Here is a 997946-nt window from a genome sequence, read left to right on the forward strand (position 1 = left end):
TATAAAATATGTGTGATGGCAACCGGCGAGCAGACAACAGATATCCTGACAATAATAATTTAAAAAAAAATGTCATCCATAAAATAAAAAAAAATAAAGAGAAAAAAGGAAAAAATCCAAACAAACCCAAAACAAAAGCAAACAAAAATGACAAAAGGTAAACACCTTCTAGTAGACACAACACACACACGATATTGACAGTGGACCCAGTCAATCCGAGTCTCCTTGATGGTAGGGGGGTGCTGGTCGGCTCTATACATGTACACACTCGTTGTATAAGGGGGAGAAAAGGTATATATAAGATAGGAACGGTGTGTGGGCTACTGTGGTAGTGCCTATATGTATAATGTATATCCAGCATGTCTAGTATTATATCCATGGCGGGGAGATACGATATTTGAACAGCCCGACTCACGCTATAACCATGCAGAGCCTATTATAGATTGGCGAGAGAAAAACCAAAGACGGGGGGGGGGGGGGGGGAGAAAGGGGTGAGGGACGGACGGGAGTTTTTTCTTTCCCGAACGACCTTTCCGTGTTCACCTTTCATCTAGAGGATGTGCTGCGGATGGATTCCTCGCCTGACCGGCAACAGTGTCATCGCCTATGAGCACACACACACACACACACACACTGCTTTATAGTGTGTAATATCTAAACAGGGCAAACTGCCAAGCTGGACAATATCTAAAGCGCCTCCATTTGGGCTGGATGGTAGCTATATCCGCGGTATATAGAAGGTGCTGGCCCAACAGCGTTTTACATGTGTATGTACGTGGACTGCAGACTTGTACGTCTAGGCCTATTCGGTCTACACTGTGTGTGTCCATCTGACAAATTCTGTGTCGAGTCTATTTCACACATTCGATGTGAATAACCGATAGAGTTGTAGATATTCTTTTGTATATATATCAGATAGGATATAAGACGGACTATTATATAATCCTGGACGTGGAAATGGATGTTGTCTAATTGTGTCGACCCCCGGATGAGCGAGAGCGAAAGTGACGCCTCCCACTCTCATCCATAGACTCGATCAAGGAAATGGGAGTGAAGTAGTACTTACTGTGTTTTGTTAGGCTCTAGGTATATGTACCTAGAGAATATATATAGAAGGCCGGTTCGTCTATAAATTTATATATATGCTGCTGGCCAAGCTGCCCAGTCTCGAATGACTGGGCAGTGGGTGGTGAGCGCATCTATGTGAGCTGACGAGACCATGGCGTGCTCATCATCATTTAGCGCCCAGTAACATCGTTTGACCTTACCCGCTGTTATTAGTTCACTCCGGTTCTCTAGAGCTCTCTCTTTCTGGATGGGGTTTCTCTAGCTCCATTTTGGGACGGACATCCATCAAGGCACGAGCCCAGCCGATGGTGGGCGGCGACCGGAACCAAACAGGAAAAAAGGGGATACTACACAACGTGTGTATCACCAGGTCATTAATAACTATCGATATCAACAACCGGAGCAACAACAACAACGCACAGCAACGCCGGCCGCTATGATGTATAATAAAAGCAGACTAGAAATAAACACGACGGTAGCCCTAGACACACATTATAGGCTCGTAATTGTACGTGTATAGTTTCTCTATATAGCTCTATATTTATTTATTTACGCGCAACTTATTGCATATGGTACGTGCAGTGTTCTCTCTGATGAGTAATAGAAAAACGATCGTTCAGGTCAAAAGCGTTCCCTATACAGACACAATTGTGTACGTTATAACGACACTGTTGTAAAAACCCAAAAGTTCTTTTGATTTCCCGATAGATTATACATTATATAGGCTGGCCTACGATAAAGCAAAAGCTCTGATGTCATTCTCCATCTGTCGTTAAATTGATGTTTTTAAATATGGCGCGGATTAATCTATGCGGGGACGAATATGTAGGCTACTGTACAGAAGCTAGTATAGCCGCCTACACATAATATTACATTAGTTAAGACAACGAGTTGCGAAAAACATTCAATTAAAAATTTAAAAAAAAAGTTTATTTTTTTTTGTCTTTCCCGCCCACTTCGTCTTTATTTTGTTTCGGGAAATGTCCGTAATCGGCTGACACTTTTGAGACATAACGCCGGGTGTAATATAATAAAGGGTGGGGTGGATGGTGGTGATGGTGGGGGGGGTTAACGGACTTTAATCTATATTTAGGTTGAGAAACAACTGCCCGTGTCATAGAGCACAGCACAGCACACAGACTTTTCAATGCGCGCCTCCCTTCTCCTTCTGGTCTGCTGGCCCTTTTCATTTTTTAATTAAAAGTGAAATTTATGGGCGACAGCTTTTAGCGCCAGCCCAGCAGCAGCAGCAGAGGCTGGCTGGGCCGGGGGACCCGATTCGCAAGGTGGCGCACACAGCACACTTTGGTAATATCATCAAGATTTACGGGCTAATCTTCTCTCATCATTATATGCAGCGGCATCGGCTATAATACATACACACGGCCGAAACAGTCAGGAAACAGTATCACAGGCGAGGATCGCTCCCGGCTGTGCTGTGATCGCCCAGTATCACACACAACAGCACTTCATTATCGATCCTCGCCTAATAACCCCCCCCCCCCCCCCCCCCAGCAAGACACTTTTCATATTCCCGCTCTCCATATAGACTATATTACGCACAGTTGGAATATCTTGTAGACGTGCAAACTGTTACAGAGATGCCAAATGAATTCTTTGTTAATAGAAAATTCGAAAAATTAATTAAATAAAGAAATCAAAGTTTATTATTCCATCAATTGTAAAAATTGACTTTTGAAATATCTTTTTTCGGCAAAATCTGTAATCGTTTCATGTCCTTATTGATCCCCTTTTAGAATTTCGAAAAATGATCGGATCCGATTTTGTCGCACTGATCTGCTCAAGCCACCGATAAGCTGATGGTTGTGTAAGAATATTATGAATAAATTGAATCATAGAGAGTCTCAATTGTGGAAGAGGCAAACAAACAAGAGCAGTTGCTGCTCACATCTGATTATATGCGTACGCCCCCCCCCCCATCCTATCGAAATGAAAATATGTCAACCCCCTACCCACCTTCCTGTATTGTATATACAGATGAGCTGCGCTGGATCGATGATGTTTTCCAGTATTTGCTGCACATACACACACACACAGAGAGAAAGATCTAATCGATATATATGCACACGGGCCGGCGTGGGCAAACCCCCCCTTGGTTGCATATATATCCCAGCACCGCAAAGCTGCCCACCCGTGTATATATATCTAACTGTATATAATTGTTTAGTTATTGTTATACATGGCAAATGTATGGCTTGGCTAGCGTTCTCCCGTATAGCTGGCAAGGGGGTTACCTACGCATCTAATATAATAACCCAACCCTGTGCGTGGTAGACGATCTCTACTGCTGACTGATGTTTGGCCAACAGATTACGCAGTTCAACGTCATTCATCTCGTTTGTGCGCATCAGACAGCCAACAGCCACGGCAGCCACTTCTAAGGTTTTTCTCCTAGCTACGATATGATACATATCCCGGCCAGTATTATTCACATACAGAAAAAAAGAAGGGGGGTAGTAGTAGCACTCACACTGTTGAAAATAAAATCAAAAAAAAAAAAAGTTTCGTCATAAAAGAGTGCTGTGTGATGCATGCAGAGGGTTAATGTATATTGGTTTCACTCGTCGAGGACACGTAACATCTGCCCCCTCTCTTTTATTTTATACATATTCTGGCTGGGCAGAGGCCCCTTCGACTTGGAGGGCACACGTCCTCTGTATATCTGCCGCTACATCGACCGCAATCCAATGGACTTTTTGAACACGTTACACAATATCTACTTTCTACCCAAAAAAAATCCAAAAATTGGCCTCGTATAGATATCGTCTGCTGAGGGCTATATGGGTGATGGATAAATCAGATCGCCGCCCGTCAAAAACATCCCCCTGGGGGTTAAAAAAAAAGGGACAATGATCCAGTCGACTTTTCTGGCTGGAGAGCCTCCGTTCGGCAGTGCATCGGTTTTATTATAAAAATAGGAAGAGGACGATATGGTAGCGTATCCTCCCACCGTGCCATTGGAGGCGTTTCGGCGCGCTGAACGTCACCATCCATCATCCTCGGCGGCGGGCGGGTGCTGGCTGGCTGGCCCGGGTATATCACGCACTCTCCTCTTATGTTTTCTCCCCCCTCTATCGTTATAATATCCCAGCAGCTATATAGACTATAATCATCACCTCCGCGTCCGGCCTGGCGGAAGATGAGGGACAACGGCGAGCAGCGAAGCTTTGACAATTTATCGATGAAGACATCATCATCAACCGGTGCGCCAGAGGCCACCGTCTATTTACTATTTTATTACATTTCAAAAATTTATAATTATAAGCGATTGTAATTAATGACATTATACATTTAGGATATGTGAATGTTTTCCTTCCGTTTTTCGGCGATAAAAATGAAACGGTGAAAAAGGGATGACCACACAGAAGGAAAAAGAAAGTCGGCGGATGTCCGTGTTTTATTATCATTCGTTTTGGTTTTAGTCAAACGGATTCAAAAAGAACTACGCCCCCTTCTTTTTTTTTCCTGTTTAATTTTTTCACTTCCCAGGCGGGCGGACGACACGTTTATTCCCAGATGAATCACGGTTGACTGTAATGGCGCCTTTCGTCGGTTTACAATGACGAATGGCGAGCGATAAAAGAAAAGGTTATGAAATGACACGGACACTGCCCAGCTAGAAAATAATCATAAAAAGTTGTTTTGATCCATCAGCTAAAATAGTAGTTGAAAAATAAAAATTTCGCGGGGTTGCCAGAATGTCCAGGCCAGCAATTATTTCTTCCAAACTGATATTTCTGTTTTCCACTGCACAATTTCATATTAAATACCGAACGTCTAATAATGCCGGTTGGTCCGTTATACTTTTTTCCGACTGCGTGTGATGTGGGCAGTATAAAATTACACTCTAGTCTCGTTGGACGGCCACCGAGAAGAAGAGGAACGCTTCATTAATTCGACTGCATGCTGCAGCTAGTGTAGAGTACACTATATACATTTCTTTGCATATGGTAATTGAATAATGGATAATGTACTTGCTGGCCAGCGCTCTTGACTCGGTGTATTTATAGAGTGACTGGAACGGGCAATGTATAGCCAAGGCGATATTATGATGTCCATTATATAGTGGCTAGCATCTCATGCTTTAATACGTGGTGGCTGCGGCCAAAAGAATTTGAACCAAAAACATCGAATCTCTCAGACCCCCAAAACTGCGCTGCTGGACCTTCTTATATTCTCTCTCTCTCTCTCTTTATTTCCTTCGATAGCTTCGCATTTAGCTTTGGGGGATGGCAGTTTGTAATGTTCTCTCTCAAAAACCTTTTTTTTTATTTTTCGAGGAAATGTACGGACGTGACTCCATGGGCGGATTCCTAACTGGTAATCGACCGCGTCTCCATTCTCGTTTGGCCCTTTTTTTTCTTTTTCTTTTTAAAAATAAATTTTTTATTTTTATTTTTCTGGAGGGGAAGAAGAAGAAAAAAGAGAAATTCTATTTTGTTTTCTTGTTTTTTCTTTATTCGCAATGGAAATTTTGAAATTTTTAATTTTCCCGGGCTTTCTTTGATTTCTCCGATATTTAAATAATGAAGCGCAACTTGATTATTTCCGACTCATTTGCATATTACATGTCGTCCTTAAAGGACTCTACAAAACAGCTTTCAGAGGAATAGAATCCCGCCCTTTTTATTTGTGAAAACTCTGCCAACTGCTGGTGAGATGTGCGATGTACGTCTCTAGTGTTGCACTTGCGGCACTGTGCCACAGCGAAATGCGAATCTACACAGAGTATAATAACAGCCCAGCGGCCCAGCCCTGCTGGAGATATTTGTGACTGGGCACCTTATGTCGTCTCTTTTTTGCCCAGCACGTAGTATATTTGCCATCCGACCTTTGTGGCATCTGCAATTCTATTAGAAAGACAGCGTCGTTTGTTCCCCCCCCCCAAAAAAAAAACTGGTGGACAACAGGCCTCATTGAGCTTGTAATTTCCCAAAGAAACCGACCCCCGTGTGTTCTGCAACAACTCGGATTTCAAACAAAAAAGAGAAAAAGAGAAAGGAAATATAAAAAAATGGAACTGTATTCCAGCACCTTCATCTAGTAGTATTGCCTGTTGCTCGTTGGTCCGCTCATATTTTTCCAGCCCCAAAAATGTTTTTGCCCATAGCAGTGTCAATATGTCGTTCAGATATAAATGATCACTGGAATCGCTTCTTATGCGGACGAAAGGATATCGCACGCCAGCAGAACCGGACTATGTATATGCACAACTAGTGAATGGTTCGCTGATTTCAATCAATTTAGAAACGTGTGAATCAAGTTGCCTATAGATATTCTTTCGTCAGCTGCTCATAGCAAATGTCTTACGGCATACAAGTTGATTATTTGATGTGTTTTTTTTTTGTTATTAGATGTAAACTTTAACAGCAGTATACAGCCGATTATTACTCAGACTTGGTCAAATCTCGAATGGCCTTCGCGTTCCGCGGCTGCTGCTGGCCTCCGATTTTCTGTTTATATATTTTGAAAAAGCCCGGTGGCCGGCGCGGGTGCGCGCTGCTTACAGCATGTAGGATACGCTCGTGTGCAATCCGATATCCACATCCCATCGAGTATAGTATTATATATATTCGGGGCCGGTTTTATATTTTTTTTTTTTTTCTGACGATTACGATTCAATAACTATGGAAAACAAGCTGATTTTTACGAGTCTGTTTGTTCGTTCCTGTCTGAAACGTTTGGCTTCTCTCTGCCCAGCAGCAGTCACGGTATTATAACCGAGAGAGCTGCTCAACTGTTATTTTTATTGTCTTTTGTGTCTAATGTGTTGCTGGCGTACTACGTTATATGACACAAGAGGGGGGAGCTCTCTCAAATCATAATAGACTCCACTTGCATTTCTCTCTGATGTGTTTTGTTTACCGAAGGAATCGCTCTGGCGCCGCCGCCACCGCCGCCACCATCACGCACTGCACAATGAACTCGTAAATTATTTAGCTTACCCAGCAGCAGCAGCAGCAGCTCAGAGTTTTGTTTTCTCTTCTTTTCCTAAAGCAGTTTGTCATATAGAATTGAAGATCGTGTCTCGACGTTTCCGCCCGCAACAGTATATAGCGCTCGCAACCATTTGAAAAACCCCAAAGCGCAAAGATATCGAGTGTAGACATAATTATTATTCATTCCGCTGTTGATAAAATGTGTGACGGTTTTTTCCCCATATTCCCATGATGGTATAGACATCGGGGAAAAGTTAAAATGTCGGCCGAATAAAACAACAATCAGTGCGAGTTTGTATATAATATATTAACCACGAAATGCACGAATATTACACAAATAAAAGAATAGAACAAATGTTCCATTATAGAGACAGACAGACATGTTATTCTATATTTATTTGGGCGAAATAAGTTATTGCGCGTTTGATTTTTGTTTTTTTCTTTTTCTCCCACCAAAGTTGTCATATGTCTCGAGTGTAAATACAAAAAAATCTAACAGAATAAGGCAAAGGACACAGTGAGGGGAGGAGGAGGAGGCGCGAGAAATTGCTGCGTGTGGTGGTGGCGATGGTGATATTTGAAACGCGCGCCGTTTCAAACGCAAAAAGAGAAAAACGGTGGGAGTGCCGAGTGGGTGGGAGAAATAAAGAGAGAGAGAGAGACGTGTGATGTTTCACGGTTTTTCTGGGTCTCTTCTTCTTTCTTCTCTCGTTAGCATTATGTATAGACGGCCCTCCGGTTTAAGTGTTGAAGACAAATTTGCGCTGGCCATATACAAGAGCAGCGGAGGAGCAGTAGAAGAAGAAGACGAAAGATTTTTCTCATTTTCTCCGTCATCCTCGCAATTTGTTTCGTTAACTTGGCCCTCGCTCGTCCGCTGTTTCTCTGATATTTTTTCGTGTTCCCAGATTCTCTGTCCAATCTCCTATTACCGTTTGACAGCCGCCTCCTCCTCCTCCTCCCTTCCAGTTATATTCTCCCTTTTTAGTTTCTTTTTGTTTCTTTGAGTTTCTTTGCGTGCGGCTGTGTGTGTTGTACTGTTGTGTGTATTTCGGGTGTGACCGCTTGTCGGGTCAGCGAGGACGGGGTCGTTATGATAAATTAGCTTATGGCGACTTTGAGCCCATCTCTACTGTATTATCGCCATTCTTCCCCCCTCACACCATCATCCACTTGTCTCTGCCCATTTTGTTCGCCATCAGCTTCTAAGAGTTATTATATACCTTATGAAATATGCTTAGATTTTTAACGGTTGCCTTTAGACTAACACAAAAGAAAAAATCATTTAAATAAATATTTATTACGCAATATAATGAAAAGAAAGATGCGCGAAATTGCACCGTATTTCATCAATTACGTTATTTTTAATTTGTTGAATAAATTAATTGATTGGATAAGGTGAACATATGATAACTAGTCGAGTGTCGAGCTGTTCAAAACCAATTTGGCCGACCTGCTTTGAAAGAAATATAACAGTCGTTTCGGTTATTTAACCCCAGCGAAAAGCAACTCGCGACGAGCGGCCATGACTTTTGGGCCTCCGCCACCTCGTTGATACGCTCCACACCCTCACAGCACATCTGTAGAGAGAAACTGCGTCAACTCTCTCAATGGGTACCATATTGGACAGGCCCCATAGGCCCATCAGCCGCATCATATTAGATCGGATTCTCTTGGTCGGATAGGACATAATATACAGCCCCGTGTATGAACAGAGAGAACAGGAGAGGGCCAGCACAGGTCCGATATACACTATAGAAACGAAGGGCCCTGTACACACACACATATGCCACCTCCTCCCCCCAGTCCTCCTTGGCCCCATGGCCCCTACATCATCTCATAATAATAGGCTCTGTCAAAATTGTTGACACGTTCTAATTAGAGGTCGCTGGCCTCGTCTCCCTCTGATCTTTTCTGTGCGCTGACTTTTCATCCTATGTGACACGCTCCTTTAACTTGCCGAGAGGAGGGAGGAGCGATGAATGAGGCGAAGAGGAAGATGAAGAAAACAAGTCCCAGCAGCGCAGCACCGCACAGAAAGAGGAGCAACATATCCAGCAGCAGCAGGTGCAGCAGCATTGTATTCTCTTTTGACTGGGCCGGTTTCGTCCAGCCGCGCACTTCTCCTTTTTCAGCCGCAGGATCGAATCACTTCAACTTATTTTGGGTTTGAATTTTTCATTTCTAATTTGACGTGGCGATTCCTGCGCCTGGATGTCGTTTCGTAACTTTCACCTGATGCCTTTCATTAAAATCTGATTATTAGACGTTACCGCTTCTTACGTAATCAACATATTACATAATAAAACAACCCAAAACAACCGAAAGATATGAAATTTATTATTTAAAATATCAACGCGAAATGGCCATCCATTTGCCCATGAGGTGTACGGAAGGATATTATTCGATCTATACTTAATGATATTTAAATATGTACGATAGTGAATTTTTTCGTCTGGCTCTGGGTCGTTTCGTTATTAGGAAACGGATCAATGAACTACGGTCGTCTTCTGCAACCGGAGCCGAGAGTCGTGTATGACTCACTCTTGCACGCATCACGCCAGCAGCAGCTTCGTATGTAGTATATGCAGCAGAGTATCGGATGGACTATATTAGACGATGATGATATTATCCAGCTCGGACCAGAGATTCGTGTAAAAAGGCCCGCGGTCGCCCATGTTGTTGTTGCCGAACGAAGGAGAAATCAAAATATCAAAATCAAAACGACCCCAACTTTAGATTATACCGAGAACAAACTATTAGGCAGAGAGATGTCGTCATATTATAATAATAACCCAATTGTTGAACCATTTGCGACGCTCTCCCGTTCCCGATCGAATAAAAAAGGAATGAAATGAATATATTATGCGCAGCAGTTTCATCCGTTGACTTCCGATCGTCTAATGCACTTTGGCTCCTATAACCTGATGTGTATTACCATATAATACGTGTCAGTCTCCCCCCTGAAAAATCAATTACGCGAATGTTATCTCTTTCCCAATTGTCCCAACCACAGCTGGGCAATTGCCAAATCCAAAGAGAAAAGGAGACAACAACTATTTCAAATATTTCCAACTACATATTTCCAGTTAAAATACAGTCGATTGTTGATGATGCTGTCTGGTCGTCGTCGAGTGTCGAATGAATAGCAGAAGAAGAAGAGCTGCTGCTGCTGCAGTGCTGCTGCCTCGAATGACTGCGCCACTGTCTCGACTTTGGCTCATCACGTTCCACTCATCGTCGACATTCCAACACATCCCAACACATGGGGATGATTATTCAATACCACAAATAAAATAAAATAAAATAAAATAAAACGAATTGGACGTTGTAAAGGGAGACGGAGAGAACTATACTATGCAAGATCGGATGACATCAGTGTGGCTTTTCAGCGTTTCCAATCTCTGATTCGATTGGTGCTGGAATAATCAGCCGCCCCCGCTCGTCTATAGTGTCGACTGTCCTATACTATGTGCTGTGCCCCTGTGCGTGGGTGGCACAAGAGTTGTCGAGGGGCCCCTTTGGTGCATTGGGGCGTTCGGCCAATCGGCGGCCAGGCCGTCGGCGGGATGTACAACCGCATCAGCTATAGACTCGGATGTCTTTCACGACGGACGGACGGCCATCATCTCAGCACGCGGGCGAGCGGATCATATCGTTATATCCTGAGCTGCTGTCGACTCAGCGACATTGCCAACAGTCTCGTCGAGTTGTTGTGTTGCGTGACTGAGCTGGGCAAAGGATATCGAATGCAACAAGATGAATCGTTCAAGAAGAAGAGCCGACAGCATTCCGATCATCTCTGATTGAATTCATCTCTTCGTTTTAGAATCAGGAAATTTGGCAACGACTTTGAAGTCTATCTGCTGTTGGTTACGTAATCGAGTCGAACAATAACCTGTTCATTTCAACGAATAATTGGCTGATATTATACCACAAAGAATAATTCATTGAACCGGTATTTAGTACTAAATGGATGAATAGGCCACATGCACTTGTATATCTACTCTCTGCTAATGACATATGTATGACGCATGCTGCCAGAGTCACAGCCGAAAATATATAGTGCTCTATAGCCGCTAGCTATAAATAAAAAGCGACAGAGATGTGTATATATATATTAAGCTCTCATCTACGTTGTATATATATAATACTGTGTGTGTGTGTGTGGGCCGCGCGGTGTGGCCGACCAAGATCTATATAGAAAGAAGATCGAAGCCCCGTGCACACAGTTGACGTCAACTCTCAACTCGCGTTGCCTGGACAACCTGCTGCGGCTGGTGATTCTATACAAGACCGGGAGGTGAAATACCAGCTAGCGCGACATGTTGGAGATTTATTCGCCGGGTGGCATCAGATTCGACATGTGGAAGAGGAGCCGCCGCCGGATGAAGAAGATGATGAACAAGAAGGAGCACGTGTGACGTGGGGCTTCAGCTCTCTCTGCTGGCAGCGCCGACCCTATTCAACAACAAGGCACCGACCATATCTGATCCAAGAGCGCCTTATAACATGTTAATTATCTACAGTCCTATAATAGAGAGAGAGAGCCAGCTCTTTATAACATATGTTGTTGCTGCTTCTGCTGCCGTGTCGCTGTTTTTTCTCTCCGGCGTCGTCTCATCAGCTTTCGTAGGGTCTCCTATTGTGACCGGGAATCTATAAGGCAGCAGCCCACCCGGTTGACAAGTGAAATATATAATAGATGCGCTTGTATTTTCTTGCCCTCACACATCACTGCAGCATCCTAATGTTTTCCTCGACTGTTTCAATGGCTCACAATAACCGCCCGCAGTGGGGGGAAAAAGAAATTAAACGACACGAAAATTTTTAAAATAAAAGAGAACTAACGTACAACGTCTCTATTTCCTCTGTGTAGTGGATGTGGGAGCGGTACAGCTCGCACCGACAGATGAAGAAACCGTAAGCATCACACATAAGGGCCCAGCAGCAGCAACACGGACGTGTTGCCGCAAACAGTTCCATCATTATCCCACGGTCTCCGCAGCGGACCCGCTCAGCGTTAGAGGCTATATATACGCGTAGTATTGCTGTGTGATATGCACGCCGCCTCTTTTCTACTACTATACATTTTTCTTCTCTTTGACCCGTGTGTTGGTTAATATACTCTTTTCTTTTTTGAAAAAACACTCCCCCGCCGTCAAAAACTTTGGCTGGCCAGGTGTCACTCTCTAGGATATACGAGAAGACTTGTATATATGCACCACTCATGCGGTGAGGGCAGTCAGCTCTATATACCAATGACTGGTGGAGATCTAATAACCTTTAGCCTATAAATATATAGATCTGTATATCCTTTCCACCTTCCATTTCATTTGATATCATCACCAGAAAAAAACAAACAAAAATTGGAATCTGAAATTCTAGATCTTTGTTTATTTGTTCATCATCGCCTATAGAAGAACCTTTGGAACTGCGCTGTGATGACTATAGCTATATTATTTCACGTTTGACCTCGGCTTTAGATTTTATTCGGTTCGATTTAAAATATACTACTTTGAAGACTTATAATCTCAATGTTCTTATGTAAGACGTTGTTCCTCTTGGGATTTTGTTCGAATTCATTTCTTCTTGTCGTTGGGCGGTCTGCTATCATTTCGGTAAGTATTGGCGACATGTTTTTGGTTCTCGGGAGTATATCATTATTAGTTTTGTGAGTCTAGATGATATGTTCGTCGCATAGGCAGTAGAAATTATTCGATTGGGTACACAACCGTTTTCCTTCTTATTCCACGAAAAATGGAGAAATATTGAACCTATCTCCAGCCCTATCTCTCAGATTGTTGTATACTTTCGTCTAGATCTATTGTGCACCATATAAAAGTATATAGACTGGCGCTGCGGATAATGTCTTGAAAAAAAGCGACATGATTTGTCGAGGGCGTGTGATGGAATCATCAGCTCGCCATCGATGACACACACATCAGCCACCGCACAATCCCTTCAGACTATATTATAAAAGGACACTTTTCAATACTTTGACTATATATATTTCTCTTTTATGTTTCCACATTGAAAAGATATGGCGCGATATAGTAATAAAGAACGAAAAAACTCTTTCACCCCTCCATATAGATGTATAGAGACATTTCAATATAATATTCCAGCGCTCTATATAGCTATAGCATTGATACATCAGTTGGCCGCTTCTTGTTATACAACTGATCGTTTTTTCGGTGTCGGTGGTGGCGGTGGCTTGGCTTTTGTTGTTCACATCTATATTATACCCCCCTCCATCTGCTAGCGATACACATTTTTCAACCCCCTCTCTTTGTATTCTCATCGTCACATCACACACATGGAGATCAGATATGATAATCCATGCAGCTGGATATTACGTCGAGAGATGGTTGGTATAGGTATAGAGTATCAATGTATCAACAGGCCTATGACAAACTGGCCTAACATAGTGAGTGCAAAAGGGTTGTGGGCACCAGCACTCGCCATGCAGTCCCACAGACCCTCTAGCTACCGACTTCTTTTCTCTCTCTATTGCACGATGATGCAATCGCGGCACATTGGCTCTCGGTAGCTTTACAGCGGCGGGGCGCCCACCCACCGCGGTTGGAAATGATTCTGCCACGCCAACCGTTAAATCTCTTCTCTTTATCCGACGAGATTGACTCTTTGAATGCATTGCCCAAAAGTCACGCCCCCCCCCCCAACCCCCCAACCCCCTTTTGCCACTATAAATTTATATAACCCCTTCCCTATTATTTTTTTTTGATTCATAATGACCGACTCTTATTCGATGAAGTTGTTCTGCTCAAGTTTTCTGGCGAGCGGATTACAAAGTTACACAAAAGCTACACACATATCATCAAATATATTATTTATAAGAGGACTAGACCGATAAGAAACACAGACAGCTTTTTTCTACCCCTTCTTTTCGGCCTTGTCCTTCAAGCAGAAACATTATGTATGTATATATTTGGTTAGAGAGATTGAATTCAATCCTATTTTCGCCAACCAACCAAATAAATCTATTCAAGTTGAATTATTAAGACAGCATTTGATTTTATCTACAAATCTGAAACAATTGTTTATTTAATATTTCGACAGCTAATGTGTGTGTACTATATTTTCGGTCAATCACGTACCAAGGGGAAAACAAACGGCGGTGTCAATAATATATTATTTCTCTGCGGATATGACATGAAAATAGGAGAACAACCGCTAATAGAGAGAATATGAGACCGTGACTGGTTTTTTCTCTTTTTTAAACTTCCTGTTTCCACTCGATTTGTATACGTAGCTACTCTCGTAGGTACTATACTACCATTTTCCCCATAATATTAGTAGCTACTCTCTTTCTCTTCTATTTCTTTGGACGTGTCGGCTGATTAACATAATTCCTGCTGCTGCTGCTATAGCGCTCGCTGCTCCTTTGAAGTTGACTGGTAATCATTTTTTTGGCAACGACGCCAGTTGGGCAATTTGTCACTCGTTTGTCACGGTGGCCACCAGCTAGACACATAACACGCCGGCTCACAGCCCACTTTCCCTTAAACATGTTGTGATGGGACCCCCTGAGCGTCCATTTCCGGTCCAACCCTTTTTTCTCTTTGACTTCTCCTCATTAGAAATTCATTGGGAAACGCCAATTCGTCATGAAAGAGACATTGACTGTTTCCTGTCGTTATTTTGACTCAACAAGAAGAAAGCGCCCCCCTTTTTTTTGAGAAAAAGATTTCCATAAAGACATTTGCATTTTCTTAGTCATCCGTCTCAGCGTCGGATGCAACCAATCACGACGTTGGACCAATGGTGGCTTTTCTATCTTTCGTATTCGTGTCCGAGGAGATGCGCAGCGCATCCTCGAGTGTCTTCCGTGTTTGTCTGTGTGTATACAACGTCTAACGCGCAGACTCTTTCCCCCCAAAAAATCCCCTGGACAATGGAAACCATAAATTACACGGCTTTCCCAGTGACCTCCGTAGAAGTATGGAAATGAATCGAGAAAAATAATTAGACAATGAAGGTATTATTCGCTGTGTAGGTTAGACCTTTGGTTATATAATAGGCTAAATGCGGTTAAATATTTTTTTAAACAGACATTCGAGACGACTCTTCTATATACAGTCATCAATGTTTTAAAAAAAAAGTTAAATGTGTAAAACTTTGAACTTTAGAGTCTAGGCGGTATATACTACTACGCCGGTTATTTCGATGAGGGCGGATCGAATGGAGTTGATCGTTTCCGAGATGAGACTATATATACTTAATATTCTTCTTTTTTTACTCTCTCGCTCTACTACTCTCTAGAGCTATTCGTTTTTCCTCAACCACGCGATTTTTTACGACAGCCGCCCATCCGTCCGATGAGCGTGACCGAAAGCAATTACAACTCAAATTTATTGTTTAGACTGGTCTTTCTTCTATATGCACGTCCCCCTTTACATTTTTCACTTCATTATTTTCGGTTAGTCTTTCTTGAAAAAGAATAATAATTTCAGATTCAGTATCTTCGAGGATCACTAAATTTATCTACACTATATATTAATAAGTTAGTTAGAAGCATAAGGACAACAGTTCAGCAAATCACCATTTCTACCATGCACCATAAGACGGAAAGGAGAGGATTTTATTTGATTTTGGCCAAGGATATACTGGAAAGACTACCTCGGGCCATCTACTGGTGTTTTGATGATTTGAAAAAGGCCATCTAGTGGTAATATTGGTAATATATTTTCGTGAGTGAACAAACATCTGCTCACGCTGCTTGCATCGGAAAAAAATAGTTGAACTCACGTAGAGATGTATCACGCAGAAAATAATAAGAAAAATAACAGATGTGTACTTTAAAATAAATAAATACCAAAATAATTAAGGGAATTAAATAGTTAGTAAGAATTGAGGCTAATGAGGTTAGATTACCCCACGTCACATTTTGTTCATAATTGTAAACGAGAATTCGTTTATATCATCACACACATTCACACACACTGTACGGAATGGCTTTTCGCTTTTGATTTTAGATATTTTTCAACAAATAGAAAATCCGCTGCATACATTTGTCGTTATTGCACCTACACTATATTTTTGAAATAATTAACTATTTATTTTCCGGTAGAGTTTTGAATAACGGTTCTTATCAGAAATAACTACAAAGTTCATGTAAAAAATGTCCAATTCATTCTACGTTATCATCTTTTTTCATAACTTTACTAACCGAGGAGCGCAATAACAGAGCCAGTTAATGGCTCTGTGCTCTGGCAATAAGATTGAGTCCCTACCGCTCATGTGTTTAGGGATTGAATAGTAACGAACAATAAGTGGCAGCACTTGTTTTACACCTTCTCTTCCTATCCTCATTTTTGTGAGACTCTTTCACTTATCTCGCTTCTGCATCAGGAACACCACCATGTCGCCGGTAAGAGTACTTTTAAATTAGCAAATCCCTTGTAAATTGACTGGTAATTGTCTCAAGACGAAAGTAATGTATTGAGTAATATGCAAGTAGATCAGTTATTGATATTTTTTGACGTTTTTCATATTTGTTGATTGAAAATTGAAATAGACCACGCTGTCAACGTGGTGTGAGTGGGTAGTACCTTAGGGAAACTGATGATACATCCATTATAACCGAACTAGAGTCTCTGAATCTTTATGTTGAATGGATTAATCTGAAGTATCATTCGCACCATGTTTAAATCATGTTTAAAGTTGAAAGTTAATGTGTCTTTTTTAAATCAGGCAAAGAAAGCACCAGCATCTGCTGATCCCAAGAAGGCCCCGGCCCCCGCTGCAGCCAAAGCTGCCCCAGCTGCTGCTGCTGCAAAGAAGCCAGCTGAGAAAGCCCCTGCTGCTAAAGCAGCCCCAGCTCCAGCTCCAGTGAAGGCTGCTGCTGCAGGAACTGCTAAAGCTCCTGCTCCAGCTCCAGTTACCAAAGCCTCTGCACCAGCCGCCAAAGCTGCAACAGCTAAAGCTCCAGCTGCACCTGCTCCTGCTGCCAAAGCTCCAGCCAAGGCTGCAGCACCAGCAAAGGCAGCCCCCGCTGCTGCTGCCGCTCCTGCTGCTAAAGCTGCTCCTGCCAAGGCTGCCCCCGCCAAGGCTGCCCCCGTTAAGGCTGCTGCTGCTGCTAAACCAGTGGCTGCTCCAGCTCCCGCTGCTGCTCCCAAGAAGGGCTCTGCAGCCCCTGCTCCAGCAGCCAAGAAAGAAGCTGCTGCCCCAGCCAAGAAAGGTGCTGCTGACAAAAAAGCTGCCCCTGTTGCTGCTCCTGCCGCTGCTGCCCCCGCTAAGCGAAAGGCTGATGCCCCTGCTGAAAAGAAGGCTCCAGTTGCTGAGAAGAAACCAGCTGTTGAGAAAAAGGCTGCTCCGGCAGCTGCAGCTCCCAAGAAGCCAGAGGCTGCTGCTAAGAAACCAACAGAGAAAAAAGCAGAGAAAAAAGCTGCTCCATTGAAGGCAGCAGTAAAGGCAAAGAAGGAGACTCCCAAGAAACTGGAGGCTGTCAAACTCAAGGGAAAAGGCTACAAGGGCAAGAAACTTAACCTCAAGTTTACCATCGATTGCACTCACCCAGTTGAAGATGGCATCATGAATGCAGCTGATTTTGTAAGTAGCTATCCAAATCTTATTACTGAGGGACTTATGTTCCAAAGTACTAATGATCAATAGGTTAGGGTCACCTTCCCTAACTGGTTGGACTCTAGATTCCCTTAATGGGTTTCTGTTAGGGTCACCTTCCCTAGAAGAGTCAGTGAAGACCAAGATCTCTTATTTGTTTACAGGAAACCTACTTGAAGCAGCACATTAAGCTGAACAAGAAAGTTGGAAACTTGGGTACCCACATCCAAACTGAATTGGCCAAGAGCAAGATCATTGTTTCCTCAGATGTTCCTTTCTCCAAGAGGTATGTGTTGTTCTGATGTTTGATTACAGTAATTTATATGATGATATATCCATAAGATTAACGAACTAGAGTCTCTGAAAACTGATGTGTGGACTACTCTGAGACTATTGTTGATCTTTTTAGTAGGTTAATGTAAATCAGTGAATTAAGTATTTTATGTTTAAATTAGGTATTTGAAGTATCTCACGAAGCGGTATTTGAAGAAGAACAACCTTCGTGATTGGCTGCGAGTTGTTGCTAACGGAAAGACCTCGTACGAGCTCAGATATTTCAACGTAAGTGAATGATGTCAAATGTGATAGTACCAGTAACTAATTTGTTTTTGTTTTTAGATTAACAACGAAGAAGAGGATGATGATGATGATAAGGAATAATCTGTTTCTCTTGTTCCGTTTTTGCTATCTGGTAATAAACGATGGCCATGACATTTGTACAATTATTATTGTGGAAAATTTCACTATTATTCTAGTTAAATTTGAAAGGGTTTGAGTTGGTTTTAAAGTAGTTAAATAATTGCGATAATCAAATCTAATTTTTAAATTCCTGATAAAAGTGACAGTTAAATGATGGAATGGAATAACCTTTTGACACGGGAACACTGGTTGATATTATTACACATAACTTGTATTATCGGTAAAGATTAATGGCAACATTCACATTACCGACGATTTAAGTCCAAGTCTTCCATAAACGAGGTCAAATTTAAACGAATCTTTTTACTTCCTTGACTTACACACTGGAGAAGATTCATCATCTGCCTTGGAGAATATTCCTGAAAAAATGTTCAATACAATTGTTGTGTTTAACTTTAAACAATACTGAAAACAAAACTAAACTTCTCTTCATACCAAATCAAAATTATTACCGTTTGTTCTTGAATCCATTTTTCCAATGCATTTTCGGGAAGATAATATGCTTTAATGTACGTTTCAACTATGGATGGATCGGGAAAAGGTCTTAATCTAGTTAGACATTCGACTTTCACTTGGAAATGCCTCAAATCCAATTGCATTAATGCACGGCCTTCATTCGTGCATTTCCGCACAGCGGAAAACCTATCAAAGGGTAACTATTTTTTAACATCTTTTATAGACAGTTAAAGCTAATACCCGTCAAGCAGCATGTGATAACACACACGAAGGATTTGATCCCATAAAATGTTGTATATCTCGGCAGGCAGCGTATGAGGGTAGCAGACACGAAGAACACTCGAATCGTAATCGTTCAGAACCTGCAAATATAAAAAAGAACGAAAAATGCTGTAGAGGAATCGAATGAAAATTTTGCATTAATGAAGTATTTTCCTATTAAATTTCGTGGTCACCTATGTAGGAACGCCCATCCGTTTGCCAGATTTTTTTTTATATACAACAACATACAACTGGTGGAAAACCGGAAACGGAAGCAGTAAAACAAGTAAAATAGTAACAATGATGACCACACCGACAAAAGCCTTTCCATACACAACTACTCTAGAGACCTAGAACTGAGGGCTTCCTTAGCGGTTTCAATTGTACATCAACAGCTTTGGGAATTGGATGACAATATTTATCTCCGAAAATGTGGTCCATTTTGCATTTAACCGTTTTCTTGGCATTATTTTTCTTTAGTTTTTCGTTAGAGTGGGGTACTCATTCACTTTTACAACCCGGAAGTTGTCCAAACTCTAACTCGATGTCACTCAACATTCATCAGGTATGTTTTACATGAAAATCTTTCCGTTCGATAACATTAATTTGCTTTCATAATTCTACAAATATAAGATAACAGGGCAGTGGATAATTCAACATCTCCCATGGCCATTTCCCCAGTGTTGTCAACAACCCATTTTAAACTTCGAGGAAGATACTGAGGATCAGAATAAAACCGGAAACGACACTAATAGCCACTGGATAAGAATATCATTGGATTGGCCCAATTGTAAAGACCGACCAGAGACATGGCAACAACCATTGAAGTTTCGTCTTATGCAAAATCGAATCACCGAAGGAACATTTCTAATAAAACTATCCTGGCCTTTCAGTACAGCATTATAAAATTTAAGTTCCTGGCCTAGTATATAATTTTGTGACATTTTTCAGGCGCATTTGGTTTTGCTACACTGAATTTTGTTTCAATCGACTACAAAAAGTACGCAGTTGCTTACATCTGTCACACCTTTCTTCTTGAACACATTGCGATTCCGTTCATTATGGTACGAACAAACACAGACCTAGATTTCACTGATTGGCAACGAATGAAATGGACTTTGATAAAACAAGTAAGTACATATATTTTCGATCTTAAAAAATTCCCATGTTCTAACTCGTTACGAAAATAGGGTATCCTATCTGCATGGACTCTAATTGAAACGAAAGAGCAATGCAATGAAGTTATCGATTATAACTCTGATCGGAACGAGGGAGACACATTTCATGAAAACCAACCAAACAGCTCAGAAATCTATGACGGCAGTGGCCACACTGAATCGAGTAATGCAGTAAGTTTCCCAACAAATACTGATGAAGAGTACATACAAAATGTACCATACAGTAAAGACGGAAAAACTACGGAAACGGCTTCTGTAGACCCTGACGCAGAATGGATAACGACAAAACATACTCAAGTACGTGTAGCCTTTGTCGAAGAAAGCTGTGAGATACGGTTGAGAATAATTAATTTCAAATTTTGTTGCTGATTTTTTTTTTTCTGATAAGATCCAAGGACCAAACCAGAAACCAGAATATCCTACCCCGGACACTGTGCTATGGCCGGCAATTTTAATGGAAAATCAACCTGCTTCAGACCATCTAGAAGGAATTCCCACATACACTACAGCTGCTGAAATTGCACCACTTATTGCACCTTCCAGCGGCTCCGGCGGAGAAGAATTGGGAATAAGCGACAGAACAATAGAACTAAGAGTAAAGAAATGAACACCTTACCTGAAGTATATAGTCCACGTAAGAACTGTGCTGGCTCATTACTTCTTTCACCTCCCACTGAACGCGGCTCATCATGTTTATAATGTGTTCTGAATCAAGGTATCTATGGGCAACTACGCTGAAGATTGGGACACGCAAATCGTGTGCCACTGATGTAGTCTGCAAAAGAAAAGTAAATATTAAAAAATAAATATTGGTTCAATTGAAAGAAATTCACTAAAACAAACTTGTGAAAAAAATTGGTTGAGTAGAGATTCTTTAGAAGGTGGAATCAAATCCAAAAGATTCGGCCGCAGCAACTCTAACTGGCGAGCAAGGAAAATAACTGACTCGGCGGCAATCAAACGGAGTTTGAGTCCATACAATTGATTAGGATGATCCAATTGCAAAGGAAGGCAGACTTTAGGGCACGATACTTTATCTCCTGCGGAAGAAGAAAACGCAGCAGTGTCTTCAGCGGAACCGACCGTTTCTGAAGTGGTGGTTAAAATTAAGGTCTCCTCGATTTTCATGAGTACAGCACGAAGCTTTGGTGACGTTACATCAAGTGGTGAAGAAGTTCCAAATATTTTATGCACAGCATAAAGGTAGTAATCGAACAACTGGTTCAGACATATCAACACGTCGAACGCAATTGTTTTTAATAAATGCATAAAGTGGATGTATCGTCCAAATAAGCGTAGTACGGATAAAGTTGTGTTTGCCAGAAGTGGTAGCACAGATCCACCTTCTATTTTTCGGTCGTCATTACATTCATACGAACTGTCTGAAATCCCGGATGAGCCAATGAATCTTTCTTCTGGTGGAGATATTGCACGTGACGAGAAGGGCGAGGTAACTGAATCCACGAGGTAGAAATTCTCATTTGAAGGCGCTTCAGAGTTACTTGAGGAAAGTTTACTTTGATTGAGGAATCGAAATTCCATCAAATGGAACACGTTGAAATTCGAACGGACTGGGCATTGCTCCCACGATTCGTTTTCTAAAAAGACACGGAGTTCATCAAGCTTCCCACGATGAAAGCCGCGAAAGTAGTTTATGCTTTGTTGGCGAACACTCTCTCTGAGAACCTCGGAATTACTCTGGCAAAACTGCTTTCCCATTTCGACTAGAGTTTCTACTATGTCCAGCATATCTAGTAATTCATCGGTGCTGAGATGCCACACGTCAAAAGAAGATAGCAAAGTCCGAATCTTGATTTGGACATCTTGCCACAGACGTGTTCTTCCATGCTGAAGCTTTTGTTCGAATAAAGCAGCGGGAACTGGATCGCACTCACCCTTCGAATGATCAGTATGCCATCGGTGGATTTGATTGTAGTTGACTGTGATTTTCCACAAGCAAGTGCTTAATTCACACAGACATGCAACATACAGTTTGGAATTAATACATTTGCAAAGTTCATGGAACTGAAGTTTATGGTATTCTGTGGAAAGTTTTAGATTGTCAGCATCTATTCCTGATGTGAGATTGGAGCAGGAGAGTTCTGCATACTTCTGCAACAATGACAATGTTTGCTGATGAAGTCCTGAGGCAAAATGAAGGTTCAGTTGGTCTAATGCTGCAGATTGTTTCCCGAGTAACGCAAATGCTGACTGTAGCTTTCCATACTGATTTGAATCAAATTCTTTGCAGGACTTTGACAAACCAACATCTAGTTGTTCTTCAGCAAGCTCCATGGTATCTTGAAGTCTTGAACTCAACTGAGCAACACAATTGAAGTGTTTGTATGTGTTTGCAACATGCTGGCCTTCAACAATAAGCTGTATTGCTGCAGCATAGCTTTGCTCTCCTAGTAGTTCCTGAACCCTTACATTCATTTTCCCCAATGTTTGTATGGTTTTCAAAGATTTTGTTATTTTTATTAGATGGTGCTGACGTCTGTAGTGTGCTAGTAGTCCCAGGCTTGCAGTGGTCAAGTTGTTTCTTGCTTGACTGATAATAATTAAAGAATAGATTAGAAGTAATTCAGTTTTATAAAATAATAGAAAAATACTTTATATTAATCCGTCCATTGCTGCATGTGTCTAAGGCCTATTAAAAAAGTACATTAGAAATATTCACGATTCACCAGTGAAATAACATTTTTTAATAAACATTACCATATCAAGATTTTCCTGGAGCTCCAAAACTTTACACAGCTCATCGGCACAATGAGTTTGCTTCTGATGAATCATAGAAAACAATTTATTTGTTACACAACTTAACTGTATTCCTAAGATTTGTCTCTGATGTCTGATGTAATTCAAATCAATGACCAATGGAAATTTATTTAGTTGATATCGTCCTCCATTGCAGTTTTCATCAACAAACCCTGCTTCAATTGTATCAAAAACTTCTTGTTGAGAATCTGGATCTGAAGAAGCATTTTGATGGACATGCAAAGAATCACGGTCAAGATTTTTTATATCTGCTGTCGATAGTCCAAGTTGTTCCTCTACGGAGACTGACACTGACGTCGGTATATCACCCCCTTCTTTACTTAAAGTCAACAAATCTAAAACTTTCTGACGAAGATCCATTTAACTGAATGAAATATACAACAGTGCCTTGGGGAAATCGGGAACAAACTTTTTCTGTACCTATATGTTATTGTTTAGTAGTTTAGTCATCTATTGCTCTGGTTTAGTTGACATATAAGGCTGACAGACAACATTAGATGTGCTACACTTCACTAGTTCATTCGTTTACCCCTAGCGGTTGAATCTGAAGTTGCCATGTAAACAAAATGCTTGGGTTGCGACTTTTGCGAGTTTCACGTTAAAAAAAAAACAAATAAATAAAATCCATAATACCCACAGAAAAAAAAACAGGAAATAGTACGAATCAACGAATGTTCACTTTTCAGCAGCAACCGGCTTAGCTTAACGACTAATTTAAAAATTAAATTGTGTTAGAATCTTGAATTTAAAAAAACCCGTTCCAGATCCGAGATCGACTGACAAGTCTATAGAATCTCTATGATTAACAAAACACTATACTTCAGCACACATTCTTATCTCTAATAATGCTCTGCTCCGGTTCCGGTAGACTGTTTTTTTTTTATGTTTACGTTTTATACCGAAAAAGGAATCACAAACCAAGAAACACGATGAAAGATAAGTTGTCTGGGCTTTAGGTTTTAGACTTTCCTTATCGTCACGCAGCTAAAATTCGACCGGGCTAGTTAAAAATCAAAAATGTAACCAAATAAAGAACGTGTGGTAGGGAATGTACTGGCACGCCATCAGAGACCAGGTTGCAATATTTTCGGTATCGACATGTCGTGTAATTTATTTTATTTTATTTAAACTTACCAATCAGGCAAGAGGCAACTACTACTTATTCAAAAATGAAACGTGAAACCTTGGTGATGTCGCCAATACAGTCGTTGAAAGCCTCCTTCTGGGCTCTGGCTCTCATGACAGAGGCCTGGAGAGAATCTGGCGATGCAAGTCGCGTAGCACAATTTTAGAAGAAATCCGTGCTCCGCTCAATTCTTCAGCCAAATTAAAAAAACAATATTATGCCAATGGCATCTACCGGTAAAAATTCATACGAAAAGTTGAATCAAATGAATTTCAATAGCGTGAAAAGAGTTGGTAGACCGAAGACGTACGTAACAACTAAGAAGGCAAAGAGAACGAAAAGGCGACCGGGTAAATACCGGGTAATTAGCGCTTTCAATTTTGAATTTCCACATACCATTTTTCTTTCTATCCGGCAAGCAATACTTTTCCTCCGTATTACAGCACGCGAAAAAAAAATAAGAACGAGGTTTTTGGACTTGGGCTGTACTGAACATTGCTGATGTTAATAAACATCGGTATTATGTAGACAACAGGACAGATGTAAAAATTTGTTGCAAAATTTGAGGCAGTTTTTCCAAGTCCATGCAAACATAGGCGCTTCCTGCTGGCAGTTGCTGTGAAATTCGATTGGCCTGTAGATAAATTTAGTTAAGAAACCGTATGTGTATGAAAATATGGTCAAGATGAATAATTACCTGGTCACCTAACGAACCTATAAAAACGACTGCTGATCTGAATGTTTTAAAAATAATAATAATTTAGTGCCCTATTTAGTTCAAACACAATCAAATAATAGTACCGAACATTATCCGTAGCAGCAAGCGACTGAGCCAGATGCACTGCTGGAATACCGTAACGCTCTAGATTGGCGTCGGACAAAAGTATGACAAATGCTTCGTCTAGATCGGTTGACTCACTTAAACTAGCAATTGATTGTTTTGACGCTTCCAAAGTGTGGTCTCCGGCCATGCAAAACTGCGAATGAGCATGCATGTTGAGTAGAACTTCGAATCTCTGCTTGTCGTCTTTTGGAGGGCGACCAACGTTAACTAACTCAAGGTTAAGAGTTTCTCCAGAATGCCCAACTATATCATAGCGCCATTTTTCAGAGTGACCCTCTAAAGCTTCCATAAATAAGAGTACAGCGGCCATTTCTCTTTCGAGGCGATGGTCGTAGCTATTAAACCTGAAATAATACTTATTATTAGATTATGATTATTGCTTTGAATAGAACCGTTTTTACCTATACATACTACCCGAAACGTCGACCAAAAGCCTTAAATGCTTTGGCTTTTCCGCTGGTGCTCCTAATTCGGGATGGAGTTCCGCTCGACGACGATATATGTTTTTTTCGCCAGTTAGACCTTCAATAATTTTAGAATCATCTAAATCTCCGTAAGTCTGGTGCCTGATCCATTGTCGCTCTTTGCCTTTTGCTTGAATATTGTCCAGGATAACTTTCAGGGCCGTTACCTGATAAAAAATTAAATAATTAGCCAGAATTTCATGTTAAAACAAATAAAATTGCGCACTTGTTTCTGGACACTTGAAGAGAATTTCTGATAAAGTTCTGCGTCAACGGGATCCATGCGAATTTGTTTTAAACGCTCTTGATATGCTTTTTTACCCATTTCCCTTGCTGCTCGTTGGATTTCCTCAGGCACCGCTGCCTTATCTTCATCCGATACCTAACAAGATTCTAAGTTTAAAAAAGGATGATGAAACTAGAGTAAAATTAGAAATACTTGATGAACATCATGACCAGCGTCAAGTCTGTAAGGTCCACCACGTCCACCTAGACCAGCAGTATCCCGGCCGCCAGTTCCACCAGCCCAAGTATTGCCACCGACATGAGGCGTATTTTTCGGATCAATTTTTCCTACTTTTGGACCTGATAAATCACCACTTTTTTGGGTGCGTTCAATTGTTAATTGCCCAGCGTCATCTAAAGAGTACATTTACGGATGGAATGTTAAAGTTTGAATTTGCACAAAACTATGAAAATAATTAAATACCGCCAACGTTACTCCTCCAAACTTCGAGGGATTTCGCAATTTGTGATTGATTGACCTCCCACAGTCGAATAGACCCAGAATCGTCTACAGTAACGACGCTTCCTTCGCCGTATGAAGCCAGGTGAATCTTGGAATCTGAATTACCATAACGACGTCTTTGCTGTGAACTGTTACCAGAGGCAAACAATTAACATTTAAGACTTTATCCAAACTTAATAGGCTTAAAAATTGTCACATTGTTATTGGTCAAACATATCATACTTTGGTACAGGGATGTATCTCAGAGTTTGTCCAGTTAAATCGGCCACTTGCAAAAAATGTGAATTGTTCCCATGGTCAATAGGTTTTGGAACCTCACTGCTTGGTACGAGTCGCGCAACCTTGTAAAGCGATAACAATAAAATAATAACAAATGATTCTTAGCAGAGAACAAAATGAAGTACCGAGTTATTATGTGGAAGTAAAACAGCATTTGCTGAATCGGAGCAGACGTAACCGGGCCACACAAGAAGTTCGTTTTGGGGAATAGTCATCTGAACCGCGAAATAATCTTTTGCAGTAAAAAACGCCTTGCTATCCGAATGATTTACTATGTGGGACGTTACGGGGCCTAACGGCTCGGATTCTTCAATCAATCGCAGTTGGCCGTTTTCGACTTCAAAGAGATATTTTCTGCATCAGAAAATATTTGTTATTTTACAGATAGCTGCATATTTCACATATGTAAATCAACTCACTTATTTGACTCTCGTGACTGGATAAGGATGTTCTCATTCATCACAAGGTGGACACTTTGAATATCAAAATCCAGTTCATATATTGAGCAGTTTTCTTGGTTAGTGTTGAACAATTCCAACTGGCGTCCGTGTGGTTGATAGAAAACCTAAAATGAAAGCTGAAGTGAGGATTGCGATAAAATATCATTGTTTAAATGGTCATTAAGTTACCAGCATGTTCAATTTGGATAATGCTCCAGCCAAAATCATTTGATTACTTTCAGTATTTTTGCCACCAATCCATCTCTGGCTCAAACGCCCGAGTGAAGAATTTGTAATAGAAGGAGTCGTCCGGAAATCACACATACCAATTTTCTGGTTCATATGATCAAACATCAGTAACTTGCATCTCTGTGGATTAAGAAGTCGCATAAAAGATGTTTACTTGAAAATACACATTGAAAATTTCTTCTTAAATAGTTTTACTTCTGGATCAAAAATCATTATTTGATTTTTCATGGCCGCTATTTGAAGCCGGCATTGGTTTGCGTAGAAACCGGAATCGACGAAGCGATCGAGCTGTGTTTCCAACAAAGAATTGGTCTTTAAATCAAGACTGTACAGCACAGCTGGACTAGTTGTAAGAATGTGAATAAAATCGTTCTCTTCTGAAGCCACTAAGCCATGGATCCATTGCGTTTCGCCGATTGGTAATTTCCAGTTGGTTTTCTGTTCAGAAAACCAGAGAAGTCGCGCTTCTGTTGGTGACAGTTGAGAGTTTGTCCCACGTGACGAAAAATTTCCCGAAAGACCAACTGATTTCTTAACAACATTTGGTGCACATGGCTCAAGGAGTTTCCACTCGCCACCAAAAATGGGCGCAGCCAGGGGCTGTTCCACTGCAAGTGCAATATTGTTTACACTGGCGCCCAGGGGAATTCCATGTTCGTGAAAAACGCGAGTGATCAGTTCTTTCACTTCCGAACTATAAATAGAGAATTGACAATTTTTAAAAACTTGTGCTTACAAATATATGTCCGCAATCTTCTCACCTATAAGCATCAAAGTCGAAGACATTGGAAACTGTGCGGACTACGCCATCTTTCGGATAGCGCTACCAAAAGCAAATAATTTATGTTAATTTTGAACTTGAAAATGAGCGAATTCTTATTACCTCCAAATGTTTGACGACGTTGATGACTTCTCGAGTAGAATATGGATAAGTAAGCATGCCTTGATCGGCAAGGCTTCTTAATTGAGCAAATGCTTGGACTATTGATGTTAAAGTTCTTTTTTCAACAGAAGGCCCGAAATGGCGTAGAAGTTCCAGTTCAGATTCAAAACTTGGGTTTTCTACGGCATGAACGCTGAACACATCACCTATTGGTAGATGACGCAACAACGACACATACTATTGGTTATATATGTACAAATAAACATTGGATTCAATGATACGCACCCAATGATGCAAAGAAGTCGTTTCCAAGGAATGGAAAACCTGGTCGATTGGCAAGGACAATCATTCGAAAATCAGGATGTAGTCTAACAATATCACTCTCTTTGGTGTCACATCTAACTCCTCTGGGTAAAATTCGGCGTCCGTCTGCCAATAGCATTTCACCGTTTTCAATCAAAGTCTGTTGAGAAAAACAATATCGTTAATGTGTGAATAAATTTTTTTTTTTTATCCCGGAGAAATTTAAATTTAGAATAATTACTTTGAGAATGCATGTAACTTGTGTTGGAGCTTTATCTGCTTCGTCTACAACAAGGACGCTTCCATCTTGAGCGGCTCTTACCAACGGCGAGTCCTGGAACTTGACGATACCCTGGAACACTGTCGGCTGAACTGTTAAACTTTGCACGGTCGTGTCACTATATCCAATTGTGATAGAAAATAGTTAACGGTTTAAATTATTGTTCAATCAAAGGCTGTAAAACATGACAAACCGATGGAGTTGAATATATTCTCTAGGTCGATTCATGAGGGCCAGCAGCCTGTCTATAAGGCGGTTTTTGCCAACACCTTGATTACCAACAAGTAACAAATGATCTCCAAGTAGGAAATCCTGAAGTAACGCTTCCAACACCCGCAGATGCTGAAATTGGGGGGGGGGGGGGGAATATTTAATTAATAAAACGATTTGTTTGAAAATATTATACTGTTATTTACTTGATCGGTATCATAGAAAACAACATCAGGTACTTTAGCCATGTTACCCTGTTCATAAATCTTAGTTTTTGTTTGGCCTAATTTTAATATACCGCCTTCAACTGAACAAGTTAACTGAGAATCGCCTGATTCCAGCTGTGTTGCTTTTTCCATTCCGCACGACTTCATAGCTTTGAAAAGTGCTTCTTGGGGCATCCTCGGTAAAAATTTTGACAAACAAGTTCGTTCTACTAATTCCCATGGATCACTACTTGGGTATTCCTAAATTCATAGATAACCATTTAAATATGCACCTTTTTTTTTAATTTTAAAGACTATTACTTTTAAACGTTTTGCAAGTCGAAGAAGTTGTCGAGTTGAAAGAGAAGACGCTAAACCACCTAGAGTTGGATCACTTGAATTACGTAAGTGTTGGGCCAGTTTCATTATAGGATGCATAGACATGGCAAGTTTATCTCCTATTAATGCTTCAAGAATATTGATCTCTTCTGCCTTGTTCATCGGACGGAGGGTGTGATAAAAGAACATGGAAAGAACTTCGGGAGAAAGCCAATGACTTGAATTTTTTCCTAAATAACAGCGTTAACATAAATTTATTACATGAGAGACAATCGAAAATGTATTATCATACCCGTTGAATTTGGAGGTTCGGCAAGCGCGACGATACGGAAATCCTTATGAACCTTTAACAGCTTCTTTTCAGCCATGGCTTCATCCGAACAATTTAAGTGTTTTTGAAGAGCATCGTATCGATCATGGCGAAGAATGCGAGATCCATCAAAAAGTTGCGCTTCTCTCTCATGTACAAGACTAAAAAAAAAAAGAAGGTCGTCGGGCATTCAAAAATAAAAATGATATTTTCAAGTAATAATGTGCACCTTTGGATAGTAAAAAGTGTTCCCGTATTAATGCGATGAAGACCGTCCAATACAGCTATCTTTCCATCTATAGCTGCTTTTAGGAGTGCAGAGGGAGTCCAAACGGTATCACCGTTCGGCAAAGTAGATCTCTGTTGCAACAAGTCCCGTGATGTCATATCCTACCAATGTAAAGAGTGAATTAATCTGCCATTGTAAAATTTTTAGAAATGAAAACCACCTGATACAACATGATAGGCTCTATTTCTAATGACAACACGTTAGCTAATTGTCGAATAAGAGTACTTTTCCCGCATCCACGATTTCCTATCAGACAAATGTCGTGAATCTGTATCGATTCTTTTAATTCTTTGACGATTTGCTGGTGGTAGTCAGTCGGAATATAATCTTCAGTCGCTGTTCCACGCGACATTGATGGAATTGGAATGTTTTCTGTTTGCAAATTGTTGTCAATTTTAAACATTTCCATAAGATCTTCTACCATCTTCTGGCCGTCTTTCGTTAAAAAGGTTTTGTAAGGATATAGGCGTTGCAGTACACTACCAACTGAGAGATTCGGATTATTTTCCTATGATCACGAAGAAAACAAAAAATTTAGTATGAGATCATCCAAGAATTTCTGAGATTTACTGTCGTATTTTATATACTAGCTTATAACAATGTAAAATTGCAAAAGATACGAGAAACTATACCATCAGTGCAGCTGCTAAGGGTAAAGAATCAATAGGAAAGTCAGGCAATCCTTGGGCTTTTGATTCGCTTGCATTAATCGCGTACGCAAAGGAAGCCAATTCAATTAGGGAATTTTCTGGAACTCCAGGAGCGATTTGTGTAAGAGTTAATAATTGATCCTTGAATGGTTTTTGGTCAATTTTTAAAGCTTGAAAACGTGAACGTAGCGGAGGATCTAACGGGTGACCACGATACTTTGGAACGGGAAGTCCCAAAGCAATTACCCTGAATTTGTCATCAACTCGGACCAACTTCCACTTTTCAAGATCGGTAGAACGACTAGCCTGCGAATGGTTAGTTCATTTATAAATGCATTTTGTTAATTATTAATTTAGGTAAGCGTGTAATACCTCAAGAAGTTTGTCATAGCGCGACGACGAAATTAAAAGCCTGCCATCCTCCAAAGGCATTTCTCTATTTTCTAATAGATTATTCAAAACAGGCAAAACATTTCGTTCTGTTTTTTCTATTCCATCAAGGATTAAAATCCTTCCGTGAATAGCAGCTCTTACAGCAGCCTGTAAAAAAAAAAGCATTTAAATGTTGCCGGAAAACTCAAAAGACCCTAAATAATATTAAGAAAAAATGTTGTACTTGATCTTCAAAATGAGCTGAGCCATTGTGAATCTCCCTTCTTTGTTTCAAATCACTTTCAGTGGTGTCTCTAGAAAGAGCAATATACTCAACCTCCTGGTTAACTAACTGAGCATACAAGTGTGCAATTTTGAATTTTTCTGGCCCAGGAGGGCCAATCAAAAACATATCTTGGCCAAGGGCATCTTTTTGCAGCATCCATCTTAGCTTTTTTAAAGTAGATTGATCAGGATCAATGTTGTCTTCAAAATTAAAAATATTTATCAATCTTTAAGTAAGTTACATTTATGTATCGTCTATAATGATACCAATGCTCAGCTTACCATATTTTGATGGGATTAGTTCAACATATTTACTCTCTGTCAGTTTTCTAGAAACACCTCCTATGACCAATTTTTCTTCGTTTTTAAATGATTGTTGCGTCAAGGAAATATATCGCTTGGAAATTTTCTCGTAGCAAACTTTCGAACGAATGCTTGAGTGACCGGCATTATACCTTGACAAATGGGCACTTACTCGAGAAAGACCTCTAATATACATTCTTATCAAACAAAAATAATCTTTTCAATAAAAAACTATTATGAACATGTTCACGAGAACAATATGTTTATATAATTCACACAAAAAACAGAGTTGCTCGCTCGTCGCAACTCACAACCGCTTGTAGCAGAAGACAACTTTCGAATGTTTACAAAATAGCTGTTGCAGACGATTTTTCGATATTTTTAAATGATTATTTTATGAAAATATTACTTGAATTTCCAAAGCATCACTTTTCCTAAATTCAGCCAGTAAATAATAGGAATGATTCGAAGAATTCTGAGTAAAGGATTCGGTGTTGGGTTATGCGTTTTACAGTATGGGTGCATAGCACATTGCTTCGTAGAACACGTCGCCGAATTGGTCGTTGTAAGTCTTTTTTTTCACGATTTTTTTATTGAAATATTTTTATTATTCTCGTTGTGATTACCGTAGTGCTCTGGCCCCTCAATGGAACCGACTATATACTCGGACGACATCATAATTTCAGAACACATCACCACAAAATTTTCGAAATATGAACGAGGAGATGTTGTAATTCTGAGGTCTCCTTCAAATCCCCAAATGTTTATTTGCAAAAGGATCATAGGAATTCCTGGCGATAAAATAAAAATCAACTGTATACAGCACAATGTAGTTCCCCGAGGTCATATTTGGTTAGAAGGTGACAACAAGAGTAACTCTACAGATTCAAGAACTTATGGACCAGTACCACAAGGCCTAGTACGTGGTAGAGCTTTGTGCAGGATTTGGCCCCTGAATTCAATTCAAATGTTAACATCAAATGTTTGAGTGTATATATATATTAAATAATGATCATAATTATTTGTGTTTTGTAGTCTCTCCCTCTCCTTGTGAGTGATTAATTTGCTGTCATATTTAGAAGAAACTTTTTATTGAAAAGGTGTTCTTTGTCAAGAGAGGGTGTAAGGCAATCTGGGTTCATATTACACACTCGTACCAAAGACACAATGGTACCCTAGTTTTATCTTTCCCTATCCATTGTTGTACATCTTTTGAATTGTATTGAAGGGTGTGTAAGCCTACGTTAATTATGTTAGATCGAAGTATGAAAAACAATTCCAAAAGTTACGTTGGCTATAAATATAAGAACTCTGCTGCATTCGCTCTCATTTCCAGTCGTATTATAGCTAGCGCTTTGATTCAACCAAATAATAATGCTTTTACTACAAGTTTTAACTTTTTGGGTGACTTTAACAAGTAGTTATGGGTTAATTTATTTATACCCAAATAATTCGATTGCGAAGCATTACTGCGGAAGCAGTTTGTCCGGAGCACTGTTTTCCGCATGCAAGAAGAGCGGCTTCGTTGCACACTTTTCTCCTCGATCCGAATTTAATCGTAAGTTAATGTTGGTTTTGTATAACTCGATAGGTACAATTCGTTAATAATATCAGCCATTCTCATTAACACCTCATTTCAGGAAGTACGAGAGGAATAATTGACGAATGTTGCATGAATCCGTGTTCAAATGACCAATTGATCCAGTACTGCCAAAAAAAATTTGCCAGAATTTCTATATCTAAAAAAAGGTGCGCATCGTGCAGAAAAACATTTGCAAACGCAACAAAGTTAACTATAATAACCATTAAAAAACTATCACAGGAAGCGATCTCAGCATTTCATAGAAACCAACAAGGTTTCAAAAAGTAAGAGAAGCCCAACTTGTACATGCGGATCCAGAGTAAATTCAGCACGATTTTCCAAGGTTTTTAAAGCTATAACATTTTTTAAATTTAGTTTAGTTTTGTTGTTTCTATTTTTGTTTTACTAGAAAACAAAGAGAAATAATAATCGTATTACGAAAGCTCACCAGAGAAAAAAACAGTTGATGCGGTCCTCAACAGCAAATCCAAATATGGGGACGTCATCAACCGAAAGCCAAGTTGTCGCGGAAGCTCAGTACATTGATGATTGGACTGGAGACGAAGACGGACTGTTTTTCATTACTCCGCGCTAGAGAAAGATGATCTTAAGAGCCTTAGAAAATGGCTATTTTACTAGTAATTCAGTCGACATTAAAGCAGACTTACATTTTGTTAAAGAGTGTACATGCATGTACATGTACAACAACTTAAAAAAGTTACATAGCGATTATTTGAATACACTAGAAATTTTGTCGGCTTCCATCAATGTTTCACTTAAAATGCCACCAGTGCTTTAAATCTGAAAAAGAAAAAAGATAAAAAAAAGGACAAGAGCACCACTAGAACCTTGTAAAAATAATGCAGTCATGATATCCATGAAAAAGCATGTAGATTGTAGAATGCTATGCCTTTTATTTTTCTAAGGTTAATAAAGAAACAGCTTTAGGATGGAAGGAGTTTGGAATGCACTACTGATTCAAGTTAACCTCGCCACTTGTCGCGTATATTCTACTAGGCCTAAAACGAAATTGAAACAGTAAAAATATTAATAACACGACATAAATTTTGGAATGACAATGTTATTTAGCTGGCGTAATTGCGGCCTTGCGGTTACGATCAGCTGGTCGTACGTAAGTTGCACCTCCAGCCTTTTCCCACTCGCGAACGAATTCATGCTCAAGAATTTCTGCTCCCCTTTTACGAGTTAATCCTGTCTCATCCAAACTTAACTCACACATTTGCATATCATCAAGCCCAGCTACCAATAATACTGGAGGCTTATCTGGATGCAATTCCATTTGCCTTGCAATCCATTGGCCATCAAAATGGGCATACCAATAACCCTTTTTATCAGCAGGTGCACTACTATCTGCATTTGGTTTGACAAACGGAATGCGGAAAAAGCGCTGTGCATCAGAAGGAACCATCACCGATGTACGGGGTCGCAACACGGGTTTGCTAGCAGCATCCAACACCTTCGGGTGAAATAACAAAAGCGTGTGGTCGTTAAAAGAGGTAAAAATGAGTTATTGTTTGCTTTTTTCTTTAATTACCGCTTGGGGCACTCTTTGATTTTCATCCATCACTGCAGTCCTTTTCTTGTTACGAGCTTTCCAAGCGTGATAAACCTTTAAGCGACGGTGAAACTCTTCCCGGCAAGCCTAAAAGTAAATAAGAAATGTGGGAGATGTAATCGAGAAACTGTGTTTGGATGGATTGGGAGCATTACCTCAAGCAACTCAATATCGCAAGAAGTATTGATAGTATCACGCAGTTCAGAATACTTCCATTTCGAGAGGTCATACTTTTTGCCAGCATACGCAGCTCTTTGCAGCATGACAACATCTGAACGACGTAGCTGACTGCTAAGATCAGCATCATCCACTTGTCCATTGGTCTCTTGCGCAAGGCGAAGCGCCAGCTCGTGATCACGTCGTTCTTGTTCCAATTGCTCCAACAGACGAGTCTGGTTAACCCCATTACGCTCCAACTCGGCTTGCAACTGTTCGGCAGCACGACGATCATCTTCTTCTTGTCGTTTACGCGTTTCCTCTTCAGCTTTACGCTTAATTTCCATTTCTGCTCGTTTTCTCCGATTATCTTCTTCTTCCAAACGCCGTTTTTCTTCCTCCTCTTTCCGCCGACGTTCTCGAGCCATCTCTTCTTGAATTTTCCGCAATTTTTCTTGTTCTTCAGCCGACTTTTGCTGTTCAACTTTAGCTTTCAGAGTCTTCATAAGGTCATCAGCCTGGTGCTCCAGTCTAACGACGACCATATTTATTTCTTTTTCAGCGATTCGTTCGTTCTCCTTAAACGAGCGGGCAGCATTTTCCAAATCTGCTTGCAATTTCTGCATTTGCTGCACTGAACTTTGTTTATCCTTCAACTGATGAACAATTCTCTCCGATTGTTTTACGGATTGTTGAAGGGCTCGTACTTGACGCAGCCCTACAATTCTAGGACGGTACTTTTTACGAGCCAAATGCATTCGCACCGTTTTCTGTATGATGATCAATTGTTGTGCTCGGTATAGAATTTTATTCTTCAGCTTAATGACGCTGAGAGCGCACCACTGAGCTTTTTTCCAACGAGATTTAAGTAGCCATTGTCTAACTAGATTGACCAATTGACGCAAATGTTCCGAGTCAGAGCGCATGAGTGTATCGAACTCGGCAAACGAACCGGGCTTGAAAAAGACCTTCGTCAAACCAAATTTGAAGTCTTGGTCATTTAAATTCAGTGCTGTAGAAATGTGAAAAAAATGAATACAGAATAAAACTATTGTTTTATAAAATCAATTTACCTTGAAAAAGAGACCTGCAGAATAGACGTGGATCAAGGCGTGCAAGTTGAGGCGGTAATATCGATTTATAGATATTGTATAAATCAACAAATGGTGCTCTCGATGGATAACCCTGTTGCATGAGTTCTAAAACAGACGTCATTCCCGAACACTGAAGTTGCGAGAGGATCTGACCCCCTTCGAAAAGATGGTCAACCATTTTGAGATTGGGTTTGACGCAACGAATGAAATTTGTTCCGGTGCTGCGTAGCTTTTCCATCAACTCATTGAGTTGCATTCGAAACTTGGAACCGACGCTAATGAAAGACAACTTTCCTTTCCATTGTTGGGAGCTGTTGCTTGTAGAGGCCACAAACAAACCTGCAAAATACGTTCAATTTTCCAATTTGATAACGATAGAACTACAATTCAAATGCGGATATTTCCAAAAATAATCACTTTTGAGAAAAGGGTTGTGGCTCTCCTGGATGATGCACTCGAGGGAAGCGTGAAGGGCATCATTATTTTTTTCAATGAACTTGGCCGTCTGGTAGCAAACAGCTCCGGCAAAGTGACGGATCAAAAATCCTTCGTCATCGCGAATTTCCCGGTGGTCCCGCAATTTAGATTTTCGTGGCAACGCTAAACGGAAGTGGTTAGGATTGGCCGAGTGAACGGTGGAAGTGAAATGCGTATGGTTCGATTTAGGCAACTTTGATTCTTCATCCAGGAGATAAAATATTCCGCTGGTGCGGGCCTCAATCAGATCGATGCAATCCTGATTATCTACGTACGCAATTTTTTTAACGCCTAAACCCTCCTTATCATATAAAAGTTGTTCCTCCTTCAAGATTCGCTCGTTGAAAAACTGTTGTAGTTTTTCATTGCAGTAATTGATGCAAAATTGTTCAAAACTGTTGACGGTGAAATACTCGAACCCGGCAATATCTAGTACACCGACATAGTGCATGGATGACTGGAATGGAATGCTTTGGTTGATCCGATGGACGATATAGTCAAAGAGGCGGCTGTAAATAGCTTTTGCTAAAGCATCACGGGCATTGCTGGCTTCGAAAACCTAAACGAAGTTAGCACATGTGTACAGTACACGGAATGAACACTGAAAATATCGAGGCATGAATACCTTCAGTGGAACCATGATGACAGTACCCTTTATGCCTCCTTTACTTGGCTGCATTACTCGGGAAAGTAGGGCATGATGGAGTTCTTCTGGATCCACGCCGATCAAAGCCGAGGCGTTTCGTAATGCCTCATGGCTGGATTTCGCTATTTGACAACCACCACGGGCATCTTCAGCATTGTCTTCGAATGTTATATTTCCAAGATGCAGAATTGCGGCTACGGCAGAATAAATAGCAAGTTTCTCATCGTCCGACATCCCTAAATTACTCAATGCTTTGTCAGTTTGCTTGAAGTCGTTGGCATCGTCCAGCAATGGATCGTTTAACGATCCTCGGCTTCGATGCTCTTTACTCTTCCTAAAAATTACAAACCATCAATAGAAAACTTGACACTTATTTAGAAAATGGATAACTATTACCTATTAGGATCTATTGAGCTATCCGAACCCCTCGAAAGAAAATACTGAGTGCACCTAATTTTTAAATGTGGTTAATAACGATAAAAATTTAACTGAATAAAGCTATTAATTGTGGCATACCCTTGAGAAAGGTAGTGAAAGTGGTCAGGGCTACGCAACTGGAGTTGTCCCTTCAGCTTTTCAGACGCGCCAGCACACAGTTGATAAAAGAAGTGATAGTTGCGCTCTTCTTTGCTTTGTGTCACAATACGAGACTTCTCAAGTAAGTAATGAGATATAAAGCCACCAGCGATGGTGTATTTGGATGTGAAATGGATTTCAATAAATTTTCCAAAACGACTGCTGTTGTTGTTTCGCGTAGTTTTAGCATTTCCAAAAGCTTCCAAAAGTGGATTAGCTAATGTATTAAAAAAAAAAACGTTATCGTTATCTTAGGTTTAATGGCCACTTTTAATCAAATCAACGATAAAGATTCAAGATCTGTAATTTTTTACCGTCAAGAATTTGTTGTTCAATAGGTCCAGCTGACAGCCCCCCTGATTCACAGAGATACCTAAGGATATACTTGGTTGATTCAGTTTTTCCAGCTCCAGATTCTCCTGACACCACAATGGACTGGGATTGTTTTAATACTCTCATATCCCTAAAAGCCTTGTCAACTGCATAAATAAAATTAAAAAAAAAATAAGTAAAGTATTATTTGTTAGTATTACTGATGAACTATTTACCAACAGCAAACACATGTGGAGGCAATGTTCCAAGTGATTTCCCTTGGTATTTCTTGATAGCATCTTTGCTATAGAGCCCTTTGATTTCAAAGTAGGGATTCACTGCAATCAGAATGTTAGCCACATAAGTGTAAATTTGATCTCTCTTGTAGCGTAATGCAACATTGTTGAGAAAAGTGGCTTCATTTAGAAACATCAAAGAACCTATGAAATACAAGTTATGACGACTATTTAAAATTTCATGGTGAATTAACAATAAAAATATTACAATTGTCATCAACATCTTTGTTGTCGTCTTCTTCTGCAGGATACACACGGTCATATAGACACCTAATCTCCTTCAATCCTTGTTCGATAGGCAGGACAGTTATTTCTTCAGTGCCCAAATCTACTACTCTGCCCAATATGAAACCTTTATGAACATCAGGAACCCACACTTTTTGTTTTTCCATCTAAAAAACACAAAAAAAAACACAAAAAGCAGAGCATTTATTAAAAAAATTAACAACATTGAACCTTGACTGTCAAATTTTCAAAAAAATTTTCAAGCCATAGCGCTCAACGCGCTTCAATGTTGGGGTTTCATTTGTCAACCACTAGACTGCTATAGCCGACAAAAGCGACAGGTTACCAGGCCACATAATTGAATAACGAGCCTTTGCGTTCTTGTAAATATTTTCGTACCATCACTTTTGGTGTTGCCGGCGCATTTTCGGGCGCGGAAGACGATTCTTGTATCTTACAACCTTTTGCTGCCATACTAAAGTTTGTTTGGTACAATTTCGATTCGCATTTGCACAAGTGTCAGCTTGAAGTCTCAAACTCCAAATGGCAGAATGACTGCCACAGACAAAAAGCAGAGCAGACGATGATGGAAACGTCATCAAATAGGACCTGTTTCTAGACTGCCAGAAACCAGTTAACAGTAATCCAATTTACAACAGTAACAAAGGACAGTAGGTAGCGACAAGGTTGCAACTTTAAATTAATAATTTCAACCCTTCTCTTCTTCGTGCATCAGAATATAAATAAATAGGAAAAAAACCTCGAATAAGGAAATCAGGAAAATCGCTACAAAAAATCCCCATTATTAAGACAACGGAAAATACTTTGGATTATTAGAGATAAAGCAGGAGAATAGGGTTGTCGTATCGTATGTTACTCAGATATATATGTACATATGATACAAGATATGAAATAAGGCCGATCGATCATTTATCGTGCTAGAATAATCTGACATTGCATTATAACCATAGCCATCTGCTAATGCAATTTCGTCGCAGCAGTTAACTATAAATAAGACATTTAATTCTTGAATTTCTAATGACACAAAAGACATGTGTACAACAGGAGAAAGATATTCGGAAACGGGATAAAAAAAAGTTGAAGATTCCGGTGAAAAACCTCAAGGTTGTTCACCCGCTACGAGCGCATGCACAACCAACAGCAGATGGTCGAATGATCATCCTCGTCTTAGCCCACAAAACCCCTCGGATTCGTTCACATCGCCGTTGCCGCTGGATGCTTTCTGAAAAAAGGTGAAAATCCAGTCAAAGAATTTCGAACACGAAGAGAACTGTTTTTATCAGCAGCAGCTCTGGTCTGCTGTGCAAGTGCTAGCGCAAGGGATATGCCGTGTGGGTTTCGTTTGTTCCAACTTTTCTATCCGTGTGAAATGAATTTCCAACTAGCGCAATAAACTGGCCAGCCCCGCCAAACGGAAACGCTAATGATTGATAAAAGGAAGTGGGAAATAGTTGAAACAGAAACCAAAGCACAACGAAATAAGAACGAACAAAAGCAAAGAGGGGGTGGGCCAAAAAGAAGTAGGCTACAACAAGCGCTTCAATTTGAGGGCAGATGATTTACACTTGGCCAGTCAACCGCTTCGATACACCAGTCGGACCGACTCTTCCAGGGCTAGTTTTTTTTTAGGCAAAACTACCTCATACAAAAGCACGAAGTTAAAGAGAACGGGAAAAAAAACGAATCCCGGAGAAAGTTTTTCTTTTTTTTCTTGGGAAAATTTACAAGAACATAAACATGTCGTTGCGGTGATCTCCCATGGGTCATTCAACCATTATCATGTAGTATGAAAATAACTTAAAACATATTTCTATCTTAAATCTCAAACTGTGAGTCTGTGACTATTTGAAAAAGTCATAAAAACCAAGTAAAGTCTTTTAAAAAAAAAACAATATTTGTTTAGATTACGTTAAACGTCCTACTCAGTCTGGTTCAAAGATATGCCTTGTTAGATTTCCTAAAATAATGCCATGAAAATGGACGAAGGAAAGGAGGGGGCTCAGGATGGCAGGAAGTACTAACCTTTCATTTTTCTTTCTCACCTAACTTCCCCCGGCAAACATATGACGGATTGTATTACACGTAAGTTCTTTGTGTTAAAAAATAGGCGATTTGTCAGCGTAGCGCTCGACTGTTTTTGATAAATTAATTTCGATAAGAAACGGAATTTCAGTCCTTTTTTTGCATCATTGACTGATGACGTCAACTCAATTTCAGTTGACTCTTAATTAAGTTATCGCGTCAATATGACGTTGTGACGGAACGGATAAGTAACCTTTCGTAAACGAATTAAAAGAAATGTAGGTACCTTTTGGTTTATATTATAAGTCCTCTGGCTGCCTGTGATGTTGCCACCAAGGCGACGGAATGCGATCGCAGGATTTAGGACTGCTGAGTACAGATGGCAAGGGGCGACTAATTGATAGGGAAGTATAGTACAGCAAATAGGTATAGCGCTAGTGCGCTACACACCTGTCTTTGGCTCGGATTATGATTGGCCCGTGCGTGTAACGTACACAGACATTATCTTTTTTTTAAAAAATCAAACTCCCTCTAGTGACCGTTCCAAACAACTCTCATATTCGAAAAATACTAAAAATCTAAGGCCATCTTTAGCTCGATAGCAGCAGTTTACCAGTAATGAAAAAATGCCAAAATTTTGGTGCGAAGCCTATTTTATTCACCTGTCTGGCTTCAACCATATTTTTTATTAATTTGACATAAAAAACCACACTTTCTCGAATCAAATAATTCAATTCACACGCCTACGCCTTTTTTTTCAGTTTTTGGTTAAGGAACAAACAGCACTTTTTTACATACTGCTTCCCGATTGGCTACCGTCTTCTATATATACCAACATGGGATTATAGCATCTGCAAATGCAACTGCAGAGCTTCTCCAGACAGCTAGCTATATAGTGACCGAAATGGGTACAGAACAGCGTGAACATAGTATTGACAAAGAAACCCTGTTTGGCTATGTAAAGTAAGCAGAAATGTACAGGGTAAATTTTTGCAAAACTTTCGGCCAAATATTGTCACATTCTTATTTTTAGATTTTCTCTCTTACAAAATTGTAGAACTATTTTTAAAAACTTGACTGTTTAATAGCATTTTACGACTTATAAAAATGTTAACAAAATATCTAAATTTATTTTGCATCTAAAGCAGTAAGTAGGCTATCAACACTTCAAGTGTCACGTTACTATAACAGCTTGGGAGTAGATCCTAAAAAAGAAGTCAAGTCAATAATCAATCAATAAATTGATTGTAATAAAGGCTTCAGTGTTGCTGGTTTCAGGGTCAAAAGAACGATAATTCAAATTTATGAAAAGATTCACCGTCTTTTGATCGACAAGAGGGAAAGTACCGTGGGAAAATGGTCCGTTATCATTTTGGAAATTTATTTTTTTTTTCCCCTTTTCGTTGTTTCTTAATGTTTTTTTATTAAAAAATAACCAATGCGCATAATTAATATTTGGCCTTTCCGTAACTCCAGGAGAAGCCAGAGTGAAAATTTTACTAATCCGCGCGTCATGTGGTTTTCCAATTAAGCGTTTTGCATACATAAGGAATCGATATATGAGTTTTAGTTTGCTCACTCGGACAGCATAGATAGTCGAAGAGTAACACCCGCACATCAGATATTTAGACTCAGGATGGATAATAAAAAGTGTTCCAACTTATAGCAGAAAACAGGTTTATTTAAAATTGCAAAGGGGGTAAACATGATGTGGGAGAGGGCTCATTTAATTGAACTGTTTCAACCAACAACTTATAAATACTGATTACGAAAAACAGGGAATGTAGATAAACAAGGTAACATAATTAAACGTAGTGATAAAGAATGAACAAGGGAAATACCGATACCGTAAAAAATAACCCAATAAGAAAAAAGGGGAAATAATAAGTTATCTGTAATTCACTCATCAGGTGCGTTTTTAGTTTCTTCACTTTCAACAAAAGGCGTTTCTTGGTTACTACTCAGAGCTTCAGAAGCCTCTTCTACTACTTCGGAAGCCTGTTCTACTACTACAGAAGCCTCTTCAACTACTAAAGAGTGAATCGTAACTTCACTTTTTTCTATTCGGCCATTTTGCAAATTTAAACATCGTCCCTTAACAGACGTTTTCTGGGGTGGCGAGAAATAGTTGACAAGAGATCCTACTACTGGAATGTGTCTCAATAAACCTTCTTGCCAGAGCTTTTCTTCCGTTTCTCGTTGCAGCTCAGCTTGTGCTTCTTCTATACCTTTACGAATCATGACTGCCATAGTTTCTAGTGCCAAAGTTGATGCTTCAAGATCAAGACCGGTTTGACGTACTAGATTGGCTAAAGCTTCTACATCTGTGATAGCCACAACCATTCCAAAACGTACGCAGGACAGGCCATCTCTTCCTTCACCTGGAAATAAGATTTTTGTCTCGTCGATTAGCCAATAAATCTGCAACGCATTCAGGGTATTTTTACCTAAAGAAAAAGCAGAGTCCGTTTCCTTCAACTTAGCAACCAGCTCTCGATTTATCCGGTTAATTTCCTCCTTGCCTTGATCAGGTAATTGCTCCATATTATCCGATCGCCAAGCAGCAGGTAAATATCTTGAGATGAGAAACCACTATTATTATTAAAAATGTCTTCAAAATATTAAATGAATATGAACTTTGCTTACCTTACTCCTCCAAGCCCAGCCCAACCAGGTAATTCGACAAGCTGAAGTTCTCCGCCGCTGACTTCAATGATTTTGTTAAGAGTTTTTTTGTGTTCTACTGTCGCATTTAAAATTTCCTTAAAAACAAAATAATGAATTTAATTCATCACATCCAGAATTTTAAAAAACGCGTACCAGTTGCTGGTCAAGACTTTCTAGGAATTTTGCTAAAGTTTCTATGGAGGGAAATGACTTGCAATCGTAAGGCGAAAAGCGAAGCGCATATCCACTCTCATCAACATCGATAATGTCCATGTGAATCTCTTCACAGGCTCGTTCTAGTACTTGAACAAGCTGTGTATGCAAAAGACAAAAATTTATTTAGTTTTGTTAAAGGATCTCAACAAACTATTGGTATAATTACCCATAGGTTCAAATCATCTAGCAAATTCCCGGGGCATTCTCCAATTTCTTTGGAGCTTGGGCGATACTGGAACACTACAACTGGTACAACACAATCCATCAAAGCCTATGCAACGGACAAATATATAACATAGCACAATTTGTTAGATGAAACTTGTATTTTACTCACCGCAGGCTTCGTTTTTTCGCGACCGGCAAGTTCTTCATCGTCATGAATGTTCATCGTATCTGATTCTGAAGACGTATCACTATTTTCAGGCAAATCACTCAATTCTTCCACCGTCTTTGTTTTAGTTGCTTCCACTCCCTCATCTTCATCATTACTATTCGCAGTTACAGTTGCTGGGGCATTTATTCCTAAATCATCTGATAGAACTTCTTTTGATTCCACACTTACTTGCATTTTGATACTCTTTGGTATATGGCTCTAAAAAACGATCATCAAAAAGTTAGATGAAAGAAAAAAAATTATGGAACACTATGAAAAGAACGCACCATAATCAGGATATTCGGAATTGTGATCAAGTGATTAATTAACAGTTTACTAAGTTCAACCGCCGTCCGAAAACGATTACTAATGGTTGACGAATCTAAACTCTGAAAATTCAAAGTATAAAGTTAAAAATTGGTTGTTATCACCTGCATAGAGTTTGGATACCTGAAGTGCAAACCACAGAGGAACCACACTGAAAGGTGAGCAGTGAGACGGGGTCAAATAGACAGCTCTTTGCAAAGCTATTTCGCAATGACGATACATTGTCTTTAAACACAGTTCAGAGAAAGATTAAAAGAGTATTTAATAAGCAGTTGATAAAACAATCATACCACAAATGGTAGGCTTGGAACACCCAGTAATTGCTTCAAGTCCAAGTGCAAACTATCAGCTATTTGAAGGTTCTAATTGAAGGAAGTTATTAAGACAGCAATTAATCTGAATATACAATCTTTATTTTACCTTTTTAGGCTGATCATGAAGGCTGAGGTGATTTATTAAATGACCCTCCAAATGAAGCCAAGCATTAAAGCGCTGAGCAAGATGGGAGATAGCTACCAAATTGTCAACTTGGCCAGAGTGGTGTGACCCACACGAAGCAATTATCATCAATGGAACTCTTTTAGCAGCAAAATCTTCAAGCAAGGATTTTTCCATTTTTGTGAGATGATCAGCACCATGCATTTTCATAACCTTAACAGAGCTAGTAGGAAATCCCAGCTTTTTACATATCACACTCCCCAGAGATGGAATACACAATGGGCTAATGTATATGGTGGGTGGGCAGGAGTACAATGCTTCATATCCTTGTGTGCTGTAAAAAATACAAAAAAAAACATGCCATAAATTCAGCTTATAAAATTCTTATTCGATAATAACACATTCATCTATTTTAAATACATAAAATTACATGAATAAAAATATAACAGTATATATATGATACCTGTACTTAGGATAAAGATTCAAAAGCTGCATTTGAATCAATGGCATAATTGCTGCAGTTGCTTCTTCATGAGCATAACAGATTCCATCTGAAACTCTAATTAAATAAATGAATTTAGAAATTTGATATGCAAATAAATCTACAATAAAAATGACTGAAAACAAACAAATTACCGAAGCAAGTCTAGTAGTTGAAAGCAACAGTGTTGCAAAAGTTTGGTGACTATGATTTCTTTTCCTGATGGAACTGCAAAATCTAGATACCCAGCCAACGAATAGGAACCAAGAACTCCTTTTGTCAGGCCATCAAGGCCATCAAGGATCTTTTCACCTTGCAAATACTCGGCGATAATAGCTCGAAACTTTGTAAGCACTTCGTTATCCTTTTTTAACAAAGTGGAAGGGGTATCGATGTCTTCAGATTCTAATACAGGTTCTAATGTTGGTTCTTTGATTTTGTCCACGTCATTTTTTTCACCAGTATCCAATAATTCCACTGAAGAATCAAATATTTCTTCCATTTCCATTTCAAGATTTTCCGGTCAAAAGAGAATAAATATTTCGGATGTGAGGAACTGAAAGACACGTAGACATTACTCAAAAGACAAATATTAGATATTTCTTCTTACGTGTCAACAATCAAATGCTGGTTAGAATTTTTAGGCCGCACAGCTGTCTGTCAAAAGGAAAATGTAATATGGTATTTGTACTACTAGCGCCAACCACTAAATTCCTCCAAATCATGGATAACGATTCATTCTTATAAAAGATTCGGGAATTACCAGTGCCATTTTTTTTTTAAGATTACGTATTTTTTTTTCAGAACGAAGTATTCCAGTGATAAAAAAAAAACACAAAATTATTTTTTTCTTTCTTTCCCTCGTTTAAAATTGACATTCAGAGATGGGGCTACCAACAATCTTAATTCTGGCCTTGCTGTGATTCTGTGAAATCATTTCATTTGACGTGACTTCCAAGTCACTCTCTACATAGTCTATACGTATGCAATTTGTTGTGTACGCCTCTCTGAAACATTTCTCGGCGCTTTTTAACATCTCTTGATCCGGTGGTTTTGGTTTGAAAAATAATATCAACATCAGAGATAGAACTGCAATCCACATAAAGTAATATAACACGGATCGTTTTTCAAGTATGGTATGGATTACTCGAAGTGAATACCGAAGCATTGCAATCTCACTTTCGTGCCTGTTTTCAAGTCCAAGTTGTTCTTTTTCTTGTTAACACTGTAGTTTTCTGCAGTAAAATATAAAATGGTAAAAGATAAGCCAAACTCAACTCGAGTGTATGATGATGATGGCTATAGGAAAAGGGCAGCGTGTGTATGTGTCAAAGAAAATGATCATAATCAAGTAGGTTAATGTTGACATGAACCAGAAAAGTAAATTTATAACATTGATTTTTTTTTTACAGATTCTTCTTGTATCCTCTTCCAATGAAAATAGCAGTTGGATAGTTCCTGGTGGTGGGCTTGAACCTAATGAAGAGCCTCCTGAAGCTGCTGTTAGAGAAGTCATGGAGGAGGCAGGAGTTTCTGGTCGTCTAGGCATTTGCTTAGGTGTTTTTGAAGTACTAATTTTTAGAAGTCTTAAATATGTCACATTCCTCATCAAATCTTAAATTTTTTTAGAATAACGAACGGAAACATCGAACCACTGTTTATATTCTACACGTTACGAACGAACTGTCCGAGTGGGACGATTCAAAAACAATTGGTAAAATGAATTTTCTGTTACCAATTTGTTGAGTGAAATCCAATTTTTTTCTTCAGGGAGGCGCCGTAGATGGTTTCAGTATGAAGAAGCTCTTGCACACCTAACTGCTCATAAGCCACTAATGGCTCAATGGCTTTTGAATAAAGCAAAAGCAGAAGCCCCAAGATAGATCCCAGAAAAATCTGATTACTTAAGGACTGAGTTTAGTCCCATTTTATATTATTATTATTGTCTTGCTCTTTAATTAAAGAATTAGAAATTAGATCTAGTCAGCCTCCCAAGTTAACTGGATAACCCATGATGTTACTGCTGATAATTTCTGCTCTTCCATATAATTTAATTTTTTTTTATTATTATTTTGTTAAGAAAAAAAAAAAACTTTTGTTTGCCATTTATGATCTGCTACTTCCTTTTTTGGGGGGGAGGGGGAGGGGATGGAGGTGTAGCAGTGTTGTAAAATTTTTACCTGACAGCATATTTATAACTATTGCTGAAAGGATTCTGTAAAAGGCTAACGAACTTTCACGACGAAGAAACGTCCATATCGACCCCAAATTTAAAGGTACAGAAAGTGAAGTTGGATTTATTTTGTTCTTTACTTAACGGCGGTGCAGAGGAATTTCGAATATTGGAAATGAATTAAGATTGGATAATAAATGATTCGTCAAAATTTCATGAATTATTCCTGCCAGCAAAAATGTATTTTTTTTTTTCTGGTAACAGTCTGGTAACAGTATGATAACAAATTTATCATTCCTCTGCAATTTGCAATTTACAGCGTGATTATCCAAAAAAACAAATCAAAACCTTTAAATACAGGATGTTGAACGACATAGTTGCTGCTTTCAAAGAAATACATATTTAGAATAGAGTTTTCAGATGCATCCTTCGCTATCGTTAGCACTTTTGGTTAGTTTATGGTGAGATCGTAAAACACGCTGAAGGCATAAGTCGAGTTTATCACAATGCTCAGAAAAAACCGGATTAACTATACGCAATTTCTCGGAATGCATCTGCAGTGTTTTTACAACACTAGCTAAACGCCGTTTTCCAACCGACAGGTCCTTTACTTGGACTCGTTTACTATTAGGATTATCGGAAATCGGTTGCTCGTCCTCATACAATTTTCGTTTGATCCCTGTCCTAGATGCACTTGATTCCAAAGCAGCTTCTTCTGAGCATTTAGAATTCTGTTGAGCAGGAGTATGATATTTCGAAAGTTCTTCATCGAGCGGTGGCGTGCCACTGCATCCGCCAGCTAGACGGACCTTCTGTTGCTCAGTGGATGATTCTTCGGATTTTGAATCTATCGAAGTTATACTTTTGTTCAGAGTTGGAGCTGGAGCCTCCAGTTGAAGTTTCTTTGAGCTTGCTGAATAGCCGGAACTTGAAGATGAAGTTGATAACTTCCGAGTTTTCCTCTTTGAGCGAGTTGTTCTTACAGGCAAAGGTTCTGCATTCGAATTGCGAGATTGGCTTCGAAGACGACGTTGAAATCTGTAATTTGATGAACTCGAGTCATCACCATTTTCATTCGATCGACGCTTTTCAGTTTCTTTCCGTTTCCTTGGGTTTTCTAATTCCGTCAAATATTTGTAGCGAGTTCTAGTTTGAATCCTTCTGCAGCTTGAAGTAGAAGCAGTCGTAGAGCTTACATATTCAATGTCATCAGATGGAGGAATACATCGTTCAGAAGACTCGTACTCGTTTAAGACTCCATCCAATTTTAATTTCAAACAAATTTCTTCTGAATTCGAGTTTTCTTCTAAAGACGAAAAATGCAATATCGAGATAACTGGTTCTGATCTCACAATTTTCTCGAATGGCATTTTAGAGTGTTCCGGCAATACACAGTTTTCAATTACTTCCGAAGGAAAAGAAAGCTTCTCTTTTCTGTTTCTGTAGGCCTGGGGACTACAGTTTTCCATAGATGAAGGGCTCTTCGGAGGGTTACTGTCAATCCAAGATTGAATGGAATTCACACGTTCTGTGCCGATAGTTGGAATAGGGACTTCGGAGACCGATTGAAGATAACCATTTACGAAATCCGTGCAATTATCTTGATCTACTACGCATTTAGTAGGTTTTTCTTCGACTACATTTGAATCTAATTGTTTCTTGTTCGCAAATTCATCAGCTGCAGCCGATGAAGTTTTGACAGAATGGTCTGAGATTGATGCATCGCAAGTAGACAATGCTATCGGGACATCCTTAGTTTCTTTTAGACAATCACGGTTGATAGTTAATTCGTTTTTCTCCGTTTTTATAAAAAGTCTTGTATCAGAAAACCAAAGTGGTCCAAAATCTTTCCCATCGGGTTTCCGTGGAATGTTTCTATTAACTATCATCTCCTGAATAATAAACGATGAAATGAATTACATTAAGGTAGAATCTAGTAGTTGTTCATATTAATATCTTTGCATGGCATGGCTGCTTACCTCGAGAATCCCATCATTGTCAACAGCAATGTGCGTTGACATAAATGGATTGTTTAAAAAGCATGCAGGGTAAAACTGATTGTCACTGCTTTTAAATTTAGGATCCGGAGGTAAGGTATACAGTATTATCTCTTTGGAATCGTCCGTTGTTGGTTCGTACAATTTTGCCTTTCATGAAAAAAAGGGGGAATTAATGAAAATATTCAATGTAATAAATACCAAACAAAATTAAAACAAACCTCCTTCAAGGACTTCGACGCTGACTCGATGACCTTCTTTCTTTGAACATCTTCTAGTAGATCCAAAACCACCAACTCGTTAACGAGACCACAATTCAAGCGAACTCGCAAAAACTCAAACTGCTTGTCTAATCTCATTTTGTTCAGTTGAATTCTTTCCAGTCTACTAAGCTTGATCTTTTGCATAAATGAAATCAATGACGGAAAATGCTTTTTCATCATTTCTCTAAATTGGTCCAATATTTCTTTTTCACAATCCACTTTAAGACATGATTTCAGTCTCATTTCCAAATAAAACTGTTTGATTTCTTCCATGATCAAGTCATCCTGTAAATAAAAAGATAATTGATTAGAAGTTTTCTAATAATTTAAAATGATTCTTTTCTTGATTACCTTCAAACCAAAAGATTCTTTCATTTTTGTCCATATAATCATATTCCAACAAGGAAAAATTTTTTCTGTGACTTGTAATTTCACTGCAGGTTTAGATTCGGCTGAGCGCATTACTAAAAACTGAAAGTAAAGTGATATTTAATAACTACAAACTTGTCGATAACTAATAAAATGTCTATAACATACAGCTGCTTTGCAACATAGATCAAGTCTAATACAATCAGATATTTTAATAACATGCTTCAAATCCTTAATGTAGTGCTTAAAAGTGCTTGTCAAAGTTTGTTTCAAAGCATTAAGCTCTTTTGGAGAGATTTGATTGTCCAGTTTACTCCACTCATTCTTGATCTGATGTAGGTATCGGGCACTCAACCAGCTGTTTGGTATAACCACTTGAGAGAAGTTAGATTTGATCTCTAAATAAATAGAAAGAAATGCAAATTAAAAAAGAAACTTAATAAGTCATTATTACAATGTTTGTACTTTTCAACACTTTGGTCATTCCATATTTAGTAGCGTGTTCCCATATCCAAAATTCTATGGCATCCATTTCCCTACTTTCCCGCATTTAATGGGAAATACCTTGATTTGCAATAATACGAAAGTTACAAAGAGTCAACAATAATTTTAATATTTATCTTCTTGAATCAAGCAAGGAAGAAAATCGAAAACAAACTAGCGGGATAGCTGTTGTGAGAAACATCCAGCCCCAGCAACTGTTATCACCGAATAGAAAAGTGAATGACCACGAATAGTCAATACATGTATGTGCTGCCACCTATGTGTAGTAAACTCGGTTTCACAAACATAGAGCTCCTTAAAAAGTTAATCCTACTCTCTGAAGTTTAATTTTTAAGCGAGCCAGGAAGCTCTAGTTTTCTGGGAAAATAATAATAACGTTAATTAAAAGTTAATTGAGAGATTGAGAGTAGTAAATGCCTGTCACAAAGAAAATGCTTTGCATCTAGAATAATAGAAATATTCTAAATTTAAAAAATCTTAATTTAGAGAACAAAGCGCCAAAGCGCCATATGTTAACCAGTTGCGATCGACAATCGCATGATTCATTTTGTATACCTATAGTCATACAGTCTCTTTGCAATAGAGGTACGTACACAGTTTAGCACGACACGCACACAAATTCGCTTGCAGACACGGATACAGACAGACCGGCAATCGCAAATAGTGCAACAACAATGGAAGAGTCAAAGAAAAGTCGGATTTTTATATAGTGAATGACCGAACAAATTGAAATTGCAGAAGTTGTGCAGTGAAAAACGCGGTACGTTGTTGCAGATTAGCGATTTTGTGATGAGGTCGCAATCGGAATCAGGACTAGGGAATCATCATCGGATAACACGTGTACAAGTCAGAATACCAAATTCCAATCGATTACACCTTATATGTTAAGGCCATCACGATGTGTTGCATCAGCAAATATTTCGCTGTTTATTTCTCTTTTAAACTATGCGGTAGTAGAGACAATATAATATATACGATGATAGTTTAGCGAATTCGGACAAATGACCTAAGGAGACCACAGAGATTTCGATGACGGTGAATTGATCAAAAATGAAAAAGTGAAAGAATCAAAGTTCGGTGAAACAAAACAAACATTCTACACATCTCATTTATATCTAGAGAATTGAATGGAGGTGATGAAGTGCAGGTGTGACCAAGATATAAATTCGAGGATAATCAATCGCGTCTGCCAGCTTATAATTGCTTTATTTATTTCTATTAGACTTTGATGGAAGTCTGACTCAGAATGCGCATGACTCTGTCTTTGAAGGCCTTGTTGCTGATCATCATTTCCTCGATGGCCGCCCAGCGTTCCTCCCAGCATTCGTCCCATTCCATGGGCCATGCGTTGCTGCTGTTGCTTCCGCTCGAGCTGAAATCATCCAGCGCAGTACTGCTTCCAAACAGATCTGGCTCTTCTGTGATGGGCTGTTGCAACAAGTTGCTGACCGAAGGTCGCCTCATTTCCGCGTTGACGGCATTAAGAGCAAATTTCAAATCAGCCAATTCCTTGAGCAGAGCTGGATCGAGTTTGCCGTCCGAGTTCATCTTGCCCGCTTGTTCGCTGATGCGACGCAGTGTTTCCGCTAATGGACCCGTTAATCCTTCAAATAGCGAAAAATCAAACTCAGTTAAATCAAATCGCCATTTGATTAAGTACAACAAAAATTACCTTGGAGTCGATTGGTGAGCTCTTGCATTTTTTTCCAACTCTGAGCATACTGCCGCCGGATTAATTCAATTATACTTGTCGTCAATGCCAAGCCAACCAGGATGTAGGCGATGGATACCAACATGTAGGTAGTTTGAGCTGGAAAAACCAAGCGTTAAAAATACGTAGTGATTAGAAATCGCTTCTTTGACAGTGAATTTATAGATTATTAAAGAAATTAGTTGAATGCCATTTTTATTTTGCTTCATCTATATAGCTGTCGGAAATGGTGAAATGCTACCACCAAATCCCATCCCATAAATCAACTTCCCGACGGATATAAAAAAAACATTTGATCCTGTAGACTATTTAGTAACGCAATAGCCTAGACTCGCTCATTCTTAATTAGTAATTGAATTACAAATTTTTTTTAGAACTATTCGGCATCGCCATCGAAGTTGTGTTACATAAGCCCATCACACATATTTTCTTTTATACTCGTAGCAATACATCGTGCGGTGCGTTAGACATTTTTTGAACGTCAACTGTTCATAATGTATAGATATACTGTATGACATTATTTTATCTTATCGAACGTATTTTAAGTCTAATTAGGGAGTTGCATTTGACCTGTTTACTTCGTAATAAAAGTTTTGATTTATAACATTTACAAGGTGAACCATTTTTTTTTTCTTTTGCGAATCATTTGTCCCTAGAATACCTTTATTTAAATTAAAGGTTTACTGGATTAGTAGTCAAATTTGATGTAAGGTATTATAGGACGTAGGCAAGACTCGGCCCCGCTCCCCAGCAGTTCAGACAGTTTCCTGTAGCACGTACAAAACCGGTCAACGCGGATGCAACGCAATTCAAAAATGACCAGGAATAAAAATGAAAGAACTATTTCAATTAACCATTGAACCACCAAGGGATAGTCCTACATTATTTGGTTATACGTTGTAAATTGATAAATCAATTAAATAAAAAATAAAAAAACTAATTTACCAAAATAAATAACTGAAGAATAAAAACACCTTCTCGAATTGACTTTAAAAGATAAATATATAAATCAAAATTAGTTCAGACAACAGCTAGTATGAGTTATAGTTCTAGCCTTCGGATCATAATGACATGATGACACTTTTCCCATGGACCCTAACTCTATAAGCGTATATAAATAGTAGTAAAAACTAAAAAGGTTCTGTAATGACCATAAGCCCTTCATAAAGGCATTCACACTAGTGCAAGGCAATGATTCACGAAATGCGTTTCGAAAGACGGTGTAAGTGCTGCCAGGAATGCTGGCGGGGAGACTATGTTGATAGTCTCCAAAAATAAGCATTCTGATGTGATGTATACCATACGGCACATATAATACCAATAAAAACAAAAAAATAATAACTAAGAAATAAAGCATAAGATAAGTAGAAGCTTCTCACGCTATAATTCAAGGTAAAAAAAAATAAAATGTAACTCAAGGCATCACGTGAGAGCATTAGTAACGACTGCCGAGTAAATACTATTAGCGAGGGAGGGGCTGGAGCGCAATACGAACGCGGTGATGTTGATCAAAAGAAGACGATTCACACGGAAAACGAGCCTCGCGCGCAACAATCATTGGGTACCTATCTGAACTATATAAGTTAAAGAGCATCACATCATCATCATCCAGCAGATATATAAAAGAGGGTCGTCGACTCTATTAAAAGGTGTGGTGTGTGTATATACCGTGACGGAGGACTGGCGAAGGAGTGGCCAGCTGATGAGAGGCGCCATGAAAGCCCAAGCCTGAAGATATACATATATGTCGTGTGTATATAATGAAAAATATTCTCATTTTTCTTCGAATCATCAAAGCAATAACGCTTTAAAAATTCTCGTTATAAGAAAACAGAAAAAGTAATTCGGTTGGAAATCGTGCGCACTTCTATATAATAGACTTTAATGAGCCGCCGAGCCTACGAAAGAATATAGCAATATAAAGCACGATGCGTGTTCGCCTTCACTTTTGCCTATTGATGATCATAGTTGAGTATACCTTCGTATGTTTATTCACTACATTGGTATGTCTATTTAAATGAAGCAGGCGATGGTCGGTTATCAAACGGCCATATGGGTAATTTTGTTTGTTTCTTGAGCTAGGAAAGAATAAGCGGAAACAGCGATGAACATTAACACCGAGCAAATGAATGTTTTAAAAAATGAAGATACATTTTTGGTCGTGTTTAAAATTGCACGGATTGAAAACTAATACGGCACGTCTTATATACGGCTACAGTATACAAGAATATAATCTCTCTTTCTATGAGTGTATATATGACGTTGCCTGCTGGAGTCCAACTATATTAAATGCACTCCATCATTGTCATCATGCTTTTTTTGTTTTCCATTCGCGCAAGCAACCTTCCACATCTCCATAATCCAGTTTTTCGTCCTGGCGGATCAGTGTGGCAGGCGATGTAAAATGATCTAGAGAAAATAGTTGTTTCTTTTTTTTTAAAAAACTCGCACTAAATGAAAATGATGCGCACGCCATACCGCGTGTTGGTTTTTATTTGTTTCTAGATTTGTAGATTAATTTTGTAAAAACAAAGACGTCCGAAATCTATGAAGATTATCCGCGTTAGGGCGGGTATTATTTTCTATGAATTATATTTAGAACATGCTATACTAGACTCTATGTCTATATAGAACTGTGCCAAGCCGCAGTGTATAATAGTAACTCGATATTAATGTGCTGCTGGGCGTCGCACATTTGTTTGTCCACCAACAGCAATTGTCTACATTGCAGTCAAGGTAGAGGCCGCAGCATAATCAAGACATCGATTCGTACGCGCATTTCTTTCAGTACGATATAAGTTGCGCAAGTTGACCAAATTAATTGCTGGCGGTGTGTGTTAATAAACTTATTAACTATTTTTTTAAAACCAGGGTCGCGTTTTGGTGTTGTTATGTCATTTGCACCTAATGGTACAACACATTGAGATCGAAAAATACGAAGATTAAAACAAAAACAACATTCGTATTGACTAAATGGTAAATGACGTATGAAAGCGACAATAATTTGGTTTTTACAGCATTGGAAATTAAAACGGTCCAATGTAAATTCGTGCATTAAAAAAACCAACTGATAACTGATGGCAAAATGTATATCAGGTCTATTCACTATATATGCAGTAGTGCCTATGTATATATATACAGATTATATTATAATTACTGAGACCAAAATAGAAGAGATTACCAACCTGGAACCAGATCGCCAAAGCCTATGGTTGTCATCGTGATGAAGCAGAAGTAAAAGGACTCTAACCTCGTAAGAAACAAGGAAATATAAGAAAAAAAAGAAGTGAGAAAAAACAAACAAGAAAAGGTGGTGGATGTGGGGGAGGGTGAAAAAATGGCAGGCAGCATGATATCCGTATAGGGATTATATCATCCGACATAGAAACGGCCCCGATCCTTCATGTCATTCCAGCCCACTAGCCGATGTAGCAGCCCGTGTGTGTAGCCTTGTATAGCCAACACTCTAGAACATGTACTGTATTATCGATCTAACAAACGTGACACACTATATATGGCAAATATATAACGAGGAAAGGAGATCAAGTTTGTTTTGTTTTTTTGTGGAGGGGGGTGCTGCCGACGTTGTGAGGCCAGCAGCAGCTGCTGGTGATACACATATTGTACAACCGTTGGCTAAAATAATAATAATACCTAGAAAATTCCAGTCTTCCCAGATCATAAAGATTCCACCTCCGATGGCGATGTAGACGATGAGGAGAGCGACGACCAGGACGACCGACAAGGATTTGCCGAATTTACGGCCGAACGTCTGAGCGGCTTGCGATTTGGTCCAGCTGGATCGTTGATTGACATTGTGGTAGACGGCGGCCACGGCTGAGGCCATCAGCATGCCCAAATCGGCGATCACCGTCAGCGTAAACGGAATGCCGATCAGAGCGAAGAAAATGCAAAATATCCGACCGTTTGTCGTTTGCGGAGCAATATTCCCGTAACCTATGGACGCACATCAATGCAACTATTACAGTAATATCCTAATATTTCGTTATCTTTAATTTTAAGAAAATAAAAATTTTTGAATAGCAAGAACAGTCGCCATTTCAAACGTAGATCAGAAAAATGACTTCAACATGCCAATGTGATTAGGTAAACGTTGGATAATTTCCGGTTGTCAGTCGGCCGGATCAGATCAAGGCTTCCAAATAGCAGTAGATTGCGTCATCATCTGATGTATATTCATACATCCAAGCATACATCTTGATGCCTTTGAACTGATGGAGCGTCCCGTTTAAAGAAATTGGAACGCTGATAATAACAACAGAATTCTTATATATCCACTTGGATTCACCTTGTGCATGTTCCGCTTTAAATATAATTGACTTTCTCCCTCGATCTCCGTCCGAGATATACATATCGTTCATTCAGCCGAATCGTTTAAACCGATCGCACCACCGGAATCATTTCCGGAGGGCTTTCCCACCCAAAAAATAAAATAAAACAGCGTTCAACATTTTTCTGCAGCAGCTCAAAATGTTGTTGTTGTTCTAACACATCCCCCCCCCCCCCGAATCGAAATTGATGCCGTGTGTGTATGTGTGTGAGCCGCTCTCTTCTATCATTGTCTAAAAAGGCGAATGGATATTCCAGTCCAAACAAACGGTGGGGAGGTTTATAGGGCTGACGATATAGCTAGACTTCAGTGTACACCTTGTCCCTGTCATATAGACCTCCGTGGAAATAAGCCAATCTCCTGCAGTCGACTCACGAGACCAACGGCGTCGAAAAGACAGATAGCTTATACATTTCTATTTGTTTCTTTTATTTTGTTTTTTTCCCTTATACCTTCGTTCTCGGTTTGTTTGAATTACTTGTATTTTATGTTCCACGTATTTTCGCCTATTCCATCCAAGGGGTCCGCAACTCAAATTTACTTTTTATTTTTTTTACTTTTTCCTTGCTTTATTTTTCCTTTTTTACTTGTGAGATAGGCTTTCCTTCAAGCGAAAATAAAAGGGTAGGGAGGGGATGGGGAGGAGGGGGGGTTCGTTCGCGCGCGCCCTTCTTTTAGCACGTAAAGTAAATTTCCTTTTTTTTCCTTTTTTCACTTTTTTTTGCTTTTTTACCTTTTTTATTGTAGTAAATTTGAGTTGCGGACCCCTTGATTCCATCCGTCTTGTGAAATCCAATTACAAAATGACAATACAATTGTATCGCCGAGTAATGGATGCACCTATAGACGTTCCGCAAAGCATAGCGTAGCAACCAGTGTTGTTGTTGTTGTTGTTGTTGTCGATTATCGTTCATCTGGGTATCCTGTAGACGGCATTGTGTCACGACTCTCACACTATCCGAACGGGTGGTGGCAGACTGTAATCGAAGTCTCTGGCCAGCACAATCGCTTTCGTATGTGTATAATATCGGTACGGACTATATAGCCCAAGACGATATGAACATCGAATGCCAAAGGCCAACACACGCACTTGAATGATCCATTGACCGTGCGTGACGTTCTGAATTATCGTCCTACCGACACCTATTTATGGAGCACCAATTTATGCGTCACCTCTAGATATCAGCGAGCATTACATCAGCTGCTGCTGCCCAGCTCAACCTGTTTTTTTCTCTTTTATCTACAGTGTTTACTTTATTATATTGTATAAGTATTATATGAAATACACCTGAAATTGTTTGTATTTAATTTTCTTTCGTGAGTATTTAAATGGCTAGTTGGCTTCGTTCAACCAACCGTCGCCTCATTAGAATTACGTATGCGATGAGGTTCGTATAATTGACATACCGATTGTAGTGAGGACGGTCGAGGCAAAGAACACTGACTGGGTGTACGTCCAATGAGCAGAAGCCACTCCGGCCTGCAACGGCACCCGATTGGAAACGGCTTCCTGCCATCATACAGACAAACAAATATTTTGGTTAAAAATTGGATAGGATAATGACAAAATAGTTAATAAGTGTTGACTATCAATTAGATCTGTGTGATGTATTTAAATAATAATAACACAAGAGGATAATGGAAAGAAAGCAGTCGATCCAGCGCAATCACCTGAAGGACATCCTCGTACACGGCCATCCGCTCTTCGAGCAAGTTCTGGTCAAAATCCGGACGATCGTGAGCATCTTTCCATAATTTGATCATCTCTTGTCGCTGTTCTACAACACGATTTTGCAGAATAGTCGATTGTTCCAGCTCGTGAGGCTGCTCCAACCATTGGAAAATCTAGACGTACGCATTTCAATTTTTAATGAACATTTTTAAAAAATTACACATTGAAAATTGAATCATCTGGAATAAAAATGTTGTTTAAGGGAGTAATTTCTCTGTGAACTTATCGGGTAATTCCAAATTTGTATTTGAATTTCCGCGCCATGAAAAATGATGGTACGATTGCGCTTCTTGGTCATTTATTCTTTTAGCTAGGCCTGTCTCTATTTATTAATCTCCAATCATTTATCCCCCAAAAGGAGGGAAGAGTAATCAGTCGCCGTGGTGGAAAAATAGACGCCCCATTCCCACGAGATGTCAGCCGGTGTGGGTGGGTATTCCCGTCGTCAAATTTCCCACTTATTGCATTGATTGATTGATTGAAAGTAACCATAGTATACTGTTAAACGGAAAGATGATTTCTTTTGCTGCTTTTGTCATTTTTTGGTAAGTAGTCAGTTTCATCTTCATAATGGTATATCACAAAACATATCCAGCTTGGAGATCACAACATAAAACGAGAGATGGATGAGAGTCCCGAAAACCCCAACAATAACTGCATTAAGCGATTGCCAGCGATTGCGATCCGTGCCAAGCATACAGCTGCAATTTAATCGACTAACAAATCGATCTGCCATTCAATCAAGGTCACCCAAAAGTGATATTATCGATCGCAATTCCACCATTAGTTGGCTGTTGATGCAAAACAAAAACAATAAATCTTTCAATTATACTGGAATTGGTTGGAGAAAAAAAACAAAAAAAAACAACGCCCGATCGTTATATATATTATCTAATAATCTAACTTGGCCTTGGAGGCTTGACTTACCCCTTGCAAGTCTTTCCCATTAAAAATAAAAAAGATCGTTAGACCTCTCACCGTTATTATTGAGCAACGAAAAAAGTCAGGAGCAGTTGCTATTGAAAATAGTCGAGTCCCTCCAAGTCTCTGAACATGAGTTGTCCTCATCGATCATTTCAAAAGTTACGACACCGTTCTCTTACATGCAAACGAGTCTAAGGTGAAAGAGAACACTCTTTTATTCATACATGTAGCGTCGAAAAAATAACGTGAATCAAATAAATAAATGGTTTTCGGACACGCTGACGGCTGACGTGTAGGTACTTAGACTTAGACTTTTTTTTACCAACAGAAGAGCCTGGAATTAAATATTTCTATTTACTTGATCACGTCAAGTCGTACTGGCAGCATTCCTGCCGTTATTGTTCGTTCCCGGGGCAGCTATAATAAATGATGAGCCGTAATATTAGCCAACTTGCATTGTTTGGCAATCCCAGTAGTTACGTTGTATGGCAGACCTGTGCAGCCTTGACTATATTTATATATATCTCTATTTACTATATAGATCTGTTTACAAAACGATCAACAGTGGTCTCTGGCTGCACCTCAGACCCCAAAAGCTGATTCTGCTGCTCGACATGGTGCGAGAACGGAAAAAAGAAAAACGTTTTCCATTTTATTCTGCCCCCGTGCAAAAAGTTTAATACGAAAAGAGATTTGTTTGGCCGAATATTTAATTTAAAATAGCTGCGTACTGCACTTATGCAAATTTTCATTTCCCCTGTGTTTGTTTCCCTTTGAGTCGGTGAGCTGTAGAATGTCTGAAATACATGCGCGAGAACCATTAAAGGGACTTTGGTGATGGCGTAATGGATTTCTAACTCTGTTTCTGGTTGTTAACGCCAAAAAGAAAAAGACCAACACGCATATTATTAGGTCAAAGGCGCGGCAGTACGTGAATTTCAAACTCACGACCTCGTGCAAGTGTATCAATGACGTCATTCTCTGGCCATCAGCCCAGATTGGGAGCGGATGATAAGCTATTGTGTAGCATTCGTCATCTCTATACCGTCCGTCGGTGTATCAAAACTCGGATTGGCGAGGGAAGATATGACCACCCAAAAACCCTTTCACGACGGCCACTGCCACACAGACAGTTTGCCAGACTCTGCAGCTTCGGCTGTTTATTTAGAATATGACAAAATGTTTGGGTGTGTGCTGAGGTGTGCGAGCATCATGTTTTTTCTCTCATCTCTTTTTCTTATAACAGTGCGGGTTCTTATGCGTGGGCGATGGGGAGAAGAATCTAAAGTGTAGCTAGTCCAATCCTTATAAGTTGAAGCTGGCTTATATTCACAATGTACAACGCATTAAGCAAACAACTTGTTTTTTAAGTATTCATGCAGTAGTCGCACTCTGCATTTCGATGATTGCAAAATTTGCATTTTCAGCCGCCATCATGGATTTCCATCGAGCTTCCTTTTCGCAAAAGAAAAAGATGTAACCAAACCTAATTTGCATATTTTTGTACAGCGGCGTACAAGTTATATATTTTTAGTACACAGGTGTACAAACACGAAAGTGTATAACCGCAGCTCCAAGAATTTAGCCCAAAAAAGAAATTGGCGCGAGAGTAAATTGATTCAAATTCTCCACATGTTCAATTCAAGTTCTAAAAAAAAAAAAAAACTAAAATAAGATGGATAAAAGAGAATAATAAATTGATGGAACTGTGGCTGCTGCTGGTATATTCATAGCGCATGCCAGAGAGCACCGTGGGACGGGAGTATATCGCGGGAGTGTTTCGTGTTTTCCCAACTGCTACTGCCGTTGCCGTGCGGTTGCTGCGTGCCATGTTCAATCAATAATAAGCCGTCGTTTCTCATCCTCATAGAAGTGTGATTCTCTGTATATATACATCAGAGCAACACACACAGTCAATGAATAACAGCCAAAGCTTTTGGGGCTTTTATTTTTCCGCAGCATTCGTCGTCCTATTATATTACAATGAGAGACGACCGCCTCACGCTCCCGCCGAAATGCCAACGATAGAAAAACAGTTGCGGGCTATTATGCGGTGGATCTAATCTGGACTGTAACTTTAAGCGGTGCTTTCTGTGGTTTTAAAAGCCCATTAAACTCATTTTAAATGTATTTCTGTATGGCGCCAATGATAACTAAATAAGACCGCTCGCCACACAGTCTCTAGTATAATCGACGGATTCTATTTCTATTAGACATTTGACTGGAGAATGGCCAGCTGTTCAGCCCGTCGCCCTTTTATTTCTTTTCAATTGCACGGCCTCTCTTCAGTTCTTTTGTTTTGTTTGATGGCGGACAAACACACACCGCCACAATCGTGAGGTTTGACTCTTGGGAATCATCTAGTGCCGCATGGCATGCTCATTGAATATATACACACATATAGAGAGACCGTCAAATAAATAAAGTGCCCAGCACCACCGAGAAATCGCAATGTCGTCAACGCCATAGACGTGCGTGAGTGCCAGCGGTGCACGCGGGACCGCCGTACCGTCTAATATGGCTCGAGTTTATTTTAAAGTTGATTGGTGTGTGTTATTATTTACTACTCTATGCACTCGGTGGCCGAGAGAGACTGCGAGAACAGACTTTAAACAGTGTAACCAACACACACAGGATTGGCGACAGCAGTAGCTCAACAAAGGCAAACACCAGTGGTGAGTAACACACGTGAGTATAATAATAATGCCGATGGTCTACAACACACGACCAGCAGCAAAGGATTCAAAATACGACGAAGACGGTTTAACGACTTTTGGCTCAATTCCAGTTTTCTCATTCGGCTGCCTGATGTTCTCTCACTCAAATCCGAACTGCGGGACATAACGCGGCATTCTCCAACAGCAGTCGGCTCATTTCCAGAGAAAAAATTGTAATCTGGCGCGCCTTTCAAAACAACCAAACAAGCAGATCCCGGAAAAAAGAAAATAGAATTTCACTTTTTATTTTAGAACAAAAGCTGAAAACAATCGTCAATCCAAAGAGCTTAACTGATTGTTAACAGTCTTGCCTTTTTCTTCTTCCGACACCAACAATGAGGAGGAAGTGGGCGTGAGGGCTCTACCTTTTTCTCGGTAGAAAGGCGATGACAAACAACGTCACCGGTTCATCATTTCCATAAATCAAAAAGAAGATGAGGCGGAAAGAGAAAGAAACGAACAGGAAGTATAGTGAAAAAAAGACGGTTATTCTTAACCGAGAAACTGATTCAAATGGCACAGGCTTGAAGCACAGTCATTATAATCTAAACTTAATTAAAATTATACTTATCTACTATTTTCCGGGGTAGAAAAATTTCAATGAGATAAATCAGCTGACCAATTCGATGCTTTTAGGTTATTATTCTGTTTTACTCGTATAGAAGTTTGCATTCACTTATTGCTATAAGGCCATAAACATCTCTCATATAAAAATAAGGTGTATCCTATAGTCCATTGCTTTTTGGTATAACTTTGGACGTACAGAAAACCGCACGAGAGAGAGATACGACATTTTGAAAACAAACCTGATGGCGATTGTCAAGGGTGAGTCGTATAGTGTCGGCGGCCGGATCGACCGGTATACTTTTAATCCGCGCGCCACACCCACCATAGTATTCAACAAGAGAAAAAAAGAAAGCCGGAAACGGAGGCGGAAGAGAATTTTTCTGTCGACACTGGCGCGCTAAAGGAAACAAAACCATAACGAGCGGGCGGAGCTGCTGCACACCCGCTCCGCTCGGCTCTATATATTGCTGGCGCGGAATGAAAGATTTCTTTTATCCATTTTCTTTTCTTTCCTTTTCTTTGTGTCAAACGACAATTTCTTTTTACAAAAATTTGAATTTCTTCTGTCCGCACAAACACCGCCGTTTTTGTTTAATCTATTTCAACAATTGTACAAGAGTCACACGACGACAGGATGTAAATTTGAGTCGCTCTCTGGGGCAGAGTGCAAAATTCTATAAGAATCGCACCAGCGCCGTGTCGGCCCAACAGACACGGGGCCGCCGCTGCCGCCCGGCCGCCCGTGCGCTATAAATGTCCTTCTTGCTAGGACATTTATTTCGGAATAAGCCCCACATTGTCTCCTATATAGCTTACAACGCTCTCATTGATGTGTCTTTTCGCTTCTACTGCGGGTAATAATAATATAGCGCGTCGGCTAGTGGCGGTCCGCGCTGGCCGGCAGAAAAGAGCCATGTGTGTTGTAACCGTCGCCGCCTATATTATCTGCCATCTCCCGTCATCCGATACTCGGATAATGCCATCAACTGTCCCTGCTGTGCTGGCCCTTTTGGGGCTCTATTTTACTGGTCTCGTAATAATAATGAAACCTAAGGTTAGCGCGTGGAATATCCTATCGCATATGCTCTATGAAACACGAACGGTGTGGGTGAGCCGAGGACGATCCGCTGCCGCTTATACGTGAATATGCTCCGCCGCTTCTTTTGATCCGCGCCGTCGTCCTTCTTCCCGATCCCGACAGACACAATCACGGAATGCTCGGCGTGGGATCATCGTTTTTTTTTTTTTTTTTTTTTTTATCGTAAGGTGTAAAACTGCAGGGCCCGGACGGACGGACGCGGCTCGTTCCCGATCACCGATCACCAAGGCGGCAAAAATCTAGACGCAGAACGTTCAGAAATAACACGAGTGATGGGCTCCTTTGATGATTGACGAAATCCAAACAGTGTGTGGGTGTGTGTGTGCGTGTGCTGTCCAGCCCTGACGTATATACTAGACGCAACTGATCGAGGAGAGAGCGCCAGCAGAGTATTGGGTTCGCACGATCGGGAATTTCACGGCTAGTGTTATTTGTACTATATACACAGCCAAAGCGATGGTGGCTGTCGTCATTTTGCTATCAACTCATTTTTTCCTAAGAATGTGGTTCGTCAATGTTTGAAAAATGAGTATTCGTTCAAATTTTTATTTGATTCATCTAATATAGGGCCTTTTTATTAGTTGGGAATAATGGGACTCTGGATGTTTTTGCGAATTTCTATCAGTCAATTTTCTTATCGTCAGTTTGAATATGAGGGGAAGAAAAAATGTAAAAACAAATGTATGCCGGTCTCTCTGAGACTTCCATCAACTGGCGAATCCTTTAGCCGCCGCCCCTTTTGTCATCTCCGAGTGATGAATGTCTTTCGATGCGTCAAAGGCTAACGATTCCATCAAAACAGAATAAAGGGACGAGAAAGGGGTGGAAGAATATGATGTAGGACGGTGGGGCGACTCTCTCCACCACACACACACACATGTGAGCAGCACTGCTGGCATTCCAGATTTCTAGACGGCGTATTATTATGTACAAGCCCAGCGCATAAGATGACAGTGAATCGATAAGATATGTTCTCGCTTCCACAGTGCGGGGTGGCCGTCTTATATCGCTGGCAAGTCACCCATACCACTCAGAACCGATGTTAACAACAGTACATCTTATGCGAAACTGTGTACATCCAAATAACTCGCTGTGTGCTGGCATCACACTGCTACTGCTGCTCCACTATCCATCAGCAATTCAGTTTGAAGATTTATTTTTTGAACTTTCGTAGGACTTTGAGACACAAGCTTCTTTTTTGCTGATGGTTTGTTGAATAACTAATTGTCTCCGGGTGTTTCTTTTCTGGCTCTTTTCCCAAAACCTTTGACTGTACTACACCCTCCTCCTCCTCCGGCTCTAACTCCACCTCACGCCGGAATAATGGATGACTTCTCTTGATCTCTTTTGCTTCTCCCCCCCCAACAGTCCTTCCTCTTTCTGTCTCTCCATTCACTTGCATTCAAGCATATACAGGCAGAGAGTCAGAACATATTATAACACATATTGCTCGTCGACACTCTAGCTATACGGTTAACCGCTAGACACACACACACACACACATGTCTATTCTTATATATTGCATGATTCAAAGTTGGCTGGCCATACCGCGGGAGAAATAAGGGCTGACAGCATTTTTGGACCGTCTTGAAAGGACGGCCAAAAGGAACGCTGATTGTTTAGCCTACAATTCACCCGTGTGTGTAGTTGCAGAAACGTACATGCGAAGTGGGGGGGACCCGTTTGCCGGACGACGACGACGTCGCTCGTCGATCACTTTTTGACTTATATCCAAATATTCGCAAGTTCCAAATATAAATAGAATGGAGAATATCAGTTGAGAGCAGCAGCTCCCGCTTTAGACCCGTAAATTTTAAAAAAAAATCTGACGTTGATGTTTATCGGCTCCGCATTTCTTTCTCAAAAGAGCGCGAGGACATATTGTTGGAGAAAAAGATAATTCATGAATTCCCTCGATCTTTCTCACAGCCCCACCCTTATTGTTTCATCAAAATGATTACGACAGTGGAAAAACAGCATTGGGTCCCTGTAACCGAATAACATTGAAAGTTTTTATACAGACTAGAATCGACGACCCATAGAATAACCTATATATACCCATACAGTATGTAATGTGCGGTAACCTCGTGTTGACTGACGGGAATAGGGAGCTAATTACCTCTGCACCGCCTGTTTTTGTTTTGACTTGTGTGTGCATTGTCAAAACATCGCGAATGGAAAATATTATGTATTCACTTTATACGGGTGGGATGAGCTCTGTGAGCTGAGCCGTCGGTTTTTGGTCGGATTTCCGTCGCCCACCCGAAAACGCGGCGGGCTGGCCCGTCTATCGAAAAAAAGACGACGAGTGTAGTATCTGCGAAAGAATGTATACTAGTCTGTGAGCGAGCGCGCGCGCACGCTGGATGTACACATAGAAAAGGGAATATAGCGAACAAGAGTTGGTGTCGTCACAGACTCTGCTGCTGCTAGCTGAGTCTCGGAAATATATATAAATGAACATTGCCAGTTACGTAAACTCCATACATTCTATTTACGCAGTAGGTATCGATATAGAACCGTTTATCGTCACTATAGACAAAAGGCCGGCGGGATGGATAAATTCACTGGGTTCCGGGAATAGCGGGGAAACAGATTGAGCAATCATCATATGTATAACCGAGGCTGGTTGTTGCTGTGTACGTACCGATGCACCGGCGGCTGTGTAGAGGCACAAGAGAAGAACGAGTCCGGCGTGAGCTAATCCCTTGCGTAATCGCGGATTTGAGCTCAGGTAGCGCCAGCAAGCCGATCCGCACCTGCCGGCTCGGCCTTTGGCGGTGCCGGTGACCGACTGGGTCCCGATGCCGACGCTCGTCGCTCCTCCGCCTCCGCCACCGACGACACTTCCGACCATCGACACTCTCTCGGCACCTTTGAGGCTCGTCGGACTGCCCGGCTGGCTCACCGTCGAGTTCAAACGCAAGAAAGTGTTGGCAGCAGAACTCATTTCGTCTTTCTGTTTTCAGTTTGAATTTCTTGATTTTCCCGCACTCGATTTATTCCCCTTTGCCAAATGTAATTCAACGTTCGGTTCACACACACTTGAATGATTTTAATATCTGACAATTACAATTGGCTCATTGTTTTTAGGGTTGGTAATCGAATCGTTTTCTTTCAAATGACTGGCGAAATATAACGGGGCGACACTAAAACACCTGCCTGAAACTCACTCGGGGTAATCGTGTTGTTTCTAGCGAGCTCAGCAGGAAGAAGAAGAAGAAGAAGAAGAAGGAGGCGCAAGGAGTGATCCTCTCCATGCTGCTGCCCGCGGGAGACTGACCTGGCCGACGATGTGGCCGCCTCTAGAAATAGCTACAACACACATGTACACAACAGGGTGCTGCTCCAGCACAATGCGACGACGACCGGCGCTCATCGGGCCACATCGCGGTAAAATACACCGAGAGAATAGACACACCACCACCGCACACACACATACATACATCAGCCTGCAAATATACTATAGAGTCACGGCGGTGCCTGTCGTGACTCTCTATACACTGCACACATGGTTGTATAGCGCGCGTACACAAGTTGAGCGTGAGCGCTGCTGCTGCTTGACTACATTATCCGGAACCTTTGGTGGGGAGGCCAAGATGCAGCAGCGGAACGAAGGATGAACATCGCACCCATATCTCTCGAGCGGCAAAAGTCGAGTCACCATACAAGTGTGCCGTTTTGACGGTTTTACAAGTGAAAACTGGCTATGCTATATGTACTGGCTGCTGTTATTAAGTGTGATCATCTATCTATTCCGGCGCTGGCTGCTATGCTGGACGGCTGATGCTGGCAGTGAACTCGAGCACAGCTCCGCAAAGAAAAGAGCGTTCATGTGTGTCTCATAGCCAAAAGAATAAGTGATGACAAGAGAACATTAACTATCGCATACAAGTGCAAAGATGCAAGATGAGAGAACATTTCGCCCTTTTTTTGAATAAAATACAAATCGGCAAAATTTCGCTAGATAGACGACCTATTTTATTTCTGCTATCCGTTTTGAATTGTTGCGCAACTAAAAAGGAAAATTTAATTTTAGGCGGAATTTACGAATTGCCATAAAACAGACATTTACGACTGAAATTCAAGTGTTTATTAGTTGGTTTAAAATTAGCGTTTTGATATTTGTCAACACTTGCATCATATTTGTTTTGAAATCTTAGATTCTTGTTTTGTTTGGTTATTTTCGAAACCTTTTCATACTGTGTGCCATTCTTGTCTTAGCACTAGGGATATGGTAGTATAGGCAGCAGAAGTGAGCGTTCCAGCTGCAGCAGTGTATGGACTAATGGATGGCTTATTTTGGTTGAGACTGCTGCTCGACATTACCACAAATGACGACTTTGTTAGTGTAGTGTGACACCGGACGGCCAACAGCAGCAGGCTCCGCTCTTCTCCGCGTCCATCTCCGCTTCCGTCCGCTGCTGATGCTGCCCGCCTCACTATCACTCAGTCGGTTGACCAATATGCTCTCGGCGCTTTCTTGGCCGGAGAATGAAGGCCGTTTCTTGTGACGTCACCATCCTGCGCCGGACATGCAAAACAATTGAACTCAACCAGCCAACGCAAACATGGAGTTGTTTCAGCTTTGCTGGATCTCTTGTCTGTGTCAATTCCGGTTCGTCTTCTCAACTGCGCCAAGATGACTTAATTGCTAAGCTATTTTATTTTATTTCTGGACATCACGTTGAGTATCAAACAGTGTGTGATGTAACGTTTGTTTCCGATTTTTCTTTTGGCTGTTGCGTAATAATCGAAACATACTACGTAATCCAACACCAATCAATGTTCAGGACACTAATAGAAATGATTCTTTCACGATTATAATCAGACCCAAACAAAATCCATTATAATCTCTAGTCTTCGCCTTATTATTTCTTACGTGGACAATCATAGAGCTTAATCAATATAGGCTGGGCGCTAATTTCCCAAAGCGAAGATTCCGTGAAAAGAAAAATTCCTATTGGCTCCAGGATATGTCGACAATTGCGTACAAATTGGACAAAATGAGGCGCTAGGTGATAATCTCTTGGGCTTAATAATACGCACTTTAATAATGAATTGCGTACCATCACCAGAGTACACGACGGCATGCAATTGACATGGGGATTTATTATTAAACAAGGGGATTTACAAAGTTGAAGATGGATGAGATTATACAAAGGGGAAAGATAATCCGGTGCGGCATTTCTATTACGAATGCATTCGGCTCTAAATGATTGTCCACTTGATAAACTGCGTATAAATCAAGGAGGGACTGTTGACTCGGACTAATGAGCAACTCATCCGTCATTCCAACTAGTCAAGCCAAAGCTGGAAAGACCTCTAGAGTGACGGCGGCAGTTCGTCAACCGCCGAGCTGAAATATATATCCACAAAAGATTTTCGAGCTAGTGGGGGGGCTTTCTGTCTTTCGCTCGCCTTTTTCTCCCAGTTCAGCAGGAAATGGCATTGGTCCAAGACTAAACACAAGCTCAAGCCAAGGCTGATGAATCTAAACCAATGGCCATTTTTCATGACCTCGCTCAATCTAACGGAAATATATGTAAGAAAACATGAATTGTCAAAATGCGAACCGAGAGTCTTTGTCCATGAAAAGATATTGGGCATTCAGGCAATCAACCCAAGTTTAGAGGTAAATGTGGATACAAACGGTATAAATAGGTTAGCTTTATTTTGCCTTCTGAAAACGTTCAAACAATTTTGTTCCCATAATTGAATTTTATTTTTAGGAATAAAAGTATGCTGTACAGTCATATCGATCGACTTAAAGCGGCAATAGATCTAATAATATCCGGTGGCGAGCAAAACTCTTGTTTTAAATTAATTCCGTCCTAAATAATCCATCAAAGTGTGAGCCAGCAATTTCACATTTGTTTTTACAATGTTCGGTACCACCCACGGACACACATATTTTCAATTCTCTGAAAATGTTACAATCTCTTGGAACGACAGTTTAGGCAACCAGCCTTATCGTAGCTATGTAGTAGCACATAATCCAGGAAGTGGGTGTGTGTGCTGAATACTTACTAGCCATCCGAATAGCAAAAAGGTATGTACACATAAGTTGCTTTTGCAAATGACGACTGCTGCTGCTGCACGTGCATATTGTGTGCTGGTGCATAGGGTTTGAGTTTTGCAAATGATTTATAAATAGCTACAAATGGCATCGGCAATGATGAGCTGGCGACCGCATTCTCTTAGCTCTCCCGTTGCCACACGCACCACAAAGTTTTGCTCAACAGTCCCGACAGTATTAAAAGCCAAACGCAAACTTTTCTTTCAACAGCTTCCTTGTACACCGCCATCATGACTCATATTATTGAGCTTTCGAATCTATGTCATTGAGTTGTTGATACACTAAAGATTTGGTTACAGTATATAGACGTATATAACTTTGTATAGTCTCTATATAGGTATTGTGACAGCTTTTGTTTTATTCTGTTTCTTTCTTTTTTGGGGGGCTGGCTCCTGAGCTGCTAGGCAGCTGTGAACTGACCAACTTGATATATATACTGTATACACTGTGCACTTGAGAAGTGGAGTGAAGGCGCTAGAAAGTAAACATAAACATAAGGAAAGAAAACAAGGGGGAAAAAAAGGTGGGGGGAACCGAAGCAAACAAACGAAAAAGGTGCGGGAATGACCGGCGCGTGTTGCTGCTGATTCGCCTATACATGTCCAGCCAGTTCCGTCCGCTGCTGCTGCCGGCGCTATACTAGAAGAGTATGTCGGTGAGAATCCGGTCAATAAAGTGGACCACTCCGTTGGATGCACTCACATCACTCTCGATCACGTTCGCCACCCCGTTGATCCTCGCCAATTTACCTACCAAAGTGCGTGAACGTGTAAAAATCAAAACAATGTTCGATTACATCCGACGGGACGGATCGCGCTCAACTGGAAGCCACTAATAGTCCGTCGGGGAAATGCCACGGTGAATAATCAACGACACCGTGTGCGTATATACATGTAATGAGGCGTCAAAAAACCCACAGCAAGGGCGTGAGCGTTCATTTACTTTTTCTGTTTTGGCGTCGGAGGTCGACGCGGAGACGGCCGACATCGTGCAAGGTGGACAACAACTGGCCGTCCTCCAGGCCCTCGCTGTAATAAGTTCCGGGAACGATGTGATACCAAAGCAAATCTGGCAAATCGATCAACACACGATTACCGAATGAAGGGAATAAGAGACAAATCAAATCAGCGCAAATAATTGAAAATGATTAAATTAAAAAGCGCAAGTGTTGCATATAATATGACACAGTAAATCTTCGTCAATGGAGAAATAAAAGACCCGACCCAACCCCCTGTATCATTATTATACGTGTTATTATGCAAAGTTAACAATTTCAAATCAAAGGCAAAAAGGCAAAAGAGCTTGAGGATTTACTGTGAAAGGCGGTTTCGTTGTTCAGGAATAGGCGCTGCTCATCTTGGCTGACGCTCAAAAATGCTTCAGTTGTCCTGTAAATAAGTGTAGCCAGCCAGAGCCATGCAGACAGAAGCGAAAAAACAACAAAACAGAACCACAACGTAAGTCACGACCGAAACACACACGAATTAAGACCACAGAAAGAAGAAGTAAAAAAAATAAAAAAATGACAAAAGAGACGTTACGGGACGAAGACAGACAGCGGGGAGTCAGATGAGAGGACCTTTGTAAGGGCTGGACCCAATAGCGAAGCTTGCAAACCTATATTCAGCAAAGGAAATTCAGTGAGTCACCTAGTTATTTTTTTCCCGCCCTTAATCACCGATGTAATTTGAAAATAACTTAATAGGCTATATACTGCAACTGCTGAGTTGCCAGAGTTTGGGCTCTATCCAAAGGTACATCTCATTTACTTACTTACACAACCCGATAAAATTGGTATTCGTAGCTAATTCTAAGTATTAACTGATAAAATAAGATAAGATGTTGGAATATTTCCAGTTACCCTAGAATTTAGATTAAAACGCAACGAATTTATAGATGATGTACGCACTCTGAAACCTACCGCCGTCGTTGAGGATGTCCAATATTGTTTGTGGAGGGAAATTCCCTGGCAAGAGAACGCGATCAATGACATGTACCAACAGTTTGCCTAAACGTAGATCAGCTGTCAAGACTCGGGCACCGTTGACTGTCGTTATGGTCTCCTGTTCCGTGAAATACGTTTCCCATTACATCGCGCAGCGGCCAGGCATGACAACAACAGCAACAACAAAAAGAAAGAAGAAGAAAAATACCGACTGAAAATAAGACTCAGTTAAACATACACACACACACACACACAAAGAATAACACACACAGCAAGGTTGGCCGTGTGATCAACTGAGACAAGTCATGCTATAGCCGTATAGCTTTGAATCATATCGAGTCGAATGGCGGCAACATCAGGAAAAAGTGGGCCATCATATTGTGTATAAACTGCACATAGGCAGAAAAAGCAATTTTTACGGCCTGCTTTTTTGCAGAGGCCATGTATTATTTAAGAGCGGGCATCAAAATGGTATAGGCGCTCGTGTTAACCACATCATATCCCTTCCATGGCGGTGCGGGTGTTGGTTGCCGAACACAATGGAATCGTCGATCGAATCACAGACGCACGAGCTGTTTGTGCAATTCATTTGAATGACTTGTCTCGTAAACGGTCAAACGGCCTTGAATAAAGCGAAGCTTTTATTTTTTCCCCCGTCAAAAACTTGTAGGATAATGGCAAAATGGATGAAGGCGAAGCAATAAATCAAGACAAATTGCTGGGCTTTAATCGATCGTCAAAGCGACAAAAGCAAGATAATATTTCCAAGTAGAATCAACAACACTATATACTCGCGCGCCTATATATAACGACACCCAAAAGTCTATTCAACTATTTTTTTGTTGGATCTAAGTGGAAATGTGGTGTAAAGAAATAAATACAAAAATACAACGCGAAACACGTTTTGCCCTCAAGTTAATTCATCAAACCCCATTTTAAACTACTTCTTTCAACTTTAAACAGAAATCAAGTCAATATTTCAAATAATAAAATTTGGTGTTGGTCTACACTTACACGGTAATTCAATTGATCTTACTGATAACGATAGATTAGATTATCTACTGTAACTGAAGGACCATCGATTAAGACTTACTCTGTTCTCCGTAGCGTTGTAAATGTTAATCCGGAGACGGTGGGCGCCAGCTAATGTTGTGGGAGTGGCTTCATTTTCAAACGAAGACGAATTGAAATGATTCGGTATGACGTGATGAAGCAGCATCTCTCTCAGCAAATCAGGTCGAGTGGCCCACCGTTGCCTCTGGATAGCAGAAATCTTATTGAACGCTGCGTTGCTCGGCGCCAGCAGTGTGTAATCTGTAAACAATTCGTGCGGAATCCTGTCAATGCTGGAAACCTGTTGGATTCATTCTGTACTACTATATCGCTTATTCTTACCTTTGTCTTGAAAGAGGGAAGCGATTCCGGCTTGGCTGATCAACGAGGAGATTACCCGCAGGTTGGCGGAGCGCAGATGACGACTCAATCGATCCGAATCTTCTTCTTCTATCGTCGACGAAGTTTCACGAGGTACGACATTGTTGCCCGACGTCAGACTGACACTTTTCGCTTCTTTGCTATCGTTTTCGTCGCTTTCGTCGCTGGAAGAAATGTCGACTAGAAATGGAGACGGACTCTTAATCTCCGACGTAACCAAGTCGATAACATTTTGGGGATCGCTCAAATTAATGGCGTTTAGCGACAAAATGATGGAATTTTCCGTAGAGGTGAGTGCCGGGATGGTTGTGTCATCGGGACGGATGACGGTTATTCCGCTACTGAATTGCCCAGACGACGAAATTGCACGATCGACTGATGGGATCGATTCCCTTGGATTGAACGAAAACGAAGAGGTCAGGCTGTTGGGTTTCCTCCATTCTCCAGGATCGACCACCTCCTCCGTGGTCGACACTAATTCAGGATTCGGAGTGGTTGAGAAAATTAAAAAATCTGGGGTGTACGGTTCGTTGGTGTTGGAAATCGATTCCGGGACAAAGGGTTCATTGATTCCTGACGAAAAATGTTCAACCGAGACTCCCACTTCACTTGGACTTCGAAAAAGTTGGTCATTCGATTTAAAATGAAATCTATGAGAATTTTCAAACTGAGGGCGGATCGGTTCTATTTGGACTTGAGTTGGATCGGCGAAGCCACCTGTGGGCTGTTGGAGAACTACCCACGATCCTCCGCAATCATTGACAGGCGGCTTTGGATAGTTCGATTGAAAGGGTATACGAAACTCATCTTGGTAAGAGGGTACTAAGTTGTTGAAAGCAGCTCTAGGATGCTCCGTAACAGAGACAACTTGACTGGATGCGGCTCCGATTGTCCAACTTTGATTCTGATTGCCACCGACTGCGCTTTCCAGTTGAATCGTATCTGGAAGAGAAATGAAGTCGCTGCTGATTGCAGGCTGAAGTGAATTCACCGGTCGTGGAAAAATGTTGCCTCTCTGGAACACACTAGGTTGAGCCTGTGCTGTCTGTTGACTATTAGGTCTATATTCAGCCGACAAATGGTTTTCAACATCGAATGGTTTTCTCGTCGGCGGCCGTAAATCCTCGTTGCTCTTGTAGTTACTAACTTGGTTACTTGTCCCTGTTGGTGAATTGTTTGGATAACTGGGCCTCACATTTTCAGTTCCGTACGAACCCGATTGAGACGAAGGATAATATGGTTGCGTGGGTCGTTGCTGGGGTTTGGGCAAACCGTATGCTGTGCTAGGTGGCTTAGCCGAAGGATACACACCAACCGGTTTGACAGGTTTGACAGGTTTGGCTGGTGGATAGTATTGAGTCACTACGGGCGGATTAGTTGCTGGATAGTAATGAGGCGGAGACGTGCCAGTCGGTTTGTGATAGTTACCCGGTTTGGAGTTGTGATCCCCATGGAAATATCCAGGCTTCGGAATAAACACAAAAATGGGAAGGTGTGATGCTCCGGCTGAAGAAGATATGGGGTAGGATCCTCCACTGGACGCTGGGTAACTTGGATAACTGGACGAGGAATGTACTGGATAATTAATAGGCTTGCTTGGTGCGACTACTGGTCCTGGCGACGGGTAACCTGAACTCGGCGGAGGATTGTAAGACCCTCCACCATTAGATGCTGGATAGCCTGGGTAATTCGTTGGGCCTATCGGTACCGGATAGGTTGGTTTTGGAGAAGGATAAGGGGTCGAAGGCGTAGTCACATAATGGATCGGTTTGGTTGTGACGTAATAACTGGGGTTTGGAGTAGGAAGTGTGACCTCATAATTTGGTTTGTTCGGGGGTGGCGTTGACTGGTAGCCTGACGGGTACCCTGATCCATAAGATCCAACCGGAGTGCTCGTCGTTTGAGGATAACCGACACTCGTAGCTGGTGGGTATGTAAAGTATACTTCCTGGTGATTATGGTGGTGATAGTTGGACGACGCTGGGTATCCGGTTGGTTTGGGAACTCCATAAGTGTGTGAGGGCTGTGCGGGTCTATTAGGTTGCGGACTATAAGAAGGTAATGGTGGTCTGGCAACCGGATAACCAATCGGTGCCTTTGGTTGATTGTAGCCCTTGAAGTGTAGACCGTAGTTGGGAGGTGGGCGAGGCGTTGCAAAAGTAGGAAAAAAGAGTCGAGGTTCAACCCGTGATGTGCCGTACGTGTTGGACCATCTTCTCTTAAATCGTATCTGGTTTCTTGGATCTGATACCAAGGTAGATGTTGAATTTGAATAATTCTGTTGCCCTTGTAAAATGATAAAAATTTGTTTTATTTTAATGCTTCAGCATCGTTTGTGGGTTTAAATTGGGAAAATTCATTCTTACTGCTCGATTGGTTTTCGGAATCGCTGTTTTTCGGATCGACAAAGGCAGCAGCTGATGTCGAAAATAAAATTGCGGCGACGATGAGAAGAGAATTAAGAGGAGACCACTTGGCGGTTCGACACCGCATCTTGAAATCAAACGGGTCACAGAAAATCACCTCCAGTTATAAAGGTTTGCTTGTTGACAGCCATGGCTTCTGGATGTTCGGTTAAATCACCGTTGTTGACACCTTCTTTGGCCTACATTTTTACATCAATTAAATTAAAAAGGAAAGAGGAATTTTTGAAATACTATAGGAAAGGCGTCAAAGATGTCATCAGCAAGGATGTGACGTATTTGCCAGTCATTGCTCTTTGTTTAAAAAATGGAATATGTGTGTTACATATTTAAAATGTTCTTTTTATTTTTGACTATTCTTATTGTTTGATTTAAGTCCATGTGAATTCTCCCTATCTTATCCTATTTTATGTCTTTTCTACCGTTCCCCCGTTGTAAATGGTGTCACGACACCGGCAACCCAACAGATTCACGCCCTTCCTGTAGATTTCGTCTCTTAGGAAAGCGTGAATCCGTACCTCTTGTACTTACGTACTTTTTCTTTAATGATTTCTATCCTTTCGAATTATTTATCATATTTATTTGGATATCGATAAAAATTTTTAAATTGAAAAAAAGGCCTAAATTATTGTTAGTTTTGTCGGAGTTATTATAGAATAAATCGTTGTCACTCTCCGCATTAAAGTCTGTCCTATAATCGACGCGATTTTCTCATTTTGAAGAATTTCTAGAGAAGGACGGAGGGAAAGAACAAGCTGCACGCTCAGCAATATCAGCCGAAACGGCAGTGAACGATTTTGTACAAATAGTCCTACTCAACCGGAAGCCAATACGGATCTTTACTAAAACCAAGAAATATTTTTATCGCTCACGTGTTGCTCCGCTAGCAGTCACTACCTGCTGGGTCTGTCATCTCTTTTTACCTGGGACGCTACATCCATTTGGTCCACCTCCAGTTTATCATTGCTTAGAAGTAACAGCTTGAAATGTTGGTTCCTAGATGGCGTTAGCAGCAGCCTCTTTTCCTCTTCCCCCTAAAACTAAAATCGAAATATCTTCTTTTACTGTAACGTTTAAATAATAAGAATATTTTGTGCAATTCGATTCGCCTTTGAAAACTTCATTGATCCGTATGGCTTAAAAAATTTTCTGACAAATAACCCTCCGACAAGCTTATAGGAATAGGAAAAGATCCCGTCTTTAATTAGAGTACTCCGTGGTAAAGTGGTCGAATAGGTCGATACTCAGTAGACTCCAAGGCTCTGAGCTTGAGTCCATGTTTATGTTGTCACATATGCCACCAAAGAGTCGCTTCCCCGTTTGTTTGGTATTTGTTCGTTGTCGTTTGAATTCGCTTCTGCAATTTTGAATGGCCTAAGGACTTCTAAAAACAGATACTGCGACGTGTGAAGTGGAAATCACCGAATTCGTCAGTTGTTGCTTAATCGAGGGACACAAATGGCGTCGTTAATTTCCCAAGAAGTATGGAAAACGTGGGAATCACATGGACACGTTGAATTGTAAGACTCAACAATTGTTTTATATCACTGACACTACATTCTTTGACTTCAACAATAGTAATAATATGACATAACTAATTTACTCTTTTTATCTGGTAATCTTTTAGTGTGAAACTGCTGGAAAGCTGGATTGGCACCGATAACAATAGTCAACATATTCCTTCAATTGGGAGTAAAGGTTTGTTGTTATTACATTACATTTCCAAGTATTTTATTTATCTTATGTTTTACTGTTTTTAGATTTGTTTCGTGCTATATACGAGTTCTTGTGGCAAGCCATCAAAGGTGGAATAAAAAGAGAACTAGTTTTATCAACCATTGGAGATATTCTGGTATAGATTTTGATCTTAACACTTTTAATTTGTGATTTTGTCAATTAAATATTTGTAAGTAGGTTTTGCATGGTGATCTAGCATCGTTGACACTAGATGTTCTCAATGTTATTGACCATGAAACGTTGGTTAATGAGAATAATGATGAGCGTCAAAAGTTGTGCAGCATGCTAAAAGAACTGGAAAACTGGCTAAGTGATTCAATGATTAAGGAACGCTTAGAGATTGACACATTACAAGATTGCAGTTTACTGAAGACAAAGAAGATATTTTACTCCCGTTTCATCAAAGTAAAGACAAAATTATTTTACAAGCAGCAGAAGTTTAATCTTTTACGGGAGGAGAATGAAGGCTATGCAAAACTAATAACTGAACTCAATCAAGAGATTGATGACACCATCACTCCACTCTACATTTTACAAGTAAACATTTGATGAATATTATTCTCTGACCATGTACCAATATTTCCCTCACTTACACAGGTTGTACAGTCTTTAATTGGTTGCTTCAACTTGGATCCGAATCGGGTGTTAGATGTGATTATGGAATCATTTGAATGTCGGCCGCAGCTTCACAGTCGTCTTTTTGTTCCACTGATTCGCTCGTACATGTCAGATTCGTTGACTTTGTGTGAAGTCTTAGGGTTCAAGTTTACTTCATTCGACCCGTCTTCTACACCAAACTCTCTTTTCGTCATCACTGCTCTTTTATTGCAGCATGGAGTCATTCATCTTGAAGATATTTATCGTTGGCTTACGCCTAAAGATAGCGAAATCGACGAATCCGCCGCTAAAGAATTAGCAGACGCAAAAGAGTATGCTCGTCGAATGAATATCATCGCTGTTCCAAAAGAAGACGACAAAATTGAAGAATTGATTGAAGAAAGGGCACCTTATAATCAGAAATTTGGACTGTGTGAAGCTCTTCTTTCAGTGGGAGCTTGGGAACAAGCGTCTACTCTTCTTAAACGTCACCCAGAGTTTTTCGTCACATCTTATCGACCCATCTCGAGCAGTATCTGCAAACTGGTCGACTACGTAATTGAACCGGTGTATCGCACTCGATGCTGCATATCTCCAAAACTTTCGGGCAAACCAGTTTTATCTGTCGGTGTATGGAACTTCCCCAAGACAGCCAAGGAAATGAAGGAGTTGAGAGAAACTGCTTTCCCCATGCTACTCTCTTTGGGACCCCATTTGTATAACGATCCTGTCCTCCTGCACAAGTTAATCCGTTTGTGCAATACTGCGTTAGATGATTGTGGCTTGAACAGTTCAAAGAAACTTCCGCAAGACCTGGATTCGCTGTACTTTGACGTTCTTACACTGTTTGATGTTGTAATATTGCCATCACTCGCTCTCATGGAATCGAATTGTTGTGTAGCAGAAGAAATCTGGAATGTTTTGAAGAAATTGCCTTATGAGCACCGTTATCGTCTGTATGGCCTGTGGAAGAACGACACGTTTCAGAGCCATTCTTTGCTGATCCGCCGCAAAGTAGACTGCGTTAAACGCATCAAGTACATCATGAAGCGTGTGAGCAAGGATAACGTCAAGCCCACGGGTCGAGTGCTTGGCAAGCTTAGTCACAGCTGCCCTGGCTTTCTTTTTGACTACATTTTGTCCCAAATTCAAATCTACGACAACCTGATTGGCCCTGTTGTGGATTCACTCAAGTACCTCACAAACCTATCGTATGATGTTCTTGGTTATTGCGTTTTGGAAGCACTTTCGAACCCAGACAAGGAGCGCACCAACCATGATGGAACTACCATCTCTATGTGGCTGACGGCTCTTTCCGCCTTTTGTGGAGCCATTTACAAGAAATACAACATAGATTTGACTGGACTTCTCCAATACGTTGCCAATCAACTAAAGGCGCAAAAGAGCCTAGATCTTCTTATTCTTCAGGTACTTATATTGATTTAATATAATAAATATCTTTTAAAAACAACTTAATGTTTAACTATTGCACATTCAGGAAATGGTGCATAAAATGGGGGGCATCGAAGCGTCCGAGGAAATGACAAAGGAACACATGGAAGCAATGCAAGGCGGTGAACTATTAAGAGCTGAAGCTGCTCATTTTGGACAGGTTCGGGTTACCAAGAAAGCTGCCCAGCGTTTAAAGGAAACATTGCTCGAATCCAATTTGGCCATTCCCCTCTGTCTTCTTATCGCACAGCAGCGCAATTGCGTTGTTTATCGAGAAACAGAGAATAATCATCTAAAGGTATTTCTTTTTAAAAATATTTTACATTTAAAAAATACTTAGCATTACATCTTTTTTATTTGATTTTTCTTCATGTAGTTGGTTGGTAAACTATATGACCAATGTCAAGATACGCTCGTTCAGCTTGGAACATTCTTGGCTTTGAATATGAGTGTCGACGACTATGTTAGACGCCTTCCACAATTAGGATCATTGCTCTCCGACTACCACATCCATGCTGATGTCGCATTTTTTCTGGCGCGACCAATGTTTGCTCATTCGATCAATTCCAAATACGATGAATTGCGGCGTGCTGAAAAGAATTCAAAGAATTTACTTCCGGCCCAGAAGACTCAAAAGTATTTAGAGGTAAGTCGCTTGTCTTGAATAAGTTTGTCTTACTTGAAATGATTCCCAAAATTGAATTTATTAGGCTGTACGATTGGTCATGACTCCCATTTGTGAATCGGTTCGTCCTTTGTGCGCGGCCAGAGTTTGGGAAGATCTATCTCCTCAATTTTTTGCCACTTTTTGGTCGCTGACGGTCTACGATTTGTCAGTACCAAATGCTGCGTACGAACGTGAAGTGCAACGCCTGAAGGTAGCCATTCAACAGACAAATGAAAATCGTGATCTGCCAGCCAGTAAACGGAAGAAAGAGTTGGATCGCTGTACGGCTTTGATGGACAAACTTCTGGAAGAAGAAAAGAAACAGAAAGATCACAATGAACGTATCATGGCGAGATTAACACAAGAAAAAGACAGCTGGTTTCTCTGTCGATCGGCTAAATTAGCAAAAACGGAGACGATCACCCAGTTTCTTCAACTCTGCCTTTTTCCTCGATGCGTTTTCACCGCGACAGATGCCTTATTTTGCGCTCGCTTTGTACAGGTACGTGCGTCTAAGTTGCTCATCATGAATATTTTCTCTGGCTAACTTGTTATTTTTGGGTTGTTGTTTGTTTTTAGCTTATGCACAATTTGAAAACACCAAACTTTTCAACGCTGATTTGCTACGATCGCATCTTTTGTGATATAACATACACTGTGACTTCTTGTACGGAAAACGAGGCAAATCGTTATGGTCGCTTTTTGTGTGCCATGCTCGAAACTGTAATGCATTGGCACTCAAGCAAGAAAATATTTGACGAAGAGTGTGCCAATTATCCTGGATTCGTTACCAAATTTCGCGTCGGCAACCAGCCTTCGGAAAACAACGATCACGTTGATTTTGAAAACTATCGTCATGTTGTTCACAAGTGGCACCACAAGATTGCCAAAGCGCTAGTTGTATGTCTTGAATCAAAAGACTATGTCCAGATTCGAAATGCACTGATCGTCCTAATACGCATCTTGCCATTCTTCCCCGTTATCACGCCTCTTGTCGGGGTAATTATTTGTTATTTCTTTGTTGAAACAAATTAATTATTTTGTTTTAAATTTTATTTGTTTTACATTCTAACAGGTGATTGATCGAAATGTCGAAGTAGTACGCAGTGAGCAACGAGACAAGCGACAGGATTTATCAGCGATGGCTATTTCATATAGTGGTCAATTAAAGAACAAAAAAACGTCAATTCCAGAATATGAATTCCATCTGGTGACGAGGAAACCTGTAAGAAAGAACATTGTCTTCATTGTTTCATTGATAAAACATGGATGTTTATTTTAATTTGTTTAGGTAACTAAAACAACTCCTCAAAGTACCAATTCACTTGTTGTGGCAGCAAATCCTGGTGCTCAACCTGAGAATGGAGTTGTTAAGCATGAAGGAGTAAATGGTACAATTCCAAAAATTTCTTCTGCATATTGCTTCACCTTAATTAAATATAAATATTCTTAGGGGTGGAAAAAGCTTCAACAAATTTGCATGATACTCCTACCTCTACTCCAAGCGAATCTCAGTCGAGTACTCCAGTTGCTGTTGGCCTCAAGGAGATTAAAAAAGAAAAAGAAATAAGGTAATTTTCTAACCAGCTTTAGAATCACGGCGCTTTTAACAGTTTTATTATTTTGGCAGAGAGACAAAGGATAAAGTAAAGGAAGAGAGAATAAAAGGAGAGAAAGATCGGCACAAAGAATCGATTGAAAAACGAGAAGAAATTCCTGATCGTACGAGAGAGAAGAGGATAAAAGAACGGAAAGAAGATAGAGAAGATAGGCCTCATTCGGGCAAGGTAGGAAAACACGATATCTCCAAAATTACATTGTTATTAAATGTAACTGAATTATGTAATCAGCTTGATCGTGAGGATGAATGGATGGAGCGTGACAGAGAAGACCGCAAGGAACGACGTAATATCCAAGAAACCGAGGAAGAACGTCGTGAAAGGAAAGGCGAGCGTAAAAGGGTAGACAAAGTTGTTGCATTTCTTCATATTTGTTGCTTTTCAATTCTGAAGCTCTTGCTTGTTTGTTGAAGGATCGGGTGCTAGAGGATGTTTTGATGGATGTCAAACGTCGAAAGGAGGACGAACGAGAAAAAGGTAACTTTTCTTATGAAAAAACTACAGTGAACTGTTACCATTTTCTTAGTTAATTTAACAGTAAGATCCCCAAGGCATGGAAACGGAAGCCCCTCTGATGGAAACGCTGATAGACGAGGACACAACAGAGTATTATGATAAAAAAAAATTTAAATCTTTCTCTTAAATATTACCTTTTTCCTTTTGTATAGGAATCACCTCTTTCACGAGAAGCATCGGATCGCTCATTTGACCGCGCAGATAGAACAGAACGAGCCCGACGCTCCACGGACAGCAAACGGAGATGAAAACGAGAGTTTAAAAGGAATTGATGCGTCTGCTCATTTTTCTCATTGAAATTTATTTTTAGTGAAAGAAATTTTTCCAGTCATATTCACTCCTTATGGTTTACTTCAGGCCTAGACAATAAAATTAATTTCATCGTATTTGTTTTACCATAGAATTCTCCTAGTTTGCATACTACTTCTAAGGGCATCATTAAAGTACACAAAACAACGAAGAAAGAAAACGGAGCTTTAATTTCTCTTTAAATTAATAACTTGCGGGGCTGTCACTAAACAGTTCATATTAGGTCTGACCTGCGCAACAACTTCTGCAGTTTTTAGCAGTGTTGGGCTACCGCGATATTATTACAAAAACAAAAATAGTACCATATCGTAGTTTTTCGTAAGGATTCTGTTTAGGTTTCGGAGAGTAGTTTTGTTTTTAACCACGCTTTTGTTTATCTTGTTTTCTGTTTGTCGTCTGCTTTTCTTCATTTGATGAAGTTTTGGACATGATCAAAAGCGTGCTCGAAAGGATGAAAACAGCTGTAATAACATCTGTTACTGTTGCCTTTCTGGTAAATTACTGACTATTTGGCAGTGAAATTTTGTTTTTTCATGTCACTAAAACAAGAAACCCAATATTACAGCTCTGTGGTGAGTGGCGACTAATGCAGAGTCTATTTCCAACCAATTTCCCGACCGGCCGTTAGAGTCATCATTCATTCTTCAAAATATCCAGGTGAATACACAACAGTATACTAATGATTCCGCTTGCAGTCAATTCTCATAGCCCACTAATTAACGAAGACAAGTTTGTTCGGAAACTTTAATACTTAATAGGCAGTTAGACACACTGAATCCAGCTTTGCAATGAATTACTACTCAGTAACCAACTTCATAATAAGATGTTAAAATACTTTTGGCCTAAATATCAATAATTATTAGTGGGGAAAACAGCTCATATTTCACAATTGCGATACCCGATTCATTTTATCAATACTCAATAGGCACGTTTCTTCCGGTTTCTTCTTTACTTCCGATTTCTAATTTGGTGGTTCCGAATTCTAATTCACCCTAATCGGTGAGCGCGAGGTAAGAGAATGATATGCTTGAATGATATGCCAGAATAATGTGCTTTATTAGCAACTTCCGGTTGCTAAATGAGTCAGTAAATATGTATTTGACGCACGAAAGAACCATATATTCGTGATCCTCGACTTTGCGCTATCATTCTTCACTTCTTCAGCCAACTCATATTTTGCTACGGTCAGGTGCGCTGCAGTCTGACGTTGCGCTATCTTGGGTGTAGTAATGGGCAGCTTGGAAGTAGGGTAGTAAAGAACTCCTAGTAAAGGAGTAATATTTAAGGACATTAAAAATATTTAAAATTCAATGGAGTTCTACTTTCGGGCATGAAAATATTTTGAAAATCGTTGGAGTTCTATTGTCGGACAGAAAAATAATTAAAAAATAATTGGAATTCTATTGTCAGGCACTGGAGTTCTATTGTCGGGTATTTTTGATAATATTTAAAAAAGGAGTTCTTGTGTCTTTGGAGTTCTACTGTCGCTGGAGTTCTGCTGTCGCATACAAAGAAATTTGTTATTATTATTTCAAATATTGGGTTTCTATTGTCGGTGGATTTCTTCTGTCTTTGGAGTTCTACTGTCAGCAACCCCAATAGGATAGCGCAACGTTAGACTACAGAGACTAGCGGCCTGACATAGTTCAGCATAGTCATAAAGAGAGGCTCAGTGGTAGGTTTAGATTAAGATTAGAGATTAATGTATGAGATAGCGCAACGTTAAACGCTCCAGCAATACGTTATGTAGGGATAATAGATAGCGCAACGTCAGATTGATTATCTCTGTATTTATACATATTATGCAGCTATGATAACATATTAAACATAAGGTAGCCGACAATATTTTAACGTTTCTATTTTTATTTGTCCCTAGATGGCGCATTTCAGCCATTGACAGCAGACAGCATGTTACACGTCATTTTGTTCTGGACAGAAGGAAGTGTTTATTCCAGAAATCACCATGCCAGAAATCATCGTTCGGCTTTATTTAACGCGGAGCTATTAAAGAAAACTCCAGTCGATAAAGAGTTCAACCAAAACTCGTAATAAGGAGGAAGGAGAGAAAAGAAAACTTTAGTCTAACAAGATGGAAATCGAAACGATGTTGGGAGGGTCGAGAATCTGGAGATATCAATTCTTGACTTAACACTGAACAGCCTGAAATTCAATTGTAAGTTGTGTGACCTTTTTTGCATAGAAAATTAAGCATTAATGGATAAAGTCTTTGTATTCTCTTAGTATTGCTCATTGGCCAACATCAACAAGCAACAAGGCAACATCTGACGATTCTGATCTTGCCATGAACGGAAGAGAACACTTGGTGCAACATTTGGTAATATGATTTGATAAATTAATACGATACCTGTGCTTCCTTATTTGCTTTTTGCCCTTTCCCATCGACTCATGATAATCCAGCTGTTAGTCATGCTTCCACTGTGATAACCAGGATGGGAGGGTTTTAGCATGGTCTATTAACTATAAACAGTCTATAACTAAATTAATAGACCATTGTTTTAGTTTATTCAAGGAATTTTTGCTGTTCAAAATTGGCACTCCTTTAAATTTGTTTCCCTTCCTTTTAGGTCTGTTCAAATTTTTGACACTGCTCAAGAGAGTAGTTTCTTCTATATTTATTTTTATTTCAGGTTAACTTTTGAAGAGAGAGTGAGGAGATAATACTTCAAGGATTTCATTCCTCCAATAACTATGGCAGATTTGTTTCCGGTATCTTCCCTTGATCTTCTTAATTTACTGCATTCGCAATTAATCTCTTAATTCTTTTTTCAGGTTTACCCTCGAGGCTGTTCGATAGACTTTATCAATTGACGGAAAATGACGAGTGGTTGGCCGCGCTGAAATTCAAGATCGATAAATTATATAAATTTTAATAAATTACAAGTGCATATCTGGGCTCCCTTCTTCAGTGGCCCTGTTTCCCTAAATAACCACTAACCAACGCCCGCCGGTGGTCACTCACTCGCTGCGACAACCAGGAGGAAGGGAGATGTTTGGTCGAACGGGGACTTGCAAGGCGCATGATTCGATGAAATCTTTTGGAGGGTCATGAGTCTAAGCCGGAAGCCTACTATGATACACTGCTCTCATAATAACTGCTCCTCAGCTCTCTTCGCTCTTTTTCCGGTTTCTCTTAACCATGGCCGGGTAATCTCCCTGGTCGAGTCAGTCGGGCAGTGTCTCCCCCTGCTTGACTGGCAGCAGTTTGTAACGGACGGTCTGTTTAATAAATTATTTTATATAAATTTCACTGAATACCTAATTATATGTGAGCATTTATGTTAGAAATAATGTAATGTGTAATAATAAATATTGTATATGGTTTATTTATTAAACAGACCGTCCGGTCTCTAGATTTCATTTCACCTTTTTAAAAAGCAAGGGAATTTCTGTTATGTTTAATGAACAAAAGTTTACAACTCTTTACAAGTTCTTTCCACAAAAGAACTTATTTAGAGGCACAAAATAAGATGTCACTTGTCTCCGACATCAAGAACTAAATGCTAACCTACTTTGCCACCTGGTAGACACAATTTTACACACCTACGACAAGTGACAGATTTCTTACGATAAACGAACGACTGAACGGTCCATAGTTAAATGAACGAACGACACCAGCACCACAGTCTGCATGCAACAGCTCACCACACCATTCACTAGCTGGCTGCACAAAATTCATGTACACATTGGACTGCAACAAAGAGGCTCAGACCTTTAAGAGGCTGTTAATCCTAATTGGGGAAAAAAATCAATAATAATATCAGAAAAAAAATTATGTATAACATAAGAAAATAACAGAAGCATAGTTAAACTAGGCAATCTAATAATTACTTTTACAAACATTCCAAAGGAATCAACAGTTGCCAAGCTTTTAAAACAGTCTTAACTGAAGAAAAGTCAACAAATACTAAGCAAGAGCTAGTAATCAACGAATTAAATGTGTAGCCTTACTGTTAAAAAGTCGATCAACTTAATTACTTTTAATTGTTTGGAAGTGTTTCTGTATGTGACGTAAACTACAAACAGTACAGGTAGCAAGCCTGCAAGAGGAACACCTTTTGCCAGCTGGCTGCAACAAATCGCACTGCACAGCGCATTGGACTGCAATGAAGAAGCTCAGAGTTCACTATGCTGTTAATAGAAAAATAAAAACTCTATCAGAAACAAGGTCATCCAATAAATAAATGTGTAACCTTAGGGTTACATTTACACCAACATAAGCATTTTTACTGTTGCGAAGTATTTCTACATGTGACGAAACGCAAAGCCGGTACGTGCAGCAAGAGACGACATTTTGGGAACAGTTTCAGACCACTTTATCAGATGGAATTGCTAAGTATAAATTTAAGGCTATGGTATCTGTAAATGCACCACACACAAAATTTGCATTTAACAGCCTTAAATTACCCGAAGGGTTACTGGTCAAAGTTTCGTTTGCAGTATGGTTTACATTGGTATGGTTTTTACATGGGCACCCTCAGTTCTCGTAACACTACACAGATGGCTTTTTGCAGTTCTCGTAACACTACACAGATGGCTTTTTGCAGTTATCGTAACACTATATAGATGGATGCACTAGTTTTTGGCAATTATTGATTGCAATCAACAATTTAATTGCATTTCAATGGGAGTAATCGGTAGCTTACAACTTTTTACATCTATTTTGAAAATTTGGCTGCAATCGATTGAGGCGTTTGATCAAACGGAGTTCTTGTTACTTTTTGACAGAATTTCAATAGCTGTTACAGCAGACAATAATACAGAGACATGTGACAGCTGACAGGATATAAACGTAACGTGACAATCGACTTGAAGCCCGTATGATAAAATAAAATTGATAGTCAAAGTAGTACTGTGTTCTCTGTCGGTTATAGTTCAAAACGAGTGTTATTATTTCGTAATCACTAACTATAGCGACTATAGCTGTTGGAGTAATATTTTACGATAGAATATAAGTAACTGTATGTTATCCGATGTTATCATTTAAACGCTATCAATCTCCAGTAAAAGAAGTGCTGATAGGTAGTTACTTACATTTAATTTTAACAAGATCCGGTGTGACGTGGGGTGGCGGGGCGAAGCCTCCGCCGCACCAAAGTCACGCCTTACCCTTACGCCGCGCCATATCATATTAGGTTTTTTGGAATTGAATTTGTATTTAATGTTTGGATAGAAACATGCGGAAATATGCTTTTCATCTCTTTCTCGATTTCTGCATATTAAATTTCTCCGGAAACTAAGGGCATAACATTTTTGTTTTAAATATTATTAATTAATCTTAATAATAGGCCTACCTTTATAACAGAATATTATTATTATTCTATAACTATTCTATAGCTCTGCCTTTATAAAACTATACCAATACAGCAATACTACTATACCAACTAGTATACCCTTAACATTCCCTTCGGGTACCTTGCGGCGTACGTACGCTGCCTACAGTGAATATGAATACAAGCAACAGTTACCATTTTTATGACGAATGTCAGGGAAACTAAGTTGAGAAAGTTGAGTTGACTTAGGAGTTAGGACGATTGTGGAATGTCAGCATAGGACATAGGTTCATTAGGCTGGCAATGGGAAGTTAATCGCTAGAGCCATCTATTGTCGCAAACGACAAATGAGCAATCATCAATGAATGGCCATCTAGTGTGGCAATCGACAACTAACGATATACCAGTGGGGACGAAAAAACGGGAAAAAGACCGCGGTACTCACTCAAAATTCTGTGATAATACTAACCGCAATAATACTAACCGCAATAATAAATTTTAACAAATTCGTCAATTCAATATCGATACTATCACCGCGTTACTTTTTTTAAATTACCGTGCCCAACCCTGTTTGTAAGCCTTTTTGAAAAAGATAATTTCACACTTACCAGTGGGTCAGTTTTTAATTTTTATTCTCGATTTATATTATACAAATAATATTTGTCCGGTAACTGAGGAAACACAACATTTAAAAAATGGATTTGTACATACATTCACTAGAAGAAAACCATAGGTACGGATAAAAATAAAAGCTTACTATTAAATTAATCACACTCTCAGACTCTCTTACTTCACAAAAAGCAACTTTCAAACTCTAGTGTTTGAGCTATGTCCTAAAACCGGCATGCAATGACATCCGGCTTTTACAATTAATGTATCAATCCAGGTAGAGTTGTCCGCCTGTGGAAAAAAATTTATTATAACAGATTAAAACGTACGATTTTCTAATATGTTCATACTCGTTGAAACAGGGCTTCCATTTCAGTCACCAGTTGTGTGCACTTGGAGTTGGAGCCATGATTGCTGCACTTGTTGCAGTGAAGGCATTCTATTTCATAAAACGTCGACGGAATTCGATTTTCCATTTGATTGAGCTTGAGGGTAAATGGGCATCCAGACAACAACTATAATGTAGTCAAAATAGAAAATTTTAAATACATTTTTTATTGATACTTTTATCAGAATAACTTGACAATGGGCGATTGAAGCAGTTACTTACCGGTCCCAATTTTGAAATTCTTTCTATCGAACTTTCAATCCTTGTTGGAGCCTTATGTGTCTTGGGATGAGAAGAATTATTCAAATTACGCGTGGGATTGCATTCCGACGGTAAGGGACACAACAAAATAGAGCCTATAATAAGCAATGATACAGCGAAAAACTTGCACATTTTTAATAAGTTTCAATAAGACCAAGAAGAGAATCTAGAGTGAATAACGTTCGTCGATCGCACGCCTTTTATATTGGTTGCGAGATCAGATTGCTCAAATTTTTCTTTTACATCTATTGATACCTAAACACTTTAAAAAAGCCCCTACACCATTCACCAGTTGATAACGTAGGGTTACTATAATAAACCTTTTCCCCGTTCAAGTTCCTTATCACACGGCATGAGCAATGTAGTGCAGTGGGTTCCGATACTGCCGGTACACAAAAATTCCCAGTTGGACATATTTATGTTCCTAATTTCCCACAGTTAAGCCATATTCCATACTCAAGTGTTTGAAAAAATAATCTGTAAATGTTTTCAAATATTAGTTTGGTTATCATCAGTTTCAATATTTACAGAAACAATTTCTGAATAAACTTGATGTAAATTGTGTGGAATAAGTAGGAACAATCTTGATTCTAGTTATGTCATATTGGCAACTAAATTCTTTATCAAAATTTACCCTATTGAATCTAGTGTGCCGATTCAGAAGATTTAACCATTCTAGCTTGGAACATGTGAATAATTAACTTAAGGTAATGAATTAAAACAATCATAGGTTCTTCAGTTAGAAATAGAGCAGCCATAAATTAGGATGTGAGGCAGCTTTCAGATTTGAAATCAGAAGACGACCTAGAGCCCTAGTACTACTACCTAGCTAGTGTAAAACTCCAACAACTTTTTTGAGGATGAACTGTATTTATGCTCAATAGGCCAGATGTTCAAAGGGAATACAGAGCATAAAACGAAGTGTTCAAGCAATGCTGCTGGAGTTGGATGCAATCCTAGGCCACAGGTCAGCACACTCCTTTGCAACAGGTCCGGTGATAGCTGACCCCTTCATTTCGCCTTTGTTGTTGACTATCACCCCTGCATTGTCTTCAAAGTATATAAACACTCCATCCTTCCTCCTAAAAGGCTTCCTTTGCCGAACAACCACTGCTTGCATTACTGAAAAGGAACAAGTTCAAAAAATTAATTCAGAATGAGATCCAAAATAATTAAGTGATAAGTGTCAGTGCCGACAGGTCAAGCAGCCTCATGATTTGAAGCCCTGAGTTTAAGACATTTCTTTTTCTACCCCTTATCATGTAATGAATGGCAGACAAACAACCACTCAAATGAAATGAACAGGGGTTTACAAGAATAGTAGTTAAATGTTATACCTTTCTTCCTGAGCTCAGGTTTACCCTTCTTCACAGTGGCAACAAACATGTCTCCAACACCAGCAGCAGGCAAGCGGTTAAGACGACCCTTAACGCCATAAACTGCAATAACGTACAGGTTCTTTGCGCCTAAATTTTGAAGATAAATATAACGTTAAGTTAAACATGAACATGGAAGTTGTATAGTTGAAAACTAGGCTTACCTGTATTGTCAGCACAGTTCATGACGGCACCCACTGGGAGACCCAGAGAGATGCGGAATTTTCCACCCGCGGTTCCACCACGTCCTTTTCACATGAAATAACCAAATATAACATTTAAACACTCTTAAAGTAAGTTCAACACGATAAACAATCATCGAAAATAAGCAAAGTCAATGGATGTTTAAGATCAAATGCGATGAAATAGAGAGAACTACATACCTCGCTTAGACATCTTGAAAATGAAAGAGTCTCGAACTGAAACGAGACCGAGAAGACGAGAAGCAGGCGAACAAGGCCCGGGGCCCACCTAGGCGATGCCAGACATTTTTATTAGGCGACAATCATTTTTGAATTACGTTACTTGATTTGAAGCGAAAATTGATCAAATTTTCAATAGAATTTATTGGAATGAATAAATTGTATTTCTAATGTCTCAAAACTATCAAAAATTAGAAATAAAATAAAATCTTAATAACGATTGTTTAGCGAATATCTTCAAAAACTAGATGTCGCTAGCTGCCCGGCACGAAATTTTGTGAGATTCAAATTTCACCCACTAGATGACGTGAGGCGGCTGAAATATTCAAATTCAAAGCAGTGTTTCTCTCAAAATTAAGTCTATTTCTCACTGCTTCCTTGGATTTGCCGAGTCATATTTTTTTTTCAAACTCCTCATTTCAGAGCTTCAAAGAAAATACAATTCTTTAATAGTTTGTTTGGAAATTGAAGAAAAGACTCGAGGAAGGGGGCTGTCAGCAGCCTAATCTAAAAGTAACAAGTACAAATGGTCCTATCTTGTTTGGGCGTGTGTATTTATTAGACTACAACTACAATATCTGGAAAAGAAAAAGGAAAAAAAAAAGGGATGTCTGCTGTATAGGTAGGTGGCAATCAGAATGATGAAACTACCAAAAGCAGACGCACAACAAAGAAGCCACGAAAGGTCATCGCCTATAATATAACAAGTCAAGAAAAAATAAGAAGTTGGGGGAAGGAAGCGCACAGCGCTCACAACAACAAATGGGCAACCATCTGTTTTGTTTTTTCCGTGCCCATTACACCACTTCCACTTCATCACCTCCAATAGGGGAAACAACAACACCACCACAAACAAGAGATGGTTATATTCTAGAGTGTGTGCTGTTCGCATGCTTTTCCTTTGATTACATTTCGCCTCCACCCTCTTCGGCATTTCTTCCACCGCATCGCCCGCCGTCGATTTGTCCTTTTGCGGCCGGAAAAGAAGAAGAAGAAAACACAAAAAAGGCAAATACATTTACACTATACGTGGGACTCGCAAGTGGACCACACACCGCACAGCGCGGCGAACACACACATGCAACAACAACGGCGGTTGTTGTATAATCGTGCGTGGGTCTGTTTGACTATTTTCGCGCCGCGGTTGACGTTTGCGCTCACAAAAGGTCACAGATTGGAGCCACAACCAGCAACCACCTATAAGTAGTGTATATATACCGTTGCCTGGAATTACCAACGTTCTCTTCAAGACCCGAGTTACTTTGGCTTTTTGGATATTTTCCCCCCTCTGCCTCAATAATATAAAAGCGATTGACACACACAGCAGCAGCCGCAACATCTAACACAAGTCGAGCTGCTTCAATCACCACCTTTTATTTACACACCCCCCCCCCTCACCCTGGACGCAACAAAAAGGATGTATAATAAGACGAAAAATAATAAAAATAGACACTATCTATCTAGCGCTATCTGTTTGAAAATCCGAATCAATTCATGGACGAGCTTTTGTGTGTGATGTCTATACGATTGTTGGAATAGATAAGGATCTTTTTTTGTGCTGCTGCTCTTCTCTGCATGAGTCGTGACAATAAATCAGTGCGCAGGGGGATAGGGGGATGAGATATATATGTTGTTGTTGTTGTTGTTGTGAGCTAGGGGGGAGAGAGAGAGAGAAAGAGGTTGAAATTGAATGATTCCTGACCTTTTGGCTTTAGATTTCTGTTGTCAGTGACCTCAGCAGGCGATGTGGCAGTCGCAACCCGCGCCCCGATATGTTTTGGTTGTGTATATTTTTTGATTCCGGCGACTATTCGTTTTGGCCGCCGAATCATCAACGAGATTCGATCGATCAGCGCCTGTATGCCCGTGTGCCGAGCCTGTTCCGGCTCTCGGCAGCACTCGCCAGATTAAAAACACTCACTACTTCACTTCCTGTCGTCATCGCAATAGAAATTTGCTTTCCACGCCAAGGCGGCGCAGCAGCGCACGCCGTGCGCAATGCAAATAGTAAATCGAACGGATATTTAAATCGATAGGAATAAATTTAAAGAGAGAGATTTATGAAGGATGTTTCGATCACCGAGTCCGGCCAAAAAGAAAATACGAATTTTTATTAGCTTGTGTTGAAACCGCCAATACTTTATTTAGTTGTAAATGTAGAGAGAGTTCTAGGCGGTTTTTACGAGTCAACTCAACGATGTGGTCAATGCACCGGCATACGCAATGTTTATATACATCTCGTTCTTTTTTTTTAATTATTATTATTATTATTCAGGACTTGTTGTATGTAGCTTTAAATTTCTGATACAACGATGTGGCCAAGTGTTACCTAGTCAAATCCTATAATGCACCGGCCGACTTGAACATCACCGTCGGCAAATATCTTTTTCTTGACAAGTTCCTTTTTTCTAATTTGGTTGGGAAATGTTTCAACTTTGTCTCCATCCTTCACAAACCAAATTTCCATTTGAATTCGGTAACATTTGGCTGGTGTGTAAAACACAAGACCAGCAAGGGTTTGGGCAGCGTGAGAATAGATTTAGTTGAAACCTCTATAATCAATCGCCAGCTGTAGCCTGTAGTACCGAAAAGAGTAATTTCGTGATTACAGCCAGTCACAAATTACTGTTGGCCATGTACATACTACTATCATATCTACGATAAGAGAAATGAATGAGAGAGCTCAGCAGCAGCAACGGAGAAGTTTGATAAGCCGAGTGATTGTTAAGTGTACACATACAGGCCTAGGGCCTATGGTGTAGTGTCTTTAGGCCTGGGCCGTCCAAGTGATGTGGCGTGTAAAGGGCGAGATGAATCTATTTGTTGGTGCTCGACACGTCGGACTATATATCGAAGTGATGCAAAGACCATCTGCTGGGCCAATGGGAAAGGTGTAAGAAAAACGGACGGCCAGAAAACTGTCAAACATCCGCGCCAACAGGAGGAAATAGCCGTGCAAATAGCCAGATCATTTGCATACACGTTAGGCCTTAGACGTCGATGGAGCGCGCATGCACGACATGACATCAGGGCCTCTCCCCTCATATCTCGACAGTCGCTGGGCAGGGACTCGGCCGATGGCCCATCGCAGCCCCAAAACGAACGAACGAACGAGAGAGTCAAATAAATACAAGAGCGAAGGCTACAACAACCACACGCGGCGCGATGGATCGGACATCACATAGACAGCCAGAAATAACGAATAGAAGCCATCCAGCCATCCAGCACACACACACGTATAAGACGAAAGCATCAGCGAGTGAGAGAGAGAGAGAGAGACAGATGAATGTATTAACATATACGATACGCCTATTGTTGGCTGTGATTACATATTCTGGCGTTTGCGTGATCATCGCCCCCCTTCACATTATTTTCCGTTTCTGAATCCGAGGGGAGTCGGCTGCAGCAGCCAGCCCAGCAGCTCGGCGTGCACGCATCGCTCGTTTTATTTTTTCTCTTCTTATTTCCAACGGATAGATAAGGGCAGAGCGAAAAACCCCAGCGCAAAAGGCACATGTGTGTGTTGTGCATGGAGAGAGAGAGAGAGAGAGAGGGGCACCCCCTGCTTTGTTGGGCTGCATTATGCATTCACCAAAGAAAATGAAATAAATACATAGATGGCGTGTGAACATAGCTGATTGGTTCCTGGTCCCTAAATCTCCTGCTGGATGCATATGTAGCCAGCCCCAGCCAGCGCCAGCCCCAGCCAGCCAGCCCTAAAACCGATCGCTATCTACATAATGCGTCAAGTCTTTCAAGAGCTTCATTTCAACAACTTTACCATCAAGATTTCAGGAATTGTTCTTTCTATTTTCTTTTTAAATCAAGGGGCCTCTTGACCTCCCCCCCATCCGACAAGACAATGGATATACAACAAATTGCCGATCCATTTTCCCTCGTACTAGATTTCAAAAAAAAAAATTCACGATGCCAAAAGAAGGGAAAAACAAGTTGATGGGAAATATTTACGTGACGGCATTGACTTTGGCTAGAGGCAAAGAGAAAAAAAAAACACCAATCTATAATTTGCTTGTATACCCGCGTGCGCGTTGTTGTGGAAAAAGTTTTTTTTTTTTTGTTTTCTCGAGCTATTTGTTTGTCGGACCAATTAACAGTAAATCAAATAAAGTGAAACGATCGTGAGCGCATGTGAATGGCGGAACCACTTGAGCCAGTGCTCCGGCGATATACATGGCGGTGTGCTGCTCTGCTACGTGTGTCTGCAAACCCGAAACAAGAGCTCCAAATAGATTTGAAATCATAAAACCACCTGGTATACACCTACCTACCGTATATATACGTGTCGGCGTAGTATATGACTGCTGTAATAATAATGGGTGCTGCACACCATTTGCCTGGATTTTTAGATGCGTACACACCTCGGTTGGGGATGCACATTATACGGCCACCACCTCTATATAATATTTCCCCGACCCCCAAAAAAAAAAATACAATTTCGTCAGTATATTTCTTGTTTGGAAACAATTACAGATTAGATTGTCACGCATAGACTTTCACCCGAGAATTGAGCATTTCTTGTTGATTCAATTTTCTTATTTTTTTAGACGGCCAATGTAAGAAGATGGGTTTGGTTTATTACAACGTCGTTTCACCTTTTTTTTCCAAATTAAATTTTTTGGGTTGTTGGTTGTTGGTTGCCCCCTCGATCAGAAGCTGCTGATTATAATTGAAACGCATACAAGTTGGCTGACAGCTCATTTCCCCGGCGACTCGTAAAGGCGCCTCCCATCGACTTTCTTCGCCATCGCCATTTTGAGGAGTAACGGCGGAGAGCAGCAGCAGCAGCTCAGCAGAGAGAGAACTAAATCGCTGTATGAAATTGGACGACCCACAACAACTAGATAGTCGTCCCAGCTGATTGGCTATTGGCCCGCCGGGATCTTTTGGTCCCATCACGCACGCCGTCGCCATCATCAGACATTCCTTTTTTGAATGTGCGTAGGTTCTTTTTTTTGTTGTTCATCCCCTTCGGAATGGAACACACACCGAAGAGTGCAGGATAAGAAGACACTAGACTATACTCGGTCTTACCAGAGAAGGTAAGGTATGTGCCTACATAGATATACATTCAGTCTGCTGCTATATATCTCATATTATACATGCGTCACGGGAGAAAGAGAGAGAAGGAAAAAACAAGCGGAGAAGAAAAAAATATAACAAGAAGAAAACAAAAGAGGAGGAAGAAATAATAAATAAGGAAAAAGAAAAAAAGAGATAGACGAGTGTATGATTGGCTGACGAGCCGGAGAGAAGAAGAAGAAGAAGGAGAGAGAGGGCTTATTAAGTCGTGAAGAATAATAAACTCATAAGTTTTACAACGCTCGGTGTTTTTGGTGCTATCTGTGAGATGAATAAAGATACGAAGATGCCAGCAGCCCCAGCTCAGCACTATAGTGTCTGCCGTGTGTACATACAGCTGCACAAATGCACAAAAGAGCCAGAGGTGTTGCCCAAAAAAAGTTAAAAAAAAAAGAAAAAAAGTTGAGGGCTTGTTTCTTTTTTCTTCTTTCCCAAATGTCTGCGCATGTTATTATCATCAGCCCAGCGAATGAGATGCCTTCATGTCGTTGCCCCTTTTTTTCTTTTCTCATCATGGCAAAATTCTATTAACAGTTTACACGCGGCTTATTATATACCAAAAAAAGAAAGGAAAAAGCGCCAGATTCCCAGTTCTATTTCATCATCTTCATTTTCCGTGTCCATCATCTACGACGTCATAGCAGCAGTTACACGGGTAAAAAGAAAAAAATGTGGCGAGAAAATCCCGTATTACTTTTTTTCTGATTCGGGAATTGACGGGAGCAAAAATAATCAGATTTCACGGGGAAAAATGGACTGACATTATTTTCGTGTACAAGTCAAAAAAGGTGAATGTCATGGACAAAGAAAAGAGCGATCGGATGGGTTAATAGAAATAAATGAAAGGGACGGGCGCGGGATATTTTTTGGGTTAAATCCATCCGTCGGATGAGACACACACAGAGTCTAGCCTAGCGTCTTGTGTGTATGTGTTGCGCCCTGTGTGCCATCCGTCCGTAAATGGGCAGGAAGGGAGGGACGGACGGACGGACAAACGGCAAAGGAAAGGGGAAAAAAATGTCGCCCTGATACGGTTTGTGTCATTAGTTGGCATAGACACGTCCCATTTGTAACTGTCGGTTTGATCGATAGTCCAGAGTCGCTGCCGACGCTGCCGCCGCCGTCGCCTCGCCACTCGTCCAATGTCGTGAGCTGCTGCCTAGTCTCTCTGTCACTTGGTTTACTTCCTCTTCTTTCTTTGGTGCGCGAGTGGGGAATCAACTTTTTGACTTATTACATGTACGTTACGTGTGTAATTACGACACGATGCGTAATCTGCGAGATGATTTGCGACAGCCCAAAATACAAAAGGAGTGAGCGCATTCTGCGTGATTCGGCATCTCTCCCCTCCCGGCATTTTGATATGATATGCTGGAAACAAGGCAGAGATTACAAAGACAATGCATTCACAAACGCGGAAAAAGATAAAGACGGTGAAGTTGATTGAACTGTCGGGTTTCGTATGTTCAAAGAATTTTCATTTTTTTTTTCTTTTTTCTTCTGATGTTTCGAATTTCTTTATTTTTTCTCTCCGACGAAAAATGATATGGTCCAAGATAAAAAAGTAAGAAACGGGGGGGTTCCGAGAGTCGCTGGGGAATGAGACGAGAGTCTTTTTTTCCCCTCATGTTCAACATTAAGGTGTTGTAAGGTAGGATGGAAAAAAAGGGGAAGAAGAAGAAGAAGAAGAAATAGGAGGCCGAAAGGAATGAAGAAGAAAGCTGCTTCACGGCAACATCTTCACAGAAATGTTTTCCGTCTATAAGGCCGACCTCATTCATTACATGTACAGTAGAGCTGTCTAAACGCGGGCAAAAGAGCGGTCTCCCTTCAGCTGGCTTCAGCTGGCTGGCCCTTGTTTCTTCTTCTTCTTCTTACCTTTTTTAACCTTCGAAAATTGAGGTGGGCCCACCTACTGCTATAGGCGCGCACCAGTCCGCTGTATTATAAGGAACTTGACTTGGAACCCCCCCTCACTCTCTCTACACACACACACACACACGGATATATTATTTTGGGTATAGAGTCAAGTTTTCTTTTTTGGTTGAAATATCTGGCCGGGGCCACCCACATTGTTGGGGCCCTTATTATTGTTTAGTTGGGAAAAACTAAAAATAAGGAAAAGGCTGGAACGCCGAGATGTTGGATGATGATGAGGCGTGTTCCCTTGTACATATCTGCCGACGAAACAATCGGGCCCAGACGATCGCTGAAGCTATATTTTATTCCTCTTCTTCTTCTTCTTTGGATACACACGGCGATGCTGCTGATGATGATGGTGTCCTTCTCTTTCTTTACTCCGTTCGCTCGCTCGCTTCTTTTTTCTTATTTTTTCGGGTGGGATGGATCGAGTCACGGAACACCCTGCGGCCCTTGTATATTTCACGTCTGCCAGATGATCAGCCTCGGCAGATAGATAGATAGATCTATAGCCATATGCATTCACGGACTGCTGGCGCAACCAGCACGTCTGAGTCGAGAGCGTAGCCAAACGAGAAAAGAAAAGAAACAAGAAAAGAAAAAGAAAAAACCTTTTTTTTTTCTCTTTTTGAAAGTTGGTTTTTACAAATTGTGGATATTCTGGCCTGTCTGTCTGCTGCTATTGTGTGCACCTCTCATCCTTGATATCAATATTATAGCGGATGACGTCATCCGGGCTTGTTTTTCATTTCTTTTTTATTTATTTATTTTTATTTTCATTTTTTTTCGTTTGTTGGTTTCAGTTCAATTCAGTTGTGTGCGCTCGGCATTTAGTGTAGAGTTCAGAGACCGCCAATGCGAACTCTGAACCCCGAATGATAATTTGAAAAAAGAAAAAAAAGATGATGATGATACGCTCCTCTTTTTTGTTGTTGGTGGAAGGCAAAGATGGCGGTTGTGCGTCAGATGATTGGTCGAGAGCGGACCAGAGGCTTTTTTATATATATGTGTGTACGTCTAGCATAAATTAGTTACGGGTTTGGTGGGGGGAGAGCCATCAGGGCGCTCCCTTATATTTCTCTCCCTAGCTATCTCCAGCAGATATATAGCTAATGATGTTGTAGGGGGCAGCACGTAATTAGGGTGGGTCCGTTGGGTTGAGGGGGAAATATATATAATATAATACGAGGAAAGTAGAGATATAACTAGCAAAGGTAGCCAAGAGAGAGGGGAGAGAGAAACACAAAAAAGGGGCCATGAAAGGTAAAAAAAAAAAAAGAAACAAAAATTTCCTCTAGAATAGAAAAATACAAGTCAATAAAATGTGAATGAGTTAAAAAGGTCGAGCCTTTCCACCAGCAGCAGGGCAGAGCAGAGAGGAACGTGGACGGAATATCAAAGCAGAGTCCATAAACCAATCATGAGAGTCGCTGCCGTTCCTGCCTATCCGCCGTTATACATATTACCGAAGAGAGACAGAGAAAATGAGATCCACTTATCTCTCTTTCGTCCGCTTTTTTCGAGTCTTTTCGTCGAGCAACACAATCATCTGTTCTTCTGGCATATTGTAAACTGGCTCGTTTATTCTAGATTTTTATGTTTTTTTCTCAGACAAGAAGAGAAAATCACCACAAGGCGGACATTTTTTCTTTTTTGGGCCCGTTCTGCCATAGTCGTACTTTATAAACATATGCAGAGTAGTAGAGTATATAGATAAGGTATAATAGAAATAGAAATATTTTTTTCCCCCCCCCAATGTTCGAACGCTTGTCCGCCATCTAATATCTAATGATCTGCTGGGCGAGGAATAATATAGAGGGGACTGTTGTTCTTCTTCTATTGACGCCGGTTTGCCGCTGCTGGTCCACGACCGTATTATCATCATCAAAACAACTAACAAGAAGGAAGAATAACAGAAGAATGAACCAAACCAAAATAATAATCCCTAGGGAAAAATGCCTGGCCCTTCTCTTGTTGCGTCAGAACGCTGCTACACTAAAAAGTCAAAACTGTGAAACACAAAAAAGCATTCCATCGTTTGTCTTTTCTTCTCTCTAGCTCTCAAACAAGTTTCTTATGTAATATATATAAGTGGAAATAATAAACATTTCGATTTATTGTGGACTCTCAGGTATTGAGTTTTATTTACTCGGCCAAATATACTAATATATAAAATTGCCTCGGAATAGTTGTTGCGCGGTACATCAGATAAATAATATAATGAGCCACAGTTGGTGGAGACATCCTCTCTTTATTGGCGTGGTAGTATAATCTATTCTTTTCAAATGCTCACTTGTTTTTCTATTCAAAAGGAAATTCATTCCAATTCATCAACGACTGCTGCTGCTGCTACGGTGCCACCATTTCGAAATTTTAGTTAATAGACGCATACGCAATCAAGTTGGATGGGCAATTTCCAACCACAAAGAGAGTCGCAAACGCCGAGGAGTAATGAAAACCCAGCCAGAAATATATGAAACATCTTTCTAAAGAAAGTCTAAATAGCTTTTGGCTGGGTTTTCCGATCTTGTTATTATGTTGTTTTTTTCTTATTTTTATTTCACAGACAATGGCAAAAGGGAGGAAAACACATTTTTATCTATCTAACCATTTCACTTCGTCTTATTAGTCCAACTAGCCCTTTTTTCCCATTTCTCAAAGAGACACAAAAGAGATTCCCCTTCGAATGGATTACTTTCGTTGTGTACAATAATAATAATACGTGATGTTATTTCAAGACCGTGGATATAATATAGACGCGCAACTTTCCAGTGCTGGCGCTCTTTTCTTTTTCCAAATCGTGACTAATTTATTATTTGTATTAAACTTATATAATACATTCTTTGGTACATTGATTGGTTTTTCAACCTGCCGTCCAGCACAATCGCTCAATTCAATGCCTCCCCATTGTACAAGTTACGTTTTCAAAAGAGCCATTTCGATTAGATTTCAGTTATAGTTGATAATTCAAATCGCCTAAGCCTATATAAGAATGATTTATTAGTTGTGAGTTCAAATTCTCGTTCTCACGTGTTAGACAAATTACAAATTCGAGAGAATAATCGTGTGTGTGTTTTTCAATTAAAAATCGTCCAACTGTAAATAGAGAAAAGAAGCCAATGAGAAAATGAGTTTTGGAAAGAAAAGAAAAAAGGAAATGTCAGTGGTCGGTTATTGATGACGAATTCAAACGTCATGCAAAGGATGAGAACGAGGAAGAAACGGACAATTGTGTGTACAAATGTGTTTTCTCTGGTCGATATTATATTATACATCAAAAGGCGAGTTGTTGTTGAGTTGCCTTTTGGTCGACTCTTGTTTCATTTTGGGCTGCTGAGAGGCGAGGTTGTTTTTATTTACTCGTCGAGCGCCGAGTCGCTGACAGCCACGCATCCGCTGGCGATGTAAATGCGTTTCATCTCTCTCGGGATAATAAAAAAGAAAAAAAAAAACTATTTTGTGATAAAATTGATTCATAAATACTGAGGCCACCGCCCACTGTTCGGCAAATATGTAAGAAGTATTTATTCAGTGGGGGGAATTGAGGTTGGAGAAGTCCATCTCATATTCATTTCACCCGAGGAAACCATTAAAAACGCACAAGATGAGCTGTACAACAAGAAAAGAAGAAGAAATAAGAAAAAGAAAATAAGAAAAAAAAAGGCCCAGCTCTCCTCATGTGCCCAGCTGCACCCATAAAAAGGCATCGCTGCTGCGCGGGGAGGGATCATATAAGACTGGGACGGAACCGTTGGGCTTGTTGGTGCGGCGCGGTTGTTGTTGTTGGATGATGATGAGTTCCTCGAGAGAGTCGAGAGCTCATTAACATACGCAACACACCGTCAGCGATATTCGAAGAAGATATTTTCCCTCTCTCTTATTCAGCTTTTATATCTTTTCTCTTCTCTCTGGTCTCAAGTCTAAAAGAAAAAGAAAGAAGAAAGAAACATGAATAGATAAGAAGACAAAAAGGATCGCCTGAGATGATAGAGCCGAGTCGTGATGTTCTGACGTGATCATTACATACTATAGATGGATTGGTTCGTCTGGCTCAAGTTTGGAAAGGAGCCTGGCAAGAGGCGAAAGGCGAGGAGGAGTCAAACGAAGGAATAGATAATTGACTGTGCGCCCCTGCTGCCAGCAAACCAACAGGCAACCAGCCACGGATCTCCACCAAAAGAAGAAGAAGAAGAAAACAAACTCGCCAAAGCTGAAGAAGGAAAAGAAAGAGGGGGGTTCCGAAAAATCAAGAAACGATGGCCACCCATGATACGTGATAGGCTGTGCCCAGCTATTTAAAACAAAAAACACAACATACGAAATATTCTCCAAACAAGTTTAGAAAAATGTGACCGAATTACGATCCAATCGTGATTCGAATTAGATTCCGCCGTTATTATATAAACTAAAAAAGCTTGTCGATATTTCAAACATCGTAGGAATGCCGTCTTAATTATGAATATTATTCCCAGTGATTTAAACAATAATCCGATGTCAATTTAAGTAAACACATAACACTTGATTCTAACAAGACAGAGAGCCGAGCAGAGAGCAGTAGAATAAGACAAATTAAAAAGGAGAGACGGGGCTATTCTTTCGTTTTTTTTCCTCGTGTAGGCCTGAAGGGCCAGCTAATTATTTTCTGGTAACGGCCTAGCCAAGAAAGATAATGAGACCAGGCACTCTTCTTACATTTTTGGGGGGTTTCTGCTGAGGTATACTACAGGTCTGAGTATATATATTCCAATTATACCTTCGACTTGTCAATACGCCATCTTTTTCCCCCCCACCATATAATAAACTTCAAGTTCTAAAATGTCTCTGGTTTTTCTTTTTCTTTCTCCCAGTCAGCGGTGGGCACAGGAGGGAGGGCCCGACATGAGCAACGGTGGTTCCAAGGTGCTTGGCAATTGCCTATAGCGGCTAGAAGAGATATGTACAGTGGCGCATTTAGGCATCTCTCACGTCAAATAAGCGCCAGCCCCAACGCAATTGCCCAAGTCGCAACTTTTTCTCGGTCGCCATCCAACCTCCCATATGGCTGATGGCGCTTTGTAGCGCTTAATACACAGTTGTTACGTGCAACAGTGTATAGAGATAGTAGAGAGAGACACGCACGCAACGCGCACACACACACACACACACAGGCACTTCATCGAGACATCGACCGACAGCAAACGGGCTGGTTGTTTTCTTCTCTTGGGGCGACGTCTATGACCACGGCACTGTGCAGCTCACCTGGTGGCGACTCACGAGCCCAGCACCCCTCGGAAAAATACAAAAATACAAAAATACAAAAACCTCCTGAAATGGGGAAAAAAATCCAAAAGGCAACAAGCGAGGGGAGCGCTCAATGGAATTATAGACGGAAAATGGACCTTATCAACAATGTAACAAGGTCCTAGGTCCCTCCATCACTATCTCTCTTTTTCTTCTTCTTACCTTTTGGGTGCTTTGCCCCCAGGGTATTTCTCCCTCCCCAGGTGGGGGGGTTCCAGTAGATAGGCCCAACCAACCAATGATGGGTCTCGTGTGTGTCTATACCGAGAGAGAATTCAGCTAGTATAGTATATGTCGTGCTGCAACATTATGATGTACATTTTTCATTAGAGAGAAGAGAGTAGAGAGAGAGAATTCAGGCATGTCGTGAGTGGCCAGAAATGGGTAGGGAATCATCAGTGGAAAACGCCGAAATAATGATGATGGGAAAGCCAACGAATGTTGTGCACGTCGTCCTACGGCTCGCCGAAATGCATCAACAGAGACAATTGTCATCGGAGGTTGGCTGCTGCTCGGCGATGAAAAAGGACAACGTACTAAACAGCCGGGGGGTCGTCTCTCTCTCTCTCTCTCTTTCCACTGATGGCGTTTTGATAAGACGATGCCATGTGATAATGGCCGTTTCGGCATATAATAAGGACACAGGCGACGACACACCTACAGGCCGCCGCTATCATTTTCCCTTGACGTATTATTAGACCGTCACTGCGTCGCTTCATATTAGACAAGAAGTTGCGCAAAAAACTTTAATGGTTGCCGTTCATCGTTAAAGTTGCATAAGCTCTAGCCGAGTTTGATACTGTCGTGATAATAGATACTACGCCGCTAATGCGCGCTGTTACATAATCAAATGTGACACAAATCTGATTGTTTGACGCCAAATGATCCGCAACGAAATTCATTTTTCTCTTGTGTTGAATTTTTAGACGAGAAATAAGGAACGGAAATGTGCCACAATTTGTTATTTGGTCGCTACAAAACCGTAACGCACACTCCAAAAGTTGCTGATATAAATTTGAAATAGTTTCGAGAAAAATGTCGGTGAAAAAATGATTGTCGACCGCGCTGCTGGACGGTACTAATCCGTTTTCCCCTCGTTATTAGTTGATTGAACCGAAATAGAACTTTAAAGACGCCATAAAAAACCGAAAATGTTGAAGCCGAAATCATTTCATTCCGATATTCCCACTGGTTTACAACCCCCGGCTGCTGCTATATAATGGAGGGTCAGCAATATCATAACTGGCGGTCATTACAAATGGCGGACAAATAGCGAGAAGAAAAGAGGTGGAGTCGTCAGCTATCGATCAGCGGAATGATTATTGGAGATGGGATCCAGCAGTCGGTTTAGGGACATGTCAAAGGTCGATCATCAATCGGACATGGCCGCTTCCCCCCCAAATTTTAATGTTGATGTGCCTCTCTCAAGTCTCAAAGGTATGCAGAAAATGAAAATCAACCGTGGTCGTGGGCCCTATAAGTTTACCGCGATGGATAAGTTCCGTCCCTTTTGGCTGGCCTGGTGTTTTTCGCAGGCCTAGTCGACGTGTGTGTACACGCACTGTAAATAGCCATGAAGTGCGCAGAAGGATTATAATTAGTATCAAAAGGCTCAGCCAGTGGCCGCCAGTCAAAATGTTGATGGTTTCTCTCTCTTTCTTTTCCCTTTTTCATGTGTACACCCTCCCATCCATTCCATCATCTTTGGTACTGTAAAACCCGTTTGTATTAGGCCTATACATATCTAGCTGCTACCTGCCCACCAGTGGGTATACCTACACAGCGTTATTCTCCCAGCAACTGTCGAAAAACAATAATTAGTTCGGGTTGGTTTTATTATTTTCTTTTTTGAGAACAACTGGAACCCAGCGTCCGTCTATTTGTCGGATGGAAAGTGAAGAAGAGACCCGATGAGACACGGTGGTGGGTTTGTGTGGGCGGGACCGAGAGGGTCCAGTGTGTGTGTCCCCCCCAGTCTCTCTCTCTCAACTGTTAAGTGTACACACACATCACAAAATGTTGGCCTTTTCTTCTGTATCCAGGTGGATATATTTTCCTTCCTGGGCTCTCTCGAACTGACATGCCGATGCGACACGCTGTTGAATGTGACGGATATTTTGTACACATAGCGACAGCAGCACCACAGTGACAAGAGCCAGAGAGGAGAGAAAAGCCAACCCAAAGAAATGTGGGCTATATTGGCATTTGTCACAGTTAAATAGGATTTGCTCTAGAAAATGGCGGTCAGCAGGAATATCAAACAGCCAAAGGTAAAAAGGGCCCAAAAGAAAAACGGAAGAAAAAAAGAACACGGTTTTTCCCAGCAGTGTTATTTGGAAACTGTTTGGGTGGCCCATTGTAAGCAACTGTGTCTAGATGTGCTGCTAACTAATACAGATAGGCTATACGGGCGAACCCGCACGGCCCAGAGAGTCAAAGGCTTTTCAACAGTTTCTCTTCTTCTGTGTGAGAGCCGGGCGGCATGTTGTGTCATTTCTTAGACATACATCTATCGGCTCGCAATGGCCCCTCTCTTTCTTCTTTCTCGAGTTCTTAAAGTTTAGTGGCTCTTGTGGTGCCCACTGGATGGATTTATGATGATGGTCCTGCGCGGTACCATCTCCTTTAAAAAAGACCCAACACACAAGGAACAGGGGAGGGGAAAAAAGGGAAATTTTTACACAACCAAAAAAAAGAGGAAGTCGTTTTGTTGTCTGTTGTTGTTGTATCAAAATACTAGAACCTCAATAGAGTCAGCCCTGTGTGCTGCTGCTGGTGACAGTCTTTAGTCAGGCGGTGGTGGTCCAGCAAGCCGTGCCGACCCAAGAGTATTATCATCATTTGTTAGATATTGAAAAACTCGCCTTTTCTGAGAGCGGAGGAGGCCTATCCCAAAACAACCTACATCTATTTTGACACACATACACATATACTACGCATAGTTTTTTTTTTCCCCTTCTCTCTGGCGTCTGTGTCGATTCAGCTGGTATGGCGGCAACCATTGCATTTCCTTTCACTTGAACACTTATTCAGGCCTAGATCCTCTCCTCTATCGTGGATAATAGGTTTATATGACTACTGCTCTGCACTGCCGTGGTTGCTGTTCCAATTCTATAGGCCGTTTTGTGTGCCGTGTTTGTACGCCGGGGCCGTCAGCGCCGCAGACAGACCACAGAAACATGTTAAGATATATATTTCTCCATATATTTTCCCTGGTCAGCCCGCCCAGTAACAGCAGCAGCAGCAAACCTCAATAACATGTAGAAAATCTAATAATCATAAAAAGAGAGAAATAAAGTCAGAGACCGCACAGACTTTTCTTCACGTCATTTCAGCTTCTCTTCTCTTATTCCCACTTCTTCCTTGAATAGATCTCTCTCTCTAGTCTATTCCTTACAAGGAAATATTTCTAACCATCCCCTGTAGTAATAGAGCTTCTACTACACTATAGGCCAAAAAGAAAAAAGATTTCGTGCGATATATCACCGAGGATATGGTCGACCCGTCGGTATCCTTTGACTTGCGCTTGTCTCGACACAACATCACAACCACACACACACGACTTCCTATTGGATACCTTTTAAGAAGAAGAAGAAAAAATGACTTAACAACTGACATTAAACTAAGTAAAAAAATAAATAAAAAAAAACTTAAATGAAATAAGACTGCAATTTAGAAAAGAATATTCGTTTAACAAGTCCTTCTTTTTTTCCCCGGATGATTTGTCTCTAAACGTACCATTTTGACATGCAAACTAATTGACTCGCGTTGATCTCTTGCCACTGGCGCATTTCGTTCTCAATTGCAGTTGATTGTAACGAGCCAAAAGGAGATAGAGAGCTGGGGGGGGGGGAAAGAAAAAAACAAGGAAAACAAAACAAGAGAGACAGGTCCTAGAAAAAAAAATATATAAAAATAAAATAGTAAAAAAAAGACACGGAATAATTCGTCGGGAGACCACCCGTGGTGCCATCCGAAAGGAATCGCTGGTTCGTATAGATGTACTCAAGTTTCGTATGACTTGATTTCCCTTCACGTGAGATAAAGCCTTCAGCAGATGCAAAAAAAACCCCAAACAATTTGCATCAATTCAAAAGCTACTCTCGTCTGCTGCTGCTGCTGCTGAGAAAAGAGAAAAGAAAGAGAAGAAAAGAATAAGAAATAAAAGACGAAGAGCATTTCCATACGCACGAAAGTTTCGTTCAATACCTGCGCGCTCGTCGAGACTAATTGACTTGTAGTTGGAATTTTCAGCGATGTAAAATAACAAAAGGGGATATATATATATATATATATATACATATCTGAGACTGTATATTTATTTATATATTTTTTTTATTTTATTTTCTTCCTTTTTCTCGGTTCTTCGTCTTGAATGCATGCCATTAAAAAATACAAGAAAAAAAAGAGCTCTGGGTGCTGTCGGCCCATAGAAGAAGAAGAAGAAAAAAGCCAAATAAAAAATAATAGGAGTGGCAGAGAAGGTAAAAAAAGGTGAAGGAGATGGAGCCGTAGGTGCTTGGGCGCTGCTTTTCTTCTTCTGATAGACCATCTCCTTATTCTCGACTCCCCTCCCCCTTCCCAAAAAAACGTACATATATATATATATATAAATATAAAAAGAAATGGAAGAAGTTCATGCGGTTGTGAATAACGCATTTCACTCAGCTGGGGCTTCAACTTGGGTGGTCTCTCTCTCTCTCTCCTATAGTTCCTTGACTGTATAAATTATCATGCACGGAATCCCGGCGCTTTAATTCTTATTTTTTTCTTTTTCTTTTTTTTTTAAATTCTGATGTCTGACTGCTGCCGCTGTGTTGTTGGTTCCAAGACGGCAAAGCTATCCAGTCATCAGGTATTCATAACCCGACCTGGTCTTTTTTTTATCTCTCTCTCTTTTCTGTCTGTCTATCCCTCCCCTCTGTCTCCCTTCCTCTCTGCATCCAATCAACGCTGTTGCATGACTTTATAAAGCGCATCACGATTCTATCAATTCTGTTATTTCTCTTTTTCGACTTCTCTCTCTTATTTTCTTATTTTTCCTTTTTTTATTTTTTTATTTTCAGTTTCGACTCGTCTCTTCCCATTTCAGAACGGCTCGCATTTGAATTATTTATGCGTTTGAGAGTTTCCAGCAACAACAACCTTTCTCCGCTGTCGTCGTTCAAATAGACAACAGCATCACGAATAAGTAATCAATCAACTTCGATGAAACCTCACTCTTGTGAATTCAAAATTCCATTTGAGATGTATGTGTGCAGTATATATAGCTGTTTACATAGTCAGCACTCTTGTCGGCGCTATACGTCCATGTTAACATTTCGTCGAAATCCACCAAAGTCGAAGAGCGTTTTCACGGTGGCCGGGATTTGTTTTGGGCGGGGATTTTTGGTTTTATTTTTTCACGGCGGCAGATGGTTCTCCACTGTGGCCAGCAGACTTTTCGAATTCAATAAAGCAATTTATTATTGAAACCGTTGGGCCTATCTAGGTAGGCGAGGTACTGCGGCGAGTCCAACCTTTTGGATTTCAACAGAGGTGAACTCAATATGTTATGTTACATCGGGGTAGATTAGAGATATACTGTACAGTGAAATGGAATATATTCTGCGTTACATTCAATCGTGAATGATTCAGTAGACTCTACTTCGATTTGTTGAAATTCGTCTATCGTCGGGACTGCCAGAAACTTCCAGTCCATTCAGTCAATCCATTTATTCAGCACTACTATGGGTAGATAACCCTCGAAATGCAGCAAAGTAAGAAAATGGCGTGTAACGTTTCCCTGCATGAAGCAATCGATTGAAATGAATTTCACCATCAAAACGGTGACGAAATAAACTCTAAAGCCTCGTCGGTGGCAGCAATCCAGAATTCCAGCCCACTCGGACCAACATGTTTGTTCGTTTATGTTGAGCCGGATATCATACCTACACGCTATGCGAACGTATATATCAGTAACAAGTAATGTTTTATTGCTTCTCAAAAGAAAAAAAAAGGAAAAATCGAACCAAATTTTTCAATTTTAACGACGCGATGGGCGTTGCGCTCGTATATACAAAAAAGAAAAGGTTTGGTCGAGTTACACGATATTCACGTCTTGTCTAAAAAAAGAAAAAAATAAATATCCAAAAGTCACGGCTACGGGGGGTTCCTAAAAACGTATTGGTTATCTGCTGGGTGCTGATTGGGCGTTGTTGTTTTCTTTCTTTTTCTCCCTTGTGGTCTGGCAGTGAGAAAGAGAGCCCTCTATAGGGCCGCCGGAGCCAACTGGCTTTTTCACTTCATTGTTTAGGCCTCCCTTCAACTCTCCAGCAGTGAGCTGGGCGGCCAGGCGGGCCAGCACAGGCCGGGCCCAGAGAAAAAAGAAAAAAGGGCCAAACGGCACAAAAGATTAGGGCGGTTTGTTACCTGATTGGTTAACATAACTTTGGCGGCCGCCACAGCAAGAGAGAGAGAGAGAGGAAGAATCGAAAAGGACATCAAGAGTTTCCCCCCTCTGTGCTGTGGTCCCTTCCACCGGTTATAAATCACTCGCCAGGAGGCACTCGCAGCTCTAGGAGAAAGAAAGAAAGAAATAAAGGGGGGTTCCGAAAAAAAGACCAAGCACCCGAATATGTTTTTCTTTTCCTTTCAACACAAAAGCTTTTTTCCAGCACACGGGGGAAAAAAAGGAAAAAAAAAAAAAAGACTTGGGCTTCCTGCTGTGTCGCCAACATGGACGATGATGGACCCGACCAGCAAAGTATCCTGTCTGTGTGTACATCTTCTCTCCGGCTCTCTTTTTTTATGATAGTTCGTTTTCTTTGCGAGCCTCTTTTCTTCTTGTACACTGCGGCCGGTCCAAGTCGCACCGCCGTCGTCGCCGACTACGACGACGACAACGAGCCGAGCAAAAAGAATACGCTTTCTAACGACACACATCACTTTTCTAAAGGAAAGAGGAAGAAGAAGAAGCAGAGGGTGGCAGGAAAAGCCAAACATGAAGGCGTTAGGAGAGGGACCACACCTGGAAGTCGTCGTCGTCGACCTTTTTTCCGAGTCGATACACCACAAAGACTCTTTTTTTCTTTTTTGTTAAGAAATGCAACATAAATCGGGTAATAAATACTTGCGTGTTTCGCAGTGTTGTAAAGACTCTGCTCTTCTATAAGACGCCGTTGGTAGAAGAGAGTCGGAAAGGCTAATCTTAATGGCTACACTCATTCTAGACTCGAACAGAAATACACACAGCCCCCAGAAAAAAAGCTATTTGACAGTTTACTATTGGGATCGATATTCTCCGTGTTCAAAGCGACTTGTGTTGACCTTTACCGCTCACAACGCCTTCCTCTTTTCCTTTTGAAATAAAAGTCGATTATTATACACATGCACAAAATGCTGACCTGTAGCAAACGGGATGTACAAATAGGTACATTGAAACCTTCTTCCGGAATCCGTTTGAATTGGATCTTTCTTTAAAAAAAAGCAAAAACGAAATTTCGACTTGAGAAATGTTTAACTTTTTTCCCCCCGCGATCCTGCGACAGCAATTTTTAGAATGCAGAGTACATAGAGAAGACCATGTCACGATGTACATAGAAATGTCGACTCCCATTGTTACGGTGTTTACAAAGGAAATGAAGCGTGCATTTTTCATGCTGAACTGCCGGTTGGAAAAGTCAGACATTTGAAAGCGTTTGACCCGATGGCCTCATATCAACTGACGCGCTGACTTTCTAGCTCCATTTCACTTAACGTATACACATGCTGCTTATAATAATGACGTGGTGATGATGCAAGAACCGGGTGGCGGCACGGTCGCAACAATCAATGAATAATTGAGACGAATGTGATGTCCTTCGGGCATCGTGTGGGAATATAGACGAGCCGACTGCTGGGTCGTCGATGAACGACCGGCCAGTGTAAACAGCACTTGCTGGATGGTGAATTTCTGAGAGACGTGTCGGGATTTCTTTTCCCACATGATAGCTAAAAAATGATAATTTTCACAAAGCATAGGCGTGAGACTCTAGCTGGATTGGCTTTTTTGTGCAACGCCACCATTAGCAACATTTGGCCTTTGTTAATGTGTTACATTGTTATATAGGCAACTGTCGATCTTCGGACCCTTTTTGGTTTTTATCGTAATAAGATATCATCAACCGGGGCAACAGCGCAGACAGTCTCGTTCAGCCGTATGCCATATACCGACCGATTTTTCCCATTTGGAAACCGCACCAAGAATGCCATCCGCCAGATGGCATTCACATTTCATTTTTCTCAGACGGACCATCTCTGGAGATACTGAGTTACTGATATGGAGAATTGAAAAGCAAAAACTATATCCAAGTCGAGCGATGAATTTTTTAAGTTTCTCAAGAATGTGAAATCATGAATCAAATGTTTTGAGCAACGCCTTGTCATATAGTGAACTGAATGTGAGCCGGTATACAGCTTAATGCGCGCCGATTCCAAGCAAGGTCAATCCACAAAAGCCCAGAAATGTATAACGAAATTAGCATAAAGATAATATATATGCGCGGATTACAACTCACTTTCAAATTTATAACCGAAAAGGTGCCGGTGTAGCGGCAGGTCTCTTTTGGTCGTAAAAATGGTTCAAAGTAAAAAAAGTGAAGTTCAAATGTTATTGAATTTGATTGTTTTACCCACAGACGAAGTTGTGAGGTATAAAAACAGGCCTGATCTACAGTTCATTCGACAAATGAGTTATTTAAGGAACCCTAACCGAGTCAACAAAAACGACAAGCGAAAACAGTTCCAGGCAACCACATAGCTCAGGAATAATCATACTCCATACTAAGTCACGATTTAAAATCAACGCCACCACCAAATAGTCAAAAAGGATTTTTCCTACTTTTAAGCCTGGGAAATACGGCCAGGCATCATCAAGTGCTCCTTACGCAGAAAAGTTGATAATCCACCAGAGGCGGGATAGGGAAAAGGGTGCCCTCGTGAATACACCCACACACACATGGATGTACACGAGGACAGAGGGGATTTAAGGAAAGGGGAAGAAGAGATACGTAGCCATCGGTAGTTTCTCCAATCACTGCTGTTGCTGCTGATGCTGTTTATCTAAAATTTAAAAAATAAAAGATTTGGGTTACGAAAAAACTTTTACAGAAACACAAGTCATGAAAAGTTGCAAATTAGACAGTGGGTAAACCCTAATTTTTAATAAATGGGGGGGGGGGAATTGAAAGTTTCCATGAGATACACTGCATTTATGTAAGTAATGCATCATTAAAATATCTAGCAGGTCACAAGAATACAGGTAACACAAATCATTATCCTATCGCTGATACAGAGGTTGTTGCTCATGACAGGGTAATACCAGCACAAGCAAAACTTGCACATCGTGTTGTTATGATGGCTAGCTCAGGCCTCAAATCTGCACAATAAGGAGAAGGTTACAGTGCAAACAAACTGCAATGTGTTGAGACGGTGGGCTTACACGATAAATGTTAGTCAGGAACTAATATTTTACAAATTTTGAAAAGGTTTACTTTTCCATTTCAACTCACATAATCATTCTATTTGCATTTTTAGTTTTATTTATACCTGCCAAGCAGCATGCTGGAGTGGAGACTGGAGAGCATGGAGAGCCACGACACCCGAAACCAGAGTTCATACGACGACCACATTTTTGTAATTTTATTTATTGTTCTGCTGTTTGTTCGTGCAGCCACGTGTATGTTTAAAAAAAAAAGAAAAGAATGTTCGTTCTGTTTTCTTATTTGTAATTTTAAGCTTGGTCACTTTTCCCGAAACTTGCTTAAACAAAGCAGACGACACATTTGACTTTTCTTCTTTTGTTCTTTAACCATCTTTAAGAAATCGATTAAGAAAATTAGAAACTATTACAAATAGACTCCTCCCCTCGTGTCCCCATATGTGTGTTATGACGCGGATAGTTTGACGTGATTTAAAATAATTCCAGCTACCTCATCCGTGGAAAATTTACCTGATATTACAAAAAAAAAAAAAAAACTTCGGTCATCGTTTATACCGAATTTTTATTGTGTAACAATCATTTGACCAAACCAAGTATGGCCAACAACAAAACATTAAAGACATGTGGTGCTTTTGGGTTGTTTTCTTGGGATATTCGAGGTCGTCGTCTTGGCTGGCTGTTTTTGTTGTAAGCGACTATAGGACTCTTCTAGACTATACTTACTCCCGCTGCGATATAGTTTCATACACATCACGAGCAGAGCTCGAGTTGTGCAGCGCAGTAAAAGATACACCCCACGACTACTGTGTATATGCCTGGCCAACTCAAAAACCCACCAGGCAGCCGTGGGAAACGGCGTGGTAATCACTCGGGAGACAACGAGTGAGACCAATTAGGGCCCTCTGTGTAACCCAAGTCATTTAGTGCAATCACCACATACATGATTTCTATATATGAACAATCTCACCATTATAATATAGGGCTGCCTTCAACAACATTTCCGAGCTTCTTTTTACGAGTTTTGTGTGCACACAGAACAGTAGCATTATAGCTTTAGTTGGACGACAGCAGCATAGCTTCGAGAACTCAAATTATTTTCTTGTTTTCGTTCTTCTTTTAGTTGTTGCGATGTGCCGAAATAGTGAGGTTAGAATATTTTGGGGGTTTTTAGAAATTATATCAGTCTAAACACGCGGATTATCTCGTAAATAAGTTTGAAACAATGAAATGCCCAATTCGCTTTTGAGTCGAAGGGGGGGGGAAATGAATAGAATTAGATTGAAATGGGATTCCTTCATTACTTCCTCAACAAATTAAACTATACAGGAAATCCAGCACACATATCGACGCAATTAAACATGTATAATTGCACTATTTTCGTTTGCTACCATACTGCTGCTGTACACATTTACGTAACAGAACCTTGAAGTTTGAAGGCGCTCGTTGCTTAAAATATATATAAATGGCTAGCAAAGGTATAAGCAATGAATGGCCTATTTATGGCTAACACTGTATAATGATACTGCAGCCGGTATTTGACCGTTTTTTCTGCTTAAATTAGGGAAACAGAACCAAGAAAACACATACAAAAAAAACTGATCCCTTTCAGCCCAGGTGATGTGCTTATGTTCGCTTTAATGAGAAAAACGACGATGCTGGCACCCGGAAACTCACTTGTTGACCCGCAGATGAGGTACTTTTGAGAGTAGATAAGGGGGAGGGGGGGTTCCTATTTTCGAATTACCTATTCTTATAGGGTTATTGGGCCTATGTAGCTAGACTTTCCCCAACAATCTACGCAGTTGTTGGAGTGCCCCCGTGTGCCCCAAATAAGTTTTTTTTTTAACGGATGCTTAAATCGCAAACAAAATGAATTTTAATCATCGTAAACAATATGCTGAAGTAAATATACGCTTGGGAAATCGTCTAGCACAACTGCACAAGAGGTCAACAGTAATATTCTCGTTTGGGACTTGAAACCGCTGCCGGAAGAAATTCTATCGTCATTTTTCTATGAAGAGCACATATAGAAATATTTTTAGATATGGTAAATTTGAATTATCTATCGACACAATCTAATGAAGAAAAATTAAAGGTTGTTGATTTTAAATCAAATCATCTTTGCGCGCATCTTCGTTGTAGCTTTATAAGTTTAACTCACTTGTTTTCCATATTGTCACTTAAATTTTCCCTGCTCAAATTCCACGAAATGACTGAATTTCACATTTAATTAAACCGTCTAAGAATAATTATAGGAAAAAGGGCAAAAATAATACAACGCTATCATTCACTCGCCCATCAGGTATTATAGGAAAACAATGCACGGATCGCAAAAAGCGGCATAAAGTACACTATGCATATTGCGTTGAATAAAGATGTCTGGTCACAATTCATCTAGACTCAAAGGTGGTTCCACCCGATCTTTCTCCTGCGCACATAGCCAAGAGGGCGTGTGTGATTGGTTGGATTTTGAAATCAATCGTGTAGAAGGCGTATTTGCTCTGCTGTGCGTACATAGTGAAGTAGGTGGTCTATACCCACCACCACCATTTGTGTGATGTGCGACACGTATAGCCCCAAAAATTCAAAATAAAACAGGTCCTTGTAAGCCGGTATAATCCTCGGGACTATAAGAGAAAGGGGGTGGGAAAGAGTGCTATATACGCCTAAGCCTCTTATTTGAACACGCAAAGAAGACATGACAGCTGAGAGAGAGAAGGTATATAGAGAAGGAGCGCTGTTCATTGTCTTGCCTTTTCTCGACAGCAACAGCAACCCATACGTCAGACTTTTTGACTTTCGCGCGCGACGAATCTTCTTCTCCGCCGTACTTCGTCGCTATATGTGTAGCTCTCATGTGAATCTCTTAATCCGCAGGGCGATGTAGCATTTTTCACCCTTCTTTTCTATCAAGACAAACGGCAGGATGCCAATAAGCTTACCCTGTCACACTTTTTTTTTAGAAAAAGGGAATACCAACTTGGTCATTTTGTGATATTTTTCTTTATTAAATATTATTCCATTGCGTTGAGAACCAGAAAACGCGAAATTAAAACTGCGCTCTATCGTTAATATTTTTACAAAATCAAAATAATAAAAGGTCATCACCAAGGGTAACGAAAATAAACAGAGTATATATAACACAATAAGTTATTGACTGTTATTGAAGAATTCATAAATCAATTTCCTATATGCTTTTAGATTGTTCATGTTTTTGGAGGATGTTGAAACCAGAAAGTCTGTACATGGCGGTCAATTTGGAATGCACATACAGTTAAATATTTAAAAAAAAATAGTTTTTTTTCGTAAACTGGTTTGTTCGTCTTGAGGCCTACATAGGGAAGTTACTGAATAGAAATCAGATGAACTAGAATTTCGGTCATAAAAAATAACAATTCCGGAATTATAAGAATCCTATAGCAGCAGGCAATGATTCTATTAAACGTGGTCCGCTGTAAAACCTGCGATTGTAAAAACTCTTTGCCCGAGTCATAATGAAACTATTATAGCAGATAATCGATCTTGCCTAATTGGAGTGTCAGTGACATATATACGAAAAATCGGATGGATGGGAACTTGAAAGAGCCGGCGCTTATAGGTATGGACGAGTTGGCAGGTATATATGTATAGGCTTTATACAGTTCTTGTCATTCCACTTGAAGGGCATGTTAGTGGGACTTTGACTCCATCCTCCTCCCCCTCCGCCTTTTGCCTGCCATCGATACGGAATCGAGGACTCGAGTGGCACCCAACATTTTCAACATTCTTGGCCTCCTAGAAAGAAAAACTTAGGGACGAGGGAGAGGGGTCAAAGATGGCCGACGACAAGGTAGGCGAGTTCTCTGTTCTCCCATCAGCACCCAATAACCCGAAGGCACTCTCCAACTCATTCCCAAGGTATAACAACATCAAAATATCCCAAAATGCTCAAATTATCCATCATCTTCAGTCTAACTTTTAAAAACAAAAAAGGAATGTACATCTCTTCTTCTATTCCGTATAGATTGCCCACGGAAATCCAATCAGCGCTTATTTTCTAAAAAAAACCTTGAGTACGTTTTTATATCTTCATTTGATTGGAAGGGGGAACCCAAAAAATAAAATAAAAGTTGAAAGAACACAAAACGTGCCGGTGTCGAAGAAAATCGAAAATCTCCTTATATATAATACTCCATTGCCGTGTGTCCGTGAATTCCCTATTATTACGCGATTATCAAAGAGAAGTTGATGAACAAACTTGTTTTCTTTTCTTTTCCATAAGAAGATATGTTCTTCTTCCTGCTGCTGATGCGCTGAGCGCCCAGACTTGGAGAATTAAAAAAAATAAAAGGCCCCGTGGGTTTGTGTGTGGTCCGCGAGGTTTTTGTGTGTTAGCCTTCAAGTGGGCGGTGTTTGGCGTGACAACCTCCCGCCAGCACAGCACGGCAGGTTGTCTTCGATTCGAGTCCCCATACTATACTAACATGAGCTCTCCCAAGTTTCTCTGGGCTCTTTTTGACTAAATATTTCCACCCCACACACGGTCCTTTTTCTTGTGTATTCCATTTTGACTTTTCTTATTTTCCCTTGATTATTTATTTTCTTCTTTCACCGTGTCTTTCTGCAACGCGTATATCCACGGCCGGCCTTTCCCAGCCACCGATAAATCAGAATTCTCTCCTTCAACAAGGCGACGGAGATGAGCAGAGAGAAGAGCCCCACCCGCTGATCTTGGCCCATCCGTACAAGTCGAGAAGAAGAGCCGTTTAAGCCAATTGAGAATGACAAGTCGCTAATTTCACCATTTCAATGGAAATCTCCTGGCATTCAAGAAAAAGAAGAAAAGGGTTAAATGATCTGGCACACCCACACACACACACCACCACCATATTGGAAAATGGCTCGTTCAAGGAACACATTTTGAGCGCGGCTCTCGTTTTTGGAACTCGCCAAGTGCCCAAGTCTGGAACTTTGATGGTTCCCCCGAGTTTTCAAATAGTTTTCGATCGGCAAATATTCGGCGACTAATGGGAATTCCTATAGCTACATTTTGGCAAACGCGTTTTGAAAAAAAAGAAAATAAATGCCAGCAGCATACGCGTATAGGCTGTCAACCGGGCTCTTTCTAACGGCAGACAGAAATGAGGTTGTGTGTATTTAAACTGATGACCTCGTGTGCTCATGATTAATAAGCCCAATGCCATAAACATGTTGGGTAATGGGGGTGTGCCTTTTTGACATGTTGATACACTCCAAATTCGGCAGGAAAGTCGTCATCCATCATCGGCTATTCGGCTCTTTCTCCCCTCTCTCTCTCCTTCTCCCTTCGCGTCCGTCCGTCTCTTTTTTGGTAAACTGGATAGAGGTTACGTGGGTACGTGCGTCACACAAGATCGACGTAGAATGCGCCCGGCTCATCACTGTTATAATATCCGCTGTCGTTTTTTCCTTATATTTTCTTCTGGCCTGTGCCGCATCTCAAGCTCCGCTCGCTGCGCCGGCTTTTTTGTCTTCTTCTAGGTTATTTTTAATGGCTGCTTGGCTGGGAATGTTTGGAAGATTTTTTTTTTTTTTTTTTTTATGTTTAAGAAAAAAGAAAGAAGAAAACTAGCTACTTGGGAGACGACGGAAAAACAAAAACCAATATTATTATTATGTGCGCTAGATATTATACAAGATCATCTAGAATATACATTTATTCTCATCGGAAAATAATAACACATTATTCAGCATATGTTTGCTCGATGGAATTTGCCTTAAAAGTTTAGAGAAGGAATTTCTAAAATTAATTTTGATTCATTCGTTCGAGATGATGAAATCGCTTTATAGGTCCCAATTAATTTCTTCGGTTGCATTTTTACGCATTTTTAGTTTCATGCGCCTTGAAGATTTCATTCGATCGGAATACAGCACGTGAAATAATAAATACAGTATTTAAACTACGCAAATAGCTATAATTAATGGTTGAATAAAATTTGAAACGCTGTAAAATGTGTGATGGAAAAGAAGTAAAAAAAAAAAAGACGTGGAATAAAACTGCCCAATTGCTCAAAGAATTGTGTAGTTTTACGTATATTTAGTTACCAGTATTAATTGTGGTCAAGGAAAACATATGTCTAGTAAAAAGACCCAGCTAGGCTATTAAAAGATCGTCGCTCGTCGAATAGATCGGTGTAGACGCCAAATGATCCAAGAAATATTATTCCCGCCTCTTTTTGAATTTCAAAGATAGAGTGGGAATCGTGCAGCTATATAATACAACCGGCAGCACAGTAGATTGCTAGTAAATTTAATGACGGCGAACCCCTTTTATTTCACCGGACATTAATGTGCTCAACAGTCGGATTGCATTAAATACAGGTACTGCCCGAATGGCATCAATCCGAAGATTTTCGGTTACTTTTTAAGTCGGCTGTAAATGAAACATCAAAACTTAAGGATCATAAAAATAAAAAAAAATAAAAAAAATAAATACAATTTTGCTTCGTCGCTCGTTCCATTGCCCATGCAGCATGGCCGTCATTATACGACGATATCCAATGAAAAAGAAAAAGAAAAAAGAGCAGGTATATAGTGGAATGTTCAGTGCAGCGTACATATATACCGGTATACAGTCATTATAGAGTTTAATGGAGATATGGTGCCGATAATGAAGGCAATAAAAAAACCTACAAGGAACAATAACACGGCGGCTTTTTGTCTATTTCTCTCTCTCGATGGTCGTCGTTCATTTCCAAAATGATCGGCTGTTTTGACCCTTTTCTTTTTTCTTCTTCTTTTGGGCTAGTTTTGCCTTGATGGCGGAATGCGTCTGCACTTTGAACTATATACTATTTCTAGATGGTGTACTTGAATGGCCCCCAATTGTCATTATGTGCGCAGTCGACAGTAAAATGCCGTTGGTTCCAATTCCCAATAGGTCCGCTGCTGCTGATGGCTGTACAGCTTATTGACGGCGGTCACTATTTGGCGGCACTTTCAAAACGACGACCCTATACTACACATCCAAGAATATTGCCAATAAAAAATGACGACCATCCAGCGGTTTCTCAGTCAGGGTCTTATCAATTTAGTTGGTTTCTAATATAGTTTCTAGATCTGCAAGTGCGCATTCATAGATGTATATATACTAGATGATATGTCTGGCTTGGCGGCGACGGTGTTTTCTGTATAGATTGCCGCGATCATCTTCTCCTCGAACCGATCATTTTACTGTAAGCTGGAATGCCAAATTCCACAGCTTTGAAAACTATACTATATTCGACAGGGGTGCTGTTTGTTAATAAAAAACGACTCTTTTACCTTTTAATTGTCAATAAGTATCTTGTCGCTATGTATAATGGTCGAACGGTATTAACCCTTGAAGTCAATGACAAGCACAATTTATTATTTTATTAGACATTGAAACCTTGTAAGTAGGCCTACCATGCGCATAAAAATGATTTGACATCAATAAACAGAGCCGGATGAAATCAAACCACTTTATCGAGCCGAGATCTTATTCCTTGTCATCCTCTTCTCTCTGCTGTGGGCGGCCAATCAACAAGAAAATCTCGCCGGTGCTGTACTAATGAGCCGTCCAAAAAAGGGAAATTACATTCGAGACATTTTGACATTCGTTATACTGTGATATTTATATTTCTTATATATACACCAAAAGGACAACTGATGGGGGGCAATATAAAATGCCAAAGGAGAGTCTATTAAACAAGAGGCACTTCCAAATCGATCAGTCTGCTGTGGCGGCCATCACCATGGTTATACTGCCGGTCCCTCTCGGTCCTTTGAATATACCCGTGCGCCAATGTGCTGTGAGAGGGCCACACAGCGCACACATATGGGGACGTTGATAGCGGTGGGCTATTAGCCAACACAAAAAGGGTGGCTATAAATATATTTCTGTCTTGATGCGCAGCAGATCTATAGGATGTTGTTGAGGTTAGTTGTTAAAATATATTCAAACTCGTCGATGTTTACGTGGTCGTATATGGAGATAAAGAGTCGTACACTAGTACGAAAAAGAGAAGAGAGACGCAATCGACGAAGGAGTGGATATAGCCTTATGGACGGGCAGCACCCACACCGCCATCCCGTACAGTTTTATATTCTCTTCCTACGTCTATAGGTATACGTAGATATGGGAAAGACGGAATTTTCTCACGGACCTTCTTACTGGTGGCCTTCTCTCTTTCCCACCGTTAAATAAGAAGAAACTATATAGAGATTGAAATGTCGTCAACCTGTCCGAAACGCCTACCACACGGACAATATAGTATAAGGAGATGGCCGGACCTCTCTGGGTTGCGCTTTTGTTTTGTGACTTTGTGAGAGTGCTGTGAATTTGTGTAGAGTCCAGCCTCTCTCTCGTCCAGCAGCCTCCCTTCCCTTTTTTTTTGTACAACTACAACAACCCCAAAGAGACTTGCTTTTCGGCCATGTAGTACTATTACGGGTCATAAAATAGAAGCACTCGAAGGTGAACCAGTTGCAGAGTTCTCTGATGTGTCTGCTGGACGTCGTTGATGGCTGAAATTTCGCTGGGAAAAATTACAAATACAATTCGTGTCTATTGCGCGAATAATTTCACAACGAATAAAACTAACATTGTCGCAAATCTTACAAGGATTAATTAGAAATGAAATGTGAGAAATCAAAATCTGAATCGAAGCGATTATTTATCGTAATAACCGTTCTATAAACCAAGTGATAAAGGGTTATCTCGGCATTTTCAACTCTCATAACCAATAATACGAGCTTCGTTAGAGTTCAGTGTCCGTTACGTCACCTTAGTTCTCTTTATTATTATTTCAAATAGTTTCAGAAGTTTGAAAAAAAAAACACCCAAGCGTTTGTTGGCAAACTCCATCAAGAAGGTTTTTGATACAGTCTGACGTGACTAATTTCTTTAGAATATGGTCACCCAGGTGTCACACACTGTACAATTGACTCCGGCCAACGTAACTGTGAGATGAGGAAAGTGGGTGGGCCCAGTATATAAATGTCTATAGGCGATTTTCTCGGTCAGTATTGTTTATGACTCTACGAAGCCTGCGCAGTTTTCTCAATAAAATTAGGGGACTCGGCTCGAGTCGAGTCGAGCTCAAATAGGAGGAGATACACAAGGAACACAGCACGGTATAGTGTATGTATCTATACGGGCATATCCAACAAACCTTTTCTCCTTTGCCAGTTGTAAATACATTTTCTCGTCGCCTGTCATCTCTGCACATAAACAAGACACCACATATATATAGGCTCTTCTCTCTTTTGTTCTCCTTTTCGGTCAAGCGAGTAACACGTGTGCTGCAGCTCACGATGTGTAGTCTAGAAAATTAGACGAAGTTATAGTCAAATGAATGACGGCCAACTGGAAACCGCACTGGAAAACCGCATGTACGTGTAGTACACCGTTGCTATTTTGAAACCGAAATATAGCGGCGTACTGTACCTATACTTGACGACGACGTCTAGTCCATTCGACACATAGTACAAGTCGACGATATTTCACAATTATAGGAAGCAAGACATGGAATGCATCGAAATAACTATCACAGCCCGGTTATTATTTGAAGGGGGGGAAATGGCTAACGTTGGATAATAATCATCTTGATCTAAATGCTGTCGAGTTTTCAGTCAGCAAATGGATTTTTAAAAAATGAGCAGGTTCAAGCGTTGACTTGTCCTTAATGATGCTGATTTTAGACGATATTCTACAAAGAAATACTTTGACAATAAGTATAGTTTTCAAGAGTTCATTCAGTTGCATTTTGCTACCAAAATTATGTATCAACCGCATTACGGCAATTTCTTATAGGCCAGGAGAAAGATTCGCTTGGCTGCGCTACAAAATTATTGGCATTTAACAAAGCGACAAGCTTGTTAAGAATAAACAAATAAGAAAGACACTTTCATATTTGTATTTAAAGAAAATGGTGGTCTTAATAAGGCTTTAAACGAAAATGAATTGGAAATTTGGAAATATTGAATTTTCCCGCTAGTATAAGCAATCGAGGAACTGGAGCATCGCTAACTCATAATATTTTGACAGATCAGTCGAGCGATCGAAATAAGGCACCACACAGTGTATAGTACTGCTGCTGCACAATAGTCGTACTACATATGTACATCTATTCTACCTGGAACCTTTAGTCCACAGGTAAAAAGTGGGACAGCCCTGTTGTAAACTATGTGTGTACCTTTGATATTATAAACCAGACGTTTTCTTGGACTTTTGGTCTGATGGTGTTCCATTCTATCTCGGAGGCTGGAAATTTTTTTTATAGACGTGCAGTTTCCCACAGTCGCAGATGCATCTTTGCTACCATGTTCATTTTTTCTTTCCTTGCCAAGGTCATATTTTGGGTTTCAAACGATGGTTATCTGCAATATTTCCGTTACACACGAAACCCTGTGCGATTTTTGCAACATGTGCAACCCAATTTCAGACTATAATAGCGTTGGCGAATCCTTCGTGTCAAATTGTTTCATTTAAAAAAATAAAAATCATAAGAAAATCAGATTTCATAAGAAACATAAATTGAAAAGTATTATAGGCGCGGAGGAAAAGAGAACGACCGCCACATATAGCGCTGTGAAGATATACAGCGTCGGATCACATGACCGAGAGCCGTACGCCTAAATCTCTCTTATACATATATATATATATATATCCTTTGTTGATGGCTTCCAGGATGTCACAGCAAGTGGGCAGATGTTTCCCACTTGATTCGACGTTTTATGCGCCCAAAAGACATGAGCATGTACATAACAGCATTTTCATTTGCGGTTTGCCGTTCGAATGGATTACGTCGCAGCAGCAGCAGCAGCAGCTTCTTTGAACGATGGAGGATGGCGGCGGCGGCAGCTGCTGGTCCCGCGGCCGAATCAAAAAACAAATCGTTCCCCTTATTCTCTATACATCGAAGAGAAACAAAAAAGAAAAAAAGGAAAAAGCCCACGCGATCTTTACGACCGAGAACATTCTCAGCATCAGGCACTCCGTCGCAAGCTGATTGCTTTTCTTTGTGCCACATAACAATTTTTTCTTATACCAAGATGTCTCTCATCCTTGTCTTGTGTGCAAGCCAAGCCATCTGCGGGAATACAATCTCGCCCATAAAATTGGTGTGATGGCGCATTGCGGAGAAAAATTGGTTTCACGTTCGTCATTTCAATTTTCCCGCGGAATCTGTTGAGATCATCACGGATTCACGTCAACAAAGAATTCCGTTTTTGATCGACAGCAACCGAATTGATGTGAAAACGGTTGATTATTACATTCTTTATTCATTTTTTCGGGGGTGTGTGTAGTATTAGTTTAATACTATTACGCTGCACGCCAGCACAAAGGCCGGGTGGAAATGTGTGTGTTTTTTTCATTCAACCTTTCAGGAAATCGGTCAAAGTTTCTTTACCGACTAGCATACTAGATATGAACGGTAGAGGGGAGTTTAGGAGGGTTATGATGAATATCCGAGTGGCCGGGCATGGCGCGTGGCTGCCGTTACTGTCGCGGGTGGTGTCCATCAAAGCGGAGGGACGACGCTGTGGCGTGAATGAGCAAACTGACACGCATAAAATCTCTCAGCCAAAAAAAGCCGCCGCCCAGCAGCAGCAGCTTCGAATGCTGCAGCACTACTCGTCGTTCGTCGTCAAGTCACTCTGGCGAGAGAGCCTCAAAGGTGACGGCAGATGAGATGAGAGAATACACACAAGTCACATGACGACGATATAGGGAGAGTCCATCAACGACATCCACAACGGGCGGCACAGCCGGACGGAATGCCGGAATCATATGCGAGGCAACGCTCGACGATCGCCAACACCATTTTCTTTCATTTTAATTTTTCCTTTTATTCGTTTCCTCTTTCCTCCCTATTTCCATTCTTGAACATCAAGGAATATTTTTCAAAACATGTTTGATGAGCATTCAAAAAATAAGAATAAGGGGCTGCTGCTGGATGAGACGTGTCGCGCTCGAGCACGTGCGTCGAGTCGTTGACGCGCCATCGCATATGAAACTCATTTCGAATTCAGCGCCCATATTTTACCCCCGGCTGTACATATGAGTTAAACCGGATAGAAAAGAAAAAAACTGCTCGACCATATACCGTGTAGAGAGTTCGATTGTATAGCCATTGTGAGGCTTTTTGATATAATGTAGAGAAGCCGAGGAAACTTATAATTGACGCAGGCGGGAGTCCCGACCGTATACATAGTTTCTGTGAGGAAAAAAACAAAACAAATGTACATACTGCCATCAGTTCAGTGAGGTTTGCACACAGTAGGAACGGACGAGAGTCTCATCAAGTGCCGTTCACAACCCGAAAAGAAATTTCAAAGATAAAATAATAATAATAAGGAAGACCGTAGGCTAAAAGGGTACGCCAAGGTAAAAATTGGTATCGCAGCCTTTTGGTTTTTTTTTTTTTTTGTTCACAGGAGGGGCTGTGGCGTATAATGATTTAAACAAGACAGAATTCCTCTCCCAAAAGGTTCAAAAAAAGAAAAGAAATCCAAGCGTGAATTGATAAAACAACTTCCTGAACTAAATTGATCTTTTTTCTTTCTTTTTTTGGTGAGTGCGTGCGCGTTGGGCTGTTGGGCTGTTGTTGTTGTCGTTGAGCGTTTCACGCGGTTGATGATTGCTGTTGGCTGTTGGCTGGCTGGCTGGGCGAGCTGCCTTGTGGCTGGAATATTATTAGGCGGCCGCAGCGCCGGTCTATAGAGCTCTAGCTAGCTGCTAGCTGTGTGTGTGTGGTCGGGACTGATTGGTTCGTTGACTCTCTTTCTTTAGCCAACACCACACGGGAGTCAGACGAAAACAAGCTCGCAGACAAACAAATAATGTGAGAACCGTGTAATCACGCTGTCTCTCTCCCTCTCTTTCTCCCTCAATAAAAATGTGTATAAGACGTCCCGAAAATGGTGACTCCCTTTGTGGTGGTGTGCTGGGCTCTGCAGCACACACTCTATCGGGATAGATAGACTCCCGACGAGTCTCTCGGAGCTGATGCTATGCTACACACTACTAAATAACATCCAACCAATCGGGACTGAACAAAGCCTGACCATAAATAGTCAATGTCTGACTCAAAGATGGAAAAAGAAAAGAAAAGAAAAGAAAAAAGAAAATAATAGAAGAATGCAACCCGTTATTTCCGTCTCGCGCTCAACTTATATTCGATCGCAATTGTTCTGCTGGATGGGCCGCTGCATGCGGCGCGGGGAGGAGGAGGTGTATATAGGTGCTCACACAAGGCTTGATTATATGAGCAGATCAATTCCACGCCGGTTTCCACGATCGAGCCAGAACAGAAATAAATACCACTGGCTGTTTTTCTTTTTTCTTTTTTTCATTTTTTAATGTCCAATAAAAAAGGAAAAAAATGTTACATAAAGTGTTGGAAAGAATGTCAGTTGGCAACAAAAGATGTTATTAACAAAGTAATACAATTTTCGGTGTGGTATAATGAGCGAAATGCACAGCAGACTCGAGAGGATATGTATGAATTCCGTCCGCACACATTCAACGCTTTAAGCCGAAATTCGTTCCTGTTTCACTCGCAAAACAGTTTAAGTGGCTCTAAATGACAGCATCGATAGTTTTTCGCCTACTGTTTCGCTCTTTTGTCAGTCTATAGTCAACTAAGTAGTCGTTGTAAAAAAAGCTACCTAATTCATGCTGGTCATCTATATAGAGGGTTTAGGAGACTGACTCTGCTGGTCTGCTGTCCAGGTCGCAATATAAATGACTACTCATTTGCAACACGTGACAGATCCTAATGCTGCTGCTCACTCTTGTTGCAACCTTCCGGCAAGGAAAGCCAGCCATCCAGCCAGCAATAATATAGTGTGCGACGCGGGAGTTTTATTGCACTCGATTGCCAAAAAAAAGATCCTCTCCAGAGTCCTCTCCTCGGCTGCTGCGCTGTGTATACTATATAAACGCGCTTGATGACGTAGATAATTGTCAAGGTCTGCTCGAGATTTTTTTTTATGACCTGGACCTTTTTATTTTTTATTTTTTTTGGGGGATATCAACACATTTTTCCTGGGCAAAAGAGAAAGAAAAAAAAAATACTTAGTAATGCATGTCTGAGACTATGAAAAAAGAAAAAGGAATAAGGAAAACAACGGAAAAAAAAAATAGAGAAAAGGATATAAATGGCAAGTCATCAGTATAAGTGCAGGTGGGGCCATTGTTCTGTCTGACCGAGCCACGACAAATGTGAAGCTGATGCCGTGATGTGAGGGGAGTAGAGAAGAAAAGTCAAATCGGCTATTTTATTTGACTGTTTTTTTCTTCTTCTTCCAGTGCGTGCATGTGATGGACGGGGGGTGAAAATGCAGTGCTAATCACCGCGATTTGTTCTAGCTACCTTTGAGGCTGACGCGGACCCAACTGAGTGCTCAACTCGACAAGTGATATACGCAATATAACTCTCTGCCCAGTGAATAAGCCCGTCTTCTCTCTCTCTTTCCTGTCCAGTCGTCTCTCTCAGTAATGTATTCCCTCTCGTTGCGTTTGTGCTGGACATTATAGACGCCTTCGTGTCTTTTTCTTTAAAAAGATACCAACAATCTTTTAGCTCTGGGAGGAGGAAACAAGAAAAAGAATCTAAACGGGTTTCCAGCCCCTAGTTCGTTTTGCTCTCGAGCTGCTGTTTGATATTGATAGGCCAGCAGCTTCCTACTGTCCGATGGCTGAAATAGAATAATGCGCTGCCCACCCATGGAGTTGGCCAGCAGTTAAATAATCACCCTTGTCTGCTAAGAGTATAACCAAGTAGCTCGTGTCCAACCGTCTCCAATCTCTGTTGTTTTTTTCTCTCTCTCTCTCTTTCTCTCTACTCTGTTGATGTCTCACAAATCAACAAATGTACACAAGAGAAAACTTCTCCCTTTTTGCCTTGTAGCCCCTCCATCGCGCTGTCTTAGACTTTGATTTGATCAACATAACTCTGCTACCAGCAGCTATTTGATTCTTTCGGGGATAAATAGTATGGACATAGTTCTCTGCTGATTTGAAATTTGTCGAGAGCCCGCGCAAAATGAAGACTGCGGGATGTGACTCATCATCGGTATGCGGATACTCGCCAACCATTTTGAAAAAAAAAATTTGAAAATACAAATTTAATTGTCAAAGTATATCCAGCAATGAAATATAGTTAGTTGATGTCATACAGCTGACCGAATTTGGCGATACCCACCGCTGTGTGAATCGCCCAACTCGTGTACACACATGTGAGAGACGTCGTTTAGGACCAAAGTATAGCATTTGGCTTTTTCTTTATTTGTGTCGTCCTCAAAAGAGTATAAACGAAGAGGCCAAAAGAAGCCGCTCCGACGACATATAATAGACCACCGAAATATGAGCAGCCATATCACATCAAAAGGATATGATGTTTGTTGTGCAACTATTTCAATCACAAAAGATATTTAGCTGGGGGGAAATCAAAAGAGATCTTACTCAGATTCGACCCCCCCAAAACCGCGCGCTATTCAAAAACGACTATCATCATCATAGATAGCCGCGGAGTCATCGCACGGGGCTCGCATCGTATAGCAGCGTCTGTCACAACACTTCAATAGCTTTGGCTGCTGCCTCCCCTCGCTTACATTTTGGTATAGCGTCTCTTCCATATAGATGTATATGCTATATTCACCATTCGTGTATCTATATGTATATATAACTATTTTATGGATAAGAGGAGAGAGTCGGATGCCATATGCCCGGCACCGTATAGGTCGACCCTTATAGGGGGAAGTCTAAAATAGGGGATATCATATCAAAAGAGACAAGTTAATGCTGATGTAGAACTCTGACTAGATGCGCAGGAGGAGTCTCTTTCTCTGGTCTGCGTCCCTATTCAACTATTATTTCTATAATACCACACGCGCAACAGCTGCCACAATAGTTGGCAGCCAAAGAACATACAACATCACCGCGTGAATGAAAAGTTCTGTCATCACAGCACACCAAGTCAAATTGATTCTTAATACTATTATTTCCATTATGAAATTTAGAAAAAGAAAAGAAAAAAGAGAAAAACATTCGGGAAAAATCTCAACACGCTTTTCGATAATTGTTTCATTGTGTGTGTGTGTTTTGTGTTTGTGTTCTGCATCCGGTATCCCTTTCACGGTGTATAGAAACCAGTATATATATATTTTTATGGCTTTTTTTTTTTCATTTACGATGATTTCGATATTTTCCAGTTTGGTAGCAGCAGCAGCAGCAGCAGCATTTACCTTATATAGTGTGGCACACGGGCGATTTCAACGCGCCCCGCATACGTTTTTATGGCATTTTCATTTCCTATTATAAAGTATACATCGGCAGACTGCAAAGTGTTGACATCTTTGTGTTCTCTCGAATCGGACACCGATTTTCAACTCAATCAGGACAAATCAAGAACTAAACAGTTTAACGGGAAACAACTATCATTTCAAAATTTGCTTTAATGTGCTGCATCAATTTTTCAGGCTAATCAAATACAATCAAAGATTCTAAAGAACACCAATGAAAACATTGGAAAACATTTAACGCAAGTTCCACTATCACGATAGGTGCAATGGTTGTCAAAGTCAAAAGCTGAAAGCGCGATGAGGTTTTATATAATTGACTTCTCGGCGTTTGATTATTTCATTTGCTTCATTCAAAGGAATCGCCCGGAAGGCCGGAACTGTAATGAAGATGAAACGAGTCAAAACTCGAGAAGAGAAGACCAGTTTGGCTGGCCGCTGTTGCCTTGCCTTGCCTGCCTGCCTGCCCATACAGTCAGCCAGCAGCTGCCTTCAATAAATTGCGTTTCACATTTTTTGGAATTTGGTTCTCTTTTTTGGATTGTTGTGCGCTGCGCATGCGCTTGGCCAAGCCACGGGAGACCACCCACGGCTTCTTCTCTCTCTCAAAGATGAGAGAATTCCAAGTCTTGATTTTGATTCTCTTTTTTCCTGTTTTTCTAGCGGCCCCATATACTTGTTATCAATGTGATGAAGTCAACGAGGCTGAAGAGATAATTTTTGGGTCCGGGTCTGGACGGGGACGACGGGAACAGGGAACGATAGAGAGGGGAACCATCCCTTCTTTTGGATTGGGCGGCCGTCGGACCAATGGCGAACCCAAAGGAGGAGGTAACCAGCTCCGTCAAGCACCGCCCATTTGTTTTTCTTTTTGGTTTCCCAGCGTTGAAGTTTCTCGCTCTCAAGTCTGGGGGGTTTTAAGCCCCCGCCAGCTACTTGAGCTGTCGTCAGTCGTCGACAACACTTGCTCCAAAGCACACATATCTCAATCAAGCGGGCGCACTAATTGGTTTGGAACTTGTCAGTTTTTTGTTCTGGGGGGGATTGCCATTGCTGCACACCAGTGCTGTCACACAATTTCGATCCTGAAAAATCTAGACTGTGTGCCAATTGACTATAGCAGCAAAGAAATGGCAGACGTCTCGCAACACAACCAACTTCTTCTCTCCGAGTGCTACAGAGGCTCCAGCCCGCGCAGTGCCTCCACTCCTGGTCCGGCGGCTCCCGACAGCCCGGCCAATTCGGCGTCCGGCCGCTTCTCGGCTTCACCTTCCGTGGCGGCCGCTCTTCTCTCGCCGTCCGGCCCCAATTGTTTCTCGTCCAACTACCACTACTCGCCGTACCACCACCATCACGCCATGAGCAGCCAGCATCACCACCATCCATCGGCAGCTCTGGGCCTCATGGGCTCCTTCCTCAGCGTTGGATCCTATCCTTACGCGGCGCTGGCCGCTGCGGCCGCCGCTGCCGCCGCTGGAATGGCCGGCCACCACCTAGCCCCACCGCTGGCGCCTCCGCCTCTGCTGCATCCGCTCAACCGCATCCGGCAGCAATCGTCACCAACGTCCCAGTCTCCAGTCTCCAGAGTTCTGCCCTTTTCCGTTGAGAACATCCTGAAGCCGGAATTCGGTCGCAATCAGCCGTCCAGCCATGACTCGACTCCAGCAGAGACGGCCGACCAGCCGGAAAGCGTCGAGATGAAACCACTGGGCAGAGAGCCCATCAAGAGGACGGCCTCCAATGCCGGAATCACCAGCCCTTCGTCCTCGCTGGGCAACAAGCGCGTGAAATCGTCCCTTTCCGTCTCGCCAGCGCCTCAGATGAGCAAGAAAATCATCACGTCGCCCGTCTCCATCAAGGCCGACCCTGCCGATCTGTCGGGACGGACGAGCAGCTGCACCGATTCCTCGTCGTTTTCGTCCGGCGAAGGCAGCAGCCACGGCAAAGATGGCGAACAGTCGAGCGGATCCACCGAACTGCCCACCGATCCGACCAAAATGACCGATCCAGCCAAATGGCCCGCTTGGATCTTCTGCACTCGCTACTCTGATCGACCCTCCTCTGGTAAGTCGCCATTGATTTAAATTTGTCCACTATTGTCAATAGGGTTATTACATATAGCGATATAAAATAATTTAGCAAACATTTACTTGTATAGGCCTAGAATATTCCTGTTTCATTTAAGTCTATCATAGCTAAGAAAATTTATTCGGAACCCATTTCAGAATTTCGCTAATTCATTTATAGCCCGGTGTATAGGAAATTTAGAAACTTGCGCTTAATGGCAGATTTTTATGCACTAGTCAAATGAGACGTTGGACAGGTTTTTACTGTGAGAGATTTCATCCCATGAGGATTTTTTCCCATTTCTTTATGACTTGTATATCATTCTCGAACCACAGGTATATTTTTCTATATTTACTGCCTGGCTGCTGCAGGCTGCTATGGTACCCATGGGCGACTTGCTTGGGCTCAGATCAGAACTGCTACATCACAAATTGTTTGCGCTTATTTATAATAGGCATCGCTAGACGAATACTATTTTTCTAAAACCATTTATTCGGCAAATTATTCGAGTTGCCTTGAGCGTGATCGATAATGAAATTAATTAACAGCTCGGGGAGGGGAGGGGGGAAGTTGTTTATTGGAATTTTGTTTTTCATTTCTAGTTTGGTTTTGGCCTCTGTCCAGTTATATTAGACTGTCAGACGTATTTCGTTTTCATTTAGTAACGACAATTGATGTATCTTGTTTTACGCGTGGTATTATATGTACAGTGTAAGGCAGCAGCGAAATTTAGTGTGTTCGAAGCTGATACAGCCCAGCACATACGGTAAATAAAATCACAAAAAAAAAAAAAAGGAACAGCCGTCTCGTCCAGTGCCGTGTGCAACATTAAAGGATATAGTTATAGTTATATACTGCTGTGTATTAGGAGAGGCGTGTGTGGGCAATTGTCGTGATTTACGGTTATTTCACATCGGGCGACAGTCATTGCGCCTATGGATCTGCTGTGGTGGTGGTGGTGGAACACACGACACAACAACAGCAGATACACCAGAGACAGCAGACAAACAAGTCTTCTGATCAAGTCCTCAACGTCTTCATATAGTACTCTCTATTTCAAAAAGGCGTCAGAGAACTCCTGCTATGCTCGAATCCTTTTTGTGTTTGGCTGGCTGGTGACCCCACACCAGTCCAGCATGCACTGCTGGCCGCCCGACGTATAAAGAGAGTAGACACATTTAAACGCAATATATTTTTCAAAAAGGGAAAATAAAATAAAGCGGGGAGGGTGGCTGAGTCTGGGCGAGAGAAAAGGAAAGAAAGGACGAACAAGAGGTCATTGCTGTTTCACTGGTTTCTAGGTTGGTCTGGTCGCCAGTGATAAGGACTCTTAATATGTGAACGCATGGGCGAGCACACGTCGCACGACGGCAACGCGACCGACCCACAGTCACCACTGCCCTATACATGGAAGTGTGTGCGGTGCCATATCTGCTGAACCACCAACGAAATGTATAGCAACTAAATAGACGTATTTATTTATTATGATTTTTATTATTTTCAAAATACGCGCCTTCAGACGAAATGTCCGGGGCTTTTGACTTTGAGCTAGACAGCGAAAATACAAGCAAAATTCGCCAAGCAAGCAATAAAAGTGTGATCATATCGATAAGCGGGGGGAGAAGTTGTAGACGAAAACAATAGCTGACACACGTATAAACAATTCGCTTGCGTAATTTTTGGTTTGAATCGCCCAACTCTTAAAGAAAAGAAAAAGAACCAGCGGATCCGAAATCAACTCAATTTGACAAGCTTACACGGAAATGCCAAAAATGTGAGTTTATTATACATACACAAAAGGATGGATGACACGAATGTCCCTTTCTGTTGTGTTGTTGGTCGGCTCTCTCTCGTCTCTCCACCGTGCGAACTCAATTGGCGTTGACCTTTTTTTTTTCTTCCTTCCTTTTTTTTCAAACGCTGATGGTTATCTCTCATATGTCTGTTGAAGCTGGCGCGTTGGCCATGTTCAAAAGGAGGGAGAAAAAACGGGACAGCCGAGGCCATAAAAAGTGTGCTGAAGAGAAGAAGAGAGAGAAGAAGGAGAGATAGAGAGTGAAGGGGAAAGAAAAGAAGAGAGCTTATCAGTGACCATTTCAGTGATTGAATAAGAGAGACACAACACACTGAGCTCGGAAAAAAGAGACGTGAAGAAGATATAACTTTTAGGCTTTTATTTCTCTCTCTCTCTCTCTCTCTCTCTCTGCTGCTTCGTTGTATGTATATTTATTTACATTTTTGTGCGCGCGCGTGTGTTTGTATGTGTGTGTGTGTTGTGTGTGCGTCAAGTTAAAGGGAGTCGACGCGCTTTGAGACGAAGAGAGAGAGAAAAAAAGGCATCCGAAGATAGCGACCACCCGGGCGAGACCTGCGACTCGCCATGGAGGTTCAACTGGCTAGAAGATTGCTTCATCCTTTTTTCTTTTCAAATTCTATTTCTTATTTCTTCCTTTTTTTTATTTAGATTTTATTTTTACAATCCCCTTATTATTTCTCTTATAGCCAAGAGAATGTCCTTTCTCCCACATTTCCGCCAGCGAAATATAACGCGCCTAAAAATATTTCGATTTCGTAATTCCACCCAAACGCGAGTAATAACTAATAAGTTGACGAAATACTTTTGATTTCGTAAAAGCTATTTAGCGGAAGAGCCGAACCCTCGAGAAACAATTCACTCGGGAAAAGAGCGAGGAGGAAGCGAACTCAACTAGTCGCCTCGAGCTCTCACTTTGATGGATTAAGTATATGTGTAGTTATAGAAGCTCGCCGAGGAACGAGAATAACACGGTCTACACGAAAGATATGTACAGCAGGCATCAGGGGGTGGAGGAGGGGATCAAGTACCTGTATAGTATAAGAGAAAGAAAGAAAAGAAAACCAAAAGAGCGTGTACCATCAAACTAGACAGTGATTAAGGTTATTTGTACATGACAGCCAAGGAGGGTTTGCGTGCAACCTGCGTGTGGTTTGCCAGAGCTCTATATAGACGGGCGTGCGTTATATATATAATACAGCCGTCTTTATTATACATCAACCACCATTTGAAATTTGGCAGGACAGTCCCATAACAGTTCTGTTTTACTATTCGATTAAAATGATTTGCTTATTTGGGTTTGAAGCGGAAAGAAAATTAATTTGGTTGACGCAATAACAGGATTATTATTAGGTTCAAATAACTAATACTGTAATCGACCGTATTGAATCGAATGAGATTTCAATTGTGAAATTGTTTAACTAGAAAAAAACCCATTCAGTTTCGACTTTCGATGTATAGGTACAAGCATCAGTGTTTGGGTGGTCTGTATTGTACGTACGTCTATGTAGATATAACCTTGCCATAGTTTACCCTAGGCTGCGTCGATTATACCCAGCAGCCACAGACAATCTGAATCTTTTGAAATCTGTTGCTTCTGCTGCATTTATGAACTCAATGGACAATGGCATCCATCTTCATCCTGTGCTTTTTTTTCTTCTTCTATCTGAGGGTCCTGTTGCTCAAACAATTGTAAACCGTGCGCGTAACTTCCACTGAGAGGCTAGATGAAGCAATCATATCATGACTCCCTTCAAAGACAGCGATAATGGCCCACTGTCATCCGCCTCTATAATTTTCTTATCTGGGCATTTCGACTCAATCTTCCACGTTATTATTCTCTCTGAACCAGGCAGGCACGCTGGTATATAAGCCGGCAGTCATTTTCGAAAAAGGAAGAAATAATAGAATAGATACTCAATTTTGGATTCCCTTTCTCTCCGTGAAGGCGAATAATAAGAAACACACCGAGCATTTTTATTTTGACCCCCGAGGACTCAACAGCGCATTTGTTTTTAGCGCTATTTCATCCAAATTACATTCGACTAATTCCGTCACACTGATACAAGATGATACAAAATTCATCTGCCATTTATTTCTATAGAAATAGCTCGATCAATATCTAACCATCTCCCATTCCACGAAGTGTGAGTGTATCGCGTGACTCCGAGCTTGAAAAGTCAACATTTAGTCGGAATTAGTAAGCGAAAGAATTTCCAGAAATCGACTGCCTGGAATGAGATCCTTTTTCGAATGAAACTTAAGAAGATGGGGGGAGGGTGATTGACAGCTATATGGCACACAACCAATATTTAGTCTAGGCTTCTTAATATCAAATCCATCTTGTAAATCAATAACAAACTCCAAAGTCGTATCATACCCCACCAAGAATAAGAACCTGTGCATTCTTCGCATAGTTCCGTGTTAGCCTTTTTTTAAAAAATGTTTTTCGCAATCCGATCTCTTTCGGTTGGTTCGATTTCCTTCAGATCAATCACAAACCTCTGAGGTTTGGGTTGCGCAAGGTTAGGGAGAGCTATGCTACAAGTGTAGGCGAATCACAAGACGGTGTTTGGCTTATACGGTACCAACGGGTGGTCTTAATCGATTATTCAAATTTAATCGATAGGTACAATAACGCTTTGGGCTATTTTACCACTTATAAGTGTAACTATAGTATTTACGATAAGGTGAAAAATCAGACCCTAAATTAGAAAAGATTATTAATTATCCATTTTTTGATTTTGATTATTTCTCCAGGTCCGCGATTGCGACGCACCAAAAAAGACCGGAACGCCGAGGAGAAGCGCCCGCGGACGGCTTTCACGTCGGAGCAATTAGCCCGTCTCAAAAACGAGTTCACGGAGAATCGTTACCTGAACGAGAAGCGACGCCAAGAGCTGGCCAACGAATTGCAATTGCACGAGAACCAGATCAAGATCTGGTTCCAGAACAAGCGGGCCAAAATCAAGAAAACCACCGGCCAGAAGAATCCCCTGGCGCTCCAGCTCATGGCTCAGGGTCTCTACAATCACTCGACTGTCCCAGTTGGCGAGGAGGAGGAAGACGAAGAGTTCTACGCCTCCCATCAGCACCAGCAACAGCAGAGGGAACAGCACAGTGAATAAATAAGCAGCAGCCAGCAACCTATGCAAGTATAAATATGCACGCTCGTGCTGTGCTCGTGGGTCATTCTTCAATCAAAACAAACGTCTGTACACGATTCACTCGTTCAATTCGCCAAAGAAGATTTCAGCCAATTTGTTATTTGAATGGCTCGACTCTCTCTCTCATCACCTTCTTAGACTCTTCTATGCTACTTCGATTGCGGTTCGATACAGAGCAGTCGATTTCGCTCGAGATTGCTGAAGAATAACCCCCCTGACTTTTCAAAGCAGTATTTAAATGTTTGTTTGTTTGTTTGTTTTTTGGTTTAGCTGTCGTGCCATAATGGTTCAGTTTTTCAGTTCCACCTGCTGACTGTAGACGAAATAGTATATATACATACTAGACAACATAACAAAGCCCTATTATCTATGATCGCATATAATATGACATGCCCAGTTGAAATTCACTCTCTTTTCATTCAATTATACGTTGCAAACATTACTTTATAATATCAAATCTCATCTATTGATTCCTATCGTGTTTCGAGCAACTGTGGATTTTTGAAAGGTCGCAATATTATTATCGTGTCGCGTTGTATTCCTCTGTAATCATTATTATGTGTTTCCATTGTGTTACATTTCATACTTACCACATGCAGTGCTGTATATCTGTGAATAAAATCTTCATTACTCGCTACATTGATTTGTTTGGTTTTGATTGAATTTAAAAAACTGTTTAGCAGCAGCAGCAGAGAGACAATTACAATTAAATCGAGAAGTTCGATGGCCTGGTGACCACCCAATCTTATACCGTAGAAAATGCGACAATTAAATGTCGATTAAAAAATTAAAAATAAAACATAAAAATGATAGTGTGGCGAATTAAAATTTAATTTCAAGTGTGAGATATAGCCGAATGTGAACCTCTGGCGTTGCCATGCTCTATACTCTCCCACAGAGCCCGTATCCGCTAGTATTCGATGGAATAGAAAATACTATATAGGTTTCAGCCAAAGAATCAGAGGCATTACTGTATAGCTATACAGAGGACAAAAGAATCCGCTTCGGTTCTGTATATCTCTCTACCTATGGACTTTGTTTGACTGGAATGTCGTAGAGACGTTCAGAAAAGCGGGTGGGCGATTAACGCGCTTTTTCTAGTCGCGTAGGTCGCCGCCGTAGCTAATCGATTAGGATCAAGTATCGGTCGTGTTGCTTTAGGACTTTAGGGTCCCTCTTGAAAAAAAAATAAATAAATAAATAAAGTAAATTCTTGACTCTGCGCAAACCTGCAGCAGGGTAGACAAGAAAGAGGTGGAGACCGGGGAGGGCGAGAATGGTTTTGACATGGGGGTTTTTCGTTGAGGCGTCCAAGCGTAGCTGACATGTTTGCCCCAAAACATATCTGTCACAGGGGCATACAATGGCCAGGCTGCTGGCTAGCTCTAAATGGCCAGGTTTTTTCTCTAGATACAAAATCTATACACAGAGAAAAGAGATGTGTCCAAACAAATTTGGCATGTGACCTCTTGTCACAGACTCACAGGCCCAATTGGATTTCACCCTTTCAAATTAAACAGCTCGTACAAGTTCTCTTGGGCCAAGAATTATGGAGACTTGTGTGATCGGCCATGATATGCAAATCCCATCCATCAGTCAAGGTACCGTATTCATTCTTAATTCAGATAATTGAAAATAATTAGAATTTTCGCTCGACATTTATTTTACCGGATTTATTGTTCCGCAAAGAAAATTAAAAGGCATTCATAATTCAAACCGAATTCTGTCAAATTCGTTTCGTATTGGTTTCGTATACCCCTCGCAGCAACCAGGGTGGTCATATCATCCAGCAGCATCAACGGCCCTATAGAGTCTTGACGTATAGCGTCCAAGCGGTCAAAGTGATGTGTTGATTTATGATGGCCTGTAAGAATACGCAGTCGCACAGAAGATAGAAAAAAAAACCATGGGAAGTTTGAAAAAATAAAAAAAATGTTTTTCAACCCATATAGTGTGCGCATATATATAGTCCCTTCGGCTACAATGAGGCAGCGGTGCTGGTAGTGTGCCCAAATTGTTCCCGAGACATTCCACTATGGTTCAGCAGCGCGCAGAGCCTTGGCTGGCCGAAAATTTGTCTGGTGGTGCACTTTTATTGGGCCTGCCCAGCAAACACACCAAGGGGAGAATTCACACACAAATTGCCTTTCATAAATCGCTTATTGCATTCCAGAGTCCAGCCCTCATTCTTTTTTTGGTACCTCGTGTACTATATACTTTTGGGAAGAGTTTATCTCTCAAGGTTTATCTTCGTCCATCATTAACCATTTAACCCTGAGTCCAAAGAAACGTGCCCTTAAACAGCAGACCCCCTCGAATTTCTATGGCTGCTAATAATCGGTTGACCAACAATTGCGATCTCTGCATTACTTTATATATGTATACATTTATAGGACGTTTAATGCAGCAATTAAAATCGTATTGAATTGAAATGTTATATCCCTCGGCAATGAGGTGCGGTTTCTTATTACTATAGCTAATAAATTAATTTAAAATTTGTGTCATGTCCTTGATTATTTAGCATATGTTATTTTAAAATAAACGTCATTGGGTTTGCAGCATTAAAAAAAATGATTTCGAACGAATACAACGAGTGTTGCGCTGAATAAAATATTATTATTTAATAGGAATAATTGGGGCTTGATTGTATTTACTTCCAATTAGTATCTTCTATATATGCAAACCCATTTAAGCACTCTGAAAATTGCCTCTCACTATACATATTTGTCTCCTCCATCAAACGGGAAAAGAAAAAACAACAAGGTAGGAGTTTCTCAAAGTTGATTTCTGGTGTTCTCAGGAATTGTCCAAGTATTTTCCCATCAAATGCTGAAGCAGCAGGTCCGCGATGGAGGTCTAAACTGGGGGATTCTACCCTTTTATTCTTCATGCTTTAAAGAAGAAGAAGAAGAAGAAAAAAGGACTAGTCCGACTAGACAAATATCAGGGAGGACACAGTGCAGTGCCTACAGTTTTGAAATAGAAAGGAAAGAAAAGAAGGGTGTCAAATAAAAGGGAGATGGGAGGGGGAGGGTGGGCTCCGTCTCAGTGTGAGTCGGGCAGGCAACCCATAGCCCAGATGACAAGAAAGTGGTGAAACTTCCAAGGTGGTCCTCACGGTCGGCTGACTCTCACGCTTACCACAGGCCTCCATCTCTCTACCGACCACCGAAACCACCAACTCTCCTCCTACCTTCTCTCCGTACTGTCACCCAAGTGTCTCCCTCTCAGCCCCTCTTCCCACTCCTACCGCAACCCCCAGCACCTCTCTTCTTAGACTTCATGAAGAATAGGAGTACTAAAAATACAAAAATAAAAATAAAATATCGGCTTCTTTTTCCATTCTTTTCTTGTTTTGCTCAGTCTACTTCAACTTTTTGTTTCTTACTCGATTTAAAAGTCTCACCTGTATAGCCTTGATAAGTAACGTTACGTGGAAGAATCCCAGCAGTTCGTGACACTATTTTTTAATTCCGTTTTTTCCACGGAGGAACATCTTCGGGAAATTAGACGCTCAAAAGAAACAGTTTTTCCGGTCCTAGTCGAATCCATAATTTCCTTTTTTTATATGTGTGTGGCTATGTAGAGATGCGATGAACCGATACAGCAAAAGACCAGCCAAACATTATTAGTTTATACGCGCAGTTTTACGGGGTCTCGAAGAATCCGTGAGCACAGCAATCAAAGAGGCTTATGTTTTTTTATTTTTATGAAACAAACAACAAATTCACATCGAGCAGATCCTTTCAAATCATTTAGTGTTGCATTACAGATTTTGTTTGTTCTCTCTCCACCCTGCGATCGGCCCGGTGTTTCATCGAGCGCATTAAATATCCAAAGAGTAGGTATCTCTATATCCCTCCCATGGCCATCATCACTGGATGGTTGCCTCCATCCCAATTCGATACTCAATCGACCAAGTTGAGAAAAAAGAAAAAGAAAAACTCGTCAAAATTCCTCCTGAAATTGCTGCGCCTTTTGGGTTTTGTGTTGCTGTTTATACTTTTGACATAACATATAAGTAGAGAGGAATGCATTTTTTTTTTTTAAATGGCGCTTTGAGCTTCGGCGGCAGTGGATCTGATCTGTTTTGACGTGACGCACTCCATCGTCTCCGTCACCCTGTCGTTGTTTCTCGCCTCTCTCTCTTTGATTTTTTATTTTTTATTTTAAATTTTCCTATTTGTACACGAGAGCAGCGCGCACCCGGCCGAGCGCCCTCTGCCCGCCGCTCGGCCCGGCTCTCGGCCCGCAGGTTTGGCTGACTGCTGCTGCCCCGCTCTCCGCATTCCAGCGGATCAGAGCGCGAGCCGCTGTCACATCGTATTCTCGCGATGTGTGCGGCCCCCCTCACTTGACGGAATAGAACAACATGAGGGCATGATCTATCAACTCTTGCGCGAGATATCTGTGTACACATCCCGGTTTCCACTCGGATTCACTCCCTTATTTCATTCATGAATTCATTCCAGACATGAGAGATTAGTTCAGAATGCAGCATCACCTTTTCGATCTGTGTGATAAGGGAATTCAAATTGCCTTGTTTATTTGTTGAGATTTTGAACACTTTTGTCACTTTCAATTTTGAAAACAACAATCATTCTCGGAGATTTTGAAAAAAAAAGTCGAAATATTTTGGCTCAGACATTTCTCTTCAATCATTGCATTCGAGTACTTTTAAAATGTTGGGTAGCAACAATTCTATTTTGTTAGACGATGGATGTAATTCGTTAAATGATTCGACGAACTCTGCGATGTGTGCTGTCTGTTGCTGTAGATTTACATTTCCAACAGTGATGGCGGAAGCAAAGCAATTCCTGACACGAAATGATCCGGAATCACTTCCCTTCTCTCTCCCCCCATATGCCGCCTGCTATTCATAGAAAATCTTCTGCTGGGTGCTAATGAGCTTTGACAGGAAGAAGGAGGGCGTGGGGGGACCCTCCTGTGAGAGATGTTGGCATACCTCCATCACGTCTGGCGCTCAAAGTATTACCTTACTACAGCACTACCAAGTCATCCTTGAACAAAGTATCTTGCTTTTCGGTCTATTATTTTCCAACCAATTTAGTCGCCAGAGTCTCTCTCTAGATATTCTTTTCGTCCTTGCCGTGTCCTGCGAATATTTCCCTGGAATGTGTCGGTTCGCCACGCATCATCAGCCGTCTTAACTTTTTTTTTCAGAAAAAAGATATTCCGTGTTATTCAGGCAACATTTTAACCATCACTTCTGGCAATTATTGCTTTAAAAAACTTTTATCTTTAAAGCTCTCAAAATGGTTGACGCAATTAAAGCTATATAGACGCAGATCCTAATTTGAATCCTGGCCTTTCTAAATATAGGAGCAGTGAACACAAACATCTCAAATCTCGTTGGGCGAGAGAGACACATGAGGCGTCGCTGCGCTATACTCACCATACTATCCACGAAGAAGAAGAAGCATCTAATTAACGAACGGTCTCGTGTGACACGTAGAGACACAGCAGACACAGCGCATAGATATGTGATTGTAGTGAAAACGTGTAGGGCAACACAAAACCGATCCGTCTCAGCGGCTGCTAACGTAGCGATCAGTGCCAGGGCGCACGGAGCGACGAGTATATCTCGGATTCGGGAAGAAAAGGAAAAAGGGAAAAAAGCGGCGGCTCATTTTCGGAGGGTTGCCAGCAGAATGATCGGTGTCTCATTATTCATTCCTAACAGTACGACATGTTACCCTACAAATTGAAGAACATTGGTGAAATACAGACAGACACAAAGACGCAAAGCTAGAGAAAACGTTAATTGGCTTTTGTTGAATGAAATATTTAAAGCTCTCCTTCAGTTTACTGAAACACGACTGGAATTTAGACACGAATTCGAACTGCTGTAGTACCCATCAATTACACAAATAGAATCAAGAAGCAAGAGGAATTCGGAACAGGATAATTATTGCAGCAGACGTTCGGGAAATTTAATTTCCGTGAACAGCAATTTCAATTTACTAAATGCGCAAAGAAGTTAAATTAGAAAATGACAAAATGATGAGGAGATCAACGACATTCCCCCCTTATAGTCATAATGACTTGTCTAATGATTAACGACGGCTCCCTAGTGTCGTATGTAGCTACTTAGAGAAAAAGAGACACGTTAAACGTTCAGATGTCCTCAAAGATATTTGCAGCCGCGCGCGGTATGCGTGAAAAAATGCCGGCGCTTTTCCACTGTGGAGATCTACACGGAGAAGAGTGGCATTTAACACTGAGAGTGTGTGACAGATGTCAGGGACTCTCGAGCTAGGGTATTATGGCTGGGCTTCATTCCGATCTTAGCTCATGCCAGGCTGGTCCTCAGCACATCACACCCTTTTAGGTTATTTTCTCTTTCTATTTAGGCTCTTACCGAAAGCGCATAACAAGGAGGAAAGCGAGGACCTCCGGCGTTGCGACAGAGCATCCGCATATCACGTTAATTACGACCACATATTTACCAACACACATGTGTAAGTGATACATCATTTGGTTTTCAGTTTTTATTGCGGTTCTTCTATAGTGAAATCAAAATATACACATAATTTACACAAACACATAAACGTGCCACGACAAATTTAAAAAATACAAAAAGAAAAATACAAAAACAACCAAAACAGAAACATATAAGTTGTTGCATGTGCTAATGATTATTGATGACCGTCATCAGTCGTTTCTTTTACAGCCAGCAACATTCTTTCGCTCGTTTACGGCGAGAGGTGAGATGGCCTCCAGCGTTTTGTAGATATTGAATTATCGATCAAACATCTCATTGGCATGGTAGATAATAATCATCTTGACTTGCGTGACTTTTTTTTATTTTATTTTATTTTTTCAAACAAGTGTCAAAACGCGTAGTGGCTCCTTTTAATTCAAATGATTATTCTTGTTGCATCATCTCGTCGTCGTCGTCTTCGTCTTCGTCCATCGCCATTGTCGAGTGATTGTACAGGCCCTGAGCCATGAGCTGGAGCGCCAGCGGGTTCTTTTGTCCGGAGGCCTTTTTGATCTTGGCCCTTTTATTTTGGAACCAAATTTTGATTTGATTCTCGTGCAGTTGCAGCTCGCGCGCCAGATCTTGGCGGCGCTTCTCCGTCAAGTAGCGGTTCTCCGTGAACTCGCTTTTTAACCGGGCCAATTGCTCCGAGGTGAAGGCCGTCCGTGGGCGTTTTTCCTCAGCCTTGCGGTCCTTCTTTGTCCGTATCCGACGTGCCCTAGGACCTATTTCATAGCAGAAATTTATTCGACCAATTCTTCATCGCAGTCGCACCGTGACCAATTGGGGACGATATATTTTATACACGGAAAAGAAGGAAATTGAAAAGGATTCCGTGTTATATGAGCATGTCACTCCCCGATATATATTAGCTTCACTGCTTCAGTTTGGCAGCTAGTTATTGCTGGAAAACTTTTTTTTTTTTTCTTTATTTCCTTTTTAGATTTTTCCCGACCGTCATTGTAGCGTCTAAACGCGTTAACATTCTTGCGTAAACTCCACTAATTCTATCACTTTGAAGAGGGATCCAATAATACCCGTTTAATTGATATCTTTTATTATTTAATAATACTTTTATTTAATATGCGTATGTTATCCTGAAGAGATAAAGATAAACGAATGCCAAAACATCTTCTAACAAAATAATCGATTGATTTTAGCAGGTAATTTTGGCTCCTAATAGATGCTAATCTGTAATGACTTTGAAAATAGCCTCGTGTTGATGCCCATGTCTGATTTGATCATCAGATTACACGACTTGTTTTTTCTTTTTCTTTTATCATAATAGAGTTATAATCAGTTTCGCAATGGTAGTGTTCCGCTGTCTAATGCTGGTTCACGCGACAAGGCGACAGCGGGAAAACTCGACGGGAGATCATTTTGAATCCAAATCGTTAGATCCTTTTTCTCGTGCGCTTACTCGTGTGCATGTGCTGCTGCGCTCGAGATGCTGATTTATACTCGATCTAGTTTGGTGGAACGGAAGGACTCAATTTCTGTTAGTATGGCGTATTATACAGCTTTATTGGATCTCTAGGCGAAATGATAAACTCAGGGCTAATGAATTCGTTGGAGAATGTAATGGGACTTTGATATCGAATCCCCCGCTGTTAGCGTCCTTCTGGTTGTTTAATCTCTCCCGTATGTGTAATGACCCAATCTCTCTCTCTCTAATTACAGAGCCATTTCCTCTTCGCCTGTAATAACTTTATCACGACTGCCTTAACGAACTCGAATTACTTTTTTCATATCCCGTTGCCCAAGCGTTCTCGTTCTCAAGGCCACACACGCACAAACAAAGTCATATATGTGCTGCCCATTAAAACTGCTGTGTACCTTTTTTATCTAGATAAGCTTTTGTTTTTCTTATAGGCCTGAATATCCGATAGCAACAAGCCCGACATTATGCCAATAAGAATTTTCAACAGCCTAAACAGTTACCGAAAGCAAATTGGATTGCTGATATTCGCCTTGCTAAATTTAGTTCTAAATTAAGTTTTGAATGCAAATTGATTTGTCTAATGCCCCCCCCCCTTCCGTCGGCCGTATGAGCGTTGAAACATATTACACTCTTATTTTCTGTACAAACTATATAACCGCTGGTTAAAATGCCCCCGTGGCACTAATTGATGACGCTGCAAAATTGTGAAAGATTCAAAAACCCAAATGGATTCCTCGAAGTGTAAAAGGAAAAATCTGCTTTGTAGCTATTAGACGAATAACCGGAGAGAGAGAGAGAGAGAGAGAGAGAGGAAATGGCTAAATTGAACCTGGTCTTGTTCTATGTGCACAGAGCCGAATAACTAAATATGGAGAAGAAGTGGTGGTGGAAGACCACCCAACTGGTGCACAGCAGTGACGGTGGTGCACAATCAAATAAGTCGAAGAGAAAAAGAAGAAAAAAAAAGAATGGTATCTAGGAAAAGCAAAGGAAGAAGAAGAAGAAGAAGAGGGGAACAGCTATACAACTTCACAATTACAGGTGACAGCGTCGTGGGCGCCGTGGCCGCCACGCGGGGCCCAACGCCACGGGGAACATGACAAAGTGACGTTACCGCACCACTGGGGGCCGGCTCGACCGCTTCTTATTTTTTTTTTTTTTCCTTTTCATGTAAACTGAATTATTCCCCGAATAAATACTAAAAGGAAAAACTATTGGGGAATTCCCAGGAAAATTCGTTTAGCATTCTTCCACACCAAATAATATAAGTTGCGCAGTCGAATGTTTTACTCAAATGTTTTTAGATGTTTCTCCTTTTTCTTCCAATTCAGATGTCGCCGTCGGGAAAAATTAATATCTCTACTGTTTTTTTTTACCTGCAAGGTTTGGGCTCTTTGGGTTTTGAGGATCTTAATTATGAGGAATCGGATGAACTGAAAATCACTTACTTCTTCCTGAAATCGAGAGAAAAAAAGACAAGATTTTAGTTTTTCATTCACATACATTTCAGACGTAACATATGGGCAATATAAGTTAAGAATATCGGCGCTCTTTGTAACACTATCCGGGAGATTATCTATACTATGTTGAACATGATTGGGCATTTTAAGGTTTACATATTCTAGCCATTGTCAAACCGAATATACATTTTTACCGAATCAGTAAAATAATTCTGAGCGTTTTTGACAATGTGAAAAGATTGACGTTCAAATAAAAAAGTCATGCCGCTTTCCCGGTATTTTGTTTGTTTTTATTTTTATTTTTCCCTTATTATTTGTTTTGTGTGAAAGAAAAATCTTTCACCTACCCCCTGCGATGGACGCGGGCATAGAGTACACGTATCAACTGTAAGGAGGCAAGATGGATGTCTCGACAACGGTTCACTTGCTGATGTGATCTCAAAAGGACGAGAGTAGAGAGAGTGTCGGGAAACAAGGAACTTGTATAAATTCTTTTTGGTTCCTTCACTGCTGCCAGCTTCATTTCTTGCTATTTGACATCTTTCCTCTGTTGGACGCCAAGCTATTCATCAAGCGGTACCAGCATTCTCAAAACTATTTTTATACATCTCTATTTATGTGTATGAGGTTGGTCTCGCTACATGTGACTATCGTCGTGCCGAATTGATTTTATTTCATCCAGAATTCTCCAGCGCTCGTAATTTTATTATGCAATAGAAATACATCCATGAACGCTCGCAACGAAAAAGAGCTGGCCACATGACTAAGTATCAGCAAAGCTAATATAAGAATAACTTACTCTTTATTTTTTATTCAAATTAAAGTAAATTACAGTATACGGCGAGGCTAATTCTGCGAACATTGCCTTGTGAATTTTCACGCTAAAAGTAATAATCAGGAAAATCGAATGATTAGAAACGCGGCGCGGGATTTTTGAGTAGCAGAAAGAAAGCAAATTGTAATTGAATAACTGCCTGAAGGTTATTTGAATCTATTGTATACAACCTAGGGCAATTTTGGTAGTAGTGTTTGAATAGTGTTTGTATTCAATTGTCAGTTTAATTCCCACTCCCACGAAGTGTGGCCCGATAGCTGTTGTGTTATTTGCAGCCAACAAAGGAGGACCTACCGCATCGGTGTCACCACAAGAGTGTACAGTGGCCGTTTGCCATACAACAGCGTGACAGTGCCGTCTAAATAGTAAATGGCATGCAAATGAAACTATAGTATATATATACCGGCCGACGGCTTGGCTGGCTGGGCTATAGGCTAAATGCAGCAGCAGCTGAGCAGATATAGGAAAATCCAGCACAGAGAAAAAATACGTGCTCCGTCGAGCGTGAATTACATCTAAACAACTAGCTAGCTCTTTGTGTCAACGTGAGAGCAGTTGGGTGAAGAGTGGGAGGTCCCGACAAATAGTATAGCCACGGTAATCACTCACCGAATAAAAGTGGGAGAGTCAAAAGAATTAAATTTGTGAAGCAAATCATCTGATGGTCTCATTAAGAGCCTACGCACGCGCACAGTGGTCCCTGTGTATATTAATCTCTAATAAAACGACCAAAGTTCTTACTACTTTTTATTCAACACATAGAAAATGGTCAATAATAGGAACTTCAAGCTGAGAGCTTTTGTCCTGCACCCTGTAATAGTCTACCGTGCACAAAAGGCCCACCACCAAGGTAGGTAGCCCCAGTAAACTTCATGCCTCCATGAACATTAATTCATCAAGGGTTAGGGGGGGGGCAATTTGAGTCTCGTTTTTATTCCGGCCTTATCACGATATTGTGTTGTCTTAGCATCAGGTTTGGTCAAACGGTTTCCGGTTCTCATTCAGAATTTCGGAGCCATTTCGAATGAAGTCACTCAACCTTGGACTTGAGCAACTGAAAAGCTGAAATTTGTGGTGAAATGTTGATTTTAAAACACGAGGAAATCTATACAGAAAAAGGACCACCAGTCAAGAAAGTTGTCGGAATTTGACTGTAATTACTGTAAAATAACCAAGAACATGTTGTTCCCTAATTGAAATTTTTTTCCTACAAAATTTATAGGGAATAGACTATTTATAAAAACATGTTTTATTTAATTTTTTTTTTATCCCATTAACCTTCACGGTTCCAAATAAAGAGAAAGGTGAATTGAAAGTTTGATCATTTCTAATTTTCGTAAAGGCAAAATTGAACAGGTTAGTTGAAAATTGTTTGCCGTGCCAAATGAGATAATCGACCAAATAGTTTATGGGTATTTCAATCACAATCATGACGTGGCGTATTTTCGGATAATATAGCAAGCTTATTAAGAAATTTCCCCTGAATATATTTTTATTAAATAATTATTTTTGTGCGGACCATTTTCAGTTATTTGTCAATGGTTATTCCGAATTCGGATTGTTTTAAAGAAAACACTTTGTGGCGTTGTTGAATGATGCGAGGCTGGTGGTCCATTAGCGCAATCGAGACATGGAGCCCTGTTGCATAATTGCCTTGCCTTGCCAATCAACTGATGTATAAATACATTTTTTTTTTTTTGGTTTTCCGTTCGTTGGAAATGCGTGGAGCGTGTTGAGTATTTAATTGGATAAGCGACACGGGAGTTCGGGCTAGTCTCTCGACACAGCGAGCTGAGCTTTAGCAGAATGCCAGCACCGACAAGTCTTTGTCGGTTTTCTATAAGACCCCATACTTCCCAATTTTTGGCCACCCTCTTTCCGTTCGTCATAGTCTACATGGCACGTTCCTCTCTCCGGGCTACACGTCTCTCTAATGCCCCATAATAAACGCTTTGTCATCTCTGAGAGAAGTCGCTTCATGAATTGTAAAACCGGTAACACCTGGGACCAGATCATCATTACTAAATGGACGCTTGTGAGCATGATTTTATTTTTCTCCAACTTTTTATCACTTAACAGCTTTTATGATTCCCTCCCCCACACACATACCACCACACGTGACTATCATTAATTAATTCTGTATTGCTTGTCTTTTTCAATTGTCTAGCTGCAGCTATTTAGAATGATCTTCGATTTTTTTTTCGAAACCTCACAAATCCGATTCAATAATCCGTGGGGCTCGCAAATTCTTTAGTAACGCATCAGGCATTTATCATCGTTGCTTGTTACAATTACTAGACATATTTCAAAGCTAGATCTGTTATTACGTTTGCGCTTGGGTGGCGCTATTAAGTTGTAACGCGAGAGAGAAATGACAGATGATCGAGAAAGAAAAAGGACCACCAAGATACCAAGTCCACCTCCAGCCTCCACATATTCCTCATAATTGTTATGTGACACTTGACTATCTCATCATTTCATCAAAAGACAGGATAAATCGTTGTACAGTACAACAACAAGTGACATACATATAGGCTACAGTGCTACACCATAAAACATCAGGCGTCGTTGTATAACGAGCACAACCATTCCCGGTCGACATCAACGAAATTCAAAAGTCGCGCCACCGTATCCCATACAAATACGCGCTGCAATAATAAAGACATTCAACTTAACCTTTTTTCTTGTATGCGTAACATAATAGTTTGCCTTTGAAAAAAAAAAAAGTCAGCATCTGATGGGCCGTCCTTTTTAAAACTTTTCCCAGTTTTCTGGACACTTGTAATAGCACAATATTTTGAAGAAATTCGTAAGAAAGCCCGCGACAGCAGCTGCGAGCAATAATTCAAGTCTTTCATCAAAATATACGTTACGTGTTACCTTGTCCAGGTTCGTCCATTGAAATTGAATGAAAATCTTTGAGGCCAAAAAGGCGCTGGCGCCCGAGAAAAATGGAAAGGAGAGAGAATAGTTTGACGTGGACAAAGTGAGGCAACACGAGTTGAATGAATGAGAGCCCTTTTTTTAAAAAAAAAATAAAAGGAAAAAAGAACACGCTATATATATATTCCCTAGACCAGAGCAGACCTATATTCTGAAGGATAGTTCTTACTTCATGTATATAGACATGTGACACAACTGTATGTACGCTATACATCCAAACATGTTGCACCAGCGCAAGTCGTGGCTATACGTTCACATGTAACCGAACCCGAGCTGTTCCCCCCTCATCTTTTTGAGCCTTTGAGCTTTGAGGGTGCTGGTAGATTTAATCATGTTGTCATATTTTGTGGAAGAACTTTGGGCCTGGAACAATGGGGCACACTGCCACCAACTTTCCCTGGAGAGGCAAGCAAGGCTATGCGTCATTATTTGAGTCATGTCGCGCATGTCGAGTCTCTCACCTCTCAAGGCGTACAAATAGAAATAGTGCCACGCTTCAGCTGTGAGCCAGAAAAAATAATTATACCTGACACCGTACCCGCTTGTAAGCGATTCTTATCATATCCATCAGATGAGCGATCATTAGAAAAATGAGATAACCCTATTGTCGCATGGAAATTCGCTGATCAACGACCCGAAACATCTAGGCCTATATAGTTTCCAAGTACGTAATCAAATTGATCAAGTCTTAAAATTGATATTCAATCAAAATAACTAGAATTGCCAAAAAATAACGGAGGCTAATAAAGAAAGGGGAGTTTCAAGATAGAAGTCAAAAAGGATTAAATTAAGCCAATAGGGGCATGCGCGATTTCGAGCGATGATGTCGACTATAAAATGCAGAAACAACTGTCCAAAACTTTTGATTGTTCATGATTCCATCTCGACGGTATTCTTTCTAAATGATTGCAACCATCAAAGTGATATAACCGCCTTTTAGGGTGTTGGAGAGCGGATCCGCCGGATCGCAACATATTTCATAAAACCACTTTTCAAATAAGTTACCTCTTGTCATTTATAACAAGGAATACTGCGCGCATGCTTATTTCTTTTGATAATTTCACCGGGATTTCACTTTAAAAATAATAAGTTCCTTCTAAAATTCTAATACATCCCCCATTTTTTCTTTTAGTTTAAAAAAATGTGGACAACTTAACCGTATTTTATTACTTATGTATAATAAAACTAGTCAAAACGATCGAATAAATCGTTTACCGGAAGACGGGCGGTCGGAATAGCGTGTGCAGTAAACCCAAGCCGGCCAGAGAGTTTCCTTGTCGCCGCCGCTGCCCCCCGACGATGTTTGCTGTTGATTGGCACTTCCCGCGCTCGATCCGCCACCGGAAACAAGTTCGTTGTTGCCGACGGAACAAATCGATCCGCCAACCTGATGTATACGTTCCAAAAATGGCAAACCGATTAGATTTGACAAGAAAAAAAAAATACCATTTTAATCGAATATTCCAAACTATCTACAATCTAAATTATACATAACTACTATTCTTCTTGCCACTTTTCACTTGTCATGGCCTATAAAGGCTTTACGACCAAGCAATTGAATTGATCAATTCGTAGAGACGGATCAAACACAACAGGATTGTGTACTGCGTGCATAATCGTGATTAGATTTGCGTTACACCAAAGGACGATGCAAATGATAACCATTATTATATAAGAAGTGCGATAAAATCAAAAAAAGGATAGCGCGGACTTACGGAAACAGATCGGACAGGACTAGCAGAAGAGTTATCGTCGGTGCTGTTCGAATGAAGTGACGGGCTCTCTTGAGAGGCTGACTGTTTCTCAGCCGCCGTGAGATTTCCGGCCGTGAGTCGGTGGACGGGATCCGGCGGCGAGGCGGAATTGCGAACACTCAGATCGATAGCTTTGCTTCCGGCCGGTTGGTGGTGGTGCACCTTGTTCACTTGCTGAGTTTTGACCTTGGCGCTGGCGGCGATGGTTGCCGACGTCAAAGCGCTCAGAGGATGAGACGTCGATCTTCCGGTAAGCGCACCACCACCGCCAGACGGCGTTGGCTGATGAGGCCAGCTCTTTCCGCTAACATTTCCACCGAGATATTTGTCCGTGCAGTTTTCGACTAGATTGAGGGTAGTCGGAAGGTGATGATGATGCTGCTGCTGGGCTTGGTGAGCCAGCAGCATCGTGTTGAGTGGGTGCGGATGCGTGATGGCTTGGGCCACAGAAGCGTGATGGGCCGCGGCCAGTTGGTGTTGGTGGTAGTCGATGGATGAGCCGGCTGCGGCCGTGGCGGCCAGAATCATTTGGCGGGCGGCAGCCAGAAATGGCAACTGATGAAAGGCTCCCAAGAAACTGCCGGTGGTGGCACTGGCCGAGGAACTCATCTGCTGCTGCTGCTGCTGAATCAGCTGGTGATGGTGCGTGTGAAAGGCCACCGCGGCGGCCGACTCGACCGGATTCATCCGATTTCCGAATTCCGGATTGAGGATATTGTCAATGGAGAATTTGATGATGTTGGTAGCCGACGCCACCGAGTCTTTGTCGTCCTCGGAAATCCCATTGAGGTCGCGGTGCTCGTCTTTGAGACTTTCCGGCGATGGGAATTCGTCACCCGATTGCTGATCCGGTGGCGGAGGCGTAGTTCCGCCGACACTTAACTCTTCGTCTGACACCAGGTTATCCGATTGATGATCACTGATTGCATTGCCACCGCTCTTATAGTGCCTCAAACTATGATGGCGAATCACTGGGCTTTCATCGGCCATGATGTCCTTTCTTACGATTTGCAATTCACGTTCAAACTTGGGTACGTTCAATCAAAACGGGAGATAAAATAAAATAAAACATGCAAACTCGATAACTATACTAGGTTTGTAGCAGCTACAACAACCGAGATGGCCACTGGGAAGCGGAAGAATGAACACTGAATAATGACGTATCGGCGGTCGTGGCGTCCATCAGAACCGTTAACAGCTAGTTACGAATCTGTTTGGATCATGGCAAGAGACTGCCGATCGGATGAACCAACCGCTTACCAAGGGCCAGGTTTCACCAAAGAATAGACGAGAGGGTGGGACTTGAGGTAATGGTTAGACTTGATGGGTGGGACAAACCGGAGGGCGGAGACTCGTGCACCAACGATAGTCCCGCCCGCTGGCGCCCTCCAGTTCTGGGCACCCCCAGAACGTTAAGCGGCTCCACCTCCTCGAAATCTTCCGAGTTCCTATCGGGCGGCGTGGCCCAACTTCAACGACGATCGGAGAGTTGAACGCATAGAGCAAAGAGAGAGAGAATCGCTCGTGAATGGAGTTATATTCTCCTTTTCATCGGAACAGTTGCAGTTTTTTTTTCTTTCCCCTTTCCTTTTGCCCAATCTCAACGCACTAGACTTTATCTTGACCATAACCATCACCGGGACTTCTGATTAGTTCCAGACAATTCACTTCATTCAAGGAATTTTCTTTTTGGATGCACCATAGGCTGGCAGTTTTTTTGTTTTTTTTAAGACGCGCGTTGTCACTTTCACAAGCTTTTATGTTGAGACAGTCTATTTCATAGCAGCCCAAGTACTAATATTGTGAGAACAAGATTTTTTTGAACGTCATCTAACGAAGCGTCTCACGTTTCTTCTTTTTTTTCAGCCGTTATTAGCCGTTACTGTTTCAATAGCTCAGGATAAAGTCACTTGGTATTATGTGCTATATAATTTTAGTTATGACAATAGTGCCGGCATTGTGTATTTCAACGAATCGCACCGTATGTAGAATTTTTAAATATTTATACCACTGGGTGCGTACCACACAGAAAACGTGAGACTCTTTTTTGTTTAGACTGTGCCATCGAATTCTGTGAATTTTTTACTTTGACTTGTTTTCGTGATTTCTTTCAGGTTGCCAAAAATAAAAAGTTGCGTGTTGCGTCAATAAATGTGCGCATAAAAAAGTGAATGACACACTTATAGGCTAGATACTTGAGTGCGAGTCGTTTGGCAATTATTCACGACGACATAAAAGGCGGCGCAGAGGTCATTTGATTTTTCCGTCGGGAAAAGTAAAAAAATAAAAATAATAAAAGAAGGAATATCACATACTCGCCCAACATGATTCTGTTACATGGGCGGCCTATCGTATATATATATTGGTATTGTATGTGCAGAGTGCGCCACTAAGAGTCATCAGATAAAAAGGATCTATTAGACCAAGCTGCTGCTGTGAGCCATCTGCTTTCCAACTGACTTTCCATTTGTACAATTCGTCGCTTCTCACTGTAGATGCTGCAATATATCCTTGTCTATAAGCTACAACATGATGGAGCGTCGGAGCCTAATAATGTAAGATGGATAAGATGGACAAGTCCGAACTCTAATCACACTGGATTATTCTTCCAGGATAGGACAGGGTGGCGCACGGTGTGTTGTATCTATCACACTAGAGATTAAATTGGGGTGCCTTTCGCCACGCACACCTGCATCAAACGGAACTTATTCGGCGCAGTTTCCTCCTAGCTCACCCCCCTGCCGCCTTTTTTTTTTTCGTTTGTCTCGGTTCTATGTGAAACCAATTCCTTTCATCTCTCCAAGTTGTCAATTAACTAGCGTTTCGAATTATTTACAGACGATTTCTTTTGTGTGATAACGTTTCATTCGTGTTTTTAACTTCACCAATGATTTTAATTTTTTCGTTCTCATTCTATTTTTTTTTACTTAAATTAACAATTTAGATTATGCAAATCGAGTTGTGCTTTTTATTTTACAAAATGTTGTATGTGCCCTATAAAATTGATAATGATCGTGTAAGTGCTGAATGTATCGTTCATGCTTTGGGTATAATCTCATTAAAACTGTTTTTCTTGTTGCTTAACCGGTTTTTTTAAGTATTTATCAGATTATTCGACCAAAAAAAAAGAAAAAAAAAAGAAAAAAAAAGTGTGAAGCTCAGATTCAGAATGCTTAAAAAAAAACTTGTCTTGCGACAGCACTTAAATCGAAGTTTGCCATGTTGATTCGACTTTTACTTCTAGAGCTCCGCTGGCGTATACGTATAATATCCCGTGACGTGCTGCAAACACCTTAGTGAGTCAGGCTCTTGTGCTGTATTCATGCAAATAGGAGCTGAGCTCTTGTGCATGCAAGGAGGAAATGAGGCAACTTTGTGTCTTTTGGAATAACTACAGCGACTCCATCGATCCAGTTTCCGTGGCTGTCAGTTCGAATTACACAGAGGCGAATGTAACGTATCAAACTGGCGGCCCTGGCGCTCTGTGTTGTGTTGGCGTACACGCCGTGTAATCGTGTACTTAATGATCTCTGCACACTTTAAGGTGCGTGACTGAGAGCCGCCAAACACCTTTCGGGATGCGTTCGAACACACTTTGCCGTGAGGCACGTTGCCCGAACAACAGCACGACGCCTTGGTCCATTGTGATGAGTACGAGCCCATAACAATAAGAGAATCGATCACCGTGCTGCACACACGACATACAGTAATACAATATATAGCATCTACTACGTCTACATTGCGAGAGAGAGCTCTCTTCTGGGCGGTGTTTTTCGTCTCCGACAGCAGCAGCAGCAGTGAATAGTACTATAACACCGCTGTTGTAATATCCCCGAGCAAGGTCTTTGCACCCGGACAGCGAAACAGGCAATAATAGCGAACACTATTTTTTTTTTTTTTTTTTTTTTATGATCAAGACGTTAACTTAGTCAGACTTTTCTTTTCTTCGAGAGTCAAATAATAGCACGGCATGGCTTATTTATAAACATGACGCTAACTATACTCACCAGGGCATTTGGTTCGCGTTGAGTCGTTTATAAATAGGTCGCGACGTATTCAAGTTTAAAAAACCTTGGGTTAAAACGTTACAATCAAATGTAGCTTGTGATGACAGAATAGAACCAAGTGGAAGACTGACTGCTCCTAATGGACCCAAATATAGACCCCCTCGAAATTCTCTTAGGATTGGCCCAGTCATTTTGCGCAGTGAATTTCTTTTCTTTTTCGGTTTGTAAAGTAAGAGAACAGATTTCAAAAGTGGCGCCTCTGGTGACTTGCAGATGAATCACTATTCAATGACGCTAATTGATTCATGAATTGATTTAGATTGTATTTCTAGCGGGTTACCATACAAATTTTATTCCGGTGCGCAACACATTTCTGCTGTTGGAGGACGGAAAAGAAACGAGAATGGTTGGTGGCCTGTCGATGAATGTGGCAGCTCTGAAATGTAATGGATGAAAAAAGCTCGAAGAAGAGCAGCGAGAAAATAGTTTGTCTCGAGCTTTCGTCGTATCGCTGCATATATCTATAATTACATCCCAACTCGGTTGGGACTTAATAAAAACAGGCCCATCGCGGCTTTATCGGTCGCGAAGCGCTGGCGGCGGGCGATGAGATCGTCCTATTTTAATTGACCCGCTCCAAGAACACGCTGCCTTTTTTTTACCTGCGCCCTAATATGTACTAACCATTGTGTGTATGCATTAAAAAAGAAAAGAAAAAAAAAAAAAACTAGACAAAAATTGAATCCCTGCCCCTCGAGTCACGGCGGCCATGTTGGAATTGGGTCTCGTCCAATCCAGTGCCTCCGTCCACCATGATCAATCCAATCGAAACCACTCAGGTATATATTCTATACCCAACCCCCCCCCTCTCCTCCCTCAAGCGCTTTTATATTATATTCCCCTCGAAACAATCAACAAACTGCTCCACCGTTCTTCTCTTCTTCCGTTTTTTTTTTTCGTTTTTTCTTTTGGTTTTTTTCCCAAGGTTGATTTAACTCACTGTTGTTGCCGAGCTCAATTAGGTTGAACAGCAATAATTAAACCGTCTGGCTCTATGTCATCCCCGGCGTCGCTATCACAGAATCTTCCAATTAAATACATTCTCTCCGGAGTCGACGGGCGTCTGGTGTATAATCGTGTAACGTTTCAAACGGATTGACACGGTCTACATATAATTAATCCGGCGAGATTAATTTTAGACGAGTCAAAGCGCAGCGGTGTCAAAGTGAACATTCTCAACGGGTTCTCATATTGCCGGATGCGGCCGGATGTTACGTCATCCTATCGGGATGTCCAAATGTTTTGATATTAGCGAGATTTCAATTTTCTCGATTGAACCTTGGGACTGATGGAGATTCGTGCGTCACTGTTATAGATTCGTATGCAAAGCGCAACGATTACATAATTAAGCAAATAACCGGAATGCATATTTGTAGGATTACACCACGTAGGTTTTTCAGCTAGGTCTAGGTGGCCCTAGCTGAGGTGGCAAGATTTTTTTCTCTTTAGATGGCAGCACAAACTAGGGGCAACTTAAATCGCTAATCGCTACTTACAAAAAAGTGAAAAACGTAAATGTAATTTTAAATTTGTTTAGTAAAATTCATTATATTCTTCAGCAATTCCAATTTCCATGATTTGCATCGTTTTTTATCTATCTTTATTTTAATGATGATGCAGGAAGCAAAATGTTGTTGATTTTCAACCCGGCGTCCTGACAATTTACTCCAATGGGTGGACAATAGGGGTGGTCAAATCCTTTCTTCTCAAATTCAAATCTAAAATCATATTCGATTGTAACCATGAATAATATCTTTTTGGAAATTCTATTTGGAAACAATTAATGAAAAAAAATACGCTCGCCTTGATTTTCTAATTATCGCGCCACATCTCTTGTCTTGACTAAGCAGTTTATCACTCGAGCGCTTGATGGCGCTGTTTTACTAGTCGAATTATACTTACTCTCCCTCTCCGACAGACTCTTTTTCGTCCGCTAAGCCGAGTCTACCGCGTCACGTGAAAACTAAATTGGTGAGTTGCATTATATTTATCGTTAGACATCCGAGAAAGTATACGTGTTGCAGTGTTAGATTAATGTACGCAGGTTACTGATAATCTTTTCTTTACAATTTGAACAGACTCAAAATGCCACAAGTTACGGAATTAGAAAAAGGAGCACCAACCATCCAAGATGGTTCGGACAACACGGATTCCGACTCCGACGATTCGGTTCCTGAGCTGGAAGATGCCGCAACTGGCGTACAAAGCCAAGTAAAAAAATACTGAATAACTTAAATAATATTAAATTTATGTACTAATTATTATTCTAGGTTGCTGCTGCAGCTGGACTCCCTGAGGAGCTAGTTAGCAAAGCTAAGCAAAGCAGGGGTGAAAAGAAGGCAAGGAAAATCATGTCCAAGCTTGGACTCAAGCAGGTATATAACTGACTTTCAATTTAACAACGAAGCATTTACACATTTCTTGATTTTACTCAAGGTTACAGGTGTTAGTCGCGTTACCATTCGAAAATCCCGTAATATTCTGTTTGTTATTAACAAACCTGATGTCTACAAGAACCCTGCATCTGACACATACATTGTGTTCGGAGAAGCCAAGGTAATTTCTTACTTGAATGGATATTTCATCATATTTTCATAATCTTAAATCTTGTTCTATTCACATTATTTTAGATTGAAGATTTGAACCAGCAAGCCCATATGGCTGCTGTCGAGAAATTCAAGGCACCTGAGTTGAACCCTGCTGAAGCTGGAGCTCATGGCACAACAGTAATAATGACTTGTAAATAACTCGATGAATAATTACTAATATTTGCATTGTTTTAAGGTTCCTGCTCCCATACAAGAGGAATCTGAAGAAGAGGTGGACGATGCTGATGTCGAAGAAAAGGACATTGATCTTGTCATGACTCAAGCAAATGTGACAAGAGCAAAGGCTATAAAAGCTCTCAAGAACAATAAGAATGACATTGTTAATGCCATCATGGAACTTACAATGTGGTGAGACACGCTTTGAACGAAATAACCCTCGTGAATCATTCAATACAAGTCATAAAGTGAATCAATTTTTCTAATTTTTTTTTATTTTTGCTGAAATCTGAAATTTGCAGAACTTCCTAATGCACTCATTATAATTCTAAACAAAACAATTTTGTAGAAGTTTGTATGGAATTAAAAAAACGTTCTGGTAATGTGGAAGGTGTATTCCATTTTGTTTATTGAGTAAGAAACACGTTTGCCGGAGGTACTACATTTAATGAATGGCGAGACACAAATGCCTTGGGAGCAGTAACAGGAAACGGACTCTATCCACTTAATCTACATACAGTATACTAAGTTTACAAATTTTTTAAATTTTGTAGTCGACATACCGTATTTAATATTAATACCAAACGACCTAGCCTAAACTTGTGCATCTTTTAGACCGGTCCCCACTTGTTCTTTTCCTTCCTTGAATCGGGTTTTGATTTTCATGGATAGGCCTACTAATTGCTGGGTTTTTACTTATTTAGTTAACTTGAACCATATATTAGTAGAAATTTTACTTCAGAGGTTTAATAATATTTGATGGTTCTTGAGAAACACATTTACTTGAAGGGTAAACTTTGCGCCAGGTCCGAACCATTCTGAGAGCAAATCGAGGATGTCGAAATCCTTGTAGTATTGGATTGACGCTGCTTCCCACATTGATTAATAGTCGAAAAATGGACAAGAATATGGTTACATGCTGAGGCAAGTAAATACATGCAGCAAGTAGAACCCATGGAGGAAGATAAAGAATCACAAAAGCTACCATTACTGCAACTTGGATGCTGGTAGGGCGTTCCCATTGAATTAATGTAACCTTTTTAAATTTAAAGATAGGCTTGCGCTTCTTCTTTTGACGCTTTCTTCTATTTTCTGATGCCGGTCTAGATTGAGGAAATGAATCTGGTGATGGTGTTTCCGGATCCGGTGAAGATATTGGACGAGCATCACTAAGTTGTTGTAACCGTTGATGCAATTTTTCGACAGATAATTTCAGCGCAGTGTTGGTAATTGTTTCATGGACTGAATTAGTTGAGAGATCGGCCGAGTACATGCTCATATTAGAAGCATTAGATGTCGGCGATGGAATGGTGTCAATGATGGAAAGAGAAGATACAAAATCCGGATTGCCTTCACGGGAGACGAGGTTCAAGTTACTCGTGTTGTTAGAGGAAGTGAGCTGATTGCCATCAATCGATTGATGGGGCGTAGATTCGGTAGCATGTTCAAACCCATTATGGGTAACAATCGTCGGAATTAAAGTTACTTTTAAATGAGGTCCATTATTTTGTTTCAGGACCCTTGTCGAATAAGTGTTATATGGTGTATAATCTTCCTTACTGTCGGAACACACACAATCAGCATCTTGACAATTTTTTTGGTGACTACTTTGAATCGCTCTAGTGGTAAGATGGCCAGTGACGGGGGGTATTGAACTGAGATTAGAGAAAAAGAGCAAAAAAGCAGATCCAATGAATGTCAATGAATAAATACGCAAACAAGGCTGAATCGCCCTTTTGTCATTTTCAGCCACCGTAGTGGTCAAGCCGATCCCCCAAAACGCCACGAGAAAGTTGAGCCAAGTGGCAAACAGAAGCGCCATCAACCAAAGAACACAGAATACAACTTTGATCACTCGATAGCCATTGGGCATTTCAACATGATTGGCCGAGATGTTTAAGGACCACCAATGCGTCCAACTAAAATAAAGGTAAGTAACAATTAATAAAATCAGATCAGGTGACTTAATCTAACCTACCTAACCTGAGAGCTGCTGTTCCTGCTATGGATAGTAAATGAATAGCATGAATAATGTTATGTAAAATAGAACACCACCAGTTTTCTTTGAATGTAGATGGCGAGGTGTTGTAATCGAGCACCACTAGCGAAGAAATCACGCCAGCGAAACTTGTTAAGGAAAGGAGACACTGAGCGAATGCCAGGTTCAAAAGCCCGAAAAAGTACCCGCGACATGATGCGTTGTATACCTTGGCGGATGTCATTACGAGACTGTTGATCACAAATGCTGTAACCGCTGTGGACATTTCTAACCAAATTAAACATTTTCTAAGGAAAGGCAAGTCATGATTTGAAATAAGCCATTCGGACGAAAAGTTGTAATCAGTCTGTGGAGTCAACGACTTCTTGATGTCATGATCCATGACGAACAGTAAAAAAACCACATAGAAGCCACTTAAGAAAAAGTCGAACTCAAATTTTACATTTCTCATGTGCACAGTTTTTGGTTAAAACAGATTTTAGCGTAAATCGTTCGTGGTTCATGAGCAAACTATGGAAAATGGCCATCTGTTGGACGCGGCCACCCTTTTCTTTGTTAGCAGCACCCTCCTTCCGATCCGATTGCTTACTGGAGTTCATATTGCTTCCGCGCAAGTAGACTATATCTCAGAGAAGAATAATCACCAAGGCAACTGAAACAAATCAAACCAAAATAATAAAGCAACCGATATCATTACCAGAACTGCGTGCTTGATGTCGAGAACGGATCACTAAATCACATAGGAAAGTCCTAATTACGATCTTGAAAAACGCTATCTACTCTGGTTACCTGGTTGGCATTTATAAGCTAAATGCTCATCTAGCCTTATATCGACCATTGTCGTCGATCGTCGTAGACATGCGGGTCGTTTTTTTTTTTTTTAATATTAAATTTATCATCGAGATCCTTACAATAATCGCATGTTTGCTTTGTGCATTGTGAGATGTTATATGACAACAGAGATTTTCCTGTGTGGGTAGATAACCACCTAGATTCGGCAACCTAAATAGAGAAAACCTACTAGCCTAATGATCCGTTATAACAGCCACTGTCAACTGTCGATGACCTTAAGGTAGCAGTGACCTGCGCATTTCTTTTCTGCTTTTGTATAATAACCGAGAATGGGTCATTTGATTAGAATCACAGATTCCGGAAGTAGCTTGCTTGACATTCAACGTTGCAGGTCTGTAAATCCAAAGAATAAAGGTCATAACTTAAATGAATTGGAATTTTTCTAGCTGAAATAATTATTTCGTGAAAAATTAAGAATTTGAGTGCAATAATTTTTCAGATGCAATATGTTTCACAGGCTTCATCAATCAATTATAAAAATACTAAAGGAAAAAACATATGTCACCGTATGTTTTTACCGCAACATCATAAAGTTTTATAAGGCAGCCGTATTTCATACTAATTGGGTCACCGGTAATCCTTTTTCATTCCGCATTATAAAAAGCCAGGAGGAAAACCAGGAGAGGAAATGGAGATAGAAATAATAGAAGAGAAAAACACAGCTATGGCAAAGGAATTGTCATTTCCTTAGAATAAATGCATGCACGCACGTAGTACCGCTATCCTGAATTACAGAAGAGGAAAACAATCGTCAGCATCAAGTTGGACTCACCATCTTCCTCAGACAATGGATCTTTCCTGGTTTTTATTTAAATCTCATTTGTCCAATAAATGTTAAAATCACTGATAATACCGGAGTAAATGTACGGAAGGTGTAAGGTAGTTCGTAAGGATGCTTAAGGGATATTGACGAGATCGAAGAAGTTTATTTTCTCTGTATGCATATGTTATATGTCCGCGATATCCTCATAGAGCTTTGATGCACAGTAGATCACAGTATAGATCATACAGATTCATAAATGTTCCAATTCAATATAAGCACCTTGAATTCAAAGCCATGCATTTTCTCGTGAAGTAAAAAACCGTTTCAGCGAATAAACAAGTAACATTCTCGCACGTTAAACAATTGATTTATGTGGAAGAATGCTGAGCGTTAGTTGTCCTCAGGAGGAAGTGTCTATGAGTTTCGTTTCATATATTGCTTTATACGAGCCCGAGAACGTATCCAAGGAAGCCAACCGGAGGCTATGGAAAAGAAACGGACAACACGCGGTGACTGGCCAAGTATGAAGTCCCTTCATCGGACAAGCGTGTTTTTTGGACAAGGATAGCTAATCTGAATAGGGCCGCAGGTATAAAAGCAATGCAAGCCTTATCCAATTCGTCTCACTCTTCGTCGACTAGCCAGTCGCTTAACTTGTGTGTTTCAACTTCTAGAGCCAATCTGGTTCTTTCTTACTCATTAGGCTACCATACAGGTATTTATTATCAGTGCTTTATTTCCCTTTCAATGTTAATTAATGTATTTTCCTGTGAGAATTTGAATGTCGTGTTCAGATTAGTGACATGTAAGAATTTCTAGTTGAAGAAGGCTAGAATTTGTTTTTAACTTTGTAAGAATTTAAAAAATAAAACCCAAAGAAAAGTTATTCAGAGTTAGATAAAAGATAAACACGATACTAGCCGCTTACGTCTAAATTATTCGGTTTATTTAATTAATTGACTAGCTGAAAGCCATTTTTCTTTAAAATTGAAGTCCTTTAAACAGATCAAGATAATCTTGATTTAAATCAATCTGATACGGAGAAAGAGAAAACATTTTTTCGGTCTGAATCCTTTACCGTTTTTTATTTTTTTTTACTAAAAAAAAATAGTTTATTGCTCCTGGACATAAGAGCCTAAGAGGTTAAAAAACCCATTTTCAGTCCAAGGAACAATTGATCCGTGTCCTGCTGAGCTTGCTCGAGGATATACTCACAGTCCGTTACTACAATAATTCAAGCCATATTATATAAATTCTCAATGGAAAGCTATCTATTCATATTGTCACAAGTAGATTTCTGCTTATTTCTTCGGACTGTGTATATAGGAATGTGCAGAGAACTGTTATAATGAGTCAGATTTTGTCTCAAACCCAAAAATTCGCCACTGTCCACTCAGATATAATGATTAACAACTTCCGTGTTGGGTTCCTATGAGTGACCCTGTCTGCAAGGCATGGCATTAGGGTGATTGTCCTTTCGTTCAGCAACACTGTAAGCAACACATAAGCAGCTGTTGCTGCAACAGCTGCTTATAATAGAGATGGAGGGGAAGATTTTAACGGGACTAGGCCCACTTATATGAGATAAATAACAAAGTCACGACTGATGTATTATAGTTAAACTTAAAGCAACAGGTATAGACACGGATCCTTTCCCAATAGCTTTTTTAGTTGTACAAATCATATATAAAATTTTTTAAAGGTAGATTGAAGCATCATCATTAAATTTTAATCTCTCTTGGTTTCCAGAGACCAAGAGGAACTGGAGGGTCTTATTGTGGAAGTTTCGTTCTAAAAGTAATTGTCTGCAGTGTACATTTTTACTTTTATCTGGTGGGTGACTTGTAGTGTAGTAACTTGTTGAGAAATTATTTTAAAAAATTAACCCGATCCATTCAGCTGTTGTCGAGTGCGGGTAAAGGGGAGGGCTCGATTCTTAACGATTTTCTATCGATTTCTTAAAAACGGATAAAAAGTGTCGTCTGCTTTTGTTGTTTTTCCAAGTTTTGAAAATGAAGCGGAGGTTAAGATTAGAAGCAAAACGGAATAATGACATTCTAAATTCAGCTGAAGGTAAAATAAAATTTGTAATGATTGATTGTATTGCTTAAGTTATTTTATGTTTACAATCTATATGAAAAGCTATTTTGTTGACATGCAAAAACATGGTGAACATGGTGAACACAACATTTTCCATTTGCTTCTTGCTTTAAGAGATAAAAGTTTTAATGTTTTAAAATTTGGAAGTCATTAATTGTGATAAAAATGTAGGTTTTTGTGGGCAAATCATGTTGATGTAAGAAAACATGGTAAACATAAAATTTTAATTTTTTCGTTTAAGTTGTCTTGAACCGTCATGAACTGTTTCATGCTTCAAAAGCTTAGTAGTTTAAACAGTTTTACTTTGAAAACATATTCTTGCTTGTAACAACAATGGAATGATTTGCAACCAACCTCTGTTTCATGATTTAGATTGTTGAATGTTTTTATATTAAAGAATGTTTTAACTTTAATTACTTGAAAGCAAAGTGCAACTAGCCAATAACTAGACAATTTTATTACCATAAGGGACCTGCCACCACACCAGCACCTCCACGTTTAAAGGAAAATATGGTCTCTTAAGAAATTTTGTACCAGTTTCTTTGCACCTTATTCTTACCAAGCTCTTTAAACATCCAGTCAACAATGATTAAATTTTTCAATATGTTTTGTTTTACTTGTTTTCATACAGAGAAGAAAGTCAAACCAGACAATCAAGATGACAAAAGTTATGCTTATAACATTGACTTTGGTAGCTCTCGTCTGCGCCGAGGAGCTGAAAGCTGAAGGCCGTCAGATGAACTGGAGTAACCTTAACTTTGCCTCAAAGCCAGCCTATCAGCAGTCCAGCTACGGAAGTGATTCTAGCGACTCGAACGGATCTCCCTCCGTGCAAAATGCTCAAGCAAAATCTTCCAGTAGCTACCAGGGCCTTGTGTCTCAATCTTTGGACGGACAGGACATCAACCGCGATGGAAGCTATTCGGCCCCATCCGGCTATGGATCAAACAACGATTACGGCTATGAAGCTTCACCTGATTCATCTTACGGCAATGCCGTCGGATACGGGTATGATTATCAGAGAAACCTTCCAACCCCTTCCGGCCGTTTTTACAGCATGAATAATCCTTCTTTGCCTGGAAACCCTGTCCCTGATTCGTATTTGAGGGGAATGCCTCGTGAACAACAGGATCACTCTGGTTCACTATTATCCAGCATGCAAAGCGGAAAGATCTATCAGTACCAGAGTCCAAGCGGATTTAACTTTAATAGCACTAATTCCGATCAAATGACAAATCGAGCTGGTTACGACGAAGATGCTCCACTTGGCGGAATTTCATCGTCATCATCAACCGGATCGATGTTATCAAGCACATCTATGCGCAATCCCATATCTAGACAAGACGATTTTAGTTACGGGACTGTGAATGGCGGATATGGTTCCATTCCGCCAGCCGCGGGATACGGAGGTGGGGCATATGGCTATGGTGGGGTTGGCTACGGGGGGTCTTACGCCTCGCCCGGCTACTCAAGCAACTACAGAGTTCCTTATGGTGGTTATTCAAGCTACGGGACTCCCTCTTATTCTAGCGCTGGTTATTCGGGGTCATACGGCTCTCCGCTGTATTCCGGCTCGGGCTATGGTTCATCCGGATATGGGGGCTACGGGGCGGGTGGCTACGGGGCCGGAAGCGGATACGGAGCGGCGGGCTACGGGGCCGGAAGCGGTTACGGAGGCGTCTACGGGGCTGGATACGGAGGGGGTTATGGGTCTTATGGTGGCTACGGATCCAACTACGGATTACAAACTGGATTTCAACCAGGAATCTTCAAAAAACCAAAGAAAGCTTTCCATGATTGGTTGAAAGGTAAAGACGTCCTCCCTTACGGCCACGGATCAGACTACGGTTACGGAGCCAATTACGCAGCCATCCCCTACGACTATTATTACGACCCACCTGGCATTTGGCATTTGAGCAAATTTGCCATGAAAAGCATCTTCAAATCAATGTTCAAACCCATCTTTAAATGGCTTCCATTCTGCTCCCCGTTCTTCTACGCTCGTAGTGATCGATCGTGAGCATTTGACAATTTAAAATAATTCGTAGACGCATTCGTGAGGTGGGGAAGGTATCACTTTAGTTACTCCTCTTGCACGTATCAATTTTCACCGCACACCCCTTCGTTACCTTTAAGAATTGTCGTCTCAACTAATTTATAGATTAAGACCAAAAGGAAATGGTAATAACTCTGCCGTAGATTGCTGTAGAATGTCGACGTAAAAGTTACCACAGAGCATCACATAATAGCTCTATGCAGACAAGAGTGGCACATTAATACCAAATCAATATCTTACATTGCTAACATTTTATGTAATTTTTACAGAGATGACAAACACAGCAGTTTCGTAAGTGCCTTGACTGCTTTCCTGCCCATCGGTCTCTTCTTAGCCGCCATCGTTCCAAACATCGTTACCGTCAGTGCTGGGTAATTCGTTTAGACAAAAACATACATTTCAAATTAATTTGATTATTCTTTGAAAATTGTACAGTCGCCGTAAACGTTCAGAAGCTGGAACCAAAGAAGAAGCAAAAGCTGCTGTAGATGAAGCTACATTCCCCATTCTCGACATGATCAGCTCTTTCGGCGTCCGTTCTCTACAGGAGCCCTCCTGCCAATCCAAAATCGTTTGTGAGATTGGCCGGATGGGCGGTCTTCCGGAGGCCAATGCAGTTCAACGAGCTCTTTGGTTCACAGCAAACTAGTATGATAATACCATTTAATTGTTTTTATAGTTCACTTGGTAATGTTTTTCTTTTAATTCGTTGTTTTACGAAACAGTGTTCCAGAACGCGTATCGAACTTGATCGGAGCGGACAAATTATTCCGTCAGATCCGAAGCCAGCAATGTTCGGAATTTATGTGCTCCTCTGACTAATCCCGCTTTCAAAGTTCAATCACGTATCATTTGTACCGGTGATAGATCTTTCGACTGTGACAACTAAACTTAAAAAAAACAAACAACAACATCCGAATGAATTTTGAAAGAGTTAGCATATTCTGCCACCAAGAATTTCTCTCTCCAATTCTCTGTACAGAATAGTAAATGATCAAATGTTTCCTTCTTCTACTTTTCCTCACTTTTCCGTTTCGAGTTTAAAGAAATGTTCTCAAAACCCTAAGTATGTTTCAGAAAACACTAACAAACTATTTATACATGCATTCAAATATTTATACCGTATAACAAGACGAGTGCTCGTTGCATTAATAAACACAATTTTTTCATTCAATTTGGAAAATCAAATTATTTTTCATTCAATTTTTTGACAATTTTCTCTGAAAATATATATGTGTAATACTAATAGACGAGTTGCAGTCTTACGAATCTTCTCGTCGCCTCTCTTCCTCCTCTCTTCGCCTCGACATGGGTATGGAGAGATATGGATGAGGTATGGATCAGAAGGTGTTGTTTATTATTTTGGTTCGGTTCAAGTTGTCTCAGGCTTGTAAGTTGTAAGGCCAGTTAAGAAAAGAGATGTTTATTCAACAGTTCTTTTAAAAACTTGTGTTTGTATTGCACTTATAAATAGTCGCATGAGATATTGCCTTTTTTTATTCAACTTTGAAGCTACTTTACCTTTTTGCGTTTTCCAGATTACTCTCAAGAGATTCAATGAAAAGCAAAAATAATTTGATTCCCCTTTATTTTTTATTTAGATTTTTATTTTTCTCGCGCGGTTGCTCGCGTTGCCATTTTGTTCCCACTCGAGCTGAGATGTAATGACAAATTAAAATTTATATTTCATTCTACTGTCGTTTAATAATTTGGAAAATATTTATTGAAGCTAAAGCCTAAAAATAAAGTATATTAGTTTATTCATATGATTAATGATAAATGATATGGCAATGGCATTATTAAGTTTTCCGAAGGATGGAAAACTCACCGGTAGAGGGAATCCGTCGACCGTACTCGACGAAGTGAGTGACAACCACGTTTGAATTCATTTGAACATTTGCGATGATACAAGCAAGTGCTATTGCATGGCTATTGCAAGTAAAGTTAAAATCGCTTTTGAGTTTAGTTTATGTTACACTCTGTTATTTTGTAAAATTTACTTAGGAGTGTTCAAGTTTTCTGTGGTTATTTAAAGTATGCTTGACTTCTATGTGATTCACATAGTTTCCTATTATGTCAACGCCATGCTTGATGCTTCCTATTGTCTATTGAACGTGGTAAGTAATATCCTGGGTTATTTACATTCTTGTTAGATGATGATCTTTCGAGTCTCGTTCGTATGAATTTGACAAGGTCAATTTATTGATTCCAAACTTAACTCATCTGATTTTTAAAATACTGTTTTCACTTTCCATTTTTTCTTCACCAAACTAATCTATGCATTTTTATTTTTAGATAATTCAGCTTTTGTAACTTCATGAAACAACCTCTGGAGATTTTCTCAGGTAACGTTACTTTCATTATGTAAAGAAAAAAATTAGTGATGAAACAACTCACCGAATCTGAGGTGGAATGATGTATTACTTAATTCATCCTTACGTACATTCTCTGAAGTGTTTTTAAATTTAAAAACATTGTGCTATCCACCCCAGTTCTTATACATGTCTGTTCTCACAGGTAGTGCATCTACCTGTCTCATGCTGTGATAGGAAAATTTAGAGGTGTGTATTATTTTCAATTCTGTTTTTTTGTACCATGTGATGATTTGTTATCCCTGTCATACAAAATGTTGGTGACATCTTAACAATGGTAACTTGAAAATTCTGAGAATGTTAAAGGTTTAAAGCTGCTGTCATGCTCTTGTGTTTTTTTTCTATAATGATCTTCTGGTTACAGGGCTTCCGATGTGTGGCGGAGTCGATCGTTTTTCGTATCTCTAGTCAGCGACGTGTCCCACAGGTAAATTTAGTGTCTCGTTGTGGTGTATTGCAGCGAATGATTATTTGTTTATACCGCCCCAGTCTGAAGGACAGTGTTGATTGGTTTTTTCTCAATGACAATTTTTATTGTCTATTTTCCCTCTTTGTCGAGTTTTTTAAGGTCTTAAAGTGGTCTTGTTTTATTTTTGCAGGATGTCTATTTTGTTGGTGGGATGTTGGATGACAGGTAATAGTGGAAACATTTTGTAAATCATGTATTCTTTAATTGATGATAGCTAAGTACGATGTACCCGTTATACGCGATGGCTCTGCAACAAATTCATGAAATCTCTTGCCCTCACTGAAAGAACGACTTTACTGCATAGTTGGACTTGGGTAGGAGTTAAATTAAATTATATATTTTTTTTCTTCAGGTGCTTGCAGCTTGATTTTCTGGATTTCATTCTGTGGAGGCTTATGTGACCGGGTGGTGGCTATCGTATGTCATTCAGGTACTGAGTTGGCTAAGGAAAATTAATTGGGCTGTAATGTTCTGAGCATTCTAAGCATATGCCTGATAAACCACACGGTTTTGATCGCAAGCAGGCTATTGAGCTCATTACTTTCGATTTTTAAGGATCATTTGATCTAACTTTGTATTTTATTGTATCAGGTGATGGTGTGCAGCTCTCGATTCTACAATGTAGAAGTTTTTGAGGTAATTACAAGTCTTGTGTCAATAAATTACTATTCCGATCGCCACGCCTCCTCCTCAATCGATGGGGAGGAAGGTGCCTAAATTTCGAACGGGGAAATTATGGTCACGTAGGAAGCAACTGAGATTGCATTGATCTTCAGGTTGTGCCTTATTAAACGGAGACGACACTGGGTGTAGATGGGTACATAACGTTTTTTAATTTTATTATTTTACTTTTCATTTCAGTTTTACTGTAGGCCTACCTTATGATGCCGTGCCGTCGGAGTATTAGTAAGGGGCAGGTAACTGTTAATTTCCTAGATTTTCCACTTGACGTTCCATATGATTTTTCATCTTTCGGGTCTGAATGTATTTGGATGACAACTTATTATTGCTGATGGAACATCGTATTGAGTTTCAACATTTCTTTTATATGAAACTTTTTAACGCGGTGCAATTTTTTGAAAGGTTGCGATGTGGTGCGTTCTGCAGCTGACGGCTTTGTTAAAGGTGGATATTCTCAGGTAATATGTACAGGTTTTGCTGGTTGTTGCGTTTGTTTCGTCTTGTTGCCGAACGTGGATTTTTATGTTAAATTTGTAAAGGATTGCCAGTTTTGGGAATAGTGTGATGAAAGATTAGTATTAGAGCATTGGGTTCTGAATTTCACAATAATTGTTATTTCTGATTAATTGTCTTGATCTTGCATGGACGAACTGAGGAAGTATTAAGTACAAAACTGGAGAATGTTTTTTTTTGTGTGTAAGTTTTACGTATACTGTAAAGTTGTTCAATTTAGACTGGGGAATTATGTAAATAGTATCAACACTAAGTTCTCGTCTTGTATCTCATAGAATTCCCTATTGGTCTTAACCAGTGAATATTTGTCATCTAGATGGTTACCCTAGAATTGTGAGATGAGACTGGAGGATTATAGGAGATGTACAACAAAGGCACAAAGGCGATGAAATGGTATCATCTTTCTAGTTTCAACTGACTATTGTGATGATTAACAGACCTGTTCTGATCGCTTTGAAGACTAATTGTGTTACTTCTGAATTTGTTATAATCAATCATGGAACATCTATTATACAGTCTGTTAGCTTAGCTATCTGGTAAGTTCATGTCAATTTTTTCTGCAAGTGTGTGCAGGTATTCTGATGTGCTGGTTTCTGACAGATTTCACAGTTCAGGTAACTAAGTAAACTACTTCAACTGAACTTATTTCCGCAGTGATGATCGTTTTTTCTGATTCGCACAATGTTGCTTTCTGAAGTCAATCAAAATATTAGACATGCATGACTCTGAGAAAAGCTATTTGTTTTGTATTGAATTAAATCTTGATTCCTGTTAATCCATGCACTTTGAAAAATTTATACAGGTTTTAATAAGATGAGGATCTTTTGGGGTTTCCCGTGAGATTTCTGTATTATGTGAAGGTATGTTATATGCGCATTCTAGCAGTGTGTGCTAATTTAAAATGATGACATAAGATTTCTGTGTCCAGGCCAATGATCATTTGTGATATAAACTATTTTGGTGACTACTGATTTTTGGTTTATTGAAAACCTAGTAGCTATCTTCTGCAAAATATTTACTGTTTCTATTTGGGTGTTAGGTTGTTTTTGGACAACAGCCTGCTGGATTTTAGTATTGCCATTTACCTACGGTATTGCTGCTGCAAATATTCTGGTACGTGTGGTTCTGGTGAGGTTTGAATTTATTCGTCAAATTACCCATATCTCCAGACATACACAATGGTGGTACAAACTGATTTATTGAGACTGAGGAAACTGCATTTAACATGGTACGAGAAATTATGTGTACCCATTTTAAGCGTATTTTATTATTTTATTTCAGGCGGCCGCGCATCTGAAGGACTGAACTGTTACTGTACAATAGCAAGCGATATTGTACAGCGTCTTCCTTTTGCAGGCGAGAAAGACGGCTAGACTATGACGGCCCGTCATAGTAATTCAAGTATTGGTCTTCTGGAATTCCCTCATCCTTAATATTCGTCCTTGGCTTAGCTGCCGTGTAATAGTGGGAAGTTAACGTATAGGTAATCAAAACTTTGTGCGTTTGGAGGTTAACATGATGGATTGTAAATTTCTGACATCTCTTCTGAGTTTATCCGTTTATCATTGAAGATATCTTTACAGCTAAATATCTGAATAAACTAATGTAGTTTTAAAGTGAGGCTTTAGATAATGGTTCAAAAATGCGTTTAGTTTCAGGGCAATACTTCGCAGCTTCATCTGGCACTACCTTACAGCTCGATATGCATTCAGGTTGGTTGAAGTTTGTTGGCATAACCCACTAATTAAGCCGATTGATTAAGTCCTTAACTGGCAATTCTTTGGTATACGGTGGAACAGTAAATGCTATTCCGTGTAAGGTGTTCCACCCATTGCTTGGTGTGATATCTAAGGGTTGAATCAGCAATATTTTAATTATTAATTTGATGGATGTTTTATTTGTAGTTTTACCTAATCCAATAGTGTCTTAATGTGTTCTGAGGGTGTGATTCGTTGGTGGGGCGTTTTTTGAGCTGGTTGCTAATATTTTCATTGATCTCTTGAAATAAAATTGAAAAATGCAGAGAATTTGTCACATGGTTAATTTTTTTGTATCAAACTTGGTTTCTTAAGTACAAATTCCAGTGATTTATTGAAAGTGGTGCAAGGTGATTTGAAGTGCAATAGCCACCTAACTAGTCTTGACATTGGAGTATAATGTCGTTAATCACCGCTTGACATCTGAAACATCCGCAATGAAAATAACGGAGACAAAGAACTTAAACCTGCCCAGCAATACCAGGCTTTCAAGTCTGATATTGAAATCCTAAACTCAATTATTCGAGCAAATGAATCAAAGTTCAAAGCTTATCACCTGAAAGAAGAAAAGGAGTTCTTTCAAAATGGTAAAACTTGTGTAATTGCCTTAAGGTCATACTTAAATCTTAATTTCATATGTTATAAAAAATAATTTTTTTTGGTTCAGTATTGGCAGTTAATTTTGAGCTTCTGAAAGAAATAGATTTAGTGAAGGAGTCACATTGAAAAGATATTGAAGCTAAAGACATTCAACTTACAAGATTCAAGCAGCCAACCGAGAACACGCAACATAGTCAAAAGTCATGGTTTTTCTCAGTTTTACTTTCTAGGTGTGCAATTTTGTTTGTTACAGTGAGCGCATGAGCATGACTGAAAACTTTAGATTTTTTTATCTTCTTATGTCTGTTTTATGTAATATTTTTTTTTTAGATATGTACATTATTAGAAAGGACACAGTCCTTCTTTATCCCAAAAGAAAGGATCTGTTCACTACCGCTTGCTTTTAGATCACGACAGTGTTAAGGTAGATATCCTCAATATGGAATGCGTTGTGGTAACTTTAGTTTGGTGAATTTAATTACTCTAACAAATAGCAATTTATCTGTATTTATTTGTAGCGAACTATTCGACATACAAAAGAAATGGCACAAACTGCTAACTGAAGAAACCGTTGTTTCTGTCACTAGGTGGACAAAACTATGTCCGCTAGATGGCGCGAATCAGTCCGTTAGTGACGAAATTTCTGCCATTTCTTCAAAGACACTGAGCGGAAAGGTATTTTTTTTTTTTTTTTTAAATGAGGTGTGTATTCGCCGAAGGCGAATGTTACCAATTTATTGTCATAGGCATGGTAAAATACAAGAGTCACATTATTATGAAGAAGAGATAAAATAAGGATAAGAGAGGAGGATGGGAGAAGAGAGAGGGAACCGGGAAGAAAGATTAGGCAGAAGATTAAAAGTAAAACTTGAATTCTGGAAAGTGAAGCGGTGCGGCACGCGAATGAAAAACTGAGTAAAAAGAATAAGAAGACTAAAAAGAATAAAAAGACGCCGCTGCCGACCCCCCAGATAGTCCGGTGCGACGAGATGCTGATTTGGATGTCACCAGCACCGCGAAGCAACGGACGACTCTTACGGCCACGGTCCGGTTAAGGCGCCCGCTAGAGCCTGGGGATGAAAGCAGGGTTAAAAGCGCCAGAAATTAGGGCACGAGAGACTCATGCGAAACAAAAGAGCGGCCAAAATGCACCTAAGAGCACGAGTAAAAAGAATAAGAAGACTAAAAAGAATAAAAAAGACGCCGCTGCCGACCCCCCAGATAGTCCGGAGCGACGAGATGCTGATTTGGATGTCACCAGCACCTCGAAGCAACGGACGACTCTTACGGCCACAGTCCGGTTAAGGCGCCCGCTAGAGCCTGAGGATGAAAGCAGGGTTAAAAGCGCCAGAAATTAGGGCACGAGGGACCCATGCAAAAATGTACAGAGTACCAAAACGCAACTAAGAGAAGAAATAAAATATAAAGAACTGGGAAAAGGTGGTGGTGGTTAAAGTCTTTTGATAGAACATAGGTATTTAACAAGCGCTGACCAAAGAGTTTTGGATTGGGAGAAAGCGTCTAATGGGACTGGCCACGACAGCTTTAACTCAGCCGCAGAATTTATAAGGCTGACTCTGTGTACGGCGTGGCTGGTACAGACAAACAAAATATGAGCCACATCTTCTACTTCCCCTGACAGGCAGGGACAGAGCGGTGACGGAGACTTTTTGATTTTAAAGAGAAAATTGTTTAGGCCGCAGTGGCCCGAGAGAAAGCTGCAGAGAAAGAACGGTAATTCCGAAGAAGACAAAATCAAGGCTGATTCCACTGAGGGAAAAAACAAGCGGGTCTGGGCACCCGTACTAGCGTTTTGCCAGGCTGAGTTCCAAAAGGAAAGCATTTCTGAGCGCAACACTCTTTTCCTGTGCAGACCAACAGGTATGCCTGCTGGGGTTTCAGACTTCAGAATTTTGGCCGAAGTTTCGCCAGCAATTTGTAATGACGAGGGAGGAAGAAGAGCAGCAAGGGCAGAGAAGGATCTCTTTAGAACCGTTTCAATTATTTTGAGGTGCAGAGGGAAGATGTTGGCGAGGATGAGAGCCGCGTCAGTAGACGTGGACTTGAACAGTCGGCCAATTGATAATGCAAAGGGGCGTTGGGCGGATTTCAGGGCTGCAACAACACGTTTCCTGCGGATGGCCGAAGCCCAAACAGAACAGTTGTAGAGTATTGTTGGGATCACCGTTGTTTTGTAAAGAAGAGAGATTGCATTGCGCGAGAGTCCCCAAGACAGCCGACAACATTTTAGAATAAGGAATAAGAGTTTTTTTACCGCAGAGCATTTGTTTGCTATATGGATGTTCCAACTGAGCTTGTCGTCAATGGTAAGACCAAGGTATAGGCATGAGTGTGAGCGAGACACGCATACGTTGTCTACTTTCAAGTGCAAAAACGGCAAGTTTTTTTTTGAGGAGAAGACCATGAAAACTGATTTTAGGCCGTTGAAAGTTAGCTTGACCGAACGACCCCATGCAACAGCAGAATCACACATTGATTGAAGGTTGGCCAGAGCAGTTTCAAAGTTTTTGTCCATAGCACAGAGAACAATATCGTCGGCGTACGCTAAAATAAAGAAGGGAAAGGGGAAACTAAGACTTAACAGCTCCTCTATAAGAATGTTCCATAGAAAAGGCGAAAAGGCGGAAAGGTATTTACAGTTACTGTGGATTACATTTGTTATTTTCAAGTTGGACAACTTGACAACTAAAAATTCCTTTGTAAGATTTATCAAGGTAATTCTGAGAGATTGTATAGTTTAACTTCATACTTCTGTCGTTTTGTTGTCACATGAGATTCCAAGGGGTCCGCAACTCAAATTTACTTTTTATTTTTTTTACTTTTTCCTTGCTTTATTTTTCCTTTTTTACTTGTGAGATAGGCTTTCCTTCAAGCGAAAATAAAAGGGTAGGGAGGGGATGGGGAGGAGGGGGGGTTCGTTCGCGCGCGCCCTTCTTTTAGCACGTAAAGTAAATTTCCTTTTTTTTTCCTTTTTTCACTTTTTTTTGCTTTTTTACCTTTTTTATTGTAGTAAATTTGAGTTGCGGACCCCTTGTGAGATTCTGTTCCTTGAAAGTAACTTGATTTTGTTTTTCAATAGCCAGGTGAAGTCTGTGCTTCTGTGTTGCAGTCTAATGTGCACATGGATTGGTTGCAGTCATCCAGTGAAAGGTGTGATTAAATTGAGCTGCTGCATGCAGTCTTTGGTGCTGATGTTGTCCTGGAGTGTGGGAGAGTTCCATGCTTCAAGTCTTCTGGGATCATCAGCCATATCTGAGTTGACTCTAGATCATGCTGCATTGTGGTTGCCGAAATGTTGGACATCTAGTAGAACTGCAAGAAGACTCCTTGAAATGGTAATTTGATAAAAATTATAAGTTCTAACTTGAGAAGTATCATGCTTGGACTACTACAATTGCTTACATTGTTTAATTTTAACATTTGGGGATTTCATCATGTCAACAGCTCTTTCCTTCGATCATATGTAAATTGAGTTATGGATTGTTTAAGGGTAATTGGTTAATGAGATGAACAAGATAGGCAGATACTGTGGAAGAATGTTTTTGTTTTGCTACAGAGCACTACAAATTTCAACTTAATTTGTATTGAAATCTTAAATGAGTAATCTAGTTTCATGTACATTTTTGTTTAAACTATAGTTATCAGATGGTGTTGCCATCTGGGTGAACTCCATTTGAAGTGATTTTTTTTATTTTATACAAAATTTCCATTGATCAGACATTAATTTCAATTTGGTCATAGGTTTATGTTTACATAGCAGTGATGTTGCTGTCCATTCCAATATGGCATGTTGTTGCAGCCTATACTGGTGAAAGATTTTTTGTATCGAGTTATGCTGTTGCTGTTCCTTGGTGTCGGACTGCTGGTGTTGTGCACGAAAGTTACATCCAGTTTTAATTGTTATTTGTGTCTATGCCGTTAACCGTTTATATGTTGAAAAGGAACAGAAAAGTTCCTTGGTGTTGAATCGCTGGTGTTGTGCTACTTAAGTTACATCCAGTATTTTGTTTAATTGCCATTTGCGTCTATGAAGTTAACCTTTTATATGTTGAGAATGAAAAAAAATAGTAATACGGGGAATTTTTACGTTGAACCAATAATAAACATGCCTTCGCGATTGGGAAACCAGCGAGGAGGAGATTGGGGGGGGGGGGGGGCAATTGGTTTTAATTAACTGGAAGAAGTCGTGGTTTGTTTTAATAAGGTAGAAATAAAATCCTTTTTCTATCACATCCATATACCTACCTATAAAACCACATCTATTCCTCAAACCTCATAACTTCCACCAACATCCATTCTTTAAACCCCCATTTCCCCACAAATGTCAAATATCTGTAATATGTAAATATTATTAAAAAATGAATTATCTAATATTTATGCAATATGTAAAACTCATTTTTATTCTGGAACACTTACAAAATAAACAATTCATTGAACAGAGCGTCCGGTTCGAGACAATTTTTTTTGTGCGAGGCCTTTTAGCAAGTAATCCACAACCCGATTTGACAAAAAGTGTAGTAGTTTGTTTTCACGGAAATTGCGTCAGACGGTTAAAAATTTCTAATTCAACAATCTCATGTAGAAATTTGCATCTAGTCTACTGGTACAAATTGCGTTTCTTTAAGCTTGATTATTTAGATGTGTTAAAAATATTGTGAGTAGCCAATAAATTGAACTAATTCGTTTTTTCAGAATATTTTGTAGATAGATCACAAGAAAATCTAAAAACAGCAAAGTGATCTAAAACCAAAATATTCAGAAATAGTGGATTAATTCAATTGTTTAGCTACCCACAATTGCTTTTGACACATCACCTAAATTAATCAAGCTTAAAGAATCACATTTTGCACCAGTAGACTAGATGTAAATTTCTACATGAGATTGTTGAATTAGAAATTTTGTAACCGTCTGACGAAATTTCCGTGAAAAGAAACTATCACTTTTTGTCAAATTGGGTGGCGGATTGCTTGCTAAAACTCGCACATGCAGTGTCGGCGTAGATCCAGGGAGATTACCTGGAAATGGAAGAAGAGAGAAGAGTGCGAGGCAAGTTTTACTGGGGAGCGATTAGTCATACTAGGCTTCCGGGTTAGACTCATGACCCTCTAAAAGTTTTAGTCGGATCATGCGCCTTCCAAGTCCCCGTTCGACCAGAGCCCTCCCCTCCTCCTGGTTTCACAGCGGGTGAGTGACCACCGGCGGGCGTTGGTTAGTGGTTAGTTAGGGAAACGGGGCCACAGAAAAGAAGGGAGCCCAGTTATGCACTTGTAATAGAATCTGACTACACAGTTTATCAGTCTTGGATTACAGCATTCTCTCTTCGGTTTTCAGTTTCACCAATGGAGTCCATGATCAGTAGCGAAGGATTACCCTGTAAGCAGAATTAACATTTATTTGGATGAGAATAATTTTCAATAATATTGTAGCGACAAAAAGCAATACCTCAAATCAAGAGGGGCTGTGTAATAAGGAGCTAAATAGGGAGATTCAAGGGTAGCATTCATTGGGTTAGCAAACAAGGGACCTTGTTGACTTTCTTGAAAGAACATTACTTTTCATAAACACTGTCATGCAAATTTAGGAACCTGAAGGTTACAACCTGTAAATGAAAAAAAAAAAAAAAAAAAAAAAAACATTTAAAAAATAAGTAAAAGAATAATTAAACAGTTTTAAGTATATACTCACGCAATATTTTTCTCGCCAAAATCATCATCTCGTCCAAGGAAACGCCATCATACATCGCGAACAGCCAAAAATCTAAAGGGTAAAACTCCGTGCTGTGTTAAGAGCAGGGTAGCAGAAGCCGGTTGGTTAGTCGAATGATGCTGGCCGCCTAAATGATGTTCATGTAGGCCGCATCTTCTCGGTCATAACCTCAATGACTAAATCAAGAAACAAAATTTAAATTCAGTGACATGACAATGAAGTTACACAGGTAACGGTTTCCTAAGCAATCCAGAAGATGGAACGAGTCAAGTTCGATGACAAAACGAATGATCCGCGTTGAACGTGTGGCCATTGCCTTATTTTAGAGGGACAACCAGACATTTGGTGTCATGGGCCATATCTAAATAAGAAACCAAAAAATCATTAAAATTGCTCTTAGGATGACAACTTCTCTAAATTCAATTTAAACACAACTTCCATTTATGATAGCATAATCAAAATATTGAACCTCTGTTTTTGTTGTTGACAAACAGGGAGATTCAAGGGTAGCAGCCAACGGTTAGAAAACAAGGAATCTTGTTGATTGTATAGTCCTTGTCCTTTTTCTTGAAAGGACATGATTTCTCTTAAATAAGTCTGTCATGCCAATTTAGAAAACTATAGTTTAGAACCTGTAAATAATAAAAAAAAGTCACCTTGTTTATAATTTGTGCTTGATGTCTATGATCTAAAAGAATAATTAAACAGTTATCAGAATAAACTCGAAATTGTCTCTTAAACATTAGATAGACGTTAGAGCAGATCAATACTTTTAAAACATATTAGACTGCAACAAAGAAAGTTCAGTGACATGACAAGTGAACTTACACATGAAACCACCAATCAGTTATCCAAGGTTCTCTAGAAGATGGAATGAGAGATTGGTCCATATGGCTATTTTTTATGTTTGATAGTTTATGAGATATTAATAATTTATTTTAAATGGTGGCTTGCCAAAAAATCAAACTAAATCCACTTTTTCAGAAAATTTTGAAGAGGTTTCTGTTCACTAGAAACTTGTATCCAAAGTCAAACAATTTTTTTTTTATAATACCAACCATTAGTGTTTACTAACTAGTAACTAATGATACTGAATAGAATTTTTTCGACTTTGGATGTCAGTTTTTACTGCCTTAGCAATGTCACGGTCTGGTCACGGTGGTCAAGGTTAGAGCAGTTGACTTCTTTGTTTTGGCGATGTCTCCATATGGGAAAATGTTGTTTCTATTCTTTTATGTGACTTCAGAATTCCAATCAAATTAATCTTTGACTTACGGTAAACTGATAAGTTGGATTTCACTTGTTATGTTATCCTTGGTTAGTAGCAGACGTACTTTCGTGAAATTTAGAAGAAGCCACGTTGCCAATTTATGCAACTCAACTTAAAACAACCAGTAGAAATTTTGAATATTCATTCGCGCTCTTGTATTTGGTATCGTGTTTTGTGCGCGGTTCCTAGATGGCGAAAACTTGTTTACAATTTGATTCCAATCTTTTCTTGTCATTCAATCTACATTCAATCGTTTAGTTTGTCTGCTTGAGTCGGTTTCCGCACGTGTTGGCGCTTCGTTTCTATTTAAGCTAAATTAAGCCATCAATTTTGACATTCAGTGGAAGAAATGGATATCAAATGTTTACTGTTAGATATTGAGGTAAACCAAACTAGGCCCTTTCTGTAAGTATTGTTTTTAAGTACTCTGAATTGAACATGTAATTTTTTTACTACAGGGAACCACAACAAGCATCAGTTTTGTCAAAGTAGGTTTTATTAGTATGATCCATTTAAGTTAAAGTTTAAGTAAAATGGCAATATTACCTGGACTGACTTTTCAGGATGAGCTGTTTCCATATATAAGAAGAAAACTTGAAAGCTATTTGGAGTCTAACTGGGATTCACTAGAAGTGCAAGATGATGTTGAATCATTGAGGAAACAGGTATGAATATGATTGAGTATTATGCTGAATACATGCTGTCACACATGTATAATAACTGATTGACAGGCAACAGAAGATGCAACTAAGATGGGTGGGGTGCCTGAAATTGCCAGTTCTCTTGAAACACCCACCTTAATACTGAGTTCTGTAATTACTAACATCAACTGGAATATGGATCAAGATAGAAAGATGACAGCTTTAAAACAATTGCAAGGCCACATGTGGAGAGAAGGATATTCATCTGGAGAAATTCAGGGCCAGTAAATGCATTTTTTGCTTTCCATTTCAGAATTATTATTTGGGCCCATGGAATTTCCACATTATTGTTTTTAAATTTTCGTGAAATATTAAACACAATTGCCTAACATTCATTCCTTTAATTTTCCTTTTGAAACAGTTTGTACGAGGACGTTGAAGGAGCGCTGAAGCTATGGACATCTAGCGGCCAAAAAGTGTACATTTATTCATCTGGGAGCGTCGAAGCGCAGAAACTTTTGTTCCAGCACTCTGTTGCTGGAAATTTGCTCCAGGTAATCATCCCACACTACAGCGAGTTTGAATGTTCCCGCTAATGTTACAATGCTATTTTTCCCCCAGTACTTCTCCGGTCATTTTGATACGAAAATCGGTGTGAAAATCGAGTCAGCCAGTTATCAGGAGATTTCTAAATCGATTGGAGTTGCACCAGATAAGATTTTATTTCTTACCGACCTTCCAGCAGGTAAAGGAGATACACACTAGGGCAATTCACACGCTGATTAACTCTATCGCCTTGTTCTCTCTGTAAACAGAAGCGATTGCAGCCAACGAAGCCGGTGTCCAGGTTAAACTGCTGGTCCGGCCAGGTAACGCTCCATTAAATGAAGAAATTCTCCAACGTTTCGGCATTTGCCACAATTTTAAAGAAATCCAACTCAAATAAACAATAAGGCCGGTTGGTTTTGTTTCAATCCTTTTTTTTGTATTGGATATGGCGTGTCGTAAAAATTGGTTACATAATATGATGAACATTTATTTTCGATACAACACAATTTATTTTGTACACGTTATGTACACATAACAGATCGGAGGATAACCTCAAGTAGGAGGAGCTGTCCGTGATTTGTCTAGGGCTGAAATTGGGTAGTTTGTTGCTTTCAAAAGCATTTATTGGTGTATGTCTGTATGTCGGAACATGATTTCATTGAAGAATCATCTCTCTCTCTCTCTGGTTCACTTGAGCAAATGGAAGTTTTTTCACTGTAATCGAGAGAGCAACGTGTGGAAGAGAGAGAGAGAGAGAGAGCGTGCGCCAAGAAGAAATACTAGGAACCGACCAAGATGTGGACGAAGCCTTCCAGTTCGTCGCCCAATTCACTTTTCCATCTCACACCCGAAAAGTCAGAAGAAGAAGAAGAATCACTAGTCCAAGACGAACCGACGCCACTATGGCCGCTAGTAGCCGAACCACAATGGCTACTCTTCCAGTTGGCGAGTCCCAATTCGCTCACAAGTTCAGGACCGGATGCACCAGCAAACAGAGACGGATCCGAAGAGTTTGAATCGCACAAATATGAATCAGACGACGAACTGGCGTTGGAATTACCAGCGGCCGACACGTCAAACCCCGACGCAGTCGACATGCTAAAAACGGAACTCCAGTCAATGTCTCGACTGTCTTCATCGCCGAATCCGGAATCGTCCTCATCCGCATTGACCACCGAATTCGATTTGCTCTGACTATTCGTCGTCGCCCCATAGTCGCTGACGAAATTCGTTTCCGACGACGACGACGTTGTGTTGTTCTCGTAGACATTGCTGCTATTAGTCGTCGTGGTGTTGTTGTAGATGGTCGGAGGTGTGTTGTCGGGCTTGGCCGCCGCCGCAGTGTTGTTGAAGACGGTACCGCAATGAGAGCAACAACACGTATCACAGTTGCTGGTTGCCGAATTGTTAGCTACTGTCGTCGTCGTCTCCGCAGATGGATTGCAGACCAATCCTTCCCTTTCCATCTCATCCTCAATGTGCCGCAACGTGTTGCAAATGAGAACGGACCGATGGAGGCTCGGGTCGGAGCACTGCCGGTATCGGTTGAGTTTGAGCATGGAGAGAGAGAGGACTGAGAGTCGTTGATGCCGATAGCACGGCTGGGGTAGAGATCGCGGATTCATAAGGACGTGGCCGCATTTGGAACAAGATTTGACAGCCGGAGCACCACCGTAATGTTGTTGTTGCTGTTGTTGTTGTTGCTGATGTTGGCTGGCAGCTTGATTCCACATTTGCGGACGCACCCACTCTGGCTGGACCGCCGCTTTGGCACCCAATTCTAAATAGGATTTGCCATTTTCATCCCGCTGGATTGTCTGCCCACTACCTCCGGTAGTCAACTGTTGTTGCTGGTAACCGTTGGCAGTCGGTTTGAATCCGTTTTCGCCGTAGCCGCCGTTGTAGTTGTTGCATTTGGCGTATCCAGCGCCAGTCTTTTTGGGGCAGGTCGACGTGTAGCCAAAAGTCCAGTAACGTTCATCTGACCTGACGGACTCGTTGCTGCCGTAATGATATCCAGCTGGCTCTTCCCGGCCGCTGTACTGGACGTAGGGACGAGGGCTGCTGCAGACTCGCTCGAATCGATCCGCCAGCGACTCTCCGCCTCCATTGGCGACGGGCAGCATGGACGTCAGGTTCTGATAAACATTTTGGCTCGAGTACTGGACCTCGTTGTTGGAACCGTTGTTGTTGTTGTTGGCGTAGGAATATTCGACCGCAGGGACGGCCACATTTTCGGTGGAGTGAGTCGACGTCCCAGTCGAGTAGTACGTGTTGTTGCTCGATGCAGAGTACGGAGTTGAAGCCCGGACTTCGGCCGCGTTGAAGCCATTGACGTACGTTTCATAATCAGGAGCGGTTGGCTGCTGCTGGACGTCTCGATACCAATTGTTGTTGTTGTTGGGCAGCGATTCCGTTCCAGAGGCGCAGTTGCCGGGTACCAACGTGTGAGCTAAATGATCCGGAGCTTCGACTCCAACTCGTATGGTGCATTGCTGTTTGGCCGCCCTTGGACCGCTGTGTAGTTGGTGTTGTTGGTGGTGTTGTTGCTGGTGATTATTATTATTATAATGATGCTGCTGGGCCCGTCCGGCCGGTTCTTCCAATCCTTCGATTGTCCGCTTGTTGCTGCAAGGATGCGCTTGTAGACCCATGGTAGTAGTAGTAGGCGTGATTGTCGTGTTTGTCAATGCCTAAATAATAATAATAATAAAAGAAAATGAAAATTTCGAAATTCATGTGATGTTGCCTACATCTACCCACGTATGCGCCCTCCCTCCCCTCCCCAGCCGGAATATTATGTTGTGGCAATGCGCGTAGAGATTGGCAAATGCTGGTTGCTGACCGCGGCGGCGGCGGCAACGATTCAAAAGCGGATGAGACATGCTGATGTCTGTTAGTCGTGGAATTGTTTTTGAGCAGCAAGCACAGCTCTCTGTCCTGAGGGCTCTGTGTCGGGGGGCGGAAGACGAAGGGCCTTCTTTTTCTTTCTTTCTTTCACAGTCCCCCCCTCAAGCGAAAACGGGAAACAGGCTTTTCCCCTCCCTTTAATACCAGGCGGATTGATCCTCCTCCCTCCCTGGCACGTTGCCCCTTCTCTCTCTCTCTAGTCAGCTGGTCGTGGGGTGGTGGTGGGCGAAGGTTCTCTTCCCTTTGCGCAGCAGAAGGCAACAAACCCAAGGCCAACCCCAGCCCCGTTTCTCAACCTTCTTTTTTCTTCATAACACAAGAGGAAAAAACATTTTTCATTCCCCGCTAGAGGCGCTCAGCCGCGCCAAGCTTCAAAAACATTTCCCCCCTCTCCTTCCATGGCCTACGTGCCCGCACAACTTTCGATCCTCTCTCGACTTTCTTCTTCTCTAATAAAACACAAAAAAATCATCCACCGCTGTTCCATAGCGGCGGAGGTCGCAACGCTGGAACAAGGACGGAATTTCCCAAGGCTTTTCCACTAAAAAGTGGCCAGCCACAACACACAACACACAGGCTGGAGAGTTCCCATTTTGCTTGGGCAAATGTCTGCCTGCACTGCACGTCCGTTAGAGGAAACCAGTTCCCCTCCCTTCTCTCTCTCGCTCATGTGGCTGGAGATGGGACGAATCCGGTTCTATACCAACCAAGGACAATAACATATCTTGAATGTATATTTAAACTTGATAAATTTACGCGCCCTGAAAAAAAAAAGGATTTAAATCTAATCATCTGGCCGCGTAATGTACTAAAAATATTCGTGGTGATAATGGGAAGAAATTGGGCAACGCTGTGGCCAGACAAGACGTCGGCGGCCACTAAGAATAGAGAGACGGAGAGAGAGAAAAGGAATATGTAGAGAAAAAGGAAAAGAATTTTTGAAGAGAAAAGATTATAAAGAAAAAAAGCCCCAAGAGCTGGCAGCACATGCGCGCATCGTCGACGCGCCCCTCTGGCGGAGCAGCTGTGTGTGTGGGTTGAAGAAGGGGAGACAGGATGGAGGAGGAAAGATAGATCATTGGGGAGGAGGAGAAATTCGAGAGGGGGTCGGTTGCCAGGCGTGTGTGTGGGCGCAGAGGATGAAGGGGGGAAAGAGAGGACGGAATGAAAGGCAGGACAAAGGAGAGAGAGAGAGAGAGAGAGCGATCGAAACCTTCGTCGTTTTCTGTCCGTCTCAGCGGCAGCGAATGAAGCCACTATTCCCAGGCAGCGTTGCCAACGACCCATCAACCGAAAAGAAAAATAACCATTTCTACCAAATTGGGATCACTGCTCCTCCGCGCACACTCCCATCTTTTTTACATTTCAAACATTTTGGCGGGCTAGACATTTTTTCCCCAATTAATTTAATTCAGAGTTTATTTTTTAAAATTAAAATAAATAAATAAATATAAAACGAATTTTCAGAAAAACTTGTAAAAAGAATGGTGGACCGAATTTCTCTTAAGGAGGACGAGCATCTGCTGGTTCGTAAAAGATATTTCGAGTTTCAGTCGAGAGAACACCTGAACGTCAGAAGATACAAGTTTTCTTGGGTTCTTGAGCTGCACACACACAAGTTTTTTTCTTTCTTTTCCCCTTAGCTCCGGTAAAATGCCCGCCGGCCATCCATAGTCTTTTTGACCGTAGCAGTAGGAAAAACAACGACCATCTTCTTCTTCCCCTTGCTATGCGTTCCATGAAAAACACAATTTCTACCTGCGCGCATTTCTACCTGATCCTTCCGAGAAATACGTTTTTATTTTTTTTCAAAAATATTGTTTATGAACTCGCTCATTGCATTATGGCGCCTTAATTAAAAATAAAAAAAAACAGAAAAATAAAAGGCTCTAACATTTTTTGGCGTGAAAATTCAAATTGCCAAATCAATCAGAGAGTCAGTCTCTCTTCCCGTGAAGCAATCGTCAACGTTTTGGCGGGTTACTTCCTTATTCAAGCCCGACGTTATCGACGAGGTACACAACTCAGCGCCATCCAGTGTTGGTCAGATTAAACGCCCTTTCAAACGGCAACACGCATGCCGACAAAAACAGAAACATAAATGTCTAATATGCACACGTCTCTAATATACCAGTCGTACGTGGCCGAAATCGAACGACGACGCTTTAATGTGCGCAACCGCCGCAGCGACCTCCACCATCGCATCGAACCGGTTCCTACACACAGGACGGGATAACATACACACACCAAAAAAGAAATGGGCCCCGTTTCCATAACAACTAACGTCGCTCTCCCCTCCTCCTTGCACGGCTCGCAACTGTCAGCAACCATCAATGAGACGAGCCCGCGTGTTTTGACGTCTGCAGACGACGACAACCCTCAACGACCGCGCCAAATACAAAAAAATAATATTTAAAAAGAAAACCCAACATCAATTGAAATAATCAACAACCTCCTTTTTTACCCAGTATGACGTGATTGCATTATTGAATTGCTTTACAATTTTCTCTTATTCGCCTATAACTTGGGCTCGATGTACTCTCCTTATTATATTACCACAATGTTTAACTAGAGTTTGATGGTCCCTGTTAACTAAACCCCGTGTCTACATGTTGAAACGAATATTCTAGCAATCAACAAAGGCAATAAAAATTAAATCTTACCTGATGATCCGTCATCTTATCTGCAAACCCTTTCATTAGGCATAATGAATAGTGTGCAGGTTAACAATGTAGTCGACTTGTTGTTGTTGTTCAAACGCCGGTTGTAGAGCAAAAATTCACCGTCAAAAAATTGTTCTTTTTGGTCAATTCAAGTTTGGGGTTGGCCGACGACGACGAAAGAAAAACGAACCACTGTCAGTTTTCGAAATTCCTTTTTTCTGATTTCCAAGATTATTATGTCCGCCGATTGAATGGAAGCTATGAAATCAACCGACGTTGTTGTTGTTTCGTTTTTTTCCCCGGCTTCGTGTGTGTGTGTATATGAGAAATGAATTTTGTTCAAATGGGCGAAGCTTGGGAGTAACACGTCCAACACTGGCAGACTATAGAGCTATACTGTGTGTGTAGTAGACGGAACGGTGGCGCTATAGCCGAGAGCTTCGGCTATTCCCAGCACCCGTCCTCCTCCCACTTCTCTCTCTCTCTCTCTCCCCTCGCGTCTATTTCCACCACCACTACCGCCCTCTGTTGAGGAGGGGGCCCTGCTTCAACGACGACGAGGGGTCTCGGCAGGCAGGCAGGGGAGCCTCCGGGCTCTATTGCGAGAGAGAGAGGGGGGATATGGGGTGGAATTTCGTAGAAGAACAAGTCGTCGACCAATGAGAAAAAAGTACCACGTTATTCTCTCTCTCTCTCTCTCTCTTCTCCTTTCCTTCGTCCCCCTTTTGTTCGACCGGGTTTTGGCTTTGCCTGAGCTATTGCCTTTACCCACCACCAGCTCTCTATCTATTCCCTTGCTGCTTCTTTTCTTTCTTCTTCTCTTTTTAAGGAATACCAAACGGAGAGGAGATAGTAGGGACGACGAGAAGGAAATGATGAGACTCGACAACATCGACTCCTTTTTTTTTAAAACAGAAGAAGAAGAAGAAAACCGAGGCGGGAAAAAGGGGGGAAACGGACTTGCAGCAGCAGCAGCAGCAGCGGGCAGTTCAAAAACTTGTCGTAGTATCTTTTTTCGCCAAAATATATTCGCCCGAAATGACGTCACAAACGCGTGGGAAAAAGCCGAATTCTTTCGGGTCCATCATTTCCGATGATGACGTCTATAATTTCTTATATTTACTAAAATAAATTTTTTTATATCAAATAAGATACTGCAGACGACATGATTTTCAGAGAGAGAGAGCCAGGAGCGAAATAAAGCAGCACACAACAGGGCGGAACGAACTTCTTTTTCTTCTCTACCACGCCAGGTATGCAGCAGCAGCAGCAGCAGCAGCAGCAGTTGCCGACGAAGAAGGTTTCCAACAACCGACGACGAGGTTCCACAACAGACAAACTGCCCTGGAGCGAAGGAAAAACAAGTTTTTATTTCTTGTGGCTTTTTCTTCTCCAGGTTCTGATCTCGTCACTTTTTTATTCCGCCAAGACACACCGATATAATAATAATCAAACACAAAATTGAGATGAAGGTGTGCCACAAGTGGACGTCGTCAAAGTTGCGATCTGGCAGTGTGTGTGTGCGTATATACTTGTTGAAACGCTGGCGATAATGAATGGGGGATCCCCCCGCTGAATACGCGGCGGCAGTTTAAAGAGCCACTCATTAGTGTCACACGTTTCCCATTCATTTGTTGTCGTGGGTGTATATAATAGTTTATAACAAGAGACAATATAAACCACTCGTGTATAAAACAAATAATACGGGGATTGGTAGATATCGTGTCGACACTCTTTTATGGCGACAAATAGACGATGAGACAATCACACACAATCAATCTAACCCCTCCGTTCAAAAAACAGCACGGACGGTCTGAATGAAAAGAGCCCACAATTTTTCAAGTAGCCGAGCTCCTCTAAATGGCAACACACTGACAGGTTTGTCTCTCAGAAGGCACGTGCCTTTTTAACAAACATCAACGTTAAAGACACTAAATATACACAAAAAAAGAGCCCCCACGTTTTACCTCCTTTTAAAGAGCGCGCCATCATTTGTGTTCGGTGGTGGTGGTTTGCCTGTCTAATCTACAATATATACAGAAGAGACGTCTCAACTGGATCCTCACAGCTAACTGTCACTCCCCATACATAGAGACAGTCAATACAATTAACTTACAAGACCCCCCGCCATTCATTTCTTATGGGCTCATCTCATTGACCGGAGCTTTTGCTCATACCCGTCGACAAATGGCCCTTTTGTCGGACGCTGTAAATCAATTTTCTCAAAACCATATCGCTTGTAAAAACTTGATGCGACTAATTTCTACCTCAATGGATTTCAATCTCTTTTTTATTACACAGTTGTATCTTTTATATTTGGGGCCGCTAAAATAAACAATCACGTCTCAATTGCGGGGTTCTGCAACTGACCAGCCCACTTGTCGAACTCATCTAAACCCGGAATCACGTGTTTAACCGAGTACTATAGACGGTTTTTCGCAGTAGTGCAGTACTATATGCATACGGTGTGTGTGTGTGTGTGTGTGTGTACACTACTTGCGCATCATAAACCTGTTATAAACGGTAGCCTATTGGATGCTGAATGACGAGCAAGTGGTTGTCGTTTGAACACACCAAACAAAAATTGAAATTCATAAATTATATAATCTTGAGAAGATTGACAAGAGAAAACCTTTTTGGTTTTTCCAATATTTATTGATTCGGTGTGGCCGATTAAAAATTGCTGTGCACCCAGTGATTTCCTGTGGCTCGTCCGTATAAAAACATTTCTGGTTTTATACGGGCGGCGGCGCTTTAGTTTGGGGGTTTTCTTTTCCGTTTGAATTGAAATTGAAAAAATTCAAAACAATGGAGAAGAAGAAGAAAAAAAAAAGAAGTTGTACAGTTTCTTTTAGGGGAAAGAAAGTCTGCCACTAGTGGCGCTGTAGCTTGGCTGGTGGCGTAGTCTATAATAAACCAGCCCCGGCTGCAGCCCAAGCACGAAGAGCTTGGCGCGGCTCTCTCTTTTTTCTTTTTTATCTCCGTCTACTTCTTTTCATCCATCTCTTCTTCTTCCTCTTTCTTTTTTCTCTCTCTCTTTCTGTTCTTTTCTTTTCAAGTCGTCGTGTTGTTGCTCTCCCCTTATCAAGGCCTTCCCATCCTCGTGCCTTTCGTGCTGGTTTCGTATACGCCAATGTCGACTGCCATCAACCCCACCTCCCCACCACCCATCTCCGCAGCGTTGCCAGCCTAAAACCTTTTTGGCTACTACTACTTGGGTTTTTCTTCAAATATTACGTGTGTGTCGCAAGTCTTCTCCACTCTCTAGCGCGCCCATAATATCCACACACACACACACACACACACATTACTTATTCTCATGGACCAACAGTCTTCTTTTGAGTTGATCAACATTTACTTTTTACCTTTTTTCATTTTATTTCACACTGTTATTGGCCTCTCCCAATAACATGTGTGCAGATGAACAACTTTGGGGATTTTTCTTTAAAGAATTGACTATTGATTATCGTCTGGGTTTCTCTTAACTGGTAGTTTCGTAGTCGCAGATGCAAAACATTTCTTACAGTTATTGAAATGGCGCCACATTATTGACTGAAATGAAATCATTTATCTTGAAAGAAGAGCGCATAAAATGAATTTGATAGTAAAAGCAAGTTAAGTCAAATGTTGAAAAGAGAAATACATTTATATATATAACGGAAAGCAATGATGACGGCAACGTCGCTCCGCCTCCGACTTTGTTCGTCGAGGAGAGAAAAGAGATACTCGTCGCTGCTCTGCCGTCTGACTCAGCATCGTTCTTTTTTATTTTATTTTATATATATTTTCCCCTCTCTCGTCGTCGTCGCCATAGTTGTCTGAAAACACGGTCGATATACTCGCTGCACCCAACGCGGTGCTCTGACCCTTTTTTCCACCCTTCGGAACGAATGGCGGCCGCCAACTGGGTCCCACCGGTTCTCTCTTTATTGAACGAGGTCCTCGCCGCGTTGCCATGGCCGTTGAGGCGAGTGTATTTCACCACACACTCCGCCTGCGTCAGTCGCCCCCCTCCTCCTCCTCCTCATTCCTTTTTGTCGAAAGAGAGAGAGAGAGAGCGACCATTGCTCTGAACCATTTGCGGGTCCCTTTTCTCTACTCTTCAAACCCCCAAGAAAATACGATACTTTGTGTGCTCGCGATGCACATTACGCGCCGCTCGCGAGTCTGCATGATAGGACACGCCGAGCCAGCCAGTCGACTTTTGGCGCCAATAACACAAATCTCGTACAGCGCGCGCCAAATCCAAAAAAGTTCCCGACTACATTATTATGATTAAATTTAATAAATGCTATTCGACAAAGAGCCATCAGCGTTTCTTATTAGATAACGCGTCACCTTTTTTCCTACTTTTAATGGACGTCGAAGATAATGCATCTGTTTAGTTTGCATGTGGCATTTTCCTGTAGGATTTGTCATGTTCAACAATTTCTTCGACGTTAAAGAAAAAGATTTTTTTATTTGTTAACCGAAATAAACAACTTCTTTTAAATTTACCGCAACTCGGTTAGAATTTTGGAGACTAGAAAATATACGAACAGTAGAGGAAAAGGGAACAACAGTTTCGCCATCTAGCGACGAATTCAACAAACGCGTATCGTGACGGTGCGAAAAATAAATTTTTAGGCTTTGTCGGATTTCCCTGCACCCGATGGCTTATTTTTGCATTGACGACTGCGTAGACGTTTCGGTTTCTTACTGATATTACCGATGGGTTTCCCTGTAAATTGGCGTTGCTTTGGCTGCTGCTCACGCCGTTCCTGTTTGCGTTTAGCAGACTCTTGTAGCTCTCGTTTCAGGCGCTTGACATGGGCTGATACACAATCCCTTCGAAAAAGAAGGACACCCGTTAGACTCCATGTTTTCTTTTAAAGAAATATCACTCAATGGATCGCCGAATTAAAATTTTTAAGATAAAAGGCTTTACTTAAAGAGAAATTCGAAATATTAAGTTTGGATGTCGTAAGTGCTCATTCAAGAAACGATGAACTCTCTTCCAAACGCTTCCAAATTCCAATCAAGAAAGAAGCCCAAGAGTTGATAGGCTACGATTATCAACTAATAAATTGCAAAATATAGCCGACACAACAATACCAACAGTAGCCCAACAAAATACGGAAATAAAATAATAAGTAGCCTGCCTACCTTTCGAAATCGTTGGGTTCTGCAAAATAATAGGACAAGTCTGGATCATTTTCTGAGACGTTTGGTTCAATTGACGACACGTTGTCGAGAGTCATGCTCTGATTCATCTCGACATGTGAATCATTTGTTGACGATGTTCCAACTAAAGTTTCGTCTAAACTCATCGACGGCATGAACGACAGATCATGTTTGTTGTCTTCGTCGTCACTGGCAGGCCCATTACTGAGAGTATTTTCAATAAATTTCTGTAAAAAACAACAACTTTAAACGTCTGTGTAATTCACGAAAGTCGTTAAACGTCGGATTCATTCTAAATTTACGTGGCTTACACAAAGTTTGGTGTCCTTCTGTAGAGCTGATTGGAGGTAGCTTTCAATTTCATCCATGGTGAATTACCTCTTTAGTCGCGTTTGTCACTTAAAGATATCTGATTTTGGATTATTAAGTGACTCCAACGTCAATTCGATTCGTTCAGCAAAGTCCTACGTCAATTTACACTTTCAGTTTCACATCACCCGAGCAGACATTGCAGAGCTCATTCCGACCTCCTAGGACTGATAACTAATAATGAACGTTGAGGTGACGTCGGTGGGACGGTGATGACTTCTGCTAAAAGGGGGGAGGGAGTAAATACTACATTCAGTCGATTAAAGTTAAACATTTACATTGCAAACTATTTCAATTACATTGTGATTAATTTTCAATGACAGAAAGAAATATTTTTTAACTAAAAAATACAAATTTTCTTTGAAATTATTTCATGGGAAAATATGCATATTAATTTTCATATTGATTCTATTTTTAGTTTCATTAGACATAAAACCCATGCCGTAAAAACGGCATGCCACAACAAATCGGGAAAATAAAGTTTCTGTTTGGTTGCTAGAAAATCACGTGATACAAATCTCGAATCCTATTGGTTGCTTAAACGAGAATTTTTATGTTTCGTTGAGGTCAAACAGTATAAACAAACTTGAACACGTGGTGCATAGTGTGTGTAAAACAGCTTACACATTGAAAGTAGAGCTTCAATGCATACCTTGCAACGACGCCAACGACATCATTTAGCAACTTCTTTACGAAATAAGGAACTAACAAAAATTAAGTCAATTGAAGTTATCTATTTAAAGTATGTAAATTCACATAAAATTCGCGGAATCAAATTCACATAAAACTTGTAGATTACGATTAAGATTTACAGACAAGAGTAATGTTCGAAAAAGCAACTAAAAGTAAGAGAAAATACTCTTTGCTTTCAACGACACTTTGGCTTTCTTGGCAGGTGCTGGATTTTGATCCGATGAACCGCACGCAGCCTGTTAAAGAAAAGTGTTAATGGCAGACGACATTAAACCAATTTGAATATTACCTCTTGTTTGACTTTTCTTCTTTCCTCAATGGGTGGTCGTTCAGGCGTAATAGAAGCGAATACAAAATTTGAACCAGCTTTAGGGGCTTGAACCGGTAACACGGACTTGGTTAGCGAAGCAATTGCAGATAAATCTTTTTCACTTCGCCGCAAAAAAGAGCCACGCCTCACCTATCATACGAGTTAAATGTAAGCGTCTGATGTGAAACAAAATGTTGTACATGAAAGAACCACCAACTTACAGTTGCTACTATGTTTTTCTTGGGAGAAATGAATTGCTTGAGATTAACCGCAGGAGCAGCAGCTGAGGAGGAATCGGCTTTTTCGACTGCATTCGAAGCGGTTTTAGTATTGACTTTCACCATTTTACCGTTACGTTTCATTACTAATGGAACATCTTTTTTCTCTTCCTGCATTTTAATGTTTAAGAAAGTCAATCCACGTTCAATTTTATGTAGTAATTTACAATACCTGTTGAGATTTTTGTTGCTGAAGCCATTTTTCTCTTTCGCTGCGCATTTTTCTCCAAGTGAGGTCATCCTGTTCTTCAGCAGCTTCTTCTTCTTGAGTCTTTGGACGATTCTCTTCAGTTTCTTCGCCATCTGCATTTTTCCATCGAAATTGTCTTTGCCTGCCACCGCCATCAGAATGTAAGTCACCATCTTCGAGAAAAAGCTCTTGAAACAGACGAACATCGCGCTGGTCTTGGTCGAGTAAAGTTTTCATATGGGCTCTTCCTATTTGTTCACGGACTTCATTTTCATCGATATCCTCCTTATCACCTTCTTCTTCTTCCCAATCATCTACTTCGTCTTCTCTTTCGTCGCCACTTCCAACTTCAGAGCCCGACAATTCAGCCTCATCTTCAAAAAAATCAGTCAGTCCTCGGAATTCTCGCTCTTCTTCGTGCATTTCTTCGTCGTTCTCTTCATTCTCATCCTCATCATCAGATAAACAAATTACGGCTCTTTTTCTACGAATGGGTTTCGATTTCTCCTCTTCGTCATCCAATAGCACTGGAGCACTTTCAGGTTCTTCTCCGTCATTTTCAATTTGCAACTTGATAGGAGGACTGCTATTGCTGTCTTCATCATCATCGTCCATTGGAATAATCCTTGAGAAAGGTTTAAAGTCTTCCTCAGAATCGTAACCATCCACCATCTCATTCAGTTGGCTTTTCTGCGTGTCTCCTCCAAGCGTTGAATCTTCAATAAATCAAAATTATTTGAATACTCGACAAGATGTGCAAATCGTAACAACTATACCGGTGAATTTTCCCGAACAAAGACCTAGTAGTTCCTCAACATTCGAGGCATCATCGTTTTGAGTGTCCCTTAACTTTGGAATAAGATCTTCTGAACTATCATCACTCTCGTTTAAATTAGGAGTCAAACCTTCTAACGAACTAAAGCGCCCGGAACTCTAAATAATGAAAATCGAATTAAAATAAGAAAAATCGATTTGAAATAAGTTATTATCTAAACATAAGTTTATAAATGTACCTTTGACAGACTGAGCTTCAGATCTGATTTTGAAGCAGAGACAATGTCATCCGACTGTGAATTAGGTTTACTTGTTTCATCTTCGTCAGACTGTCCAGCTGAGTGGTAAATAGGCTTAGACTTCACTTTGACTGTATCTTCGTCATCCTGATCGTCATCTTCTTCATCATCTTCCATATTATTTTCATCACTATCTTCGGCTTCTTCATCAACAAACATATTCTTCTTCTTTTTCTTCTTTTTCTTGCGTTCGTATCCGTTATCTTCTTCATCTTCATCCTCGTCCATATCCGTCTCAGGTTCATCGGATAAGATCTCTTCTTCTGGTTCGCTGTCAATTTTTCCATCTGTAAAAATTGTTAATGGGTTATTTTTTAGTTAAAACGACAACAGACACCAAATTTAAAACAAGAAGCAGTGGGTAGTTTTATTAGTACCTGATTGAAAATCTTCATTTTTGATTTGCTGACTTTCAATTTTTTTCATGCGATCAACAGCCCGTTTTGCCGATATGGATTGACGCAATGAGTCTCTCAGAAGTTGACGACGTCCAGCGGATGCGCATTCTGAAGAATTATTTTCGACGGGAACACTCAACACATCTCTCTTTAATTCAAGTTGCCCATCGGCGTTCATAACTTTATGAACAATGCTAAAAAATAAACACAAAATTACGAAGTGCCCATGTGATAAGACAAGCAGACAAGATCAAACCTGATTTGAATGTCCTTCTTCTTAGGTGTTTTCTTAGTGTTAGTGACCTGTTGTACAAAGCGCTCTATAAGGTTATTCACTTTTTCTTTCTGGTCAGGTGTAGCTTCACTTTCGAGATCAAAATCAAGCAATTGGCCAGGCCGACCGTGTAACGTGGGTTTATTCACTTTTGCGATTGAAAGTCGTTTGATGTTTTCCACCTTCTCTTTATGAGAAAAACCCGCCGAGAAATCGAGCCAGGAATCGTTGGAACCGTCAGAAATCAAATCTGCTGAGCTCTTGACTTCGTGAGTTGCTTTGTCGACAGAATTGCTTGAACCAGCTTCGATTGCGCTCCCCATGTCTTGGGGAGCGGCAGCAGAGTTGTTAGTTGTATCAATGTCCTCTAGAGAATCTAGTGGGGAATTCATTTCCACATTGAACGACGTAGATGGAGATTGGGGGTTTTCGGACTCCAGCAAGATCTTCTCTGCGACACCTGGAACATTATCAACGCTAGTCAAACTCGGATTCGAATCGACCGCTGACGGCAACTCTGGATTTGGTGGCAGTACTTCCTTGTCGTGTAACAGAACTTGATCTGTAACAGAATCAACTTTTTCAGTTTCATTTTCCGACTCTTCCGATTCGGATTTGAAAAATTCTTCTATTTCTTTAACACGATCTTCCAACACTTGCCTGTGATCCCATAGTGTAAATTGTAGAATTATTTGGTACAATAAAATCTGGTAAAAATTAAAACGCTTGACTTACACCACTGGGCCCACATTTCTAGGTGAAGGTTTAGCGCAGTCCTCGTTATTTACTCTTTTGCGATTCAAAAACTCTAAAAGACTCCTTTGCTTAGGCTGATTCAAAAATAGTAATTAATTTGTTGAATTTGGAAAAGGAATAAAAACTAAATTTTAAAAAATTTTACTTTGTGATAAGGAAGACAGACAGTAGATTCCCGCACCATCCGTTGAGATTCGCTGTGAATTTTTTGTATTTCTTCGACAGGTTTCTTTCTCTGGATTGAATAATTTAAAAAATCATTATTTCATTGAAAGCTAAAAAGTACTACAAATAATCATCCTAATTTGAATTCAGAGTGGTTTCTTTAATTTCCACTTGTAGCTACACTTAGAGAAACTAAGTAAAAGTACACCCAGTACACCTACCAATTTTCTAGCTTTAGGAGAAACACTAGAGTTGTTTTTTTCTTTGTTTGAATGATTTCCTGAATCAGAATTTTATGAAAGAAAATAATAATATTACAACATATTACATAAAATTAAAAAGAGGGGGAATAATTTACCTTCACCACTACCATCACTATCTCCTTCTGAATTCCAAGCAAGTTTTATTTTTGAAGTCTCTTTGTCTTCATTTTCAGAATCACCTAAACAGTTGAGAAAAAATTTATTAAATATACAGAAATAAGCAATAATTTTGCACTTTTTGATCAATAAATAATTCTATGATCACAAAAAAAGCATACTTGAATTGCCATTTTCTGACTCAGATGATGAATGTCGTTTCTTGATCAGCTTTTTCTTATTTACTGATTTGGCTGAAAGACTACTTTTGATTTTATCAGCAAGTCCATCTTTTGAGAATGATGTTTTAGTATACATTTCATAATCAGAACTATCATCTTCATGTTCTGAATTCCATACTGGCTTAATTCTTGAACCCTTCATATTTTTCTTCACACTCCCTTCATCTAAAGTTCAAGTAACATTTCATAATAAATATACAATTAAATGTTGGTGGCGCAACACATTTATTTATAAGTAAGGAAGTATTAATAGGATTTGTTACCCGACTGATTTGAGTCACTTGTGTGTAACTCATTTTCAATCCTTGTTTCATCTGAATGAGCTTTTGTATTTGTATCATCCATATTTTCAGGAAGTGTTTTCTCAGGCTCTTGCATTGGATCATCATCATCTGAATCCAACACGGCAGATTTTCTGTTTTTCTTCACCTTTGATGGAATCATCACTTCATCTGTTTCACTCTCTCTACTTTCAGTCTCAATTTGTTTAATATCACTTGTAGTTTCCAAACCATTTTGAGACAATTCTTCTGCAGCTTCATCACTGTTATTGAGTAAGACAATGTCTGTTTCACTGGAAGATTGAGTTGCCACTTCTGTGTTATTATCTGCCATGGTGATTGTTAATACACTTCACCGAAAATGAATCATAACCCTCGTGTACGTCAGTCAATATTTCCTTAAAAATTCTGAGAGTTGAAAGACTTGTGATTAGTTTGAGTACCTAGTTATCTACTGAAACTGAAAGGAAGAAGCGTTGAAGACTTGAAGCTGAAAAAGAGAAAGAACTCTGTCTCGTCCTGCTCGTCCTCCGACTGCCTGTGATAAAGAACTACATTTCATTTACCGCGTTTTTAGAGTTTCACAGCGTTGCCGCGCATTGTTTTCTAGCACCGCAAGTTCGCAATTCCAGCAGGATTTGAAGAAAATTTTGAAATTCTCCTTTGAAAATATTGAAAATGTTTAAAAAAATAAAATGCATCAACGAAAAACACTCAATTATTCAAGCATCTTATATTATATACGAACACTAAAATCATTACATTGCATTAATAAAATTAATAGCAATTATCAAACGATAATATACTTGACTAGATTGTTGGATTAGAAGAAGTTGTGAAGAACTTATATAATAGACACAGTAAACTTTGAATAATTTTCTGACACTCACTTGTCTAACAGCAATAACAGGCCTTCGCCAGGTGAAAGGTTTAGCTGGTTGAGTTTCACATATCCCTGCTTCCTTCCTGATGAACTAATCAAAGTAAAGCCACCGAAATATGTTTTAGAAAGATCGTGAGTTACGTTCTTGATACCGAGATTCAAAATCAACAAATAACGATTTCTCCGTGGGTAAAATCTTTCAACGACAACAGTATTGTTTGGCAACATTTTAAAAACATAATTGTGCGATCGCGATTCGACTATACCGTTGTCGTATTTGAGAATTGCATTGGTGTGTAAAGGTAGCGCGTCTTGACGCATTTCTAAAAGTTTGCCAAAGTTTTCTACAGAGCTATCGCCGCAATGAGAGTTCCATTGCATAAAAGTTGTGCTGTCCAGTCCTGAAATAGATGAGTTAGTCATGCTCTCTAAACCAATTTCGTCGCCGTATAATACTGAAGCTGAACCAGGCAAACAAAGGGCAAGCATTAGGACTCCAACAGTTAAAACACATTCACTCGTGTCGTCGACAAGCGAATTTGCCAATCTTGATTTTAAAAGTGTGCCCACGTTCCACATAATCCAAGGTTTATCAACGTCGTTGTCCCAACGAAGTCCATCTCGGATCTGCTCCTCCAATTTTGATGGCCGATCGAGGTTCAAATTGTGATCAAGCAGATCGAATTGCTTCAATACATTGGAAACAAGAAGCGGGTGTTGAAGTGAATATTGAAGAATGAAATCAGAAGAACCAATCATGATTCTTCGTTTAGAAAACTTGCTGCTGAAAGAGTCCATCAAAGTTTTCCACTGAGCAATGTTTTTCCACAAATCCGCTTGGTGGGCAAAAGTATCGAGTCCCTAAAAATAATTCGTGTTATATAGGGGCAATGAAATATAGTTAAAACAATTTGATTTGATTTGATACGGTAGGTGCTACTGGCCATGGCATAGTTAAAACAATTGATTTACTTTCAGATAGAATCCATGAACGCCATGAAGAAGCCAGAATCTAAGCACATTTTCCACTAGAAGGTGCTCTCGGTGGGCAAGTTTAGAGTTTCCAACTACCCCGGGTATATGATTAATATGTAAATCTAATACTAGACTCATATTTCTGTTTTCCAGGCTTGTAAGTAAGTAGTTGAGTTGATTGGTATCGCCAAGATGAGGGTCGATATTTGATGCGTTAACAATATCCAAGTAGTTATCCAGGTAGTTGTTTGCCTCGCAAATAGAATTAAGTCGCAAAGCATCAACATGCAATTGACTTTGAAGATAATCTAGTTTCAGAGTTATCCCGTGCAAGTCGCCGACGCTGTCACCTGTTTGCGATATGCGCATTGCGCAATGAATCTTTAGACTTATTAGGTTGTAAAGATTAAATTGATATTCATAACAACATACCGTCGCCATCGTAAAAAGAGGCTGGGAAAATCTCATAAAAAACTTTTCCTTGCCACCATTCAGTGGACGGATCACAACGTTGAGGTAAATGAGCAATCAATGTGGCTGAAGAACTAAAGCAGGCCAAAATTGCAAGAATAACGACGACGGTTGATATGACTCTGATGTACTTCCATGGCCACTTAACAAAAGGATAGTCAGGAAGATTAAGTTGATTGTCGCCATCAGACTCCTTTGAACATATTTCCAGATCCTTTTCTGCCTCAAAGGAGGAGAGGCAAATTTCTTCAGAACTAATTTCAGTTTTCAATTTTTGAGAACCTATAATATGGATAATGAATTAATGATGAATGATTTACAGTTAAATTGTTTTAGCGATAAGAAAACACACTTGCAAGAAATGTGCCCATGTTTAGGGGGACAGTTGGTTCCTCACACAAGGGGGTAGCAGCACCTGAATCCAGCAGTGGAGCAGTAGATGCAGCGTCTTCATCTTTGGTGTATCCTTGCCCTTGCAGCCTCAAGTTCATGGGGAAATCTTCCTTCGATAGTGGTGGTGTTGAATCATCCTCGCTTGTGATGAATACTTTTGGGATAGATAATGGTGGTGGAAAAGAGCTTTGGCTGCTAGAATTTTTCCCTTTTTTCTCCGCCTTTTTTCCAAGAAACTTTGACATTCCGAATCCTAATCTTCACGCTCCCACGACACTGGTAAAGAACAACTGGCAGCGAACGACCTAGATGATTTAAATTCAGAATGTAATTTGTTACAGCCAAGGTCGTCTATACTAGTTCAGTCTGCAGCCTTGGAAAACATTTTAAGCCTAGCTACTACGCAGACGATGATCTATGGTTTAAAATTGGGTCAGTCCCCGTTTAACTCCACTAAATAACAATATGTTGATGTATACTTGAAAATGAAAATCTTATTATGCAAATGTGCTTAATTAATCAAAATGACTTCCTAGTTAGTTACCTTCGACACGAATTGAATTGGCTTAGGGTACCATAAACAGCTGACTAGCAGACGAAACATGGAGGCCAAGACTTAAAAAATTCAATAGAACAACAAATGACCACACCAACACGGAAACGCATATTGCGTCATAACCTAAACCGTCTCGACTATAACGCAAATAAGAAATAACCAGTTAATGACGACTACTGTTGGATATGTATATCGCAATATTGTGGCGTGACACCATAAAACATTAAAAGATATGGAGCCTTTAAAACCTTAAACGACTGATGAAGTTATACCCCGTAGTAGATGGATAATAAAAGTTTATCGTCTCAAATTTATCGAATAATAATTTTCCGATGTACATTAATTCAAAAAATGCGAGTCCCGTTAAATGTATGGGCATCACCGACTCTTACTGGAAAGACCTCGGCCTCGGCTACGCATATTGACATGCAAAGAAAAGATCTGTCTAAAATATCTGGACAGGAAAGAGGAAGCTATGGAGAAAAATAGAAGCCAGGAAGTCTCAAATTGATAGAGTCCTTGGCCTAGAGATGTTATGCACAACCATGACGGAGATTTTGCGCTGGCCCTCTGGTTTGTTTTGAACCAACTCTTCCATTTTTAAAAAGAGATAATCGCTGAAATTCCAATCCACATGTGATAGCTACACATCACACGCTTCACGGGATTGAACGGGAAAAAAATAAAAAAAACCTTGATAAGCCTCACCGAGAGAGATGGAATGTCTAATTCGATTGTAAACAACAATCCGTGTGATCGTCACGTCCGGCGTTCGGTATGGCCGGGTATTTAATTACGACAATGGCGCATGTGTCTGTACAAAGGAGCCCACACAGCTTATCGGGAGTGGCGTTGGTGGCGCTAGCGTTGCAAGTCGGCACGCATCGGCACGAGTAGGGTGAAGAGCTGCGTAGGTTTGCGAGACCTTGCAGAAACTCCCAGTGTATCATGGTGGAGGTTAGAGCAGCAGCAGCAGAGACGTCACGACGAGAGAAATTGACGGGCTAGCAGGTTGGGAGGCATTCTGGGAAAAGTCGGACGACTTTTAGTGTTCGCTCAGCATTGGCCCGTCACCCGCCCTCCTCTCTCGACCCAAACAGTCGACGGCAGACGGGTAAGCATTTTTTAGTTTAATACATGTACGTGCTGTGAATTGCACTATCGTATCATTTCGCCACAGGGGCTTAGTTCATTATCTCTTTTTTGGCTGTACACTTGCTGGCGGGTTGATTTCATTTGGGGTTTTGCCATTGATTCGCCTTTAGAGCCGAGGCTAGTTTACTTATTAAGCTCTCTCCAACAATCTCACACAGGCATTCTCTCCTTGACGTCTCGCGTGCGTGGTGCAGGTTCAATTCTCTTTTTGTGGGACTGTCGCAGTTTCGCGCGTAGTTGTTGTCAGTGTTCAGCCATTTGGGCCCCTCCAGTTCATTGCACAAAATCTTCTGTTAGTAACAAAGCCAGCCAGCAGTGTGTGTGTGTGTCTTGGGCCACTGGGCCCTCATTGATTCTGTTTATTTGTCAACTGCAAATTTAGTTGTCTGCTCGGTTGTGTTTCGATTATAAGGTAAAGTACCACATTTCAATAGCCCCCCTAGAAAATTGTGTTTTTAAACTTTTGAATTATAGAAAATTTGACTTAAATAATAGAAAAATTGGGGCATTTAGGTTTTGTGTTGCCATCTCAGTTGTTCTAGAAGATAACTGTCACCGAGCCAATTTGTGTGTGTATTGCTCGACTCGCTTCTTTTCAAGTCGGCTCCAAATCAAACGTCTCTGACAAAACGAATTAGTACAAGAACAATGGAACGAGTGTTCTCTCTATCTCTCTATAGTTATTTCGGTTTGAGGGGGGGATTTCTCTGTTGTCATGTGTGCTGAGCTGCGGGTTTGTCTGGCGAAAACTAGTGCCAAAAGGTGTTCTTTTTTACCGCACCGCCTCAGCACACGAAACGGCTTGGGTTTTAGCAAACGTCCCAGAAGCGCCAGAACCGGTTTGAACCGGATCACGTTGCGTCAGAATTAGGAATCAAGGATAGAAACATGCTGCTCCGTCGTCTGTTACCGTGCATTCGATCCATACTCTCTTTGGCTGCTCAGCAGTAGAGAGAGGATACTGTTCACATGGCCCTAAGAATTTCCTGTCGATCGTGTTACAACGCCATATCTTCACACAGCCGGGCGACACCAAAAGATTATCGGCACAGTTTATTATATCAATTTCAATCATTATAATGCGCTGCATTTCATTAACATTTTCATTCTTTTTATTTTTTGGCTCGGTCGTGCTTGTGGAAACTTTGATCTACAAAAACAGGTTATATGGCGCATATATATGGTGCGTGGAACACACAATGGTGAGATGGAGAATCGCGATTTTACACTGACGGCCGGCATTCCGTCCCAGCTGCAGGAGCAGGGAGTCTCATTCAAAAGTCGTCCGTGCCTTCGCTTCAGTCTCGCCTAAGAGGTAGTAGCTAGCGCCTATCAACCAGCAGCACACCGGCCAGCAGACCGCACCGTCAAGGTCGAGAGCTCGCTGGGCAGAGAAGGGCGGACCACCACGCCATCACCACCAATCCAACAACCTGTGCTTGTCGTCATGGCGCTCGATTTTTTGGCTGGCTGCATCGGCGGTATGACACGATTCTTTCACATTTCTTTCTTGTTTGGTTTGACAATATTTTGCGTCGTTCAATCGATTTTCTTTCGTTTGGGCTATTCCTGGGAACCTGGCGGTTTAACCTAGATATAAACCCTTTTTTTTTTTAAATTATATTTGATCAGGTTTTGTCCCGTCATGTTTGTTTTTTCAATTTAGAAATAATGTTTGCATTTTCTGCGCCACGAAATTATTTGGTTGGCGAATACGTGCTGAGAAATTGAAACGAAGCCGACAGGCAGAATTTAGAAACAATGGCTATATTACTAGTTTTGGCTATGAATAGAATTATTTTTATTTTTTTTTTGCCCGAGACGTGTTTTGATTTAATAACATATTTAAATTTTTGTTTTTCTTTGTAATTGCGATCCAGGTTGCGCCGGAGTGGCCGTTGGCTACCCGTTGGACACTGTCAAGGTATTGACTGATATTATTTTTAAAACAAGCCAGTCCTGAGGGGAACCTTTTACTTATTGACATATGTTTCAATTTTTCCAATCGGTGTTGTTCATTTGGAACAGGTTCGGTTGCAAACGCAGGATGCGAGAAATCCTACCTACCGTGGAACTTTCCACTGCCTGCAGACTATCGTGCAGCAAGAGTCGGTATGAACAGCTCATGAATATAGTTTCATTTGTTGACACCTTTCCAATTTCGTCCCTGACAACAATTCCCATTGCAGTTCAATGGTCTTGTCGTAACTGCTTTTCTAATAAAAAGGAATTCTATTTTTAGTTTACTTTTTACGACGAGAAAAATCCATTAAAACATTTCCCAATTTGAGACTTTCGTTTTAAATTACAACGTCCTTTTTTAGATTTGTGTTTCATTCGAATGTGACGTCATTATTTCTAATCAATTGTCGACTGTTTTGTACAATGCAACAGGTGCGAGGCTTGTTTAAAGGGATGTCATCACCCATGGCCAGCGTGGCCGTCATCAACGCCATGATCTTTGGCGTGTACGGAAACGTCCAGCGACGGCTGAACGAGCCCGAGTCGCTCCGCTCTCACGCCCTGGCCGGCTCGGTGGCTGGACTAGTCCAGAGCTTCGTCTGCAGCCCGATGGAGCTGGTGAAAACCCGCATCCAAATCCAAGAGCAAGTCTGCACCAACGGTGTCCAGCTGTACAAGTAATGATAACACTAAAAAAAACATAAAAAAGGCCGTGAAGGTGTTTAAGGTCAAACGTGACCGCACTCACGCCCATCGATTCAATAAATCAGGGGGCCAGTGGACTGCGTCCGCCAGATCTGGAAGGCCGAAGGGATCCGGGGCATTTTCCGCGGATTAAACATCACCATCGCCAGAGAGATTCCGGCCTTTGGTCTCTACTTCGCCAGCTACGAGGCCATGACTCGGCGCAAAGATGCCACCCAGCCGCTGGGCACGTTTCACATGCTGATGGCCGGAGGAGCCGCCGGAGTCGTTTCCTGGCTCTTCACTTATCCCATCGACTTTCTCAAGTCTCGTCTGCAGGTATAACACACACATCGGCCAAGGACACAATTTGTAACAGTGAGGGACGTTGGTGAGTATAACCTATCATTTGATTGCACCAAAAAATAGGTGGACGGTCTGGCCGGCGATCGGGTCTACAAGGGAATAGGCGACTGCATCGCCAAGACGTACAGGAGCGAAGGCATTCACGGATTCTTCCGCGGGATGCCGACGACGCTGATCCGCTCCTTCCCCGTCAACGCCGTCACCTTCTCCGTCGTGACGTGGATGTTGCGCTGCTTCGATCCGTCGCCGGAGAGCAGCAGCGTCACCTACCAGGACGCCTCCACCCTGCAGAGGCCGGAATCGCTCGTCGCCCACGCCGATCACCACCACATGCTGAGCCGGATGCGAGACCAGAACGAGTGGCTGGCCGACTTCCAGTGGAAGCCGCTGGCCCCAGTGCAGCTCGTGTTGGGCGGCGGCCCGGCTTCGGTCGGCATCCGCAACTACACGATTCACTGCCGCTGCAACGACTGGTTGAACGGCGCCGTGAGTTCTCTCGTTCATTTGAGTCAAGTGCACAACATCGGCGCCGTCGGCTGGCCCACAGATCCAGCAGCAGCAGCAGCCAACTCTGCAGTGGAGAAACAGGCCGGCCTGTTGTTGGGCTGTCGCTGCGAAGAAACGGACGAAAAAGACAACACACGTCCGCCTGCTGTCCAGCACGTCGTCAGTCCACAACCAACAACTGCTGCCGATTCGTCTTACGCATCTGCAGCGGCGGCGGCCGTGGCCGTCTGTTCGGCCGTCTGCTGCCCGGCCGTCGAGGAGCTGGCCTAGTCCAGTCCAGCGTTTCCTATCAAAAAGCCACTGATCACCACAAGTTGAACTTTGTTGTTTAGTCTCTCCTAGTTGTTTTCTTCTCACGATCGACTAATTGCATTCGAGTGGGCGTGGTGTGTTTTAATTCAATCGACACATTTTTATGTTTCAGATTTTTCTTCTTTTCTCATCCAGCTCTTTTTTCTATACTTCCTATACTCTCCTTTCTATTACTACAAGACAAATTTCTATGTATAGAATGCCTCTGATTTTTGTACACCAATTTTTGATGGAAATCCCTGTTACCTTGAGCGTTATGTTGACATGCGTGTGCAATAGGAAATGATCTTATAACCAGTGCAGAGCTATAGGAAAGTAACGATTAAATAAGTGTGTCACAGGCCGAACGATTCAATTCACTTTTGGCCTTGAGTGCTGTGCTGTGTGTGCTGTGCTGATGGTGTATACGTGCAACGTGTATAACTAGTGCAAGGCACAGCGTCGCCAAACACGCGAGATTGATCCTACTATATTTCGACTCGATGACGTGCACTGTTCGGCGTACGTGGTTCGTTCTCTGACTCCTAGAGTGAATTACTGAATTCTTTTTCTATTCTCTTCTTGCCTTAATATCTTTGTGCTCTGTTATATTATCATATTATATTATGGTTTTTTTTTCTTTTTCCGGTTTTTCTCATTATGTGTTGGTTATTAATTATGCGGTCCGTTCATCAGGTGTCAATGCTCGGGCTGTGATTTTTTCTTATCTCCATACATTTACATTTCTGCCCATTCCCCGTTCGTTGTTCCCTGCTGGTTTTCATGCTGCCGTTTCCATCGATTTCTTCCAACACCACCAAAACTATCTGAAACATGTTTTTTCGCGCGAAATTCAAATGTTGTTACTTGCATTTGAATTCAGTTCCGTCTTTATATTTTAATTTTGTATATCGTTATCAACCTCACTGAATGACGACGGGTTCGAACTCTTTCATTGATTATTATTATATGAAATTCTATTTTCTCAGTTGGACTTATTATATATTGCCCTAATTCAATGTGAAATACCAGTCCCATGTAACTGACGCGGCGCACTATATTTTAGCTTCACCTAACATATATATATGATTCGTTCAGTTCGTGTGCATCTTTTTTGTTTTTGGCAAAATTTCTATGTAACGTGCCTTTTGAAATGTACGGCCATTTTATTATCTCTCCCCCACAAAAAAAAAAGAAAAAAAAAAGAAAAAAAGAAAAAAAAACGAATAAAGTCAAAAATACAAAAAAAATTAAAAATTACTCATTCAAATTCAAATTATGATTTAGAGATTTGTATTCGAAATCAGACTTCAAACGTGTACACTTGTATCATTTTTTTGTCCTTGAAATGTTTAGAAAAATGGTGAAAAAAGGATAAACATTTGATGTGTGATGGAATGAATGACGCAAGTGCTTCTGTTCTACATAATTGTGTGGGGTGGTTATACTTGTAAAGTTTGTTATTAGTTATATTAATTACATGAAGAACACCTGCTATTACAACTACATTTTTGTCATGAGGGGATGATTAAAAAGGGGGCACATTTAAAAATGGGATTGGGACACTCGTTTACATGATGCGATGCTGTACACGTGAAATGGTATATACCTGTAGAACATGTTTTGGAAAAGGGGAGAGAGAGAAAAAGGAAGTTGTGTAATATTTCAGGTGTGTTTTGGGGTTAGGGGAGGGAATTTGACTGCGGCTCTTTATTTGTCTCTTCGTTAGCCGTGCGTCGGTGTTATTTGTTTGCTCTTTTTGTTTCTTCTCAAAATACGAATACAAATATATATATTTAATGTTTTGTTATTTTTTTTTTTTTTTTGAGGGGGGTAATACGAAATTTTGGGGGAGCACAAACGTAAGGGAAGAAAGTCTTGAAATGAGGTCACACGCAATGAATTACAGTTTACACACAGGAGAACGGGACTGAAGTGCAATAGTATAAGAGAGACTTACACAAGAATCATGAAAAGCAATGTCGCAACGGCGTTAATAAGGGGATATGACTAATATTATGCAATATACTAAGACAGACTTGAGATCCTTGTGAACGTGGCGATCAGTTGGAATTGATTCTCTTTTGTTTTTATCGGACATGTCCACGCGGACTGGGAAAGTGGAAATGTCGAAAGAAGAAATTGGGGAAAAAGGGTCGATGCTGGGTGTCATGAACGCCACATATTTTATGCTAAATTTATAAGAAATCTGTTAAGCGCTTTGTATCTGATTTCCCCCCTCTCACACCTCTTTCGCAAAACACGAGAGATATTTTAATTAATTAATGACAATAATTAAATAATCGCAGGCGATCCCAGACTGAATGAAACACATGGAACTGTAACCCGAAAAAAACAAAAACAAAAAGAAAATGGCAATTTCCTACTGGAATCGGTCAAACCAACGTTGAGAATAATTGTCCGCACTCACTACACTTAATGACTAGATGGCACTCACGAAATCCGGCGGGAGCGAAAGCTATTTTGAAATAACTATCCGCGACGACAAGGGAAATCAGCAAAGTGAATATCTCGAGGTGTAACTCGTTGCAGAAATTCAAAGAAAAACCAAAATCGAATACAAGATCAAAAATAACTTAAAAGCACACTTACATATATATATTATAATGACTTGGAGGCAATGACTTGAATAATTGAAGAAAAATAGTTGAAAGACTGAACGCTTGAAGCGTAGATTATACTAGACAACCTAGCGCTTATTTCATCCATTTTGTTAAAGCTGATTTTACCAAATTTTTATAAGACAATTTGACTTTGACATCGAATAGAATCTACTGTTATCGATAAATAAATTATGTTTTTTTAATAAATAGAGATATGATATATTATATTATGTAAATAAATGATTTTGAATCAAGTTTTCTCAATATAGTTACTTATTAGCTAACGATTATCAGGGTTGGATTGCCGATTTTTGCATACTGCTAATTGCCACCGATCGGCCTGACGACTAGATTTCCCATCGGGGAAATGTAGTGGAAACATGTGAAACACTTTAACTAACTCTACCAAAAAATGACAAAGGAATGTATAGACCAATCAAAAAAGGGACTAGACTGACTGACTGACAAGTCTGATTAGATTCGACAATAAAGAACGACTAGTCCTGAAATAATGACTGGGACACACAAGTGACTAGAACACGTACTCATCCACCCATAATTAAACGAAGCTGATTCAACTTCTTATATCATATGGTAATTCAAACGGGGTCAAAATGAAAACACACAAAAAAGACTAGCGACGAAATGAGACTAGAGAGAAACCCAAAAATAAGATAAAATGACACGACTAGATTTGGAATAATTACGTGGCTCCAGCCCTTAGCTGAGGCATCTGCAAGACGTGCATCTTCTCGTCGGAATTGACGGGCGTCATGACGCCACCGACGGGCGAAATGGGCGACGGTGACGACACGTGATGGTGCATGAAACCGCCGTAAGGTGAAGTCGATGACGAAGATGATGACGACGAGGAAGAGGAAGAAGAAGAAGATGTGGGCGACGACGTGGTCGACGACGATTTGTTGGAGTGGCTGAAATCTTGTACAACTCCGCCGGAACCGAAATTGTAGTTGGGCATCAAGAGCGACGAGCCGGAGAAAACCGCTGGATGGAAAGCGGATCGAACTGCTGCCGGGACGAAACCGGCCGACGGACCCAGATGTGTCGAGTTATTGGCAGCCACTGCCGGCCATGGTGGCGAGGGCTTTTCCTGGTTGTTGTTGTTGGTCATTCCGGCGGCGGCGGCGACGCCACCGGCGGACGCCATGGCCGATTTATTGGCGCCCTTGGCCGACAGGGAATTGGCCGGCCTGGGCTTGTGCCAGCGCCGATGGGATGCCAAATTGGCCGGGCAGTTGAAGACTTTGTCGCATTCCGGGCAGCGGTACTCGACGTGAACGATGCGCGGGCAGCGATGCTGGGCCAAGCCGAAGGCGTCGTCAAAGACAACTCGGCACAGCCGGCAGAGGTAGTCGCCGATGCGGTTGTCGATTTTGGCCAGCTCGGCCCGCGCCTCCTCGGTCACCTCGACAATGTTGAAGGCGGGATCGATGTCGCCGGGACGGACCACTAGGCCGTCTTCTCCCGGAACCATGGCCGGCATGTCGGCGGCGTCTCGGATGATGGTGCCCGAAACGGGCGAGATGAGCTCGTCGTCAAACGTCAACCGACGGACGGCTTTGCTGGACTTTTTACTGGCGCTGCCCGTCAGTCCTTTGGCCTTTTTGGCGCTGGCCGAATAGGAAGATGGTCCGTCTTCGACGCCATTCGTCGCTCCGGCGGTGGAAGGTGCCGATCGTTTTTTAGCTGCGGAGGAATTGCCGACGGAACGGACCGATTTGGACTGGCTGGGCAGTGCCGATGGATGGAAGACATCAGGCCGGCCATGTTGAGGTGATAATAGGAGCGAGTCCGTGCTGGCTGTCGTCGTTCCAGCTGCCGATTTCAAACTGAGATCCAGCAGCAATCCGTTCTCGTTTGATTGCTGCTGTTGTTTGGGTTGTTGCTGCTGCTGGCGGTGGTAGAGGACGGGCGACGGTGGCTGCCAGGTAGCCGACGCCGTCTGCTGTTGTTGACCGACGGCCTGTTCCAGCTGCTCCGACTGCGGCTTGGGAGTGAGCATGAGCGGGCTGACAGGTGAAGGGCACTGAGTGATGATACTGGGCACGAGCAGAGAGGCCAAGTGCGGGTACAGATGCGAGGGGTGATGAAGGGCCAGGTGGTGGTGGTGGTGGTGCCCTGACGGCTGCTGGTTGTGACCGCCAGGTGGCGCTGATGGCACTCCTGTCGACGCCTGATGATGCAACGACGCCGCTGGCTGGTGACTGGGCTGTTGCTGCTGCTGATGAAGATGATGCAGGCTGGCCAGAGGTAAGTACAACGGATGGTGGTGGTGATGGGGTTCGAGATTTTCACCTGGAGCGACGGCCACGGCGGCAGCGGCGGCCACGGCGGCGGCGTTGAGCGTCGTCATGAGCGCCGAGCGCTGCTGGTACCAGCGGAGTGCCGCCTCCAAGCAAAGGGCGGAAGACCTGGTTGCATTGGCAGGAGCCGCTTCTTCCGGTCGACTACTACCGCCGGCAGCAGCAGCACCTCCGGAAGTAGGTGAACCACCGGAAATGGCCGCATCAGGTGTCGGAAAAAGAAGCGACGAAGGAGAAGAATCCCCACAGTAGAAGGGTCCGCGACCTTTGCCAACCTTTGCCGATGGTTGCGTCAGACTAGTCACAGTCGGCAAGTCCTGCAGCAGTGGCAGCGCATCCGCCGCTTTCACGCCGGAAGCCGGAGGAGAAGGCGACGTCTCGGGTAGGGCTGGACGCCACACCTTGGCGCTCATCAGTCGACCCTGGCGTCGGAGTTGTTCCTTATCTCTGCCGGACGCTGGATGCTGGATGGGGAGAGCGGCCGGCATCAGAGACGGAGGAGGACCGGTGACCTCAACGGCCAGGTACGTCGAGCGACGGCTGGATGTCAAATCCAGCGGATCTTGTTCGCTCTCTTCCGGCGTGTCTTCGCTTTCCTCTTCGTCCAGCTGGTGGTGGCCGGCGTACTGGCCGGAATCGACATTCTCACCACCACCGCCGACCACCGAAAACAATTCGTCGTGACGTTTGACTAGAAATCCTCGCGGCATTTCTTTCGGAATTTTTGTTTTTGTTTTTCCGGTTGACCCGCCAAAATTCAAATGACTAGAATTTCCCGCAAAGCTTCGATTTTGACTAGATGAATCGAATTTCGCGTTGGTGACTAGGATGTGACTAGGATTTTCAAGACGGGCACAATCAAAATGACTAGGAAAACATGGGACTAGTAAAGAATAAGACGATGACTGGTGGTGATGTTGACTAGATATCGGCGATTGACGACAGGTGAGACTAGTTTTCAATTGATGATGACTTAGAAGTGGTGATTTAAAGTTGACTAGAGTTGATATAGATGACTAGACTAGACGAGAGATACGACAGACAGATAGACACTGCCAAATGTTTCAGACTAGAATTTGCAGTTGTTGACTTGATGGTCGACACACACACCAAACAGAAACCTAATCACGAAAACAAAACGTCATAAATATGCGTGTTGCGCATTAAATGATGATAATAAATGAGAGACTTACATATTTGGAATTCACATTTTAGGTCCGAGGCAATGGCGCCCGGGGATGAATGGCCAAAACACTTTTCCCCTTCCTTTTGATTTGATTTGATTAAATTAAGGTCGTTTCGAATTGGATGGAAGAGACGAAGGATCGCCAGAGCGCGCACGACGAGATCTGAGAGCCGACTGACTGACGTCCAAGAGTTGGCTGGCCTTTTTGAGCTGGACGACGGGCATCCCATCAGAGTGCCGCGATGTCAAGGTGTGCTGTGTTTCCCCTCCTCCTCTTTTTTTTTTTTTGATTAACCCCCCCTACCACCTCTACCACCCTGGGGCGAAATGCTCCTGCGGGTGCAGCCGGAGAGAGTCTGTCAAGGGCGGGGCGATAGAGACGCCCTTTGGATCCCACCTTTTGTTGGGCGACGTCGTTCCTACTCTGTAACCTCCCCACCCCCCAATGCTTACGCCACCCACCACCCACCGACTCCCTTCGCCTGTCGGTCGCCACACGGAGAGAGCGTCTCTATACGCGTGCACATGTCAGCATTTGGACTGTCCTGATTGGCGCCGCTCCGCCATCCAATCGAAAAGTAGGGATGTCGACGCTTGCAGCCGCTCGTACACCCCCACCATTTTCACCGGCGTCGGGCGGTTGCAGAGCCTCTCCCGCACCTAGCAACCGACGCCAGATAACCAACAGAGGAGGAAAAATATAAGCATCAGCTGATCACTCGAGACATTTTCTTGTATACGACGACGGAATAACTCGACACTCGTTCAATTCCTCCACTGATATTCATCGATTATTTAAAAAATAAAACGATTGATAATTTCCGCATTAAAATTCAAATTGAATTTTTGTTTTTGTAAAAAGCGATTACAGCGCCCGATGATGTTAATAATCAAAAAGGAAAATTGAACCAGAAAAGAGGGGGGGAAATGTGTGTGGGCTGTTGCTGACTCATTCTCCCCCCACCCGCCGACGTTCAACACAAAAAACGAAAGATAATAGTGCGACACGAGCCACACACACACACACGATAAGGGAGTGTGGACGAAAGCAAATATATATAAGCAGGGGAGGTGAATCAAAAAAGAAGCGAGGATTCAACTACGCCCCCCCCCCCTTCTCTCTCTCTATATTTTTTTTGTGGGATAAACTTAAAATATTCCCCCCCCCCCCCACCGACGCCACCGACGCTCATACCGACAGCCTGGCAACATGGCGTTACAGCGCTCGTTTTTTTTCTCTTCCATTCTCTTATCCATGTGGAAATACAAGACACACATTGTGTCTGTGGATGTCGACTGTATGTGCAGAAGAAGAGCAGATGTGAAGTCTGTCATGTGGGGGGACGTCGAGGGGTTCCCCCCCTCTCTCTCCCTCCTTTTTGTGTGTGTCGTTGTTTGGGTGATCGCGTGCCCTCATCCTCCCGTTCAGAGAGGGGGGGGACTGAAGAATAAAGAGGGGGGGATAGAGGGTTGATGGCGAGTGCCATGACAAAAGCCGCACAACAATCCACCCCTCTATACTGCTGGATGGATGGATGGAAGGCCCTATAGACAGGCTTATATATCCGGACCGCATCGGAACACCGTTCAGATGTTCACGGCAGCACATTCACTCTCTTTTCATTCCACTGCTCTTATAAAAACGTCAAAAAGGAGAAAAAAGCCATGCAGCAGCCAGCAACCCTCCCTCGTCCATTCTATTCGGCCTCTAATAAACAGCGCACTGGGCATATACACACGTTAATGGCGAAGTACTGGATACACTATATTCACTTGTAAAAAAGAGGAAAAAGTTGAAGAGGACTTTTGAATGAACGAGTGCTACGGTATGATACTATATGTAGCTTGAAAATGTATGTATGCATATGGTCGTGTCGACAACAGCTGCTCCTATTTGACGAAATAACAACACACATTCGCCGGCGGCGGTTATTTCATTTTTCCACATCCCAAAATAGAGTTTCAGTAAAAATCTATTCTCTCCTAATCATGTACTCTTAATTGATTACTCAATTGGATGATTTGACGAAGGGTTTCTATTAAATTATTTTGAATTTAGGAGTTGGACTAAATTAGGAGCTATAATATGAGTGGCGTCTGGAGGCGTATTAAACAGCCCCCTTGGAAGAAAACCCCCCCATCCCAAGACTCTACGGGGTGGACGGGAGAAACTTGAAAGGAAAGCGCCTCCCCTTTGCAGGAGCTCTCAAGGCGTTCGGGCTCCTGTCTCCGCCAATAGGCGACAGGAGGGGGCTTCTGTGTGTGATGCTACGCGACGCTATATCCTTCGGCATCCCGCCCGTCTTGCCTCAACCTTCTTTTTTCCTTGGAAAACTCAATTCCGTCGAGTTGCGTCGTCATCCAATCGGCGAACGCGGCGGCGCGGCTCCCAAGGAGCTGTGGAAATCTTTAGGCGAATTCCGACGCAGGGTATTGGTCAGGAGCCTCTCTGATTCCATCATCATTCCGTTATTAAGTTCCTTTCGTCTGTCTAGAAATAGCTGGATTGGCTGCTGGATGATACAACAGCGTCTCCTTGGCCAAGGCGTCGCGGCATCTTGAGAGTTGCACCAGCGAATCCCGCCAAGGAGCCTTGGATCAATTCTAACGTTGTGGATCATTTCCATTGGTTCAACTCAGTTCAACCGTTTGAATTTCAGATTTAATGAAGGGGCTGCTGAATTATCCGTTGGTGTGCTAATAATAGAGGCTTAAACCAATATTTGATTGTCGTCGGTTGTTAGGGAAACGAGCAGAATGCCGTTGGTCGGTCCGCAACGGTTTTCCACCCACCACCATCAACATCCATCGCAATAACAAAAGAAATAAACGGAAATAAAGCCCAGCCAGCATCAAAATGATCGTTGGGGCAGAAGCATCAGCATCCCTTATATTATCTTCTACATGTGTTGTGGGGGAGTAGTTTATTTTTGTTCGTATATGGGAGAGCGGGCGCGTGCAACAGTAGAGCTAATGCTTTGGCTGGTTATGATAATGGCCTGCTGCCAGCCGCATCTGCAAGCTGCATCCTCCCGTCTGATGGAATGACCGTTGCGGCAAGGTGCGAGCTCATTCGTCCAACGGAATCTGTGAGCGCCGAATATCCAAACCAACTGCGCCCGATCTGCCGTGAACAACAAACTCTACACGCATCTATATAGGTGGGTGGTGGGTGGGTGGGTGGGGGGATCAACAGCAGCAGCAGTCAGCATCAACGAGATAAATGATGGCAACAGCTGTCGTCCTCCTCAACAGCATCACTTGCGCATAGACGACTGGGTGGTTGGTGGGGGAATCAACAGGAGGGGTGGGCAGCGTGACTGTTATCCACCCTCTGGCGCCCCCTCCACCCCCGATTACAGACGTCCCTTTCCATCTCTCAATTCTCCTTCGTTATTTCTCTCTAGCTATAAAAAAACAAACAAAACAAATGACAAATCTAAAGGAATAATGCATAAATATGTCTAAGGCGACATACGCCAAAAGTCATTCCCCCCCAGCGATGGCTTATTGTATTCTTTTTTATGTATAAACTTCGTCATCTGCTTTTTTCCATCGGATTGTACATGGCGCACGAGCGCAGGATATAGAAGGTGGCGGAGGATTTATATTCATGGATTTCATGCCATATGTGCGCATTTGACTGGGGAGTCTCAGCTATACAAATGGCTGTCTCTCCTTATTTTTGGGGGTGGTTGTTGTTGTTGTTGTTGTTAACCTCCTGGCGAATCGCGACCGCTGTGCTGGCATGCGCACGTACTACTTCCCGAAACCTGTCGGAAAAGTGCAGCTGCTCTTCTACCAAGCAGCAGTCTCAGCGTATTATTAAAATATGCTGGTACAGAAAAACGAAACAAGCTGCTACTGCTGCTGGTGCACAGCACACATCAGCTGATTAGGAAGCTCTCCAAATGTTCATGCCGATGCTCCTGCATGTCGCCTATATTAACGGCTTCGACCCTCATTTTCATCGGTGACGTGTATTAGCCACCCAACCAAAAAATGGTGAGCTATTAATGTCAAAGACCTCAAACGGTTGCACTTGAAAAGCTAACATGCATCGATATATATAGGGGCATATTTATAGAAACCCGAAAGGTGGTGATATTCTTGTTATCTGACGGCATTTCATCCCGTTTGGGTTTTGAAAATGATGTAAGCACAGCTGCTAGTGTTGCATATAGTTAGTGGTATCAGGAACAATCTGCTCCATTTTTTGGTTTAAATGATGGAAGAAGGTTTCATTATCATACAAATATATAAGTTGGGTTTTGTTGAGCTTTTATTTGATAGTATTATGACATGTAGAAGAAGAAATAGATGTAGACCAGAATTCCATCACTGGCTGGGAATAGAAGTTGGCTGTCGATTCACTTCAATCTATATAACAATGAGAACAACGGCCACCGAGACCATCAAGTTGATCATTAACTGTTGTGGTATATAACGATGATGCTGCTGGTTCTCTCTCGAGAGAAGAGGCTATCTAAAAATGTGATAGATATCCTCAATTGCTCTAGAGTTATCGTCAAGATCAAACGGCCATCATTCACCACATGCAGACCTCCATAAAAGACAGAAATTGAAAGGCAGCACAGCGTTACTATCCAGGATATGGATAGTCCCCCACATATAGGCGCTAACGTATTAAACAGTCTTATCAGATAAAATTGTTGCTGCTGCTGTGTATCAAGTGAACTGTGCCATAGTCGCTTTTCGACTGCTATGGCGGGATATACTCCACCCTTGAGCCGGCAGCAGTGCAATGTTCGTTATAGACTGTTGCAACAGCAACAATATATAATATCATATCATAGTAAGAGACCTCTACAATAGGCACGAAATAACCCGCATCGTCGTACATCGACTATTATAGATTCTGCCCAGACGAGCAGCAGCCCCGCATCGATGGTACCGCCGTTCGTCTATAGCTATACACAACAGGCGTCGCCTGTATTATAAGCAATTATCTCAGAGAGTCGTGTATTTATTGCATCCGCATATAGTAGTAGTAGACTGTATAATCCTCGATCGGAAAAGATTGGAAGGCTTGCTTCCATTTCAGTTCAAACGAGATCGGTTCGTGATAAAAATGCTAAAAATGTATGAAATATAGATTGTTATAGTTGTTTGGCATAAATTGACGTCAGAATAATCACAGGAGTTTGTTCCACGACTGTTATGAACAACATTCCCGGCCTACCCATCTGCCTTTGCCGTTATATGTAAGGATTGTAAACTCAACCGCTCATAATCCTTTAAGATGCTAAAACCGCTTTCAACTTGAAGAGTATTGATAGTTATACAATGTCTTACTATGGATTCATTTCACACCATCAGAGTTAAAACAAAACTGAGACAGAAGTTAAACTGAGGGGAGGGAAACACGTGTGGTGGATGGTACGTACACCACAGCAGGTACACACAGTCATTCGATCAATACATACACACACACACTCTACGTAGCGCATGTAATAAAAATCACGGAAATCCTAGAAAAGAAAAAGAGAAATTCTAGAAAATATGAGAGGAAAAACACGACAAGAAAATGCCGAACCGAAAAAATTCGAGCAGCCATCAAAAGTATTCGGAAATACATAACAAAAAAGGGGAAGTAGAAACGGGGGATTAGATAAGCAAACGGTGTCAGCAGAGTACATATGGAGAGGGGGGTGCTGATGGTAATATGCTCGTGCCGGATTCCAGTGCACCTGGTTATTTTATATATATTATTCAGGTTTGAGAGAGAGGGTCGGTTTGCTGCTGGTAACCCACACGTCATTTCACTTCCGAAATCCTACACAAACCGGAGACAACCTTCTCTCTCGTCTCCTTTTCCCCCGCTCTTAAGCAGTTGATTCCCCCCCCCCCCTTCCATTTAGCTCCCCCCTTGCAGCACCTTGAGGCCACTCAATGATGATGGCGTAATATTAAACAAAAAAAAATTAGCTATTAACTATTGTACGATAGTTATACAAGAATAAAACTACATTAATTAATTATCGACATGTGTCAACCCAATTAGAGTTATATAGGCCCATGGGCATAATAGTAATAATGTTATGTCATGTGTACAAGTAATGTTCTATTAGCCTAGGCTTTACAATGAATAACCATTTCTTTCAGAAAGTATATTGCAAAGGTGATTTCTGGAAAAACATGCGGAAACATGTGGTTGCACGTGAATGGTAATGAACAAGGTATTCGTTGTTGTTGTGTGTGAGAGCTGTGATAGCGGATATACAATACTTCCCCGTATTGCATACAGTTCTTTTCAGGCTACTTGATGTACACAGGATAGCTGAGGTCGGCGCACCTCAAGTTATTATCATACGGGTTCCTTCCGCAATGGGAAACGGAAACAAATATTATTATACACGTTTGTTTTCGCTCCTTCTTTTTTTACTTCCTTTCTTTTTTGTTCCCAGTAGAACATCACAATTTTTAAAATAACTAGGCCTAAACAATTGTTTAAGGGTAAGATGATGTTGAGTGACGGGACCGGAACTATAAACTTATACCTTACATTGTCTGTGATTTCCGCTATTTCACGAAATGTGTAAATTGGAAAGAGCCCGGGTCTTATGTGATAGAACGCGGATCATTGTTTCTGAGAATAATATTCGAATTTTGTATTGGAGGAAAAATGTAAAGATTTACAGCTATAAAAACTAATTCACTATTATTTAATGTTATATTTAGATTGTACGGCTGTTCATTCGTGAAATTTTAATTAAGCCACTCCGCATCGCTGTTTGACAGTCACCATGAGCAAATAGCTTTTTCTTGTTTACTCGTTATAAACGTATGTGTTTCTGCAATAAATGGAAATATTTTCATAGATTTCCAGGAACTTTTCCTCGATCCAGCCTTTCTCTACACTTATACTTTTTTCATGCCCGCTCGCTTGTTGCCCTGTCAAATCTGATGGGAGAAATAAAGACGTGTTATTCCTGCATATCAACCAAGTTTTTAACAGCAATTCTTGAGTGACGTACTATACGGTGTCTAACATTCTGTGCATGCAAAAGCTGAGCTATATATCGCGCGACTGCATCCGAGCCCTGACTTGTCAACCGTGTTACGCCCTGCACGACATGATCATTAGACATATCCTACGCGCGATGAAACATGCAGAACGATACACACCATATAGCCTATATCCTATATGCAGCACACAATATAGATATTGCCATTCTGCTCATAACGCCAGCACAAGTTTCACTGGGGGGGTGAAGAAGTTTCTCTCTGCTGGATGATCCTGGACAGCATCGGGGCTCATGTAGCTGTTGCTGGACATTGTGTGTCAAGGGGGGGGGGGGAGGAGTGACGGGAATTACGTTCGAGAAATAGATGGTCGAATCATTAGCAAACTCTTATCGACGATGCGTCACGCCGTCGCCCAGGTAACTCTATACCCCATCGGTGCCAGTGGGCGCCGCCCGGCACAGATGCTGACGCGTACGGCCACCACCACCATCACCACGATGATGGGGCGCCCAACTGATGGCAGATGATCTCAATTGTCGTATATCTTCCAACAGCAGCACTCGGCTGTGTGTACCTTGGCTTCATCGACGTCTCGTTTTACTTTGGTGCGCCATTGTTATGGATGGAGTGAGCGAGAGAGAGAGAGAGAGAAAAAAGATGATGAGCCAACATACTTGGCAGATCATTTTACTTTTTGGTTCTGACGGCGGCTTTTCACATCCTCCGATGTCAGCCCATCAGCACCTCATCATCGCCAGAGTAATTGTTATGGCCGCCTTTTACACAACATCACGGCCGCGCACGGAGCCTATTATAGCATTATTATGGGCCGTAATCACCTGACATTGTTTGCCGCACTCTTTGACGTCCTCATCTTATTGTGCCATGTTGTATTAGTGGGAAGAAAAATCACTAGACCAATCATGCGTGTGTGTGTTTGGTAGAAATGTCTTCGTTTGGAATCAAAGACAATAAAAGACAAAAAGCTTGTACGGTCGAACAATGGCAATGCCGGTGCTAATGAAGCTGATCAGTTAGTCTGTGTACGTGTATCGAGATTCTAGACTTTTGTGTAAATATTCCATGGCTGGCGACAGTATAATTTAAAATTGGTGGATGATAAGCAGGCGTCTATTAGTATTTCAGTGTACGACGCAATGTAAAACGACGTAGTAGTAGACGGGTGCAAGATTACGCCAGTAGACCGTTGGAAAATGTAGCATCTGTTTGCCCACCTGACGTCCAAAAGGCTCATTCATCACGATGTCAAAACCTTATCCATGGGCAACCTTTACTTTTTTTTAAAAAAGCACCTATATTCAAATAGATGCGCAGGCTGGGCCTTATCTCTCTATTTCGTCATGATCAAGGAGACCACTGAATTATCACGCGTCTGTATTATATGAACCATTTTTCACAGTTGCTATCCAGGGCAGCCCTCTTTTAATCCAGGTTTGGCTACATAGACCGCAGACTTGACGTACCACAGTGAGGAATAGAAGTTTGTTTAATGATGTACATTCTTTTGATCTTGTTGTCGGATGTTGGATTGCTGATTTCTATGTAGAACGAGAGAAACGTGATTAATCGTCAACAATGACTTCACGTGCCCGCCATGTAATAAACTGTAAAAGAGTTGAAGTGAAAATCCGAACTTAATTGTAATAGAAATTATGCGGTTGACGGCACATTTCCCTCTTGAAGTGACAAATATAAATGTCTAGGTTGATTGGTGACCAAATGGTGACTCGTAAGTCTTTCTATGGTGACACTTGACAAGGTGCAACACGTCGTTTTCTTATATTCCCCTATCCCTCCTTATCTCTTATTTTTACTATATATAGTGATGATGGTCAACCACAGACGACCGACTTTTCCTATATAGACCGGTCAAAAGATATATCTGGTGGACGCGGACTGTACCGCACAAATGGTATAGGCTGGCAGGCTCTGAAATCTTTTTTTCCTTTTCCCCCGTTGATCTTTTATTCGCCGCCTAATGAGGCCCTTTTTCGAGTGGCAGTCCAAGCCCGAATGAGGGTCTGCTGCTGTGGCGCACCATTTTTCTCTCTCTCTCTAGCGGCTTGAGAGAGCGAAAAAACCTTAGCCAATTAGACTCCAGGAAAAGCCTGGACGGCCCATCACCTCGCGCGGATGATGAGCATCACGCAGTTTTGACATACAAAATTGCTCGGTATATAGACGTCTGGTTGATGTAATGAGGACCTTTTTTCGTTCCCATAGCCTCTCCCATGTGCTGCCAGGCGCGTTTCCGACCACATCACTACCAGCATCATCAACGCTCTTCTATAATGGCGATCGTTTTGGCATTGGTGAACGCATCAGAGTGGATGAGCAAAGGGGGGAGTGATTTAAGCTACTTTATGATTTCTATTTCGGCTACTTTTCTTTTGGGTTGTCGCCTTATTCAGCGTTCGACGCATAACTTTTATTGCAAGAATGTGCACTGAAGCGTGAACGGTCAATGTGTCATCACACAAGTGGGTATATGCGCTGTCCGTTATTCCAGTTCCAGCAAGGCAACGGAACGCAATAGCAGCGAGGTCATTATCCATTTGTTTCTTATATAACCTATCAAACAATTGACACAATAAGAAAACGCAATGACAGCTATTAGCCGAGATTGAATTGCAGAAGAGTATTTTTCCAATAAATCGACACCCAACCAAGACCAAAGTGGCTTTTGTATACCTAGCTTACACAAGTTCATTTACTTACAGAATAACTATATTGGAGGATAGCAATAGCCCGAAACATACCCGAGAACAGCATATGTGAGCCTGGCTGCCTAGGGGATACATTGGCATACCGCATACCATTAGCAATCCGAGTCTGCCCGTGTGCGCTAATGATGTTCCAGCACGCCAGGGAACCACAGAATGTGTAACCTATATGCTAAGTCCTATGCTATAACACACTAGTAAATGTCACAGTGCCGCGTATAAATAAATTCTATTTATACAGACCTTCCGGATCTATACGCTAATTTATACTAAGAATAACTTAAATTTGCTTTCACGGAAAAGTGTAGATAAGGTGTGCAGCAGATGTTGAAAGTTTGTGCGTCTGACCTTTCATAATTTCAATATCAAACTGAACTCTCTCAATACTACTCATTCGAGTAATTTTTTAATTAGGCCTAGTTGATGTAACGAATTTGAGGCCCACATTTCGTTTTATATGCCCTTATTTAATAACCGACAATACCCTGCTGTATGTTTATACAATAAGGAAGGATGATGGGGAGGTAGTAGATTCCGAATGAATTGAACTTGTTCGGATAAGAGAGATTATACAGTTTTCCTTCAATCTCTCAAAGAGAGATATCAAAGAGTTTCGAATCACGAAGGCATCAGCAAATCCTCGGAAATCTCTGTCCGCATTTGAAAAAGAAACCTTTCACGAGCACAAGTTTAACTGGTAGGTACATCCCTTGGCTATAAAATAAGAGTCCACCACAATATGAATAACCTAATCAAGTCTTTCTTTTGTCATCACACACGATAAGCTGCTATTGCTTTCCAATCAAATGCAATGCATTGTGTACATTTATGGCAATAAGGTCTTTCAAGGCAACTGGTGGAGACCGTTGGTTTTTCAGACTCCACAACCTTTGCATCATGGCTCCTATTGGTTCCTATCTGACGATCGATTGAAATGACAATAGATGGATCGCGTCTTTAAACCTTTGACGTCGACGTCGACGTGCGTTGACTTATATGCGTGGCCACGTAAGAGTCCAGACTATTCCTGTTTGTATTAGTAGACTATACATAAGCGGGGGAAAATAAAAAGGAAAAACCAATTACGCACAATCCTGTGTTGAATGCCACAATTGCTTCAGCTTCTCTTTCTTTTGATGCTCGGCTGCAATATTAAGTTCAGGCTCTCTGTTTAGGCCTGAACGCCGCGAATTTGAATAGGCCTACAGCATGCATCCCCCTTCCCGGCGTAGTACATAATAGCGCCATGTAATCATGAAGAATTGGTACAGAGGCGGATCTAATCGGGATTAAGTTGATGGCGCACGTGTCAAGGGTACACATGCTGGAGCACTACGCACGACAAACTCATCCGTGCAGTTATTAAAATATTCCAATAACGTAACAACTACTTTTTGCGATTCATACGTCATAAGGTGTAGTAAAACTAAGGTCAAAATGTTTTTGTTTTCAAATTTGCGCGGTGACCACCCTGCCTCCTATTTTTCTCACCCATCCCTCTGTACCTTCTCAGCCGCCATCATGGATTTCCATCCCGCAGAAAGAACCTTGGGGATGGGAGAGAAATTAGGTTTTTTCGTTCTCTACCTTTTCACGAAAAAGGTGTATCAAACCTAATTTGCATATTTTGGTACAGTTCCTGTACAAAACATAATCGTTGTAGGAAAACAAATCTGGGCTTCATACCTTTTTAAAATTATTTTTACATGTTAATTGCGTTTTTTCATTATTTGATTTTCTCTCATTATTTTTTGCTTGAAACACATGTTGTCTATTTTCAAATTGTCAGGATCGTTTTGGCTTAATTAGAAAACTTCGATGATAAAGAATACGCAGAAGTCAATCAAGTCATGATCCACGAAAAGAGAATTCTAGGAAAGGTGAATTTTCAGGGTTTTTTTAAAAACTATAACTCTCCTTAATATCACCTTGATATACTTCCGTACATTTCTGCTAGGCAATAGGAACATGCGTACGCTGGGCGACAAAGCACACTGCGTAAAAAAAGTACGGTAGTTGTACCAGTAAAAGATCTATACAGAGAATAGAAGACCTGTATGTAGTTGTGTGCTATACTCATGTAACCCGCCTGTATGTATGTGACCGATGACTATAAGTTTGAGTGATCTGGTCTCATCCGTGGGTCTATAGGGGCCTCAGAGGACGCATGCAACGAAGCGAGAATCCAGTGGAGCCGAATGTTACTAGGCGAAATCCAGTGCTACGTTATGCGAGCGGCCCGTGTCTAGCTCTCTCGTCGATGTATAACGAGCATTCGACCATTTTTAATCTTTTCAATCGCCTACATTATATTCAGAGGTAGGACGATGTCAAACAGACACTAGTATATAACATGGAGCCCATAGTGACCAATGGAACTATGCAATGCAGCTTAAACTCAAACTGATTTCAAGGTAAAAACGGCCCAATTTCAAATCGTACTACAAAAATTGGGTTTCATTCCGCGGTAATAATTCCTCATAAATGCTTAATGATTTGTGCTCAACAGTTTTTAAAAGCCACTGAGTATTTCTGTCACATTTCGGTTCATCAATCACGAGTGGTAATGTACTAATGTATATGTGTGAGCCTGCGGGCTATAACCCGATGAACTGGTTCTATTCGTCGACGTGATTTTTTCACGATGACATGTTTCCCAGCATGTTTTTTTTTTTCATTCTGCCTGGTGGCACTGATGAAGAAGCCAATCTACCATGTGGAGATAACTGGGGGCTGACAATCGTTCCCTAGCACCGGCCGCGGCGGCGTGGGCAAATCGAGACGCTCGGATTTGATGAGCTGAACTGATGATCAAGTCATCAGTTCACAGGCAGCGCATCATCACGCTCCATGAAACTGCCTGAGGCTGGTGATGGGATATGCCGCACGCGGTAAGTTTATTACTCGCGCCCAGCCAGCCGAAAAAGAAGATGAGAACGCACGGCAGCAGCAGAGGAGATCAACCCAATCAAAAGAAAACTCTAAAAGACCCTGAACAGGAAAAAGATGAGACCGGCAGAGCAAAATATTCCCGGCGCGTGTACATGTGTTTGCTGCTCCAGCACACACAAAGGATCGCCAGCGAATCAAATGCAGCAGCAGCATAGCAAATAGTTGCTGGCTCCTACCTTGTTTTCTATATACCTACAATCCTCTCTTTTAAGTTTCTGTTAGACTTTCTTTCTATTTCCCCCCCAGCATCTCTTGCATGTGTACGAGGAATCGGGGGGTGGGGTGTGTGGATGCGACAAGAGAACATTTTCAATTAGGGACATTCCGATTCGGCGGCTGGCTCTCACCAGGGTTCAACCAACCAATTACACAGCGCACATACATGTATATATGAAGCTAGCTCCTCCGCCGTCGTGTGTATTATATACCTGTCGTCAAACGACATAGCCCGTCCCGCATGCCGAATAAATAACACGCAACAAGTCAATATGTATAGCGTGCGCGCAGCGCCCCAGATGGAGAGCAGCAGCACATGCACCAGTAAGCCACGCCAACTATGACGGGTATTCAGTATTGACTATTGAGTGCATTTCAGTTATAAACAAGTGTGTTGCTATTGAAAGCGGCAGCCGACAATTCCTTTTTTCTTAGGTCGCGTTGTCGACTCTCAAATATCGACGTTAAATCTAATGTCAGTCAATAATATACTTGCAGATTTTAATTGACGTTTGATGAATTACCGAGATATTCATGCACCGGCTTTTTAGGAAATATCATTTCAATTTATTATAAAACACTTTTTAGACCGGTACATATATCGGTGTGTGTGTCGACTGCCGTGCTTTATGAATTGATAAGTTTTTTATAGGCGCAATCCAGAATCATGTAAGCTTATTTATGTACGATCAACTTCGTTGTATTGTTGTACGTGCAGACTTTCGGACCGCACCGACGACGCCACTTTCCGATGCAGAAATAAAGACCTTGGTTTTCTTTCCATTCCATTTACGAGGCCTACATACACACATCCAGAGAGTGGCTTATTGATTATTCATGTTTGACGATGAAAGATTGAATAATCTACCCTCGTTATACCCTCGACTCTGTGCTGTGCCGACTCAATCCCCCCTAGCAGAGTGGAAAAGAAAGGGATTTGTCCGCAACATTGCTGCCGCTTTGCTTGCTGCTTTTCTTTATTCCTTAATATACATCGGATGTCGTCTTTTTTCTATGCATATTTAAACTCAGCAGCACAGGATAGATCTGTAAAACGCTGAAGCTTGAGCGGAGATAGCCGCCGCGGTCCCAGTGCATAGCGTCTGGGGAGTGAGTGGGGCTTCATATAGGCAACAGGCAGTTCGACAGCACCTACACGACGACGCTGACCCTGCATGATGATGTCGGGATTCGTTGGATCGACGGGGACTCAGTTTCTCTCTGTGTGTCTATAATGCAGCAGCAGCAGAGAGATCCTAGAAGGATATATATACAGCGGAGCTTGAGCCCACCTCCCTAAGGAGTCAATATAGATACAAGTACAAAGGCGGAATAGCACACCACCCACATGGGCACAAACATTCATGATCCAACTTTCATCCAAGTCCATCGTGCTGTGGCCGACACACTGGAAACTCGCCAGTGCTCCGGCAAGTCCAGCAACAGCTTTATACAGTCACGCCGATGCATTTGAATGCTCAGGTACTATATAATCAAATCACAATTTGTAAAATATGCAAAATGGATATAACAGCAAAAAAATTCAGATTTTGAGAACATACGTAAGCACACATGTCGTCGTCGAGGACAATACGCATATATACATTTAACTCCTATTTTTAAAAATGTGGGCGGACAACGCATGTGCACGTATATGCACGTACGCGCACGGTACATATGCTACAGTTTATATGATTCGGCGATATAGTAGAGAGAAGCTGTAGACTATACAAGATACTGCGATTAGAAGCTGGTTGACTGCCTGTTGCCAAAGGACGGGCAACAGAGCTCACTTTGGCTGCTGTGCTGAGCTTCTCTTTTTATAGACGATAAAAAGGGGAGAAAAAAAATGAATAATTGTATGACAGCTAGCTAGCTCGTTAAAAACATATAAACGAGATAAAATGAAGAAAAATAAACAGTTGAATGGATCATATACAGGAATAACCAGCCAACAAACATTCTCACAAATAACATGTGATTTCTTCACTCTTGTTTGCCAGTATAGTTGCTATTTGGAGAGAGTTTTTAAAAGACAAAGAGAATTTTTAAACTGTTTTATTTACACATAATAATATCCTGTTTTTAATGATCTTATTTTTATCAAGTAAATGATAAATTTGAATGCTGTGATATTTTCAAGGGCGGGTGTTTCTGATTGGAAGCTATTTCAACAAAACATTTTGTGACTTCAATTTGTCAAAAGCCAGAAGATGAGCTCATCTGACAAACATTGACGATGAACTTCTATACAATAGGTATACGACTCTGATGGTTGAGGTAATTAGAGGTGAAGTACCACAAGAAAGGACTTTTTCTCTCTCTCGCCATCTCTATCCCTTAATATCTTCGAACGGCTCCTCCCCCAGCAGCAGCAGCCCTTATAGCTCCCTTTGTGCGATGAGATGAGACAGGGGGACGACGATGTACACTATTGAGCGACAATAGAGCTGCTCATGCAGCTCCCATCACCTTCGCTCTCTCGCCTCCTTATTCTCGACACTGCTGCTGGCATCCCTCTCTGTCGAGAGTTAATTAGCTGTTAATTCCGAACGACTCTCTTATTGTTGTTTCACGACCGAAATATTCAAACAGTTCGCTCTCATACTGCGGCGTGAGAGTGTCAAACGCAGGTTTACCCTTCCACTGGATTAACTCACACCCACTGAAGAATATAAGTCCCCTTACTTCTTTCCTCTCTCCATCCGTTCCGTTGGCCTCGCAATGATGTTGCTGAACTTTCGGCAAACTTGATTTCACGATATTCGCATGCTCATTGTAGCGTAAATATTTCGGTTAAAAATGAAGAGTGATGGTGTTTGAGGAAGCACACGGTACAGTACGTAACCTTTTAATACAGAGTAAAAGAAAAACGCATCATTACCGCCGTCTTTATTTGTTTGTGGAACGTATTGTATAACTTTATATCTACTTGAAATAATCTTCCGGTATAAAGAAGATATAGGCCTAGTAACACATCTATTTTTCTAAAAACTTCAACTTTCTTCGCACACTAACAACGGTTATTATTTTTTTATTGTTGAGTAAGTTGATACAGACTGAATGTCTCTGACTGCATACGTTATTCCTAGAACTGAGTAGAGTACAAACTGGCGTAGTAATCATCTTGCTAACGACAACTTAATAACCAGACAATTTAGACACCCTACATAGGGAGACCAAATGTTATTTACAGCAGTTTCTTGCAGTTTGACATCATCAAGCTAGCTCGTAAAAATGTCAAGAATTATTTCCACTGCGTTCAACCTTTTTCAACTTTTTTAAAAGGCAATTAAATACATTCAACGGGAGATCATTTTTTCGTTTATACCAGCGCACAATGCGCACATAAAATAAACACATATTGCTTTATGCAGCTAGCATTGCTTATATACTGGCCAGTGGATAGACGACACGGCGAATAAAAAAATACCGAAGCGTTTTGAATTGTCTGTAGACAGAATAACGATTTTTAAAGGAAATTTCCCTTGGGGGAAAAGTTCGCTCTGAGAATTTTCCCGGTAAATGTTCTTTTCCCCCTATTTTGTTGTTATTACAAGATAAAATTTAATTTTAGACTCTGCATATTTTCTATTCTGAATTCTTCTTTTTTTTAAATCAAGAAGAAAAAAACCATCACTCAATGTCGATTATACTGCCAATTCTATTTTCAGGGTGTCATTATTGCGAATAATAAGTTTATCCGCTCCTACATCTACATAAGTAAATCAGTTGATCTCTACTAACAATGAAGAAATAGAGATTCACCCCCGAAATCCCTTGAGAGAGAATTGATCGAAAAATAGTTCCTGAAAACGATGTTGATTGCATTACATTTCAACTTTTGAACTGAATACATTTAAAATCAAAATCGACTGCTGAAACAGGCCTCTGTGATGGTTCTCCCAAGGTAATAATAATTTTTAACATTCCTGACGTAGATTTCATTTATTATTTTTAGACAGACAATTATTATTGTTGATCGATATTTGACAATATTGTTAGTTTAAACAAGTGGAACAAGTTTTATAATTACGATTATATATTAAGTCGTACTCAGGCTGATACACATAGCACAGTACAGTAGTTTTACATCAACAGTAAAGTGTGACTTAAATGGTTGAAAGGCATACACATCTTGCAGAGATGAGAAATAAAGATTAAAAAAGGAAAAGGCTAAAAATGAAGCAAGAAAAATAGAAGGAATGCAACACGATAGGAATGTCGCCAAAACAAAAAGCAACAAATTGTCGATTGATTTGACGAAGACCATAGACACTTCACATATGATAAAGACATGCACGGATTAGATTTCCTCCTGACATTCCGCATTTGGTCACTCCACCTCACCTTTCTTCGTGACAAATACTTATTTTTCCGAGGCAGATTTTATGTTTTTCGAGGTGGCGTGGGTGGCGGAGGGAAAAGTGGAGGTCCTTGAGTTCCCATAGTCTTCCGCTCATTAAGTGGAACATTTTCGTAAAGCATTTTGGGGAATTCTTTCGGAGGCCTTGAAACAAATTCGTTTTTGCGGTGAGATTAGTTCATATTGTGCAAGTAAAATTTTGCTTACATCGGAATTGGATGCTCGGTTATGGTCCGACAAGGAACGCCTTTTGTTTCCTTATGAGGTTTCTCCGACTTGGATACTGTTACGTGAAAAGCACTTAGTAAAGGAGTAGAGACGCTAGCCAGCGACAGGGTTGATTTAGAGAGACTTTTGCCTGTTGGAGACTCTAATGGTTGCGACTGCGCACAAGTGGCAGGTGTCAACCCACCTTCCGTCGAATAGCGTATGTTGGTGTACTCCCTGCCAGCTTGAAGGCTCTTCTGTACATCAAAATAACATGAGAAACCAAATTTTAAGAAATGCATCAAAAACAAATAAATGATACAAATCAACATACCTGCTGGGCTTGCATGCGCTGAGACAATGTCTCGATATAGTATTGAACTGCCATGTAAACAAATTTGTATTGAGCTTCGGTTTGTACCATACCGGATCTCTGAGCGCGGATAGTTTGAATCATCCGCTGAATATCAATTTCGCAATCCAAACCTAGTCACAACAAAAAATATGTATCGAATAAGAATGCTCTTTTTTTGTGTGCCAAATTTGTATTTAAAAAGCACACAAAGTATACCTCTTCTTTCAATTTGTCCAATGATCATATCAATAACAATGAACGTTCCAGTACGACCGATTCCCGCGCTGCAATGTACTATAACTGGGCCTGCATTAGCCGCAGAACTTTGCCTGGTATTCACATCATGAAGAAAGTTTAACACACAACCAGGATCGGCTGGTACTCCATGATCAGGCCACGCCTGTTCAAGTTTCAGAAAAATAAAATTGTAGACATCACACAATGTTTTTTTTTCTTTCAAGTCTACAACTTACTTGAAAATGATACTGATATATAAGCCTCTCTTCATTGTCCTTTGTTGCAACAAACTCCCGAAGGGTGTAATCTGCACGGAGTGAGTCACTGACACACCGTAATGAGACTTTACCGAATTCTTTCGATTGATTTTCTTCTGGCCAGTATCGCGCACATTTAGACTGAAATCAATTACAAAAATGAATAAAACAAATAGGAAATGAAAAATAAAAAAAAGATCGAGTAGCGACATTTCTACCTTTCCTCTTTCGACTTCTTTTGTTGTCATGACAATGACTCGACTATTTTCCTGCCACACCTAGAATATAATACAACGAAAGATTATGCGTGATTGATTTTTTAAATTAAATTACACTTTATCTATTCTTACCATATACCAGAAATCATTCACTGTATGGGGCAAACAGCCTTGAGTGGCTATGTATTGTGGAAATAGGTCTCCACTTCCATCGTCCTCAGGCTGTTGTTTAAATTTGGTTGAGAATTATACATATTTAAAGTGAAAAAAAAATCAATGTGGCTGAAAAATTTAATTACCCGAATATGATTGGCGTTGATGTAATCAGCTCCAGCTACGCTAGTATCTACATCTTTGAGTAGAACGCGGGTGTGGTCAACTAAAATAATTAAAAGAAATTTGCATATTATTTTTTGGTACTTTCTTCCTTTCCAAACAGTATAAACAACAATACATGGTAATATGTTTTTGTATCTATTCTTATTCCGATTTTCTGGTTTTTGTCCCTCCTTCCGGCTATAAAGATGTTTACATTCTTGTTGCTGCAAGCTTTCAAATTCTTCCCAAAATCCTCCTTTTCCTGTACTAACGCTATGCTCTTTCTACAGAGGAAACAATTAAAAATACAGAAAGAAAGATTTTAGACATTTCAGACAATAAATGAATTTTAAAAAAAGTATTTGCTTGGCAGAGTTGTTACCTGCAGTTCTTTAACGCGACTTTCAATTCCACTTGCATGAATTCTGGTTGCGTTGTAAGGCTGTTTTAAATGAACTACTGTTCCAGTGGTTTCAACCATTGGGTTCTTCTTATAATGCTCAATTAGTTCACACAGTGAATCAAATTTTTCACCACCACCAACATCGTACTTTTGCTCCTGAAATACAAAAAAAAAAATATAAAAACTCATCCAAGCTTATTAATAAAGCTTATTAATATGTTCAATATCACACCTGATATCTTATCATGACGTGGGTTACTTTGTCTTCAGTTCTAACAGACAAAACATAGTCCCCAGGTTTACTTTGAGACTCCCTGACTAAAAAACTTCCATTCTTCCCTTTCTCAAGTAGAATTTTTTCTGCTTCTTTTCCAGAAAGGTGTCCATGGAACCACCTGAAAGACAATCTAAGAAAAAAAAAACATTATAAGCAATGAAAAATAATAGTAATAGGCAAAAAGAACAAAACAAAATTAAGTAATTATAAAATTTTGCATTAAGAAACAGAATAAAATCACTGTAACTACCTTTCAGTTGTGGGATCAGAGCAATGGACTGGGAATTTAAGTTCAATTGCTTCACCATTCTTTTCTCGCAATTGTCCAGGAGTTTCCATATAGAACTGTACCAGTTCAGACAGAGTGGCAAATTTTTCCCCTCCATATAAATCATAGAAATCTCCAGTATTTTGAATTTTGATGTGGGTAACTTCACCATTTCTCCTTTGAAACAAAATATAAAAGTTTTAGATTAATCAAACAGACACCTCATTAAAGAAATATTCAGTTTGATTGTTACCGAACAGATAAGGTGAAATCTCCTGGATTACTTTTACTGGGACGAGCTAAAAAACTGCCATCAACTCTTCTTTTCAGGAGAAGGAGTTCTGCATCGATTCCTGACACATTGGGATGAAACCACCTACAAAAAATCAGCCTCAGCTTAAAACAAAGTCATAACAACAAACCAATTGTAAAAGGTGACATTTTTTGGGTTCAACAAACTACTTAGTCAGTTACCGTGGGGAAAACATACAAGTGTTCACATTCAAGTAAGCAAATGATTACCTTCTTGAGCCCATGGATGTAAAAGAGCTGTAGACCAAGACTAAGGAAAAACTTGAAAGCTTTATCTGAAATCTAAAAGTCGCGATATTTTCCAACAACTTTTAACCGCAAAATTATATCTTGATTACACAAGGAGCTGTGGCACTGGATTCTCAAATTTATGTTGGTTGAAATCGGGAATTTCACGTAAATACTAAACAAAACAACTTTTTAGCCTTAAGGGATTTTAGGGACAGCAAACTTTTTTTCTTAAATTCGTCAATCGATATCGATTAGATATCGATATATCCAATACAGCTAAGAGAAAAACAAAAATAGGGTATCTTTTAAAAAAATCAACGACTATGAAATTACACTTAACACAAAACCAACAATTGCATTTTACACAGTACAATAACTTAATAAATATTCAAGATTTCCCTATCCCTGAAACTGCTTCCAGCCATCTAGCGTCGACGAGGCAGTTTCCTTTTTATAAATAAAAAAGAAATGTCACTCAATAGCGAATCTACCGTTAACGTTTTGCTCTGGTTAAATATCTTTAAAAAATCGCTATGTCTATTTATTGCAAAAATTATTTCTCGAACAACGGGAATACTTTTTCGTGTCAAGAATCATGTCATGAATAGCGATATGAGGTACGATACGTAAAAGAAGAAGGCTTATAACAAGGTATATTTTTATTACGCTAATATTATTCAAAAATTAGTAGCGGTCGAATTGAATATAGGGCATTGATCCGCTAGAGGCGCTGCGATTGTTCTTCATATCACCATCATAAAAATTTATATAATCTATCTTTATAGGAATAATATGTGTCACAGAATTTACAGCAACGTCACGATTTCAAACAATAAAAAGATTTACTGGCATTTATTTGTTTACGGAAATGTTGAGAGTCATTCGGTTTCTTTGCGTCATCGCGTAGCTAAAGTGCTCAGCTAAAGTTAGACTCTTACATAGACCCTTTAAGAATTTACATTTTGGTGTATGAAAAAGCCAATACAAAGTCAGAGATAAAAACAAAACAATTAACAAAAAAACAAAGGATGTTAACATCGAATACATACGGAATAATGTTTAAGCTAATTAATCGTCAAAGTCAATCGTCAAGAGTTGAAATCGCAATTCAAGCAGTGGATGTCTCTTTGAGAAATCTGTGTCGAAGGCTCGTTAGCGCCGGAAACACTCTGCCCGGTCGACTCACTTGCTGTTGTCCTGTCTTGGTCGATGACTGTTGATCCGTCCTAAAATCTTGTCTTAATGACTGAGCAACCGTAACGGCTGTCGACTGAGATTGGTAAAAGGGTAAGTTAGCGCTAGACTGAGGCGGTTGCAGGTGAGCGGAAGGCCGATGGTCAGTCGTGTCAATTTCATTAGTCTGAACATCTTCGGTTACGAAGATGTTGATGAGCTGGTCGGCATTGTGAGGACAGGCGGAGTAGTATCGGGCACAAACACGATTGTTTGGTCGACCTTCGTATGCTGTGCCTAACTGCGCCGCCCTGTAATACATTTCTTTCGGGGTATCTTCGTCTTCTTCGCTTAACGCAGACAGAGGATATCTACGAATGAAAAACAAACAAAAACAAATGCAAATTACAATGAAAAGAGTTAAAATAAAGATTGCGATTATTACGAACCCGAAAATTTCTTGCAACAGAATTTCGTCTTCAGTGAGACTTTCGTGAGCTTTCTGATAGACTTCGCATAGCAGACGGCGACCGCAGGATTTCTCGTCAAACTGAGCGGCCATGTAGAGGTAAGCGTTTCCGTTGGCACGTGCCGCTTCAAACTCGAGTTGAAGGTCTTCAGGTAACTCATCAATAGCTTCTTCTTCAAATTCTTCACCTTCGTTCTGATTGCTCTCGTCAGCGCCAATCAACCAACTGAGACTGGAATAGTCACGCTTTTGGCGTTTACCTTCATAGCCAGCTTGAAATGCGTTTGCGACATTCCCGTAGTCGGAATAGCCAGCAGCAGCAGTTCCGAAATTGGTTTCTCCTATTCCAACTGTCAGGCTGGCGACTTCGTTGCCATAACCGTTCGAGAATGTGTCCCTGCCACTTTGTGAGTAGGAGACAGCTGGAGCCGAGTATGCAGGATCGGGTGAATACGAAGGACTGTATGCGGGATCGGATGGATACGAAGGACTGTGCGCTGGATCGGGTGAATAAGAAGAAGAAGAAGAAGTGTACGCAGGATCAGATGGATACGAAGATGAACTGTATGCAGGATTGGGTGAATACGAAGGACTGTAGGCAGGAGGAGATGGTGGACCGTATGAGGGCCTTGGTGGAGGATAGTACGGCTCCTCATAATCTTCCTCGTAAGAGTCTTCTTTTAACTTGTGAAGCGTAGCGCCGAGCGCTACAGCCAAACCCAGACCGGACCCCAAGGCGCACGCACCCAGGAAGAGCATAGTTAATGGAGCTTTAAACCCAAGTAAACCTTTGGTGATGAGTTTGATCTTGAGAGCCAACATCTTAAACAAAAGGGCTTTGCCTTTCAGGAGGATCAAAGGAATCTTGAGCAACAGCTTGCCTAGAACAGCTTTCAGTAAGAGTTTCTTTATGGCCAATAGAGCAAGAGGCTTGCCGAGCAAAAGGGCGAATTTGATTTTGGCCAGTGCCACTAAAAGCAACGGCTTGAAGAGGATGGCTTTCAGACCTAGACCAATTTTCCGTGACGAAATCACGGCTGCTAAAGCCGTCCCACCAGCATCCTTCCCTTGACTCCCTTTTCCTAGAAGCTTTTCTTTGAAGAATGGCGGTAAATGACTATGGCTTGGCTGCAAGTGTATGGAAAATAGGCATAGCAGTATGAAAACTGAAAAAGTAGAACGCATTTTCTTTTGTCTATTATGTAACCTGCATACAGGATTGATATAATTGTTGTAATTATTAAATTTAATATAAACAATACAAATTAGATTTTTTTTTCTTGTCTTTTCTATTCACCTGAGTTACGATTTCCAATAAGGTATTGATTTATAGCTGTTGAAAGCGGTGCACTGATTTCACATCAAACTAAAATGTAATACAACTTGCTGTTTGAGTGTTTCTTTCTTTAGCGGAGGGAGAAATGTAAGCAAATGACAATTTTTCTTGATCTACTATCGCATTTTATAGCCAACTTATCATCCCTAATACTCCGCCCCTTTGCAATTTATTTCGTTGTCATGTCTGTTTCTTTTTTCCATGTATATACACCCCCAGTAAAAAAAAGTTTGAAGAGGACGGTTGGAAAAAGTTGGGAAAAAACAAAAGAAACGGGACCACTGGAGCAATAAAGAAGGTGTCTGTTTATTATAGCTGCTGCACACGTTAAAGCAACAAAAATAAAAATTGATCGAGTCAACCGTTGCATTTCACTTGACACCAGGATGCTGGGCTTAGCTTCTGGACATGCATTATCAAAGAGAAAGAAAAGAATATAGCAGCAATTCGCGCTGTATCGCATCAATTGCTCGTCAGTTTTATCGAGTTTTATTTCTTCTTTTTTCCAGATCTTTAAAGAAAACAATACTTTTAGATTTAATTCCCGTTTTCTTCGTCATAAAAATGCTGTTATAAAAATCAAAAAGAGGTCATCTTAATAATTGATAATGGATGGATTCAGTACCATTTAAAACAATTTCAATTTCCTATAGTTGTAATACTTGCGGGCTTGTGGTTCCAACGGCTGAAAATAGTCCGATCTATTATAGTCATTCCTGCCAGCACTTGTCAAACAGATTTATTAAGTTATATTACTATATAACAGATTTTATAAAATATTTGCTAGATTTTGGGGTGGAGATTATTCTCAATCAAGATTGCAATAATGGGAGTTATCCCAAAAATATTTCACACTGTATAAGAAAGTTTCCGATTAGAAATTATTATATTAGAAAGATTTAGTAAGATGGTGAAGTTGGCCTTCTTTTCAAAAATTTTTATATTGCTATAGAGCTATAGTGATGAACATCTATAAAGGATCATCTTATTTCCTAGGTTTTTTTGTGGCTATTATACGCTGCTGGCCACGCTGCTTTTCCCGACTTCCCGTGTCCCAAATAAGTTTAGCCTATATAATCAAAGTAGCTGCTGCATATTTAGAAGCACGGCGCATGCATTGCAATTTTTTAGTCACTCTAAGACTCTATTAAGAAAAAAGAAAACGAAATTGAGAATTCGTCCATTTTATAGTGATTTTCAAGGAAATAATCCTTGAAAACTACTCGGATGAATATTCAAAAAGAAGACTGCAGAATGAAATGATAAGATAATAAATGCTGCCTCTCTGGAAAATGCCTTAGTTGTTGCTACGATTGCGAAAGAACTGATGAATGTCGTCCCAAACTATCGGCTCCAATCTGTTGACTGGGTGAAACTAAAGAGGACTCGAGCCTATAATGACTCATATTGCAGCATTAACATTCATCGTCAGTTACAGTGTGACTTATGAGATAGAAAGACATAACTCAAAACCGTCAAAAAGAAAAAAATAGGAATACTTTACTAATTGGAAAATTTTGACCGAAAAATGGATTTCAGATTTAATTTGAAAGGTAGGCTTTATTTTCACGTAACAAATTATGAACATTTTGTCAAATGAGTGAGGCATAACAGGTCATAAATTTAGAATAGGCCATAGATAGGACATTTTTTAGTGCCATTTTAATTTAAGACCCTTGATTTTATCATTTATTTTGTTAGTAAATGTCAAAGAATCGAAATGTCTGAAAACCCTATGTTTGAATTTTAAAAACACAATAAAATACTTGCTTATCCGTCTCCGCGATCGATTTCCATTGCACCACCAAACGAGATTTAATTCGTTGGATCAGAATACAGCTACAACTGTTACAGTGCTGGCGTGATTCAAGGTTTCGGCATGGTTTCAGCAGTTTTGGTGTGGTTGTGATATACGAATTGCGAAATAGTGTTTTTAAAATGGAATTTTTCCTTGAATTTAAAAATTGAGCTGATAAAATTTATAACAATGTCAATGTCACAGAAAAATCTGTGACTTCTCTTTATTATTGCTGCCTCCCTCAGAGGTAGGAATGATAAAATAATCAAAACACGCATAATATTGGTAACTGGTCAAGGGAAAAAGCCTACTTTACAGATTACCATACAACATCGTAGCTCTCAATATGCAAACGGCACTTTTTTCCTACCGGAAATGCGATGAAATACACCGCCGTGTACTTCCTGGAACTTAGCAGATATATGATATTATGAGACCATACGATCCTAGTACAAGAACTATCATGCCCTCTTGCGGCAAATGTTACAAGGCGTTGGTTAAGACTGAATAAAGTCAATGTTCTCCGAGTCTACGTCTAACAAGGGGTGTTTCGCTGTTTCTTTATCGACACAGTTGTCTCAGACTCTCAGCTAATTCGTTCGGTACTTCTTCCTAAAATCACAAATCATGCCGTCTGATGAACGGAAACCTCTTGTCAGTCATGATTATGGGGGAGATCTGGCTAATGTTGCACAAGGTAAGTTTTTTCAAAGAGTTATGTGTCAGAAAATAGGAAACTATAGCAATCATTTAGACTTAATCGTCATCTGTATGAGTCACAATGGTGCGAAACTACCAGTTCGCTCGAGAGCTTATTGGTGCCATTGTTTGAATAGAAACGTTTCACAAATCATGTAGCAGTGATTTTCTTTCTCAGAAGTTGATGAAGTTCCTCCACCTTATGGATCCACAAGTGACACCAACTCATGGACAACAGGAGCAGCCCAGTTAAACGGAAACCCAATGGTTACTTGTAGAGTGTGCCAAGCTCTCATTGATATTTCCGGCAAAAAAGATCAACATGTTGTTAAGTGTGCTGAGTGTCACGAGGCCACAGTAAGTTTTGCGTTCCATTTTTTCACGATGGAATTATTTGTGTATATACTCAATCTAATAAAAAATTTGTAATCCAGCCAATTAGGAATGCCCCTCCAGGGAAAAAATATGTAAGGTGTCCTTGCAACTGTCTCTTAATATGCAAAGCTACTTCTCAAAGGATTGCATGTCCTAGACCCATTTGCAAGAGGATCATCAATCTGACACCAAACCCAACTAACCCTTCCGTTCCATCGGTTCCTGGAATGTGTCGCGTCACATGTGCTCATTGCCATGATACATTTCTGGTGAAACAAAAACATTTAATTGTGATTTTCTAACTTACTGATTGGTATTTTTGGTTTTTAGTTCAACACCCTGACAAATGCTTTAGCTAGATGCCCTCATTGCAGAAGAGTGTAAGTATTTTTTTTTGTTGTTGTTGCAGGCTGAAGGCATTTATTGGTTATTTATTAAATACCTTATGTCACATACTCTCTTCTTTGAAAAACTAATTTTACTCAATTAAAAAAATGTCTAAAATTTGTAATGAAGAGTAATTTTAATACGTTTTGCGCAACATGCAAACCACGTAGCAAATTTAATCGTCACGTATTATTTACATCTACAAATAAAATTTCTTTTTTGCTAATCACAGATCATCTGTCGGACCGGATTTTGCTAGGAAGCGGGCCACAATTTTCTTAGTTTTAACCATGGTTTTTATTGCCATTGGTGTTGGAGTGACGGTAATCAGAACATCACAATTTCTTGTAGAAAAACTATAGCCTGATGTTTAATTTGTAATTTTCTTATTCAGTGGGGGACTTACCATATAGCAGTGTCGAAAGGGGGAATGTATGTTGTGTACGTTGGTAAGTTTTTTAGTAATCCTAAAGTTGGTTTTTCGTATAATTTAATGATACGATCTTTCTCATAGGAGCGTTTCTGATTGCCTTGATCTTATTTATTCGAAGCATCTATTATTGGACGATGAAAGTCAGCGTGATAGAAGGTCCCATGTAATTAGCTCTTTTGTGTCATTCGAAAATCGGTCTTGCGTTTACGTTAGCGTTTTCTTTTCAATATTTTCCTTTCTTTTCACAATGATGTAAAATATGATTTGGTTATGATGGTAAGGAGGGGGGATATGCATATATCGCATTCGAAGAATGGTAAAACAGAAGTACGTTTGATGCGTAGGACATTCCAGGTTCGCATTGGTTATTTTACCTTTAATTTGGCGCCTCCAATTCTTGATTCAACTTGCAATTTCTCCTTATCAACAATTTAATTGTTTACCACCCTCTCTTCTGAAATTTCCCTATTTTACATAGCGCTCGGTCGATAATATTTGCATTTCCTTTCGGAACTCTGAGATATACATCTATTGTAACAGTCACATTACGATAGAGGATATTAATCCATGAAGCAGGCCTTATGTCATTGAGTGGGCCAAGGTTAAAACTGAATAAAAAAAAACCTAATGGCTTCCATACAAGCACTCAATTCGTTTACCGCTAGTAGTACTCCTAGAACCTGAAGTCTCGTCCTTCGGCGATCGAGAAAAGCTCCTTTCAGTGATTTCATTTGTTTTCTCTGGTCTAAAAAATTTATTAATAATATGTGAAGGGCTCTGCCTCGTGTATATTTGCGGCAGATCAAGGGAGTAGGCTTCATTACGGGATTAAACGTTCTAGAGATATCCGTGAGTGTTGCGAGTTGGAATACGTCTTGTTTTGAATAAATGCGCATAGACTCTTTCCGCTGTATTCGTTTTAAACATCAAGCAATGTAAAATTGTTTTCTGTCGTAATCCTGCTGGTCAATGATTTAGTAAGTTGAATAGCAAAAAGCATCGTCGACTAACTAGTGTTACCAATGTCGAACAGTCGATACGCTGCTCAATATTATGCAACATACATCACGAGATTTTACTCGTGTTACTATTAAGCAATCATCAGACCCAAACCATCTGAATGATGTTGGAAAACGTGAAATGAATGATTCAGGCTATGCCTTGCGATAGGATGATGCGGACCGATGCAAGAGTTGAAAGAGAAAACACAGAAATTAAGACAACGCGACGTTTTACTTTGAATGGGAATGAGGCCCTAGATTTGGTGGACGCACCGGATGTTCTTATCAGGCAAAGTCAGTGGAAAAAAAAGAGTGGGCGAAGCTCATTACCGGGAATATTTTTGTAAGTGAAAGAAAGGGAGGAGCCTAAGTAAGGCACAATGTTCCCTAACACGTTACAAAATGTCTGGTGTCATGTTTACATTATGTATGCTGCACTATTTTGAACAGTATTCTGGGTAAAAGTGAAAATAGAATTCATTGCTTGGAAACGCCAGCTGGGAAAGCGTCGGTGTCGCCTGATGATATTTTCAGACGTGCACGCCCCTGTCATCGTTTTTTTTTCTCAATCTAGATTTTTTAATGCATTAGCTATCGCATTAAAAGTGGATTACCCACAACTCAATGATGGAACAAGTCGGAAGTAGCACATACTGAAATAGATAAATCAGCAACTAAAAACAAAAAATCCAGAAAACAGAATTTGTAAAAGTGTCAGTTTTTATTTTGCAGGTTCCTGAGGAAGGAAATACTCTTCTCCACTCGAATATGCCTTAAAAGTTGCAGCGAACTACGCGTAACGATAGTAGGAAAAGAGGATTAAATATCGATTTAAACTTTTCCTCCTATTGAAAAGCCTCCTATTCTTTTAGGGGGTTGTTTGATCTTTTTTCCAATGTTTTCCTTTGAACAACCGACTTAAAATGCATGCAAATCTCATATTCACAACACACTCGCCGTGTCGCGTAGCGTAAGCGTCAAAACTCGGGAACGCTTTCAGAGGAAAAAGGCAACATTCGGGAGGGCTCCGGGCTGGCCCGCCTGCCATGGCTGTGGTGAGACCAGTATTTTGGTATTCAGTACGTAGCTCTGGCTCTAGTCTCTCACACACCAAGAGTCCCAGTCTCCCTCTCCCAGACCGGAAAGTATTTTTACGGTTACATGAAATAACTTCAACTAGGACAACCACATCATCATATCATTAGTATTGCTTGTTATACGTGTCGTCTTGATTTTCTATTCCCGACTCCTGAGTGGAGTGGAGTTTGGTTCGGTTGAGGACAAAACGACAGACGTTGCAGCTCGAGGCGGTTTGTCCGCTAGCATTTTTAGCCGAAGGATTTGCCTCCAGCTTTTATTCCGCAATTGACTTTCACACACGACGCAAACTCCGTAAAAAAAAAAGAAGAAAAATATCCAGTGGAGTTTCATACGGCTGCTGGAAATTGTTTTGGTAAGTTATGACATTATTGATTCAATAGCTTCATTGAACTAGTTTTTAAAAGTAAACGATTTCGAGTTCTAAGGTTAAGTCTCCGTACATTTGCTGATTCACAGCGCAGATAGAACATTTTTCAATGTAGGCTAGTGCTCGGCACGATCAGCTTTTATGTGATCCAATTTTCAGTGTTGACGTCAGCAAACAAACCTGGTGTTTGTGTGGCTTCCACCCATATCATGTACTCTGTTATTGTTAAGAAAAATAAGGAATTACGTCAGAGTTTGTTGCAGCCGGTAGTAGTAACAAAAAAGGAATGAAAGACGGTTTTCCGACATCTTATGCGTTATTTTAGTTACCTTTGCTATGTCTGTTTGGCAGTTATTAACTTAAAGTATCCTAGCAACCGCATCTTACATTGATAACGCAAAAGAATTACGGTATATTAGTGACATGTGGAAATAAAGCAGTTCGAAAGTAAATCTATTCATGTGGTCAACTATATTGGAATGTGACTAGTACATGTTAACAAAAGTATTTGTAATAGTTTGGTAATTTTATGGAAAAACAACGTTAGTATAGTCTATCGAGTACACAATTTTTATTTTAACCGTTTTTCTAGGCGCGCAGTGTACTACAACTTTGGCTTTTGCAGCGGCTGTTACGATTTACAATTAGAGAATTATATCTATATGCGCAGTATGCGGGTAGCCACTAGCCAATGCATATAAATATAACTGTATTTCTTCTGTTTCTTCTTCATTTACCGTTCAAAAAGACGATGCAAACAACAAATTTAGACCACAACATCTCTGCGTTATTAACTGATCAGACCTTTCAATCTTTCAATCTTCTTTTTTGAGAGCTACATTATTCTTAGTCGTACGTCCCTATTCAAAATAACTCTTGATCCATGTTTGATTTAAAAACAACCTATTAACTAATAATCATTTTTTTTTTTTACATTTTAACAAAGGCGAAAGGACTTGTCAACGCAACGGATATGGCAGGAGTAAATCCATCACTGAAGGGGAAACCAAGTAGCCGAATTCCACGGTTGCAACGTTCCGCCTCTTTTCACGGAGAGCGGAGAAAATCCAGCATAACACAAGAGCAAGAATTCACGGAAGAAGACTTGACAGAAGCGCAAGACGATGTCGGCTCTCTGAGCAGCGTTTGCAGCGTCGCTTCATGTGCAGTGTCGAGTAGGGCTTACCCTGCCTACCGTAAAGCCGTCGAAACTGCTTGTGATTTTCAGAAAGGAAATAACTCACCGAAATTTACATTTCACTGCTCTACTCCTACCAACGGCTGCCAGGGTGAATATTTAACACCCACGCAACGAGCGAACAGAACCATCCGTCAACTCAAGTAATTTAAAAAAAACCAGCTGCTTGCGTTTTCCAGAAATAACGCGCGCGTATACTCATACAATATTGACTGTACACACGCTCTAGGTCGCTGCTGAAAGAATCGGAGGCCAATAGCAATTATAAAGAATTTGAAATTCAACGCCTTACCCGCGAACTCGTCGGATTACGCCTGGAACATGCTCAGTGTGAGAAAAGGATATCTGGAGGAGATAAAGAGTCTGATGGTGCTACTCATTTAACGGCACCCTCTCTAGCCGATTCGGGTCATTTTGACGATCTATCTTATCATCCTAGTCAGTTCAAGGATTCCTTTGCAGAAAAAGATGCCGACCTGTATTCTGGAGGTTGGACGGCCGAGAAAAACCGACTCACGAATGCCTACTTAGAGAAAATAGAGAATCTAACAAAACAACACACCAACGAAGTAATTGCTTAAACAAATGTCATTGCCAGTGCTCTTGCTTAATGTTTCTCTCCTGAATTATTTTAGATGCAGGACGTGAAAAGTCGATTCACAGATCGACTTGAATCGGCTTTAACCCAACTCAGTGATTCCAACACTCGTTACGCAAACCTGTTGACTAGCCACGATTTAACTCGAGAAGAGCTGGAACGAGTGGGAAAGGAAAAGGTTTGTTTGCGTCAGCACATTGAATCGCTCGAACGAAAAATTGCGCAGCTTCAAAATGACATGGAAGAAAGAGAAACATTGGTATACTTTACAACAATTTGTAATTCAACTGCTGGAATTGAGTATTTGATTCATTTTAATAGGAATATGAAACTCGGGAGAAAGAATTGATTCAAATTGAATCTCTAACTCGAGAGTTGGCAGAAAAAACTGAAATGATCTCAGAACTACAATCAAAATTGGAAGACATGTCAGTTGTTACTGATTTATCAACGACACCGAGTAATGACCAAGGAGATTGCTCCGAGACCCAGCATTTGCAAACCGTGGCTTCCGCTTTAGAACAACAGGTAAACTTTATAGTCATAATAAACTGGGGTTTTAATTGATCCTGAAGTGATCTAAGATGAGGACTGACAAGTGACTTTCGGCAGGTTATTTCTAATTCTTCAATGGCCTGGATATCGGGAGACGAAGCTATAATTCTTTGGTTCAGCCTTCAAAGGCGAATTCCGAGGTTGCTATATTAATTACGTCCGCAAGTTATCTGCTTTTATACAATTACTCTCTGTAACATTGATTTCACCCTCGATTTTTCATATATAACAGTTTGCTTAATTGAGCTATTTGAGTGACGAAAACCCTGCCGAAAGTTCTTGTCAATTTTTCCCCAAATCAGTATTGCACCGTAGAGTAAACGCCCCTTTCACCAATCTATTCTTACTTTGTAGAGCGTCTGTTTTCTATGGATGCGTGTAGTATATCAAAGCAATTGAAAACTATTTTTCTTTACAGGAGGAGCTAAAAGATAGTTGTTCCAGAAAATGCCTGAATAAAGACAGCAAAGACGACACGAATCACATCAACCATCCATCAGCAGATCCCTCCATACTTCTCAAATTTTTGCGTTCAGCAATATTTTATTTATTAACAGACAGTGAAAACGGAGCAGAGCATCTACGAGCTATTCAGAGTATACTGGAATTCAGTCCAGAGGAGCGGTATGCGGTAGAACGTGCAGCAAGACACGGTTATTTGTAAAATTTGCCTTCTCTATCCAGACTCATTTTATTCACGAACATCTCACTACAGAATTTGTTATGACAGCTTCATTAACACGTTATATAAAAATACTATAAGATTTATTTGTTAGCAAATACAAAGCAGTTTTTACCTTCAAATTAAATTAATTTTATTTAGTATTATATTATTACGAGAAGCGTTGCGACCGCAGCACTACTTTGCCTAGTTATGTTTACACCGGAACACCGTCATAATGCAGCAACACATTACCGTACACTGTGACTGTCGCAAAAGCAAATGGCGGCTATACGTCACTCACGAATAGACACTCCGCCATCTGGTGGACAAAATATATACACCTAGACAAGCGACATATTCAAAAAAATGTGTGGTACCGCGAGGCACCCGCGTCCCGCGGTAGCGGTACCATTCACTATTGGAGGACATTGGCGTTTGCGTAGAGCAGGCCACCAAATCTCGATGGCGGAAACCTCATGGCCTTTTCTTTATTTAAAGAAAGACTGGAAATAATTTCTGGATTTCTTCACCACATTATGCAAATTTACTGTACAGCAAAACTTTTGAAACCTGTCTTGACTTGTTATGGTCTCACATAGCTCATAACTAAACACAAAAAATATTATTTGGAAAGATAAACTAACTCTTACTCTGTGCATCCCAGTCGTTTGGGGACAAGTCACACAGCAGTTCATATGTGAATTAATTCTGGCAAAACTACACCAAAGTCTCGAACAGTCAAAAGTGTCTCATCAGATTATTCAGTGTCAAACAGATATTATTCCACAACATATTCCTTGATACAAAAAAAATTTAACACTTTTTCTTCTCTAAGCTCTTGCAGTCTTGCAGATCAGATTTTCGTTAGGAGATTCTTAATATTGTTATTTAATTCTTGTCTGATTGTGTACTTAATTGTATTACAACTTCTCCCTAGAATCACAATGCGTATTTTAGGGACATGAGAAATTGAGAACAATCACAGCATCAAACGTCACAAATCAGCGTTTAAACAGCATGGTGAGATATAGCTGTCATTTTGAAAGAGGAGGAATGGGCAAGGTTCATGATAGCGGAAGTAATCATAATCATTAGACGCATTATAGATTAAATGGACTAAATTACCATTAGTCCATTGCGGGATCATGGAATAACCAATTACTATTTACCAAAGACAACAGTTTTATTGATTGAAATATAATGAAAGAGGGTCCCGTTCCCGTACTCCCGTTTCCGTTGAAAAGGCTGTTTAGCATCCGTTTTTAGAGAACAGGTTGCGTTCTTTCGGTATCGACATGCCGTGTAATTAGTATGATTTAAACTTGCAACTACTATTTAAAAATGAAACGTGAAACCTTGGTGATATCGCCAATTAACTCCACCAGTCGTTGAAAGCCTCTCTTTTGGTTCTCCTCCCAGAGGTCGGGAGGGAACCTGGCGATGCAAGTCGCGTAGCACAATTTACTAAACCGTTAACGGTTGTAGCTTATGTCATCAATGACGTTATGGAACAGTAACAAATGTTTTCCTCGAATACTGCACCCTAGATAGCGAAGTAGTCGAGCTATACTAACGGTTTACCAATTAAAAACAGGGCATTAAGAAGGGAAAGCGACAATAACCCACATAGACACTAGTCCTTTTAACATGTAGACACTAGAACTTTACAATAGAACATAAACATAAGTCAGTTCTAGTGTCGTCAAAAATTTACATTTTAAAATTTAGCTAGGTCTAGTGTCTCTACTTCTAGTTCTAGCGTCTTCGAAGACATTTTAAATTTTAACGTTATAAAATTTACAAAATCCAAATTAAATTTTTTAATTCCAAATTGTCAAAGTTTTAACATAGTTTTAAATACTGTTTAGTTCTAGTGTCCTATAAGCTAGTTCTAGTGTCTCCTTAATTTAAAAGTTAAAAAAGAAATGTTTGTTCTATTGTCTTCGATAACACTATGAGTGTTAAATGTTAAATTTATTTTTTAAATTTCGATTCGAGATTTTCGATTTTCAAAAATATCCTCTTAGAGCCTGGTGTACTTAATGCTGCCATCTAGCGATAGGTTGGCGAATGCCATCTAGCGATAGGATGGCGAATGCCATCTAGCGATAGGATGGCCATCTCTATCGGTCGTGGTTGTTGCCTTTGTTGCTCTGTCAAATCTGTTGCCATGGTGGTTTCAGAAGATCTTTTCCCACAAGAACTTGCCTCGTGTGGCCCTAAAAGTCATTACTGATTTATTTTTTATTTTTCCAAACAAGAATGTCTTGCAACGACGTAGATGAATACACAATGTACCTTCAGTTGTACAAATGGTACAAACAGGATTGTGTTGAGATGGGAAAGGTTCCCAAAGAATTAATATCGTTTCTCGGACAGTTAAAAGCAAAAGCTCGTGGCCCTGGTAATGCTGTTTTTTTTTAAATAAATTGTGATCATACATATATCTAATTTGTGTTTTCATTACCTCTAGGTGACGATAGTCAGTTGAAGGGAAACTTAACTGAATCGCAAGAAAGTAAACCATCTTTGGTCTCAGTCTTGGAACCTCCTTGTCCTTCACCGATGACAACCAAATTTGATAATGTTGCTGCACATTTTACAACCAGCTCATCCTTTGGTCATTCAGCATTGAATCCAAAATCTGCTAACAGAGCCACAAATTGTCCAGCCTTAGATGGCATCAAACGAAAGCTGAGAACCATTGAAGGGAAAAGTGTTCCTACAGTTAAGAAAAGTATGGGGCTTTCAAATTTTTTTTCTTAGAATTATCAACTCAATTCTTCTCTAAAATTTAATTTAGGATGCATAAACACATCCACATTTACATTACATGTATTTGTGTTCCCACACTTCGGCTGGTTAGGAAGTACAGCCACTACAGGAGAAAAGGCAGACTTTTGTGACATGTTTTACAGAGCTGGGCTCTGGAGATAAGGGAGCTGGAAACATCATTCCTGGCGGTATGACTGATTAAAACTACTGAAACTGAATAAGTCATTCATGTTTACAAATCATTCAGGTGCCACACTGCTTTTTGATGTCGAGTTGATGGGCATCAACCAGGCCCCACCTCCCCAGAATGTTTTCAAACAGATTGACAGTGATTCCAACAACCAGTTGTCGAAAGAAGAGGTAAACAATTGGACTCTTTGTGTGCTCACTTGCTCATCAGCTATAATTGGTGTTGCTTATTTTCAATATTGGATTTGATTATTTATACTTTCAGTTGACTTGAGTGTGCTTCTTTTATTCATATGCTTACATGGGTTTAATTTTAAGGTGGCAGATTACATAAAAAAGCACATTTTCCCAACTGAGAAAGCTGAAGAGGTCCCTGCTGAAGAAGGAGCACCGCAGCAGCAAGATCCTCTCAAGATTACTGAAGAGATCTTCCAGCACGAAGATCACGACCGAGATGGCTACATCTCGTTCGAAGAATTCTACGGACCGCACGATGAACTCCAAGTCTTCCATTCTCGCGATCCAGTTTAAATCTCAGGTGCGGAGAATCGAGATTTTTAATATCGAATTTTCCTAATAAATTAGAATAATTTTGTTTTCTTTTCAAATATAGAATTAGCTCTCTCAACCGGCCATAACAAAATGCAATTCCATATTGTTCTCTTTGTTGTTATGTCTAAACCTCACTACCTGTTTCTGTACTCGTGTTATTCGCCCACATGAATTAAATGTGTTGTTCAACCTCGAGTTGAAAAACTCAAGAAACTATCAAGAAAATCGATTAATTATCTTGTAAACTATAAAACATTTTTACAAATATTCCATGTAAATCTTTGTTTTATCCTAAATTACTCTTCTTTACTTAAGATTCGGTTAATCAGTGCTATATACTCGTTTGCCAGTTGTTTATTATGTTTTTATTTGTCGGATTGAATTCAGAAAATATAGGCGTTGATCATTCGAGTGTTTTTTATTATTTTGATCCTTAAATACAGATACATGGCAAATATGTTTAATTGGTAGTCTATCCAGCAATGCACGGCGTAGAAAAAAATGCATCGAGTTGACTAAGCAAGAGGCTGGAACAATGAATGATTGTGGAGGTCATCCAAGCATCGTTTTCATCTACAAATAGTTTGTCTATTCTGTGGTCAATTGCGGAATGAGTCCATCAGTTTAAAAATATAACTCTTAGAGAAAGAAGAAAAGTTTTGTGGGTATTTTAATCTCTTTTGATGACCTCGGCCTTGCTGTGTTGATGATTATTGATCCGGCGCCACCATCAACCGACTGTTTTTAAGGTGTTATTCGCTTAATTGATATTCTTGGATGCCATTTCTCCTTACGTGTGTATCAGATTTCGCCCTTTGTCCACTGTGAGACGACAATATTCCTCATTACGTAACCTTCTCATTTATTGCCGCAAGATATTATTAAGATTCCTTATATTTCATTTCAAGCGTGTCGAGCCGAGAGGTCTACACTTATTCTATTAATTTACTATTTACAACAAAATAGAATCATCCTGTTATACTCGTTCTCTGGGAGTCACAAGTTGATTGCTCTCCTTGTGTGTCCTTATGGTTTGAGATGTGAAGAGGTCACACAGAATTCAGAGTGGAGAGATAGACATGCTAGTCAGGTCTCCCCCCATATATAAATCCGTCTGACGGGCTTTCAAAAAAAAACGAAACAGCAGCAAGAGTTTCTTCTGACGTGAATCGTGACGTATAATACACGTGAGAAGTGGCTCAGCTGCCGCAGTTTATTTGATGAATACCGAGTTGCTACCGCATTTTTGTCTTTATGTTTCACGTCCGAGCCAACTATTATCTATTATCGACTCTTGTACGTAATTAAGTTATTGCTTTCTCCACTACTTGAGACAAGACGAATAGCTTGAAAAAGAATATACAGATACAGCAGCGGCACACACATAAATCTGAATAAAAAACCGGGTAAATTTCATTAACATCTAATAGCTATCAATCTGCTATGAAAATACAAGAAAACATAGTACTGGCAACGCAAAGAACATTGCAATACTTTGACTAGATGCTGAAAGTACAACGTAATTATGTCTACACAATAAGGTCGAGAAACAACATCATTGAAATGTATGTCGGAATAGCCTCTAGGTGCGTTATGATTACAAGTTTACTTCTGTATATACATCTCCGCAGTTTTTTAAAAATGAAAAACCCGTTTCTTGATTAAGATTGAAATAGATATGCATCGTGTGTTGAAAATATCCGGAAACACGCGACTCTGTATAATAATAATTCACTGCCCCGAGTTATACAGTATTATATTAGCTTATATACATTTCCGTCGATATTCAACTGTGCACCTATTGGCTGTTTCAATGTTTTTCAAACGGGAAAACATGCTGTTGTGTTACGTTTTTATATCCGCATTGGCCACAAAAAACAGGAAAAAAAAAGTCTTTTGCGCTGCCAACCGCATCCTTAAATTCCTTATAATCTTAGACATACGCTGATGCATGGTCAAGACGTGATAACAGCACCGATCTATACGTACAAATTATATGAGCTACTTTCACCTCCATCTAGGATTGCTCGGTTGCTGCGTTAGACAAGATTCTCAAACAAAAATCCTGTTTGAGGTCCGCTCCAACCGAGATGAGCTCTATTCTGGTAGAGATGAGAAAAGCAAAGCATGTGCTTTACATGCATCCTTTTCTTCAGACTTGCAGTGAAGTAAGAGGCTCGAGAGTAACAAAAAAGAAAAAAGAAAACTTTTGGGCACACAGTCCATCACTTTTAAGGTGCGCGCTGCTTATCGCCTTCGCTCCAGGCTTTTCTCCACGATAAAAGCAACAAACTCTGCAGCATCCGGCAGCAGCTACACGTAACACGAGTTGAGAAGATTGTGTAAAGTAGACCGTGTTTGATCATTGCAAATCTGCAGGATGTACATAATACAGGGCTAAACCTATTTAATACATATCATATTATGTGCAGAATAACGAAAAAAAGAGAGGACACAGATCTTTGGACGTCTTTGGATTGTTAAAAAAGAATAGGATAACAAAAAGGACCCAAATGTTGATAATATCTATAAGAGAATGAAGTTTAATCTGCTAGCTTTTTAGGTCGGATTGTACAACGAGACCATTACTAAATTGTCTTGCCGCATCTCAATTCTCAACTATTTATAGGTCTCCTCCTATCGAATGACGCTGTGCTACAATGGATTCGAAGACCTACAAGCTATACACTACTTAGACACCTGAAAGCCGTAGTGCACGCGAGCGGAATGCAAAAAACTATATACGTGTGTAACTAGTAGCCTACAGGCAAACGAGTAATCAGTGCGCTAATTTGCCAGTCTAATGTCTATAGACCATAATCTCTTAAATTAAACGTTTTACAATGATTAGTGACCAAAAGTTATCCGGCTTTGAGTATGCATTCGACACGTTGACGTGATTTTTGTTCAAACTCTTATTTGGTGTTTGATAGTGTTGGTGCTTTTCAGCTTTTAGTTATGTATAGACGCGAAAAGAGATTGAGAGGCCCTCAAATTTAGCTCAACGGTGGTTTGGTCTACTATATGCCCAACACACACACATGGAGGAGAACCAGAATACAGAGCTATACAATGTGTTCTCACTCTACATTGCTCTAATACATGCCTTATCTACATGTAGGGAGAGAAAAACCGGACTATGGAGAATAGTTGAAAGAGTTTTTTGTATAGGTGTTAAAGATGTTACTTTTGTATGGATTTTACGAGATTTTAAACGTGTGTTTAGCACATGCAATGGACATGTGTTCAATTCCGCTGGAAATCCGGTATGACCATCCATCAATGTCATAGAGTCTATCATGTATCGAAAAAAGTCATGCAGTATCCCTATAACAGAAGGTAACCAACGGTCACCAATACCTTTTAACATCTTACATTTCTTTTTTAATAATGGGATATACTAAAGCACAAGCAGAATCATTAGATGAAGTCCAAAAGAAGAAAAAAGGGTTGGCACCTGCTGCTCTACAGTGCACATCAATAAAATGAAGAAGATCAGGAACATTTTAGCGCGAGTTAATCCAACGATCAGATGATGACCATTATAAATACAAAACTGATGGATTCATTCCGCAATTGACCACAGAATAGACAAACTATTTGTAGATGAAAACGATGCTTGGATGACCTCCACAATCATTCATTGTTCCAGCCTCTTGCTTAGTCAACTCGATGCATTTTTTTCTACGCCGTGCATTGCTGGATAGACTACCAATTAAACATATTTGCCATGTATCTGTATTTAAGGATCAAAATAATAAAAAACACTCGAATGATCAACGCCTATATTTTCTGAATTCAATCCGACAAATAAAAACATAATAAACAACTGGCAAACGAGTATATAGCACTGATTAACCGAATCTTAAGTAAAGAAGAGTAATTTAGGATAAAACAAAGATTTACATGGAATATTTGTAAAAATGTTTTATAGTTTACAAGATAATTAATCGATTTTCTTGATAGTTTCTTGAGTTTTTCAACTCGAGGTTGAACAACACATTTAATTCATGTGGGCGAATAACACGAGTACAGAAACAGGTAGTGAGGTTTAGACATAACAACAAAGAGAACAATATGGAATTGCATTTTGTTATGGCCGGTTGAGAGAGCTAATTCTATATTTGAAAAGAAAACAAAATTATTCTAATTTATTAGGAAAATTCGATATTAAAAATCTCGATTCTCCGCACCTGAGATTTAAACTGGATCGCGAGAATGGAAGACTTGGAGTTCATCGTGCGGTCCGTAGAATTCTTCGAACGAGATGTAGCCATCTCGGTCGTGATCTTCGTGCTGGAAGATCTCTTCAGTAATCTTGAGAGGATCTTGCTGCTGCGGTGCTCCTTCTTCAGCAGGGACCTCTTCAGCTTTCTCAGTTGGGAAAATGTGCTTTTTTATGTAATCTGCCACCTTAAAATTAAACCCATGTAAGCATATGAATAAAAGAAGCACACTCAAGTCAACTGAAAGTATAAATAATCAAATCCAATATTGAAAATAAGCAACACCAATTATAGCTGATGAGCAAGTGAGCACACAAAGAGTCCAATTGTTTACCTCTTCTTTCGACAACTGGTTGTTGGAATCACTGTCAATCTGTTTGAAAACATTCTGGGGAGGTGGGGCCTGGTTGATGCCCATCAACTCGACATCAAAAAGCAGTGTGGCACCTGAATGATTTGTAAACATGAATGACTTATTCAGTTTCAGTAGTTTTAATCAGTCATACCGCCAGGAATGATGTTTCCAGCTCCCTTATCTCCAGAGCCCAGCTCTGTAAAACATGTCACAAAAGTCTGCCTTTTCTCCTGTAGTGGCTGTACTTCCTAACCAGCCGAAGTGTGGGAACACAAATACATGTAATGTAAATGTGGATGTGTTTATGCATCCTAAATTAAATTTTAGAGAAGAATTGAGTTGATAATTCTAAGAAAAAAAATTTGAAAGCCCCATACTTTTCTTAACTGTAGGAACACTTTTCCCTTCAATGGTTCTCAGCTTTCGTTTGATGCCATCTAAGGCTGGACAATTTGTGGCTCTGTTAGCAGATTTTGGATTCAATGCTGAATGACCAAAGGATGAGCTGGTTGTAAAATGTGCAGCAACATTATCAAATTTGGTTGTCATCGGTGAAGGACAAGGAGGTTCCAAGACTGAGACCAAAGATGGTTTACTTTCTTGCGATTCAGTTAAGTTTCCCTTCAACTGACTATCGTCACCTAGAGGTAATGAAAACACAAATTAGATATATGTATGATCACAATTTATTTAAAAAAAAACAGCATTACCAGGGCCACGAGCTTTTGCTTTTAACTGTCCGAGAAACGATATTAATTCTTTGGGAACCTTTCCCATCTCAACACAATCCTGTTTGTACCATTTGTACAACTGAAGGTACATTGTGTATTCATCTACGTCGTTGCAAGACATTCTTGTTTGGAAAAATAAAAAATAAATCAGTAATGACTTTTAGGACCACACGAGGCAAGTTCTTGTGGGAAAAGATCTTCTGAAACCACCATGGCAACAGATTTGACAGAGCAACAAAGGCAACAACCACGACCGATAGAGATGGCCATCCTATCGCTAGATGGCATTCGCCATCCTATCGCTAGATGGCATTCGCCAACCTATCGCTAGATGGCAGCATTAAGTACACCAGGCTCTAAGAGGATATTTTTGAAAATCGAAAATCTCGAATCGAAATTTAAAAAATAAATTTAACATTTAACACTCATAGTGTTATCGAAGACAATAGAACAAACATTTCTTTTTTAACTTTTAAATTAAGGAGACACTAGAACTAGCTTATAGGACACTAGAACTAAACAGTATTTAAAACTATGTTAAAACTTTGACAATTTGGAATTAAAAAATTTAATTTGGATTTTGTAAATTTTATAACGTTAAAATTTAAAATGTCTTCGAAGACGCTAGAACTAGAAGTAGAGACACTAGACCTAGCTAAATTTTAAAATGTAAATTTTTGACGACACTAGAACTGACTTATGTTTATGTTCTATTGTAAAGTTCTAGTGTCTAAATGTTAAAAGGTCTAGTGTCTATTAGGTCTAAAGTAGGCATGCCATTAAGAACTGTGATTAAATAAGGCATAGTCTTATTGTGGCAGTGCACTAAGTCTAAATAATGATGAAGATGAACCTTTAAATTTCCCGTGAAACGTGGCACGAACCATTGCCATAGGTCAAGTCCGGGGAATATTGGCCTAGCATTGAGACTAATGTCCTACTATTTACCTTTTCGCCAAGTATGTGATTATGCTAAAAACGATCGTAACAATATTTAAAATAAAAAATCACTTTTTTCAAGTTTATTTTTCCATTTTAAATGCTGATTCAAACCACACGAAGCTCTTCTGTACACCATTAATAAACTAATAATTTTCTTATTTTGTTTTAATAATCCCCAGTTGACCATTGACTGACCTCTGCACAATTTTGCTTCCAACTCATCTTACTCCAGTATCCCTTTTTCATCAACACAGTAAAATGAAAAAGAAATTAATATTAATAATAAGGAAAAAATAGTTGTAATATGTATATATATAGAAGGGAAACTGCTGAAATCCAGACCTATCAAAAACTACAAGACTCCACAGAAGAAATCTTGGTCTTGAAAATTCACTGAGTAGGTGAGAATGGAAGTGGGACCATTATCTTAGTGTGCATCTGTTGAATTAGGGGTACAGTATAGGCCACGCATTCATCCCATCCCGGTTTTCTCCAAGCTGCTTCACGAGTTTCCTTACGTGACTGAAGGTCTGAATATGCTGCAAAAAATTTAATTTATGAAACGATTTTAGGTGGTTTAATTGGGAGTAATAATTTTTGATTTTTTTACCCCAGATGTGATGAACATTATATAGTCTTCCAATTTGAGAAAAAAAGCCAGCAAACGCCTCGTCGTTTTCACGCCTAAAACTGATGGCTCTTGCCCAATTGTTACCCCACTCAATCATCGTTCCTGGCTTTAGAACGTAATTGCGAACCTCATACACGTTGGAGTCTTTTCGACTCTCAATCTATTGAAATAAACACGTATGGCAATAAGAAATAAGGGAATTTATGTGATTGCAATACCTGAGGCCAAAAGCTAAAGGTGAGAACGTATTGGTTATGTCGAGCACGAATGCACTGGCCTTGCTCATTCCACAAACGGCGATACTCCTGAAAATAAATTAAAATTTCAATAAACCAACGTACATGTTGACGTGCGAAAATTTATACTTGCATTGTTCTTTGCAAAAGTTACGCGCGCTCTGTCAATTTCAGCATAACCTCCAATGTAACGCCAAACGTGAAATGCTTGATCCTGATCACCCACAATCACTGACCAGCTTCCAACTAATTCAGCATTGATACCAGATGAGCCCATGAGCTGACAATGTTTTTCACTGAAATTATGTGTCAAAAACAGATCTTGTTAGTCTGTAAATGTCTAACCGTAAGGAAGCATATCTGTGAATTCTTATCCATTTTCAACTTTAGCAAACTAAATTTAAATCATTATATATCATGTTAACAGTTGTTAAATGACAATACATGAAAGGTGACAGCTAACATTAATTTTTTAACTAGAATTAGCTTCAAAATTAGTTCAAACAGATAATTTATCTTTTTAAAATGTAACAAAAACCACCAAAATTGTGGGCACCATTTTAAACCTGAAAAAGAGTGTATCTAAAAGCTGTTTAATTGCTACCATAATATAAAGAAATGTTGAGACATCAGAAATTATTATAAAAAAGCAACATACTAATTTGAAATGTATTTTTCCATCATGTCAGGCCTAATGTTGTGAGTTTGCAGTTCGTAGATGACATCTTTATCAGAGAGAAGGCGAGAATGAGACTCCTTTGTTGGTTCAATTTTTCGAACAAACACTTTGGAAAACCAATTATCTTTTGATTCATTCCTGAAATTGTGACTAGTGGAAAGGGTCCTAAATTGAAATAAATATTATGTATTTTCAAAATAATCAGAGTAGCCTAGACACTGAATTTAAGGAAAACAAAGAAATTTAATTGTTACCTGGTACAAGACGGCGAGTTATAGACGATTCTAATGCCTGTCACCAAATTCTTGAGCTTTACAACAGCTGACGCCATTTTCCTCAGTTTATATGCAAGTCTATGAAATCAGCAGAGGTCCTATATCTATTCAAGAAGCAACTTGAAGCCGGAAAGCAGCCGAAATTTCTATGGCAAGCGCTGCCTAATTTATTAACCGAAATAATGTTTCATTATTTTGTTATACACATTTGTTTTATTTAAAGATCAAATTATTCCGTCGGTTACTTCCTTCACAGTCGATTACCGATCTGATCTAGCAAAGAAGGCATTATAAATTATTGAAACGAATTTCATTATTATAATTATTTCCATTTTTTAAGAGCGAATTACCTATGCGAAATAGGTTTTCCAAAATATCTTATTTTTGCTTGTAATAATCACACATTGAATCACAAAAAAATATTTTATTTGAATTTGTCTTTTTCCCAAAAATTACCTGAAAAAGCATTTTGATTGGTTGTCATAGTGATCAATAAACGAATCCCAGGCTACATTTATTTGTGTGTAACATTCTTTATCGCAAAATGGAACTTCGCAATGAGCTAATGTAAGAAGTTTATAATTTCTTAATCTTTTTTATAAATAATAAATTTGTTTCGTATATCAATTATCAAGTCGACCTTCTCGCAATAAGCATCGTTCAAACGCTGTCACAGCTATGCGAGTCATTGTAAGTAAAACAAAAAAAATTCCCATTGGATTACTCTGCTGTCTATAAAGACATGACGATCAATTAATCATGGCAGGATAGAAGAGAAACTGTGACGCAGTTGGAGCAAAAGTTGGTCATAAAAAAGAACGAACTTTTACAAGAAGAAGCGATTTCGTTAGAAAAGCAAAGAGCAATAAAAGAAAAAAGGGAGCAACTTGAACGCGAAGAATATCAGAGTTTGCAACTGTTTCAGGTGATACTTAAAAGTGTCCAATCTTTTAAATTAATATATTATTAATTATAAATTTGGCTGGAATCCAATTAGTTAAATGGGAAAGTCCGCGAATCTGTTTCTCTGGCTCTGGAACATGATCTAGAAGAATGTCGAAAATTAGACGATGAACAACATGCACACTTACTCAAGGTATTATATTTGATCTAACGCCATGCCCCAGCACACCATGGCTCAATTCCATCAAACAGTTACAATATTTTTATTTCTTGTTAATTTTACTCTTTGTGTTTATTTTCATCTTTTTTAGATGGAGAACCTTGAAAGCGAATTAACCGAGTTGACTACCAAACTGGAGTTCTTGCAAAACTATCAGGTACTAAGAACATTACCGTACTGCACGTAAAAGCATTCACACCAAATTAATCGTGTTTATCTTTTCAAAATCGTATACGATTACTCAGAACACTATATCTGATGTTGAAGGATTCGACCGAGTAGTCAGCAAATTCCAGGAGTTAAATCAAACGTGGCAAAATATGGCAAATGAATATCGTTCAATTCTATTCGATGCAGCAAGGTCATCGTTCAAGAAGGGTCATCAAACGGTAAAACTTTGTGTTTGTCATCAAATCTCATAAGCAATCTTTGCTACTCACAACATTGCAGGAAATCCTCATGCGACATCTACTTGGAATTAATTCAGATGATAGTCAACGAGCTACAGATGCGTCTGAGTCAACAAATCGCAACAAGACGGCTCGAAACTCTCAATGGCAAATTAGTACCATGGCAGAGTCGTTCAAGCAACACGGTCACACTTATTTAGCGATTATCAATTTAGCTGCCCACTTGTCCAGTCACCCTATAGCCCGGACTCTTATGAGCATCGGTGAGTCTAAATCGAATCTCAAGTCGATCAAGCCCAGCAAAAGTCACCTTGGGAAGAAAGAGGAGATGGAGCGGGTTCCTAGTGTCGAGCAAATTCATCAGCCGGTGCAGGACTTCAAAGAGCGATGGAGAACTTTGGCCGCTGCTGCCATGGGCGATAGTAGACAATATCGTGGCGAAACGGATGCCTCCGTTTCTTCGGAGATTGGCAGAACTGCGGACTCGGTTAGTCTTGAAGTGCAGAACAAACTAAGCAATTTGGCGAATATTGATGACTTCGTGGCATCGTCGTCTGGTCCTAAACAGTCAGTCATTAATAAGGTCGCCGCGAATAAACTTGGTTTCATCGAGCAAATTCTCTACGACCTAACTTTGATTAAAGACGAGATTGAGTTTCATACGGACCCTCTATATTACAACGAGCCTGGGCACTCATTTGCTTAAGAGGGAACAATTTAAAATATTCGACACGTCAATGTCACCTTAATTAAAAAAAATAATAATTATTAGACTAATTAACAGGTATAGATGAAATGTGACTTACTGATAGCTGATTGCTAAATAAAATTTGACGAGTGTATTGTATTCGAATATGTTTCGGTAACACTCATTCCTTGCGTTTGTTGTAACAGAGAGGATCAAGAGGGTCTATATAGAACTTAGGTATGGGGATGAGCTATAGGTTGGGAGAGAAATCCCAAAGTTAATACCTCCCTCTGACGAAGATTTTTAAAAAATTAAAAATTATTAAAAAAAAATGGAACAAATCCAAATAAGAAAAGTGGCAGAGAAAAAAAGAGCGGAACACGAGGGGAAATACACGCACGGAATACTTCGGGAGAAAAAAAAAATCTTACAACGGTCCAAATATTCCACTGACGAGAAAATCTACACTCTTGCCTCCTTTTGACCCTATTTTTTTGAGGTGAATAATTTGCACGTTATGTGAGCCGAAATTCAAAAGTCATTGAAGAATTCAAAGAACTAGGCAACTTTAAACGGAAAGCACTTCAGGAATAGCTAAGAGTGAGGTGATTATTACGCAGTTGTGGGAAATCTTGGCGGCATAAGGAAGAACTTTCTACAATTGGGCTACGAAAATTTTCGGCTTTTCCTTTTGCTGTAACACAACTTGCTCACTTGATGTAAAACGTGCTTATACTGTCTCTTTTTTCCCCTTCTAGATCGATTTCATCATTGTCCTTGCGTGAAAGTGTATGACGTGTCTGAAACTTGTCTTTGTTCGTCGTTAACATACATAAACGGAATTCGCACAAAACACGCCTTTCACCAGACAATTGCTGTAGTTAGAAAAAAGCAAATGAAAACGGATGAAATCAACTTTAGCATCAACAGATGACTACGATAGTTAGCTGTGGCTGTTGGAAATTCCTTGACATAACAGGGAACGTTAAAGATGCTAAACATAATTGTCCTATATGATTCATTAATATTGGGTTTCAATGAAGAGGGAAATCAAAATATTTGCATGTTTATGATGAAGTCAACTATGCGATAATCAAATGCAACATGAATAGGGCAGAAACATCTCTTTTGATCTAAGATGCGGGAGTCCACTATTTCGCTGTTCTGTTTGTTCAAATAGTCGAGTTCAGAGCCGACTCGTCATAAATAGTGACATTTTCACTAAATATAATTTGAAAACAAACATGCGCAGACGAACGGTTACAAGCAGGGGGACATGCCAGTAGATTCGTGAACAGTACGGGTCGAAGTTCGAATGTGATATGTACCTCAAGTCAAAATTATGTCTAGCATTTCCACTTAACAGGATCTTTTCCCAAAAACCTTAAAAACGGCCTGAATAAGTTTCGCGTTTGGCTGTAACAAGTCTTCGGGTGAAAAGCATGGCGATGCAAAAACTCTTTGACAAGACGCATTCACCAGTACATTTGTTTGGCCCATCCTAATCACTGACGAAGGACACGAAATGAGAACGGACTTTTCTACTATCAGATTGTGTTGCAGTCAATGTATCTGGGATGTTTTTTTGTTTTTTTCTATTTTGTTTTGTTAGTTTAGTTTTTTTTTTTTTTGTAAGTTTTAGTTTTAGTTTTTTTTTTCAAGGGGCGTGTGTGGATTTATGGCCTGTTAAACATTCGGATAATTACAATTTTAAAAAGCCGCTTCGCCCGAGATGGATTTCGGAGGAGGCTGTTGACTAATTGCCCACCACCTCCCCTCACCTCTCCATGACCTAATGGCTCTATCAATCAATTTTGTAGACGCAAGCCTGCGAGCTTGTTCCCTGCTTAGAATGCTAAGGATCGATTCGACCATCATTCCTGTGCCACGTCTAGCTGGCGTGTAGAGGTGCTGAGAGTAAATACTATACAAGGGCGGGAGGTCGATAAAACCTATTGGATGGCCATACAAGTCATGGGCGTCCGGTGTAGGCATAGTTGGAAGAGACCGAATTGGACGACGGAGTAAACGAGGAAGATTGTGACGAGGATGATGCTGAGGTGGTTGCTACCGAGTGGTTGGGACCGTGGTTGTTCGACACCCCTTTGAAAAATAATAACGAAATAAATTGATAAACAATAATAATAATAATATTAATAGAATGAAAATCCCATCAGATAACAACAGCTGAAATAAATCGCACTTACCGGGACGATTCAGACTTAATGTGCTTCCTGTCATGCTATCGGAATCGTCATCTCCATACGTCTCACGTGGAGGCTCAGCAATAGCTAATGCACTAAAAGTTATTAAATTGAAAATCAGTTTGATTGATACATGAATATTTATGGAAAAGAATAAAAGTATAAGAACCTGAAACCAAGTCTAACCGATTCATCGTCAAAACGCTCTAGCTCTTTAGCTTGGTTTTCATGAAGTAGGCGGATCCGATCGGAACGTTCTCGCAAGAATTCTCGCGTCTCCTCCTCCATCTAGCAGCATCGACAATTTCAACATTAATAACAATTTTATTGAATTGAATCGAAGGATAGATGCGTTAGGTAAATCCAAGTCAGCATAAAGGAAACAAACCTTTTGTTCGAGGAGAGCACGGCGCACCGATACTCGTTCTTCTAACTCTGCTCTTTCTCTGTTGCGCTGTGCTTCAGCCGTCATTTTACTTTTTGACTGGTATGCCATAAGAATTTCCAATTCTCGCTGTAGTTTGTCGCGCATTACTTGGGCTTCCACTTCTTGTGATTCATCTAAGCGTATCTAAAAGTAAGATTCACGCAAACTATTGTTAAAACCACCAGTTCCAGCTTCACGCAGTAAAAAATCGTCAGAACACGAAAATAATAAAAACGCAGAGAAATTACGTACCGATTGTTTCTGAAGCATCTCAGCGATACTCTGCTCGTACTGCTCACCCAGCAAAGCTAATTTACGTCTCTGATCATCCTTTAATTTCTTTATCACACTCTTCTGTTGGTCTCGCGGTGTCGAAGCTAGAACTTGGGCCTTCAGGGCTTTGTACTGGCGGGTTTGAATCTTGACCGTCTCTCGGAATTGCTTGCGAATTAAAATTTCCTTCTGCTTCAAACTTTTGGGCTGTTGCTTCAACTCGACAGCGTGTTTCTTGCGTAATTCGCGCTCTGCTCGCTGCGTGTACTCGTGCTGATTTGATAGTTCCGTTTGATGCTGTCGTCGAAGTTGCTCCTCTCGAAGCATGTGAACAGCTCGCTGCTGGCGATACTCCAGCTCTTGCGTCAGCTCGTGGTGGCGAAGCAACATGGCGTGAGCCGTTTCCAACTGAGCTTGCCTCCTGTTGAGCTCTTCGCACAAGAGCTCACGTTCTAGCCTGTGGTATGAAAGGAGTTTGGCACGCCGTAACCTACGCACTTCCAACTCCAAGTAGTCCTTCTGACTCTTTGTCAAACGCTCCTCTTCACGAGCTTCGATTGCCTTCAGTGAATCTTTGTAGTTCCTGAAATCAGTTTTGCTTGATTAAAACACGATCGAAATTCATTACTTTGAATCGTCTTACTGTAGTGATGCATCTCGTTGGCGCTTTGTTGTGCTTTCGTCACTACTAAGTTCTTGCTTCCACCTTTCTTTGGTTTGTTTGTATTCACGACGGACCTGAGTTTCAAAATTTTTTCGCTCCAGTAAATGTCGGGCGTTGATTTCCTTTGTTAGCTTCTTTTCACCTGTCAAATTTTGCTTTAGCTGTAAAAATAGGAATACGCGGTTAGTAAAGAATATTTTTGTATTTTGGTTTCATTCCTACTTTGCGTTCTAGTTCTTGTTGGTGTTTGACATGAAGCTTTTCCAGCTCTTTACGAAAGGAAGTCAACAACGTTTCATATTCTTTGTCAAGCATTTGTTTGTGGCCTTCCATTTCAACCCTACATCTCTCTTCGAGCTAATAAAGAGATAAAAGAAAATTGATTAATTAAACATGGTTCTTCACACGTCGATACTCTTAGGCTGTGGTCGGACGCAACTCTCCACAATTAAAAAGAGGAAGAGAACGATGATTAAATCGCCTAATTACCTTGACCAAAGCACTTTGATGTTCCCGGCGCATTCGTTTATAGCCCGACATTTGTTCATGCATTTCTTCTTGCATATGTTCTTTTTGCTGTTTCGAAACGATCGACGTAGTCCTTATCGTGGCAAAGTGGTTAGTATTCAGACTGTTGGCAGTGTTGGTACTAAGTGACAGACCATCACTCCCGCTGGACAAGTTGTTGACAAGGAGTGACTAATAGAGGAAAAAACCAAAAACAAATGATTAGGTTCGAGTTTTACGAAAAAATTTATTAACGTGTAACATACCTTCGTCCGATTTCGAACCGACATGGGGTATATCGAGCTGTTGTCCGGATCCACGGTGCGCGGTGGAATACTGCTAGTGGAACTACTTTGTGAACTAGCACTGATACCAGTTGACTGAATACTCTGCTCAGATGTTATCGAATTACTCTTACTACTGTCACCTCCACCTTGCTCTTCATCACCTAAAGTGGAATAATTTTGAATCTCGAATTTAAAAAAGAAAGTGCAAAACAATTATGAGTATGACTACCTTCTCCATCACCAGTAGTGCTCTCCGTCTCACACGAGTCAACCATTAAAATTTTTTTCATTTTGCGATAATTTAAATTGTCCAAATCTCGAACGGCAGCTTTGGTGCGATGAATCAAGTCAATGATTACAGTTCCAGGTCGCGGCCGCGTAATAAATTGATGCTATTAAAGGATAGTTTTGGAGATCATTTTCATGATTTAAAAAAGTAATTAAGAGCTTTGGATGTAGAGGTACGTACGTGTAAAAGTCGACCAGCAGTAGGTCTGTCAGAGGGGTTCTTTTGTAGACAGGAATCAACGAAATGACGAAACACTTCCGACCAGGTAGAAGACGACAGCGATGGGCTATCGTTCTGCGCTATGTGATACAGGGCACTCATGGCATTCATATTAAAGTAAGGAGGTTTCCTCTCAGCTGAAAAAAAATAAATAACAAATAGTGAATATTCATACTGATATGCAACTATTATGCAAATACTGAGTGCATTAGCAACACAAGAGACTTACCTAATTCAATGCACGTAATTCCTAATGACCAGACGTCCACTTTTCCGTCATACTGCCCTTCATCCATAGCTAGAATGACTTCTGGGGCCATCCAATAGGGAGTTCCAACAAAACTGTTGGCTGGACAGTGCAAACTTGCCGAACCGAAATCAGCTGAGTAACGAAAGATTGTTACATATTACATACAAAGCAACTAAATAAAACAAAATCGTAAAAAATCGGCTACCCAGCTTAACAGTTCCAATTTCAGTCAGAAGAATATTGCCAGCCTTGACGTCGCGATGGATGCGATTCATGGTGTGAAGGTAGTCCAAACCCCGTAAAACTCCATCACAAATGCCGGCAATTTCCTCCTCGCGCAGTGGTCTTTTATGTACCTCAATTATATCAGAAGCTGATCCAAGGCAGTACTCCATGACCAACTGTGTTTATACAAAGTATAACAGCTTTAATAATACTATAAATACATAAAACGTAGACGTATCAGAGTACTGACCCATGCCGTATGTTCTCTGAGGTAGCATCCTTTATATTCAATCGTGTTGGGATGGCGCAACTGCCGAAGGAAACGAATTTCTTTAAGGATATCCTGCCACTTCTCATGGCATTGTTTTCCCATGTACGACATTTTCTTAATAGCCACAATTTCCTTCGTGAATGAATGACGAGCATAGTAAACAGCACCAAAACTTCCATGGCCGATCTCTCGAAGATCTTCAAAAATTCGGTCTGGGTCGTCATGGTCGAATAGGTCCGATACTTCTGGATCCTTCAAACTACCTGCCCTGTATTATGAATAGTATAACTAGTTTGTCCCTTTAGAATTACAATGTATAGTCAAGTGCAGTTGATTTACGAATTACAAAATTTGATTCAGAAATATTATTTTTAATGTTGTTAATACAAAAAGAATGGAGGAAAAACAAACAATTAAAATCTTACCTAGGTACAGTAGGCATAGTATGGCTGTAGATTAATCACAGCCTCTATTACACATAACACATTGAAGCTCACAGCATCACTCCAGTTCCCATGACAAGCTATTATACAAATTCAGTTATTGTGTGTGTACATAGTTCAATTCTAACGAATAAATAGATATGCCTATCATCACAAATTTTAAGAAATACTTTCAATAAGCAATTTACTGGGAATAGAACTACAATAAGTGGGTTTTTAATAAATAAATTAACTTGCTTTACTCTAAGAAACTCCAACTCTTCAAATTAAATAAAATGAATGACTGACAAATTAATCAATTTGGGGTGTAGGAAATCATAACATCTCACAAAAATGTTTCTGAACTTACAATCACTTGAAAGATTTGTCACTCAATCAATGGGGTCATTCAAATCAATTACACCCTCCAAGGAACAAATGCAATGATGGAACTACTTTCGCCGTTAATAAAAATGAATCGAATAATTGAGTGCAAGTGACTTTTGTCTGATCGGACGATATAATCCCACTATGAAAAAAGTTAGAGAAGCACAAATCTAGGCAAAAATGGCGACCTTCCTCAATTCAAGTACATCCTGAATATTCATCAGACAGGTAGATGAACAATCTGGCTGTTGGTGACTAGAGAATTTTAATCCTTGGAAATGAACTTACCAAAGATCACGGTAATTTTTTACGTCGGAACGACAGATCTATAAGAAAAATCGAGTATCGGTAATTCCGGTTAGAAAAACAAGAAGAATGGCGATGGGATCTATAAATTTTTCAGTAACTTAGAACAGACAAAACACCATCTAGGGAGTGAAAAATCAACTAAAGAATCCATCTCGCGGGTCTTGAAAACGGAAAAACTGTCGAAATCGTCTGCTTGTGTTTTGATTTTGCTGATTGTTTTGATTTTGATTCTCTGATTAAAATAATTAATAAATAATAATAACCTATTAATATTAAAATATATATTTCTATTTTGGCGGGTTTTCATATTCTCTGATCACTAAATAACTTGCATGTAGCCTCCGCCGGTAGGAAACGGGAGGCCTAGTCGAATACAACGTAGTACTAGCCTACAAGAACTTTTTTTTTCATTGATTAGGTGAAAATTAAAATTATATTTGCTAAAATTGCAATAACCGGGAGATTTTAAAATAATAGTTACATTTAAAAGTCCAATAATTTCCATCAAACCTATTATGGATCCTTAGCATTTTAATTAAAAAAATGCTCCTCCTTCACCTTAGTTTAAATTAATTCTAGTCTCTAGTTGGAGTAAACTTTTAACTTCATTTATGTTAGTTAGGAAAATTTACTTAATTGGGACAATAAAATATCTAACCAAGGCGAACTGAAGGCTTTATTTCACTTTGTTTTATCGACAGTCTTGAGTATAAACCAGACGAAAGAGACATCTAAAATGAAATGACGAATGTCGCGGCACAACACTCAATAAATGGAATAAATAGGCTAACTATTGACAAAACGCAATTATCTAAGCATCTTTAGAATCCCAAGAGGAGAAAGGTTAAATAAAATGAAAATTGTGAAATCATCGGCTCCTGTGAAAATGAGCAAATCAGACGAGGATTTTGTAATTGCCACAATTCCAATTGGGAAGACAATGAAAATGATGCAAGAAATAAACAACAAAACGTAAAGTGAAAAAAAAATCTTCATGACTGGAGGCGCTGAGCGTTAACGTGATTCTTTCGATTCTTTTCATTCGAACATTTTCACGTGAAGCTGTAGGCATTCTCGATTGCACGACTGGATCCTGAGTTTCCTGCGTTATTTTGTTGATTCAAAGGAAGTTGTTCCATTGACTCGATTCTTCGACGGACAGATTCTCCTCTCACAATCACCTATTCCAATCGAATCAACCAAATTGTTTGTAAGAAACATTTAAAAAAATCTTTTCAACGAAGTATACCTCCCGAATAAGGGGCGGCGTCGCAACTCTTCTGTCTGACAAGTTGCTCATCCCTTGTCGAGTAGACGACGACACAGTCATCGCCTATAGTAAAAAGTTTTAATACAAAATCGGATATATATTTTAAAAAAAAAGAAAAATCACCTGAAATGCGGATTCGGCAACTACATACTGAGAAAGCGTAACATCGGATGAACCCCCCGACTCCAAGGGGATCGGATGCGAGCGAAAGTGTTCCAGCATGTCAAAAACTGACTGAAACCAAAGGTGTTGAACTCGACATTGTCCCTCACTACTAATTGTAAGGCGTAGGTGCTGTGAAGTAAGACGATATAATAAAATAAAAGTAAATCCTAATTATTTTTAGTGATTTACTTTGGCGCGTCCTTGGAAGTTGAACGTCAAAACGAATTCGCCTTTACGTGTTTCACTTTGGCGAACTAGAAAAACTCCGTGTCCAACAGCTCCTTCTTGAAGGACGAGACCAGCTGCATCAGATCGACTCAACGTTCCGTGAAACCAAGGGTAGTGTCTCAGTGTTCCATACAAATCTGTTACATAATCTGGATTTAAATTACTATCTGGTTTACCAGTTTGGTTGAATTTTTCATCAAAAACAGCATGAAGTCTCCTTAAACAAGGATCAACACAGTGAGCTGATTCAAATACCTTGTTCCTGATCAAGTCGACTAGTGACTAAATCGGAATCTTCGACACTGGGAGAGACGGGGAGCAGGGAACGAGATCCCCTGAGAGATAGAGTTCGTGTACCAGAGAATTCGGATGGTTGGCTTGCACTGACGGGTGTCGATAAATTTCCATTCGACTCGCTTTCTCCTTCGCGCAATACGTCTTCTGTTGGAGATCTGTTGAAGACACACCAATGCTGGTTAGGAAAATTAACGTGCGAACCCATTCTGAACAATCTTTACCCATTGGTTGTGTTTATGCAACGAGCTCCAGACAGTCGAATCGAATGCAACCACTTATGCATTTCATCGCTGCTAGCAGCTTCAATGACGTATTCTAGGTTATTGGCAGCCTACGTCGGAGGTGAAAAAGATTCGAAATTTTTTCATAAATAAACTTTTTGCAATGCTTAAAATATGAGACTTACTTTCAGGACAAAGGTATTTTCCTTATCTGGCATTTCTAAAGCTGTTGTTTCTCTGGCCTCTGTTATCAAGAAGCAGAACACTCCGCATTTTGGTTGGCTGGCTTTTGGTGGAGAGAAGAACTCTAGCATATAGCCACCAACAGTCTTCACCAAACAGAGACGGCAACGCTCCCATTTGGGAGTCCCATCTAAGCTTTCACTGGTTAGGTAGTTGACGGTACCTTCAAATAATGACTCGACGACAAGCTTCGACATGCGAATTTTGCCACGCAACAGAAGATTCGAGTGTTCAGGTTTCATTATGGAGGTAGAGTGACTTCCAGAGAGTTCAACTTCATCAGAGTGTTGCTTGTGAAAGAGTCCTTTTCCTTTTCGAAACCCTTTCAAAGAGAAGCGTCTGAAGAATGGCTTGGGACCTGGCTGTCTAGGTTTAACAGAAGGGTATCCAGAGGTAGATGCAATATCTCTTTCAGTATCAGAATAATCACTACAGTCCTGTGTTGTTCTTGAAACACTGCCTGTTGATCTCAGAGGAGATGGAAAGTGCATGATCCCATTGCTTTTCCCATACTTGACAAAGTCACACGAATTCACTACTATGCCTGAGAGTTTTTTCAGTTCCACATCATAGCTTCTAACAAAGAGGTCCACAAAACGTTGAGCACAATCTTGATACAGGGATATCAATGCTGAGTCTGCTATTATTTGGGATTCACTGCTAAAGTGGGCATGAATGTGGCGTGCAAGTTCAAAGGCAGCTGATCTAGCCCTGTAATTAAGTTAGGTAGAAATAATTTACGAAAATAATTTAATTTTTTATGTTAACTCACTGTCTCTCGCAGATTTCACTCCAGACAGCTACATCTCGAGCATCTGCGGTAATCGCCTGAACGGCCATGACCACAACTTAAAAATTTTGACGTGTCTCGCTTCGTAGTTGATAGACTGCTGCTTCCTATTAGAAGAATTAGTGAAGCTCAATGCTTAATGAATACCTCCTTTTGTTGTCTCAATTCCAGACTTATTTAAGCATTTAACCACATTTTTTTTTCTCTTTTACTTCATTCAATAAATCTGATAAGACATTTGCAAGAAAAAAACAATTAACGTATCGATCGAAAGCCCCTATCGATCATAAAATCAGTTCGATGATAGAGAGAATGGGAGGAGCCTGTGAAAAAGCCCGGCTGGTAGTCCGTTAGTGCTGCTAGCCTGCTATCATTTTACCCCTAAAAAAATTGTTAAAAAAAAATATTTTTTCTCGTGAGCTTTGTTGATGTTGTAATTATAGCTGTCCTACTAAAACCTTCCCTAAAATAGTTAGGTTTAGTGCCGTTAATTCTTTATCAAATAGTGTTTGTTTTTCAACATAAATAAATCACAGCGAATAAAATAAAGGGTAATAAATGTGCTTTGATGATTATTCATTTCCCTATATGCGTGCCAAGTTATAATTTCTTTAGGCGTAAACATGTCGTATTCGTGCCCTAATTTGGTACAACCAAAATGTCGCATCCGCGTTTTACATGGCGCTTCTGGGGAAACAATCGAAATGGTGTAGGCTTTCCCCGGAATAGTCTCATTTAGTTAAATACATCGGAAGGGATTAAACTTTGTTGGTTTATAAGGAAATCGAAACCCCATTTTACGATTTTAGGTTTCCCTTTATATGTTTTTTAGTAACAGTCACACCCGCATCGAGCGACTTGGCGTTGACACGCCACATCGCCATGCGGGATTGGCTTCAACTAGATTATGTTCAAACGAAAAGGTTTGACAAATTTTTTGGTTAGTCCAGAAAATGACTAATTAAGTAATAGCGGATGTATATTCATGGACCAATTGTATTACACTGGCGGTACATATCGTGAAAGGTGCGTCGTGACAGGGAAGATGATTGTTTAGGACAGCAGTCGGTGACAAACCGAGAGAAATGCCAAAGTAATATATATATATACCAAATTGTAAGAAAATCGACGATAAAATAATGGAGAACAGCACAGATTTCACACCGAGATGAACAGCTTATACACGCAAAGATTTTGAATATAAAGTAAATAGAAATGATGGGGGCACAACATAATTTCCACGAGAAGAACTAATTTCCAAACATCGTATAGCCTATATTATTTACAGGTAAGACAACTTGTCGCATTGTCGTGTCAATTCTCGAGTGAAACGGGATTTCACGTCCAAGTTGAGCTCTGAATAGTTTAGAGTGGCGTGAATAAGTCTAATTTTATTAGTTAAAGATTATATATATAATGATGTGCTTTACTCAAACATTCACGCGTTACAATCGGGATTCCTCGATTGTAGACGATATATAGCTGGCCCCAAACTAATTGTAACAACGGGTGGAAAAATACAAAACCAGTGATAAAACGCAATTAGAATAATTCACCATCTGAATTAATGAAATAAAAATGATTTCCCCCTCAATTGAGGGAGAAAAGCTCACCGGCCGATTGTTATACAATAATAAACACGTACGTACACACACACACACACACGCAGACCCACTATAACGAACGAAATGGTAAGTACACGTACACACAACATATCAAATATAGCGAGTGTTGCCTATTATGATACACACAATCAGCGATAAATGTCAGAGTATAGACTGGGCGTTGATTATTAGTCTATTCTGAATTGGAAGAGGGTGACGTTTCTTGAAGATCGACGTCACCTGACGTCACCTGCTGCATGGCCGATGCCAAAATGGAGGAGTCGACTTCGCCGAGAAGCTGTGAAGTCACCATGGGTGCAGCCGTCACCTTTTGCCCGTCGCCCGTTAGCCACATGGTGGTACGAGATTGATTAACGTCAAATACCTGCAGGATGTGTTGCTGCGTCCCGTTGGGTCCCAGTGCCAGGACGGGGGTGACGGACAGTCCTCCGACGTTCATTCCCCCGGCTGCTGTCCCTGCTGCTGCTGCTGCTGCTGAAGTTGTCGACACCATGGCTCCATCATCTCCTCCATTAGAATCTGATTTCGGTAGGGACGATATTAAAGGTCCCAAAACCTGATCAATGACAACGGGCAAATATCGCGATTAAAAATAAACATTTAGTCTTGCATCACGCACTCGACTAGAGCGTTCACGGACGCAATAGCAACTTGAACTCGCTGCGCTTTCCTTTGGGGGAGGATGTTCCCGTAATCGATCAGCCACAATTGAACCGGGTGCAAATAATAATAACGGTGATTTAAAATGAAAACACAATCATGACAACATCAAGAAGGAAAATACATCAAGATGTATTGCTGTGTAACAAAGGCAACAAAAAGGAAAAAAAGAAGGTGGAGAAAAAATGAAAGATGTACAGGAACGTTCCGAAACAACATTCAAAAACCAAAAAAAAAAAAGAAAAATGAACGAAATAATAATTTTTGAATTAGGGTTTGACCTGGGTTAAATAACATTGACATCATACAAATAATAAATTACAGCCATTTCTTAAAATGTTTTCTGCATAAGAGGAGAGACAAAGGGCATGTAGTTTTATGTAAAAAGGAACAAGTACACTTTGGCCACGAAGTACTAAATTTTTGACGTTTCCTATACTGTATCGATGATTAAACGACTGACAAATCGAAGAGAGAGAGAGACTTTCGTGTCGTAACACGCAGACGGGATTAACAATTGCGGGATCATCTTCGTTATTGGACACGTATAAATTATGATCTATAAGAGCTATAAGATAAAGATCGGAGTCGACCGATGGGTTTCGCGAACGATTGCTTTGGTGTGTGACTGTTCCCGTGTTTGCTGTGACTAGACTAGTGTATAACCTTGGCCGTGGTGACACCAAGTCGTGACTGATTAAACCACTGGCGGATATTAGATGAGACCCGAAAACAAATCGAAACAAACAACAAATACACAAAACACACATATACAGGCCACCGTGACATGCGTGCAGAAAAACAAATAAAAGAAGGGTCGAATCATGGATGGTCGAACGGATTTTGAAATCGCCCAATTTCTCAGCGGGATTTTTAAAAAATGTTAATTTTTATAAGAAATACGGGCGGTGACTTCAGGAATCGTCGTGTTTTACCATGAGACGTGGCGGCTCGCATCGACGCCCCTGCGCCCCAAAAAATAATTCAAAACGAAAAAAGAAAATAAACAAAATTGCATGCTGCTCATATATATAATTGGCCTCATTGCCATTAAGTAATAACATTGAAAACGAAACCATTTTTGCTAGATTCTTTTTTTGGCTGCTGTCAGTGTACCTGGACAGAAGCATCCGATTGACCCATCTGTGAGATGTTGGCAACGACGGCCTGGTACATGGCCGGGACGGTGATCATTCCTGAGACGCTGACTGGATACGCTGTTGACAATGCATTGATGATTAGTTAATATTTTAAATGAAAAGAGATTCGATTGAGTAAAACTTACTTTGGCCATCTTCACCGGTGAGGAGGATGTGGTGCTGTCCTTCTTGACCAATGGTGGACTCGGTAACGGCCGACAAGTCGACGGTGGTGACTGTCGTGCCATCGGCGGAATTGGTGAGCGTCGTCACGCCGTCTGAATTCGTGACTCCCGTGATTTGCGAAGTGGGCACGAATTGCCAAATCATGGGCTTGGGATTGATGAGGTGATGATTGCGATCAGACTGTTGCTGCTGTTGGTCGTGGCCGCCATTGCCATCATCATCATCGCACTGATTGACGGTGGCCACTCCTTGGGTGGCCACCACTTGAGCTGTTGTTCCGTCCGGCAGTGTGATGATGGGATTGTTGGGATCCACCTGGAAGAATGAATTAGTGAATGAATGAGGATCGACCTGCATGAAATAATCGAATGGAATTGTCAGTGAGTTTCGTTTCATTAGAATAATCCATCAATTGTAAAAATGTCGTTAGATAAAATTTTGTTGGAAAAAGCCAAGGAACAAACCAATCAACAAGGACAATTACTTGTCTATGTTCTCAATCTAAACATTTATAAAAAAGAAGAAAAACAATTTCAAAATGATAAAATCATAGAACGGCCTCAAATTGGCATGCCACAATCAACGGCGATACGTCAAAATCATATTGATGGAAAGCTGGAAACATAAACGAGAAACATCATTTTCAATATAGAAAAACAAATATGGAAATTATAAATATATATGAAACAAAGAAAAATACCCACTTCAAGAATAAAGTAATTGAATTAAATTAAATAAAACACAGAAAGAGCAACCAAGAAACGAAAATAATAACAACTCATGGTGTGTGTATGTATAATTTTTAAGTCTAGCGAATCATCACTAAAGTTAAACCAACCTGAATGATGGACACTGTCCCGTCTGGATTGCTGATGGTTTGAACGACTGTTGGTGCATACTGAGCAGTAGAAGCCGGAGTCGATTGAACCAATTGCTGGACATTCTGTTGCTGTTGAAGTTGGGCCGGTTGAGACGACGGTGGTTGTTGCTGCTGTTGTTGTTGCTGTTGTTGCTGCTGTTGTGGTGGCTGAACTTCAGCTGTTCGATCGGCTTGTTGCTGTTCCGTTTCTGTTTCTGTTTTTATCACTTTGGCTGGACGACTAGTTTCTTCCGTTGCATCTTCGGAGAAGGCGGGAAGTAGGTCTTCCCGTCCGTGATACTTGTAACAATTGATGACGATTTGCCGCAATGCATGCGTCCACGATACCTGCGTACGTGCGCAAACAAAAATGTTGTTTACCCCAAAATAAAATGGAAAACAACTTAATTATTTATTACCCTTTGTTTGTCATCTTCGGGGCGAGCGTCCATTCGGACGTTAGCCCAAGGTACTTCTCCTGGCCACCAAGGCGGCCGTGTGGATTCTTTACCCCATCCGGGTTTGCCTCGGCCTACGACGACGACGACACAAAAGGTTAAAGCAAATATCTCGATATCGACATTGAATTGACTTTTCTTTACCTGTGGAAAACTTGAGCATCAGCGGAATAAATGCTCGCAGCTGGGCTTGCGTCATTTTCTCGACTGGTGTAGGTATTCCGTCTATGACTAGCGGAGGTAGCTCGTAGAGCGATGGATCGTCTTGAGCTGGGGGTGGAGCGTGGTGTGCCAAAGCCGTTTCCAAATCCTACACGAAAAGATTGTAGACATGTACATACGACAAAATGAAATGCAATTGAGGACACTTTTACCTGGAGGACTGTGGATTTGACATTTTTGACAACGTCTTCTAAAGGTTTGGCACCAAAGACCCGGAAATTGTTCTGCGGCTTTCCAGGTGTGGCGATTAATACGATGGCCTGTTGTCCGACCCGAGTGGCGTATTCGTCAATGGTCTGCCGGAGTTTGCGGAGGAGTCTGGTCTGTTGCCGCCGACGAATGGACGGATTCGTCTCAAACGAGTGCGGTCTCTTCCGCTTCTTGGACGAGTTGATGGCCGCAGCCGCCGCCATCCCAACGGGACCTGAGAAGAAAAATTTAAATCAACACCTGCTGCTGCCCACCTATTAAAAGGATCGACTAACCAGCGGCTGCCAACTGAGCGGTGATGTCATCGCCGAGTGTCGTGTTGGACATGAGATCCGATCCATCGTCGTCGTCGTCGTCGTCGAAATCCATGGAATCTGAATCTTCCGACCCGACATCGCCACCTTGTTCGTCATCCGTGTGGTCGGCGATGTCGTCTTGGATGCGTCCACCTGAACAAGCTTCGGCCACGGCGTCGGTCCCGTCAACACCAGCACCGGCACTAGTGCTCCCATTTCCGGCCTCTGAGCCGGCTAGGACGGCCAGGCTTCCGCCGTTACTGGTAGCCATTTTCACCACCATCTAGGCGGTTCGATGAGAATGGATTTCGCCGACGATACACGTTGAAGCGGGACGGTTGAAATGGCCACGAAGAGAAGGTCGACAACCACTTGGAACAACTGGCGGAAATACAAAGACAAAAACAATTAAGAAAACAAAGCAAAGGCCAAAGGTTTTCAAAAATCCATACGATGGGGGATAAAAACAAACCTAACCCAAACTAGCTGCTTTTTAAACGACGGTCAACATAACGAGAGGGAAACAATAAACAAATCTCCAAACATAGAACGGGAGCGCGATGGCCGGTCAATGAATTTGTTAGGTGGGAAACTGCTGCTGTTGAAAATAATGTGAACAGTTTGGATTCAAAACGATGACCCTAGAAGGAGGCGAAACTGCTGCTGCTGGAATAGAATCGACCCGCATCGGCAGGATCAATACGGTCGCCTTGGAAACGGGTGGGGGGGACACACAAACAACCCCACACGGTATCTTTGTAGGATAGAAGGGCGGCCCTTTAAACGAACCCACTCGTATCGATTCACGTGGTTCCTGATGGAAATGCTGGATGGAAACCCACCGCCCCAAGCAAATCATTCCGAGTTAATAAATGGGGCCAAGTAGACTACGTCGGGCGGAGTGTGTGACGTCACGGGGTAGTAGTTGGATCGATAAACACGACGCTTGGGTTTTTTTCTCCTATTGAGCGACGCGATGGGCGGAACAAAAGATGAGAAAAACCCTGTGGTTACCTTGGACGACTCCATTTTACTTTTAAGAGTTCACTTTGCGGCCTGTCGGGTCTAATTTGAACGGGCGACATTAAGTTTAAGTAAAACGATGGGGAAAAGCTAAGAAACACGTGCGACGACTGAAATGACACCAAAGAAGAAGCAGAAGAAGAAGAAGCAAAGAGGAGGCAACCTGTAATCGAATAGAGTTGACGGCGCAAACGACACGGCTTTTGTCCAAGCGCAATTCGGTCCACTACGTCTGCGTCCGCCGCCACCAAACTCGCACCTGCGTGAGTCTCGCAACGACGCCAGTGAGACTGCGTTAGCTTCACCAACTCCCTCCTCCTTCCTTTAGATTGTGTCCGGCTTAAAAACGCAACCCCCCCTCTCCCGAAAAACCCCCCCACACGATTCGTACACGATAGAGTTTTAGGCTAGGGTGAGATGGTGGCTAGGGTGAGATGGTGGCAAGGTGGCGGCCGAATAGACACGCGCAGCAAAGCGCACACACCATCCGGCGTCGATCCGGCGGAACTGGTCGTCCAATGTGCCTTTCGGTGGCGACCGAGATGGTTTCCCACCACAAATGGTCGTGAATTTTACCTTTTTTGGGGGGTGATTTCGTCGGTCGGGAACAACTTGAACAGACGATCCAACACAACTCTGACACTCGTCGTGTACTGTTGGCTAGTCCAAACTCGGCGAAACTCCCTCCCGCTTTATTCCTCCTTCCTTTTTCGGGGTTTAATTCTACCCACCACCCGCCTCCACCTCTCTCTCCGTTCGGCAGCAGTAGTGAACGGAGGGCCTCGATCGATCGCTCCTACCAACCCCTCCCTCTTCGGCCATCTTTGTTGTTCGACCCAGTCCGAAGCGTCCTCTCTCTCTAAACCAAGAGATTTGCCAACCCACCCCATCCCACACACTATTATCGATTTCCCATCGAATCAATTCAGACGAATTTCTTTTTTTTTCGTCTAAAACTCTTCTAATTAATACGGAATATTACGCATAATATTTGTATCCAAATTTTTAAAAAGTAAAAATATTTGTTCATCAACGATGGAAGCCTTACTGGGGGAAAAGGATTATTTTATTTTTATTCGGCAGCTGTTACAACTACGACCCCCAATGAAAAATGGAACCATTATTCATTCTCTACAGCCGGTCTACAGATTTTACAGAAACACAATACAAACTTTCTGTAGGATCACCGTTTCTTTCAGCCACGTAACCTCTTTTTTCTTAATGATAATCGTATTGAAACGGATAATTGAGACATAAATTCTAAAAATTGGAAAAGGCTATCAAATGAATCGTCGTTTTGAAATGGGAAAGGCTTGTCTTCTGTTATTTCCGACAAATATCCAAGACAAGCAGCCATACAAGTTTAAATATAGCGAGCCGATACAGAAATAGAGCGCAAGTTGCCAGATGTGTGTGTGTGTGTGGGTACGTGGGTATAAAGAAACGGTGCACACAAAAGGTTGCATTACTGCCTTGGCCTCCCAGCCATGGCCCAATATGCAGATTCATTTATAACCCTAGTCATTGCAAGGAGATTACGCTTCAACATCGAGTATTGATGATAAAAGTTTCAAATTCAACTGGTTTTGGCGCTAACCGTCCAAAGGTCCTCCGACTATGGCAAGAAATCACCCCTCTGGCAAATGGCCGCCATTGTGATTTGATGGAGTTTGCGCACTATAGAGCACTGCAGACGAAAACCAACACCCATCCCACTCAAGTAGACATTTTGATTCACGACAAATGTTCTCCAAAGGATCTTAGTCATTTATATTCGTTTAATAAGGTGAATAAATAACATTTACTTACGATAGTAAAGGTAGTTTTTTCCAAGCTGAGAATAGCAATTCATCGAGGAGCACTTTTATAGGACTTCTGTACCAAGACTTGAACCAATATGACACCTAGCGGAATTTGTTGGTATTTGATGCTGGATTTGAATTTTATTCGTCTGCTCCTTTTCAGCTGTAAGTCACTAGTTTATTTGAAAAAGCCGTTAATAATCGTTTACTTCTCCTTAGTGTTAGTAGTCCTTAAGTGAAATCAAACGGAAAGTTATTGAAAAGAACCGAGTCCATCTAGACAGGTAAATAATTTTAAACATTTTGGTTTAAAAGTGAACTCAATTACGTTTTATTCTCAGCTATTTGATTCGTCTAGTCAGTATTGGCGTTGGACAGCACCTTCTTTCCACCTGCACTCAACATGTTTAGATCCGATAATGACATGAGCATGAGTATGAGTGAGCCGCGAATTCAAAGACCTTTTTTGCACAATCATCAGCAGGTATGTTTAAAAGTATTCTGATTAGTCTAAACAGGTAATAAATATAAGGGCCATTTCTTTTCTTATTATTTTTTATTTTAGGGTTTACACATGCTACCGCCTCAAGTGTCTGAACCATCTTTATTTTCTGAAGATATTTCATTTCCTTTTAAAGAAGTATTTCAACCAAGATCAACTGTTGCTCAGACATCACCTGTTAAAAGTCCAGGTTTCATTCCACAGCTGACTCCACTTTCGGTCCTCAAAAAGACATCAAGGTAAAATTCATGAAATAGGTTTGAAAACAAATAGGTTTAAAATTATTTTTAAAAATTTAATTATACAGTTGGCCACAAAAAACATCCCCTTGTGGTTGTAAAACATCTCCATTCAACAATAGTACTATTACATCTCCATCTGTTGATCCTGAAATCAAAGAGCTTATTCAGGATCAAAACAGACAACTTAATCTTCTTCAAACACAAGTTAAACAGCTTCTTCATTATCAAGAAAGGCTGCAGGACAAGCTTGGGGAGAAAGAAAGAGCTAATGGAGCTACTCAAACTTCATCGTACTTTGATGATGAAAGTCCCAACTATAACCCCTCTCCAGTGAGAGTCTTCCCCCGTTCCAACAATGGCTCTCCTTCAATGCGTCAACCACAGGATCGCACTGAAATTACTTTAACTTTCAGAGATCTCCAGCTTGAGACTATTGTGGAACAGCCACCAAGTCCACAGCCTTCTTTTGTGGTCAACATGCAAGACTATCAAGAATCAGTTTCTGAAGAGTTTGACGATAGCATTGACTCTTGTGTCAATGTCATGGAACATGTTCAAAATCTGTTGGCACAAGCCAACACCAAAGAGGTTCAAAGACCTCTGATGGAAAAACCACAGGAAATGTTGCATGTTCTGAATGAAGTACCAGAAAGGCTTTTATTCAACGGCAGTGCTCTCCCGGACAACCCTGTTCGTAAAGTAACAATGCAACGAGTACAAGAGTTAGGAATCAGTTTTATCAATCCATTTCCCGCCAAGTAATTTACTATTCTCGCGTCTAATCAATGTAATATTCTAACTGTGTTCAATGTTTTGTTTTAGTGCTCCTCGCAATCCCATCTATTACCCCCGTTCCAACTCCAGAAACAACCACATTTGGGACGTACGTAAAGAAACGGATCAAAGTGTGGAAATGCAGCGTTTGGCCGAAAAATACCTAGGACAATCGAAACAGCAAGAAAGTAAAAAACTTGACTTTACGTACAAAAATTCCAGATCGGTGGAAATGAGTATGTCATCTCAGCAATATCTTGAGCGGTATGGTCTTCAAGAAGATACGGAATACTCTTCGCGTTAATTGTTGGTGATGTTTATACTCACCTTGAACCAATTTTCATTTTAGCTTACTGATTTTCTGAATATTAAATTATAAATAGAAAAAAGTATGTTTGACTATGTATTTCATTTATTATGTACAGCCCCAATTTAAATTTACTAATTACACAGAGAAACTTTCTCCACATCCACATGTTCCTTTTATATTTGGATTATTGAAAACAAATTCAGAGGAGAGTTCATTTTCAACATAGTCCATTTCGGTGCCTAATAAATGAAGTTGGGCCTTCATGTCAACCAATATTCTAACTCCTTTAATCATGATAACAAAATATGTTAATTTATTTGTTTTTGGAAAAGTATTCTGAACTTACCATCTTGAAGAACTTCTTCATCAAATTTCTCTTTCTTTGAAACAAAGTCTAGAGTATAACTGAAGCCATTACAACCACGCTGCTTTACGCCTATTTTTAGACCAATCTAAGGGGAAAAATTATCTTTATTGTTGGTTGAAAAATTGAAACAAAACAAACTTACATAATCGTTTTTGCCCTCGAATAGTTTTTTCACTTGGTTCACAGCACTTGGAGTCTGTCCAGATCAGAAAAATAAAAGAATTGAAATTGACTTATCTGACCTTCTATTACTAACACCACACATACTGTAATGAAAAAACTTAATCTGCAAATATTATTCTATTCCTTCTTCAGAAAAGAACTTACAAGAAATAGAGCTGCTCGAGTAGGAAACGGTTTCCTAGCTTTAACAGCGCGTACGGTTGCGGAGGCTGCTACACGAGCTGCCATGTCGGATGGCTGGTGAAGATTATGTTTGTTTAGAAATTAGTTGCAGTCGAGATTCGACAATGGAGAATAATTGCATAATAACAAAAAACATGGACCCTTTTATTTCCAGAAGTCACTCGTTGTAAACATTCAGCATTGCCAGATTTCCATAAAGATCAAAATACGGAATTTAAATTGAAAAAAAAAAAATTCGTCGATTAAAAAGAAATAAATTATAATTCATTCATTTCATTCATATAATTCATGATTATATTCCTCAAATAATCTTTGCAAATCAATTCTGTACAAATATAATGTATTAATCTTGTTTGTTATGTTATAATGCATCCATTTCATCGAAAAACACTATATGGCACTGGACCTTAAATGAACATTGCATTTGCTTACATCGTATATTCCATTCAATGCATTTTTACTTTTGGAAACGTGAATATGTTGGTGTATTTGATTAAACCCACACTTTACGACGTCGAGTGATGGATCTTTCTTCTGTTGAATTGTGCTGGCGATCTACATAGATTAAAGAGAATAATCGATTACATCAGGTGTTGTATACAACTTGGCACTCGTTCGTCATACTTCGATGGCATAACTTTCCGTGCCAGCCCTCATGGCAGAGGCAGCGGTTTTGGCCAACGCAGGTTCCGTGTCGACAAGGGCGCTGGCACAGGTGCCGCTGGGCCAGACGTCCAGGTGGAGTCACCTCGCAGTGGTCCCCTTTGAAACCGGGAGAGCAGCGACATTTGTTGACGCCCTTACAGCGCCCACCGTTCAAGCACGGTATCACGCACTTTGCTGTCAAACATGTATTCGTACACAGGCAACGCTACAATGATCATCCACCACTCACTTAGCAAATATGTCAATCGAAAATTCATCCGGCGTGGATGAATTTTCAATTGGGTATTGTTTACGGTAGGTTTTTATTTTTCATTCACTATTTAACATCTTCCAGGGAATAATAAATTCCCCAAAAGTGTATATATCATCATGAAACCTACCCTAAAGAATACCTCATCCAAATTTTGATTTTTAGCGAATTTTGAAAACTGGTTTCACCGATCAATAAATTAAGACCGCACGATAATAATAAGAATCGGCACAGTGGATGGCGTGGTATATAACCTTCATTAACTTTTAGGATGCCTGGGTTATTTTATATACATACTGAACTCGCAGCGTAGGCCATAGAATCCTTTGGGACAATCACAAGTATCCTTTTGTATACATTTCCCGCCATTGAGGCACTTGTCTTTGCATATACCTATTTCAACGGAACAACAACATTTCTTTAATTGAACAAATAATGATGTTTAATTTCATTCAGATCCAGTATTTTCTTAAAAGACTCGTCTTTCTCATTATCATTTGGCCAAATCGCCTCGCTAAGAAGATTTACGTTTTGAATAATAAGTTCCGATTGACTGACCTCCTTCGCAATGGCGGCCCTGAAATCCAGATGGGCAGCTGCACATTCCGGGTGAGGTGCAACTTCCGCCGTTCATGCACTGCGGATAACAAAGAGCTGTGCGGCAATGTTGACCCATGTATCCTTCCAAACATTGGCAAATCTTTTCGTGATTACACCAGCCTCCATTGGCACATTTTTTGTCACACTCTGGATCTGGGCCTACTTTATTTAATTACATAAAAAGAAATTGTCAGATGAAACATGTAGGAAGACATTTTTTGATTTGTTTGTTTCGTTTTTAATTAATTTTTGGCTTGAATTTTCCCCACTGTTGAGTGCATGTTTGTTTGATTAACTTTTGATGGTGTGCCTATAGTGAACAGTATCAAGACTAGAGAGAGCTCCTAATTTTCTGAATTAGTTGAGTGATGTGTGAAGAAACAAAAACAAGAAAAACCAAACTGCGAATGTTAGACAAATAGTAATAGTAAAATGCTCCCAGCAATCAACGACGAGCCGTTAATGTTTGGAGTTTTTCGTGTCGTGGCAATAATTGTGAAGTGGTGAGGTACGGGGGCGAGTGGGTAAGCGGGGTCTGGGTTCAAGCAAAGTCTCACCGTGACGCAAGCCGGTGAATGCAAGTCGGGAACGGTTGACGTTCGATGCAGCTGAGTTCGAAGCGGCTAGTCTTCCAGTCTGACCGTGAGTCACCAGCAACGGATCTGGAAGCGAAGACAGCGGAGGCCAAGCGGATGCGGATGAGGTGGAAGCGTGCGGGGACGGGACCAGGTGTTGGTGGTGGTGGTGGTGGTGGTGGTGGGGGGCACGGATCCCACCCCCGCCGTCGCTCACTTGAGTCACTGCGTTATTATGACCGTATGTTTTCAAATTACCCAAAATCGTCGTCTCTCTCTAAGCTTTTTTAAATTTCATTGGGCGCAGCCAATTTTCAACTAACAGTTTTTCAATAGTTACCAAATTAAAAAAGAATCGCTCCCCTCTCTGAGAAATATTTCAGTGACAAAATGACTTATCTTCATCTATTGTTCTCAGCGTTTATAAATAGACATGAATTTGTTAGTTGAAGGATATAGAAGAGAGCTGGAGGATATTAGCTAATCACAAAGAAAACGAGATGAAACGAGTATCCAACCCTTTTGTCAATTGTACGTTACAATGATGCAGTTACGATTAGAAATCATTGGGGAATCAACGATAAAAAAACTTTTTCATCCCAGGTATATTATAATCATAACGAAAAAGGTTCATTCGTATAAAAAGGGGGGGGGGGAGACGCCAGATCGTAAAAAAAAAGTTCTATTATATTTTTATTACGGAATAATATAAGAAGCGGTCACGAGGACACGAGAAACGCAGGTGCCAGCCGACACGGGCCGTCAAACAGTTAAACGATCTCTTATAACAAAGGACCGTGTGTGCTGCTGCAATGAATAGAACAAAACTATACTTTCCCCAAGGGCAAACTGACTTATTATTTTTCAAAAGAAAAAGTGAGAAAATCTATTTCCTGTATATTACACCCTCGAACACATTATAGTCGCGGCCAAATCGGTTGCCAACTGCTGCTACCAACATAATCTAAACCAACTATCTCTCTCGGTATAGACACACACAATGTCCCATCCTGTTGGCTTGTCCTATTCTATAATACAGCACCGTCGTCGACGTGATTTAACATTCAAGGGAAGACGGGGTAGAATGCAAATGTGTCGATGGAACTCTTACCTCGTTCGGCGCATTCTTTACGGAGCCTCAAGCGAAGTGGAGTACCTGGAAGCGGTTTGCCTTTGTGCGACTCGATCAGCAAGCCGATACTGAAGGAGGCGACTCCGCTCGAATTGCCAGAGCACGGCAGCAGAACGCTAAACACTGATGTGCGTGTCGTTTTGTGATTCAACGTCGAGTAGTCCATAAAATCCCAATCATTACGAAACCAAGAAATCAGAAATGAGTTGAGCGATTTTCACTTGATTGACACAATCAAGATTATTAGGTTATAATAATATAATTTACCTTTAGGCTTGCGCGGAACGCGTCCACGTATCTCCACCGAGACGGTCGGCGGTTGCAAAATGTCCTCGTTGAACGATTGAAGACGATCGAAATGGTAGTAGTACTTTTTGTGCTCGCCCGATTTCCACGTGAAATTAACATAGCCTACCTATATTATACAAGTTCAAATCAAATGGATAAGCCGAATTATCTATACGATTCAATTATTTTACAAAATATCGTGAACTTGAGTAGTATCAAAGTGGAACGAGGCATTTTTTTTGTTTTGTTGAAATAGTTATTTTCTGTATAGCTTTCTAGACTAAACGAAGGCCACGGGTAAAAAGATCCCGCGACTTTTGAACGCGGGTGTCGAGCGTCTTATTGTTCATTCAGAAACAGATATAAAAAGGCAGCGGGCGCGACATTCTGTTGACCAAAGTTGGCCTTGTGATATTTATTGTCGGTGTCAGAAAAGGCCGGCTGGTCGCTGGTGCTGGCGTGATGAAAGAAAACGCCGACCATAAAGAGAACGAGGAGAAAGAATGGGCCAGCAGCAGCGGAGCTCGTTGTGTGTTGTGTGTGGGGATTCTTTTATTTATATTTTATTCCGGCTGGATTCCGAAAGAGGCGAGAGGTGAGACAAATGGCTGGTCAGCAGCAGCAGAGTCCGGCCATCAAGACAACGGGCTAGAAATCAAATTGTGTTGCGCTAGCTGATGGACATGACGAAGAGATTCGAAAGGGTCGTCGTGCGTTCGCCCGGCTGCTGCTGTGTTTCATGGGCGATATCTGCCATCCGTCGTTTGTTGCTGCTGCTGCTGGCCCTTTTTTGTTTTCTTTTTCAAGAAGGTCATTTCCTTCGACTGTCCATTAGCTCCGTGCCATGCAGCAGCAGCAGCAGCAGTCACCGATTTTTATTTCTTTGTCGTCGTTAGTCGTCGGATGGGGTTGACGAATAGCGTGACCGTCTCATCGGAACGTTTCTTTTTTTCTTTCCAGCAGGGCTCTTTGCATTCACATTCAGTCTGGACCCTGTTGAGAATCCCGTTGCTTGATAGATTCCCTTGTTTTTCCTCGTTTCGTAAACGGTCACGAGCTATTCATCTCACTGGGCGCAGGCTAGACACGTTGACGACAAAGAATGACAGCAGCTAATCCAACAACTAATCTACCATACAACTGTGTGCACCGATGCTCACATGTACTACAAATCAAAGACGTATACTTCAATTGCCCTTGAGACCAGAACTGAGTTCTGGTACATCTTTTGTTAGTTAAGAACAAACGATTTATGACTTACCTCCGATGGTATGACGGGCAAGTACTTTTCAAAGTTGGGATCCAGAATGTAAGACAAGACTCGGCCCTCTGCCGCTATGTATATCTCCATGGGAAAACCTGTTGGAGTTCAGCAATCATTAAATAATCATCTCTCGTTAACATTTATCCGCACGAATTTCAAAGGGCGCAAACTGAAAGGTGTTGCCGAAGAGTAGACGTTATTACTAGACGTTTCTACAACACAATTGTATTTTCTGGCTCAATCGATTTTCTATTTGGAATAGGCAATCTTGTGTCTAGATTATAACATCGTGGAATCCCATGCACTACGATCAGAATGTAAAACTTCCAAATGGGAAAAGAAACAAATCCAATCAACGGGATTCTTCATAGTTCTATCGTCTGTGAAAAACCCGAAAGATGTTAACTGGATGGCTGCGTAGCAATAAATAGCATGCGCTAGAGGAAATTTGCACGCAGCAATAACGCACGATATTGCGTGTATAGAAAGCGAGGAGAGATGATGAGCCATCAGTTAATTTTAACAAGGTCGCAGGATCGCCCTTCCAACCTCCTAGCGCACGGGCATTTCGCATCGCGCGTTATTAGTGGAATAAAACGGTGCGAACCCAATTAAAATCTTGATTCAAAATCGAACGACACCAAGAATATATTCAAATGATTGCGACATCCAATTGAAAGTCTAATAGCTGCAAGCCACAAACTATAATATAAAAGGAACTGAAATAGTTAACCATCAAGGATATTTATAAAATGCGGCGTTTTATAAAGGAATGATGTGGAAAGATATGTACGACAGCTCACACCATTCAATATCAAAAACGTTTAACACATTGTGTTTCCAAGTACAAGCCAAAGAATTGAGAAAGATAATCAAGCTGATGATGAGATAAAAGAACACATTTTACGAGCCAAGATAAGAAAACGCTTTATAGATGAAGGGCAAAAGGGACTCAAGAAACGGCCATCGAAATCTTGACTCGAAGAAAACAATCTAGCGCCTCTGGCGAGTTGGGGGAAAAAAAACGACGACGAAACTATGTGCCCGTTACATAACACCCGATTATGTCTATATACCAATAACATATCAAGCAATGGTCGGACCTGAAATAGAAGCCAACTGTTGTTGCGTTCGATGTCGCTTTCACGTCTCCCAGCTTTAATAATATCGAATGCGGCCGGACGTTCAAATATCATTGCGTAATAACCCAAATACGACAAGTTCTAACATGTCAGAAATAAATCCGTAACTTGGAGGTAAAAATTAATAGAACAGGTGTTTCAGCTAATATAATTAGACTAGATCACCTAGCTAATCACAGTCAAGACAATTTGACAATAGCGCCATAATCTGTCATACACTCGTCGGTAATTCTTCTATTCTTTATCGTCTTTCTTAAGATACTCGTCGTCTTATTTTGTCTCATATCTCTTCTTTCATCAGCCAAGCAACTGATTTGCTTTTTCACCAGAAACATTTACCCACACGTGTTCCATGCAGCACCGCACCTTCATATTAACAAAAAAAAAAAAAACTTTTATATCTGTTTTGTTTTTATGTTCCTCTAAAACTGGTGTTGCGCTGATGTTTCGGATGACTCGTTTCTATTGTTAACCCCTTCCAGCCTTTATTGGAAAAATTTCCGATCTAAACGTCAATGCGTTTCCTTCTTTCTTTCTTTTTTAAAAGAATAGAGTGAACAAAAATTACTTTATAGAGAGAAAGTCGGGAAAATGTGGAAAGGAAAGTCATAGATTTAAAAAAAAAAAGGAAACTTAAATACGGTATACTATTCCGGAATAAGTCAAAAAGGTAAATTTTTAAGGTCGAGGAAATAATCGAATCAGTTGCCTGTTTACCTGAGAACATTTTGACTTGTTGCTGATCGATCCAAAGTGACAAATCGTCTTTGTCTTGTTGCTGTTGGCGATTGCGCCGTTCCATTCGTCCTCCGCGCTTGGTCGCCCCATTGTTGTTGTTGTTGTTGTTGTTGTGAGCAACCGACGACGACGACTGGTTGCCAGCAGCGGTGACGTCAGCCGCTATGATGGAAGAGGTTTTGACTGTTGTTGTTGACGAGTGATGACGTAAGCGCACGGGTGATGCCGTCGTCGTCGTCGTCACAGGGGCCGACGCGCTGCAAATTGGCCGTCGTAGCCCGTCCGGCAGGTCGACACCGAGGGCCAGGAGCAAAAGGCCAGTGGCGACGGTTGTGATGATGGATGGTGGCAGTGGTGATGCGACGACGCGAGTCATTGCACACCTCACCTAACCTACCCCCTCTTCCTTCTTCTACCTTAGCAGCAGCAGCAGCAGCAACGGTAGCGTTCGTCTGATGACTCTTCCGTCCGGCTCACATCGGTCATCGCCCTTCTAATCATTTCGTGAAAAAGTCAAGAAAAATCAACAAGCGCCAACCGAAAAACGGGCCAATTGAAAAGCAATCCATCAGACGTGTATACATCATCTCACGTCGATTGAATTTTTTCTCTCTGCTGTTGACTCTTGACTTGTCGTCGTCACTTCATCAACAAGTTTTTCAATATTTCTTTTTGCTTTTTTAGACTCCCCCCCCCCTCTTTCGTGTTGATGTAATAACACGATGGTAGATATATTCCGTAGAGATAAGACAGACGAGCTTATCAGCATGATTTCCGAAGCTAAGAAACACACAGACACACGCAGGGCAACACAGACGAATAAATAAGGGGATGATTGAGTATATTCCGTTTGATTTGACAGAGATGAATGAGCTTAGAGAAATACTATCTTGGCGATGGCGTGGGCTACATGATTTTAAGGTAAATAGCAGACGATAGCAGACAACCAGCCCAACATTCACCGGGACTCTAAAATGGAAAATTTCGATTGGCTCGAGATTGGCTCCATCAGGGCGCGCGCAAGGTGCGAATAAACTTATTTGATTTAGTTTTAATCCCATCATCAGGCTGACGACTTTAATTCGTCGCACAAGTGCCGTGCTGTGTCAAGCGCAAGCCACTGGCTAGAGAGAGAAATGAACCGGAGAATCTAATAGTGAATTAAGAATAAGTGGATGAAGACGACAGCAGAAATCGGTAAAAATAAAATAAAAAAAGGTGCCAGCAGAGGATGTGCGATAGGATAGGTGCGCCGGGGTGTTGAATGCTGTGGCCTCTGGTGTGTATATAGCCTCGCTTGATTTATTCCACGAAAGCCATCATCATTGCCGCCAGGCGTGAGGCTGACGATGCCAATCGGCTGGAAGTGGAGGCCGCCTATATTTTTGTTTTGTTTTGTTTTTCCCTCCGCTTTTGACTCTCTCAAACTTTATTTTTTCTTCTCTTTCTTTCTCTTTTATTCATTTCAGTCTCTTCTTTTCTCCCTTTTATTTTTCCAGACCATATTCACATTGTCCTTTTTTTCAAATGATCAAAGAACTGGGGAAACGGAATAAAAAGCTATCCCCCTTTTTCTCAAATGTTTCATCCTCTTTCCAATGGTCTCTCCATCCAGCAACATAACCAGCAGGGGTTGAAACCTTCGACCAAAAGATCGTCGTCTATGCACCTTGATGAGTTGGCAACCTGAGACTCGGAAGAATATACATACATTGAGTGAATGGACTTTTGACCTTTTCGGGTTTTTTTTTTCTTTTCTCATTCGGACTCTGTTGACTTGTTGACGCGCCTATACATTCGAATCGCTTCATTGGCTCATCTCATCCGCAGCAGCAGAAGGAAAAGAGAAATTGGATGACCGCGGGAATTTGACAACTCGACTTCAACCCATGGCGGTGGAGGAAATTCGATTCCTCTCGATGCCGTGCCATTCGATTCAAACGATGGTAGTAGACACACCTCTCTCGTGTCTCAAACCTGCAGGACTTTTGTGTCCAGTCGTAGTTAAAACGATACGATGACAGAGTGAATATGGGTGGAATCAAATCTTAAATCAAAACCTGGAAAAAAGACAATTTAGAAATTCGGGAAGGAAGCAAAAGCAAATTTTTCCGACTGGGCATCTGAGAACACTGGAGACGAGAGATGAAAGGGGACAACAATAAAAGGAAAAAGGTGGAGATGATTTAGGCGACAGGTTGTTTCCACCTTTCTGCCCTTTCTCCATCTTTCCCAAAAAAAGAAAAGCAAACCCGCAAGGTAGAATTTTTGACATCAAAACAGGGGAAATCATTTGGCAATACACTTTTGAAGCGCACACGTTTGAGAGAATAATAAGAAAAATCTACTTAAAACAAAAATGAAAGGTGTGAGCTGTAAATATACCTGCTGTGCTCATGTAAGGTCGGGAAGTGGACGCGAGATTAAATGGGAAATGTCGTTGCTGAAATGTTAATCGGTTGGAGAAAAAGGCTGACGGAAAAACTTTGTGTCGATTCCCAGTGATGTGTGAAATAACCGTGAAATGCCGTCGTCGGTCGGCTAGCACTTCTTCAACTGATGCACAAGACTTGCCGTACGTTTTATTTTAAAGGGAATCCTCCTCACCACTTTCAACCGATTCCGTGTGTGTGCACTATACGGTATACCAGTCTCTACTAGTGGTAGGAGATGGAAAGGAAAGAAGAAGAAGAAGAAGAAGAAGGAGGAGGAGGAGGTCAATAAAAGGAGAGAAGGAGGAGCTTTGCCTCTTGCCCGCCTCTGAGCGTTTGACGGGCAAAGGACAAACCGCATTTATAGGTGACAGCACAGGCAGGCGGGTATAAAAATGCTGCATCAGCATTCAGCAGGCACGGAAAACCATTAGATTTATTAACAGCTGCCGTATTAAATTGGTTCCAGCACTCGCTGGACGCGTCAGAGACGTGCTGGACAAGTGAAACGTTGAATTGACTACATATATTCCTGTATAGCTGTGGCGATATAACACCAAACGGTGGTAGCTGTAAAAATGAGTTAATTAAACATTTCGCTTCAGATTTTTAGCAGCTGTCAAGAATTTTAAACGTTGGATTTTGTGTGTCACAATTTATGCTGGGTAACTTGAACAAACAGATGAAGTCAGACATTGCACGGGGAAACACAATTCGAATTCTGGCAGACGCTATTTTCCATTTTGCGATATATTTTCTCTTAATAAACAAAAGGGGGGGGGGGAATGGAGGAGTCTGGAGAAGGGTCGCTCCTAGTAGTCGGAGATGAAGCTGACACTGAAGAACCGTCATTTCATCTCAAGTGATGATGTTTGTGCGTGGATGACTTGCGAACTGACTATGCATCTCCCGCTGCTTTTCGTCAGTTTTCCCATCATCACTTCATCATTCGTTACGGCATGGGGCTTTTTGAGAAAATTATTCATGCCAGCATTCGATTTTAGGGAAACCCTTCAATTTTTTGGTTGTTTTTCTCTCTCTTTTTTTTTAAATGACAAGGGTAGGCGCAACTGCAATGCTGTTAGAAAAATCGATAACATTCAAAACAAATCTATTCTCCGCGATTAAGTTTGTGGGTCGATACGGCATTGACAAAATTCATTATTTAGGCCTAATTCAATTTCATAGAGCTTCGCATTCGTTAACGATATGCGTAGGAATTTATCTCAGATCTAGAAGAAAGTCAGGGCACACTATTGCCAGACCAAATAAATAGTAATTAAATTAGAGAAAACTACGATAAATTAGAATGCTATCAAAGAACATGTATATGTAATGAAATTACAACGGGGTGTTTCGAGGGTTAAAGTAACGGTACACAATACAGTGATTCACTTAAAAATCTGGTTCAAACTCTGCTTTTTACAAAACATCCAGCTTAATATCGTCAACGATATGATCACTGGATGTTATAATCTTCGATGGAATGTGGAATATATAAATCACTAGAACAGCATTATAAAATAAAATATTTCAGACAGTGTTACAGCTTATCGCGGAGAAAACACTGGTCATATCCTTTCAACTTCGCGTTTAGGTTGGGTACCAAGAAGCCAGTAGGTTTTTAGCCGACCTTTACCTAAAGCGTGAACACACTGTTGGCGATTCCATTTAAAGACAAATCATCCTGATTAATAATGATACCTTTGATGTAAGTCATGTCACGCTCTTTCGTAATAAAGCCTCCCGTTTTTACTAGGGCTATGTGGCACTCTGAGCTAATTTGAATTTGCGAAGGTTCACCCGTTGTACTCAGTCGCGATGTCATGTTCACGGTATCTCCGAACAGACAAAAGCGAGGTTTATCCAGTCCAATCACGCCTGCTGCCACTGGACCTAAAATGTAAGCGATTTTTAACGAAAATGTGACTCCAGAGCGCTTGAAATTCCCCACCTAGATGCATCCCGATACGAAGGTAAACTGGAAGTGACGGACAATGAGGGATTGTATAACTTCGGAAAGAATTAAGAAGATGAAGGGCCAGCAACGCAGCTTCAACTGTATGATGATTTTCTTGGGGAACAAGCCCTGAAGCCTATTTAAAGAAAAATAATATTTAGACATAGTACTTTGACAATACGACGCAAAAAAGAATATCAATTAGTTTACCACGAAATATGTGTCTTTTACTGTCTCTACTTTATAGACGCGATATCCTTGGACGACAGAATCAAACAAATTGTAGAGATCATCGAGCATGCGTACATGCTATTACAGCCATTCAAAATGAAAGTGGTTAGAAATAGAAATTTACACTCCGATGGAAGAGACGGATTACCTCATGTGGCGAGCTGGTCTCGGAAATTCGACGAAAGTTACAAATATTCGTAAATAGAAGAGTCACTGATTCAAAAAACTGTGGTTTAACACGTAAACCTTTTACAAGCTGATTGGCTGCATGACTTCAAGAAAGACACGCAGGTAACATGTGTAGAAATACCAATAATATGCCACATATAAATTACCTGGGAATTATGCTGGAAAGCAATCTTGATTTTTTGTCTTTGACATTTTGCAAAGCAACGAGTTCATCATCCTCGTTTTGGAAAACCATTTGAGAGTCCCTTTAAATAAAAAGATAGATCTGTAAGCAAACAACTGAAATGTACACCATGTTAAAATTAGTTAGACAACTTACGTTTCATTTCTCATGAGCGAAAGTCGGCAAAATACTTCATCAATGTTAGGTCGCATATTAGGCTTTTCTTGCCAACAGTCTTCTAAACAACATCGAATGTAAAAGGGACAACCAGACTCTATATTCGAATCATCCTTTATTAAGCATTTTACCGTTTGAAAGGGAACACAGTAGTAAATTAGTGATACAATTATTTTTGAAATAAAAGACACAAATAAATTTGCTGTACCTTGATTTGAGGGCGAAAATATTCTGAGCGACCGAATATATTAGGTCTAGAACTCTGCCGGATTTGGCTCACTATAAAACCAACATCCACCGAAGGCGTTGCGTTTACATTAAAAGGGCCCTGCCGATGAATGATTTCATGAAGAATTACGGCAAAAGCATAGATATCTGCTTGACAAGATGGGTAATAACGTTCATTTCGCAACAGTTCTGGGGCCAGCCATAACCTGTCTTACATATGCTAAGTTAGATGATTATAAGCCCAACATATCAATATAAGCGTGTAAGACGGGAATATTACCAACTACAGCTGGAGACTTGTTTGGATTGAGTTCTCGCAACCGATTAATACCAAAGTCTGAGACTTTGAGTCGAAAGTAAGAATTCACCAGACAATTGGAGGACTTCAAATGACCATGGCACAATATGGGACTATGGTGAATGTATGCAAGGCCACTAATCAGGTCTTGAATCATAGAAATGATCACAGACTTTCTAAATGAAATGCTTGCATCTGAAAGTACATCCTGTAACAGAAAATGTTGATTAATATTAATTCTTAAAATAATAGTAATTATGGCAATACCTGTAAGCTTCCTAGTATGCAATATGGAGTTATCAAATATAATTTGTTGTCTTCGAAAATTGCACCAATGAAGGGATTAATGTTGGTATGATGCATGTTTCGCAACAAACCCAAATTCTTCCTAAGCCTCTGAGGCAGCTCCAGTGGTTTGTTTTTAAACAACAATACTGGTTTGACCCAAAATCTTGAACAGTGGTTACTTTTATTACAAGAATACTTAAAGTCAAATCTTTGTAAGCCAGACTAAAAAAAAAGTTACTTCATCATAAATATTTGGTATAAACTATACACTATAGCAAACTTACTTGACTAGAAAATTTATTCTGGTGGTGACGGACACAGTCTTTGGTGTCAACAATCAAAGTTTCTGGTTTAACAACATTTGCCTCTACTCTCCAAAAACACATTATTAAAATAGACAAGCTGACAAAACAAATTCCAATCGGGCCAATCAACCAGATTCCTAGTAAAGAAGATATTAGAAAACCACCGTCGGTATTCATAACCCTTTTTTGCTGATCGTTTAAGGGTCTGTTTCGTCTAGTCGGAAGGTGATTTCATCCAAGCCAGACATGCTTCAGCATATGTGAATACACAAGTCAAAGAAGCTGAATTTCAATGTTTTCAACTTGGAAAAATGAAGTAATATTTTAAATAGACATGTCTTCTTTTTTTTTTAAAACAAAAGTACGTTTTCCTCATGAGATCAAACTCTTTGTTTACATTTTTTTAGTGGGCCATCTATCTGGTGCTATCCGCAATCGGTGCTTTAAAAATCTAACACTAGATGGCAAAGAATTTCAACCTGCACGCACCCTGTAGAAATGCAGCGTAAACTAGGCAACATTGCAAGCATTTGTCAATTCGTCGCCATTTCGTTTCTTTGGTGAGATTTGTGGTTGTGCGTCTTGGATATTTTAAATTATAAAATTCATAAATGGATATTAAGGTGATATATTTTTCATTTTGTATTATATTGTTTCGATGTAACTTCAAATTGTGTCGGATTTGGACACGAGTGGGGTCCAACTCTACTACTATAAACTTTCACGAATATATTTTTTTGGACCAAGCTGAATGTTTTATTGTTATTTTAGAAGATGCAGAAACAGGAACCGCCTATTTCCGAAAAAGTGAATAAAGACAATTCAGCACCGTCAAATCCTGCTTCCATTCCATCTACACCTCAGAATTCTGTAAATGGTGGTGCCACTTCTGTTGGGAACAACAGTGGAAGAGGGAAGCGTGGAAGCGGTAGAGGTGGTGTAGGAAGAGGTGGACAAGGAGGAAGAAACAATCAAGGCAACGGCAAGAATGGGAATGGTGCTGGACGATTTCAGAGGAATGCCAATAATAATAATCTTGGCCAAAACCATACAGAGAAAAAGTGGGAAGACAATTCCCACGGTAATGGGCATCAAAAATTGTCTGAGGTTTGTCAAAGTAACAAGTGCTATTATTTAAGAATATCTATAGCAATTTTTTAACAATTGTGCAGGATCGGCAGTTATTAGAGAAACTTGCTACATTATCCAATTCAACTGCTGAGCTTCCAATTAGATCCTTCACTGAAACCAAATTTTCAGGTCGCAGCAGGTTATATGTCGGAAATCTAGGCAATGACATAGTAGAGCAGGATTTAAAAGAATATTTTTCTGCTTATGGAGAAATCGCTGAAGTATTCCTAAACAAGGAAAAGGGATTTGCTTTTGTCAGATTGGTAAGTGTTTTTTATTTTATTTTTTACTTTTTTTTTAAATTCTTAATTGCTGTATTGGAAATCATAGGACTATCGTTCGAATTCCGAAAAGGCTAAGCGCGAATTGGATGGCAAAGTTTTGAAAGGCCGCACATTACGTGTTCGCTCCGCTCCGCATAGTGCTGCTGTCCGCGTGAAAAACTTGTCTCCCTTCGTCACTAATGAATTACTAGAAAAAGCCTTTTCTATATTTGGAGATGTAATTTATTATTTACTTACGCCCAAATTTAAATTTGCCCTTAAACATTTTATTGTGGTTCCCAAATAGATTGAAAGAGCTATCGTGGTTGCTAATGAGCGTGGGCAGTCGACGAATGAAGGTGTAGTCGAGTTCGTTCGTAAGCCAGGTGCCCAAGCAGCAATTCGTCGCTGCACAGATGGATGTTTCTTCCTTACTTCGTCGTTACGACCTGTAGTGGTAGAACCAATGGAACAGTTAGACGATGAGGATGGATTCTCCGAACGTGCATTTACTAAAAAGACGCCAGAATTTTCGAAAGAGAGAGAAGTAATTAACTGATACATTTTGTATTTATTGAAAATGTCTAATCTTTCTTTACTGAAAATCACAGGCGGGGCCAAGATTTGCTGAGCCCAACAGCTTTCAATTTACTTACGGTCAACGTTGGAAGCAATTGCTCGAGCTGTACAAGCAAAAGATGGATGCTGTTGAGCGCGAACTGAAAATTGAAGAAGATAAGCTTGTGTCTCAGATGGAGTATGCTCGGTATGAACATGAAACAGAACTTCTCCGCGAACGTAAGTAGTCATTCACCTATATGAAAGATTTTTTTTATTTTTATTTTTAAATCGTTTTCAATTGGTATGTAGAACTCAGGCAGCGCGAACAGGATCGGGAGAGGCAAAAACGTGACTGGGAAATGAAGGAGCGTCAACACGAAGAATCCCGATTGCGGGAAGAAGAAACTCTTCGCCGACAACAGGACGAAATGCAGCACCGATTGCGTCAGCAGGAAGACGAAATGCGTCGTCGTCAACAAGAGAACACCATGTTCATGCAGGAGCAAAATACAGAAGCGTCTCCCCCAGATTTCCGTCGACCACTTCAGCCTCCCATTTTTGATCGCCCTATGATGGGTGGCAACGGACCTCACAATCTCATGGATCTTCAAATGGTATGTCAATTCAATTTATTATTGGTTTCGGTCAAGTTATGGAATTTCTGTGTCCTTAGAGGATTTCAGCTATATCTTTTTTTGAGCTTTCCCCATTTGAATCTGTTTTTATTGAAAGAGATTTAATTTTAAGTTATGGAAGGCTTGTTTATATTTTATCTTAGGGCGCCTTCTTTACAGGCCTTTGTTTTACTATGGACCTTTTCGTCCTTTTCTGAGCAGCATTGCCCTATAAAATTGTTGTCATGCACTGGGGAGGCTTTTGAGGGCACAAGTAACTAAACCAGAATTTGTTTGGAAATTCAGTGGAAGCTTTTATTTTTAAAAAAGCAATACTATCCAATTACCACTTGAAGACGGTGGGAATACTCATCGGGTTTTTAAGAATTCAGACTAAACGGTTTGAATTCATTAAGTATTCGGAAAATTTTTATTTGTGGAAATATCCTGCAATTGGGAGGATCTTCAGGTTATTTTTTTTTTTAAATTGATGACCGTTGATTCAACGTCAGTTTTTCATATCAGTTTTACCCATGACGATGTTTCTGCGCTGGAGCCCATTTCTGCTTTTTAGCCGAATTCTAAAATTAAGACTTATCAATGCGTCCCCTATATTGTTATCTAAAGGAAAATAAGCCGTTCCACAACTCGTTTGAGCAGCGGCCTTTGGAGCCGCCACCGATGTTTAACAACATGCCTATTGGGGGTCGTATGGATGGCCCAAATAACAACATGGGAAATATGCCACCCCGTGGGCCACCTCACGGAGTCAATGCTCCGCGATGGGGCCGCCCCAACGAGCGCGATCGTGAGGATTTCCTGGTCAAGCGTCGCCGTTTCTAAGGGCTCTCTTGTGCTTGTCTATCCTGACTCATTTTCAGCTATCATTGAAAGGCATTACAAAGATGCAGTCCCGTGCAAACTTTAAAAAACAAAAACAAAAAAGAACGAAAAACATTCTCTTTACTTGAATTATCATTTCTTTTCGAAACGACGTTTCAGTTTTGCTTGGATGACTCAGTTTAAAAAGTAAAATTTGAAATTATTACGATTTTTGTCTTCGTTTTTGCGAACCTTTCATTTCTTTTTTTAAAACTTCACTTTTTTTTTGTAATCTTCATTTCCATTCTACATCTCTCCATTAACTGTCATCATCTATATCTGCCATCCCAACCGATTCGGACTAATTTTTTTTTTAATGACTTAAGTTGGTTTTGTTGGTATGTGCGCAATCAAATTGATGACCAAGTAAGGTCTGTCTTTTTGGTTGCTCGTCTTAAAAACAATAAAATTCTTTTCTTAAACATCAAATTTCGTTGCCGCTTCTCTTGTGGGGAATTCCTTTTCATTTTTAGAAAACAGCCTAGTTCAGTTACGGCTACAAAGCGTAGGAATCTTGTGTGTGTTTTATCAAGATGATTTATACCCGTCACCCTCAGCTGCCAAAGGCAAATCATCCTTAGATGACTTTCGTTGCAATTTGACGGAATTTGACAACTCTTAAAGAACATGCTCGTTTTCCAAAATCATTTCCCCAACACACTCTTTCGTTGCCATGCCCGGTCATGTTACCGCAGACGGCCTCAATTCATACACGATAAGTGTATGAAGGGGGAAATTGAAGTTTAATCTTGTACTTGGCAAATTGGCAACGAAAGTCACCTGGGGGGGACTGACGATGGCTGATTTTTTTTTTATAAATAATGCTCTGTGACCGTAACTGAATACTGAAGTAGGCTATGATAATTGCGGGTAAATAGAAACTAACAGATCAATGAAAGAATGGAGTAGAAAAATCAAGCAAGTGCATTTCAAAATGCTTTAAGGTTTTAAAGTTACATTTTATTTTGTTCTGTCACTGGTCTTTAGGTGTAAGAAATATTTTACGTGTTGACTTTTGATTAGCAAAAATATAGTAACCTAACCTTGTATCCTCACGAAAAATAGAAAAAAAAACTCAAACATCTCCGAAACTAACATGTGATTATCATGATTGGCGAAGGAGAAATCAGTGATTATCATGGTGCTACCATGTGTTTTCGGAAATGTCATTAGTTTCTTTTCCCTTATTTTTTATAATGATAAAGGGGATGTCCGGTTTAGCGGTCTTGAGCGTCTGCTGTGATCTGAAAAGTATTGAGTCTCTGGTTCTATTCCTGGCTGAATTCATCAGTCATAAAAGACCTTTCGTTGCGCACTTGTGAATTCAGAGCACATGAGCACAAGAGTCTTGACTGCTTTCGTGAATATAACGTTACTACTGCTACTACGGTGTGTACAACATCTTGATAAACCGAAAGCGCCATTGCACACACTTAAGTGGAAATCGTGCTGCAGCAATCGAATAAATTTCATTCCCCTTTGCTCCACAAAAAGAAATAAAAAAAACATATAGAAGTTTGAAAATCACAAATACCTTTCTCTCGCAAAGAAAATGACGACGTTTACTCGATGAGATGGGTATGTCAACTTTTTTCAATCGCCAAACCCTTTGATTTTTTTGGATTGAAACAAAATGCATGTTGCTGAGATTTGTCTCCATTTTCAATCTCGTCCAGAAGTTTGTCTTACTAGATATATATTAACCAATTTACCTGCAATCAAATCAAGACTTTTTCTCATTTGTATTGAAACGTACCCTACCTTTTAAAAAAGCCGCGACTTGTTTAATTCAATGCCGGTCTGATTCGTACTGTTTTTTTTTTGTTTTTTTGTTTTTTTGCTGGAAAGTGAGAGGATCTTCAAAAATGTCTTGATCAAGTAGGGTGTAGCTTTTTCCAAAGGCTAGCATTTGAAAGAAAGTAATCCAAAACATGTTCATTGTAATAATTTTTGTTTTTAGGAAATAGGGTTTACTTCAAAATATTATTAGAATTGTTGGAAAAGGCACACATCAAAGATGCATGTCTGGCGTTGAGCTTCATGTTGAATATTTCAGGGGTTTCATCCGGTTTCATCCGAGATCATATTATTCATCTATTTCATGACGAAAGAATTGCAGCATAATGTGAATTTGTGATGAATCGAAATTTACGTGATGCGTCTGCTCGTTGGCTGCTTGAATGATCTTCAAGGAGAAATTCCAGTTTGTTAATATGAAAGAAAAAACACCCTTCTTTGATACCCTGAATGAACTAACTCATTAATAAGTAGAATGGGACAGTCAAATTTAATCCATTTTGATTTCAGTCATTCTTGCGTTTATTGTTTACAAAAATTTTCTATTTTTCTAAAGACCTAAACGTAATGCATTTTAATTCTCTCAATAGAACATGCCGATAGCACGTCAAGATTTTCAATTAAAAGCCTCCAACTTAAGTCCGGCTAAATTAACATTTTGAAGTAGTGCTAGCTTTGCTCTTGGGGAAAAAACACGTTTGGCTTTTAACTGGTTAGGGGAAACTATTGCTTCATTGTTTTTCTAACTTAGTTTTAGACGAAAAAATCACAAATTAGCATCATCTCAGTATGTTTTAGATTTAATATGGGTTGGAACTGCTTTAAAAATAAGAATTAAATTAAAATTGTATTAAACCACGCCACAGGGGAAAGTTGCTCTTTTGGCCACTCTAGTATTTCTGGTGCCTATGAGAAATTAGCCTAGTTCTATATTTTGATAAAAGCAATAAAAACTAGCTGATTTATTAATCAGTTTCTAAACCAGTTTCATCAAATAAAGGTAATTTTCAATTTGAAGTGTCATATTCCTATAATTCTGCATTACTTCCACATCGCCCAGCCAGCAAGCCTCAAATTAATGGCCGGGTCGGCTCATTTGTCTTTGCAATTTGGCACAACTCTTATGGTCGAAGTAATTTCGCAAACATTGTCCAGAGATTCTCGCACCTTCGTCGTGTTTGCTGCGCCACCTATGAAAGGTATGCTACGTCAAAATTGGTGTCGATGTTTATTTTTTGGGCGAAACTTCCCGAAAATCAGTGACTTCTTTGCATTTTCTGCCATTGAATTTGTGGAAATTTAAATTAAAGCTAACAATTAATTTTTTAAAAAAATTGTTCAAAAATTTACAAACGATTTTTCTATCCAATTTCCAATTAAGCCCACCTAAGCTAAAGAAGTCTTTAGAGCCCCGGTTTGAATAGCATTATTAGAATATGTTAATTACATTTAAACCAGAATTGAACTCGTCCTGTATTCTTGAAATAACGACTTGGCTTTAACTCGCTTGAAATTGAAAACAAATGTGGAAATTCGCGATGAAAAAGCTAAAGTTAAGAAGAACGGAATTGAAGGCGTTTTGAAAGGTGAAGTTGGTGATTGGAAAACTCATTTTTTGACAGGTGAAAGGTTGAAGCAATTTGGTATAATTATTGAACAATAATCGTGTACATCTTTAAGAAAAATCATCGAAACAGACCAAATGTTCTGGTAATGTGAATTTGAATAGTTTTTGGCCCTTTCAAAGCGTGTCACCCACCATGTTTGAATTTTTTAAATCCTGGATGTGACTAAACATAACAAAAATGTTTCTAAAAGGTAAATATTTTGTTATTTTTATGCATTTATATTTATCATGTGATTGAAAACCCAGTTTTACTATCGACACCCTTTGTCGGGGTGAGTTGTCTAGTACTGTGATGTTAATTAATGGGGCAAAGTAAATGTAGTAGGGAAAGACAGTCCCGAACTGGACGCAATCTGTTTGGGCACTTGAAAAACAAGTCTGGAAAAATGGAATTGACTTGATCGAAGCCAAATAAGAATCGTGAAACACGTTTTATTTGACAGAGATTCTACTTATTGATCAGATGACGTAAGCAGCAAGAAGTCACCAACTAATATGAAAAGATGACGATTTTTTTTGGGGAGGGGGGGGGGAGGAGGATTTTCGAGAAGGATAGTTTTGAGCCGAGTATAACGCTGGTTTTAATCCCATATTTTGTCTTTCCACCTTTCCAATTCAATGAAGCCCACACCACTCCTTTGAAATGCTGCTGGCTTTGAACGCCGTGCGTGCTGATGTCCTACAGAGAAGCAATCAAGACCCTCTTTCATCTTTCAGTCTATTATAGTGAAGTAGGCCATTCTTTGGGACCGGATTTTTTTAATGGAAATTTTGATCTACTTGCAATGCGCTGGCGGAAAGTTTTCAGGCCTTCGTGTAGAGCGCGAAGAAAGTTCTGAAGGCGGACTATCTACATTCTACAGTACGTCACGGCGTCTACGTAGAAATCAATAAAATGGAATCAACTTTTGGAGATGGGTGGGGTATGAAAGGAATTCGAGAATGCGGTTGAAATTGATTTTTAATCGGAAAATACGCATCCAGGTGATCGATGTATGTAGTAAATGCTTCAATGCGCGAGAATTTCGCTTCTCTTTGCGCACTCATATTGATTTGTGCACTCACCTACGTAAAAGACCAAAAGAAAACTGTGTGCGAATATGCATCAAAGTAGGAGAAGTCAAATGAATATGACTTGGAGGAGCGACACGGCAGATTTCATTTCGATGCTATTGTTAATCAAACTTATGGAAATTAATTTCGGGTCACATTCAACCAACGTGTTTCTTTCTCTTTTTGAACTGTCGTTTCCATTACTCATGGTCAACGTTCCAAGGTCTAGGATTTAACGGATAACAACCATACTTTTGTCTCCGTGCCAAAATAGATATTGCTTTCGACCTAAATCGAAGTCACAAGAAGCAGCGAAATTATTCATTGCAACTACAGTGGATTCACTGAAGCAGAAAATCCGCCAGTCCATTAGAACAATGGAAACTGGTTTTTCGAACCGACGGCACTCTTCATTATTTGTTGAGGTAGGAATTGCACCGGAAACGTTCTTTCATCTATAACAAGTTTTCTTTGACATTATTATGTGTCTCTGTTGCGTGAGCAGATTCCGCTGGAGGAAAAAATGAACAAAGTGAATGGATTCGTCTTTCCGTTGGCGTGAAATGCGGGTTGCATTGTCTGGAAAGGCTGACTCTGCTCCTGAGCGTTCCCATTCATCTCTCCTGGCATCTAGACTAAATAGAAAAAATCCTTCCGCACCATACGGTATGTACCTTATTAAACTATTGATATAAGTCTAGCACTGTACTAAGAATGTTTTATTCTTTCAGGACGTATAGACCTGTGTTGGAGGTCGAGGCGCCTGTTACTCTCCGTCAACTCAACCCAAAAGGACTAAGGGAAAATGCAATAGAAGGAAGACAATGACGAAAGAACAAAGGAGCTTAAATAACGGCTCCACGGTTGTAGCAAATGCCGAGAAAAAAAACAAAAAAAAACAAAGAAGAATCGATTGGGCTTAGATACATCTTTTCCAGAATGATCCTTATTTATCCTGGATGACAAGTTGTATCGTTGCCTTTCCCCAAATCAAACTAGAACGTCGTTGTTGGGACGAACGAGCTATAGCAAATAGGCAACCTGCATCGGCTAAACCAAAGTAATAGAAAACGTGAGCAAAAGATTATAATGAGAACCAGCACCCCCAGTGTATATGCTCCATTAAGATATACGGGACAACTTATTATACTGGAGCGCGCGCCTACGCCATGCCCTTATTACGAAACCCTCTTTAATTGTTTAGTATCGATTCATTTTTCAAGCGCTCGTCATCATTCTCCGTTTTCTTCGTTCGCGCCTTTGCTATAAGGTTACAGCATGCAATTTGTACCAACCTATTGTGCTTCTCAAAATGAAATAAAGTAAATCGGCGGCTAAATCTCACAAAAACTTTATGGAATTCATCTACTGTATATTGCGTTAGCCATTTAAAAAATCCAGGTCACTTTCAGTAACCATCGAACCCTGTGGTTGGTTTTTCCCTGCGACTAGCTGAGAGAAATGAGAAGGAAGAAAAGGCGGATGATAAAATTATAAAACTTCCAAGAGAGCCGGAAAGAGCGTGAACTGGATTGTGATGCTTACACTTTTTGTGGTCAACATTTACTTCTGAGAAACTGGCACACTTCCGGGTAAAGTAATCTCCCTATTCGTCTATATAATGTAACTCAACGGGAATCGAATAAGAGGGGGGCGGTGGACCGTTTATCTAGTATGCGAAGCACGTACACATGTAGGGCCGGTCTAATGCGGAGCTCAATCATCTCTAAATTTGTTTGGTAGCCTAATTTAAGGGAAAGATGAAGGCCAACTTTTCAGACTTTCAAAATGGGGAAATAATTATACTATAGAAATGGTTTCCCTTGACTTTTACTACGTGTTTGTAACTTGCAAACATTGTGGTTTATGACATGGTGGATAAAGCTGTAGATATTCTTCCTGTCGTCTACAGCTGTTTTGTTTCTTTCGCTTCAAAGTACAGTTCTATATAGAGAAAACTCTTTAATTATCAGCCAATCTGTCAAGACTTGATGCAAGCAAAACGACAAGGTCCTACTCTATAGTCACACTCATCCGGATTCAGGAAGCGCTTTTTCATTAGGACTCGGACGAAAAGAAAATATCTATAAGTGGGTTAGTGGAGCAGAGTGTTGCTTTATTAATATAAGGTCGACAGAAAAATCACTCGTTGTGTTAATAACTAAAGTACCTTGTTCCTTCCTTGATTAAATTTAATATAAAAGGGAAATAGTTCGAACATAATTTAGAGGTTCCTCAATAAGTAGCCTCTTTAAACAACCACCCACCATTCAGGATCGATAGTGAGAAGAGGACTCTAAGGACGAAGAGACGAAATTGAATGCGCAGAAGAAAAGTTTTTAAACTAGGTGATAAAAAAAAGCGACCGGATCTGAAAGCGACACGTTAGATGGAGAGTCTGCTGTCTGGTATACCCGGTTTAGTTTATTTGTTTCCTCGTTTTCATTTCTGAACTCAAGTCAATGAGTCAAGGGGAAAAAAAGGCAAGGCCTGAGAGTCTCTCGAGTCAAAGTATAAATATGCCAGGTCGGTGCATTGGACTCGGCAGTCGAAGTTTCAAGATCGAACAATTCTACAGTTTCTTTCCCGTTTCGAGTTGTCCATTATTGGTTCCTTCGCTCTATCATGAGATCGACTACGGTTTATCTATCAGGTATATTATCGTCACCAGCAATAGTGAACTGTTTGGATGGTATATCGGATATTCTTTTAATCTATTCACGTCAATTAAATTGTAGCCGTCATTGTATTGGCGTCCGTCTGGAATGGATTCACTGTGGCTGTTCCGCTACCTCAGACAGACGTTGCCAACTCAACGGCACCGGTGTCTCCTGTCGAAAAATCGTCCAACATCAAAAGTCGCCAGTTCAATGCGAACGTGCCGACAGGAGCCACTGGGCTGAGCGGTGGAAACGCGGCCGGAATGCAAAGTCCTCTTCAGCAATTGGCCCTCCTGCAGCAAATGACCAACTCCAACAACAACCCCATGTCCATAGCCTCCGAACTGGAGGCGCAGAAACAGGAAAACTTCCATTTGCAGAACCAAAAACAACAGCAGGTAAGAACAAGAACAACAACTAATTGTTTTTAAAAACAAGTTGTTTATTAAACAACTAATTGTTATTAAACTTTACCTTCTAAACAACAGGGTCTTTTAGCTTCGGTTCACATCAAGCAAGACCAGATTGCAACAGCACAGGCAGCCATAACAAGTATATATGCGTGTGACACACAAATGACATCGAATTCCGTTCACGCCATTAAGAACCGTTTGATCAGTTGATTGACCTCTGTCTTGTTTTTCCTTCATTCTTGCATTTATAGATCAGAGTAATATGGTGAACGGCCACCAACCCGCTGCTGTGATGCAAGCGGCGCTCAGTCCACAGTTGCAGCAACTTCAACAGAGCCTGGAAGCGCAAAAGCAGCAGCTCTTGGTCCAGCAGCAGGTACTCCAGCAGCAGGTGAAACCGGAAGCTCAGCAATTGAACAAACAACAAATCCTGATGGCCCAGCTTCTGAACGAGCCTCCGGCTAAGCGTCCTCAGCTTTGGGAACAAATCAAGCAGACGGTGACGAAACAGGAAGCTGCCATGATGGTCAATCCGTTGGCCCAGCAAGGACAGTTGGGCTTCTCTCAGATGAGCCTGGCGCAGCAGCCCAGCAGAAGCCAACAGGAATTGCAGCGATACCAGACGTTGATTCAACTCTTGGGTTTGGCCAATCTGGCCTCTTCAAGCAACCCCAACCGCCAAGGATACTACACCGATCCCAATAGTTCAATGGTCTCCGGTGGTCTACCTTATTCACCGTTCGGGAGCAATGCGGCAATGAGCGTTCAGGCCGTACAAATGATGCATCAGCAGCAAATGCTCTTGCTTCAACGACAGCAGCAAATGATGATGCTTCGACAGCAAATGGCGATGATGAATCCGTTCATGTTCTAACATCGTCCTCCCTTTAATAACTTTATTCTTATATATTTATGTTCCCACACTTTGCTCCCTAAATTAAAGCGTCCACTTAATTTTATTTGCATCTCTCTTTCCTGTTTCTCGTCGAGGAAGGAATAGAATAAATATACATTGTTTTATGTTAGCAAAATATTGAATGTTGTTACTGAATGTTGAATTTGATTACATAATAATTTTAATTTTTTAAATAATTTTAACGAAATTAATAGATTCAGCATTCAGTACGCTGGTGCGCCGGTAGGCCTAAGCTGTTTGTTGTCTCTCCGTACCGATAATCCCGCACTTTACGCGTTTCCAACCCTGCTCCGCATTTTACCACTTTATATTGTGATTTTCTTATTGGTGACTGCTGATCAAGTTTGTGTTATAGTTTTTTTCTTCTCTTTGAGTATATATATTACTTTCAGAGTTAGTCATTATGATTCTTCACGAACAAATTCAAATGTTGTTTGATAACAAACTTTATACAAATATTGTTGCTCTGGTAACTATATAGTTTCTTGCGCTTTCCGTGAATGTTATCGATAGCTAAATGTCACCATTGTATTGCAATGCTATAAATATTAACAAATGTTTTAGTCATCATTTATATTTTTGTTTGGGCAGTAGTATCTACTCCTACAACTCATATTATTCCATTTTGAATAAGTGCAACTGGTGACTTTTACCTTGAGTATGACGATAGGAATGAGTTCAGTGTAGATTTCATTCTATTACCATAGACTATGAAGTAGTGTAGTCTATGCTAATTACCAATCTAATGAATATCTGGAATTTGTCTACAGGCTCCAATGGTTCTTTCAGCTACTGATAACAATCCTGAGCTTTTACCTCCTGCAAGCATTGCTCAAACAATGGTGTACCTTGCAGATTCATTCCTTGAACAAAAGGAATATGGAAAAGCAGAAGTTTATTACAGAAAAGCCCTAGATCTGAGAAAAACCCTTTCTAAACAAAGGGGGATGGGAAACAGTGCTGCCAAAGAGCTTTCAGCCGAAACAGGTTTGATGTTCTGTTTTGAAGTATAAACAGGTTTTTCCTAAATAAGTTTGAAATAACAATTCTAGAGATTCGCTATCAAATGCACATATGTCACCTTGCTTTAAAACAGTCAGTGCAAGCACTTCTTGTCCTTCAAGGGATCCCAGCCAAACTACGATCAGTTAGGGTTAATATGGCTTTAGGCAAGTTGTATGTTATGAATGGGCTTGAACGCCCAGCCATTTCTGCTTTTAAAGAGGTTATTCGTGAATGTCCTTTGGCCCTAGAAGCTATATTGGCTTTGATTAAACTTGGAGTTAGTTATGTTGAACTTGTTCGTTTAATTTTTAATGGAAACCCATCAAATAACTTAGATTGGTGAGTAGGCTCATATGTATTAAATGTAAATCTATATTGAATAATTTTTATTTGTGTTTTTTTCCCTTAAATTTTGAAGGGTTGTTCAGTGGATCAAAGGACAGTGCCATCTTCATTCTTGTGAATATCTGAGTGCTTCTACCATTTTTTGCCATTTGCAAGATGCATCATTGCTCAAAGATGATGTAACAAATTTGGTATCACAAGGAACAACCCTTTTCTTGGCTGGGGATGGAGCAGGCGCCCTTCTACCGCTTCAACGAGTATGTTAAATGATTTGAGAAAAAAAAAATGTCTGGTGCTCATCTCATATTTGCGTTTGTTAAGGCGCATTCCCTCGATCCTTTGTCGTTAAAAGGAATGGATATTTTAGCAGTCATTTTAGCGAATGAAAAGAAAAATGTTGAACTTGAAGCACTAGCTCTCAAGCTAATCTCTGTTTCTGATTCTAGCTTCGAGTCGTGGGTAAAATTATTTGTTTTTTATTTCTAATTACCCTTGTTCCTGTATTCATTTTAATTAAAAAAATTAGGTGGCCATGGGATACCATTATCTTTTGTCACGCAAACTAACTCGCGCTCTATATCTTGCACACAAAGTAAGATAGTAATGCCAATGTGGTCTCACAAATAGTTTTAAAAACCGCGCAAACTTATTTCTCATAGGCTTGCACATGTTGCATTCCAACCCCTGGGATCGAGCCCCTAATCCTCAAAGGTACGATTTTACAAGAGCTTAAAAAATGGCCTGAAGCTATCACACATTTTAGGTAAGTCCTGTGATGTTTAAAAAAAATTATTGGAATATATATTTTTTTAAATTATAGTAATATTAACAATAAGTTCATCATGATAATAGGGAAGGATTACAGACAGCTCCGCACCGATTCGAAATCTATCGTGGTATAGTTCACTGTTATCTAGCGCTTCAGCGAAGTCGAGAAGCCATGAATATAGCTGCTAGCTCTCTTCATCATATTGGTCACACACCTCGCACCTTCACGGTTAGCATTCTTTACAGTGCTTCGTGTTAATCATTCGTTTAAAGCAGATTTTTATAAAAATGAGCCATTAATTAAATTGCTGACTGCTCTTTGCAGCTCTACGCATCCGTCCTGTTGAAGGATCCTGTTACAACCGCAAAGGGCAAGGTGTTCCTTGAAAGAGCTTTGAACATGGGTAAAATTAACATTTATAGTTAGTTTCCGGTGTAAAAAAAAATTTATAACGTTTTCCGTTGTAGATCCTCGATACACTCCTGCTGTATTCCTTTTAATCGACTCGTATGAGCAGGTGAGTAGTTGTACAATTCTACAGAACCACTCACTAAACTACCATTGATGACAATTATTTTCAGGCTGGCCAGAGATCAAAAGCCATTGAACTGCTTACCAAGCAAATTAATCAGCAACCTACAAACAGGTTACATCATATTTTGGGAGACCTATTCATAAAAAATGGAGATATGGATAAAGCATTGGAACAGTACAATTCTGCACTAATGTACGATAATTTTTCTCTCTTGATTTTACTTTAACTTCCATAGTCACATACTATGCATGTATTTAATTTTTTTCTTTGTAATTTTAGGCTTGAACCGAATAATGTAAAAACCATTGAGGCTATCAATAGGCTTGAAAACGCATTGGTAGCTAAACTAGAAAATCATCTGGATTTGGAAGCTGATGATCTTCCTGATTCTGATGAAGAGGTAAATTCTATTTAAAGTGAAAAACAAAATATGTGCATATGTTAAAAGCTATCGTTTTCAAGCCAACCATTGAAGAAGTCGACATCGATCCGATGGGTGGAATGTGGGCCGACATGAACTTGGATCAATTTCGGTAGTTTCATGATTTATTTGTACAATCACTCAAAAATACATTTTCTACAAAAAGTATAATCCTATTAGCGCTTCCCGCATTCTATTGATTTTATCATCGAAATGAAAAATGAATTAGCCTACCTTTTCCATATTTGGTTCTCTCAGCGGTATCTTCTGAGGATTACTTCATGTATACTGTAATTATTTTCATTTTGTTATTCAATCCCCAAGAATATCTTGGTGACCAGCTTGTACAACCAATTGATTAACTAATTTAATTAAAATATAGCGTAGTCCTTTCTACACATTTTAAAAATATGGATTAAATGTTATTCACGAATGATCTATTTAATAAGGGAAAAATTTCATTTAACAAGACTTGCAATCTCTGAACATTTCACTTTTAATTTTCATATATATAAATCCACTGTCTAGGAAATTTTCGAGAAATACTTCAATTAAAGTATAAACCCCGGGAATCTTTAAGATAAAAAATTTACAACACAGAAGAACCAAAAACCACAAGTTTAAGCTACCAATAACCAAAAGATAAAAAGAATTGCAACCCACAAAAATAATTGTGACAAAAAGCGTTCGTCTTCCAAATTTGCAGGATTTGTTCCATGGGCTCCGTGACCTATGCAAGATTTTTACTATTATTAACTAGGTTGACTGATTTCTAATATATCTTCACCTCTAATAACAGGATCACCAAAGTTGAAAGTGGAAGCAAATAATCCAAATGGAAAGGCTCCAATTCCAAAAGACATTTGAAATCCCCCATCAAATCCAAAATTCGAGAAAGCCTGAAAATGTAAATTTGAAACAGAAAATTATAGAATCAATATAAAGCATAAACCTTTTTTTTTTTTGCATGAACAACTTTCATTCTGGTGTTTGGTAGTGGTTAATAAAAAATATTATTCTTGTTTTACACTTGCGTAAGGGTCCACAATAAACCAACTTATCATTTACACAATGAAATGTAGTGAAATTATATAAATATTTACTCCTGTATTTTCTGGTTCTGTTCTTTGACCTTGAGGTCTAGGAGGCAATTTCTCTCTTGGATCTTCTTTTGAGCCCCCACGTCCATATAATGGTATAACTTTATCTCTGCTTATGGCAGCTTTGCAGACAGGGCATGACTGCCTGTTTGGTCTTGTTTCCAGCCACTGATGCAAACACGGCCAACTTCATGTAATAAAAAGAGGGATATTAAATAACACATACTCTGAAACATGGAAACATTCCTTAGACTTGTACCAAAAAAGATGTCCACACATACTAATGACTGCATCTTTTGCCGTATCCAAACATATGTTGCATTCAAAGGCTCTTTCTTCTTCACCTCTACTTTCATTTCTTTTATTTTCTGTGTTTTCACCTCCTGCGCTATTTTTCGCAGTAGTGTCGGGTTCTTCATCTACAGCCATTCTAATTAAAACCTAAAAATACAAGCATTTGATTACATTCACTAGCAATATTATTTAACTTTTTTAACGTGTCTAATAACACTCACGAAAAACGTTGGATGGAAAATTAGAATACTAGTTTACAATTGGATAATTCAAAGTTAAAGCATCTAGTCTGTGAACTTCAACATTGGTTTAATTTCATTCCCAGCTGCTGCACTTTCAGTAGGCCACTGACTGACTATTCACTATTCAATACAAAACTCAACTACGTCATAAAGGTTGCCAATTTCACTTTTTTTTTAGATTCGGCAATATTATTATTATCACATCTTTTTACACGGTAATATTTTCAACCATGTTTTCAACTAAAGTTTTATTTCGATGAAGGTATACTGCAAAGTAAGTAAATGTTTACAAAAAAAAAGTTGACTATTAATTATTGAGTTTTTATTTTAAAAACAGGATTGATCATTGGCTAACATTCAAATGGCTGGCGCAGTCAAATAATCTCGTGGAGTTTGATTCTCCCACGATGACATCAAAATATAACGTTGACACAACACGATTTAAATATTTGTAGGCCATTTCCTGTTTCAATTATACACACTGAAAACATTTGACATGCGCAAGCGCATTGCTACCCGTAGGTGACGTAAAACGTTGAGCTCTGTGAATACGTTCATGCTGCGGTTTTGTGCTCCCCACAGGCTGTCGGTCCAACCAGTTTTTAGTTTGACGGACATCGACAACAAGTGCCCGAAGACGATAGTGTATTCATGTAGTACCCGAAATTCTACTACTCCATTTTACCATAAACTTTTGACTTCCAACACACTGAATCCTTCGTAGATTGGCAATTGGCCGCCCCGCTATAAGTTGTCGTGTTGATCTGAAGACGTAATAATTGTTACGTTATATTATATGCACATTTGGAAGCCGATTGCTGTTTTTTTCTAGTTATCCACCTGTTATGAAGATGGCTCACTCATCAAATGGTAAGTTATGGAAGCTAGTCGGTCAGCCATAACCTGATCACTATAGTAACACATCCTTTTTTAAATTTTAGAAGCAATCATACATTTATTCCATGAGAATGACTAACAGAATTTTTTATTTCAGACAAGGAGTTCAAAGAACGTCTTATCAAAACTGTAAAAAAAGAGGTAAGGACTCCATTTTGTCTTTTTATTAATGCGAAAAACTAAAAATCTATACACCGGATTTTCGTTTTAAAACGTATACAAATACAGCCTTACGACCTTACGTATCGATCGCTAACTGAAACTAGGTGTTACGCCCCATAAATTGAAAGCCATATTTTTAACGACGTAACATCATTTTCTTCTTCATTGGATTAATTTCGTAGTAAGATAGGATACATCATAAATAAACAGCTCGTCGTTGATTTATTGAGTAATAGGAATAGGATAAGGTTCTGATATTTTGCTAAGACATCGTAAATACGGTATTTTATCACAGCGGCAACACTGTCAAACGAGTAGATGCAATCGATCCAACCCACATTTGTCTTTATACTTTATAGGGAATGATTTGCAGCATTTTCTCTCCTGGGCTGCGAGCCTGTGATTATCTTTTGTTAGTCGACAATTTACTATTCGAAAAAATTTAAGCCAAAGTTGTAAGTTTTTTTCTTTTTTTTTTTTCAAAAGACCGTGGCTAAGAAGGTTAGCGGTTTTTTCTTAAATACATATTGAAATTAATCAACAAAAGTACCGGCCGTCGACATCACGCTTGCGCACGGCGTTTTGAAATGGTCAATTGGTCATGGGGTCCGCACTCCGGTACTTTTTTCGTAGAAACTAGGGGAAAATAGCAACAGGCAAAACAAAATAGAAAGGAAAAAACAATGTGACGAATAAGGCAAGTTAAACCAAATGAAAAGGTAATTGGGTTAATTTAAGAAAGTCCTTTACAAAAGCATCCCCGCCCCCTTTCCAGTTACCGACTGAATATTACTAGTCAATATACAAGATATTAACTGTGTTCTTTACATAGGTAAAACAAATCATGGAAGAGGCAGTGACACGCAAGTTTGTACACCAAGACAGCAGCTCCGTCACATCCCTTTGTGGTAAGCTCATAAAACTTGATCAAAGTAATGCATGCGTAAGGAATGTTGCTACAAATTTAATCGCTGATTCCATTTTATTTGCGATTATCGCGCTTATCGCATCGCCGATTTATTCGACCGTCTGTTCCTTTTATTAATTGTTATTTTACTAAAATTTTCGATTAATCTGGATGAATTCAGTGTTGTATGACACTGGTATGATTTTTAGATCTAATCTTTTACGTTCAAAATTTATTTGGCAGCCGCTGTAGAGGGGTGTTTGTCTCATGGACTTCGGCGGCGAGCGCTGGGGCTCTTTCGTTCATCGTCAACCACGGCTTTGATGCATAAAGTTGCCAAAATATACCCACCAGCTGCAGTAATTTCAAAGCTAATTACAGAAGCCGATTCTTCCGAAGGAGTAAAGTACGTGCAAATTTTGTTGTCACCTTTGAAGTCTAATTGTTCATAGATCATAGGCTACTCGGATTTTTTATAAATGAAATTGAAGTCGTATCTTATGTACATTATTGTTTGTTCTTGTTTTTTTTTTTTTTTTTTTTTTTTTTATAATCAGAAGATCGTCTTCAAGCGGAGATAGCATCACCAGAATGCTTTCGTGCGGAGGAACGGGAGGAAGCGGTATCAAGCCCATTTTGCAGAAAAGAAATTCGGGTTCGTGGTTATCTAAAGGAACCAGCGCACAAAAATATCTTTGGATCCGATTAGCACTTTTTGAACGCATTTTGGCAGGGATTATTGAGCATATCGTTGAGAATCATTTGTAAGTGGGTTTTTATTTGATTCCGTTTATTGATTATTAATTATAGTAAATTGAACCATAGGAAATATTATGAAAACGACGCCCTTGTCGCAGATCCTGAATACGGGTCCCTTTTAGGTCATCTTCTCGGTGAGTTGAAAAATGAACATTGGTGGTCTATATGTGTTCTATATATTTTTTGTAAAGGAGAATGTGTACGTTTCCCCAATGTTGCGAAAAAATGCGATGCTTATCCTTAAATATTTAAAACAAAATACTTGGTCAAATCGTATTATTTGTGTATAGTAGAAATTCCGTATCTTATTTTCAAAATAATCTATTCTCTGTATAGCTGGTCCATGCGCTCTTGAGTTTACTAAATTAAAAACCAAGGATCATTATTGGACGGACCCACCTGCCGACGAACTTGTTCAGAGGCATCGTATTTCTAGTTACGTATCGTCAGGCGTAACCTCTCCAGCAAATCGACGTCCAGGACTTCATGTAAGTTACATCGTATTCTCTATTATTTATTGTTTATAATGGTATCCAAATATTTGTTAATTATGTCATTTGAGCAGTTAATTTAGTCTTTAGTTCTAGCCCCTACTGGTAGGGGCTTAAGTAGCGCTGCAAGCGCTTTATTTACATCCCATTCTGCAACGTTTCATCGAATGAATCATGTTATGCATTGCGAACCTTTTCTCATTTAAAAATGCTAAAATTGATCCGGGTTATAAGATATTCATTACTTCTGCATTCAAACTTTTTTTGCGTGATTGCAGTACCGAAAACTTTTACCTGGAGGCAGCAGCAGTGATGGCGAAGCAATTAGTTCTATGGGGAGCAGAAATTGTTACGTTAACTCTACCGCCAAGAATTATGTGGAATCTCTTCATCAAAACAACAAAGTTGTTCTACTCTATGGGAAAAACAACGTCCTCGTGTTGTCGGTAAACAATTATATTATACACATCCTTAGTTTACAGCACCAGAACTTCTTTTGTTTGGCTACAAAAACCCTGAAAACCAGTTGAAAGATTGTTGAAAGCTTTGATGTGAGGCCATCACAGCAGGCGTCTTGTACCAGTTGTACAAGAAAACCCCATTTTCTTGTGTAATGACAAAACGAGTTGTTTAAAATTGTATTGTCCAATTAATGTAATTTTTGGCGTGTGTCTTGCTTTAGTAGTAATTATCATAATTATAAACAGCGTGAGCTGACAGAACCGATCCCGGGATACCTTTCGCTACACCACGCTATGGATTCGTTGACTCTAAAATGGACTCCAAATCAATTGATGAATGGCGGAATAGATTTCGATGGTGTTGACAAAAGGTAAATTGATATTCTATAATTTAATTGTAAGAATGATTTCCCGAAAATAATATTCGTTAAGTTTTTTTTACATTATAAGTTCACATATTGTTGTACGGCTGACGGTTATTTTAGTAGTGAACCCGGTGAACCCATAGATATATCCTGCTCGCTGGATTAACTAACTAAGAAATAGAAATTGTCTGGGTTATCCATCGGTAAATTTTTGTTTTCTGACGGTCAAGTAATGTTATGTTTCATTATATTTTTCCTCAGTACGTATTGGAACTATGCTCTGCATGTAAATTTGTATGACATCGTCTACGTCCATTGTCACCAGAAAGGTAATAACTTAGATTGTTGTTTTTTTCTACATGTCCAAATGTTTCGTAAGATTTTGAGAATAACGTTGTAAATTAATTTTCAAGGATTTGATGTTGGTGGCAGTATGGTACTCGTTGGCCAGGATGGAGTTCAATATCCCGCAATTCATTTTCCAGCCGGAGGCCATTTATTGGCCTTTTTAACATGTTTAGAAACTGGCTTAAATCCCCGTGGACGTTTAGATCCTCCCCTGTGGACCCAAACAGATAAAGGTATTTCTTTTCTTTTTGAGACAGATGTGCGGAAAATGATCGAATGACCTAAATTGCTTACAAGAAAAAAAAAACACAGAAATTTAATAATCGGCTTTTTACATAAAACGCGTAGATGTTCATTGTATTTATATTATTTTTAAATAATTAAGTATTATGTTTCAAGGTAAAACATTTCCCAAAATAAAAAGAAAAGGACCTTCATCCGGAGACAATCTTCTCGCAATGTTAAGCTACAACGCTGTTGAGAGCAACGGAAACGATGAAGATATTACAGATGAATCGTCGATATCATCAGACTATGTATTTCGTATTGTAACCACGAGTGATGATTTCGTCCACGATCATAATCCAGGTAATCATTTTTTTTTCTATTATTATATTGGCCATTTGGCTGTGTTTAAAACTTCGATAGGACACTGGAAATTGCAACATAAAGCTTGTTGAACAGTTGACAGTTTTTAAATTAAAGAACAGAATAAATGAGCAAAACATAGATTTATTGTTGTTAGATGTCGAATATGTAATCAAAGCGCATAATAATACTGCTTATATATTCCACTTAGAATTACTCCAAGAATCGTCCGATGAAAATGCCTATTTATCGCAGGGAACCAACGCTTGCCAAAATCAAGGTAAAAGTTTTATTAAAATTTTATGCAATTTAAAAATCCTATTGTGTCGATCCTGGTCTACAATAGAGCTCTTGTAAATATTAAGTCCTCAAAAAGAAATGTCTTTCAATATTTTATTAGAACTTTGCACTTGAGTTTTACTTCTTGCACTGAGTTTGAATTCTGGAATAATAATTTTTAGCTTATCAGTTCATATTAACGATTCAGAACGGTTTTAAAGTGCGGGAGTGACACAGTAATTTTTAACAAAAGCTGAATGCGTAACAAACTATCTTCCGCATTCATTTTTATAAGGTGTATTTTTAGAGAAATATTTACTTTACCTACTATTAAGTTCTCCGTCCATTACCGTTAAGTACTTCATCTGTTTACAACTACAGATTGATTTCCCAGATAAAATGTAAACAAACAACTTTGCATTTCCTAATTTTTGGGAATGAAATCCCAAGTGAATTAAAAAACCGAAATAATTTTATTCACACATTTTTTTTTGTTTTCATAATTTATTAAGGATCAATGAGTCCACGATGGTGGTCAACTAACCATAGCCGTCCCTTTAACTCAACAGAATCTACAAGCAGCTCGTCTTCTTCTTCTAAAAGCTTTGCCGCAAGTCTTAGCCTCGCTGAGAACACCTGTAACAGTGTCATCAATTCTGTATTTTTCGAAACAGTTGATGACTCTGTTTCTTCTCAATCATCAACCTTGATTGGAGTCCACAACATCGTTAAAAGGGGGTGTGTTTTAAATAGTACTTTTGTATCAAGTTAGCTGTTTCTAGTCTTTACAGACAAGTTTTACTATTTAACATTTTATCGGAGCTGACTTGAATTCAAAGTTGTCTAAAATATTTCTTTAAGTGCAATACCATATAACTGAAAATTAAATTTACTCATTAAATCTAAAAAATTTATTTTCAAACGTTAGGAAATTTCTCGAATTCATTACGATTTTATTTTTAAATTAGGGTCCTACTCTTAGGATTTCTCTTGATTGCTTGTTTATTTTACAGTAAATATTTTTGAATATAGGAAGTCTTTGCAAGTGCTGTGTGAAACAATGAAGCGACAGATAATTTCACGAGCATTTTATGGCTGGTTGGGACACTGCAGACACTTACGTACTGTTAGAACCCATCTCTCTGGATTAGTAAATGATGCCATCATTTCAAGGAACAATTCCTGTGGTGAGACTTTTATTATTTCTTTTGTAATTTTCATTTTTGTTTAAATATTTATTGTCGATTTATCATTACTGATTGTCATCATGCTGTAAATTTTCTGTTGATTGCCGATTAATTGCCGATTAACTGAATTTTAGATGAAAACAGTGGGGTTAACGAAAAAAGTTGGTCACGGCTGGTGGTGGATGGTGTGCTGTCAAACTCCTTTGAACTTTTCCGTTTGACATATTATGGAGGAGTTGAACATAACTTGCGTAAAGAGGTTGACTTTTAAAAATTCAAAAATCTACTTTTTATGCAAATGATTATATAAAGATTTTGGTGTTTTCAAGGTGTGGCCATATTTACTTGGACATTATCCCTTCGGAAGCACAATAGAGGAACGGCACACCCAAGACAGAGCAATGCAAACAGCGTACGAATCAACAATGTCAGAGTGGCTTGCTGTTGAAGCTATAATTCGCCAGAGAGATAAAGAAATTACTGCTGCGAGCATTGCCAAAATTTCCTTTGGGTCACAAAGTGGCGATCAACTTTTTGAAGACCCCGTCGAAGACCAGAGTAGGATACTGAGCAATGAAGTAATAATATTCAGATGTACATATTCGATCAAAACATTCAGTTTCGTGAATTGTTCTTGTATTTCTAAGGTTTTCGATTCTGAAGACTTGGAGGCGGATCATATCGAAAACGACAAGAATGAGGATAAATTGGAAGACGAGAATGATGTTATCGCTAAACATCCATACGAAACGATTGATGAAAAGGTTATTACTACACGTGCAACTGTATGAATTTATTTTGACAACTTTTTATTATTCGTTCCTTAGAGTAAAAGTCAGGATTGTGATGTCTGTCCATCAAATGTTACTATGGTCAAAGTTATAACTACTCATCCACCTTCTTGCGCAGCAGATGATATTACAGCATGTATAGATTTTGAAAGTAAAATTAGAAAGGCGGCTAATTTTTTTTAAAGAATTATTAATTTAATGCTGGTGTTGTAATAATTGCAGTGCATCGGCAAACATTATTGGAGAACAACGGCAGTAGAAGTTTACAAAATGGTTCAACTATGGTTGCTGATATTAGTTCAACTAAAGACACAAACCTCAGTCTGCCTAATCTGATCATTGATGACGGCATGGACCGCTGTAGCATAGGTTCGAGATCATCTTGTGTTTCACCCGTAAGCTCCCAAGGTGGAATTTACACGGTAATTTAATTTTCCACTACATAAAGTTATTCAATCCTTTGTTGGGTTAGTTGGACATATTTTCAAAAGGAGATTTTAATACCCTATCAAGTTAACAAAGATTTTGATAATTTTTCCCTTTATGTCTGAATAAGGCGGAATTGCTGGAAAAGTATGGTCTCAACTTACATCGAATAGACAAGGATGTTCAACGATGTGACCGAAACTACCACTATTTTACGCCTAGTAATCTAGACAAACTTCGGAACATTATGTGCACGTAAGGGAAAAACAAAATATTTGCAACGCTTTTGTTCATGTTTTTCGCCGTGATTTCTAAAACTTTTTTTATTGTGTTATTTTATAACATGTGTAAAGTATAATATTATTTTTTTAACTACTTTTCTGCGGATTAACCTATACGCGATAATTTGAAAGATACAGCTAAAACGAGTATTTTTGTTGCAGGTATGTTTGGTGTCATCTTGATATCGGTTACATGCAAGGAATGTGTGATCTAGTGGCTCCTTTACTCGTCATCATAGAAGACGAAGCTCTCACATATTCATGTTTTTGTGAGCTAATGAAAAGAATGTCAGCAAATTTTCCTCAGGGAGGAGCAATGGATTTACATTTTGCCAATATGAGGTAAAACCGTTTCCTATAAAATCTATTTTTTAAGTAAGGTTTTTAAGTTATACATTCTAAAACGAGCTTTTAAATGCTCAAAGACATGGAGATATTTTCACAAATATTGGATAGTTAACTGTTAACGCAACATCCTTTGTAAGGAGAACTAGATTGATAAACCTGCGAGGCTCAATTTGCGGAAAGCTAATATTTTTAAAACTAATTAATTAAAATTTTAAATGAATTAAAATTGTTTTTAGTGATAATTTTCATTCGAAAAGGTAAATAATTTCATTCAAGATTCAATAAATGAGTAGTATTCCAAATTTTTGTTCAGTTGAAACTATCTATTGTTGTTACAAGCGCTCATAAAAATAATTTTATCAATAGATCACTGATTCAAATTCTCGACGGCGAACTATTCGACTTGATGCATCAAAATGGAGATTACACCCATTTTTATTTCTGTTATCGGTGGTTTCTCCTAGATTTCAAAAGAGGTGAGTAATGATATATGTCTTCATCGGATTTATTTTGTAATAATTTATTAATTGATTCGTTGGAACTGTAAAAGTTCATGTAAAGTCGAGTAAAAAACACGAACGGTTGCCTAGCCTCACGGGACAATCAGTGTTTTAATGAATATGTCAAAATGCTGTTTTCGGCGATGAAATCAATACTTCTAAAACTTCCATGATATTTTTCTTTAGAGCTGATTTATGAAGACGTTTTCTTGGTATGGGAAACTATTTGGGCAGCCCGTTCCATTTCATCCCCGCATTTCGTTCTTTTTGTTGCCCTGGCATTAGTTCAGCATTACCGTGAAATCATTCTAGCCAATGCCATGGATTTTACTGACATCATAAAATTTTTTAATGGTAATCCCATCAACTTCTTATGTAGTGCAATTAAAAATGTTACTAAAGCTGTTTTTTTTTTTTTTTTTTTTTTTTAGAAATGGCTGAACGACATGACACTAAGACTATTCTCCAACTGGCCCGAGATCTTGTTCTTCAACTTCAAGTTTTGATTGGGGACAAATAGACCTAAATCATCAATGTGCATTATACCTGTTATGTCATGCTACACATTATCGTTTTTTACATTAAAATATAATTTGATGATAAATGTTCTTCTTTATCTGTTTAACTGTTTGCATTTTTGTGTAAAACATATCTTAAATCTCTCTGAGTACAATTAAATTGCTGTTTAACTTGTAATCCGAAAAGTCGGAAAATTTCTTTGTTTCTAGTAAATTTCGCCAAGATGATTAAGACAGCGGAGCTTAGGTACCCGCGGTACCCGCTCTGAAGACAGCAGGTATGTCATTTAAAAGGCCATTCAACGGCTGGATCAACGTAGAACTCCAAAGAGGCAAAGACATAAGAACTCCATTTTTTAAATATTATTAAAAATACCCGACAGTACAACTCCACTAAAACTTATGTGATTATGTCTTTGGAGATCTACTGTCGCATACAAAGAAATTTTTAAAAATTATTTAAAATATTGGGGTTCGTTCTTCATCTGTCTTTTAGAGTTCTAATGTCAGCAACCCTTCTTTACTGACCGCTAGATGCCATTGTCTTCAGTTGATTTTGTCATGATGTACAGCCTGCATCATGAAACATGGCGAAACAAATTGTTGCTATTGTATACTTATTTTTCTATGATTCCGAATACTGAATTGCACTTCGTTTGTGAAGGTTTTTTCTTGACCTAGTTTCCTTATTTTTGTTTATTCTAGAAAGTCAGTCCGTCATTCCAACAAGTTGACTTAGTGCTCAGAAATCCGATAGATCCAGTTAGATCCTTATTATGATGTCAAAAGCCTGAAACTCATATTTGAAGCCCACATACAGTGGAATTATACAAAAGTTCTTGCGCATGGACCTTAGGATCTTTTCTGAATCTTGCAAGTGTAACCTGTGTCAGAATGTTATTTGTTGAGTGTCCGACTTTTCTACAGCCATTCAGAAGGCAACCCAGCTGAAAGATAGCCAGATAGGTAGAGTTATATAAATTTGTGTAAATTTTTAAATAATATAGATAATTTTCCTTATCCCATTGCTACTTAGAGTTCCAGTTTCAGTGAATGTACATGAAGAGTGTGAAGTGTATTTAGTACATTTACCGGATCTGTTGATGAAAGTCAAATGCCTTACTGAATTCGTCACTCAAATGATAAAGGTAAACATCATTACCACCTTTTCCCATGCTACTATGAGTTAATTTTGTTTAAGCTTCCTTTTAATTCCCAACTTATTTTTACAGTACTATTTGTGACGTCCCCTGAGATCGTGAGCCGGCCGCCAGTTTCAATCTACAACGCAGTTTCTTCATGGAATCGTGAGGTCCTTGCACGGAGATCCTTGATCCAACGCTGGCTTTCGTCCATGACAGAAGAGGGACTTCTGCCAACGTTCGGATCCTTATCTTCACGACGCACGCTGCTTCTTGTGCTTCACTGGCGAATTAGATTACTTCAGTGTTCGCTTCCGTCCGCTGTGAAATACCCGCAGTCACTCGCCACGGGATTATGCCCAGGTAACCGACAATTGACTTTCGTAGATTATCTACTTGCGTTAAACTCTGTGACTGTATAAGAATTCTAAACTCAGGCCCTTCTTGCGCGCAAATAAAGTGTTACTTAGACGTTTCTTTTTTCTAACGCTAGATGGCTTTTCGATAATTTGCAGCTGTCAAAGCAGTCAGTTTCCGTTACTTTGCGCATCTCTTTAAACATTTATTGGCAGTTATTTTGTTGAAATATTTAGTGATAACTGACGATTACTATTCCAGCAACAAAGCTCACTTGTTACATATTCGTGATCCTCGTCAAATTTGTGGTAAAGTTCATGTTTTTATTTGTCCGTACGCGTACTTCCGGTTTCGAGAATTTTCCTGAACAGGAAAATTCCAAGTTCCAAAGTTCAGGAAAATTCTCGATTTTGGCCAAATTATGGATTTCGTTTAAATCACACCTATTCGACCCCAAATTTCATGGAGATCACGAATATGTGGTTTAATTTGATGACAGCTCAATGGTTGAGGCGCTGTGGTTACTTCCGGTATACTTCCGGAAAATTTTCGAAAAACTATCTAGTGAGCTTTGTTCTGTTTACAGTTCTCAATATTGCAAGCTTGATTTTAAGTTAAAAAATTGCATCTTTAAACCTTTGAGCTAAAAAACCAGATCAATGTGCCTGTATGTATTATGTAACTTTTATTGGCATGTCACTAAATAAGAATTCTTTTGTCTTTATTCAGGTAATGCAGAGGAGACGTCGAGAAGATGGATTTTCTTATCTTTAAAAATCATCACCGGTCTCCATCGGATGTTGCCCCTGCTCCTGGTGCGAACGAAACTCGGTGGAGTGAATGGATGTAAGTTCATCATTTATAAGATACTCAAATTTAGGTTGTGTGTATTGTATTCTAATCCAATTTTTTTTTTAATCTAATTTAGAATGCGCCAACAAAATACTTCTGGCAATGGAAATGGACAATCGCTGGAAGTGGAAAGGGACAAGCGCGACCGGCACCGAGACTCGTCATCAACGTGGATCATCGTATTGCTAGTATTATTTCGTTTGTGTTAGTGTTAGTTAACCCGTTGGCTGCCACGCCTTTGTTCTCCCCTAGCTCCTTAGCACGGGCCGCGCTGTTCGGTCTCGTGGTTTTCATGCCGTGGGGTCGGACAGTCGCACCAGCCCAAAATTCGCCGCAAGGCGCCTGTCAGGCAATGCACCATAGGGACTTCCCTCTTGTCGATACGGTGATGGATTATAGAGGTTGTGCATTCCATCTTCTCCTGTCACCGTGTCAGCCCGGTCTTGTCAGCAATGGCAAGTCCCACCTTGGTCATGGATCCTTCAGACGTGACGCGTAGAGTAGTAGAAGAACAACCTACGGGTTGTATGGCGTGGCAGCCAATGGGTTAACTAAGTGTATGTATGTATGTATGTGACTGTAAAATGTGGTGGAATTGTGGGTGGAGGTGGGACAATATAACACAATTCTTTTCATAATTTTTTGTTCATTGTCTCTTAATTTATCCCAAGTCTTGTTCAGGAATCGTATTAATTCATTTCTTTCAATTTCAAAGTCATTCATTTTTACAAAGGTAAGATTTCAAAAAATCAACAGTTGCAAGTTTTGAATTAAGAGTAAACGCTACGCAGTACGTTTCTTTCGTAACTTACCCTTTGAAACATCATCGTCGAAACACAAGAACATGTCCGTATGCAGAGCGACTAAGACAGCAGTACCCTCTAAAACATTAAACAAACAATTCAAAACTCGACATACTGGCCTTGAAGATGTCGAACACAAATAAAAACATCTGTCGCAATGAAGAAAGGCTTTTAATTAAAGTCTTACAAAAGAATTACCCACATGAAAAATTTTTATTTTCTTATTTAAGATCAACAATTAATTTCCAGTGACCAATGACCAGATAAACAACACATAAATAAAATCAAATAGAAATTTTGGCTCTAGTATTTTGGAATCTCCTTGTAGTAAGATCCGTTTGAAGCGTAGTTTGTGGTATAATATTCAGCTGTCTTGGTGGTTTAGTAACTCGGGGCAGAGTAGTGATTTCTGAGCTTCGTTGTAGTAGGTGGGAGTAGTGGTATAGTACTTTGGAGCCTCGGTGGGCACCGTGGGTTGTAGCGCAATATGCGGCCTCGTCGATGTAGTACTTGAGGGCTTCGGTGTAGTACCTGGGAGCAGCGTAGGTTGTAGTGTAGTAAACCGGAGCCTCGGTTTAGTATTCTAGTTCAACGAAGTACGAATTAGCAGCTGCTGTGGCGTAGTACTCCGCTGCCTTCGTGGTGTAGTACTCCGCTGCATTCGTGTGTTGTTGTTTGGTAAGACGCCGGCGTTGCGGTTTGGTATCCACCATACCCACGAGACATCGGTACACCAGTAGTCGACCCAACCATCAAGGATACAACAACGAACAGCAGCACAACGCCATAGTCAGCTAGACGGTAAATAATGTGAACATTAATTTTCATAAATAACTGGCAAATTAAAAAAATAAAATAAAATAAATTGATACAAAACTCAAAACAGAGTATTTACCATGTTGTAGTGTAATACTTGGTGGCCTTGGTGAAGTAAACAAAAGCCTGAGTTTGGTAGTAGCTTGGAACAGAGTAGTACTTGAACGCGTCGGTGTAGTAGGCTGGGGCAGACAACTCGGTGGTGTAGTACTTGGGAGCCTCGGTGTAGTAACAGTGTATGTTGACTTCGTTGTGTAGTAAGGCGGCGGCGTTGCGGTTTGGTACTTACCATAACCAGGAGACATCGGCACACCAGTGGACGACCCAGCCATCAATGATATAACATCCAACAGCGGCACGACACCATAGTTTACTAGACGGTAATTAATTTGAAAATTAATTTTCAGTTATAACTTGTAAGTTAACAAATAGAAAAATATGTAATGATTCACAACTCCATTAAAAAAACAAAAAAAAAAAACAGAATATTTACCCATGTTTCCTAAGACGGAGCAGCGTAAGTTGCAGTTTAATACTCAGGAGCCTTGGTGGTGTAGTACTTGAAGGCCTCCGTATAGTAAGTAGGTATTGACGTTGTTGGCGGAGGAGGCGGCGTGGTATAGAATTCTTTCGCTGCTGTTTCTTGATATTCACCACACCCAGGAGACATCGGTACATCGCTGATCGACCTAGCCATCAACGATACAACTCCCAACAACAGCACGGCGCCATAGTAAGTTAACTAAGCAATTGGCGATTTGAAAATTAATTTTCGAATGTAGCTGGTCATATCAACAACTAAAACACGATAGAATTGGATCACGAATCGAAATAAAAATGAATATTTACCCATTATTACGAGCCGGTATTACGACGAAGAATGCAGTTAGTGACAAGTATTGTGCTGCAGTTGTTGCTGTGTCGGGTGGCGGAGATGATCACAAAATCAGTCGAGTGAACTTCTGTGTAGTATTCTACCACTTTAGTGTTGTAATAAGCTGGAGAATCGGTGTAGCTGGGAGCAGAGTAGTACTTTGGAGCATCGGTGTAGTATTCAGGCGCTTTAAGAATAATACTTCAGGACTTCAATGCAGTAGCTGTGGTGTAAGACCCTGCGATCAACGACACAACAAGGAAGAGCAGCAATGCAGCACGACGGCATAGTTTACTAGACAATATTCAATCATAACGAGCATATTAACAAATAGAAACAAAAAGTTAAAATTGATACAAAGCTCAATTAACAGAATATTTACCCATGACGAAATTCAATCTCCTTTTATTTCGTGCTCACACTAACACTCGTGCTAACACCCAACAGCAGCACAACGCCATGGCTAACTATAAAATAGACGATTTGAAAATTAATTTGTGAATACAACCAGTCATATCAACAACTAAAATAAGATAGAATTCATTCACGACTCGAAATAAACATGAATAATTACCCATGATTGCGAACCAGTTATGCGATGAAGAAGGTAGTTGACAAATAGTGCGCTTTAGTTGTTGCCGTGTCGGAGATGCTACCTCGACTGATCTGTCGCCTTCTCTCTCTCCTTTTATACGATTTTTCCTCACCCTCACCTCATGAGCCTTGCGGCTATAGTACCTGCTTGATAATGAAGCAACACGTGTCGTTCTCACCCAACCTCTACACCACTGCATGACACGATTTTCTGTGACCTTCAAGTGAAAAACAAAATACATGCAAACTGGCCTTTCCTTCTGCAGGTTGGCGTTGCTGGGGATGGGTAAGCAACAACCAATATCAAAATGAATACCAAATGGTTATGTAACACATCCCGTTCTCACCCAACCTCTACACCACTGCATGACACGTTTTACGTAATGATCTCCGTGACCTTCGATTGAAGGACATACAAACTGGCCTTTCCTTCTGAAGGTTGACGTTGCTAGGGATGGGTCTATAACAAACATTATTAAATTAATACAAAATGGCTGTGGCTTAAAACTCGCTTTATCCAAATTGACATTTAAGTCATTTGACTCGTTTCTTCGGTGAATGAATAATATATTTTGAACCGCTTTATTTGAAAATATTCCACTGCAAACTTATCTGTAAAGTTTCAAACACATGATCAATCAATATTCATTTCATGATGTGCACACAGTTGACTTTTGATAGAAACCTCCTTTTCTTGGTCAATAAGTTCTCAAAAGTTGCAAAAGTGTTAACACTTGAACAATCCTTATACTCAGTTCCATGCGGTTCCACGAGGAACATAGGTAGAACTAGACAGGGGTGGAATCATGATTACCACAATGCTTTGTCATTTATTAGTTACATTTAGAGGCCAACATTGTGTGATCGACCCAATGGATTGTGAACGGCACTGGCAAGAGATTTCGTCAATCTCCAGAACGTCTCCCTTTTAAATTAGGAAAATTAAATATGAAGTTGTTTTGTTCTCATCAAATAGAACAACAATTGACGCCCTTCAGTGAAATCTAGTGTTTCAATACAAGAAGCTTGAAACAAATTTTTCCTATTTACAATACACCAACGGCTAATAAAATCTGTAACAGTCTGCGCCAGGAATTGAAAACTGAGTCGAACACGGGACTCCAACATACAAAATCTATATTGTACAACTCAACTACTGGTACGACACTCCACGAAATTAACATTCCATTATTCTCTCAGACAGGTATCCATTTTGAGTATGTTCACTTTCCTCAGATCGTTCAAAAAAGATTAGGGTCCATGGTAAAATGGTTTTACCAACTCTTTGTTGATTCCAAATGACCCGGGTTCGATTCTCACTCCCTTCACATATCCGATTGTCCCTCCTTGATGTCTTCCACTGCTCCCATGTCTATGTGTATATTATAATGTAATGTACTACTAACTAAATCTTACATGTACTAACGTTGTTGGAACAGCAACCTAACGACCAATGAAAATTTGACAACTAAAATTTCCAACTACACCGATGAGCGATGATTTATTTTACCTCTTACTCAAGAGGACCGCTGCATTTCCCTTGAATGAATTTGGCAAAATGTTAAAGTGAATAACAGGCAGGAAAAGGAAGTGTGTACAGTCGTACGTACCTACAGTCGTACAGTACCTACTTGATTTACCTTAAAAGTACATTATTACCATTTCAGATTTCCTGTTTTCGTCACATTTTTGTCTTGCAATATAGTTGACCCTCTCAAAGACAAACCTTCATGACACGGCAGCGATCACGTGGATAAAGGCAAGATCTTTCGACATGCTTTTACAAAATAAATTAAAGTAGATTGGAGAATGGATTTTCAAAAAGTCAAAATTCTCACAATTGACTTACTTGCTTTAGAATTATTCACTTTCGATTCAGCTTGGTCGAATGGCGTGGAAACATTTTATTAAATATAAAAGTGAAGATTCATTTCTGGTTTCTGCATGGCAGCATTGAGCCTATTGAGAGTAATAATATAAAAACATTAAGAGAAGTACTTTCAACAGTAAAGCTAGCTAGGGGACAAATCCTGTTCAGGGATTTTTATTGTTCTTAAACAAGAAATTTCTGCAAAACCCTCCATTCACATGTGAGATGTTACAGATGAAAATCAATCTGAACTAAATTGAGAATACTGAAAGAACTATACCATTAAACTTGTCTCGCAGCCAAACACAAATTGGATCTCCTCTCAAAGCTATACAACAAGTATATGTCAATATTGTCTTTATAATTCCAATAGAATCCATCCACTGAGCTAAGACTGGCTTCCAAGCCTAAACAAATTTTAGGATAATTATGAATAGGCCTACTACAGTTCAGTACACTGAAAACAAATATCTTTACTCAGTAACATTGAACAGCTAATTCCAGTTTGAGTTTTGCTGCATGCCTTAATGATAACAGTTTAGTCTAGACACACCTACAAATTACTTTTCTTTAGATTGCTGCCCACCTCAAATTCCATCGCATACAATTAACTTGTTCCTGGTGCTCACAGAAAGAATGCAAAATCTTTCCATGATGATCAGAAAATTAGAAAAAACGAAATTCAGAACGCGAGTCGCCAAGGTTAAAAGAAAAAACGCGTGTGGCATATAGGCCTATTCACTACAAGACACATATTAGGCCTACCTTTGTCGATTGGATCATGGGCAACAGACAGCGACGGCACAAATCCCGAGAGGAAGCAAAATAGACCAAGTCTTATTTCCTCATCCTCAATCAAGAGCGTGAGGAATTCGATTACCTACACTTGAGTGTTTATTCGAATTGTGTAGGATTCCCGACAACCAGTCAACCAATTTTTTTTAAGGTAGTGTGGTAGGCAGCTCTTGGTTAGAGATGGTTAGAGATGGGTGCATTGCTGTCGACATGGAGTCGCAGCACTGGTCTTCTGTAGGAACGAAGACCTTCCGCACGTAGGCAGCTCTTGTTTTTAGTCCACACGTTGACACGTATTTACCCTTTCTTGTATTCCGTTTCGACGTTTCGTTGTCATGACAATGCTCGACCACTGCGAACACAGCGGCGAAATTCTGAACCAAAGTGGCGCGATTTCTGAATCACAATGACTTATCAAATCAAATAGGAAAAAAGAAATACATTTAAAGAAATATTAAATGCTGAAAAAAACTTATAAAATATCTGAAATTAAAACAAACAAAAAAATCTAAATGGTGCGTCATAATTCATAACACTGAACTGAACCATGCCCTGGAGCTTGGAGGAATAAGCTTTCCAGTCACCCAGTATTTGGGATATTTAAACTTATCGTGGTTCGCTTCGTTGTGGTTCAACCTGTTTTGCTTTGTACATCATAAAAACTAATAATGCTATGTTTCCCATTTACGATCACTTATCTAAAGCTCCCACAGCAAAATGTTTCGTAATATCTGATGCACAAACCTAATAGCCCAAATTGAATTCAATCAAACACATTTTTATAGAAGATGTATTCAGCCAACTGGCTCATGTCAAATCTTACTCATTCATAAATTTAAAGATTGTTCATAAGCATAAATTTGTACATGGCCAAGTAAACATCAGACTTGAGTACTAGATTACAAATCCACATACATCAAGCATCCCTGGATTTCGTCGCAACCGGCCCCTAGGATATGGCCAAACAATCCCAAATGGAGAAGAAAAATGTTATACACCCATCACACTAGTTTCCTTCAGAAAACTGCATGCAATTTAAGGAAAACATTTGCAATAACCAACTAAGCAAAAATGAAGAATACAACTAGAGCAATTCAATAATATGTTACTGATACAGTATCACCAACAGCATCAATGTCCGGATTTTCCGTTACTTCTTCAGCTTGTCTTCTAGAACGCTTCCTCTTGGGTTGACTCGGCTGATGTTTACGCATGTGAATTTTTATCAGATAAGGACTATGAAACCGCATCCCACAGTAGGAACATTCGTATGGTTTATCTCGAGTGTGGATCTTTTCGTGAGCGATGAGGCTGGCCTTTAATTTAAGAATTGAAAAACAAAATATAAATTATAATTGATGGGGAATTTAAAAAAGAACAAAAAAAAAACAACAAAAAAACCAATAAACAAAATTTTCTAACTTACTTTGGTGGTTAAACTCATGGAGCAAAAGGAACAGTGAAAACCCAGAGTAGGGTCATGCTTCGACTATTAAAAATTAGAACAAAAAAATAATTTAGTCAATGTTTCAGCAATTGCACTAAAACCGCCATTTTTACCTGGTGATTCGCTAGATTCTGTTTCGTTAGAAATACTTTAGAACAGACTCCACATGTATATGTTTTCCCAGGATGGCATATTGCCATATGATCCTATAGATAGAATAAATATGGAATTCGTGTTTCAATAACGTCACAACTTAACGGCGTCTAAACCCAAATACCTTGAGTTGCGTCATATCCGAGTAAGTGAAATCGCAGTCACCCTGAGTGCAACGGACAGCGGCAGCCACACCTGTATGAGTGGCACGATGCTTTTCGTATGCCAGAATCCGATAAAATCCTTTTTGACAAAACTCGCACCGATAAATGACTACATTTGAGTGCCTTGCTCTGCAAAGTGTTTTAGAAAACTTAAATGAATAATTGTTCTGCATAAGTTCGACATTCGTAATCAATTATACACGCAGAAGTTCAAGTTAACGTAGGCAGAACCCACTCCAGAAAAAAATTGATGCAGTGATCAAACGAAGACAAATACATCCAATTTATAGCTAATTACAATTACTTCATACATTCTAGGCTAGAAGAATTGTTCTGGGCATCGATTACCTTGATCGCGGTTCATTCGCGTTATCTGACCTCTGCTGCTCATGCTTTCTTCGGTAATGCTGAACGTACGTGTCCCTGAGATAACGCATATTTTTTCCAAAAAATGGAAACAATAATAAGCAGTTTAGTTTGAATAAGGGGAAAGAACTTTGTTGTCAATGTTTAAAATTTCAATGTATCATAATAACCTGGCAGCATAAGAGGTCCCGCATATGTTGCATGAATATGGTTTCTCGCCTGTGTGAGTCCTATTTAATAATTTCAAATTCATTACTCGAAGAAACAAAACGGATTATTATAGCAATAAGGTTACCGAATATGACGAACCAACGTGCCCTTTTCACGGAATTTCTTGTCACAATAAGTGCAGGTAAATGGCTAAAAGTAACAAAAAAGTAAAAATCGATATACACTTGATTAAATGTTATGTTTTACCCTTTCATCTGTATGCACCCTTTCGTGAACTTCGAGTTTGTGTTTTTGATCACAGGTATAGCCGCAACTAGAACACATGAAACGTTTGGGACGTTCGGTTCCACGATGGTTAATTCGAATGTGAGCGTTAAGATATGCTTTCAACAAAAATGCTCGTCCACATAGATCGCACAAGTGCGACTTTATGCCGCTGTGAATCTTCAAATGGATCGCTAATCGAGAAGCCAGTACCATTTTGCCACATTGTTCGCATTGCGTTTGAGCTAAAATTAAAACCAATATATTTTTTAAGTAAGATAATGAAGACCGAAAAAAGTTGAAGATTAAATTTACGCCCAGATTTTTTCGTTTGTGGACACAGCTTGGCTGCCTCATTTTCTCGCTTTCTCTGTTCAATTTCCTTAGCCCTCTTAAGGATAGATCGAGCGATGTCTTTGTATCTATAAATCAATGAGGGATCATTATAGAATTTAACAATATTTACTAATGAACACCAGGAATGCCGATTAAATAATATAATTACTGTGTAAGGCGTTCAGAGAACATTCTGATTCTCATTTGTAGTTTTTGTTTTATTCGAACTTCCTCTTGTAAAAAATGTTTGGCCAGAGCTAAATCGATCTTGTCGTCGTCACTCTCTGTAATGCTTGCCACATTATTTGCGCGGCGTCCTATTCGTGCTTGATTTGTTTCATTCAACTGACCATTTTCGTAGTCACCTCCACCATGAAATAGTTGTGGTAGCGTAGGTTGAACAAGTGGCTTCCCATTTAGAGTTACATGGATTTTGCCTTTATGAGCTTTCATATTTTGGATATCATTCAGATTTAACATTCCCTTGATGTGGTTCGAACGCTGACGCACGATTTCACGACGACTATACACACGTTGCGGCCGTGAAACTAAGAAAGTCGGTTGTTTGAAAGATGTCCAGTCATGAACAAAAGGCTGTCCTTTGTTTGTCACTAAGGGATCATCATAATGACTCATTTCAAGGTTGGTTATATCAGGGTCAAAAGGAGTGTAAACGCCGTAACACCAAGTATGAGAATGATATAATGGCAAAGGATAGGTCGATGCACTACACTGGGTCACGGTGCGTTTGATCAAATTGTGTTCAAGCTCTTTTGGATGGGAGGTGATGCTGCCAGGCAACTGGGTAGGAAACTGCAATGTAACAGTTTGTCTATCTGGTACTTGTTGAACAGTCCACACATCTTCACCAACAACTCCATAAATGTCAAAATTATTTGGCGGCGGGTGGTTCTTAATGATGATAGCTTCAATTTCTGTTGGCATGTTATTAGCAGGAGGTTCTTCCAGGGAAGCAGACTGATAAGTTATCAAATCTATAGAAGTTTTAAGATGACTGCAATCTTCCACTTCTTCAACAGTTTCACCAATACAGGTGTCATCAGGATTTAGAACAGTTGTCTTAAATGTCGGCTGAGCTTTACTTTTGTTGCTGTAGATCTTTAGAGAACTTGAGAATTTTTCTGGAGTCTTCTCTTCATGCTGTAATGTATCTTGTCTTGATATGGGAATGCTTGATTGTGGTAAGATCAATTCTTTACTAAGTAACATATGAATCTGATCAGAGCTTGCAATCAAAGAGTTATCTGTAACAGCTCTTTGACTGTCTTCAGAAGTTTTATCACTTGCATTTGCTTCTTCAATAATGATTTCAACTTCTGTCTCATTATCTCCACATAGTCCTGAACTCTGAAGATGGTCAGGCACAAATATATCAAATTCTTTAAGAATACTTAGAATTCTTTCCTTGCTTTGGATTGAACATAATAGTTTCCCAGAATAGATATATTCAAGAACACAGAATACTTCTTCAAAGCTCAAATCAATTGAGATGCAGACATCCAATTCCAGCTCACAGTCAGGCAATAGAGCAGAAAAGAAAGGGCTGGCAGCTGCCAGAACACCTGTAGAAAACCTTTGATATAATCACATAATAAAAGAGATAAAAATTTGATATTATGTGTTAGATCAAACCGTACTTCGATTAGCACGTAGCTTATTTTGTAACCCACAGGTTTTGTCATTTTCAGTTGTAGACTGGCAGAAAAATGTAACATCCTAAAAAAATGTAAATACAACCATTATATAATAATAATAAATTTAACGTGGTTGTTTAATTTTGATTTCATCATGTAGTTTTTAAGTTAAACCCAAACGGAAAAGCAAATACAAGAAAGTGAAATGTAAAAGGTTTCCAAACTTTCTTTAATGGAAACAATGGAATAAGAAAATAATCACAAAGTGAAACTAAAATGTGTTTATATGAAGTATGAACTGTTTTGATTCTTACTGTAAACTGTTCCTTTTTCCATCCATCCATTAACAAGAAGTGATGAAGACAGGCTCCATGATTTATTCCAACTATTTTGACTGGTCCTTCACTGCAAATATTTTTCTTTCTTTTAGACGCCATTGCAAAGAAAGTTGTGAAAACAATGGATATACAATATCAAGCTTATTTTTCTAATCGTTCAAATAAATCGTTTAACTTCCACACCAAACATTCTTCAACACTGCAGTCCACTAGAATTTCAAGGCCTACAAGATCCCTATTTTCACATAACCAGCAAGGCAACAAGCAAACCATACCGCCAATGGCTAAATACCTAAATATGGTGAACTTTTTAGACCCAACCGTAGCGCGACTTAGTGGAGGTTAAACGAACTTCGTACTAAAATCCAAAACGTTGATGAAGTCGAATAAAATCCAAAATCTAGCTTTCTGGAATCTGGGTAAATGCTAAATAGGCCTATGTATCAAATTCAAATATACACTTTCACACGCATACGAATAAAGGATACGAACGTATCATAGACCACAGCCAGCTATTAAGCCTCTGTTAAACATTTCTAAGGATATCTACAACACAATAATTTACCATTATTTTGCGTAATTAAAAATTTATTTAAAAATACATATTGGTATCATTGCCATTGATAACTTATCATTCTGAAAGTAGTTTCTAATTTGTGTATGGGGGACATTAAAACAATACATTTATATGTGAATTTCTTTAGAAAATGCAACAGGATACCGACCGTGACTGTAATAACAGTAATAGAACTATAGAATTTTACATAGGTAAGCCTAAAGCTATATACATGAGATGATATTAATTAAAAATTATATTTGAATGAAATATTACATATTAGTTATAACACATTTCTTTATAACGTAAATTTCGCTGACCTGCTCCAATCAATTTCTATTCTTCACTATGCAAAGATAATTAATTTAAAGTAAAAACCCTTCTTTAAAGAGATGTCGTAGATTTTTTTTTGTCACCATGACGTATTCAATCCAGGCGTCGCCGCATGAAGCATCGATCCAAAGCATAATCCCGTCGTTGGGGCCCACCGTCGAAACAGTCTAGGAAATGTTTTCTTACTAGAAAGAAGTTGGATCATATGTCGAGCTATTAAGTCTGTGATTGAGATTCTAAAACTATGTCGTTGTAACACTCCATCAAAGTTAACTTGCAATATGCATTTCACAATCGGGACTTTGAGAATCACGTGTTGGTGGGGAAATGTTTTTCTTCAATTTGTGATATTCTTGATCGGACAAAGTGAAGTTTGTGGACGACGAATAAGTATTGAAACAAAAAGAAATGACGAAATCTCCAACAACTTGGGCTTCAATACTTCGTCAAGGGAAGGTTCAATTAAAGCAACAGCTTTAACAAATGCAATTTCGGATAATCTCGAGATAGATGGTAAGTCGTCCCACATAGTAACATATTAAAACTGCGGTTACAGTTTTATTTCAGACATTAGTTGCTAAAAAAGAATCGAAAGAGTTGCCCAACTATAGGTGGGGGTGGGTAGACCTGTGAAAAGTTGGTGTTTCCTTTATTAGTATAAATATTATTATTAATCTATGAACAGGACCACTAGCCTACTACAAGCATCATTTCTTTTTCTTTAGAACTTGGGCTCTGATGCATTTCAAGTCATTTTTAGATTTATTCAAAAAATTGTAATAGTTAGGAATGAAATAAATCAGATTAATTTCTAGTCTACATGTGCTGCATCATTTTTAGTCGATTGAAAACAGTGGGGCTACGACGTAAAAATGAAGTAGCCTACAAGAAATTGTGAAATGAACAGCAGGCCGGCACAATCTCTCTATGCACTGCACATCATTTTCACGACATTTAGGTTGACCATTCTCAAACCATCTGAACATTCATGTTTAGTTGAATAATATGCAAGTGATGACCAAATTGATTCAATTACCCTTGAGGTTTGCTAGTTAAAAACTTAAAATTCTATTCTATCCTAATTAGAGAGTTTACTTGTAATTACATCACAGTACAGTGTATACACTACAGAAGCATGAACTTTAACTTAAGGACGGGGCTCTTCGACTTTTCCTATGTCATTCAAGAATTTTTTTTGTGTGTGTATCAGAATAAGCATACGAAAATAATTCTTGACTTACCATATGTTCCTATACCTAAACTTATTTGTCAACGAGATATTTCAATTTTCTTTCGGGAAAATTTGAACTAGGGGGGGGGGACACCGTGCCATCTAGGAACAAAACATGCAAGTTTGTATGCAGATGGCCAGATACACGTAATCATCAGAATTAGTGAAGTCAATGTAATTTATAACCTCAAAAATAATTGCAAGAAGGAATTATCGTCATGACCTTTGTTCATATCAATGATAATAATTACTGTTAATAAATCTTCTGATAAATCTTTAAGTTAAGTATTTCAAAATCACAATTGAAAATCGTTTTTTGAAAACCGACGCACGTAATTTAGATGCGGAAAAAATATTAAACTGTTGTCAAATATGAATATATGTATGTATGAATGTAAATGAATTAAACATTAGGAAGTTAGGGACTATACCAAAAATGTGTCCGTTGCATCCGCAAATGTTAACAGGTCTCTTATGGCGGCTTGAAAGCTATGATTTCCTAAATCGTCGTTTAGGCGGGGTCATTTTTTAAAAGTTCAAACTTCTCTACAAATTTTGATCAATAAAGGAAAAGTGAAATTATTATTTTTCGTTATCATTTCAAGATAAATATGACTGGTACCAACCGCTACTAAGAAACTGTCGACTCCATTTACCCGATGAAAAAAATATCATCCTTTCATACTATGGGCATCACAGCTCTATAGCGGTAAGTAATTTTTTTTAGTAATCTAAGGTTGCCCTTACTTGTTCTCTTTGCTTGCTGTATAGTGTGTGTAAACTACAAGTTAAGCTATGCATCTTTGAGTTATTTTATAGTTAGTAACTATTATTGAAAAATGGTCTTTATTTTTCGGTATAAAGGCGGACGCAATTATTCCTCATGGCACAACTTTGGTGGCTCGTTGTCCCGTTCTTGGAAAAATGAAGCTCTTGGGTGCTTTTTCCATCCAATGTTTCAATGGGAAATGGAGTGACAAACTACCAACATGTAATCAAAACTAGAAAGGCTTGGCAACTTTCCTGTAGAATCGATATAGCATCAAATTATTGGAACGTTAATTTTCTGGTTGATGAAATACATGTCGACGTACATATATATATTTTTTAATTTTGCACATTGAAACTTTAGAGGTGAAGTTGCCAATCATTTGAATTACTCTAAGCATATTTGAATTCTTTGGTAGCTAATTAAAACATTTGTTTGCAGGTCTTCCAACAACCCCTTCAGATGGCCTGTCTGCATTCGTTGGTATAATTTTTGTTTTGTAACACCGCAATAAGTAACACTATATGTAATTTTAATATCATCAGCATTATCAAACGCTTTAATTTCTCTTTGTGATTTTTCAACTCAAGATGATCATCCGCCAACAATAAAAACAAATATCCCTACGGGTTCTGCCGGAGAAAATGCTGCAGGAGAACTGTAATTGAGCCTTATTTGATTCGTTGATTTTTCTAATGACTTATTAAAGAATGTGATTTCCAGGGTCGTTCGTCCACGAAGTGTTGTGCACCTGGATTGTATTTTTTACAGAAAATTAGGGAACCCCCGATGGACTTGGAAAAAATCAAATAACTTGACGCGAAACCACCCCTTTGGTCTGAAATATTCAATCTAACATTAAATTTAATCAAATTGTTTTTTTTTTTTTTTAATTTAATTGATAAAGGGCGTTCATTTTATTTGGAAATTAGTTTAGAGTAGTCTGCCTGTTTCAAAAATTATCACTGCCTCTGTGCGTGGTTTCAACTACCATTATAAAATAAATAAAAATGATAAAAAATCTATAAATAATTTTAGGTTGGGCAATCGCTCGCGAAGAAAGACTCTGGCGTAAGTATTCGACGTACTGAAGTTTAAATTGGTTTCAAATAAAATCAGCTAAAACAAATTTAAAAATAAAACAGGATTTCGGATTTCAATTTTCTCCATTCAAGCACGTGACGAAGGGGAATATACTTGCACTACTCCCCGTGGACATAACAATAGCATACGTATCGTTGTTCAAAGTAAGTTTTTTCGCATCTATAACATCCTCCGTTATTAAATTTTAATAATTTGTTCTCCAATTTTGTTAGCAATTCAATGCCCTCAGCTTCCTATGGTTGAATCACCCCTCAAGGCTGTAATCGAAGGAAATCATGCTGGACAGAAAGCAATTTATTTATGCATGGATGGATATCGGCTGTTAGGATCAAATTCAAGTGAATGTCTCACTTCTGGTAAAAAAAAAAAAAAAAAATTAGTTGATCCAATCATTTAAATTAGTAGTATTGTATCCATAGGTTTGTGGTCTGAAACTAAGCAACCAGTGTGTGAATTAATTCAATGTCCTTACGATATGGATGGTGCTGATCCTCGCTTAGAGTTTGACTTTCTTAACGGAGTCGGCTTTCAAGCAATGGCAATTATAATATTTTACCTTTTTATTGAAGAACAGCAATTAAACAAAAGTGTTTTGATATAGGTGAAATTTTCTTGTCCACCTGGCTATCAACTTATTGGACCAACAAATGCAACTTGTCAGAAAAGCATGAACTGGTTTCCATCTCCACCTTCATGTCAAGGTATTATACCTATTACTTTAGGATACGCGCACATTTAAATTAACATTTGTTTTACTTCAAATTTCACAGTCGTAGAATGTCCTGAATTATTGCCTCCACTGAATGGCCGGTATCTATTTTAATTTGATGTCGTTGAAATAAATTTAATTCATGACGTATTTATAAATGATTATAAAGGATCAAAGAAAGTGGCAGTAACCACTTTGTAGGAGATGTTGTCAAATTTTCGTGCAACCGTAATTTTCAGTTGCTCGGACAATCCGAAATTTCTTGCATGGAAAATGGAACTTGGTCTTTTTCGGCTCCGCAGTGTAAGGCTTATCAATTTATGTTTAATTATATGAGATAACTACACGTTGAAACAAATTTTCTTTCTTTCAGGTCAAATGTATTGTAGCCATCCTGGTTCTCCAACGTCCGGATTTATAGATCCAAACAATTATATTTATGAAATTGGAACTACAGTCCAAGTTGGTTGTAATTCGGGATTGAAATTACAGGGTAGGAAATGGTTGACCTGTCAACAAGATGGGTCATGGTCATCGACAATAGGATTGTGTATTAGTGATTTTTGACCTTCTCATTGAGTTACCTTATTTTTTTAATTTTTAAAAGTTTGTCAGCTTTTTCAATTAAATGATTGTCTTTGTAGTTTGAATAATTAATTGTTTTTAGAAATCTGTTTGCTGTTTCTACATTGTCATATTTTGTACCCTGTTGCTGTCGTTGAGTGTCGGTTTAAATGTGTATGTAAGTTTCACGATGTATACTCGTTGCAAACAATATAACTTACGGTGTAAAGTAAGAAAATAAAAATAAAAACAATGAAAAATTCAAAGAGGAATTTTATTTTCTTGGCTTTTTTTCTAGCTATACGACGACGAGGTACCATCCAAAGGCTGCATCATTCCGAATCCGTACACAGTTGAACCCCTTTTGCCCGGCAAGAATGCGGTGCATCTATGCTATTTCAACCTGCACTAGTATAAATGTAGCACAAAAATCGCGCGAGTTTGCTCGGAGCTGCTTACGAAGCTTGAAAAACTCGTGCAATTTAGTCAATGCACATTATTACTTTGGTAATAAAATTTCTTACAATTATTTTCGGTGAAATAAGACCCAAAAAAAAGTAAAAAATAAAAAAATAGCCGCAGAGCAGATAATATTGACATTTCCACAATCTATAAATAGTCATCGTGTGTAGTATTTAAGATGGCACTGTTTCGTTCTCGCGGCTGAAGCCTTGCGAGCTCGCTTTTGTACATAAAAGTATTCGCTTGGAGACAATACCAAAAATATTCAAAATCATATGTATCTATTGGGTCTCCCCGCCTATATTTAAGTCAATGTATAGCAGGCCTATTAGTTACTATTAGTTGCAGGATATGTCGCCCCTAATATAGCCCAATTAACTTTAATGAGGAAAACGTTGTCCGGAAACATTACAACTTAGTTCGATAAAACACGCTTCGTGTATAGTAGATTCTTCAGCATTTAAACATTCTTATTTATTAAATCAAATGCTGCTGTTTTTTTAATTATTATTATTTCTGGCTCACGATCATCTGAGAAATTTAAAAAGTTTGAATTTCGCGCTCATCTGAAAATCATTTGCGATGAAATCAAACTAGATCATACAGTATATGCGATTGCAGATTTCATATGGGAAGTCTCGCGCTTTCACATGCTGGGGGGGTGTATAATAGGACATTTGTACCGGGACATACTTAGCTCGACTTAGCTAAGAAATAGTTTTGAGGGTGTATATTATGAGCCAGCAACAGTCTTATTCAATCACCAAGGCTTTTTAGATTTGTTTGAAAGTGAACGAATCTAATAATAATAATACAAAGAAAGCGTGCACAAATATTTATCTGAATAGCAAAATAAATAACATCAGATCATCAGCATGCTAAAAGAATAGCAGATAATACTAATAGCCAAAAAAAAAAAAAAGAAATTGTCTTTCACATAAACTTTCTCTTTTCAACCAATTCGCCATAATTATACATCCGTTTTTAAAACAGTGAATATAGCAAGTAATAGACCTAAACATAGTGCTGTCATGTTTGGTTTCTATAATTGTGTGATGATGCCATGATGGTAAACAGCTTAATACCAGTTTTGCAACTTGTTATACAACAACTGATGTAGCTAGCCACATATAGTTAAAATGATAAGAAATCGTTTGCATAGTTGCTGTGTTATAAACTATCTTCATCACAAGCCAAATGTATAAGTATTTGTAGGTACAACTACAGCGTGCATGAGGGAGGGGGGACGAAGATTTTTCTATACGGCGCATCTGATGATCCCCACATGAGCTTGACTGAACTGAACGTAAAAAAAGAAATGACCCTGCTCAATTCAGGAATCACGCCAAGTATCGTCCCGGCTTGGCCTGGCGATGGATGGATGGATGGATTGCCCGGATGGTAACGTATAGTGGAGTAGAGAGAGAGAGCTCACAGTGGGGGGATCAGTAAATGGGAAAGAATCCCTTATATCTACAAGGACTAATGTATTATTTATAAATTGACGATGAGGTATCAGACGGCCCTGCGGCCGAGAGCCAAACTCTACAATAGCCAACACATTTTTTTGCCTCTCTGCTGCTGCTGCTGTTGTATCCCCCCCACTCTCTCTGTCCGCCTCTCTCTCTTTTGACTTGGAGTTTTTTTTTTCCACTTGTTTTGCCCGTTTCGTCTTTCTTTCTTTCTTTCTCTCTCTCGCCCGTGCTGTAGATGCATGGTAGTACTGCATGATGGGTAAGAATCCAGTTTGGGATTCTATCCAGTATTAGGGCGACAGGCGGTCCTGAAGTCCTGACGGAGTGGATGCTGGAAAGAAGAAGAAGAAGAAGAAGAAACACGCAGCAGTGCAGCACAGCAGCACAGGACCAAACGGAGCGAAACCCGATCAAGACCGAAATAACAACAAGTGGAGCGCTATGGTGGCTGCTGTGCTGCTGTGCTCATAGACGCTCATCCGGGAAGATGAGGGCAGGAGGGGGGGGGGGGATAAGGTGGGTGGGTTTGGTTGCCTTTATACTCGTCGAATGGAATGGCGCTGGGCAGGATGGGCAGGCTGGGCTGCGGCTGCGGCTTCTGCCGGGGCAACACCATCCTTCGCTGGCCAACCACACAAGTTTCTTGCTAACACAAACAGACAGGAGGAGCGGTGCGGCTGCTGCTGGGTGTGGGATATTGGCGACCAGGCCAACTAGAATAGTACGACTGCACATATCCGCCGCGAGTCGCTGATCGGCCGTTCTTGGCTGGAATCAAAGATGGCGTCGGCTTTAAGATACGTCGTCGTCGGCCGATCGAGAGTCACTGGTCGGCAGGTCCGGGCCGGTGCTTGAACACACATCACGCAAGCTCCCTCGTCTCCTGAATATCCGTTTAATCGTGGATTTCTCTGACTGTTTTTATTTGCCGTCATCCGCCCTGCTGCTGCGTCCCTCACTACTTATTGGATCATCCAACTCTTCACTTGCAGCTGAAGAAAATTTACCTTCGTCTGACCCTAGGCTCAACTGGTTGCACAACACCGAGTGAGCAGTGGCGTCAGAGAGAACAACTCGACATCAACCAACCGGACATCGTCGGCTGCGGGTTAGCTCACAATATCCTCCTCTCACAACATCAGTTGCTCTCTCTCCTCCCTCAGCTTATATAGACGACGGTGCCTTAAGACAAGATCCGCGTTTGGTCCTTCTTATTCCTGCCCTGCTCCTCCTCCTCCCACTAGTTCGTTTTTGCCTATTCTAGGAGGGAACTCGAAAGCTGGAAATATAGTATAGAGAGGCTATATAGTCCGGCATCACGCTCTAGTGTTAGGTACGTTACTACTACTCTAGTATCTCAAGCTGCTGCTGCTGCTGCCTGACACCAAGTGGTGAGTGCGTTGCAGTGTGTGCTCGTCGGCCAACAACAACGCTGTGGCTCGACCAGTTAGTCCGCTCGAGCTGCTGCTGGATAACCAATTCACTTACTGCGGGTAATTTAGGCCATCGTTCGTGCTTTTTCGCTTCCTTCCTCAAACTATTGGGTAAAATTCGATTAAATGCACTTTGATTATTAGTAACCGAATTAAATTATTCATCAGCCAGAGAAAAAAAAATTTTTTTGATTCAAATTTTCAAAGCTTTTATTCTTCTTCCATCTTCTTGATGTACTGTATGCTAGCAAGCATGCTTGACTTTCTTTCGAATTTTTTAAATGCGCTTAGTTATTCAATTTGATTAGCGGAATAATTCAGAAAAATCGACAACATTTGTTTGGGGGGTTTAAAACGCGTTATTTAGTTGGTTGCAAAATGTTGAATTTCTTTGCCCAGAAAAGGACTCGCCCGAATCCCCACCAGCTGATTGGCGAGTAGAAAATAAACTTATGTACAACAGCGTTCAAAGAATAAAGTATAGCGCTGATTAGCGTGGGTCAAGAAATTTCTGTGGAAAAAGAAACAAAAAACAAAAAAAAAAGGGCTGAGATATTTCAATTTTGACTCGATGCCAGAACCTGGTTGCTAGATCAGGTGCCAGGGCAGCTCTACTCTCTACCAGCATAGTGCTCGGCCGAAAATATATCGTGCTCCCCCCCCTCTCCAGCAGCTGTCCTTGCTTTGCCAACCGCCGTTTTTAAGCCAATTACCCAAAATACCACACGTTTGATGTTCGACACCATCCTATTGGTTGGGTGGAGCATCGTATCGCATCGCCCATCTGTGTAAGTGCACGAAGCAAACATCTGTTTGATCTTCGATGCTGCAACAGGGTAGGTCGCGGCAACTTCACTTTCCTTCGTCAGGCATTTGACATTTACTAGTTCATTTTAAAACAGGTTTTTCTTTCAATGTTCAGCCGTTTATTTATTTAAGAATTTTTGAATTTTTTGATTATTACCGCGCAGCGTTAATGTTTCTGTAAATGTGTTAGAATTCAGCCCTTTATGCCAGTAAGATTTAGAGCGAAATCTTTAAAAATATCGAGAAAGCATGGGAAAAAAGCGAAAATATATATTTATGGAGAGTTAGAGATGTGAAATTAAGAATTTGGCACATTAGTTCCATTTCTAAAAATGAAGCTGAGCGAAAATAAATCGCCCGCCGCAGATGGGGATTGGTGTAGAGCACGTGACTGGGTTCTCCAATCAACTTCGTCCACGAAATTCCCTTCTCGTCCCTTCTTCAGTTTCCCTTAGGGCCAAAACCGGGTGCCTGTGCGACTTCATTTGTTTCACATTTGCTCACTCACATGACGTATTTCTTCATGAAACATGTCACTTCTATAACCCAAATTGTGAACGCTACTATAGATTGCTGCATGTTTCAATCATTTTCTAATTGAAGCTTCGCATTTCCAACTACCTTTGCAAGTGCGCCTGCTGATTGTTCATTCTACTCCTGGAAAGTGAACTAAACCCCGGACCAATTGAACTTCGCAGCTGGTATCACATGGTTTTTAATTCAGACCCACGTTACATCCTGCAGCACGATCACGCACATGCATTTACATTGAATAATCGTAGAAGTTAGCCTTGATTTTATTCTAGAATTTTCCATTTGCCATGGATTCTGTTAACCTGTTTTACTTAACATTTTTGTGCATGGACTACATTTGTTTCAATTACTTTTTAGCATAATGATTGGGTTGTGCTGATGGAACTATTCTTTACTTGAGTTATTGAATTTTTTTTATTTCCTTATTTCAGATATCTGTGGCTAGCATTGACAGTACCGCGGTACTACATTGATACTTCACCATGGATGACTCGTTTACAAAACCGTGGGAGGATGTGACGGAGTACTTCAGAGTAGACCCTGAACGAGGTCTTGCTATGGAACAAGTCAGAAGTTACCAAGAAAAATATGGTCCCAACGGTAAGAAAATCTTTACTTTTTGAAGCCTAATGTTTACAAGTAAAATATTACCAGCAAAAATTTTTTGACGGCTTAGTTGAAGACTTTTACAGAGCAGTTAAATCAACATGGTGTTGATGAGGAATTGATGTAGAATTCACAAATGTAGCTTCTGCAGTAATTCACATAAAGATCTTAGCATATTTGTCCAGAAAGGATGGTAGTTTTAATTGATTAAAAAAGCCAAATAATTGTCTCTACAAATGCTAGGGCTCAACCTAGGAAACTATGTTTAGCTTCTGTGTAGTTTGGGAAATCTACCCTATTGCAATATTTAGAGACAATCCAAGTTGAGCTTCTCAGAGTGTTAAAAATAGCAGAGCAATGGTGCCTGGTACTGAAGCTCAACAGCAGGCCTTCCATGGCTGCCTGTCTTGTCTCTCTTACTCTTTGCCAACTTGCATTCCATTTCTTGTCCCGTTTCTTTGCATTCCGTTCTCTATGCCGTTTGCATCGTCGTATGATGGATTCGTTTTGCCATGTTTTCGTATCTTATAAAATCCCAATGAAAATAGCTTAAATCATATTGATAATGAATTTATTATTCCTATCTAGAACTCCCGGTTGAAGAAGGAAAAACCCTACTTCAGCTGATTTTAGAACAATTCGACGACCTTTTAGTCAAAATTCTGTTGATGGCCGCTATTATTTCATTTGTAAGTTTGATTTGAAAGCTATTGCAGTGGCATTACTCTATAGCCGTTTTCTTTCTTGTGTGCTCTGTTTGATTACAGGTTCTGGCCTTGTTTGAAGAACACGAAGACGAACTTGATCAGTTGACTGCATTTGTTGAGCCTTTCGTTATTCTACTGATTCTCATCGCCAATGCCATTGTTGGTGTCTGGCAGGTATGACTCCATTCAAATGGAGAAAATAACAATAAGCTGGATTATGAATGGACGATTTTTGAATAACATTACCGATTTATAGGAGCGCAATGCTGAATCCGCCATCGAAGCTTTGAAAGAATACGAGCCTGAAATGGGCAAGATTATTCGATCAGACAAAGCTGGTGTTCAGAAAATCCGTGCTCGTGAAATCGTCCCCGGAGATATCGTAGAAGTCTCAGGTAACTGCGTGAAACTCATTCTGAAGCAACGTACGATGACATTTCCCACCTCTTTACTCTTGCAGTTGGTGACAAAATCCCTGCTGATATTCGTATCATCAAGATTTTATCTACCACTATTCGTATTGATCAGTCCATTCTGACTGGTGAGTCCGTTTCCGTAATCAAGCACACCGACCCCGTGCCTGACCCGAGATCGGTCAACCAAGACAAAAAGAACATTCTCTTCTCTGGCACCAACGTTGCCGCTGGTAAAGCCCGCGGTATCGTCATTGGAACTGGATTGAACACCGCTATTGGCAAGATCCGTACTGAAATGTCGGAAACTGAAGAGATGAAGACCCCTCTCCAACAGAAGTTGGACGAATTCGGCGAACAGCTGTCCAAGGTTATCTCAGTCATTTGCGTCGCCGTTTGGGCCATCAATATCGGTCACTTCAACGATCCTGCTCACGGTGGATCATGGCTCAAGGGTGCCATCTACTACTTCAAGATCGCCGTCGCTCTTGCCGTCGCTGCCATCCCCGAAGGTCTTCCAGCCGTCATCACCACTTGCTTGGCTTTGGGTACTCGCCGTATGGCCAAGAAGAACGCCATCGTGCGATCATTGCCCTCCGTTGAGACCCTTGGTTGCACATCCGTCATCTGCTCCGACAAGACCGGTACCCTGACCACTAACCAAATGTCGGTTAGCCGCATGTTTGTCATGGACAAAATTGCCGAAGACGGAAACCCCCTGCTCCACGAGTTTGAAATTTCTGGCTCCACCTATGAACCTATCGGAGAAGTCACCATGGACAGCAAGAAGATCCGTCCCGGAGATTTTGAAACTTTGCACGAGATTGCCACCATCTGTATGATGTGTAACGACTCTGCCATTGATTTCAACGAACACAAGCAAGCCTTTGAGAAAGTCGGTGAGGCCACTGAAACCGCCCTCATCACTTTGGGTGAAAAGTTGAACCCCTTCAACATCAGCAAAGTCGGACAAGATCGTCGTACTGCCGCCATCGTTGTCCGCCAGGATATGGACACTAAATGGAAGAAAGAATTCACCATGGAATTCTCTCGCGATCGCAAGTCTATGTCATCTTATTGCGTCCCCCTAAAAGCCACTCGCCTTGGAAACGGCCCCAAGATGTTCTGCAAAGGTGCCCCAGAAGGTGTTTTGGATCGTTGCAGCCACGTTCGTGTTGGAGCCCAGAAGGTCCCAATGACCCCAGCCATTTACAACAAGATCATCGAAGTCACCCGCCAATACGGTACCGGTCGCGACACTCTGCGTTGCCTCGCTTTGGCCACTTTGGATACCCCTCCTAAGATCGCTGATATGGACATCTCCGACTCCAACAAATTCGCCTCGTACGAAGCTAACATGACTTTGGTCGGTATCGTCGGCATGTTGGATCCCCCTCGCAAGGAAGTTTTCGACTCCATCGTTCGCTGCCGTCAGGTACGAATTAACGCCACAATATTGGTTTAAACTGTGTACTAATTTTGTTAATTATAGGCCGGTATTCGCGTTATCGTCATCACTGGTGACAACAAAGCTACCGCTGAAGCCATCTGCCGCCGTATTGGTGTCTTTACTGAGGAAGAGAGCACTGAGGGCATGTCTTACTCTGGTCGTGAATTCGACGATCTTTCCGTTGAAGAACAGCGCAAAGCTGTCGGCAAAGCCCGTCTCTTCTCCCGTGTCGAACCTTCCCACAAATCCAAGATCGTCGAGTACCTTCAGAGCATGGATGAGATCTCTGCCATGACTGGTGATGGTGTCAACGATGCCCCTGCCTTGAAAAAGGCCGAAATTGGTATTGCTATGGGTTCCGGCACTGCTGTCGCCAAATCGGCTTCCGAGATGGTTTTGGCTGATGATAACTTCTCCACCATCGTTGCTGCTGTTGAGGAGGGTCGCGCCATCTACAACAACATGAAGCAGTTTATCCGTTACCTCATCTCTTCCAACATCGGAGAGGTTGGTTTAGCTTTAAATCACTAGCCATACAGCCCAATATGAACGATTGAGGATATTATTATTATTATTAGGTCGTCAGTATTTTCTTGACTGCTGCCCTTGGCTTGCCCGAAGCTTTGATCCCCGTCCAGCTTTTGTGGGTCAACTTGGTCACTGATGGTCTGCCAGCTACTGCTTTGGGTTTCAACCCCCCTGATTTGGACATCATGAACAAACCACCCCGTCGCGCCTCTGAGGGTCTCATCACTGGTTGGTTGTTCTTCCGTTACATGGCCGTCGGTACTTACGTCGGTGCCGGCACCGTTGGTGCTGCCGCTTGGTGGTACATGATCAGCCCTACTGGACCTCATCTATCCTACTACCAGTTGAGCCACCACTTGCAGTGCACTCCCGAAAACGAGGCATTCAAGGTGAGATCTGCCGGTGTGTACTTTGGTGATGCATTGTTGACTCATAATGCCCTTTTGTCTTTGATACGCAGGGAGTTGACTGTGCCCTCTTCCACGATCCCCACCCCATGACTATGGCTCTCTCTGTCTTGGTGACAATTGAGATGTTGAACGCTTTGAACAGCTTGTCAGAAAACCAGTCTATGCTGGTCATGCCACCTTGGTCCAACATTTGGCTGATTTCGGCCATCGCTCTTTCTATGACTCTCCACTTCATGATTCTCTACGTGGAGATTTTGTCGACCGTCTTTCAGATTTGCCCGTTAACCTTGGATGAGTGGATCGCCGTTATTAAAATATCTCTGCCAGTCATCCTGCTTGACGAAGTGCTCAAGTTCTTCGCTCGCAAATACAGCGACGGTGAGAATCCTTTAGCTCATTGCCAGTGGATAGTTCTCTCTTGGGTCCTCTATGCGGGTTTATTGTACCAGTTTCCGCTTTGATTGGGTTACAACCCCCCAACGTCAGGAAAGCCCGAAACATTCGCATTTCTCATTCCACACTTTTGGTTTCTCTACCAACCACTCCGATTCATTATTAAGCCATTCGGCTTTTCTCCAAATTTAGACTTAATTTACGACTAGCCGATTCCAAGTCTTAAGCGTATGCAAACAATGATCACACGGCTATTAGGTTTTTTTTTTTTTTTTTTTTTTTTTTTTAAATCATTATTATTATTACCATAACTTTTTTTTCTTTTTTTAATAACTCTTAATGAAATTTCCCTTCATCTTTCCTTGTCATATTGTGTGAATCCCTCGGAAACTTACGATCCTTTTCATTCTCTCACAATGTATCTTCTATCATGCTCGTAAAAATCCAGGTAAGATAGCATAAAGAAAGCATGTGCACTTGTAATTAGCCCTCTTTCCTGATTGTAAACCTAACCGTTTGGATGGGGCGCTCGAATCAACTCCAAAAATGTCACTTGGGTTCTTGTTCCAGGTAGCAAGCCATTTGGCCTTACTTCTAGTGTTCAACTTAAAGCCTGAGTGAATTGCCGGTTTGCTTTCTTGAACACAGGCTGAGCTCTGAGAGTCCGAAACGATTTCCTCTTATCTTTCTCCGTGTGTTAAGCCATTAACCAGACTCAAATGCCTCATCACGTGGTGCGTGTCTGAGCTCGCTACGCGTGTGTCTCTGAGTGTGTGTGTGTGTGTGTGGACGCGTTTGTTTAGGTCTGATGCAGGATTCATTCTTTGATGAAACTCTTCCGTAGCATAGTCTTTGCCTTGATTCTGATTTACTTTCTCTCGTCATCTATTTCATATATCATTACAGACAACAACAACAATTAAGTGAAAATTTGAAAACTAATGCGTTGACTTGTGATGCATTTTTGTACATTCGACCGAACTATTGAAAAGGAATACAACTGAAGAGTGGAACAAATCAGTTGGGAAAAACAAAAAAAAACAAAAAACAAAACAATGTGCATGTTGTGATGCTTGTATCAATCATTTTTAACATGTTAACCAAAACTATTTTTAGTTAATCCAAAAACACAACACAAGTAGGTCTAAAAACGGTCTCTTGGTCTGTAACTAAGACTTTCTCACATCATCTGGAAGCCGGTAAGCCAAAACGTGATTTTTAAATTTTCCCCCGTTGCATAGGAGTTGAATCAATAATAGTTTAATTACCGTGTGACGTGGTCCCTAATGTTTTTCGCAATTATTCGTTTTTCTTAACTCTAGTTATTGGATGTTAAAAGAAGCCAACCATCGGAAGCCTTTTTCGCACATTCTTCTGATTTCCTGATTTTCACCAATCCGACCTTCAACGTCCCCTGCATCTCAAACCGGACATTTGTCCCCAAATATATCCCAATTCTAGGACTTTTCCCTCGATAACTGTACCCTTGGCTCCTACTTCAGCTATAATTTTTTCCCCTCCCTTTGACTCTGCAATCCCGCCTCTCTCTTTTTTGTTTTCTCCTGCTGAAGCAAATGGACACGTAAACTACATTTCGTCACAGGTGTAACCTGTGAGTATTGACATCGAGGGTTTATCGATCAGGCATGCGTCACATATTATTTTATCAAGTTTCGCACAAGCTTTTTGGCCTTGTTACGTTACGCACACTTGGCACTCGTCTCGAAAAGCAAATCTGATTAATTTGCCTGGCGTCTTTCACCGCTTTTTGTACAAAGCTTATATAAATAGTGCCGGTATGTCGTTAATGTTTATAAATCGTAATTAAGTTCTTCTGTTGGGAGCAAACATTCGGGGGTCACTGTTACTGGGTACAACGCGTAGTAAATGTTTCTTTAATTTGTTACTTCTTAATGTTTTACAGCGAGTAACAAATTTGATTACATTTGCTTTGTCTACGTGTAAATAGAACCTATGAGGCTGTATAAGCAGTCGGCATTGTTGGTATTAACACCTGTATCTAGGGCTTACACTAGGAATTTGAGAAAGTGAAGGCAACACATACATGTCTGTTGTCGATAGGTTGGCACTAAACCGCTACTTGATTAGTCTGGATGTCTTGCGTCATGGGGAAAGTTGTCAAGGTTCTTTTACTAACGCTGTACACTTGTGCTATTTTTGCAGCTCCGGTCAAGAAGGATTAAACATCATCCGATCCAGAGATGGGCTGCGCGCTCGAGTGACTCCACCCTTCTTGCGACAGCAGGAGTGTATCTTCTTGTTCACCCTGCTGTTAACTTGCTGTTATGTGTGAATCCCTTTTTGTTTCTCTCACTCCTGCTTTCCCATTTTCAATTTTTCTTTACTCTACAAAAACAAATTTTGTTCGGTTGGGTCAAGTATGGAAGGGCCTTGCAAGCAAACATTAGCTGGTTTCGCCCACCTTTTTTCTTTGTTTTTGTTGTCGTTTCAGCGCCTTTCCCTATTCAACAATCAGTCATCACCGTTTGACAGAATTTGATCCTTTTATTTACACATGTGTAGTGCCTTGCGCATATGAAAGAAACTTCCGTGTAGTCGAGATGAAACGCCTGAAAACAATCGAAACATGAGTAGTCTGATATTGAATGAGGGATTCGAGTTTTTCAAAAATTTTACCGCGTCAAAATCGTGCGTCTTATCCCCCATGTGGATAGCTCATTCACACCCCTTCTCTTCCAACTTTTACCTTCCTAAAAATTTTAATCACGATGTCACCAGGTCGTTTAAATACTTTTTATGTGTGCAGTTGACTCTTTCCCTCTGTTCCCACCTAAAGTAAAGTCATGTGGCCTCTTCTGCTCTCTAGTCAAAACTTCAATAAACAATGTCATTAAGAAAAGATCGACTACCACTGGGTAGTTGGCCTCAACACCTCAAGCTCCAGTTCGGGGTGAAGCTAAGGCAGGCGCTTTTCTGAAGCGTTACAAATTTCTTATCCACCCAATATTTCTACTGTCTCCACCCCAACTCTATAAAAGTTGAAGAAATAAAAAATGGTGCCAACCAATAATGTTTCTTAATTATTCATTTCGTTATGATTACAAACAAAATTACACGAATGGTAGGCCATTACCAACCAAAATTACCTGCATTGTGTCTTATTTGTACTTTCACTTGCACATTGGTTTCACAGAAAAAAAAAAAAACAGCTCAGCTATACATCCTCCAATCAAATTTATTTGTCAGCAACAACATCTTCACTTTTTTCCTTTTCAGGTACACCACTATTTGGTTTTTCTTGTTCCTCCATACTTTCTGCTTCATCAGAACTGCTGTTTGATTCTTGTTCTGATGTAGTTTCAGTTGTTTTCTTTTGTTTCTTACCAGCTGCTTTCATGAGCTCTTTCTTTTTCAGTCGTTTGGCCCTTTTCTTTGCAGTTCTTTCTTCTGCCAGCTTTTGATTATTTTCAATTTTTTGCCTAAAATCTTCATCTTTTTGATCCTGTAAAACATTAAAAAATATATAATAGTTTTCATATTAGATTGTGAAATACTACAAGCAAGACATACTTTTTCAGACATGATTTGGATGTGTTTTTGTCTGGCATACTCTCTTCTTCGGATGTGACGATAAACATGGAACTCTCCACTTCCAGCACCAGCACTAGAACCCATTACATTTCTAACAAAGTCAGGAGTATCTGGTGTTGATTTCTTCTCTTTTGGTCTTTCTGGTAATTGTACTGGCTTCTCCTACAAGGGATCAGTCATTAAAATTATTATTAACATTCCAATTAGTATACCCTCAATAGATAATATATTCTTCAAGCTACTTTTAAGAAACATGCAACAATATTACTAATTGATGTGTAATGTAAAATCTTACAGGGTTTTTCATGAGACGGTCGAGTTTCATTCGTTGGTAGTCGTATGTGTTTTTTATAACTACAACCTCTTTCGGTTCGCGAATTTTCTTCTTTTTTTCGGTAGAATCAGCCATTATACAAATCACTCAAATAAGGAGCGTAAAACCAATCTCACAAAAGTAAAAGAGTTGTTCGAAAAAGGAACAAGTTTGAATGATATGGAAACGAGGAGCTGTTAATTTGTTGCGCTTTCAGAAGATTCACCGGAGTTTTTTTATGTCACTCATTCACAATTGTTTTTTAAAACTCACCTTACTAGTTACTCGAGGCTGAGAACTATGGTGGAATTCGAAGCCGATTCCGTCAAGGGATATTTGTTTTGTAGCGCCATCTCTGAAGCTTGCCATCGCTTTCTTTTACAAGGCCTAGCTAGGGCAGAGCTAGGGCCGGCCGCTACCGCTAGGGTTAGCGTCTGAAATCTAAAGCTGTAAACTTGGATTCTACTAATCTCAATCTCATAGTTAATAGAAAATAAAAATTATAGCTATTAAACCAATTACATTTACTGAGCGACCGTTAAATGATAAACAAATTGGACTGAAAGCTTTTTAATAGCTACAGGCGATACTGATTAGCATTAGAAAGGTCTCAAACGAGTTTTTCGGCCTTAATTTAAAGGAGGCTTGCCATCGGTCATGTTGTTGGTAGTTTGCAGTTGCAGTGCGCTGCATCCCAGCGTAGGTGTGGTCAATACGCTGTAATTCCCAGCAAAACTTACAACCACTATTTAGAATTTTATTAAAGTGGTGTTTCGAAAGTAATTTTTAAATTGTACCATCTCGCTATTCACGAGTTTTATTCATCAGTAGTGATTTATATCCGTGGATTGTGAATCAAACATACTGTCAAGGAGCGGCCCTGAACAAACAGGTGTGGCCATTACACAGAATTTTCATCTTTTTTTTTCATTGAATTGAATTTCATCGAATTGAATTTTCTAAAACCAAGTTTTTTCTTAGATAATCATGCCTGAAGCAGCTAATTTAGAGGATCCAAATGTAAAGGAGAATGTGAAAACTAAAGATGAGAAAAAATTGAAAAAATCAGCTACATCGAATGGACTTGGTTCATTTACAAGGGGAAAGCTTGTCTTGGCTCGAGTTAATATGCTGGATGGAACAGTAACCGACCTGAGTATTGAGGTAAGAAGTGCCTTCATATTTAATAACCCTTTTCTCACTCAAGAGAACCTTAGTTTTTATAACTTAAGTGGTATGGACAACTGATTTTTTCTAATTTTTTTGCTTTAAATTATTTTATTTAGAAAGGTGCAAAGGGACAGGAACTTCTTGACCGGGTATGTGAGCAAGTTGATTTGGTAGAAAAAGATTATTATGGCTTGGTGTACCTTGATCAAGACAATAACAGAAACTGGCTTGCAGCTGATAAAAAAATCAACAAGCAGCTAAAAAGTATTTTTGATTTATTAATGTTTTGTTTTTTTAACCTATCATAACTAAAGAAATCAATAATAATTATTGTTTAGGCCACCCATGGGAATTCAATTTTGAAGTTAAATTTTATCCTCCTGATCCTTCCCAACTTCAAGAAGATATCACTCGTTACCAGTTATGTCTTCAAGTTAGAAATGATATTTTGTCTGGGAAGTAAGTGCCATGAAATCCTTTACAGAAGATCATAATTATAAAATTTAAGTTGAACAAGCATAACATTTAAATACATCTCATATTATTTGCAGATTACCATGTTCATTTGTCACACATGCCTTGTTGGGATCTTATCTGGTGCAATCAGAGTTAGGGGACTATGATCAAACTGAGCATGGCACTGGTTCGGAATACGTTCGTGAATTACGTCTAGCTCCCAATCAGACACCCGAGCTTGAGGAGAAGGTCAGCGAGCTTCATCGAACCCACAAGGGGCAGACACCTGAAGAAGCTGAACTACATTACTTAGAAAATGCCAAGAAATTGGCTATGTACGGAGTAGATCTACATCAAGCACGAGATTCTGAAGGAGTTGATATTCTTTTGGGTGTTTGTGCCTCTGGATTACTTGTCTACAAAGACAGGTTAGTTGTTCGCTCTAATAATTTCAAACAAGTTAATTTTCTATTGGAAACACTTTTTCACTTTATCCTTTCTATCTTATATGATAGGCTTCGCATCAATCGATTTGCTTGGCCTAAAATTCTGAAAATATCTTACCGTCGAAATGGATTCTATATTAAGATTCGCCCTGGCGAATTTGAACAGTATGAATCGACCATTGGTTTTAAATTAGCAAATCATCGTGCAGCTAAAAGGCTATGGAAAGTCTGCGTAGAGCATCATACCTTTTTCAGGTTCGTAAATATAATTGTATGCTTGTCGTTTTGATCATATGAAACTAGAAATAATCTCTTGACTTTTTAGACTAATGACTCCTGAACCTCCACAAAAAATTGGACTCTTTCCTCGTTTGGGGTCCAAGTTCCGTTACTCTGGTAGGACTCAATATCAAACGCGACAAGCTTCAGCGTTGATTGATCGCCCTGCACCACAGTTTGAACGTACTCTGAGTAGACGTCAATCCGGTTCTAGAAGTGTTGATGGTAATTAAGAGAATCAAACTGTTGCTGGTTAACATTTTTGCTGATTTTTTTTTTTTTTTTTTCTGTTGCATTCTCAGCTGGATTGGGGAACAGCAATGTGATTGATCGTCCTCAGCGAGAAGTTAAAAGAACAACAATGGCTTCAGCACCACCCCCGCCCACCACAAAAGTAATGCAATTGAATTCGCCTATTTCTTTTAGTGTTTTCAATGACGACAATTTTATTTTGCTAATTCTAATTCAGCCCCTAATGGCTGAAGGACCAGCTGAAGGTGAATGGGAGGAGGATGCCGGTATGGGTGCGGCTGCAGCTGAACGTCGAAGGGAGAAAGCTTTGGAACGCGAAAAGGCCAAGCAATTGGAGGAAACAGCGACACACCAAAAGGTAAAAAACCCATTTCTAACCATCGAATGAAGTATAATGGTTGTTTAATCTCTAATAATTAACGGAGCTTATGGAGGAAAATATCTGGTACCTGACGGGAAACGGTCGAATAAATTATTATGTGCGCCATAATTAGTCATTTAGTTCTGGATATGCTGAATCCACGAGTATCCCATCTACCAGCATTCACCAGTTGATGGAACAGGAACAGTTGACTCAACGTCATCCAATTTCTTCCTCTGACGCACCGTTTAATAACGTGATAGGCAGCAACCTCACTCCATACGAGTATCCTAACCAATCAATGGATGTTTTATATTCGCCTGTTAATGCAAATTCACTGGATATTTCTCAAGCGTTTTTGCAAGGTTGTGGAATTAATTCAACGATCAAGTCTCCCTGACGAATTCCTCGAAATGTTGAAAATTATCCCATAGGAAATAATCGGCTTCTGGTTGGCCCCCAAAAAGCATTCGAGACATCGAACACACCAGCTGCCCACGCTTTTACCCATGAGACACATACCGATGAAACCTCCGCTGACTATTCAAGCATTGCGAAATTCAACTCTGCAAGTAGTCCAGAGCCAAATCGCCTTGTGGATGAACTAGTCGTTTTCTCTGAAACGCACCCATTTGAAGAGATGAATCGAAAAACGGAATCAATTCAGGTTGAACGCCAGCGATCGGTTGTTGAGCCGATTTATTTTTCCACAAAATATAGAAGCGAAACCAGCCAACAATTAAGTGACTCCAGACGCTCTTTTGCTGCTGGAATTCTTGGTGAGAACCATGCAACAACGAATCCTCCTTTTATACCAGTTCAAACAAGACCCGTGAGTCAAATCCCTGTTCCTTCGAAATATTTTTACTCAACGCCGTCATACACTTTACTCAAAGAAAATTCAAGTTTTAAAAACGTACAGAACCTCCCGACATCTTCGGGTCTGACTAGCTCAAATGAAGAGGTACTCATTTTCGTATGGGGGTGTTCGTGACGTCTACTACAATCCGTTTTAGCCTCCAGTATTGTCACCTTTTTTGTGCACGTTGCCTACCTGTTTTTACTGTTGGCTATTTGTTGTCCAACGCTTCGAGTATTTATGGTTTATTTTTCGAATGTTTGATTTTCAGCCGCTTTCGTGTCAAACATAAGGTGTTGGTAAACCCGGGTGTCCTAGTCAGTTTTCTAGTACTTAGGGTTTAGTTGGTTTATTTCATAACTTACAATTTTTTTGTTTTGCAGAAACCTGTCGGTGGTGTAGCAGTGATGCCTCTCGGTGCAGACCTGTTGTCGAAGTTTCGCAAAGATAAAACAAAAGAAGGAGTTGCACAACGACCAGTTGCAGATGTAAGTTTTCCATTGACTTTTTCCACGTTAAGATTTGTGTCTAGTTATTAGTATGCATGGACAATAATCGCTGTAGGACGATAATTTTTAATATCTGTTCCATAGTTGCAAATAAGTTTTTTTAAATACCGGTATTGCTTAATTCGCCTTGTGCTGATGAGTATCTTTGAAGAAGTTTTATCAATCGTGGAATGTTCTGCATCCAAATTAGAATGAAAATATCTGTCGTTTTCAAATAGCTGCGAATGGAATATTACTTTACTTTTGCATTCGTCATCTCTTTTTGCATGTTTGTGTTACTTCATTAATTTGAATGAGTAGCAGCCAGAAGTGTTGGTCAAAACCACCAGTCGCAGGATCGGCAGTGATGAAGAAACGAGTCCTTCTGCTTTAAAAAGCGGGACGACGGCTACTACATCTCCTGGTTTCACTCGCTCCTACACATATGATTCCCCAGAAGAATCTGATATGAAACGCCGTTTCGAACCACAAAACCTTGGATTTCGATACGATGGCCAACCCGTAAGCGGGACACAACAACCTAATAGCCCTACAGGTATGAGATTATTGTTTGTTTGTTTTTTCTTTCTGTCCAAGCACTAAGTTTATCTATTTCCGGATCGCAGGAAGTAGCAGTTCGGGAAAGAAAAATGTTGGATTAGCTTTCAGCTACGTTGCCGGCGAACAAGGAAAAGTGGCTGATGCCAGCCGGGTATTGAAAAATACATCTCCGAGAGCCGTCAATATCCCAAGTTCTTTAGAGAAAAAGGAGAGGGAAATAACAACGAGTAACATCGATTATGTTGAATCGGCGTACTTGAAAGACAAGGATGCTAGTTGGGGATCTTATGGTAAGTCTAGGAAATATTGTTGATATCAAAATGAATAAACTTACACACAGTGTAATAGGGGAAGAAGCAATTCGCGTGGGCCAAGCTGGCCTACAGAAGGGAAAGCCAACCATTGCAGGTGCTGATTCAGATAGTGAAGACGATCTTTCTAGTTTAGAAGAATCGGTTGAAGAACATAAGCAGCCACAAACAGAAGAAATTATGAATGCGGAATTAGTTGCGAGAGTAATTTTGTTGTTCTTACATTTATAACAATTTGAATTGTGAAGCTCATTTATTCTTTCATGTATGCGTTTTAAAACAGGAAATAAGCCAAAAACAAACGTTCGCCGTTATGGCTAACACATCATTGTCTGGTAGCCAAGCACCTAAAATCGTTAAAACCACCACTAAACAAACTATTGTCCAAAATGCTGATGGATTGCGTCATAACAAAGAAGAAAAGGTCGAGGATTTGACTCCAGGCGGTTCGGGAGCGGTCACAGTTGTATCTTCAGTTAATAAAGTATTAAACATTTTTTTTAACACTCTAAATTCTTTTGATATACAGGAGGTTATTCTTAAAGATGATTAATGGTTTTAATTATTGTTTGCATGTTTAGAATTTTGTATGTGCATGGACTTCTCCTTTGCTTTTTGATGTTCTATATTGTAGTTTTTTTTTTGTCGCTCAGTCCAACTCTACCATTTATAGTATTCTAATTCTACTCTATTACTTTAAAAAGGCTGATTTACCTGACGAGCTCAGTACCGGAAACACACACAACGTTCCACATGTCAAAGCAACTCAGGTTACGACACGGACAGCATTGACCAAAGAAGACAAAGAGACCAATTCGACCACTTCTCAAATAGAAGAAAAGACCTTTACTGCTACTACAATGACAACAGGCCATCGACAAGAGCAGCGCGTCGTCACACAAGAAGTAAGGACGGCCACCATTCTCACCAGCGCTGAGCCAACTCAGGTAAGATTCTTATTGGTTTACTGATATAGTATAGTATCTTCAGATTCTTTATCTTTTTCTTATTTCAACAATCCCTTGCGAGTCATTTTTACTTTAAATGCCTCTCCCTAATGATAGAACTGCCTCGATACGTACTAGATATTCGATTGTTTAGCATGCTTTTAACCTATTGATGTTTGCGTGAAACAACAACACTTTTAAATAATAATTCACCGTGACTGTCCGTGAGTTAATTTCACTGGTCTAAAGTTGTCTTCACCTCTTCAACCTACGTTCAAACATTGATTGCATTTAACACCCTTTATTCTGTCAAAATATTTCGGTTAAATCACATGCAGATAACAGCACGTCGTATGAGTATTCATAGCACAAGCTCGGAAGATTCTGGCACGGCAGTTGATGTTGATCAGGTTTTTTACCATTTACATTTTTATTTTATTTTTTTAATATTTATTATTGTTTTTTTACAATTTTTTTTTTCTTTATATTTTTAAACATAAAAATTCATAATATTTTGTTTTTGTACTTGTTGCTTTTTAGGAACCTCCGATTGTGAAAACCGAAACAGTGAAATACGATTCTTCCTCCTTCTCCCCAGCGGCTGCTACAAAGACAACCTCGTCTTACCCTTTCGTGCCAACAGAAACTCGCACTGTGGGTAGTGCTGGCGAAATTAGCCACGACGATGAACATATCAAAGGTTCAGCGGTTGTCACAAATTTAATTGAAGAGCATGGAGAGATTGTAACCACACAAAACATAACTTCGAAAACCCGTACTGTAGAAACAGTCACAGTAAGAATATTTAAATATTTTCTCATTAAATGAAATTTATAACCTGTTTCTTTCCATATTTAAAGTACAAAAAAGAACACGACGGTTTGGTAGAAACTCGTGTGGAACAAAAGATTACTATTCAAAGTGACGGAGATCCGATTGATCATGACCGAGCACTGGCAGAAGCTATTCAGGTAGGTTTTTTTTTAACCCCATTATTCTATTCATGTTAGATCATCGGTGTGGAAGTAAATAACTTCTAATGTTCATCTCATTTTAGGAGGCAACTGCTATGAATCCTGATATGACAGTTGAGAAGATCGAAATTCAACAGCAAGCTCTAACGCAGTAGATCTTGATATAGCGCACACTGTTGTGCTAGTTCTTTTCAATCAACGTATCGAATAGACTTTTTTTAAACTATTATTTCATGGAGAATTAATCACATCATACCTACCAAAAAGGCTTGAGTTTCGCGTCACTTTTAAATATTTTGTGGCTATAGCTGTGCTCATGTGAACCCCTTCAAAAGAAAAGTAAAATTGGTTGTTTCATGACGAAAGGATTGAAGAAATCTGATAATCCTAATATATCTATTAATAAGTAATTGCTTTCGACAAGATTCAAACCAACTAAGTTTATTTGTAACGTCGAAACAATCTTACGCGGCTTCAAAGATAATTGTCGATGTCGTAACTTTCAATAAAATTTATAGAATTTGTTTTATAGATTGCATTATAAAGCTAATTTCACACCAGACTCAGGGCTTATTTCTTTCGTTTTTCTTACGGTTACGGAAAACGTTTCAACTATTTTTTTTCTTCTTTGAAGTTAAAAATAAGTTTTCCTTTTAAGGACTTATTAAAAAAATACGTTGATCAGCTTTTGGATAAAATGAGGTAAGCCTTAAAGTGCCGGTGTGAACCTAGTTTAAGGAAGGATTTCGTGGCTAAAATTTAAGTTTAATTGATAATTTCTTTGATCATTCGCGAGCGTTATATTTCTCATGGTAGTTGGTATGAATCTAAAGAAAATTCGGCAATCGCTTTTACCACGTAAAATCATCCATTTGATTGTTTAATGCAGCTTTTTTTTGTTATTAATTCTATTTACTCTTACTCACATTTGGTTAATCAAATCATGAATATTTTTTTCTGAAATACCGTCTCATTTACATCTCAGTATAACAAACCTTTCAACACCGAAGCAATCTTTACGCACATCAACTTCACCAACATAGCTGCCACATTCTTCTGAAATTAACCGAATCATTTTAGTTTGTCTTGGATCAATTTCGAGAATAATAAACGACCCCTGCCTGGTAAAAGTTTTAATCCTTAAATTTAAGGAAATAGAGAACACAAAGAAATATAAAGATATCATACTACCTTAACCATTTCGGAGCATGTTGAATAATGTGTTTAATCACACGAGTTCCATCAGGTCCACCGTCCAATGCTAGGTGGGGTTCATATCTGCGAACAAGGTACTTATAACGTTAAAATCGAATAATTCAACGTGAGTATAATTGAAGAACCCTTACCTAACGATTTCAGGAGCAAGATCGCTTATTTCACTAGTGGGGATGTAAGGTGGATTTGAAACGAGAATGTCGTATTTTGTGGTATTTAAACTGCTAAGACCAATTGCACCATCTTCCTCCCATTTGGCAATAGAAAAAGAGACTCTATCTGCCAGCCCCAGAAGTTCTGAGTTCAACCTCGCGAGTGATACAGCTACAATAAAAATCAAAAGAATTCAGGTTTTAGGGGGGGGGGGGGTAATTGTTACACAGCGTACATTTTCATACCTGCTGGGTTTGCATCGATTGCGGTGCACCGCAACTAGCAATTTTAATCAAAGAATCAGAAAAAAAGGACAGGAATCAATAGCCGATCAACGATACCTTCTCATGTTTACTGAGTAAAGCGAGGCTAATCGCGCCTGATCCACAGCCAACTTCAAAACAGCGAGGATTATAGGATTTCTCCCTTTCATTAAAAGATATTAGTTGTGCAATAATATCAGATGCAATAGATACTAGATCTTCTGTTTCAGGTCTTGGAATGAAAACAGGTGGAGTGTGGCACATTTTTAAAGTTAGTCCACAAAAATCCCACTCTCCAATAATGTACTGAACTGGATTCCTATTGAGTCTTAAATCAGCCTTTACAAGTAGCATCTGATGTTCATCTTGAGTTAAAATCTGATTTCTCACAATTTCAAGGTGAGCAGCCTAGTGAAACAAACATTATAGAAATTCAATGATTTTGGAACATAGAGAATTGTTTATCTAGTCCTAGTGTGTGTTACTGTGCCTAAAAATGGTCTTAAAAAGACTATTATGACACTATCAACAGTGATTGAGGCCCTAGAGAATTTTACTACATTTATGTGCATGGTATTTAACTATTTTTATGCTATCTTTATATAGATGTACTAATTTACTTAGTTATTACATTTTTTAGACCTAGGACACTGCTCAAAATGTGTTTTATGGAATCTTCAGCTTCTGGGACTTTGTTCCTTTGAAATTCATCAGTCCAATTTTTGATCACTTGAGCTACTGTCATTCCAATGATTCCCGATGATTCCCTAAACAGAATATAGTAATTTCTCTTTTAACTACAGTATCTCAACAAAATAAAGGACCTACCTTGCACATGTTGAAAGCTTAAAGATACGATCAACATTATTGTACCAATACGAAGCTCTACGAATGCTATACATTAGATGATTACACAAAATATTAACCGTGGAAAAGAACGCCTCTACTCACGACTATTTTTTACCTTTATTCTAGCTACAAAAACTTTTTCATTATAAGTAGTGCACTCGTAAAATATAGTTTTACTCGTCGGGCCCGTCGGCTCTCCGACTGATAGGCTATCGTGACAAACTTTGTAATTCTGAATTCGATTCAACTTCCATTAAGTGATAAATATTGATAAATACGAACTTATAACTCTTTCGATTGGCATTAATAATTCTTTCGATTGACATTCGGTATTGTAAACAAACTAGATCCAACTACCTACTAGCAGTCGAAGAATTCGAAGAATAGTCACTCGTTCACTTACCACTAGATGCCTCTGACGTCAATTGTTTTGAATTTTGTTCTGTTCTGTAGTTCTGTTTCTGTAGTAGTACGAAGTAGAATCGAGTGTATTTTGTTTTTGTATAGTGCTTTCCACATGGATTACTTCCGATAACAGCTTCAGCCTAAGATTTTTCAAGTACATTTTATTATTTTCATGATATCTGACACTTCATTGGTTAAGAAACAAGGCTTATTTTTCATGATTATGAAAATCTGATTCATTTCCCCAATAGATTAATTCCTTACTTCCGGTTTATAAAACGTTCTCTAGTTTTGTAATTATTGACCTGATGACGACAAGAAAATATTTAAAAAACGGTCACAATTGAGAATTTTTCTGAACCTGAACCCTGAAGGACGGTGTCGTGCGTCACGGTTGGCACCCTAGCCGTATTGTACCAAAGCGCAACAGCCGCTGCCCGCTTCATCAGGAGTGAAAGATTTCTAGGTACACTCTATAACTCTGTAACAAGCTGTACACTAATAGCACTCAATAGTCCTGCCCTTGGGTCATAAAATGAAATATACATGTGTGCACGCATACAGAAAACAAGACGGAAAATAAGGTGTTTGGTTTTCTAACATCTAATCAGGGTAAAGTAATAATTAAAAAAAAAAAAAAAAAACACAGAAGGTTAAAAAAATAAAACACCGCTGAGAGGTGCTGAGATGATATCCCCATCAGAGATGGGACGGTCAAGGCTCAACTTCTTTATCTATTGAAATTTTTTTAGCGCGCCAAAAAAACAAATAAAATAATGTAGAGCCATCTGCTGAAGACGAGAATCATAACCAAAGTTACCGGGGAATTTTTTCCTCGAAATACCCCACCCGTCGTCGAAGCTGCTCCCTTTTTTTTTACTATACTGGTCAATTAAAAAATACAAACATAGCATTATAGACGACGAAAGGATGCTGAGTTGCCTTCTCGATTAGGAACAATCTGCCTGAAATTATCACAGCCCTCTTATGGAGATTCATTTTCTATTAAATAATACAAAGTGAAAGAACACGTTATTTTAGTGTGGGCTGTTGAATTTAGGGTCAGATTAGTTTAGGGCTGTGATAATTTCAGGCATGTTGTCGCTAATCGAGAAGGCAACTCAGCATCCTTTTGTCGTCTATTTACAAACAAGTTTTATTTAATATTAAATAAACATATTATTACACAAAATTTAAGTACCCTGTTATTTTGAAATCACGATTATAGCTGTAAATAGAATCATTTGAAGGAGATTGAAATTATTAAGTAAATTTTTTTTATATACGTAAGACGGAAAATAATCTTTTTCGTGAGTTTTAGCCTATAAACCTTTTTAAAACTTGAATGTCAATAAAGCCAAATGAAAAAGACTTTTAACGAATTTTGGGGGTAAACCCATTTTTTGTTTATTTTTCTTTTGACACTTTATTATCAGCTCTAGTGGGGTCGGCCACTTTGCCTGGTACATCGTGATTCCATTATTGGTGCGAGTTTCGACCGTTGAATCACGACATCTTTGGGGCCAACAGATTCAACTTTGGGATTCTGAAGACCGCGCGGTTCAAAAAAAGCCATCTGTTGGGTGAAAATAAGCAACTTTCTTCCGGTTTTGAAGACCGTTAAAAATCGTCTACGGCAAGAAAAAAAGTACTACGACGGCAAAAATAATAAACATAAATTTAATAATATATAAATTTTAAACTATCGAAGGTATAAAAACACATGTATACATCGTTTAATAACATAATTTGTATATGTACGAGGATCTACAAATAATAAATAATAAAGGAATGCAGGGTATGAATTTAGAGGAACATTACTTTGCGGGAGATTTTAGATCAGTTGTTTTAAATGTTTTCGAAAGTACCAGCTTCGTTACCACTGGTATTATCCTATTAATAATTTCAATGGCATTTGCATTTTGTAATGTTTTGTTACAGTGGCATTTTGCAATGTTGGGACTCAAAAATATATTTATAGCAAAGCTACTTACCATGGATTGGTTAAATTTGTAATTAAGAGTAGAGTTTGCTAAATCAATAGACTCAAAAATTAATTATTACAATCATTGCAAATTTACAATCACTTCTCCTACTCCTAGTACTCTAGTAGACTAGTGATATACTTACTTTGTTTACGTTTGGTACGGCAAAAATATATCGATCGCTGCTCCTCTAGCGGATCAGCGCTCTTTTGTCCCCACTTTGTAGTGATACCGCTAAAGGTCTTGCATACTTTCTTCTGTTATATCGTGGCTTTGTTTTTCTTACGTACTTGCACTTCCGTGCGTTTTGTCAAACAATTCTCTTATTATTAGTCGACATTTTAGGTCACAGCTTATTTTCCTGGGAGCCCTTGTTTTTCTCGTCGCTGCTTAACACAAGAAGCAATACATAGTATTACTGTATTGGTGGTCGCTTAAGTTGTTTGTGACGCGTGTATTTTTGTACACACGCGTACACACAAGATCTCGGTGATGGCGTCTCATGACCACGTTGCGTCCCACATCACTGAAAGAGATAGAGATAGAGAAAGTGAAGCGTATGCTTTATTGTCCCTTAAAACGGCCCCAACAAGTCCTGGTGCAGGTAAATTATTGAAATCTTATAATTATACTTTTTGAACATTTCTTCTGTTTGTTCATTCAAGCTGCAACATTTGTAAACAAACTTCTCAAGCATCTCAACTGCTAGCAGCATTTTAAATTACGAACTATTCTATGTTTTTTCTAATTGTTTATTAAATATTTTCAAACAGCTCATCATTGGAACCATGGAGGTGAAGCACGAGGCCCAGTGGTGATTGCTAGGATTGAAGGCAGAGAGTTTGAATTTTTAGTTCGGCAAAAACGATTAGTGATTGGTCGGAATTCATCTAGAGGACAAGTAGATGTTAACATGGGTCACTCATCATTCATATCAAGACGCCATTTGGAAGTTTACTTTGAACACCCGTTCTTTTACATGATTTGTAATGGGAAAAATGGTGTATTTGTTGATGGTGTGTTCCAAAGAAAAGGCGCTGCTCCTCTGCAGCTTCCCAAAATGTAAGTCTTGATGTTATTAGGTAAATGTTTTGTAGTAATAAAGGTGATGCATTTTTTTGTTTTTTAGGTGTGTGTTTCGTTTCCCTAGCACAAACATAAGATTGATGTTTCAATCCCTTGTTGATGAATCAGGACCACCACCTAATCTTGGTAATCAAACTGCATCTAACATGAACTTGTCAGCTGTGTCAGCACCTACAACACAACTTGGTAAACATGAATCTACTAAATATTGATAACTGTACATGTTCTTAAATTTGTATAATTTTGTTAGCTCCTCCATCTCCATTGAAGAGAAGGGCACCTTCAACTCAACAGCAGCCTCATTTAGCTCCATTAAGGATCAATATACCCATAGGAGAGGAAGAGGCAGAAGCCTCCAGTCCTCTTCCATCACCAACAGGAACTATAAGTGCTGCCAATTCATGCCCGGTTAGCCCCCGCGAAGGAAGTCATGGATTAGGACGTAGCCATTTTGGCGGGTTTTCTCACTTCCATCACGAGTTAAATCCTTCCTCATCACACGGCCATGGATCAGCTGCCGGTTACAGTACAGGTTCAGGTCAAGACCTAACACAAGATCACAGCCCTGGAGCCGAAGGCGGAAATGATACAAAAGATGATAGCAAACCTCCTTACTCTTATGCTCAGCTAATTGTGCAAGCTATTTGCACGGCTCCCGACAAGCAACTGACGCTGAGTGGAATTTATTCGTATATCACGAAGAACTATCCCTATTATCGTACTGCTGACAAAGGATGGCAGGTAGGGATTAACATTCTTACGTTTTACTTATTGTTAAATTTCTAAATGTTGTCTGTACTTTTACTGATAGAATTCCATCCGCCACAATCTGTCGCTGAATCGTTACTTTTTGAAAGTGCCCCGTAGTCAAGAAGAACCAGGCAAAGGTTCTTTTTGGAGAATAGACCCTACTAGTGAATCAAAGTTGGTTGAACAAGCCTTCCGTCGTCGAAGGCAACGAGGAGTACCTTGTTTTAGAACACCCTACGCAAGGTAATGAAGAGTTATATCATAACAACTGTGAACAAATTTTGTAAAATTTATTCTTAACAGAAGCGCACCAGCTTCTCCTACACATGGCGGGATGCCGAACATGTCTGTTTCTGGCCTGGCCACACCTGATTGTCTGTCTCGAGAGGGATCTCCCGGACCAAGTACATTAAAATTGTGTCACCTTTTCACGTTGAACAAACAAGTTATTTAATTTTTTGAACGACAGTGTCCGAGCCATACGGTGATGTTGTGAATAGCCAGGGTGTGGCGCAGCACCTAGAAATCAAGAGTAGTAGTCGACCATCTTCACCCTTTTCTCTGCATCAAGGAAGTGGCGTAGTTGTACAATCGAACCATCCAACTCACGTGGTAGTGCTGCAGCCTACTCAACTAGCGCACGGTAGGGGTGCAATAAATTAAATAGACTTCATTATCGCTAGTCTTTCATAGCGTGTTTCATAAGTATCCGAATTCTAACTGTAGTTTCACATTGGCAACATGACAAGCAACAATATTGCATTTCAGAATGTTGTCTTTTTCTTCAATAAAATTTAGTACTTATTTCCAAAGTTGTTTTGTGTTTTCAGACAAAACCTACTTATTTTATACTTCATGTCTAGTTTTTTTTTAAATTTATTTACTCAGTTTGTGAGTAGACAAACTAACCTTGTACATTGTTTTACACAGGACCGACGGCTAATGGCGGATCAGAAAACAATTACCTGGGCGGAACACAGGCCTCAGTCATCGTGCCCTTTGTTACCACATATTCGTCATTTGTAAGTGCCAGCAATTCCAACGGTGGTAACGAGTCGTTAGCCAGCCTGCAGCCCAGTAGTATTAAACGAACCTACCCTCCTGCATCGTCAAGTCCGGCACCGGTGAATGCTGGGCTCGGTAATACTGGACCTTGTTTTGATGGCAACGAGAAGAAAATTAAACTTGATACGGAAGAAGAAAGCGAAAAGTAGACCAACGAGCCTTTTGTATCATACGTCAATATGATGTAACGAAAAGGTTTAAACAGAAGTGAACTGTTGGCGACATTTCCCGTAATTCAATTAATTGATGCATCATGACTGAGAAAGACAATGTAACTTTCTTGCTATTCGCATCATTTTTTTTTCTTGAAGTGCTGAACAATACTTCACTTCATTTTTCCTTGATTCTTCATCGTAGTAAACTATAAAAAGTTCAGCTCCGATATAAAGGACTTGTGTCTTTGTAATCGTCAATTTAAAGCAGTGTAGTCTACTCGTTTCGCCTGAACTTCCCCTTAATATACTTGCGATATATTTATCTCGTATCACCAAACAGTTAGGAATGAAATGTAAAAGGACACTGCTTGCAAGGTTCGTGCTGTGTCAAGATTTCAGGTGGCAATCAATTTGTTCGTGTGCTACCAGACTTCAAGTGTCCATTGTATGCAGTTCCAACTTTCTATTTGTAGTCTTGATCCGATTTTCATGAAAGTTGTCTTGTTTGCCAGTTATTTGAACTATTTCACCTGGAAGTTACATTTTCTTACCCCTAAACTGTTAAAATGATGTACTCGAACACTACGATCGCCTGTTCTGTAACACGTCTCATATTCCCACTTAAAACAAGTGGCATGTAAGTGTTCATACATCATTGAATACAACATTGATGTTCAAATTTATGCATACCCAATTAGAGGAAGTTGGTTACAAGCATTGTATTAATCTTTTGATAACCAATACAAAAACTTCTCGAAAGAAGAAATTTACTTTTTGTAACCACAAGATGACCTACGACCACGAGCACGTTCAAATTTCCGTCCCTTAGAGCGAACCAATGGTTTAGTGTGTGATCCAGGAACACCAGGAGCAGGTCCGAAGTGTTTGTTAGCTTCCCTAGCTTTGCGCCGCCCTTGGATAAGAATAGTATTTTTGCCTGTTGGTGCACGCAGGGCCAACTGATCGAAAGTCAAAACATGACCACCAGCTTTCAAGATGCGAGCTCGAGCTCTCTCTGTTGCACGCAGAGCACACACCTGAAGAAGGAATGTACCATAAGACACGATATTGCAAAATGAATTTTTAAAAAAAGTTACCGTGAGCTTGGGGATTTTGAAGATCCTAGGATCGTCTGTCAAAGTTCCGACGACAACAGCAATCTTGCCTTCTCTTCCGGCTTTCTTCATGTGTCTTGACAAGCGAGACACCGACAGGGGTGGACGGTTGATCCTTGACATAAACAATCGCTTCAAAATAATGCGATTGAACTTGGCCTTGGTACGACGAGCCAAAAACCTGTACAACTGTAAACAAAACGATTTTACAAAATAGTCCAATGACACAAAATTTCAATGATTCTTACCTTCACCAAAAGTCGAAGATAGACATCTTCAGACCTCGGTTCACGTCGGACGACTTTACGGTCGTACTTATGGTTGATGTCAATACCCTGAAAAAAGAGGTATTACAATACATCGATTAGTAAAAACATCCAACAATCACTCCAAATCAGCACGTTACTAAAAAGTATTTGAGAGATACAGGATGTAAAAGATAATTTTAGATGAAAACGAGCTAGTCTTTACCATTGTTTCTCTACCACTTGGGGACTGACCAAAGGCAAAGCGAAAAGACTCTGATGGGACTTCTCGGTCTCAGAAATGGATAACTTCAACATTGCCATATCGTTCCTGTAGAGCGTACTTTCACACGTTGCCTTCAGATTAGATTTTAAATTGCTTTTAAAACCAGTTATAAGATGACATAGTATCTGTATTAATTCTTTAGAAAATTAGAGTCATATAGATGACGATGCTAATTATTTTTTGGAAAATTGTACTTGATCGAAAGTAGGGTAGATAAATGCTTTGAGCAACCATGTTATGCAATACAAAAAGCAATAGCTTTCTGAAACTTGTCTGCTAGAAATTACAACTTTTGATTGTTTTGTTTTTTTGGATTTGTGTTAATGACGGCCCAATTATAGTTTATGAGGCAAGTATTTAAAAAATAGGGCTTTCTGTATTAGATTCTTATGAGAGATATTACTTTTGGAATTTTCGGATATTTGCTTGTCGCTTAAAAGCTGAAAGCTATTGCTGACGTGGCTACCTTCTACATCGAAAATGAGCTGGCTCAATACCAGTAGCATTGCAAATTTGGCTAAAAATGCACTAAAAGAAGCCCAAAAAACCATAGACAAAGCACTTGACATTAGAGATCCAGATGCTGTTGGAAATAAACCAATTGAAAATGGTATATGTATCTCAGTTGCCTACTATGATAGATGAATGTATTTAATAACAAGTTCTGTTGCATGATTTGTCATTCAAGAAATTATTGGACACTTCTTTGAATCCTTCAACTTGGTGAAAGAGGAAAATGATCCACCTGATGAAACCAGAACAAGCTCAGAGGATGTCGTAGTGAGTGAACCAGACTCAAAGTCTGAAAGAGATCAGCAAAAAAGTACTAAACATGTGTTTTTCAAATCATTCATTCTTGATAATAAGTAATTTTGTTTAATAGCAGCAGTTTTTCAGGCCCCAGTTTCAAATGTACTTCAAACAACAGCTAAAGATTTAAGCACCCATACTGAAACATCCATTCCTGCAGGAGACCTTGAAAAAAAAAGCAATCCCAATGAGGTAAGGAAAATAAATAGATGATAAATTTGTTCAGGAATAAGAAGTATTTGATTGTATTTTGTTATATTTTCATGTTGTTTAGCTGGATCATGTGGTTCTGACTGATTCTATAGAAGAAACGAATGTAAATGAAAGTTATCATAGCTCTATGTCAGTTTCCAGCTCCATTACCGTCATCAGTCCTGAAAATGATTTGGCTGATATGGATTGGAAAAGTGATACCAAAAGTGATGTCAGAGAAGAAACAACCAACCACCATCGCACACAAAACAGAGATGAAGTTTCAACAATGCTGTCGGGTACGCTGGTGTCTTTTCTAGACTTCTTAGATCTGATTAAAGTAAGAAAGTTGCAATAATTATAAAACAACATCTTCAGAAGCAATGAAGGATTCGATCAAGACTGAGACCTCGGCGTCTGCCTCAGGTGACGAGATCGAGACCACCACTTCGTCGGATATCGAAATAATCGCAAGTCCTCAAGCGGGTATAAGACAACTCGTAGCTCCCGTCCGTTCAAGAAGCGAGTCAAAGACTCATAGTCGGAAGCCATCCGAAGCTTCTAGTGACGATAGCGCAACTTCCACTGGACAAGATTCGGACCCGCTCAAAACAGAATGCCAAATCATTCAACTGAATCAAATACTTGAAGTATTTCAATGTTATATACATATCTATTTTTGTCAGTCTTTATATGATCCCCTTGATTTTTTTAACCAAAAGGCCCGAGATAACCAATTATTGGAATATACCAGGAAATGTTACGCATTATCGGAAGAAGTAGAACGTGCTAAATCACAGTTGGCCCATGACGAGAAGGAGCGAACGGCTTTGGGTGAAACCATTCGTCGGCAATCGGACGAGTTTGCCATAAGATTATCTTCGATTGAAAAACGATATCAGCAGGTATTGGCTGAGCGTGAATCACTAGTCAAGAAACTTGAACAGATTCAACAGAACCAAGAATCTTACGGCAGTTTAACAGAGGAACTTCGAGAAAAAAACGAAACTATTGAACAACTAAGATTTGAAGGCGAAAAGCTATCCAAGCAACATCTTCAATTATCAAACATAATAAAGAAATTGCGAGTGCAAGAAAAAGAGGAGGAAGTCCGTTGCAAACAATTCAAGTAAATATTTAAACAAATTGCGTGTAAAAATACAAGTTCATTTTTCCCCCGTCATTTAGAGATCAAAATGAAGAACTCAAAAGTGAAGTAGATCGTTTGAACAAGTGTTTGTCCGCGAAAGAAGAACTCGAGAGGAACCAAATCGAAGCTGTAAGCTGAAGTGCATACATTTTAGAGAATGAAATGTTGGGGCACTAAACACGTTTTAATTGTGCAGGTTCGACAATCTGCGATGGTTAATAGCCAATTAGAAAAAGAGCTTTTGGCCAATAAAGTCATGATGCGTGAAAAGCTTGCGGAAGTGGAAACTCTTCGAGCTGCTTTCTTTGAGGTAGAACAAAAACTTCTCGAAGAAAGAGCCACTGCTGCCATTCGCGATTCTGCGGAAACTGAGCGCAATCTCAGCGCTGAAGTAGCTTTGCGTCAACGCCTTCAGTTAGAGTATGAAACATCCAGCCGTTTGTTTGAGGAAGAAAGACAAGCGCTCACAATGCGTTGCCAAGAACTGACCCAGTCACTTGCCGAAGTCGACAGTGATCGCTCAAGGTAATGTATACAACTCATTTAATTTTGATTTCAATGCGTCATCATTTGTAAATTTGATTTTTCAGAGAACGAGAACGGATACAAAGCGAAGTTTCGCGATTAATGCATAGGCTGCATGAAGCCGAATCTCGTAGCGATGAACTATCTCAGGTACAATTTTTATTACAGCTCGATATTGATTAAGAATGATGACATTTTATTTTGTTAACATTGTTTTATTTTCTGTGATAAGGCATTAACCACTGCGACTAAGCCTTTGATACGTCAGATTGATACGCTGCAGCATGCACTAACCTCACAAAGGTTGTCCGAAGAAAGATCCGAAAAGATGTACAACGAGAAGCTAGGTTAGACCGTTTCTGTTTTGTTGGCAGTTTCATTTTTCACGAAATTAACTTCTTTAATGCTTAGCTGTTCTTGAAAGCAAATTGCTGTCAGCCAATCAAAAAGAGACTGTCGATAAAAATCTGTATCTTGCGATGCAAGCTCAAGTTGACGAAGCGCTAGAAAAATGTAAAACAGCAGAGCAAGAAAACCACAATCTGCGTATCCAGTTGGAACAGGAAAAATGCCACAGTCAAAATTTGGAGCAAGCAAGAAAAAAGTAAGTGGTTTATTTTCGATGACGAAAATTCATGTTTAGTGGTTCTTCTTGTTTTATTGCTGCCAAATATCGTCAGATTATCTTATTACTTCCTCTTTTCCGCCTTTCTTTTTCGTTATGAAGAGATAACTTCAGTTTAGAACTGGTAAAGAGCCAACTTATCGAAGAAGTTACTTCATTACGAAGTAAAATTGAAATACTGGAGAGTAATTATGAAAAGCAATGCATTGCGCTAGAAGAGGAAAGAAAGAAAACATCGAATTTTACGGTAAATACTGAGCAATATGTTTATTGACGTTTGCGGTGTTCTTATAACGATCCTTTATGTGACAAAAGAATCGATTGCAAGATAAAGAACTGGAATTTCAGGTATTCCCGACCGTTCCTGACATGTCCATCTCTGGAAGCATTGGGAGAAAAGTAGCTTCAACAACTGACATAGTGTCTAGAACCAGCAGCCCCACTCCTAGTTTAGGAAAGCTATCATTATCTGGCTCATTTACTGAGTCTCATTCCAGCAATCCGTGGAACACAGTAGTAACGTTTTTCTTTTATTCCTATAATGTTTAAACAAAGCTTTTTTTTCTAAAGATGTATTTTTTAAGGATGAGGTATTCGATGGCGGTCTCGTAACCCCCGTACCGAAATCAACGCTGTACGACGCTATGCGAGCAGGCTCTTACACAGCTGTTTTTGAAAGTTTGCAGGCCCAGTTAAAAACACGTGATGGTAGGGTAATTTGTTAAATGCCTTTAATGCATTGTCTCAAATTTTATCTATTGGATGTAGGAGAAGTAACCCAATTGCAGCAAGAATTACAAAACCAGGAGAGATCCCGTGATTCGCTTGCTAAAGAATTAACCGAAATGATTAATACTAACCAAGAGCTAAGTCATCGTTTGGATCGATTAGAAACACTTCTTCAGGAGTACGAAGACCTGAAAACAAAATACAATGCCTTATTACAGGTAACAGATTATTACTGTCTGAGATTGCAAGGAGTCAAACAAATTCCATATTCTGTAGCAAGTGCAATCAGTTTAATGAAAACGCAAAATTTCACCGTCAACTATTTAATGAACTGCTAATGATAAAATTTTTTTCGTTAGATGTACGGAGAAAAAATAGAAGAAAACGAAGAACTGCGACTGGATTTGGTTGATGTCAAGGAAATGTACAAAGCCCAGGTAGTATTTTTTATGACCTTATGACTATATTGGTGTCATTTATTTATGGATATGTTTATAAAATTGCATGTGAATGCAGATTGATCATTTGATGAAAACATGAAAAAGGTATTTGGGAACTCCCAAATGTGGCGAAGGATTTGGTTGGCTAATTTTACCTTTGTCTATTCACAACGGCAGTGTCGGGAATCACCTTGCGAAAGAAAAGACTAATAAAAATAGGAATTCGATGGGAATCTATTTACTAACCAAACAGTTAATTATCATTACATTTTTAGATGAACGGTTACAGTATCAAATTATTTTCCAAGTATTGGATTCAGCTCTTTTATACGTTATTCATCAAATAAAAAATAATGTGCTGCTAGGAAAAGGCTATAATGAGTAAGGGCTGTAATGTATCATATTATTTTTATACGCATTCCTTTTCATTTCTATTATACTATTGTACAACCGGGGGAATATCTTTCGTCGTGTTTTAATATCAAATTGTTTTCCATGTGTATTTATGTTCTACAAATATATTTCAAGTAATCATTCCATACAGAAAATCTATTGTTATCTTGTAAAAATAATTTCGTCAGAAAATTGTTCATTCTTCAAAGGCAAAAATAGTAAAATAAAATTTAAAAAATACTCGGTAGGTTTTTCGATTTTTTAATTATATAATTTTTTTTCATGCTTTCTTTATGACATCCATACAAGTAAAACCGAAATCGACAGGGAGTGTACGATGTGTAAAGTGCTTTTGCCTTTTTTTGTTTTTAACGAAGAACTTGCTAAATTTGTGAAAACCGATTATGAAATAATGGATTGGTCCCCGTCTGGTTGCTAAGGCGAATCTTGTTGAAGTAAGTCAATTGGTTAGTTCTGTGCAGTAAATGAAACTTGATTGCAATCAAGGAGGAAATCTGTGGTGTCAAGCATGACGTTCATGGACGCAAGTTGAATCCGATTCTATTCAACGAAATCAATTTCCAATAACGCCGTTGGATTCAGACGGACTGGATAGGAGCAGCGGCGGCCGGAATTTCTTGCCCTTAACCAACTCCTCCAACCCCTCTCCAGCATACGAGACCAGCGGTGATATCTCGCAAATCAGAGGTTCTTCCCGTCTCGAACATGTCTTTTGGCTAATAAAAATCATTTCCAATTAATTACCTCTATTCGATATCTTTAATTAAAAAAAAAAAACTGAAGACCTACTGTTTCTGTACAGGGAAGCGAGCAGGTTATTATTTAAAAACAAAAAATAATCGAGCTAAACACTTACATTTCATTGTTGTTCGTCTCATTTTTCGAGATCGCTTCGGGGCCTGCGACAGTGGGTGCGCTGTTTTGTAGCATGCGAACAATTCAAGCCGAAAAATAATAAACGCATACGCATTTGATAAGAAAGGACAACTTGGTGATTAAAGCATGCTAACTAGCAACGCAATCAAGGGTCAAACATAAAGAAGAGCTATGCAAATGACTATATAAACAGCCAAACTAGATTTCATGCTAGACAGTCTAGACAGGAAACACCGACATTGAACTTCAATCTACTTTGAAACTAATGGCAGTTTGATACTGCTTTTCTAAGTCAAATCTATTATCTATTCATGCTTTAGTTTGTCATCAAAAATCGTACCTGGGAATCAGCGGCAATCGAATGCCTTCGTCATCGACGAAAACGCCACCGGCGGCTAAAACTTGGCGTTGATGGAGCGAGTATAGGGCTAAGCGGGCCGTGGTCGGTGTGTCCTTGTCGCCACTCTGATCGCCGTTCTTGAGAGGACTAAACTCATCCTCGCGTAATACCTCCCAAACGACGAAATTCCTAAAATTATCGGTAAATTACACAAGTGTGATTTTTTGAAACAACACCACCAACATGGGCAACTTACTTTGCGAATTGGAAGACGTCGAAAACGAATTTTTCCATTTTGATTCCGTTGGGTTTGTCTGGTTTGCAAATTTTGCCGGTCGAGTCGACGTGTGAAATCTTCTTTTTGGCAATGTGATGTTGCAACATTCCTTCTTGACCACTTGAAAGGATAACATCATTTTTGAAAATAACTTTTCAAAAGATAAATTGATGGAAAAGTTTGGAAACCGACCTGATCACTTTGCGAAGGAACTGCGTCGTGAAGAAATGATTGCAAATATTTCCAGCACTGAATGTAAGTCTTCCATCAGCGTTTCGCTTCTGGGCCGTCGGCAATGTGATTTCACTGTACTCTACCACCTACACGCCAAAAGATAATCAAAAAGTAAAATATTAGAAAGTTGAATCTGAAAAACAAATCAAATGGGACAAACAAAAATTGTTTTACTTGATAATGTCCATGGACTTTGCATACAACCCCCACGGCCTCAGTAGGAAATGCTTTCTCCACCACTTTAGCAGCACAATCGGCGCCTTTGCTCAAACAGAATCCCATGAAATGTGGATCGGCCATCTTGACCAAAATGTTGTCGACACAGTAAACATGGATGTATTGGATTTGTCGCCTCTCCATGTCATCGAGGATTCGGCGATCACGCAAGGCTCTGTATAGCCCTCCGTTACCATCTTATCACACAAAGAAAGAACGCATTCACTTTATTTGTTTGCTCTCAGATAACGTACGATTTGTGACGCGATTGAAGTGACACCGACCAGGGGCTTTGGCGACGTGCGACTTGGTTTCCAATATGATTTTGCCATCCAGAGAGAAGCAAGGCAGCATTCCCTGTTCGAAAACCACCAGGTTTTCCTCCTTGAGTCCGAAAAAATCGTGGCGGCGGAAAAATTCCTGCGTCGGCTCTTTCGTGTGTTCACTTGTCATGATGTACCTGTCGCCAATCAATTCAAATGATATTATTTGTAGATTGTAGAGGTTCTTCTGGATTCAAAATCAATTTGCAATTACCAAGGGATGGCTCCTTTTAGCCCAGTCCTTTCTTCCGTTAATTGCTGGAGTCGTACCAATCTTTCCGCTTGCAACTGATAGAGCGTTTTCCCGGAAGGACAGCCGACATTGAACATCCCTTTTGGGTAATCGACACCTAAACGTGTCCCCTGTCCACCGGCTAGGAGCAGAGCAGCAACGCGACCTTGGCCAATCTGTTCCATGGCTGTACCCAAAAAAATATCAACTCAATAACAAATCATGCACTTCCGACTATAATTAACGAGTTTTTTTTAAGTCAGTCACCAAGGTGTTCGTAATGCCTTAACAGTTCGGGGCTGGTCCGGGTAATTGCACCGTGCAATTCAGGTGGAATCGGCTGCAAATGTTCGTCCAGTTTTTCTTCCTCGTCGTTTGCCGATGCTATCGTGTGGCGAAAGAATTCAATGACCTCCGGCATGTTGATGCTAAACAATATTTAAATTTAGTTAAGCACCGCAACAAATGTCTTTATAATACGAAGAAATGCTAAACTTACTCGTTGAGTTCATGGAGCAATCGGCTTCGCTCCTCTTCAGACAAACTCGGCCAAAACTGGAGAAGATGTTCTTGTCCATGTTCTTTCAATTTCTGTTCCAGTTGGGTAACATCCATTTTTTTCAAATTTTCTTCACTAGAAGGAATGAAACCATCAAAGATTATTGGATGGAAAAACAACTCCCATAACAGTTCATTAGAAAGATTCTCGGAGTTAGCTGCTCTTTGCCTTAAAGTAACCCAAAATTATAGTGAAAACAATGGAACATAAGAAAGTCACTCAAATCTAATTTTTAAAACATAATTACTGAGAACCTCTCTGGCAATGGTTCTTTTTTTGCCTTTCACTTGGCATACTTAGCTAGAAAGAAACAACTACTAGCCAGATAACTTTCTTGTGTACCGATTTCAGTGAAAGGACAGGAGCTGCAAAACAGGAAAGGGTCTGCCGCTCCGACAGTCGCAAAAACAAGGTTACAATACACAACGACTGACAAAGATTACGAAGAGAGATGAACAAAACAACAACCTATCGTCTCTGCTGCCGGTTATCAACTGGCTCTGGCAACATAGACCCTCAATAATTTATAACGACTATCACCGTTGTATACACCCGCTAGACATTCTCATATGCAAAAAGAAAAAAAAAAGAAACACCAAGAGAAAGTGTACGGTTGTAAGGGCCTTGGATCATTAGCGGCACGCCCAAACAACAGAGATACTTCGAATTCGTGTTTTCCTTAAAGTTTTTGGGGTATCAAGGTGATCCGGAAGTTTCGTGAGATTTTTAAAAGCGCATTAAATATTACGCTTCAGTCACCCAATTCTTTTTTGTGATTGTAAACTTTCTCAACTTCGTGATCCACCAAAATTCCTAACGTCAGCGGTATTTAACTACGAGCCACTAGCAATAATTTCATAAATAACAAATCTATCATTAGAAACGTGACATTTACGATTTAAAAAAAGGCATTCGGGATATCAGTTGAATATGTTATCTTTCAAGGAGAATGTGCATTCTATCTGGATAGCCTTAGAGTTACGAGCATTACTGCATCGCAGTGCTTAAGGTCATATGCTTTCAAAATCATTCCGTAATAGGTGCGCACGTTGGATTTGACTTTCACTAGGATAGTAGGATGCCCATCGGAACTTCCACTTTACACGCAAAACCTCATAAACCTGTTCTCATTCAATGATACAACCCCAGAAACACGACAATAAAACAATGAAGAATTATTACTGTTTTAAGTTAAGCTCGATTTAATTCCCTATTTTGTAAAGATATATACAAATATGTACGTTGCGAAGATAAAAGTGGCAAGGAAAAATGTCGACGTCTAGAGATTGATAACAAAAATATGTAGGACGATCGTAATTAAGCTAGGTGACCTCGGTGCCTAAAACAATCTAAACATTCACTATCAATTCCATTTATTGGAATCACTCATAGGACTACCCACAATAATGTAGTATCCTAAGAAATGGCATTATGCATATTAAAGATGTTCAGCTTGAAATAATTTGATTTGATGAAAGCCCTGAGATTAGTCATTTGAATCATTTCCTTTTGTTGGCATCAAATTTTAGACACATGTGGAATGTATATACGCTTTCTTGCAACCGTGCTCTTTCTGTGATTGCTACAATTTTACCGCCTCTTTAGAATGTTTGACATTTTAAAAAATCCCCGATATTTATACACTAACGATAAACACCTAATAGAACTTATCTCTAGTAACCGACTCAATTTAATTGCTAGTAGTCGTAATCTACAAAAAAACGGTCCCAACGACGCCCAAGATAAACATGTCACTTTTGCTTCTGATGAGTGGTGACACATGTAGGTAGATTAGTATTTTAATTTTCAAATGACGTGTCAGTACACCTCACACTGTAAGTAAGTTTAAACTAAACACCGAACCATTAATTTGAAAGGACTTGAGTAACGGGTATGATGCACAAAACTCTAAATAGACAAACGGTTTTGGCAAGGCAATAGAAACCACGAGAAAATATTATTACTCACCTTCCGTGCACTAGTTACTACCAAGTATTCAAACTGAAGCCATGTTGCAAACGCTGTTCACCTTAACGTCAAAACGTAATGTTTCGGCATAGGTTTTTCGTAAGGAAAAAGGTAACAGACTAACAGCTAGTCAGCTACTAGTGCAAACAGCTGTTTATTTTTCATTTTTTTTTTGCCATAGCGGGCTTCTAGGCCATCTACTGGTGATTCATTTAACTTCAATTCAAACTCAGCCCAAAAGCAAACCAGCTCCAAGCGAAGTAAAAGGCAGCATAAAAGTAAAGTTGAGTTTCCTTTTCACTGTTGGGGGAGAAAATCGCTTAGAATTGAAATTCAATGCGGTCTAAATATTATGAAAATGTCGAGAAGTTGCCCTATTTCTATACACGTACACACATTTGACTAAAAAACCACCAACCACCGTTCATTTTTATCTACAATTCGATTCATCCACTTTCGGATAACGGAAATTTTACAATCCTTGTGAAGCAATGAAGCCAATAAGCCACCTAGGCCACATACAATACCTCGTTAAGATGTGAAACATTACAAGAGATGAACGGTATAAAATTCGGTTTAGATTACTTGAAATGTAATCCCAACACGGCTATACTTTGAGAAATTACTGGGCTTCCCTTTTGGTAAGGAAGAACGCATATCGATTGTTGACTATAAACCAAAAGCCAAAACTAAATTTAACGTTATTTCGGTGACGCACACATGGTTACTTGCCGTTACGATACTTAAGGAACCGTAATTGAAGTTGGGAACTCCCGGAATATACGCGCATTCAACTGTGACACGTTGAAAATGCAATATCGTCGTTGGTGTAACAAACATTATTGAATGCTGTAGCATTTTTATTAAATCGGATAACATGCGTAGATAAAGAAAGAGTGTTCATGAGAAAATGGAACTTGGAACAGTAATCAAAGAAAAAATCGTCGATCTAGCACTCTCGTCTTTGGAGCCGCTGGACAACAAGTCCGCCACTCTTTGGCGGGCTTCAATTCTTCCAAAATCTCCTCTAAGACTCAGTAGACACGTGAGCTGATCTTGACTGACATCGGGGTATTTTTTGATGAAGTTTATGAGCTCCAGAGTTATAATTTCTGAATCACATTTGATGACTTCGGCCAAAGCAGATATCGCCTTTGCCGCATCTTCGGTGACCTTTGGAGCATCCGACGAAAAAGCACGACTGAGAGATGCTGGAGCTAAAAGAGCTTCGATTTGCCCAGCTTCCTGGATGATTTTGTCCGCTACTTCTCTTCGTTCGTCTTTCAACGACAGCTTCTTCTGAAAAATGGACGTTATGTATTTTCGAGTGATGCATATTTCAGCTTGCCGGATGACGTATTCAAAATTGCGTGGCCTCAAGTGCATGTAATCCTGAAATACATAATACATTAGCTCGGTGGTGTTTCAAATGACACGAAGGAAATAACTCTCACCTGAAAGTAGTCCTCCAAAGTTGCGCAAATGGTATCAACGGGAACGGTCGAAAGGACCCATTTGCGAGTCAACAGATCCTGAAAGTGTGGTTCAAGATCTAGGAAAGCCTCATCTAGTAAAAATCCAGCTGCCTCATTCCTAAGGCTCTGATTTTCAAATCACCATTAGTTTGGGTCCTCTTTAAACTAGTAATAGGTTGTAGGCCTTACATCGTAAGTTTGGCTAAGAATTTCGAATTTGTTGAAAAATGATGAAGTGCCACTTTGATCACCCTTATTCCCATTCCGAGATCTCATTTGCTGAGAAAGTTCCATCGCGTGCAGGCAGTTGTTAATAATTGCAATCATGTAGTGTGTAAAATAAGGCACCTTGAAAGAGAGAGAACCAATTAGTAATTCACTAAATTTAACTGTATTGCGACGCAAATACTTGGCTTCTATCTTCAAAGTGTTTGTTTTTGAAAAGATTTATCGCTTCTCGGTACATTTCCCCATACTGCGTGATTTGTTCCAGTCCCAAAATCAATGCCCGCATCATCAATTCGTTGCTTATTGTACGCGACACACTTAGATTTTGCTCCACCATCTAAACAATGAATTCAAACGAAAAATAAATAATCGTTTTACATCACGATTCGCCAAAAAGAAACTGAGAATAATTATACTTGGAAAATGATAACGATCGACTCGGTGTGATAATGACCATCGCCGTCCGATTCCGGAACGATGGGTCGTCTCCAATCCCTGGCCTCTGCATCAACAGTCTTTTGCATCCAGTCGTTGTAGTTTGAGGCCATATTACTTATATATTCCTAAATAAATGTACAAATGTCATCAGTAAGGTATAAAGGAGCAGATTATGTCGAATTTCTGGAGCTACCTGGAAAAGCTTTTCTATGGTAGAATCGCTCAAAATTGGCCCTAACGAAGTAGGGTCGATGTTGACATCCTGGTGTCGGAGGAGCTCTGGACCTGGATATGTCTGAAGCACCCATGACAACAGTGTAACAAATTCATTGCCAACCAGGCCAGCTGCAATCACTTCTTCGAGGTGTTTGCTGATGCTCGTGTGATATTTCTGGTAAAACTGATTGACGATATCCCAATGAGGAGGAAAGCAAGGGGCGCACAGAGTTTTCACCACACGAAGATCTTCGATAATCAGCAAACGAGTCACCTCAAGGTGACGCACTAGCCACATTTTATTGTCAGCTCTCTCTTCGAATTGATTGCCCTCTATTCTTTCAACGACCGCGTCGTATAGAACTTCCAGTGCTCTTGCTAAAAGTTGATATAATAAGACAGATTAAATGTGTTTAAAGTGCACTAACAATTTCAAAATCACCTTTCCATCTTTTTGGTCTATCCGGTGGCAAGAATCCACTTTGCTTTTGACGCTGCACCGCATAAGCATCTGCACGTTCTTCCCGCTCAATAATTCGAACTGCTGTAACAATCACTTGCGGTTCCTTTCGAACTGTGTTCAAAGATCTACCCAAAAGTAACCACAGCTGCTTTCCCAACTGTTCTGACAACTGTTGCACTCCAGAAAAATACGCCTGTCGGATTGAGACAATTCTTTGAATGAGTATTACATATTCACATCGTGCGAATAAAAATAGAAAATATGTTCAGACCTTAAGCATTTGCTTATCTTGCAAAGAATGATTAGGTAACCTGTGGAGTTCGTAGAGCAAGTCATCACGCGAGTTCTCTAGATCCGTAAGACTTTGATGCGCATGAAGAAGTTTTCCTTCGGATATCCACTGGCGAGTTTTATCGACACTAGAACAACAGCCGAATTATTAATGATAATGTTAATGATAATGATAATGCCGAATATTGATAATGAAATAACAACATTCCAATTTGCTTATATTTAAGCTGGTAATTCTAAATGAATTTAGCATCATATTTTTGTTTAGTTACTAATTAGCCAATAACGACAGCTAGTCAATAACTTTGCAGCTAGTGAATAAAATGTATCCCAGATTATAAACTATGCCTTTTAATTTTTCCATTGAAAATTAGTTAGAGTAGTTCAATTGAAAGAAAAGCAGTAATTTAAAATTTAAAAATAACTATGTAAAAGTTACCTTTCTGGAACAGTGAAAATATGTTTCAAATTTTCCATGGCAACAGCATATTGAGAATAGACAACATGTTCTTGCCTTACATTTTTTACACTTTCACATAGTGTGGGAATTGTTGTGACACACTCTTCAATTTCATGTAACCTTTAAATGCCAACATAACACAATATATAATAATTGTAGTAGTCTAGAAGTCATCTGTGAACATTTTTAAAGGTGCTTTGATACCTATGACGAATGTCATTAATATCAACCAATGCTGATTGCAATTGTTGCAGCCCACTTATCACACCATCAAGTTGACTTTGCACAGCTGTTTTTAGCATTGCTTCAACTGAAGTTTTTTTCCTAGTTACTCGTTGTTTGTACTGCTCCACCTAAATTTAATAAAAACAAAAACAAAACAAATAAACATAACATCAGGTTTTTACATATCATTATGTTGTTTACATTTTAAGGTTTCTTACCGAAACAATCCAAAAAATTAGCTTTTACCTTTTCAAGCTGATCAGGGCGCTGCAACATGGATGACAATGAAACAGAAGCAGAGAGCATTGCCTCTTCTTGAAGAACTTCAATATTCATTTCTCTATTTTCACAAACCTAGCAACTACCAAGAAAACAACAAACAACTTGTGTTTTGTTCACAACCTAGTTTAACATTCAATTGCCACAATTGTTATTCTATTTGGGTTATTTTAGTGATTCTTCAATTATTACCTGATTCTCCGCTCCTTGTGGTTGCTAGAATTAACACCTTCGTATATTTACGATAAATAGTTTATTATTATTTGTTATTCCATGATTTGTCACTCTGGCAGTTTACCAGTTTTTCGTCACTGTGCCGACTGGGCGTTCATTAGAGATCGATTTTAGGGCTTACAATCGATATTCCAATATTTCTTCTCGCTCTTGCTGGTTTATTTTAATTAATTTTTCTCCTATTTATTACGCAATATCTTTAAAATCATCTTAACAGAATACAGCACCCACCTAAAAATTAATTAATCTCTTTCGCGTTTTTCGGTTTCTCCCCCTATGACCTATATCTTATAGGATCTTATAAATTAGTTTTTCTTAGTATGGGAAAAGCCACGGTGTTTTTTTTTGTGGAGGGTGTGACACTTGATAACAACGAGTAGGCCGACTGTTTTCTTAAGTAACTAAAGGTTAATCCATTAATTAGGCTGGCGTAGCGCCGTAAAAGTAAGGGGGAAACGCGAAAGGATCGATTGGGAAGGTAGCCTACTCTACATTTTATTTTTTTATTTTTTTTCGAAAATCGATTTTATACGTTAATTACACATCCGGTATTCATCCCGTTACAGTGCTCACGATTTTTGACAATGCCCAACTTCAAATATTTATCTTATTATAACACAGCACGTTGTCCAACTATGTTTTATCCTATAGTTTGTGCGTAAAACAACAAGTGAGCCTAACAAACTGCCTAATGTAAAGGTATAATAGCATTGAGCCAATTACCAATTAGTTTTGCGGAAATGATAATGCAACACAGCACGCCTGTTAAAATGTAGAGTGGTAAGTTGATAGTTTCGTCAAAGATGTTCATTAATAATACATCGAGTAAATAAAAATACATAGGAGATACTTTAAAAAAAAAAGGATCGTCTCATTATCTGAAAAATAGAGCGAAAACAAAACGGGATTATGTAAACTAACGCATCGTTTATAAAGATGGCAACCCACGGGACTTTTAGGCGATTGTTTCGTTGTAGAAACATCTGATGCTCGATTTCTTGAACAAAAACTGTTGTTGTTTCACGTAGGATCGTAGGCGCTGCATTAATTCGTCGAGTATCTTACGCAAATTAGGACGAAACTTTGTTCTTTCCATCAAATGTTAATTAGCATATTGTCCGTAGGCGTTATTATGGCATAATAGCGGTATTGTTCTTTTCACTGCTCGTAAATTCATTCGTTCAGCATTGCATCGGATGTTCAACCGCCATGTATAACCAACTACGATAAACCCAAACTGGAGTCTTTATTTATTTGTTATACTTTTAAATTGATGGCAAATGTTTCATTGTAGCATTCTACTTGGGCTAGATAATACTTGTGGCACAAAGCAGAAATCGATGGTCATGTTTAATGGCAATAGCGAAAAGGTCAAATTTGTCTGGACTGACAGATTGCGTCCGATCCAAACAGATTGACACTCGATTTGAAGAGACAGCCAGCCAAACTGAAAGAGAACAGCTTTGATGCTCGGCCCCCGTACATACATGCCCCCGGTTCTGCATGCATTACACGATGACCGCGCAGCTCGTGCATCTATACTTATATATACCTCTCATCTGCTGAATCTATTCTGCCATCTGCCTTCGAAATCTACCGTACAATACAACATAGTTGTCGTCTATGCGTAGTCGCTTAAGAGTTGCCGTAGCAATAACATGTCGCTCTGACCAATGCCGCTCTCCGGGAGAAGAGATCCGACCGTGAGATGAGACCGCAACGAATAAGCATCGCTTGTAATCCCGCTCTAACCATCATCCATAATATCTACATCCATTGTATTTTCATCAACTATCAAGGGTTGTTTTTATTCATGTTTTATACCCTGAGCAGCCATTTCAGCATTTCATTTGTTTTGGGGATGAGTTTCCTTAGAACTCGAATGTTTCGAATAAATTCCCCAGATCCTTCAAGGTCTTTTCGTGCGATTCCTGCGGATTCCTGGGACCGCAACTTTTCTCTTACTTCTCTTGCATGGATGAATATTTTAGATATCTATCTGGCTTATTAACAATTCACAGAAATCAATTAACTTTAATGAATAATCTTTGTCGAGGTGTGACCTATATATTTGTTCATCACCTTTGGCATTTTAACTAAGTTTTTATTTACTAAGCGTTGCGTAATTTAGAGTGTCAATAAAAAATGCGATGCAAGGTTTAATTTGAGAACTCTATTTGACATTTATTCATTCTCTTTTCAAGAAAGGATGATATGAAATAATTTGATGATTTCTCTGCGCACAGAACTTTCGGAATTAACACAATGGTGTCCATATCCAGTCCCGTTTCGTGGAATTTCCAGCGTCTTATAAGGCGCCTTCACACTAGCACTGTAATTCTTATAGACGTATGGTCGGGAATTACCATAGAAACGTGGAACTAATCAGAACAACGAATGGCAGCGGCTTGTTATAATGAGACCATATAAGAATTCGGCTAGGATGGACACTTTAGCGAGGGACACCTCGCTGTCGGTTTTCGTCGCTGTTAAGCCGTTGGCTTACGCTCAAAAGATGAGTTTCAACCTGAAAAACGAAAAGACAAATTAAATTTTCTGTGCCAAACGTAATGCGAGCAATCCAAGTAACTTACCACACGATAAAAGAGGCAAGAGACCGGAAGTTCGTCCTCGCCATTCGGGCAGTGACGCACACCGTCACACTACAATCGAAAGTGCACATGAGTATTATTCATTCGAAGAAAACTATAATGAATCAAAGCGTCCTACTAGTTGGAAGTCGTCGATGCAACGCCAATTGCCATTTCGGTCTGGCGTGGGACAATAAAATTCTGGTTGGCCGTCCTTCGCCGTTGGGCATTCTACAAACAATGCGGATGCAATCAACGACAAATCATTCATAAAACTTAAACTGTCTGAGTATACCAGATAATCTGTGCATACCATCAACTCGGTTCGGTCGACAACACAAAATAAATTACGAAAGACATGATATAAGACTTACGGCCCGATCTGGCGAGGTAACGATACTGATAGAGTGGATCGAGATGAATAGGGAAGCGTTTGGTTCGACGTAATCCGCTACTGGTGGTGCCACGAATTTTCATTCGTGTTCTCTTGACTTGTTTCTTTTCTGTCGGCAGATCGTTATCGTTGCCGCAACACGATGGCGACTCTTGGTGCTGCTGTGGCATCAGCATCAGCAACGGATCCGGCGTTTTCGAACTGCTGCTAATCGATGGGCTAATGAACGGCTCCAGCATTTCCGAATCTGAAACAGGTATCGATGAGTCGAGTTTGACATTCAAAGAAGAAGAAGCAATACTGCTGCTGCTGCTGCTCTGACAACACAATTCCATAGGCAGGCTCAGGGCGGAAGGCAGAATAGCCACTAGTACGAAAACTTTCCAATCCATCGCTCCTGATGCTGTGAGATGATGGTTTCCGCCTTTGGTTTGATAAGTGATGCTGCTGATGCGACAACTCAAATGATTTTGACACCTTTGAAAATACGGAGCTATAAAACTGTTGCAGTCCCGGTGCGAGCAGCCAGAGAGTGATTCCTTGTCTTTCTATGGCTGTCTCTTTTATAGGATTATAGATGCTGCTGGAGAGGAAGCAGCAAGACATAAAGAAAGGCTCTCCTCTCGTCCATATCCCGATCCTACGCGCAGTCTCCATAATCCATGCAGATTAGACTCTGTCAGCTTCATCACACCATCACTCATAATATACTGTAAAGAAACTGAAAAGCCTCCCAAGTATCCAACAGCTGCATGAAAGGAGGTGAAAGCCAAAATTGTGCCAACTGGTTTTGCAAGGTGCACATTATCATTTGGACTCTCAATGTCGGCAATTCAATTGCGGCATGGAAGCCTTTCATTTCCCTTGAAACAGTTTTTTAATTATTGCATCGAATTGTTATTTGGATATTAATCATTGCGTTTAATTTCACCTACTATTTGTTTAATCAATTTGTTAAGTTTCATGTATACATTTGTAAAAGCGTAGAGTTTCGAGATGAACGTATAATAACTAGGTGGATTCTGCGTGATATTTTTACTTGGCAAAACCGTGTATTTAACCAATACGCGTTTGGACTGCTTCCATGATTATATATCACTTTATATTTGGAAAATAATGGTCACATATGCATCTGAATAACACCAGTTGAAGGAAAGGCATCTTTAGGAAGAAAAGAATATTTCGCTAGAATCGCTAACACAACATAATGGAAAAGAACATTGATGGAATACACGGTCCCTCTGCCCAGGATTTCCCCCTGGCTTCCATCGGCAGTTCGACTGGCTGCTCATGAATGAGATACGTCCATTATTCATTCTGTTAGCATATTATCCATCTATCCATTAGCTAGAAGAACCACTTTCCTCCCCCCACCCGTACAAGTACAATAAATGTAAGCTACACATTGAATTAATGATTTGACAGTAGCTTTTTCGAGACTAAATTAGATTTAGAGATTTAGATCTTACGCGTGAATCGATGTCAACTTCAATCGCCGCCTTTTCAATTGAAACGGGATGATTTGGTTGCGCATCCCACTCTCCAGAGTTGATTTACAGACAAAAAAAAACCCCAGTGACAATTAAGCCACTTTCGTTAGCCGCCGACATGTCATCGACATTCGTACAAGCAGATCGTCTTATTCCAGCCTTTCCTTTCATGTTTTCAACAAAGGCCTTCCGGTTGTACCTACATCCAATTAGACATCAATGAGCTCACGTGCCTGTGACATACCAAGGAAAAGGTGGAATATATATGCCATCTTATAGGCCCAGTTCTATAACCAACGTGCAGTTTTCATAAAGCGATTATCGATCTTTTCATTCGGAATATAACGGTGACGGATGAAAGATCACATGCGGAATGGAAGGGATTCCAAGGGAAAACAAACAAAAGATTTCCGTAGAATAGCCAAGAGTATCAATACCGATTTTGAAAACTACCGAGCCTAACATTCTCTTCTCTACCTTTTATGTCCGGTAGCAGTTAATTTCATGGCTGATGAACGATAGCTAGAGTACGACTTTGATATTCTGATTCTGACAATGTGTTTGACGTCACGTTTTTGAACAAACTTTGAAACCTTTCAAGTTGGTAACCTGTTTTTTCTCGCAGTCGAAACATTTCTTTTAGTTTAGGAGAACGACAAACCGATAACAAAAAAGAAAAAAAATCTATTTCTCCATTTCATTATTCGCCTCTTGGTCATACACGATATTTGATGGGCTGGCTCCCTTTTCAACCTTTTCTTTATCGAGACACACCTCAGATTTGCCGTCTTCCTCCATCGCCTCCGTCTTATTTTCACTTTGAATTTCACCATTTTCTTTATTCGTAGCGGACGCAGTCTTACTACGGTCTTGAAGTGCAATTCTGACGTCATCTCGAGGTAACAATGTCAGAACTTGGTCTGCTGAAGGATTCGTTTCCTTGGTGAGCCGTATCAATAAGAACTGGATGTTTTTTCTTTTCCTTCCGGCAATATGAGGTGGAAACCAATTGCTTAATTTTATATTCCGTAAATTATAATCCGGAATTGGATTCTGAATTGATAAAATTTAAACTTAATTCAGCAAAATAAAAAATTTAATAAAAAAATTCTAACTTACTTTCATAAAGTATTCTGCGTATTGAAGCACAAATATCCCGCAATCGTACGAGTTATTTTGTTGAGGCACATCAAGGCATGCCGATATCATCGAGTCTTTAGTAAAGGGGTTGGTTGACGGTTTAACGGCGTCCCTTCTGAAAGCAACAATTGATTTTTCATTTGGCTTCATTTTCTTTACTTGGTGTTCCACCATTAAATACTCGCGAAGAGTCGTAGCAACTCGATTGTGTGCGCTTCCCGCCAATGAATCAAAAAACAAGATGCAAGGCCTAGAATACAAGAATAAAACATAAGAATGTCGCATGAAAAAGACTATCCCTAAAGGCAAACTGAAGCATTATTAAAAGACAAAAATGAATTTGAATTACTGTTTGATAGGACCAGCAATCTCTGGCAATTTTTCTACTGGAGTGCGGTCGATTGCACATAATAATTCTTCTTCGTCGCTCTCAGCTTCATCTCTTTCTGCGTCAACATTCAACGTAATCTGGTCATCTTTGGTTGACTAAAGAACGGATAAGAACAAGCAAATGAAACAAATTGTTTGTTTATCATGTCGACTCGTTTAAACCAATAAAGCAGACATTAATACCTTTGAATTTGAATTAACAGGCGTAACTGTGGTACTTCCTATGTGAAACGATTCACCGTTCACGGCTACAAATGTCCTCTGTGGGTGGGTTGTTTTCTTGGAGTATGTTTGTTGGGGGCGAAGTTTGATGGGTTGATTGTCTATGGCGGTCACCGGTCCTGATAACCAAGGAAAACAGACAATGGCTAGAAACCAATGGTTACGCTCGTTGATGGGTATCACGAGATAATCCTTTTCAAAAATGTCCACTTTCTTTGTCCACGATTTAACTCTTGAATGACGTTTCTCCTTTATCGAAATGGAATCGTCATCTTCAATTGGATGTTTCCTGTGTAAATTCATCTCTAGAGTAATTACACTTCAAAATGGTTGTTGTAATAGATTAAGAGCTTGTACCGTCCATTGACTTTGGGTGGGCGAGTCGTTAACCTTTGGTAGAAAAACGATGAAAATACGTGGCATTTCTTCTTCAGACTTTCATCAATTTTAGTACTGAAAACGTATCGGAGATAAAAGTCGATGATACTGCAAAAGAAAAACAAAGCAAATAGTAAAAGGTAATTACAGAGAGAAAGACAACGGTGCAATGCCAAATTTACCTGTCATTTAGTAGATTGTCCTGATTTAAACAAGCATAATCTTCAGTGGTTACTGAGAAGCGGTCGGGTCCATCCGACCAGGAAAACATTGGAGTCACTGGCAAAACATTTCTTGCGAGAGATTTACTGGATCCCCTGGTTATTCGTATCTAGAAGAAAATGAAGACTGATTTTAGGCACAAATTCGGCGTTCAACTATACGAACTACACACTTAACCAATAGCGTAGTTATTGGTATTAGTATTACGACAACTTACTTCAACTTTGCTAGCATCATCTTTGCCACCATTCACATATTGCGTTTCAGATGTCGAAACACTTGTTTCTGCTGATACAGCAGTGCTCGTGGGGAGACGTTTCAGCGCATCACGAACTTCTGGGGGTGAGGAAATAACCAAGAGCCGGTTGGCCTCGGCCTGATTAATTTCGTTATAAACACCTTGAGGAACGAAGACTTGTTTGATTGCGTTCTTCGCTGCATCGTCCAACCCGTCGGGTAGCAGTGTCAATCGTTTTTGATTTTCGTCTTCGCTAGCAGAATCCCAATATGGGCCACCTTTGGATAGCCCTAATTTTTTTGAAAGCTGGCGACACCAGCTTGGACTAACATTTAGGAAGATGACTTGAAGCTTTCGGCTGAAATAAGCGTCCACTTTTAATAGTTGCTGACTTGGGATAGCTACATTGACACAAACAGCACTCTTTTCTGATGGCCCATTGTGGTTGTGAAAAACTGGAGCTTGCAGCATAATTCCTTCGGATGAGAATAACACACGTCCCAATGGAGTAATCTTATACGATCCAATACGAACAGATCGGCAGTTTACGGCAAAGAAAGGTCCATTCAATCCACCTTCTTTCCAATGGAGCAAATCACTTGATCCAATTTCCTCTTCTGCATCAATAGGCAAATCCATTGAGACACCATTTAAAGGTTCACCTAGAAGAAAAACAAAGAATTTAAAAGAAAAAAAAAAGTAGGATAAATTAATGAGAAAAACCAGCAATGGAAATAAATGTGTTTAACTAACATTCTTTAATATTTGGCTGTTCTTGAATCACAATTGAAGGGTTGACATCCAATTTTTCAGTTGATTTGTCGGTACCATCACATTTGAGTTTTTTTGTTTCCTGAAAGAAGTCATCATCTTCATCGCTACTCAGTGTTACACACTGTGGTTCCTCAAATTTGGCTCTACTCTGTCTTGAAGGTTGAGCATTTTGAGTCCGAGTGCGTCGGGAGCCATACGATGAATCATTTGACATCTGAGAGATTCCGGATGATTTGTTTCCAGGTAATGACTTAAGATTTGAAGTGAGATGTACCATTTTTTCTTTTTCAAAGACGCGCATGCACCTCATACATTTATTAGTGGAAACCAAATATCCACAGTGGGGGCAATTGGCACTATCTGGATCTGGTGATTGCCCACGGCATTTCTCTTCTGAATTTGACTCTTGTTTAGCCTGTACAAAAACACAGTTTACTTGTAATAGAAAATTTAAAAAAAAAGAAACAAAAACTTACTGTGATCCCAAGTTTCTGAGTGGATTTTTGATTGATCACTTTGTGACCAATCTGTTTTCTGTATTCTTGAAGTGTTATTATCTTCTTGCCCTTATTATTTGAGTTATGTTTCAGTAGTTTCGGTTGAATATTTTCAGAAACTAAAACAGCCTTAGTCTCCGGTACCGAAACTGACCGCTGGTTTGAATTTACACTAGTTTCGGACTTGGAACTCGATTCCCCCATACTAATTATAAAATCTCAACCATCTGGACTGAATATCAACAGTTCTACGTCAGTTTGATTTCATCCTGATTTACCTGTCACATGTGCTATCCGCAAAGTACATTTACCTATGAAGGCTATGATATTTGACTTCGTTTAGATCTGTGCAGTACCAGACCAGCAGTATTGACTATCGTCTCATGTGCTCTGCAGCTTCAACTAAACTAAACCAGGTAGGCCAAGTAACAAAAAAACTCTTAGTGGCAAGTGGCGCTTTGGTATGGCAAACAATCTATTTAAAATAATTTGAATAATTATTTCAGAAATTAATGATATTAAACTACATAAGATAATTAATTTCTTTATATTTGTTGAATTTTAAAATGGATAACTTTGAAAAGCCGTATTTTACACATTTAATGAAAACATTTGCGAAATACTTTCGAATCAAAGGATAGATGGCGTCTAAAGACTCTCAGACTTGTTTATCCATGCATTGCAAAATTTCCTCTGGTGAGTGACGCAGATGAATTCAATTTAGGAACAACATAGTTGGAAAGAAAGAACAATTTACCTGTTTTCTATCTTATTGAAACGTTGTAGCATTGTTTGGTGGGTGCAATCGTTGTTTTTCTTCTTCAAAAAAGTATTCAGCAAGCAATTAAGACATGTCGGACAGCGAAGATAGTAATTTTTCCGATAGGAAGGAAGCCCTCAGTGATGCTGAAAGTTCGGTATGGTTTACACATTTCCATTTTACTTGACGAAATCTAACCTTTAAATTTTGAAGGATAATGACTCTGGCGGCCGTAGTCACAAAGCAGTAAACAAGAAATCTCTGAAAAAAGACAAATCCAAAAAGAAAAAGAAAAGGGATAAGGGTGCAAAAAAAAGTAAACGCCACAGAGGCAGTGATTCAGAAGAAGAAGAAGATGACGAAGAAGTTGAAGAGGAAGAAGAAGATGAAGATGAAGAAGAAGTTAATGGAGGGAGAAGAAAACGCAAGAAGAGTGATAGATTTGGTGGTTTCATTCTGGAGGAAGCAGAAGTTGATGATGAGGTTGAAGATGAAGAAGAATGGGAAGATGGAGCTGAGAACTATGGTCTGGTAGGAAACGAAGTTGATGAAATGGGGCCCACAGCAAGAGAAATTGATGGGAGACGCAGACAACAGCAAATGTGGGAGTAAGTTGTAGATAAACACAAGCTTTAACAAATTTTATCCAAAGTATTAACAATACATTTTCTCTCCACAGTAGTTCAAAAGAAGAGGAAGTAGAAGAATATTTTCGAAAGAAATATGCAGATGAAGCTACTGTTACTAGACACTTTGGAGATGGTGGTGAAGATATGACTGATGAAATTACCCAGCAAACTTTGCTACCTGGAGTCAAGTACTGTATTTAATAATTAAAAAAAAAAAGGAAAGAATTAACTTACAATTCTTCTTTCAGAGATCCAAATCTGTGGATGGTCAAGTGCAGATTGGGAGAAGAGAAGCAAACAGTATTTCAACTGATGAGAAAATTCATTGCTTACCAATTCACAGAAGAACCATTGCAAATCAAATCAATTGTGTCTCCTGAAGGCGTCAAAGGATATATCTATGTTGAAGCTTTCAAACAAACCCACGTTAAGCAGGCGATTGACGGTATTGGTAGCCTTCGCATGGGTCTCTATGCCCAGCAGATGGTCCCAATCAAGGAAATGACCGATGTTCTACGAGTTGTAAAAGAGCAGAGTGTAATGAAGCCCAAATCATGGGTTCGTCTGAAGCGAGGCATATTCAAGGATGATATTGCCCAAGTTGATTATGTGGATGTAGCTCAAAATCAGGTTCATCTAAAATTGATCCCACGAATTGACTATAGCAGACCACGTGGAGCTCTACGAACTGCTCAATCTGATGCAGAAGCAAAGAAAAAACGCAAAATTCGTCCACCGTTAAAACTTTTTGATCTGGAAGCTATCAGAGCAGTCGGCGGAGAAGTTACAAGTGATGGCGATTTCCTTATTTTTGAGGGAAACCGATACTCCCGTAAAGGTTTTCTTTACAAAAATTTTTCTATGACCGCGATCCTTGCCGATGGTGTTAAACCTACATTGATTGAACTCGAGCGTTTTGAAGAGGCTGTAGAAGGGGTTGACATGGCCGTAAGTGTTATTCCAATTGTTTTTTATTTTTAATATTTAGGTCCTTTTCTGTCGTTAACTCATAATATAATTCCTTTCTAGGTTCGAATTGTATCGGGTAAAGAAGAAGCAACCCATAATTTTGCTACAGGGGACGCCGTCGAAGTTTGTGAAGGTGAACTTATTCATCTCCGTGGAAAAATTGTGGCCATTGATGGCAATAAAATCACGGTCATGCCGAGACACGAAGATCTCAAGGACCCCTTGGAGTTTCAGGCTCACGAGTTGAAAAAGTATTTCTCAATGGGTGACCATGTTCGCGTCATTGCCGGCCGCTACGAAAACGATACAGGACTCATTGTTCGTGTTGAGGACAACATGGTTGTACTCTTTTCAGATCTTACAATGCATGAACTCAAAGTTTTGCCCAGAGACCTACAGTTGTGCTCTGACATGGCAACAGGAGTCGACTCCATGGGCCAGTACCAGTGGGGTGATCTGGTTCAACTTGACGCTCAGTCTGTTGGTGTTATCGTTCGATTGGAGCGGGAAAATTTCCAAGTATGTCTTGAACGATTCTCACACATTCAGAGATCTAACTCTTGTTTTTTTATTTCATTAGGTTCTAAATATGCACGGAAAAGTTGTAGCAGTCCGACCGCAAGCTCTACAACGTCGTAAGGAGAATCGCCAAGCCGTAGCGTTGGATTCCGAACAGAACACCATACAACGAAAGGATATTGTTAAAGTGATCGATGGACCTCATTCTGGTCGTCAAGGAGAAATCCGTCATCTTTATCGCAACTTCGCGTTCCTTCACTCCCGAATGATGCTTGAGAATGGTGGCATATTCGTTTGCAAAACTCGCCATCTTGTATTGGCCGGCGGTAGTAAAGGTGCTGCTTCAGGTTCACCAGCAGTATCGAGTTTGGGCTACATGTCACCCAGAATTTCTTCACCCATGCACCCGAGCGGAGGAGGAGGCGGGGGAGGAGGAGGAGGAGGTGGAAGAGGCGGTGGACGTGGAGGAGGAGGAGGTCGTGGAGGTGGGGGTGGTGGATTTGGACGAGGTGGAAGAATTGGGCGAGATCGAGATTTGATTGGAAAGACCATCAAAGTTACACAAGGTCCATACAAAGGTCACATCGGAATTGTCAAGGTAAATTTTCGAAAACGTGTTTTTTATCCTCTAGGAAAAGAATAAAGCATCTTCTTTTTTCATCCTTTTAGGACGCAACAGATTCAACAGCCCGCGTCGAATTACATTCTAAATGTCAAACAGTATCCGTTGATCGAACTCGAATTGCCGTTGTTGGAGGACCCTCCAAATCTGGCGCTGTTTCTACGTACAGCCAAACTCCTGCTTCACAGGCTGAAGGCCGTGATACACCCATGTATGCTTCTGGATCTCGTACTCCGATGTATGGATCACAAACTCCACTGTACGATGGTTCACGTACTCCTCACTATGGTGGTATGACACCTTCTCATGATGGATCCCGTACACCTGGACAATCCGGAGCATGGGATCCAACCGTTACCAATACACCTGCTCGATCGACCGACTATGGAGATTTGGACAATTGGGATGATCAGTCTCCTTCGCCAGCCTATAACCCGGCAACTCCTGGGTCAGCCTACCATGTTGACACTCCACAAGGACCCTACACCCCTCACACACCAGGAACATCCTACGGTTCAGATCACACTTATTCACCCTACCAACCCAGTCCGAGTCCGGCACCTTATCAAGCCTCACCGAGTCCATCCGGTTATGCTCCGACTCCTAGCCCAAGTACTGGGTTGCCATTCCATCCATCACCTGGAATGGCTTCAAGTTATACATCGCCATCTCCCATGAGCTATAGCCCTATGACTCCTGGTGTAGCTCCGTCACCTCTCAATCCTCAGACACCAGGGGCCGGAATGGATTCGTTGTCTTCTCAGGACTGGTATACCACCGACATAGAAGTACGTTTCAAGGATTCGCATAGTGATGCGGGACTCTCGGGACAGGTAATATCATTGATACTTCATATTAATTAATTTTCTTTTTCACTTGATAAATTAATATTTTTTAATGTGTAATTTTAGAGTGGTATCATCCGTGGCATATCTGGTGGTATGTGTTCTCTTTTCTTACCGGCCGAGGATCGAGTTGTAACAGTTGCTGGGGAGTTATTAGAGCCCATCGTGCCAAATCGGCGAGATCGAGTCAAAATCATTTTGGGAGAAGAAAGAGAAAGCTGTGGCCAGTTGCTTTCAATCGACCACCAAGAAGGCGTTGTTAAACTAGAATCCGGCGATGTTCGAATGTTCCAGCTGCGGTACCTTTGCAAGATGACGGCACGATAAAATGACCAGTTGCGTATTTGCGGGCCCCGACTTTACTTGGAACAAACAAACAAAATTCTTCACTTTCATTTGGGCTAGAAATTCACTGTAGCTTTGATGAGTTATATTGACGAGGGAACTTCATAATGAAATGCCAATCGTTTTCATGTAACTGCTTGAAATAGTACGGATGAATACATGAAGTTTTCGAATACGGATAATAAGCAGTTTCCCATACATTCACATTGATTTTTAAACTCGAAAATTTAAAAAAACGGATAACAACGTAAATTTATTTATAACAAAATTTATGAGCATTGCGTATAGGTAGTAACAACATTTCCGATCTTTTGAGTAACTGTTTTACATCCTGTCCCCTGATGTAAATCATCTGTGAAACCAAACATTGAATCCATATTATCAAATTGCATATCCATTCCACCAAACATATCATCATCATCCTATATAAATTTAAAAAAAAGAAACATTTGGTAAGTTAGAATAAAAATATTTTGCTTAGTTTAATAAAACTTGCATTAAAAATGTTGCCAAAATTGAACATTGAGTCTGCTTTCTTTTGATGCTTTTTGTTGGTGGGAGAATGAAACTTGTGATGGAAGTCTCCAAAATGCTGATCAAACTGCATCATAAAATCATCGAAATTGAAGTTGTAAGCAAACTTTGAATGTTGATTCCCATTGTTTCTTGTGCCCTCTGCACCAAAATCATCATATTGTTTCCTTTTCTTGGGGTTGGAGAGTATTTCATAAGCTGTAAAATACATAGCAACAACAGAAATGAAATCTTAGTTTGTTAATTTTGAGGCCAAAAAAATGCAAAACAAATGTTACCTTCAGCAATATCTCTAAACTTTTCTTCAAATGCTGGATTTTTGTCAGGGTGATATTTCAGGGCAAGTTTGCGAAAAGCTTTCTTGATTTCCCGTTCTGTTGCCTTGGTATCAACTCCTAGAATATCGTAGTAATTGCTGCCACCGATAGCTTCGATTGAATGTTTGGAAATATGTACAAGAAGAATAACAAACGAAGATATGCAAATGAGTTTTCTCATGATCACTCAACAAAAGGAACAAGAAAACAAGGAACTCAACAAGGAAAAATGGAGATATCACTGCGAAAATGATAACGTGGATTATTTTGCGTACCTCGAAAGTTCTTATAGTCGAAATTGACTACGTATTTTTTAAATGTTTTTTTATTTATGAGTTGGAATGTGTTCATTCGTCTAGAAGATTGAAGATGCTCCTCCCCTTTATTGCGCAACATCACCTTATCCTTGGGCACATTAGCCCACTTCTCTAGGTTAAGTATATTCTAACATTTTGAATAGCTGAATTTCAGGAATAATTATTTAACAACACGATTAAAATAACGAAGATATTTTGTTATTAATTTATTAAACGCAAGGGTGCGTTTTGGAAATGCATGTGTTGATAAACGGGCGGTAGATGTCTCCCTGAAGCTTCTTTTCCGACGCATCAAGACAAGGAATTCTCAATCTGCGACGACTACCAGACGACGGTAGGCGATGAAATGCATCGTCCTGAAATCTGAAGCAAATTGCGTTCTTCTCGACTAAAATGGACAAAAATTGAATTCATCTTCCAACGCTAACTTTTCTGTTGTTGAAGAAAAGACGAAGGAAAACGGAACTTAACAGGAGCGTGTGTCGAACCACGCGGAAAGCATCATCACAACTCCCCAGTGCTCTCGAGAGAAACCCCAGGGCTTGCTCAATCGACTAGTCTCTGGCTAGACTTGCTTGCTCTTTGTGCCAGCGCCATTTTGATGTGCGCTGTCACCAAGTCATGGCTCTGCATGGTGTGTTTGCCAATGACCTCCAATTCGGCAAAGGCGTCGATTCTGATCAAGCTCAAGATGATGAAAGGTTTGAGTATATTCCTATCCTACCCTCCCTTCTCTGCCCTTCCTCTTGCTTTCCAAACATCCGATTCTTAGAACAAGGCCTCGATGGATTGTCGAAAAGAAACAAGATTTTCTCCTCGAATTATGGAATTAATTTTCTTGATTTCACTTGGTTGATCAGTTTCTTAATTGCTGGTTATCGAAACTTCGTTAGTTTGGATAGTTAGGACTCTTGTTAAGTTTGTTCTTTATCATCTCCGTCGTTGCCAGTCCATCTTTTTTTTTTTATTATTTTATTTTTCAACTCAAGCAATGAATGAAAATGCTTTACATTTAAGAGCATGTTCTACTAAGTAATTTGACAGGAAAATAATCGAAAGAATTTTATGTTTAACTCAGTCCGTTTCAGAATGAAAATCTCAATTTCGGTTGGTTTTCACGTATCACGCGATGGTCACGTGATCCATTATGCATGCCCTTCTTTTCACTATCACTCCTTACACTTAAAAATATTCCCTCGACTTGCGCCTGTGGAATGATAATGACATCCCGTTATCTCTTTTTCCTAAATTTTAACAACAGTTGGTTATTTCTCTAAAGTAATGTGAAGCTCTAATGGAAAGGAAAGAGATAAAATGATGGTCTTTATGCTACAATATGGAATGATGTGTACCAGGCCCAGAATGAAATTTAATTTTAGTTCATCTTCTTGTTAGGGATAACGTAGATGATGCAGATTTAGAGGAAGGCGAAATCGCTTCTGACGATGAAGAAGTCCCCCAAGAAGATAAAAAGAAAGAAGACAAAACGGAGGTTAAATCTACGGCGAATAAAGGCGATGTGGCCAAGGAAGATTTTAAAACGGTAACACTTAACCAAAGCGAGAGACAGGATTCTCTCAACTTTAAAACTACAGGAGCCAATGCCGAAAAAAGACGAGATAAACGGGCGCCATCTAACACCAACAGCAGCCGGACACGCAAACGAGCGGGAGAAGACGACGTGCCTAGTCACCGGGATTCCCATGTATGTTCCGTTTAGAATTCAACTTTATAACACAAACAACTAATCTATTTACATTTTTAATTAGCGCAAACGAAGACGAACACAGGAAGCAGATAACGAAGACGTTGATGATGGAGAATATGACAACGTGAATGCACGGGGGCATTCGCCGATCGAGCGGCTTCAGAGATATGGCGGAGGTGAATCAGCTGGAAGCGACTACGAGGATAACAATATGAGCTCAGTTCGTCGTCAGCGTGGGAATGATGCGAGATCCAGAAGAAACAGCCCGCCGAGACGAAGACCCGCCAGTGGTGGTGGTCGGGATCGTGGAGGTGATAGAAGGCGACCGGAACGGGATCGTTCCGAGAGAGATCGAAGAGCAGCAAAGAACAATCCTCCTCAATCCAACATGTCCTCCAATAAAATGAAAGAGGAATCCATCTGCGCATTTTATATGGAGGGGAAGTGCTCAAGAGGAAATGATTGCCCCTACTCTCACGCCGCCCTTCCACCCCGCAAAATGGAACTTTGTAAATTCTATTTGATGGATTGCTGTGCCAAAAAGGAAAAGTGTCTTTACCTTCACAAAGACTTTCCTTGCAAGTTTTTTCACACAGGTTAGTTAAATTTTTATACATTTTGTTCTATTGTCATAAGTAATTAACCAGTTTTATGTACAATTTTATTCAGGCAAAAAGTGTCGACACAGTGCGGAAGAGTGCAAATTTAGCCATGAGCCACTCTCGGAAACAATGCGGGCAATCTTAATCAAGCACATTGAAACAGCACCTCGAGAAATTCTCGGAGATTTTCCCAGACTCACTCGCGAAGAAACTATTCAGGTATGTACAAGTCTTACTTGAGGATTCATCGAGTGTTTTGTAATAACGTTATTTATCGACTTAATCAGGCCATCGACCACTTCTCACCACTACCCAATGGGCGTGAAAAACGGCCTCATGTTCCAGTTCTGTTCGACCAGGCTGGAAACCAATCAACCGGTGGGAATACCAACAAAACTGAAACCGTTCAAAAAGATGCCAGTAGGCATCACAACAATGCACAGCTAGCAGAAAGAAACGACGATTGCACCCGTCGAGTAGCTTTTTATCAGGATTCGACCGTGACAGAAGCAGAGCACGGTCGTGGAGAACAGCCGGAGGAGAACAGCCGAAGTATCTGGTTCGGTCAGTTGCGGCAAGAGAGGACGAACGAACGGAGTAATTCCCAAAATCCAGTTGATGAATTACCGAGAGAAAAGATCGAGGAGCAACACTATTCTCCACCAGCAGCAGCAACAGCAGTCAAGGAAGAAGAACGACAACAACCTGTTGATTATTTATCAAAGCTTCCAGCCAGACAGCGCCAACTCTACCGTCGCATACAACAGCAACAGCGGGAACCAGCTTCTACCCAAGAAGGATTAGATCCACGGAATGAGAAAAATTCCATGGACGACAAGTGGTATTCCAGCGACGAAGAAGAGACGAGCGAATCCATTACCGACCTTTTAAAAAGCATCCGACAAAAACCTGAAGTACACGACGACAAAGAAGGTTCAGCTCCTGCGCTTACCAATTTGAATTTAACTTCGCTGGAGAACATCAACGTGGCTGAAATCGCCAAAGCCCTGTCATCTTTGCAGCAAAATCAAACTTCATCAGGCGAGTATGGCGGTAGCTCTTCGGGTCCCGAATCCACCAGCAGGAGAGATCCTCGCACGCGTGACCCTCGTGTGCGAAGTAGCGCCCAAGTATCAACCTCCAGTGTAGGAATGGGTGACATTGACCTTCGGGTCTCTGCAACGTCTCGCCAAGACATTGATTTGAGATTAGACAACCGAATAACTGCGGATGTAGATCTACGAAGTGGCCTGGTGCCACCACTCGGAAATCTTGATGACATCGGATCCTCTGACGTTGATCTCAGGCGCCTCTCCTTACCTTTCAAGTCGGCACCAGTCCACAAGCCGGCTCCCGAGATAGAAGCCTCCATCACCACTCGACCTCCAATGGAATATCAAGTGTGGCTGGTTGATTACATCCCACTCGATTACAGTCTCATACGAGTGCAGGCCAATTGGGCTCATTTAGATCCACGCCAGCAAAAGGGAAGTGCTTTTGTCCGTGATTTTACAAGCACCGACCCTCCTGCAATACCGCTCGGCCCGGCTAGTCCTGATCCTGTTCCCGTTGCAGCTCCCATCCGACATTACGAGCCAGAACCATCAACTTACAGCCCCCTACGAGCGGCTCCAAATGATCCGCGGGCTCGGGATCCACGCCGTGTAGCTGCCCCACAGTCACATCAGACGTCGATGCTCCCAGATAAGCGAGGCATTTCTGGAGGTGTTGGATTACTAGGAGCTGCTCCACCGGGTATGCTTCCTTTACTTCCGAAAGGAAGTTCTCTAGATATTTCGCCGCAAGACACGTCTTACGCTAACTTCCGGAACGTCAACCCATCTTACGGCGATCGGAATGCTAGTGATGAATTGAATCAGCCATCACGACAGGTGGAAAACCGTCGGGATCCGCGCCAACGGGATCCACGCCAACAAAAGAACTCGCCAGCTATTGCCGACTCGTCGGAGAGATCGTACACCCCTCCTCCGAATGAGCGAGTCTTCCGTTAAGCTCTTATGATTTACATGTGGGTATCGAACTTGTGTATTTTGTTGAGTGAATTAGTTAAAACGGTCTTGACATTTGCTTAAGAATATTTGGCTGAACCATTTCTATACTTGGATTCTTCGGAACTGTACAGCGATATAATGTTCTACGCTTGATTGGATCACAATTCCACCGTGTCTCATTTGTTTGATATACACATAATCATTATCCGATCAACGATTATGGCATTGTTTTTTCAGTCCTCTGATGAAAAGCCATTATTTCATTTCATACTCGTTTTATCCGCTAAATTACCAGGATTTTTCCCGATTTAATATGTTCATTTTTGATGTTGATAACATGTATTGGATCCTGTAGACTTAGTTAAGCAATCTGTACAATCCGTGAGAAGGTAACCATACACTTTTATTACTACCTACTACTTTTATTACTACACCAGATTGCGTTTCTATCTTGCTTTCATTGATTTTGGATTACGTATGATTCTTGAGACTCCCAAGACGGACGTCCACGGTTTTGGTTTTTTGAATCGCGTTTCTTACTGTCACGTTGCCAGTTTTCTAGAAAGAAAATGTGTGATCGAAGAAACAAAAAATTGTTTGGCAACAGACATTTCCCGCCAAATTATTGGTTTGTTGTCAAAATGTTAGGCCAGGCCCAGGGGAATGTGAAAAACCAAAATATCGTAAAATTTTTGTGTATTTACCAATGGATCTAAATAATAACGAAAAATCTATTTTTCCTTAAAAATATTGTTATACGACTAATTAAAAAATACATATTACCTCATTTATTGTTTTCGAGAGTAGGCCTAGTTAGCAACACTGCATCTGAAGCACTCAGCCAGCCACTGACAGAAAAATAGAAAAGAGCGGCTGAGAGTTCAGACACGATTTAAGAGTTAGCAGCTAACACATACACAACGTTCAGTTAGTATATACTCGAAATCAGAATAGTGCTTTCAATATTTCAAATTCTAAAGCTAAATATAAGCCATTTGTGAGTTCTTAACTAGAAATTATAGTTGTCATAAAATGGAAGTTGATGGAGCAGATACAACATTGGTTGATTCCTCAAAAATTAGTGGAAGAAAGGATAATATGCCATGGTAATTGTTAGTTTTCACAGTAGTTAGACAAGTGAACTACAAGTAGTCTATCTTTGGTAATTGAAAATGATTATCAGTATAGATAACTTGACTTTCATTTTTCATTACAGATGTTTTCATGTTGAAATAGTTATACTTCATTCAAATTGTGTACATGTTTTATTCGTTACAATGTCTGTCTTATTGCGTTAAAGGGTTGAAAAATACCGCCCTACAACCTTTGGAGAAATTGTTGGAAATGAGGATGCTGTTGGAAGATTAGAGGTGTTTGCAAGAGAAGGAAATACTCCAAATATCATTATTGCTGTAAGTGAAGGTGTATTTAGTCATTTGAACTCTCAAGTCTACAAAATGTTTTTAAAACAATTTTTCAGGGTCCTCCTGGTGTAGGGAAAACCACTACAATCCTATGTTTAGCCCGCACTTTACTTGGTATTGAATTGTTTTATTTTTTGTCAGTGATATAACTCAGATTTAATTTTCATAATTATAACTGCTATAGGCCCAAATTACAAAGAGGCTGTCTTGGAACTGAATGCATCAAACGAAAGAGGAATTGATATTGTGAGAAACAAAATCAAAATGTTTGCACAGCAAAAAGTTACTTTGCCTAAAGGCAGACAAAAGATTGTCATTCTGGATGAAGCAGACAGGTACTAATCATATATTGCTGCTAATTGTATTAAATCATTAAAATTTGGTTTTATTTCATTAAAGCATGACTGAAGGCGCTCAACAGGCTCTCCGACGTAAAGTGAAATTTTATAATATTTTAGAATATTTACTTACATGTTTTCGTTCAAACGACAGGCACAATGGAGTTGTTTAGTAAAACAACACGATTTGCCTTGGCCTGCAACACGAGCGACAAAATTATTGAACCTATTCAGGTAGGCAATGACATCCATTTTTATATTTTTTGTCTCATTATCATTTTTATTCTCATTCTTTAGAGTCGTTGTGCCATGATTAGATACGGGAAGCTAACTGATGCTCAAATTCTTCAAAAAATGATAGAAGTTTGTAAATTAGAAAAAGTCAGTCATACTGATGACGGATTGGAAGCCATTGTTTTTACTGCGCAAGGAGATTTGCGACAAGTGTGTTAAATATTACATAATTAGAATCAGGTTTGTTAACAATTTTACTTTTAGGGCCTAAATAATCTGCAGTCAACTGTGCAAGGATTTGACCACGTAAACAGTGAAAATGTTTTCAAAGTAAGCTATTCATGATCAAGACATCTATACATATTCTTTAAATACTTTGTCATATTAACAGGTATGTGATGAACCTCATCCAATGCTCATTAAAGATATGATTGACCATTGCGTGAAGGGTAAAATTGATGAAGCGTATACGGTGTGTATATTACTAGTTACGATAAAATAAGGAATAATAATTTTGCAACTCGTTGTTTAATTTTTAAATGCAGATCATGTCTCATTTGTATGAACTGGGTTATGCGGCTGAAGATATCATATCAAGCGTGTTTCGAGTTTGCAGAAATCATACCATTCCAGAATACATTATGCTTGAATTTATTCAGGTACGTTGTTCAATATATGTTTCCTTTTTTACAGCTTTAGTTGTGAATTGAAAATATTTTGGTTTCTGAATTTTTCCATCAAAGGAAATTGGTTTGACCCACATGAAAATTGCCCAAGGATTGGGTTCTTTGTTGCAGATGTCAGGCCTTCTTGCGCGGCTATGCAAAAAAGTTATTGCTCCTGAAAAGCTATCATATTGATTTCCTTCATTCTCTTAATTGTCAATAAATGCTTACCGAAGACTGTAATCTTTTTAAACCTCCGTTTAAAGATGTGGAAGTTGCTTTAAAAAATACGTTTGAAATAGTTTGAAACATGTTAATAATGTTTATTTTGATTCTATTTTGCGTTTCACTTCAGTTTCCTTTTAGCAACTCAAGAAGAAACGCAGGTTTTGATAACATTTTTATTGAAACGAACCCAGAAAGATAATTTCAGAAAAATATCGGTTTGTTATGGGGTTTTCAATCCAAATAGTCTATAAAACTAAGCTAATAAGTCGAGATTTATGCAGATTTTACGTAAAAGCAGAACTGCTGTCAACCAAAAAGGAAAAATCTGTCATTTCAAAAATCTGTTATTTTCAAAATACTTCAAAAGAAACAAAATGATTTACTTTAATAAGTTCCGTATGTATGATTAGAATCTGAGTTGGAAATGAGCTGTTCATTTTCGCCGATGATGACATCATCGGAAGCGGAAGTGACTCCAACTTGCACGACTTTGGGTAGACCATCTTCTGATAATGAGAGCTGCGCATTGGAAGTTGCGGCTTTTGATTTAGAAATGGATGTTAACATATACAACAGCAATAGCAGTGCAACTGCCAAATTCAATAATCCGATAACCGTTATAGCCAGGGGAAAGTCATATGCATCAACTAATATACTGCCGACACATGGACCTAGAACCTCTCTTTCGAAATTAGAATAACTATATAGTAAAAACGCGTTTCCGCATAAGATTTGCTAATTTTTTAAACTTACCCTAATGAATACATGGAGGCCCATAATCCGGCAATTATGCTGTACGTACTTAACTCCGTGTCGCAACCTACTTGTCTGTACAAAGTGTATGTAAAGTGTAAATGCGTGTTAGTGTTTTGATAATTAAGTAAATTATAACATAAATTTTTTTACGTAGCGAATTGTAGCAACGCCTGATAAGTTGGTACATAAGCCAAGGCTACAAATACTCCAATCAGGACGAGGGATAAAATATTAAGCCATAACACGCTAAAAAGTAAAGAAATATCAAAGGTAATTAATAAAATTTGGGTTATACTAATGAGAATTTTACTTAGGAAGTCCCGGTAAAATAGGAGAAGGTCCAAGCAAAAGCAAACTGATTGCGGTGACTGATAACCCGATAGTCATCATTGAATTTCCATTGTCGTATTTACCAACTAACCAGCCCCAAAAAGGACTTGAAATAGCATAACTAATCGACGTCACAAGAAATAGAAAGCCGAGCTGCATTGGAGTCAACTCAAACTAAAAATTAAAAAATAAAATAAATTGCAGGAAGGATGGATCCAGATGATAAAATTGTAGCCTACCTGTTCCATGTGAATAATTAGAGTGGGTTCTAAAACGCTCCAAGCACTTGACGATACAGCAATTACTAGACAAATAATGAAAACAGCAGGAATTTTAAAAATAACAAAAACCTTGGTTCCAAGATTTCCCTTGTTATTGGTAGGATTTGTTGTAGGGAGAAAATAAAAACTGAATGGTAATGTCAGGAGCATTACTAAACCCATAATGTAAAAGGGAAGTTGAAAGCCTCCAAGAGTGAACAGAGCTCCTTGTGTAAAAAATATCAATACGCTGTTTAATACTTTCACGAAGCACGATTGATTTCACTATTTTACCGCCAATTAAACTAAACGATAAAATAAAGCAGAGGGAATATAAAACCATTATAAATGCTTTAAATAAAAACTAACATACGGTCCAATAGAAAATCCTAAACCAATAAACGTCTCTAAAATACCCTGAAAAAGATTCAAATATTGAATTAGTTCGCCGCTGAACATAAAATGTGCGTGCAATACTTACCATTATCACGCAGATTTTATCTGGAAATAAGTTGGCAACGTAAGTAGCTCCGGCTGTGGAGAACGCGGACGCTCCAACAGCTCCTAACCCTCTTACAATAAAACACAGGATTGTAAATTGGGTATCATCCTGAATATGCTGAAGGGTTCCAAATAACAGGTTGCAGCTCCCACATAGGAAAACACCTGTTGTTTTAAATTGAATTATCGCTTATTTTCTTTTATGAGCGAAGAATGTTAAGCGCAAAACGAGCTTACCTGACGTAAACATAAACTTTGGTCCTATTGATGGTGTGATATGGCCAATAAAAGGCGATGTACAAAACACTACTGCTGGATGAATACTGAAAATGAGCCCTTGAAAAATACACATTTGCATTTGCACATTAATCACAGCTTTTAAAAATCAATACCATATGTGCTTGTAGAGATATTGTGCAAAACCGCCATCTAAATCGATTTAAATGAGCCGATATGGAAGATGTTTAAAACATTAATAGAAAGGTACCTTCCGGAAAAATGGTGAAAGTATCGAAATCGCACAAAAACAAAAAAAATACACAACGCATATGAGAGAAAGAGTCCATTTCTGATTTTTCTCCAACAACTGAAAAATGGCCTTATTTCTAAATTCAGCAAGAACTAGCAATTTGTTCCTCATCTGTAGAATCTCTTCATCTGAGTGTTTCAATTTCTCATCTGTGAGATTGGATACTGATTTGGACCTGACTGCTGATGGAGCCAATGTAGATTTGCCATGGTAAGCAATATGATTCGGCGTTTCAGTTCCACTACAAACAATAACTTTTAAAGCAGGTAGACCTGCTGCTGGTGAGACAACAATTGTATCACTCATTGTTGTCCAAGGAATGGGACTAGTCCTACAGAGGTTATTTTCCGAAATATCTAAAACTGGTTCATTAAAGAAGTTATTCAATGTCGATGTGGTTGTAGGGAGACTTTCAGCAATCGAATTTGAAGATACAAATTCATTTGAAGACTCCATTTTACTGATAATAGTGAACTCGACTTTCTAGATGTTGAAAATACGCTACACAAACGTCTAGTGTAATACTGTAATGACATCTAGCAACTTTCGATATTTTTGATTTTTCAAAACAAATATCCACCCCTTACATTTTTCTTCGGGGACATCTATTAGACGACGACTGTACTTTCTAATTTTCTATCAAAATGTACAAACAAATACTGCACGTCATTCGAGAAACGATTGATGACTTAGCATTTATCCGTTTTTTTTTTTTTTTTTTTTTTTTTAAATTCTATCCACTGATCAGTTTTGTTGAATTTTTCCGTGAAAAAGCCCGCCCGAAAAACTTATACAGTGAGATAGGAAACAGTTTGGTCATTTGTCCTATTAGCTGTCCATTCTGGAAGGAAGTGGGATTCGGAACCCTAAAATTCTTCTCGGAAAACTATAGCTGCTTCCGATACATAACATTAGTTAAAAAAGCAGTGAAACAAAAATGGTATAGAATTCCGATTGGCAAAACGATAGAATCCGAAATATGGTGCACTTAACTTGGCTGACATATTCAACAACATTTGTAGAAGAATGTTTGGTGTATTTTTCTGAACTCTTCATAGGTATGTTTAAAAAAAATTTAAATACAAGTAATTTTTTTAATTGATTAAGGAAAGCATTATTTATCTGTGTCGGAGCGGCGCTAGACGCGCTACCAACGGTAGGTTTGATAAGCTCTCCCGGAAAAAAAAATCCAAGGACAAAGCACAAAAATACAAAATAGCGTTACAGCAAAACTTGTAGCCTGTTGACTGCTTAAAAGTATTTTATATAGCGCCAATTAAAATTTAAAAACGAAAACAGAAATGTTTCAAATTTAAACGCATCGACCGGAAAGAATATTCACACGCACATGCATTTTTCAATTGTAGTTCGTCAAATATCGATGCGCATTCACTGGAATGAAAGTCAATTCGCGTGGGAGTTTATCTAGAGTTTATGTTCTGTGATCGCCTGACGACATGCCGGACGATGACTCGACGATAAAAAAAAATAGTGACGACGACTAATAACGAGAAGTCGAGAACGATATTTTGCTGTGCTATGCAATATTGTCAACTTTGGCAACGTTGTTTTTAAAATATACGCCCCATTTTTTGCGTCGATATCACGTATTTTCCATTTCAGAAAATTTCACTCTTCATTTCTTTGTTGGGTGCAACATACAGTTAATATTCATTTCGTACTGGTCAGGCAGAAAAAATGGCAGTAAAAAAAATCCTAGCCATGCTGTGTGTGTGTATTTGTACAGGTTCGTTTCATTATATTTGCTATTTAATTCTATGCACGTCTTTGACGTCTAATCCGTTTCGTATAAAATTGTTAATGCGTTTTTGCTGTTAAGTTAGATTGGATGGTCATTATTATAAATGAATATTCATCCATTTCTGTAGAAATTTGATGGATAATATGAATGCAAAGAACTGTAGGGTACCACACATTTCCCTTCTCCTGTCAATTAAAAGTACTTACTGTATTGCAGGAAATGCCTTGGATGTCATGGCTTCAAACTTCTCAGATTACTCAGAACAGTCTAATGCTACTACTACGAGTACGATTAAACCATCCACTTCTACTACGACATTGCCAACTCCAGAGATGTCCACAACTGAAATGTCTAGTACTGAGATGTCCACTACTCCTTCCACCACTCCTTTCATCCCTACTACTACTACTTCTCCCACCACTTTCATTCCTGTTTCTCCGACCTATCCGCCCACACCAAAACCAAATCCTCCCAATCCTGCTATGAATTGGGTTGTGGTGGATGAACAAACCAATGTGACATGCATAGTGGTCAAACTTGCTGCCTCATTTGTTATTCCATATCTGAAAGTCAATAACCAAGTAACAACATAATCTGAATCTAAATGTTAGTCACTCCTAATGTTTTACTCTTTTTTTTATAGATGGAAAATGTTACACTTGCTCTGCCTAGCAATGCAACTTCCAGTGGTACTTGCAACCTAGATGATTTGGAACATGGTCAAGAGATATCTCTTCAGTGGTATGCTGACAAAAGTGGTTCTCCCAACACACTTACTTTTACATTTCACAGAAATGTGTCTAGGTAAAATGTTAAAGAAAGTAAATTTTTAAATAATATAAGTCATGATTAATTTAATAGTGGAACTGAGGCTACTGGAAAAGAATCAGTCTATCTTTCAGAAATCAATCTATCAGTTTATCTTGATTCTGAGAATTTTGTAAATGCATCAAGAGGTATTCTGTTGTAATGTTTAGTAAAACAATAACTCAAATTTTGTGTCTCCTAGTTGGAAACTTTTCACATGGCAAACTTAAGAATAGTTTGCATTCAGTTCCCGTCAACAACTCCTATAGATGCAACTCTGAAGAAACTTTTGAACTGAACTTGATTGAGGAAATCGCAGAAGTAGCCATTATTCATTTTGCCCATATGCAAACAGAGGCTTTCAGAACACAGAATGATGATAAGTTCCATTCTGGTAAGATAGTACTAATTTGAAATTTATGAAAGTATGTAACCTTGTTTTTTTTGTTTTTTTTTTTCAGCTGTAGATTGTGCTGCTGACAAAGTCATTACTTCTGATATTGTTCCTATTGCTGTTGGGTGTGCCTTAGCTGCTCTTGTGGTTGTTGTTCTTGTTGCATACTTGATTGGAAGGAGGCGTGCTCGTCAACGCGGTTATCAAAGTGTTTGAGAAATGTGATGTAATCGGTATATCAACATGCTAATTTGCTATGGTTACTGTAGTTTCTTTGGGTTTTTCTTTGGAAAGTTTTGAATTGTGTAGTTGATTTGGAAAATAACAATGTCGCGTATTTTATATTTGCTAATGTAGCCATAGCTTCAAATTTTTTAAATTGTTCCATAATGTCTGCCTGTCTGGCAAGTTTGTGGCGAATCGATGACGTTAATAGATAAGTGAGTTCAGTTTGCCGTCATAGTTTTATTATCAATCTATAACTTAAGGGGAAACAAATTTTATTGTTTTTAACATCAAGAAATTAGGGGGGGGTGGGCAAATTGCAAAGGCATAAGTTTAGTATACAGCATTGTAATCCTTCCACTTCAGTTGCAAACTTCACTTAATGCGACGTAAAAGTCTGGACTTCGCGAGTAAATTGAGGATTACTATGCCGTTAAGTTGCAAACTGTCAATATTACCTAACCTTGTTAAATTGTGGATATTTACGAGTTTAATCAACAGCGAATATTCGATACTTATTATTGACACCCCACCCCCCTTCATCAAAACGTCAGTTAACGTAATGTCATTAAATATTAGTATGGATTCTGTAAAGGTTATTTAGCATACGGGAATAAGCTTTTTTTTCTCTCAATAGACGGTTTTTAGATTTATTTGAATCACGCGCTTTGAGGTTTCTCGTGTAACTCACTAGGTGGCTTAATGATTTACTCGCAAAATAGTGTACGCTGGACTTCATGGTTGTGGTCGCGTCGTGGCGCCTTGCATCGCCAGGTTCCCTCCGGGCGTTTGGGAGGAGAGCCAGAGACAGACGGAGGCTTTCTACGACTGCTGCAGATAATTGGCGACCTCACCAAGGTTTCACGTGTCATTTATAAATTGTACTTACCTGATTGGTGAGTTCAAATTAAATTATTAATTACACGGCATGTCGATACCGAAAAAATCGCAATCTGGTCTCTGTGATGACACGCCAGTACGTTCACTAACACGCGTTATTTTATTTGTTACATTTGTGATTTTTCACCCACCCAGTCGAATTTTAGCTGCGCAACGATAAAGAAAGTCTAAAACTTAAATCCCAAACAACTTATCTTTTATCCTGTCTATTGGTTTGTGATTTTTCTTTCTGCATAAAAAGTCTTCCGGAACAGGAGGATTAATAAAGATAAGAAGGCGTGCGTATTTTGTTAATCATAGAGATTCAGAGATTCTATAGACTTCTTGTCAGTCGATCTCGGATCTGGAACGGGTTTTTCTTTATTCGAGATTCTAAAACAATTTTATTTTTAAATCAGTCGTTAAGCCCAGCCGGTTATAATTCTGAACAGTAAACATTTTATATTCACAGTTCACACTACACAGCGCTTCACAGTCGAACTTGCCGCTTTGGCTGATTGGATGCCAGATGAGGACGTTTTTAATTGCAAAATTGCAAATGGCAATGTTGCGCCTTGCGCGTTACTTTCAAGATGGCTGCTGACAGTCTGACAGGTGACATTGACAGCCTCGGCGACGAAGTCAACTCAACCTACTCAATTTAATTTCCCTGACATTATTCGTCATAAAAATGGTAACTACTGCTTGTATTCATTTAAGGCTATTAAATGTGAATTCTGTGTGTGGTGCATTTACAGATAAAATAGCCTACAATTTATACCTGGCAATTCCATCGGATCATGTGGCCTGAAACTGCTGTTTCCCAAAATGTCGTCTCTAGCTGCACGTACCGGCTGTGCGTTTTGGTCACATCTAGAAATACTTCACAACAGTATAAGTGATCATGTTGATGTAACCCTAAGGTTACTCCTTTAGTGATTTGATGACCTTGATTCTGATAATAATTGAGTCTTAATTTTTCTATTAACAGCATTGTGAAGTCTGAGCTTCTTTATTGCAGTCCAATGTGCTGTGCAGTGCGATTTGTTGCAGCCAGCTTTTGAAAGGTGTTCCTCTTGCAGGCTTGCTACCTGTACCATTTGTAGCTTTCGTCACATGCAGAAACACTTCTGAAAAATTTAAAGTAATTAAATCGATCAACTTTTTTTACAGTACAGCTACACATTAAATTTATTTGATGACTAGCTCTTCACTTTATACCTGTTTACTTTTCAGTTAAAACTGTTTTAAAACCTTGTCAACTGTTGATTCCTTTGGAATGTTTGTAAAAGTAATTCTTAGAGATTGCCTGGTTTAACTATGCTTTTGTTATTTTGTTATGTTACACATCACTTTTTTTTTCTGATAGTAAATGAGTTTTTTTTTCTCAAGTAGGATTATTAGCCTCTTTAGGTCTGAGCCTCTTTCTTGCAGCCCAATGTGTACATGAATTTTGTGCAGCCAGCTAGTGAATTGTGTGGTGAGCTGTTGCTTGCAGACTGTGGTGCTGGTGTCGTTCGTTCATTTAACTATGGACCGTTCAGTCGTTCGTTCATTTAACTATGGACCGTTCAGTCGTTCGTTTATGGTAAGAAATATGTCACTTGTCGTAGTCGTGTAAAATTGTGTCCACCAGGTGTTTAATAAATTATTTCATAAAAATATAACTGCTTACCTAGTATTTTATGTACATTTCTGTAAGAGATAATAAATTGTAAAATAAAAGATTATATATGGTTTATTTATTAAACAGACCGTCCGTTACAAACTGCTGCCAGTCAAGCAGGGGGAGACACTGCCCGACTGACTCGACCAGGGAGATTACCCGGCCATGGTTAAGAGAAACCGGAAAAAGAGCGAAGAGAGCTGAGGAGCAGTTATTATGAGAGCAGTGTATCATAGTAGGCTTCCGGCTTAGACTCATGACCCTCCAACAGATTTCATCGAATCATGCGCCTTGCAAGTCCCCGTTCGACCAAACATCTCCCTTCCTCCTGGTTGTCGCAGCGAGTGAGTGACCACCGGCGGGCGTTGGTTAGTGGTTATTTAGGGAAACGGGGCCACTGAAGAAGGGAGCCCAGATATGCACTTTTAATTTATTTACATTTATATGTATAATTTATCGATCTTGAATTTCAGCGCGGCCGACCACTCGTCATTTTCCGCCAATTGATAAAGTCTATCGAACAGGTGCGAGGATAAACCTGAAAAGAGAATTAAGAGATTAATTAAAAATAAATTAATAAGATCAGGGGAAGATACCGGGAACAAATCTGCCATGGTTATTGGAGGAATGAGATCCTTGAAGTATTTTCTCCTCACTCTCTCTTCAAAAGTTAACCTGAAATAAAAATACATAAAGAATAAGAAACTAATCTCTTGAGCAGTGTCAAAAATTTGAATCCAGAACAGACCTAAACGGAAGGGAAACAAATTTAAAGGAGTATGCCAATTTTGAACAGCAAAAATTCCTTGAATAAACTAAAACCATGGTCTATTAATTTATTTATAGACTGTTTATAGTTAATAGACCATGCTAAAACCCTCCCATCCTGGTTATCACAGTGGAAGCATGACTAACAGCTGGATTGTTATGAGTCGATGGTAAAGGGCAACACAAAATAAGGACGAAGCACAGGTATCACATTAATTTATCAAATCATATTACCAAACTATAGTGTTGCACCAAGTGTTCTCTTCCGTTCATGGCAAAATCAGAATCATCCGATGTCGTCTTGTTGATGTTGGCCAATGAGCAATACTAAGAGAATACAAATACTTTATCCATTAATGCTTAATTTTCTATGCAAAAATGTCACACAACTTATAATTTAGACAATTTCAGGCTGTTCAGTGTTAAGTCCAGAAATGATAAAGATTCTCGACCCTCCCAACATCGTTTCGATTTCCATCTTGTTAGACTAAAGTTTTCTTTTCTCTCCTTCCTCCTTATTACGAGTTTTGGTTGAACTCTATATCGACTGGAGTTTTCTTTAATAGCTTCCCCTTAAATAAAGTCGAACGATGATTTGAATTATTTCTGTCCAGGTCCAGAACAAAATGACGTGGAACATGCTGTCTGCTGTCAATGGCTGAAACTTATTCGCCATGAGCCATCAAATAAAAATATTAACGTTAAAATATTGTCATCAATTAGATGGACAAATCGGATCGTCTATTAGCAACACGAATGAAGTTTAGGTTTTTTTACCCGGAAGTTTTCTTCATCTTGCGGGGTGTCGTGGTCGACCTGCAGGTTTTGTCAACTTTTCCTTTTTTTCCACGCTGATCGACGATCGATTAGAAATTGTGATTTGTTAGGTGATGTCGGTAGTCACTGGATTTTCTTCCGATTACTACTAGGACGGTGGCATCAGGAGTAGGCAGATGCTATCAGGATTAGGTCCATGCCTTGTTCGACACGAAATCTTTTCCCTTCCGACACCTCTCTCACCAATTCGTCTGCTTGTTTTCGATTTTAGTATCTTGTCAGTTGCCATCCACCAGTTTGCTGGGAGCATAGCCTAAGTTCCGTTTTACACGTCCGCACATCCTTCCACAATTCAATTCTTCAGTCCAGTCTAAATAAAAGAATAACAGAATGTTAGAAAGGAAATTATGGATATTTGTGGCGGAAAAATCCTAAAATTCTACATTTTAAAAAATCCCCTAAACAACCAAGGATCGGATACGAACGAAAAGACCCAAGGGTATCACCATATTTATGCTAAATATTCATAACACATTTACACACTAAAAAGAACCTGATTCATAAATTTGTCACTACTTAAGGGGATTACCCTAATGGGAAAGATTCACCCTGTTTTACTAGTTGATGAATGCCGTGCGGTTAAAGGTGATGCTGCAGTTAGTACTACACTATTCCAATATCGCTGCGCTGGAGGTTTTCAAACGGTAGCAACTAAAGGGCAAAGAGTTAGCTAACAAAGAACCATCGTTGACCTTGTTGTCCTTTTCGTTTTTCATGGAAGGAAATCTGACGTTTCTTTTGTAGTCTGATTCACAAAATCTATATTAAAATAAATTAAAATAATTATGACTGCTGTCAACATGATAATTCTCTAAATTCTATGTAACTACGTTGTACTCGAGCGTTGACTACTTCTGTAATATACCGGTATCAAATCCTGGATGAAATGTTTTAATAATTACGACGAAAATTTAACAAAAGGGAGAGATATATAACATAAATAAAAACAATGCAATTCGGTAGCGTACCTTTACCAACACTAAAACTGGCCGTGGAAGCACCAGACTTTCTACAGCGGCCATGGAACCATTGTTATTTGTGCTCATGCCGTTGGCTACATTGGCTTCGGTTGGGCCAATACGCCAACTGTCTGACGCTTAAGTCGGAAATGCGAATTATGCGGCTTATAGGCGCTCCCTAATAATACGAAGAGTAGAAAATAAACCAAAAATAACAAATAAATTCGCAACAATTTCAAATAATCACTCAATTTGAGAAATGAATGCTTTGCCGATTGCCAGAACACTGTCCAGTAGATTGACTTGGGAGCAGTGGATTCCGATGTCGAATGGTGCACACGATCTCCATTGGTGCGACATTGAAAAATTCGGCTGAGTGAAGGACTGAAGGTTTCCTAGCTGGATCACCAAATGGCGGGGGTGAATAGGCGAGTTGCTTCTGAATCTGGACGAGATATGCGAGCTATTGTGCCGGGCCGTCCGAGAAAACCGAGGTCTTCTTCAGCCGAAAGAACGATCCAAGGTCAAAACTCGGCAGCACTTTCATCGAGTTCCAAATCTAAACATTTTAAGGACAGCATAAAAATGAGGAATAAAAATTTAATTTTTGATAGGTAGCATTTGTTACCATCAATTTCATGGGAAAAAAAAAAAAAAGTTCCTGGCTGAAACGAAATTTGTTCAACCGGATTGACTAGGAGCTCTGGTAAAACCCAACACAACACGTTTGTTATGATTTCTCATAGAGCAGTAGAGATCTGGCCCCTGACCTCATGGGTCAATAGGCCTGAGCCACAACTTTTGGGCAAAAAAGTTGGAATTTTTGTCAAAGATGTGGGAGGATGACACAGATGAAGCTGAGGATGTGAGTGACAGGAAGTGTTGAGCAATTTGTTCTTCACGGTTCTTCAAATAGGGTCCACTGTCCACATCTCAAATCTGATGACTAAACATTTTGAATGAAGTTGAATGAAAAAAGTTTATTGATTCTTAAAAATACCTGAGGATACGAAAGAAAGAAGTGGGACTCTAGTAGAGTAATTAGATTTTCGGTTTTGGTCTCGTAGGAAGAGGACATTTCACAAGAATTTCGACCGTTGCGTAGGAACCTTCCAACCTAAAAGGGATAGTAAATGGTCGATGATTATCGCAAAAAATGCACCGGATTTTAGAACTTTGCAAAGAATGCGATCGCTTTTATCTGTCCTACGATTGGGTGAAACAAATTTTTTTCCCCATGAGCGACGGAAGATAAAAAAAAGGGTTGTCAAATTTTTTTAAAAACGTACTTGTGGAATTATTATAACAATTATTAGAACGATGGCGCCAAACACATCTTAAAATATCGACGATTTCCATATGCAGAGTGAACAGTGGTTTTCAATGGACAAAATGACCAGGTAAGATAAAGCGTATTGTTTATCGTCTTCCCAACGAAAATTTAACTGATCGTCGACGTAAGTCATACTGAGTAATTCGTGGTAGATTAAAAGAATTGGACGATCCTAACAATCCAGTTCGACGAAGCGTGGCAGCGACATCAAACATCTAGCGCAAGACTCGCAACTTGAGGAACTGTTCAGTTAGTCACCAGGAAAATACCTTTATTCATTGAAAAACCATGATCAGCTTAGATAAATTGTTGATCAGTTTACGTACCATTTTCTCAAATATGATGGCGATCACACCTTCCATTTTGTCATTCTTTTTTCTATTGCGTTGAGCAGTCTACTTCTTCTTTTTCAACTTTGACTATGGTTTGAAATTCCTCTCTAGCAAATTCTTTGTTCAGTTCAAGATAGAAATTGTTGTTACCTAAATATAAAAAATTATTAGCCTTTTCAAATGAAAAAAAAAAAAAAAAAGAAACAAACGGCAAAAGTTGCTAATGCCTTACTCAATAATCTTGATGTTCATGTTGAAAGAGATTGGCTGTAGCAGATGTTGAATGAAAGGACTGAAAGTTATATCAATCTTAACTATCTTCTCCGTTAAAAAAACCCAAGCAAAAACTGGGTTGCCTTTCGGCCATTTCGCACTTTTTACACCAAGCACCAACGCTGACATTATTCTCACTGGCATTTCTTTGCAACAGATATTTGTTGCCTGATGTGGATTGTGGAAATGTAGTCCACGCCAATCCCCATGTAGACTGCAGATTTGAATTCTTCTCACTTTAGGCAAACATTGCATCTGGCAGTTCACATAGATGGGTGTTGCTGTCACTAAACTTTTAAGTTCAGTTTATTGAGTACTTGATCAACATCATCGCCAACAGTCACACTGTGCATGAAAAGCTAAGACTCGCTGCTGTTGCATTGCAGTAAGTGGTGGGATGATTTTGGCCTGATCAAAACAACACATAACAAAATCTTGCTCTAGCACTAATTATTTTTAGAGGAGATTTTAAAATCCAATGCAGGTGAAACAATCCATGACTTCCTGAACCAATGTGATCTGGGCACATGGGCTGTTCAAATTTTTCTTTGAATCGACTGATTTGGAAATAGGTTACGAAAAAGCTATTGCAACGCAGATCAAGAAACAAAAGCAAACTTGTGCGTGAAATCACTGAATGATTTATGGATTTATGATTTAAACCACTGAAACTTTGCAACAATACAGTGATGGGATGGATTTTTTTTGGTAGTCTCACCATCTGAGCTGTTAGTTTCCACCGGTTACCACACAGATCCTATGAATCCTATTCCTAGATCACAGCCTGTAACGCCTTAACGCGGAAACCTAACAAAACGTAGTCACATAAACTACTGACTAATTGAGTCACAGAAACTGAAGTTCCGTGAGAACTGGGAATTGGCCAAGTGGGAAGCTGGAAGCAGTGTTGCCCTATTATTAGTTCGACGCCTCGAGCCCTCGACTGCGTCGACTGTAAAAGGAAAGCGGGTTATAAATTGGAGGAAATTTTTTACTGGTTTTACAGGACAGGAACAGTCGAATAGGATTAACGAATGTAACGGTAAACAAAAAAAAAAGACTGCTTAGGGTTTGGAATGATGCTGACAATCCCCGACCGGACAACTGTTTAAAGTATTCAGCGCTAGGTGGAGATAGCTAACGACCTATAGGGTACCTCTCCCTTCCCCCTTAATTGAAACGCAAAAATCTTATAAATCACTAATTTTACCGTAAGAGTGCTATGGATACTTAAAATCGATTGTAAAGCTCCATCGATAGATTCTGTTATTAAATATTGTTAAAAAAAACATCCGACAAGCTATAAACACGGCGATCGTTCCGCCCTCGAGCATAGAAAGCTCAAAGCAGTCGATAGCTGACAGCTGTGAGCTCAGTTTGTTGACAAAATCTGTGTTTTCGTTCTTGCATAACCATCTGGAATGTGAGTAGCTGTGCTTTACTTTCACAACCTATTTTACCTGTACTTGAAGTCGCTGTTGGTGTTTTAATGTTTTTTCGCTATTCTCTACCGAACGGGCCAAAGGGGATCATTTAAGGCATTAGTTATTAATATGTGTCTAACCCTTTGTTATGATGTAATTCCGACAAAATTTGGTAAACTTAAACACGAAATGTAAAATGCAAAAAATGTTCTAGCTCTATTTTTTAAAATTTGAAATACTAGAATGACTTATAGACCACAGAAGATCCCTCAGCTGTTCCGCCAATTTGCTACATCAACTAAAATATCACCTAAGGAAGCAAGGGAAAATATTACACGAGACAGATTTTTACGAGTTGACCATGCTGGTGAAGTTGGTGCCGATCGTATTTACGCCGGCCAAATGGCTGTTCTTGGTATTTGCCCTAATGGATATATGAATATAAGAATGATGAATGATTTTTGTGTATAGGAAAATCTGATGTAGGAAGTGTGATCCAGCACATGTGGGATCAGGAGAAGGAACACAGGAAAAAGTTTGATGAACTTCTTCCAAAGTACCGTGCCAGACCTACTGTGATGTTACCCATTTGGAATGTGGCAGGTTTTGCTTTAGGAGCTGGTACTTGTCTTGTTTTATAGGTAATTGTTATTTCAGCAACTCTAACCCGTTTTGTCGTCAGGTTCTGCCATGTTGGGGCCGAAAATGGCCATGGCATGCACAGCAGCTGTGGAAACGGTCATTACCGACCACTATAATGACCAAATTCGCGAGCTCATGACCAACCCAGAAGAAAACGGTGAATTACTGAAAGTCATAAGCAAATTCCGCGACGAAGAAATGGAGCATCATGACACGGCCATCCTGCACAAGGCCGAAGAGGCTCCCCTATATCAGGTGTTCGCCCAAGCTGTGAAAATTGGTTGCAAGGGAGCCATCTGGATATCAGAAAGAATCTAACTTAGGCTGTTTGTATTCCCTGATGTATAGTCTGTCGCGACGTTAAAATACGATGTCCATGTGATATACGTAATACATTTAGTTTGATTACGTAATAATAGACTGGCTAACCGTTTTGCTGTACAGCGACGCCATTTTTGGGTTTTGTTTCGTTTTGTTTAAATTAAAATAAAATTTCTTAAAATCCCAGTAACGAGGCCACCGAGAGTTTCTTGGTAAAGGACACGTACGTACATGGAGAACAAAACACTAACTGTCCGTCTGTCTCATACAAAGGAAATAACTGAACCTAAATGACTTAACTAAAAAGCTGATTAGGCTACAATACTTCAATCTTCACGCGATTCGTCATTTTTTCTCCGGGAAAACTAAATGATGAAATATGTTTATACCCTGACTGTGTCAACCGTCAAGTAGCCGAAAATTCTAACGGGGAAATGTTTGGATTTTCTATTATATTTGTTGGATTTCCCCAAAAGAATGATAAAAGCAACATGAAAAACTCCCCGTGTCGAAAACGTTTTCTCGAAATTAAAGAGAAAATAGCTAGATTGCGACTCCATATACTTTCTATACACCTACACGGTATTTGCAGTGATGACACTTGAGTGCTAGGGAACGTATTTTCCGAACAAAAGAATTCGAAAACCCACCAGAAAGTGTATTGGTGACCTAGAATCATACTGACCCCCTTTTGAACGGCTTTCATTCTGGACGGTTCCGTGTCTTCGTCGCTCATGTTCCGTTACGCGATGATTCAGCATAGGGTATAATAATATTGAACATATGGTGATTTCAGTAGCTCGTCATCAGTTATGGAAAAATAGAAGTATAACTTGGAATATCAAATCTGCTTGTATTGAGCCGACGTCCACAACATTTTAACCACGTATGCATTGAATAAAACTGTTCGGCAGATATACACTTCCGTTTCCAAAACTTTTAGCGTGTGTTTTTGCCTTATTTTTTGTTTCCTTATTGTTGTAACAAAATGCAAGAGCGTTTAATATCTGATAACCAAAAATGGCCCATAAGATCAATATATAAAAGAGTAAGAATTTGAAAACAACGAAGCAAACGTTAGAGGAGGTGTTACTTGACAATTTCGATTTGGCAAGTTGTAACTGAGCTGCAGAACTTAAAATTTTTTCTTCTCGGCTATAGAATGGCCATTGGAATACCCTTTACTTTTGCAAGATTCAGCTCCTTTCGCTTTGCCGTTGGATTGGTAAAGACCATTTTGACCAATGTAGCATGCGGCGGATGCGTTGGACATGATGTTGGTGATCATCTTTCCGACGCCACGGCTTTCCTTTTCAGCTTTGGCGTTGCCTTTTCCGTTGGCGATTTTGTCATTAGATTTCCCGTTGCGAAGGTTCACTACGTTCTTTGCGGTGTCATCATGGTCATCGTCCTTTTTAATAGCTGGCAACCTGCGGCGTTTGATATAAGCCTGTGTAATAGAAAATAATCGTTATCACATTAGCATTCAATTCTAAAGATTTCTTTGAGTAGAAACATGAATTTCTGCAGGCTGCAGATAATTTTAAAAAGCTTAAGTTTTCATTTGACAGTACCTGGATGTAGAAGTTCGAAAAAAGGCTTAAAAACATGATTGAGTTAAAGCACATGATATATGCAAGAATCTTGGGGAAGTTGCACTCAATGAAGAAAAGTTGAGCCGTGTGAAAAAAGACCGTGATGAACTGAACCATTTGCATCGTCGTCAGATGCTTCTTCCACCACAAATATTTCTGATACTTCGGGCCCATTGCGGCTAATAGGTAGTAAGTGTACATGATAATGTGAACGAAAGTGTTCAGCATTCCAAAGAATGTGGCGTGGCCACCGGGGGTGAACTTGACACCCCACCAAACGGCTGCCGGCATGATGCTATGGTGAATGACGTGGAGGTTGGTGATTTGATCAAACTTTTTCCGTAGAACGAAGAAAACCGTATCCAGAAACTCGGTGAATTTGCAAAAGTAATACCACCAACACATTTGGGCAACAATCAACTCTTCGGGGTCGTCGGAATAGTCGACCGGTTGGCAGCGGAGGCTGTAGCGGAACAGCCAGGCGTGTACCAGACCCTGAATTAGCGGAAGAGTCGAAATGACAGCAAAAGAGAAAAACGGAAGAAAAATCAAATGAAATTTTCACCTAGTAAGAAAATGGTCTAAGGTTATAGAGATTCTCATACCTTGTACACCAAGTAAATGCTGGCGAGAACTTGAATGACATTATAAATGATGATGGCGGAACGGAGCTCGAAGGGTTTCCGATCGCGCATTAGCCTCGGTCCCAAGGATTTGACGAAATAAATGTAGCAAGAGCAGATGATCAGGGTTGGGACAGGTGAACTCATTAAGAACCATCCGTCCACCCTAGGATCTTGAAGAAAAAGGAAATTACGGTAATTTTAGTTAATGTTTTCTTCTAATAAATGCATCGACTGGTGTTCACTTTTCTAGAAAATGCATGAATTAGCCACTGGTCATTAAACATAAGCAGTACAGAATTCTGGGGAAAGCCAACTGAAGAATTCTCACGTGAAGATAGACGGATACTTTACCAACGTTTTCTCTTCGAAGAGATTTGGCCGTGTTCCGTTAAAGTAGCGGTCACACAAATGGGGTCACTATACTCTAGGAGACTTAACCACAGACCGGCATCGACGAATGAGGTCAATGGACTAGGAGTATCACAACTGTTCACCATTACGGTATAGGGGTTTCCATTCCGCAAATTCTTCGAGACACGATAAGCAGGATAAAATAATGCAACATTCTATTTTTGTGCATGCGCTAAAAAGTATTTCTACACTTATCGGCCCCTAACAACTAAACAATGATGTCGCAAGCAGGGAGTATGAGCTTATAACCTAACGGATGACGATTGCTTACCTCGTTTGTTGATCATCAAATCATTGTAGCCGTCGACGACATTCTTCAGAAAGGCACTCATTCTTTTTTGATCAGTTAGCAATCAACTAGAAAAATTTCGAAAATAATAATTCCAACTCAACATAGGTACATAAAGTTACACAATCATTTCATGTCAAAAACTTGCTCGGACTGGCTGTCCTTATAAAAAGGTTAGACTTCACTTTTTCTTATTACCTCTAGATCACTCAGGGCGACGAATTATACGGCAAACAAGTTCAGAAACCAGAAATTTTTACTTTGGATGATTAGAAAACAAAAACTGGAAGATTCACACGCGCACACTCTGAAGCCCTCAAACAGAGTGTGATCCTTGCTACCGACTGAAACACAGGTGATACGAATCCTTTCTTTATATATAGGCCACCGTCTAGCATTTAATGCCTAAAGCTATTCCTCGCTACTCGCCCTTCCTACTTTATGTTTGGCTCTATACCGTGCCGGCAGCCCGACACACGGGGCCCGGCCCCACAGGCTAAATTGTATTTCAGTGCAGATCGCGTATTTTTACGAAGAAAAAGTCAAGACTTTCTTTATTTTGATTTCTTACCAACTAAAGATCAATTCTTCTTTTGGGAACCAAGTTAATTCGTTTTCGGAACAGGCTCATTCTATCGCTTGCCAATTAAAAAAGAATAAAAAGGAAAAGAAAAAAAGAAAAGTTTAATTTGTTAATTAGCTGTTCTGCCTATTTTTAATAACGTTGTCATCCAAGGGTGTGTTAAAATAGATAAACATTTTTCACTGAAATGAAGAAAATAGAATAAAATATTACGTACGTACGCGGTTTCTTTAAATTTGCTAGAAATGTGCATAGGAAGTGTTATTTGCTTTGGTAAGTATTAAAAGAATGACACTATTTTGCAAGAATAAGGCCTAATTTTCGACAGAACTCTATCGCTTAATTTAATTTGACGAAAACAATGTTTTATCAATGAAAAAGAATAATTTCTGCAATTCTGTCGAAACAAATTCTTACTAATATTTACGTGTGAACGGATCACACAAGCGTGTGTATCTGTTCACGCTATGAAATTTAGGCATGCACGCTAATAGTGTGTCATTTCGTTACAAGAATGTTAGTCAAAAAAATAATATTGATATAACTGTATAGGAAGTGTGTTCAAAATTGTCTGCTGAGGTAGCTTCAATTGTCAAGTCAGCTTCAACTCAAAATAAGTCAAGAGAACCGAGCTAAGCAACTAAGATTAACTTGTATACCTTGATGATCCAGCGTTTCATTCGTCCCGTCTTCACGTTAAGTTGCTGCGACTCTTTCTATTAAAATGCTATGACCTACTTAATTCTATTTACTCGTGCCGCACTGTTGCTCTTCCTCGACCAGCTAGAATTCCTCCTCGACCTACATAGCAAAGCCATGTCTGTGGCAGAGTGTGAAATTCTCTCTTTGCAGGTGCATCTTTGAAATATTTTCAGCCGATTCAGACAAAATCACAACTAGCTGATTGTATTGCATATCTAATAAGCTAGGGTGAATGTGTCGCCGCAGAGTCGGTGGCAAGAAAAACGATCAAGTTAAGTTGGAGAAAGAATTTTTTTGACAGATCAGCTAAATCATTGGTTGCCCAATGGTAGGAAATAAGTCGGTCAAGCTAAGGCTGACACATATATTGTGTTTTAGGATGTTGCGGCCTATTTTAAGACAAGACATTATTTTCTGTACGGTTCGAGCCTACTTAATGTTTGATAAATCACTTTGGGGGATAGCAGAATGGAAGCAGGGAACCTTATTTTCGATCTCAAAATTTTGAGCTAATAATCTCAAACTATTCGTGTGTTTAAGGAAATATCGCAACCTTTATTGTGATGATTGTAGCATGTTTTTTATAAGCGTTTTTATAGTCGCAAAATAGAAGTCGGAGAAACGAAAGCGCGATTTCTTTTTTTTTTTATTATTGTTGTTACTTTTCTATTTATTTTAAAAGAAGACATAAAAACGGGTGAAATAAAAGCAATCATAAAAGACTTGCTGACAAAAGGGAAATGCAATCAAGTTGGAGAACGTCTTGACGAAACGGCAACATTACTTTTTCCGAATAGCGAGAGATTAATAACTGCAAAATCAATGAAGTGTAAACATTTATACAAAAGCAAACCAAAGGAAATACGTATTACCCAGCAAAATCTTGGTCTGATCCGGCATCGTCGTTATCATCAGCGATTTCACCGTCGTCCCCGCCTACAAATAAAATTGAACTCGCGTCAATATCGAGGCGCTCATTGAATTGCACGCGGTTGATAACGGTCAACAACGAAACAAATAGATCCGTCATATTCGATCCCGAATTCCCGCTATATTAAAAAAAAAAAACTAGGTGCCGCTATTCGGTTTACAGTGATGGCAATCAAGTGATAAAAGGAGTTGTCCCACATTGACGCCAAGAAGGGAAATTGAACTTAAGAATGGAATAACGCAAGTATAAGAATAGTGCGGTGAACATAAGTAATTGTGTCAGATAACGCCAATTCAATCGAGAATTGCAGACACGACGAACCGACAAGTCGTGCATGATTGAATGGAGGCAAAAGTTTGGGTGCATTTCACACTTGATTTTTTACCGTTACATCCAAACATTAGGTAGACAAAAAAAAAAAAGGTTGTAAACCAAACAAAGGCGTTGTCTAAAGCCCTCTTCCATTTAAAATTACGCGCAAACTTAAGTTTCTAATCGTATTTTGTTTAAAAAAGATTCTATTCATACCTGCATCGCGTCGACGCCTTCCGTACGCACGCCGAGCCGTCTGCGGAGGTAGATCAGTTTCGCCATGGACCAAGGAATTGCGGTACAACAAGAGAGGTTGCCATTCTTCGCCGCGAGATGAAGGCATTCCCATTGTCAGAATCCGGTCCAGAAACTGTAAAACCATTCTTTTGTCTTGTTTCAGCAATTTATTCGTAAACTCGGCGCCGATTTCTAGAAAAGCCAAATTAGGTGGAGGGCCAGTTGGATCGTTGGGATTCTCGAGTGGGTTGGTGGCAAAAAGAATGGCATCTCTATGCAGGGCGGTGATAGCTTCGCGATTTTTTAACGCGTCCAGTCCGAAAGAAAGGGCAAATCGTTTGGCCAATTCCTACGTACAAAATAATTTTGTTTAGTGTTCGCGTGAGTTTACTACCAATAAAATTTAAATGGATAGATAAATTTTATACCTTGACGCTCAAAAACTCTTCTGATTGTCGATCAATACGACTTCCGGCATCTCTACTTAAATCGCGAAAGAGCATGGAGAGACTTAGAACCATAGTCCTGGCACAGCTAACTTTGTTGATTTCTCGGGCTTTTCCCAACGTCGTTTTAATGATGTCACCGTAATCATTGTAATACTTCACGTAGTGTCGGAAAACATCTGCCGCAGTTTTTATGGGCAGGACGTTGTAAACGACCAGTTTGCAGAAGCTAGACAGGTAGCTGCGGCGTTTGTGCAATTCTTCAATTTTGGTGTGCTCGTCGTGTTCTTCGTCCTCTTCTTCAACGAACACGTAAGTCTGAATAAAATCATTTAAAGTTTGTTGCAGGCCACGGTCAGGCTCATAAACCAGCGGTCTCAAAAGGGGATTGTCTTCCAGTTGCTTGCAAAAAGATATGAGCAAATCGCACACAGATATGTAGGCCTGGAAAAATTGAAAATTTACAAGAAATGTAACGAACTTCTACACTGACACAACGAACCTCTTCTCTAAACAGAGCAACATTTGAAGTGATGACGAGCTCGGTCATCAATGGAATGTACGCATCCAAATGATCTCTCAGTTGCTTTTGTTGTTGAGCGGCAGACGTTCCTCGTCCAGAACCGTTTTCCAGCTGTAGAAGTTCCCATAAAATGGCAGAATAGCAGGCTGAGATGCAGTATTTTATAGCCTAAAACATTTAACATGTATTATTGCGTGAAAATAAACAGTTAAATAATGTGTTACTTCAGGTGGCATAGACCGGCTTAGATCTTTAGCTTCTCGAACAGCGTTGAAAAGAGGATCCCACAAATTCCATGGTCCAAGGTTGTGGCACGACCAGAAGATGGCAACTTTTTTCAAACTTGATACAAGGGCAAACACCTCATCTTCGTTGGGCTCTTCGTCCTATTACCCAAAGAATATGCTTTATCTCTTTGAGACGAGAAAAAAAAAAAAAAAAAAAAAAAATAAGCAGGCAAACTTACACCAGCGATCAGAGTTAGATGATCGTCAAGAACTTCACGCAATTTGTTAACCAGGCGATCGATTAAAGTACTTCTTATGACGTCACATCGAGAGTAGATTGCGTGATCTTCAGTACAAAGAACTTCCAATGTTTTGGCACAATTTTCAAGCACTTCTGTTTCGGTGTGTCTCTCGACAACATTTTGCATCAAACGCAATAACGATTCTAAACTCTGTAAGCAAGAAGTAACGCATAAAAGCAATGAGTACAATTTCATAAACTTAGTATAAAAAGAAACTAACCTTTTCTTGACGTGAGGTAGTGTAGATTTCCATATCAAAGTATTGGGGAATCAACAGGAGGTTTGCAACTTTTTCAGGATCCGCGATATATTTCCCGAGTAACAGAGGAAGGGTTTGGATAAAATGTTCAGTTAGTCGAACACGATCATCTTGGGCTTGTTTGGTTTCTTTCGCGGTGGTAATCTATAGAAAAAAATACAAGATTCACACACGTATTATTGTGTTTGCATGATGAGCATGTTAAAAGATAATGTGGTAGTTACCTTTCTTGTAGGTCCACGCCCAACGGGTGGCTCTCCAGTCGCAGCTTGTTTGATGCAACATGTCATCAGTTCAATCAAACTTGTTTCTTGCCGATCATCCAAAGATTCTTCACCTGGCCCAGGATCTTCCATTAACAAATCCGTCATGCACTCCCAATCTTTCATCATTTCATTTGAATCAATTAGGGAGTCGACCAAATATGCTCCGTGTTCATGCAACTATGAAGATTGTAAAGTCATTAACCTATTTGAATTGTTACTTGACTGTAATTTTACCTCAGACTCGATGAAAAATTGAACCAAATCCCGAATGAGAGGTGTATTAGGCAGTCTCTTTTTGCCACGGTGAGTACGTAGAGCCGGGGGACTGGTATCATCGAGTGTGAAAAGCCGCTCGTTGAGAAACTCACCAGCAGCTTGCGCAACGGCTCGATGGGAAGAGAACACCAACTCATAAACAGCCTCGCAATCCTTATCTGACAATATTTCTCGATGATACTTATGAATGCTGATGATCAAACGAACAGCTTGTACGGCAACATCGTACTCTTTGTCTAGTGTCATCGAAACGACACGATCCTGTATACAACAATCAAATTATTGTTGACCGGGTTAAGTGAAATTAGATAAAAATAAATCACCTTAAATTTGCTAGTAAACAGTTCCAATTTTCCCTTAAGTTCTTCTGAAGCATAGAGCGGTTGGAGAGCTTGAAGACATCTTAAACGAACATCACCAACTTTGTCATGCAAAGTCCACCCTATATACTTGAGGTAGGAGTCATCGAGGAAATTTTGGGGGAACCGCTTCATCCAAATGCCAATTTCCGCCATACAAATGGCTCGAATTTCAGGAACGATATCTCGGTAACGATGGACGAAAACCGACTTGAATGTGTAAGTCAACATGTTTTTGATTTCATCCATGTTTTCTTCAAGTTCTTGGTGTTTGGCAAGCAACGCTTCTAGACGATCACTGGCTCGTTTATCCCGAGTTTTCTGTCGCTCAGCTTCATACTGACGAGACGTGTTATCAAGATGGATCGATACAGTCAGAGCCACATCAACCAACGCAGTCATTAGTTTCATAGCTAAAACAAATAAATTTTGACATTAAGTGAAGATGAAACAAAAAAATCTATTAATATAAAATAAAGTTTACCAGCTAGTGTAGCAGTATGACGAAACGCTCTTACTTGGGAATCAGAAAGACCAGTAAGTAGTGAAATTACATTATCCATGAGGTACTGATCATAAATGATGGAATATTGGCATTGCTTCACAAGTGTTTGAACGAAGTCACAGAAGTTGCTTCGAAATTTCTTCCATTGTGGACCAGACATGATCATCGGGTATTCACCACTTTCCTAAAGGATTTAATGAGTCACAATGTAATCAACAGTTAAAAAATCAATGGTTGACAATCAAACGGAAAAAGTATATACTTCATCAAACTCTTCGGTCATGCGACGGATAATCGCGGCATGTTCCATGCTACTTTGCATTTGAGAGGTTATTTTCCCTTTGCATCCGGAAGCACTAATGAAGAACTGCATTATGGCCCGCAATCCTGAGTCACGATCAGCTTTGTACTGCTCAATCCATTCATCTACAATTTGCTGCAATCAGTAATGGAATAAAGTATTAATTTTTAGAAAACACTATTATAATTGAGGAATCTAGTGGTTCTACCTGTAAAGAGCTTTTGCCATTTCTAATAATACAAAATAAAGTGCTTTCGTCTTCAACAGTAGAATGTTCCATCACTGGATTTTTCCTTGGACGTCCCCGTCGTCGAGGGGCAGGGCTTGGAGTAGGTACAGGAGTATCTTCTGGGCTAGACATTACTCTCTGTGAATTTGCAGCAGCAGCCAATCCTTTTTTCCCAGCAGGGGTAACTGAGACTTCATCACACAACATTGAAAAATATGGTAAAAGAAAACACAATAATAAGATTACTTCTGCCACGAGAACTTCGAGTTGTCCGTCCACGCCCAATAGAAAGAGTTGGAACTGCAGGTTCTTCCAACTGATTCGAACTGAACACATTCACATTCTGCTGTGCTGGACCGAAATTTTGGTCATACTCCATGTTGGAAGTATTTCCAGAATCATATTGCAGAGAGACATTTTCATTGTATTGCCCATATTGTCCACCAAATAAATTACTGCAATTGAATAAAGTTAGAACTGTGCTTAAAATTGTTTAGAAAGATTTGAAACCTTTGTTGATCCATAGGAGTTTGTGGTTGAACGGAATAAGGAGTAAATGGTGGTTCATAATCCTCAGGAGGATCATCCATCCTTATTCTTTTCCCCCCTCTACGTAACATTTTCAGTTGTTTTGGCTAAGCACCAATTCTGTAACATTTAATACAATTAATTAGATAACAAGCACTTATGTTAGAGGTATGGAATTTTTCGTTGTCATATAAGCCTACTGTATTCACTGCTATTCGTAAATTTATGAAGTCTAAAGCTGTTTTCGTGTGTAAAAAACATGTCTAGATACCATTTAAGACTTACTTTGCTTTCTTATTTAAAATTTCCCTTCGAAAATAACTTCAGAATCAAGAAATAACGCGGGAAGTCCCAGCAACAATTCAACAAAGTCACTGAATTTTGACGACTGTGGAGCGGGAAAACACAAACGGAATTATTTTTAGTTGTTTGGAACGCCGTTTAGCGTCATCTACCATGGACTTCGTAGGCTATAGTCTAGGAGGACAAGATACTTGTCCCAGACTTGTCCTATCTCGCTGTTTTATTTCCTATCTCCTGGTTTTTTAGCAACTTAAAAAAAAAGGAATCAATCAATAGACTTTTATTACAAACTCGTTTAGTCTCCATAAAATTTTAATAAAGTTGGTAACATAAGAAAAATTGCATTGTGGGGTAATAAGACCGATGTGCATGGGTTGTCTCCACCTAGCGCTGAAGACTTTAAACTGTTGCTCAGTTTCAAGAGGGAAAATCCCCGGATTTGAAAAGGGTTTTGTATGCTGGCATTCGAAGGGTTTGCGTAGTTCCCGTAGTAAATAGGAAAAAATCAATAATATACATTAATACATATTTCTTACATAAAACAAGACGGGGAATGATTCGAAGTCAAAAATAATACATCAGATTTGGGAGTTAAAAAATAAAAATAACTGTTGACTGTCATTCTTATTCCTCCTCCGCCAATATGGGCAACATTTTCAATATTACAATTTCAATATGGAAATATTTAATAATTTTTTAAGTGGTCGGTATCCTAAATGGATGTGCGATGGATATCTATGTAGAAAATATGGATTTCAAATTACGAAGTCTAACAATCTTTTTAGATAAATCTATTCTGTTTTTCATTTTCAAAACAAAACACTCGTTTAGGGTTTGTTGGATGTGTTTTCTCTAAAGAATCTTAACAGCTTTGCCATGAAAGCTAGCCAAAATCTATCAATTCATTCCTGTGTCACAAACCACACGTTTTATTGAAATAATTATTGAAAAAAAAAAAAGAAATCTATGATTCATTTTTACTGGCAATTGATTTATATTGTCCAGGGATATTCAATGTTCAATAAAATGAATGTTGAAACATCGTTTTCACTTAACAAACATCCTCACTTCTTTTTCAGAGACAATTCCATCAACTGCTTCGTTAATTCGCTTTCTTTCTGAATCTTCTCGACTTGATTTACCTCCAATTTCTTTCCGGCGGACTGTTCAGCTTTCAGACGTGCGATCTGGTCAAGCTTCTACAATTTTAACATTAAAGGTAAGTATTTTTGAATCAATTTTCGTCGATCAATTTAGATGACATTGAGTTTAGATGACATCCAATTATCAATCCTAATTTCATACCTTCTTAAGGTCCTTTAGCTTTTTATCAGTTGTTTCGTCTCCAGTAAGTTCAAATTGGACATCAGACGTAATTCCTGTTGTATCTATAGGAGGCGAACTCTCGACTGGGACTGAGGATTTTTCAGCTGCCGCTTTCTTGATTTTACGTTCATTGCGTTTATTTGGTTTAACTTGACTCGGTCCTTTTTCAACTAAACAAAATCTCATTGCCAAAATATTTAAGAGATAAGTAAAAATTATTTTACCTGGTTTCACAGCCTTTGGATTAGACGGAGCCTCCCTTTCTTCTAAAAATTTCAAGATTGCGCTTGTTCCTCGTGCACCCGGAGGTCGATAAAGTTCTTTTGAAACTAGTAAAAAAAAATTACAATAACAATAAATAATAATTTTTGATATAATCATAATACAAAAATAAAAACAAGTGTTTGCACCTTGAGGTTGAGATGGTTTGATACCAGCCACTTTTTTTGTGGAAACCTTGAAATCTTTTAAATAACCATCTGGCATGGGCTGCCAAGTTGCTTCCCACAGCTCATTAGGAGACTGAATATTATGTTCAAACAGCAATCCGCCGCTGTAATGCCAGATTTTGAAACTAGCAATAAAAAAAGTAGTGATTTATTTTCGAACCAACTAATTTGTAGAATTTTAGAGACTATTATTACCCATTGCTCACCCGAAGTCGTGGAGCAGTTGTCGAAGTCATGAAATGTTGTCCATCAGGACTCCATTGTAAGTGAGTTGTATCAGGAGCATCCATTGGTGATATTAGTTTCAGTGTTTGTGTGTCCCAAATTTCAATCTTGCCCTGAAGGTTACCAAAACCACCAAGAAGAAGAAGTGCACAAGAATGTTAAGGAAAACAATAGAATGATAACTTAAATTTTTCTCCCTTCTCTTGTAAATTTATAGAAATATATACACAGTTGACTGAAAAGGATATTGTTCCCCAAAGGGTTGTAAAAACTCGAATTCCGCGGGCCAGTACCAAAATCAAACTTGGCCTCACACTTCAAATCATATAGTGTGGCTTTCGCAGGCATGAATCCGTAAACGACACAAAACTCGGTTCCGTTTGGATTCCACTCAACTGAATAAATTGGTCCATCTCTAGCTGCAGGTGAAAACATAATGTTAACATTAGTGATTTACTAAAAAATAACTAGAATGCTATAAATTATTACGCAGTTGGACCATTGCCGATGTGCCTTTCACGTCAAGGAAATGTAATGTTTGTTTTCCATAATAAGATGCTCCAGAAGTATCAACATCAGTTGATGTCATAAGCAAAACACAATTTCCTGGTTTGCTCCACTTCATTTCAACACGATCACCTTGAAAGAAACTTTTGGAAGCGACCAATCCAGATGGATTTAGGTTTGGATATTTGAACAGCTTGGCAAATGAAGGCTGACCCTTAGAACCTGCACAAGTGATGCATATTATAAATGACTGGATAATTTTTTTTTAAATCTGCTTGTTTTTGCTGACCTTGGATATAACAGAGGAAGAAATATGGAGAATACCCTGGAGATGTTGAGTAATCACTAATCTTGAGACTTGCATCAGATCTTTGACTGATGGAATCCATTTTATCAACTTCATACACTTGAAGCTCAAGATTCAGGTTACGGGACAACAGTTTTTCATCCTTACTCCAGGATGGCTCCCTTTATTGGATAAATTGGCACAATATAAAATAAATTATTTCTTGACATTAAAAATTTCAAAATCAAAAGTGCTAACCATTTAGAATGGTTTTTTTGAACATAAGATTTGACACTTTGTTTGGTCTGAAGATTCCAAATATGCAGGTTTGGAGTATTAACTGGTATGTCCTTTGTAACTGCAATGTGATAAATTATAAAGTGAACAATAAAAGAAAGAAATCTGGATTTTAATACCTTGATAAGGCTCCCATGTTACAAGGAAATTTCCTTTAGGGGAAAATTGCAATCCAGATGTTTTCGGTTTTGGAAATGTAGCAATTACACTCCATTTCTCTGTTTCAGCAACACTAACACTTAAAATTCAAAAATACAAATAGAAAATAATACAAATACAATTATTAAACATGTAGCAACTTTTGTTTTTGTTTTTTTGTTTGGAGCAAAGTTTTGATTGAGTTTTACCTTACTCAACTGCAATAAAACATTTTTTTTAAGTTGCAAAAAGTATTTCTACTTACACTGATCCATTAGCCCATGCTAAATATTTCCCGTCTGTGCTCCACATAGCCAGCCTGCAAGTTTTACTGGATTCATTTTTAAATTCTTCAACAGGTTGGAAATGTGTCCCTTCAAAGACTTGGACTCCATGGGTTCCTCGACCTAGAAGGTGTTCTAAATTCTGACAGTTCTTTTTTAGTTTCTGTAAGCACAAAACTTACAGGAAATGAAAGGAGTAGGTGTTGAACTCATCATGTGCAAGCAATGGGTTAAAAGCTTGATTTAATCCCTGTATTTCTTAGGCACTGCGTGTTGTAGTGTGTAGTGTTGTGACAAACTTGAAGGTGCCAACACTCATACTTTATGGGAAAACGAAAAAAAAGGCAATTATCAAGTATGACCGTTCAGTATTTACCGCGGTTTTAACGTGTGCGCACGATGTCAAGTAAATTCGTCTGCTTGCCCATGCATGGACTACTTACCGTTTCGTCCTTCATGCTCTAACTAGAGGGCGAGACTCTTTCGTCTTGTTGAAGCTTGTCACGGTGGGATATCAATTTAAAATATTTTAAACGCCGATTCAATCTTCATAAGTGAATTTTATTAGTTTGTAAAATATTTCAATTTCAATTTCAAAGGGGAGAACCGCGGATGCCATCTAGCAACCATGCACGGTAAGCTCTTTCTAATTTATAACGCCCCGTTCCAACTTTTCATCTTCAACAAATTGATAGATTTTAAATTTTAATTCGCCTGATTCACTTTTTAGTTTTTGAATGGTGTTTAAAAAACCCTTAAGACAATTTGATTGCATTTTTGTAACCTCATTCATTGTTTAATCATTTATTTACGTATTTCATTAGTGAATTACTTAACCATTTTTCTTACTGCGACACTTGAATCTTGAATTTTGATTTCGAAAATCGAAATTATGTCTAGACCGTCGAATTGTTGGGGGTCGGGTTCGTATCATAGCTAAATATAAAAAGCAATAATCACACAACGGGTTTTTCCAACATATTTTTTTTGAAATTATGCTAATCAAATTTTTAAAATTAACCCCTTTCTTACACTAGTTATGTTACTCTCTGACCGAGTAATATATTTTTGTGAAATCCCACACGCATCATCAAGAAATGAAACGATAAGAATATTTTATGTAAACGAACAAAGTATATAATGCACAATCATTTCGAATTCAGTGTACGACTGCGGGAAGATAGACTTGTTACTGCAGCAGAGAAAGCTGCTGACGCAACTTCAACAGGGTCAGCATTGATATCTTCATCCGGGGATTCTCGTATTCCAGGCATTCCCCCAAGTTGTGTATTTCGGACTGGTTGACTTCGTCTGTATTGGTTCTGGATATCTCGAAGCAATAGAGTGGAAAGAGCCATATTGGCAGCAACCGGTTCGGCAACAGCTAATCCTTCCAATCCCGAATCCGAATAAGAAGCATCGTTGACACCACAACTATAAATATTTGAACTTGATCACACATTCTGTTCAACTGCTACGAATCAGCTTGGTACTTTGACACGCCTAAAAACATTATTGTATACACTGTATATGTAAAAATTCATACCCTCCGATGTAAGAACTGTTTTCAATGATGGCACGAGAACCTAACGGACCTTCGTGTTTAGAAATTCCGCGTCCAATCAATGAATAATTTTTTGATCGCAAAGTTTCATTCGAAGTGGGAACTAAGCTGCAAGATCTCGCTAAGCTGTGTACAATTGAAGGAATGCCTCTATCTGGATTGATCATTCCAAATGCGGAATTAATTTTCGTTTCTTAGGAAATAAGAGATTTCTTACTTGGTGATAACATGCTACGCTGAATTAAGGGATTTTCAATAAGCTCATTTTGAACTAAACTTCTCAATGCTGTTAAAAATTCTTCGGCCGCTTCAGGAGGACGCCATTCAGGATTAGTCAGGGCGAAATGTATAAGAGATAGTTCAATTTTCCCATCTTCCGCCTAAAGGAAAATAAAATAGAATTAATTTTAAGAAAATAATTCAAAATGATTAAACTGAAATTTACTTCTATATCATTTTCAACAACTGGCAGAGATTCTTGAAATGAATTTCTTCTTTCATCCGATGTCTGACTTAAACAAGCATGCCACTTTGCCTGTCCATGCTTGTGTAGATCCAATTGAGCAAATGAACAAACATCGCCGACCCCAACAACCTCTACCGTAAATTGTCGCAAAAAGTCGACTATCTCCTGGGCTTTAGGTCGAAGCCCAAAATATAGAATGAATGGTGTAACTATGGGAGATATGAGCTCCTCAAGAAGATACACAGCTTTGTATTGGAACAACCTCGATAGACCTAAGCGTACCTTCAAAGTAACCAACAAAATTATCTGGCTTAAGAATCTAATAATTAGAATACCATTACCTCGTGTGTATGGGCCTTATCTTTCCATTCAGCGGGTAAGTAGTGAACTTGGGTTAAAATAGTCTCCATAAGGCTTTCGGGACACCATACAATATTTTCTTCGGGAATCAAAACTCGACATCCTGATTCGATTTTCAAGTATAGATACAGTAGTTAGGAGATTGCAAGTTTTTCTTTTTTACTTCTTAAAATAATAAATGAACAACTGGTTCTAAGTTGTGCTTTAACTTCATTTTATGGAAAATAAAGTTGAATTTAATTGATTAATGTGAATGAATAAAAGAAAATTTTAGATTTAGATACCAACTTACCCGCAACCACGGCACCAAGAACGGTCATTATGGTGAGCACATGCTCCACCGTAATAACGTCTTCATCGTAAACAGTCAACAGAACTAAAACTGCCAAAATGGCACCCGCCAAGAAAGCGAAATTCCGCGCAAAGATAGCTACCAAGTTAGAAGAAAAGCCAGAAAGGTAATGAGTAGCCGGTCGATAAGCTCTACTTAGACGGGCCTAAGTAAAAGTTCCATTTAACATAATTTTTACAAAATTTTTGCCGAAAAATCGTACTTGTAACTCGTGATCTAGTTCATTGAAATGCCGCAAATATAATCTCCCATAAAGTGACCACCTGCGAGCGCCAAGGCTTCCGGGCTCTCTTTTCACAACTTCGGCGTAATTGAAGAAAGCATAGAGTAGTTGCCATAGCAATACCAACGGAGCCAACACGAAATTAAGGATGCCTGTAGTTAAATTTGTAAACAGCATGCATTTAGTAACAACATTAGCTTGAATGCCTCGACAAAAAAGTGAAACAAAACAATTACCTATATATCCAATTACTTTTGATAAATCTTTGGCCAACTCTCTTCGCTGGTTAACACTTTTGTACTCTTCACGCAAATGCCAACTGTTGTCAAAAGGAGCCCAAGGACCCCAGAATAGAAGAAATTCAATATTATACTTCAGTCCTCGACTAAGAAATAATGTTTCTCCAACAAGTGGCGCCTTAAACTTTAGTGGGAGGATGGACTTGTTGACCATTGCGACAAAGTAATTCTTAAACCTGAATTTAAAATATAAGTATAAATACAGATAAGTGGAAACTGCACATTAAAAAAAAAACAGTATTGCTTTGTTTACCTTAGTATTCGATGATAGATATCAAGTTCCGTTAGCTCGGCTTTATGAATACACATCTGGTACTCCTGCTGAGCTTTTCTTACTCTCTGTTGAACTTCGTGCCAAGTTAAGTTTTCGAGATCTTGGTCACCTGAAAGTATGAAATTCTATAGATGTTGTTGCTAGTAAAGCATTATGTGGCCAATTAAATACCAATTTGTAGAGCTGATTGATAAAAATAACGAATTTCAGAATATTGAAAAAAATGGTAGATAACACCAATAAGTCGTAATATCCAGCAGAACAATGCAATAAAAATACAAATCCACATTGTTAGACTGAAAGAAGACACACATTCCCCTGGGCTTTCAACCACATCTGATAACTAAAGAAATATTTGAAAATATTATCCCTCTAAGCTTTAATTATGTGAAACAATAAAAACTCACAGTTATTTTTGATGTGCTGTTGACTGTAAACTCATCCCTAGGGAGTTACAATGTAACCATTAAAATTCATAATAAGAAATAAACTATAGTCACTACTATCTAGAAAAAAAAAACAATATTGTTTTAAATAAAAGAGCTATGCACGTGAAAACCAAAGGACTTCCTATTGAATCTTGAAAACAACAATTACTGAACAAAATAAAAAGTATGTTTACTATTCATGAAATTTTATATTCAATTCAAAAGTGCTGAAAATGTCAACACTCCTCTCAAATTTGTACTAGTTTTCAAAAGGTATTTCATCTTTTGCAGATAGCAAATAAATAAAACAATGTTTAACTATACACAAATTCAGTAATTACCTGAATAAAATTTTGTAGTTCACACATTGCAGCAAAAACGAAGAAAACCCCACTATGAATGCAAACTGTAAAAGTTCGAAGCACTCCTGTAACATCATACAGAGAAATCCATGTTGCTGATGATAAAAGTAAACACGTGAAAAAAATGAATCCAGGTCTTCTATATGATTCCACCTTGCTAAAATCATTAAAAAGATGAATCACTTGTTTATAAAAAAATTATCAAAATCACCTACATTTATTTTCAGGAACCACATGAATCAACACAGTTTCATTGCTGTTATCTTCTTCTCCTTCAAGAAACTGACTGTGTTTCCCTGCTGAATTTTTCATCTTGATGTTTACAAATTGTTAACAGAATCCCGGAATCCTACATTCAAAAAATTGCGTAGAAATAGAAATTTCTACAGCAGTTTTAGAACAAGGTAGCTGTCTAATGAAGCCAATGTAAACAAATTGCGTAAAATTCTTTCTTCTACTAGTCAGAAACTGCTGGAGTAAATAAATAAAAGCTGGAGAAGTTGCAAAATATGATGCTACGTTGCCAGGTGGCATGAATCCATATCACTTTGTCCTTTATTTTCATACAATTTTGTTTTTATTGTTATTATTTATTTAAAAATAAGTTTTAATTAAGAAATTTTTTGAATTCGAGATAAGGGATTTTATTTCCAGCAATATGAGATAATTTACAAATTTATTTGAACTCACTAACATAAACTGTATTTTCTGATTAGCTCCTACATAATTCTAAAACAGTGTTAAAGAGCAGAATGTGCAAATTTTCAATCAAAGAAAAACAATAAAGAGAGATGAACACCTTATTTGAAAACGAGGAATATATGTAGTGGCACCCACTGGAAATTTCATCTACGCTGGCGAAAAGTATAACAAGTTTGAACAGTTCACAATGAATCTTGACGTTCTTCTTCGTCATCCCGAAAACCACTCAGAGGATCAGATAATAAAGGGCTCTCAGAAATGGAATAATAATTCCCGTTGTACAAAACTCCGAGATCCCGCAGAATTTCACCTCGGATTGTGGCGTTGATAGTCCAACGAAAACACCGCAGATCCTCACGCTCGCGCTCCAATCGGTGAACATCGATTATTTTGGTTTTCAGTCTCTCAAGTATGACCCCAAGATCGAAAATGGTCAAGTGCTTGTGTTTGTCATTGCACAGCTGATCGGTCAGAAGAAGCAACTTCTCTGTCGTCACGCTATTCTCGTTTTCAAAATCGTCTTCTATGGTGTTGCTGCTGTCTTGCTCCATCTCCGATCCTGATGCGTTCTCCTGGTGCTGCTGGGATCTGGACGCGGCGAGACTAGAACGGCTCTCCACTCCATCATTAATCACATTCGTACCGTCGTCACAGAAATGAACGTGAGTAGACTTCAAAATTTTACTCATGGAATGAATTCGATGACGATGACATTCGGCACTTTGGATGGAGCGGCCTCTGTCGTGTAGTGATCCACAGTGAAATTCACATTTATTCAAATCGTGCTGGAACGCTGCTGAAGAAGCGCTTGAACGCAAAAGCTGGGGGTCTTTACTTGAGCCAGAAATTGCAACGTGATTGGCGGCTTGCGAGTCATGGGCTACTACTACATTTGAACAAGCCCCTGAAACTACATTGCAATCCCTAAGAGTCGACTTGAAAGTCGCGCCTGCACTGGCAGTGAAAGCAGATTGTTTGACGTTTATAGGCTGACTGTCGACGATTTCCTTGTCGCTGATGGTTGCAGCAACTGAATCTTTTAGTATAGAACTAGCACCAGTCAAAGAGTGACTGGCAAACATAGGAACCTTATTGTTGTAATCAAATCTAGCATTGGGAAAGTCTTGTGAATAGGTCGGTTTGACATTGGGGTGATAACCTCGGTCACTCCGCTGGTTCCAATGAAGGACTAACGTAATTTTATCTTGATTGTCGACAATCTTCCAAAAGGGGGGCTCATGGTAAATATTTAACGTAGTTAGGGCATCACAAACAACACGTGGAAGAAGATAAGTTTTTAAGGAACCGCCATCACTATTCTGGTCAGTAGAACCAGACGTATGTTGAACTGGCTTTGTCCAAGATTCTCCTGCTCGCAGCAGAAGAAATGCAGTGTTATCTGGAAACCACTTTAAGAATTCGTCATCATCTACATAGGTACCGTCTGTCTCTAGGACCAGGTAGACAGTTTCCTCTTTACTATAGTCTATCTTTTCACGGCCTATCAAAATTCAACAAATTTTTAAACATTAAACATTTTGTGAAATTGGGAAATTTTGTATCAAAACGACAACCTTTTCGATGCAATTCTTCAAGTGACGAAGCCAAGACAAGGCGCTTTTTTATTCGTGACGCATCCCATATTTTCCAGGGTCGCCGCTCCCGAATTTCCTTTGTAAATTATTTGATTGTTAACGTCAATTGAACAGAGTTATACTAGATCGGACAAAGATAAGCTTATTAGTCATTACTGTGTGAGATTCCATATGAAGGGCCTATACTGTCAAATATATTAGCTTTTATTAATCATTTAAATATTAGTAATAATGTATTACGTAAATGTTTATTTGTTCATGCTATAATAGAAAGTTCCAGTATCTCAGACAAAATTCTCAAACAATTTAACTACTTTTAAATTTTCGCGTAGTCGTAATTCCATTTCGATTTGCATTTTAATTTGCCCTTCGATCGATCCATTAAGACACTCGAACTGTATGATTTCTCTTGAAATAATGATTTTTCTCGAATAAATATTTCTCCCAATAATCGAATCCGTAAAAAAATCTCATTTACAGTAAATTATGTAAGACCTATAAATGTAATCCCTTTTAAAAGAAATATATGAAAATATATATCTTAGATTTTTCTTTTAAACAAATATAGGCCTTGAAGGAGGAACGTTTGTACATGTTGCAGATTTCAGTTCAAGAACACACAACCGCGTAAAAGTATAACAAATTCGCTAAAATGGTAAATCTCGAAATCGAATGCACACAAAAGTGTAGAAGAGTACGACCATATTATAAGAATAAATATTTGCCAAAGTTACATACTTCTCTCGGCATCACGGCATCATGTTGCTCAAGATCTGCTATACTTCAAAAGTCCCAATACATACGTATTTGAATGACTCAAGTTGAGGGGAGGTTGTCGCAATTACAAGCAATGACTATTACTTCTCAAAATGGATCACTAATGTTGCACATTATATGGGAAATATTGAAGAATTGTTTAAGACGCCATTTTTGTAGCAACGAGAAGAACTAGTCGACAACTAAGTCTGCAACTGATTGCGCAGACGCGCAATTCTTAAAACGATTCCGAGTACGGCAAGGAAGCCGTTCGGTGACACATTTCATGGATTGTTAATGGGTAATAGTCATCCTCAATACCAACCTTAAGCCCAATGGCAAACAGCTTCAGTAATGCGCACATTACTGAAGTAATATCTAACATGAAAAATATGACGACATTAAAAATCAAGAAATCGATAAAAAAGTACCAATTACGTCAATCATTAAAAATCTCTTGATTGTACATTTTTCTGCAAAAATCGATTGTTAATTAGATTATTGCGAAATCACGATAAGATGTCTAATTCCATCGCTGTTTTATAATACCTTTTTTTTTTAACACGCCCCGGCCTTCGAGAGTTCCTGTGATTTGAAAAGAATCAATGCAGTGATATACTCACAACAATTAATAAAGTACAAAAATGTATTGAAACATGAATAGCCTTACTTTCAATACACTTTATGACAATCAATGTTTCCATCAATCCATTGGAGCACTTAACACAAATCAATCTACTTAAAAATAATTAAAAAAAAATTTATACTGATAATCTCAAATTTCCATATTATGAACTAAAAAGAGGAAAAGTCACACTCTAACATACCTGACTGTTTTGTTGCTAACACTATTATGGCAAGTCTATTTTTGAGTGTCTTGTTTTACTTATTATTCAAATCGCTTCACTGCAGTTGAACTAGAAATATGTCTGTGAATCGCTTGTGAATTGCTCCCTGTCTGATTATTGATAGAAAGTAGAATCACATATGCAATTTCTGTAGTTGTAAGTTTTGGACAGTGCTGTAATATGCATATGATTTACTCTCTGGTCCTTGACGAGGTTAATGTAGCAGTGTTTAGGCCCATTGCAAAGTAACCAGTTTGTTTTAAAATTCCAATTGTGAAACCTGAAAAAATGGAAATAAAAAAAAAGACATGCCACATAAATTCCTACAATTACAAATCCAAATATAACATGCTATCTGGCACTATCTCTTTAGTAATAAAATATGACAATGCTTTTAAAACTGATACTTCTATTTATAACCATTCTAGAAACGATAATGAAGAACCCAAAAACTCTTGAGACTTGAGAACTGACGAGTGACGACTGATATGCTGGAAGCTGGAATGCTGGATGAACTGGATGAAGTATCCAACGGGACAACATCATCCCTTCGACGAAAAAATCAAAACAATAAACAAATGACACACGCCACACGCAATAATATTCCTAGTTAACTTTCTGTCTCCATGATTCCCTTATTTGTAGAGTCAAAATAATTTTTACCCTCAAACCTATTTACAATAAGTGATTTTTCTTCATGAACATTGTATTTACTATTGAGTAGAACAAGAAGCAAAAACCACCCCGCAAAATAAATTGGTTTACTATTTAAAAAATGTTTTAAATATAGATTTTTGTTTTCTTTTTATTCACATAATACTTAGTACAACCATAATTGTAATATATCAGTAGAGCTTATTTAAAATACATCAAGTTACAGTGTGTTACGTTGTGATACCGTCCTTTTCGGCTAGGATGTTCGTGCTTAATTGAATCATTGCGAATCGTGATCCTGTTCAATAGGAATGTCAGTCGGGCAATAATTTTTCTGTTGTCTTAAGAAAACAGGAATATTGAAAACTGCGTAATAAAAATATGTATATAAATCACGTTATACAAGTGTATGGATAGCCAACCAAGAGAATCCTAGAGCATCATCCATTTCAATCAATTGAGTTCCATAACATTGTATTGCATAATAATAAGTGATGTTTCAGTTCCCCCACTAACCGCAGCAGAAATGGATGAATAATGTTTTAAAAATTAGGCTGCATCAGCGAGATGCACTTTGCAGCCAGACCGTTATAATAGCAGCCCAATAACTGTTCAGCGAAAAACGAGAAGCATTTGACATGAAACCGGTTAACTTTCTAGACTTTTACCGACTTGTTACGAAGCGAGCATATAATATGTAGTAAAGGGAAACGCAGCATAGCTCAGAATGGACATATTCCTGTTTTGTTGGATTGAGAATCAAATTAGCTTTCATTTCTAAACAAGTTTGATTTGGTACTTCCTATACGTATGTTGAGCAACTCAGAAAACGGGTTCACAATCCCTTAATATTGAGATTGAATGCCAGACAGTGGCCTATATAAAGAAAAGGGGTCCTGTCACCCGCGAGTCAGTTGGTTTCGCGGATTACTAGTTTACACGCTGCTGTTTGAGGGTTGTGCGTACGTATGAATAACCCTTACCTCTTCAAATAACGAAACGAATTTTATTGACTCCCATTCTCATCAGCTTCTTTTTATTACTCAATTAGGTTTTGGCAAAAGAAAAATGTTTGCCGCCGTGAAGGATTTCATCGACGGTTATAATGATTTGATGATCAACAGGCGAGGTAGGTTATTTGTGTCTTGATTTATTTTAACATTATTTGCTGATTTTCTTTTTTAAAGATCCCAGGGTGGACGGATGGTTCTTAATGAGTTCATTTTTCCCAACCATGATCATCTGCTCTTGCTACATCTATTTCGTCAAATCCTTGGGACCGAGGCTAATGCGCGATCGGAAACCCTTCGAGCTCCGTTCCGCCATCATCATTTATAATGTCATTCAAGTTCTCGCCAGTATTTACTTGGTGTACAAGGTATGAGAATCTCTATAACCTTTGACCATTTCCTTACTGGGTGAAAATTTCATTTGATTTTTCTTCCGTTTTTCTCTCTCTCTGTCATTTCGACTCTTCCGCTAATTCAGGGTCTGGTGCACGCCTGGCTGTTCCGCTACAGCCTCCGCTGCCAACCGGTCGACTATTCCGACGACCCCGAAGAGCTGATTGTTGCCCAAATGTGTTGGTGGTATTACTTTTGCAAATTCACCGAGTTTCTGGATACGGTTTTCTTCGTCCTACGGAAAAAGTTTGATCAAATCACCAACCTCCACGTCATTCACCATAGCATCATGCCGGCCGTCTGTTGGTGGGGTGTCAAGTTTGCCGCTGGTGGTCACGGTACATTCTTTGGAATGCTGAACTCGTTCGTTCACATTATCATGTACACCTACTACTTATTCTCCTCAATGGGACCAAAGTATCAGAAATATTTGTGGTGGAAGAAGCATCTGACCTCGATGCAAATGATTCAGTTCATTGCAGTTTTCATACATTCAGCTCAGCTTTTCTTCATCGACTGCAATTACCCCAAGATTCTGGCTTACGCAATGTGTTTCAACGCTCTCATGTTCTTGAGCCTCTTCTCAAACTTTTACATTCAGGTATAAGGAAAAGATAATTTGATGAATTAAAATCAGGTTTTGGTAAACATCCGTTTCATTCCGCAGGCTTACATCAAACGTCGTCGTTTGCCTACGGTAAAGAAAGAAGATGACGCTGCCAATGGAAAGAGCAAAGTGACAAGTCACAAGGCCGAAAAAGAAAAACGCGGTGTCGGAAAGATGATCACCAACATTATGACCAACACATCAAACGCCTGTTATATCGGACAGAATGGTCTCTATCAATCAGCTGATAAAGCGAAATCAAGCGGATCATCTAGCGAAAAGAAGAAACACATGTAAAAGTGCTTTATTCGTATGCAATTCTTACTTTTGTAAAAGAAATTGTCAAGTTCTGCTCATCTGTTTCAAACGTTTGATTCATATTATTGTTTCAAGTAATTGAATTATTCGTTACTTATTTGTTGTACATAACGAACTTGTGGTCCCTTATTTAGTTACCAAAAATTATAGGCCTAGATGAAGAATCTTGCTCGACACGAAGAAAGAAAACATACACGTGTAAAGATTTTTACAACGAAATTGTCAGTATGATTATTAGATTGACTCATGGCAGCACATATAATGAAACGTTTTTAAAATACAAGCAGATTCAATATCAGAGTATATGTAAATTTGTGCAAATTATTTGTTTCCCAAGTCCCAACATACAAAGGGAGTTCTATTTTGTTAAGAAGAACCGTTGAAAATGTAGGACCATTGGCATTTGAGAAAAATAACGTTAAAACCTGTTAATGCTTAGCACAGTACTTCCGTAAGTATTGGACAGGATATCGTTGAAGAAGGAATATCAAAAATTTCCTTTTAGAACAAGTATGTCGCGAGTCTGATGCGTGTTAAATCAAATTGAGTATTCAACCTTTTCCGGCTAGTGCTGCTGATGAAACTATCTCACACAGATATGGTCAAGTGCGTTTCATTGCCCGCTCACATTCGTGGAAGTGGGTATATACACTCAAATCGAATGGGCAAATGAGGCCACAGACTTTGAATTCGGGTAACGAGTTCTCCATTCACACTGGTTTCTTCGAAACAGACACAGTAAGCGGCCTATTCACATACATCTAAATCGCTGAATGGGATCAAATAAATGGATTTCTGGTTTCTTCTCTTAAAATAAGTCAAATAAAGGAAGTAAAATCAAATACATTATTATATTATTATAAGTTAACTCTAATGGCGGGGAAGAACCCATATTCTACCCTTGAAACTATTGTTTTAATGAATTTTTTTAACTTCTCAACGTCTAAATCTTCCCCGGTGTTAAGTAACATTGAACGTTGTTTGACTGCGTTGTATACATTTTGCCCCGCATTCTGCGAGATCCACAACTAGGATAGCATGTGACCTACATTAAGTGAACCGGATCAAAGCTATATAGTCTAAACCGTTGAATCAACGATGGAATATAACCTGTTCTGGTCGGCGTCAGGTTGAAATTGTGCACGAAGAAAATTCTGCGGCGATGCCCCTAACAATGTCTGCCAAATATCTCTCAATTATTGCATTTCTGACGATATGTTCATCAGGAAAAATAAATTCAAATGATTAAATTAACGAGGTATGATGCACACTTTTTAGTATTTCAGCATTTTTACGTGTTACGCACAAAATTATAATCAATGGCGAAATCTTTGTTCCTTAATTCCAAACAGGTGCTACTATGTATTCATAATTTAAAAATTTGCATCGATGAAGCTGCAATTTCCATCAACTTGACTTCATCATCAATGTTCGAAGAAAGTTTCCCAAGGAGCAGTTGCGCAATCAATTTCGCTCCATCCACCAATAAAATAAAAAACTTTCCTTTTCTTGAATATTTAGATTTGTTAGAATAGATAGACCCCGTTCCCTAGTTTAAACAACTCCCTTCTCTAACCAAAAAAAAAAAACAAAAAAAAAAAACAGCCTCCTCAAAAAATTAAAATTTTATTTTGATCCACTTATTCAATGGTGGATTGCTTGTTAAGACTTGAATTTCAGCGATCCGAAAATTTCCTCTAGTTTATTCTGCCTGAAAACATTTGGAGAACTCGTTTCAAACCTGATTCTCCCCTACACAAACATAAAACAAGAAAAACGTTACACTTATCCACAAAAAGTTTTCTGAATAGTTTCCATGTCTGGAGATCTTGTTCAAAGCACATCTGACAAGCTTTCTAACTTATATAACGGAACTTTCCTTTTTCTAGACCGTATTCAAATAGCCAATGTTAAAATTAGGGCACAGCTTTTATAATTTATAATCAACTTGCGCCTTATAGCGCTATTCAATCACAAAGGCGCAATAAATAGAGGTTTGTACTGTATTCTCCTATGATTATTATGATGTAACATTCATTAAATTTTATGCGATAACGTCGCTATGACACTTGAACGTAATAGTTTTTTTTTTCTACATCGAAAATGGTGTCAGATTTCTTGTCCGTCTGTTGATAACAGACGTTGACCGGAGGCGTTGGGTCATGTCACGACTCACGATGCAACATAGTTCCGGTACATTAAGCGCACCACTACGAATATCAAAAATTGGTATCAGGCACGGATTTCACTTTCAAAAAAACACCCTTTTAGCCGTGAGGTCAGCAGGAGAAGAAAGTTTTGAAAAGACCTCAAATCATCAGCAGAATCAATTGGTATAGTTGGAAATTAAGCCGCTTTTCTTTTATTCCCTTTTTTATTTTTAAGGGCAGGGATAAAGAAAGTAGGGTTGGCTGAGCTGAAAATGACTGCAATTAAGAGTTCGGTTATTTGCCGTTTACTGTTTGAATTATCCAACTTTAAAAGCTGGTGTAAAACTATGACAACTCATAAAATGATGACAGAGAAAATAACGATCCTTGATTATGCGTTTTACAACAAATTGGACAAATAAGAAAATCAAACTAATAATGAGGAACATCTGGAGGTACTCTATAGGACTATTTACGTCGTTCCAGTATATCCACGCCACTATTGAGATATTTAGACTAAAACGCGAATTTACGTGGTGTTTTAACTCAATTGTACAAAGCTATTCACTGATTGTGTTCCAGTTTTTAGTCCCAAAAGGGATTGCCGGTTCTTTTGCGTCGTAATGAAAAGGAAACATCGACCGAAATTCATTTCTCAAATAGAGTTGCTTAGTGCTTAGCTATAGCTGTGGCCCTGATGCTATTTCTGCGCGAATTCAAATGGTTTATTTCTAAAAATAAAATGATTAAAATATCCCAAAATAGTGATGCGTGCATGAACCCCGACCGCAAATTGGGATGCTATTTAAAACAAAACCGGTGGCTGTAAGCAGCTGGAAATGAACGTTTGATTAACTAGTCAACGGCGAAAAAAAGAAATAAAACTTCGAATGTACAAATATTTATTATTTAAAAGAATTTCATTTAATTTGCTGAAGTTGAAAAAACTACCGCTAGATGGCGGTTTGAAAGTATATAGCTTTTAATTTTCATTAAGTTAATTGAGATTTTCGTTTTACGATTTGTAGCGGGCTCAGACAACATTCCGCGTAACTAGGATTGGGTTTACGTAAGTTAAGAGGCAGTGAACCCGATTAAAGATAATCAGTTTCATCCCAACTTTTAAATTATTGGATAATTTCATTTTCTAACCGGACCCGCGTTTTTTTTTCAAAAGATGCGCCACCACCAAAATAAATTTTTCTTTAATTCAATTCATAATTAACTAATGTAAATTACTGCACCTGAAAACCCTCTTCAGATGCATCTTTTACAACACATTCTATAACAATTTGACTATTTGAATAACATAAATGTTTTAAAGTTGAGTAAAGCAAAATAAGTAAAAACTACAATAAGTCTTCCATTCGATTTAAACTAATGGCTAATTGTGAGTTACGAGCTTCTTACGTCAATCAAATTATTTAAAAATAGATATTGGCTAAAATGACAAAAAAAAACAATTCTACTTGCGTTTATTCTATGTTGTTCACTGCAGAAAATTGTCCAATTGAGCAAAGAAATTGGCTAATAGAACACACTTAGGTCTAAACGGGGGTGTGCGGATTATCTAAAAGTTTTCCAACAAGGTCCTGAAACAACCTTGAAGAAAAAGACGAGTGTCCTTGTAAGGATGAGCAGCAGCAGGTAGTGGCAAGAACCTTTAGATGACCATGTTTCTTCTGAGAGTGGTGATACTTGACCTTGTGCATTTTTATCTTCCTCCTTTAATGTGGAACACATGTCTCTCTCACTTCTCGGAAGACGCAATTGTATGGCGAGCGAGGTCATCCAGTCTATACTCTCTTCCTCTTAATTTATTCGCCAGCCGTTTTCAAAGAAACCGCGCAAGGTCAGCTCTTCCGGTCATCAACTCTTTTTTAAAAAATATTTCACTCTGAGCAATACGTCATTACAATTTACGCAGTTTCATTCGTGTTAACATTAACAAACGCGAATTTACGAATAAGAATTTCAAACTAGAAATAACCAAAATCGGCTCCTGAAATTTCTCCAAAGTAGTTGAGACCACTGGGTACAGGGCGATATCCATCTGCCGCCTGGGTATTCCCCATGCACCCAAAGGGTTTTTCCAGGAACCACACGAGTTTTACTTCTCATTGAATTCGTCCTACCGACTAAAAAAGAGAGAAGATTTGCTCAGAAAAAGAATCGCATCTTGGTCACATTTTCTCGGAAAGGTCATTGGTTAGCCAAGGATTTCTCAGAACGGAACTGGTGCCTGGAAATACTCAATTTTTACGTAGAAATTCGAAAATGGTGGGAAAATCAACGACAAAATCAATTTTTTTTATTTCATTGTAGAACAAAAGACATTTTTAGAGATGCAAAATAATAAGCATCAAGGGGAAAAACAGGTTCATGAATTATAATAGACTTAACTTGATTAAGGACTTTGAGCGCCAGTTTGATATCGCTTGGACATGCGCAGCTTCTTGGGCACGTACGTGAAATCATCTTCCAACGATTCCTGATTGAGAGACGAACGATAAAGATCAACCATCTGCCACGGGCGTTTGTGTCCTGATGCACAGGCGTGATCCGACACGGATGAATCCATATCGGAATTAAGTTCATGACTACTCTGACTAGCATCGGCGAACGTTGGCGATTCGTTACTTTGGCGCAGGGCCGATAAATGTCCAATCGACCAGTGATTAGACGAGGTGGTAACGACACACGACGACGTTGGCACATTCACATCCTGTCCGGTGCAGTAAAGAAAGCCAGGCCGAGTTTTAGGCAATTCTTCTTTGATGCCGAGTATGACATCAATGGCGTGACGAAGAGGAACTTCTCTAGCGACTGTCGACGATTCAAACCTCGTTTCCTGGCAATCATAACTCCAACGGCGAGTAGCAGATTGTTGGGCTGGCGGATCGCCTACAGTGTTGTTGTTGACTGGCGGATTAAACATCTGAGAAGGATAGGCGTCGTAGGGAGAATGGTAAATCCATTGCATCACCTCTCCATCGTTGGCGGGTTGACTGAGTAGACTGGCGAGAATAGGATTGTGATCCCGCGATGGTGGAGGAACGCAAAAAGATTTGCTCGAATCATCAGCTTGATAAAAATCTTCTGGAGACGAGCGATCGTGTTGTTGACCAGACGACGATGGCGAAGAAGTGGAATACTTGTCGCCACTTTCGTGAATCTTCATGTGCCGTTCCAGGTTACTTTTATGCGAAGTGGCGTAATCGCAGAGACTGCACGTGAATTCTTTGAAACCGGAATGGACGGCGTGATGGCGTCGCAGCAAAGCTCGACGGCAAAAGACTCGAGAACAAATGGTACAAATGTATCTGCATCGAGAAAACATTTGAATATACATATAAACATCAAGTTAATGATTATGAAATTACCCATGGCGATGATAGGCTGCCGTGTGATGTCGCAGTGCCGCCTTGTTGGCAAAACGACTGCCACAACATTCGAGCACGGCGGTGCTCTGTTCGTGCATCGTCGCCGTGTGCCGCTTCAAATTATTGCGCCTATCGGTTCGGTATGGGCATAACGTGCAGGCAAATAATCGTTTCTCCTGTATCGAACTTCTTTCCTCTCTTAAATAAACTTCTAGCAACTCGGATTGGGCCATGACCTATCGAAAACAACTTATTATTGGCGGTTCACAGGCAACACGTGTTTCACTCGTCTAACAATAATTGACAACATGAAAAATTCCACTAAATTATAAAATGCTCACCTGCAGTGGCGTGCAATTAAATAACTAGACACTTGAATTTGTTCAACATCAACTGGAGTAGTACTTGAGAATGATAATAAATCCTTTTGGGAAGCGCTACGAGAGACTGTGAGCGACTGTCTTGAAACGTTCGATAGCGTTGAATGTAGAGTTTCAACTCTTCCTTCCTCGCCCTCCCTCCTCTCTATTATTCCCAACTCTACAAAATAGTGACCCTACCCCTGCGAGTTGCATTACTCCCCAAAGAATTGCGACGAGATTCATTTTTTCGACAAGAAACGGAGCAACACGACCCCCCAAAAAGGTCCGACGACGAACAAAAAGTTATATGAATAATTTTTTTTTAAATTTTTGTTGTTTTAGAAAACTTTTTTTTTTCTGAATGTTTAGACACGTTCGGACTGCCGATATATTAGTAATAGAATTATAGTGGTTTGATTTCAGATTTATTCAAAATGCTTGTTAGGTTCATTCATTTAAATTTCGTTTCTTTTCCTCTTTTCTTACTTTGTTTTGTAATTTTCTTGGAATATTTCCGCCCTCGTTATGATGACTGGTGTCTACCGTTTTCGACGAACAAATAGGTTGAATTGACCTTGAAACATAATTTTTTGATCAAGGCCTTTTTTCTTATGTTTTTTTGGGGGTAAAATTTTGTCCCGTTTAGTTTCGTTTGTTGGGGGGGGGAAGGGATGGAAAAAACTGAGATGGATGACCTTTCGCAAAATGTGACGCATGCTGTACGTCTGGCCGAACCCGTACAACGAGAGAAAAAACCCAGTTATCCTTTACGAGGTTTTCTATTAGTGTAATTCTTTTAGAGTTCCACATTATTCATTAAATCACTCGTAGCATTTAGGAGAGGCTAAACCGTCTGTCTTTTTTGTACCGTCGCAAAACTCCCTGTTAACGAATAAACTTAATTTTAGGGAAGTTAGTGTGTAACTGATTAATATGATTTAAATTGACAATTAATTGGATTTAAAGTTCTGAACTTGGTATTTTCATGACTGATGACTTTGCTATTTAAATACGCTATACTATACTATACGGCTATGATACGAATAATTTTAACTATTCTTTTTTTAGACATGTTTAATTACTAAAAACTAAAAAAAAATTCAACGAAGATTTTTGATTTATCGAAAGCCCTACTGTAATTGGCGGAAATTAATTTCACTGAACATTTATGATGACTCAAATTTCAATATTTACGTTCGTCAGACAGATGTTAGACACAGAAGAAATAACATTTCCTTCAGTTTTGCACAGTTATCATTCATTTTTTCGAAAACATTGCTACTTAAAATTTTATTATACAAATTGTTATCAAGTTTTTGGTTCAATAACAGCTCACTAAGTTTTCTTGAATGTTCTTTATCAATGGTCATGTTTTGAAAGTCTAACCTTTCTATTTGACCATTTTGCACCACAATACTTAGTTCTGGCGACTGCTCACCTAATGGCCAACAAACAACGAACGAAGGTGTTTTCCCGTAAGTCCAATGCCAGTTTGAAAAAGACAGTTTTAACATGTCTATGCCTAACATTCAATAGAATTAAGTTAAATCGCAAATCATTCTGAGTATTAAAATTACCGGGGAATTTTTCTTCAGATGGCTCCACAAAATTTATTAAACCCTCAAATTGTGCAGAAGAATTTCTTGTGTAGTAATTTCCCAAGACCTGTATAATCTCATCAACTGAAATCTGGGAACAGATTGATTTCAGATTCAAAGTTGGAGACCGAACACTGGGTGTAGAATTACTCTTTATTCCTAGCTAAAATACCAAAATAAAAATATTATAATTCATATGAGTGCACACTTCTTAGTATAATACCTGATCAACCTTCAACATGTGGTGAAGCTTTGTTGAGTCAACATCAACAAGAAGAGTACTATAACAATAGCAAATCCTCATTATAGAAAATTGAGTTGATCATGACTATACTGATTTTGAAATATCTCACACCAATGATGATATGCATTCTTATGCCCAAGCTTGGATGCAGTTCCAGACACTTTATAACTATTGAGCAGGATATCTTCTCTTGGGGAAATTGTTAGATCCAAATTCCAATTGCACTTCATTGATTGGCAGATGTTTTCAAGATTGGACTTTCGGTTATATCTAGCTCTAGATGAGAAAAAAGAGCAATTCAAATTTCCTCTGTCATGATATACAGTACCACCTGTGAATGCATGTAAATAGGAATAGTAATTACTTAATATATATAACACAACAATCTTTAATATGCAGTATATTCACCTCCACTATTTCGCCGTGACAAGAAAACACCATTTTCCGACATGTTTTTTAGATTTACTTCCACCCATGGATTTTGATGTCTACCAATAACCACACTATTGTAAGCACAATTTAATTACTGTAGAATATTTTCATAGGTATTTATAAAGTAAATTAATCACCAACCATGGAGTATTCACCCACATGAAAAGGAGGGACTGTGTTTCAAAATCAAAATTTTTGTACAACCAATCTTCTATTGCTAGATTTTCAAAAATGTTGGTACTTTTTGAAACAAATACCAGTTTTTTTGAAACATCATTGTGAAAGCTCTGACTCGCAATTGTGCTAAGTTTCATATTTCTCAAAACTATAGTTTTCCCTTGACGAAATTGCCGGAAAAAACATATTTGTCGATAACGAAGAAATGTCATAGTACTTTTTGTTATTGGTATGCACTCAGTGTCAGTGGAAATGTGAATATTTTCAAAATGAAATTTGAAACATCCATTAAAGATTGTTTGTACTCAGCAGAAGACAGCACTACAGTTTTCTAATAATATTAACCCATCCCCATCTGAACAGGTGCGTTCATGTTCATGTCACATCCTGTATACAATGTATATGGCCCACAAGGTTTTTGCAGTTTGTCCTTTTTGGCAACTACTTTATTAGTGCTGACAGTATTACCCATCGTGCGTCACCTAGCGACGGAATGCAATACGGGTAATATTTGGAACAGCTTAATGTAAATTACTTTGAACATAAATTAAAGAAACAATTAAATTTCTGTTCTTTTTCGTTCTTTTTCGTTCCTTTTTTATTTTATTCCTCTATAAACTTTTTTTGGATCGCACCTGTAGAAATGAATATATCTACTTTTTCTGTTACAAGGTGGCGTCATAGAGGTGTGATTCGCAAGTTGCGAGATACAAGAAAGGCCTTTGGTTTCAATACTACAGCTGATTAGTGATTACGTTCTCAGTTCGCTTATTCCTGTGAAATTGTGGAATTCTGTTAAAATAATGATTGATTCTCCGTTTTGATTTACGTTGCCTTGTTTTGACAGAAAATCTCGTCGGAGAATCTCGTATGTAATCTAGTGAATATTTATTTTTATCGAAAACCAAGAATAGAAAACTTAGGCCCTTTCTCATGTTCTTGGTTGTAGCCTCTAACTTGATTTACCTTTATTTAGATGGATTTAATACGATTTCGAAATATTCGTTAAGACTTACAACCAAGGCTCAGAAATTCAAGTATTAGTTACAGAAATGCATTCACCATCATCTCAAATTTTAATGCGCAAAGGTAATAATTCCAACTTGCCATCTCCACCTGTTTTGAGGTCAGCTCTGTTTTCTGTAACTTAATTTTTATCTCCTCTTTTCAGGTAAAAGAGGAGCTGCAGTGTATATACAAGCTGAGTGTAGTAGAACAACTGATCCTCAGCATCTTAAAGAATTACTTAGCACACTTCTTAATCCCCAAAAACCTATTGAGGAGTTGGAAACAGTTGACTGGATAAAATGGTTGATTGCTGGTGGGAAAACTCCTGTGGAATTTGCCTCTATCGGTAAATATATACTCATGTTGTTGATATATTGCTCAAAGTTGAGATATGTTCATATTTTTTTTATGTCTTAGTGAGAAGATATGATAATGGGACCACTTGTGGCCTAGTTTGGACAGCAAATTTTGTTGCCTATCGGTGTAGGACATGTGGAATATCTCCATGTATGTCTCTATGTGCTGAATGTTTTCAAAAAGGAAATCATGAAGGTCATGATTTCAACATGTTCAGGTATGTACATTAAAATTTTTGTACTCCCATTACTTCCTTCATTAAGTAATTATTTCAAAAATCTAGGTCACAAGCTGGAGGTGCATGTGATTGTGGTGATACTAGTGTCATGAAAGAAGCTGGTTTTTGTGAACGTCATGGTCCCCATGCTCATGTAGGGAAACCCATTCTGCCACCTGAACTGCTTGCTGTTTCTCAAGCTGTAATGCCACTAATTATTTTACGATTGATTCAACATTTGAGATCACACAGGTAAGAATTGTTTAATCCTTTCTCTGTGTTCACAGACTGTTTATACATATTCATCCTTTTTTCAGTATACCAGATATTTTGGAAGATCAACTCCAATCTGTTCAAGATGCAGACTGTTTCATCACTATGTTGCATGACTATAGTGGAATGGGAGCAGCTATGAGACATGTCATGACATCAGCACTAATTAGCCCACAAGTATGATCAATTGTTATTTTTTGAATCAAATCAATTCATTTGTACTAATTACTGTGATTGTATCTTTACACAGCTTTATGCTCAGCTAACTGAAGTCCCTTCAGGTGATTCAGAATATGCTCAGTTTATGAAAGAGGCACAAAGGATGTATGAAAAGTCTCTAGAAAGTCTTCCAGGTCCTGAACCACCAGATGAATATAAAGGTATAACAACCTAAAATAAAAATGTTAGCTTTTGCTTCAATTTTTTATTGTTGTACACAGCATATCCTGCACTTCAAGATAGTCTTGTTCATCGTACTTTTCTTGAAGAACTAGTGTTTTGGACTGTGAAGTTTGAATTTCCTCAAAAGCTAGTATGTCTTCTATTGAATATGTTACCTGATCCCGATTATAAGGTAAATTTGTTATTCTTCATGAAAAATGCGATTGCTAATTTGTTTACATTTTAGGAAGCATTTACACGTGCCTTTGTGTTACATTATGCACGGATATCCCGCCTGTTGGTGGGATCATCAGATCCCGACACACTTAGCAATCGTGTTGTACATGTTAGTGTTCAGTTATTCAGCAATGAAGAATTGGCAACAAAAATGGCGGAAGAACTCCATCTCTTGCATGTGATGGTTGTCTCATTGCGGGATATGATGAGTAAAATTCTCGTACCTAGTACATTGCAAGGTAATATTGTCATAGATCTTGTAAATTCCAGACGTTTATGAATTTATTTCACAATGTGCAGATCCAAAGAAAAACTTCCACTTTGTGGTGGATTGTTCCAAGCATGTTATGCGAGATCACTGCTATTGGCCACTTGTTTCTGATTTAAGCAATTTGTTGTCTCATCGACCAGTGGCGCTCCTATTTCTTTCAGATGACAGTCTTTTGGAGATGTGGTTTTCATTTCTTAGCATGTTTCAAGGTAAACAATATTTTACTCTCATTTTGTGAATTAAATGAAATTAACTACTTTACTGTGAATTCTACTTGTAGGGTACTCAGTACTTTTTAATTATTATCACAAAATTTAAGAGTTTCTAGTGTTCACGTAAAATATAATATTATTTTTAATTTTTAACAGGAATGAATGTAAATCAGCGAGAGTTGAGTACCCATGTGGAATTCGAGCCAAACACTTACTATGCTGCGTTTTCAGCTGAACTTGAAGCACCTGCTTCTGCCATGTGGGCATTGGCTATTCATCTGCGGGATACAGGCTCCATTCACCTCACTAAAATGTTGTTAAAGCATTGTTTAGCAGCATTAGAAGAGTGGCTTGAAGCTATCAACTTTAAATCCCCTGATCAGGCAAGAAGTTTATTTCACTGTTGTGGTTAATGCCAAATCTAGATTCAGCATGTGAAACGAATATTCGTGTAAAGAAAAGCGATGACAGCCATCTTCATACTTATTATTATATCGTCAATTTCTTTTTTACTTTCAGACGGATCCCTATCAAGTTAGCTTTCACATCCCACTCCATCGCTATCTTGCAGCTTTCACTTGTCAAGCTGTTCGGGCACAAGGAATACTTTTGAAAGATGCCTTACCACCTGCAAGCCTTCTCCAGTTAATTATGATGCATCCTCTTCGAATTCAAGTAAGTCGTTGCGCAAGTAACGTTTTCTCTTTTATTTCTCGGAAATTGAAATTGACATGCGTCCTATGTTTATTTCAAATTCTTTTACTTGAACATGGCGGAGTAATAGAAGCATAAGGCATGGTAGGCATACGACTGCAAAAATCAAGTAGCGCCACAGAATAACTCAATTAATTAATATGGATATTCAGACGTTTAATTAGCAATGCCATCTGCGGATGTATAATTGAATTCTTTTGATGGGAAAATCATGTAATGCGAAAAGTTGAGAGTAGCGATGCGGAGAGCGATGTACCCACCATATCCAGGCTGACCTTTGTGATAGATACCGATTCCTGTCAACCAGGTTGATGGTTGATTAGTTACAGGAGTAGATTCTATAAATGGCACCGTATTTTGAGAAACGTCCTTTTCCAGTGATGAGACTTGGAATTCAACGAACTGATCTGAAGCTGAATCTGGAATTGAAGGCTTTAGGGAACGAGTGGGCACATCAGGAGACAAAAGAGCAAGTTTTGTACGCGGATTTAATTCTGAGGCTGGAGTGTTGTCGTTGGATAACCAAATGGCCCGTTCGTTGTCGATTGTTCCAGTCGTAAAATCGATGGGCGACGCTTGAACTTCCAAATTCAAGTGTCCACCCAGTTTTCGGAAACGCAAGCCAGTAACGACATGCCCTTTCGGAGCAACTAAATCATCCAGGTCAATTGCTCGTTCTTCATAGCGCAAAGTGGCATAGCCAAGCCCATCTTCTACCGATTCTTCTTTACCCTTTAATACAGTAAGAGGCGGTGTAGGCAGCCATTGGACCGTTGATTCGTTAACTGAACCTCTTGGTAGGGCTTCGCCTTCTTGTATTTGAATGTGAAGAATGCGGTTAATTTTTACGAACCGCACTCCCGTTACTAGTCGGTTGCTGGAAGTAGATGCCATTGCGGATTGTAGGCTAACGTAGCGGTCGGATTGTAGCCCTGGTTGATCACACAGGCACATACAGTAGGAGCAGTGGTAGAGAAAGCGCCACCACGAATCGACTTTGTGATTCTTGTTGCTGGGCGCCTTGCATTCCGACTTTTGACCGATTACTTTCCCACTCTTGTATTGGATCCAATCGTATCTTCTTCCGGGCGAATTGTTGACGCAAATGTTTGAATCGGCTTCGATGAAACCGCAATTGTAAATTCGGCCGCTGGAGCATCTGCGTGAACTAGCACAAATTTTTTTGTCGAAGCAACCTTTTTCTTGGGTATTTGTGTAAGCGGAGCAGCTATCTTTGCAAGTGTTGTCTTGGTTGAGATCCACCTCGTTGACAACGTAACCCTAAGGGGAAAAAAGAAGAAAGTATCAGTAGGCGGAGTTATTAACTTTTCACGTCTCAATCGCCTTACTTGCAATAATTCTTTGAATCGAATGTAGGTTTCGTTCTCTATCTGGTCGTTTGTGGGTGGATCGCATTTCCACATCCAAGTGGATAGCTGTGATAACACTTTTTGTGCAGCTTCAGCCTTTTCAGTCATTCGCTTTTCAAAATCGACTCGAGCTTGTTCTGTCTCGTTGGCATTATTTCCTGGAAAAACCCAAAAAATCCAGCTTAGAATCGCTGGTTATGTCTGTTTCTCTTAAAAAGTACCTCTTCCATATAGACGCAAAATCATCCAAGAGAACTGCATCATTGCGTAACCCTTGGCGTCAGTCAAAGTTAAAAGGGCATAAAGGTCATAGACGAGTTGGTGCGTAGATTTGGGCAAAGAGCAGATAAAGCTATCGTTGACCTGTTGATTTCAAAATATAAACAAATCCTTGATTAGTTTTAAACCGCTCTTGACATCGTAAAAATACTAAACATTCGAACCCGAGTCAAAGCTGTTTGCAAAGTCTCCAGAACTCCTCCGCGACAGATATCTGTGCTGTTATTTTCGCTTTCCGTGTAATCGTCGTAGGCGTCGTCCATGGTGAACGGGCAGACAGACTTGTGGATTGAAATCAAAGCTTGACCAATGGTTAGCCCATCCGTGCTATGAACGGTGTCAGCATAGTCGCGCAAAGTGCGTTCGTTGACGACAGCAGCGTTACGTTGGTAGCGGTCGAACCAGTCGTGTAGATTACCGACTGTGTGTATCAATGTTTGCAATTGCGGCCAGATACGAGTCCACGTTGTCATCGATGTGTTCAGAGCAGCCAGCTCGTTGAGTTGCTCTTCGATACCTCCATCTTGTCCTTGGTTGAGTCTCTTTTCCAGTGAGGCAAAGTGAGGTCGCATTTCCGCGAATCGTTTTAGAATTTCACGGTCACCACCAAGAGCTCGCAGCATGGCCTGCCACTTTGGTAAATTCATCTCTCGATTCAAGGCATCTGTTACGTGCATGACTGCAATTTGCAACGACAACGGCTGAGCGAACTCTGTTGGCACTTCTTCTTTGTCTCCTTCTAGTTCGAACAAACGCAGTTCTTCATCGTTTAATGTCGAGTTGATGAACACTCGAGCTTGATGAATCAATTCTCTGACTTTTTCGTGTGCCACGATGGCTGAGCAGGCGGGTTGCAAAAACACCAAAAGTAGTAAACAGGAACCGAGTAACTTGTTATTGATTAACGGCTTCATCGTCTCACTTTTGACGAACGTATAGCTTAAACAAAGGAGCACTAACAGATTGTGGCAACCCCTCTTCTGCCCAAACAGATGAAGAGTCGTGTGTTACGGAGAACTCGACTCGGTTTGATCCTGGCTGCGCTGGTTCAAGTGGTTCATGTAGTTTTGACATGCACATCTAGCCTGGAGCGGGGTAGTGCTGGCGACTGGGAGTTTATCTACATTAACAGTTGTACCAGAAGAGAGTCTTTGGGGGGCTGAAGAAGGAGGTGGTGCAGAGATGGTCGCCAGAGGGAATTGTTAAGGCCTTGACGATGAAGGGGGAGTAAGTCGAACTGCTGCTTCCATCTGAGATCTGCCCTTCCTGTTATTGTCGTATTCTTTCGTCGTCCCTAAACTTTGTTATGAATAAAATCAAAATTCTGAAAATTAAATGAAGGCTGTTAACAATAACGGATTTAGTCGATGCAATCGTCCAGTTTTCTTCTTTAACTATTTAAATAGTATTTCAAAAGATTTACTGAAAATTCTACTAGAGATGAAAAATATAAATATTTATTTATTTTCGCTTCATTACGTAACCAACCAATGCCGAACTGGTCAACCGTTTATTCTTAATTTATTTTAGACTAAATTAATTTTTAAAAAATTTGCTTGTTCTTTTTTCTATAAAGTCATAACATTTTGTATTTTTTTTTTTTTATAGGCTGCTTTCTATGAAATTCTTTCTGGTTTGTGGGTACGAAATGGATTGCAAATCAAAGGACAAGCGATGTCTTACATCCAGTGTCATTTTGGCAACTCGATGGTGGATGCGGATATTTATCTCCTTCAAATTTGCGCAACACAGTTGTCACCCACCTTAGTCTTACCAACAATTTTCGAGAGGTAAGTTGGACAACTATAATCATTTCCGTCCGTTTTTGCTTTAATTATAATGTCTTTGTCGTTTCAGATTTCACGTCATGGAGCTTCTTTCCATGAATCCTCTGCTGAAATCGAATTTTCTAGAAGGAGAACAAGAATCCACTATGCTAGAAAGCTGCCTAACGTTTATTGCTAGCCTCATGTCTATCAGGACCAACATCGGTAAAAAAACATTACTGAATATTATGTTGGCACAAGTTGCGAACGCCAGTTTTCTTACAACGTATTTTCATGAATTTTTTCAGGTGCAAATGAATCTGATCTTGATCGATTAGAAATGGTATCGCTGTTGTGTATGAGTGACCGCACGCATAGCCAGCTCATGGAATTGCTACCCGAAAAATGCGGGGCACCCCAAAACAAAGATTTTGACGCAATTCTTGCTCAGGTGTTTATTCCAACTTGAAGCTGAACCTTTTGCATTTGCATTTGTTAATTTACTGAAGCTAAAAAACGTTGTCGTGGGATTTTTTCCTAGGTCGCTGATTACAAGGCTCCCAATTTCGAAGCTAGTGGATCAATGCAGCAGGGAATGTATGTACCGAAAGCCGTTGTTTGGGAACAATTATACGATCCCGTATACGTACTGCTGCGGGCTGTGCACCGAAGAGATTTTCAGACATCAATGGATCGATTTACTCAATAGTAAGGGATTTTCTATCAATGTTTTCATATTCGCTAATTTGAAACGCCCTCTAATTTCATTTAAAAATTGCTCTTAGTGTCCGGCAAAGTGGCAAATATCCGAATTATTCGTCTGGGACTCTATGGCCTCCGTTTCGACTACCCATCGCCACACATCTAAATTACGAAGACCCTCGCAAAGTTCTCTTATCGAGGACTTTCCATGCCATCTTGTTTGTTTTGTTGTACAAAGCAACCCATTCCCCGTCACTCGTGAGCGAGCAATCTTTAGCTCTGGTCATCTATCTACTAGACATGGCGGTGTCTTTGGTTCACCAGTCGAAAACACAAGGAAATGTGAGTTATAAATACTTAGAAAATGATCAGCTGAAGTACTTGAAAAATCAATCTCTGACCAGTAACTATACATTTAAAAATAAATATTAGTGATAGTAATAAAGCTAATGAATAACGTTTTGTTAAGCAAACATCCATCACGAACGATAAATGAAAATTAACCACAATTATCCTTTTAATTCCCTAAACTCATTTTAGTGTCTCTCCCACTAATGAAATTTGCACTTGAATGAATTGATGTCGAGAATTAATTTGTAATTGTGTCACAGGAGGTTTGCATTCGTGAACCAATCATCCATTTACCAGATGACCGCGTTGACCTCCAGCTAAATGATTGGTTCTCAACGGACAGTTTGGCAGAAAATGTGATCACGGTTGTTAACAATGTGACTTTAACTACCTCAACAGCGGTTACTGTCAACAGCACCGAAGGTACAGTAATGCTCATTTGCTAAATATTGAAACTAAATTAAGCATCGCTACTTTGATATTCGTTTCCAGCTGCCGAACTTGATTTGGAATCTTCAGCTTCTTCTACTTCTTCAACTTCAGAAGGAGAGTCAAGTGATCAGGACATGGATTTGGATGTTCCTGAAGTCTCCGGGGCAAATATTTTGCTCGCATTGCCCGAGACGGACTCCCAGGCATTGGTACCGGTTGTTTCAAGCAGACCAGGAACGTCCTCCGACATGGCCACTGTTTCAGTGTACCGTAATCCAAGCCGAATAGGCAACTCGTCTCATTTTCGTGTCATGCCCGCTTTATCTGCCGTTGGCCAGGCGAGTATGGTGATAGCCGGAGCTATTTCACCGACCGCGACGTTGCCTCAGTTAGCATATCCAAATATCCGCGCCATCACTTCCGGTAACGAAGTCACCAAGTATACCAGCCAGATTTCAGTTGATTCAAACCTTTCCGATGCTTCCCCTGGCACCATCCAATACGAAGAAGTGACGGAGAGTGACAATCAGCGGGAACGCTTGTGCGTCAGGGAATCCATCGTCTCCCTTTTATTGCGGCTGCACTCGTCTTTCAACGGACATAGTGATAGCTATCGTCTTCCAGACAACTCTAATCAAGGATCTGATATTGCTTCCGAATCGGGTGCAACTGCCGAGGAGGACGGAAGAATTGGCAACAGCTCATTTTGGATTGGCAAAGTGCTCGATAAACTCAGCCGGACGGATCTTCGAGTCAGGCAATCGATCATTTCGACAAAGCAAACGCTATGGCCGCCTCGCACGGCAGAGGACTCCTTGCCTAGTGAAACTGCCGATGAATTGAGAGAGAAAGAGAAGAAGAGGAAGATTAAGGAAAGGCAACAGCGTCTACTACAGGAATTTGCAACGAAGCAGAAACAATTTATGCAGCAAGCTATGGCTGCCGAAGATGTGGAGATGGACTTGGAAGCGAACTCGGTGGGTCCTACCTCCACTACTACCCCATCTGCCGAAACCACCACCTATCAAGGATCGGGATTGGCAAATTTAATTTCAAACCCTGCTTCAGCAGCTGATCCCTCCTCTGCTCATTCTACGTATTCAGCATCGAACGAAGAGCACAATTTAGAAGAATACGACTGTGTCATTTGCAACCAAGCTTCGCCCAGCACCTCTGATCGACCCATGTGCCTGGTCGTATTGCTTCAAGCTACAAGCGTGTTGGCTCACAAGCGTTATTGGCCAAGCGGATCCAGCCTCGCGTTGCCCGTCTGTGAGGAAGATCGGTTCAATTTGGACAAAGTGGATTCCCTTCACGTCGAAATGAATCGAAGGGTGGAGAACTTGCGCCAGCATTTTGACGAAAGCTCGTGGCTCACCTCACTCAACATCGGCTACGAAGGCGGTGTCTACGTTCACACGTGCGGCCATTATTTGCATCTGGATTGTCACAAGCAGTACTTGCAATCTCTGCGGTCGCAACAAAGACAGCAGAGTCTCAATGTTGAGAGGGGCGAGTATTCTTGTCCGCTTTGCCGACAGCTGGCCAACTCGGCTCTACCTATAGCTACCAAATTGTATGGCGCCAAGGGAGGGCGATCCAACGAAGCGACTAGGATGGTGCCTTGCCTCAACCAAGCCAGCGAAGAAGTGAAGAACATGTTGGGCGCTGAACCTGCTATATCGCCGCACCTCGGTTCAAACCTGATGGAAGCCATGGGACGCGTCATGGAAGACATGACCAATGCGACATTTCCGCGCTTTAGACAAATCACCTCAACCCCTAGTCCAGCTAGTCTCTTCCTGTTTGTCCAGTCGATAGCGAGAACTAATCTCGAGATCGAGCTGATGCAAAGAAACGACTCGATTATCCAAAGTTCGGGGTTAACCATGGGTTCCTCTGGAGTCAACTGTTCCTCAGTTTCGAACGTAACTTCTAGCATGCACGGTCAAGCTATTGGCGAGTCGAGCCCCACGCCTGGAACATCGAGTGCTAGTTGGATTAGCCCCGGTTTAGAGCTGCGCTTCTCCTCTTCACCGACCCCCAGCGGATCCAGCATGGGATCGTCGTCTCAAGCCATGTCTCACTCAACTTCCCCTTGGTCCCTTTTGCCGAAACGATCCTGTTTACTTCCTTTGCTTCACGTTTTGGCCACCCATAGCAAAATACTTAGCACCAGAACGCACCAGCATATTTGGTCACGAACAGCTGGACTTGATATCGGTGAATCTTTCGGCCGCAGTTTAGCCAACACCTCTGAAATGGAAGTCCCTCTGCTGATTCAGGATGTTCCTTGTCTTCTCATCCAGATGGTGTTGATTCTTCCTCTTCCGCTGGAGCAACGGCATTTCGTTTGCCTACTGCAGCGCTTTTTCAATCTTACCATGGTTCAAATAATTGTGCAGCTGAGTTGCCGTTTGGGCGAAAAAAAGCGGGCGCTTTACAAGACGGTGTCTCTGAGCGATTGGAATATTGCAGCTCTAATGTCGTTTGTGATTAGCAACATGGAAGATGCCCATCTTTACAGGGAGGACGACATCGACATCGGGTTCAACGAAAATAAGATGTTGAATGTTGAGGGTGATATTCATCAGCCTTTGTACAAAATGGCTTTGCATTTTCTTCGCATAGCATCGTTATTGCAGTTTCACTTATTCGGCGACGCACTTCCTTCTTCTGGGATCAGTCACACTGATCACGAAGAGTTCGTTGAACTTTGTTCGTACTTGAACATCAGCTATGAAATGAAATTTGATTCCTGTCTGGCGCCCAATGCTATTATTGGCCATTGGTGCCACGAACTCCGCAAATTCCTCGGAAACTCCAGGAATTTATTGGCAGCCAAAGATCTTCTAATGCAGCATCGTGAATGGAGAGGTCCGCGACTTTTGACACTTCCTAATTCGTATGATACACTTTTCAAGGTATTATTTGTTTTAATGAGATACTTTTTTAGCCAAAGGCTCTATTTTTTATAATATTTATATATTTTTTTAAATTTAGTTTTATCATCACAAATCTTGTCCACAATGCAACTCCGTTCCAAAGGAACCTAGTCTGTGTCTAGTGTGCGGAGCTCTTGTCTGTCTTCGAGAAAACTGTTGCAAAGAAGAAAATATTCACGAAGCTGTGCAGGTATAGATGCTAGTAAAACAAACAATTGTAAACTTTTCTAATCTATTTTGTTTACAGCATTCGATTGACTGTGGGGCTGGAACAGCCATCTTTCTTGCTATTAATAGCTCAACTATTATTGTGATCCGCGGAAAACGAGCTTGTCTTTGGGGATCCGTTTACCTTGACGCTTTTGGAGAAGAAGATCGCGAGCTTAAGTATTTTATTTTAATGTTGTAGAGAAAACTAAACCTCACACATAATTTAACTTTTAGGCGTGGAAAACCGTTGTATTTAAGTAAGGAACGTTACGCATTGCTACAAAGCCAATGGTTATCCCATCGGTTTGATCACACCAGCAAGAAATGGATTTGGCACCGCGATGTATTGTAAAGTAAAATTAGTTTCACTTCACTGAAAACGTCGGAATCTCTCATGATACACTGTTGCGGACACTTACTGATGCACTGAGTGAGTTTTTCTTCATTTAACTTTTAATAATATAATTGAAAATCACTTGTACTGTAGATACAATTTCATTTATACCCTAATTTATTCTGTAAACGTTTGTTGCTGAGCTTATTTTTCTTTGGTTTTTCAATCTTAAGTTTCTTTTTCTTTTTTTCTTTTGCTGTAAAGATGTATGAGACTAATTAGCTTGCGCACAGTTCGAAAATATTGAGTAATCAGTTGAGCATCGATGTGTCATTTTCATTACAACCTTCATCAAGTGAAATCAGACCTTTTGTGCCTTTAACATTAACTTCTCAGCCGAAGGTTTCTTTTGCAATGTTTTTGCCTTGATCGTCCATAAAATTTCTTAAAAGTACACTATCCATTTTTTAAATGATTCAACTCGGCATTTTTTGTTGAGGAAAGAATGTGAAATGAGGTGACGTATGAAACAGCCCAATTTTACGAAAAAAAAACCTAAGACAAATTTTGTTTTAGCCACTAATGCGTTGATCTTCCCCCCCCCCCCTCATTCTATTTTACACGCTATACAATAAGACACTGGAATGTTATTGGTAATATTTCCCATTTCCTCGCCGATGAATGTAAAAATGGTAAATTGTAATTAAGTAAAACAAAAAAACAAAAACACAAAAACAAGTATTGCTCTGCGAATACCTTGGCATTATAATGTATCATGTATCACACACACCAACACGTGAGGATAACCGATAACAGAAACTAGCTACGATGCGATTGCAGTTTGGCATCTGCCACCAAGTCTTTTGTTAAATTTCTCAATTATCATGCTTATATTCGCTTTTGACGTACAGTGTTCCTTAAAAGGTTTGTCGTTCGAATTCAATATCAATAAAGAATTTGACGATTTCAAGGGATGAGTGTAACTTTATTGTTATAGTTAATAAATAACAGTTTAGTTATAAGAGCTTAATTCATTTCTTATTTTAACCAGGGAAGATTCTTGCACTAGAAAGTAAAAACTAAAATATAATATTACAAAACGCTTAGTGAATTGCGTAATCTGTGCATTTCTAAGCAGTTTGCCATCAGCATTACTTTAGCCATTATGATATATGATATTATTATAGATGATACAAAAAACTAGAACAAAACATAATTGAATTTGAATATATTGTGCCTTTTCACCTTGGGCTTGGGGCGTGCCTTTGCTACCTAAAATATGAAAAAAAAAAATAATCTAATTTTGAACCGAAGCGGAAACGCCATCTCTAGAGCTCACCAAGCGTATAACAGGCTTTCCAATCCATCCAATGGAAAAAGAGTACCCCCGTTAGGCCGTTACTTCCCTTTGTCGCTCTTTATGTATACTTCATCATGCTGAAATAATAAAAGCAATAAAATAAAGCAATAGTGGAGAGAATAAAATACGGAAACTTACATTCAACTTCTTTCAAAATTATAATAATTCTAAATTTTACTTCAATAGATTTTTAAAGACTTCATTTTCAATTTCATTGTAGTAAAAAGCTAAAAACCTAACTTAGCCTGTCTTTATTTTAGGTTTATCTTGCCAGTCTAGGAAAAACCAAATTTTGTTATTTCAAAATAAAAATAAATGTACGTAGAATTGGTAATCGGTAAATGAAAAATCATAAATCTTAGAATGCTTCGAAACTTATGATAATATTTCAAGAAATGAATAAGATATAAAAAGAATGTTTTATACTATCGCCGAATCGCGCATTAGAATTGCACTATCTATCGATAGTTTTGATGCTAGTGAGTTAGCGTGGACTTCTGCAGAAGTGGCACCACTGTAGAGCGTCTGCAGAAACAGAAGAACGACTGATAGATCAAAAGGAAGGGCGTGCAGTGCTACCATCAAGGAGTGTGGGTCCTTTTACCATCTTTAGCCAATTTAAACATCATGGCCGACCCGGAAAACCAGCCCGAACAGCAGAAGGCTGCCCCGGAAAAGCAAGTCATTGGTAAGACATTGTAGAATCGTTAAGTAATTGTGATTTCATAAAAATAAAATGGTCCGCACCGGCGTGGTGCGAACACATCATGGAGGACGCTTCGGTTTACGATAGCCGCCATGACGATGCTATGCCAATAGCTTGCAATAGTGTTTTGTTTTTCGGCTTGACGATTTTCGTTAGTTGGGTTACTAATAATAATTTATCTTTCTTTTTCAGCTACCAAAGTGACGGGCGTGGTCAAATGGTTCAATGTGAAGAGTGGATATGGCTTCATCAATCGGTAAAAAAAAAGTTTATAATCCTTGTGGAAAAATTCTATGTTTTCATGATCCTACATTTAAGATATTTATGGAAATTTAGAACTTACGAGACAAAGTTTATTAATTCATTATGTTTTTTTTTCAGCAATGACACCAAAGAAGACATCTTTGTCCACCAGGTATTTATTTTTTAATCAAGTCTTTTATGCTCAAGTACATAATTGTTGACTTTTCTTGCAGACGGCCATTTCCCGTAACAACCCCAGGAAAGCTGTTAGAAGTGTTGGAGATGGAGAAATTGTCGAGTTTGATGTGGTTGTTGGTGAGAAGGGCCATGAAGCAGCTAATGTTACTGGGCCAGAAGGCGAACCAGTGAAGGTAATAATTCAAAATTTCACAGTGTTTTAAATAGCACTTAGTATAATTTTCTATTCTATTACAGGGTTCTCCATATGCTGCCGATCGGCGTGGTCCTGGTGGGTACGGCTACCGTAGACGCGGAGCTGGGGGTACTGGTGGGTTAGGTAGTGGGTACCGACGCAGGCCAAGAGGATCACGTCGTGAAGGAGATGAGGGTAACACAATGTTGATCTCAAGTTAAAGGAATTTTTCTTAAAACTTTCCACTTTATAGAAGGTAAAGATCATTCGGAAGAACGCGGAGAGGGAGATGAAGAGAATGATGAATCAAATGCTCCACGAGAAGGTTCTTCTCGTGGTCGTTTCCGTGGCCGTTATCGTGGAGTAAGCTACCGCCCTCGATATTTTAATCGTCCCCGTAAGAACACAGAAGGCGAAGAAGTTTCTGGTGACAAGTCTCATATGGATGGCGATGCTGATCAAGTAAATGATTTCTTTTCATCCCTTATGTGTGAAACGTAAGATTCTAATATTTTTTTGTGTTAAAGGAGGGTGGAGAAGAAAACAAATCTCGTGGTTCTCGCGGAGGTCTTCGTGATGGTGTCCGAGGAAGTGGTCGTCCTCGGGCTCGCGCTCGCGCTCGTGGCTACTACGGACGTGGACGTGGAGCACGTTCCGATCAAGGAGTTGGACAAGAATCATCCGAAGGAGTTCAAGAAGACGGCTCTGGCGACATTCGTGGGGGGTATCGCGGACGTCCTTTCAGAGGTCGACGTGGTGGACGCAGCCGTGGTGCCAGACCACGCTCCGGAGAGGGAATTGAAGGAAAGGTCAGTATTTTACGAAACTGTTTTGTAGCTGCAGATAACTTACACACAATTTTTTATTTTCAGGTTGAAGGGCAGTCTATGAATGCCACTAGTAATGAGAGCAACGCGTAAATTCATGATGACTCAAGAAGGGAGCGTACGCATAAGGGTGGGGAATGATGGGGAATCGGACGGGAATTTAATCATCCCTGGCTTATTCCTCTACATTTTGTTTTTGTCTCGGTACCAAGACGTCATTGTTGGGTGACACTTAGCGTTTCTTTTCTTGGTCGTCCTTCTCCACCTAAAATTACAAATAATGACTAGAATTGTTAACTCTAGCGTAAAACAAGAGGGAATTGTCTTAATTTAATTTTGATTGGAAAATTCGTCGGTTGTAAGCGGGTCGAAACGATATTTTTTTTTTCTTTATTATCGTGTAAAGGACCTGAGCTATGGCTTTACATCCCTCCGCATTGCTCTCGTCAACACGTGTGCTTGATTACGAACCATTTGTGCAGAAAATGTGTAGCCAAACCTTTGTGCTCGATCTCGGTCTTAATACTTTTCCATCCCGTTTTTTTTTTGTCCCGAGTTTTGAATCTGTTTTCAATAATTTTGGGTTATAGGAAAATTACTGCAACCACATGTAATATTTAGTCAGTTAACTAAGTACAAAATTTGCGCGCCTTAAAGAAAGTGCTGCCGTTTTTTGTTATTTGACCATTTTTTATGTTAAATTTCTTTACCAGCTCTTAAATTTAAACGGGATTTAAGTAATTGACCAAGATCGAGGCAATCGTTCGTCTATGAAACTTCTGTTCCTCGAGACGAATCGCTCACTTTTTTTTTCATTCTATAAATCTGTTGGTTGAAATCTGAATTTGATTTTGTGAAACCTCAAGCTTTGACAGCAAAGTGTTTTGGTAGATTTGTTCAACTGCATTGTGTGGGAAAATAGTTTTTCCGCTTCGATGAGTCAGACACGTAAACCTTGACTTTTCGCTCCAAAGTTAATTCTAACTTATCCTCATCCACATGCTACTCTATTGGCAACTGCTGAATCCCTGAGTCTGTACTTGAAGAAACGCTCTTAAAGATTTGTCAATACAACAGCAAAGACACTTGTTCATGTTTTTGTACTTTTTAATACTGATTTTTAAGTGTTATTTTAAATCAAAAATATTTTTCCATATTTAATTTTAAATGATAATTAACTTTTTATTCAAAACCTTTATTCCGTATTGTGTGAAAGAATAGGTATGTTAACAAACAGATATTGGGATGATCCGGACGGAATACATCTTATCTACCCCGGATTACTCAGTATGAGACTTACATCGAATATCATCGGTTGTGAAGGCAGTCGAACAGTACGAGTCATTTTATTCAATGTCTGTTGTCCCATTAGGTTTATCATTCATGGTACTTTTACTTCTCATAGTATAGAAGTATCTTAAAATTTGTCACTAAATTATAAACAAGACGATTTAATTTACTTTATTTTACGAAGTATCTCTTGACTCGGAATAATTGGTTCTTCAATATTGTTCGTACTTCGTAGTGTTCATTTCGTAGTGATACACCAGAATTACTTTCCACTTTCCTGGAAGAAAGTATGCAACAAACTTCTAACAGGCAGGTACATATGACCGAGCTATTCGGTCTTGCCTAAATGTAAAATTTTAAACGATTTGTGGCTACAAAGCAAAGAAATTGACAATCACCAAGATTTTGGATTTTGTACGGAAGTTCAGTAAATATTCATTTTGCGTGCAATAGAAGTGTCAGTAAAAAAATATAAGAAAATCGGCCAAAATCGAGATTTGGAGTTCCCAAAATCCCGATTTTAGCTATTCTTTTGGTACTGGTTCTTTACTGACCGCTAGATGCCACTGACTTCAATTGATTTGTCAAGAAACAAGAAGAATAGCCTGCAGCTTGCATTTAAAAAAAACATGGTGAAACAAATTGTTGCTATTTTATAATTATTTTTCTGTGACTCCAAATACCGAATTGAATTTCTTTTGTGTAGGTTTATCTTGACCTATTTTCCTTGTTTTTACATATTACACCCATTTCTTCAAATTCTAGAAAGTCTTTCAGTCATTCCAACAAGTTGACTTTGTACTCAGTCACTTTCCATAGTTCATTAGATCCTAATGCTGTCGAAAGCCTGAAACTTATATTTGAAGCCCATATACAGTGGAATTAGACAAATGTGCCGAGATGAGGTATTTTCCCATTACTACTACTACTAGCACACCATAAAAATGAAGCATTAAGACTTATAATTCATATTTTCATATAACATAGGTATTATTGCTCATTGACCATAGGATCTTTTCCGAATCTTCAATTTTGATGGTGTAACCTGTGACAGCATGTTTGTTATTATGACTGTTTCTACATCCGTTTAGAAGGCAATCCAGCTGAGGTATAGGTGGAATTTTATTTTTCGTGTATAAATTTGTGTAAATTTGTAAATAATGTTGATAATTTTCCCTATCTCATTGCAATGTAGAGTTTCAGTTTCAGTTACATGAGGAGGAGTGTGAAGCGAATAACCTGCCATATGTGAATGTACCAGATCTGCTTGATGAGAGTCAAATGCCTTACTGAATGCATCACCTGCATCACCCAAATGATAAAGGAAAGCATCGTTATCACCTTTTTCCATGCTGCAATGAGTTTAATGACTGAGAAGTTGCCCAGCCGCCATAGTGTCAATCTACAACGCAATTTCGTGCGGTCCTGGCACGGACCTCCTTGAGCCAATGCTTGGTTTTGTCCATGACAGAAGAGGGACTTCCACCAACGTTCTGCTCCATCCCTATCTTCCCGACGTACGCTCATCCAGCTTCTGCTTCACAGCTTCTTCCACAAAAATAAAACTTTTCTTACTTCGCTGACGAGTTGGAAAACTTCAGTGGTCACTTCCGTGGCGCTGTTACACACCTGCATTCACTCACCATGGGATTATGCCCAGGTACCCGACAATTTACTTGTTTTTGTAGATTATCTATTCTAATAGTCTACTTACTTGTGTCTGTAATAATTCCGAAATCAGGCCCTAATTGCGCGCAAACTTAGACGTTTTTTTCGAACGCTAGATGGCTTTTCGACAATTGTCAGTTGTCAAAACAGTCAATTTCAGTTACTTTGCAAATCTCTTTAAACATTTATTGGCAGCTATTGTGTGAAAATTTTTTTGTGAAAACTGACTATAACTATTCCACCAACAAAGCTCACTTGTAAAATTTTCTATAATTGCTTTTTTTTCTACTTCCGGTTTTCTCATTTCAGTCAGTAGTTCAGTAAATATTCATTCGTCGTACAAAAGAACCACATCTTAGTGATCCTCGTCAAATTTGTGGTAAAGTTCATGTTTTTATTTGTCCGTACGCGTACTTCCGGTTTCGAGAATTATCCTGAACTATTATAGTTCAGGAAAACTTTCGATTTTGGCCAAATTTTCGATTTCGTTTAAATCATACCTAATCGATCCCAAATTTCATAGATCTCACGAATATGTGGTTTAATTTGATGACAGCTCAATGGTTGAGGCGCTGTGGTTACTTCCGGTATACTTCCGGAATTTTTTTTTTTAGACTAGCAAGTGAGCTTTGTTCTGTTTATAGTTCTCAATATTGCTAGCTTGATTTTAAGTTAAAAAATTGCATTTTTAAATCTTTGAGCTGAAAAACCAGATGGCCTATATGTATTATGTAACTTTTATTGGCATGTCATTTAATAAGAATTCTTTTGTCTTTATTCAGGTAATGCAGAGGATACGTCGAGAAGATGGATTTTCTCATCTTTAACAGTCGTCACCGGTCTCCGTCGGATGTTGCCCCTGCTCCTGGTGCGAACGAAACTCGGTCGAATCACGACCGACACCGAGACTCATCATCAACGTGGATCATCGTATTGTTGGTATTATTGCGTTTGTGTTAGTTAACCCGTTGGCTGCCACGCCTTTGTTCTCCCCTAGCTCCTTAGCACGGGCCGCGCTGTTCGGTCTCGTGGTTTTCATGCCGCGGGGTCGGACAGTCGCACCAGCCCAAAATTCGCCGCAAGGCGCCTGTTAGGCAATGCACCATAGGGACTTCCCCCTTGTCGATACGGTGATGGATTCTAGAGGTTGTGCATTCCATCTTCTCCTGTCACCGTGTCAGCCCGGACTTGTCAGCAATGGCAAGTCCCACCTTGGTCATGGATCCTTAAGACGTGACGCGTAGAGTAGTAGAGAGCAACCTACGGGTTGTATGGCGTGGCAGCCAATGGGTTAACTAAGTGTATGTGTGTATGTATTTGACTGTAAAATGTGGTGGAATTGTGGGTGGAGGTGGGACAATATAACGCAATTCTTTTTCATTCATTCATTGTCTCTTAATTTATACTAAGTTTTGTTTAGGAATTCTCTCAACTTCAAAGTCTTTCCTTTATATCGAGATCAGCCACTTGCCTTTACTTATAGGATTTGAAAAAATCAACAGTTACAAGTGTCTTACGTTACTTATCCTTGAAATATAATCGTCGAACCACTAGAACATGTCCGTATGCAGAGTGACTAAGGCAGTAGTCACCTCCAAAATATGAAACAAGACATATGACAGCGCAGGATACTGGCCTTGAAAAGTGTCCAATACCAATATACACTTGCCAAAATGTTGACGGACTTGAAGTTAGTCACAAGAGTATTACAAAAGAATTACCCGTATGAAAATTTTTATTTTCTCATTTAAGATCAACAATTAATTCCCAGTGACTAATGACCATGAAAACAACCGACAAATATATATAAACTCAAATAGAAATTTCGGCTCTTGCATTTAGGAATCTCTTTGTAGTAAGATCCGAAAGCGTAGTTTTTGGTGTAAAAAATACTCTGGTGCCTTGGTGGTGTAGAACTTGGGAGCCTCGGTATAGTAGCTGAGGGCAGCGCGGGTTGTAGTGTAATCTACGACCCCTTTGGTGTAATACTTGGCAGCATCGTGTAGTACTCCGCTGCCTTCGTGGTGTAGTACTCCGCTGCCTTCGTGGTGTAGTACTCCGCTGCCTTCGTGGTGTTGACGTGTTGTTTGGTAAGACGCCGACGTTGCGGTTTGGTATCCACCATAGCCACGAGACATCGGTACACCAGTAGTAGACCCAACCATCAAGGATACAACAACGAACAGCAGTATGACTCCATAGTTAACTAGACGGTAAATAATTTGAAGATTAATTTTCATAAATAACTAGCAAATTAAAAAACAAAATAAAATAAATAAATTGATACAACACTCAAAACAGAGAGACAACTCGGTGGTGTAGTACTTGGGAGCCTCGGTGTAAGAACAGATGTTGCGTATGTTGACTTCGTTGTGTAGTAAGGGCGCGGCGTTGCGGTTTGGTACTTACCATAACCAGGAGACATCGGCACACCAGTGGTCGACCCAGCCATCAATGATATGACATGATATAACATCCAACAGCGGCACGACCCACAGTTAACTAGACAGTAAATAATTTGAACATTAATTCCCAGTTATAACTTGTAAGTTCACAAATAGAAAAATATGTAATGATTCACAACTCCATTAAAAAAAAACAAAAAAAAAACAGAATATTTACCCATGTTTCCTAAGACGGAGCAGCGTAAGTTGCAGTTTAATACTCAAGAGCCTTGGTGGTGTAGTACTTTAAGGCCTCCGTATAGTAAGTAGGTATTGACGTTGTTGCTCAATAAGGAGGCGGCGTGGTATAGTATTCTTTCGCTGCTGTTTCTTGATATTCACCACACCCAGGAGACATCGGTAGACCGCTGATCGACCCAGCCATCAACGATACAACTCCCAACAACATCACGTCGCCATAGTAAGTTAACTAAACAATTGGCAATTTGAAAATTAATTTTCGAATGTAGCTGGTCATATCAACTAAAACAAGATAGAATTGATTCACGAATCGAAATAAGCATGAATAATTACCCACGATTGCGAACCAGTTATGCGATGAAGAAGGTAGAACTTTGAAAAATAGTGCGCTGCAGTTGTTGCCGTGTCGGAGATGCTCACTCGACTGATCTCTGTCGGTTGGTTGGTTTTTTGGAGATGGGGATTGACGTTTCCAGGCCGGCAGGCCTATTTACGCCACTTGCACATGCGTTTTAGGGAGAATGCTGGGCACCGGCTTTAGGTTTTTGGATTCTCTTGCTAGAAACCGAGTCGGGCTTTGATGCCTATGGCATTAAAGAAGTCCAAAACGGCTTTGAGAGTTACCTCGTCGTTGAAATTTAGCAGCTCTTGCAGTGTGGGAGTGTTTTCGCTCACTACGTTCACCATTTCTTCTCGCTTCTTTGCGTACGCCGGGCAGGCCAGCAGTACGTGTTCGACATTTTCTTTTTCTTCGGCGTCGCAGTTGCTGCAGAGACCGGTCGGATGTTTTTTGCGTTTGAACAGACGATAGTTTAGCGGCAGCATGTCGAGGCGAATCTGCGATAAGAACACTTGCTCACTTCTTGACTGGCCGAACAGGGAGGCGATTCTTGACACGACTGGACTGTGTCTGTGGGTGAAACGTCCACATTCCGTTTTCGGCTTGTCGGACTGATCTCTGTCGCCTTTTCTCTCTCGATTTATACGATTTTTCCTCACCCTCATCTCTTGAGCCTTGCGGCAATAGTACCTGCTTGACAATGAAGCAACACGTGTCGTTCTCACCCAACCTTACACCACTGCATGACACGTTTTTTTCCGTGACCTTCGAGTGAAAAACATGCAAACTGGCCTTTCCTTCTGCATTTTGACGTTGTTGGGAATGGGTCTGCAAAAACCAATATCAAAATGAATACCAAATGGTTTTGTAACACATCCCGTTCTCACCCAACCTCTCCCCCCACTGCATGACACGTTTTACGTAATGATCTCCGTGACCTTCGAGCGTAAAGGAAATGCAAACTGGCCTTTTTAAGTCTGCAGATTGATGTTAGGTACTAGTGATGGGTCTACAACAACCAATATTCAAATGAATACCAAATGGTTATGGCTTAAAACTCACTTTATACCAATTGACATTTGAGTCGTTTCTTCTGTGAATGAATAAATCTTCCCTTTCGAACCATTTGAAAGAAAGTCGGTTTTTTTTAAATATTCCTCTGCAACCACCGTTAACCAAGCTCACTATCCTCCAATTAACTACAACCCTCACCCAACAAGTTTTCCTTGCTCAAATCACAGCATCAGACAAGTCTAGTCTACAGTAGATAAATAGATAAAAAAATGCTTACAATGAATAAAACAGATGAATAATTGCTTGAAATGATGTTCAACATACTGTTACACATTACAGCTGATATATTGGATTCTATAGTTTCTTCTCTGCCACTCTTTGCGGACTCTTTGCTGAAAAGTCAGCCTGACCTGGCCATTAGCTGAGGAATAATAACAAGAGAATGTAACATGCGTAAAATATTAACCATCAGTGCAAATTTAAAGGTAAATAAGCTTACCAAGAGTACGAGTCACTTGTTTGTGATGAACAACGATGGCGCTATGAGTTAGCATAGCAGAGAGGTAGAGGGAAAATCGTGGGCTTGATCTTCAGTTCCCGGGTTTCCCGATTACATATGGAACAATTTCTTGGCTGCAAACAGAGAACGAATTCAAACCAATATTGTAAAAGAAATTTTAAATCTGAAACCATCATGCTACCAAATTCCGTTCGGTCGACTCGCATTTGGAGCAGCAGTAAAGACATCCATAAGACAGGGGCTTGCTAGCAGGGAGGAGACGTAAGTCATGCTTAGACTGAAATACTAACTCATTTAGCACCGGAAGTAGGAAAAAAGCACAGTTTAAAAAATCTAACAAATGAGTTTGTTGCTGACTTAGTCAATGTCATTTATCACTAAAAATGTCTTCACACCAACTGCCGATAAATGTTTTAGAGATGTGCAAAGTACTGCAACAAATGAAAAATGAGCTGCAAAATAAGCTTCTAACTCATCTAGCGTTAGAAAGAAAAATGTTTAAAATGGTTTAATAACAATTCCCGCTTTAGGCCATCCCCACTAATTAAAATAACAAGGACATAACAAATAAGAAACATCGATACTTACGCAATATTCTCTTTACTATATAATCACATCATCTTCTCATCACCAAGAAACCACCACACATCACCAAGACAACAACAGCCAAAAATAAAGCTCAAAGTGGTGAGTCAGTCCAATGTCTCCATCCTGCTACATTTTCTCCCGAGAAGTTAGCCGATGGCCGTCGTGAATTCTAAGCTAACTCGCACCTCGCAGACGAACTGTCGGCCTTTCGCGAGAACTGTGGGGGCATCTAACGCGGGGTTGCCAAGTTCTCTTTTAATAAATCAACTCCGGTCCGGACTCCGGATCCGGAAACCGGAATCCGGATACGCACAACGCACGCAATCGATGACCATATTTCTATAACTATAACAATGCAAAAATCGGCAAAAATTAATTCGTCTTATCCTGGTTCGTACAAGGGGTATCTTTTACGATCAGAAAATCAGAAACCCAATTCCAAAAAATTTTATTATATAATCTCCTTGTTACTCAACAGAACAGTACACAATTAATAATTAATTAAAACTATACTTTTCGAGATAGAGTGCGTTGTTTCTCGGCGAACTCTACGACCTTTTCAGATACTGCCAATCCTTTGCGGCGCCGTACCGAGTTCATATAAATGTGAGCACGATTAACGGAATCTCCTTTATCACCGTACAACTCCAGTTCTTCATCCGTGGTGGGAACCCAAAACGGATCAATATCAATCACCTAATAAAATAAAGGACATTTGAATTTTTTTTTCGATTACAATACGTTTAGGAAATGAATTATATCTATTATCTATAGTTTAAATATTACCACAGCTTTAAAATCAATCTATGGGTTGGACTGTTCAAAATTGAATGAGAACACACTCAGCTACAAACTACAACACTAAAAACGTTTAAGGAAGAAAAGATTTTAAAAAGTATCCTCGTTATCACTGCAAATTTGACACTTAAACTTCTGTGGGCTGATCAATGAGGTGGCATAAGCTCCGCGACAATGAAAAGTCGATTAACAATGAATTCTGTTTTAATTTAGTTTGACCAAGACTGACAACTCTGTTCGGGCAATCCACAAACGAGAAGAAAACGAAACATATTTAGGGGAAAAGATAGAAATAAAAAAAGGAATACAAATACTATACATAACTATACATCCATAAAAATCCTAGGTTTAACAGAAAACACATTTGTGTTTTAAAGCTGTATTTATTACTTCTAACTTAACTAAGTAGTAACGTTAAATTTTAGCGGTACCTCCCAATGGCTAAAAACCAGCTGATGGCTAGCCAAACCTGACGTTTGCTTGCGTATTTCGTTTGCTAAGTCGAAGGACTCCACGACAGGCAAAACAGCAGTAATGCTAAAGGAAGCAGATCCTTCCTCTAGATCTCCATCCAAAATTTTGCCATGGCGCCGACTTAAAACCCCATACATTTTACCTACAATTCAAACGTAATATCAGCTTAAAAAATTCAACTCACTTGTAAATCATGAAAAATATTAACATTTCACTTACCAACCACCTCGCCACTGACTTGGATGGAGCAAGTGTACATTGCAGCCATAAGCCGCTGCGGCTGATTCATAAATGCTCGTCTGCATCCATCCTTGACGACTGACATGATCTGGCCAGTGAGTGAGCCATACTGTTGTTGAAGGTTGCTGCCGTCATTGTTGTCATCTCCATTGGATAAGGGTATGGACGGATGGTTTAGCATGATAGACAAGTCTTCTAGGATGAAAGCGACTCCAAATAAAGGTTCTTCACAGAGAGGTCCAGCTAGAGTTGCTAACTGAAAACCATTGATAACGCTGCTAAGGCACTCCAAAGTTGATCTTTCGACAATAGTTTCGGGTACATTTCTCTTCCATGGATTAGGTAATGCAATTGGCGAATAGTTAATTAGCACGTTAGGTCCACATCGACGTGGTCCAAAACTGAGAATCTTATCCACGGCATTATCCTTCCAATCACTTTTTTGGAAAGCTTGATCCAGTTCGTCATAGAGTTTGCTAATTTTACTTTGTAATTGTAAGATGAGCTTTTCATTCACTTCGTCTTCGATCGCTGTCGTTTCCAGGGAATTTACGCATCGAGTTTGACTCATGGTTCTAATTATGTCAACGTGCTTTTCTAACAAAGAGGTGACTTCTTCTGGAAGTGATACAGCTCGCAAACGCATCGAAAATCGCTTTCCTGAAGTATTTACTTGAACGCGGCCAGCGCTGTCATTATCAATGGGTTCCAAAGGGGCCACTATGGTCTCGCGGAATGGAACAATAGGCTGTGATGCATTGATTTCAATTTTTGCATAAGATTCTCTTAGATCTCGGAGACATCGTTGTAAATGGACTTCACCGGCGGTGATTAATACGTGTTCTCCACTTTCTTGCAGTACCACCTTTTATTAAGAGAAGTTAGACACACAACACGATTAATGTTATTGGAAATGAAAGAAGTTACCTGGACGCAAGGGTCAGCTTGGTTTAGAAGTTTAAGACCTTTAATGAGTTCAGGCATTTCACTAGGCCGTGCGGGTTCTACAGCCACGCGCACAATAGGCACAACCATTTGAGACAGTTCAGTGAAGGCAGGACAAGTCAGAGTAGAGCTAAGGGTTCCTGATTTAAGAATATGCTCTTCTAAACCACCTATACCGACCACGCTTCCAGCTGGAGCACTCTCCAAAGTTTCCAGCTCCCGACCCATCATAAGGTACAGATCCCCAATTTTGACGCGAGTAACATGATGGCCGCTTTTCAAATCCTGAATTCGTAGAAAAATGAAAATGTTAATCATTCCTCTATTTCTATCGCAAATGAACTTACTTTTAAAGTCAAGCTGGGATCAATGTCGCCCTCCATCGGGCACTCCGTGGGATCATACTTTGGACCCAAAACGTACAATTCCTGTCCTTTTTTTAGGGTGCCGCTGAAGACACGGGCGAAAGCAACGAAAACAGGAGCATCTTCAATTACTTCTTTTGGTTTTACTGGTTCTTCAACTTCACAAATTTTCCCTTGCTCTTGTTGTAGAGTAAGTTCGGCGAGTTTCTGTCTGACTTGCTGCCGGCGAAGTGCAATATCCTCGCAAGTTAAAAGTGTTACTTTACTCTTGGGCAAACATTGTCGATCCACCTAGAGTGTAAGCAAAAATGTATCACAGATCTTTTCAAATATTCAATTATTTTACACTATCACACACGTCTAAATTGTTCAAGTTTAATTAAATATTGATTACAGAAATGTTCTTTTACCATTATCATTTTTGAAACAAACGCGATTGAAGGTGCATCGCTGGAAGAAGAACATGCTACGAATGCCTTTTTCAGTTGCTGTGTAGCTTCAGGAAGTAAACAAAATGGTTTTGACAGTGAAGACATTAGCTTTTCAGCTTTCGCATCGGTTATGTCAGATGGACTAGGTAATTTTTCGCAAACCATTCCTTCATGTCATTTCGGATTTAAAAGATTTTTTAAAATTTAGAAATTGTAAAATGTAATCTATACTTACGAAGTACACTCTCAGATAGCGGAAGCCATTTGCTGAGTATGGCTTGTATTTGCACTTTCGGATCGGAATGCTTGAGATCTCGAGGGGCCATCTGTAACTGAAGACTCTGAACTATTTTCTCAGTCATAATTTTGTCCTTACGCACAACGACTGCATCATAAATGGACCACAAATTCTCCAAAACAACTTGTACAAACAATGGTTTTTTCGCTTTCTCTTGTGCCCCTTTTACAACAGTTTTAGTTTTGGAATTGAAATAGTTATCACCCCACAATGAAAGTTGGAGCTCTTCTTCATGTAGCCCAAGCTTAGAAGCAAACATTCGTGAAAAATCTCGTATTCTACGATTGGAAGAAAAATAAATTAATCAAGCGTATAATAAGGTCATGTCAGAAACCTACGAAAATCCCCAACCATCGGCCGCGCTTGCAAAAACAACATTGCCTTGTTCTGGAGCAAAGTAAATGTTGGAATCGTCTGCTTCTTCTAAGCCGGAGCTGCTATCCGTATTATTTTCTTTCTTACTCATTACATCGATAGTGAAGAGTTCTGCTACTTGAGCATTTACTTGTTCAAGTAATTGTACCATACGGATATAAGCATCTAAGGCTGTTTAGATAATAAGCTATTAGAAAAACTTGTCACTGATATTTAAGCATATGTTTTGAAATACTTACGTTGCATTTTCATTTCTACTATCAAACGATCAATCTTGTTCAACACAAGGACTGGCTTTATGTGTTCAAGCCACACCTGTTTCAAAACCACTTTTGTTTGGGCACATACACCTTCAACTACATCTACTACAACGACTGCACCATCACACAACCTTCAGAAAAATTCAAACCAAAATTCAAGCCAAAATTATTCATTTTTTACATTAAATAGCATATTACCTCACTGCTGTTGATACCTCTGAAGAGAAATCCACATGCCCTGGGCTGTCAATAAGGTTCACCAAAAATTCTTTATTGTTATGTGTATGTAATAACGAAATACTGCTGCTCTTCATGGTTATTCCTCTTTCTTGTTCATCTTTTCTGCTATCCATGTATCTGGAAGAAAAGGAAAAGGAAACATTTCAAAATTAAATCTAGCTTCTATCCTTACAGAAATGTCATTATTTTTTACAACTAAGGAAATTCTAACAACACTATTTATACCTGTGTTATGCACATAATAAAACCAAACAATAACTTAAAGAGAAGTCAGTTTCCTGAAGCATGAATGAAAATCATAACATTTGATGTGGTCAAAGAAATTGAAAACACAGATAACATTAAAATATTCGTACCTCAATTTACCAACCAATTTCTGAGATATGATACCATTGGAGGCAACAAGTGAGTCAGCTAATGTGGTTTTTCCATGATCTACGTGGGCCACTATACTGGATGAAAAAAATTTCAAGTTGTGTAGAGATTTATGATTATTTATTATCAAATAATTTACCAGATATTCCTGATATTCAATGGATTGTTTTGAAGTTCACCTATCCTCTGTCTATTAAATTGCTTCATGGTGCTGAAGGTTCTGGTTTAACAAACTTAGGCACTAGATTACAAGTTTAGAACCATGCAGCTTTACCTAACAACATGCCTGTAGCAGACAGACTAGCAGTAGTACACAATAACACATTTACACCACAGCATTACACATAACCGGCGTAACTAAAATGCGCGTTCTAAACTTGCGCGGAATTTTCCTGCAACTCATCGGCACGAAATATGAAATTGATTAGACCTGGCTAACGTCCGATGCCAGTTCGATAAAAGGGTGAAAAAAAAAATTGGACACGAACTAGTAACAGTTCTTGTATGGCGGCTTACGGAATTTCGCCGTTTCGAAACTTCGGACGTTAGCCAAGTCTAATTTTTAGAACATTTTAGAAATGAATTTCTAATTTGATGTCTCATTAAGTATGCCGGATGTACCGTTTTATTTATATTGTGTATTATAAAATAGAAAGCTTTGTACCTATACATACAATACCCATGAAGAATTTATGCATTTAACTCGTCCGAAAGTGCACACAAAAGAAAGTAAGATAAAGCACTTACTTCACCATTCAATTTCGTAGTTGGAAAAGCATGAAACTTATATCCTTATATAGACATGTTGACAATCCTTTTTTAACCTTTCGGTATAGTAAATGTGACTCGGGCAAGTTCGAAATATAGTTGTCTCGCACCTTATCGATTCATATATCAAAGATTACACATTTATTCATTGAGGAAAGGCCACAAATACCCGAAGCAAGGGGGAAATTAAATATGATAATGATCATAATAGTTACGCACATTCCAATATATTTATTATATATATTAACTCCAAAGGGAAAAGAAAAGCAATGCTGGAATAGTCTGTGACCTATGTCAGATTCATTTTGTCATGAATTATAGAAGTGGAGGCTTACAGATCAAATCATAATTTTTTTTCGCTTTGTAAATAGGATTTTGGAAAGCAAAGTGAAACAATGAATGTTGGCATCATCAATACAATCAACCATTTAATCGCCAACCATCTCTTTGAGATACATACGATTTTTAAATATAGGAAACCAATTACAATCCTAAAAAAAGGAACATTCCATTGTTTCACTGCAGCTGGGCTTATGTGTGTAAATCTACTCGTGTATATTATATTAAACCCTACTCTTGTAGAAAATAAAATTAATTTCGTTTGCTGCACAATAAGGTAATGCCTGTGGAATAGCAATAAATGGGAAAAATAACCTCATCAGACTTTAGACAGGAGCTGTGGGTACAGCTTGACCGCTTCATGAGGTACACAAGCGGGTCCGTCCAACGGCCAATTGCAGGCAGTGATGTAGTCATCGTACACAAGGTGAACGGGGCATTTGAAAATGTGAACTGTGTACTGGTGAATCCAGCGATCCCAGTAGCACTCGTAGAACTTTTGACAGTCTGACGGATGACGGAAGAGACCGGCTCGAACACATACCTCCGGGCCCAGCGTCTCGTTTTTGGCCGTCGCTTGGGCGACGGTGATCTTCTCCAAGTATCGGTGACCGTATTCAGATCCGCTACTGCCAGTCGAGACTTTTCCGTCGTTTTTGTTCAAAGTGAGGCTGACAGAAGATGCGCTTGAATCAACAGGCTTGACGCTGGGTTGCGCAACGCTGGTGGTGAGTTGTTGGTTTTTGGAATTGACGTTCAATCTTCCCTTGATTCGTTGGCGTGGAGAAGATTTGTAATCATCAGTCGTACCTTTTTGCTCGATAAGGGCTAGTTCAGTCTCAGTAACTGGACTAACAGTTGCCCACTTGTCTAGAATAGCGGCTTTGTTGGTGGAAGGGACTTTAACGGTGACTCTTTTATCGCCGTATGAAACTTCACCTTTCGTGGAAGAATCAGCTTTAGTTTTTTCGTAATTAACCGAAACGGAATGTGGTGTCGTCGTGTAGGAATTTGATTCACGAGAATCGTTCCTAGATGCTGATCCTGCTGGCTTTTTGTAATCGGAATCTTGATATCTGGTTGTTCCATCGGTGGCGTACGTCTTGCCACTCGTGCTGCTGCCAGCGCCTCTCTCTAGCTGAGTACGACTCTTGCCATTCGTTGAACTGTACTCATTGGGAATTCTTTTATTGGTGTCTACTACCTTTTCGTTTGCAGCTGGTGATTTGCTTGCCAAAGGTCTGGAACCAGTATATTTCCCCTTGGATTTGCTGTTGTCTTTTAATCCAAATGTGTCGTCCCCAATCTGGCCGGTCGTCTCGTAATCACTCGGATATCTAGACATGGACGAATGGGTTGATTTGTTCTTGTCGTATGATCCTACACTAGGTCTGACCGACGCTGCATTATATTCTGGTTCAGAGTATTTCACTGCGCCTTTAGATCCACGAGTTCCACCTACTCCTCCTGTACCTCGTGATCCAGCAGTTCCACCTGTACCCTGTGATCCAGCAGTTCCACCTGTACCCTGTGATCCAGCAGTTCCACCTGTGCCCCGTGATCCAGCAGTTCCACCTGTACCCTGTGATCCACCTACTCCGCCTGTACCTCGTGATCCAGCAGTTCCACCTGTGCCCCGTGATCCAGCAGTTCCACCTGTACCCCGTGATCCAGCAGATCCAGCAGATCCAGCAGATCCAGCAGATCCAGCAGCTCCACCAGTTCCACGGTATCCTTTCTTTCCTTGGTCTTCGGTTTCCATAGTGACAACTACTTTAGTAGGAGTCTTGTACACTGATTCTGGTGCATCGTAAACGGGAGAATATTCGTCGATGGAAGCAGAGGCGGTATTGGCCGGGAGCTTTGTGTTAGACGCCCGATAGTCAGAAGCCGTTGAATCGTAAACAGAAATTGGAGACTTATCTGTGTAGACGGCAGGAGAATAAGCCGGAGCAGAAGTAATGGGAGTTTTATACTCGACGGTTTTTTCGGTGTAGGCTGGAGTAGAGTAAACTGCCGCAGCAGTGGTTTTGTACCCTGGAGTTTTTTCAGTATAGGCTGGAGCAGCAGGCTCGGAGTATGCCGGAACGGAGTAAGCCGGAGCAGAGGGGTAAACCGGTGCGGCAGTAGTGGGAGCTTTGTACCCAGTAGTTTTTTCAGTATAGGTCGGCGCAGAGTAAACTGGTGCGGCTTTAGTGGGAGTTTTGTATTCGGGAGCTTTTGTCGTATAGGCTGGGGCAGAATAAACTGGAGTAGAAGTTGTGGGAGTTTTATACTCGGGAGATTTTTCGGTATAGGTCGGCGCAGAGTAAACTGGCGCAGCAGTGGTAGATGTTTTATATTCGGTAACTTTAGCAGTATAGGCTGGAGCCGAGTAAACTGGTGCAGCAGCAGTAGATGTTTTGTATCCAGGAGCTTTTTCGGTGTAGGCTGGAGTAGAGTAAACTGGAGAGGTGGTAGTGGGAGTTTTGTACTCGGGAGCTTTTTCTGTATAAGCCGGAGCAGAGTAAGCCGGAGCAGAGTAAGCCGGAGCAGAGTATGCTGGGGCAGCGTAAACTGGAGCAGAGTATGCCGGGGCAGCGTAAACTGGTGAGGTGGTAGTGGGAGTTTTGTACTCGGGAGCCTTTTCGGTATAAGCTGGGGCAGCGTAAACCGGAGCAGAGTATGCCGGGGCAGCGTAAACTGGAGAGGTGGTAGTGGGAGTTTTGTACTCGGGAGCCTTTTCGGTATAAGCCGGAGCAGAGTAAACCGGAGCAGAGTATGCTGGGGCAGAGTAAACCGGAGATGAATACGCTGGGGCGGAGTAAACAGGAGAAGAGTACGCCGGGGCAGAGTAAACTGTCGAAGCAGTAGTAGAAGAATCATACTCGGGAGCTTTTTCGGTATAAGATGGGGCAGAGTAAACCGGTGAAGAGTATGATGGAGCGGACGGAGAGTAGACTGGCGCAGCAGTAGTAGAAGTTTTGTATTCAGGAGCTTTTTCGGTGTAGGCTGGAGCAGAGTAAACTGGTGCGGCAGTAGTAGGAGGTTTGTATTCACGAACGCTTTCCGAATAAGCTGGAGCGGAATAGGCTGGAGGGGAGTAGGACGGAGTGGAATAGGCTGGAGCGGAGTAGGACGGAGCGGATTGAGAAGAGTCGGCTGGGGCAGAGTAAACGGGATTGTAGTCCTGATCGGAAGGCTCTGGAGCGGAGTAGGTTGAAGAGGTGTAAGTCGGAGAGGAATACGTTGGAGCGGAATCCGTTGGAGTGGAGTAAGCCGGGGTGGAGTAAGCCGGGGCGGGCTTGGCCGGCTCAGAGTAAGCCGGAGCGGAGTAAACCGGGGCGGACTTGGTCGGCACGGAATAAGACGGAGCGGGCTTGGCCGGTTCGGAGTAAGCCGGGGCAGAGTAAGTTGGGGAGGAGTAAGCTGGGGCAGAGTAAGCCGGGGCAGAGTAAGCCGGGGCAGAGTAAGCCGGGGCAGAGTAAGCCGGGGCGGTCTTGGTCGGCTCGGAGTAAGCCGGGGCGGACTTGGTCTGCTCGGAATAAGCCGGAGCGGGCTTGGCCGGTTCGGAGTAAGCCGGAGCAGAGTAAGTTGGGGCGGTCTTGGCCGGTTCGGAGTAAGCCGGAGCAGAGTAAGTTGGGGCGGTCTTGGCCGGTTCGGAGTAAGCCGGAGCAGAGTAAGCCGGAGCAGAGTAAGCCGGAGCAGAGTAAGCCGGAGCAGAGTAAGCCGGAGCAGAGTAAGCCGGAGCAGAGTAAGCCGGAGCAGAGTAAGCCGGCGCAGAGTAAGCCGGCACAGAGTAAGCCGGGGCGGAGTAAGCCGGGGCGGTCTTGGTCGGCTTGGAGTAAGTCGGGGCGGTCTTGGTGGGCTCGGAATAAGCCGGTGCGGTCTTGGCCGGTTCGGAGTAAGCTGGAGCAGAGTAAGTTGGGGCCGCTTTCGCCGGGGCGGAGTAAGCCGGGGCCGAATAAGTTGGAGCCGAATAAGTTGGAGCGGAATACGTCGGAGCGGTGTAAGCCGGAGCAGAATATGTCGGTTCGGAGTAAGCCGGGGCGGAATATGTCGGCTCGGAGTAAGCCGGGGCGGAGTAGACTGGAGCTGAATAAGCCGGAGCGGAGTAAGACGATGAGGGTACATATTTTCCATCCGATGTATGAGCCGAGTCGTATTTTCCATTTTCAACAGTCCTATCTGGGCCACGAATTTCACCGTTTCCTGGTTGTTTGACTATATAAAACAAGAAATAAAAAACAAACAGTTAATTTTGCATACAAAAGACAAAAATTCAAATCAATTCTGTTGATTGTTGAAAACGCATTTACCTAGGTAATAAGGAGTATTGGCCACCTCATCCTTGGTAGACTTATCATAAGTGCTAGTTTCTTTGTAGCTGAAAGAGTTGTCCGGTTTGGAAGGTCCTACAGGGCCAGAAACTTTACCGGAGTCACCGTTCGTGTTATCAGTTTGGGAATAGCTTGCCAGCTGGGCGTTATTGATGGCTACAGCAGTTCCGCGATTCCCAGCTGAGGCATATGAACCATAAGGATCAGATGATCCGGACACTGCAAGGGAATCTGTATATTTCTGCGACTGATAACTACCCGTCGATGCCCCACCTTCGTAGCGGACAGCTTTCGAATAGGATGGCGTTGTTGTAGTCGTTGTATATTGCTGGTCACCGGAGTAAGCGGGGGAGGCGATAATGATGCGCACAGGGTTGGATTCTCCGGCAATGGTGGCGGCAGGAATAGCCAGGACAACTTTCGTCTGTTGTTTTCCTGAGTAAGAGCCCTGCGATGGTTCCTTGACGACTAGTCCAGCCGATTGGCAATCAACGCAACCGGAAGAGACGACAGATTCACCGTAGTACGTCGGCCGGGGATCCTTGTAGAGACCTTCTCCAGTCACCAACTTGCCACTCAGATATCCAGGACTTCCCATAGGGATGGCGGCCGGTTTCTTCTCCAGCGGTTGCTTCAACTTGACGGCGTTGGCATTGCTGGAACTGCCGACAGCCCCTCCAGAGCACTGAGGAACCAGCCACGGCCAGTTGCACAACAAATTTTCCTCGTCAAAGAGGAGCCCAAATGGACAACGGAATTCGTATTGGGTGAAGGTGACACCGTCCTTGGCGTAGTCGCGACAGGCGAAGAACCAGCGACAGTTTTCAGGATCGGCAAAGTATCCCTCGCCTGGGCAGACGAATTTGTTCATGGGAACTGGGCGAATCTCGCTGGATCCTCCGCAAGGAGCGGCCTGGGACGGCCAGGTGCAGACTTCCCACTTCTCATCAAAGACCAATCCTTCCGGGCAGTCGTACTCGAAAACGGTGAAATCGTCCACGTACTGGTCGAATTTGACGCAACGGTAGAAACTTCCGCAATCCTCCGGATGGCGGTAATAGCCCTGACGGGAGCACTGCAGACTGCTCTCCAGCGGCTGGCGGACGACGCTGGTCTCGCCGGAACGGGCGACGATGCGGACGATCCGGTAGGGCGAAGCTCGGACACGGTCGTTGTACAACGGACTGGACAGGGTGGTGGCAACAGAAGAAAGATCGTCCTGCAGGGATTTGGCCAGCTGACGCCTGGTTCGGTTGCCAGATTCTTGATTGAGAAATTGTTCGTAGTAGATTTGAGTCATGGATGGAGTAACGGGCGTTTCTGATTGGCTGGGCTTCTCGTCCACATTGCCGGGCATGATTGCCACTCCGGCGATATCGCGCAAAAGGAAGTACTTGGCCTGTATTTGTAATGATTATTAAGGCTGTATACAATGGACGGAAAAGACTAGAGTGGCTTTGAGCGGTTTACCTTGATCATAGCGGCCATTTCGTCATCAAAGGCAATCCAATCTCCGTCTTGGGAGTAAGCATATGTACCTGTCAAATCGTCATCTCTCTCTATCGTCCAATTGCCTTTCTTCAAGATCGAGTGCAGCTATTTGATGGACAACAAAATATGCAAAGAAATGGAAATTGACACATTTTTACGATGAGAAACCGGAAAATGAGAGAAAGTGCATTTTTACCTGTTCCATGCTGATTTGAGTGGGGCCTTGGGCAATCTGGGATCCGGGTAGGTTTTGCTTGGCATCTCTCAGATGAAATTGGAGGGCGAATGTGGGTACGGCTGCCACTACACGATCGGACGATACACCCAGGCTTGTCACAAGATCCAATACAGAATCCTTCACAATTATAAAAAGCATAAAAATGAAATCAAGAAAGATAAACTTTTTTATTCAATTATTTTATTTCAAGTTCTGTATATTACCGTATTCAGGATATCGGAGATGCCCATAAGGCGGCTATGGTGGTAGGTTGCGTTGGATGCGTCCTCTATGTTATGGGTGGAGACGACGAATAAGTCGACCGTTCTGTAAATAAATTCATTAAATTGATTAGGTTGAATACGAGTTCAATATTTCTGGCTGTGAATTTACCTCGCTAAAGGCTTGAGATCGAATCCTTTCACCAGCTGTTCCGGTGAAGTCGGCAGACGGAGTAGGATCAAAGGTCGCATCGCATCAATTTCCATATCGTCAGCAATTGTGCTTTAATGAATTAAAAAAAAATAATAATAATAAAGATGAATCATTGTCACTGGAAGGACAATTCAAGAGGAAAGTCTACCTGTTGATGTGGGTGGTGGAAATTGGTGTGCTGGTGACGATCACTTTCTCTTGTAGAACAGCGTGCAAATCCTTCACGTAGACACACAATATAAACAATTCAATTTACAGTAACTTAATCAAAGAGTAGTAAATTATCTATTATAATTGTAATTCATTTAAAGGATTGAGATCAAAGTATATACTGAGTGATAGTGAAATGAAATGGGTCAAGTAAATTGACCAAATTCTGAAGCTAAAATAAAAAAGCTTTTCAATTTCGCGCTACAATCGCCAAAGGCTCTTAATTTACCTCATTTCAACAAACCCAGGATTATAAGTTAAGATTCAAAGAAAAGAAAACACTATAATAATTCACGTCAAAAAAATTAACGCAACCGTAAAAGAAAAGTAAAGTTCTAGATTACAAATAATAAAAAGTCAGCTAGTGTGTATAAAATAATCAAGTTGACATACCTTCATGAAAAGAACAAGGTTGGCTTTATCTTTCTTGGAATTCTCGTCGGTGCTGGGTTGTTGCCAATGGATTTCCACGCCTTCGATAAGTAGGTCGTCAATCATCCGCGCCACACCGCCAACAATCGAGTGGACGGAAGAGTCGGCGGAAAAGTCTCGGGCCGACACGGCCAGCGAAAGGACGCGGCGCATTCGCCCACCATTTCGGGAGCCACTAATCGTTTTCAAGTACGCAACTATTTCTGTGAACGATAAAAAAAAAGGAAAGGTGTTAATGATGCTACGTTGTCTGTTGTGTCTACCTTCTCTGTTCACGAGTTAGACAAGTCGCCGGGGCCCAGGCGTCGCCCATTTTTGGCGTCTTATAAAGTCACGTTAATATCATGTCGTGACACTCTCTTTAGCCTCAACCGTGAGTCACTGGATCTCTCTCGGCGATGATGTAACCGCTATCTCACTAATAATAACCTATTTGCCAGGACTCGAAATTGAATTACCTTCGTTTAACGCAAAGTCCGTACTGTTTTGCGTGATATTCACGACGGATGGCACGACTAGATGAGAGCAACGGCAGGCCAGGTCGTCATTCTCCAAGTTGATGGAACTGTCGGTGTAGCACAGGATGAATCGATTCGGTTCTTCTATTCCGCTGCAATCTTTTATATTTCAATTTAAAAAAAAAATGGTAATGAGCATTTGAGAGAAAGAAGAATCAAAGTTTCAATAGAGAAAGTATTATTACCTGAAGATGAGGCGACAACAGATCCCAGGAAAAGACAACCGATCAAAACGCAAACAAAGTGAGAGTTGTCCATCTCTCCGTTCTACTTTGATATACGTGAGCTTTTGCAACACAAGTTAATTGTCTTTGCAGTGGCCTGCCAAATAGAAATGCAAATGCTAAGGTTACACAACAAGGTTATCGTGCAATTTCTAGGAATTTCCATTTACAGAAGCAAATCCATATCTAAATAGGGCATTCCCAATCGGAATAACTGCTGTTTGTAACAAACGACCTTGCAATGTCGTTCATTTTTTCGGGGGGAAATTTACATATTTTCTCGTTGGCTTTTTGTTTTATGTCGGAAGATGTGATAACTGACCCCATCAAATCTTGGTCGTTCATCGGCCTTAGTACTAATACTTGTGGTTGAAAACATGGCATAGAAATAAAAGTCGATGTTGTCGAGTCGAGAACTTGGGCACTACTGAGCAGACGACCACACGTGTCTGTAGGAACAGGTGATCGTTTACAGGGCATACAAAGAAAGTGAAGGCAGGGTAAGAAAAAATTACCGCCAAAACTGTCATCCACATTGGTATACCCGACAAACGATATTTTCTTCCTGCGGCCATTATTTCGTGCGCGTGTTTCTTTTGATTCGAAATAGCTTACACGCTGCTTACACGCTTCAGCCTACAGGATGATAATAATGGCGTCTGGAAGTGGTTGAACCAAAGCGCACTTTCATATTGGCTAAAAGTATGCCTCACAGCTAGTTCGTCCTTCACTGTAAATAACAGCAGAGGCGCTTCCCAAATATAATAATGACCTGATAACAAAAATCGTGCCAGCTACGCCTACAACACCGTCAAAAGAAATTATTTCTTTTCCCGACCGCGCATTCCCTTTCGTTTTTTCGTCGGGAAAAAGGAATTTTACTTTTGATTTGATTGTCCAACGATATAGTTGGAAATTTCTCAGCGTTAAAACGGCCGTCGACAAAGAAAACGGTAGCGCATGCAAATTCCCGAGTTGTGCATCGCAACTGTTTGAAAAACAAACAAAAATAAAATGTTTTTCTCGTTCAATTTTAGAAATCGGCGTTTGAGATATTTCGATTCGAGCCAAACTGAAAGTCGGTGAACGCTAAACACTTTCTACTCGAGATTTTGTGATAAAGAAGAAGAATTGCTCTTCTTGGCTAGCCCTACACGTATAAAATGTCTATGCCATCGCAGATACAAGATGTACTATATAGTGTACAAGTTGTAGTACACTGCCGGTATCCAGGTCAGCGAGTTCCAAGTACGTTGGCCAATATTTCTCGTGCAAAACGACTGGGGGGGAAAAGTTCTATGTGAAGGTCTATCATATCACATGTACAAGAGCAGCTCGGCAGTTGCTTATGGCAGATGATGGCAGCTAGTAGAAAACTGGTCCAAGGTTGTTTGCCAGTTGCATACTGTATTACCTTAGGATGACTAGCTGCGTTCGAGACTGCTGCTGCTGGTGCAAACGCGAAAAGGGGAGAGGTCGCTCACGATCACATTCCAGTTTGGCTTCAAGAATTACCGACGAATCATTCCTTTCTAGGTCCCTTGGCAAATTTCACGAAGCGCGATAGAGTTGAGTCAAAGACCGGTTTGGGTTTCCCTCTTGTATAATATTATTGTCGTTATCGCTCTAGAAGCTTGTTTTTTTTTTTTTGTTTCAAAGAGTTTGTTGGCTCTCGACGCTGGTTGACAGAAATCTCGAGTGTGATGAAATTCGACTCTTGGCCAACGAATAAGATACAGCAACAAAGCGCTTTCACATGAATCAACCGCTCCATTGATGATTGACAAGACAGCATAACAAAGTTGTAACAGCAGCAGAGACTTACCCCGAACGGATGTTAAGTGTGAGAATCAATTCAGCTGGATAGGTAGTGGCGGCGGATGAGCTCCGGTTTGATCTACGTACAGGCACGCGCTCACAAGCGAGATGTGTGGAAGGAATAAAATTTGGGAATCGGGTGTCGATGTGTATAATAGACGACTATGTTTCAGGCGCTGCTTTCGTGAGTGAGAGAGAGAGAGAGAGATATCCCGGCAAACGGCTAGCGATCAAGGCTCTCCCCGTCGTTTTGAAATGCTGAGGGGGCAATCCTTTTAGTGATCCAACCGACGCCAAGACGAGGGAACTGCGTGAACAACTGAACGGTGAAGAGTCACAAGCGCAACATATACTGCCTGGCAAGAAGCGAAAGGGTTTCTGAGCATGGGCACAGTAACTGTGCCCTGGTTTAAAAGGTAGCGCTTTTGGTTCAAGCCCTGCCCCCTTTTTGTTGGCTGGCTTTGTGTCTATTGCGACAAGCCAAAAGTTCCACTTTTCCCACCTTCACTTTCCAAAGGCGTTAAAGAAACGCCAACCAATGTGTACTACAAGGTGCTCCTGCCAAATCATCAACGTTTCAGCTCATAAGCCTAAAAAGATAAAACCTAGACTCGTTTTATTTCGTGGATTTGATCCGAAAATATTTGATTCCTACTGTAAAATTTAGAAAATGTAGTCAAAAGAATTAAATGAATTGATTAACATTCCTTTTCTCACCACCAAGAGATATTTGATTGTTATAGGATCAATGTAAAAGCTGATGGCTACTACACGGATCTGTTATTTGTCTGATTGTGACGTTGACCCTTTTGTATTTGCGGTCTTAATAGGATGATTACTATAAAGCAGATAATAGAGCGTGAATCAAACATTAATGGGCATTGATTTTACTGCGATTGAGATGTTACGAAGAAAGAAAAACTTATTAAATGTAATATAATCGGACATGTTATAATTTGGAATGAAGGCAAATGAAAGTCATCCAATCACGTTGATAAACATAATCCAGATTCTGCGTTCGTCTATTGCGACATTTGCCATCGGCTGTGGGCAATCTGACAATAATTGCATTGCACACCCGGCACCCGGTGCAACAACTATACTCGACAGCATCGAGTTATTCCAGCTTTTGGCCGCGGCCTTATTTGCTCGACGCCGTCCACTACACTACTACTACATTGGTGAGAAAATCAATGTGAAAACAAACGACTTGTGTTAGACATAAAAGAACAACTTCCATGTATTTCATGCTTGTCAAGATATATGCAGTAAATGTTTATTTGATTCCACGAAATGCGCCACTTTTATTTTCAAAAGTGTGTACTACTATTTCTTTATTACATATTTGTCCTTTTTCCTTACACACTCAGGCTCAGAATTTTTTCTCTTTTGTCGTAAAAATTAATGTCGCTGATGCGGATGATTCGTTTATTGTGTTATCGTGAATGCCGCCGTTAATGTCGACGAAAGTCGCCAGATTTTTTGCTGCTGTTGTTGCTGTTGTTGTTGTTGTGGGTTTTTTTCGTTAGATTTTCCCCATGCATAACGTGTTGGGTACGCACTTGGCCGCTTACATGTGTTTATAACGATAGTTCTACAAGTGTTACCACATATAGGTTACCTTGACTATTTGGCAAATCATCAAGAGCAACTTGTTGGATTTCGTTTTTCCTTTATTTGTCATTTTCCTTTCTATATGCAGCGCGCGAGTAAATCGTTAAAGCAAATATGAAACTGGCGCCAGGGAAAACTGAATCCTATATCAACATTCCAGTCCGATTGTTGGTTGCTACAGCATTTTGCGCAAGAATTTTAACGATACAGAAAAACGATCTGGAAAAAACCGCTCCTATAAGATTGTCGACACAAAATTAACGTAAGCAAATGCAACACACACAAAAAACTGCATGTTAGGTGCCAAAAGAAATCATGCGCAGTCAAGTTGTGTTGTTGACGAGATGCCAAGCGAAATGTATTACAAATGAATGTCGCTTGTAAGCAACAAAAAACTTGGAAAATTCACTTCTTTATTTCAATAGCCATCAAAAAATGGAATTGATCTGAATTATTTTTGATTGGGACCCTTTAGATCCGCCTCTCTCTGCTTACGACATATCGATATACAGCAACAGCGAAAGAGAAATGAATTGAAATCCCAAACGGATAAAATTCTTTGAAGTATGTACTTCAAGTCAGTATATTTTGAGTTTTGACTTGACAGCCATCAGAACAACAAGGAATGAATTTCCACGGCGGCGAACAATAAATCGTGATGGGGCTTTGGCTTCCAACATTGCAAAAAGCCATTTGAAAAAAAAAATAATAATATAAAAAGCCGCGGTCGTGTTGCGTGTTTCCTTTCCATTGAAACCGAAATTGAAACATTTTCTCCCCCGGCCCCCATCTCTGGTTTTTAACGCTAAGGTTGACGACTTTGAAAATGATTTTTTAAATCATTCTTTATTGCGTGTTCAGTATTTTTCACGAAGTATTGGAGATTGGATGGGATGATGCAATCTTATGAAAGATGCATTTGGCCTACTGAGAGGCTGTATTTTGATATCACAATTGCTAATAATTCTGTCATAACTCTTATCTCTACTATCTACAAACAAATGACTAAGAATAGTCTCATTAATCCGCCGTTTAAAAGAATTCATATAACTCAATTTTAAGTTGACCCCTGGTTAGTTCTAAAAAAAAAAAAAAAAAAGTTGCTGTTACATTCGTCATTCAGGTCATTTTTATTATGGTCCATCGCAATGCACCGTCGTAATTTTTTGTTTGACGTTCTACTTTTGACTTTTTTTTTTTTTCTTTTCTCTAAGTAAGAACGCCGCAAGTTCCTGCAATTTGCACGCAGATGAATTTATGGTGATTTCTGCACCGATCACGCCCAAAACGGATATGGATATAAGGTTCTGACTCATACGTATTTGTCCAATATAAGGTTCAACATAAAAAGACAGGCTTGCTATATAGCTGCTATGTGTGTGTGTCTTAGATTACAGTGCGATTTTGGTGCAATCTCATTTCACGAATTATATCAAAGCTGTCCGAACCAATAGATTATCTGAGAACTCTCGAGGGCTAGACATTATTATATCTGAAAGTGAAAAAGATGACCCGGAAACAATATTAGGCTGCTGAATGAACTTGCGTAAGCAACTGCAACCGAACTGCAAGGAAAATTGAAATGTAAAAATTAAATAACTCAAATAATAATGAGGAGAAAGAGTGTTCAACAAATTTAATCGGCAGCAAGGGGTAAATTTATTTAAAAAAAATAAATAATTGTTGGTGCACGCCTAAAATAGTAAACACCTTCTACAGCATACACTATATAGAAGCGAGAGATCATTTGTCTTGATTCTTGATCCAGTTAACAAATAATTATCACATAGTCGTCGACAATGATTTTCTGGGTCTTGTTATAATAGCAGGTAATTGAAATTATTTTCCACAAAAGGAATAGAATGAATGAAGAGTCTCAACTGCTAAGTAGAAATCTGGAGCAACGAAATTACACGGCAAGTTTGTTTTAGGGTCGGTTGTATATAAAAACATGTAAAGTCGACAGACGAAAAAAGATGGGGTCTCTTGTTATATTATTATTCTCGGAGCGGTAGAAGCGTGCAGTATTAAAAACGTGCGTTACTATCTCCCCAGCAAAGGTTGTCGAATCACCTGGAGGAGAGCAGCAGCAGCAAGCAGCAGGACTCACATCAGCAGTAGGTATACGAAGCGATATTGAATTTTAAGTTGTAACTCGTGCCGAGAAGGAAAAGTAGGATACATTACCAAGCATTTGGTCTATCGCAGCTCAACGATATTGGCTGGCTAGAATTTCTACCGCCACTGCGGCGACGATCCGATCCAAATTGGCATTTGCTCAAGTCAATTTCTCTTTGTCTTTTTTGTTTCCCCTCCCTCTCTCTCCCTAGAGCATATCTATCTCAAGGGTATTTCAATACAACAATCGGCCTTATATAAATATATTTATTTATTTATGTGAGTAAAGAAATGGAAGCCTGTGGGACCGCCTGGTGCACACGAACGCGGAGGTAAAATAGTGTGCGCCTTCCAACGCACCAGGAAAGTGAAAGTGACGGTTTGGCAACAAATCAAAACACCGAAAATGAATGCGCTTGCCAATTAATAGTTATATTAGAGAACCATCGGCCGGCCAATAACTTGACATTGCACATCGTGTTCACTTTTATTTGTCAGTCGAAAGTTGAGATCTACTTTTAGTAGTCATCCACCCACCCATACACATTCCGCTATCCAAACTGAAATATCAATCGATTCAAAGTTGATTTTGATTTCAATGAAATTTATCTTAGCTTACCACGTAATAACAGAACGGATCATCTGTCGTTTGAATATTCAAATGAAAGACCATGAAGAAATTGTCAAGGCTTTTATTTATCGATGCAACGATAAACGAATTCCTCTCATAGCTCAGTCTGTCACAATCTGAATCTGACAGGCTGCTGTCGATTCTTTATATACATAAACATGTATGCACACGACAGCCTTTCTTTATACATAAACATGCTGTACAAGCAGCCATCGAAAAAATTCTTGAGTGCAGCGTACACGTTTAAAGACACTAAAAACAAAAAAGTCGATTCAAAGTCCAAAAGGCAAACAACATTGTCTACGTCACCAAGGCCGCTTGGGTGTTGATTGGTTCGGTCAGGACTGTCGTGACCCAGATAACGTTGAACGCAACCCAAGTGATATTGATGCGAGTACCGGTGCCAGAGCCTATATGAATATGGCGATTGTAACAGCAGCAAGGACCTTGAATGGATCCAAACTTCTATATAATCTCATCATTTTCTTTTTGGCAACTAATGTTATTATGGACGTATTTTTATTTGATTTTTTCTTTTCTTTTCTTTTTTTTTTTTCAACTGAAATGAGCCAGTTTCCGATAGTCAAATCGAGCCAATCATAACCCAAAAGAAGCCTGTCATATTCAAACTGGTTTCAGCCGGCCTTCGGACAGTTATATACTGCTGCTGCTGCTGCTGCTTTGCAAAGGCGAATTGCTTGGGTCAATGTCACTCATCAGCAGCAGCACAGCCCTCTTTATTCAGCTCAAACTTGTTTAGAGAAATTTCAGAAGTTGCCTAGTTGGGTTACTTGTGTCAGCTACTGTGCGCTGTTCTATTTCTCGCTATACATATGTACTCGACCAGCTTTTTTTTACTCTTGACTTATTTGCGAACACGCTGGAAAATTTAGAATTGCATCAAATGCTCTCAAATTATAAACGGTCCGTCTACGTCATCCAGTTTCGATTATTTGATGAGCGTCCGAGAAATACTCGGAAATTCAACATCGCTGAACGTTTATTCATTAAAGAAAAAGTTGGCCTAGTCGCTAGATATTTAATTTAATTTATGCTAAAGGCTATGCTTTCATGTTTAATGATGAAAGAGCTAATATAGTATCGTACGATATAAAAAAAACCACTTATGGCATAGAAATTTTGACCCATATCACTATTTCCATTCCATTAAAATATTAATCAGCTTTTGAAAGAAAAGTGAAATCCTATACATACGTTGTTAGACCTAAAAAAATTAGGCTCAAGAAAGCGGGTTCGTAATTTAAAACATTGTGTGATTTATAATTTAAACAGTCCGATTACACTCGGTCAAAAGTCTTGCACCTCAACCGTGCCACCGCTTTGTTCTCGGTGTATCTTCACGCCGCTCTCGATGTCAAATTCGTGCATGTAATCCAAGTAATAAGTAAGTGAGCACGATAGGATTTCTTTTCTACACGCTGAACGCTTGAGCTACGTTTTAGACACGAGCATTAATGGTGGACAATTACGTTAAAATCCACTTCTTTTACTACCTCGAAAGGAGTCAAAGGTGAGAGAGCAACTCCACCCTGGCGCATAGCTTGCTAGTTGCAGTCGACTCGTTTGCATTGCAACAATTTTAAAATAAAATATTTGTTGTTCCACTCGAGTGATATTTGAATTTTATCTTATTGGCACATTCCGCTCCAATGAATAAATTTACCAAAAAAGAAAGAAACAAAATCCGATATTCCCGGTATGTCCATTATGTGAAGCACGTACGCCCATTTCATTTTTTCCCAATAAACGATTCCATTTCACGTTTGTACCATGGCAGTGATGAGTGTTCTGGATCGAAAAACCAAGTTTCCAGGTGCCCCCAAGACGATTGCTGGGGTTTGCCTTGATATTATTCCCGAGGTTTTCAAAGTACTACTGGATGTCAGCCAAATTCCGATGCCGATGTGAGCCAAAATGTTTCCTACTGTGCTCCGGGGTCTTATACTTGGCTCACTTTTCAATTCACATCTATCCCCATATGAAGACTGCTGCTACGCCACAATAATCTGGGGCAGGCGGACGTAGCATTGCGTAAATTCGCCCTAAGAATTCGAAACTGGCCTTTTACCTTCAAATGCGGTCGTGTTTCTAGAAAGAGAGAGAGTGGTAAAGAGCAATAGGGAGAGGGCCCAAGCAGTAAAGGAGGGGAGGTGACATCGGTGTCCGTTTCTAGGTGAATTGTAACACGCTCGCGGCTCTGGATGGGAAGTTGGGCCACTATGCACTCACTATTCCTCTATTGCCGCACATTGTTTTTGTTGTTTTTTCCAGTGAGAAAGTCCAATTAAAAGGGTACGTGCTGTTAGATTGGAAAACCGAGCTTGAATTCGACAAACATTTGAATTGTTACCAACTATTTCGTACCCATCTACACCAGTGATTTAGCACTCTGAGCAACTCGGTGGGGTTTTTTAAGCAAGGCAATTGAAATGAGGTGCCCTTCGCGCAATTAAACTTCATTTCTACACCGACGACAAAACAAACAACGAAAACGTCAAATATGTAGGCCCTTCTTTTCTAAGGATATGCCCACTAAAACTACAACCAGTTTTTGGAAGCTCAGATCCCTTTGGGTTCAACAAAGGTCCCAACCAATTCCTTGTATGTTAATCACTCCAATGTTTCGCATTCCGCAACCTTCAATGACATTTTCCATATCGGTTTAATAGAATGTGTGACATTGACCTTCTGATCTGACGAGGGCGAAATCTTGGCCAGCCAATCATTTTCACTAAACTGGATATACTCGACTGACGCGACCAGTTGCTAGTCGACTTTCTAAGATGTGATTTCTCGTGTGTGCGTTTTTCTCAAATAACCGATCAATTCGTCAAATGGCGTTTGAAAACCAGCAAAGAGCTTTCTCCGACTCTTTTTGACCAGTGTAATTTTGACTTATGCGTTTAGTTAGTCGACGGACAAAAGGGGCAACGCTACTTTACACCATTCGCTATGCCAGCGCAGGCTTTGGTATACCTCCAATTGACGACGGTAGAGCTGACGATTTTCTTCGTTGTTCTGCGGAAATCCGTGGAACCAGGCGAGTAGTTTATCAGCTAAATCACCTGCGGTCTTGAAAATCATTCCGTTTTTGCCGTCTGTTACCAGCTCCTTCAAACTAATAAAAGAATCGAGTCAAAAACATGAAAGCCAAGCGGTGTGGGGAAAAAGTTTGGATTTGTAACTAACCAATCGTATCCGACAGCACAGACAGGCAAACCGCATCCAAACATGTCTACTATTTTCATCGGCAGATCGAATCCAGAGGAGGACGTGTGAAGACTAACCCCCAAGTCAGCACTGGCTGTAAACATCTAATCTATCGTGACCAAGCAAAATTTAATGATTTTAAATATTCTTACCGATCAGTTTTGGATAGTCTTCCGGTTCGAGCCATGGAGTACATATTTCTACGTGCTGCCATTCCTTGGCCTGAATGAGTTTAGCATAATAATTTTTGAGGGGTCCTTTTCCAGTTATAACACACAATAATGGCGGGTAATCAGATGAATTAACTGATCGGTTCAGCTCATACTCTGTAAAAAAAAATCAATTTAATAAAGAAGTCTGATTTTTAACTTAAACAACAAAACAACCATCTAAAGCATCGAGCAAAATAGAGAAATCTTCGTCTTCTGTCCAAGATGTGCTCGACACAAGCAGACCTGGACGATCTAAACGTAGTCGAACTTCTCCATCAGCAAAACGTTCCGTCAGTAGAGTGTCATCTGGGCGAGAAGAGGAAAACTCGTGATAATCCTTTCCCAACTTGAGAAAAAGTTCATGTTTCTCAGACAAGGATACCGGACGAAATATTTCTGCTGGTCGATCATACAATGTAGCAGCACTAACATAGAAATCATTTTAAACGTGGTATACAGCCAACAAATCACAGTATAGATGCATTGCACATACCAAACACCCCAGTTCTTTTGAAGATCTTGACTCATAGCTTTTGTCACACACATATTTATGCCAGCAAATCTCCCGAAAAACGCTTCAATGAAATGTGAAAATCTAGTCAGTAAATGACTGGGACCAAGAGTAAGTCCCATGATTGTGTAGCCTACAAAATCGAGAACATATTGTGTAATTATTAAAATGAAAAATTAACTTGAAAGTATTTTTGGTGTGAAAAGAACCTCCGTAAGTGTAATATAATAAGTACCATAGTTATGCCAATCAATAGCCAGCTGAGTTCTGTTGACTCTAGCTATAAACCAACAAACTGGAAGTGTGGGAATTGAAGGTGGATTTTGCACTAGATAGAAACTTGGTTTAGATATCCAAAAGAGAGTCCAAACCAAAAACCAAGTTTGCCATAGAACTTTTAGGAAGTATGTGATGAACCGAGGAAAAACTGTAAAAATCCAAATGTTAGCTATGTATGGAAAATCTTTAATGTTTCGAAGAATAAATATACTTGAGATAAAGGAAGGAGGTGGGTTCATATAATGGAATGATATTTTTGGAGAGAACAACAGATCTGAATGAGGAGCCGATCCACTATATCCAACAATATCTACACTGTATCCTTCTTTTGCTAGTGATAAAGCATGATATTGCATCCTTGGGCTCCTTCCCACGTCCCCTAACACCACGACACAAGCTCTTTTATCAACCGCCATCGTAGTTTAGGGTGTTCTTTAACAAAACAAAACAAAATCTTTGCTAATCTTTCAAAATTTTGAACTTTACACACACCAACGTCTTCTGCACTACTGCCAAGTGCCAACACATATACGGACTCCTTGTAAGCTAGGGGCTAGAGATTGCAAGTCCTTGATCGTCGGATGATAGGTTGTCAGATGAATTTTTTTAATAATTTTTGAAAAGGGAGTCAATCGATAAAACTTGGAAAAATAATTTGAAGTCTCTCAACCAATATTTATCCAGTTATAGAAAAATTAACAGTTTAGAAGGAACTGGCGTTTTCCGTTTGGGGGTAGGTCATTGGCTGCCTCCACCTAGCACTAAACATTTTAAACTCTTGCCTAATTTCAGGAGGGAAGCAGTTATTTCGTTCAGTTTCTTTTATTTTTTGGTTAGGCGATCAAGTCATTTTTAAATTATGTGAACAGCGATCAAATTTTAATCGCGCTCAAGGAAATATGGTACAGGCACAGCGTTACGATTAAACGTGCCGTGATCAGTGTTCTGTCGGATAATTCCTTTCGAATAAAATTCCTTATTCGCGAATAAAGAATAACATTATTCGTATTCGTTATTCGTCGAATAAATGACAGTTATTCGTATTCGTTATTCTTTATCTTTTAGAAAAAAATTATTCGTTGTCCGCGAATAACATTTCGAATAAATAAATCGAATCAATTTCGAATCAATGTTGCATTTTGGGATACTGTTTAAGGCACATTTAGCGCCAGCGCCACCTGTGGTGAGACAGAGGAAGACAACTTTTAGGGGGTTGAAGCTCCACCCCCATTGCTAGGGAAAGGAATTGCCTAGAGGGTGGTGGTGCTTCAACCACCGAAATTTGTGTTGTAGCAAATTCCTAAGTTACACTAAGTGGCGCTATGAGTCATCACAAATCGCTATGTTGGGCATTAACTGGAAACTGGGTTCTGCAAAAATTTAAATTCCAATTAAATCTTAAATGTGGTAGGAAGCCAAGACCGAAAAACTTTTATTTTGTTTTTTCATAAATCAATTTCGTTTACCCATTCTCTTAAAACCTTTTACTAATTGATTAAAATCCGAAATTTTCTTATCTTTTATTCGAAAATTTATTCGAAACTTTATTCTTATTCGTTATTCGTTATTCTATTCGAAAATTCGAATAAGACCCTTATTTTTATTCGTATTTGTTATTCGTCGAATAAATGAAAGTTATTCGTGATTCGACTACGCTCAAATCACGAAAAACCTTATTCGACAGAACACTGGCCGTGATTACGTGGGGTAGCGCTGGGACGAAGCCCGCGCCCGCTGCCCCACCGCTCTTGCGTCTGATTAAGAACAGGAAACAATTAAAGTAAAAATGTAAAAGAAACTAAAAACAGTAATAACTGCAGTATAACTGCGGTAAGATTTCTCTTTTGAAATGGTGTGCAAATAGCTTTGCATATAGTTAGAAATTTTCACCGCTAGATGCGCCACCTTATAAGTTATAACTTCGTTTGACAGAAGGTATAGAAAAAGTTAGAATGAACGGCCTCGTAGTCAAGTTAAGTAAACCATGGGAATCTCATTGTTGATGTTGTTAACCTTAAACGGGGAGTAATTAGAGTTTGTGTTCTGCGCCTCTTTGCTGCTTATTGCATACCAATTCTAAATATTATGTCAAGATGATTGAGGTTATTGCTAACTTAATAGGAGGCCCGGTTTACTTTACTGGAGATACAATTTCTTGTCGAGTTACATTCAGCTACGTTCACCAAACTTCGAAATCTCATAACAGTTATGTTCAAACTAAGTAGGTCTAACGTTCAAAAGATTCTAGTTGTTAACCAGATTTATGCTCAATTAAATTTGTTTACATTGTTTTATCTTAGAGATTCTGGTGAATGTAGTGAAGTTTTGGGATGGGCAAGTGCACAAGTAGTATGCATTTGCAGTATAAATCCACAAAAAGTTTTGGTTTCGGATTCTGTTTCCAACCCCAGTAGGGCTACTTTTAACAGTACATCACTCTCTCCAAGAGCTGGGGAGAGAGGTTTGGTTATTTTTTCTACAAAACCTAAAATCCTAGTGTGTGATTTGAAACTGCCTGATGACAGCTGTTCAGAATGTAAGAGATATTTTCTAGTGATTATATGCAAGTTAATCAACTTGCTAAATTTTTAATTATCTTTGGGGTAAATCTAGATATATATGAAGAAACAATTCCCAGTAATTTACCTCCATCATTCAGGGGCCAGGCAATTAAGTACTCCTACAAATTAAAAATTGGATTGCAGAGAGTTGGAGCATCAGTAAAATTGCTGCATGTGCCTCTTAGACTGATGACATGGCAAAGTATTTTATGAGGTTAAAATATTATTGGATTTCATTTTTTTTAATCATCCTTTTTTTAGATTTAGGGTTGCACAGCTGTCATGATGAGCAAGAAATTGTTGTCTCAAACCCTTTCTTGAAAACAAATATATCCATGAATTCAGAATTGGATGATCCTTTAGAAAGCATGCAGGCAACTAGATTCATATTTCTTAGATAGTAATTGAAACATTAATAACTTTCATTGAACATTTTATCAAAATTATAGTTACTTACTTCTAGGAGAAGTCCTAGTATTTACAAAGTTACAAACAGTAAAGGAAAAGTAGTAAGTCTCTGCCTTTTCAAAAATGGATATAGACTTGGGGAGGATATTGTAGGAACATTAGACTTTGGTGATTCCAAGGTTTCATGCATGCAGGTATTGTCATCAGCTTACAGCCAATTTTTCAATGATTGATGACCCCATTTTACGTGCTTATCAATGCAGTATTCGGTCACTTTACAAAGCCAAGAAGTTGTGCCTGAGGAGAAACGCTGTCGAATTGGAGGACAACAGTCCAAGCTTGGCGATGAATCCGTTTTAACATCGTACTCAAAGCACCATGAATTTTGGTAACACGATTTAATATAGTGCAATTATAATAACTGGAGTTAATATTAAAAAAAAAAAAAACTAGTATCGGTTTCCTTCAAACCCATCTCTCCCTCCCTGTTCCACTGCACGTTACGCCGTCATTCGACACGGATATGGTAGCTTTAAAATGGAGACTGCATTTTGAATTTGTTACCGCCGTCTCAGCTTTAAATTGGAATGGCGAAACTGCTTGGGAGCCACCGAAGGTTACGGATATCGAAACAATGGTTTGGGACTTGCCGATTGTGATTTATCCAACTGCTCCAGCACATGTTTCAAAAGCATTGTATGGTGCGTGTGAGGCAAATATACTTTTGTAGGTTGAATTTGTGTTTACAACAGACTTACTAATCAAATAAATGAAATCTTCAAGATTGCAAGGTTTTTGTCAATCCACTAAACAAAGTAATGTATCTGTTGGCAAAGATAGCTAATAAATTTTTATTGTACAATACCCAAATTTATTATCCAACTGGATTTGATGCCTTTCTAAGAGTCAAGTAACCAGAAACAATATCACTTGGTAATGTTTGGATTGTTCTATATTCATCAGCTTGAGCAAATCTTAGATGAGTGTGTGGATCTGTATAATTCCCCTGTGTATGAAAAAGTAATTGTGAGTAAAATAATTTAGCTATATACTGATTCTAATTTACCAGCAATCCAGATAAATCTGAGTACTTCTTAGCAGGTTTAAAAGATGGTGGTGCATCAATGCTGCTGTCTGTATTGATGAAAAATTTATGGGAAATGCATAAAATCACCAATTAGAAAAATTTTGCTCAACCAATTTCTCAAGTCTTTTTTCATTAATACTCACAAAATACAGCTTCTGTAACCCACTCTTGAGATCTTTCTTGTGTTATTAACTGTTTGAGTCCCTTCCAGATTTTTCTTTTATTTGATTTTTTTGCCTAAATGCAAATAAAGGTATACCAAAGTCAGGAAACAAAACATACATTTTAGTATTTGTCGATCAATGTACAATAAAATAAATGGTAATTGTCTAGTGTTCTCCTTAATTACTTCGTAAGATTTGTTCTTAAATGGAATGTCAACTTTTGTCTCTTCATTGCACACCACCTCATCTAATGGACCATCAACAGATATGGGACTTGAAACCTGGAGTTCTGTGCGAACTGTTGCAACACTGCCAGCATCATTTTTCTTACTGTTTGAGATCTGAAAAAATTGAAACTATGATAGTAAGAAGCAAAAAAATGCTTGTATCTAAAGAAATATAGGTTCAATTAATCTAAAACCAATTTTAAAAACTTACACACACTTTCTTTTTTTTTGCCATTATGATATTTATGATAGGTTGATAGCTATCCGCACTCCGGAGTAGTAACGTCCATCCACCACTCCAGCAGACGTACACATGAAAACAAGCGCTTTGGGCTATTTTCCCTAACAAGTGCTGCGACTGGTGGCCAATTAATTTTCGTAAAAATATAAAGCTCCCCCAAAAAATCCGATTAAATTTATTTTGATAAAAATACTAAATGATAATACTACAAACAGTCATTCTTATCACACATCAAATGGCGATTTTAAAAAATAAGAAAAAAAAGAACTGCATCAATTCAAGTTTATTTGATGATAAAAAATTAAGCACTATTTCGCTATGATATGACAAATGCATGAACAATAAAATTCTTTCTCGGAAGTCAATAATAGCAAGTAGCAACGTATAAATTTTAATTTTGTAAACTCAAGGCTGATTTGATGACGAAATATGAAAATAACATTTTCTGTCATTCGAGATTTACCAGAGCTGCAACAGCGGGAACATCAAATGAATGTTTTGGCGGTTCCTGAATTAGTTTTTTGTGTTCATCGTAAGCCATTTGACCTAGTTGCGGCCGGTCCAGCCAGTGCAGCACAATTTCTTGATCAGACGGACAAGTTTGCACAAACACATCAGAATTGTACGCAGCAAATAAATACGCCCAGATGTGAGTAAGGCTAATGGGTATAAAGAAATTCTTTAAAGCAGCACTAGCAACTCGTATATGTTGAAGTTTCGGCAGGAATTCGCAGTCTAGATGCGTTAAATTATTCCCGCATAAGAAAATGCTTCCTCGTTGACCGAGAAAGTTGTTCAACACTTGAAGCTCATTTTCAAGATGTGTGGAGTCTTTTGAAATCTGCTTAATGTAAAAACAAAAGCGCGAGAACACATTTTTGATCGCAGAATCAGCTTTCGGGTTGTCGTACAGTAGACGGTTGTCCGGAAATTTGTTCTGTAAATCAAATTGATGAAATTCGTCTTTGAGTGTACAGTAAATTCCAACTAATACGGTTACCTCCAAATAAGAAACGATATCATCGATGTTATCAATCACTTGGTCTCCATCTTCAAGGGACGGAACACGGCGCAATCCGCGTTGATGAAAAATTTCTTTGGAAAAAAAAATATACATTTATTTTTAGTCCATAAAAGTTTATGCGAATTTATCCCAACTGATCGTGTACCTGGTGGTTTAGCCAAATTTACGGTGACGGATCTGAAGTGGAAGGGATGCTGCAGAGATTTCGTCAATACTACCATGAACGCTCTCTGTAATAATTGCAATAATCATGTTAACGTATTAATCCAGATCCCCATTTAAATAAGAAATCAACGAACCTGACAAAATGGACAGGCTCCGTAGCGCTTTCCGTCTGCTCCCGCCTTGACGTACAACACCTAGCAACAAAAAATGACGTCATCGGAAAATAATTAATGAAGCAAACTGGTAAAAACAGAACCCTTACCATCATTTGTTGTGAACTTTGAACATCTAAACTCATTTTTTCCGCTGCGCTCAAAATTTCAGATTTATTTACAAGGGAAGTCACTCTTGTATTTACCAAGTACGCAGACGTAAAGCACCCGTAAGGAAATATGAAACAGTCTGGCAGCTGCTGTACAGCCGATGAGAACTCACACTTCTAAAACCCGAATAAGCCAAAATTTAACCAACAGTCTCCAGCAGGTTTATTTTTGGCCGCCCTAAACATGCACACAAACTAAATGAACCGTTTTCTAATATCAGCAGTCAGCACAATGTCGAAGTAGAACCAATAAAGAAGCAAAGATACGGGTGTTGAAGCTTGCGACACTGTCTGAAATTCGCAGTGGTGAACACGAGAAGAATGCTCGGCAACGAAAACACGAGACTAAAGGCTGTATCTGCCCATATACTAGCAGCTAACCGACGCTCAACATGAAATAAGCCCGAGGGACCACAACAAATGCTGTTTCCCAGTTCTTTTTTTATCTAAAAACTTTCACTCACTTCTCTTCCTAACCATCCATCCCCCCTCTCTCTTTCGCCATCCGCTACCCGCAAGTCTTTTTCGGCTTTCAAGTCGGAATGGTTTTTTCACATGCTGTCATTTGTGCTGGTTTGACTCGACCTTTTTCATGTTATTGTTTATTGTACTTTTTTTGCTTTCAACCCACAGTCGAAATATGTGAATAATTAGTTCATCCGTTGAGGGGGGGGGATGGGGTGCAGAAGGCGGAATTGACTGGTAAAGTGCGAGATTGAGGTGCGGATTCTCCGCACTTTACTTATTCTCCCCATCCGGACACTTTTGTAAAAGTTTTAATTTTTAAAGAATTAATTATAGTCTTTCTGTCTTGATCTAAAACAACCAAACCTAACCAGCTCTATTTTAACTATTATCGCGTGCAATCAAAAGTGGCAATGTTACTAAATAACTTACTAAACAGTAAACACTAAAACATTAAAGTTACATTATAAAATGTAAAGAAATGAAACTAAAGTTATTTGTTCAATAAGACTGAATAGTGAATACGATTAATTTTCATTGTTGCGCTCCTAGTAGTTTTGAACTAGGTTTGAAATGCATTCCCATAGACAAGTTCCGGATGCTGAGTTGCACAACCGCTAAATTAGGATCGTGCGCCAACGGGTCCTTTTAACGTTGTGGGGATAGTAGAAAGCGGGTTTTTTATTATTTAAGCATAGAATTACTTATCTTATCTTAGAAATGTTCAGGATTATCGTTGTTTAGAACATTCTGCTTTTTATAGAGTAATTTGAAATGTATAATTCAGCTTAGTTTACCCATTAAAATTAAAGAAAGTCCAAGCCTGGGATGCTGTTTAGTCTTTTCTTGTGTGTTTGAGCTTGTCACTTGTCAGCAGATCTGTAAAAAAACACAAGAAAAGACTAAACAGCATCCCAGGCTTGGACTTTCTTTAATTTTAATGGGTAAACTAAGCTGAATTATACATTTCAAATTACTCTATAAAAAGCAGAATGTTCTAAACAACGATAATCCTGAACATTTCTAAGATTAGATAAGTAATTCTATGCTTAAATAATAAAAAACCCGCTTTCTACTATCCCCACAACGTTAAAAGGACCCGTTGGCGCACGATCCTAATTTAGCGGTTGTGCAACTCAGCATTCGGAACTTGTCTATTGTTTCTGTTTCCGCGCAACCATATTTTAGAAGCTCCGAAAAAGTTGCGCGGACTGCTTACAGACTACAGTGAATCTCATTTTTCTATACGATATACCTTGGCTATGCTATCAGACGTTGTAGTAGGTTATTAAAGAAGATTTTTTGGTAAATACGGCTTAAATTTAATCAGATTTTTCATCAAATTTAAGGATAACTGTCTCATTTCTGGTTCAATAGTCATTTATGCGAAAATTGTGGTGCCGAATATGACGACTGACACTAAACCTACCAGTTTCAACCCCCTTGAACAGTTTGTACTGTTAGCAAAGTCGGCTAAAGGGGCTGCAGCTGTTGAATTAGTAAAGCAGGCTTTAGAAGCTCCTGGTGTTTATGTTTTTGGTGAACTACTCGACATGCCCAATATTACAGAGGTAAATTTTTTCTGTTTAATTGTTTAATTGACGAAACTTTCTCATTTTTCTGTATGTTTTTCTAGCTTCAAACTGATCAATTTCAACCTTACTACAATTTGCTGAAATTATTTGCCTTTGGAACATACAGACAATATCTTGAAAACAGTAGTTCATTGCCCGAACTAACTCCATTTCAGCAGCAGAAACTGAGACACTTAACAATTGTGACACTATCTGAAACCAACAAAGTGAGTATTGTTATAATTGTTGCATGCAGTCATCAATGGCAGCTTAAGTTAAAGTTCACAGGTATTGTAGTTTTTTAAATTAATTGTTGTTTCAATTTTAGTGCATTCCATATGAAGTGTTGGTCCAGCAACTTGATATGAAGAATCTCAGAGAACTTGAAGATCTTGTCATTGAAGCCATCTATGGAGGTTTGCCACCAAAATTATTAATTAATACATATTGATTTTATCATCAACAATTATTCTTTCAGACGTTATTCATGGGAAATTAGACCAGCGTAACGGTCGTTTGGAAGTTGATTTTGCAATTGGTCGAGATGCTCAAGTCAAAGACATTGGCCGAATCATTCAAACTTTGAACGATTGGTGTGAAGCATGTGATGCAATTCTCGGAGCCGTTGAAACCCAAGTCATGAATGCAAATTGTGAAAAGGAAAAGCATATCAAGCATCGTGTCGCTATCGAGGAGGAAGTTTTGAATATTAAAAAAACCTTGAAATCCCAAGTATATCTAGCACTACAATTATTTTGAATTCTTAAAACTAAATCTGAATGCTTGAAACTTGACAGATCCAGGAAAGCGATGATATATCTCTTACTGGTGAAACGCGCAATGAAATGTTAGGTGACAAAGGTAAGAAGCTTGCCAAGGGAAAAGGATTGAAGACCAATGTTCCAAATAAGTTTTGGAATAAATCCTGAAAATTTGTAATTACTCCTTAATGTTTGTATTCACTTATCCCTGAAAGCATTGGACTTGATTCACCCATGGTATTGTTGTCTCAAAGAGTGTTCGCAATGAAATAAATAAAGAAAATTTCTTTAACTGCACTTGCTGACGAGCATTGATATTCATCATCCGCCAATGTCTATTTCTAGGAACTCGGAACTTGGCGGTTTTTCTTGTTCAAATTTTAGGTAGCTGTACAAGCATTTTAAATGCAGTAAAGAGATTCAGTCATGAAACCAAATAACAGTTGTGTACATATCTTCACGCTATTTTCAAATGGAAAACATAAAAGCTTGGATTGCGCAACAATTTCGTCACAGTATTTTCATTTGTTCCAGACGCTGACTTTGAGCTTTGAAGTACCGTTCTGCCATGTAGGTAACTTTCTCGATGTATGTAATCCCTTTTGTGATCTCTTCCCCTATACTGATGACCAGACTTTTCTCTTCTAACCCTGTGATGTCACATGCTTTTTGGCTTAGAGTAGCGCAATTCACGCACGCATCGTTGAACGCAATCAATTTAGATGCGCTACCTACTATTCGTACTACTGGATGAGTACGGTAGAGGGCTCTCTCAGTTTTTAGATTTGTATTGCCGCTGTAGTCACGAAGCACACGAAGGGTGCGTCCGTTTTGTAATCATCGAGTCATTTGATCACGTGATCTGTACAACAACCAGTTACCAACGAGATTTTTGTTTCAGTAAGTTATCAAATTATCAGAGTTTGGTGTTTTACGGTGCTGCCAAGTTGTGGTTTCTTCGTAAGATGACGTCTTTTTCGAACACAGCACTTTTTCCCCCTTAACCATATCCACAGATGAATATTAGAATGAAACTTATAAATGAAAAATAACAAATGCGCGATTCTCTAAAGCCACTAAAATCTGTTGTCTTAATTTCGGTTAATCTAATGTTAGAGACTTAGAGTAATCAAATACTATTGGCGAGTGCTCAAATTAGTTTTAATAGGTTTAAAAGTGTTTTCGCGCATCTAATAATTGTTTGAATAATTTTTGGCATCATATGCAACATGTTACAATAAAAGGAACGAGTTTGGGAATGAAACAAGAGATATATTCAGCTAACATTTCCGGCAGCGAATTCGCTAACTCGACCGGTCGACCCGTCTAATACAACATCAAATTTGGTCAAAAAACAAAAGAAAAAAACTACTTCGATCCGAGTGAGAATAAAGACGCACCCCCGGGGTGGTAAGAATTATAAAATGGCAACGCGGGTCACGCAGGGAAGAATGAAAGATTGCCTTTGACGGCTTGAGGGTGGTGGCGGATGATTGCATTTCGACAGAACACACAGAGGGTCGTACCGCTTTATGGTCTTGCAGCCTGATTTGACGTGGATGTAACATTAGCACTTTGAAAATAGTCATAGCATTCAGAGAGCTGTGCAGACGCTCGTCTAACGCCATATCGAGTCTCTCCATATATATATTTGCAGTTGTGTGGCGCAACCTTAAAAGCGACTTTTTGTAATTCTTCGAGGCCAAATGGGTGTTACTTAGAAACGACTTTTGCCCTTTGCAGTCGACTTGCAAGTACGTCAGTCGTCGGCGACTCGAGTTCCTTTTATGGGAAGAATACACTGCAATAGCCATACATAGACTTGGGGGCCATACAAATGCTGGTTGCTGGTTTGCTCACTTTTCCTAAAACGAAGGAAATGGCAACACACCGACCATATTTGCAGATTCTTCCATGTTATTTTTCTTTTTTCATTTTCTGATTTATTCTTTGAGTTAAGATGTTCCCAGTTCAAGAAAATGTGTGCGAATAATGTGCGAGGTGCAGAATGATTAATTGTTATTATTTTTCATTTAAAGGTATTTGGAACTTTGAATTCTCAAGAGATAATATTTATTTTTACAATTTTTTGGTATGAATTCAAAAATCCTTGGGTCTGAAATCAAGCCTATGCATCCAGCCATCCATATATAGAAATTCAAATTATCGATATTCGAATCAAGTTGAAAATTGCGCTTTCGTTCTCCTTGATTCCAACAATACCCGTGTATATATTCGGTCAAACCGGCAAAAAGCGGCATTTTAATACCTTATTTGGCGTAAGACTGTGGGGCTGTAAAGGGCGGAGCTTGAGACTGAGCCCGCTAGAGGAACGACGCTTGCACTGCTACCAACGGAGAGCAGACCACTCTCGAGTTGCAATCTGAACGGTTTTATTGAAAGTTTCGGTGATTTTTTTAATCTGAGAAATTCAGGCGATTCTGAATTTGAAATACAAACTCATGTGGATTTTTGCTTCGAAATTTATGGCTTAAGAAACTGTTGTTTTTTCCCGAATTCCATACGGATTACGAAGCATGGCCCACTTGATCTACAGCTCAACTTTCGGATCAATAAAAACTGTTTTTCACTAGATTGGTTGTTGAACATCAGTTTCATTACTGTGATCTAATGCTTCAAAAATTCTAAGTGCTTGAAATCCTAATCAAGAGTTATTTTCCAAGTGCGAGTAGAAGAAACAGTGAAACAAGTGTTGGGAGCCACCAAGCCTGTTTGTGCCAGTTTATTTTTTCTCACTTGGAGAATTGAAAAGTAAAATACAATAAAAACAAAATGGTGGGTGGAAGTGAAGTCCAAAGTGGATCCGTTGAAGATATGGCATTGGAAGAACTGCAAGCATTAATACCATCTTTAACCATAAGCTCGATGCCTGGATTGTTGACATTATGTCCATCTAGAGCTGAAGTGTTGGTAGCGAAAGAGCCACTCCATCAACTGTACACAGTGGAAAGTCATCCTTTTGCCAGGTAAACCATGTTGGCTGTTTGTAAACTTTGTGTTTTATTTTGATGTGTGAGAAGTTGAGGCAAATAATGCTGCTGGGGATCCCAGTGAATTTTTGCATTTTTTTAAACTAAAGTTAGTGTGACATGCGACCTCAAATCCCGTATACAGTTGCTCGTTAGAGTTTTGATGCTGCTAGCTTCAGCAACTTTCACGCTGGCTAGTTTATGCAACGTACGTATTTTGAAACACTTGACTGGGAAAGTTGCGTGAACGTTGGTGGAAAGTGGCAAAGTGAATGGATCTTTGACCAATGAGATAGTGTGTTGTTTACATATTGCACAAGTGCGTCCATGATAAAAATCTCACCCGTCAGGTTTGTTCCGCTTGTTTAATGCGCAACGGTCGAAAACTCGTACGTTACCAAAAAAATAAAAACAATACAAATTATTGTTGACACAAGTGTTGAAATCAATCGTTTGAAAACCCACATCCTTTGGCGATCAGTATCAGATAACCTTTCGTTCGTAATCCTCCATTTTTATTCGCAGTTCACTTTCGTGATAAGAAAATAAATTGGGAAGATGTCAGAGAAATAATTAGGTAGCCTTTTAAAATCATTTTTTCTGACACTCGTTAGTGTTCCAGGAAGACATAATAAAGCAACAAAGAAAATGTCAGCTATTGAATTTTTGTTAAACGATTCACCATTTTATGACCCTGTTTTATTCAAGAACTTTGCTCGAGAGTGAAATCGATATTTTAGGCTTTTTCTTGGCCCTGGTATGTCGGCCACGTCTCGTGTTTACTGTGTAAAATATTTCTTAACGTCGCCTTAAAAATGTCTGTAGAGCGTCTTGTGTAAATTTCGAATAGTTTCCTTTTTCTAGTCAATTTGTTTTTTATTTGAAACTATGAAAGACGAATGATGTCAACCAGCGGTCAGTCTTATTTCGTCGTGTTGGCGAAAATACAAGATTGTACACGAACCAAGTTTTTACGGAGACATTTTTCTTTCTTAGTAGGCTAGGGGTGAATGGGAAAGTGTATTGGCTCATATGGTTAGTCGTCATAGAAGCAACTTTCTGTTACACTAGCTGCACTTAATTGTGGGAAGATAGCTTTTTTTTTACTCAACACCTTGTGCTTGCTTAAGAAATCAGTATTGTTATGAATAGAGTTTCATTAGATATTGTATTTCTTGGTCTGGTGAATTTTTATCAAATACGTTGAGCATGGGAAATTTGTTGTCTAGACTCCAGTATTGAACAGGGAATCTGTTATTTATATCTTGAGAATTAAGAAATAATGTTATAGATTTTGGCTGGTGTTTTTAAAAATAGAAAGTGGAATAGATTTCTGAAATTGCTGTGGAGCTTGACCGAAAATTATGATTCTCTTCTTATTATAACTGGAGAAACATGATTGAGTTGCCGTCTATACGCAGCTGTAAGGGTGTGACTAGAGATTCAGGAAAACTTTTATTTGGGTCAGACATCTTACAACAGCCCAAAGCTTCATATCTCGTTTGAGTCGTAATGCAACTCCTCTTCCAGTTTCTTGTCTGCAATTTCTTAAACAAAATGAAATCGATAAATGCATTGGAATGCAAGAGTGACTAACTAAAATTTTATTTCTAGTCCTTCCGTCATAGTTTTTCTAGTTGTTCAATTCGTTATGTTGTGGAACTGCCAACTCATCATGAATGTCTAGCAATTACATTTGTGTGGTGTTGATTTAAATGTAGATTTGTCCCCGTAACATTTTAGTTTGAATCATCATTCCTTGATTTGTTTTTTGTCTTTTTTTGGCGATAGTAGCTTGTGGGAGGGGACTCGCTAGCCAAATGTTGAGAATGGGAATAAGAGTGGCTCGACCAAGTCAAACGTGTATCATCTGCGCATTTGAACGTTTTCAGTTTCCTAATATAGTCAAGTCTCGAGTGTATCTCGATTCCCCTCTACCTTTCCGTCTTCATTGCTGTGTCTAGTTTGGCCATGTAGTCTTGGCCAAGTGGAAAACACAGTGGACATTCCAATGTCCCTTTGGCGACACGATGAGCAGGATCTACCGATTTGGTAACCCGTCACCGATTCCCCATCGAAAAAACAAAGCTAGCGAGCCTTAATGCGTGAAGTGGAGCGGCACATCTGTGCACGCCGATTCCGTCCTTGCTGACAGCTGATTGGCTATTGTGGCACTTCGGTCGGTTAGTGAGGCCCCCCCCCCCCCCCCAGTTCTTTTTCTTTTTTCCTCTTCACTTTTCTGTCTTTCTCTTTATATTCTCCTTCGTTCTTTCGTTATCAGGTTTCTTTGTTAAACTAGGCAACATTTGGTTTGTCATCGTCCAAGCCAACTCAACCTTGTCCAAGGACGTTTGACGATTCTTTGCAGTTGAAATTGTCTGCAGCTGATATGGTCACGTGTACTTTCTTTATTCGTTCATCAAATTTCCTTCTTACACTCGTTTTTCTCAACATGGAAAAATCATAATTTCGGTCATTCGTTCTATGCCAAACCGGCTCAAAATACTGAAAATAGTCGCAATTTTAACACTAGTTTGTTAAATTGTAATCTTTTTCATTAGCTTCTCTGATCTGACTAGGATTTCATTTTTAACGGTGGATTACGTAATGTTGCCACATTATTTGTGTGAACTTTGTTTGCCTATAAATGATATGAGAGACGGGACGATAAAATGCTTCAAGTTTTCCCATGCTTAGACTATACAGCATTTGTTGGAATCTTTACAAGTTTTCACCCATGATTTTAACCTGTCTTCGTTTGCCAGACAGCCATTTCGTTTTATATGAAAGGAGAGATATCCGGTTTCTTGATGTCTCCCCCTCCCCCCGTTTTTGACATTTTGTTGTTCGTTGTTCAATTCCTCCAGGGCAGTGGGTGCGCCGCTTTTGCTCCAACGGTCGCCCAAAATGCAGACGGAGTAACATTCCTTTTTTTCTTTTTGGAACCCTCTCGAGTGCCCCCAGATAGTGTGTTGTACTGGAAGAATCTTGATCGATTCGCCAGTCGTTGATCTGGCAACAGGAAGCGACTATTGACCAAAATGGAAGTCGAAGTCTTCCAAAATTGTCTAGTTTTCAAATCAATTAAGGAGCGGTTAGTCACTGGTCAGAGAGAGTTAACTATGGTCTTCATTGCCTTTTAGAATGGCTTGAGCAATGCAAGTTGATGCCTTCTTTGACCAGTTTCAAACACCGGTATTGGAAAAAGAAGTTCCCTTCATAGTTGCTGTTGTAGGCCAGAGTTTATTTTCTAAAGACAAAAGTTCATTTCAGAACAGCAAAACGTTTGATCAAATAATATAGCCGACACTCCCTGCTTAATTGCCATCTAGCACCTTGATCACAGTGTATTGCGCTTAATCTTTTTTTTTGCTAGCAGGTAGATTATTATACTAATTGAACTTTATTAGCCTTGACATTCGGGGTTTGTTATCTATGATTTGAGTGTTTTGCAGGATCTGCTCTCTCCTGTTCATCCAAACATCACACCTGCAATGTCGCTCTATTTGATATAGTTGCTTTCAAATTATAGTGTGAAGTTTCCTTTCTAACCGACAAACAACTCGTCGCTATCTCGGCTTCTTAATTAAAGCTTGAGAAACTTAGCGAACATGAAAATCCCAGTGAATTGATTGTAACTGTTTGCTTTAAAGGAAATGAGAGACTCGTGTAAAGGTTGCTAACGAACAATCTTGCTGCCTAGTCTAGATACGTCATACTGATAATGCAGTCTGTTCTCCTTTGAACCGCTTTCGACGGATCTTGGTTTACCATTTATTACAAATCTGACGTGTGTTATCAAATACGTACATCGCACCACAACCACACTCTTTTGTTAATGTAACTTATGTGAGCAATGCATACGTTGTCCTTCTGCAATTGCTCAATCCTTCAATGTACTGTTTTGTACGAGTGGTTTTCATTATCGCCCAACCTATATTTGATTTCCTATACGTACAATACCCACCCAAAATCTTGGCTCATCACCTGACAATTTTAGGGGATTTTTACTTTACCGGCAAGAACCTTACGCCTCTTGTTTGATGGTATTCGTAGCTATTAATGGGAACCGAAGGTGTAATGTTAATTAATTGGTCCAAGAAATCTTGCCAATGCCAATTAACGCAATGAAAACGTGAGTCATGCAAAGCCGACTTGCAGTAGTTATTGTTGTCTGCGCTGCCGAGACGTTGGTTCTTCTTGTTTTGTGTTTTGTTTCTTAGTTTTTGGGTTTCTTGTTTTTTCATTTTCCTTTCCTATTTCGTTTCATGGCTCGAGTCCTTTTTTGGCCATTGGCGCGTGTATTTAGAGTAGTCGACCTTGTTCGCCCTTAAATGGTTGACACCATATGTGGCAGCAGCAGCAGCAGCAGCCCTGATGTTTGTCTTATTAACATTCAGTGAGTGTGCGCGGACTTCACGCAGTCGTCATCCGCCTTGGGAACAGGGGCGCCAAAGAGTTGGAAGTTTTTTTTCTTTTTTCGCTTCCAAATTTTTTGGTTTTGGTTATGCGAAGGTTGCTTCTTGCGTTTTTCCTACTGAGGATTTTTTCTCCTTTCGCCGTACCTTGAAAAAAAAAAAGAAAAAAAATAACGACACAATGTCCAACTGTCTAGTCTTTCGGTCATGTTAAATCTAATACAGCTTGTACTTAAAAGGCACAAGCTACGAAAACATAAAAACATCCGTAATTTGTGTTTTTTTTTTGGTCGGTCTTGTGAAGCCGATTAGAAATGTCAGATCAGTTTATCCACCCTTGCGTTTGCGAGTCACGAAAAAGATACGTTCTCTGTAACTGACCAGATTGGTAAGACTGTGGTCTCCCTTTTCTTTCTCGTTTCCCTTCCTGTCAGGATGGTTTTGCAAGTTTTGTTTTTTCTTTACATAAATCTGTATGCATCATACTTCTTGCATCCCCCAATAATCGAACTAAAAATGGTATAATCAAGGTTACATTTTGAAAACATGCAAGGAAAGATGTCCCTGAAGGGTTATGGGCAATACAATTGCTGTATCCATTATCAGAGGTAGCAGACGTAAGGCGTCATAACACTGCGTAGACAGATTACGTGTCTAGGTTAGTTTTATCATCTCTCAAGTTTTCTATACAGCGTTTCTATTCGTCCTTAATAAATTTTAAGTCGGAGATAGCCAGGGACCTTGATTTCTTTTCGTAAAATTTAAATTAGGATTCTAATCTCTCGCAAAAGTATACTTATTTTACGGATTTCCTTCTGTGAGACAAACAAGTGCAAAAAAATGTTGAGCGAAAAAGAAAAAAAGGCATCTTGGCTAAAATCTTGGATTCTCTTTGTTAGCCTTGTAAGTCGTTATCAGCTAGCAAGCGTGCAAGAAATGCTAACTTAGCTTGAATAACAAGCCCCATGTTCTTTTCTGTCGTGATTTAAAAAAATTTAGAATTCCGGTATGAAAATACCTGTTTCGATGTTTGTTTGTTTTTTGACGGAAACATTTTTTAAAATCTTTATTCAAATTCTCTTGAATTTGAGGAATTTAATTTTTTAAAATTATTTCCTTAATAAATGATTGAATTTTCAATTTCGATTCCCATGTTCAATTAATTAAAATTTGCTTTGTTAATTATAATTATAATTTTTATGATATCTTTTTGTTTCTTTTTCTTTTTATGATATAGGGGTAAATTTGCTGCTGTTAAACGATGTCGGAATACCATAACGGGTGAAGAGTTTGCTGCCAAAGTCATTCGAAAAAGACGTCGAGGTGGCGGACTTACACCTGAATCGTTGCACGAAGCGGCAACTTTGGACTTGTGCCGCTCATGTCCACACATTGTTCGGCTGGAACAAGTGTACGATACGCCCGGAGAAACTATTCTCATTTTACAATTGTAAGTCAATGAGGAGCTTTAAGTTACGAAAGTAGTAGTCTAATACATGTTTTTATTACATCCGGTTATAGAGCCAAAGGGGGAGAACTGCAAAGCGTGCTCGATCGCGATGAAATTCCGGAAGAAGAGGATGTTGTTCGATTCCTACGCCAAGTTTTGGGCGGTTTGTCCTTCTTACATCAATTTGATATAGCACATTTGGATTTAAAGGTATCATGAATTTATCTCCAATCATCTTTTACGTGCATAACTGAATACTAAACATTTCTTTGCAGCCTCAGAATTTGCTGCTCACGGGGCCATTCCCTGATTGTGATATAAAACTGTGCGACTTTGGTATCGCCAGACATATTGCTCGTGGAGCAGATGTTCGTGAGATTTTAGGAACTCCCGATTATGTTGGTCAGTATAATATTGTCCATGTTTCATTTGTTGGGTTTTGTGCTAATAGTTAAATTTTCTACAGCACCTGAAATATTGAACTACGAACCTATCAGTCTAGCAACAGACATGTGGTAAGCCAATTAATAAAATAAATCTAAGTATCGGTTGGAGATTTTGATTTTGAATGAAAGATGTTAAATTATATTTGAAAATGAATTTTTTGCGGAGATATTTTGAAGTATCCTACAATATCTGTTTAACAATTTCAAAATCCTACAGGTCCGTTGGTGTTCTGGCGTATGTATTGCTTACTGGTTGTACACCTTTTGGAGGAGAAACCAAGCAAGAAACTTTCTGTAATATCACCCGCTGCCAATTGGAATTTCCCAATGATCTGTTCCAGAATGTTTCTGCAACTGCTATTCAATTCATTTCCAGCCTTCTCACTCAGGACCCTAGGTAAATTATTACATTTTGAACATGAAACATAATTAGATGAGAAAAAACCTAAAGAAATTTGTTATCCTAGCCAAATTTAGAGTCATTTTTATTTCTTTTGGTTAATTATTCTCATCCTTTTGTCCAATTGAACAAACTAGAAAACATAGTTTTAATGCAAGAATGTCAAAATTTAAAATCGATCCATAAGAGGAAAGTAGTAGGCTAGACATCTTTTTTAAAATAAAGAAAACTTAACTGGAAAGTGGTCATGAATCAAGATCTACCTTTAACATTTTTGGTTTTAGAGACAGATTTTTGTTGTGGACATATTTAGTTAGTTTAATAGTATATATGCGATTTATTAACATAATCTTTTTCTTCTTTTAGTTCTCGCCTGACTGCCCAACGATGCCTCGATCATCCCTGGTTACGTGTCGGCTCGTCCATCGATAAAATTCCGTCGTTTCTTCAAAATTGCGAAGACTCTTCCACGCTTTCCTGCAACAGCACTATCGTCCCTGATGATGAGGATCTTGGAGACGATCAAACGGACGTGGGCAGTGTGTTCCAGGATACGCTGGACGAAACGGTTGTCGATTGTCCAACGGCCCCCGTCACCGGAGCTGATTCTTCTGCTAACTTAGTGCCTTTGTCATCGGCCTCTCCAAAGCTAGTCGTTCTTCCCGCACGGACAGATGCCAACAAACCGAAACTTTGCGCAGTGTCTGAGGACTCTACTTTTACTAGTTACACCGTTAGTCGACGAGGGAATTCGCTGCCATATCGCTTTCGAGCCCCAGCCAACCGAAGAGAAACCTCTTGCGATCGAACTAGCGACTTAGGTTACGGGAGCGACGGAGTCAGCGAAATCTCTTCGGCTGATTCGTCGAGCGACCGATCTAGCATTATATCTCTGGATGACACTCCATCAGAATGGACCCAACCCGCCATGCGCCGGTATTCGGATACATCTCTGGCGGCTGAACGCTTGTGGCGTCGGACATGGGAGCGTTTCCTTCCCGCTACCGCCGGCACATGTGTCGGCCTTCCTAACCATCTCTTTCGTCAAGACTGCGAACGTGACCAAGCTACAAACGGTCCAGAGTCCAGCCGACCGTGGGAGAGAGTCTGCGTTGGGAGTCGCGCACGGGCTTTGGAGCGTTTTAATACCTCACCTCCGAGTACTGCGCCCGAGCTCTCCAAATCCTTACACACACTGTCTTTATCACTGCCGATCCGGCCAGCGGTGAAGGTACCCGAAGTTCGGACCCGGTTGCTCAAAGGCCCAGTCTCAACTGCAAAATCGTCGCCTATGCTGATCAAGTCCCCTCTTGTTCATTTAGACAAAGCCGAGACTGTGAGATCTCGCGTAGTCAAGTTTCAGTCGGTTTCCAGCAGCATATCTACGTCGTAGAATGGTAGTTTGACTGCTCCACGTGGTACTCCAATCTTTTTTTCTTTTGCCCTATCCCCCACCCCCTTTGGTGTACTTTGTCTTTTTCGTCATAGCTAAGTCGGCTAGACTTCAAAGCTAGCTTGAAACAGAACTTTAGCGAAGTTGTGACCTATTCCAGAACTATCCGCCCTTTTCCTTATTTAAATTTACATTTTTATCATTATTGCCTAGATAATCCCCCCCCCCTTCCCCCCACTGAAAAATGTTAAGCTAGTCACTCTGGCACTAGAAGCATTCACGCATTTTCGCACATGTCTGTTGTTATTTGAACAGAACGCTTCTCCATTCCTGATTTGTATTATTTTCCTCCCGTTCAGGCCACCATACAAATTTCCTAATATAATCACTCCATACAATGCCTGTTAACAAATTCAATTCGTTTCCCATTCCAAAGCAAAATGAAATCCACCGTAAATCTGGATTACTTTCGACGTGGCCATGATGGCTGGCAAAATTTGTTGATTTCCTCAGAATCCCTTTTGTTTGTACAAGAGCCTAAGTCGTTCAGTGTTGTTCTGACTTGTAGACCATACACAAAAAAAAACACCAGCAAAATCATCCTTGCAAAGGGTTTAGATCTAAATTACTCTTCTGTCTGAAGTGTAAATATTTCACATAAATTTTGGCTATATGCAGTCCTCTCTGTAGCAAATGAAGTTTAATTACTTCAAATTTTGCAATATCCCCTCCCTTCGGACGCATAATGTTTTCTTGAATCCCAAACCTGAACCTAATATTCAAAGGAAGGGCATCACAAGTGAACAATATAATTGGAAAGACGCAATGACAGCGTGTTAACCTATTAATAGTTGATACGGAAATCTCTGCAATACATACAATCCTTTTCGGATAATCGGACATCGTTTTTGTTCAATAAATAATCAATTCCATAATACATGATTTTAACATTTAAGCTGAACAACGTTTTAATGCGAAAAGAATCACTTTGATTATGGAATGACGATTGGTGTGGAGTTGTAATTTTTTAATTTAAACGATTTAAAAAAAACTGAACTTCTTCAAAAAGAAAAATCTAGAAAAAACGTAGTTAGTCCAATATGCCAACAAACGCTTTAAACGTTAAAATTGGACTTGAGTTTATTCAACCAATTGTCGAAAACAAATTTCGATGAAATTACATTTATTTTCCTAGTTTGGCGTTTGCCGCATTAGCATTCAAAACTTTACGCCTAAGATGTTCCTTGTACGACAAAATGTCACTTTTCCATTTAGTAACAGTTCCATGTTCGCAAATCCAAATTTCTTTAGCGACTTGGTTAATCAGTCGGAAGTCGTGAGAAACGAGAACAAGTCCACCTTCGAAATCCTTAACTGCATCAGCTAGCGCATCGATGGTCTCCATGTCCAAATGATTAGTAGGTTCGTCAAGAAGCAGCAGATGGGGAACTTGCCAGGCCAGCCAAGCAAACACTACTCGGCAACGTTGTCCATCACTGAGTTGGCGAATAGGGCAAACTTGCTGCTTTCCGGTCAAACCATACCGACCGACGATTCTTCTCATTTCTTCTTTCTCCTTCACTTCAGGAAAACATTTCATCATGTACTCCAAAGGAGATAAATCCAAATCCAACATTTCGTGGAGATGCTGATGATAGCGTGCAATTTTAAGATGGCTATTGGTTCGGACCATTCCTTCAGTAGGCACCAAATCTCCAAAAATAATCTTTAGAAGAGTAGACTTTCCCGCACCATTCGGGCCAACCTTTAGAATTAAAAACGATTAAGGTACTGTTCAAAAACATGAAAATGAAAGAATCTAGGTTACCAGTGCGAGACGAGTGTCAAGATCAATTCCGAACTCTAAATTACGGTAAATCCAAGGTGTGGTATCACTGTAGCGAAAACTAACATTTTGTACCATGATAACTGGAGGTGGAATCGGGCCGCAAGATGGGAAATGAAACGATACAGTTTTGTCATCAACCACCTTTTCAGTTAACCCACCAGCTACCATTTTAGCCAAGGTTTTTTCCTTGCTTTGAGCTTGACGGGCAAGCTTAGCACTACCATGACCAAAACGAGCAATGTAGTCCTGTGAATGAGACAAGTTAATAAGAGTCGAGAACTAAAACTTAAAAAAAGTCCTTACTTTCATATGAGCCATCTGGTCTTGTTCCCATTTATATTGCTTCATCTGATTTTCTTGAAGTTCAGACCTTGTTCTGACAAAAGTGTCGTAGTTTCCTGAGTAGTTCTTTAGTTTATTTTGAGTCAAATGAATTATCTGTAAAAAAATAAATTAATTAAATTAAAAATTATGAATGCTATTTTAGAAAAAAAAAATAGTTACATTCGTGCAGACGCCGTTCATGAAATCTTGTGAATGAGAAACTATTACTAAAATATGCTTATAGTTTTTTAACTCTTCTTCAAGCCACACGCAAGCATCCAAGTCCAAATGATTTGTAGGTTCGTCTAAAAGAAGCAAATGTGGCTTCACATACAATGTACGAGCCAACGCAATTCGCATTCGCCATCCACCGGAGAAATCCTTCGATTTTTTCTGCTGCATTTCTTTAGTGAAGCCCAACCCATTCAAGATACAGGCGGCTCGAGTCTCGGCCGTGTCAGAACTCATTTCGTCTAGACGTTCGTAAATATCCATCAATTGATCTTGAGAAGCATCATCTCCGCAATTAGCTAATTGTTCCGCAAGGTGTTCCAATTTTGTTCGCTCTTCGTCAACTTCCACTACACACTGAAGTGCCGTTTTATCCGAAGCCGGTATTTCACGAGTTAAGTGGTAAATATCTATGTGATCCGGAATTGGAACTTCTCGATTCCCTAATGTTGCTAAAAGTGCCGATTTGCCACTACCATTTAAACCTATAAGACCGTAACGACGTCCACAATTCAATTCTAATGTTGTATCTTGCAACAACTCAAATCCGTAGAAAGTTATTGATAAATTATCTATCTTAATGTCCCGGCTCTTAGGATGAACCCTAAAAATTCAAACAAAAATTAATTAATAATCACTTATTTTCTTTCATACAGTAATGTAAAATTTTTAATACCCCAAAACTCCAGTAACTGCTCTTGCTTCAGCAGCAATTCTGGCATCTTCTTCTAATTTTTTACACAGGGTTTCTGTTGAAAAAAAAAAAATTTAATTGAGCAATATTGCACAATGATTTTGACAAGTCTTTGAATCTGAACATTTACGATTGAGTGAAAATGGTTGATGAAACCGCTAACAGTTTACAATGTAGGGAATTTGCTTTAGACAATAATTTTGGTACACCTGAGTATATTACCTTCAACAGTGAGTTCATTGCTACCACCCTTGGAATTTTTGGACGTGGATGCACTGGTTCCATTTGAAGCATTGGGTTTTCCTCCATCTTTTCTCTTGGCATCTCTCTTTTTTTTAGAATCAGAAGGCATTTTAGTGGAATAAACCTAATGGAATTTCAATGAACTGTCATTAACTGAATGCTGTCTACAAGAATTCTAAAAACTTGATTTTGATAATGTAATACAAGAACACTATATAATAAATTGATTTGTTTAACGAATACATATAAAGTAGGCCGCGGTAACTACAGCCAAAGTATGACAAATCAAGCAATTCTTTCATGGCATGAAAAGGACAAAAGGTAACCAAAATGAAATGGAGATTGCTATTCACAGATTCTAGATTAATTGATGAATGATTTGAAATAGGATTCGAAATAAACTTTTAATTACTAACTTCGACGAATGGAGAACAAATCTTCACTGCACTGACCACGTGTAGAATTCGACGAGAGCTCAACGGGACTCTGGAATTGATGACCGGCAAATTTTTCTTTGTAAGAAATACAACCGACGGTAAATGAAAACTGCCCGTCGGCCGTTACCGAAATTTTGCGAAGGGTTTGTTCTGCCATCTAAGGACAGGTATTTCAACTTCTAATTTTACATTCTAGCGTCGTTGGCATTCTGCTCGCAATTAATTTTATATGTACGTTATAATAGTTTGGCAATTAATTTAGAGTATTTCCTATTTCCCCGCGTTTTAAAAATAATGAGAGAGCGAGCGAATTGAGTTAGAGCAGACAGCAGACTCCGTTTCATTTCTGGGTCTGAATTCTGAAAACCAGTTCGAGCTAGGCAAACTAATCAAGATATTTAGCTTAAATATACATTTCTTTAAAAAAAAAACTTTTCATTAAGTGCATTAGTGGATCGTGGTATCCTTATCGGGAAATCGTCAACAAAAGCAGTTTTTTTCTGTAGTGAAATCTATTACTACGCAAGATGGCGTGCTACGACGGTCCAAAAAGTTTTGCCACGAAAGATGTCTCGCATGCAGTTCAGACTTCGGGCATATATCCCACTACATTTTTACCATCCCCTTATAAATGGTTTGGATTCTTTGGAAGTCTAAAAAAGGAATATATTCAAAGGGCAAGAAATTATTAAAATGCCGAATGACTACGTAGGGGAGGGAGTCCTATCTATCCCATTGATTAAAAAAAAATGTTTTCTAAACCGTAGACTGCAACTCGGGTATTCCTTGAAATTATAGTCATGAGAGCTGTACATCCAAGGAATCGCAGTATGCCGATCTAAAGCACTTGTTAATAATTTTATTGTGAAATTATTAACAATGAGTAGAACTGCAAAAGCCGAACGAATTTTGTGATTACAAGCGCTGGGAAATATTCACGATGATAAAAAGCAATTTAGATGCCGCCTTCTAATATAGTTGTATTTAACATGTACACTCAATTTTCAATTCACCCCAAATGATACTTGGCTTAATTGCAAGCGCGTAACATTTATTCAAGTTCTACTAGAACCGCTCCTTCTTCTACAGTGTCTCCTGAACGACAATTTACTGATTTTACTGTCCCCGTGGCTGTAGCAGTCAACTTGTTTTGCATTTTCATGGCCTCTGTTAAAACAAAACATAACATCAATACAATGTTTAAGACTTAATTATCAAAACAAAAATTCATAAATAGATTAAAATTAATTACGTACCGATAACCAAAACTTCTTGGCCTTCACTAACACTATCGCCAGCTTTGACATTCACACTTTTTACTACTCCAGGCATTGGCGAAAGAACAACTTTGCTCACATCAACCTATTATGCGTTGCAAAAAAAAAAAACGATATAATTGAAATAAATACAAAACATTTTGTGTAGAAATATTTGGTAAATCTAGCAAATTACATACCTTTGGCTTTTCAAGCATATGAGCTTTGTAATTCTCTGACTTCTTGGTCAAAATATTGACTGTAAATGGTGTGCCCTTGTACCTTAAATAAAGGAAAACGCCTTGTAAAAACATTCAAATATAAACTCAATAGTTGCAAATTACCTAATGCGGAAATTCCCATTTGCATTTTTAGAGATGAGTTGAATTATATGAGTTTCGTCGTCAACTGTCGCTTTAATAACGGGGGAAGCTAAATTAAAGGCGTTCGGTATACGGTAAGACTTTCCTTCAATAGAGCTCTATAAAAGAAAAGATTCACAATCGTTAATAAACTTCTGCTCCTGTGGAAAAGAAATCGTTAAAACATACCTTGAAGTGGCCGTCTTCATCCAGTTTTATTTGACAAGCAGTTTTGTTTCCCCCGACGTCAATTGATAAAACCCATTCTTGAACATTATTATTGAGCATGATGTTAATATTTTTTTCATTAGAAAAAGTTTGTGATCGCAATTCATTTGTAGCCCATAAACATCCAGCTATGCTTATTAAATGCTCTTTCTCCAATGATGTAAGCTGTTTTCCTAGAAACCCATTAGGGTATACCTGCAATTTACAGTCGACGGCAGAAACAAAAAGTTATTTTCAAAATTATTATAAGCTGGGTAAAATATAGCATGCTATTGATATTATGTACTTAATTTCTTTCCTATTTTTAAGAATAAGAAAGATTTTAGAGGGAGCTGATTCTTACCTCTGGAAGATATTTGGTATTGATATCACCTTCAACAAAACGGCGTTCAGTTAGGATGTCTCGCAATAATGGAATGTTGTGAGTGACACCTAAATGCCAAAATGAGACGATGAAATTGAAAATAACTTGACTTAATCGGACGTTGAAATTGGACAGGCAACCAATTACATAATCCAAATAAAACATTATGAACTGAAGGAATTCTAAATACCTCGAATGACATACGAATCAAGAGCTTCGACAGAAGTGTTTAGTGCTTCTTGTCGTGTAAGGCCATGACAAGCAAGCTTGCAAATCATTGGATCATAGTAAATACTAATTTCGCTGCCCTCTTCAATTCCACTGTCACAGCGAACATTTGGGATAAAGGTTGGTTCAATATATTGATGCAAGCGTCCAATTGAGGGCATTCCGAAGTTTTTGAAAGGATCCTCCGCGTATACTCGGCATTCAATGGCCCAACCCCTCAATGGAACATCCGATTGTTTAAGATTGAGAGGATAACCTTTATGAATTAGAAAATTTTTAGATTTTTTTTCAAAGGCAGACACAAATCACATACCTTTGGCAACACGAATCATTTGGTGTACAAGATCAACACCAGTAATCATTTCTGTAATAGGGTGCTCTACTTGCAATCGAGTATTCATTTCGAGGAAATAAAAATTTTTCTTAGAATCAACTAAAAACTCCACAGTTCCAGCAGAGCAATATCCGATTTTCTTGGCCAATGTAACGGCTTGTTGCCCCATCGCCATACGCGTGGCAGGGTCTATAAAGGTACTATAACATGGGATATATATTTCCTTAATCAATATGATAAGATTTTAAATAATTATTTGTTTTCCTTATTACCTAGGAGCTTCTTCAATGACTTTCTGATTACGTCGCTGTATGCTACATTCTCTTTCATTTAGATAAATAACATTTCCTTGTTTATCTCCAAGAATCTAATTTGCGTAAATAGAAAATATTTGGGTATTATTGGTACGCTGTTAAAGTACACTAAAGTCCGAAACGGGTAACTAATAGCGCAACTTGCCAAATTCTACAACACGGTACTAGACTTGTATCTTGACAAGAAAAAAGGTACAGTTACATTTCTAGTGCTAATTGCTGAACCACTACAAGCTTGAGGTATTAAGTATTCTATTTCTGAATGGCGATTTTGAGAGATCAAAGAATTTATAGAAAAATAACAAAGAATATTGCGAATTCCTTGTTCGTCCCATTTTCCCATCGCAACGTCTAGCGGAATTTACCCCATACACAATTCTCTATTCAGAAACAACATTGAACCACGTTTCTATAAACAAATTTCCCGAAACTTACAAACGCTAAATATTTTCGTTACAAAGAAAGAAGAACTTACTTGAATTTCAATGTGTCTGGGATTATCAACAAATTTCTCAACAAGCATTCGATCATCACCAAATGAGCTGTGAAAAAGTTAGATATTAGAAAAGAATTACTTTTTGTATGCCAACAATTACTGAGAAGCGTATCTTACCTGGCTGCCTCTTGTTTGGATAAGCGAAATCCTTCCCTGTAGAGACAAAAGAGTATAATTTCACAGGAAAAATATTGCGTGTTTTACTAGATTTATTTCACCTAGCTTCGGCATCATTCCATGCTATCCGCATACCCTTTCCTCCACCTCCAGCGGATGCCTTTATCATAACAGGATAACCAATGTCTCGCGCAATTTGAATGCAGTGATCTTCATCTACAACCACACCATCGAAACCTAAAGAAAACACCGAGGTTGGAGTTATGATAACCTAGCCATCCCATAAAAAAAATTTACCTGGGATTACATGGACTCCGGCTTCTTTTGCAACTTTTTTCGACTCGATTTTGTCTCCCATTCCTGAAATAGCATGTGCTGATGGACCAATAAAAGCAACACCTTCTCTTTCCTAATATAAAAATACTTTCATTGAAAGAAAAAAAAAACTATACAATCAATAATTACCAGGATTGTCACAAATTCAGCATTTTCTGATAGAAAACCATATCCTGGGTGAACAGCTTGAGATCCAGTCTGTTTGATTACACTCAGAATCTTGTCCATGTTTAGATATGATTCTCTAGTAGCTGGTGGTCCAATACATACAGCTTCATCAGCCATTTTAACATGTAGCTATAAACAAAAGGTAGCCTTCACAATAAAGAAATACACAGAGGTAAACATTTTTAAATTAGTACTCAACTGCACTTGAATCGACTGTTGAGTGTACTGCAACAGTTTTAATGCCCATTAATTTGGCTGTTTTAATTACTCTACATGCTATTTCTCCTCTATTTGCGATCAAAATTTTATCAAAAGTCTTTTCATTCTTGTTAATAGGATCTGTTGTGTAAAATGACGACAAAAGTCTTCTCCCATATTCTTTCTGAAGCGAACCATTGAAGCTTCTGAAAATCTAAATTGAAAAAAATATTATAAAAATTTAATAGATGATAAATGAATCACAAGAATTGTGTTTTATATGTGTATTAAGATTAGCTTGATAAGGGTTTGATTACCTTAGAAATTAGTTTAACACTCGAGGTAGTTCCTAGAATCAACATCCTTAGATTTAGCTCTATGGTGATCTCAACCAACAATTATGACAGCCCTTTATGCCAGTTACCTAAGATTTATAATTAATAATATAATGGTTCAGTAGAAACCCCAAAACACGTAACAAATGATACCGAATACAACGACCTGGAGTTTTGCCCAGTCCTGCCTTGAATCAATGTAATGTTTTACGTCGTCTGTTCAATGTTCCGATTGCTCCAAGTTCCAAGGATCTACCACAGGGTACGAAGTAAAGACCGCGATGATCGTCATAAGGCTGAAAGGAATTGAGATTCGAGAAAACTATGTTTGACCTTACCGCTAGGGGCAGGTCGTATGCTTTTGGAACATTTTTCAGCTATTTCAATTAAATTCTATGCGCGATCGTGATATAAGTTGGTTTCCGCCTTCATTTAAACAAATTTTTAATACAAATTAGAACTAATTATTGCCACAACAGTACACGATCATATGATTAATACCTTTTATTTAAAGTTATTTATGTTGAGGTATATGAAAGTGTATGACGTTATTTACGAAAATGACTGATTAGAGGAAGAGGGAAACTAAGACGCCAAAGAGTAATAAACTAATAAATGGAAATTATCTGAACATTCTAATGGGAGGTTTCCACATACAATTTCTCAAACAGTTCATCTATGTTACTTTCAGGAAAGAGGACATCAATCACTCCTTCAAAAATTACGAAAAGTAATCTTCGATTCAGAATAGGATTCTGAAGTAGCTCAAATATACGTAGAACACCTTCTCGCGTAGTTTCACTGCCTATGAGGTGTTTGATTTCATCTTGATGAACAATTAAAAGCAAGTTAATTACTATGCGCAATAAATAGATGGAATTCTCATACCTGAAAACAGGGATAAAAGAGACATTTTAGCAGCGACCCGAGTTCGCATTTTAGTGGCCTCATCCCGGGATGGGCGAGGCATAGCGGGTACTCCGTTTGGCCAACACGAATTTCTATAATGGTTTAAGTACTAATAAGAGAAGTAAAAAATTCAATTTTGTCACACCTACTTGATCACTTGAATTAACTCCGCAACTTGTTCTGGAGACGTAGCAGTGACCACATAATCTACGATCTTCTGATTGAAAACGTCTCCAAACATCGCTCGCAAAATTTCGCGGAGCACGTAAAACACTCTTTTTCTCAACCACTGGTTACGGGTTTGCAAATCGAAAATCTCATCCATCAGGATTAAAAGTATTCTTAAAGGTAACTGGTCATCTCCCTTTAAAAGGTGAAAGTTAAAAACGTTTTATTCATGTTATAAGTACTAAAAAAACTCACATATAATGGAATTCCTGATGAGGTTTGCATACTATCTAAATTTTCTTCACTATTGCTGCTCTCCCTTAGGCTTGACGACTCAGATCGAACCACTTTCGTTACAGTTCTCATAGAACTTACCAAAGGGTTCATCAGACTATCCACCTATATAATTAAAATCTTGATGCAATACATTTTTTTTTCTTCAAATAAATGTAAAACATACCTTGCGAGATATCATTCCCTTGCTGTGTTCGTAGGAACCGCGATCAAAGAACTGAAGTAGAAAATCCTTTATGCCAGGATTTGTTCTTAGGAACTCCGGCTTCAACAACTTACTCAGATACTCATTAAGCAAATACTGCCTCCGCTCCAAAAATAATTTATCCATGTTGTTGAATGCCCGTTTGGCCGGAAATGAAAATTCTTTCATTACTCTAAACTGCATCCATCATCATGAATAATCAGAAATAAGAATCAAGCGGATTCAACCTACACGGACAGTTCAATTACTTACTCGCTCTTCTAGTCTAATATGAAAATCGTGAAAATCGGAGTATCGCCGATACACAACCCAAGAATCAATTTCTTTAGATCCTAATGACTTTACGACAGTAACAGAATATACTGCGTGCGAAGATATACCATCTTTAACGACTCCTAAAATAAAAAAAAAGAAAGGGAAACTAAATAGCTACTTGAACTTAATTACTAAATGAAACTAGTATTGCTTAATACCTTTTTGACAAATCGATGCGCTCAAAGTGTAATCAACACTTGTAGACTCGTCATTCGTGCATGCAGCAATATCACTTCGATATTTTTCTTTTCCCTCCAAATCGACTAACAAACCAGAGGAATTTGATTCATATGTATTTTGATCGTCGAGCGATCGTAAATCTTCATCGTCACTTTTTGATGCCTCTTTCAACATATCAAGTTCAGCCAACATTCTAATGTATCCGATACTTTTCCGGAAAGAAGGCATAAACCGTTCATCTTTCTAAAGTTAATTCAAATTCAAAATGAACCCATTTGAGCGTAAATAATAATAAGAAAACAATTACTTCTATTTTGCAAATTATAGCTGACTTAGCTTCGTCAAACCAGGTGTCAACAGGAGCTTCATTTTTTAGGTTGTAGAGCAATCGTCGAACAACGACGTCGTCAATTTGCAGACGAGTAGAAACCTAAATTTAAAAAAAAAAACGAAAAAAAAAACGGAAGATATTGCAGTAAAATTAAGGAAAAATTTTTAAAGTCGAAAAACTGTAGTAACAATACATTATCAGCGAAATACTGGGAAAAAATGCTCATTGCAGATTCCTGCAAACTCATTAAAATTTGTCCAGGTGAATTTTGCTCCGAGATATTGTAACGCTGTTTAAAATGATTGTATTCGGTTTTAACAAGAAATCCTTCAAGCTGCAACTGAGAAATCTGTTGGTTAGCACCAATTTTCCACCCTGTATGGATAATCAATCAAAAGATAAATGTAATTAATAGTTTTGCGGATAATTAAATGTAATTAGTAGTTTTGCGGTTTTTAGGTTCAGAAAATGCAAATGAACAAATCACCTTCCACATTTAGAAGAAAGAAAATATATGCTTGTGATTTAAGAACAGTCATAAAATCCAACAGGTAAGAAAGTGCTACACTATTTTTCAGGATGAAGTCTAATGGAAGTTGATATACGGCATTTCCATCATGGCTGGTGAGATACTCTTTCCAATAGGACTGTGTATGATAACCTGAAATGATAAACAAGTATTTTAAAAAATGCGCAGGCCAGTATTATTAAACTAAATTTAAAAAATACCGATGGCATTGTGCTCACTTCCTTCATTTAATTCACGAATATGGTTTCCTATTAGTCGATTAACAAACAATAAACTACTTAGTTTTCTTTTAATGAAGATATCGTCTTCTCCTCCAAAATCGTGTGACCTCTGGACGTACATTATTATAATTTAAATAAGTTGAGTTTCTAGTTAAGTACAAAATATATAATATTTAACCATTATCGCAATTTCTTTGGTCAGTAGTTGTTGGGACGCATCTAATTCTGAAAAATTTTCCGTGCAGCGTATCACGGACAGGAAAGAATCACTTGTTATTTGACAATTTTTACACTATAAGGGTAAAACTGATTACAAAAGGAAACTAAGAATTTCAGTAATAAAATCGTACCAGCCAAATCACAGTTTGATTAATGTAGTCCGGATCTGAAAGCAGGTCGAACAGTGGAATGATAATTTCACCTGCTAGTATCTGGGAAGAGAGCAAGTTCAGTGGGCGACAGTTTAATTCTTCCTTTCCAAGTAGTTGAAGTAAGAAATCAGAAAGGATTTTTAAGCACTCTTTAAATATGAAAAAAAAATTAATTAAAAAGCCAATTCATTATTAATCAATATCGTCAACCTTTTTCATAAGAAGGATCCATTGAAATTCTTTTTCTTGAATTTTTTTTGGTACCAGATCTTTCAAGTTCAAAAAAAGTAGCGACAAGATTTTGATTCATGCCTTTTGCAGAATCCTCATTACTAGTCTTTTGGTTTAATCTGTTTTTTGCCTCGCGATATGTACGTATGTGAGCAATCACACTGTCGAAAAATCTTGTAGTAAGAAAAGGAAGCCAATCAACTTCTTTGCATCTATGTGAAGAAAAATATAACAAAACAAGTAATTGTGTCAAATGAAATACTTTGATACCTATTGGATGCATTGATTGCTATTTTTTGCAAAAAATGTTTTGATTCAAACAGGAACTCTGTTTCTTTTGTTACTAAACTGTACCAGTTTTCAACATAGTCTCGTATGATGTATTGGAACACATCTTGCACAGCATCATCAATTATACTTGAGCCAGAAAGTCTTTTATCCACACTTGTTTTATTATCTCCAGCTGACTGTTTAGTTGACTAAAATGAATCAATCAATAATTATTAGTAAAATTTAATAATTTCATTCTGTCTTTTTTATTGACTGTTATACTACCATTTTAAGCAAGCTTTGTGATGCTGTTGTACATTGAATGTTGAAGACATCCAACAAGTCTGTAGAAACTATTGATTGGGTCTCATTAAAAAAACCAACGAAAAAACTGTAAATTCATCAAGGGTTGTAAGTGTTGGATTATGAGACTGAATGAACATTTGGTATATATTATAAAAACCTTGCTAATAGGAAGATGAAGAAAACTGTGGTAGAAAGAGCAGTATTTAAACCCATCATTACTGCAATAAAAACTACTGCAACTATTCCTATTCGATGTGATTTCATCTTTCATGTATCTAGTATTGAAACTCAATTATTTCCAAAACACTGTAATTTTGGATCATTTACAGAATCGAAAGATAAAACAAACAACGGTAATGCCAAAAACTAGATACATGACAGGAGTTCTTCTATTTATTACAACATGCATCTACTAAACCAGCTAAAACTAAACAAGCAAATGCTCATTAGCTGTTGCTGCACTATAAAAGGCTAACCAACACGGATGAGGGTGTATTTTACAACTTTGTCATCAGATGGGTCTGGAGTCTGGACTCCTCCAATAGGGGCAACCTTTTGTTTTTTGTAGATCTAGGCGCGAAAAATAGACAACACAATTCATCAACGGAAAAATGGATGGTCAAGGACAGCGTCTAATAACGTAAAAATTTTGTTAATACATTGGATAAATTTTGTTTATTACCTCTGAAGTTCGTGGATAGGTCTTTTTTTTGTAAGCCACGTGCAACGTCTGTTAAGCAAGAAGTAAAAGAGGAAAATATTGAAAAGAAGAGTACTGACGACACATCGTCACCGTGAGTAGCAACAAACAAAAACTATGATTTTCAGATTGTTGAGATGCAATGCCACAAAAGAAATTATTTTCAACTTTAGTAGATTGTGCACTGTAGATCATTTATGTGTCAACCAAAAACCCAAAACCTTATTTTTGCAATTCATTAGGGAAAAAAACAGTTCTTTACCAGACAAGCCAGCAGTTCAAAGTGCTAAGAAGAAAGTAATAAAGAAACTTGACAGTGATGATGAGGAACCTGTTTCTCAGAAAAAGTAATGAGCACTGTAGATCATTTATGTGTTAAACAAAAACTCAAAACCTTATTTTTTGCAATTCTTTAGAGAAAAAAACAGTCCTTTACCAGACAAGCCAGTTCAAAGTGCTAAGAAGAAAGTAAAGAAACTTGAAAGTGACGATGAGGAACCTGTTTCTCGGAAAAAGTATAATGAGCATTCCAGTATCAAACCCACATTTTCATTTATTATCTTACTTATACTTATTAGGAGAAGAAAGTGTGCAGTTAGTAGCAGCAGTGAAGATTCAGAACCAGATAGTGCGATTGAGAAACCGGCTGTGCTTAAAAAAGCAGATATTTTTTTGAAAAGTGTGAAATCCCCAACTAAATCTTCAAAATTACCTTCCAGTAATGAAACTCCTCTCAATGGGAAACTTGAAATTAAAAAATCTAATGTGTCACCAACCACCAAAGGTTTGATATAACAATAAGACATATATTACAGAAAAGGTGTTCATGGTGTTACCTAAATATAACTGTTTTAATGCTAATTTTTTTTATTCAGATGCACATGATTCAAAAGATGGTGTAACTGAATTGTTGAATCCTGATTCATATAATCCTGGGAAACAAAACTATCATCCTATTCAAGATGCAACATGGAAAAAGGGAGAAAATGTCCCTTACATGGTTCTTGCTAAAACACTGGAATTAGTAATTAAAAATTAACAATGTCTACATTATACCTTATTTAATGGAAATGTTTACCAGATTGAAGAAACCAGTTCCAGGTTAAAAATGATAGAGATTTTAGCTAACTATTTCCGAAGTGTTTTCCTGTTGTCACCAGATGATTTACTATGTTCTGTTTACCTGTGTTTAAATCAGTTAGCCCCTGCATACATGGGTAAGTCCAGAATAAAATCAAAAATAATTTTTTATACCACGATATATATTTTGATTAATGATTTGCAGGCATAGAACTTGGTGTAGGAGAAGGCATAATAGTTAAAGCAATTGCACAAGCTACTGGAAGAGCAACAGATAAAGTTAAATCTGATGTTGCTACTAAAGGGGATGTTGGGTTGGTAGCAGAGGCATCCAAAGGCACACAGAGGACTCTTTCTATGTTTAAGTAATGCGTTTTTTTTTTTTTTTTTTTTTTTTAATTTCAAACTCATATAATATGTTAATTATTTATTTGGCTTGATTATATCAATGTGTTATTATTTATGTTTACAGACCAGTGAGTTTAACTGTGAAAAGCGTTTTCACTAAATTAACAGAAGTAGCCGTGATGACTGGAAATAGTTCTCAAACAAAGAAAGTTGATAAGATTCATGGAATACTCGTTGCTGCAAAGCAATTAGAATCACGTTTTATTACCCGATCGCTTGCTGGAAAACTTCGTATTGGGTTAGCTGAACAATCAGTACTTCAAGCTTTAGCTTTTGCAGCTACGGCAACTCCTCCGAACCAATCTACACCGCCTACCCAGTTGAATTGTTTTGCGGGACTTAGTAGCGAAACCATTAAAGCAAAAGTGGAAGCTTCGGCAGTTATTTTGAAGACAGCATATTGGTAAATATTGGCTCCAGATCTCATTTTATATTTTCTGGAAATGTTTCAGAAATAATTTAATTAAATCTGAGATCGGTATTAAGTTACTACATTTACTCGCGCCTGTTGTTAAGTGTTGTTCTTCGTTATAAGAGAAACAGTGTAAATAATGGAACATTTTTCTTTTTGTAATATCAAGTATGTACATAACTCAATAATTTTCTTTCTTGCAGCCAATGCCCTAGCTACGATCAAATTATTCCAGTTCTCTTACGCGAAGGTGTAGAAGCGCTTCCGCTACACTGTACACTAACTCCGGGTGTTCCACTAAAACCCATGTTAGCGTGTCCCACACGAGGAGTCGGAGAAGTATTACAGAAATTTGAATCTACCAAGTTTACTTGCGAATGGAAATATGATGGAGAAAGAGCTCAGATACATCTTCTCGAGAACGGGGAAATCAGAATTTACAGCAGAAACCAGGAAAATAACACTTCCAAATATCCAGACATAATCAGTCGCTTTCAATCGTGGATTGAACCATCAGCTTCAGTCCGTTCAGCTATTTTGGATACCGAAGCTGTAGCGTGGGATACAGACAAGAAACAAATTCTTCCATTTCAAATACTTTCAACAAGAAAACGAAAGGATGCTGTGGAAGCTGACATCAAAGTCCAAGTAAAATATTTCGATATGTTTAACAAAAGCAACCATTTCCCTACCTTTTCGTTCATTCATATTTAATTCTTAACAGGTTTGCGTTTATGCGTTTGATTTGCTCTATTTAAATGGGGAATCTCTCGTTACAATGCCGTTAATAGAACGCCGACAAAGGCTTTGGAATAGTTTCCACAAAGTTGACGGCCAGTTTGGCTTTGCCACCAGCAGAGATCCTCAAACAGTCGAGGAGATTGAGGAATTTTTGGACGAGTCATTGAAAGGTGATATCTAATTTTTTTTTCTTTTCTAATCAAGATCGCCACGGTAAAATATTGCTTGTTTTCTCTCTGCCTCTTTTACAATAGGCAATTGCGAAGGGTTAATGGTAAAGGGATTAGTCAAGGACGCAACTTACGAAATTGCCAAAAGATCGAAAAACTGGTTAAAATTAAAGAAAGACTATTTGGACGGCATAGGCGATACGGTAAGTGAACACATGATTTTTTTCCTTACGGTTACGCTGGTATTCTAAATAATTTTAATGGGTTCTGTTGAATAGATTGATGCTGTAGTAATTGGTGGATATTTAGGTAGAGGCAAGCGCACTGGTCTCTACGGAGGATTTTTATTGGCATGCTACGATGAATCTAATGAAGAATATCAGTCTCTTTGTAAAGTAAGTGCATTTCTGATGTGATTTTCCGGTAATTTAATACCGCTTCTTTTTATCGTGTATATTCTACTTTTTGTAATTCTGTTGATTTTCTTGTATGGTTTATGTATAACAGATAGGTACCGGTTTTAGCGATGAAGACTTTCAAGCCCATAGTGATTTCTTGAAAAATCATAAAATTCCAAAACCAAAGCCTTATTTTAGGGTATGATCCATTTCTTACTTCCGAACTGCATAAGATAAATGTTTTTCATTGTTTGATTTTAACTTTTTTAGTTCGACCCAAGCTTGTCTCCCGATGATTGGTTTGAACCTGTTCAAGTGTGGGAAATCAAATGTGCCGACTTGTCAATTTCGCCCGTACATCGGGCCGCCACCGGAATCGTTGATCCGGTTAAAGGAATTTCTTTGAGATTTCCTCGTTTTATCAGAATCAGGCCAGACAAGAATCCTGAAAATGCTACTTCATCAGAACAGGTCTCATAACTGAAAGCACATTTCTAGCTCAATTCTAATAGTAAAGTTTATTATTTATAGATTGCTGACCTATATAACAGCCAAGAGCAGGTTAAAAATAAGAAAACTGATGATGATGAAGAGGGTTTCTACTAAATCCGACTTTCACACTGATTTACTATTGATGTGCCTCTGCATGGTGATGTTTCTTTCAGTTGATTTAACATAAATCATTAATTGAAATAAATACCATTATTAAAAATTATCATTTGATTTTATTTATAGTATTTAAAAAAAAAAACTGACTTTTTAACTTCTTTTGTAAGCAGCATACTTATATAATTTTGAATGAAACATTACGATGGATGCGTGTCATACATCAGCCCCGGTTTTGAAATGGCACAAATGTCGTAATAAACTAATCTTTCATAGAGCCGACTGAGTGACAGATTATTTTACGTTTTTATGGTTTCATAACACGAACTCTATATTCCCTGATTTCTCTGTTAGGCACCTTGGGCCACTAGAATACGCCAAGAAAATTTTCACGGTGACCTTTTGTTTTCTCCAATCTGCTACTTGACGCCGTTATGTTCTTTCAATATTATCAACATTTCTGAATGGGAAGTGAGTAGTTGGGGTCGGGTTATTCGAGAGTAGCAGTTAAATCAGAGTAGCCTAATGTTACCTAGTGGAGCAGTAGTTGGAGGAAGCAGCATTACTAGCATGTACTAGTGGAAAGGACACATAGAACCGGAAAACCACCTAGTTATTTAGCGTTGAAGGCCGTTCGGTGCAAAGACTAAATTCAACAGACACAAGAAAATTCCGGGAAACAGAAAAGTGCGAAACAAAAAATGTTTTAACTTGAATAACAGTGGAAAACAACATGTGTCCATTCTTTTTGACATCTCAATGGAATTTGTTGGATTTGAATGATACACATTCAGACATCCTTTATTATTGTTCATTAGATACATTAACATCTACTTTTGAGAGCACAAGAAGTGCACTTAGTTAAATTGATCAAATATTATGAGCAAATTTCATTCTTACTGATGTGTAATTAAAAAAATCATCAGCAATAACAGAACTGGGCATAAAACGTGAAAGAAAAAAAATGTAAATGTAGCCTCACATGGATGAGTGCTATAAATAGGATTGAAGATTTTTCCCTTTTTGTATGACTAATATATGTCTTAAGCACTATACTTTGCTACTATTTCTTCTGCTTTCACAACATAAGCTTCCTTGGCAGCATCACAGGACATGCCTTTTTTTGACTCCCAAGAATCCCATTTTGCTTTACCTTTGAAGTCCAACATACCAGGTCGTGCTAAATGGTGAAAAATAATGTGAGATTTAAATAATTTGATGAAAAACCGGTTGATAAAATACTAACCAACATTAACATCTCCAACAGTGGCTTGTTTGTACAAGGCATAAATTTCTTTTAACTCTTCATCTGTAGGTCTTGCAGTCAATGCCTTAATATCCTCGGCAGCTTTATTAAATTTCTACCATGAAAATCAAAAGAGAATTTCAATAAGAACACTCATTAATTCAATACAATACATTCAATACTTACTTGATCTAGAGACATTTTCGTACCGTCTGGGAAAAAACTGCACTTGTTAATTAGCAGATGTACAGCAGAACAGCTAGTCTAGCATGTCCCTTGCGGTTTGCTTTCCATGTGACCATGTTGACATGTGTTAAAAAATACTCTTACAAACATTTTATGCATTACAAATAATCAGAAAGAGTTACTAAAATTTATAAAATGTTTTATCAACATTAACTTTATCAAATTATTCTTAAGTTTTTCAACTTATAATAAATGAATACATTTTTTATTTTGATATGTGGCAACGTTGGTATAATGTTGCTCAGTACCTCCCCGCTAGAGTCTTTTTAGGCTTTTCTGCCAGGCGTAAAAGTCGTCTGGTTCCTACGTTCGTCTCTTAAACGTCAAGTCTACTCAAATATGGTAAAATATCCTAAAATATCTTGAACATCTTTTAAAGTTTCTAAATTATATGTACACTAAAATGTTACTTAGTGCTTCACAGTGTTTGATAAGTCGAGTCATTCGTATTTGTGCATTTGTTTTTTTTATAGGCAAAGCGTACTAAGAAGGTCGGAATTGTGGGAAAGTACGGAACCCGTTATGGTGCCTCTTTGCGTAAAATGGTGAAGAAAATGGAAATTACCCAACACGCGAAATACACCTGCAGTTTCTGTGGAAAGGTATGATTGAGTTAATCGATGTTGATTCAAGTGGTGTTACAACAACTTTTATTTTCAGGATGCCATGAAGCGTACCTGTGTTGGAATTTGGTCTTGCAAAAGGTGTCATCGAACAGTTGCTGGAGGAGCCTGGGTATACTCCACAACAGCTGCAGCCACAGTTCGCTCTGCAGTCAGGCGATTGAGAGAATTGAAAGAGCAGTAAATTCTGTAAGAACATTTGCCCATCTCTCAATTCTTAAATACAAGATTTGTGGCTTCAGATGTTTGTATTACTTTTAAACCTAACTTTTACTATCAAGTCTTTTGTTTACCAAGAAATTTCAGTCTCCTGAATACTGTCAAATGGTTTAGACATGAGTTTTGATTAAGATGAATCTGAGTTGTCAACTTTGTGTAGTTCAACTGTTAATGTTTTCAAGGTGAGGTTGGTACACAAGCAAGTTGTGATACAACAGGAAGTTTTCAGTTGGTCACTTCATGTGGTATACATAATTTGGGATGTTGTGAGGTTCATTAAATAATGAAATTTATTTTAATGAGCTATATTAAATCTAATAGTAGGATTGATACATAGTTACCCAACCTAGAATGCTCAACTTGAATTTCGCGGCGGATGTCAATCATCGCGATTCTTCTTAAGACAGGGAGATTTGAAGATATGTTGTATTAACATTATGTGTTAAAGGAAGAATTAATTTGAGGGCAGGGGAAATGTCAAAGCATTGGTTTCATTAATTAGATCTAGCTGACGATGTAAACGCGCACGCGTCGGAGGAACATCGACTGCAGTAGAGATTTCAGAAGCTCGACTAACGTTTGACGTTGACAGTTCAAGAAGCATTATGCCTCATGGTTAGCAATGTTTTAGGAATTTTATTCACCAGTAAGTGCGAATTCATTGATGTCGCCGATACAATTTTAACTGATTATATATTAAACAAGAAAACTCTAGATTACCAAGTTTTAAATATCTACAATTGAAATCTTCAGAGAAACGGAAAAGAAGAACGAAAGTGTAATTGGTGTACATAGCCATTCGTTCATGCTAATGTTAAAAGTGGGTACGACGACGATAGTTTTTTTCTTAGCATTGCATCTTTTTGGATTACTAATCTGTGAAGAGAATAAGAAAAGTCTTTCATGGTAATGAGCATTCAGTATTCCACTTGACAATCAACCATGTTGAACGTGCTCTCTAGCCTCCAAATTATCTTCAGTGAACGGAACCCCCGGAAATGGTTTCACAAGTTCAGTGGTACGGAACCCTCCTTTACATCGGGATGCTAGAATCTTACGTATCCTATCCTACAGGTGCTAGTTCTGTTTCTTTGTTGGTTTTGTTTTATTTCGGCGTATATCCTGTGCAGGTGCCTATCACGAGAAATGAAATAGGCAGCTGCACAAAGGAAAATAATACAAGTACCAAGAGTTCGTGCCAAAAAGCATCAGCTAATCATCAATTGAGACAACATATCACTAGAGAGAAAAATATGCTAAGCTGGAAAATATTCGTAATATTTTTATTATTCCACTTCCTGCTTCTGATTCAGGCTTACTGCACACTGGCTGCTGAAACCCCGAGGCGATCGCTGTCATGTTGCCGACTCGAGCAGAACGGATTCTTCCATTTCGAAGCGTTGGTATAACTTTCGACACTTTTTACTATTTCCTAACGCAGCTGGAGTTTTTCAGTTTCTACTTCCCTCCCTTGGCTTCTAGACGTGCTGACTCGCTAGTGAAACAACATAACGATACACTACATTCAATGATTTCAGTTTTATCGCAGTATTTTCCCCAGGCTGCTTTCAGTTCTTTCGTAATAAGAGCTCCAATTTGCGCTAATTTCAGGGGTGAGTTTATTTGTGCATGCGCCCTAAAATGTCCTTAGCGGACTTTTAGAGATGTGTGGCGATCGTTATTGCTTAACTATTTTCTCTTAGAACTAATTACAGCCGATTTCACAATCTGTTTAAATGAAAAATGATGGCCATATCGTTTCTAATTTGTTTTTCTTTTACTCGTTTAGGTTAACACAACAAAGAGATCTGCTAACTGAACTGAACTGCAAAACTTTTTAAAAAATGATTCAAGATCCGCTCACAGTGGAGCTCTCCGGAAAATTACTGGAAAACACCAAAAGCGGAATTGTGGGTCAAAAGTATTCGATCATCATTACGATCAAGAACTCGCCAAGCGATCATCCCCATATTGAACACGGTATACAGGTGCCTTGCGTCACAGTTCGTGGCCCTTTACGCGAATATTCTCGGTAATTTCGTATTAATCTTATGTGAAATTCAAATTCCTTCGAAATCCTCCGCTCCCTCGCCCTCCTAACTTGCGACTATGTTCGTACAGATCCGCCGTACAGTATTTGTAGTCCTTTACAGTATAGAAAAGAACCCCCTGCCTATACTACGCAAGGTGTATGTAAATTAACATATTCAGAATGCTTTATGGGTAAAACTATCATTTGGCATTTTTTAAAAAGTATTATTAAAATTAAATGGAATTAGAATGGAGCTAGATTCAATTTGACAAAAACATTACAGCATTCTAATTTTGTTCGACACTATCTTCGATCACTTCTGATCTATTCCATTCTACTCAATATTAGCTTTTTTCCACACTATAACTTGTAACGCTGGAATATTCTGCTTGGAGGGTTTGTTACTCGCCGCGTCGGGGTTCCCGGACCCTTGCCTAATAAGGTCGGAGGTCTCGACCCCACATCCTCGGCGGGCTGACCCCAACGTTTCTTTTTCGTGCAAGTAGCAATAATCTGGGAAGAATTTCCACTTTTATTTCTAACTCACGCGAATGAAAGCATCCGGTACTATCTGCAAAATAGCAGACGTGCTCAGCAGTTCTAGTTCAATTCTAACAGTTCGATTGTAATTAGATTGAAATGTAGCATCATTTGTCAGTAAGACTGTGTATCCAAAACAATAAGAGTTTATACTGTTTCCTTACTTTTCAGTTTGTATGAAGAAGATACGCCTGGAATTCAATTAACCGATTTCCCTCAGCCTGAGAATTCAGGAAACAACTCGTGTAATTCTATCAACCTTATGTCGTGCCCGCTGCACCATTTGGTAAATAATGGCAGTAAAGGTAGTTTGCGACCACGGTCAGCCATCGCAAATAAACAGCTGCCTAAACCTGTACTTCAGATAACCTTTACTGTCCGACAAGTTGGTGATTGCATCTTTGAAACAGTCTTGTCATTCCCTCAAATTGGTAGATATGAAATCCAAGTCGTTCTAGAGAACAGTATCCCTATTATTGCTGACGGTCCACTGAAGGTAAGAATTTGAATTGTCTTAACCTATTTAAAAAAAAAAATCTAAATGAATAATCGTATATTGTTCTACTGTGCAGGTCGATATCTTCCATCCCAGTATTCGAAAAAAATCTTTGGGGGATTTGTTGCGAAGTTCTTCACCGCAAGCTTCACTCAAAGACGTTCCTCTGGAAGATTCTGTTGATCTCATAAGCCGAATTGGATGTCGAGGTCGAGCCAAGGGACAATTCAGTAATCCACAAGTCAGTTAATGAGCACTAATATCCACTAATATCTTAATTTAACCGCTGTAAAAAAAAACATTCAATTATGTCCAATGAATTCAATTATTCGTTTTTGGTAGGACATAGTTGCGTTTCCAGGAAGAATTTTGGCCACGGATTCCAATAACCAATGTGTTCAAGTATTCAACGTGAAAAAAAATGATAACGATTTGCAGTTTGGTTGTCTCGGGCGTTTAGCAATCGATCGCGGTCGGCTATTAGGCCAGATACAAAGACCGACGGGTAATATCCAATATTTCGTCTCTGATTTTTGAATCATAGCGGAAATTTTAATATTTATTTAAAAAAATACAAATCCAGGTATTGCTTCAATGCCAGAAAAAGATCAATTTATTGTTGCCGATTACGAAAATCGTTGGATGTCTGTTTTCGAGATGAAGGGGAAATTTGTATCTCGATTTGGAATGGGCAAACTCCAAGGTACATTTTTTAAGTTAATTATATATATTTCTAATTTTCTCATGGTAGATTACACAGTATTTTCTTATGTTTGTCCTCATTTTATTTGACTATCCAATGAGATGAATTACACCAATTTGTTTGATCAGGTCCTAAAGGTGTAGCCGTAGATGGAAAGGGAAAAATTTATGTAGTTGATAACAAGGCATCAGCAATTTGTGTTTTCTCGACCAATGGGCGTTTTGTTGGCCGATTTGGATCCCGCGGTGTCGGGGAAGATCACTTGGCGGGTCCTCACTTTATCGGAATCAACAGCTTTGGTCATTCTGTTGTTTCAGATTTTCACAACCACGCAGTTAAGGTACTGATCCAGTTAATTCACAGAATGTTTCATGATTTAATTCACGCAAAAAAAAATTCTAGGTATTTGATTCCACCGGTCAATATTTGTACAGTTTTGGTTGCAATGGCGAGGAAGATGGCCAGTTTAATGCTCCAACGGGAGTTGCAATCGACCCTTTTGACAATATTTTAGTTGGTGACTGGGGAAATTCCCGTGTACAGGTATTGTTTTTCTAGTTTTCCATTTTTGAAGAATTTCACATCTACTTCTTGAAAATGTACATAAGGTGTTCGATCGCCAAGGAACCTTTTTACAGTGCATCAACACTTCTTCTGACCCTTTATATGGTCCTCAGGGACTCAGTCTCTGTGACGGAATGCTCTACGTTGCTGATTCAGGAAATCACTGTATTAAAGTCTACAGGTATGACAATTTCGTCACAAACGTTCTGCAAGTAGAATGAATGAAACAAATTTTCTGAAAAAAAAATATTCCCCCTGTTTAATTAATTTAAGGTTTGTGTAAGGCGTGACGTGAAATAAATTTTTTCTGAAATTTGAAGTTTCTTCTTAATATACTTTTTAAAAAAGCAATTTTTTGAGTACTTAGTGTAGGTGTATCATCAGTCATTCGAGATCATGTAAAATTTACTACTTTACCACTTTTTAAAAGATGCATTAAATTAATTGAGGGTTTTCACATTAAAAAAAAAGGCGGGTTATAAGTTTTTTACAGACGGATTTCATCTTTTCAACGTTGCCATTTTTAGTAATATGGAAATTACCGAAACATTGCGGATGTAGTCTTAATTCCTGTTTAAAATTTGATTCAAAATTAATAATTGAATTATTCAATGCATTAGCCAAGAATAAACTGCCTGATTTGTTTAAAATTGTTTCGCATTCAATCAGGAAGCATGCGACGTTGACAACAAACGTCCAATTGTCCCATTTTCGTCTGATGGGATTTACAACGAAAAAAAAACGACTGATCTAATTTTTTAACACTCGCTATTTTTTTCCTCGTCGAATCTTGTAAATTTCATACCTGCCCATCGGTTTGAAAAATAAAAACGTCATTCACGCCGACGCCTCACGACTGAACGCAACCGGCAACCAGTCATTCACCACGCGTGTTTTAGTCCTCCCAAACCCCCATCTATCGGTACAAGTGGTCAAAGCTGACACAACCTGATAGCTGTTTTACAGGTACTGGAGATATCAATTACTTTTTAAAATGAAAAATGAAATCAAGGAATGGGACTTGGGAGTGGGGAGAGCGGTTCGAGTTGTTTATTTATTTCTACCGATTATTCTAAAATTTGCTTTCAAACAAGCGCCATGTTTAAGTCAGTAAACGAATTTCTCCAAAATTGAAACAACTCATTTAAATATTATCTGTTAAATATTCCGGGTGGATTAAAAAATCAAACGTTCAAAACATTTAACCAGTTTAACAGTTAAGTTTTTCACACTTTTAGCTACGCTGGAATAAATTTTTTCGTAGGGTTTTACAAACTAACGAAAAATATTGATACTAATCAAGCTAATACAAAAATGTCACCAACAGTTAGTTTTAAAAAAAACTAAAATGACTGTAGCACTGTACTATATTAAGGTGAACAGCGAGCGATGATTTATATTTTGAAAGTAGTCCGGAAACTAGTTGAAGTTGCAAATACGGTGTAACTTCATGTCTCAAATAAAATAGCCAAATAAGATTTGAAGTAACCAGTTCGAAATTTTAAAAGGCATGGTCTTGAACAGTGGTGAATTGTAGACAGTCGCCAATTTAAAAACATATATTTTGCATAATATAAAAATAATAATTGCGTTACTAAGTAGGATTTTATAAGCAAAACAGTAGGCCATTATTTCTTAATAGTTAATAATTGTGAATTAGTTTTTTTTAGTTTAATAATTTTCTCCTAGTAGCCACTAACATATTTCAAAAATGTAATGGGATTCAACCTGGCAATGTCTTAAGATCGGTACACGTCATTGCCTGCTGCCACGTCTCAACTTAGTTATTGTCGCGGCGGAAAGCGGTTCTTAGTTGATTCCGGGTTGCGTGCGAAGCGGATACATGTACGTGGAAAGCAAAGTTGATAATACTTTTCGTTTTCAAGTTCATTGCTATTGTGTCAATTTTCAGAATAACCATAATTCTGGCCATCACGTTCAGATTTCCTCTTTGATTTGACCCGGTTCGTGGAAACGCAGTACAGTAAGTCTTTTCGTTTCAACATAATTATTTTGCGTACTCATGTCACACAGAATGGATTTTTCATATTTAATAAAAGTATGACTGAAAATGATTAACGACAAACGTTATTCAAATCCAAATGATGGAACTTGAATTATCTGCTCATCCTAAATTTTTAGTTTGCAGTATGGTACAGACTAAAAGTGTTCAATATGACTGTGTGTGATAGTCGTGTTTACCCGTCATGTTCCTATATTTGATTGTTCATCATTATTGCTTTATAGTTGTACTGTAACGATTTGGACCTCCAAAAGACTACGAGAGAAGAAAATGGACCCTACAATCCCATCTGCATCCAGCCCTGACCCCAAGAGTCAGAATGATGACACGTCAAGCTTTGGTTTGGGAAGTTCATCTTTGCCTCCATCTGCAATGACCTATGATGATATTTTCCCTGGTTTACCTGAAACTGCTATTGGTACCCGTACTGATTGCACCATAGGAAAGTGGAACAACAAGTTGCGTGTGGGATCGCGCAATGTAACCCAAGTAATAATCACACTTATTTTATATCATAGCTTCCCCTAAGTATATTGTAGTATTAACACCTTGTTTTTTTTAGGTGTTCCATATTCCACCAGAAGAACGTCGTGTTGATGCTTCAAATAAATTTGGTGAAGGAGATTTGCTGAAAACATGTGCTGACATCATGCAATCCACTGGGGCAACAATTGAAACATCATATGCTAAGGATCAGTCATTGACATTTGTTGTTATTGGTAATTAATAACTTCTCAAATTGTAATCCTTAATGTTAGATATAATATTTACGTCTTGGTTTTAGGTAAGCAAGATTCTGTATTGGAAGCCAAACGAGAAATCTTGAAACGGTTCCAGACTCAGTCTTCATCCGCTGTTGAAATCCCCAAGGAATACCATGGTTTTATTCTTGGTAAAGGTGGTGTGAAGCTTAAAGAACTTGAAAAACAAACTGCCACCAAAATTACCATTCCGAAAGAAACTGAATCCTCTGGAAGAATTGTTGTTTCCGGACCCAAAGAAGGTATGTTTTTATTGTTGTGGCATTTAATAGAGGTTAAACTATTATTTTATTATTATTACTATTTTTCAGGTATTGAAAAGGCTCTCCATGAAATTCAGATGATATCCGATGAGCGCTCGAAACAGGCTTATGAAAGGCTAGAGATACCAAAAGTTTTTCATCCCTTCATTACTGGAGCGCACAACGAGAAAATTAAAGCATTTACCGAAGGATCTGGAGTTAAAGTTAACATTCCTCCTTTAAGTGTCCAAAAAGACGAAATATCAATTGCTGGAGAGAGGGATGGTGTACTTAAAGTGAAACTTGCAATCATTCAGGTAATAGCTCGATACTTTTCTCTCCGTGTGTTCGTTCTAATGATTTTTATAGATTTATGAGGAAATGAAACGAAAATGTGCCACAGTCAGCGTTGAAGTGCGTAAATCTCAGCACAAATACGTAATTGGTCCTAAGGGTGCTGGCATAGCTGAAATTTTGCAAGAAAGTGGTGTCAGTGTTGAAATGCCTCCAACGGATTCGGATAAAGAAACAATCACTCTGAGGGTAATTGAACTTTAATTTTGGTCGATTTCTGTTTTTTATTTAGTTTTTATTTAGTATCTGCCTTGTCTCAACGACTTAGTTGAAAAAGTTTATGATATTAATTTTTAATGTGTTGATGTAGGGTCCCCAAGAGAAGCTTGGTATTGCTTTGACTAAAGTTTATGAAAAGGCTAACTCGGTTTGCACAGCTGAAATTTTGGCCCCTTCTTGGATTCATCGACATATTATTGGCAAAAAGGGAGCTGGTATTCGAGCTATTACTCAAGACTACCCAAAGGTATTTTTTTAAATTATTATTCTCAACTTTTTGCGCTTGAGAAAATAAATTTTATGTTACTCTAGGTCCATGTTGAGATGGAAGATAAGGCGGATAAAATTATTGTAGAAGGACCTGTTGAAGAAGTGGAAAGGGTCCGTGTTGCATTACTCGCTAACGTTGAAGATTTGCTCAGCAAGCTTACTTTCGCCGATATTGTTATCGATCCTAAGTACCACAAACATATCATTGGTAGGAATATCCGAAATGTTGGTTACTGATGTGACAAGTTTATTTTAATCTAATGATATTACTTTAGGAAAGGGAGGATCGAACGTAAATCGTTTAAAAGATGAAACAGGCGTGACAATTAATATCCCAGATGAACGATCATCTACTATTCGCATCGAGGGTACTCCGTTTGGTGTTGAACAAGCCAAAGCCGAACTTTTGGAGTTGGTCACCAAAATGGAAAATGAAAGAGAAAAGGATATTTTGATTGAACATCGATTTCATAAGAATATTATTGGCGCGAAAGGCGAGAAAATTCGCGAAATTCGCGATATGTTTCATCAGGTAAAGTAAGATAATATATTCACTTGAAATAATCTTAACATATTATCATTTTTAAGGTGCAAGTCACATTTCCTGATTCTTCTGAAAAGAGCGACGTGGTGAAAATTCGAGGACCTAAACAAGATGTTGATGCTACTTATAAATATATGCAGAAATTATATAAAGAATTACTAGAGTCTTCCTATTCAGTAAAGGTATTACTGATGAAAAGTTGACCTTGGTTTTATCGTTGCTAACCCGTGTATTTATTACGTAGGTACCTATCTATAAGGAGTTCCACAAGAATGTTATTGGCAAAGGAGGTGCAAATATTCGCAAAATTCGTGAAGAAACAAGTACTCGGATTGATTTACCTCCTGAGGGTTCAGAGTCCGACATGATTGTTATTACCGGACGTAGTGAGGATGTTGAGAAAGCCCGAGATCGAATTCTCAAAATTCAGAGCGAATTGGTATGTTTTTATAGTTCCGTGTTTGTGCTGAAATTAATTGTTTGTTTTTTTTTTGTTCGACTGTAAATTAATTAGGTGAGTATAATCTCCGAAGACGTTGAAATTCCTGCTAAATACCACCAGTCTTTCATTGGTGCTGGTGGGAAATTAATACAGTCCATCATGGAAGACTGTGGAGGTGTTCAGATCAAGTTTCCACCCTCCGAAAGCGGTTCGAATAAAGTTTTAATTCGTGGTCCTAAAGAAGAAGTGGAAAAGGCGAAAAAAACTTTAATAGAAATGAGCAATGAGAAAAATCTGACTGGCTACACAGAAACGATTCGCTCTAAAGCTGAACATCACAGGTATTTACCATAACTCTCTTTCATAGTGCAAGCCTCAATCTGTTTATTGGTGTTGTTTAATAGATTTTTGATCGGGAGAAATGGTTCTAATATCCGGAAAATTCGCGAGTTGACTGGGGCTCGTATTGTTTTCCCTTCAGATTCGGAAGCTAACAATACGAAAGAGCGTGATATCATTACAATCGTTGGTCGGGAAGATGCAGTGAAAAAGGCCCGCGAAGAATTAGAAAATCGAATCAAGGAACTTGTAAGTGAAAATATCCGTTTGTTGACAAAGCTGTGTGTTGTACATTATTCTATAAACAGAGTGGTATAATCATTATTTACTTTTGCAGGATAGCGTAGTGGAATTGGATATGCATGTTGATCCCAAGTATCACCGGCACTTCGTTGCCCGGCGTGGTGAACTGCTGCATGAGATTTCTGATCAATACGGTGGGGTAACTGTTTCATTTCCTCGGTCTGGTGTTGATTCAGATCGTGTTGTTCTCAAAGGTATGTATTTTTACCCAAGTTCTGTCAATTAAACAAAAAACAATTATTGTAATAAATCGTGTTTATTCAGGTGCCAAAGAATGTGTTGAAGCTGCCAAACAGCGCATTGAAGAGATTGTTAATGATCTTGAACAGCAAGTCACAATCGATTGTACGATTCCTCAGAAATTCCATCGCACAATAATGGGTTCTAAAGGAATGCGTGTTCAACAAATAACAACAGAATTTGATGTCAAGATCAAGTTTCCAGAGAAAAGCATCGTTGATCCAGAAGTTGATCATATCAATGGGCAACAAGTGGACGGGGAAGCAGTAATTGATGACAGTCCTAAGCCGTGCGATATCATTCGCATTACAGGTAATTCAGAAAAATACACTAATTTCCCAATTGTGAACAACAAAAATATATCTTAAATGTGTGTGTGTGATATTATTTAGGTCGTCAGGATAGGTGTCAAGCAGCGAAAGACGCTTTGACTGCTTTGGTACCAGTCACGGCTGAAGTTGCCGTTCCTTACGATTTGCATCGCTATATCATCGGTCAAAAAGGAAAAGATGTCCGTGAGATGATGACCACTTTTGACGTGAATATCAAGAGTAAATATAATGATAACTTTTGATTGACAGCATTCGTAGATAACAACAAACATTTGTTTATTTAGTACCTTCGGCTGAACAACAAAGTGACATCATTCAAATCTCTGGCCCTGTTGCAAAAGTAGAAGCTGCTCGTCAGGCTCTTTTGAATCGTGTGGTTGAACTGGAAAAAGAACGAGAAGATCGAGTTTTGAGGAGTTTTGCTGTCCACGTATGTGTGCTTTGCTACTTAATATTGATCAAAACATGATTGTGATGCATTAGATTTAATATTCCTGTTTTAATACCTGTCTTCCAGGTTGAAGTACCTCCCGAGTATCACTCGAAAATCATCGGTAAAAAGGGAGCAGTCATTTCCAAATTAAGAGATGATTTCCAGGTCAATATTACAATGCCTAAACCTGAAGATTCCAACCCACAGCTAATAACTATTAAAGGTAATGAAATCCGAAATGGCGACATAATATATGAGAAAATTTACTTAATAATGACTAATCTTACAATTCCTCAATTAAAAAATCTCAGGCTATGAAGATAACGCGAATCTTGCCAAAGAAGCTATTCTTAAAATGGTTCAAGACCTAGACGATCTTATTAAACAAGATCTACCAATTGATCAGCGCGTACACTCACGTTTAATTGGTCGTCGTGGCCGTAACATCCGCCAGGTTATGGATCAATACAAGGTCGAGATTCGCTTCCCAATTGAAGGAGGTAACCCTGATGTGGTCACTATTATCGGTCCCGAAGGAAAAGTTCAAGAGTGTGCAGATTACCTGTTGAACCTTGTCGAGGAATACGTAAGTTTGGTTGATTCATTTAGAATGATTTGAATTGTATTTCTTAAAAACATTATACTCTTTTCTAGATGCAAGATATCGATGACAACGATTCATCACAGCAGTATCTGAGGTCTTCTAAACCAGAAGGACATTTCAATCAGCGCAATCCGGGGCAGACTGGTTTTATTGTAGCTGGTGCTCCTTGGGAGCAGCAGCCACAAGGGCAACAGTATCAAGGGCAACAGCGAACGGCAGTTATAGCTCCTAACACAGCTAGTAATGAAGAGTTTCCATCATTTGGGGAATCTGGAACTAACGCTTCATCTGGTGGTGCACCACTCTGGGGACCGAGGCGTTAAACATTTTTTCGCTTCAATCTTGACGAGTTAGGGTTCGCGAAGAATCCTGAAAGTGGGCCTTTTTCAACCCTGTCCAAAATCGTATCCCTCATTCATGTCCATTACTTTGATAAATGCTAGATGTATGTAGTATTGCTTCGGTAGATGGGGTCTTCACCGTTCCACACGAATGACCTGCAGCCTTTTCTCTGACCCGTCACTATAAAAGTTATATTCTCAAGCTGATGGAAGTCGTTATCATAATCTAACCTTTTCCTGGGTACCGTGGAAGCAGATATTTTTTTGTTTCATGTTAATTTGCCTGTGGGTTAGCAGAGATGCTGCTTTGCTCGTAAAATTATATAATAGTTCTCTTTATTGAAATATGAAGAGTACTTTTCAGGAGAAGTAGGATTTTTCTGCGTGGACCACGTTGCCTTAAATCGCGTCTTATTGGTTGGCTTGAATTTGAGGGACTTGCATCGTTCAATGTAAGACGGCGTTTTCGGAAGTGAATGCGGCGTTTTCATATGTCTGTTACGGGATTGGGATTGGGATATATTCTGACTGCTGGTTGAACAGTTGGTTAGAACCAGAATATCAGCTAGCTAATCATCGTTCTCCTTAGCCTCCTCCCCTCCCCCAAAAAATCATCTATAGTCCAACGTTTATTGGATTTCACTTGTTTAGTTTGACACCTATTGTAATAGTGAGCAGTTGACGAATATTCCTTTAGACTTAAGGCATGTTCTGAAACAGTGGCTATACTGCAAAGATTGTTACGGACTTATTACTTTACGGTGACAGTTCTATACGCTGAAGTTGAATACACTTTCAAAAAAGGGAGTTCATGAAATTCGTATTAATTTTCATTGTGCTAAAATTGTTAAACAAGATTTAGTATTATAGTTCAGCAACTTCACTTTTGATTCCTAGTTCGCTGTAGAAATCTAGATGACGGGTGTTTAAAAATAATGACGGGAAATATCGCTCTGAACAATTGACTTGACAAATAAATGTTACCGATGCTTAGTAATAAATGCTATTCGTCGATTTAAGTTAACTTGTGGAACAATACGCATGCGTCTCCCGAACGGATGGCTGTGTGACGAAAGATGGGGCGTGGGTGGCAGATTGCGCAGCAAGGAAGAAGCCTCAGTGGAGTTCCGGCTTTGGTTCTGGTCTTATAGATGCCCAGACGTGAAGATTTCGTTAAAAAAAAACCTGAAACAAGAAAGCATCTTAACTTCTAATCAAAAGTCACAAATTATAGCCTTCAACAAAGTGTACGATCGATAGGCTACCATTACGGCTCGCGGGAAAAGACGTGTGATTCTCTCAGACAATCGCTTACGTCACAAGTGTCAGTAGCTATGCCTAAGTTTGGATTTTGAGGGAAAAAAACTGTCGGTTTTCCAATATGGAATGTTTTCGGAAAGTTTTTGGTAGGCTGCCATTTGCACTTATCCTGTTGCTTGGTTATTCGAGTGTCGGATTCGCCAGAGGCTCTGTTGGTGAGTGTTAAATTCATTATAATTCGACGTTTCTAAGGCGCATACAAGAACATCGATAATGAGCACATCGATTATTTTTTATTTAACTATGATTAATCACCGTTACTATCTACATATTTAAGCGTTTTCAGAAAAGTTCTAGATTATTTTTGATTTTGAATTACTTGTAATTAATGATGTCAGATTGCGAGACAAATTAGAAATTGTTCGAGTAACTTATTTCTAAAACTCAATCTGCTTGATTGCTTGCTAATTCCTTAACAAATCAACTAATAAAATTTAACTGCATATTGATGAGGGTTGAGGTTACCAACTAAAATTTGTTTTCGTTTGGTGCTACAATATTCTGTTAACGAAAACAAACCAAGTATCGATTTACGTTGATGCACCAGTGATGCACCGATAATTTTATAACTGAGGTAAAAGGGAAAATATCTTCCAATTAGATTACTTATAAATTATAATGGAAAATCTGTCTGTGTAATTTAATAATGTCTTAAATCTTAATGCAAGGAGATGGAACTTGGACATTCACTTTAAAACAGAAGCGTTAATGTCAAATACAATATTTATTTCCCCACACTTGATGCTTTCGTACATACCTAATTGTAACTTGATCACCTACTGATTTTTCCCGAAGTAATAATAAGTGTAGCTAAATTGGAATGAGTTATTCTGAAATTTGTAATTTTTAATACGTTTTTTTATCGCTTGGTGTCAAGCTGGGCAAGACCAGAGATTAGTTAGAGAGGCAATCCACTTCGCGGTTCGTTAGTCAATTGTTTATTGGGTCCGCCATCTTTGCTTGTTGTTTACGTTTTCGTCTACACTGGCGGTATGGGCTTAAATCTACTTGGAAAACAACTCTTTTCTACGTTTCGCATACAACTTACGTTTAAAATGTTGTTCTATAGTTCTTTTGTCAAACTCAAACGCGGTCATGGATTTCCGATAGGGTTGTTCATCTTGTTGACATCCACGCGCCATCTGTCTATCTATCTAAGAACTGATAATTTCAATTTCCAACAAGGTTTCATCCATGAGTGCCCTTTACAAACAAATTAGCAAGTTCTCTTCGGTTATGCCCCCGGGAAAACTTATTAAAATTTCAAGTAAAATTACTGTCATTCCCTTGGGTAGCAATCCTTTGAAACAATATAAATAAATCAATAAAAGAGCATTAGGATGAGAAAATTACAGTAAATATATCATTATCAGTATTTGCCAATTCACGATTTGCTAGAGATTTTTTAGGCTAAAGTTAAATAAGCTTAGGTGAAATTCATGTAAGTAGAAAAAAAGATTTTAAATGATTTTGTTTTTGAAGGATGCCTGTACCAACATGGAATGTGTGAAGTTGGAAAAGAGTGGTGCTATGACGGTATGTATTTAAATAAATATGTACAATTTTAAATTGTTATTTAATTTTCGTATTTTAACATCGTCAGATGCCATTTTTGGGCAATGCCTCCTATTAAAAACGGAAGCATTAGATTCGTCGTCAGTATTACACCGGTAAGTACAACTAGATAAATAAAAATTGTTACAAACGAAATAAATAAATATATAAAATTCTACTTAAAAAAATAAGAAAGAAAATTGTTTGAGCAAAATGTCTTAAATCTGAATATCTGATCATTCCTTTTGGCTTTTGGTATCTGAAATATTCCTATAAATTTTATTCCATTACAGATTAAAATATAAAATACCAGCCCTTGAAAACGAAATTTTATTTCTCACCTCAATATAATTTTATATATATTTAGAAACTTAATTGGTGAGGTCGAATTGGCAGCTTTGGAGGCTGCCCTCACAGAACTCAAACGCATGGGTTATCAATGGACTGATCCTGTTACGCAGTGTGTGCTCCAACGCCTTTTTCTTTATTTGAAAAACAAGTGAGTAGAATGAAAACTATTATTCGTGATAGATTACCTGGCAAACAGTCTTTTAAATTATTCCACTGTGTATCGGATTTTTTTAATGGTTAAAACCGGTTAAAACAGATCGATTGTTTACCTCTTTTTAATACTAGGCTTTAGCTCCTGTAATACTTGGCTTAAGCAACTTATTACTTTACCTGTAATACTCGAGTTTTTACATTTATGGCATCCATCCATATGTCGATATGTGCTGGCATTGTAGGCATTAGTTTGTTGGGTATTTTTAATTGAATTCGGAGGCGAGTGTCGTGACTCGTGTGATATTGTATTTTTGCCTGAGGGTATAATCAAAAGGTCTATTTTACCGCACCGTGTTGTAGGTGTTGTCTTTCTACTACTGCAATTTTATCTAGTATGAAAAATCGTAACAATTAGCCAGTTATCTCTTAGCCACTTCCAAAACATTTTCGGCCATCAGACGGTCTTGAACAAAAAAAACAACAAAGCAACAAATTTACTCCCGCAACAGCAGTTGATAAATAAGATTAAAATCTACGGAATAATAACTACTAACTACTATTTTTTCGTTCGTTGTTTTCATGGTTATGGTTATAGGGGTTCGGGGACTCCTGATGTTTGCCTGGAGCTCGATGAAATCAACAAGAAAGGAAGCAAAATACATGAAGAAAAACAGAATAATTTGGCACATGGCACAAGTCGATCCGATCAAGATTTTCTTCAAGCACCCATATATTTGAGTCGGAATGACATATTGGGCTTAGAAGACCTCATGAAAGATGACCTCTACGATACGAATTACAACCAAAACCTTTTCTCTGAAAATGGTCCATCCAAAGAATTTGATAATCCCAAGAAATTTTCTGATGATGCACGCTCGTCCAGCGACACATCTTTTAGCCATCCAGTTGAATATCCTCATCGGAATTACAAGGATGCCGAGCAACAACTGACAAACTTGAAGCAAATCCTGTCGTCTGTTAAGAAAGCCAATATTTACAATGAGTCCCCGCAAGCTGCTGATGACGTGCTCTTTGATAGTGAAGAAGATGATTTCAACCTCCCACCTGGCAGCATCTACGCTAATTCACAGTTTGAGAGACAAGAGCGATTGGATGTTAAAAAACCTGGTCCGTGGTTTTCTGTCAACAATTTCGCTTTCGAACATGAGGAAAATGACGGTGACAACCTCTCTGGCACGTGGGCCCTTTCCAATGAATCGCCTGTATTTGAAGAGCGTTACATACCAATTCACTCGATAGAAGATTTAACCTCCAATCGTGATTTTCGTAAAAATAACTACCTTGTCGGACCTAAGACTGAAGACGGAAGAAAAAATTCTATGCAAAGTTTAGTTGAAAAATCCATCGATGAGAGTGATAAAGATGATATTTTTTCTAAAAAAACTATCGAATCGCCAACCCATAACATGAATACGGTAAGTGATTTAATGACTATTAAATAACCAAGTAAATAAAAAAAATCGTTCAAATAGCGCAGTAACAAATTCTCATGCTGTAATTGGTTTCTAAACAAGTAAACATGTTCATGCAGGATAATAAAGCTTCAGCAGAAGAAATTGAACATAATCTACCCAAAACAGAAAAGCAACAGAACGCAAAGATCATCTCACCTGTTCATCTTGATCGCGAAAATGAAGATACAAACTACGTTTTCATAACTATCAAAGGAGAGTAAGTACAAACCAAGTTTTTAATTGTAGACCGGTTACTAAATGCTATGAAATTATTTCCTTTTTTAATGTTAGTTTTGATTGACTTTTTCATGATCTCTCGGTCTTATATCAGAATTGGTCATTTTATAAAGGAATATTAGTGTATATTAGCCTATTAGTGTTTAACACTTTAACTGTTTATTTTTAAATAAAAGGGTAATCCCTTCCTAACCTTTTACATGTAAATAACATTAAATTTTGTTTAATTAAAAAATCCAAAGTAATTATCTGTAATTTAGGTTTTTGAACTGGAGACAAGGTACTGAATTTGTAAAGGCTCTTTGTGATCTACTAAAAATACATCACAACAACTTGTATGATGTCAGGTAAGAAAGACTAAGAACAGAAAAAAAAAACAATTCCTAAATTTTACTTTTCTGGTATTGATTTATTTTCATATGGATGTCACTGCAGCGTGCAAAAGAATAAAGTTTCGTTTCGAATACAAACACAAGACAAGGATCTAAATCCATCCCTAATAGCATCTAAAGCAGGTAAAACTCAACCTCAACAGATTTGTTTGATTGCATCTCGACGTTTTGGAACGTTAGTTTTTATTTTGTTACTGAATGGATTCTGACAAAGAATAAGTGTGATGGCAATTTTTTAAATTTTTCAGATACGATGTGTAGCATTAATCAGAAAACTAAATGAAATATTAGTGTGTAGTAATACCATATCTGTTTTTGATTATTGTCTTTTAGATGAAATGCGCCTCAAAATAAAAGAAGTTACTGGATTCGAATTGGATACTACCGGCAGTGGAGAACAAGTAGGTCTTATTTTTATAAATGCATTTTCATGGCGTGAAATTTGATCGAATCTTTGATGCTCTCTGGGCTCTCTGAAGTGCCAATATTGGTACAGCAATCTTGTTATGAAATACGCCACTACCGGTAGAGTTGGAAGCAGTATCGATTTAATCCATTTCCGAATCTACGTGGAAGAATGGAGGAACAAAAGAGAAGAAGTAGAGAGGGGGGAGGGTGAAGAGAGTGAAGAGAGGGGATACATAACGACTTGTGAGAATGAAGGAGTGGATGGCAGAGGAATAAAAGTTGCCTATACTTATGCCATTGGAGAGAGGTAGAAATGAGAGAATCTACTCTCTGCAGTCCCAGTAGATTTACTATGGCAACGAAACGACGCTGAACTCTCGATACGCTTTTGAAAAAAGAACCAACATTATCTCTATCGTTATTCATGTGCAGTTTGAATTTGTTTTCTCGTGAATAGTTCTTTCCTATTCGTTTCTCATTATCCATAACATCCATTTATCAACAGTTCAGAAAAAAAAAGTTCCTGCTGACGAGTTCATTATGTAGACTTTTGATTCTAACCACTCCACTGAATTGTTTCTGACAACAGCTGAATTTCGTTTTATGCAAACTTTAAAAACCTTCTTTTTTTATTATTATTGGCGAAGAAAGGTTGCGATAGATAGGATGTTTTAATACTGCTGCGATGAATTCGGAAGTAATTTTTCAAGTTTTCTCCATTATCGAGCAATTCATTTTTAAATAAGTATCGATCGATCATCGCTTTTTCATCGAAGAATAGAAAAAGCGATAGCGATTTTTTGGTTTATAAGACTATTCTTATAGTCTGACAAGTTTGAGGAACATTGGAGGAGATGGCACGTTAAGTCCGCGTCCGTCCAAGTTATCACAGTTATATAATGTATCATGGTCTTCCTGAAAAACCAGGGAATTCTCGATATGTGTTTCTTTCTAAAATTTATATTCTAAATGGTCAGAAATGTTTCAGTGTTTCAAAAAATAGCGGCCGGTACTTTACTGATTGTCACGATCTTTCGTTTTTTTTTTCTTCTCCGAGTGAATTTAAATCGTTTGACGAAAAAGTGCATAGTCTAAAATTCAGTCCAATGCACGTTTTATATGATACACAACGCCAGAGAAGTCGCTGCGTTTTTTTTTTTTTTTTTCTACTTTGTCGATCGAAATCGACAAGTGTTTTCAACGTACGCTTGCGCATGCCCATCCCGCGGTAGTCCCATTTCTACATGATTACCTTCCATCCTTGCTGCATTTAGAGCTAGGTAGCAAAGCTTTCAACGTCAGATATTCAGAATGCCACTAAGGTAGGTTCATGTAATTGTAGTAATCCTCAATTCTTATATTCCATTTCAGAAAAATTAAAAGTAGAAGGAGTAATGAATATTGCCAGTAAAACGTGTGTACATCTTGAAGTTTTGGAAAGTTCTTTCAGGTGTGATTTTATGATAATAAGTTCTGGTATTATTTTTCAAGCCACAAATTTCCCCATTAAGGCTACATAGTTAATTTTATGAGGCTGCAAAATAAAAGTGGAAGGGAGAACTTTTCTGGTTGAATGTGCAGAAATTACGAAATTAATTTTTTTTGTTTTGTTTGTTAGTTAACTTTTCAGTATATTGATTAATAGTTTTATGAACACAATTTAAACAGGCCTAATATTGATTTTGTCGTAATTGATTTTTCTTTTTTTCTTTTTGAAGCAGTCAAGTGTTTCCAGTGTCCACTTTTGGGGACAGGGGAATCAACAGATGCTCCTTACCGCTGGCTTGTGCGTGCTGACTTCCGCCATCCTGGTATCTGCAGGAATCTTCTTGCTTTTACGTAGCCGCCATCTCGCTCGTCAAAAACTCAAAGAATTTACACAATCTGCCGATAGTGAAGCGACTCGGGATTATCAAGTTAGTAAAACTAAGTCTATTTCGAAAGCACCCTATATCTGGAATAAAATTGTGGCTCATTAACTGCGCTAATGCGGGTAGCAAGGTGCACATGTGTCGAAACACTTGGGAAAACTAGACGTCTGCATATTTTACATTTCTGTTTAGTAAAACGGGGTAACATCAGAAAAACAAATTTAAATATTATTTTTTGTTGCGGTTTTTGTTCGTCTTATATTTTTTAAGGATTTATGTCGCGCACGTATGGCAATTAAAGGCTCTACTCCTGAACCGGCCAAAGATCCATCAAAAATGCCACACGCATTGCTTTCACGCGACTCGGAATCTTCCAGATCCAGTACTTCTTCATGGTAAGGATTGATTCCAATTTAACGTTAAAATAAAAGGTAACGTTTAATAAGTTGATTGTTTTTAAGTGAATCTTATCTAATATGTTGAGCAGCTGTATGTGTGTCATGTTATAAAAAGAAATAAGGATTTATGGGTGTGGAGAGAAATGTTTAATCGGTGCCTACCACCGTGATGTTCCCAATCCCGCGATAGAAAAACATCCATTTTGAAACTCGCGTCGTTTTTCTCCGCTATTTATATAACATTTCTTCTAGCGATGCTTGGCATCACTGTTCCGTTTATTGATCTGGTAGTCCTCTCGTTGCCAATCCTCTTATCCAAGTCGGCGGTCATATTTATCTGAAACTCATATGGCTCATAATATTCCAAGTGGTAGGATTAGTTTGATTTAATATGTTTCTGTAGCATGAGTGGGGGGAGGGGGGAACTAAGGGCAATCTCAACTGATGCATTCTTTCTAATCTGGTCGAACTAAAGAAGCTTACCTGGCGGCTTATATGCGTTGTTTTTTTTATCGCACGACGAGTAGCTCTCAGACTGTCGTAAATGAACTCCTGACTAGTGGCTTTTCTACAGGTTTTCCTCGTACAGGTCGTCTAGTTTTTGACTCTCGGAGAAAGGGGGAGGAAAACACTCAACAACATATTAATACTAGGGCATAGTATTATATAGGCGTGTGTAGTTTCAGGTTGATCAATAACGCGTTTTGAACATGAACTGATTTGGTTTAAATCAAGAATTCAAATAATTGTAACGGAACCGTGTCGTAGATGCTGTTGAGCATCTTTCTGTTTTATCTTATCCCGATCATCTGTTGGTTAAAGCAAATTTCAAGTTGGTTAAACATGAAATTGTATAACTACACGAGAGGGCGCATGATCCATGGGCGCATCCGCAAAGAGAAAAAGATTGCTATAGCGACAGATTTCATTTTTATTCAATGCGTAGAAAGAGTTATTAGGAAGTTGTTTGCGCAGATGCCAGTATATATAAATACGTTGGGAAAAATGGGGGCGCGACTTTCCGTTTGGCACTTTTGGCGCTCACCTTGTGTCGTTTTTAGAGGCGCTATAATGTCGATTTCCGCCTATGGAATTAAATGAATTGATTTTCCCTGGAAAGAATAATAATTAAGTCACCAGTTGTGATGATTCAATAACAGTTGCAATTATTTTGTTTTCCTAATAAGGTGTGAGGAACCGGTTCTTACTAACATGGACATTTCCACGGGCCACATTGTTTTGGTGCGTAATGATAGTAAATCACCTTTTAACTGACTTGATTTTAAATTCCATATCAATGTGTTCTTTATTTCAGTCCTACATGGAAGACCATCTACGAAACAAGTTTCGTTTAGAGCAAGAATGGCAAGCACTTTGTTCCTACGAAGCCGAAACTTCCACCAGCTTTTTGATTGCCTCCAAAGTAAGAATCAAATAATTGGGATTTCCCTATTGTGTTTTTGTGCGAGAAGAGATGCTAGAAAATAACTGCATTGACTAAAAACACCCCTGTATTTCTAGCCGGAAAATAATGAAAAGAACCGATACGGCGACGTGCTACCTTACGATCACTCTCGCGTGGTGCTGAATGTTTTGGCCAACACTTCGGGAGCGGATTACATCAACGCATCTTCTATCGTATACACCCTATAGACTAATAATATTTTTCATCATTTCAATGTAACTTGTATTGATTAATTTGTATGCAGACTGACCACGACCCAAGACATCCGGCTTATATAGCGGCGCAGTCACCAGTCGCCCAATCAGTATCAGATTTTTGGCAAATGATCTGGGAGCAAGGTTAGTATTATTTAGCTCTATTAAAGTGAACCTTTAAATCTGTTTTAGCCATCTAAACTGAAGTTGGTGTGTGCTCTAGGGAGTGTCGTTCTCGTGCTGCTGACTAAAATCGTTGAGAATGGAGAGGAACTATGCCACAAATATTGGCCCGAGGAAGGATCGCAACTCTATCACATTTACGAGGTTGATCCAAATATTTACAAATTTATTGCGTGTCACAGTTTTGACCGTACAATTTCCTTGTATTGAAAATAATAGGTCCATTTGGTGAGCGAACACATTTGGTGCGATGATTACCTTGTCCGTTCGTTTTATCTGAAAAACATCCGCACCGGCGAAACCAGGACCGTCACCCAGTTCCACTTTCAATCCTGGCCTGAAAACGGAGTTCCTTCATCCACCAAAGCTTTACTGGAATTTAGGAGGTGGAGTCTCCCTTTCTCTTCCTTCTTTTATTCTTCTAAGCTCAAATTGATTCAGTGTTGAGCAAGCAGTGCAGTGCTTAATCTCAGGAATATTTAAAAATCATGCATCAAAGTATTGACTCGGTTGTATCATCTGTGGCTCACCTCTCATTTTTGTGATTTTTGCAATTTAAAAAAAACTATTAATTGCATAGTCACAAAAGTGATGGGTGCTTTACAGAACTTGTTCCTTCTTGGCTTCCAAGAGGGTTCTGGCTGTCATGGTGGATTTTTATCACGAAGGAATTTATGTACGAATTTCGTCGTGTTATTTTTTGTTGCTGGAAGAGCTCATAGTATATGATATCGAAGGACAAGTTTAGTATCGATTTTTAAGATGGTTTTTGTGTGTATGACAAGTGTCGTCTGCCTTGTCATTGTTGTCACTCATTTCGCTATTGTTAGTTTTACGAAAGTGGGACGTAGTTTTCGATTAGATGTGTTAAGAGATGATGTTTTTAAGAGAAAAGAACGGTGACAGAAGAATGTAAGCAACAGGTAAATGATATTTATCTGTAATTATATGCATGTCTGTACTGCACACAAAAACCCTACCTATTACATAAGTGAAGAAGAAATTTTAACAACATAAATTTTTCAACAGAACAATGCGACGAAACGAAAATAATCAGTTAACATTATCTGTTTTATTCTTTTCGAAAACTACAGAAAAGTCAACAAATCCTATCGCGGTCGCTCGTGTCCTATTGTTGTTCACTGCAGGTTTGTAAATTGCAAAACTCATTTGACAGTTCTAAACCTCATCTATTTTTCGTTTTTTGCCAAATAGCGACGGAGCGGGAAGAACTGGAACTTATTGTTTGATAGATATGGTGCTCCATCGCATGGCCAAGGGAGCCCGTGAAATCGACATCGCCGCAACTCTCGAACATTTGCGCGACCAGCGCCCGCATGCTGTGCGCACCAAGCAACAGTTTGAATTCGTCCTCACGGCTGTAGCCGAGGAAGTCCACGCCATCCTGCGAGCGCTGCCCCAATAAGCTAGGCAATCACCACATCAATCGACACAAATTAGAATTATATCGGGAGTATTTTTAGTATTTTTATCACAATATATTATAACATTATATCCTCAACTCAGTATCAAAGAAAGCACACTGGATTTATTTCATCAATTGTGGTTTGACTCTTCCTTCATGGTAGTTACAGTGTGGCTACCAGCGGTTGCCTACTCAGCGCTTCCCACAATTTATATACAGGCCTACTATTCTTTGATATTTGGAACATTCCCCCGCGTATCACACTACACGTCAACCACTTGATAACGGTGCGCAGTTCATACCTTCCATTCCATTCTCTTAGTTTGATCTCCAATTTATTCCACCGACTTGGATCATTTGAAAAGATTAATTTTTTCTTTTCAGTTTCTCATATTCTTTTATTTTTTAAAAGACTATACTTTGAGGAAAAGTAAGATTTATTTTGCTAGACGAACGTTTGCAAACAGCAAGCTGATTAAGTTTTTAGCCACAATTTCCTTATGTTACACACCGTATTATTTTATTTTTTTAAATTTTACCATTAAGAGCGCAGTGGTTAATAGGATTATTAGTTTAGTTTTAAGTTATGCACACATTTATTATTTAACTTTGTTTCATAATATTTGTGCTAATTTATCGTTGGGTTAGGGATGGCTATTTCATTATCAAATTTACATGTGCGTTTGAAATCGTTGTATTCGTCCACTACATAAGCAAGTGCACACTGACGTGCAAAATATTATATATCTATTATATCTAATCAATTTTCTAATTAAACTGGGCCGCGGTAAGGTCATCGCACACTAATTGATTAGATATTAATAAGAAACGTACATACAGAAAAAAATTCTGGGCCATATTCGATAAATCCCCGATCGCACAGTCAATCCAGTAGAAACTAACCCTCCGAATAGCACTTGATTTATGCACTGCTTATTTCCCCCTAGTTTACAAGAGGCCTGAGAGTCCTATAGTCGATCCGAAGCGATGAAAATGAACAACAAAATTGAGTTTTTATTTTGTTTCTCAATTTGTTGCATCTTAAATCACCTGGCAACAAAAGAAGCGTTTTTCTTGACTGTTGCTCTTTTAAAAAACAAAATAATTAATTACCAAGACGATGAACTGTCCGGCTGCTGCCGAACTGGCATTCCCTAGTTTAAGAATTCTAAATAGTGGGCTAACTAGAACTTTGCCTCATCTCTCAACATGATGGACTATACCCTTAATTATATCCTCAACCGTTAAAAAAGCAGACTAGTAACGATTAAATGACAGTTTTGTTTTTTAAATATTTTATATGATTTTTAAAGACCTTTTTACAAATTACAGGGCTGGGTAATAAAGAACTGAACTTGAATAGGGACATACGAGAAACAAAAAGAAACTATGAAACGTTATTATTATTGTTTTGATTAAAAATGAGTTTATAACACGTAGGAATACACATTACACAGTAACGCACTAACTATTTTTGTGAAACGGCCGAAAGGAAAGGTTTCGAAAGATCGACTTATCAACTACAAGTTAATATTGAATTATAGACGTTAGTTTGCATAAGTTCGGTACTTTCCATTCTGCGTGATCCAACATACAAAATTATATCATGTGAAACATTTAACACAAATTAATTAACAAACAATTATGTAATATGTTTAATTGGACAGTACGTGTTGCACGCTTAATTGTTGTTAAAGTATTTATCCTGCGTTAGTCGTTTTTTAGTTCCTCAAACAGTCACACCTTTTCATTTTGTGTTTCTCCTTCCTTTTAGTAGAACATATTACGCGTGTCAGTTATTTTCCTTGAGTTTATATTTGCAAAGAAAATTTATCTTTTAAAAATTATTTTGTTTTCGGTATAATTTTTTATATGGTTAACACTATTAGTTCATTAAGACGTAGTTTTACGCCAAGGAATTACACATCGGGAAATCGAATATTCCAAATCCTTAACGTAACATTTTAATTTTTTTCAAAATATTAGGAACATCTGAATAGAGATGTCCTTGATTTATTGGTTGTAATATCTATGTCCACATATTTGAATTCCGTGTTGTATGTTATCACGAAATAAAAGCATCCGAAAAGCAACGGATTATTATCACTCTCTTTTCATTTAAATATTACGCCGTGCCCGGCTGGGTCCTCTTGGGTTACCAATTAGTCTAGATTATATCTTTCTAATTAATGAAGGGATAAAAGCCTGGTCCAAGTAGCGAACACAAAAAGAAATCGATTGTCATCAAATCAAATCATCAAACTTGACATGGAGTTTGAATTTGTTTGAACTTGTCATTAGTACACCTGCCGTCTGCTAGGAACCCGGTCTACACGCTGCATGGCAAGCTCCATAGATGGCGCTGGCGACTGGTTGGTTGGGAAATTTGAAGGAGAAATTCAAAGAGACCAGATTTTTCCAACTAGGCCCTCCCCTTCGATGGACACGTGACCATCCCACGTATTGTGCTGTGCTTTGCTCATGACACCACGGTGGCACGACATAACAAAACCATTTAGTTCTTCCGGTTCTTCCTTCATGTGGTTTTGTTACTCATGTAAATTCCTTTCTCAATTTTTTTCGTGAACGAGACCGGAAAGTTGTTTGAAATGGTTATCTTAGATCTTAATAATGAAGTGAGTTTGCTTACAGACTGAATTGTGTTAATAATTAACAGAAATCGTGCGATTAAAGTATTCAATATTCATAAACAAAGTATTTTGATTTTACTTTGTTTTCAATTTTTCAAAATGCATCTAACTGTTTCAGTTTTAACGTTGTGACGGCAGTGTCTCGACGGTTGTGATGAAATCTCTTTACAACTTAAGTGAATTTAATGATGTTGCCATGTTAAAATTATTAGTTAAATATGACTGACGTAAATTTGTATTTTTGCAGCCTCTTCTTATTCAAGCAATTTTCAGAGGAGATTTCAACGAAATAAAAAATCTATTGAAGGAAAACGTTGACATCAATTATCAAGATGAAGAAAAACGCAGTCCGTTGCATGCTGCTGCATTTAAAGGTGATGCCAACATCACAGACTTATTAATACAAAAGGGAGCAAGAATAAATATCAAAGATTCCAAGTGGCTTACACCTTTACATAGAGCTTGTAAATCAGGAAATGAGGTAACAAAATAATGATTTGATGAAAAACTTCTATAATTTTTTCTGGTAGTTATACACATATTTGGTTTATTTGTAGGATGCAGTTAATGTTTTGCTGAAGTATAATGCTGATACCAATGCTCGTGATAAAAACTGGCAGACTCCTTTACATATGGCCAGCTGCAATAATGCTTACAAATGTGCTGAAGCCCTACTCGCTTCATCTCCTACTGTAAATGTTTCCGACAGAACAGGTCGTACAGCACTGCATCATGCTTCTTTTAATGGGTGGGATTTGTGATCTCTGTGATGTGTTTAGTTTAGTTTCCCTAACTGATTTTTTTTATTTTTCTAGTCACTGTGATTTGGTAGAACTTTTAATTGAGCATGGTGCCTCGGTGAATGCGTTCGACAAAAGAGATAGACGCGCACTACATTGGGCATCTTACATGGGTCATGAGTCCGTCGTGAAAATCTTACTGCAGAATGGAGCTGAAGTAAATATACGAGATAAAGACTTGTATTCGCCATTGCACGCGGTAATTTCCCAATAACATTTGTCTTACCATGTTTTACCACTAACTAAAAGTTCCACCAAATAATTATGAGAATTCACGGAAATAACACCCATTAATTTGAATTAGGCTGCTGCTAGTGGACAAGTTTTTGTGGTGCAACAACTCCTAGAAGCGGGGGCCGATTGTAATGCCAGTAATTCATTCGGTAACACTCCGCTTCATACAGCTTGTCTTAACGGACATGAATTGGTCTGTCAGGATCTCATAGCATCAGGAACTTCTGTCAGTGCTGTAAATTTAGCAGGGCAAACTCCAATTCATGTTTCTGCTGCTGCGACTCATGTAAGTAGCCGAAAAATCACTTTAGATGAATACAATTTTTACGCTTGATTTTGAACATTCTTACCTAGGGAGAACGTTGCTTGGGCCTTCTCATAGAACGAGATGCGAATATAAATTTTCAAGCTAAAGACGGGTATTAATTTATCACTTTCTTAACAGTAAGGAGACATAAATCATAAGATAAAATTAATTTGATTTTAGGCGCACCCCTTTACACATGACCGCAATTCACGGCCGATTTATGAGAGCACAAATGCTTTTGGATCGAGGTGCGCTAGTTGATATCGGGGACAAAGAAGGTTGTACTATCTTTTTTTAACTATTCATCATCTTAATATTTTAGCTTGTTATGAGTTGACACATATTTTTATAAACTCATTAATTACTCGACATAGTTAAATGGGCAAGCTACAGCTAGGTATACTAAGCAATCGGTTTACGCTAAACCATTATAAATTTGTGCTATAATTATAGTGATCAAGTCGTTATTTGTTGACTATTTTCTCATTAGATATAAATTCACTGGTCAAAACCATTGGAATAAAAATATCTCGTATTTATTATGGTTATTTTTGGTTTCTTTTTAAGGTTGCACTGCCCTACACATTGCAGCTGCACATGGGCACGAACTATTGATTGGCGTGCTTCTCAACGTCGGGGCTGATCCTAGCCGAAAAGGTCGTAGTGGCATGACTCCAATACACTTAGCAGCCCTCAGCGGTTATGTAGAATGTTGTCGAAAGCTCCTTCAAGTCCGTGGTGAATTAGATGCTCAAGATGATTGCGGAAGAACATGCCTTCATCTGTGTGCTTTTAAAGGAAACGCTGAATGCCTTGATTTACTTATTAGTAGTGGAGCTGATTTTAATTTGATCGACTCCTTTGGTCGGATTCCATTGCATTATGCTGCAAGTCAAGCTCATTTCCAATGCGTCTATACTTTAGTCAGTGTGGGGTCCAGTGTAAATTTAACAGATTCAACCGGTGCAACTGCCCTCCATTACGCCGCTGCTATGGACACCGACGGCAAGTGTGTAGAATATTTACTGAAACGCAAAGCAGACGTCTCCGCTTTGGACAAGCAAGGCTATTCGGTACTTCACTACGCTGCGGCAGGTTTGCATTCCCAGAGTTGATCAGAAAAATAACAAATGATAGTTTACTATTTTTTATTCTACATAGGTGGACAGCATGGAGCCTTACATGTGCTGTTGAAACACTTTGTGATACCCAATAGCAACGGTCACACCGATGAATCAATGAACGTCTCCCCCCTTCATTTAGCCGCTTATAAAGGTCACAAAGGAGCCGTAACGTCTCTGGCAGCCATACATCCCGATGTAAATATCACTGATTCCAGCGGACGGACTGCACTGGATCTCTCTGCTCAATTTGGCCACATCGAATGTATAAATGCATTAATTGAACACGGTGCTCAACCCGTTGCCCAGCCGAAAACTCTGTTAACTGCAGTTCACAGAGCAGCAGCCAAGGGACATTCCTTGTGCCTCAAACAATTGCTACACACGTAACAACAATCATTGAAGAATCATAGTTTTCTAGTTTATTTGATCAAGTTTCTAATTCAAACGATAGGCATATGCAACTTGTGGATGTGCGCGATTCCCAAAAGCGAACGCCATTAATGCTCGCCGTACAAAACGACAACGAAGGACGAAAAGCGTGTACCGACATCCTGCTGAGTTACACTTCTCAAGTGGATCTTTTTGATAACAACGGTCGAACGGCTTTACACTACGCTTCATTTCGAGGATTCGAAGATTGTGTCTCCTCGTTATTAGATGCTAAAGCCTCGCCGTATCAAAAGGATTTTCTAGGGAAAACTCCGTTTCACCTAGCGGCAGCCATGGGACATCTTTATGTGCTCAAACAGCTTATACAACAAGGCGACGATTCTTTAGTTGATGTGAAACTACTAGACCATCAAAGCTATACGCCACTTCATTGGGCAGCTTATAAGGGTGAGGAATTTTTCCTTGTTTTTTCTCATTTCTTCATTTCCCTTTTTTTGATTCATCTCAGCGATAGCATTTGGTATTTGAAGCCTTTTATATAATATTGTCCACTCTCAGTTTGCCTGAATAATAATTGTCCTAGTGTAGTATGTTAATTGAAAATTCTAACCATCAATCATATCGTCCTGACCGCCCCTTTTCTTTGGTTTATTTGCAGGCCGTGAAAATTGTGTTGAAGTGCTCCTAGGACTTGATTCAGGATCGACATCACTTGGAAATCAATTCACGCCTCTTCACTGTGCTGTGTAAGTTACGTTGTTTACGGTAGCTCCGATTGAGCCGTCAGGATACAAATAAATGTAACTTTCTATCACAGCTCCCAAGGAAACGAGTTATGCGCTGCCGTGTTGTTGGATCACTTGGGACCATCAGCTGTTCATGCCAAGGACGGAATAGGACAAACGGCCGTGCATGGTGAATCTTGTTTTATTAACAAATGGGAGATTACTTGAACATAACTGGCATTAATGAATTTCTATCTCTAGTGGCTTCGTCTTGTGGATCTGCTGACATGCTTCTGCTACTCCTCAACTACGGACCTGATTTGAATGGGCAAGATATTCACCAAAGAACCCCCACGATGCTAGCCGCCAAGGGCCATATAACTGTCTTAGGTATAAATCGTAGACTGTTGCCAGTGAGAAAAGCTTGCTGATGCATTCACCCCATAATTTGTGATGAGCCACTTGGTCGGTTTGGTTTGATTCTTTATCATCTTTTAGAATTACTACTTACCCAGTGTGTCGACCTCTCCAAGCGTGATCGAAATGGCAATACAGCTTTACATTATGCCTGCCTGGCTTCTGCCGAGTCTGCGGCTCTGATGCTCCTAGAAAGAATTGAACCCGAATTGATCGACTCTCCAAATGCGCATCTGCGAACGTATGCATCATTCTTTGCGATAGCTTAATTCAATGAATCATTTTTGTGAATTATCTTTTTTGAATTAGACCGTTGCATATTGCTGCCAGGAACGGATTGGTGGTCGTCACCCAAACGTTGCTTGAAAAGGGAGCCTCGCTCACGGTAATTGATGTGAACGGATACAACCCCGCTTTGTCTTGCGCACCGAATGCCGCAGTAGCTGATTGTCTTTCGATGATCATTCACATTATGATCGATTCCGTAACCAATAATGGAAGGAGATCCGATTCTCTTATTTTGTCCAACCTAGGTAATACATAGTAGGTGTATAGGAAGAAGACATTTGGCTTTTAGACGTCCTCTGCAAATGTTTTCAAAAGTTACGCAACACTACAACACTACACGCAACACCCTGCATGCTAGCGTGTTGACGAGAAATAAACGTTTCTTTAAAACAAAATAAAAATTGAGCCTGGCTAACGAGAAATGTTTCTTTCGATTCGCAGGTAATGCTAGAAAGTCACGAGATTCTAACGCTGAGGCAGCAGCTCGCAGAGTCTCTCGCGGAGAAGACGACGACGACGATCCAGAATCTTATTCAATCCGTAGTTCAGATTCCGAATTTTATTGATTTGTCATTCGAGAGCGCACATCTGTCTTTCTTCAATGTCATGTTGAACTGAAATGAACGGTTCATTTATCCATTGTGATGCTGAATTCCTTCCATTCGCGTACTGTTTCATTTTGTTCACTCTCCAAATTGGTCCTTCAAACACATTTGTGTGTGATTATCGAGTACATTTGTGATTAATATTGCGAGTACATTTTTCAAATTTTGTCTCATTTGTTTTAACGAGTTGTAGGCTTGATTCGTCGGCTACTTTGATTGGTAATCGGCAATCAGGCTCGTTAAGTATATATTATGTAAGAATACATTTTGAACAGAGTTGTTTCTATTATTTAAGTAAAGGATACTGGACTGGCCCAGCATTGCCCGCAAAAAATAAACCGAAATCATTTTTGTTTATTGGGGTTTTGGGTATCTAATCGTGTCTATTACAAATGTCTACAAAACATTTTTTGTGCGTGCAGCTTTCCGCAGCTTGAATATCATTTGTCGTCGAGCGTGAAATGAAGAGATATCATTGAATTGTCTAATGCACCCAAGTCGACGTCAAATTGCTCCGGCCATCAGAATATCGCGGCCATCAAGAGTTGTTGAATCGATATATCCAAGGCGATGTTACTTCAGGTGCTGGTGCTTGCTACAAAGTACGATTCTTGTAAACTGGCGTTCTGCGTCGGCTTTTCAGCAAGGGGTTCTCAAAAGAGAAACGAAATGGAAAAAGGAGAAGGAAAAAAATGCGCGTTTGTGCGGTTGCGCAAACCGTGAAATCATACTGGTGTGAGATTGAGTCTATCGTTAACTATTGATTCATTTGATTTCTCTCGGATCGCAATAATTTGTATCAATTCCGATCGAGAAAAATGCAACGTAAATGTTGAAGTTAAAACTGTGAAAAACCCGTTGCGTTTTGAAATGGAAATGAGTCAAAAATCCATAGCCGCAGTGACGAGTTGATAAAAAGTTGATGTGGCAACGTTGAAACTACGTCACGAATCGACGGGGTTTACAGAGACAAGCCGAGAGAGACGAGAGACGACGACCGACCGCACCCCAAAGGCTCCCTCTCTCCGACCTCTGTGGTGTTCGTGTGTTTAACTCAAGAACGTCCAGCCAACAAGCCGCTCGGGTTTTTTTTTTGGTGCTAGCCAGTGGAAGCCAAGAGTTCAATTGTAGGTGTGTGCACATTTTAAACATACTTCACACGCCGGAATCTATGTGATTCTTGGTGGGCTGTTAACTTCCTTTTTGGATATTAGTTAAGGTAAGCTGCCTCCTAGCTCCTGTGTGTTTGTTGGCCTTTCACCCCCCCACTCATAGCTATCCTGTACTTCTACCTCGGACGCCCCTGCTCGTATGAACCGGTGAATCCTCAAAATGTCCACCACATAAAACGAAAAAAGAACCATCAATTCTCTCGCTTCAGTTGAATTCAATCCTTTCCTTTTTGGCTTCACTTGACCACACTCTCAAATGCTCGGCTGAAAAACGATCGTGTTAAAACAGGCCCCCCTCCTCCCCCCCCGTGCTATCTGTGTGCAGTGTGTGACGTCGATGCAACTCTGTACAGCAGATTTTTCCATGGGACTTTTGGGTCGTGCCATGTAATAGCTCGAATTTGTTCATAGTCTCTCTAGTTCGTTCGTCTTTGTGTGCGTATTTTCATAGTTAGATGCCTTGGTGATGAAAATGGGAGGCTCACGGCCCAATTCGAAACATGGCTCTCTAATAATACAGCCGTCTGATTGGCAAAGTTTTGTTCGTGACATGTCGTTTAACTGCCACCGTCCTTTTCTGAAGCTAGAGACGACCAACATCCCGTCACGAGCTCTCGTCTACTAATGTCATCCCGTGTGATTACATTTCGTCGCCAGCCTTTTTTAGTCAGGTTTTCCCATTAACCGTTAGATATTAGACTTGAATGTAACATGTCAGAAATGAGTCTATTATTTGCGTGTGTGCCGTGTGGCGGTGGTGGACCAAGGACGTGAGATGAAAATGCCACCTGTCGGATTATGGTGTGACTAAATCGCCGTTGGTTTTTTACCCAAGTGAAAAGGCAAGAAGAAGAAGAAAAAAGGGCGCAGATGAAATGGTTGGGGGTGCAGCCGAGAAATAGCCACGGCAACTCGTCGTGTAACGTCAGAAAAAAAAAGGGGGTAGCGGTTTGTGTGCGAAATGATTGGAATCTTCCCGCTCATGGCCGCCGATTGTAGGTTTCTGTTTCTGCCCTCCCCACACCACCACCACCACCCCCCTTATCTATCGGGAAGATTCTCGCTGTGTGTGTCTGTCGTTGCATCCTTTCTTCCTCATCCAGTGGGTATATAACGCCAATTGCGTGCGACATCTTTCCAGCACCACCTCCTCTCTCCCCCTCCACCCGCCGCCGCCGCCACCCGACCGTTCCGACTCGATCAATACATGGACGTTAGGGCGGCGTCGGTCCGACTCTTTTCACATCTCTCTTTCTCCACCATCATCACTTCTCTCTCTTTTACTTCTCTTTTCACTTGCCTCCCCCCCACCCCCTTGTTCGTCTTGTCTTTGTGAACGCAAAACTTGTACCTTCCTCCTTTTTTTTGATTTTTGACATTGTCTTTTCGTCTTCTTCTTGTTGTTGTTAATTTTGGATTCGATTCGGGACTGGGGCGGCCGTCGTCCGCAATTTTTCAGAATTTTATTCGACTGGGCGAAGATTTCGACTCACGAATTGGAGAGTGTTTTTCCACAATGCCCCCAGTCGAATATAGGAGAAAAGATATGAAAATAGAGAAAAAAGGAAACTGGGATTTTTGGGTTGGAAACGTCTGAGAAAGCGTCGGTAGGTGGTCCAGTCGGTGGGGCTGGTTGGGGGGGGGGGGAGAGAGAGAGGTGGAAAGAGGAGTGGCAACGGAGCACCACACGTATTGATTTGGTAAAAGTCGGAGGTTGGGTGGTGATGGGGGGGGGGGGGGGTGGCTGTGCGTGTGAGGCACAAGAAGACAGTGGCGCGTTTCAGGCACACGGAATACCATGGGCGCGCAATGGCGGTGCCACTTTGAACTACTACTCGCTTACTTCCCTCCTCCCTCCCTCCCCTTTTACTGCTGCTGCTGCTGGCCGAGAGAGAGTCTACACGATCCGCTTGGCGGGTGTGCTTCCGTATCTCTTTTCTACTCGTTCTGCCTTCGTGTGCGTGTGGATGTGCCAGCAGAGACAGCAGCCATCCCGAACCCCAACGCGTGTGTGTTGCCCAGTGTGAAATTGTCGGTTAGTTTCTCAGACGAAACCAGTTGGAAGAGAAAATCAGAAGCCCCCCTCCATCGAAGCTATAATAAATTAGGGACAAGTTGATTGTTTTGTCGCTCTGCAAAAGTTGGAAAGACTTGACGCAAATTTCGTGTTGAAATTAAAAAGGAACCGGGGCGAACTGGGCAAAAGTCTCTGTGCAATTCAATGACTGAGTGATAAGGTGCGCCACTCCCCTTTCAACTCTTTTCCTCCGGTTGGCAGAGAGTTTGGCGTTGTCGTGCAATCGACTAGTACACCGCGATTTCTTCTTTCTCTTCGAAACTCGAATGTCTGGATGAACCGGAGATTATTCATCGGCAACCGTTTACCGACGACGACGACTATTCTTTTGATTCGATTTCGGCCATCCAACCCCCCAGTTTTCATTTGTCACAGTTGATGATTTTTCGCTTCGAAATGGATGCCCATCAAACACCTACCAGCTAAATTGTGTGTGTGTGTGTGTTCTTTTGAGTGTCCCCCGAAAATTTGTGTGTGGCGGTCGATTGTGCTAGATTTTCTAGCCACGCCCTGTGTGCACCGGGAAAACATTGGGTACATTTTCTCCTTTTAAAAATTTGAAGCGTTTGTGATCATGCGAATCGTGTTCAATCCGGCGACACGTCGATTCTGACACCATCTGATTTGCTGCTGGGCCGTGTCGAATTCGGATCGTCCGTCCCTTTTTTTTTATTATTATTTTTTAAAATTTGGCCATTTTTTCTCTGTCGCCGACGTTGTGTGTGTTTTTAAGCATTCGCCCACGTTTTTGGCCTCTGCGCTGGTAATTATGATTGCATAATAGTCGTGTTAATATTTCGACGATGGAAAGATGGAAGTGTTGGTGGGGAGAGGCTATTGAAATTCTGGCTGGCCGTACAGTTGCATACTGTTTTAGTTTAGTCGTTGACCCGCTTACTGGCGCTCTCCCGCGGTTCCACATCGTCTCTACACACGCGCGCACAGTCGGCGGCGTCGCGCCCCAGACTGTATTATCGATCGCCATGGCTAGTGGGGAGAGAGGAAGGCAGGCAGAAAGAAAAGAAGAGAAGGGAGGGAAGAAGAACGAACGAACGAAGAAGAAGACGTCTCGTTGAAAGGCAAGAGGATGAAATAGAAGAGAGAGAGAGAGAGTAGGGGGTCGTTGATATGCTGCAGTCCTATTCTTTATTCCGTTTTCCGAGCTTCTTTGTATACACAAGTCGAGAACCAATCAGCTTTGTTCCCTCGTTATTACACTAGGACTCTTGCTCCACCCATTTCCTCCTAGCTGGCGAGAGCACCAGCAGCAGCTCTATGACACAAGCTTCAGCCATCCCCCCACAAAAACATGCACAAGTTCCAAACTTTTTGACTAGAATCGCCCTATCTCTCACCACCACCACTACCACCACCCCTTTTTTTTCTGGGGATGGATGGAGGGGTGAACGAACGTCAGATGGTTCATGTCCAACGACATCTGTCTTGTGTTGTTTTCACTTGATCCTAATCTCGATTCGTTTGTCATTTTGTATTAATTCAGATTTTGATTTATTTTTTGGCTGATTGCAGATTCTTCCCCTCCCCACCCCGCCTTAGCGTGCCAGTATGAATGAGTTAGATAGCTTACGACAAGAAGCCGAAGCTCTGAAGAATGCCATTCGGGTGAGTTGTGATGTCATTTGATCAATCGACTGGGCTCCTTTGCTCATTTTCCATTTGATGATTTGCGCGCCGTGCGTATGGTTAAAATAGGACGCGAGGAAATCCGCCTGCGACACGACGCTGGTCCAGGCGACGGCCAACATGGAGGCGATTGGTCGAATCCAGATGCGGACCAGGCGGACTTTACGTGGTCATTTGGCCAAAATCTACGCCATGCATTGGGGCACGGATTCTAGAAATTTAGTCTCGGCATCTCAGGTAAAATATCTCAGAGATGAACTTGATTATCGATTTTTCTTTCTTCTCGACAATGAGAGTAACATTTTATTTCTTTTTTTCGTTCTTTTTGGGACGATTAGGATGGCAAACTAATTGTATGGGATTCATACACGACAAACAAAGTGCACGCCATACCTCTTCGTTCCAGTTGGGTGATGACATGCGCCTATGCTCCATCTGGGAATTACGTCGCCTGTGGCGGCTTGGACAATATCTGCTCAATATACAGGTACGAATCAAAAACCAATCCGTTTGTAGTTTATTTTAAACAGTCAAATTGATTGTGAATTTCAACTTTGTATATTATTTGGCAGCCTGAAAACACGCGAAGGCAACGTTCGAGTCAGCCGGGAATTGCCGGGACACACGGGCTATCTGAGCTGCTGCCGTTTCCTCGATGACAACCAAATTGTCACCAGCTCTGGAGATATGACCTGGTTGATTCATTTTTTCTTCTTACATTTTTTCAATCGTGGCAGTGAATTAATCTCAATAAAATTTGATTGTCACGCAGTGCTCTGTGGGACATCGAAACGGGACAGCAAACAACATCTTTTACTGGACACACTGGCGACGTCATGTCTCTCTCCCTTTCGCCCGATATGCGCACATTTGTATCTGGAGCTTGTGATGCCTCCGCTAAGGTGAGTTTCTTGTTTGACTCGGCAGTTTGTTTATTGGATCATAATTGTCTTTTTTTTTATTTTTACGTATTTTTAGCTTTGGGACGTTCGCGACGGAATGTGTCGCCAGACTTTCTCTGGTCACGAGTCAGACATTAACGCGATAGGGGTGAGTTTTGATTTGGCACAATTTCATCGTGGTTTTTTTGGATGGTCTTAATATGTTTTTTTGTGTTTTGTTTCGTTTTCTTTGTGTCCCAGTTTTTCCCCAACGGTTACGCTTTCGCAACTGGATCGGATGACGCCACTTGTCGTTTGTTTGACATCCGAGCCGACCAAGAGCTGGCCATGTATTCGCACGACAACATCATATGCGGCATCACATCTGTTGCGTTTTCCAAATCTGGCCGTCTCCTATTGGCTGGCTACGACGATTTCAATTGCAACGTGTGGGACTCTATGAGGACAGAACGAGCAGGTACGCACGGCTCACCGCTGATTGTGTTTTTGGGGGTTTTTTTTATCACCGGCGAATTGTGTTGTGACCCGGTTTTTCTTCTTTTGTTTTGTCTTGTTCTTCTGCAGGTGTGTTAGCAGGTCACGACAACCGCGTCAGTTGTTTGGGCGTTACAGAAGATGGCATGGCCGTGGCCACCGGATCATGGGATAGTTTCCTGAAAATTTGGAACTAAAAACTGTCCCGCTTTCGTGCAAAACAACCGCGTTGCGGCCTCACACCACGTTGCTATCGAACGCAGTTTCTAATTTATTGACACCTACTTGACGCACACAGCCGGAGAGAAGAGCATGATCCATCATAGAAGTCGCGGGAAAAAAACAAAAGCAAAACCAAAACAATTCCCTAACCCCAACCCACTTTCAGCCATCTTTTAGCCAAGGAAATGCCCCGAAGAGAAAAATCAACCACCCAAAAGACGGACGGATGAAATACCAAAATGAACCGCGTATATATTATCTCAATTCGAGTCCTTCGTTCTCGATGTGGCAGAGACACAAAACACAGTGATTCAGTAGTTCCAAATTGTGACTCCTGTTGACGCCTCGTTCAGTTTAGTACCTCTCGCCCCCTACACATCTTCTGCGTTTCAGTCTTGTCTTTTTATTTTATTTCATTTTTTTTTGTGGTCAATTCTTCCCTGATCGACGCATCAGTCGACGAGTATTTGTCCCCCCTCCCCTCTCTCCCACAGAAAGCTGTTGTATGGAAAGATGATTGCCTTCCTTCACCCCGCACCACCTACCCATCAAACATTGCTCTTTTTTTTTTTTTGAAAAGGCTTTTTTCTTGGCCTCCGGATGCCACAACTCCTTGGATTTTTGGTCGATTTAGAACTGAAAAGCCAACCATTTGAAACAGAAGCGCAGAAAACAAATGAAAATAGTAGCACAAACAAGTTGTCAGCTGGGGCGTAATGTTTCGCACAATGTCGCTCTCTCTCCTTTCGTCGCCCGACCTCCTCCCCCTCCAGTCCGCCCTGTTTTCTATTTCGGTTTCACCACCCAGGCTTAAATGAATTCTTTCATTCATCCGCCATTTCCTCCATGCGTAGACTCGATAGAGGACGCGTCGCTTCGTTCGTGCAGGATGTGTCTAGTCAACACCATCATTCATAAACTTTTTTATCTAGCTTGTTTAATGGGTTTTTCCGCACCTTTTTCTTTTTCTGAGTTCCCACCTTGGCTATAAATATTTGTTTTTTTTTTTCTCATTTTTTCATGGGGGGAGGGGTGGGGGGTTGGCTAAATTTTTGGTTGTCCTCCATTAATTTTCTTCTTTTTTTTTCGAAACTCGTTCCTCTCCATACAATCTCTCCCCAACATTGTCATTAATTAACATGTTTAAAGAGAAACGCTTCAGAGTTTCAATTCGTCAGTGCCGAGTTTTATTACATGAATCGGGAGGGAAGGGGGACAAAAAAAAAGCGGTTCAATGAATTTCTGCCCTAATTTGTTTCGTCAAAATCTCATCGTGAAAAAAAAAAGAAAGAAAGAAAGAAAGAAAACGACGAGTTCGCTTTGGGACCACAGGCACAGCGGACTGGTTTGAGATGTTATCCTTCCATTTTACTTAGTGGTTTTTCAAAGAAAATGACTATCATCCAATTTCCCGCATCGGAAACAGAACACACAAGTCTGATTTCGTTCAACTAACGTTCGCGAAGAGAGTAGGAAGTTAATCTTAAGCTATTTCATGCGCACAGAAAAATTTCGTTTTTCTTGTTTTATTTGTTGGCTAGATTTTTCATTTCCTCAATTCAAAAAGAAATCGTCAGCTCTCCGCCGTCGACATGGCAACACAAAGCGTTTATGTAAGGTCCTTTTCTTTTTTAAAAACTTCCTCTTTTGGGTTTCTCCCCACTATTTCTTTCCGAATGTCCCCAACTAGATGAAGAATAATGCGAATGTGGAAGGCGAGGGTTAAAACAAACAAAAAAATTCTCTGTGTAGTTGAGTCATTCAGCTTTTATTACCATGCGGTATCATCCGAATAGGAATCGAAACAAAAAGCGCAAAAGCCCAAAAAAACAAAACACAAAAAAACATAAAACACAAAACAAAAGGAAAAAAAAAAATTGAGATAACAATAAAAAAAAAAGGCCAGCGTCTACAACTGCCCAATGACCGGACCACCTTTGACGGGGACTGGGAAAGAAGCTGTACAGTAGAAGTGGAATATTGTCTTTGTTTATGTTGGTTTCCGTGAGGCAGTTTTTCTTTTTTATTTTCCCCCCTATTTTTTAAAAAAGCGTGAATCTGCAGTCCAGGTGCGGTGTTAGCTAATCGCACAAATGCTAGCACCGCATCTGCCATGTCGGAAAGAATTCGCAGCGTTATATCTCCCCTCCCATCCCCATCCCCCCAATTGATGGCAAGCCAAGTTAGACTAAAGTGTTGGTGCCGGACTAGTCGCGCGACTCTGTAGCCGCCCACCAATGCTCAAAGTCGTGCTCGGGCTCAGGACTACTCCGTCGCAAGACTTTCGAGCTAACTTGGGATTGCGTGTGTTTGGACTTTGGATTTCTTCTCGAATCCCCCCTTTTATGGCAAAATGTGTGTTCGTCCCGCCCCCACTTCTGACCCACCACCTCCCCCCCAATTTTTGCTTCAACAGTATATCGGTAGATTTAACCAGCTCTTATTCATTCGGTTCCCTGCGTTACGTTCCCTGACCCCCCCCCCCCCTATCTCCATATTGCCCATTCAATTTCTTTTGTTCTCCCAGAGAACGTGAACCACGACACGAACATTTTGAGGGGTTGTACAGTTTCCTGCCCTGCTACATCCCCGCGTTGGCCGGTTTTCGTATTTACATGATATCCTCACTCCTTTCATTTTTTCTTTTTCTTCTTTCCAATTTTTCATTTTTCTCTTCCTTTCTATCTTGCTATCTCTTCAACCTTTAGAACCGAACAACTTGATTGAATGATTTTTTTTCTCTTTTCACATTCTCGGACATTCATTAAGAAAAACCGTTGATGATCGAGTCGATGCTTCAAATCAATTTTTTTTTTGTGTGTCCTAATTCATTCTTGGTTGTTTATCTCGTGTGTAACGTTTAAAGGAACAAAAAGAAAACAACAAAAGGAACACAAAACATCTTTTTTTGTGTCAAGTGTAGATGTCACATCTGATTTCTAATCAAAGAAAGACACGATGAAATTCCCTGCATTTTTTTTTTAAATCTACAAACACAAAAAACATCCGCTATTTGATAGTTGCAAAAATTGTTGCACTTTACGGAGTAGTGGAGTGGGAGCAATGGAAGAGAGAATCAATTTGCAGGGGGCGGTAATCCTCGAGGAAAGTAATCTATGAGGACACCGAGGGGAGAAAACACTAATTAGATTCCCATGCTATCGTCGTGTTGTGCTCTCCTTTATTTTAATTCACACTACATATATTTTTTTTTTGGTCAATGGCACTCACTGCGTTTTGAGTTATTCGTTCGCGCGTTCAGTAAACGTCAGAAACATTTTTTTATTTGGCAAATGCGTCGCAATTTTTTTTAAACAAATTTTTCTTCTTCATTCAAATTTCTATTATTTCATCTCATGTCGTTCTGTTCTTGCCCTCCCCCCCCCCATTTCAGTTATTTCCTCAATTGAGCTACGAGGCAAGGGTTAAAAAAAAACGCAAAACACGTATAGCTTTTCAAAGTCTTGTTTGTGATTCGTCTCCGACTTGTCCAATAAAGCTATTTGTCATTCAAAATTGGGGTCGTTACTTTTCTGATTCATACAGAACATACTCGTCAAAACAGGAATCGGACCCGCAGAAAGCATATGTTGTTTTAGTATTGTAAAGTTAATATTCCATTTAGCAAGCAGTCATCATCCCTTTGAATTTGCTGTTATTTTAAAGCTTTCGGGGATATTTTAAATATCTTTTAAAGATCTTATCGTTATTTTCTTATTCGTTATTAAAATTTCAGGGAATTTTTTAACAATCAGGTCTTCCGGTTCAATCCCTTTTTTTGTCAGACCGACTAACACTAACACAACCGTCACTTTTTACTGGTGTAGTTTTAGTTGTCGATTGTCTCCTTAAATAACAATTTTTAAGCGAAAATTTTTAAAAAGAAAAATAATTGTTTATATTAAGGCCGGATGGGTGGAATGACAACACTCTCTCAATGAACACTGCTTCACAGTTCTTTTGCCTCGGCAGTTGAGAGTTAAGTAGTTAGTTAAGGAGCAATGAGCAAATACCTAGAGAAGTTGATAGTTTTAATCAAAGTAAAGGAACTTCGTAAAAAAATTACCGATTATGTTTAGCAAGTTAAAAACCAAGTAACTGACAAATTTGGCGTTGTGCACGAAACGGCTCGATCCAGATGATAAGTACGGTGAAGGATCTAGTCGAGAACATTCCGTGCATTGAAACCTCGTCAATAGGAAAATAAATTAATGTACAATTCTTTGTTCGCTTACACGAGACAATTTGAAAAGGCAAGCAAGGCCCCCACTCACATTCGCTGACCCTGCTGAGTGCTGACCCTTATGACCGCATTTAACCCTCGATTGCGATCGAGGTCATGATCGTCTTTTACTCCTCGGACTTCGGCCGATTGTACATCAGACAAACAAGGGCGATGCCAAATTCAACAAGACGATGGGTCTCCAGGGATATATTTTCGATTTAAACCAGTCCTTCGGTATAATAATTAATACTCCAAGGTGCATCGGGAAATACTGTTAAGTTTTCTTTCTCGAAAATAGATGGCGTGTCATTATTATTATTTTTTAGTCGTCTGCATTTCTTCGTTTGCGAGTTTGAATTTTGAAACTATTGACACACGTTACTGTGTCTTTTCTTGTGTTTTTAATATTATTGAAACCAAAATATTACAGCCCTGTGGTGACTAATGCAGACCCTGCTATTAAAACAAAAATATATTCTCGGCCTATCATCAAGTCTTCATTAGTTCTGCAAAACACCCAGGTGAATAAACAACAGTTTATTTAGGCTTCCTTGCAGTCTCTTTAAATAATCAACTAAAAATATAAGATAAGTGTGGTCGGGAAATGTTTCAAGAACACAGTCCAGCTTTGCAAGTTGCAATGAATTACTACTCAGCAGTAATCAACTTCACACTAAGATATTAAAATAATTTTGTCATAGAAATCAATAATTATTAATTGGGAAAACATCTCATTTCCACAATTGCCAAAACCCGATCCATTTTATCAATAGGAAGGTTTCTTTACTACTGGTTTCTAATTTGATTCCTATAGTTTGGTAAATCTTAATCTGATTCAGAAATGAAACTCCTTTTGGTGATTCTCATCAAGCTTATATGTTCGTTTTCATGTGTCTGTAAAAACATCGGTAAATCACTGAATTTTGAAAAATAACGTCTATAGAAGTTCAAGAAAATTCATGATTTTAGCCAAATCTAGATTTTAGCCAAATCTAGATTTTAGCCAAAAAGCATTACTTCGACCCCAAATTTCATGGGAATCAGATATAGTAGAATTTGATGTCAGCTCAATAGTTGAGTAGCTGACGAGCTATCGCTCATTTCCAGATTCCGAGGTAGTTCCGGACTTGGTAAGAAATTTGAAAATGACTTTCCATTGTATTATTCCATGAGTTCACAGATTTCAGCCGGTTTGGCTAGAGAAAAACATGTCACTGTATCTGTATAACTCTCGCTTCTCTGCAGCTTCTCTGCTTTCATCCGTCAAGAAATTTGAAGGTGACTGTCCATTGTGACGATAGATGGTGGTGGTGTTATCGTTCTTAAAAATGGTGAAAGGTGTGAAGAGTTGTGTTGTTTTCTGTTTTCGTGGTCTTGTATGTCTTTACCGCGAAAAATCAATCAATTATTAACATGTAAGCTATAACTGTGATTATTCCAACTACACAGTAGCAAATTTTTTATTCTTGACTAACTGTCTAATGTTCTTAAAAATTCTAGAAAATGTACTTGCTGTCTGATAGTCATCAGATAAGATGTACCCTATATCATGAACAAATTGCTCAACACTTCCTGTCACTCCCATCTTCAGCTTCATCTGTCATCTTCTCACATCTTTGGCTGCAAAAATTCCAACTTTTTTGCCCATAAGTTGTGGCCTGTTAGGAATATGGTTTAGGTAAGCATAGCTTTTTGATCTTACTACCTCATCATTTATTGATGGAAGAAAATAATCTTAAAATTCACCCCTATTTATTTAACAGGGTTATTCTTGCCTGAAAAATATTGACACCTTTGATCAATGTGTTTATTGGTGGGGTTGATGGAGTCGTGATATTGAATTGCTGGTGCCATTCCCTGCAGCACCCACTTCACAATGATAAGAGACAGCAACAGGACACCTACACAGATTGAGGTAAAGGTGTGCTTCCATGTTCTTGCTTAAAAATTTAGAAAAGCTATGACCACTTCAACAGCTTTTGTAAGATACGCAAATTTTATTTTTTTAGCTTCCCTTTAATTCCTCTCGTTTTTTTACAGAACTAATTGTTACGTCGCTGAGATCGCGAGACGACCGCCAATGTCAATCTACAACGCAGTTTCTTTATTGGAATTGCTTGGTCCTGACACGGAGATCCTTGAGCCAACGCCTGCTTTTGTCCATGACAGAAGAGGGACTTCCTCCAGCGTTCTGTTCCATCCTTATCCTCGCGACGTCTGCTCATCCAGTTTCACTGCTTCTTTTGCTGTTAGACTTTTCTTGCTTCAATGGCGAGTTAGCTCACTTCAGCGTTCGCTTTCGTTCGCTGTGACACACCTGCAGTCACTGACCACGGGATTATGCCCAGGTAACCAACAATTTACTTACTTTCGTAGATTATCTACTAGTAATAATCTACTTGCGTTAAACTCTCTGTGACTCTGTCTGTGTAATAATTCCAAAATCATGCCTTTCTTGCGCGCTGAAGTGCTACTTAGACGTTTCTTTTTTCTAACGCTAGATGGCTTTTCGATAATTTTCAACTGTCAAAACAAAACAGTCAGTTTCAGTACTTAGCAAATCTCTTTAAACATTTATCGGCAGCTGTTGCGAAGAAATTTTTTGAAGAAAACTGACGATAACTATTCCACCAACAAAGCTCACTTGTTAGATTTTTAATAATGTGTTTTTTTTTTCTACTTCCGGTTTTGTCATTTCAGTCAGTAGTTCAGTAAATATTCATTCGACGCACAAAATATATATCCTGAACTATTACATTTCAGGAAAATTTTCGATTTTGGCCAAATTTTCGATTTCGTTCAAATCACACCTAATCGACCGCAAATTTCATGGAGATCATATGTGGTTTAATTTGACAGTTCAATGGTCGAGGCGCTGTGGTTACTTCCGGTATACTTCCAGAATTTTTTTAAAAGATTAGCAAGTGAGCTTTATTATGTGTACAGTTTTCAATATTGTTAGGTAGATTTTACGCAATTTAAAGCGCACCTTTGAAGTTTTGAGCAAAAAATCCAGATCAATGAACCTATATGTATTATGTGACTATTATGTAACTTTTATTGGCATATCACTTAATAAGAATTGTTTTGTCTTTATTCAGGCAATGCAGAGGAGACGTCGAGAAGATGGATTTTCTCATCTTTAAAAATCGTCACTGGTCTCCGTCGGATGTTGCCCCTGCTCCTGGTGCGAACGAAACTCGGTGGAGTGAATGGATGTAAGTTCATCATTTATAAGTTACTCACATTTACATTGTGTGTATTGTATTCTAATCTAATTTTTTAAATCTGAATTAGAATGCGCCAACAAAATACTTCTGGAAATGGACAATCGCTGGCAGTGGAAAGGGACAACCGTGGCCGGCACCGAGACTCGTCATCAACGTGGATCATCGTGACCGGCACTCAGACTCGTCATCAACGTGGATCATCGTATTGTTGGTATTATTTCGTTTGTGTTAGTTAACCCGTTGGCTGCCACGCCTTTGTTCTCCCCTAGCTCCTTAGCACGGGCCGCGCTGTTCGGTCTCGTGGTTTACATGCCGCGGGGTCGGACAGTCGCACCAGCCCCAGATTCGCCGAAAGGCCCTGTTAGGCAATGCACCATAGGGACTTTCCCCTTGTCGATACGGTGATGGATTCTAGAGGTTGTGCATTCCATCTTCTCCTGTCACCGTGTCAGTCCGGACTTGTCAGCAATGGCAAGTCCCACTTGGTCATGGATCCTTAAGACGTGGCGCGTAGAGTAGTAGAAGAACAACCTACGGGATGTATGGCGTGGCAGCCAATGGGTTAACTAATGGTATGTGTGTATGTATGTGACTGTAAAATGTGGTGGAATTGTGGGTGGAGGTGGGACAATATAACGCAATTCTTTTTCATTCATTCATTGTCTCTTAATTTATACCAAGTTTTGTTTAGGAATTCAGAATTCTCTCAACTTCAAAGTCTTTCATTTATTTCAAGATCAGCCATTTGCCTTTACTTTTAAGATTTGAAAAAATCAACAGTTACAAGTGTCTTTCGTAACCTACCCTTGAAACTTCGTCAAACACAAGAAATGAATACGTCCGTATTCAGAACGACTAAGGCAGTAGACACCTGCAAAACATAAAACAAACATATCACAATGCTGGATACTGGCTTTGAAGAAGTTCAACACCACCATGACCTGCCGCAATGTTGACAGGCTTGAAGTTACTGACAAAAGTCTTACAAAAGAATTACCCGCATTAAAATTTTTATTTTCTCATTGAAGATCAACAATTAATTCCCAGTGACCAATGATCAAATGACCGACAAATGTAAATAAAATCAAATAGAAATTTTGGCTCTAGTAATTTGGAATCTGCTTGTAGTAAGATCCGGAAGCGTAGTTCGTGGTGTAATATTCGGTTGTCTTAGTGTTGTCGTAACTCAGGGCAGAGTAGTGATTTCTGAACTTCGTTGTACTAGGTGGGAGTAGCGTAAGTAATGGTGTAGTATTTGGGAACCTCGGTGAGAAGCGTGGGTTGTAGTGCAATATGCGGCCTCGTCGATGTAGTACTTGGGGGCTTCGATGTAGTACCTGGGAGCAGCGTAGATTGTAGTGTAGTAAACTGGAGCCTTGGTTTATTCCAGTTCAACGAAGTACGAATTAGCAGCTGCTGTGGTGTGTGTAGTACTCCGCTGCCTTAGTGGTGTAGTACTCCGCTGCCTTAGTGGTGTAGTACTCCGCTGCCTTAGTGGTGTAGTACTCCGGTTGTTGCGTATGTTGTTGTGTGGTAAGACGCCGGCGTTGCGGTTTGGTATCTATCATGCCTACATGCATATCTATCATGCCGAGACATCGGTACACCAGTAGTCAACCCAACCATCAAGGATACAACAACGAACAGCAGCACAACGCCATAGTTAGCTAGACGGTAAATAATTTGAACATAAATTTTCATAAATAACTAACAAATTAAAAAACAGCATAAAATAAATAAATTGATATAAAACTCAATGTAGAAACAGAATATTTACCATGGTTGTAGTGTAATACTCGGTGGCCTTGGTGTAGCAAACAGGAGCCTCAGTTTGGTAGTAACTTGGAGCAGAGTAGTACTTGAACGCGTCGGTGAAGTAGGCTGGGGCAGATAACTCGGTGTAGTACTTGGGAGCCTCGGTGTAGTAACAGATGTTGCGTATGTGGACTTCGCTGTGTAGTAAGACGTTGCGGTTTGGTACTCAATATAACCAGGAGACATCGGCACACCAGTAGTCGACCAAGCCATCAATGACACAACACCCAACAGCAGCACTACCCACAGTTAACTAGACAGTAATAATTTTAACATTAATTCTCAGTTATAACTAGTAAATTAACAAATAGAAAAATATATAATGATTCACAACTCCATTAAAAAAAAAAAAAACAAAAAAAAAAAACAGAATATTTACCCATGTTTCCTAAGATGGAGCAGCGTAGGTTGCAGTTAAATACTCAGGAGCCTTGGTAGTGTAGTACTTAGAGGCCTTCGTAGAGTAAGTAGGTGTTGACGTTGTTGTTTAGTAAGGAGGCGGCGTGGTAGACTATACTTATCAGTACACCCTTGATCGACCCAGCCATCAGCAATACAACAACCAATAGGCAATAGCAGCATTTCAGCAAGACAGCATAGTTTGCTAGACAATAATCAATAATAACGGGCATATTATCAAATAGAAGAAAATAAAAATTGATACACAACTCCATGTAAAATTACAAAATATTTACCCACCATTGTGAACTGGTAATACGACGAAGGATGCAGTTGTTGAAGTGTCGAAGATGCTCACTCGCCTGATAGACAACAAACAATTTGAACATTGATATTCAATAACTGGCATATTAACAATTACTTTAAAAAAATTTAAATTGATACAAAACTACATGTAACAACAGAATATTTACCCATAATTGTGAACTGATAATGCGATAAGAAGGCAGCTGGTGACAAGAAGTGCGCTGCAGTTCTTGCCGTGTCAGAGATGCTGACTCGACTGATCTTTGTCACCTTTTCTCTCTCCTTTTATACGACTTTTTCTCACCCTTAGCTATCAACTCAAGCCTTACGGCTATTGTACCTGCTTGATAATGAAGCAACACGTGTCGTTCTCACCCAACCTCTACACCACTACATGACACGTTTTACGTAATGATCTCCGTGACCTTCGATTATGAAAGGTATGCAAACTAGCCTTTCCTTCTGCAGGTTGGCGTTGCTGGGATGGGTCTACAAAAACCCATATCAAAATGAAAACCAAATGGCTGATCCTTAGGGCTATTGTACCTGCTTGATAATGATGCAAAACGTCCCGTTCTCACCCAACCTTACACCACTGCATGACACGTTTTTCTCCGTGAACTTCGAGTGAAAAACATGCAAACTGGCCTTTCCTTCTGCAGTTTGACGTTGTTGGGAATGGGTCTGCAAAAACCAATATCAAAATGAATACCAAATGGTTAAGTAACACATCCCGTTCTCACCCAACCTCTGCAGTTTTACGTGTCTTTCCTTTTGCAGGTTGACGTTGCTGGTGATGGGTCTACAACAACTAAGATCAAAATGAATACTAAATTAAATGGTTATAGCTTAAAACTCTTTTTATACCAATAGACATAGTCATTCGACTCGTTCTTCGTTGAATGAATAAATCTTTCATTTCGAACCGGTTGAAGGACAGTCGACTTTTTTGAAAATATTCCTGTGCAATCTTATCCAAGTTTCAAACACATGATCAATCATATTCATTTCATGATGTGCACACAGTTGGGCCTTGTTAGTAACCTCTTTTCTCTGTCAATAAGTTCTCAAAGTTTCAAAAATGTTAACACTTCAACAATCCTGGTACTCAGTCCCATGAGCAACTTTGGAAAAACTAGACAGGAGTGGAATCATGATAATAACAATGCTTTGTTCTTCAATTACACTTAAGACCAATATAATGTGATCGATCCAACAGATTGTGAACACTGAAAAGAGGTTTCGTCACGCAACATTCGGACATAAGTGCGATCAGAAAAATTCTCGATTTTGGACGATTTTCCGACATTTTGTACTTACAAATGAAATCGACCCCAAATTACGAGGATCACGAATAATGGATTGATTTGTGTGTCACATGAAAACTTACTGAACTATTAACTGATTTAGAAACCAGAAGTAGATATAAACGCAAATTATCAAAAATCTAACAAGTGAGCTTTGTTGCTAGATCACTTACGGTCAAATATCTCCCTAAATTATCTTACAGCAACTCCGATAAATGTCTTTAGAAATGTGCAAAATAAAAGTAACTGAAGCTGGTGCTTCTGACAGCTGAAAAACGATCTAAGGCCATGATACAGCCATCTAGCGTTAAAATGAATACAAACGTTTAAAACAAAAACGTCCCTCAGCTGTTTCACACTTAACTGAAGTATCAAACTAACAAGCAACAATAAAAAAATAATAAAAAAAAAAAAAAAAAAAAAAAAAAACAGACAAAAAACTCAGTACTCACTAACATCAAAACTCCGTGAGAACTGGGTTGAGTGCAGGCGTAGTAGGGGTCAGTGAAAGTCCACCCGCCCGTCGGTTGGGTAGTCGAATAATGCTGGCAGCGTAGCTGGAACAGGCACAACTCCCCCATGCCTCGAGGCGACGGAAGGCCGGCACGCACAAAAATAGCATCAGTGAATGACAGCATGAAAATCGTACCTAAACATTAGATAGACATCAGGTAGACGTAAGTGTAGATGAGTCCTTTAAATACTCGCAAGACTTAAACAGAAAGCAAACTTGAAAACAAAAACGTCCCTGCTCTACCTCGTCGACATTCAATTAACAAATAACAATGACATAAAAGATAAAATATTAGATACTCACGCAATATTTTTTTTTCGCCAAAATAAACATCTCGTCCAAGGAAACGCTCGTCCATCACACATCGCGAACAGCCAAAAATCTAAAGGGTTGAACTCCGTGTTGTGTTGAGAGCAGGGTAGTAGAAGTCGGTTGGGTAGTAGAAGTCGGTTGGGTAGTCGAATGATGTTGGCCGCCTAAATGATGTTCATGTAGGCCGCATCTTCTCGGTCATTACCTAAATGGCCAAATCAAGAAACAAATTGTAAACAAAATCTAAATTCAGTGACATGGCAAATGAAGTTACACAGGCAATGCCAATCAGGTTTCCTAAGCAATCCAGAAGATGGAATGAGTCAAGTTCCATGAAAAAACGAATGATCCGCGTTAAACGTGTGGTCATTGCCTTATTTTGGAGGGATGACCAGATACCCCAAATTTGATGTTATAGGCAACATCTAAGTAAGAAACCAAACAATCATTAAAATTGCTATTAGGATGACAACTTCTCTAAATTCAATATAAGCACAACTTCAAATTATGATAGCATGATCACAATATTGAACCTCTTTTTTTTTTTGTTGACAAAAAGGGAGATTCAAGGGTAGCAGCCAATGTGTTAACAAACAAGGAATCTTGTTGACTGTAAATCCTTGCCCTTTTTCTTGTAAGGACCTTGTCTCCTCTTAAATTCTGTCATGCCAATTTAGAAACCTATAATTTAGAACCTGTAAATAAATAAAAAAAAGTCACCTTATTTAGAATTTGTGTAATAAATGTGCTTGATGTCTAGGATCTAAAAGAACAATTTAATGTTTATCAATACACCCTGAAATTGTCTCTTAAACATTAGATAGACACAAGTGCAGATAAATACTTTTAATACAGTCTGCAACGAAGAAAGTTCAGTGACATGACGAGTGAACTTACACATAAAAACCACCAATCAGTTATCCAAGGTTCTCTAGAAGATGGAATGAGAGATTGGTCCATGCTGGGGTTGGTGATCTAGCAAGTCCAATAGAAAAAGCCAATAATTAAGATGAATCCTAATAAAACATGAGAAAAATATATGTTTCAGCACATAATAAAGCTAGTGTTGGTTGTTACCTGTATCATTTTGATGGCACATTCAGTAGAATACAATGAGTTATTTGAACAAAATAGTTGACGGTAGGCTGCACGACCTTTTCACGTTTCCTCCTGTAAGTTGATGAGAAATACTAAAGTTATCCAACATCTACACGGAATGGAACACCGACGAGTTACAGACGAAATCACTCGAGTTTACCTATGAATTCATTGGCAATTTTCGAAGAAAAGTTTAACTGGCTTAACAAAAAAAGCGAAAAAGTTAAAGCTTAACTTTTGACAACAAACCACCACGCCATCGTTGACACGTCTCAAAACTCAGTATTTCAAGGACTGGGGTTAACATACTCACAAAACTTGAAAAGCACATTTTTGTTTGCTAAAACCTAGCAGTTGAGAACTGCTGTGCGGAGAATAATGCTCACTTGCTACATTCTAGATGCTAGTTGCAGCTATCAACACGATTTGGCCAGCTCGAAACTATGGGTTGTACTATATTATCTCTAAATTCATCAAGTATTTTACATTTAATTACTTCAAGCACTCTGCATCAATGCTTTAAGGTTCAACTGTTGCAATTTCAGAAAAATGGCGATTGTACCGTCCATTCAGGTACCAGCGAAGACAGCTCCAGTGCTCCACCTGTTGGACAAAATTAAATCCACATAGTTGCAGCCGACAGATGCCTTGACATCGTTGGCATCCACGAATAACGTAGCCTAACCTCGCCGTTCCACTCGTGCGATCGTGCGTCACCAATAATTTGAAAATCTTAGAAAATGTAATAGCGGATTTGTATTTCTCGCTTTCGACCCAAAATAAATCAAGAAAGCTATATAAAATTATTTTCGACCAGACGTATTATATGTGCCGATTCTATAAGGTAACCATTAAAAAATGGGCCCGCGTGATGTCGTGATGTGAAGCTAAGTTGAACGAGACGGTATTAGAAAGCGAAAGCTCCTTCCTATTCCGTCAATGAAGGGAGTAAAAACAACAGACGACGAATAAATTTTATATCAAACTTTCACTGTTATGTTAGGCATTGCTCGACTATATAGCCTAAGATAGACTTTTATTGGTTTTCCTCTGGCTAGACAACCAACCGAGCAAGCTAAGTATAGGGGTATTCCAAGTCAAGAAGAATGATTTGCTCACGACATCGTCATCTATTTGTTTAGTAGGCCTGTAGTTGAAACAGGAGGTCATGCTTCTGTTATATGGCTAGCCAAACCAAGTTCCATAAAACCTCAACACGATGGAAACGATTCGTTTGGTGGTTCAAAGTCCGCGCACACGTCATCTGAATGGTGGCACGCACTGTTCACCAGCAGCAAAGTGAAAGTCTTTTGCGATTATTTCTTATTTTCATTTATTTAATTTTTTGAATACTATTTCATTTCGCGAATGAAATCAGTCAGGTATTTGAATTATTTGATCAGACACCATTTGGGAATGGAGAGCGAGAGAAAAGTAAACGTGGAACTTGATGGCGCGTCTAACAATAAAAGGCGTTCCTATGGCATTTAATATCTTACTTAAATATTCCGCCTATTCGTCACCTAATTAGTTGGTAGTCGCGTTATGGGTAATGGGAATGCAAGTGAAAACAAGTTGTTATATTTGATAGAGCAAAACAGAGCGCGGGCAAGTCAGCGCTGCAATCAATTTCAAAAGGAAACGATGAATTATTTGGAAGAGCACGTCGTCTTTTCTGGGCAATTAATTTAAAAACAACAATTCGGAAAGAGAGAGCTGGAATCGAGATGACGAAGCGGTGAATCCGCACCGATGTTGGGAGCGCATTTTTTTTCCTTCACATGATTCTGTTTTTCGATTCATCTGTGAAATGCCACCATTAGTATGCGATATGTATTACCTATAGGATGAGTTCACAAACAGCACACCACACAAGTTGTGTTTTATCCTGAATAAAGCACATTTGGGGTCATACAAACAAAGTTGAATTGAAGAAAGCGTATAACCTGGTCGCGCTCAGCACGAACGGTTATTCTTTTAGCATATATACCTATACACACAGCCAACTATTCCATACCATAAAATATTATACGACCATTTCAACTCTTTCCTGCCTTATTTTTTTCTCTCATATTTCGGCAAACAATCTCGACATCGTCACAAAAAAATACAACCGGAGAAATATTATGTGGAGAAACCAACCAAAGGGCCATCAAATGACGTTGATCACGCTCATTCTGTAATATCATATAACTAGGGCGCTACATTTGAAACGAAAGTGAGAGCCAGCTGTTTATACATATATCCTCCATCACCATCATTCCACATGATATCCATGTTGTTATTTTTCCCTTTCGATTATAATATAATGTCGGCTGGACTTTCGTCTGTTCGTCTGTTGTTGTGAGGGAAATCAAAGGAAAGCAAAACCATAATCATTACGATGATATCCGAAGTAACGACCGAAAATGGGAATCGAACGCGTCCAAACTAGTTGGAGCTGGAGCGGGATCGGTCTAGACGGAGCGCGAACGCATCGACAATGCCACCTGTTAGCCGGAATTGATGGCAGGACAGGGCAATTAAGAATGACGAACCGCGTCTTCATTAACAAATCGGGATGGACAACCAACCAAAAAAAAAGGAGGAAAAGAAATCGAAAATTTCAAACCCCACACGCACAAGCGCCCACAGACGAACAAAACGAAGGAAGGGGGGAGATCAAACGGACCGACAATGTCTCTTCCGTCATGCGAAATATCCGTGTCAGATCGGGAGAGAGAGAGAAGAGAGTCTCGGTCACATTTCCAGATCTCCTCTCTTTCTCTCTCATGCACACACACGTTCTCATCCGGCTTGAGGCTATGTGTAGTGTGCCCACCTGTGCGCACCTGTTGAGGGCGACAGCAGGTTCAGAGGGGAACGACGAGTGAGGGGGGAAGAAAAGAAATAACAAGCCATTTTTGTTGATTTTAGTTTGATAGAAGAAAAGGAAGAAAAAAGATAAGGAGAAAACGAAATATAAAAACGACAGCCAGGAATTCCATAGACACACACACACACACACACACACACATGAGTATAATAGGCAGCAGACATCATGACGAGAAGAGCGCTATAGGGAAAACAAAACATCGAAGAGCCCCACGACGGACACAAGTGGGTCAAAACGGCTGTAGAGTGACGAGGCCCACGGGGCCGCTGTGCATAATCTAACGCAATCACTCGACCAGGGGGGAGAGAAATAGATAAAAAAGAAAGAAACGAACGCGTCATGAGAATGACGTCTTGCAAAGACCCACAGTATTCCGGCCGGAGCGAAAAAGTCCTGCTGGGGCGTGAGATCATCCATCACGCAATGCTCATCGCGCTCTGCCACGCATCATCACGGAATGTTCATTCAAAAACATCGATCGTTTTTCTTGTTTCTTTTTAATAAATCATAATATAAAGATGAGCCAACAGCCGAGAACAAATCGAGCAACGGCTAATCATTAAGGATATATAGATACCATCATAGACTGTGTATGCACAAGCCTCACAATCTGCATTATGGTTCTATAAGAAACAAACAAGATTGTTATAAAAGACAACCCAGGAACAGCAGCTTGTCAGGTTTTTCAAAACTCAACTGAATTCCAAGCTGGGGCATCAGCTATATAATTGATTCCGTATCAGATTGATGAATGGGCCGTTATATGGGGCTTGTATATATGTATTCGGGGGGACCTTCAGGGAGGAGATTTTTGAAGGAGGAAGGAAAATAACGAAAGAATTTATGATCATTTTTCGCCTGGGAGGGAAAAAAACAAAATTCTCCGACCTTAAACAAAAAGAAATGCCCTTCAAGATATATACTAGTGGAGGAAAACAGGTGAAAGTTTTCTCTCTCTTGTTGCCTTCTGGTGCACAGCACAAGTCTCTTCTTTTTATTTTTCCACGCACAAGTTTCAAATCAAACGAATGTAGGCGACAGCTATAGTTCAAGGTTGCTCTCTGGTCTACAGTAACAAGACAAACAAAAATAAAAAGAGGAAAAACTTGTTCCGTTTTTTTATCTATTTTCACCCCATACAACGTCTTAAAGGAGACGGTTCAGAAGATCAAAAGATCAGTCGAGAAAGGTGAACCATATAGGACATTTAGACACAATGAGAAGACGCTCTAGTGAACCGGATTCCAAGTTAAATGGGAGTTCCATCCTTTCGCTCTCTTTCTCTCTCGAAGGGCTTGACCTTGTTTTTAGCCCTTATAACGTCTCAACCGCAGCAGCTCACCAAAAGGAGAGTATAATGTAGGTAGAATAAATTGTGTGAGATGCTCCCGGATGTGGACTGAATCTCCCCTTAACCACCGGCAGTTGTAAAATAAAATAAAATAAAATGTTGGTCGGTCTAGGCAAGCGGGAACGGGATAAACCAAAAAAGCACCGGTCGCAATCGGTCAGTATCCTATAGGTATTATTTTGCTATACTGAAATGAAATAGCGCACGGAAGACGAAAGTCGGAGCGGGAACAAAATAAATACGGGACTTGCTGGATCACCGCGAAATATTATGCAATCAAAATGCGGCCGTTTAATGGCGCACTTTAAATCAAACTAATCTCTTTTAGAAGAATTTCTCCGACGACCGACGAAATCGTGTGGCACGTAATAGATTTGTTATCGTAATGTAGCGGCTATAGAGAAGCTGCTAGAATGATGAAATTGACCAGGAATGCACATTTTTCTGCGTTGCGTCTTATCAGCAGGATCCATCTTATATAGAAAGCTTGGCTGGATGGCTGATGGCTACCTTTTTTAGATTTTCACTCTGCTGCTGCTGTTGGGACTCGGCGGTGCTTGATGGTTTCCCCTTTGAAATAAGCGCAGGTATATATCTTCCATTTTCACCCAGTAACAAATTGTTTGGGTAGAACTGAAGATGTTTCCATTCATGAAGAAAATGTATTGTTCTTGTGACTTCTTGCCTTGGGCTTGTTTCACCTTTTTAGAACTAGGAAGTCGCCGCAACTTATCACGCATAATAATACACTGGAATAACGCGTCGTTTACTTGTGGGTTTCATTCTTTAAAGAAACGCATGAAAAGTTTAGATTAACGCTATTTAACTAATATTTGATGCGTCCGACATGTTTTCGCGCCGTTAGGATAAAATTTGAATGGAAAATCATTCAAAGCTGTATCTCAATACGTTATGCGCATTCATAGTCTCAAAGTCGTTACGTTGCAAATGACAGAAATTGATCGTTACGCCAAAGTGTTACACACTTTAATAAAGGAGGAATTTGATTTAGTGCCTATCCCAGCACATTTTATAATGGGAAATGTTTTGACAAGTCTTATCGCAACTATCGGTGACTATCGTATGGCCATCCAATAATGTTGAGAAATCAACCAAATTCTACGAAAAAGAGAAAATCAACGTATTGAAATATCACATACGGATGTGGGTTTTGTTTTGTAATTTAACGATCGAGTTATAACCTTAGGAAAGATCCTTGAACTGGTAACTCATTACGCAGCACGTCGACCATTCAAAACTCTATACGCTTACATTCGTTTAGTCACATCTAATGCAACGCGCACTTCCGCCAACCTTCGAAACGATCATTCCCATTACAACGAAACCAGTCCCACTCTCTCTCGATGCTGCGGTTGACACGTTGATCGTGTCCGTTCACATGCTGGTCGTCGTGAAGGTCGCTTTGAGCCAGTAACACATTTTCTCTCTCTCTCTCTCCTTCTTCCTCATTTTCACCACTTTTCTCTTGTATGATTCCCGTTAGGAATAAGAAGACGACAGATTCGAACTTTACCGAAAACACTATCTGCGTCCAGCGAAGATAGACACCAAGTTTTAAAGAACACCAAAAAGAATTTGGCGCACAAGTTTGGCATTCCAATGGGGCGAGGGGAAAGTTCATCTGCGGCCGTGATCCATGTCCACTTGACACGGTCATAAAAAACAAAACAAAAAACAAAAAAATCTCTGCGGTTGTTTAATTTTTCTTTCGGGGTTTCTCTGTGGGCATGTTCAAGTCCCGGACGGCCCCGTGACTATATAGAGCCTCTCCGTACATCACGGCCGCCGACGTCTTATACACACAACGTCGAAAGACAATCAAGAACGAGACGAAATGTGCGCGAGACGGAACGACGATCGTCCCAATGTGATGCAAATAAGGACATGTAGACTTGTGTATAATCGAAATGACTGTGGTGCTGGCGCAATAATATAGACAGAGCCAACGCAGGTAGGCGGAACTCGGCGCAGTGAAGAAATATCAAACGCACCGGGCAGCACCACCACCACAGCACCTGATATTGAGGTCAACACTTTGATTCCACACGTCAGCACGCCCTAAAGCCTTCCTTCCTTATTTTCCCTGGACGCTAGCGAAATTCAAAAAAGCCATCATTAGATTTCTAACGGGCATATTATGAGTATTCAGAATACCAAATCAAAATCATTTGTTAATCAGTTACCTTGCTGCTAAAAAATAACTTAATTCCCCCTTTAAATGAGATTCATTCGCCTGTGTGTGGAATTAACAAATAAAGAAAAACAGAAAAAGAAAAATCTCCATCGGTCATTTAAGACCGATTGTATATTCCGCTCGATTCGGCTCCAAAGTTCCTTTCGCCGACACGGGTATTATATAGAGAAAAGAGAGAAGCAGCAACTTGAATCTTTGATTTCCTCCTTTTGGCTATTTAGTAAGAGATAAAATCTGATAGGAGGAAGAACAACATAAAAGAATAAACCCAGCCAAACATTAGAAATGTTACGGTATCTTGTTTCCATATACTAGCGGCTATATAACGCCGCGCTCTAACGGCCTCTGCTGTTTGAAAATCAATGGATTGATGTCGTATGGATATGTTGGTGTCGTACCGGCGCCGGGGATATTTTATCGGGCGGCAAGAGGCGCGTCTGGCAACAAACACAATTGGAGAGAAAGAAAGAAAGAAATAACAATTCGTATCGTCCATAGAGAGAGAAAGTTGAATGCATTTTCAAATGTCGACAATTAACTTTTGTGGCTGCTGCCTCAACAACACACCGTTCCGAGTCGTCGTCGTCTGGATTGAATTCCTTTCACCTTCGGCGGCGATGATGGTGAAGAGGAAGACTATAGTATACAACTATAGGTTATAGCGGCGGCATAGTTGGTCGAAGCTATTATAGAGCTGCTGGACGCTGGCAACGGACCAAGGGCTTCTTTTGATCTCTTAGGACGAATGGGGGGGGGGAGGAACGCATATGTCTGTGGAATGTGCAGCGATGACCCCCTCGCGCCATCCCAGTCTCGACGAGAGATATCCACTCTCACCGCTGTACACATATCCCATACGGCAGCAGCAGCAGCTATTACACCTGTAAGAATATACGCCACGACGTCAGAGGCTCGCCGATGGACCTCATTTCCTCTCTCACACAGTTACCTAATAGAACAAAAACTTTTTTTTTTTCTTTTTTCTTTCTTCTTCATGGGGCGGCCACAGGTGGTGGCCTGATGCAAGGTGGCCCATCCTTCTTGCACCACCCTTCTTTCTTATATTTTCTCTCATTCACCTATAGGTTCCGGCTCTGCTGTTATATGGCAAGTCCGGGTCTCTCTCTCTTGGTTCTTTTTCTCCAGCTAGATCTCCACCCTCGGCCCCTCCTCCCTCGCAGCTCTTTTTTCTCCAGGGTATATAAAGGGCGCGCGATCCTCATTTTTAAACATTCGAAGTTGACCGAGCAAACAGACGCTGCACGCCTCTATAGTCGCTGATAGGGAGTGATTCAGACCCAACAACTTTATTTTATTTAATTCAAAAATGATGGTAAGCCAATTCGCACATTTTTTTTCGTCTAGTTCTAACCGAGATCGATCGAGCCAGAATTGATGGTCGTGATAGACACAGTGTGTCCATCACTTAGACATGATCGTGATCGATGATGGATATTCTATTGAAGAAGCTGCTGCAATTCATTTAATTTTTATTTATTATTGTTGTTTTAGAGCTTACGATTGTTGTGCTTGATCGGTTTGGTGGCCGGCATTCATTGCGGCATGGTCCGACGTGACCTGGGCAAGAAGGCCAGCAATAGCTACAGTGTTCCACCAGCAAGTGGCTACGGAGTCGCACCCCCAGCACCCATTTACGGCGCCGCTCCAGCCTCCAGTTACATTGCGCCATCAAACTACGGCCCCCCAATCTATTACGAAGACGATGACAAGGTATGTGCAATTCATTTCTTCAAATAGGTTAATTCGCCTAATAGCCCATAGTTAAATTTCACTTATCCAATGAGCAGAGTCAATTATAATTAAGCCCATTTCAAACAGTCAGTTTTGATAGCCAAATAACATTGACGAATAAGAAACAAACGAAAGAGAAGACAAATGGCGTGGCACATTGATCGGAGTCGATTTTTTCGACTCTATACCCAGGCAACTTTCACCATTCGATAATGTTCACATAGGGAACGAGGAAGGAAGGAAAAGAAAGAAAAAGAAAAGTGAACCGTGGAGGCCAAATCCTTGTGTGATTAGCAATTTAAAATCAACTCTGCTCTCTTTATGATTCAGCGTTCCCATATTTGACCGTGTTAAGAGGCCACGACCGCGTTTATCCCACGCTCGCCAGCCATAACATATTCCTTAAATGTCGCTCGATTGGAAAGTTAAATTATATTTTGTTTCACGGGCCGAGGAGGTCTAGTATATGGGCGAACTTGAGACTCTATCTATAGACAGATTGGGGTAGAGCCATTGCGAAAAAGAAAAAAGAGAAACCTTATTTGACTTTAAGTCTCCATTAACAACAAACAACAAAAAGAATCGTATTCTTCCCGCTCTATAGACGATAGATCTACTATAAAAACAAAACAAAACAAAAAAGATGTGTACATGTAAGGAGCGTCGGAGAAAATGTTGGCTGGCTGGCTGGCTGGCTAAGCTATCTTCTGCTGATGTTCGCTCGTGACAAGGGGTCACACCCGATGGAGATCTCCTGTTTGGTATGCGTCCAGCAGTTTCGGAAGTTGTAAAGCGAAGAAAGCGAGTGGGGGGGGGGGGGGAGAGATAGAAGGGGGCTTATAACTATTCTGATGGCGATTTCGTGTCGAGTGCAGGTTGTGACAGGTTTGCCAATCAACGGCTGTTTTGTTTTTGTTGTCTTTCTTTCCCTTCGACCTAGTGCCCGACTGACTCTTGACTATTTGATTGTACGCATATACTACTGCGTTGACTGCTGATGTGTGACGACATAAAAGGAAATGAGGAAGGCACAGCCATCACACGTATCCGGCTAGCTCGTTGAACTCTTGTCCTGATCTTCCTTTTTATCTTTCGATTGTTTGAATTCAATTTTTTCCATCATTTCTCAATCACAGCCCGACCTGAAAGCCAAATTGGAAGAATTCAAGAGCAAGATCATCGGCCACCTCGGTTACATGAAGGGCTCCATTCTGGCGGCTAAGGGCAAGATGATGCTCAAGAAAGCCCACGAGTACCAACAGAAAGGTGAGAAATTGGTCGGAATCGGCGAGTCTCTCAAGGCCCTCAAGCAGGAGAAACAGAAGCACTACGAGCCCAGCTACGCTCCACCAGCTCCCGTCTACTCGGCACCACCGGCTCCCGCATACTCCGGTTAGGTAATGATAACTATCCAAAATTAGTAGATCTTATTAACGACATCACAGATGAAATGGAACTGATCATTTTCTCCATTTTTGTTATTGCGAAACAGGAAGTTGAACGAAGACGCGATGAACAAACAATTCTTTTTTTTAATTTTTATCTCTTCCATGTACAGCTCACAGCGTTTCTCCTGGTAGAGACGACGATTTTTTTCCACGTACCAATAAGAAAGAGAGTGTCAATCTGTATAAGATAAATATATTTTGTAGTAGTCGTAGTGTGTAATACTCCTTTACACCTCTTCTCTTTCTACTTCATCTGCTCCCCCCCCCCCCTATACTTCAATATTTTCTTATTTGTTATACCGACAAAAAATGGCTCACATCAGCAGCCAGCCAACAAAACCACAACCGCATCATCACCAACATCTTAAATATGGCGAGAAAGAAAAACAAAAAAAGAAGAAGGAGCCAAGAGTATTATTACATCATACCCGATTTTTGTTTCTTTATCGAGTGTGTTTCATAAAATTCAGACAAATCATATTAGCCCGTCACATCACACGCGAGATTTCGCTTGTGATTGTCATCAAATATCCTTTTTTTTGGTCTTCTAAAAAAAAAGTACATTTCAAATCACCTGATGAAATACAGATAAACAGAAAACAAACAAAAGCCGATCGCTATATAAAAAGATTTTTTCGCTTTCATTTTATTTTATTACCTGATGAAATTGATGGTCATTTCTCTCATGCCCTATTGGTTGTTCAAACTGACAAGTTCCACATTTGCATCTTCTTATTATTATATAATAAAATAAGGAAAGAAAAAAAGTGTAAAAAGAGAGAAAAATATAATCAACCGAGAAATGATTTTACCGTGGCCAACGGTTCGAAGCGCGCCAATTCAAACACGATAAAAAGAAAACGAATTTTGTTTGACATCATTTTTTCTCTCTTTAGCGAGTTGCTGTTGTGACGTGTTTGGGATTTATTAACATTGCTTTCCTGGCCTAACGGTCATAAAAATATCTATGAACTAGTGGTATCAGGATCGGAGAAAGTTGTTTATTTAAAAAAAAATTATTGGAATTAAATCGACAGTACGTGATTCAGCTAGTGAGGTGACAGGGAACGGTCGCGCCCGGATAAATTTGAAATATTGAAAAAGCAGTCGAGATTGTGAATACGTGAGTATGACGACTTTGCTGGAAAATGGCCGAAGCTTCGAGAACGGAAGCGAGGATTATTTTTAGTTTGTGTTCTTTCTAGAGTAGCGCTTGCCGGCCAAATTTAGCACCGAGAGAAAGGAGCCAAAATCTGACCAGTCACGTAACATATAAAAAGGATCCGAGATTTTTCACGGCAAACGCGAGTCAACACTGCGCAGAGCTGCGAGAAACAATCAGAAGCCATCGGCTAACTTCTTAGAATTCTTTTAATTTGCTCTACAGGAGATTAGTGACAAGAAAAATGCCACTGGAAATTGTGAAATCGTTGGCCAATTCAGAGCGGCCAAAGTGCGACATCGAGTTTATTGACATTCAAAACGATCGTCTGTTTACTTCTAGTGAAGGTGGAAACGTAAAGGTACGAAGAGGTGCCCGAGTGGCGGCAGGTCCCTCTTACAATTTTTCTAGACTTTGTACTTTGCTTGAAGTGTTTAAAGTTCAAATATTTTTTGAATTTGATTGTTTACCCACAGAAAAGATGTGAGGTACAAAAACAGGCCTGATCTGCAGTCGGTAAATTAGACAGTAGGTAAACCCTAATAGTTAATAAGCAGGAGAAGTTAAGGTACAAATGTGATATACTGCATTTATGCAAGTCATGTGTCATTAAAATATCTAGCAGATTAAACGTTAATTAAAGTAACAAAAATTATTACCCAGGTGATGATACTGATATTGCTGCTGATGACAGGTCAATAGCAACACAAGCAAAATTTGTAGATCTTTAGGTTATGATGGCTGGCTCTGGACTTCGGCATCTGCACAAGAGAGAAGGTTACATAGTGCAACATATTGCCATGCATCGACAGGGGGCTTGTACATATAAAATTCTATAGTCAAGAACCAACATTTCACAAATTTGGAACAAGTTATACACTTCTATTTGAGCTCCCAAAAACATTCCATTCATATTCTTAAATAGTTTTATTTACCTGAGAAACAGCATGGAGTGGAGACTGGAGAGCATGGAGAGCCATGACACCAGAATTGACACGACGACCACATTTTTATAATTTTATTTGTTTTGTTGCTTTTCGTGCAGCCACGTACATTTCCAAAAATGTAATTTATTTGTAATATTAAACTTTTTTCGAAACTTTTAAACAAAACGAAGCAGACGAAATGATTTTATAATTAGCAACTTAAGATATCGATAGAAATTATTAAAAATCGACCCCCACCCCCCAAATCCAAACCGCCAACCAAATCTTGTGTTCATTTAATCATTTGACACAAGTTTGTGTTGTGTAAATTCAAACTCAATTGATGTTGAATATACCAGGTATGGAACAAGGAAGATCTGAAAGCTGTGGGCGAACTCAATGCCAATCAGTGCCCCGTCACCTGTATCGCCGTCAAGGGAACCCTACTCTACGCCGGAACTTCCGGTGGCAACATCGTCGTCTGGGATATTGAAAAAAACACCATCATCCGAGAGTTAAACGAGCATCAAGGCAGTTTGGCCAAAATACGTGTGCTAGGCGACCTGGTCGCTTCTGGCGACACGGAAGGCAAGGTAGATAATAGATATTTCATTTTGACGTAATAATATTTCACCCTGCGCTATCGGCTATAACCAGCACCACCATGTGGAAATTACCTGTAATTACAGGGGGGAAGCCAAAGATGGGGGGAAGACGTTATTGTTGTTAATTAGAACGTAACTTTTGATTTTCATTGCGTCCCTTTCATGAAGGTTCGTATCTGGCAAGGCGATACATTAGTTCACCTGTACGAAACCAGCGAAGAAGTTTGGGACTTTGACCTGACGGACGACCACCTCTACTCGATCCGTGACCGCGACCTCTTGGTTCAAAAGATCCAGAAGACGGAGCGCGGCCACCATTTGAGCACCACCAAAGTGCTGGAAGCTCGCGGGCCAATGTGTCGGCTGGACGGGAGCATCGCCGTCCTCAGTCGAGACGGAATGGACATTCACATCCTGGAAGACGATAAGGCCCATTTCAAGCGCATTGGCATCATCAAGGTGAGAACAATAAGAGAGAGAACCTTATATACGTATATGTAGTAGTCTAATTAGGCATTTATCTCTGTCTTCTCTCTTCTCTAATCCGAAAGGTAAAAATATAAGAACAACAACAAGAATAAGAGGGATCTAGAAAGACAGATGGTAGAAAAGAAAGAAATAAGAGAGGGGTCGAGCGAGAGGGGGGGCTTTGGCTGGGGTCAGGTCCATCTTGAGCGACGTGTTACATTAGATGAAGAATTCCAAATGGACACTTTCTCTCAAACTATATACCTGCGGCCCCAATAAGATGAAGGAGAATAAGGAGCCGGTCATTTCCTGGAAATTTTCGACGCGGTGAGTAAGTGTCCGTGTTCGCGTCTTTCGCTCTGTAACAAAGTCAGTGAACTTGAAAAGAAAAGAAAAAACGAAATTCAAAAAACGAGAAAATTTTGGGAAAGATAAATGAATAGGTCTACGCAGGTTGGCAGTTCAGAGGCGGCGGCAGGTAACACGAGGCAAAAGGTCGAGGATTGAGGTCACTGATTAGAGAGAGAGGGAAATAGAGATAGCAGTTGGCGGTTAGAAGAATAGAAGGGAAAGAATAAAAAAAGAATCAAGTTACTATCAGCACAGCATTTTTCTCTTCGAGAGTCAGGTGTTTCGGTAAAAAAAGAAAAGGAAAAACCCCGTCATTTCATCGGCAATGATGAAGAGCTCAAGTTCATTGATGTGTATATGAAGCGCTTGACCGGTTATGTCTGGTGCTGCGGTATCGTATAATACAAGCAACCGACACCACGTGAGCGTCAACATCCGCTAACGTACGCCGTTTGCTTTCAAACGAAAAATAAAGAGAAATTACTTTGCGCTAAAAAATGTAATCATTTCGTGTCAAGAAAAGGTACATTAGACAAGATCAGAAAAGTATAGGGAATAAAGGCACTTTTTGGGCACCCCTGGTCGTTTGACTTTCCGATTTGCTCTTGAAATATTTTGGTTAAGTTCAATGCTGCTGGTTGCAACTCACTTTTGTTCTGTTGTCTTCTTTCTCTTCACTTGTACAACAAATAACAGGGTCAAGACCGCATAATCAACGCTTTGGCATGCGGCCAGCAGCCGAAAACTCACCTGTACTCGGGTGGATGGGACAACACGGTCCGCAGTTACGACCTCCAGACTTTCACCCCTCTGTCTCGACTGGATGTGGGTCAGGCAGTCAATTGCATCCGGCCCGACCCCTCAAGCAGCGGCCACATCTTCGTCGGTGGGAATAATGGCACTTTGTGCAAGGTCCTCGACAGGTGAGAAATTCTGTCAACTCACCGTTCAACTCCACCCCCGCTGCTGGTGCCTTATCTCGAAAGTCTCAATCTGTATTCAAGTCATTATCGCCACGTAAACATACAGTATATATACACATAATATCCTATGTGGATCTTATACACAAATCCGTCGTAGTTATAAATAAACTTGATATTTAGCTCGATGTTGTCGTCAAGTTGACTTGAAATAAGCAAGAAATAATAGGGAATCAATTAAAATTTGCTTATTGTGTATCGCAAAAATTTGCAAGACCAGTTTCCGAGTAGGTTATACACAATGTTTAAACGCGATTTAATGGTTGGATATTTTGTACTTTTTTTTCACGGCTTGACAATTTTATTTGAACAAAGGGGAAAACAAACAAAATAATCGCGGAATTTAAGGACGAGCAGGGTAAAAAAAAAAAGTGAACCGCAAAATGTTTTCAATTATGAATAAAACGAGGTTTCTCGTTGGTGTTGCTTATACACAAAATGAACTGCATGCACCCGAATTTGATGTGAGAACCATGCGTGAGCAGGGCAGTGCCTTCCCATCCTCCACTTTTACCTGTTGAGCCAAGAGAACTGACGTCGGTGCGGCATCCACAACGAGACGCCTGCCCAACAAACCAAGTTAATTTTTTGTCCCTCCCAAGTTCTACGTAAAAGCGCGCAAAGAAATTTACCTCGTTTGGTTCCGTGAGTGAAGGGGTGCTGGTCATTCTATCACCATTGCGTCTCGTAAAATCATCTAACCCCTGGAATGACGGTTTCTTCTCTTTGACATCTTCCGCTTCAGATTTGAAAGTGTCTGCATCCACGTCCACATCGCAGCAATACACGACGTTATCAACAACGGTTCCGTGCTCGCTATAGTTTAGTAACTCGAAATGTCTCGACATCTGTTTTGGGTTAGAAAAAAAAGAACGAACAATTACATAAAAGATTATTGGCTTTAGAGTAGACATTAAAATACCTCATCGTAAAACACAGTAGAGTGATGTCCGGAAACATAGCTGCACGCACCGAAAGTAGACAAGTTCAAATCCATGTCAGCACCTAACGCACAGAAATGTAAAAAATAAAAATAAAACCAATAATTCAAATAAAGTCATAGAAGGGCAAATAATACCAGTGCCAATAGTAAGTCGGCGATAGTAGATGGGTGCTGGTGGATAAGCTGAGCTAAGAGGGCAGAGGAATGCTCTAGGCTGTCGTGGGAAGACATTCGTCTGGGCTTGACTACTGTCTATTGAACCGATAAGAGGGGAAGATAGAAAGTTGTTGATCCATTCGAGACTGTAATTCGTACAGATAGTATTACCACTGTCGGAAGCACTGCTGGCCTGAAGCCAAGGTTGTGGAATGACTGTAGATTGAGTGCTGCAACCAGAGGACATCATTCCAGGAAGAGGGAACACAGTCAACGAGCGAGATTCTGGGTTCAGGATTAGCTGCTGCACTCTTTGCATGGCAAGAGCTCTCATTGTTTCTTGATCCATTGCCCTCAGCAAATCATCTAGAAAATAAAAAAGTAAAAAAAGTCAGAATCCCGTTCTATTGCGGAGGAAAAAGCTTTGATCATTACTCGATAGCTGCTCCATAAAGACTTTCAAGTGACTCTCTTTCATGCCTCGCCTCAGGGTTCCCAAATAATTTTTGACATCTGCTTCGATTTCTTGAAACTCTTCAGCAAACAATCCATCCCAAGAAGAGCTGAGCATAAAAGACATTTCTGAATGATGAATAATCTGATGCGTTTTTAATTTGTGAACCACTCACGAGCTCGATCCTTCCACAGATTCTTTATCTCTCCGTTCAGGTAACGTAGTATCAAATTTTCCGACAGTCTCGCCTTCGTTTGAAAACATTGCTTCGCAGTCTGCTGCTATTTGCTGAGCATCCTCCTGAAGTCGTGATTGTTCTCTATCTTTGTTTTCCTCGTCAATTAATTCATTTTTATCGAATGGTTTCAAATTCTGGAATTCGACGAAATGGTTAACAAATTAAAAGGGGAAGTCCATATTTTGAAAGGAAAATAAACATACCTTCCGTGTTTCTGGGAGAACGGACGACCAGTAAAATGGTTGAGCTCCATTTAAACGCGCCGGAAGTAACGGTGGATGTTTATACTGGTCCTTGATGATTTGTGGGACCTGCAAAATGCTTCGTTAGTTATTTTCAAAGATAAGAGTAGCACCTCTAACACTTACCCTCATACGAGGACGACCAGGTAGTGCGACCTTCCGACGAAAAGGCGGATTTTTTCGGTTTACTTTGCGGAGGAAATTGATTTTTACAGTTTCATGGTCAATGGGTCTCTGTAAGAACGACCAAAACTTCACTCGTTCGGTAAGTCGTGAATCAGGCAACAATTTATATTCCTAGTAATAAAGAATCCAAAATTTCTGTGAGAAAAACGGAAAAATTCCTTTAAAAGGCAAAATATTACAATATTTTGAGGGTGATTGGGGCACATCCACTTGCCAACTGGCATGCAAACAAGGGGAGGATCCAGACAATCCAGATGGAAAACCAGGGGGCAAAAGTCACAGGCAACCATTGGCGCCTTGCGGCAACTCCTAAGAATTCGAAAGATGAATTTGATGATGTAACTATGTAGAAACAGAAACCTGATTCAATCATACTTGCTGCAGTAGAAGCACGCTCGTAACGGTAATGGCACGAGTCCGTTATCAAGTTCGTGTGATTTTTTTTTGGGGCCAGATCCGGTTTTTTTCGAAATACACAATTTACTGGTACCTAGAAAATGGCAAGTTAATTAATAACTCATTGATAAATTTTTTATCTAATATTTGTTTTAGCTTACCTGGAAAAGGAATAGGTTCTACAAGTTCTGGTGGGAGTTCGAATTGCTGTGGGTTCATAGATGCTGCTACTCTGATGAGAGGGGCAAAAAATGAGACTTTGCCCATATTATCAACAATGACGTCTTCTCTATCACTGGACTTTTCTGAACTAACTCCAGTGGTTTCTACATCAACATCATCCGAGTTATTGGTTCGACGGCGACCAGATATTCTTTCAGGGGCTCCCTGACCACTGCCTACTGATTGAGTTGCTGAGTTATAAGGTCTTTTTCCAGTTTTACTGGAATCAGAGTCTGCTCCGTCATCCACCTCTATGAAATTTGTAAGAGGATTTGCAGCATCTTGGGCCTGAAAACAAATGTTTTGTTGGTAAATTGTTTTTCTTTAAACTCTACACAAGTTTAAAATTACCTTTTTCATACGACAACTGTGACAGTTCCACAAACCTTTGGGTAAATCTGACTCCTCTAATGGAGGATCACTGAAACAGTTAAAACAGAATAATGTAAATATTAGAAACAAATTTAAATTTATGGTATTATGTTACTGGCATTGTAGGTGAAAGGATGCTGGGCAAGAGTCACAGCAAATGAGTTCACCTCCCTCTTTACAAGCATCACAACTATCGCGATTATGACCTCGTCCTGGTCGTCTGTAGTAGGGATGCAATGCCAATCCGTCTTTTCTCTTTTCTTTTGAAATATCTTCCAACAAAGGCGGTGCTAGTAGAGCTTGAATTTGCTGCATAAACAAAACACCGATCTTAGTCGACATCCATAAATGAGCATACAGCCGATTAAAGAGTGAACTTACTGGCATTAATCCACCCGATAGATCGAGATCATATTGAGAATTGGCCATTGCGTACAAGAAAATGTAATTATAATCTCACTAAATCCTAATGTTTCTATGCGAGCATCTTCTAAAGATGAAAACGACAGCAAGAATCAAGAAACAACAAAACTTTAAGTGTCGATTTGACTCGATGCTAAACAACATCTTTCAATCTGAGTTCCAAGAACCTAGCGGCAGCCAACAGAATCTCTACATCCGAACCGGCCTTCCGTTCAAAAATCGAAATTTGCGGGCAAATGATCAGCCGAAGTCGACGACTTAAAAAATAATTGACAGTCGTAGGCCTATTCTGTGTCATTTCAGAATTCAGATTTTAGTCAAGAGTTATGCGTCGATATTTAGATTTGACATCTCAAAGCTACTCGTGCCGTACAGTTAAACAGTCACCGGCAGCCATAAGGCTCTAATTGTAAAGAAATGTTGAATTCATTGAAGTGTCTCATCCAGTATTTAGAACAAACTATTTCACCAGGTAAACAATGCAACTTAATACCTGTTCATTGTAGATATCACAATCTTGCATCGCATATTACTTGTCTGTGGGGCTTTTTTACAAAGTTTCTTGATTCAACATGTTACGACACTCCTCACATCATATTGCAGCTATAATATCACTTTCATTTTAAATCCTTAATTAATAAAGATGTATCGTTTTCAGACAAGAATGTATTGGCCAAAACCCATTTGATGTTGGAAAAGTGTGCTCAGGATGATATGGTTAGTTTCATTAAAACAAATCTCAGTTTAGTACACCACGTAATTATCTGTTAATGTTATTTTCATACTTATAGGGTCAATTTATTTCAAATATGTCTGTTGTAATTGCTGATCCAAACAACTCACCTATTGCTCGTCAAGCTGCTGGCCTCCAACTGAAAAACTGTTTGACTGTTAAAGATGTGACCCTGAAGAAAGAGTGTCAACAGAGATGGTCAAAACTTGAAGAAGAAACTCGCATGGCCGTGCGTGAGCGTTTGATTTCGACTTTGGGAACAGAAAACATTCATCCAAGTTGTGCCGCCCAATGTTTGGCTTACATTGCGGTAGCTGAACTCTTCCCGGGAACACAGCCTTCTTCTGAGATGACTTCTCTTGAGGATTTGCTTTCTGAGCTTTGCGACTTGGTCGTTCAACCAGCAAACGAACATCGAAAAGAGGCAGCCTTAGAGACCATCGCGTATATTTGTCAAGAAATTGTGAGTTAACTGGTTAATAACACATTTCTGAATGCTCTTAATGTTATTTGTCTTAGCATGTGGTCATTTTGGTCAACTCTTACACGTCAATCCTCCATTCCATACTATTTTGTATGGAGGACAGCAAATCAACTACAAGAATTCGTCTGGCAGCTGCCCGAGCTCTACTAAGTTCTCTGGAATGCATTTACCCGACATTTGACACTGAGGTATTGGGCTCAATTGCTTTTGTATTTTGTTTTTGAAAATTTGTGATAGCAGAAAACATTGAATTATTTATAAATAGGAAGGTCGAGATGCGATCATGCAAGTTGTCTGCGACGGCACACAATCGTCTAGTGTTGAAGAATCAATGATTTGGCTACAAATATTGGTAAAGATTGGCTCATGTTACTATCATCACTTGGAGAACTACATGGAATCGACCATTGTTCCAGTAACTTGAACAATTAACGAGTTTCTTGTGAATCATTAAAACATTTTTGTGATTGTTTTGTCAATTTTAGATTACATTAAAGGCGATGGCATCGACCGACTCGGATATTGCCTTACAAGGAATGGAATTTTGGTGCTCTGTTGCAGAGATAGAGTTTAATTTGGCGTCAGGTGTCTACGATCCCGCACATGATGTTGTTCCATCGTCCTGTTATGCAGAAAAAGCATTGCCTAATAAGGTTGGGATGATTAAAAAAAAAACCCTCTGTAGTGTCTCGGTACCACAACAGTGTGCCCATTATAAATAACCTGTTTATAATCCTGTTTTTACAGTTAGTTCCATTATTGATGTCGGCACTAGTTGGTTGGCAAGACGATCCAAACGACATCGACGATTTTGATGACTGGTCACCATTTAACGGAGCTTGTTCGTGTCTGATGCTTCTAGCTCAATGCTGTTCAAATACGGTTGCCACCTACGTTACACCAAAGATCCTCTTTTATATCACGGTGACTTGAATCAAGAACTCTTTTTTCGACTGATGCTCATTAACAATATTTAGAGATCCGACTGGCGATACCGCAATGCAGCATTGTGGACTATTGGTTCCATATTAGAAGAACTGAAACCGGAGAAAGCTTTCTCTGAAATTTCTCCCTTCATGGCCAATATTTGGGAGTTAATTTACGACAAAACGAGCGCTAAAGTTCGCTATGCTGCTCAAGTCCTAATGGGTCGAATTTTTGAATTTTGCCCAGCTTTAATTCCTTCAGACCTTAGGAAACTAATTAAAGGACTACTAGTACACTTGGAAGATGATGACCATCGAGTAGCCGCAGCAGCTAGCAAAACTCTTTCGTTACTAGTCAGAGAAATTTTCAAAATAACATCCAAAAAGGTAAACACCACGCTATTGATTGAAAATTAACTCGAATTAAAACTTCTCTTATAATCAAACAGAAAGAAGGTGGTACTCGACTGGTTGCGGCCTGGTTTCTACGCTACTACAAGAAAATCGCTAAAAAACTCTTGGAATGCTCTGGAAAGTTTCGCGATTCTCAAAAATGTGCTGCTCAAGAAGCGCTGGTGGACGTGCTCCTTAATTCCCCTGATGTCTGTTACGTAACCGTCAAAGAGACTATCACGACATTGATGGGACGGCTTCGCTATGAGGTAGGTCATTCATTTATTATGCCCGGAAAGTGCCCAGCGAATAATTTGAAATTTTTGAATTGGAGGTGGCGGCTGAAGGAGATGATTTCCCTTATGCTATGCTTTCGAGAGCTATGAGGAAATTGAAAGCAGAGGAGATCCAAATGCGCCACGACTTCATGTGTAAATTGATGTCGCTTTTAACATCTGAAGGTCCTCAAGGGGTGGTTAAGGATAAAGAAGATGTTTTCTTGGCTACTTCTACGACAATTTCGCTATTGCCTCATGATGAACTAAACGTGCACTTGCCCGCGATGATAGCTTATTTCAAATTGTCGGTTGAATCACTTGACCCTTCCCCTACGGTAGTGAGTCTGATAGGGGATCTATTCTGTGCGCTTGGGACCCAGAGTCTGCCGTACTTGGATGGCTTCTGTTTGAATTTATTTGATTTACTAGCGCGAAACAAAATCCCCACCAAAATACGGTCGAGCTGCGTAGCTGCTTTAATAGATATAGCTAACTCTGTAGGCGTGAATAATTTTTGGCCGTATATTGCTTACACGTTGACTCAACTTGAGTATGCTTCCAGTATTACCGTAAAAAATGTAAGTTTTTCCCAATTTTTTTTTTTTTTAAAGCTTATCCTATCATTTTACAAAGCCTGACATTTTTTCGTATTACCCAGGACCCCGAACACGAGGAGCTTCAAGAGAACATGTTGCAACTCTACACCGCTCTTTTTGTTTTCATCTGTGGTCAAGTGTCGGGACAGTCTAGCAAAAAGAAGAAGAACCAAGAGCTAATTTCTCAACTTTCCCTGATGGAGGATTGCCTCGTGGGATTTTCAGAATTGATGTTGGCCATCGTAGACGAAGATGCCTCTGATGCGATCATAATCGCAAGTGCCGAACTCGTTGGGTATCTTATTTAGCTAATTTGAATGTTAACCATTTAATTTAAATGTGCCTTTTGAACATGTTTGACAGCATTATATTCCAGAAATTGAGCTTTGACACTGCCATGAAATACCTGGAATCCAACTTAAACCTCAAGTGGTTGGTCAGTGCTGCAGTACACCGCGCTGATAATTCACGTGAGTCAAAAGGCGAGTTCAGTGAGCCCAAGTTTGCAATGTCAGCACTTGAAGCTTTTAACGCTGTTGAATAATGATTATATTTTTCCCTTATATCTTGGAACCTGTAAAAGCAAATATTTATTTATCGTGCCATGAAAAATAAAATGAAGGCCAAATTACCGGTAAATTTCCATCTTCAGGAAACCAAGCTGTTGAATCTAAAATAGTTATTGGTCAGTTTAGTCATACTTGAAAAAGATTTTTGGTTGTTATCATTAGTACATCAGATGAAACTGGCAAAGAACTTTGTTTGATATTCTTCCTCTGAAGCTTCCATTTGTTTTGTTCTTGACCCTGGGTCTCTTCCCCTCTGGGCATGGTAGTGGGCGATGGACAAGCAGGAGTTCATGCGTGAGCGTACGCTTACGTGCTCAAATATAAACTTCCATGTAGTTGTTTACGTGGTGACCTCCAAGTCCTCAACCGATAGCTTTGACTTACAAATGAGTTAATTTTTTAAAATCCGGTTTGAGCGTATGTTTGCGTTATTTGTGCTTTGAGGAGAGTTGAATGACCAATAATTTATTTTTTTTTTGTTTTCGTATGCATTTGAAATGTCACCGTATCGTATGCATCAACACATGTCGAGAATTTTTGGCTTTAATACAGTACAACGTCTTCCTGATTTCACGGTCAAGAATGAACAAGCTGGTTTGCCAAACTAGTTTTGGATACTGCTGCGCTTTTTAATGTAAGCAATGCATATTTTCTAAAATCAAGCACGCAACGTTTGCGCAGGTGAATGAACGAAAAATCTTGATTTGCATGACAAGAAGAATCCATCCATCCTACTCAAACTTGGGCCAACTCATCTGTTCAAAAGAAAAGAAAAGGCCAAAAAGAAAATAAATAAAAGGTGATGTCATAAAAATAAAAATTATTTGTCTTAAAAAACCGAAAAAAACAACATCAACTGCTGCTTCAAATTTCAATGGAAAATGTATTAAATGACAAGATACGATAGCGATTCTTGACTCCTCATAGTGTGTGGATTTGGGGGAATTTCTGAAATTGATTCTTGATGAGTAATTTTACAATTAATTTTGGCCAAATGTACGGGGAATTTTTTTAGAACAAAGAACAAAAAAGAACCAATAGCGATCGAATGAAATTCAGAAAAAATAAAATGTATAAAAAGTTAAAAACTTACTGAAGATTGCTTGAAACTGATTTGAAAATGCTAATTTTCTTTGAGAAAAAAACCGGAATTTGAACATTCATGTTTTTTTTTTTGTTTTTTCTTTTTTTTTTTTTGTTTTTTCTTTTTTTTTTTTTCTTTTGCATTTTTGATTCTTCATTGTCTCGTTACCGAATGTTGACAGCCGCGGAGAAACCGAAAAGCTTGTCCGCTAGAAAACCAATGAATAGTCATGCAGCATTGCAGCGCAAGAACAATTCTTATGGCAAAGATAGATGACCCTCCTACGTGGTTCGGACCACCGAAGGAAATATCCTTTCTGAACAAGAAGGACTGAAACTATCCGCCAATGCAACATAAAAATGTTAGAAATGAAGAAGGAAGTGCAAAAAAAAAAAAAAAAATGGGCAACCGTGGCTATATTAATGCGTGACTCGGTAAATCCTGATCAAGTAACCAGTAATCTTCGTTCGAGAAAACAACTCCTTTTCATCGGTAGCTAGAAGAAAAATTCAACACAATGAAGTACTTATTGGTATGATCACTGTTACATTTACTTTGTATCTGTTACACCTGTATTATATTTAGACATAGAACCGTAGAATCAATTTAAATGGAATTCATTTGGGATGTACTGCAACAATTTATTGAAATATTTCATGTATTCAATTTCCCGAATGATTTTTAAAAATTCGTATTTAAACCCTTGCCTCTAAGCTACCAAGCGGCCAAAAGCACGGCGAAAGTGATTTTACCAATAACAAATTATGACTGTGTAATACTCGTTGAAAATTATTTAATGAAAATGCGTTTGATTTCAATAGGTGAAGATTTTTATTATTGTAGCCATCATTTCTCTGGCTAATTCCCAGCAGAGTGCTTCAGAAACAACGCCCAAAACTGTTAAACAGGTATCGACGACGGCTAAGCCTATGGCTGGTGCTGCTACGACTGTTAAGCGTTCATCGACAACGGTTAAGCGCGCAGGAACAACAGCTAAACCGAGAACAACTACTGTCAAACGCGCAGGAACAACAGCTAAACCGAGAACCACTACTGTTAGGCGTGGACCTGCACCCACAACTGCCAAGCGCGCATCTACAACACCTAGACCTAGGACCACTACTGTCAAGCGCGCACCTACAACTGCTAAGCGCGCGTCCACTACGGTTAAGCGCACAGCCACGACCAAGAAAGTTTAAATGATTCAATTCCGGCCATCATTTTCTTTGTTGTTTCTTCAATCTTTACATATCTATAGGCCCACAGTTAAACATTCCATCGTTGTTTCGAATATGAACAGGCCGTCTCTTTCTGAATAATACGACTCACTTTGCTATTCTTATTTAATTGGCAGCGATATTTAGTAAATATAATATGCAGAAATCGTTTGTTATTAATATTATTTCATTTACGATTTTATTTCCGGAACCAAATACTATTTGTTTGTGTTTTATAGGGATTTGAAGACTTACGTAAGCTTTGGCAATCAAGCGTAAATCTTGAGACTGTTGTTAAAAAATGTTTGGAAAGGAAATAAAATAAATTAAACAGAAATGCTTCACAAATTTATATGTATAAAGAAAAGCTTTTGGGAACTTCTGTGTTCAACAGTAGAATTACACATTTACAGTACACTTTTCTAAGTGTGCATTATAATATTGTTTTGGTCTTCCCTTAGGGGCGATAGCAATGAAAACGGCTTCTCCTAAATAAAAAAAAAAAAAATTGAGATGAAAACTTAATTTTGATAGCCCGGTATGACGCGGAAACGATGGAGAGACTAGTACCGACTAGTACGTAAGTCACACTCTCTTAGGAGGAATTTGCGACATTTAAAGCAAACCAACATTGTAGAAACTAGAAAGATAAAGTCTATACATAGTAATTAATAATAGCAATTGATAAAGCTGGATAAAGGTTAAAACATGGGCATGGAGAGTCTTCCATACCCCTGGTTAAAATAAAATGATAAATAGATTGAACTTTATACAGTAGATAATTAACGTTGGCAACGTTGGGAATTACGGTTAATGTTTGGTATTTTTTCGTCTGCACACACTCTGCAGACAACCCTTAATATGACGTGGCATTCGGTATAGTTTCTTGTCGCAAACTATCTGGCGTTCCCGATTATTTGGATTTCAAAGACGAAAACGGATGAATTTTTCGAAAGATAAATTTTTGACGGATGATTACTCGAAGACGCCGGCAAGGCTCTGAATCGGAGCATCAGCCGCTTGCTGAAACCCAACTACAAAACCAAGTCCTGAAAGGCTCTTCATCCGTTTTACTGTGGTCGGGAGAAAGTCCTCAACAGCAGCCATCCTTTTTCATTGTTCCGCAGGGTGAAATAGGTGCATTTGTTGCACCAAATTATTCAAGAGATAAATTTTTAGATGTTCAAGCCAAAACCAACAGCGCTGACATGATGGCCCTAGCATCTAATTCGAGTTCATCGGTTCTGTCTTCCACCAATGCATCTTCACGTGATCGAACTGCAGAGTTTCTCTCTGCAGTCAGAAGCTTCCAGAGTAGACCAATTAACGGAGTAGTCGGGAGGCCGAGTCACTCACATCCATCTAAGAATACAGATCAACATCAACAGTACTCTGAATTCATGAAAGTGGCAAAGTAAGTTATAGACTTTTAAGAAATATGTGCGACTATTGAAAATATTCCTATTTTTTTCTGTACAGAGTTATTAGTAAGGATTTGAGCAACACATATGCAAAACTGGAAAAACTAACTCTATGTAATTAGCTTTGTTTTTAATTTCTACTGTTCAAACAATCATTTCATGGTTTCACATTTATGCTTGCAGTGGCGAAAAAACGAACGCTATTTGATGATCGTCCTCAAGAGATCCAAGAACTGACTTACATCATCCGAGAAGATATCACAAATCTGAACAAACAGATTGCTCATCTGCAAGGATTCATGAAAAAGCAACAGAATCAACAACAAAATACCAAGGCCCATTCAGCAAATGTCGTTGTAGCTCTTCAGTCGAAGCTAGCCAATATGTCTTCTGAATTCAAACAAGTCCTTGAAGTCCGCACTGAGGTACACGCCTTTCCTAGTTTAAAAAATAACTTAGATTTTATTATCTAGGATATTCAGTAAAATCAATGTTTTGAAAATATTTTAGAATCTTAAAGCCCAGAGAAGCCGTCGAGAACAGTTTTCTGGCTCCGTCCCAGTCGTTTCTGATTTACCGGCTGCAGCCTTGACAGGAGGACCGTTTGGATCCTCTCAAAATGGTTCTAAAGGATCTGTTCTACTCCGTGATGCTGCCTATCAAGCCCATGGAGGAGAAGCAGTAGCTATCGACATGGGTGCCGCTGACAACAAAACCAACAGGAATCAAATTCAGCAGCAAGTGTTTGCCGACGAAACAGAATCTTACCTGCAAAGTCGTTCTGACGCAGTCCAAAGTATAGAATCCACTATCGTGGAGTTGGGCGGAATTTTCCAGCAACTGGCTCTCATGGTTCGCGAACAAGAAGAAATGGTTCAGCGGTAATGACATTTATTATTTTAAAATATGTTATAACAAAAAATTTATGGAAATATTTAACTTCGTGTAGGATTGACTCGAATGTTGACGATGCCCAACTTAATGTGGAAGCCGCTCATGACGAACTCTTGCGTTACTTTCGTTCCGTCTCTTCTAATAGGTGGCTGATGCTAAAAGTCTTTGGGGTTGTCCTTGTGTTTGTTGTAATATTCGCCATCTTTTTTGCTTGAAAATTATCTAAAGTACGATTTCCAATTCATTTACCAATACAATTTTCGATCCTAATGAATTTAAAACTCACGGTTCGTTTCTCCATTGTGCTTGATTAACGAATGTAGATGTGCCCTCTGACGAAAATGTTTCCCAGAAAACTTCTGGTGATTTTCATGATGAAGTTATAAACTGTGATGTATTAAGAATAAAATTCAATAGTAATATATCAGAAGAATAAATCAATTCTAATCTAAATCCTAAATTTGACATCTTCAATATTATAGCTAGTGTTTTTTAAATTGCATTCCATTCATTTCCGTCAGCTGTATTTTGAAAGATTGTTTAGAAGCACCCTGATCTCAAAAAATACCGCAACAATTTTCCCAAAGTTTAGTACTAGCCCGCAGTTCTGAATCTTCCGAGTGTGTGCTCTCTTATTCCGAATAGTGGAAAACTGAAAAATGGCTTCAATGTTACGTTCGGGAAAGTTTTTTCGGTTATTCTCTAATTTAACAAGAAGTTTTGATTTAAATAATGGTGGAAGGAGTAACAATGAATTACTGCTCGGTGCACGCAGAGGAGAATGGGAAACTAATATTCAGAGGTTTGTTGTTTTTCAACTTATTATCGTGTCCGTAAAATACCGGTACCCACGTGACTCGATAATTTAATGTTAAATATATACCGCTAAATTGTATTTTATTTCTAGATCCTTTTCTGCTGCCCAGCTACCACTAAAGAACTTAAATGATAATGCTGTTCAGCAACCTCCGATTTCCACAATAAATGATAGTGTAGACAAAGCCATTGAGAAAGCTGAGTTGGATGCAAAAAAATCTGGTCGCATTACAAAAGATGACATTCTTGATATAATTCAAAAGATTAAAAAACAAAGTATAACACCCTTAGAACTGGTAAAATGTTTAGTGCTTGATTTATGTATGTTTATCCAGAAACTGCTTCAACTACTCAGAGCTTGCTGCTCATTCGGTGTTGTGGAAATCTTGTGCCTGAAGAACCACCAATTTCAAGAACAAAATTAGTTGAAGAAGTATGGAAAATGTTTGAGGGATTTGGTGTTCCACTTGACATTAGCCACTATAATGCTCTGCTCAGAGTATATTTAGAGAATGAGCATTCATTTGATCCCATGAAGTTTCTCCACCTTTTGGAAGGGAAGGAAATTCAACCTAATAGAGTTAATTAACCTCAATCAAGATTACTATTGCTTTTGTAATCCTAATTTGTTTTTTTTTCTAGGTGACTTATCAGAGACTGTTGTCAGCATATTGTCAAAAAGGAGATATTGATGGTGCATCACAAATTTTGGAAATAATGAAAAGTAAAGATCTCCCTATTGGTGAACAAGTATTTAATTCACTTGTTATGGGCCATGCAAACACTGGGTAAACATATTTACACATATTGTACAATTTAAAAATTATAATTAATAAATAGACTAAAATTAACTTTGTGAAAATGACAGTGATCTAGAAAGTGCAAAAGGTGTCATTAAAGTCATGTCCCAAGCTGGTCTTGAACCTGATGGCGAAACTTATCGTGCTTTACTCTGTGGCTACGCCAAACATGGACACTTACAAGATCTCACTTCTGCCTTAAGTATTTCATCTTAAAAAAACTCCATCACTTTTCTTCTTTAATTATTCTTATTTCATCAGGTGAATGCAAATCTAAGGAAATTGCTATTCATGACAGAAACTTAATGGAAGTCTTGTACACTGCAGCAGTTCACGGTCACTCGGAAATTGTTGATTATTTGTTGAGTCAAATGAGTAGATTTTCTGGCTACAATCAGGACTGTTTCAACGTTATTCTTCGTTTAATCAATCTTCAACAAGTAGATCAGGCCTTTAAAGTGCTAAAAACCATGAAACCTATTCAGTTAACCAATGGTCAAGTATGATGTTATAAATTTAAAAGATTAATGAACCATAATTAATAAAGTGTATTTGGTAGGTGAGTCCGCAAGGGAATTTTTTCATTAAACAAATTATCAAGTCCAATATTCCACCTCAAAAGGTCATTTCATTGTGTGACCAAATTGTGGAAACTGGTTTAAACACCAGAGCTTACTTCACGGCTCTTGAGCTGTCTAACGCACTTGGAAAATCAGAAATGTCCAATCTTCTTCTCAAGCAGATTCAGAAACAAAAGGAAATGTTGAGACCTTCAGCATTTTGGCCACTTTTGGTAATTCAATTCCTAACCCTGTTTCTATACACTTCGTGATAAAATACTTTATTGGCTTTACTGATTTACCTCTTTAGACCGCACAGTCAAAAGTTAGCGGGGAAAAAGGAATCTTGGATGCTCTGCGTCAAATGGCAGCAATACAGGTTATGCCGAATGTAGACACCATAAGCCAACGTGTACTACCTTTTATGGCCGATGAAGAAGTTGGTACACTTATCCGGAAATTACGAGCAGTTGATGTTCCGCCGAGTGTTGTAGCCACTTCCTTAATTGTACGAAGTCTAAACAATCAGGACTTCACAACTGCAATTAACGTTGCTTCAAAGATCTTGTAAGCGAGAAATGAAATGACACCTTTGTTTTTAAAATTGATGCTAACTCCCTGTTACTCCCAATTACTTCTTTTTCTCTAGTATCCGTAATGAAAGCATGCAAATTCGCTATGCAGCTCGCGAGGCTTACCTTAAGACGCGAGATGCGTCTTCTACAGCAAAACTTCTTAAATCTATGCTTCGCGTACTTGAAACACCCGATGCCGAAAACAATGTAACTGATCAAGCTGCTGGGTTGGCCGGACCACTTATAATGGAAATTTTTGATCGCGCACCAAAGTAAGCCTTTTCTCCTATTCACTGAAGTTGAAATCCACAAATAATTCAATGTGAACTACATACATTTTTTTTTCAGTCCAAAGTTAGAAGTTGTTGAACCTCTTTTGAAAGCCATGCACGAAAACGGAATAAGTTTGCCAACAAGTGCTATTCAGCACATCCAAGAAAAAGCTAGTGAAGAAATGACGGATTCGGTCGCACAGCTTCTTGTCGAGCTTGGTTCCGGAAAATTGGCACCAACAGATGTCTTTGCTTATCCATCAGATAAGAGTAAAAGAAATGAAGGTTACCAGTTTAAATCTGTGGCTGCATTTATTGAATTTGCCAAACAGAACAATCTCGAACAAGCATTGAAAGAGAAGGAGGTTGGTTGTTTTTTATTATTTATTTAACGTTTGAACCGTTATTAACGTTTTTTGAGAATTATTATTTTACAGCGATTGGAATCCAACAAATTCGTTTTCTCAAATAACTTGAATGTCTTGTTGATGGATTTATATGCGCAACATGAGCGTTTGGATGATGCATTAGCGATTTTGAATGCGATTTATGCCAGTACTCCAGATTTCAATTTGACGGCATCAAAGTTGTTTCGTCTGGCCACAAGCTTGCTAAAAGGCGATCGAACAGAAGACATGTTTAAAATTCTTGAACGTTTGAATATAGCGTCTGATGAGAAACAAGAAAACGTGCGTTACGATATATTCAGTTCGCGCCTTTTGGACGTGGCTGTTACCAAAGGAGACGTGGAACTAACTTCAAAATTATTTGAAATTTTTGAGAAATCTGGATTGAAAATTACTGGTTTGGTTGCTAGTTCGCTCGTCAAGGTCCACGTTGTCAGGTATGGCACAAGTGTGGTCTTACTTGTTAATTACTCATCACTCTTTCACGATTCGTTATTTTTTTTTTCTTCTAGGAAAGACATCGAAACTGCTCTGAAAGTGTTCCTTGAATGTGTTGAAAAATATCGTATCACCCCCTACAAAAGCGCATTGGTCACCCAATTGATTGAAATGGAAGACGCTCAGCGTCTCCAGCAAATTATGGATGCCAGTATTAAAGTTCACGGCGAGATGAACAGTCTGTACGATTTAATATTTTCGTTTTTAGAATGCGGTCGAATTCGACAAGCGAAAAAAGTGCTAGAGGTATGATTGTGAAGAAGCATTTCTTTCTTGGTTTAATTTACCTTAATTTCATCCTACCTCTTCTTTAAACATAGACTCCTGGTCTTCGTGCTATGATGAATCGTTTTGAGATGGCTTGTCGTCGTTACGTTGAAGACAACAGGATCACAGAGCTAGAAAATCTTATCAAAATTACTAAAGATGTGTATGGTGTTGATCGACTCATGATGTTCCAGCACATGTTATCCGCCTGCATAAAGACAAACGATGTCGCTCGCGCTACTGCTCTATGGACGCAAATGCAAGAAGAAGACGTTCAAGCCAACCCAGAATTTCTAGAGAAGTTGGGGAAATTTCTGAAGGAAAATAACGAGCATGTACCTTTCGCAGTTCCTGATTTACCGAAAGCAGTGACGGCACCTATTCCAACTTCATCGAGTCCTTCGACCTCAAAATCGGCCGTTTCCGCCGTCGTTGGAAAGAAAAGTGTAATTGAACCTCATCCTCTCATGACAGAATTTGCAACAGCACTTAAAAATGGGGACATCAATGCTGCTGTGGAGCTAAAGAAAACGTGAGTAAATCACTCTCCCCCTCCCCTACTCTCATTATTTATGGTATTTGGTCTTATAGGTATGAAAGTCAGGGAAACGCTCTCAGCAAAAGCAATCTGAACAATTTGATTGAAGCTGCCGTGAAAGGAGGAGTTCTTGATGTTGCTACCCAGCTTTATGTAGAGGCTGAACAGAAAGGGAAGTTGATCTTTCTACGCGTCTTTAGGTTTTTAATGAGCGCACTGGTCGCGTCTGGCGACCATAAAGCCATCCGTGCTCTTGGCGAATGTATAAATGAAGTAAGTTTGAAATTTTATCTGAATTTTATTTTATAACTTCCATAATTTTTTGTTCATGATATTCAGCAAAGAAAACCAATGCTGAGCTTTGAAAATCATCTTGCTTCCGCCATCGCATGCGACCCTGTCGCTGCGGTAGATTACGTTGATGTTCTATTGAATAATGTTAAGACCGCTTCAGCCGAAAGCAACCTGAAAGAAGAACAATTGAATGCATTGAAAAGTGCATTTCCTGAAGGAGGCATAATGGCTATTATTGAAAAGAACCCAAATGTCATACCAAAATGTAAGTGTTGTGTTTTTTACAACGAATGAAATCACAATAATCGAAAACTTTTTTGTTTTCTTAATTAGGCCAAGAAATAGCCAATTTAAGTTTGAAATTAGGACTGTATGGCCCAACAAACTCTCTTTGGTCCTATTTTGTTAACAATGGAAACACTACAGAGGCACAATCAACGTGGGAAATACTCAAGGTTTCCCCTGGCGCTATTAAATTTCAATCAATCTGTCGCAAGATCAGAAAAACTAACGACGTTGATTTGGCTGAAACTCTTGTTAAAACGCTGGCGTCCGCTAAGCATGTAAAGCCGACTGCTTTTGGCGTTGCCTATTCTGCCTGGATTGATGCCCTTCGTAATTATTGAATCGAAAAATTTAATTTATTAAAAAATTTAATTCAATGTATGTTTTTTTGTTTACCTAGGCTCCAAAAACGATTTAGATGCAGCTATAGTTATAATAAATAAAGCATTGAGCGAAGGCGTTGAACTGTCGCATTTGAACTCTTCAGCCCTTCACTCTTTACAAGACGAATGTAAAAAAGCCGGAAAAAGTTTTCCTTTTTCTATACCAAAAGTGGTAACTCGTGGCGTCACTTTTAAGTTCTTGGGTTTACATTAATTTTCTTAATTATTTGTTTACAGAGTGAAAATTCTGTCCAGTCAAACGCCGATTAGCGCATTTTTGAACCCGCCCTTGTTTTCAAAATTCCAGTCAGTTGTAGTAAGTCGCGAATTACTTTTTGTTGAAAATAAAACTAGAATTGATTTCGTCATTGGAGTTTGTTTATTGGCCAAAGTAAACATCCATAATTTACGGTAAATAATAATAAAATTTTTTAAGCTTTTGAATTTTGCAGTTTTAAGTATTTTGCACGGTGACAGGCGAAACGTTAAGTAAAGCGACGCAAAAGCGAGAAAATTTATCTGTAGATAAAATTGGTTGGAAATAATGAATTCATCAACGAAAATGGTAAAAGTCAGTAAAACTAGTACCTGAATATTTTTGAACGGTACTTGAAGACGAGCTTTTTTGAATTAAGAAGTGAACAGGAACACCAGCCAAAACGATGATCACTCCTATTCCTGTTGACGAGCCATTTTTTTTTAAGTAAAATATTTGTTTGCGTTACCACTCATAATTTAGGAGGTGTTTTTACCTGTGTCGAGAGGAGTTACGATAGCGGGAACCAACACGAGAAATATGCAACAAATAAGAAAGGTGACTGGCAAAACCAGAGGGACTTTTATAGGTCTCTCAATGTCAGGTAACTTCCAACGTAGATATAAGAGCCCTGTCACACTTGCGCCGGATACCAACCACAATGCAAAGCTCAGATAGTTTATCAGCGAGAAAACGTCAGGGAAAAGGAGCAGTGTCAAAGCCAGGAAGCACTGGAATGCAAGTGTTATTTTGTTACTGATTAGGATTTCATTGTTAAGTAAAAAGAACATGAACGGACATGAATCCTAGTTATTTACCTCCCACATGAGGGCTGGTATTGGTGTTAATAACTTTTGGTGAAGGAACCCACACGCGGCCGGAAACTGACCTTCGTTAGCTCCGGTAGCCACAATTCGCGCCGCTGTGAACGTGATCCCATTCAAACTGCCGAAAGTTGAGATCGAGACGAATAAAGGTATGACCCATTTTAACCAGCTATAAAGCTTTAATCCGAAAGTCTGATTTCATCCAATAGGTCGTGATTAGGGATGGGGAATCCATTTAATACGTTTGTTTTTTAAACATACCACGGCCACAGCATGAGAGGCGATGATTTCAGTCGGCGATATCACAACGAAGTAGCTCAAATTGGCCAAAACATAGAACAGCGTGACTATGGGCATTGCTATAAATATAGCTAATGGCAGGTTCCTACAATATGTGAAAAAAAAAATCGATATCAAAAATCACTTTGGCAGAACAAACATCACATCAGCATTGGAAATGTAATCCACTACAGTCGAAGCTGTTGCTTCGTGTCCAATCTTATCGATCCGACAAATAAATAAAAAATGAACGAGATTGGTTTCGTCGGAAAGAGGCACGCCATTCTCGATGGTACTACCATTAAGGCTGAGATTTCCCATTCTCATAATGTAGGTGTTTTTTTTTTATTTTTTACAAAAATGTTATCTAACTTAAATCGTATATTTTTTTTTTTTTTTTTACTACCTGTATGGATCTTGGAGCTCATCGATCACGAAGTTAAGGTAATTCCAACCACCGAAAGCAAACAAGCCTATAGAAATGGTCAGTGTCAATGATATTATTTTCAAATATTACTGTGTAACTGAATTTATAATCTCTACCCGAATAGAATGCCAAAGACAATTTGCCAATATTAAGGGGTGCGTCTTCCAAATAAGGAGTGAAGGTTAAATTTTCCGTTTTACCTGAAGAATTTTGTAAGTGCTTAAGACTAGCTTCTCTTTAACTCTTTGACAGTAACTCAAAACGAAACCTGCAAAAAGCTCAGCCAAGCCAAGAACGATGACGATGAATAACGCCATTAATTTAGCCACCGTGAAAACGTTCTGGACACGCATGGCTCCCCGTACACTGGCGCAGCTAATACCGGTCAAAAGGCCTTTGGTAAAATCAATTCAATATAATTAAATTATGATTAACTTGATAGAATTAAATGTTCGTTTTTCAATTACAGAGACAACAGGCAGCAAGGAGACGAACTGCCGTGTAAGGTACGGGACAGTCACCGAAGATGGGTTGTAGCATGTACGTGGCGAAAGTGAGAGCAACAACTGCTTGCGATGCTGGCTTTATAATCAGTGTAATAACCCAAAGTGTGAGAAAAGCGGGTAGTGACCCAAACGCCTCTAAAATGTAGGCGTAATCACCACCACTTCTGGATATGATTGTGCCCAATTCGGCGTAACAAAGTGCTCCACCGGCAGAAAAGATTCCCGACAGTGCCCATACTACTAACGCCGCCCCAGTCGATCCAGCATTGGCCAATACTCCTTTAGGAGAGATAAATATCCCTGAACCTATGATACTTCCCACTATGATGGCAACACCGTTGGCTAAGGTAATCTTTCGACGTTTATCCTTTTTCCGAGTGAAAGTAGAAATTAACAATTATTGGATGAATTAAGTTCTTTGATTTAAAAGCGGTACTATTTTATTCATTGATTTCCACTTACTTGTACCGTTTCCGTTACTTCATCCTTGGTTTCTTCTGGCTTTTGACGTTTTTTGGTGAAGCGCTGAATTAAATTTTGACATGAAATGGTGTTGGCATCTTCCTCGCAATCGTCAGAATCCATTTAGAAAAAAAAAGGTGGTTATCAGCGTAGACACGTCTTTACCCTTTCGAACCAAGTTGAAGACTAAAAGCAACAGACAGACGCCACCCCTAGCTCTATGGTGTTAGTTTCACCACCAACACCAAGACACGGTGAAGGCGTAGATAGGACGGAATATAAAAGAAGCCGTGTAAGTTTTTTGCTTGTTGCTATCATGTAATGAAGAAAGGAGACAGTGTACAGATAGGGTAACAATATATTTGCAGATAGGGCTTCATTTCGGATGTTTTTCAATGCTTTTTTTGTAAGTTTTTAAAATTCATTTTCTACATCAATAAATTTAAATTAATAATCGTTGAATTATTTAAAAGCGTAGTTTCATTTCCGCAATTGCTGTTCATAAACAAAAGTATATCATATCTTTCCCGTTAAAATCAATTTTAAACCAAGATGATATTTGAATCATATTCCGAATGAAATATTGAAATATAGGTAAACTTAAACTGCGCCCTCCAAGCACGAAGCCCCTAAGATGGTGATTCCCGATTGTTATCAAACACTTCTTTGCTTTTTTTTCTCCCCAGTTTTGTGTAGCTACGGTATACTTATTTTTTCAAAGGAGCCCATTGAGTGTAGGATTTTGTCTATGGAAAAGCTCAGGAGAAGCCTTACAAATCAGTAAGAAATAACCCTTTCATATTGCCACGATTGTCCCACGAGAGGTGTTGGAGCATCATTGAATTGCTTAATCATCTGTCTTTTCAGGTATACCTAATTCTTTTAAAAGAGTCGCACATCAGTGATATCAGAGTACTCTGATATCACTTTGTGCGACCCGGTTGCATTCTGATAAGTATCAGAATGCAACCGGGCAAATTACGCCTGCAACAAGTGATAGATAGGTTACAAACTTTGAAATTACTTCGAAAAATAATAGGGCATGCTAACAAGCTATATAAATGTTATAAGCCGTTCCGAATCATATTGGATTAGCAGAACAAAAAATGCATTTTCCCTAACATGTAATGACTCACGAAAAATAAAACAATATTGTCACAAATGAAAGTAGATATATTCTTTTTCACTATGTAAATAAGTACAGCATTAACGTTGTGAGGCTTCGTTATTCAAATTCTTAAATCAGTCTGGATCGTATGGGACCTTAAGGTCCCTTAGGCGATGTGTTTCATGTTGAGCTCGGTTATTATTTTGTGCTATCTCGCCTTTCTAGCTGTTAAAAAAAATTGTTGTTGGTATAAACTGAAATAACGCATGATTGTACAATTTATTATTGCATCAGTGAGCTGCCCACTGTCTTCTCACCTCAGTGCTTTTTTTTTGTTTGACTGGAGGTCATGTGGAATAAACGATGACAATTTCCCGTTTGAATTCTGTACAGATTTTTTATATTACAATATATTAAAGTATTACTTTCTCTGGCAACCCAAGGGGATGCCAGCATAAAAATTTTGTGAAATTCCATCAAACTGAATAAATAACTAGCTAGGGTAGTGTCACTAATTCTGGACACTTTTGTGGCTATGTCATATTTGCGTGCTTGAGATAGGCCAAACGTCTTCCTAAAGTTGGACAACCGTCAAAAATCTTGGACAGTTTGTAAAAATTCTGGACAACCACCAGCGCCATCTATGAGCAGAAACCACAACTGAATAAAACGGGTCTTCTTTGAATGATTCGACTGTGATAAAATAAACGCATAAAGTGGCACCATAATAATAACGTTTTCATCAATTCAGTTTTAATTTTATACCTCTCTCAGAGTGATCTAAGACCATTTTCAAAGTCTATGCTGAAAATATTGGTCAGCATTATGGTTTAAACTTACCCTTACCATAAAAAATTTGCGACCCACATAGCTAAAGTGGTTAAAGGCTTTCCTGAAGAGAAGGTTAAGCAAGAGTTCACACTTCACAGGTTCGAATCCAGAATTGAATAAAAATATTTTTTCATGAAATAAATTTGGAAATCGCCTCAGGCTGTCCAGAATTTATAACACGCTAGAGATGGCATGGAAATTTATTATTTTCGGAACTTTCATCATTCTTCAAACTATTTCAATATTTGCTTTTCTCAGAGATTACCCATGTAGCTAAAGTGGTTGAGGGCCTGCCTGAGAAATTGTGGCTAAACTAAAGTACTTAAGTTCGAACCCAGGATTCAGCAAAAACATTTTTTCATGAAATAAATTTGAAAATCGCCTTAGGCTGTCCAGAATTTATAACACGCTAGAGATGGCTTAGAAATTTATTATTTTTAAAACTTTCATAATTTTTCAAACCATATTAACATCTTTTTCTCTCAATAACAGCCGCTATAGCTCTGTTGGTAGAGTGCATATTTCCCAACGGTCGTCACTATCGGCGCCGTTGTTCAAATCCTATTTCAATTGAAATCTATTTCATGAAAGTAATTTTGAATTCTGGGCGTTCTCCGCTTCATAATATATTTCATGAAAAATATCTTTCGGAATGGGATTTGAACCATGGCCTTAGTCGTAATCATAATTAGAAAGTAAGCACTTTACCGACAGAGCTATATAGGTTATCGGAAAATGAAATCGATGTTAATCTGATTTTTTAAATGGTAGAAGTTTTTAAAATTAAAAAATTTTAAGCCATCTCTAGCGTGTTATAAATTCTGGACACCCTAAGGCGATTTCCAAATGAATTTCATGAAAAAATGTTTTAGCAGAATCCTGGATTCGAACCTAGGAAATTTAGTTTAACCACAACTTCTCAGGCAGGCCCTCAACCACTTTAGCTACATGGGTAATCTCTGAGAAAAGCAAATATTGAAATAGTTTGAAGAATGATGAAAGTTCCGAAAATAATAAATTTCCATGCCATCTCTAGCGTGTTATAAATTCTGGACAGCCTGAGGCGATTTCCAAATTTATTTCATGAAAAAGAGTTTATACGGAATCTGGATTCGAACCTACATAGATGATAAAACCAATTTTTTCGGCAGGACGGCACTTTACCATATTAGTCGTAAGCCAGTTGAAAACTGTCTTAAATGACAAATTCAGGGCCTATTGTTAAGTTGAACATATTCACAATTCACACTTTTCTTCACAGACTTTTTTGTCTTTAAACGGGATTTTTCTGTCACAGTTCAATATCCTTTCAAGTTATTTTCGTTTAATTTTCTCAACTCATATTTAACCTATTTTTACACATAAAGTTCAATGATTGAAAATTTAAAAATAACCACCCTTTAGTTTAATAACTGCAAACTTAAATGCAATTCTGGTTGTTGCGTCATGGTTGGGGCATGGTTGCGTCACGGCAATGCTATCGACATCTGGTGGTGATTTTTCATTCACAGTTCAATATCCTTGCAAGTTAATTACGTTTAGTTTGCTCAACTCAAATGTTCCTATTTTTACACATAAAGTTCAATGATTGAAAATTAAAAAATAACCACCCTTTAGTTTAATAACTGCAAACTTAAATGCAATTCTGGTTGTTGCGTCATGGTTGGGGCATGGTTGCGTCACGGCGATGCTATCGACATCTGGTGGTGATTTTTCATTCACAGTTCAATATCCTTGCAAGTTAATTACGTTTAGTTTGCTCAACTCAAATGTTCCTATTTTTACACATAAAGTTCAATGATTGAAAATTTAAAAATAACCACCCTTTAGTTTAATAACTGCAAACTTAAATGCAATTCTGGTTGTTGCGTCATGGTTGGGGCATGGTTGCGTCACGGCGATGCTATCGACATCTGGTGGTGATTTTTCGACAAGAAAGAATTAATTTTAAACTTAACACGTTATTTTAAACTTAACACGTTAAGTAAATGACAAGCACGTTAAGAATGGAAAGTGGAATTTAAAAGAAAATTAGAAAGAAAAAGTTGTAGTCGCCACCGCAAGATGTCACCAGTCATTAAGTGAAAAAGTTGTAGTTGCCACCGCAAGATGTCACTCATCAATTATTTAAACAGTTTTTCATTAATTACAGGAGAACTAATCAAGTAAATGAAATAACTTTTGTTCTGGTCACACCGCATATTTTTTGTCTAATTTTTAAGACCAAAAAGTCCGAAATCTGTCATGAAACACCCGAGCTATGGAGCGTTACATACATACATACATACAGACAGACAGACAGACAGACAAAGTGACATGGGTTTTTTTTTCCTGCGTATGCGATTATTAGCTTCGCCCTTCGGGCTCGCAATAAAAAGAAAATTCTTGGAGCAAAAAGGATTTGAACCTGTGCCCCGTGAAAAGGCCGATCAACAGGTGGGCGCTATACCGATACGGCTACGAATGATAATTTACTGTAGAATAGATGTCTATATATTTTGGTTAATGATCTAAGTTTAAAAAAGAATATATTTCCACGCTATTCCTATCGTGTTATAAATTCTGGACACCCTTAGGCAATTTCCAAATTATTTTCATGAAAAATTTGTGTTGAGATTTGGATTTGAACCTTGAGACACCCAAAATCCAAAATACTACCAAAGAAAGCCCCTTACCACACAACCGTGGAAGCTTGCTAATTTATGAAATTGTTTAAACGCAATCGCAAAATAAAGCAATTATTGTTTTTTGATTATAGTCTATTTTATTGAATGTATATAGATAAGACACGAATGAGATCAGTATAAACATAATTGCTTTCAGATGTCAAGAAGCTGAAATTAAAAAGAACGAAGAAATGTGGCGTACACCTCAACTAGCGACACCCTGTGGCTTCTACAGTTGTCCAGATTTAGAAAGGGGGGGTGTCCAGCTTTTGTGTAATGGGATTTATCGCCAGCAAGCTTCTACTTAGATTTCTTCCATGAATTTGCAGTTTTGGCGCAGTTTTAAGTACTGAAATGTGAAGAATGAACAAAATTCTTTCGTTTGAGCCCTAAAACAGCAAGAAATATCATCTAGAAATGTTATTCCAGCTTGATTTATGAGGCCAAGAAACTTCATATTTTCTAAGTTCTTTTCAGAAATTTTATTTTAATAATTTCCTGAGATTTCAGGCATTTAGAGTAAATATTTTGCAAACCCAGATAGAATGGCAAAAATTCTTCATATTGGTATAGTTTTCGCGATATTTGCTCATCATATAGGACTTTTAAACCAAAATTTCTTCGGTTGTCCAAAATTTGTAGCGTTCAGGCCTGTCCAGATTTTGAGACATTACCCTATATAATTTAACATTTAAAATGTTACAAAAAAAAGAAGCGGAACAGAAGAACTTCAGCAGACAAGAATCATCTCCCCGCTCCTTCCCACAAAATAGTCACAACGTAGCATTCCCAATAAGTTGTCTGCATATGTCTGTAGTGTTGATGTGTGTTTTGTTCCTTCGTTTTGATTGTTAAGAGTGGCTGTTCAACACAAATTAATCTACAAGAAGAAAGAACTTCAACTGAATATCGGGAGGAGTTTCGCGCAGTTCATCTAAAGTGCATTATGGCTGAGCTTAACATGCAACCGGCAGTTTCTCTTCAACGTCCTTCAGGAAGAATAACGCGTTTTTCTCTGTTGATTTGCAGGAACTCAATCAAAAATGGATGTTAATGAAGAACCGTCGACGTCGACAGAAGAGGTCGGTTGGGCTTCAGGACTTTCTATTGCAGATCAAGTGAAGGCTGCTGCCGAAGAAGCTCAAGCTCAATCTGGATTTGAATACCATGAAGAGACAGGCCTCTACTATGACTCCACAACACAGATGTATTATAACTCGGAAACTGGCCTCTACTACAATGGTTTTACAGGAACTTGGTACCAATATGATGAAGCCATTTGTGAATATGTAGTGCATCACCAAGTAGAAGGGTTTACTTTTGAAAATGCTGTTGCCGAACATGTTCTACAAAGTATTGATAACTACACATCAGAATTGTCTAAAAAGGTTGAGGCTGAAATAAAGGCTACTAAGCCAGAAGGTGAGTTATCAGAAGAAGAAGTGGATGACACAGATTCCAAACACAAAAAAAGCAAATGTGAAGCTCACAAACTTGCTGAGAAATTACCCCCCTGTGCTCGTTTTCTTGTTGTAAGTTCCTGCATTGATAGAGTAAGTATACATATTGTTTGTTTGTTTTTTATTTATTACTATAGTGCTATCCAGTACCTAATAGTTCATTTGAATTTTTCAAGGTGCAAGTTGGTTCCTTATTTGTTGTACCTTACACTGGTGGGACTATTGGAAGGTTACCAGAATGTGAAGTTTACTTGGATGATGTTAATGTTAGCAAGAAACATGCCAAATTTGGCTACAATCAGGATGAAAAATCGTTCACAATCATTGACATGGGAAGTAGAAACGGTACTTTCATTCATTTGGTAAGTTTTCCTTATAGAACAATATCCAGATCAATCATAGTCTACAGGATATTTTGTTGCAGGAGCGTCTGTCTGCATCTAAAGAAACGAGTGACGAATACATTTTAGCCCATGATTCGCAAGTACAAGTTGGAAGCGTCACGTTGTTATGCCACATTCATGCTGGCTTGGAAACATGCGACGGTTGTGAACCTGGTTTGGTGATCAAAGAACAGGCTAACAAAGAGAGCAGCATTTCCACGTCCGTAACCAAAGAAGACTTGGAAAAAGCTCGCAAAAGAGAGCTAAAGAAAATACGGCAGAAGTTTGGATTGAAACTTCATGATTCCGAAGAGACCGTCTCGTTAAAACCAGGTTACCAAGACAGGGCAGAAGTTCGACGTCAGACGGTCGGTATTGATCCTGTCGGCGCAAAGACGGAACAAGCTTCTACCCTCGTGCCAATAGCAAAGAAGAATAAAGGTTTCCAAATGCTGGCGAAAATGGGCTGGAATGAAGGTCAAGCTTTGGGTAAAACTGAATCTGCTGATGCCATCACTGAACCAGTAATTATGAAACTAGACATTTTCTTTAAAAGTAGCCTTGTTAACGCTTTCTTAATCCCATAGATATCAGTTGATATGAGAGCAGGAAGAGAAGGATTAGGAGCCGATGCAGTTCCTTCAATCAGTTCGTTGCATTCGGACGCGTCAAGGAAACGACGTGCGGATGTCCTAGAAAAGACACGACAGCGATACTCACAGGCACAGTAACACTAGAGTGTTATTTTCCTTTTGTTCCATCGTAATCGCCTACCAAATGTATATTTGTTTGGTGGGTAATACAAGGCGTTTATTGTATACATAGTGATATCATTTTTTTAAATAATAAAGGAAGGGAACATCTACAGCTGGCTAGGTAGAAGGGAAGCAAAGGAATGTCAACAGGACGAGCAAATTGATTAACATTAATCATGGGACACATAAAGGGCTGCAAAACATACGGGCCGATTAGAGGGGACACATGTGGGCTCCAACACATCAAGGCCCAACCAGCTGAGGGAGAAAACCTTCAAATAGTGTTCTTTCTAAGAGGAAAAATATCTTGACTTGTTAAGGATAAGACTTCTCTGGTCGGAAATCTTCGACCAGTCGACTGAGACCATCAAATTTCCATATACAATTACACCTAAAATAAGTTTTTTTTTTCATCCAAAAGAAAGTAGACACCAATGTGGCCGTTGCGAACGATTAAAAGGGCGGAAAAGTTTGCAGCCTTAAAGTGAAAACACAAAAATATGGTTGTTAGAGTGAAAATAGATTATCGTTGTTAGAACGGCGAGTAGATCCTTCTTCGCCAGCAGCGCCCGACGCTGGAGCGGAACGTTTTTTTATGTATTCTTTCATAGCAGGGGTTAGTGTAGCATCTTCTGCCAGGTGGGGCTGGATCAATCAAATATTTATAAAAAATATGAAAATGCGTTAATGTATTAAATTTGACTAGCGCCATAATAAGTTTTGTCACCTCCTTTTCAAGCCAGGCTTCCATTTCTTCAATATCTTCGTCTTTCACTCCCTAAAAAAGAATACTTATTAGCACGACGAATTAGAACAAATAAAAAAAAACAAGGCAAAGTAAAATACAGTTAATATACAGAAAACAAAATAAATCAGTAAAGACAACAAGATTAAAAGAGATAAACGAAGGTTTTAAGTATTGAACAGACAGAGAGGCAAATTACCTGAAAGACATCATCACCTTCAAAGATACCTCCCTGAAGACAACCACACCCAGCCACAGAAAGACAGAAGCATTAACAAACGTAATCAACATTTGCAGCCATGAACCACAATTTTAAAAAGATGTTGACTATTAAAACGGATAAGTACCTCTTGTTGACGTTGTTGAGTCAACGTGCCTAAACTGGCATCCACCACATCAGGATCTCCATAAGGACTACCCACACTGTTTGGGAAAGGAAATCGAATCACAATAGCAAGTTTCATTTCGTGCCATGCGCCAAGTCCAGGACAAAGAGTATCCATAAAAGACATTATTCAAAGAACGAACAATTTGATCAGGAAAAAAGTTTTAAAGAAAAGACATAACATACTATTTCAAATCAGATTCGTACCTAGGTTTTGATGATTCATAAGTTACGTTGCGTGACTGGGCAAACATATCAAATTCGCTTTCATCTTGATTTTTTAAACCTGTAAATTTAAGTTATTTTACTCAGTATTACAGACTAATACGTTTAGATGATAATTTACCTAAACCTTGAAGTTGAGTAGTGATCGTGGGAAGCGCGGCAGCCGCTGCGCTTGCAGATGGTTGGTAATGATCTGAAAGATTAACCAATTCATTGGGCTTGATTGGTGGAGCTGAATTTTTTTGCAGAGTCTCAGTACCCTGAGTTACCGCCTGCCTATTCTTCTCGTAACGCTCGTATCTACACAGAAAATCATACAAGAGAATCGTGATTATTTTGTGTTTTGAGTTTCTGAAATCACTTTTATCTGATGACAACTGATAGTTACCTCAGAAAAAGGTTGTTTAGGTCATCATTAATTTTCAAAAGATGAGCTGTAATTTCGTCATTTGCAACACGATCCACCAACTCTACCAAACGCTGTTGCATATTGCGACATGTAGAATACAATTCACGAAGTAATTCCAAATCAGCGGGTTTTTCTTGCCCGGGACTCATCTCTGCCAACATTTCCGATAGGACGGACATGTTACCTTCGACCATACTCAACTCATGCTGGAGCTTCGCTAGCTGAGGACCACTCAAAGTAATCGCAGATAGAGTGGAAACATCAACAGGAGCTGCATGTTGAGGATCAGCTGGAGGCGGGCGCTGATAAACTGACTGACTGACTGAAGCAGAATTACTGCGACTTTTGGAAAGACCTTCGGCATGACTGAACGTCTAAATTGATACTTACAATAAAGTAGTGCTTCAAGATTTTTAGAGTTTTAAATTATTTACCTTCTGTGGTGTTATAATTGGTGCCATTAAATCCATGTTAGTCATTGGAAACTCAATGCCTTTTGATTTCAGTTCCTGATAGACTTGAGTTACTCCTTGCAGTTCTGGATATTGTTGAAATGCATCTGACCAACTCTGAATTAGAGTTAGGACTTTCTCTTGAAGGTCTGTTGGTGGATCATTTCTTGGTCCTGTGTTATTAAAATAAATATTAATATTTTTAAGTGAACTTTTAGGTAGTATTGTAAACTATTTAAATTCATACCAATCAATTTCACCAATTCTTGAACAAAATCCTTGCTGCATACCAATATATGGAATCGACGCCCACAGTTCTTGACAGCAGTCTCAAGAACCTTAAATTGTTGCCGATTAGATAGTTCTCACAAATAAGTAATTTTAATGAATTCATACTATTAGAGTGTGCATGACAACTGTATGGTTTTTTCCAGCATTCAGTTGTAAACGTTTCTTGATTGCTCTAACAGCATCTCTTGGCCCATCATCCTGCTCATTGACCATGTCACAAATTTCAATGTTGAGTGCCCAATTCTCATCGGATAACGAAGCATCAGTGGCTCGTTCTATTAGCCCCCACGGATATATAACATAAACAGACTTTTACACAGAGGGAAAGCTAAAGTTTTCAACATCACTCAACAAGTTGCTTACCAATTAATTGTCCGATAGGTGTGGCGAAAGGGTTGCCCCCAAAAAAAGCAGCTACTGTCTCCATTATGAGAAACCAAATGAATAATACTCTTTCTTAGTTATGACAAATATATAGAAGCCTTAGTATTGGAGTTACAAGTAAACAATATCCTCTTGCGACAGGCTTAGAGTAATCAGCTGACAAACATTAGACTAGTGTAGAGTACACACGCTTATTGATATTGGGTTCACGATTTCTCCGCAGCGCCGTGCTGTGTCTGAAGCACTCAACTAGTGAGAGCGCCTACATATTGTGAATCCTTTTGCCCACCAACCTGTGTTTGAGCTTCAGACACGGGATGGAGATGATAGTAAATTGGTACAAAACCGTGTAAATCTATATTTTCTATGCTGAAAAGATTATTACATATAAACGTTGACAAGTTGATTCATTACCAACGTTATTGCACGATTGATGATTGTTTACTTAGTGTGTTATCTTATCTTATCATTTTTGTAATAATTTGAAGCATGTATTAATTACGTGGACCTAGGCCGCTATTTATATTCATGCGTGTCACAATTAGGACAATGTTTTATTATGGCAGTACTTTCCATTGATTTGCGTGGGCTTTTATCTTGCAAGGTTAATTAATAGCCAACATAACAAGCATTCAATAAATAGTTAAATACTATTTTAAGAGAGGGCGAAATGTTTATTCCTATAATGTTTCTGTTTTTTTAACTAAAAATTGGAGAAACCTAAAAAATAGAGTAAAAGGAGATTAATTTTACTAATGAATACCACAGGAATCGATTTCCTTCCAAAATTTCCTGTCTGGAAATAAAAAAATTTCGAAATAATTTATTTTTATTTTTTTACATTTACATATTTCAAAACATCGTACACATTCTTAAAATACACTAACGCAGTCTGAGCCAATAGAAATTGAACACAACAACGGTGATGGGTTGGGTATTTTCCCTAAACAAAGCGATTCTTAAGTTCGTTGATCGATTTATAAGATTTGAAATGTTACGCAATTAAAGACACATCTTGATACCATTTAACTGTAAAATTTACGGAGATATGGATTTCGTACTCATGAAAAACATTTTTAATCTTTCTTTATTTTAAACAATATTATTAGGGGGCTTTGAACATTTACTTTAAATGTAATCCCGATATCGATTATCAGTCCAAGTTCACTCCTATCATATCGATGTTAACATATCGATGTAAGTTTTGATGCAACGTCAGCAGAACTTTTTTTGGGTAGCCTTTATACCGGGAGGAAAGAGTCCGTGTTTCGTCTCTTTCAGTTTTAGACCGGCGACCGATTTCAACGTGTTCTTGAGGTACTGGAACTAATTTCCAATTGACAATGTCTGTTTTCAGTTTTCTCTTCCCTTTGCTTAAATATACCATGCATATCACTCACAATTGTATACCTAATCTTAATCTGTCAAATTGTGATGTCATAAATTTTTTTGTCTCCATAGATCAGAGCAGCGCCAATTGTCAAATAATCATTCATCTAGACGAGAGATTATTGCCACAATGAAATTCCTTTTGCTGTTAGCGTTCGCCGTCTTGGTGAGGACTGATGACATCAAAAAAGACCAAGGAGTCCTGGTTTTAGAGAAAGACACCTTCCAGTCTGCTATTACTGACAACAAGTTCATCTTGGTTGAATTCTGTAAGTATTCCTCCATGTCGCTCTCTTATCAAATACATAATTCATGAGAAAACTAAAATTGATAGCTGAGTGATATTTTTGTAACTACACGAGCTAGTCTTTAAATCATGTTTACAGCACAGGACAAGAGGCTGAAGCAACAGGTTTAAAAATAAATTTAGTAATATTTGTCATGTTCAAACTCCCTAGATATACATGTTATAGAAGAGCTTATTAAGATATTTTGAACTGTTTGCCATCTGAAGTAGATAACATGCGTGAATGCCGTTTAATGTCCGACGAATACGTGTGAGATAGCCTCGGGCTTTCTGACCTTGACGCGATTCAAAGACCCCACTTTCATCAACCTTGAATCTTTAAGGAAACTAGACGGAAGTTTAACAAACTTGTACTTGAATTTCGTCAACCGTCAATTCTCCATATATTGAACTTCTATTTTTAATTACACTTTTTCATTGCTTTTTAGATGCCCCATGGTGTGGTCACTGTAAAGCATTGGAGCCGGAGTACATCAAGGCCGCCCAGAAGCTGAGAGATATCAATTCTGACATTCAGTTGGGCAAAGTTGATGCAACTGAGCAAGCCGAACTCGCTGAAGAAAACAAAATTCGCGGTTACCCCACTCTTAAATTCTACCGCGACGGAAAGCCTTCAGACTACAATGGTATTAATTCAAACAAGCTATATTTAGTCCTTAACCGTATTAAGCAACCGTCAAATTTCCATATTAGGCGGTCGTACGGCTGATGAAATCGTCAACTGGTTGCTTAAGAAAACTGGCCCTGCTGCCAAAGCTATTGCCACCGTTGATGAGGCCAAGGAGTTTGCTTCAGCCAGCGATGTTGCCGTTCTCGGTCTCTTCAAGGTAGAACTTGATTCATAAATTATCATATGATTATTTTTTCTAATGTTTTGATTTTGTTTGATTAGGATCTTGAATCTGATGCCGCCAAGCAATACCTAGCCGCTGCTCAGGAAGTCGATGATTTCCGATTTGCCATCTCTGCTGATGCTGATGTCCTTAAGGAGTACGAAGTTTCTTCCGATGCTGCTGTCTTCCTCCTCAAGAAGGTCGATGATCCCAAAGTTGCTTTCGATGGTGAATTCACTTCAGAAGCTATCGTCAAGTTTGTCAAGACCGAATCTTTGCCTTTGGTTATTGAATTCAACCACGAAAGCGCACAGAAGATCTTCGGCGGAGAGATCAAGAACCACTTGCTCATCTTCGTTGGCAAAAGCCACGCTGATGCCGAGAAAATCACCCAGGCTGCCCGTGATGTTGCCAAGCTCTTCAAGGGCAAGGTGAGTGCAGAGCATAATTGGACAAAAGCTCATTTTAATTATTTCGATTGGTTTTTAAACTTAATTATTTGAATTCCGCATTTATAGGTCTTGTTCGTCACAGTCGACACCGATGAGGATGATCACCAACGTATCCTCGAATTCTTCGGCATGAAGAAGAGCGAACTCCCCGCTATGCGTCTGATCCATTTGGAAGAGGAGATGACCAAATACAAGCCTTCTTCCGAGGAACTCACCTTGGACGCCATGAAGGACTTCGTTCAGGACTTTATCGATGGCAAAGTCAAGCCCCATTTGCTCTCTGAAGACATTCCGGAAGACTGGGATAAGACTCCCGTCAAAACCCTCGTTTCCAAGAACTTTGATTCCGTCGTTTTCAACAAGGATAAGGATGTTTTGGTCGAATTTTACGCTCCATGGTAATTTTTGAATTCATTTCAATATATCTTTCTTCCGTCTAATTTTTTTTTTTTTTTTTTCAATTTTAGGTGCGGACACTGCAAGCAATTGGTCCCCATCTACGACGAACTTGGTGAGAAGTACAAGGACCATGAAAGCATTGTCATCGCCAAGATGGATTCAACAGCCAACGAATTGGAGCACACAAAGATCCAATCTTTCCCCACAATTAAGCTTTACCAGAAGGGAGACAACAAGGTATTTTGGGTGCTTCCGGGCTGCCTAATATCATAAATAAGATACATTAGTGTTAAGTAACTATTCATCGTCGAGTCTTATATTCGAGGTTAACTAGTAGTTATATATTTCGATTATCGTTATAACGCATTTTGTGACATATCAAGGTTGTCGAGTATAATGGTGAGCGAACTTTGGCCGGCTTGAGCAAGTTCTTGGAAACCGGTGGTACTTATGGGCAGGCCGCTCCAGAGGAGGTATTGTATTATTAGAAAAAAAGAAGGATGATCGGGAAAGCTCGCCACCAAAACTCGCTCACAGCCACACATATTCTCTTCTTTTTTTAACCTGCATTTGGTTTGCAATGGATAACATTTGCATGTTTTTTATAAATGTGCTCGTCCTTACTGCATGGCCTATTTCTCATCAGTAGCTGACTTGCCATCTGTTTCTCTTCTTTTTCTATTCGAGGTGATCCCTTACACGGGTGCACGCACTTTGGACGGCTTTGTAGAGTTTCTAGAGCAGAGTCTTAAGACACCATCCACAGTGAGTTTTATAACTTTTCTTCCTAACCTTTCAACCTTTGCTTTGAGCTTTTTGGGTGGCGAGTTTTCAATGAATTTTGCGATTGATTGGATCCATTTATTAATTCTATTTAATTTTGTCTTATAGGATGAGGAAGAGGAAGAGAAGGATGTTCCAGCCAAGGATGAATTATAAAATGTATTGGGGTTTGAATCACTATTTGGGGAAAGGGTGCGGGTCTGTTGTGTTGCGATGTTTTTCTTAAATGTACGTGATTAACGAACACCTAAAAAAAAAGATTTAAAAAAATATTGTCTGTTTTTCCCTTTCTTTGAATACTGAAAGGGACACTTTACTTAACAAAGCACTAAATCATTTTTGAATCTTCAAATAAGTTTTTTACATGAATTTTTTCCTGGTATACATGAACTCATGTTTTTTTTTGGTTAAACAAAAAGAAAAGTGTTATCCATTGATAAAATTCCAGGGTGCTCGTCCCATCATTTTTCCTCTTTCCGTTCTGGCAAACGCCCACTTCTTGATAGGACGTAAGTGCAATTATAAGCCCACACGTCTCATCCTACTTCCACAGTGAAAGGTTAAATGAATTACACGATGTAACAAAAAGTTGGAAACGATGACTGAAATTTATTTAGCAAATAAAATGTGTTGGTGCTTTCTCATTGTGTGTCAATTGGCATTAATAAACGTTGACACGTATCTATCTGGCGATCGGGCAAATTGATCAAAATAAAGTACATCACACGCGCACGCAGAAGAGCTGCTGCAGTATATTGGTTTATGGCAAAGCATTTGAGTAAATTTGTTATCTTTGAACAACTGATCAAATATATTTATGAGCTTATGGCACCAGGCACCGGTTTTGTTATCGTCGAGAATGTTATTATCAGCTTATCGTGCAATGGGCATAGTTAAAGGGGTTAACTAAATTGCTGACCGCGCAGCATCGTATAACATAAATATTGCGAGTGGCATCAAACAATCCACGAGTTTCCTCATTTTTGTAGAATTCAGAAGAACAACTGAAAAGATCAGTAACATTTTTCACGGGAGGTTTTAGTAGCACGATCCGAGCATTGGCGCATTCTTGCGATTTAAATATCACAAACACATGAATCGTAACGTAACACTTGTAATTTTACGGTTAGGACAAGCCCAGAAGTTGCTAACTATACTAATATTACACACATTTTTAGACCCATGCTCTTTGATTTTGGCTACATGTAACGTTACTGCTAATCATTACTTCATTACTACTTCTACCAGCTTTTACTACTAACGATCCCGCTCGTCTCGCTCTTAGTTAGGAGTTTAAGGCGTCTCAGAGAACACAGAGAAGAACTATTTAAACTGTTTCATATTGATAGATAGAGTGGTTTTTTCTAGTTTTTCTAGCTTATTTATAGCTTATTATTTTTTTTTTTTTTCATTTAGAACATCGAATTCAAAATAAAGCAAACAAAAAAGAAAATTTGAAATGTATTTTCTCATTTGGGCGGAATTTGGCAACGCCGATGCTGTATATGAGTTCGATTCAGAAAACATTAAATCTTGCAACGCCCCAAATTCATTCAGTCAAAAACAAAATGGCTTCCATGGCTGCGCAACTTCTCGATGAATTAATGGGGCGAAATAGAAATGCCCTTCCAACAGATCGAACGAAAGAATTATCTTACAATGACGCTGAGGTAGGAAATGTTAGAAAACTTATTTTGAATGAAAATTGTAAAAAGGTATTGTCTATTTATGTAGGTGTGTAGGTACTATATGGTTAGGTTTTGCCCACATGATTTGTTCCATAACACGAAAGCAGATTTAGGTCCGTGTCCAAATCTTCATGACGAAGCTGTGAGACAGAAATACCTTAACGAGGCACCTTCATACACAAAGACAAAATTTGAGGATGAGTTTCTCAAGTACTGTCGATCTATGCTAAATGAAGTTGAGCGCAAAATTCAAAAGGGTGAACAACGACTAGCCCAATCACAATTGGCCAAACAAGAAGCTGGTGCTAATCCCAAATCTAAAGCAGAAGAACAGATTGCTTTGCTAACTGACAAGATTAGTCATCTGGTGAAGGAAGCTGAACGTCTAGGATTTGAAGGCAACATTGAACAAGCTCAAGGACTGTTGAAACTTAGTGACCAATTCAAGAGTGAACGAGAAGCTCTAAAGAAAGGGGAAGGCCTTTCATTTGTAAGTGAACACATACTTTTTTTTGTTCTTATCTCAGTTTTTTCATGTTTTTTTTTCAACTTTTGTTTCTTAGGCAACAGAACTGATGCTAGAAAAACAAATGGAAGTCTGCAAAGTCTGTGGTGCTTTTTTAATTGTTGGTGATGCCCCAGCTCGACTTGATGATCACATGCAAGGAAAACAACACGTTGGTTACCAGAAACTGCGTTCGGCAGTAGACGAGATTACGGTATTGTTCAGTAGACATTGTAAACATCGGCCACGATTTTATTTACAAGTTTGATCCAAACTGTAGGAGAGTCGCGAGAAGGCTCGCCAGGATCGAGAAATGCAACGTCAGAAAGAAGCTGAAGACCGACGCGGCCGGCGCCACGACGACGATTCACGACGTCATCATGGAAAAGAGCGCGAAAGTGGTAGCCGCAAGCGCTCTCGTTCCCGCTCCCCCAAACATCGCACCTCAAGTCACCACAGCGATCGACGGGATAGAGGCGAAAGGAGCGACCGCGGTCGAGGCGAGCACGATCGCCACCGAGATAAAGATCGGGGGTTAGTAATTTTTTCTAATTATTTCAATTAAATTGATTCTCTTGTATAAAACGACTTAAATTGCGCAGTCATAGCAGAGATCACCGAGACAGAAAGCGAGACGATAGACCGCGCGATCGAGATCGCTCAGCACACAACGGTTGGTTAATTTTTTAAAATCTTTTTTCTTATTATTCGTTATACTTACATTGTGTATTCGTTCATTGAAATCAGGTTCAAAGGAAAATGGGGCAGGGATTCAATAGTTATAACAGTGTAGGAGAAGGAGCAGCAGTACGAAGTCAAAAAAGTCATCTAAGATGAGGTAGCTTCATCGTATTTCAGGTAAGTGGTTTCACTTCATGAAGTGAGTTAATGGTTATCCACTTGCCCCCTCATGGTTTAGCGAAACCGCGCCAGGTAAGTGTCGTTGGGGCTGTGTATTTCGATGACGGAGCATAAAGAGCTACTACAATGCGCCGGATTTTCTTTCCTTTTTTTTTTCCTTAACGGGCGAATAAATTGGGGTGGTCCGGTATAGAGGGAAGGGAAGAACTCGTGATTTGCTTTTGTGTTGTTCGACATCCAGAGTGTTGTGTGTGTGTGTGAGTGAAACTGTGAGAGGGGATCGTACACAATCGCAGAGGCACAATCAATCGCTTCGGACTGTCAAAAAGCTGGGAAAATTGATTCAATTGCAGGTGACCTTTTGATCCAAATTGTTATTGATTAACTGCAACTCGGAGAGCCTCGATACAAATAAAAAAAGAGAAAAATAAGAAATCTGGCTTCGTGGTGGTGGGTAATCGGAAAATTAATTCCCATTTTATTGTAGGTCCGGACTAAAAAAAAAATGTTGAAGCCTTGTTGTCAGACGCTCATTTACGGATCCCTTTGGGCGTCTCAGTTTGTTCTCTTCGCCTCAAGTCGCTGCTGCTGTCAAGCAAGGTGACACGTTATTTGTATTCCTTTTTTTTTCTTGTTTTTCTTCCTCGAAATTATTTTCGTGCTCCCACGATTTTGAACTTTTTCATCATCATCAAAACCATTCATTTCTTTTGTCCCTTTACAGTTCTTTTTTTCATTTTTATTTTGGAATGTTGGTATCTTTCTTTACGTATCCTATGATTGCATTATACCACTACACATTCCTTAGTTTGAATTAAAAACTTGCTGCTGTGTGACAGATAATGCATTAGTGTGAAGTTGCTTGGAAATACATGTTAGTCTTCAACAAGAATTTTTGTTTATTTGAAACAAAACCAAAATTGTGACCTATATCTTTTAAAGGCTATTACGGTAGTGTATCAGGTACAACATTTTAGAGCGTGTCCTGCTAACCCAGCGGATGCGGTCGAAATATTATATTTAAGGTGCTGCCGAGTTTTATTTCAGCTTTAGAATTACAGAGACAAATAGATAGCCTTGATTTCTCAAAGTGTCTATGACAAAACAAAAATAGAACAAATGGTCTCAAACTCTCAATTGAAATAGAAAAGAAATCCATTGAATTGAATAAAAAATATACTGTTATATTATTTTTACTAGATTTTCATTTAAAACCGACGAAATTATCGTCACGTCACGAAATGCATTGCCGATAGTTGGGATTTTTCCCGCTAGAAGGCGCTTTCCGCAGACCACAATGGCGTCTTATTGTTGACGATTAACGGTCCAAACAATCTGCCACATTCTCTTTTTTAAGTTAATAATTCTCAAATCAGTGCATTGCCTTCCACGTAAACTGTAATCAGTGATTGAAGCTTCGTTATCGTTGCTATCATGCAGACCCAGACTGTATCTTCCGCCGAGATATTCAAAATTGCAGGTAAGAAATCTTGAAGATGGATAAAGGTGTACGTGTTCTCGGATGCAAATGAGGACAAGGATGTAGCAACTTGTACTCTGTCAAAGAGTTGTACGCATGATTTTGTCAATTCAACTCTCAAGTTATTAGATGCTGGCAAGGCTCCAAACAGAGGCCTTCATGAGATGTATACCTCCCCCTGCTGTTTGACTCTTTCATGAGCATGGTGTCTCGTTTTGGGAACAAAGCCCACTTCAAAACTGTCATTGGCCTTTTCCCAGTCTTTTCTCTTAGATGAGAGTTTTATTTGTGTGAACCACACATGAGTGGCTATAGGTTTCTAAAACTATCCCGTTGAGTAAGCTTTGGCTGAAAAAGATGGCACACTATGCCATTCTGTCTTCGTTACTCTTCTGACTTGATGGTCACTGCTCACCAGGAGTGTGTGTGTGTGCGTACTACTGGATGCTCTCTCTAAGCTGCTCTTCTCCTTGCTAAACTCAACTGGCATTTCAAGTCCGTGTACTGTACACACGTTCCAGGCTATTGGACGTCGTGTATCCAGCATGGATTTGGTCAAAAATAAAGCTGGACTTTGCTGGTTGGCTGAGTGTCGGTAACACGAGACCGACCACAACGGGTTACCCTTGAGGCAGCCACTGTGCTTCGATAGACTCAGCAGCAGATGAAAGAGAAAAGAACAATAATCAAAGAAAAGAAAAGAAAAAACAACAAGAACATTGGGGTAATGAGATGAGAACGGAAATGCCGGGCTGTTCCCCCCACTGGTTTTTCCACCGTTCACCTTTTAACCCTTAAAAGAAAAAAGAAGGCCGAGAGCGAATCCGAACCTGAACCCCCTCTCTCTCTCTCTCTCTCTCTCTTACGTCGAGCTCATCCGCTCTTAAATGTCCCTCATTCCGCACAAGCCTTCCGGGCTCTCCAAAGGGAAAAAAGGAGGGGAAAGAAAAAAAAAGATACAAAAGGGAGGAATACAGGTTTTATTTTTTAGAAAGCCTTTAAAGATCACATAACCCAAAGGCATTTTTCACGGCTCTCGATACACGGACGTGTTGAGCGTGCCTAGTTAGTTTTTTTTTTGTTTTTCATTTTCATTTTCGAATGGAAAAAAAATGACGCATTAGATTTTCTGTTGATTCAATGTTGTTTTTGTCTTCTTCTTCTTTTTTCTTCTCCCCGCTTCTAACCTTCCCCAACCTCCACGTACCTACCTTCCGGCGTCGTGCATACATCCATCATCCCGCACGACCCAAACTGCAAGCTCACCTTCATACCGACCGCCCATATATGCTGATTGGTATTGTTTCGCCCCGCAGAGAGATGGTGTGTTGTTGTATACTACCATATTATTCAGAATCTCTGCATCTTTTTTTCTTTTCTTTCTATTCCCTCAAATGTATAAAAGAATCAATAATGTAACTTCTCTCTCTCTCGTTGGACTTGAAATGATGGACGATGCTGACTGGCTAACGGATGGCTAGCGTCCGAAAAAAGAAGGGGAACCCGAAACTACTATCCAGTAAGGGGGGGGGGGGGTGATGGGTTTGGGGGGGAAAGATGCTCTTTCTCTCGTCTCCCCGTTGGGTAAAAACGAGAGAGGAGAGATGGAGAGACGACAAGAAAAGAAAGAAAAGAGAGCGTAGTATACGCATAGTATAGTGGTAGTAGTATAGTATGCACATGGAGGGTTCCGGCGCTGTAGTACGTAGATAGGCAACTCACTGGCAGCGCACCAGTCAGTGTCCAACGCTCAGGTGGAACGGTCGTGTGCATTCAAACTCTGGTGCTCTTGTGCTAGTTGCGACAAATAGTAGGCAGAGACTCTCGAAAAGGGCTATACAAGTACAGCAGCTGAGCTGTTGTTGTTGTGCTGTGTTGTGTGTATTGTGTTACTCCTCTCCCTTTTGGAAGTTCATTGTGTTGGTGGTGTTTGTTGTTTCGGCCCCGGCTGGTCTTCGATAAGAAGATCGTCGAAATAAGAAGCAGAAGAAGAATTAGAAGAAAGAGTTATTTGCTCTGGTTTCGAATTCCCCCCCTCTTCATCCCTTTGATCCCTTTCATCGGAGACAGACGCGATAAACAACAAACAACAACATTTGATTGGAATTCAGACATGGCCGTCGTCAACGGATTACAGACGGCTACCGGGACCCAGTTGGAAAATCTCATCAACAAGTGTGAGTGTGCGTTAGGAGAGAGATAGAAATGCCACGGCTACTACCTGGCATCATCTAGAAAGAGCTCTAAGAAGACGAGAGGATAACATAGTAGTTGTCTAGTCTCTTTTTTCTTCTTCTTTCTTGAAATGTTGCTGCCTGTTTTTGTATGTTGGTTTTTACTTTCACAAAAACTCCGGCCACTGGATCATCATCATCCACTTCATCTTCCTTTTTTTTTGTTGTCGTGGAATGTCCGTACTATAAATCCTACCAAGAGAGAAATGATAGTGAGGGAGTAGTAGTAGTAGTTACAGTACCCACCAAACTATTAGGTACACCCCCCTATTTTCAATGCATTCTTATGGCACTACGTGTCCTAGAAAAAATGCAATAACTCTTGAACCGCTTGGGCTAGATTTTTTTCCTTTTGGCCCTGAGTAGATCTAATGATGATCTACATTTTTTCTACACATGAAGTTGTCGTAGGATTAACCCCCACGGCGCTACGGTATCGTTCAGTTTATTAGGTACACCCGTTTTCCCCCCATATGCGCCGTGTTAAATACGGCGTTTTCCAAAATTTACAAAAAATACTAAAAATCAAGCTAAAATCTTTTTCTTTGTGCCAAAAGATGCAGAATTCTTCACTCTATACGAATATAAAGAATAATATACAATCAAATCAACTCAGAGAACCCTTCCCTATACCTCAAAGTTTTCCACTTTAAAATTTGTACTTTTTTCAACAAACTTGCACTTTCGCCAGCAGAGGGCGCCCAATTTCGCCAAATTTTGAAGTGGAAAACTTTGAGGTATAGGGAAGGGTTCTCTGAGTTGGTTTGATTGTAAATTATTCTTTATATTCGCATAGAGTGAAGAATTCTGCATCTTTTGGCACAAAGAAAAAGATTTTAGCTTGATTTTTAGTATTTTTTGTAAATTTTGGAAAACGCCGTATTTAACACGGCGCATATGGGGGGAAAACGGGTGTACCTAATAAACTGAACGATACCGTAGCGCCGTGGGGGTTAATCCTACGACAACTTCATGTGTAGAAAAAATGTAGATCATCATTAGATCTACTCAGGGCCAAAAGGAAAAAAATCTAGCCCAAGCGGTTCAAGAGTTAATGCATTTTTCTAGGACACGTAGTGCCATAAGAATGCATTGAAAATAGGGGGGTGTACCTAATAGTTTGGTGGGTACTGTACATGGGGGCGATATCTTTTTTTTAAGGACTGGTTACACCATTCGTGGAAAAACACGCCGCAATGGTCAATCTCTTTTATATTCCACCACCCCTATCCGACGAATAAAAAAATAAAAAGGTTATTGTGTACAGAATAGTGAGACGGGGAGAGAGAGAGAGGGGAAAAAAAGAGACGGGAAGACATTACGGCTGATGGGCCATCAATGGACAATCATCAAACGGTAGCGCTTGTCATTAAAGGTCCTCAAAAATGTGCCGCCAAACAGCAGCAGGTCTCTCTCTCTCTAGCTTCTTTTTCTATCTCACGGCATTTCAGATAGAAATAGACGGAAAGAATTGCTCGATGAGCTCATCCAAAAATACGGACACTTTTTCTGGTCAGGAACCCCCCAGTCCAGCAGTTCCGGTAGTAGCCCCTCTCTGTTCTCCTTGTTCCTCCTCCTACTTTTTTTTTCCCGTCATTCTCTTTGATTCTTTTATTCTTTTTTACTTTCTTTCTTTCTCTTCTAAAAAGCAAATGATGAGCGTTTCGGTCGGTCTCGTTTTTCCCAGGGATCTGAACGGCCAGTGCCAAGCAGCTACACACACAAACCGTGGGCATATCTCTGGTCGAGGTGTGTGGCTGCTGTCCTTTGGACCCTTGTTCATTCTCTCGCTCGGCTCGGACGTTGTTGTTGGCATTGTTGGCACTGTCGAGATGTGTGCATTTGTGCTCACTGCTGTTCATCATTTTGAATAGATGGGGAAAAAATAGAAAGAGATACTTGAATATGTTCCAGTTTTTCTTCTTCTTCTATTTTTCCCTCTTGCTCATCTTGTGAATAGAGGCCGTTACAAATTGGGTTGACGTTAAGCCAGGTGTGGTCCTTGGGACCCCCGAAAAAAAGTCCCACCGATAGGCCGGACACGCATCTTCTCTTTCAGCCTCTTACACTAAAACTCACTTACTTCTTCTTTTTTTCTCTCAGCTCTACGAGTGTCTCCTATTTTTAGGAGCCTGGAAACAACAACAAAACAAAATAAAAAAAAGGAGGCAGGTTATATACGATTTGTATACGGCGAGAGAAAAGTTTCTTTCGTTTTTACTTTCGAAAGCTCTCCAATCATGTGATGAATAGCTCATCCATCTTCCATCTTTCTGGCTCTCCAGCTCTTTTCTTAGCCATCTGAAGCAGCAGTGGGTGCTGGACGTTTTTCGGGTTGTCTCCACCTGGACGACAAGTTTCCTCCTTTTGAGACATTTCTCTTTTTTCTCAGAGTCCCCCCCCACCTTTCAAGTATTTGTGTGAGCGCAACCCACTCGGTTTTTTCTCGGAGAGCGCCCCATTCCTGGGCCGATGGAACGTAATTATTTATGAAAACGACACCACAATAGGGTTCATGGGATTTTCGGGTCAAATATTGGATCAAATCGGAAAAATTGTTGAGGAGTGAGCTAGATCTCTTTTTCGACGCGGTTCATTGAATCTCTGCGGTCTATAAAAGGCGAGGGTGGGTGGGTTGGTTGCGTCTACAAGAGCAGAGAGCAACAGATTATGTTAACAGCGAATAATGGAACGCGTAGTAGTCGTCTGTCTGTTGGTGGTGTTTGAAAAGGGCCCTCGGATTATGACACTCTGAGCATTTCGGCGCTTTGGAATGTGCCGGGGCTCTCGATGCGATCGCCCCCAGAATAGAAGAAGTAAAAAGCAACGGTCGTGACAGAAAAGAATGGTGACAATCCCAAAAGCCGTGCCCTACTGTTCGGTAAATATTTCCGATTTCCGCCACTGCATCAAATGCAGCCCAGCGTTATGTAGTGGGTATTAGAACTAGAAGAAGAAAGAAGAAAAAAAAAAGGACTGGAAAGTGTACTGTATATAAATACGTCAGATTGTCTGCACCACCAGTCCTATAACGGAGAGATAATTTCAACAATGGAGATTAGCATCGACCCCAATAGATATAATGCCGAGGTGTTTCGCGCTGCCAGTTTTCTTCTTCCAAAATAGTTTTCTTCTTTTTGTTTTGTTTTTTTCTTGTTGTTTTGAGGCCGCGGTCGTGCGCGTATTATTTTCTTCTTCTTTCACGAGAGAGAGAGAATGAGACGATCGGAACATTTTTCGGCGGAGGAGATGAGTCAAAAGAAACGAAAAACGTCAAGAAAAAGATGCCACGGCGATGATATGATGAAACGTGAGCGACGAAGGGCGAATGGAAAGGTGAGACGGATGGGTCCTTGAACTTAGCCAGCGTGTACGTATGTATGTATATGCATGTTGTAGATACGATCGCTTCTTTTACGCCAGATAATGTCTCATGGCTTTGATAGTCGTCGGAGATGGCGGATAATCAGTTGGATTCGATTAATTCTCGTTACTCGCAGAGCGGAAAAAAACAAAACAAAAAAAACACGTTTTCTTCTTTTTCTAAACTTTTTTGGAGGTTCGGAGCTTTCCATTATTATAATTATGCAGACGCAACTATGTGTGGCTGCTATTTTGCACGTTCCGAGTCCAACCTTCCCTCCCACCTCCTCCTTTTTGATGTTTCTATCCCGTTTTCTTCTTTTTCTTCTCTCTCTCTTTTACTTTTCTCCTTGAAGAGTTGTAGCTCGCGTATGTACCTCGTCAGATTTCGCCCTGATGATTTCTTTATAAGATCTATGCGCGCATTATCGGGTGATTGAGTGGCGAGGAGAACCCGCCCGCCCGCGGGACGGACGACCTTCATGGTCGCTAGCTCAAGCGTGAACGTGCGCCGTGTGTCAGCTCTCCGTCAAAAAACGACGGTAAGAAAAAAAGATAAAAAAAAAAAAGAAAAAAAGATTCCGGCAGGATGATGATGGCGGGTTCCGTTGCCGTCACTCGAAAATCGTCCTCTAATCGTCGCCTCGTGTAGATTTAGACGTGAGACCGCTGAGGTGTGAATTCCGGGGGTGCCTATTATTTTTTCCCACTCGTTTATGACGGATGAAACGAAGCGGAAATCATTTTGTTCCATCGTCTCTCTCTCTCTCTCTCTCTCTTATTATTATTCAACAGGGAACGCCCTGCCGTTTCGTTTCTCTCTTTATGATATCATTTTATTTCGTACGTTCTTATTTTTTTATCATTTGTGAATTGTTTTGTTGTCTTTTTTTGGTGGGGGACCCTCTCCTATTTCGGATACTTGTGTCGCCCATTATTTAAACGTCCTTGTCCCGACACTCATTCCTGTTTTTTTAGAGCTCGTCCTTATCGACTCCACCCCGTAGAAATCTTGTCCCGACCGGACGGACGGGTGAGAGAAATGTTGAGATAGGAAGAAACAAAAAAAAGGATTGATGTGGCACACGGATTGAGTTGTGTGTGTGTGGTCTGCATATTGAGTTGTACGTTTCTAATTTTCCAGAATGAAATCCCAATTAAAAACGATCGCCGGTTTTTATTTTTATTAATTTAAATAAGTGAAACGATCCTGTTTTCGCAGGGAAACGTTTTCAGACGACATTTCTTCAGGAATTTGAGCAAATTTCCTCCTAATTGAACAAATAACAAACAGCATTCAAAGAAACAAACTAAAATAAAGAAAAATGCGATTAATCGACTTTGAAAATAAAAATAAAAATAACAACAGGAAAAACTCGCCAAGATTTTCCGACACACTGCTTTTGATTCTCACATTTCACACACGGAAGAATCCGGGTCTAGATTTCGTTTCATGGATTCCGTCTGTTTTTTTCTTATTTTCTGACTTCTATTTGGCTGTGTGACTTTGACTTGGCTATGGCGCCATGGCTAGATAGACCCCTCCCTTCCACTCCCACGCTGCTTTGGCTCTTCTCTCCATTCACCACCACCACCACCACCGAAATGACACCCGCAACATCGGCTTTTGTTTCACACTCCATGTCTCTCCGAGGGTTGGAAATGCCTTTTTTATTATTTGTTGTCAAGATGTGCTGCGCACAGAACCGAAAAAAATATCAAGTCGAAAAGGGAAACTTAACGCACACCAGCAGCTGATGACGTTTCATTCCGGAAAGAGGGTGTAGAGAGCTTCCGTATCTAGTCAAATTACTTGTGCTCTGTGTGTATCCACCAGCAACTTGAAAAAAGCCAACAGCCAACTCCCCCTCATCATGTTTTTATAAGAGAATTTGTTGGTTTTTTGTTTCTAGTTTCTCCCCCCCCCCCCCCCCCCAAACTTGTTTTTTCAAAGAAATTTTGTTGTTTTTATTTAGGAAATTTAGGAAAGAGGCGCTCAGCGTATGGCCTTTTTTGGGTTGACACATTTTTTTGTTTTTTAATTTTTTTTCTCTCTGGCCTGGAGTAATAGAAGGGCCAGACCGGGGCCGTGGCCGGGTTGGGGTGGTCGGCCGGTCCATATGGAAACGCCAGCAGAGAAAAAGTAGTTTTTAGATTCTTCCTAGTATTTTTATTTATTTTTTTTTACCAACCGCGACCACCTGCTTCCGTTTTGCCCCAAAGGGAATGAGAGAGGAACTCTCTAACTAGCAGATTAATAAATAGTCGATGAATAGCCCCCGTGGTAGGTGGGTAGATTATTGTTCTATTGGAAGGGAGAGCTGGAAAATGAGAGAGAGAGAGAAAGAGAGAAAAGGGGTTCTCACGATCACGCTGGCGTCGTTATGTGAAATACACCAAACAGAACAGAACAACATCACAAAAAGAAAAAGAGAAATAATGATCGTCGTAATCATACGCTGGGCTTCGGCTCGTCATCACCCAGCTTTTTTTTCTTTTGATATTTTATGTGTGTTTATATGTAAGAGGAACAACACAAACAGTGAAGCACGGGAGAGAGCACACACACACACACAAGCGATAATTATGACTGCCAGAAAATCGTCTGAAAAAAGAAGGGGAGGGCGGTTGTGTTTCCATCATTATAAACTCGACGCTCATTGTTCCCCTTTTGTCAACGGCCAAGCGACACGTCAATTCATCATTATATAATATTATGATGATGATTATTATAGAGTCTCCTCTCGCTCACATACAGCCCCTGCCAGCAGCTTCTTCATGCGCTCGTTGGGGCGGTTGTAATTTTGTGATATCATATTCGTTTCGTTGGTTTTTCGCCTGTTTGATATTCATTTTTGTCCGTTTTCTTTTTTCTTTTTTTTTTTCATATTTTTTCGGGGGGAATTTCCATCGCCCAACAGATCTGACGCCAGCCGAACAACAGCTGCTCGTCGAGATCCGACGCCGGAAAACGGAACTGCTGAACGAAATACAGGTATTTTTATAATCCTTTCTTTCATTTACTTGGTAGTTGGGTCATTTGCATATCTCCTTTGAATTGGAATTCGAAGCTATTTGGTTTGGAAAATAGAAAAAGCCGGAAATCTTTCGAGCTTAGCGGTAGGTTTTTGAATAGAATAAAAATGGAATAAAAATAGAAAATGAAATGGATTTTTTAAAAAAAAGTTGGAAGGGGGAAATGAAATGCCATGCTTTAGTTAATTTTATGCTCGGCAATTTTTTCCCTTCTTTTCTTATTATATTGGACTTGGTGTGAAGTGTTGAGTATGTTGAGGTTCCCATTATACGCGGCGGCGGTGGCGGCGGCGTGGGAATCGTGTGCATTAATGATCGTTTAAACTAAGATCTTTTTCGTCGGCTTTTCATAGTCGCATAATGGTTGATTTCCATAATAATGGTAGTAGTGGAAGTTGTAGGTAGTTAAAAAAAGAAAAAAAAAGGAAGAAGAAGAACAACCCCCCGCACCCTCAACCCCCCCAATTCTTTTCTTCTCCTTTTTTTCTCTCCCAATTCCTTTCATCTATTTTCTCTCCCCTCGGTTGTCCATTATGCAAGAATGCGACCCACCACAATCCACAAAAGGAATTTTTTCCTTCCTCTACTTTTCCAGTTTCTTCCTCAATCTTCGAATTTCAAATTCTTTTTCAACTTGACATTTTTTGGGGAGGGTGCGCTGAATTCGTTCGTTATCTTAGCGCTAGATGGCTTCGCGATCGAGGGGTTTCGCAGTCGACCGCTAGATGGCGTGGATGGCTTCGAATGTCCATTTATTATTTCACTTTGCCCAAATTTTTTTTTTCCGGCCGATTTTTCTCGGGCGATAGGGCGCTGGACCCGCGGTTCCGTGAAATCGGAGACGTTGCGTTTCCTCTTGGTCGCCGACGGACTCTTGGCTGTCATAAAAATCCGAGAAAACTATAAATAATAAAATCAAAGCGTGATGCCCGAGGATGTGAAAAAAGAGTGTGAATAGCCGAGAAACAAAAATGTATACAACTCACACAAGACACGCGCACACGTACACAGCCATGGGTGCTGGGCGTTGGAGCTTTAAGAATTTCCTTTTTTTTTCTTTCTTTCTCCCCGACTAAAAAATAGTTGAGGAAGTCTTTGAAAATGAAAAAAGAAATAGGAAACGGAAACCTTAAATAGAGAAGAAGAAGAGAGAAAAAGGAAATCTTTTTTGGGATCGACTGAACGAAACAAAATAACGAACGGACTCGGGGGTAAAAGTCGGAAGACCGCTTAATGGATTTTTGATGCTCGCCCTTCCATCCCACACACACACACACACACTGTGGGTGTCTTTTCTATTTGTGACTCCGACTTGTGTGTGTGTTTTTGTCAACGTCGTGGAAATGGTCATATCCGCTTTTTAAGTCGTTCCCATCTCTCCCATATTAAAAGAAAGAAGAAGAAAAAAGAAAGAAAATAGGGAAGAAGAAGAAGAAGAAGATCCCATATATTATTATTAAGTTCCCTTAAGCGTGCAAACACGGGACCCCTAGTCCGTTAGGAGTCACAAAAGCAGACACAAACAAGGCACACGTCGGTTATAATCTTATCACCGGGGCGACCTCATCCGCGCTCAGTCGAATGAACGAACAACAACCAAACAAACAAACAAACCCAACTCTCCCTCTTGATACCCCCCTACCCCAGCCCCGCTCTTCCAAGTGGTGAACCAATAAAATTGAATGAAAATAATTAATCCGGCTAGGAGATTTAAATCTATTTTGGTTTTTCAGAGTTAGAAAAAAAACTTGTTTATTTTTTTATTTTTATTTTTTTACAGTTAACCGAGTCGAGATTTTTTGAGTGTAAATAGAAAAGTTGAAAGAAACGACCCTTTATTTGCTTTACAAAAACCACCCACCGTTAGTTCGTTTTTTCCCAGTTTCGCCCCTTTTCTTTTTCTGTGTTCTGGGAAACTAAAACAATTAAAGAACAATACAGTTGCTTATACATATATACGTGCACACAGCACTGCATCTGGAGTGCCATTGGGGGATACATATAGTCAAAGGACAAGATCAACTCGAGAGAGAGAGTCAAGTGGATGGCTCTTTCTATCTCTTTTTATTTCTGTTTTTAAAAAGAAAATGTTTCGATTCCAAGTGGGAATGGCTAGCGCATATTTCGTGCCTACGTACTTGAAGGGGGGAAGGAAGAACAACTTTGGTGTGCAGATCTATTCCTTTTAATGATTCTTCTAGTGTTGCTAGCCCTTGACCGTACCAGGACTAGAGAGAGAGAGAGAGGGAAAACCTTTGGGGAATTTCGATAACTTTTCCTATGAAAATTCCAGACAACTTTATCATCGCCAACGGACCCCAATGACTAGCGCACGGCGTCAAGACGATTGCCCGTCGTTTAAATTTGCTATTCTTTCGCAAAAACGGAAAAATTCCAAAGTCAAATTTTAATAGATGCGTGTTGGCGGAATTCATCATCATTGCATTTCAAACGAAAAAAACCATTGCCTCAGAGATGTTAGCTGCCCACCACGCAAACAACCGCGCAGCGCTGGCGCTTATATGTCTAGTGTCGTCATATATTTGTGCTGTCTGGAGGACTCCGCCTACTCAAATCCACTCAGTCCAGCAGTCCAGCAGCAGCATTCTCTTTTTTCTCGGCGAAATTTATATTCCATCTCTGCGGAGATGACAAGGTCTTTCATGGCAATCCTTTCCAGCTCCTCCCCTTTCATTTTCTGCTCTGACAGGTCGGGCGACTCGCTTTCGGAAAAAGACAGAACGAAAGCCCCACCACAGCCACAGCCGTTTAGTTTTTGTGTGCCTACCTATTCCTTATTCAATATCCCATCTATATGTTACGACTTTTGCTTGGTTGTAAAATCAGAAAAATACGAAGAAAAACAAATTCCAGGCGTTTGATCGTTATTCAAAATGAAGTGTTATTCTTGTCCTTCGCGGTGGAGACCCTTGACAAATGAAGCGAACGAAAAGGAACGTGAACCAAAGGCAAGAAAACTAGTCACGGCTGCTGTTGCTGCGCCTCTTTTTTCCTTCTCCACCACCATCACCATCCACTCGGTTTCTAATTCTGTCAAACTGCAGACGACGCCACGTCTATTTTCTCTCTCTCTCTGCCGTGCTAAACCGTTTGGCTTCTTCTCATTTTTCTTTTTCCTTCCATTTTTTTTTTTTGTCAATTTCTGAAGAATTTCGGTCGGAATTTAAAAAAAAAAAAATGAAAAGAAGACAAGAATTTTTTGGCATAAGAAATTAGCCTTGATTGAGAGAGGCGACCGAAATATGGGAGGTCTAATAGAATGACACACGCCAGTGGTGGTGGGGATGGGGGCCAGTAGAGATTAGGACGACGCCATCCGATCGAAAGATTTCTCGTTCACCATTTCGGACTCTGAATCCTTTTTTTTATATTTTTCTAATTGGGTCGGCGACGACGTATTTTATAACTATCGGCGACAAGAAAAAACAAACTTTGGTCCACGATGGGGAAGGGCTGACAAGTTGCCGCTATCACGCGGGAAACGCGTCCCGAAAATAAAATAGAATAAAAACAGCTCGTGCTAGATTTTTGAGAATTTGATTTTTTAAATTTTTCTTTCTAATTTGTTTAATTCTTCCCATTATTTAGCAACACCTCGTCTCTCTACATCTCCTCCTCCTACCACCCACACACAAAAGTTTGTTTGTCTCGGTTGTTTCTTCACTGTGTTTCGAGTAGATTAAAAACGAAAGAAAGAAAACGGGAGGAAACGAGAAAATAAGGAATAACAACGAAAAAAAAAACAAAAGGATTGCATCACTGCGTGAGCAGAATAATATCACGCAGCTAGCCCCAACTTCGGGTCGACTCTATCCCCCCCCCTGGGCGTTTTTTGGTTGTGCATAGTAGTAGAGAGGTCCTGGGAAAACCGGTCGCACGCAACTTGCTTGCTGCTCTTTCCGTGCTGTGCTTCTTTTGTCTTGCGCGCACGGGAATAACATCGCAGGCAAGAAATAAATAGACCCGTCTTGAATTCTCTCCTTTGGGTTCCTATCTTAGGTATTTTCTTCTTCTTTCTTCTTCTTTGCAGGGGCAGTTATGTGGGCCCCCCTCCCGGTCTATGGCCGACTTGAATAATGAGCGAATCAAAAAAACTGGCGGCGCAGGTTATACCCAAACTTTTTATTTTAAAAAAGAAAAAAAGAAAAGAAGATGGTCGTCGAAGTAAATAGACATTTGTGTGTGTGCCATATAGAGGGGACACACACACACACACACAGACAAGGGCCTCTTGAAAAAAGAGAGCACCGTGATTCACGGCCCGACCTTTTTTATTTTTATTTTTCAAAAGAGGAGAAGAAACAAACGTCGCATTCGCAGATGCCCAGTCACGAGAAATATATTTTTTTTTTATATATTTCATTTTGGCGCTTGGGTGCCACGGTTCAGAATTTTCATCTCCCTTTCACGACCGCAAGAGAGAGAGAGAGAGAGAGAAAAAAAAAGGCACAGGACCGTGACGTCATGAAGATAGCCCGACATGGTGCAACGCCCACACGGCCCCGCTCGCCAAGTGAAAAAATGGGCGGAGACTTTTGGATATTTCTCCTCTCCTCGTCACAAGTTTCCCCTTTAGGGGAGAGCTGCTGCTGCCGTTGCTGCTGTGGTGGTGCCCTTTAGAGAGAGAGAGAGCAGCCCCATGTATATTTTCCTAACCTACACAGTCGACTCTCGTATCAGCTGACTTGACTGGGCTGGTAGTAGTAGGAGATGTTGTTGGTTGGGGGGGAATTGCGAGTCAGTCAGTCAACAGAGCCAAGAGTGTGAGGTGCGTGCGCTCTTGCGCTCTCCATTTTCTTCCAGCCCGCTCGACGTGTGTGTGTGTGTCTATGTGACTCAGTGTGTGTGCGTGCCTGTGTGTGTGTGTTGGTTGGTTGGTTATCGCTTCCGTCGTTGTTGTTGTGTGTGTACATGTCGATTAGCTTCGCCATGACGATGACATCACCCGTCGAGTTGGCCGGCAAGTCGGGATGGTTCGGCTCTTTACGGCGCAATCGACTCCCAACTACTCCGGACAAGTTGACAAAGTCGAATACTATGGACAAAAATGGAACTCTGACGAATATGACGGGCGCTAAATCCTTGTCCAGCTTGCACAAACTCAGTGTCAACCATCATTCCACCACGGTGTTGAACGAGCGGCTGGACGTGTCGTCGTCGCCCAGGTCCAAGCCGAGGTGGCGGCTGGTCACAATTTTAGGCGGCGGTCGATCCAAGAAAAGCGACTCGTCCGTCGACATTTCCGACCGGAACTCGGACTCGACAGTGACGGATCCGTCTAGTCGTCCAGCAGCCGTCACAGTTGCACTTCCGAGTGTCAAGGAGCAACTGGGTGACGACGACCGGAATCTCTCGCAATTCTGCACTCTGCCCCGGAAGCGCTCGCCGCAGAACCACCTCCCGGATTGTGGGGAAAACAACAGCGGCGGCAATGGCAACGGCGGCGGATCATCCAGTCGGGTGTTGCCTCCGCTGTCGGCTTCGACGAGCCGATCGCGAGCCCACACGAGCAGTACGGCCTCGCTGGATCGACGTAAAAAGCGATCCACCGTCTGGTACACAATTTCCGAGAGCGAAGTCTACGGTGGTGGCGGAAGGAGCAGAGTGAGTTTATTTTCACTGGAACAACCTGGAACCGACCCCTCGGAAAAAATGGGAAAAGTTAGAGGGGATAGAGAGAGCTAGGATGGAACGAGGGAGCTGTATAGATATAGACAGGGGTTGTTGTTGTTGTTGTTGTTGTTATTGTTGATGTTAGCATCACGGCTTGTTGGTCCGTTGCGTTCGTGCCTACGCCTAGCCGTTCCGCCCTGATGAGCCTGTCATTAAGCTATGTTGCCACCATCATCATAGTAGCGTGAGAGGGGCTAGGCTCGTTCCCATTGGTTTATACTGTTATCCCTCCCGTCACAAGTCCATTCCCGATTGAACAATGGGCCTCCTCCAGGCCCCCGAAACTCGTTATTCAATCCATAATATTATAACACCCGTCATTCATTTCATATGTTTTTTATTTTTTATTTTTAAAAAAATTCTAAGCTATATTTTTTCTTGATTGATTTTGACAGCAACTCAAAGATGAGATCGCCGAAGTCACGGCCGAGATGGAGAGTCTGGACAATACGGGCGAAGACAGGTAATAGGAAGAATCCGAATCAATTTTCTTTTTTGTTTTTTAAAAAATGAGTGGAAAAGCAGATCACACAAAGTGCAGAGGAGAAAAGAACTCTGCATTCCAAACTTGTGAGCCACCAAATCCTTTTCCCTATGGTGGTGGTGGAAAAAAAAGTGGTTTTTATCTTATCGCCAACTTGCACAGCATAACGCCCACCACACACACAAGGGGCCCAGCTGTGTGTTTTGAACTTTGAGTCGGCGATTTGATTTTTCTTCTTCTTTTCCCTATCGATTGCAGTTGTGTGTCCAGGACGATGATGATGTGTCAGCCGTTTTTCTAATTTCTTAAAATCTTCTTTTTGATTTTGACAGTAAAAATGCAGCCCGGGCCAAACAGCTCTCGCTCGGAAGGAAGAAGTTCAACATGGACCCGAAAAAGGGCATTGAATTCTTGTTGCAACAGGGACTCTTGCAGAACACGCCTCAAGACATTGCCGCTTTCCTCTACAGGTACCCAATCTACTACTACTACTACCCCAGCCTTTGCTTCAAAGTTCAGAATTTTTGAGGCTATAAACAACTCTTAATGATTCACGTCCCGTCATCTACTTGAAGAAATAGTGTCGGCCTCCTCCCTCTCTCTCTGGCAGTGGGAGGTCAAAATGTTCATTCATCTTTTAATCCATCCGTCGGGGGGGATCATTATTGCTGTTGTTATTATCGTTGACTTGGAGCTGGGGCAAAAGTCTTTTTTTAAAGAACGTCATGAAAGAGAAAGAACATTTTTTCGGCTTTGATAATAATAAGCCCCGTTTTTGTGTGCGCACTTTTGTCGTTGGCCTTTTTTGTGTGTTGGTTTTTCGCTAATAACACACATAGATGGATATAGTCGGTTGGTTGGCTGGCTGGTTGGTTGCTGCCCTGCTTATTTTGTGTATCTTTTTTCCTCCTCGTCGGTTTCCCACAGGGGCGAAGGACTAAGTAAGACGGCCATTGGTGATTATCTTGGCGAGAAAAGCCCCTTCCACGAGCAAGTCTTGAAAGCTTTCGTCGATCTGCATGACTTTACAGATCTCATCATCGTGCAGGCATTAAGGTGAGCTACTCTCTTTTTTTGGGGGGGGGGGTTGTTGTTAGTTTCCAGGCCGTTCTGCTTTCGTGGATTCACATGGACTTTTTGAATGTAATCTACTTTCTCTACGTGTGTCCCAATAGGCAATTCCTGTGGAGTTTCAGGCTGCCTGGAGAAGCCCAGAAGATTGACAGAATGATGGAGACCTTCGCTCAGCGTTACTGTCAGCTCAACCCAAACATTTTCTCCAATCCAGGTACATACATATACCACCACCACCAGACCATTTTCTCTCCTTCCTTGCTCAGCCATGCGTCTTTTTGTTTACCCTATCGCCCGGTCGCATCTATATCGACTGGAACTTGTTGAGGTGTGCCAAAAATTCGTAATTGGTTTCATTTGATTTCCTCCCCCTGTCAAAAACATAGATACCTGCTACGTCTTGTCCTTCTCCGTCATCATTCTCAACACGAGCCTGCACAATCCCAGCGTCAAGGAGAAGCCCACCCTGGACAAATTCATCGCCATGAATCGTGGCATCAACGACGGCAAAGATATTCCGAGAGACATTCAAGAGGTGAATTTCTTTTCTCTCTTCAATTCCCACCCAACAATTTCTTCTCTCTTTGGGGACACGACGAGTTATAATACAAGTGACTAACTCTCTTCTTTTTCTTCTTCTCCTGCCAGAGTATCTACGATAGTATCAAGGCTGAGCCTTTCAAAATACCCGAGGACGACGGCAACGACCTGATGCACACATTCTTCAACCCGGACCGTGAAGGATGGCTATGGAAACAAGGTAAGGCTTTTCTCCCCACACACACACACACACACACCGTGGAAATTTTGAAAAACACTTGTGTGATTGTCTTTCGTATAGCCCACCGATTCTTATTCGCTTTTTTTCTTTTTGGGGTTTTTTTTTGACAAATGTTTTCAAACAAAAAAGGTGGCCGCTACAAATCGTGGAAGAGACGCTGGTTCATTCTGAACGACAACTGCTTATACTACTTCGAGTACACCACCGACAAAGAGCCCAGGGGCATTATTCCGCTAGAAAACATTCAGGTATGATATATTAAACCAACAGCATTTTTTTTAAGTGGCCAATTTCCTGCTTGTTTTTTCTCGTTTATACGAAAGAAAAACGAATTTCGTTGTTACATCGTGTCAGTCAATCATCATTATCATAAAAACTGAAATTTTTCTTCAAATCCATCAGGTCCGTGAAGTGCCGGATAGGAACAAGCCCAACTGTTTCGAGCTCTACGCCACGGGTGGCAACGACTTCATCAAAGGTGCACATCTACATATAATCTATCTATCTATAATAATGCAACCCACCACTACTACTGGGTTAGCCTCCCGTGTTGCATGCGAAAATGGCATCGACTAGATTGGGAAATGGAGAATCTACAATTCTAAAACGGTTATTATTATTTTTATTTGTATTTTTTCGATTCACAACAGCCTGCAAAACGGATTCCGAGGGGAAAGTGGTCGAGGGCAAGCACACTGTTTACAGAATGTCCGCCGCCGAACAAGCTGAAAAAGACGAATGGATCGCTTGCATTAGGTAAAAACAACAAAATTTGTTCCCAACCAACCCACATCCGTTTCTCTTACTTTTTATCTTTATTTACATTTGCCTAGTCTGTTGTTACTCAACTCGTTTTTTTTTTTCTTTTTTCTTTCATTCGTTTTGTTTCTGTGCGGTCGAATTATACAGGCAAAGCATAAGCCACAACCCGTTCTACGACATGCTAGCGGCCAGGAAGAAGAAAGCTCAGAAATCTGGTCATCGAACCAAACCCTGAGATTTTTGTTTCTCTCTCCTCCCCCCACCAGAAAATTTTGTTTCAATCAAGAATCAACAACGGGAGTGAAAGTGGGGGTTCACACCCCACTTTTATTTATCATGACTGAACAAGAGAGGCTTCTACACCAATTTCCTCTCTTAAAATAAACCCCCCCGCCCCGCCCCCCCATTCCAAGTGTAATCGTCATTCAAATGATTTTGACGTTTCAATGTAATTTTTGTTCTTTCATCAATTTCTCTCTTTTCTCTCTTTTCTCTTACCATGATCGTATAAAAACACATTTGATCTTGATTTTGTTTTCCTGCCAGAGAATATTTTAAAAAAGACATAGAAGTAAGAAAAAGATAAAGTTTTTTTTTTTTTTTTTTTTTAATTATTATTTTTTGGTGAAATGTATTTTTTTTTCTTACCCATTACTTAAAAAAAAAGACAAAAAAATTTCTTTTTTTGTGTGTGCACGATTTACTTAATCTCAAAAAATCCATTTTCTCCCCTCATCCCCAACCATTGATCGGCCATGTTTTTTCGGTGCGCGCGTACATATTACACACGTCGATTTTTTTGTATAGACTCTCTATATAATACTACTTCTACTGAAATACAAAAAAATGAAAAAAGAAAAAGAAAAACAAGATAAGAATGAAAAGAGAAAAAACAAATGTCTCGCTCTGAATGCTTAATGGGATTTTAGATATTTTCTATTTTTCTCTTTTTTTGGCTTGTCCTTTCTTCTTATCTCGGTTCTCTCTACATCCGACCTCGATGACGTGATTCTCTTCCGTTGCATTGGAGATTGCACGAGTAGTTGTGGGAGCTCTTGCAAGAGTCCGGGGCCGTAAAGAACTGTGATTATCTTTCTTCAAAAAAAGAAAATTCTCTTGTCCATTATAAATGTTTTTCCTTTCTTTATTCCACCAACGTCAGTTAATGGGTTTCCGTTGATGTTTTCAATTCGAAAAAAAAGAACTGGAGCTGAGAGATGTTTCAAGTGGTTGCTCATTTGATATACATGCCATAATGGATCGCCCAGACGGAGCTATATTGGATCCTGGCGTTATTGTTGTTGTTCAATAAAGGAGCATTTGAACTCCTCCGCGTTCAATAACCCAGTGAGAGGCGATCTTTTATTTCTTTTGATCGATTCCTTCTTTTATTTTATTTATTTTATTCTTTTTAAACCCCATCATTATTGTGAAATGGAATTCAAAACCTTCGCTTTTCTTCGTCTTCTTCATTGGCTTGATTTATTTATTATTAGCACATTCGTATGCTCTGAATAAGATGGCGGCGCTACCTCATCATTGCATAACTTAAAAAAAAAAATGAATTCGTCTACACATTCAAGCCCAATGCTGGTTCCGCTATTATTATTACACACAAATGCCATTGGCTAGTTATTATATGCATTTCTAGATATGGGTTGCCGGGCGATTCCCAAGGGTTCACGCGCCAAAATATCGATTCTTCGAGGGGTTCCTTTTATTACATCTGGGAAAAAAATAAGATGTATAGCGCTGCCTCCCGTATAAAGTTTGAGGGTTCACGCTGTGTCCGGCCACCAGCAGTCGCATGTGAACACGACAAACATGTCAGCAGATTTTCATTTTTCTTTTTATGGGTCATAACCTTCGATGATATTACACGCATCTTCTTCTCAGAGAGAGAAAATTGAAAATTGAAAAATACACACGCGCATAGAAATTGTACTACCGGATTTTTATAATCGAAATCCAGTTTTTTTTTTTTTTCCGATTTGAGAGCGGCACTTTTGTCGAATATTTTGATTCGGTCGCGGGAAAAAAGTGAAGACGCGCCGCCGAGACGCGGGTCCTTGAAAGTTATTGGCCGATGTCAAGATCGTCGTCTTCAATTTCCAGTTGTTGCTGACGGCGCGCACGGGTTTCCATTTCGTCTATCGCCTATGTGTTGAAACCCGTTTCTTTTGAGATGATTTCTCGTTATCCCGATGATATATTCTCCCGTTATTATTTGTTATTTATTCAAATGCGCGGTCGGCGTTTCCAGCAGCAGCAGTAGCCTTGTGTCATTTCTGCGTGTCCGAGTCCCGAACGAATTAAAACAACACACAACATGATAGCAGCTCACGAAATTAGATAGCGTCATCAAAAGGCTTATAATACGATGCCCAAGAAATAACAATTGTATCGTCAATTCACAGTTGCCAGAGATCCCGATCTTGAAAATTGGATTTTTATGGCCATGCGAAAATCATTCAGACGGAAAACGGCCGCATTATTTGTCTTTCGAATTAAATTGTTATTGCCCGCCGAAATGTTTATCAACGCCATCATCTGGCCATAAAAGTTGTTTTTTATGCTATACCCTCTAATGCAATCAAAAGATAAAAATCAGGATATTTCATTTTCAAGTTTGTCTCTATAGTCGACATGGCAGCAGTGCTGCAATTCCCCCATTTTGGGCTCGCGCGCATTTGATTATATTATGCGCAGTCTACACACGACGGCAACCGACAACCTTCACTTCCGCATTTCGCCTTTTAAGGAGATATCAAAGGTGAGCATTGAGATATTGATTTTTCATGGGGCTTTTAAAGAAAGAAGGAGGAATTAGATAGTTAGGCGGAACCTGTTGCCATTATTATACCTCGTTTTGCTACCTCCTCCCACCTAGGTAAAATAGACACGCCGTAAACCTAAGAAAATGCGGACTTATTTCTATCGGCTCCCGGACTCTCCTAATTGCGCACCTTGTCCTAAACGGGCTATAGGAATTTCGCCCAGCTATGGATTGCAACTATTCGGCATATCATGGGAATGTTTGAACGATAGTAAATTGTGTATCCCATCAGACCTTGTGACGTATTTTGCGTGTCGCAATATTTTTTGTACACACGGAGATCTAACTGTTATCGGTTGCCAACCATCGTATAAGCTCGAAGGACTGGCTCATTTCCCAGCCAGAAAAAAAAAGAAACCACGCAAGGTTTTTAACGAGAGAGGGACTCGGGCGCACTTGACTAAACAGCAAGCCAATCTTTCATCGATGTTGATCGTCCAACCGTGAGCAGCGTGAAGGGGAGGCATGTCTGCCGATTGCTGCATAACATGTTCTCTTCTCTCTCTCTTTGTTGCTGGCGAATGCATGTGGAATAATAGCGACACCTTGTATAGGCAAGATGACGTAAGACGATACATCCTCTGCCCGCCTCTGCCGTCATTACAATAATAATAAGATGGGTGTATAGAGAGGTAAAGGTTTCTATTTGGTTAAATGTACGGGGGAATATATATAAAAGAGAAAATGAAGAATTCTTTTTGGGGTTCCTCTTTCTTATTCATAGATATACAGTCAATCTATGCGCTCTGTATGTTAATGTCGTCGCCAATAATGCATATTGCTATTCGGTTTGTTTTCCCGCGGTCGACTGTGCGATTGCTTTTCGATTCAAAGACGCGGAATTGCCCGTAAGCTTTTTCCTATGTTCACTTTGTGTAGCATAATAAACAGTCTCGCTTCGGCGATATTATACGTAACATTTGAGGTCTATGAATACAAGAGCGTTTGAAAACTGTACTGGCTGTCACTCGTATAATCCCTGGTTCTTGCTGACCTTTCTATAGTGAATACGAATCCTTGTTTAAAGGGGCTGAAATAATTATTAGTGACAGACGACAGAAGCGATTTCACGAAAGCTTTTCACGTCATAAAGAATCATCTTCAAATGCTAGAGACTTATGTATATAGTCTTCTTCGCCTGTCGAAGTTCGTGAAAGGCTTAGCATATTTTTAAAAATTCCCTGTTGGCTTCCAAGAGGGTCCTGGACGGTCTTATTGATGGCCGTTTCGCTCTAACGGTAATTATCTGCGGGTTTCGTGCAATTTTTACTTTTATCTTCGACGTTGTTACTCGATTTTTAATAGTTTCTATCGATACAATAGCTAATTATAAGATTAGTGTCGTCTGCTTTCGCTTTGTTGTTAACAGTTAACACAAGTTTCATAAAAAGCCGAAGTTGGATAAGAGTTCAAAGAAAATGGGTGCACGAAAAACAGCAGAGCAAATAAAATTACAAAAATGTGGTCGTCGTGTCAACTCTGTCGGGTTGTTTGCACTGTGTAATTTTTTCGTTTGTGCAGATTTTAGGCCTGGGTCAGTCACCACAGCAGCAAGATATGTAAGTTTGGCTTGTGCTGGTATTGTCCTGTCATCAGCAACGATCTAGTTATACATCATTTGGGTAATGATTTTCGTTATTTTTGTTTGTGTGTGACCTTGCTAGATATTTTAATGATGCATGACTTCTAATCCATGTAAAATACTGCACTTTATGCCATGGTAAAGCTTTATGCAGTGGGAAACCTTTAAAAATTCTCCTGTTCATTTAAAATCAGGGTTTACCCACTTTTCCTTACTTGTTGTTTCTTACATAAATATTTTTTTATCGTAACCCATTTTTATATTTCTTTGTTTAGATAAACAGCATCCAGTTTGATTGGGAAAACTCTGCCCTCGTGTGTACACCCATGTGAGTGTGGGACTCCCTTTTCCCGTCATTCAACTTTTCTCCGGATGGAGCACTTGTGACCTGGCTGTATTTCCCAGGCTTAAAGGTAGGACAACTATTCTTCCTTTTTGACTATGATGTGATGGCGTTGATTAGAAATCGTTAGATAGTTACGGAGTAAGATTATTCATAAGCTAGGCGGTAGACTGGAACTGTTTTTCTCTTGCCGTTGTTGTTGACTCAGTTAGAGCTCATTCAATAATTCATTTGTAGAACGACTGCTGATCAAACCAGTTTTTGTACGTACCAAACAACTTTGGTCAAATTCAAAAAATATTTCAACTTTTAACACTTTCAAGCCAAGTGCAAAGTCAAGAAAATTTTATGGTCAAGAGGGACCTGCCACCACAACGGTACCTCTTCGTTTTATTGAACGATCTCAACGAGTACAAAATCGATAACTGGGAAAAATAATGATTAGAAAAGAAAGAAGAAAAAAAGAGTCCAGACTCTTTTGAATCCAACACGTGCGACCTCGAGTTCCGGTTAGAGAGATCCCAATTGACTCTGTGATACTGGAGCATTTATATCTCATCCGCGTTTCAGATGCGCATTCGTATTTATACACAGACACGCGCGCGCGGGGCCATCATTTTATTATAACCGACCGAGTTATGGGCTCTCCGGCTCTTTCATCTGTATATATACTCCCCACTAGTACTCTATACTAGTCCGTCTAGAGTAATATTACAAGGCGGATTCATGCCATGAATCTTTCATCGACTTACATACTCGTCCCACCACCCACAATCTCTATGGGATGCCCGAACCGTACCGTAGTACTTGAACTGCAAAGATTGATCCAGTATATAATGTTTGCAGCAAAAAGTCTATTCTGGTCAGACTCTCCTTTTCAGTCTTTGTGCCTTGTATATTATACAGCCCCAGAAAATAAAGAAAAAAAAAAAGAAAAACAACAACTGCCTTACCAAGCAATGGATGACGTCTATATGCGCTATATCCACCCAGCATGCGTCTATCCGAAAGTCCTGGAATACCAAAACAAGGCTCGTGCTGTGAGCTGATCTGTTTTGTCAGTTGAATTGAACTTTCGCATCACGTCGCCTACATACACAGTCGTCGTGCTGATGGCGGAACACAGAACGAAAATAATGGGGAAATGTTGGATATTATAACGACGTCCTTGGATGCTGATTTTACCTTGAGCAACGCCGTGAGGGACGCAAAGGAGTACAACAGCGTCGAATTCCTGTAGTTTCCCACTGTGTGTGTCTCAGGTGTCTTGTCGTAGCTGTTAAGTTGTTTCTTTCCGGGTTATAGGGGAAGCTTGTGTGACGTCACAATAACCTCCTCACTTGTAGGTTGTTGTTAGATGTAGACGCAAACAAGATATAGCTGCGTTGTTTTCAATGAATAATCTAACGAGCTTGTTATCAGATACATCATACATGACTCGGCGCATATCTTTTGAGAGACAACAGCCGACATTCGATATTATTATTAGTTTTCGGGCAACTGGAAAGAAAATCCCCATCCGCGTCGGATTGTTATTTCTTGGATTTAATTTGTAGTTTGTACACAATACATTTCTTATTTTTGTTTTATTTTTTTAAGCTGGCCACAAAGGTTGTTTGACCACCTGCTTTTATATTGACTATACAGCCAAGACACAAAAGATTTCACTGATTTGCAGCTTTTCCTTGTGAAGGTTACATACACTGCTCGTCTATTTCTAGCATATTTCGTTTGTCCTTGTATATATTGACACAAGTCACCTGACAATTAAAAATTTGTAACGTTCTAAAATTATTAAATCATTTCAGGGAAATTTCTCGTTTGTTCTGCCAAGGCCTTTTTTCGCTCTGATAATTAGCATTCGATTGTTTTAGTCATCAGCACCACTAAAGACTAAAAGGTGGCGATGAATCCCGCATCGACAACGGTATTGTTTTATCTCTGCCAGCAATCTTGGTCTTGTTACACAGCCAACGTTTACCATCACGTTTATCCATTATATTTCATTATTTTATCTTCCAACCGCCTGGTATTATTACGTGGAAAATCGTGTTCCGTCTCTGTCGAAAGTAAATTTTCTTTCCGTGTTGCTTGCCAGCGGTAATCAAAGCGTAATCAGCCATAATTGTTTTAATGGCCTTGACAAACTTGCATAAAGAAAATTGTTAGCTAAATATTGTTTTACATAGATTTCGTGAAAGCACATTCCCTCACCCGCTCTTTTGTCTTGTATTTTATTTTATTTATCTCTCCGCACGCTGCTGCATCACAGACACAACAGCGTTCCACGCACTCACGCCAGGAAATAATCAAAGTCATCGGTCTCGACGGCGGAGATTTTCCACAATTCCCCCCTCCGATACAATCTCCTCTGTTGTAACATAACCTTGAAAGGAGACACACAACTTAGCACTACCACGGTCAATTATGCAAATGTAGCCGAAACCAACGCCCTTTGATATAATTATTGAACTCTTGTAAATTCCGTGAAATTTCTAACGTTGCGCTAACAAGGAAATACAGAAATGAAAATCGATAGGCTTTTGTGATTAACAAATTTCCAGCTGTTCATCAATCATCGTCGTTTTTATTAAAAGTATCTTCGGAAAAAACGTTTCAGACTTTCAGCCGCCCATTTGTCTTACAAATATTGGACCCCATTTACATAGTACGACACATATACCCATTTCACGTGATTTTTTATTCTTTTTTTTTTTTTCCAAATTTCTAGTTGTGTACGTCAAACGTATTTTAGTGGTTGGAACTACGACACCACAGGTGCGGTACCTGCGGTGACACATCCTTTTTTTTTTTTTAAATTGATGCATACGTATACGTTTGCGTGTTGCTGATATTAAGAACACCTGTCGAATATTCCCGAGCTCCCGTTTATATAAGGTATCATGTGCTGTAACATCTTTCCATTCGTGAGTCGCAGGGGAAAGCAGACGAACCATCCCAGTTTCAGTCTTTGACATTTAGAGAAAATGAAGAGTTTCATTTTCCTCATCTTACTTATCGGTCTGGCCATGTCTTTGGTAAGCTAATATATAAACGGGAAGCTTAAAAACATTATTTCATGTTTATCATTTTTTTTTTTCGCCTTTTTCTTTTGGTTAATTTCTTTTGTTTATGGTGGGAATTTCCCCTTTTTTTTGTTTGCGTATATTAGCCGTTGACTTCGCACCGGACGAAATTTGATTTAACAAAGCTTCCGCCTTCAGCCGGGTTAGACAACAATCGTCGTTCAACAGGTAGAGTTCCTTCTGAAAGAGAACCCGCAGGTCAAATTCTTCCTTTGTTGGGGGTTATCCTCTATACAAAGTGCTTTTCTTTATATTCCCTTAGTGATGGGAATGACCCAGCAGTTCCGTTTCTGATTCAATTATAATATACTCTTGTTGTATTATGTTGATGCAGGCTCTAAAACTACTCCTACCAAGGTGCCAGCCAAGCCTGAGAAACCACCAAAGAAGGAACAATACTTTTTCATTCCGCCGTGTGTTTACTGCAGATGAGAGAATAACACACACTACTGCAATCCATGGCTGATGAAGCACTTTCGTTCGTTCGAGTATATATATCAAACGGCAGTTTTATCAAATGTTTTGGGTACCACCAGTTTACCTTGAATAAATCAAACAGTTTTTTTCTTTTTCTTTGCTTTTAGTCAGAAATCTTGTGATTGCGAAAATATATTGAGTACAATAATCGAATACAGTAAAAGTTGAATAGCTAAATCAAACTGGTGTGGGTGTGGTGGCACGGCGCGATACGTTGAGCAGCATTGATACTTTTGATAGGGAAAAGGTAGAAAATGTCATCGACTTGATCGTCGCAGTCGAGTCCTTTTTAGGAAAGTTTCTTGTGTGTGTTAACATTCACCACATGACTTCCTGCAGTGTAGAAGCATGAATCCCGGGTTGGCCTTGCAAGTTCCCTCGGTCGCCCAAACGGGACAGTAGTGATCGTCGTCGACGCATTCCGAATTTGCAGAAGTCGCAGCTGCTGCTGCTGCATCTGTCAATCAAAGAAGCGATTTAATCGTTTGACACTTGATTTTGATGGATCGGGATTGGCATCAGTTTAACTGGTGTACTGTACTACATACCGTTACAGAAAAGGCAAGACTTTTGGCAGTAAATCTTCATGTACTCCTCATTCTTCTGGCACTCCCCTCCTTTAGCCCTGCATTATCATATTTAATTTGTAATGCAACTTCAATTCGTGACAAGGAAAAATGTGTCTTACCATCGGATGCAGTTGTCGTTCAAGTTGGCACATTCGCCATCTGGGCGCAAAAGAGAAATGGCAAAATTAATTTTGTCAACCAGCGCTGTAGCAATTACTCGCTTTCTATTAATAATATGACGACACGGATGTATTTCATAAACGCATTCAATGATGGAACTTACCACATTGATTACAAGATGGTCGACAGTGGCTCGTCATCCAAGAGTTTCTCTCGCATTCCCCTCTCTTCGCCCAGATGTTGCAATATTTATGTTCGTCCAGACATCCACTTTTGGCCGTCGCGTTTTCTGCTGTTGACACAACATTCCAACTCGATTATTCTTAGCCTTATGCTAATCATCTAGTGTGACGCTTTGAATATCAAGTATTTAGTGTATATACCCAGAGGTGAGTCCTTCGTAGTGACAAGAGGTGGAATGGTCGACGAAGTCGAATTCGTTTCACATTGGTACAACCGGTTCAACTTTAAGACGTCCGACTGTTACGGAATAATAAATTCGAAATTTAGTATTTTTACCCTTTGAAAATTTTAATTTCTAACTATTTGGAATAGCTTGATCAAAGTCAAATTATGCTGTGTACATTGCTGAAGCCTTCTCGCTGTCCAAGTTGTTGGCCATCGTTCTTTTTGGACGTAATTGTCGGATAGCGTCGGTCTTTGGCGAAAGCGTAAGCGTCGTAGTGCATAATAGAACCTGTTCAAAGGAAAATCAACATTTTCTTTTTGAGCCAGCGCAGGTCTGATTTAATTACCTGTATCGTAGGATTGGCCCAAGTATTGGATCCGGCCTTGGTCGTGTTTCTGGAAATTGAAAGCCATCCCTGAATAAATTGAACCGCAGCAATAATTTAATTTACTAGAGACGTCGGCGATGAAAACCTATTGCGGAATATATTTAGTCTATACCTTGGATAATATTTCTCCAGTGGATTGTGACGTAATCGTCACGATCTGTACGGCTTTGCTCGTGCTGTGGAGAAAAATCAATAAAAACCAAAATGTCGATCGATTATTTTAAACGTGCATAAACACACAACAAAGGAATAATAATAATAATAATATACCCAGAAACCGACTGCGTGCATTAATTCGTGCATAACGATGCCGACGTAAATACATCCCATGCCCTGTAAATGATATGTATAGCAAAGTCCGATAAATAATTTAAAATGCTATATAGATGCGCTTTTTGTTGTTGTTGCTTATATTTTACATGAATTATTCATACCAAGGAGACTTGCTGTTCTCCTCCTGCACGACCGACGTTGCTGCTACATCTATATACAAAGTATAATCATATTAATAAAAACCTCAACAGGGAAAATTCGGCAATAATGTCGATCTCATGTTTTATGCAATGATCCAGCGCGCTGACAACGAAATTCATTCAGTTGCACGCGTGCGGAATTTCTCAAGGGATCTAATCGAATTGCTCAGATTATTTGTATTATACCCATTTCCAGACTGAATGTTGAGGTAGTCATCCTGGTTGGTGCGAGGTACGAAACGGATGCACGTCTGGTTGTGAAATTCTAGAATGGCCTTGGCGATTACGCTCCGCTCGTACCTTCCTGGATGTAATAAATACATCCGTGAATGAATTAGCTAATACTGGCATTATTGTCTATTGTGCACAAGCGCGGTAGAATGCGTGTTTAGTGTGAAATATATACCGAAAGAGGCTGAAAGAACGTAAGGAATGGTGCCAGATGGCCAAGTGAGGGTCACGTCGACGACAGCATTGTGCATCTACAAAAATCGAATTTTATTCATTCAGAATGGCGTCAGTGAACTGGACTGGAAGTAGATCACTTTCTAGTCGATTGGTTTCTGATAAAAGGAAAGAAATAATCTCAAAACAACTGACCTTTGTCCCAAGTTTTTGTCGTCCTCTTACGGCAGCCGTTTCTCGGTTCAAGACACCGACAATGTCGCCCTCAAAAAGGCCATTTTGACCACCCATCCTGGAACTAACGTCAGCCAGTTGGGAAAGCGGCTCCAAAACTGTAAATAAAGATTAATTTCCCTTTTTGTTCTTTTCTCTCTCTATCTTTTTCAAGTCGCGATGAAACTGTTTTGCATATTATAGTAACTTTCGAAATAAACGAAAAAAAAAGCCTGTTTGAAAATTATGGAGGCCTTTTTAGTTGGATGATAAGAAGGGCTAACTTGTGTGTAGCCCAATTAAGACTCAACTTAGATTGATTAGGCCTTTCGCTTTATTGACATTGTTTAGACTACTTTGTTGCAGGCTATACTACTCACCCAACAACTCTGCATTTTGGAAATCCGCCGGGCTGAGTGCTTCGCCAGGTATTTCTCCAATCTGTAATTACAAAATCAATCACATAAGCTCATTTTCTATTTTTAATGCATGTACATAAGCTGGTCAGCGTCATCGTTGAAATTTCTTTTTGTAAGTAAAATTATACCGGATCATTGCTGCTTTCAAACTTGATGAGTGTATCGTCAATCAGATCATTATCATGATCAGGCATGGGAGCGCTCAATGTCTCTTTGCCGTAATAATTGATTGCGATCAGCAAGAGAGTCACAAAAGAAATCGACAACATCTTGATTCAATGTTTCAGGTTGTACAATTGGTAAATTTCAAATGTAAATACAAAGTTTATAGAATTTTATGAAAATTGGATATTGTGTGGACTGTAGAAAAATTTTACTACACAGAGGGGTTGATGCCCTGTTATGCGAGAGAGAATTTGAACTGCCGGAGTAGCAGGGATAGATGGTCTTTTTATACGGGGAGCCGGGAGCGGAGCACATCATAGGAGAATATTTCGTGTTGAATAACATGACGCAATGTCAAGTCTAAACTTGCCCTCTCCGGCCTGTTTATTTGAAAGTTACCCTCTAGCCTTACCCTAGAATGTATTCAGCCGGAACATGTGTGTGTTCACTTTTATTTTCTAAAACTAGTTTGCGCCAGTTGAGACCGGAATTCTACGAGGAGTGAGGAAGAGCGCATGTAGCGCAGGGGTGCATTATTTTTATTTTGTGAGACAGCAACTCATGATGTTTTGAATAAACTGGAAAATCCCCTTCGCCTTTGGCGTTTTGTGAGCGATATAGTTAGAACTGGGAAAACCAAATGGAATAACACTGACCCTTGATCATAGCCAATAACATCCGCTCCAAGAGATTTCATTTCGGTTATCATTGCTTTCATTGGTATAATTTTCGTCATATTCATGGTAAAATTTTCGTAATAATATTATAAAATAACCCGTTGCGAAGCAAGAGATCAGATTAACTGCAAAAAATTCATAATATTTCTGGCTTAATCGCAAGGATCATTTCCAAAAATGCTATACGCAAATTAGATGATTTTCAACCGTATGTATGGTAGTAGAATAGAAACCAGAGTAGAAACATCTCCGAGAATTCTGAACAAACTGCAGTGCAATTTTGACATTTCAGGCCATTTGCCCATATATGCTTTTAGGCGGCTCATTTGAAAAGCGAATAGTGCCAATGGCAAGGTGATCATAGTTGGAATTTTGGCCGTCTGGCGTCTTCTGCTCCCGGCAAAAATGCTCGCTTTCAACTATGCTGCTCTGTTACCTGTTGCTTCCGTGGTTCTTTTTGTTTTTGACATTGCCAGAATCGAGAGCTGAAAAACTTTGTAGCCAAGTTCTAAGAATGTCTTTCGTTCCTATTCCAGAAAACAGCGATTTTCCGTTGGAAAACTTACCCTACGGTATATTTTCTACAGCAGACAAGGTAAAATCTTACTTGACATGTGGCATTACGTCTTTTAACATAATGCATCACTGTAATAACTAACTTCACGGTATCTTTATTTAGTGTCAACCTAGAATCGGAGTTGCCATCGGGGAACATATCCTCGATCTTAACGCAGTTGCCCACTTGTTTAATGGGCCAGAACTGAAAAACAGTCAACATGTCTTGAAAGAGGTAATAACCTGTACATTAGATTTACATATAGCACGCAGAAGATTTAAATGTCTTTGTAATGACAGGGTTCCCTAAACAGTTTCATGGGATTAGGACCTAAAGCATGGACCGAAGCAAGAAAAACATTGCAAGATCTTCTATCGGCTGGCAATAAAACACTAGAGGATAATGTTGATTTGAGGAAAAGGTAACACTTGTTCTTGTTGTTTTCTATTTAAAGGAAGAGTTCTAACTTTATATATGTTTGTTGAACAGTGCTTTGGTGTTGCAATCAGAAGCAACAATGCACCTTCCAGCTAAAATTGGTGACTACACAGACTTCTACTCTTCTATTATTCATGCTTCAAATGTTGGAGAAATGTTTAGGTATGCAATCATTAACAACAAAGTTTCTTCCACAAAAATAACTTGCAATAACAATGTGCAATTTTAGAGGTAAAGATAATGCTCTCATGCCCAACTGGAAGTATTTGCCTGTTGGATACCACGGTCGCTCGTCATCGATTGTCGTTTCTGGAACACCTGTTCGCCGTCCCATTGGTCAGACGAGACCGAATGATGCTGAACCACCTGTTTTTGATAAATGCAAACTTCTGGACTTTGAATTGGAGACAGCTTTCTTCGTTGGCAAATCAAATCCTCTCGGCAGTCCCGTATCCATGACAGAAGCTGATCAACATATTTTTGGAATGGTATAGTTTTTGATGACCCATTTCAATTTTATCTTTGATATGCGTAATTTCTCTTGGTTATAATTTTTATTTGTTTTATATTTCGTCTGGTTAAGGTCCTGATGAACGACTGGAGTGGTACGTGTTGTTCTTTTTTTTTAAATTTTAAATAACTATTCTACTCGGCTACACTGAATTGTAAAATGTTCATTACAAATATATTTTTTCCCTTCCCTAATAGCCCGCGATATTCAAAAATGGGAGTACGTCCCGTTAGGTCCGTTTTTAGCCAAGAACTTTGGAACAACAATTTCACCGTGGGTTGTTACTATGGAGGCTTTGGAACCGTTCAAGGTTCCCAACTATCCTCAAGATCCCGAACCATTTCCGTATTTGAAGCACGCTGATGACTATAATTTTGACATCAACCTTGAAGTATCTATCAAGCGTAAGCATTTTTAAATCGTGAAAATTCAACTATTACAGTATTACTAAACATCTCTTAAATTGTGGTAGCGGGTGGGTCGGAAAAGGAAGCTGTCGTCAGTCGGTCGAATTTTAAGTACATGTACTGGACCATGAAACAACAGCTGGTGCATCACACCATAACCGGATGCAATCTACAACCTGGCGATTTACTTGGTTCTGGAACCATCAGTGGACCGACTACTGACGCATTTGGATCCATGCTCGAGCTTAGCTGGCGTGGTACTCGACCAGTCGAGTTGGGCGATGGTATTACACGCAAATTTATACTCGACGAAGACGAGGTCATCATAAGAGGTGATTAATATTTTATCCCATTAGATATTTCAAGATAACAATTTTTGTTGTTTGTAGGACATTGTAAACGAGACGGTCTACGTATCGGATTCGGAAAATGCACAGGAAAGATTCTTCCTGCTATTTCCTTATAATTGAAAGTCATTTACTCAAAGCAGTTGATTAAATCAAAATGCTCGTTAGTTATTTTGTAGACATGTTTATCGATTGTGGTGGAAGGAAAAGATCTATCAGTTAACGTTGAAATAAAAATTCGGTTGTTCAACTTTAACTACTACTGTATTAAATTTCAATTATGACTTATGGTAATCAGAATAATCGTATTCACGAATTGGAACATCAAATGTGATAAGACCATAATCTTTCGCTTTTAGAATTGCTACAAGCAATTCCCTTTGCTTCGTTTGACATAAGCCAGTTTTTCTGTAAATATAAAAATATTTAGAAAATATAATTTAGGGTGCATTTTGATAAAAAAATCTTACTCAGTTGGCAGAATAGCCCCATTAAATGGTGAAATAAATTGCTTCAATAGTTCAACATTTCTGTAATCAAGTATCAAGTATTCATCCCTGCAGATTGGACATGGATTGCCAGTAGCTAGTTTGTCTTGCCTCTGGATAGAACATTTTAATGATTGAGATGGACAACTACTGAAAAATTGTTAACTCACAATGCAAGTTTTTCTCGTTCTTGGAGCAAACTGACCCTTGAAATTTCTACGATATCTCACCCAGACAGGATCTCCCCCATAGGTAGTTGAGTATCCTTAAAACACAAATAAAATGTAAATGACTGGGGAATTTTGCAAAATGATTAATATTTACCTTTGCTCTTTAAATACTTCATACTAGTTTCTACAGGAATTGCTCTATTACGCATTTTCGAAGCATTTTTTTCATCAACAATAAGTTCTTCGGGATTCAAATTAGTTGATCCTTCATCACTGGTTGTTTCTGCAAAGCTTCGAGCGAACGATAGTTGGATTCCTTCAGTCTTCAATAACATAGGCAAATTGCTGACATATTTAGAGGGCACCGTGAAAACTGACTGCTTCAAAGTAAGGCGGCTAAAACACCGACTCAAAACAATTCTGGCAGTCATTATTTAAACGTGAAAAATCTACTATTGTTTAGTAAAAAAAAGTGTTTGAAATTATCATTGACTTCTAAACCCACGAGCCAGCAGACGACTTTCAAGTTCTCTCCACTTGAGTAATGTGGTTTCAGCAACAAGAAATAAATTAATTGGACTTTTTGAATAGATAATAATATTATTTGCATTAGCGGAATGTTATCCACACTAAAGGAATATAAATTAAAATTGCAATAATTTATTTTTCTTTTAAATATCACGAAAGAAATAGAATTTCTGTAGAAGGTAATAAATCCATCGCTAGGTGGACAACTGTTGATAAAATCGACTGATAGATGGCAGACTTTGGTACAAGAAAGAAAGGTTTCATTTTGGTTTGGTTATTTTGTAGTGTGAGGGTTCGCCGTATAAGTTTGGTCAATTCGTGTCTTTCGCCACATATAAAATACCAAATATTAAAGCTCATTTCTGCTTATAAAAGTATACTAATTCGCCTTCGTATCATACCGTGCCCGTTGATAAATATATAAATTACCGATCGCTTCGAAGAACTCGAGATATAAACGATTCACGCAGGACGAGAAGCCCAGCCATCAGATACAACTTTCAGTCATCCATTTTTTCTTGCCCTTCCCTACAGCCCAGGCTAGGGAGACGAGACATTTGTCCCAGACCCAACAACAATCTTTGACTCGACGAAAACGATCGATTCGATTCAGATGTTATTACATTGAGAAAGCATAATTTTACACATGTACATAATTAATATCTGGTCGATTCCGTCGTTGAATAAGTGAAACCTTTATCCTTCATCCAAGTGGCAAATAATTTGTGACTAGTACGACTCCAACGTCTCTCGAACTAGTCGAACCTTTCACATAATGAGGATTCTGCCTTGACGCTGATAATCATAACAAAAAATGGTAAGTGAATTGTAACAATGAAAAAATGTCTAAATGTTAGGTGTAATGTATTCGTCGGCCATTGCATAGCAACGACCTTGGGCTCATTTGAGAATGAGGAAAGGGGAGGGGTTTGTGACGTCATCACTATTACTCGAGCCCTTGATTGCTATACGATGCCTTCGTTTTGTGTATACGTTTTTATTTACTTACTTCTTTTTCGTATTTACGTTCTATAGCCACGCATTGATCCACTTGATCTACTCAATTGCCTTGGTGTTTTACTCTCGACTGATGGCGGCATTAAAGGACCCGGGGAAGTCGTTCGAGTTGCTAGGTAGCCAATCAATGCATATGCAATTTTAGGTTGCTTTTATTAATCTATGAATTTCGCTATACTAGGCTCATGTTACGGTTTTCCAAGAAACTTGTTAGTAAATGTATTTATATACACGTCCTCAAAGCAACGCCACACGACCTTTTGGACCAGTAAGTATTTGAAAGGGAAACATTTTATTTTTCAGATTTTTCATTGTTTTGTTTTTAATTATTTGCAGGTTTTTGAATGAACAAGGCGCCTATTACTTACTTCTGAAATGGTTGACTGAAGCTTTACAGACGCGTAATACACCGTTGCTGACGGAGATGTTGGAACTCGTCCAATTATTACCCATGTCAGAGGTTCGGTTGAAAGATGAAGGAGTTACGGGTTTGATTCGGTCTAGTTTTCCATACAGCGACCTTTCACAAATGATGCATTCGATAGCGCAAGAATACAATGATCAAAGTATGCCCAAATTCGTTCATATTTAACCCCAAATCGCCTTTCCTCACGCGCTGGTTTTTCTTGTATTTCCAGATTGCAGGAACTTGGCTGCTCAATTTTGGCAACGGTGGTGTGCTACTCTCAGCAAACCTGAAGAATTCACGCTGTCGCAAGACAGTATCCTCCCAGACGACATGGACTTGTCCATCTATGCACCCGACACCACATCGACCTCGTACGGTGACCAACTCGGCATCAATATGGGTGAAGATGTTGGTATGGCGATGGGTAATCTTTCGACGCTCGACATCAACTCCTGTGCGCCCTACATGGAGAATAATGACTATTATAACTTGAATCATTTTGAGCCTGTGGCCATGACCAATAACATAAGCCACGATACTCATCAAGTCTATTTGGATGGGACAAACTATTCTAACGAACCTTTGCATCAGCAGCTTCAACAACAACATCAACAGGTGATAATTCCAGGCCCACTAGAGGTGAATAACCAGCTTTTATCTACCTCGACGCCCGCCGTATGGCCGACTAATAATAGCGTACCCATAGTTGTCCCATCCATGCAAGAGCAGTCTGCCATAACTGATGATACAGCAATAGCAGCAGCAGCAATGACTAAGCCCAATGAAATGGCAGCAGGCTTGCCTGTGCTCAAGATCAAAGTCTCAAAAGCAGGCACATACGTCGTCAATAGTACAAACAATCCTGTCGAATCCAAAGAAGCGACGAATGCATCACAACCCGTTGGCGATCAAATTGCTGACTCGAAAGAAAAAGAGAAATCGAAGGAAAAAGAGAAAGAAAAGACTAAGGAGAAGAGAAGGGAGAAAGACAAGAAATCGTCCAGTAGCAGCAGTTCCAGAACAAAAGAGGAGAGCAGCAGTAGCAGCAAATCATCATCAGATTCCAAGAAAAGAGATAAAGAGCGAGAACGAGACAGGTCCAGATCTTCGTCATCTTTATCTAAAGATAGCAAGTACAGTAGCAGCAGTAAGGACAGAAACAAGAAGGATGACAGTAGGAAAGAGAAGCCCAAAATCAAAGCTAGTCCTCGAAGTGAAAGTCAGATCAAAGAAGCTAAACAAGCGGAAAAGAATAGAGAAACTTTAGCTGCTATCAAAGCCATGTCACCGGTCGTCAAATTGGCCAAGATTCCCCGCAAAAAGGTCGAAGACGTTTCAGCTATTTCCACCGAAGGCACATCGGCGACAGAACTGCTCGATAAACTTGCACCTAGACCCAAAACAGTCAAGACTTTCAACTCGAAATTCCGATCTACTGGTCTAGTCGAAGAACCCGGAAAGAGTCCACCAATTGCCAACAAGAAATTGGGGGCTGCTAGTCCTTCTGCCGATAAGAAGAGTCCCAGCGTCAAGAGAACGGGTTCGATTGACGGGCTATTACCACCAGCCGACAAGAAAATGAAAGCGGTGGACGATACGGCGATTAGTGCTGCCGTGGCGGCCGTGATGAAGAAAACTGCCTCGGATATCAAACCCGCTGTCAAGTTAATTTCTGCCAGACCGAGACGTGAGTTATTTCTTTTTTTTATTTTACGTTCTCGCATTTCAGATCCGGTGGGTTTCATATCGCTAAGTGTCATATTTACATAATTTGGTTTTCATTGATTTTTAATTTAATTCTTTAGTCATTGCCCCCGCTCTAGAGCAGTTTTTTCAGGTTTGTTGGAACCGCGTCCCAGTTTAGAATGGCTCGATTCTGCCAAAACGTATCCTGTTTCGTATGTATTATAAAACACATTCAACACATCTTGACTCCTTCTCTACCCGTCTCAGTGAAGGGCTCCATTCTCGATGACTCGGGATGATTGAAATTTTTCATCATTCGATGCGACGTGCAGTCGACCCTTTTATATAAAGGGCGGGGTCATAAAGGGTGTGATATAAACCCTACATTAACCCCCAATGAGCCCTGATGATGGCGAATTTGGTCGTTACGATACTACCTTTTATTTCTTCTTCTTTCTTCTCTTTATAACTAATAATCGATCATTGCGCCGGTTAGCAGAGGCTGTTTTGTCTACCAATGGCAATTCCGATCCGCTTCGGAATGGAGCGGTGTAAGTGCTAGTGGATTGTACGTCCTTTTGAGGAGCAGTACACGGGAGTAACCAACTCCGAGGCAGTACATGTCATCATTCGATCATGACCAAATAATAATGAAAATTGATGCACTACAGATAACAATAAATATGAATAACTTGACACATGAAACCCACAGGATCTGTTGACTCGACCGTTTTGAAGAACCATATAGTAACATTACTCCTTTATTACTCTTTGCAATCACAACAGCGTTGCTGCAGGACAGTTCACTGTTTATGGACGCACTGGAAGCTGGATCGAAAACGTCTACTGAACCACGCAAGAGAAAGCGATCCGCTAAAGATGGACCTGAACTCCCACCACCTCCCCAACAACCTATCGTCGTTCCCACCATCAAGCAAGAAGCACCTGCCACTCCTCCCGTCACTCTGGCTGGCCCAGTTGTCACCCCAAGGGAGGAAACATCACCGATACCAATGAAACCTATGTTCAATGTAATAATTATTTTTTAACAAAAATTCGAAATTAAGAATGTTAATTATTTTTGTTTGTCCCAATCAGTTCTATCAGGACACACTCGAAACGGATGGCGGGACGAAGGAAGAAGAAAAGACGGACACGGTTGTCGCTTCAACCGATACCAAAGAACCGAAAGAGGAATGTCCCGAGAGTCCGTCGGCAGAGAAAGAAGTTCGTGTGAAAACGGAAGTTGATGGTGAGGAGAACGAAGAAGCCAGTTCTCGTGACAGCAGCAAAACGGACATGGCCGGTGAAGAATCTCCCCCTTCACAATCGGACAGCGGAAAACCAAAAGGCGTTCTGGTCCTCCATGCACACCAGAAGAGGCGGCCCAAGAAAGTTCTTCAATGGCGACCGGAAGAAGAATTGGAGATGCATCACTATTTTGAACTCGACGAAACGGAAAGAGGTATGCCCCCCCTTAGGGTTCATTATTTGTTTGTACATTTTCCTTATAATTTATTTGAATTGCAGTCAACGTGAACAAATTGCTTTTCGGTGAGATGAAACAAGCCGAGAAAGAACGGGAGAAACAATCGATTCTTATGTCTAAGACTATGGGTAAGTGAATCATTTCATTCATTTTCATTTCTTTATAAAAATTTAATGATTGGTTTGTCTGTAGTTGAAGAACCAGAGGTTGAAGAGAATCCTTGGAGAGGTTTGTTGCCTATCGATAATCTCGAAGACCGTGTCATTTTCGGGGAAAACAGTCAAGAGCGGGAGATTCAAGCCGCCAGAGAAAGCTCCACTCTCCAGGCCCTGTACTTTAAAGGCCAATTGTAAGTGTTGATAATCAAGTCATGGGAAGATAAAAAGGTCTTAATTTAATTGATGTGCTTTCAAATGAAATAGGCTTCCAGATTCCCCAATCGAGGCTGATCCCGAAGTACCACTGGAACGGACAGACAGCGCACCAACTGTTATTCCATTAGACGACGTGACGGGCAATCCCGAAAGCGTCTACGATCACCGGCATCTGCCATGGCCCGAGCCCAAAACAATGCGGCCCCATAATAGTGCACCCTTCTCTGGACCCCACCAAGCCCCTATGCCGGCAGCATATCAGTCCCATCATCAGCCTCTTCATCCACAACAATACAGTGGCCCCGGTTATCGAAGTGGCCCACCTGCTGGTCCTGGACCGGTTGATCCATATTACTCAGATCGTGGTCCAATGCACGATGATCACTATGGACACGGAGGATTGGGCGACGTTCCTATGCACGAAGGACACGGAGACATTCCCCATCACGGGGGACCGCCTATGCATCACCATCCAGGTGGGGGTAGAGGTGGTCCTCCAGGAGGACCCCGCGGAGAAGTAGGAGGAACTTGGATGGTAAATAACGCACTCTAATGACAACTGTCTACAGATTTATCATTGATTGTTTGCTTATTGTTTCATCAGGCTGGCGATGGATCAATTTATCCCGACCACGACGTCTCACAACGGTACAATGATGGACCTCCGCAGCACCGAGATGGGCCACCTCATCACCGTGAAGGATTTCATCATCACCGAGAACGTGAACATGCTCATCCCCGTGATCGCGGAGGTCACGGCTATAATGGTAAATTTCTGCTCTTATCAATTAATCCGTTTCTGTCGTGTATTTTACTAAACATTTGTTTACTTTTTCATTTTTCAGATATGATGGGAGGTCCAAATTCCGGATTCATGCACCCTCGCGGTATGGGTATGGACGGACCGAGACCTAGATTCCATGGGCCGCCGAGAGGTGGCGGTGGAGGCCGGCCGGGAGGTCCACCTTCCGCTCGTGGCGGTCCCTCAAACCAGCCGTGCTGGCACTTTATGAGAGGATTCTGCCGTTTAGAAAATCGTTGCAAATTTCTTCATCCCAATAACTACAACGGCGCGCCAATGCCTTAACAGTGAAAAAAAAACCAACACATCTTATTAGGAGTTCTAGCCATTTTGTATATTTAATGGGTCGGTACTGTGCCGTTCCCTCTCTGTATAGTGTTTTATAACGAGCTCGAAAATCAATGTGATTTTGTTTAGTTTCTAGTTTGTTCCACTTTATTTTTTTCTTCTTTCAACATGTGATGCCTTTTATTAGGCTGCATTCCCTCGCCGCCACTATGCTTGCAATGAATAATGTAAAGTGTAAAAAGAGACGATGAAAGAAAACTGGGTGCAGTGGGAAAATAGTAAGCTACTTAAAGCTTATCTCGTCCGTCTTTGTTTGATTGTATGTCATCAAATTGTACATTTCATTGAAGTCTTTCTGGCTGCATATAAATTGATTTCTACTTGGTGTTTGTTATAATATAACATTAAGCGTGAGTGCAGGAGAGTCAATAGTTGCTTTAAAGGTTCATTAGCTCATGGATCGATACATTGATTGAGTGATGCAAGAACCCATAACCGGAAACGTGGTTAGAATTCTATTAGCTAGTTAGCGACGAACCCTCCTGGAACCCACTAAGTTATTCATTGTAATTACAAGCTCTTCCAATATACAGTTTATCAGATTTGTTTTTATAATGCCAATAAAACGTCATTCACGTCACATGGGTGATAAATTGGTAGCCCTAATTGCTAATTTGTCGTCTCCCGCGCCACCCACCGAATGAAATTATTAGAAGCTCACTGCTCGCTGCATCGCTGAGACGCTGAGTGACTGAGTCGCTGGCTAGTGGCTTCCCTTCCCTGTTGTTGTGTAACATTATTGGCGCGTAGACTTACCACAGATAACGAGGCATTGGTCTTTTCCTTCAATTGACATTTGTATTTTTGTTTTAACGCAATCGACTCGCCAAACAGTAATGGATTTTGAAACATTAAACAAGCTGAAATCGTCTGGTAATTAATTTTAGAAAACATTCTTGTTTTATTTCTTATTCTCCTGGTTTCAATAATTCAGTAGTTCTCTTTTTCATGTATTGACTTTTGCAACTTGCAGATTTTAATTAACATGATATTTTTTGTTTTTGCAGGAACTGTTGTTGGGCTTGGCAATGAAACTGCTAGACCAGCCTGTAAAAAATGCGGCTATCCAGGACATTTGACATTTCAGTGTAGAAATTTTCTTTCAACGAATCCTGCTAGTGGTGTGGTTTTGGATGTGAGCAGCACAAGTAGTGAAGAAGACGACATGACCACACCGCTGACAATGCTGAGAGCTGAAGAACTCAAGGCACTTCAAGAAAAGCTGAAAGAGAGAGAAAAAGAAAAGAAACTTAAAAGGAAATCCAAGCACAAGAAAAAGGAGAAGAAAAAGAGAAGCAGAAAAGATTCGACCTCATCATCTACTTCTAGTGATTCATCTGATTCTTCAGACTCTTCAGACGATGACAAGAAGAAGAAGAAGAAAAAATCCAAGAAACACAGAAAATCCAAGCACAAGAAATCTAAAAAGGAAGATTTGTAATATGTTGTGAATTTTCAATTAACATAGGGAAAAGGGGATTTCTCTTCTTCTTGTGTTGGATTCAGTTTGCCCATTTCAGTTTTTTATGACTCTTGAAGTGACATCCCAGGGGAAATCTATGTAACACCCATGTGCTCAACAAGCATCATCTACCACCATCCCTGAACATCTCGCCCCTTTGCAAGCACATTAAAAAAGAAGAAAAAAAGTAATAAAAAAGAAAAAAAAGGAGAATTCATATCCATGCGCATTACGTCAGCTTTATTAAATAGCTATAGATCAAACAGATGGGGCCATATAAATAACACTGCGGACGTGTTTGGGGATCTAAGGCTGTGTGCCTATATATTCGGCATGCCGCAAATAATCGTGGTTAATGTTCAACCCGATAGTATGTTTCGTTTCACGAGGAATTAACTACCAATTTGATGAAATTATAGCGTTTTCATGCAGCAATAACAGGTTCAATAATTCGTTTGCTAAACTTGTTAACAACCTGTAATTAGGGTGATTTTTACTTTTTAAGTTTGGCACAAAAGTGGCCATTTCAAAGAATTGCAACGCCGTCTGCTAGTTTGAGTGCACATATACACACGAGAAAGTTTTTAGCTATGTGTGTTCTTTTCGTCTGGTGAATGCCATAACTTTTGAATTTTTGATGTTTGAATATCGTTCTGAAGCGATCAATAACATGCAGACTGAAAGAGTGAATGCTGAATAAGTTATCTCTTCATGGGATTCTACTTTCTGTTGAAAGCCTGTTGACAGAAAACGTTCGCCGACCCGATCTGCTGCCGACTGCCATGCCGTTTTTCAATGGCCGATCGAACAAGTAAGTTCTTACTGCTCTACCACTTTCCGTTATCCTGTAATTTCCAAGTGCTCTACATAAATTCAATTTCGATAGCACTGGGGGTTTCGTAGCTGAAAAGTAACAATAGCTCGCCAATTACGAATGTCAGGTTATGTGTTTAGAAAGTTAACGTTTGATGAAAGCAAGGTGCAATCTGAGCAGGAAATCGAGTTGGTACATTCAGAGTTATTCTCCATCTGTTTCTTCTCACACGTCGGAAATGGAATATGAAAAGCGACTTTTTCTCTCTGTATACATGTTGTGTCTCATCCGGGTGTGTTGGAAGGCCAAAATACAATCACAGAAAAATGGCGCCTGCGACAGCTGGCCAAACGCTGACCGGAAGTATAGAGATGTGCTAATCTTTTTTCACATCCTAAACGTCATCAGACACGGAACAAGTCTTCTCCCCCCTTATCACAGTAGAAGCCCAAAGTGATACTTGTTCCGGCAGATAGGAAATGAATAACGCACGTCTGTCAGTACATAGTACAGCCAACGGTTGTCTATACACGCAAACGCTAGGTCGTAGGTTGACATTATTCGGGGCTCTCGATTCAATCAAATGGATTTTTGTCGATTGCCTCTACGATAAGCTCCTCTGTTCCTTACGTTAGAAAAAGGAATCCATTTCATCGCCAAATAAAATAAGAAAAAGAATTTTCAACGTAAAAGTAATAACTGGACGAAATGTAGTACATCTTCTTCTTTTTTGAAACGAAAATGGCTTCATTCTTTTTCAAATATTTTTTCTGACTTGAACGGCACGAGGGCGTTGGTAAAGAGAGGCGCTTTTCAATTGTCTAATGCACGCTCTCTCTCTCTCGGCGGGAGTCACTTTTTTTTTCTATTATTCCGCCGTGTTCTTTTATTTCAATGCGCTTTTTGTGCAGTTTGTGCAGTTTTTGTTTTAGACTTTCTTTCAATGGGAAAAAAGGTCGAGAGAGTGACAGTACCATCTGGCGAGTTGAGATGGTGACCATTTATTTTGTCTTTTTTTAAATTTATTATTATTACCCAATATTCGATTTTTCTATTCTTCCACCCACCGACGAACCCATTTTTCATTCGGGAAACTCCTCCTCCTCCCCCCCATGAGAGTCTTTTGTATGTGTTCACATATTCAATCGCCCCATTCCAAAGACGTCCGGAGGTAGGGTGGAAAAAACTTTTGCTGTGCGTGCGGATGGATTCCGGTTATGTCTCTCTCTTTTCTGCCCCCACCGATGATATTCTTCCCCTGTTTCCTCCTCCCCCTTATAACACCGATCCGACTGTAGACAGTCTGAAACGACCGATGGTGCATAGTACTTCGGTTAGGTTATACAAAGACTCCGACCGAACAACAATATCGAAAGATATCGTCGATATTCCGCTCACCCCACTTGACCTCCCCTCATCCGTTTGACTCGATCACTATTATACTGCCTCTTATCTTTTTCCCTATTTGACTCGTGTATAATGCACGGGCGACTCGTGTGTATGTGTTCCTACTCGTCTTTTATTGCATATCTCCTCCCCCCTCTGGCTGCTGCTGCTCCCAGCTGTGCTTCATCGACACTTTGCTTCACACTGGGTAGGAAAAATAAAATCAAAATCCGAGCGTGTCAAGCTCATCATTCCGCCGTCGCGAATATTAACAACTGCTGTTGTGCGTACTTGTAAATCCGGGAAAAAGAGAATAAGGAAAAGAGCCAAAAAATAAAGGTTGACAGATGAAATGGTGACGTCACGAGGATATATAACTTATGGAGCGGCAGGAGATATTTGAAAAATGACAAATAACGCAGAAAAAGAAACTTCCGCTCGATTGATTCCTTTTTTGGCGGGAAACGTTCTCTACGCCCCGCCGTTATTGCTATTGCAAATAAATGCGTGACAAAAATAAAAGGCTATAAGAACAACCCTTACCAGGGTTCTCTTGTGTTGGCTCGTGAGGACAATCGGCCATTGTTTCCCGAAACCTTTTTCTACTGGCGACATTTTCTTTATTAACATTTCGGCCATTGAAAAATGTTGAAAAAGATTTGTTGAATAAATCATAATTCGGGATCGTTGGTCGATTACGTTGGAAAGGGGAAGGAATTGTTTGAACTGATGGTGTCGGATGGCGACGATCTTAATCACCCCCAAAGATCGTGTGACCGTGCCACACACCGAACAAACACGTCGGCGGAAATGGTGTAGAATTGTTCGATCGATATCGGGCACTCATCACCGTCTTTATCCAATAAGACGCCAAGGATCGCATTTCACAGTTGGGGACTGGAACTAGGGTGTGTGTTATTGTTGCCGAACCCAATCCCCCCCCCCCTATAAACGCACATCCAGCGAGCCATCTTGGACTGGGGTTGAACAATGGGTCCATCAAATGCGTTTGTAATCGTGTCGTTCTATTATTACCGTGCAAGGGAGAAGAGGAGGGGATTTTTTTCAATTTCAAACTGGGGTGGATGCCACTCGTCTTTCAGGTGCCATCGCAGCGAAATAAAAATAAAAAAATTCTTTAGAGCATCTCTCTGGCAGTAGGAAAAAAGTTGGTAATAAAATCCAGGCGACACACTTTGCGGGGTATTCATGAAATATGTAGCGCCAAATCAGCACAAAAATGGGAAACCGAAATATTTCGGGACAACTTTTTTTTCAATATTTCTGAGAGTCTGAAAAGACTCGATTGTTTCCCGCATTTCAATCGTCATTTCAGCGCCTTGACAAAAGGACTCGGGACACTTTTTCTTTTTCCGGATGCTGAGTCGACTTGATTGGCTTCCCGCTTTTCACGCCACGGGCGGATGTACTTGAACATGTTTGGCTGAGTCAATTCCTTTTATTTTTATTTTTTAATTTTCGCCAGAATAAAAAAAAAAGGCGATGAGATAATGAAATCCCATCGGTTGGTCATCAACTGATTGAAGAGTTTTGAGAGGATTAGCGCTGGTGCGTGAAACGAACGTCTAGCTGTGTGAAAATGGATCGTGTTATCCGCCAGAGTGTTTCCTTTTTTCTTCTTTTTCTTCTTCGCTGTTGTTGTTGTTGTTGTTTTCTCGACTTGTGTGTGTCTCTCTCTACACCAACGCCCTATAGAAACAACAGTCCATACGTAACGCGCACACACACGACGGGACGGCGGTATAGCTGAGCACAGAGAGGGCGAGCGTGCGCGATCAATTAACTACTCTACAGCACCGCGGGGAAATCAAACGTATGTTTCCCTCCCTCCTCCCTTCGACCAAAAGGGGGTGGGGAGGTACACGCAAGAGTTTCTCGAGGAAAATAGAAAAAAAGAACTGAGAAGGTTCTTACGTATATAAATATATCTAATACTTTATCCTATAGAGTACGTATAGACTATATATATGTTCACGGAGCCGAGACACACCCCATGTACACATATAAGACCCTCGTCTTCTTCACCCGGTCTCTCTCTCTCTCTGTGTGTGTGTGTATACCATTTCATCTGTATATAGACTTGCGGGATTCCAGGGGGCCTGGGAGAAGAAGAAGAAAAAAAGAGAACGGTGGTAAGGGGGGGGGGGGAGGTTAATTCCCGAAGGTGTTTGCCCACCAGTCGCCAGGGTCTGCTGTGTCATTGGCAAGGAATGGGAGGAAGGAAGGTCGACCAGGCGTGTCACGAACTTGCGATCACGAACAAATCGATTTAGCCTCCCCGAAGAAAAATAAGTCGTGTAAAGAGTCCAGTTGTCCTAGCAGACCACAAAAACAAAAAGGAAAAAAGGGAAAAATAGAAAAGGTGGTGAATCCCCTGGATCACTGGTTTTAAAAAAAATATCAACTGGACATGTCTTGCTGCTGTCTTACGGGGTAGGATTACCAACCAAATGGGGTCCGAAAAAGGTCATCGGGCTATACAAACCCACCACTACTGTTGTCTCCCCAAAATAAAGGAAGGGTGAGAATCCTTTGGTTGGAATAACCCGTAAACTTTGACTGTTGGCACGCGTGACAGGACGGACTCAAAGTTAATTGAAAAATGATGGACTGGGGCTTTATTATTTTCTTTCTCGGTTGCACACACACACACACACACGTGTAAAGGGGATGAAGAGAGAGAGTGAGGCCGTGGTGTAGAGTGAATAAGACACATATCAACTCCTGCTGCTGCTGCTGCTGTTGCCCCACTATTGGGACGTAGGACTTAAGTAGCAGCTGCTCCGGCATCATCATCACCGTGTGTGTGTATGTGTGTGCCATGGGGTTTTGATGGGATTGGTGCGGCGGCAGCGGGAGCCGAGAGATCATCCAGACGGGCTCCCCACCCATCCACCCACTTTGCAACACGGAACCTCCATTAACCTTAATCTCTCTGCTAACGGTCTTGTTGCAAACTGGTGGGGGAATAATACATATCCAGGGCTTTCCATTTTCCCCCACCCAACGAAAGCCAATCAACATCCAAATGCTGTCGTTGGTTATTGTCGACCTTTTGCACAGTATAGATACCTATAGCAGTGTGTGCAAGGGCCGGAATCGATAGCAAGGCCGGAAGTGACGAAGTACTTGTACGAGTCCCAAGTTTGCTCGTGTGTTTTAAATGTCGCGGGCTTTTGTTCAACTTGTTTTCGTTGGGTGGAGGAGGAGGAGGAGGAAAGACGCCCACCCACACACACACTTACGGCATGTCGTTTGAATATCCCGCGTGTGTAATCTCTGCCGCGCGGTTACATTATGACTCTAACGGGCAATTGTCGATTGCGTATTTGAGAGTAGTGCAAACACTTATTTATCCCATTTACCTCTCGTAGATTTAACAAGGGGGAAATTTACTCAAAAGAAAAAGTCAATACAGTAAATCAAAGCAGTTTGAAGCTTTTAGGACTGTTGCCTAGAAACCGGGATCTATCTACGTAAGTTCTTGCTTTTTTTAAAAAAAAAATGACTCGATTGTTTTACCCGGCGAACCAGAAAAAGAAAAATACTAAGGGACTCTGCCATAACGGCGTAATTCCTACAAAAGTCAATTGAAAAAATCGTCAACCATTTCTTCTTTTTTCGAATAAAGTTTAGCCATTCTTTGGTATAACGAGGATATTGATTTATTCACGCGACTTGTAGCTTTGTTGAAGCCGAAGCCAGTCGGTACGAAAAATACAAAAGTTGATTTTCTTATTTTCTCCGACTGGAAAAGTTAAAAGATTAAACTTTGCTGGTTCGGCTTCTCTTCTCTTCTTTTAAAAAAGAAATGAAACACGCTGCCGGTATGGGTCCACAAGAAAGAATTAAATATTCAAAATTTCCTCCCCGCAAAAAATTGAAAAACGATTCACCAAAGAAATGGCGATTAACATCTTTGCGATGTTGCCTGACTTTCAAATTTTTTCTTTTCTCGTTTGCTCGTAATGTACCTCGTTTATTGATATCTATGTTGCATCCGCGCTCGGATGAATGGACATATATGAGGGATGGTTTATGGGTCAGGAAATGTCTACCACCACACACACTCCGGGATGGACTAGTAGAACATATAATATAATAAGATGCGGTCTGTCTCTAGCTCATATCTTCTTGTGGGCATATTTTGTGTGTGAGGTTAAGTCCGAGCCGGGCGAGTCCCTGCCACCTTTGGCCGCCGCAAAACAGCCGCATCAGAGAGCATCACACGACTGACATCGTTTTTCTCCCTCGGCCGTCGTCTAAAGCATGATACACGACTCCCACAAGGATTCTCTCTCTCTCTCCCGAACCTCCAAGTATTTTCTTCTTTCCCTTTTATGCATTTCGTTCGCCAGAGATCAGCTCCGTAATACGCAGTCGCCATCTTTTTTTTTCGCTTTCTCCTCACAGTCTTGGAGGCAATAATAGAATAATACATGTATTTATATACTCGACTGCAATGTGTTGTATATTTACTACATGTCCGGACCCCTTATATTATCTACTATTATCCCCCCCCCCCGTCTTTTTTTTATTTCATTTTCTCGTATTTTTTGGGCGGCCCCGCCTTTTTGGCCTTTGCCGTTTTTATGTAGTGTGCCATACACGAATGAGATGAACCTCATACAGCAGAGACACTTGATATTTATAGTAGGCCGCTTATTTTTTTCTCTCTGCTGTATTATTCCATGTCGTCGTCCTTTCTTGTGATGATGTAGTCAGGAAATAAGAGAAACAAGTCGGCCCGTGTAGCCTATATAATACGACGAATACGACCACTAACCCGTAAAGACCTTGACTGCGCGGTGCTGCTGCTGGTGGCTCTGATGAATCGGACAGCGATGAGAAACGCACCACAGCCCATTTTACTCTCTTAGACTCTGCTGTGTCGACCTGATTTATGTGAATTCTAACCCCCACGCCCCATTTCTTTTCGGGCCGCACACACACACGAATACATGTACTAACTCGTATTACTGCTCTCTATGCTTTTGAATAGATAAGAGTTTGACTACAAATAAAAGAAAATCGGAGGGAAATTTAATCAAGCCAGCCACAAGCTTCTCGCGCAAGTTTGACTTTTTTTAGACGGAAATACTCCCGAGATGTAACGTAGATCGGAAGATGCTCATTTAAAAAACAATACGACCCCGCCCACTTTCAAATCTTTGATGGTGGCGCCGATGAATTTTTCAGAATTCAATGACTGCGGGAAAAATTCGTCCCATTTTTTTTTTCTTTTCCTATCTCCCACCGGATTATTATTTTTGCACGTCCGGTCCGGTCATCAGGTCATTGGCACGGGATGGTGAAAAAACAATTTCGTTTGAATATTTTTGTAGTTTTTTTTTTTGGGGGGGGGGGGGACTATTCGTTGTCGTTTTGATGTTGGATTCTACATGCGCACGTCAACATTTAGATGCTAGACTATGTAGTTGATCTAATCTTGATGAGTGGCTGACGTGCGCTGGCCATCCACACGCCGTGGCGGCGCGTGAACCGCATAAATGTCCGTCAACACTCGACACGCAGCATTTGACACACTTTTTTTCTTTTTTTTTTGCGGGCGGCCTTATTATACATTTAGCGTGAATATTTAACAGGAAAAGCTTTTCCCCATTTGGCGCGGGAAATTCGAAAATTTTGAAAATCATTGTGTCGCGCGGTGGCAACTTGGTTATTTCACGCTCTAATTTTAGGATTAGTTTTACGTGACGCCCTTTTTTTCTTTTTTCATCTTTTTCACCCCTCGAGGTGGTGACGACGACCGAGCGACCGATTGATCATTACTCACGACGCTTTTACTTCCCGACCGCTCTAAAAAAGATAAAAAAAAAAAAAGAAAAGTTGCGGCTTGTTATGAGAAACGAATGGAATTCCAGGCAGGCAGATGATGGAAGAGGACACTGGGATGTGCGCCGTGCATCCAACAACTGCCGGCAGACATTTTTCTTTTCGTCCTGGCAGTCACAGTCAGTCCCGCCGCCTGTTGTGTGATTTTCCGGTCATTTATTTCATGATCCCTTTTCCTTTCAAAGCAGCAGCAACTTTCCAACCCTATAACATGTGCACACACACTCCATTTTTTTCGTGAAAAATAAATCAAACATCCAAGTTTGCGGCTAGAAATAGCGGGACAAGAAAAAAGAAGAGTGTCGTCGTCGTGATATGATTGGATGATGATGTCCTTTTTGGATCGCAACTTGTTCGGGGTTGGACAGTTCTCATTAAGATGTCGGTGACATCCGCGCCGTTGATTTTTCCTGCCATGGGCTGAGGGGGAAGGGGGGGGGGGGGGAGCAAAAAAGTGTCAAAAAGTGGGTGGCCGGTAAAGGTGAGCCGCCAGGGACGGGAGATAATATAAAAGTTGTAGAAGAAGAAGAATAAAATGAGATGATTAGATTCTGAACGCGGATCGTTCCACACGACCGCTACCGAAAATGACTAGTGTCTCTCGCGTCGACCTTTTTTTCAGGAGGTGTAAGGAGCATGCGCCAGGAGCCAGGGACTATATGCTATTAACCACCCACTGTGTGTGTGTGTGTGTGTGTGTATTATAAGTCATCCAGCCGTTCCGTGTCTCTCTCTCCCCCTTTCTATCCTTGTACATGTTTGACTTTTAGGGGGTGGGGGAGTTGCTCCTCGTGTGTTGGTACACACTACATATATATCCCTTGCTTCCAGTCGAGTTCCAATCCGTTATCGTCCTCGCTCACAGTCAGACGTGTATACACGTACAAAAGTCTCTCTCTATCCATCTGTTTGTCCCGAGTCCCGCCGGTTTTTTCTTTTTTTTCCCACGCGCTGCGTTTTACGTCATCGGCCAGTTTTCTCTTTTTTCTCCAGCTTATTGCTTCACCAGTTTTTTGTTTTATCGCCTTTTGGGGGGGGTTTGTTTGTTTGTTTATTATTTGATACAAAATCAAAAAGAAATCAAAAGTTTTTGAAATACTTGGCGCCGCCCGAGGGGATATGCTACGGCTATAAGCGACGGTTCGAGGATGACGATCGAGATTTTGATCGCCTTTCATTTGTTACTTCAATTGTCGACGACTGTTTGCGGTAAGTCTCTTTTTCTTTTCTTTTTTTTTCGTGCAGAAACCTTTTTTCGCCCGCCGTTGCAGCAAATCACGCACGCCAAAGTTGGTTCCTTTGGTTCGTGATTTTTTTTCATTTTTTCAAAAGAGGTCGTGCGGGTGGATTTAGGTAATGTTGGCCATTTTTTGGGCTGAAATATCACAAAAGGAGGGGAAGCCCAAGTTGACCTCGGTACCGAATGAAAAGGAAAAGGAAAGAATGGCTGTGAGACACTTGTAGGATTCCTTTCTCCGGTTATCCGGTCCTACAGCAGCAGCACTATATTTCTAGACTACATATAGTAGTAGCCTACAGTTACCATAGACTGCCCTGTGCTATGAGTATGAGTTAGGAAGCGGGGGAGGAGGAGGCATGTATATAGTCTGGTCGGCGGCTATTCGATTCACATCAAACGCTCTTTTCCCTTCTTCTTTTTCCTTCTTCAATTGTGTGTGTTCCGGTTGCAATAAGAAGAGCGGTTGGCATACATGCACGACTAGGATCGGATTGCGTCCGAGCTAATAACAAAATAATACATCAGCGAGCAGAGAGGAACAAGACCTACAATAACAAGCGCCTCCCTCCACCCCCCACCCCCCACCAGAAAAAGAGAAAAGAATCTCGAATTCAAAGAAGGATTCTTCCTGGGCGGGTTGTTGGCCTCTCCTAATCATGCCTAGAGAGAGAGTCTCCTTTTTTTTGGTCCAGGTTAGGTATTTATGTTACACACACACACAGAGCAGTTAGACGAGATGTTTTTATTTACTTATTCAACATGGGCCTGCCCGTTTTCTTCTATTTGGGATTTGTCTTCCATTAATTGAGTCTCGTCCGCTTCTGATTTATGTATAGACTTTAAGAGCCTTTTCTCTTAACTGCCTAGTCTCTCTCTACGTCTAGTTCCCCCTACTCCTCCTTTGGGCGAAGGGGGGTAGGTACTACACCTTAATGCACGTAACAACGGGGCCGGGCAAACACACAAATATTGTACAGCTCAACTGGGGCTCTGCTGGGGCTGCGATCGTACGAGCAAAATGTTCATGTGCAATGTCTCAATATCAAGTCGCTCTCTTGTCAGATCGTCGTCGAGAGTCTAAGAGGCTTAATAACGTTCCCTTGTTGTCTTTAGTCAGGAGCACACACACATAAGTCAGTTTACGGCATATATTGACAGAATGGAGGAAGAAGGAGGAGAACAACTCCCAACAAAAGAGGGTGGGGATTTCTTATCTTGAAAAGTTGATCGTTTCCCCCCCATTTTTATTTTCATTTTCATTTTTTGACTGTTTGATGGCGTATGAATTTTGATGATTTATTCTCCCATTCTTCTTCTTTCTGGGACGCGCAACTTGTTGTTAAAAATACGCCGACGGGGGAATTCATTATATACGTGCAACATCATCAGCCGATAGGATCGGCAGCGCACAACAGCTCGCGCACGACAATACAGGAAACAAAAGAAAAACCTTCCCAAAATCTTTTTATATTTCTTTTCTTCATGACGCTGCAATCTTTTTCAGGCATTTTCGGTACATAATAACCAATCAACGAAGGTCGGAAGTCCCCCGCTCATTTTTAATAGCGTCCCGACGGCCCGCAATTTTGATTTCCGCCCTTTGAAAATTGCGCCAATGTCGTGCAGCTTTTACGATAGGAAACTTTTTTTTTTTTCCTATCGAGAATATCACCTCACTAATTGTATTGATTGGTCCTTTCTCTCTCTACAGCAGTGACTATAGATGTAATTTATACACACTGGCAATCCGGTATGCTATATAGAGAAGAAACGAAAGTTGCCTTTGCTCTTCCGTTCGTTCTCAACTTGTTGGGAACGGCTACTTTTGGGTCCCATTATTCTGGCCCCCGTGTGTGTGCCATATATATAGAGAGAGATTGGCTATATCACTTATTATTTTGGACTTGTTGTTGTCGCAACCAGAAGGTCCTCCCTTGTATACCCACGCCTGTCGGATAAAATTGAGAGATCCCTGCTCAAATCCCTGGAACGGGATCTGATGGCTGGAAATGCGCGGATAATGACGCAGACGGCAAATGGCCCGCTCGATTCAAATCCCGTCCATCCTCGCGACTCATTTCTGACGGCCGCCAAAATGCAGAGAGATGACGTCAAGTTGAGTTTAACAGCCTCTAAGCGATGTCTATTAAAACAACTGCCTGGACATCTCTGGATGGATGGATCAGATGCATTTTCTCCTGGGAACAATCGGCTTTGATTTCCAGTCGCTTGATTGGCCACTGTTTGCATTCAATGCAATAAGGGATAGGGATAATAGCCTGCGCCTGCCGCCGCTCGTTTGATACTCGATGGGACAAGATCAAGAGCCCCGTAAGTGCCAAAGCAAATCATCCCGCACGCATCAGCCGACAGAAACAGCAAAGAGAAAAAATAACAACGGAATGGGGGGGTAGATAATGTGCGTACATACGAAATCAACGCGACGGGAATAACCAAGCGCCAAATAGGAACGTCAATAAATAGGTAACCGAATAAGCCTCCCCTAAAAATAAAAATAAAAAGTGTCGTCGAGCTACTTTGTCCTTTTCAAAAGGCCACCGCCGACGCCGCCGCCTCCGCCCACGTTCGATATCAAATAAAAAGAGACAAACGGGTGGTGGTGGTGGTGGGTGGGTGGGAGGCTAAAGAATTTAGATATTTACCACCCTATCCTGCGAGTTGACTATTTTATTGATTTTTATTTTTCTTCTCTCTTTTCTGTGTGGTTTTGGTCTTCTTCTTCTTGGCTATCCACTCTTTTAGTTGTCTGCGTGTATAATGCCGTTTTTATGCGAGCCTCATTGGCTCTTCTTCTTCTTCTTCTTTTGTCGGACCGTTTCAAAAGGCAAATTTGAAACTAGCAACTGCTCAGCTCTTTTTTTTAATTATTATTCCTCGCTCTCCAGGCGGATTTGGAAACAGAGATATGCGGTGATGATGTTGTTGTTGTTGTTGTTTGTTGTTACATTGTGCGGCTCTATAGACTCTGACGATCTTGATACCAAGTCGCGGACTCTATACAAACACACACACACTGTGCGTGATGTGTGCGGCTCGGCGGATGCGTTAATAAACCATTGTGTTCATCAGACCGCAAAGTTGAGATAGCGCCAGACACAGCGACTCTCCTTGGTCTTGTGTAAACCTGCTGGGCCAGCACATCTCTCTCTCCCCCTCCCTCCACGGGATGCTTAGATATTGTCGGAGAAGAGAAATGGATCTAATCATTTCTAATCAGCTTTTTTTTAAACCCAAAAATAGAAGAAGAAGAATAAAACACCTTATGCATTATTTTGAGTAGCATTAATCGTGTTCACAGCGAACTCTTTTATCCGGTGTAAAAATAAAACGACAGTTGAATAAGAAACGAGGCAATCTTGGTCTATAGCATCACAATTCGGTCGGTATTATCCAGGGAACATGGCCATTTGGTTTTATCCTCATCCGATTTGACAAATACCTTGGAAGAAACCAAAAATATTCCATTTTTATTTTTCGTTTTTATTTTAATGAATATTTTTCGTTTTAAAAAGAAGACGACGTGGAGCACACTGGCCGGCCAGAAAATTGAAAGTCACCTCCTCCATTGGTTCAAGTTGAAATCTGTCACTTTGCTATTATTATATTACTTTTTATTTTTCATCTTTTTTGACGTTTGCCGGCCCGACAATTTAATGGATTACGTCTTTCTCTCTGTCCCCGGCACCCAGCTCTTTTCCCCCCGTGTGTGTGTGTGTGTCTGCCCAGTTCGATCCTTTTTTAGATATGTCTAGAGAGATAGAATCCTATATATATATATGATAGTCTGTTGTAGAAACTGACTCTGTTTTCTCTTCTTCTTCTTTAACTTTTTGAGAAACATCTTTGGGGGTCGTATCGTTCTAATGTTTCTATCGATCCAACCCTACACCATTTCTTTTTTTCGGCTCCAGTTTGGATCAAGAAAAGAGAAGAAGAAAATAAAGTTTGAATCATGTTCAGTCAACGTTGACTGCAAATTGAAATGGCCCTGTTAGCAGACGAGTAGTATTGATACTTGCGTTTTCCCGACACTTTTTGGGGAGCCGGCCGCCGCCGCTATACAAGACACGGTCGTGTGCTTCAAGTTTTTCGGGCCCCTTTTGATGACGGACTAACTGCGGAGAGTTTTTTCTTCTTCCTAGAAATAGACTGAAACTGTTGATAATATGAAGAAGCGGTACAAAAGGCAAACTTTTGACTTGGATAAGATTTTCTCGGGAAAGAATTTTTCTTCTTTTCATTTCACGCCCTTTTTCCAAACGGAGCGATATCATTTCTCTTTCGTCTACGTTTTTTGGTTTTTGAGAAAATAGAAAAAAAGAAAAAAAATGTTTTTTTGGCCGCTAACTGACGCGGTTCTGCTTTTTCAACTGCGGCGCTACTATATTTACATCCGATGATGGGCTAGTTTGTCCTCACGCCACGCATTCCGACGCTGTTGGCGCGCACTCTCTCGAATTTCAAATCTGTCTCATTTGACACAAAAAAGAGTAAAATAACTGGGCGCGCCGCTGCGACATTTCTGCTCCTGCTGGGGCTGCCTTTTTGGGGATGGAAAATTCATTTTTTAGTTGTTGTTTGTTGAATGATGAAAAACATCAGCCCAGTCGGCTGAGGAATGAAAGATGAGGGTCCCGAAGTTGATAGGGAGCGCGAGAGTCCCCTTGGAATGAAATAACCCAGGTCTCGTAAATATAGCTCTCGATACACATTTCCCAAGGCAATGCTGCCTGGACTGGGCGCCTGGCCATTTGAATTGCCATTTAACGAGGAGCAGATGTTCACGCTCAGCTCGGCAGTTGAGAAAAAAGGAGCGAGGACGGCACTGTGGAAATAATTCACCATTTTTCAATCGAGAAAAGAAGAAGATGAGAATGAAAGAAGAGAGTCGCAGGTGTTGCCTAACAAGGATCTATATCCATCATCGTATACGTAAGCCATTAGATGGAAATTGTATTAAGATTTATTACTTTGCAAATGTCACGGCGGGGCGTTTCCGGCGTGAAAAAACTTGGCTTTTTGCGTGAATGGGAATCAATTATAAGAGTTTGGTAACGGTGTGGGCTGAAATAAAGTCTCGATGATGATATTATTAAAGAGATCACAAAGTTATTTAAGTTATAGATACATATATATCTTGGGTCTCGGGAGTTGCGGGTAAATAATAGAGGAGCAAAGATCTAATCGGCAGGAGTCCAAGCTGACAGTCAATTAAACGACTGTCATCGACATCATCACGGAGATTGCACGCGCTCTATAAGGGACTAACGGGACTGTCAGCATTACACAACGATATCTGTTTTTCTCATCGGGTCGCTGGCTGCTGTTGCTCCTTTTCTAGCCGCTGCGTGTTGGCTCTTCTCTCTCGGTCCCGTTTCCGTTTCCCTTTTTGGCTCCTGTGTATATACACACACACAACGACACCTCACCCCCCCCCCCCCCCCATCCTTGATTGAATCCCATCTGGGACGATCCCAACAGCTGCGATGAAGAAATAATCAAAAGTCGCATCTTCACCGAAAAAGTCTCTTTTCTTTAATATTGTTATATATATAAGACTATATAGTATTACGTCTTAGGTCGTCGTCGTCTATCTTTTCTTCTTCTTTCTCTATTTAATCTGATTATTTTGTATTTTCATCCTGCCTCCTTTTTTTATATATTTATTTATTTTTATCTCATCTTCCCATCTGCGTCGTCGTCGTCGTTTATCTCTACAGGGGCCGGTGGCATCGGGACGATCGTCGCTGGAGAGCCGGCGCCCGTTTTTCTAGAGCCTGTTAACAATGTCACGGTCGTGATTGGACGGGACATCAGCCTCACCTGCGCCGTGGACCATTTAGGACCTAATAAGGTTCCATAATAGCTTCTCTTCCTTCTTGCGCTGCTTTTTTTTTTTTCGGGCGAGCCGAGCGTAAACTGGCTTTTCTTTTGGCAAATTGACTTTGGAAAAAATAATATCACAAAAGAAAAGAAGGAGCAAACACCATTTACTTCTCGCGTCGTCATCATCTTCTTGACAATTTTCTTGATCCAATCGTTTAATCTCCAAAGAGTTTGAGATGTCGTTTCACGTTCACGCCAGTAAATTGGCTTTTCGGTAGCTTATTTCCCCGTTTATAAATTGAACCCAGCCTGTTGCTACTATATACTTCCATCCCGTATTATCCAAAAATGAAGATTGAACTTTGGTTAAAATTTTCCTTATAAAAATTTCATTTATTTATTATTATTATTTGATGGATGGATGGATGGACCCTTTAGGTGGCATGGATCCATTTGGATCGTCACATGATTGTTGCCATTCATCAACATCTTGTCACCCGCATTCCTCGCTACAGCGCCACTCACGACGCCCATAGAAACACTTGGACGCTCAATCTCCGCGGTGCTCAACCGGTTCGTTCATCAGATTCAACATTTTTTCGTTAAGAATATTATTAATAGACTTGTGATGTTAATCGAATTGCCGACGCAGGAGGATGCGGGGAGATACCTGTGCCAAGTCAACTCGAACCCGATGATAACGCAAGTTGGCATCGTCGACGTCGTCGGTATTTCAATAATTTTTTTTTTGGTTTTCTTCCGGCCGGAATAAAATTTTCCGCATCTCAAAAAATGTTTTCTCTTTAGTTCCACCAACCATTGTGGATGCTGGCAGCTCGGCTTCACACATAACAGTCCGTGAAGGATTGAGTTTGACGCTCACTTGCCGCGGTGACGGCGTTCCAGCGCCGAAAGTGACTTGGCGTCGTGAAGACGGACGTCCAATCTTCTTTGGCGACAAGAAGAAAGAAGGTGGGCAAAATGAATTGATTCGTTGATCGTCGCTTGTATTCATCAACTTTGATTTTGACTACAGCGTCGATTGAAGGCGACAGTTTGACTCTGAACAAGATTGGACGGACGGAATCGGGAGCTTATTTGTGCATCGCATCCAACGGCGTCCCACCGTCGGTTTCCAAAAGAATCTGGGTCGATGTCGAATGTGAGTTTGCCCCTTTTTATTTCCTTTTGTATCCGCCCTCCCCTGGATTGAATTAGAGAGAGAGAGAGATGGATATAGACCAGGTCAAACGAACCGGTTTGATTGTTGACTTTACTCGTTTGGGCTTTGTTGACAGTTCCGCCAATGGTTTGGGTGCCAGCTCAAATTGTCGGACTGCCGCTAGGAGGGTCAGTTACATTCGATTGTTTCACGGAAGCCCAGCCCAAGGCAATCACTTACTGGACTCGCATGACGGGCGGTCCGTCCGACTCCGACGTTGTTTTGTTGCCAAGCCGAAGGATTCACGCCGATTCGACCAGCACCGGCTATCGCACTCATATGAATTTGACCATTCAATCGTTTGAAGTCAAAGATATTGGCACCTACCGATGCGTGGCCAAAAATTCACTCGGCGAAGCGGAAGGATCGGTCCAGTTAATGGGTAAGTTGACAATAAGAATCTTAATCTAATATCATTTCATAATTTTAATTCTTTTCATTTCCATAGAAACGGAACCGGAACATTCAAATAACGAGATGATTGTAGATGGTAAGTCCAGTTAATGTCAATCTATAAATAAAAAGAATTTAATCGAGTTGTTGTAAATCTTCTAGTAGAATTTGCCAAAGATGTTCAATCACCACCGACTACCCCACAGAAAACGACAATAATTCCCCGATCGACTGTCAAGCCCAGCACCAGCACATGGCAACAAGGAAACCGTGTCCAATTCATCAGCAACAACTCGCATTCGACCGGCCGTCAATCGACGACCCGCAACTCAGGTAACACTGCCACGACAAACGACCTCGAGATGTACACAGCTGATAAAATGTGATACTGTTGATGCGTTCGATTCAGGTCCATCTCTGTTGCCGCGCTGGCCCGATGTTATGATTCTCTTGGCCGTCACCAAGTTGTTACTGTTATGAATTGAAACATCATTATGAAGAAACGTTCAGTATTTGATGTCCTCAGTCTTCAAGATTTATATTTAAAAGAAAAAGACTCAAGTCAACTTGAGACTTTTCAGCCCCGTGCTCACCGACGACATTTTGGACAAAGACAAGAAATCCCGTATACTTCTTAACTCCATTATTTGTCTTCTTGATATATTATCATCCGATTGTTTGTTTGTAAATATCAACGACCTTTTACCGGAAAATTCTGTATACATGCCAGTGAGAGAGAGAGAGACATTTGCAGTAGTCCTATTTCGCTGAATTGACGAGTTGAAACGAATGCGGTGCGACTAATGTCTTATATGTATTTAAGAATGGGACGGCGGTGCAACGTGACGGACATACTTTAAACGGTCGAACGAATCGAAAGAAAAAAGGGGGCAATGCATTTAAAACAAATTTTGAGCAACAACGTTAGGAGCGAAACGTTTTCTGTGAACAAGTCTAAAACTATTAAAGAAACGAGAAATTTTGATTGGGTTTGAAAAAGTCACTTGCTGTGGTATAGCGTCGTCGTCGTTGTCGTGAACGTGAGCAATTCTTCAGAAGAAAAAAATGGCCGGGAGAGTGTTCTACAGGTTGTTGAGGAACTCGGAAATTTGACCGATCACAACTTCCCATTTGCCGTGGATCGAAGGCTTGCATTTGATCTGTTTAAGTTAAAAAGAATTATTTTTTACTTTGTGACCTCGAGGTCTGAAAAATGTGGTGGCGTTTTGCGGGGGGGTAGGGTGAGAAAAAACAGAAAATGGTTGCGCAAAATGGCCGACTGAAAGAAAGGAGGGGTGACCTGTTCGGCGACGAGTCCCTCGGGAGTTAAACGGAATTTTGAGTAGCCAAATCCAATGGGAACAGAAATGGTGGAGATAACTTCCACGGTGTCGTCATCACTCGTCACGCAAGCCGTGATTCGGTTAGCTTTCATTACATCGGTAATGATGTACACGCTTTTAGCACCGGCCAGATCTGAAACGAAAGATGGAAACGATTGCAAAACGTGTGTCGATCAACAGTGAAAGCGTTTTCGTTACACACCGGGGATATTTTGCTTCAGGCAGAGATCTCCTTCACTCAAATTCAACGAGATGAGAAATTTGTGAGACCCTTCGACAGTCAAGTGCACCGCTTTCGAGCCCAATTCCATGTCCTTTTCCCACTGGCGAATATTGTATTTTGGAGAATAAGATTACAATGAAATTTGGTCAGAAAAAAACCAACAATTCAGCTTCTTTGATTGTTATTACCTTTTCCGAGTAATTTCCAACGTCTTCGGTGAGCGGATTCGTACTGTTGAGCAAACGGTCAAGATCGGTTTTTTCGAGCTCAATGACTTGCGAAACATGGCCGACCACATGGTAGCTCGAACGCGCCAAAGAATCTCTTATCTTCTGGCCCACATTTTCCTTGCAAGACAACACATCATTTCGCATTAATCTCCAGTTTATATCTACCTTTTGTAAAATTGAAAGGACTTACCGATTTACTCTTGACGAAAATCGAGAAAAGACCGAAATCTTCGGCGCTGGAAAGACTGGGAACCGGGACAAGATTATGGGTGGAAAGCAATTCTTTTCCAATGGAATTACGAGCGGAATGCCAAATTTGATCAAGGAAAGCTTTCTGAGTAGCCGAATTCGACATATTTGCAAAATCTGTGAACTGAAATCAAAAGTTTGAGGGACTAATTCGCAAACTTGTGGGGAGCGCGACTGCGGAGCAACTGCAACTGGAGAGTTCTGACCTTTCAATGAAGGTTAGATATGGCCGTTGTTCCTGGTGTTCTATGGGCGTAGAACACCAGCGATGAAAAATCATCAAACGAATCGTAATCGTTTCGGCCTACTCGAATACGAAATATTTTAACTATTTTGAAATTAACTGCAATTGAATTACGAAATAGGATGTTAGAAAATTTAATTGCAGAACTGTTTGGTATATTGTGATCGAGTTCTAATGGCGTCACTTTTCGAACACCGGAAATGTCCTAATTCAAACCAAAGTTTAGACAACTGTTAGTAATGAAAAAAAAAAAGGTTGGAATCTTGAACTTGATGTATTCATATTTAAACATGATCGACAGGATTCTCCTTCAAACACTTACACAGTGGATGGGGGGGAATCAACATTCAACATAACACATTATGTTATTTTCTCTTCGACTTGTCAATTATACTGACGCTTTTAGAATCATTTACGTAGAATCTCAAAGGGGCATCTATCCACTCGCCAGCTTTTTTACTTAGTCCAATTCGAGTAGACGTAATAGTAGTAAACTCCGGTTGTGGTATCCAATCTTCTATCCACATTTGGGTGGTGGGGCTAGCCATGTCCATCTTGTTCAATTCCTTCGTGATGCCGAAAGAAAGGCATAATTTGGAAGGGCCATTACACAATTGGTGTATTGGTAGAATACGACTAGTTTTCTTCTGAGCTTGAGAACGGATTTGCTGCATTAGTTCGAATCCTGACAGGGGTTCAACTGCCCGCAATAGAACTGCTGCTCCTTCTCCGCCACTAGATATGTTGAAACAGTGGTACATTCCATAGATAGAATACACGTAAATCGTTCCAGGTTTCATGAACATTGGCTCTGTACGCGCTGAACGCTTGTGGCTTGAGTGACAAGCTTTGTCCATCAAGCCCAAATATGCTTCAGTTTCCACGATTCGGCCACACACCAATTCCTTGTTATCAATCAGTCTTACTAGAACCTTACCAAGCAAGGAGGTAGCCAAAGCAGTGCTTTCTTGGTTGAAAAATTCATCTGCCAATCGAATTTTCATCGATGGTGTTATAGCAGGTAGCAGTTGGCGGTGAGTTGATTTACATTGTTTTTTTCTTTGAGGCTCATCATCGAGATGTGGTTTTTCGTCTAGGTGTTGAAAGTATACACTAGTTTTACCCATGTTCAGAACTTTATTCTTTAAAAAATTGTCATCCACCATCTTTTCTGTTAACTTTGTGAATTGTGACTTACATTCTAGCAGCATGCTTCTGTTTACAAATTCTACGTAACCGATCGTACAAGGGCATAAAGATAAAGCCCTTTCTGACTTCCTTTAATAATAACAAATCGATTAATGGAAAAACGAAAAAAATCAACATTTTTTGAAAATTTATATTGAAAACTACAAAATGAATAGAACATTTCATAGCCTAATTAGCCCCAACGATAATGAGCATACGCTCTGTTATTTTCACACTGTTTATGTAAATCTTGTTTCCTTTTAACTACTTTGCCGGTGTTGTTGAAGGCATCAATTAGTTCAACAGCAAGGCGTTCAGGAAAGTGAATCTTCCTCTCTTTTTCTCTGCACTCAAGGATCATCCATTTCATTGCAAGGAACCTGGCTCGGTTTTCTGTGATAGGGATGGGAACCTGATAAGTGGAGCCACCTCTTTTGATAGGAGTCAATTGAAGTACAGGACTGCAATTTTCTAATGCTTTATGGAAAATGGTAATGGGGTTTAATTCAATTTCAGCCCTTTCCGCATCTGTTGTTGCTTCATAGTATTTTGCAAGCTGTATTTGCTTTACTTTCATATAACCCTAAGAAACAAGTTTATTAAAATAACGATTTGAGCTGACTGTGTTATAACAATGTTAAAATATGTAATTTACCATTTCAACCAGATTTCTTGCCAACTCTTTTTGGCCTTTCACCATTACCATGTTAACAAATTTACTGAAAATTCAAAATAAAAGTGAGTAGGTTTACAGGTTATGTTGAATTAATTTACTTACCTTGTTAGATCATCATAAAAAACTGAAACATTGTGATCATTTCTGGCAGCTTTGACTGGGACAAATTCACGTTTTTTTGCTTCCCCTGATTCAATTAACTTATCCAATTGTTCAATGTTATAGACTGGCTCTTTGACAAATGGCTTATACATGCTATACGGTTGCCGAGAGAGCAGACTCAAAGACCTGGAAAAGAATTAGTGAAAGGGTTTGTATTAGTAATACCTTCTTTGGTATCAATCAGGCATACCCTAAAGAAGAATTAATTGCATTTATAGTAGGTAACGTCCGAAGTAATCCGGACAGCGACATTTTCACGGTAAAAGTTTCGTTACGACGAAAGTAAATATCGTGCCGGTATAGCAGACAGCTGGAAAATGTCGTCTGCTACTAACTTAGAAAACGTAGTTATTGGGTATAAAGCACGTTGATTGCGTGACGTATTGGTTGCATTGATGTCTCTCTCTTTCTCAAAAACAAGAAATTAGTCGTGAAGCACTCATTTCAATTAGGTTTCCTATGCAATAAAGAGAAGTTTAAAATGGCATCTGGTTTTCGCTGTCTTTCCCTCCGGGCCTCATATCCTACAACAAGCCCAATGGTTTGGACGAAAAGTAACCAGTCGATCGATTTAGTTGTAAATAATCGTGTATATGGAGCCGTTAACAAAAGTTTTAATGGAGTCCAATGCTATGTTGATAAACCAAAGGTGAATATTCTATTGTGTTATTCCATATCTTGCTACTGAGTAATATATTTAATATACTTTGCTTAACAGGCATTAGCCATCTCCCGTTTCCACAGCCTAGGAGAATTCTTTTCGAATGATAATCACATTTCTAGCAATACAGCTGACGGGCTTTTCCATATGGAATGCAGCCCAAAGATGGTTGAAAGAAACTATACAGCTCTTAGTCTGCAGCAGCATGTTCAAGCAAATGACTTTGTAAGACAATTTAAATCTAACAGCCACTTCTCTCTTGGAACTGAACAATTGGAGCACTGCCATTTAAAAATTGAAGATGCTCAACTACGACAAACTTTAACTTCAATGACTGTTGATCAATCAAGTTTTGTTGCATACTTTAGTAGTCAATTGTCCAACAATGAAAGGCTTTTGCTCTCAACTGGGACTCCTTCAAAAAATGTTTCCAACAACAGTCAAAATCAGGGATTACCAACACCATCACAGTTACAGCATGTCTTCGATGTTCTCAGCACTACAGTAGGAATCATTGATAGAATTTTTTACTAGAGTTATCAGTAATTGAAACAGTTTTTCCTTAGTTACCCAGATTGTTTATTGAACCCATGAATTACAAAATCTACAGTCCAGACATCGTTTTCGACAACCGAATTCGAGGAACACGCACAGTGTAAGAAGTTGAATTAGATAAATATTGTAACTTTAATTAAATTATTTTTATGTATAGTGGGCTGTACCATTATGTAAAACAAGTAGCACTTTTACGATGCGTTGGGCACTTGAAATATGCCTACGTTCGCTTTGAGATTTTAAAAATTACTCAACACCCAGAAGAAGGTACTATTAAAGTGCGCTGGCGCATAACCGGGATATCAGGATTGAAAGTCCTTTTGCAGTTTTGGCGCTATAAGCTATGGCAGTGGAAAGAAATACTGCAAAAACAAGAAAGGTAACCCTTATGAAGTTTTATTCCTATTCTCTGAAATTGATCGTTTCTTTTTCTCGTAGTTGGTACGATGGTTTTTCTACCTTCCAGGTAAACTCTAATGGAGTCGTCTCCCTTCATGTAGCTGACAAAGTGAGATTCATCAATTGTTTTAGTTGTATTCAATCAAACTTATTTAAATTTTTCGTTTAAAGATGATGCCTGATGACGAGAAAGTAGCTGAAACAAACAAAGGACTGCTAGCTGCAAAATTAGCACTTCTGCTGGGTCTTCTTCCTCAGCAAAATTCGAACAATTTGTCGGATGTGATGGAAAACCTGCTAATTAATTCAACTGGTAAAGATCAGGCATGAAATGCTTGTTATAGTTCCTAGTTTATATTAGAATTAAATAGCAGAAACGTGCTTCTGCTCTTCTTCTGCCAACAACCCAGGTAACTAATCTTTTCCGAAAAACCTTGGTATATAGTTTGTCAAATGGGTCTGTCATAAGTAACCTGGTGTATTGAACTCGGAAAACTAACGAGAGCATTTCAATAAATGGTCCAGATAAACTCTAAATCAGTTCTCAAATACTCCAGGAAATGGAAGATTATCAGTTGGTTGAAGCCAGTTATCCGGGGAATAGACGGTATTTTCACGCTCGATTGCGTGGAACGTGTAAATCTGTCGAGAGTTCGATGACAAATTTCGTTCGCTTTTATGAACAATTTCCCCGTGAATGAGCACCATAGAGCCTACGAAAATAAATCGTTTGAGATCAAACTGTAATTATTTTATCTAAGTAGCATTACCTTTTGGAACAGGTCCCGGTATAAATTTTGTTTCGTCATAGTCTGGATTGGGGTTTGTGTAAATAGTCAAGTTTGGTGAGCTTTGATCTGGATTACGAATAAAACGGCGACTAATCCCTTCTTTGTGTGACCCAGGAATAAACCACAGACAGCCGTTCTCTAAAGTTACATCTTCCAACGCGAACCACATGCCGACTATCTTCATGGGTTCCGTTTGAAGAAAGGTAGAATCTTGATGCGGGGAAACTGAAAGAATAAGTGAATTAAAATTAAAATTTAGCGTTTTATTAATTAAAAAATAAACGAATCACCTTCTCCTCCAATACCAGGTTGCTTAAAAATGTACCTTAGTTTAAAACAAAGAAATAGTTATCTCCTGTCAAGAATATATTTTAAAAAAAATTTTTTAATCACATGCTCTGGGCGATAGCAGGATCTTTGAATCCGATATCCCTTAGTGTATTCTTCACTTGAGTACTGAAACTCACCCGTTTGAAATCTGGATCAAGCCAATGCAATGCCTTTAAAGAGTAAGAAATTTGTTGGCCATTTTCACAGTTGAAAAAATTCGAATGAATATTGATAACGTACGTGACCAATTTTGTTAAGACAACGTTGTTTGTCGACGATCAATTCCCCCTTTTCGTTTAATGCCCCCTCTTCAAAAAAGTAGCGAATCTTGTCACCGCTCTCCATAAAGTAAGTATCACGAGCCTGCAGGTTTAACAAGCACGACATCAAAAGCGTTTTATTAAACGTATGCTATTACAGCCGACGTTTTCATTAAAATACCTGCTTAGGGGTGTCGGTGGTAGTAAAGACACTTCTGTGCTGATCTGGTTGAAAATCATCTATAATTTTTGTTATGGCCTTCTTTAAAGAAGCCACATCTTCGTCTCCCAGGAAATTCTTGACCACAAGGTATCCATCGTTGTGAAACTACGCAATAATTGTAAACAGAAATTTTTAAATTTCTCCAGGCCTGTAATTTGCTATTCAAATGTTATGCTGTACTTGTTCCACTTGATCCTGGCTGAGAAATCCCATTCTTCCCGCTTTAATCGTACTTGTAGTAACAGGACAAGATGCACAACTATTCCCGACTATTCTCTCGATCTACCAGAAGTGAATACATCAAACGCTGATCGAAACTTAAAAATGGTAAGTCACGTCTTCCCCAACTGTGTAGAGACTGAAAGAAACATTAGCATAGTCTGCTGTGCTGTTAGATAAATAAGCGCGGATAAGGCAACGAATGCCGAGGGCAAAGACTAGGGTCTGTTGTTTTTTTAGTTTTCACCCATTCTTATCGTTTCAGTAAATCAGTTCCTTCTCTTGGCAATAACCTTCATCCAATCTACTGATTTATTTGTAGCTTTGGGCATTTTAAGGTGGTTATTTCTTTCTTTTTTTAACATTTTCCGGTTTTACAAATTTCCGCCAACAACAGAATTCATTTTACGGACCATCCTTTTATTTTAGTGAAATTGAAACAAATTTCATATTTGTTATTATTTATATGTATTCAATGTACACGGAAATACTAAATGAATTTAAGCATTTTTATTGATTTATTCAAGTTAAAATAGCTATTTTTAAATATTTACAAAATTCAAATTAGCATAAGTTCAATCGCAAACAAGTAAACAACTTTATTGCGTTTTTCCTTGCTTACCTTGGCAAGATTCGTGAAATATTACATTACAATACTTTACGCATGCAATTGGAGCAGGCCTTAACATAATATTTTTTTGGTGAAAGAGGTTTCTAACAAGGCTCAACTGTGTGCACATCATGAAATGAATATGGATTGATCATGTGCTTGAAACTTAGATAAGGTTGCAGAGGAACATTTTCAAAAAAGCCGGGTGTCCTTCAAATGGTTCGAAATGGAAGATTTATTCATTCACTGAAGAAACGAGTCAAATGTCAATTGGTATAAAGTGAGTAAAGTTTAAGTTATAACCATTTGGTATTCATTTTGATAATGGTTGTTGTAGAGTATGTAGACCCATCCCCAGTAACGTCAAACTGCAGAAGGAAAGGCCAGTTTGCATGTTTTTCACTGGAAGGTCACGGATTTCATTACGCAAAACGTGTCATGCAGTGGTGTAAAGGTTGGGTGAGAACGACACGTGTTGCTTCATTATCAAGCAGGTACAATAGCCGCAAGGCTTGAGTTGAGAGGTAAGGGTGAGAAAAAGTCGTATAAAAGGAGAGAGAAAAGGCTACAGAGATCAGTCGAGTGAGCATCTCCGACACGGTAATAACTGCATCCTTCGTCGTATTACCAGTTCACAATGGTGGGTAAATATTTTGTATTCACAAGAAGTTGTGTATCAATTTTTATTTTCTTCTATTTGATAATATGCCCGAATTTTATTATTGAATATTGTTTAGTAAACTATGCCGTCTTGCTGCACTGCTGCTATTGGTTGTTGTATTGCTGATGGCTGGGTCGATCAAGGGTGTACCGATTTCTCCTGGGTATGGTGAATATCAAAAAACAGCAGCGAAAGAATACTCTACCACGCCGCCTCCTTACTAAACAACAACTTCAACACCTACTTACTATACGAAGGCCTCCAAGTACTACACTACCAAGGCTCCTGAGTATTAAACTGCAACCTACGCAGCTCCATCTTTGGAAACATGGGTAAATATTCTGTTTTTTATTTTTACATAGAGTTTCATATTTTCTATTTGTTAATTTATAGTTACAACTGAGAATTCATGTACTACACCACTAAGGCAGCGGAGTACTACACCACTAAGGCAGCGGAGTACTACACCACTAAGGCAGCGGAGTACTACACCACTAAGGCAGCGGAGTACTACACCACTAAGGCAGCGGAGTACTACACCACTAAGGCAGCGGAGACTGCGGAGTACTACACACCACAGCAGCTGCTAATTCGTACTTCGTTGAACTGGAATAAACCGAGGCTCCAGTTTACTACACTACAATCTACGCTGCTCCCAGGTACTACATCGACGAGGCTGCATATTGCATTACAACCCACGCTTCCCACCGAGGCTCCCAAGTACTACACCATTACTTATGCTACTCCCACCTAGTACAACGAAGTTCAGAAATCACTACTCTGCCCTGAGTTACTACACCACTAAGACAGCCGAATATTACACCACGAACTACGCTTCCGGATCTTACTACAAGGAGATTCCAAAATACTAGAGCCAAAATTTCTATTTGATTTTATTTACATTTGTCGGTCATCTGATCATTAGTCACTGGGAATTAATTGTTGATCTTCAATGAGAAAATAAAAATTTTGATGCGGGTAATTCTTTTGTAAGAGTTTTGTTAGTAACTTCTACTTCTTGCCTGTCAACATTGCGGCAGGTGTTTATTGGTGTTGAATTTCTTCAAAGCCAGTATCCATGTTTTGGAGCTTGGAGGTGACTACTGTGACTACTCGAGAGGACTGCCTTAGTCGCTCTGCATACGGACGTATTCGTGTGTTTTAAGGGTAGGTTATGGAAAAGACACTTGTAACTGTTGATTTTTGCAAATCTTATAGGTAAAAGGCAATTGGCTGATCTTTGTGTAAATGAAAGACTTTGAAGTTGAGAAAAAAAATATATTGATACAATTCCTAAACAAGACTTGGGATAAATTAAGAGGCAATGAACAGAAAACTTATAAAAAGAATTGTGTTATATTGTCCCACCTCCACCCACAATTCCACCACATATTACAGTCACATACATACATACATACACTTAGTTAACCCGTTGGCTGCCACGCCATACAACCCGTAGGTTGTTCTTCTACTACTCTACGCGTCACGTCTGAAGGATCCATGACCAAGTGGGACTTGCCATTGCTGACAAGTCCGGGCTGACACGGTGACAGGAGAAGATGGAATGCACAACCTCTAGAATCCATCACCGTATCGACAAGGGGGAAGTCCCTATGGTGCATTGCCTAACAGGGCCTTTCGGCGAATCTGGGGCTGGTGCGACTGTCCGACCCCGCGGCATGTAAACCACGAGACCGAACAGCGCGGCCCGTGCTAAGGAGCTAGGGGAGAACAAAGGCGTGGCAGCCAACGGGTTAACTAACACAAACGAAATAATACCAACAATACGATGATCCACGTTGATGACGAGTCTGAGTGCCGGTCACGATTGTCCCTTTCCACTGCCAGTATTTTGTTGGCGCATTCTAATTCAGATTAAAAAAATTAGATTGGAATACAATACACACAATGTAAATGTGAGTAACTTATAAATAATGAACTTACATCCATTCACTTCACCGAGTTTCGTTCGTACCAGGAGCAGGGGCAACATCCGTCGGAGACCAGTGACGATTTTTAAAGATGAGAAAATCCATCTTCTCGACGTCTCCTCTGCATTGCCTGAATAAAGACAAAACAATTCTTATTAAGTGACATGCCAATAAAAGTTACATAATAGTCACATAATACATATAGGTTCATTGATCTGGATTTTTTGCTCAAAACTTCAAAGGTGCGCTTTAAATTGCGTAAAATCTACCTAGCAATATTGAAAACTGTACACATAATAAAGCTCACTTGCTAATCTTTAAAAAAAAAATTCCGGAAGTATACCGGAAGTAGCAACAGCGCCTCGACCATTGAGCTGTCGTCAAATTAAACCCCATATTCGTGATCTACATGAAATTTGGGGTCAATTGGGTGTGAATTAAACGAAATCCAAAATTTGGCCAAAATCGAGAATTTTCCTGAACGTTCAGGATAATTCTCGAAACCGGAAGTACGCGTACGGACAAATAAAAACATGAACTTTGCCACAAATTTGACGAGGATCACGAATACGTGGTTCTTTTGTGCGTCGAATGAATATTTACTGAGCTACGGACTGAAATGAGAAAACCGGAAGTAGAAAAAAAAGCAGTTATAGAAAATTTAACAAGTGAGCTTTGTTGCTGCAATAGTTATCGTCAGTTTTCACTAAAAAATTTCCTCGCAACAGCTGCCGATAAATGTTTAAAGAGATTTGCTAAGTACTGAAACTGACTGTTTTGTTTTGACAGTTGAAAATTATCGTAAAGCCATCTAGCGTTAGAAAAAAGAAACGTCTAAGTAGCACTTCAGCGCGCAAGAAGGGCCTGATTTTGGAATTATTACACAGACAGAGAGTTTAACGCAAGTAGATTATTGCTAGTAGATAATCTACGAAAATAAGTCATTGTCGGGTACCTGGCCACAATCCCGTGGTGAGGAGTTACTGCAGGTGTGTCACAGCAACTGAAGTGAACTAACTCGCCAGTGAAGCGAGAACAGTAGTGTAGCAGCATCAGAAGCAGTGAAGCTGGATGAGCGTACGTTGTGAAGATAAGGATGGAGCAGAACGTTGGTGGAAGTCCCTCTTCTGTCATGGAAAAAAGCCAGCATTGGCCAAGGATGTCAATGCCAGGACCACATGATTCCATGAAGAAACTGCGTTGTAGATTGATACTATGGTGGCTGGGCAACTTCTCAGTCATTAAACTCATTGTAGCATGGAAAAAGGTGATAATGATGCTTACCTTTATCATTTGGGTGATGTGGGTGATGAATGCACATGGCAACTTCACACTCCTCATGTAACTGAAACTCTACATTGCAATGAGATAAGGAAAATTATCGACATTATTTACAAATTTACACAACATTTTTCCATGAAAAATAAAACTCTACCTATTTCTCAGCTGGGTTGCCTTCTAAACAGATGTAGAAACAGTCATAATAACAAACATGCTGTCTCACAGGTTCCACTATCAAAATCATAAGATTCGGAAAAGATAGCAAGAATACCCTGTGTTATATGAAAATATAAATTATAACAGTCTTAATGCTTCATTTTTCTGGTGTGGTAGTAGTAATGGGAAAATACCTCATCTCGGCACATTTGTCTAAAATTTTCCACTGTTGTGGGCTTCAAATATGAGTTTCAGGCTTTTGGCAGCATAAGGATCCAATGGATGGAAAGTGACTGAGCACTAAGTCGACACTAAGTAACTTGTTGGAATGACTGAAACTAGGTCGAGATAAACCTACACAATCAAAGTTCAATTCTAAATTTGGAATCACAGAACAATAAGTACAAAATAGCAACAATTTGTTTCGCCACGTTTCATGATGCAGGCTGTCTTCGTGCGACGTGAGTCGTGACAAAATCAATTGAAGTCAGTGGCATCTAGCGGTCAGTAAAGAACCAGTACAAAAGAACAGCGCTCCGAATGTGACAGCTTCGTCTGGCAGTTTTTTGCTCTTAGAGGAAACTTTGAATCATAAGACATCATATGAGTGGCATGAGTTACTTACAAAAATCAAAACAAATTCAAATTAGGATTTTGAGGTAACTTTACGCACACAACAGTCAAATTAGATAACGATTCTTATTGCATTCTTGGCTTAATGTTTTCAGAGAATTTCAGCTAAAGTTTCCGAGTGACCTAGGTGCTTGTGTCAACAGATAACAAGTGGTATACAATCCAATAGTGCAAGGCAAGCTATGTCTTTCATAGACAAATAGTTTATTTTTGCAAGGGACTGATGTTGTCTAGAATTTCGAATTATTACTGTGGCATGTAATGTATCACATTTCAGGTTAATGTTTTGCATTCAACTCGTAGTTAATCTCCAAAATATTGCCGGCTTCCGCAGATCCAATTCTATGCTGTCATTTATTTTGAAGACAACTGCAAGACAATGTTACCAATCAAGTGGTTGTGGTGACCACCATTTAAGCTCTAATATATAGGGAAATGAAATATTGATTTGAAATAAAATAAAATTTACTCTCCTTTCAGGTTTTATAATCCTTCGCCGCTGTTATATCGTTAGGAAAACCGACGAGAGATTGCTGGAATTGAAGACTGATAATTTGTGTAGACGTAGATAAATTACAAGTGCAAATCTGGGCTCCCTTTTTTAATGTGGCCCCGTTTCAATAACTAATCACTAACCAACGCCCGCTGATGGTCACTCATCCGCTGTGATATCTAGGAGGATGAGTAGGGCTCTGGTCGAACGGGGACTTGGAAGGCGCATGATCTGAGATTCTGAGGAAAATTTTTGGAGGGTCATGAATGAGTTTAATAACTAGGAATCTTACTATTACTAATCGCTCTCTAGCAAAACTGGCTATGCACTTTTCTCTCTTCTACACAGGCCAGGTAATCTCTCTGGTCGCAGTCAATCAAGGCAGTATTTCCCCGTCTTAATTTGTATATGAAAGTCAGCAAAGTATAGACATTTTATGCTTACGGTAAAGAATAATTCTGTGAATGTAAACATAATTTAGAAAATGATACGTTGATAACTTTATTAAGTAAAATCTACAAGTGTGATTTATTTAGAATGTAATAAAATATGTTTGTATTTAATAACTGGTCTGGAAATTGGTTTCGAAAAGAAGGAAATGAAATCTTTACATGTTTATAGATAGTTAAATATTTTGATTATGTTAAGTTTGCTAAGTTTTGACATTTTTACAAAACATGAATGTTTCAATTTTGTTGAAAATTGTTACAGATTAAAAAACTTATAATAAGTCAAACATTAAAATGCGTGGTTTAAATAACCTAACCGGCTAACCTAACTAACCGAATCCACATTTCAGAGCTTTTACGCGCAAAATCAAGATATTTTTGACACACTTGTTGGTTTTTAGCGCACATTCATAAATAATATGCTTCATACGATCTTGTCTCAAATCAATGTCACAATCAATTCCCATTACAAGTAGACCTTAGACATAATTAATTCTACCGAGAAGACGCGAAAACAGAAGCAAAACAAACATTTTGCTCAAATCACTTGCATAGTCTCACATAGAGAATACACTTAATGAGTACACTATCGATTTTGTTTAAGTTCTCCTTAAACCTGGGAACAGGCAGGCATCAGCACATTGCACTGCAACACCACAGGAAATTTCATTCATACCTCAAAGGCTCAAACAAACAGTGGGAAAGCCTATTATACAAATCAGATATAAAGCAAAGACAATAAACAAGTTGTTGTAAATGTGCAAAATATGCAGCTTCCCAATTTATGCAGTTTGCAAGCAGCAAGGTGGCAAATAAAAATGTTCTGCATAAGACGGCAACAGCAAACAGGTTCAACTTAACCTGAATGACAAATCCTACCAAAGAAAATATATATGTATATATTTGTCAAAGAAAACCAGCAGGGAAGTTTTAAATACCTTTAGAACATTTTGTAAAACTTGTGTGAAATTATAATTTTACTGGATTTAGCCTACTGGATCAATAACAGTAAAGTAATTTAACATTCCAAACAATTAATGGAATCTGTTTTAGAGATTGACTAATTTAAGAAACCTTAATTACTGTAAAACTAATAACCCCTTACTGAAGATTGAAGACCAATGTTATTAAAGAATTACCGTTCATGGAGAATTCTGGTAGCAAGTGCCTTTGATTAATAGCTACATGTGACCATGTGCTGTGTTCTAAAAGACAAGACAAGATTAACCTATGATTAAGAATCAAGAATTAACTATAACTATAAAAAAGTTATCATAAGTCATAACCAACAAACAAACAGAGTGCAGTAACTTTTCACAAAGCAACTGCGCTTTGAAGAAAATGACAATCATTTTTTGTCTTCAACTCTCTGCTGCCACACCTGGGCCCAAAGAAGACAGAAGACTGGTGAACTAAACTTGCCGAGTCCAGCACAAGTTTCTATAGAAATGGTCTGACCTAGCGTTGTTATCGGTGGATGCTTTGTCGAGAGTTGAAAGCACAAGGAATGGAAAATCCACCAATTGCACACATACTAACGAAACGAAGAGTAGGAAAATTGTAATTAATGTAAGCCACCATGTTGAAGATATAATAACAATTTGGCGTGAAACTGAACGTGATACCCGATTATGGAAAACATGTAGACTGGGATGAGAGTCAAAACGGCAGTGAAAACGATGGATCTGCCGTTTCGGCTCACTAAGTGGATAACATCGAGCAGCCTCTCCTCGCAGTAGACGACGTCAAAACGACCGACATCATACGACCGAATCCTTGTAAATTGTTAAGAGTTCTTCGAACCATTTTTCCAAAGGTGAATGTTTGGGAATTGGAAGCTGTAACCACAAACTATTCCTATGTTTTAAGTAAACATTCCAGATCACTCTCAGCTACTTTCCTTTTAAGGCTATGATTAACTTAACCGGAGATGGACAAGACTAGATGTGCGAGCATGATGGTTATGTTGTTGATACGGAATGTTCCGCGTGTTCGATTTCTACTCCCTCCACAATCTACGTCCTATCACTCCCACCGTTTCCCATGTCTGTCTGTATAAAATAACATACACAGCTACTAAAACAAATCTAACTCTACATTTACTAACATTAGCTAATTCTCTGTGGCATTTAAAACCCAAAATGAAACTTGAGATAAACTATTCAGGGCAAGCCAGATAAACTGTACCGGTATCTCCATTGTCTGACGCTGAGGTCGGATATGAGACCCGATGTACCAAATAAATACGTGACAGTTTCATATAAATCAATAAGAGAAATAACAGTTTTACCTCGTCAGAATGTTGTTTCCAGATTGACGGGAGCGGAGTGGCGTCCGATATGAAATGGTGAGTCGACAGGGATCTCATTTGATGTACTCGGAATATTTGGCTGAAGAGTTATGGTGTTCTTGGCTGGATCCCCAAATGACAGGAGAGTCATTATGTCAGAAAGTTGGTCCTATGTGAGATGTCTGCACCAAGTCATAAAGCTGTCCATTTCTTTGCTGGAAATATGTAAAGAAACAATTGCTGTGAATTTATTGCTTTAACTAACATAGCAATAAAATTTCACCTCTATCCGTCATCGGCATGAAGCTGAATGTCGACGATTTTTTAGTTGATAATTTACCTTGATGGGACAACAGGAAAAAGGTAGACTAGAAATAGGAAAAGTAGACTAAGAGATAAATGTAAGCCATAAACTTTGCCGGTTAGACTAAAAACAGTTACAGATTTACTTACACATAATTTTAAATTTGGTCCGTATAAACTAAGAACTTAACAAAAAGTAAACATAACTTTCGACATTTGTTGTTCGCCATGAGCGCCATTAAAACGACAACAATATACCATTCGCCATCTAGTGTTACAAATTTCCAATCTATACCATTAAAACGACAACAATATACCATTCGCCATCTAGTGTTACAAATTTCCAATCTATAATCACGTTTAATTTTGCACCGGAACTCCACCGGAAGTAAGAGTGTCAAATCAAATTGCCAGATTGAAAGAAAAAAAAAACAAAAAAAACATGATGAGTTTGTTATGATCCTTGCTCTGGAAACTCCAGGTGTTCTAGATAAAATTGCACAGATAGTCTTCGACAAAAATCATGGTCGGACTGCTGGTGAACATAGCCTTTGTTCTCGTGCTCCGAAAGTTTTGTTGTCGTACTTTTCGATAGAAAGTTGTTTGGGGATCTCGGATTACATGCAGGCGGGCGTATTTGACAGGCGTGACCGGCTATTGCGGGTCGCGGTCAACGTGCATGTCAAGCAACAACAGACAAAACAATGCTTGTAGTGCAATGCCATCCATCTATGAAAAGAAAGAAAAGAAGCGCCAAAAGAAAAAGTGGCCGCCGGCCCGCCGCATACTTGAGAATAAGGTCGATGCCGAAATATTGCGAAAGTTGATTGATGGCCAAATCCCAATCAAGATTCCAGGCACAGGTTGCTTAATTAATTCGAATTGGTGTCCGTAGTAGTCCAGACATGTTTTCATAAACGTAGACGTCGTATCAACAAAAAGCGTCAAACTTCCGTTACTTCCCTTTCGTCGGCGTCAGTGAAAACACGATGGCCGACACCCGATCTCCTGGGTACTGAGTCAGTCACCGACGGCGTAGTGGAGCGTGAAATGTCGAGAGGCTTCGCAGGACCCATAAAAATTTTTATTTAGCCTCGTCAAAAGCTTTCGTCTTTTTCCTAAAATCAACTAAAAGTAAATTATTACCGATCGAAGAGCACCGCTTGCCGCGGTCCAAAAGAGCGAAACCCTTGGAAATTCGTAGCGGACTTGTTGAATCCCACTCATGGCGCGTGAGTCGAGATGGGCGGCTCCAATTAGACGGAAAATGGAAAGCCCCGTCCATTGTTCTCCAGAAGTCAATACATTTTACTCGTTCAATACAACCAAAAAATTTTGAACCTGCCGTTCGATGAGCTACTTATCGAACCGCATAAAAAAAATCATGGGAGTGTAGGATTCTATTATCCTATTACGCTATGTAGGCTAATATGATCGACAATCGAAGAAAGTTTATACCTGATGTGCCCCCATATCTGGCTTAATATGTTAACAAAATTACTAACTCTCTTTACTCACACCTCTACTAACAAATATGCGCTAAATACATATAAAAGCCAAAAAAGCAATATAAAAGATAAACAGGTTAAGCCAAGCCAGATCAACTACCTGTCGGAAGACGTGGGACAATCGTGCACGCGTCGTTGTACTCGAATGTTGACTACTATTGTAATAGTTCGGCATAAAAGATGGCGAATCTTGAACGAAACAAAATTTTTAGTTATGATGCGCATGGCTTTATAAGCCTTTTCTCGAGATAGAAAATGGATAAATGCAAAATCACGCATCATTTGAAGCTTCTACATACTGTCATTAAAGGTGTAGTTAAATTTTCACGAAGAACTTGTTCTGTAGTTGTCAGCGACAAGTTGCAGACGTACAAGAACGTAACCTAAACGAGATACAAAATATTTAACTACAGTTCAGTTAAACACGATTAATGTAATTATCATACCTGCGACATGACGTCTTCATCGATTTCATTTCCCTACTCGATCCAGTCGACAGCTATCTCTGTTCCCCACAATAAAATGCGGTTAGGTATCAACTTTCTACGAATCTTGGAAGCTGCACGATGATTAACGTACTCGACAAATGCAAAACCGCGATTTTCAGTTTTATCTCTGATGTAACTGAATTCAAAAAGTAAGCTTAAGGTTAATTAGATACAAGTAATTTTAACAAACTCACCTGAAAACGATGACTTTGGTTACGCATTAGGATAACCTTTCCGTTTCACCTTGAAGTTCCGATTGTAGAGAAGATTCGATTCAATTCATCTTCGAAAAGATCACGTGGTAATTTTCCCACATACATGTCGATACCTTTGGGAGGTGGAGGGTCTTCCCTATCTGTTAAAATAAAACGTGGGCATTTAGGCCTACATCACCAACTTATCTAAAACAACGTGCTAGAGGTAAATTTAAACATCCTAATACTTGCGGCTTTTTCTTAACTTGCTGCTAACACTTCTCTCAACTTGACAATCTATGTGTGCCAGATAACAGGTTAACCATTTTGTTTGTGTAATAGGATATTAATCATAAATATCGCTGTATGTTGAAACAAGGTGGAATTGTGGACAGTGGGACAAATACAAAAATTCTACATTACATTTGTTTTCAAATTGTGTGTTCAATCTTAAAAGATTTCAGCCAGACAAGTCACAGGAGGTTCTGATTAGAGAAGACACACATTTAATTTTGCTAGTAAATTCCAAAACAAAACTTTTAGCCAAAAAGTCTTGCAAAGTAGAGCTACTGTTGTCTAAAAATTGGCCAATGCACTTTCTTCTTCAAATCATTACAAATTTCCTTTGTCCTCTCTACTTCACAGTTCACACACTTGTGCCATTAACATAACAAATATTACAGAAAAAGAGCTTGTTTAGCTAAATTTTAAAAAATCAAACAACTACTTGACTTAAATTCTTTTACAATGAGAACCATGATGAGAACTTCAGAACTTACAAAACTGTGACGTGTACATACGTGAAGTTTGACCATGAGTAATGTAATGAGTAAAATGTCTGTCCGTTCGACAGGTTGTAGAACTAAGAGAAGAGGTGCAGACGAACTTCAAGGAGAAGTGGGAAACGGTGTTGCCAACTTGCCATTTTCCGAAGCTCAACGGCGCCTATTTTAAAAATCATTTTAATTGTTACGCACTTAAAATGAGCTCAGAAAGAATATGTTTAATAATATACGTAATGTAAAAAAAAAAATCATTCTAAACTGAATTTAGATGCTAAATATTGCACTAAAAACTACAAACTTCTCTCATACTACAAAATACGTTTCCCTGGCGACAGTATAGGCGACCGGTTTTAAATGTCAGTCGGGACAATCGCTCAAAGATTTTGTGTCAGTAAAGTCGAGTAAATATATCATCATGATATTCACCCGACTGAAGAAGCATTTTTGGTTTTCATTTATGGCAATAGTTTTCTGTGGTGCGTCTTACAACTCAATTAAGCAACATCAATATTCATTTAAATCTCGCGCAATATTAAAAAATTGGTGGAGAAAAGCGGAAGAACAGAAAGTGAGATTATTGGATCGCCTTCCTACGAACATTGAACGTTCGTTTACACCAGTAAGTTATCTAACACACGATGTCTAATGATAAATTAAAAATTCTTGTATACCTGTATGTCAATATTAATATTAACGTGAAATGTAATAGCCGCAAGTCATCAAAAATCGTGGCTTTCCCGTCGAAATTCATCAAGTGACTACGGACGATGGGTTAGAAATTTTTCAAATAACAGTTGATGTGATATGAGATCGAACAAATTGTTTTAATATTCAGTGATTGGTTTGTATACAGATACATTTTGGAACTTCACCGAATCCCACCCAAATCATTCGATACTCTCAAAAAAGTTGTATTTTTACAACATGGAGTAATGCAATCGTCCGGCACTTGGGTAGTTAACCCGTCAAGTCGTTCCCTCGGTAAATATTTCGACGTAATATTTCTTTTAAATTATTTACGCAACATCTAAATTGTTAAAATGGACCTTGATGTTGGTTGATGCACTAGAATTAGGAAAGGATGGTCTTGTTCAGTCTATATGGTTCAACGAGCTCGCATCTAAGGGATCCGTATTCCATGAGAGGTTAACGACCCGTATTTAGCGGAAATTTCTCGAAATGTTCTCGTTTTTTTTTCTTTTTACTTATTTTCGATATTTACCACCTACTTTAAGTTTGATTTATCACTACAGTAAAAATCTGCCACCATATAGATTTTATACCTTTACCTGGGTTTACTTCTTCTTTATTCACCTTTTATTCTATAAGTTCATTGCTCCCTTCTTTCCCTTCTCCTGGCGGTGCTTGAACCCTTTTGATAAAGCTGAATTCTTAAATCTACAATTAAATCTTAAAAGTCTTAATTGGTTTTTTTTTGTGGTTATTTGGTTTAAATGAATTTAAAAAAATACATTTACTATTCCTTAACTAAATTGCTAAAATGCTAGTTGAATCGTTTAGCTAAATTTATTTTTCCATTCAAATAAAACTGACCAGAGCTTTCTCTTACCTTACCTCAGCAACTTTATTAGCGGAACAATCCTACGACGTATGGCTCGGCAATTTTCGGGGAAACAGATTTTCAAGGAGACACACCACCCTCAATCCCGATGAACCAGAGTTTTGGGAATTCAGGTAACAGTCTCTATTGCAAATGTTTTTCTGGATCAAAACTTCGACTCGACTCAAGACTAACTCCCATGTTTAATTATTGAATTAGTTGGGATGAAATAGGAAATTCTGATATCCCGTCCATGATCGATTATATACTGAAGGAGACGGGTCAGCCCAAGTTATCCTATATTGGACATTCATTGGGATGTGGGGTGTTTTTCATCGCTATGGTCAAGCATCCAGAGCTTAATGAAAAAATAGAAATTATGGTAATATTTAAAAAAATAATAATAATAAAATTGACACTGGTCCACTTAGATTCTTTTAAACTTATTTTGTAGGTAGCCCTTGCACCACTGTCGTCATTCGCTCATTTTACTACCGAATTTTTGCGCGTTTTGACTCCATTTACTAACCACATTGAGGTTAGATGTCCAAATTTTAAATTTTAAAATCTGTTACGTGTATAAACTATTCCCACCTATAGGTTGCGCTCAACGCTGTTGGTGTTCATGGATGGCTTGACAGTGAAGGTTTCGGTGATCGCTTTTTGGAAGTGATATGCGAACAGACTTACATTCAAGCGCGGTATTGTAAAAATTGGTTCCGTGCGGTTGTAGGCCCCAGTGAAAATTTAGACCCAGTAAGTTGTTATCAAATATTAATCCAATATAGATAAGGCATAATACAATAATTTTTTTACCTTTCTTTTTGTTTGTTCTTAACTGTAGACTCTGATCCCACTGTTTGATGCAAATTTTTTACGCGGAACATCTGTGAAAGTTATTGCTCAATTTGCGCAAAACTACAACGCGGGTAGGACTACATGTGCAAATACAATACCGGCTATTGCTGCCCTATTTTTTTGTGATGGCCAGGATTTACTTGGCCTCATGATTAACGATTATTTATTTGCGTTTAATTCGCTTCATTTGTACAGGTAATGTATTTCAGGCTTACGACTTTGGACGAAAGGGTAATCTGCTACGCTACGGATCAATTAAACCGTTTGAATATCACCTTGGAAATATTACAGCTCCGGTATTTATATTTGTATTAAATGTATATGAAGTTAAATTGGAATCAACATTTTGTGATACCTGCTTTGCATAGATTTACGTCTTCTCTGGGGGAAGGGATCGATTAGTTACTCCAATGGTAAGCTATAACTATTTTTCTTTCCTTGTTCAATAAAGTAAAAACATCTGAAATTTTTTTTTACTCAGGACGTGGATTGGCTACTATCCAAACTAACGAATATGATAGGCTCTGAGCGTATTAGTGATTACAGCCATTTGGACTTCATATGGGTAAAAAAAAAAGAAATACTAGAAGAACAAAAATTTCCGATAAATCACAACCGTATAAAACCGTAACATATGTTTATGCTTGATGCCAAAACAGGGAAATGATGTAAAAGAAAAATTGTACGACAAAGTCATCGCTCTTTTATCCTCGCCCTCGCCGTTGTTTGCGTCCATCTGAAATCACGTATTCACCTATAATTTAATTATTTAAAAAATGTGAGCTGTAAAATAAAAACTTTACACGCGAATTTGCTGTTGTTTTTTACTGCTGTTGTTAGTTGTTACTACGCGACAAAATATGTTTGAATTACTTAGTTAATATAAGCATATAAGTATTTCCGAGAGGGTTTTAGCCACTGAATATTTTCATTAATTAAAAAAAAAGTTCATGTAAAACAATCTTCCTAGCAATTAGTTTGAGGTTGTAAATTAACTTAACTCTAGGCCTACATGAATTCAAGAAAAAAAAAGTGGAAAATCGTCGTAGAATGACTTTCTGAATTCCATTTCTGTGAAATCTGGCAACAGCCGAATGCAGACAATTCAGAAAAAAAGTTTTGAATTTAACTGATGCGGTAGAGAGCGACCGTTAGCAAGGAAAAAGTATAAAGTATTTAAAGCAATGTATGGACTTATAAGAAAAGAAAATATTGATAGCAAAAAACCACCGATGTAAGTTTTAAGTAGTGTCAGCAAACTTTTCTCTTGGTACTTGGTTTATACATGTGTCTATTGACAGAATAATCTCTACTGGTGCCACCCCTGGTTGGCAAAGACCAAGTCCCACTTCTAGTGATGATGTTACAAAAGGAGAAAATACACAGAATCATGATGGAGGTACAGGAACCAATTCCAGTAGATATGCAAGGAAGAAGAGTGGTTTGAAGCCGATCCGCCCATCCAGTGTGTCTGCTTCCAATCTCAATCCTATGACACCAGGAAGGCCTCAGTTGCCACGGACACCCAGACTTTGCTTCAAAGAAAATGATAATTCAAGATTTGGAACACATGATTTTCCATCAACTCCAAAGTATTTCTTAAAAATTTCAAGTTAAATTCCACTGTGTAACTAACTCCTTTCCATGCAAGGTTTGGTCGTTCTGAATCAACACCAGAACTTCACAGGATAAGAAAGTTGGACCACTCTCTTCACATGGCTGAGAGAAACACCACTCAAGAAAAAGCACATTACAACAATGTTCTCCAAGAAAGTAATGTATCCAATCTTTTGACTCTCACCAGTGATTCTCTCCCAGATATCTTTCGTAAGCCTATTAGCCAACAGCAACATGAGGTTCCACTCAACCTACAGTCTAAATTTGGCAATTCAGAAGATAAGGTTTCAAAATGGGGTTATGGCCCTTCCTCCACAAATACCCAACAAGGTTTTGGCACAAAAATCAATCATCCAGAATCTCAGAAAGAGTCCTCCATCAAACTAGTTACTGAAAGACTTGGGATAGTAACACAAGTAAAAGAAGAAGTACCTTGTGCTGATATTCTAAAACCAGATGTTCCACAGATACCTCTACCTGAAGCAAAAAATGAATTTGTTGCATGGAACCAACCGGAAAAGTCATCCTTTTCGACCAATAAGTTACCATCTGTGCATTCGGAAATGGAAGAAATATATGCTTTCACCAATGCCAAGAACAAATCAGGATTGAATTCTACTTCAGATACAGCGAGCGCTCTTGGACTACCGACACAACCGACTGTCAAAATGCATCCTTTAGATCAAGCGCAAACACCACTAGCTAAAAAGCTGACGTGGACTGGACATTCATCATTTAGTACAACCAAAATACGAGAATCATCCCTAGTTTCGTTAGCTTCGACTTCGAATACTGAAATGCATAACGATGAACAAAAACCAACACTCGGCATTTTATTACCCAAAGTACAGACAGAAACGTCTCCAATTTTCAATCTAGCAAGCTCTAAACCTCCGCATCCAGTACCTATTCAACCAGTGGTAAGCGTCGTGGCAGAAGTTCAACCAATTGCTCCCATCCAACATCACGTAGAGCAACAAAGCAGATTAATTCCCCCAGTTTCCAGCAACAATATTTTACCCCCTCCAAATGCTCGACCGACTCCGAAAACCAAGCAGATAGCAGTAAACGGCAAGGTTTACAGCGTCATGAAACCGCTTGGGCGTGGGGGATCAAGTGTCGTATATCAGGTTGAACTTGTAATCTTGCGTTACTCATTTTTTTTAGATTTATTTATTGACTTTTGAAACGCAGGTACTGAACCAAGAAATGACTGACATATTTGCCTTAAAAGTTGTTCGTCTTGATTCCGTTGACGAAGTCACAGCTGAAGGCTATATTAATGAAGTCCGGCTGTTGAAACAACTACAAGGTTTGCCTCGCGTCGTCCGCCTTCTTGAATAGTAAGTTAATTGCTACTATGTGCCCTCTAATTCGTAAAGTAATACAAATCTGTAGCGAGTACAACGAAGAAGAAGAGAAATTGTTGTTGGTAATGGAAAAGGGTGATACCGACTTCGCAACTGTCATCCGGACTCGCACCAGTCTCAACGCCATCAACCCTACCCTGATTCGCTTTTACTGGCAGGAAATGTTAGAAGCTGTGAAAGAGATTCATGACAAGAGTAATTACTGTTTCTATTATTAGTCTGAACATTCATTAATCTTTTCGTTGTAGATGTGATTCATACAGATCTGAAACCGGCTAACTTTCTTTTGGTCAATGGAGGCTTAAAGTTGATTGACTTCGGTATTGCCACTTCTATCCAGGTATGAGAACTGTTAAAATCTTAAACGAATCGATTTAATCGTTTTCTTTCTAGGCCGACATGACGTCGATAATGAAGGACAGCCAGTGCGGTACATACAATTACATGGCACCAGAAGCAATCAAATCTGCTACGCCTTCTGGAACGTACCAAGAGTATAAGGTATGTTGAATTCTTATCCGTTCGAAATCTTCGTATTAATATTACACTATTGATATACAGATAAGCAGGAAAACAGACGTGTGGTCTCTTGGCTGTATGTTGTACAGTCTCATTTACAAGAACCCACCTTTTAGCAAGTTCAGGGACACGATCGAGAAAATCAGTGCCATCGTTGATGAGCGTCATGTTATAGACTTTCCTTTGACGGCTGATCCGATGGTTATAGCAGTTCTAAAAGGCTGTCTCGATCGCAATCCGCGCAATCGACCATCAATTGAGCAGCTTTTATCCCATCCATATTTGACATGTACAAGTCAGTTCCCGGTCCAATCCTCGAAGAACATTCCCCCTCAGCTGCGTATTCAGCTTGAATTTCTACTAGAAGGTGGTCAACTCACTGAGGAAGTCAAGGTAATTAGACATCCTCAAGTAAAAGTCTAAGCTTACATAAACTTACTGCTTCGGCTTTTCGCAGGAAAATATTCGACAATGGATGTGAATTACTTCCATGAGCGACTTCCATGAGCGACTTCCATGCAAGCAATACTGTATCAGTCATCATTATCAAATTCATCCCATATTGTCATTTAAATATTGTTGTAATATCACATATACATAACCCTTTCCCTGCCCTTCATTAACTATCTTCATCTCGCAATTATATAGCGTCCGTTTTTTCTTCTCTATTGCTTTCCAGTTCTGTATAAAATAACATAAGCCAACTTTAACGGTTATAAAATAAAAATAAAGTTAAGCGGCGTTAGAAAACTCATACATTTATTAAGCGGCAATTATCCAAAATTATTTAAGGCTTCATGTTTTTTTTTTTTTTTTTTTAACTAATAAATAAATGATGGCCTTTGTCAACATATTTTTGCATTTGAAAAGCTTAAGAACACATTATACCTTGTACACCACTTAACTTAAAATAGAAAAGTAAACAAATCGATATTGTGGTCTAAATGATTAGATAATAATAATAAAAATGAATATCTTTTAGAGTTCTTCGTATTCGTTATAAGGACGGGATTCCTCAACTACATCGGAATCCGGAGCAGGACTACTTGAGGTTCTTTCATCCTTTGATGATTTTTTGGATTTCCGTTTGCTTTTTTTTTCTTTTACTCTTTTACTCTTGCCTGTCACTTCAAGGGACAATTCTTCGAGCGAAACGTCTACCGTCTTTGGTTCAGGAACTTTTCGATTGACAGATTCATTGTTTTTCAGGGAACTCGATGATGAAGAAACTTTCAATTTTGATGAAGGTAATTTTTCAGCGCCATCATTGAGCCAGTCATCTAGGTCGTCCTCGATAGTAATATCTTCAACCGTTTTATTCACTTTATAAGCAGCTGCTTCTTTTTTATCGGCCTGTGGAACTGGCACTTCTTCGTCCGAAGAAGAATCTGAGATCTGTGTAACAGGATTTCCAAACTCAGATGCTCGAAGATAATCCTCATCATCGATTTCATCTTGAAAACCCATCACCATGGGATTGCCTTCATTCTCAGCATCACTAAATTTCCATTTTATGCTTTAAAATAAAATATTTATTAATTGGTAATTTTTGTTTCTTTTACCTGTCTGAATCTTGCTCGACTAAAACCCCTTTTACCATTGAACTAGGTATTTCGTCGACGGAAGACAGGAAACCCAAGGCTTGCTCTCCGTCGTCCCCATCGACAATAAAGTCTTCGACGCTGGAAAATTCGTTCTCCTTTTTAGTAGAATCGCCTGCTATAATGGACATAATATTTTTTTTTTTTTTTTTTTTTCAAAAGATTTCAAGGCTTGGCTTACTATTCACGGTCTGTGTTGCATGTTTTGGTTGGTCTATGGAAGATTTCATTATTTTAGATGTGGTTGCTTGAACTGGATTGACCGCCGCTTGCGGTTTTGCGGCGGGTGCGGATGATATAGGTGCGTTAGGAGCAGGAGCTTGTACGGCATTTGAGGCTGTAGCTGCGCTTAGTGAATCAGCTGTTTGCCGTCGTTTTTGAGTAAGTAGATCTAGAAATCTGTCAACAAAAAGAAACAATACAAATAATTCGAAAAAAAAATAAAATAATAATAATCATTTACTTATCATAGCTAGCATCATCCGTCTCTAAATAGAGATCAAGTTCCTCATTAGTTAGAGACATTTCTTGTAAATTTGTTTCTAACTGTTTAAGGAGAGAATCACGTTGCAAAGCTAGGAATGGTAAGTTGAAAAATTTATGAAGAAGCTTTAGTCCAAAGCTGTTTCTCATAGAGCTTTCGCCGAATCGAATTTGGGCATCAGTTTTACTCCTAGATTCAATAAGTATTCGAAAAGAAATACAAAAAAAATTGTTAACTTTAATTATTTTCATACCGATTTAAGCTTTCAATAAAAAATTTCACGTCGTCTTCAGAGACACATCGATGGTGTCCCATATCTCGATGATTTGCAAGCACCATAACGGGAATGGTTGTTGGAATCTTTGGAAGTTCTCGTTTAACGTAGTCAAATGTCCTATTGACCTTGAAATACATTAGTTAAAGGCTTACAATAATATTTCAACCTGTACACTCACCATTGCTTTGTAATATCTAGCATTATAATTACTCCATGCGTCCCTTTATAGACATCAAGGAACTCTGCATCTAATGCTGGTTCTTCAGCAAGAGATGCAGGAGTTAATGTATTGAGTTTCAAGCCTTCCAAAGGTTTTTTCTTTTTGCCCTTGTCAACAACATCCCACACTTCTACTTTGACTATGTCATCTGTTGCTTTGTAGCTCCACTGAATGCTGGCAACCTATGTTAAAATAGGTTTTCAGAAAATCCCCCAACATTTATGTTTAAATGGATAATAAGGAACCATTTGTAAAAGAAAAAAAAAAAAAAACTTGCCTGTATTTCTTGAGTTGGATCATAATTGTCTATGAAAGCTTTTCCCTGAAGCCTGTGGAATAGGCAAGATTTACCTACATTTCTGTCACCTCGTATAATTATCTTCACTGTAAATAGTCTGAATTAAGGACAAGATCATTACGGAAACAAAAATTCACTATCTTACTATTATAATGCACTCCTTTGGCAAATTTCTTTTGTAAAGATGCATGCATTGCTTGCTGTCCTCCAGCTGGAGTTTTTCCATTTGCTTCATTCTTATTGTTTCCTGCAGCTAACTTTTTTAAGGCGGAAAACATCTTTAGTTGCTTAAAATTTAATTAGAAAATTTAAAAAAGGATTGCCAGTCCCCTTTAAAAAACAAACGTATAAATTTATATGATAACACTAATCGTAAACACATCGAGCAGAAGGCAGAAGACGACGTCGGGACAAGCTGTCAAATGTAATGTAAACTCGGTGTACACACAAAATGATAAAATACGTAGAAAACTAAAACTAACCTAACAATAATAGTTTTTTATTTAGAATTTTATTTTTATTTTTATTCCCATTCTTAAAAATTATTTTAAGATTATTTTCATTTCTAAAATATTAAAAACAAATTCGGAAGGCAACTGTGTTGGTCATAGCGTCGTCTTCTGCTTCTTTTCGTCGCACAAAATCACGTCAAAATTCGTTCGTCCAACAAGTTCATATTTCATTGAAATTTGAAAAGTTTTGTTGTTTGACAGCGCTGCTGTCCACTTGAGAGTACACGACTTACATTTGTTTAGTTGATATCAGACTAATATTTCTGCCTTTTGTTCACTTATAAGGCCTGACAAAGTGACAAGTCTTACCTATACAAAATGATCGAGATCACCTGCAACGATCGTCTTGGCAAGAAAGTTCGAGTCAAATGTAACCCTGACGACACAATTGGAGATTTGAAAAAATTGATTGCTGCGCAGACAGGTACTAGATGGGAGAAGATTGTTCTAAAGAAATGGTACACTATTTACAAGGATCACATCAAACTGGAGGACTGTAAGTAGTTTTTTAATTTGATTTTTTTTTATGGCTACTCCATATTGACTAAAGTTTTATTCTCTTATGATAGATGAGATTCATGATGGGATGAATTTGGAGCTCTATTATCAATAAATCATCATTAAATCTGTTTGAATGCCTGACCAATACACTGTTTTATTCTATATTGACATTGGAGTAGGTACATTCATCATCAACACAGAGTCATCATTGTGGACTCCTTGAGTCATAGATGATGGGTTCAGCTGGTATGATTCAATTCTTTGCTCCAGTTGCTTATAGACCTAAAGGCAAAGCACATTTATGGACATTTTAATTTTTTTCTATGCCAATATAATAATATTTTTACCTGATGCATGATTTCAGGGGATTGAGGATTTGGTTGAAGTGCTTTCATTAAGGTATCAAGTCTAGCAGCAGGTAGCTTATGGTGAACATACCACACAAGTTTTGTTAAATGTCTGACGACATTCTCCTTGCCAATTGATGTAAAAAAAAATTCATCAAAAACAACTGTGCAAAACATTTCATTGACAAATTCATCCTGCATTGGAATCAGATGGGCAACCTATTTTCCAGTTATAAAGTTATTTACTTTAATGATCTAATAGGTAAAAATAGGATATTACCAAAGTGTGAAGGAAAGGATCTTCGAATGATCGTTCGCCGTGACCAACAGCAAGCGTGCCCAAAACACGAGTTAAAGCCACTTTGTCTCTACTTCTTGCCACCTAAATCCGAGGAATGAAGGTAATAAATGCCATTGTTCACATATAGTATAAATAATACCTGGAGAGTGTAATACATTGCTAGAACACAAGGTACACTACTTTCAGATATGTATGCTTGGAATGCATCGGGTGGAGGTCCTATTATTAGAATCATTAAGTAAACGTGCCTTGAAACTTCACAGTAATGGTTACATGTACCTGAATGTTCGATAATGGTCAAAGCTGATTCACGTTCATCACTGGGTAATTTTGAGTTTAGAGATCGGACTTGATCATCCACCATTAGAGACATGAGAGCCGGAAGAAATTTCGTGACAACTTGAGAATCAAGCCGTGGTTCCCGAAATTCCTGCACAAGATTACTGAAATTAATAAAGGAATAATGGTTGTTTTGAATCTTCGTCCTACCTGAGAATCGATCATCTGCCATGCGCTTAAACCGAGCGCAAGCATCCGTAACAACAAAAGTAAAATATGGTGTTCTCGAGGCAAACTTTCCGATGCAACAAGGTTGTGCAAAATCTTCAACGATGACGTAGCTAAGAAATGGACGGCATAGGGATCGCACAGCATCATAGACAGATCTCCAAGAACTTGCTCCTGGCCACTTTTTATACCGTCGAGAAACGCTTGAATCTCTCGAGAACGTTTGGTGTCGACATTACGTTCCCTTATGCAAGCATCCACGCACCAGGTGAACTTGTGACATGGATCAACGTTTGTAATTTCTTGCACTTCCGTCTCATGTAGAGCCATAAGCAGTTCAGCACGCAAAGTACAATAATGAACGTTACGAGTACGTAAAAATAATGTTCGTAAGAACTGTAAAACCATATCGTACAGCCGAACGTTATTTCCGATCATATGCGCAAGCTTTTGGACCACTTCTCCTTGGCGGCGAACCTGGGAATCGAAAAAGAAAGATATATTTCTCTCCTTGACCAATAAAAAATGTATATATTTTGTCGTAGTGCCACAAAGACCATTAAATACCATTTAACTTTACCTTAGGAGATGGCAGGAAAAACAAATTTGTCAGATTATTTTGATCAAAGAGAAGTTGTTCTTTTTCCTTGATATATTGACTGAGTAAAGGTGATACCTCATCACCAAAAAGGGATTGGTTGTCTAAAATTTGAATGAAAAGTTATAATACTTGTATTTGAAATGTAATCTAAGAGGATACCTTTCCACATTTGCCTCTTAACCACAGTATCACAATCATCATAAAGTTCTTTGTCTTTCACCTGAGATTAATCATTTCATTAAATTCTGAATTCAAATAAAAAATGTATTACATTACCAAAACTTTGAGGTATTTTTCATCAACATGAGAAAGGTGTTTCATAACTGCCATAACAACTGGCCTTAGAGCTTTAGTTTTAACTACAAGAAAGCTTTTGTTCAGCAATTCTTTCAATTTCTTGTCTTTCTCTTTTCCTTCTTTTTGGCCTGAAAATAGTTAATGTAAAATAAAAACTGGTTTTAAAATAATTAAAGATGCATTACCTAAATCAGCAATTTGGGCCAAAAGCTTATCACGAAGTGCCTAAAAGCAAATAAATAATTGAAAACTAAGTGTGTTTTAAAACTTTTCATGTAAACAACCTCCATGACAGATATGTGGAAATCAAGCCGCTTTACTCCGTGTAAATCCAAAAGTGGCATCATTGGTCTTAAAGAAGGTAGAAGTATTCCATTTTCAACTTGAAATTCTTCGATAGCTTGAAGAGGATCACTACACGAAGTTAAAGCTTCTCTGAGAAATGTTCCTCCGGGTATTCCAAGGACTTCAAGACCAGATGCAGATGGAGTGCTGGTTGATGTTGTTACACCAGCCGGCTGACCAGCTGCATTTGGAACTGCCGAGGAAGAGGGATTTCGACTCATAATTCAAAAAATAACGTTTCACACGTAATGTATTTCAAATTATAATATCGCGAAGAATCAGTTTCTTCGCGCAGTTTTCACTTTTCAGTGTAACTCCCGGACAGGCGGACACAAATTTCCAAACAACAAGTTTTTGTTGACAGTCTAGACAACGTTGCCATTTCACGAGTATTATAGAGCATCTAATTAGAAGATTATTTAATTCCAAAATAGCGGGTGATTGGTGACCCCAACTGTAATTTTTTTTTATTTTTCCCCTTTATGTACATAACATTTAAAACAATTATAGACAAAATTGTAAACGATTGTGCAAACCTGTTTGGCTCTTTGTCTTTTTGACTTGCTATATTTGCTAAAGCCTAAAGGGGCCAGGAGCTACAGCAGACGACATAAATTTTTTTTTTTTTGTAAAGAAAAACAGTAAAACACCAGTTGTTTCTATCCAGGCTTTCAAGGTTACTTCATAGGATTATTAATATTCTTATCAGATTCGAATTTTGTCTCGACGTGCAGAATTACACCTTTATAGATGATAAGTTATCTCACGATTTATTACTTGACTGATGAATAACATGACGATGCTCTCTGTTTTTCTAAAGTCATTGAGATCCGGTGTACTTAATTCAACCCTTCGAAGTAGACCATACTCTATCAGTAATACAGATCCTCCAGGCAGAATTCAATCCACGATGGAAAATCGTGGTATCATTCCTGCACATCAAATTGCTCTTCAACATCTCGATCGAGTTGCTATTAAAGACAGTCATGGCTCTCATACCTATTTGGATGTGTTACTTAAAGCCATTAAGTTGTCAAATATGATTAAAAGTTCTATAGGTCCAGAAAAAAATCAAGAAAGAATTGGCTTCCTCTGTCCGAATGACTCTACCTATGTTATATCTCAGTGGGCCTGTTGGGCGGCAGGGCACATTGGTATAAAAACATATATCAAAACATAAAGTTCTCTAATAATGATTATTTGTGTTGCAGCTGTACCACTCAGTCCTGTTCATCCTCCTTCTCTGTTGGGTTACTATGTCAAAGACTGTGATGCTGCCTTAATAATTGCTTCTCAAAGCCATTCCCAATTGCTTAATGCTGTACAAGAAACAGTTGGTCTGGATATAAAATCTGTAATTCTAGAAGAATCATGGCAACAAACCATCAACCAAAATGTTACACCCACCCAACTAAAAGCCATTCTATGTGACACAAAGCCGATGGAATTTTATCAGAATTCTGATGCTATGATACTGTATACTAGTGGAACTACCGGCAAACCCAAGGGAGTTCTACTGAGTCATAAAAACATCGATGCTCAGGTACGAATGTTAATTGAAGTATGGCAATGGTCCAAAAAAGACGTCATCGTTCATGCGCTTCCACTTCATCACACTCATGGTGTCATAAACGCTTTGCTATGTCCCCTATATGTAGGAGCCAGGTATTCGAATTCAAATGAAATTACTTACTAATATGGACATTAAGTTGAGCGGCTTCATTTCAGTTGTATTATGTTGCCCAAATTCGACTCGAAAGCAATTTGGGAAAATTTCTTAAATACTAACGTAAGTCAAGAGGAAAAGCCTACTCTGTTCATGGGTGTGCCTACAATGTACAGCAAACTACTCTCACATTACGATTCCACTTATGGGGAAACTCAACGGAAAAGGGAATATGTGAAAGCTAGTATTTCTAACAACATTAGGTATTTCTTGTTAGATTTGAATGGGGAGACAACAAATAATTTGTTTTTATTTCTTCTCATAGGGTTATGATTAGTGGGTCTGCAGCTCTTCCTGAGCCGGTGTTTTACAAATGGAAAGCAGCAACTGGAATTGAAATTGTGGAACGTTATGGGATGACGGAAATTGGTTCTGTTTTATCTATTCCTCTGGAGGGAGAACGACGCCCTGGTAAGGTCCTTTGGTTCAGCTTAACACCACTTCATACACTTATTAACTAAAAATTACCAATTTAAAAAAATTAAATTTAAAAAAAATTATCCATACAATCATAAATCCTTTGTTAGTATTTCCCTTTGTCTTTATTAAGGTTATGTTGGAGTTCCGTCGCCTGGTGTCAGCATCAGATTAGCAGAATTTCAGTCTTCTCCTCTTGGATCCAAAGCTAATTATCAAATCTTGTTCGAGACCAGCTACGACCAGTTTTCAAAAGGCTACGCAAATGATGTAAGAACACAATCAGTTTTTTCAAAAGCCTTTGATTGAATTCTTGCACTGCTTTTTTTAAAAAAAGCTTCGATTACATATTAAAAACCATGAAATCCTATTTGTTAGAAAGTCGTAGGAGATCTTCTTATCAAAGGGCCAAACGTTTTTAAATGTTATTGGAACAAACCAGAAGCCACAGCTAAAGATTTTACTGCGGATGGATGGTTTCGAACTGGTTGGTTACTGCTTATCTGCTTTTACTTCAAAGGGGCAATTCGTGTGAATAAAATTTCGGTTTATTTGTAGGAGATTCAGTTCAATTTGATAATGGTTATTTCAAGATCCTTGGCCGATTATCAGCAGACATTATTAAATCCGGCGGATTTAAAATTTCTGCTCTCGAAATCGAAACCCATCTGCTTGGTCATCCCGAAATTGCAGATTGCACGGTATTCGGAATTCCTGATGTTACTTGGGGACAAAAGGTACCACACGTTGATTCACAAGCAATTTAATTTATTTGCCACCCACTTCACCTGTGTTGATTGTCTGCTTCATAGGTAGCAGCTGTTCTTGTCCTGGCGAACCCTGAGATGAGCATAGACTTAATAGCTCTTAAACAATGGTGCAAAGAAAGAATGGCTCCTTACATAGTGCCAAGTGAATGGCGAATATATTCCGAACTACCCCGTAATGCGTTGGGTAAGGTTAATAAAGTAGAATTCGCAAAAGTAGCATTTAATGCTAATCCAGGTTCTAGCAAACTTTGAATATTTGTTTGCTAGGTGCTATTATGTATACTGTTTAGCATTGTGATATGTCATAACAGGCGTTGTATTTTGAAATTTATCTTTGTTTGTACAATTGCAATTAGTTATACAATACAATTCTTGAACCCTAACTCCCGGTTAACATCCCGTCAGCCGTCATTTACCGACCTCGTCATAAATGGGGTGTGGGAACTGTTTTTGTTTGTCAAAACTGCTTAATCTTTTTCCGATAATATAAAATAAAAAACAAGTTGTGAGTTCAAATTATTTTTTTAATGGAATACTTAATATTATTTTTGTTAGATAAATGAATTTCTGATCTGAATTTGAAATTAAATGACGTGACAACATCGAAAAATCTTTTTTCATCAAAGTAAATATCGTCTGTACTTTTTAGCATTCTGTTCAGTGCTGGAATTTGGCATAAAGTTAAGTCATAGGCAAACTGCACGCATGTCCAAAGTTATGGAATCACGACATTGGACGCAGATATTGCGCATGTATTTCGCTTGGTAACACGGTAATACGTAACTCTTGCGTGGTTGCGCCCCCTTTTACAACCTTGAAAGTTTAGCGCCACATTGTCTCAAGGACTCGAGCTATCATTTTTTGGCTTGAATTCAGGAACTTTGTTTACCAGCCACAAGACATTTTGTGTTTGATGAAGAAGGACGTTGTGTTCTAGTAGTCAGTACATTTCGCTAAAACTCGGCAACAACAAGTGAATCGCAGTTGCGAATTTTTAAAATGGCTTTCCTTATTCTCAAGCCATTATTTTGTTTGCTAAGTTCTGTTTCCTCAAAAAAATCACCTACTTTGTACAGAGTTTCAGGAAGAGGTTTTTGTTCATTAGCAAATGAAAAAATAAAAGAAAGCAGTGAAACATTGATTACCCCAGTTTTTCAGATTGCTACAAATCATTTACATAAAGTCGCACTCAAAGATCAAAATGGAGTTCACACTTATCAAGAAGTTTTACGAAAAAGCTTGTTGCTGGCTAAAAAAATTCAAGAAAAAATTGGGGTTAATAGAACTCAAGAAAGAATTGTTTTCTTATGTCCTAATGATGTCACCTATGTTCTTGCTCAGTGGGCATGCTGGGCTTCAGGTCATATTGGTGAGTTTCATTTTTACTATCATTTTGTCAATTTTTCTTTGCTTGTTTGTGTGTTTGCTTTGTATCAAATCCCTTAAGTCAATCTGTTATGTGCATCAAAACAATTGTATGTGTGTGTTATACAATACTGTACATTCCTGATATGGCATTATGCATTCCAGATAAGGAAGATGTGATTTATTCAGGTCAAGGTTCTTCCTTTCTTGGTAATGAAATATGAGATCTTGTTAATGTAAAAATTTGTTTCCTTAATTAATACTCCTGTTAGTGAAATATTTGAGCCTTGAGTGTCAACACCATTATCATTTTGAAATTGTGCCAACTTTCTTGCTGAATTTCTTGGTAATGACGACTTTCGGCGTCTTATAATAGCTTAGCTATAAACGCACAGACACGTATCAAAGTATCGTTATTTTAAATTATGTATTACGCTCATTTTCTCTTCTTTCAATTTTATTTACATGAATATTCTTCTAAAGCCGTCCCTTTGACAACAGCACATCCTCCATCGTTGCTGTCATACTACATTCAGGTCACATATTTGTTTAACATTTTTGTTTTTTTGTTTTATTAATTAGAATTTCATGAATCCTTAACAGGATTCAGAAGCTTCCTTGGTAATCACTACGTCAGATCGAGCTAATGTGGAGCTAATGGCGACCGTGGCTTCTAATTTAAATAGTCACCTCCCGTTGTTGGTTATTGATGATTCGTGGTCGCAGCAAAGCTCGACGAGCAATCGCACTGTTTCAGAAAAGAAACCCGAAAACATTTGTTCAAGCGTTCGGGTGGACACTAGTCCTCCATCCATTGATTCGACATTAACCGGACTTTTGAGCGAATTCTCTATGCCCACAAGCTTCTACCAGCAAGCCAATGCGATGATTCTGTATACCAGTGGTACTACAGGGAAGCCTAAAGGAGTCTTATTGAGTCACGCTAACGTAGACTCCCAAGTCCGTTCCTTGATAACTTCCTGGGCGTGGTCCCCTGCAGATGTAATTGTCCACACATTGCCGTTGTATCACACACATGGAATCGTTAATGCTCTTCTATGCCCGTTATATGTCGGGGCCAGGTATCCGATGTTCGAAATATTTAATGTTGTAGTTATTTTAAACGTTTTTGTTTAGATGCATAATGCTGCCAAAATTTGATGCTAGTGCCGTATGGGCTAACCTTTTAGGTATAAACATGTCGAATAGCGAGCGACCGACTGTATTTATGGCTGTCCCCACTATTTATTCAAAACTTATTACCGAGTATCAGCGAAAATTTGCTGGAAATCCTAAACTTAAAGATTATGTTAAATCAACTTGCTCTTCGAAGATGAGGTACATGGGTGTACAATTTTATTTTACTTTTTCTGGAACCTTACAAATGTTGTTTTTAGATTGATGGTCAGCGGTTCCGCCCCTTTACCAGAGCCTGTATTTCATCAGTGGCAATCCATCACAGGGCATAAGTTATTGGAGCGCTATGGAATGACTGAGATTGGAATGGCTTTGTCTAACCCAATCAAAGGAGAACGTAGACCTGGTAACAAAATAGAACGATTTAATCCCATGGAAACAAACCTAAACCCTTATTTTGAAGGTCATGTGGGACTGCCTATTCCTGGCGTACGTGTCCGCATCGCTGAGTTCAAAATTAGTTCAGATGGTGCTAAAGTATATTACGACATTTTAGCAGAGGGCAACCATAAAGCCACAAAAGTTGAACCTGGCAAGGTGAGAAAAATTTAGTCCTTCATCATCTATGAATATTAATAATTTCAAATTTTAACAGGCTGGTCTATCGGGCGAGTTACTCATTCGGGGTAACAGCGTTTTCCAGAGTTATTGGAACAAACCTGAAGCTACAGAAAAAGAATTCACAAAAGACGGATGGTTCAAAACAGGTAATAAAACCTTTTTAAATGATTGTGATCACTTCAGTTATGCACAATATCCTTCGTAGGAGACATTGCCCAGTTTAATAATGGCTACTACATCATTCTCGGAAGAGCATCTGCTGACATTATTAAATCAGGAGGTCACAAACTCAGCGCCCTTCAAATCGAGACAGAACTTCTCGCTCATCCACAGATTGACGATTGTGCTGTGGTTGGACTATCCGATCCTGTCTGGGGACAACTGGTAATGCTTGCTAAAATCCCGACAGCGATTGATCAGACATTGATTGATGCTTTATTCTTTCCTGACCTTGTAGGTGGCTGCTGTAGTGGTACCGAATGAGAAAAGTAAACTCAAGGTTGATGACCTCAAGTCTTGGTGTAAGAAACATGCACCTTTGGCCCCTTATGCTATCCCCACCGTTTGGAAAGTAGTAGATTCGATGCCTCGGAACGCTATGGGTAAAGTCAACAAAAAGGATTTGATTAGCCAGATATTCCCCGCCTCACCTTCCTCAACGTAAACCTAGCTACATTATGACTGTGCCAATTATTTTATTTACTCTGTGATTATGAGCTTGCCTTTGCTGTATATTCCGAATGGTGTTTATTATCACGTTGACATTTCTTTCAGGTGGTGCAATACAAATTCAGGCATTTATCAGAATTTCAAAAATTGTTCTCAGCGTTATTACATTATTCGGTTCTTGTTTTCCTGTACCAGGTTAGCCACCCTTCCGTGATATTCAGCAATACAGGAAGAGTATGTCATTATTATAAAGCAAAATCTCAAGGACAACTGAAAACAGAATTAGCCGAAATAATATCGCAGCCAGTATTGGTCCATTTTATCTCACGATCGACGTAGGAACATCGGAAATGTTAAATAGGATGAAATATTTTTCGACCTCTAAGTATATACGTATTTAGTTTTACTTGTTTTTATTACATGAAAAACTATCTACACAGGAAGTTTAATTAAGTTGCGTACTGCTGTCATGGCTTTCGAACATTCTAATAGAACCAAGAGTGAAAGTAAAGAGTGTCGTTGTCCGCACCGATCCATAACTTCTCGTAAGTTAATTGCGGTGGTGAAGTATAATTCTTGGACTCGTTCGAATTCATCTATGTTGTGTGATTAATAAGCCTTGGTGGTCTTTCAGTGACTTTAGTTCATCAACTGCATTTGAGGAAGTTTCGGGAAGTTTCACTCTTTTTATTACTACCAGCTGACAAACCAATTAATTAGTGACACTGCAATCTTCTGTCGAGGGCAAACATAAGGAAAGGGCGTCTTGTTCGACGTACCGTAACGCGAACATTTGTTGTATAAAAGCAGAGATGACAACTCTTGGTTTGTCAGTCATCGCTAAGATTCTTGTCAATCAACAAGTTCTTCCAAAAATCATCTCGAGCTATACCAATTGAAAATCGTTTACGTCAGCGCACCGTCATGGTAGCAAAGGATATACTAGTACTGCCCTTTTTGCTCGTTCTTTGTTGCATGGTCTCACTAAGTTGGTCAACAAATATCGAAGAAGAAACATCGGAAGGCTTTTACGAAGAAACTGTAGTATTGAAAACGAAAATTGGCTCATTACGGGGTCATAAAGAGGTGGTTGATTTCAAAACTTCGTATTACGCATTCAAGGGTATCAGATATGCTAAAGCACCGTCAGGTGCAAAACGTTTTCAGGTAAATCAGTTTGTATGTTTTCTAATGTGTTGTTTTCTAATTTCCATTTTTTTTTTTTTTTCACTTAGCCACCGGAAGCAGAGGAACCTTGGACCGGTATTCGCAATGCTCTACAAGACGGCCACCTTTGTCCTCAGTTCAGCATTCAAACAGGCCAACCAATCGGTGATGAAGACTGTCTCACAGTCAACGTCTACACACCTTCAGTATGTAAATCAAGTTATCAAGAGTGAATTATTTTCATCATCTTAATTGTTTGAATTTTAGATACGTAGTTCAAAGGCAGTGATGGTGTTTTTGCACGGCGGTGCTTTCGTGATGGGAGGTGGTTCGTCATACTTTTTTGGTCCAAAGCTTTTGATGGAGCAAGATATCGTATTAGTTACTGTTCAGTATCGTCTTGGAGCTCTAGGTAATGCTAAAGACAAAGCTTAACTGTAATTTACCTTCTCGTAGTAATCGATGATTGTATGTGTAGGTTTTCTGAGTACCGCGGATCATCGAGCCCCAGGTAATTGGGCTTTGCTGGATCAACTAGCCGCTCTGCGTTGGATCAAGGATCATATTTCGGCATTTGGTGAGAACGTGCAGTAGAACAAATTTTAAAATGTTTTTAATTCTAAACCTTTTGATATTTAAACGATTGTAATCAAGGTGGTGATTCCAACTCGGTAACACTCTTTGGAGAAGACAGTGGAGCAGCTTCAGCAACATTCCTGGGTATGTCGCCTCTTGCTGAAGGACTCTTTCATCGCATTATTGCCTTGTCGGGCAATGCTATGTGTGGTCAATATATTCAACAAAAACCGAAGGAAGCAGCTGCCGAACTTGCCCGACGGTTAGATTGCGATGAAATGGGAGTTCCAGAGATGATGGATTGTTTGCGTAGTGCACCTGTTGATGAACTTGTTGTTAAATCCAACGATATGTATGTAAGTAGGCAAAACGTTCCTTTTCCCATTTCATTTACTTTTAAATTGTTCATAACCATTTTTTTTTTGTCATGATATTTTGGGCTCTTAAGATATTTTACAGCTTTCCTCGTTGGTTTACTCCTGTCGTCGACGGTTACGTTATTCCAGCCGATCCAGAAGAAATGCTTATTAAAGGTTCTTTTCACCATTTGCCAACTTTAACTGGTCAAACAAAAGACGAAGGGGCCTTCTTTTATCGACGTAAATGACTCCATTTCTAATTTTTTTTTTTAAATTATGAACTAGAATATTAATCCCCTTCGTGTATAGTGACGCTAAATACCATAAGCAGTGGCCGTTACGACGACAGCTTCATCGATCAGCTTCCTCGTCTTTTGCCAATTATGTCTGAACTGGATCGGAGACTGCTTCCATTGTCGAAAGCTATCCGGCGCAAGTATTTCCGCAACGTTGATCTCGATGAAGAGGATCAATTTAGACCAAAATACATCGAAGTAATTTTGTTCAGATATATTTCAATTGTTCTAGAAATTATTAATACCTCTCGCTTTGGTTTCAATTAGTTTTTGACCGATTTACTCTACACTCGCTGCATTGATCGATATTCACGTCTATTGGCAAACCATAGCGTGCTGACTTATCGTTACCTTTTTGAATATCGTGGACAGCAAAGCGTTGTTAATCTGCAGGGTGAAATCGCCGATTTTGGTAGTCGTGATTTTACGACAACTTTTGATCCTTTATCAATTCTTTTTGAGTAATCTCTAGGTGTGGCTCAGGGAGACGATCTTCAATACGTCTTTAGTGATTTGTGGGGCAAAGATTCACCCATGTCAGCCGACGATCTCAAATTTAGCAAGAATGTCTTTCTACCGTTGTTGGCTAATTTTGCCAAAACTAGGTAGTTAAAATATAATTTACACGTGGCATAGAAAATAACTTCTGCATATTTAACTAGTGTTCCTACTCCAAGCATCACTGAATTCATACCGACAGCTTGGGCTCCATTCAGCACGAAAGGACGACTTTTTCGTATCGGCTCAAAGCTAACAGTTGATGTTGATTACCGAGCTGATGCTACACGGTTTTGGAATGATGAAATACCTGCCATACTGAAATCAGCAAAAAATATCGTTGCAGATGCAAGCCCAACTGCTAGAATAAGCAAAGAGGAACTGTAGTTTTCTATTGTCATGAAAATAAAATAATCTTCATGAATAAAACACCTGTTTTCTTTGGAGTCAGTACACCATGCATTTTAATTTTTCAGTCTTTCAATCATAGCCTAATAGCCTACTTCATGTTATTAAGACCTTAATTGGAATACATTTGATAAAATTCTAAAATTTTTTATCGAAAGTATTATTTCATGTGAATTTACATAAACTTTCAAACTTTAAATTAACTTTGAAAAACTTCAGAATTTACAGCTTAAGGCTTGTATTTTGGATCAAACAAATCAGCCGAATCACTTAAGACGGATACCGAAATACATTATTCGAATTGGACATCAAAGATCGAGTAGAAGTGGAAATTAAAACGTGTGAAATGAAAGATTTCGTGTAGAAATGAAGATATTGTGTAGAAATGAATCAGGGCAATTGAATTTCTTGATTCGCTCGACTGCCGTTTGATGTCATGGCTGCAGCGGATCCGTAAGAAAGGACGAGAAAGCACGTTGGATAAAAATGTCGGTCGCCATCTTGGATTAACTGCGTAAATAAAAATGACGTCATCAATACACCATCACAAGAACAAAAATATAGCAACTTGGACTTACTAATTTTGGGATTGTGTCGTATTGTCGTGTTCTTACTTGCCAACTGCTTAACCACCGAAGCCGTAGAGGGTGCGGCCCTGACGTTTCAGAGCATAGACGACATCCATGGCTGTGACTGTCTTCCTCTTGGCATGTTCAGTGTATGTTACAGCATCTCGGATGACGTTTTCGAGGAATACTTTCAGCACACCACGGGTTTCTTCGTAAATCAGACCAGAGATACGTTTGACACCTCCACGGCGAGCAAGACGGCGGATGGCAGGCTTGGTAATACCCTGAATGTTATCACGCAAAACCTTACGATGGCGCTTGGCACCACCTTTTCCCAAACCTTTACCTCCTTTACCACGACCTGTCATTTTTTAGATCAAACTGGTTAAACTTTCTTAGGTAATAAAACACTTTGTTCGACGGCAGCGACTGAACAAAGAATGACATTATGTTTGGTTTGTCAGTTCTATTTATACGGTTGCCTAGTGATTTCATTGGTTGTTCTAAGAGCCCAATCACGATACTGAAATGCTGAGCTCCACCCACATATCTCTGGAACGTCCGTGAAAATGTTATATATTGGGTGGATTTTAGTCGTTGTTAATAAAACTGATATTTTTGTCTCGTTTAATTAATTTATATAAAAGTAACTAAATTTTTATAATGGCTCGTACCAAGCAAACTGCTCGTAAATCCACTGGTGGTAAGGCTCCTCGTAAGCAATTGGCTACTAAAGCTGCCCGTAAGTCTGCTCCAGCAACGGGAGGTGTTAAGAAACCCCATCGTTACAGGTAGATTATTATTTAATCTGTCCTCTATGTGTGTAAAACTTTTGATAATTTAATGTTGTGCGCATGTAGACCCGGTACTGTCGCTCTTCGTGAAATTCGTCGTTATCAAAAATCGACTGAATTGCTCATCCGAAAACTGCCGTTCCAGCGTCTAGTCCGAGAAATCGCTCAAGACTTCAAAACTGATTTGCGTTTCCAGAGTTCGGCGGTTATGGCTTTGCAAGAGGCGTCCGAAGCTTACCTGGTTGGTTTGTTCGAGGATACCAATTTGTGTGCCATTCATGCTAAGCGAGTCACCATCATGCCTAAAGACATTCAATTGGCTCGTCGCATTCGAGGAGAACGTGCTTGAACAGTCTTAATTGTCATTTTAAAAATTTATATTCATTTTGATAATCCATCGTGACAACGGTCCTTCTCAGGACCATCAAATTCTGAAGGAGATCTTTTAACGCTTTTTGTATTTCAAAATTGGAAATTTCTAAAATTTTGTATTTTTATTGCACATCTGGAAGCCATTGTTGTGTACTTGGCAACATCTAACGAAAGTCGTCGACGGCAAAATTTCTCCATTTCGAATATTTATTGATGTTCTTTGTACACTAGTAATATTAACAAGTATTGTACAATATAATGGGGAAAGAAAAGAAAATCGAGCTATTTGAGTGTCCCATGTTCAACTGCCAACGATTTTTCATCTCGTTAAGTCTTTTGAAAAGGCACACATTGTATCACGTAACTATTTTATCATATACTAGTCACTAGAGTTGATCATTTTACTTCTTGAGTTTTGTTAACAGGCAGGAGTATGTCCTTACATGTGTGTCTTATGTGGCACTTCTTTCAAACTTGAGCACACTTTGAATGCTCATCTTAAGCTACGTCATGATGAGCACATGGATGACAAGTTCACGGTAACATATTCTTGTAATAACATTGAATATTGTTTTAATTTTGAATAACTTTTTAGAGAATCAGAGGATTTGTTTCATGCAATATGTGTTTAGCTCTCATCCCATGTAGAGAGATGAAAGCACATGTTGCCAAAACTCATGTAGATCTAGAATTTTAGATATCTAGATGGAACTCTCGCAACACATAATTTACATGTTGTGTCATCTCTTCTGAACACTTGCTGAAAACTCTACAACAAGTCCTCTTAATTTCTGATCAATGTTTTTTATGAAGAAGTTTTGTGTAATTTTGGGTGTGGTTAATTTCACATATCCAGTCATTGTGTTTTATTTTCAGTGATGTGATTTTGGGTGTGGTTAATTTCACATATCCAGTCATTGTGTTTTATTTTCAATGATGTGATATTCCTAATCATCAAGTCTATTACATTCCACAAATGTGTCCATTTTTCCAAGAAAGATATAGAAATGTGTTCTGAATTTGATTTGCTATTGTGCTGATTTAGTGATTTTAGTTTAATATAAAACAGTAGTTCAAAAGCATTTTTTCATAGTTTTATTTGAAACTAAAATTTAGTTCATTCGATTATCTATGCGCAGCAGTTAAGATTGATTGTGCTTTGTTCTGTGTAGTGGGTTACGGGATTGCTCGGGAGAAAAAAAAGGAACAAAGGGTTAATAGCTAGACACGGCCTTGGGGCTACGGCTAGACAAGAATTTCCCGACAGAGGGAAAGTTCCTCGTAATAATAAGCATAACGCTGAAGAATGCACCCTGAACTGGGAGGAAAAAGCAGAAAAAGGTTCCTTTTTTAAACTTCATTCATTAAAAGCCTTGCCTAAGGGTATCTCAAGTGGTTTACTCATACCCGTAGGGCAGATGGCACCACCTCCTCCTCCCTACTCGCATTCCAATCTCTCTCCCCAGTCTTTTACACGCACGACGACCAGTACAATAGTGACGGTTACGATGGTGTAATGTGTAGCCAAAACTTCGTGAATTCTGATCTCATCTCTTTTCATTTGTACGTGTTACGTGCTGTGTTTATGACTGTGTTGCTTCATGAATAAAGCCATGGCTTCTACCAATTGGCTAACAAGCAAAAACACTTCACAGTCGACTCGTGAATCTGTGCTCGAACAAAACTCAACTTTCGCCATCAACATTGTCAAAGAAGCATTAGGCGAGAAAATAGATTTGTCAAAAGATACAATCTACAGGACGTTATCGACATGTGTTGGAGAAGTGTTGGCAAATTGTGAATCCCCAATGCAACAGCTAGTAAATCGACTAGACCTTTCTCGTGGTGTTGGCCATGACAAGTTTGCTTCACTGGCTGATGAGCTTTTTGAAGCTGAAAATGGATACAACATTCTCTGGGAGAGAATTGTGACCCTATTCGCTTTTACATGGGTACTAAGCAAACAGCTACATTCTGACCAGATCGAGTCATCTAATAATCTCAGCAAGATACTAGCAAGCTACCTCAATGACAAAATTACTCCATGGATCTTGCAGCAGGGAGGCTGGGTAATTTATTTGTTTATTTTGCATTTATCATTAGAAGATTTATAACTATTTCTTTACACAGATAAAAATCTGCAGTGAATTTGGTGAAGACACATCTGCGTCAAACAAGTGGAAGTACTTCTTTTTAACAGGACTAGGCATTGGTCTGGTCGCCACCTATAAATTGACACATTAAACCTGTAATTTTTCTCATGTATGTCTATTGTATGTTTATTTAATTTTAAATGATTACAATTATTCCACAAATATACAATTAAACTGATAAATTACCCATCTCCAAAACAAGTTAAAATATCAGAATGTGTCTTTGTTTCCAGGTGAGTCATCAATCTTCCAATTTTTGAAAAATTCTGGTAATTCTTCCCTAGTAAGATTAACTAGAGTTTCGGTTGTTTGAGGGGGAGCTCCAGGGCACTGTCTTTTCTCCATGACATATTTTTTACCATTAAATTCTCTTGTGATTAATTCTCTGAGACAGCCCTCTCTATCGTTCGCTGTTGACCGCGATTCAGTTGCCCCATTAGAACTGTGAAAGTATTTCATTGAAGACCTGTGAGATAAATTTTCAAGCTTAATCATTTGATAAACAATACATATTAGATTATGGTAATCCATACCTGGATGAGTAGTGCATTCCATTATCTCTAGCTTTAGGCACCAGTGAATTTAGACTTCCATCATTCTTCATAATTTCATCTAAATCCACATCAGTTTTTGCACTTCTCTCTGATTCCCAACCACTTTTTTGTAACTTGTCAATAAAACCTGGTTTTAGCATTTGATCTCTTAGAGAACCTGTTGCTGGATCTTTAGGCATCATAATTTCTTCTTGATATATAGGAGGGTCACGAAATATTAGGAAGCTCTCTTGAAGAAGTTTCATCATCATTTGATCAAGCTGTTCAAATTCACTATTCCATTGAGACGAATCACCAAATGGATTATTACTTGGGTGGTTTTCATTTGGTTCACCACTATCTTTATATTGCCTAAAGAATAAATAATAAAATGTGCTATTTAAGTAATCACAATAAAAGTTCTAGAATAAATCCTAACTCCATATTATAAGTTACGTCATCCAGTTTGAAAAGCGCATACGAAATCGAAAAAGCACTTAACGAAATTGAAATACCTTCCATTAAAATCCGAAGGTCCAAAGAACAAGCGAAATAAGTTGTCGAAATGCATATTTTCCTATTCAAGACTTGAAATTAATTGTTTTCGTGGCAAAGACAAATTCAACAATAATAACCAAAAAAAAGGATGGGGGGTTTCCTAGGGACTACAGCGTTGCCGGTTCTCGTCTTTGCACCGAAAAAGCGTACCCGAGGAAAGCTCATTTGGCATCAAAGCAGAGCGAGTTCCTTTCATTTCTTTCTCGTTGAAGTTAGACGAGAAACATCAAAAAATGTCGGCGAAGGTAATTTCATCTCTTTAAATCTGAAGAAACTTGTATCATCTATGAATTTTATTCGGTTCTATTGCTAGTTATGGTTCAACTGTTTGTATTATAGTTAAATGTAGAACTCCAAGTGTTAAGTGTCTTGAGATGAGAATGTTGAGAGATTCGTTGCCATGTACCTGTTTACATATGGCTTTCATTGACAGTAACATTTTAACTTATTTAGGAAGCTCCAAAGGTCCAGACGCCCAGCAAGAAGCGTCCTCGCTATGATTTGGCTGTTGGTTTGAAGAAGGGTTTCAAGACTACCAAGAACCCCCAGAAGCCGAGGCCTTCTCGCAGGAAGGGTGTAAGTTAACTTTGAAAGCACGATGTCTATTTTGATTACATCTGACATGGTTTTTTTTCCGTTGCAGAAACTCACCAAACACACCAAGTTTATTCGTGACATCGTCAAAGAGGTTGCTGGTCATGCACCTTATGAGAAGAGAGCTATGGAATTGCTCAAGATCTCAAAGGATAAGCGAGCCTTGAAGTTCTTGAAGAGACGAGTAAGTTTCACATGTATTCAGCTATTTTCAAGCATTAAATTAACCTTGTGTCTATTCTCTTAGTTGGGAACTCACTTGAGGGCCAAGAGGAAGCGTGAAGAATTGGGCAATGTTCTCACCCAGATGAGGAAAGCCCAAGCCGCCAAGTAAACTGTGTAATGTGTAAAACAATACATAGGCTTGCATTGTCAGATATTTGTTGTTTTTTGATTTTTTTTTCCTACAGCATATGTGAATTTAGTTATGTTGATGTAGTAGAAGAATGATTTATGACGACGTTGAGTTGGAAGTAGGAATCAAGAGCCCTTGTCGGGTGTATTTTAAGTATCACTATTTGATGTGGGGTCCACTATGGAATATCATTGGTTAAGTTCTAAGGAATTCCTCTAGTGTAATAGATAAAAAATTTCAATTTCTCGAGTTGACATCCAGCCAATCAGTTAAGCTGATTCTTCGAGTAGGTAGTTTGAAGAGAATCGTTCCATCATGTGTTCTCTACTCTTAACTGTCCGGGACATTGAAAGGCGGTAGTGGCTCTTGACGTATGAAGAACGAGATTTTCTTTCTGGAGTATAAGGATCATATATATATATAGGTGGATCGATACAGCGTTGGTAGTTGCGAAGGATGATGAACTTTCAAGATTAATGCAGACAATTTAGATTTTTAATCTATCATCTAGGGATTATTGGCATATGGCAAGCTAGGAATATACGCATTTCAGCCAACCAGAAAACTGTTTCCGAATAAGAATGTCTGCATTTGTTTAATAACTGGTTTCAATCATTTTTATAAGTTTGTTTTCGATATTCTCGATGGTTAAATGTGGTTATTAAAAAAAAACAGCCGCAAGCAGCTCGAAAAGGAACTACGGGCTACTGTCTAAGGGGGTGGAGTAAGCTTTAGTGCCCCTAGTACCGTAGTCCCTTCCTCCTTGCTGGTGTTTTTTGGCGTGTGTGTGTGTGTGTGACTGTGTGTCATATAGATTGGTGGTACGTCTTTTATTTTCGTCTGTTACTGGATGACGTGAGTCTAGATAGCTCGTGATTTCTTTGAACGGCTTCATCGGCAGTTCAGCTGTTCTTACTTATTAGTTCCGTCTTGGATTATTTGTCTGCTGTTGTTGGGTTCGACAAAATTTCATAAAGCAACCCAGTCTAGTGATTTCAGTCTAGTGATTTCAGTCAAGCCATTTGGGAAGAAAATCTTGCACACAAAAGAAGCATTTTTCAAGCCATCAAGCTGGAGAACGACGGCCGAGCCATGAACGGACTTGGTGTCCGAGAACTTTGCTGCTTATTTTGCTGTCCTCCTTGGCCATCAAAAATTGCAGCAAAGCTGGCCTTTCTTCCACCAGAGCCGACCTACACTTTCGTGGAGGAGAATGGAGCAAAGCAAGCTGTCTGCCTGTCTGATCGTGCAGAGTGGCAATACTCTGAAAGAGAAAAGGAAAACATGGAAGTGTTTTATACACGCACTTCCAGGCAAAACAGGATAGCCTGCATGTTTATCAGGTTTGTGCCCCGTAACTTGTTCTTGCTTGCCTGTCTGACTTAAATTCTTGTTAAACCAGATGTACACCTAATGCCCGCTACACAATACTGTTCTCCCATGGAAATGCAGTTGATTTGGGACAGATGAGTAGCTTTTACCTGGGATTGGGAACAAGAATCAATTGCAACATATTCAGGTGGGCGCATTGTGCAATCTATTTTTCTTTGTTCAATTAACTCACTTGACAGATTTCATTTGTTGGATTTCAGCTATGACTATTCTGGATATGGAATGAGCACTGGGAAACCTTCAGAGAAAAATCTTTATGCAGATGTTGATGCTGCCTGGCATGCATTGAGAACCAGATATGGGATATCACCAGAAAATGTGATTCTGTACGGCCAAAGTATTGGTACAGTTCCAACTGTTGACTTGGCGTCTCGGTAAGAAAAAAATTAAAAGATTTTTTTCAAAATTTCGTGTATTATCAACACCATTCCACTGCAATCAGGTATGAAGTCGGTGCCGTTATATTGCATTCTCCCTTAATGTCCGGTATGCGTGTCGCTTTTCCCAAGACTCAACGCACCTGGTGCTTCGACGCTTTTCCAAGGTATTGTAAAGAGAATTTCGTGAGTGTGTTTTTATAACTGCGTGAGAGTTGCCGAACCACGAAGATGACCATAAAATGACCTTGAATTTTCTGTTGTTTTCCTGGTAGCATTGACAAAGTTTCGAAAGTCACATCGCCGGTGCTGGTGATCCATGGAACAGAGGACGAAGTGATCGATTTTTCCCATGGCCTCGCCATCCATGATAAGTGCCCGAAAGCTGTAGAGCCCTTGTGGGTTGAGGTATCCACTTTTAGAATTGTTTGTTATTTTATTTTTATGGCGTCTAATTATCTGTTATTTCTTTACAAACAAAAAAGGGGGCTGGTCATAACGATGTTGAATTGTACAGCCAATATTTGGATCGCCTAAAACAGTTTGTATCTGTCGAACTGGCCAATTGACAGGTGACTGTGGCCGCTGATGGGAACAGTGACAGCACCAACTCCAACACGTCCACTGACGGTTGCCTCTGCCTGAAACCCGAACGAGCCACCAAAAGCAAGAACGAATTGAACCCGACAGAAAAACTTATGTAAAAACAAGTAGATACATACGAGACTAGCACTTTTTGATCCCTCCCCCAAAACGGGTCACTCACACACAACATCTTAGCGGGGAAAAACATTTCATCATTTTTCCCCAAAACAAAAATCCTTTTTTTCTTTTTGCCATTTCCTTAGAGTCGACCTGCTTTTTCTTTTAACCAAATACGAACTTGCGACAGATCCTATCGATGATCTCACACGTTCAGATGTAGTTCAATTGGCCAAAGCGGTGCTGAGGTAGAAAGGATCTTGTGTGGTTGTGCGTGTGTGTGTGTGCGTTTGTTTGCGTGAACTAATTCTCGAAAAGCGACCATCTTTAAAATAAGACGGTGGGATTGATTTCAAGTGCGTTGTAATTTTGCCCCGTTTCCCTCTTTTGTCAGAAAGATGAAAATAGGAGATGAAAAACCCTTTTTCATCCTTCATCTCTACCTCTATCATTAATGGTTGAGCTGGAACCAATGGGAAAAAGAAATCTGGTGCCTCGACTAGGGCTTCTTTCTTCGTTAGTTTCATTTTATTTGTCGTGTATTTTTCGCAAATCGGAGGATTATCGTACAAAACAAACAAAAAAATTGCCCCCCTAAAAACGTTGGTCTCTCCCATCCATCATCTTGTTGCGTTGTTGTGTGCTAGTGGGTTGTTAACCGCCCTTTGTCACTCCATTTATGCTGATTGCGTTTGCGTGAGCGTAAAATTGGTTCTTCCCTTTCATCATCCGCCAATATTCCACCAAGTTCCCTCGTTGCCTCCACGTATATTAATGGGGTGAGAAATCCCATTTAACTTTTCAAAAGCAAAAGGTGCCCGTCTCCTTTCGTTATCATTTTCGTGTGCGTAATTTTTGTTCTTATGGATAAAATTGTGCAGTTCATTTAACAAAAAGAAAAAAAAAATGCGAGAGAGTTTATTGTGTTGCTCGCTACGTACGTGATTTATTCAAACGGCATTATCCATTACGCCGCCAATGTTCCCACCCGTTTGTTTGTTTTTTCTCGTCTAGATTTTTCGCCCTAGATTATAATTTTTTTTTCTTAGATTATTCTCGCATGGATGCAAAGAGATCAATTATTTCGATTACAATTGATATCATCTCCTGACGTGAAAGAGAGCAAATTAGACTTTTAAGACACACAAAATCCGCTGGAAATGTTTGTATGAACATGCTCTAATTTACAAAATAAAAAGAACAAAAGTCTCCCAAAAATTCTTCAACTGGTGTCTTCGACGTCATCCTCTCCTCGTCGGAGTTTCTGAATAATCTAACATTTATATATTTCAGTTAGTTGCCTTCAGTCACACTAGATAATCTGTCAAATTACCGCTTTGAGGCGTGCAATCTCCTTGCAATCGGCATTCTTCTGGGCTGCATTAGTGACAGCTTTGGCGCGGGAAGCATATCTGCAATAATCGAGGTAATTGTATAAATATGTTGGTCTCTTGTTTTGTGTTAATTGAATTACGTCAGTGACGTTAACGTCTCGTCTAGATTGAAGGCGGCAACGGAGGCGGTGACGAAGAGAAGTGTTTTAGCGTTTCCGCCCAACGAGTCTTGCATTAACATTGTCAGTTTGCTATTTCGGTAGGGCGTATGGGGCTGCTCACTGGCTAAAGCGGAGATGACGTCGCCCAAAGTTGATAACGATTTGTTGATTGAAGAAGCTTCCCGGAGCTGGTCCCCAGTTGATCCCGATTTGGCGAAACGCTCGCTGCCAGCCAAATCGAGCAGGCTAACCTTTCCGCGGATGACGGTGCCGTGCAGCCGACTTGTGCACTCGATGTTGATGCTGACTATCAGATGCGACCGGCTGCTACGATCGTTCATGCGAGTCGAGCCCGTGTGACGCGAGCTGAGACCGCGATGGAACAAGTCTGACAACTGGTTGGCGTTGGCAACGGGAGATATTCGTGAGCCTTGCACCCACACGATACCGCGCTTGTCTTTTTTGATCTCCAATTTTACCTGATTATTTAATCACATTATTGGAAATGTTTTATTTAAATTTCCAAGCAAAACAGGTTTACCTCGGCTTGATCGCTTAAGCGTAGGAGATCGATGAGTTTATCGTTGTAAAGTTCCAACATTGAACAAGAAACTTGGACATCAAATTGAGCTTGGTGATCGTTGGCTAGTTGGAAAATTCGCTGAAACGTTCGAGTGGCCAATCCGGGATGGACGTCGTCGCCTATAATCGTGTGTGTCTTCCCGCTACCGGTTTGTCCGTACGCGCATATGCAGACATTGTAACCATCGAAAGCTGACTGGACGAGTGTCTGTAGGGCCCACCCAAATCGCATAAGAATAAGAATAAGACGTTGAAAAAACAAATGGCATGAGAGAATATATTTACATGCGTGTCTTCAAAGACGGTTTCTTGCGTGTCGTCTGGCAGAAACACGCGATCGAAATGGAATTCTTTAGGTCCTTTTGGAGTGTTTATGACGAGCGTGTAGGGATCGACGACATCAGCCACCGAGTGCTGAACTCTCTGCTCCACCGGGGTTAACGGTCGAAGCCGGCAGTAGACTCGGATTTTACCTTTGAGATCTTCGATCGTGTTGAAATACTTTTTACGTAACACACGCTCACGGTTGATGTCTTCTATCAAGCGTTTGTTGGCCTCCATTGCCTGCTGTAATTCCCGACCTAATTGTTCCAACTTTTCGGTGTTACTCTCTCTGTCACGGTAGATGGTTTCTTCGACTTGGGATTTCAGTCGGCTGTTTTCTTCCTGCAACGTTTCTAGGTCACGTTTCAGAGTAGAGTGCTCTTCCTCTTTTGCGGCTACGTATTGTTCGAAAGCCGCCAGTCGTTCGTTTTTCATTTCCAGCTCTTGTTCCATGTGAGTGACGTGTCGTTCGAGTTCCTCCAAGTTGGGAACTTCGGGCAGAGAATTGGACTGACGCAACACCTTCTCCAATTGTTCTATCCTGGCTTTGTACTCATTTTCCTTCTGTTGAAGCTCGGCAATCAGACCACGCATCTGGACAAATTCCTTGTTCTCATTCACCTGGTTGATTAGATTATTCAATTTTAATCAGTAACTTGTTTTTAATGAATTATAGCGACATACTTTGTAAGTCCGCTTTCGCTGGATGTTGTCGTCGCTGCTTATGAATGCCTTGTCATGGGTGTGCTGCTCTGTTAATTGGTATGCTCTTAATGCCTCGATATTGGCCTAGATGAGGGACCATCACGATTTGCGTGAGTTTAGAAAAAAATAATAATAATAAAAAAAACAACTTTTTTATGGACCTCGCATACCGTTAGATTGTTGATGACCATTTGTAATTCCTGGTTTTTTCTATCGAGCTCCTTCTGTTGGGAAAAGAAGAAAAGGGAAGCGTGCGTGACGAAACAAATGCTTTAAATATCTTTTGTTTCCGTGCCTCGGGAACAAAAATTATTGATCCATGTGTGTGTGTGTTCCCTTTTTAAAACAAAAATAATACGTAGTATAGAGTTGCCTGTATACGTACGTTGATCATGTCGCTTTGTGCGGCTTCGGCTCGTGCGTTCTCGGTGACGGGTTCCAGTTCAGCAATTGCCGACCGCAACTGAGCGATGATTCTGTCTCTTGCGTGTACCTCGTTCCACAAATGTTTGTTTTCTCTGGCCAGTGACGTCGACTCCAAAGATGAGCAGGTGGAAGTGTTGTCGCCTCGGTGGCTCTGCCGGATGGTAGCCGCCGATTGTCGGCTATACACTCGGCACGAAAAAGACAAATTGAATTCTTCCGCTTTGCTGCTGTGTTTCGTCCACTTGTTAACTCAGTCACTTACCTGGCTGTACTGCTGCTACGCCACGTCCAACTCTTGAGGGCCACGCAGGGTTTCATTTGAACGCTGTCTGAATCTCGGTCCCGATCACTGATGAGTTCCGATGACAATTCAGCATCGCCAAAATCATCGCCGTGACCCGAATCACGCCATTCCAATTCCTCTTTGAGCCTTGAAAATTCACCGTTAAGATTATAATTGTTTACTGTTAATGACAATACGGCACGCTTATGAGCTTATTGACCCTGTTCAATTCTCTTTAAATTTTTCCCTTTGAGTATTTCCCAACCAGAGTTATTGAACGGCCAAGCTCGACTGAAGAAATCTCAGTAAAAAACAACAAAAAAGGAAGTACCGTTGGTACTGCTTCCGCAGTAGTTCGTAATCACGTCGGCTGGCTTGCTGGGCTAGGCGTTCCAGTTGTAATAAGGCCAACAAATCGCTTTCATTGGCCGATTGTGTGTTGGAACTGGTTATTTTACCGACGCCTTTCTTCTGCTGGCGGATTGTTCCGGTTACACTGTGCATCGGTGACGTAACATCCTTTGCCGTTTCCAACGAATCCGGCTCGTCGGTTTCGGAATTTGTTTCAGCGCCGGAAGGAACTGATTAGAAAATAAAGAAACGTCGTACAAGCTAGGTCAAAATTCAGGGAAATGATTTAAGTGTCTAAAATTCCTAATGTGCATAAACGATACGCTTCCGTGATTCAGTCATTTGTTTGATGGATTTATTATCCTTGTGTCAATAATATTTTGAACTTTAAGAAGAATTTTCTACATTCACGCCTCAGAGATTTTTGCTGGATACATTTCAATGGAAATCATGGAAATCCGTCCATCGAGAAATAATGTCGTGGGCAGTGACTTGTGAACAATAATGCGAAATGATAATCAGCTTATATACAAGAGAGCTGAAGGAGCTAGGTTCTCTCTCGGTATTATATACCATTTGAATAATTGAAATAGTTTTTGGTTTTGTTTCAGGCTTACCAGTTGGCAGAACTTGTTGAACTGCTTTAAGTACTTCCAGTCGTCCGGTCAAGGTGGCTAGTCGCTGGTCGACAATTAACAATTGTTTCTTTAACGACTCAATATCCGCACCGGCTTTATCTCCGTCAGCTCGCCTGCTGCTGCTGGTGGAAGAAGATTTACTATAAGATGAAGGAGACAAATGAAACAAACTGATGGCGCCGTCCGGCACGACGTGGACCGCCGAACACATCACAGGATGGAGGAACATCCCCGTTCAAATTCAAAAGGCGGACTGGTGGTATGCTGATGCTCTTCAACTACTCTTGTATATACATCACACGTATCTACTGCTGCACATATAATACACTTACACAACAGTGAGTGTATAGAGTGAGAGCATCCAGACATACACGTATTGTATATACGCATATGTTCTTATTTTTCTCCGCGTTGGCTTCTTCCTCCTGTGTCACGGATGGCTTGCAATCTATGCCGTATGCCTCTTGTGCCGTGACCGGTAGCTTCGGTACCACATGCTGTCTCGTTCGCAAGCAGCAGCAGCAGTACATTGTGAATCCTTTTTGTTTTGAATTTAGGTGAGTCGACATATACAACGTGCCGGTTGTTCTTTTTGACTCTATATCGCAACTTTGGCGGCTTCACGAACGACAAGCTTTGTAAAACGGGCGTTTCCATGCGATACTTTTGCGCTGTTAATCAACTCGTTTGCTCCCGTTTATAACAAATTCTTTTTCTTCCCTTAGCTTGTATACACTTTTGGCTGATAGACAATATAGCTACTTAAATCCATTGTGTCGCGCCCCTTTCGTGATTTTTGGGGGGTTTTGTATAGCCGGACACGGTCAACGGCCTATGAGAGTTATAATTCTTTCAACCGAAAGCGCCCTATTGAAGTAAGTTGACGAAGCACCTGCTGCTGCTTTCTAAAATAACAACTTTGGTTCAAGGTCCCATGTAGAGTCTGAATAGCCCCTCCCATCGCCGCGTGCTCTTGTTCATCAACCAAAAGAACTAAAATAAGAATGCATAAAGGAATTGGTTCCATCTGGCTGAATCGAATCTCTTTTTTTACATAATAAGAATAAAGAGAACAAAGTAATGACTGCCCAAGTGGAACGCGCGTATCGACTCTATAACTATTTGTATACGTATTTCTTTGATTTCCTGTCCGCCAGATGACTATATAGTCGGTACAACAACAGCAGATGCAGACGAATAGTTTTACATGAATGAAATATCGATCTACCCGTGATTGTTGGTTGTGGTGGTTGAAGCTGTTGTTGTTGCTGCTCCTGCTGCTTCTGACGGGGACTCTGTGGATTTCTTTTGATGTTCGTCAATTGTCTGGCGTACTAAAATTTGTTCCAGTCTATAAGCTTGTTGCTTAAGGGTCAGTTTGAGTTGCTCGGCCACAAGTGTCTCGGCCAGAAGGTACCTCGGCTCACGGATGAGCGACAAGGTAAACTCGAATTTTTCACGCCAGGTATTGCAAGACTCTTGGTCGACAACGCCCGACATGATGACTGCGCTGTTGGACGTCGATTCCGTCTCAACGTGACTCTGCAGAAATCGACTTCCATTGAATCGCTTAGTTTGAGTCCTTTTGAATTCAGCACTGTTATTATCCTTCTCTTGATTGCGGAAGCTGTAATGACCGCTTAGGCCGGAATAATCACTATCACACGTTCCCTCACTGTCGCTATCACTTGAGCAGTTCTCGGACCTTTGGGAAGAATCCCTTGAGCGCATCTTCATGAGAAATTCTCGCCACATTTTTTTTTTAGGGGGGAATGTTAAAATTCTTAAATTTTAAATGTATTAAAGTTGCTGCGTACAACAGTGGAGATCAAGGTATCGGCATGTTGGCTCGACCCTTGATGGTTGGCAACTGTCACGAGATTCGCTTAGACCAGCAGATCAGGATGAGCTGCTGATCAGAGACCCTCAGCAGCAGCCCGTATCTTCATCTTCTTTCTTGCGGAACGCTATACACTAGAAGCTGTTGGCAATTTTTTTCGGAATTTCACTGCGTGGTGCGACGAAACTGTTTCACAGCCCTTTCATCCACCTGGCTTGTTCTTGTTTTTTTGTTTTTAAGAGTCTTCACAATTAAAGTTGAAAGTGTTTACGGCTGCGACGATGGCGACATTTCGCCCGTCTTTGACGATCGACTTGTAACCGTGTCAGATACTCGCGACGATGGCCAGCGAATGGACAATGACCAAAAAAGTGAACAGGAGATAGAAGATCCATCCGAGTTGATCAGACCGTGCAGACTGGTATATCCGGTTGGGTGTAGCCAACTTACAAGTGAGACTCTGAGAGGCTTTGAGGATTTCTACGAAACTACTTGGCGTGTTGTTCGTTTTGGTGGTGAGGGTGAATAACCAATGCGATGGGGGGTGCATGTTGAGTGTATAAGACGTGTGGCACGCGACTTGTTCTTATTTTTTACAACTTCTTATGAACATCTTCCCATTAATATATTTTTTTGTTAGGCTCCTGGTTATTATCGCACAGTCGACTAAGTTTCGTCAACTCCGCTGACCGCACTTCCTCCCAAATCACCTGTGTTTTTTTTTTCGAACATTATTGCCGCGTTTACTATATAAAAAGTAGAGGAGAAAGTGGGTTTGTTTGCATCCTCCCGCTTCACGCATGGAATAGTCGAAAAATTAAAAGGCGGGATGATGACATAACGTATCGCCAGCTTTTTTTTTAATCTTCGGCGAAAAATAGTGCACGCTCGACTACTCGGAGCTGTACACACACGGCACGTTCACCTCCTGCAAAAGCAGTTAAAACAAAATACTGGCCGGCGCCTATAAATGTTTTTTTCCGAAATTGTTTTCTTTTGTTCCGCAAACAAAAAAGGATACAAACAAAAAGGAGTGAGATAAACGAGGCTGATTTATTTCCTACTTTTTTCTTGTTATTGTATACTTTAGTCGTTTGGTATAGACTGCCGAGTAATTTATCCTAAACGTGTTAAAGGAAACTCAAAGCATGTGTTCCAATATACCAGTGAATGGTTTTTAGCTCGGCCTATTTTCTTTACTATTGTCATTATTCGGTTTTAAAAACCAATTTTAAGCTGTAAACTTTGTTGATGTTTTGTTTCGTTATTTTCAATGATGTGAAAAGTTAAACGAAGATTCCATGTCCCGGTACCCCAGAAATTGTTATTAGGAACAACCTTAAATTGGAACACTGTACATTATGGCGGATTCAAAAGCTTGGTCAAATGCAATTAGCCAGCATCAACCACATTTGTAAGTCTAGAATTTCCTTTCGCAAATATAAGAACTAAAAAGGGATTGTGGGTAGATTACTCTCGCTGGGATAGAAGACCTTGTGGTTCAGAAACACGCATAATCATGTATATTTGCTATACTAAGAGACTATATATAGACTAGATGAATGAGAACGTCAGTTTTGTACTCAAAACGAAGAACAGCAGGATAATTCAATGCCACAAATTTGGATTTACACCGCGGCGATAAAAGCGATTAATTTAGCGTATCAAAATAAAAGCGTCAATTTTCACTAGGCTATGTAGTACTCATGATGACTTGTCATGGCCGTCGAGAAAGTTGATCCAATGACGCTTTATCCTAGACACAACAAGCCGGAATGAATTATTTAACTGTCTATAGTTATCATGTCCTAGTCGATAGCGAAAGAAAAATAAAATGTGTCGATACTGATAAAAGTGGATGTAGCCCAGAGAGATTTGTGTTGAGAATCTTCCATCCTTTTTGGTACTGGAAAGTGGTTTGCTACTGGTTCCACCGGCATTGCACTTGTGTGGGTAGGACTACTAAGATTTTCTTTTTACTCTGCTGTTGATATTCTGCTTTCTCGCTTGAAATTGGTTAAGAATTTCCATTTCTATGAATTTTTCATATAATTTAAGAAGAGCTGGAATACGGGATGATTCGTGATGCTACACAAACGCTACGGCAAACCGTTTGTGCCACATTTCACGGAAAATGTAGATTGTAGGGGTAAATAGTGACGCAAGTGCTGTGGGAATTCCCGTGGCAAATTAGCTAAGTAAAGGTATAAGTAATAGGCTTCAATACAGGAATTAATCATTATTTAGAGTTAGTGTACCTCCAAATACCTCATAGGGTATTCGACGAACAAATTCGACTGTTTCACCGCGTCCGTTAAACTTAAACCGTTAACGGTTTTAGTAAACTTTTTTTACTCAAATGCCCCACCCTAGATTGCGAATCGTCAAGCTATAAAAATCCATCCCCATCTGGCGGCAGTCAAGAAAAACTGTAGTCTGATTCAGTGATTATAAAAAGAAAGATGCCGGCGAATAGAGCAGAGCAGAAAGCACGTTGCAACTAAACGTGGTGTATTCGTTTTCTCAGCGTGTTGCCGTGTTGCGATTCAAATTTTCTATATATCTAAACAGTGATATTGCCAAATTTAATTTCCCTATATTTGTCAGTTCTGTCACAATAACCCTTCAGGTGGAAAGTGTCGTTAAAGCTGTTGGTTTGCCCGTTGATTTCTTAGAAGAAGTCGACGATGATTTGGAAGAAAAACAAGATGAAAAAGATCCAGCAAAGCCCGATAGCAATATTCGGAAACGACGGTATAGTTCAGAGGAGGATTGGGGAGATGAAGGCTCAAGAGATGACTACACGAAACATTCAAGAAAACAAGATCACCATTCAAGAAGAGAAAATCAATCAAAAAAGGATGACAGAAAAATTGGTGAACAAGGTCCTTTAAATTAAGAGGATACAAAAGAGCCTAAGAGAGTTAAAGAAATGGATCCAATGCTGACATGAACAGGAGGACCTTACATTCCTCCTGCAAAGCTAAGAATGATGCAAGCCCAAATAACTGACAAGTCAAGCTTGACTTTTCAGCGTTTATCTTGGGAAGCTCTTAAAAATTCATTCATGGGTTAATCAACAAAGTCAATGTGCCAAATATCCCATCGATTATAACATCCTTGTTCAAAGAAAATAATCAAAATATTGTAAGGGGTCGTGGTCTTCTAACTAGGTCCATCATTCAGGCACAAGCTGCATCACCAACATTTACACATGTCTATGCAGCCCTTGCTGCATTGATCAATTCCAAAGTATTAACTTGATTTCTATTAATTTGTGTATTTATTTAAATTAACATCACATTTGTTGATGTTTCAGTTTCCTAACATCGGTGAACTGCTATTATCTCGCCTTATTCTTCAATTTCGTCGCGGGATTCGTCGAAATGATAAACAAATATGTATCAGTTCGACAAGATTCATAGCACATTTGGTGAACCAACAAGTGGTAATGTTGAAGCTTTTCTCTTGTGGTTTGTTTTTCAAATGCACTAAAGATTTTTCTTGTTTTTATAGGCACATGAGCTATTGGCTTTAGAAATTGTAACTCTTTTATTAGAAAATGCAACTGACGATTCAGTTGAAGTCGCAGTTGGATTTTTGAAAGAATGTGGTCAAAAGCTAGGTGAAGTCTCCCCTCGAGGATTAACTGCCGTCTTCGATCGCCTCCATCATGTTTTACACGAAGCTGACATGGACAAACGCATAAAGTACATGATTGAAGTAATGTTTCAAGTACGAAAGGATGGCTTTAAGGACAACCCTGCTATCATGGAAGATTTGGATTTGGTGGAAGACAAGAATCAATTCACACATTTAATGTCGATACAAGAAGAAGAATTGGATCCCCAAGATATGTTGAGTAATAATTTGCTTTTAATGGATTTAAAAACTATCTGTGTATTCCTTTATCAACCAAGTTACTTTACTGGGCTTGAAGTTATATTTATATATTTAAATCAAGCTTTGAGTGTAAAGAGCTGTGCCCCTAAGTTCCTTGCTTTTCTTAAACTGTTAAAATAGTAGATTTTATATGCCTATTATCTCCCCTTTAATACCACTAACTGTTTCACGTATTTGTAGATGTTTTCAAGCACGACCTGGATTATGAAGCCAACGAAGAAAAGTACCTAGCTGTCAAAAAAGAAATCATTGGAGATAATTCGGGCGAATCAGACGGTTCTGGAGAAGAAAACGATGAATCTAATTCGGAGGAGGAATCAAAAGGTAAGAATAGGACAAATATTTTCTTGGGTCGATTAAATTTATAAGTTTTTAATTTTCCTTTTTTTTTTTAACAAGGCGATATAGTTGACGAGACGGAGACAAACCTTATTGATCTTCGACGCGTTATTTACCTTACTATTCAGAGCAGTGTAGATCACAATGAATGTGCCCATAGAATTATGAAAATTCAAATGAAACCTGGACAAGAAACTGAGTTATGCCATATGATCTTGGATTGCTGCACCCAACAAAGGACGTATGAAAAATTTTTCGGCCTTTTAGCCCAGGTACATTTTCTTATTTAATTAAACACTATTCAGGTATAACGATTTTCTGTTCGATATTTTAGAGGTTTTGCCAGATCAATAAGGCGTACATACCACCATTCGAGCAAATTTTTCATGATGCATACGACACAATTCATCGGTTGGATACCAACAAGCTTCGCAACGTAGCCAAAATGTTTGCCCGTTTACTTCTCACAGACACCATCAGTTGGCAAGTGATGGCTAACATTCGACTAACTGAAGAAGATACAACAAGCTCGTCGAGAATTTTTCTTAAAATTTTATTTCAAGAAGTGACAGAGTGCATGGGTCTCAGCAAGCTAAATCTTCGCCTCAAAGACCCGTAAGTGCATAAACTTTTTTTTTATCTTGTTTGATTTGATACGTCACCGCATTTTTATAAATTTTTATTTTAGGACTTTGCAACCGTATTTCGAAGGAGTTTTACATCGCGATGATCCTCGCAACACTCGATTTGCCATTAATTTCTTTACTTCCATCGGTTTAGGAGGTTTGACGTAAGTTAATCTGTTTCGTTGATAAATTCTTTAAGATTAATTAATAATATGTTGTTGTGTTGGATGTAACGTTTCAATTATGTAGAGACGAACTTCGGGAACAACTTCGGAATCACCCTAAGCCCCTGCGAAAATAATCGTGAAAACCCGATCCGTTTCCCTAATAGATTGATTATTTCCTTACTTCCGGTTTCTAATAGCTCTCTAGTATTGTAACTATAAATCGGACGTCCAAATGAACCTGATTTTCGGAATCCTCGTTAAAATTACCCTCAATTTCATGCGTCCTTAGAAAATATCCCAAAATCGTCAAACATCGAGATTTTCCCTTAAGTTCAGGAAAATTAACGATTTTGTCCAAGTCTAAACTTTTGCCAGAAAGACCTCGTAAAGACCTCAAATTTCACGAGGAATAAAAAAATTGAGTCAAATTTCATGTCAGCTCAGTAGTTAAGGAGCTATCGCCTACTTCCAGTGTAGTTCCGGTACACCAAATATTTGGATTTTTTACGCCAGATGGCAGTCGACATTGTGGTTTTTGGATAGCGAACAAATGTCGAAAGTTATGTTTGCTTTTTGTTTCCTTGTTTTTACCTGTTTTTGCGTAACCAATTCAACCACAATTGCATACGTAAGCAAAGCAAGTATTTAATTGTTCACTGATCGCCATAATTTACTGTTACATGCAACTCATTATTCTACTATTCCTATTTCCTAGTTAGTGTGGCTGTCGGGTGTTAGGGCATTGTAGTGATGCTAGGCTGTGCGGCGCAGAGTACTACATCAACGTGGACCATCTTATTGTTGGTATTATTTTTGTGTTAGTAAACCCGTTGGCTGCCACCCTTTATTCTCCCCTGTGTTATCTTCTTAGCACGGGCCCGCGCTGTTCGGTCTCGTATTTTTATATGCCATGGGGTCGGACAGTCGCACAGCCCCAGATTCGCCGTAAGGCGCTGTCAGGCAGTGCACCATGGGAACTTTTCCCCTTGTCGGTGATACCGTGATAGATTCTATAGGGCGTGTAGTCCCATCTTGTCCAATCACCGTGTCAGCCGGGACTTGTCAGCGGTTGGCAAGTCCCACCTTGGTCATGAATCCTTAGACATGGCGCGTAGAGTAGTAGAAAAACAACCTACGTGTATGGCGTGGCAGCCAACGGGTTAATTATGTGTGTGTATGTATAATATAAGAATAAAAGAAACAGACGGGCATGTAGAACTGACGGTTTATTTTAGAAAGAGTTAAATAAAAACAGAAGCAGCAGCCCCGCGATGAAGTTAATTGTTAGTTTGTTACCGGAATAATCTGAGTGATGACGGCTGCTGATGCCTGCTTTATTTTCGGCGTATACCTTATGTAACCTGCAAAGCTTGAAATATTTTTAAAAATACAAACATCACTTGATAACTTTATGCATATTTTTTGGAAGTTTGCGATAGTTCCTTTACTTTGAGCTGCCGTCGATTTCAGATCGATTAAATTGATCTCTGAAATTGTACGAGGATCTCTATTACTAAGTAGTAAGAAATAATTTCGTCGGATACTCTACTCATTGAAATAACAATAACATCAAAGATAAACGTGAATAAAAGGAGAAATTACTTAATCCACCGCTAGATGTCCTGAATGATGTCTACTGCTATCATGTTGCTGCCGGTAATGCCTAATGTGGTTGCTTTGCTGCGTTATTGAGTTACTTTGGATTTCGATTATTCTCGAGAAATAGAATCACATATTCCCATGTAAGTTAACCTGCAGATTAAAAAAACCACCATAGTTTATATTGAAAGTTTCTATTTGAAATTTCAGATGAGTGTAGACTGAAACTGTACAGTACCTGATGTTGTTTCTTGCTAAAGTTGTTATAAAGCAAGCATGGTATGCTACGTGAAAACCACAAGAAAATTGTCTACCTTAATAACCATATGCTGAATGTTCCTTTTAATCACATCTTCCGCTGCATAATTGCATCTTTGTAGCCTGACAGTTGTGGAATCATATGCACAGTGCAGGTTAGAGTGATAACTTTTCAATTTACTACCACAGTGGCACATTGATCACAAATTTGACTCACATTATTGTAATTTATGCAGGTTCATTCATGCTGTGAATGATGAATGCTTCTGTATCATGCATATTAGGGTGTACCTCCTACAGCAGATGGAGGATGTTTGGGAGGTAAAGTAAAGGTGTAATTGAAGTTAAAAGTGTTTTGGGGTGGTGCTAATCCTTTCCAATTAAATGCAATTTTGTTTCTCTGTTTCGAGGGAAGATATTGACGACCCTACCTGACACTACAAAGCCAGAGCGTCATGGTTGTTCTTCACTGCTGACCTGCATAAACACCCATCAAAAGTAAGCTGTTTTATAATCTATAAGATTTAATTAATCAATTTTACTCTCATTGTTGTCATGTATTGTACAGGTTCATTCATGCCGTTAATGATAGATGCTTCTGTATCATGCATATTTCAGTGTGTGGAAGTAGTTGTGAAATATTAAGTACCATACCCTGCACTTTCGCCTTACATCAGGAAGATTTTATTAAGCAGCAACCTTCCTACAGCAGATCGAGATTGCAGGTAAAGTATACAAAATGTGATTGAATTGCGTTTAGGTTTTGCTAATGAAGTAATGCTTTGCACTTGCAATTTTTTTTCTCCGTTTTATATTCTATGTTCTATGTTTTCAGAGAAGAAATTGACGATTCCAGCAAGATTGTCTGATTCATCTTTGTACCGATGTTTGGCGAGAAAATTGACGACCCAACAAGAGCGATACTGAGAGAGCGTCGTGGTTGTTCTTCAGAAGTGACCTGCATCAACGCCTGTAAAAAGTAAGTTGTTTTTAGACCATATGATTCAGATGTGTTAACAGCTGTTTTAATTATTGTTTATTTCATATATAGATTCTGGAATCAGACTGAACGAGATTTTGCTTCCGGAAGAAAAACTGCGATATCAGGGACCTACAGACTACAACACGTTCAACGCGGGTCATCTATTTCTGTTGTTGGTAATATGTTTTTGTTAGTTAATCCGTTGGCTGCCACGCCTTTGTTCTCCCCTAGCTCCTTAGCACGGGCCGCGCTGTTCGGTCTCGTGGTTTACATGCCGCGGGGTCGGACAGTCGCACCAGCCCAAGATTCGCCGAAAGGCCCTGTTAGGCAATGCACCATAGGGACTTCCCCCTTGTCGATACGGTGATGGATTCTAGAGGTTGTGCATTCCATCTTCTCCTGTCAACGTGTCAGCCCGGACTTGTCAGCAATGGCAAGTCCCACCTTGGTCATGGATCCTTCAGACGTGACGCGTAGAGTAGTAGAAGAACAACCTACGGGTTGTATGGCGTGGCAGCCAACGGGTTAACTGAAGTGTATGTATGTATGTATGTGACTGTAAAATGTGGTGGAATTGTGGGTGGAGGTGGGACAATATAACACAATTCTTTTTAAAAGTGTTTTGTTCATTGTCTCTTAATTTATACCAAATCTTGTTTAGCAATTGTATCAATATATTTCTTACAACTTTGATGTCTTCCATGTATACAAAAATTATCAATCAGCCATTTGTCTATCATTTATAAGATTTGAAAAAATCAACATTCACAAGTTTAGAATTTCTCCCTTTGAAAGTGAATTCCATTAACGAAAAATGCAACTCAAGATCAAAATTTAGAGTAAATATTAAACAGTACGTATGTTTCGTAACTTACCCAAAAATGTAATCGTCCAAGAACCAGAACATGTCCGTATGCAGAACGACTAAGGCAGTAGTCATCTCCAAAACGTGAAAAAAAAATCACAACGCATCATACTGGCTTTGAAGAAGTCCAACACAAATAAAAACACCCGTCGCAATGTTGAAAGACTTGAAGGTATTAATAAAAGTCTAACAAGACAGTTTCCCGCATTAAAACATTTATTTTCTCAAAAGATCAACGATCAAAACCCAGTGACTAGTAACCATGAAGACATAACCACCAAATTTAAGCATAATTAAATAAAACAGAATTTCAGCTCTAGTATTTAGGAGCATCCTTGTAGTAAGTTGGGGAAGCGTAGGTTGTGGTGTAATATTCAGGTGCCTTAGTGGTGTAGTAACTCGGGGAAGAGTAATACTTCGGAGCATCGGTGTAGTAGGTTGGAGCAGCGTAAGTAGTGGTGTAATACTCGGGTGCCTTGGTGGTGTAGTACTTAGCAGACTCAGTGTAGTACCTGGGGGCAGCGTAGGTTGTAGTGTAATACTCCGAGGTCTGGGTGGTGTAGTAAACCGGAGCCTCGGTTTGGTAGTAGCTTGGAGCAGAGTAATACTTGGGTTCCTCGGTGTAGTAAACTGGGGCAGCGTAAGTGGTAGTGTAATATTCGGCCTTTTCGGTGTAGTACTTAGGTTTGGTGAAGTAGCTAGGTGTAGCGTAGGTTGTAGTGTAGTAAACTGGAGACTCGGTGTAGTATTTCGGTTCAACGTAGTACGAAGGAGCAGCCGCTGTGTAGTAAGTCGGGGCTGCGTAATACTTGGCCGCCTCAGTTGTGTAGCTTGGGGCAGAATAGTACTTGGGTGCTTCGGTGTAGTAAGCTGGGGCAGTGTACGTAGTAGTGTAGTACTCCGATGCCTTGGTGGTGTAGTACTTGGGAGCCTCGGTGTAGTAATCTGGAGCAGCGTAGGTTGTAGTATAGTACTTGGGCGCTTCGGTGTATTTTACAGCCGCTTTGGTGGTGGAATAAGTTGAAGCCTCGGTGTAGTAGCTAGGAGCAGAGTAATACTTGGGAGCCTCGGTGTAGTAAGATGGGGCACCATACGTAGTCGTGTAGTACTTAGGGGCCTCGGTATAGTACTCGGGCGCTTTGGTGTAGTAGCTCGGGGCAGCATAAGTTGTGGTGTAATACTCTGGAGCCTTGGTGGCGTAGTACTTGGAGGCCTCGTTGTAGTAACTAGTTGTTGTGTAGTAGGACGGCGGCGTTGCGGTTTGGTATCCACCATAACCAGGAGACATCGGTACACCAGTGGCCGACCCAGCCATCAATGATACAACACCCAACAGCAGAACGACGCCATAGTTAACTAAACGGTAATTAATTTGAAAATTAATTTTCAGTTATAACTGGTAAATAAACAAATAGCAATATCTGGGAAAAATTCCCAACTCCATGAACAATACAAAAACAAACAAACAGAATATTTACCCATGATTGCGAACTGAAAATACGATGAAGAATGCAGATAGGGGACGAATAGTGCGCTGCAGTTGTTGCCGTGACTAAGCTGCTCAATCGACTGATTTCTATCGCCTTTTCTCTCTCCTTTTATACGATTTTTTTTCACCCTGAAGCAGGTATAATAGCCGAAGGCTTAGCCATTTGGTCTTCATTTTGATATTGGTTTTTGTAGACCCATACCCAGCAACGTCAACCAGCAGAAAGAAAAAGGCCAGTTTCTATGGCCTTGACGATCGAAGGTCATGGAGATCATTACGTAAAACGTGTCATGCAGTGGTTTAGAGGTTGGGTCAGAACGGCATCATTATCAAGGAGGTATAATTGCCGCAAGGCTTAAGGGGTGAAACAGGGTGAGAAAAAATCGTATAAAAGGAGAGAGAAAAGGCAATATCTACAAAAACCAATATCAAAATGAAGACCAAATGGCTAAGCCTTCGGCTATTATACCTGCTTCAGGGTGAAAAAAAATCGTATAAAAGGAGAGAGAAAAGGCGATAGAAATCAGTCGATTGAGCAGCTTAGTCACGGCAACAACTGCAGCGCACTATTCGTCCCCTATCTGCATTCTTCATCGTATTTTCAGTTCGCAATCATGGGTAAATATTCTGTTTGTTTGTTTTTGTATTGTTCATGGAGTTGGGAATTTTTCCCAGATATTGCTATTTGTTTATTTACCAGTTATAACTGAAAATTAATTTTCAAATTAATTACCGTTTAGTTAACTATGGCGTCGTTCTGCTGTTGGGTGTTGTATCATTGATGGCTGGGTCGGCCACTGGTGTACCGATGTCTCCTGGTTATGGTGGATACCAAACCGCAACGCCGCCGTCCTACTACACAACAACTAGTTACTACAACGAGGCCTCCAAGTACTACGCCACCAAGGCTCCAGAGTATTACACCACAACTTATGCTGCCCCGAGCTACTACACCAAAGCGCCCGAGTACTATACCGAGGCCCCTAAGTACTACACGACTACGTATGGTGCCCCATCTTACTACACCGAGGCTCCCAAGTATTACTCTGCTCCTAGCTACTACACCGAGGCTTCAACTTATTCCACCACCAAAGCGGCTGTAAAATACACCGAAGCGCCCAAGTACTATACTACAACCTACGCTGCTCCAGATTACTACACCGAGGCTCCCAAGTACTACACCACCAAGGCATCGGAGTACTACACTACTACGTACACTGCCCCAGCTTACTACACCGAAGCACCCAAGTACTATTCTGCCCCAAGCTACACAACTGAGGCGGCCAAGTATTACGCAGCCCCGACTTACTACACAGCGGCTGCTCCTTCGTACTACGTTGAACCGAAATACTACACCGAGTCTCCAGTTTACTACACTACAACCTACGCTACACCTAGCTACTTCACCAAACCTAAGTACTACACCGAAAAGGCCGAATATTACACTACCACTTACGCTGCCCCAGTTTACTACACCGAGGAACCCAAGTATTACTCTGCTCCAAGCTACTACCAAACCGAGGCTCCGGTTTACTACACCACCCAGACCTCGGAGTATTACACTACAACCTACGCTGCCCCCAGGTACTACACTGAGTCTGCTAAGTACTACACCACCAAGGCACCCGAGTATTACACCACTACTTACGCTGCTCCAACCTACTACACCGATGCTCCGAAGTATTACTCTTCCCCGAGTTACTACACCACTAAGGCACCTGAATATTACACCACAACCTACGCTTCCCCAACTTACTACAAGGATGCTCCTAAATACTAGAGCTGAAATTCTGTTTTATTTAATTATGCTTAAATTTGGTGGTTATGTCTTCATGGTTACTAGTCACTGGGTTTTGATCGTTGATCTTTTGAGAAAATAAATGTTTTAATGCGGGAAACTGTCTTGTTAGACTTTTATTAATACCTTCAAGTCTTTCAACATTGCGACGGGTGTTTTTATTTGTGTTGGACTTCTTCAAAGCCAGTATGATGCGTTGTGATTTTTTTTTCACGTTTTGGAGATGACTACTGCCTTAGTCGTTCTGCATACGGACATGTTCTGGTTCTTGGACGATTACATTTTTGGGTAAGTTACGAAACATACGTACTGTTTAATATTTACTCTAAATTTTGATCTTGAGTTGCATTTTTCGTTAATGGAATTCACTTTCAAAGGGAGAAATTCTAAACTTGTGAATGTTGATTTTTTCAAATCTTATAAATGATAGACAAATGGCTGATTGATAATTTTTGTATACATGGAAGACATCAAAGTTGTAAGAAATATATTGATACAATTGCTAAACAAGATTTGGTATAAATTAAGAGACAATGAACAAAACACTTTTAAAAAGAATTGTGTTATATTGTCCCACCTCCACCCACAATTCCACCACATTTTACAGTCACATACATACATACATACACTTCAGTTAACCCGTTGGCTGCCACGCCATACAACCCGTAGGTTGTTCTTCTACTACTCTACGCGTCACGTCTGAAGGATCCATGACCAAGGTGGGACTTGCCATTGCTGACAAGTCCGGGCTGACACGTTGACAGGAGAAGATGGAATGCACAACCTCTAGAATCCATCACCGTATCGACAAGGGGGAAGTCCCTATGGTGCATTGCCTAACAGGGCCTTTCGGCGAATCTTGGGCTGGTGCGACTGTCCGACCCCGCGGCATGTAAACCACGAGACCGAACAGCGCGGCCCGTGCTAAGGAGCTAGGGGAGAACAAAGGCGTGGCAGCCAACGGATTAACTAACAAAAACATATTACCAACAACAGAAATAGATGACCCGCGTTGAACGTGTTGTAGTCTGTAGGTCCCTGATATCGCAGTTTTTCTTCCGGAAGCAAAATCTCGTTCAGTCTGATTCCAGAATCTATATATGAAATAAACAATAATTAAAACAGCTGTTAACACATCTGAATCATATGGTCTAAAAACAACTTACTTTTTACAGGCGTTGATGCAGGTCACTTCTGAAGAACAACCACGACGCTCTCTCAGTATCGCTCTTGTTGGGTCGTCAATTTTCTCGCCAAACATCGGTACAAAGATGAATCAGACAATCTTGCTGGAATCGTCAATTTCTTCTCTGAAAACATAGAACATAGAATATAAAACGGAGAAAAAAAATTGCAAGTGCAAAGCATTACTTCATTAGCAAAACCTAAACGCAATTCAATCACATTTTGTATACTTTACCTGCAATCTCGATCTGCTGTAGGAAGGTTGCTGCTTAATAAAATCTTCCTGATGTAAGGCGAAAGTGCAGGGTATGGTACTTAATATTTCACAACTACTTCCACACACTGAAATATGCATGATACAGAAGCATCTATCATTAACGGCATGAATGAACCTGTACAATACATGACAACAATGAGAGTAAAATTGATTAATTAAATCTTATAGATTATAAAACAGCTTACTTTTGATGGGTGTTTATGCAGGTCAGCAGTGAAGAACAACCATGACGCTCTGGCTTTGTAGTGTCAGGTAGGGTCGTCAATATCTTCCCTCGAAACAGAGAAACAAAATTGCATTTAATTGGAAAGGATTAGCACCACCCCAAAACACTTTTAACTTCAATTACACCTTTACTTTACCTCCCAAACATCCTCCATCTGCTGTAGGAGGTACACCCTAATATGCATGATACAGAAGCATTCATCATTCACAGCATGAATGAACCTGCATAAATTACAATAATGTGAGTCAAATTTGTGATCAATGTGCCACTGTGGTAGTAAATTGAAAAGTTATCACTCTAACCTGCACTGTGCATATGATTCCACAACTGTCAGGCTACAAAGATGCAATTATGCAGCGGAAGATGTGATTAAAAGGAACATTCAGCATATGGTTATTAAGGTAGACAATTTTCTTGTGGTTTTCACGTAGCATACCATGCTTGCTTTATAACAACTTTAGCAAGAAACAACATCAGGTACTGTACAGTTTCAGTCTACACTCATCTGAAATTTCAAATAGAAACTTTCAATATAAACTATGGTGGTTTTTTTAATCTGCAGGTTAACGTACATAGGAATATGTGATTTTATTTCTCCAGAAGAATATAGATCCAATTGAGAATTAACTCAATAACGCGGCAATCTCATTAGGCATTACCGGCAGCAACATGATAGGCATTGCCAGTTCAGGACATCTAGCGGTCGATTAAGTATTCAGGACATCTAGCGGTCGATTAAGTAATTTCACCATTTATTCACGTTTGTTCACGTTTGTCATTGATGTTAACTAAGTAGAGTAGCTGACCTTCACGCGGGGCTACAGCTGCTTCTGTTTTTATTTAATAACTCTTTCTAAAATAAACCGCCAGCTATGATTGACAGAGGAATGTAATTTTAAAATCGTTGGAATTCTATTGACGGACATTTAAAATATTTAAAATTCAATGGAGTTCTACTGTCGGCCATGAAAATAATTTAAAAATAGTTGGAGTTCTATTGTCGTTTAGTGGAGTTCTACTGCCGGGCACTGGAGTTCTATTGTCGGGTAGTTTTAATAATACTTAAAAAGTGAGCTTATTTCTTTGGAGTTCTACTCATCTACTGTCGTTGGAGTTCTACTGTCGCGTACAAAGAAATTTTAAAAAATTCTTTAAAATATTGGGGTTCTATTGTCAGTGGAGTTCTTCTGCCAGCAACCCATGATTCTCATTCAGTCTGATACAAAAAATTAATTTAGATTTTAAAAATATATTTTAAATAATCAAAAACAGGTAAAAACAGAGAAGCAAAAAGGAAACTAACTTTAAATTTTTTCGCTATCCGAAAAGCGAAAACCACAATATCGACTGCCATCTTTCAAAAATCTAAATATTTTGTGTACCGGAACTACACCGGAAGTAGGCGATAGCTCCACAACCAACTACTGAGCTGAAATGAAATTTGACTAAATTTTTTAATCCTCGTGAAATTTGAGGTTTATTCGAAATCTTTCTAGCATAAGTTTGGACTTAGACCGTGAATTTTCCTGAACTTTCAGGGAAAATCTCGATTTTTGGATGCAAACACAAATTAGTACAACAAAACGTTTGCCATTGAAATAAAAATTATGATTCCCTTGTCAGCAAATCCGAGACTGTGGACCAATAGGGGCATAGCAATTGATCGGACAAAGTCTGTGCACTAGTTTTTATCATTGCGAATTCGTTTGCATGAAATGCGCATCAAAAGTAAAGCAAGCTTCACTTCTGGAAGAAATCTTTTGGCTCATGAGAAACCTCAGTTTGCACTTTTATTGACCATCCACAAAAGCGCACTTTTGAAAACACAACACGAAACTGATTGAGAAGTAGTTGAGCATTGCCATGTCTAAATTAGCGGGTATAAATGCATTAGTTCTGTTATTTGCCCTTCTTCATCATCACCAATCCTTGGCATTGCAATTTATATAGTAATAAAGATGGCTCTATCTACGTCTTAGTTTATATAGAGGGGTTATGCCTGAGCATGCCCATGCCTACTTACATTATATGCTGCTTCAACAATATACGTTGATGTCTTGTTGATAATATTACAAAGAACATTGGACTGCCGGGTATTCGTGCACGTAGATAACTGTCCGTTAAAGTCGCATTTGTCTTTGCGCAATTGGAAATTGTTTGTTATTCAAAGAGATCGCAATATCATGAACTCTGATCGTATTTACAGAACATAATAGAGATTTGCCGTCTTGACATGACCAGTCGACCGAATCACTGACTAGAGTGCACTGACACGTCACTCTGACAGGACAGCACACACTGAAGTTGTCGTCTTCACACATTTGAGGTTTAGGAAATCCGGCAACGCAACATCACGTGACACATATGTTTTGCCTTTAGCCCTGAATTTCGCTTGACGTGATATTTCCTTGGAAATTTCCCCAATTTCCCAATCGTTATTTTGACGACACATCTGTATTATTTGTTTCGTTTTGCTTTGTTTCATCCTATGAAGCAAACATCTTGTCACTCATCAATTTTTGTCTAGCACACCCCCTTCGACAGACTACCTGTCAGATTCATTTCCAAGCAAAACAATGGGAAACAAACACAGTCATGACGAATCGGATGGAGACGATAGAAGTCATTTAGGGACGCTGCGAGATTTCCTGAAAGCTAAGACACCTATTTTGTCACCTTCTGGTAAGCGAAACAACAAAGAAGATGCAGGTGATCATGCTCATCAAGCAAGCAACAACTCTTCAAACCTGAGTGAAAAAGTGCCTGTTGAGAAGCAAGCAAGCATAGATTCATCCTTTTCTGAATCAGCACTGTCTTCCAGTTCTAAACCAGATGGAATTACAAAGCTTGCCAAGGTTAGTGGTGAAAACTGTTTTTGTTTCTTTCCTTTGTTTTTTACTTCTTTGTTATAACAGGCTCTTGTTTTTTATTAAAGGAGCTCATGATTCGATCTCAGCTTCAAGAGACAAAGGATGGAATATCCCTTTCCACTTTTTCTGTATGGCAATTCATTGAATTCAATCATACCAAAACAAATGATTTTTGTGCATTTCCCCCCTTTAGAAATATGTGTGCCACGGCTGTGTCTTTTTAGGTCAAGCACTCTTCAGAGAGTTCTCGAAGTTGGGAAAGAGCGCTAAGAAATCAACCACTAAACAAACACTTTCTAAAGAACAGTTTGTCACTGGTTCACAAAAGATAGTTCAACTCATTGGAGAAGAACCAATGCTCACTTTTTATGTTCAGGTATGACTACTTGCATAGCCCTATGAAGTGTTTTAATATAGAACTTAATTTATTTTTCTCGTGAATGAATAGATTTTTGCTAGTGATGATGATCTGTTGAACCATGATGATGTTAATAAGTTTTTTCAATCTTGTTACCACCTTTCATTGGGTAGTACGACTTGTACGGGCCACAGTGATGAAGTGATACAAATGGTTATCACCGCCATGGTATGTAAAAACTGTTATTTCCGCCCACTAAAATTACAGATTAATGAACCAATTGCCATTGTTGTTTTTAGTTTCACGGCAAGAGCACTTTAAGCTCAAAATACGTCGTCCATTGGGTGCAGGAAAATTGCCTTCGGGTTGTGACGTGGATGCATCGTCACCTTGTCCATCGTTTGACCGTAGGCTTCCGTGTTTTACAGCAAAATCGAGAAGCTAAAGTAGAAGTCGAGCATGATACAGATCTCGCCACTAGTAAGAATCTTGTGATTGCTTTTATGTAACGCATCCGCATATAATCAGTTTTATGTTTTCAGATATCGAAACACCTGTGTTGGCTACGATTCGTCGAGAAAGTTTCTCGATTTTTTCTGGCAGTCCGGTCTCTGCTGTTGGAGCCGATTTTTCCCTTCAACGGCAGCCAAATCAATCTCAAGGTAAGTTCTCGTTAATAAGGGAAGCATGTAGATGATTTAATTGACTTGATTTGTTTGCAGCTGATATTGAACAGGTGATTTCAGAAACACGGCTTCACCCAATGCAAATCTGGCTGCTAGGATGCACCCTTCCGGTGGTCTATACTCGTCCGACTCCTACACTTCCTAGCTCCCCATCCATCAATGGGATTGTATTGATGGATCCACACACGTTCATTTCCCGAATGGTATGCAGTGTGAATGATTCATGCTTATGATTCACAGATAAATAATTCTTACATCACATTTGTAATAAAACTATTTAGATTGCTTCACATAGCCCTTCAAATTGGGCGACGTTGTACAATAGTGATAACGACGGATTGTCATTAAACCGGTTTGAGCACCACGTAATGGGCTACCGTGGGCCTACCGTCTCTTTCCTGTATGCTGAGGGCAATCGCATTTTTTGTTTGGCCGTTGACCTCGCGTGGAAGGAATCGATTCAGTTTTGGGGAACACCTAATACCGTATTTTTGCTATAATGTAATATCATTTACAACATTTACTAACAATTATCTTGTAATCATAGATCATCGTCCAATTGACCCCCGAGTATAAGGTGCTTGATCGTAAGTCTTCCCAATAAATTTTAAAGTTATCGTTCGAAAACTAAAGCTTTTCTAATTAAGGCGGTGAAAGCATGATGTACTACAACACTTCGGTTCGTGGATATCCTTTTGGTATTCAAGTGGGGACCGATCATCGCCATCCTTGCCTTGAAATCGATAAGGAATTTTCACGGCTTAACTACCGAAAAATTCCGTACGCTTTAGAAGCCATTCAGGTGTGGGGTTGTGGTACTAGCCAACAGAGGTACGTGAGAATCAACCTTATTTTGGGGTTTCTTTTTAAACATAATCCAATTTTTATAGAGAGTCTCAGCTGGAACATAAGAAATGGGAATTGAAGCAGGTAGAGAAGAGCCGTAACGTTAAACTTTCCGCTGTAGACTGGAACGATCATCCTGATAAATGCCTTCTCGAGATGGCTTCCCACAGGCAGGTTTTCATAAATCCAGTTATTCATTTCAGTTATTAAACTTTCAGGTATTTTCTAATTACAGGCCAAACTATTCTCAATTTGGGAATGCGTGATAAGTGGAGAAAAAACTGACGTGCGCACATTGCGGAGGATTCCAAATTTCGCAAACCTTTCCAATGTCCTACCTATTTCTTTCCTTTTTTTTTTAATTTGAAAATATTTCTAATATCTATTAAACGAGAATTGAGATAAGCTAGAGTAAATCTTTTTAACATCACTTGTACAATTACTATTAAGAACATACACCCGACAGAATTGCTTTCGTTGTATTTGCATACTCTGTACAATCTGCTCAAGCAGAAACACAACGTCCAAATATAAAAACGAGATTCATCTGAGAGTGAAAATGTCCTAGTGAGTCAAAATCAACGCAAGAGTGAAGTGGTCCAAGTTTTCGGAGAGCAAAAAAAAAAAATGCAAATAAACGAAAACCGAGCTGAGGTTCAATATGTACAACCAAATGTTGAGCAAAAAAACTTAGAGAGTTATGAAAGAGGAAGCGATGAATCACTGTACACGGTTACAAAAAGCTAACTCTGCCGATGATGAGTGTCGAGCAAAATACGTAACACCCCAATATGGCACGCTGGGCAGCGTCTGGGATATTTCATAACCGGGCTTTGAAGGGCTTAATTAAAGAGAGGTAAATGATAGAAGTTGTATCCTTTCCTCCCTTTCACGGCAAGATAAATGTAGACAATATGCTGTAGTATAGAGTGAAGAAAAAAAAATAAATGAGTTTTGTGTTCTTGTTAGATTTTTGTGAATAACCCTATAAACTAATGAACCAAAGCAATGACTTACATAGGCTCCTGGAATAAAACATATAACTCCTATGATAAGGAAGACTAAGCCTTGAACTCCTCCAGATGGAATTATCAACACAGTTATCCCTGTGACCAATAAACCTAATGGGAAAAAAAAAATGTTTACTGTGAGTTAAGTACAACTTTGATAGAAGGTACTTTAAAATCATACCCAAACCAATAATGACAAGAGCAAAAGCAGTCGCTACAACTTTCCAATTCTCTTTAACACGAGGGTGTTTCCACCAAATTCTGTCAGGATCGAAATATGATGGTGAGTATTGGTAGCTTTCATGGATGAGAGAATCACTGTCTTTGGATGCAGTCTATATGGGGGAAAAGCAGTAATTATTTCAACATGGCTGATAAATCGTAAAACAAATAAATAATCAGTAAACCCACATCATCCTGCATAATTCCTGTTCGGATGCTCAATAATACAGGTGTGTGGTGTGGATGGGAGCCATGAGAAACTGTGGTGATATTCGTAACTTGGTTTTCGACACCTGTAAGCCAATATGAATAATACAACAGAGAGTAAATATTCAGTGTGAATTCCAAACAAGTATTTAAGGCAGAATTGACAATCATCAAAACATGAGATGTTTAATCAGCTGTCTATTAAGCAAACATTTCTCAAATTAGCATGTTAGTGTCCCATCGAAACTGTTGTTTACACAGTCCAATCTTTGCTGACGTGCATTACTACCTTCACTGGGAATAGGTTTCACACCGCTATTATTTCGCGAACTGAAGGCTGATTTGTCGACAGTTGTGCTGCCGTAGACGCGTACGACGACGTCGTCGAGATTTTCATCGAAGGCATCATCAATCGAGAATGGCTTCTTAGCCATAATACTTGGATTAGGTAGAACTAAATAAATAATGTAGCACTTGTGATTTCAACTCAACTAAAACCACACGCTGGTGGATTAAGAACGGTCTCAATGCCACAAATATTGATGGTGGGGCTGTTGCGGAGAATGATGTGGGAGTGGTAAGTCAATTCCAGCGATGCCGGATTGTTGTTTTCACGAAGGGGGCGACACTCGACAGCCATCGAAATGAGTGACCCACCTGCTCACCCACCCACATTTAAAAAACAAAAAAATAGTTTTTATTTTTATTCCCACAATTCACGAGCTGCAAACCGGCAGAAATGGTGTTAAGGTCGTTCGTCCAAGGGGATTGGATTCCAGACTGTCGTCAACTTATCCTGAAATGTATTGATTTCGCTCAATTGATATGCACGAAAATTCCGCTGTTTCTCGGTTGATTATCGATTCTTTTCACGCGACTCCAAATTGCAAATTGGCAAACACAATTGACCATGTCTGGATATGGAACGTATAGGCTCTCGGTGGAGCTTTTCGATCGTTTGGGTCAAATACCAAAAAACCGATCGCCTTTGCAATACAAATGCCAGCCTGTTATACCTATGCGCGCAAGAGTCTAGAGAAAGCTGCCGAGCTGGCGACTCGGCTTCGCATAAGCACACGCACGGCTTTTTACATAATCACGGCGAAAAACATTCTGAAATAATCTCGCATTCATCAAAGACACGATTATATAGAGAGAGAGAGATCGGAGGAGGGGGGAGCTGTGTTTTTCTGAACGCCATAAACTGTCGGAAAGAAAATTGAAGTTTTTGTTTTTATAATGTTTTGAATAGGATCAAATCCCGGAGGCCATCTATCGTGGCGTCAGCCCATGTCTACTTGAAATTGTCATTTTGGCGTCTATCTCGAAAAAAGAAAAAAAAAAAAAAAAACACAGAGTAAAAATGAAAGGCTTTTTATATACTATATTAGAGATTAGACGCGGAGTATATACTAATTAAACCACCACAGGCGCCATGTAATATAGAACTGAACCCTTCAGAGAGAAGGGCCCGAGAGCGTTTTGAAAGTAACAACACATAAAAGCGCTAATGCTGACGCAACTGATTTATCTTTTCGTCCCGGTAGCTATAAAAGCAGTAGGCTATATAGCATTGTGTTGAATGTGCAATAGCGCACGCAGGGCAGCATGGGCGCCTAAATTTATGGATTTGATGCAACAAGGTGTCCGTCCCCTGCTGGCCTCGGAAATCTATACGAGTGAAGGCCGTCGTCGTCATTTGCGCCCGCATAATATTCTCCATTGGGGGAATGTGTCAACTCATTCGTATTCCAATCTGCTGCATCTGGATGGACGAAATTGGTCAGCTCCTTTTAAATTATTTTCTGCACAAAGCTTTTTCGACAGCAACGTCATCCAGCATCGCTACAGCGCATCTGGCTGCCCGTTTAAGGAGCATATTTCAGCGTCTCATCTGCCAAAGTCCATCAACCTTGAGCGAAAAAGAATAATACATTTAGATAGGACAGTCCCATCCACGGAATAGTATAAAACCAGCAGCGGCAAACTGACAAATCACGGTCTATAATTCATCCTCTGCTCATATACGGGTCAGGCGATTTGCTTGCTGGATTATTCACATTTGCTCACGTACGAACCTCGCACTGGTCCACTAACGGCAAGGGCGCGTGAAACGAGGAACGGACTGCGTGCCGAGTTCAAGGACTTTTTTTTTCTTTCTTTCCACCAAACTTTGAAGGCCCCACTGGCCAACTGGCCAGCAACTCTCTCGTTTATGGAGCACAGTATCACCAGGCTCTATAGCAGCTGTGTGTCGATCAGAGATTGTTAAGGCACCACAAAGACCTCGGGACCTCGATGTCCGCAGAGCTATAACCTGGCAGTATATAGGATAGTGTTTTTCTTGTTGCTCTACAACACGAGAAAAAAAAAGGGAAAAGGCGATGTCGAAACCCCCAAAAGAACTGTGTAGATGCCTATCGGGTATCTGGCGTGACGGCGCTACTGTGATTGCTGACCCTGCCCAAAAAGTCAGGAAAAAAATAAAAATAAAAAAATTCAGATTCAATAAAAAGAAAACCAGAAAAACAAATCAACGTCATTGTGGGCGCCAGCACATTGAATCAAGGGAGAATATGAGAGATCAAAAGAAAAGATTATTAGCCTTTTTTTTCCCCATTGCTGCTGCTGCTGCTGCCCTATAGGCTATTATACTCTCTCTCTCTTTTCTTTTTTAGCGAAGGGTGACTAGTAACTGATTATACAACTGGTGCGTGGTGTAAAGCGGAAAATCTGCTTGGGAACGTGATTCCATTCTAGATTGGATTTTTTCGCATTTGAAAATTCGAAAAATGAAGTTGAAAAATTCAACGTGACTTGATTGTTTGATTTCTTTGCAGCCCGTAGATACATGTACCTGTGTGAACGCGGGTTGACTAAAGAATAGGACAATTAGATATACCAGTTCGATTGGATTTGATCGTGTGGGCGGATGTCGACCGCGGCCATTCCAAGGCCAATTGCAGACAATGCACCCACAATTTCGTGTAGCCACTTGAACGATAGTCCAGGGAACATGTCTTTTATCCACATTTTTTTATTATAAAGACACTTTCAAAAAATGACGGCCACCCGCAGTCCAGCTCGGGGATGCACACTACGTAGTGTAGCTGTGTATAGCAGTATAAGCTGACTTGAAAAAGTCCATCACGTCCATACTCGGACCGTATTCCTTTCGGAAAGAATCGCTCGGCTGGAAAAAAGCGAATAACATTCGGAGAACTGGGAATCAGAGCACAATATCTCGGGTACGGGCGGAATGCTTTAGACACTAAAATACACTCCTTCTTGTTCTTCTTTTCTTGAGCTTGCAGCTACCGCGAGTGTGACGGTATTCGAAAAATATAACAAAAGGAATTCAATCGAAAGGGACCCAAAAGGAGGACGGCCGCTACTTAATTCTATTGTGCAGAAGGACGTTCTTTCTGAAATCAGGGTCTCTCGTCGTCTCCTAAATGTCCAACTGAAAATGGAATTGCCCATCAAGTCGGTCAGGGAAGGCAGCAGTCTCTCTATAAGCCCACGTCGTCCAAGAAGGAAACCAAAATGAAAAGGTGGCCGTCAACGCACCTGCGTCGAGCTTTCGGATACGAAAGGACACACAGTACTATATACATACAGTAAACATAGAGTGTAGTCTTCTGTACAATGTGACAGCAGACAGCAAACTTCATGAAAAAAGTATAGTGTTATGTCCAGGGACTCAATATGTATATAGAACGGTCCAATACGAGGGGTGGAGTCGCATAGAACAAGGAATATAAACGGCCACCAACTGCATAATCAATGTTAAAAACCTTTTTCAAAAGTACATGCAGGTCAAGTGATGAACAGACAGCAGAAAAAAGTTGGGCTGTGTATAGGGCTTTTATAAACACGCCTACATTAGCTGATGAACAGAGAAGTTGCTGTTTGCCAGTTGCCACGATATTCATCCCGTCTGGTTAAGACTTTAAGACTTTCGACTGTGTCTTAAGCCTCTTGGTAATGACAAGAGTGATGTGTGTAGTATAGAGCTGGAATTCCTAATGCGCCTTCATTCCTTATTAACTAGCAGCGCTCACTGATCCTCTCAGCTCGATCCATTGACTTTTAATCAGGGCCGGAGACGACGAATGCTGCCAGCCGGTCAATCGTTCCTCGGAGGATCGCTACTTATGGTTTGCTTCATCACAGCTGGGCAAAAAGCTGGAAAATAAAAGAGTTTCCGAGAAAAAGGAGACCACGACATTTATTGATTTGTTTCAATCAAGTCTTATACCCAGCACCCATTATTTAACAGCCAGACACCCAAACGAGCGTGAAAGGGGGGAAAATCTGTGTGTGGTTTATGGATAAAAGGGCTCCCGTTTTCACAGGATCGAAAGAGCTCAGGACAATGACGACTCTGTCGCTGGCAAAAGAAGAAGAAAAAAAACGACCTCGCGGCCACCATAAGAGAATTGAGGCCAATAGATGGTTATCCATCTGATTGCGCCAGCGCCATCACCGAGCGACACAATGAATACCAGCTAACACGACAACATGATTGCACTCTTCTTCTCCGTCCGAATTTGGGCGGATGGATATTATATTACGTAAAAGCGGTGACCCTGAACCGAACGCGGAGAGAACGGAATTTTTTCTTGACAAATTAGAGAAAAGCAAATCAGCAAGACAGCGAAAAATTGAATCATTCCTTTTCATCTAAATTATGATCAACTTCCTTCGTTCTTTTTTTTCCCGACTATCAAATGAAATGTTGCGAGCACGATTATGGAGATTTATGAAGGACGAATGCAAATGACCTTTCTCTCTCTCTCTCCCATTTTTGAAAAAAAATAGACAAAATCAACCGAATAGCCTTTTTATGTGCCGCCGTATCTACACACACGCCGGATATTAAAATACCTTAAAAAACGAGTTAAAAATAGGTTCATTAGTTTATTCTTTTTATTCCCCCAAAAATCAATGCAATAATAAACAACAATGGAACGTCTGGTTGATTTTTTGAAAAATTCGGGGTGGATGCCAATAAAAGCCAACCACATTTCCAACCACACTGATTTGTATATGGTTAATGACGTCACGCAACCAGCGGATTCACTCTTTTTTCCCGTTTTGGCGGCCACCAATAGAGGCGATTGCGGATTTTCCCATTTCTCTCTGTCTGTAAGCTCGGCGCGTTTCTAATCGGCGACGTCCTCCCGCGTTATTCCCCTTAATCGGTCCCTTACGCACAACGGCGTGATCATCACCATCGCAAGTCTCAAGGCTGAGGCGGATGATACGTACGCATTCTTTCCGATCCGTCTCTGTCCGCTCGTCTGAAGGCCGGCCAAATAATAATAGGAAAAAACGAAGCTCCCAAACACGACATTGAAGCCCCTTTCAACACGCTGAGCTTCTCATCGCATATATAAAGGAATATGGATATAGTTTGGCAAATAAAATTTTAAATAAAAATTTAATGTCGAATGACAATAGATATTAAAGGATCATCTTGACAATAAAATCTACAAGGTGAGAGGGCTAGTCTAGCGATGCGAAAAGAGCTTCTTAAGACGTTGAATAAATATTGAAAAATCTTGGATGCTGTTAGTATAGGCTGTCCTTTTTTTTTTTTAGCACCGGGCCTTTTAGGTTCACATCTCCTTTAAACGTGAAAATTTCCTCGGCGTTCAAGGTGTGTTGGTTTATTCCCGAATTTTTGGCGGTCGCAAAGGCGATTGGGAATCACCGGGAGGCATTTGTGTGTTTCTCTCCCGGTTGTTGACAAGAGTGACTGTGAAAAAATAATCGAGAGAGAGACCCAGAAAAAATGACGCGACCAAAAACAAAACACACAGCAACGCAGAGAGCGGAGGAGAGATCGAGTGGGATGAAATGCCAAACGTGTTTCTCTCTCTCTCTCTCTCTCTCTCTCTCTCCACGGTTGGCGGAGCGTCGCGACCTTCCCGTCCGCCAAAAAAATAAAAACAAAAATGTCTTTCTCCTTTTTGTTCTTTGAATTCATTCCCTTCCATCAGCGGTGACCCGAAAACAACCAAACAAAAACAAAAAACTGGCTCCCGTTTTCCCATCGAATGATGGACGACCGTTTGATCTCTACTAGGCACAAACGAGCTAAATAACCTAAATAATTTTGATTGTCAAATAGAGAAAAAGAGAAAAATGTCGTCGTCGTCGTCGTCGTCGCAAAAGGGGCGAACAAAAAGGAGAACGGAAAGGTATGAGGACACATCACGGAAAGAGATAACAAGTGGACCTGTTGTAGAACGAAACAACATTCGGTAGCTGCTGCTGCTCCTGCTGCTGCTGGGATTTTGGCACGAATTTCCCTCAACCGAATGTCCGCCCTCTTTTTTGTTCTGCTGGAACTCTCTGGCGAGTGCGTTCCGTTTTACTTCATCACGGATCTCTTTTCTCTTTGACGTAATGGAAATCAGCGAGAAAACAAAAAACGAGTTGATGGCGAGGTCGTTCGAACTAAAAGGGAAAAGCGGATCGAGCCAACGGGGATCGAGCAGCCACGACAACAAAAACAACAACAATAACAACAACGTGTGTTGGATAGTATATAGACGAACGACCGGTCATCACACACACACATGTACACGCTGGGCTGGCCCGCGTGTTCTTTCGTTTCTTTTGAACCAAAGAGAAAAGAGTCGAGGAGCCAAGGACGTATGAAAATGCAGACCCATCCATCCATCCGCACGCCCATCCGCACGCCCGTCCACACGCAAAAGGAGGCGCTCGTCATCATCCATCGCCACACGAACGAAACAAGCCAAAAAAAGAAGCGCGTGTGCATCCCATGTTGTTGTTGTTGTTGTTTTGTTTCTTATTGAAGTCAGCCCGGGCGAAATAATTTATCAACTCCTCCGAGACGGTGTGAGCGATGGCCCGCCATTACGCAATCAACATCTCTCTCTCTGTTTTGTCCTGCCAATATAATTACAGGTGTTTTTCTCGTGCAACTTGTCGGCTCCTTAAGGTGTTGGCCTGTCTCGTTGTACAGACAAACTTTGTGTCACCTGGTCGCTCTACTGCGTGACGTGATGGCCGGCAGGATAAATTCGAGTTGCGACACTGCGCTCACGGGCATCACGCGTGCCACATCGCGCCACAAATGTCCAAAAAACGAACTCTAAACGAGTTAAGTAAGTTTAGAAAATTGACAGGATTATGTGTGTCCGCCCCTCACTGTTTTTGGTGGCTGCATCCGCGACACGGATCAATAGCGCTGGGCTATGCGTAAATCATATACGTAGTGTACACTTTCTGATGTCGATCTTTTCTCTTTTTTTGTTTCTTATAATAAATAATAACGACTATATAAGAACCGATCCGGTTACGGGGTACACGTTCAGTTAGAGAGGCTCACGGCCATCGATTTCAATCGCCGTTTCACCAAGTGAAGCGGAAAATAAAAATGTTGTCCGAGAAAAATGAAATCAATTGACCAACAACGAGCAACAAAAAGTTTCTTTTACTGCACGTTATAATTTAGTGTGATTAAAGGTGAAGGCTAAATCGGTTTCGTGTGACCGGGGCGCCAGTCAAAAGTGAACATATCCAGCGGGAATTTTTCCCACCGCGTCATAAGACAAAAACCCCAAAAAAAGTTATTACGAAATTATCATCCGGGGATTTTTTTCTCAACCAATTTTTTGGCAAAAAAGTTAAAATTTAAAAACTTTGGCCAAAAAAGAAAAAGAAAGTGTGGCCATCACCACGCCCCCTTTTTCTTTCTTAACACTGATTAGCATTGAGCAAAAGTTCTTTTCACGACGCAACGGCCATTTCGGCACACACCCAAACAACAAACGGGGCGCCGCATGTGCTAGAGGAGATGGAGCTCAAAGATTTTGTGCTGCATTTTGTTTTTTGTTTCTTTATTTTTGGCAAGCGTCCGGGGCCGAGAACTGCGTCTCGGGTCACCGCCTTCGTCGGGTCGATTTTTAGATTTATCGAATTGCGCAAAAGCGCTCGGTAAAAGTTTTTCCACTTTTTTCGCTGGTTGTGTTTTTCTTATTTTCTGGTTTATTTTCTACGATTCGACCCACTTTTTCTACGAGCTGGATGGTATGTTTGGCTCGCGCTCGCCATCCCAGTGGTGTATCACACCGGCACGAACGATCACGGTATAGTCTGCTGCTCGGTCCCATCAGAGCGTGACCATTTTGGCGGAGCGATGGCAAAAGAAAAAACAAACGGGACCGGTCGCCCCGACGGAGCCGAAAGATGGCACACTCTGATAGCCATGCCATCCATCCAGTTAAAAGAGAGACGACCCGTCGAGTTGTATATATTTATACCACGTGAAACGAGTCATCCCAGCAGCCGCTTTTCTCTTGTTCTGCTCAGCTCCATTGGCCATCCATATAGACGCAGTCACTTTTCCTCTCGAACGCGGGACACACAAGCAAAGTATAGAAGGAGAAAGAGAAAAAAGGAAATCGTGAGCTGGAATAATGCGCAGGGGAATAATTCAAGACTACGGGGCCAGGGTCGGTCGTTGCGAAACGGACGTCATTCGATCCAATCGCGAAAATGTCTATAAAAATAAGAAGGGCCAGGAGTTGAGATTCTTTCTCTCTTCTCTCTCGTCGCTCTCACGTTAGTCACCAAACGAGTGGCTGTGTGGCGCCGCAGCCAACAGCCCGCCCGCTAGAATGTTAATGGCCGCGACCGAAAGCCCCTTCAATCACCCCCCCAAAAAAAAACGAAAAATGCCATCAGACTTATTCTCAGCTTATATATATATACGTGGGGGCCTGGTACATAGGCGAAATCGCGTGACCCGCTTCTCCTGTCAGCGCAGTTTCCCATCGTCCGTCTTTTTCGTGGAGAACAACAACCCAAAAAAAAAAAAGATGGGAGCCGGGCGACGGGCCATCATCATGCAGCGCGACGCGAATCAAAAATTCGAGTGAAACAAAAGAGGCGGTCATCATTAAAAGCATTTGAGAATGACGTCGACGTCAAAACTGACTTTCATTACCGGTTTCCTTTGAAAAATGAATTGAACATTTTTGTTTTTTGTGAAAAGATTTTTATTTTTAAACAACGACGACGACGAGCGAACGGTGTCGCATAGACAATGAAATCAACCAAAGGCGTTTGTATGTGTGTGTGTGTTGTTTTGGTGTTGATTAAATTTCGTCTATTTCTGGTTCGGCCCGAAAATGACATTACAGAAATTGACGATGCGCCGCATGACGTCCGCTCATTCCGCCAAATTCTTTTTCTCATCTCCCCACCAAAAATAAAAATTCAACTCATTTGGGTACGTACAACGCCTGGTGGAGAAATCACGCCGGTGCGTTATGCAACTCACGTGACTAGGAAAAATATAAACACGCGGTGTTCTTGATTACAGGAATTTAAGAAACCAAAACGAAAGATCCCCCCCCCCCCCCAAAAAAAAAAAAAAAAAAAAATTTTCGACACATTTGTTTGGTTGTTTTTTTCTCTCTATAGCCAAACGAAAATTTTTGAATACATTTGAATATCGTCAAAAGTACAGCGTGTGGACAGCACAACACAAACAAACTCTGTGCGCGCAAAAAAAAATTCAATTAAAAATGAAAAACGATGAAACTACAAATAAAAGGAGAAGTTGTTATTTTGTTTTTTTGTTTTTAAACAAAAACAAACGCGTACGTAGTTATGTGCTCTCAAATATTAGAACCACGAAATATTTATATTCGAGCCGGGAGGCGAAATGAAAACGTGTAGGCAAAAATTCGAGAGACGGAGAGTTGTTATGAAAAGAAGAAGAAGAAGAAGAAGAAGAAGAAGAAGAAATAAAGTGAAAGGTGTATACGGCGGCGCCGGAGTTATTGCGATGGACGGGCCAAAAAATGACGGGCCAATGTCGAAGGTTGCACTCACGTTGGATTATTTTATTCTTCTTTTTTGGGTTTTTTTTTTTTTTTTTTTGAAACGGCGGTGATGAGCCCCGTGCGAAAAACGCATTGGCCAACCCGATGCTGCTGGCGCGGGTCTTTCGTGATTCACGCGGGAGGAGGTTTTTATTCCTCCTCTCATCAAAGATGTTATTCGCGTTCAAATTGATGGGAAGCTTTTTTTTTCTGCGGAGGTGGTGGGACGATGATGATACAACAAAAGAAAAATCCCCGAACGAACGGGAGAAAAGAGAGAGATGTGCGAAATCAACAACAACACGTCGAATGTATCACAGTCGGTACAACTACTTTTTTTTCTTCGTTTCTTTATGTACATACTAAAGGGTATTGCATCTAACGACGTATGTAGATAGCGTGCGACCTGGATAGTCAAAATAATCAGCCTTGCGCGGCCTTGCGTATTTACCGAGAACCTTGCGCCATTAGACGGTCATAACAGACGTGTGTTTATGCCAAAAGACATTGTATATTAGCGTCTGCACTAGAAAATAGACGCACGCCGGCAAAAGGTGGAACTTGTTTAATAGCTGTAATATAAAAGTAAAATACACACACAGACAGACATAACATCGCGTTATTGTGTGCGCATTATACTGGTACCGGCGAACTGTAAAACAGGCCTTTTGGTTTGAGCGTTTTCCATTGAACTTTGATTTCGGGTCGTGCCAGTGAAATAACGCGCAACATAGAAAGGTGAACGAAAGTGATTAAGAACCGGCTCTGCATATCCACCCATCCCTTTTATTATTAGATTGTCAATTTCACCAAGAGCCGCGCGGGGTCGATTCGCTTGGCTGCCGATTGATAATGCCAATCATTCGTCTCTTTTTTTTCTATGAATAATCCCAGTGATTATTACTTCTTTAAACAAACGTCTTTCCTTCACAAAACGATTACACAACCAGGAGGTGCCGGTGGGGCGGCAGGTCCCTCTTGGCCATAACATTTACTAGACTTTGCACTTGGAAGTGTTTCAAGTTAAAAAAATTTTAAGAATTTGATTGTTGAGCCACAGACAAAGTAGTGGGGTACATAACAAAATAAGCCTGATCTGCAGTCGTTCTATAAATGAGTTACTGAATGAGCCCTTAGAACTGAGTCAACAAAAACGGCAATTTAGAACAAACAGTTCCTGTCAACGGTATAGCTCGGGAATAATCGTATTCCGTAACTATCTAACGATTTACAATCAACACCACAAATAGTCAAAAAGGAAGAATAGATTTACATTTTTCCTACCTTTATGCCTGGGAAATACAGGCAGGCATCCACAAGTGTTCCATCCACTGAAGAGTTGAATACACCAGGCGGCCAGGGCGTCCTAGTATGAATACCCCCCACACTCACATGGGTGTACACGAGAACATTTAAAGAAAGAGGAAGAAGAGATAGATAACGCGACCGGCATTGGTGGTTTCTTCAATCAAACGGGATGCTGATTATCTAAATAAAAATAAAAAAATGGGTTATACGAAAAAATGTTTACAGAAACATCAAGAAAGGGAAAGTTGAAAATGAGACAGAGGGTAAACCCTGTGAATATTACAGGAGAATTTAAGATTTCAATGTAATACATGCTGCATTGATGAAGGTTCATGCATCATTAAAATATCTAGCAGGTCACAGGAATAAAAGTAATAACGAAATTAACCTTACCCAAGCGATGATACAGAGATTGTTGCTGATGACAGCATGATACGACAGCACTTGCATATCTTCTTGTTATGATGGCTGGTTCAGGTCTCAAATCTGCACAAAGGAAAAGATTGTAACACAGTGCAAGCATACTTCCATGCATAGACAGGTGGCTTACATGATCAATGCTTGTCAGCAACTAACAACATTTCAGTTTTGGAACAGGTTTCTTTTCTATTTATAAGCTACCATATTCATTCCATTTGTATTCTTTGTTTTATTTACCTGAAATACAGCATGGAGTGTATATTGACTATTGAGCGATTCCATAAAGAGATGCGACCAGAGTTGACATGACAACCACATATTAGTAATTTTATTTTCTCGGCTGTTTTTCGTGCACCCGTTTTCTTTAAATAACTTCTTCATTTTCGAAACCAGCATTTTACATAAATTCGAAAGCAGACGACACTTTTGACTTTTCTTCATGCTAGCTTTAAGAAATCGATACAAAACCATTAAAAATCGACCCCTAAAATATTCTTAATCCAAATTGCTAAAGCGGTTTTCTCACTCGGGTTCGACATCCGCTGAACGGATCGGGATTATTCAAGATCTCACGCAGATACTTTAAGACCGGAATCGCCACAATGATCTTGCAAAGTCGTTAAAGAATGTCGCATAAAATCAAAGTTACATTACAACTGACTTTCAAAAGGAAATGAGAATTTGATTTGACTTGGTCTAATGATTCACGTAAATGGTTGTGTCCGTGATTACCATCTTTCGCCTTCCTACATTACGTCGATCTATACCTGGATGGGAAAATGTCTTGGGGGTCGTGGTATAGGCTAACCAATGGGGGGGACCTAATCATCGGAGTGTCTGACGTCAGAAGATAGGCAGCGCCGGCAGTAAATCAGTCGGTGGGCATAAGAGGAGACGTCACTTATTTGTTGGGATGTTTCTTTATTTTTTCTTTTACGTCCACATCCAAAGCCAACAAGAATAAATCCAGCACAGTATCCGCCTCGAAGACTTTGAGAGAGATCCGGCTTAAGAGGATGGGCCTATGGCAACCAAGAATTTTAGGCTTTTGACTTTTAGGTTTTATTGTCATCGTTTCCATGGGAGATGGGACTATTTATTTTGAGACCGGGCCGTAACGACAAACAACCTTGGTCACGTGATTTTGTTTATCTTTATTCTTGAATTTTGTTTTTTATTTTTAAAGCGGAGAAAAAGAAGAAGAAGAAAATAAACTTTTTAGCCGATGGGGGGCAAGGTTAATGGCGCTCTTCTTCCAGGACGTGCAGAGAATTTTATTGTTGTCTCTTCTCTCTTCCAGCAAAAGTCGTCGTGTGGATTTGAGTCTTCCGTTGTTGCACTGCGGAGGCCGGACGCCCGGCCGCTGGCCATCAGATGAATTTCAGTTCATCGGGTCCTTCAATTCCACCTCCCGCCAAGGGCCTCACGAACTTCTAACTCTTGATTGCACTTCATTTGTAATCCCTAAAGAAGTAAAGAAAAATCTGGTAGAATCTTCAGAACATCAGAGTAGAGACTCTGCGTTTATTTCCCACAGTTCCCTTATGGTGAAATTACACACGCATTACATTACTCCTCTTTTATTGGGGAGATGGAAGAAAGAAGAAGGAAGGTCCTTTTTTATTGCATCGTTTTTAATTCACTCCTTGATGAAGAAAAGAAATAAGGTCTTGCAGCTCCCGACGAACCGGAGGTCACCGGCGTCTTCTTCTTCCTCTGGAGGAGGGGAGATGTTGATGGTCATTTTCTTTCAAACCCAAAAAAAGAAAGAAAAAAGTGAATGTTGGTCAAGGTGGGCGCGTAAGCGTTGCGTCACGGTAGTTTTCGTTCACTTTTTTGGGGGGGTTTTGGGTTTTTTTTTTAATTCACGAAATCTGACGGGCCATCGATCCAGTGGCGGAATAAAACGGGCGTGTTTTGTCCTACTCACGAGCCGAGAGAGAGAGAAAGACACGTGGACCTATCAAAAAAGAAAATAAAGAACTGGGCAATACAAAAAGAGGGGGGCGATTGTCGTCGACGTATTTTAAAAATAAAGAAAACGAAATTAAAGGGAGTCAACCGTATCACGACCAAAGCGGGACCAGTCACGAGACCGTGGGTGACTGTCACTTGTATATATATCAATAAATACGCACGGCACACAATTTCACAACATTTTGATCATAGATATTTCTGCCTGGAAAGACTCGTCCAACTGTCGCAACGACGTGTGTCTAACGTCCCGTAACAATTATTATGAAATGCGTTCAACATCACAAGCGGGGGCCGTAACAGTTTTCCATCCGAGTTCAATTTCACGTGCATAACAGCCGGTGGTGTATTAACCGTGCATCATATGCAATTCTTTTCGATTACATCAAACGAAAATTTTAACTTTCGATTTCTTCTGCCACCCTTATAACGCCGTAACTATAATTCAGGGGTATACAATTATACATGTATATAGTATATGATGAGCTGCGGAGCCGAGGGAAAGTCCCTACGTACTCCGCCCCGCGCACAAAAATTAAAAAAACATTTTTGAAATTGACTACGATGGCGCGGCTATATATGCAGAGCTGCTGCCACTTTGAGTTGTTTACATTCCGGACTCTTTTTTTTTTTTATTTTTTTTTTTTATTTTTTTTTTTTTTCTCCTGGATGAAAAAAAAATGAACATCGTGCGGATGATTGAAAGTCAGAGAGCGACATGACGTGCAAAGTCAATGATATACTGAGAGATTGAGGAAAGGTAAAAACCTTTTTTTCTTTTTATTTTCCCTTCTCGGTCGTGGATGATGGAGAGTTGATGAGCGTGTACAGTAGTAGTGGCTTTATGCGTGCCACGATAGAAAAAAATACATGGCAGCTGCTCCCGCGTGTGCGCTATGTTTGCGTTCTCACGCAGAAAACACCCCCCCCCCCCCAAAAAAAAAAAGAGAATTTGAAATGAGCGCGCGAACTACAACAACCCAAAAAAAGTGACGAGTTTTCTCCTGTCGACAGACAACACAAAAAAAAGTGGCGACAAAATCTTATTATTATCATTAATTCAAACAAAACAAAACAAAACAAAACAAAACAAAATTAGAATGTGAAGGAAAGTTTGCGCGGATGGCACGATATCGCCTCGCTCTATGCACGTCCGGAGTGTAGTTTAACCGAAACACTCTGGAAAAACTCCCGCCAAGTTTGAAAGTTTGGAAAATCAAAATATATTCCGGAGGTCATATAGTTCTTTCTCACCATCAGCGAAGCTTGAGAGACAACTTCAGTTTATCCAGCGGAAAGGGTCCGAGGAGACCACACAACACCAAACGGAGGGAAAAATTTAAAATACGACAAGAAGAAGAATACAAAAAATGTCCCAAAATAGATACACAAAACAATCCGTTACGGATAGGCCGGTTTTATTCTTTCGTATATACAATACGTACGTATGTATATATATAGCGATATGGATGTATATGTATACACAGTTGCACCGGTGGCCTTGCCCCCTCTCTCTCTGTTATAGTCAGTTATCTTTTTCTTTCTATAGGAGAGAAGAGCTGCTGCCCCCCTTATATATTCCCTTGTTCCATGGAAATGTCTAAAAGAAACATGTCCACCACTTTCCTTTTCATTCCAATAGTCCGACACACGTCGACACAATAACAAAAGAAGAAGAAAAAAAGGAAGAAACGGGGGCCTTTCGTCAGGCCGGATCTCTGCTCCTGGTGGGCTGGACGGGGGCTGTGAAGAATCTAACAATGCACAGCTCAGATTCAAAGATAAAAATAAAAATACATCAAATAGACAATGGGTGTAGATTTATAACGACTTACGACGCCATATAATATTGTTATAGACCTTCTACCAGGTTATCCGTCTTATGATTTATTTGATTTATGGGAAAGAGAGAGAGAGAGAAAGAGAGGACAAGAGTTCTTGGAATGAGTGTGTGTGTGCACGGTACGTCACTGTACAATGTGCACCACCTGTACAGTGTACACACCCATCTGTATAACTAGCTGAAATGTATATGCCTACAACCGGATGGATGGATGGATGGATGGATGGATATAGAAGTGACAGAGAAAAAAAAGGGCTTTGGGGCTGATGTCACCTAGCGATGCCCGTTTGTGTGTGTGTGTGTGTACGATTGGAACATTTCTCTGTGCTGTCTATACAGTACGCCTAGTGCTCCTTCCAGGGCTGCATACCTGTCAAGGTACACCCACGATTGATGGGCCATCAGGAGGAGAGCAGAAAGAGACAAAGGGGACAGACACACAAGCCCACGTGATTTTCCCTAATCAGCTTTCCATCAAATCGGCCCTGTTTAGTCGACTTCTCTTGGGGGGGGGGGGGGGGAGATGAAGAATAACGAAATAAAAAGCGAATGGCATAACAAACCAAACCAACACAGGAGCCAAAAACATCAACAACAACAACAAAGACTCTTCAGAGTTGTCGAGAGGAATGTCCAAAAGCGGACGACTAATAAAATAAAAGGGAGAAACCGACCAAATCAAATTTTTAACCCAAAAGAGACAAAGAGAAGAAGCTCAAGAGGCCATCGACCGCTGCCAGAATTTTTGATTTCATTATCGGCCCGTTTCTGTTGTTGTTGTGTCGTCGTCTTCTTAACAACAGGATGAAACGACAACAACAACAACCACTTGAAAACCGGTTACGACGCAGTGTTGTTGAGAGCGCACGAAAGAAAAAGAAAAATCAAAAAGAGACTCTCTGCCCGTCAATTGCTGTGGGTCCTCCAACGGCAAGGCCACGCGTGTTTGCCCCGTTGGTTCAACCTTTTGAACGTCAATTTTTTTCTTCTTCTTCTTCTTCTTTTCTTTTAAAAGATTAAAAAAAAAAGAACCAAGTCGTGTTCTAAAGAAATAAAAACTGTAACAAACCAAAAGAGGAGGAGGAAAAAAATTCAAATCACACACAATGAAAGGGAGGAATAACCTAATAAAGGGCGCAGGATAAGAGCAAACCCAACTTGAATTTTTGTTATTAAAGAACAAAAAGGAGATGTATAATATACAAGACCGTCATTGTTCCCCCCCTTTTTTTTAAATAAAATTCCGGTTATTAAACAAGAAAATAAGAAGAAGGTCTACCAGAAAAAAGCGAGAGTGGATTTTTTGATAATTTATGAAAGGTGGCTGAGCGCTGGGCCAGCAGCAGGTTCAACTACAAAAAAGTACTACAACAACTCTTTGCGCACCCAGTCTCATTGGAAGACCTTCCCAAGGTCGCCCGTTATATTTCCAGTTGCCGAGGAGATAACACACAGCGCCCAGCAGAATTTCCAACGTCAAACTTTCCGTTGAAATCTCCACGAAATAAATAAATACCCAAATGTAGAAATTCAAATTTCCCTCTCTTTGGTTTGTTTTGTTTTTTGTTGTTGTCTGGAACTATTTAATAATCACTATTTTCTTCTTCTTCTTCTTCTTCTGTGCAGATATGTACACCTGCCTTATAGTATACACGCTGAGAGACTGCTGGTTGCCCACCTTCTTCTTCTCCCGCCCCTTTTTTCTTTTCTTGAGCGGAGAGAGACTGTTGACTGCTGCTGTTGGCCAGCACAAGACACAGCACGGCAGCAGCAGCAGCAGCAGCAAGAGCCGAAACGGAGAGTGAAAGTTCACTGACTGAGCTGAGGAAGCCTGGACTTGACTGGCTGGCCGACTGACTGAGCTGGGGGCTCGGGCTGCATATACTCGCAAAGAGAGACACGCTCACCAGCTCACTCGCACGCTTAGACGCGATCGCCACACACACTGTGCTGGCCCGGCCACTATCAGAGCAGCGCCCAGTCTTCTCGACGAACCAACAACCTAACCGTCCGTCCGTCCGTCCGTCTCTCTCCTGTATAAAGTGTCGCCCGTTTATTTTTTAGTTGGAAATTTTTTATTCCGCCCAGCGTCGATCGCCCAGGTGAAGAAATTAAAAAAAAGCAAAGCATTCAAACAAAACAACATCTGTTGCTGCTGCTGTTTGGGTCGTAAAAAGAAAATTTTTATACGAACGGCGGCCAGCGGACACCCGACGCGCTCGGCTGAAAATTGTCCGATTATTTCCATTCGGTGTGACGTGATGTTCTTCAGTGTTACCACGGTGGTTTGATTATCGAAGCGTCGCGTGTTGTTTTGATTATTTCTCTTTTTTGACATTCTCCAAGAAAAAGAGAGAAAGGAAAGAAGAAGAAGAGGAAGAATCACACACTTTGTTCGTTGTTCGCTTGAATTGATTCCTCGCCGGCCCACGTCATTTCAGTTGGTTGAAAAAAGAAGAAGATGGAATCGCTATGGGTAAGTCTACATCATAACCCAAAGATATCCTTATATTAAATAGTATAGTATATAAAATCCCCTCTCGTATACGATACAAGAAAAGGGAGAGGTGAGTTTAAGGGGTAAGATGCTAATTGAATCAAAGCGGAATGATTTGGAGGGGAAGAAAATATTCCAAATGTAAGAAGAGAATCCCTGGGCAGCAGGGAGTCTCATGGTCGCATGAGAAATAGTCGTCTACGTGACTAGGTTTATTTTTCTTTCTAACCCCCCTTCTTTTTCTTGGGGAAATCGACAGGTGGATGATTGGGAGTCAACAGGACAAAGAAGCAATTAGAGGGAGGAAAAATCAAATAAATTCCAACTTCAAAATGGGAAGAAAAAAAGGGAAATTGTATTTTATTTGATATCCATCCCGCGGTCATTGATTCCAACCGGAATTCAACCCACCCTGTTTTGCTTTTTTTTTTTTTGCCTCTCCCCCGCTATAAATAAAATCGTCGGCGTGTATAACTGTATATTACAGGTAACAAAAAACCAAAGCGATCGATTTTTTTTTCTCCATTAGTCTAATTTAAAAGGCAAATGAAATGTTTGAATCGAGAGTGAATTATCATCGATCGTCACGCCACCCACAAAGAAATCAAGAAAGAAAAAAAAACCCTTTTTTTCTTCTTTAGATTTGATTCACTTTGCGGTGGTGGTGGCTTCCGAGAGGAATATCGATAACCTCAACAACAAGGAAAAGGAAAACCAAAGTATACACACACACAGTCGATCAATTTTTTTTTTTTTTTGTTTTCTTTTTCTTCAAGGATATTTGACACACGATCCGGTTCTACGGATGATTGATCCCTAAAGACACACGGCAAAACTCGTCTGTGTACTTCACCTCTTATATAGATTCCCATTCCTTATCATTACACACCGGAGCAATCTCTGGAGACAAACGTACATCTATATCTATTATTATTAGATCGGTAGTACACGATGAGAGAGTGTGTGTGTGACGATTCCTTTCTCTCTCTCTCTCTCTCTCTCTCTGCCAGTCCATTTCCCTTCACGAGAGACTCCGGGAGCGCTGCTGCCGTGTTCTCTTTTTTTATTTTCTCGGTTGCCATCTCGTCCCGACATCTCTCTCTCTCTCTCTCTCTCTCACACATGTGCTATATAATACGATACCAGTATATAGAAGCACTATACCCAGCCGAGCATATAATAATAATAATGTTACATAAGTTTTTATAAATATATACGTGTGTGTGTGTGTGTGTGTGTAGAAAGTGCTGGCGATGTCTCGGGAAAGACGAAAAAGAAAAAAAAACACGGCGCCAAAAAAGAATCGTTCCAAGTTCTTCCTACTCCTCGGAGCCCCTCAAGACAAAAACCAGTTTGTTGTGAACGAAAAAAATTTAGGATAATCTCTCTTCTTTCTTTCTTTCTCTTCTCTTCTTCGTTGGAAATTCGGAAGCGAACGCCAAAGTTGTATAACTGTCCAAGTCCAAGCGTTGCGGCTTTTTTCTTCTTCTTCTTCTTCTTTTCCCATTTAGCCACAGCGGCAACAGCGGCACCCGATGGCGATATTCGTAGAACTAAACGCCGGGACCACCGAAAAACTAAAATTCGCTAATAATCGTGTAGACTTTTTTCTTTCTTTCGGCCGCTTTCCCGACTGGATAAAAGACAACATTTCCATAGGATAACTGTAATCGACTGGCAAACGAGTGTCGTTCTGATTTTTCGCTCATTTCCAACACATGTTTCGCGCCAGTAGAATCTGGGTTCGAAAAACCAAAAATGATTTCTTATTTTCATGGGGAGAGAGATTTGATGGGGCTCTTCTCTGCATATGTAGAACTCTACTAGAGAGAGAGAGAGGAGAAACGACGAGTGGGTTTTTTCCGTTTCTTCTTCTTTATTTTGGCGGTGGAACGAAAGCGCAGCACCTGATTCGTTAACTGGAAAAGGAGAAAGAAACAAGTCGTCGTCGTCGTCTCTCTCTCTCCTCTGTGCTGCCCGGCCCGTTTTGATGGCCCGTTAAAAGAAAAGAAAATAGGAAAATCAACGGGAGAAAAGACACATTTCTTATTAGAGAAAGCACTTAGCTCATAAGTGTCCATCGAGTTCCGAAGCTCAGAAAGAAAAATGTAGTGGCCATCTCTTGACCTAGGCCACAAATTTCAAACGAGAGGTGGGCCCCACATTCATTCTCCAAATTGAATTTTGTGAACCTGTCACTATTGCTTTAACAAGAAAAAAAAAAAAAAAACGAATTTATTTCTCATGTCGTAAGGGAAAAAGTCTCATTAAAGGGAAAAATAAAATTGGTAAAAAAAGAAAAAGTCGAAAGGTCGTTGAATGGGTAAAAGATGTGCGTGGGGTTCTATTTTTTGGGTGGCTATTTTAATGACGTGAGAGAGGCCCCGTTTTTGGCTTGACGGCCTTCACCTGCGCACACCTGCATATTAGCTAGGCAGCTCCTAATGTGCTCAGCGCTGGCGTCTGTATCTATTAGACAGCACCGTCGACCGGAAAATCTATTGCGGCCTTGGCCATAGGCAGAAAACAATTTCAATTTACACAGGGGGGGGGGGGGGAGCAATCTATACACAGCCGTTCGAGTAGTAATTAATAATAAGCCATTAGAAGATACTACCTCCCATTCGTCTTCCAGGTAAAAAAATTAAAAAAAAAAAATGATTTTCCATCGCCTGGAAATTCGAAATGAGCGAAAAAGTCTCGGGCTGTTACAACAATGCTGGTGTTATTACCACCCAAATAGCGCAGCAGCGGGCCATTTGAATGATGATGTACGATTGCGTACAAAATGTAGTACACAGGTGATGGTATATACGCTACTGTACGTAATATATTCGTGGCGGGCTGGCAGGAGCAGCAGCAGCCATAGACTTTCGACAAGAAAGCTAGCGAAACGATGTGAAGAGACTCGATGGCCTGCCGTGTTTGTTTTTTTCTTTTTCTTTTCTAAACTAAGTCAATTTTCTCTCTTTTTTCGACATTATTCTTATTTTCCCTGGTAGTTTATTCTTTTAACACTTGGACCGCACAGTTAAAAAAGAGTCATGGCCGCCCCCCTTTTTTTTTCTTCATCTTTTTGGGTGTACAGTACGTCAGTTTGAATTTTTACGAAGAGAAAACGAGCGTCAGATATTTTACAAGTTTAATTATCCCCAACGAGGGTCTGAAAGAATCAGCCCGAATCGCCAAACGATATCAAAAATGCAGGAACGAATAACGGGAGTCGGTCCCGTCGACCATCGGCCCATTTACGTACACGTCCACCCAAAAAAATCGCCCACCTAGATCCTCTCTCCTCCTGAGCACTTTGAATGTGTTTGTCTCTTCGTCGTCCCCTAGGCGATTTCTTTCGCGGTTGGTACCGGCGAATTTCCCCACCGTCCGCTCCCGATTCAAAAGTCTTTTTTTCTCTTTTTTCTTTTTTGGCGCGACGTGAATTTATTGACGAATTGTGTTTGTCGTCCCCGTTCGCTATAGCACCCAAATGGTAATTGTTGTAGAGCAGCAAAGAAACGCAAAGAAATTTTTGAAACTAAAAATAGTCGTCGCCGTCCTGCCGAAAGGGAAGAACGTCAAAACAAGAAGAAAAACAACCCAAAAACAAGGTGAAAGCGATGGCGGCGTCCGTCGCCAGCGCAGTTGCCGCAGCGAAATAAAACACAATGCAAACACACACACACACACACGTATATATATATACACATACGTATAGACTTATTCGGGGTGAAAGAGAGCTGGCCAAACGGCTGGATTTCTATTGTCACGTTGCCAGCTGGCGCTGAGGCATCGCAAGAGAGCTCAAAAGTAAGCAGCAGAGCAGGCGACCCTTTTACTATCGGACCCGTTGTGTCTCTCTCTCTGCTGCAGCTAGATATATACGTTCCGAGTGCGCAACAAAATCGAACCCCGGCCGGCCCAAAAGGGTGAAAGGCATTGATAATGATTGACGACGTCAAAAAAAAAGAGCCACACGACAGCCGGTTTCCCGTTTGTTTGCTTTTTCAAATCATTTCGAAATATTTGAAACAAACAAAAGTGAGAGGATTTTTTTGATTGTTTTCAAACTTGACAGGGATAGTTGTTCTCGTCCAAACTTTATATATATATTTTTTTTCAATAAAAACAACGAAATCGAGCGTGACGACATCCGCAATTTGTCGTGAATCGACCCCCGAAAGAATAAAATAACGAAATCAATTTTGTTTTTGTTTTTAAATTCCGCGCCACTTTCGATTTATTTTTTCCTCCCTGGGCTTCGCAATAATATTATCCTAACACTATGGCGGTGGTCGAGGAATATTGTCTCAACTCTACACGGAGTCACGTTTCGACATCTCTCCTAGTATAAACCGTTAAGTCGTGCGCTGCTGTCTATAGGTACACATAAAAAAAATAAAAAAAAAAAAGCTTTACTGTAATATACGCCCTTCGGGGCCCGTTTTTGCAAGGCTCTTAAAGTCGCAAGCCATTGGCACGGATATATAAATTTATGTGTGTATACACAATGAGAGAGAGAGAGAGAAAGAAATAAAAATGTGAGAAGGACACGATGAAACTTGTACTGTTTTTTTTTCGGTCGCTTTCGGTTTTTATTTTCAATTTTCTCTTTTTTTTTTTTTTCTTTTTTCCTCTCTCTCTTAGCTCTTTTTACAAATATTGGCCTCTGTTCAAATCGACTCGGTCGGACCTTTAGGGCCCTGTTGTAACCGAGTAAAAATGTTTCGGTGTTTTACCGACAAAAGTTTCCGATTCCCTGGAACTCTGTTAAACAAAACAAAAAAAAAACAAAACAAAAAAAGGCGAATTGATGGTGGTCTTAACCGTAAGCCTGGCAAAAATATAAAAGAGAAAAGAAGAAAAATTTCGAGGGTGGTAGATTTGATGTGAGCTGTACGTAGTGGGGAGCTTTATGAGAGAAATGGTAATGTGCCGTACTGGAAAGGTCCATAAGGTCGCCAGAAGAAAGGAGGTCCTGTCGTTGGCATGATCGATGGTGTTATTCTTATTCACGGACAGTGCTACATGAGGTCCGTATAACCTCCACAATATGTGCAGCAGCACCGTCTCCTCTGTTTCACCTTGGCGCTTTATGGGATGGTTTGTTATTTTGGGTTTTCTCTCGCGGGGGGCTTTGAGATAGTACCTAAATAATGACGGATGGTAATGAAGACGTCTGGCTTCAGTTGCTCCTCTCAAGGGTACGTAGAGGCGCTAGATGGAGAGAGAGATAGTGTCTCCTATATCCAGTTATTTACATATTACACTGTAATAGAGAAAACACACACACCATCAGGCAAGCACAGCATCCATAGAGCTTAGCTACTTGTGAAACACTATCTATCTTTCAGATCCTGTTTGCTGGATGTGTGTGTGTACGTTGTCTAGGTATTACGCCATATGCAAAGCATGGATTCTGTCCTTTTGTCTTTGTCATCAGCTCATTAATCGTAATGTCATTTGACGTTGACAGGGGAGACTCAAATTGATGCTGCCGATCCTGATGATCATCCTATTGGCTGGCGGGAGCTTGGCTCAGTTCAACCGGTTCCCTCAGGTCCAGCAACCGTTCCAGCAACCGTTCCAGCAGCAGCAGCAGCAGCAATTCAGGATACCACGACAGCAGGCGCCTCTCCAGCAACCCAATCAGAATTTTAACAACGTCCAACGGCCTCTAGCGCCTCAGAGACCGTTCCAGCAGGCCAGCAGGCCGTTCCAGGCGATGGCTGACCAAGTCCGGCAGACGAGGCAGCAAACGCTACAAGCCAACGGACAGCAGCCGTTCAGGCAACCAACAGCCCAGCCGGTAAGAAACGAGGAGGTCCCTCTTGGTCATACCATTTTCTTGACTTTGCACTTTGTTTGAAGGGTTTCAAGTTGAAATATTTTCGATACCCACAGACAAAGTTGTGGGGTACAAAACAATACAAGCCTAATCTGCTGTCATTCTGTAAATGAGTTACTGAATGAGCCCTAACTGAGTCAACAAAAACGGCAATTTAGAACAAACAATTCCTGTCAACGGTAGCCTTAAAGTTCGGAAATAATCGTACTCCGTAACTATCTAACGATTTATAATTAACGCCATCAAACACTCAAAAAGAAAGAATAGAGAAGAATGTTTCCTACCTTTAAGCCTGGGAAATCCACAGCCAGGCGTCCACGAGTGCTCCATCCGCAGTTGATTTGAATACACCAGGTGACCAGTCCTTGTGAATATGCCCACACTCACTTAGGTGTACACGAAACAGAGGAGGTTTAAAAAAAGGAGAAGAAGAGATACATAACTCGATCGACATTGGTGGTATCTTCAATCAAACGAGATGCTGTTTATCTAAATAAAAATAAAGAATTTGTTACAAAAAAATATTGACAGTAAGGAAAATATTAATAATATAGTATTGATCAAGTAAGGGAAAGTTGAAAATGAAACACGAGGGTAAACCCTATGGTTAATAAACAGGAGAATTTATCAGGTTTCCATGTAGTATTCTGCATAAGTGCAGTATATTACATGGAATAGAACTCGTGCATTGTTAAACTATTTAGCAGCTCACAGGAATAAAAGTGATAATGAAAAACCTTACCCAAGCCATGATACAGAGATTGTTGCTGATGACAGGATAATACCAGCACTTGCATATCTTCTTGTTATGATGGCTGGCTCATGCCTCAAATCTGCACAAAAGAAAAGGTTAGACAAGCAAGTGCAAACAAACTGCCATTCATTGACCGGTGGCTTACATGATAAATGCTAGTGAGAAACTAACATTTCACAAATTTGAAACAGGTTTAACTCTTTTCTCTTTGAGGTTCCATAATTATTCAATTTGTATTCTTATTTTTATTTACCTGCCAAACAGCATGGAGTTTGCATTGAGTGATTCTATAAAGAAACGCGACCACTGACCAGAGTTGACACGACGAGCACATTTTTGTAATTTTATTTGTACTGCTATTTTTCGTGCAGATACATACGTTTCCAAGAAAGTTATCGTTCAATTTTCTTTGTAATCTTAAAAACTTTGTCTCTTTTTATAAACTTGTAGAAAGCAAAAAGAAAGCAGACGACCCTTTTGACTTTCCTTCGTCGACATTCGACAATGAGTCATCTTTAAGAAATCGATATAAACTATAAACCCTAAAAACTAAATCCAAACAGCAAAAACAATAAAAGTGTTTTTCGCACCCGTGCTCGACATCCGCTGAATGGATCGGGATTATTTCGTCTCAACAAGTTACATCACTGCACCCCCCCCCCCCCCTCCAAATGCGCAGTCAAGATGAAAGTAAAAATTGTAACGATTTCCGCAGATAATTGCTTTTAGACCCTCCTCGTTTGATTGTTTTAAGCCAATCGTTTGGATGAAAATGGAAATATTTTAGAATTTTGATTCATCTCAACTGGACGTTAACTTAGGTTCTTTTTTTATTAAGTACCTGCTGTCGATTTTCCAGCAACGGGACGATTGATTATCCCTCCAATAATTGAAAATTTTTCGTTTTTTTTTGGTTTTCTTTCTTTTGAAAAATAATGGCAGCAGCAAGTAACCCAGCAGCCGTTCCGCCAGCAACAGCCAACTTTCGCCCAGCAATTCAGGCAGCCGTTCCAGCAGGCGACCCAACCGGTCCGTCAACAATTTCCTGTCCAGCAGCCACAGACAGCACGCCCAGCCCCAGTTCAGCAACAACAACAGCCACCGTTTAGGCAACCAGCTCCGAATCAGCAAGGATTCCGCCCACCGAATCAGAGGCCCCAAGCCCAGCCACAAGTATGAAATCATATGTGATTAACTTTTAATACTATCAATCGAGCTCCTTTTTTTGGGAAAATCCGCTCAGACTCGGCTCAAACTTTCTTGATCCACCAATTATTTAAAGATTTCATTGAACATGATTTGAATTAATCCGAATTTAATTGGCGTATTTCCATGCAGCAGCAGCAGCAGCAGCAGACGTTTAGACAACCGCAGCAATTGGCGCAACAACCTGCGCGTCAGCCTCAACAGCTTTTCCAGCAACCGCAAGCCCAGCAGCAACCAAGACCAGTCCAGCAATTCGCGCAGCCTCCGCCAGCAGCTCAGCCCCAGCAGCAAACGTTTGCACCGCAACAGCCACAGCAACAACCACCACCACAACAACAACAACAACAGTTTAATCCGCCAGTGACTCAAGTGCCTCGTCCGGCTCCATTTGTGCCCCAAGAGCCGCAAGTTCCCCGTCCGGTCGTTCCATTTCAAGAGCCTCAACAGTTGCAGAATTTGCAACAACAACAACCTGTACAACAACAACAACAGCCACCAGTTCAACCAGAACAACAGCAGCCACAGCCACAGCCAGAACAACCTACAACTACTACAACTCCGGCGCCGTTCATCACGCCGGTCCCGGTCACACCGCCGACAACGACGCCGCCGCCAATTCCGGTCGCCGCCAGTTCTTCATCCGGAGACCCGTCAGTTCCGGTCTTCCGAGGTGGAATGACGACAACGCGGCAGCCCAGCGGGCCGGTACCTGCTTCGCCGCTGATGGACAACAATGCCGGCGTCAACAACGCCGGAATTCTGCCACTGCAGACGGACACGAACGATCAGAACCTGCTCTTCCCGATATATCCGCCGTTCGCGTAAACACGATCAAGTCTGAGCTATGCAAAAAAAGCAATTCAACGCGTGCCTGTACAAACGAAATTAAAACAAAAAAAGAACACTCTTTCCAGACATTTGTGCGCTGCCTAAATATTTCCGCGTTATCTGCCCATTCTTTCCTTAATTTTATTAATCGAACTGTTTGTGTATTTTTTTTTTATTTTAGTAATTTCTTATTTCGTTTTGTCATAGAAAATTTTGGATAATTTGCATTTTCCCTCTTTATTTTGTTTCTTCTTCTTCTCTTTAAATGACTATTATTTACTCCAGTCCGCATTTATTACAATTACTATGTCTAGAATATAAGATACACACACCCAAACCGGCCGCCGGAACTGCTGGGATTCGGAATTGAACCTGATTGTCACAAATTGATTTGATAAAAATCTTTTGATTCGATTGACATACCCAACAGCGATTTGGGATGGATTTGTAATCGAATCACAAAGATGATGATGTACGAGCTAGGATCGTCTATAGTACGAAGAATAGATTTAAGTTAATTGACCCCGATTTGTGAGGAACCGTACGGCCGGTTTCCGGTTCTGTTCCCAAATATTTTTTTCATGTTATTTTTTCATTAATTCGATTATTATTCGCGACCCAAGCAAAATAACACAAAAAAGTGATTGAAATTTTCAATTTTTTGTTGTAATTGAACATTTTCGCTGTGTACTACAAAATGTCATCTCATTTAAATGGTCTAAACTATTTTTATTTGTGTTCTTCGAGGTCATCATCATCTGCGACATGTGTCGTAATCATTGGCTAAAACAAAGGCGATCGATCGGAATAGTTTTCGAGTTACCTAATTGGACACGTCCAGAAATGGACGTCTCAATTAAAACCCAACCCCGACACCCGTTCTCCTCCCGACATGTACAGACGCTGACACAAGTCCATTGGCGTCCTTTGAGAGTCCATCAAAGGCAGTCGTGTAACACAGTGGATGTTGTCCAAAGGTCACAGAGTCTGCGTGCAGTCAAATAACGTCTACGTCAAAGTGAAGTGATGCGCAAGTGTGGCGATTTATCGCACTGCGGCGGTGCTTTTATATGTCCAACAATTTCGCAACAAAAGAGGTACTTTTCGACCCAGTTTTTTGGCTCCTGTTTCTCCGTCGGTTGCCCCCCCGCAAATCGTGCTGCCGAGCGCAATAAAACGATCGGCAGTAATCGTAAAGAAAAAGAAGAAGAGCATAAACCCCCCGCGAGAGCTCGCAACAACATCTAGCGGGCGACTAATATTATACCGGGACCGATTTAACGGCTACTCTCTTCTTGGAAGGAAGCCTTCGGGAGTGCTGCTGTGTATAACACACAAACAACTCTCTGCCGCTGTTTGGACCTGGATTTTGGATGCCTTTTGGAAACTGTTTCGTTAGTATTTTTTTTATTTTTTTTTATTTTTATTTTGTTTCTTTCCGTTTCCTTCTGGTGCGTCGCTCATTTCTCCGTGACGGAAACACAAAACACATCCGCGGCGTTGCTGCTCAAAGTGCTCAGTGTGCCGGGTGTATAGACGATGGAGGCAAAAAGAATCTTTCAAGTCGTGAAATAAAAACGAACGCTGCTGGCCGGTTTGATGATGAAGAATAGCAACAAAAAAGGAAAATTGAAATGTTTGTTTATTCCCATGACTGCTATTTTGCTACTGCAACATTTCCAACGCTATTACTTGGAATCAACAGCAACCCAAACAAAATATACAGAAACCCGCCCTGGCTTATATTTGATGTTTGTTTTGGCCGAAATTCAGAATTATATACGTATGTACCACATGTACATAAATATAGCCGGGCAGTGCGCGGTATTTGATTGAATTGGTTGGTTTCCTTATTTTAATAATGCGATCATTTTTTTAAAACATTTTGTACCGTATGACGTTATCTTGTGTGTATAGTATATATATACAGTATATTGTATTATCAAATAATATTGTCATTTTCTATTCTTTCATTTTGGATTGAATGATTTTTATTTTGTCCTATATCTTTCCCTCAATCTGTCACGCCTTTCGGGTCAATATACAGAAAACGATACGCATTCTTCTAATTTAGAAAGATTTTATTAAATTTTATTTTTTTTCCAAACAACCATGCAAAACTGGAATACGGTCGATCCAGTTGATTGTGTAGATTTTTCTTTTTCTTCCTTTGGTCAGCCGATCAATCAACCTACTTTCAGATTGAGTCGTCGTCGCGAGGAGATTAAAGAGAAACTTGTTGGACTGTGTTTCGTATTATTAACAAGGAACTACTCAACAAAGGGGAGGTGAGAGAGCCAAATTCGGACACGGCTAATCGAAGAATCAAGTTGGCGCAATCGCAGATGTAAAACATTTCTCTCCTCCATCGCCATCCGCGTGATTATGGAGAGAGAAAACAGACCCGCAAGTTGTACAGCACAGCACAGGACACGATTATTCGGCCCATGTAGAGATACTTATCGCCGCCTCACGGTCGTTATTATATGGCGGACACACGCGGGATATTTCACGCAAACCAAAAGAAAAATAAATAAATAAATAAATAAAAGCGGGGAATAAAGAAAGAGAAATGATGTCAGCATTTTGTTAGACTGTACACAGCGGCTCGAGCGTGTATAATAAGAGATCAAACCCGTCACCTAGCGCCCCTAATATCGCTGATCCCCCCGTATCTATCCTCGAGATTATATCACGTCGGTCTGAGTGAAAGTTGCGTCATTTAATTTTTTTCCCGCTCGGTGCATGACGGTGATGTTACGATTGAATGGCAAACGTCAAAACTAACGGAATAATTTTTCATTTTTTTGCGGAAAGGAAAACAAAATAACAGTCTGTTATTATTTAAAAAAAAAAACTGACCGCGGGAATTACAAATAGAAACAAAAAAACCAAATTTGTGCGCTGTTTGGGGGTATTATATAGCAGACGGCCTAATGGATGACGTCATCGTCTAGGTGGTAATTGATGTAACTTGTTTTTCTTTTTTTAAAAGGATCCTTGCGGTCGTATACACGTAACGCTTTCGTTACAGGGATGAAATAGGGAGGACTCTCTTGGTGTGTGTGCTTTCTCCCTTACACATTCATCTAGACACATATAACACACAATGTGTGTGTTTCTCTTCTCACCGAGTTTGATATCTTTTTGGCAGACTTCTTCTTTTTGTTTCCTTTCTTTCTCTCGCCAGCGACACGGTAAAAACACAAATCATCGGCGTTAGAAAATTCCCCGCCGGCTACCTCGACCCTTTTTCTTCTTCTTTTTTAAGTTGTACCGCTACCAAACAGCAGATGGTGGTGGTGTAGTAATCGGCTCATTATAAAAACGAAACGGCGAAACACGATCGTTTGAAAGTGAAAAACAAAAAAAGGGGAAATCCCCTACGTTGACCAAAAGGGTAAATTCCCTAGGAGAAAAAAAAAATCATTGGAAATGAGATAACAGTGAAAAGTAAGTTTTTTCTTTTCTTCCCCCCATCCAGGATGTTTTGGTTGGGAACCGGATCAGGATCTGCTTGAGGCCGGCCGGACTGGTCCCTAACCAGTCGCTTAGTTATCTGGTTGCGCGTGTACATAGCTAGGAGCTAGGTCGATGAAAGATGAAACTGTGAAGGACGTCAATAAATGTGCGTCTAACGTGAAAGTATAACAATACCGAGCAAACGAACGTATAGAGGATATGTGTACGTTCGATCCCGACCGCCAACCGTTTCCAGAGAAAAAGATAAAAATATCTATTACGTCCAAACACACACACACACACACACAGAGAAACGCACGCACAGCAGTCTAGGCTGCTGCTGCTGTTGGCTGCCATGCCGGATGTCGAGGAATGCGTTCCCATGTCTCCCCTGCTGTTGTGGTTTAATTAAGAATACAAGGAGAGAAATATTAGAATCTAACGCAACATCCCGTCAAGTCCCCAGCAATCCTTTTTTTAAACCCGTTCTCAGAATGAAAGAAAATTATCAGCGACGGTCGATGACGCAATGCAGTAGAAATGAATTTGTTTCGCGGAAGAAAAAAGGGGAATTAGCACGTTCCGAGGACGTAGGAAATAATTACACCGGGAGAAGAAGAAGTCGGTCGTGTTGACTGTGATTCTTTTTCTTTCGGCGCACACAGGCGACAACGCAATCATCGCCGCAGGGGGGGAACGGAACCTCTTGCCTATAGTGTATAGTAGAGTGATACCGAGAATTCCACTCGCCTTGGCTAGACTCGATTGTCGACATGACCGTGCAATTTAGACATTGGTGAAAGAGATGGTGTCATTAGAGCCATTGCAACCCGCGATGTGTATACACGGTGAGAAGAAGGGGGTCTCCCCCCCTATTGCAATGAAAGAAAGACTGGTGTGTCGTGTCCATTGTCGTCAATGCGATTGCACCGCCATTCTCCAGAAATACACAAACGAATTAGATTCGTAATTTCAAGTGCGTCATGACACGCTCGGGCAGCAGGTCGGCGGCTACGTTTAAACTCCAATTTGTGGACTCTCTGATGACGTCAAAAAAAAGAAAAAAATGAACGGAAGTGAAAGGGGAAAAATCCCCAAAACAATAGTCTCAGCAGCAGCAGCACAGGATAACCCATTTTTGCCAAGTATAAATAGTCAAAACAGAAAATGATTTTCTTTTATCGAGGTCGGGTTCAAAGTTGTACCCGGACGCCCACGCCTGCAGCGGTACCGGTATACTATACTATAATGGTTAAAAGCGACTAGATAAAAAAAAAAATAACCAAACGATCCCCGTCATCGTGACAAAGCCGCAAAATACACATTTGACGTCACACACGAGCCGCGAATGACATCATCCCAGTCGTCGTTAGTCGTTCGTTATCGACTGGAAATATCCCGAAACGAGCAAATGACAATCGAAACAACAAATTCACGAAAACGACGCGGAGCGACATGTTAATATAGACGTGCCATCATTTGCTTGACGTCAAGATATGTACGTACTACATCCAACTTTGTCGTCGTCGTCGTGTACGCCTTTTCGTCTCTAATGGTAGCAGTGCTCACGACGGCGGAACGATAATTTATCAAAGCCATCCATCCAGCACGACCGAAGAGAGGGGGTACAGCATTTTCACGTGATCCAGCCCTTGATTTGACGAAGCGAAAGGCGTGTGTGGGATATAAACAGTTTTTGGAGGATGTGTCTGAAAAATGAATGAGTGTGTAGGAGCGCCAACAAATAAGAGAGACGCTCTTGTTGATAAGACAACAAAGTATGAAAGGCGGGGCCGTGTGTGTGTGTGTGTATATACGGGTGTACCGGTGTACGGGTTGGGCCTATACGCGGCAGAGGATAGGAAAGGATGAGTCACGTTATGTAGTACGCCGGGCATTTAACAAGGTATACACATCGTCACGCCATGATGGAAATCCGGAGTGAAGACGACAGAAAAAGTACCTGACAATTTGAACAAAAGGTTAAAAAAATGACACATACACACACACCGTTTCAATCTAGATACAGTTGGCGGGGAAGGGGAGAAGCAAGGAAAATAAAAAAGCAAATTGGTATTCAGTTCGACGGCGGAACCCGGATGCTGCTGGAAGAGATTCGAGCCGGAGATAATGTGACCTGAAAAACGAAGAAGAAAATTCGAATCTAAGCTCCACCCAGTCAGACAGGCAACGACTTTTTCTCAATGTGAGAGTGAAAAAAAAAAAAAAAAACAATTTCCAAGGGTCAAGAGTATAGGTTCACATGCTCAACGTTTTTACACGTACACAGTCATCTCCGGTCTATTTTCATCCAAAGTCCGTCGGAGAGATAAACACGTCTAGTCTTGTCCGCCAGAAAAGGTATCTCAGACATTCCTTGGAAAAAGAAAAATAGTTATAAATGACTTTGATATGTTTGTCAACGTCATTTTGAATAGACGATAAGGAGCCAATCAGCGGAGAAAAAGGGGGAAAAAAAAGAAAAGAAGAAAAAGAGGCTGCATGATAAAACTCCGGTCGGAAGTGGAATGCCACCCCAGCGGCAATGAGGAGAAGAGAAAAGTGATTTCGAAATGCCCTATCCGCCTCCACACACACACAGTACACACACACACACACACATAGAGAGAAAGGATGTTTAAAAAGGGCCCAGTCTCAGTCGGTTGGGATTCATTGCAATCCGTTCCACGGACAACTCCACTCATCTCTTTTTCTCTCTCTCACATACTCACATACTCAATCACGTTTCATCCCTCATTTGCTGAAGCGTGTAATTCAAGTGTCATCCCTCAATCTTCCGGTTCGTTTCCTTCAAAACACAGTTGACACCGTCGAAAGAAGAAAAATTGCCATCGTCATGAATCTAGTGAGTTTTTGACATTTCCATTCAATTCAGACTCTTTCATTGATTGTTGCCCGTCTTTCAATCGAAAACGACAAACAGACTTATTTTTTTCGTTTCCGTTTCCTGGGCGGTTTTGGGGGCCCGGGATAGACCACCGGCTTTTGCTTATATCAGTATTACGTTAGTCGTCTGCATTAATTAATCTCTTATTCATTGATTGTTTTGTGTTTCCTGGTTGAGCAGATAATCTTCGTGACTCTGTCAGTCATCTCGCTGTGCCATTTCGGCGATTCTTCCGTCTGGCCGATCCGTGCGGATGCCTGGTCTTCATCATCACATCAAGTGGTTCGGAGAGGGGCGCTTCCGTATTGGTTGAGGGCGCTGCGGGACGGCGGTCGACTGAACGCGGCGGATGGCCGTTTGCGGAAGAATCGCGACGCGGAAGACGTGTTCCCAGTCGTCGCCGAGCGCTACATTCAACAAGCTCAGAACGGAAAAATCATCGCATCCAACAGCAAAGGCAATAACAACAACAACGTGGACGACGCCATGATTTTCGGCGAGGGCGGCAGTAGCAGCAGCAGCAGCAGCACGAACAAAGTACTAGTTAATGGAGCCAATTCCGGTGGAGCCAGCATCGATTTTGGAGTCGAGGATCCGATGAAAAATCGGTCGCCGCAACTGCATCACGGACGTCCTGCCTGCAACAAGAGCAGCTCGGCCACCACCGGCGGCGGCGGCGATAGCGTCGATGCGAGCCCCCAGTCGGAAGCGGCTGACGTTTCACCGTCGGTCGACTTCTTCATCGATCAACCCGATTGGGCTCCGCTGGTGAACGAATCTCAGTGCCAATCTTACGGGCCGTCGCAGTTCTGCGAGAACGTGACCAATTATCCAGCGTGAGTTTTCAGACATGTTCAATCATTTAACCCATTTCCCGTCTCGATTCTCTTTTTCCCTTTTATTTCTTTTTTTTATTTTATTTTTATTATATTTTTATTACGAATTTTTTTGACAACTGCTGCCATCTGTGTAGAGAATATCGACAACAAAAAAAGCTCAAACCAATTTTCTTTTCTTTTTTCCGCCGCAACCGACCAACGAACGACAATAGGGAAGCCATCAGCAAGATTCTCATGTCCGAAAACGGAAGCATCCTGAAAAATTTTTTCGCCGACAACACTGCTGTGAGTCGCCAACATCTGGCCGACACTTTTTGAATGTTGGCATTTTCACGACGCAATAATAATCATTTCTTTCTCCCTTTGTGACGTGACAGCAACCGTTTCCGTCAGCCAGCGAATCGGACGAGTCCATGGTGTTGGCCCAGCGCAAACCCGGAGGAGCTCCGGCCGTGACAGCGCACGCCATCAACACCAGAACCAAACCGTTAGAGTCCGGAAACGTTCAACATCTTTGCGAGTCAATGGTAATATATCACGACAGTGTCGGTATAAATCACATGATTCTGATTTGAAAGTAATTCGATTTATGTGGCCTGTGTGACGGCAGACGGAATTCAAGTTCCCGAAATCGGCCAAGAATAATCAAAACGAAATGCTGACCATCGTCAACCAGGACAACATCTCGCAGCCCATCACCGTGGAAACTTGCCGGTAAAAATAACAAAAAAAAAAACAAAAAAAAATAAAAGACAATAGGCATCCAATTCCGTCTGACGTTATGACGTCATATCTTTAAGAGCGTAAAAGGGAGGGCGAGGAGGAAGTTGAGAAAACCCCCGCCAATTTTTCAAACTAGGCTCAAGAGGACAAGTGCCGCAACTTATGTAGGTTATATGGACCGTCCTCGTCCTCTTCGTCGTCGACATATAGTTTAATGGCACAAGGTTGAGTGTTGTACATGTTGTTCCTCCCCAGTTGTTGTCTGATGGCCAGCAAAGGAATGTGGGAAATTGTTCAGGCTCACTAATTTCCCACGTCAACGTTGACCGCGACCCAGTTGCACAACCGCGGTTAATAACAATGCTGGCCCAGTCCAGCAGCTACAACATCATCCCAACAATTAACTTACGAAAAAAAAAAACGAAACAATTTACAAAATATGTTCATGCGCGCTGACATCTTTCTCAAAGCCTTAAAAGAATTTTAAAATGTTGAATTTTTGTCAAATTCTTTGAATCCTTATTTCATTAGGAATGAAAACCAACCGTGCAAGTACGCCGACAACTTCCCGGCTGGATACAAATCATTTTGCATGCAGAAATACGTCACACAGTAAGTAACTAATTCAATGATTTAGGGTTTAAAAAAAAAGTTTGGGGTCAACTGTTTAACGATTCCTTGTTTGTTTTTGTAATTGGTAATCACGCAGTCATTTGGCGGCCCTGAAAAATGGCAAGATCGTCCGCGAAGCCTTCACCTTCCCGTCTTGCTGCGTCTGCGTCCTCAAGCTTTGGGATGCCCGCACTAACGTAATCATTCGAATCAATTAACGGCAGCAATTCTCGCCTTTCGAACGATTAAATATTTGTCCAATTTTATAGAGCGCAGCAGAAGCGAGGGGCATTGCCATGCCGTCATCTCTTCGCCGAATGGCATCTGAAGTCGACGTGCAACAATCGCCCTAGCCAGCTCGAAATTGGATTTTTTGACTTGTAGATGGACGTCGGGGGAGCCATCGAGTCATTGATTGCAAATAACGACAATGTCAACGCCACGTCATCTTCCGACTCCCAGTGAGACTCTTCCGCAAAAGAAAAACACGCCCGAATATATACTCTGATGCCCCTGTCTCTGTTATATCTTTTCGCCAAGGTACTATATAGATAACTATTTCAGATATGTGTGCTCCCCCTCCCCCTGTTCCTTTCATGTCGCAAATAACGGGCTGACAGGCAAAGAAGAAAAAGAAGATAGAGAGAGATGGACTGTCGGTCCGGCGTGTATAGTGAGGTACAACGGCGAGCTCACGAACAAACAGTAATAACTAAGTCTCTCTCTCTCTCTCTCTGGGTTCCAAATCACTCGCCGATTTTCAGCGCGCTGTTCAATAATGCTCTCTCCCTCACACACATGTGTGTGCGTGTGTGTGTACGTGCCGTTGATTTTTGTTGTTTTCACAATAACTTCCCTTAAATTTAATTTATTTCAAGTTGATGATGAGGACCTCGACTCGACAAACCAGAATCGTATCCATATCAGCCATATAGGTTTGATGACTATATTTATCCCCCCCCCCAAAAAAAGACTCTCTCTCCCTTTGATGATTATTATTCGAACTGTATTCTCAATCGATAGAATCGTATTACTGTTATTAATATTATTATTAAAATTATCATTATCTTATACAAGAGCGCGATTTGACGTTGTGATGTTCTTGCCCCCTTCTGTGTTTGTGTCACGCCATTTATCGCCGCCGTCGTCGTGTGTTATATACTCTCTGCCTCTTTATTCTTCCATCTTGCGATTGTGTGTGTTGTACAGTGCCGCCGTATGGGGTGGGGTGAGAGTATTGATTCGGCTCCGACCTCGTCAGCGGACCGGTACACGCTCCTGGCGCTTCCTCCCCGTCGCCCGCTGTTTCCTCCGCCGATTCTTTTTTCTATTTCATTTTCCAACACAATGTGAGATGAGACGAAACGGTCAGCAAGTTCCAGATGAGAGAAGATTGCTCGTCTCTGCACATCATCATCATCACCCCCCCCCCCCACTGTTCTCGCCCTTATTTTTTGTCTTCTTCCTTTTTCTCGGCCTGACTTTTTGTTTCGTTTCTTTTCTTGCCGCTGACCATCTTCTGATGTGCCTACTAATGCCTATTCCTATTATAAAAGGTTTTGTGTCAGTTGTGTCACGTATTTGGCCAATCTGTTAGTTTTTAAGGCCCCTTTAATGGACGTTCAATCGTGCGCTGTTGTGTTGTACGGGTCACCGAGATCATTACGCAACAAATTAATAAATAATACGAAACAATTCATTCGATAGCCAATCAATGATGATTTGAAGGGAAATCGTGACGTCAGCGGCGAAATTCGACTTTAGATTGTACCCGGGGGACATGAATAATGTTGCGTGTTTTTTCTTTTAAATAATAGATTATCATTCTTTGGTATATTAGAGACACTAAAACCTGGGCGTTTATTAGCGGAAGTAAGACGGGGGTCGGTTAGAATGGTGTGAACTTGTCGACGATTGTGTCCACAGCGTTTTGTTGTTCCAGCGTCCAGCAATTTAACACACTCACAGCATGTCCTCAATTCCCTTTTTTTTTTCTTTCCCCCCCCTCCCCTCGTCTCCTTCCTTTTATGTAACACGCGCCGAGCGCCAGTGAGGAAGTTGGTACGAAAAACCAAAAAAAAAAAAGAAAAAACTCACGATATTTTGTACCGGTCGGTCGGTCGGTCGGTCATTCTCTTTCGGTCGCTTCTTTCCTAATCTGTCACCGTCACTAGGTGCTATCAAGCGGCTTCCCTATTGTTTGTTTCTAATAAAAATGTGTGTTTGCTTCTCTTCTTTTTTTTCCACTCTCTTCCGGCCCGGAGTCCAATTAAACATTTAAAAAAACAAACAAATTAAACGACTCCTCATTTTGGCCATAACGGGAGAGAGAGTACTCCGGGTAAGAGAACGAAACAAATTGCGTGCCCTGGAGCCAACAGATGTACACATAAATCGTCGGGAGGGGAGAGAGTATAGAAAATTAACGAGGCGGGAGTGGCGATGGGATGTCGCAATCATTCCATATTTGCACTCTTGCAGAGCTGAGAGGACGAAATCGGCGCCAGAGCGAACGCACGTGCAATTGTTTCGCTGGTGAAAGTATTCGAAAAGAGGTGAAGAAGAAGAAGAAGAAAATTTCGCTTTTACCGACGGCGATGAGTCCTCGCCGACGGTGAGGAAACGCTGAGCTGCTACTTTGGATATGTGGAAAATAAGGTTCGAGGCCGGGCCACACGACCTCCATCGGCTTGCGGGAGAAAAGAAAAAAAAAAAAAAAAAAAAAAAGAAAAAGGAAAATAATAAATATGGACGACGAGCCAACAGCTAGAGAGAGAGAGAGAATCCGGTATCAAGTGAAAGCTCTCTCTCTCTCTCCTAGTATATAATATTCCGAATCGCCATTTTCTCCATTTGCTTCAAGATCCATATCTAAATATGCAAACACGGAATACGAAAAAAAAAAAAAAAAAATATAGCGGCCCACTTCCCGTTTTTGTTGGAGGGGTTGCAAGTCATCCTTCGTGACTGCCTGTGACTAGATAGGAGATGATGGCTAGCTCAGAGTTTGTGCCGGCCTTCCTTATATACAATCGTCATCAAATCGCTATTGCGTCGGGCTTTTTGAATATCAGGTTCTACTCCTTCTATATTTGAATTGATCGTCTTTCTGAACGAACCAATCCAATGTGAACAATTGCATGTCGCTGTCGAGATGAGAGTAGCCGAATCGTAGCCGAATCGACTGAGTGTCAAAGAAGACGACAAAGAAAACGTGAAATTCGATTGACTTAATTTAGAGTATATTCCGGTGAATAACTAATGCGGTGTCGAAAGGGGAAGCAATATGAGATATAATATTACTCTGAAAATGATACAGAATACTTTACTCGTGCACTCCCGGTGCGAGATGCGTAAAGTCACGAAGAAGAAAAAAAAAAAGAAATAAGAAAATAGTCCCGGACTTTGCATTTTTTGGGGTAACATTCTTATGGTAAAAAGCGCTGACGGTCGTCTCACCACTTCACAACTATATTATTCAGTTGAATTTCCGTCTTCTTTCCATTTTGTGATTCTTTTTTTTCTTACTCGTCGGTGGGTTGGCTTTTCCTGGCAACAGAAAGTGGAGGGGGGGGAGGAGGGTGTCTCTGTCAATATAACACATAGTAATATAGTATGCACACCCACCCCGTTCCGCCTCACGAACGAATCTAGGCGGTTCGTACACTCACTATACGAGTGGACACAGAGAGAGAGAGAGAACCCCGGGCTTTGGGTTAATCTCCCTGCCTTCTCCTCGTGTACATATGTGCGACCGTTGCGACACACTTGAATCTACCGAGAGAAGCCCAAACCCAAGCGCAAATAAAGAATCAAAATCCGTTTAAACGGATTGTATTAGAAGCAGAGAAAAGGGAATGGAATGGAATGCGATGACGTTAATCGGAGACTATTGTATAAAGCGGCGCCCGCATCAGACAAGAGTCAAATCGATACATAAAGGAGTCGGACGGCAGAGCACGAAATCAAGAAGAAATCGTGAACAAATGAACGCCTTTACACTTCTCCCAGGAGATGTATTAGACCAAAGGGCGAAAAAAAGTTGAGTCGCTCTAATATTCAAGCTCGATCGCATACAGACGCCCTCCCCTCCGGCGGTGGAGGAGCAACCATTATGATAGATCTATATCTGTCTTGTATCTCTTCGCTTGCGTAAACAACCGCAGTGACTCCCGTGCCGACATATAATGTGTATTTATATACACATCTATACGTCTATATAGCCGGCCGGAGTCATTCCCCCCCGCTTGCCGCTCCGGTGATTTGGATCGGATCCTTTCGTGCTGACATGGATGATGTGTGTGGGGGCCGGTATATTAGGAGCTATCGGCCCAGCCTAGCCCAGGAGAAAGTTTCACTATGTAGTGGCGAGACCAAACTTACGATTATTTATTTTCATTTTTTCTTTTGGTTATTGAGCGCATCAAAAAAGATTCGATAGATCATCAGATATGTGTGTGTGTGTCTACCATTTCGGTCGATATCGTTACCAAAAAAAGAAGTGGGGCCGTTGCGTGCGTGTGTGTTTTGTGTGTCCGGGCCACTCGAGTCGCACGGAACGGAACTGAATAAATAACATGTACACACAAAAGTAGAATATAAACTGAATGGTTATTGTACGGATGGACCCGAGCAAAAGACAAAACGTTTCGGAACGGAAAAAGAAATGGGCCGTGTGTTGAGAGAACACAGGCAGCATAGTATAGCATAGGTAGAGCAGCGTGTCAAATAATTCTATTTTTTTTTTTCGGGGGCGAAATTTACTGCGGCCGCACACAACAATATAAAGAACCACGGAAACGCTAAATGATGGATACGTTCCGTGCGTGGATTTTTAATTTTTTTTTGTTTTGTTTCCGAGGGGGTCTTGGTGGATTTGGTAGTTTATTTTTAGTCGAATTTATCGTGTTCATTATAGAAGAATTGAAGCCAACGGGACAGAGGGAAGGAGGGAAAAAATCGAGATTTGATTTGGTAGGGCATCATCATCATCCCAGAAGCGAAATTTTCTCGTAACACGAAAAAAAAATAGCCGGCACGGCTGCCAAGAAGTACCTTTCTCCTTAACCGAAGAAGAAGAGAGAAAAAAAAGCCTCAGAAAGAGAAATGAGGAGAGCTTTTGGGGTATTTCCTCCCCGCCAAGACGTTTCTCCGATGCAAATCGTCTTTCATGGAGAATAGAGAAAAGACAAGCCCGTCACCTACATATCCAAGTGGTTTTCAACTATCTTCCAACTATACGAAAAGTTTCCTCCACCATTTCAGGTTTGCTCATCCCCATTCCGTTTTCTCCACGACTGGCATGTCGATCATCCTGTTCGTTATAATTCAGTTTGATCTGTGGTGTACGTGTATACAACCCATACGCGTATGGTCGTAATGCAGCCCCTCGGTGGTGGTGATGATGGCGGCGGCGGTGGTGGTGGTGGTGGTCTTGTGCCGTGCAAGTCTTGAAGCTGATAAACCCAACAGGTAATCCTCTACCAGTGTGGTTGGTTGGAGAGTTCCAGCGCTTGAAGTAGGCGACTTGAGAAGGAAGGAGGCATGTCCAATTGTTAGGGGGCCATCGCCGGAGAGGAGGGAAGAAGAAGAAGAAGAAGAAAGAAAGAAAGAGAGAAAGAGAGAGAGAGCGAAATGAGGTCTTGGTATAAAAACGGTCAGCCGGTCGAGAACTGGCGTCATTTTAAACAACGGTGTCTCTTGTTTCGGAGCGAAACAAAAACAGTATTCGATTATCTCTCACTCAGACTCGTCCAACGACGAAATATCAGCATCCCCGGTTTTTCAGCCACTCTCGGTCGACAAGGATCACGTCCAACAAGTTTCCGTCTGTTCAGATCTATCCGCGTTTTTCTTTCAAGTTCCGAGAAGAAGAATCTAGCCGATCATGACGAGGGTGAGTTGATTGAATTTTTAAATCAGTTATTTTTTTATTTATGATTTTATTTTTATTTTATTTTTTTTTTTTTTACAATTTTGTGTTTGGAGGGGTCCTTCTCCGTGAATCAAACGATTTTCTCTGGCTGTCAAAGCATTCCCCATTCATTTTTTTTTTCTGATTCCATTCGAAAAGAAAAACTCGTCGAATCGTCGTCAGTTTGAGTGGATTTACAAAGAGACATCGGTCCACTTCAATAACCCTGATATATCGATGCCAACGTCCTAGCCCATTCGTCTTGGCTCCGCACTCTACCCCCCCCCCCCCCCAAACTGTCGACCGCAGATGGGCAAAAAAGAAAAGCCAAAAAACGAGAAAAATACAGAATAAACATTTTGCGGTTTTTCTAACAAGACATTCGTTGAAAAAAGAAAAAAAAATATTATTTTCATGTCTTGGAAATTTCCGCAAAAGGTTTTTTCTTTGTCGTAATATTTAGGTCTTTCTTAAATTTACATATAAGATATTCCTATTATTGGAGATGTCTTTTTTTTTTTTTACTTTCGGAAGCCATAGGAAACATTCCAGACGTTCGGACAGTAGGGATCCAATTGGCGATTGAAAATAAATAAAAAATAAGTCGTGACGCAACAAGTGACCTAGTCTAAACAGAAGATCGATTGCCATCATCATCTTCGACCACAAAGAGAAAATGTAGATATCGACTGGCCGTCTACACATTTTCCTGTAGTCTCCGAGTTGATGGAAAACGGGCGGTAAATCAGGAAAATAAAAAAAAGGGAAGAAAGGTATCCCCTGTCGTTATTCACTTATTTCGAGCGCCCCACATCATCTGGATGGAGAAAGGGGGCGGTGAAACACAAAAGGAAGGGTCTTTTTTTTCACAAACAGGTACGGCCATGACCAGAAAAAAAGGAAAGAAAAAGATGAAATAAATTGCCTAACATTTTAAAAGAGAGCAGCCAGCAAAAGAAGAAAAAGAAGAAGAGAAATGGCGAGCCCATTTCTGACCCAAACTGACCGAGCGGCCCATCCGCTTTCTCCCCGTTTGTGCGTAATGTGTTGATCCTGTCAAATACCAAAGACTTATAACAACATCAGCCCAGGGGCGGGCAAAAGTCGGAGAAAGTTTCTTTTCCTTTTCCACGTAACGTGACCGAGTCGATCATTTGGAATGAAAGATGAGGAGGCTCAATCGACTGGAACGCCCCTTTACCTTCCAGGCGTAAAGAAAATCTCAACAGAGAAATGTGGTGCGACTGATGTTCCGAGGAGCGCACGCACATGTTTTCCATTTTTTTAGTTGGGAGGAGGAGCTCAAATTATGTCCGAGTTGTCAAAACATCCAGAATTATTACCTAACGCAGTGCGTGATCGCCCATTGTTCCGTAAAAGTTGACCGGTGTCCAAATGGCCTAGCCGGCCGGCGATAAATCGATAGAGAGAGAGAGTCAACCCATCCAGCGCTTTTGTTTGATTTATTCCGCCGCGTTAGTCGATTTCCAGCCGAAAAATCGAAATTAGCGTTGACACGGACATGTTTCTTTGTTTGTTTATGAGTTTGGTTAATTAGTGACTAACGGTATTTCCTTTTCTTCCTTTCGACAGGTGATTTCTTTATTAGTTTGTTTGGCGCTGCTGGCCTCGCTGGCCCTGGTCGATGCCGGCAAGAAGAAGCAACGGCCGTACCCCATCACCCAGAAGGTCATCATCTTGCAGGCCGGCCCCAGTGCCACTTATCCGTGGGTAGGACATTGTCCACCCAAGGGTAAATGCAAGCACTTTTACAAAGTCGCCCGTCCACCTTTCCCGTCTTTCCTGCCGCCCGCCCCGCGTCTGCCTCACTACGCACCCGTTCAATACGCTCCGGCTCAACACGCTCCGGCCCAATACGCCCCGGCCCAGTATGCCCCAGCGCCTTACCAGGCCCCGGTCTACGCTGAACCGGCGCCAGTTTATTCTGGCCCATCCGAGCCCGCTTATTCTGGCCCATCCGAGCCCGCTTATTCTGGCCCATCCGAGCCCGTTTACTCTGGCCCATCTGAACCCGTTTACTCTGAGCCCGCTCCAGTTTACTCGCAACCTGCTGAGCCTGTTTACTCGGCTCCGGCTCCTGTTTACTCGGCTCCGGCTCCTGTTTACTCGGAAGCGGCTGAGGAAACCCCAAGAGTCCCAGCTCATCACGTCGACGTTCCGGCTCCTGAATTTCAACCCGAGCCCATTATCCCGACCTATTCCCAGTCAGAAACGGTCCCCGATTTGTCAAACAGCTTCGCCATCCAGGAAGTATCCCCTCCGGAGTTCAACAACTACGGATCCGGATCGTCCGATATTGGATCAAGCGAGTCCCAGTCCTACGGAGATGTGGCCGTCGAGGCCGCCGCTGTTCCAACTTACGCTCCTGAAGCGCCAGCTGTCATTGCCGAAGTGGAGACGGCCGACTTCCAGGAACCTGTTTACGTTCCAGCCGAGCCGACTGGTTACTCCAGTTCTTCCAGCAGCGAAGTGCAACAAGAGATCGCCCAGTCCACATACGTCGAACAGCCGACCTTGGAGGCCGTCCAACACGATGACGGCGTTCACGCGGCGGCGCCGGAATTGACCGAGTTTTTCAACGATCCCATCTATCAGGAAGATGTGGGAGAGGTTTTCGAAGAGCCTGCAGCCCCGCCAGCATCCGAGCCGGAAGTCTACCAGGAGGCGCCAGTGGAAACCTTCCAACAGGAGCGTGAAGAAGCCGAAAACTACGGCGAAAGAATAAGGCCGAGAGGAGGCCGTCGCTAAAAAAACAAACTCTCTTCCATTAATCATTAACCAATGGCCAGAGTTTGTTTCAATCATCATTCCAAATGTTAGATATCCGTGATGGCGAATCGAGATGAACTGGTGATCGTATTAGGATGAACTGATTTTTATTACGATCACGAATGAACTTGAGTGATTTTACATGTTAGGCCTTCCATTGCTTAGAAACTGTTTCGCCCCCCCCCCCATTTGTTTGTTTGACACGAGACAACACAATTCACGCAGCTCTTCCCCTCCATTCCACCTTAATTTCTAATTTTCCTGTTTTTGTTATAAACGAATGCTTGTTTTTTTGTTGTGTAACACGTTTTGTGATGCGGCTGGATTCCTGCATCGGATAACACACGCACACGCTCTAGCTTTTCTCTTGTCGTGTGTGTTATTAACCATCGAAAATAAACAAATCGATAAATAACTCGACAACCAAAAAATGTTGGGTTCATTTCGGGTCCGATTATTATATCATTAAAAAGGAAAAAAAAGGTGACCGATAGAATTTTTTGTCCCCCCGCTTTATTATGTATTTAAAACGAGAGATAAACCGGACACGTAGGAAGTGGAGTAGGAGGTGGAGTAGGAGGAGAGAGAAAGCTATATAATACGCAATATAGTCTTTTTTTATTTTCTAGCCAGAAGGGAGGGTGGCTTCTTTTTATTTAAAAAAATAAAAGAAACCCACCCACCGAAACCCTCCTGCTGTAGCCCAACCTTGAGGAAGGTTGTCTTCTTTTCTCCTGGAAACACACTGACCGACTCTCCACGTAACAGTGGCTCACGCCGTCGAGAAACCGGGCCAAGTGGGCCACAATGGTCCCATCCGCTTCACTCCACTCGAGTCGCTGATATCATCGCCAGCAACGAAATGGGGCTCCTGATTCTTATTTCTTTTCTTTCTTTAACTCCACGTTGGCGCTGGCCAAATTTTTTTCAATCAGCAGGAGCCGGTTTGAAAAAAAACAAAAAAAACAAAGCAGATGTTAACTTATGAACCGTTAAAAGCCAAAGAAATGGGGAGACGTGTCAAGTCGGACACGTACAAACAACACGAACCGAGATTGGTCAAAAATCTCGTTTTTTAATCGTTACTTTGGAAGGTCCGGGGCGCGCCAGCTTTCACCAAAGCCATTCGTAGACATCTAACGGCTTGATTTTCTCTTCCGACCTTTTCATTTGCATTACTCGACAAATATACATATGTAAAACTCAACCTGTTTCTTTATGGGTTGACGTAACATAAACCCAATAAGAGTTTCTAGTGTTTTTTTCTTTCTTTTTTCTCTTTAAAAAAATCAAAAAATCAAAAATTGAATTACAATTAAATTGACTGAAGGCAAGTATCTTCTTCTTTTGTTAGGCAAGACTCGTAACTTTCACTCGGAGGTGTATACGTGTATAGGAACCGAGATAAAAAAATGGTTAAAAGGGACGAAGAGAAATCAACCGAGCGATAAAGAAATGTTGGGTCCGCCACCAGTGAAAGTTGGTTTTTTTATCATAAATCGTACATCATTTTATTTTGTTTCTTTTTTTTTTTATAAAAATCATTCCTGTTGGTCGAACAGCAGGTGGTGTCTTACACAAAATCTTTCAGGGGAAAGAAAGAAAAAAAAAAACAAGCCTGGAAGGTACCCAAATATCCATGGAGAGAAAGAGGGAAACGAAATTTTCCGAATCGAAGGAAACCAAACCAAGCGGAAAAAGAAAACAATGGCTATAGATCTCTCAAATCGGATAGAAGAAAAAAAAAGATGACGTGATCGCTACAAACTATACGGTCAAGTCCCCCCCCTCTCTCTCTCAAATAAGAAAAAAGTTGAGATTATATTTTTCTTTTTTCTTTATTCGGCTTATATTGTAGAAAATCGGATGAAGGAGAACGAAATGATCCGTCACGCGGAAGTCTTGAGGTCGCATGACGTGATACATGGCCGTTAACCTACATGCCACGACGACTGCTGGCCCCCCTCTTTCTCCCACTTTTATTTGGAAATGTGCCCCCCCCCCCCCCCCACACCACCTAACCCAAAAGGTAACAGCGGCGATAGGCCTAAAGCGCGGCTGTTTCTTTTTGGGTGTTTATGGAGGGCGACTCTGGGTGGAAGAAAAGAAAAAACCGGAAGGCCGTCCTCTTTTCCAAACCCCCCCGCTCCTTTCTTTTTTTCTTTTTTCTTCTTCTTTCCCCGGCATGTGTTTATTTTCTATTTACTCGGGATATAACACAACGAAAATAGACGAGAGATAACCGAGAGGACAAGAGAAAGAGAAGACGGTAGAAGAGAGAGAGAGAGTTGTTTAGTTCCCATTGGACACGGATCGAGTCACCAGCTCAACTCCGAGAGTACCGTGCGTGTGCACAGCCTGGCCTGTGAGGAGTGGTCTGATCACGCAGCCGACGAATCCGCATTTACGTTCGAGGTAAAAGACTCCTGCGGCTCTTTTGATTCTCTTTCTCTCTTTCTTTTCTCCTCTCCATCCGACAGAACTTTGGGAAAGAAGAGAAAAGAAAAATTGGTAGAGTCTCCCGTGTTTTGTTTTCTTCTTCTTCTTCTTCTTCTTCTTCTTCTCCTTCTGGTTCTACGTGTCTGTTTCGTTTTTCCTCCTCTCTCTTATTTCTCTCTCTCTCCCCGAAACGGCCTTGCGTCCTTGGGTCCTCCTCAGTTGCGGACGGAACACCAACGGGATTTGTCGCTGTCAGCCTTGCCAACGACGACGTGACATCCGCTTTTTTATACATACATCCGCCGATATATATCCGCTAAACGACCACTTTGCTCTCGCCCGTGTCTCACAGCAGCTCCCTCAAGTACAGTTGATACGACTCTCTCTCTCTCTGCCATTACTTAGCTATTCCAATAAAGTTTTTCTCCTTCCCTTCATTTGATTGCCACAAAAGCGTCAACTCTACACTCCCAACCGGCGGCTCTACACATCTGCCAGAAACCCTTACGGCCGTTGAGTGTCCTTCGTTAGTGTTTGCACTCGTTTTACTTTTCTGTTCTCCCTGCTGTCTGTGTGCGTGACTGCCAGGACCGACGTTTGCACGTCCGCCCGAGAAATAGTTGTTCAGTGGTGGCAAAAACTTGCGCATCGCGCAGGTTTTCGTTATCGTTCAGATTTGAAGAAGAAGAAGAAAAAAGTTTCCAACTTGTTGTTTAGAATCGCCTATTCCGGAATCTATCGACAAAACAAGACCCGAGGACCGAACAAAAAAAAAACGGGAATTTGGTCCAATAAAACGACATGCACGCTAGCAACAACTTCCGAGTAAGTTTCAGTTTCATTTTATTGCATAACATTTTGAGGCGGAAAAAAAAACCCGAAAATCAATCGATTGCTGATTTTAAAAAAAGGGAATTTTCGTTTGGTTTTTCTTGCATCTCATTAGGAAATGATTTCCTAGACGATTATGCAAGAGAAATCAATCGAACGAGTTCGTTGACTTTTGCGAAAGCGCTTCTGTCTACACTGGCAGCTGTTTACCTAAATTTCTTTCGTTATTTTTGTTTTGTTTCAATTCAATCATTAATAATTGCCATTCATCTGGGAATGGAGGTCTACTATATCAAGCCGTTAAAAACAAAAAATGGAACAGAAGAATAAGCATTGCCAAATAGGCTAAACAATCACCCAGATGCATAATTTTTTGAAGGAGGTTATGCTGTCTGAACCGCTTTCACGTGCCCCCGGCCTATAATTCTCTCATGGCGTGTGTGTGTGCATATGTATATAATATACTTTGTGTGTGTGTGTGTGTGTCTCTCGCGCAGATTGCGCTGCTGCCGCTGCTGTTGGCCGTGACGGCCCGGCTCATCCTGTTGGACGGCGGCCAATGCCAGGATCAGGGCAGCAACGGCGGCGGGGGCTTGCGCTTTCCCAACCTGTTTGGCGGACTCAACAATCCGTTTTCGCTGTCCAACCTTTTTCGCCAACAGAGGCAAAATCCAAATCAGCAGGTGCCACTGCCACCGCCGCCGCCTTCTCCCATCACCTTCTCGTCCAATCCGCAGTTTAGTCTCGTAGGTGGACAACTTTCACCGGTGGGTGGTGGTGGGCCCAATAATTTTCTCCAGGTACCTCCGCTGGCCTTCCAGCAGCAGTTACAACCACAGCCGGGACAGGGCCAGCCGTTTAACGCATTCAATCACAACGCACAAGGTAAACTCTTTTCTTTCTTTTCTTTTCTTTTCTTTTTAAAAAAGAAGAGAGAAAATTCGGTGGCATCTAAGAAGACGAATGAGACAGTAGAGGTAGAGATGACACGGTGCCCCGAGGCATCCGGATCCAGGAAGAAACAGTCAGAAATGACGGCATTGAGAGAAAACGGCCGTGTTTGACCTCAATATGTAGCGCACGTACAGCAAACTCGAGAACCAGTCGTGAACGACAGTTTTTTTCTTTTCTTTCTTTCTTTCTGACATGTCAACAATCGACACGTTTTTATTTCGACAGTTTTATCTTATTTACAAGGGGGGAGGGCGTCACTCTTCTCAGAGCGGGGCCCCTTCAAATTTTAGAGATTCCGAGTTTACACGAATTTCGTGTTCGTCAATCTCTTTTTGGGCCGTTATGGCCGGAGAGATGAGATAAGGAACATCCAGGTAGGCCTCCAACTCGAATCAACCTGAACTGGAATGGGAAAGAAAAAAAGCAGCACGCTTCACGGGCATTCCATTTCACGGGCGACGACGATTATGGCCAAAAAAGAGAAAAGAAAAAATGATCAAAATGGGAGAAAATTCGGGTCGATCGTAACGCTACGATTTATACGGGATACCATCGACTGGATTTTTCTTCTACCTGCTGCGCACGGGGAAAAAAGGGAAGAAGAAGAAAAAAAAACTAATTGAGGCGCGAAAGTAGACAATTTTGAAAAAAAAAAAATAAATAAAAACGGTTGGGAGCCGGGCGGGTTCAATCAACGGCGGGGAGGGTTTTGATGGGCAACGATATCAAAACCGCTGAAAGAAAGTTAGTCGTCGTCGATCGATTGATCAATACGAAAGTTTTTTTCTTCCCTCTCTCTCTCTCTCTCTCTCTCTCTCTTTCGAGGGGCGGGATATTGGTTGTTGTTGTTTTTTTAAAACGTGTGATTCTGTCCGTTATTAACGTTGAAAATGATATAGAAAGGAAGAGGGGGGGATTTTTCTCCTTCCAACCCATCAATTACTCATCAGAAACACGGAAGAGGGCTGCATGACGGCAAGAGAAAATGAAGTAAATCACCCACCAGAGTGTGTGTGAGTGTGTCTGTCTGTGTGTGCATGTCTGCTCTCTCCCAGGGGTTGCTAGTATAATTACAGGGGCCAGGTTCATGCATGTCGCAACGATTTAGACTGCAAAGCTGCAGATGGGCTTGTCAGCATATCCAACAAAACCCTCCAGCAGCACGGCATTGTCCCAACTTTGGCGCTCAGAGACGAGGGAGAAAGTTGGCGTCGCCAACCATTTCGTCCAATTATAGGTGTGTGTGTGTGTGTGTGTATTTCCCCACGTGAGAAAGGCGAGAGACTTTCCAACAACATCAGACCGTTTCTGGAAAACGGATGGCACTCCCTCAAGTCAAAAATAAGAAAAATAAGACAAAAGGGTTTCGCGAAACGCGTAGTAGCGCAATCAGGAAACGATTTAAAACTTACGTTATTATGTCATACTCTCTGGTTGTATGGAAACAGGTGCTCCGGTGCAACAACAATTTCAACAGCCGTTCATCCAGCAACAGCAGCAACAACTTGGGCCGTTCATAGCGCCCCCACCGCAACAACAACAACAGCAGCAGCAGCAGCCGCCGCTTCAAATTTCACAGCCTAGTGATCCGGCTTTTCAAGCCTTGCCGGTCCAGCAGCCCCAACCGCAATTAGCTGCAGTCGCCAGTGGTTTTACACCGTCGATTGCCTTTCAGCCTCAGCAGCCGTTCAATGCCAACAACAACCTGGTGCCCAACATTCTTCCTATTGGCAACATTCCACTGCAACCGCATCCCACTCAGATTCACCAGCTTCAACAGCCTCAGCAGCCTCAACAGCCCCAACAGCCCCAACAGCCCCAACAGCCCCAACAGCCTCAACAACAACAACAACAACAACAGCAGGCTCCAAGGCCGGCAGCACCGCAGCAGCAAGGCATAGTGCCCAGTTTGCCGGGCCCCGCTCCGGGAGTCTTGCAACCAATTGCACCCAATCCTCCGACACCTCCAGCAGCTCCTCTGCCGGCCCAGTTCGCCCTATCGAGCAACACCTTGCAGCACCAGCATCACCAGCAACGGCATTTCCTGCGCCAAGGCAAGACCATCGTCAGCCCGCAGCCGGACAGCGTGCCCAGTAGCAGCAGCCACAGCGAGAGCGTCATCGACTGCGGATCCGGCAACGATCTCGGCTTTTGTGCCACTTCGGAAAAATATCCAAGGTAACAACAACCGAGACTCAACAACTCAGAGACAATTACATCCTCGAGGACGATCTAGCCATTGGGAACTATAGGAGAAGAGCTAACCACAGTTAGGAGACTCGCTATCCTTCCTTTTGTTTGCGCTGGTGTTTGCCGGCCAGCAGCTCCCAACTGCGAGTGTCAATATGTGTCAACATGAACTGCCAGTAGAGTAGTGGGGAACCTGATATAGAGCTTGGTCAACACTACATGCCGGTCGTCGTAAACTTTAGTTGTACCACCAATATATATAGCAAGCGCCCGCCTATATTGCGGGCTGGGGTGGGGGGTTAGATCACGTAACAAATACGACGGGGGCACGCAGATGGCCGCAAACGCTTTAAGGGGCATCTTAGAGCAAGACTAATACATGCCTAAGCTTTTTGCAGTGTCAATAACAGTGGCGGGCAGAGTGCTAGAGGGGGATTGAGCGCTGGGAATCGTTTATGCTGAGCTAGACACATCCGAGTGTGTACTATACACCCAAGAATGGTTCCTTTCTTCCGCTTATTTTTTAAATGTTGCTCCTCCCCCAGCGACAAGGTCCTAAAGTCAATCGATTTTCGTTGTTGCAACCCGACGTGAAGAAATCCCTCTAGACAAAAGAAAGTCGGTCCCAAGAATGCGTGCTGGATGGATCGGCAAATGCGCGGTGAAGAGAGAGAAGGCCGAGTGAACTTAATGGACAAAAGCAATAGACCGCGCGCAGTTTTGCCATTACACGCCACAAGCCAACGCAAGTTAGGTAACAACAAAATACGGGTACAACATTGTTCGCTTCCACCAAGGGGTTGATGGCGACTGCTGAAGCTCAAGTTTGTGGGGTCTCTGTGGGGCGGCGGCTATCCGGGAGACATGAACCTTACCGGTCCATTTGCTTGTTGGCTTCTTCAAATAACTTTGGTACCGGACCGTGCGGAAAATTATTATTTACTCGTCCTCCTCCCATTATTTGAAGTCGGCCGAGACGAGGATAGAAACTATAGGGACTTTATTTATGGGTGTATATACACACATCGAGACGACATATAAAGTGGTGGGAGAAGAGTGTCCATTGGGCTTCCTGACATATTGAGATAGTCAACCGGCAGGGGGGAGGTTCTCACATGTCTATCTTTAGGGCCAGTTACTATAGCTACTGCAGAGCACTCGGCAAATTAGAAACAAAAAATAGATCCCGTTGCTGCTCTATTCGCTGCGCATTCAAATAAAAATGGAGTGGAATCATCCATGTCGTTATGATTACGAGGAGGTGCCGGTGTGGCGGCAGGCAGTTGGTACAAAAACAGACCTGATCTGCAGTCATTCCACAAATGAGTTACTGAATGAGCTCTAACTGAGTCAACAAAAACGGCAAGAGAAAAACAGTTCCAGTCAACGGCATAGCTCGGGAATAATCGTGCTTCGTAATTATCTAACAATTTACAATCAACGCCTCCAAATAGTCAAAAAGGAAGAATAGAGATCAATTTTGTCCTACCTTTAAGCCTGGGAAATCCACAGCCAGGCATCCACAAGTGCTCCATCCGTAGAAATGTTGAATGACGGAAAAAGGGCGTCCTCGTGAATACACCCACACTCACATGGGCATACACGAGGACAGAGTTTTTCCAATCAACCTGGATGCTGTTTATCTAAACAAAGAAATAAGAATGGGTTACGAAACAATATTATCAGAAACAACAAGCAAGGAAAAGTCAGTGGGTAAATCATAATTTTTATAATGGGAAAATCAAAGATTTCCATGTGCACTGCATGTTGTCATAGTACACTGCATTTATGCAAGTCATGCATCATTCAAATATCTGGCAGGTTGCAGGAGTAAAAGTAACACATTATTATCCTAGCGATAATACTGAGATTATTGCTGGTCAATATTACTAGCACAAGCAAGACTTGCATATCTTGTTGTTATGATGGCTGGCTGAGGCCTCAAATCTTCTCAAAAGAATAGATTATGCAGTGCAAACAAACTGTCATTCATTGACTGGTGGCTTACATGATAAATGGTAGTTGGGAACTAACATAATTTCATAAATTTAGTATAGGTTTAAATCTTCTATTTAAGTTTCCATAATCATTCCAGTAGTATTCTTAGTTTTATTTACCTGAGAATAAGCATGGAGTGGAGAGCATGACGAGTCATGACACCAGCGTTCACACGACGACCACATTTTTTAAATTTTGTTTGTTCTGCTGCTTTTCGTGCAACCACGTATGTTTTCAAAAAAGTCATTGTCCCGTTTTCTATATCTTAGGCTTAAACCTTAAACTTCGTCTCTTTCTCTTTCTCGAAACTTTTAAACAAAGCGAAGCAGACGACACTAATATTCTAATTAGTCTGGTTTAAGATATCGATCATTATTAAAAATCGCTCTAAATCCAAAGTGCTCAAAACGATCAAAGCGGTTTTCTGACCCACGCTCGACATTCGCTGAACAGATCGAGATTATTTTAGTATCAAATAGTCTCAACAAGTTATACTGAACCCGCAGATAATTACTTTTATTAACCGAAATCGTCTTGCAACAGAATCCTCAATTTGAAGCCAAAAAGGAATAAAGTAGTGACGTACGTATTTGAAACAGACTCAACGACCTGAACTGTTTTTCAATTTTTCAACAAAAAATAATAAGCGTGAGTTGTCTATCCTCCCAAAAACCGATGAGTGTCTCCCGTCTGGTATCGATTAAGGGTGAATAAGTCAAAAAGCAAATCGCGCCTTTTCGTGTTTCAGTGCTGTTGCTGAGGATATTGAACTTGATCATCAGCAAAACTGAGCGACGGGATTGATACATTTAGACGACACGACGTCCCGCAGTGCCTATGTACTGCAACGTTAGCGAGATTTACTCCCTCCTCTTTCAATCACTGGGCTAATTAGTAACGACATGACGGATGATGTCGACGCTCTCGTCTTGAATTAGCCGGTCATGTAACGTGATTAAACGCTGTGTGACCGGCCCGGCTAGATGTTGCCTGCGGTATAAAGATTGTCTCCTTTAATTAATAGCGGCATTCATTGATTAGATCGCGACCGAGAATTCCCGATGAGCTGACAAGGCAATCGCATAATTGACAATTGTCTCTCTCTCTGACTGACTTCCATTCAATGACTCAATTTCTTTGCTGGCAATCGATTGGGCATTTTATTAGGAATGTTGTGGAGGACACGATGCACAGATGTCACGACCAGGTGAACCTCATGTACGCCGAAGTTCCAGAAGATTACGAGGCTTTGGGAGATAGTCACCAACCTGCAGGCGTCGGACCCGGACAGGAAGGAAACAACACGGGGAAAAATCCTTTGCCTTGGTCCTGGTCGTCTTACAGGAAAGAATCGGCCTGCGATTCTGAGCTGCGATTTATCCAGCCGCATGTGGCGCAGGATCGACTGGGTCGCTGGCGGATCATCGTCCAGACGGCCGAGTTCCCCCAGCGGGTCGCCATCGATGTGTGTCGCAGAGTGGACGACGTCTGCAAAGTCTTCACCGACTGCGGCCGGAAATCGCGCTGCGTCCAGCGCTACAGCTACCAGCCGCTCATCTCGCTGGACCAGGACAAGAGACAGGCCGGCCAGTGTCCGACCATGGCCATTTTTCGCTTCCCGACCAGCTGCGTCTGTCACGTCGAGGTTGACAAATCCTCGCAAATATTGGCGAAATCAAACCGTCGCAGCTCCGTTAAGGCCATTCGTCGGCCTTAAACATTTTTTCCAGCGACAATCTTTTTTTTCTTAACATCAATCCCACGTATATTAAATCAATTTTATACATATTTTTTTCTTAAAAAAAAAGGATTCTGTCTTTGACTGTGATAGCCGCCCAGCTTCTAAAATATGAATTTGATAACATCGACTTTTTTCTATATGACACTAACATAATATATCGTCTCTTTTTCTACGTTGCTGACACGAGAAATGATATCAAATATTGGCGCACAATCGACCTTTGATTACTCTCGGTATTCAAGTGGCTTCCCACTGCGCCGATGATGTCACTTTGAATGAATTTCCATTATCACTCCCTCAATAAGTCATTTTATTCGATTTTTATACAGCACATTGGCACGGAAATTTTTTCGAGAGGGCACGAAAAAAACTTAAAATAGTTAAAACAACGTACGAAGAAAGAGAAAGAAAAAAGTTGTTGTTCGAATGAGATTTCTATTTCATTCCAATTGCCTTTTACCTCGTGGCTATCTATTTCCATTATTTGGCTTTCACAAACGCACGCTGTGAGCGCAATTTCAAAAGCTCTCTATTCCAATCTACATACTACATCAAATCGAAAATTGTAAAAATTTATAATATTTTCAATGTTTTCTCACCGGGTCACACGTTCATCCTCTCGTCTGGATAACTAGGAAATTCCCGAACGATTATTTTATTTTATTTTTTTTTTTTTCAAAAAAATTGTAAATAAAAAAAGAATCACTCCATGATATCTATTTGATGAATCGGTATACACATCTATTTTTGTCCATTCGAATTGAAATACACACTTATCATTTCCAGATAGATAAAATTTGTGTTTGGTTTTTTTAGAGTCGAAAAGAGCGTTAAAGGTTTTGTTCCACTTTCTTTTTGAAGATTTTCGAAAAAAGAAAGAATATAAGAAAGCAATTGGTTTGTAAACATGTAGATGCAGGATGCGGGAAATTCAACACTCAATCCAATCCGAGAAACGATAATGGATAATAATAATCGCTTCGTGATATCCCACGGGTAACAACAGAACGAGACATATATATAAATATTATCTGTACAAGTAAAATGTGATTGAGGATGTCGAAGTGAGAATCAAAGTAGGTAAACGGCAATGGGGGGAAATCTGAAGACATCAAGATCACATCAACAGTCAGCTCAGCGTTCGCACTTTGGTTGTTTGACATTCGTTCCCGGAAAAATAAAAATGGGCACACACATATCGAAAGAAAAGAAGCGTCACACATGCGCATGTAACATGGTTTCATACAACGATCGTAATGAGAAAGCAAATCTGATTCACAACTCAATGCGCTTTGTTTTGTTTTTTAAAAGAGGACTCGCAAATTTTTAAAACATTTGGTAAAATTCTATGCGAATATATCTTCTTCTCTCTGCGATCGACGGGCAACAGGTCCACCAGCGGTGGTGATACACTGGTTCGCTTTCGGTCGCTGTTGGTTCATGGGCAGGCGATTCCTGTCGTAGCGTGCGGTGGCTGGATTCAAATGATGCAACGGCATCATCGTTATGCTGGTGCCTCCTGCGCAGACAATGCAAAATTACCCAATGAGAATTTACCCAGACATATATATTTCGACGTCAATTTTCGTTTGAGTTAAGACTCCCGACACTTGGAGATGCGGTTGAGTCAAATCAAAAGAAGAAAGTGCACATTGATGGCGAGTTTCATGCTTCCCGAGTTCCCACGAAAAAAAAAAATCCCCATCTAGTCCAACCAATCTCTTTTCATCCTTGTCCACACGGGTCTATTTGCGTGTGTCGGTGTTGTTGCTGTTTTATTTTCTTATTGTATTCATGTTTTGATAACTCACCATTACGGCCGCTTCGTACGTGATCGGGTGATCCGGGACAGCTGTTCCAGTGTGCAGCGGCTCCGTTGCGAGGATTGTCATCCGAGTGTTTGAAACAGCGGAACCAAAAGTAGAACACACGCCGGAAACCCTTGCGGAACCTCATCGTGAAAGTTTGAAGGATTAAACAAATGGTTGGGAGATATGTCTGTTCCATACATTTTCTTTCTCCTCATATTTTTCCTTTTTTCTTTTTATTATTTAGTTTTTTTGAAATCCAATAAAAAATAAAAAAATAAACAAGCTGTCTGTTACACATGCCGAGCACAATGCACACAGCGTTTCAGTTACTTTTCAAACCGCAGCGATTTCGTTTTCTCCAACGAAAAAATATACATTGCAAGGATAAAGGAAAGTTCTTCTTTTATTGTTGTCAAAATGCGCGAGGGGCACACATCATTTCTGGCCCAGGAAACGAAAGTAAAATCCCATCAAAGTTCGTTACGGGACGCGATATAAAAGAAGTTTTAGGCGGAACTCGGTTTTGAATGGCGAAGAAATGAAACGCCGAAGCATTAGAGATCAAAAATTTAATTTCGCTATCTTATTTACGACATTATTTGATGGGGGGAATAAAAAATGATCAGAAGCAATTTGGGCCTTTCTTTTCATTTAACTTTCGCTAGAAATCCGCCGGTGACAATTTAGTGTACTACTCCTAATTTGCATGCGCTCAGAAGTTGGTTCGAGTTTCGTGCCATTTCACTTTCAATCATAACTCAACTTCAAAGTGAACCCAAGAATCGAGAGAATTCCAGGAATAGATATCCCGAAATGGTCAAATGAATAGCTGGAGGATTCGGGATCACCCTAAATCAAACTACCAGTACTAACAGCACTAAAAGGCAGAAATGGCCTTTTGATTGTTTGATGCGTTTATGCAAAAGGCTAATATATAATTAATAATGGGGAGTAATACCTCGAGTTCATCCAGCAGTAGATAATTGGGTTGTACATTGCGTTCGACATGGCCAGCCAGTAGGTCCCGAGGTAAATTTCTTGAATATGCGACCACTGATTGATTTCTTGAAACAGCCACGAAACGATGAAGTAAATGTGGTAGGGCAGCCAGCAAATGGCGAATATCGTCACGACAACAATCATCATCTTGACGACCTGTGGAGAGATGAGCCAAATCGGACGTCATTTAGTCAAATAGCGCATCAACATTTCAAATGGTTGCATGGCAAGAGAACGAGAAAAAGAGTCTGGAATCACGTCAACCATTTCTCGGTAAAAACCCATAAGCTCACTCCAAATTGCAATCAGCTTCACCATTGATAAAGGCCCATAATCTCTGCCCACGAAACGTCGAACCCCAGTTGAGAAAGTGCTTTCTTTAAAATAATCTGCTTTCTTATTTTTTAATGCCTGGAAAAAATGGAAAAGGAAATGTTTTTCCTTTGAGGGGGGACCAACGACAAGAAACCCCTTTCGTCCACGTCACGGGTTCTATAGAATTTTCTTTGAATCATTGTGTTTGAGACAAGAGAGAAAGGAAAAAGACAAAATGGAAAGTAGAAGCCAACGTCATATATAGCCAAACCGAGGGGCGTGTACACATAAAATGGTATGGTCTCTAAGCTATATACCAGCCCATAACACGGTCACGGCTATACCGCATTCAATCTGCCAAGAATAACTTGCAAGATATCGAAAAAGCCTGCATCATTGTGTTAGCTGCACATCCGATGAGATCCTCTTAGCTTTCGGGTGGAGGGAGAGACTCGAGAAAGGAAGAAGTACTACGAGCGGAAGTAGCTGAGCATACAAATAAAGTCTAAGAGCTTAGACTCAATGTCATTCCCCCGATTGCTCCTCCAGCGTAGCAACCGGAGCTGCTATCTATCTACCGGGTACCCTTTCCTGGGAAATTCAATACCTCGAAATATCGATGAGTCAGAATAATAATACCTCCGCGCTCCCATTTTACGCAAATGATTGCCACCGGTGAAAAGAGATCAGTTAGAAAAACTTAATGCGATTATTAGTGCACTGACTGTAATAGTACTATGACAACGCGGACGCTGGATCAATTAGCAAATCAAAAAATGAGGAGAATAAAGTCTTCAATATTTTCTAGAAGTACGGCCTCGTTTCTCTGTTGCGAGTCCATTGTGTCGCTCTTCCGCCGAGAAAGTCAGCGTCGAGTTATGTCGTGGCATTTCTCAAACGACTACGTACCCACCTACGGCACCCTAAATTAGGTTTTCATTCATTTATCGAAGAACTTCATTGGATTAAACGGTAGGAATTCGTACCAATCACGAAATACAAAATGGGGGGGGGGGGGGGGAAGAAAAAAACCCGGGTTCTAATTGAATCTCTTTTCGTTGGCCCAAGTGAAAATGAGTCTAGAAAATAAGCGCGCGGCCCCCAAAATCAATAAGCTCACAATTTCAACAACGTAAGCTAGAAAAATGAATTTACATTTTCGTTGGCTGGGAAAAAAAAAAACCAAACAAAGATGAAACATTCACGACACCGTAAATGATACCGCGGTGCGGGCAGGGGGAGGACAAGCTTGTGATTAGTTTACGCTGTCTCTCGACCTGTGGATTTTGGCGGCCTTGATTGGGTCTAACGCGGGCTCTAGAGAAAGCTTTGCGGAAAACTTGCTGATACAAACAATTGCTGGCGAAATCCCGCCGAGCGTTCACTCTCTCGTGGGTTGGCGGGTTTAATCAGTGGCGACAGAATCTTGGCGTTCATCCAACAAGAAAGGCAAACAATAATAGGGAGATTCAGTATTCAGTTTGGGGTTCATATTCGCGCTCATATTATCATTCCATTTGTATCCATCCAACGCTCGTGTTCCGTCTACCGAACGCATTCCATACATATATTACGTGTATACCGGCGACCGGCGACCCACACACCCACGTAGTAGCTGAACCATCAATTTTCCGGAAGAGCTTTAAGATAAGTAAGGATATCCGTGCCCGGGGACAATATGATTTGTGTATTCAAAATATTTACCCGCCGTTTGGATTTGACGTTCTCCATCTGGTGATCCGTACATTCGCCGATGCCTTGGCTGCCCCACAGCTCCACTCCGACTTGAAAGTAGGCGTAGCCCATGGCGCAGATAGGTAAGAAGTACGTGAGGATAGTCAGCATCACGTTGTATCTACAAACGGTGGGCCACGTGACAAGAAAGACTAAGTCAGTAAACCATGTAATACTTACTTCTGGGTTTCACAATCGCCCTTTTTCCAGCCAACCCCTCAGAGTCCCACACACTCGGGCCGGACATTACGTAACTCAATCAAACGAAGAAAACTTGCGCTATGATTCAATAAATAGGAGAGGAGGAGGCCCTCAGAGGGAAAGGGGATCGACTACTAAACGTGAAAGTGTTGGAAATTGTGCACAACTTACATGTACTCCTGGTAGCTCTCGAAAGTGGGGCCGTCAGGCCAGGCCAAGTAACAAGCCGTACGTCCGGAATCATTGTACGTAATGGTCGTGGAATACAAGACGTGCGGAGTCGATATCAAAAAGCTGGCCAGCCAGATGCTCAGAGCGATGCCGATGGTCGTCATCTTGCCCATTCGTCGCCGCAACGGGTACATGATAGCCAAGTAACTAGATAAGAATAGACAGAGAGATAGAGTCAATGGCATGTAAATAATGATCATTATCGATTCGAGGTTTATTGTTAAAATATACGATCTTAACAAGCGTATGGATTTTTCTCTCCCCAAATTTCCGGCTGGTTTGGTTTGTTTGTTTAGTTAAAGCAGCTATTCAATTTCAAGTTCCTCTCAAGCGCAGAGCTCATCAGTGACGTGATAGATTTCGACAAGGGAACCAGCCACGGTGCCAGATAAAAAATTCCCACGCCTTTGCAAAACAGTTTCTCCTCCTCTCCTTGGCGTTCGGCGAAGCGAAGCGAATATGACGTAAAATAAGGTCATTCAAATTGAGTTTTTCTCGATGAAAATTAATGGGGTTCGGCACAATGTAAGCTGAAATGATGCCCCCAAAGGATAATAAAATATAAGAACTTGAGCGAGAGCCGTATACATTTCACTCTGGGCTACCTTAGCAACGGGGGCAATCAAAATTGATTCACTTCGCACCGATGTCTACACACGCGCACGTAACAATGATGCACGGCTGAGAATAAAGAAGGGAGGCGAAAATATAGTGGCGACGGGAATAATGGCGTTGAAATCCTAATGAAATTTCAGGTTTTCAATGGGTACGTGTAGCTTCAAATTCGCGTCGAGATTCGCGAGCCGAGTCGAGCTGAGTACTACGGAAGATCTAATCGACGTCCAATTTTCTATATCCGTAAATTTAATAACGACTGCCAACCCCGCCTGCAGTTTACGCAGTTATTCAAAGTTTTACTCGGCGTGGCACTTTGTGTGTGCTGTGCACCGTGCGCGAATGTTGAAGAGGAGTGAAATGGAAGAAAGCTCTGGGAATTGATTTTCAATTCCATTCGCCTCGTCGTACGGTTTCGACGCATCATACATTCATCACGTGTGATTATCGACAATGTAGAATATATCTGTACTGTACATTCGGGGTCTGACGTAAGCGTGAAATTGATTCAACTCCGGGCTGGATTACTACGTATAAAAGGCCGGGACGTCGATGTGGAGATGCCAACACCCATCAAAAGATATCAAAGAGCTCTTCGCTCATCCAGTCAGTCTCATTCATCTAGCAGAGTTTTGATTCGAGAGCGGACGTATAAACAGGTCGTTATGACAATAAAACCACCCTCGCAAACTCAAGAGACTATAGAGAATGTCGAGTTCTCGTCTAATTATTTCCTATTCATCAACGCGATTCGACTTTGGTGAATCAATGTGGAAGGCGACACCTTTCGTTTTGACTGGAGTTTCAAGTATGGCTTGGAAACTGAGGTGCCTTGGTATATGGCTTGGAAGTCACAAGATATCCCATCCTGTCTGCATATCGCACGCTTGTCTCGTGTAATTTGCTACTGTCAGCACATAGCTTTTGATTAAACAAAAAAAAAGCGCGATTTTAATCCCTGGGACATAAGCGATGGGTAACAAAACTCGACAGTATATTACTTTACGATCCGGTTGACAGTTTCTCCAATGTAATCGATCCTTTGACCGCACCCAGGACCGGACAACCAGAGACCACTGACCACCTAAAATCTTGAAACACGAGATGGAGGAAAAGCGAGAAGATGTTTACCAAACAACAAACTACACCGTCGGTAAAGAGCGCGGACGTTATTCTCTTTAATTTCTTTCGGCAATTTTTGCAAAATTGATTAATAAATTCGCTATTCCATTCTTTGGATTTTTGCCTTCGGGTTATTATATTGTCAACGTGAGTTATTGTTTTGTTTTTTTATCTTTTTAAGATACCGCAGATTGATTGTCATCAAGGGAAATTCCATTGAATGCGCAGGGTTGGCGGGTACAATCTCAAACGAAATGAGCGGATGAGCAATTTCTGCCTATTAGACTTGGTCGCAATCCACCGACGACAAAGTCATATTGATTCATCAATGTCTATATTAACAATCAATATTTCGTTTTCAGCATTTAGCTTTAAACTAATATTTTTAGATCAAACAGTCGTTGGCAATCGCTTCACGGATATCGATCCTACGTCACAGATCGATATTCATTTAACAGCCGACGACAAAAGTTGGCGCGGTCCCTTTAATACAGAAAGCAAACAAACGCGTGATACTCTTTGTGTTTACCCGTAGGTAAAATGCACACATATTTTTAAATAGCAGATCATTACTTTCGTTTGTGTCAACGACTTGACGATTTCGAGGACTCTCTAAACAGTTAATCATCGTCCAAACATTCGTGTACGTTGCCAAGTAATTTGCAAGCTTGTCACGAACAGGGCGAAGGATGCCGACTGCATCACGGCAATCCGGTCGAGAGCCTTGCAGAGAATTGGAGCTCGGCGATAAAATTTTTTAAAAAGAGAGATAAAAACGAAAACAGCTATTCCCGCGATTTTTTTCGGATCCAATAACAGGGAGATTTTCTTATGAATAATCTATCCGTTGATGATCGCCTGCGTGAGCCTTTTCCTTTTCAATTGGCGGAGCGCAGTCAATAATCCCAAATGACATGCAAGGCAATTCCACGTGAATTGTTGGCTAATAAATTCGTTCAGCAAAAGCAGCCATTTCCAGCAGTACACGACAGCTCATTCCGCTTTCCGAAAATAGTCGACAACTTGTGATCGACTGTCATGGGTACGGGTGGATGCCTATGCAGGCGAGTGGATTTTGTGATGCTCATTAAAGGCGACAAAGAAAAACATTCACAAGTTTTCAAAACACAAAGTCATCAGCTTTCAGGCAGCCAGCGGCCTGCAAGCTCAACAAGTTAAATCAAAGTTTATTGGCGCCCGGCAGCCATGGTGAATTAAACCGTGAAAGTTTACATGGCTCGAATCATGAGACTTTGGTTTGTGTCATGTCATAACATAACGTTTACGTAACTAAATTAATGGGCTAATAACGTCTGCTTTACAGTGCAATTGTGTGATGTGATTATTTGTTTGGATATTTATTGCTGATACGGCGCTCATGCTTCTAATGATTACAAGTGGGAATCGAGAGGCTACTAAAGCTGTTTGAAGTTGAGCATCGAAAAAATATCGGGATAATGAACTCGCAAACTCGCGCGGGAGCTGAAGAAGGCATAAACAATCTAAACAATACATTGGCAACGTGCATCAACTGCAGCACTACGACACTCGACACGTAAACTAACTTTGTCAAACTGGTAACAAAAGGAGAAAGGATGAAAACAAAAGAAAACCTTTTGCAACATCTAATTTTAGACAGTTGCCGAACAGTGTCAATCAAATATAAAGAACATTTCATTATCTGGGAAGACGGCCTCTACTTTCTCGGTGCGTTGAAAGGCACACTTATTTATTTCTCTTTCTATGCTCCGGCGTGGGATGTATGTGGAAATTGCAGGAGTTTATAGACGATAATGCTATAGACCAAACACCACTTTATTTCGGGGGAGAGCTCATCTGGCTGAGTAAATTTGATCGCAATTCATTGCGCCGTTCCGCTCAGCAATAAACCAATTCACACGTGCTGATGTTGGCTGTACTACTGCACAGACTATGCGTTTTATTTAGATTCTGAATTATTGCGTAAGTCTAGCAGCGCGCATACCTGCGAATGGGGAACCAGATGAATATACTAGGGAAAATGTCTCGCGACATTCAGACATTTTGATTACGGAGAAAATGGCCGGGGCTTCGTTGCATTGCGAATTATTGCGTAAATGGCAAGAGCTTAATTGCTGCTGGGTTTTTGTTTTTTAAGGGAACAAACAAAATGAATTCCTTCCGATTCGCGACGGTGAAATTGTTTGCAGGAAATGAGCTGGCTGTTCCTCCTCCTCCTCCCCGTCGTCACGCTTTCCAAGCGACAAAATACCAATGCAAAACAAGTTCCAGATGTGCATATGCGCACACAAGGGTATACTGTGTGTGTGTGTATGTGCTCGACAGGTGTATCAAACGACCACGTTCCAAACAGTTGGATTCGTCTCAACTGTTGGCTACAAGTTTAGTGGAACGTGACGCCGTTTTTGAATGCTGACACACTGCACAAGACAAACGCGGGCAATCCCTTTTTTCTTTGCGTATACCATAAGTGTGTAAGTTACGGTGACAGAAAGAAAGCCATCGGTTTTCCTAACTGCACGTTATTTGTTCTGGCAGTACACATCAAAGGAAAGAGATACGCGTCTCTATCCTGGCAACTGCCTTGGTTCAACACGCAAACAAGAGCTCGCTTTTTCGGGCTGCTTTATTTTTCCTTTTCTTTACCATTTGCTGGGTAAGACGGTAAGAGCTCTCGAGAAGAAAGGTGAAACAGTGCATAAAAGAGAAAATAACGAATGCATCGGTTCTTATCAAAGTCGACTGCAGAGACTCAAATTAGCCATTTCCCCTCCTCTCAAAGAAAAACGATTGCTCAGCTTGAAAGAGTAAACATAGGCAAAAAATACTACTCGCAAAAGCGTGGATCACTTGAAAGATGTGGGTTCATGCACATTCATTCAAAGTTGAGATTCTTTTCTTTTTTAAAAATTTTACGTATAGTTTTGCATCCTTTTCAACTCTGTCGTAATGATATCAAACACTTCCGGATTCACTCTCTTTCACAACTGCGTTAGTTACTTTCTACTCACGCATCATACGTACCCTTCGAGGGTACATTAAACAAGCAAAGAATAAATGTTATTATGTTGACGAAACGGGTGGTTAATCTGTTTAATGTTCGCGACTGCGTCGATCGATGAAAAAAAGGCGGTTCAATCCGGCGGTCCAATCATTTATCTTCCACTTGGATGGAAAATAATATTTCAAGATACCGTCTGCTGACATTGGTTGTCTGACGTAGATGGTAATTGGTTTATTCAATATACTCAGGCAAATTGAAAAATTTAGGAAGCAAAAATTCAAATAAATTTATCATTTGAATCCGAGAAGAAAAAAAGTGATGAATAATTTGCTTACGCAGTGTGCTGTGAAACATTATGGCCCCAAAGCAAGTTATTTTTTGTCAGTAAAGCTTTGAACGATTTATATTTAAAGCTGGAAATCCGGAATGCCCAGAAGAAAAATATTCACGTTTCCCACGTACAACGTTGTCTGACGACATCCGTACAGTCGACATGACTTTTTCAGGTTTAAATATTTCACGATAGCCAGGTTCTGAAAAATGAACGAAGCTTCGGATCGTGAATCTATGCATCGTGCGAAAAGAAGCGAACGCTATAAATGGCAAAGGATCGTGAGCGGAAATACAAAGGTACACAAGTGAGCGGAATACAAAGATAACCCGAGATAACCGGTGAGTTAATTCCAATTGAATTCAAACAACAAATACATTTCAATAAACGGGAAATTTACGCGTCAAAATTTTTTTGGGGGAAACTGTTTCAGAAAAGTAGAACATACAAAAAAAAACGGAACTTTTTACTGTCCCATGTCTCTGTTTAAAATATGTATTTACAGTAGGAGTTAGTCGGCAGAACTCGTAACGCTGAAAAGAGGCGGAGTCAACCGGAATTTTTTTACTTCTCGAGGAAAAAAAATAGAGTCCCCCTTTTCTTGTCAGCCGTTTTCAATTCCATAACAAAAATGAATTCAAAGTTGATCCGCTTTTACTTTTATCACTGAAGAAAAAAAAATTGGGCTCTATAGAAAACGCTTATCGTTATTTGGGATTATGCTGCAGGAAAGAGAGAGCGGCTAGTATCTGTAAGTTCAAAGCTTCCGCAGCTCCATCACAGTACCAAACTTAACGTCGAAAATGTGAAAAATCTGGAAGCTGTTTTTTAAGGTTTTTTTCTTTTTTTTTAGCCTACAGTCATTTCCTATTTACCGGTGCATTTATTTAGGGTTTTTTTTTTATTGATCCTATAGGAGCGACGGTTTTACTTGTAATACAAGAAAAACCCTACAATTCGATTACGGAAGCTTGCGCATCGGATTGAAACTGGCAGCAAATTAGATTGAAACGAAGAAAAAAAAGCCTTCCGTAAAGAAAAAAAATGGTTAGCATGTACAGGCATGTATACGAATAGATTCTGAATATACCGTGCAGTCAGGACGACAAATACTGAAGGGATGGAGATAAGCCTATTGGTCTCTGCGAGATGCACGCCTTGTTGGTTCCAGACAAATAGTTGGCCGACACTATTGTAAATCCGCAAAAACGGACGTTATCTTTAAATGTTGTAACACCCTCCCCCACAACAAAAAAGTGTGACCAAAAAATTCTACAAGCACAAATTAATCTGTTGGGCTGACAAGGCTGACAAGTGATCAGTAATGAGAGAGAAATAAGACAGTGAAAATCAAAGGGCAGAACTATTGCTGTCGGTATTGATTTCAGTCAAAAATAGGGACGAGTTGGTGTGTGTGATAGATTCGGTGGCAGCTACTTTTGCCGGCTGCACACAATACTGCTTGGCGAGGCAATCGCTCAGATGTGGAGAACACATTGGCATGACGTTCTCTTGATCAATCAAACCAGTCAAGCGACTCATTCCCCGGCAAAAAGAGCGGAAGCCAAGAGCAACTGCGAGCTTCAGCGCAAGGATCACAGCCAAAAGGCTTGACCCCAAGACAGTTGTTTCCAACTGGCCCCCACTATTCCCCGCCGAGTCACAGTCTGTTTATTCCTCCTGTTTGGGCGCCGTTTATCTCAAAGGAACAGCATCTTGAAAGCATCAATTGATCCAAGGCATGGAACTTCAGAACCATTCATCACGAAAACCTCACCGCTACCACTTCAATGGAATAATATATAATGCCGAATTTACCAGACATGCTGAGGCAGCATATACTATAGCGCAGCCTACCCTACAACATGCAAGTGCATCGCCAATCCCATTGCCTATTCTTCGCACTAGCGTCGGATAAATTCGTATTTATAACGCCAACGCTTTTGTTAGTCAGCTGCATTTGAACAGCGACAACCAGAATATTTAAAAAGGAAAAGAAACAAACAAGCGAGATGCGCAAGATGATGTGTAAAGTTATTTACAATCTCAGATTCTTTTGACAGCTTCGTTATATCGTGCTGATTTCGACGAACGCGTGCACAAATAACGAAAGGAGAAAGGTTTTCAGAGAGGAGAGCATCTACGTCCACAAAGGTTCGTTCAGAATGAACCAAACTTTTAGTAGACGCCACAAGGCGTCTAGTTTCTGACGGTTTCGGGGGTCTAGTGGCGCAGCCGAGAAGCTCAAAAAAGGACCCATTGACGACTAAGTGGACTAATATTGTGATTTCGGCTTTGCTTGGCAGTTGCCAACAGAAAAGGAAAAGAAGAAAAAAAGAGAGTCAAAGTCACCTCTCGTTTCCTCTTTTGTTTTGACTGGCGAGTGCCAATGTGCTCGTCTAGTCTGAACTCAAAATATTTTTAGTCGGAGTTTGACCTCCGTGAGACCCAGCTCAAAACCAAAACACTTTCCTTCTTATCCTCACTAACACAATAAACAATGAATCGGTATTCAAACAGCATCACTTACCGTTCAATGGAAATAGCCATGAGGGTGAAAACGCTGCCGCAAATCGAAATGACGGCCACGAATTGCGAGATTTTGCAATAGACCCTGCCGAACGGCCAGTCGTTAGTGACCATGCTGATGAAGTTGAATATGACGTTGAGCGTTGAGACCATGGTGTCAGCGATAGACAAATTGACCTTTCGGGTGCGAAATTAAATTCCAGTTAGATGTGTCAAAGACTAGACAAAGTGGTGATTTGGCTTCAAACTGACTACCAGAAAGTAGTTCGTAACCGTTCGCATTCTTCGATCGGCGAGAACGATCCAAATAACGATCAAGTTGCCGCCAGTTGAAACGACGACCATGACGGCGAAGAGCATGGTCCAGAGGACAATCCGCCACCACGGCAAGCTGAACTGGTCATTTTGCGTCGCGTCTTCCAAGAGACTGTTGTTCTGAGTCCAATTAAAGCTGATGTGATCGAAGAACACCATGACATCAGAGTCGCCGATCGTCAGGTTCCCGTCATTCCACAAGAACGCCATCGAGCTCCGATTCCGAAAAGTTCTAGGAACTCTAAAAATAAGCAAGCCAGACTGTAAAAAAAACGTACTCAACATTTAGTATAAAACAACAATACATAAAATTTAATGCTGCTTGAAATCAATAGATTTTAATGCAGGAAATCGAACGTGTTAATGAGTTCAGATACGAAAAGATTATGTTGAGCTAAAAATAGGATATAAAACTATTGATGACGTGATATTACTAATGTGCAGGAACGACGGAATAAAAACTGATCCCGAGATACCCAAGCTGTTAGGGCAGGTTCAATACTACTCTCGTATCTTTATAACTATCTATGACACAGCACCGTCAAAGCGCAACAAAAAACACAGCGAAGTATCGTTCACATAATCATATGGCAGGATTCAACCAGCGTTTGTGTTGCAAAACTGGAAACAAAGGTTATTTTAATAACACCTTGACACCAGAACATGATTAAGTACCTTATATGACAATGAGACCGATCCATTATTCAAATAATCATTTATGACGCTCGGCGAGTTTCTTAAAAAACAAAAACAGCCTAAATTTGTTTTCTTTCCAAAACAAAGTGGGGAATCATTTTAGTTGTGCCAAAATATGACGCGTCACATCAACACAACATAAACTTAACATCAAGGCAAGAAAACGGCTAAAACTCGGAAAAGTTTGATCGACAAGCTTTTCCCGTGGGTAAAGGGTTTCTGTAAAGGCTTCAAGGTGCATTTAGTTATAAATAAACAGTACGTAACTAAACATTTAAGATGAAAGGGAAGCTCTCGGGACAGCAATCTCCAGCATGAGTTTTATAATCTGTGTCTCGTAACCCGAAATACGACCTAGTAAATGCTTCCTTCGCCTCCTTGTTCTAGGATTTCACGAATTCCTCGAAGAAATGACATTATCTTCTCGTGATTCGGACCACTGTGTATGTGATTAGGTATGTTATATTTTTATAGTGGTCTAAAGAACCTCAAAATCTACTCTACAGCATTATACACAGTCAATTGAATGATGAAGAGTTTACTGACCTTCGAAGCAAAAAAAAAATTAAATAGTAAGTAGATGCCTTATTTCAAGAAATGAGAAATTAAACGCAAACTAGGTTTCACTTGCTACTGCTTTTACTGATTTAGGGGTTGAAAATCGCTTGATGATGTAAGAATATATAAAGAGTGAGTTGGACGATCGTGGTTGAAGAATTTGTAGTAACTGGTAACCTCCTCAAATCGTATGACCGTAAGAAATTATTGCGAATCTTGAAATCGCGAATTCATGCACGAACAAAGTAATGAGGTTTCTCAAGCTTTGAACCAAGATTTGTCAAACTTTCCTCCGTAACCACCGGGAAAAAATTTTTGAAGAGATTCACGTGAAGGTACATTTAAAAAAAACGTGACTATTGCCGGAATGCCAGGCGCACATCACTTCAAACTAATGCCTTTCTTGTTTTTTGAAGAGGCAGCAGCGTATCAAAGCAAGAACCGCCCACATTCATCTTGACTTTTTCTAGATTTGGATTGTGTATACGCCTATTCCTAATTTCAACGGAATAATTGCCACGGTTTCTTAAAGTAAAAAACTGAAACTGATTATTTCAATTTTGTAACAATCTGGAATTTGCATCGGTAGTTTAATATCAGAATTTAAATTTTTAAGGTTGGTTTTTAAATAATCTTTTTTCAATGAATTTAAAAAATGGTTCAGTAAACTAAAGAAATTAGTACCGATATAATTTGGCAACAGAAAGTTCGTCACTGCTTGAATTTGTGTCGTTTTTTTTCTTTCGCCAAATTTTGCGCTTTCACGAGAGTTATGATGAAAACCAAGAGAAATTTGATTGAGGCTAAAAAGATGACACACACCGCAAACCACCCTGCCGACGAAGGCTAGCGCTAGCGTTAGTATTCGAGAAAACGGAACTGTTCATACCATTTCCACAGAACTACTACTAGTGAAAAAGGGCTGCAACATCGAAGAGTAGCTATGATGGAGCACACGTCTAACCCACTCCGCCCCCTTACAGTCTGCTAGATGCGATTGCGCGTTGACACAACGTAACCTCTCGACTTGTTGGCGCTCTTCAAGTTCATGTTTGCACTGCATGAAGAGTGTGCGCGCAATCCCTTTGTTTCCTCACGAGAATAACTCTAAAGCATCGACTTCTGCCCACCTCCAGGCACTAAAAGTTAGAGCCGATAGTGTTGATGTCACGCTTCGAGGGAAATGACAAAGTCAAAGCTAGAAGGAGCTAGGAGCTCTATGGCAACAAATTTGACGGTTGGAACCTAACCCTATTCACCAATCTACCTCGGCTATTGAACAAAGGTCGGCCTAATGACGGAAAGATGTCGGGACTAAAATGAAACTATAAAAATGTCACCACAATGTTTACCTGCATGAATGGAGAGTGGCGCTCGACTGCGCAATATGTTCCAGACAAGAGCGTGAATCCAATCACGCAGCGTTTCAGAGACCTATTGAACATTTTAAGGATTCAAGTTGTAGTAAGTCACGCAAAAATGACGGAATCTGGTATGAAATCTTTAAGATTATATTTACACTAAATTCAAGCCCGGTAACTAAAGAGTTTACTGAATGCATTTCCTTCTTTTCTTCCCCGTCAACTTGTGCGCATTGAAGTGGGTGACATGCAAAAAAGTCCTGTAACATAAATAAACACGTGAAATGTAGGAAAATTCGAATTCAATGCCGTTTCCAAGAAATTATCAATTTGAAGTTTTAAGTACTGTATCTCGAGTGAATTCTCACCTGGGTCACGGAGTATCATAGGTCTACTTTGAGAGACGTCAGAAGGATGAACTTAATTTAAAATTCTGCCCATTCTAAGGAAAAAATAAAGATGTAAAAAGATTACCGGATTATAAGCTAAGATAGAATAGATATATTTACTTGGACGTGGTGCCGCGTACGGTTCGAAATCCGTGATTCCTTCCTCCCTAAGAATGTCTTCGTCGATACAAAAGTGCTGGGTGTAGCTTCTCGAGTCACGTGTAACAATAGCGTAGGCGGCATCGGCAGTGACGTCAGGAATACGAAGCTTCAGTTTGAGTAACAATGCAATGTCCTCTCGGGACATTTGCTTGGCACGCATTTCGGTTGCACCAGTCCTGATGGCTAGACAGAAAAAGAAAAAAAAAAAAAAAACAATAAAAAAATTCTATCAGGCTATGTTCTAAGTGTAGGAGTATAGGACGAGCCGTACAATCAAACTGATGCATAAGCCGGGATGCAAATAAATATTTTACCAGTGCCACTCTTTGGCCATAAAGCATTCACTGCAATCCCATCTGATCTGAACTCTTCTGCCATGCCAGTTACAAATATTGACATCCCATACTTGGCCATGGTGTAGGCCACATGTCCTGAGAATCTTTCTGGAGTCAGATGCATTAATGGAGGGGCAATGTTGAGGATGTGTGGGTTTCTTCCAACCTTTAAATGTGGGAGGCAGAATTTGGACCTGTAGAAAAAAGGGTACCTGTTACACATCTCAATCTTGTTTTGAAAGGAGACCATCATTAGCATTAGCTGATGGCAATAACTTACACAAGAAATGTCCCTCGAACAATGATTGCTTGCATCAAGTCAAAATTTTTGACTGAAGTCTCAGCTGTACTAGTTAGGTAAATGGCAGATGCATTGTTTACGACTATGTCAATTCCTCCAAATGTTTTGACAGCCAGATCCACAGCATCTTGGATTTGGGTTTCATTTCTCACATCCACTACGCATGGAAGGCAATGACCCCCAGCAGCTCTGACTACATGAAGAACAAGTGCGTCTTCATTGGATTATTCTCACACTATTTATAGACCAATATAGTCTTTTCTAAGCTGATGTATAGCTGTTATGTCATGAGGAAGAATGTCTACACAAATCTTCATGCAATATACCTTCTTCAGCTGCAGTATAGATTGTCCCAGGCAATTTTGGATGGGGCTTAGCAGTCTTTGCAGCAATAACTATATTAGCCCCATCTCTAGCGGCTTTGAGTGCGATGGCTTTTCCAATTCCACGACTGGCACCCGTGATGAACAACGTGCGACCGGCCAATTTCCTAACAAGAATCAAATAATCAATCCTTCGAGCCTAATGTAACAGCAAGTCCAAGGTGAACGTTGTGAATGATAACATGGCAAATTACCCTGAATTGAGCATCTTTTATCAACTTTAAATCAATTGAACAAACAATTAAACAAAAGAATCAGACGAGCACAACAAATTCCAAGAAACTGCCTACTGATCTGTTGATTCAAGGCGGGAAGACATCAAGTAGAGAAAAACAAATTCTTAACGCCATCTATATTTTAAAATAGAACCAGACGTTATTTAAATCAAAGAAAAGCGCGAGAAACGAAATCAACTAGTAGAGGAAAGCAACCTGGGTAACGCGATTGTGATAATTAACGGTTTCTTAGGCAACTTAAATACGGAGAAATCATGCGCAAGATGAAAGAAGGAAAGCGGGGGACATCAGGCACGTAAAGATTTTTGGAAATGTCGTTTACGTACTAAATCATTTCCCCTACAAAATATTTTTTTTTTTCAGACGGTTGAGTGTGCATCCAGTGGAAATTTAATGCTATGGATTTAAATTTGAAAGCTATAACCCAATTATTTTGTTGGCCTTTATAAAAATTCAACGTTTCCGGGAAAACATTTGGAATTGAATCAAGAACTCCTGGAATGCCAATAATCATTTCCTGCAATTGTGCACTTGGCGTGTTTCGACATTTCCAGCTTTGACTCACGTCAATTTGTTTTGCTTGGAATAAACACGACGCGTCTGCGGAAGATCATTCCAAAGTTCGTTGAAAACTTGCCGACAACTTTTCCATCCAGAGTTCAACGCTGCACTCCATCGGAGTTGATGAAAAGCTACGCAGAATAATAATAATAATAAAAAGGCAAATGATTTGAATGGTAATAAACCTTCCACTCACTAACGACGCTATTGTTCATTTCGTTTTTTTTTTCTTATAAAGTTTCCTTCGCAAGTGGCACGATTATGCATGCATGTATAATTTACCGTATTATGTTTAAACGCCAGACGCACGGCCGGGTGCTGCCTAATTTCTGGTAGCTTCAACAATTCTACTCTAACCAGCCAGGAAATTTCCTTATTTCTTGGTTAAGTAAGCGGTTGTCGCGGTTATAGTTTATATATACGTTTCCAATCATAGAAATCTTGGAATCCACTTAGATTAGGGTATACCCAGTTCCCTTAATGCATGTGTGTTCATAACATTACGATTTTGCATTCAGCATAATAACACAAGACCGAGAGATGAAGAGTAAATCGATGGAAAAATATTTATTATTCGTTTGACGTCATCCAGCAAATGCTTTCAAGCGCAGACAAATGTATTCGCTGCCAAAAGTGTATACGCAGTGTGCGAAAAAATAAGATAAAATCTAAACAGGAACCAGGTCACCCTATTGTATATTAGGATTGAGGAGATATGTTTTGCTCCTCTATTATCCGACACCGAGTATTACAACAGATATGTATGTCTACAGCGGAATCTAATAAAACGTCCTTTTGAGTTCGAGAAAAATCTGGTATCAATTTGATATTAGCATCTCGGCGAATATGATGGGAGAATGATGTCGATTCACGAATCATTCTTGTTACCTCTTTCTTTCGCTCGCTATAGAGATTGCATAAAGAGTCATCCGTATATAATACACAGCCAAAGTATGGGGGAAATTTAAAAAAAAAAGAGCTATAGATCACACAGCATGTGCTCTAGAAATATTGGGTCTTGGGTTTCTTGGGGTCGTGCGGTTTTGGAAGATAAAGGTGAACTGAATCCCCCCCCCCCCCCAAAAAAAAAAAATGTAAAGGTGTCCCCAACGATCAATACGAATCCACGAATCCATAAATGTGAGTACACTCTGGCTGACTGTGTAATACGATATATTTAAGAGCAATAATACCCAACAACCAAAGCAATGATACCTTTCAGATAAATTGTTATTATAGGCTGCACATTTATAATACCAATTTAAGTCTCTGAAGGTGTTTTATTACACACTGTGCAATACGTGCTTCATCGCTCCAAGAAAAATAAAAGACATGAATTTTTATGAATGAAAAAACAAAGCCCGAGAGTCTTTTCATTGTGTAAGGGGCGTAGGTTTTCAGTGTATTTTGGGTTATCTATGTATAGTACATGTTATAACCGTCTCCATCTGAGATGTGAAAGTCTAAGATTTCCCAATAAAGCCCAAGAGGCGTCTGGCAACTTTTCTGTCTCTCGCCTCGTAATTTAATATATTATGACAAGAGTCAACACGCTAGATCGATACTCGCACTGTGCCAGATATATACCTCTATAATATGTATAATAATAATAATACATTTGATCAACGCTTGGCTACACGCGCATTCACGGTTAGTAAATCTTTGCTATATTGACCAGTTCTGTCGAAACCTTATAGACTAACATGTGACGCGTGTGTCCAGAGTTTTATCCCGACGATCCGGTTGAGTAACGAATGACCAGAAAGCATCACTTTGGACCCACCCAAAATCCTTTATTGTGACCCCGCGCATCCGCAATTCTCAGCTGGTTTTTTTCCCATCGATTTGAGCTATAACACTTGAAGTGTTGGCGGTAAACATTTGATTTCTCGCTCTGCCCATATATATACACTGATGGAGTCGTCTGTATTAAAGAAAAAAACATTCGTTCACCGAATGTTTAATATATATTTTGTCCAGCACTGCTGGGGCCGTCTATTTGCGTATAATATACAGTACGTGGTGGCAAATTTTCGTTACGTCAGGGGAACGACACTGGAGGCATTCATTCGAGACATTTCTCTTGGGGGTGGATAAGAAAAGGATTGAGTACGCCCTGACAGCAGCCAGACGGACCCGGACGACCTCCTATAGTCCGCGCATACATTAATACACGCTGGTATATATACAAAGTCCAATAAATAATTCGTCAAAATTCTGTGAAATATTCAAAGGAAGAAGACGGAATTTTCTTTCCTCGCACGTCCGGGAGATTATCACGAGACACCACACGACACCAGCATAGCCTGTCATCTGCTAAAGGAGCGATGATTTATCAAAGAAGATTACAATCCAAACGCCGGAGGGGGAAAACTAAATACAATTCAGATGAAAGAAAATGTCACCGGCAGCGGTGTGCGCTGTATATCGGATATATTTCATGCCAGCTCAATAAGCTATGCCTATAATTCGATTATCCAATTCACTTTTCAGGTCAACAACAAATAAAACAAAAGCTGTCGTGCGGCAATCCCGGATCGAGTTACGTCGTCATCTCATCCCGAACGCGAAAATCGGGCTTATTATCTTTGATATTTATCAAGTGTTATCGGGATTTCATTTCTTTCTTGAATATTCCAAATTTTGGGAAATGCAAATGATTCGTGACGTACGACACGAATAATCTTTAAAATGTTGATTTTATTTTCGCGTGCGACTCGATGGAGGGAATATAATATAAGGCCTTGGTCAATAGTGTTCCGGTCACGAACTGTGAACTCCTCCGAGCCATATCACGGTGGGGGCTAATGATACATTTTCACGACATCCTTTGCCTTGTACGACTACATGAGAATAATCTCGGCGTTGCTCCTTTTTAGACGGTTGGAGTGGGGCGAATGTTGGAGCAAACACACATCACACGCCGGTTGACGGGATATATATACCTTTGATGGAGCTAAGGAACAAGCAACAGCAACTAGTGCACGCTAACCAGCACCTTTCTTATTCTCCAATATCCGCTGCTACCTACTTTATTTATCGGCGAAATCATAGAATCAAGTAGCGCGAGCGAAAGTCTAATAAACTTGGCCGGCAGAATAATAGAAGCTAGAGTCCGCCATTGCTGTGCAGAGCAGCATAGTCAAGTAACTATTACCATCAAGCTTTAAAACAGGCGAACAACGAGTGTACGTACAGTGTGGTTCCGAGAAAACGCCGATTCTTTTGTTGGCCAAATAAGCAACCAATAGAAGTTGGGAGAGGGAAAATTTTAACAAGAAAGTTCCTGTGCGCAATCAAACCAAAGGCGAAGAATTCGATATTATACACCCACACCGGAATAAACCATTTCCATTTGCTTGTACAACGCATCTCACCTTGACTTTTTGTTGGAAAATGCGCAACCTTATTATAAACCTCTATAACCTTATATATGTAAGAGGCAATCTTGTAGTTAATTTTGCACTATTCCTTTTCGGGGGCCTGCTGGGTCGTATAGTACGTATATGGCTTCTGTTTGTATGACTTTTTATAGAGGGGGTGGGCCAGGTTGAAGGCGGTTTCGTCCGTCTAATGAAAAAAAATTAAACGGGACGACGTGTTGAGGTCGGAGAATTAATGAATGTTCATCCGAAAGAACCCCCGCGACCGCACAGTTTGATCGCCGACTAGCTCTGAGACATAGTAGTACTATACAGTGTACGCTCGTTGATGCAGTAAAGTAGTCGACAAGGTTAGTCTGAACACGCCGTGGTGAAGGAGAGCTAGGACAAGAGAAAGATTTTCTTTTATATATATTCGAAAATAAGAAAACGGAAGAAAACCCCGACCCACGTCAAGTTGTTGTATTTATAGAACGTTATTTCGCCTCTCTCCATGCAGATAAATCTCTGCGTGCACCATAGAGGCAGCAGGGCCGTTTTAAGTGATTGAAATCATCAAGGGCGTAAGAAGAAGCCAAAGAAAAAGAGAATGAGGATGTTACAATTTTTGGCGAAACTAAGAGCGGAAGAGAGAGATAGAGATAGAGAACGATAAATTTTGGCTAGACACATTCGCATGAAGCCGTTGGAGGTTTTTGCGACTCGACATTCCGTTTCGTCGCATAAATTTGGAAATCTTCCCGTCATCCCCCCGCTTGAGCATCCTCCAATGAATACAAAACAGTCACCATAAGAAACTGTATCTATTGCGTATAGGCTAATTTAGCTCAGGGTACCAAATGACATTCCTATGATAATTTCCCAGTTTTGTTCGTTCCTGGTTTGATTCGGGATATAGTGCCAATTGCTAAAGGTCATAAAGCTATATAAGGCGAGGCCTAGTATCTGGTAAAATTTCTCAGTTAAATTTAAAACTGATTTGATTGATAATCAGTCAGGGCTTGTACGTACAACAGAAGGATCGATATAAGCGCCGAGGCCGCCAACAGCAACCGCGCTGATTGGCAGCATAGACAGCAGCATTGGGTTTTCTGGATAATGCAATCAAATTGTCTACTACAAGACCCGAAAGAAAAATAGTAAGGAGATAGAAAAGTGTGTTGAACTAATCTAGTTAAAAGGTTTCAATTGAAATGTCGAGTGAACACGCATCGCGCCCAATCCTCTTCTATAAAACGCCACAGTGGATCGGCCCGTGAAAGAAAATCGACGCGCGGAATTCAATTTCCCGATAGGACAAAACGCGTCTTCAACAACCCTCGTTTTTCTTATCATTTTTTTTTTTTTTTCAATGGCGAGCAGCAAATAATTGAATGACTGTGTGCACTCAATGTTCCCGCGTATCTATTAGGTATACATACAGTTGGCCAGCAATCCAAATAGAAGTTTACATAGAACGATGCGCTGCTGTGCAACGGGAGCAATCCGCATAATACGGTTTTATTTTTTTGTATAAAGAATTGCGGGTTATTGGTTTTTTTTTCGGGCGTGTTATTATTTTCCTTTGCGTTTTCCGTTTCGTTCAATCGATCGAGCGGGAGCCCGGTAGGTGGCTCACCGTCGGAGAGTCCGACTCCCGACAGAAGATGCCGCGTCTGAAAGTCTCAAAAGTAAAAAATCGACTTTAAAAAAAAAATAAATAAGTAAAAGAAATGGACAACAAGACATGTTAAAAGGATTACAAACAAACGTTAGAAAATCCGTTAGATCATCATCATCGTACAAATATATAACACACACACACACACACACACGATCCCTGGCTCTTCAACAAAAAAAAAAAAAAAATTAAATTTTGTCCCGAACGGTAATTTTCATTAAATTGAAAAAGAAAAAGAAAAAAAACGGGTCGAATTATAAAACATTTTCGTTCATTAATTTTTCTTCTTGGGGGTTATTAGTCTTGAAATTGTTTTTGGTTCCAGCTCAATTATGTAGCCTCTATTATATCATCTTGCACGAATTAAAAAGAGAAAGAGAAGCGAAGAAAGAAGCTAGTAGAAAGAAGAAGAGTTCATTGACCAGATAAAATGAGTTTGGAGGACACGATCATGTAGAGAGCAGCTAAACAGCTAGAGAGAGAGAGAAGTTGCAGATGGTAATTTCGCATGTGCTTTGGCGTGTATACAGCCGAGCTGCTGGCTTCTTCTTCTGCGACGGCAGAATAGAAAACGGGTGGTGGTGGTGGTGGTGGTGGTGGGAAAGCCGTGCGACGACGCCCATTTGTAAAAATTTCGGGAGGGACTCACGGTTTATTCGCTCGACGGTGGTGGTGGATGAGAGAGAAGAAGACTCGTCGTGATGGATTCTCAACATGTGAACTGTGTGTGTCTGCGGCATCAGGGTCAAAGGGACACAACGTGAATAAGCCACATCCTCAAGTATATAAAAGAAGGAGAAGAAAAACAAACCAAACAACAAACATTTTCGGGTATATACCTGATGCCCATCATCTATACAAGTACCGCACTCCCTGCGGGACCTCCCATGTATAACAATGCGCTCCCGGAGAGTTCGAGAGAGGTGGGCGGATTCAATTGCTGGAATCACACACAAGACATTTTGTGTTTTGTGTGTGTCTATACTGTCTAAACGTGTGCGATTTTACGTACCAATTTTTTGGAAAAAAGGCAATTCCTTTTTTGTTTCCCCCAAACTAATAATCAAATAATATGACGACAAAACTGCGCTGTTCGGAATGGATTTTTGGCTGTGTGGAATTCGGACTGGAATCAAATGTAGCGAAAGAAATGCAAAAGGAGAGAGAGAATAACAACAACAACAACCGTTGGGAATAAATATCCGTTAGATAGTACTCTCTGCTGGGACATGTGAGTTGTGTGCAGTCTAGTCTCTCTCTCTCTCTAACAGTGCTCGCATTTGACCATCCGCCAGTTCGCCTGATTCTTTGCAGCCATGGCCTTACAAGGAAGTTGCTGTGTGCATTTTCGTTCTTCGCTGGCTGCTGCCGGTCCGTCCGTCGTGTCCGCTGTTCCGTCGGGGGGCTACGCGCGCAAGGAGAGAGAGCATAAGGGAATCGGCTCGACTGCTGGGCCAGCAAGGCAATGATGTGCAAGTGTGTCTGTTATATTCCTTCACCCCATGTTTGGCTGGCCAGCACACTGTGTGTGTGTGTGTGTGACTGTGGCCAGCAACTCCGATTGGGAACTCTATAACGGTTATGCTTCTTTGACCTTCTTTTTTTATTCGTGTGTACATTTATTTATGTTTCTCTCTTTCGTCTCTTCTTCTTTTATGCGCATTCGCTTCTTCTTCTTCTTTCTTCTTCTTCTTCTTCTTCTTTAAATTTTGTTGTTGTTTCTTCTTATTTGATTTCTTTGCTGCTTTTCTGTACAGCAGGCGACGTGTTGATGGAGAAACCCGTTTAGATTTTTGTTTGGGTCGACTCTTTGATGCGAAACTCAATTTTGGCATGGCAAACTTATCCGGAATTCGGGAGAAAAAAAAACAAATAAACAAACAAACCGACTTTTTTTTCAATTTCTCTTTTGATTCCAATCGGGGCGTTTTGCTGCAACACTTGTAATGTTTAAAAAAAAAACAAAGATTTCAGTGAGAGAGAGAGAGAATTAAAATGCATTTGACGGACTCTGGCCGGGAGAGTGGGGTCACCGTATGTTCATTCTCTCGTCGAGGAGAAAGCGTGAGAAGAATGGCCAGGCGCGCGTCCTTATACTACAACGTCATAGCACTTGATTTCTTTTCTTTTCCTTTTTTTTTTCCAACAAGACGTTGAAAACAAAAACAGAAACAAAATACTATGCAGATAATAAGACGCCCGGCCGTCAGCAGTTCGTATAATGCGGATGGATGGAACGGCCGGAGCAAAGGAAAAAATTAGCCGGAAAATGCCACGAAAGTGGAATGAATATTACGTCAACGTAGTTTGTATTTTAAGACCTCATTTTTGAAACAGAGAAATTCTGAAAATAGAATTTTTGTATTTTTTAAAATATTCGCCGATTCATCCGGGACGTGCGTCTAGAAAATGCCTTCGTCATCATCCGGCAGCTAAGATGAGGCCATCACTAAATCGAATCTATACTTGTTTTCATGTTTGGGTCTATCGATCATATCGTTCGACTTAAATAAGAATTTGACTTGCTGGGCATCTGTTTTGTTGGGCGGTGTAAGCGCGTGGATTCTCATTTCCATGTATGCGATGGCTATATATCTACTTTCCCACGGGGCGGGCGGACGGACGGACGGGCGTCGCTGGACGGACACGGAGGGCGACGTCGTCTGATGTAGGAGGTAGTTGCGCATAGACTTTCAATTCATCAGCGTTGTGAACCGTTGCAGATGGCCTGATAACGGAATCGAGCGTCATGCCGTGCCATCCAGTCGATTATTACACGCGTGTTTCTCTCTTTTCTCGGTTAAATATCGTACGGACCGTCCAGCCGGCAGTCAAGCCCTGGCCTTCTTCGGCCCGATGGACAAAAAAAAAAAAAAAAGTTCCGTTCTCCGTGCAGTGAAAATATCTCGTAATTATACCAACCACGTCCAAAAAGGACAAACCAACAACAACAACAACAACAGCGGGAAAAAAAAAAAAAAAAAAAATGGAAAAGACCTGCGCGTCCATCAAGTAAATCACCCAACAAAATGAAACTCTTCCATTATTCGAAATGATAGGTTTTTAGACGCTTTCTAAAAAAAAACAAATTCAAATGCGGCGCGCTTTTTTGATGGAATTCAAAATTTGCCGCTCGATGGACGTAATAACCCACATATACAAGTTAGTTAGTTCTTATGGGTTAAGAAAAAAAAAACAGAAAATGAACAGAATAGAAAAAAAAGGGGACACACAAAAGGGGAAACAAACAGTACTTATTGTCAAGCCATAAACCACGTCGGAGAAATATAAAAACCCGTACTCTGAGAATAAGAGAGTTGCCGGGCGCAAGGTTATTATAGCGGAACCGAGAGAGGCATTACAACGGCAATGCCCATGATGGCATTTCAGCTATATTAGGCCATTTTCTTTTTCTTTTGCTTTTGACTCTTTTTTTTTGGCTGACTGGTTGGCGCGGCTTTGAACTTGGAAGAAATAGCCGTCGGACGGTCGTTACTTGTTTTATATTCGATATTATTATTACGGCACATGTGTGTGTGTGTGTAGATAGGAGCGCCAAATATAAGAGAGTCCCTGGTGCAATATCCTAGCCCTCCCTTTCCCCTCCCCTCTTTGAGTCTCACAGTCCATCCTACAATTATCATAGCTACTCTGCCGGGCTGTCTACTGTATCACTACGGGAATAAATAACTATTCAAAAGGTTTTTTGTCCAGGAGCCCTGGGCAGGACACAACAATTTTGCGGTCGTTTTCTTTTTTCTTGTCGCCACGGTCAACATTTTAAGCGCATCCAACGGACGAACGTTGGGTAACACCCCCAACGACCCCACGCCGGTTGGCGGAATTTTAGGAAAAATAAATTCCATTTTTAGAATAAACGGTTCGCATCGTCATCATCATATCGTGTTATGCGGATGAATGGTGCCGCCTATGGTAACGGAGCAGCAGGGTATACTAGACATGTGTATAAAATGGCATTTATAAAGAAAAGAGAGCAACAATAGTTATTCGTGTGACTTAATGGTGGAAATCGTTTCCAACGAGTTGCCAAAATGAAATCTTGAAAGATATCAATTAGAAACTCATTGGTGCCAGCACATTTCTGAGATGGCTATTAGATGGCAACGTATTAGATTTATTTTTCTCTTTGGGCTATATATATACAGCCACTAAAACTCAATCAGATACACACGTGGATTTAATGCAATCGGCCAAAAGTGCGGACTCAGATGTTGGTCGCTTTCGCTCCGGTTCGTTTTCAACAGTTTCTTTTTTAAATTTAATTTTACATCCGCCTTGTAACTGACAACAAATCAACCCGTTTGCACTCACAAACACGAACCCGACTGCCAGCACAAAAACAGGATCGACTATAATGGCCAGTGGCCTCTTGGTCGTCTTGGTGTCTATTATACACCTGTGTAACTAATGGGGAGGGGTTGGTTTCACGAACTCGAAATGGAGTCCAAGTAAAAGTGTTCTTTCATTTGCCAAAAAAAAACGGAAAAATCAAGAAGAAGCTCTTTGTGGATGATAAGAATCAGGACGTTCCCTGACATAATCAGGCCGGCGGGTAATATCACGTGCTAATAAATAAGCTGCTATATGGGGGACAACACAACTCTAAACTTCTAAATTCTTCTTCTTCTTTTTGGACTAGTCTAATTATCTCCCTATAGCCGAAACAGCGGCGGCCGTAGAAGAATATATAAGAATAGCAAGCGCACGCTATTGTTATATATTCACCAGCAAAGGAAAGGAAACTAAAAATTCAGACTATACACAGCGAGCCAAACCGCAGTGGCTCAAATAGACTAGTGGCACATTGACGTCATAGTCTAATAGGATGGATTCCTGCTACGCGCCAAGAATGATGTCACTTCCGAAAAGAAAAGAAAAAGACAGATCTAGGACTCGGTACACATATATATATAATTTGCGCGGGAGCGCAGTCTCAGCAAAAGTATCCTTGTTACTTTCTAGTCAACAATAGCCGAACTCTCACCGTAATGAAATAACGATCTATGGGGGCCCGCGCAATTGATCGACGCGCGTCCCAAATGATTCCATTTCGAAACCTACAAAGTATACTGTATATAAGTATGTAATCCTATTTGGTCCAACAATACGCGGATTTCTTCAATTTCCAACAATTCTAAAAAAACCAAACCAAACCAGTATATAGCAGAATTCATATAAAAGAACTCGGCATAACAATATGGGGATAGAGCTGCGCTACACAGCAGAAGGCTACTCCGGCAGATTGTTGGCATATGGGCCGCGCTTATACGCATATACTTCATTTTCCCACACACAGCTGCAAAATGTATCGGCCGTGTGTGTCCTAATAATATTAAAATAGGCTAGATGATCCCCCATCCACTGATGCAACGACGGCTGTATGGAAAATGGCGTTGTACGTTTTTTCGCTCGTCTCTATGTCCAGTTATGCGATCGTCAGTCGCCGTTGCGTAAAAACTGCTGGCACAAATCCAATTTTTTTTACTAAAAGAATTTCGACTCGATGTGCATCTTGTCGTCGTCATCATCTATCTTTCTCGTCATCTTTTCTCTGGCCGATGAGCCAATGTGGCCGTCATCTGGTCGACATCAAACAACCGCTTCGCCGTGCATTTTCTTTTTCTTTTTTCTTTCTTTTGACAAAATGAAATCGCCATACATTCGAAGCGTGCGAAGCCGTTGGTTGAAAAGCCAATAGTCATCGGTGGGGAAATTCCCCGCGACGAGGCCAGTTTGATCAATCAGCACAACAATGGGTGTACCTGTGAAAATTTGCTTTCCCTGATGGGAAATGATGGATGGAATTGAGGATCGTAGGACACATGATCACAGTCCGTCTAGCCACAAAAAATAAAAGGGAAAAACATAAACATTAAATATTTACAGTGAAGAGGAAGTCGAGGAACGCTAAATAGCCGAGAGGCCGATAATAATAATAATAATAATATAGCTCGGCATTCCAATCAGAAAAAGGAAAAGAAAAGACCAAAAATGTGTTCGACTTACTTTTCTTCTTCTTGTTCTTCTTCTCGACTTATTTATTATCTGTTGGTCTTGATCTCCTCCGGTCGCGTAGTCCTTTGGGTCGCCCTACATTTCGAGAAAATATTTATTTTATTTTATTTATTTTTCTGTTTCCAAGGGGAGAAATTTTACTTTTTCCTATTTGGGGCTGTGGCTATGTGAAATGAGGAACTCGTTGATGTGTGTGGGTCTCAAAATGTTCCCGCGTGTCTGTCGAGAGAAAAAGTTTTACTTTTCCCATTTGATTTGAATTTGTTGACCTTTATTTGCTTTGTTCCTCTTGACTATAGGAAAGAATTTTCGATTCGTTTATACATAAACCCAATAGAAATATTTGTGTGCAGGTATTTTCCTCGCGGTCGGAGCGCATGCAGCGAATGACATCGGAAACCCGGAAAAAATGTCTTTACTTCTCCCAACTTTATTATTCGAATAATGTTCGAGCTTTTTTTTTCAACTCGACAAACTTGAAAGATGTGTTTTGTTGAGCTTTCGATCTGATGGCGTTTTCGCATGGTTGAGTCATGGACTTGGCCATTTATTCGATCCATCAAAAAACAAACTAAAGCCAAAAAAAAAACATCAAAATAGTAAAATCCGAAACACAAAGGGGCTGCGATGCGGACACGATATCACACTGACAGATATCTTCTCTTATATAATATGAAAAGAGCTGAAATGGACAAAATACAGCGAAATAATAAAACACCGGAAAAAATACCCAACAACAACAACAACAACAACATCACCACCACCCAAAAAATCAAATATGAGGAAGGAGAGACGCGCCGATAAGAAAAAGAAAAGAAAAAAAGAAACGGTACAAAGCTCTTCTCTGCTGGCCCAACGTGTTCCATGTCCAAACAGCAGCAGCAGATGAGAGTCCCCCTTTTTTCTTCTTCTTCTTGGCGCTTATAGCTTGCTTGCACCCCCCCCCCCCCACCTGAAAGTGGGTCACTGCCCCGTCTGGAGGCATCAGGTGTTTACCAGGTGTATATGTGGCTGATGCAAAGGCAACAACGGCGTCCCACCTTCGGCATTTCAAAAAATACAAATATTTTCTTATATAGCATAGACTTTTGGGCTTTAGCCTCTTCCTCTTCTTGGCTGTTGTTGTTGTTGTTGCCACATCCAAAAGATCATCTCTTCTTGATTTTTCTCTGTATTTATTAAGCTTCGTCTGCTGCTTTTCTGAGTCATCAGGAGACTTTGAAAAATATGTGAAATGTAATCATAAGAGGCGATTTGAAGATTTCCAACGAGCAGCCCTAAAATGAAAAACCCCCGACTGTGTTTTGGCTTAAAAATCGCAATCTATTTTCGTGGGTCTTTCTATTTTTTGTTTGTTTTCCTCTTGTAGTTATGTATTAAGGGGGGGGGGGGGGGAATATGATGATATCACATTTGGTTTGAATGAAGAAAAAATAAAAGGAAAGAAAAGAATCGGCGACCGCGATGGTGTTTTTTTTTTGTTGTTGCTCGTTTGATTTCTTTCGGGGAGAAATTTCCTCTCCCATTTGGGAGTTTTTTGTTTCGTGGTAATGGTGTTTGATTGTTTAATAGGCTCATTCGCATGGAATATAAGACGAGCTTGTTGTGAAACAAAAAATGGCTCGTAATTATCGCCAACTATTACGAGCAGCAGCAGCAGTCAGAAAGAGAGAGATAATGATCGTGTGAAATCATTCCGACCGAATCTAAAACAGAAATGATCAAAATAAACCGAGGCAAATGAGCGGTGAAGAAGGTGAAGAGACTAGAAAATCCATTTCATTTGAGCTCAAATTTCTGCTCTGCATATGTACAATTGTACATGTATAACGTCATGGTAGAAAAATGGCAACAGTTCAATCTACGACGGCCTCAATTGAGTTCAAAGTATTTGTACCTACTCTAACCATCGCCTATATTATACCCTATGCTTTGCCATCATTAGACATCCCAGTCTATGGCACATGACCTCGGGGTATAGGTGCATGCACAGCAGACACATCCATAACAACTGTACAGCTATCGGTGTAATGACAGAGCTAATATACACACACACACACACACTGTACACGCTCGTCCCAGTTCGGCATATCCCGCCACAGTGGATGGATGGATGGATGGATGGATGATGTGTCTAATATTTTTCTTTCTTTCTTCTTGTTTTCGCAACGTCATTTCCAGCCCACTTGGAAACGGATGATGCGCGCGCTACATTTATAAATCTATCCGCTGCTGAATATCATTTTCGAATGTTGCCGCCCTCCAGGTGAAACAGTCAATTACCACAGACAGGCTTCTTCTTCTTCTTCGGCTGCTGGCTGCTGCTGGCCGACCCCGAATGCAAACGGATCGACCAGACAATGTCTACTGGAATTTTATTTTGTTTTGTTTTTGAACACGAAGGCGTTGTTGCCAAAAAAATGATCGAGACTGTTGCCCCAAGATCTATTTCAACCCGTGTTTACTCTTTTTCTTACGTCTGTATATACCTCGTGAATGGATGGATGGGGGGAGGGTTGATGGATACATTTGAAAATAAAAATAAAATAAAAATCAGAGCAAGAGAGCTTTCACTTCCTGTTGGTTTCGTTCACGAACAAAAAACTGGGTGCTGGTTGCTGGAATTGGGCGAGTCGTCGGTGTCAGCTGGGGCAGGGGGGAAGAAACAAGGGGGATAGAAGAGAAAAGATGTAGGTAGTAGTAGAGAGGATTGACGTCGATGCCAAATAAGAAACCAAATCTCTATACAAGAAAAGAAGAGAGAGAAGAGAAGAGAATTCAAGCCCAGATATGGACGCTGCTACGAACATGTTAAACACCAGGATTTCCTATAGAACCGTTACAAAGGTTACGCTTCCTACTTTCTCCACAGCCAGAGCCAGAGCCAGGCTGGGCTAGAGATTCGTCGGCTAGCTGCTGCTGTGATGGCCGGTGACCGTGCAAAACGCAAATCAGGAAGCGCCGGGTGGAACATTATCAAACAGACGCGCGCGGGCAGCTCATCTCATCGTCTAGATTTTTTCCTAGTCCCGCTATTTAGTACAGACGATTCGTACATGTACTAAAAATGGCCGTTTCGGGATTTGTTCCGTACTGTTTTTTATAATTTTATTTTTGTTTAGACGTGGGCGATGCTGGCCGATCATGGCCGACAGCGGAACGAGCGTGGAGACGGCGGGCGATGTTGATGAATTCGCGCTGTGCCATCTCGAGGATGTGAGGAGGAGGTTGTTGGGTAATAACCAACTCCCTGTTTGGGATGGGGGATCTTTTCAAAAAGATGTCATTGCCAACGGCAACGCGAAATAACAGGAAAAAAGTCGGCAAGATATCTCATTTAAACGGCATAGAGCTCTCTATTGATCCGCCATTAATAAATGATGGGACCAGATTGATTGACAATGAACCTGACTATCTAAAAAGCCCAAAATGATTCGAAAAATCGCAGCTGGTAGTTGATTTCGTTGACAAAAATTTGAAATTTAAATTCCAGCCTTCGTGATATGCTCGTCCGTGCTGTTTTCTTCTTCTTCTTCGTCTTCTCCGGTCAAAACTCGTTGACCGACTGACCTCGTCAGGATACATCTAAACATGCTTCTCTTTGACTCCTCAGCTGCAGCCTTGACTCTGATGTTCTTCCTCCATCGTATCGGTTGGGTTTATAGGCGAAAGAAAAGTCCAAACTTGGACGGACGGGCGGACGACGGACGCGGACGACCTAGTCCCCATTGCAGTTGGGCAACTATGGCCGCGCTTGTGCAACATGTGTACGTGCATATATATGAGCTCTCTCGTGTGTATACATTCCACGTCGAATATAATAACCCGTTGTGGTGATGTTATCCCGTTCAATGGCATTTTCCTGCACGGTGTTGTATGTAAACACTTCCGGCCGTAAAAGAATAACTTGAGGGCTATAGCGCTGTTGACAAATCGAAAATACTTGAGTATTATTAGAGAAAAACGCTAACAGCAAGCGTTATGTAAATTCGACATTTTAGTTTGTTTGTTTTTAAACAGGAAAAGGAATTTCGAAAGTGCAAATTTCGTGTCGAATGACATCAAAATAAGTTGCAAACGGGATGTTCGTGGGTGACACAGTTGTCGAGCGTCTTGTTTTCTTAGATTTAAATCAAACGGCTGGCCATATCGGGTCGTAACCCGAAATGTCTACAGAGCGCGGCCTTCGTGTATGTGTGTAGTTGTTTGACGTAGCAGCGCCGACGGACCGGTTTCTGGAAGAAAACTTGTAATAACGTCGTAGCCTATTATTACCCATTTCACGCTACAATCCATTTTTGGGGTCGAAATTCCATAGTCTGTTTAACCTGGAAAAATACGACGAAATGAATTCAACCCAACCGCCGATACTCTAATACAATTTGTGATGATATGATCCCCTCATCCTTAATAAATACATTGTATCAGGTGATGTGGAAGAAAATGAAAAAAGAAGATTTGTTGTTGTTGGGGCTGGAGAAAGAATCAAAAAGGAACTCGCCGCTGCTGCTGCTGTGTGCTGTGTGTGTGTCTATTAAGGAAAGAGGTCAGCCGCCCAGTTGCGAGCCCGTCGTCCCAATGGCTCCCGGGGTTTTGTTCCCATTCAAATAAAAAAAAGAAAAAAAAAAGGAAGAAAAATCGAAAAAATAAAATAAATAAAAACGGGTCTTCTTAATTCTTTTTTTCTTTCTCTCAAAGAAGAAGAAGAAGCGCATCATCTCTGCGTATATTGATAGAGAGAGAGAGAGAATCTGACATTCTTTTCTCTCCCAGTCTGTGCCCCGTGTCGTGATGGCTCTCCAAATAACTAGAGAACCCATTTCCCCCCCGTCCAAAGTCTTTTGAAAAATTGTTTTCTCTTAATGATATTTCCCCCTGCTAGAAGAAGAAGTTAAGACACATATCAAAAATCCCATTTTCACTAGCTGCCAACCCCCATCCACATCTTCTTCTTCTTCTTTTGGGGGGGATATTTGACCTGGAAGAACAACCCCCCCGAAACTCCTATTTAACCTTCGTATGCAACACACAGCGTTTGGAGAATGAGCTGCTACCAACTAATTGAGTTGTAGACGCCGCGGCGCCGACACACACAACCCTGAACTCCTCCTCACTCTCATTTCGGGGTTGGTCCTTTTTTTTTCTTTAATTATATAACTCCCTCCCGGTGTAATTAGCATGATGCAAAAGAATAAGAATGAAAAACCCCACTTTCCGAAGAGGGCAAATGGTAATTTAGGACTCTATGCGCGGTGGTAGAGCGAGCCATCTTCGGCGGAGCGTTAAACTCGTTATCACCTTTTTCAACCCCCCTCCATTGATTACGTTAGACGCAATAACAATCCCGTGTGCGTTGTGCGTGTTTGTTTGGTTTCTCCGGGTCAAATATGTGAGAGTATCGTGCTGCCGTGTTTATAAGACAGCCGCAATAGTATACATATATAAGATGTTATATGGGTTTTTCCCTCCTTTGATTTTTCAAATCGTTTGCACACACAAACAGCGTAGCTGGTGGTGGTGATGTGAGAGAGACCAGAGGTCATTGCGGATTGTATTTCTCCATCCCGGATGAGAGAGTGACGCCTTCCGCAAAGTGTTGACCCGGTCGCAACTCTCTTGCGGCCGCCGGTTATATAAATGATTACGACAACCAGAAAACATGGCGGTCGGCGAACTCGGTGGGAATTTCATTTCTTTTGTTTTTGTGTGGAAACATTTCGAATTTGGCCATTTTTTTATTATTTCACTTTCATCGTTGAAACAGAGAGAAATAAAATAGAACCAAAAACCTTATTATTGAGTCCAATAGGGCGCGGCGGCAGCCAGACGTTACACACACTTGTCTGGCACTGTCTGTCTGTCCGTTTTGTCCATTCCTCAAATGGGTGGGCAGGGCACAACACACACAAGTCATAAAACACTTTTTTTTTCCTTCTTCTTCTTCTTCTTCTTCTTCTTCCTGTTTTTTTCTGGGAAAGATGTAGCAGCCATTTGATTGGCAAACACACCTGTGTGTGTGTGTGTGTGTGGCTGGGTGGGGGATATAGCGCGCGGGGTCTGCTGACAAAACGCGACGGACCGAGTCGCGGCGGGCGAGGGCCGGCTAACGCGCGCGCGCGCTCTCTCATCGCACGCTCGTTGGTTTTTCTTCTTTTCTTGGCGGGGGGAAAAGATCTAAAACAAGAAGAAGAAGAAGAAGGAATCAGAAATGTAGGTCAACTTGCAACGTGCTGACGTGATGGCGTTCCTTGGGTCTAGGTGAAGGTCTCCGCCTGGAGCAACAACCTGCACCTACATTTTCGAATTTTTTTTCTCCCCTCTCTCTCTTCGGAAGATTCTTCTTTTCTCCCAATAAGATTCTTCCACTTGTTCCACCTCTCTCTATTCATTCCCCCCCCCCATCACATTTTCCCTCTTATTCACCTTCTCTCCACCCCATCTCGACTATACACACTAAGATCTCTACCTGGACTTGTTCTTCTTATTTTCTTATTTCAAACCGGCGCCTTCTTCCACTTGTGCATACACACGGCAGGTCCAGCCCCGAAACAGTTCAACTGGATGGGCTTATACCCCCGGCCCCGGCTCTGTCATTTTGGCACCTGATCCCGCATTCCTTTTCTCCTCCCTCTACCACCTGCCTCTTCCAACCTAACCTTCTTCTTCTTCTTCTTCTTCTTCTTTTTTTTCTCGGGCCGTTAAAGAGGAAAAGGACAAGAAGAGAGAAAAGAAAAAAAGTCGGAATAATAGTTGAGAGTACAGTGTACTACGATTTAAGGCTAGACAAATGAATAGTAGCTAGTAGCAGCAGCAGCAGCGGTAGAGTGTTATTACGTTACTATCATAACCTCTTTACATTTTTTGGTATCCCCTACCAACAAATTCCTCAGCTCTATATAATATAACCCAGAGATATTTCCCAAAAAAGAAAATGTTCTAAAGAGATGGAAACTGTGCTGTCGGAAGCTAGCGGCATTTCTCGGTGAATATATAGTACACACGTAGTACACAGGCTGCTACATATACCTGTAGGAAGTCGATTTGTTACACATCAAAACCGATGAATCTATATATATATATTTTTTTGGTTCTGACGAAACATAATCATAGAGCTAATAATCAAATGCAAAGTTTTCTTTTGGTTCATAAGAGGGATGGTCGCTGATGTAACCGCGCATCCATACACAATATGAAGAAGCCGCTATAATCACACACGGACGCACCTCATAATTTGACTGACTGACGAGCATAACACATACCCCTGCACCGACTATACGTGATGGGAGCCCAACACGCTCAGATAATATTACACGGGAATATTAACCAAAAGTATAACAACAGTCTAAAAGAAAAAAATAAAATAAAATTTACAGCCAAGGATCAGCGGTGGCGGCCCACTTTTGAAAACCTTTTTATCTTTTTCCTTCCTTTTTTTCAATTTGAAACAAAAAAAATTTTTTTTTTCGCTGTTGAAACCTCAAACGGACCTCCAAACTCCAAACCCCCGTGGTCGTCTGTGTGGGTTACCATCTGACTTTTATGTGGAGGAATAAATCTTGCCATGTGGAAACGGCGCGCAAATTGAATACATCCTGCCCTACATACATCAGCACGTCCAACACACACACACAGAAAACAACCACCACCAGCAGCTCCTACCAATGTACAGGAGGGTCCGACAGCCGAGAAAATGGGTGAAGCGAAAAAACAAAACAAAAGAAATACTAACATATTCCACTTATTCACCTTTTTCCACTCGCAACAAAATATCCATAATTGCAATGCAATAATATACCGTACATTTTATATTATCCCCACACCCCAGCTCTTCCGTTTTGTTATTTTTCTCTTCTTCTTCTTTCCCTTCGGTCAGCGAATTCTCGACGTGAAACACAAAAAATAAAATAAGCAAAAGAAAAACAACGAACAGTTATTTTCATTGCGCTAAATCGACGAGCCGCCCGACCACACACGTCCCAGTTTACACGATCCCAGTGCTGGAGAGTTGACTTGAACTGTTCTTCATATTATAGAAACGTCTCTGCGATATTATGATTCGCTTCTTTTCTCAACTTATATATATTTCCGCGAAGCAAACAGATTGAAAAACAACAAATTTGTTGTTGGCCAACGTGCGTAATAAATGACGAGCACAGCAACACCCCGATTCATTAGAGCCCCTACGAGTAGTAGTAGTAGTAGTAGTAGTTGTTGTTGTACTAGTCAATTATAGTAAATAGTAGGGGCGGAATTGTTTCACAGAAAACTCGCTCGCGGGGGCTACCGGCAATTTCGTACAGACATTGAAAAATATTTACACAGAGAAAACCAAACCCCAAAAGAAAAAGGCGCTCGTGTTGTAATAATAGACGACAATTCCTTGGCTGGTGTGTATATGATAACAGCAATAAGCATAAAGAGAGAGAGAGAGACAATGTGGTATACGTGTAGAATATATAGACAACAAGGAAGGTGAAACCGCCAAACACAACACACACACACACAGCATGTGCTGATGGGGTTTGTTCAGCATCTCGCACCGTGAGACGGCGGATACCTTTTCACCTTTTTTTCTTTTTCTTATTATTTCGCTTGGCGTATATATATAAACATAAAATGACGTCACGCGACGCGAGTTCAGCATAGGCGCCGGAGACGCTGTGTGCTGCTGTGTGCAAGAGCGCGGCGGTTTCAGGGCGAATTAATGTGCGCTGACCTCGGGATCATCGCCAACAACAACCGAAAATTCTTTATTCCTTTTTGTTTCGTGTGGCAGACACACATACATTTTCTCTTTTGTATGTATATCTGCACTGTATATGTCTGCTGCTGTTGTTGTTGGTTATTTTATTTCGGGGTCCTTCACACGGACGCACGATCACGACACACTTCTTATTTCTTTCTATACATCGATCGTTAAAGATGAACCATGGAGAGAGAGAGCTAAAAAAAGAAACTGAATGCAGATCCGGATTGTTTTTTTTATGTGTACATTTCCTTCCTATTGCGCCCTGGTCGGTTCTGGGGCAACTTTCGGTTTGGGCTTCCATCTGCGTATATGCGGAAAGAAAACGACGACGTCTTCCATCTGCTTCTTCTTTTTAGTTTTTGTACTGAAAAAAACAAAAGAATTTCATTTGTTTTTAGAGGGGTAGTTCAGATAGAGCAGTGGAAGAAAGTGTGCATGTAGGAGGACTCAATGAACAGGAGGACATGTGCACTCTATACACAGCGCTCCAGATTTTCTCTTTAATGGAATCTGACCATTCAAGAGTTCCGCCCTGATGAATGGAAAATCACTGGCCATCAGATTTTCTTTTCAACCAGACGGGGGAGAAATGAAAGGAGGACGACTTGTGTAGTTCTTTTTGAGCGCGTTGCAAACTTTATCTTGATCAACCGGAATATGCTGTTTAGAGAGAGGGTGTAGTATAGAAAATAATGCCATCCGGATTGACGGAATGTCCGCAATAGAGCAGAATTTGGAAAACAAAATAGACACTCAATGGATGTGGATACGACTTTGGTCTACATCTCTGCTGCGTAAGAGCAATCAACGGATGGGAATTGGGTGATCGTAAAACAACGCAACTGTGGTGTAATAATGTAAACATTGAATCGTTTTGACAGATGTTTGTGGCTGATGACATAACAAATGGTTTGTTGCTCTTCCAGTTGCGTTGCAAATTTAGTTTTGCCAATATCTAGTTTTATCGTATTATTTAGTTTATTTTAATTATATCTATATAATTTTTGTTTACTCAATCATTTTTATTGAATATTTGAATTTTGCAATCTGGCAAATACATAACCCTGATTGCAGACAACAATTTAGCAAACGACACATGAAAACGTCAATTAAAAAAAAAAATTCTTTGAGTGTAAGAAATAATAAAAATCAACATCACAGATCACACACACATAAAATCAGATAAAACCAATAAAGAAATAGTTGGTGTACTTCACAACTGACATTTCACTATTTTGGCAGGTATGTTTGTCTTAATTTTTATAAACCTGAACTATTATGTAACTTATAAAAAGCTGGCCGAGACAGACAGAGACAGACATGGCTTTCTTTCTTGTCATAGTCCAGTTTGAGCCCACCACGGTATCAAAAGAATATGATGAAGGCATCATTTCAGGCATCTCAGAGTTTCCTTGTCACCCTTGTGACCAAGTCACTTGGTGGTTCTCGTTGGTGAAGCAACTTGAACACTCAGAACCAAGTACGGGTTTTTTTTTTTTCAATCCATCAAGGGCTAGGAATTTATTCATTTATATCTGTCTGCCAGTCTATCGTTTCGGCTGTTACGTGCGGCTTTCACGCAGCATCTCGTTAGTAGAGGACCGAAACATAACCAGATCATGGCCAATTTCATCAAAATTGTGTTAACTTATTTTCTCCCGACAACGTCCGAATAACAAGCCAAACTTGAAACCGCAATCGATGAAATCAATATACAAGAAGACAATCAGAGATTCACAGCAGAGCCAGAAAAACCGCAGACGAGTTTCGAATTTCTCTAGACGCAAAAGCGTGAAAAATGCAAATCATCGTGATCTTTTTCTTGATCTCCTCCACCTTCTGATTGGCTTTCGAAAACTCATCTCTGCTGGAACATTTTTACCGGCTCTTATACAAGTCCATTGTTCCGGCCCAAAAAGGAAGACAAACAATGAGACATTAGATCTTCTTTTGTTTTCTGGTTGCTATTTCGAATGTTTCTTTTTTCGGCACGAGAAAATGCGCGTCTTGCCTCTTTTCTATTGCTGTTCTGATTATTTTTTAAAAAGATTTTCTTTCTGTATTATATCGGGCACAGCACCTCATTTCTCTTTTTTTCTTCTTTCACTTATTCTGTATGTACGTGACGTCGACTGACCTCTGAACTTTTGCGATTAAAAATACGGAATCCAACGAGGGACTCGTTGTCGCGCGGTGAGAATTGGCGCAAAGCCAAAAACGGAGATAAGAGAAACACAAATATTTCCGAGTCATTCATTTCATGTGCGCACACACACATTTACAGAGGGACCCCATTACGTCAGCGCAGCAGCCGACAACACCGGTTTGGTTTTCTTGTTATTTTTCAAAATGTTTCATTCCATACGTGGGGGGTATTTTGGTTTAAAATTTTTATCGGGGCATTTGTACGAGTGAAATTGTGTGTCTCTTCGATGCGGATATGGATTTCCAGAAGAAAGTGGCGGCGGTGGCGGCCATAGCGAGAAGTCAACTTGTGCGACCCCTGTGACGTACTCGGTTGAATTTCGTGGACGATTGCGTTTGCAACAGGTTGGTGGGGGGGGGAATAAGGTGGCCACTGTCTCCGATCGGAGAGGAATCAAGGCCATCGGTGTGTGCGTTCTTCTGCCCAGTGCTGCCCACGTCCAAGATAAGAAACAGCGCACACACACACACAGACAGAGAGAAAAGCTTATCCTTCTTCTTCTTTCTCCTCTCTACTATATAGGAGCTAGTTGATGTTGCCCAGCCAAAGGGCCGGTCTTTTTTTTTTCTCTCTCTCTTCTCTTATCGACTTCCTGGTTCGGAGTCGCAGAGCCAATGGAATCTAAGTGGAGCACTGCCATCGGGCTCTCTCTCTCCTGCTGGCCCGTCGGTTTCTTGGACCAGCCCGTTTCAACACACAAAAGAGGGTGGTGGTGGTGGTGGGGGGGATTTCTGGCTCTAACTTAACAAACACATCCCAACATGACGTTCCAATGTTTTCAACTGGTCCCCTTTTTTTATTTCTTTTTATTATTTGGCCCGGCTTTCTCCAGCTCGCCAAGCGAGCCAAATCGAAACATTTTTCGATGCGAAATTTATTTATTAAAGCTGCTGGTGGATCCTTATGGATCAACTGAAATCAATCAAAATTAAATAATGGTAAATAATAGATAGACCCTAAACGTACTCAAATTGCACGTCAAACGCAATCAGCCGGAATAAGCGGAATTTTCACAACTGTAATAATAATAAAATGGCACGGATATTCTCTTCTCCATTCCACATTAGCAGCAGAGCGTCGACGTGAGCTATTTTCTTCTTCTTTTTGTTTTGTGTGCCATTCCTCTGGAAGGAAAGAGGAAGACACACCTGAGGATGGCTAGTGGTGATTGCCGGTCGCTGCTGCTGCTTTGCTATAGCAAGTGTGTGCACGGTGTGTGTGTGTGTGTATGTGGTGTCTTGTAACTCCTCCTCCACCCTCCTCCTCGGAAGAGACCGGCGGAGGGCCGGAGTTGCTGCGTACCATATCCACACGTAGCCGAAGAAAACTATAGCCACCGCCGCTCTTACAGGTTGGAGAGTATAAAAACCCCATGAAGGGCAGACAGCCTAGTTAGTTGTCAGTGTAGTTTCGTGTTTATCAAGTGGAGGCTTAAGACCTCTTGTATTATTATCATGGCACGGTCAAAATATACTACCGTAAGTTTCAATCATTCACAATTTAAAACAAATCCCGTCCGCTCCATCCAAAGTAAATCCATTTGTTGAATCCCTCCAGTCCGATCATTTTGGCCCAAACAAATATTGGAAAACGAGAAAATTTGAAAAAAAATTATTGGGAAGGAGAATTTTGCAAAATTTTAATTTTTTTTTAAACATTTCAATTAAGAATCGCAACTAGGATCATTTGAACATAGCGGGATTAGAAAACCAGAAATAATCAGTGAACTGTGTGCCATCGCCATCAAACAAGTGGCTGGAATATTTGACAAAAGAATTTTGATTTTGAATTCCTCCACATCGTTCCATTCGAAATAGCGCGGGAAAAAAAAAAAGAAAAATCGTGTAAAGTGGAATTGAACTTGGGAGAGTAACTGTTTTTCTCTGGTCTTTTTAAAAACAATTCTTAATCATTTTGATCGGGATGTAGGAACTTAAAAAACGGGTTAAGAAAGGTCATCGCCGGAAGAAGTTCCACCATGTTCCGTGTTTGTGTGTGTGTGTGTGTGGGTCAGGTCGTCCCATTTTCTTAAAAAAAAAAAGATGCACTTGTTCTAACGGTACATATCGGGCACGCACACACACACACACGGTATCAGGTAGAAGAGACACCTTGCGGTCAGTCGTGCCTTCCTCCTTGACTCTCTCGTCCTCATTCCACGCACTAACGGGTCTTCGGGATTTTTTCTTTTCTCTCTATACACTCCCCTCCTGAACACAACCACAACCGAGCGCATCCATCCGCATTGCTCTCCGGTCTCCTTCAGCCAAGGTCGAAATGATTTCCACCATTTCTAAACCCACAAAAAAAAGAAAGAAAATGATCAGATTTGCGCCAAATGTCGCTCGCTTAGTGAACATTTTTACATTTCTTTTGGAGGGTGGTTGGTTGGTTGGTTGGCTGGCTGGCCGGAAGAATTCCTGTTTTTTCTTCCCCTCTAAAAAAGGAGCGAGAATTTGAAACGAGAAAAAAAAGGAGGTCACTTGACAAAAGTTCACGCTTCTTCTTCTTCTCCTTAAAGAGTGGGTGTTGTTTCCCCGAGGGCAGCTGTTGGTTCACATAATTCTCTCCTCCGCACGTTGTTATTCAAATTTTGAAAAAATAAAAAAAGAATCTTAACGAGAGAAAAGAAAAAAAAAAAGACACACGCACACGCCTAATATAATATCCAGCTTTTTTCTTTTTTTTGAGGGGAAAGAGCCGGCTAGGTTAGGTAACTAGGTCAGCAGGTTGAAAGCCCGCGCCCGTCTTGCTTCTTCTTCCTCTTTTCTCCGGGACCTGCCATAGGGGCCACTATTCCACCTGTTGCTCCTCCTTATCCCTCCCTCCCTCTTTCACCACCACCACCGTCGCCGCCTCCATCCTGGGCATCGAGTCAGGTAGCCTTGACCTTCTCCTATCTGACTGGCTGCAACAACAACAACCACAAGAAGGAGGAGAAAGAAAATTCCGTATTCTTTAGCCTCAAACGACCAAAAGTCTCCTTTTTTCTTTCTCTCTCTCCCCAGTGTGTGTGTGTGTGTGTGTGTATGTCTGTGGCGTCCGGCCAATTCGGTCAACGACGAGCTTGAGGCCATCTTTCCGGAAGTGGTCATATGTTCCCTCAACCGGTTCTTACCTACACTCGACTCCTTTTTGGTTAACTTGTACTACATTCACGTTATAGCCAATGTGATTCCGGATAATTATATCCTCATTTGAGACCGACCGATTAATCATTTCAATTGAATTAATTATTTTTCTTTTTTCGATTTGTTGTTGTCTAATTGCAGGTTTTATGGCTGTTATCCTTAGCGATAGCCCTTCATTTAGCATGCGCAGATAAAGGAGGCGGAGGCGGCGGATATGGACAAGACTCGTATTCGGCCCCACCCAGCTCCGGTTACGGTGCACCCAAAGCACCCAAAGCCAAGGGATACGCAGCTCCCAAAGCACCCAAGGCACCCAAGGCTCCTAAAGCACCCAAAGCCCCTACTCCAGTCAAATATGCCGGACCCATCGTCTACACCGCTGAGAAGCCACCCGTCATCTATTTCCCACCCCCACCTCTTCCCCAAAAGGCTAAGGTTAGTGACTTGTGATTAACTGTTGATTTCTTTTAGCAATCATAAATTTTCTATCACATTTTTTTCTATTCAAACAGAAAGAGAAATCCAAGGGTAAGGGATACGGATATGGAGCTCCTGAGCCCGAATACAAGCAGCCCAAGGCTGAACACCCCATCAAATACGTCCCACTTCCGCATCACGATCTTCCGGTCCTGATTTACCAATCCGATAGCCAGCCGCCCATCCACGTTGTCCACCCGCCAGCGGGAGACTACGCCCCGGCTCCGGCTCCTCAATACGCCTCGTCTTACGAGCAACCAGCCCCGTCTTACGATGCTGGATCGGCTTACGCTGCCTCAGCTCCAGCTCCTTACACTCCTCCGGCCCCGGTTTACGAACAAGCCGCTCCAGCCTATGAGGCTCCCGCTCCGGCTTACCCCCAACCGCAAGCCTATGAAACTGCTCCGGCTCCTTCCTACGACGCTGCCCCAGCAGCTCCAGCTTATGAAGCAGCTCCAGCTCCAGCTTACCCTCAACCATCTTACGAGCCCGCTCCAGCTCCAGCTTACCCGCAGCCATCTTACGATGCCGCTCCGGCTCCAGCTTATCCCCAACAACAGTCGTACGAATCTGCTCCTGCTGCTTCTTCTTACGCTCCTCAGCAGCAATCTTACGATGCTGCTCCTCCAGCTCCGGCCTACGCTCCTCAGCCACAGACTTACGAAGCTGCTCCCCCAGCTCCAGCTTCTTATGAGGCCGCCCCAGCTCCTTACACTCCTCCTGCTCAGTATTACGATGTTGCACCGGCCCCAGCTTACGCTCCACAGCCGGCTGCCTATGAAACAGCTCCTGCCCCCGCGTACGAAGCCGCTCCATCTGGACAGGCTTATGCCACGGCTCCTGCCTACGAACAGCCAGCTCCTTCTTACGAGCAACAAGCTCCGGCTTACCCTTCGGCCCCGGTCTACGAGCAGCCAGCTCCAGCTTACGAACAACAAGCTCCAGCCTATGAACAGCCTGCCCCGGCTTACGATCAACAGGCTCCATCTTACGAGCAACCGGCTCCTGCTTACGATCACCAAGCCCCGGCTTACGAACAGGCTCCAGCAGCTTACCCCGTTGCCAACACACAGCCACTTTACTTGAGCGCTCCTCCAGCTCCTGCTCCCGTTTACGTCAACCAGCCCGATCCTTACTACGCCGCTCCTTCTGCCGCTTACGGTGCCCCCAAGAAACCCAAGGCACCCAAGGCTTCGTACGGTGCCCCCAAGCTGCCAAAGATCTCTTTGCCCAAAATCAAGAGCAAGGGATACGGCGCTCCCAAGAAACCAAAGGCATCCTACGGAGCTCCAAAGGCCAAGGCACCCAAGGCCCCTAAAGCTAAAGGATACGCAGCACCCAAAGCTCCCAAGGCACCCAAGGCTAAGGGATACTCAGCTCCTAAGGCTCCCAAGGCGAAGGCAGCAGCAGCACCAGAGGCTCCTCACATCGTTTACGCTGGACACCCACCCATTCACGTTTACCAACAACCAGAGGCTTACATCACTCCCGAAGAACCCAAAAAGGCACCAAAGGCTCCTAAAGCTCCCAAGGCCAAGGGATACTCTGCTCCTAAAGCACCAAAGGCACCTAAAGCCTCTTATGGCGCACCAAAGGCTCCCAAGGCACCTAAAGCACCCAAAGCTAAGGGTTACGGAGCTCCCAAGGCCCCCAAGGCATCTTACGGATCACCCAAAGCTCCCAAGGCACCTAAAGGACAGTACGGAAAGGCCCCCAAAGCCCCCAAGTCCAAAGGACAGAGCCACGGATACGAGCAGCCCAAGGCCAAGGGAGTGTACGTTCCAGCACCCAAAGCCTACCACAAGCCACCCATCATCATCTACCAGGGTGTCCGCCCACCAGTGCACGTCTACCAGGCCCCAGTTGCTGAATACGCCCCAGCTCCTAGCTACGGATCTGCCCCTCCATCATATGATGCCGGTTACTCTGCCCAGGAGCCGACTTACGACCAAGGAGCCGGATACCCTCAAGTCCCAACTTACGACCAAGGAGCCAGCTACGCACCTCAAGCGCCAGCTTATGACGCAGGAGCCAGCTACGCACCACAGGCGCCATCATACGACCAAGGAGCCAGCTATGCCCCTCAAGCCCCATCTTACGACACTGGAGCCAGCTATGCCCCCCAGGAGCAATCTTACGCTCCTCAAGAGCAATCGTACGCCCCACAAGAGCCAGCTTACTCAGCCCCAGCTCCGGCTTACCCTCCTCAAGCTCCATCATACGACTCTGGATCCAGCTATGCTCCCCAGGAGCCATCTTACGACGCCGGAGCCAGCTACGCCGCTGAGGCACCGACTTATTCCGATGCTGGATCCCAGCCCGACTACTCCCAACAGCAGCCACAGGCTTACGATGCCGGCGCCAGCTACTCGGTTGCTCCAGCTGAGCCCCAACAGGAGCAGGCTCCCGCTTACGACGCAGGAGCAGCAGCAGCCGCTGGCGGTTACGCAGTCAAGAGCGACGAGTGGACGCCAGTGAGCGGTGGCTCGGCTCCCGGTTTCGCAGTTCCCGGCGCAGCCAATTACTTCCCCGTTTACAACCGGGGTCAAGTCTACGGATTGAGGAACGCCAAGTCTGACGAACAGCAGCAAGCGGAGGCTGATGGAGAGAGTCCAGTAGAACTGACGGTCGGATCGGCGCTGACGATCGACAGCCAGGATGAAGAGTAGAAAGAGGTTTTTCTCGCCCTGGATCGATCAGATTTTCACTTTCTACATTATTTTTCCACCTCTATCTATACCACCTTTTAATTTTATCATTATAACAACAAAAAAACTCCCTCCCCTTTGCTGATGATGAGACTGCTGTCCCAGCCGAGTCCTCCCTAGCCTCCCTCCCCATTCCCCCCCACCCCACCCCCCATCCCCACCTGCTCTATCTATTGTAACCTTGTTTTATTTATTCTTTTCTCCCCTGACTCTCCCCCTCAAATCACGAGACGCTCCGATTCTGGGTGTGTCGGAGTCAAACGTTGCCAACACGTCGGACGACGAAAGCAAATGAGAAACAAACAAAAAAAAACAAAAACAACAAACACAAAGACGTTTATTATATCTTATTTACATCTTATTTACATCTGACGAAAAAAGAAACAACTCAAAAAACGACCATCTCTTCGACTTGAAAACTCAAAATTTAAAAAATTCACAAAATACAAAAAATTACAAAAAAAAACCCACAAGCGCAATCAAGACTTTTTTACGAATGACGAGACGGGACTAAAAGACGACTATTTTTTGTTTGAAAAAAAAAATAATAATAAGAGAGAGAGAGCAACAGGTGACATCCAGCTGGTCTGTGATGGAATCTATTGGCTCTTTTAATTGTTATCTATTTCTTTATATGGCATTATTGACTATTTCTCCCCGACTTGTTTAATTTATACGAAAGAAAGTATAAAATTATCAGATACAACTTGTGCGCTTGTCTTTTTTCATGTCAAGATGAAAGGAATCAAACCAAACAAAATGAACGTGACGGATGATTTGCCAACGCTGACGATGCCGCCCAAGATCTTGAGACTTGACTCTAGTTCGCTGTAAATAGCACCCGACTTTTGACGATACCCAATTCTCCTCCCGATTCCTTCTCCTCCACACTTTTTCTCCTACTTTTTCACACACTTTCGACATGTATTTCGATTTTTTTTATTTTTTTTTTAAACATCAATCAAGGATCTTTTTTTTTTATTATTATTATTATTCGAATCGGATCATTTCTCCGGACAGCGCCTTACGCTTCTTGGTCATTCAGCATTCGTCTATTTTATACTGTGGCAGCGTCAACGAGTGCAAGTTAATGTTATTCTTATGTTAACGCGTGTGTGTTGCCTTGCAGTTGACAGGTTGCTTATACTTCTTGATCAAAGTATTTTTTTGTTTCTTTTGTTGTTGCTTTTGTATTATCGGTCGGGATTTTCACAACAAAAATACTGTCTCGCAGAATGACCAGTGTGCAAGGCCATATCTGGTGCCGTGCTCAACTATTGTTATCAAAGATATGTGGCATTTTCTATACCTTCCCCCCCACTTCTATTCCCCGATTTTTTTTTTCTCCCAATTGGTCTTGCAAAGATTAGCTCTATAGTGTAATGTAAGGTATGGCCTGTGGCCATTTTTCTCCCCAAATGTCCGACCAATCTGGTTACCCCTCCATTAATTTATGCATTATCTTCTAACAGGAATACACACTACATAAAATAAGAAGGAATTCATTTTCAATTATTTAGAAATGGTCGACGCCGTGAAAGCCGAAAGGTTCCGGGTTCCGGTAGGAACGAGGCATAGAAATCACAACGGAAAATGTTAAATTATATCTATTTATTGCAACTAGATTCTGAGATGTAATATCTATTAACTCTAACTCTAATCATAAAAATATATCGAATTTCCTGTATGGATTCTAGTCGCCAAACTGAATTCTGCCAACGTCCCCGAATATAGAAAATAGGAATGCATTTGCAAACTCAATTGTTCGTACTACACATCAAGACACCGCGGTTTTACTTTAGCTGTGCCATATAGTCCGCTATATTTCGGTGCTTTTTATCTTTGATGTCGCATTTCTAAAAATATTCCATTAGGCGGTTTGAGTTGCATAAATTGGCAAGGCCGCTTCTCGTTCCACGAAAGTATACGTCTGCTCTCTGCTCGTTTTTGAATGAAGGTATGGTTTTGAAGAAGCTCTTAGCTCACCAAAATGTCAGAATTCTCGTTGGAGTGTTGGACGCTAGCCAGAGAACTCAGAAGAGTCGGTTAGGATTTCATTTCAGCATGTGATCAAAAGTTTCAACAATTAAATTATTCATCGACAAATATCCGTCCAAATCAATTTTTAATTTTGTTTCTCGATCCGCAATCATCATACCTGGGTGTTGTACCCTTGGCAACTTTACACGTGGTTATAACCAGATCGCATGGGTGCAAGAAGTGAAAAAGTGTGACATGGAATTGTTTCGCTTTGGATTGGATTATTCAATCTCCCCCAAAGAGTATGAGTGCTAATGACATGTGACATGTAAGCAAATATAGATAGATAGTGTAGTATAGAGTATGGATAGATAGATAGATAGATAGCTAGATAGATGTAGTATAGTTAGTATAGATACATTTGTCAACTGACACCATTGTTGTTAAACTCATCTCTGTATTATACTATTGCTAGATAGTGTGTCTGTCTGGTGATATTCATTATTCATGGACCATTTGGCATTCATATTCCCAGTTTACATCAAGTTTCTGGATAATTCATACTAACCACAACTTTAGCTACCAAACATCACTCTTATGATCAAAATATTTGTTGGAAACAGGTAAGCATCACATGATTATTTTACTACCCCATTTCAGGCACATTGACAAGTTGTAGTACTATCTTGACATTGATGAAAATAATTTATTCTTTATTTACTTTTTTCATTAATTACTTTTTCTTTTATTTGATAGGCTCTCTCTGGACTCATGTTATTGGCACTTCTAAATTGTTCAGTATTCATCAAGAAGTAGCAACTTGAATTGTTTTCAAACTTTTCAACCACCCAAGGAACGGTTAGTAGTCTAAACATTGAAATTCCGTTATCGCCCATTTGGACTTCACAAAGATGGAGACAGATTCTTCCGATACAGACACTGGTAAAATTCGTCTCTTTTGGAAATTTTTTATTTTATCATTAATTTTTAATTTTACTGTTTTTTTTGTTTTTTTTAATTGTATTTATTGGCTCACTCTCTGTCTCATATGTGACGGCCGAGCCCGCCGCAACGGCAGCGAATCGTTGGCGACAGTCGAGAAACCCTTGACTAGCGAATGAGGTAAACGGAAAATGAACAAAACGTTAATCGCTGGCTCACAGTTTTTGACCTGATAATTCATTTGACAGGCTTCCGCGGAGAGAATATTTGTCTCAAGTGATTAATATGCAGCAAAACAATATGGGTAACGGCGGCGGAAGCAGCAACGCTCCCAGATCTCAACAGCCAGGAGCGCCGGATAGCGGAGTATGACCAAGACAGAACTCGTTATCGTCTCTGGCTTTCGACTATGGTGGAAATATCACCCATTTCTTTTCCCGACACGGAATCAATTCAACTGATTCGGCCGATGTGACTTCTACTCCGCAACCACCACCAGCAACGACGACAACATCGGTAGCCGGCAGTAACGTCAGATAATTTCCAGGAACTCCACCCAGGCCTGGACCTTTGGCTGTTCCCCAGTCATTCCCTTGCGTTTCTCCAACGCGATGAGAGGCGAAGGATTTGTGCCTGCGGCAGAAGAAAGTCTCACTTCGCCGACTATTGGCAGTCCCTACAATGTCCCGCCACCTTGGAGGACTTTCCCGCGTGTCAGACATGTTATGGGAGGTGGAACTGGAGCTTCCAGAATTGCTTCCGGGTAGCCGAACAAGGCCCAGGGCAACAATACTGTACTCTTCGCCGAAATGTGAAATCACAAATGTCACTCAGCGCTCATCTGACGTACCGCATTCAGGCCTGGGATTTCTGCGCGAAAGACAAATACATCCCCGACATCCGCGATCCTTAGGCCAACATTGTCCTTCCCAAATGCAAAATCCACAATGACGCCAGTGTTGATGTTTCAGCTGATGGCCGGTTTCTCGTTACGCTCGTCCTTTCCACTTCATTCACTGGAACTCTCATTAGTACTACTTAAAAAATGATTTATTATTATTGAATTGAATTTATTGCGTTCTTTGTATTTTACCAGGTCTGCATATTTTAGAACCGTCTCGTTGGGGGATTTGTCTTTCACGAGTGAACGTCGACCAGTTTGTTGTGTCCGTCAGCATTTCATCAACAACCACTATGGGACTTTCTGGGGAAACCATTTTGATTCACTTCGAATGACTGTGCCCACTTGTTCCTACTTGATTCATTTCTCATTTATCTCCGTATTCGTAGGATTCAATATTCGGACAATGTTGAGCTGTCTTCAAATTGGAAAGCAATCCAGCCGTTCCGTTCATTCGTTCATGTTTATTATGCTACGCACCTTGCATCCCAGGTTCCCTCCGGGTCTCTGGGAGGAGAGCCGGAGCCCAGAGGGAGGCTTTCAGACTGCTGAAGTTAATTGGCGACATCACCAAGGTTTCACGTTTAATTATTAAATAATAGATGCCTGATTGCAAAGTTTAAATTAAATTAATTACACGGCATGTCGATACCGAAAAGATCGTGGCATATCTACTACGATCTGTGGTTCACTTGTCCTTTCCTTTCCTTGATAAAAACTCTTAAGATCTTACCTTAACTCCCAACTGCCAAGGTAAAATAACTTTCAGAAGAACTGTGAAGCAGTGTTTCCATTCCACCATCCGGCCTTAACATAAAGTTAAACATTTTTTTAAAATTTTCGCTTAAACTTAAATTGTGATTCAGGGAGAAAACAACTAAAACTTAAGTAGAAAAAAATCGAGTAATGCGTACGGGAATTTAACACATGTATTCCTTTCAAAGAACAAAGGGGATGAAAGGAGGGAACGAAATGACTGACAAAAAAAGGCAACACTTGAATGACCTTCCTAGCAGCCAACACAAGAGAGGAATTGACAAAATCCAACTTACATTAAAGACATTTTTTAAGTTATGGAACTCGAGAAAAAGAAATGAAAAGCTTTTGGCAATTTGTAACACCAAGTTAATTCGAATGAAAATTGCCTATCCATTACTTGAAAGTTCCTATTTCAATAAGGATGTTGATCTCTCTTCAAAAAAGATAAATCTACTTGTTACGAGGTTTCTTAGCTACCCGAGCTGAGAGCGGGCTGGGAGGGACTGGACTTGAGTTGGTTTTGCAGGTACGGGCAGTCATCGATAAGCGTTTTCGGGCGTAAGTCTGCTTAGCCGGTGGAAAAGGTGTCGCTGAGAAGGAATCGTTAGCGCTGACTTGAGCTTCTTCTTTTCGAGCTCTGACAACTTTTGCCGGTGATTTTGGATTCTATTACAGCATAAACAATGAAAAATGTTTTAACCTTGGTTTAGAAATATAAAATGTTGTGCTAATATAACCTGTTGGACATGTTTGTTATCTACTGATATTGGCGACGGCGTCGGAAAAGCATATGGTGGAGATGGAGTGGGAACCAACTGAAATATTATAAATAGAAAATTTAAGAGCGTGACGAAAGGAAAGAAAGAGATCAATACCTTTTTCCGCCCACGAATTGCGTATGCCTCATTGTTGATCTCAGTTGCACGTTGCTCGTTGCTACTGGTGTTAGAAGAATACTAAGAAAATTAAAAGAGAGTGAATTAGAACAAATTAAACCAAAAAAGACCAAGGCGAAAAATATTAGAAATAAAACCTCGCATTCTATCTTAATAACGGAAAGTGGTCGTTTGGCAGCAGCCGCCGCACTTCTTGTAGCAGCCTAAACATAAAAAAGAAAATAAAAATAAAAACTCGAGAAGGCTTATTTCCACCTTGCATTTGAAACTTAACTTTCGAGTAACCGAAGGTGGAGATTCTTCAACAATTTCAACCGGCTTATTTTCTCCGTCCGTTGCTAATGTTTCACTGCCCCGTTTGTCTGCGGCCTTATTCTGAGCATAGTAAAAGCTTGGTTTTAAATCAAAGAGAGAATAACGGTCACACAATAGTAATCTCGTGAGATAGGGGACATTAACATACTCTTATTCGTGTGGCGATAAAAAAATAATAGCTAATAATATCTATCAATTAAAAACCCAGACTATATAAGTTTCAACACAAAATCAAGCCTTTACCTTAGAAGAAATGTTGACGGTGTCTTCGAGGCAGTTTGCAAGACCCAATTCACTTGAAGGACTTTCCGAGTTGATGTACTGGTTTTTATGTGACGTCTTCCCCGTTTCTAATTGCGTACGACAGTCGTTCAACGGTCGTCTCTGAAATTCTTCGTTGGTGACAACTGATGGTGCTGATAGCATTTCATTTCGCTGAGCATTCGAGTTTTGGTTATCGTTCACGAATCTCTTACTTAATTTGCTCGCGACCTGACCCAAAATATCAAAAGGTGCATGTGTTAACACTTAACATCCTGATACTGTTGCAAGTTATGCAATAAAACATCAAATTATAATCAATATGCCTTTGCGAATACTAATGCGTACCTTTGGGCATCCATGCTTAATTTCATTCGTAAGCACTTTGGATTCCTGAGGATTACTGATAGTGACGCCAAGACGCGTTTTGTAGTCTTCGTGAGAGGCTCTTTCGATTTCCATTTGGGTTCGCAATTTTTCCAAATCCCGACTGGACTTCTCTTGACACACTTGCAGCTGTTGGCGAAGTGATCCTAGCTGAGACTCCTGATTTGTTTTATACACACAGAAATCTCTAGCTTTTTCATTCGACTGAAAAGAGAAGAAAGTCTGAAAAAGAAGTAAATTATATATTAGAAAGATGCTTTATACCGATTTTAGCTCCGTTTCCAGAGCATCGACACTTTGCTGAAGATTTGAAATCTGCTGACTTGACGAAGCCACCGAACTATTTAGAGCCGAGTTTCGATTGCGCATTTGTTCGTAAGCAGATTTCCACTTAACTGTGGTTTCTGTCAGTGTTTTGGTGCTTTTCTCAAGCTCTTCCTTATCTGCAATCAGCATTCGAATAGTTTTTTCACTTTTGTCCTGGGACGCTTGCAACTGGCGGCGTAATGAACCTAGTTGATTTTCCAGACTCGATTTCTCCTTCGCCAGTTCTTGGGCTTTTTCGTTTGACTGGGAGAAACATAAAAGTTGAGAACTAAATTTGGTATATCAGAAAAGGTTTTGCATTATACTAAGGCTAGTTCAGCTTCTACTGAATGCACGCGCTTTTGAAGATCTAAAATCTGTTGACTTGCTGATGATTTCATGTTCTCTAGAACAGCATTTCTGTTTCGAAGTTTTTCTTGGGTAGATTCCGATGTTACTGAGTTTTCTGTTAACGTCTTGATTTTGTTCTCGAACTCCATTTTTTCAGTTTTCAACCCGGATATCTCATTTTCCAACTAAAATTACATAGTTTCTTTAATTTTGATAACCATATCAATAAGAAATGTACCAACCGAGGACTTTTCGATGGTTGCTCTTTGTAGCGCTTCAACCGAAGATGTAAGACAGAACTGTTTATCCTGTAGACGTTCCCAGATTTCCATAAAGGAGGAGTTCTTCGTCTCTATGAACTTTTCAAAAGAAAAATTTAAATCCTTAAAATCTTCATCAACAACTTCGGCATTTTGTCGGATGATTTCCATTTTCTCGTTCAATATTTTAATTTCATCTATCAGATTTCTTGCATTATTCATAGCCTAAAAAGAAATTTACTTATACATTCAGTTTAATGCGGAAAATACTTGATGGAAAATTATACTCCAGAGTTTTCAGTGAAAACGAGTTGACACTTTTGATGGGTGATTTTTATATATTCTTCGTAAGCGCTAAGCGATTGTTTCAAAGAAGCATTGCCTGCAGTAAGTACGGCCAGATTCTGCTCCTGAAAACTTAATTCCTTTTCCAGACGTTTGACTGTTTCTTCGATTTCCAGTTTGTCCTTCATTAGCTTGAGATTGTTTTCTGTGACTGCTTCAATATTCTGCTCTTGAGCTCTCACTGTTCTTTCCAAACACTGGGCTTTTTCTTCGATTTTCAGTTTCTCGTTCAAGAGATTGGCTATTTCGGCCTGTAGCTAAAACAAAAATGTGACTGACACAGAATATCAAGAGGACAAAGGTGTTAACAGTTTTACCTTGGTTCGATCGAAAAGAGTTTCGTTGCATGTACTTTCTGAGGAACGAAGTTGAAAACGTGCTTCCGTCAAATTTCGCACGGTCTCCTGATAAGTTTCTCGTTGCGAATCGAGCTCCTTGCGAGATTTACTCAATGCTGCCTTCAAGTTATCTTCTGTTAATGCAGATTTCATCCGTATTTCATCAAGTTGAGCCTGGAGTTCGTTATTTCTGTTGGATTGCTCTTGAGCTTCTACCCTCAACTAGAATGGACGAAATTTTTGTGATTAAGTTAATCTAAAATGTACAGGGAAAAGCATACAGTTGAAATTTCTATTGCTGAGAATTCCAATTGACGTTCAAACGAAAGGTGTTTCTCTCGGATCGCTTCATGATTTCGTCCAGCCGCAACCAATTTGCACTGCAAATCATTAACTTGGGCTTCCAGGAATTTTTTCTGGTCGTTCATTATCTGCAAAGTACTCTGAAGCTAAGTATAAGACATTTTAAATGGAGTTGAACAAAACATAATTTATGTGTATATTCGGCATTAGAACTAACTTTCGATATTTCGACTGACTGTTCGTTCTGGTCGTCTTCCAAATGATTCTGGGTAAGTTTCCAGTTTGATTTTGCTTCCTGGTGCGCTGTTATTTCACAGTCCAATTCTTGCTTGATCGATTTATTTTGGCGCTCAGCCTCTCCTATGTTTCCTTTCAATTCATTTACTTGAGCTTCAAGGAATTTATTTTGGTCGCTCAACACCTTCATCGCATTTTGAATCTAGATGTAAGATAATTAGGTAGGAACATACAGTTAATGGAAATATGCAAATAATGCAACAGAAAATTACCTTGGATAGTTCGACAGAATGTTGATATTTATCGTTTACCAGTTGATCCTTACAACTTTTCCAATATGACATTGTCTCGTTGTGCACCGTTCTTTCGTTGTCCAATTCTTTCTTAATTGATTCATTTTGGCTGAACGCCGCAACCAAATTTCCCCGGAACTCGTCGATTTCAGATTTCAGCTGATTTTTCTCATCCTTCAAAATATTTACAGTATCCTGGACCTAGTTACACATAATTAGGGTTAAATAGGGTAATAAACAGCAAATTTTATCAGTTTTAAGTACCTTAGACAATTCCAATAAATGACGATTCCGATCTTCTTCTAATTGGTTCTTGCATAGTTCTAAGTCAGATTTAGTCTCACTGTGTGCCGATCGTTCACTGTCGAGTTCTTGTTTGACTAATTCTTTTTTACGTTCAACCACTACACAATTTTCTTGCAATTCATTTACTTGAAATTCCAAGGCATTTTTAGTATCGCTCAACATCTTCACTGCCGACATTTTAGTTTCAGTGTGCGCTGCTATTTCGCAATCGAGTACTTGTTGTACTTTAGTTAAGTTCAATCGAAGGTTTTCTTCAGAATCATTAAAATTTTTCCGCAAAGAATCTAACTGAGAACGCAACACCTCGTTATCCTCTTGAAATTTCGACGCTTTTTCTCCCGTCTACATAAAGGATTAACAAAAATAAAAAAGTGTCAAATCAATAACTTGAAAGAAGTGCGTACAGCGGAGAGTTCTGTAGAAGACGTTTCCAAATGAAGTTTAAGCTGTTGAATCTCGGCTTCAAGTGCACTGAGTGTCAACTCAAGTGAAGAGATATTTTCTTGAGCAGTACACAGCGATCGTTCACAAATCGAATACTTTTCATTGAGACAAGCAAAATGTTCCTCTAATTCAAGTTTCTCTTTCTCAATGGCTTTAGAATCTGCTCGCGCCTGAGAGAAAATGAAATTAGTCGTCAAATGAAATTAATCTTATGATCGTCAAATTATGAGCCAACAACCTTAATCAATTCATTAGTACAGCTTCCGAGTTCTTCTTTTACAGAATCAAAGTCGGTACAAGCATTTTTCAAGGCAGATTCCGTAATTTGATAGTTGGCTAGCTCTTTCGCAAGCTTCTCCTGTTTGTCTTTGTAGTCGTTCAGGGCAGAGTGAAAATTATTTTCAGCGTTGGACATCGTTAATCCTAAAGTAGAGAGATTTTCTTGGAGGCAATCAACTTGCCCAGTTAGTGCGTTTACTTTATGTTCCGCCTATAAGATCAATAAAGCATTTCCGATTGATAACTTCAATTTAAAAAAAAAAAAAAATAATTAATAATTACCGCTTCGCGTTCACTTAGAACTTGTTGCAACTGGGTTTGAAGGGCAGAGAGTCGTTCATCTGATGATCGTAATAATTCTTCTAGCGTCGAAATGCGTTCAAGTGCCTCTTTCAGCCGTTGCTCCTTGTCTTCTAACTGTGAATTCACCATTTCACACTGACCTTGCTTCTGTTCAAGTTGCTCTTCGACAGCGGAAACTTGTTCCTGTAAGTTTCTAATGTGACTATGCAACGTTTCCTTTTCACGCGACAGATCACTGGCTCTTTTGATAGCCTTCAGAAGTAAAATGAAAGTGAAATCTTAGTTTCCTTTTTTATTTTTGAAACTATGTGAGTACATACCTCCGATTGATTTTTTTTCAGCTCATCAAACTGCGCTTCTAAATGACAAATTTGCTGCTGCGACTTACTTAATTCTCTCTTTAAAGATGTGTTCTCTGCCTTGGTATTTGACTCAGTATTTGCAGCGGCCGCTAGCAATTTTTCGGTTAACGATCGCACTTCCCTTTCGAATGAGGTTTTCTCTTGGTCAGATTGAAATGAAGACTCATTCATCCAGTCTGAACTACTTTTTCTTTCCCCTGGTAAAGGAAAAAGAGGGATTAAACATTTAACAATAGAGATAGATTAAGGATATACTATTACTATCGTCCAAATAAGGTTTTTCACTATCAACTGTTTCGTTTAATTGGAATCGATAGAAGGCCGAATGTTCTGAATCGTTAGCACCTGCAGAAGCTCCACTTTCATCTTTAAATTGCTGGTCTTGAGTTTCGATGGGTAGTTGCTGCTGCTTTAACACACACAATTGCTTTTTTAATAAACCATTAAAATTGTAAAAAAATCTTTAGTTTAATTGGCTCAACTGTACCTCAGAGCTTCTATTTGTAGTATGCAAGAAGCTGTTTGCTTTAAATCGTGATGGTGTACTAAAAGGCGTAACACTGCTACTAGCAAACCCGATGGGGGATGAAGATTTGTCAGGACTTATCTCGGCCACAGTTGGTTTCCTTTTAGGCGTAAAAGAAAATTCTGAAGCGGGTGAACTAAATGGACGTTGGAAGAAACTTGGAAGACCGGCGCTGATATGTGGTCGATGGATGAAAAGTCCTTCCACTTCACCACTAGATTCAAAAGAGGTCGGGTGCGATGTCACACGAGGTGATGGACTATCCGCAGGTGTAATAGGCGATCTCGTGTCATCACCACGCCAGTTTGTGGATTTGATAGTAGGTGTGAAAGGATATTCTTCAATTTTCTTCGAAGCAGGTGAAAAAAATCGACTTGGACGGTTGGTAGGTGAGCTCCGTGTGCTATGGAAGAAACCTGGAAAGCATGCCCCCATTTCCATTTGAGGTTCATGATGAGCAAGTTCACCTGTTTCACTACTTTGTCCAGAAGTTGCAGGGTTCTGTGGTGGCTTACGAGAGAAAGGGTTGGCAGGAGGGGTAACAATGGGAGATGCAGTAGTAGTCTCACTGTTTCTGTGTGGTGAAGGTTTTTTTGTCATAAACCTCGACTGTGTGAAGCCAAAAGATTTCCTTTCCATCCTCACAATCAATCAGTAAATTCTACTGAAAATTGTAAACCTGAAACACAATCAAACAACTCCCAAGTTAAATATGTTATCTAACAACAAAATCAATTTTTTGAAGTTATTTATACATTGCATTTAGAACCTTGTAGTTAATAAGAAATTTAATACAATCAGAAAACTGGTAAGGTGTGAGATCTTTCAAAATAACACTAAATGAAAGAAGCACATATTTTTTGTCATTAAAATACAGCAGCAGCATGATTACTTCAATTTAGTTTATGAACTATACTTTAATGATTTAATCCAAGTCACAATAATAAGGTGAACATGCTACTTATTCTTAAAGTGGGTGGTCGATAAATCAATCACAAACTCACGTGCTCTTTATCACGTTTTGGTTAAGTTATCACATTCCACAATAACATTACAAGGACCAATTAACTTACCAGATATATGAAAACACATGAGAATGAGGAAACTAAAAGTCATCTGTGTTTGTCCAGCACGTGTAAAATACTGACCAATTTGCCGCCCGAAACAAGAAAGTGAGGAACTACTGATCAGCTGATTGGGCAGTGGGCTTAGAAACAAATGCACATCGCCTTAAAGCTTAAACGTGACCCGTTCTTGAGTGTTGAGTCAAATATGCATATCACTGGAGTCTTCAGTCTTCACTCCGTTCACTAAAAAATGGTTTCAATTTCCAACTTACCTTAAGCTCGACAATAAGTTCTTCCTTTTAGGTCCTACTTAAAAACAAAATATGAAATATAGTGACGATAATCACGTTGCGAGTTCAAGGACAACCAATGACCAAAAAGCAAAAACTGAAAACCGAAAACGTCCCGAGGGTTCCACTAAAGGCACTAATGATTCCACGAATCCAGTATCTTGTTATTCCATCAGTTGTTATAACGTTATCAATTATGCGTTTTCTTATTTATTCAATATAAAATACAACTAATGTGATTTACAATTTATTTTCTCCTTGTTCCGATTTTGCGATTTCTTTTTATTTATTATAGCGCTACTAGCACCACACAGGCGACAGCGACACAACGTTCTAGCAATTTCGATAAGGTTATTTCGCCCGTCTGGCGGCGTTGCCTTCTGATGAAGTAGTCTGCTAACTGCTTGAAATGTAAGAAAATTAGTGATCCGAAGTTTGAAGTTGTTTTTACTTTGGATTTAATGATTTGATGGAAGGAGGGAATAATTTTTGATGTATGGATGAACTTCTCAAATTTCTAGTGTTGCTCAACCAATCTAGATAGATTTCAGTGTGAACAACATTATGAGAAATCCTCATAGACTGAAGAGTACCACAATTACATTTCGTTCACATCGAAGGAGAACTTGAAAGAGAAATGAGTTTTCTACCCGTGCCTATAACTACCTTTGATGGAGGTCATCTGTTCAATTTACACTTAAAGCGATTTTTTTAGAGCTGATATGGTATTTATTTCTAAAGAAGATCTCACAATTCATCTCCGTTTTCTAATGATTTCAGGTCCAATAGAAGAATCCACTAGTCTAGCATCTACTCTCCGTCATCAGTTCCCGCATGTATTGCTCATAGAGTGTATGTTGGAAAGAATGTGCGCCATACACGAAACTGATTCAGCTAAGCAAAAAGAACTGTATGATGGTGAGTTCATTTCATTACTTTAATTCTATACCTATATTTCTTATGTTCTGTATATCCAGCAATAAGAAAATACTTTATAAGCTCTCGTCTTCTACCACCAACTGCTGGATTCCCTGAAATGGCAGGAGTGAGATTGAAAATTTCTTCAGACTTGAATAAACTCTTTTGCCTTGCAAAACGTCAGATAGCTACAAGTAGGCAAACACCTATAACAGGTGGTTCATTGGTTGTTGCAAATCCATCTCCAGTTGCTGGAAATATTTGGTAACTACTTGTTCCATGGAAAACCCATTTTTAGCATCTAAGAAAGTTTTCATTATAAATTCTTAGGAGCTCATCTGATGGCAGTGAACATTTGTTTACATCGCGTTACCAGTTAGATTTCAAAGAAATGGAATTTATAGCAGCTGGTGGCTTCGGTGTTGTTTATAAAGCTTACAATTTTATCGATAACATGGAATATGCAATCAAGAAAATTCTGATCGGGTATTTTATTGTGTTTTATTTCCTAACGTTTTTCTAGTTTGAAATAATAAAGAAAAATTCAATTTTCGTTATTTCTAGGCCAAAGTCTGCTGCCAAAATTCTTCGTGAAGTGCAACTTCTTTCTCAACTTCATCATCCAAACATAGTTGCGTATAAGAGTGCGTGGCTGGAATATTGTCCAACACAAACATTTCAGTACATATATTAATTGTTGCGAAACCTTCTTTTGAAGTCCGAATAATTTTCAAATGTCGTTTATTACAGTGAGATCCTTCAGCATATGGATGACATAAGTACTTCTTCTCAAGACGACCGACTTTCCACAGTGATAAGCTCTTCCCAATCCCGTGAAAGAATTCGAAAATCATCGTTTCTAGATTCATTTAGTAGTAAGAAAAAAAAAAGAATTGAGCTATCTACTCTTATTAGTTAGGAAAGCTGATTTTCTTATGTTACTTGAAAGGTGATAGTGTTGTTTTTGAAAGTGAAACTCCAACGAATGTCTCTCCACTTGAAAGATGTCCTCCACAGACTCCGAAGTAAGTTTTCATTTTCAAAGAAGGCTTTGTTCAAGTCAGTAATTTTTCATTTCGTTTTCCAGTGGGATCGTTCAGCATGTTAATGATTTCAGTATTTCGTCTCAACACAGATCCACAGTAAATATTACCTCATCCTTTTCCAGTAATTGTGAAATGGTTATTAGCTCCAATGGTAAGAAAACTAGACACTGCAATGATTATTCTTGTTATTGAAGCTTATGTTTTTAATAAGGAGAGAGCATTATATTTGAAGGTGATACACCGACGAATTCATCTTCACGTTGCTATTCTCAGACCCGTTGTGAAGTGGGTACGACAAATCACAGTGTCGTGTTGAGCAGCAACTGGCGTTTCAATCGATCTTTTCCGTCTCCTGCGATGTTACTGTATATTCAGATGCAGTTATGTCCACAAACGTTGCGAAGTTGGTTGAAACATCGAAATGAAAGGATAAGAGTGTTAAATAGCATAGATCTCGAGTTGTCGATATTTCGCCAAATCGTTCAAGGAATAAATTATATTCACAACAACAATATTATTCACCGCGATATAAAAGTATAATCTTTTTAACTAAATTACTAATTTAACTTACATGGTAACTTTCTTGTCTAATCTTAGCCGGAGAACATATTCGTGGATGCAACAGCGAATCAGGTCTTAATTGGAGACTTCGGGCTTGCAGTGCTTAACTTCACGAATGTCCCTAATAATGGTGCGATATCAACTAAAATTCCAGGTTGTAAGTTCGCTTTAGCTTGAACTTTCTGCTTGTGCCATGTCATTCCTTTCATGTATTATTTAATTAATTGAGCAGTTGGAACTCGTGCTGCTACTAGAGGAGTTGGCACTCAAACGTATGCAGGTATACATTTTTTATGACCTTTCCTGGACCTTGCATGTGTCTTTTATTCAACGCGTTATTAAGATTTCACTAGGTGTTGCAAAAAAATAACTTCTGTCTGGAAAACGTGTGAGCTTTGTTTTATTTTGGCTGTCTGGGAGTCTGTTTTTTGAAATTAGTGAATTTCTTACTAAAATATTTAAATAATTTCGGAGAGGGGGTTGGTTCTATTTGTAACCAACTGATAAAAATAGATTTAAAATTTTGCATTTTTTAGCACCAGAACAACTGGCTAGTCGAGAACCGGACGCCAAGGTTTGGTGAAGAAATATGTTAAAACAACTCTTTTATATTAATTTCTTTATCTGGTTTTTACAGTGTGACATTTACAGTCTTGGAATTGTTTGTTTGGAATTGCTCAACCCTTTTGAAACAGACATGGAACGATACAAAACAATCGAAACATTGAGATCTCGTTCTGAAATACCAGTTGAGATTGTGATTAAGTGGCCTAATATGGTAATATAATTCCCAAATTTTATCAGTCCATCTTACCTAATTTGTTGTCTTAGGCAAATTTAATCGTTAAAATGATCTCTCGTGACCGAGCGTTACGCCCGTCTGCTGCCGAAGTCATATCCTATCTCGACTCGGACCTAACAACACCCACATTGGGGCCCCAAACTGTCCCCAATCCTGACGAACTTTTGGCTATCATTGAGAATTTGAAACGCAAAATTGCTGAACAGGATTCAGTTATAAAAGCGTTATCTAAAAATCAAAAGTTACCTGATTAGAACGTAAATAAACTGTGCAAATAAGGAGCTTGACTGTGAGGGGTTAAGCCCAGGTTAAATTGTATTACCATGAAATTGCTAAACCTGCAGTAGTGCAATAAGCAAAATCAGGAAATAAAACAAATTACTGTGTGCGCCATCAAGCTCGATTGATTTTTAATGAGTTCAAAAATAAGGTAAGGTTTCGCATTCTCCGTCTTCAGTGTATCCCGAACGAATGCAATTGCAAGCGGATTTATCATCTCGTCTCGTTGGAGTCGTTATGGAAAATGATATCATTTGGGCTGCATGGGAATGAAATCGCGTTACATTCAACCTCTTCATTGCAGCCACGGTCTTGTTACATAAGTACGCGGGTGTTAGATTTAGCTAACGTAATTCTTTTGTGAATATAAACGTGTAGTAATAGGACGAATCTGTTTTATTTTATTTTTTAAAAGGCATAATCGAATAACGATCAATTCCATTTCTTCAATGTAATGTGAATGCCCATCAAATCGAGTACACATTATCAAATCATTATCGGTTAGTAGAACATTAGGTTAGTAGTTTGAATATTTAGAAAAATTTGAGGAAGAATTTACCAAGCAACAACAAATATTTCCGCTTATCTAGATAAATTAACATGTTTTATTTTTGTTATCTTAAGTACTTTACTTTCCAGTTTCCTTACACAAGACAAAGCCTCCCTCTCACTGCTCTCACTCAAAATATTAGAAGAGTTTGGCAACCGGGGACAAGGTTGAGATCAAACCGGTCGTTAAAAAAAAATTTCACGAATTTTATGATAAACAAATGTTTAATGCTCGTTTACTCGAGAGTGTGAAAATTGTGACTGGTTGGGCATCCATTTTTCATGGAAGTATTTGTAACGAGTTGTCGTTGTGAAATTGGGTTGCCTGTCTTATCAAACTTAAATCTGAGTATAAAATATCGATAAATTATAGCTGGGAGGCTTGTTGGAACACCCAATTCGCCTGTGCATTTCGTTCGGTCGGGCGTTCGTTCGGGAGTTGCTGTTTACTAAACGACGCATATTCCACTATGACAGCTCGTAGTGTTTTTCGTGAATAGAGGCTGGAAGTGTCTAGCAGTGAAAGGTAAATTATTGTGTTATTTTGAAGTGACATCAAAATGTATTAGTGGATGAGGATTCACAATTTTGCGATGTTCATTATTCTACGTAGTTTTTTGTGGTCTGCCGAGTTTTTTTCTCGAAAAAATCGATAAAGTTTTCTCTGTACCTGAGGGGCCTAAATGTGATCTTTGTTAATTTTTTCATCTTTTGCAGGACACTTTGTTGTACATAATTGTGAAAATAGCAAGCAAGCTTCCATCAGCTGTGTCAGTTTGTGATGAAGGTCGGGACTTACTGCACCTTTACTATGTGAACTCAGAATACCTTGCCCATAAACCTGAAGACTTGAATAGACTCTATAAGGCAAACAAAGAATGGCAGCTGAAGAATTTGTTCTTCGTTGGAATAACCACCAACAGAACTTTGCTGCTGTGGTAGAAGACCTATGGAGACATGACACCTTCACAGATGTTATCCTTTGCTCTGAGGGGAGGGTGTTCCCCGCTCACCGTGTTATTCTTTCTGCTTGTAGTCCCTATTTTCTTGAAATCCTCAGCAAAGTGCCTGAGCACCAGCATCCTGTCGTGTTCCTCCAAGGGGTACCCCTCAAGGATCTACATTCTTTGCTCACCTTCATGTATTCAGGGGAGGTGGTTGTGTCAGCTGGGTGTGATATGGCCTCGTTCTTTCGAACAGCTGAAAATCTTCAAATCAAAGGTCAAATCTTTCTTTTGCACATTTACTTGAGTTTATCTTGTTGTTTTATTTCACAGTCAAGTAAATTCATTGACACATCTCAATATTTCAGTCAATTTAATATTTTCACATGGGATTGTCTTATTAATTATAGTAAATTAGTTTATTACTTCTTAGTGATCAGTCCTGATCTAACTATACATTGGTTTTATGAGATTTTATTGTGATGCCTTTATTTTATTTTTCAGGATTGGCATCATCATTGTTTCCATTTGCTGTAGCTCCCGAACCTTTAAACACGCCACTCAGCACGAGTGAGGGAGGTGCAGGATCAGTGGAAAACATAAACGCAGGTTACCCTGTGAGCCGTCCAACACCGGGAAATAGTGGAACTGTTAGCCCCCCCATCACAGGTGACAGGCGAATCCATCACGTTTCAAGACCAACTATAGTATCCGAACCAATGCGGTCATCGTCAACCGATGTGGATAGTCCGCAGCAGCATCATCATCAAACAACAAGGATAGATGACAGGATTACGTCTTCTCCTGGACGCTCAAGTCCACCTCAACCATTGCCCATTCGCGCGCCTGTTATCGCTCCGGTCGGAACCGAGCAGCATGTCTATTCTCAACATCACAGCAGCATGCTTTTGTCCTCCTTAATGGGCACCAGGTTATTACCGATAAAGAGCAAAAGTTAGAGAGAGTAGATTGCTGAATAAATGTTGGTTATTATTTTTATTATAGGTACTCACCAACACCACTCACCAACCGATTAATACCTGCCGCCTTACCGGTGGGTTTACCATCTCCATCGGCCGGACGACCCCCGGTAGTTGTGGCCACTCCACCGATAGGAGTTGGACCCGAAGGACCTTGGGTTCCTCGACAACAACCCGTCATCCCAATTGCTCCACCACCACAAGGGCCTACCGCCTCTCAACGAATGCCTACCTACCCTCCTCCTCCTCCGTTACCAGGACCGTCGTTCAGTAGGCGAGGTCGCCCACCATCTGATGTCAACGCTCCTCGTCAAGAGCCCGCTCCGACCGCCGCCGCGTCGACAATAGCTGTGTCCGAAGTGCCTGCTGCAGTTGCAGTGGCCGAACCACGACCAACACCGTCCGCCCAAAACCAGGTAACTTAATCCATTGAATCGTTTTTTAAAGAGTTTCAATTGACCCTAGACTTGGTTGTCATTGTGTTTAGCCGTTGCGAGTGACAGTCGTGACACCCCAAGGACCAGTTACCATGTTCCAGTGTCCCTATTGCGGCAAACGCTTTCGGCGGAGAGATCACTTGCGTCAACACATCCGCACCCACACCGGTGAAAAACCTTTTCAATGCAACACCTGCGGCCGCCGATTCAGCCAGTCGCAACAAGTGCGAATCCACATGCGTGTTCATTCCGACGCCTCGACGACTGGATCGGCCAGCCACCCACCACACGGCCTACCAACGCAGGGTCAAGGTAATTTACTCCTCATCATTGTTGACCCGATATTGACTAACTGGCTCCATCCATGACGTGCAGGATCACTCACAGGAGCCGGGCATAGTCGAAGTAGTAGAGGTCGCGATTCCTACCGCGGCAGCAGCAGTAGCAGCGTTGGTAGCGCTCCTAGAGAAGCCTTTGTGGCCGAATCGGACGTTCAATCTAATGTGATCGCCTCTCAGCCGGGCGTTGGCGCCGGCTCCAACGGGAGTCCACGGGCCTCTTCAGCCGCTTCGGCCCTCGCAACGACCTCCCCTCCGCCACTGATACAGACCAAACCGACCAGTCCTCCCAGTCCTTGTGACCAGGATTCACCGACGGCCAACAATAATAACGCCTAATGGTGGTAGGTCGGGGAATTTAGGGGGAAGTGGAGAGTAATCCAATGGGGAAAAAAATCTTGTTTTCACATTTAAAAAAAATCATTTTAACCTAAGCCTCGTGCGATATCCAAGCGCCATTCATCGTACTGCCGTACCATGTTCAATGCTCTTTTAACAAATTGAATTTCCCTGCCCTATTAATTACCACCCCATAATATCTTTCTCTCCATTTTGGGGTTGGTTCACTGCCATCAACCGGTCGAATTCTTTTTCACTCCATTTTTCTCTTTCGCCCTCGCGGTGAAAGGAGTGTATGGGGTGAAACCGGTTAATCGTTGCTTTTTTTTTTATTATATATTATCGTTGATTAACCGTGAGCATTTAAAAGAGCAATTTTTCCACCATTTTTTTTTTGCGTGAGCGTGCCTAGTAGGATTTGCTCTTGAAGGTCGGTGCCTTTGATTGGGTTAAGCAGAGATAGACAATGCGCTAGATAGGCGACAGAAGAGGAATAGGCGCAGCGTTGTGTTAGTGAACAGCCCAGTGATTGTGATCATTGAAACCAGAGACCCAGAATATGAGCCAGCGAATGAGCGTGAGATTGAGAAATAGAGAGAAGAGCTGATTGTGCGAATAAACGCATGTCAGAACAGTCTGTGATAACCCAGTTGAGTTAGAATCGACAGAATTGCACAGCGGAAAATCCCCCTCCCCCCTTAAAAAAATTTCAATGTTGCAACTAACTCGTGATAAAAGGCGCTGTGCTTCTTGGTTGATATGTTTCATGCGTATCGTTAAAAATAACTCGTAAGTGAAAGAAGTAAAAAAAAAAAAAAGACGTGGAACCAACTGTGAAAGGATATGTCGCGCCAAGCCATCAAATGTGTACGTTTGTTACCCCCTCCTCCCCCCTTTAAATCGCCCCACCCTTCCACCCTCTTTTGTAGAGTCACAGTTCTCAAGCCGAGTGAATGATGGGCAACGACGAGTAATGCGCTACTTATTTCGTGAAATCCAACTTGTGAATTCAATTTTTCTTTGAAATAATTCCCCGTTTTCTAGGCAAAGAAAGTAAAAAAAATAGTAATAATAACCATATGGAAAGGATCAAATCATTGCACGGCATTCGATCGTGCATAGTTAGATGTAGTAGTTATATTAAAGCTTCAATCCCCCCACACATTTTCAGTAGTTGTTTCCCATCTGTTCTCTTAGAATTCTACATCTCGTCGTTGCGTAGTACCACACTCGTTGCTCAACCATTTGGACGTGACTGACTTGCGTGCCTTTTCTGTCCATGAATGGTCATCTGTTTCCCTTCCTCCTCCCACCTCCTTTTTCTCCCTTTTTTGTAATCGAACATTCATCTGCCGGGGATATCTGTTTTCAAAACAAGTCCAGCAGTTAGTCGATTAGCGTTTTCTCTCCGATCTTCCTCTACACACCATTTTGTCGTTTCCCTCTTCGAGAATGCAGATTTTTTGCTGCTACTTAACGACCTTAACCCTTAAACATTTCGATTCTTTCCCTCAAAGGGCTTTTTCATTGTTCCCCCCTATTGTTTCCATAGTTTTGTGACCGTGCGTATGAATGAGTGAAACCGACATCATCGCATTGATTAGAAATTTTTTGTGACGGTAACAACAAATGCGAGTCAGTTTTTAGCGTATTGAGTACCAACAACCGGTGATTTGTGAAAAACAAAAAGTGAAAAACAAAAGAATGGCGCAAACGGTTTGTGCGGAATCGAATCTAGTCTTGCATTCGGAAGATAAATTTTTTAAAGTTTCGTTTAATTCCTCTTTAAAAGAAAAGTGAAGGTCAGATGTAGACATGATCTGTTAAATTGTTTGTTTTTTTGGCTTGTTTAAAATTTTTTTTGATTCATTTAAAAAAAAAGAATGGATGATATCTCGAACCCACAAACTTCTAAAGATATAACACCAAAAGAAAAAAAAAGATGTGCCTGATTTCGACTGTGAATGCTTTCAAACACAAACCCAGATTCGGTAATAATGAGATGAGGAAAGGACAAGAGGAAGTGAATACCAAGAAGAGAAGACGGGAATTGGTACCGGTACCTGTGTGCGGCTGTGCGATGTTCAATGATTTCCTATTAGTTTATGTTATACATTATATTATCCTTCTTTTGATTCCTCTTTTTTTTCCTTAATTACTACTACTGGCGCCTGCTTTTTTGATCGCTCTCCAATTTCCCCTCTTTTTGATACGTTCGTTTTTTCCCCCTTTTTTGTCTTTTCTGAGTGAATCTTGTGTGACAATGATGTCGTTGATTCGCGTCCAATGTCAAGGCGCAATACTCATTATTAATGTCTTTTTCGTGTTTAAAAAAAAACTTCTCTCTCAAGCGCAATGATCGGTGAAGCGTGGATGTCTAATGTTAAGTTTTGTTCAATAATTTTTCATTTGAAATTTTTTTTAAAACCCTTCCGGTTGATTAGCATCTTCTCCTCCTCCCTCCCCCTCCCCCCGATCTTTTTCTACTTTTTTCGTCGTTGCCTTTTTGCCTCTTATATAGAGTGTGTAACTCGTGTTCTTTTTTTTGTCACATGACACAATCGACTTGGTCGATCCTGTCAAAAAATCCTTATCTGTTTTCGTTTATTTTTTGTTCTGCGCCCATTGCCGAACCAGTGAGGGTATAAGAAAAAAACAAACAAACAAACAAAACATTACCTTGCTACATTAGTGAGCGAATCAGTACGTGTTGTCCCGCCAACTGCGACTCCTACTACTGAAACTCACCTGAATCCACAAAAGTGGGATGGGGAGGTGGAGCTGTCTAGTCGTTGCTTTTCTGTTCATCGCAAATGCGATAACGAAAAAGGAGGGAGTTGGTTTACTCCAACTTGTCAGCAATAATTAATGGCCGAACAGAATATCAAGAGAGAAAGAGTGAAACAATTTTACGACCGTACATTACGGTGGAAAACGGAATAGTTGCGTGTATGGTTGGTGTGTGTATAGTGATGGTATTCAAACTCTCCACAATCCCCCCCCCCCCCCCCTCCCTGAAACATTTCTTAATTTCTTATTTTCCTGGATTTCTTTTTTTAAATAATAATAATCGGAGAGGGCGGATGCTGCACAAAATGTGATACGGTTTTAAAAGAATGGTATTGTTGAGCGTGATTGATGATTGTTTGAATTAGCGACAGCGTTTTGAATGCACTTGAACACTACGACTCCTCCCTCCCCATCCATAAAAAGAAAAGATACAAAAGACTTTGGAAGTTTTCGTCTTTTTCACTTTTTAAAAATTAGTTCATTTTGTAGAGTACTCGATATTTCTTTGATCTAGCTTCTCTTCCTTTTGAGGTTGGGTTGGAATATTTTGTCTTCGTTCACTTATGTATTGTGGAAACAGACGGTATGACCCCTTTCATGATTTCAAAATTTTACAATACAATTGGAATAATATTGGAGTTTTTCTTTTTGGTGACCATTGTTTATTGATTTTCGTTTCATACCGGCCCTCACCTTACAAAATATACGTAATAGGCGCGGCGCTAGATACATTCAAACCGCACTAATTAAAAAAAAAAAACAGAAACGAAGGGTCATTATTCCATTCGTTTAAAGGAGTGGCAAATGATATCATTCCCTGATTGAGAAAACAAACAAAAAGTCTACAAAATCTTTATACGAAAAATAGGGAAAGAAAATTCAAAAGACGAAAAAAGTTGGGTATGTCAAATGGCCCCGCCCGTCAAACAGAATAGATGTTGGACAGAAGACACACATTATAAGAACTTTTTAGTGTAGTAGCAATAATATTTGAAGAAGGTGCAACTCTACAGCATCGGAGTGTCTCCAAAAAGTGCTCTTTTCCATGGACGAATTTTTGGAAACACAACACAAACGTACGCCGTTAGAAAAAAGAAGACTGGTAATGAAAAAAAAAGGATTGATAATAGTAAATATAAGGCGTACATTCGCAGCGAGATCGTCTAGTCGGCAGCAGGTAGACACTTGATTCCATTTCGCTGTACACCACCTCCAAATAATATCATGAGATGGTGTCGACAGCTTTTTTTTAAAGAAAAGAGACTTGTCTCAAATTTCTGCTACCGACAAAGAAACCCCTACACTGAGACACTGTAGAATTATAACAGAATAGCAGGTCTGAGAAAGGATAAGATCTTCTAGTGACTCAACAAGGACTGGGAAGCAGAGAAAAAAAAAAAAAAAAAAAAACGACAAGTGTTTAGCTAAGGGGTGGGAGATTGGTGGTCGACATTAGGTTAGGTCTTACAAAATCAAAGTTTTTGGCTGCTCCCAAGTAAATATGTCGCGCCCGAAGTGGCCGTATGTACTAGTTTTTTGGTAGATAGGGTTCTTGAGGTTGAGGCTTTTGGCGATCGCACCGGGCCTCAAGTCAAAGTTCTTCTTGACAATTGCGAGCAACTCACCTTGGCTGTACTTGGATGTGCCGTAATCGAAAATAGTGATTGAGAGCGGTTCCGCTAAACCAATAGCGTAAGACACCTAATACAACAACAGAACACATTAATGTCTTGAACGAGATAGGATAATTTGAAATCTACCTGAACAAGGCAGCGGCGGCAAATTCCACCCTTGACTAAAGATTTCGCGACCCAGCGAGCTGCATAAGCAGCAGAGCGATCCACTTTGGTGTAATCTTTACCGCTGAAAGCACCTCCGCCGTGAGCACCCCAACCTCCGTAAGTATCAACAATGATTTTACGACCAGTGAGTCCAGCGTCACCCTGAAAAAGGAGACAATCAATAAATAACATTGCAATACATGTATAAATTCTTCAACATTACCATGGGTCCACCATAAATGAACAGCCCGCAGGGGTTGATGTGGAAAATAGTGTTGGAATCCATGTATTTGGCGGGTATAACGGCCTTGATAACGTGCTCCATTACGTCTCGGCGGACTTCTTCCAGTGAAGCCTTGGCCAAATGCTGCGTAGAGATAACAACAGTGTGGACACGCAGGGGAACGCAAGCTCCGTTGTCGAAATAGTACTCGCACGTAACCTAGACACCAGATGTGATTAATAAATAATCTTATGTGTCAGATAAAAACAATACTGCTTACTTGAGATTTAGTATCCGGGCAAGCCCACCAAAGAGTGCCATCGCGACGCAGCTCTGAGAGCCTTTGATTCAGTTTATGAGAGAGAACGACCGTAAGAGGCATGCATTCTTCAGTTTCATCAGTGGCATAACCAAACATCAATCCTTGATCACCTGAAATGAAAAACAAACTATTATAATTTGATGCTTAATAAAAACAATAAATAATGTGTTCTACCTGCTCCAACATTGTCATCGTCCCTGTCAACATGTACACCACTAGCAATGTTAGGAGACTGTTGTTCTAAGGCAACCAAAACATTGCAGGTTTTGTAATCAAATCCTGGAAGAAAAATACATTTATTAATACTTGAATGAGTTATTTAAAAAAAAATAACTGACCCTTGGATGAGTCATCATATCCAATCTGCTTGACTGTTTCACGAATAACTTTTTGGTAGTCCACAATGGCACGGGAGGTGATTTCACCACAGACCAATACCATGCCAGTTTTGCTGACAGTTTCTGTAAACACAAAATAAAAATCATAAATAATATATACTGGTGCCAAATTTCAAGAAAACTCACCACAAGCAACTTTAGCGTTTGGATCTTGTGCTAGATGGGCATCTAAAATGGCATCACTAACTTGATCGCAGAGCTTGTCTAAAGGAAAACAAACAAACATAATTAAAACACCAGAAGAGCAAAATCAATAGACGTTGTATACATAAACAATACAACGCACAGCGGGGTAGCGAGGAATATATGGATCATTACCTGGATGCCCCTCTCCAACCGATTCCGATGTGAAAAGAAACGTTTCAGACGTTCCATTGGCGCTCGAACTTTCTCCGTTAAGAACTTCTTTACCCGGCATGTCGAATAAAATTCAACCGACTAATTTAAAAACACTGACACTTTACAGAAAAAAGACAGATTCTTTCTTATTTTGATTTCTTATTTCTAAGCCTGACACAAAATCCCGTGGCAAACACGAGAGTTAGTTGGCTGGAATATTGGGAGAACTTCCTAGTTCGACTGCTGTGTGTGGAAAGAGGCCTTTGCACGTGGCGACTCAGGCATTTATAGACAAGCTCAAATATCGATCACGATATGTTTTAATCGTGAATCGTCGTGAGTATACAAGTTGATATTTTATAAATGCACGCACTGGACGTCTAACGCAATATAAAATATCTAGATTTACTTTCGTGACACGTTGCAGCGGTTGCAGCCAGCTGCGATTACACAGCAATTTTGTATCTCAGCAGACGACAGTCAATTCAATTCAATTTATGTCAATTGTCATTTATTTGTCGAAAGTTTTTCACAAAGTTTTTAGGGCAGTTAGAATTTGACATCACGCAACCTAGTTATCCTTTATGCGATAAGAGGCGCCAATCGAACATCGGGCCTCAAGTTACTTGAATGAGTTATTCTCCATGGCCTTTGATACCTTATATTCTGAGAAATGCTGACGACAATTTTTAGGCGAACCGTTCACAATATTTTTTAGAGACTTGAAAGAATGGCCGCTGAACCATCGAAAGATATTCCGATTGAAATATCTGATTGCATTGACGCAAAGGCCATCTTATCCTCGTACATATACAGCGAAAAAACCTTGAAGACCTGTTTCCTTATTTGAGTTAAAACTAACAGAACAGGAAGAGCAACGGTTCAAAAAAAATTTCAAATCTTGCGACCTCCAGCTATATTCACTGCAAGCATAGTTCAATCCCTAGACCTATTAAACCTGCTGTCCCCTGGAGGAGTTCATTATACTGATATCCCCCATTCGGCTGTTAGCGTTCGGCCCAGTCACGTCGCTTCAGTCTCCCAGTGCAAGCCTATCCAAATACAGAATTTGAAAACATCGCTGTAGAATACCTTAAAGCCAAAGTCAATTGTCGAATTAGTTGCTATTAAACAATAAGCAGTTTTGTTTATTTTTTTCAGAAGGATAGTCGTCAACCCAAATGTTATTCCTAGAGTTACAATTTTCTTATAATTTCTACTTGAATTTGAACGGTCTAACATTAAGTAACTAGCATTCCATCACGCTCCAGTCGGTTGTTAAGCAACGAAAGACTATAGCGGCAAAATTGTTGCATTTCAAAGCCAAAATATTGCGTTTTAGAATAATCTCTATTTAGAGCCGGAGGAGTTTAAAAACCAACTCAAAAGCCGCGTGTAGTTGTAGAAACTGCGCATCATTCCCCGAATCTCAAGGACGGCTACGGACGGCTACGAAAACCCCTTCGGATATTCTTCACGAAGGACGAGAATAATTTTCCCGAGTAAAGTCAGTCAAGTCTACTCAAAACATTGACAGCGGATTTTTAAAATGCGTCTAATCTATTGGCATACATGTTGATTTTTTTTTTTTGAAAACTTATCAATTTGTATTTTCTTCTTACACAAAAAAGTACAGTTAATTCAGGAAAAAAATAGAATAATTAAAACAGGTACTCGAACAAGAGATTTTTCAATGAGCATTTGGCCGTAGACCGTTGTCTATGCAAACAATTGTAACCAGTTTCAAATAACCAAGTGGATCAACAGAGAACTGGAGTAGTATTAACAAGACAATATGCAATTTTAATGGAGAACTGTTTCTATAATGTAATGAAAGAAGGCAGTGCACCTATCGGCGTACGATTCTTAGGCCCCGAAGGTTTTTCAGCGATCTCCACATCCACGTCATCAAGGACTTCGTCATCTGGTTTGGCCTTTGCCTCGTCATCATAATAACGTTTCCGTGTCTTGCTCTTAGTAGTTTTGGTCTTCTTGATACTCTTGTTGGGCTTAATTACAACAGCCAACCTTTGCAATCGACTACTGTGATGCGCCATTGGTCTGCAAACTGGGGATTTGAAGTTGGTGAAGCTACGATTGACCACAGAACGACTAACAACGGAACGATGATTGATGATGGAACGGTTGATGCCACTTTTCGTCAAAGTAAGATTCTTGGATTTCCAGCATTTGTTACGAATTAGTCTATACTTGTTTTGAATAACTTTGGGTAGCGACACGCGAGGACTTGAGCTCTTGGTAGCTTTCTTCTTATTTTTGGTAACTCGGTTATCTAGTTTGAAACGTGAATTGATTGGAGGCTGCGTTTCAGTTGGTGTACTTGTAAATTTGGGAGGAGTTAGAAGTCTTGATGAATGATACTGCGTACGATGGGTTGACAAACTGGCCAATTTGGGAGATTTCACAACTGATTTTCGAACCAATTTGTAGGCATGTTTGGTAGCTATTGCTTTCAATGGGCTCTCCATTTTCCGCCATTTATATTTGCTTCTCATTGGTTGATTTGTGAAATCCATTTTAGTCAACTTACGGCGTTCAGAAATGTGTCGAATCGGGCTTGGTTTCATATGGTGCTGCGCAATCGGTTGTGAGTTATGGCTGTTCAAGGCCATGATGTGTTGCTTTTTTTCCTTGGTTTCTTCTTGAATAACAACTCTGTTCAAATTTGGTGCCTGATCTCTTAACACAGCAGGAATTATTTCCACATTTTTCACTTCGAGTGAAGCAGATGGAGTTCCAGTGTTCCTTTCAGGTTGAACATGAGGGAAAAACTTTGGGTTGACAATTATTCTTTTAGGGTTTGGCAATTCAGGGAGTGGGGCCACATTTGTTTGAAAAAAGGCTGGATTTACATGGATGAAATTTCCTCTTAATGTAGAAGGACCAGGCATTGCTTGATTCCACTGCCAATTCAAACTTGCGGGATTCACATGAAAGTAATGTGGAGGATAACTCCCCATCAAGTGTTGTGGGTTGTTGGGATTCATTCCAAATTTCTAAGAAAGAAGAAAACTACAATAATAAAGCTGATGCATACGACAAAACAAAATTTAATTCATTCAATTGAAAAAAGAAAAGTAATTATGAGGTTCAAGGACAAGATGCTGATACAAACTGAAAATTTATACCTCAAAGGTTTCTTTTGCAATTGAAAAAAAAAATCAAGTTTACTATATTATCACGTCTATCATAGCTTCTAGCCTTCTATGAAAGCGTACGTATGAAAATTGATACCATGGAATCAATTGGCGATTCCATCTGGCATTAAATTAACTTACATAAACAATCCATTCCTTTTGGTATCAAATGATTTTATCAACAGAAAATACTTACGTGGTTCTGAAATAGTAGAAGAATCTAGTAAAACTTTTCCCTATTGTAAAAGTTTTACTGGAAAAATAGGATTACTTTTTTTAAAGATAACAAACGACTTTCTTTTCTGTGTTGATCGGGTGTTGATGAAATCGGTTCGGGCTGCATCCGACAATGCCAAGTCAAATGAAAGAAAAAATTTTATGTAAAACTAAAAATGATTTGTGTTGTTTGTGTATTACTAAATTAAATTCAAATAGTTTTTTTTTATTTTAAAGCAAATTGAATGAATAAATTTTAAAAATGTTAAATAGAAAATATGATCTAGCATCTAGCAACAAAAAGCGAGCAGACGACATAATAAGAAGCAGGTTGTATCATCTTGTCGCTGTCATAACTCATGAGCGTAATTTGACGACGAAAACATTTTAATTTGAAAGCAATGAATACCGGAAACTTGTCAGAAGTGTTTGAGGATATTTTTTCAAATTGTGACGTTCTAATTTCTAGTCTACAAAAAGAAAAAGGTTTATTCTATATCTCACTTTGATTTGTGCAAATGGTTAATTTTTGTTGTTTCTTAGAATCTTCTTTGCAGCCATGTGAACAGGATTTACAGGAATTTCAATCAAACGTTGTATCATTCTCTAAAGTTTTATCTCATGAAGCCACAAAATTTGCGATAGCCCATAGTAGCCCACCTTTTCCTGAGGTGTCAACAACCCAAAGCTTAGCTGGAAGCTTGTGCAATGCAACAAGTCAGCTCGTTGGATGCTACCTCTTATTGCCCAATACTTGTGGTTCAACATTCCTCCAGATAATTGAAAAAGAATTGGAGTCTCTGATATTTGGTGTGAAGCAGTTTGTGGAAAAAATTCATAATTTGATCTTGAAAAAGTATTTTAAGCACAATAATTTTGTATTTACAGTAATATTTTCTAAGACTTTTATTTATGTTAACTAGTGACAACTTGCAGCCCTGCCTTCTGTCTACTGGAATCATCTGGGAATTTTGCGACAAATTACCAACTTTGCCAAAAAACAACAAAGAAGCAGTATCTTCTGTCTTGAATAGAGAAGAACAACTCATAAATGATGCAATTGAAGAACTTGAAGAAGTAAGTTGATCAGTATTATCCTACTACTCCTGTGTGATTTCCAGCACAGTTTTCTTCAGGCTGCGAATGCATCAATAAATGAAGACGAAATTGACTCCGACGACGAAACTACAATTCGTGGTGTTGCGCTTGAACTTCATCCTTCAGTCAGAGGTCTTGTAAAAACTGCAGCAGCGCTCGTTCGACGAACCACGAAACTGGTCAACGATTTCAATGGGTAAAGCCTAGACTAGAATAACTGTTTCATGCGTTTAATTGAGGTTTAAAATCAATTTTTGTTTCACAGTGTTGATCAAAACAGATTAGACCCTGTTGTTGAACAAGTTTCAACCATGAGTACCGAGGTTGATGATTTAATATGTTCACTCTATCCACCTGTAAACGTTGTGCTAGCTGTCGATCATGGCAACACATTGTCATCAAAAATGGACCAACTTTTAAAAACAGTCCAGGGAATTGCTGGAGAAGGAGATCAGGCCTGGATTGAATTGTTATCAAAAGCCGTCCAACATAATCTTCAAAATTTGCAAACCAAAGCTTCCTCGACGTAACATTTTTTGCGAACGAAATACATTGGAAAGTTACAGTTATTTTCTGATGTCTGGTGCCTACTTACGGCCATAACGGGTGATCGTAAATCGTTCGACGTTCTTATTCATTATTATTAGCTGTAACTTTTTTTTTGTATAAGAAAGTTGGGAGAAGCCAAGTTTAAATTCAAAGTACTACATTAAACGTGATAAGACTCGAATCAAATAAAAAATTGCTGCATTCTATATATTTGAATTAAGTGATGCAAAACAGTGCAAAAACTGAGCCTTTATCGAACATTTTAATTCTGACTGTTACACATTTGTATAGTAAGTAGTTCGGCTATTTTGGGGTCGTTTAAATTGGAATTTTGTAATCGGAATCATAGTAATTGGAAATACGGTTGTTATAGTATTTGTTCCTGAGACTTACACCAATGGACTGCCAGTTATTCCGACAAATCGCAGATCCTGCCAGAAATTTACGAATAAAGAAAACGAACATTAATTAACGAAAAATTAATCTACAAACCATTTTATACCCGAAGAAACAGAATGGGATCAAATTGGCACCCTGGAACATTTACGGGGTCCTCGCAGTACTGCGTTGACGGATCAAATACTTGACCTACTGGGCAACTCTACAGAAATAAAAGTAGAAACGTAAAACGGACTGTTTGAAGTTTGGACATTACACATTAAAACTTACTGCTACAATGTAATTGCCATCTGATGAGCAAACGTAGTATAAAGTACAGCTATCCGGATAAGGGTATTGTCCTGCAGGTCCCGGACACACGAATGGAGCTGGAGTAGTAGGTTTCGGAGTTGTTGTAGTAGTTGTTGTAGTTGTGGTTGGTGTTGTTGTGGGGGTCGTAGTCGGCGTTGTTGTGGGCGTTGTTGTAGGTGTTGTTCGCGTAGTAGTAGTTGTGCCTATATTTAATCATAGAAATTGTTAATAGATTTACATTAAATTCGATTAGTGACGTGTTATTACTTTTGCATGACGCATTTTCTTCCATGACGCAATTGTTGGTAGCCGGATCAAAGACCGCAGTACCAGGACAGTTCTGTAATGCATTGCATGATAATCAAAACCTTAGATAGAGCTTATTCTAGCTTATTCATATTTCTAACAAATGCTATTAGTTACCTGTAGATAAGCTGTTCCTCCGACACACGAGTAGTAGCTATTGCCACAAGTTCCTTTAACGAAAAACAAAATAAGTAGTATTAGCTAATTGGGCCCAAACACACACAGAAAATGCATTTTGAATTTTACGACTTTCCTACCGGGCACTGGGTAAAAGCCATCTGAAGTTGGGCATTTGAATTCTGACTCTACAATTCACGAAAATAATAGATTATTTAATAGGGACTCTTAATAAAAGGCGAAGTAATTAGCATACGGCAAGAAGCTTGATCTATAGCAGTGCACACCAGAGTAGCTGGATCGAAAATGCTGCCCTCGGGACAAGTCTAATAAAATGAAAAAAAATCGTGAAAAAGGTTAATCGATTCATTTACTCTAAGCTTAATACCGATATATAAGGCGATCCTGAGACGCACACATAGTAATCTGGCCCACAGGTACCGGGAATGGCGTAGAATCCCTCGAGTGTCGGGCAAGTAAAAGTAGGACCCGTAGGTGTCGTTGTTGTACGCGATGTGCTTGTAATCGTGGTCGCTGGAGAAGTCGTTGCACCGGCTGCATCATATTTTTGCAAGATTAATCGATGAATCGAATTAACATATGGATTTTAGTACTTACTGCGACAGGAGGCTGATTCGTAAGGAACACATTTCGAGAGAAGCGGATCGAAAACAGTGTTAGTTGGACATGTCTGAATGAAACATTATTTTCAATATTGGCAAATTAGCATTATAAGAAAATATATTTGTCGTGAAACTAATTTGTCACCATTAGATAAGCAACACCTCCGACACATGCGTAGTAATCCGCTGTGCATTGGCCTTCGATAGCATAGAACCCATCTGATGTCGGACAAGTAAAACTTTCCTATTTCAGCAAATACCAATAATTGCAATAAATTAGTAAGATCCAATAATAATTCATGCAATACAAATATTACACAATTTCGACGGAAATTTTTTAAATGTACCTGTTTCATGCTGGATAACGAAAAGGCACTAATTTCCAACAGGAAACCTGAACGTAATGGGCGCATAAAATATTAAAAACAATTTCATTATGCATTTTTCTCTCAATTAACTGGTGATCTACTCACTTTGCAGAAGGAACACAGAGAAAAGCGATTTCAGCATTGTGAAATTCTTCTTGATTCTGATTTTACTATACTTGATTAAGCCAGCGATTTAAATGTAACGTCACAGACCAGACGTTTACCGTTTTATACTGTCGCTTGGCATTCACGATTGACTTATTGTTGGTATCCGTGTGGTATTTCACAGCAGTTATAGATACTATCAATTGAAAACAACAAAAAATCTAAATGAGAAGTAGGAATAAGGAACTTCTGAGATTGCATTGTCATCTTAACTGATGTGCTCTGTCATTTTAAATCCTTGTTTGCTTGTCTTAAAACTAGAACCGGAAAATCTCCAAGTATACATCTAAACGACAAGCTTGTCAGCAATCTAATCCTGAAGAGCCCTTTACCCGTGTTCATATAAATTGCGGCATCGATGCAAAGTCGAAATTTTCATCCTGCTTTTGACGTCCGCTTTATCGTTAGTAACCTGGTGCTATAGCTACTCCCTACCTGGTGATTCCACATCGTAGACATGACCTTACTCGTTCTTATAATTTCAGATATCTCATTTGAAACTAAATAAAGACTACTGATGTTTTTTTAATGAAGTATTTCTAGCATGTTGACATTTTTCCCGTTAATAAGAAAATTGGGTTTTTATTTGCTTATTTGTTTGTCGTGTTTTTATTATCTGGTCTAAAAATGTATTTTGGGTCATTTGTACACAATACATTATTTAATTTAAAAAAATCCCCCGGTAAGACGACTATCTTTAAAAATGTGAAGTTCCCTTAGATATGTTCATGTCTCCTGTTGATGGACTTATTTATAAAGGATTAACAAAGGATTTACAAAAAAATTCCACCGTGACAACCACTGCGCCGCCACTGCGCAAGTGCGCGTGTATACTTTACACTTAGAACCGTTTACAACATTAGGTAATAAAGCCTTCGTACCTTTGATGGGAATACCAAGATCCACACATGAATCGTTATCTTATTTGAACGACGACAAACAAAAAATGTTGCCCAAATAACGCTGGTCAGCATTAATCAAATAAATTAATATTATATTGATTAAAACGAGGACAAAGCTGTCGTAATACAATAAGTAGACTATATTCTAAACAAAATAAATAGTAAAGGTCCCTAAACAAAAAACATTATCCAACTACAGTCCCCTCCATAAGTATGGGATCACCCCGCGCCGTTCCATAAGGCGGCGTGTATTTTTCTAGTTGGTTTTTCGGGTGGTAAAAAGTGAAAAAATGACATAAATTCACAAAACTTGGAATTTATGTCATTTTACCTCTTTTGTTTTGTCTGAATTTTTTTCAGATTTTTTCGTTCATGGGATAGGCCTCTAAAAGTGGCTCCGAAAGTATCGGATCACTCCGACGCCAACCATGTTATCTTATGACCCGAACTTGTTTTTCACATAGCTTTTTGTATATTTAATTTTTAAGAAGGAATTTTTATTTTCAAACCGTGTATACACTACCCTTTCATAAACTAACTGTGAGTTTTGCATAACGATCCGAATTCTTTTCGAATTTTCCCAGATTTATTCGTTTCCCGAGTTTCTGAAATCAGAGACTGCAGAAGACTTCATTTACGGTTTACAACCTCTATCAGCTGGCGTAGGCAGGAAAATTAGTGTCGTTTTTATACGCCCCTTAAGTAAAAAAGGTAGCAGAGCGCCATTGGTGTATAGAAACGACACTAATTTTCCTGCCTACGCCAGCTGATAGAGGTTGTAAACCGTAAATGAAGTCTTCTGCAGTCTCTGATTTCAGAAACTCGGGAAACGAATAAATCTGGGAAAATTCGAAAAAAATTCGGATCATTATGCAAAACTCACAGTTAGTTTATGAAAGGGTAGTGTATACATGGTTTGAAAATAAAAATCCCTTCTTAAAAATTAAATATATAAAAAGCTATGTGAAAAACAAGTTCAGGTCATAAGATAACATGGTTGGCGTCGGAGTGATCCGATACTTTCGGAGCCACTTTTAGAGGCCTATCCCATGAACGAAAAAATCTGAAAAAAATTCAGACAAAACAAAAGAGGTAAAATGACATAAATTCCAAGTTTTGTGAATTTATGTCATTTTTTCACTTTTTACCACCCGAAAAACCAACTAGAAAAATACACGCCGCCTTATGGAACGGCGCGGGGTGATCCCATACTTATGGAGGGGACTGTATGTGTAATGGATTGTATTTGAACATTTTTTGTGTTTTTTCCCACTTGAAAAGTAATTAATCAATACGTGAGTAAAATAAGGCACCTTTCGTGAATTTGTGTACAAGCATAAAATATGTTCATCTTCATCCCTCGCATGTAGTGGAGAAATGTGCCATTAACATTCGTCCATCAACTCAAATAATATAACTTTAAACGCAAAGCCAATAATTTACCACAATTACGTGTGATGTGTTGCGTAACAAGTGCAAAATTTTTCATTAGAACAGCCAGGATAGATAATGAGGACACTGGACTCACTCACCTAAATAAATGTTTACAGGTGAGGACGGTTGAGGAGTGAACATACTTTGGCAAATTCCATCCATCTTGAATTTTTGCTGTATCATACCCCCCCCCCCCTGCTGTTCAAAACTCCACAGAGTCGTATTAATTATTTATTGATGCTATCAGTCGTTGTTTGTTTCCTTTCCACCCACAGAGTTCTAGACTATTTATCGCCGACAAAAAGTAAAGAGGCTATCTTGCATCATGTGTAGGATGCATACGTATAGATCACGCTTGTTGCTTGATAACTGTTTGATAAAATGGCCATTCGATAAAAGGTGGAACGTTTAAATAATGAAGTACCTTGACTACTCTATATTCCACCCTTGGTAACAAGAGTGAAACATCACTTTTTGGAGTCATTTGCATATCTGTTGAGCAACCGCAATAGAAAATGAATTCAAAAGTTCTAGCCTCATTGCTGGCTTTCTGCGGTAAATATAAATCCAATAAACATCTCAAATTCCAACTAAAAAGTGACCTCTAAATTTACTTGGATCAGGACTTATGGCAATTGTCGCGGGAGCCTCAAATTTAAAGGTACATAACTTACTTCTTAATTAAAAAAAAGCGTAATCTGCACAACAATGAAACAGCAAGTCATGGCATTCATATTAATTTGTCATGTCTACTTTTGTTACAGATAGAAGCAAGAGATACCGATTTAGGTGAATCCGATTATCAATGTCCCGAGGGACTTTTCGTAGCTCCTCACGAAACTCAGTGCGAGTTGTACTACATCTGCTCTTCGGGTGGCACTCCCACTCACTTGTATCACTGTCGAGACGACCTGTTGTTTGATCTCGAATATTACGGATGCAATTTTAAAGAACAGGTGGATTGTGGAGACCGTCTAGCACCCTTTACTTGTCCTTCTCCAAACGGAAATTTCCCTGTCAAAGAAGGAGCCTGTGATTCGCGATATTACATATGCACCGATGGCGTCTCAGACTTACAGGTGCGACATTTATCATTCCTATTTTTGAAGAAATCATTTCTCTATTTAAAATGATAGACTTGTCCAAATGGAGGGATTTTTGACGCCACCGTATCATCATGTGTTGCAACTCCTTGTGCTAGTGAGTAATTGACAAAATTTACACAAATTTGTGGTGCTTTAAAGTTGCGTTCGATTCTTTTCATAGCGACAACGACAGTAGCCGTACCAACGGCACCTGGTCCATTTGAATGTCCCGAACCGAATGGATACTTCCCCAGTCCTTATTCTTGCTCTCAGTATTACGTTTGCCTTGAAGACAATTCTTATCTTTATGTAAGCTTATTGTTTTATCTGCATATTATTTTTCGTTTTCAATTAACGCTTTGTTTTTCTCCTGACAGAATTGTCCTGCTGGACTTTATTATAACCCAGCTCTCGAAGCCTGTGATTGGCCAGCCAATGTCAACTGCAATTTGCCTGGATTTTAGAAAAATGGTGAGAGCAATTTATGTGAAAGAGTTGTATAAAATACTATCACCTACTAAACTTCCTCTTGATGTATTTACAACGTTTATTTTTAAAAGACACACTTATATCTTACATATTATGCGAATCATTAGTCAATACAAGTTACGTAATGATGTAAAAAAAACATTATTTACGTTGAAAGCAGCAGTTATGATTTTAATTTAAAAAAATAAATAAATCGGTACAAATTAATAGTAGAATTTCCCCAAAGCCCAAACACTTTCAAGTTACAGAAAAAGCGTCTCGAAAGCTTGAGAGAAAAACTCAAAAAAGTGTCGCCAGTTCGCCATTCGCTAGTGGAGTTTTATCGAGGAGGAAACTCACTAAACAAATAATAACCCACGTAGGTTCTAGTAGAAAATTTAATTAAGGAATAATGTCTGAAATGAAGTGACTCAAATGAGATTACTTTTTTGGAATTTCCCCTCCATGCAACAGGAAATGAAGTCAAAGGCAACGCTGCTGAATTGTGCAAAACAAAAGAAAAACAAAGGTCCTACGCAATGCATATGCAATGTGCTTCTAACACAGCATTCGATACCATCTCGTCGCAAATTTCGTTTCCTATTAGAAAACGTGGCCTCTTGGCCTAGATTCATTGTTTTTCTTTTTTAATTTCTGACCATTAAAATATTGATGTAAATTTTGTACCGTTTTTCATCGTTTTAGTTCACTGACTTGAGACTTCCGTTTTAATTTCGAGAACTTTTGGTATGAGAAATTGTGAGATTTGTCATATGTGAGTTATTTTAGTATTTTTACTTCAATGATTGAATATGGTATAGGCAGAAAATGAACTTAGGTTTAAAAGAAGAAGTGAAAGTAGTGGTGAATTCCCTACTAGTTCCACATTCACGAGGCTTGACTTTGGACAAGCTATTGAATGAGTATGCCAATGTTGAAATGAAAGATTTTCCATACAAGTTAGTATAAATACACTTCTACTTTGTTGAATAAATCTAGTTAACATAGTTTATCTTTTAAAGGCAACTTGGACACAATAACCCAGCTGATTTCTTAGCTTCTATTCCTGATGTAGTGAAATTTACTAGATTACCAAGTGGACATGTTCTTCTCCAAGGTAAATAGTTTAAAATCCATTCATAACCTGCTCGAATTATTAATTTTTTCCATCTTTACCAGCTATTTCTAATTCAAAAACTGGTCACATTCAAGAATTAGTCAAAGGCCAGAAGAATAGTCAAACTGCTAGTTTTAAAAACTATAACAGAATAACTCAATACAACAATCACTATCAACCTCCTGCCAGGCGATATCCCAATCCAACAATGCAGGGCAATAGGAATCACTTCCAACCAACACAATTTTCGGCACCTCCAGGAAGAATGACTCATTCCTATTCTAACATGGCAGGCAACACAAATGGCAAACCAACAGCTTCTCAAGTACAAAGTTTGCTAACTTAATTTAAAAAAAGCCAAATTAATTTTTCTATTTTTACTGAAGGTTGTACATATCAATGGAAATTCATTGAAGGCTGAAATACCACCATTGCGTACATGTTCAAGTGTTGAATATGAGTCTCAACTGGTGTCTGAATTTCAAAATCTTTTTCAGTTTTATCCTGATGGAATTGACATTGCTCATGTCTTTGCCCTCTATTCGAATAAGTTCAAGAAAGAAGTATATCTTCAAAACATCGAGCCAAATTTGACTTCTTTCGCTTTCTTCCAACGACATGGTAACGTGTTTAGATTGTGGAAGCGTTCAGACAACACGTTGGTGGGTCTTGCAGGACATGAGACACTACGACCAAGTCAATTAGAAACAGCGATTCCGTCACCACATGCAGATCGAGGGAGTCTAACTGGAGCAGTGCCCAAGATGCACACTCCAAATAATGCAGCTTATTCAAACGGTCAATCTCCTACGAATAGAGCGACTCCAAAATTTCAATCACCGACTACTGCAGTCCCTGTTCAATTCACATCTCCGACTAACGTAGCTGCCACACCACAGTCGGAAGATACAATGTATCGTACAACGAATGGACATATTGTTCAAACTCAATGGGCCGCGTTGGATATTCGCACGCGCATTCCTGGGACTAAGCCTTTACAATCAATGATAGTTGGTGGCAGAGATTCTGACGAAACGCTTGCTCGCATCGCTCTACAGAAAGTTGTACCCGTCCCTTGGCACGCCCCACCTCGCGCCGACGAAGTTTTGCCCGACACGTTTGGTATATTTTATTACTTTGATAATTATTTGACAAGTTTGATTTCACATTTATCTCTTTTTCGTTTACACAGGTGTACGTAAACCCAAGATCAAAAACGTTTATGAAGTTAACATCCCAGTGGGACGTCAGGCATTCCCTGGAAATTTAGCCGATTTCGACTATTTCTTTCTGATTGTTGCGGAGGTCTATTCTCCAGGCGAATTCTATTGGTTCTTGAGCGAGAACAGAAAGCCCATTGAAGATCTTACAGATGACATGACGTAACTTGAAAATCATAAAATATGACTGCGGCCTCGAAAATTTAACTTTTTACATTTTAAATTCAGGCTGTTTTACAGCAGTAACCCTGAGTATGTCATATCCCGGACTGAGATGTACATTGGCCAGCTAGTTGCTGCCATGTACACTGACAATCTCTGGTACAGGGCTCGAATCGTTGGATGCCATCAAGACCTTTTCCAGGTTTTTTATGTTGACTATGGTAGTAAAAACTTCGTGAAACTGGACAGGATCCGTCATCTACACCTCCATTTTTTGAAAATGCCTCTGCAGGTAACTTTTTATTTTAAAATGGTTCGTTTTGTTGCATTAAAATTTCCCTGTTATATTCCAGGCTTTCCGAGGTCGAATCTTTGGCATTCAGCCGTTACAACACGAGCCTAAATGGTCATTTGAATCAGGGAAATGTTTTTTGGATCTCATTAAAGGTGATTAGTTTCAACTGTGTATTCATATAGACAGCTCATACTTATTATTTTAAATACTTAGGGTGTAAGATTATTGCTGCTGCAAAGATGATTGAAGAGACCTTAGAGATACCAGAGTATGAAATCGACACAGTCTACTCTTTGACTTTGGTTGATACAACAAAGGAGAACGACATCCACGTCAGTGATTATTTGATTGAAAATGGATTTGCTTTGCATTGCGAAGAGGAACAAATTGCTGTTGCCTCCGCAAATTCTGTTTATGAATATTCCACGCCGTCGCCTCCAGCTGAACACACCGGTAGAGCGCCATCACCAAATCCAATTTGCGCGTTTCCCTCATCGGCAGTGAATTCAGTTACAAGCCAGTTGCAAACAACAAGCATCTCGATTACGACACCGACCCTGATTTCAAATAACGAACATCTTGATTTCGAGAATCCATCAATAGACGAACTGTTATTCAGTGAAAGAATTTCTTCGAACATCCAGCCTGAAGAATACGTGATTGCCTCGGTGAAAGAACCCCTTCCGGTCTTAGCATCTGAAAGAAGGTAAAGAAGCTTATTTTTTTAATACTTTAACTTGATTTCAAACTCCATTATTTTGATTGTTTGCAGTTTGGAGGCGAATGACTCAAAATGCGTCGATGTACTAGGTAAATCCCCATTTAACTATTTTGCTGTTTTTGTATTTTTGAAATTTCATAATTCTTTATTGGATTTAAATGTCATCAGTTTTGAAAGACGAACGAAGGCTTTATACAGTTGAAGATGGGGGTGAATTGTATCTTCCTAAGCCGGACATCTTGATGCTCATCCCCAGTCTGGATAGTCAAATAGCCGCCTTTAAAGCAAAGATCGACTGCAAAGTAGTCACTGCCCAGACGCATCCAAATATCTTTGCCGATTGCGCAAAGTAAATATCTTGAGCCATAATTTTACATGATTTTAAAGAAATTCATCTGATTTCGTCTTTTAGGGCTGGTGCACCTTGGATGAAAGATGATTCCTTGTCAGAACTCACTCTTTATTCACTGCAGTATGTTTCTCTACTGTTTTTCTTGTGTTCTGTGAAAGATAAGGTTGCTTCTTCAGCTATTGAGGTAATTTACTGTATTTAAGTCATCAAATAATTAATAAAGCATGTATTAACATCATTTTTTCATGTTTGTAGGCAAAGCGAAAAGAATTCAACAATAAGTAAATAAGCACATTTTTCTTTTTATGATTAGTGATCAAGTTTGAGTCATTAATTACCTTCCAATTCTTTATTTTATTTGATAAACAAGTATTTAAACCAGGAAAAAATCAGTTTTTATAAAATTGAATCAAAACTGTCATTGAACAAAACATACTGTCCTAATTTTGTAATTTACTTGTACTGTACTTTCCGTGCAACAATAATACAGAATGTAAAAAATTAAAAAATTTTGAATTCAAGATTAAAATTTTCTGTAAAATAAAATAAAACGTCTTTTGTAAATTCAAATTGTATTGTAAAATCCAGTTCAAATTTGAAATTTATGTTAATGAAGAAGTGCAAGTGCTGCCACCTAGAGAAATTTTACCTACTAACAGTAGCTATCTCCTTCTCTGCTGGACTGTTCTTTGCTGTCAAAGACTCAAAGTCAAATCAAACCGACAACTTTGTCGTAGTTTGAAAACCATACTATTGTCGCTATTTTACAGTTAATATAATTCGTCCTGTGCACAATTCACAAAGTCTCTTATTACTTATTACTCAGTCAACACCACCATCAATATGTCTGAAGAATTGCCACCTGGTTGGGAGAAACGTGTAAGCCGATCGTCAGGTAATATAGTCATCTTCTTTAATGCAATTAGCAGCTGGAAACTATTGTGATTTTCGTTTTTATTTATTCACTTTGAATTGATTGTAGGAACGAGCTACTACTTGAATATCTACACCAAAGAGAGTCAATGGGATACTCCAACTAAACCAGCAGAGCGTGCTTCATCAAACGGCCCAGAAAAGGTTTGCTTTTATAAATAATTCTCTATTACTGCCATCAAACCAAATTGTAAACTAAAAGTGTATCTCTTAATCAGGTTCAATGCAGTCATCTTCTTGTCAAACACAGGGATTCTCGTAGACCATCATCATGGCGGCAAGACAACATCACCATATCTAAAGAAGAGGCTATGGATTTGCTAGTTGTTTATCAAGAGCAGATTATTAATGGTGAAGCTTCATTTGCTGAATTGGCCTCGAAATACTCAGACTGCAGTTCAGCCAAGAAAGGTGGAGATCTTGGTAGTTTTGGTAGAGGAGCAATGCAGAAACCGTTTGAAGATGCTGCTTTTAGCTTAAAAGTTGGTGGAATGAGTGAACCTGTGTGGACTGATTCAGGAGTTCATATTATTCTTCGCACTGCGTGAATTAAATTTTTCATTAAATTTTCTTTTTACTAGAATTTTTGGATGTTTCGTCTATTGCATACCCATATACAACATTATTATTGCAAGTATAAATTTGGTTTTTACAATTTCTTCAACTGAATTAAGAAAACACATCAAGGGTTCAGAGTTTAGATTATCTAAAAATTTTTGTATTTACCTGACATTAAGTTTGGTAACACATACTGCATATTTCATGTTTGCTTACTGATGAATTTCAAAATTGCCAATCGATCAGATTATTTACACAAATCGATAACGTCACATAGGAGAAAAAGGGAACGACCACAGAATGAGAATATTAAAATTAGAGGGGTCAGATTACAATTTGGCGATAATCGATAGAACGTGGTAGTTTTTTTTTTTTGTTGTTTTATTTTGCGCCTTCGGGACATAGAAGGAATGGATGGTTTACTCTTCTTTATGAAAAATGGGGCCTAAAAAATATCAGGATAGTCTATTGTTCGAGACAAGTGGTGCGGACAACCACTTCGGTCACTTGATATGGATCAGAGTTGGAAGCCGGACGGCGATCTTCCAAGTAACCTTTGCGTTCTTCAGCCACTCCACGAGGCACGCGAATACTGCAACCGCGGTTAGCCACACCTGAAAAATAATTTAAAATTTAATAAAAGAATTCAACTTAATCTCCTTTTGATGTACCGGCAGAGAAATCGTGAATGGACGAAGTTTCACAACGGCCGGTAAGACGTCGCTCATTATCTTTGCCCTCATGGGGATCGTAGGCTTTGATGTGTTTCACATGGCAGCGAGACAATTTTTCAATTGCTTTTTCAATCTCTCTGTAAATTGGAAATGCCAGTTTGAAAATCAATAATTCATCACAATTTCTTTTTCAAAAACTTACGCAATGCCGTTTTCTTCTCGCATGGCTTTGGTGGAGAAGTTGCAATGGGCTCCAGCTCCGTTCCATTCACCTTTCATCGGTTTAGGATCCAGGGAAACATTGACGCCGAAATCTTCAGCGACGCGATGCAAAATGTAACGAGCCATCCACAAATCATCGCCCATTGTAATACCTTCGCAAGGACCGACTTGAAATTCCCACTGTAACAAAACAACAACAACAACAACAAGATTACGATATTTCCCTGACGTAATCTCCTGTTATCTTTTCAAGGATTTCAAAATTTTTACCTGAGCGGGCATAACTTCAGCGTTGGTCCCCGAAATATTGACCCCGGCGTAAAGAGCAGCACGATAATGAGCTTCGACAATATCTCGTCCGAAAACTTTGTTGGCTCCTACACCGCAATAGTACGGTCCCTGGGGTCCAGGGAAGCCATTCTTGGGCCAGCCGAAGGGATGGAGATCATTATCTAACAGAGTGTATTCTTGCTCAATGCCAAACCATGGCTCGTATTCGGCAGCCGAATTCATGGCTTCAAGGCAAGAGTTGCGATGGTTTGACTCGGTGGGTCTCTTGTTGTACTTGTAAGTGTCACAGAGGACGAGCCTGTTGTTGCCCAAACAGAAAGGATCGCGATAGATGGCCACCGGGTAGAGATAAACATCCGAATTGCTGCCTTCGGCCTGATATGTTGAACTTCCGTCATAGTTCCAAATTGGCAATTCTAAACAAAAGAAAACGAAACAAACAAAACATTGAAGAATTGTTGGCCAGCGGCTAGAAATCTAAAAGATGCAAAAATGTTTCTAGTCGTAACCGGATTTGGAACCTTGTTTTTCTCATTCACCAAGGCCATTATCCGATAGTACGAAACACTCATTATTTATGCGAAGGACCGTGCCAAATGCTCATAAATGGAAAAGAGGGCGTCTCCGACAGAACGACAAAACAAATAGGAAGTTTTCTTTTGTGTCAATTATTTACCCGATGGAGTCTTTGGGATGAAATCGATGGTTCTCGTCTTTGCTCGGACGTATTCGCCCGTGCCGTCGATCCAGACATACGTAGCCATGACTTTGTCGTCTGGCTGCGGGAGTCTCATGTAGCGATCCAGCACGGCTTTGTTGGTAGCGGACGCGTTAGTCATTAGACCTGCCATTTTTTCTTTTGTGTCTGATGGGTTGTGAAGATTCTCCAAAAATTTCCAATCAAAGTCTTACACGTATCAACGATTCCCTGTTAAAAAATTTAAAAAGAAAAAAGAAAACATTTAATTATTATTTGATATTTTCGTAGAGATAATCATCTGTCCCTGACTCATATGACTAAAAGGAACTGTGTGGTTGACGGGTCATCCAAGAAAAATAATTGCGCTGTTGCTTTTATTTTCTTTGTCTCCATGCCAAAATGTTGTTGTGTTGGTGCTGCTGGTTATGTAAGACAGGCAAAGAGCAACCCAGAGAAAGGAAATTAAGCTGCTAGAGGTTTCTAGTTGGTTGGCCGGATCAATTTAAAAAAAAACCGCTCCGAACTGGATCGACGAAGCGATGTGAACCAGTCGGAACTGGATTCAGCACACACACACACACACACACAAAGGAGACGGGAGGGGGGTCACCGTGCAAGGATTTTCCTTGCACGACAGCGCAAGCGCCCAGAGAATACCCCTACATACAGGAGAGACTCCTCATGGCAACAAACCAAGAACGTGCGGGATTTCCGCACGCAATGAACTCGCTCGTCCCCCCACAATCGTTAGATATTTTTCGAGTTTTCGCTTTATCACGCCAGTATGGGCCAGTGAAATTGCGCAATCTCTTCGGGAAACGGCAGATAAAAATGAGACTAAGCAAAATTTTAATGAAAAAATTCGTGCGGATGGCCAAAAAGGGGGGGATTACCACCAATCTCACTTGTTGACGACAAGGAATAGAAAAAGGATCGTGATATCACGTGATCTCCGTTTGACCCACTTTTCTCTGGTTCGCGCCTCAGCAACAACTTACTTTCAGTTTCGTAAACAAAATGAAATATTTTTTATTATTTTCAAGTCTTGTTAATCTGATAAAATCAACTCTAGACAAAAGGGTGGGGTCCCAAAAATTTTCCAAGAAATCAATTAAGGGACGAAGGTCGCATGGGGTGGAGTCGATAAAATACGCCCCTGGAGCCTACATGACCTCGCTCGACCTTGACCCCATCAAAATTTAAAACAACTAAACAAATAGGAGTGGTCCACAAAAAATTACATAAATGTCTAAACCAGTTGCCAAGTGATGAAACCCAAATAAAAATCAGTCAGTCGTACCCGAATTGTTCTAAAGTTGCCGTCTCCAGTGGTGGTGTCCGCCTCTTGGTGGTGTGGACTCTTCTCGTTAGAAGAAGGTAGTGGATTGAGCTGCTAGTCGAACGAACGGCAGATTTTATAGACGAGTGAGAGAGAGAGGGGGGCCCCTCCTTGTCGTTTGAGACACCGAAAAGAATGACCGAGTGAAAGGCTATTGGTTCTCAAACTGGGATGTACCCCCACCATAAAGGAATAAAACGCACGGTGCACAAGAAATGCAGATGGAGTCGTTCAAAAAAACCTCCTCCTGCCTCCCCCCACTCTGCGCACATACACACACAAAAAGAAACAAGAAAGCTGGCGCTATGAGGTAATGTGCCATTCTATACCCGACGTCAAGCCCAACTCGAATCCATAACAAACATATGAAGCAACTTTTTAACCGTGAGGGACTTTTCCGTAGGGCAGTGTAGACACGACAGCGTGTATTATGTGTGTGTGTAGTTTGCTTCGCGTTCCCTCTCTAAAAAAGACTACGGACCAATGGCAATCGGCATCGCACGTGATACCCTACTGATCACACTGTTCCCCTTTGGCTTTGGAGATATTATTTTTATTTATTTTGTTTTACAACTTAATTTAACTTGGGTTTTAATAATGCTCGCGGTCAAACGGTCTAAATTTTGGGTTTCGAATTTGCTCTTAAATTTCACGCCGTTGTTTGTTGTTGACAGCGAAATCAACCGGCCATCAAACAGTATGACGTAGTGCGTGTAATACAAGGACTTTATAAAGATATACATGGAATGGGTTTATTGGGAAAAATTCACCTTTGATCGAGTCTGTTGGTTGTTTACAAGTTGGGATTGATATCAATTCAGGGCATTAGAGATGAAAATAACAGAAAACAATAGCTTCCATAACCTTTGATCGTTGAACAATAATTAGTCGAGTTAAAAACAAGTGACGTCACTGAAAAATCTATTAGTACATGGCCTTGTTTTTTATATTATTGATGGTCACCTGTCCGTCACATTACAGTTAGTATTATAATCAGTCTGTGATTTTGTATCGATCGCGTCTAGCCCCCCCTCCAAGGACATAAACTTTAAACATTTTGTCTAACGACAAAGTTTGCTCAATCCAAAGTGTCTGGATTGTTAAACTATACGTCAGTTCATTTGTTGATAATAATTCGAAAACGGCCTCGAGTGGATTGAAAACTGTAATGTTTCTTTGTGTTATAGCACGGCCGAATCACGTAATAAAAGAAAACGGGTCTTGACGGGTATACATAGAAGAAAAACAAAATTACACCCAAATAAGGACATGCCAAGTTTCTGTCCTTGGTTGAAACGAAAACCTTTTCTAACGTACCGCTTGTTACGATGTAATAATTGCGTATAAGAAAATAGATCCTCCTAGGAAGAAGAGTAGGTCGAGAAATAACCAAGGTCAAGTGGCGGTTCAAACGGTTTCCGATAGTTAACAGAGTCGGACGTTGTTAGGCGAAACGTTTGATACACGGAAGCGAGCGAAACTGTATGCAAATAAAAATTTCGCCTTGCCATGAAGTTGCTTCCTCTTACATGTCACATTGACCTTGACGATACGGTGTTCATCAGGAATCAAATGCAACTTAAGACACCATTCTATAATACCCTAGTTTATTTGCATATAACCAAATGATGAACTTTCACTCTCGGGCTATTTTACCCAGAAAAGCTGGCCCCGCTTGTGAGCGGCTGGGAGAGACGCAGCAGCAGTCTGATAATAATCTATCGATTGGAGACTTTCCCAAGGCCAGTAGACCACCAGAGAAAATACATATCCCATGCAAATTGACTTGGAATGTCTGCTGCTGTGGTTCTCTCTGCCGTCCACTCTACACAGCCCTAGAATTTTTTTAAAAAGCGACAACTTTCTATGTTATTTCTATTTGGAAAAAAAAAAAAAGAAATGGGCACGGGAGTTTCACGTTTTGTTTTGTTTTAAAAAGGGTTATTTCTGGTCCGTCTATCCGCCACCCACAAGGTCACCGAGTCCAGAATAGCCAGTTAGTATATTTGTTTGCTCGAAATGTTTTAAAAAGAAACAAAATCTGAAATAAGATAATTTCTCTTGTATTTTTGCACACGTTAAACTAATACCGCCATCGAAGCGGTTTCATCCATAATACAAAAGGAACTTGAACTGATTCTCTGGCTGCGATGCATTGAGGATAAGGTCAATGATGTTTTCGTGTTTTCCCGCAACTGGAACAGCTTGTTGTTGACAACGAATATTCACGGAAAACACGGACTTGGATGTAGTGCAACTCTTGTTGACACGAAATCCGATCCCACCTCCAACACGATTGCGCAGTGGCGGGATATATAAGCAAATGTCGAACTCGTTTTTGTTTTCCCTCTGCGTAGTGCCGTGGAGTCTACGACGTCGTTTCAACCGCCTTACATGACGTCATCTATAAACTGTTGCGGAACATCAACAGGCGATTGAAATACATTGGCAATTTTTGTATGTCTAATCAAAACGGGTTTCATTGGTCGTATCGGAAAAATAAAGCAGGACTACGCATTTTGTTAAAACAAACAAACAGCCAAAAAAGCAGAGAATGAATACAATAACAAAAAGCCAACCGGTTCAAGCCGATTTGAAAGTCACCCGAAGCTTTTGAAACAAGACATTGGCCGTCATTTCGTGAATCAACCGGCTAAATCTCGATTGCCAATCACATTCAAAATCTAATTACTGAGCTACTCGACTGTCCGCCCGCAGTTTGTGCTGAGCCGATTTCAGTCACGCATGGACTTTCTCCCGTGAGAGAATATCTATAATGAGCTTATAATAGAGTTGGCGTGGCGAATCATCACACAATAACGGACCCCTTAGGTCAGTTTCGTGAATTGAATCGGTAAATAAAAAGATAAAAATGAATTTAGAATTGACGAAAAGACGAGGGCGAGGCAGTTTTTGTTGTTTTAAAATTTCCACCGTTATGATCAAGAGAAATAAAATTACAATGACAGCTGGTTGTAGACTAGTAGTAGTAGATTGTTGTTAAAAAAAAGTTTCCGCCAATTCCGGTTTGCCCTTCAGGCGCAACGTATGTTGCTGAAATCTTTTAAGACACCAAAAATATCAACAAGGTCAGTTCACTGAAAGAGGTTGATGGCCAGAAATGTCGTTGCTATATCTACAATGTTAAAAAAAAAAAAAAAAAAAAAATTTGCATTCGAAAGTATCAGATGTGCGTACCAGCCTGGTACCAGCTAGGCAGTAAATGGTTGGGTACGTGAAAAATCCATGTCCATTGGGACTTGCCGTTTTTGGAAATCCGATGCGTGTCCAAACCAATTCCGCTTTCCCAGAAATTCCGTAGGACATCAGGAAATGCGAATTTCGCGTGAATTTTTGTATCATTGAATAAGTTTGCTGCGTGACATCTAGCGGTAATGGTTAAGAACTCCTTGAAAAAAGAGAGAGATAACAGGACTAGAGTTCTTACTTACTTACTGTTTCCCGGAATTATCCAGGGTTTTCCAAAAACAAAGATACGTCAGAGAACCTAAAATCTGAAATGTCTTTTTGAGTTTGCTTTGTTTCTGTTTTCCCGCGGGATTATGTTTTGTTGTTTGTCTTGAATTTCTATTGCAGTACATATTTAATTATGATGGACAGACATATGCGGTATCCGTGAGTTATATAATCATTAAATCACGACTCCAAATTTCTAGGAATATTGTTATCAACGTCTTTGTCGCTATCTGTTGGTGTAAATGCAAAAGAAGGGGTTATAAAACAAATAATTGACTGCAAAGACAATTTACAGATGATCCGTGAGAACTTTGTGACTCTTTCGGTCAAAATCGGTATTAATCAATCAATCGATCACGAATGTCTTTTTCTTGGAAAAAAATATTGATGCTCACTGCTTCAAGAATATTTTAAGAATTATTGAAGTGACTGCAATGTATTGCATGTGAAAAACCAATGGTTTTTATCGAATAAAATCATGTCCAAACAAAGTCTTTGTGAATTAATTCTGTAAACTAGGTGGCGTGGCCGACTGTCAGTCGAGTGACAAGCAGACGCGACTCTTTTATGTGCAAAACAGTTTGTAAGCGCGTTACTATGTTATAAGAAAGTGAATGCTACCATCTATCATCTGGCATCCACTTGTTTGTTTTTGTCTAGAAGTTGTCATTAGTTTCGGTATAAACATTTTCAGGTAAACCGTAAGAGATCGAGCAATGCCAGTTGTCGAATATCGTCTCGGTGTTGGCTCCAATGAGTGAAAGCGTCAGAAACCCCTTGTTCGCAGGTCTAAATTTATTTTGAGGCCAACAAGAAAGGAGAGGTTTTGGAGATGACTTGGACGACTCGCCGTTAGGACTTGTATTGCTGAAAGAGTGAAGTGTTTCTGTTTTTATTGTGCCCAGTCTCACCTTCTTGAAGAATGGATACAGCAGTCAGTCCGATAGACCTCCCCTTGTTACCCACTCCTTCGACCAGTTCTGCTAGTCCCAGTGTTGAGCTCAGGCATGACTTTGAAGTTCTCAGTAGCAATGCTACTGATTTCTCCTCTGCACACACAAGCCCTGACGATTTCAGAAACTCTCACTCAAAAGAATGTGAAGTGATGTGTCCTGAACCCAAGAGTAACATCGCAGACAGCCTAAAAATCCCTCAGCGTAAACAGCAACGACCCTGCCCAGTGGTGTATGAAAGTCAGATATCACCAGAGCTAGAAGGAATAAAACTCAAGATTAAAAAGTCTCCAACTCAAGAAGTGTTACATCAGAGCACATCTACAGCGGCAACTGGTGCGAAAAACAGACCCAAAACTGTCAGATTGAAAACACCTAGAGCCCGAAAACCGGCGGCGACGAAGGCGGGTGCCAAAGGCAGAAAACGTAAGAGAAGGAAGAAAGGCCAATCCGACGATGGAACGGACGAGGAAGAAGAAGAAGAGGATCAAAATTATTTCTTGGACGTGAACGGCTCATCGGCGGGACACACTAATGATAACAATGGAGCTCAAAGTGTTTGGGCAAATGAGAGAATGCCCCCAGAAATTTTGTTCAAGATTTTCATGGAAGTGACTTATACTGAAGGATGCGTTCCTACGTTAGTCATGTAAGAGTTAAACTTTTTTATGTACAATTTCCCCCGTCGTATTATTCACGGTCGAGTTTGCATTCAAACAGGTTATCCCACGTTTGTCGCCTGTGGTGGGAAGTTTCTACCGATCCATTATTATGGCATACGGTTGACTTAGCTACAGGAAGAGTTAACGAAAAATACCGAACAGAGCGTAAACTTGTTTGGCTCCTTCAGAATCGGTTGTCCCGCGTCCAAGATTTGGCTTTAGGTAAACGTCGCTATTTCGTGAACTATTAAATTATTTTTAACGCTATTTTGTCATCATATATACTCTTCTTGTTCTAGGTGGATGGAATTCTGCATTGAGTCGTGCTGCGGTTGAGGGCTTGTCTCAAACCTGCAATGATCTCCAAGCGCTGAGCCTTAATGGGTGCAAAGGTTTGATGGGTGAGAGTCTACTGAACGTTATACAAAACTGCAAAAGCTTACAAAGGCTTGATCTGTCGGCCATCTCGGTAAGATTGATTTCGACGAATTTCCATAATATAACAATGTAACCCTTAATCATTTTCTCTCATTGTAGCCTTACACGGCCAATCCACGGGGCGCCATTTCTAGCGGAACCCTGTGTGAGTTATCTAAGGTAATGGGCAGTCGACTGTCCCATTTGAATTTGGCAAATAACTGCACGACGGGAATCCAGCAAATTGTCGTCGCTCTAGCGGTAATGACTCATCAGGCAATTCATGTTTAAAACATTCACTACTATAAATCAACTTTCCCTCTTTAGGTTTCTTGTCCTAATCTGCAAGTGTTGGACTTGTCGAACCTCCGAACAGCAACGCGGGATACGGTTTGCATCAACATCGAACAATTGCAAGAAGGTTGTCCAAAGTTGAGGGTCTTGCGTTTGACTAACAGCCTCATCCGGCTCTCGGCCACACCTCTCAAAGACCAAGCCGCCTCACTGGGATTTCCTCACCTAGAGGAGCTTAGCATTGCCGTCGACCCCAAGGCCTACATCTCGCTGGATAATGCTTCAATTGAACGTATTCTTAAGAACGCCCATAAACTCCGTCTGCTAGACGTCCGTGGATGTATATCCATTACCAATTCTAGTTTGGTACGTGTTCCGGCCTGGGATCTCGAACATCTATTTTTATCAGGTAATCAATCATCTCATTTTTTTTAACTTTTACTAGAACAACACACAATATCATCGATGTGTTATTTCATTCGATTGATAGGCTGTACTGCTACGCGCCACTCAGCCGATGGATTAGAATTAGTAATCCGCAAATGGCGCCATAGTCTGATCGAAATCGATCTCTCCTGGACATCTGTTAGTGAAGCACTCGATCAGGCCGTCATGGCACTTGCTGAAGACTCAGATTCACCCCTCAAGTGAGTATTTTACGCAAGTAAAACCTCGTGATGAAATTACTGATTGTTTGTTTGTGTTGCAGGGTTTTAGATTTGTGTGGGTCATCGGTCAGCTTTCCGCCCATCCGTCAAGTGTTGTGTCATTGCACTCGATTGCGTACGTTGAATCTTTCTTCTTGTCGTGCTCTCCCGCGTGGAATTAAACGCCTTTATGATGGCGTAACTCAACTTTCCTTGTTGAGAACGGCTATTCAAGCCGGCCGGTTTGACGACAATAATGATCAAGCCGACGATTGACGAGAAAGAAACCACACACAATTCACCAACCGTTTTCATAATACTGACCTTTCATTTAAAAAAAAATCACTCCCCTAATACCTCCCCCCCCCCACTCCTTATAATTATATCTCTCCGGTGATACCGGGCCGTCTTTTTTAAATTATTAGTAATTTTGACCAAAGTGGATGACGAAGCAATAGGGCAAACAATGCGTCTGTGTCTTCCCCTCAGCCACTTTAGTTGTACTGTTGTATTTTATGGTATGTCCCAGTCGTTGGACTACGGAGACGATTCGAAAAAAAAACAATACTCCGTCTCAGTCGACTTTATTATTATTATACTTATAGTGTGTTCAAAAAGTCCATGCCCATGCCATATACGACAAATACTGAAAGGTGTTATTAAGTTTTTAAGAATGTTTTTTTTTCCATTTTTACAAACGACAAATTAATATCCCCCCTCTCCACAGGTTAAACAAAAAAAAGTGTTTTTATTGTTTCTTTTCCTTTTTTGTTGGATCAGCTTCCTGAACTGTTACGACATTGTGTACTTGTTTCTTCATCTCACACTTAAACCCCTCGGAATTTTTCGCTCTTCTCGCCCCCTCCCACTTCCGTCTTTTTCCTCTTCCTACATACCGAAAGCCAAGTATTGAAAGACTATAAGGAAACATTTTTTTACATAGTTCAAAGGCTTTTGCACAACTCATCATTGTTTGGTATCATTGTAAGTGTGAGCGTGTGCGTGTCTCATTAGCCCATCATCTTAGCCTCGGGAGTTGCGCCGTTCGTCGTCGTGATTTTGTACAGCATGGAGGAGTTGGAAACCTGAAGTTTGACCCTTTTGGTTTACTCTCCAGTATAAGATCATCGACTAATTATTCGTGTATGCTGTTCATATTTTACAAAAATATACTCCCTGGACCTAAGACTGAAACTTTGAGACAAAAGTGCCTCAATTTTAGTTTAACCAACGGTACAATTCTTGTTTAATCAAATTTACTTTATGTCACATGAGATTTCACCGCAACGGCGTCGTCAGCGCCGCTCGCTGGAATCATCAACATATTGAGACGGTCGCCGTCGCTCTTGGAGGGAAAGGTGGGTGACGGGTAAGAGTGTCGGCAGCTTTGTATTTCAGAAACTTTAGAGGTTTCACATGAAAAGATGCAGGGCACATACCAACATGTGTTGTATTTATCTGAATTTTTTACTCAAGCAGTAGGTAGCAATTAACTTTAGTTTATTGCATTAATGTTGGTTTAGATTCAACATGACTGTTTGATGCCAAAGTTAGTTGGAACTCTAACTCAAACACAGATAACCGTTGCTGCTGCTACCTTATTACAGCACAGCCAGGAAAATTATTCTTTTCTTCAGAAAATTGTAAGTTTTATTTTTTGTCTAGACCCCCCATACCCCCAATCTCATCAGATTTATTTGTATGTGAAGTGTGTCTAATAATCCATTTCTCGCGAGTCGTGATTTTAAGCCTCGGAAACAGAGTTCGGATAGCAATCCATCCGTTCCGCTCTGTCAAATGTTTTGGCCGTCAGTAGGTGGCTAAAATTTGGTTCATCCACCAGGTGACGCGAGTGTCTTCGTGAGGACGAAATATTAGCCATTTGTTTCCGAGACGCTGACTGAAAGTGTACTACAATTCTACAAATTCATTACGGAATTGCGGTGTCGATCTACATTTTCAGCCATGAAATGTACTTGGTAGTGCTAGTTTGGATTTCTTAGATTTGATTAATCTTAACGTTTCTGTCTGAATTTACAGGCAATCTGTCAATCTGACATATAATTTGACTTGGGTCGAAACTGCTGTCCATTTTGCCGAAATGTCGGCGATTGTTAGCTTAGCTGTACCTAATTACCTATTCGGCTCTAGCTCTACGTCTCATCTCGTGCAGAAACACTTCAGAGCTTGTAATAAAGTAATTTTGATGATAAATTTCCCTGCAATAATGCAATAGGTTTTATTAGTTGATATATAGTTCAGAGACAGAGATCCCTTCGCTCAACTGTTGCAGAAATTGAAAACACAACAAAGTCTGAGCTTCATGGCTGTCGTTCATTAACATCCATAGCTTTGTTGCAGCCAGCTGGTGAAAGGTGTGATCGAGTCAAGTTGAGCTGCAGCTGCTGCATGCAGTTTATCAAGCTGGTGTTATCTAAATTGTCACTGCAGGAAGACTTCTTGAATTGGTAATTATATTGATATTATTGGTTGTATTGGCAAGTCTTGTGTTTTCTTTGTTTGCTTGTTTGTTTGTTTTTTTATTTTGTATTCAACAGACAAGTTTAATTTGATGTGATGTAGAAAATTAGGGTTTATATTTCCCCCTTCCAAACAATTGGTTCCCTTCAAAAATAGCCACATTAGTGGTCAACTTCCACCGAGTTTTTTTTTTTTCAATTTTCTTCCAATTAAATTAGTCCCACTAGAACAAAAATTCCCACTTAGTATTACCAAGTTTTTGTAACATATTGGAAGTAGATGTACAGAATTATTTCCTGGTTTCTTTTTTAATTTCAATTTATTATTAATTTTAAATTTTATAAATTTTATTATTGCCTTGGTACCCTTTTTCACATTTCAAAATGTTTTTGTTTCATTAATGTTCTTTTGCTTTGTAGGAGTTTGTGGTTGGTTTGGTGTTGCTGTTTGGTCTACAGTGGTTTTGCAGCCCCTTTCCAATTGAGAGATCCTCTGAAATGGAGTTTGGTGCAGACTTGCAGTTCAACATCACACTTAAATGTTTCATTTGCCTATGTTGGTGTCCATGCAGTATTTGCAGTGTTGAACAGTTGGGTAAAATAGTCAATGTTGCCTGATGGCTGTCAGTCTTATTTTATCGGCTGCATTTTGTCGATATGTCGTCTCTTGGTACCGGCGTTGAGGTAATGCTTGATGTTTCGTTCAGTTATTGACTTTTAATTAACATCTCTATTCGTTTTTCAGTTTCATCGTTTGCTGCCGTTCCATAGACTTGATCCATTGGTAAACTGAGGAGAGATTGCTGAAATTCAAGACTCGTCAATAAATTATGTAGATGTAGAAAAATTACAAGTGCATATCTGGACTCCCTTCTTCAATGGGCCCGTTTCCCTAAATAACCACTAACCAACGCCCGCCGGTTTAAAATCACGACGATCAGAGCTTAAAATCACGATTCACGAGAAATGGATTATTAGATACATTTCATACAAATAAATCTGATGAGATTGGGGGTATGAGGGTTTTAGACAAAAAATAAACTTAAGCTACAGCTAAACCAAGATGTATTTCCACTCGCTTGATTAATGATTAAAGGAAAACAAATGTGAAGAAACTCCCTTACTCGAGTAAAGGGAAGTAATCAGTGAAAAAAAAAAGACATAGGGTTGTCAAATCTTACTTGACTCGTCTGTTAGTTATACGAAATAGTGTCACTTAATAAAATTCCACGTATGCGACAAAATAAGAACTCACGCCTGCAAGTTAAAGATAGTAAGGAAGTCTCGATAAATTGTCGTGCGGTTGCTGCATAATGGATTCACCAACTAGGTATGCCAGTTTATGAGCATACTGGATCGGAGCTGGGATACGCAAAGTACCCTAAAAACAAAAGTGATAACATAAAATAAGACTACCGATATAATATTTTGTACCGGCCAATTGTAGTAGAGATGCGTTAGGGCGTACGCCAACCTCTGGTGGATGTCAGGACTGATACCAGTATCATCTTCTATGATATTGTAACTTGTAGGTGAGACAGTCCCTTGAGTGACTTTTTGTGAAACAAGAAAAAAATCGTATCTCTCTTGTAGCGTCACTTTACTGTCCACAACCGTGCCACAAACAGGATTCATCGGGCTACGACCACTCATTTGAAAAAAACGAGTGTTGATGCGCTTGCTGACAACGATGAAAGCAATGGAAGGAGTGTACTCTGTTGTTCCACGAAGTCCCGCAGTCCTTATGCCAGCTTCACGGCAAGCTTCCTACTCAGCAACAACAAAGTTAGGGGAAAAAAACTTTCTTTACCTACCAATGATCAATTTTACCTTCAACGCGGCGATTTCTGTATCTTTCAGGCGTGGAATATCGCCAGCTCCTACACCATCACGGTAAACAATGATGGATGTCGGCAAAGTCTTATCGTTTACAATAAAATAAGCTCTGTGGAGTTTAAATCAATTAATGAAAGGCCACTTTAAATAAAGCACGTAGATAAACTACTTCAATGCTCCGAATAGATGGTCTTTGAAACTTGGAGAAATCTCTTCATTGTTTTCGTGGATTTTGACAGAAGAATAGTATTTGGAAAACGTTGGGTTAGTGGAGGCAACAAATGCCCCTACAGCTTTTCTCTGACGAGCATCATGGTACGTGTCATAACCGATTACCATCCATTTCTAATAAATAAATAACAGTAAAGAAAAAAAGAAATTGAAAAAAAAAAAAAAATTATTTTCAGTTACAGTGTTAGGAACCGAGACTCTCCAAGGCTCTGCTCCTAATTTGGATGCAATTTGGATCATGACTTTTGTAGCAATCGACATGAGTTTGCCTGGTTGTCCCTTTATGTTCCGCCCGGTAATTACCTGTTCAAATTAGTTGAAAGCGTTGTTATTCAGAATATAGCTATACTACTTGTGATAACCCCCCCCCCCCACCAAAAAAAAAACAAAAACAATACCTGTGAAGGAATACCAAATTCTGCACATGTCAGCTTCTTAATTGAAGAATACGTGTCAGCACGAGCGCTTCGTAGTACACAAAATATCAGACTGAATCCTTTTTGGCGACATTCATTACGAATCGCATCAACGTAATTTGACGTACGATCCATTTGCATCTGGGAACTGTCATAGAAAGCAATTAAGTTCATTTCGAAAACGTTTATAGGAGAGCAACTGACAAAAATAAAACTTACACAACAGGATCTGGAATATCAAATCCTTGTCCACGTCCAACATTTTGGACCATTTGGATGAAAGGTTTTACTTCTTGCGTCATGGAAGATGGGGTGAACAAAGCCCAATCACGGAGTTCCACCGTTACACACATTTTGGACCCTAATTAAAGAAAGTCTTGATTAAATTTCTTCATGTTAAAATATATAATATAAATGTTATTAAAAACCAACGTTGAATATTTCGACTCCAGTCTCCATCCTGGGTTGTAAAACTATTACCGCCCTGTTGAATCGTTTGTGGAGGAATTACACGCGCGTTTATCCGAACTATGTCGCCAGCAAAATTTAATCCCCAGCTATTGAGTTCTCTTTGAATCTAAAAATGACGTTATTGTAGACTGCTTAAAATGATCTGTAGATGAAACTCACTTCCGGGTTGTCCGCCAATCGTTTGCGAAACCTCATTAGGCTCTCAACACGCTTGTCTGGCATTACGCGTGTGATGTTGCCAACATCTTTCATGAGGGTAAAGTTTTTTCTTTAAAAAAAAAACAACAAAAAGTTAAATTACATTAAAAAAAAACATTCACATTTATCAATTTTTACTTTTGGTCATCTGTTAGGCCAGTCATTCCACAGAGCTCAGGAAGAAGAAAGATCGGTTGATCATCGCCTCGATTGGCGTCACGACGAGTGGGGCGAGACACCAACAAAGGCTGTGAGGGTTGTCTCACTTCGATGTTGTATCGAGTCTTGTAATATTCCAAGTATGTAATATCACGATCTTCCCTTCGAAGATGAAAAGTTGAACTGGCATTTTTCGTGAAGTCAATGTCATCGATTCGGTAAGTTCTCTTGTTATAGTGAGTCATGACAACTTTTCCCACTAGCTCTGCAGAGCACATTGCCTAAATATGGTTAGGTGGATAATGTTTGTCATTGAAAACGAAACACGAACACAACTGAGACAGAAATCACCTGAAAATCACCACCAGCCTGGCGAATTTTTTGCATCACATCCAAGGCAGAATCTCGACGCAAAACACGATGAATGATTTCAACTCCTAACAAAAACCCTTCTTCGTGGTGGCGTATAGTAGTGACATACCCAGGCCAAATATTAAGAAAATGTTGCTAAACAAGAAATGTTTTATTACATTTAAATTATAAACATTTGAAATGACAACAAATAACTTACTGGAATTTCTGTGGCAGCTGCCGGATCATAGTAATCCCGTTTCCAAAGAGTTAGATTAAGCATGCCAAGACATCGTCTCAATATGATATTCATAACCTAAAACGATTGTAAATAAAATAAACCCAATCATTCTAAGACAATGCACCATTTACTGTTGTATAAGCAGCGTCATCCTTGTGAATTTCTCCGACTAATCGTAAATGAATAGCAACATCCGAGTTATCTGAAATGCGTTTAGATAAGAGCTCCAGCGGCTAAACAAAAAATAAAAAGCTATTAAGTAGTTTCAGAATGGCTCCAAAACTTAAACTTACTTGGGGAAGGCGAGTGATATTGTAAAGCAGAGTTCCATCAAAAAGATACTTTCCCAGTTGGGCCTCATGTACGCGGATTAGTGCCTTACGGGCACCAATATGGTCAACGTCAGGAACGAAGTCAACGCGATATTGCAGCAGATGCATATCAGGGCGCTTCATAAGTTCAAAATAGTTTGAAGTCACAGGAAGTTCCGTGCCAGTTCGCCCTGATGATTACAACACATGCATTACGACAATAATAATAAAAAAAAAAAACTTGAAAAATACGATTCAAATTCACGCCAAGAAAAAAAAAGGTTTAATAATGACAGTTTCTTTAATTTACCCAATTTACTGAAGTCGGCCGAAGGTCGAGTGACAATCATTGCTTCCCTCTGCTCGCGAAAACGACTGGCTCCACGGCCACCAACATTTGTTCCTTCTCCACTTGAAGCCCCGGCCAGAGGAGCAGCCCCTCCATGAAAGGATGCCCTACCATGTGGAGCCCCAGATTGTTCCTGTGGAGCTTCACGACTTAGCACAGCTCGACCACCTGAACCTGAGCGCTGCAAAGGTTTACTTTCGGGTTCTTCTGAAATGTGTTCACGGCTTACGGCTCGCCCCGCATGCTGCAGTTAGAAAGGCCATTGAATTATAGTTGACCATTGAGCAAAAATTTAACATACATGAGGTGGATGAGTTGTATATGGGGCTGTTCCATGTTCTCTTGGTCTTCGAACGGATTCGTCCGGATCTGATTCTCCACGTAAACTACGTGACCGGCCTCGTGAACGTCCATGAGCATCTTGATCTGACATTCTGGTATGGTTTGTAGGTGAATACTTTCTCCGACCAAACTAGACAAAACTGAACACAAAAAAAAAAAATAAAAGTAAGAATTTAGTTCAATTATTTTACAACTTTCAGATCCACAACGTCAGAGCTATAAGATGAACAGAGTGCACAAAAAATAGAGAAAAAATGAAGTGAAGAATAAATTATGATTCCGTGATATGAAACAACTCCAAGCACTATTGTTTGCTGACATCCCGTTGAAATATCAGCTTTTAGATCTGAAGTCTCTGCGAGTCAACAATTTAAACTATGACAAGGATAGTATTAGATGATAGTATTAGCAATTAGATTAGTGTTCTTGCGAATTCAGAATGATGCATAAACCTAATTAGCTGGTGATTTAGACATAATGAAACCAAATTTAATATCCTGACTAAGTTCACAAAATTTACCCAACAATTTAGTTACCTCTAGATTGACTCAATATATGTATGCATGTAAAAACAAAGTTGGGGATAAAAAATTCTAGGAAATTAAAATCTTAACACAACATTCCCAAATAGTGAATCGAATGAGAATATTTCATTTTGAATCAAATTTTTTGAGCGGTAATTCTTAACAACAATTCAGTAACACAGCACACAAAAATAAGAAAGAAAGAAATAATCACCCTATACGAAATTAGATTTCGATGACGCAGTAATTCTATCGACGTCCGTTCTGTCTGAACTTTGGTCCAAATGTGCCTACGCCTCACGAATTTAACAAAAGGGGGAAAGGGGGAAGAGAAACGAGGCAGCGTTGCCGATCACTCTAATAGGAGAAAACATAAGATGATTTGACCTTGAAAACAAGTGCCTTAAGGTTTTTACCCCCTCACCCGAACTGCGACCCAACTTCGTTCTTTGTTTCCAACGTCGATATTTTAACGTTGCAATAAGATGGGAGCCCTTAAGCCCCTTATTTCTCTTAGTTCCCAGCATGTCTGCCAGAAAGACACCACGTGGTCAGTTCCATCTTAATTGTAATTAAGTCATAAGAGAAGATAACTTCACCCAAAAGAGAGGTTGCGACAAAAGGAAATCCAGATGAAATGACCTTGTAATCCAGGAAAAGTAAACCTGTTTTTGACACAAAATAATCTATTTTAAAATCATATTTATCCATTAGAACCTTTGGTTTGATTACCCTACCCGTAAACCGTGAGAAAACTGCTCAAAGTAAACAGTTGGTAGGTTATTTTCATGTTAAATAGATTAACTAAGCATTTCCTAATACAGAAAGATTGTCGATCCCTACAGCAGTAATTATTCGTAATTATTTCCCTCTGTAGAGGGGCTATCGAAATAAAAAAATTCCTCGTTCATTTGATAAAATAATGCAAAAATTTTCAGGTTTTTTCCTAGAAGTTTGCAATCTAGAACTATTTGATTGTTTTTCCTTGACAAACTGCCTCTCGCGAGTTTTCTGTCTGGAAGAAGGCAATTTTAGACGAGAAATGTAAGAAATTTTTTTTTTTCTAAATCTAAAGAAAGCTCTTTCTGGCCCGCCCTGGCCAGAATCTCCGAGGGGTTGTCAACTCAAAAAAATCCTCGTACACCCTCGGATTTTTTCAAAAAAATCCCTAAAAAATCCCAAAAATCCCAAAATTCCAAGAATTTTGGCTAAATAAATCGACAAAATTTTACAAGAATCGATTTTTTTCGTTATCGATTCTAATTCCCCTTACTGTGTTAATAATTCCCCTTGGGCTTCTGTCTGTCTCTTGGTCTGTCTGCTGTCAGTGCCATGCTAGGAATTTTTAATGGGAAAAATGACTTCTATAAATTCTGGTATTTCTAGAGAGGATGACGATACATGGGAATTGTTAAAAGAAAACAAGGTCATTGTACCTGAAAGTATTAAAAAAATACTTAACGATCTCAATTTTAGTGGAATTCGTGCGTTGGCTAAAGTAAATGAGTCAAGTGTCATGATTGAAGAGTACATCCGAGATGTACTTGGTGATCCTGATGTTCTCGAAATTATGAATAAAGAAGAAAAACTACAAATATTTGGATCCATCTTTTCACGGTGCCCGTCCAAGTTCAAACTTTCACCTGGGCACAAAGTTACATTCCAAATTTTGTCAGAGGTTGCAAAGAAATTGTCCAGCGCTGGACAATTATCTGTAAAGTAAAGCCACGTCAATCAATGGGTGTTCCATCTGGTAAAATAAGACTTTATAGCAATCTGAAAAAATCTGAAAAAATCATTTTTGGATTTAAGATCCGTACACCTTCGGATCGAGTTGACAACCCCTCGAGAATCTCCCTATCTTTCCTCTCATAGAATCTTGTAGAATGTTTCAGAATCTCTCTAGATTCCCGAATCTTCGTACACCCAAGCTGTGAGTTGCCAACCCCTCGGTCTTCCTATTAACTCACGAAAACAAAGATTTATTTCCAATTCCTTGATTATCGACACCAAAGAGCAAAGATAAGATGTTCAACGTAATTCCGTGTTGACGCATTAAGTATTAACGAATGAACAAAGGAAAACAAATGTGAAGAAACTCCCCTATTTGAGTTAAAAGGGAAGTAATCAATAAACAAATACAGGGTTACCATCGAATTTTACTTGAATCGTTGAGCTGGTTAAATATTCGTGTTGACGTAATTTCTGTGTTGAACTGTTGACAAAAGATATATTAACGAAATAAACAAAGGAAATCAAATGTGAAGAAACTCCCCTATTTGAGTTAAAGGGAATTAATCAATAAATGGCAGGATTGCCATCGAATCTTACTTGAATGTTTAAGTTGTTGTACAAAGTTGGTTAAACGTCAGTAAATAAAATTGAAATTCCTCATACGCGACAAAATTTAAACACACGCCTGTTAGTTAAAAGATAATACTAGTTAAGTCTCGATAAGCTATCATGAGGTTGTAGGGGGGTAGGGGGTAGGGGGGGTTGTAAGGGGTGTAGTTTGAATTCATAGAATTAAAACAAAATTAGTGCGAAGTAAAAGGCGGAGGGGGGAAGGTACGACCTTGGGTGAAAAATCCTTTCTTTTCCCGTTGAATTACCCGCCGATCGTCCACTTATAAAAACCTGTCTTGGAATTTTTCGGACTTAGAAACAGAAGATTAGCTAAGTAACGACGGAGAAATGAATTCTGAAAATTTTCCATGGAAAAGTGGACATTCCCGATCTTTTTCTCGGCGTAATGTCGGGTAGCCGGGAGCTAGACGGAGAAATGTCGATGTAAAAATCAACCATTGTCTAGTTTTTCCAACTTTTTTTTCTAGACAGGAATTTTCCGTGTTTGTTTGTGTTTTGTCCTGCAATAAAGACTTATCTTCTTCCCTCTTGGAAGCCAAAAGGGTCCTGGGAGCTGTTGTTAGGGCAGGTCTCGTGCACATTTTTGCGGTATGGTTTGGGTTTAGGGAAGGGGTCGAATTTTTTTAGGGGGGGGGGGAAGGGGCTGGTTATTTTTCTTCGCGGGGGGGGGGGGGGCTTACCCTACGTTTAAGGGTCGTCGTTATGACTCATTTTTTTTTGTCTCGTTATGACTACGACGTCTGATTTTGTTTCGTTTTCAGTTCAGTCGTTAAGCAAACGACCTAAACAGACAAGAAAAACAAGGGAAACCTCTTGGTTAGCATTAGCATAAATATAAAATCAACCAAATTACCCATTTTTGTATTTACATTTCTTCGAAATACATAGTTGGGTAAATGCGCGAGAATAGACGGTCACGATTTTTAATTGTGAGATAAAATGAACCAGCGAAGATGCCAGTTTGCGATTACATTTAAGATTAGGCGGTAGCTGATCATATTCGAAGAAAAAAAAGTTGATTGGTCATGTTTTAATCATGAAAGTATTCCCATAAATTAGCTTACGGCTTACTACACGCGGTAATCTACTAACGGTACGATTAGGCATCACCTGGATCAATTCATATCGAAATTGTAGCAAGAATTGACAATCGTCTTTGATTTTTTCAATATGTATGCATACCAATTGTTTTTCATTACCACATATAGTCTTCCACAGTTCATTTTAGAAAACTTTTTCTTGAAACTTGAAAGCAATATTTTGTACTTTTTGACTCTGTAAATGCGGACAAAACAACCGAGAAGACTGTCCGACCTACACCAACGTTCGGTTGGCGATTGATAGTCTCTCCCACCGAAAACAACTTTAATTAAGGACAATAGATTGAAATAAAAATATAAATAAAAACCTAGCCGTGTCATTAGTTGCTGGCCTGCATCACCAAGATAAGACTTCATTTCCTTCACGTCGATAGACGGACCATAGATTGATGGACGTCAGACTTCAATTTTTGTCCCGTGTCGTGAGACGTCAGGTGCCTTTTCCTTGGGTCCTATCACACAGACACACAGCATTGAATGCAAAATATGGCTGTACGCCTTCCATTTCCAGATTAAATTTGGATACCGCAGTGATGTCGTGTCATGAGCGGGCATCAGTTTGACGTGCCCCAGACAGGTATTAGGCTACTTACTACTATACAAATTCTGGTGTACAGTATCCTGCACGGAAACTGGGACAGCCGCTAGGGGTTCTACGCAGGATACTCGTAAGAACCACCTAGCGGCTCGCGACAAGACTCAAGTGGGCGAGTAAAAAAGGTATTATATAAAATGTGTGACAGTCTGACAGACGGGTCACGTTCAATTTCGACCGCAAAGAGCGTGAAAACGCTCTAACCAATTGAGCCGTGCAGACTTCCATCGAGAGTATAAACGTTTAAAAGCAGAAATCACATTTTCATCAAGGGTTACACGTGACATATAGCTCACCGGTATGTGTGTAGTGAAACACAGCAGCATATAACCGTATATAGACGATGCACAGTTTTCCAAGAACGATGGGGAGGTCTTACATAATATTTACAACTGTCAAACAAGAAAGAAAAAAGGACGTCGTAAATCGGGTTGACTTTTCTTCCACCAAGAACAGTATCGTATACACATAGAAGGATATGTGACTGCTTGAATGGATGTATATATAATTATATATATATATATAGGTACATTTATGTTGGTTTCTTTTTACGACACTTGGAATGGATATCGTGATAATGTTGTGGGTTTTTTTCACAGGTAACTGGATAATCCTTTTTTTCCGGATTACAAAGAAGTTTTAGATATAGCCTTGAGAGGTTTGATGGTCAAATCGGCTAAAGATATCGCTTCGTCATGGTCTTGATGAGTCCGGATATCCAAATGCTCGGATTCTTCGCTCTCGCTAACGATCTGCCGTGAAAAGAAATGCGATTATACTTGCTGCTTGCATTGCAACGAAGTCCCCCCCCCCCCCCCAATTCGCCTCATCCCAGCTTAACCTGGTTATATAGCCTAATAGAATACCTTCTCCAGACGATTTGCAATGGTGATTGGCTTTGAACAGCACGTCCGTGTCAGGCCGGCCGCCGTGCTGCTGTTGTTGCTGACTGATTGATGGAGAGAGCCGGTAATGGAAGTGGATCGCGTGCCAGAGTCGTAGCTGGTGGCAGAGTTGTTGGGATTGCTATTGTAACACGCTATAAAGGGCGGGGTGAGAGAGCGGAGTCTGTAGTCGCGCCGGTCGCCGCCCGTCGACGTGATCTGAATCGAGTGAAACGACGTCCGCCACCCGCGCGTCGTGTTTGTCCTGCATCCATTCAAATGAAGAATCCTAATAGAGTTCTCTTTCATGCGCATTCTATATCCCCCGAGAAACAGATAGATACATCTTTGGTCGTGAGAAGAAAATTACCTCGAGTTGTTGGTGATGCTGTACTGCGACCAGGGCGAGTCCAAATTGTGATTTTGACGGAATCGCTTCCAGCGACGGGAAAGTTCGCCTCGCACCTCGCCGTTCATCAGGCAGTAGAGGAGGGCCACCAAAAATCCCTGCAATCAAAAACAGTCGTTCGTTACATCTTCTGAAATGTCGTAATAGGGACTTTGGCCGTTTTGATTGGATATCATTTGTTACTTGAAACGAAGCGAAAAGTTGGTCAGAGACGAGTAGGGCCACTTCGACGGCTTCGCCGAGTCCGTCGGCTCCGTGCATGATGCAATAGACGGTGTAATGAACTCCGAAGAGAGGCACCAGCACCAGCGTCGACTTTGCCCATTTCCTGTCACCCAAATAAGAAGAAAACCAATCAGTTGGTGAGCGATGGCCTTATCATTAAATTGATTATAAAAACTGTAGATATTACGTCCCAATCAACTGGGCGGCCGACATTCTTTCCATGCAGGTACATTCATGGAGAAGAGGGTCTTTTTTAAAAATCGGAGACGCTAGAACACGTGTGGCGTCAACAATTTATGTGTGTGTGCATTCTGATTTTGATTTATTGTAAGTGAATATAAAGTAGTGGCGTATAGCGAGTGCAGTGTCAGTGAGCGTGAGGACCCAGGCAATAGAGTGTGAGAGTACCTTTTGTCTTGAATGATAAAAGCTTACCTGTACCTGTACTTGCGTGTCTCTGCAGAAACGGACGATCTTAACTTTGACAGGAGCACCCAAGCAATGTGCAGAAAGAAAATCAAATTGACCTGCCAGCGGGAAAATCAAATTGTCAATCCCAATTTTTTCGAGATAAAAACTATAAAAGTGAGAGCCTTTAATACCAAAATAGAAGCTGTGATAGGACCCCGGATGAGCAACCAAAATATGATTTTGTTCTCGTTCGTCGTCCAGCAAAGGAGATTTTCAAAGATGATGCGCATGACAACCCACGACGAGACGAATATGAAGGGTAATCCTATCAATCAAATTTGAAAGGATTGATCATACATATGCAGCCTTGTAATAATAGTATGGTGGACATTTCGGCTGTGTTTCACTTGACACACGTCCGCCTAGAAATATTATGTACAGCCCTACAAGTGCAAAAGAAATTAGATTCTCATCCACGTAATAATAAAACACGTACCCCATCCGAGGATGATGTAAATGGTGATGGCACTCGAGTCGGTGAAAAGCGCCAGGAAAATTAAATTGTGCAAGTAGAGGCCTTCCATCAATATCCAAGAGTAATTGGCCATGATGAAATACTGCCACAAGCTCGTCACTAATTTGCACTCCCACTGTATAAAGAGGATCGGACACAATAAGATCAACACTCTTATCAAACCGGACGGAAATAAAATCGCCAGCTGGGAAATCATTTTATGTTAAGCAACAAAGAGATATACTGACGCCGCTCGTGCCGGGATACTGATGAAGGACGCCGTCGCTGGCGGCTTCGACCAGGGCCTCGTCGGTTGACAAGGCCAAGCTATCCAGTCCGTCGACAAAGAGGTTATCTCTGAGGAGGGCCATGAAGGCCCTCATGATGAAAGAGATGAACAGATGCATGTGGAGAGTGTTGCGAGGACAGTAGAGCTTCCTATCACCAGTCCAATCATTTATTTAAATTCATTTTTATAGATTGAAACAAAAAGATTTGGCAATTTTACTTGAACGACGCTAAAATGCAGAGGGCGATGAGCAAGGTGCCGAGGGAAACGCCGTAACCGACCTGCGATATCCTCCTGATGATTGGCAGCCAAGTCTGTGTGCATCGTCGATCAAAGGACACACAAGATCATGAGAGTCGTAAGGAGGAACCTCGGCGAGCAAATTGCGCAATAGATAACTTTAAAGTAGTAACTATAATATTCTTACCTCGAAGAGCGTCGTATTGAATGGCGAGTGCCGAGACAGTCCGCAAGATGAGTAATTGGTCCAAGTTCTATTTTCTTGGAGGTTAAAGTACCACGTCGCTTCTTCCGTGCAGTGCCGAGTCGCCAAAGCCTGTTGGTATGATATAGACGTAGTCAATTGAATTATCATTCATGAGGCTCCTTTTAAAGTTATGGCTGTGCGCAAACTCTCCCCCCCCCCCATACTTGAATTATTTTTTTGTTCTTCATTCTTTTATTTTAGTCCCGAATTGAAAGTCAATGGGAAACTTTAAAATTCTGCATAGAAACCGGAATTTGTCTATTTTCAGAAGCTCAATTTTTCGGCCTATAGTTTGCAAGGTGCCGGCCTTTTTTTTTCAAACATTTGCCTCGGCACCGGATTTGATTACGAGCATTCGTATCAAACAGAGTTGGTGGAGGCTCTTCCATAGCGCTGGTGGCCGCACCCCGGGTTGTCAGCAGCTACCGTAAACAACCGGATTTGCTGGCTGGATTCCGCCAACAGGAATGATGGACGAGAGACTTTGCTGGGTGAGCCAGACAAAAGTATAGACATCAAAATGCTTTCAAAACGGCCATTGTGTGACGCTGGGCATCAAGTCCGGCTGGGGAAGGGAAGTTAGAAAAGGAGGGAAGTCTTTTCTATGTGTCCAGGGATGGAGACGGGCCGGAGCAGCCGAGTAAATGACATGACGCGTGATCCGAAAGCTCCTAGATGACCATTGGCGAGCCTTAAGCAGACACGGACGCCCGCCGAGACGCGGAAAGAACGGAAATGACGCTGTACTGTCATCGTCCGACAGTGCGTGTATAGAGAGGAGTAGGTAGGTCGAGTTTCTCCGAATGCCGGACACAATAGAAGAGCGGCCAGCAGTGTCCATCAGTTTCGGGGGGGGAAAGAGGAGATTGCGATGTCGGATCTGACAAGATAAAAATAATATTAAGACTCACCAGGACGTCAAAGCCGTCGACGTAGCCCGGACAGGCCAGATGACTCGTGACGTTGGCCGGTGTTGGTGGCCAGCACAAAAGGCCATCCCAGATGCGGGGACATTCCTCTCCTATTTTCGTCAAGTATAAACGCCAATCAGAGAAGGAAGAAGAAAAAGAAAAAGAAATCAAGTCAAATGATCCTTATCCAATTGAACGCCATCGTTGAGTCCACAACAAACATTTTGATTCGACGATCGATAAAGGAATCGAAATAATTCAGAGAAAAAGAATTAATTGGCATTTGACTGAAAGCTTTCCTAGGCGACGTCAACTATGAATGATCGATAAAAAGAAAAAAGAACTCCGACTTCTTTTTTGTCGAAATCCGTCTCAGCTGGAGCGGATGCAAACTCACTTGATTAGACGTCAAGTCCGGATGAACGGGAAAGTCTTTCTTTTCTTTCCTTTCTTTTTTTTTAACTCGTTACATCATCTGGTGGTGACAGCCGTTATTTCTTTCTTTTATTCCCTCAATCATTAACGGAGAAATCAGTCCCAACACATTCAGTCAATAGAAATTCTTTTGTTCGCAGTCGCATGTGATTTAATCAAACGCGGAACTCTTTATCCGGTCAAAATGTCTCTGTACAGAGCCATCCAGCTTGTTCAATTCTTTTACACAGCTTCTTTGTCTATTCTATAGGCTGCCAAGAGCAGTGTAAAGTACGTTAGGAGAAGACTTAAAAGCGAAACGAGCGCTTGTCATTTACCTTTGAGTTCCGTGTCTGATGTCAACGACGCTTCCAAGCAATCGCTTTCCAAACGGTCGAGCAGGGCCGCCAATTCATGCATTGCTGTCCTTATTCCGGAATCGGTCTGCCGATAATTCTGCGATAGCAAAACAAATATCATCAGAAAAAGAAAAACCAATCAAAAATTGTGACAAGTATTATATATTTATGTATATAGGTTGCAAGATGGGGACGATCAACATGATACATATGGAAAGTGAATATTTATAAAAAAATATATTAATTTGCCCGGTTGCCATGGGTTACAAGTGCTTCAAATGCACTGGATGAGGCTTAATGCAAATCATCATAATGTAATCGGATTTTCTTCTCTTGGCCCAACAGCCCAAACATGCTCTGCAGAAGAAGAAAATCTAATTCAGTGGAACGGAAGAAACCAAGAGAGTCTGATCGAATGTGTACGAAAAAAGAAACTGATTTGTTTCACGACCGCGAAAGAGCTTTTTTTTTCCTTTTTATTACCCTCCTATAGATCTATAAAGGTACATCTCGTATTTTGATTGGCGGGTATTGAGACATGGGGATACTAGACTCGTCGTTATTTTTGGTTGTTGCTGATGACGAAGCGAGCGGGGGCCAATCGATTGGGGTTGATTTATTGCAGCGCCAGCTTCATTGATGGTTGTGCTGCTGGGCTGACAATTCAGAATAGAACGCCGGTGACAACAGAGCCAGACGGCCGGCCGGCCCTGAGGAGCAGGGTTTAAAAAATGACGTGTATAGCCATTTCCATCGGCAGCTGCATATTGCAGCTAGCAGTTGGCCGAAGAATATAAAGACAAAGTGGACGGGCAGAGTGACAAATCGTGTTCTTGTCACCTGACGCGCGCGTCAGGGAATCAACACTGCGATATCCATCTCTCTCTGCTGGAACTGCGCGAGGGTTGGTTCCGTCATACATTCACCGCCAAAGAGCACGCCTTTCCTCTTGGCCAATAATCGTCTGGAATTTCCAGCCAATAACGGGAATAACAGACAAGAGCCCAGCAAGTTAGAAGTGAAACTGACATGTCAAGCACATTGTATACTCCAACAGTTTCTTTGTCAATGATATTTCGTCGGCGTGACACGGGAAAAAAAGGCGTGAATAAATAAAAACTGGGAAAAGTATTTCAGAGGGGGGGAAACGGATATGAGGAAAGCGGACGACATTTCTTCATATCCCGGCCGCTCCTATATAATGTCGTCGTGTTGGTTTCTGGCAAATGTTGGCCTCCCAATATATTAAGGACTGACCGATCGCAGCTCGAGATTGAATGTTAGTCCGTGTCAGACGGGCCGTGCTGCTGGATGGCTGTCGCAAACGGTGTGTGGAGAATCGACTCCATTAGTCCCGAACAATGGGGGCTCTGGCTGGCGCTCCTTGTTGGGTAACATATTATGATTCCTTCCAGCCCATCCGACGCTTTCTTAAGCCTGGCACTATTCGATACCTTCGGCAACAAAGCGACGACACACACACAATAGGCCTGTACGGAAAATCCCTAACCAAAACGCAGGAGCACAGCCAGCCAACACAACAGACAGATCCACCGTTTTTGGGTGAGAGCTGCCACCGCCAACGCACAGGGACGGGTCTGCCTATAGAGTTGGCAATGGATCAATTCGGCTCAAGGAGGGATCCCAATGGGGAAAAGGATACATTATCATTCGTGTGTGCGAGATATTTAATATTGTCGCGGTATATTCCCGTCGATTTCCCAGCGGCAGGGCATTACATAAACCCCCACCACCACCATCATCACCACCAGCGTTGCTGGTTCAGTTCATCTTTAGTCAAAAAATTCGATAGGCCCAGCCCTTCGGCTGTCGTATAGAATCCCGCCAGTATGCAAACAAGCATCAAAACGGGTCCAGCACCGAGATCCGCACGACAAATATACTGTCGATATACTACGCCCAGATTTACACAGACTATGTAAACCTGCCTGGTCAATCCAAAGTGTCCTCTCGTTTGCGTAGATATAGTTGGGGACGGTGGAATATCCATTAGGCAAACACGAGTGCGTTTTCGAGACGTGCTCCCGATCGTCCCGGATCTTCTCTCACGAAACTTTGGAAACGACAACGAGATAAAAAAGTGGAAAGAATAAATAAAAAAAAAATTAAAAAAACATACCCTGGGCACTCTGCGAATAACTGTCAATACATATGTCCAGGACGGCGGCCTAGACACCATTACTTGTCTATTCCCACTCTATGGAGGACGAGCCAAAATAGCGAGAGCCAATATTTTCAAAAGGCATGAAACACCGTTACTGGACCACAACCGTCGAGTCGCTTGTTGAGCTCCCAGAATTTTTCATCCCACCCAGGTAAAATCAAGGAACGGCACGCGCGCGTACATATTCACTTCTTCTCATGCAAAAGTATGAGGAGTTATGGGACTAGAAGATTTCGTCCCGTTTTTCGTCCGCTGCCCTTCAATCGCACAATGTTCACGCGCAACGGGGGAGGGGGGGGGAATCAAAGCAGTCGTGCGTGATTCGCAACAATCCCGCCTTTTCGTGAGTTGTGCGTGTGTTTTGCGGGTTGGCTGCCTTCCTGCTGAATGTCGGCAGGTTCTCATTTTCATTTGTCTAGTGGCGCACAGAAAAAGCGACTCGATGGTTCCGTCGTCGTCGTCGTCGTTCCTTTTTTTAAATTTTAAATCCCGCGCACTCGGGGAAAATTGAGTTTACAGGATTTCCTTTGCTCCCGGCTCGTCTTCCCCATTATTTCTCGTATCTTAATAGCAGATAAAAGTGAAATAGACTGCGACATAAAGTGAAAAAACATAAAGAAAAAGAAACTCTCGCCACCCCCAAAGGCTCACGCGTTTTCCCCCTAGAATCCCGTGAATGCAACGCTCGCAGTTCCGACAATCTCCACAAGATTTAATTAGCTCATTATTTGAATCGCAAGAATAGAAACAAATATCTCGAGGTTTGTCTTTTCTTCCGTGGATAAGTGGATGCCCCAATAATTTCCCGCGGAAAACTGTTCAGAATCCCCCACCCCAAGCGAAAGTGAATTCATTTCTATTAGTATTTTCAAGCTCGTACCAAGGTAATACCGGTACCAACGAATAAAGGCAGACCATAGTCGGGAATGAATTCCGGGAGATCTTACAAGGTCTGACACATGATGACGTGGGCGTCGTTCATTTTTTAAAAGGGAGAAAAATACTTTGCTTTAAGGGAATAAAGCGAGAAAATCGCACACACATATTGTTGTTCAAAATCAATTAATAAAAAAAAAAAAAAGAAGAAGAAGAAAGTCTGGAAGCTCAATCCTCCAGAGAGATGAGAGAACCTATTAAAAATGTTGGAAGCCATTGAAGATCATTCCCCAAACTAAACATCCATCTATACTATAAGGCGGGAAGCCGGGAATGATATTAGCTGATGATAATAAATGGCTTTCTACACATTAGACGCATATTATCCAAACAACTTTGGGCGCTCTCAAACAAAAGAGTCTTAGAGATAGATCTATTTGCGTATTACATCTCTCGGTATAATCCCTTCATATCAAATTGGAATTGATGAGCTATTGATGAGCCTGTACCAAAATAGAAATTCCGGGAGATGGTCTATACTGAAGAAAAATTGCGAGCGATTCGTCGTGAGGCAATCAGATGACAAACAATGATAACAGAGGAGGAGGAGGACGACGACTGGTGGACAAGTTAACGAGCGGGGCGGTTTTCTTTTTTTGTTTTCTTTTTTGAGATTGGACGACCTGATGAGATATTTGTGCGTTCACCGGAACTGGTCGAAACTTTGCCCGGCAAACTTCTTGGAAACGACAACAAGAAAAGACGTTTGGCCAGCCAGCCGGGTCTGATATTTGGGAACCTCAAATAAATAAATAATAATAATTTTTAAAAATAAAATAAAAACGTGTCAGGGCAAAAGGGAGAGAGAATAAGCCAAAACAAACAGAAGGGGCCGTCATCATCACCATCGACTGTCGTAATAAATACACATTTCAATGTTTGCCTACCTTTTTCGAGGGGGTGGCGAGGGTAGTTGTCTTTTCTTTTCCCCCGGCCAATAATCAAATGGCAAAGACGGTGGCCACTCAGCAGCGTTGGGCGCTGATCGACCAAACTTGAGCCAAATCAAAATAATAATAATAAAAAAATAAAATAAACGGCGGCGGTGGTCGTTGAAAAGAGACTTGAGAGGGGCCACTTGTTGATAACGAGGCGACGACGTGAGCGAGAGAGAGAGCGGACAATGGGCCAGCGACAACACAATCCACCGACGGCTCAAGAAGCTTCAAACACTACTAGTCCTAGTCCAGCTAACGTATTAACTCTTTCTCTCTTTCTCTCTCTCTCGTGTGAATAAAAGGAGATAAGAAAAAGAAAAATAAATCGAAAAAGGCCAAATGGTCGCGTCCGGGGGGACGAGAGCAGAGAGAACGAGCTGACACACAACAGGAGGAGCAGCAGCAGCAGCAACAGCAACAGCAGCAGCAGCAGCTTGATGATGCTGACCAGACGCCGGCTCTTCAAGTCTTGTTCTAGCTCCTATCCCGTCTCTAGATCGACTTGTATAGTCTACCAGCCCCAGCACAGCATAGCCCAACACAGCTTGACTAAATGTTGGTCTGGTCCCGAGACTGCGCTGGCAGGAAGCGCATCGCTTCTCTCCAGAGACGCGCGCGCTTCCCGCACGACCAAGTCAAATAGGAAAAAAAAATAAAAAAATAAGCCAAAAACTACAGAAGCTAGGTCAGAACATAAAAGAGTCAACCTCTCTCCCTCTCTCTCTTGTCTGGCTAAGAAAAATACAAGAGAATGTGGGGGGGACTATTTTGAAGCGCGTGCTGCGCAATTCTTTTCGAAACCCGCCAGCAGAGCCGCCCAAAAACTCTTGTGCACAGCTACTTTAGCTTCCCAACCCTGTAGGGAATAAATAAGCACGTCTCACTCTGGCTGGCCCAGCCCTTAATAAAGATGTTGCGTGTGTGTCTTCATTTGGCGAAAACTCGTCAACGGCCAGCAGCGGCGGTCGACAGAGAATCAAGAGCGCGGCATTGGTGCAAAGACTCTCCCGTCTGCCCTCGCATATGCACCAACATATACTTAAAAAGAGGGAAATGCCGTTAGATCGTGGCCCAACTACCAAACAAACCACACAACAGCATTACATAATAATACAAGACGGAAAGAGAAGAAACCAAACACAATAAGAGAAAGAACAAACAAAATGACCGGCCTTTTCAAATAAGCTGTCAACTTTACAACCCCCCCCCACCAAAAGAAAAAGTTTTTAAAACAACAACAACAAAAGCATCACTATTTGCAGAGTTGTTGTTGTTTTATATCTCCCTCGTTTCCCGCAAAATATCCCGAAGAAAGAGATGCTGTTGGCCGGGACTTTTCTTTTCTTTTCATTTTTTGAAAAAAGAACGTTATCGACTATTCATTCCACATTGACGATTTGCGAGCGAAAGTTAAACGAAACTACCAGACTCCGCCCTCGTGATAAACCCACACAATCCCTCAGCCTACTATGTGGGTACTGTACTCTCTCTCTCTATATATATACATATGAGAACGCGAGCTTATCTAATTGACGTGAAACGGTTATGAAAGCAGAGAAGCTACCGCGGCTCTCATTCACATTATATATAGTTCGTTTTTCATTTTACGAGACAGCCTTATTCTCCGCTCAGTTTTGCTCATAAAATTTTTCAAAAAGGGAAAGAAAGAAAAGAATAAAAATAAAATAGCGGAGCGGCCAGTCAATAGATTCGAGTCCGCATATCGATTTTGTGTTTATATTCATTTTATTTTTTACGTCCTTGTATAAGAAAAAGAAAACCTCCAGAGTCTGATTCCTCTCTCTCTCTCTATATATATATTTATAAGCCGGCTCGAAACCCAGTCATCCGTTTCAAAATCCAAATAGAATAGTGTGTGTAGAATTTTTTTTTTTTCATTGTGATTGAGGGAATTTACAGATATATAGACTCTGTTTCTCTCTTCTATATACCATCGAAGATTTCGATGTTTTTCAATTTTATTTATTTTTGAAATAGATGTTTCACCATCGACTGCACACGGGCTTTTCACCTCAATGTCATTAGTGCGAAATCGCTGCGTCGTGGGCTTTCCAACGAAAACGCCACAATGGGACGCGCATTGGCAGAGCCTTGAAACTTTGGCCTATAATAGAACTTCCCGTGCACAATCTTTTCAAAAAAATAAATAAAAAATAAAAAATATATAAACGATGAGAAAAAAAAAGTTGGTTTAACCCAGCCTAGTAGTATATAATCTAGAGAGTTGACGATGTATAAATGACGTGATAAAAGATGCGCGTGCCGTTACACAGGCCGGCTGCTGCTGCCTGGTGACGGCATGGAAAGAAAAAGAAAACCGCACCACAAAATATTTAAATAAAAATAAGAAAAAAAAAATACGAAGCGTGTCGGCATAATAGATCCGGGCGATATCTATATCAACATATTTATAACGTCGTGAAAATATATATAGGAGAGCCCAGCACGAAAAAAAAGGGAGCTGGGCGGCGCCGGGCAGAAAATAAAAAACAAAAAATTCGGGGGGCCCAGCAGAGAGAGTTGTACACAGGATGCTGCCGCTGCTGCTGCTGCTGCTGCTGCTGCTGCTGCTGCTGCTGCTGCTGCTGCTGCTGCTGCGCATTGATGCTGTGTAAATAATGTAGTCGTGTAGGTGTTGATTATTGACTCAGCGTCACGGGGACGCTCGTATACAACTTTATTCTACACGTCTAGTATATATATATCCACCTTCCTCTTTCATTTATGCGCTTCTATATGTACGTATGGATGGATAAATATAGGTCGGGTCATACTGGTGTGTGTGTGTGTGCTAAGTCCCGGCAATGCCACGGGCATCTGGCACCGACTTGATTCCAATCACATGCGACGAGAGAGCCGGAATAAACTTTTATTTCACGGCCCAGAGAAAATAAAAATAAAAAAGGAAATCCAATAAAACAGAAATAAGAAATGACGCTGTCGTCGTGAAGGTAAAACACGGTTGCAAATTGACGCAAGCAGTTGTCGGCAAGATGGTGTGATTATGATGACGACGTAGACTCGAACAAAAGTTGCCAACCGTCGGCGGACCAACTCTTGACGACAAGCTTTTCATCACGATGACAAAGTTGAGATTTATCGCCTAGTTGAATTTTCCGCACTCCAGATGCGATTAAAAGATTCGGCGCAAACTCATTTTGCACCGATAAGAAGAAGAAGCTTACGGCTTATCTTTGCCCGAGGCTACAAGAGCGAGACAAACTGGATGTATACATATACACATAGGCCGTGTTAAACGAAAATGTTGCAGAGTCTACGCATTTATATTACGTGTTTCTCGGCAAATGCAAATGAGTGCACCCATCTCCCACGAGCGATTGAACTGACGCAATGCCGCCCCACCATAGTGTGGGAGCAGAAAAATCTTGATCCTGACGAAAGGGGGATGGATGAGACACCGGGGCCCCGGGATTATTTTCTTGGGTGGGGAGTAGATAGTACGCATTTCAAAGCCTCCTATATAGCGCTTGACGCGCATGTACTCACAGCAGCTAAAAATAAAAAAAATCTCATCCATAACTTAGACGAAATTAAACTCCTTTTTCGGAGAAGAAAAAAGGCAAATCAAATGAGTCGAATTCTTGCAACGAAAATAATAAAAATGAAAACTTTTTGGCATTCCTAAATCTGTGCTGCAGCATCTGTTAATATCAAGAGTCTCTCTCGACGAGACTTTTTGAATCGAGATCAAAAGTGAGTCATGGGCAATCGCTTCTTACGTACCAAATTTTTTTTATTTCCTTGAAAACGCAGAGGGGGATATCAAGGATGTACATAGCAGCCACCCCCGTATATATCGCCTGACTTGGCTCACGATAGGATCCCCCCCACCAAAAGTCCAAAACGCTGCTGCACAGCTGCGACTCTCTCTCACTGCCATTGGCCGAAAGATCAAAAGCTGGTGGGCGACCGTCTTCTCTCTAAAACGACAAAGACAAACTTAACAGTCGAGAGAGAAATGCTCATTAGTCGATCCTATTTGAGACTCTCTTTCTCGGATTAGAGATGCGTATAGACGACGACGAGAGAAACTTTTGACTTTGGGCAAGACGACACGGTCAAAGAGTCTGGGCGCTAATACGACTCCGATCCGGTCGCATTACAATTAGTCGAATAATCCTACAGCGCCCTATAACCAACGGAATTACATGTGTAGAGCTATTTAGTTGTTGTTGTTGTTGTTTTAATCCACCCTTTGAATTTCATTGGGTTTTGTACATCTTTCAAAAACAAAATAACAGGGGGTTAGAGCTCCTTATCGGCTTGGACAGCCCCCCCATGTCCATGCAGATGAAGATTACGCAATATCTGTCTCTCTCGGCACAATGCCAGTCAATAAAACAAGGTAGTTTCGGCTGAGACCATCGGTCAATCATTGGAGACAAGTGCAGTTTCAATAAAAGAAAAAAATAAATAAAAGAAAGTTGTTGTTGTTGCCCGATTCGATTTAGCGCGGGCGTGCCGTTCACGATCGATCAAGCGCCCAGCCGAGAGACGCCGAGTTTGTTGCCCGTAATATTCTTCCCGGAAGAGTTTGGTGGAGGGAGGTGGAGGGAGGTGGAAAGAGAATGAAATGGAGAGAGAATTAATATTTGACTGGGCTATATATACATAGACATCTAATACAAGGGTTTTGGAATGTGTTGATGGAGCATCGAACATGACAGAAACGTTTCATCATCACATTCACTTAAAAGCATTTTCAATCGTCGCTTTTCTCTGTTGCATAATAATAACATTCACAGCTTTCATCTCAACGTCTTGAAATCTCATTTTGACATTGGTACCTAATACATACATGTAGCCGGACCGGTTGTTGGGTATACATACAACACATTATTGGATTGAAAAACAAAACCCATCGCTCTTATCCTCTCCTTTATTCTACCCATAAACTTGAGTCGAAATTTCAATTGAAGCAGTTGCGCTGCCCGTCACAAAACGGGAAACCGTTTTATAGTGGCGACAAATTCAACCGGGCGCGCTCTTGGCGTCCGCATAGTTACCAACTCACGGCGGCCGTCGTCGTTGCGTAATAAGGTCCAAAATGTATTCCCACGTTATTTCCTCCCCTTAAGAGGTCGATGAGCCGAGCGAGAAGGAGTGGAATTGCGATTAGCAAACACAAAGATTCCCGAAAAAAAAACTAGATAGGCGCAGAGTCACGTCATACAATTAGTCTCATCTCCTTAATGCCCAGCGGCCGGCGCCGGCCTTGCTGTCAAGAGCCTTCGCATCCAGCTCCTCCGAGTTGCCGGAGATAATTGCGGTTTCTCCCCAATCTTTCTCTATAGCTCTTCACATCGCCCATCACAATGTAAATATGCCCATAGACAACTCAACAGTCAAACATGTTTCTAATTGGAGTGATTTATGTTGGATGTCTTCGACGTGCTGCCCAATCATTGGTTTCATCCTCAGCATCAGGTCGCGTTATTATCACAGGCGAATGCATTTTCTATTACACAACTCGACGGCAATACGGGGCCGTCTAACTGCTAGTTTGTTTCATTTTATTTTCCGCCATCGGTTTCCTTTTTCCTTTCTTTCTGGACCCTTAAATTGACGGGAAACGTTCTTTTTCTCGCCGTTTAAGTCTTTTTTTCATCGCTATTTAGCTTCGAGTTTTTCCTGCTTCTTTCATGTTTTACGTAAGGAGTCGGCAGGTATAATAATAATAAAACAAAAGAATTGGCTTTCTTAAGGGTCACCAGGTTCACCTTGGAAGGTCTACACCACCCGTGGCAACAACATCGTGTCGAATTAAATTAGGTTGGCAAATATATTGGGCGATGCTTCAAGGTATGCATGTACGTTGTTAAACCGACGGGAATATAACTATTTCATTAACCTGGCGAGCGATATTATAGACATTAGATACACAAGAAGTAATTTGAAGGAGGTCGCGGTCGGGAAAAAAAAGAATAAGAGAGAGATTGCCAAATAATGACAGATGGACTGCAGACTATAGCCGGACTGTGGCCAGATAAATATGATGGACGATCATGACATCATCAGCGATGATGTCGATCAATTAATTCGACTTCTTCTATCCTCCATATACACCCATGAAAAAACAAACAAAAACAGGATGGAATGATTATTCGCCTCCCAGCAGACTGGTTCTCCCGAGCTATTTGGCATTCACAAAATCTGGTTATCCCATCGGCTTCGACGACTACTGCATGTAACGGAGAGCGTAAGTGTATAGACAGTAATAGACGAACATATAACCCGTGCATAGCAAATAGAAACTTGTGTGTGTGTATACATCATCTATAAATATTCATGTACATTTCCATTGGGTTTATACGGCGAAAATTATTTGTTTTGATAGTGCATACTATATACGCACAAGATATAGCCCAAAGGCCCATATACGTCAAGCGTTGTAGCCGATATATATATGGCATGTATAAACAAATACACAAGTATGCTGGCCGATCCTGCAGTGCATATGAAGCTAGTGTGTATAATGCGTGAAAAAAAAAAAAAATAAAAATAGCAAAAAGTTTGGAGATTTTCGGGTCAACGAGTCTAACCCAAACACTGGAGGCTTTTTCCCGTTGACAAGGCCGTCAATTTCCCTTTCACGATACCAGCAGAGTGCAAGTTTTTGTCATCATTCACGATTGAATTTTCACTGGAATTCTTGGCTTTTGAAGAAAAAAAAAAGAAAATGACAACGATGAAAACTCTTGCCAAGAAATTACCGAAAATGAAAGACCAGACGAGTTATTCCAAAATCGCGCACCTTTCAACTCAAAATGGCCAGCTGGATGATTATTGATGGGCTCAAAGTCGCAAACTGCATATCAAGAGCACCGGCCAGATCAATCATTCGACATAAGGACAAGATCCATTTTGATGTTTTGTTTTATTCGCCATCCAGGCATCAAAACCGAAATGGCAGATGTATAATAATATACTTTGCCCGGCTGGACCCAAAAGCTTGGCGGCCGTGAATCACACAGACACACAAAAAAAAAAAAAAAAAAACGAACACATCGGTCCAGAAGCCTCGTCAAAGGTCAGAGCGATCATCAAACGAGTCGCATTAACTGGACAATGCTACAAAACAAGAGCCCTGGCCAATTTCACGGCTTGATACAATTCACAACGACATTCTCTCGGGATATAAAATGTTTTTTCCACGAAACTCTCCTCAATAAATATATGGCCGGGGCCAGATAACGAACGCGGTTCGCTGGTTTCGCCCGGATGAGACCCCCCTCAAATTGTTTCAATTCGCCCAGTGAAAATAAAATTTGGTCAAGTGATGAAGCCGAGGGAATGACAAAATGAAAAAAGAGAAATAAAATAAAATCGATGATGATTGGTCCGTGCGACACGGCCATCAAATACAACAAAACGTTACACACTTTTATGTGAACAACAATGGCGGGATATTATAGTCCTCTCTATACACGCACTATAAGGACGTGTGTGTGTCTGTCTATATATTGTCCTTCTATATCTCTACAGGAGCCCGATGATAACGCCCTTGTTTGTCCACGGCAATTGGCGTTCACGCGGCAAATTGGACGTTGCCCAGCGAGTAAACTGACCGCTAATCATCGTCGCCCGGCCGGAAACACAGTTTCGGGCACTATACATGTTCGCCGAACGACGAATAATCAACACTAAATTGATGAGCTTTAGATATACATGTCCCCGTGTGGGTACATGGCGAGTTGGAAGTGGGGGGGGGGGGGGGGGGGATAGACTCGCAAAAGCTACACGCCGAAGGCCGGCGCTGGGCCGCTTTACAACGATCAATACACGTCGACGAGAAATGATGATGATGCCAGTCTTGTGATGTGATCCATCACCATTGTCTTGTGCATTAAAGGGCGGGGCTCTCTTATACGTTGCTGGCCAAACTTTGTTACTTGTGTCACACACAGAGAGAGTCTGCTGCTGCTACCACGGGTATGCCACCTGCACGTCCTAGAGAGAGACGGGCAAGCAGTACCGGGCGAGGTATACATCAGATCCCATAGAGAGACAAGACTGATGAACGGACCAAAAGAAAAAGTTACCAACGGTATAGTCCAGGGTTGCTGCCAGTGATGCAACCAAAATAAAGAAAAAGGAAAAAACAAAAGGAAAAATCGGTCACCAGGCAACACCCAAATCCAATCTAATCATCAAGGAAGGACGCGCCCATCGTCTATTTCTTTTTTCCCAATCCTCGAATCTCTCTCTCTCTTGTTTCTTTTTTGATTTCCTTCAATTTTTCATCCGGTCCCGTTTCCACGGTTTGACAAAATCCCCCGAGTCCTCCACTGTGTCCCTCATAATAAAAGCATCCGAACAAAGTCTGAACGCCGAGATACGACGATGGCGAACGATTTTTGTCCGTCCTTTTGTCCTTTTTTTGTGTTTCCTCACTCAATCGCTCTCTCTTTTCCATCGCCGATCCTTGTCGTCCTTTAGATACTTTGGCACTTGATATCGATCGAACTTGTAATGGTGCCTCTATTGTACACTCACTTCCATAAATAACTTTACAGGCGAAAGCGCAAAACAACGCACCTGTGTTGGCTACAGTGGTGTACAGCCTTTGTTGTTTGTAATCGAGAGGGAAGGGTTAGATTTTTCTCAATGTAAGAAAAGAGAATTTTGGTTAAAGCCAACATTGGTGCGTTGTTTCGCGCTTTTGCCTGTAAAGTTATTTATGGAAGTGAGTGTACATATACGCAAAGAAGTGAAAAACAAAACAAAAACCAAAAAACAAAAGAACGGCCATCGATTATGAAATGACGGCCGGAAATGCATCACAAGTTATTCCGCATAACGGAGCAGTTGCAAGCTTTGCATCCGGAGTGGTTTTTTCTGTTTTGTTTTGTTCCCAGCTCACTCATGCACGGCAGGCAGGCACCAAGTCAAAAATAAAAAGCTAAACAAAAAAGAAGCCAGACAGCGATGAGGGCGTGTTATGAGAGAAGGTATTACACACAAGAACGTGAAGTGGTCGTGAAATGTCAAACGACCGCGCCAACCAAAGTCCAGCAGACCCGAAGAAAAGGCGCTAGAATTAATTCATGGGGGGGAGTTTGTGTGTGTGTCCTGGGCAATCGAAATGTCGGCTATCCGCGTACTACTACATAATACGTACGCAGACACACACACAAAAGTGAGTGAAAGGAGTCCAGCAGTCTCTACCGTTGACAAAAGAAGAAAATGACGGACGACGAAAAAGAACATGTCCGTTTTTGGCATCCAATTTTCCCGTGCGCGTGTTTTCATTTTCAGCTCTGTTTTATTTTTCTTTCTTCTTTCCCCAAACACCAGACATGGAACAAGTACGTCATTGTTGGACGGCTTTTCGGCAAGGTCGTAAAAATAAGGCCGCGGCTGCAGACTTGACTTTTTCACGGTATGCCGGGCAGCAGCAGTATAAAGAGCACAGAACACTGCAAAAACATATCATTTCCTTTTTTATTTTGAAATAAGACTCTGCGATATCCCACTATTACTTGTAGCAGAACAAAAAAGACGACAGCTATATCCTCGCATTTTTATTTTATTTTCTCCTTTTCCTGTTTTTTCGTGATTGCCGCCCACCCTGTAGATGTAATGCACTGTATACGGCCGCTAGGGCTATATAACAACAACGAGGGGCTACAGAGACGGACCAAAGAGTTTCCGTCATAAAACAAGAGACGCCCCCCCCCCCCCCCCATTCAGTCCCTCGGTGACGTCAAAGCGCTCAGCGTAATTCACGACGACTTTGAAAAACTTGGCCATCGCAAAAAAACAAAAGAGTTATATGGAATAGGGGCTACTACTACTACTACTGAAGATATGGAATCCCCTATTTTGCTATCTTTAGTTATTATATATTTTTTTAGAGAAGGGGGGGGGGGGGGAATAAGAGAAATCTGGAGATGTCAGCACAGCAATGCGAGGGCGGCAAAAGTTTCGGTTCGCTCGTGAAGCGGTAAACGAAAAGTAGAAAAGCAAAAAGAAAGAACCCAGCAGAACAAGAAAAAGGGGAGTGACTGAAATGAACATCATCATCATCATCGTCGCTGACGTACACACACTTTGAGTGGCATCCCACAACTGCAGCCGTCCGCGAGCGCGCGCGATTTTCAAAATGTAATTACTGTTTCTTGCGCAATATTATATTATGTAGACCCTATCGATATTATAGTCGTTCCCCGGCTCAACCCCAATCACTCACGAAACATATAGAGCTAGGGACGTGTACCCTGCGACTCTCTTTAAAAAGAAACGGCGTCTACTTGTGTACCCGACGCAGCGAGGTGATGTTTCCACAATGAGCCAATCAATCGATAATATTGGAGCCGTGCGTCGAAGTGAAACCACTTACATACAAATGCCGAAAAGTCTACATGGGCGGAAGAAATTTCTTCTTCTTTTTTTATGTGTGCGTATGTGTGGGAGTAGCCGGATGACTGGATCGGCATCTCTGTGTGAACAACATTGTGACGATCGCCATTTTCACGGTGCTGTTGTATTGACATCGAAATCTCGACGGTTATCACATCGTACGCAGCACACAGCACATGGAAGCGAAAGAAACGGAAGCTCGTTACAAGACTCTGACCGGAATATCAAAGTGTGTGGCCGAACAATAATCGCACCTAAACAGATGCTGGTCCTAGCTATTTCATTTTTGAAAGTCTTCTACAATTCGAATTCTTTCCGTGTCTGCCCAGATACAAATCAAAGAAGAAGAAGAGACCCAGAAGCTTGCGACACGGTCGCGATAAATAGCAGCCCAACCTCAAAAAAGCGCAGAGATGCTTCCAACAGATTACCAGCATAAATCAAAAAGTCCCCAGATTTGTTTCCTCCCGTCAGCTGGAACGCGATGCTGACTGCGCATTTTCTCTTATTCCAAAAACAAAATAAATATTTTCCCGTCGCCCTTCCCAACTTCAGCATTCAATGTTCGGGTATAAAAACCAGAATTGGTTTGGTTGTTGTTGAAAAATTCGTACCTGATGCTGCAGTGATTTCCCTGGCGAGGCACAAAATGAGCGTCAGGATTTTTATGAATGACTTGGGGCAGCGATTGGCGGACAGGAGCGACGACACTAGACACCGTCGAGATGCGCGAAAACATTTGCAGCAAGTTTCCCCTATAGCTCCTTTACTGTAACAAGAGAGGACCGTCACCAAGTCCCAAGTTTCTAGCGCACAGACGTGACAAAAGTGGGCGCGCAGTTTCTTCTTCTTCTTCTTTTCCGGAACAAAATCAACAAAGCGCAAGATCCCTACAACCCTAGCGCTGCTTCTTCCCTGAGAGTCTCACTCTCTTTGTGTGTGTTTAACACGACTGTTAGCTTTGCTCACACATTTTTCTTGCCTGCTGTGGGCTCTTGGGGCTTCGCTTCTACAGCAAGGGGGATCATCGCCATAAACCCGGGAAGCATCGACTGATTTGAATTTTACAATTTAAAAAAAAACACCCACACACCTGCCTAGTGGAAACAGAATAAAAGAGGATCATTGTGTGTAACCCTCTTTCCATCCCATTTGTCACGTTACTCCGCCAGAGTAGATTCAGCCAGATTGCTTTATATGTATTGTATACAATGAAGTGGATATAGCATTACGACGTCGTCTAGACAGCCACGTAAGATTCGAAAGCAAACGGGGCCCCGTTTCCCCTAACGACGTCAGTCTCAAAAGTAAACAGCAACTTCCTTCCTCCTCCACCCAATTCATCCGAAAGCGCGTCATTCAATATCTTTCCTGATCGAATAAACGCAATAGCTATAGCAGACGTTAGAGTTAAGCAGCCGTTCCAGTAGTAGTCTATTCTCGCCCTAGCGGACGGACGGAAAAAAGCGCTCGTTCTTCCGCTCCATTAAGTGACGGCCAATAAAAAAGAAAAAGAAAAGAAAAGAAAAAAAGAAATCTGATTGGTCCTCGTTGACTGGCCGATGATGAGCCAGGAGAGTGCGGAGTATTGTTACAATTCGCCTCCGGAGAACAACAACAAGAACAAGTTAGCCAAAAGACGTTGTCTCCGGAAACAAGACTAGCGAAATCCGGCCCGTTTTCTTCTTCTTCTTTTTCCTATATTCCGGAGATTCCGGCGTTAGCTTATCGAGTTACGCTCCCGTCACCATGACTATCTCTTCCCTTTCCCCTTCATTTTACTTCCGGCACGCCCAAAACGAATCTAAACACGAGAAAAAAGCCCAAAAGAAGAAATGAAGAAGAGTCGAATGTTATTAGATCTCATCACGAGCGAAAACAAATAACAACGCCAAACAACAATTTGATTGCACAGTTTTATTCCAATGCCCAGTATTTGGCTTATTCCTACCGTTTTTTCCTTTAGACATTTGCTGGACCCGTGATGGATCCACGTGACGTGTTGAACAAGACATCACGTTGCAATTCGTGTCTAAAAAGGTGGGGCGCGCGCAAATCATTTCGTTTTATCACTTTGAATATGATCAGCCGAATAAAGACAAATGAATAAGACGAATGCATCGTTCGTGACTGATTGGCCCTTATTGGGTTTGATGGGCCACGCTCGTTCGTGAGAGAAAGAAACCGACGGCTATTTCATTTTTTTTTTTATCCCGCCGTTGGTCTAATCGCATTTTTTTACGAGTCTCTATTCGCCTTTTAGTACATTGGGAAGATGAATCTCGTGTTAACAGAAGAAAGGCTCGGCTTATCGACACGCCCCCGCTATTACATAACGTGACAGGCCGGCTGTATTTCTATTTCCAAGGCGATACGCGCAACACTAAGTTATATTATCCTTCACCTCCTTTTGGTCTCCGACGGTTCTATATGGTCATTGGCCGTCGGATGGCAATCGAATCAATGAAAGTCAAATACATCAAAAACAACTTGTGTGTGTACAGCACTAGAAACAATGGCACACAGTTAATATTGTATCAATTGCCGGGCACATGGGTTTCATATGCCGCGCGGTGTGAGACAGAGAGAGGGAGAGAGAGAAATAATCGAATATATCTATCGCCTGCCAGATCGCGACGGGTCTCCCATAAAAATATACACCCTAACAGACTTGAACAGCACCACAGAGAATTGCCATAGGAGAGTAACCCGTCTCGTCGGAAATAACTGCGCCATTTTTAACGCCAAAGAGTCGGCGTGAACCTTCTGTTGTTCTTCTCGCCCATACTTATTTGGTTCCAGTTGCTGACCAACAGCAAACGAGACCAACCAAAATACATTTGAGACAATTCTCAAGGTATATCCGACACTCCCCCCAAAAAAAAGACAAGAGCAACTCCAACAAATCGCCAAAGAGAAAAAAAAACCCCAAAAAACACCTGCACGATGATGATGAGTCAACGCTGCACACACACGTATAATCTGGCAGCGTTCGGCCGCACCAAACAAGGACGAAATTGAAAAAGATATACACAAGGGTATAGAAAAAAGGGGGGAATATAAAAATAATATAAGAGAGAGACAAGAGGCAAGTTGGGATAGATAATGAAGCACGATGACCCAGCATAGCCCAAGCGCAGCCCCAAAAAGGAACTATCGCCTTTCCCCTGCTGCTACTCCTGAGCTGCTGCTGCTCATACAGCCCTAGGATCTAGGCACTTAACGCCACAGCAGTTATTCTAAAGGAGATTTCTGATCCATTTCGCGTGCTCTGTTTCTATAACTTGACTCGATGGATGGACTCGGATCACTCAAAGAAATAACAATAACATTGCCTGTATACGGCACGTCGAAAACAAACTTTTCATTCCCGCGATTTTTTCGACCCTTTTTCCGAACGGTTTATGTTGGGTGGGAATTTGTTTCGTTTGAAATCTAATCGCTTTCAGACGCGTTTTAGCCGTCGGGGTCGCTGCGACGTTGAAGTATAGAGTGGAAATTTGTTTGGTCGGGTCGTGAAGGAGTTAAGAAGAAGAAGAAAAAAAGAGAGTGCCAAAGTCGATTGTAAAAATGATGACTCGTATCGTAAACTCCCTTCACCTCCTACCGACTGGCAAGCGGCGCAAGCCATAAGACGGACAGACGGATGGACAGCTCCGGCTGACACTTATGGCGTTGCTGGCTGGATATATATATATATAAGTTATGTTAAGTACAACGTACTACAGCAGACACGTACCCCCCAACACTTTGTGTATACGGTCCGGTTTGTCTGGCTGCACGTTCCACTCATCCATCCAGCGTGTGTGCGCTTGTTGAGTCGCGTTATACCCTTGGAGTTTGGCTGGCTGGGCGTCCCTTTTATAGACAAAACAAAGTACTACGGGCACGGGTTATTATGGCCCGGTCGTTCAATGCCTCATTCTAATTTTTTTTTTTTTTTTTTTTTTTTTTCCTTCGTTCGCTCAATTTTTGTTTGAAATTTCCCGGTCGTGGTGGTCTCCGATTTCTTTCGTGCTCGGGTGGAATAAGATGCAAACAGCAGTAGAGAGTCGAATGAGCTCTTTCAATCACCATCCAATCACTTGGGCAACACAAAAAACACACTCGTCGACCCATTCAAAAATCCCAAAAGTCCTTATGTCTATAGTAGGTATCAGTGTATGTATAAATATAAGAGAGCGGTGTCGTTGAGAAAGGAGAAAAAGAAGAAATTAAAGAGAAAAGTAAAAAAGATAAAAATGGGAGGGAAACGGAAAAAAAAAAAAAAAAATTTTAAAAAGAAGAAAACAATAGATGGTTATCTCTTCTTTTAGTTGTTGGCGAGTTGAAAACGATACGGGCGGTGGCGAGTCTCCCGACGAGACCCCGGAGAGCATCGGATGGTCCGTCTTTTTTTTTTTCGACTGACCTAAAAAGGCGCGATTTTTTAAACTGATTTAAAAATTATTTTTGGTTTTGGTCTTGCCCGATTCGGTGGCGGTGAATTAAAAGAAAATGGAAAATCGAATTAAAAAAAGAGTTGACCGCAGACCAGCACAGACACACTTCCTACCAACTACGCACCTTTGTGGCTGTCCATTCGTGAGGCCACACATGAGACGGCCGTATATATCAAATATGTGAGAATTAGCTCAATATAACGCGAACTCGTCGGATGGTGTGTCTGTGTGTGGCGCTCGCAGTTAATTACATCAATAAGATGGTGGCATCGCGGCGAGTGCAAAGTAGACGAGACACGGTCATAAATTATCGACTCGAGCCATTTATTTCGATCTCAACCGGCAGGGCTTTCGCTGCTTTCGTCCGGCCAAATGTCTTTGTCGTACACACAGACTTGCGCTCTGCTGGACCGTTTGGCTTTACTGGTATAGTGCTGCTGGGCCTCCGAAAGAGAATGTTGGAACGCTAATGGACAAAACAAAAATCTCCCGAGAAAGGGAAAACACGCGGAGCTCAAGGACCAGCCAAAATCAGCAGCAACTCGTCACGCTTGTCCCTCCGCCATAGAGCCTATGCTGCGTTTGGGCTCGTTTCGTCTGTTTGACTTACACGCACCGACGTATATGTGGTCTACAGACTTTTTAAGTGGAAGGTTGAGACAGCAAAACAAAACAAAACAAAAAAGAAAAACGGCAAAGAGATGAACCGATGCCAAAAAGCCAAGAAAGAAATACAGAAAAGCCAAAAAAAAACCATGTCCGTGTTTTGTGCCATCGAGGCTGACTGGGAGAGCAACAGCTGAAAAATAAATTAAAACAAAAAAAATGAGAGAGAGAGTCCTGCTGGAGGTAGCAGCTTACACCATCACCGAAAGGATGGAACCCCCCCTTAAAAAAAAGAGTTGCTATTCAAAAAACCAAAAACAAAAGAAAAATATGGCAAAAACGAGATCTTATCGCCATAGAGTTTGGAGGATGACGAATCAACGTGGCCTCAGAAAATGACCCACCGCCTCATTTCCTTGCCAAATACAAACGCGCATAGCGTCGGCAATGAGAGGGAGCTGTGTCCCATCCTTTTCTGGGATGGGGGGGGGGGGCTATGTCAGTTGCCGGATGGCACGCGGAACCAAGTAAGGTGCTCCGCACGGGAGAGAAAAAATCACAATAAGACGACAATGCGGAGGGTCATCGAGTGTGTGTTTTGGATAATTTTCAAATCTAATCAGAAAAAAAAATCACATAACTTAATTCTATATTATCATCGGCCATTTCATCGGATCGTAAAAATGGGTGCGGATGAAAGAAGCCAAGATCGTCATCGCAGACATCATTCAACAAAATGAGCGGGGAAATTCCAGGACTCTACTACTAGTACGTGTCGTCCCCAAAAATGGTCACTTGACTCTATTCATGTCGGGACTCGGCTCGGTACCTCAACCTCCCCCCCCCCCCTTTTCTGTACGCCAAATGATTCATGAACAAATGCACCGGTCCATTACGGGCTTATTGCTGCGCTTTTCTTTTCAACGCTCCCCAAAATAAAAATTTAAAAAAAAAGCCAAAAGTTTCGTGGCTAGCGTGTTCAAAACATTCCGCGATTCTTTGTTGTTATAATCGCCATTTTGGGCATTCACGTGAGATGAAGGGGAAAGGAGAGAGAGAAACGGGAACATCAAGGTGACAGAAACCTTTTCTGGCAGGCTTTTAGCACTTCCTGTTGGCGACAGAATCCAATCGAAATTTGCTTGCCATTCAATTGAAAACAGGGGGGAAAAAATAAAAATAAAAATAAAATCGTTCCGCCGTCTAAATCAAACGTCTGATGAATAAGCCAACCAATCACCAGCCAATCACAGTGGAATACGACAGGCGGCAATGAGGTTTGCAATTTCCGACGCAACGATTTCCGACACAATCGATGAATAAAGAACCGCCACATTAAAGTCAATCTCAAGGATTTAAAAGCTGGGAAAAAAAGAAAAATATACAAGAAACTGCAAAGGCAGTAGATAAGAATTCTACTGGCGAGAATGGATGCACTGCAATTTGTAAAGATTTCCTCAAAAAAAAATGACTGACGTTCTACTCTAAGGGCGGCCAAAGTTGAAGGCGCGCATAAACGTGAATGGCGACGGAATACATCGCGTGAATATCATAAACCCGCACCGAGTATGGTCAGCAACAGCAGCAGCAGCAGCTCCGAGCCTGTAGTCTGTTAGTAAATCTATACGACTTTGCCGGGGCAGGCAAGCGCGGCCCATATAATCAAGCCCCCCAGACACTTGAAACGACCTGTACATGTGTTGATCGCGGCGGACAAACACGCCGGACTTACAATACTTTACAACACGTCAAATACGAGACAAAAAATATTGATCCGTAATCACTACGTACCATCAGCTGTGGGCGACGTTGTTCTGGGCTGCTTTGTATTAGTATACCGTCTCTCTGTAAAAGGTTGGCCAAAAACTTATTTGGGCTCTTTTACCTCTATGCACCTCGAAGCAGTTAAGCTAATGTTCTACTCAAAACAAACGAAAACGGAAGACCCCGGCTGGGTATTGCGCGCACCTGTTTGAACCTTAACACTCGACTGAGCTTGCACATTGTACATGCACGTTCCTGACGAACTCCCTCGTAGGGAGATCGTAATCACGAAAACAGCTTTCCTAGCGCACACTCTGTACACACACACACACAGCACCAGCAGTCAGTTGAACAAGTTGAACCAACTTTCTTATTTACGATTCCAAACTTTTGAAAAAAGATTGATACCAACCCCTTCCACCTTAGTAGAGCGTGCAGTATATAATACACATAGCACACGTCTATTTTCGTTTACCCGTTATTCGTCACCAGAGTTTTTGTTTCGTTTTTTGGGCTTGAAATTCTCATGAAAATTACATAGTGAAATGCTAATCAACATTGCATGGTGACTTACCGGAATAGCGGCCGAGTCGCTGCTGGGCTGATTGACGTCCGACCTGCAGATATGCGCCGGGGGTTGAAAGTGTCAAAGTCGCTCGGCTCGGTCGTCTGTCAAAAGTCGAGAGCGCGGCTTCCAGCACAGCCACCCAATTTTCTTAGTTGCTGTTCGATTCTCCTCCTGCATATGCAAGAGCACCGATGAAGTGATTGGTTCGTACAGCAAGAGTTGAGTGTCCAGTCGAGTAGAAACGGCAATCAATCACTCATTCACGATCACCGCTGGATACATCAAGAACGGGGGGAAAGGATCGGGGGTTGGAAAATAGTCGTCTGGTTGTCAAAGACGACGCTAAAGTTCACCGAGGAGAAAGAACCCAAAAAGTCTTAAACACCAAACGAGAAATACGTCATGCGAGACCACAACCACCTCTCCTTCTATATCACCCAGTACGGCGGGCGCACGGGTTAAATGTCGGCGGGCTAAAGGCCAAAGTGTCCGCCTTAGATTCTTGTGCCGTGTCACGATCCCAGAGGGAAACCCAAACCCAAATAATAAAAACTAAAAAAGGGCGACTACTAACAACGTTCAATGTTTATAAATATTATTCGAAACCGCCTAACATCAGCAGCCGCAGCCGCCGCCGCCGTTGAATCACAAACACACAAATGCACCGGCCGCCAACCTATCGATTGTCCATTGAAACTTTTCGAGCGGCGCGCTACAAACTGTCCAGTGCTGGAATTTCGCGTCCATACAGATGGACAAACTCTTCTTCTCCTTCGTCGTCTGCTCAGAAACCAACAACGTGGGGTTCTTTTTTTTTTAAAATAATCCAGACAGTGTCGAGCTGCTTCCGATACCTTAACGAGCCACAACCACACGGCCGAAATGAGCAGATCGCATCAGCAACGCTTTGGACAGACCGTCTGACGCAGCACAAAAGCTGTGGCACAGCAGCAGCAGCAGTTAATGGCTGTCTTATGTTTTTCTCTTCTTTTTTTTTTAAATACTTGAAAACTGTCGACGACGAGCTCGGCTGAGTCAAGAGCCGAAACTTGTCTCTCTCTCCACGAAAAAAACAACTCTTGCGTTCGCCTGTTTACACAAGGTCCGGGCGAGACTAGCGCTTCTGCTGCTGCCGACGACGACGAGAGTCGACCCGCACCGTTCGGCTCCAACCGAACCTTTATATACACACGCACACGCGGAGGGAAAACCAAAATAATGACACTAGAACGAGAAGGAGAAGGAGAGAGAAGAAACTCTTCACGATATACACACGAAAGGAGCGAGGATAGCCACATATATACAGCAGGCAGTAAGGCAAAGAACAAGAAAGAAAGAGAGAGAGAGATAGAGATTGAAAGCCTATACTGGTTTGTTTGACTGCGGGCTACGAACCTGTTTGGTGGGCGGGTTGTTAGCCAACATTACTATAAGGAGTCTGTGTGCAGAGAGAATAGGAGAGAGAGAGAGAAAAAATATATAAAGGGGGGAATAACAAATAGCCAAACAGGAGAGATAAGATGTGGCCACAGAGAGAGAGAGAAAGCCATGCAACAAAGACTATTAGTTAAGAAAGAAAGAAAAAAGAGTTTGTTTTTTTCTCGAGTGTACTTGGGTGAATACACGCCGAAGAGTTCCATAGAGAGACAAGATCTCTAAAGATCATTTAGAAATGGCATCTACTGCCGCATTATAGCAATGATGCTGGATGTTGATGTGCCCCGTGTCTATAGCCATGTCTATATATGCTTTTACCCTAGATGATCCCACCGCAGTAGACGTTCCTTTTTGGACGTGAGCGCGGCCTTGCTGGCTAATTTTTCTTCCGTGTTAGCTGAAGAGTGCAAATTACTGGGCTCGTCTTATTTTGGTGAAATAACAAAGAAGAAACAAGAGACAAAGAAAATCTGTGTGAATGTGAGGCGAAAGCTGGTTTTTAGTTTTGACCCGCATGAGCCATGACCAAAAGAACCAAACTCGACAGCTTATACACGTTCGGCGGATGGCGCTGCTGGGCGCCAGTTTCCGGAATGACGGCCGGTACTAAATAACCGACCGTGCGATTTCTACCCCCCACCCCAACAAAAGAAAATAAGATGAGAAATGACGGATTCGGTTGGCAAGAAGCTTCTTTTGTGCGCATATAAAATAAAATATATCCGCTGCTGCCATACACATGCGACGTGGGTATAGAACCAGTGTGTTGGGGCCGGCCTTCTCTGAGCTTCTCTGGACTACCTTTTTGCTGTGTGGCTGTGTGCATCTAATCCGATTTGCTTTGTATGTTAGAAGCTGGGCTGTGCACAATGGTTAGACATATATGGTGCGGTGAGCCATTCCGCTTTGATTTTAATCTAAATAAATCGTAAGAGTGGATCAGCCGCGCCGGCTACAAGGAAACCACGAAACTTCTGTTTTCTTTTTCTTCTTTTTTCTCTTCACCATTTCTTGTTTTTTGTTTTGTTTCTTTCCAACCCCTTTTGGGTTACTTTGAAATGATTTTGATGGATTGCAGTTAATTACTATCTTTCCAACTGTTGAACACTGCGTAACCTTCGCTGCGACCGACACCAAACGCCGGTTATTAATTCCTCAACCAATCTGAGCAATGAATAAAATGAAGCCATTTAGGGTAATCGGTGAACGCCAAACAGAAGAACAGAATGCAAAGATAATGAGACGGATTTCCCACCAAAGTCCCAACAACAACAAAAAAAAGAAAGTGAAAAAGAAGATCAGTATGCCAATCTTTGGCACCGTCTTCAATCGTCTACAGTCCGTATTTTTCGCGTTTCCAACAAAATAGAATTGAAGAAGAAAGAAACAACTTTTGCATACCAAAAGCTAGACGACCATAACCGGCACGTTATCTGATTAGATGTATGTCTGTCTCTATCCTATTATATATCCCTCACTTTGTCTGTCTCCATTGTCGTCAGGCGCCCCTTTTTGTTCTTGTATACACACAACAGTAACCCGATCATGTAAAACGGTGTACAAAAGCAGCCACTGTCGAATTAATGTACCGGAACCGAGCAACAAACGTCAACAAGGTTAGATCGTACATCATCTACACACTCGACACACTCAGCTACCGGCTTGTTATCACGATAACAATCCCCACACAAAAAAACAAAAAACTGAAACGCAGCACTCGGCAACCTCACCTTTTCGTGCAGTCATTCAGCATATCGTTGACTGGGCAAAAAGTATCACCGGCGGGACGATCTACCGTGTCTATTTCACATTATTAGTGCACGTGATAGCAGCAACACACTAAAAATGTCTTTTTTCATTTATAATACGACTAACTCAAGGGACGGAACGAAAAGCTCGAAAGTGCAAAGGAAATGTCAATTTCTTACTTCCGAATTTGGGAGGAGGGTTTCGAGGGAGGATGGAGCAAACAGTGTACATGCGGACAATTTAATGGCGAAATGAATAATGGACTTACCGAACAGCGAAATCGATCCAGACCCTGGTGTCCGCGGAATTCCGGTCTAAACACTTTTCACGCAGCCCGCCCACATCGTTTGCACGCTCGTGTAGACCCATTGTTCATCAGACGTGAAACGTCAACGTAGAATTCAGTCAATGCTTTTAAACACAATTTACATACAATCCACTCAAGAAAATCACGTGAAAAAGAAACTATATACGTGTTCGTAGAGAAATACGTCTGTTGGCCACGAGACAAACTACTGCACTAATTCTAGGCTACAAATTCTGGTAATGTAATATTGTAATAAAAAGGGAAGGGTCAGCAAAAACTAAGGGTAAGGGGTTGCACGAGAAAAACCACTGCACTTATTCTATGCTGCAAATTCCGATTATGTATGTAATATTGTAATATTGTAATAGAGGAAGGGTCGGAAAAAATTAAGGGCAAAGGTTTGAAACATTTTTCAGAAATACCAAAACCAAGAAAGCGAGAGAGGAGGGGGAGGTTTATACTTTTTTATCGTTTTAACTAAAAAATAAAATAATAAAAATGAACAAGGAAAAAAAGAGGGAAAGAAATCGACAAAGCGGAAACCATATATACACATCATATAATCATAAATAAATGAATGATGAAACAAAACTGCCGCGTTGTCTTTTGATGTATCATAAAAAGAAAAGCAAGGAATAAAACGAAATAAAAAAAAAGATAGAAAAAGTCAAAGAAAATGGAAGAATGAAGTGAAAAGCGGTCCCTTATAAGGGCAACTCGGCGTTCGTGTCGCTGTGGAACCGGAGGAGATGCTGATGGGCTCCTGATGGCGATGGCAGAGATCGCGCTTGTCACGCCTGATCGAAGCGCGCGGCCCTATAACATTGCTACGTGACGGTATGATGCGCGAAGCAAAAATTAGAGATTTAAAAACCCAAGAGAAGGTAAAAATAAAATAATAATAAATAAAACAAAAAGGAGGAAAGAAAGAAAATGAAAAATGGATGAGAATAAACCTTGACGGCGGAGGACAAATGAATAACTTTTCAAGTTCTTAACTCATAAAAACGCAACTATGGAGAGAGAGACATATTGAGCTCTTTCGTCTTTTCCTTTTGTTCTCATTTTCATTGTCGCTTTTGTTTTTTGTTTCGGGCGAGACTGTGAGTGTGTGTCTCGGACAAAGTCAGAACACGTGTAACCCAAAACGGGACCTACCTGTTTCATCCTCTTTCATCGAATGCCACTCTCTCAACTATGTTGGACTTGGGTTTGAAAATTCAGCAATGCTGTCAGTAACCATGCAGAAAAATATTTCTCTGACATTGAGTTCATCAGGTTCAATTTAATCGTCTAATGGTCCCCAGATGCTCCAGCTACTGCTAGCTCCCGGGAATTCAATCTTTCGATTTGTATAATATATGGGTACTGTATCTTTTTTTTCTTCGGGGCCAGAAAATCTATAATCCCTGCAGCCTCGTGCGGCCTATGCATCAGTTCCTTACTCTCAATAAATCACTTTTTCACTTTGTGCTGCACGAACCAGGCAAAGTAAAGTTCACCATCCAATAGCAATCTCCTTTGTCCGGGAAAAAAGATATTGCTCATGGTGTGGCACTAGAAAAGAAAAAAAACTAAACATATTTTACGTGGGCAAATCTTATGTATTCCTTATTTTTCCGTCTTGGTACTAGATACGCTAGATCAATAGTAACCATTATGAGAGACAATGGATGGCAAAGTCCTAGATATCTACCGTATTGGGACTTTATATATCGAATATTCCAGTACGTTGTATCCGCTTATTGGATCCCCTTTACATAGTTGCATTGTGTAACGTACACCCGCCTCAGGTTTTCGTTGTGAAGTAACTTCTCATCATCAGTTGCATTGTTAGGACTACCGCAAAATTGGATTTCGAAGTGGAATAAAAAAACAAAACAGCTTTTCAACAAGCGGAAAAAGACATTACTGGAAATAAAAATAACTATAGCTTGAATATCTACGAATAAAAGTAATTGGACAACACACTATATTCACAGACAATTGAGCAGTTTGGCGCAACGAAAAGCTATCCTCTTCGGCGACTCACAAATAACTTTAACCTTTAAATGTTAACAATATTTACAGAACGCCGGATCTCAGAATTTCTTACAGGGCAGAAAGGTTAAAGCATTTGTCTGTAAACGGATCGTCGTTGTACACACTAGCGGATAAGGGAAGTGAGAAAAAGAGGCTGTTGGATTAGGAACGGCGATAATTTTGAGAAGGACGCAAGCGCAAATAAAAAGGAAAAGGATCATTTCCGCTAGTTTTACGGTTTCCGGGTAACGGGGTTCGTTCGACACATCAGGTTTTCGCCTCGTCACACCGAAGGCGAAACATTTTTTGCGCCTTTATTGAAGTTGATACGCTGCCACAGGAGCATTGGAGTTTGTCGACAGTAACAAATCGAGCAGAATCAACAGCGCAGTCCTCGTGAGACGTCGTTTGATACACAGGCCAGAAGACAAGTCATTAAGACTTAGATTCTCTTAGCTGATTAATAGTCTACAACGCCGCGGTCTGGTTTCGTTCCTAGACTGTTGTTCATTCTGAGTTAATTCATCAGAAAACTAATCTCCCATTTTGTTTGCTCGCCTTCGCTTCCGCTGCGCGCGAATCCCTTTTCTGGAGATGATCGCAATACTTCCAGGCTTCTTCGCCAACACCGATAAGAAACCTTGGCACTATTGAGAGAAAAAGAAAAAAAAGGAGGCGGGATAACGATGGGTCGGATGCTCCAAGTTGAGCGTACCCTGATCGGTGCCAGAACCACACAGGCAGCCCTTTTTTATTTCTAATCAATCAATAGGATAATCAGATCAATAGGATCGTGTCATCGGCGATGTTCAAATACAATATAATACAAAACATAAAGGAGCCAATGGACTTAGGAGAGCCAGGGAGGCGTAGAGCTGGGTCAAGAAGAAAGTTCTCGAATAGATGTGATGTCATTACTTCCGGTTCGTCGTCCAGGTTTCTATTTCTAGACAACTGCGAATGAGGGAAAGCACTGGCTGGATCAGGAGGGGCGGCAGCTGTCGCAAATCGAGTGTAATGGAATGGCATGGCAAACGCAGACCTATCGATTAGCCATCAAATGAATTACAGCCGTAGCTGTGAAATAACACTATAAAGTAAGACACCACGCGAGTCCCATTAAAATCTCCTCGCCCAGTTCATTAGAGACGCTAGTCTGCTTTCGACACCCGCCGAAAGATTATGTGGTGAGCGATAGACACCAGCTTTCAACATTATCAAATCGGCCAAAAAATGTGATGAGAAAAATATCTTTATTACTTTCATTAAAGAACTTTGTCTGTGACTCACGAATAAAGAAATACAGCAGTGAGATTCACTGTGAGAGTCGAAGAAGTAACACGTTTCTATAGGAATCGTCATCATCGTCAGTTTCCGGCCGCGGTGACTGCTCAACTTCGGCTGCTTGATCATCTTCAAAAAGAAAACTGGTTTTAGTACGACGAACGGCATATAAATATTCGAAACTCTTAAAACCTACCCAGGGGAAACATGTCGTCGTCGTCTGGGAATACTTCAACACCCTGGAGTTGACCATTCAATAGCACGGGAGCTATAGGTTCTATCACTTCATTATCAACACCAATGTCACCCACATTGGCTACGACTATGAAGTTGAAGTGATAAAAATAATTTAAAAAAAAAGGTGCTTTTAAGCATTTAAACAAGATTAGATGTCACCTTCAAGGAACATATTGTCATCATCCGGGAAAAGTTCTTCTCGGTTGTTCACTACAATAGGCGGACGTTGTTGGGCTAAATGTCGAGCTTGGACGAACCCGTCAAGCATCAACAATCTCTGCTGCACATAATAAGGAACAGCAACAGCCATTTCGTCAGCCGATGGTCCAACAAGGAAACGAAATGTCAAATGTCCCATGTCATTTTTGACCTGGACCTGGCGTAACTCATGCTCGTAACAGCTGAACCTGTTGATGTAACAACGTTTAAACTGCCACATAATGAATAAATTTGTGAATAAATTTACTTTTGGTACGCGTAATAATTTAGTCCGGCACATAGGGAACAGAGGATGCCCTCCTTTCGATTTCCAACAGTTGGCTCATTATTTAAGGTCATTATCTTGAGTGGAGTTGTAACGAGCGATGCAGATTTAGTTTTGCACTGCCCTGGCAGAACTTCTTGGCAGCGAAAACAAATGGCAATCGGGCCATGAGCGTCGAGGTAAGTGGCTGAATCGACTATTTTCTCTCGACGATCGCCAACTGCCAAGAGAGTGTAGTAGCAGGCTGGATTGATTATCAGTTTCCGTTTTGCCCGCGTGACAGCCACGTACAGCAAGTTCCGCTCTTCCTGCTCTTCGCCGCTTACTTCACCATAAGCAAGAGTTGGAATGAAGTCGTCTAGCAAAACGACCGTATCCCACTCCATTCCCTTGGATTTGTGAGCGGTAGAGAAAACGACATCTGAAAAAAAAAGTAATAATAATTTGTTAAGACGTTAATTAATGGTAGCTCACGTGTTCCATACCTGCATCGGAAATGTAGACATGAGATTTTCGAATCGCATCGACATACATCTCCGTTTTACTTTTCGCCCAGGTCACTTGAGCTATTCTCGCTCCCCACTCCATGTCCATGGTGGCTTCTACGTATTTGGTGAAACTGGTGAAGTTTTCAAATAACCGCCGATTACGTAGAAAGGGACTGGTAATGTTGTCATAGGCTGCCAAAAAGAAGATTGATATTCATTCAGCATAATTCAGCATTTTTAAGATTGAAACTACCTCCTCTCCAAAGGTTATAAACGTCCATTATAAGGTCCAATCCCATGTTCTGAATTCCCTAAAAATTACAATTTTCTTTCATTATTTACATCTCACAAACTTGAAAATAATTTGAGTTTACTCCGGCAAAAGAGATTTTAGGCTTCTGGGAACTGCTACCAAATTCACAACCAATAACTTCCACGACTTTCTTGAAAAGTGCCAGGTTGGTCCTAGCCAGGTAGCAAATCTTGCCGTTATTTTGCAGTTGGTGGTTTAGTTTATCATTGGCATCGCTCAGGGCATCGTGCACATCAATACCTACCAAGCATTTATCATTGACATTATTCAAGACGGATAGACAGGAGTTGGCCATGAAACCAATTTCTGGTCCAAATCGGAATGACTAAGAAGAAGAAAAAAAAGTTAGACAATATAGCTATAGAGATTTGTTTTATGAAGTTACTTGTGTCAAGTAAAACGTGTGGGTAGCAGGGACTTTATTCAGTGCATTCACGGCATATCCTGAATTGAAGAAAGAAACTTATTAGGCAACCCCAAATAAATAAACGTTGAGTTTATGCTATTCTTACGCCAACGGTAGATCTGCTGATGTGGATCTCCGACGATAATGCGAGGGCCTATGTTGCTAAGAAATATATCGAGCATGGCTCCGTTCAAATCTTGGCCTTCATCCACCATCACACAGTCAACTTCTTCAGTTTCGAATAAATTAGGTTTTTCCAACTGCCAAAGTTTTAGGAATGCATCACACGGCAATTTCAGACGCCTATCATTTGGATTCTTAATGACAGACCAAACTTGTTTGGCGTCGGCCGCTAATTTCTAAAAAGAGACAATTATTGGAAAAACAGGTGCTTTTTAGAGAAGCAATAAACAGAGATTAATTAGCTGAATCTCACCTGCCGGTCATCGAGGGTCAGAATTCTGTCTTCAACAACATTTTCTCCAGGGGTATTATCTTCAGATGACGATTTGCTACTGATTTTGGTGGGCGCATGATCAGGAGTTATTGTATCATCGGCCGAACCCCAAAACCGATTAAGGGTGTCAAGAACCAGTTTCTCTCGTTGATATCTTTTTAGTCCTCGCCGATCCTTTTGAAGTATGTGGCTTTCAACTAAACTCGTTGGGAAAATGTTACCCAATTTTTTATTCTTCATCAAGCCAGTAGCAATGATGTGGCGATAAGCCAACTGATGAATCGTCCTGCATTTTACGTTATTCGGAAATTTTCCGCCGGCTTCATCGGACACTGCTCTATTGTACACAATGAGCAGAAATCTGGTTTTTGGATTATTTTCGGTGAACCGTAGCAGAGTTGTAGTTTTACCGCTCCCAGCAAACGCCACGATCTTGATTAACTAAAACGAAAATGAAAGGAATTCGAAATTGCAATTTTTAGAAAATCTCTAGAATTAATTTAAGCAATTTACATCATCTTTTTGGATGCGATGATTTACAATACGCGATTGTTCGTGCGTCAATGGAGGAGGTGAAGACTTTTGCTGGCTTGATGACTGGTTTGACACTTGACTAATAGGGGCACCCGTCCAGCGATTCTCAAACAAGTTGAGGGCATACATCAAATTATAATGCAACCTTTGAGATAAGTAAAATAACTTGTGATTATAAGAACAAAGCACAAATGCACATTAATGAATGCATACTTAGCTGGAATTCCAAACTTTCTGTGGAAGTAGAGAAACAAAGTGCATAAACAGTAAAATTTCTCCATTACCTCCTATATGCAAGGAATATGTGTTAGAGAAGGCAAAACAGGTTAAATTAATGATGGAAGATTGAATTTACCATTGTCGTGAAATCACTTTCAGAATGTGTCAATAAATCAAACAATCTATACATTTCCCATGTATCATTTGAGATGATGCAAATCATAGCAGTAATCCCCCAGAGTGAAGTAGTTTTATACTGCTCAACCACCAATCTTTCAGCTAAACTGAAGCGGGTATGACTTTTCAAATACCTCATGGTATTCACAGGAGACCCAGTGAACTCCAAAAAATAGCTAAAACAGAATTATTTATACTTAACAATATAAAACTTTTGGTAAATAAGTCTTACAAAATCAAACCACGGAGACAGTTTTGCACTCCCGTAATGTTGTATGAATCACAGAGTTGGTCCAGGAAAGCAGTAGATTCCTCAACATTCAAGCTGTATGAAAGATAAAGTTTTTTCCAAGGTATAAACTGAAATAGGAGAACAAAGGTATGTCAATGTTCTATTGTTTAAAGAGTGGTTTCAAACAAAAATGAAAGCCATATCGGTCATATACTACCCTACCTTCTTTCGACAAATGATTTCCCTCCAATTTTGGCACACAAGCACACATGACTTATGAAGATCTATAACAGGTATGTGGGACAAAATATTTTCAAGCACTTGAACAGGAAGATTATTCATTTCAAAATTCGAAAATACTATTTTTATGTACAGAACTACAACCAGAGTTACAATTTCAACGTGTAGACGGACTCGTAAACGCGTTCGGTGCGTTGTATTTACGTTTTTCAACCAAAACAATAGCACAATCTAGCGTCCAAAATATGAAGTTTTTTTAAATATCCAGGGACGATAATCCGATTCAAACAAGAAAAAAACCAGTTAATTAATCAATCAAAGCTAATTTAATTTTGATTCAATTAGTATAGAAATAGATTCATGAGATAAAAAAATAAACTCGAATAAAAGTAAAAGCCCAAAAAAGTGAAACTGATTGTGTCGGTTTTCAGAGAGTTTATTTTTGAATATTCTTCTCCAAACGTCTTTTTTCCCCAGCTGGGCAGCATTATTAAAGAGAAAGGTTCATACGAATGCATTATTTCATTTTGTTTATTCAGGAGAGGTACAGAAGCGGAAAAAACTGAACCAACTGACAGACTAGACACTAGATACAATCACGTGATGATGCGATGGGTAACGTTTAATATGATTGATATGGCTTAGATAAAGCCCTGACCAATTAATGATCTAATTTTTCACTATATCAGCATAGATGTTACTGGGGTTAGCCACAAGTGCACTTGTTTCGTAATATTTTGTATTTGGTTAAATAAGTAACACTATCACAAGGCGGCAAAGTTCCATGCAAGGTTGATTTCATTTCCCACACTGCAAGGTTGATTTTTAATGATTTTGGACTGGGCATTACTTCATAGATTGGACGAGTTGCACTCTTATTTGGAAGGTCAACAAACTTAATAATGAAGTAGATGAAAAGGCATTCTCATCCACACGTTAGTGAATTTTCTCTTTCGCTAAAATCAGCTTAAATGATTTGTTTTTTATAATAAATAATCATTATAATCGTTTTTTAAGTACCGACGACACCTCCCATAAATAATAGTGCCAGGATACGTCGTTATCCATAAAGCTAATAGAAACGCAATGAACGCAATATGTTACTTCAGCATTATCTACATCTTCTCAGAGGTATTGTTGTTTTAAACGTAGTGTGCATATTGACGTATGTGGTAGTAACGGGAGCCGATATGTACATTGTACAAGGCCTTCAAAATGAAGCCATTTGTGTACCTTGTTACTCGATCTTTACAGTTTGATATTTAGCCTAGATTATAGTAAGTGAACTCGGTTGACAGATGGTGGACGTCACATCGTACGAGCCATCACAATTGACGCAATCGAGGTGAGCCGTTCACTCTTTGACCTTCGTCTACTAAACAAATAAGTTGATTGAGTCTACGAGATTTCAAATTTCTAGGCTTACGCTCTTTGCGATAATATCAATATAATAGCTGCACAAAATGTAAAATACGTGCACGAAAACGTGATGGCCGGTGATGGCCACAGAACGGCATCCATTTTTGAGAGATAATTCTAAAAACAAAAAAACCCGCAAGATTAGTTTCCGTGATTTGGAATCATATACTTGATCCGTTTCAAAGTCAAAGGTTGGTGGCAAACAAAATTCTTTACCTGTAAACCATGTTTCGTTAGTCGATCTTCTATAAAGGCTTTGAAATAACCCCGCCTCTAGCTCTTAGCAAAACATCATGTGCGGACGACTATAAAACCCAAAGGTTTCGACGGTCGTTTCAAGATATTCACAGCAAGTAACCTGTGCACTAAGGTAGCCCCATAGATTTGTTGTACCCTTATTTCTTATTTGCTAATAGTTTTTTTAAATTATTATTTTCAAGATTCAATCACAATCACCATGAAATTGACATTGTCATTTGTTGTCGCCTGTGGATTGATGAGTTGCGCTCTGCTGGTTGAAGCCAAATCCAGCAACAGCTTCCGCGAACGTAAATTATCATTGGAAAATTAGCGACATTGAAATTTAAAAATTAACAATTAATCTAAAATTTATTTTTATTTTTTTGCATCAGTGATATCGAACAAGGCAGGCTCTTGCGCTGGAAGATGCGGTCAGTCCGGAACCGACTCCACTAAGCCTTGCCAGTGCAATCTATCCTGTCAGACGTACGGCGACTGTTGCGACGACTACCTCACTCTCTGCAATTCTTGCGACGGACGCTGTTCTGCTGCTTATAATAACAAGTGGCCATGCCAATGCAATGTTGACTGTCCATCCTACGGCAACTGTTGCTCCGACTTTCCGGCTTTATGCCAAGGAGGTAACTTTGTACTTACCACTTTTATACAATAAGTTTGTTGTCAGCGGATGTCAAAAGTCTAAATATTAAATATCCTATTGTCGCAGTTACAACAACCGTGAAGACTACAGTTACAGTTCCAGATTTGACAACCACAACTACCCCCGTTCCAACCACACCATTTTCCTGCCCTGATGATTACACCGCCAAACATCCAAACCCCGACGACTGCCATTCTTTTTACGAATGTGTAGCCGGAGTGGCGTATCTTGTAGTAAGTTTTCGTGTTTAAACATATTTGTTTCCTTTTGAATCCTTTTTACAATTTCCATATAACCCTAATATTATTGATCTATTTAGAACTGCCCACCTGGCCTTTACTACAATCCGGATTTACAAGTCTGCGATTACCTCGATAATGTTCCATCGTGCCAATAAAAAAAGTCATCTATTAGTCAAACTAAAATTGTCCTGTCGGACAAAAATATGTGAATCCTCTGAAATATTTTAAGTACTTTCATCAAATGCTTTAAATACATGCACACGAATTTTTCATTTCTGGTTTCTTACTCATATATTAAAAGCTTATTACACCATTTAAAAATCATTTAGCGGCATTGAGCCAATAAATAGACATACGGTTTTTATTAGAACAGGATCGCTTTTCTAATGTTCGAGATAGAAACAGTTGTTTGCATAAAAATTAATACGAAAGTTAAAAGAAACTATTCTTTTCCCTTACTTCTTACAAGATGTAAATTTGAAGACAAGCTCATTTACAAACACCTTGGATGATTAAGGCCTATGGGAATTGATTCTTTGTATAATAAGAGGCGATGATCGATTACACCAATCGATTAGTCTATATCGACAAAATCGGATCCGTTTCAAAGTCAAGCTTGGCTGCAAGGAAACGTAATCACACTGCTATAGTCAATTGATCAACCTTTGGACTCTTAATATGTATTTGGAAATAACCACGCCTCTACGCTATACCCATCACCACGCCTCGGCTATGTATAAAACTGAGAAGTCTGACAGTCGGTTAAACTTAACGATATTCGTCGTATGCAACTTCCAGTGGCTTGCAAGTGTATGTTCTGTTTACGTATATTAGTATCTAGATTTTTTAATTAATTCCCCTATCTTTTTTCTTTATACTATGATAGGTTTAGCTCTTTTTCTTTTCAAGAAGTAATACGCGGTCATCATGAAAGTTTTAATTTGTATTGCCATTTTTGGATTGATGAATGTTCAAATTGAGGCCAAGAGAAGTAGCTTCCACGAACGTAATTACAAATTAGTATAATTTTCATATCTACCATCAGCGGTGTAATGACTTAATCCAAAATGTTCCCCATCAGTTTTGATGTCGAGCAAAATAGCCGATTCTTGTGTCGGCAGATGCGGCCAGTCCGAAACCGATCCCGCTATGACCTGTCAGTGTAATCCATCCTGCCAGACAGCTGGTTCGTTCATTTTTATAAACGATGGTTCTACGTGCATTCCTTATAATATTCCTATTGTTAACGTGACTCTACACTGTCTACAGGTGACTGTTGCTCGGACTTTGTATCCACGTGCAACACATGCGCTACTTGGGGACGCTGCACTGCTGGAAACGATCCTAGTTGGCCATGCCAGTGTACCGCTGAATGTGCAGACAGCAACGATTGCTGCCCCGATTACGCGTATCTATGCGGTGGAGTTGGTCCAACAGGTAATCACGAGTCAAATGAAACATGACGAAGACATTTCATGGACTGTAAATGGAAAGTTAGGCTTAAAACAATTAAGCGAGAAATAATTAGCATTCCCTTTATTTGTACTGAAATGTTCTATTTACGAGACGGCTGTTTGCTGTTACCTTGGGGTTTTTATCTGCTGATAGGGACGTGAGCGGTTAAAACCCAATCGTGTTTTTATCGACTTTATTGCCTATTTTGTTTAAGGCAATTCAATTTTTTTTAAACAGGCACAGGTACAACCATAAAGACAACCACTCCTAGCGGCGGAGCTGGATCTTGCGCCGGAAGATGTGGACAGTCCGGAACGGACTCCACTAAGCCTTGCCAATGCAATCTATCCTGTCAGACGTATGGAGACTGTTGCAGTGATTTCAACGATATCTGCAATTCTTGCCAGGGACGCTGCTCTGCTGCATATAATAACAAGTGGCCATGCCAATGCAATGTTGACTGTCCATCCTATGGCAATTGCTGCAACGACTATTCGGCCCTTTGCCTTGCAGGTATATAGCCTAATTCTGCTTGGATGTAAATTTAACACAGCTTTCGGACCACGACTGGGATGGGGACACACAAATATGTTAATCGCGAAATTTCGTATGCAATATAACCTATAATTAGCTTATTTTTTGAGAAATAATTTACTTGAAAAAAATGAAAATTCTTTAAAAAAATAAAGTTAAAAGATGAAACCGTAAGGCTTCGAGGTTTTACATTACACAAACTATCATAACGATAACATAATAACATCATAACTTCATTTTATGATGCACTAATTAATCTGAGACTTTTCTATGTAAGCTGCATTAGTCTGTGCTGTGTGTCTGCTAAAAGGCCAGTGGGAAGTGAACGATCAAAGTTTGTTCTCATCATATTTTATGCTGCATTTGTGTTATCTTGTTGATCATAACGGCCATGAATGTTTGTATCAGTATTTACCATAGATCAACTATAGATTAGTGGTCTTATACGTTTATATTATCCCTGTTAAAAAGACTTAAACTTCAATGTTATAAAATTGTATGAATATGAAACTTTTTTGATTGCAGTTACAACAACCGTTAAAACGACAGTTAGCACTACAACTATCGCAACCACTATTCCTACTACAACTATTTCAACAACTGTTCCTACTACAACAATACTCAAAACAACAACAATCACGCCCGTCACCACAACATCCACCACTACCTCTTCTCCAGAATCATTTACTTGCCCTAACGATCTCTTCGGAAAATATCCGAATCCCAATGACTGCAAAACATTTTACGAATGCGCAGCCGGTCAAGCACATTTAATGGTAAGTCTTCAATTTCTTCTAAAATATGAGTGCCGTCTAATAATATGGATAATACTACTCTTGTTTTCATTAGAATTGCCCACCTGGCCTTTACTACAATCCGGACTTACAAGTCTGTGACTACCTTGATAATGTTCCTTCTTGTCAATGAAATTGTTCATAGGTTAATTGCTTTGTTACTCTTTTGAAAAGTACATTGAAAATCTCTTTTAGCATAAATCGTTGGTGATTGTTTTTACCAACTAAATAATAAGTAAAAATCATAAAATTTCCCTTGTTGACTTCATTTTTATTTTAAATCTGAAATAATCAACGCCACCAAATAGAAAAAAAAGGAAGAATAAAGATACATTTTTCCTACCTTAAAGCCTGGGAAATACAGCCAGGTATAATCGAATGCTCCATTCGCAGAAAAGTTGAAAGGGCGTCCTTGTGAACACACACACGCCACACTCGCATGGGTGTACGCGAGGACAGAGTGGATTTAAAGAAAGGGGAAGAAGAGATCAAGAGATACGTAAATCGACCGGCATCAGTAGTTTCTCCAATCAAACGGGATGCGGGATATGCTGTTTATCTGAATAAAACATGGGTTAGGAATGAAAAATATTTATATAGAAACAACAAGTAAGGAAAAGTTGAAAATGAGACAGTGAGTAAACCCTAATTGTTAATACAGAATAAGGCTTCCATGTAATATACTGCATATTTATGCAAGTTATGGCTCATTAATATCTAGTAGGTCACAGTCAAATAAAATTAATGAAATTATTACCAAAGTGATGGTCCTCAGATTGTTGCTGATGGGTCAATACCAGCACAAGCGAAACTGGCATATCATTTGGTTATGATGGCTGGCTCAGGTCATAAAATCTGCATGAAGGAAAAGGTGACTAGGCATAGTGCAAACAAACTTGCATGCATCGACAGGGAGCTTTAGTTACATGAAAAATGCTAGTCAGGAACTAAGCTTTCACTAAATTTAGAACAGGTTTAACTCTTCTATTTAAGCTCCTATAATCTCGCCTATAATCACTCTATTTGTATTCTTAGTTTTATTTACCTGCAAAACAGCATGGAGTGTGTTTTAACTTTTAAGCGATTCCAAGATTCGCGACCAGATTCGTTTTTTTTTTGTAATCTTAAGAACGAACTTCGTCTCTTTTTCGCTTTTTCGAAACTTGTAAACAAATCGAAAGCAGACGACACTAATATTCTAATTAATCATGCTTAAATAATTGAGATATCGATAGAAATTATTCCTAATCGACCCACTCCCCCCTAAATCCAAATTGCAAAAAAAAACGATAAAAGCGCTCGGCATCTGCTGAACGGATCGGGATTTATTACGTCTCATTTAAGTTACTCTGAGTCTGAGCCCCCCCCCCCTCCCCTACACGGGACAAAGTAACGTAAAAATTTGCAAGAAACCCACAAGAAATTAGTTTTAGACCGAATCCGCCACAATAACCCTCCAGAACCGGAACACGAGAGGGAATAAATTCTTATTATGTGAAAGAAATGCGTATTTTACGGTAAATCTGAAACACCCGCTCAGTTTTCACTCCCGTGGTGCATCGTTTTGCCGGTTGGAGCGCTGCATGGAATGTGGGTTATTTTATTCAAAAATTGTACCAGTATATGCGTAACATTACTTCCTTACAGAAGGCAAGCTATCGCACAGAACTGATTGATCTTCACAGGTAGCCGAAGCTGAACGCCACTACTAACAATTTTATAGTTATAGCGGAGCTGGGTCTGTGTTAATAGTTTGGACGTACATCAGGAGCGAACGCGTCACCTTACGGTCACGAATCCAGCGCTGTACCATTACGCCCCCAACAGTATGTTCAACGGCAACTTCTAACTGAGATAAATCAGAAATTTGAGAAATAATCATAAATTGTAACTATACCGAAATTGTAATAATTATTTTACAAATGTGATACATTTTATAATTCTCATAACCAAATAATTGACTTCGTTCTTTTCAGCAATCAAAAATTTTATTGTGCTGGCCAATGCGCTTCAATGAGAATAAAATATATTAAATAACCGATTACGACACCAATGTGAGGTATTACTACGGGAATCCAAAACCAGGTCCAGTCTCTGAAACTGCGAGTGAATAATGAGTCATAAAAGGCAACTTGCCAGCAGTAATTTAGGAAAAAATCTACTTAGACAAATAGTACCTAAAGACCTGGATTCCCCATCCAGCAAAGTAAGTCAAAATCCTAGGAGATAAATCGCGAGCAGGATTCGGAGAGCCACCTGTATTAAGTGAGAATCCAATAGCCAATTCCAAAACCAAAAATCCAATATACAGGGCAACGAGCGGAAGCGGAATACGCATGTTCTGGGGATCGGTCAAAGCGGCCACACAGAGTGCAAGTAAGGCACTTCCAAAAAGCTGAAAAATAAAAATAAATAATAATTAACTGCCACTGTTAAATTGAAAAAGAGCCAGGAGCAAACCTGATCTATAATACATCCTGCGATGGAGACGTATGGCAAAGGGTATGTAGCAAAAATGGCAGCCAATCCCGGATCTTCGTTTGTGATGTAAAATTCGCCATTGCCTTTAAACATTATGGCGTCTAAAAGAGAAGTTTGAAAGAAAATAAAATAAAAACATTTCTCTGACATAGTACACTGAATATCGCACCCCAATAAACTCCAAGAACAGCTGCTGCTCCGCAAAAAGCACCAAGATATTGTGCTATCCAGTAAACCGGCAATTTAGCCCAGGGTAAAATACCTCTCAGAGCGAATAGAAGAGAGAATGCCGGATTAGAGTGAGCGCCTTGTTTTGATTGGGAAATTGATGTCGAAATTGTTAAAATTTGTGTAGATATTGAACTTTGTTTCGTTCGTACCTGAAGCACCGCAAGCGATTAAGATACCGGACATTGCGGCAACGAACGCACCCCATTTCGGGGCGACTCCGCTTCCCTTCTCTCCGTCCGTAAGGACAGCCTGGGCAATTAAGCCATTCACAAACGCCTTACAAAATCATAGAAAGGTGCGTGACGCATAAAATATGAAATGGTTGTTGCTATTATTTGCTAACAATTTACTTACCAAAATAGCAAATGTGCTAATAAATTCGGCTAAAAAAGCTCGAACATAAAGCCGATGATAAATAGCGGACGCGGAACTTTTCAATAACTTCAGAGCTGATGTGAAAGCCATCTCGAAATGACCATTTGATATGGCAAACTGGTATAAATTCTAATACGGTACAAAGATCGAAGATGGTGTGAGCTATATGAACCCTCAAACCCACAAATTCATTAGATAGCACGAATAACTTAGGCGATTATTCAGTTATGATAATTCATATTTCTGAATGAATCGCACGATTCATGATGATTATAAACGTTAGTGACTAATGTTCCCACTAAAATTTAAAAAAAAAAAAGATAATGTTGCGTAGTCATCCGACGATGAGATCTGACCTGTATCAGACAGCATATCTATGTCGATAAATGTTCACAAAGCACAGATCTTAAACTGTCGCACGCAAGTTGCCCAACAACTGCAACTACAATAGAGAAAACCTAAATAAGAAAAAGGCTTATTAAAAATTATTTTCCCTTGAACCTTTAAACTCTTACTTTGGCTGTTCGTGGATCGTTTTCTAAAATGTAAATGATCCTAAAGAATCCCTCACTCAAAAAATAAGGGATCTTGTTTAAATGACAAAATCAGTTACATTAACATATAATGTGAGACGGAAGCTTAACTTACCTTTACGCTGTAAAAAGGTGACTCATATGCGCAAAAGAAATGTCGTGTTGTTTAGGATGTGTTTTGTCAGCAAAGAATTGAAAGTGAATGATAAAAATTGAAGCATTTATAGTTTTCAAATTCTTTTGAGTTTTTGTCATTGATTTCATCAGCATATTTTAAATACATGAAGAGCAAGTATGTATGGGTTACGTAGAAGAAAGTTGAGCATCAGTTTCTTGTTTTCGTTTCCTCTCTTGGGCTTCTCTCATAGACTGCAATACTCTGGCTTCAAAATCCGCCATCGACATCGGTGCAGCTGAAGTTGGAGGTGGCTGTCTTGGAGGTTCTGCCACACTTGGTTGATCTCCTTTGATCCATGAGAGAGTCAGTGGGTAACCATTTATTCCTCTCTCCACAGCATATGCTAAATCTGCATCTTTTTTGTTGGCAAACTCCACAATTGCACTTCCTTTCTTCTTTGTTGAAATGAGCAAAGCAAGTATGTTTCCATATTTCTGGAGGACTGAATGAAGCTTTTCCTGTGTGTAAGGATCTGAGCCCTCTGGTTCAACTTTCCAAGACAGTTTCATTCTTGCACTTACAATTCCTCTGGTTGATATCTGTTCTTTCTCCTTTGCCAATTCAAGGCGGATTTTCTCTTGTTCTTCTGCCAAATGGTTTGAACCTTGTTTCCTCAATCGTTCAATTTCAGCTTTAAGCTGTTCCTCTGGACTCCTCTGTGGGACAGTCCTCCCAGATGTTTGATGGGCTTTTTCTCTTGCTTCAAGCTCATCCTTGAGTTTTTTCCTCTTGGAATCAAGTTTCTTGTACCTTAATTCTGTTTCCTTTTTGGCTCTTAAAACTCGATCATATGCAGCTTTAGCAGATTCATCAGAAAGGACTTTTAGCGCTTCTGATAATTGGTGAAAAAGCTTAGCTGCTTCAGGATCTGAAATTCAAAGCAAAACATTTATTTTTAGACAAATAGTAACTAATTATTGTATAATTCTGTGTTTGAAACCTGAAGTGATCTATTATTTTCCAACTATTTATGTCATACAAATTAATTACCTGGATTTTTGTCAGGGTGAACTTTTAAGGCTTTCTTACGATACGCTGTTTTGATTTCTTGTACCGTAGCATCGGGAGACACTTCAAATAAACCATATAAATCTAATTTTGTCACGTCTATTTTCGACATTTTTGATTTTTTGGGACACGTAAAATTACGTACTGCTGTTGACTGTTTACAGAGTTGCCAGATATAATCGCAAAATTTCCGAGTCGCATCGGCATCCGCATTTGATTCTTAATTTTTTTTATTTTAATGGCAAAATAAATCGCACTATTTATTTATTGACTTTTTCATTTTAAAAAATGTATTAATAGAACATGTTTAGGATTTGTATGGGTAAAAGCATTAAAAGAATGTCGTACAACATTTTGTGTTCGGTGCGCATTGCGTACCGGTACCAGAGAAAAGAGATGAAATTGTTGATAAAATTGAAAAAAAACGTAGCTAAAGAAAAAAATACGTAAATATCAAAATTTGGTATTCTTTTCATTTCTAGTTTCTGATGCGTTCATGTCGGGTGGGGCAGGTGAAAGTTCTAGTCGATTCGATAATTGTAGAAATCAAGGGGTATTATGAAAAGAATGTTTCAGTACCTGCGTAGCATTACAATTCATGGATTTGATTTGTAAGCCATAGCGATGGTCTGATGTAATCTTCACAACTGCCAATGGCAACCCCAAGCTTGATCATATGGATATCAACTTGAAGTTCAGGGCTGTGACTTCATAACAGATTTGACTCACAGCGGGGTTGAACCCGGTGCTACTAGCATGATAATCGAGCATGTTAACACATGAGCCAACTTGACAGCATTGTTACTTGAATTCAAAAGAGACATATTCTGTTTTCGGGTTTTCGGATTTTCTTGTCGTGTACACATTCTGAATAAAAACTTTTCAACTTTTACTATTTGACTTAGAAATTCTTTTATTGCGTAAAAAGGATACAAGTTCTGTTTGTTCTGCACAATGCGCATTTGTTAATGCTCTGGAATGCTTGCACGTAAATCAAACACACTCAGAACACATACTGTATTACATTAACATAAAAATTCGATGGTGATATCAGTGCATTCATTCCGGCCAGTGAGCTTCGATAAAAATGATGTAAATGAAGGCTCCAAGGGTTGCACCGAAGTGCGGAATCACAAGAGGGATCCAGAACCACATCCAATTGTCGTAGCTGGATCGTCAAAGTTTAGATTTCATGAAATGTGTAGCATATTTTTACAATAGGAAACTCTGGCATACCTAAATACTTGTGGACCCCATCCGACTAAGTAAGTGAACAGTCTTGGAGATAAATCTCGAGCCGGATTGACGGGCACACCGCAGTTCATACTGAAACTGATGCCCAATCCCATGATGAGAAATCCCATGTATAAGGCAAAGACAGAAAGTGGAACTTTGCAATTTAGTCGATCGACTATAGCGCAGGCACACAGCAACAACAGGGCCGATCCTACTATCTGTTTTCACATGGTGTTATAGCAATTAGAAAATGGATTTTATTGTAAGAAAGAAATGTTTCAAAAACACACCGAATCGACAATGGCTCCTGCTGTTGAGAGGTAGGCAGAAGGATAAGGAGCGAAAATGGCAGCGAATCCTGGATCATCTTCTGTCATCACAAATTGGCCCCCAGTTTGATAATAAATCGCCTCTGAAATTTGGAGCAGATACTATTATGTAAAATGTATTGACTAAGCACCGTATTATGTAGCAAAAACCGAGGTAAACTGCGAAGACGCAAGAAGCAGCTGCAAAAGCGCCGATATACTGAGCAGCCCAATAGACTGGTAACTTTCGCCATTCAACTGTATAAGAATTGAAATCGAGTAAAGTCAAAATTTTATAAATTTATGATGACTTGGGAAGCGACTTCGTCTTACGTCTTCCAACACAGGCCAGACCGAACGACATTGCTGGGTTCAGATGGGCACCTTAAAAATACAAATTTGACTGACGGTTATTCTTAAATGGAATATTGCATTTCTCTTTTCAACTTGACGAACCTGAAACACCGCCTGCAACCCAAACACCGGCCATGACACCTTGATTGAGACATTTTAATAAATTTGTTTTAGAACGACAATCAGATTTATTCCGATAAAAATAAGAAAACAATTTTTCTCGTAATGAAATGAATTTTTTTTTTTACCGAATCCATCGCCAAATCTGCCGGCCATGAATTCTGCCAGTTTCCCGTTGGTCAACACCGTTTGTGCCTTCGTTCCGATAATGCATAACTTGACGTTTGCAAAGTAGCCATCATGTCGATAGAAAAATTCAGCGAATCACTGCAGGTAGCTCAAAGATGTTGTTCCAGCTTTTTTGTATGTATACCACTAGAACGAAGGTCCCGGCCAGCTCTCCAAGAAATTCCCGGATAAGGGGGTAGGAAGCCAGGCTGATGGCCCTTCTCACGCGACGCTTATCGACCATCTTGCCCTGTTGTTTAGATGGAGTGATCCACTCCTCGATGATGAGTGAGTTTATTCAAACGACGACTATAGAAAAACCCAGCCGACTACACTATTGCCCCACTTTCCCCGTCGCCTGATAAAAAGAGCCTACTGATCTGGCACTCCCATTTCGAGCCAATCGCAGCAATCCCGACCGAAAAATATCCCACAACCTCACTGGCCAGCGCTTGCCAGACATTTGAGTGACACGTTGACAGGTTCGTGATGTTGACCCAACTGGTTGTGCAATGCAGGCCAGTATTATCTCTATCAAGTAAACCCACATTTCAACAATGAAAGGTAAAAGAAATGCACTTGATATCATTGCATACAAATAAACTGCCGTCTGTATAGCTTAGGGTCTGGCTTTTCTTTTATATATGCTTTATCCCTTATTCTCCTTTACTCATCTATATAATAACCGCGTCTGTCTGCTGTGATGCTCATCGCATAGAAGTGAAAGCTGTTGAGCACTCTCTGATAAAAAAACCAGGCTCTTATATTTTCTTTCTCCGCATCTTTTACTTTGTGTATTAGAGTAAACAATCGATAGATTTCGGTCGGCTATTTTTTTTTCGGCTTTTCCTTTGTAGATTTGGTTTTCTCCCGAGGTGGAACAACAAATAAGTTATATACTTGAAAGAGTTCAAAAACGGAAAATACTTGTTTTTTTTTTCTCTTTTTTTTACATGTATCTCAGCTCGATGTGCGGAATAAACACACCACCACACGCTCACACTCATGGTGCAACATTATATAGATAATGAATCAGCAGAGAAGTATCAAAGAACACTAACAGCTGCATTTTTTGTAGTTGGGAACAAGAGTAAGAGGAAGCCACAATGAACTCTCGGTTTCACATTTATCGTTTACCTACACATACAAATACATATACATATAGGATGGGGATGCTCTGTTTGAATACATGGATAGTCAAATCACGCCAACTTAATTCAAAGTCATTTTGTAATGAGGAGTATACAGTGGTCCAGTTCCCAATTTAAAAAAAAATAATAATAATGAGGATCAAAGATACAACAATAGAATGGAACGATTTTTCAATGGTTGCAATAAAAATAAAAACAGACGCTCGCGGTCTTGATGAAGGAAGATAGTTAAAGCGGTTGCCAAGTCCGTCTTTCTCCTGTTAATTTGACGTGGTAAAACCTGTTTAAGGAGAGACAAAAAAAGAATGTTGACGCCTTCATTAGTCCATGTCTCTTCCATTTTAAGCTCTTTGATAGGTATTAATGGCAGCAATAAAAAACGAATGAGGTTATAAATAGCATTGGCGAGAGGGGAAAAGGAAAACCGAAAAATCAAGCACCCGCTATTTGATATTTTAAAATGCCCCCATCACCCAGGCGATGGCCACTTTGTAGCCTAACGTGTGTGTGTCACTCACCCCTCCGATCAAAATTTTACAAAAGAGTTGGTGAAGATCTTAAATACCGATGTAGCGATCACTGCGTTATTAGAAACCTATACATACACATGTTGCAACATTTGAAATGATCAATTACGGGTTCGATTCTATACACGGGGAGGAATAGTACATAAATACACGACGGAGAAAGCTCAAATTCGAATAGGAATGGATCGCCAAACTTACTCTCCATGTCCATGTTCTGGATCTTTTCTCCTCGCTCTTTGTTGAAATTCGCTCGTGGAACGGTGATGGGCACCACTTCGTCGCCTTCCTCCGGCCAATGGGCTTCGACAAAGGCGATGTAAATGAAGACCCCGAGGATAGCTCCGATGTGAGGGCCGACGATGGGTATCCAGAACCAGTTGTAATTGTTCCAGCTATAGACGAAGCGAGTAGTTTAGATTAATTGCGCTTAGAAACGGTGCGGCATGAAAGTTTTTTGGGGGGGATCTCTCATTACCTGAAAGATTGATCCCATCCGGCGATGAGAGTGATGAGACGGGGCGAAAGATCTCTGGCCGGATTGAGCGCGTAGCCGCAGTTGGCCCCGAAGCAAACGCCGATGCCCAGAATGGTGAATCCCACGTACATTGGCACTAGGGCTGACGGAATTTGCGTGTTTTTCTTGTCCGTGATGGCGCAGATGCAGAGGAGTAGCAGCATGGTTCCCAAAATCTTTGACAAAAGTGGGACGAAAGGTTTCGGATAACATTCATGATTAGAGTTCAGGTCGATTTGTGTTGTTGTTGTTGTTGTATTTAAAAAAAAATAGACAACACCTGGTCGCCAATCCCTCCAGCAATGGAGAGCCAAGGGGCCGGATAGGTGGCAAAGATGCCGGCCAAGCCCGGATCGTTGGCTTCATTGTTCATGTACAAAGTCCCGTTGTGGTTGGCGTTGCTGTAATATTCGATGGCATCTGCAACGGGCGAAGACGAGACCCAACAACACACAAAAGGAATGCGCATTTTTGAATTGTGTTATTAGCAGTTCGCAAAATGTCGCACGTACCGCTGTAGACTCCGAGGACGGAGGCGGCTGCAGCGAAGGCGCCCAGATACTGGGCCAGCATGTAGAAGAAAACTTTGATGATGGCAATACGACCAGCGCAGGCCATTGCCAAGGTGACGGCCGGATTTAAATGAGCACCTGTCAAGTCGTAAATTGTAGCGTTATTTGTTTCGAGCCCCCGTGTTTCTTTCGACAGAGGAGAGTCTAATTTTAATGTGGTAGGAGGAGGAACAAAATAAGTTACGTACCCGATACGCCCCCAGCAACCAAGACCCCCATCATGACACCAACAGCCCAGCCCCAGTTGATGGAGAAAAAGTCTCCATTGGCTTCGTTTGAAAGTTTAGACTGGGCGACGCTGGCGTCACCAAAAAGCTGTTTTGAAAAAAATAAAAACAAAAACAAAATCGCAAATGAAACGGTTTCGGTTTAGTCACGTAGTGATTTTAGCAGGAGAAGTGTGAGTCACACGCACAAACATCCTGTTATAAGATATCGCTACCGCATTCTGATGTTGACGGAGAATCACACATTTGTATTTGTATTTATCGCCCACGGGATTAAGGAAACAAATTGAAAAGCCCTGTTGATAAGTACAGCACTATATAAGCCACATCAGGGCTTAAACACCCGAGTTGATTGCAAAGGATCAGTGGATGACTTGTATGTTATTCTTGTCAGTAAATCCTGACAGACAAGCCAAGAGTGCTGCTGTTCGAAAACGAAAAATACAATTCCTAAGCCCGTTATTGTTGATTTTGACGTGTTTTCCCCCCTTGAAAGTTTGTTTTGAAGTTATCTAAACCATGAAGAAATCGAGAAATGTATAATCGAACCCTGGAAATAATTTATTTCTGATTTATTTTGTCGATCGTGGGAATTGTTTTTCGAACAAAAAGCGTCTCGAAAACTTTCAATCCGTCGTCGGTTGTTTTTTTGTTTTTGTCTTTTTTTTTCATTTGGTATAACTCTCACGCTGTGGTCTTGCGCGGTTCACGCTCTTCATTGCACAGTTCACGTTCTTGCGCATTCATTGACCACACCCTAGAAGTTGAGGGGCGAGCGGCTCCATTCACAGAAAAACAGCCTTAAAAAAAAATTTAAAAGAAACAATAACAAAAACAACCGAGACGCGTTCAATAAACGTGACTCCCTGTATGACTGCGTAAGGTCTAACCTATAGTATATATGGTCCTCCCGCTGGCGGTTTGGTCACGTTCGTGAAATCAACAGTTTATCAAAACTAACACAACAAGTAAAACAAAGAAATAAACGTTGTTTGTGCTACGTAGAGAAACTTTCACGATACAAAACTTGTGTGTGTGACAGTCGGGCCAACAAACAATATTAACCATTCACCCTTTTCTTTTTACCGAGTAAAATGATGTCAAGTACATAATAATAATGACCACAAATGTCACCCGTGATCGTCGTGTCAGAGCGCAACAACGAAAAATCTATGGCTGATAAAATGAGAAAAGAGTTTCGACTTACCACAAGAATGAAAGTGCCCAGGAATTCCGCCATAATCTCGCGGAGAAGTGGCGCCTCGACACGTATCATTTTCATAAGTTTTGGGGCCATGGCACTCGGACTGCATAAAAGATAAATAGTAAATCAAGAGAAAAAAAAAGAGACTTGTTAGAATTTCTGAAAAATCCCGAACAAAAAAACAAACAAACAAACAAAAACCAAGAGCCGGAATGTAGTAGATACTTTTGTATAGCCCAGTTCACGATGTACTTCCTCCGCCAACAAGTCATATTGTATATCTTTGTTTGACTCGGAGCCTGGAAGTTGGAGCGAGGAAGTTGAGGATTTGATATTTCGATCTGATAAAATGGCGGGCTCTTTTTTGGTGGGGTGGGAATCGGAGAACCGCTTGCGGAAACGCACAGTGAGCATCTGCATCTGGCCAGATTCTGTCGATAGCTTTTAGAAGGCGCGAGAATCTGAAATCGGATGAAATGAGAAGCGCCATTTCCACCACGAGTCCAACATATACACGTCGGGATTTTGAAATGTGAGACCATCTTATTCTCTCGATTGAAAATAGTGCGTTTCCAAACTCCGAAGCTCTAAGCTCGGGTTACGTCCGTCCGCCAAAAACCCCAATTGAATTCGTTTGGTTTTTATTTCTTTTTAACGCTTCCCAGAGTCTGTGTACAAGCCCCCGTGTCTTCAATTGCCTGTCCGCGTATAAATTCGACGCTCTCAAATTCGAAAGGAGAGAAGCAGGAAAACAAATCACAGCAAACAAAGCTACCGGTTTCATTTCGTTACAAGAAAAAAAAAGGCGTGAAGAATATCCGCCCCCAGTAGTAGTGGTGTGCCATGGTGGTCACAGCTAGTCGGCGTGTAAATTGGGCGTTTCCTACCAAAATTGACACATGTTCTCTCCATCCGAATTCATGCCAGAATGAAAAGTGAAATGAAAAGAGAGAAACATGAATTCCATGTGCGCAAGTTGTAAGTCTTGGAGAGAAAAAAAGAAACGGAAAGAACTCGGCGATCGTTCCTGATGGATGACGCCCAGAATTTATGACAGCACGTTCCTCTCTGGAATTTCAAAAAGACCCGCGCTCTTGGGAGCAGGTGGCGCCTGTCAGTGATCAATATACATAGGAAACGGAGCGCGCGCGTGTTTGAGCCGCGACGCCGGTCCCAAACGCGGCTGGGCTCACCTCCCGTGTTGTGTTGTTGGGTCCGCCTATGGAAAATCACAAACGGACGGTGAAAGCGCTCAACTGCAAACAGACCGGGCAACCCTTTTTTGTTTTGTTTCTATCGTGCCAGCAACTTCCACGCAAATTTCGATTCTTAGATAAGAAACGACAGCAACCTTCAACTCGACAACGCCTCTGCTGCAATGACATTGTGATGTTGTTGTTGTTGTTGTTGTTATTGAATTTTCAATATGACCCAGTGTCCAGTGAGAAAAAATTAACTCAAAATTGTTTTTACTTTTAGTTTAGAGCAAACAGCAACAGTTTGGAAAAGGAAACTTTCGAGATAACCCGATTGAACCGTCTTTCTCTTTTTTTTCAAATGACGTTATAGTCCACAGCGCGAGAAAAACTTCAAAACAAAAAATTTGATCCACTTCTTATTATTATATAAACTTAAAACTTACATAAAACATCGTAACTCGACATTGAACTTTTTTTCGTCCGTCAAACGACAGACGACACTCGCACGTCGTCGCCGTCTCGAGACGCAGTTTTTTCAAACGAAAAATTGGCCGATAGGGAAATCGCTTCGGTCGAACCCACGCCAATTTAGATATGGTGAGAGAGATGCAACTTTCCTTTTTGCTTTAGAGGATGAGAGTTTCGTTGCTGTTGAAGCAATCTATTTTCAGATGTTTTGGAATGTGGAAGTGGACGGTCGGGGGCTAGCGCTTTTTTACATATATAAGATGCCACGAATAGATGAGAGAGACACTGAATGGAGACGACGGACCCAAAGGAAAAACTGGATCTAGTCCGTCCGTGTAAAGAAGAAGAAAATAAAAAAAAAGGAACTTGGGTCACACACAAAAGTCTGGAAAACAAATAGCCACGGGTCTCTCGTTCAATCGACGCACTTGCGCGTCTCTCCCGAAAAAATATGTGTCACACACACTCTCTGTTTGGTTAGTAATAATAATACAATTTTTTTTTTTTTTGGCATTGACAACAACATGTGCGACCTAATTTGTTTTACCCGCCAGATTTTCTGGACCGGGCATATCTTTTTTTGAATTTGAAGGGTCGCGCTATTTTCCCTGTATTCCTTTAGCTATTGTTTCAGAGCATCTTCTTCTTGATTTTCAAAAAAGGGAAAAGCGATCCTGGGCGGTAGATAGGAGAGAATGTGGAGATGGATCTTACCTTTAGAGGCGCTGGTTATTGTAGATTCTCTACGGGATCAGATCGGGGCAGCACGGATGATGCACAACTGAACACTCAAGTTGCGGCAAGTCAAGTGTCCCCGCCACCGCCGCAGAGACCTCTCGCACTCCTCCTCTTGCCTCCCTTTTTCTCTCCTCCCACCACCCTCCTACCCACCCCCCACCGTCCGCTCTCTGTCTCAGCTATACAGCACAGTGTTGACTCCCTGTTACTTTGGAATCCATCACATCTATCGGGCGAGTGTCAAAACGAGACGAACGGGAGGAGGTCCCACAGCAGAGTGTCCCGGTGGTCCCGCTATCACACGCTCTCTCCCCTATACAGCAGACACTGAACGCACTTCTCCCGTCTCTGTTTGCACAGATGGGTAGAGGCAGGAGGATAAATGGGCAGGGGGTTGAACGCAACAGCAACGTTGCTCACGTTAAAACATGCGCAATCGTCTAATATCTCGTCCAATATCTCCGAGCATGAGACCGACCTTCAGACTCGGTTACTATCATCATGTGATATGAGGATGATAATCGTTTCTATTGACCCATCTTCTTTTCCCGATCCCCAAATCACTACCAAAATGAAAATGTTTAAAGAAAAAGGATCGACTCTAATGCGCTCACAATCACCAAATCGAAAAATGATCCCCTCATTTTCTTTTTCAAGTGATTACACACGAGAATCAGCTGACATTGTAACTGATGCGACCGGATAAAAATAAACTCTAATATCCCACCCCACTCCCGATGGATGGCATAAAGGGAAAAAACCCGGCAGGATTGGGTTGGATTGTGTCCCTCGGTGCGCATCTTGTGTGTTCCCTCGGTTACAATATATACGGAACAGAGAGAAACGTAGAATACCAAAGGGAAAGTAGTTTTCGAAGCATATTATATGGAAGGGTTTTTTTTCAGGATCGTCACGCTACGAGTCGCTCAGCGAGCGACTGGGGAATAAAATCTGATTTGTGACCGACATGTAAGGGCGTTGGTCGAATGACAGAGGACTGGACACAATACTGAATGATCCTCGTCGTCGTCGTCTTCTGCCCGGGCAAAAATGACAGCGTTGCGTCCCATCGATTCAACCGAGAACAACTATATTGCCGGTGTTCCCCCCCAAAAAAAATAAATAAAAAGTGCCGATTGAGAGAATTCGACAGAATTTAAAAAAAGGAGAACAGAGAATGAAAGGTTCAACTGGAATCACCACATCACATTGAGACACACGTACGACCATAACCGGCAACAGTGAAAAGGAGAAAGAAATAATTTAAAACCAAAATCAAAATGTATTCAACTCACCGGACGGAATTGGTGGGGGTCGACGATTCGATGGTTTCAGTCGATCTCCAGTGGTGACTGCGACGGTCATCCATGTCTTGCAGGATTTCCCGACTGATGGGAAAGTGATGCGGATGGTGTCTCATCTGCTGCGGTTGAAGCGTCTCGTTGGCGTGTTGACGGCGATTAGTCTCCATCTTGGTCCCGATGAGATTCGTTTGCCGCTGTTGCTGACTTGCTGCCTCCGTTACTCAAACCGACACTGAAGGGTTAGCCAACTGTTTACCTGGGTAGATATAGACGGCCGGCCGGCCAAATGAGCAACAGTCTCTCTTCCAAACGTGTTCGCTCTTCTCGCTATATACAATCCAGCGTGCGAGTGAGCGAAAGCCACAAGAAGGGGGAGGAGATTGAAGAAAGAACGTGAGCTCCCCTCCCTCCCCCCCCCCCCTCGAGGTCTTCCAGCGCACCGGCCATCAAGGATAGACTCCAACCGAGCGCGTATAGGTAAAAAGGTCGCAAGCCCCATGGCAGCGTGACTCTTCTGGTACGAATTTTGGCACAGCAGCCGAGTTCATCGCTAAGTGTGTGTGTGTTGTTACCTTCGTCTTAGATTTTTTTCCGCTCACCAAATGCGGAAGATGATCAGAATTCACCGGATCTCCTGGAAGGAAACAACTTTCACGTGTTTGATTTCCTTGTTGATTTTTCGACTTGACAATTTCTATTATTATAGAATTTTGCGGTCGTCTCTTTTTTGTTTGTTTGCCATTGTCGATGATGGATGATGAAAGTGTCACGGTAAGAAGAAGAAAAGGAAAGGTTCAGCCTCGTAAATGTAATCACAAGTTGTTGCTTTACACGGCCGGCGGATGACGGCGGATGATGAGTTTTGAAATGTTGTTGTCTTTTGTTTTTTGTTGATTTTTTGGTTTAATTCGGAAGAGGGAGAAAGGTTATACAAGACTTTTAACCAAGGTTATTATGTCTCTAATTCTTCTTCTGTCTATTCACTGTTTTAATTGCGCTGATGTGTGAATTCATTGTTGGTCTGCGAGCTCGATCGTTTCTTTAATAACTACGGGCTAATACAAAAGCGATGGATCTCTTGATTGCTCGGCTTGCCAGAGATTTGGCAATTTTAACCAACCGCTCCCATCGTCTAGTTTCTTTTTAAAAAAGGATAACGAAAGACTTTGGTGAAACACAACACACATCTCTCTTGTAATAAGGCAAAACAAAAATAGAACTAGCGGTTCAAAACGAAAATGAGACAATAAAGAAGCCGAGACGTTCTATATAATGATAACCAAAGTACAAAGTGCCCTTGATATTTTTTCTCGTCGAGCTATTCTTCTCATCCGCAGCGCTGAAGTCCGCCGCAATTAACCTGGAGCCGTGTTGGTGTTACACATGCAAAACGGCGGATTGAAATAGAACAAGAAATAAGAAAGGGCCAGCAGAGAAAACATCATATTTTTCTTTTTTTAATTATTTTTATTTGAGAAAATTGGCCGGTCATGATGATTTCTATAGAAAACTTTTTCCTCCAGCTTCTTTCTTCATCATCATCCCCACTCACTCGATCAACCTCCGCGTCTCTCGCAATTTAATTGGGGGGAGCGACACACCTGTTTAGTTCTATGCAACAACACATGCACGCAGTGGTGCTGGGGATCAAGATAATATTCCCGAATTGGTCGCTGCCCGCCGAATAAAACGGACACGACCTAGGGAAACAAGTGAGGCAAACTTGTGTGGAAATCGCCCGGATCAAATATATACCGGAACCTCCCTCCTAATAGGGCCCGTTCTCTCTATACGTACACGAGAACAACTTTCTTGATTCGCATCGAGATAGTGTGCACACTCGTCTACGCACGCTTTGACACACTTGACTTAAATGAGAGTCACGTCAAGAATGTGGCACTCCTCAAAAAAATAGAAATAGAAATAAAAAATAAAACGAGTTTGCGCGCGTCAGAACACAATCGCCAACAAGATCCAAATCTTTTATACACCGGCGAGAGCGAGACTTTCACTTGCTGGGAAAATAACGTCTTCATTCTTTC

General features: G+C 40.1%; 165 protein-coding genes and 30 long non-coding RNA genes across 410 annotated transcripts; 96 read left to right on the top strand and 99 right to left on the bottom strand.

The window, feature by feature from the left end:
- Positions 1–16270: 16270 nt before the first annotated feature.
- Positions 16271–18326, top strand: LOC124329142 (60S ribosomal protein L22-like). Of its 2 annotated transcripts, XM_046788178.1 has the most exons (5): positions 16271–16422; positions 16746–17603; positions 17780–17901; positions 18071–18176; positions 18234–18326. In XM_046788178.1, the coding sequence occupies exons 1-5, from the start codon at positions 16414–16416 to the stop codon at positions 18273–18275; spliced, it is 1137 nt and encodes a 378-aa protein (XP_046644134.1). In that variant the 5' UTR covers positions 16271–16413; the 3' UTR covers positions 18276–18326. The 2 variants fall into 2 exon arrangements, with proteins under 2 accessions (XP_046644134.1, XP_046644135.1); XM_046788179.1 differs by lacking the exons at positions 18071–18176; positions 18234–18326 and having other exon boundaries at positions 17667–17862.
- Positions 18327–18477: 151 nt separating this feature from the next.
- LOC124329020 (syndetin-like) lies at positions 18478–23637 on the bottom strand. Its single transcript, XM_046787931.1, has 7 exons — positions 22928–23637; positions 22822–22859; positions 21053–22760; positions 20826–20984; positions 19011–19132; positions 18767–18956; positions 18478–18673 (listed from the first exon to the last, which is right to left on the bottom strand). Exons 1-7 carry the CDS (start codon positions 23345–23347, stop codon positions 18560–18562), a joined length of 2751 nt encoding a protein of 916 aa, XP_046643887.1. The 5' UTR covers positions 23348–23637; the 3' UTR covers positions 18478–18559.
- Positions 19310–20980, top strand: LOC124329150. Its single transcript, XM_046788189.1, has 5 exons — positions 19310–19596; positions 19665–19923; positions 19983–20161; positions 20222–20506; positions 20598–20980. The coding sequence occupies exons 1-5, from the start codon at positions 19462–19464 to the stop codon at positions 20814–20816; spliced, it is 1077 nt and encodes a 358-aa protein (XP_046644145.1). The 5' UTR covers positions 19310–19461; the 3' UTR covers positions 20817–20980.
- A 941-nt stretch (positions 23638–24578) lies between the features above and the next one.
- Positions 24579–31990, bottom strand: LOC124328981 (von Willebrand factor A domain-containing protein 8-like). Its single transcript, XM_046787836.1, has 26 exons — positions 31547–31990; positions 31224–31465; positions 30980–31147; positions 30590–30913; positions 30118–30465; positions 29898–30058; positions 29651–29829; positions 29341–29588; positions 29020–29280; positions 28797–28945; positions 28565–28721; positions 28306–28483; positions 28021–28226; positions 27899–27960; positions 27333–27831; positions 27078–27257; positions 26868–27013; positions 26574–26802; positions 26392–26510; positions 26131–26297; positions 25861–26060; positions 25648–25803; positions 25359–25588; positions 24915–25301; positions 24811–24847; positions 24579–24747 (listed from the first exon to the last, which is right to left on the bottom strand). The coding sequence occupies exons 1-26, from the start codon at positions 31761–31763 to the stop codon at positions 24634–24636; spliced, it is 5364 nt and encodes a 1787-aa protein (XP_046643792.1). The 5' UTR covers positions 31764–31990; the 3' UTR covers positions 24579–24633.
- Positions 31991–32550: 560 nt separating this feature from the next.
- LOC124329205 (insulin-like growth factor I) lies at positions 32551–34019 on the top strand. Its single transcript, XM_046788264.1, has 4 exons — positions 32551–33125; positions 33208–33316; positions 33390–33492; positions 33559–34019. The coding sequence occupies exons 1-4, from the start codon at positions 32942–32944 to the stop codon at positions 33742–33744; spliced, it is 582 nt and encodes a 193-aa protein (XP_046644220.1). The 5' UTR covers positions 32551–32941; the 3' UTR covers positions 33745–34019.
- A 20-nt stretch (positions 34020–34039) lies between these two features.
- LOC124328992 (myosin heavy chain 95F-like) lies at positions 34040–40969 on the bottom strand. 3 transcript variants are annotated; one of them, XM_046787869.1, is made up of 12 exons: positions 40837–40969; positions 38491–38674; positions 38223–38426; positions 37989–38153; positions 37615–37891; positions 37495–37548; positions 37078–37432; positions 36393–37011; positions 35955–36314; positions 34881–35893; positions 34705–34812; positions 34040–34626 (listed from the first exon to the last, which is right to left on the bottom strand). In XM_046787869.1, the coding sequence occupies exons 2-12, from the start codon at positions 38672–38674 to the stop codon at positions 34231–34233; spliced, it is 3735 nt and encodes a 1244-aa protein (XP_046643825.1). In that variant the 5' UTR covers positions 40837–40969; the 3' UTR covers positions 34040–34230. The 3 variants fall into 3 exon arrangements, with proteins under 3 accessions (XP_046643825.1, XP_046643826.1, XP_046643824.1); XM_046787870.1 differs by having other exon boundaries at positions 38491–38676; positions 40840–40959; XM_046787868.1 differs by lacking the exon at positions 40837–40969 and adding an exon at positions 38907–39145.
- A 1241-nt stretch (positions 40970–42210) lies between these two features.
- Positions 42211–45693, bottom strand: LOC124329038 (pyridoxal-dependent decarboxylase domain-containing protein 1-like). The gene is made up of 12 exons (XM_046787971.1): positions 45208–45693; positions 45035–45130; positions 44554–44905; positions 44424–44495; positions 44257–44358; positions 44094–44195; positions 43768–44025; positions 43600–43704; positions 43371–43529; positions 43197–43312; positions 42998–43125; positions 42211–42931 (listed from the first exon to the last, which is right to left on the bottom strand). The coding sequence occupies exons 1-12, from the start codon at positions 45558–45560 to the stop codon at positions 42450–42452; spliced, it is 2325 nt and encodes a 774-aa protein (XP_046643927.1). The 5' UTR covers positions 45561–45693; the 3' UTR covers positions 42211–42449.
- Positions 45694–45988: 295 nt separating this feature from the next.
- LOC124329222 (diphosphoinositol polyphosphate phosphohydrolase 2-like) lies at positions 45989–47161 on the top strand. Its single transcript, XM_046788286.1, has 4 exons — positions 45989–46403; positions 46465–46620; positions 46682–46766; positions 46823–47161. The coding sequence occupies exons 1-4, from the start codon at positions 46305–46307 to the stop codon at positions 46933–46935; spliced, it is 453 nt and encodes a 150-aa protein (XP_046644242.1). The 5' UTR covers positions 45989–46304; the 3' UTR covers positions 46936–47161.
- Positions 47162–47432: 271 nt separating this feature from the next.
- LOC124329035 lies at positions 47433–50580 on the bottom strand. Its single transcript, XM_046787967.1, has 6 exons — positions 50320–50580; positions 50023–50252; positions 49837–49956; positions 49444–49770; positions 49205–49372; positions 47433–49117 (listed from the first exon to the last, which is right to left on the bottom strand). The coding sequence occupies exons 1-6, from the start codon at positions 50402–50404 to the stop codon at positions 47642–47644; spliced, it is 2406 nt and encodes an 801-aa protein (XP_046643923.1). The 5' UTR covers positions 50405–50580; the 3' UTR covers positions 47433–47641.
- A 288-nt stretch (positions 50581–50868) lies between these two features.
- Positions 50869–66827, bottom strand: LOC124329101 (TWiK family of potassium channels protein 7-like). 3 transcript variants are annotated; one of them, XM_046788097.1, is made up of 9 exons: positions 66107–66827; positions 58092–58265; positions 57828–57930; positions 55724–56026; positions 55255–55314; positions 53738–53797; positions 53635–53643; positions 52031–52168; positions 50869–51962 (listed from the first exon to the last, which is right to left on the bottom strand). In XM_046788097.1, exons 1-9 carry the CDS (start codon positions 66407–66409, stop codon positions 51577–51579), a joined length of 1536 nt encoding a protein of 511 aa, XP_046644053.1. In that variant the 5' UTR covers positions 66410–66827; the 3' UTR covers positions 50869–51576. The 3 variants fall into 3 exon arrangements, with proteins under 3 accessions (XP_046644053.1, XP_046644054.1, XP_046644055.1); XM_046788098.1 differs by lacking the exon at positions 53635–53643 and having other exon boundaries at positions 66107–66823; XM_046788099.1 differs by lacking the exons at positions 53635–53643; positions 53738–53797 and having other exon boundaries at positions 66107–66818.
- Positions 66828–69841: 3014 nt separating this feature from the next.
- On the bottom strand, positions 69842–75425 carry LOC124329003. Of its 2 annotated transcripts, none has more exons than XM_046787892.1 (8): positions 75284–75425; positions 72879–75203; positions 72577–72797; positions 71460–71601; positions 71080–71155; positions 70853–70926; positions 70481–70606; positions 69842–70287 (listed from the first exon to the last, which is right to left on the bottom strand). In XM_046787892.1, exons 1-8 carry the CDS (start codon positions 75408–75410, stop codon positions 70178–70180), a joined length of 3201 nt encoding a protein of 1066 aa, XP_046643848.1. In that variant the 5' UTR covers positions 75411–75425; the 3' UTR covers positions 69842–70177. The 2 variants fall into 2 exon arrangements, with proteins under 2 accessions (XP_046643848.1, XP_046643847.1); XM_046787891.1 differs by having other exon boundaries at positions 71448–71601.
- Positions 75426–76353: 928 nt separating this feature from the next.
- LOC124328987 (THO complex subunit 2-like) lies at positions 76354–82314 on the top strand. 8 transcript variants are annotated; one of them, XM_046787852.1, is made up of 17 exons: positions 76354–76860; positions 76968–77038; positions 77101–77192; positions 77255–77614; positions 77675–79102; positions 79173–79424; positions 79503–79772; positions 79837–80295; positions 80373–80792; positions 80869–81018; positions 81085–81184; positions 81247–81364; positions 81424–81580; positions 81644–81763; positions 81826–81889; positions 81939–82018; positions 82081–82314. In XM_046787852.1, the coding sequence occupies exons 1-17, from the start codon at positions 76799–76801 to the stop codon at positions 82174–82176; spliced, it is 4299 nt and encodes a 1432-aa protein (XP_046643808.1). In that variant the 5' UTR covers positions 76354–76798; the 3' UTR covers positions 82177–82314. The 8 variants fall into 8 exon arrangements, with proteins under 8 accessions (XP_046643808.1, XP_046643813.1, XP_046643811.1 ...); XM_046787857.1 differs by having other exon boundaries at positions 81951–82018; XM_046787855.1 differs by having other exon boundaries at positions 81644–81754; positions 81823–81889.
- Positions 82315–84158: 1844 nt separating this feature from the next.
- LOC124329277 lies at positions 84159–85493 on the top strand. The gene is made up of 4 exons (XR_006916724.1): positions 84159–84410; positions 84479–84572; positions 84886–84964; positions 85028–85493. It is a non-coding gene; the product is annotated as an uncharacterized LOC124329277 (long non-coding RNA).
- A 70-nt stretch (positions 85494–85563) lies between these two features.
- Positions 85564–87844, bottom strand: LOC124329255. Of its 2 annotated transcripts, none has more exons than XR_006916685.1 (4): positions 87724–87844; positions 86472–86614; positions 86234–86386; positions 85564–85986 (listed from the first exon to the last, which is right to left on the bottom strand). It is a non-coding gene; the product is annotated as an uncharacterized LOC124329255 (long non-coding RNA). The 2 variants fall into 2 exon arrangements; XR_006916686.1 differs by having other exon boundaries at positions 86472–86587; positions 87724–87839.
- Positions 87845–88303: 459 nt separating this feature from the next.
- Positions 88304–89231, bottom strand: LOC124329217. Its single transcript, XM_046788280.1, has 4 exons — positions 89107–89231; positions 88748–88881; positions 88488–88652; positions 88304–88428 (listed from the first exon to the last, which is right to left on the bottom strand). The coding sequence occupies exons 1-4, from the start codon at positions 89198–89200 to the stop codon at positions 88336–88338; spliced, it is 486 nt and encodes a 161-aa protein (XP_046644236.1). The 5' UTR covers positions 89201–89231; the 3' UTR covers positions 88304–88335.
- Positions 89232–89671: 440 nt separating this feature from the next.
- On the bottom strand, positions 89672–90658 carry LOC124329223 (60S ribosomal protein L23). Its single transcript, XM_046788287.1, has 4 exons — positions 90546–90658; positions 90327–90410; positions 90124–90252; positions 89672–89908 (listed from the first exon to the last, which is right to left on the bottom strand). The coding sequence occupies exons 1-4, from the start codon at positions 90556–90558 to the stop codon at positions 89712–89714; spliced, it is 423 nt and encodes a 140-aa protein (XP_046644243.1). The 5' UTR covers positions 90559–90658; the 3' UTR covers positions 89672–89711.
- A 38909-nt stretch (positions 90659–129567) lies between these two features.
- Positions 129568–136315, top strand: LOC124329120 (homeobox protein engrailed-2-A-like). The gene is made up of 2 exons (XM_046788144.1): positions 129568–130695; positions 135272–136315. The coding sequence occupies exons 1-2, from the start codon at positions 129762–129764 to the stop codon at positions 135637–135639; spliced, it is 1302 nt and encodes a 433-aa protein (XP_046644100.1). The 5' UTR covers positions 129568–129761; the 3' UTR covers positions 135640–136315.
- A 5860-nt stretch (positions 136316–142175) lies between these two features.
- Positions 142176–151864, bottom strand: LOC124329092 (homeobox protein engrailed-1-like). Its single transcript, XM_046788075.1, is given in 6 exon segments — positions 142176–142908; positions 145073–145078; positions 150078–150249; positions 150578–151620; positions 151623–151646; positions 151649–151864. Coding segments are annotated over 6 exon segments (1626 nt in total). The 5' UTR covers positions 151689–151864; the 3' UTR covers positions 142176–142567.
- Positions 151865–156510: 4646 nt separating this feature from the next.
- Positions 156511–157838, top strand: LOC124329200 (nascent polypeptide-associated complex subunit alpha-like). 4 transcript variants are annotated; one of them, XM_046788259.1, is made up of 7 exons: positions 156511–156654; positions 156762–156894; positions 156954–157058; positions 157120–157239; positions 157314–157409; positions 157468–157640; positions 157751–157838. In XM_046788259.1, coding segments are annotated over exons 2-7 (621 nt in total). In that variant the 5' UTR covers positions 156511–156654; positions 156762–156768; the 3' UTR covers positions 157752–157838. The 4 variants fall into 4 exon arrangements, with proteins under 4 accessions (XP_046644215.1, XP_046644212.1, XP_046644213.1 ...); XM_046788256.1 differs by lacking the exon at positions 157751–157838 and having other exon boundaries at positions 157468–157701; XM_046788257.1 differs by lacking the exon at positions 157751–157838 and having other exon boundaries at positions 156567–156660; positions 156763–156894; positions 157468–157701.
- A 25-nt stretch (positions 157839–157863) lies between these two features.
- LOC124329087 lies at positions 157864–159948 on the bottom strand. Its single transcript, XM_046788068.1, has 2 exons — positions 159432–159948; positions 157864–159367 (listed from the first exon to the last, which is right to left on the bottom strand). Exons 1-2 carry the CDS (start codon positions 159896–159898, stop codon positions 158182–158184), a joined length of 1653 nt encoding a protein of 550 aa, XP_046644024.1. The 5' UTR covers positions 159899–159948; the 3' UTR covers positions 157864–158181.
- Positions 159949–161687: 1739 nt separating this feature from the next.
- Positions 161688–166392, top strand: LOC124329071 (fibroin heavy chain-like). 3 transcript variants are annotated; one of them, XM_046788036.1, is made up of 5 exons: positions 161688–161777; positions 163794–165178; positions 165488–165589; positions 165654–165866; positions 165944–166392. In XM_046788036.1, the coding sequence occupies exons 2-5, from the start codon at positions 163821–163823 to the stop codon at positions 166038–166040; spliced, it is 1770 nt and encodes a 589-aa protein (XP_046643992.1). In that variant the 5' UTR covers positions 161688–161777; positions 163794–163820; the 3' UTR covers positions 166041–166392. The 3 variants fall into 3 exon arrangements, with proteins under 3 accessions (XP_046643992.1, XP_046643993.1, XP_046643994.1); XM_046788037.1 differs by having other exon boundaries at positions 161688–161771; positions 163790–165178; XM_046788038.1 differs by lacking the exon at positions 161688–161777 and adding an exon at positions 163027–163135.
- A 673-nt stretch (positions 166393–167065) lies between these two features.
- LOC124329240 lies at positions 167066–171269 on the top strand. 22 transcript variants are annotated; one of them, XR_006916625.1, is made up of 14 exons: positions 167068–167335; positions 167514–167563; positions 167736–167779; positions 167955–168017; positions 168190–168224; positions 168412–168489; positions 168651–168695; positions 168921–168976; positions 169143–169789; positions 169854–169867; positions 170056–170113; positions 170182–170213; positions 170293–170366; positions 170535–171269. It is a non-coding gene; the product is annotated as an uncharacterized LOC124329240 (long non-coding RNA). The 22 variants fall into 22 exon arrangements; XR_006916634.1 differs by having other exon boundaries at positions 167066–167335; positions 169143–169198; positions 169570–169646; positions 169713–169789; positions 169854–170366; XR_006916619.1 differs by having other exon boundaries at positions 167067–167335; positions 169854–170113.
- Positions 171270–171395: 126 nt separating this feature from the next.
- On the top strand, positions 171396–180208 carry LOC124329187 (enolase-phosphatase E1-like). Its single transcript, XM_046788238.1, has 9 exons — positions 171396–171404; positions 176942–176946; positions 178940–178989; positions 179066–179095; positions 179171–179272; positions 179339–179532; positions 179670–179802; positions 179870–179993; positions 180064–180208. Exons 3-9 carry the CDS (start codon positions 178957–178959, stop codon positions 180192–180194), a joined length of 747 nt encoding a protein of 248 aa, XP_046644194.1. The 5' UTR covers positions 171396–171404; positions 176942–176946; positions 178940–178956; the 3' UTR covers positions 180195–180208.
- On the bottom strand, positions 176806–586648 carry LOC124329250. Its single transcript, XR_006916663.1, has 8 exons — positions 586607–586648; positions 586426–586518; positions 586246–586323; positions 177807–177969; positions 177563–177698; positions 177317–177505; positions 177074–177230; positions 176806–177002 (listed from the first exon to the last, which is right to left on the bottom strand). It is a non-coding gene; the product is annotated as an uncharacterized LOC124329250 (long non-coding RNA).
- LOC124329051 lies at positions 180260–185519 on the bottom strand. Its single transcript, XM_046788000.1, has 2 exons — positions 185371–185519; positions 180260–182490 (listed from the first exon to the last, which is right to left on the bottom strand). The coding sequence occupies exons 1-2, from the start codon at positions 185404–185406 to the stop codon at positions 180577–180579; spliced, it is 1950 nt and encodes a 649-aa protein (XP_046643956.1). The 5' UTR covers positions 185407–185519; the 3' UTR covers positions 180260–180576.
- Positions 185669–191111, bottom strand: LOC124329214. 2 transcript variants are annotated; one of them, XM_046788275.1, is made up of 3 exons: positions 190845–191111; positions 190516–190760; positions 185669–186714 (listed from the first exon to the last, which is right to left on the bottom strand). In XM_046788275.1, exons 1-3 carry the CDS (start codon positions 190899–190901, stop codon positions 186612–186614), a joined length of 405 nt encoding a protein of 134 aa, XP_046644231.1. In that variant the 5' UTR covers positions 190902–191111; the 3' UTR covers positions 185669–186611. The 2 variants fall into 2 exon arrangements, with proteins under 2 accessions (XP_046644231.1, XP_046644230.1); XM_046788274.1 differs by lacking the exon at positions 185669–186714 and adding an exon at positions 189810–190197 and having other exon boundaries at positions 190845–191102.
- LOC124328996 (claspin-like) lies at positions 191622–196483 on the bottom strand. Of its 2 annotated transcripts, XM_046787879.1 has the most exons (15): positions 195904–196483; positions 195581–195805; positions 195398–195481; positions 195261–195319; positions 195020–195109; positions 194854–194948; positions 194101–194778; positions 193824–194038; positions 193387–193733; positions 193150–193306; positions 192667–193089; positions 192356–192447; positions 192127–192294; positions 191885–192055; positions 191622–191831 (listed from the first exon to the last, which is right to left on the bottom strand). In XM_046787879.1, exons 1-15 carry the CDS (start codon positions 196253–196255, stop codon positions 191742–191744), a joined length of 3246 nt encoding a protein of 1081 aa, XP_046643835.1. In that variant the 5' UTR covers positions 196256–196483; the 3' UTR covers positions 191622–191741. The 2 variants fall into 2 exon arrangements, with proteins under 2 accessions (XP_046643835.1, XP_046643834.1); XM_046787878.1 differs by having other exon boundaries at positions 192356–193089; positions 195904–196481.
- Positions 196636–199364, bottom strand: LOC124329063. 2 transcript variants are annotated; one of them, XM_046788020.1, is made up of 5 exons: positions 199188–199364; positions 198666–198948; positions 198212–198532; positions 197777–198129; positions 196636–197665 (listed from the first exon to the last, which is right to left on the bottom strand). In XM_046788020.1, the coding sequence occupies exons 2-5, from the start codon at positions 198886–198888 to the stop codon at positions 196808–196810; spliced, it is 1755 nt and encodes a 584-aa protein (XP_046643976.1). In that variant the 5' UTR covers positions 198889–198948; positions 199188–199364; the 3' UTR covers positions 196636–196807. The 2 variants fall into 2 exon arrangements, with proteins under 2 accessions (XP_046643976.1, XP_046643974.1); XM_046788018.1 differs by having other exon boundaries at positions 198603–198948; positions 199188–199359.
- LOC124329115 (mitochondrial basic amino acids transporter-like) lies at positions 200171–205661 on the top strand. Of its 2 annotated transcripts, none has more exons than XM_046788133.1 (7): positions 200171–200313; positions 201517–201835; positions 202235–202278; positions 202383–202466; positions 202749–202993; positions 203087–203339; positions 203430–205661. In XM_046788133.1, exons 2-7 carry the CDS (start codon positions 201802–201804, stop codon positions 204141–204143), a joined length of 1374 nt encoding a protein of 457 aa, XP_046644089.1. In that variant the 5' UTR covers positions 200171–200313; positions 201517–201801; the 3' UTR covers positions 204144–205661. The 2 variants fall into 2 exon arrangements, with proteins under 2 accessions (XP_046644089.1, XP_046644090.1); XM_046788134.1 differs by lacking the exon at positions 200171–200313 and adding an exon at positions 200532–200766.
- LOC124329036 (transcription factor btd-like) lies at positions 205964–210471 on the bottom strand. The gene is made up of 2 exons (XM_046787968.1): positions 210306–210471; positions 205964–210233 (listed from the first exon to the last, which is right to left on the bottom strand). The coding sequence occupies exon 2, from the start codon at positions 209820–209822 to the stop codon at positions 207492–207494; it is 2331 nt and encodes a 776-aa protein (XP_046643924.1). The 5' UTR covers positions 209823–210233; positions 210306–210471; the 3' UTR covers positions 205964–207491.
- On the bottom strand, positions 227225–231024 carry LOC124329052 (tyrosine-protein phosphatase non-receptor type 11-like). The gene is made up of 14 exons (XM_046788001.1): positions 230629–231024; positions 230360–230482; positions 230089–230283; positions 229794–229968; positions 229541–229717; positions 229295–229442; positions 229140–229219; positions 228973–229062; positions 228841–228900; positions 228602–228763; positions 228345–228528; positions 228108–228259; positions 227774–228030; positions 227225–227710 (listed from the first exon to the last, which is right to left on the bottom strand). The coding sequence occupies exons 1-14, from the start codon at positions 230640–230642 to the stop codon at positions 227590–227592; spliced, it is 1938 nt and encodes a 645-aa protein (XP_046643957.1). The 5' UTR covers positions 230643–231024; the 3' UTR covers positions 227225–227589.
- LOC124329091 lies at positions 231487–233834 on the bottom strand. The gene is made up of 3 exons (XM_046788074.1): positions 233589–233834; positions 232272–233498; positions 231487–232193 (listed from the first exon to the last, which is right to left on the bottom strand). The coding sequence occupies exons 2-3, from the start codon at positions 233474–233476 to the stop codon at positions 231758–231760; spliced, it is 1641 nt and encodes a 546-aa protein (XP_046644030.1). The 5' UTR covers positions 233477–233498; positions 233589–233834; the 3' UTR covers positions 231487–231757.
- LOC124329188 (type 2 phosphatidylinositol 4,5-bisphosphate 4-phosphatase-like) lies at positions 235939–238223 on the top strand. Of its 2 annotated transcripts, none has more exons than XM_046788241.1 (7): positions 235939–236122; positions 236306–236481; positions 236559–236768; positions 236830–236879; positions 237119–237209; positions 237281–237335; positions 237401–238223. In XM_046788241.1, exons 1-7 carry the CDS (start codon positions 236053–236055, stop codon positions 237484–237486), a joined length of 738 nt encoding a protein of 245 aa, XP_046644197.1. In that variant the 5' UTR covers positions 235939–236052; the 3' UTR covers positions 237487–238223. The 2 variants fall into 2 exon arrangements, with proteins under 2 accessions (XP_046644197.1, XP_046644195.1); XM_046788239.1 differs by having other exon boundaries at positions 235942–236122; positions 236303–236481.
- Positions 239573–242943, top strand: LOC124329113 (protein quick-to-court-like). 3 transcript variants are annotated; one of them, XM_046788129.1, is made up of 7 exons: positions 239573–239773; positions 240735–241129; positions 241216–241555; positions 241622–241843; positions 241906–242112; positions 242197–242279; positions 242558–242701. In XM_046788129.1, exons 2-7 carry the CDS (start codon positions 240762–240764, stop codon positions 242565–242567), a joined length of 1230 nt encoding a protein of 409 aa, XP_046644085.1. In that variant the 5' UTR covers positions 239573–239773; positions 240735–240761; the 3' UTR covers positions 242568–242701. The 3 variants fall into 3 exon arrangements, with proteins under 3 accessions (XP_046644085.1, XP_046644083.1, XP_046644084.1); XM_046788127.1 differs by lacking the exon at positions 242197–242279 and having other exon boundaries at positions 239575–239773; positions 242558–242943; XM_046788128.1 differs by lacking the exons at positions 239573–239773; positions 242197–242279 and adding an exon at positions 239861–240640 and having other exon boundaries at positions 242558–242943.
- LOC124329244 lies at positions 245017–246727 on the top strand. Of its 3 annotated transcripts, XR_006916652.1 has the most exons (6): positions 245017–245207; positions 245277–245540; positions 245607–245766; positions 245826–245938; positions 246086–246305; positions 246381–246727. It is a non-coding gene; the product is annotated as an uncharacterized LOC124329244 (long non-coding RNA). The 3 variants fall into 3 exon arrangements; XR_006916653.1 differs by having other exon boundaries at positions 245019–245207; positions 246093–246727; XR_006916651.1 differs by having other exon boundaries at positions 245020–245207; positions 246086–246727.
- Positions 250091–251967, bottom strand: LOC124329243. The gene is made up of 7 exons (XR_006916650.1): positions 251953–251967; positions 251611–251902; positions 251278–251541; positions 251052–251211; positions 250880–250992; positions 250513–250732; positions 250091–250437 (listed from the first exon to the last, which is right to left on the bottom strand). It is a non-coding gene; the product is annotated as an uncharacterized LOC124329243 (long non-coding RNA).
- Positions 252639–254534, bottom strand: LOC124329181 (protein NipSnap-like). 2 transcript variants are annotated; one of them, XM_046788230.1, is made up of 7 exons: positions 254374–254534; positions 254099–254284; positions 253574–253736; positions 253423–253509; positions 253184–253364; positions 252916–253112; positions 252639–252810 (listed from the first exon to the last, which is right to left on the bottom strand). In XM_046788230.1, exons 1-6 carry the CDS (start codon positions 254448–254450, stop codon positions 252964–252966), a joined length of 843 nt encoding a protein of 280 aa, XP_046644186.1. In that variant the 5' UTR covers positions 254451–254534; the 3' UTR covers positions 252639–252810; positions 252916–252963. The 2 variants fall into 2 exon arrangements, with proteins under 2 accessions (XP_046644186.1, XP_046644185.1); XM_046788229.1 differs by having other exon boundaries at positions 252639–253112.
- Positions 254756–257023, top strand: LOC124329132. The gene is made up of 7 exons (XM_046788165.1): positions 254756–254961; positions 255030–255084; positions 255161–255319; positions 255392–255490; positions 255609–255674; positions 255763–255906; positions 255968–257023. Exons 1-7 carry the CDS (start codon positions 254939–254941, stop codon positions 256631–256633), a joined length of 1212 nt encoding a protein of 403 aa, XP_046644121.1. The 5' UTR covers positions 254756–254938; the 3' UTR covers positions 256634–257023.
- Positions 256752–263461, bottom strand: LOC124329015 (serine/threonine-protein kinase Tao-like). Of its 2 annotated transcripts, none has more exons than XM_046787922.1 (16): positions 263329–263461; positions 262657–262754; positions 262211–262499; positions 261941–262136; positions 261715–261867; positions 261447–261622; positions 261207–261369; positions 260957–261138; positions 260673–260882; positions 260406–260540; positions 260163–260344; positions 259499–260102; positions 259208–259390; positions 258989–259107; positions 258823–258914; positions 256752–258718 (listed from the first exon to the last, which is right to left on the bottom strand). In XM_046787922.1, exons 2-16 carry the CDS (start codon positions 262671–262673, stop codon positions 258588–258590), a joined length of 2832 nt encoding a protein of 943 aa, XP_046643878.1. In that variant the 5' UTR covers positions 262674–262754; positions 263329–263461; the 3' UTR covers positions 256752–258587. The 2 variants fall into 2 exon arrangements, with proteins under 2 accessions (XP_046643878.1, XP_046643879.1); XM_046787923.1 differs by lacking the exon at positions 263329–263461 and adding an exon at positions 263024–263216.
- Positions 265527–275151, bottom strand: LOC124329047 (DNA-binding protein P3A2-like). 7 transcript variants are annotated; one of them, XM_046787994.1, is made up of 12 exons: positions 275051–275151; positions 272198–272599; positions 271865–272136; positions 271635–271800; positions 271452–271564; positions 271012–271380; positions 270134–270488; positions 269965–270065; positions 268418–268744; positions 266546–266601; positions 265716–266484; positions 265527–265640 (listed from the first exon to the last, which is right to left on the bottom strand). In XM_046787994.1, exons 2-12 carry the CDS (start codon positions 272499–272501, stop codon positions 265527–265529), a joined length of 2946 nt encoding a protein of 981 aa, XP_046643950.1. In that variant the 5' UTR covers positions 272502–272599; positions 275051–275151. The 7 variants fall into 7 exon arrangements, with proteins under 7 accessions (XP_046643950.1, XP_046643947.1, XP_046643948.1 ...); XM_046787991.1 differs by lacking the exons at positions 265527–265640; positions 265716–266484; positions 266546–266601 and having other exon boundaries at positions 267542–268495; positions 268553–268744; positions 270134–270524; XM_046787992.1 differs by lacking the exons at positions 265527–265640; positions 265716–266484; positions 266546–266601 and having other exon boundaries at positions 267542–268495; positions 268553–268744; positions 275051–275150.
- Positions 275215–277030, top strand: LOC124329133. 3 transcript variants are annotated; one of them, XM_046788168.1, is made up of 5 exons: positions 275215–275327; positions 275385–275527; positions 275609–275784; positions 275853–276545; positions 276610–277030. In XM_046788168.1, exons 2-5 carry the CDS (start codon positions 275447–275449, stop codon positions 276863–276865), a joined length of 1206 nt encoding a protein of 401 aa, XP_046644124.1. In that variant the 5' UTR covers positions 275215–275327; positions 275385–275446; the 3' UTR covers positions 276866–277030. The 3 variants fall into 3 exon arrangements, with proteins under 3 accessions (XP_046644124.1, XP_046644123.1, XP_046644125.1); XM_046788167.1 differs by having other exon boundaries at positions 275402–275527; XM_046788169.1 differs by having other exon boundaries at positions 275215–275326; positions 275396–275527.
- On the bottom strand, positions 276952–277781 carry LOC124329228 (iron-sulfur cluster assembly 1 homolog, mitochondrial-like). The gene is made up of 4 exons (XM_046788291.1): positions 277566–277781; positions 277381–277434; positions 277218–277323; positions 276952–277155 (listed from the first exon to the last, which is right to left on the bottom strand). Exons 1-4 carry the CDS (start codon positions 277647–277649, stop codon positions 277007–277009), a joined length of 393 nt encoding a protein of 130 aa, XP_046644247.1. The 5' UTR covers positions 277650–277781; the 3' UTR covers positions 276952–277006.
- LOC124329094 (protein shifted-like) lies at positions 277930–286914 on the bottom strand. Of its 4 annotated transcripts, none has more exons than XM_046788079.1 (10): positions 286645–286914; positions 284239–284752; positions 282377–282474; positions 281095–281242; positions 280807–280950; positions 279678–279920; positions 279079–279279; positions 278818–278913; positions 278229–278444; positions 277930–278159 (listed from the first exon to the last, which is right to left on the bottom strand). In XM_046788079.1, the coding sequence occupies exons 2-10, from the start codon at positions 284633–284635 to the stop codon at positions 278098–278100; spliced, it is 1605 nt and encodes a 534-aa protein (XP_046644035.1). In that variant the 5' UTR covers positions 284636–284752; positions 286645–286914; the 3' UTR covers positions 277930–278097. The 4 variants fall into 4 exon arrangements, with proteins under 4 accessions (XP_046644035.1, XP_046644034.1, XP_046644037.1 ...); XM_046788078.1 differs by having other exon boundaries at positions 279079–279282; XM_046788081.1 differs by lacking the exon at positions 279678–279920.
- LOC124329073 (receptor-type guanylate cyclase Gyc76C-like) lies at positions 288111–290936 on the bottom strand. Of its 2 annotated transcripts, none has more exons than XM_046788044.1 (11): positions 290510–290936; positions 290205–290403; positions 289920–290145; positions 289620–289849; positions 289391–289524; positions 289218–289316; positions 289031–289154; positions 288862–288960; positions 288646–288787; positions 288396–288587; positions 288111–288330 (listed from the first exon to the last, which is right to left on the bottom strand). In XM_046788044.1, exons 2-11 carry the CDS (start codon positions 290298–290300, stop codon positions 288263–288265), a joined length of 1410 nt encoding a protein of 469 aa, XP_046644000.1. In that variant the 5' UTR covers positions 290301–290403; positions 290510–290936; the 3' UTR covers positions 288111–288262. The 2 variants fall into 2 exon arrangements, with proteins under 2 accessions (XP_046644000.1, XP_046643999.1); XM_046788043.1 differs by having other exon boundaries at positions 290205–290447.
- LOC124329084 (protein no-on-transient A-like) lies at positions 291044–299808 on the top strand. Of its 3 annotated transcripts, none has more exons than XM_046788065.1 (10): positions 291044–291153; positions 291302–291637; positions 291703–291924; positions 291992–292162; positions 292232–292471; positions 292536–292722; positions 292795–293099; positions 298682–298883; positions 298964–299124; positions 299190–299808. In XM_046788065.1, exons 1-8 carry the CDS (start codon positions 291142–291144, stop codon positions 298685–298687), a joined length of 1479 nt encoding a protein of 492 aa, XP_046644021.1. In that variant the 5' UTR covers positions 291044–291141; the 3' UTR covers positions 298688–298883; positions 298964–299124; positions 299190–299808. The 3 variants fall into 3 exon arrangements, with proteins under 3 accessions (XP_046644021.1, XP_046644019.1, XP_046644018.1); XM_046788063.1 differs by having other exon boundaries at positions 298733–298883; XM_046788062.1 differs by having other exon boundaries at positions 293727–298883; positions 299190–299377.
- LOC124329157 (putative uncharacterized protein DDB_G0271606) lies at positions 300733–302556 on the top strand. Its single transcript, XM_046788195.1, has 4 exons — positions 300733–301111; positions 301197–301516; positions 301607–301670; positions 301783–302556. Exons 1-4 carry the CDS (start codon positions 301084–301086, stop codon positions 302403–302405), a joined length of 1035 nt encoding a protein of 344 aa, XP_046644151.1. The 5' UTR covers positions 300733–301083; the 3' UTR covers positions 302406–302556.
- Positions 302764–305690, top strand: LOC124329085 (anaphase-promoting complex subunit 7-like). Its single transcript, XM_046788066.1, has 13 exons — positions 302764–302916; positions 303218–303434; positions 303500–303791; positions 303871–304054; positions 304119–304256; positions 304324–304389; positions 304457–304560; positions 304650–304794; positions 304891–304969; positions 305034–305083; positions 305148–305293; positions 305381–305501; positions 305564–305690. Exons 1-13 carry the CDS (start codon positions 302851–302853, stop codon positions 305636–305638), a joined length of 1683 nt encoding a protein of 560 aa, XP_046644022.1. The 5' UTR covers positions 302764–302850; the 3' UTR covers positions 305639–305690.
- Positions 305943–307299, bottom strand: LOC124329207 (E3 ubiquitin-protein ligase RNF185-like). Of its 2 annotated transcripts, none has more exons than XM_046788265.1 (5): positions 307138–307299; positions 306882–307063; positions 306626–306809; positions 306310–306421; positions 305943–306252 (listed from the first exon to the last, which is right to left on the bottom strand). In XM_046788265.1, exons 2-5 carry the CDS (start codon positions 307049–307051, stop codon positions 306143–306145), a joined length of 576 nt encoding a protein of 191 aa, XP_046644221.1. In that variant the 5' UTR covers positions 307052–307063; positions 307138–307299; the 3' UTR covers positions 305943–306142. The 2 variants fall into 2 exon arrangements, with proteins under 2 accessions (XP_046644221.1, XP_046644222.1); XM_046788266.1 differs by having other exon boundaries at positions 307175–307282.
- Positions 307704–316642, top strand: LOC124328997 (small G protein signaling modulator 1-like). 2 transcript variants are annotated; one of them, XM_046787880.1, is made up of 25 exons: positions 307704–308028; positions 308153–308196; positions 309050–309125; positions 309368–309530; positions 309682–309888; positions 309950–310017; positions 310220–310371; positions 310653–310820; positions 311082–311206; positions 311462–311529; positions 311614–311781; positions 311948–312136; positions 312348–312416; positions 312928–313153; positions 313448–313602; positions 313737–313861; positions 313932–314180; positions 314250–314366; positions 314430–314544; positions 314616–314815; positions 314950–315074; positions 315263–315442; positions 315815–315924; positions 316135–316302; positions 316380–316642. In XM_046787880.1, the coding sequence occupies exons 1-25, from the start codon at positions 308004–308006 to the stop codon at positions 316466–316468; spliced, it is 3381 nt and encodes a 1126-aa protein (XP_046643836.1). In that variant the 5' UTR covers positions 307704–308003; the 3' UTR covers positions 316469–316642. The 2 variants fall into 2 exon arrangements, with proteins under 2 accessions (XP_046643836.1, XP_046643837.1); XM_046787881.1 differs by having other exon boundaries at positions 309685–309888.
- On the top strand, positions 316973–319060 carry LOC124329262. 2 transcript variants are annotated; one of them, XR_006916695.1, is made up of 6 exons: positions 316973–317130; positions 317172–317432; positions 317503–317614; positions 317699–317971; positions 318695–318811; positions 318894–319060. It is a non-coding gene; the product is annotated as an uncharacterized LOC124329262 (long non-coding RNA). The 2 variants fall into 2 exon arrangements; XR_006916696.1 differs by having other exon boundaries at positions 317176–317432.
- Positions 319811–322001, bottom strand: LOC124329215. 4 transcript variants are annotated; one of them, XR_006916600.1, is made up of 6 exons: positions 321885–322001; positions 321693–321777; positions 321286–321604; positions 320930–321178; positions 320516–320809; positions 319811–320414 (listed from the first exon to the last, which is right to left on the bottom strand). XR_006916600.1 is itself a non-coding variant. In XM_046788278.1 (4 exons), exons 2-4 carry the CDS (start codon positions 320931–320933, stop codon positions 320224–320226), a joined length of 489 nt encoding a protein of 162 aa, XP_046644234.1. In that variant the 5' UTR covers positions 320934–321178; positions 321885–321897; the 3' UTR covers positions 319811–320223. The 4 variants fall into 4 exon arrangements, 3 of the variants coding, with proteins under 3 accessions (XP_046644234.1, XP_046644232.1, XP_046644233.1); XM_046788278.1 differs by lacking the exons at positions 321286–321604; positions 321693–321777 and having other exon boundaries at positions 321885–321897; XM_046788276.1 differs by lacking the exons at positions 321693–321777; positions 321885–322001 and having other exon boundaries at positions 321286–321618.
- Positions 322868–324729, bottom strand: LOC124329263. 5 transcript variants are annotated; one of them, XR_006916697.1, is made up of 5 exons: positions 324540–324729; positions 324260–324327; positions 324055–324181; positions 323754–323863; positions 323492–323681 (listed from the first exon to the last, which is right to left on the bottom strand). It is a non-coding gene; the product is annotated as an uncharacterized LOC124329263 (long non-coding RNA). The 5 variants fall into 5 exon arrangements; XR_006916701.1 differs by lacking the exons at positions 324055–324181; positions 324260–324327 and adding an exon at positions 322868–323443 and having other exon boundaries at positions 323564–323681; positions 324540–324721; XR_006916698.1 differs by lacking the exons at positions 324055–324181; positions 324260–324327 and adding an exon at positions 322871–323276 and having other exon boundaries at positions 323331–323681; positions 324540–324727.
- Positions 325342–329664, bottom strand: LOC124329021 (zinc finger protein 567-like). The gene is made up of 12 exons (XM_046787932.1): positions 329440–329664; positions 329129–329207; positions 327640–329053; positions 327450–327556; positions 327117–327379; positions 326995–327059; positions 326870–326929; positions 326682–326756; positions 326294–326462; positions 326130–326222; positions 325996–326058; positions 325342–325885 (listed from the first exon to the last, which is right to left on the bottom strand). The coding sequence occupies exons 1-12, from the start codon at positions 329560–329562 to the stop codon at positions 325664–325666; spliced, it is 2733 nt and encodes a 910-aa protein (XP_046643888.1). The 5' UTR covers positions 329563–329664; the 3' UTR covers positions 325342–325663.
- On the top strand, positions 330381–334949 carry LOC124329099 (locomotion-related protein Hikaru genki-like). The gene is made up of 14 exons (XM_046788093.1): positions 330381–330865; positions 332189–332292; positions 332448–332574; positions 332794–332835; positions 332943–333012; positions 333076–333188; positions 333391–333423; positions 333498–333599; positions 333669–333812; positions 333876–333994; positions 334058–334157; positions 334227–334266; positions 334335–334468; positions 334539–334949. Exons 1-14 carry the CDS (start codon positions 330634–330636, stop codon positions 334730–334732), a joined length of 1554 nt encoding a protein of 517 aa, XP_046644049.1. The 5' UTR covers positions 330381–330633; the 3' UTR covers positions 334733–334949.
- Positions 330698–331643, bottom strand: LOC124329291. Its single transcript, XR_006916738.1, has 2 exons — positions 331389–331643; positions 330698–331330 (listed from the first exon to the last, which is right to left on the bottom strand). It is a non-coding gene; the product is annotated as an uncharacterized LOC124329291 (long non-coding RNA).
- LOC124329008 (calcium-transporting ATPase sarcoplasmic/endoplasmic reticulum type-like) lies at positions 337479–346999 on the top strand. 5 transcript variants are annotated; one of them, XR_006916569.1, is made up of 11 exons: positions 337479–337774; positions 339872–340040; positions 340635–340735; positions 340814–340927; positions 341010–341148; positions 341214–342601; positions 342659–343123; positions 343195–343533; positions 343605–343932; positions 345270–345559; positions 346132–346999. XR_006916569.1 is itself a non-coding variant. In XM_046787905.1 (10 exons), exons 2-10 carry the CDS (start codon positions 339923–339925, stop codon positions 346149–346151), a joined length of 3012 nt encoding a protein of 1003 aa, XP_046643861.1. In that variant the 5' UTR covers positions 337479–337774; positions 339872–339922; the 3' UTR covers positions 346152–346999. The 5 variants fall into 5 exon arrangements, 4 of the variants coding, with proteins under 4 accessions (XP_046643861.1, XP_046643858.1, XP_046643860.1 ...); XM_046787905.1 differs by lacking the exon at positions 345270–345559; XM_046787902.1 differs by lacking the exons at positions 345270–345559; positions 346132–346999 and having other exon boundaries at positions 343605–344964.
- LOC124329209 (PRKR-interacting protein 1 homolog) lies at positions 346600–348102 on the bottom strand. The gene is made up of 3 exons (XM_046788268.1): positions 347816–348102; positions 347500–347682; positions 346600–347431 (listed from the first exon to the last, which is right to left on the bottom strand). The coding sequence occupies exons 1-3, from the start codon at positions 347927–347929 to the stop codon at positions 347165–347167; spliced, it is 564 nt and encodes a 187-aa protein (XP_046644224.1). The 5' UTR covers positions 347930–348102; the 3' UTR covers positions 346600–347164.
- Positions 348487–355468, top strand: LOC124328989 (protein 4.1 homolog). Of its 3 annotated transcripts, XM_046787862.1 has the most exons (21): positions 348488–348725; positions 348815–348997; positions 349120–349267; positions 349342–349462; positions 349555–349887; positions 349975–350160; positions 350231–350409; positions 350487–350578; positions 350654–350794; positions 350931–351162; positions 351232–351761; positions 352040–352144; positions 352466–352700; positions 352771–352995; positions 353054–353220; positions 353300–353500; positions 353721–353963; positions 354302–354373; positions 354504–354758; positions 354824–354934; positions 355021–355468. In XM_046787862.1, exons 2-21 carry the CDS (start codon positions 348821–348823, stop codon positions 355090–355092), a joined length of 3825 nt encoding a protein of 1274 aa, XP_046643818.1. In that variant the 5' UTR covers positions 348488–348725; positions 348815–348820; the 3' UTR covers positions 355093–355468. The 3 variants fall into 3 exon arrangements, with proteins under 3 accessions (XP_046643820.1, XP_046643818.1, XP_046643821.1); XM_046787864.1 differs by lacking the exon at positions 354302–354373 and having other exon boundaries at positions 348487–348725; XM_046787865.1 differs by lacking the exons at positions 350931–351162; positions 351232–351761 and having other exon boundaries at positions 348494–348725.
- On the bottom strand, positions 355817–357796 carry LOC124329165 (MTRF1L release factor glutamine methyltransferase-like). Of its 4 annotated transcripts, none has more exons than XM_046788209.1 (8): positions 357533–357796; positions 357397–357462; positions 357200–357324; positions 356647–356976; positions 356551–356584; positions 356284–356476; positions 356129–356215; positions 355817–356058 (listed from the first exon to the last, which is right to left on the bottom strand). In XM_046788209.1, the coding sequence occupies exons 2-8, from the start codon at positions 357431–357433 to the stop codon at positions 355908–355910; spliced, it is 957 nt and encodes a 318-aa protein (XP_046644165.1). In that variant the 5' UTR covers positions 357434–357462; positions 357533–357796; the 3' UTR covers positions 355817–355907. The 4 variants fall into 4 exon arrangements, with proteins under 4 accessions (XP_046644165.1, XP_046644166.1, XP_046644163.1 ...); XM_046788210.1 differs by having other exon boundaries at positions 357200–357335; positions 357533–357795; XM_046788207.1 differs by having other exon boundaries at positions 357397–357795.
- LOC124329069 (forkhead box protein K2-like) lies at positions 360093–363185 on the top strand. Its single transcript, XM_046788031.1, has 8 exons — positions 360093–360411; positions 360581–360869; positions 360937–361079; positions 361144–361634; positions 361705–361886; positions 361947–362047; positions 362113–362286; positions 362574–363185. The coding sequence occupies exons 1-8, from the start codon at positions 360300–360302 to the stop codon at positions 362855–362857; spliced, it is 1776 nt and encodes a 591-aa protein (XP_046643987.1). The 5' UTR covers positions 360093–360299; the 3' UTR covers positions 362858–363185.
- LOC124329208 (60S ribosomal protein L18-like) lies at positions 363568–364540 on the bottom strand. The gene is made up of 4 exons (XM_046788267.1): positions 364450–364540; positions 364227–364313; positions 363961–364167; positions 363568–363900 (listed from the first exon to the last, which is right to left on the bottom strand). Exons 1-4 carry the CDS (start codon positions 364450–364452, stop codon positions 363631–363633), a joined length of 567 nt encoding a protein of 188 aa, XP_046644223.1. The 5' UTR covers positions 364453–364540; the 3' UTR covers positions 363568–363630.
- LOC124329013 (TATA element modulatory factor-like) lies at positions 364730–369519 on the top strand. 6 transcript variants are annotated; one of them, XM_046787916.1, is made up of 19 exons: positions 364730–364858; positions 364950–365119; positions 365198–365332; positions 365393–365511; positions 365594–365810; positions 365890–366161; positions 366234–366640; positions 366700–366790; positions 366858–367186; positions 367252–367336; positions 367419–367533; positions 367598–367790; positions 367914–368058; positions 368127–368327; positions 368396–368519; positions 368580–368758; positions 368900–368977; positions 369057–369085; positions 369158–369519. In XM_046787916.1, the coding sequence occupies exons 2-18, from the start codon at positions 364990–364992 to the stop codon at positions 369078–369080; spliced, it is 2844 nt and encodes a 947-aa protein (XP_046643872.1). In that variant the 5' UTR covers positions 364730–364858; positions 364950–364989; the 3' UTR covers positions 369081–369085; positions 369158–369519. The 6 variants fall into 6 exon arrangements, 5 of the variants coding, with proteins under 5 accessions (XP_046643872.1, XP_046643871.1, XP_046643875.1 ...); XM_046787915.1 differs by having other exon boundaries at positions 369057–369519; XM_046787919.1 differs by having other exon boundaries at positions 368127–368324; positions 369057–369519.
- LOC124329096 (UDP-N-acetylhexosamine pyrophosphorylase-like) lies at positions 369619–374537 on the bottom strand. 4 transcript variants are annotated; one of them, XM_046788084.1, is made up of 11 exons: positions 374420–374537; positions 372392–372526; positions 372160–372320; positions 371875–372079; positions 371622–371797; positions 371296–371534; positions 371080–371207; positions 370867–371007; positions 370611–370799; positions 370251–370310; positions 369619–370110 (listed from the first exon to the last, which is right to left on the bottom strand). In XM_046788084.1, exons 2-11 carry the CDS (start codon positions 372505–372507, stop codon positions 369948–369950), a joined length of 1578 nt encoding a protein of 525 aa, XP_046644040.1. In that variant the 5' UTR covers positions 372508–372526; positions 374420–374537; the 3' UTR covers positions 369619–369947. The 4 variants fall into 4 exon arrangements, with proteins under 4 accessions (XP_046644040.1, XP_046644041.1, XP_046644039.1 ...); XM_046788085.1 differs by lacking the exon at positions 374420–374537 and adding an exon at positions 372920–372984; XM_046788083.1 differs by lacking the exon at positions 374420–374537 and adding an exon at positions 372794–372953.
- Positions 375241–378816, bottom strand: LOC124329043 (exocyst complex component 3-like). Its single transcript, XM_046787978.1, has 12 exons — positions 378687–378816; positions 378462–378617; positions 378195–378343; positions 377970–378110; positions 377511–377658; positions 377219–377432; positions 376754–377154; positions 376539–376685; positions 376304–376459; positions 376084–376242; positions 375874–376020; positions 375241–375811 (listed from the first exon to the last, which is right to left on the bottom strand). Exons 2-12 carry the CDS (start codon positions 378549–378551, stop codon positions 375320–375322), a joined length of 2244 nt encoding a protein of 747 aa, XP_046643934.1. The 5' UTR covers positions 378552–378617; positions 378687–378816; the 3' UTR covers positions 375241–375319.
- On the bottom strand, positions 380973–382250 carry LOC124329197. The gene is made up of 4 exons (XM_046788252.1): positions 381694–382250; positions 381459–381550; positions 381323–381391; positions 380973–381255 (listed from the first exon to the last, which is right to left on the bottom strand). Exons 1-4 carry the CDS (start codon positions 382103–382105, stop codon positions 381181–381183), a joined length of 648 nt encoding a protein of 215 aa, XP_046644208.1. The 5' UTR covers positions 382106–382250; the 3' UTR covers positions 380973–381180.
- On the bottom strand, positions 383868–387467 carry LOC124329019 (sentrin-specific protease 6-like). Of its 3 annotated transcripts, XM_046787929.1 has the most exons (11): positions 387343–387467; positions 387044–387269; positions 386842–386982; positions 386547–386781; positions 385773–386455; positions 385516–385664; positions 385313–385441; positions 384917–385244; positions 384693–384829; positions 384323–384593; positions 383868–384256 (listed from the first exon to the last, which is right to left on the bottom strand). In XM_046787929.1, the coding sequence occupies exons 1-11, from the start codon at positions 387369–387371 to the stop codon at positions 383888–383890; spliced, it is 2697 nt and encodes an 898-aa protein (XP_046643885.1). In that variant the 5' UTR covers positions 387372–387467; the 3' UTR covers positions 383868–383887. The 3 variants fall into 3 exon arrangements, with proteins under 3 accessions (XP_046643885.1, XP_046643883.1, XP_046643884.1); XM_046787927.1 differs by having other exon boundaries at positions 386547–386982; XM_046787928.1 differs by having other exon boundaries at positions 386547–386982; positions 387044–387461.
- Positions 387746–391935, top strand: LOC124328999 (transcription elongation factor SPT5-like). The gene is made up of 8 exons (XM_046787882.1): positions 387746–387981; positions 388038–388432; positions 388504–388641; positions 388702–389401; positions 389483–389941; positions 390003–390539; positions 390611–391396; positions 391475–391935. Exons 1-8 carry the CDS (start codon positions 387916–387918, stop codon positions 391733–391735), a joined length of 3342 nt encoding a protein of 1113 aa, XP_046643838.1. The 5' UTR covers positions 387746–387915; the 3' UTR covers positions 391736–391935.
- Positions 391988–392995, bottom strand: LOC124329196 (dnaJ homolog subfamily B member 9-like). The gene is made up of 4 exons (XM_046788251.1): positions 392880–392995; positions 392566–392715; positions 392250–392485; positions 391988–392175 (listed from the first exon to the last, which is right to left on the bottom strand). The coding sequence occupies exons 1-4, from the start codon at positions 392953–392955 to the stop codon at positions 392023–392025; spliced, it is 615 nt and encodes a 204-aa protein (XP_046644207.1). The 5' UTR covers positions 392956–392995; the 3' UTR covers positions 391988–392022.
- Positions 393225–397659, top strand: LOC124329016 (zinc finger CCCH domain-containing protein 4-like). The gene is made up of 5 exons (XM_046787924.1): positions 393225–393622; positions 394317–394626; positions 394691–395225; positions 395299–395450; positions 395519–397659. The coding sequence occupies exons 1-5, from the start codon at positions 393543–393545 to the stop codon at positions 397241–397243; spliced, it is 2802 nt and encodes a 933-aa protein (XP_046643880.1). The 5' UTR covers positions 393225–393542; the 3' UTR covers positions 397244–397659.
- Positions 397921–400141, top strand: LOC124329158 (replication factor C subunit 2-like). Its single transcript, XM_046788196.1, has 11 exons — positions 397921–398349; positions 398544–398655; positions 398724–398781; positions 398852–399002; positions 399067–399098; positions 399160–399239; positions 399303–399449; positions 399504–399569; positions 399631–399711; positions 399785–399898; positions 399983–400141. Exons 1-11 carry the CDS (start codon positions 398276–398278, stop codon positions 400097–400099), a joined length of 1032 nt encoding a protein of 343 aa, XP_046644152.1. The 5' UTR covers positions 397921–398275; the 3' UTR covers positions 400100–400141.
- LOC124329067 (MFS-type transporter SLC18B1-like) lies at positions 400218–403147 on the bottom strand. Of its 4 annotated transcripts, none has more exons than XM_046788029.1 (12): positions 402467–403145; positions 402372–402408; positions 402217–402315; positions 401960–402144; positions 401852–401895; positions 401773–401783; positions 401458–401705; positions 401199–401392; positions 401039–401134; positions 400886–400960; positions 400516–400814; positions 400218–400432 (listed from the first exon to the last, which is right to left on the bottom strand). In XM_046788029.1, the coding sequence occupies exons 1-11, from the start codon at positions 402962–402964 to the stop codon at positions 400517–400519; spliced, it is 1785 nt and encodes a 594-aa protein (XP_046643985.1). In that variant the 5' UTR covers positions 402965–403145; the 3' UTR covers positions 400218–400432; position 400516. The 4 variants fall into 4 exon arrangements, with proteins under 4 accessions (XP_046643985.1, XP_046643984.1, XP_046643983.1 ...); XM_046788028.1 differs by having other exon boundaries at positions 400218–400435; XM_046788027.1 differs by having other exon boundaries at positions 400218–400457; positions 402467–403144.
- On the top strand, positions 404094–405924 carry LOC124329163 (lysosome-associated membrane glycoprotein 1-like). Its single transcript, XM_046788203.1, has 6 exons — positions 404094–404255; positions 404487–404851; positions 404914–405074; positions 405132–405226; positions 405280–405471; positions 405539–405924. Exons 1-6 carry the CDS (start codon positions 404207–404209, stop codon positions 405685–405687), a joined length of 1011 nt encoding a protein of 336 aa, XP_046644159.1. The 5' UTR covers positions 404094–404206; the 3' UTR covers positions 405688–405924.
- Positions 406999–408152, top strand: LOC124329252. 2 transcript variants are annotated; one of them, XR_006916668.1, is made up of 4 exons: positions 406999–407269; positions 407334–407498; positions 407567–407719; positions 407968–408152. It is a non-coding gene; the product is annotated as an uncharacterized LOC124329252 (long non-coding RNA). The 2 variants fall into 2 exon arrangements; XR_006916669.1 differs by having other exon boundaries at positions 407001–407269; positions 407971–408152.
- LOC124329279 lies at positions 408305–410982 on the bottom strand. Its single transcript, XR_006916726.1, has 7 exons — positions 410815–410982; positions 410677–410723; positions 410395–410605; positions 409787–410156; positions 409244–409336; positions 408838–408916; positions 408305–408779 (listed from the first exon to the last, which is right to left on the bottom strand). It is a non-coding gene; the product is annotated as an uncharacterized LOC124329279 (long non-coding RNA).
- LOC124329259 lies at positions 411085–413550 on the bottom strand. The gene is made up of 6 exons (XR_006916691.1): positions 412703–413550; positions 412465–412620; positions 412095–412407; positions 411806–411922; positions 411434–411751; positions 411085–411364 (listed from the first exon to the last, which is right to left on the bottom strand). It is a non-coding gene; the product is annotated as an uncharacterized LOC124329259 (long non-coding RNA).
- On the top strand, positions 414005–415222 carry LOC124329202 (5-demethoxyubiquinone hydroxylase, mitochondrial-like). 2 transcript variants are annotated; one of them, XM_046788260.1, is made up of 4 exons: positions 414005–414166; positions 414410–414582; positions 414639–414788; positions 414850–415222. In XM_046788260.1, the coding sequence occupies exons 2-4, from the start codon at positions 414411–414413 to the stop codon at positions 415125–415127; spliced, it is 600 nt and encodes a 199-aa protein (XP_046644216.1). In that variant the 5' UTR covers positions 414005–414166; position 414410; the 3' UTR covers positions 415128–415222. The 2 variants fall into 2 exon arrangements, with proteins under 2 accessions (XP_046644216.1, XP_046644217.1); XM_046788261.1 differs by lacking the exon at positions 414005–414166 and adding an exon at positions 414173–414339.
- On the bottom strand, positions 415964–418412 carry LOC124329148 (elongation of very long chain fatty acids protein-like). Its single transcript, XM_046788187.1, has 5 exons — positions 418250–418412; positions 418034–418119; positions 417331–417521; positions 416705–417220; positions 415964–416580 (listed from the first exon to the last, which is right to left on the bottom strand). The coding sequence occupies exons 2-5, from the start codon at positions 418092–418094 to the stop codon at positions 416266–416268; spliced, it is 1083 nt and encodes a 360-aa protein (XP_046644143.1). The 5' UTR covers positions 418095–418119; positions 418250–418412; the 3' UTR covers positions 415964–416265.
- LOC124328994 (cohesin subunit SA-1-like) lies at positions 419968–425511 on the bottom strand. Of its 3 annotated transcripts, none has more exons than XM_046787873.1 (17): positions 425323–425511; positions 425020–425157; positions 424756–424964; positions 424489–424700; positions 424242–424415; positions 423959–424163; positions 423439–423887; positions 423074–423376; positions 422798–423016; positions 422535–422717; positions 422252–422464; positions 422010–422171; positions 421765–421953; positions 421245–421706; positions 420796–421165; positions 420209–420272; positions 419968–420147 (listed from the first exon to the last, which is right to left on the bottom strand). In XM_046787873.1, the coding sequence occupies exons 2-17, from the start codon at positions 425127–425129 to the stop codon at positions 420141–420143; spliced, it is 3531 nt and encodes a 1176-aa protein (XP_046643829.1). In that variant the 5' UTR covers positions 425130–425157; positions 425323–425511; the 3' UTR covers positions 419968–420140. The 3 variants fall into 3 exon arrangements, with proteins under 3 accessions (XP_046643829.1, XP_046643830.1, XP_046643831.1); XM_046787874.1 differs by lacking the exon at positions 425323–425511 and adding an exon at positions 425238–425316; XM_046787875.1 differs by lacking the exon at positions 419968–420147 and having other exon boundaries at positions 420205–420272.
- On the bottom strand, positions 426311–429298 carry LOC124329072 (eukaryotic translation initiation factor 2A-like). 2 transcript variants are annotated; one of them, XM_046788040.1, is made up of 12 exons: positions 429035–429298; positions 428834–428975; positions 428550–428668; positions 428392–428491; positions 428137–428315; positions 427830–428069; positions 427589–427759; positions 427311–427485; positions 427077–427240; positions 426891–426995; positions 426646–426827; positions 426311–426539 (listed from the first exon to the last, which is right to left on the bottom strand). In XM_046788040.1, exons 1-12 carry the CDS (start codon positions 429066–429068, stop codon positions 426405–426407), a joined length of 1746 nt encoding a protein of 581 aa, XP_046643996.1. In that variant the 5' UTR covers positions 429069–429298; the 3' UTR covers positions 426311–426404. The 2 variants fall into 2 exon arrangements, with proteins under 2 accessions (XP_046643996.1, XP_046643995.1); XM_046788039.1 differs by having other exon boundaries at positions 426646–426836; positions 429035–429297.
- LOC124329041 (autophagy-related protein 9A-like) lies at positions 429951–433674 on the bottom strand. The gene is made up of 13 exons (XM_046787976.1): positions 433396–433674; positions 433160–433337; positions 432798–432834; positions 432562–432733; positions 432370–432499; positions 432054–432292; positions 431797–431969; positions 431535–431739; positions 431224–431345; positions 430862–431164; positions 430634–430796; positions 430399–430570; positions 429951–430286 (listed from the first exon to the last, which is right to left on the bottom strand). The coding sequence occupies exons 1-13, from the start codon at positions 433490–433492 to the stop codon at positions 430001–430003; spliced, it is 2277 nt and encodes a 758-aa protein (XP_046643932.1). The 5' UTR covers positions 433493–433674; the 3' UTR covers positions 429951–430000.
- Positions 433809–437912, bottom strand: LOC124329109. Of its 8 annotated transcripts, none has more exons than XM_046788117.1 (4): positions 436216–436771; positions 435634–435662; positions 435457–435553; positions 433809–435383 (listed from the first exon to the last, which is right to left on the bottom strand). In XM_046788117.1, the coding sequence occupies exons 2-4, from the start codon at positions 435646–435648 to the stop codon at positions 434065–434067; spliced, it is 1431 nt and encodes a 476-aa protein (XP_046644073.1). In that variant the 5' UTR covers positions 435649–435662; positions 436216–436771; the 3' UTR covers positions 433809–434064. The 8 variants fall into 8 exon arrangements, 3 of the variants coding, with proteins under 3 accessions (XP_046644073.1, XP_046644075.1, XP_046644072.1); XR_006916575.1 differs by lacking the exons at positions 433809–435383; positions 435634–435662; positions 436216–436771 and adding exons at positions 436783–436818; positions 436904–436971; positions 437061–437902 and having other exon boundaries at positions 435486–435553; XR_006916574.1 differs by lacking the exons at positions 433809–435383; positions 435634–435662; positions 436216–436771 and adding exons at positions 436783–436818; positions 436904–436968; positions 437061–437901 and having other exon boundaries at positions 435486–435553.
- Positions 438615–440363, top strand: LOC124329164 (elongation of very long chain fatty acids protein-like). 2 transcript variants are annotated; one of them, XM_046788204.1, is made up of 5 exons: positions 438615–438697; positions 438787–438864; positions 438923–439113; positions 439224–439739; positions 439806–440363. In XM_046788204.1, exons 2-5 carry the CDS (start codon positions 438804–438806, stop codon positions 440040–440042), a joined length of 1005 nt encoding a protein of 334 aa, XP_046644160.1. In that variant the 5' UTR covers positions 438615–438697; positions 438787–438803; the 3' UTR covers positions 440043–440363. The 2 variants fall into 2 exon arrangements, with proteins under 2 accessions (XP_046644160.1, XP_046644161.1); XM_046788205.1 differs by having other exon boundaries at positions 438655–438701.
- Positions 444505–446091, bottom strand: LOC124329141 (zinc finger and BTB domain-containing protein 24-like). Its single transcript, XM_046788177.1, has 3 exons — positions 445938–446091; positions 445597–445832; positions 444505–445536 (listed from the first exon to the last, which is right to left on the bottom strand). The coding sequence occupies exons 2-3, from the start codon at positions 445827–445829 to the stop codon at positions 444621–444623; spliced, it is 1149 nt and encodes a 382-aa protein (XP_046644133.1). The 5' UTR covers positions 445830–445832; positions 445938–446091; the 3' UTR covers positions 444505–444620.
- On the bottom strand, positions 447093–448809 carry LOC124329145 (lipoyltransferase 1, mitochondrial-like). Of its 2 annotated transcripts, none has more exons than XM_046788183.1 (6): positions 448392–448809; positions 448209–448303; positions 447912–448131; positions 447780–447837; positions 447536–447719; positions 447093–447480 (listed from the first exon to the last, which is right to left on the bottom strand). In XM_046788183.1, the coding sequence occupies exons 1-6, from the start codon at positions 448619–448621 to the stop codon at positions 447158–447160; spliced, it is 1110 nt and encodes a 369-aa protein (XP_046644139.1). In that variant the 5' UTR covers positions 448622–448809; the 3' UTR covers positions 447093–447157. The 2 variants fall into 2 exon arrangements, with proteins under 2 accessions (XP_046644139.1, XP_046644138.1); XM_046788182.1 differs by having other exon boundaries at positions 448374–448808.
- LOC124328978 (E3 ubiquitin-protein ligase UBR3-like) lies at positions 449129–461231 on the top strand. Its single transcript, XM_046787833.1, has 22 exons — positions 449129–449277; positions 449386–449498; positions 449581–449763; positions 449835–449991; positions 450058–450243; positions 450309–450441; positions 450515–450644; positions 450705–450838; positions 450893–451121; positions 451183–451362; positions 451522–451748; positions 451885–452040; positions 455337–455518; positions 455586–455719; positions 455803–455945; positions 456036–456202; positions 456280–456538; positions 456808–456970; positions 457040–459903; positions 459983–460114; positions 460172–460311; positions 460369–461231. Exons 2-22 carry the CDS (start codon positions 449462–449464, stop codon positions 460484–460486), a joined length of 6054 nt encoding a protein of 2017 aa, XP_046643789.1. The 5' UTR covers positions 449129–449277; positions 449386–449461; the 3' UTR covers positions 460487–461231.
- LOC124329044 lies at positions 452058–454841 on the bottom strand. The gene is made up of 4 exons (XM_046787980.1): positions 453893–454841; positions 453671–453812; positions 453429–453607; positions 452058–453360 (listed from the first exon to the last, which is right to left on the bottom strand). The coding sequence occupies exons 1-4, from the start codon at positions 454640–454642 to the stop codon at positions 452236–452238; spliced, it is 2196 nt and encodes a 731-aa protein (XP_046643936.1). The 5' UTR covers positions 454643–454841; the 3' UTR covers positions 452058–452235.
- Positions 461335–462070, bottom strand: LOC124329282. The gene is made up of 3 exons (XR_006916729.1): positions 461967–462070; positions 461808–461905; positions 461335–461740 (listed from the first exon to the last, which is right to left on the bottom strand). It is a non-coding gene; the product is annotated as an uncharacterized LOC124329282 (long non-coding RNA).
- On the top strand, positions 462343–465065 carry LOC124329168 (Y-box factor homolog). Its single transcript, XM_046788213.1, has 8 exons — positions 462343–462516; positions 462727–462790; positions 462916–462949; positions 463011–463148; positions 463213–463345; positions 463404–463612; positions 463678–463959; positions 464023–465065. The coding sequence occupies exons 1-8, from the start codon at positions 462456–462458 to the stop codon at positions 464068–464070; spliced, it is 969 nt and encodes a 322-aa protein (XP_046644169.1). The 5' UTR covers positions 462343–462455; the 3' UTR covers positions 464071–465065.
- On the top strand, positions 465930–466591 carry LOC124329276. 2 transcript variants are annotated; one of them, XR_006916722.1, is made up of 4 exons: positions 465930–465969; positions 466033–466172; positions 466255–466381; positions 466463–466475. It is a non-coding gene; the product is annotated as an uncharacterized LOC124329276 (long non-coding RNA). The 2 variants fall into 2 exon arrangements; XR_006916723.1 differs by lacking the exon at positions 465930–465969 and having other exon boundaries at positions 466255–466375; positions 466463–466591.
- LOC124329266 lies at positions 469245–472035 on the bottom strand. 2 transcript variants are annotated; one of them, XR_006916708.1, is made up of 7 exons: positions 471636–472035; positions 471434–471567; positions 471212–471355; positions 470533–470748; positions 469914–470009; positions 469558–469809; positions 469245–469437 (listed from the first exon to the last, which is right to left on the bottom strand). It is a non-coding gene; the product is annotated as an uncharacterized LOC124329266 (long non-coding RNA). The 2 variants fall into 2 exon arrangements; XR_006916707.1 differs by lacking the exons at positions 470533–470748; positions 471212–471355; positions 471434–471567; positions 471636–472035 and having other exon boundaries at positions 469914–470516.
- On the bottom strand, positions 472474–477211 carry LOC124329007 (elongation factor-like GTPase 1). Of its 3 annotated transcripts, XM_046787901.1 has the most exons (13): positions 476983–477066; positions 476825–476915; positions 476694–476746; positions 476427–476585; positions 476208–476359; positions 475932–476139; positions 475531–475871; positions 475275–475462; positions 474847–475155; positions 474482–474784; positions 473534–474419; positions 473272–473456; positions 472474–472738 (listed from the first exon to the last, which is right to left on the bottom strand). In XM_046787901.1, the coding sequence occupies exons 4-13, from the start codon at positions 476579–476581 to the stop codon at positions 472550–472552; spliced, it is 2916 nt and encodes a 971-aa protein (XP_046643857.1). In that variant the 5' UTR covers positions 476582–476585; positions 476694–476746; positions 476825–476915; positions 476983–477066; the 3' UTR covers positions 472474–472549. The 3 variants fall into 3 exon arrangements, with proteins under 3 accessions (XP_046643857.1, XP_046643855.1, XP_046643856.1); XM_046787899.1 differs by lacking the exon at positions 476694–476746 and having other exon boundaries at positions 476825–476920; positions 476983–477211; XM_046787900.1 differs by lacking the exon at positions 476694–476746.
- LOC124328976 (mucin-19-like) lies at positions 477462–487997 on the bottom strand. 8 transcript variants are annotated; one of them, XM_046787831.1, is made up of 13 exons: positions 487622–487997; positions 485758–485893; positions 485513–485671; positions 485016–485257; positions 484561–484631; positions 484371–484481; positions 484202–484304; positions 483957–484115; positions 483740–483865; positions 482249–483668; positions 481540–482153; positions 479607–481464; positions 477462–479525 (listed from the first exon to the last, which is right to left on the bottom strand). In XM_046787831.1, exons 2-13 carry the CDS (start codon positions 485828–485830, stop codon positions 478270–478272), a joined length of 6192 nt encoding a protein of 2063 aa, XP_046643787.1. In that variant the 5' UTR covers positions 485831–485893; positions 487622–487997; the 3' UTR covers positions 477462–478269. The 8 variants fall into 8 exon arrangements, with proteins under 8 accessions (XP_046643787.1, XP_046643783.1, XP_046643786.1 ...); XM_046787827.1 differs by having other exon boundaries at positions 479607–481343; positions 481374–482153; XM_046787830.1 differs by having other exon boundaries at positions 479607–481214; positions 481275–482153.
- LOC124329121 (chitobiosyldiphosphodolichol beta-mannosyltransferase-like) lies at positions 494834–496854 on the bottom strand. Its single transcript, XM_046788145.1, has 7 exons — positions 496422–496854; positions 496167–496358; positions 495914–496064; positions 495595–495845; positions 495361–495534; positions 495188–495302; positions 494834–495116 (listed from the first exon to the last, which is right to left on the bottom strand). Exons 1-7 carry the CDS (start codon positions 496624–496626, stop codon positions 494906–494908), a joined length of 1299 nt encoding a protein of 432 aa, XP_046644101.1. The 5' UTR covers positions 496627–496854; the 3' UTR covers positions 494834–494905.
- LOC124329137 (RAB6A-GEF complex partner protein 2-like) lies at positions 498142–500043 on the top strand. The gene is made up of 7 exons (XM_046788174.1): positions 498142–498431; positions 498511–498746; positions 498824–498973; positions 499033–499145; positions 499221–499373; positions 499443–499567; positions 499633–500043. Exons 1-7 carry the CDS (start codon positions 498304–498306, stop codon positions 499907–499909), a joined length of 1182 nt encoding a protein of 393 aa, XP_046644130.1. The 5' UTR covers positions 498142–498303; the 3' UTR covers positions 499910–500043.
- LOC124329220 (INO80 complex subunit C-like) lies at positions 499766–500984 on the bottom strand. 3 transcript variants are annotated; one of them, XR_006916601.1, is made up of 7 exons: positions 500869–500983; positions 500616–500771; positions 500410–500503; positions 500246–500313; positions 500045–500185; positions 499938–499985; positions 499766–499847 (listed from the first exon to the last, which is right to left on the bottom strand). XR_006916601.1 is itself a non-coding variant. In XM_046788283.1 (5 exons), exons 1-5 carry the CDS (start codon positions 500890–500892, stop codon positions 500054–500056), a joined length of 468 nt encoding a protein of 155 aa, XP_046644239.1. In that variant the 5' UTR covers positions 500893–500984; the 3' UTR covers positions 500018–500053. The 3 variants fall into 3 exon arrangements, 2 of the variants coding, with proteins under 2 accessions (XP_046644239.1, XP_046644238.1); XM_046788283.1 differs by lacking the exons at positions 499766–499847; positions 499938–499985 and having other exon boundaries at positions 500018–500185; positions 500875–500984; XM_046788282.1 differs by lacking the exons at positions 499766–499847; positions 499938–499985 and having other exon boundaries at positions 500018–500185.
- LOC124329186 (chloride intracellular channel exl-1-like) lies at positions 501164–502948 on the bottom strand. Its single transcript, XM_046788237.1, has 5 exons — positions 502350–502948; positions 502222–502281; positions 502068–502152; positions 501899–501993; positions 501164–501835 (listed from the first exon to the last, which is right to left on the bottom strand). The coding sequence occupies exons 1-5, from the start codon at positions 502383–502385 to the stop codon at positions 501347–501349; spliced, it is 765 nt and encodes a 254-aa protein (XP_046644193.1). The 5' UTR covers positions 502386–502948; the 3' UTR covers positions 501164–501346.
- LOC124329185 (COP9 signalosome complex subunit 7b-like) lies at positions 504029–505506 on the top strand. The gene is made up of 6 exons (XM_046788236.1): positions 504029–504179; positions 504252–504445; positions 504511–504675; positions 504777–504864; positions 504927–505180; positions 505246–505506. The coding sequence occupies exons 2-6, from the start codon at positions 504281–504283 to the stop codon at positions 505375–505377; spliced, it is 804 nt and encodes a 267-aa protein (XP_046644192.1). The 5' UTR covers positions 504029–504179; positions 504252–504280; the 3' UTR covers positions 505378–505506.
- On the top strand, positions 507509–517206 carry LOC124329054 (serine/threonine-protein kinase 17B-like). Its single transcript, XM_046788002.1, has 7 exons — positions 507509–508196; positions 513855–514067; positions 514139–514277; positions 514343–514469; positions 514534–514582; positions 514731–514910; positions 515280–517206. The coding sequence occupies exons 1-7, from the start codon at positions 508003–508005 to the stop codon at positions 516304–516306; spliced, it is 1929 nt and encodes a 642-aa protein (XP_046643958.1). The 5' UTR covers positions 507509–508002; the 3' UTR covers positions 516307–517206.
- LOC124329059 (ATP-binding cassette sub-family F member 2-like) lies at positions 517397–520200 on the bottom strand. Of its 2 annotated transcripts, none has more exons than XM_046788012.1 (7): positions 520064–520200; positions 519627–519771; positions 519387–519459; positions 518660–519314; positions 518459–518593; positions 518135–518401; positions 517397–518071 (listed from the first exon to the last, which is right to left on the bottom strand). In XM_046788012.1, the coding sequence occupies exons 2-7, from the start codon at positions 519754–519756 to the stop codon at positions 517490–517492; spliced, it is 1842 nt and encodes a 613-aa protein (XP_046643968.1). In that variant the 5' UTR covers positions 519757–519771; positions 520064–520200; the 3' UTR covers positions 517397–517489. The 2 variants fall into 2 exon arrangements, with proteins under 2 accessions (XP_046643968.1, XP_046643969.1); XM_046788013.1 differs by having other exon boundaries at positions 519627–519790; positions 520064–520152.
- On the bottom strand, positions 521047–525071 carry LOC124329046 (propionyl-CoA carboxylase alpha chain, mitochondrial-like). The gene is made up of 17 exons (XM_046787986.1): positions 524974–525071; positions 524803–524909; positions 524487–524699; positions 524249–524416; positions 524081–524192; positions 523885–524020; positions 523784–523819; positions 523646–523712; positions 523129–523223; positions 522836–523056; positions 522485–522778; positions 522274–522362; positions 521892–522125; positions 521685–521821; positions 521541–521622; positions 521341–521446; positions 521047–521251 (listed from the first exon to the last, which is right to left on the bottom strand). Exons 2-17 carry the CDS (start codon positions 524845–524847, stop codon positions 521136–521138), a joined length of 2151 nt encoding a protein of 716 aa, XP_046643942.1. The 5' UTR covers positions 524848–524909; positions 524974–525071; the 3' UTR covers positions 521047–521135.
- LOC124329014 (sorting nexin-13-like) lies at positions 525344–529552 on the bottom strand. The gene is made up of 17 exons (XM_046787921.1): positions 529308–529552; positions 529130–529235; positions 528845–529053; positions 528554–528786; positions 528323–528492; positions 528151–528264; positions 527952–528081; positions 527710–527883; positions 527416–527597; positions 527199–527321; positions 526870–527134; positions 526649–526791; positions 526358–526573; positions 526153–526296; positions 525879–526093; positions 525709–525821; positions 525344–525646 (listed from the first exon to the last, which is right to left on the bottom strand). The coding sequence occupies exons 1-17, from the start codon at positions 529412–529414 to the stop codon at positions 525456–525458; spliced, it is 2835 nt and encodes a 944-aa protein (XP_046643877.1). The 5' UTR covers positions 529415–529552; the 3' UTR covers positions 525344–525455.
- Positions 529705–533778, top strand: LOC124329030 (DNA ligase 1-like). Its single transcript, XM_046787954.1, has 16 exons — positions 529705–529790; positions 529852–529944; positions 530093–530197; positions 530267–530365; positions 530429–530634; positions 530726–530874; positions 530932–531067; positions 531136–531295; positions 531403–531741; positions 531954–532398; positions 532475–532661; positions 532746–532864; positions 532940–533056; positions 533169–533258; positions 533330–533530; positions 533591–533778. The coding sequence occupies exons 1-16, from the start codon at positions 529762–529764 to the stop codon at positions 533663–533665; spliced, it is 2550 nt and encodes an 849-aa protein (XP_046643910.1). The 5' UTR covers positions 529705–529761; the 3' UTR covers positions 533666–533778.
- On the bottom strand, positions 534554–535221 carry LOC124329234 (acyl-CoA-binding domain-containing protein 7-like). The gene is made up of 3 exons (XM_046788296.1): positions 535098–535221; positions 534912–535026; positions 534554–534845 (listed from the first exon to the last, which is right to left on the bottom strand). Exons 1-3 carry the CDS (start codon positions 535110–535112, stop codon positions 534709–534711), a joined length of 267 nt encoding a protein of 88 aa, XP_046644252.1. The 5' UTR covers positions 535113–535221; the 3' UTR covers positions 534554–534708.
- LOC124329103 (tripartite motif-containing protein 2-like) lies at positions 536372–540601 on the top strand. 4 transcript variants are annotated; one of them, XM_046788101.1, is made up of 11 exons: positions 536372–537073; positions 537313–537402; positions 537482–537612; positions 537789–538031; positions 538743–539067; positions 539144–539308; positions 539410–539572; positions 539651–539770; positions 539899–540110; positions 540173–540313; positions 540379–540601. In XM_046788101.1, the coding sequence occupies exons 4-11, from the start codon at positions 537844–537846 to the stop codon at positions 540553–540555; spliced, it is 1491 nt and encodes a 496-aa protein (XP_046644057.1). In that variant the 5' UTR covers positions 536372–537073; positions 537313–537402; positions 537482–537612; positions 537789–537843; the 3' UTR covers positions 540556–540601. The 4 variants fall into 4 exon arrangements, with proteins under 4 accessions (XP_046644057.1, XP_046644058.1, XP_046644060.1 ...); XM_046788102.1 differs by having other exon boundaries at positions 536372–536645; positions 536705–537073; positions 537313–537612; XM_046788104.1 differs by lacking the exon at positions 537482–537612.
- LOC124328991 (vigilin-like) lies at positions 542073–548588 on the top strand. 2 transcript variants are annotated; one of them, XM_046787866.1, is made up of 21 exons: positions 542073–542179; positions 542247–542318; positions 542582–542846; positions 542920–543076; positions 543142–543360; positions 543430–543677; positions 543730–543903; positions 544025–544180; positions 544246–544411; positions 544479–544735; positions 544792–544929; positions 544992–545186; positions 545262–545530; positions 545594–545777; positions 545866–546025; positions 546096–546383; positions 546464–546622; positions 546688–546833; positions 546921–547059; positions 547148–547422; positions 547491–548588. In XM_046787866.1, the coding sequence occupies exons 3-21, from the start codon at positions 542628–542630 to the stop codon at positions 547761–547763; spliced, it is 3822 nt and encodes a 1273-aa protein (XP_046643822.1). In that variant the 5' UTR covers positions 542073–542179; positions 542247–542318; positions 542582–542627; the 3' UTR covers positions 547764–548588. The 2 variants fall into 2 exon arrangements, with proteins under 2 accessions (XP_046643822.1, XP_046643823.1); XM_046787867.1 differs by having other exon boundaries at positions 542140–542318.
- On the top strand, positions 548911–561301 carry LOC124329017 (receptor-type tyrosine-protein phosphatase N2-like). 2 transcript variants are annotated; one of them, XM_046787926.1, is made up of 19 exons: positions 548911–549256; positions 550584–550637; positions 550705–550771; positions 551023–551154; positions 551755–552595; positions 552712–552851; positions 553132–553218; positions 553307–553386; positions 553597–553664; positions 555393–555587; positions 555813–555937; positions 557128–557182; positions 557256–557363; positions 557462–557578; positions 557650–557743; positions 557823–557926; positions 558002–558168; positions 558877–558930; positions 558998–561301. In XM_046787926.1, the coding sequence occupies exons 1-19, from the start codon at positions 549163–549165 to the stop codon at positions 559206–559208; spliced, it is 2793 nt and encodes a 930-aa protein (XP_046643882.1). In that variant the 5' UTR covers positions 548911–549162; the 3' UTR covers positions 559209–561301. The 2 variants fall into 2 exon arrangements, with proteins under 2 accessions (XP_046643882.1, XP_046643881.1); XM_046787925.1 differs by having other exon boundaries at positions 548912–549256; positions 555390–555587.
- On the top strand, positions 561669–567025 carry LOC124329006 (serine/threonine-protein phosphatase 6 regulatory ankyrin repeat subunit A-like). Of its 3 annotated transcripts, none has more exons than XM_046787895.1 (16): positions 561669–561844; positions 562107–562340; positions 562417–562607; positions 562675–562858; positions 562964–563179; positions 563248–563312; positions 563381–563478; positions 563768–564295; positions 564362–564707; positions 564776–565161; positions 565373–565460; positions 565532–565629; positions 565701–565829; positions 565938–566097; positions 566166–566389; positions 566586–567025. In XM_046787895.1, exons 1-16 carry the CDS (start codon positions 561818–561820, stop codon positions 566708–566710), a joined length of 3099 nt encoding a protein of 1032 aa, XP_046643851.1. In that variant the 5' UTR covers positions 561669–561817; the 3' UTR covers positions 566711–567025. The 3 variants fall into 3 exon arrangements, with proteins under 3 accessions (XP_046643851.1, XP_046643852.1, XP_046643853.1); XM_046787896.1 differs by having other exon boundaries at positions 566166–566241; XM_046787897.1 differs by having other exon boundaries at positions 561677–561765.
- On the top strand, positions 567729–576139 carry LOC124329162 (guanine nucleotide-binding protein G(I)/G(S)/G(T) subunit beta-1). Of its 3 annotated transcripts, none has more exons than XM_046788200.1 (9): positions 567729–567968; positions 571529–571621; positions 571712–571879; positions 571981–572129; positions 572215–572337; positions 572415–572544; positions 572621–572692; positions 572785–573001; positions 573109–576139. In XM_046788200.1, exons 2-9 carry the CDS (start codon positions 571565–571567, stop codon positions 573213–573215), a joined length of 1023 nt encoding a protein of 340 aa, XP_046644156.1. In that variant the 5' UTR covers positions 567729–567968; positions 571529–571564; the 3' UTR covers positions 573216–576139. The 3 variants fall into 3 exon arrangements, with proteins under 3 accessions (XP_046644156.1, XP_046644157.1, XP_046644158.1); XM_046788201.1 differs by having other exon boundaries at positions 567729–567880; XM_046788202.1 differs by lacking the exon at positions 567729–567968 and adding an exon at positions 570738–570761.
- LOC124329268 lies at positions 577899–580880 on the top strand. Of its 3 annotated transcripts, none has more exons than XR_006916714.1 (6): positions 577899–577986; positions 578966–579143; positions 579229–579380; positions 579506–579813; positions 580567–580683; positions 580763–580880. It is a non-coding gene; the product is annotated as an uncharacterized LOC124329268 (long non-coding RNA). The 3 variants fall into 3 exon arrangements; XR_006916713.1 differs by lacking the exon at positions 577899–577986 and adding an exon at positions 578856–578880; XR_006916715.1 differs by lacking the exon at positions 577899–577986 and having other exon boundaries at positions 578898–579143; positions 579229–579386.
- On the bottom strand, positions 582281–585776 carry LOC124329247. 3 transcript variants are annotated; one of them, XR_006916660.1, is made up of 7 exons: positions 585623–585776; positions 585340–585553; positions 584975–585171; positions 583206–583271; positions 582890–583114; positions 582473–582763; positions 582281–582362 (listed from the first exon to the last, which is right to left on the bottom strand). It is a non-coding gene; the product is annotated as an uncharacterized LOC124329247 (long non-coding RNA). The 3 variants fall into 3 exon arrangements; XR_006916661.1 differs by lacking the exons at positions 584975–585171; positions 585340–585553; positions 585623–585776 and adding an exon at positions 584465–584476; XR_006916659.1 differs by lacking the exons at positions 584975–585171; positions 585340–585553; positions 585623–585776 and adding an exon at positions 583383–583545.
- LOC124329292 lies at positions 583446–584830 on the top strand. The gene is made up of 3 exons (XR_006916739.1): positions 583446–583480; positions 583572–583577; positions 584726–584830. It is a non-coding gene; the product is annotated as an uncharacterized LOC124329292 (long non-coding RNA).
- Positions 586649–594077: 7429 nt separating the features above from the next.
- LOC124329216 lies at positions 594078–596672 on the top strand. The gene is made up of 4 exons (XM_046788279.1): positions 594078–594220; positions 594400–594618; positions 595776–596036; positions 596132–596672. Exons 1-3 carry the CDS (start codon positions 594215–594217, stop codon positions 596034–596036), a joined length of 486 nt encoding a protein of 161 aa, XP_046644235.1. The 5' UTR covers positions 594078–594214; the 3' UTR covers positions 596132–596672.
- A 701-nt stretch (positions 596673–597373) lies between these two features.
- On the top strand, positions 597374–600834 carry LOC124329173 (F-box/WD repeat-containing protein sel-10-like). Its single transcript, XM_046788220.1, has 4 exons — positions 597374–597610; positions 598535–598768; positions 598949–599239; positions 600296–600834. Exons 1-4 carry the CDS (start codon positions 597494–597496, stop codon positions 600524–600526), a joined length of 873 nt encoding a protein of 290 aa, XP_046644176.1. The 5' UTR covers positions 597374–597493; the 3' UTR covers positions 600527–600834.
- Positions 600757–604356, bottom strand: LOC124329039 (PHD finger protein 12-like). Of its 3 annotated transcripts, none has more exons than XM_046787972.1 (15): positions 604170–604356; positions 603904–604097; positions 603768–603837; positions 603356–603704; positions 603174–603288; positions 602978–603107; positions 602739–602909; positions 602574–602681; positions 602308–602504; positions 602114–602241; positions 601838–602044; positions 601658–601774; positions 601502–601584; positions 601212–601427; positions 600757–601142 (listed from the first exon to the last, which is right to left on the bottom strand). In XM_046787972.1, exons 1-15 carry the CDS (start codon positions 604215–604217, stop codon positions 600969–600971), a joined length of 2307 nt encoding a protein of 768 aa, XP_046643928.1. In that variant the 5' UTR covers positions 604218–604356; the 3' UTR covers positions 600757–600968. The 3 variants fall into 3 exon arrangements, with proteins under 3 accessions (XP_046643928.1, XP_046643929.1, XP_046643930.1); XM_046787973.1 differs by having other exon boundaries at positions 601850–602044; positions 604170–604355; XM_046787974.1 differs by lacking the exon at positions 601658–601774 and having other exon boundaries at positions 601850–602044.
- A 113-nt stretch (positions 604357–604469) lies between these two features.
- Positions 604470–608252, top strand: LOC124329025 (importin subunit beta-1-like). The gene is made up of 12 exons (XM_046787937.1): positions 604470–604683; positions 604870–604928; positions 605003–605407; positions 605464–605616; positions 605694–605843; positions 605914–606076; positions 606174–606352; positions 606406–606741; positions 606804–607016; positions 607082–607603; positions 607684–607916; positions 607985–608252. Exons 1-12 carry the CDS (start codon positions 604629–604631, stop codon positions 608163–608165), a joined length of 2649 nt encoding a protein of 882 aa, XP_046643893.1. The 5' UTR covers positions 604470–604628; the 3' UTR covers positions 608166–608252.
- Positions 608253–609646: 1394 nt separating this feature from the next.
- LOC124329227 (proteoglycan 4-like) lies at positions 609647–610662 on the top strand. The gene is made up of 2 exons (XM_046788290.1): positions 609647–609806; positions 610096–610662. The coding sequence occupies exons 1-2, from the start codon at positions 609792–609794 to the stop codon at positions 610471–610473; spliced, it is 393 nt and encodes a 130-aa protein (XP_046644246.1). The 5' UTR covers positions 609647–609791; the 3' UTR covers positions 610474–610662.
- A 656-nt stretch (positions 610663–611318) lies between these two features.
- LOC124329126 (syntaxin-5-like) lies at positions 611319–613257 on the top strand. Its single transcript, XM_046788157.1, has 5 exons — positions 611319–611905; positions 611971–612026; positions 612096–612337; positions 612423–612793; positions 612862–613257. Exons 1-5 carry the CDS (start codon positions 611463–611465, stop codon positions 613019–613021), a joined length of 1272 nt encoding a protein of 423 aa, XP_046644113.1. The 5' UTR covers positions 611319–611462; the 3' UTR covers positions 613022–613257.
- A 134-nt stretch (positions 613258–613391) lies between these two features.
- LOC124328988 (leucine-rich PPR motif-containing protein, mitochondrial-like) lies at positions 613392–618869 on the top strand. The gene is made up of 18 exons (XM_046787861.1): positions 613392–613608; positions 613714–613898; positions 613958–614202; positions 614265–614410; positions 614491–614624; positions 614684–614922; positions 614982–615215; positions 615293–615549; positions 615632–615829; positions 615906–616194; positions 616267–616673; positions 616749–616980; positions 617055–617533; positions 617593–617812; positions 617879–618098; positions 618167–618448; positions 618519–618673; positions 618739–618869. Exons 1-18 carry the CDS (start codon positions 613466–613468, stop codon positions 618769–618771), a joined length of 4098 nt encoding a protein of 1365 aa, XP_046643817.1. The 5' UTR covers positions 613392–613465; the 3' UTR covers positions 618772–618869.
- Positions 618738–621421, bottom strand: LOC124329102 (large neutral amino acids transporter small subunit 1-like). The gene is made up of 10 exons (XM_046788100.1): positions 621259–621421; positions 620758–621163; positions 620559–620684; positions 620407–620490; positions 620270–620336; positions 619846–619969; positions 619576–619776; positions 619254–619488; positions 619090–619179; positions 618738–619020 (listed from the first exon to the last, which is right to left on the bottom strand). The coding sequence occupies exons 1-10, from the start codon at positions 621379–621381 to the stop codon at positions 618956–618958; spliced, it is 1521 nt and encodes a 506-aa protein (XP_046644056.1). The 5' UTR covers positions 621382–621421; the 3' UTR covers positions 618738–618955.
- Positions 619978–620848, top strand: LOC124329280. The gene is made up of 4 exons (XR_006916727.1): positions 619978–620307; positions 620415–620471; positions 620543–620689; positions 620760–620848. It is a non-coding gene; the product is annotated as an uncharacterized LOC124329280 (long non-coding RNA).
- Positions 621422–622293: 872 nt separating the features above from the next.
- On the bottom strand, positions 622294–623060 carry LOC124329260. Its single transcript, XR_006916692.1, has 2 exons — positions 622684–623060; positions 622294–622591 (listed from the first exon to the last, which is right to left on the bottom strand). It is a non-coding gene; the product is annotated as an uncharacterized LOC124329260 (long non-coding RNA).
- Positions 623061–626633: 3573 nt separating this feature from the next.
- LOC124329119 (angiogenic factor with G patch and FHA domains 1-like) lies at positions 626634–628526 on the top strand. Of its 2 annotated transcripts, XM_046788143.1 has the most exons (5): positions 626634–626802; positions 626893–627416; positions 627500–627685; positions 627748–628230; positions 628294–628526. In XM_046788143.1, the coding sequence occupies exons 2-5, from the start codon at positions 626907–626909 to the stop codon at positions 628435–628437; spliced, it is 1323 nt and encodes a 440-aa protein (XP_046644099.1). In that variant the 5' UTR covers positions 626634–626802; positions 626893–626906; the 3' UTR covers positions 628438–628526. The 2 variants fall into 2 exon arrangements, with proteins under 2 accessions (XP_046644099.1, XP_046644098.1); XM_046788142.1 differs by having other exon boundaries at positions 626635–627416.
- On the bottom strand, positions 628500–631516 carry LOC124329105 (TOM1-like protein 2). 2 transcript variants are annotated; one of them, XM_046788105.1, is made up of 11 exons: positions 631332–631516; positions 631074–631243; positions 630925–631015; positions 630660–630850; positions 630205–630599; positions 629938–630116; positions 629799–629877; positions 629554–629629; positions 629406–629438; positions 629189–629239; positions 628500–629106 (listed from the first exon to the last, which is right to left on the bottom strand). In XM_046788105.1, the coding sequence occupies exons 1-11, from the start codon at positions 631393–631395 to the stop codon at positions 628969–628971; spliced, it is 1467 nt and encodes a 488-aa protein (XP_046644061.1). In that variant the 5' UTR covers positions 631396–631516; the 3' UTR covers positions 628500–628968. The 2 variants fall into 2 exon arrangements, with proteins under 2 accessions (XP_046644061.1, XP_046644062.1); XM_046788106.1 differs by lacking the exon at positions 629406–629438.
- Positions 631517–632531: 1015 nt separating this feature from the next.
- Positions 632532–635787, top strand: LOC124329088 (protein disulfide-isomerase-like). 2 transcript variants are annotated; one of them, XM_046788069.1, is made up of 9 exons: positions 632532–632669; positions 632814–633010; positions 633477–633674; positions 633742–633875; positions 633941–634312; positions 634400–634731; positions 634801–634969; positions 635116–635205; positions 635624–635787. In XM_046788069.1, the coding sequence occupies exons 1-9, from the start codon at positions 632560–632562 to the stop codon at positions 635669–635671; spliced, it is 1650 nt and encodes a 549-aa protein (XP_046644025.1). In that variant the 5' UTR covers positions 632532–632559; the 3' UTR covers positions 635672–635787. The 2 variants fall into 2 exon arrangements, with proteins under 2 accessions (XP_046644025.1, XP_046644026.1); XM_046788070.1 differs by lacking the exon at positions 635116–635205 and adding an exon at positions 635420–635497.
- A 1238-nt stretch (positions 635788–637025) lies between these two features.
- On the top strand, positions 637026–653132 carry LOC124329143 (luc7-like protein 3). 4 transcript variants are annotated; one of them, XR_006916585.1, is made up of 7 exons: positions 637026–637185; positions 637250–637693; positions 637767–637922; positions 637989–638242; positions 638311–638381; positions 638456–638922; positions 639057–639461. XR_006916585.1 is itself a non-coding variant. In XM_046788180.1 (6 exons), the coding sequence occupies exons 1-6, from the start codon at positions 637084–637086 to the stop codon at positions 638485–638487; spliced, it is 1059 nt and encodes a 352-aa protein (XP_046644136.1). In that variant the 5' UTR covers positions 637026–637083; the 3' UTR covers positions 638488–639461. The 4 variants fall into 4 exon arrangements, 2 of the variants coding, with proteins under 2 accessions (XP_046644136.1, XP_046644137.1); XR_006916584.1 differs by having other exon boundaries at positions 638456–638566; XM_046788180.1 differs by having other exon boundaries at positions 638456–639461.
- On the top strand, positions 639869–658281 carry LOC124329065 (cytohesin-1-like). Of its 3 annotated transcripts, none has more exons than XM_046788024.1 (12): positions 639869–640049; positions 648568–648641; positions 654772–654839; positions 655193–655330; positions 655788–655916; positions 656036–656148; positions 656321–656469; positions 656583–656694; positions 656845–656963; positions 657118–657193; positions 657366–657471; positions 657625–658281. In XM_046788024.1, the coding sequence occupies exons 1-12, from the start codon at positions 640004–640006 to the stop codon at positions 657710–657712; spliced, it is 1218 nt and encodes a 405-aa protein (XP_046643980.1). In that variant the 5' UTR covers positions 639869–640003; the 3' UTR covers positions 657713–658281. The 3 variants fall into 3 exon arrangements, with proteins under 3 accessions (XP_046643980.1, XP_046643979.1, XP_046643978.1); XM_046788023.1 differs by lacking the exon at positions 639869–640049 and adding an exon at positions 641794–642226; XM_046788022.1 differs by lacking the exons at positions 639869–640049; positions 648568–648641 and adding an exon at positions 653344–654307.
- Positions 658282–660139: 1858 nt separating this feature from the next.
- Positions 660140–660982, top strand: LOC124329293. Its single transcript, XR_006916740.1, has 2 exons — positions 660140–660250; positions 660368–660982. It is a non-coding gene; the product is annotated as an uncharacterized LOC124329293 (long non-coding RNA).
- Positions 660983–665924: 4942 nt separating this feature from the next.
- LOC124329114 (zinc metalloproteinase nas-6-like) lies at positions 665925–669384 on the bottom strand. 2 transcript variants are annotated; one of them, XM_046788132.1, is made up of 15 exons: positions 668926–669384; positions 668759–668819; positions 668361–668497; positions 668167–668242; positions 667947–668064; positions 667722–667770; positions 667558–667620; positions 667400–667463; positions 667246–667314; positions 667075–667187; positions 666874–666970; positions 666654–666779; positions 666490–666529; positions 666350–666426; positions 665925–666258 (listed from the first exon to the last, which is right to left on the bottom strand). In XM_046788132.1, the coding sequence occupies exons 1-15, from the start codon at positions 669064–669066 to the stop codon at positions 666113–666115; spliced, it is 1377 nt and encodes a 458-aa protein (XP_046644088.1). In that variant the 5' UTR covers positions 669067–669384; the 3' UTR covers positions 665925–666112. The 2 variants fall into 2 exon arrangements, with proteins under 2 accessions (XP_046644088.1, XP_046644087.1); XM_046788131.1 differs by having other exon boundaries at positions 665928–666258; positions 666654–666782; positions 668926–669378.
- A 668-nt stretch (positions 669385–670052) lies between these two features.
- On the top strand, positions 670053–672154 carry LOC124329118 (fumarylacetoacetase-like). The gene is made up of 9 exons (XM_046788141.1): positions 670053–670234; positions 670319–670429; positions 670495–670616; positions 670685–670795; positions 670863–671121; positions 671217–671238; positions 671342–671548; positions 671617–671883; positions 671941–672154. Exons 1-9 carry the CDS (start codon positions 670061–670063, stop codon positions 672015–672017), a joined length of 1350 nt encoding a protein of 449 aa, XP_046644097.1. The 5' UTR covers positions 670053–670060; the 3' UTR covers positions 672018–672154.
- LOC124329199 (28S ribosomal protein S18b, mitochondrial-like) lies at positions 672144–673094 on the bottom strand. Its single transcript, XM_046788255.1, has 4 exons — positions 672711–673094; positions 672557–672651; positions 672369–672499; positions 672144–672306 (listed from the first exon to the last, which is right to left on the bottom strand). The coding sequence occupies exons 1-4, from the start codon at positions 672985–672987 to the stop codon at positions 672177–672179; spliced, it is 633 nt and encodes a 210-aa protein (XP_046644211.1). The 5' UTR covers positions 672988–673094; the 3' UTR covers positions 672144–672176.
- Positions 673095–673340: 246 nt separating this feature from the next.
- Positions 673341–679534, top strand: LOC124328993 (serine/threonine-protein phosphatase 1 regulatory subunit 10-like). Its single transcript, XM_046787871.1, has 12 exons — positions 673341–673901; positions 674120–674217; positions 674283–674369; positions 674438–674667; positions 674740–676197; positions 676983–677227; positions 677295–677661; positions 677727–677813; positions 677878–678034; positions 678108–678594; positions 678664–678826; positions 678905–679534. The coding sequence occupies exons 1-12, from the start codon at positions 673899–673901 to the stop codon at positions 679144–679146; spliced, it is 3624 nt and encodes a 1207-aa protein (XP_046643827.1). The 5' UTR covers positions 673341–673898; the 3' UTR covers positions 679147–679534.
- Positions 679535–679923: 389 nt separating this feature from the next.
- On the top strand, positions 679924–680890 carry LOC124329221 (protein SREK1IP1-like). The gene is made up of 2 exons (XM_046788284.1): positions 679924–680082; positions 680217–680890. Exons 1-2 carry the CDS (start codon positions 680046–680048, stop codon positions 680648–680650), a joined length of 471 nt encoding a protein of 156 aa, XP_046644240.1. The 5' UTR covers positions 679924–680045; the 3' UTR covers positions 680651–680890.
- A 142-nt stretch (positions 680891–681032) lies between these two features.
- On the top strand, positions 681033–698507 carry LOC124329123 (lachesin-like). Of its 3 annotated transcripts, none has more exons than XM_046788149.1 (10): positions 681033–681482; positions 695730–695863; positions 696274–696408; positions 696488–696563; positions 696643–696807; positions 696872–696997; positions 697134–697439; positions 697506–697547; positions 697613–697783; positions 697860–698507. In XM_046788149.1, exons 1-10 carry the CDS (start codon positions 681467–681469, stop codon positions 697928–697930), a joined length of 1242 nt encoding a protein of 413 aa, XP_046644105.1. In that variant the 5' UTR covers positions 681033–681466; the 3' UTR covers positions 697931–698507. The 3 variants fall into 3 exon arrangements, with proteins under 3 accessions (XP_046644105.1, XP_046644104.1, XP_046644103.1); XM_046788148.1 differs by lacking the exon at positions 681033–681482 and adding an exon at positions 689385–689957 and having other exon boundaries at positions 697616–697783; XM_046788147.1 differs by lacking the exon at positions 681033–681482 and adding an exon at positions 689388–689957.
- LOC124329191 lies at positions 698246–699748 on the bottom strand. The gene is made up of 5 exons (XM_046788244.1): positions 699437–699748; positions 699205–699363; positions 698996–699116; positions 698751–698926; positions 698246–698610 (listed from the first exon to the last, which is right to left on the bottom strand). Exons 1-5 carry the CDS (start codon positions 699599–699601, stop codon positions 698533–698535), a joined length of 699 nt encoding a protein of 232 aa, XP_046644200.1. The 5' UTR covers positions 699602–699748; the 3' UTR covers positions 698246–698532.
- Positions 699749–700002: 254 nt separating this feature from the next.
- Positions 700003–701039, bottom strand: LOC124329180 (DNA-3-methyladenine glycosylase-like). Its single transcript, XM_046788228.1, has one exon. It carries the CDS (start codon positions 700948–700950, stop codon positions 700105–700107), a length of 846 nt encoding a protein of 281 aa, XP_046644184.1. The 5' UTR covers positions 700951–701039; the 3' UTR covers positions 700003–700104.
- Positions 701040–701077: 38 nt separating this feature from the next.
- LOC124329190 (28S ribosomal protein S7, mitochondrial-like) lies at positions 701078–702087 on the bottom strand. Its single transcript, XM_046788243.1, has 4 exons — positions 701956–702087; positions 701706–701891; positions 701583–701646; positions 701078–701510 (listed from the first exon to the last, which is right to left on the bottom strand). Exons 1-4 carry the CDS (start codon positions 702015–702017, stop codon positions 701121–701123), a joined length of 702 nt encoding a protein of 233 aa, XP_046644199.1. The 5' UTR covers positions 702018–702087; the 3' UTR covers positions 701078–701120.
- Positions 702081–703917, top strand: LOC124329140. The gene is made up of 6 exons (XM_046788176.1): positions 702081–702414; positions 702484–702930; positions 702993–703081; positions 703139–703360; positions 703420–703489; positions 703552–703917. Exons 1-6 carry the CDS (start codon positions 702247–702249, stop codon positions 703708–703710), a joined length of 1155 nt encoding a protein of 384 aa, XP_046644132.1. The 5' UTR covers positions 702081–702246; the 3' UTR covers positions 703711–703917.
- LOC124329176 (phytanoyl-CoA dioxygenase domain-containing protein 1-like) lies at positions 703839–705357 on the bottom strand. The gene is made up of 7 exons (XM_046788222.1): positions 705165–705357; positions 704943–705089; positions 704742–704864; positions 704565–704671; positions 704462–704496; positions 704151–704396; positions 703839–704093 (listed from the first exon to the last, which is right to left on the bottom strand). Exons 1-7 carry the CDS (start codon positions 705195–705197, stop codon positions 703918–703920), a joined length of 867 nt encoding a protein of 288 aa, XP_046644178.1. The 5' UTR covers positions 705198–705357; the 3' UTR covers positions 703839–703917.
- Positions 704089–704360, top strand: LOC124329270. The gene is made up of 2 exons (XR_006916717.1): positions 704089–704225; positions 704286–704360. It is a non-coding gene; the product is annotated as an uncharacterized LOC124329270 (long non-coding RNA).
- Positions 705358–706392: 1035 nt separating the features above from the next.
- LOC124329249 lies at positions 706393–707154 on the top strand. Its single transcript, XR_006916662.1, has 3 exons — positions 706393–706457; positions 706551–706806; positions 706868–707154. It is a non-coding gene; the product is annotated as an uncharacterized LOC124329249 (long non-coding RNA).
- Positions 707155–712008: 4854 nt separating this feature from the next.
- On the bottom strand, positions 712009–717061 carry LOC124329254. 12 transcript variants are annotated; one of them, XR_006916676.1, is made up of 8 exons: positions 716980–717061; positions 716201–716361; positions 715965–716142; positions 715818–715901; positions 715619–715707; positions 713991–714047; positions 712356–713922; positions 712009–712292 (listed from the first exon to the last, which is right to left on the bottom strand). It is a non-coding gene; the product is annotated as an uncharacterized LOC124329254 (long non-coding RNA). The 12 variants fall into 12 exon arrangements; XR_006916680.1 differs by having other exon boundaries at positions 713991–714075; XR_006916683.1 differs by having other exon boundaries at positions 713991–715901; positions 715965–716023; positions 716098–716142.
- A 1594-nt stretch (positions 717062–718655) lies between these two features.
- LOC124329426 (gastric triacylglycerol lipase-like) lies at positions 718656–720144 on the top strand. The gene is made up of 9 exons (XM_046788487.1): positions 718656–718680; positions 718780–718928; positions 719001–719084; positions 719147–719302; positions 719391–719475; positions 719600–719700; positions 719773–719817; positions 719886–719969; positions 720064–720144. Exons 1-9 carry the CDS (start codon positions 718656–718658, stop codon positions 720142–720144), a joined length of 810 nt encoding a protein of 269 aa, XP_046644443.1.
- A 336-nt stretch (positions 720145–720480) lies between these two features.
- On the top strand, positions 720481–723651 carry LOC124329037 (dual specificity protein kinase Ttk-like). The gene is made up of 9 exons (XM_046787969.1): positions 720481–720638; positions 720706–720996; positions 721056–722151; positions 722216–722364; positions 722420–722586; positions 722640–722731; positions 722785–722892; positions 722953–723303; positions 723368–723651. The coding sequence occupies exons 1-9, from the start codon at positions 720589–720591 to the stop codon at positions 723389–723391; spliced, it is 2328 nt and encodes a 775-aa protein (XP_046643925.1). The 5' UTR covers positions 720481–720588; the 3' UTR covers positions 723392–723651.
- Positions 723652–723750: 99 nt separating this feature from the next.
- On the bottom strand, positions 723751–726214 carry LOC124329080 (rab-like protein 6). Of its 2 annotated transcripts, none has more exons than XM_046788058.1 (8): positions 725936–726214; positions 725770–725876; positions 725451–725674; positions 725249–725389; positions 724975–725184; positions 724693–724910; positions 724473–724626; positions 723751–724408 (listed from the first exon to the last, which is right to left on the bottom strand). In XM_046788058.1, the coding sequence occupies exons 1-8, from the start codon at positions 726066–726068 to the stop codon at positions 723889–723891; spliced, it is 1707 nt and encodes a 568-aa protein (XP_046644014.1). In that variant the 5' UTR covers positions 726069–726214; the 3' UTR covers positions 723751–723888. The 2 variants fall into 2 exon arrangements, with proteins under 2 accessions (XP_046644014.1, XP_046644013.1); XM_046788057.1 differs by having other exon boundaries at positions 724473–724629; positions 725936–726213.
- Positions 726215–726937: 723 nt separating this feature from the next.
- Positions 726938–729578, bottom strand: LOC124329062 (negative elongation factor B-like). The gene is made up of 11 exons (XM_046788017.1): positions 729141–729578; positions 729042–729081; positions 728836–728984; positions 728719–728779; positions 728539–728660; positions 727941–728435; positions 727731–727881; positions 727591–727670; positions 727431–727532; positions 727151–727369; positions 726938–727085 (listed from the first exon to the last, which is right to left on the bottom strand). Exons 1-11 carry the CDS (start codon positions 729420–729422, stop codon positions 726963–726965), a joined length of 1824 nt encoding a protein of 607 aa, XP_046643973.1. The 5' UTR covers positions 729423–729578; the 3' UTR covers positions 726938–726962.
- Positions 729579–729819: 241 nt separating this feature from the next.
- LOC124329064 (malonate--CoA ligase ACSF3, mitochondrial-like) lies at positions 729820–732497 on the top strand. The gene is made up of 8 exons (XM_046788021.1): positions 729820–730355; positions 730413–730866; positions 730930–731130; positions 731193–731338; positions 731478–731614; positions 731723–731831; positions 731903–732081; positions 732157–732497. The coding sequence occupies exons 1-8, from the start codon at positions 729986–729988 to the stop codon at positions 732364–732366; spliced, it is 1806 nt and encodes a 601-aa protein (XP_046643977.1). The 5' UTR covers positions 729820–729985; the 3' UTR covers positions 732367–732497.
- Positions 732498–732761: 264 nt separating this feature from the next.
- Positions 732762–736044, top strand: LOC124329057 (malonate--CoA ligase ACSF3, mitochondrial-like). 2 transcript variants are annotated; one of them, XM_046788007.1, is made up of 10 exons: positions 732763–732886; positions 732991–733483; positions 733963–734015; positions 734083–734561; positions 734617–734817; positions 734877–735022; positions 735080–735213; positions 735272–735383; positions 735443–735621; positions 735695–736044. In XM_046788007.1, exons 2-10 carry the CDS (start codon positions 733114–733116, stop codon positions 735899–735901), a joined length of 1881 nt encoding a protein of 626 aa, XP_046643963.1. In that variant the 5' UTR covers positions 732763–732886; positions 732991–733113; the 3' UTR covers positions 735902–736044. The 2 variants fall into 2 exon arrangements, with proteins under 2 accessions (XP_046643962.1, XP_046643963.1); XM_046788006.1 differs by having other exon boundaries at positions 732762–733483.
- Positions 736045–736179: 135 nt separating this feature from the next.
- Positions 736180–739270, top strand: LOC124329075 (carboxylesterase 4A-like). The gene is made up of 10 exons (XM_046788049.1): positions 736180–737073; positions 737142–737279; positions 737341–737485; positions 737552–737650; positions 737728–738005; positions 738098–738248; positions 738318–738502; positions 738572–738716; positions 738777–738909; positions 738967–739270. The coding sequence occupies exons 1-10, from the start codon at positions 736831–736833 to the stop codon at positions 739187–739189; spliced, it is 1740 nt and encodes a 579-aa protein (XP_046644005.1). The 5' UTR covers positions 736180–736830; the 3' UTR covers positions 739190–739270.
- A 539-nt stretch (positions 739271–739809) lies between these two features.
- Positions 739810–740229, bottom strand: LOC124329233 (histone H4). Its single transcript, XM_046788295.1, has one exon. It carries the CDS (start codon positions 740145–740147, stop codon positions 739836–739838), a length of 312 nt encoding a protein of 103 aa, XP_046644251.1. The 5' UTR covers positions 740148–740229; the 3' UTR covers positions 739810–739835.
- Positions 740230–740381: 152 nt separating this feature from the next.
- On the top strand, positions 740382–741002 carry LOC124329224 (histone H3). The gene is made up of 2 exons (XM_046788288.1): positions 740382–740570; positions 740640–741002. Exons 1-2 carry the CDS (start codon positions 740443–740445, stop codon positions 740920–740922), a joined length of 411 nt encoding a protein of 136 aa, XP_046644244.1. The 5' UTR covers positions 740382–740442; the 3' UTR covers positions 740923–741002.
- Positions 741003–741134: 132 nt separating this feature from the next.
- On the top strand, positions 741135–742014 carry LOC124329231 (transcription factor YY2-like). The gene is made up of 3 exons (XM_046788294.1): positions 741135–741305; positions 741371–741484; positions 741541–742014. The coding sequence occupies exons 1-3, from the start codon at positions 741204–741206 to the stop codon at positions 741640–741642; spliced, it is 318 nt and encodes a 105-aa protein (XP_046644250.1). The 5' UTR covers positions 741135–741203; the 3' UTR covers positions 741643–742014.
- Positions 742015–742316: 302 nt separating this feature from the next.
- LOC124329204 (bcl-2-like protein 1) lies at positions 742317–743280 on the top strand. The gene is made up of 2 exons (XM_046788263.1): positions 742317–743014; positions 743076–743280. The coding sequence occupies exons 1-2, from the start codon at positions 742547–742549 to the stop codon at positions 743187–743189; spliced, it is 582 nt and encodes a 193-aa protein (XP_046644219.1). The 5' UTR covers positions 742317–742546; the 3' UTR covers positions 743190–743280.
- Positions 743012–744294, bottom strand: LOC124329193. Of its 2 annotated transcripts, XM_046788247.1 has the most exons (4): positions 744147–744294; positions 743632–744003; positions 743285–743564; positions 743012–743170 (listed from the first exon to the last, which is right to left on the bottom strand). In XM_046788247.1, the coding sequence occupies exons 1-3, from the start codon at positions 744200–744202 to the stop codon at positions 743309–743311; spliced, it is 684 nt and encodes a 227-aa protein (XP_046644203.1). In that variant the 5' UTR covers positions 744203–744294; the 3' UTR covers positions 743012–743170; positions 743285–743308. The 2 variants fall into 2 exon arrangements, with proteins under 2 accessions (XP_046644203.1, XP_046644202.1); XM_046788246.1 differs by having other exon boundaries at positions 743012–743564.
- A 27-nt stretch (positions 744295–744321) lies between these two features.
- Positions 744322–745158, top strand: LOC124329230 (60S ribosomal protein L36-like). The gene is made up of 4 exons (XM_046788293.1): positions 744322–744434; positions 744643–744765; positions 744833–744967; positions 745031–745158. Exons 1-4 carry the CDS (start codon positions 744423–744425, stop codon positions 745115–745117), a joined length of 357 nt encoding a protein of 118 aa, XP_046644249.1. The 5' UTR covers positions 744322–744422; the 3' UTR covers positions 745118–745158.
- Positions 745159–745905: 747 nt separating this feature from the next.
- On the top strand, positions 745906–748505 carry LOC124329177 (alpha/beta hydrolase domain-containing protein 17B-like). The gene is made up of 6 exons (XM_046788223.1): positions 745906–746481; positions 746541–746657; positions 746731–746904; positions 746973–747074; positions 747183–747315; positions 747393–748505. The coding sequence occupies exons 1-6, from the start codon at positions 746231–746233 to the stop codon at positions 747474–747476; spliced, it is 861 nt and encodes a 286-aa protein (XP_046644179.1). The 5' UTR covers positions 745906–746230; the 3' UTR covers positions 747477–748505.
- A 254-nt stretch (positions 748506–748759) lies between these two features.
- Positions 748760–754863, bottom strand: LOC124329427 (kinesin-like protein KIN-14E). Its single transcript, XM_046788488.1, has 12 exons — positions 753642–754863; positions 752393–752553; positions 751756–752005; positions 751404–751571; positions 751101–751320; positions 750886–750939; positions 750695–750799; positions 749972–750631; positions 749646–749894; positions 749084–749583; positions 748943–749021; positions 748760–748882 (listed from the first exon to the last, which is right to left on the bottom strand). Exons 1-12 carry the CDS (start codon positions 754166–754168, stop codon positions 748832–748834), a joined length of 3024 nt encoding a protein of 1007 aa, XP_046644444.1. The 5' UTR covers positions 754169–754863; the 3' UTR covers positions 748760–748831.
- A 1865-nt stretch (positions 754864–756728) lies between these two features.
- On the top strand, positions 756729–760698 carry LOC124329095 (pre-mRNA-splicing factor CWC22 homolog). The gene is given in 9 exon segments (XM_046788082.1): positions 756729–757312; positions 757315–757505; positions 757573–757701; positions 757770–758115; positions 758337–758480; positions 758556–758767; positions 758830–759110; positions 759184–759285; positions 759371–760698. Coding segments are annotated over 9 exon segments (1584 nt in total). The 5' UTR covers positions 756729–757185; the 3' UTR covers positions 759423–760698.
- Positions 760699–760933: 235 nt separating this feature from the next.
- Positions 760934–762408, top strand: LOC124329253. Of its 3 annotated transcripts, none has more exons than XR_006916672.1 (7): positions 760934–761030; positions 761098–761300; positions 761382–761477; positions 761556–761643; positions 761714–761870; positions 761981–762124; positions 762197–762408. It is a non-coding gene; the product is annotated as an uncharacterized LOC124329253 (long non-coding RNA). The 3 variants fall into 3 exon arrangements; XR_006916670.1 differs by having other exon boundaries at positions 761382–761466; XR_006916671.1 differs by having other exon boundaries at positions 761382–761466; positions 761561–761643.
- A 782-nt stretch (positions 762409–763190) lies between these two features.
- LOC124329155 (extensin-2-like) lies at positions 763191–764581 on the bottom strand. The gene is made up of 2 exons (XM_046788193.1): positions 764471–764581; positions 763191–764348 (listed from the first exon to the last, which is right to left on the bottom strand). The coding sequence occupies exons 1-2, from the start codon at positions 764472–764474 to the stop codon at positions 763309–763311; spliced, it is 1044 nt and encodes a 347-aa protein (XP_046644149.1). The 5' UTR covers positions 764475–764581; the 3' UTR covers positions 763191–763308.
- Positions 764582–764988: 407 nt separating this feature from the next.
- On the top strand, positions 764989–766379 carry LOC124329156 (extensin-2-like). Its single transcript, XM_046788194.1, has 2 exons — positions 764989–765099; positions 765222–766379. The coding sequence occupies exons 1-2, from the start codon at positions 765096–765098 to the stop codon at positions 766259–766261; spliced, it is 1044 nt and encodes a 347-aa protein (XP_046644150.1). The 5' UTR covers positions 764989–765095; the 3' UTR covers positions 766262–766379.
- A 788-nt stretch (positions 766380–767167) lies between these two features.
- LOC124329251 lies at positions 767168–770223 on the bottom strand. Of its 4 annotated transcripts, XR_006916665.1 has the most exons (8): positions 769991–770223; positions 768540–768691; positions 768270–768472; positions 768104–768188; positions 767927–768014; positions 767700–767856; positions 767446–767589; positions 767168–767373 (listed from the first exon to the last, which is right to left on the bottom strand). It is a non-coding gene; the product is annotated as an uncharacterized LOC124329251 (long non-coding RNA). The 4 variants fall into 4 exon arrangements; XR_006916667.1 differs by lacking the exon at positions 769991–770223 and having other exon boundaries at positions 768093–768188; positions 768540–769078; XR_006916666.1 differs by lacking the exon at positions 769991–770223 and having other exon boundaries at positions 767169–767373; positions 767927–768009; positions 768540–769077.
- Positions 770224–770362: 139 nt separating this feature from the next.
- LOC124329078 lies at positions 770363–773136 on the top strand. Its single transcript, XM_046788055.1, has 12 exons — positions 770363–770822; positions 770903–770965; positions 771031–771213; positions 771286–771423; positions 771495–771675; positions 771738–771857; positions 771918–772084; positions 772163–772366; positions 772429–772468; positions 772529–772712; positions 772772–772897; positions 772963–773136. Exons 1-12 carry the CDS (start codon positions 770544–770546, stop codon positions 772991–772993), a joined length of 1716 nt encoding a protein of 571 aa, XP_046644011.1. The 5' UTR covers positions 770363–770543; the 3' UTR covers positions 772994–773136.
- Positions 773137–773192: 56 nt separating this feature from the next.
- On the bottom strand, positions 773193–774767 carry LOC124329203 (transmembrane protein 134-like). The gene is made up of 5 exons (XM_046788262.1): positions 774456–774767; positions 774149–774252; positions 773919–774072; positions 773745–773848; positions 773193–773644 (listed from the first exon to the last, which is right to left on the bottom strand). Exons 1-5 carry the CDS (start codon positions 774598–774600, stop codon positions 773570–773572), a joined length of 582 nt encoding a protein of 193 aa, XP_046644218.1. The 5' UTR covers positions 774601–774767; the 3' UTR covers positions 773193–773569.
- A 558-nt stretch (positions 774768–775325) lies between these two features.
- On the bottom strand, positions 775326–798292 carry LOC124329271. The gene is made up of 7 exons (XR_006916718.1): positions 798207–798292; positions 786982–787726; positions 786534–786788; positions 786004–786208; positions 785740–785832; positions 785323–785526; positions 775326–776078 (listed from the first exon to the last, which is right to left on the bottom strand). It is a non-coding gene; the product is annotated as an uncharacterized LOC124329271 (long non-coding RNA).
- On the top strand, positions 791388–802326 carry LOC124329125 (ataxin-2 homolog). Of its 6 annotated transcripts, none has more exons than XM_046788151.1 (4): positions 791388–792059; positions 797551–797883; positions 799619–799849; positions 800012–802326. In XM_046788151.1, the coding sequence occupies exons 1-4, from the start codon at positions 792045–792047 to the stop codon at positions 800705–800707; spliced, it is 1275 nt and encodes a 424-aa protein (XP_046644107.1). In that variant the 5' UTR covers positions 791388–792044; the 3' UTR covers positions 800708–802326. The 6 variants fall into 6 exon arrangements, with proteins under 6 accessions (XP_046644107.1, XP_046644109.1, XP_046644110.1 ...); XM_046788153.1 differs by having other exon boundaries at positions 791389–792059; positions 800015–802326; XM_046788154.1 differs by having other exon boundaries at positions 791389–792059; positions 800018–802326.
- Positions 798322–799612, bottom strand: LOC124329284. Its single transcript, XR_006916731.1, has 3 exons — positions 798930–799612; positions 798665–798755; positions 798322–798411 (listed from the first exon to the last, which is right to left on the bottom strand). It is a non-coding gene; the product is annotated as an uncharacterized LOC124329284 (long non-coding RNA).
- A 4498-nt stretch (positions 802327–806824) lies between the features above and the next one.
- Positions 806825–810214, top strand: LOC124329128. 2 transcript variants are annotated; one of them, XM_046788159.1, is made up of 8 exons: positions 806825–807038; positions 807252–807916; positions 808132–808204; positions 808297–808446; positions 808530–808633; positions 809174–809254; positions 809352–809451; positions 809524–810214. In XM_046788159.1, exons 1-8 carry the CDS (start codon positions 807030–807032, stop codon positions 809605–809607), a joined length of 1266 nt encoding a protein of 421 aa, XP_046644115.1. In that variant the 5' UTR covers positions 806825–807029; the 3' UTR covers positions 809608–810214. The 2 variants fall into 2 exon arrangements, with proteins under 2 accessions (XP_046644115.1, XP_046644116.1); XM_046788160.1 differs by having other exon boundaries at positions 806826–807038; positions 807261–807916.
- A 4702-nt stretch (positions 810215–814916) lies between these two features.
- LOC124329136 (pollen-specific leucine-rich repeat extensin-like protein 1) lies at positions 814917–818378 on the top strand. The gene is made up of 2 exons (XM_046788173.1): positions 814917–815150; positions 816762–818378. Exons 1-2 carry the CDS (start codon positions 815142–815144, stop codon positions 817935–817937), a joined length of 1185 nt encoding a protein of 394 aa, XP_046644129.1. The 5' UTR covers positions 814917–815141; the 3' UTR covers positions 817938–818378.
- Positions 818379–820246: 1868 nt separating this feature from the next.
- LOC124329083 (GATA zinc finger domain-containing protein 10-like) lies at positions 820247–828907 on the top strand. Its single transcript, XM_046788061.1, has 6 exons — positions 820247–820373; positions 820617–820761; positions 820852–821222; positions 821726–822113; positions 823631–824360; positions 827538–828907. The coding sequence occupies exons 3-6, from the start codon at positions 821199–821201 to the stop codon at positions 828085–828087; spliced, it is 1692 nt and encodes a 563-aa protein (XP_046644017.1). The 5' UTR covers positions 820247–820373; positions 820617–820761; positions 820852–821198; the 3' UTR covers positions 828088–828907.
- On the bottom strand, positions 828793–844190 carry LOC124329116 (tachykinin-like peptides receptor 99D). 6 transcript variants are annotated; one of them, XM_046788136.1, is made up of 10 exons: positions 844092–844190; positions 843925–844006; positions 843693–843694; positions 841259–841559; positions 841005–841180; positions 833343–833549; positions 832941–833091; positions 830881–831077; positions 829923–830062; positions 828793–829630 (listed from the first exon to the last, which is right to left on the bottom strand). In XM_046788136.1, the coding sequence occupies exons 2-10, from the start codon at positions 843928–843930 to the stop codon at positions 829458–829460; spliced, it is 1353 nt and encodes a 450-aa protein (XP_046644092.1). In that variant the 5' UTR covers positions 843931–844006; positions 844092–844190; the 3' UTR covers positions 828793–829457. The 6 variants fall into 6 exon arrangements, with proteins under 6 accessions (XP_046644092.1, XP_046644091.1, XP_046644093.1 ...); XM_046788135.1 differs by having other exon boundaries at positions 841256–841559; XM_046788137.1 differs by lacking the exon at positions 843693–843694 and having other exon boundaries at positions 841256–841559.
- A 905-nt stretch (positions 844191–845095) lies between these two features.
- LOC124329226 (hydroxysteroid dehydrogenase-like protein 2) lies at positions 845096–845815 on the bottom strand. The gene is made up of 3 exons (XM_046788289.1): positions 845698–845815; positions 845447–845610; positions 845096–845313 (listed from the first exon to the last, which is right to left on the bottom strand). The coding sequence occupies exons 1-3, from the start codon at positions 845709–845711 to the stop codon at positions 845096–845098; spliced, it is 396 nt and encodes a 131-aa protein (XP_046644245.1). The 5' UTR covers positions 845712–845815.
- Positions 845816–855462: 9647 nt separating this feature from the next.
- On the bottom strand, positions 855463–863921 carry LOC124329288. The gene is made up of 5 exons (XR_006916735.1): positions 863846–863921; positions 863169–863553; positions 857521–857598; positions 857371–857454; positions 855463–857201 (listed from the first exon to the last, which is right to left on the bottom strand). It is a non-coding gene; the product is annotated as an uncharacterized LOC124329288 (long non-coding RNA).
- A 5785-nt stretch (positions 863922–869706) lies between these two features.
- Positions 869707–876147, top strand: LOC124329010 (extensin-2-like). Of its 2 annotated transcripts, XM_046787912.1 has the most exons (4): positions 869707–869812; positions 871607–871900; positions 871978–873990; positions 874030–876147. In XM_046787912.1, exons 1-4 carry the CDS (start codon positions 869789–869791, stop codon positions 874609–874611), a joined length of 2913 nt encoding a protein of 970 aa, XP_046643868.1. In that variant the 5' UTR covers positions 869707–869788; the 3' UTR covers positions 874612–876147. The 2 variants fall into 2 exon arrangements, with proteins under 2 accessions (XP_046643868.1, XP_046643867.1); XM_046787911.1 differs by having other exon boundaries at positions 871978–876147.
- A 478-nt stretch (positions 876148–876625) lies between these two features.
- LOC124329264 lies at positions 876626–879660 on the top strand. 2 transcript variants are annotated; one of them, XR_006916702.1, is made up of 6 exons: positions 876626–876958; positions 877106–877253; positions 877387–877752; positions 877821–878603; positions 878669–879048; positions 879200–879660. It is a non-coding gene; the product is annotated as an uncharacterized LOC124329264 (long non-coding RNA). The 2 variants fall into 2 exon arrangements; XR_006916703.1 differs by lacking the exons at positions 877106–877253; positions 879200–879660 and having other exon boundaries at positions 878669–879130.
- On the bottom strand, positions 879385–887206 carry LOC124328982 (restin homolog). 9 transcript variants are annotated; one of them, XM_046787840.1, is made up of 23 exons: positions 887084–887206; positions 885706–886423; positions 885474–885645; positions 885177–885415; positions 884836–885108; positions 884513–884764; positions 884235–884444; positions 883789–884172; positions 883504–883725; positions 883212–883433; positions 882973–883140; positions 882671–882913; positions 882296–882610; positions 881991–882233; positions 881724–881933; positions 881356–881661; positions 881053–881295; positions 880687–880935; positions 880402–880503; positions 880266–880331; positions 880108–880188; positions 879970–880047; positions 879385–879898 (listed from the first exon to the last, which is right to left on the bottom strand). In XM_046787840.1, exons 2-23 carry the CDS (start codon positions 886381–886383, stop codon positions 879683–879685), a joined length of 5172 nt encoding a protein of 1723 aa, XP_046643796.1. In that variant the 5' UTR covers positions 886384–886423; positions 887084–887206; the 3' UTR covers positions 879385–879682. The 9 variants fall into 9 exon arrangements, with proteins under 9 accessions (XP_046643796.1, XP_046643801.1, XP_046643799.1 ...); XM_046787845.1 differs by lacking the exon at positions 887084–887206 and adding an exon at positions 886893–887045 and having other exon boundaries at positions 882973–883122; XM_046787843.1 differs by lacking the exon at positions 887084–887206 and adding an exon at positions 886893–887045 and having other exon boundaries at positions 882973–883134.
- A 260-nt stretch (positions 887207–887466) lies between these two features.
- On the top strand, positions 887467–890709 carry LOC124329058 (eukaryotic translation initiation factor 2-alpha kinase 1-like). 4 transcript variants are annotated; one of them, XM_046788010.1, is made up of 14 exons: positions 887467–887778; positions 887882–888019; positions 888079–888283; positions 888350–888505; positions 888584–888700; positions 888770–888894; positions 888969–889044; positions 889107–889216; positions 889280–889599; positions 889663–889783; positions 889859–889906; positions 890163–890200; positions 890264–890404; positions 890458–890709. In XM_046788010.1, the coding sequence occupies exons 1-14, from the start codon at positions 887739–887741 to the stop codon at positions 890680–890682; spliced, it is 1860 nt and encodes a 619-aa protein (XP_046643966.1). In that variant the 5' UTR covers positions 887467–887738; the 3' UTR covers positions 890683–890709. The 4 variants fall into 4 exon arrangements, with proteins under 4 accessions (XP_046643966.1, XP_046643964.1, XP_046643965.1 ...); XM_046788008.1 differs by having other exon boundaries at positions 887468–887778; positions 889277–889599; XM_046788009.1 differs by having other exon boundaries at positions 887468–887778; positions 889277–889599; positions 889663–889780.
- Positions 890710–891412: 703 nt separating this feature from the next.
- On the top strand, positions 891413–898472 carry LOC124329077 (zinc finger protein 865-like). Its single transcript, XM_046788054.1, has 6 exons — positions 891413–891782; positions 891974–892477; positions 892705–893131; positions 893206–893596; positions 893668–893929; positions 893993–898472. Exons 2-6 carry the CDS (start codon positions 892135–892137, stop codon positions 894292–894294), a joined length of 1725 nt encoding a protein of 574 aa, XP_046644010.1. The 5' UTR covers positions 891413–891782; positions 891974–892134; the 3' UTR covers positions 894295–898472.
- Positions 897724–900419, bottom strand: LOC124329134 (S-adenosylmethionine synthase-like). The gene is made up of 8 exons (XM_046788170.1): positions 900127–900419; positions 899935–900012; positions 899749–899871; positions 899585–899689; positions 899369–899520; positions 899089–899307; positions 898845–899027; positions 897724–898785 (listed from the first exon to the last, which is right to left on the bottom strand). The coding sequence occupies exons 1-8, from the start codon at positions 900224–900226 to the stop codon at positions 898549–898551; spliced, it is 1197 nt and encodes a 398-aa protein (XP_046644126.1). The 5' UTR covers positions 900227–900419; the 3' UTR covers positions 897724–898548.
- Positions 900420–901762: 1343 nt separating this feature from the next.
- LOC124329135 lies at positions 901763–903642 on the bottom strand. Of its 2 annotated transcripts, XM_046788172.1 has the most exons (3): positions 903502–903634; positions 903297–903426; positions 901763–903164 (listed from the first exon to the last, which is right to left on the bottom strand). In XM_046788172.1, exon 3 carries the CDS (start codon positions 903153–903155, stop codon positions 901968–901970), a length of 1188 nt encoding a protein of 395 aa, XP_046644128.1. In that variant the 5' UTR covers positions 903156–903164; positions 903297–903426; positions 903502–903634; the 3' UTR covers positions 901763–901967. The 2 variants fall into 2 exon arrangements, with proteins under 2 accessions (XP_046644128.1, XP_046644127.1); XM_046788171.1 differs by lacking the exon at positions 903297–903426 and having other exon boundaries at positions 903502–903642.
- A 121-nt stretch (positions 903643–903763) lies between these two features.
- Positions 903764–905188, top strand: LOC124329167 (cyclin-D1-binding protein 1 homolog). Its single transcript, XM_046788212.1, has 5 exons — positions 903764–904007; positions 904065–904377; positions 904445–904598; positions 904658–904815; positions 904885–905188. Exons 1-5 carry the CDS (start codon positions 903923–903925, stop codon positions 905147–905149), a joined length of 975 nt encoding a protein of 324 aa, XP_046644168.1. The 5' UTR covers positions 903764–903922; the 3' UTR covers positions 905150–905188.
- A 173-nt stretch (positions 905189–905361) lies between these two features.
- On the bottom strand, positions 905362–907546 carry LOC124329159 (chitin-binding domain protein cbd-1-like). Of its 2 annotated transcripts, none has more exons than XM_046788198.1 (12): positions 907378–907546; positions 907252–907298; positions 907050–907148; positions 906900–906972; positions 906670–906836; positions 906538–906607; positions 906422–906469; positions 906282–906334; positions 906126–906198; positions 905838–906061; positions 905661–905769; positions 905362–905599 (listed from the first exon to the last, which is right to left on the bottom strand). In XM_046788198.1, the coding sequence occupies exons 1-11, from the start codon at positions 907412–907414 to the stop codon at positions 905665–905667; spliced, it is 996 nt and encodes a 331-aa protein (XP_046644154.1). In that variant the 5' UTR covers positions 907415–907546; the 3' UTR covers positions 905362–905599; positions 905661–905664. The 2 variants fall into 2 exon arrangements, with proteins under 2 accessions (XP_046644154.1, XP_046644153.1); XM_046788197.1 differs by having other exon boundaries at positions 905671–905769; positions 907378–907542.
- A 2629-nt stretch (positions 907547–910175) lies between these two features.
- On the top strand, positions 910176–911509 carry LOC124329194 (protein obstructor-E-like). Of its 2 annotated transcripts, none has more exons than XM_046788249.1 (6): positions 910176–910328; positions 910397–910434; positions 910532–910852; positions 910910–910973; positions 911040–911167; positions 911236–911509. In XM_046788249.1, the coding sequence occupies exons 1-6, from the start codon at positions 910289–910291 to the stop codon at positions 911320–911322; spliced, it is 678 nt and encodes a 225-aa protein (XP_046644205.1). In that variant the 5' UTR covers positions 910176–910288; the 3' UTR covers positions 911323–911509. The 2 variants fall into 2 exon arrangements, with proteins under 2 accessions (XP_046644205.1, XP_046644206.1); XM_046788250.1 differs by having other exon boundaries at positions 910538–910852.
- Positions 911510–911807: 298 nt separating this feature from the next.
- Positions 911808–915704, top strand: LOC124329028. Of its 2 annotated transcripts, none has more exons than XM_046787952.1 (13): positions 911808–912073; positions 912148–912285; positions 912349–912443; positions 912506–912768; positions 912830–913565; positions 913636–913825; positions 913892–914117; positions 914179–914272; positions 914334–914826; positions 914893–914930; positions 915010–915190; positions 915254–915377; positions 915449–915704. In XM_046787952.1, the coding sequence occupies exons 2-13, from the start codon at positions 912155–912157 to the stop codon at positions 915476–915478; spliced, it is 2601 nt and encodes an 866-aa protein (XP_046643908.1). In that variant the 5' UTR covers positions 911808–912073; positions 912148–912154; the 3' UTR covers positions 915479–915704. The 2 variants fall into 2 exon arrangements, with proteins under 2 accessions (XP_046643908.1, XP_046643909.1); XM_046787953.1 differs by having other exon boundaries at positions 912152–912285.
- Positions 915705–915851: 147 nt separating this feature from the next.
- LOC124329218 (putative peptidyl-prolyl cis-trans isomerase dodo) lies at positions 915852–917123 on the top strand. Its single transcript, XM_046788281.1, has 3 exons — positions 915852–916088; positions 916176–916270; positions 916345–917123. The coding sequence occupies exons 1-3, from the start codon at positions 916037–916039 to the stop codon at positions 916672–916674; spliced, it is 477 nt and encodes a 158-aa protein (XP_046644237.1). The 5' UTR covers positions 915852–916036; the 3' UTR covers positions 916675–917123.
- On the bottom strand, positions 916823–920067 carry LOC124329147 (glutamine synthetase-like). Its single transcript, XM_046788186.1, has 6 exons — positions 919872–920067; positions 918548–918799; positions 917851–918287; positions 917561–917760; positions 917356–917495; positions 916823–917298 (listed from the first exon to the last, which is right to left on the bottom strand). Exons 2-6 carry the CDS (start codon positions 918720–918722, stop codon positions 917150–917152), a joined length of 1101 nt encoding a protein of 366 aa, XP_046644142.1. The 5' UTR covers positions 918723–918799; positions 919872–920067; the 3' UTR covers positions 916823–917149.
- Positions 920068–923925: 3858 nt separating this feature from the next.
- LOC124329055 (F-box/LRR-repeat protein 6-like) lies at positions 923926–927554 on the top strand. The gene is made up of 7 exons (XM_046788003.1): positions 923926–924989; positions 925061–925224; positions 925302–925471; positions 925540–925680; positions 925747–926122; positions 926204–926360; positions 926423–927554. The coding sequence occupies exons 1-7, from the start codon at positions 924310–924312 to the stop codon at positions 926634–926636; spliced, it is 1902 nt and encodes a 633-aa protein (XP_046643959.1). The 5' UTR covers positions 923926–924309; the 3' UTR covers positions 926637–927554.
- A 608-nt stretch (positions 927555–928162) lies between these two features.
- LOC124329210 lies at positions 928163–929982 on the top strand. 8 transcript variants are annotated; one of them, XR_006916597.1, is made up of 5 exons: positions 928213–928332; positions 928401–928557; positions 928607–928828; positions 929261–929524; positions 929586–929982. XR_006916597.1 is itself a non-coding variant. In XM_046788270.1 (5 exons), the coding sequence occupies exons 1-4, from the start codon at positions 928326–928328 to the stop codon at positions 929442–929444; spliced, it is 558 nt and encodes a 185-aa protein (XP_046644226.1). In that variant the 5' UTR covers positions 928248–928325; the 3' UTR covers positions 929445–929524; positions 929586–929982. The 8 variants fall into 8 exon arrangements, 3 of the variants coding, with proteins under 3 accessions (XP_046644227.1, XP_046644226.1, XP_046644225.1); XR_006916594.1 differs by having other exon boundaries at positions 928618–928828; XR_006916593.1 differs by having other exon boundaries at positions 928623–928828.
- Positions 929889–934592, bottom strand: LOC124329024 (piwi-like protein Siwi). Its single transcript, XM_046787936.1, has 17 exons — positions 934484–934592; positions 933705–933885; positions 933365–933647; positions 933037–933245; positions 932875–932976; positions 932723–932818; positions 932503–932658; positions 932131–932432; positions 931954–932062; positions 931756–931900; positions 931543–931684; positions 931306–931471; positions 931088–931210; positions 930846–931021; positions 930671–930785; positions 930275–930607; positions 929889–930221 (listed from the first exon to the last, which is right to left on the bottom strand). The coding sequence occupies exons 2-17, from the start codon at positions 933834–933836 to the stop codon at positions 930105–930107; spliced, it is 2706 nt and encodes a 901-aa protein (XP_046643892.1). The 5' UTR covers positions 933837–933885; positions 934484–934592; the 3' UTR covers positions 929889–930104.
- Positions 934593–937483: 2891 nt separating this feature from the next.
- Positions 937484–964652, bottom strand: LOC124329074 (secretin receptor-like). Of its 4 annotated transcripts, none has more exons than XM_046788045.1 (13): positions 964537–964652; positions 943214–943331; positions 942462–942571; positions 941491–941619; positions 941283–941377; positions 941023–941212; positions 940757–940910; positions 940452–940585; positions 940285–940376; positions 939808–939952; positions 939586–939722; positions 939198–939504; positions 937484–939083 (listed from the first exon to the last, which is right to left on the bottom strand). In XM_046788045.1, the coding sequence occupies exons 1-13, from the start codon at positions 964537–964539 to the stop codon at positions 938958–938960; spliced, it is 1740 nt and encodes a 579-aa protein (XP_046644001.1). In that variant the 5' UTR covers positions 964540–964652; the 3' UTR covers positions 937484–938957. The 4 variants fall into 4 exon arrangements, with proteins under 4 accessions (XP_046644001.1, XP_046644002.1, XP_046644003.1 ...); XM_046788046.1 differs by having other exon boundaries at positions 940291–940376; positions 964537–964651; XM_046788047.1 differs by having other exon boundaries at positions 939198–939480; positions 964537–964650.
- Positions 964653–971346: 6694 nt separating this feature from the next.
- LOC124329012 (F-box DNA helicase 1-like) lies at positions 971347–975895 on the bottom strand. Of its 2 annotated transcripts, XM_046787914.1 has the most exons (16): positions 975646–975895; positions 975424–975551; positions 975151–975367; positions 975009–975082; positions 974775–974940; positions 974241–974702; positions 973911–974163; positions 973784–973842; positions 973460–973723; positions 973339–973396; positions 973083–973277; positions 972580–973018; positions 972273–972520; positions 972073–972198; positions 971883–972005; positions 971347–971797 (listed from the first exon to the last, which is right to left on the bottom strand). In XM_046787914.1, exons 1-15 carry the CDS (start codon positions 975763–975765, stop codon positions 971908–971910), a joined length of 2907 nt encoding a protein of 968 aa, XP_046643870.1. In that variant the 5' UTR covers positions 975766–975895; the 3' UTR covers positions 971347–971797; positions 971883–971907. The 2 variants fall into 2 exon arrangements, with proteins under 2 accessions (XP_046643870.1, XP_046643869.1); XM_046787913.1 differs by lacking the exon at positions 971347–971797 and having other exon boundaries at positions 971827–972005.
- A 1433-nt stretch (positions 975896–977328) lies between these two features.
- On the top strand, positions 977329–981276 carry LOC124329169 (proteoglycan 4-like). Of its 3 annotated transcripts, none has more exons than XM_046788215.1 (11): positions 977421–977452; positions 977523–977630; positions 977715–977963; positions 978050–978216; positions 978303–979035; positions 979112–979231; positions 979307–979411; positions 979495–979662; positions 979918–980193; positions 980740–980990; positions 981064–981276. In XM_046788215.1, the coding sequence occupies exons 6-11, from the start codon at positions 979153–979155 to the stop codon at positions 981139–981141; spliced, it is 957 nt and encodes a 318-aa protein (XP_046644171.1). In that variant the 5' UTR covers positions 977421–977452; positions 977523–977630; positions 977715–977963; positions 978050–978216; positions 978303–979035; positions 979112–979152; the 3' UTR covers positions 981142–981276. The 3 variants fall into 3 exon arrangements, with proteins under 3 accessions (XP_046644170.1, XP_046644171.1, XP_046644172.1); XM_046788216.1 differs by having other exon boundaries at positions 978303–979029; XM_046788214.1 differs by lacking the exons at positions 977715–977963; positions 978050–978216; positions 978303–979035; positions 979112–979231 and having other exon boundaries at positions 977329–977452.
- A 1598-nt stretch (positions 981277–982874) lies between these two features.
- LOC124329182 (aquaporin-9-like) lies at positions 982875–984678 on the bottom strand. 2 transcript variants are annotated; one of them, XM_046788233.1, is made up of 8 exons: positions 984597–984678; positions 984452–984553; positions 984075–984224; positions 983870–983996; positions 983659–983796; positions 983469–983590; positions 983186–983403; positions 982875–983108 (listed from the first exon to the last, which is right to left on the bottom strand). In XM_046788233.1, the coding sequence occupies exons 3-8, from the start codon at positions 984183–984185 to the stop codon at positions 982997–982999; spliced, it is 828 nt and encodes a 275-aa protein (XP_046644189.1). In that variant the 5' UTR covers positions 984186–984224; positions 984452–984553; positions 984597–984678; the 3' UTR covers positions 982875–982996. The 2 variants fall into 2 exon arrangements, with proteins under 2 accessions (XP_046644189.1, XP_046644187.1); XM_046788231.1 differs by having other exon boundaries at positions 984075–984553.
- Positions 984679–984831: 153 nt separating this feature from the next.
- LOC124329175 (dnaJ homolog subfamily C member 17-like) lies at positions 984832–985981 on the bottom strand. The gene is made up of 2 exons (XM_046788221.1): positions 985797–985981; positions 984832–985674 (listed from the first exon to the last, which is right to left on the bottom strand). Exons 1-2 carry the CDS (start codon positions 985924–985926, stop codon positions 984932–984934), a joined length of 873 nt encoding a protein of 290 aa, XP_046644177.1. The 5' UTR covers positions 985927–985981; the 3' UTR covers positions 984832–984931.
- Positions 985982–986709: 728 nt separating this feature from the next.
- Positions 986710–988449, bottom strand: LOC124329184 (aquaporin-10-like). The gene is made up of 8 exons (XM_046788235.1): positions 988146–988449; positions 987961–988048; positions 987815–987853; positions 987692–987742; positions 987530–987616; positions 987341–987462; positions 987051–987268; positions 986710–986982 (listed from the first exon to the last, which is right to left on the bottom strand). The coding sequence occupies exons 1-8, from the start codon at positions 988242–988244 to the stop codon at positions 986874–986876; spliced, it is 813 nt and encodes a 270-aa protein (XP_046644191.1). The 5' UTR covers positions 988245–988449; the 3' UTR covers positions 986710–986873.
- A 460-nt stretch (positions 988450–988909) lies between these two features.
- On the bottom strand, positions 988910–996142 carry LOC124329129 (aquaporin-7-like). Of its 4 annotated transcripts, XR_006916582.1 has the most exons (9): positions 992421–992585; positions 992199–992298; positions 990953–991079; positions 990705–990842; positions 990473–990612; positions 990154–990368; positions 989877–990070; positions 989670–989746; positions 988910–989431 (listed from the first exon to the last, which is right to left on the bottom strand). XR_006916582.1 is itself a non-coding variant. In XM_046788162.1 (8 exons), exons 1-8 carry the CDS (start codon positions 996069–996071, stop codon positions 989412–989414), a joined length of 1110 nt encoding a protein of 369 aa, XP_046644118.1. In that variant the 5' UTR covers positions 996072–996142; the 3' UTR covers positions 988910–989411. The 4 variants fall into 4 exon arrangements, 3 of the variants coding, with proteins under 3 accessions (XP_046644118.1, XP_046644117.1, XP_046644119.1); XM_046788162.1 differs by lacking the exons at positions 989670–989746; positions 992421–992585 and adding an exon at positions 995896–996142; XM_046788161.1 differs by lacking the exon at positions 989670–989746 and having other exon boundaries at positions 992421–992580.
- Between the last annotated feature and the right edge of the window lie 1804 nt (positions 996143–997946).

This window comes from Daphnia pulicaria, chromosome 3 (assembly GCF_021234035.1).
Source record: "Daphnia pulicaria isolate SC F1-1A chromosome 3, SC_F0-13Bv2, whole genome shotgun sequence".
In the NCBI taxonomy this organism is placed as follows: Eukaryota; Metazoa; Arthropoda; class Branchiopoda; order Diplostraca; family Daphniidae; genus Daphnia; species Daphnia pulicaria.

What these genes read in the sequence shown, in the direction of transcription:
- LOC124329142 (XM_046788178.1), top strand. An exon ending in TCATGAATGCAGCTGATTTT is followed by an intron (nt 17,604 to 17,779) that starts GTAAGTAGCTAT and finishes ATTTGTTTACAG; the next exon opens with GAAACCTACTTGAAGCAGCA. An exon ending in ACGAGCTCAGATATTTCAAC is followed by an intron (nt 18,177 to 18,233) that starts GTAAGTGAATGA and finishes TTTTGTTTTTAG; the next exon opens with ATTAACAACGAAGAAGAGGA.
- LOC124329150 (XM_046788189.1), top strand. Translation starts at nt 19,462, where the DNA reads ATGTGGTCCATTTTGCATTTAACCGTTTTCTTGGCATTATTTTTCTTT. An exon ending in AATGGACTTTGATAAAACAA is followed by an intron (nt 20,162 to 20,221) that starts GTAAGTACATAT and finishes TTACGAAAATAG; the next exon opens with GGTATCCTATCTGCATGGAC. An exon ending in TAACGACAAAACATACTCAA is followed by an intron (nt 20,507 to 20,597) that starts GTACGTGTAGCC and finishes TTTTCTGATAAG; the next exon opens with ATCCAAGGACCAAACCAGAA.
- LOC124329020 (XM_046787931.1), bottom strand. Translation starts at nt 23,347, where the DNA reads ATGGATCTTCGTCAGAAAGTTTTAGATTTGTTGACTTTAAGTAAAGAA. An exon ending in TCCAGGAAAATCTTGATATG is followed by an intron (nt 22,860 to 22,927) that starts GTAATGTTTATT and finishes CTTTTTTAATAG; the next exon opens with GCCTTAGACACATGCAGCAA. An exon ending in AATGGACGGATTAATATAAA is followed by an intron (nt 22,761 to 22,821) that starts GTATTTTTCTAT and finishes AATTATTATCAG; the next exon opens with TCAAGCAAGAAACAACTTGA.
- LOC124328981 (XM_046787836.1), bottom strand. Translation starts at nt 31,763, where the DNA reads ATGTATATTAGAGGTCTTTCTCGAGTAAGTGCCCATTTGTCAAGGTAT. An exon ending in AGCCTATCATGTTGTATCAG is followed by an intron (nt 30,059 to 30,117) that starts GTGGTTTTCATT and finishes TTACATTGGTAG; the next exon opens with GATATGACATCACGGGACTT. An exon ending in GAATATATTCAACTCCATCG is followed by an intron (nt 28,722 to 28,796) that starts GTTTGTCATGTT and finishes AATTGGATATAG; the next exon opens with TGACACGACCGTGCAAAGTT.
- LOC124329205 (XM_046788264.1), top strand. Translation starts at nt 32,942, where the DNA reads ATGCTTTTACTACAAGTTTTAACTTTTTGGGTGACTTTAACAAGTAGT. An exon ending in TCCTCGATCCGAATTTAATC is followed by an intron (nt 33,126 to 33,207) that starts GTAAGTTAATGT and finishes ACCTCATTTCAG; the next exon opens with GAAGTACGAGAGGAATAATT. An exon ending in ATTTCTATATCTAAAAAAAG is followed by an intron (nt 33,317 to 33,389) that starts GTGCGCATCGTG and finishes AAACTATCACAG; the next exon opens with GAAGCGATCTCAGCATTTCA.
- LOC124328992 (XM_046787868.1), bottom strand. Translation starts at nt 38,981, where the DNA reads ATGGCAGCAAAAGGTTGTAAGATACAAGAATCGTCTTCCGCGCCCGAA. An exon ending in AGCTCAATAGATCCTAATAG is followed by an intron (nt 37,433 to 37,494) that starts GTAATAGTTATC and finishes TGTAATTTTTAG; the next exon opens with GAAGAGTAAAGAGCATCGAA. An exon ending in GCGATATTGAGTTGCTTGAG is followed by an intron (nt 34,813 to 34,880) that starts GTAATGCTCCCA and finishes ATTTACTTTTAG; the next exon opens with GCTTGCCGGGAAGAGTTTCA.
- LOC124329038 (XM_046787971.1), bottom strand. Translation starts at nt 45,560, where the DNA reads ATGGAAATGGAAGAAATATTTGATTCTTCAGTGGAATTATTGGATACT. An exon ending in CAACTACTAGACTTGCTTCG is followed by an intron (nt 45,131 to 45,207) that starts GTAATTTGTTTG and finishes TTATTTAATTAG; the next exon opens with AGTTTCAGATGGAATCTGTT. An exon ending in TTCCGAATATCCTGATTATG is followed by an intron (nt 44,026 to 44,093) that starts GTGCGTTCTTTT and finishes ATCGTTTTTTAG; the next exon opens with AGCCATATACCAAAGAGTAT.
- LOC124329222 (XM_046788286.1), top strand. Translation starts at nt 46,305, where the DNA reads ATGGTAAAAGATAAGCCAAACTCAACTCGAGTGTATGATGATGATGGC. An exon ending in AAGAAAATGATCATAATCAA is followed by an intron (nt 46,404 to 46,464) that starts GTAGGTTAATGT and finishes TTTTTTTTACAG; the next exon opens with ATTCTTCTTGTATCCTCTTC. An exon ending in TTTGCTTAGGTGTTTTTGAA is followed by an intron (nt 46,621 to 46,681) that starts GTACTAATTTTT and finishes AAATTTTTTTAG; the next exon opens with AATAACGAACGGAAACATCG.
- LOC124329035 (XM_046787967.1), bottom strand. Translation starts at nt 50,404, where the DNA reads ATGCGGGAAAGTAGGGAAATGGATGCCATAGAATTTTGGATATGGGAA. An exon ending in ATCTATGTTGCAAAGCAGCT is followed by an intron (nt 49,957 to 50,022) that starts GTATGTTATAGA and finishes CTTTACTTTCAG; the next exon opens with TTTTTAGTAATGCGCTCAGC. An exon ending in CGTCGAAGTCCTTGAAGGAG is followed by an intron (nt 49,373 to 49,443) that starts GTTTGTTTTAAT and finishes TTTTCATGAAAG; the next exon opens with GCAAAATTGTACGAACCAAC.
- LOC124329101 (XM_046788097.1), bottom strand. Translation starts at nt 66,409, where the DNA reads ATGAGTTCTGCTGCCAACACTTTCTTGCGTTTGAACTCGACGGTGAGC. An exon ending in GGAAGACTGGAATTTTCTAG is followed by an intron (nt 55,315 to 55,723) that starts GTATTATTATTA and finishes TTACGAGGTTAG; the next exon opens with AGTCCTTTTACTTCTGCTTC. An exon ending in CTTTGGCGATCTGGTTCCAG is followed by an intron (nt 53,798 to 55,254) that starts GTTGGTAATCTC and finishes GTATATCTTCAG; the next exon opens with GCTTGGGCTTTCATGGCGCC.
- LOC124329003 (XM_046787891.1), bottom strand. Translation starts at nt 75,410, where the DNA reads ATGCGGTGTCGAACCGCCAAGTGGTCTCCTCTTAATTCTCTTCTCATC. An exon ending in TTCCCTCTTTCAAGACAAAG is followed by an intron (nt 72,798 to 72,878) that starts GTAAGAATAAGC and finishes AATTGTTTACAG; the next exon opens with ATTACACACTGCTGGCGCCG. An exon ending in CGACGGCGGTAGGTTTCAGA is followed by an intron (nt 71,156 to 71,447) that starts GTGCGTACATCA and finishes TGCTGAATATAG; the next exon opens with GTTTGCAAGCTTCGCTATTG.
- LOC124328987 (XM_046787852.1), top strand. Translation starts at nt 76,799, where the DNA reads ATGGCGTCGTTAATTTCCCAAGAAGTATGGAAAACGTGGGAATCACAT. An exon ending in CAGAGAATAATCATCTAAAG is followed by an intron (nt 79,425 to 79,502) that starts GTATTTCTTTTT and finishes TTCTTCATGTAG; the next exon opens with TTGGTTGGTAAACTATATGA. An exon ending in AGCGTAAAAGGGTAGACAAA is followed by an intron (nt 81,764 to 81,825) that starts GTTGTTGCATTT and finishes TGTTTGTTGAAG; the next exon opens with GATCGGGTGCTAGAGGATGT.
- LOC124329217 (XM_046788280.1), bottom strand. Translation starts at nt 89,200, where the DNA reads ATGTCCAACTGGGAATTTTTGTGTACCGGCAGTATCGGAACCCACTGC. An exon ending in GGAACTTGAACGGGGAAAAG is followed by an intron (nt 88,882 to 89,106) that starts GTTTATTATAGT and finishes TGCTTATTATAG; the next exon opens with GCTCTATTTTGTTGTGTCCC. An exon ending in GAATTTCAAAATTGGGACCG is followed by an intron (nt 88,653 to 88,747) that starts GTAAGTAACTGC and finishes ACTACATTATAG; the next exon opens with TTGTTGTCTGGATGCCCATT.
- LOC124329223 (XM_046788287.1), bottom strand. An exon ending in GAACTGTGCTGACAATACAG is followed by an intron (nt 90,253 to 90,326) that starts GTAAGCCTAGTT and finishes TTCAAAATTTAG; the next exon opens with GCGCAAAGAACCTGTACGTT. An exon ending in ACCTGAGCTCAGGAAGAAAG is followed by an intron (nt 89,909 to 90,123) that starts GTATAACATTTA and finishes GTTCCTTTTCAG; the next exon opens with TAATGCAAGCAGTGGTTGTT.
- LOC124329120 (XM_046788144.1), top strand. Translation starts at nt 129,762, where the DNA reads ATGGCAGACGTCTCGCAACACAACCAACTTCTTCTCTCCGAGTGCTAC. An exon ending in CTCTGATCGACCCTCCTCTG is followed by an intron (nt 130,696 to 135,271) that starts GTAAGTCGCCAT and finishes TTATTTCTCCAG; the next exon opens with GTCCGCGATTGCGACGCACC.
- LOC124329200 (XM_046788256.1), top strand. Translation starts at nt 156,769, where the DNA reads ATGCCACAAGTTACGGAATTAGAAAAAGGAGCACCAACCATCCAAGAT. An exon ending in CAACTGGCGTACAAAGCCAA is followed by an intron (nt 156,895 to 156,953) that starts GTAAAAAAATAC and finishes TTATTATTCTAG; the next exon opens with GTTGCTGCTGCAGCTGGACT. An exon ending in TTGTGTTCGGAGAAGCCAAG is followed by an intron (nt 157,240 to 157,313) that starts GTAATTTCTTAC and finishes ACATTATTTTAG; the next exon opens with ATTGAAGATTTGAACCAGCA.
- LOC124329087 (XM_046788068.1), bottom strand. Translation starts at nt 159,898, where the DNA reads ATGAGAAATGTAAAATTTGAGTTCGACTTTTTCTTAAGTGGCTTCTAT. An exon ending in GCAGGAACAGCAGCTCTCAG is followed by an intron (nt 159,368 to 159,431) that starts GTTAGGTAGGTT and finishes CCTTTATTTTAG; the next exon opens with TTGGACGCATTGGTGGTCCT.
- LOC124329071 (XM_046788036.1), top strand. Translation starts at nt 163,821, where the DNA reads ATGACAAAAGTTATGCTTATAACATTGACTTTGGTAGCTCTCGTCTGC. An exon ending in TACGCTCGTAGTGATCGATC is followed by an intron (nt 165,179 to 165,487) that starts GTGAGCATTTGA and finishes TAATTTTTACAG; the next exon opens with AGATGACAAACACAGCAGTT. An exon ending in ATCGTTACCGTCAGTGCTGG is followed by an intron (nt 165,590 to 165,653) that starts GTAATTCGTTTA and finishes AAAATTGTACAG; the next exon opens with TCGCCGTAAACGTTCAGAAG.
- LOC124329187 (XM_046788238.1), top strand. Translation starts at nt 178,957, where the DNA reads ATGGATATCAAATGTTTACTGTTAGATATTGAG. An exon ending in TTGAATCATTGAGGAAACAG is followed by an intron (nt 179,273 to 179,338) that starts GTATGAATATGA and finishes ACTGATTGACAG; the next exon opens with GCAACAGAAGATGCAACTAA. An exon ending in TTGCTGGAAATTTGCTCCAG is followed by an intron (nt 179,803 to 179,869) that starts GTAATCATCCCA and finishes TTTTTCCCCCAG; the next exon opens with TACTTCTCCGGTCATTTTGA.
- LOC124329051 (XM_046788000.1), bottom strand. Translation starts at nt 185,406, where the DNA reads ATGAAAGGGTTTGCAGATAAGATGACGGATCATCAG. An exon ending in ATAAGATGACGGATCATCAG is followed by an intron (nt 182,491 to 185,370) that starts GTAAGATTTAAT and finishes ATTATTATTTAG; the next exon opens with GCATTGACAAACACGACAAT.
- LOC124329214 (XM_046788274.1), bottom strand. Translation starts at nt 190,901, where the DNA reads ATGGATGAAATTGAAAGCTACCTCCAATCAGCTCTACAGAAGGACACC. An exon ending in AGAAGGACACCAAACTTTGT is followed by an intron (nt 190,761 to 190,844) that starts GTAAGCCACGTA and finishes TGTTTTTTACAG; the next exon opens with AAATTTATTGAAAATACTCT. An exon ending in GAACCCAACGATTTCGAAAG is followed by an intron (nt 190,198 to 190,515) that starts GTAGGCAGGCTA and finishes TCTTTTTCGAAG; the next exon opens with GGATTGTGTATCAGCCCATG.
- LOC124328996 (XM_046787878.1), bottom strand. Translation starts at nt 196,255, where the DNA reads ATGGCAGATAATAACACAGAAGTGGCAACTCAATCTTCCAGTGAAACA. An exon ending in AAATGAAGATTTTCAATCAG is followed by an intron (nt 193,734 to 193,823) that starts GTACTAATAAAA and finishes CAATTTTTACAG; the next exon opens with ATGGAAAAATTGACAGCGAA. An exon ending in AGAAAAACATAGTAGCAACT is followed by an intron (nt 192,056 to 192,126) that starts GTAAGTTGGTGG and finishes CTCGTATGATAG; the next exon opens with GTGAGGCGTGGCTCTTTTTT.
- LOC124329063 (XM_046788018.1), bottom strand. Translation starts at nt 198,888, where the DNA reads ATGTCAAAGTTTCTTGGAAAAAAGGCGGAGAAAAAAGGGAAAAATTCT. An exon ending in CATGGGCACATTTCTTGCAA is followed by an intron (nt 198,533 to 198,602) that starts GTGTGTTTTCTT and finishes TCCATATTATAG; the next exon opens with GTTCTCAAAAATTGAAAACT. An exon ending in CTCTTTTTACGATGGCGACG is followed by an intron (nt 198,130 to 198,211) that starts GTATGTTGTTAT and finishes TATCGCAAACAG; the next exon opens with GTGACAGCGTCGGCGACTTG.
- LOC124329115 (XM_046788133.1), top strand. Translation starts at nt 201,802, where the DNA reads ATGGCGCTCGATTTTTTGGCTGGCTGCATCGGCG. An exon ending in TTTGGCTGGCTGCATCGGCG is followed by an intron (nt 201,836 to 202,234) that starts GTATGACACGAT and finishes ATTGCGATCCAG; the next exon opens with GTTGCGCCGGAGTGGCCGTT. An exon ending in CTATCGTGCAGCAAGAGTCG is followed by an intron (nt 202,467 to 202,748) that starts GTATGAACAGCT and finishes ACAATGCAACAG; the next exon opens with GTGCGAGGCTTGTTTAAAGG.
- LOC124329036 (XM_046787968.1), bottom strand. Translation starts at nt 209,822, where the DNA reads ATGCCGCGAGGATTTCTAGTCAAACGTCACGACGAATTGTTTTCGGTG.
- LOC124329052 (XM_046788001.1), bottom strand. An exon ending in TCTGATCCCACAACTGAAAG is followed by an intron (nt 229,969 to 230,088) that starts GTAGTTACAGTG and finishes TTTTTTTCTTAG; the next exon opens with ATTGTCTTTCAGGTGGTTCC. An exon ending in TCAACGCCAATCATATTCGG is followed by an intron (nt 229,063 to 229,139) that starts GTAATTAAATTT and finishes TTTAAACAACAG; the next exon opens with CCTGAGGACGATGGAAGTGG.
- LOC124329091 (XM_046788074.1), bottom strand. Translation starts at nt 233,476, where the DNA reads ATGCGTTCTACTTTTTCAGTTTTCATACTGCTATGCCTATTTTCCATA. An exon ending in CTGTTGCAAGAAATTTTCGG is followed by an intron (nt 232,194 to 232,271) that starts GTTCGTAATAAT and finishes TTTCATTCGTAG; the next exon opens with ATATCCTCTGTCTGCGTTAA.
- LOC124329188 (XM_046788239.1), top strand. Translation starts at nt 236,053, where the DNA reads ATGCCGTCTGATGAACGGAAACCTCTTGTCAGTCATGATTATGGGGGA. An exon ending in CCATTGGTGTTGGAGTGACG is followed by an intron (nt 237,210 to 237,280) that starts GTAATCAGAACA and finishes TTTCTTATTCAG; the next exon opens with TGGGGGACTTACCATATAGC. An exon ending in AATGTATGTTGTGTACGTTG is followed by an intron (nt 237,336 to 237,400) that starts GTAAGTTTTTTA and finishes TCTTTCTCATAG; the next exon opens with GAGCGTTTCTGATTGCCTTG.
- LOC124329113 (XM_046788127.1), top strand. Translation starts at nt 240,762, where the DNA reads ATGGCAGGAGTAAATCCATCACTGAAGGGGAAACCAAGTAGCCGAATT. An exon ending in TGGAAGAAAGAGAAACATTG is followed by an intron (nt 241,844 to 241,905) that starts GTATACTTTACA and finishes TCATTTTAATAG; the next exon opens with GAATATGAAACTCGGGAGAA. An exon ending in CTTCCGCTTTAGAACAACAG is followed by an intron (nt 242,113 to 242,557) that starts GTAAACTTTATA and finishes TTTTCTTTACAG; the next exon opens with GAGGAGCTAAAAGATAGTTG.
- LOC124329181 (XM_046788230.1), bottom strand. Translation starts at nt 254,450, where the DNA reads ATGGCGTCAGCTGTTGTAAAGCTCAAGAATTTGGTGACAGGCATTAGA. An exon ending in GAAAAATACATTTCAAATTA is followed by an intron (nt 253,737 to 254,098) that starts GTATGTTGCTTT and finishes ACATAATTTCAG; the next exon opens with TGAAAAACATTGTCAGCTCA. An exon ending in TAACTTTTGCAAAGAACAAT is followed by an intron (nt 253,510 to 253,573) that starts GCAAGTATAAAT and finishes ATTTATTTTCAG; the next exon opens with GAGTATCGCCGTTTGTGGAA.
- LOC124329132 (XM_046788165.1), top strand. Translation starts at nt 254,939, where the DNA reads ATGGAACTTCGCAATGAGCTAAT. An exon ending in GAACTTCGCAATGAGCTAAT is followed by an intron (nt 254,962 to 255,029) that starts GTAAGAAGTTTA and finishes TCAATTATCAAG; the next exon opens with TCGACCTTCTCGCAATAAGC. An exon ending in AGAGTTTGCAACTGTTTCAG is followed by an intron (nt 255,320 to 255,391) that starts GTGATACTTAAA and finishes GAATCCAATTAG; the next exon opens with TTAAATGGGAAAGTCCGCGA.
- LOC124329015 (XM_046787922.1), bottom strand. An exon ending in AACAAGAACTAGAACGCAAA is followed by an intron (nt 260,345 to 260,405) that starts GTAGGAATGAAA and finishes CTATTTTTACAG; the next exon opens with CTAAAGCAAAATTTGACAGG. An exon ending in CAACGAGATGCATCACTACA is followed by an intron (nt 260,103 to 260,162) that starts GTAAGACGATTC and finishes AACTGATTTCAG; the next exon opens with GAACTACAAAGATTCACTGA.
- LOC124329047 (XM_046787994.1), bottom strand. Translation starts at nt 272,501, where the DNA reads ATGGTGGTGAAAATGGCTACCAGTAACGGCGGAAGCCTGGCCGTCCTA. An exon ending in TCAAATCCACAGTCCTCCAG is followed by an intron (nt 271,801 to 271,864) that starts GTAAAAGTGTCC and finishes CTTTTCGTGTAG; the next exon opens with GATTTGGAAACGGCTTTGGC. An exon ending in GATGCTCAAGTTTTCCACAG is followed by an intron (nt 271,565 to 271,634) that starts GTAAAGAAAAGT and finishes TCGTCGTCGTAG; the next exon opens with GCCGAGGCAAACCCGGATGG.
- LOC124329133 (XM_046788168.1), top strand. Translation starts at nt 275,447, where the DNA reads ATGTTTAGATCCGATAATGACATGAGCATGAGTATGAGTGAGCCGCGA. An exon ending in GTCCTCAAAAAGACATCAAG is followed by an intron (nt 275,785 to 275,852) that starts GTAAAATTCATG and finishes TTAATTATACAG; the next exon opens with TTGGCCACAAAAAACATCCC. An exon ending in ATCAATCCATTTCCCGCCAA is followed by an intron (nt 276,546 to 276,609) that starts GTAATTTACTAT and finishes GTTTTGTTTTAG; the next exon opens with TGCTCCTCGCAATCCCATCT.
- LOC124329228 (XM_046788291.1), bottom strand. Translation starts at nt 277,649, where the DNA reads ATGGCAGCTCGTGTAGCAGCCTCCGCAACCGTACGCGCTGTTAAAGCT. An exon ending in CTCGAGCAGCTCTATTTCTT is followed by an intron (nt 277,435 to 277,565) that starts GTAAGTTCTTTT and finishes TGATCTGGACAG; the next exon opens with ACTCCAAGTGCTGTGAACCA. An exon ending in TCGAGGGCAAAAACGATTAT is followed by an intron (nt 277,324 to 277,380) that starts GTAAGTTTGTTT and finishes TTTTCCCCTTAG; the next exon opens with ATTGGTCTAAAAATAGGCGT.
- LOC124329094 (XM_046788078.1), bottom strand. Translation starts at nt 284,635, where the DNA reads ATGACTCGCGTCGTCGCATCACCACTGCCACCATCCATCATCACAACC. An exon ending in CGTTCCGCGCAAGCCTAAAG is followed by an intron (nt 280,951 to 281,094) that starts GTAAATTATATT and finishes CACGCACATCAG; the next exon opens with TGTTTAGCGTTCTGCTGCCG. An exon ending in ATTCACCGGCTTGCGTCACG is followed by an intron (nt 279,283 to 279,677) that starts GTGAGACTTTGC and finishes AATTAAATAAAG; the next exon opens with TAGGCCCAGATCCAGAGTGT.
- LOC124329073 (XM_046788043.1), bottom strand. Translation starts at nt 290,707, where the DNA reads ATGAATACCGACGGTGGTTTTCTAATATCTTCTTTACTAGGAATCTGG. An exon ending in CAAGTCTCCAGCTGTAGTTG is followed by an intron (nt 289,850 to 289,919) that starts GTAATATTCCCG and finishes AGCATATGTAAG; the next exon opens with ACAGGTTATGGCTGGCCCCA. An exon ending in AGACCAGCTCGCCACATGAG is followed by an intron (nt 288,961 to 289,030) that starts GTAATCCGTCTC and finishes TGGCTGTAATAG; the next exon opens with CATGTACGCATGCTCGATGA.
- LOC124329084 (XM_046788062.1), top strand. An exon ending in GGCATCAAAAATTGTCTGAG is followed by an intron (nt 291,638 to 291,702) that starts GTTTGTCAAAGT and finishes ACAATTGTGCAG; the next exon opens with GATCGGCAGTTATTAGAGAA. An exon ending in GATTTGCTTTTGTCAGATTG is followed by an intron (nt 291,925 to 291,991) that starts GTAAGTGTTTTT and finishes TGGAAATCATAG; the next exon opens with GACTATCGTTCGAATTCCGA.
- LOC124329157 (XM_046788195.1), top strand. Translation starts at nt 301,084, where the DNA reads ATGAGATCGACTACGGTTTATCTATCAG. An exon ending in GACTACGGTTTATCTATCAG is followed by an intron (nt 301,112 to 301,196) that starts GTATATTATCGT and finishes ATTAAATTGTAG; the next exon opens with CCGTCATTGTATTGGCGTCC. An exon ending in AGCACAGGCAGCCATAACAA is followed by an intron (nt 301,671 to 301,782) that starts GTATATATGCGT and finishes TTGCATTTATAG; the next exon opens with ATCAGAGTAATATGGTGAAC.
- LOC124329085 (XM_046788066.1), top strand. Translation starts at nt 302,851, where the DNA reads ATGATTCTTCACGAACAAATTCAAATGTTGTTTGATAACAAACTTTAT. An exon ending in ATACAAATATTGTTGCTCTG is followed by an intron (nt 302,917 to 303,217) that starts GTAACTATATAG and finishes ATTTGTCTACAG; the next exon opens with GCTCCAATGGTTCTTTCAGC. An exon ending in ATTCTAGCTTCGAGTCGTGG is followed by an intron (nt 304,257 to 304,323) that starts GTAAAATTATTT and finishes TAAAAAAATTAG; the next exon opens with GTGGCCATGGGATACCATTA.
- LOC124329207 (XM_046788265.1), bottom strand. Translation starts at nt 307,051, where the DNA reads ATGGCTGTAGATGAAGAACCCGACACTACTGCGAAAAATAGCGCAGGA. An exon ending in CAGAACCAGAAAATACAGGA is followed by an intron (nt 306,422 to 306,625) that starts GTAAATATTTAT and finishes TTACATTTTCAG; the next exon opens with GCTTTCTCGAATTTTGGATT. An exon ending in TGGTGATCCTGTTATTAGAG is followed by an intron (nt 306,253 to 306,309) that starts GTGAAGATATAT and finishes AATCTTGCATAG; the next exon opens with GTCACGGAGCCCATGGAACA.
- LOC124328997 (XM_046787880.1), top strand. Translation starts at nt 308,004, where the DNA reads ATGAAGATGGCTCACTCATCAAATG. An exon ending in CACAACATCGTTAAAAGGGG is followed by an intron (nt 313,154 to 313,447) that starts GTGTGTTTTAAA and finishes TTTTGAATATAG; the next exon opens with GAAGTCTTTGCAAGTGCTGT. An exon ending in CCCAAGGTGGAATTTACACG is followed by an intron (nt 314,816 to 314,949) that starts GTAATTTAATTT and finishes TGTCTGAATAAG; the next exon opens with GCGGAATTGCTGGAAAAGTA.
- LOC124329215 (XM_046788278.1), bottom strand. An exon ending in AAGTATTACACTACAACATG is followed by an intron (nt 320,415 to 320,515) that starts GTAAATACTCTG and finishes TTTACCGTCTAG; the next exon opens with CTGACTATGGCGTTGTGCTG.
- LOC124329021 (XM_046787932.1), bottom strand. Translation starts at nt 329,562, where the DNA reads ATGGCGTCTAAAAGAAAGAAAAATATTTGCAGTGAAGGACCAGTCAAA. An exon ending in TAAGCTACGTGCTAATCGAA is followed by an intron (nt 329,054 to 329,128) that starts GTACGGTTTGAT and finishes GGTTTTCTACAG; the next exon opens with GTGTTCTGGCAGCTGCCAGC. An exon ending in GGGACCTCTTATGCTGCCAG is followed by an intron (nt 326,757 to 326,869) that starts GTTATTATGATA and finishes GCGTTATCTCAG; the next exon opens with GGACACGTACGTTCAGCATT.
- LOC124329099 (XM_046788093.1), top strand. Translation starts at nt 330,634, where the DNA reads ATGCATTTCACAATCGGGACTTTGAGAATCACGTGTTGGTGGGGAAAT. An exon ending in GGATAATCTCGAGATAGATG is followed by an intron (nt 330,866 to 332,188) that starts GTAAGTCGTCCC and finishes TATCATTTCAAG; the next exon opens with ATAAATATGACTGGTACCAA. An exon ending in GACGCGAAACCACCCCTTTG is followed by an intron (nt 333,189 to 333,390) that starts GTCTGAAATATT and finishes AAATAATTTTAG; the next exon opens with GTTGGGCAATCGCTCGCGAA.
- LOC124329008 (XM_046787902.1), top strand. Translation starts at nt 339,923, where the DNA reads ATGGATGACTCGTTTACAAAACCGTGGGAGGATGTGACGGAGTACTTC. An exon ending in AGATATCGTAGAAGTCTCAG is followed by an intron (nt 341,149 to 341,213) that starts GTAACTGCGTGA and finishes TTACTCTTGCAG; the next exon opens with TTGGTGACAAAATCCCTGCT. An exon ending in CCATCGTTCGCTGCCGTCAG is followed by an intron (nt 342,602 to 342,658) that starts GTACGAATTAAC and finishes TGTTAATTATAG; the next exon opens with GCCGGTATTCGCGTTATCGT.
- LOC124329209 (XM_046788268.1), bottom strand. Translation starts at nt 347,929, where the DNA reads ATGGCTGATTCTACCGAAAAAAAGAAGAAAATTCGCGAACCGAAAGAG. An exon ending in ACCGTCTCATGAAAAACCCT is followed by an intron (nt 347,683 to 347,815) that starts GTAAGATTTTAC and finishes GATCCCTTGTAG; the next exon opens with GAGAAGCCAGTACAATTACC. An exon ending in TCCAAATCATGTCTGAAAAA is followed by an intron (nt 347,432 to 347,499) that starts GTATGTCTTGCT and finishes AATGTTTTACAG; the next exon opens with GATCAAAAAGATGAAGATTT.
- LOC124328989 (XM_046787862.1), top strand. Translation starts at nt 348,821, where the DNA reads ATGCCTGAAGCAGCTAATTTAGAGGATCCAAATGTAAAGGAGAATGTG. An exon ending in CGGTTCTAGAAGTGTTGATG is followed by an intron (nt 350,410 to 350,486) that starts GTAATTAAGAGA and finishes TTGCATTCTCAG; the next exon opens with CTGGATTGGGGAACAGCAAT. An exon ending in ACAACCTAATAGCCCTACAG is followed by an intron (nt 352,701 to 352,770) that starts GTATGAGATTAT and finishes TCCGGATCGCAG; the next exon opens with GAAGTAGCAGTTCGGGAAAG.
- LOC124329165 (XM_046788206.1), bottom strand. Translation starts at nt 357,470, where the DNA reads ATGTATAGCATTCGTAGAGCTTCGTATTGGTACAATAATGTTGATCGT. An exon ending in AAGCTTTCAACATGTGCAAG is followed by an intron (nt 357,336 to 357,396) that starts GTAGGTCCTTTA and finishes TATTCTGTTTAG; the next exon opens with GGAATCATCGGGAATCATTG. An exon ending in AATCGATGCAAACCCAGCAG is followed by an intron (nt 356,477 to 356,550) that starts GTATGAAAATGT and finishes TTTTTATTGTAG; the next exon opens with CTGTATCACTCGCGAGGTTG.
- LOC124329069 (XM_046788031.1), top strand. Translation starts at nt 360,300, where the DNA reads ATGGCGTCTCATGACCACGTTGCGTCCCACATCACTGAAAGAGATAGA. An exon ending in TTTAGAACACCCTACGCAAG is followed by an intron (nt 361,887 to 361,946) that starts GTAATGAAGAGT and finishes TATTCTTAACAG; the next exon opens with AAGCGCACCAGCTTCTCCTA. An exon ending in GCCTACTCAACTAGCGCACG is followed by an intron (nt 362,287 to 362,573) that starts GTAGGGGTGCAA and finishes TGTTTTACACAG; the next exon opens with GACCGACGGCTAATGGCGGA.
- LOC124329208 (XM_046788267.1), bottom strand. An exon ending in ATCTTCGACTTTTGGTGAAG is followed by an intron (nt 364,168 to 364,226) that starts GTAAGAATCATT and finishes TTTTGTTTACAG; the next exon opens with TTGTACAGGTTTTTGGCTCG. An exon ending in TCAAAATCCCCAAGCTCACG is followed by an intron (nt 363,901 to 363,960) that starts GTAACTTTTTTT and finishes TTCCTTCTTCAG; the next exon opens with GTGTGTGCTCTGCGTGCAAC.
- LOC124329013 (XM_046787915.1), top strand. Translation starts at nt 364,990, where the DNA reads ATGAGCTGGCTCAATACCAGTAGCATTGCAAATTTGGCTAAAAATGCA. An exon ending in GATGTACAACGAGAAGCTAG is followed by an intron (nt 367,534 to 367,597) that starts GTTAGACCGTTT and finishes TTTAATGCTTAG; the next exon opens with CTGTTCTTGAAAGCAAATTG. An exon ending in AATACAATGCCTTATTACAG is followed by an intron (nt 368,759 to 368,899) that starts GTAACAGATTAT and finishes TTTTTTCGTTAG; the next exon opens with ATGTACGGAGAAAAAATAGA.
- LOC124329096 (XM_046788084.1), bottom strand. Translation starts at nt 372,507, where the DNA reads ATGGATGTTACCCAACTGGAACAGAAATTGAAAGAACATGGACAAGAA. An exon ending in AAGGCATTACGAACACCTTG is followed by an intron (nt 372,080 to 372,159) that starts GTGACTGACTTA and finishes TTTTGGGTACAG; the next exon opens with CCATGGAACAGATTGGCCAA. An exon ending in CGATTGCCGCTGATTCCCAG is followed by an intron (nt 370,311 to 370,610) that starts GTACGATTTTTG and finishes GCTACAAAACAG; the next exon opens with CGCACCCACTGTCGCAGGCC.
- LOC124329043 (XM_046787978.1), bottom strand. Translation starts at nt 378,551, where the DNA reads ATGAATATTGAAGTTCTTCAAGAAGAGGCAATGCTCTCTGCTTCTGTT. An exon ending in AAGATAAGCAAATGCTTAAG is followed by an intron (nt 377,433 to 377,510) that starts GTCTGAACATAT and finishes TCAATCCGACAG; the next exon opens with GCGTATTTTTCTGGAGTGCA. An exon ending in TAGACCAAAAAGATGGAAAG is followed by an intron (nt 377,155 to 377,218) that starts GTGATTTTGAAA and finishes ATCAACTTTTAG; the next exon opens with CAAGAGCACTGGAAGTTCTA.
- LOC124329197 (XM_046788252.1), bottom strand. Translation starts at nt 382,105, where the DNA reads ATGGATTGGAAAGTTTTCGTACTAGTGGCTATTCTGCCTTCCGCCCTG. An exon ending in GCATCGACGACTTCCAACTA is followed by an intron (nt 381,392 to 381,458) that starts GTAGGACGCTTT and finishes TTTCGATTGTAG; the next exon opens with TGTGACGGTGTGCGTCACTG. An exon ending in CTTGCCTCTTTTATCGTGTG is followed by an intron (nt 381,256 to 381,322) that starts GTAAGTTACTTG and finishes TTCGTTTTTCAG; the next exon opens with GTTGAAACTCATCTTTTGAG.
- LOC124329019 (XM_046787927.1), bottom strand. Translation starts at nt 387,371, where the DNA reads ATGTACTTTGCGGATAGCACATGTGACAG. An exon ending in CTCAGAAACTTGGGATCACA is followed by an intron (nt 386,983 to 387,043) that starts GTAAGTTTTTGT and finishes GTTTTTGTACAG; the next exon opens with GCTAAACAAGAGTCAAATTC. An exon ending in CTGTTAATTCAAATTCAAAG is followed by an intron (nt 384,830 to 384,916) that starts GTATTAATGTCT and finishes TCCGTTCTTTAG; the next exon opens with TCAACCAAAGATGACCAGAT.
- LOC124328999 (XM_046787882.1), top strand. Translation starts at nt 387,916, where the DNA reads ATGTCGGACAGCGAAGATAGTAATTTTTCCGATAGGAAGGAAGCCCTC. An exon ending in TCAGTGATGCTGAAAGTTCG is followed by an intron (nt 387,982 to 388,037) that starts GTATGGTTTACA and finishes TAAATTTTGAAG; the next exon opens with GATAATGACTCTGGCGGCCG. An exon ending in GTCACATCGGAATTGTCAAG is followed by an intron (nt 390,540 to 390,610) that starts GTAAATTTTCGA and finishes TCATCCTTTTAG; the next exon opens with GACGCAACAGATTCAACAGC.
- LOC124329196 (XM_046788251.1), bottom strand. Translation starts at nt 392,955, where the DNA reads ATGAACACATTCCAACTCATAAATAAAAAAACATTTAAAAAATACGTA. An exon ending in CGACTATAAGAACTTTCGAG is followed by an intron (nt 392,716 to 392,879) that starts GTACGCAAAATA and finishes ATTCAATCGAAG; the next exon opens with CTATCGGTGGCAGCAATTAC. An exon ending in GTTTAGAGATATTGCTGAAG is followed by an intron (nt 392,486 to 392,565) that starts GTAACATTTGTT and finishes TGTATTTTACAG; the next exon opens with CTTATGAAATACTCTCCAAC.
- LOC124329016 (XM_046787924.1), top strand. Translation starts at nt 393,543, where the DNA reads ATGGCTCTGCATGGTGTGTTTGCCAATGACCTCCAATTCGGCAAAGGC. An exon ending in CTAGTCACCGGGATTCCCAT is followed by an intron (nt 394,627 to 394,690) that starts GTATGTTCCGTT and finishes ATTTTTAATTAG; the next exon opens with CGCAAACGAAGACGAACACA. An exon ending in CTCGCGAAGAAACTATTCAG is followed by an intron (nt 395,451 to 395,518) that starts GTATGTACAAGT and finishes CGACTTAATCAG; the next exon opens with GCCATCGACCACTTCTCACC.
- LOC124329158 (XM_046788196.1), top strand. Translation starts at nt 398,276, where the DNA reads ATGGAAGTTGATGGAGCAGATACAACATTGGTTGATTCCTCAAAAATT. An exon ending in ATTCTGGATGAAGCAGACAG is followed by an intron (nt 399,003 to 399,066) that starts GTACTAATCATA and finishes ATTTCATTAAAG; the next exon opens with CATGACTGAAGGCGCTCAAC. An exon ending in CGCAAGGAGATTTGCGACAA is followed by an intron (nt 399,450 to 399,503) that starts GTGTGTTAAATA and finishes TTTTACTTTTAG; the next exon opens with GGCCTAAATAATCTGCAGTC.
- LOC124329067 (XM_046788029.1), bottom strand. Translation starts at nt 402,964, where the DNA reads ATGGAGTCTTCAAATGAATTTGTATCTTCAAATTCGATTGCTGAAAGT. An exon ending in GCGTTGCTACAATTCGCTAC is followed by an intron (nt 400,961 to 401,038) that starts GTAAAAAAATTT and finishes CACTTTGTACAG; the next exon opens with ACAAGTAGGTTGCGACACGG. An exon ending in GCCTCCATGTATTCATTAGG is followed by an intron (nt 400,815 to 400,885) that starts GTAAGTTTAAAA and finishes TAATTTCGAAAG; the next exon opens with AGAGGTTCTAGGTCCATGTG.
- LOC124329163 (XM_046788203.1), top strand. Translation starts at nt 404,207, where the DNA reads ATGGCAGTAAAAAAAATCCTAGCCATGCTGTGTGTGTGTATTTGTACA. An exon ending in GTGTGTGTGTATTTGTACAG is followed by an intron (nt 404,256 to 404,486) that starts GTTCGTTTCATT and finishes ACTGTATTGCAG; the next exon opens with GAAATGCCTTGGATGTCATG. An exon ending in TTTCACAGAAATGTGTCTAG is followed by an intron (nt 405,075 to 405,131) that starts GTAAAATGTTAA and finishes TTAATTTAATAG; the next exon opens with TGGAACTGAGGCTACTGGAA.
- LOC124329202 (XM_046788260.1), top strand. Translation starts at nt 414,411, where the DNA reads ATGACTTATAGACCACAGAAGATCCCTCAGCTGTTCCGCCAATTTGCT. An exon ending in CGGCCAAATGGCTGTTCTTG is followed by an intron (nt 414,583 to 414,638) that starts GTATTTGCCCTA and finishes TTTTGTGTATAG; the next exon opens with GAAAATCTGATGTAGGAAGT. An exon ending in AGGTTTTGCTTTAGGAGCTG is followed by an intron (nt 414,789 to 414,849) that starts GTACTTGTCTTG and finishes TTTTGTCGTCAG; the next exon opens with GTTCTGCCATGTTGGGGCCG.
- LOC124329148 (XM_046788187.1), bottom strand. Translation starts at nt 418,094, where the DNA reads ATGAGTGCCTTTCTGAAGAATGTCGTCGACGGCTACAATGATTTGATG. An exon ending in TTTGATGATCAACAAACGAG is followed by an intron (nt 417,522 to 418,033) that starts GTAAGCAATCGT and finishes TTTTTCTTCAAG; the next exon opens with ATCCTAGGGTGGACGGATGG. An exon ending in TTTCGAACTTCTACATCCAG is followed by an intron (nt 416,581 to 416,704) that starts GTACTGTCAAAT and finishes TCTATTACACAG; the next exon opens with GCTTATATCAAACGCCGCAG.
- LOC124328994 (XM_046787873.1), bottom strand. Translation starts at nt 425,129, where the DNA reads ATGTTACGTAGAGGGGGGAAAAGAATAAGGATGGATGATCCTCCTGAG. An exon ending in CTACCTCACGTCAAGAAAAG is followed by an intron (nt 422,465 to 422,534) that starts GTTAGTTTCTTT and finishes TCTTGCTTACAG; the next exon opens with AGTTTAGAATCGTTATTGCG. An exon ending in AAGGCGTCGACGCGATGCAG is followed by an intron (nt 420,273 to 420,795) that starts GTATGAATAGAA and finishes TTTTATTTGTAG; the next exon opens with GCGGGGACGACGGTGAAATC.
- LOC124329072 (XM_046788039.1), bottom strand. Translation starts at nt 429,068, where the DNA reads ATGATGAGTTCAACACCTACTCCTTTCATTTCCT. An exon ending in GCATGGGCTAATGGATCAGT is followed by an intron (nt 428,669 to 428,833) that starts GTAAGTAGAAAT and finishes TTGAATTTTAAG; the next exon opens with TGTTAGTGTTGCTGAAACAG. An exon ending in ATCGGCAATGGTCCAACTGC is followed by an intron (nt 427,760 to 427,829) that starts GTAATAATTTAT and finishes TTTCACCTGCAG; the next exon opens with CTAGAGATGGACCAATTTAT.
- LOC124329041 (XM_046787976.1), bottom strand. Translation starts at nt 433,492, where the DNA reads ATGAAAAATTCAGCAGGGAAACACAGTCAGTTTCTTGAAGGAGAAGAA. An exon ending in ATCTATCATCGAATACTAAG is followed by an intron (nt 432,293 to 432,369) that starts GTAAACAAAGCA and finishes TTTTAAATTCAG; the next exon opens with GTTTAAGAATTACTTTGTCG. An exon ending in TCTTGGTGCCGTGGTTGCGG is followed by an intron (nt 431,346 to 431,534) that starts GTAAGTTGGTAT and finishes AAATCGAATCAG; the next exon opens with GATGTCGAGTTTTGATTCCC.
- LOC124329109 (XM_046788117.1), bottom strand. An exon ending in TGAAGAATTGCATCGAAAAG is followed by an intron (nt 435,384 to 435,456) that starts GTTGTCGTTTTG and finishes GAATTTTGATAG; the next exon opens with GCCGTGAAAAGATAGACTAT.
- LOC124329164 (XM_046788204.1), top strand. Translation starts at nt 438,804, where the DNA reads ATGTTTGCCGCCGTGAAGGATTTCATCGACGGTTATAATGATTTGATG. An exon ending in GTATTTACTTGGTGTACAAG is followed by an intron (nt 439,114 to 439,223) that starts GTATGAGAATCT and finishes CCGCTAATTCAG; the next exon opens with GGTCTGGTGCACGCCTGGCT. An exon ending in TCTCAAACTTTTACATTCAG is followed by an intron (nt 439,740 to 439,805) that starts GTATAAGGAAAA and finishes TTCATTCCGCAG; the next exon opens with GCTTACATCAAACGTCGTCG.
- LOC124329141 (XM_046788177.1), bottom strand. Translation starts at nt 445,829, where the DNA reads ATGGCCCAATCCGAGTTGCTAGAAGTTTATTTAAGAGAGGAAAGAAGT. An exon ending in GCAGCCTATCATCGCCATGG is followed by an intron (nt 445,537 to 445,596) that starts GTAATTTCATAA and finishes TTCTCGATGCAG; the next exon opens with ATACATTTGTACCATTTGTT.
- LOC124329145 (XM_046788182.1), bottom strand. Translation starts at nt 448,621, where the DNA reads ATGACATTTCTTCGTTATCGACAAATATGTTTTTTCCGGCAATTTCGT. An exon ending in GTCACGGCGAAATAGTGGAG is followed by an intron (nt 448,132 to 448,208) that starts GTGAATATACTG and finishes ATGCATTCACAG; the next exon opens with GTGGTACTGTATATCATGAC. An exon ending in ACATGTTGAAGGTTGATCAG is followed by an intron (nt 447,720 to 447,779) that starts GTATTATACTAA and finishes TTGGTATTTTAG; the next exon opens with CTAGGAATAAAGAGTAATTC.
- LOC124328978 (XM_046787833.1), top strand. Translation starts at nt 449,462, where the DNA reads ATGCATTCACCATCATCTCAAATTTTAATGCGCAAAG. An exon ending in TGTGGAATTTGCCTCTATCG is followed by an intron (nt 449,764 to 449,834) that starts GTAAATATATAC and finishes TTTATGTCTTAG; the next exon opens with TGAGAAGATATGATAATGGG. An exon ending in AGTCGAAAACACAAGGAAAT is followed by an intron (nt 456,539 to 456,807) that starts GTGAGTTATAAA and finishes ATTGTGTCACAG; the next exon opens with GAGGTTTGCATTCGTGAACC.
- LOC124329044 (XM_046787980.1), bottom strand. Translation starts at nt 454,642, where the DNA reads ATGAAGCCGTTAATCAATAACAAGTTACTCGGTTCCTGTTTACTACTT. An exon ending in TTTGCGTCTATATGGAAGAG is followed by an intron (nt 453,608 to 453,670) that starts GTACTTTTTAAG and finishes GGGTTTTTCCAG; the next exon opens with GAAATAATGCCAACGAGACA. An exon ending in GATTCAAAGAATTATTGCAA is followed by an intron (nt 453,361 to 453,428) that starts GTAAGGCGATTG and finishes TTTTCCCCTTAG; the next exon opens with GGTTACGTTGTCAACGAGGT.
- LOC124329168 (XM_046788213.1), top strand. Translation starts at nt 462,456, where the DNA reads ATGGCCGACCCGGAAAACCAGCCCGAACAGCAGAAGGCTGCCCCGGAA. An exon ending in GGATATGGCTTCATCAATCG is followed by an intron (nt 462,791 to 462,915) that starts GTAAAAAAAAAG and finishes TTTTTTTTTCAG; the next exon opens with CAATGACACCAAAGAAGACA. An exon ending in TGGATGGCGATGCTGATCAA is followed by an intron (nt 463,613 to 463,677) that starts GTAAATGATTTC and finishes TTTGTGTTAAAG; the next exon opens with GAGGGTGGAGAAGAAAACAA.
- LOC124329007 (XM_046787899.1), bottom strand. Translation starts at nt 477,050, where the DNA reads ATGAAGCAATTTAATAGACAGAGGATAGGTGAACTTCAAAACAATCCA. An exon ending in GAGGTATCAACAGCAGTGAG is followed by an intron (nt 476,360 to 476,426) that starts GTAATATGCTAT and finishes ATTTTTCTGAAG; the next exon opens with GTTGTGTGATGGTGCAGTCG. An exon ending in GCTATCTGAGAGTGTACTTC is followed by an intron (nt 475,463 to 475,530) that starts GTAAGTATAGAT and finishes AATGACATGAAG; the next exon opens with GAATGGTTTGCGAAAAATTA.
- LOC124328976 (XM_046787825.1), bottom strand. Translation starts at nt 485,830, where the DNA reads ATGGACAACTCTCACTTTGTTTGCGTTTTGATCGGTTGTCTTTTCCTG. An exon ending in ACCTTGTTCTTTTCATGAAG is followed by an intron (nt 484,632 to 485,015) that starts GTATGTCAACTT and finishes GTCTACGTGAAG; the next exon opens with GATTTGCACGCTGTTCTACA. An exon ending in TGCTGGATCACGGGGTACAG is followed by an intron (nt 479,526 to 479,606) that starts GTGGAACTGCTG and finishes CACAGGGTACAG; the next exon opens with GTGGAACTGCTGGATCACGG.
- LOC124329121 (XM_046788145.1), bottom strand. Translation starts at nt 496,626, where the DNA reads ATGGCGGTTGATAAAAGAGCTTGTGTCGTGGTGTTAGGGGACGTGGGA. An exon ending in ACCTCCTTCCTTTATCTCAA is followed by an intron (nt 496,359 to 496,421) that starts GTATATTTATTC and finishes GGATTTTTACAG; the next exon opens with TTTTTCCTCGGTTCATCACA. An exon ending in TTTGCTCGATGCTTTAGATG is followed by an intron (nt 495,535 to 495,594) that starts GTTGTTTTGTTG and finishes TTTTTTTTACAG; the next exon opens with AGTATGAGCTGAACCGATCA.
- LOC124329137 (XM_046788174.1), top strand. Translation starts at nt 498,304, where the DNA reads ATGATTGAGGTTATTGCTAACTTAATAGGAGGCCCGGTTTACTTTACT. An exon ending in AACAGTTATGTTCAAACTAA is followed by an intron (nt 498,432 to 498,510) that starts GTAGGTCTAACG and finishes GTTTTATCTTAG; the next exon opens with AGATTCTGGTGAATGTAGTG. An exon ending in CCAAGGTTTCATGCATGCAG is followed by an intron (nt 499,374 to 499,442) that starts GTATTGTCATCA and finishes TTATCAATGCAG; the next exon opens with TATTCGGTCACTTTACAAAG.
- LOC124329220 (XM_046788282.1), bottom strand. Translation starts at nt 500,892, where the DNA reads ATGGCAAAAAAAAAGAAAGTGTGT. An exon ending in TTAAGAACAAATCTTACGAA is followed by an intron (nt 500,504 to 500,615) that starts GTAATTAAGGAG and finishes ATTTGCATTTAG; the next exon opens with GCAAAAAAATCAAATAAAAG. An exon ending in CAGATTTATCTGGATTGCTG is followed by an intron (nt 500,186 to 500,245) that starts GTAAATTAGAAT and finishes TTTCATACACAG; the next exon opens with GGGAATTATACAGATCCACA.
- LOC124329186 (XM_046788237.1), bottom strand. Translation starts at nt 502,385, where the DNA reads ATGAGTTTAGATGTTCAAAGTTCACAACAAATGATG. An exon ending in GAGCCTGTCCATTTTGTCAG is followed by an intron (nt 502,153 to 502,221) that starts GTTCGTTGATTT and finishes CAATTATTACAG; the next exon opens with AGAGCGTTCATGGTAGTATT. An exon ending in ATATCGTTTCTTATTTGGAG is followed by an intron (nt 501,836 to 501,898) that starts GTAACCGTATTA and finishes TTTGATTTACAG; the next exon opens with AACAAATTTCCGGACAACCG.
- LOC124329185 (XM_046788236.1), top strand. Translation starts at nt 504,281, where the DNA reads ATGACGACTGACACTAAACCTACCAGTTTCAACCCCCTTGAACAGTTT. An exon ending in ACATGCCCAATATTACAGAG is followed by an intron (nt 504,446 to 504,510) that starts GTAAATTTTTTC and finishes ATGTTTTTCTAG; the next exon opens with CTTCAAACTGATCAATTTCA. An exon ending in CATTGAAGCCATCTATGGAG is followed by an intron (nt 504,865 to 504,926) that starts GTTTGCCACCAA and finishes TTATTCTTTCAG; the next exon opens with ACGTTATTCATGGGAAATTA.
- LOC124329054 (XM_046788002.1), top strand. Translation starts at nt 508,003, where the DNA reads ATGGTGGGTGGAAGTGAAGTCCAAAGTGGATCCGTTGAAGATATGGCA. An exon ending in AGGAACTCCCGATTATGTTG is followed by an intron (nt 514,470 to 514,533) that starts GTCAGTATAATA and finishes AATTTTCTACAG; the next exon opens with CACCTGAAATATTGAACTAC. An exon ending in CTTCTCACTCAGGACCCTAG is followed by an intron (nt 514,911 to 515,279) that starts GTAAATTATTAC and finishes TTCTTCTTTTAG; the next exon opens with TTCTCGCCTGACTGCCCAAC.
- LOC124329059 (XM_046788012.1), bottom strand. Translation starts at nt 519,756, where the DNA reads ATGCCTTCTGATTCTAAAAAAAAGAGAGATGCCAAGAGAAAAGATGGA. An exon ending in TGAACGGCGTCTGCACGAAT is followed by an intron (nt 518,594 to 518,659) that starts GTAACTATTTTT and finishes ATTTTTTTACAG; the next exon opens with ATAATTCATTTGACTCAAAA. An exon ending in ACCAGATGGCTCATATGAAA is followed by an intron (nt 518,402 to 518,458) that starts GTAAGGACTTTT and finishes TCTCATTCACAG; the next exon opens with GACTACATTGCTCGTTTTGG.
- LOC124329046 (XM_046787986.1), bottom strand. Translation starts at nt 524,847, where the DNA reads ATGTTGATTCTAGGAACTACCTCGAGTGTTAAACTAATTTCTAAG. An exon ending in CAACAGTCGATTCAAGTGCA is followed by an intron (nt 524,417 to 524,486) that starts GTTGAGTACTAA and finishes TTTTGTTTATAG; the next exon opens with CTACATGTTAAAATGGCTGA. An exon ending in AATGGGAATTTCCGCATTAG is followed by an intron (nt 521,623 to 521,684) that starts GTAATTTGCAAC and finishes CCTTTATTTAAG; the next exon opens with GTACAAGGGCACACCATTTA.
- LOC124329014 (XM_046787921.1), bottom strand. Translation starts at nt 529,414, where the DNA reads ATGAAATCACATCGAATAGGAATAGTTGCAGTAGTTTTTATTGCAGTA. An exon ending in CTTTCTTCTAAATGTGGAAG is followed by an intron (nt 527,598 to 527,709) that starts GTGATTTGTTCA and finishes TTATCCATACAG; the next exon opens with GGTGGAAAATTGGTGCTAAC. An exon ending in AGGGAATGATATCTCGCAAG is followed by an intron (nt 526,297 to 526,357) that starts GTATGTTTTACA and finishes TTAATTATATAG; the next exon opens with GTGGATAGTCTGATGAACCC.
- LOC124329030 (XM_046787954.1), top strand. Translation starts at nt 529,762, where the DNA reads ATGGATGGTCAAGGACAGCGTCTAATAAC. An exon ending in GTTAGCCCCTGCATACATGG is followed by an intron (nt 531,068 to 531,135) that starts GTAAGTCCAGAA and finishes AATGATTTGCAG; the next exon opens with GCATAGAACTTGGTGTAGGA. An exon ending in TGGACGGCATAGGCGATACG is followed by an intron (nt 532,865 to 532,939) that starts GTAAGTGAACAC and finishes TCTGTTGAATAG; the next exon opens with ATTGATGCTGTAGTAATTGG.
- LOC124329234 (XM_046788296.1), bottom strand. An exon ending in TGTTGGAGATGTTAATGTTG is followed by an intron (nt 534,846 to 534,911) that starts GTTAGTATTTTA and finishes TTCACCATTTAG; the next exon opens with CACGACCTGGTATGTTGGAC.
- LOC124329103 (XM_046788101.1), top strand. Translation starts at nt 537,844, where the DNA reads ATGATTCAAGATCCGCTCACAGTGGAGCTCTCCGGAAAATTACTGGAA. An exon ending in CCTTTACGCGAATATTCTCG is followed by an intron (nt 538,032 to 538,742) that starts GTAATTTCGTAT and finishes CTTACTTTTCAG; the next exon opens with TTTGTATGAAGAAGATACGC. An exon ending in GACAATTCAGTAATCCACAA is followed by an intron (nt 539,309 to 539,409) that starts GTCAGTTAATGA and finishes CGTTTTTGGTAG; the next exon opens with GACATAGTTGCGTTTCCAGG.
- LOC124328991 (XM_046787866.1), top strand. Translation starts at nt 542,628, where the DNA reads ATGGACCCTACAATCCCATCTGCATCCAGCCCTGACCCCAAGAGTCAG. An exon ending in ATTGACATTTGTTGTTATTG is followed by an intron (nt 543,077 to 543,141) that starts GTAATTAATAAC and finishes TCTTGGTTTTAG; the next exon opens with GTAAGCAAGATTCTGTATTG. An exon ending in TTCGCGATATGTTTCATCAG is followed by an intron (nt 544,736 to 544,791) that starts GTAAAGTAAGAT and finishes ATCATTTTTAAG; the next exon opens with GTGCAAGTCACATTTCCTGA.
- LOC124329017 (XM_046787925.1), top strand. Translation starts at nt 549,163, where the DNA reads ATGGAATGTTTTCGGAAAGTTTTTGGTAGGCTGCCATTTGCACTTATC. An exon ending in TTTCTTTATTTGAAAAACAA is followed by an intron (nt 551,155 to 551,754) that starts GTGAGTAGAATG and finishes TTATGGTTATAG; the next exon opens with GGGTTCGGGGACTCCTGATG. An exon ending in AACAACTTGTATGATGTCAG is followed by an intron (nt 553,219 to 553,306) that starts GTAAGAAAGACT and finishes ATGTCACTGCAG; the next exon opens with CGTGCAAAAGAATAAAGTTT.
- LOC124329006 (XM_046787895.1), top strand. Translation starts at nt 561,818, where the DNA reads ATGGTTATCTTAGATCTTAATAATGAA. An exon ending in ACTTCACTACGCTGCGGCAG is followed by an intron (nt 564,296 to 564,361) that starts GTTTGCATTCCC and finishes TATTCTACATAG; the next exon opens with GTGGACAGCATGGAGCCTTA. An exon ending in CCAAATGCGCATCTGCGAAC is followed by an intron (nt 566,098 to 566,165) that starts GTATGCATCATT and finishes TTTTTGAATTAG; the next exon opens with ACCGTTGCATATTGCTGCCA.
- LOC124329162 (XM_046788200.1), top strand. Translation starts at nt 571,565, where the DNA reads ATGAATGAGTTAGATAGCTTACGACAAGAAGCCGAAGCTCTGAAGAAT. An exon ending in CTCTGAAGAATGCCATTCGG is followed by an intron (nt 571,622 to 571,711) that starts GTGAGTTGTGAT and finishes TGGTTAAAATAG; the next exon opens with GACGCGAGGAAATCCGCCTG. An exon ending in AGCTCTGGAGATATGACCTG is followed by an intron (nt 572,338 to 572,414) that starts GTTGATTCATTT and finishes ATTGTCACGCAG; the next exon opens with TGCTCTGTGGGACATCGAAA.
- LOC124329216 (XM_046788279.1), top strand. An exon ending in ATTACGAAGACGATGACAAG is followed by an intron (nt 594,619 to 595,775) that starts GTATGTGCAATT and finishes TCTCAATCACAG; the next exon opens with CCCGACCTGAAAGCCAAATT.
- LOC124329173 (XM_046788220.1), top strand. Translation starts at nt 597,494, where the DNA reads ATGCCACTGGAAATTGTGAAATCGTTGGCCAATTCAGAGCGGCCAAAG. An exon ending in CTGGCGACACGGAAGGCAAG is followed by an intron (nt 598,769 to 598,948) that starts GTAGATAATAGA and finishes CCTTTCATGAAG; the next exon opens with GTTCGTATCTGGCAAGGCGA. An exon ending in AGCGCATTGGCATCATCAAG is followed by an intron (nt 599,240 to 600,295) that starts GTGAGAACAATA and finishes AACAAATAACAG; the next exon opens with GGTCAAGACCGCATAATCAA.
- LOC124329039 (XM_046787972.1), bottom strand. Translation starts at nt 604,217, where the DNA reads ATGGCCAATTCTCAATATGATCTCGATCTATCGGGTGGATTAATGCCA. An exon ending in TATCGGGTGGATTAATGCCA is followed by an intron (nt 604,098 to 604,169) that starts GTAAGTTCACTC and finishes TTGTTTATGCAG; the next exon opens with CAAATTCAAGCTCTACTAGC. An exon ending in CTTTATGGAGCAGCTATCGA is followed by an intron (nt 602,045 to 602,113) that starts GTAATGATCAAA and finishes TTTATTTTCTAG; the next exon opens with ATGATTTGCTGAGGGCAATG.
- LOC124329025 (XM_046787937.1), top strand. Translation starts at nt 604,629, where the DNA reads ATGTTGAATTCATTGAAGTGTCTCATCCAGTATTTAGAACAAACTATT. An exon ending in AGAACAAACTATTTCACCAG is followed by an intron (nt 604,684 to 604,869) that starts GTAAACAATGCA and finishes TATCGTTTTCAG; the next exon opens with ACAAGAATGTATTGGCCAAA. An exon ending in ACCCGACATTTGACACTGAG is followed by an intron (nt 605,617 to 605,693) that starts GTATTGGGCTCA and finishes ATTTATAAATAG; the next exon opens with GAAGGTCGAGATGCGATCAT.
- LOC124329126 (XM_046788157.1), top strand. Translation starts at nt 611,463, where the DNA reads ATGATTACTCGAAGACGCCGGCAAGGCTCTGAATCGGAGCATCAGCCG. An exon ending in GAATTCATGAAAGTGGCAAA is followed by an intron (nt 611,906 to 611,970) that starts GTAAGTTATAGA and finishes TTTTCTGTACAG; the next exon opens with AGTTATTAGTAAGGATTTGA. An exon ending in ACTGGAAAAACTAACTCTAT is followed by an intron (nt 612,027 to 612,095) that starts GTAATTAGCTTT and finishes TTATGCTTGCAG; the next exon opens with TGGCGAAAAAACGAACGCTA.
- LOC124328988 (XM_046787861.1), top strand. Translation starts at nt 613,466, where the DNA reads ATGGCTTCAATGTTACGTTCGGGAAAGTTTTTTCGGTTATTCTCTAAT. An exon ending in TGGGAAACTAATATTCAGAG is followed by an intron (nt 613,609 to 613,713) that starts GTTTGTTGTTTT and finishes TTTTATTTCTAG; the next exon opens with ATCCTTTTCTGCTGCCCAGC. An exon ending in AACGTTGCTTCAAAGATCTT is followed by an intron (nt 615,550 to 615,631) that starts GTAAGCGAGAAA and finishes CTTTTTCTCTAG; the next exon opens with TATCCGTAATGAAAGCATGC.
- LOC124329102 (XM_046788100.1), bottom strand. Translation starts at nt 621,381, where the DNA reads ATGGATTCTGACGATTGCGAGGAAGATGCCAACACCATTTCATGTCAA. An exon ending in GTCTTTGGCATTCTATTCGG is followed by an intron (nt 620,337 to 620,406) that starts GTAGAGATTATA and finishes CCATTTCTATAG; the next exon opens with GCTTGTTTGCTTTCGGTGGT. An exon ending in TACCAGCCCTCATGTGGGAG is followed by an intron (nt 619,489 to 619,575) that starts GTAAATAACTAG and finishes CTTGCATTCCAG; the next exon opens with TGCTTCCTGGCTTTGACACT.
- LOC124329119 (XM_046788143.1), top strand. Translation starts at nt 626,907, where the DNA reads ATGGATGTTAATGAAGAACCGTCGACGTCGACAGAAGAGGTCGGTTGG. An exon ending in TAAGTTCCTGCATTGATAGA is followed by an intron (nt 627,417 to 627,499) that starts GTAAGTATACAT and finishes GAATTTTTCAAG; the next exon opens with GTGCAAGTTGGTTCCTTATT. An exon ending in CTGATGCCATCACTGAACCA is followed by an intron (nt 628,231 to 628,293) that starts GTAATTATGAAA and finishes TTAATCCCATAG; the next exon opens with ATATCAGTTGATATGAGAGC.
- LOC124329105 (XM_046788105.1), bottom strand. Translation starts at nt 631,395, where the DNA reads ATGGAGACAGTAGCTGCTTTTTTTGGGGGCAACCCTTTCGCCACACCT. An exon ending in AGAATTGGTGAAATTGATTG is followed by an intron (nt 630,851 to 630,924) that starts GTATGAATTTAA and finishes TTAATAACACAG; the next exon opens with GACCAAGAAATGATCCACCA. An exon ending in CAATTATAACACCACAGAAG is followed by an intron (nt 630,600 to 630,659) that starts GTAAATAATTTA and finishes GTATCAATTTAG; the next exon opens with ACGTTCAGTCATGCCGAAGG.
- LOC124329088 (XM_046788069.1), top strand. Translation starts at nt 632,560, where the DNA reads ATGCAACGTCAGCAGAACTTTTTTTGGGTAGCCTTTATACCGGGAGGA. An exon ending in AAAGCCTTCAGACTACAATG is followed by an intron (nt 633,675 to 633,741) that starts GTATTAATTCAA and finishes TTTCCATATTAG; the next exon opens with GCGGTCGTACGGCTGATGAA. An exon ending in CCGTTCTCGGTCTCTTCAAG is followed by an intron (nt 633,876 to 633,940) that starts GTAGAACTTGAT and finishes TTGTTTGATTAG; the next exon opens with GATCTTGAATCTGATGCCGC.
- LOC124329143 (XM_046788180.1), top strand. Translation starts at nt 637,084, where the DNA reads ATGGCTTCCATGGCTGCGCAACTTCTCGATGAATTAATGGGGCGAAAT. An exon ending in TATCTTACAATGACGCTGAG is followed by an intron (nt 637,186 to 637,249) that starts GTAGGAAATGTT and finishes CTATTTATGTAG; the next exon opens with GTGTGTAGGTACTATATGGT. An exon ending in CGGCAGTAGACGAGATTACG is followed by an intron (nt 637,923 to 637,988) that starts GTATTGTTCAGT and finishes TCCAAACTGTAG; the next exon opens with GAGAGTCGCGAGAAGGCTCG.
- LOC124329065 (XM_046788022.1), top strand. Translation starts at nt 653,615, where the DNA reads ATGTCGATTAGCTTCGCCATGACGATGACATCACCCGTCGAGTTGGCC. An exon ending in GACAATACGGGCGAAGACAG is followed by an intron (nt 654,840 to 655,192) that starts GTAATAGGAAGA and finishes TGATTTTGACAG; the next exon opens with TAAAAATGCAGCCCGGGCCA. An exon ending in ATCATCGTGCAGGCATTAAG is followed by an intron (nt 655,917 to 656,035) that starts GTGAGCTACTCT and finishes GTGTCCCAATAG; the next exon opens with GCAATTCCTGTGGAGTTTCA.
- LOC124329114 (XM_046788131.1), bottom strand. Translation starts at nt 669,066, where the DNA reads ATGTTGTCGATTTCTTTTGTGACTCTCTTGCTGATCGCAATCAATTAT. An exon ending in GACAAAAACTTGGGACAAAG is followed by an intron (nt 668,243 to 668,360) that starts GTCAGTTGTTTT and finishes CGATTTTTGTAG; the next exon opens with ATGCACAATGCTGTCGTCGA. An exon ending in AGCGAGAAGGCTTCAGCAAT is followed by an intron (nt 666,971 to 667,074) that starts GTACACAGCATA and finishes ATTCCGTAACAG; the next exon opens with TCGGACGTCTTAAAGTTGAA.
- LOC124329118 (XM_046788141.1), top strand. Translation starts at nt 670,061, where the DNA reads ATGCTGCTCTGTTACCTGTTGCTTCCGTGGTTCTTTTTGTTTTTGACA. An exon ending in AATGTTGATTTGAGGAAAAG is followed by an intron (nt 670,617 to 670,684) that starts GTAACACTTGTT and finishes TTTGTTGAACAG; the next exon opens with TGCTTTGGTGTTGCAATCAG. An exon ending in AGACGAGGTCATCATAAGAG is followed by an intron (nt 671,884 to 671,940) that starts GTGATTAATATT and finishes TGTTGTTTGTAG; the next exon opens with GACATTGTAAACGAGACGGT.
- LOC124329199 (XM_046788255.1), bottom strand. Translation starts at nt 672,987, where the DNA reads ATGACTGCCAGAATTGTTTTGAGTCGGTGTTTTAGCCGCCTTACTTTG. An exon ending in GAAGTATTTAAAGAGCAAAG is followed by an intron (nt 672,652 to 672,710) that starts GTAAATATTAAT and finishes TTGTGTTTTAAG; the next exon opens with GATACTCAACTACCTATGGG. An exon ending in GAACGAGAAAAACTTGCATT is followed by an intron (nt 672,500 to 672,556) that starts GTGAGTTAACAA and finishes TGTTCTATCCAG; the next exon opens with AGGCAAGACAAACTAGCTAC.
- LOC124328993 (XM_046787871.1), top strand. An exon ending in AATTTCTGCCAGACCGAGAC is followed by an intron (nt 676,198 to 676,982) that starts GTGAGTTATTTC and finishes CAATCACAACAG; the next exon opens with CGTTGCTGCAGGACAGTTCA. An exon ending in CAATGAAACCTATGTTCAAT is followed by an intron (nt 677,228 to 677,294) that starts GTAATAATTATT and finishes TGTCCCAATCAG; the next exon opens with TTCTATCAGGACACACTCGA.
- LOC124329221 (XM_046788284.1), top strand. Translation starts at nt 680,046, where the DNA reads ATGGATTTTGAAACATTAAACAAGCTGAAATCGTCTG. An exon ending in AAACAAGCTGAAATCGTCTG is followed by an intron (nt 680,083 to 680,216) that starts GTAATTAATTTT and finishes TTGTTTTTGCAG; the next exon opens with GAACTGTTGTTGGGCTTGGC.
- LOC124329123 (XM_046788147.1), top strand. Translation starts at nt 689,897, where the DNA reads ATGACGATCGAGATTTTGATCGCCTTTCATTTGTTACTTCAATTGTCG. An exon ending in TGGCATCGTCGACGTCGTCG is followed by an intron (nt 696,564 to 696,642) that starts GTATTTCAATAA and finishes TTTTCTCTTTAG; the next exon opens with TTCCACCAACCATTGTGGAT. An exon ending in AATCTGGGTCGATGTCGAAT is followed by an intron (nt 696,998 to 697,133) that starts GTGAGTTTGCCC and finishes CTTTGTTGACAG; the next exon opens with TTCCGCCAATGGTTTGGGTG.
- LOC124329191 (XM_046788244.1), bottom strand. Translation starts at nt 699,601, where the DNA reads ATGTCGAATTCGGCTACTCAGAAAGCTTTCCTTGATCAAATTTGGCAT. An exon ending in TTTTCGTCAAGAGTAAATCG is followed by an intron (nt 699,364 to 699,436) that starts GTAAGTCCTTTC and finishes TTGTCTTGCAAG; the next exon opens with GAAAATGTGGGCCAGAAGAT. An exon ending in CCTGAAGCAAAATATCCCCG is followed by an intron (nt 698,927 to 698,995) that starts GTGTGTAACGAA and finishes CTTTCGTTTCAG; the next exon opens with ATCTGGCCGGTGCTAAAAGC.
- LOC124329180 (XM_046788228.1), bottom strand. Translation starts at nt 700,950, where the DNA reads ATGCTGCTAGAATGTAAGTCACAATTCACAAAGTTAACAGAAAAGATG.
- LOC124329190 (XM_046788243.1), bottom strand. Translation starts at nt 702,017, where the DNA reads ATGTCGCTGTCCGGATTACTTCGGACGTTACCTACTATAAATGCAATT. An exon ending in GCAATTAATTCTTCTTTAGG is followed by an intron (nt 701,892 to 701,955) that starts GTATGCCTGATT and finishes ATTCTTTTCCAG; the next exon opens with GTCTTTGAGTCTGCTCTCTC. An exon ending in TTTTATGATGATCTAACAAG is followed by an intron (nt 701,647 to 701,705) that starts GTAAGTAAATTA and finishes TTGAATTTTCAG; the next exon opens with TAAATTTGTTAACATGGTAA.
- LOC124329140 (XM_046788176.1), top strand. Translation starts at nt 702,247, where the DNA reads ATGGCATCTGGTTTTCGCTGTCTTTCCCTCCGGGCCTCATATCCTACA. An exon ending in TCGATGTTCTCAGCACTACA is followed by an intron (nt 702,931 to 702,992) that starts GTAGGAATCATT and finishes GTTTTTCCTTAG; the next exon opens with TTACCCAGATTGTTTATTGA. An exon ending in ATACTGCAAAAACAAGAAAG is followed by an intron (nt 703,361 to 703,419) that starts GTAACCCTTATG and finishes TTTTTCTCGTAG; the next exon opens with TTGGTACGATGGTTTTTCTA.
- LOC124329176 (XM_046788222.1), bottom strand. Translation starts at nt 705,197, where the DNA reads ATGGGATTTCTCAGCCAGGATCAAGTGGAACAA. An exon ending in CCTGCTATCGCCCAGAGCAT is followed by an intron (nt 704,497 to 704,564) that starts GTGATTAAAAAA and finishes TTTTAAACTAAG; the next exon opens with GTACATTTTTAAGCAACCTG. An exon ending in ACCTGGTATTGGAGGAGAAG is followed by an intron (nt 704,397 to 704,461) that starts GTGATTCGTTTA and finishes TTATTCTTTCAG; the next exon opens with TTTCCCCGCATCAAGATTCT.
- LOC124329426 (XM_046788487.1), top strand. Translation starts at nt 718,656, where the DNA reads ATGAACCAGAGTTTTGGGAATTCAG. An exon ending in CCAGTGAAAATTTAGACCCA is followed by an intron (nt 719,303 to 719,390) that starts GTAAGTTGTTAT and finishes TCTTAACTGTAG; the next exon opens with ACTCTGATCCCACTGTTTGA. An exon ending in TTGGAAATATTACAGCTCCG is followed by an intron (nt 719,701 to 719,772) that starts GTATTTATATTT and finishes TGCTTTGCATAG; the next exon opens with ATTTACGTCTTCTCTGGGGG.
- LOC124329037 (XM_046787969.1), top strand. Translation starts at nt 720,589, where the DNA reads ATGTATGGACTTATAAGAAAAGAAAATATTGATAGCAAAAAACCACCG. An exon ending in GATCAAGTGTCGTATATCAG is followed by an intron (nt 722,152 to 722,215) that starts GTTGAACTTGTA and finishes TTTGAAACGCAG; the next exon opens with GTACTGAACCAAGAAATGAC. An exon ending in GAAAGAGATTCATGACAAGA is followed by an intron (nt 722,587 to 722,639) that starts GTAATTACTGTT and finishes TTTTCGTTGTAG; the next exon opens with ATGTGATTCATACAGATCTG.
- LOC124329080 (XM_046788057.1), bottom strand. Translation starts at nt 726,068, where the DNA reads ATGTTTTCCGCCTTAAAAAAGTTAGCTGCAGGAAACAATAAGAATGAA. An exon ending in CAAAGGAGTGCATTATAATA is followed by an intron (nt 725,877 to 725,935) that starts GTAAGATAGTGA and finishes GACTATTTACAG; the next exon opens with TGAAGATAATTATACGAGGT. An exon ending in CTAGATATTACAAAGCAATG is followed by an intron (nt 725,390 to 725,450) that starts GTGAGTGTACAG and finishes CAAGGTCAATAG; the next exon opens with GACATTTGACTACGTTAAAC.
- LOC124329062 (XM_046788017.1), bottom strand. Translation starts at nt 729,422, where the DNA reads ATGAGTCGAAATCCCTCTTCCTCGGCAGTTCCAAATGCAGCTGGTCAG. An exon ending in ATCCTTTCCTTCACACTTTG is followed by an intron (nt 727,370 to 727,430) that starts GTAATATCCTAT and finishes ACTGGAAAATAG; the next exon opens with GTTGCCCATCTGATTCCAAT. An exon ending in CCCCTGAAATCATGCATCAG is followed by an intron (nt 727,086 to 727,150) that starts GTAAAAATATTA and finishes CTTTGCCTTTAG; the next exon opens with GTCTATAAGCAACTGGAGCA.
- LOC124329064 (XM_046788021.1), top strand. Translation starts at nt 729,986, where the DNA reads ATGAATAACATGACGATGCTCTCTGTTTTTCTAAAGTCATTGAGATCC. An exon ending in AGTATTTCTAACAACATTAG is followed by an intron (nt 731,131 to 731,192) that starts GTATTTCTTGTT and finishes TTCTTCTCATAG; the next exon opens with GGTTATGATTAGTGGGTCTG. An exon ending in GGATGGATGGTTTCGAACTG is followed by an intron (nt 731,832 to 731,902) that starts GTTGGTTACTGC and finishes GTTTATTTGTAG; the next exon opens with GAGATTCAGTTCAATTTGAT.
- LOC124329057 (XM_046788006.1), top strand. Translation starts at nt 733,114, where the DNA reads ATGGCTTTCCTTATTCTCAAGCCATTATTTTGTTTGCTAAGTTCTGTT. An exon ending in CAAAGGAGAACGTAGACCTG is followed by an intron (nt 735,023 to 735,079) that starts GTAACAAAATAG and finishes CTTATTTTGAAG; the next exon opens with GTCATGTGGGACTGCCTATT. An exon ending in ATCCTGTCTGGGGACAACTG is followed by an intron (nt 735,622 to 735,694) that starts GTAATGCTTGCT and finishes CTGACCTTGTAG; the next exon opens with GTGGCTGCTGTAGTGGTACC.
- LOC124329075 (XM_046788049.1), top strand. Translation starts at nt 736,831, where the DNA reads ATGGTAGCAAAGGATATACTAGTACTGCCCTTTTTGCTCGTTCTTTGT. An exon ending in TTAAATCCAACGATATGTAT is followed by an intron (nt 738,006 to 738,097) that starts GTAAGTAGGCAA and finishes TGGGCTCTTAAG; the next exon opens with ATATTTTACAGCTTTCCTCG. An exon ending in TTAGACCAAAATACATCGAA is followed by an intron (nt 738,503 to 738,571) that starts GTAATTTTGTTC and finishes GGTTTCAATTAG; the next exon opens with TTTTTGACCGATTTACTCTA.
- LOC124329233 (XM_046788295.1), bottom strand. Translation starts at nt 740,147, where the DNA reads ATGACAGGTCGTGGTAAAGGAGGTAAAGGTTTGGGAAAAGGTGGTGCC.
- LOC124329224 (XM_046788288.1), top strand. Translation starts at nt 740,443, where the DNA reads ATGGCTCGTACCAAGCAAACTGCTCGTAAATCCACTGGTGGTAAGGCT. An exon ending in AAGAAACCCCATCGTTACAG is followed by an intron (nt 740,571 to 740,639) that starts GTAGATTATTAT and finishes GTGCGCATGTAG; the next exon opens with ACCCGGTACTGTCGCTCTTC.
- LOC124329231 (XM_046788294.1), top strand. Translation starts at nt 741,204, where the DNA reads ATGGGGAAAGAAAAGAAAATCGAGCTATTTGAGTGTCCCATGTTCAAC. An exon ending in AAAGGCACACATTGTATCAC is followed by an intron (nt 741,306 to 741,370) that starts GTAACTATTTTA and finishes TTTTGTTAACAG; the next exon opens with GCAGGAGTATGTCCTTACAT. An exon ending in ACATGGATGACAAGTTCACG is followed by an intron (nt 741,485 to 741,540) that starts GTAACATATTCT and finishes ATAACTTTTTAG; the next exon opens with AGAATCAGAGGATTTGTTTC.
- LOC124329204 (XM_046788263.1), top strand. Translation starts at nt 742,547, where the DNA reads ATGAATAAAGCCATGGCTTCTACCAATTGGCTAACAAGCAAAAACACT. An exon ending in TCTTGCAGCAGGGAGGCTGG is followed by an intron (nt 743,015 to 743,075) that starts GTAATTTATTTG and finishes TTCTTTACACAG; the next exon opens with ATAAAAATCTGCAGTGAATT.
- LOC124329193 (XM_046788247.1), bottom strand. Translation starts at nt 744,202, where the DNA reads ATGCATTTCGACAACTTATTTCGCTTGTTCTTTGGACCTTCGGATTTT. An exon ending in CCTTCGGATTTTAATGGAAG is followed by an intron (nt 744,004 to 744,146) that starts GTATTTCAATTT and finishes TTTATTCTTTAG; the next exon opens with GCAATATAAAGATAGTGGTG. An exon ending in GGAATGCACTACTCATCCAG is followed by an intron (nt 743,565 to 743,631) that starts GTATGGATTACC and finishes TTTATCTCACAG; the next exon opens with GTCTTCAATGAAATACTTTC.
- LOC124329230 (XM_046788293.1), top strand. An exon ending in GGCCTTCTCGCAGGAAGGGT is followed by an intron (nt 744,766 to 744,832) that starts GTAAGTTAACTT and finishes TTTCCGTTGCAG; the next exon opens with AAACTCACCAAACACACCAA. An exon ending in TGAAGTTCTTGAAGAGACGA is followed by an intron (nt 744,968 to 745,030) that starts GTAAGTTTCACA and finishes CTATTCTCTTAG; the next exon opens with TTGGGAACTCACTTGAGGGC.
- LOC124329177 (XM_046788223.1), top strand. Translation starts at nt 746,231, where the DNA reads ATGAACGGACTTGGTGTCCGAGAACTTTGCTGCTTATTTTGCTGTCCT. An exon ending in ATCAATTGCAACATATTCAG is followed by an intron (nt 746,658 to 746,730) that starts GTGGGCGCATTG and finishes GTTGGATTTCAG; the next exon opens with CTATGACTATTCTGGATATG. An exon ending in TGCTTCGACGCTTTTCCAAG is followed by an intron (nt 747,075 to 747,182) that starts GTATTGTAAAGA and finishes TTTTCCTGGTAG; the next exon opens with CATTGACAAAGTTTCGAAAG.
- LOC124329427 (XM_046788488.1), bottom strand. Translation starts at nt 754,168, where the DNA reads ATGTGGCGAGAATTTCTCATGAAGATGCGCTCAAGGGATTCTTCCCAA. An exon ending in AGCGAAAGCGGACTTACAAA is followed by an intron (nt 750,632 to 750,694) that starts GTATGTCGCTAT and finishes CTAATCAACCAG; the next exon opens with GTGAATGAGAACAAGGAATT. An exon ending in AGATTGCACGCCTCAAAGCG is followed by an intron (nt 748,883 to 748,942) that starts GTAATTTGACAG and finishes TATAAATGTTAG; the next exon opens with ATTATTCAGAAACTCCGACG.
- LOC124329078 (XM_046788055.1), top strand. Translation starts at nt 770,544, where the DNA reads ATGGGAAACAAACACAGTCATGACGAATCGGATGGAGACGATAGAAGT. An exon ending in AAATGGTTATCACCGCCATG is followed by an intron (nt 771,424 to 771,494) that starts GTATGTAAAAAC and finishes TGTTGTTTTTAG; the next exon opens with TTTCACGGCAAGAGCACTTT. An exon ending in CTCGAGATGGCTTCCCACAG is followed by an intron (nt 772,898 to 772,962) that starts GCAGGTTTTCAT and finishes TTCTAATTACAG; the next exon opens with GCCAAACTATTCTCAATTTG.
- LOC124329203 (XM_046788262.1), bottom strand. Translation starts at nt 774,600, where the DNA reads ATGGCTAAGAAGCCATTCTCGATTGATGATGCCTTCGATGAAAATCTC. An exon ending in GAAACCTATTCCCAGTGAAG is followed by an intron (nt 774,253 to 774,455) that starts GTAGTAATGCAC and finishes ATTGGCTTACAG; the next exon opens with GTGTCGAAAACCAAGTTACG. An exon ending in TCTTGTCATTATTGGTTTGG is followed by an intron (nt 773,849 to 773,918) that starts GTATGATTTTAA and finishes TTTTCCCATTAG; the next exon opens with GTTTATTGGTCACAGGGATA.
- LOC124329125 (XM_046788151.1), top strand. An exon ending in GGCAACCAACAGCCCAGCCG is followed by an intron (nt 797,884 to 799,618) that starts GTAAGAAACGAG and finishes AAATAATGGCAG; the next exon opens with CAGCAAGTAACCCAGCAGCC. An exon ending in GGCCCCAAGCCCAGCCACAA is followed by an intron (nt 799,850 to 800,011) that starts GTATGAAATCAT and finishes CGTATTTCCATG; the next exon opens with CAGCAGCAGCAGCAGCAGCA.
- LOC124329128 (XM_046788159.1), top strand. An exon ending in TTTTCGCCGACAACACTGCT is followed by an intron (nt 808,205 to 808,296) that starts GTGAGTCGCCAA and finishes GTGACGTGACAG; the next exon opens with CAACCGTTTCCGTCAGCCAG. An exon ending in ATGCAGAAATACGTCACACA is followed by an intron (nt 809,255 to 809,351) that starts GTAAGTAACTAA and finishes GTAATCACGCAG; the next exon opens with TCATTTGGCGGCCCTGAAAA.
- LOC124329083 (XM_046788061.1), top strand. Translation starts at nt 821,199, where the DNA reads ATGCACGCTAGCAACAACTTCCGA. An exon ending in ACGCTAGCAACAACTTCCGA is followed by an intron (nt 821,223 to 821,725) that starts GTAAGTTTCAGT and finishes TCTCTCGCGCAG; the next exon opens with ATTGCGCTGCTGCCGCTGCT. An exon ending in ACTTCGGAAAAATATCCAAG is followed by an intron (nt 824,361 to 827,537) that starts GTAACAACAACC and finishes GCATTTTATTAG; the next exon opens with GAATGTTGTGGAGGACACGA.
- LOC124329116 (XM_046788135.1), bottom strand. An exon ending in ATGGCTATTTCCATTGAACG is followed by an intron (nt 833,550 to 841,004) that starts GTAAGTGATGCT and finishes ATTCTTATCTAG; the next exon opens with TTACTTGGCTATCATGTACC. An exon ending in CGTACGAAGCGGCCGTAATG is followed by an intron (nt 829,631 to 829,922) that starts GTGAGTTATCAA and finishes TTGTCTGCGCAG; the next exon opens with GAGGCACCAGCATAACGATG.
- LOC124329226 (XM_046788289.1), bottom strand. An exon ending in CTATACTGCAGCTGAAGAAG is followed by an intron (nt 845,314 to 845,446) that starts GTATATTGCATG and finishes TTCTTCATGTAG; the next exon opens with TCAGAGCTGCTGGGGGTCAT.
- LOC124329010 (XM_046787911.1), top strand. Translation starts at nt 869,789, where the DNA reads ATGGCACGGTCAAAATATACTACC. An exon ending in CACGGTCAAAATATACTACC is followed by an intron (nt 869,813 to 871,606) that starts GTAAGTTTCAAT and finishes GTCTAATTGCAG; the next exon opens with GTTTTATGGCTGTTATCCTT. An exon ending in CTCTTCCCCAAAAGGCTAAG is followed by an intron (nt 871,901 to 871,977) that starts GTTAGTGACTTG and finishes CTATTCAAACAG; the next exon opens with AAAGAGAAATCCAAGGGTAA.
- LOC124328982 (XM_046787840.1), bottom strand. Translation starts at nt 886,383, where the DNA reads ATGGAAAGGAAATCTTTTGGCTTCACACAGTCGAGGTTTATGACAAAA. An exon ending in GTACTAATGAATTGATTAAG is followed by an intron (nt 884,445 to 884,512) that starts GTTGTTGGCTCA and finishes ATTTTCTCTCAG; the next exon opens with GCGCGAGCAGATTCTAAAGC. An exon ending in CTTCTACAGAACTCTCCGCT is followed by an intron (nt 884,173 to 884,234) that starts GTACGCACTTCT and finishes TCCTTTATGTAG; the next exon opens with ACGGGAGAAAAAGCGTCGAA.
- LOC124329058 (XM_046788008.1), top strand. Translation starts at nt 887,739, where the DNA reads ATGAGTTTTCTACCCGTGCCTATAACTACCTTTGATGGAG. An exon ending in TGTCCAACACAAACATTTCA is followed by an intron (nt 888,701 to 888,769) that starts GTACATATATTA and finishes CGTTTATTACAG; the next exon opens with TGAGATCCTTCAGCATATGG. An exon ending in TTATTCACCGCGATATAAAA is followed by an intron (nt 889,600 to 889,662) that starts GTATAATCTTTT and finishes GTCTAATCTTAG; the next exon opens with CCGGAGAACATATTCGTGGA.
- LOC124329077 (XM_046788054.1), top strand. Translation starts at nt 892,135, where the DNA reads ATGGCAGCTGAAGAATTTGTTCTTCGTTGGAATAACCACCAACAGAAC. An exon ending in TGAAAATCTTCAAATCAAAG is followed by an intron (nt 892,478 to 892,704) that starts GTCAAATCTTTC and finishes TTTATTTTTCAG; the next exon opens with GATTGGCATCATCATTGTTT. An exon ending in TCCTCCTTAATGGGCACCAG is followed by an intron (nt 893,132 to 893,205) that starts GTTATTACCGAT and finishes TTTTTATTATAG; the next exon opens with GTACTCACCAACACCACTCA.
- LOC124329134 (XM_046788170.1), bottom strand. Translation starts at nt 900,226, where the DNA reads ATGCCGGGTAAAGAAGTTCTTAACGGAGAAAGTTCGAGCGCCAATGGA. An exon ending in CGATGACAATGTTGGAGCAG is followed by an intron (nt 899,521 to 899,584) that starts GTAGAACACATT and finishes TTTTCATTTCAG; the next exon opens with GTGATCAAGGATTGATGTTT. An exon ending in GCCCGGATACTAAATCTCAA is followed by an intron (nt 899,308 to 899,368) that starts GTAAGCAGTATT and finishes TCTGGTGTCTAG; the next exon opens with GTTACGTGCGAGTACTATTT.
- LOC124329135 (XM_046788171.1), bottom strand. Translation starts at nt 903,155, where the DNA reads ATGAATCCCAACAACCCACAACACTTGATGGGGAGTTATCCTCCACAT.
- LOC124329167 (XM_046788212.1), top strand. Translation starts at nt 903,923, where the DNA reads ATGAATACCGGAAACTTGTCAGAAGTGTTTGAGGATATTTTTTCAAAT. An exon ending in TAGTCTACAAAAAGAAAAAG is followed by an intron (nt 904,008 to 904,064) that starts GTTTATTCTATA and finishes GTTGTTTCTTAG; the next exon opens with AATCTTCTTTGCAGCCATGT. An exon ending in CAATTGAAGAACTTGAAGAA is followed by an intron (nt 904,599 to 904,657) that starts GTAAGTTGATCA and finishes AGTTTTCTTCAG; the next exon opens with GCTGCGAATGCATCAATAAA.
- LOC124329159 (XM_046788197.1), bottom strand. Translation starts at nt 907,414, where the DNA reads ATGCTGAAATCGCTTTTCTCTGTGTTCCTTCTGCAAA. An exon ending in CTCTGTGTTCCTTCTGCAAA is followed by an intron (nt 907,299 to 907,377) that starts GTGAGTAGATCA and finishes CATTACGTTCAG; the next exon opens with GTTTCCTGTTGGAAATTAGT. An exon ending in GAGGAACAGCTTATCTACAG is followed by an intron (nt 906,199 to 906,281) that starts GTAACTAATAGC and finishes AATGCATTACAG; the next exon opens with AACTGTCCTGGTACTGCGGT.
- LOC124329194 (XM_046788249.1), top strand. Translation starts at nt 910,289, where the DNA reads ATGAATTCAAAAGTTCTAGCCTCATTGCTGGCTTTCTGCG. An exon ending in CTCATTGCTGGCTTTCTGCG is followed by an intron (nt 910,329 to 910,396) that starts GTAAATATAAAT and finishes TACTTGGATCAG; the next exon opens with GACTTATGGCAATTGTCGCG. An exon ending in TGTTGCAACTCCTTGTGCTA is followed by an intron (nt 910,974 to 911,039) that starts GTGAGTAATTGA and finishes TTCTTTTCATAG; the next exon opens with CGACAACGACAGTAGCCGTA.
- LOC124329028 (XM_046787952.1), top strand. Translation starts at nt 912,155, where the DNA reads ATGAACTTAGGTTTAAAAGAAGAAGTGAAAGTAGTGGTGAATTCCCTA. An exon ending in ATCTTTGCCGATTGCGCAAA is followed by an intron (nt 915,191 to 915,253) that starts GTAAATATCTTG and finishes TTCGTCTTTTAG; the next exon opens with GGCTGGTGCACCTTGGATGA. An exon ending in TTGCTTCTTCAGCTATTGAG is followed by an intron (nt 915,378 to 915,448) that starts GTAATTTACTGT and finishes TCATGTTTGTAG; the next exon opens with GCAAAGCGAAAAGAATTCAA.
- LOC124329218 (XM_046788281.1), top strand. Translation starts at nt 916,037, where the DNA reads ATGTCTGAAGAATTGCCACCTGGTTGGGAGAAACGTGTAAGCCGATCG. An exon ending in ACGTGTAAGCCGATCGTCAG is followed by an intron (nt 916,089 to 916,175) that starts GTAATATAGTCA and finishes AATTGATTGTAG; the next exon opens with GAACGAGCTACTACTTGAAT. An exon ending in CATCAAACGGCCCAGAAAAG is followed by an intron (nt 916,271 to 916,344) that starts GTTTGCTTTTAT and finishes TCTCTTAATCAG; the next exon opens with GTTCAATGCAGTCATCTTCT.
- LOC124329147 (XM_046788186.1), bottom strand. Translation starts at nt 918,722, where the DNA reads ATGGCAGGTCTAATGACTAACGCGTCCGCTACCAACAAAGCCGTGCTG. An exon ending in CTGAAGTTATGCCCGCTCAG is followed by an intron (nt 917,761 to 917,850) that starts GTAAAAATTTTG and finishes GTTTTGTTACAG; the next exon opens with TGGGAATTTCAAGTCGGTCC. An exon ending in CGAGAAGAAAACGGCATTGC is followed by an intron (nt 917,496 to 917,560) that starts GTAAGTTTTTGA and finishes TCCAATTTACAG; the next exon opens with AGAGATTGAAAAAGCAATTG.
- LOC124329055 (XM_046788003.1), top strand. Translation starts at nt 924,310, where the DNA reads ATGGATACAGCAGTCAGTCCGATAGACCTCCCCTTGTTACCCACTCCT. An exon ending in CGTCCAAGATTTGGCTTTAG is followed by an intron (nt 925,225 to 925,301) that starts GTAAACGTCGCT and finishes TTCTTGTTCTAG; the next exon opens with GTGGATGGAATTCTGCATTG. An exon ending in GACTCAGATTCACCCCTCAA is followed by an intron (nt 926,361 to 926,422) that starts GTGAGTATTTTA and finishes TTTGTGTTGCAG; the next exon opens with GGTTTTAGATTTGTGTGGGT.
- LOC124329210 (XM_046788269.1), top strand. An exon ending in ACTTCAGAGCTTGTAATAAA is followed by an intron (nt 928,558 to 928,622) that starts GTAATTTTGATG and finishes TATATAGTTCAG; the next exon opens with AGACAGAGATCCCTTCGCTC. An exon ending in CAGGAAGACTTCTTGAATTG is followed by an intron (nt 928,829 to 929,260) that starts GTAATTATATTG and finishes TTTGCTTTGTAG; the next exon opens with GAGTTTGTGGTTGGTTTGGT.
- LOC124329024 (XM_046787936.1), bottom strand. Translation starts at nt 933,836, where the DNA reads ATGTCAGATCAAGATGCTCATGGACGTTCACGAGGCCGGTCACGTAGT. An exon ending in AGGCTGGTGGTGATTTTCAG is followed by an intron (nt 932,433 to 932,502) that starts GTGATTTCTGTC and finishes AACCATATTTAG; the next exon opens with GCAATGTGCTCTGCAGAGCT. An exon ending in ATCTCTACTACAATTGGCCG is followed by an intron (nt 930,222 to 930,274) that starts GTACAAAATATT and finishes TTTTGTTTTTAG; the next exon opens with GGTACTTTGCGTATCCCAGC.
- LOC124329074 (XM_046788045.1), bottom strand. An exon ending in ACACGCAAGTACAGGTACAG is followed by an intron (nt 939,953 to 940,284) that starts GTAAGCTTTTAT and finishes TTTGGGTGACAG; the next exon opens with GAAATGGGCAAAGTCGACGC. An exon ending in TTGCAAATCGTCTGGAGAAG is followed by an intron (nt 939,084 to 939,197) that starts GTATTCTATTAG and finishes TTTTCACGGCAG; the next exon opens with ATCGTTAGCGAGAGCGAAGA.
- LOC124329012 (XM_046787914.1), bottom strand. Translation starts at nt 975,765, where the DNA reads ATGAATAATCTTCCTGTTCAAGTGCTTGAAAATATTTTGTCCCACATA. An exon ending in TGTCTCCGTGGTTTGATTTT is followed by an intron (nt 975,368 to 975,423) that starts GTAAGACTTATT and finishes ATTCTGTTTTAG; the next exon opens with CTATTTTTTGGAGTTCACTG. An exon ending in TGACAATATGTTCCTTGAAG is followed by an intron (nt 972,199 to 972,272) that starts GTGACATCTAAT and finishes TCAACTTCATAG; the next exon opens with TCGTAGCCAATGTGGGTGAC.
- LOC124329169 (XM_046788214.1), top strand. Translation starts at nt 977,540, where the DNA reads ATGAAATTGACATTGTCATTTGTTGTCGCCTGTGGATTGATGAGTTGC. An exon ending in CAGCAACAGCTTCCGCGAAC is followed by an intron (nt 977,631 to 979,306) that starts GTAAATTATCAT and finishes GTTCCCCATCAG; the next exon opens with TTTTGATGTCGAGCAAAATA. An exon ending in CGGTGGAGTTGGTCCAACAG is followed by an intron (nt 979,663 to 979,917) that starts GTAATCACGAGT and finishes TTTTTTAAACAG; the next exon opens with GCACAGGTACAACCATAAAG.
- LOC124329182 (XM_046788233.1), bottom strand. Translation starts at nt 984,185, where the DNA reads ATGGCTTTCACATCAGCTCTGAAGTTATTGAAAAGTTCCGCGTCCGCT. An exon ending in TGTTCTTGGAGTTTATTGGG is followed by an intron (nt 983,591 to 983,658) that starts GTGCGATATTCA and finishes CTTCTCTTTTAG; the next exon opens with ACGCCATAATGTTTAAAGGC. An exon ending in TGGGGAATCCAGGTCTTTAG is followed by an intron (nt 983,109 to 983,185) that starts GTACTATTTGTC and finishes ATTCACTCGCAG; the next exon opens with TTTCAGAGACTGGACCTGGT.
- LOC124329175 (XM_046788221.1), bottom strand. Translation starts at nt 985,926, where the DNA reads ATGTCGAAAATAGACGTGACAAAATTAGATTTATATGGTTTATTTGAA. An exon ending in TCACCCTGACAAAAATCCAG is followed by an intron (nt 985,675 to 985,796) that starts GTAATTAATTTG and finishes TTTGAATTTCAG; the next exon opens with ATCCTGAAGCAGCTAAGCTT.
- LOC124329184 (XM_046788235.1), bottom strand. Translation starts at nt 988,244, where the DNA reads ATGGTCGATAAGCGTCGCGTGAGAAGGGCCATCAGCCTGGCTTCCTAC. An exon ending in CCGGGACCTTCGTTCTAGTG is followed by an intron (nt 988,049 to 988,145) that starts GTATACATACAA and finishes GCAAACGTCAAG; the next exon opens with TTATGCATTATCGGAACGAA. An exon ending in CAGATTTGGCGATGGATTCG is followed by an intron (nt 987,854 to 987,960) that starts GTAAAAAAAAAA and finishes GTCTCAATCAAG; the next exon opens with GTGTCATGGCCGGTGTTTGG.
- LOC124329129 (XM_046788162.1), bottom strand. Translation starts at nt 996,071, where the DNA reads ATGGAGACTAATCGCCGTCAACACGCCAACGAGACGCTTCAACCGCAG. An exon ending in CTGGAGGGATTGGCGACCAG is followed by an intron (nt 990,369 to 990,472) that starts GTGTTGTCTATT and finishes CTTTTGTCAAAG; the next exon opens with ATTTTGGGAACCATGCTGCT. An exon ending in GGATGGGATCAATCTTTCAG is followed by an intron (nt 990,071 to 990,153) that starts GTAATGAGAGAT and finishes CTTCGTCTATAG; the next exon opens with CTGGAACAATTACAACTGGT.